At 38.8% G+C, this 1,096,007-nt stretch overlaps 3 protein-coding genes across 6 annotated transcripts; 2 read left to right on the top strand and 1 right to left on the bottom strand.

The window, feature by feature from the left end:
• Nucleotides 1-21,181: 21,181 nt before the first annotated feature.
• ASCC3 (activating signal cointegrator 1 complex subunit 3) lies at nucleotides 21,182-275,975 on the bottom strand. The gene is made up of 42 exons (XM_060753089.2): nucleotides 275,843-275,975; nucleotides 270,121-270,271; nucleotides 267,568-267,718; nucleotides 265,273-265,856; nucleotides 249,764-249,881; nucleotides 247,189-247,396; nucleotides 242,557-242,698; nucleotides 240,529-240,654; nucleotides 207,929-208,129; nucleotides 207,314-207,454; nucleotides 179,914-180,078; nucleotides 167,628-167,804; nucleotides 164,219-164,290; nucleotides 143,776-143,910; nucleotides 126,791-126,982; nucleotides 126,220-126,444; nucleotides 115,016-115,135; nucleotides 111,913-112,077; nucleotides 110,989-111,075; nucleotides 108,934-109,110; nucleotides 107,489-107,714; nucleotides 105,826-105,980; nucleotides 104,708-104,806; nucleotides 104,027-104,195; nucleotides 97,313-97,533; nucleotides 95,541-95,626; nucleotides 94,609-94,775; nucleotides 94,347-94,492; nucleotides 94,011-94,131; nucleotides 92,397-92,539; nucleotides 85,314-85,451; nucleotides 85,095-85,215; nucleotides 83,689-83,821; nucleotides 82,740-82,865; nucleotides 72,699-72,810; nucleotides 72,221-72,355; nucleotides 47,371-47,595; nucleotides 34,236-34,387; nucleotides 32,194-32,335; nucleotides 23,818-24,027; nucleotides 22,079-22,254; nucleotides 21,182-21,985 (listed from the first exon to the last, which is right to left on the bottom strand). Exons 2-42 carry the CDS (start codon nucleotides 270,208-270,210, stop codon nucleotides 21,835-21,837), a joined length of 6,630 nt encoding a protein of 2,209 aa, XP_060609072.2. The 5' UTR covers nucleotides 270,211-270,271; nucleotides 275,843-275,975; the 3' UTR covers nucleotides 21,182-21,834.
• A 136,653-nt stretch (nucleotides 275,976-412,628) lies between these two features.
• On the top strand, nucleotides 412,629-417,813 carry LOC137096918 (uncharacterized). Its single transcript, XM_067467392.1, has 2 exons — nucleotides 412,629-414,331; nucleotides 417,524-417,813. Exons 1-2 carry the CDS (start codon nucleotides 412,979-412,981, stop codon nucleotides 417,593-417,595), a joined length of 1,425 nt encoding a protein of 474 aa, XP_067323493.1. The 5' UTR covers nucleotides 412,629-412,978; the 3' UTR covers nucleotides 417,596-417,813.
• A 26,697-nt stretch (nucleotides 417,814-444,510) lies between these two features.
• Nucleotides 444,511-1,095,476, top strand: GRIK2 (glutamate ionotropic receptor kainate type subunit 2). 4 transcript variants are annotated; one of them, XM_060753091.2, is made up of 18 exons: nucleotides 444,511-444,697; nucleotides 454,418-455,069; nucleotides 681,123-681,299; nucleotides 687,915-688,172; nucleotides 720,920-721,101; nucleotides 729,676-729,729; nucleotides 740,994-741,167; nucleotides 821,168-821,311; nucleotides 823,853-823,960; nucleotides 829,492-829,605; nucleotides 842,802-843,008; nucleotides 876,190-876,413; nucleotides 925,893-926,011; nucleotides 931,874-932,091; nucleotides 1,043,908-1,044,133; nucleotides 1,068,465-1,068,715; nucleotides 1,082,213-1,082,390; nucleotides 1,093,104-1,093,218. In XM_060753091.2, exons 2-18 carry the CDS (start codon nucleotides 454,955-454,957, stop codon nucleotides 1,093,115-1,093,117), a joined length of 2,763 nt encoding a protein of 920 aa, XP_060609074.1. In that variant the 5' UTR covers nucleotides 444,511-444,697; nucleotides 454,418-454,954; the 3' UTR covers nucleotides 1,093,118-1,093,218. The 4 variants fall into 4 exon arrangements, with proteins under 4 accessions (XP_060609074.1, XP_060609075.1, XP_060609076.1 ...); XM_060753090.2 differs by lacking the exon at nucleotides 444,511-444,697 and adding an exon at nucleotides 454,197-454,216 and having other exon boundaries at nucleotides 1,093,106-1,093,218; XM_060753092.2 differs by lacking the exon at nucleotides 1,082,213-1,082,390 and having other exon boundaries at nucleotides 444,512-444,697; nucleotides 1,093,104-1,095,476.
• Nucleotides 1,095,477-1,096,007: the final 531 nt, after the last annotated feature.

The following is a 1,096,007-nucleotide window of genomic DNA, read 5'->3' as shown; positions in this document are numbered from 1 at the left end:
AAGTGGTGCCTCTGCAGTGCAGATGCATCAGAAAGGTAGGTGAGATGAGGAACCATTAACTCTTTCTTCTGCCTTGGAGAGAAGATGAGAAAGGACTTCCTTTTTCTAGGAGTTTGCCCCCAAAAAGGGTTGAGTTGGAACACTCAACTAGAGGAGCGTCTGCACTGTGGAAGGAATGCAGTTGAGGTACCAAGGTCCTCATCACATTAGAGCAGGGGTCCTCAAACTAAGGCCCGGGGGCCGAATGCGGCCCTCCAAGGTCATTTACCCGGCCCTCGCTCAGGGTCAACCTAAGTCTGAAACAACTTGAAAGTACACAACAACAATGACAACAATCCTATCTCATGAGCCAAAAGCAGGCCCATACTTCCCATTGAGATACTAATAAGTTTATATTTGTTAAATTGTTCTTCATTTTAATTGTTGTATTGTTTTTAAGTGATTTTTGCACTACAAATAAGATATGTGTAGTGTGCATAGGAATACATTGATGTTTTTTTCAAATTATAATCCGGCCCTCCAACAGTTTGAGGAACTGTGACCTGGCCCTCTGTTTAAAAAGTTTGTGGACCCCTGCATTAGAGAATGAATCAACTTTAAACAGGGTTGCTGCCTCCTGCAGAATTCTGGAGTTTGTAGTTTAGGGAGGAGCCTTTAACAGCCTCACTAAAACTACAAACTCTAGAATTCTGCAGGAGGCAGAAACCAGATTTAAAGTGGATTCATTATCTAGCGTGAGAGTCTCCCATCTAGAACTCCCATAATTCCATCAAGTGGTGTCAAACTACAGTCTGGCATTAATGACTTCTACAGCCAGAACTCAAGCCATTTAGGAAAATCTAGGACAAACGCTGGGTTTTCTTCCAAGTTGGACAGACTATTTAGATCCGAAGTTACGGCACGATTCAAATATGATCTCCACATGGGGAAGGGAGAAGACAATTGCATGGAAGCCTAGGAAGCCTATTGATTCGCAGAGAACTGATTCGAGGCTTGAGGCAGGAGTCCTTCTGGAAAAAGATCATGCGACGCAAAGGCCCTTGGGGTCTCTCTCCACCACCCGATCCTCCTCAAGGAATTATTTTGAAAGCCTCTCTTGACGATTTCTTGGACGCTCCCCGCCGAAATCCGTCGCATTTTAAGGGGGGGGGGGGGAGAGAGAGAGAGAGAGAGAGAGAGAGAGAAACCAAACACAACAAAACCCTGAGATGAGCCCTTTCTCTAGCGAGGCTTTCGATTCAATAGAATCTCTGCAAACTCCAGCAAGAGAGATAGATAATCGAAGCGGATCAGAGCTGGGAGGGAACGGCCATGCTGCCCATTCGGAGCCAACCTTTGCCGGAGAAGCTGCTCGGAATCCTCTGGGATTTATTCCCCCAGGATCGGAGCCGGAGGGAGCGTCGTCTTGAGGAAACAAGGCGAGATTAGCCAGATCTGTCGGGGGATTAGGGCGCCGCTCGCCAAAGCCCCTCGCTTGGATCTCGGGCGTTTTGAATCAATCAATAAAGCCGGGAGAGGGAGAGAGAGAGAGAAAGCGAGGGGACAAGGCTGACGCCGCCACAGGTGTCTAATGCCTAAGTGAGGCCGCTGAATGGTGTGCGCGTGGAAACGAGGAGTTTTCACGCGTGGACTCATTGGCCTCAAAGGTGTTGGGTGGTTCCACCAGTGCCACCCCAGCCTGGAAGCATGGTCCTGGTGATCTCTTCCAGCTATAGGGGTCTATGTATTGTCAACTTTAACAACCACCATACTACACTACACAGAGAAGCCACTGAAACCCACAAGCATCATGTGGACAATTTCAACAGAAAGGAGGAAACCATGAAACTGACCAAAATCGGGCTAGCAGTATTTTAAAAAAACTCTAAAATCAAGACAGTAAATAAAGAACAACACTAAAAAAAGCAGGGGAATTCCAAACAAGAAACAATCAGGACCAGCTATTCATCTTCCAGCAAATGATTTCCCCAGGCTGCAAGAAGGCAGACCTTGAAACTGCTAGGCCATTAAATGCTAATCAAGGTGGCCAGTATTGAAAAAAAATCTAAAATCAGGACAGTAAATAAAGAACAACACTAAAAAAGCGGGGGAATTCCAGATAAGAAACAACCAAGGCCTGCTAACACCTCCCAACAAAGGATTCCCCCGGGCAGTAAGAAGGCAGACCTTGAAACTGCTAGGCCATTAACTGCTAATCAAGGCAGCCAATTACGACATTCACACCTAGCTCCAACCGACAAGAGTTCTTTCTCCCACACTGGACATTCCACAAATATATAAACCCCACTTACCTTGTTCCCAACACACCTCACAACCTCTGAGGATGCCTGCCATAGATGCAGGCGAAACGTCAGGAGAGAATGCTTCTGGAACATGGCCACACAGCCCGGAAAACCCACAACAACCTTACATGAGTCTATGATTTTAAAGTTTGCATCATACCTAATAGGACTCATATCATTTGATTTCATACTGTATTGATGGGAAACGTCCAGTGAATCCCAAGTGCTGTTGGTTGTATTTCAGAGGAAAGAACTGGCCAAACCACCTCTGACTATTACTTGCTTATGACATTCACGGGGTCTCCATAAACCAAAGGTGACACACACGTTGTATTATTTTCTTACTGATGTCTGTGTTTACAAAAATCTTTGCTGCTGGCATTATTTCAGACTGGCCAAACCACTTCTGACTATCTCTTGTCTAACGGCCCTTCCACACAGCCATATATCTCAGAATATCAAGGCAGAAAAACCCACAATATCTGTTTTGAACTAGATTATCTGAGTCCACACTGGCATATATTCCAGTTCAAAGCAGATAATCTGTATTATGAAATTGGATTATGGCTCAGTTTCACACAACTGAATAAAATCTCACATTATCTGCGTGGAACTGGAATATATGGCAGTGTGGACTCAGATAACCGCGCCTTAGAAAACCCCACGAGAAGTAAGGTGTCTATGACAATAAGACACTCATAGGCACAATGGAATACTTCTTCGCAGAAACACCTTTTCGTTCTCCTTCCTTTATAAAAGGAGAAAAATCCGCCAAGCTGTCTTATGGCATTGTTTTAAAGGGACAGCTGCAAAAGAGGGCATCTTAATTGTATTGTTTTTAATGTTGTGAGTCGCTTTGAGTCTCTTTTCAGAGAGGAAAGCAGGGTATAAATTATCATTACTATTGTTGTTATTGTTGTTATTGTTAGGACGAGTGGCATGCTTTCCTTGTGGCAGTTGGATATTTAACCTTCTCTGTTGGATTTCATCCCTGACCGCACAAGTTTTCAGTCCTCAATGAGCAGTTAGCCTAGATAGATTAGAGTGAAGGATTCCTTCCCCAATTTCCTCAAGCAAGCTTATCTTAAGAAGGGGCTTTGAAAACAAGAAGTTGTCCAATGTTAGTGTTCATGATGGACGCTTCCATGCTTCTCTACGCCAGTGCATCTACACCAGCTAAGTGCAAACCTGGGCCCTGGCCGGATGTGAGCCAGATGTGGGCCTCTTGGGCTTTTTTCTCAAGCCCTCCTCTCTCTCACCATCCTATCCTTCCCTCTTTCTCCTTCCTTGCCTTCCTTTTGTCCTTCCTTCCATCTCTCTTTCCTCTTTTCTCCTTCCTTCCTCCCTCCCTCCCTCCCTCCCTCCCTCCCTCCCTCCCTTCCTTCCTTCCTTCCTTCCTCCCTTCCTTCCTTTGTCTTTCTTTCCCTCTTTCCTCCCTCCTTCCATCTCTCCCTATCTTCCCTTCCACGCTTCCCTTCTTCCTTTTCTCTTTTCTTCCTTGTTCCCTTCCTTCCTTCCTTCTATCACCGGGCAGCCAGTCCTCTTAGCAGGGAGTGCTAGCATGCGGTCCCCAAGTTAGAAAGTTTGCCCATGCCTGATCTACACTATACAATGGATGAGGTCTGACACCACTTTAACAGCCAGGGCCCAATGCTGTGGAATCCTGGGAGCTGTCCTTTTGGAAAGTCTTTCCCCCTTTTCTGCCCAAAGTGCCTCATCAAAATACAGCCCCCAGGAGTCCATCACATTGAGATAAGGCAGTTAAGTGACGTCTGGGTGAAAGAGTGGGTGAAAATCCCACTTCTGGGGAAAAGACGGGGCACAGGAACAATTTCCACGGGCGATTCTGATGCGAATAAACTGTCTAGAAAGAAACCGCAATCTCTTTCACAGCACAGCCTCTAGGCGTGTTTCTACTTAGTGGGAAACCCTAATTGTGCCACACGGGAGTACTCTAAATGTGGATAGAAATGTGAAGCCTTATTGGCTTGGTGCAAATCTGGACACCTTTTTTCCCCTCCAGATTACTTCCGAGTAGGGTCTTGAAAGTCTTTATTTCAAGCCCTTTCTTAAGAGGCACTCGCCTTGAACCAGGGGAATTGGGGTGGAAAACCAGAGAGGTTCGCAGCAGCCTCTTCATAACCAGGCACCTTTCAGTTCCCAAAGACAGAAGAGTTCAGGGATAGAATCATAGAGTTGGAAGAGACCTCGTGGGCCACCCAGTCCAACCCCCTGTCAAGAAGCAGGGATATTGCATTCAAAGCACCCCGACAGATGACCATCCAGCCTCTGTTTAAAAGCCTCCAAAGAAGGAGCCTCCACCACACTCCGGGCCAGAGAGTTCCACTGCTGAACTGTTTCTCAACCTTAAGTGGATGTAAGGAAGGACTAGTGTCAAACTGCATGCATTTCCCCATCCTTTTGGATCTCATCTTTTTGCTCCCAAGGAGCAGCAATGTCTTGCTTTTCGAAGTAAGAGACCACAAGAGTTGGAAGATGATGCCAATTCGAGAAGAAAAGGAAAGAGAGAGGTTTTCTTTCCAATGAATGGAAAATGAATGCAGTTTGACACTACTTGAACTGCCGCGTCTTAATGCTATGGAATCATGGGAGATGTAGTTTTAGAAGGTCTTGAGCCTTCTCTGAGAAAGGATCATTGCCGGCGCGATGTGGGTCAAGAAGGACAAGGCCAAATTGAACCCGGAAACGCATCTCTAAGTTCCGTGGGGTTCACACATGAAAATCACCCTCACTTTCATCACAACAATAATGCTAATGATAATTATTATTATCAGCCTCTCCTCATGGCTGGAGACGGGACACAACATAACTAAAATACATAGATAAATAGAAGGCCCTTAAATTACATCTGTTAAAAGACATAAAGATTAAACGCATTAAAAGCACAGGAGGTGATTTGGCCTCTGTGGGCCCTTCCACACAGCCATATAACCCAGAATTTTGTTTGATGTCAGGAGCGACTTGAGAAACGGCAAGTTGTTTCTAGTGTGAGAGAATTGGCTATCTGCAAGTACGTTGTCAAGGGGACGCCCCTGATGTTTTGATGTTTTACTATCCTTGTGGGAGGCTTCTCTCAAGTCCTCGCATGGGGAGCTGGAGCTGACAAAGGGAGCTTATCCGCACTCTCCCCGGATTAGAACATCTCCATTGTGCCACGGGGGTTCCATAACCCTGAATATTTGAACTGGGTTAGCTGAGTCCACAGTGCCATATATCCAAGTTCAAAGCAGATATTGCGGGATTTTATTCAGCTGTGCCATTTGTTTGAGCCTCCTTGAGCCCGGTTTTAGGGGAAAGGCGGGGCAACAACAATAACACAACTTGATAAACATAATAATCTACTACCGTGTTTCCCTTTCCTTCGCCTTTTTCTCCTCCTCCTCCTGTCCTTCCTTCCTGCTCCTTGCAAGGGGCTTCCTTTGAGGCCAATTGTGTATGTTGCCTGTGGGTGGGGTGCCGAGAATTCGCTGTGAAATTCCCCAAGAGTCCAGTCCTCTTTGCCCTCACACCTCAAAGATCATAAACAGAGAAGGCAGTGGGCCTGGGAGCTTTTGAAATGGTTCCACCCTTCTCCAGACAGAAGTCGCATCTCATTCCATTCAGACTGCAGTCTTTGCTGCTTGCTTCCCAAGCAAGACGAAGAGCACCCAGTCTTCATGGAGTAGGAGCAGTAGGAGGCTACATACCCAAAAGGCAACAGGTTGTACCTTCTGCTCTTGGAAAGTAAGCAGGATTTGCTTTGGTTAGTACTTCGATGGGAGGCCGCCAATGAATATCTGACAATGTACTAGGCTTTATAGAGGAAGGAACAAAACCACTTCTTAGTCCCCAGTTACAAACATCCTATTTACAAATGACTCATAGTTAAGAGCAGGAGCGAGACAACAGGAAGTGAGAGAAATCTCCCCCTCAGAAGGGAAATTCACTCCTGAAAGAGGTATTATCATGCAGGAAAGGTGTTGCCACTGAAGCTTCATCACAAATTCTTCTTTCTACAAGCCAATTTTTTCAAAATCCAATTATCACAGGGATAGAAAGGAGTTTTTTGTTGTTGTTTTTGTGTGTGTCAGGAGCGACTTCAAAAACTTGAGGGACAGAAAGTGAGATGAAGTCTTCTGAACAGGGGTACAAACAGAAAAACAAGCACCACAGGGATGTGTACCCTTCCCTATGCTATCAAAAGCACACACACACACACATATAGGTGGAGGTGGGGTGGAGTCATGCTTTAAAAATGTACCTGTTCCGACTTACATTAAATTTAACTTAAGAACAATCTACAGAACTATAACTTGGGGACTGCCTGTATTCCTGGCCTAAGAAAACACCTATAAAAATCATGGGGTCATACACTGATAGGCAGATTTAAAGGCACAATACAGTCTGCTTTGACTGCTATAGTGGCAAACTGCCCAGTGTAGCATGACCACAATGCACACTATTTAGAAAAAGTGAACCAAATATGCTTAGGATTGAGTGCCACTCATTTCCATTGCTTCTACTGTCTGTCACGATTTATTCATTTCATTTTTTAGCCTGGCCTTCTGACTAGGAAAATGGTTGTCACTTGAAATATATTTTTAAAAAGTTTTTTTTCAAAAAAGGAAACATTGAATTGTGTATAAGTTTTTGGTGTGTTCTTACAAAATTACAGCAAAACAATTCAGCCAGAGTGAAAGTGGAAACATTGATAAGAAAGAAGGGTAAAAAGGCAAAATTTGGTTTTCAGTTGCTATTTTTCTATGCTATTGAGTTCTGGGATTTGTAGTTTGATGAGGCAGCAGCACTCATAGCTGGAGAAGGCTAAAGTCTCTGTAAAACCACAACCTCCATGATTCCATAGCATTGAGTAATATCACTTAAAGTAGTGTCAAACTTCTTGCACTTTAAGGTGTAGATGCACCCATGGCCTCTCCCTCCAGACCTGGACCCTGGCAGGGCACAAGGTAGAGGCATGATTCCCAGTAAGGGCCAAGCCCCTGGTAAATTAAATGCTGTTCCATTGATGTCAGTTTCTTTCATTAACATGGGATTTATTACCATCTTGTGACTCCAATCGAAACAGTAATGTGCATTTTCCAGGCACAGGTTAAAGCACTCTGCAGAAAGATGTTTCTCTGGCTGGAAGTACACTGTCCTGTATCCCAGGATCTGATCCTAGATTATCTGCATAGTCCAGATAATCTGGCAGTGTTGATTCATATAATCCAATTCAAAGACAATAATCTGTGATCAAATCCTGGAATATAGGGCAGTGTAGATCCAGCCTTGATCAGTTCATGTATTTGTTACAGGTTTATATCTAATATTTCCTTCAATCCCTAAAATTCTATCATAATGCATTTTGAAAGACAGAACGCTTCAGTTAACAAACTTCTGACAGCAGAAACTCCTTTTTATGGCTGGAAACACTTTCCTCCCATCCCTGGCTGCTCAAAGTGATTTTTGAAGCAACATTGACATTGGACCGAGGGTCTAAATACCCTAAAGCAGAGTTTCTCAAACTGTGTTCTTCCAAATATTTTGGACTTCAGCTCCCACAGCTGGTAAAAAGACTGGGATTTCTGGGAGCTGAAGTCCAAAACACCTGGAGGAGCACAGTTTGTGAATACACTGCTCTAAAGGATAGTTTTCAAGATCCTGTATGAACTTGGAAACTAGGCAGGAACTATGGGAGTTATAGTTTTATGAAGTATTTGCACTTCTCTTCTAAATAGGGCTGGTTCCCATGATTCCATAACATTGAGCCATGACAGTTCCTTCGGGGAAATAAAGCAGAATATAAATAAATTATGCTGGGGAAAATGGAAGGAAAAAGGAAGAGGGGCTGGCCAAGGGCAAGATAGATGGATGGTATCCTTGAAGTGACTGGCTTGACCTTGAAGGAGCTGGGGGTGGCTATTGCTGACAGGAAGCTCTGGCGTGGGCTGGTCCATGAGGTCATGAAGGGTCGGAAGCTACTGAACAAATAAACAACAACAAAATAAATTATTATTATTGGAAACTGGATTAATTCTACAGTATAGATAGACTTTAACTCATATGCAGAAACAATTTCTCATTCAAATCATTTTGAAGACCTTTCAACAGCTTCATTTTTTTAAAAAAAAATCTTTTTTGTTCAATATATTCAGCATTCTCCCTACTACACAGAGAATGGGGTAGTTTTCCATGACTAGGACAGGAAGAAGATATTTTATGTCAAGCAAGACCTTTTTTTAAAAAAAAAAACCAGGAAGCAATTTCAGGGTAATAAAATATAAATTATTTTTCCTTTTTAGAAAAAGTTTTAAAAATTGGGGAAGAGGCCAGAGTGGGGTATGTGCATGATTCCAAGGTCCCTGGGTGATGTGGGTATACACCAGGGGTCCTCAAACTTTTTAAACAGAGGGCCAGGTCACAGTCCCTTAAACTGCTGGAGAGCCGGATTATAATTTGAAAAAAATGAATGAATTCCTATGCGCACAGAACATATCTTATTTGTAGTGCAAAAAAAAAAAAATGAAAAAAATGAAAAAGAAAAAGAAGAAGAAAAAAACCACTTTAAAACAATGCAAATATTAAAATGAAAACAATTTTTACAAATATAAACTTATTAGTATTTCAATGGGAATTGTGGGCCTGCTTTTGGCTGATGAGATAGGATTGTTGTTGTTGTTGTGTGCTTTCAAGTCATTTCAGACTTAGGTTGACCCTGAGCGAGGGCCGGGTAAATGACCTTGGAGGGCCGTATTTGGCCCCCGGGCCTTAGTTTGAGGACCCCTGGTATAGACAATGCAGATCCCAGTCACTGGCAGTTGCCCAGATTGGACTTCCATAGTCTCCACTCTATGTTTATACGCTGCTGATGTCCCAGGGAGCAATTATTCTTGGATGCTACTAGCATCTTGCTGTTTTCTTTATTCCCCTGTTAAGAACTAAAGCCCCACTACATTTAGTGGAGTTCCCATGTAATTATACTAGGATTGTAGCCTTATTCAACTAAATAGTTTTAAAAAAAAGAAGTTTGAAGAATAAGGTTAATATTTTCCATGAGTCTTAAGACTAATGTTTAGTAAGAACTTGCCTTGGAAACATGTGCTGAAAAACAACTTCTTGCAACTGGAGGCTCAAAGCAATTGTTGAGGAATGCTGGGAGCTGCAATTCAACAACACACAAAGGCCAGTGTGATTCCCAACCCAGAACCAAAAGGATGTTAGTAGAATAGAGTTGATGAGATCATACAGCAGCCCTTGGTGTCTGAGGGAGTATGGTATTCATGGCCATCAAAATCCATGGATGCCAAAGTCCCAATATATACAATGATGTAATAAGATAGTGTCCCTTATATACAATGGTAAAATCAAACTTCCCTTTTTGGATTTATAAAAACTCTTTTGAAGCAATGGAGTATTTTAAGCCACAGATGATGAATGTGTGGGTGTAGAATCTCTAGATATGGATCAATTGAAATGTGAAGATTCTCCTTGGTAATCTGATCTCGCAGTCCCATAGGCTCCCTGTCTCATTTCTTCCAGAGCTTCCTAAGTCTCTCTCTCTCTCTCTCTCTCTCTCTCTGTATGTGTGTGTCTGACAGCTGCTAGACTCATCACCTTGTTTCTAACAATTCATGCTGTCTGCCTTCCTGCTTTGACTTTGCTTTTGCATATATCCCATGTTAAGACCACCTGCCAATCTTAAAGGGCTTAAACAGGGTGTTGATTCTACAATGCCTAGGCAAACTGTATTAATCTATATACATCTTCAAGATGCCTATTGACTTATGGAAACTTAATGAATTTCATAAGGTTATCTTAGGCAAGAGGTGATTTTGCCAATTTATAGCCTACAGCATCTGGTGTCTTGGCCTCCCATCCAAGTACAAACCCTGCTTAGCTTTTACACTTAAGGATGTTCTCTAGTTCTTTCACAGCTGCCTGTCCAAATCTAATCCTCTGATTTTTTTAACTTTCATCTCCATTTTGAGAGATCAGAGTAATTGCTAAGACAATATGAACGTTTTGGATATTTTGATGTTTTCATCATTTACTTTCAAATTATGTAAATCATCTGTGGCCATTGTTATTTTCTTTTCTTAATGTACAATTATAACTTTGCTTTTGCACTTTCTTTTCTAAGTTTCCTTAATAGTTGTTCCAAGACTTTGTTGTGTTCTGCTAGCAGTATAACTTCTGTATATCTTAAATGGTTAGTATTCCTTTTTCCAGTTTTTGTGCTTCTTTCTGTGAGTCTAATTCTGCCTTCTATATTTTCCCTACCCTACTATTGCTGCTATCTGGTAGCTGTTTGTCACATTCAGTCTGGCTTATCAGTAAAAACAGCGCTAACATCAGCATAGTCTCTTTCTTTATAGGAGATGAAGTACCATAGTGGGAAGTTCTGCAGATTTCTCCCATTCTTGAACTTCTGGCACCTCTCCTGATTCTCTTCTGGCTTCTTCTCCATGCCCTCCAACTGTTTCAATTTGACAGGGACAGCTCAAAATAATTATCTGCTGTCTCATGCTTATAAAATGTCCCAGTTCCTCTGGTTCTCCCACTTTCCACCTTTATCCTTGTTTTACTTTCATTGGTGTAAATAGCATTCAAAATGCAAGAGTAGTTTGCCGTGAATTAATTCAGCAGGAGGAAGAAGAGAGGAGGGGCGAATCATGCTCTTCTCAGTAGGTGTAAGGAAAAGCTAATTTCCCCTTCTAGCTTGAGTGTTCACTCCCCTTCACAACTTTTAGTATCTTGACCATACTTTGCTATTGCTTAGCCACATGTTTCCCAGTTTTGATCTGTGAAGCATTGCTTGCAGGGATTGGAATCAAACTGGGGGGGGGGGGGGGGGTCTGGGATCTTGCTGGTTGAGGGTTTTAGGAGTTGTAGTAAAAATAATGTGTAAAGTTTTGCAAAAAGCCAACAAATAGCATCATCATTGTTCAGAGATTTGAGGGTTATAAGAACTGTAGTCTGAAAAAGTCAATATTTCCAAAGTTTATGAAAAATGAATAAATTAAGAGTATAGCTATTACCAGTGCTTGTTTGGGGACTCTGGGTGCATTGTTTCTAGGATATGTAAAGATAAAAACAACAACAAACACAGACTGTCCCCAGTGTAATCAGTCATAACAAACACTCTGATTTTTCCCATGTGTATGAAAGGGAGAAACTTCTTCATGGTCACATCTCTCCTTACAAATGTCTCTGTAATGGTTAATATTTGTGTGCAACCCATCCCTTTAAAACCAAACCACAACCTGACATATAAACATAAGTCTTTTCTGATTCAAGTCAATGGTAAATGATCAGTTTTTCTATTTTACACACTAACTTTTCCCTTATCTGTTTTGGTTTCAAGAACAAAACACATTAATGGTTTCTTCACAAAGAACCTTCCCAGAGGTCCTGAAAAAGTATATAAACAGTCAGCTCTCCATAATCTTAGGTGTTTTCTGATGTAGGACCCCTGCAAAAGTGGCAAAAAATGTGAATATTGACCTGCTTTTTTTAAAAAAAACTCGAGATCACTCTTCTGAAGGCATTTGAAAGTCCTATGACTTGCAACTACCTGGCTTTCCTGCAATCATGTACACATTATTAGAAATAATCCCTTGGAAGCACAGTGGGATGTATGCCCCAACAACAAATAGCTTAGGGCCCTTCCAGACAGGCCCTATATCCCAGGATCTGATTCCAGGTTTTCTACTTTAAACTGGATTATATGAGTACACATTGCCAAATAATCTGGGATAAACAGATAACCTGGGATTAGATCCTGGGATATAGGGCCTGTCTGGAAGGGCCCATCGACTCAAGTTCTCACTCTGTCCTTTTGCTACACATTATTATTTTCCAGACTTGGCCCATTCCTGGCATTAAAACAGAAACAAGAGCCCAGTCCTTTCAAGGAACCGAATGTGACCACCAGTACAATCCATTGTTTATGCTCTGTGTTATTAGAAATTTGGAATGTAAGTGTGTGTGTGTGTGTGTGTGTGTGTGGGGGGGGGGTGCTATCGCTGACGGCAAGTTGTGAATGTAGATTTTAGATTTTTAGACATATTCCAGACATCTATCGCTTATGATAGCATTCCTACTCCTCAGCTCCTTTTAGTGCTCATGGTAGAAATGATAATGAGGAAGTATTCCAGCAGGAGGAGCTGGTTTAGAAGCAAATGGATTCCATGGCAACTCCTGACTCTGCATGACACCGAATAACAAGCCTCTGTGTGGGAAATTGTCTGCATTATCTTCCTCCCAAGCGCCCGGTCTTTATTCGGTGGGTTTCCTTGTTTCAAATCAGGGATACTATGAATTTTATGTTCATGCCATGAATAAACACAAAAAGAAGTGTGCATCCTCTTCAGAAGATACACAGAGGATAGGATCCTTCAGAATTGCTCTTTAAGAAAAAAACAAAACATTACAGACCTTTTTTTAAAGCAGTTGAAAAATGCACTAAATTTAATGTTTGTAAATATATGTACCTTTGCAGCAGTGGAAAGCAGAACAGAGGAGAACTATCAAACATGAATATTGGGTTGCCTATTCACATTTGGCTTGGTGATTAGTCCCAGAAAGCTAGGAAAACAGTACATTTGGCCTATCTTCAACCTTGAAACAACAGAGCAACAGACCCCATTTCTTCTCAGATGTGCTCTAATGAGCTCTCAAAAAGATCTGCCCTGTTTGTGAACCCACCCCTTCTGTCTTGTGAGCCAGTCTATTTTATCACATTTCTCCAGAGGGGGAGAAAAGGTCTTGCAGAGTTTTCTGGATGTTGAGTTTACCACTGGCAAAATGTATTGTCACTGTTATTTTGCATCCTCCATAACATCTCAATGCAAGACTGAGTTGATGGTTGGAATGCTAAAAAACTGAAAATTGATGGATTAAACATGGAAAAAAAATCTTCAAAATGGTTCCCCTATTTCTGGGGAGAATAGGAAAAAGAAAAATTCTATAAACTTGCTCAGAATGACTTTTGAGAATGTAGTTTTCATCCTCTTCAGTATCTTCTCCAGAGACTCCCTAACACTAAAACTGCGAGGAGTGGGTGTGTGTGGCTGCATATTGATTTCCGTGCAGATGCTTGCATGACCAATACTTCCCCGAAAATCCCTGTTGTGAGTTTAAGGTTGTAGCAAGCTACAGAAAATGAGGTGGATTTGTAATATGTTTGGAGTCAACCCAAAGAAAAAGGAATGGCTGACTCATCGAAAAAGAGTTGCCTCCTACATACTTCTACATAAACAGAATGGCCTTTTACATATAATACACTTCTTGAGGGGAACTTAAAATCTATGTATTCTATGTATTGGTTTGATGCTGATAAAACTCTTTCACGGCAGAGCAGATGGCTTGCCCATTTAGCTCGGGTATGGCCTATTCTGTCTGGGCAAAGGACTTTCCATAGTCTCAAAGATCTTTCTCATATGGGTTTTTTTTTCATGGACAGAGTTTGGAAAGGTTGGGTTTTGGGCAAGACATCCCCAAATTCTTTGTCTTGCATGGGAGACCTGTGACGTAAAAAGGAACCTTTCAAGCACTGCAAAGAATATTTTGGAGATTGTTATTTTTAGAGAGAAAGAAATGCAAGGACATTCTGTCCATAAACTCAAACCCTTTTTGCCATTCCTTCTTAATTTCACTTTCTATGATCACAATAAATGATATCATAACACGAATGAATAAATTGTTTATTGTACCAGCCATAGGCCATGACATCACTTCTTGGCCTTTTGGCTAAGATCAAGTGTAGATTACATAACATATGATTGCCATATATACAATTTTGTACTATTGTCCAACATTTTAAAATCATAATTATAACAAAATACTACTACTACTACTGCTAATAATAATAATAATAATAATAATAATAATAATAATAATAATAATTTATAACCCACCCTCTCTCCCCGAAGGGACTCAGGGTGGTTTACAGAAATAACAAAAATGACAAACATCCAAAATACAGGTAAACAACAATCAAAACATAAAATCATATGACTTAATATAACTTATAAACAACCAAAGTCAAGGGTTAAGGTAAACAAACATAATAAGAACAAGGAAACAGATAAATTAAAATACTATACGTTAAAAGCAAAATATAATATATTGTGTCAGCAGACTAAGGAAGTATCTGATAGCGAGAATATGTATGAAAGATACTAATCCTCCTCCTCTCCATAAGCTAAATTACACAGATGGGTCTTTAAAAGCTTTTTAAAGGAGAGGAGACAGGGGGTCATTTTTAGTTCTTTAGGAAGTTCTAGAGGTGGGGAGCGGCCATGGAGAAGGCCCCCCCCCCTCTTGTTCCCACCAGTTGCACTTGGGACGGAGGTGGGATCGAGAGGAGGGCCTCCTCCACGGACCACAGTGCTCATACTGATTTGTGCTCAGATATGTGCTTTTTCAAATCATCTGGGCCTGAACTGGTTATAAGTGTACTTCTTAATTTATGAGTTTTCATAAATTATGTCACATGAGATGACAATTCTGTTTAATGGAAGCTATCTTGCTTGTGTTTTGAATGTAGATGTCACTTGTTAATCTTTCCATATGGCTCTCTGGATAACAGCAAACATTTATTTGAGTCAAATGTGATTACTATGGGCCAATGTAAGTGAAAAATAATAATATCAGCTCATTATTGGTAAATGCCATTAAATCAACTTTGACTTATGATGACCCTATGAAGGAGATATCTCCAAGTCACCCCATCCCCAAAATCCATGTTCAGTTCTTGCAGATTCAGGGCCATGACATCTTTGATTGGGGTTTCTATCTTCTTTTCCTACTAACTTCTAACTTATCAATATTGCCGTCTAACTTATCAATAATAATTTTTGTTTCTAGAAAATCATGTATTTTATTATGTGTCCAAAGTACAACAGTCTCAATGCAGTCATCTTGATTTTGAGGGAGAATTCAAGCTTGATTTGCTCCAGGACCCATTTATTGGGTGTTTTTTTAACTCTTCTCCAGCTGCGCATTTCAAATGAGTTGATGTTGTTCCTATCAGCTTTCGTTTCTGTTCAGCTGTCCAGCTTTCACAACCATATAAAGAAATTCAAAATACATTGGTACAGATAATCATGACTTTGGTATTCAATGACACATCTTTATACTTCAGGATCTTGTCTAGTGTCTTTATTGCTGTCCTTCCAGATTCTAGTCTTCTTCTGATTTCTTGATTGTAGGCTCCATTCTGTTTAATGTCTGAGCCAAGGTATGGAAAATCTTGCAGTATTTTAGTGTCTCCATCATCTGCTTTAAAGTTATGTAATTTATTTGTGGTCATTATATTTGTGGAATTTGTTTCCAAAAGTTGCCAAATTGCAAAAAAAAAAATAAATGAAAAACAAGTTATAGGTAGCAGCACTTTGTTGGATAGGAATAGAATATTATGTATTGATCAACACTATAAAATATATGATATCACTTTGGTAGAGGGTTTGGAAAATTTCATTTTATAGCAAAAAAAAAGAAAAGAAAAAAAAAGAAGAAGAAGCTTATTCTCAACATGTTTTTTTCAATCCCTGCAAACTTTGTTCAGATGGATTTGGTATTTTTCGGAAACAAGCTCATCATTTGTATTTTTAATGTTCAATTGTAAACTTGCATTTGCACTTTCATTCTTGCCTTTTTAAAGCTATTATTGACTCAAAGAAGCTGCATTCCTTTATTTCATGTTTACTCAGGAACATTAGGAACCATATGAGACTTCGTCAAAAGGATTTTGAAAATTCCAAGTTGAATTCTATTGCTAGATCTACCAGGTGAATGCAATTCACCAGTCATGGCATTAGCAATTTGTCTAATTGGTCTACTGTAGTTGAGCTTACAAAACAATTCAGATCAATTCAGACTTGCCCATCGATATACTCAAAGGACTAAGTGGGCAATGAGAAATGACTTACTTTTATCATGTTGACTTTTTTTAGCAGCTCTTACACATGCATAGACCAGGTTAAAAGCATAGCTAAAGACCACACAATCGGTTTACCCAGATCAGACATTACAGCCTTGCCAATGATAATTTTATATGATTTCTTTAAGGAAAGAGATATTTCTATTAGATGATGAGGGATGATGAGATCTTTGAAATATAAATGGTATCCAGCTCTGGTGATATGTTCATGTTTAAAATTGTCAATTTAATATTTGGTCCCCACTGTCTCAATTCTTTGGACTGCTTCTCTGTCCACTCTGGTCAGCAGTGGCATTCCAGGTGTCAAGTTTTTGTAGCTACTGAAGATCGTTAAAATAGTATTGGGACATCGGAACGTTTATCCCAGATACCATGGCTTTAAATGGGGATTTGTAACCAGGCTATCATTTATACCAGGTACCATGGATTTATCTGGGACTTGCAAACCACTGAGTATTGATGTTTTGTGTTTTGGAAGCATAGTAAGTTGAAAAAAAACTCAAAATGTTCAATGCTAGTCTAAGAGCAAAAGGGTTCTGTAGGACACTCTTCTATCCATGCACACATCTTCTTGAACAATAGAGCATCTATACACTTTGATTCTTACACTAGAATTTCATCAAGGGTTAAGCATCTCTGATAAAAGACAAACGAACATTTGGCAGACAGTGACATTGGCAGCTATTATTACAGAGTAATTGGTCCCCAGTGATGTAGACTCACTGTAAAATAAATGGTGCGTACCCCTCCCCATCCCGGTACCAAGCTTCTTGAAAGTGATACTGGCATCAAAAGCTTGTTCTAAATGGAAGAGTTTAACATTTATTCAGGGGGGGGGGGGAATTTCACTATAAGAACTATGTGAAAGCATTTCCCTTAGGTTAAAGTTACGTGACAATTAATGAGTTACAATTTCTGCTTCAAGCAGGGAGTCTTCGGGGATATATAAAAGGACAATAACAACATTGCAAATATTAATAAACAGTAAAGGAAAAAGAGTGCTTCATGCTTGATGTCCAAGCGCGTGTAGTGAACAAACCATACATACTGTGGAATGCATATAAATGGAAGCAGCAGTTTCAATTTTCATACATGAATTTCCACCCCGAGTTATCAGTGTCTGCCTTCAGATTTGGAGCTAAAAAGTGTCACACCTCTTTAGCAGAAAAAAAAGGCATGTAGCCATTCTAAATGAGAAAATGTCTTTTGGAATCCGCAAGATTAACTTGGAATTAGAAGCTGTCTCTAGAGATCCTTAATACATGAATTTGAGAGAATGTATCAAACCACTATTTAGGGGTGGGGGAGAGGAAGAGGGCAGAAGAACAGAAGTGGGAGATGGAAGGAATGAAGGAAGGAAAGAATGAACTTGCTCTTTATAGAATGCATTTTGCATATCTATGTGTAGAGATATTTTTAAGCAAAATAAATATCCATCTAGGACCTAAGTGATTAATAATTCGTCCAGTGCTGGTGTGGAAGGAAAAGGAAGAATCTTTTTTGGGACTGGATAAGCTTATCACTAACTTGGGCAGAAGGAGACAGGAAAAACTTTGCTAGGGCAGACCAACATTCAGTTTGGCTCAGTATTTCTTAGGCTATCTGATGTGGGGGACTTGCCACTTTTTTCTACTGTGTTTTGGACTGGCACCATATTTGTGCCCATTGATACAAATGTTTCTTTCTTTTCTAGAAATTTTCTGTAGACCAGTAGCCAATGGCTTATGAATCAGCACAGCTCTAGGGACTACCACTATGGGTAGTATTGGTCTTAGACCAGCATCAAGGCAGCAATTGTGTTCCTGTGGTTACTCTCAGCAGTTTATACTGAGAAGCACATGTTCCTGAACATAGGGTTGCAAGTCAGATGTCATAGCCAAGAAGGCACTGAAGGATCTGACCTTCATACTCTATGTAAAATTAGGATTCATCAGATCTTAGGGAAATCTGAAATCTGTGTTTTGTCAGGATAATATGATCACTTCCTATGCTATAATTTATCCTAACATGCAAAGACATGCCCATCAAAAAACAGGCATGCAAGCAAACAAGCAAAAACCACCATGCTTTTTTATTAATCATTTGGGCATATGAATTCACATTTGAATCCTCACATGGGAAAGATTGAGTAGAGGATTTTTTGCACATACAATTATAACATTTGTTGTTCTGCATTAATTGCCATGGTTTAATTCTTTAAAATCCCAGGGTCTGTAGTTTGGTGAGGCACAGGAGACGTTTTCAGGCAGACAATTTCGAGTATCTCCCATAAACTATAACCTCAGGATTTTAGTGCTGTAACTGTGTTTTGTGATCACAAGCAAATGAAACAGGGCTTTCTTAATAGAACTACAGTAGGCCTTTCATAACTGCTGGGGTTTGGAGACTAAAACCCATGGTTGCCAAAGAAGTCCCATCATGGTGTTGTAAATTTGTGTCCCTTATAGTAAAATTAAAGTTGACGTCTTGGATTTTAAAAATGTTTACTGCCTCATCCCACTAGAGTATGGATCCACTTTCAATCCAGTTGCTGCATCCTGCAGTATTCACAGGTTTGTAGTTTAGTGAGGCCCAGCACTTGCCTGGCTGAGCATTTTAAAGGCTACTCCCCTAAACCACAAGCCCCAGAATGCTGCATGAGGCAGCAACTGGATTTATAGTGGATCCATGCTCTAGTGTGATGAGGTCACATGTCATGCATGGTTGAGCAAAACCCATGGCAATGGAGGCCCAATTTTACATAGTCCATAAGCTTTTCATTAGTTAATATTTACTAGGAAAATATACTTGGTCTTAATTACAAATGATAATTACTATTAAAATCATGTGGGGCTCAGATATGATGTGGTTGAGTAAGTTCACATGTGTTTTACAAAGCTATGCTAAATGAAAATGAAAATGACTAGGCAATACAAAGTGTACAGCAGAGGCTTGAGCTTCCCTCAATTGCCAAGAGCAGAGAAAATTGTAATTTTCCAGGTATACAGAATCAGATAAATTGTTCATTAGGAGGACTCATCGACTTGAAGAATGCAGGAGTCAAGTTACAAGGAGGTCTGAAGCTTCATCAGGAGACATGAACCCAAACTCTTAATCACCGTGGAGAATCTTTCCTGTATAAGGATTATTTCCTTTTTTCAAGGAAGCCATTCTCTATAAAGCAACTGACAGAGAGATCTAAGTGGTAGGTTTGCTAGAGATCCCTCTCAAAAGATTTCCTGGCATAGAAATTATACTCACTCACTTAAAAGCCCAGTTGTTGAACCTCATCCTATTGCTAGTCCCTTTGCGGGTCTGCAGAATCCAAAAGTCCTCAACAGAAGTGAGGGTGATCAATTTAGTTTTAGCTGATTTAGTGTCATAATTTTAAAAAACTTAAGTTGGGCTAAAACAAACACACTTTATTAGCCCCAGCAAATAAAGATAGACAAAAATCCACAGTGGGAAGACAAGTAGCTCCACATAATGAGATAATAACTGATTTATTTCAATACTTTTGCAAAGTAACTTTAACTGTTGTGGTCATTGTCTTTCGGTTGTATATTGATAAAGAAAATATGCCTGGGAAAAACTACTGTCTTGTGTGATTTTTATTGAGGATTTACCAGAGGCAGCCTTTGGCTCAATGGCTTCTGTATTTTTAAAACAAGTGGTGATATAATCGGGGCGTTCTTGTAATCCACCAATCTGCTTGTTTTTAATCATGAAGCCATAGACACACTCTTGGAAACGAACCTATGTTCTGAACTTATCAGAAGATGAAATGAATTTATTTCCTGTTGTTGGGTTTCATCCCTGACTGCACAGGTCTCTATCCCTCAATGAGTAGTTAGCCTAGATAGATTAGAATGAGGGATTCCTTCTCCTAAATTCCCTGTGCATGCCTAACTCAAGAAGGGGGGGGGGTTGTTTTGCTCATCCTGCATGCCACTATCTCCTCCCCCTTTGAATACTTAGCAATGTGATTTCTTCAGGGAAGGCACAATTTCCTCTTTAAAGGTATTTTTATTGCTCTGGGCTGGCCATGCGGCCTGTCTCAATTTTCTGGGTCGCTCTTGCCTTTGTTCTTCTAGAGTGAGGAGGCATCTTGCCATTATCCAGGCAAGATGTAGTAGATATGGCTATTTTGTTATTTTTCCTTTTTCCTTTCCTTGGAAGATAGCTCAGTGACCTATGAAGTTGTGGATCTGCAGTTCTATTCCATCCTGTTGAATGGAAACAAATCCTTGCTCTTTACCAACACCTGTCCTGAAAAATGACAACACCTCCATGACATTTTCCAATTCATGAAAAATCACCTTTTGGTAGTATAATGGTTTCCCAAATTTCTTTAGTTCCTGTCTTTACATCTTCTGTTCAAGTGGTATCTGGAGTTTCGGATTGGTACATTCAATAATCCTTTACCTTCGTCTTTTTTTATCACTGTGAGTGATAAGGTCAATTCCGTACCCTATAGTTTTAAATACCTTTACCATTTTGCATGCAGTGCATGCTTGAGGTGAAAACACACACACACACACATAGAAGGATGGTAGTCCTGTGCATCCTCACTATAAACTATTGAAAGAAAGCAAAGGAAAAGAAAAAAAAAGAAAGAAAAAAACCCTAAACATACATGTATATCTGGAGCATACAATATTGCATTGAGTCATCCTGCAGATATGAAGTGTGCACTGAAGGTTTTAATTAAATGGCATTGTAAAGGGAATTATTGTTTATTTTGTTAGTGTTTTGTGTTCCAAATCTTTTTGTAAACTATTTTGTGAGAGCACTGCATCCTGAAAGGCAGTCAGAAACTCTTAAGAAAGTAGTGATACCCAGCTCCCTACATTTCAACAAAGCAATTAACTCAGATCCACTCTTAGTAATTTGAAAGGCAGAATCCATGAAATGAACAGTGCGTACTGAAATTCTGAAAAAGGCTCACAGGTACAATGACTTTCCAAATATATGATGTGCTTAAGTGCTGAACTTTTATTACTATCCTCCTAGTTTACATAGAAAATTCCGAGATGGTACATTGGTCACATTTTGTCTCAGTACAAATGCTTGCAATGCATCTCAGCAATATTTCTTTTTTCTAGTTCTCATAAATTAAAAAGGAGACAAGAGGCATGGACACAGAGTGGCTGTGTTCAATAGGCATCCATACTCCAAAAAAGTTATTCTGGACTACAGCTGGCTCTTCGAGAATTCAGGCTCCTGCTGTACGTAGCTGCATTACTCATCGGCAATGATGTTTTCAAATCACAGGGAGTGGCAAAAATAACAATTCCATGTGTTCTAGTAGAAATGGCAGAGATTTCAAATTAAAATACTCCTTTCAGGTTTTGATTTGCCAAAACCCAACTGTGGTATTGTATTACCAGGAAAACAGACTCAGATTATATGAACGTTCTAATATATATATATATATACACATATATTTAAAAAAATGCAACCCTTTAATCAGGTAAAAGGCCACTGTGGCTAATTCTGTGTCGTCAGAATCAATACAGCAGTCATTTTCAATTTTCTAGATGTCAAAGTTGGATGGTGATTGTGCCAAGGTAAACACAGTCTTCTTTTCCCAGAATGAACATGCTGGCGGGAGGGAGTACATAGGCCTTATGACTTCAGACCCAGGTCATTTAAGGCGTCAGAGATTTCTGTGTTGACCTGTGCAGAAGTACTAGCTGGTATGATGTTCAGAAAAATGTCATACTGTTGGTCCATTCCAAGGTAACTGTCACTCATAAGATATAATGTGTAAATATACCTGTAAAGGGAAAGAAAGGGATATCAGTTTGTTTCTGTGTAGAAGGCAAAGTTCAACCATTCAAGCTATGATCATTATTCTGCACCATCTTACTTTCCAGGGGTTTCTGGGGTATAAAAAGCAACGGAGACTGCACTGTGACTTCTGACATGTCCAACTCGTTTCAGAGCAATAAGTTCTTTCTTGTCAACTTCTCCAAGGATCAAGAACCATCCTTCATCTTTGGTCTTAGGGAACCGAGGTGCAACTGCTTTGCTGTCTTGCTTGCCCTGGATGGAAGGGAAGTACCAGTTAAGACAGGTTAACTCCAAAGGTTGCCTTAGTGGGAGTCTGTTAGTGCAGTGGATCTCTTATCTTTATTTCCAGGCTGTGGCGCAGCTAGTTGCATTAAATCATTACTGACCGAGAGGTCATGAGTTCGAAGCCAGCACGAGTAAGCTCCCGGTCATTAATAGTCTAGCTTGCTGTCAACCTATGTAGCCTGAAAGACAGTTGCATCTGTCAAGTAGGAAATTTAGGTACCGCTTTATGCGGGGAGGCTAATTTAACTAATTTACGATGCCATAAAACAAAACCTTCCAGAAGCATGCAGAGGAGTGAGGAAGTATTCCATCAAAGGACTCCGTGTCACAAATGGACGGTGAAGCGACAACAATTGAGCCCTCATGAAGTCACAAATGCTGGAATGTTAAATGCCTCTGTGTCTATCTATATATTTTGTATGTCTAAATGGCATTGAATGTTTGCCATGTATATGTGCATTGCAATTTGCCCCGAGTCCCCTGTAGGGTGAGAAGCGCAGAATATAAAAACTGTAAATAAATAATTAAATTTCCCCCCTATTAGAGCCTCACATTTATTCTGCAGGCTTCTGCTGATGTGGTCTAACTAAGTGTGGTCTAACTGCCTTGGTTAGAACACACCTGGAATATTGTGTCCAATTCTGGGCAACACAATTGAAGAGAGATGTTGACAAGCTGCGATGTGTCCAGAGGAGGGCAACTAAAATGATCAAGGGTCTGGAGAACAAGCCCTATGAGGAGCGGCTTAAAGAGCTGGGCATCTTTGCCGTTTATATGTTGTGCTCCTCCCTGAGTCCCCTTTGGGGTGAGAAAGGCGGAATATAAATGCTATAAATAAATAAATAAATAAATAAATAAATAAATAAATAAATGTTTAGCCTGAAGAAGAGAAGGCTGAGAGGAGACATGCTAGCCATGTATAAATACATGAGAGGAAGTCATAGGGAGGAGGGAGCAAGCTTGTTTTCTGCTGCTCTGGAGACTAGGATGCAGAACAATGGCTGCAAACTACAAGAAAGGAGATTCCATCTGAATGTTAGGAAGAACTTCCTGACTGTGAGAACTGTTCAGCAGTGGAACTCTCTGCCCCAGAGTGTGGTGGAGGCTCCTTCTTTGGAAGCTTTCAGAGGCTGGATGGCCATATGTCGGGGGTGCTTTGAATGCAAGGGGGTTGGACTGGATGGCCCATGAGGTCTCTTACAACTCTATGATTCTATAATTCTAAGTGGTTGAAATGACAGGGAATTGGTACACAATCTCTTCCAATAAATACAGATGACCTATATAAAAACTGATTCTTTATATATAAATACAAAAAAAGTGGGAACGGTTGGCAGAATCCTGAATCTTCACTGGGTTTACAAAAGCAAGGATTCAGAACATATCAATTACTATCTATCTCTGTGTGACTTTTCAAACATAGGAAAATCAGCTGATTTAGTCATGCTGTGATGAATGATGTAGATAAGAGTAATACCGCAACAGGGATTGATGGGAGGAACTTAAAAATCACAATAGTGAAGATTTTACCTTAACATAACCAACATGCAGTCTTCGCAGATTTATCTGGAGCATGTATTCTTGATCTGCATGCAACTTCATCCAATTTTTGTCATCCCGCATGCTTGTTGCCAGCATTGACACTGGTAACTCTTTTTGTTCCTGAACTGCATCATCCCAACAACCTTTAATAACCAGACTGACTTCTATTACTGGTAAGCGGGACAAGAAATGCCAAGCCTTCATAAAAAAACAAAAACAAAAAATTACTTTGAAATAACTTTCAGCCGCAACCAAAGTTCTATTCTTTAAAAATGGGAGGAATAGAAATCATATTAGTTATTCAATTCATTCTGAAACTTCAGACATTTTAACTTTTTCAAATCAAAGTTTTTAAGTACAGTGATATCTTGACTTATGAGTTTAATTGGTCTGTGACCGAGCTCTTAACTCAAACACTCTTATCTCAAAACAAAAATTGACATTAAAATGCATTGAAATGCTATTGATCTCTTTTGCCCCCAAACCCTCCTTTTTGTTACATTTTTAAAAAGGAAATGTACTTTATAAATAACAAATAATGTATAAATGCAGATTCATGTGAAATAATAAAAAAGAAAAATAAACTTTAAAGTGGTAGAAGCACAAAGTTGTGGCAAGGCAGAACAAAGCACAAAGTAAAGAGGGAAAAACATCATTTTCTTCATACTGTACTCATTCCAGCCCCCCTCTCTTGCTCTCTCTCCTTTTCTCTCTTCATGAAGCCAAACATACCAGGAATAAACACCACAGAAAATCAGCTAACCCAAAGTTTCAAGCGGACAAGAGCAAACCCTCAAAGTAGACAAGAGTAAAATAGACAGCAATCTCCCAAAGTGGACAAGAGAACGAGACATGAAGGAAGCTCCCTTAAAGCCCTGTACTCTCATGCTAGTGCTCCTTCTCACACTAGCGCTCCCTCTGGAGCTAGAACTTAATGCAAAATGCTGCTCTTATGTCAAAGTGTAATCTGGGCTGAGCGACAGCTCTTAACTCAAAATGCTCTTAGGTTGAGATGCTCTTAAGTAGAGGTTCTACTGTATCTATATATTGTGCTTTCCACCCACCACAACTGTATTGCTATAATGCTTGATAAACAAGATTTTAAGAAATTTTAGGAAATGTGAGTTTCAATATTAGCATTCCTGCTTCAAAAATAGGATCCAGAGTATTTCTATGTTCTGTGGTTCATTTCCCCTTAGAATATGGAAATCATGGTCACATCCACAGCAGAACCGTGAGAGAAAAAGATAGAGAAATCCCCTCTTCAATTCTGGTGAGAAGGTTAACTTGGGCTACTCCTTTTATTACATTCCACAGGGGACTCTAATCTACGAGTATCAGATATACGAAATGCACCTATCCTACCCAACACTAAACTTTGCCCCTGAGAATAACACACATCCAACCTGTATTGGAAGATGTTACCGTATGTTGATTAAAAACATTATTCTAGTAAATTATCAAATAAAAGTTACCCAATTAAATTGTTTTCATAGATCAGTTAATGGAGCTTGAATCTGCATAATTTGGACATGGCTAAAATAATATTTTTGAGGAAAAAGCATTTATTGTATGATGTACTGTATATTTGAGTTCCTCAGAGAGTCTTCTGCCCTGCGTTATGGCACTTTTGGAGGGCCACAGAGAAATGAATCTTAATTTGGAAAATAAGTACTTTGCGGGTTAGCATGCAATAGTTAGCTGCCATTGCCTACTGAAAAGATAGCAGTGGGACTCTGATAGTCCCACTGCACAAAGCAGGGGTGCAAGTTGATAACTGACATTTAAAATCTCTTGAACTAAACTTGTTCCAACCTTTAATCTGCCCCTTGTCTTTCCTTAGTGCTTTCTTATCATACAACATGTCTTAATAGGCTTACTTGGGTGTTTGTGATGTCTGTGTCCAGTCTTTGAAGGGACAATATTCATACTCTTTAATGTTTTGTAATCTCGCCATCTACAATCTTGTCACAATCTTGTATTCTGAATATATCCCAAAATTCTGGACATCACTTTGTGGATCTTTGAAATAGGCTATAGTCCATGTAAGCTCATGCTACAGTGAATTTGTTTATTTTTAAAGGTTTTAACTATACAAGCGTTTCTCAACCTGGGGGTTGGGACCTCTGGGAGGATGTCAGAGGGGTCACCAATGATCATCAGAAAACACAGTATTTTCTGTTGGTTGTGGGGGTTCTGTGTGGGAAGTTTGGCCCAATTCTATCATTGGTGGGGTTCAGAATGCTCGTTGATTGTAGATGAACTATAAATCCCAGCAATTATAACTCCCAAATGTCCTGGTTTATTTTCCCCAAACTCCACCAGTGTTCACATTTGGGAATATTGAGAATCCATGCCAGGTTTGGTCCAGAATCATCACTGTTCAAGTCCACAGTGCTCTCTGGATAAAGGCGAACTACAACTCCCCAACTCAAGGTCAATGCCAACCAAACTATTCCAGTATTTTCTGTTGGTTATGGGAGTTCTATGTGCCAAGATTGGTTCTCTTCCATCATTGCTGGAGTTCAGAATGCTCTTTGATGGTAGGTTAACTATAAATTCCCCCAAATGACAAAATCAATCCCCCCTCCCAACCCCACCAGTATTCAAATTTGGGCATATATGGTATTTGTGCCAAATTTGGTCCAGTGAATGGAAATACATCCTGCATATCAGATATTTACATGATAAATCTTAATGATAGCAAAATTACCGTTATGAAGTAGCAACGAAAATAATGTTATGGTTGGGGGTCACCACCACACGAGGAACTGTATGAAGTGGTCACAGCATTAGGAAGGCTGAGAAACACTGTACTACAGGATGCTTTGTTATGGTCAAGAGAGTGTATCATTTCTAAATTATTCTTCCAGTGAATTCTGAACTCTTCCTCGAGTGTGGCTCTCAATACACAGAGATGGGGTTTCATTACATTTCTATAAGATTCAATGGGTCTGTTTGCTTTAATATAATGCTAGAGTTGTTACCATAAATATTTCATTTTCTAGCCTCTTATTTGACTACTTCTACACAAATAAAACAAACATGGAACCCCTCAAGGGTACTACACATGCTTTACAAAGATTATTTTATGTCCAAATTAGAAAAAATAGCCTTACCCATACTGATTAAAGTATTCTTCTATAAGCCACTGAAAACTACTTATAATTACATTCTGAATTAAATCTTCCCAACATAATCCATAATGAGTGAGTCACTGAAGTGCTAATTAGTGACAAGGCCAACCACAGAGAGTTCAGAGAATCAGTTCAGATAATTAGCCAAAAGTTCAAATTCTTATGTAAAGTTACGTACACTCTGAAGTTTTTTTTTTTAAACAGGAACAAAGCGGCAGGAATCTTAAATGTTATTTAAAAAGTCAGTAATTATCTTGTCTTCGGTTCTGCTTCGCAATCTTCAGGAGTTCCTTGAGATTAGTTTTCTCAACAGTTTTTTAAAAAGTTCTCAATCAATTGGAACTATATTTTTAAATTAACCCAGGCTGAAACTTAGCAACTTAGCAACTTTGGAGTGCCTCTTCAAGAACAACAAAAAAGATTCTGTCAAAATACTTGCTTTTGTCCCTTATCTGCTCACTCCTATTTTTCTGGGATGAGATGACCATGTAGGTGAGAAGCCAAGGCACTTAAGGGTGGAATTCTGACCAAGACACTATTATAACCCTCACTCCAGACGGGAAAGGGCAAAAGAGTGTTTTTGATTCAGTGCCCAAAGTGCAAAGAACTCTTGTCCAAATGTTTAACCAGAATACACCAGCAACAATACAGGTACTTTTTATTCCTTCACATTCTCCAGAATGTTGCAGTCTGTAGTTGTCATCATTTATTACTACTTATTACTAATTATATTCTATCTGAATTTTGAAATGTTAGTTTGATCTCTGGAGTATCATTTATATCTCCATATGACCTAAAATATTTGAAGAAGCAGTCCTGTTCACATGCTACCTTCAGTGTGACTGGCAACTTCAGTTTTAGATTGGAAATGGACCTTTTATGGGCCTTATTTCACTTTTGAAAGGAGTCTCATCTTAAAAGATGCTAAATCCTATCCTCAGTCATTGCTGGCGCTGGCAAACCACCACACAGGTACAGAAAATATATTGTGGCACGATACCTAGAAATCAACAGTTTAAGACCTAAGGCCTCATGATAGCTTTCTAAGGAAAGGTTGGATAAATATTTTAAAAGATCAGCTAAGTCCTGTCTTAAGTCTGGGTATAGAAGATATTATCCATGTTTGTTTCTCAACTGTATACTTCTTTGGCATCATTAAAAAAAATCCTAATGTTCAGTGATTATATGAAAACTTCTTAGTTGATTTTCAGACATTGATTTAATCATTAAAATTTACCAAGGCATGAGTACCTTCCATACTAGAACATATAGGCTATATATACATACACATATGTCCAGTGCACTTTTGAGAGACATTTTCAATTAGCACTTGACCATCCATATTCCTTTGTCAAGCTTTATTTCTAATTTGTGACAAACATCAGTAATGGTCTCTCTTCAAGAATTAAAGGAGAAGCCAAATCAGCATGTAAAAAGTCAACCTTTTCTTTTCTTTATCTAATTGTGTGTGTGTGTGTCTGTATGGTTGGGGGGGGGGGGGGGGAAGAAAGCCCTGCCCCTATGAAGGTTATATAAACCCTAGGGTGTCTGATATTTGATGCCAGGGTTGTGATAGATTTTAGTCAGCTGAAAGCTCTCAAAGGCTAGAGGCATTATAAAAGTTGTCCTATATTTATTTATTAGGGCAGTGGTTCTCAACCTGGGGTCCCCAGATGTTTTTGGCCTTCAACTCCCAGAAATCCTAACAGCTGGTAAACTGGCTGGGATTTCTGGGAGTTGTAGGCCAAAACACCTGGGGACCCACAGGTTGAGAACCACTGTATTAGGGCATTTCTATATCACTTTTCTTTGAGGACCCAAGGCTGTTTACAACAGCAGCTAAATAGGCAATATACAATTTAACCAATTAAAGTAATCCCATATGTTCAGTTGAACATAAAAAGTCCTTCAAAGTTTTCAGTGGGAAAAATGATTTCTCTTCAAACTGTAGTCAACGTAAAAGTTAATTTGCACCATTTTTATAAAAGCAAAGAACAATGACTTTGCACCTTCCCTTATAAGTGTCCAATAGGATTGTATTAATCCAGTTGAGGTCTGTTCAAACAACACAATCATGGTGCTATTATTCCACTTTAACAATCATGGCAATGTCCTGTGGAATCCTGAGATTTGTGGGTGTGTTTTTGCATCTGGATGAGAATTATCCTTGCACTGTCAATTCCAGGTTCCAAAGAATGCAACCATGGAAGTTAAAGTGGAATAATGCCACTGTAATTCTGTAGTCTGAATGGACCCTCGAGCTATGGGCAACAAAGATATTAGAGAGAATGGGACGTATGTCAGGTTTTTCTTTTTACATTAGTCTATCCAACCTATAAAAGCCTCTGGGTTCACTCAACACCTTATCATGTGTCCTGCTTGGCAGGGGAAGAGAGAACAATCTGGGAGTTATTAAATCCTTTTGGAATTTTCTGCTTATGGAAACTATGCCCATGGTAAGAATTCATCATGCCTATTGAGAACAGGTTAATATTCACTGGTGAGTCATATTTTTCTTTGGATTTCTACCTAATTAGTTTAATGGTAGGTTTAGAAAGAGTCGGATGAAAAATTAAGCCCAATTAATCTCAAAAACATATTTCTGCGATAGTTTCTTTTCCAAAATTATGTGGCAGTCATACACGTGCGGCAAAGAAACAACAATAAAATTAGGAGCATCATACATTCATGGGTTTCCTTTGCAGAAGTAGCATGTCCATTTCAAACTTATCTGAGAGTTTTTCCCCTGTATTTTAATGTATTTTATTGACACTTACATGCATCTCGGTGGTTTGTGTAGGTATAATTTATGTTATTGACGCATTAAAACAGACACAAGAAAGGTAGGACTCACAACATACACAAAAGCTATTTTTGAAGAAACTGCTAAGACATTTCAATACCAGCCAAACATATTTATCTGAGGATTAATCTTCATCTATTGAATCAGACACGAACACTACCATGCATACAATTATTTAATTAGCAGCCAAATCCTCTGCCAGTCAGCCGCTGTTCCAGGCATACTGATGGGGAAGTAGATGCAAATCTCACAGTAGTACTGCTTTTTCTCATTACTACTGCAATTAGCACTTAAATTGATGCTTTAAACATACTAATTTCTAGAATAATTCAGGATTTGTATGTTACCTGAGATCGTCTCACTGCAGAGACGACACCAGATTGCTACGCAAATTGAAGCACTTTTGAGCCAAATAACCATCATCGTATCAGACGGAGCCAATTTGCATTTGCTTTTAAAGATAACAGAGCGGCAATTTATGCAAATAAATTAAGTTAGTTTACTTCTGAGTTTTCCCTGAACTAATTATAACAATGTTCTAATTTTTCAACATATCCACAACTTGGACTGAAGTCTACATGTGCAATGTTTGAAATCTGCTGCTAAAAAGCATTTATTTCAGTTTAAATGCATTTTCACCCAAAATCTGATACTATTTTATGGATAAATATAGATGTCAGTTATGTGTATTTAAATAGTTACCTTCCACTTGAAAGGCAAATTTTAAATCCTGGAAGTTAGAGACAAGAATGCACAGGCAATAATTACACTATCTTTCATTAAGGTGCCAAGCATGAGAGAACTTGACAATAGCTATTTGTGTTTTTTGTCAACACAAGTATAACATTTTACTTGCCATCACTGAATACAGAAAATGGTTCAATGTATGACGATAACACACTTCTAGTGTATAGTGATGACCAAGGAACAAAATGAGGTCATCTGAGCTCATGGATGAAGTTAAAAGTTCTAATGGAAGTTGTGGTATGGGTATTTGGAGGGGGGGGGGGGGAGAGAAGAGAGAAAAAAGAGCGAACAGAATTAAACTATATTAGATGAATGAGTGGATAATATAGAATGGACGAAGAGTGAGAAATAGGAAGAGGGCAAAGAAATGGGGTTATAGATCAATGATGTGTTTGGATTAAATCTACTCATGTAACAAAATATAATACTAATAAAATATTTTTAAAAACCAAGGAACAAAATGAATTGAATCTCCCACTCTACATGTGAAGTTCTTGCTCTATAATATGGAAACACAAAGTCTGTTATGAGTAGAAAACCTATGGTGAGTAATGGATCTGGATGAAAAACACCTTATTTTTCAAACAGCATTCCTTCTTTTCCAGTAAATATAAATAAAGATATAAACCTTGACTTTGTGTCTCTAACACTTGTTATGGCCAAGAAACATGAAAAGAAAAAGGAAGGGCTTTTTCAGTGGTGACTCCCAGATTCTGGAACTAATTTCAATGGGAGGCTAGGCTAGTCATGTTGTTATCTTTCCATCAATAAGCAAATAAGCTATTCCTTTTGCTATGACTTTGGCAAATAATCTTACTTGCTGTGACAAATGGGTGTTGTTTTTTTACTGGCCTGATTCAAAACTGTGTTGAACCATACACTTGGGACTTCTTACAGCAAGTGTCTGTCACGTAGTTGTATACCTGGTATGGCTGCTATATGATACAGCAAGTAGGTTTCCAAAGAAATTTCTTAGAGGTTCCAGCATGTGGAAATTATGGTGTACAGACATGATTCATAGGCATTGTGGCATGACAAGCTAATCAACTCAAAAGATCATTTTGGGTGTGAACTTGATATCCAAACCAATTTTGTACACCTTTGGGAAATACATTTTGTCACTAAATTTCCCAGAGGCTAGAGCCATTCAAAATTGGAATACGCAGCAATGGAGGGTAGTAGAGTTTTCAAACAGAAGCTGGATGGACATCTCTCTAGAGGGTTTGGATTGTGTTTTCCTGCATAGCAAAATGGGTTTGGACTAGGTTGGCCTTGGCATGTCTCTTCCAACTCTAGAGCCTCACAATTATGTGAGGGTGATGAGAAGTAGTTTGAATTTTCCTCCTACCAGCTGCTGAAATATTTGGGCCAAAATTTTGACGATACATGGGCTAGATGGCCATCTGTCAGAGGTGATTTGAATGCAATATTCCTGCTTCTTGGCGGGGGGGGGGGGGGGGGGGTTGGACTGGATGGCCCATGAGGTCTCTTCCAACTCTTTGATTCTATGATTCTATGAAAATATGGAGGACCTAGAGAGGCCCACAACTACTACATATGTGGAATAGTTTTTGGAGTGTAAGTAAACTGTGAATATTGAGTCCATGGGTAAGGGGGTTGTATTGTAAATTGAGTATGTTCAACAGTACACTGACTACAAGACAGAAAAAATGTTACCTGTATAATATGGGTAGTATGCAAATCATGATCTACCATGGAGGTAAATATATGTTCTTTTCCATCGCATGCAGCTATCAATTCAGGAAGACATTCAATAGGTCCCTGATAACTGCCTTTTTGCTTTCCTTGGTTCCATTTCCTGGGAAACAGTAAACATATACAAAGTTGAGATGTGAAACTAAGGAAATCAGGTAGAAAAAATGAAAAGAAGAATATGAGAAAATGGGAAGACACACTTAAGAAGAATGGAAACCCCACGTTAAGTGGAATTTTAACACTCTTGGCAATTTACTTCATCAGCTTCTTAGTTTAATAAAATTAAAATGGAAGATTATATTAAAGTCATAATATTGCAAGCTCCACAACTTAAAGCTCCCCTCCTCCCAAAACACACTGGGGAACTGTGAAAGTACTTTGCTTGGGTCAAAGATCATCAGGCAGTTGCTTCCTTGCTTTAAACTGGTTTAATAATAAGGAAAAAGATCTTTACCATGTAGATTAATCTTATTGATTTAAGTTTGTAATTTAAAAATTAACAGGATGGCAATCTCCTTCATACACGCTTCTGAATTCACAACTAAAAAGACTGTGGTAGTCTCTTTAGTCTAATTAGCATTCTGATCTGAAAAACACTTATGTGCATATATAATAAACAAATTATTTGGAAATAAGAAAACAGGAAAGGGCCTGTCTGATCAGATCAAAGGCTCCTCTGGCCCAGTGACATCCTCTGGACATCTAGAGCATATGAACGCAAACAAAAAAAGAAAAAGAAAAAGAGAAAAAGCACCTTCGAGCAACTAGTACTGAGCAGCATAGAGTCTTCAGTCCTTAGGTAGCAGCCAATCAAACCTTCATTTTTTGTCTCGTCACACAGTAAAGCCATTCAAATTGGTAACTATTATGTCATCTTGTGGTAGTAAGTAGACTATGTGACAGTCCATGATAGTGAATTTACCTATGTGCTTTGAAAATAAGTAGTTCTTCCTTTTGTGTCTTGAATCTTCTACCGTTCAGGTAGAGTGATCATTGGTATTATACAGAAGAAAGATAATCCTCCCTCTGACCACTTTCTTCAGGCCATGCACAACAATGGCCTCTCATACCTTCCAGTTTTCTCCATGGGTAGAATGCTCCAGGAATTACAAGATTTCCTTATAGGGAAGGTTAATCCCTTTTCCTAGTCACTTCACCCAATTTTCCAAGTATAACTGTACTAAAGATTGGTATAAAAACATTTTTATTATGACATTCTTTTCCTAATGATCTCCTGCAAGTAATTTGCTTTTTTCACAGCATGTCTTGGACTTTTTGTTGAGCTGTTTCACAACAAATTACTAATATTTTCTATCATTATATCTTTTAAAAGGTTAAGGAATTTAGAAATCAGAAATATATTGACATCTGTATCGTCAAAGGCTTTCATGGTTGAAAATCACTGGGTTGCTGTAAATTTTTCTGGTTATATGGCCATGTTACAGAACATAGCCATACAGCCCGAAAAACCCATACTGACATCTCACCATGTAACAATATATACCAGCCTGAGAATATAGAGATATATTTATATGAGGAACAGACAGTGTAATTTGGGATGACCATGTGCAATCTGTTACAAAAGGAACTGTATAGAAGGGAATCTTGAAACCAATGCCTTCAAATGTGTGTGAGGTCATCCTAATTTATAAATGACATTGTATACCTGTGTGTGTGTGTGTGTGTGTGTGTGTGTGTGCACGCGCGCGAAGGCAAAGGATAGACACATTCTCCCACTGTGTTTGCTAACTTGTGTAAACCAGGCTTTTTTATTTGAAATTTCTTATTTGGTACTAGGCATGAATCCATAGCAATAGCCACAATGTTTGGACCTATATATTTCTGGATTCTTTTTAGGCATGGAGAACCCTTGACACAGGGATTCATAGCAAATGAGGTTACAGATCTCACTATCAAGCTTCTTTCAGTCCCCATTGGTTCTCCTTTGAGTGTTCTGCAACTGCATTGAGTACCACCATTCCAAACACAATAGAGATGCCTACCTGAAAAGGTGAAGATGCTGGTATTCTATGTTGGGTATGGTGAGCAATGAGGAGTCATGGATCCATCGCCCCTGAATTAGCATCTGTAACAAACTGGTTATATTGAGGGCAGTCACCAACCAGCCTTCATTTGCAGAAACATCCAACATTGCCTACATAAAAATGAAAACAAAGACACCCAAACATTTAAATTTCTCATGAGAACACAAACTAATTTTTCTTTCATGTTTTGTACTATTTTAGGAGCATTTAGTAATATAAACACAAATGTCTATCCAGCTTAACCAATGTTTTTCCTTGGTCTAGTACTAAAATTGCCACTGTCTCATATTTGATCTTAATTTGTTTTAAGAAGTTCAGATTTGAATGAGCGGTTGTTTCCCAAGATAGTATTTCAATGAGATATCACCAATGAATACAACAGTGCTGTAGGCTATGTTTCAGAGGAAGGAACTGGCAGGATCGCTTCTAAGTATTCCTTGCCTAAAAAGACCCTATTAAATTTATGGGGTCATAGGTGATTTGAAGGCACATACAAACACACAAATGTGCAAAACAGAAGAAAGGAGAAGTGTAAGAGGCCAAGCATGTTGTGGCAAAATCTGATAATCTAATATTATTATGTGTGATTGTCTAAATCAGGCCACAGAGGATGTTAATCAGTATCCAGGGAATATTTGCTTCGTTTTTTTGGCTTTGCTGATTTTTAGAACAAGCATTATATAGGTACGAGGGGCCAGATAGTGACACCTTTGCTTTCTGATGGTTTAATGTATACAAACTTTCATGCATAAAATTATTACAAATATTGTATACCAGGGGTTCTCAAACTAAGGTCCGGGGGCCGGATACAGCCCTCCAAGGTCATTTACCCAGCCTCGCTCAGGGTCAACCTGAGTCTGAAAGCACACAACAACAATAATCCTATCTCATCAGCCAAAAGCAGGCCCACACTTCCCATTGAAATACTAGTAAGTTTATATTTGTTAAAATTGTTCTTCATTTTAATTATTGTATTGTTTTAAGTGTTTTTTGCACTACAAATAAGACATGTGCAGTGCGCATAGGAATTCATTCATGTGTTTTTCAAATTATAATCCGGTCCTCCAACAGTTTTAGGGGCTGTGACCTGGCCCTCTGTTTAAAAAGTTCATAGACCCTTGTTGTATACAATTACTCTCAAGCTATGTGTATAAGATGTATATGAAACAAAAATGAATTTTGTTTTAAGACTTTAGGTCCCATTTCCAAGATATCTCATGATATACATGTATGCAAATGCAAGTATTAAAAAATCCCCAAAACATAAACCAGCATGAAACCAGCATTCTGATCCCCAGAATTTTGGATAATTATACCAACAGTATTAACTCTTGCTGACTCTTTTATATCCATCCATGATTGTACTTTTCAGTATTTTGACATTTAAATAGCCAAAATGGGATATATTTACATAAACTAACCAGGCAAGGCAAAATGTATTTCTCTCCCCCTCTTTTACTTACTCACTTATACACAGGTACACAGACAAATTTATACAATACAGATAGGATTGTGAAAATTGTTACACACAATTGTCAACAGAAATGCCACCAGGATGATTCTGCCACAGGAAATGAACATGTTGCCAGTTTCATCCACATGCTATTTCTCTGAAATGACACTGTAGGAGGGTGAAAGTGCTCAAACTGCTGTCAAAAATATTTGAAGTAGCTCAAGGCATTTGTAGAATTTTTAGTACAGTCTCAAGGGCCAGCTAGTGACATTTCTTTTTTTAATTGAAAGGAGTTAATGTTCTCATACCTCTTGGCTATAGGGAAAAAGCATTTAAATAAATTGTCTAGTATGAAGTGATACATTTTCCAAATTTGGCTTATGCCCAAGACTCATCCCATGAAAGTAAGTGAAATGATAGGAACCCAATTTGGAGCCCATTTGGATAATTAAGGAGGGTATCCACTTTTGGGCTTTTGGAAAAATCTAATTTGAACGGGTAGTTTTTATGCTGAAAAATAACAAAGACATAGGGACAAAGACCTCTTATGAGATCAACTGGAATGAATCTTTTGCACATCCCTGAGACCCAGCTGATGAGAACACCCTGCAGGGTATTCTCAGTTGTGTTTCCCAAGCTTTGAAATATCTTGCCCTGGGAAATGTTTAGCCCATGCTCTCTTTTTACAACTATGTTTCTATTCCACCAAGCCTCTGATATGTAAGATATTTTATTTGTATCTTCTGAGTTTCCTTGCTAGCTTGCTGGCCTATATTGCTCAATTTTTCCTGTTTTTGAGAAAGACTGTGTACACACCTATATAGTTCAATTCAAATGTTCAAGTAGGTATTAAAATAAACACACAAGGCTAAGTATCCTCCATCACTGATTTCCATGTGTGTGGATGACAGCTTAAGGAGGAGAGCTTCTGATGATTTTCTTCAGGACACAGAGAGTCTCCATGCACAGTAGAGGCTCTTTGTTTTGGACTGTTGCTCTCTATGTGAGCAGTTCAATAAGAGGAAGATGGTGGAAGAACCAGCATGCTCATGGAGTGTGGCTTTTAACCTTTTTTGAATGTGCAATTAGGGCTTCTTCTATTCCAAAGATTTATTTATGATTTTATTGTCATTATAGAATATCAGCAACATTAATAGTGCTTTACAGAGTAAAACTGGGCAGGTCCCTGCTCTGAGCAGTCAAAATGTAAAATTAAACACAGAATGAAAACAACAGAAGAGGGAAAGTGGAAGTAGGTACAGGCAAACAGGGAGGGCACATGCATCTGTTTCAGCTATGTGTGCTTAGGCCTGTACTGATTTTTTTACATTATGTGTACTTTATGCTAATGCAGAAAATCATTAGCATACTGTTTAAATATATCACATGTATGTTGATGTGAATTATTTCACGAAGGCAAAGTAAAACTACTGTATCTGTGGGGTGTGCTCCCAGAAGGATCATGGCTACCAGATATGATTGAGTGTCATTGAATTAGCTTACTTCAACATAGCATAAAATTGTGATGGAGGACCTAGATATTTAAAGATAAGTATCCTCTCTAGGAATTTGCTTTTTCTGCCCATGCAACTCTATGATAATTTTCTGGAGAAGTCAATCATTTCCCACCAGGTATAGGAAAGTGAAACCACAGAGGGATCTCTCTGTATATTACTATGCTTTATGTTCCCCATAACCTGTGCGCTACCTCTTGCCCTATTAAACCATTAAAACTTATGTTTGACATTAGCAATAAGGATATACATTTCTCACTTTTGTGTTCTCAAACATTATTCTTTCCATTTTGTTTCTGAAAAAAATGTAAAAGTATAAGTTCTTATCAAATTGAATAATATTCTCTCATTCTTACACCTCTTAGAATCCGGGTAAATCATACAAATAAATACGCAAGGAGTTGTCCCTCCCCTCCCACACAAACTGTATTGAAGGAGTTGTAAAATGCTATAATAGAAAGGGCATTGCCATTAAAATACCTGGGATGCTATTCAGACTTAGAGAGTACTGACAGAAGCTTGAGCATATGTTGCAACCAGAAGTTTTCATTTCCAATAGCAAAATAACTCTAGTGGTTTGATTTTCCTTTTCCCCCTCCTTCTTCATGGAGTATCTAGTCTGCATTTTGATGCTAGAAATGTATACTTCAGACTTGTTTTACAGCCCACTAGAGGAATGCTAAGCTGTCTATATTAGCCTGCACATTTAATCAAATGTTTTACAGACAAACAAAAGGCAGCATTTACTTAAGGCAAACTAAACAGTGGAATCTTCCTTAAACAAAGGAGTTGTTTACACATGCAGCGCCATTTCAATTAAATTACACTGATCTGGGAGAAACGTTGAGTTTAAAAAGGTACACAGAGCTGGTTTCTGCTCTGTGTGTGTGTGGGAAGGCAGCTTTAAAAAGGTAGTGCATGCTTTTATTCCAACAGCTTTTTGTTTCTGATCAAGGTAAAAGAACAACAGCACAAAATATTGTTATTGAAAATGATTTCAAAATGTTCTCTGAGGATGGATGTGATCCACATCTCATAGGAAAAAAGTGGGAGGGACCCCAGCCCTTCAAAACACTGCTAAGTCCACCACAAATATTAGAGGTGTTTTTAAAAATGGATATTTTTGAATGAGAATGATTCCCAGTTTCTGTCCCACTCCACATGTATACCACTTTCAGCCTTGCTGAGTTCTCATCCCCAGGATAAGAACAATTTCTGAATACTGAAGGTTGCAGGTGGTAAAAAACCATCTTCAAAGGCTGAAGAGACCTCTCTCTTTTAGAGGTGGAGAGTAGATCATATCTTCTCTCTAAAGTATCTCTACTGCTAGGCACACATCTTTAAACTAAACTTGACCACAGAGCTTTCACCAAACTGCCACCCCGTTGTATTGGGACTATATCAGCCTCAGCCACTGATTATTCTGCCAATGGATGACTGGAGTTGTAATCAAACACATCAAGAAGGAATGGCTGCCTGGAGATGACTTCCCAAGTTCCTATACTCCATATTAAACATCCAATGACTTTGGTTCACATGTTGACATGTTGTTTCCTTTTCTATTTACTACAAGGTAAATGTGAGATGTACATTGTGCCAAGCCAGCAGTTCAAGGTCTGCCTAAAATGTTCAGGTAGAAAGCGAAAAATAAAACTTATTTTTCCAGGAACACATTCTGTTGTGCAGTTATGAGACCAATTTGTTATGTAAACACAAGCAAATTGTTATGAAAACATATGCTTTGCTTAAGTGTTATGGAGTCTTAAATTCTGATTAAGATTGTTTATTAAATGCCTATATTATTTTCCTCTTATGCCTAGTATGTGAAGAGGGGAGAGCTGGATAACAACATATCCTATTGCCACTGCTTCTTGCATTCATTGTTGTGGTCACTGAAGCAGATTTAGTGACAAGCGCAGAGACCTGAGCGAGCAAATCTGAAATCTGCCAGCTACTGAAGTCTGTCATAGAATCTTTTGCCACACACAGAGCTTTGCAGAAAGTGACAGCGGTTTATTCATATCCAATATGGAATAACAAAAGCTTGAGCATGTGTTGCAACAAGGCATCTAAAAGCCCGCAAAGCAAATCCTCTCCCGCCACCCCTCTTATTTTGTGCTCTCTCAGCCATAATATTTATTCATTGCATCTCTATCCTGGTGTGAAATCCAGGAAAGGGACATTGTGAGGAAATAAGAACCATGACACGATTGGCTTCTTCCATTTGCTGCTTGGAAACCTACTCACATTTTCATTCATTAACTAAGTGCAAAAGGTACAAATGCTTGACACATCAATGGAAATTGAAATTCCTGCAAATACTTGATGGACCAAATTGAGCCATTTTGCTTGTACTCTCCAAGCCAACCACAGGTAGACCACAGCAACTAGTGGGAGAACATATTTAACAGACATAGTTTGTTCTGAAAGTACTGTTTTTTTGCACTGATATAATAGGGTCAACTGGTTATTACTTTGGAAATGTTCAATCCATTACACTTATCTTGGGTAAGGCTGATTTTCCTCTCCTTCCATTAAACAAATATCTTACAACTTATCTCCCTTTTATCCTACTGTTCCCATGATGCAGAATTAAATTTGCAGGATTGAGGAAATCCACTGAATCTGTGAAAGTCCATGTAGAGAAGTTTTATTTAAAAAATGCATTTAAGTAATGTATGTCATTATTAATCTGCAAGAATGATGGATATTGTAGAATCCTCCTATGAAATAAGGGAACTCTACAAACAGTCCAACCAATCACTGATTTTGAAAAAAAACCCGAACAAGGTTTCAGAAAAGGAATGCTACTTATTTTCAGTGTCTGACTGAGATAAAGTATAAAATCTGCAGAAAAGGAAGCAGGGCTGAAACAAGACTTCTGAGCACCCAAGACATCATATAAAAGGAGTAGGCTATAAAAAGGAACTCATCTGGTGATACATACTTTAATGGTGTGCCAAACTTGCCACCAGAGACAGTCTTTTTCTTTATGGTAGTAATGCTATGCGATTTCTATACAACACTCTAGCAGAATTTTTGCTCTAGGTTGAACTCTAAGAAAGGTTGTTCCTTGGAACTGTACCTTCTTTTTTAAAAATCTATCTATACTCATCTATATAAATAAAAATGTAATGTTCGTTTGTGGGATTAACATAACTCAAAAACCACTGGATGAATTGACACCAAATTTGGACACACAACACCTATCAGGCCAACAGGTGACCATCACTCATAAAAACAATGAAAAACACAGCGGAAGAGACCTAAAAAGCCAAAAAACTATACATTATAACGCATGCGCAGAGCCACATATATACACATATACACAAATATACACACACACATATACACACACAAAACACATATACACAGACTGGGCCACAGCAACGTGTGGCAGGGGATGGCTAGTAGTAGATAAATTATGTTCAAAGTAATTGAAATGTTGAATTTCAATCTGGATTTATTCTATTTCTTTAAAATAAAATATTGAAACTTTTTTGTAGGAAATATGAGTTTGCCGCATTGTGCACACATTTATTTCTATAATAGATGCTTTAAAATAGCTTTAAAAGTGATCAACTAGGTTACTGTGAAATAATGTCATGTAAAATGTGATATATCAATGTTATTCATCATATCAAGGATGTCCTATTCACATACTATGATTTAAGCAGTAAACCCAAGTTCTTATTAATTAATTTGTATAAAGTGAATTAAACAGTGTTTTGCTCAAGATAATCAATTATAATTCATGGGACCTAGCACAGCTGCATTAAGATGGCAAGCAAAAATTAATAGAGAAAATAGCAATTAAAATTTATTAGACAAAATGATATAGTTTGAAAATATATTATTACTCTTGTCACAATATGTTTCAGATGCATTGCTGTGAAATGTATTAAAAAGATTTCACAGCAATGAAGTGAGTGAATTACATGCTAATTGTAGTTAGACTCAGTAGGGAAGTATCCAAATGTCTAATTCTATGATTTGCTGTCTCACATAATAAACTAGTAAAACTGACCCATCAATTACTTTCTATCTCAAGAAAAAAAAATCTCACCAGCGCACAGAATTGACCCTTGCAGGGAAGCAAATCAAGAAAGTTCAAACACTCTGGACTAAGCACATAAACTACAATAACACATGACTTTTCAAATTGGTCATTACTCTTAATTTTATTCTAGGACACTGAAAGAAAGAAGAAGAACAGAGATCTATCTGATTTTATGTAGGCCCTTCCTTGTGTAGATGGATTTGGCTAAACAACGATGAATCAGCTCCAACATTTCAAAGCCAACATTAATCTTATAAAATTGTGCCTGAATCACAAAACAGTCTGTTTACAGAGACAACACAATCCTTTAATGGCCAATTAAGTGAATCATAATAATTAAAACTCCTTTACAAAGCGCATTTCAAAATGAAAGAACCACTTTTCCCAAAACAAGGAAAACGTATAAGCAGTAGCTCCAACTAAATGTGCCTTCTTAGCGAAATGGGTGTGTGCTAAGGTCAATTTGTAGTAGTGTTCAATATTTTGCAAATAATTTAGTATTTGAAGCACATTTTCAAGAATTCTTTTTAACAGCAACAGTTGTTCACAATAACTTTCTCCTGAACTTTTAGCCCCATAAGGTTAGCATTCAGGAAGCTCAGCTGCTATCTAACAAACTTAATTAATCAAAAAGTCATTTCCGAGCAGTAACTATGAGTAAAAGTGCTTCAAGTGTGCTAGCAAGCCTACAAGTTAATCAAAATGCTAATGCAGTACAAATTAAAGTTGTGATTAACATTTCACAGTAGCTGCTTAAGTGAATTGATCACACAAATGGGTTAAGCATTAGTCATTTCCTCCAGCACCAACTGGGAAAAGGTTTGCCATGAGTTTGGGGGCAGTGGAGAGGAGCAAATTGTACATAAGGAGAACTGTATCATTCAATTGCCACCAAATATACTATTGTGCAACAGTTCTTATGGCTACCTGGGGTGTTTAAAACAAACATGTACAAATGACAAGCTTTCAAAATAAATTATCTCTCCAAAGAGATGGAAAGTAATTCCATCTAGGCAATTCAAACCTATACAGTTTTGTAAAAAAGAATTAAAAAGAATACATTCATTTGAATTTATTAGCAAACTACTAGAAATACAAAAAATAAAAAACAAACCTCACCCAAACCCGCCATCTTCCACATTTATACTTTTCTGGGCAAAACTTTGGCATCTGGGAACCAAACTTAGCATATCTGCACATTGCACTATTTTTTAAAAAAATGATAGCTAATGATTTCAAAAAAGGACCAAGTGACAAGATAAATGCACTGGCTTGGATTGGCAGGGGGTCCTATATGGATTAAAAGTATTTTATTTCTCGTGTCAGATCAACCAGTCAGTTATATTACATTTCTACCAGAACAAAGCAAACAAACAGACAAAATGCAACATTTGTGAGTTTGGTAGTGGATTAAATGTCCTTTGACCAGTATCTGGCCACTTGGAGTGATGGATTAAAAGTATGTTCACTTGAATAAGATCTCACTTCTGCTAACTGCTTTCACCTGGATTATATCCTTTTTGTATGGGAGGTTTCATGACATTCCTAGGTTATAGTTTAAAGAGTCATAGAGGGCTATACTGGGGAAGAGGATAGTGAAACTGGGACCACGCCTTGACTGCATTGAAAGTACTTTCCTCTTGCTTAATGTTACCTTTGGAAAGAGACAGTTCCTTCTCAAGATAATAGCAACATTTTGAGGAATAAAAATAAATGACAAATGTTGCTCTTTTACAGAAAATTCCAAGAAACACCTGATATATAAGTTGTCCATCAGAACCAATAGGAAACTCCACCACATTCTTATTAGTAGCATGTAAATTATGAGCTGAAGTCAAGCATACAACATTTATCCCAAAGCGGTCCTACATTTTTAACAGGCATCTCACATATGTTGCAAATAAACAGCGCCATATGTGAGTTTTGACAAGTTTGTATGTACGTCTTGGTTTAGCATTTTTTAGTTGACAGGAAATACAAATGTATACATTGTAGCTGTTGCAAGGGGTCATCATCATGGTTGACTGGGGCCAGTCTGGAGTAAAGCACTGGATTAAGCAGCCAGTGTAGGCTATCATGTGTTAGGCTATCATGTGTTGAAGCTACTACCTGGATATAATCTTTCCATTTGATATAAGTAACTAAGAGTGGTTGCTAAAGCATAAAACACATAATAATAGTAATAGCAATAATAATAATAATAATAATAATAATAATAATAATAATTTTATTTCTTACCCATCTCTCCTTGTGACCTGTGGTGGGTTATAGCATAATTAAAACCCATAAACATTGTAAAAATTCTATAAATACACATATTAAAATGTATTTCTATAAAATACATATTAAAATACACAGAACGGAGCTTGAACATTCTCTGTTTAAAATTAATGTACAAAACTGGCTGGTTAGGCCTCCCAGAAGAGATAGGTCTTTAGTTGGTTTTTAAATTTTGAGAGGCTATTTCACAGTCTTGGGGTGGCCGATGAAAAGGTCCTCTGGGTGACAGTTGGGTTCTGGCTATTAGGAGCAGCAGCCCCCCCCAGAGGACCTCAGTGTTTGGGGCAGTTTGTACGGGAGAAGGGAATCCTGTAGGTTTATGCTCCAAACTTAAGTCCCCAAGTTACAAACAATATAGGTTCTGTAGGTCAGAGGAGATACATTTTAAAAGTGTAACCCAGTCACACTCTCTCTGCTTGGTGTTTCTTTTGCTGTCTGTGCCCCTGTTTAGAAGATTTCACCTCACTTTCTGTCCCTGTGATAATTGGATTTTGAAAAATCTGGCTTGTTGTGGAAACAGGGATTGGTGAGAAAACTTCACCCTTTCCCCATGATAACTCTTCCAGGAGTGAATTTCCCTTCCTAGGGGTAGATTACTCTCACTTCCTATTGTCTCAGCCCTGTTCTTAACTATGAGTTGTTTGTAACTCAAGGACTGCCTGTATAAACATGAACAGTTGGATTACTCTTGGAAATGCAAACAAATGGCAAAAGGGATAGAACTGATTACTGCTTCCATTTTAAGGAGCTTCATAAACATGTCTACTCACATATTCTTTGCTAGTATAAGAGGGTTAGCTCTTCACTTGAGAAGCTGATCTGAATGCTTTTGTGCTTTTGTCTCCATACCATTAACTGAGAATCCCATTGTCTTATGTTTTATGCTGTGATCTATATACACTATATTACTATAACTTTGCTTGTCTCAAAATACAAGTTGTAGGAAGCTGAATCAAGAACAATGAAAATGTGCTTTTCATCAGGTGTGTAAATGATTATATGCATGTAAAAGAGCAAAGAATATTGTCAGATGTGAAAAGATGAGGGAAGTAACCGCTGTAACAACCAGGTGGATTCAGTGCGGATAACATGGTAAATCTTCCACAGTAAGCAGTAGGAATGTGTGTGTAACACCCAAAGCCTGACTCTTCTCTTAATGTACAGGTACCCTACTGTGATGTGCTTAACACATCCATAGGTAAACACTCCTCAGAAGGTTAAGGCTGAGCACCAAGGCAGCCTTACTACTTGGCAATGCTAAAATATCTTATTAAGTGGAGGCTGATGGCCAATCGAAATGCAAAGCAGGCCACTGTCAGATTATTCCTCCACAGAAGTGATTGCCCTCTGAATGGGAGACAGAAGGTATTACTACTTCAATTACCTATTTCAATTAATACAAAGTCTGTAGGCAGTTTCACACAGCAGTATGAGCTGCCATAGTGCCTTAGTGACACTGAACTTACAGTAAGGCAGTATACAAAGGGAAACAGGAACAACTGATTTCACATATTTTTAAATGTAAAACTGGGAAAATACTCTTGTATTATAGTAAAAATGTGCTATCCTGAAATAATTGGAGCTAAGATTTAAGGATTTCAAAAAAACTTTTGGACAAGATGCTCTACAATTTCAATCAGAATCCATGTTTTAATAGCAACACAATTCCACTCCCAATACAGATGCTCTTTGAAAAATACTGTTTTTGTACCAAGGTCCTTAAATAGTAAGTTTCAATGCGGTCTTAAAATATAGGGTCTACGAAGCCCTATTAAACTCGAATGAAAATGTCCTTTTTATTTATCAGAGGTGTGAACGCACAAAATCCTTAGTGGTTTGCTTTAGACTTTGTAAAAAAGCAAGAATCAGAGTCAACATTTTCACCATCTCTAGTTTGGCAGCTTCTATGTCTACAGGAGGGTGAAAGGTCAGACTGTACTATAACAGAATAAAAGTGTATCTGTGTGCTGCTTTGAATGCTTTCCTGTAAGTAAAAGAAATTAAGAAACCAGTTGTTGGAATTTTGAACATTAAGCTATTCTTCAAAACATCGTGTTTTTGTAATCTTTCATTAAAAAAATCAATTCTTTTATCCAAATTTAGGTAGCTGCATCATAATATAATCCAAATTTTGGTAATGCCATTCCACCTCTCTCTCTTGAGTCTTGCAAATTCTTCATTGTAATTCTAGGTGTTTCTTATGTTTCCAAATGAATTTAGTAATTTTTTTATTTCAAGTTTTAAAAGTGATTCTTTAGACACAATTGGTAATGTTTGGAATAAATATAACACCTTTAAGTAGTATGTTTATTTTGGTTGTCGATATATTCTTTCCAATAGGGACAACTCTAGTTTGCTCCATCTTTGTAAATCTTTTTAGACATTCTTTCATAATTGTTTTTAAATAAGTTCGAGTTTTGTTTATCAAATAGATTCCCAAATATTTTCTTTTCTTTACTATATCTATTTTTACCTCTTGCGGCAGTTATTTGATTCTTCTTGCTCATGTTATATGTCATAATCTTTGTCTTGTGTTTTATAAAACTTTCTAGAAGCGTTAATATGATATCACATTATGTTAAAACACTTGCAATGTGATTGATCTAATGCAATTGCTTGCTTTAACTAGGAAAGGTCCCTTAAATCAATAGGAACTTGCTTACACTTATGTAATTAATTCAATGCATCTAATCAAGCTGGAACTCACAATTCCATTTATGTCTCTGTAATTTTATGATCTCATTGTTGCTCCATCTTGGATGGACATGGTTCAAATAGATAATCTATGAATAATTTTTTAAAAGTTATATAACCATTACTACACTAGTAGAAAGGATTCAGATTCTAAGTCAACATATTATCTATTACTGTAAGGATTTTAGTTTTCAGATACAAAAGGAAACCTTCAAAATGCAATTTCCCTAACCGGGCATCTGCACTGGTACAGCAAGACAAGGAGTCTTCCATGCTCAGTCTAATATTTAATGGTAACATTTTACCTTATATCTATAAGTTCTACTTTTATTCTATAGAACAGCTCATTTATAGTAAACAAAGCAAGACAAAATATGTCACTCTAGTCCTAGCAATGAAAGGCAATCTCACAGCAACCTCCTCCCAGCGTGATTTTCTTGACAGCTAGCATGGTATAGTGGTTTGAGCATTAGACTATGACTTTGGAGAAAAGGGTTCGAATCACTTACTTGGCCTTGGAAACTCAGTGGGTGACTCTGAGCAAGTCACATTTTCTCAGCCTCAGAGGAAGGCAAAGGCAGAACCAGCTCTGAACAATGACAGGTTTACCCCAAAGTTGCCATAAGGTGGAAATGACTTGAAGGTGAACAATACACAATTAACTTGGATATCATGCTATTAGAGCAATTATAGGAGCACTCTTGATAAGCCTATTTATGTGTACTTATACTATGTCAATGTATGCTAGGTAAAGGTAAATGTTTCCCCCTAACATTAAGTCTAGTCGAGTTCGACTCTGAGTGGTGGTGCTCATCTTCATTTCTAAGCCAAAGAGCTGGCATTGTCCGTAGACGCCTTTTGGTTCATGTGGCCAGCATGACTGCATGGAGCACCGTTACATTCCTGCTGAAGTGGTACCTATTGATGTATTCACACTTACATGTTTTCAAACTGCTAGGTTGGCAGAAGCTGGGGCTAACAATGGAAGCTCAACCCATCCCACAAATTCAAATCGCATGCACTAGACATATACACTACAGTAGTTATCAATACCAAACTAGATGACTGATCTTGAAAGAGTGTATACTATACCTGACATATTCTAATTGACTGGTCCAACACTGTTTTGGTATCAGTGACGTAATCTGGGCATGGCAGCGAAGCGTGTTCAAAATGGGCTTGCATTAAAAGGTGGGTTTTTGTATGTGCACTGTCAAAAGAATGTGGATTGACTTCAATGGGGACACATTTCGCCAATTCACTGTTCATTTGGTCTTCATTGTGTCGCACCGGGAGGTCTGCATATTCTTCAGCATCCTTAAAGGAAAAAAAGGAGATATTTATTTAGTGCAAAACAAATAAAAAACCCAATCACTTGGAGGGACAGAACATAGCAGAATTTTGTAGAATTTCCTTTCCTTTTTAAAGTTCCCAAAACCTGTTGTTACAGCACTCATTTCGTTTGGAATACACTCCAGCCTGACATGTGATGTGCAGCAAAAAAAGGCTGGGACTTGAAACAGAAGCTGTTTCTACAGCACAAAATTATAGCAGTTTGACATCACATTAACTGCTGTGGCTTAATACTATGAAGTTCTGGGATTTGTAGTTTTGTGGGCTATTTATCATTTTCTATAAAAGAGCTATGGTGCCACAACAAACTACATATTCCAGTGTCCCAAAATGTTATAATAATTAAGGGTATGTGGGAGCCAGTTAGGAATTACTTAGTGTTACTTTGGACTACATTTTCCAGAATCCATGCTGGCTCCAGGGATCTGTGGTCCTGAAAAAGTATCTCTTCAAAGCTCCAAGGCTGCCCACCCGATAAGCACAGGTAAAATTGTGATAAATGTGTGCAAACAGAAATGTCTCTCCTCTTCCTCCACCAGCGTCCTTGCACCAATGGCAGTGTTATAGATTTATATGCACTGAACATAATGGACAACTTCATACTGGGGCTTTTTATGAATGTATGAAGTTCTGTGGTGCACTTGGGGTCACAGGAGGCCTAAGGAATGGAGCTGCACAACACATCCTTACTTTACCCTACATATGTATTGTATCATTGTTTCGTTTTATTATATCCTGCCTTATTCTCAAAATAAATACAAATACAAATAAAAAGACATGTAGCTAAAAACATGCATAAAATATTTTCAAACACTTCTGAAGTGAAATGCTTTCTTAGGTGTAACTCTGGATACATTAAAGTTTATATACAGTGCATCTATTCCGACACAATTAATGTAATTGGCACCACTTTAACTGCCATGGCTCAATGCTATGGCATCATGGAAATTGTAGTTTTACAAGGTCTTTAGCTTTCTTTTTGCAAAGTGTGCTGTCCCTTCACCAAACTACAACTCTCAGGATTCTATAGCATTGCATCCTGGCAGTTACAGTGGTGTCAAACTCCATTCATTCTACACTGTAGAATGTCAGGTTTTGTATTCTTTTTTCAACTGTCAATTTTGATGTGCTGCCTACAAACCTGTAATGAATTAAATGGGTGAAATACAATGTATGCCACAATCAGAGTAGACCCAAGAAAATCAATCAGGCATATGTGATTGTTAACGAACAAGCCCAATTCATTTCAACAGGCTTACCCTAGTTGGAATAAGCACTGGACTTAGTTGAAACGTTCACACAGATGAGACTGAAATGTTAAGCATTAAAACAACACTTTAAGAAAATCTAAAGACAAAACCTAAGTATTATAAAAAAGTTTCAGGCTCTTTGAAAAGGTTCCTCCAGCCCCCAAAGAAGACTGACTGAAGACAACTGCTAACTAATCCTTGATGTTTCTGCCAGATCTCTTGTGAAAACTGCGGTCATTTATTTTCTGAACCTAAAGGTCATCACCATTTTAAGCCCTATAGAATTCTGCATGTTTGCCTTGCTCCTATTTAACTTGCATCCTTTTAACGATATTTTAAGGAATATTTACCAAGGAGATTTCCCCCCCTTCTTCCACCCGATATGGCCTAGCAGCTACAACCAGCAGACAGACTGGGAGGCTGGAACAGTAGAAGGGTCGGGTCAACAGAGTAGCCGCAGCTTAACTGGTATTTTTGGAAAAAAGAAATACCCTTCCACCCTGTCCCCCTCCCTTCTGCAAAAAGCAACCTGTTTTATTTACTTCCAAAACCCTCCTCCTGTTTCAAACAACTTGCCTACTTCATTTCCTGTGTGTGATGGATGATTGTAAGTGAAGTTCATTTTCTTATCTACATTATGTAAGTAATTAAAGGAAATTGAGAATGGGCACTGGAGCTTTTATGCATCTGGGAATGAAGCTGAATGAAGGGCACCAAGGTCAGAAGAGTCCATTATAGTTTTATGTGAGAGGCCGGTCTGTCTGCCCTGTCCCTGTTTGTTTAGTGTAGGCAGGACAGACTACTAACTGCAAATCTGTGCTTCTGATTTGCCCAGCTGTCCTTGAATAAAGACGTCTTCCATTGCAAATGTTAAATGACAGTGATTGACAACCCTATGATGAACTCTGCTTGTAACCCCCGCTACTGTTTTCAGATTGCACAAAGATAGGGAGAATAAAGAAACATCCCTCATAATCAAATCAAATAGGCCCTGCTGTTCATTCAATATTTTCCATTTTCGTTTCCCTTTTCAGTACAAACCTCACTCTGCTTGGTAAATGTCGTGGACTCCATAATGCCAATCTATTTTCTGCTGTGTTTTTCTCCCCTCTCCTCTTGTATTTATTCCCACAAAGAAGTTGCATAACACTATTGCAGCATCACTTTCAAAAACAGTAGCATCAAATCTCACAATTTTGAAGAACTATTGATGAATACACAAGGTCTTTGTATTTTATTGGTTGTTGTTTTGGGCCCAATATGCAGCTCCTTCACTGAAGCACAGTAAAAATAAAAGTAATGTGTTTCAGAAGAGCTGGTTGCAAAATCTAATGAAGTTGGAAGTTTTGTCACATATTTCCATGATAGTACCCTCTTTTGGCCAAGAGGAAGCATTGTGGAAGAATGGCTAAGGGACTGAAGAAAGGTAAATAGATTTTAGTGTTCATGTACTAGCCTCAAGTCTCCTTGGTTAATGCTCCTCCTGAATCTTCAACAATGTTTCTCATCCTACTTCTGACAAGTTCAATGAAATCCTGTATTATTTATTTTATTTATTTCGCTTACTTATACCCCGCCCTTCTCACCCCGAGGGGGACTCAGGGCGGCTTACAGGGAAGGCACAATTAGATGCCTAAATCACACAATGAACAATACAAATACAACGATTCAACAGTCAAATTAAAACATCAATACATAATAAAATGATAAAATAAAATAAAATATTAAGGCTATGAATTGTACAGTACCCCACAAATCATACTGTGCAGCTTTTTCGTGTTGTAAATATTGACAACTTCCTCTATCATCTAGACCACACAATCCATCATTCTTTTTCAGAGGTTTCTAAGTAACGGGAGCAAAGAGGTTGTATTTGGAATCATCACACACCTGCAAAGAAAGCATCAGGGTCTTTTCTTCATTCCAGTTACCACTCTTCAGCTTGAAGAGTGTCATAAGTTATGGTTACCCATGTCTCCTTTCATATGGATAAAAGATTCTGTTAGGCTCCATTTTGTTCAGCCTGACAATTTTCTCAGATTTTCATGCACATTTCTGAAAAGACACATATTTGTGCATGCATTTTCCAAAAGTATGTTTGTCTTTGAAAGGGCTAGGCACCATTTCTATTCATTTCACCAAAATTTCAAGTGTGGGGTGTTTTTTCTAGCAAACATAAAAATTAATTTGGGGTACTTAATTCAGATTTACACTACATTCTAGGTTCTAAATATTTAGAAGCTGGTGTTAATATTTAGGCAACACAACTTTTAATAGCATACTAAGGTTGTGGCTTGAGGAGGAATTGCTTGGATGTAAGCTCCAGAGAACAGGAGATGAATTTCTAAATATATTTCTTTATACTGTAAGGCCAACCCTATGCGGAATAACTATGTAAAAAGTTCTATTGAATTCAGTAATACCTCTAAGTAAATGTGCATTAAACTGAGCTGTGAATAACTTGATAGAGCAGATGACTAAAGAAAGTCATATTGATGTTAAAACTTAAGTTCAGTGATGAGAACTAACAGAGCCTTTAAAGTTAATGAGTTCTAGACTTCTTGGACTGAGCGGATTAATTTGTAACATGAAAGGTCTTAAAGCATACCAAATTAGTTTTTCACATTCCTAGAAGTTGTTTTCACTTTCCAAAGGTCCAAGTAGTTCTCTTCACCAGGAGAAGAGTATTGCACTGGCAAACATGTTTCATTTAAAGATGTTTCACCTAGAAGTTCAAGCTAACACAAGTAATAGATGTATGCAATTTTAGCAGTAGAACTTGACTAAAATGTTGATCATAGAGAAAAGAAGATTATGAACATGTATAAGCAGTGTGCTATTAATCCCAGAGGTAATATGCTGCTTTTAGGGATGTTTAGGCTTTCAAATCTACCTCATCTTTAATAGATGCTTGTTTCCCCTTCTTTTGAAATGTGGCAAATCAACAGAGTTGAATGGATATCTGCTACAGCATTCCACTTTTTTTCCTGACTTTTGTAATAGTGCTACAAGCCATTTTCTTTCTTTTTGTTTTGACAAGTTGTGATGCATCATCAAACCTGAGCCAAAACACTACGAAAGAACTAGAAGAGTTAAGCACTCAGCAGAGGACAAGGTAAGTGCTACTTTATCTAACATGGAGCTTCACTAAAGGCAAAGCATATTAAGAGAGAACTTTGGAGAGAGTAAATCTGTAACATTTTACCATTTCTCAACTCGCTCGTGCTGAGATACTAATCTCAAAACACAGCCTACCAAAGTTTACACCAGCTGAGACATCTGGTTGGACTGTATTAATCTTGGCAGTGCATAACCGTTTACTGTAATTGGTTACAAAAACAACTAGGAAGCTGTATATTTGTACAGTCTTTACTGTAGCTCACTACTATGTAAACACAGTGGAAACTTGTGACTAAGCACTGAAAAAAGCCAGTCAAAGTAAGCACCTGGGTGAGTTCAACAACAAGGCAAGGGAGTGTATGGACTTAAATAACATTAAAACAAACCTCATCACAGAGAGGCACACAACTTAAGAGTATCTAGCCAGTAGGACATCATGATGCTAATGTTTTCCACTGAGTTTCACATACATAATAAAAGTTCTCAGGGAAGAAAGTTGCTCTTTGAAAGGCTAAGCCATCTGTACTTGAGAATCAATGGTAGATATGTATATCTTCAAAATCTGTTTGTGCTATCTCACCCCGATATTACCCATTGTGCAGTTGTGGACAATGAGAACTTTGGAAGGGAGGTTCTCAGGCTGAGGAAAAAGGAAAGTCATTAAAAGGAACATAGAACTTGTGTTTCCAGGATATTCAACCAATATTCCTTTGTGTGAATGATATGCCCCTGGAGGGGTGCAGCGTTCTATTAGTGCAAAATTTAATTATTGATGAAACGGTTAAAATGTGTTTGGAGTGGGTACACTGGCAGGGTATCTATTTGTTTAGGAGGATGATAAGAGTTAATATACTTGAAATGAGCATTTTTTTATGACATTCTTGAAGAAAAAATTATATTGCTTGCTAAGCCAGTGGTCTTCTGTTTACTTGGGGGGTGGGATGGGGGTGTCCACTGAAGGATTGCAGGAGATCCATGAGATTCAACTGAAACAAAAGCAACTTATTATCTTTGTAAAATGTAATTTTAATTAATTCTAAAATGTAATTTAAAGACACTCCAATGTTGAGTGTGTCATAAATCTATCTGCTGCTACATTCTAAGAAGGTGCTTGTGGTTTTTACCTGACTGGCAAAGAGGTCCAAGGAACAAAAATGATTAAGAAATCCTGGCCTAAATGGTGAGGGCCTTTTTCCAAAGGGAATGGCGCCTATGACTTAACCACAATAGATACTAAGCTTGGAGCTAAAGACTGATTTCCTTTTTGGTGCTGTATCAGTATGAGTTTTTAAAAAAATCTTCATAAGAAATCACCTAACGAAGAGATAAAACTGTCCTTCATGTAGCAATTTTTAAGTTCGGGGGTTAAAATAGAAAGTGTGCAACAATATTTTAATTTCCTCTTTATATTGCCTACAGTTACATTTCAATTTATTATCACCATCCTCACCATCACCACTACTTGCAGCAATCTTCAAAGCATCTTACAATTAAAATATATAAAACTTACAAACAAACAAACAAAAACAGTGAATATATATTTTTAAATCACAAAAATTACCCACAAGTAAATTTAGAATGTTATGACAGAACAACAGTTTTTCTCTATAGTTTGAGAAGAAGTTGAGCTACTAGAGCTACTAAAAACCATGAAAACAAATTCAAAGTTAAAACCACAGCACCCACTTATATGGTTTTTCCCAGTATCACTATTACATTGATGGCAGCAGGAGTGGGGGAAAGATGACCTTGACAGATGTAAGACATCTAAGTAGGAAAGATTCATCGGAGAGAACTGGTAGAGAACTCATTGAATTCTCTAATTTAAAAAATGGAAACAAGAGAAGTAAAAGAGTAAACAAGAAAGGCATTTATTTATACTGAAAGAAAAACTCATGGTAGTCCTCAGCTAAAATAAAGAACATGAAATAAGTAAATGGAGTAATGGATTGTGAAAGTGGCGGAGGTAGCAAGGATGGACATTCTGACGGGATATCTCCAGTCAAAAGACCCTTCAGACTTTAGGAAAGACTGGGAACCCTTCAAAAGGGTTTTTAGAAGGAAAGAATATTTCAACATGGGGGTTTCAAGTTTGATTATTATAAAATCTAAATGTTCATCACATTGTTTAACTTCCTCCTGAAGAAAGAATGAATCCTTTGGAGCTGTCTGATGTGACTTTCTTTTCCATAATATATGTATTATGGTAGTACTTTTGAGATGTGAACGTTAAGTTTGTGTTCAGAAAATGTATTATGTATAGTTGTCAAGGAAAGGAAGGGAAAGGGGAAAAAAGAAAACAAAGAAGAGGGAAAGGATTTTTTTTAAAGAAATAAATAATGCTATTTGGACAAGCTGGAATGTTACAGAATTAGAAACAAGTGATACCTGAAAAGGTTAAATATGTTGGAATAATGTTAATGAAACATTTGATTTATGATTTTAAACATCTTTCAATTTAGGCAAATTGTTTTTTTTTACAGTTCTCCATACTTGTGTATGTAAAACAGTCAGAAAGCTCACGTCACAAGAAAATACTTTATTGCCTGTTCCCATTGTTATGTTTTTTTATTAATGTGATATCATAATGTGTTTAGACATATTCTGAAACTCTCTTATCATGAAGGTATATTCCCTACCATGCAAGGAGTTTCTTTTTAAAAAAAATACATTCAGATTTTTGCATATGATATTTGGGGGAGAGGCGAGAAGTAGCTGGTGGCACTATTGCCACCAGCTACAATTTTTCCTAAAATATCGTATTCAATAATTCTACTTAGGAATAGTTTGCACGGATTTTGTTTTGAAAATGTATTTAATCTGAGTGAATATTAAAGTATGTTATACTTATCTGAATACAGATCTAGACACGTTTCATGATTTTTAATGTATATTTTCTGATTGTATATTAGATTGTTTGTCAAATAATTAATAAAATAATTTTAAAAAGAACATGAAATAAAGTGAGTATGGATTGAAGATGCTTCTCTGTTAAGAACAAAACATGAGCACTTTGCCCTCTAGTTTCATAAAAAGAAAAAAATCCAATAGAACACAACGGTTAGTTAGCTACAGTATATCTTAGATTTGCTTTTAAATGACCAATTTCATTTAAAGAGTTTTTATTATATCACTTTGATAGTTGCTGTAACACAGGATTTTAACTCTCCCGCCCACTTCAATTCGCTCTCTCCAGACATTTGAACCTCAGATCTTCAAAAAGAATACATTTATATTACTAGCAAGTACTATGTCAACTTTTGGACAGTATTTTCAATATAAACTTGATTTACAAGCCTATATATGTGTACTAGCAAGCAGATGGGATTAAGTCAAGCACAGATTTATAAACAACAAACAAATCTACCATAATTAAATGCCTTTTACTGTACTGGCGCCTAACAGTTAAAATTAGCTCTGGAATAGTTATTCTTCTGATCTTTCTATTTATATGAGTTTATTTCTATTCCATAAAAAGGATGGCTTTCCTGTCCCATCTTTATAGGATGTATGGTTTTTAAAATCTCAGAAATATATAAAAGAATTTTTGTTTGTTCTGCCAAATATTTAAGCACATTCGACGGCAGACATAGCCATGTCATATATTTGCAAGGATTTCAAGGGTCAAATGTGAATGTCATGTGCTTTCTCCTGCTTTGAATGTATGAGGCAATTTGCTGTCTATACCTTCAGGGTACTTAAGGGGTGGGGTTATGGGGTTTTTTTTTGGGTGTGATTAGTCAAAGCTTATACCAACTCATTTGGGTGTCTGTTCAAGGAGAAACTCTCAACTCGGTTTTTCCCTCCAGGCATGGGAGAGAGACAGTAGTACATTATTGGAAAGTGGTATTTCTTCACCCTTAATTTTAATAATCACTGTTTCAAGTGCCATATCAAATTACTAGGAAGGTAGCATGTTCAAATACAAAACAGTGCAATTCATTTGTTAATGTCTTTCTATGAGAAGGGGAGGTACAGGAGAGCTGGGGTGGGGTGCGGAGCACTTCAACTTGATGGCCTTTAAACCTGAATTCTCAATCTCAGTGTTGCCAGACTGATACTCCATTCAATAACTACAGCAAACTTTTTGGTGGAGAGAAATGAAGGAACCCTTCTGCATCTGGTGTGTACCATGGAATCTGGGGCAAAATCCAGTTGGAAATCCCAGCCAAAGTAGACTCACTCACTGAATCAACAGGAACATGATCAATCAACACTCAGGTATCTGGGCTGATGTGAGTTTTCCAGGCTATATGGCCATGTTCAAGAAGCATTTTCTTGAACATAGATGTTTTGTCCACATCTATGGCAGGCATTCTTAGAGGTTATTAAATGATAATCAAGCTGGCCAATTGCAACTTGACATTTACACTTGCCTCAAGCAGACAAGAGTTCTTTTTCTCATCCTGGACATTCCACAGATATATAAACCTCACTTGCCTAGTTCCCAACAGACCTCATACCTCTGAGGATGCCTGCCAGAAGATAATATTGGAAAGTCCATAATCTATTGGAAATTCCAGTGCACAATAACCTTATTGCAAAGATAAAAATGATGTCACATCCATCTGGCAAAATGTGAATCTCTATGAATATAGAGACCACTTGAAAACCATCAGTCAAGAATGGTGTGACCTTGTTAGAAGTCAAGTGATATTCATAAAGTATTAATGTAATAGCACCACAGGTAGCTCAGCTGTTAAACTGAGGGACCATATCTTTAAACAGCCAAGGATAAAGACATGCCACTTTATTTTTATACCCCACCAACCATCTCCCCTAGGGGACTTGGGGAGGCTTACAAGGGACATGCCCAAGATTACAATTAAAACACACATGTAAAACACTTTAACCAATTAAAACATCAGAAAAAAACAAATAACACAATGGAAAGCTATATAAAAGGTATCTTTTGCTGATTTAACAGGTCTGCTGTCACTAAGATGAACAATTGGATTTAGGTTGCAGAGAGCACCTGGTTGAAAAGGCTATTTTGGCTTGTAATGCATGTTTTGACACTATATGACTTCATTAACATTAAAAAACCCCCCAGAGAAAACCATTGTTTTTAATCTGCTTTTGTGCATAATGAGACTCCATGGCTATTTCAAAACTCTGTTTTGTTTCCAGCTTTAGTCTTTAGCTACCTGCTCTCTCTGCAAACTATGGATGCCATTTGTAATTATCAAGGGATCAAGCATCTAAATGACCTTTCCCAGTGTGAACGCACTGCAGGTCAAACTGTGAGCCAGACTGATCAAAAGTTCAGAGTTCTTTTGGGGTGTGAGCTTAAATTGCCATAGCGTAACAAACTTTCTACCATAGCAAAACTAATATATAGGGCAAACCCTCACAAGAAAGCAGCTTTGATGAGGGTGGCCAATTGGAGAAAGAATGGATGACGATTAAGAGTGCAGTTTTTCATAAATGTTTGACAGAAATTAGCTTCACTCTAATAAAGCATGCTAAATAAAAGTCTGTACATATAAAAGCGTTTTAAAATAGATCATGAATAACTCCTAGGAGAAAGCACATAGAAAGACAGACCCAGATTAACGGACTTCAATTTCTGAATTCACTGGCGACTCATTGGAAAACAGCACAACAGTGTAACAGTATAACCCTTATATCAGTATTCATGCCTCCCATCCTGCCACACTTTTGGTTCAAAATCCATTCTTACAACTGATCTACAAACCTTAGTTGCATTTACTAGCATACAAAGTTAAACTGGTCTGCAGTGCTCTTTCACACTTTGCTATTAGCAATTTAAATGTTTATAGTATCATAATCAGCGTTTCTATATGGTGTTTTCTTGTTTTTAATTTTATTGATATTTAATTCACTTAAACTTCTGTAAAAATAATGTTTTAATTGTATTTTGCTTTTTAAACATTGTAGGTCGTGTTGGATATGAATCAAATAAATAAATCTTCCCAAAACAGAGTACAAAGTAACCACTTGTAGAAAGCCTATTTGCATCATTGCCTTGGATATTTCATTTTACAAGGCATTCCACAAGCAAAATCAAAACATTGAATTTTACACTTATGCTTTGTGTTAGGAACTGTACATCCTGTTCTGCATAGAATCATAGAGTTGGAAGAGACCTCGAGGGCCATCCAGTCTAACCAGGACCATAGCTAGAAAAAAAATTGGGGGAGGGGGAGGATTTTTTTTAGCGAATCATGAGAAGTAGTTCCATAACACAAAATAATTTAAATAGTATAATTCATTCTACATTTTATATAGACTTAATTAAATCAATTTTCTTGTCTTCTTCATGGGGGGCTTCAAATCCGTCCCACGCTTTAGGCTTTGCCTACCAGTTGTGGGTGGGCCAAACAGGTTGCTTCCACTATATCAGCTATTGCTGCAAGTAATGACTGTGAATAAAGTGTCAAAATTTGCTTGAGATAGTGCTTGCAGTTCTGGAGGGACTCGTTTATTTTTTGCTTCTCAAAGACTTAGCAGGGGGATTTGGTTAACCAGTTAAAATTCATGAAAAAAATCAGTTAAAATTCATGAAAAAATTCATTTAAAAAAACAGGTTTTTTTAACCTGAAACTTTTTGGAGGGAGGAGGGGTTTGAACCCCTAACACACTCCCCCCCCCCTGGCTATATACCTGAGTCCAACCCCCTGCCAAGAAGCAAGAAAATCACATTCAAAGTACCCTTGACAGATGGCTATCCAGCCTCTGCTTAAAAGCCTCCAAAGAAGGAGCCTCCACCACACTCCACACACCACACAGCAATTACACAAGTTACTACAACAATATATGTGAGTGAGATGCTGTCTGTTCTACTTACACTTCTTTTTCTACAGGCATGTGAGAAACTACTGGTAAATCTTTCTAATTTTTCTTCACCTGCCTATGAATAGCTATTAATAACATGATAAAATCAAAACAATTTAGATCGTAACATAAAAATGCTGTCAAGGCAGAAGCCTAACTCAGGTAAAGTACAAGATAAACTGGGCTTAAGGGCTGTCTGATATCTTGGAGTGAGTCAAACCTATAGTCCCAAACCTTGGAGGCTATCTTGTTATAATACTCCAGTCATGTTTATGCACAATTCAGTAATTTCTCAAATACATTGGTTTACTCCTGATACAATAAATAAATAAACAAACAAACAGTATTTTGAGTATAAAGGACAGAAAACATTATACATAATCAATTGGAAGTATCAATGAATGATACCTCATACTGGCAAGACAATTGATGCTTTTTATCCATGATAGCTAAATTGAATTATCATGTTTATAAGCAATACACCAATATACTTCTGAGTATATGATATGACTTCATTAACATTAAAAAAGGACTAAAACATGGAATTCTCAAAATGGGAGAAGTACAATACCAAAACTACATAGTTGTGGCATCTCTGTTACCTGACATAACCCTTGTGCCGGCAGAACTGAAGACCAACAGGAAGGTTGGTGAGAGCGTGGATGTGCTCCCTTTGTCAGCCCCAGCTCCCCATGCAAGGACATGAAAGAAGCCTCCTACAATGATGGTAAAAAATCAAAAACATCTGGGTGCTCCCTGGGCAATGTCCTTGCAGACACCAGAAGCGACTTGCAGTTTCTCAGTTTTCACACCAGAAGCTACTTGTAATTTCTCAAGTCACTTCTGACACGAAAAAAACCAAAACAAAAAATCTTTTCCTTTGCATGGAAGATCAAGGTATGGAAAAGACTGCAAGAATTCATATTTTATTCTGAACAATATTAATGTTACTATACATTGAGAAAGTTTTGTGAGAATCTTTAGGTGTTATCATTTAAGGTTAGTTGTCATCAGAAAAAGTTTTAACTGAATACAGTTTTATTAAGATACCTGATCAAGTTTTCAACATTAAAAGACTGTTTTGGTATGATTTATATGAGCTGATGGCAGTAAAAAAGCAATGACAAACCAGTATCAGCAGTTTAGTTTAGTAACTGCCCAGAAGGAAATAATTGGGCAACTTTTTTTTTCTTTTAAGCCTTCTGTAATTCTATACACATTTATTCAAATATTAGTGTCACTGACCTAAATGAGACAAATAGAACTGAAGCTCAACTATCTCACATTGTAATAGAGTAAATCACAATACGTATTTACTTAACTCTACATTTCAAAATATTCAAGCAGATTCAAGACAAAAACACCCCCTCCCAATACTGCAAATTAGCATTATATGCTTTTATTTCTCACCATCATCACAATGCTAAACACTATTCTCAAGGTTTTAGATTTAGGAAGATATTCTGGGGCTTTAAGACTGTGCGCCTGACTTTGCCAGAACTAGTCTGAATGTGATCCAAGAGATCTAATGCTTCTGCTTCTAAACTCTACTAAAGAACGCTTAGTCTTAATTAAACCAGTGTTCATCTTTCCCAAAAAAAGAAAAAATATTACTAATCAAACAAAGACAATAAATTTGGACATATTGAAAAAAATCACAAACTATTCAAGGGCACAGTGCATGCACTGTAGCCTGCATGCACCCTCAAAAGTGCGAGACCACCTGGAAAAGCACATGAGCAAGAAACTGGTGGGCTCATTTTAAGAAAAAGCAACTTAAGCAAGAAGTCCCCACATATTTTTCCAACGTTAACTCATCATGAAAATCAGATTTTAACAGACTGTCCTATTCTAACTGTGAGCTGAACCATTGCAGATTACTGCTAGTAATTTAACTAGTTGTATGACACTACATCTCAACAGCAAATGTGTTCTAACAAGGACTAGAACTCAACTGATACTTTTTGTTCTTTTGTATCACGTTATTCCTTCTTTGCTTAAAAATACAGGTAGAACTCCTGAACAGATAATGGTTTAGAAAAGGTATGGAGCACCGAAGACCCTGGGCTAAAATCTCTGGCTTATTCTGCCCTACAGAAGTGCCCAGTGCTTTTCCACATTTGATGGTTTCCCATAGCATCATTTTTTCCCTTCTCCAATGGCTTCCTTACTGGACAAAAAGGTTTTTAGAAAAAATATTTTTGGTCCTTCCATTTTACCTTTGACTCTGTTCACCACTGGAATGTAGCCATGGGAATCTTTGACAAAGTTGAATTTGGCTCTTCTGTTAAGAAAAGTTCCTCAGTCTACTAAACCTTAGACTCAGCCAGTGTCTACTTTGAGCATTTGTGGCACTGATGAGTAGGTCCTGGAGAACTTGAGACCCATGATGCAAAGAGGGAGTGGCTAGACCGGGAAAGTCTGGCTGATAAAGTACAAGTAAGGATTCAGTTGGCAATCACAAGAAGATCTGACCTGCTGAATCACCACTTGAAAGAAGGTGCAACATTTGTTTAAACCTTATGGATCCAATAAGTCTACTATCAACAGGATACAAACCAATGTCTAAATGAGTTCAAGAGTTTTAAAACTAGGGTCTTGGTTCAGTAACTCCTTGGCTTAAGATCTAGTTGGCTGTTCTCCCTCCCTCCTGGCTATCCTTTGGACTGAGGCTGTTAAAACCAATTCTTATTTTCTACTAAAATTTACAAAAACAGCATTGTACAAATCATCTGAAATATTTTATCTTTTGTTTTAATGAGAATAAAGGAAAGCTAATGCTATATTTTAAATGGCCAATATTGGTATTTGGCAGTTTGTCAGGCACCAGGCTAAACTTTAAAGGAAAAAAAAATGTCATACATAAAAAATTCTAGGTGTTTTGTTAGGTACATCAGGTGAATGGATCATTTTATCTTGGAGTGGAAATTAGAAATGGAACTTGGCAATATTGTAATAGGCCTCACATTACAGATATTTAGGAATGCCTACAAGGTTCATATGTTCTATTCATCTTAAGATAAAAATAAAAAACCCAAAAACAAAAAACCCCACACCAAACTATGAAGACATGATCTACCAAGATTGAAGAAGAAATATCTGAGGAGAGGTACTTTGCTGGGATGCAAACTTGCCAGAACTTCAATTAAAAACAACAAAGAAAAAATAAGAGATTTTCAGTACCAGATGTCTGGGAAGATCCCATTTGGATTTGAGCTACTTAAATTTGCAATCATGTATTTATACATCTAACAGAGCTTCTGTTTCCCCTAGAATCTGAAAATTAACTAGCTTTGTAGCATCTTCCTTGATCTGCCACCCGTGCCCTGAGGATTAGAGACTCCACCTGAGCTTGTTTTACAAGCATAAGAGAAAAAATTAATCTCTGCTGGCAGCGATCCCACTGGGATACTGATGAATAATGATATCCCTCTCTTGCTGCCCTCTCAGTCCACTAGAAAAGCCACTCTAACCCAGCAACGTGGAAAATGCTGAAACCATTCCAGCTGTGGATTAGCAGGCAGTCAAGCATCCATCTGCTCTGTTTGAAGCAAGAGAGGGTGGGCAGGCATTCTTATAGCTCACATAGCATTTGCTACTAAAATCTTTTAGATCTCATTAGCTAAATAATAGAGGTAACATTTTAAGAAAGAATAAAAAAACTTACTGTGCAATCGTGTTTGTGCAAAAGCAAACCTCAGTGATTTCAATGAAGTGTACTCCAAGGGAAGTGTGCATAGGAAGTGCAGCTCTAATTTATTTCCCATACCAATATACTATTTACAGTAGCACTCTGTGGCACAATCTTGCAGACAAAGACTGGGATCTATCTTCCAACTCATGGACTGGAAAGCTCACAGAGTGCATGCATTCTGGGAACTGTATCAGTAATAAAAAGGGCAATAAACCTGCAATTAAGCTGACATCTACAAAATAAACCTCTCTCTCACGCACACATGACTTAAGAACAACTTCTGCATAGAAATGTCCTGGGCGGCACTATTTTCTAATAAGAGGAATTAAAGTACTGACATAGAAGCAGGACTTATTCTCTGAAAACATTCATATTTGAATGGATTTCCTTCACATATCTGCACTGAACTATACTGGACTGTAATTTGTCTTAACAGACAAATATTCACATTTGTTACTATTCTCCAAGGAGGAAATTAGAATGGTTGCCACTGCTGAAATATTTAAAACATCCTGAACCCAGGCAATAAAAGTAGATGAAATGGGTTCATATCTTACATTCTGATAGGCACAACACAAAAGGATGGACATGACAGCAGGAAGAAAATAGCCAAATTCTTTTATCTACTTTTATGTAAATAAATCTCACAGTAACAAAGGCTTTGAATTAACGTTGTTCCACTCAAAACTGCCCTTTGGGGAGAACCACAGTGGAATAGGAGACCACAGTGGAACAGGTTTTGGCTCACTCCTGGTTCTGCAGAAAGGAGATCTTAGGAGAATCTGGCTCACCTCTTGGTTTCTGACTGAGGTGATCTGCCCATCTTCTAACATAACAAATGCTCTATCTATAAAGCCCTAATTGGTTCTGGCCCAGCTTACCTGTCCAAACGTATCACTCCTTAAGAACCAGCTAGGAACTTAAGATCTTCTGGGGAGGCCCTGCTCTCGATCCCATCTTTGTCACAGGCATGCCTGGCAGGGACGAGAGACAGGGACTTCTCCCTGGTGGCCCCTTGGCTATGGAACTCCCTCCCTGGGGATATTAGATTGGCCCCCTCCCTCCTGACATTCCAAAAAAAAAAAGAGAATAAAAACCTGGCTCTTTGAACAAGCCTTTGGAGACGCAACATAATAGATGAATATGGAACCAAGAAAGAGTAAATATGGAAACAATAAAGAGTGAATATGGAATGGCTTAGACAATGCTTTGGAAAATGAGTTAACAGGAAGTCACTGGTGATTATATGTTTTAATGATTTTTATATGGTTTTTATAATGTGTGCTACATGTTTTTAATTGTGTTTCATTACTATTGTGGCATTGAATTGCTGCCAATTTGTAAACCACCTTGAGTCGCCTTCAGGCTGAGAAAGGCGGCATAGAAATACCGTAAATAAAATAAATAATAATTCTTAACTATATACACACAAAGAACAGGAAAGTTTATTTATACATCTGTTACTTCCTTTTTGGTAAGCATTTTTTCAGATTTACTGATATTTCAATCCTCTGATCTACTACAAACACCAATGATTTGGAGGCTGACCTACAGATTATGTTATGAAGAAATATTTAGCTACTAATTTGACAAAAAGTATAAGCTCTGGTGTGTGAAGAATAATTTCATTTTTTACACCGAGGGCAGAATAGTACTTTATTTGTGCTCTTTTCATGTGCACAACTAGTGAAGCAAATAAAGTGACCAGCAGATATGTAAGTATTGTTGTGAGCCTTCTGGTAATTTGTGACCCTATCACGGGGGTTTTCTTTTGGTGGTGGGGGGCTGAGACTGTATGATTTTCCCAGGGTCATTCAGTGAGTTGTCATGGTTGAGGGGGGAGTCAAAGCCTGGTCTCTAGCGGTGTAGTCCAACACTGAAACCGCCACACAATGTGGCTCTCCAGATATATAATTAGAAGAAATAATAAATTGCACTTGTTACATGCTTCTCCTCACAGATCAAGGTTTGCTTTCAATTTATGATGACCACATGAATTTCATAAAGTTTTTCTAATCAAGGAAAAATTGTAAATGGGTTTGCCAGCTCCTTCCTCTGAAATGTTATTTTAAGCACCTGGTATTCTTTGGAAATCTTGCATCCAGCCAACATGAACCTTGCTTAGCATCTAGGATGGGATCTGGTACCTTTAGGGTATTTAGGCACTAGATTTTAAATGCTTTTACAGCCTGGTCACGCCCATTTTAGAATTTTTTGGTCATTGGTTTTTGTAGAACATTGTCTGATGGAACTTCAATGCTGCTGTTTTATACTCTTACGTTTAATTTGTTTTTATCTGGTTGTTGTTTTTTTATGACGTTCTTATTTTAATGGTGTTTTATTTTGTTTTAATGGATTGTTTGTTTTATGTCTTTTGGACATTCTGTAAGCTGCCCCCAGTCCCTTTGGGGAGATGGTAGCAGGGTACGAGAGTAAAGTTGTTGTTATTGTTATTATTATTATTCCCTAAACTGTAAATAAAAGAATTCCATAAGATGCGACCACATCAGTTGAAATGTTATAATTGTGCAGTTTGAAAGGGCCCCAACACTTTGATTAATTTCACCCAGCTTTTCTAAGCTGTCACTGGAAAAGAGTCAATCCCTACCCACAGTTCTAAAAGCCATTCCCCTTTTTCATTTGTGTTCAGTCCAGCATTTCCACTCCCACCCCAATAGGTTAAAACTCCTTGATAGAAAAAAAAAAGTTCTGTATCATTCTATTGAGGACAACAGACTTATGTAATACAAGGTAGGTAAGTTGCCAACATTGGGTCCATAGGGTGTTTTTGCCACAACTAAGAGCTGCTCAAATATGTTAGCTCCTTACTGTTCATTTGTGGCTGCTAGGAAAATTCCAAGATGCTAAACGTTATTTTGAAAAGTTTTTTTACTACAACTCCCCAGTAATGCTCTCCTCCACTTTCTCTGGAAGCCACAACACATATGCCTAACTACAACTAATTTGACAACAAAAACAAAAACACAGAAGGTCAGTCATAAAACAGACAGAAGATGTGGTGGGCAGGGAAGGGACAGACAATGCTGTGCTACCAGTATTTAGCACACAAGAGAGATTTAGATTAGCTCTCAAATAATTCCAAATCAGAGAAATGTAAGTTTTCCATGACAAGAATATGGATTGTTTCAGCTCTTCTCTTGTAAGGGAAAAGATCAACTCTTGGAAAAGGAGACCTAACACTACCCAGCCACTTTAGGAATACTATTTTCTCAACATCAGGATGGACAAAAAGAAATCATTCAAAAGGAAGAAATGAACCGTATGTAAGTCCCATTATTTTAATATTCAGGAATATAGATCTGTTTGCTTAGTCTCAGAAGGGAAGAACTGAAAATCCCCCCACCGCCCCAGGAGACCTGAAGATTTAAAGTGCCATTTTATAAATATGAGTTTTTAAACATTTAGCCTTCTTGTTGGGAAGTTTTGCCCTGAAAAGCTGCACAATAATACCAGCAATAAATAAACACTATACAATCAATAAAGTAATTGTTTTTTCTTCTTAATTTGATTTTTTCTCCTCAGTCTTATATATAACTTGGTTTTATCTTTATGGTACTAAAATTACATTTAACCAGGAAAAAGTAATGATAGACATAGTTTTAAAAATCACAAGAAATGCTGAAACAGATGGTATAAACTTCACTCTAAAACATTTACTTCTTATTTTAGGTTGATAACTATTCATCTTTAAAAATTAGCTTGCTTACAAATTCTGGCAACAGAATAAAAGGTAAATATTTGTTTACTTTAAATGGGGGAAAAGCATAGAAATAGTTTTCATATGCCATAATTTGGTGCTTTGAACTCTTCCCTCTGCCCTTCCTCCTCTACACTGTACAAGAAAAATACGATATGCCACATTTAGTCAGCAATGAGTGGTGGGCACTGTCATTGTGATTTACCTACTGATTGTGCTTTGCTGGAACGACAGAGAGCACCAGGTGTTTTCAGTTTAAGGCTAGGTTTAGAACTAAGAGGGGTAAAAAATCAGTGATGGAATTACTTGTGTCTGGGGAGACACTCAAAATTAAGGTCACAGGATCAGGGAACGTATGCATTGAAAAATACACAACCCCATCATATCTAGAAAAATGATTATCTGGCTCATAAAAACTGCTCTAGCTACTCAGATTACAGAAAATCACACCTAAGGCACAAGTCAGTTCATTTCCAGTGCTTAGATTTAAGAAGAATTCCTCCAAAAAACAACAACTAACCATATGTTCTAGTCAAAAGAATAAGGGCTAACTAGAGATTTATGTGGCTGACGTAATTTAGAAAGTGGTTTGGTTTGATGCAACTTAAGTGGAATAAGAGACATGCAGATAGAGAAAATAATGATACATCAAGTATAAAGTTTTGCCCTGACAGAACAGACTCTATCGTACATAAAATACTGTACATCACTGTGTAGAGACTTTTGCAAGGGGTTTGAGGCCTCTATAGCGATACTGATAGCATCCAACACAAACATCCTGTTTCACTCCCTAATTCATCTCTGGGTATGGAATATGGCAGAACTAGATTTGATATCGATGCGAATGAAAGATGAACTCTAAATTTAAAAGGATAGCCTTTCACTTGGAAGAGAACAAGATGTTTGACCTTTTTGCTGACCAAAGTAGAATGGGCAATCCCAAATGATAAGTGAATCAAAATACTGTTTAGGCATTAAACAGGAATTAATGCTAGGAATATTATTTCTCTGATCTAACAATAGGGTTTAGGGGGTAGGAATTAAAAAGATCAAAAAGAATTTGATACTCTAAATGATCAAATACTGATATTTTCAAAGTATTTGCTTGTAAAAATAGCAACAGAATCCGTCACGCATGCTAACTGGAATATATTTTTCTTCACTTTTATTGTGTAATTAATTTTTTTCTATATTGTCATTTTTAGAGCTCTCTATTTAAAAATTGTATAGAGGGACACTATTATCTGATAATAGCTCTAATCACAATGAGCTTCCCAGAAGAGTTGAACTATGACCACACATGGGTTTTAAAACTTTTGGTTTAATTAACCAGGGTTAGTACTAAATTGGATGTAGTTGAAGGCTGCATCCTAGTTTTTCCTGAAATGGAAGGGAATGGTGTTGATGATAATGACTGTAAATACAATTGTGAAAGGAAGACACATGTAAGTCAACCAGATGCACCCAGTCTCCCAATCATGCCCCCCCCACTTGTGCAAAATATCAAACAGAGTAGTAACAGTTGAGCATGATGCTCAAATAAAGGAATAACCCCAATGGTCTATCTAGCATAGTGGAATTCAAGCCTCTAGAATTGGAAAGACAAGAATCAGAACAAACGGGATAAATGTAACCACAGATGTATAGCTCATATATAGATCTTGCATATCAGCTATTAGAGGGGTTTGTGGAATCATGAGCAACCTTGCTACAATAAGCTTCTTGTCTCAGAGGGGGCTTCTACATCAACAACAGAGAAGGCACTGCAAATATGTTTAACTTTTAAAACCTCTAACTACTCAGCCAATAGTAACTGACTCTGGGAGTTATAGTGTAAAACATCTAGAGCAGCCATGGGCAAACCTCAGCCCTTCAGGTGTTTTGGACTTCAACTCCCACAATTCCTAACAGCCGGTAAGATAGCTGGGACTTCTGAGAGTAGAAGTCGAAAACAACTGGACGGCTGAAGTTTTTCATGCCTGATCTACAGTGTCAAAGCTTCCTATGCTGATAACTCTTTCTGCCCTGATAACTCTTTCTGCCCCACTGACCCATGACTGAGAAGTGGAGATTCCAGCAGTCTTAACATCTTGGATGAACAATCTTGAGAACAAGGGATTGGTAGTAGTACACTTTAATTAAGTTTTGTACTTTGCTCAATTTATTTAACAGATAATGTGTACATTAAAGAGATACTACATAAAATAACGACAGAGAAAATGTTCATAAAGAGGAGTCAATAAAGGAAAGTATCCTGTATTTACAGTTCAATTCAAATTTTCTCTGTAAGACTTCCTCATTATCTTGTGAGTGGGCTGGCATGAAGAATTAACCTACGTATGATCTGTGTTGTCATGACATTTAAAAAATAGAAGACATTTATTATACTATGTCTAAAAACAAAAATGATTCATTTCTATTTTAGCTAATATATACATTCTTACATCCTGCTGAAAAACAGCACGAATGCTATACAGCCATGTTTTGCAACACTGACATGCCTTTTTTCACTGTGGCCTATAGTTTTCACTTCCAGCATCATTAAGAGATTCTTCAAATTACTTTTAAATATCCATTTCCCCAAGGACTTTCACTTGCATCTAATTAGACTACTTACCCCATGCCATGTAATTCCCTGTTGCCAAAACTGTTAAATGCTTCAATAAGTAAGTGAGAAGGGCATCCATGGAGCAAGACAGATGTAATGCCACTGGTTAATAATAGTGGTGTGAATTGACTCCCTTAATTATAAAGCTCATTAGCACATAGTATTGGAGGAGGGAACTTGGCAAATGTTAAAATGTTTAATCCCTTCAGCATAGCTCAAAACTGGAGTAAAAATGTCCAATTTGCAACTTTAATAAGAAAACGTTAGATACTATTTAAGTAATATTTAAGAAAATTGGGATAAAAGAAATGCAAAATTATATGGTTGAAATATGACGTGTTGATGCAAGTAGACTTCATACAATACTTCTTTGCTAATATTTACAATAATTTGAATGTCTCATATTTTTTCTTGCTCATTTGAATATAGTAAATTGATATTTCACAAGAAAAATAAGCTCCTGGAGCAGGTTTGATATACAAAATATTACAAACCTAAGATACCAATAAGCTTTAGTTTCAATACAAAATTGTGTGGATGTTCACTGGGATTAAAGACTGCACCCAAACAGATTATTTGAAAACTGTATTTAGATCAGATTTTTAAAAAGTTTAGATTTCAGGGGATGATGACATTGGAAGTTGTTGTGCAAAACTAACAATTTCAGTGATTTGGGTGGAATGTTAAAGTCACTTATTCAGAGGGTAGAAAACACCTGATTGATCCATCTTCCAGAAAAAAGATTTTCTTCTTAATGGAAAGGATGAAGTAGTTACATGATTTTTAAAAATAGTAACTGAAGCAGTCCTCGATTGATAAAAGCATTACTGTGATTATTACGCAGATTTCAATTAGGACAAAAAGAGAAGTTTGAATCTAGATCATACAGATCATGGGTCTTATAAAAATGCTCTTTAGAAGTTGGGATCTCTGAATGGAATAGGAGTTAGTCTGACAGCTGTGGAGAATTAGCAGAAGGAGTTTTCCTTCCATTGCCCGCAAAAGATTACCAACTGGATCTAGATGCAAGGAGCCCCATGACCCACAGAAGAATAAGATCTGGGTCAAAACCAGAATACTTTAAACATATATTTTAATTTTGTATAGCTTTTACTAATACATTTTGTGTAGGCCTGTTGTCTACAATTATGGCACATGAGAAAAGAACACTTTTATTGAAAATCAGAAGGATTTGGAGCACTACTTCTTAAACTGTGAGTCCAGACTCCAAATGGGGCCCCCTTAGCTCAATGTTGGGGTCCTATATTCCTGTAACTAAATTCCTCACAATCTCTGAGGATGCCTGCCATAGATGCAGGCAAAACGTCAGGAGAGAATGCTTCTAGAACATGGCCATATAGCACAAAAACCTACAACAACCCACTAAATTCCTGAATTTAGCTACAATTTCTGAATGTACTCCACACATATTTTGTTAACATAAGATATGAAAGTTATTGGTCAATACTACTGCAGTTTACTGTAGATTGTAATATACTATTAATACATCATGTATATCATGTATCAGGAGAAAGTTGGTTGTTTGGAAGCATGGGCAATTGCTGAATTTTAAGACACATAAGAAGAAACAAGCTCACATAGCTATAATCAATTGAAGGCTATTTAGTTCATAACTTTAATCCTTCTTTAAAGATAAGGTCCTCCATCTGTTCCTCAAAAACAAAGGCACACAATCTAGGTGCACAATAAGCAAAGAATAAGAATGTGTTGAGTAGTGAAAGAGATAATGCCTTTACACTACAGAAAAAAGGGAGAGGAAAGATAATACTGAGAAAGTGCTTTGGACACAGCAATTTTCTTATTGATGGCCTGGATCCTAAGAATCACACTAAGTGATCGTCCAAAGGAGCTTGATATTTTTGTCTCTGAACTGTCACGTGTCTTTTGAAACTGAAGAGGCTTTCACAAGCATTTTGTAATATGGAATAGGGATTCAATTGTTTAAAGAGAAAAAGTTAAACATTCCACTGGGTGTGCACAAAGTAGCTCTCTGGATCCTGGCCAATGTGTTTCAGTCTTTTTTAATGAAAGAAAATTACACTACTGTATAACACGTGTTCCATCTCTTCTAATAGTTGCCTGGGACTGCCAAACAATACATTAAGCTGGCATGAACAGTGATTAAAATTTAAAGCACAGAAAAACTTTCCAACATTACAACACAATATCTAACAATATTCAGTAGTGTGAACCTGGAAAAAAAAGATCGTTAAAGCCATTATGTCAAAAAAGCACTATTTGACTTTCAACATCTGTGCTGACTTCAAAAAAGTGTAGGATAGAGGATAAACATCAGTGCTCCTAAATACTTTCTTGTACTTCCCATGGACTGGATCTAATGGAGTATATGTGTAAATGGAATTGCTTCCCACAGTGGAAGGGGAGGTGATATTTTCTCTTTACCTGCTGGTAGAGCTCTGACAGACGGATCAGCTGTCGTAATTTAAGATACAAGTGAAGATCTATCTCTTCTGGAAGGCCTACCCAGACAGTTTTAATGGTGAATTTTAAACTCCGCTGTATGCCTTGTTTTTGTTTTGTGTATCTTGATACGTATTTTATGGAGGCATATTTTAATATGTGTATTTTACAGAGTGTTTTAAAATGATTATGTGTTTGCTTATGTTTTAGTAATGCTGTATCCCAACTCGAGCCATGAGGACAGATGGTCAAGAAAGAAAACTATTATTACATTATTATTATTATTATTACATTATTATTATTTTACTGACACAAAAGCACAGTATGTCACAGCAAATGAGATCTATATGCTGGATTTCGTATCACAAAAGCACAAGTCAAACACTTCCCAATCATCATCATCATTATTATTATCATCATCATCGTCATTTCAGCACACTGGTTATTCACAAAGCTTCCCTAGAGAGATGGCAGACCCTTTGGAAATGCATTTTCAAGTTTAATTGCTGGCTGGAAGCAGTTCACCACACTATCGCTGCTGCACCAATGTGAGATAACAATGGAAAGTCTGTGTATTGTCGAAGGCTTTCATGGCCGGAATCTCTGGGTTGTTGTAGGTTTTTTCGGGCTATATGGCCATGGTCTAGAGGCATTATCTCCTGATGTTTCGCCTGCATCTATGGCAAGCATCCTCAGAGGTAGTGAGGTCTGTTGGAACTATTTTGTGCCTTAGCTGTTTAGTTCATGAAAAAAATGAGACATTGAAAGATGAGACTGTTCCATCATGTGCAGTGTTTCTGGAATTTTCAATAGCTAACCAGTGATTATATTACCTGTCAAGATTCTAAAAGGGGTTAACTAACACCTACATTTTACAATGTATGTAAATAAAAATATTACAAAGCAGGATGTCACTATAATTAAGAAAGATTAATCCTCATAAGGCAAAAGTGACTTACTGCCAGAATTGAGAGCAGTTCTTCCACACTACAATCCTGTTTTAAACGATCCTTGAACATCCTGATAGTTGGATGCTTCAAATAGTAATATGAAGCGATGCGGCCATGAGTCAGCGGTTCAATGCTGCGGTCATCCTACCCATGGAGAAATATATATGAATATATTATAAGAACACAATGCATGCTGAAAAGCACTCTCCTCAAGCAAAATACATTTCACACTGTATTGTAATGGAGGTATTACATTTCAAAACTGGATAATAATAAGATCAGAGTCATGAAGAAATTTAAACAGCATGTTACTGTTTTAAATACCAAAGCAATGGAAAAATTCCAGTAGCTTCAACAGGAGGTCCCACAGTAGCCTATGTATATTTCATAATACAGCAAACATCAGGATAAAGGGTAATCCCTAATAAAGATTGTGGCTAACCAGTTCTTCTTTTCAAATGCTGAATAAAGTATAGATTAGTCTTACCTCCCCTATTTTAATGCAGTAAGAGTATTCCAGATCAACAAGCGATTTCTCAACAAGGTTTGAAAGGAACTTGTTCACACTGTCATGGCTCACGTCATCTAGGTTATAATAACTAAGAAGAGAAAGGTTTTAAGAGTAAATTAAAAAAGATATCATGTAGCACAGCACATCGTTACAAAGAAAAGGGCCATGCACTTTGAGGTAAAAATCAATGAGCATGCCATATGCTATATTCTTTCTGATTGTGGTTTCTAATGCTTGCAAGAATATGACCAGATAAGAAAATATGACCTTAAATCTCCCACCACCTGACAGTTCAAGAAATAGTCAAGGCCAATCTCAATTCTATGCTATTATGTAATGCTGTTTTTTTTATTGTGCTTTAACAACTAAAGTACTGTACATAAATTTGTTACTTAACAGTTTTGCACTAATGTCAGATATGTCTGGATCACAGGAGTTATTATTTCTGATTATTGTCATTTATTTCCTTGTTTCTTAAAGTGCACACTCAACTACACGAAAAAGACCTCACTCTGTGGATAAAAATGTAAAAAATAAATAAATAAAAGTTTACAATGATTAGCCTGTCTGGTTTCCTGGTCAGAGAACAAAATTTATGTGCCTTCTTATTCTTGAACAGATATTGAAAATGTACAAGAAATCAGTAAAGGAATTGCACTGAAAGCTGGTCTAAATGTGTATTTATTTGAACCTTATTATATGCAACATTTGAAAGGATGTGTGAACACACCATTTAAACAGTTTGGTTTACACATCTCATACAGTAGTTTTAGTTTGGACGTGAATAAAGGATTGAGGAAATAAAATATCCCATAAATAGGTTGTCCAATTCTACAGCTGCTATGCTAAAATCCTCATTTTTATATTTATACCATGTGTCAAAACCATTACTGTTTCATTTTGGAGTCCCCACCCCTTTTTATACTTTCTGTTCCTAATCCTTGCTCTCCTGTGAACAATGAGCTCATTAATTTTCTTAAGCAGTACAAAATTTGGATCACAATGTGACTTTATCCATTAAATGTTACAATTGCCAAAAGGGGGCCTTGATGAGACTGAGATGGAATCACAAAATAGTCTGACTCTGAGATCATGAAATAACAACTTCCACTAAAACAACTGCAGTTAAAGGCACTTCAGGGGGTTAATGGTTTAAATTTAGCATACATTTTAAAAACAAACACAAGCCTACTGGTAATAAAAAAGAGAAGGCTGGGAGAACAGCCAAGAGTAGGGATACCACAAGATTTTTGCTCAGATGGATTATAGGAAGGATTTTACCTCTCCACTGAAATACACTTTTTGACATGCACCTTAGAATGGGAGCTTAAAAGTGTGACACATTATGCGTTTTGAGTGGAAAATACAAAGCTGTTATTTAATACGCTCAACAGATAGATGAGGCTTCATGTGAGCAATAAATTAGCATGGCCATACTAAATGATAGAAGGATAAAATAAGTCTACAATACAATTCGGCTTGTATCCAGTTAATTATGCCCGCAGTGTAGTGTACTACAGGTACAGACCACATTATTATTATTATTATTATTATTATTATTATTTTCTGTTTTATCTTTCCCAAAGGAGACTCAAAGCATCTTAATATAAAAGCATTAGCATACAATTTAAAATATACAAATATGCAAACATTAAAAGAGAATTAAATATAAACAGTATTAAAAATTCACAGTTGAAATCAATTAAAACATATTCAAAGTTAAAAACCACAACACACACTGACTTGATCTTAAGTTTAAGGAATTTTGTATAGATTTCTTTTTCATGATCTACTAATAGAAGTACATTTTGGAAACATATTTCTTGTAAATAAATTATATACAGGGTTTTAATAATGCTTTAATTTTTAAATGAGGATTTTGAGTTTTTGCTTCCAAGCACTTTCAAAATTACAGTGTTCAACTCCAATATGTTCCATTCAGTAAAGATTACAATATTGACTTCATATAATATAACATGGCAGAAAAAAAAGGAAAGAAGAGCCCTCCTTAACATTCACAAACAATAATGAGGAAAATCAAACTACTCTCAGCATCTTTGGGTAAGCCTAAATGTACGTATGAACAAGTACATTTCATGAACAAGTAAATTCCATTGAACAAAAGACTTATTTTTATCCAAACGTGCACAGGTTTAAACTTTATATATAGAATTTCAAACTTACATATATGTAATTGTGACTGAAATAATTCTTGTGGGCTAGAATCCACTATATCTATCTATGTATCTATCTATGTATCTATCTATGTATCTATCTATCTATCTATCTATCTATCTATCTATCTCTGGATGTATAGGAGAGCTGTACCAATCTGACACTTTTTAGAAAAGACAGAACAGGAAATACATATAGATGCAGGTTTTAATGGTCATATTCAGGCTGCACAAACCTGATCTTTTAATATATGCAAACCAAATGATATATAAAGAAATGTTTGTATGATCAAACTAAACAAAACTGCCCCCCCCCCCCCCGCCCAGCTTTTCTGTCTAACTGTATTATCTAACTATTTAACTGCAGATAAAGGATAGAAACAGTGCCGTTTCATGGCCACTGCATTGAATCATCTAGTCATTATTTCCCCTCTGCTGCAAACAGACAGCCCACCTTTTTGTCAGCACACCATTTCATTTATTTCACAGTGAAACCCAGTTTCACAATAATTGACTTGTCAGAAGCTCTAATTTATGAGGCTGGGCTCTGTAAGCCTTCTCCTATATTCAGCTCAACCTGCCCACAAGCAAGGTTGAATATTTACAATGCTGTTAACAGGTGCTGAGTTGTTTAATGATTCTAATAGCCAGAAGCGTACTGAGAAAGCCAGCGGGATCACAATTACAGGCTGTTTGAACACAACAATTACTCGTCCCCTGAGAGGTGTGAAAGTCAAAGGCAGTTTTATACTAACAGCATCTAGCACATGGGGTAGACAGGCTAACTTCTATTAGTAGCCCATTGGGAAAAAAGCAATAACAAATCCCTGGGTGCCATAAAAATTTACAAAGTACATCAGATATAAACAATCAGCACAAACTTTTTAAGGGGTTTAAGTCATTTATCACAAACACAAACAACTCGATTACATACTGTAGCAGAGAAAATATCCAGAGCCACCTCACAAGAAACATGATCTTATTTTTGTAATCTAAACAAGTGTGGAATTTCACCAGCTGAGAGAGAAACGTGCAGAGACATAAAATGTAGATGAAGTTACACAGACCATTTTGAGTTTAATGTGGATTGTGGTGGCAATTGCTTCCTGTTTAGTTTATGTAAACCTGACCCAAGATCTCCCTGGGAAATTTTTCATCAGCCTTGAAATGATGCTGCTATAACTGTCAGGCCTGTGAAGTCATTTGTTACAAACACCATGTTTTTTATGTTCAGATTATACGGTAGTAGTAATGGCACAGATAATGAAAACAGGGTCTAGGGATGTATGAAAAAGACCATTACGCAAAACTTTTGCTTGTATTCAGAGTGCTTCTTGGGGCAAAAATCCTACAAGAGCACAGCTCAGGATTATTTTTGAGACACATTATTTTGGGGAGAAAACCCATTCCGAACACAGGAGAGGTATCAATAGTTAACTCTCTCAAAAAAGTTGCATTTTATCTACTGGGAGACATTCTGCAATTCTCTTTCCGACTTGAGGGGAAAATCTGTAACACCAAACCAAGGATATGAAGCTTAGATGAAATCCATAATTCTAAACATATTCCTGGTAGATGGAACACAGGAGAGATGATCCAGTCAACATCTCTTCTGGATCTAATCCAGTAGTTGTGGCTCAACATGACTCTGCAGGAAGAAACCAGGTCTTCCTCGGAGAATTGGCTCATTTGAAAGAGAAAGGAAACATTTATCACCGAGTTATACTGTGAATGATTCACATTATCATTTTCAACTGGTAAACAAAGTGAATCAAGTTTATGATTAAAATGGCCTGCCATCAACATTCAAAAGTACTGTACATTGATCTGAAATATCAACACAACTGTCTAATTAATTAATCTCAGATCATTTTGTTGCTTAAATTCAAACTGATTCCAAAGGGGATTTGCCTCCCCCCCAGTCAATAGTTCCCTAAATATCTATCAGTTTAATGTATCCTGATATTACTACAACTACCACCATCATCACCTCCATTAGAGAAATTTTTGATTACTTCCATTCCATGATGATGTCTCCATGGTTCTCAATGTTGAAAGTGGATAATGATTATTATAAATCCAAATAGACTAATTTACAATTAAAGAAATAACACTGTGAAGAGGAGATACAGGCTGAAACCCAGATCAAAGTAGTAGTCCCTGGACCAATGGTGGTAAGTGACCAATCATCTGCCAGTCTGGAAAGCTTCCAGGGAGAAAATATGTATTCAAAGGGCTACTAATCCAGGGCACATTAGAGCAGAGCTTGCCAAATATTTCATGTTGGTGACACACTTTTAAGAAATGCATCATTCAACAAGGACTTGTTGAAATTCATTTAGAAAGAGAAGAAACCAAGAATTAGAATGTTAAATTTGACAGATGAGAAAAAGATAGGTAGGATTTGGACTACCAGATCTGAAAATTTATTATGAGGCCTGCTGCCTTATGGTGGTAAAAGATTGGACGAATTTAAGTAAAGAAAATATTTTTAACTTTGATCTGCGAATTGGATGGCATGCTTACATTTGGTATGGGGAGACAAAAATGGAAAAAAATTTGAAATCATTTAATAAGATATGCTATTATAAAAGTATGGGACAAATATAGAAATAGTTTCTATATCAAAACCTCTATGGATTTTGCCATTAGATGAAAGTCAAAAAAGATTATTGGGCTGAGAAAATTGGCCCACTTATAAAGCAATATTAAAGAAAATTAATGGTTTTTATACCATGAAAATGCTAGAATAAATAAAATTATGTTATAAAAATATCTCCTGGTTTCAATACAGACAGATAAAAAAACACTGTGATAAAGATAAAAGAATAGGTTTTATGGAGAAAGAAACATTTTGGGACAAGATAATGTCTACAGATAAGAAATTAATTACAAAAAATTATAAGAAACTGTTGGAATGGAATATGGAAATGGAGCAGGTAAAAGAATGTATGAATAAACAGGCTACCTTCATCAGATGACCAATAAAAATGGAAGAATGGGAACAAATGTGGAATCACAAATTGAAATTTACTTGCGCATACAACAAGGGAAAAATGGGATAAGATGATATACCAATGGTACGTAACTCCACAAATCTTGGGAAAAATTAATAAAAATATTCAAAACAAATGCTGGAAATGTGAAACCCAAAGAAGGCACTTTCTACCATATGTCGTGGACGTGGTATGAAGCAAATGAGTATTGGAAGGGAATATAACAGGCCTGGCAGAGAGGAGGTTGAATGGTCCAAGATCAACCGGGAGTCGCCAAAACGACAGGTCCAAATCTGTGAGCGAAGGGTAGTCAAACAGTCCAAGGTCATGTCCAAAATTTAGGAAGGTAGATCAAATTAGAAATTATAAGCTAGACATGAGTGAGAGAGTGAGTTCCTGGCTGCTGCTACTGCAGAGGAAAGATGGAACTGGGGTGATAGCCCCACCTTTGGGCTGTATATACTATTGAGGGGAGAGTGGGTGGGGCTTCCGCCAAAATGTATCTTTAAAATCTTCTAGAAAGTTCCGAGACTGCCTGCGCAGGGGCAGGAGACCCATATGCGTGCATTTCACAGGGATCACACAGAGGAAAAAGCAATACCTCCAATTCATCAATGGCTTGTGAAAATACTAGATATTATGAATATGGACAAATTAGCACAATTGATAATGAGACATGAGGGGAAAGTGAACAGTAAAACTATTGACTAGCAATCTTTTAAAGACTATATGACCCAGCAAAACAAACGTTTAAGAATTTAGGACAATCCAACTCAGCAAAAAGCGATTATCTCAAAAATGTTAGAAGAAAAGGAGAAGGAAAGCGTGAAGAGAAGAAAAAACTGAAGGGGGAAAAATACCATGAAGGAGATCAGAAGTCAACAAACTTTACTCCCTCCCCTCCCATTCTTTTTCCCCTCCCCCCTTATACCCTTACTTTTCCCATTAATATTTTTATTTTTATGTTTAAATATTTAAAATAGTTTAATAAAAATTATTGGAAAAAAGACATGCATCATTTTGCAACAGTGTAATTCAATTTTACTAGAGAACTGGAGGTTAACCCAACCCCTTATAAGAGATACGGACACATACTTAAATCTAATAGTGAAATGTGTGAGGAACACAATATTTTTCATGAAAATCTTTGATTTATTGCTTATTTTACAAACTCAGAGGTGTCACATGACACACCTACAAACTACAGGTGACACACTAATGTGTCACGACACACAGTTTGGAAAGCTCTGCATTAGAACAATGCCAGTCCCCTACATTAGATAGCTTAAAGTACTCTTATCTAGATTAAATAGGAATCAAACTCTACTTGGTTCTGCTGGAGGAGGAGAGAAGTTTGTTTTTCCAGTGTTTCTACTGAGACCTTTAATGCCCTACCCACAAGTGGCTCTAGAAGTCCGGGGAACAGATGAATGTTGGTGAGGAGTATTATTGCCTCTCTCCCTTCCTCCTGTTTGAACAGGATCCCTTGCTGGATCCTGTTCTCAACTGTAGAAGAAGTCCTTTAGTTTGATCCAATCTATAAAGGCTGGAAAAAGAGGACAGAAACTAAATGATAGAAAGAGGAGTAGTACTAATATTGTCATCTTCACCGTTCAATAAAACACCCAAAAGCTTTTACTTGTTTTCTGCTTTTCTAGGGTAAAGATCGTAACTCCAACACACAAACCTTCACTCTACTGGTTGGAATTCCCTCATGTGCAATGAATTATAGTTGCAAAATGTAGCTATAGTTTCCTGCTAAGCATTAAAATGGCACGCACCACAGCTTGACACATTGCAGATTTTGTGGGTCAATAAGACTTGTTGTTTTGGATGGATGCATTAAAATATTTTGCTGTTCTTCCTACAGTCTCCCTGTTCCTATATGATATGAGAAAAGCTAAGTTACTTGCCCTTAATTGATGCTGTCCAAATGTACCTAATAAGTCATACATGGTCGGCTTAACCTAGTACTTTCTTTGGAATGATGCTAAGACACCAGTTTTCCCAACAGACCAGAAGAAGCATTGCTGTTTTATTCTTCCTAAAACAGAAAATTCACATTGGAATCATGTTTCCAATGGCAGTTACTATATAGTATCACTGTTCCAGTTCAGAGAACTAAGAACAATGGAAACTTGAATGCACAATGTTGCATTTACCACTTTGCATCTGGAGGACAGATGTTGCAGAGCAACTATTAAACAGGAAGAGATTGCAGGAAGGATTTTTTAAAGTCTTATTCCAGGTTCTTTTCCTTATTTGATTCTTCTCTTTTTGACATCAGTGTTGATGCAGATGTGAATGGGTCAGAGGTAAAGCACTTACCTGTATAAAGCCTGGATGCACTCATCACAGTAAAATACACTTTCTACACATCAGCACATTTGTATTGTGTTAACACCTCAGTGATGGGTGACCCAAGACACTGTCTGCTGGTATATTAATTCTACATGTGAATGAGCCTATGTGCATGGTAGGTGCCTCTAAACATCTCTATTGTGCTCAGAGGGTACAATAAGAGGTCCCCGATGAAGCCAACAATCTGCTCAGCGTGAGAGAATAACTGAAAACCACTGGCAAAGCAAACGAAGGAAGTTTTACTCTGAACCATCCCTAAACCATTTTCTGAGTAGTAGCACACATTTACAACATCTGCTACGCTGTTCTTTTTGAAAATGGCTTCTGTGACTCGAATAAGAAAGATCCATGTACAGATTACATGTTCTGAATCCCAAAATGTACGCTTTGTGTGTGTGTGTGTGTGTGTGTGTGTGTGTGTGTGTGTGTGTGCGTGCGCACATTCATATATGATGCTTGTTTGCCTTTTCGGCAAGGATGGAACTCTATACTAAATATAGTGGCTTAACTCCAGCTTGGCTTTATTGGGGAGAAAATCCTCTCTAGAAAAAGTGTGCTGGAGGATGAGGATGAGCAAAGCAGTTGTACAACAGATTGTACAACTGGGTGCACATTCTTATGCAATACAAACTGAACAGATCATAATTTTATTGCTATTTCTGAAAATGCGTAACAGCTGGCAGTACACTATTTGCACAAAACACAATGACATGGCTGAATATTACTCAGGATTAGTAATAGCGATTACAATATGGAAGGTTTACAACAAAAGTATGTATTACAGTGGAAAAAACACAGGAACAACAAACTGAAGCTTACTGTATTTTCATTTGGAAATATAATGCCCATGTGTGTTCACTTCCCTCCTTTCTATCACATCACAAACTCCTATAGAAGGATTCCTTGAGAGATCCTTCTCCTATAGCAGTGTTTCTCAACCTGGGGGTCGGAACCCCTGGATGGGTTGCGGGGGGAGTCTCAGAGGGGTCACCGAAGACCATCAGAAAACACAGTATTTTCTGTTGGCCATGGGGGGTTCCGTGTGGGAAGTTTGGCCCAATTTATTTAAGAACAAACTTTAGATTTAGATTGATTCTCAGAAGAGCTGTGTTTTACAATGTACTATACTTGTTTCTTGTGTCTTTATGACAAGCACACTGTTTAAGTCTTATCATCCAAGTATTTCCCCCCTTCAATTGGGAAGATATGGTCTAACGTAGGAAATTTAGATAATTATTTCAATTAATGAAAGAAGATCCGATTCCAAAAAGGTATTTCAACAAGCCCAAAGGGACTTGTTTTTATCAAACAACTGTATTCTCATATCACACAGAACATTACGTTTTAAACTGACGGGTGTTTCAAAAAAGGCTTATGAAGAGCCATGGGAAGATAATTTATTAAAAGACCCAAACATCTGAGTTAAAGTGTCTAGTGTGAAGCTAAGCAGTTCCACAGATCTTTGCCAAAGGTATAATAAGTTGGGTTACTTAATTGACAAACCAAGCTAACAACAGCACCTAGATCCAAAGCAATGCATGTGGGCTGAATTGCCAACTAGTATGATTGGGGTGGGGGTGGGATTTTCTATTGTGAAGGGAAAAAATTAAGCAGCTATTTACTCGTATACCCTCCTTTTGAATATGCAATAGCAGGCACTTATAAGCCTTTCGTTATAAGTAAAGTGTTAAAAGCACTTTATAAATCATTTGCACAATATTTATACAATGAAAACTCACATCAGCATAATAAAAATCAGAGAAAGTAATCCAAGCATAACACAACTAGGATGCTGAATATCTATGTACTGAAATATATGTAATATGACCAAATCTCATGGTGCAATTTATTTACTTAGATATATACCCTGCCCACTTTCAGAAGAGTTTAGAAACGCTGACATATGGCTTCCAAGTGGTCAACCATCTAAGCAAGCTCATAGGACTAGATTTGCTTTGTTTCAGCAGAAAAACTATTCCACGAAAAATCGTAGTACGGGAGTAGAACTAGACACGGTGAAAACCCCAGAAGTTCAGTCACTCAAGCCAGTATTGAAGAACGTGGTTTTGCTATATAGATTATTACACAGGTAATGCTGGGACTAGTTTGAGGTTTGGATAGTGATGACAAACCACAGAGCAGCAATGAGCATTAAGAGCTTTTTTGCGTGCTTTTGTGGCAATTTTGCATGCTTTTGTGGCAATTTTGTGGCCACACTAAATTGTCAGTGTAGATGGGACCTTAGAAAAATTTTCACAGTTGAACAAGATTTGATTCAAAGCCTTCAATATTACTTACTCTACTTCATATTCTGTCAGTGTCCTTCCACACAACGATATAACCCAAGATATCAAGGCAAAAAATCCCACAATGTCTGCTTTGAACTGGGTTATCTGAGTCCACACTGCCACATATTCCAGTTCAAAGCAGAAAATGGGGGATTTATTCAGCTGTGTGGAAAGGGCCTCAGTCTCTCAACAACTCACCTGGGATTCATGATAAGGCGACGGAAGAAATAGGTCCAGGTGATGTAATCCATTGCATCCTGTTTTGATGTAATAGTTCCAGCTGCAATTTCAGCATTTAAGTGATCAGACAAAACTTCCAGCAAACTAAAGAAAAATGAATATATCAATAACAAAAATTGCACTAACGAATTCACATCAAGCCTGTAATGGTATTATGCACACAAAACATTCAAATTGGATGCAACAAACAGTCTTAAACATCAGCCTTTAGCTTCTAGGTCTGTAAAATCAGACTGCAGCTATTAAGACTGATCCCACATAGAACATCCAAAATGGGAACATTCTATCAGTATTTAAGAAAGACAAGTCATTCTACTCGAAAATGTCTTAGTAAAAGACGGCATCATTATTACTTTAAGGAATATCTTTGAATTCCACAATAAAGGACAAGAAGCTACTGGGACCTCTGCTAAAGGAGAATGTTAGTAGTAAACAGTGAAGCTTTTGGTACTATTGCTCCATCTGTTCTCTCACTTACCTACTCTCTCAACATCCCCCATATCCAGTGCCTGAGAAATTTCTGTGCATGGATAAATAAATCTGGGTGTCACCACACATACAGTGGCAATTCATATACTTAATCAAACCCTTCGAACAGTGGTTCTCAACCTGTGGGTCCCCAGATGTTTAGGCCCTCAACTCCCAGAAATTCCAACAGCTGGTAAACTGGCTGGGATTTCTAGGAGTTGTAGTCCAAAACAACCTGGGGACCCACAGGTTGAGAACCACTGCCTTAGAATGTACTTGGTTAGTAATGTCCTAGTTTGGCAGTGTAACCAAAGGAGTCCACCTGGAGGCAGAAATCTGCTTGGAATTGAATTTTCTGAAAACTGCACAATGCTGAGATTTAGGGAAGATAATGCATTTATGAATCACATTTTTTCATAAAGTGTGGTTTCTCATTTACCTCGATTCTACTGGGAAAGGTTCATAGAGGAATTTTTTGTAGAAGTCTTTCTTGATGTCATGAACTAGAATCACAGCTTTGCCTTGATCATCAAACTGAGGTCTACCAGCACGTCCCATCATCTGAAGAACATCTACAAAAATCAAATAATGACAACAGTAACTATAACACAACTTCACTATTCTTACATTTTTATATAGAGGAGGTAAAGGGTAGGAAAGTTTCATTTTATCTGCTAGGATATTTAGGTATAGGTGATTGAAGCTGTTCTACATAATATTATGGATATTCTAAAATACAGATGTGATACTGTAATCATATTATATTTACTGAAATATTAATAAAATTAAAATATTAAAAAACAAAGACATATTCAGTTGTAGTGTTTGTTGCTTTTGTTTTGGGCAAGATATAGGTACACCTCTCAAGAATAAAATTTGACTGAACAAGTCTCAGTAGTATAGGGGCTGAGAACATCATTTTAATGTTTCTAAATACCTTTTCCAGTCATGCTTGCACATGGTGTTTTATCCTATGTGGCCCTATTAATTCTGCACAGTAGATATCAGGTTGGACAAGCATTTGACTTTACAAAATTCACATTCACAGTTATCTAAGATCTTTTCTACTGGAGATACCGAGTCTTGGGAACATATGTCTGCAAATAATTACTCTGTCATCAAAGCCTTGACCACTCTACAGCATGGATAAAACAACTTTGTTGTTATCTTTTAAAATTATTTTGCATTTTAAAATGTAATGGCTTTTAATGTGATAACTTATTCAATTGTGTTTTTTCACTTCTTTTTACTACTAGCCTTTGGATTTCTCTTGTTTTAGCATTCTCAAAATATAACAAGAATTTTTAAAAAGTAAGTTCTATTGCTAAAGAGTTTAAGAAAAAGTGTAATAAATATCGCTCAGTTGTTTCTATTTCATGTCTAAGAAGACAATTGGTTACCCTATATACTCATGTAAAAGTATAACAATTTTCTTTTTTCCTCTCAAAACTGGGTCAATTTATCCATAGGTCAATATGGACAGCGTACATTAAGTTATTAAAAAAAAAGGGACCCTCTCCTTCTCTCAATAGAATGGCAAAAGGCGAGAACTTAGTCCATACCAGGAGAATCTAGAAGAAACACTGCCCCCCTCTACTTTCTCTGCCATGTTACCACTTTTGGTCTTTTTGAAGGCCTGGGTGGAAAAATAGCAGCAGCAGTCAGGGCTAGGTTACTCCATTTCCCCTCTCCAAAAGAATGACCCTTGACATTTCCATGGGTCATATTAAAATTCATAGTTTTGGTCTCAAAACGTGCTCTCAACTTATACATTATGCTTTCTATGCTGTTGCCATATAGGGATAATATAGATTGTTCTGACAGACCTATGATTTTTGACAATACCTGTAATTGGATAATCAACGTAACGCCTTGTTTTTCCATCATAAAACTCTGTTCCTTTGACAATTACTAAATGTGCTGGAAAATTGACACCCCAGGCTAATGTGCTAGTGGCAATCAGAACCTAAAAACAAGAAAAGAATTTGGTATGAAAATAAGCACAACTTTTGAAAGTGAATTAGAAAACCCTTCAACATTATGTTACAGACAGAAAGTGTGTACTTGGATTTTGCAGTTGACAAACAACTCCTCCACTGTTTTTCTGTCTCGTTCATGTAGGCCAGCGTGGTGGATACCTATGCCAAAGGCAAGGGTAAGCTTCAGGTTAGACTCTCTGATTGTTCCTATGATGGCACTCATCTGTAATGTAAAAAAAGAATATATATATGTAAATTAGTTTAAGACTCTAATAGACAACTTTCAGCATTAAATAGGAAATATCTGAAAAATCTATTATTCTGGGATACTACTTCGTAAACATGGGGAAAAAAACAGCCTGTTCACTAACAGAGAAATTAATTAATATCCCATGAAAGCAAATTAAAAAGCACAGGAAAGAGAAAACAGTAGTATTCTATATAAACTTGTCAGGCTGCATTAAATTCTGTCCTGTTCGGAAATCAATGGGATTTAAATTAGCCACAACGCTCATTAGTCAGCTTCATAATGTATTACATATGCCAGTAAAACAGAAAAAATATGAATTAACAAAGAGAAGATTTTATAAGTTTTAGACATGTGGCTACAATTCATCCCTTAATATTTCAACTAAAATGCATTTTCAGGCAAGAAATATTTGAAAACAGTGTGAACTCAAAGGCAAAGTGAGGGGTAAAACTGAATTTCTACTTTCTGAAAACACAACCCATATTACCCAAAAACCTTTCTGAGATGTAGAAAAGTTGCAGAAACACTGTTTGAGATAATATGAGAAACTTGTGTCAAGAAAACTGAAGTTGGTGCTGGAAGTCACTCTTATAACCTTTTAAAACATTCACACAATATAGCAACTATAAATACATCTTTGGAATTTAAAGCACATATCTGCTTTTCAAAAATGTTAGTAAAACATAGTAAATTGTATATTGCAGCATGCCAAGAGTTTATCATATCATATTCTGCCTTCCTCCTATTACTCAAAGTAGTTTAAAAGATATGAAACCAGTAAACATACAAGGATAATAGGGAAATATATAAAAGCTATTTTAAACTACAAATTATCAATTTCTATATTCAAAATGGTTTAGATTCCATTAGAAACGGAAGATAAAAATCAACAAGACAGGACACAGTTCAGCCCAGGAAGTTTCATACATGAAGTTACAATCCTTCAGAAAACCTAGATCCAAGTCATACAGGACTCTAAAAGTCAGAAGCAGCCCAGAAATGTTTGTTTAACCGAGAAGTAATGTATGGTCTCAAAGAATTAATAGGTTTAATAGGCTCTGATTTAATAGGACTATTATTCCAATTTAACTATGATAACAATGTATGGGATGATGGGACTTGTAGTTTAGGAAGGGGCATTTAGACTTTCCAGCCAAAGAGCTCTTTAGCCATACAAAACTACAAACCCCACAATTCCACCAAATGTAGTCACAGCAGTTTAGGTGGATAGATCCTGAGTCTTTTGACCCAAAAATAAATCATGCAGAACAAAAACTTTAAATTTGTGTAAGAATCCACCAGTTTTGGTGTGAGGATAAATCACAATGCTGCTCATTGGAACAAAACTGTAAGTGTATCAATTGTCATTAAAAGTTTAGTGGCATATATACAATGTAAATATAAAATGCTGCATAACTCACTACAAAAATCTTCCTTTTTATCATTAGCTCACACTGCATGATCTGTGACAATGCAGTTATAGTGATATTTCAAGATTTGGCCCTGATGAGATAGTCTAATTGTGGTAACACATGAACTATTCAATAAGAAAATTAACCATTATTTTTGCTACATTTTTCACCAGAAAGCTGCTCCTCCCAAATATGCAGTGCCCTGTGGTGTATGATAGTGATGCCTGCAAAGCTGTGTAATTTAACACAGTAAAACTAAAGGGCTCTTAGCAGGAGTGCTGGCATATGCGCTGCAAGCCTGACATCTTAGCAGCGGGGAAGCTTAGTCATTTCTTGTAAGCCCACCTCACTTTCACATAAATCAGTGCAGTAAAGTGAGAAAGAAACTGTTTTACCCACAAACAGATGGGTTTGCTTGAGCTTCAAAATTCTGAAAAAAAAATTAATTTTGTAGAAGATTTCTTTCTTGAGTCAATTTTTTAAAAAAACTATACTGAAATACACCTTCCCATACTATCCTGGAAGGGCAGTTTCCAGGCCAAATATGTTGGGAAAATTCCACTGTAAGGCTCTAAGAAGCGTGTTATCGAAGGCTTTCATGGCCAGCGTTTTGCTCACCAAAAGTATGAAACACAACTCAAGTTGTGAATTCAGTAGGACTCATTTCCCAGTAAACATGTACCATATTACCCTGTTAATAGTTTGCAAAGCCTTGCTCAGCACAACAAAAAAAGAGAAGGTCGGGGTAATACGCCTAAATAATTATTTAAAAAATAAACATGTTTTGTGAAAGTAGAAACAAGTGTCACTATGAAAAGGCACCATATACTTGCCCGATGCATTTATGTTGTAAAACAGCCCTAACTTTAAGGACACCAGTTGTTCAGCTGGCAGGATAGATTTTGGCAACCCACCAAAGTGGGTCCATTTTAATATTAATACATTTTAAAGCAACTTCAGCACTCCTGAGAAAATTGATAGCACATTGATATTTAAACTGTTGAAAAAGCATTGCCTTTATGTTATATTGTTTAATGATGGACATGTCGTTTCATAGCGATCTTCAAAAGCTAAAATCCCTTTTACAGAACAAGATATAGTTTCCATTTTAAAAAAAATGTGTAAGGGGCAGAAATAAAACTTAAGAAATGGGAAGATTATTATAAAATGAGTAACTAGATTTCTCCACCCCCTTCAGTATGTCACAAATGAAAAATTCTGAACAACTTAATGTAAACAATGTGGGATTTTTGCTATTTTATTAAAAATTATACCAAAAAAGGTTTTGTTAAAAAAAGAAGACAGAATTCCATTTAAGTAGATACATTACCCTGTGTCTGAAATTCATTCCAGTCAGAGTATAATTCAGTAAGTTGATGACAACGCTGGCTCCAAAAGAAAGGAGGAGACCAGATTGGACAAGAATGAGCTAACAGATTGTGCAGCCCAATTCTGTCCCTTTGAGTGTGATATATTGTTTCAAGATGCTAAAACCCCATACTTTCTCAAAGCATATCTGCTGTCCTGGTTTTCCCATTTTTGCAGAATCCTCATTATTAGTACTCTGTACCCTTTTCAAAGCACATCAGACTCAGACCATATGCCACTGCATAACACTTATAGATTGTCTGAAATGGACGCCAAAGAAAGATGGCCTGAACAAAATAATCAGGAAAGTTATGAAGTCTTAAAACAAAATATAATTACACATTTCACATCTGGCACAGATGTTAAGTAAAGTTAAAGTACTGCTGTGGTAAAGTGAAATGGCATGGTGTTTTTTTTTTTAAGTACAACATACAACTCTGTAGAAACAAGCCATAGTGAAAATCCTGTGAAAGATCCTCTTCTTTCACGTCCACCTTGAGCAAGAAAGTCTCTAAATTCCGATAGATTTCCACTATGTCTCATCCTAAGCAGCTCTGAATTACTAGGATTCAATGCAACACAATGGTGGACCAAGGCAGACTCTACATTGCAGAATTAATGCAGTTTGACACTATTTAACTGCCATGACTCAATGCTATGGAATCATTGCAGTTGTAGTTTTACAAGTTCCTTAGTTTTATCTGCCAAACTGCTGGTACATCACCAAACTACAAATTCCAGGATTCCATAGCACTGAGCCATAGCAGTTAAAGTGGTATAAAATTGCATTAATTCTACAGTGCAGATGCATCCTTAGGCTTTGGAGACATATATTTAATTTCCACTCAGCTATGAAGTTTACTCAGTGATTTCTGGCCTGTCAATATTGTCATTCTCCTTCACAGGATTGTTGTGAGAATATAATTTAGGAGCGATAGCTATAAATTATGCCTGTACGAATCTGGAGGAAAAACAAGATAAATAGAATAATCTGAACAAACAAACATATGCAAATATATATATATTTAAAATAGCTAACTATGCAAGGAAACTAGGTTCTTGTGTTTTTTTTTTTGGGCTATAGAGCCATGTTCTATGCAAGGATATATATAAATGTGGTCAGATCCCACATTTGGGATGTTACTGGCTTCCTAATAGAAGCTGATTATATGAACATAGTTTTATTTCTTCAAAGATTAATATCAGTGTCATTAGTTTTCCAGTATTGAACCACTAAAGCAAAGAAGATAAAAAAAAAATAAGTACAGATTTTACCAGAAAATCATGACAACCTCTCACACAATGTTCAAAATCAATTTTTGCTTCATTATGTATCACACTGAAAATATTACATTGCTGATAAAATATTAGAAGTAGAGGAATACACTCTATAGCTGTAAGACATTAAATGGAGTAGAAATTCAGAATGTAATATTATTTATTTGTTTTTAGATCCATCTAGAAAGCATATTTGTCTTTATGTGTGCACGCACATTTTGCTTCACACATTCTCAACTTTACATGTGGTTTCCTGTTCAAGTCACAAAGACTTCCATCTAACGTGTTTCCACATGATCTCAGCAGGATTTGGATGAGCCATTTGTTAACTCTTACTAGATATCAACATTTTAAGAAGTTACATTAATTTTTCAAAATTAACTGTAGTGAAACCTTAACAAGTGGAAGATGTTTAGAAAACTAAATTTGCTGTAGAAAAGCTATTGCTTTTGTAACCCACAAACAAATTTTATCACAGCCGTCAAAGAAGTGAAATCTTCAGACTGTATCGAAGAAAGAACAAGCAAGCAAACCTTTGAAATATTGCAATTTTTAGATTTCTGACAGTAACTAGTTTCCGCTTTCAACAGTATTTTTTTTAGTAAACACTGTAAAATCTGTGTGGTGATACTACCATCACTACTATTACTGAAATTATGACGACATGTAGCTGAATCTTCTTTGATATGGGTTGGGAATTTTACATACATCAGTTTTTTCAGAGGTTGGACTGCAATGCCTATCAGATCTCACCATATGGCTAATCTGGAAGAATGACAGGAGGTGTATTGTTTGATATGGACAATATCAAACAAAAGCTTGTGAAATATGGACCATGAACAAGTGTCAGTCTTGATTTCTGGAATGACTCCATCAGCATTGCCTTAGAAAAATTCTACAAATCTCTTGGGAAGACAGGCGGACAAACACCAGTGTTCTGGAATAAGCGAAGACCACAAGCATAGAAGCGATGGTTCTCCGCCATCAACTTTGCTGGACTGGCCAAATTGTCCAAATTCCCAATTACTGTCTCCCAAAGCAACTGCTTTATTCTCCGCTCATAGAAAATGGAATGTCGGTGGATAGCAAAAGAAACTGAAAGATGGGCGTAAAGCTAAACTAAAAAAGTCTTCGACATTGCATTAAACTAAAAAAAAAAAAAAGTGCAGTAACACAGAGAACTGGGAATCCCTGGTCCTCAAGTGTTTTGACTCGAGGTCAGCTGTTACCAATGGTGCCATGGATTTTGAAGAGGCATAAATAGAGAGAGAAAGGGAGAAATGTGCCAAGAAGATAGTGTGTCAAGCAAACCCTTGTTGGGACTGCCTTCCATCTGGAAATCTATGTCCTTATTATGAAAGACCATGCAGATCCTGAATAGGTCTCCATAGTCACTTATGGATCCACCACCAAGATCCTACCATGGAAGACAATCATATTTGACCATGATATGATATAATGATGATACTCCTAGATGATACTAAAATAATGCTTGAATGGTATGGTACAATCCATCAAACATTTTTTTTTTTATTCAATCCATCTTGAAGTCTTATCTCATCCCATAACATCAAAGCCAGCATTGGACAGAGACAAGACTTTGGATTGGATAAAAAAATTATTCAACCACACATGATCAGAAGCCTAACAGTATGAAAGCAAAAGAGGGCTTCCCAAACCATAAAGGAGAGATGTCAACTTTCTCAAGAAACACCTTAGCTATTCATAGGTATGCAAGTCTGTAAACTGAAAGGGAATAATACAAAAATGAAACAAGGCTGTTTTTATTTTAGAATGAGTTTTCATAGATATAAACTCACTTCTTCAAATGCAATACAGATTTATGATGAGGCCTGACTGTACAAAGCATATTTGTACATTTGTGGGAATGGGATAGAATGTAATACGATCCAGAAAGGTGCAAATCGTATTTCATTTCTTTCAGATTTTTTTAATGGTCAGTTACTGTCAACTTTTACATTAATATATGTTGTGAACCATAAGGCCATTATCTTTGTTCAATGTTTTGAAATCCGTTCTGAACCCAGGGAAACTACCTTTTGGGAAGCACATACCTTTCCTTGAAGATTTCAACATTTAAGTGAGCTCGGATAGGCAAGGAAGTATATATGGTTCTTTTTTACATCATTACATATTCCTCAATAAAATAACTGAATTTTTCCATAATATTTTCCAGTTCTTTCCTCCACCTCCACCAGGAAACCCATATTATTATTAACAGAACTTATAGCTTGCACATGCGGAACTCTAAACAATACCGTTTAAAGAATCAGAAGCAACAACAGGAGTCATATTGGCTATATATTACCTCCAGGATCAGAAGCAGCCCTATTGCAATCATGTGCTGCTTTCATGGGCTTTCTATAAACATCTGGCAGATCACTGTGTGAAAAAAATGCTGAACTAGATATGCCCCTTTTATGTTTTATGGTGTACTTTCTCTCCTCCCAGCTTCTCTGTTTTAGAATGCCAATTCCTCCTATTCTTCCCTTGTCACCATCAATTGTGAAACTCTGGTATGAACTCCTTATCAAAAGGGGCACCCTGTTAGATTTCACTATAAGTAATACTGTTGTTTGTACTGTATTTATATCCAATGAAGGTCTTGGAAGGGGTAGGGAAATAGTTTAGAGAAGGAATGAACTGAGGCCACTCATAACTGCCCAATCAACATTAAACAAACAGGAATATTGTGTACCCCAAATCTATGTCTAAATATTATTAAAGAGGAAGGGAGATACTGGCAAATCATACAAGAATTTCCTAATGGAGCTCACTCTTAATGCTATATGCCTGCCAAGCAATAATCATATACACTTTACTCAGTCAGTGCACTTACCTCTCTTTCATCCATATTCAGCCACTGTTTTGGATCATCCTCAGTTGCCAAAAAAGCAATCAACTCCAATGCAGTAAGTCTAGTTTGACGTCGGGATGATACAAATATAAGAACAGGCTTGGCTGGAGAATGACTTCGAATAGCTGGTTTTTTTTAAACAAAAACAAAAACAAAAACAAAAACAATAATTTGGAACAATGAAATCCAGTTCCTCAAAGCAGCATTTTCCATCTTATATCAGATATACATGTATGAAAAGGGCTGAAAAAATTAAAATGACACATTTACTGACATTCAAAGGAAAGCCTCAAATATTTGAAGAATTATAGTAGAGACAGGGAACATTTAAATTTTTTGTTTGTCTTGAGTTATTTTACCGGGTTTTAAAAATATTTTTAGTAACATATGTAAGCCAAAAAAGCTTGATTTGTAAAGGATCATCTTGATAAATATGAAGAGTGTCAGCTCACAGCAAAATGTAATGGGCTGGGAAATAGAGATTATAATGGGAAAATGTTGACACATTCAGACTGTTTGGCTATCACATTTCTGTAGCAAACTGATGAAACAGCAAAAAGGTTAATAGTATAGTTATTTATATGTGCAACATATGATTAAATTGGAAACAACTTGCTAAATCTAACAATTTTATTTCATTATGGAGGCTTATGAACTCATATTGAAGTTCAATTTTAGTATAAACCATGACAATACTTTTTTGTTGAAGAGAACCGATGTGGCATTATATGATAGAGCTGAGGGTAATGTTATGTTATTACATCCTCTTCCTATAGAAATCAATTTATTTCCTAAGGAAAGCTTGATAGCTAATGAATTTTTGTTCCTTCAGGAACAGGTGTGGCTGAACAGCTCTGGACAGATTTATTGGTCATTAGTGTTTTTCTACAATGCTCCTTCTTGAGGTGTAAATAATCTAGACTGCCAAGATTGGTCTCCAGCCTCCAATCAATACTTCGCTTCTGTCATAAGGCTAATTAGATCAGCTAAAAAGTCACCTCACAACTGTCGCCTTACAATCAACAGCAGTTCACATCACAAAATTTATTTAGGAACTTCTTTTTAATTGATATAATAAATATTCCTCATGAAACCTATATGGAACATGTTTCAACAGAATATGAAGGTGGTTCTTAAATCTATCCCACTTGCCAGTTTAAGAATAAAACATTGAAAAGAGAGACATATTTAGTTTCACTGAAAATTCTGAAGTTTATGGTTACTGCTCTGAAATCAGAATTATGGAAACTTAGCTTGACATGTAACTTCTGTTTTCTGAATTTATACCAAAAAACGGTTTATAGGTTGTACATTTTAAAATATTAATAGCACAATATTTCCATTGTGTCAAATGCTAACAGTAATTTCAATTATTATGTTTGAAATACATTCAGGTTCCATTAGCATGTGTTATGTTAGCAATTTTAATGTATGAGGTCCGAAACCAGGTCATACTGTTAAGAAATTGTTCTTCTTAAAGCAAACTAAAAAATCACATTAAAAAATTCATATCTTGAGTTGTCTCAACAACAACTCAAGATATGAATTTGTTTAATGTGATTTTTTTTTAAAAAAAGTATAGCTGTAGCTACATACCCTGAAATGCCGGCTTGTTCATGCTTGCCATACGGGGACAATAGTGCTGCCCTGGGAAGCCCTGAATGTGTACTTCCAATGGAACTGGACGCACTGAAGGCCTGAAATTGAACAGACCCATCTAAAGAGACAGGACAAAGTGGTTATTTGTTCATGCTGAAAGATGATTTTATTCTTTATAATAAAGCTAGGCTGCTACTATAAATGCCGTGGCTGGCTTGAAACATCGTGTTGCAGTAAAAGTACAACAATACTGAATTCAGTAACTAGCTTTCACAACAGCTGCTATCCCCTATCACTATCTTCCTCTGGTGGACTTTACTGTCTTCTGTATACCTGATTGATATTTAGCCAGTCAGCAAGATCTCTGGCATTAGCCAACGCAGTTGACAGACCAACCACTCGGACAGGTTTTTCCGTGTGCGATGAGATGAAGTTAGTCCGAGAGACAATAACTTCTAGCACAGGGCCTCTCTCATCCCCTAGAGAAGAAAGAAAAAGAAAAAGAAGAATCCATGTCAATATTTTTTAAAGTTCAGCTAGCAATGCTAGAGCACACTTCAATTCCAGCAATAATAATGATAAAAACGATGCTCACCTAGAAGATGGATCTCATCTATGATAAGAATGGAAACTTTCTGAACATAGCTTCTATTCTGCCAGCTTCTGCTGACCCCATCCCATTTCTCTGGAGTAGTAACAATAAGGTCAGCTTGGGCAATTGACCTCATATCAGGAGTCACATCTCCTGTCAACTCCACAACCCTGTAAAGGGAGTCAAATGGTCATTGTGAAGTGATACAATAGGCATTCTTATCTATTTGGGGAGCAGACAGTAGGGCAAGAGCATTGATCTTTCATATAAACATGATAAATAACACTATAGTGTCTGAATGAAACAGTGAATCCACAATAGTATCCCAGATACTAGGGTCACTTCATGTTCATTAAAAAAAGTAGTGAATCTCTATTTGAGCGCTGAGGGTGAGGATAATTGCATAGATGTCCTAGTGAATAGTAAAATCTCTCATATAAACCTAGAGATTTTTTAAAAAAGAAAAGCTCATCTGATTTTTTTTTATCAAAGAACTAATTAAAATAATTTCACTAGTATAAATTGATTCTGAACAGTAATTTATTTGGACAATATGTTTCAATACAAGGATGCTTAAATAAAGTCAGATCAACATGTAAGGAAGGTTCTATTTTTTAGCAGGATATGCATATCAAATTAGGAAGATCATGGGTTTTGGAAGCATTTCAGAAGCATTGCATATCTGCATGGTTTTATAAAAAATAACACTTCAAATTTCAGGAATATTATCTGAAGACAGCTTAAATTTTATTAACAAAAATTAGGAAACGTGCACGAACACCAATTTTCTTATGGCATTACTGACAAGTAATGTAGACATGGCAGGAAAAAGAATTACTGGAAGCACACATTTGCCTGTATAGTGGGCATTACTGAGGCTTAGAACATTTCATTTTTGATCATCTTAGGGATTTTTTTTTAAAAAAGAAACTTACTTTTTACCAAGCTTTTCTTCAATTCTGATTTTCCAGTCTTCAATTCTTTCTCGCACCAAAGCTTTTAGGGGAGCAATATATACTGCCTTCAAGGCACAAAAGAAAGAAGCACAAAGAAAAATATAAATAAACCGTGTAATCATGCTATGATGGTTTTGAAGGCCAACATTTGAAGCATTTTATTAATGTCTAGCTGATTGTATCTTGCTGCAAACTGAAAATGATTGCTTCGTCTCTCAAAAATAATTTAGCTTTCAAAGTAGTTACACAAACTTGAACTTAAAATATCTACTCATTTATATGACCAGAATGCCATTATTATATTTATCGCCAAAGCATAAAATGTTATTATAAAACAACCTGTATACTTAGCTATCCAAATATTTAGAGCAATGTGATAGCACAAATTGTCTTATTTACTCAAATCTAGTACCCCATAGAATCTAATATGCACTTAAATTTTCAAGACCCTGAAACCACACACACAAAAAAAGGTTTGCTGGCAAAATGCAGTAACAGAATAGAAAAAAGATACAAGAAGGAATGGGAGAAAGGGGTCTTGAAAGAAAAGGCAGAGAGAGAAAAAGAGAATAAAAAGAAGGCATAAGAAAGAAAAGGTAGAGAGAAGAAAGAGTGGATTGCAGAGAGAAAGAAGGAAAGGAGCTCTGCAGTGGTGGTTCCAAGGCTGGTGAGCCAGTGTGAAAGAGGCTGCCTTTACCTCTTCCTCTTCTTTTGCTTTGAGGCCTGTGGCTGGCAAGGCAGCGGCCCTAGCAAGCCAAGAAGAAAGTTGCAAAGAGCTTTGCCGGCTGCCTTGCCGCTTTGCTGGCTTGCCCCTTTGCTGGTTGCGTTGCTGCCTTGTTGCCCCTTTGCTGACAGCTTTGCCAGCTCCCAAGGAGTATTACATGATTCTAATGCACACCCCAATTTTGGCAGGGCCATTTAGCCAAAAAAGGAGTGCTTTAGAATCATGTAAATTCAGTATAGAGTAATAAACTTTTGGGGTCATATTTAATCTAAAAAATGGTCCACCAGTACAGGTTGTGTATTCCTTATCCAAAATCCTTGGGACCAGAAGTGTTCCATTTTTTGGATTATGTGATACCTGTGTTTCCATATACATAATGAGACACATTGTGTCCAACCTGTACTTATGCTGCTTCACTGCCTGCCTTGGGCGTGTTTGTGTCTTTTTCATTCTTGCACCTCTCTCCAGTCTCACTCCTCATTCATTTATTTGTATCATGCATCAGGCTCAAGATTGGAGAGAGACTGAGGATCTGTGAAATGGTGGGAAATTGAAACTTTTTTGCCGCCAATTGCCCCATTCAACGTTGAGGCTGCAACTGTGGTGCTCCTGCTCAGAAGTGGTAGCAGGCAGCTGCTGGCATAAGAGAGACACAAAATTTTTTTGTGTTTTTTTTACTTTAAGTTTTAACTTTATACTCTCAAATTTGAACTTATTTGTAATTTATCTAGAAAACATTTAAAGGGTGTTTCAAAAATGTTACAAAATTAAATAATTTTTTCTCCTGGTTGCAGAGATAATTACTTGCCTGCAGGTTTTATTTTGGTTTTGCATAAAGCAAAGAAAACAGTATTTTCAGTTTTAGCAGTAGTCTTTCCAATTTGACAAAATATGATAAAGCAGGTGAGAATACCATTTAGACTACACTTACTGAATATTTCTGTCTAGTCACTGTACAAGTTGAGAATTAACCAGAAGCAGAATACACAAAGTGAACACTTCACAAAGAAATAATGATTTTGCAAACCTTTGATGTGGGATAATGGTTGAAAATCCTAAAGATAGCTAATTCCGCCGCAACTGTCTTTCCTGAACCAGTGGGAGCTCCCAGGAGGACATTGCAATCTGTGTGATATAATGTATGGAATATTTGCGTCTGAATTGGGTTGAAGTGTGTGAATTTGTATAGAGCTTGATATTCAAGATGTCCCAAGGCTGTGATAGGTAAAGGCTGGAGGTCCAGCAATTCTAAAAAAAAGAGTGAGTAATCTTCATTAGGATATGTTTAAATGTGTAATTAAATTCAACAGGTTATTTGAGATAGCAATGTAGAAGATTCCATAAAACATATTACAGTACTATTGAATGTGACAAAGGAACTTAGATTCTAAAAGAAAATATTATTTCCTGAGAACAAAATTTGAATTTAAAATTTGAATGTAGGAAAGTTGATGAAAAGATTTGTTTTATGCATCTATATATTTTTTAACCAGATTGTTAAGGACACCAACTGTTCAAAATTTGCATAAATAGATCCTTTCATAAGAGGCCCTCATCTTTTCAAACCTACTGTAATTAGATCTAAATCTACCATATCAAAGCAAATATGCCCCATAATTTATGAGGGCAAAGAAAACTAAACCAGCTCAGGGAACATCATGGAAAAGAATGAGGATATCAAGCCTTGAAAAACAAGGGCTTGTTTATACAATGGGGTTCCACCAAGGGCAAAAGCTAAAAATAAAACTGAACTCCGGGGATTTAGAAGGAAGCACAACTTAAAACAAAGCAGCATGACATTTAATCTGACTCACTACAGCGACCAAATTTTAGCACCCAGTTTCCTTCTGAAAATGACTTTCTAGATTTCACAGTAGCAGAGAAAAGTTTGACGATGACAAAACGCCATTGGGAGGCTTTGAAAGACTTTTTACCCATCAAGGGAAGACAAGCGTATATATATATTCATTCTTAGTAACAAATGCTCCCTTTCCAGTGTAGACTCTGTGTGCATATGGTGTGTGTCGACATGTGTATTCACGCTGCTTGTTGATTTATTGTGACCTCTTGAACTACATTGAACTTCTTAGGCAATAAATAATCAGAGCTGGTTTGCCACTGCATTCTTCTGAAATACAGCATGTTGCACCTTGGCATTCCTTGTTGGTCTCTCATCTAGATACTAGCCAGTACTGGCTCTGCTTAGCTACCAAAATAAGATGCAGTCTGGCATCTTTCTGGATTTAGGCCTTACTGTACTGCCCAGAAATCCAGATTATATGGCATTCTCCCTATCAGCACAAGACAACCACAAAACATTAGGTTGATGGTTTCATTCATTTGATAACCACATTCAGGAACTACTGACTCCAAGGTCAATATTAGCACACAGCAAAATAAAGACTAGATTTGGACCTCTTGGTATAGTGATCAATGAACTACAAAGCAGCTTCTTATTTTTCTCTTTCATGGCCAGTCATGGGAGTCCATTAGGATTCATTCCACAGCAAACATTAAAGGAAGCCACTCTGTGGACACATTTCCTAAGGTGGCACTATAGATACCTTTGAAATAATGCCATGACTCAATAGGTCTTCTTCTCTGAGTAGGCTCCTTTAAGCAGGCACCAACATCACAATCACCACATCAGCCCTGCTCAGATTAGAGTATTTTTAACTTGAGGAATCATGCCAGAGGCAAGTAGAGTCTGAAATAGTTGCCAACAGGGCACCTTAAACTACTGCCGCAACAAATCTTCTCTATCAGACAATTCTTTTCTTGGGGAAGAGTTGCTGCAATGATAGGTTTCTGCTTCTGGCTCCTCTATGACAAAGGCAGGCAGATATAGAAAAATAGCTCTTTTTTGGTGCCATTAAAAACTGCTGCTTATTAAGTGTATATATCTTGGTGACTGTACTTATTAGGCATTTGAGAGGGTTCACACATATGTCTCCGGTAATTTTCTCTACACATCTGCTCCTGGATCTATTTCTGTACATTATGATAAAAACCACACATATAAAATAAAACTATGTAAACCACAAAAACAGACAGCAACATTCTGAATCCTAGTTACCACCTGAAAATACAGTATATTACATTTATAACAGTGTATATAATGTGATACAACAAACATTCATATGTGAAGCTTCCATGAGATTTTTAAAATATCTATCTATCTTTCTTTCTTTCTTTCTTTCTTTCTTTCTTTCTTTCTTTCTTTCTGTAACTACTTTATATTCATTCATGCAGGAATCTACATGATTTCCCTATCTTTAAAACAGATAAAGTTTTTGATGGGTGGGGATGTGCGAATTTCATAGATGACCACTCAAAGAAACACAGTTACATGTAAGCACCCATTCCTTCTTCTTCATGGTCTCCGTGCAAATCACACATATGGTAGACTAGTAAGCTACTTGCTACGTTAGGCGGGTGTCATGCCACCGAAGAGGTGTGTCAGGATTTTGAAAAAAGGTTTGTAGGGTTATGTCTTGAGAAATATAGAATTTAGACACCACTTTGGACAGGAAAGCAATATCTGTATGCAGTACTACTTTTTTCTTATGGAATCAAAGGTATAATGCATCTACTCATAGAGGACACAACTCACTGGCCCCTGTAGCCAAAGTACTTCCCCCAAAAAACGGTCTTCCAGGACATGTAGGACATATCCACTAATGTCATAGGTTCAAAAGGAGCCTTAATCAGTGCCTTGAGGATGAGGTCAAGGCTCCAAACCGATGCAGGTGGAGTTATAGGGGGATGCAGATTCTTGTGTTCCTTAACAAACATTTGCACTAATGTCTCAGTGAGGTAAGATGGTAACCCTCACTTCCTCCTATATGAGAAAATTGCAGCAAGGTAACACTTTAGAGATGAGAACAAGAGTCCCGCATTTGAAAGTGGGACTAGGAAACCCAAAATATGGAATGTTGATGCTGTAAAGCGGCCAACTTCTGTTTTATCAAGGTAAGTGGTAAATCATTTGCATTTTGAGACATAGGAGCGCTTCATAGATGCCCTGTGCACTGTATCTAAGATGGTTTTTTACTGACCCAGAGAGTAAGGTGGTTTGATTCTCCATGCAGTGAGGTACAACCAAAGCTATCTGAATATATACTCAAAAAAGAGAGGCAGAAGAAATTGGAACATCAAATGCTGGAGTCCAGGAAGAAACTAGGTCTTCCTGAAATGTAAGAATCAAAGATTGTAGCAAAATTTGGCCTAGGGTCAAGAAATTAAGCAAGAAAGTGGCCGATTTAATTTTGCAAGGCCAACAGTTTATGAATCATAAAAACATCCTTCAAAGAGGTGACTGTATACACGTATGAGAAGTGGAGGCTCATATTAACTTAAAACTAAAGCGCAGTTACATCTAAACATGGACATTGTGTTTAATGCTTGAAAATGAGCCCGGTAAGACATTGCTAAATACAGGATAATCCCATATGTGCATTTCTAAAGGTTAACTTCCTATGTATACTTGAATTATCACTTGAAGGCTATTTTACATGACATTATTTTTGTGGAGAGAAGTTTTGTATTAGGATGAAAAACCTCCAGGAGGCCACATCACCACCCTAAACACCAGTGGTTGGAGCTCTATGCCAGCCCCCAATTCTTCTCCCCAAATACCATCAATTAAATTTCACTATTAACAATCTCAATTTACCTTTAAAACAAAACAAGTACTCCCCATTTGCTTTAAAAAAGAAACTGTATATTCTTCCCAGAGCAGGAGAGGGGGTTTCTAAAAACACAATCTGTTTGTAAACAAGAGCCAGAGAAAAAGTTAGCCCTTGTTTTGAAAGGGAGATGGTTCTCATAAAGTTTAAATCCTGCTTTATGGCAGCAGTGGAGGGAACAACACAGGGGTACAAATATGAATGGAGGATTGCTTGCAGCCCATTCATAAGTGTCATGGGATGGAAAGTGAAGACTGTGGTATCAAAGGAAAACCTTTATTTCTTTACAATAAAAGCAACCATCTGATTAGAATGGGCTTGAATTATCATTAAAGCCCACCATCACTCATTTGCTGAGAGGCTATGGAAGCCCTGTATATGTATCCCAAGATACATGTACAGATCTTCCATAGATGGAATGAGGGCAAATGTTTTGTAAGACTGAGATACTGCGGGTAGAAAAATCTGACCTAGATGGAGGCATCTCATTGGTACTGCACGTGTAAGTACCTTCCTTTTGAAGGATGGGGTCATTAATGTCCAGTAACATCCAGGCTGCAGCACCACAATGCACTCCACTCTATCTTTAAAGATGGTTTGGAAGCTTCAGCTGCTGCACAATGCAACCATTTAGTTGCCTGCTCAGGCTAAGTGGTCATAGCATGTAATATCAGCCACAGTGCACTGGTTGCTGTGGCATTTTTGGGCCCAACTTAAAAGTATTACTAATTACCTCCAATGTCCTAAAGAGCTTGGAAACAATATATGAAGAACTACTTACACATTACAGACCCTTATTAAAAAGTATTTATCTGGCAGCAGAAAGATAATGGGAATAATACCATCTCAGGCTCCTTTGGAAAAGGGTTTCACTAACCACCTCAAGAATGGTGGTTAGTGAAAAAGCCTTCTCCCATAAATGCACCAAAATATAAATATAAAGCCCTAAATGGTTCTGGCCCAAGCTACCTATCCGAACGTATCTCTGCCTATGAACCCACCAGGACTCTAAGATCTTCTGGGGAGGCCCTGCTCTCGATCCCGCCTGCATCACAGGCACGGCTGGCGGGGACGAGGGACAGGGCCTTCTCTGTGGTGGCCCCTCGGCTGTCCTTCCCATGGACATTAGATCTTTTGCTCTTGTTGTGAACCGCGTTGAGTCGCCTACGGGCTGAGAAACTGCGGTATACAAGCAAAGTAAATAAATAAATAAATAAATAAATAAATAAAATGCCTCCAAGGATGGTTTGGCTGAGTTAAGGGAAGCAGTGTTTCCCTTTGGCTTTGGAAGGTTATCCATGGATAGTTTTAATCAAAACAAAACTCTGTTATTCTAGCTGCATTTTAAGGTCAATGGGGGAGGGAAGGCATAGCACGTATGAGGTCACGTTATGACTACAACAAAATAATTAGGAGCCCCCAGTGGCACAGTGGGTTAAAGCCCTGTGCTGGCAGGACTGAAGACTGACAGGTTGCAGGTTCGAATCCGGGGAGAGGCGGATGAGCTCCCTCTATCAGCTCCAGCTCCTCATGCGGGGACATGAGAGAAGCTTCCCACAAGGATGATAAAAACATCAAATCATCCGGGTGTCCCCTTGGCAACGTCCTTGCAGATGGCCAATTCTCTCACATCAGAAGCGACTTGCAGTTTCTCAAGTCACTCCTGACACGACAAAAAAATAAATAAATTGAGGACCCCCCTCCCACCCAAATTTTCATTAGTGTTAGGAAAACCACAGAAAACTGCATTAAGAAAAAAGAAAGAAAGAAAGAAAGACAGACTTGTGCCTTTTGTCATGTAGTAAATTTTAAAATAATTAAAAATATAAGTAAAACAAACATTCATCAGAATAATGTACACACAACATTCTGGAGATTCTGCTTGCTAATACCATTAAGCATGAGGAAGTTGGAATCCAAATATAACCAGACTGGACTGGACTTTTATCAAATTAATACGGATTTGCAATGACTCTGTTAAACAGATGCTTTCTTTGAAGTTTTGTTTGGCTCAAGATCTCAATGCCCCTTTTGGGATGTTCTATTGTAAGGTATGGCTGCAGAGTCATAAAATTTGCTAAGGCTCCAAGGCTTAATATTCTTAACATATTTTTCATAGATACTTTAGAAGTCTTTCATCATCTCCCGCTAATGCAGTGATTTCTTGGGATCTGTCAGAAGGATAAAAAAAGCCTTTTCTTGATCTTTGTCTAGCAGGACCTCTGTATGCTGCACCGTTTCAGAGGAACCAGATGGGAATGGCAGTCAATTACCATAAATCCTGGAGGACCCCTATCTGCCGATGTGTAAATATCTTTTTGTTTCTTCAGAATAGTACTCATTGAGTAGTCAATTAGATAAATAGGGTACACATGTTTCTCCAGACAGCTTAGACACAGTACAACAATGGCCAAACACATCACATGCATGTATGAATTTATTATATGGAAAAAAGAAAAAAGAGCTCAGAGTTCCAGACATGTACATTACTGAGTCCATTCAGTATGCTGAATTTAAATGAGACAGGGATAGCAACAATAGAGGCCTTTACGATAATAGGCCCACTGATGTATAGCTCTTTGGTGAACCTAGAAGATGCAAACAAGCTCATGTGCCAACTGTTTTTGTATTCATGACTTAGTAATGTAGAGACAGATAGAGCCAAGGTAATGTCCCTGCACTTTTAGAGACCATAAACAAAAGAACTAAAAATGGATCCTTTAAAGATTTCTCCCTTCTATCCTATTTTGTGAAAATTCTGCTGTTTTTAACATCCAACTTGCAAAAAGAAAGAATGCTGTAAAGAGTGAAATAATTTACTATGGTAAAGAGAAAGTTCCAAAAGCTCGTTAAAGATGGATCAGCCAATATAATCGTTGAGATAGGTCTATTATAATTAATATTATTATTACAATAACAAACAAACAAAGAAACAGCAAAAAATTGCACTATTACAAATAGTAACAGAAGAAAAACATATTTTTAAATAATTTGTACACAAGCAACTGTGCACATATAATGGTGGAGGAATGCAGCTCTTATTAGACTGTTACCTGTATGAGGTGGATGCCTCTCTGGTAGGATTAAATGCTGAAAATTAATAATACACACAGCCTCAGCTCCTAACCATCTGTCAGACACAGCCCGAATGTAGTACTGGGATGGCAGTGGTTCAAAAATTGGGATTGTGAATACTAAGAGCTGAGTTTCTTTTGTAATGACCTACAGTAAATAAAACAAACAGAACTATTAATACTCTCCAGATCGACAAAAACATTGCTCAATTTTCTGATGTATATACAAAAAAAATAGAAGCAGGTTAAAAAACTATGCTTGCTTATATTTACAAAACTAGAGAAATCCAGTTGTGTTTCAGGGATAGGAGAAAATTATTGCTTATTAAATGTTATCATTTGATGGAACTATAACTAATAATAGTTATAGTTCCATCAAAGATTATACAAGGAAACATCAATACAAAGATAATACAAGGAAACATGACATATTTGATTTTTCATTTGTGAGTAATTGTCTCTTCAGAGATAGATGCAGGTAAGACAAATCCGTTATTTGATTTTATTTGTACAGTGAGGTCCCTGAATGGTTATACAGAAAGCCAAATTTAGCAGGTGAATCTGCAAATGAAATTCAGACAGATAGATACTGTGATTACTTCAATATCACTATGTTACAATATTTATATCAAATTGATGCTTATGGAACAGTTTATTTACCAGCTTCTTTTGAATAATAAAATATTCTGAATGGTAAATGTGATCATTGGTTGGGTCTTCTACCCAAATCCACCAGGGCTCTCCACCAGTTCCATGCACCTAGGAGGCAAAGAAAATGGCTATTAATATGAAAATATTCATTAGTTTTCTCATGACTTTCACCCTGTGTGTTATACTAAATTTATGGATGCATTGTTTTGACAAAGGAAATAATATTTTTAATACGTTGGTAAAAACATTTTGCAACACCTATGTCTAAAATTAGTAGGACATGTTTAAATTTATTCAGTGTTTAATGGAAGGGCACTTTAAAAAAAAGTAAAGGTAAAAGTTTGTTCCCTGACATTAAGTCCAGTTGTGTCTCATCTCCATAGACACCTCCAAGGTCTGCATGGAGCCCTGTTACCTTCCCACCAGAGCAGTACCTATTGATCTACTCACATTTCATGTTTTCGAACTGCTGGGTTGGCAGAAGCTGGGCTGAAAGCAGGAGCTCACATTGCTCCCCAGATTCAAACCTGTGACCTTTTAGTCAGCAAATTTAGCAGCTCAGCGGTTTAACCCACTGCACCACCAGGGGCTCTTTTACTACTTATCTATTTTCATTCAAAATTACATGGAGCTAGCAGGTTTTTGCAGGCTTCTTACAAAAGCTATGCTGTATGGCATTACAGATGATGGAATACTGAACTGTTGGTTCAAATGTGTGCAGGTAGATTGCTGTGACTTTTCTAGGCTGTATGGCTATGTTCCAGAAGCATTCTCTCCTGACGTTTTGTCCACATCTATGGCAGGCATCCTCAGAGGTTGTGAAGTCTGTTGGAAACTATATGTGTGCAAGTAGTTGACAACATTATAACTGTTCATACATTAGAATAGACATGAAGCTTAAAATGGGGGAAAGGTGCCTTTCCCTGGCATCCAATTGGCACCACAAATAGTGAAGTTCACTCACCTAGAGTATGATTATGATTCATGTATTATTACATCATTTAAGTGTCGAATTTGCATGAAGGCTTGGAACAGTAAGAATTAGAATATATTTAACGAGTGACTGCTAGTTTCTTGTCAGCACAGCACTCTCTCCAAAGTTTTTATACTTTTTAATATAGTTTTACCTGATCGTTCCACTTGAAATCAGGGGTGATGCTCAGCCTGACTCTCAACACAGTACGTGTAATTGGCTGAATAGTTGCTTCCATTATAATGGAGGGTATTTGATGGACACACTGTTTGACCTTTAATCCAATATTCACATGATGGAGCATATGCCCTGTAAAGTAAATAGAAAACCTGAACAAGTTGACCTTTACCAAGAAGGTCAGATAAATACATAACAGACTTTTTAAGCAGGTCTAACGATAAATTTTTTATGCTAGTTTATTTGTTGGTCCTATGATAAATGAACTCTTTTAGCTTAGCATGTTTGAATATAAAGAGATTCATTCAATTATGGCAGTCTGCCAAGGAAAGGACACCAACGTAAGATGCATTCCCTATCCCTTCTGCAACCCCCACATATACAATATTTTCTGGAAGGTTGGGGATCCTCCAGAGCAGATCTGGGGGGAAATAAGGGAGAGGATAACATGAGGAATTCATACTACACTACTGGGTTTGAAGTTGGCTATAATCCAAAGGAATAAATGATTTAGAGTTTTATAGCTCAGAAAACCATACTTCTAAGTTTTTGGTCAGTAATGGGCTTAAATATTTATTAAAATTGTACCTTGTAACCTAGTGATCTAGAAGTCCCCCCTCCTCCACCACAATGACTTTTTGACTTGGGACTTAAAATCAAATATATATCTTTTCTGTACGTGCTTGAGTAAATAAGCACATGAGCTTATTTACTTAAGGAGTCTGTTTTGCAATTTTGAAGCTATAGTAAGTTTGTACGTTTTTACTTGGTTGACCATTTGTTGTTTCTATTGCAACAGAGTAACATGATTACTCCTGTGGAATTTTTTTTCTTTTCTTTTTTGGCATGCTAAAAAGTAGAGTCTCTTTTGGAGAAAACAGCTCACACATTCCTTAAAATTTATTATTTTCAAAGATGGGCTGAAAAATACTGGGAAGCCCAAGTGACACCAGCATAATGGCCACTGATATAACAACAATGTGTTCTGAGAGCAAACTGATTTCTTGAAACAGATTTTGTAGAATATAGAAAATTTGTAGAGAAATTATAATATGATAACAGGCATACTATCTGAAGTCACTTTCCCCACTACAGATGTATTGTCTGCTTTCTCTAAGGTTTCAAACTATGTCCAGGAAGACAAGGAGTTAGATAAATTGCTGTACAGATTTGAGTTAACGTGAATATAGATTTATTTATTTAAAACAACAAAACATGGCAGGTTTAGATTTTACTATATTTTCCCAAGGGGAAAAGATGGCAGCTCAATATATATATATATATACCCTTTGTGCAAAAGTTATCATATTTACAAGGTACATCGAAGAGAAACTTGTCTTAAACTCTATGAATCTGCTATCAATCAATACAGACAGTACTAAACAAGAAGCACGAAAGTATATACTATGTAGAAGGAGAATTTCAATGCTTATTAAATACTGAGTACTATTTATGTGTCAGTTAATATAAATTTAGAATGATCCTTTGTGCCATAAATGCATTTCATTTGTGTCAAATTAACTTTCCCAAAGCTCTAGAAATGGGTAGAATTTAAACAAAGTAAAAATAAGATGAAGTGAGCTCAAACTGAGCTCAAATATCTGAGATGCATCCATTTAGCAGTTCTTTACAGATCTTACCTATTTCATCTTTCCCCATGTCCTTCAGTTTATCCAATGTGAGATTCTTTTGTTCTAGTTTGACAAGGACATGTGGTGGCAGGACCGAGAACTGTCTCAAAGGGCTGACCCAGCCCCACAATCGCTTGTCAATAACTTTGCTGAGGTTCAGTAACCTATATGTCATTGCAGGCCAGCGTTTACGAAGGGCTACTTCAAAAAGGGCTCGAACAATACGTGCTGCATTCTGCAGAAAAAAACAATGTAGGTTATAAATTGTATCATGTGTATTTCTTATCCATCATGGGACAAGCTGATTTGACATAGAAGAGTTCCAATAGATCTTAGAGGAGTTACTTTTCAGATGACAACTCTTAAGAATTACTTGTGGCTATAATGGCTAGAAGAATATGGAAGATGCTGCAAAAAAGAGCAATTTTTCCATGCCTTCTTGTTTAGAACCTTCTCTGCTGTGGCATCCAGGTTATGAAATACTTCTCTGGAGAGATTCAGTTGGTGTCTTTGTGAAACACTTAACAGCTGAACTGGACCTTGCCTTTTAAAACAAAGAGGCTGCATTTTTTTTGCTTAAGTTTTTTTGCTGCTTTTTAATGCTATTTATGCCACCATTCCTGTTGTCCACTTGTATTTATTTGAAGTAGTTTTACATCTCCTTGGATGCCAAAGTCAAATGGTATCGTTAACTAGATGAAATCCATCGAATCAATGAATTTATGTGTTGATTTACCAGTTGATACTGTCTCAATGGTCCATTCTAGGTGGCACAAGTATCTGAACTACAGCTAAAATTTTTGAATTGAAATGTGACTCCAAAATGCTTTACATGAAAAGGAATGGATTAAACTTTTAACAAATGACAAGGAGGCGGAGGAAGAAAAGACACCATAGTAAAAGAAGTGGTATAATAGCAACAGTTTTCTTTCTAACTGAGAAGTTGCAAAACCATATTCTACGTGCATTCTAGGACTGCAAAGTATAGGTGACAATGGTCAGGTTCAGCCGGTCTCTCAAGCCAGGAAAAAATGCCCCACAAGCCTTTACGGTTTCAAAACAGTTGCAGAAGGGACCTTGGACATGTAAGGTCAGTTTTAAAAAGATTACAGACATGTAAGATTTGGGTACATTCTAGGGGCGTATTCACACCACACAATTATAAGGTGCATCCTACTTTGAACTAACACAACATCCCATGGAATCCTGGAACTGGCAAGGTAGGGAGGGGCATTAAAATTCACATCACCAAACCACAAGCACTAGATGGGAACATGGTGGTTAAAATGGACTAATGGCATTAAAACTGTGTTGTGTTCACGTGCCCCAAGTTTCTAAATCAAATTTACATGACAATTGTACATGGACAAAAATCAGTACAAAACTCCTGGTTCTCTGAGTGTCAAATGTAACTCGACAGCAGAGAAATTAATAGCATATTATATAGTTTTTACCTGAGCAACATAAGCAGAATCTGAAATAAGAGAAAAGCTGTCTATCTCTCCTCGGCTAACATAGGTTTGTAGAAGGATATTTATTTTCCCATAACTGTTCTCCACACCACCTGGAGCGGGAAGTTCACAGAAATCACTCAGCAAGGTTTCCAGCTCTTCTATTTCTTCTTCTCTCACCTGAAATACAAATTAGTAGACTTTGAAAAGGCTGGTGCAACTTGTCAGATTTTCCACATGAAAATTAAACGTCAATTATCTCTGACAAATGTGTTTTTAAACATTCTACAGTTTCTGAAAAACAAGTCTCCCAGCACTGAACTTAATAGAACCTAATTGAAACTATCTTAACAATGACACAATTGTATTTCATTATACATCACCTTTTATTAAGGTTGCCATTGACACATAAAAATGTAATATGCCTCAAAAATTAAATCTTCTGACCATACAATCCTCCCACCTGATGAAAATTCCCTTTTTTATTTGACCTCCGTCCTTCTGGATTATCACAAACTTGAATTAACATTAAATGTGTTCATTAAAATCGTATAGTTTGCATGTGGCATATTATGTTCTTAGCTCAAAACTCTGAAGTACTATGATTCATGGTATTAAGGTTTTCACTGTTAATAAGATTAAGTCTTAATACAAGTAAAGAAATATTCATATCTGCAATTTGAATAATGCATAGTATTTCAAATTCTCGCCCATACTTGCAAAACAGAGAATAAATCTACATATTCTTTGATTTGCTGAAAGTCTATTAGTCTAAAACTTACTTAAAGAGGGTAAATGTTTGGCACCTGCAGGGAACCACCTAGAGACAGCTTCCATCAAGGCCTGACCATCTCATTCAGCACAAAAGAAGAGCTGAAAAGTCAGAACTGTCTCTTGAACTATTGGCAGGATTCTTCAATCACTATCCAATTATCTTGCTTCAAGAAGCCCAACTATGGTTAACAAATGGACAGTTTGCTCACATTAGACCTCCTACACTCCTTCTACACTTCCACGCAGCTCAGACAGGAATAGAGATACCTCTGTTTGATGTTTTTATTATGGGGCAACATCAAAATTCTCTCCAGAATGTCACTTTTGTTGGTTAGGAAGGGAGAACCTGCCTGCCAACCAGCTATACACAGTCAGATTGTGGGGAAGTTGCGGTAACAACATCTTTTTCTGCCACAGAAAATTATAATTCTTGACATCCAAAGTAAAAGCACAGGTAGCACGGATCATACCTGAAAAGTGAGAAATTAGTCTTGTTTTTAGTAAAATGCTATTGGGTTTCAATTTCAGCAGGCAGGGATTGTCTCTGGCTAAATAAATACTGTTTTATCAAATGAGTTTGAGGGTCCAGTTGACATTTGACAAATCTAATTGTCATTTGTAAAGTGCATTGGCTAATGAAATAAAAAGCCAGTGTAACCCCCTCAGCAAGTCAATAAAGTTCTTCTTAGACAAACACACATACTTATTTGAACTCCTTCCAAAGCAGAACATTTGCTTACAATACCCTGGTTTATGTCCATTATTAAAACTATTCAGTTCAAAGCAAGTACAATGATTCAAAAACATAAGTACAATACGGATAGTGAATATATATTCTGGTTATGAAATGCATTTTGGATGAAAAAAAGAAGAAATTAATTTTAATGACACAATAACCATTATGTTCATGTGTCAGCAATTCAGTCGGACAATTCATAGTATGGGCTTTGGCAAACACTACAAAGTCAGGGGCACTTCCATGAATTGAGAATAAAGTGAAATATGTGTCAAGCTGACTCTGATGTACTAGATTATGGAAAAGTTGCATTATCCAGAAACAAATACAAACACTGGAGCCTTTAGGTATATACAACACCCTTGGACAAGATCTAAGGACTTAATGGATTTATTAAGTTATAAAACTGCAAATTCTATCCTTATACTTAACTGAAGAGAAAACTACACAATACATGAGGTTGTGCTTTCAAACATCAGTTCACAAATTTTCCACACAAATAATTTTTAAAGAAAACTGTTTTTAAAGAAACTATAAAGTGATCTTACCTTGATCTGTTCAAATTCCTCTGCTTTGGACACTATAGAAAGAATGTCACCTTCTGTCTTATGAGCATCAAAGAGTTCATTGAAAGTCTGCAGGGAAAAAAAAGGATTTGGTTTGCTGTTCAGGATATTTGGCATTATCTCACTAACGAAAATGGGGCAGGAAAGTCCCATCAACAGTTGCAGGGCACTTTCTGTTTACTTTCCATCTTATATTTTGAAGGTATCGGCTTGAGATTCGTTGCATGAGTCCAACATGCAAAGGGTAACTTCCTGACAAGCTCGCAATGATGAAGACAGCATTTTTTAAAAAATAATTCCAAATGTAGGTGATAATGTGAATGTATTTCATTATGATGACATTGCTGACTGGATTTTTAACAACCTATACAGAAGTTGGAAGTGTTCAAAGAAGTAATATATTTAAGGCAAGATTAACAGAATATGGCTTTAAAATACAGGGCAACATATGCCCACATATCATTACTTTTGCACACATATGTGTAAACATACATAAATACTGGATCCTAGTATCTCCACCAGAAACAATGATCCTTCTGCCTCTTGCTGCAACGCCCCGGATACAATAAAAAAATAAAACCAAAAAACAACTCACTAGAGCAGGTTTTTAACATGGTGGATAATGGAGAAGAAATGCCTAATTCCATTGGATTTGGTTTGGAAGCATGCCACTGCATACAAAAGTACACCAGAATGACATTGCTATAATGAATAATGGTTTTTCAGAACAAGTACTGGTACGTCACACTAGGATTACTTTTACCACTTGGATGTAGAAATGTTTAATCTGGCGAAGGATAGCTATTTATAATTTTACTAACAATGCTATTAATAAAAGTGCATTCAATGTAACATCCTGGTTTGATTTCGAAGTATAAGAAATAATGGAGAAAAATAGTACATTACCTCAATTGTATTGTATTTAATATAATAGTGGCTGGCAATTCTGCCTAGATCTGTTGAAGAAAAAAATCCAGTTCTCTCCTCAAAACGAATCATCCGGGCTTTGTCTAGCTTTCGGCCAACTTCAATTACTAGCTGTTCTCTGTGTTTCTCTAAACTTGGATCCATCTAAAATATTGCATGGAAAATTATTCCACATGTTAAAATGTATCTATCTGTTCACCCATTTTTCTATATTAATTCTTTCACCATCATCCTATTTACTTCTTATCAGACAAATACCGACATACACATGGAGTGCAACATGAATGAATTCACTGGACACAGTTCACCCAGATAAACTACCAAGATAAAATATTTTATATTGAAAATATTCTGTAAACGTATGCCATCTTCTTTCTCTTCCAAGGTAAACAGGGCATAGAGTAAACTGTAAATTAGTGAAGCAAGAACAATGGGCTAACACACTATGGAGACTCTGGGAAACTAGCCAGAAGTACCAATTTCAGTTTTTGGTGGGAGAAATGCAAATATGTTTTGGTGTGCGTTTAATATTGTAACTAAACAATGTATGTTTTGGATATCTTATAAAAAGAACGAAATATTTAATTCTATGCCTTTATACTGAGTAATGTCCGGACTTAAATGTAGCTCTGAGGAATACTTTCTTACGTTCTTGCACACATGGGGAAAAGTTACAATTGCTTGTCCTTCCTTTAGGCATCCCCCAAATCTATGTTTCCCTCTATGGCACAAACTACCTCTGGGAAACAGTGAGTTGGCAGTTAATTTTTCCTGTACTCAGAGGCAGGTAAAGCGATTGCCCACTACTATAGAAAAAAGGCTGCGATATGGAGTGGTTGGACAGAAATATGTGACTTAATAAATAAATGTTCCTTCTATATGTAGTACATATGAATGCAAAGAGCTTTGAAATTGTTCAGGGATCTTTCAAATTGTATCTTGTGCACACTATTTGACTTGGCAAACTCTTCAAATCTTGCCTTGAGCTATGAGATACAATTTTCTTCCAGAAAGAAGTACTGTAATCCCTTCAAATAAAGGAGGAAAAGAGGACAAGAAAAAATGTACCAGAGAACTGGGAAAAAAAAAACAACAACCACGTTACCAGTTGCAGTCAATAAGTGGGACACAGCTATAATTTGTGTACTATATAATAATGCATTTGACAGCTTGCAATGAAAAATTAGAAAACAACTTTTTAGAAAAGCATATTTCAAAGCATTTTAGTTCTTTTTGCAATCAAATTGCAAATTGCTCTTACAAGATTTTAAATACAGTACATGGCAGAGATGAAATTTAATTTGGAAAATGATTTGAGTCATAATTAATTCTGATTTCTTATTAGAGTTCCCTGTGTATGTGTGTATATTTAGTTCAATGTGTGAAGAATTAGCTGGGATATACTGCACTATTTTCCTATCATAATGACAGATCAAGTCATCCAATGACTTGTTTTCCTACTATTGCTATATATATAGATAAGGGCAGTTATTTGATGACAGGCCCTATATCACAGGATCTGATCCCAGGTTTTCTGTTTATTCCATATTATCTGGAAGTGGGGACTCATATAATCCAGTTTAAAGCAGAAAGCCTGGGATCAAATCCTGGGATACAGGCATGTATGGAATGGTTTGTGGTATCCACTGGGGTTTGATTCCAGGATCCCCATGTGTACAAAAATTCCTGAATGCTCAAATCTTATTATATACAATGGTATAGTAAAATGGTGCCCATTGTATAAAATGGCAAAATCAAAATTTCTTAATTGGATTAAAAAATATTTTAAAGCTGTGAATGATAGAATCCATGGATATACAATCCATGATATAGAGGGCTAATTGTATTGGATCACATCTGATTAAGTGTGCTACAACAGTTCAATAAATGTACGAGGATTGGAACTTCAATAGTGGCAACACTGCTGTAAAGACACTATGCAACAAAACTAAAGAATGTCGCATATACCACATGTTAGATACATACCAACCTTAACTCTGAGCAAAAAGACTCGCCCTTCCTACATCACGCACATGTAGAGTGACGCGAAGAACTGAGCTTCTTATTAGCTTGTGGTCTAAAGTAAGTGTTGTCACGATGTTTTTGAAACAAGAACAATGGAGTTGGATAAAAATTGAATGTGCCAGAGGTTGTACAGCACGACAGTGTCATCAAGGTCTTCAAGAGGCTTGCGGGGAATCTACATTGCCTTACAGAACAGTGGCAAGGTGGGTAAAAGCCTTCATTTTTGGAACACCATCTCAGACCAGCTTTGAGAAAAAAACAGCAACATTTTCTGCAGAACTCCCCAGACTTAAGCCCTTGTGACTTTGACTTAATTCCTAAGATGAAGGAAGCACTTCGTGGCATTAGCTTCAAATTCTTGCGGCAGTAGACCGCTCCATTCAAACTATCAACAGAACAGGCACTGCAACAGGTGTCCTACGACTTCCACATCGCTGGAAATGGGTTGTACACAATGCTCGTGACTATATTGAAGGACTGTAAAACTTGGTGGCATGTACCAATTTTGTATTATATGTAAATAAATAGTTGCCACTATTAAAGTTCCAACCCTTGTATTAGTCTTTAAGATGCTTCAAGAAACTAATATATTTAGCCTACTATATCCATCCTTTTGTAAATGTACACATTACTCATAAAATGCACGAAGAGGCTTACATTTTCCTGTTCTCTAATATAATGCTCCTTTTACTATATTGAATCAAAATACGTAACTGGCTCACTCAAATTGAGTTTGCAAAGTTTATATTTAGTATTGAAATGATAAGATAATTGATTGATGGAGAAAGCTAAATTTGAGTAGCACACATACATTTACTGTTAATTCGACTGTTTCACATGTTTTGTTGGATTACTCACTTTCATTTATCAAGATAACTGATCAAATTTTTTAGGATGCTTCCCCACCTGCATTTTGTGTTGTGGAATATTTTCTATGTTTTTAAGCACTTTGGACATGCTGATGTCAGGAAAAGCAGCAATGGCAAATATTTAATCTCCCATCAAGAAAGGATTACAGAACCAAAAAGCAGGTTAGTTTTTTGCAAGCATTTTCTACCTGATAAGCCTTGTGACTGATGCCATATACTAATGGGTTTGCTCTCATCCGTACATAAAGGTAAGTATAACTTATCCACTTTACTGCTTCCTCGACATTTGTCACTGTTCCGAGAGCAACCTAAAAGTAGGAAAAATGAAATAAAATGTATATGTTAAAGAATTAAAATGGAATAAAGCCCATCAGTTTTATATGAACAGGATTGTAATCCGCAAGAGTGACATTACAAGGAAATATTCAGAAACTGACGAATTAAGTGGTTGCAATTAATTTTTAAAAGGAAAAAAAAGATGAAGAATGCTTATCCCACAATTTTATCATTTTCCTTCAAGTCAAGTGAAATATGTGATTTGGGAATCGGCTGAGGGCAGAGGGAGGAGGGCATTTTATCTCACTAGTTGCTATGTTGCCAGGTCTTCCCACAAGATGCATCTTCTTTTATGGGAGTGTTCTTTGATTTTGAAAAGCTCAAATAAAAGTATTTATTTTACATTGGAAAAACAGACAGTGCATTTCAGAATTATTGATTTGCAGTGCTTGTATATCAGGACAAATGTTCTGACTGGAGATCCACAAAATACTTTTTTCTGAATATTAGGAAGGATTCCCAAATCTCACATATCTAATCATGGGGGGAGACCTGAGCTCACAAAAGGATCCCTTTAGAACAAAGTCCTTGGGTCAAATGAGCTTTACATTTTTTCTTAATACTACATTCACCAAGGCTTGTTTTCTGCTACCCTGGAAACAAGGACTCGGAGCAATAGGTTCCAATTACAGGAAAGGATAGTCTACCTGAACATTAGGAAGAACATCCTGATTGTAAGAGCTGTTCAGCAGTAGAACTTTCTGCCTAAGCTCCTTCCTTAAAGGCTTTTAAACAGGATGGATGGCCATCTGTCAGGAGCAATTTGATTGTGCTTTTCCTGTATGGCAGGGGGTTGGATTAGATGACCCTTGTGGTCTCTTCCAACTCCATGATTCTATTATTCTTACTGAACAATATTAATTTTAAGATGCCACTTATTTATATATTATTTACTGACTCATTTGTGAGAGAATCATTATCAAGGCAAACAAAAAAAAATCAAAGTTTGAAAATTTTGTTAAGTAGTTTTCTCTTATTTATTTTTATTATTTGGGAAAGACCTACTTCTTTTGCTACACTAGAATTATATATCTAGCCAGAATGCTTGTTTTGTTTTTAAAGGGTAAGCAACAGAATTCCTTTAATAAAAACTATTGCCTATTGATCTGTGCTGTTGCATGTGGATGGGGTACAGCATAATCAGTTCTGAAACTGATTATGGATTTTGGCGTGATTCACAGGCATGTCTCTGGCCATTTTCCAGAGGATAGACAGCGCCAGTGCTACCATTGGGAATTAGCCCCACCAACAAATCCTGCCTGTCTCCCAACATTTCCACTTTCCCACTTGAGGGAGATTTCTCTATGCACACAGGTAAGTGTGTCATTCTCTCTCTCTCTCTCTCTCTCTCTCTCTCTCTCTCTCTCTCTCTCCCCCCCCCCCCGCCCCGGCTCACACACACAAACATGCAGAAGCATATGTATACAGACACACTCACATATACATGTACTGGATGCTACAGAGTAGAGTTGCTTCCAACTTGCAACAGCTATGTGTGTAGCATACAGGGAGTGAAAAGGGAAAGAATGGAAAAAAGTGAAGGGACCAGAGTGGGAGAAAAGAGAGCAGTGGTTGAGAAAAAGGAGAAATGACAAACTAAATGGAAACAGCTGAGGGACTCCCTTCACTATGAGAAGGTAAATGCTTCTGTCTGTCTCTCACTTTCCTCAGTCATTTTCTCAGTTTCTAGCAGCTCACAAGCGTATAGCAAGTAAAACAGTCCATCTATATAAATAAAAATGTAATGTTAGTTTGTGGGATTAACATAACTCAAAAACCATGAAATTTGGACACAATACACCTATCAGGCCAACGAGTGACCATCACTCATAAAAACACTGGAAAACACAATGGGACTTTAAAAGCCAAAAAAGCAAAAAGATGCTACAGTGCATGTGCACAAACAACTCCCCCTGGCAAACAAAACACACATATCCACACTTTCCTTTGGACTACAGCTCCCAGCATCCCCTAGAACAGGCCCTTTAGGAGAGCACTGCTTCCAGGATGAAAGCTTTCTTCTCCTTGGATTTCTTTGAGAGCATCCCAACCCCTGCATATTTCCAATTTCCTATTCCTGGACTGCAACTCCCAGAAATCCTCCAAATAGTTAAGATAGGTAGGTAGGTAGGTAGATAGATCATGAGGACTGCTGGGAGTTGCAGTGCAAGAACAGGTAGAGAAGGAAGAAGGGAAAAAGAGGAAGGGAAAGAAAAGGGGGGGGGGGAGAAAAGAGGAAGGGAAGGAAGGAGAGAATGAAAGAAAAAAAGGGAAGGAAGGAAGGAAAGAAAGAAAGAGGGAGGGAGGGAGGGAAGGAGGAAAACAAAGGAAGAGAGAAAGAGGGAGGGAAGGTTGGCCACAGCAAAGTGTAGTGGGTACAGCTAGTAATAAATAATAATAGAGCCCTCTGTCCAAGTCGGAATCAACTTTCCAAAAGGGGAGAACAGAGCAGCAGTAGCAATCAGGCAAAACAAAGCAATCCAGTAGCAGCTGCTGCAAACAGTCCTACTCTTCCAATCATAGCACCCCAGTAATGCCCTCTCTCCCATCTCTTTCAAACATCCTAGTCTTGCACTTCTGTTACAACTCTTCTACCTTCTGGGTAAAAGAAGCTCTAGAGAGTCCTGGGAGCCAGAGCAGAGAAACATGCTGTTACTGCCACTACTACAGCTGGTGAATGAGTAGGAGTAGGGGCAGGGACAGGGGCACAAGGCCTTGCTAGTTTAGACAGGGATGGCAGCAACAGTGTAAGATGGAGGGGGGGGGGCACCTTCAGCAAAAGGGGGAAGCAATCTACTACTGTCTCCTTTTGAGAGTAAACTGCCCCCACCCTGCTCTGAGCTGCTGAGAAGGAGAAGCACAATAAAGGGGGGAGATCTGTGTATGTCTCACACAGACTAGAGGATTCTGAAAGTTGCAGCGGTGATAATCATTTTGGTATCACACCTTTTGTGACATGACTGTCCCAAGCCGTCAAAAAGGCCAGAAATAGTGCCAGGGCAGAAAGAGAGAGTATTTACATGTGCATAAATTGAAACAGCTTTTTTGAGTTGATTTTTAATCAAATTGTTTGTGAGTATACTTGATTACAAAAGTAGAATTGCTGCAGGATCATATAAATGTAATAGGGAAAGCCCTCAACATTTATGATGTCATGTTAAACACCCAACTATATTCTATCTATCTCAACTTTTCATCAAATGCAATGACACAGCAGTTGCCCTGAATTGGTGCACATTCACCATAATGGATTGGATTGCAGTCAATAAACTGTGGTGGAAAAACAGGTTGTAAAGTGATGTCAGACTGCTATAATTTTGCAATGTGGCTACATCCTTAGTTGCTGCCTCCGGGAACACCTTCCTTTTCTCCTTAGAAACATCAGCACCTGTTCTGGCATCCCAAGTTTCTTTTACTAAATAAAACCGAAACTTTTCAATATGTATATGATTAGAAACATTTGTCTAGGATATGCTTAAGCCATAACATCCCTGAAAATTATTCCAACAAATAAAAAGAAATAGTGTGTGTGTGTGTGTTTTTTTCTTTGAACCAAACTGCATTTTGCTACTGTTTAAAGCAAAAAGTTATTCTGGTACTTGAATGGGGTCTCATAAAAGTTAAAAACACATGTCTGCAAGAAACGAGTGCAACTGAATCAAAGGAAAAAAGACTCCTTAGCTAGGCCACAGGTGTTACATAATTTGTTACCTAAACTAATCTGTACATTTGATTTCCTTCATGGTTTGCTGGAGTACTTATGTGTTATCTGCTGACACGGAACTAATGGCATCTCAGCCTATTAGAGAGTAATATTAACCTTGCCAGAAATAATAACACTGCACCGTTCAAATTGTAATTTTTTTTGTCGTGTCAGGAGCGACTTGAGAAACTGCAAGTTGCTTCTGTTGTGAGAGAACTGGCTGGCTGCAAGGACATTGCCCAGTGGAGCCCGGATGATTTGATGTTTTATCATCCTTGTGGGAGGCTTCTCTCATGTCCCCGCATGAGGAGCTGGAGCTGATAGAGGGAGCTCATCCGCCTCTCCCCAGATTCGAATCTGTAACCTGTCAGTCTTCAGTCCTGCTGGCACAGGGGTTTAACCCACTGCACCACCGGGGGCTCCAAATTGTAATCATTATTTAGAACAGATAACACACCTTTTCTACTTGAGCTTCTGCTTGCTATAGCAAAAGTGAGTTGACCCCAAAGTATGCCAAAGTCATACAATATAATGCTTTATACGTATGTTCTCTTTACAGTTCTGATTGCTCTGATATCGAGATCTGGTAGGAAACCAGATAGCCTGAGTGGACAAAAATATGGAGATATTCAGAAAAAACCTTCAAACTTCTTCATATGTCAAGTTTCTCTCATTAATGTCAATGAGACTATGACAAAACAAATGCTTTAAAGACATGGAACAAGAAGACAGTAAACCCTTTTAATTGGATCACCAAAGTCCATAAGGAACACTGATTGAGCCAGAAGACAGAAATGACTTTTGAAGATCTGCTGCCACCTGGTGTCCTCTTCAATGTTTTCTGGCTTATTGCGTCTTCAATTACAGGGTGGAACTACAATACAATGTGAAAAACTACCTACCTATATTTAGGTTTTTTAAAAAGCTAACATCACTGTTTATAAGGCAGTACTCCAACATTTTGTCTCAACCATGTAACAAAAATGATAGTACAAACACAACTCACATTTTTAAACAAACCAAGAATGCATGCCTATTTGGGAATGTGTACCTTGGAGACATGAGAGCAATGGAAATCCTGAATAAATATGACTGAGTTTGGTCTCTTGGCAGACTCTCTTTAACCCACTTCTACAACACATATTCCTGCAAGTAGGCCATTATTACTGCCAGGTAAGTATATACATAAATTCAGCCTAGACTGCAAGAGGATATGGTCTAAGTCAGGATTTATCAACCAAAAGTTCTTTGAATCCTTGGGTTCTGTGAGAGGTTACTGGGAGTTCTGTGAGAGGCAGTGATTAAAATAAAATAATATTTTTGAGTTATAGGTACGTTCGTTATGCAGGAGTTCTCTGAGATATGAAATTATGTCACAAGGTAACGGTAAAAATAAGTTGAGAAAAGTCAGTCTAGGTTGTCATGTAGAATGCCTTCAACATTTGATAATCTAAGTTTAAGGACTGAGCAGTTTTTTTTCTCCTCAAGTATTCCAAGCACCCCATACCTAGATTTCTGTCAATGCATTATCGCAAATACTGTATGATTAACTTGAAACTCTAAAGATTAAATAAAGGTAATTCTTTATTACGTTTTAGTATCCAGGACTTTGAAAACATACAAATATCAAAAGCTAGGATTCCTTACATGCTGAAATAATTTGAGGTCTTAAAACAAAGCCACTTAACTTTTGCTGGAAAATTATTTCCGTTTTTGTACAAGCCTTTCAAATTATATCAGTGCAGTAATTGTGATTGTACTGAAGAGGACAGTTCTTGGGTAATTTCTGCTAGAAAATTCTTTGAGTTTTTGTTAATATATTAACATATATGGCACTGCGGACATTTTGCCCATTTAAAAAAGATAACGCAAAACTTCTCTTCATAAGAACAATGCATCTATAAAAAGAGGTTAGAATTAAAATATGGTGGGCAAAATTACAAAAAAAAAAACAAAAAAAAAACTAAAAAATAGCTCACCTAAGGGGTTTCTCTCTCCTTTATTCTCTCCTCTTGCTTTTTGCACCCAGTAACTGTTTTGCTCCTGGGCAGAACAATAATTGTTCATTTCCTTACATTTTACATATTTATCTTTTTTAAAAAGAACCCATACAAAAGTTTTGAAATGCTGTAACACAGATAATAATTTTGTCTGTGTATCCTTCCCCTATCTCCCAATCAGTAGATGTACATCATTAAGAATGACCTTGCCTAAGCTAAGCTTAAAGGATATGGTAATGAAAGAAAGATCTACAAAGAAAAAATGTTACACACTTTTAATGAACTACCTCCTAATGCAAAAGTTTTGAGGCAGCAGAAGCATTTAACACCATAACATAATTAAACCAAAATTTGCAAGAGAAAAAAATCCTGTGTGCACAGAAGATAAAATATTTGCTTTTAAACTAGCACAGCATGAATTCTTTTTCTCAAGTGTCTCATCAGCATTTTTAGACTTCCCAGTTCGCTTGTTTTGCAAATGTTACCCTTCTGTATGGCCATCTATTTTATACACCACACATATGCCAACTGTTTAACATTTTATGTCCTGTCTGAGCAACCTTCTTATTCACTTGCTGCTGTCTTCTAAACTACTTATTTGTATCCATTTGCTATATAAAGATGCTGGAGAGATCCTCTGATGCATTTACCTAATAAACACAACATTTGAAATAATCAGCGAGATGCCTAACTACATGATCCTTACATTGTCCTTTCTTACAGTCATATTTTGAACCAGTGTTTCAGACATGCAGATAGGAATTCTATGCTTCGGGATATATTTCCATAAGTTTTAGAGTAAATTCCCCATTGTCAGTTGAATGCTTGGGGTGGCTGTGCTGTGCCACTCCACATCATTCAAATAAAATTCTGGGGCCCATTCACACTACTCAGATATAGCACTATGATTCCAGTTTAATGACCATGGTTTTGTCCATAGAATTCAGGGATTTGGCTTTTAGGGAGGAACCAACTGTTATGAATTATGGGTTCACCCCATGGATTTCCCAATTCTCATCCAGATTGTGCTCTAAAATGAACCAGTTCTCCTTCAAATAATCAACCAATTCATCAATCATCATGAACTCCATATATTTAATCCAAAATTGAATTCAGTACTCAAAACTATACTTCCTTTCTCGAGGAGTTCTAGATAATGGGTAACTGGCAGGAGAGTTAAGACCTAGAGAATAGGGGCAATAGAAAATCAGGAAGAAGAGTAGTGTGTGAAGCATGGAAGACCATGCAGTGTTGGGGATGGTAATCAGAAGTAAGAGACAAACAGAAGGAATGGGCAGCAAAAAAGGGAAACAGAGGAAATATATCCATATAGCCATTCAAAATGCCCTCAAGGAAATTTGTTCATGTATTCCTCAGGGTAGAGCTGCCCTTGGAAGTCTCCCAACCATATTGAGCTCTGAGATTAAATAATTACTTAAGCCTTCCAGTCTAAGCATCAACCTTAAAAAATATTTCTCAACATGGATTTTCACCTGCTGTGGGTAGTGTTGCTTTTTGTGAAATTAAAGTATGTTGGTTGCAATTCCATTTGGGACTTAAATCTTTGTAAGTGGATTTAGGTCTATGGAAGTCAGAATAAGGCAGTTCCATACATCTGTATCCAATACAGGACTGCTTTTCATTATGTCACAGGAGAGCCAGCAAACTGACCAATAAATAAAAGAACAAATGTTTAATGTGAATTAGGTCTCTGACTAGGAAGCCGGACATTCTTATTGGTTTCCCTTTATGCACCTTCACAATTCACTAACAGGGTTTCTTGGCACCACTGCTACATGGCTAAACATATGTAAAGTTACATAACATATTCTGTGACGAGGATTTTGGCTGCTGGGAGACCTATCAGTCCTTATAAATTCTCTCAGTATCCAGCCAACGATCATCTTCTGTGCATTTAAGAAGATTGACTTCAAGTCATATTGTACTAAAGTATTTACAGGGGACAATACAAACACAAACATTTGCTAACAATAATTGCTAAGTAGTGGCCTTTTTGACACCATCTGCTTGAAAGGCAATAAAAGAAAGTACCAATCACCGAAGTACTAGTTTCTACCCTTTCCTGTGATCAATCTCTGAATGCCTGGTGCAACAGCCAGAAGGAAGGTGTCTGTTGCAATTTTGCTTTACATGGGAGATTGCACGTGCACAAACATGTTTATGTAAATGTCTGCTAACTATTTCCCAATTAACAGGGAAACAGAGTCCTGTGACTCACAGAGGCTTCTTCTTCTTCTTCTTCTTCTTCTTCTTCTTCCTACTACTACTACTACTACTACTACCCCACTTTATCTCTCCTGAAAGAGACTCAAAGTGGCTTACATTAAAAGTATTCCAACAGACTTCCCAACCTCTGATGATGTCTGCCATAGATGCAGGCAAAACATCAGAAGAGAATGCTTCTAGAACATGGCCATATAGCCCGAAAAACCTACAACAACCCATTAAAAGTATTACCACAAAATTTAAAATATACAAATATGCAAAAATTAAAACAGAATTAAACGTAACAGTATTTTTAAAAAATCACTATGTCTCTATGTATTCTCCAAACTGATTAATATTTAGGGATTATGAATATGAACCAGTAACAAATGTGTAACTCATTTGTAACTGACCTCGTAAATTCTGGCCATAGTGTGTTTTCTGCTCAACTTTTTTAAAAGTGTTAAATATAAAACCAGAAACCTTTCAAATTTTCCATGATGTTTCCAAAGCACTTTCTTTCAGATTTCTGCAAAAGCTAGTCAAGCAGGAAAGGAAAAGATTTATATAGAGATGTGAATCGAAAGAGATAAATGACCAAGTAACAATCAAAAGAAATGAAAGACTTTTGTAATTGGCCTGACTTACAATTGATTTTCTGTAATCAAACAAGTACCGATCTTTCCTGGCTTGTCATGTCAGCAAGAAAAGACATGTTCAGTGTTCCAGAGTACATAAAAAATGATGGTTTCATGGTCTTGTCAGTGCCTCACACTTTTGCTTTTCAGCATTTTTGGTTACACCAGCTGAGATGCATTGCTATTTTCACTAACATGAGTTTATTAGAAATCATTAACACACTTCAACATTGACCCTTGGTTGTCAGAACCTGGCTGTTGAAGATTAATTTTATGCTTACTGTGCACTAGTTCTTTTAAAGCATAATTAAACTTTTACAAAACCAAATTGCATTTTTGGGATGGCTAAAGAAAAATAAATATTCTCTTAAGTTTTCTTCTGAAGTTTTCAGTGTGATGAAGGGTGGATAAACGGCATGCTACAGGCAGGCCACTTGTGGTTTCTAAATAAACTCCAGCATTATGTGGTAAGAAAACAAGCACTAAATCTTTCTCTATCTCTCCATTTTGCAATATTCTGTAACTTAATGTATCAAGGCCAGCCATCACAGTAAAATAGATTTGAAGGCAATCATAGTTGGACAAGCCTATATGTGTAAAAATGTTAATGTATGCTGCTTTATAGCACAGAACAGCTCGAACACTTTTAGGCTGATGGTGCCAAACTTCTTACAGAAGAATGGTGCACTAGGTGTTCAAGTAGCACCTAATATTGCTCCATTGACCAACACCATTCTTCATTGCTTACCATGCTCTCTCCTTACTAGCCAGGCTGAGGAAGAATGGTGTGGACCAAACCAAAAGCTTACACAAAGATATATTTACTGCACAAAATCAAACATCTCTCCTCTTTTAATAAACCTTGGGCACATTTATTCTGGCCATTTAATGCACCTTGAAGCCAAACTGTGGTGGCTGCAAAACACACACCGTCGAAGCGCGCGGCACTGTGAATTAAAGGATTTAAAGTGCATCAAGCAATATTGCAAGAAAGTTCAAGTTAAATCCCTGAATGCACTTCAGTGGGCCCCCAATATAAACCATATTGCACAGAGAAATCCGCTGTACAGAATGTGAAGCACATTGTAGACACCGGCCCACAATGGAGCATGTTTAAAATTCAGAAGGAGGGAGTTGAGGCCGGGGGGGGGGGGGGGGGGGCTGCTGCACAAAAACACCTCAAGGGCATAGCTGGGCAGCAGGGAACTAATTGATACCCCGGGACAGATAACAGACTACCTCTACTGCTAACTATCACTTTCTGGAATCATTTTGAAGTCAAATGCTATGGTTAACATTATCACCTTCCTGGCCTTGAATCTATTTCAGACATGTCAATCCAATCATCCGCACAATGAAAATGGTTTCTCTCAAAATATTCAAACTGACCTAAGTGGTCAGATTTAGAGAACAATCCTGCATTGGAAGGGCAGAATGAAAATGGAAATCCTAACCATCCATCACTCCATGACCTCTTCACAACAGCCAAGACAGGAAATAAGACCCAGCTCTACTTGGTTTTTTGCATACAACCCCACAAAACCTACTTGGGAAAAATGGCTTAAACTGACTCAGGATTCTGAATGGGCTTTAGAATCAGTGAATCAAAAGCTACTCTCACCTCACTTTACCCTTGAAACAGTATGTTAATTTAAAAGAATTTCAGAGTTCTTCAAGTTATCTAAATACTCTGAAGGCTCCATATCCAGTTTGTAGAGTGTGTGGCGTGCAGGCCCAGAAAGCACATGAACCTGTCTGCAGCTGAGTGTCACTTCTACAGTAAGAAACAGAACTTGCTTCCGTGCCTTGGAAAGAGTCTGAGTGTGTGTAGCGTGCAAGCCTAGAAAGCGTGCCTGCCTGCCTGCAATCAACCATCTCAGAGATTATAAACCATCTCAGAGATTGTGATAATCTGGAGAGGCCCTGCTCTTGGTCCCACCTCCTTCGCAAGTGCACTGTATCGGGACGAGAGACAGGGCCTTTTCAGTGGTGGCTCCTCGGTTATGGAACTCACTCTCCAGTGATATTAGATAAGCCCCTTCCCTCCTGACTTTCAGAAAAAAGGTGAAAACATGGCTTTGTGAGCAAGCCTTCGGCAACTAATACAATGCAATAGATGACTTGGATTTATGTGTAACAATAAAGGCCTGGATATATCGAGCAGCTTTTAAGCTATATTTGGGCAGCTAAACCAGACTTGCTTTATTCTTATACATAAAAATGGTAACCTATGGCACCTATAATCTTGATTTAGAAAATGCATATAGTTTAAAGAAAACATAGTAAAGAACAGTGTCACAACCCTGAAACTACTACACTCTTCAGAAGATTATTAATTTTGTATAAAAAATTACCAGTGTCACAAAACAATCCCCTAAAACTGAAATTTATAGAACTGTATATAAACGGTATTGGATTTTGGTCTCTTGTTATTCATATGAGTTTTTAAAAAGTGAATATATTAGCAATGCAGAATTAAGCAACCATACCTCTGCATTCAGGTTGTCTGCCAGGCTTTCAAGGAACTGACTCTCAATTGGGTTCTGCTGAGTAAGCAGAGTCAGGTAATAGCTGAGTTTGTCATGTGTTGTAATAATGGTGCCTTCTCCAAATTTGTCAAACTGAGGCCGCCCAGCTCGGCCAAATATCTGCATGACATCTAAAATTCCAAGGTCAACAAAGGCGCCTCTTTTTGCAGCATAGATCTGTGTTCCCTGGTTGAAGAAAAGTTAATAAAAATTAACATAAACACACATGACTGTAATCCAGATGAGCTGGAGACCAAAATTAGGCAAATACAGCAGGATTTCAAAAGTGTACTTAAGCTAATCCTTTCATAATCTGTGATATATTTAAATCTTTACTACCCAACTAAATTCCCAAAGGAGAGTGTCAGTTGAGCAAACTACCCCCACAACAGTGCTAGATAATTAGCAGCCCATCTTTCTCTATACCTTCTCTTTTACGAGCACTGAAAAGGCAAAACAGAACACACTTTTTACTATATGACATTATGGTGTTTTTGAAATGTTTTGATACAGATAGAAGACATATTCTTACCTTAATAATGACAGCATGAGCTGGAAGATTGACACCCCAGGCTAAAGTTGCTGTGCAAACCAAAACTTTTATGTAGCCTCGAGAAAACAAACTCTCCACCAAACTCCTATCTTGTCTCAGCATTCCTGCATGATGAATACTGAATCCATCTGGAAACATTTCTCGCAATTGCTTGTTTCTGGATTTTTGAACCTTTTTATAGATAAGGATAGGGAAAAAAGGGTAAATCAGTATAATACAGTAAAATGAAATAACCTGAGCATTTGAAAGGCTGCCATAGACTTGAAAAATGCATGTATAAATAGGGTGCAAATTACATTCTTACTGGTATCATTCAAAGATGAATCCATTAATTCAAATTGATACCTCCATAGATCTGAATCCAACTGCATTTCAAACAAATGATGTCTCATATTTATGTAAATCTCTGATACAATGGTCTACTCTAACTGTAATTGAGCATTTAGAACTACGAACTTAGATCCGAACTGTGCAGGTGGTTAAAGCCAAAAAGTGTCAGAGAACATGCTATTTCGTTTATGGCCTTAGGCAACTGTATCCCTGCAACAGCTGACCTACCAGTGTAGAAATTACTCTAGTCAGGATAAAACCTTTTGAATTAAAAATTGCCCTTAACAACAATAACAATATATTTCAAGAGATCAGAAATCTGAAAAGGAGTCACAATCATTTTTATGCTCCTTGTTTAGCTGAGGGCAAAGAGACACCAAGCAAGCATGACCTTTGCTTTTTTTAAAAAAAAATATGTCACACATACATCTGGAGGTAGTAAGGAAAAACTCCTCAATCATTCTTTTCACAGGTGGCTTCTACTCAAGAACAGAACTGTGCTTTATATAAAGGAGTCATCATTAAGTTCTTCAAGACTTGGGCTAAATCTTTTGTCTAAAAATGTGGTTGAACAACTTCATATATGTTTCCATATATAAGAGATGAGTTAAAAGCTCCAACTGGTGAAAAATGTGGTGGTGAGAATAGCTGTAGGAGCTAGGATTCCTGTCACCTTACTCCTATCCATCGACTGTTAAGAACTTGGTGTAAGTTCTAAGTATCTTGGGGCCATGCTATCTAATAGACGACATGCACTCAGGTATATATCTTCAAACTTAAGATCAGTGTTCATTTAGAGCAGTGGTTCCCAAAATGTGGTCCTCCAGATATTCTGGACTTCAACTTGTCAGGGATTCTGGAGAGCTGGAGTCCAAAACATCTGGAAGACCATGGTTTAGGAAACACTGATCTAGAGTTTGCAAAGCACTGATCTAGATAACAGTGGAATTCCAGATGTTTCTTGGGCGTAACTCCCTCACATCTGGCTTAAGTTCAAGAGAACCATAGGATAAAAATAATGTACAGACACAACTGCCCATCACACCAATTTTTTTAAACATTGAAAACTTTCATTTTAGCAGGATCTTGATTGAATTTTAACATAATTTGTAATGGACCATTTCAGCGTATTATTTAGATGCTTTATAGTTTTTAACAATTAATCAAATTTATGTTTGGAATTGATCTTGCAGTCTTTACCCTGTGTGAGAACCAGTGTGGTGTAGTGGTTTGAGTACTGAACGATGGCCCTGGAGACTAGGGTCTAAATCCCTGCTAGGCCATAGAAACCCACTGGATGATCTTGGGCAAGTCACATTCTCGAGGTAGGCAAAGATAAACTGACTCTGAACAAATCTTGCTTAAGAAAAAAACCCATTATAGGGTCACCTTAGTCAGAAATAACTGGGAAGGCACATAACAGCATCAGGAACACTATCTTGCATGTGCGTGTACACATGCAGCAACAGAAACAGCAACAAGTAAAGATAAAACACCAAAGATATTAACAGAAGCAACATTTTAAAAAACCACACTGCAGGCCTGACAAACCAAAGAGCAGCAGACATATTAAATTCTTTCTTCTCAGAATTCTCTACACATCAAAAGCCTCTGCGAATTAAGAACCTAACAAAGATCACTGGGCTTTGGTGAGATTCTAGAGGAAATGAGTTCACACTGGGGCTCAGACCTTGAAAATATGTACTGCTGTCACACAGTTGCTACACAGATAAACACTCATGAGAAAGTTCTCAAAACCTCCTAGAGCATCACAAATGAAATATTGAACACAGAGAGGCAACATTTCTAACGCTCATCATAAGTCTTCTGTATAAACATTGGCAGGATTTAGAAGAGAGGAATAGACACACAGTTAACACGCCAGGAGAAAAATAGAATGGTTGCTTTCCAAGACTCCATCCTTTTTTAATATTGAAGCAATGCCAGATACCACAGAAAACAGTTTATCTCCTTAGAAAGGTTTGGTGGTTAAATTTAAGGAGAGATCTATTATATACTAGGGCCTTCTATCTTTTCCTAGTTTATAAGCAACAGAGGAAGCCCACATTCCTCAGAAAACATTACAAATTTCTAGGTTTCAAAGGCACACTAGAAGTAGCCTTTGCAGAAATCCTTAAAACAGGTAGTCTCTGTGTTAAATGTATAACCTAATCTCAGTTCCTTTCCTACTCTTGCAGTAAATTATGAAATATGGATATAGTATAAGCAAAACATGATAAACTAGTATAATTTCAAAGCAATGGTACTCTATAGAGATTTTTGCGGAGAACCAAAAAAGACTTCTAAAAAACCTCATTCTTGGAAAAAGCACCCAACACAAATATGCACATTAATAGTACAATAAAGTAAAATAAAAAAACCCACATACTGAATGCATTGACTAGCTGGTAATGGAATCTCAACTACTTATTTGAAAATTCTTTCTAGGAAAAGTGACCCTGAAACAGCGAGAACAATGTCGTCAAATCATATTCAGCATTCTGCTACCTTCATTTAATGACTTCCATAGTTCAGTAATCTTATTGAACTGTCAATATTATTGTGTATACTCTTTAGGGCTAAATTACAATTATAGACATTTCTGATTATATTTGCTCAACCTTGTGCAAATATGGGGGTTATAAATAATTACTATAATGAAAATCCTATATAAAGCATTGGAAACTAAGGGTTCTGCTATAAACACTTGCCTTTTGAGAAATATCATCCTTCACTTAGACCAGGGCTACACAACCCTTAGAAGGATTTGGTGCAGCCCGGAAGTGTTCTGAGTCTAAGCCTTAAAGAAGGAGGTCATACATAGTGCTATTTATTATTTATTTATTTACTTCATTTATACACCACCTTTCTCACTCCGCAGGGGACTCAAGGTAGCTTACAAACTCTGGCAAAAATTCAATGCCGCATGAACATAACAGTAACAGTAAGAGAGTAGCAACTGGAAACCACTACTCCCTCATCCAAGTGTTTTACCTCTACATGGCTCCTTTCTGTATGCACCAAAGTTACCAAACTAACTAACAAAGGGAGCACCACCAATAGAGTCAGTTAGGATGCTGGAACTGCTGATCTCAGCTGGAAATCCTGACTGAGGAGATTGTTGGACTTAGATTGGAGAAGGGAAGCAGGGATGAAATTTGTAGGGCTATCTGATGTTTATTCAGGGAGGCTGGAATCTTGGGCTCTAGGTTATGTTAAAGTTGTCGTGGGGTCTTCATAGCAAAACTAAGTTTTCCCCCTCACAAATGAGGGAAATGAACAGGGCAGAGTTAGCGGGTTTTTTTCTCTATAAGAGAATGAGTCGACAGAGTAATCCCAGAGGAAAAGGGAAAGAACGAACAGAGGATGCAATTGCTGAAACACTTGTTTCTCTCAGAAATGGACTGCAACTAACCACAATGCTATGAGGAGGTCGGGAAATTGAGGCTAATTTACTTTGTTGCTTACTCTGAAAGATTCCTGTAAATTAATGCTGAAGTTTAATGTTCATGTTTTATGTAGATATAATTTTGATAGGTTACACTTTATTTAACCTATAGATGTCATGTTATAAGTTGTTTTATATGTTGGGTTATTTTGGGCTACTATGTTTGTATTTGTAGTTGTATTGAGATATTGGATATTTTCCTTCTTGTTTGTTGGAATCTGCCCTGAGTCCCCTTGGGGAGATAGGGGTGAAATATAAAGTCTTATTATATTATATTATTGTTTCACAAACCCAGAGTGAGGCACTAAAAACCTCTCTGTGGCTTGAAGAGGTTTAGTCCATTTAAATTTGGCCCCTTACTACTGCCAGTTTCTGCAGGCCTAAACTAGACCATCCAAGTACCCAACTCCTATACCTCAGCTAACCCCATATAATTCAGGAATAAATGGGGAAAAGGGTGCCCATGCTCTGTCATGCACATCCATCTATAACACTAATCATTTATTCCTACAGCACCAACATTTTGTTGTTAATTGTCATCAAGTACATTTTTACTTACGTTGAGGTTATGAATGAGAGATCTACAAGCCATCCTATCAGTAACAGCCCCCCTCAGGTTTTACAGACTCCGGGATGTGGCTTTCTTGAACATGTCAATCTATATGAAAAGTAATCTCCCTATTTTCCTACTACCCTTCTACCCTACTAAATATTATTTTTATTTTTAAGTGAATAATGTTTTCTCATCTCAATTTGGCCATTGTGTCTTCTAGAAAAAGGTTTCATTTGCTTTAGGGCGGTGATGGCAAACCTTTTAGAGACCATGCCCAAATCGGGGTGGGGGGATGGGGGTTGGGCACTCAGGGTGGGGTTGAGGGTGTGGGTGGGCAAGGGAGCAGGTGGGCAAACAAGCAAGGGGGGGGGGGCAGACAAGTGAGCCAGTAGAGGGGCTGACAACAGTTCATGTGCCAGGAGAGAGGACGCTGCATGCCCCTTTTTCATGAATGCCATAGGTTCGCCACCACTGCTCTAGGGCATTTATTTGTCTTTGTAGCCGTCCACAGAACTCTTCTCCAGCATGATATTTCAAATGAGCTGCTTTTCTTCCTATCCACTGTCTTCGCCATCCAGCTTTCACAACCATATGTAGAAATTTAAAATATAACATTGAGGATTAATATAAGCATTCAATGATATAGTTTGATGTTTCAGGATTTTGTCTACTTTATAGATGTCCTTTCAATTCCCAGTCTTCTTCTGATTTCTTGACTTTACTCTCAAATCTGATTAATGACTGGGCCAAGGTATTGACAATCTTCCATTATTTAAAGGCAGACCTTATCTACTTTAAAGTTATGTAAATCATCTCTGCTTGTTCTTTTTGTTTTCTAAATGTCCACCTGTAAATCTTTGGAATTTCTTCCTTGACTTTATTCAGTAATCATTTCAAATCTTTGGAATTTTCTGCTAGTAGTATAATATCATCCATGTATCTTAAATGGCTGATACTCCTTTCTCCAATGTTCATGCACCCACCCTCAAAGTTCAATCCTATTTTATGTATGGATACATTCAGCATACACATTAAACATAGGGTGATAAAATGCACTTTGCCAGTTTCCAACATATGCAAAGAATTGGGCGATTCTATGCAAGAGCTCAGGACCCCCTGGTGGTGCAGCAGGTTAAACCGCTGAGCTGCTGAACTTGCTGACTGAAAGGCTGGTAGTTCGAATCCGGAGAGCAGGGTGAGCTCCCGCTGTTAGGCTCAGCTTCTGCCAACCTAACAGTTCAAAAACATGCAAATGTGAGTAGATCAATAGGTATCGCCTTGGCGGAAAGGTAACGGTGCTCCATGCAGTCATGCTAGCCACATGACCTTGGAGGTGTCTACAGATAATGCCGGCTCTTTGGCTCACAAATGGAGAAGAGCACCACCCCCCAGAGTCGGACACAACGAGACTTAATATCAGGGGAAACCTTTCGCTTACATTGGTTCATTATAGAATGTGGACCTATGCAAGAGATCATCATAACCTACTCCTGAAGGGCTATTTGTAAGCAGAATCACAATTTCATTTCATTTTTATGTTTTAAGGTTGTCTTCAAGTTGCATGTTAACTTATGGTTATGAATTTCATAGTTGTTTCTTAGGGAAGGGATACTTAGAGATGGTTTTGCCATTTTCCCCATTGAAATATAGCTTACAGAATGTGGGGTTCACTAGTGATCTCCCATTCAAGTACAAATTAGAGCTGACCCTTTTTAGCTTCCAAGATTGAAAAGGATCTAATTCCATTTAGGCCTGCTTCATTTAAAGTTGTTGCAAGCTGCCTTGATGAACAAGCTCCTATTCTTAGAGAAGAGGGGGATGCAAAATACATACATTGATGTCTAAAAATAATATAGGATCACTACATACATAAAAACCCCAATTTATTTAATGTTCTTGAATAAATATATGGCCAATGGCAGTGCCATAATACTGATTATAGTGCCAGATTACAGTACTGTCATTGTATCAATGACAGTGTCAGAATACAGAGCTGGTATATCATATCATCTGTATAATTTCACTTTAATAAAATTATATGGATAATTTTCCAGATTTATTTCTTTTAATATCACGAAAGGCTATTTAAGGGAAAAGGGAGTAAAAAAGTGGCAAGAATACTTGCTCAAAAAAGAACGTTATTTGAAAATTTGTCATCAGATTTGTACACAATGGTCTGGTTAACACAATCATATATTGGTTCATTTTAGAATGTACACGAACTTCGAGGCCTAACCATGATTAAGATAAAGGGTAAGCAAAGGGGTTGCATGCACTGACAAATGATTTGTGCATATCTGAATTTAGAAATCATCTGAATATGGCTGGAATCTGTAGACAAAGCAAGCTTTCTTAAAATACTTTAGTTATTCACAGTTTTTTGCTTAGCTTTCAACATACGGTGAGGACATTTGTAGAGTATTCCAAATAAAAAAAATTCCATCATACAATTAAGATACTCACAAATGGCTATGGAATACTTCAAAACAGGAGCAACCTGGCTTGTAAGTGAAAAATACCAAAGCAATGAAGTGCAATAACAAAAAGGCCACAAGATGGCCCTCAATACTCAGTAATATGGGTAGAAAAAGAGACAGAAGAAATTGAGGGAGGTTTACTGACTTTGTAAAGCTTCATTAAAATTATTCTATTCTGAAATTAATTTTCACTATTAAAATTATTTAGAATTCAACCAAAAGCTGGCAGAAGACATACACTGTAAAAATGTTTCCTTCTCCTCTTAGTTGTTTATACATGCTCAACTTAGGCTGAGCAAACTTTTATAAATCTAGAAGTCTTGTGCATTACTTCTTCTAGTTATATATAGCAATGCCATATAATAAGTCCTATAAGCTGAGATCACAGCTAGTTTAGCAGCATTTAGGTCCCATCAGATCTTTGGGATGCCTATTACATTTATTGTAAGGAAGGACAACCTATCAGTATAATTCCAGGTCAGAAGGTTAGATTCTAAACTCAAGTTCAGAATGGGTCCTATGACAATGATCACCATGTGTTTCATACAGCAGAAGCATAGGAAGAGGTTGTTCCCCAACCCTTCCTTTTCCCCAACCCTGTACTCAATAACCATATATATTTATCAACACTGTTGTGTCCATAATAATATGCAAGACCTCAAACTAATCATTAGAAACCACGCCCCCTGTTTTGCCTGAGCTTTAAAACTGTCATTCTTCCAAAATTAAAGACAATACCCCTGAATTAGGTAGAATCTTCAGTACTAGCCAACAGGTTGGCTATTCAGTCTCCTCTCAGCGTTCTCTTCTGCAGGCTGAACATGTTCAGTTCTTTAAGATACTCCTCATAGGGCATGATCTCCAGACCTTTGATCATTTTAGTTGCCCTCATCTGGACCCCTTCCAGCTTGTCAATATCTCTTTTAAACTGTAGTGCCCAGAATTGGACACAGTATTCCAGGTGAGGTCTAATCAAAGTAGAATCGAGAGGCACCAAGACTTCCCTTAATCCAGACCAGGCACCCTCAAACTGTGGCCCTCCAGCTGTTTGGTCCTCCAATTCCCAGAAGCCCTAATGAGCTTGTTCAATTGTCAGTGGTGTCCAACAAAGAAGTATAGGGTCTAGACCAGTAGTTCTCAACCTGTGGATCCCCAGATGCTTTGGCCTTCAACTCCCAGAAATCTTAACAGCTGGTAAACTGTTTTGTAGGCCAAAACACCTGTGGTTCCTCAGGTTGAGAACCACTGATCTAGACACTATACTTCTTTTGATGCAGCTAAAATCGCACTGGCTTTTTTAGCTGCATCAGGCTGTTGACTCATGTTCAACTTGTTCACGAAGTCTCCAAAACCTTTTTCACATGGACTGTTGTCGAGCCAGGCATCACCCGTCCTGTATCTTTGTATTTCATTTTTTACCTGCCAAAGTGTAGTATCTTACATTTGTCCCTACATCTTACATTATGCTTTGGTTTCCACATGTATGTTTGGCATTGAATTTTGCCATTATTTGTTAGACACCGCTTTGAGTCGCCCCCCCCCCAGGGGTGAGAAAAGAGGTATAGAAATACAGTAAATAATAAATAAATGATTGTTGAAATTCTTTGTGTTAGTTTTGGCCCAGCTCTCTAGGTTAAGGCCATTTTGAATTCTGATCCTGTCTTCTGGAGTAGTTTGATGTTTTCATTTTCTGTAACTTTTTCAAGCTAGTGATCCCACCAGTTCTTTGTCGCAGGCAGATGGCATTTGTGGTATTTGTGGCACAAGTTCCAATGACTCATCTGAACAATGGAATTATGTTTCTGCTTGTAGTCTGTCTGTGCGATCTTCCTGCAGCAGCTGAGGATGTGATCCATCATTTTGTCTGCTTCCTTGCAGAGTCTACATTTGGGATCTGTCATTGACTTTTCAGTTCTGGCTTTGATGGCATTTGTTCTAATTGCCTGTTCTTGGGCTGCAAGTATCATGCCCTCAGTCTCCTTTTTCAAAGTTCCATTTGTGAGCCACATCCATGTTTTTCTTTCTCAATTTTGCTCTCAATTTTCATCATCATCATCATCATCATCATCATCATCATCATCATCATTATCATCATTGCTGCCTTGGAAGATTGACTGACGCTGATCTTGGCCTCTTTCTAGGCTATTCATTTGTGGCTTGGTGCCCATGGCTTCCTTTTTCATCTATTGGACTCAGGTTCTATTTTGATAAATTGTTTGAAAATTGTAGTTCTGATTATACAGCCATATATCAATATTTTTATAAATTAATTAAAATGAAAAATAGCTGCTAGAAATTGGCAGTGGAATCAAATTAAGGCCACGTAGAACTCATCAGCAACTTCAGCAGAATTTTTTTTTTCCCAAGTGTTTAACAAGCACCTTTAGGACATCACTAAATATCACATTTTAGTCTGAAAGAGCTATATAAAATTCTACAACAAAAAGTATTTTACAAAAAGACAATTCTATGATTCCAAGACAAAAAAGAACAGCAGGACTGTTCAACCTGCTGGATATGCTGTGAACTCAAACACGAGAATGGCTTTAAAAAAATGAAAGTATGAATAAGTGGACTTTGATTGAATCTCTGCCGTCTCATCCCTGTCCCCACTAGTGCTAATATAGCAATGAGGGGGTCTTGAAAGCAATATTTTCCGACTTGATCAATTTGAAGAGGCTGTTTGGAAAAAATGGGTTGTGGAACTTTAAGAACAATCAAAACAGGAGACAATACAAAGTTTTTGAAAGTACGTGACTGACTGTGATAAATGGGTGTCATTTCTTTCCTAGTTTTAATGAGCTACCTGGATCCTTCTGTCTTGTTTGAAATCTTGCTTACAAGGTAGACCCATAGATAGAAGGATAGAAGGATAGGGCAATACTAATACAGTATTCATATCTTCTTCTCAATGACCTATATCACATTTGTATAAGAAGTCTGGGTGCCACCCACCTGCACCACAGAGTAAAACTCTTGTCATGGTGCAATCGTATGTATTTGTCTCTAAAGTAAGCCTTACTTCATTTAAAAATATTTGTCTTATGTAGATGTGAACAGGATTGCAGCCAGACTGTTTCAGAAAACAAAATTACTTCTGTCCCCATGCTGAGAAATATGACATTGAAAAGAGAATCTATTTTGCTTTAGTGGTTTCCATTCCACATTGAATAAACATTTTGACAAAATAAAGAGCTACCAGATTTTTAAAAACCTTGACAGAAGACAACCTGCCCTTTCAATTTTGAAGTCAAATATCCCACAGGAATTAATAGACATCTGTATGCAATTAAGAATTACTCTTAGGAATTTACTCCTGACTAAAGCTTTCAGACATTATGGATGATGTCAATCACATTTGAAAACATTAAGAAATGAAGGAGAAAAAAAGTCTGATAGAAAAGGGACTCCCCTCCACACCCTTATTCTCACCACAAAATCTGAAAATGTTGCAATAATGGCCTGAAGAAGGTGATCAGACATTTTTCTGAGGTCTAACAAATATTGACATTTCAGGAAACCTAGTCATCTTTGGATTTTAAAAAAAGAGGTGGGGGAATTAAATGGTCACACATAATCCACAGCAATACTGTTGCAGTATGTGGTGTCTATAGTATTCTGTAAAACTAAAATACTGCTCTATTAAAATCTTTTATGGCTTGACTCTGAAGAAGCTGGGGGTGGCAACGGCTGACAGGGAGCTCTTATGTGGGCTGGTCCATGAGGTCACAAAGAGTAGGAAGTGACTGAACGAATAAACAAATAATCTTTTATACATTATGTGATTCTACCTCGGGAATGTTCTGTATGCAAATTCAAGATCATACGCTCCCCTTCAGACTTCATGAACTCCTTCCAATAACTGGAGTAACAAAATTTGGGTTTGGCCACTGTGCCACATTTTAAGACATAACTACCAATCACTTGTTGAAGCCCGTACAGGTTTGTTGACCCTTCCCTACTCACAAACAAGAAATAACTAGACCAGGAAGCATGGTCCTGTCTAAGCTGGAAAAAAAAAACCTGTACAAACCTTAAAAAGTTAAGAGGTTCCCCAAATACCTGAAGATCTGGCAAAAGGGCCAGTAAAATGGCTCCAGAGACTTAAGACAGTGCTATTGGGTATTTTGGCTTCTCAACATGTGTGCAGTGATGGGGATGCTAGGTATGACAAGAGGGCTTCAACCTCTAAGCTCATGTGGAATGATAGTATGAGATCTTCTAATTTATCAACTGAATACTCATTTGTTGTACAGTCTGTCTGCGTATGGAAGAGATATTTCATATTTAATTCTGCACAATCCCTATGACTCCTTTGTATTGTTCTTTTTAAACTTCAAATATTACTGAAGAGTGGGATCGAAATGTACAGAGAAAAAACTGGGGCGAGTAATGTGCTCTATTTTTTTCAAAACTGCAAATGTAGACTTTACAAATAGGCTTTTACTTTTAGTAAGTTCTGCTATGGTAAATTGAAAGAAAGTAGGGCCTTTAAATTTATATTTTCATTTTCTAACTCCATTTTTTACCATGATGTGGACGAATCATTGTGAACTTGTGTTGGAGACTTGGGACATGCAGCCCTCCTTCAGTAACAATGCTCTATTTAATTTTCTTGGTGAATCTCTGGACTATAGTCCCTGCTATGAATTTCTCTAATTTATTCTGCCTGCTTTCAATTTGTGGAGGCTGCAAATAGTGGCATAGATTGGAAAAGGAATGTATATATCGGCAAAATGTTGGCTTTGACAACAGAAGTTTTACCCAAGAAATTTAATTTGGATCAAATTTTGATTTTGTGCATCATCAGTGCTTTGTACCTTATGTAGACTGGCTGAAATCCTGTTGGTACACTTTATCAACATAGCTATAGTGGTATAGCTGGTGGCCACAGGAACAATAAGACAACCTGTTACAGTGGCTATTAAAATTTAATTTATCAGAGAAATAGATGCTGACTGATGGCAGATTTTGTATGCCCTTTTTTCGGTTTCACTGCACATCTCTAGAAAAGTACAACCGCAAGTGTACTGAACCAACATCACCTTAAGCATCATTTCTAGAGAAGCTGTGCTAATTTCATGCAACAACAAAAAGTCCAATGTACCTTAAAAATGTAAAACATATTATCACATAAACTTTCATATGCCCTATCCTCTTCATCAAATGCAGGAACCAATATCTTGGGGGACATACTTATCTAACATGTTTTGAGGCAGGGAAGTGTAACAGAATACATTCAAAGAATCAATGATCTCCTGGAATTTGACCAGAAGCATGTTTACAAATATATCACATACCAGCTCATCAGTGCAAATATATTGTCCTTTATTACTCAACAATAAGCACTGCCTGTACTTACTGAAATTTTATTCCCCCTGACCTAAACATTTCCATTCCCCACAAATATATAGTATAATGAAATGAGGATAAAATCTCATGCATCTGATGGATTGGGCACACAATAGTTTACGCCGTAATATAAAAGCACCACAACTCTGCTTTTTTTTCCTTTCTTTTTAGTGGTGTGTATTATTTCTCATTAATCTTTCTAGGGGGAAGAATTAGAGCTGTTTTTTTTCCCCATTACTGCTGTTTGAGGATAATTATTAATACACTTAACACTGCAGATGCTTGGAAAAATGATGACACTTAATGGATAAACAGGGAAGGAAGAAGACTTCATCTCTATTCTAAATCTTTGGTAACCAAATCACAATTCCTTCCAAGAAACCATCAAACCACTTTCAATGCACAAGCTTCATATCTATACAGTGCTGTTAAAACCTCTTCACAAACTTGCTACTTGGCAGATTTCACTTAAGTTTCAAATACTTCTTGATTTAGTTTGATGAGTACATTAGCCAATGGTTCCTCACATGTAGTCAAAATCAAAGTGACAACCCAGTCCATTAAATCTATTTTTTCAGAGATCAAAGATTTTAGCTAGTAAATCCTAGAGAGTTCTGAAAAAAATGTTCAGAATAATTGTATAGCCATAAGATCTTGGACATTCTCCTTGGTAACTCATACACAATGGGATGTTTTCTCCACCTCAAAGCAACATTCAATTGCTGCATTATCTTCTTTTATGCTAAACATTATTTCTCTTTTGTCAGTGTTCTAATCTCTAATTTCCAAAAAGTAATATTTGCTTGCAGAGTTTTGTAATAACTGGATTAGCAAGATGCAAACATTTACACTTTTCTCTTGAAAGTTTAGCTCTATATTTCTCAGTAAGGAAGCAAATTAGATAAACTGTAAAAAAAAAAATCACCACATATTCCCTTTCATGGCATTTTAAAATCACCTGACAAAAGAAAAAAATATTTTAGTTACAAGACTGCAACCACCAAGGCTTAGAATTTAAAACTCCACAATCAGGGAGAAATGCAGGAAAAGCTAGTAAAAGGAAGATCCTGAACTTTTAAACAAGGTTGCATCTGAATCAACTCTTTGATAAGCTGTGAGGAAGTTTTGCTATAATAAACATCGCACCAGTGAGCCACAAATTTGATAGAAACTACAAATGACTCTTTCCTGCAAACATTAACAGATGAAAATATCTTTTTTGTTCATAGGTCTCACAGGGCAGTGAAATCGCTCCATTAATTATCACTAATGAGAGGAACCTATGGTTTTGAGCAGCAAAGTTGCCAGTTTTGGGAAATAATATTAATGTTTTAGTAATGTTTCTTAGCAGATGGATCTCAATTGCTTTGATATGTCATGAAGTGTCAGCAGAAGATAAATACATGTAAATCCCCAGTTGGAATAGCACTAGCAGATAGTTTACATTTTGCTATTTTGAGTTAACCAACAGTAAAATTTCCATTTAGGATCAAGGAAGAATCAAGGAGTCTACATTAAAAACTAAGTAGGTAGCCCAAAAACTATGTTATATTTGGCATGGTGCACAGAGATTTCAGCCTCAGCTTCTTTAGCCTAAAGTACCTTCCCCACTAGCTGTTAGAAGCAAAATGGTAGCAGACACAAACCTGAATTTTGATCTCCAATTTCTGAGCTGGTTTGAATTAGGGCCTTACCTCATACCTAAGTTATCATGAAAAGCTTAAAGTCATTAAATAATTTGAATGCCCACAGCTATGACTCTAATACTTCAACATGCAACCAATAACCACTAATAAACAAATGAAAATTTTACAAAATAGGCAATACAGACACAGTGCCAACCCACTTCCTCAGAAAAGAAAGCTTTCCTGGGCACTACTCAAACAAAACCCATAGTCAGCCATAGCTATAATGCATAGGAAAAGAAGGCTCAATGTGGACTAAGGAAAAGCATAGGGTTGCTACACAAGAGTTGTAGGGAAGAAGATGAAAGTGAGTTTTGCAGAATGCCTGCTTTTGAGGTCTGAGGGATTATTCACAACAGTTCTGAGAGGATGCAATAATCTTATCAGTCTCTTGCAGAAATAATGGCAGCCTTGGGGTACCTCAAAGACCAACAAAGGTATAAGCTTTTGTGGGCTCCAAACCACTTCATTAGACACTCAAAATACATCTGAGGAATAAGGCTGGGGCACAATGAAGTTATGCCAAATAAATTGTTTAGATTTAGAAGTGCCACAAGGACTTCCCTTGTTTCTCCGGAACAGCATGTGAAGAGGCACTGGGGGTGGGGGAGGGGGGTGCAAGAAGAAGACAGAGGAATTGACAAAAACATTACTATATTCTTTCCAGTGTTGAAGCTCTGCTAAATCCCAGTTATCCTTCACAATGGAAGGAGCACTTCCACTGGCAGAGGATTAACTCTAGAACTAACCTATTGTTTTCTTCTATCTAGATCAGTGGTGCATAACTTATGAACCTCCAAGAGTTTTGATCTAGAATCATACCCCTCTTATGCTAACAACAGCACCCAATGCAGCCCCAAGGAAGGAAGACACCCACATCCATTCAGCCACTTGCCACTGGCCATCCCTCTCCCTGCCCCAGCAGCACGGTAAGGAAAAGGAAAAAGACATTCAAAGTAATACAGAGCGGTTTTCTCCTGGTTTATGGTAGGCCCAACTTGATCTCCCTGTTCTTTCAGGGTGGTCAAGGATGAAAGTGGCCAATAGCAGAAGTTAATGCATTTTTCTTAAGCTTTCTTAAGCATTGCTCTCCTATGACAACCAGCAGCCAGAGCACAGTGTTCTTTTCAGCAGAAAGACAGGGTACAATTCTGGCAGGGTGGGTGGATAACTCTTTCCTTCCTTCTCATTAGATAATGTACAATATTGCTCAAGAGACTGCTTCTGATGGCATGTGAACAAGTACATCAAGTACTTGGGGATTACTTGCATATTGTTCCACACAGAAAAGCTATGTCTTTAAGAAGATGGCATATATGTTCATACTCAAGCCAGTTCTACCTCCTGGAAACTGCCAAAATGTTGACATAGGAAAGAATCACATTGAGGATGTCTGCCATGCTGCTCAATGGGCTTCTCAAAACAAACATATCTATGAATGACACAAAATCTCGAACTTATTTGAAACTCAAATAATTAACAAAGATGATAACATATCATGAGATACTATTTTCAAACATCAAACTAATTGTTGTATTTCTTTGAACAAAAAGGGAAAAGCCATGACAATAAGTTGTGGAAATGTCTGCTACATGTAACAGAAGCAACCCACTGCATTTAAAAACTAGAGGTGCATTTTTTCATTTGCCTCGTAATTTGGATCAAATTTGTTAAATTTTGTATTTATGAGGCAATATTCAATATGTGGGTGTGACCCACACCAAAAATTTAAGAATTGAAACTTACTCCACACTTTTTTTTTGTTTAAATTTGTAAATCTTGGAAGGTTCCTAAAGTCAGTTTCCTTTTCAGCACAAGGAAGCAAAGCCAAGCCAAAAAGGCTGATTTACTGCCTTGCCTTTTCTCTAAATTAATGGAGTCTCAGCCTTAGTAACGGGGAAAAAGAGGGAGCAGTATTTCCTGGGAACAGCACAGAAGTCTGGAAAATGTAGTTTGGGAAGGTAGGAGCTCTATGCCAGAGAATTCAAAAGGCCCTGTCCTAAAGTACCTTTCCCAGAATGCATCAGCATCAGAAAGCACCAATCAGGGTCGTGGAGAGAGATGTTTGTCCCTCCTTAACAGCACCCAGAGAGAGTTCCAATGAATGGCTGAATCTGCAAAGAAGAGGACTCACAGATGCTTCTGTTAAGTAAACGTCTGTGCTGGGCTGGGAAGAAATCTCTAAATGGATGGCCCCCATAATATAGGGGAAGCAGGTTAATTAGTTTAGAGGCCGGGTGGTCATCTGTCAGTAGAGTTTCGATGGTGCCCTGCCTGGAAGAAGGGGGTTGGACTAGATGGCTCTTGGGGGTCCCCTCCAACTCTAGGATTCTATGAAAATGTAGAATTGGTTAATAATAGTTTTCATTGGTTAATATGAGAGACATTCAATGCGATAGCTGTTATGGCTTAAAAAAACGTTTTTGTCAAGACTTTTTAAAAAAATCCCTAAAGTCAGTAGATGTATGAATATTTCTGAAAGTTGGTGGCATGATCTACTGTTGTCTCCCATAATTGTATAGAAAAAATCAAGGAGGTAGCTCTTGTAATTTTTTTTAAAAAGATTGTTTATAAAAACTTTGAAAATTTCCCCAAAATCCATGGAAAAGTGAAACGTTCTAAAATTTGATGAGCTAACAGTGGTCTACCATTGTATTTATTTATAGTATTCATATATCACTTTTCTCATCTTGGGGGGGGGGGGGACGACTCAAAGCGGTTTACAAAAAATGGCAAAATTCAATGCCTTACATACATAAACCAAACAGCATATAACTAAGCCTAAATTCAATAGAACAATTCACTATAAGTTAAGATGACATTGTAGCAAATATCACCCCAATAGCTTTAAAAATGAAGGAGAAGGGAGCTCCTGAATTTCACAATTGTAGTAATTTATAGTAATTCCACAATTATAGTAATTTATGCGTAACTACTGTAACAAAATTTGTTACTCTTGTTATAGTAACATTTTCCCCCACTAACTATACTTTAGAATCAATTTAGAAACAAAATACCAGCACCCCCACTTTTGAACCATTTTTAAATGGATCACACATCCCTGTAAAGACATCTAATTTAGATAAGAATAAAACCGATCACTCATATAAGTCACTTACTTGTTTTTCTGATTGTCCATAATCAGCACCTTGAGTTGGCAAAAAGTAGCAAATGTGACCATTGTTCTTAGCTTTTTCACGAAGAGCCATCGCAGTCCGGACAGTAGCATTTCGAGCATGAACAAACACCATAACCTTGAAATAATAAAACAGAAATATGTTTTTTTAAACACCAGTCTTCAGTAACACTCATGTTATATCAGGTTCGATGTTTGTAGCTTCCAACTGAATTGACATAGAATTCCAAATCCTCTCCAATACTGGGATTTATAGTTTAGGAAGGAGTACTCAGAAATCTCTCACCAAACTACAATCCCCAAGGCAGCTAAAGTGGAATCATAGGGCAACAATTGCATATTGTGAAATGTCTCCTCCTGGCATAAAATATTCTGAAGCATACGTCTCTTGAACATGAGGGTTCTCTCTATCAAGGCTGCACATTAGTTTGTATAATACTCTTTTAAAGCTATTTAAGCCACCAGTCAATACAGGTTGAATATCCCTTATAGAGCATTTTGAAATCCCAAACACTCCAAAATCCAAATTCGTCCGCATGGATGGTTGAGATAGTGATATCTTCACTTTTTAGTGATTTAATGCACACTAACTTTTTCATAAATAAAATTATTACAAATATTGTATAAAACAGAAGTTGTATATAAAGTATAAATAAATTTCATCATTTGACATAGATCCCATCTCCAAACTATCATGTATATGCAAATATTGGTATTCCTAACCCCCAAAAATTCCAAAATCCAAAACTCTTCTTATCCCAAGCATTTTGAATAAGGAATACTCCACCTGTGCAGCATCTTGGGGCAATACATTCAATGCTAATTGTGCATTTTGAAAAGATTGCTAAACAATATTGTCCGGTGCCCCAAAGTTCTGGCATTTTGAGAGTAGATGAAAAATGTATCTCTATCACCAAGCATTATACAGTACCATAAAAGTTCCCTTTCAGAATGAGTATGTATGCATTATGTGTATATGAAATATAATTGAGTATTTAAGCAACTGTAACAAGAAAACCAGTACTGATTCAAGACTACAACACAGTCAGAACTTGCTAAATTTATTGTTTTTCAGTTTATTAGACAAGCATATTAAACAGAACTCTACAGGTATAAGAGGGTTAATTTAGCCTGTCCCAAGTATGTCAAGATATTTTTTTTATTTCGGTGGCTAACCTCTATGCATTACATTATGCAAATAAGTTGGGAAAAGTAATTTGGAATAGAGAAAAGTGGTTCCACAGCTACAAGCTGTGTAATTAGATCTGTACTCTGAAGTTCAAAGCTAGCTCTGGTGTCTCAAGAGCTGAAAGCTTGTGTAGTTTTTCTCAGGAAAACTAAGCTTTTAAATGACAAAATATGCAAGCAAAGCACAAAGGAAATGTCTTCGGGACAGCACTACAGAATTATGAATCTCTGTGAAAAGAAAGAAAAGAACAATCCTTCAAAAGTACAGTTTTTCACCTGTATGAATGCTAAAAGGAACTAATACCATGGTTATGCTGCCTAAAAGCAGTTTAATTTTTTTTTTAAAAAAATTCTTATTCAGTACATCCGAAAGGAAACAATTGATTTGATTGGCACTATACACACTCCTATCTCCACAAAATCATCATCATCACAATCCTCATTGTCACTACCACATCCAGTCTTTTCTCTAACTTCTTCGAGTGGTTGATGCTTTGAGTTCCTCTGCATCCCTATGCCATGTTTTATCCTATTAAGCAGGGTCCCTCAAAGTAGATGTTAGGGATGGAAAGACTATTCAAAAATATCTGGAAAATTATTTGAAAAATTTGAATATTGGAAAGGTTTGAGCAGATAGAAATAACTGCAATTCAGGATGTGTTCTGTTGAAAATCTACACCTCTTTTCTCTGTTTTCTGTATAGAAATGCCACATGTAAATTCTAAATAGGATACATTTCCAATTACAGTATTTGTTGCACAGAAAAAAGTGTATTTTCTACATAGAAAATTATTTTCTGCACACCAAATGCTGTTTCCTATACAAAAATGGTGAACCTTGCACAAATTAATCCCAAACTGCAAATAGTGTTTGAAAAATTCACCATTTTCAAATAATTTATCACAGTGGAAAGATAAACATGCACTAGTACATCACTGGATTTTGGCTAATGGCCATTCTTCCTGATCTACTTTCTTTTCTCTTCTGTAAAATAAGTGGATAACAAATATTTTCAAGTGCCTGACATCAGCTTCCAACCTCCCACATCTTATATTTTCCATGCTCCTTGTATGAGCTGAAGCTCCTTTTAATGTCTTCATTCCGCCTTTTGACGCTCAAAGCTTTCCTTAGTTCACATATACTTGACCACCCAAAACAAACTATTTTCAAGTTACAACCCAATTTCATTTCAGCTCTATAAAATGGCCAGCTGATAACAAGCAAGCAAGACATCTTTATTTCCTGCTCTGTACAAAGTTTACTTCTTGCTGTTTAGATTTACAGTGCTGCTCTTGTCCCGTCAACATTTGTTGGAAGGTAGTATATAATGCTGCAAGCACTATATCAGCTAGAACACTGGTGTGTCTTAATATCGGCTGATCTACTTGCTGACTTTCTTTCGGTCACAAACCATGAACATCTATGGGTTTATCAACCATTTTATTAACCATTTTTTTCTGGCCACTTCTGTTAATCAGTCTTTACTTCTGCACTGTTATTTCCTTAATATAAAACAAGCCAGGTAGAAAAACTTGAAAATAAATTTCAAGCTATACCATCACTGGTAACATAGGAAGAACAATTTCTGTGTGCTGTTGTACTGTGCTCTTTAGCCAGCAGAAATCTAACACTATCTGTTTTCCTTTTCATTGTTGATATATTTTATTAAACTATGCACCATTTCTTGACTATCATAACTGCATTGGAGACTTGCATTACTAGATGGGAGAACCTGAATATTTCCCCAGTCCTGCACTTCTTTACATAGCATGTTGTTACAGCACCTCCTATTATCAAGCTGAATAAAAACAGTGAAGGGAAGCTAGTCTGCCCAACTGCTGGCACCTCCATAAGGAGCCAACCTCACATTTTGAGAGTTAATGAGTAGCCTCTGACTACATCAGTAACTGTAAAATGACTCCATTAGGCTACAAGAGGAAACATAATAAAGGGATGGCAACATATGGTGTAGAAGCATTACATCTGCATTCTTTTTAAATGTACTTCAAAATTGAATCAAGCGCAAAGTTAAAATAAATCATGAAAGCTGATTAAAGCTGGAACATGTGTCAAAGGGACAGAAACAAATCTCTCATGTCATTTACTATTTGTGGTAGAACTTAAAATGTTTACAGCTCTTTCATTTAATTCCCATTATATCCTTTCTACTTAATTCGGGAGTCTGGAATAGACCTGCATACCATCTAAAAATCACTTGACAGAAGGAAATTCCAGAATACAAACATCAAAACAATGAACCTTTAAGGGTAGTTTACTGAATGCTGAAACAATCTGTGTAATTTACACTTATACAATTTATAGTGGTCACTTGGTACCCACTGGTGTTTGGTTCCAGGTGCCCCTGTGGACACCAAAATTCATGGATGCGCAGGTCCCATTATAAAAAATGGAAAATGGTGTTCCTTATATAAAGTGGCAAAATCAAGGTTTGCTGTTTAGAATTTATTTTTGAATATTTTCAAACAGTGGATAGTTTGATGAATAATCCATGGATATGGAAGGCTTGCAAACTCTTAATTTTTTCAAAAAAAAAATGAAAGAATAAATGAAATACCTGCCTGTATGCCTTCTCATGCCAATTACATATTCACCATACTTTTAAAGAATAAAATCATGAGTTCAAAGCATGACGTAGTGGTATAAATATAATTAAACTATGCACATTAAAATACAAAAACATCTTCCAACAAATGTTTAATATTATTTATAGATACTCATGAATTAAGCTAATCCATTCAAGACTGGTGAAGTATTTAAAAATGAGAAGAAAACATTAATTACTAAGAGTCAGCTACCATGTATGTGCAATGAAATTCCCAGCCTATCATAGACTATTAAAGTAATAGTGTGTATTACAACTATTTTAATGGCATTGCCAACATGCTTACAGTCCTCCTGGATTTTTTTGGAAATCTTTTCAAAAGAAAATATCCTGCCATGCCCTTGAAGGGGCTAGGAAGGGTCAAAAACATGCTTAGAATGGTTCCCTGTACCTTAGACGTATTTTTTGCGTGTGTGCAGGAACAACTGCAAGGCCCTCCAAAAAATTCTGGAGAAGCTTAATGCATCATCCCAATCTTCCACAGTTTCCCACCTGACTCTAGAATTCAGCCATAGCCTAGATTTTGCCATTTTAAATGATTTGGCACCATTAACTTGGTTACTTCCCTGATTCATTTATGAATCAATTAAAGATGCTAGTCCCAATACAGAGAGGGCAACCCTTGACTGTGCATGCTTTCATTCCCAAACCGGGAACTCTTCACATGTTGACTAGAACTCATAATGACAGCCAGAGTTAACAGAAGTTGTCATCCAATACAATAAGTCTAAACTGGAGAAAGTTTGTGCAAACTGTCGATTTGTTCTTATCCTTGGTTTCTTATCCTGCATTCAAATTACCATTCCATAAGACTGAAGACTTTACATTACAACTGCTGCATTTATGAGAGACTGGTGAGGAATGCTGTCACGTGCCATTTGGAAATCCCAGAAGAAACAGTATGAGAGTGAAAAAAATGAACATTCTGTACTACAACAAAAATGATTACTTAATACCTCACTGACTCCTCCTGGTAGGAAAACAATATTTTGAATTGTTACTGACAGCAAAGAAATGGCAGTTTCTATTCTTGCAGCAAAAATTAAGAAAGAATAACTACCCTATCACTATGCAAATTTAGGTCACTAGACTGCCAACTGGTACATTTCTTGAATGGCAGCTATTGTTCAAAATTAGAAGTTTATCTGAAATTAAACCAATTGCTGCAAGAAGAGAATTTTTTCATGGACAAAAGCATCCCAACTACATATAACTCATCTCTCGCCTGAGTTTGTAAGCACAGGTAGCACTTCAAGAATAGGTAGAATAGAGATGTATCTTATAGTTAAGATCTATGCTCTGAGCACAGTCATTAGATTGCCTCCGCCAAAATCAGACTCGACCAGGCTTATGTGTAACTGGGAGATTTACACTACTGCACACAAATGCTACATGGTGGAAGAAAAAATGATACTTAAACTGGAATGGAAATACTGTAACAGGCTTGGCTATTTTTAGATTTCTGTTTGCCTCATTTAAGTTTTTTGGAGCTGTAGAGACATATTGTAAAGTAGTAGATTATGAAAATAAATGCATGTTTGCATGGGAGTCAGCCTAAGTATAAACAAATATATAGTGAAGGTAATAGCTGGCATATATTACTAATAATCCTGGTAGTACAAGGTTACTGGCCTAATGTCCACAAAACACCTTTGCACCTATACAAGAAAAGGAGATACCAATAGTTTGGGATCAATAAAGAACCTCAATATATATGCTGGTTATTTATTTATCATGTCAGGAGCGAACCAAAACAGTTGTATTGCATTAAAAACAAACAAAACACAAAGTTTGCAGACTTGGTATTCTAGTAAATGTCCTTTGACCAGTAGTTGGTCACTTGGAGTGCCTCTGGTGTTGATGCAAGAAGGTCCTCCATTGAGCATGTGGCAGGGCTCAGGTTGCATTGCAGTAAGTGGTCTGTGGTTTGCTCTTCTCCACACTCACATGTCGTGGATTCCACTTTGTAGCCCCATTTCTTAAGGTTGGCTCTGCATTTCGTGGTGCCAGAGTGCAGTCTGTTCAGCGCCTTCCAAGGAGGGAGGGTGTTCCAGCGAGTGTCTCTGTAGATCTTAAAAAAACTATTTCTTGTTTTAAGTCATTGCGTGCTGGCTGATACCCAAATAGGGGGTGGGCCAGAGATGTCACTGCCTTGGTCCTTTCTCTATTGGTTGCTACTCACCAGCAGATGTCAGGTGGTGCAATACCGGTTAAACAGTGTAATTTCTCCAGTGGTGTAGGGCGCAGACACCCCGTGATAATGCGGCATGTCTCATTAAGAGCCACATCCACTGTTTTAGCGTGGTGAGCTCTGTTCCACACTTATATGCTGGTTGAAACAGGCAGAATGGTAATGATGTCTACCTTAACTCTCACACACACCCCTTTTGATTGGATAACACAGAAGGGGAGGAATGGCTAGGTGAAGACTGAAAAGAATATAAAATAGAAGTCTTCTGAGCAGTAAAAGATCGGTTTTTGCTCTTCTTAAAGTTGGTCCACCTCCACTGCTAGTCCCACATAATTGTTGATAACCAAGGCTCCTACATGTGATAAGATATTCTTTTGTTGTTGAAGCTTGTTATTTAAAACTCAACCTAATTGTGGTGTACAGATAAGGTTAAATAGACACATTAGGACAGGGGATGTAACACTACCCTATATAATTCTCATAAAGGTATAAGATTATGTTAAGATGATTTAAGGTCTATGAAATATGCACCACTGAATACATTATATTTATTTGAACTGTTTGTGTCATAGCATCTTGGTATAAAAACTGCAACTTGTTCTCAGATTCCTAATAGACCAAAGCTGAAGAATGCAGAAGAGGAATACTGATGCTGATTTGACTACTGGATTAGACTGGATTTTGTAGTCTTGGGAATTTAGGTGACCAACATGACAACTGCTCCAAAATCCAAGGAGAGTCATACTAACAGGCATAAGGTAGAGAACTTTCAATCTTGTACAAGATACAGGAATGGAGAAATCACATTTGTGTCAGTATTTTGAGCAACAAACAGAGGTGTATGTGTCTTTAATCCTAATAACTGTGACCAGAATGGTGCTGGTGGTGCTGATATTTACATTATGTACTCACGTATATGTCAACATAAAGTAGAGGACAGATTTTGGGACCAAAATTATGGATTTTGATATGCCCAGTGGTTTTTGAAGGTTATTCCATGGAGAAGGGAATGATCCAATGCCACCTCAGGGGGTCAACCACTCCTGGCTTACACTGTCATTTCCCCACCAGGCATTCAAAAAAGTCATAGGCAGTACCACAGGGGAGAGGGTAAAGGGGAGGGGGGAATGGCAGTGCTTCCTTCACATTCTCCCAAGATGGACTGAGCTCTTGCTTTTTACCACTTGACATGGAGAAAGGGATAGTTCCTTTTTAAAAAAATAAAATAAAATAAGAGTAAGTTGAACTAGATTTTTGTTGTTGTTCTTTAACTAAAATGTCTATAGACTTTTACATGAGTATGTAAGGCAATTAGGATTGCAGAGGGAAAGGAAAGAGAGTTTACATTTCTCCACCACCATTGCATGTTTGTTAAAATCTGTCACAATAATGATTAGTCCTCAAGTCCCAGGGTCAAAGTTTTATTCTTAAATGCATTCTCAACTGTTGGGATTATCTAGTAGGGTCTCCTAAACTGCCTATAAGACATTTGGAGTGGGGCTTTTTTTTAGGAATGCAGTGGTTAAAGTCTCCTAAAAGGCCTCTGCCTCTCAGAGTTGCCTTCAGGCTTCACAGTCTGATCCACATTTGAGCTACTAAAATTTGTAAAAGACAGCAATTCATAATTCAACATATGCAAGTGTAGTCTAAGCAAATATAAATATTAGAAGGAAATGCATTTGTCAGTAAACTAAAAAAAAATCCTACTGAACACCATATTTCTTTAAAAAATGAACAGCACATATTTTAAAGATTATCCAGAAAAAAAATCATATAACTATTTGGCTAGAACTGTGCCAATGTTGTCAATAGTTACTCCTAATAACTGAACTTCTTCCATTTTTCCCAGATGTTTCCCACATTGTAAGTCCAATTAACAGCAAGAAACCAAATAACAGATCATTGCAATCCATCTTCCTTGCAAATTAAATCAGTATCTGTCAAATTCATTTCAACAATTCTATATAATAAAAAGGCTGCCCAGGTTCCATCACCTGGTAGTTGCTCTTTCAAATTTTGTTCGCATCTGATAAGAAAAAGTTGGCCAATCTGGAATACAGCAACATTTAGGATATTATGTTTAAAATAATTGGAAACAATATCAAGAGGAAAATGTTGGCCCACTAAAATGATCTGTGTACCCGAATAAAAAGGCAACCTTTCCAAGCATTTACAAGAGGACTGCCATAATTATTCTTACACCTGAAGTAAAAGACCAGAGATTGGGCAAGCTGATAATTAAAAGTCACTGTTGGTCTCTTGCAAAATACAATGTATTAATTTACAATATTAAAGCTTAGCAGAATCATAACACCACACTGACTAGGAGATAAGAGTAAAACTAAATTTCATGGATTATGTAATCCTGAAATGCTTCAACTTTACTGCATAGGGTTAGTGAAGCTGGGGGAAATCTTTCTATGGCAAAATAAGAGCTATTACTAACCTTAGAGGCTACCTATGTCAAACTGCAGGGAAGTAGGGCTTCTCTGTACAATTGCAATGAGGAAAATTATTACCATTTATCATTTATTGCTGTGATCTTCTTTATATTAGTACATCCGGCCCTCCACATTTGCTGGAGTTAGGGACTCAGGACACCCGTGAAAGTGAAAAAAGCAAATAAAGAAACTGCATTTTTTTTACATGAGAGAACAGTTCTCTAGGAATTTCTAGGTCTTCCAGCATTACTATTATTCTATGTTTCTATAGAGTAAGTCAACTAAAGAGTAATACTGGAGAACCTAGGGAATTCTAGAGAGAGCATTTCTAATTAAAATCTGTGAATAAAGTAAACACTGAAATAGTGGAAAAATCATTTCACTGCACTCCCCCTCCCAAGCATTTATATCATACTACAACTTCCATTCGCAACATACTTACAAAGAAGAAAAACAGAATGTTTTTCAATGTGTTGTGATTTGTGCCTGGTCTTATCAGTTCTACACTACTCACTCCAATTTGATGGACTATAAGATGTGTTGGCATACTCTAGTAAGCCTAACCATAGATCAGTGCAGAAATTCATGATTACTATCTTGTTGTACTTTTATTGAATAAATGATAGACACCCTTTATTTTGGTCAATAGTTTTTGGGATATCACAAAGGATTAAGAGGCTCTAGGTAGGAAGCTGAAAGACCTTGATGCACACATCGTCATTTTGTCTCTCCTTCCAGTTGCAGAACACAGCCCAGCAAGGGAGAAAATAATATTTCAGGTGAACAACGGACTCTGTGGATGGTGCCACTGAAAAAGATTTGGCTTCTTTCAGCTCTGCAGTTTCATGAAGATGGAACTCTGGCAGGTGATGGGTTGCACATCATAGCAGTTTGCAAGATTGTTTTTATTACGAATCTGACAAATCCTCCTGATGAGGAGGACTTTAAACTTAGGAGGGAGAAGAAGGATAGTAGTTCATAGAGTGATATACCAGGCATAAGTGAAACCTTTGGAATGAGTCTCATGATTGGAATGTAGTAATAGAAGTGTTTAACCTATTTCAGAGAAACAGACCAAATAGGAAGAGCAGCAGCATTATATATTAAGGATAACATAAATCCTGGAAGTCAGGTTGAGAGCATCTGGGTAAAAATGAAGGGAAGAAAAATTATAGGCCTTCAAGCCCCATTGAGGGCTTGGATTATGCTGATCTGGAACAGATAACCAAACATTCAGAAAGGAAAGATGTAGTGGGAATGGGAGATTTCAACTGTTCTATATATGTTGGCAGGTTACCTGGGAAGGAATCCACCGGAGCATTGCAGCACACCAAAATACCTGGGAGTTACTCTGGACCATGGCCTGACTTATAAAAAACACTGCTTGATTATCAAGCAAAAAGTGGGTGCTAGAGATAATATAACACCGAAGCTGACGGGCACAATCTGGGGATCATAACCACATATAATGCCTTTGCACTTTGCTACTCTGCTGCTGAATACGCATGCCCAGGGTGGCATACATCTCACCACATTAAAACAGTGGATGTGGCTCTTAATGAGATATATTGCATTACCACAGGATGTCTATGCCCTATATCGCAGGAGAAATTATACTGTTTAGCTGGCGTTGCACTACCTGATATTCATCGAGAAGTAGCAGCCAGTAATGAAAGGACCAAGACATTGACATCTATGATCCATTCTCTGTTTGAAAATCAGCCAACATCTTAAATCAAGAAATAGCTTTCTAAGATCTGCAAACATACTAGCCAAAACACCTGAGCAAGTGAGAGTCCAAAAGTGACAGGTTAAAAGCCGGAACCTCAATTAGTGGCTGATACCGGATGAGAAACTTCCTCCTGGCCACACAGAAGACTGGGTGACTTGGAAGGTGCTGAACAGACTGCGTTCTGGTACCATGAGATGCAGAGTTAATCTTAAGAAATGGGGCTATGAAGTGGAGTCCATGACATACAAGTGTGGAGAAGAGCAAACCACAGACCAGATACTACAATGCAGTTGGAGCCCGGCCACATGCACAATGGAGGACCTTCTATAATGGCATCTGAGGCACTTGAAGTGGCCAGCTTCTGGTCAAAGGAAATATAGCTTTTTACTTTGTTTGTGGTTTTTTAAATGCATTTTAACTGTATTCTCAATTTGCTTCTGATGCAAGCAATAAATAAAAATCCCAGACTGGTCAATGGTATGAGATTGCATGAACAAAACATCTGAAGACCCAAAGGCTCCTCATCTGAAGTAAAAAGTCTTTTTAGACACAATCAGATGGTAAAACCTTATCTTCTTAACAGCATGTTATTACCATTGTGAGTGTTGTGGAATGTTAAAGAACTCTAAATGCAAGAGAGTGAAAAGGCTGGATCTATTGTTGGGAAAGAATGCAAAGAAGGATGGAATATTGTGGTGAAATGTTTGCATAGGCTAAATATCTGAAGAAGGTGTGGGCTCTATGCACACAGATGACAAATATACATCACATTTATAAGAAAGAAATGCAGTTTAAGAATATGCAATTAGTACTGCAAATTAAATAACTGATTAACCTAATTCTCTATTTTTGTATCTTCCTGATTTAAAAATCTAAGTCATTTTATTAACAGAAAGCAATTCCAGCCAAATAGTTCTGAATACCTAGTCCTATAAATATGAAAAACCATACACATTGTGCATCAAAATGTTCCTTAAAACCACTATACTCAAAATAAGGAATGCATGCACTGCAGTTTATAAATCAGGAAACGTCCATGTGTGAAATTAGAAGAAGTTGCAAGGAGGTCAAAACTAAAATGCAATCATTAGTACAGAAGACATTATTCAGCATTACCACTGTTATCCATTCCTGAAATTTCTGTCTACAAAACACATTGTAGGATGCTTAATAGCAGTTCATACTTCAATATGATTGTAAAGTCATCATTATGCATAACTTTGTCTATTCTATTAAATGTTAAAGATGTATATGAGCTCAGCCCTGATATGCCAGGAAACATGTGAGAAGCCTTGCATAGTGCATTTATTCTATTATTAGAAGACATCCTTTTCACTCCCTCTGTAGCAATTATTATGCTGGACAAAAGTACACACATTAAAATAAAAAATAAATGATGTGCCAAACACAGGCAATTGTTGCTTTGCAGATATTTTTGAACTGGAACTCCGACCAGCCATAGAACCAATGGGGTGAGCTTGTGAGAGCTTCCTACTCACGGTCTAAGTCAGTGGTTCTCAACCTTTCTATTCTACTAGTTTGCCAAGCTATTTATATCAAGAAAGTGTCTGTGTTATGTGAGGTTCAAGCCTTTTTACACTTGTGTTGTAGAATCACTCATTGATTGGTGATTGGTCAGCTAAAAGACTCCAAATGAAGCGATTGGATGGAAGATCCTGTCTGAAGGTTTAGCACTAAGAATAGGGGCAGCTATAAAACAAGAGAGTTCTTGGTGGACTATGAAAAAGAACAGCTGGATACTTAAGAAGAGTACCAGAGCAGACTTTTGAGAAGTCTGAAGGACCATCACCAGCACAGAATAAGAGCTGAAGGAAAACTTTACCCCTGTAGCTAAAATCGCTCCATGCAAGAACTTGAAAAGTCCTGCAAAGCAGGTGTGGTATACTCATGTGGTAGACTTTATAAACAGCCGAAGACAAATGATAGCACTGGAGCTGAGGCAGCTGTTGAACTAAACTGAGGACTGCAGATAAAGCATGGAAGAGAGCTCCGAAAGTGTCCAAAAGCAGAGCATCTTTATCAGAGAGAAAACTGAAAAGTAGCTAGCTTGCAAATTAAGCAAGGAGAGTATAAAAAAAAAACCCTGAGTTAAGGCTGGATATGAAATAAAATTAGAGCTATTAAAAAGCCAAATCCTTACGACAGTAAGACCAATGCTGTTTGTATTGATCTACTGAAAATGAACAGCAACATGTGGCAACTAATAGTAATTATCAAACTTTGTAACAAGGTGGGAAAACTGTAGCACAGGAGCTACTGGCTTTACTAGGACCTCTATTGTGCAATCACAATATTTTTTTAAAAAATTGAAGGGGAATTTTTCACCCCCAAATCAAAGACACACACACACACACATCCTGTCCCCAAGGCAAACCATGCCTCATGGATTTAACCCTGCTTCAGGTTAAATCCAACACTACCATGGTGGCCACAGTGGAATCCCACCCCCTCTCTTATTTTGCACCATTCCAAAGTCAGCTCCACATTGCTTCTTAGCACCCAGAGGTGTTTTCTGGAGTGTAACGGGAGCTTCAGGGGGCCAGAGGGGAATTATTCCCTCTCTCAATTCTGCTGGATTCTACAATCGCACCAGCAGAGATCCCACTGTAGTTATATTGTTTTTAAAAATTAAATAGCTACGGCTTTTCTGAATTTCTAATCTGTTTTGTACTGTATTGTTACTGAGCCACTCTTGAAATAAAAAGCAACATGCAGTGATTAGTTCATATTTTTGGTGGCAGTGAAACTGCATAAAGAATAATTAAGAAGTGGAGTGACCCTCTTTCTGACAGCAGCTCGTCCTTAATAAGAGGGTACCTGGAAGTGGAAATGGCAAAAATTGTTGTTGTTGTTGTCCAATACACTATGGAATAAAAGGGAAGTCACCACTGTGGTAAAGACCTCTCTACTGCTTGAGCATGAATAACTTGTAGTTATTCCCCCCCCCCCCGATGCACTGCTTTGGGAGATTTGTGTATTGTGCTACTCCCTGGGGAATTAACAATGTAAGAATAATCAATGCTATAGGAAAATAATGCCCCAGCTCTAGCCATCCCCGTTCCTCTCTTCCCTTCCCTTAGACCAGTGGTTCTCAACCTGTGGATCCCCAGGTGTTTTGGCCTACAACTCCCAGAAATCCCAGCAGTTGAAGGTCAAAACATCTGGGGACCCACAGGTTGAGAGCCACTGCCTTAGACCCATAAAAACAAAAACAACAACCATAAACCATTTCCCTATTATGATTTCCCCACTTTACAAAACATTTACTAGCTCAACCCACTGCATTCATCCATTGCCTTCTGTTGCCAAGGGCCAATAATGCTATTAGAAGAAATATTAGCACAACTTATGAATTTCGATTTGGAAATCATAGATCCAGACAGGTATGTTTCTAACAGAAACAAAAGAAATTCCTTTCTTCCATTCTTCTCAAATGGTAGAGAGAGAATGCAATAATTAAAGTTTTACAAACGAATACTGAAAAATAATCACAGGTGGACAGTGATAGTTAACCATCTGGAAAGAAAAAAAAGCAGCTGATGTGATATTCAAAAGTCTGTAAGAACTGAAATATTGTAATATTGACAGATTTAAGGAATTTTTGAATGGAAATATTAAAGGAGCAGGTAGAACTACATTGAAAAGCTTGCCTGTGAAACCTGTGGCTTTGTAAAAACTAGAAGAAAAGAAAGTCAACTCAGTATGCAAAAGAAATATTAAAAATATTTTGCAAGATTCCTATAAAAGAGCATAGTTAGACTAAGACACCTATTATTATCTTTTTTTGGCAACTAACACAGAAGGAGATGTTCACGAAAGATATGAATCGATATGGCCTGGATGTCAAAATCACTAGTTACAGAGGTGGAAGAGGTGAATATTCTACCAAGAATGGAATCTGACCACTGCCCTATAGAAATCAAAATAAAATTTGAAGAGAAAGCCAGAAGATGGAGATTAGATGACAATTTATTGAGAAGTGAAGAAGACGTAGAAAAGAATAGGAAATTATTAAAGGAATACCTGGACATAAATGACATACAAGAAACACATCCGTTCATAGTTTGGGAGGCGAGCAAAGCGGTGGTGAGAGGTAATTTCATACAACAAAAAGCAATAAAAAACAAAATTAAAAATGAAAAGGAAAAAGAAATAATGAAGAAAATTATACAAGAAGAAATGAACCTAAAGAAAAACCCAAAAAATAAAGAAATTAGAGAAAATTTGACCAGACTACAGAAACAGAGAGAATTCCTAGAACAAGAGGAAAGGGCAAAACAACTGAAATTTTTAAGACAAGATTACTTCGAAAATTCAAACAAACCAGGGAGATGGCTATCGAACAAACTGAGGAAAAGAAGAGAAACAACTTATATAACAAGGATAAAGGAAGGAGACATGACATTCACACAAGGAAAGCAGATCAAACACCAATTCGAAAACTTTTTTCAAAAATTGTATAAAGAAGAAAAAATAGATAAAAATGCAATCTACAAATACCTAGGGGAAAAAACCATACCGCATATAACAGAAAAACAAAGAGAAACGCTGAATAGCGAAATATCCGAAAAAGAAATTAAAAAGGCAATAAATGAACTGAAAAAAGACAAAGCCCCGGGCCCGGATGGGCTAACGGCCATTTATTATAAAACATTCCAAGACGAACTGACTCCCCTGCTCAAGAGAGTAATGAATGAAATTAGAGACAAGAAAGAAATGCCCCAAACATGGAGACAAGCCCTGATAACCCTAATACATAAAGAAAATACAACCCCAGAAGATGTAAAGAATTACCGACCCATTTCATTATTAAACCTAGATTACAAATTATTCGGAAATATTATTGCAGAAAGATTAAAAAAAATATTGAGTGAAAGAATTAAAGAAGAACAAGCAGGCTTTTTACCTAAAAGATCACAAGCAGACAATGTTAGAACAATCATAAACCTCATAGAACATTTCGGAAACAACATTCAAAAGAAAGTAATGTTCCTAGCACTAGATGCTGAAAAAGCCTTCGACAATGTAAATTGGGATTTTATCAAAATTGTAATAAAAGAGATGGATATGGGTCACTATTTTGGCAATATAATTGAAGCAATATACAATAATCAGGAAGCGAAACTTATAATAAATGGTCAACAGACAGAGACAATACCCATCCAAAAAGGAACAAGGCAAGGCTGCCCAATATCCCCGCTGATTTTCATCCTGACATTAGAAATTTTATTGGATAGAATCAGAGAAGATAAAGGAATCAAAGGAGTACGAATTCAAGGACAGGACTATAAGATAAGAGCGTTCGCGGACGACATCATTGGAATAATAGAAGATCCAAAAAATAATCTAGAAAAATGGCTAAAGACAATAAAAGACTACGGAGAAGTCTCAGGATTTAAGATCAATTTAGAAAAGACCAAAGCAATAACAAAAAACATTACAAAGAAAGAACAGGAAAAAATTGGGAAAGATTGGAACATCCAAATTACACAAAAAATAAAATACTTAGGAATAATCCTTACAGCTAAGAATCTACAATTATTGGAAAATAACTACATAGAAAAATGGAAAAAAATAAAAAAGGATTTGGAAAATTGGGGAAACATGAAATTATCTTTACTAGGAAGAGTAGCGGCAGTGAAAATGTCAATTCTGCCAAAATTAGTGTTTTTATTTCAAAATTTGCCAATAATTAGATGCCAAAAAATAATCAACAATTGGAAAAGAGATATAATGAGATTTATTTGGCAGAAGAAAACACCAAGAATAAATTATAACAATATGACAGAGGGCAAAAACAAAGGCGGATTAGCTACCCCGAATATCAAATTGTACCACGATGCGTGCGCTCTTATTTGGATAAGAGATTGGGCAAAACTTAAGAAAGAGAAGATCTTAAATATAGAAGGGGAAGGATTGAGATCAGGCTGGCACGCCTATTTAGGATATGGCAAAGCTAGTAAAGAAAAACAATTCGGCAATCATTTTGTACGTTCATCCTTAATTAAGGTATGGAATAGATATAAAGATAAATTTTACAAAAAAACCCCATTATGGCTGTCGCCACTTGAAGCCTCACAAAGTAGAATTTTAGGATGGAACGAGTGGCCTAACTACAAGGACATAATAAGAAAAGAAGGAGGAGAATTCAAGATCAAAACCCAACAAGAACTAAAAAACATAAATAGTAAAATTTCATGGTACCAATATGAACAAATTAAACAACATTTTAAGAGAGACAGAGAAAAAGGATTCGAAGAAGGACCCTGTTTCTGGGACAAAATAATGCAATCAGAAAACAAATTAACTTCCAAAATATACAAAAAACTGCTAGAAGAAGAAGGAAACGCAGGAAAGGAAAAATCCTATATGAAGAAGTGGAAAGACAACATAGGAAGAGAGATAAAAAAAGAAGAATGGGAAGAAGTTTGGAATAAGAAGTTAAAATATTCAAAGGCGATGGAACTTAAAGAAAATTGGTTGAAGGTTGCTCACAGGTGGTATATAACGCCCCATAGATTAGGAAAAATTAATAAAAATACAAACACCAAATGTTGGAAATGCGGAAAACAGGAAGGGACATATTACCACCTATGGTGGACCTGCCCAAAAGCAATAAACTATTGGAGAAAAATACAAAAAACATTACAAAAAATACTGAAGACCAATATACCGTGGAAACCAGAAATTTTCCTATTAGGAATACATAATATAAAACTGGAAAAAAATAAAGATAAAATACTATTTCTACTGCTGACTGCTGCCAGAATAGTCTATGCAAGACATTGGAAAGGAAAAGACCCTCCAGAAGAAGAGGAATGGCTAACGAAAATCTTAGATATAAGAAATATGGATAAATTAACATTCATACTCTCTAAAAGAAGGGGCACCCCGATAGCCGAAACAGATTGGAAAGATGTAACAACGTACCTAATAGAAGGAAAAAACATGGAAATACTTACATGAAAGAGAAAGAAAGAATAAATAAGGGGAGAGCTGTAAAGAGACGAAGAGGGAAAGTAAGAAGAGGGAAAGTCCGAAGGAAGAGGAAGAACCTCCCAAAGATACCGGGAAGTCAACGACAGAACAGAACACACATACCTCCTACCCCCCACCTCCTACCCCACAACTCTGTCCAAATTCTCTGTCTCTGCACCCGGCACACAGTAGTGATAAATACATCATTCATTGTAAATACTCAGAAACCACTTTGCTTTCTACTCTTTCTATTCTTTCTAAGCTTTTAACCCCCCCCCTACCCCTCCCACCCCTTCTCCCCTACCCCCCCCCCATCAGACTTTCTATGTCTTTGTTTTTACCTTGTATGAAAATTCAATAAAGATATTTTAAAACGAAAGAATGCTACTACCACGCTTGCCTTGACTAATTCAAAGTGAAGTCTACAAATGAGACATCTCATTAGTTTGAACAGATGGATAAAAATTAAAGGCTGATTTGCCAACTTTTAATTTCCCAGTAGCAAAGAAGAGCTCGACGTCTTGCAGAGTAGGACAGTTGAAAAATCAACATGAAAAGATTTCCCTCCATCTGTTGAAACACATGCCTGTGTGGAATACAGCTCCCTCCTACTGTCCTTACACTCAAATGGCAATAATGCATATAACATCTATTAAAATGCACCAGCATTCAACATCAGCTGAATGTTTCATTCTACTATGTAATACAGTAAAGTGACTGGGCCTAACCAGCATGAATTAAATAATGGTAAATTGTGCGTTGTTTAGTTAACGTGTTCTTTGAAGAGCTCAGAACAGCAGATAAAGGACTGCCTAGAAATATCATTTTTTAAGATGTGATCATAAAAAACCAATACAAGAAACTACTGATAAAACACAGTACAAAAAACATATTAACTGCTAAATTTCTGCTGGGACCTATAAAGTGCTAGGATTTTTAGCAATCTAATGGCAAATTGATACCAAATTAAGTTTGTTCAATGTGAAGATGGGACATGTTCAAGTGTCAATGTTTTCCAAGTCACAAGTTTACATTTTTGTGCAGTTGAAAAATAAAGCCAGGAGAACTAGACAGTCACATGTTAAATTTCAATGTTACACTTCTTGTAGGACCAAGCTGGACATGAATATTAAATCTATTTTGGGGATGACAGTCATGTTGTCCAAGGGCCACCTGCATCCCTTGGTTCCCACCATCCCCATGACAGTCCCTTGTTCAATATTTTTTTTTTCCTTCTGAGAAAAAGGAATTTTAGACCCAAATTACTCTGGAGACATGGTTTACCATTCTAGTACTGCTTCACTCAAAAACAGCAGAATGTCATCCTCTGAACATGAAGTTGCTTCCAGTTCTCAGTATGTCCCTTCCAGTTCTGGAAAATGGTGATAGTACAGGCCACTAAAGGTTGGGAAGAATCAAAAATGATTCTTTAAGGGTACAACCATGTCCTTTTTAATTGACGCTTTTAATATGAATTCAATGTTCATGAATTCAAACCGCCTTGAGTCTCTTCAGGGAGATAGGGCGGGATATAAATAAAGTTTTATATTATATAATATGTTATAATGTAAACAGAGCATACATTAAAATTATTGGGATTGCTGTCATTTACAAAAGAGTTTAATTCTATCCTTGTCTGCTATAGCTGTTATGAAAGTTGCTTCTTTGAATCTCCCATTTGCACTGGGAGAAAATTTGTTAGGCAATCGCAAATAGCTTCATAAGAGTGATTTTTGTCAGAACCACATCAGGTGAATAAAATACTTAAAACTCCTTTACTTAATTTACTGTATCTCAATAACAGTAACCCCCCCCCCCCTTTAATGCTTGCGATTTACCAGATTTTAAAAATCTATGAGAAATGGAAATATGTTTTAATGTCATATGTAACTTGGACCTCATCAAGTTAACTATCTCCGATTTTTTAGACTAATTTATGTTGAAATCCCAACCAGATGTTGACTGCAGAAGTCTTAATGTAATTATTGAAAGCCTATTTGAACAAAATAGATTCAGAGAGATTTATTGTCTGGATTAAAGTTCAATTCAGAGAAGTTTAGTGTCTGGATCACAAATGTGACACTGTTTCTTTCTGAGTAAGCATAGATAATGGATGATCTCTCATGAAAAAATAAAACTTTTCTAAGTGGCTAGTACAAAAGCTACAACTACTCCTGGCCACAGTGATCCAGGCATTTGGTAATCTGAAACCTGGGCTGCTGTAATCTGTGTGTGATTAATTTTAGGCTTGGTTCGGAAGCGGCAAAAAGTGTAGAATAGGAAATCTACACGAGTTTTATGACATCTCCTTGTGTAGAAATATACCTCCTGTGCTGGGAAGCTGCCAATCAACCAACAGCAAGAATCAAAGTGTTACTTTTCATTCATAAGAAATTGCCTTTTGTACAGTCTTTATATTTTGACTGGGAAGTTCTACTTACCATATTGTGGCCAAGTGAAGTTCATTTGGATGCAATGCAGAAGAAGTCCTTCTTTGATACAATGGCCACGATGTCAAATTATCTCACTGAGTTTCAGGAAGATTCCAAGTGTGGCTTTTCTACCATCAGTTATAAACCTATTTGTTTGCCCAGGCATTTTCCTTATTACCGACCTGATTCTGAACATTGTTTTATCATTGTGTTGTTAATTTTAACAACTAGTGTCAATTGCATTTGGTTTTTGTTATAAACTTTTATTGCACAAAAAGCTATATAAACATGTATTTCAGTAATAAATTAAATGAAATACAATTGTGGTTTATAAAATCCATGCTCTCACATTTGAGCAAGTGTCAAAGGCTGTGAGTGGTATGCAGAATATGTCAATGTATCCATTGGCACCCACTCATGACTCTGTTCATTTATCTGATAATTAATATAAATATGCCATCCTCAATTCAATGCTTCATTGTATACGAAATGAATGTACATCTCCTTTTGGAAAAGTACATTATGTAATTAGACCAGGGCACTCTTATTCATGCTTCCATGTGACAAAACGAGACTAAATACTAAGCATTAAGGAGTTTTACATGCTCCTTTGCTGGCATTCTAGAGTGTTTGCAGGCTTTCTTACATGAAATTTTCATTTAAAAAGCTTTTCATTGCTTCTGAAAACTTCAAAAAGATGAATCAGCTAGTTTCCAAATGGAACAGAGGGAAATCAAATTGTTTACCCAAGCAAAGAATAAATCCTTGTTGATATGATTTACAAAAAGTTTCTTACTAAAAGCCAATGAAGTGAGCATACCTGATGTCCAGCTGTTATTTGCTTCAAGACATTTTCATAACAAACTTCATCCATGTTGATCAACTGCTGTACCTGTGCAATAGAATACAGATGCTTTACTAACTAGTATTATTTTATCCCCATTGTTGTAAGACCATCTTCACCATGGCCTACATCTTAGACATTCATGTAGTCTTACTAATGCTTAAGGAATACAAACATAGTTTTGAAGCAATTAAACATCTCTCCTTCACTGAGATACTTGGAAAACATTGAATTGTAAACTTATGTAGCTTAAAAATGAGTTATTTACAAAGTTATTTACAAAGTTATTTACAAAATTATATCTTTGAATTTACTCCAAATGATATTAATATAACAGCATTAGTGGTATACCTCACATAACAAAACAGATGTATTCCTAGGAATTACAATATTAACAGAAAATGCTGGTAACTAGAGGCAGAACTGTGAAACTATATGTTTATCCAGCCCTCCTTCACCATCTTTCCAATACTGATCCTACTAAAAAAAGAGGAAAGATGACTGGAAAAGTGTAAAATTCTTTGACAGAAGCTTTGTTTAATGTGGTATGCCTATACAAACCTTGCTGTATGCGTGTTCATAGACAGGCACATGCCTGTCAAGCATATGCAAATACTTGAAATTCTGGCTAACAAGGTTGAAAGAACAAAGTTTAGTGTCTTCCTATAACTTTGGTCTCAATTAATGTGCCTTTAAAATAGTCATTTGGATATTTCAAAAATGTACCTAGCTTTTATGCAAATCAGTGGATGATGGAGATTGTGAGTATAATTAAACCCTTGACTTGGCCTAGGAGGAAGCTTGAGAAGACCCCTTAGGCAGTCTATACAAAATTAACTACCCCAGAAGGATGATGTAAGTCATTATTTCTCAGTATGGTTCTCTAACCTATAACAGAGATGCAACACTGAATTTCACTGGAAGGTCATTGCCTCCTGTTCTCTGCCAAATTTACAGTGATGAAAAACACAAGGGTGGTATAAGTTAATATTGGTATGTCAGCCCAGGCAAAAGTTATCAGTAATGGCAAAAACTAAACTGCAAGGTTAACATAAGCCTTTCTTCTCCAGCAATAGCTTTTTCAATCTTCAATGTGCAGAAAATAAATAGCAATCTCCCTGGAATTTGCTTTAGTAGGGATTTTTTTTTAAAAAAAGTTTTGTACTAAATTAGAAATAAGAAAGAATCTGAAGTCTTTATTTTATTTTTTGTGTTAGGCAAAAAGCCACTTGCTTACAATCACATTCAAACAATAGTTGTTGCTGTTGTTGCTGATGTTATTTTAAAATCCTCCACTGGTATCTATAGGTAGCAAACTCTTCTACACATGAAGCTTTTAACAGGTATAAAGCAAAGATGTGCAACTGTGGATGGTGAGAAGGGCATATTAGCATCGCAAGAGAACTTGGGTGAGCTAGGCTTTAGATCTGGAATTGTTTTTCAAAATTTTGCAAACATTTGCTTTGACCCAGCAGGAAGAGGAGCAGCAGGTCTCCAAACATGGTGTAAATATCCTGCACAGACCCCTAGAGTCATTGAGGACATATTATGGAGCCTTTTTGTAAGTTTTGATTTGAACTCTAAGGGGAGGGGGGGGCACAAATGGTATTGTGGGGCCTAAAGCTGCACTTTGTCCATTCTTGGGATAGAAGATTGTAATTCAGCTACTGTAAAGAAATGCCACATGAAATCTTTACTTGACATTGCTTCCAACTCTGAAATAAAACTATGGCTATTTAGAATAGACTGACTGGTTTTGAGCCTGGCATGTTCCTCTCGGGTAAGACCAGAAAGGGCAAACCACCAAAGCCACAATTTTCTGGTGCAGATTTAACTTGCCCCTAGAAGCATATATTAACATGGAAGAAAAGTAATTTTCCATTTGCTGTCTTGATTTTAACCTTTGCATACTTCCTGATTCCTAATTAAACCACAGTTTTCAGGGGTTGTGGTTGTGGGGTGGGAATCAACCATTAAGGCAGTGTGTGGTTCTCTGCAGATGCAACACTCAACTACTCCTTTGGACAAAGGAGTACTGTGAGCAAAGTATGAGTTAAGACTGGGAATTCCTTGGCTTCATTTTAAACTGCTACTGCCTTAATGAAATAATAATAATAATAATAATAATAATAATAATAATAATAATAATTCCATTAAGGCAGTAGCAGTTTAAAATGAAGCCAAGGAATTCCAAGTCTTAACTCATACTTTGCTCACAGTACTCCTTTGTCCAAAGGAGTAGTTGAGTGTTGCATCTGCAGAGAACCACACAGCTGAGCTGTTTCATGTGGCCAGAGGACTTTTGAATCTTTGTTCTTTGAATGGGATCCCTGACCAGTCAGCACTGTGAAGCTTTTGCTAAGTACTTTGCAGACAAACAGAACAGATCAGAACAGACCAGACCTGTTCTGACTTGGATGAGAATTTGAACACTGTTCCCATGGATGTGACTTGGGTACGTGCTTGTCCAGTTTTGATGAATAATTGGTTTTAATATTGTCTGAATACTGTTTATCATGTTTTTCATATACTGTTGTTTTAACTTTTGTGTTTTCCATTTTTTCTGTATTTTCTATTAGTATTGTATTATGTTTCAATGGCATTGCATTGCTGCCTAGTGTCAGCTGCTCTGTGTCCCTCAGTGAGGGGGAGCGAGTGGGATATAGAACAAAGTAAATAAATAAAATAATAAATAAATAACTTCCCAGCTAGGAAATAAAATGGAAACTGTCATATCTATCATTGAACCAAAATATGCAATAATGAGAATGCTGTATAGTCAAACTATCAAATCCAAGCTTAATGAAGAAAAACAGAATTACAAGTGCAATCAATCTTGGAAAAGATGAGCTGCATATTTCCTCCTATTATGCAATTTCCTCTTACAGAGACAATTCTGTGTTGCTGCAGTGTTTTCAAAATGTGCACATTTGTGAATCAGGTGGAACTACTAAAAAGATAATACAAAAATGAGCCTCACACATAACTTCCATGTTGTTGCATAAAAAGTCCAAAACAACAATCACACGCATTCCCTCTAATTGATGTAATATGAGTCACAATGCAATCCTGTGCATATGGAGAGTACAATATTCTTCTACCATAACAGTTAGTTAGCTCCTAGTACGTGTCTTTAGGACTGCAGCTTAATCTGTCTTTACAAGAAAACCTCCTTAGAGCACCATTAGTTTCACTGTCAACCAGAAGAAATCAGGTGTTGAAGAAACAGGCTATTCAAAAGCCAGCAGCTTCTCCTCTGGACAGCAAGGAAAATGGCTCTCTGTGCTTTCCCTTGACCACCACTTACTCCATTCCTTTAATGTCAAATATTGATAAAGTTCCCTCACTATTGTTTTTCAAATCTGTTAACTGAAAGAAAAACTACCTTATTGGTTGTCTTGATCCCAATAAAGGTCTGCCCAAGGGGAACAGGTCGAAAACGGCCATCAAAATAAAATAGTCCGATGTAAGGATTAACATGCAGAAATGTAGCAACATCAAGGTAATTAGGAAGCGTTGCTGAAAGACCCAAGATTCGAATCATGCTTTGCGTAGATTCAACCTGTAACAAAAAAAAAAAAAAAAAAGGGGGGGGGGGAAGAAAGACTATTGTAAACCCAACTTCATGAAAGCCTTGTACAAAGCTAGTTTTATTTTAAGTAAATATAAAAATCAACAATGTCTACAATAATAAAAATAGCTGGTGGGAATATCAACATTTTGTGCAGTGTGTGTCAAAGAAGTGGAAAAACCTATACGCATGGGGTTTTATTTTCCTGCTCTTGACTTTTCTCTCATTCCTTCCTCTCTTTCCTGTGGCCACAAGAGCCACAAGAAACATAAGAGATTCAAAGGATGGGTGACTTCTTCATTGTCCTTTTCTTCTACTCTATTTATACCCCCCCCCCCAAACTAAAAACACCCTGGGCAACAAAGCAGCTTAAAAATTAAACCAGGCATAATAAAGATGAAACATACAAAAGGGCAACATTAAATTGAATGAATAATTAAGAATATTAATAACAGTTTAAAACATACAATTAAACTGGTTAAAGAGCAGTTTAAAAATAACACATGGTATACTTTTAAAAGTCCTTTCTTTGAAAACCTTCACTCTCAAAAGTCAATGGGTCAAAGGAAAATAAGAAACAGCATGACCAGTGAGGACATATTTGACGTGAGCTCACAATGCTTTCACACAAAATCTCACTCCTGGTTTCCTCTAAGCTTTCCTCATTCAAATAGTTTAATTAAGAAAAACATTCCAAAAAACAAAATAAAGTAAAGTCTCATACAAACAAGCTATAGAAACACAGAAACATTTCTGCCTAACCAGGTGCTATTAGACCTAATTTAGAAAAATGAAAAGCTTTTGTTTGCTTCCATTGTCCAACAATTGGAGTCCCAAACTCTTGCCAATCTGCTATAGATCACTGAGAGACATGCTCTCAAACAGTGGATACAAAGAATCGTTCCTGAAGTTATTCTTATTTGGGGGGGAGGGGGGGATTCTTACAATACGTTTTTCAAGGACAAATATGTGCAGAGCAAATATTTATTTATTTATTTACTATATGTCTACCCTACCCTTCTTAGCCCAAAGGGGACTCAAAATTATGGCAAAAATTAAAGTGTTAAAAGAAAGCAGAGTGGGAATTTTGGACTTCAGCTCCTACAGTTCCTAACAGTTCATAAAATGGCTGGGATTTCTGGGAGTTGAAGTCCAAAACACCTGGAGGCCCAAAGATTGGGAACCATTGCTTTAGGTAACAGGATACTTTCCTTGCCCAACAGTTCATACCGTGCTCTAATGATCTAAACTTTTAACCTTCTGTCTTGCACTATAAAAGGAATAGCCCCTGTACATGACACAAAATCTTCAATTGGTACAGGGCATAGCAGCATATCTTACCTATTTTTGAAAGGTAGGCACATGCTCAGCCTATTCTGGGACACTTGGATTGCCTGTGCCTAATTCAATATGTTGGTTTTCAGTTTAGTCTAAAGCCTTGCAAGGTTTGGGACCTCTAAATGTGACTCTTCCTATACGAGCTCAGCAACTCGCTGAGATCTACCCGTTGGCTATGACCAACGATGGTCTAGAGCAGGGGTCCTCAAACTAAGGCCCGGGGGCCGGATGCGGCCCTCCAAGGTCATTTACCCGGCCCTCACACAGGGTCAACCTAAATCTGAAATTACTTGAAAGCACATAACAACAACAACAATCCTATCTCATCAGCCAAAAGCAGGCCCACATTTCCCATTGAAATACTAATAAGTTTATATTTCTTAACATTGTTCCTCATTTTAATTATTGTATTATTTTTAAGTGTTTTTTACACTACAAATAAGATATGTGCAGTGTGCATAGGAATTAATTCATTTTTTTTTCAAATTATAATCCGGCCCTCCAACAGTTTGAGGGACTGTGACCTGGCCCTCTGTTTAAAAAGTTTGGGGACCCCTGGTCTAGAGCAGGCCTGAAAAACGTGTGGCCCTCCAGGTGTTTGGGACTCCAACTACCAGAAGCCCTAGCAAGCATGTTCAATGGTCAGGAACTTTGGGATGTGGTGGCCAAAACACCCGGAGGACCACAGGTTGTTCAAACCTGGTCTAGAGTCAGGATCCTGCCGTGGTTGTCTCCAAATTCTAGAATCGATTCCCTAAAAACGTAAAGATATAATACTTCTTTGTTACAATTATTTTCAGCAACAGAAGGGCAACTCATTGGACTACAAGTCAAATCAACTAGCCATTACAGACAATGGCAAATGATGATAGGAGTTGCAGTCTGAAAAACAAGTGGAGGGCAACAAGTGACTTATGCCAAGTCCATTTTACTTTAAATGAAACTAATTTTCTTTGACTTTTTCCAGTGGCTGTGCAATTTTATTCTTCTAAACTATCTAGAACTGCTGGAAAAAATGGTATAGAAGCAGTAGGTAGGTAGGTGGATGGGCAGAGATATAAATAGACTGTAAAAATAGAGGCAAAATGTGCTTCAAGAGAATTGCTTCAAGAATCTTACTTGGAAAAGCCTCACGGGAGCAGTTCTACTTTTAAAAATTAAGATTTGACAAGACTTGCTTTTGATTAAAAGGGAGCAATTTAATTTGTACACCAAGTAGTCTGTAGGCAACACTGTTCCACATTAGGTTGGTAACACCGAAACAGATTTGAGTCAAAGAGCAATCCTGTCATGATTTATAGGTGTATCTAATTGACAGGTAACTGTAACATTGTAAGAAAATATAGGCACCGTATCATTTCTGCAATTACTGAAAACTAGTGCATGAAAAGGAAAGGAGGAGCGTAGGAGGTTTTTATGGTCGTGTCAAGAATGCCTTTCTGTATTGCCATCTCTAACTGCAAGAAATCTAAGGCAAAAATACCAGGGACAAGAGTTATTGTTTTATCATCTGCAGCTAAAATCGTTCCTTATACGACCTAAAAACCACACACTTTTAATCTGTGAGATTTCAAAATCTTGAAAATTATTTTGATAAAGATAATTAGTTCATATACAAAACAAAATTTAAAAGGTTTAGTGCCAAGAGAATTTGATAATACACAGATTGAAATGTATTTAGAATGTAATTGTTGGCAATACCATGCTGCGGATACTGACTTCATTATGACGGAAGGGGAAGAGCGAGAATTTTCAATACAGATTAGAAGGTTAATTGCAGAAAAGGCTGGACATGTTAATCCCTCTTGATGCAAAAAATGCCAACGTTAAGTTATTTTAAGGAAATCTTTCTTTCAGGAGAATTAAAATTAGAATTAAGCTAACTAATTGAAGCAAAGGTTTAGATAGCTGCTAAGTTGAGACTGGGACATATCTATAATGGAAGAATAATTCTAGAAACAGCCAACAGCATCTGTCTTCATGGTTTTTTTTTTCTGTAGAAAGACAACAATATTTATACAAAAGTGAATTGCTTTTATTATGTACTAAATGACAATGCAACTATGTTAATTTCTATGCTATATTATATTGTAATGGGAGTGGTTTTTAAATGTGAAAGGACATGTATTGTTTTGTACCAGAAGAGCTTTTCTCTGGATTTTGTGAGTACTAAACATTTCGCCTAACAAACCAAGGGCCACAATTTGTCCAGTTTGTTAGTAATTATGAGGTCATTTTTCATAAGGTAAGGTTAGGAAACAATGGACAGGCACTAAAATGAAATGTCAAAATTCTACACATAATCAGTTACTGACAAAAGCTAAAAACAGAGCAAGTCAACTGTAATGGTCAGTTTTCATTAAAAGATGTCTTGAAATCGTATTGTTGAAGGCTTTCATGACCGGAATCACTGGGTTGTTGTAGGTTTTTTTGGGCTATATGGCCATGTTCTAGAGGCATTTTCTCCTGATGTTTCACCTGCATCTATGGCAAGCAACCTGAGAGATAGTGAGGTCTATTGGAACTAGAAAAATGGGTTTATATATCTGTGGAATGACCAGGGTGGGGCAAAGAACTCTTGTCTGTTAGAGCTAGGTGTGAAAGTTTCAACTGGCCATCAAATGCTAATCAAGGTGATCATTTGAAACATTCACACCTGGCTCCAGCAGACAAGAGTTCTTTGCCCCACCCTGGTCATTCCACAGATATATAAACCCATTTTCCTAGTTCCAATAAACCTCACTACCTCTGAGGATGCTTGCTATAGATGCAGGCGAAACGTCAGGAGAAAATGCCTCTAGAACATGGCCATATAGCTCGAAAAAACCTACAACAACCCTGTGTTGAAATCAGTGAAAAGCAAAATTAGAGAGAGAAGGGGGGGCAGAAAACACCCCCAAATTAGAAAACAGCATTCTGACATTACTACAAGCTACTCCATCTCCCGCTTCTTTCAAAAGATTTTCCTCCACTCTTCCGGTAAAAGAGGACTGAAAAGGGGACTGAAGAAGAACCACTACATATGAAAAGTAGGAAGCTGAGAGGGATGTAAAGACTGAGATTAGCAGCCTCTGTTCTGGTGGAGGTGGTGCAACATTTATCCTTCATGTATGGTTGAGATCTAGAAGTCTTTCTTTTAGATATTGGGGAGTGGGGAGGCAAACTTGAATTTAAGCAGTGAATCTTCTCCTCAAGAACTGGAAGTGCTGTTTGTTCTGGAATACTTGCTGCTGCTGATTGGGAATGTGAACATATTTATGAAAGATTTCTAATTATTATTACACAATTTTCAAGAATGGATCCTATGCATTTTCCTACATGGTAGTTACTATAGTAGGGAAACACTAGATCCAAACAGACTTAGTTGCAACATACAGCAACTTCAATACACTTCTTTGAAATCTGTTACAACTACAGCATCCATAATAATAATAATAATAATAATAAATTTATTTGTACCCCGCCACCATCTCCCTGAAGGGGACTCGGGATGGCTAACATGAGGCCAAGCCCAAAATTATAGTACAGCAAAATAAAATAAAATACAAAGAAGCAATAATAACATCAAAATAAAATACATGAAATAATAAAATAAAATAAACAGTTTACAAAATAACATGATAGAGAAACAGAACACAGTGGGCAGGCCAAATGCACTAGGATAAAATTGATAAAGCCCTGGATGACATAAGTAGTGGGAGAATGTGTTTCTGAGGGAAGAGCTCAAAAGGAACAAACAATGGGTTTAGACCTTCATTAAGGGCAGGAGGAAAGTGCATCATGAGGATGAAAACTGTAGTTGGACAGACAAAATATGGAATATATGTTCACTCGCCAAAGGCACATCGGAAGAGCCAACTTTTTAGGTCTTTCTTAAAAGCTGCCAAAGTAGGGGCTTGCCTAATCTCACTAGGTAGCAAGTTCCAAAGCTGAGGGGCCACATTCTTCCTCCTCCACCTACTGAGCATGTAATTGTAGCAACTATGGGACTAACACTGAAACATATGATATCTACGGGATATGAAAAATCTTCATTCTTAATCCACTCTCTTGCATCAACCAAACAGGATTGGTGCTTATTTTCTACTAACCGAGCATGTTAAATATGCTAAGTACATTATAAGAGTCAGAGCACAGAGATTGCCATTAGACTGAAAACAGCATGCATGTCGAAACTAACACATCAAGGTATATTTTAAAATGGCTTTTCCTCAGCAAAGCAACATTTCTTCTACCTGTCATCCCTTCCAAGATCTTCCTCTTCCTACATTCTCCCAAACAAAGATTCCCGAAGGTTGCATTTTGAACATGCAACACACCTTCCAGAACTTTTTTTTGTGTGCCAAGGAATGACTGAAGAGTCTCATAAGAGAAATAAGTGTACATTTTTTGAAAGTGATCTTGTAGATGTGTATATAAGGAGCAGAATAAGACATTTAGATTAAAAATACAACAGCATGATCCCTCTGATTTCTCAGAAAACACCCTTCTTACTATTCCTATCGAAAACAACTGGTGAGAGACTGGGGATCTTATTGAAGAACATAGTACTATCCTAAATGTTTGTATTTCTAGCAAGTATTTCTAGATTCTAAAAAACATTTTATTTATGAAATACATAATTAATTAATTAACATGTACAGCTAGTTGTAAAAATGTGCAAAATGTGTATACACTAAAAAGTATATTCAGTTGACAATACAAGCACTGAAATGAATATACATTTGCCTTAACTATGCAGAACAAAATACATTTGTAGCTAGGCAACTACCCAATGGAGTAATGCTACATATGAGTTAATTTAAACAAAAATGAATCCTGATGTTTGAAGAATCCTAACCTCACTAGCCTCTATTAATAGCACTCTTAAGTCAACCCATGAGGTAGGCTAGGGAACAAAGGCAGCAAATAGTACATAACATTAAAAGCCTAGTAGTTCTGTTCTATTCTGCAATGGATGAACACCCATACCATTTTGTCTGAGATTGCTTTCACACCTGACAGCTAAAAAGCACAACTGTCTCTTTCCCTACAATCTCTCTCTGTGTTTATCTCACATGTGACTATTAAAGCAGAATAGAATGCAAAAAGCGTGTCTCTATATATGCTATTGTCAGGAGGAGTAAGAGCAAATATAGTCCTCAAACCATTCTGCAATTTAATGCAATTTTAATTGCAGAATAATTCAAACGCTCTTACCACTCCAAACTACTGCATGTTTACTCTAAAAGACAGAGGAAGCAAATCAATCATGCACTAGTCCAACCACTGGGTCACTTCATTTCTTCACCGAATCCCAGATCATAATCTCTAATTGGGTATCGGGACCACAGTGAAATTTGCTCTATGTACATGGAAATTAGAAGTCTTTTGCATAGATATAGCCTAATACAACAATCCATAATGCTGTGTCATAGTGGGATTTTAAAAATAATGGACAGAGAGTGGAAAATTAAGAGATATAAGGTCATAGATAATTTTTAAAAATAGAGATGGGAACATATGTATGCCTCATTTATATTGTTCAAAAAATAACAGCACACGTTTCAATAAAAACTTCTCTTCTAATATTTTCCAAGATGAAAGTCTCCTGAAGGTTGAATGTTACCTATCTAAATAAATGCCCAAAAGCATTTTGGATTTGAATATTTGTGTTTGCATATATGTACATAATCTTGGAGATGGAACCCGATTCTAAATTAAAAAAATCATTTATGTTTCATATACACTTTATACACATAGCCTGAAGGTAATTTTATACACAACATATTTATTAATGTTTTTCATGAAACAAAGAAAGCAAAGACATCATGATCTCATCCAACCATGTAGAAAATGCTGGAAGTTTTGGAAGAAGTTGCTGCTGTTTTTTGTTGTTGTTGTTGTTAGTACAGTAAGTGTATAGTGTGCTGTGTGAAGTGGAAGTGCATCTTTGACATTTGGCAGGAGGAATGGTGCCCTGCTGCTGCTCCTGGATAAGTTACAGGGTGGGACCAATGGAAAATACCTTTTTGGGCATTTTTAAAGGAGATTTTATTTCTAAAAAGAAATTCCTAAATATCAGGGGATAACTCAAATGTTATGAAATTTGGTGGGCTAACGGTGGTAGATGTGTCCTCCAAGTGTGTAGCCATTTTCATCTCGATAGCCTAAAAATGTTGGGAAGGGGAGCCCGAGAAGCCCCTCATTGCCACCAATGGGACAAATCTTGCCACATTTCTCGACTGTGGACCGAAAACAGCTATTTGGGTGCCCGTTCATTTTTGGGAGGTGCGTGAAAATGGATCTGCGGGTCTGCCAAAATTCAGATAGCAGAAACAGATGGTGGTTCAGCTGAAAATGCACAAGCCTAGGAGATAGTGTGTAACTGGAATACATGGAGATGCTGAGGGCTCAATATCTGAAGCCTAAAGCAGAAATAATTCATAATCAAACACAAAACTTTAAGAGGAGAAATATTATCTTAGCAGGGAAAGAAAGACAATATTAGACCAAAAGTATGGAAACAAAAAAGAAGGATGGTATTGTTGGTAGTTCTACATTTAGAGCATCATTATTTCCAACATGTTAATGAGTTACCTCCATCAATTTCCTGATCTGTATTACATTATATTTTATATTTTTTTCTTCAGTTATATAGCTCTTTTTCAAATTGAAAGCATTTGTGGTAGATTAAAATATTTCCTAATCTTCACTCTAGCCTCCAACCATTGCCTGCCCTGCAATGAGGCAGATTAGCCTAACTTGCATCTTCGTCAAGAATTTAACACTATGCTTCAAATATTCCAATGTGTTTTCAATGTAATTCAGTGCTATAAGCATATTTAGTATTTCAAATATATTCAGAATAAGCCTAAACTGGAGGTGGGGAGCAAGTGAGATTTTATCTTTAGTTTCAGGATTGCATGTGCACAAATAAAGCTACCATACTAGGAATTCAGCAATTCCTAGAGATACTTGATCTGACCAGAGCAATCTCATGTGCAATGTGGCCACTACTTTCATACTAAACAATTATAGTGCCTTGATTCTACCAGACATGACCACATTTTATGAAATATTGAGATTTGTGCTGTAGCAAATGGCATTTGGAATTCTCAGCCAAAGAGCTGTTATACCTCACTCACCTATATGGGCCTACTGTGTGATAATATTCTGCATGCTGTGCAGGAACCATTTTAGTTTCACCCGGTGACAAGGACCTTATTTACCACAAGGTAGTGAGCATTTTTAGACTACTGAATATACTCATGTTTAAATTGACCTTGTGTACATGTGAAGGACAGGTTTGGGGCCAAAATCGTGGATTTTGATATCACCTGTGCATCAGTCAAGGGTCATTTTGTGGAGAGGGGGAGATGCAGGCATCACTTTAGGGGATCAGCCACCACAGGCCACTGACACCGCTATTTTACCATCCAGGCATTCTAAAAGTTCTTTTGCCACTCTGCTCAAAGAAGGGGGTGATTCTTTTTAATATAAAAGTTAAGGCACAGTATTAACCCTTATAAAAAAAAGGAACTATTCCCTCTGAGTAGAGTGGCATAAGGTGAGATTCTCCTAATCCATTCTAAAAGAATCTGAAAGACGAGAAGGCTATTGTTATTTTTTTTAAATAAGAGTTAAGGAGAAGTATTTACACTGACCTGTGGAAAAGTCAGTCCAGCTTTTTGGGGTTAACACAGTAATAATTCAAAACCAATATTCAAAAATGAGGGAGGAAGAATTAAAAAACAAATGTCTTCCAATGCTGAGCTTTGCAAGGCAAAGGAACTTTGGTGAGACCTTGTAGAAACAATAGAACCCTCTGAGAGGGACTGGAAACTGATACTGAGTTCCACACACTCCTCCGTAGAAATGGATCTTTCTTGAATATGTTTGAGACTATCCATAAAAATCGGGTAGCAACTGAAATACATTTTCAGAATGAAGGCCTTTACAATTTCTTGACTATATTTATACCCCGCCCTTCTCACTCCATAGGGGACTAAGTGCAGCTCAATTGCTGCTAGTGTTATCGTTCTGGTGTTGTTTGCTTTGTTTCCCAAACACATTCTCAAGGATATGTTTGGGCAACAAAGGAGGGATGAAGAGAGTTCCTCTGTTCTCTTTGCAAACCAGAACATGTTCTTCTGAGACTTCTTTCATAGAACCTGGAGTAGACAGTTCTAAACTGAGATGGAGGAACTTCTCCTAATCAGTTAAACAAGTATCTAAATCAGAAAAGATAGCTATGATCACACCTGCCAAAAGGTGACACTGTAACATTTTTATTTGAGCCAAAAAGAGAAATTTCAACTGCATTAATTTGCTAAGTGGATATTACTGAATAGTACAGTTACATGTTTTTCCCCTTCTATTTTAAACGTTTAAGCATTTTCATTTTACATCCGTGTTATTTTCAGGAATGCACAACTTGAAACATCAAAGCTACAAATTAGTTTCAGAGGAACCTTTTGATGTTGCATCCATAGCATATGAGCAAGCTCAAAGCCTTTTTCGACTAAAAAGTTTTGTAAATTCAATTTAAATAACTTGTAAAAGCAACCTTTAAAAATTCACAAAGTGCATAATGTGCATTTATGCTTTCATACTCTTACTTAAGGTCACATCAGTAATTTCAACACAAAGCTAACATCCTGCAAAGTACTTGTAGCTTGACCCTTGAACTGAATGGACCAAAATCTTTGCTTGGCAAAAGGACGCTAAAGACTTTCAGACACACCACTCCCCCACTGGGCTTTGTGATTCCATCTAATCCTCAAAGAACTCTCTCTCAAAATCACAGGAAGAGTTCTTCAGAAGCTTATGACTGCGTTGCTCTTCTAATCTTGCAAGGGTTTCTGGTTTTCTGAATTCTTTTAATTTTGATTATCTACAACTGCTAAATGTTTAGGCACCTTTTTACATACCTTTATTGCTAATACAAAAATCTCCTCCAACTCTAAAGTTTAAAAAAAATAATTTTCACAGTTGTGCTGTATCTTAATGTGTAATGGTACTAATGACCTTTCTTTTTCCATGAATGTTAACGAATTCAAAAATGCTTCATCACTTTCTGAGTAATCTACATTTCATGAAGCTTTCCTTTTCAAGTATAAAGGTTACAGAACCTGAGCACATACCTAATATACGTATTTCACAGGCATTTTGCTGGTACACAATATTTGGTTTCTAATAAAAAAGCAGGTGGAATTGCTGTTCAGCATGCTATGTATGATCATGTCAGAATACACCCTTACATTTTATGCTGAGAAGTCACAACTTTTGTTCAGAGAATAATTCAACTTTATAGTTAACCATGCTTAAAATTTCAGTTTTGCACTCCTTAGGAGCATGTACATTCATTCATGCTGATATCAGTATGGGTTTTTTATCTTGTACCGCTAAACATTGTGCTCCTTCTTTTAAAAGAGGCCACCCACTAGGAAACAGATGTAGGTAATATTTATTTGTTTATATCCTGCTTTCATCCAGTCCTGGGCAGAAGGTGGCTTACAAGAGCTAAAATATATACAACTGAAAAAAATTACAGCATACAAAATTTAAAACACACTTAATCCGCCATAAAGGCATAAATATTAAAAAGAATTACAACAAATATAAAACACCATAATACATGAAAAGCTCTTTCCTCCTGAACCGCTGTCCTCAAAGACCTACAAAGAAAAATATTTTCACCTGGCTAAGGATAACAAGGAGGTCGCCAATCTAACCTCTTTAGAAACACAGTCCCAGAGCCTGGGAGCAGCTACCAAGGTGGACCTCTCCTGTGTTTCCACCCAATGCACCTTTGAGTGTGGTGGAACAGAGAAAATATAAGACATGAGCAGGCTCATATAGAGGAGTATTTCTCAAACCTGCTCCTCCGGGTGTTTTGAACTTCAGCTCCCAGAAATCCCAGCCATCTTACCAGCTGCTAAGAATTGTGGGAGCCGAAGTCCAAAACATCTGGAGGAGCACAGTTTGTAAAACTCTGGTATACAGAGATACAATTCTTCAGATAACTCAGAACTGAGCCTTATAGGCTATTTGGATCAGCAGTTTGATTTGTGCCCAGAAACACACTGGCAGGTAGTGGCACTGTTTCAACAAGGAAGTTGCAGATAAATATTAGCTGCTGTGAAGAACAAAATAAAACAAAAGATCTAACTAAATAACTTTATCAGTATATCATCCACACACTTCTGGAACTGTAGGCAGATTTCAAAAATCCTTATTTATGTCTACAAAAAGAAAAGTTCCTCATCTATACATTATTGGATATCAAACCTATTCTTACAAAATCTTACTCTCACTGTTTCCAATGCATCTGCTTAAACCGAGAGATGCCTGATAAAGGTAACACAACATAAACCATGCAACCCAGGAAAGCATAGAGAGAACACAATGATCTAGGTCTTGCGGCAACTGCACAATATTTAAAATTACCTAATCAGATCAAACAACATGAACAGGATGCTTATCCACCAACATACACTGTGCATTTGTATATGACAAAGAGAATGTCTTTATTTAAATAAATGACCAAGAACAAATCATTATGAACATATTTTTCTTATCCTTTTCATTACAGAGGTCCTTTTGTTCAGTTCTCTCCTCTCAAAAGACAGACACACAGAGAAATGAAAATTCATTACCTGATTTTGACAGCTTTTATTGACAACTAAGTGACTCGGAGCCAGTTTAGGCACAAGGATGAATCTACCCATAACCATTTGATGTATTCTAGGAAATTCCCTCACTTTAGAGTTATACCCACCTGACGCAAAGTGCGTGCTACCAGACTTTCTAGTACAGGTCCTCTGTCTTCATGTAGCAGGTGCACTTCATCAAGAATAAGGAGCTTAACAAGCTGGGAAAGAGCTACATCACCAACACTCTTTCTAGTCACAACGTCCCATTTTTCTGGAGTAGTCACAAGCATCTGTCAAGGAAAAAGAGAAAAGAAGTCGTATTGTCAATTCAAGGCGTGTATTTATTTTTCCTTTGCTTAAAAAATGCTGAGATGTTAAAAACTACTCTTTAAGTCAATGAAGTTCAGTCCATACATCAAGAAATCACTCAGCTGATGAGACTAGATCCATTTCAGTGGAGGACAGAATTAGCTTACCGGGGGCCAAAGGAGACTTGATATAGAGAGAACTATGTAGGTTTGTAGTGTGCCTCTCTGACAAATAGCAACTATGGATTAGATTCCCTCCATCCCCAGGATAATAAGGAGAATCAAGCACTATTTCCCCACCCCAAGCAGCAGGTTTTTGATCAAAACTCTCAAACAGTTATAATAGTTACATAAAACTTTAAATGAAGTCATTTTTAGATTTTGATGCCATTCAAAATCTGGGGTTCAAAGTTGAATCTTATTAGGCTTTAATGTAAATTCAGCCAAGATATGGAATATATCCCTCCTGTGCATCACACACTGACTTCTTTCACAATATTGGAAATCACAAAAAACAAAAAAACAGACAAGGAAGTGCTGCACCTCCATATCAACATCAGCCAGAAGATGAATTCCCAGGACCGGGACAAAATAGACAACCCCACTTACAGGAAAATGGAGAAAAACATGGTTGTCCACACCAACAGACAAAAACAAAAATTCCACAAACGCCAAACGCAACAACCGAAACCAGAACTGGATACATCGCGAACCATCATGAACCTGACAAACAGACAACTCTCTGAAGACCAAGTATCCATACTAGCGAAGGAGAGAATGCCTCTAGAACATGGCCATATAGCCCGAAAAAAACTACAAAAAACCATACCCCACCTCAAAACATCCCAAGAGTAAGGATAGCAAAACCTCATTAGTAATCAGTCTAGTATTATGAAGTATTCATTGAATCCTGGCCCATGGCTGAATTGAGTTTATGTGCATAGTGGTCAGACTCACTAACTTCTTTAAGTGCTAACATTTATGCCTTAATATTGGAGAATTTAATCATACCCTGCAGGAGTCCAGAGTAACCTCTTAGGTGTTTACTGCCTGGCACTTCCTACGGAGATTTAAGGGAAGTTATTTGTTGTGTATTTGCATCCCTATAGTACAAGTGATAAATCATTGCTCTGAAAGCAATAAATCTCATGTTCCAAGGACATGCAGAAACATTGCCTTCCTCTTTCAGTAAATGGAAAAGGCAACTAATATCCATTAAAACAAATCTTACTGGATAACGTCAAAGGCACCATCTATACTGCCATATAATGCAGTTTGAAACAGCATTATATGGCAGTGTAGATGGGGCCAGATTCAAGACATACCTTGTAAACAAAATGATACTGACAATTGTAATCAAACCAGCATATTACAGAAGATAAGGTTTGTGTGTTAAAAACTCCAATGAACACTTGGATAATCTGTTTTTCTCCCAATACCATTAATAGCTGATTTGGTGTATCTAAACATGAATTTATACTACAGAAGTTATATTTATTCACTGTGGTCTTACTTAATCTTACAAAATGCCACAGATGCTGCAACACATATTTATGGCAAACTTGTGCAAAAATATTTTGCTTTGGTTCACTCCTGCATCTCTCTTTAGACAAAACGGCACTAGCAGTTATTGTTAGCTCTAGATCTCCTAACTCCCTCTGTGATATGCCATTGAGGGTCTGTCTAGACAGGAACTTTATCCCAGGAGCTCTTGGTTCAAAATGGAGGGTGTCCAAATGACGCCTCCATTAAAGGAGAATTGGTTCGAGACAAAGCAGGAAAACCCTGCTTTACCCTGAATTAATTAGATAGCCAATTAGATCCAATTAGATCTGATGCGACTAAACTCTTGGCCAAGAGATTCTCAATTTTATAAAATGTTTTCATTTTGGTTCGTGAAAGGCCTGGGTCTAATGGGGTATGGCCCTGTGTGGACAGGCCCACAAGGAGTCCTGGGATTTCTCTGCAGCCTATCCATACACTCATCTTGCACCTTCTGGGTTCCTGGAGCCCAGAAGGTGCAATATTGCCCCCCTTCTTCCCTTCCCCCAAGCCCTAAGAAGAAAAAATAACTTACCAGTCACCATTACGCCTTGCAGCATACTACCTGGGATGTACCAATTATGCCGTGAAAGCGAGGGCGGTGGAAAATAGCTTCTGCCTCCCTCTTGTTTTCTCGGTACATTCCCAGAAGTATGCTGCAAGTATGCATTCCTGGAAGTATGCAGCTGGTAAGTTATTTTTACCTTTTAGGGCTTTTGGGGTGTGTGGGTGTGTGTGGGGGGGTGTTTTTTGTCCCAGTGCCTGCTGGAAAGCCTGGCAGGGCATGTGGACACCTCCCTCCCAGAAAAGCATGCATTTTCTGGGGTATGTGTGGACTAGAACCCGGGCGCAATTGCTTTTATAAAGCATTGTTGCTCCCAGGTTGTTGTTTTTTTGTCGTGTCAGGAGCGACTTGAGAAACTGCAAGTCGCTTCTGGTGTGAGATAATTGGCCGTCTGCAAGGACGTTCCCCAGGGGATGCCTGGATGATTTGATGTTTTTATCATCCTTGTGGGAGGCTTCTCTCATGTCCCCGCATGAGGAGCTGGAGCTGATAGAGGGAGCTCATCCGCCTCTCCCTGGATTCGAACCTGCGACCTGTTGGTCTTCAGTCCTGCCAGCACAGGGGTTTACCCCACTGCGCCACTGGGGCTCCTGCTCCCAGATTAAAGGGCTATGTGGAACCGCCCAGAGATTTTGCTGCATTTGTGCCTGAGACTGGGGTCGGCTTCCAGAAATAATTGAAAGGAACTTTAATTCATCTACTAGCAGCTTCTAAGAAAAGTTGTGGAACTGAAAATGTTCTAGCATTTCTCCTTAAATCCCATTTGAGAGTAAAGAGCGACATAAAAACAAACCAAAAACCCCAAAACAAAACCCCACCCAATAATTGCCCTCTACCTGCCCCCAATAGAATAGGAAGCGGTCTTAAAGTAACTTAGCTCATTGGTTCATGTAGCTCAGTACTGTCTATAGTGAGTGGCAGATTTTCTCTAGGTTTACAGGAAGGAGTTTCAGAAATGCCAAAGATTCTACATTATGGTTGTGATTCCTTGTCCCACTCCAAAATGTTGTAGTATGAAGAGCAGCTTGTCTCATGTTCTCAACAAAATAAGCTTAAGATTTTTAGCCTATTGCCCACTAAAAGAAGACTACTTAGCCACCCAATAATGTAACAATAGATTGAAGGTCGAAATACATTGCCCAGCACTTTGCATCAAAGATCCTAACATTGGACATGAGAGGGGGTAGGATATGCATTAGTTATCTTCTGCCTTTACCATGTACTTCTCCGATATGGAAAAAGCTGGGAATGTTAGTTATTTAAAAATGGGAAAGGCAGCTCACACTGTCACCCCAATAGATTGTGCCCAGACTTAGTTTAACCAGGCTCTAACTTTCAACTTTGCTTGGACACCAACTGTGGTTTTTAATGAACCCACTGATGTTCTAAGTGGTGCATGTACATCCTGAATTTATAAACTGTCATCACACCATTACAGAGGCAACTTATTAGCACTTTGAAATGAGCCATGTCAACCACAAAAATTAGCAGCTGTAATTTTCATAGAACATTAATTAGCAAACTGTGATGAAATATATTTAGCAATGCATATTAAGAATGTAAAGGTGTGAAATGCTACAAATGCAAGCTACTTAGCTAATTTGCCAAAGCTAAACTGGTACCGCTGCAATCACATATCCTCCCTGTGCCACAGTCATGCTGTCACAATTTAAAATAACAAACAGATGCATGTTCCTCCCCTCCTGCTTCAGTTTTTAAAGTGTTTAGACACATTCTGTATTAAGTATAGTACTCTTTAATGAAAATCTAAATAATGCCAAAAATTAAATGCAGAATTCTATACACTGTTACACTGAAAACAATGTGAACACAGGTGCTACGCAATCTCCAGCCTTAGATTTCAAAAGGGCTCTGAAAGTGCCACAGCTGGTAGAGCTAAGCTCAAAGCCAGAATATTCTAAAAATATTACTAAACAATAACATGTTAAAAAAAGTCTGATTAACAATAGTGGTTTGGGGATGAAACATGGGATAACCACTGGATAGAGCTGCTTGAGAATCTTGATATGTCCAAGAGCAGTCATAGAGCCTGACAGTTGTTGAGATGCCTGGATAATGATCCTTTGATCAACTGTGAACATGCAAACATAACATCAGACCAGAGAGAACACCAGCTAATTCAGCATGGGGAAACCAGCTGCAGCAGAGTAAAGGTGAAAATCAACCTAGAACCTGAAACTCATCAGTTGTCATCTCCCCTAAACTTGAAAGAACTCAGAGAAGCTATTAAGCGATGCAAAACTGGTAAAGCACCTTGCCTAGATGACCTAACGATGAAGCAAATCAAACACTTGGGCCACAAAGCTGAAAACTGGCTTTTGAATTTTTACAATCAATGCTTGGCACCCAAACAGATTCCCAGGCAATGGAGGAAAACTAAGAGTATTGCCATTTTAAAACCTGGTAAAGTTGCCTCCAATGCCAGGAACACCAACCACTCTCTCTCTTATGTCATCTGCATAAGGTAAAGGTTTCCCTCTGACATTGTTCAGTTGTGACCAACTCTGGGGGTCGGTTCTCAACTCTATTTCTAAACCGAAGAGCCGGTGTTGTCCATAGACACCTTCTAGGTCATGTGGCCAGCCTAACTATATGGAGCGACATTACCATCCTGCCAGAGTGGTACCTATTGATCTACTCTAGTGTCACTGTAAGAAGTGACACTTCTCCATTAGCATGTGGCAGGGCTCAGGTTGCATAGGTCTCAAGTCTCTATAGATCTTAGGAAGCTATTTCTTGATTTAAGGCATTTGCTTGCTGGTGAAGAGGATGGGCCGGAGATGTCAATGCCTTGGTCTTTTCATTACACACTGCTACTTCCCGACAGATGTCAGGTGGTGCAATACTAGCTAAACAGTATAATTTCTCCAGCAGTGTAGGGCGTAGACATCTTGTGATAATGCGGCATGTCTCATTAAGAGTCCCATTCACTGTTTTACCGTGGTGACATGTATTCCACAATGGGCATGCGTACTCAACAGCAGAGTAGCAAAGCGCAAGGGCAGATGTCTTCACTGTGTCTGGCTGTGATCCCCAGGTTGTGCCATTCAGCTTTCGTATGATGTCATTTCTAGCACCCACGTTTTGCTTGATATTCAAGCAGTGCTTCTTATAAGTCAGAGCATGAGATAATGCTATTAAATTGACTAGGCCCTGTTATTGAACCTCAGCTTATTGCACAACAAGCAAGTTTCAGATGAGGGAAAAACTGTACAGCTCAGTTCTTAACTTGACCAAGTATATTGGAGTATAGGAAGACTATGAGAAAGGTTGCATTACACAAACAGTTTTTGTGGACCTTATGACAGCCTATGACACAGTTCAACATATAACATTACTGCATAGAGTCTACCATATCACCCAGGACTACAATTTTACAAAAAATTATCCAGACCCTCCTAGAAAACTGCAGCTTCTATGTGGAGTCCAGGGCAGGAAAAGTAGATGGAGGAGGCAAAAGAATGTCCTACCTCAAGGCAGCATTCTTGCACCGACTTTGTTTAACATTTTTACTATCAGCCACAACCACCACTCACAAAGAGCTTTATATACCCTGATGACCTTGACCCAACAACACAAGCAAAAAACTTTGAAACAGTTGAAAACCAACTTATTAATGCCCTGAAGGATCTCTCCAGCTACTTCAAAGATAACCACCTGAAGCCCAACCCTACCAAGACAAATGTGTGCTTTCCACCTATGTAATTGTGAAGCCAACAGGAAACTGAAGGCTGCCTTGGAAGGCCAAGAGTTTGAACACTGTTCCTGCCCTAAATATCTTGGTGTTACCTTAGATCGAACACTAACAGTTAGGAAACACTGTGTGAACACCAAGCACAAAATAGCTTCACGCAATAACATTATGTGGAAACTTCCTAATAGTGCATGGGGTGCATACCCAAAATTAGTAAGAACACCAGCCCTTGCTTTGTCTTACTTAACTGCTGAATATGCCGGCCCTTGTGCCCACACAAAGCAGGTGAATATAGCACTGAATGAGACATGTAGAATAATCACAGGATGTCTTAAACCTACACCTGTTGATAGACTCTATAAGCTAGTTGGCATTGCTTCCCCTGATGTGCGACGGGAAGCTGCTGCCAATTGTGAGAGAAATAAGGTTGAACACTGTGAAAGCCACTCACTCTCTGTGTACCAGACTCCTCCTAGTAGATTTAAATCAAGGAAAAGTTTCATGAGAACCACCACTCCTCTAAATGTTCCTCCAACAAAAGCAAGAATATCCCCATGGGCAGCAACATCAGGCAATTCCAACTGGATCCCCCCCCCCCCCGCCCATGAGGGTCTTCTTCCAGGGGCAAACCAAGAATGGGCAACTTGGAAGACCCTGAACAGACTCATAAGTGGAGTGGGCAGAACAAAAGATAATCTGGCAAAAGTACCTAGAAGAATCCTCTATCTTGTGCGACTGAGGAGCAGAACAAACAACTCACTATGCTTGCCCACAATCCCCTGCCTGCCTCATGCACAGAGGAAGAACTGTTTAAAGTGACAGACAACGCAGTCGCTCTTGCCTGTTTTTGGTCAAAAATATTTAGCTGTTTGTGATCCTTTTATTTTACATTCATTTATTTGTGCAATGCTTTTGACATAAAATCAATAAATAAAGTCAGTTCAAAATAGAGCAGATGAGTACTGCAATGTTCCATACTGCATGTATACACCCTTTCTTCTCCTAGAGCAGTGGTTCTCAACCTGTGGGTCCCCAGATGTTTTGGCTTCAACCCCCAGAAATTCTAATAGCTGGTAAACTGGCTGGGATTTCTGGCAGTTGTAGGCCAAAACACTTGGGGACCCACAGGTTGAGAACCACTGTCCTACAGTAAAAGATAATTGATTTTACTTTACCCTCTCTTGCAACCAACTTTCAGTGTTCATGACAGGTTTCACAGATAGGCATTGCATCTTCATTTTAGCATACTGAAGAACTATTTGAAAAAAAATCTTAAAATGCTTTCCTAGAAGCTTGTTTTTGTTCTACTTCATCAGCAACCCTGCAAAGTATTCTCATTTAGATCACCATTATATACCACTTCAATTCACTCCACACAAAAACAGCCAGAAAATAAAGTGTCACATTTGGTTAATGAATTGGAACTCATGCAAGACATTTCAATCTGGCTCTTGTATCAGGGCATAGCAAAACAGAAATGGGTTAACTGTCAATATTTTGAGTGTCAACTTCCATTTTTCTCTGCCCATGTAATGCTTATCCCCCTCGCCAGCAGTGTCCAGATTATGATTAGGAGCTACTCCAAAATTAGTTCCATCACAGAGAAAAGAGAAACTATATGTATGTGAAACATTTCAGCTTCTCAAATTTAAAATCATTTTGAGAATCTGAAATTAACTCCACTGAAATTCCAGCATTTAAAGCTTTCATAGAGACGTAGGTTGCAGTACTTTGCAGAATTGCAAGGCAGCAAGTCTCACTAAATGAAATTGACTTTTTTAAATATCTGAAAGATACACAGTAGCACAGCACCAGCAATATACCGTCCAAGCGGTATAGTTCTCTGTTTCTTGAACTTTGAAGAAAAGTCATCTCAAATTATAGCCAATAATATGATTCTTTATTATGGAAAAAACCCAGTGAAATGTCAAATTGTAATGCTATCGAGGTATAATCATAGATGAGTAAAGATTCAAAATAAGATGCTATCAGAGATCTCTTTACAACAACTTTTAGTGCTAGGTAAGACTCAAAACTGGTAAATGTGTTGACTGTTTTCTGACACTTTTATAACAGAAGACAAGACACTGCTTTGGGAACAAGGGGTCCAATGTTAGAAGTAAAATTCCAGATTTCTAGGAGATATATATATATATTATAGGGATAGCTGTGTTCACTGTTACAAGTACGGAGCTTCTGAAGCTTGGCTTTCTTCATCAAGCAAAGATGTTAAAAATCATATAGGATTTCCTTTAAGTGTTTTGCCCTTATTTTTATTATTTAGCCTAGCAATGATAAAAAATCAATACAATTAACTTCATCCAGTAAACAATTTACCTTGTAATAGTGACTGTAATCTGCCATCACATGGCAACCCTATAAATGAGAAATATTTAGGAGCCCCTGCTATTAACAGCCCTACTCAGATCTTATCTTGCCTTATATTTATTATTTAGACTTCTGCCCATACTTTAAATATCTGGGAGGTTGAAAATTCATCCTAAATACATTACGTACAGAATCCAAGTGACACAAGTCAATAGATACAATTTTTTAAAGCCTGGAAAGATAAAGAGGAGTTTACCTGGAGTCAGAAAAATAACAGAATGGGTATAGGGTGCAGTGGGGGCAAGTGGCAATTTTTTGCCCCTACAGGCTGCCTTATTCCAATTTGGAAATGACATTGGCTGACTTCTTTCTGCCATTTTGGCCAATTTATCTGTTTGTTTTTTCAAGTGTTGCGGAGGACCTAGAGATGGGAGAAGTAAATCACTACATGGGCATCTGTTTTCGTATTACATTGTGTAGTTTTGGTGTGAAAACTCTCCTGCAAATTGGTGGGGGGCTTTGGAGGTAGAGTTCAAGGGCTGCCATGGCCCATGACCCATACTTTCCTGCTCTAAGGGGAAGATTTTTCAAGACAGGGCACCAACAACTGATAGTTTCTATTACTAGGGGACTATCCCACCAGATGTACCTCTGAAAGTGACTGTACAGGAAGAAGGGCCTTGTCAGAAGCTAATTTCTATTGTTTCCCGAAGGCACCATAAATCTTCTCTGTGACATCTTGAGGCCAGCTGGGGGTGTCGGAGAAGAGACTTAAAAACCTATGGATTGACTCTTTCCAGTAAGAAAGTTGTGAACAGGGAGAGGCAGGAGACAGGGAGATCAGTAGAAAATCAAGAGTTGTTGGCGAAATCATCATTAGCGTATTTCTATAGCTGTAGAGATCTGAGCAATTAAAGCTATTTCCAAATGAATTTTTGTGTGTGGTCTTCGTTGCTGGCTAGAACCTGCAGGGACTGACAGGCCTTCCCAGTCAATCTCAAAGTGCAGAGTGATGTGTAAGGGAGAATAATCTAGAACTGAACCATATAGGCTTTTATAGGTCAAAATGAACACTCTGAATTTGGCCCAGAATCTGACTGCCAGCATTCTGAGATTAAAGACATAAAGGAAAGAAAGACAAATATTGCAAATAGTATGGATGCAAGAGAAAATGATATATTTTGGTTTACAGTGGCTTGTGAAAAAGATAAAAGTCAAAACCCCTGTACATACATGTTTTAAGGTTAAGACGGTTGTTCCATACCAGCAGAATTTTAATGATCAGGGTGAAAGAGAAAAACTGACTGAATGCTTTGAGAAATTCAATACTACAGTAAAAAAAATTAGCCTCTCAGTATGCAAGTTGAAATAATGATCTAAATGTATTAAGCAGGAGGGCAATTCATGTTATTATTGTACTTTCTTTGCCTTTTTTCACTCTTGGCTTCACTAATCATGAATATTCTAACCTCTGATATTCACTGTCAGTTTTGATTGATGCCAATAAACTCTTTAATCAGCTATGACAACTTTCAACAAGAGCACTTCACAGCTCACAGAAATCAATCCATTCACATTTTTCCCCTCTTTCAATCACTTTGTCGTCCATGTTTACCTATTACTGTAGCAGATAAAATGAAATACATACTTGTAAGGTATAAACATAAGGGTGGCGTACCCTTTGAGAGAGAGGATAATTATTCAAAAATATTAAATTAGAACATGTAAAAAAGGCAAGAGAGGAAAAATTTTTTAAAAAAATCACAAACCTTCCCCCACTCACACCCTTGATTCACTATACACAAGGTCAGAAGGCAGAATGGGATCTACTGGTTGACATAGGTGATCTGAAGTAGATCAATGGCAGAAACAAAATTCTCCTCTCTAATAATTTACTGAAATAATAATAGTAATAATAATAACTTTATTCTAGTATCCCGCCACCATCTCCCCGAAGGGACTTGGGGTGGCATAAACATGGCACAAGATGCCTACAAACAGAACATAAAATGAAAACAATTTAAAAATACAATTAAATAAAACCTCTGAGGAGCTTGCCACAGATGCAGGCGAAGCATCAGGAGAGAATGCTTCTAGAACATGGCCAGGCAGCCCGAAAACCTACAACAATCCAGTGATTCCAGCCATGAAAGCCTTCAACAATACAATTAAATAAAACATATGGACATATAATACAACAACTAACACTCAATTAAAAACAGCACTCATCAAGCAATGGTGGTAAACTGCTATAAATGTGGCCAGGCAGTAAACAATCAAACTGGGAATAGAATAAGTGCAAAGCTGCAGCCATGGGAAGAGGGCATGGGATAAAGTGAAAGGCTACATAGAGAAAGCTATTGATGAGGATAACTGGATATATTTTTAAGATGGTATATAAATTAAGTTCTGACACTGAAATCAATTTCTTGGGCTCAGTATTCTGAATATTTGTGTCCTGAACCAGGCTTTACATGATAGGTTTCAAAGTTTTAGTAAAAAACAAACAAACAAAGAAACAGAAGAGATCCCCCAAAGACAGAAATCTGCTCACTTCTACCATGCCTAACTTACCTGGAGAGGCCTTGCTCTCGGTCCCGCCATCATCACAAGCATGGCTGGCGGGGATGAGAGACAGGGCCTTCTCAGTGGTAGCCTCTCGACTATAGAACGCCCTTCCTATGGAGATCAGATCGGCCTCTTCGCTTTTAGCATTTCGGAAAAAACTCGAGCAGGCGTTTGCAAATACTGAGTAATGGACATAAGAACGGAATCAACTACAAGATGGATTGGACATTGTTTTAATGAGTATTTATTGAATTATGTTTTATTACAGCTGTTATAATTTTATTGATGTTAAAATTTTTATATTGTAACTGTGTTTATGGTGGCATTGAATTTTGCCTTGTAAATCGCCTCGAATCGCCGGAAGGCTGAGAAGGGTGGTATACAAATACTGCAAATAAATAAATAAATAAATAACTATTAGAACCTTTCCAGCTACAAATGAAAAAAAAATATACAGTGAAATTGGCAATCTGGAAACTGAAGTAACTGGTCTTTCTGTGTTCTAAAAAAAGAGGAAAGCCATTTAGATTGCCTCTCCCCGCTCCATTTCAAAGGCATGTTATGGAATATATCTAAACCATTAATGTTCCTCTGGATATGGTGGGACAGATGACTGCCTGAAAAGAGTTTCTGTAAGTATGAGAGCCAGATGGAAACTCCACTGGGGTGCAGGCTGGTTCAAATGCAATTCAATGGAAGCTCCGGTCAATCACGGGGATAAGGGAATAATCCAAGTAATGAAGAGAATTGCATTAGAGCAACATTTCCCCACTGAGAGTGGAAGGAGAATGCCTTGATTTTCCAGGGAGATTAATATAATGAAGCAACAGGAGTGATGACTAACACAAGTGTGGAAGAAAACTCAGGACAAGTTTGAATAGATGCACGCCAAAGCCCATATGCTGTTTTAACAATGACAAAGAAACCACACTTCCACACATACATACACACACATTTGTACAATCTTTCAGCTGTGCTACCCTACATAGTGGAAGTTCCTACACCAAGAACCAGAAAAGAGTACTGGATGATGATCACATTCCTAGTCACTTTTTGGTTTTGTTCTGATCTAATATCATCTTGTGGATCCAACCGAGTAATGGTGCCATGATTAAAACAATGCATCCTGATGGTGGCGCAGTGGGTTAAACCACTGAGCTTGCTTACTGAAAGGTTGCAGGTTTGAATCCGGGGAGTGGCGTGAGCTCTCGCTGTTAGCCCCAGCTTCTACCAACCTAGCAGTTCAAAAACATGCAAATGTGAGTAGATCAATAGATACTGCTCCAGCGGGAAGGTAATAGCGCTCCATGCAGTCATGTCGGCCACATGACTTTGGAGGTGTCTACGGACAATGCCAGCTCTTTGGCTTAGAAATGAAGATGAGCACCAACCCTCAGAGTTGGACATGATTGGACTTAATGTCTGGGGAATACCTTTGCCTTTATCCTGATGTAGGCGGCATGACTAAATCCTCCAGTGTGATTCTGTTGTCAGATTCCAGGGGAATTTGAGCACAGTTACGCAGGAAGACTTAGAAATTTTGGAGATAACCTTTTAATCACATTTGTGAAAAATCAAATACGCAAAAGTAAAACCACAAGTGTGGAGGGTAGACTGAATTATCCACATGAACCATAATCTTAAGTAATGAAAAAAACTGCTGCAGAAATTGTGCCAGAATGAGAATTAGAATGCTTAACTTGACAAAGATTTTAGTTCTCTAATTTGCATAATGCAAGACCACACATAGTCCAATTTGAAAAAGGAATTCAAAGTTGCAGGTTTTCCTAACTGTTGTTTAGCAGCATGTTTAAACTCATTCTGAGAAAAAGACTATTTTTTTTTTACGCCTTTAATATTTAAGATATAAAATTTATCATATGGATTTAAATTAGGCTGCATAAGTAAATTTGATCTGATAACTACAAATTTTTTTGAGCCAAATTAGTTTTGAGTGAACTGTAAAATTAAGACCAAAGCTATAAAGCTTCTTCGCTTGAAAATGTCATATTTAGGTTTTGTTGTTCGTTGTTGCTATTATATAACCAGTAAGTACTCTTGAGAATCCCAAAGTTGTTCCTATTCCAATATAACCACCACACTAAAGTACATTTTACAAAAGAATAGAGAAACCAATGCAAATATTCTGTATATATTCTTCCACTTTGCTTCCATTTCACCACTCCCACCCATTACATCCCCCATTCAAACCTATTTCTCTGCAAGGGATCATTCACCCCAGCAAACCCAGCTGTTATTCTGAAATTTGTACAGTGAAATCAAAGATAATTAGACTTCAGAGTACCTTTCAATTGTAGTCTAGAAAAAGAATGTAGTTTAATGCATCATTTACATTAAATATAAATACTGCTTTTAAAATGTTAAAGCACTTTTCATATTGGGGAAAACCATAAAAGAGTTTATACAGTAGTTTTACAGACGTGTGGAGTTCTTTGCACAAAAGGATTTTATGAGAAGCCGTTAAATCTTGCAAAAGAAAATCAATAACCAGCTCTGGGGATTCCACTGTGTTCTGTATTATTAATACAAGTAATGAAATATCTCTCATAAGTGGAATCCTGTTTGTTTTATGAATAGTCTGCTGCCATCATCGTATTTGCACTGAGCAAATTAAACCGTCTTACATATAAAACTATGGTTTTTAACAAAACATGCTAGATCTCATTAATATCTACATATACAGTTATTCTGCAATGACAAATGAGTAAAGCTGTAACACTGCAGCATTTAACAACTCTGCCTCTAAACATCGAACTACTGTTTACCTGAAACCCCAAGTAAGATAATGGTGTAATTTTGACACAATGCTACAAACTAGAGCATTATGGTGGCACAGCGGTTGGCACACCACAGCCAAAGCCATTAACTTACCCCTACAAAAGGTCCTGCTGCTATCAGCCCGGGACTACTAGATATTCTATACCTGCCTCTCACCAAAATAATTGACCAGTCTGGTAATAATAATTACTCCATTCACTAAGAACAATTCACAGTGGCTCTCAGCATCTAGACAAATTCGCAACATGCGTTAGCAGTACCCCATAAAAAGGCAACTGAAAAAGAATTCTACTTTCTAGTGGTTTTAGACACCCCTCAACAGTTATTTTACTGCTAACGTGCAAATATTCAATACGGTCAACAAAAAAACAGCATGAGAAAAAACGTATGAAGCATAGTTTAGGATTTTCACACTACAGAAATTCCTTTTTCTTTTTTGTAATGAAGGTATAAGGATCTTTTTGATACTCAATTTGTAAAATTAACAAACTTATGGCAATGAATAACATTTAGTTCCTAGTTCTAAAAGGATATTTTGGGAAAGAAGCATTATGGGTTTTTTTTAAAGCCCTATAAATAGTAACATCAGAAGCAATTAGTGTCACTCTTCCAAACATAACAGCTAATGTGAATAGGCTCTGATATTAATGAAACTGCAGACCTCTTCTTACATTTCTCTCAATTTTCTGTTTCTGAAACTTGAGGTTTTTTACCATAGCAAAATTACTGATTAGGGAATGACAGTTTTTGGTAACAGATGTTAATTATTAACCTTCTATGTTGTTCCTTTCCAAACGACAGCACTTAATACTGATATACAGAGACACTCAGGGAAATGAAATGGGAAGGACAATGACTAGAGTGCAGATGGTGGAAAACTCAACTTTCATGTGACAAGACACGGCATAGAGGGCACCTTTGTTTCTTGAAGGTGGTAATATGTGCAGCAAAGAAAGCTTTCTTCTCTGAACGCATTGCATCTGCAGATTCATGTCCAGCTGAGCTGTTCAGAGTTCACTGTGATCCCTTTAATAACAGATAAAATTTCTTGCATAAGAACCGACTTAGGTGCAGTCATTATAGCAGAGGCCAATGATGAAGTGCCCAGCAACTCTGAAAATGGGATTACACTGGATCAGTTTCAATTGGTAAGAACTGCTGATGTGGACAGGCTGCTGAAGAATGCAAGGAGGGCAACCTATTTTCTTGATACCTTTCCCTCTTAGATGGTCCTCCAGGGAGGAGATACAAATCAATCTCAAATACAAATTATTAATGCATCTCTCAGGGAGGGACATTTTCCACCCATTTTTCAGACCACTGCTGAAAAAGCCTTCCCTGGATCCCCAGGACCTTAATAATTATAGACCAGCCTCTAACCTTCCTTTTTGGAAGGAGATGCAATTGATATCAAATACAACAAATTACACTAAGTAACATGATTTTTGTTCCTGGGTTATAAATGTCATTTCCCAATTGGGTTTATCATAAAAACATGGAAAACAATTATTACACTGCAAAAACTTCATTTTTGTGGGACATCCTGCACATTTTGCTATATTCTTTCAATGAATAGAATCTCAATAAATTTAACATAGTTTGTTGTAGCTACAAAAATGAAGTTTCTGGAGTATAGCAACTATTTTCAAAGTGAGCACTACACAATTAAACAGGAACTAACAGTTTCACACCAGGAACAGAAACTTTTTCAAATTTTGTTACATGCTGTTTTCAATACATCTCCCAGGGAGGGAGATTTTACATTCTGTTTAAAATATGCAGTAGTTAGAACACTGCTGAAAAAACCTGTCCCTTGATTCCCTGAACCTTAATAACTACAGACTAGTCTCTAACCTTCCTTTTCTAGTTAAAGTAAATGAGAAGGTCATTGCACTTCAACTCCAGGCAGTTTTGGATGACACACACTTCCTTGACCCATTTCAAACTGGTTTCCGAGCAGGATATGGAGTTGAGAATCTTATGGCTGCTTTAATGGATGATCTCTGTCTCAACACTGACAGGGGAAGTATGTCCCTGTTGATACTTCTAGATCTCTCAGCAGCTTTTGATACTATTGACCATGGTATCCTTCTGGAATGCCTAGAGGGGCTGGGAATCAGAGGCATTGTGTTACAATGCTTCTGGTCATACCTCTCAGACAGGTTCCAGATGGTGCTGCTTGGGGATAGCTGCTCCTCAAAAAAGGAGCTGTTGTATGGCATCCCACAAGGGGCCATTCTCTCTCCAATGCTTTTAAACATGTATATGAAAACGCTGGGAGAGATCATCCATGGGCATGGGGCGGGGTGTTATCAGTATGCTGATGACAACCAAATATATTTTTTCATGCCGTCAAAAACAGCCTCAGCTAAAGATAGCATGCCTCCTCTAAATGAATACCTGGAAGTGGTAGTGAGCTGGATGAGGAAAAACAAAATGAAACTAAATCCAGATAAGACAGAGGTGGCTGCCATCAAGTCCTAACCTAGAAATAAATGTGCAATTGAAGAAAGCAAAAATGCAACTGAAGACCCATCTCTTCCAGCAGGCCTACCCAATCAACTTTTAATCATGAATTTTGATTTGCATTCTATTACCAGTATATTTCAATTTCATACACACACACACACAAAATATACACATATGTGTGTTTGTTTATCTATGAAATTTAGTAATTGTATTTTTATGTTTGTTTTTGAATTTGTTACATCCCGCCTTGAGCCATCAAGAGATGCGAGCATAAATAAAACTATTATTATTATTATTATTATTATTATTATTATTATTGAGTCCCATTCTGAATTTCTGAAGGTTTCTCTCTCCCCATTAACTGAGGAAAGATTGCCAAAGAAAGGGACATCATGCCTCACATCACATAACCATGTAAAAAGTATCTGTTGGATCACCACAAAATCTCCTAGCTCTGTTGTATGGTAGCACACAGTCCTATAAAATGTTAGGGTTCAAAAAGAAACATTCAACTGTAGTATGTTTATTAATTAATGTCTCAACAAAATGTTTTCCACTTCATCTTAATTAATGAAAACGTTATGTTTTCATTAATTAAAAGCTCATTTCACACCCACAAAAAATTACAGATCATTAAATACTAAATTAAAATTTGGCCTGTTTGGATGAAACATATTCAGTTACAGATTGTCAGATTTACATGTTTAATAGATAAACATGGAATTAAAAAGTACAGGATTTTCAATGAAATCAAATAATCTTATTTGATATTTGTTATTGTTGTGTGTTTTCAGATCACTTCCAACTTATGATGAGCCTATCATTGGGTTTTCTTGGCAAAATTGTGGGGGGGGGGATACCTCTTCCGTCCTCAGAGGCTTAGTGATGTGACTTACCTAAGATTACCTGGTGGGATATAATTGCTAATTCTGGACGCAAACCCTGATCTCCAGAGTTGTAGTCCAACACTCAAACTATACAGGCTCTTTTATTTCAAATACTTTGTGTTACAGTGAGAAATCTCAGTGAGAAATCTCCCAAAAATTTCCAGTTTAGCAATTAATTCTATGGAAGTGGGTAAGGGGAAAGAGTACAAGAAGCGCTTTTAGGCAAAAGATTTGCTTAGCCTGCTTATACTGAATTCAAAATGAGACCTTTTCTGAGAAGAGTGGTTGCTATACAGCAAGAGCATTTCAATTTTACAGCACTGCTGCTTGGATTAATAACGGCAAGGATGAAGGAACTTAGATTGTTCACCTGCAGGTGACACTGTTGCACCAGTTCATGCAAACACAAAGGCAGCAAGCTGTAAATATTTCTTCTCAGCATGCCCAACTGTTTCAGATCAATGATAGATCCAAAACACAATTATTTTTCTTATGCTTCTGTGTTAGCCGTTTAAAGTTGTGCTGCAAAGCCCAGCATAGTGATGAATTTAACTATTTCACATTTTTAGCTGCACCAAAGTGTAATCTACTCAGAATTAATAGAAAAAAGTGAAGACAGTGCACACTAAAAATAGGTTTTCTCCAAAAAGTCTATTTCTTTGAATTAATACTTCTGTAAAGACTTGGGTGTTTTTTCCAAAAACAAAAAACAAAACAAACAGAACCTATCCCAAGTACTTTATATATCATAAACAGGATTTAGTCATTTTATCTTAAAACAATTAGAAGAGATGCACATACACACACCAAAGGAAAGTAGCAGAACAGAATACTTTACGTAGAAAAACCTATAGTATTACAGGATATTTTTTATAATTGTGTCATATAGTATAGTAATGCCCAATCACTGTCTTCCAAAGCAGTTACCATATATACTTGAGTATAAGCTCAGTTTTTCAGCCCTTTTTTGGGTGAAAAAGTCCCCCTTAGCTTATACTCAAATGAGGGCCCTGGCGGGAAGGTGTGGGGCTGAAAGAAGAGCTTATTTCAGCCTCACGCCTTCCCGCCAGGACTCTCACCTCTCCACACAGTGGCCCAGTTGTCCTTTCTCTACATCTCCCTCGTGCCAAGTGCACCTTTCTTTGCTTCTCCCTTGCACCTTGCGCACCTTTCTCTGCTTCTCCCTTGCCCCTCACGTGGCTTTTTGTGCTTCTCCCTCACCCCCGTGTACGCCTTTCTTTGCTTCTCTCTCAACAGAGTTACCCAGTTGGGTTGCTGTGCTGAGATGGGAGAAGAGGGTGCACACCTTTTTCTCCCCAGTCCTTCCTATTTCCTAATGGATTTTTTTCTGCCTGACACCAAGTCTATCCACCTTAATGCTGGCTACAAGCCGCAAACACAAATAATGCATCTCTAGCTGAACACGCTGCTTCTCTTTCTCATAAGCAATGAAATATCATGTTCATTTCTGGTTTTTTAAGAAACATGTTTGAGATGATTTGAGCATATGTTTTACTATGCAAACGGTGTATACCATAAAGCTATGTTGTGGGCTATAAGGAGTCACAGTTCACATGTTCTGAATCAAACTTAGATTTGGCTCAGCATAATGTGTGAATTGTTCCTTCTTTTTCTAGTAAACAGAGAGATGCTTTAATGATATCATAAAGATTAAGATCAACATATAGGCATATGTCAGTTAATGAAGTCTTTGATTATTTTAACTCCTTTCTTAAATGAGTTCTTTCTAATTAGAAGTTGTGTAGAAACATTGTGAGGGTGGTGAAAAAATACAAGTGAAAGACAGGCTTTCAGTGTCAGGTTTCAAGAACGTGCCTGGAGTACAAAATGTGGTAAAGTTTGAGATAGGAATGTACAGTAAATTTATTATTTTACTCTATTTATTATTATTACGTGTATTATTTTACTCTATTATTATTACATTTATTATTTATTATTATTACATGCATTATTTTGCTCTATTATTGTTATTATTGCATTTATTATTTTACTCTATTATTATATTTATTATTTTAATCTATCATTATTCTTATTATTACATTTAGTATTTTATTCTTTGTATTATTACTATTATTTATTTACTTACTTACTTTGCTTGGGATTATGGCCTGCATAAATAGGAGTATAGTGTCTAGCTAGAGGGAAGTCATGCTACCTCTCTATTCTGCTAGGTCAGACCACACCTGGAATATTGTGTCCAATTCTGGGCACCACAATTGAAGGGAGATGTTGACAAGCTGAAATGTGTCCAGAGGAGGGTGACCAAAATGATCAAGGGTCTGGAGAACAAGCCCTATGAGGCTTAAAGAGCTGGCCATGTTTAGCCTTCAGAAAAGAAGGCTGAGAGGAGACATGATAGACATGTGCAAATATGTGAGGGGAAGTCATAGGGAAGAGGGAGGGAGCTTGTTTTATGATGCCCTGGAGACTATGGCTTCAAAGTACAGGAAAGGAGCTTCTACCTGAACATTAGGAAGAACTTCCTGATTGTGAGAGCTGTTCAGCAGGGGAACTGTCTGCCCTTGAGTGTGGTGGAGGCTCCTTCTTTGGAGGTTTGTAAACAGAGGCTGGATGGCCATCTGCCAGGGATGCTTTGAATGCGATTTTCCTGCTTCTTGGCAGGAGGTTTGACTGAATGGCCCACAAGATATTTTCCAACTCAATGATTCTATGATTCTACTTTACTCATAACCAGTCTTTCTCACCCCATAGGAGACTCAAGGCAGCTCACAACTCTGACAAGATTCAATACCACATGACAAAACATAACAATAAACAATAAAACATATCCCTCGTACTAAAACAATTAAAACAGTTGAACAAATGAAACAACAATAAACAGATTAAAAACATAAAGTGCATGATTCCATTCATCCATAATCCTTGCTCATAATCCTTATTCAGACTGTGTTGAAACCCATAATAACTTATTCTTAAAAATGCTTGTGTATAGAGCCAGGTCTTTAATTTTTTCTGATAACCAGAAGAGATGGGCCTGTCTGATGTCGCTGGCGAGGGAGTTTCACAGCCGGGGGCAACACTGAGAAGACATCAATTGTGCTGGCAAAGGCGGTGGGGCCAAGAACAGGGCCTCCCCAGCCAATCTTTTTATTTTACTCCAGCATTATTGTTATTATTACATTTATTATTTTACTCTATAAGTATTAGGATACGTAAGCACTAAAGAAGGTTAGAATAATGATGTAATCAGAGTTGGACCGTCTTATCTTAAATTACTGTTTTATGTAAATATTCAAAAACATTTAACCTACTGATGCCTCAATTAATGCGATTTTATTGGTATTTTTTTTAATTTACCAGTAGCTGTTGAATTTCCCACCCTCAGTTTATATTCGAGTTTTTTTGTGCTAAAATTCGGTGCCTTGGTTTATATTTGAGTCAGCTTATACTCGAGTATATACAGTACTTTATTCTCAGCTCAAGAACAGAAAAAGTATGCTCCAGATAAAGTATGTTCAACCTGTAATCATCATCACCAACATCATCATCCACATTCACCCATTCAGGGGTCTACATAACTTTCTCTGCCAATGTGTTTCTAAAAACCCTCTTTGCCTTCACCTTCTTTGGAGACAAAGGCTGGATCTACAATGCCCAATGATGCAGTTTGAACTGCAATGTATGGTCATAGACCACATGTGTCAAACCCAAGGCTTGCAGGCCAAATCTGGCCCACCATGTCATTTTATGTGGCCTACAGATGCTGGACTACAACTCCCGTATTTCTTATAATTAGACATCAAGACTAGATCTGATGGGAGTTGTGATACAGTAACATCTGGAAAACTGCAATTTGCCCTGTACAGTCAGGATAGCGGGGTTTGAATTTAGATAACAAGGCTTGTGGATATGATATCTGATGTTAAAATGTCCTTTGAACTTTCCCCAACCCCAGAGCCACAAGTGTTGTTGCGATGCAATTCCCATTATCCTCAATACACAATGGGGATAATCAAAAGTAATGGGAGACCTAAAATGGGTAAAAACTAAAGAGCACCAACCACCATGTAAAAAATTATAGCTCATCCTTTGTATCTACTGATTCTCGGTACATGGCCATTTGAAGGTAATTACAAGGCTGGTGTAGTTCCCAACGAAAATGGATTTGATACTCCTAGTGTAGACCCACATAATGCAATTCAAACTACATTTTATAGGTCTACACTGACCATATAATGTAGTGTAGATCAAGTCTGAGTTCAGCAGAATTGCAGGTTATTATAGTGCAAGCAGTGTTCTAGCACAAGAGTGGGTTCCTAGAAGTTACACTCCAGTGGGTTCCCAGAGGTTTCCAAATGTACCTCTAATATTAAAAAGATAGAAAGCCGCCCATCTCTGAGATAGGACCTTCTCTGCTTAAGACACATCCAAGAATTGATTTCTGCAATTTCTATAACATTTACACACATGGAAGTGACATAAAAGCATCTCTGTTAGAAGCTATTTTGGGGTGGGCATGGGAGTAGATTTCCCAACATGGAGTTCCACCTGGAAGACCAAATTACAATGAAGTGGGAAGTAACACTTTGTTCTGGGGCATATAAATCACTCCACTATAAAGAAAAATCCATAAGAGGATAACTCAGTGTGAGACAAGGAAGACTTCAGATTACAGAAATGATTGCATATGAAAAGAAAATTCAGCTACCTGAAGGGAGCTATACATTTTGTAAGTAGCTCCAACCCTGAACACCACTATCAACCTTTGAGCACATTGTGCTACATCTGAAAAAGAGAGGCAGACGTTCTTATACTTCCATTTGTATTTCATTTAAGGGAGGAAAGGATCTAGTTTTAAATAGGGCATACCTTTATGCCTTGTGAATAAAAGAAATTGGTTTTTAGCATAGCTGCCACTGAGAAACACTGGGAGAGATTTCCCAGCAAAGAAAAGGAACAAGCCTTCCTCTTTATTAGTAACAGACTCTTGATGTCTTCTGGTATTGTTACAGATCCCTGGGCAAACGTCGATCAAAAGCAACTATTCTGATCCCAAAGCGCTGCAGGTGTGCAAAATGTTCAGCATTACATTTTTTCTCCATCTAGTTACGATGGTGAAAAAAAATATATAAGTATTGTTGCAATTGGCTTTTCTTTTCAAATATAACACTTTTAATAGGGTACTTTTCCTGCTAATGTCAGGGTCTGCATTTTATTGTAACCTTACTTGCCTTTAGAAAGCCTGCTCTTCAAAATCATAGCAGCACACTCTCTTTGCTTCCAGCTGCTGCCATTTCTGGTTAAAAGTCTTTATTCTGAAAAGTCTAGCAGCTTGAAAAATCAGCTAGCATTAAAGCGCATTAGACAAAACAAATGCCCGAGTTACCAATTGCTCTCTCCTCACTGTGACAACACTACAGTTCATAGAATTGCCATATCCTGACTTTGGGGGAAGCGGATAACCTATGCGGTGTCATGTGCTATGTGTTCATCTGGCATGAGGATGAAAATAAACCTTTTATTCCTTTGCATTACACATTAATGGGTTGCTTTGCCCATTCCCCACTCATATATGAATAGCCCTGACTTTTCCTCTCCATTCCAGCATTAAAAAGGCACTCAAGCAGGTGAGATCTTGTGACAGATAGAAAATGGATAAGGGAATCATACTGTGAATCTTAAAGACAGAGGTGAGTCATGGGAGATACATGCACATGGTTGTCTCTTCTGCTTTTAATGTCAATATTAACCATTTAAGACTGCTCGAAACATGGAAGAAACATGAAATCAAAAGTTGGGAAGGCACATACGTAGCTATTAGTTATACAGATAAAATGTTAAACTGAAAAGAATACTTCAAAATACAAGAGCTTCCTTCAACATTTAGTTATTATACATGCTTAGCAATGAAAACAAATTGTGATGGTTATATTTCAAGAAGAGTATCTATGTTAATCTCCTGTATCTTATGTCATAATAGGTTTATTTTTAAGTACATTCTTATCACTGCAATTAATATGTAACTGCAATATGCTGATGATACTATACTCATTCAGAGGAAGACCTACAAGCAACTTTAAACACCTTTGAAGAAGCATATGAAAAGCTTGGCCTCTCAATGAACATCGAGAAAACCAAAGCACTCTACTAGAAGGCATCAACCAATCCCTTTGCAATGTCAGCAATAAAGCTTAATGGTGTAACACTAGAAAATGCTGACCATTTCTGTAACTTAGGCAGCTACCTCTCCACAAAAGTTGACATCAATGCTGAAATAAAACACCATCTGAGCTCTTGAGCGTAACATTTTTTCGAATGAAGCAAGAGTGTCCAAGGTTCTGTACATCCATAGAGATACCAAGATGTGTTATTATGAAGCCATTGTCTGCTCAACTCTGTTGTGTGCCTACAAAACATGGACTGCTACAAATGTCACTCTCAAGTTTTGGAACAATTTAATCAATGTTGCCTTTGAAAACTCCTGCAACTCTCTTCAGAAGACAGGCAAACAAACATCAGCATTCTGGAAGCAGCTAAGACTACCTGGACTGAAGCAACAATTCTCTGTCATCAAATTCACAGGACTGGCCACGTTGTCTAAATGCCCAATCACCATCTCCCAAAATAGTTACTCTCCACTCAGGAATAGAAAACGGAATGTCGGTGGACATCAAAAAAGATTTAAAGATGGGCTTAAAGCTAACCTTAAAAAAATGTAGAATAAACACTGAGAACTGGGAATCTCTGGCCCTCAAGTGCTCTAATGGGATGTCAGCTGTTACTAACACTGCTATGGATTTTAAAGAGGTGTGAATAGAGAGCAAAGGGAAGAAACATGCCAAGAGGAAAGCATGTCACGCAGACCCTTGTCAGGACTGCATTCCATCTGGAAATCTATGTCCTCATTGTGAAAGACTATGCGGATCCAGAATAGGTCTCTTGTGTCACTTACGAACCCACCATCAAAACTCTGTCCTTGGAAGACAATCATACAATTGCCCATGAGTGATAGCCTATGATGATTGTGAGAAACCAGGAGTACATTAGCAACATATTAAAACTTTCAAGCAGTCACACAAAAACAGACAAAATAGATACAAGCAATTCAACCAACAGCAACCAAGCCTCCAATTTTTAAAAAGAAATAAACAAAGAGGAACAATTTATACATTTGTATTATGTCCAGTTTTTATTATGATAGACTATTACAGATTCTACCCTTATCTCAGTTTCACAATCTACCACACTGGAGTTCTCAAGAATCAATTATTCAGTTGCTACCTAAGAACCTAGGATTTGTGACTTTTTCTAACTGTGTTAATCTGTCTATTGGAAACCCATTCACATAGTTTGTGGACCCACTGGGAATTTCTCCTGGAACAACTATCAGTACTATCTTCTTTTCCAGATGATGATGATATTCTGTTATCATTATAGATTCTATTGCTATTTACAGATGTTTTGGATAATCCTGTCCTGTATGAGGAAGCTTCTACTGCCAGAGATAACTTATTGTGCTACTTGAGCCACAGTATTGTGCTACTTGAGCCAAGAATGAGCAAAACTAAACTTACTCTGATTTACGGCATGATTCTACTGATCACACATGTCCCAAGTTTGAAACCTTGAATCTCTGTGTTTCAGCTTATTTGAATATATTATATAATGAAATGGTGTTAGTATATAAAGATACCACAGAACTTTTGAAAGAACTTCAGAACTGCACAGTTCCATTTACACTCATGAATTATATAGGGGGGAGTATTTTTTCCTTCTTCTATTAGGAATGATTGGGAAGTAAAGCTACCATGGCTCATGTTTTTGAAGTCCATCAGCTGACAAAACTCATCAGGCTGTTCACTGACAAATCAGAAGGTCCTGATACCATTTGCGACCATGAGCACTGCTTGTCCTAGTCAGCACTGACACTCATACATTGTCTGCTTTGATCTTAACTCCTACATTGTAAGGGCAATCAATCACTGATTTTTTTCAGTTATCATTCTGTTCAGCCCCTGCAGCTATTACCAAAGAGACACAAACATTGCAAATAGAGAAGTGCCCACTTCAATGAAATAAACTAGGTGTATTTTTGGAAAATAGTAAACTAATGTGTATGAGCCATGCTACTGACTCTCATTAAAGATTTATTGAGGTCTCCAACTCAGTTTATATGATACAATAACATAATAAACCACATCAACATCTGTCTCGTAAGTGTGCCTACTACAAATCTTGTTAAATCAGACATTAATGCTGCAGTTGCCCAGATCTTTACAGAAAACTTCTATAAATGAGCTTCTGGAAGCTAATTCTCCTACCAAGCTTCCTTAACATTTGGCAAGAAAATACACAAAGAGACTGTGCTTGAAGATTTCCTGAATGCATAAAAGGGCATAAAGTGGTCAATGTATTTTGACTCTCAGCTCATCTAATCAGGTAACTCCTTTTGTTTTGTGAACGGAATATGTAGTGTAAAGTTCATGCTGAATCTGTTACACTTCAGAAACTGTCAGTCTTCAGATATTACTGTATCCAAGTAATTTAATAAAGCTGCACAGTGCTGTTATAAAAAAAAAATGTGTTAGCCGCCCTGAGTCCCCCCTCGGGGGTGAGAAGGGCGGGGTAGAAATGGTCTAAATTAATAAATAAACACATTTGTTGTGTTATGTATTGTGGGGCACCTTCTTTTTATACACGTGGGATTGGTTGTTTTTATAAACCAAACCCCCTAAAACTGGTTCCAAAGGCCTCTGGATCAAATAAAAAATAAAAATTTAAAACAGCACATTTGGGAGTCTCATTGTACAACATGTGTATTGCACTGTTGCAATTCTTACAACAACCCATTAGGTAAACCAGTATTCTTATCTCCATAGTACATGTGAAAATTAAAGATTTTGTTGTGTGGGTGGTTAGACTGACAGGTATAGAACTGGTTTGAGGCCAGGTGAATGATTACATTAGCCACCGAATCTAGTTTCAAACCATTCTGTAGTTTTGTTTTGTTTTGATTTTGGGGAGAAAATGTGCATCAACATTCTGGAGGTATGGGTTGGGAAGGGGTGAAAAAAAAGATGATTTTGCCCTGGATCTAGAATACATTGGTATCTGCTCCAGTCCATTATTTGGCTGAACTTTGACTTTCCTGATACTTTTAAATGTGTGTATACTATTAAATGCACCTCAGCATGCATTGATGACATGTTTTGTAGCTGCCACAATTTATTGAAGCAATAGTTGTCCTGAGTTGCCCTTCAAAAACAGCCTTAATGCAACATTGAAAGTAAAAGAAAAATGCTTTACTTCAGCAGACACAAAGGATAAGCAAATTCCATTGAAAAGTGCAAAAGAAAGCAAAGAAGTCTTAATCCAGACACAAATTAAAGTCTCTTACAAAGACCCAAAAGAAACAGCAGTCTTCCATCAGACAACAGGCAAAAGATCACTAAGTCCTTAGCAGTAGACACAAAGTGGGTTCCATCGGAGTGAAAACATCAATATCAGGGTCGTTATTACCAGCAAAAGCTGACTGCTCCTGCTTCTGATTTATAGCCCTGAATTCCCCACGCAGGAGGTGCTAGGGCATCTTCCAGTTAGCCCAGCATTTTTAGTAGCTATTCTAGCTGAACACCGTCTGTGCTCTGTCTCTTTTTGTCTCTCTAGAAATGTGGGCACTTTCAAAACCTCATCGTCTGATTCCTCTTCTCCCTCCAATTCCTGAGCACTTCCCTGCTCCCCTTCCTCTTCCAAAGATGAGGAATCCCTAACAATAGTACACTGTCAGAGTAGATGGGGCCTATGGCTTTTCTAAGACCACCAATGAACTTCACTGAAAATATTATTTAATTCAGAGGTCATCCAATTTGCAGTGAGTTTCAGACCAATATATTATACAGACTTAAAACACTAGAGCTCCAGGCCTATAGTGCAGTGGGTCTCAACCCTTGAGTCCCTGATATTTTGGCCTTCAACTGACAGAAATCCTAACAGCTGGTAAATTGGTTGGGATTTCTAGGAGTTGTAGGCCAAAACACCTGGGGACCCACGGGTTGAGAACCACTGCTATAGTGGGAAAAGAGGACTCACATACAATACTCATTCCTTCTGAGCTTCAACCAGCACTGGGAGATCAGGAACCATAAATTCTCTATGCAACATTCAAGAAGCATGTATGTTCTCAGTTCATAGAAGGCAATAACTGTGTTGACTAGTGCCCTGCGTCAATGGTCAGTTAACCCACAATTTTTGTAGAAACATCAATATTAAAGTAGTTAACAAGGCATACTTTTGTTATTTTCTTGCACTGAACTGTTACATCATTGTAGTGATGCATCTATTTATGTCTGCCATATAGCATACCTGCGTCCGCAGAATTTCACTTTTCGACAACTGCATATCACCAGTCAGCTCCTTTACCGTGATGCCTAGTGGCTCCAGACGCTTGCTGAAGTAATTTGTCATTTCAGCTGCCAAGGCCTTCATAGGAGCGACATAAACAATCTGCACAGAAAGAACACCAGTTTGATAAATTAGCAATGTGTACAAAACTGTGGATTTCACAGCAACTGATACAAATCACAGTTTATTTTGAAATATGATCCCTAGCATTTATGGCAAGCACGGGAGAAAGACCTTAAAAGTAGTATATGGAAAGTAGCTACTAGTGTTAGATAAGTGTGTGGCTATTTTAAAAATAACACAAAAGAAAAGAGTTTCTGATATACAGTAGTACATGCTTATCATTTGGAAAATTGGTTCCATATCAAAGCTAAGTATATTTTAGAGGTTTTCACATGGGTAATAAGATTTTCTGAACTGAGAAAAAAATACTGCATGCCTGCAACAAAATAAATCAACAGGCTTCATCATCACAAGACTTGGGGAAAACACAATGTCCTTGAGAACTTCTTGAATCCATGCAAATTTGCTGGATTCTGGCACAATCTATCTTACAACATGTAAAGCAGTTCCTACCTTAAATTCGTCCTTTTTGATAACTCCCTGGTGAACATGCTGCCGGATTTCATGTAGAACAGTTAACATGGCAATGTTAGTTTTCCCTGCCCCAGTAGGTGCACAGATTAGCATGTTCTCATTTGTATTGTAGGCGGTTTCAAAAACAATTGACTGGATTCGATTTAATCTTTTCATGCCTTGGAATGCAAGTTGTCCAATCTGCAAGAAAGTCCAAATAAGAAAAGATACACGTTAATGACCAAATACCACATCAACTTCTGGTAGAGAACAAAGGGAACATATATTTAGGGTGGGCAACTGTGCTGCAAGGGTGCTGCATTAGGCCCCAAGGAAACTTTGGAAGCATGCTCCCCACTGTGTCTTCCCATAAATTGCTATATAACAACCTGTAGGTGTTGCATTTTAGCTATGTTTTAGGTCCCCCTGGTGATTTTAGGCCCAGGAAAGGCCTTTCTTTAGAACACATAGTGACAAAGTTCACAAAAGGTCTCCCTTGAGCCTAAGTTGTTCATAGAGGCAAATAGGTGGTGAACAGAGCTCTCAGTATTTTTGACCCCTAGGAGGTACGGAAACAGTTCCTGGGGACACATATGGCCCACAAGTTGCACTATAGCAATCCTGATATAGTTGGTCAATATAAATGGGGAAAGGGATTGCCTGATTTAAAAACATAAACTAATCATTTTCAGTTCCAACAAAAACATTTTATGGAATTTTTTTTCAAAATTTTGAAAAATTATTTCTATTGACCTAAATCCATCATTACACTGCTGTTGTGGTACCATCACAATGGTACTAATTCTTGCCCTACTAAGAAACGCAGATTATCTATGGCGGTTTTTACAGTCCTGCAGAGCATATTTTAGGATGTTTCAAAAGCAGAGATTGTCCCATCAAATCCTCTGCTTCCTCCAAGTTCAGCATTCAATTGTGAGTGATTTATCCTTTCTTGTCCATCAATTTGACAGTCCAAAGCCTCAATTTGTACGTACGTTTCTACAATTCTTTCCTAAGGTATGCCAAACTAGAGTAGGTTAGGTAAACTGTGGCCTTATATGGACATTTTTGAATGCCCCAAGCCACCCAACTCGTTTATTTCCTAAGAACATCAGAGGGAATTTTTTAATTGTCGAAACATCAGAGCTGGGGACACTTATGTGGATTTTGGCTCATGAAGGCTGGAGGCCAACACAGCCCTTCAGCACCTAGTAATTGCCCACATCTGAACCTAAGGCACAGATTTATTTGATCAACTATATTTTCAGCAGACAGCCAAGTTCTGGAGCCCCAATTCTCAAACAGCTACAAACTAGACCAGCTAAACAACAAAAGAACAGTGAAAATGAGCTTACATTACCAGAGAAATACATGGGATTAACTGAGAGTCCCATGTAATATCACATTATAAATTGTCGCCTATTTAAAGTGGTGGAACCTGAATAATTCAGATATTTCCACAGCAACTACAGATGGTCAGTCAATTATAAAATGAAATGCAATTCACAACAGAGTAACATTAACACAAACATTGATGCCTGTTTGTTCAAATCATTCATTCATAACGCATCACCAGGGCCCCTTGAGGTGATATCAACAACCCCTTATCCTCTGGGACCTTAAAGGAACTTGGATTTCCGGTATGATGGCGGAGAGGTAACAGCTGACTTGCGGAGCGGTCTGGTGAGACTCTTCAATCTAACCCTAATCCCTTTCATCCAGATCTCCCCCAACTACCAACCGTCACCATTGGCAACCGAGGGTTCGAAGGAGCCCTCAGGGGGTCTTTTTGGTGAGTCTCCATTTAAAGAAGGGGGAGTTAAGAGGGAGAAGGAGGAGAGGTAGAACGCCGAGGCCACTTCCATCTTTGGCCTTGCAAGAGCGTTCCCTCCTAGCCGGCTGACTGCCGCTGCCTGACCGCCTAATTCGCTGCCTGGCCACCTAATCGCTCGTCCGAACCTCGGACTGGATTTAAAACCTACCGGTGGATTGCCTCGTCTGTCCCTTGCTGCTGCTCCGTCTCCGTCTCCAGCTGGCCGGGCCTTGCTGCCTGCTGCCTCCGGCTTCCACAGATGACCGCGCTACCGCCGCGCTGCCGCGGGGTCTTGGTCGCCGCGTTGCTGTTGCTGCTCCCGGTCGGGGGACCGCTCTTCTCCTTGCCGCTTGGGATCTTCGTTCTTTGTTTGCTTGGCGTTTCGCCGGCGTCCCCTCTTCGGTGCTTTGGCTGTTCCTTCTGCCCTCGGCGCCAGCGTCCCCCCTGCATCTCCTGGCGGCTAGTGGCGTGCGCTGCGGAGGGATTGAGCGGGGGCCTACTCTCTGCTAGGAGAGCTTCTGAGGACTACTGAGAGGGCCTTGGTACCGGGTGCCGGGTGTTGGCCTGGCCGCCATTGCTTGGAGGACCTTGGCCGCCATTGTTTGGAGGACTCTGGCTGCCACTGTGTGGAGGACTTCCTATTGAGCAGGAAGCTCATCAGCGGAGGTATCTCTAACCAGCTTCTCTTCGACCTTGCGCCCTGCTGCACCCCCTCCGCGCCGCCATCTGGCGGAGGTCCAGGCGTGGCCCAGCAGTTGTTGTGGCCTTGCAGTTGGTGCCTCCACTGCATTCCCATCGTTGTCAGAGGCCCTTGTCGGAACTTGGGAGCGGCCTGGCTCCTCCGCGTCCCCGGTGCCAACTGACGCCGCCTCTGCGTTTCCACTCTTGGCGGAGGCTCGGGAGCGACCGGCTGTCCCCCCTGCACACCCACCGCTGCCTGAGCGATATTACCATCTCAGGGCTCCTTGGCCATTGCTGGTTGGCAGGAATCTCTACATAACTGCTGTTACGAGATTTGCCAACGGCCGCCATCATTGTATCGTATTGAATGGTCATCTACCATGTTATCGCCTCTAATCCCGGAAAGAAACATCAACTAATTCATTATCAGACTCTGTACTCATTGTAGCAATCCTACCAATACTCCCTAAAAATCTGGCGTGTGAACCAAGTTAAGACTGTAGACTGAACAAACAAAATTTGCGCTGTTTTGCACTGTTAGTACATCTATTTGGGCCAACGCTGCTAAGTCTCCTAACTGCCGGCACTTTAACCATTCGTTACCATCTGCATTTTAAATTCTTTGTACTTTAAGCTCCTTGCACTTTATCCCTTAACCCTCTACCACAGCAGTTTAGCTCATTAACTGTGTGATAATATCTAGTGCACTTTAATAGCATTAGCATCTTGCACTTTAATACCTGCTGGCACTAGCACCAACGTAGTATCAACGCTGCCACTCATGTCGATCCTCATCCCTTGGTACCTACTAACAGTTCTGTTGGTGGATTGGGAGGGAGACAGGGGGTGGAGCGGGTGGGAAGATCCCAAAAATAACAATGCAGGGGTGGGAAAGGATTGGAAAGGAGTAGGGTGGCAAGAGGGAAAACTAACAGAGCAATTAATCTGGAATGAACTATGGGAAGAAGATATGAGGGTGAAGTGCAATATGGTAGAAGAGGGATGTTCCAACGGCCGAGGGGTCCCCATAGAAACTATAACGGGGAGGGGGAGATGCAGGAAAGGGAGACCGCCAATTCGGCCTAGAGATAGAGGAAATTTGACAACTCAAATTCGGCCTAGAGATAAAAGAAGAAGAAATTTAATAATTTGTAATCGGTCTCCTGACAAGGTAAGTTGGTGTACCCAGGATGGCGGTCCCTCTGGATTGAAGATGGTGCTGTTGAACGCCAGATCTGTCAACGGAAAAACATCTTTCATCCAAGACATAATTTTGGAGGAACGGGCAGATCTGGCGTGCATCACGGAGACCTGGCTGGACGAAGCTGGAGGGGTAAATTTGACCCAGCTTTGTCCACCAGGCTTCTCCGTGCAGCACCAATCGAGATCCAGAGGGCGGGGAGGCGGAGTTGCAGTGGTCTATAGAAATACAATCCCTCTGACCAGAGGCCCCATCCCACAGTCAACTAATTTCGAATGTGTCCACCTGAGGGTGGGTGACCGGGACAGAATAGGGATTCTGCTAGTGTACCGCCCACCTCGCTGCACCACGGTCTCCCTACCTGAGCTAGCAGGGGTGGTCTCGAGCTTGGCATTGGAGTCCCAACGGCTTCTTGTGCTGGGGGACTTCAATGTACATGCCGAGGCTACCCTCGTAGGAGCGGCTCAGGACTTCATGTCTTCCATGGCAACCATGGGGCTGTCCCAACGGGTATCTGGCCTCACCCACTGTGCTGGACACACATTGGATTTGGTCTTTTGTCAGGGATGGGAGCATGGTGGCGGTGTCGAAGAGTTGTCCGTCTCTCCGTTGCCATGGACCGACCACCACCTGGTCAGATTTAGACTTACTGCACCTCCTAACCTCTGCAGAGGTGGGGGACCCATTAAGCTGGTCCGCCCCAGGAGGCTTATGGATCCGGATGGATTCCTGATGGCTCTTGGAGAATTTCCCGCCTCCTCAGTTGGTGATTCTGTTGATGCCCTGGTCTCTCTCTGGAACAGGGAGATGACTAGGGCAATAGACACGATCGCTCTGGAACGTTCCCTCCCAAGTAGCCGAGCTAAACCAGCTCCTTGGTTCAACAAGGAGTTGGCAGTGATGAAGCAAAAGGAGAGGGAACTAGAGAGCATGTGGCGTTCGGATCCGAGCGAGCCAAACCGAACACGGTTTGTGTCCTTTTTAAGGGCATATGCCGCGGCAATAAAGGCCGCAAAGAAATCTTTCTTCGCGGCCACTATTGCGTCTGCAAAGAACCGTCCGGCTGAGCTGTTTCGAGTTGTCAGAGGCCTTTTAAATCCCATCGCTCAAGACGGGAGCCCTGACAACCCGACAGCCCACTGTGATGCTTTTGCTCAGTTCTTTGCAGACAAAGTCGCTTTGATCCGTTCTGGTCTGGACACCATATTAACGGCAGTAGATGAGAATGTAGCTGGAGCATCTGCTTGTCTGGTTTTATTGGATTCATTTCAATTGGTGAAACCCGAGGATGTGGACAAGATACTTGGAGGAATGAGGCCTACCACATGCATCCTGGACCCCTGTCCATCCTGGCTCTTGAAGGAAGCCAGAGGGGGATTGGCTGAGTGGGTGAAGGTGGTGGTTAATGCCTCCCTTCGGGAAGGCATCATTCCAGCGAGCTTAAAACAAGCTATAATAAAACCGCTGTTGAAAACACCATCACTGGACCCCACTCAATTCGACAACTATCGGCCAGTTTCCAATCTCCCCTTCTTGGGCAAAGTCTTGGAACGTGTGGTGGCCTCAGAACTCCAGGTATTCTTGGTAGACACTGATTATCTAGATCCGGCACAGTCTGGCTTTAGGCCGGGACATGGTACCGAGACAGCCTTGGTCGCCTTAGTGGATGATCTGCGCCGGGAGCTCGACAGGGGGAGTGTCCTGAGGAACCCCACAACCGTTGTCTTGTGGGGTTCCTCAGGGCTCAATACTGTCTCCCATGTTGTTCAACATCTACATGAAGCCGCTGGGTGAGATCATCCGGAGTTTCGGGGTACGGTGTCATCTGTACGCGGATGATGTCAAACTCTGTCACTCCTTTCCACCTGCTACTAAGGAGGCTGTCCAGGCCCTGAACCGGTGCTTGGCTGCTGTGACGGTCTGGATGAGGGCGAACAAATTGAAATTGAATCCAGACAAGACAGAGGTACTCCTGGTCAGTCGCAAAGCCGAACAGGGTATAGGGTTACAGCCTGTATTGGATGGGGTTGAACTCCCCTTGAAGACACAGGTTCGCAGCTTGGGTGTAACCCTGGACTCATCGCTGAGCCTGGAACCCCAGGTTTCGGCGATGACCAGGGGAGCATTTGCACAGTTAAAACTCGTGCGCCAGCTGTGACCGTACCTTGGGAAGTCTGACTTGGCCACGGTAGTCCACGCTCTGGTTACATCCCGCTTAGACTACTGCAACGCTCTCTACGTGGGGTTGCCCTTGAAGACTGCTCGGAAGCTTCAAATGGTCCAATGTTCGGCAGCCAGGTTGCTAACAGGAGCGGCACTCAGGGAGCACACCACTCCTCTGTTGCGCCAGCTCCAATGGCTGCCAATTTGCTACCGGGCACAATTCAAGGTGCTGGCTTTAGCCTATAAAGCCCTAAACGGTTCTGGCCCTACTTACCTCTCCGAACGCATTTCCTCCTATAAACCGACTAGGACATTAAGATCGTCTGGGGAGGCCCTGCTTTCGGTCCCGCCTGCATCGCAGGCGCAGTTGGCGGGAACGAGAGACAGGGCCTTCTCGGTGGTGGCCCCTCGGCTGTGGAACGCCCTACCTGTGGACATCAGACAGGCCCCTTTACTGCTGGCATTCCGGAGGAAAGTCAAGACTTGGCTTTACGAACAAGAATTTGGCTAAATAGTGCAATGAAATACAGTAAGATGGTACAACTGAACATAGGAATTGGTATAAAGGATTATGATTACGGATTCTGATTCTGATTTGTATGCTGAGGCGCACGTCTATGATAATGATTGTTTTTGACTTGATATGTTTGTATAATGTGTTTTTAATTGCCTTTTTGATGTTGTTGTGTTAACCTTTACTATGCAAACCGCCTTGAGTCGCCATTTTGGCTGAGAAAGGCAGTATAGAAGTAAAGCAAATAAATAAATAAATTTCAGTCAAAAACAGTTTCCAAGTCAAATACCTGCAAATCATGCCTTTCATAAACCTAATGCATTAGCAAGCTGCCAACCATAAAAACAGTATTGTTCCATTCACTTCTTTTGTCCTTAGATGCTGTAAGTGGGTCAAGAAGGGGTAAACATAACATGGAAGACATTTCTGACAGCCATCATTAAGTCTCCAATTCCTCAATTACTTTAATATGTAGGTGTTACTTACAATACATTACCTAGGATTCTAAGGCTGAATTATCTTTCTAGAAGGAAGAGTGAGTCCATAAGAACAAGAAGTCTCATATTCATTAATCAATACTCAATTAACCTCTATAACAAAAACATCTGCTCAGCCATAAATGACCAAATGGGCCAGATGCCAAGGGGAACAACACACTTTAATAACAATTTTCAAGATACATCAAATCCACTGCAAGGAAAAATGATTTCTGCATTCCTGGTTTTTTTTTTTTACTGTTTATTAACTAAAGATTCTCTTCAAAAGTAATCATTCTTTATCAAATCATCAAAGACCACAAGCATCAACAAATTTTGGAATATAAAACTTGTGTGAAAAAGGATTAAACCATTCATTGAGAAAGACAAGCAATCAGATGACCATTAACTCTATAAAAACTAAAGCCATTATCTAGTTCATTTCTATTTTCATATTATTTTATTGGTATCCCATCTTTCCCTGCACAGATAGTTAATAAGAAAAAAATGGCCCAAATCATTACTCTGCTGTGGCATTGCTCCTAAATATTAGGTTATTTTTAGAATAACCTACAGAAGGAAAGAAACTTCCAGCCAGCTTGTCTCTGGAAAGTCAGAAGAGAACTTCTGGATCTTTCCCTCCTCATTTTGAGTTCCTCCAAACACAAAAATGTATATGATCATATCAAAACAAACAAAGATCCCAGAAACAAATAGCCCATGGGTTCTCCCATTCTAATTCTGAGCAAGGGCCACAGTGGAGAAATGGGTCAAATCCTTGTGCTGCTGTGCATTGGCAGTTCGGATCTGTAGGATGGGGTGAGCTCCTGCTGTTAGCCCTAGCTCCTGTCAACCTAGCTGTTTGAAAACATACAAATGTGAGTAGATAAATAGGTACCGCTTTGATGGGTAAAGGCAAAAAGACACTCCAAGCAGTCTTGCTGGCCACGTGACCAGGGGGTGATAACATAGGCTCCTCATCTTGGAAATGGAAAAAAGCATCTCCCCCCAGAGCCAGAGACTAGCACCATCTCCAGAAGCTGGAAATGAAAGGGGGATCCTTTGTCTTGTCTGTGTTTGTGTTTCTCATTGTATGTGATTGTAAGGCACGGAATGTTTGCCTATGTTTGCTGTATATACTGTAGTCCTCTCTGTCCCCTAATGAAGAAGGACAGAATATAAATAAATAAATTATTATTTATTATTATTATTATTATTATTATTATTATTATTATTATTAGGAATGTGAATCATTCCTTAGAATGTCGGCAGTAGATAACTGTGATTAATATAAATATCAACAGAGAAGACACTTATGCAGAACTCACAGAGAATACATTATGTTCTGTTTGCTAAAACTGTTGGTGCTTAGTGCTGAACCTGAAATAGCTTTTCTGTGCATCTTCTGAAACTTATCTGCTTATCATGTTCCAAGGACAAAAAAATCCCACATCAACAATTGTCAGGGACAGACTTAAACACAATTTTCCCAAATGATTCTGCATCCTTTAAGCCTCCTATTTACCTAGCAGACATCATTAATTTCAGATTCTACCATAAACAGAATCTAATCTTCAGTGTGGTCTCCAGCCTATGTGAACTAATAGCAAAACAAGTTTGCTCACTTTCTTCTTACTTTCAGTGTTTGTACCTCCCAAAAATAGCAAGCTCAATCCCTTCTTAATGCATAAATTATTGATCACTCTGCAATAAACTGTTTTCTTTAAAAAAAATTGGAAAATACCTCAGTTTTATTCAACACAATATTATTGTTTGGACTTTGTTGGCAGTATGGCAATGTCCCATCCTGATCACAGCATGGAAATAACTTGTTTCATGATCAAAGAGATTATTTTAAATAAGAAAATTAGATAACAGGGATGGATGCTCAGGACTCACTAACTGTTTGATGGAGATATCAATATTACTTATATTGCCTTCCTTCAGGGAGCCGAGATCAACAAGCCTATTAAAGTGGGGGGGGGGGGGGGGGGTTAGACTGAGAAAAAACAATCCATTCATTATTATTGATAGGTGCATCATTATCTGAGTGAAGAAAATAATGGAGTTTACTTTTGAAAAGACATCTAAAGTACTGCTTTCTGGACACATTAAAATGGAAGTATTTGATCAAATAAAGGCATATTATTCAAGCAGTTATATTTAATACTGGCCAAGGCAATGCCTCTAGAGAAGGTAAGGACTATTTCTGAGAGCTGAACTGCCCCCCTCAACCCACTGCATTTACAGTTGTCATTTTTCCCATTGCACAAAACTGTTGAAAATAAACACCAAAGAAGCCTCAGTTTCACTTTAGAGAAGTTGAATGGAGGCTGATTTGAGCTTTTGGGAGACTTCCAAAGGCACAATTAAAAGCAAGGCACACATTTCCAGACAACAAATTTTAATATGAAACTGGAAGGGGGTTGTTGTTATAACTTCTATTTACAACCAAAATTCAGCAGTGCACTAACAAAACAGGTGATAGGGAAGATACTAAATGGAAAGTTTGCATGTTCCCTGCCCCTACTCTCTTAGAGCACTTCTTCTCAATCTGTGAGTCCCAGCCCTAAATGGGGTTCCCTTAGCTCACTGTTGGGGTCCCCCAAAATTGGCAATAATAAAAACCTGAACATCACCTAGTGGCTGTTTTAGACATTTACACAAATTTGTTGCGTAGTGTTTACAGTGGATTCTGCAGAAGACACTTTTACTGTACTTCATACAAAGGAAAATCAGTTTAGCAAGCCTTGCAAATGCTGCTTTGCTACCAGTAAATGTTTTATTTTTATACTTTTTTTATATAGTTATGCAATCTGGGATCATGTAAAAATATATCAGGTAGAAAGGTATCCTGAGTGGAAAAGTTTACGAAACCCTGCTCTAGAGCATGATGCTGGTGGCCTAATAGTTATTTTGCTCCAGCATGCAATACTGAAGAAGTGACTTGTTTACACTAATAGCCACTTATTCCAGAATTTGCAATCAGGAAGAATTTAAACCGGGGTCTCTCATACTCCAATCGAACACTAAGACTGCATATACAGTGCTAATATTAAATTCAACAGCCTCTGAAATAAGTGGAAAATCTATCCATTCATTTATTTATGTTATTTTAAATGTTTATATTCCACCCTCCTCACCCCGAAGGGGACTCGGGGCAGAGCACAACATATATTCAGCAAACATTCAATGCTGGAACATAAAATAATTGAACATAATGGAACAATGCTGGAACATAAAATAAACTATAAACATACATAAACACTAAAATCAATATTTCAACGTTAAAACAGTTTAAACCTTCTCAAATCATCCATATCGAATCTGGTCAGCAAGGTAGTTTCCTATTGTTGCCTTATTGTACTGTCCCAAAGGCTTGGTCCCACAACCAAGTTTTTATCATCTTTCTGAAAAATCTAACAAGTAATTCCCTCTGACAAACATCAAGGAAGGCCTAACAGAACAGCTGATTCCTTCCTTCATGCCATTGTTGATTCTAACTACTATATAATGCTAGAAATATGTTTTGAATAGAAAGATTGACTAGATACAGCTGTATTTCTGGATCATGATCAAATATTGGAAAAGTCAGGTAAACTGCCTTCCTGCACTCTACTCTCTCAATTGCGCAATTTAATTGCAACACTGCTTTGTTAGAAGTCTAGGATAGAAGATAGATAAAATATTGTAAATTGAAACTCAAACATAAAACAAATCCAAATGTCTGCCTAATTTGTCCTTGTAATTTATTTTTTAAATTTATCCACTGACTTCTATATTTGAGCATTTAGGATTCTAACCTTACTGCTCCAGCTGAGCTCTTTCCCTGCATTTATATCAACAGTAGGGCCAATCTCATTCTTAAATGTTCCAAGAAATTGTTTGTTTGTTTGTTTGTTTACAGCATTTATATCCCACCCTCCTCACTGAAGGAGACTCAGAGTAAAACTCTCCAGGAGGCTGAGAAAGGCAGAAGTGGTAATGCTACTGGGAAGATTTCTTACAAAAAGTGAGAAGGCAGGTTGTCACAACCAGTATTATATCTATCTTTCAAACTGGCACAAGTGTGTTTTATTTATTTATTTAATACGTTGTACCCCGTCCTTCTCACCCCTCCCGAGAGGGCGGGGAGGGGCTCAAGGCGGCTTCACAACGAACCCTCATTTGAGTGCTAGCCATAATCATAAAACACATTTAAAAACAGTTCATTAAAATACATTACATTAAGAAACATTGGATTAAAACCATGCCAGTTTAAAATCAGTATCTGGGATAGTCCATTGTCATACATATTACATTGAATCTTATTCCCAGTGGCTGCTGCTACTGTTCAAATGCTTGGTCCCATAACCAGGTTTTGAGTTTCTTTCTAAAGGACAGGAGGGAGGTAGCCAATCTGATATCACTGGGGAGAGAGTTCCACAGATGAGGGGCCACCACAGAGAAGACCCTGTTTCTCGTCCCCACCAGTCGCGCTTGCAATGGTGGAGGGATTGAGAGCAGGGTCTCTCCAGCTGATCTTAAACTTTGTGATGGTTCATAACGGGAGATATGTTTGGACAGGTAATCTGAGCCACAACTGTTCAGGGTTTTAAAGGTTAAGAGCAGCACTTTGAATTGTGCTCAGTAGCAGATCAGCAGCCAGTGGAGCTGGTGTAACAGAGGGGTTGTATGCTCTCTGTATGCTGCTCCGGTGAGTAACCTGGCTGCTGACCAATGGACTAGTTGGAACTTCCAGGCAGCCTCAAAGGCAATCCCATGTAGAGTGCATTGCAGTAGTCTATTCAGGATGTAACAAGAGCATGGACCACCATAGCCAAGTCAGACTTCCCAAGGTAAGGGTCGCACAAGTTTTAGTTGTGCAAAAGCTCCCCTAGCCACCGCAGAGACCTGGGGTTCCAGGCTCAGCGATGCGTCTAGGATCATTCCCAAGCTGCGAACCTGTGTCTTCAGGGGGAGTGTAATCCCATACAGCACAAGCTGTAACCCTATGCACTCTTCGGTCTTGAGATTGACCAGAAGGATCTCCGGTTCAAGGTCTGAACAGTCTCCTTAGTAATAGATGGGAAGGAGTGATAGAGCTGAACATCATCTGTGTACAGGTGACATCTGACCCCAAAACACCAGATAATCTCTCCTAGTGTCTTCATGTAAATGTTAAACAACATGGGAAACAGTACTGATCCTTGCAGGACCCCACAAGTCAATGGTTGTGAGGATGAGCAGGTGTCCCTCAGCAACACCTTCTTGGAACAACCCTCAGGGAAGGATTGGAGCCACTGCAGAACAATACCTCCAAGTCCCATATCAGCGAGGCATCCCAGAAGGATACCGTGGCTTTACCACGGTGTCTGGTAGATGAGTAAGCGTCCCAGTGCTGCTTTGGCTTCATGTGATGGACGGAATTCAGTACTGCATTCCCACTGACAGAATCTGCAAATCCAGAGGAAGGCAATTTCACCTTCCCAAGAGAAACTTGTAGTGGGGCAGTTCTCCATCGGCATACCAAAAACCCGCTTCAGAAGGCTTAGAAACCCCACAGGACTGGTTTTCAGACAGTTTCAAAGATTGCAGGGAGGAAATGATCTGATATCATGGCACTGAACTGCAAGGACCACTACTGGTCATGATTTTGCCATGATTTTAGTCCAAGTTGAAAAGTTTAATAATGAGACTTGACCCATGAACCAGAGTGAAATAATGGCCATTTTATTGATCTAAAATTATTTAGTTTATTTGTTATTCTGTAACGTGGGGGAGCATCCTGATCCTAAACTGAGGAACAAGTAACAACCCCATGACCACCTCTTCAGCCCACCTTTGAGAGAAAATGCCTGATCCTGAGGGGCAGTCCAACATCACATGATGTCTATCAGTTGATCATATTCTGGAAGGCCAGCCCAGTTTTCTTCCCCTCAAAGCCTCAGAGCTATAATGGAGAGAAAGTTCCCCCTGAGCCAATTCCAATTCCAGCCCCTCAAGCTTCAGAACCTAGTGAGGCTGCTACAGAGCCCAGCCTTCACCCAAAAGGGGATGCCAAAGTGTACACCAACTAAATATTCCATCACACCACTACTAGGGAAGCATGTCGGACCATGTGATTGTTATGCCCAGATATTGAGTTCATGTGAACTGCAAATTGTATTGGACTTACAAGATCACTACAAAGATTATTCTACTTCTTTATGCCCCATATTCACAATTGCTCTGTACAATAAAAATATATTTCTTGATCACAAGAAATAAAAAAAACCTTTCACATCTTTTTTCAAAAATTGGATAGTAACAGGGGCATGAACTTTCATTAGACCTGTCTACTTCATACAATACATGAAGGGAAACAAGAAGACACTGACTATTGTTGTCATCCAAGCTAATATCTATAATTGGATACTACTGTGTACTGCCTTTGAAGACATCAGAAGCCTTAGTCAACTCCACACACAGGCACAATGTTGCTAAATGGCATGGATCATTCCAAATATTTCTCACTAGTTCAAAAACAGCTTCACTCTCTCTACATGTATTTCAGATTGAAATCAAGGTTCTTAGCCCATGGAGTAATTTAATTGTTCTTTTATGAATCTGCTGGCTATTTAAAGGCATCTAGAGAGGCTTTCCCCCCATTACTGAGACAATGAAGATAGTGACCCAAAACTGGGCACTGCAGAACTATTGAAATATATACCAAGCACCAGATAAAAGCAATTTATTTGCTCAGTCCTTTTCAACTAAAGAGAAGTATGTCCGATATATATTTCTGGCATGGTTTTGGTTTCCCTGTTTTGTTTTTGTGCTGTTCTTCTAACCACTCATTTTTTTCTGTTTCATACCTTGCTTTGGTTATTTTAATGCTGTTGTTGTTCATTCGTTCAGTCGTCTCCGACTCTTCGTGACCTCATGGACCAGCCCACGCCAGAGCTCCCTGTCGGCCGTCACCACCCCAAGCTCCTTCAAGGTCAGTCCAGTCACTTCAAGGATGCCATCCTTTTGCCTTCCACTTTCCCCAGCATAATTGTCTTCTCTAGGCTTTCCTGTCTCCTCATGATGTGGCTAAAGAACTTCATCTTTGTCTCTAGTATCCTTCCCTCCAATGAGCAGTCAGGCTTTATTTCCTGGAGGACTGGTTGGATCTTCTCGCAGTCCAAGGCACTTTCAGAACTTTCCTCCAACACCACAGTTCAAAAGCATCTATCTTCCTTCGCTCAGCCTTCCCTAAGGTCCAGCTCTCACATCCGTAGGTGACTACAGGGAATACCATGGCTTTGACTAGGCGGATCTTTGTTGCCAGTCTGATGTCTCTACTCTTTACTATTTTATCGAGACTGGACATTGCTCTCCTCCCAAGAAGTAAGCGTCTTCTGATTTCCTGGCCACAGTCTGCATCTGCAGTAATCTTTGCACCTAGAAATACAAAGTCTGTCACGGCCTCCACATTTTCTCCCTCTATTTTCCAGTTGTCAATAATTCTTGTTGCCATAATCTTGGTTTTTTTTATGTTTAGCTGCAACCCAGCTTTTGCGCTTTCTTCTTTCACCTTGATTAGAAGGTTCCTCAGCTCCTCCTCGCTTTCGGCCATCAGAGTGGTGTCATCTGCATATCTGAGGTTGTTAATGTTTCTTCCAGCAATTTTGACCCCAGCTTTGCATTTATCAAGCCCCGCACATCACATGATGTGTTCTGCATACAAGTTAAAAAGGTTGGGTGAGAGTATGCAGCCTTGCCGTACGCCTTTCCCAATCTTGAACCAGTCTGTTGTTCCGTGGCCAGTTCTTACTGTTGCTACTTGGTCCTTGTACAGATTCCTCAGGAGAGAGACAAGGTGGCTTGGTATGCCCATCCCACCAAGAACTTGCCACAATTTATTATGATCCACACAGTCAAAGGCTTTAGAATAGTCAATGAAGCAGAAATAGATGTTTTTCTGAAACTCCCTGCCTTTCTCCATTATCCAGCGGATATTGGCAATCTGGTCTCTCGTTCCTCTGCCTTTTCTAAACCCAGCTTGAACATCTGGCAACTTTCGCTCCATGTATTGCTGGAGTCTTCCTTGCAGGATCTTGAGTATTACCTTACTGGCATGAGAAATAAGGGCCACTGTACGGAAGTTGGAGCAGTCTTTCGCATTTCCTTTTTTTGGTATGGGGATATAAGTTGATTTTTTCCAGTCTGATGGCCATTCTTGTGTTTTCCATATTTGCTGGCATATGGCATGCATCACCTTGACAGCATCATTTTTTAAAATTTTAAACAGTTCAGCTGCGATCCCGTCGTCTCCTGCTGCCTTGTTGTTAGCAATACTTCTTAAGGCCCATTCAACCTCACTCCTCAGGATGTCTGGTTCTAATTCATTCACCACACCATCAAAACTATCCTCGATATTATTATCCTTCCTATACAGATCTTCTATATAGTCTCGCCACCTTCTCTTGATCTCTTCAGCTTCTGTTAGGTCCCTGCCATCTTTGTTTCTTATCATACCAATTTTTGCCTGAAATTTACCTCCAATGTTTCTAATTTTCTGGAAGAGGTCTCTTGTCCTTCCTATTCTGTTGTCTTCTTCCACTTCCAAGCATTGCTTATTTAAAAATAGTTCCTTATCTCTTCTGGCTAATCTCTGGAATTGCGCATTTAACTGGGCATATCTCCCCTTATCACTGTTTCCTTTTGCTTTCCTCCTTTCTTGGGCTACTTCCAGTGTCTCAGCAGACAACCATTTTGCCTTCTTGGTTTTCTTTTTCTTTGCGACGTACTTTGTTGCCGCCTCCTGAACAATGTCGCGGACTTCTGTCCATAGTTCTTCTGGGACTCTGTTTACTAAATCTAGTCCTTCAAATCTGTTCTTCACTTCCACTGTATATTCGCTAGGAATGTTAGTGAGATCATATCTAACTGGTCTGTGTATTTTCCCTGATCTCTTTAGTTTTATTCTAAATTGAGCAATAAGAAGTTCGTGATCTGAGCTACAGTCAGCCCCAGGTCTTGTTTTCACCGACTGGATGGATGTCCGCCACCTTTGGCTGCAAAGGATGTAGTCAATCTGATTTCGGTGCTGACCATCTGGTGAAGTCCATGTATAAAGCCGTCTTTTAGGTTGTTGGAAGAGAGTGTTTGTTATACACAGTGAGTTTTCCTGGCAAAATTCTATCAGCCTGCGTCTCGCTTCATTTTGTTCTCCCAGACCATGCTTGCCTGTGATCCCAGTTGTCATTTGACTTCCCACCTTGGCATTCCAGTCTCCTGTAATGAAAATAATGTCTCTTTTTGGTGTATTATCCAGTAGGTCCTGCAGATCCTCATAGAACTGATCTACTTCTGCTTCTTCAGCAGCTGTGGTTGGGGCGTATATTTGGATCACTGTGATGTTGAAAGGCTTTCCTTGCACTCGAATTGAGATCATTCTGTCATTTTTTGGGTTGTATCCAAGCACTGCTTTAGCGAATTTCTTATTAATTATGAAGGCTACTCCATTTCTTCGATGTTCCTCTTGTCCGCAGTAGGAGATCTGGTGGTCATCTGATGTGAAGTGGCCCATTCCAGTCCATTTCAGTTCGCTGACCCCCAGAATGTCTATCTTTAGTCTTGACATCTCACCAATAACAACATCCAATTTGCCCTGGCTCATACATTCCAGGTTCCTATGGTGTGTTGATCTTTAGAGCATCGGATTTGTCGTTCGCCTCCAGTACCGTCGGCCGCTAGCCTTCCTTTCGGCTTTGAGCTAGCTGCGTCATCACATCTGGGGCTAGTTGAACTTATCCTCTGCTCCTCCCCAGTAGCATTTTGGCCATCTTCTGACCTGGGAGTCCCATCTTCCAATAGCATACTGACATATATCTGTTTGTACTGGTCCATTTAGCTTTCTTGGCAAGGATACTGAGGTGGTTTGCCATTGCCTTCCCCAGGGATCACGCTTGGTCTGACCTCTCTGCCATGACTGTCCCGTCTTGGGTGGCCCTTCACGGTTTCACTCATGACATCATTGAGGTGCTCAAGCTCCAGCGCCACAACAAGGCGGTGATCCTTTGCTGGAGATTTTAATGCTACTTTCCTAATTTTATATTGACAGATGGAGTACAAATATATCAAATAAGTTTCAGACTTAAGGAAGCCATTTTATAATGGCACATGGTTTCCAGAACATGTTTAAAAACTACACATTCAAAAAAGAAAATAAAAACTCAACAGGCCACTACCAAGAAAGGAAAAGCTGCTGTATAGCTTTCACATAGCTTGAAAAGTGAATGAAGCTTGCACACACACACACTTAAAACAGTTCATAAAATCCTGCAATGATGAGGGGTGTTAAGATAAATAAAGTTGTCATCCATCACAAAAAAATGCCCAGTAGATATCTGTGACACTCATTCGACCACATTCCTCATTCTATTCAGCTGTACAATCACATTAGTAATGGATGTGCTTTTCAGGAAACGACCCGATTTTCCCTATTGTGCTTTGAATTCTTGGAAAACATGATTTCACAGCAATGGAAGTGTAAACTTGTTGGAGAATGCGCTCAACAAATGTGTATTTATTGCGGAATAAAAATGGTTGAACAAAAATGCCTTCAATAAAATTTCCTTCTCTATAAGCACTAACTAACGGCACTGCTTCCAACTGTTCCAGCATGAGTCACTCTTAAAGCTTTTAGGAATCTTATCACTTTAGAGATCTCTGCATGCACAGAATCATCATTTTCAGAGCACATATTTAAATCGCCTCTTCTGCTATGATGGGAAACAAAACTACCTCCTTCAATCTTGGTGCGACAAGATCTATTTAACAAAAAAGCAGAGGGAACGAACATAAGACTACTTTAGAGGATAATTACAGCTGACAGAGGTAATAAATGTTAACCCATCAAAGTGGAGTGAGACAACTGTGAACACAAAGAACATTCTTTAGGGAATAAGCATTAATGTTGTGAACTACATTTTCATGCTTGTTTTTCTCACATATTTTAATTCCTGTAGTGGCTTGACAGAAGAAGAAACGAAAGATGACAAAAATGGTTTTAAATAAAAGCTATCCGAATAATACAATCTATTACTTCTTGTGGGCCATCATTATATGATTTAATCAGATGCCTACCTAAATTACATTTGCTCCACGTACACCCAGTAGCAAACAATTCTCAAAATGCTCTTCCTTTATGCTTGCTAACATCCTACAGGAAGGCTTTCCAAAGGTCCTAAACATGAAACACATTGTCCATGGAAGAAGAAACCAACTCAAAGAAGCGAAGCTGCTAGGTACACATGAACGTTCAATCAACATCCAGTTATTTCAAGTTCATCTGGTACCCCCATAGCTCTGACTTCATAGAATGCCTGAACTGATTCATAATTTGGTAGAGATCCATTCAATATCAATAGTCATTGAAATAGTTCCCCACTAAGGACCTTTAGACATGCTGAATGCCTTACAGTAAGTAGTCCACACTGTGATGGAACAGTGCCACTCACCTGTCAAATTCAAAAGCAAATATGTATAAATCTGACAAAATGATAGTGTTATGAGTTCAAGCAGAGGGCAAATTAAGATTTAAAAGAAGGAAAATTTCTGACCGCTGCAAGGCAGCATTTCCCTTTCTAGAGAAACAACCTACACCGAGGCTCCTTCTACACTGCCTTATATCCCAGAATCTGATGCCAGATTATCTGCTTATCCAAAATTACATGGCAGTGGAGACTCAAATAATCCAGTTCAAAGAAGATAACCTGGGGTGAAATCATGGGATATAAGGACAGTATAGAAAGGGCCTGAAACAGCCAGCAACAAAATACAAAGTTGTAAGAGAATAGACTGAGGAACTTTATGCTCCCCAAAAAGGGATGTATTCTGTTTACTTATGCATTCTAGAACTTGGTGATTTCATAATTACATATTTAATTTGTGCTATTCAAATAAGGAACTGGCAAAATTTAGTATTCTGTGCCTAAGAAAGCCCAATAAAAAGTATTTTGGCCAACTGATCAACATTCTACATTTCTTGTGCCTTCTGGTATTTTTGTCACCTATGTTTTCTGATCAAGAACAAACTTTTATATGGTGCTCCCATGTGTAGCATTCTTGTAAGCACAGTTACTGTTGCTCTGGGCCTTTCAAGTAATTTCCAACTTTTGGCAACACTAAAGCAAATCTATCACTGAGTTTTCTTGTAATGGGATTTCCTGTAAGCACAGCATTTAGAAATTGTTTTTGTGCCCTCTGAAGGTAAACAGTTACCTGTCTGTACATGGATATTGAATTCCTATCTAGGTAACTTACTTACTGCATTCAGACACAACGCCACATTGGTGTGTGTCATGGCATACTAACCTATAAGTAACCTATACTAAGCTATCTTATTAACTGATGGATAATTTTAACACGACATGATGTAAGGATAAATGTTATATAGTATGTAAATCTATAAGGATCATCTCAAAAAGGATTAATATGTAAAAGAAAATAATCCTCATGGTGAGAGTGGGAATTGCAAATGTTGTGTATGTGTATGTCCTAAAATTATACACACACACACTATAATATATATTCTGTAAGCATACTAGATGTGAAATTAGATGAAAACTGTACTGCAAAAGGTAATTTTGTAAAGTACCCAGATATAGGGTATCAGCGCACATACAAACCTGCTGGTTGGCTAGATCTGCTAATGCATTAGGTGATTAGAAGATCTTCACAACAGATTGCAAAATCAATGTGTACTTTTCAAAACTACAATTCTGCAATGAATATTTCTCTCTAAGGAATGGAAAGACCATTTGTTATTTTTCATTCCCCAGCAAAAAAAAAAAAAAAAAAAGGGGGGGGGGGGAAGAAAAAAGAAAACAAAAAATTGGTAGCCTGACAGTTAGGAAGCCAAGGTAGGAGGGATAACACAGAGGTAAACACTTTGCAGTTTGAGTTGATCTGTTTGATTTATTTATCCATTAATTAATGGATTAATTTATGAAAAAAGCAGATATCCATAGAATCTGTTGCATGTGTCCTTAAAACACAATGTGAAATTAGTATTATTTACTATTTTACTGATACTGTATTATTATTATTATTAATAGCAGTAGTTGCATTTATATCCCACTTTTTCTCTCCCAAGAAAAAGTGGGATATAAATACTAAGTGTTCTCTCTAACACTAAAAATCATAACAAAGTATAAGTTAAAGTCTAAGGCATATAAATATTAAACTAAAAAAATAGAATCTAATTATTATTATTATTATTATATTATTATTATAACTTTATTTGTACCCCGCTAGCATCTCCCAAGGGACTCGATGCGGCTTACAACAGGCCGAAGCCACAGAACAACAATACAGCAAAACAGTACAAAGCAAATTAAAACAGTTAAGCAAGTAAACAAAACAGTAACAATACATCAGACAATTATTAAAACTGGGCCGGCCAGAGCAGTGGGTACAGGATTAAAAGTGCTGATATTGTGGGAGGAATATAGGGTTATAACATAAGTGCAGTGTGCGGTGTGCAGTGATCGTGGTTCTACTAAAGTGCATCTGGGACTTGGTGTTGAGGTTCCTAATCTGAAAAGGCACATCGGAACAGCCAGGTTTTCAAGTTTTTTCTGAAGACTGCCAGTGTGGGGGCCTGTCTAAGATCTTTCGGGAGGGCATTCCAAAGTCGGGGGGCCACTACAGAAAAGGCTCTGTCTCACATCCCCACCAAGCGCGCTTGCGACGCAGGCGGGATCACGAGCAGGGCCTCTCCAGATGACCGGAGTGAGCGTGTAGGCTCATAGATGGAGATGCGGTCACGCAGGTAGGGTGGTCCCAAACCGTTCAGGGCTTTGTAGGTGAGCACCTGCACCTTAAATAGGGCTCGGAATGGCAGCCAGTGGAACAGCAGAGGTCACATTATTAAGAATCCCTTTGCTGTCTTCACTCACATCACAAGAGGCTCATATGTCCTACTCTCTCTTCTGTAATATCCAAGTATTCAACAAGCAACAAACCAACTCACATCATCCTATTTTCAATGTCCTTTATCGGGAAGCACATATGAATGGTGTGCTGTTGTTTTGGGGTGCATCTACACTGTAGAATTAATAGAGTTTGACACCTCTTGAACTGACCAGCCTCAATGCTATGGAAACCCCAGATATGTAGTTTAGTGAGGCTTCAGCACTTTTGGGTAGAGAACGCCAAAAACCTTGCAAAACTACTATGAGTCTAATACAGCGAGTCATTGCAGTTAAAATGGTGCCAAACTGCATTAACTCTACGTTGTAGGTGCATCCATGAGTGCAACAACCAAAACAAATACAATATCAAAAAATGCTATAATAGTAATAATAATAATAATAATAATAATAATAATAATAACAACTTTAATTTCCCCCCCGCTTCTCCTCATGGCTCAAGGCGGGTTACAACATTTCTAAAACACATAACAATTTAAAAATACACCATAGAATACACATGTGTTGTTGTTCATTCGTTCAGTCGTCTCCGACTCTTCGTGACCTCATGGACCAGCCCACGCCAGAGCTCCCTGTCAGCCGTTACCACCCCCAGCTCCCTCAAGGTTAGTCCAGTCACTTCAAGGATGCCATCCATCCATCTTGCCCTTGGTCGGCCCCTCTTCCTTTTGCCTTCCACTTTCCCCAGCATAATTGTCTTCTCTAGGCTTTCCTGTCTCCTCATGATGTGGCCAAAGTACTTCAACTTTGTCTCTAGTATCTTTCCCTCCAGTGAGCAGTCGGGCTTTATTTCCTGGAGGATGGACTGGTTGGATCTTCTCGCAGTCCAAGGCACTCTCATCACTTTCCTCCAACACCACAGCTCAAAAGCATCGATCTTCCTTCGCTCAGCCTTCCCTAAGGTCCAGCTCTCACATCCGTAGGTGACTACAGGGAATACCATGGCTTTGACTAGGCGGATCTTTGTTGCCAGTCTGATGTCTCTACTCTTTATTATTTTATCGAGACTGGACATTGCTCTCCTCCCAAGAAGTAAGCGTCTTCTGATTTCCTGGCCACAGTCTGCATCTGCAGTAATCTTTGCCCCTAGAAATACAAAGTCTGTCACGGCCTCCACGGTTTCTCCTTCTATTTTCCAGTTGTCAATCAATACACATATTAAAACATATTTCCACAAAATATGTTTTATTAATTTTTTTCAAAGAAACTTTTGAAAAGTAAGATCTTTTTTTTTAATTGTAAGCTGCCTTGGTTCCCATCCCAAGAGAAACATGGTGTATAAATTTAATAAAGCAAAATAAAATAGCTGTCTCATTTTATTTAACCTAGGCCCTTTATCCCAGGATCTGATCCCAGGTTTTCTGCATTAAACTAAATTATGTGAATCTCCATTGCCAGATAATAAAATAGCTGTTTAATTTTATTTAGCCTAGGGCCCTATATCCTAGGATCTGATCCCAGGTTTTCTACATTAAACTGGATTATGTGAGTCCCCACTGCCAGATAATTTGGGATAAACAGAAAACCTGGGATCAGATCCTGGGATATAAGGCCTGTCTGGAAGGGTCCTTAATTAAATAACCTGAATTTTGCTATTGCAAAGTGGCTATATTTGATTCATTGCAACACTCCAAGAAGTAGTCCTGCTACTTTTATCCAACACAGCAGCCTGTTCCTGAGGGGCAGGAATTGTTCATAATAATTATCATCTACAAATTTCTAGGGCACATAATATATATTCTGTTAATGTCTAAAACTGTAACAAAAGCATGACATTTTTTTCTTCTCCACAAAACACTTAATATTGGAAAGCTACATAATAATTAGAGTATCTCTGTGACACTTTCAACATGCATACCACACAAAAAAATTAACTCCAGTTAATAACAGTGTTCAAATACTTGTTGTTTCCTAGTAATTATATGGAGAAAAGCTGATTCAAGTGACTAAAGTAAAAAAAAAAAACCCAACAAAAATGCAATACTTCTCTTTAGGAAAAAAAATTATATCTAAATTTTATAAAAATATTTTACTATATATTTCTTCAAACTAAATAAAAATGAATTACTGATTCAAAAACAGTGGAAGTTTAAAATCAAATTCATTTAATCCAGGAATAGAGGACATTTTAGTTCTTCAGAGACTGGTTTTGTAGCAGAATTTGGAAAACTAGATCTACAAGGTATTTTACAACACTGTCACCCAAAGAGTTTCAGGCACTTTGAACCACCAGATGTCTTTCTGTATATTTACTTCAGACAAAAGTAGAAGTATTTTTTTAAAATGTTACTTTTTTGTTGTTTGTCAGGAAACAAGATTTGCCACTTATGCAAACTAATGTTGTGCCTCATGTGAATTTGCATTTTCTGGCACTGGGAATTTTGGGTTATTGTGGAATATTCTTGATTTTACAACCACAAACACGCCTGGGGATGGAGGGAATTTATAGGCCCCTCAATATATGAGATTTCCTTTGGGGGTCAGAAAACAAAAGGCATTTTAAAAAAACAACCCTTCCACTGTCTGGATAAGGAGGTGTATTTCCCATATGAAGCTAAATTTTTCCCTAATTGAAGGAACTTCCTAAATAATAAAAATGTAACCAATAATATAACTGGGGGGGGGGGGTAAAATACTTTTCACGAATAACTTTTTATACCCAAATTTGAAGTTTTATAAATGGGTTTACACCATTTTACTTTAGGAAACTGAGATGGTGTTGAACTAAATCTGTATCGCCTCTTGGAGTTAACCATGGTGCACTCACCAATACTAGCATTAGTCAAACTATACCAGAGCTGCAAGAATTGTGTTATGATCACACTGCTATTTTTATTCCCCATATAAAGGTGGGAAAATACACTGAATTACTCAATGGTTCTATGAGACTACCACAGATCTTTAGGTAAGCAAGACATTTTTCTCTGTATTTATGGCCATTTTTATAAATATATGTTTTGTCAGACCTTGAACCATGACTATCCTTCATAGTACACATGATACTGCTCTGAAAAAGAAAAAAAAATTTGGTTTGTGGGTCACATTTACGAAATATCAAAACCCTCCATATTACCTCCAAAAATGACTATTTCTGGTAAGAAACACATACCTAAATAGATGATTGCTCTGTCGTGACTTTCAAGCAGATATAAATCCATATCCATACAATTCTGGAGCAGCATTCATTTGCAAGGGATTCAAACAGCCTTATAGCTTTTCAAAATGAGAAGTCACCTTTCAGTCACCTACAATTCTTAGAAAGGAGGGTGCAGCCCATAGAGGTCAAAGAATATGGTGGTAAGGACCCTGATCATTTGTAACTGCCCAATAGAACCAACTTCTCTAAAACAATTCAATAATTTGATATGACTTTAATTCACGGGCACCTCTCCCCTTGCTACCTCCCACTTAAGTATGGCTGCAAGTTCCTACAGAAGCACACTAACTAATTTGAATACAGTTATATCTCTGAATGACCTATGGATTGATAAGCATTAATAAATTTTGAGCAAAAAGTTTTTAAATGTAGGCTTGATGTTATTTCCCTTATAGGTTAAAGCTTTCATGATATTAGCACAACAAGAGCAAACAGGACACATACACCTATTTCAGCTAAGAAAAAACTAATAGAATCTACCTTCCATGATTAAGTGACACAGAAGTAGGAAGTGATGATTAAAATCAATAATTTAAATTGAGACTTTTGCTTTGTAATTAACACCATAATTAAAATCAATCCTGATTATTCTTAACACCTGTGCCCTCTGCCAGGACCAAATTAATGCAAAATGGTGGGTTTTTTAAAAAAATTAAAAAGTCCATTACATTAAATAAAATACAAGGGGGAATACTTCATAAGCAGGAACACTTACTTGGTACTTATTTTCTGTACAGAATGTTCTTAAGAAGCCGCTAAGTAACTCAGACACATATTCACTACCCTTGTCAAACAGCCACTATACTGTACTACTGAGCTACAAAGCTCAATTTGAACTACCTATTTACCACTCTCATCTTAGAAAGCCATTATTCTGAGGCATTAAATGTATCTTCCTGTACAAATGGACATGGTGCTGGCAAGGACGCAGTATGCAGGTGAGATATTTGAGACTATAGGAATTTGAAGGTCATAATTTATAAATTCATCAGAAGCAACTGCCCTTCCAGAGAGGAGCAGCAGAAGTTAGTAAGGCTCACTGCCATCGCTGACTCCTCTTCAAATAAGCCCTAATTAACATTGTCTAATTAATGGTCATTTTTTTTCATAACCAGTAAACTAGATTACGAAGCTTCACAACAAGTCAGGATCTTCAAACCATAGCCAGAAGGTTGTTTAAGATCATAGCTGGGAACCATAGTTTCAAAGTTTATTGGAGATTTCTATTAATTGGAGATGTAATTTCATTTTAGTCATCTATAGCAGAAGAAGGAAAGGTACAGCCAAACTCAGTGCCAACAATCTGAAAACTTCAGAGATTTGCTCAAGAACAAGAATTTTTGTTAATTATTTTTAAATATAACTTTTTATAAAATAGATATATGGTTAAATCTGTTTAATATGAGAATGATTTGTACTGTTCTTATATATATATATATATATATATATATATATATACACACACACACACACACACACATATATACATATATATATATCATACTTCCTAAAGATCTTTCACAGAACTTAAAGGTGACATATATATGAAGAAAGAATCAATTTCTTTAAAACATATATCTATGGCTACCCGTATATTTGTATTTTATTTTAAGAGGATTAGCTGTATGTTGTATGTTGTGTCTGCACTGTTTGTTTTTGATAAGGCCAACTGGCTAATCAATAAAAATTGTTGTTGTTGTTGTTGTTAAAACAAGTAAAACAGGATACTCAACATTCTCATGAACAACTAAGCAAGAAATAATTCCTTTAATAACTCAAGACCGAGAACAAGCCACGAGAGTAAAGACAAAGATACACCCAGAGGAAAAGTGTTTTTGCCATACATCAAGGGAACCACTGCCAGCATAGGGAAGCTGATGAGGAAACACAACATACAAACTATCTATAGACTCACCAAGAAAATCTAACAAATGCTACATTCAGCAAATGACAAGAGGGATCCTCTCACTTCTGCAGGAGTCTACCGTATACCATGCAGCTGTGGACTAATCTACATAGGGACCACCAAATGCAGTGCCCAAACACGAATTAAAGAACATCAACCAGAGAAGTCAGCCATAGCAGAGCACCTGATGAACCAACCTGGACACAGAATATTATTTGAGAACACAGAAATGCTGGACCACTCTAACAACCACCATGTCAGGCTACACAGAGAAGCCATTGAAATCCACAAGCATGTGGACAATTTCAACAGAAAGGAGGAAACCATGAAAATGAACAAAATCTGGCTACCAGTATTAAAAAACTCTAAAATTACAACAGCAAAAAAGAAAGGAAACAATCTGGGACATTAATCACCTCTCAACAAAAGATTGCCCCAGGCACTGTCAGGCCATCAAATGCTAATCAAGGTGGTCAGTTGAAACATTCATATCTAGCTCCAGCAGAAACTACCTTTGAGGATGCTTGCCATAGATGCAGGTGGAACGTCAGGAGAGAATGCATCTAGAACATGGCCATATAGCCCGAAAAACCCTACAACAACCCAGTGATTTCGGCCATGAAAAGCCTTCGACAATACAATAACTCATTTTTAAGGTAACCTCTTTCCTGCCCTTGCAGGCAAAGATTTCCAGTTTAAATATTTCATAAATTAGAAGTGTACTGTATACAGTTTTTCATTTTAGTATTGAACAATGTTATCACAAACATTTGGTTACAGTATATGCTACAATATTTTTTTCAAAAGAAATCAGTATTGTCAAGCTTTCATGAAGTACTTTTTAAAAATGCAATTGACTTAATCCTCAAAGTGAACCTAGAACAGTCAAATATTCTGAAGGATGGCATCAAAAGTAACATTTGTATATTAAATATGTCCACTTTCAGCCAACCCTGCCTATTAAGTCAAACTATAAAAGCAAGAAAATATTACAGAAAGAAAATAGGGGTATTGATTTTGTAATCATTTCTAACCATTACTCAAAGAATATATGTATGTGTATATTTTATTTAGACCATCAATTAATTACAGCAAATAACAGAAAATGGAAATGACATGAAATAAATCCTATAATGGCCATCTACTTTGAGTAAAAAGCTAAATCCATTCATCAGTAACATGGGTGCTAGATAAATTTTCTTTTAACTTTAATGAGAAAGAAGAGTTTTTGTTTCACCTTGTAAATAGCTCCAGGATTCAGGGCTTTTATTCTCTTTCTCTAGCCAGCCTATTTCTATTCCTGCCCAGCAGCCCTAATGCCCTCTTTGCCAGACAGTCCACAATACACTACTGCATCATTCTGCTTCAACATCTAGAAAACATGAGTTGAACCATACTCATTTCCCTTTATTTCATAAGTCTACTGCAGTGCTATTTCAAACTCACAAACAACAATACCGAAACAGTGGAAAAAGATGGACAAATATCACTAATCATCTGCCAAGTTAAGGAAATCAAATTTATTTATTATTTGAATACCCCATATTTTCCCCATGAAACACCCCCCCCCCCCCCAGGCAACAACACAGTTTTTCTCTAAATGTTTCTTATGTTTAGGAGGATAGGAGCCCTCGGTGGTGCTCTGGCACCACAAGATGCAAAGCCAACTTAAGAAATGGGGCCACGAAGTGGAGTCCACAACATGTGAGTGTGGAGAAAAGCAAACCATGGACCACCTATTACAATGCAATCTGAGCCCTGCCACATGCACAACGGAGGACCTTCTTATAGTAACAACAGAGGCACTCCAAGTGGCCAGCTACTGGTCAAAGGACATTTAGTATAATGCCATTTAGTATAATAGCTTCACAGCATCAAGAAAAATAGAAGAATCAAGTAACTATGGATATCCAAGAAGGGCTTTGTCATTCCCTACCAATGTCAGGCTACAAAGAAATAATTTCTGATGCATTACCTCTACATTCAGAAGTTGGGCCATACATAGTGTCCAAAGTAAGGGGCAGCATGTAATTTGGAACTCTGATTTCTCTTAATGCCAATTTAAACTACACCAACAGTCCATAAAATTCCAGTTGCTGGGGCTTAAACAAGTGGAACACACTATATAAATATTTCTGCACATGTGCTCCATCATGCTGCATCACTATGGTTGCCGTGATGCTCAATTTAACACAAGTGTAGGCCACTACTATGGGGCAGGGGGCCACTCCCATCCTATTTTTCACCCTCTCAAGATCTTGGTGTGCTGAACTTCCACCCTGCTCACTTCTATCCAGATATTTCGGACCCAAAAGACATCTGGAAAGGGAGCAAAATACTCTGTATCTGAACAGTTCTCTTCTTCAGAGCAGTGGTTTCCAAACTCTGGTCTTCTAGGTTTATTTGGGTTTGTTTTTTTTTTTTTTTTTGAGGGGGGCAGAAGCTCCATCGCTTTGTCAGGAATTCTGCGAGCCGAGGCCCAAAGCATCTGGAGAAGCAAAGTTGGAGAACCACTGCTCCAGAGGCACATCTGGCCATTTTAAGATCTAGTTGTTTTTCACCATGGAAGGAACTAGTAGTAAGTTTCAAGGAGGCCCTGCGAGTTACAGGAGCTCTCGTACAACTTGCCCAAGAGAAACTTATAAACAGTCAATTTTCTGATTTGCAGGCAATCTGAGCAAAGCTACCCTAATGTATATATGAAAATATGAACAATCAAGCTAAACCATTCCAAAGAATATATATCTCTTTCCTCTGTGCATTACTTCTGTGGAAGAAAAATATCTGGCAGACAAAGCCCATAGAAGAGTAAGTAGCAGGGATGTCACCAATATTCAAAACACTTTTTCAAGTGTTAGTCTGATACGTTTGAAGTCTTCTTTGAAGCAAAAGACTGCTAAAATTAGAATCCAAGCATATTTTCCTATAGTCTTGCCTGACAATACCCACTGCCATATTTATGACACTTTTGACAGGTCAACTAGATAAAAAAATCAAACCACAGCAGCACCAAGACATATCATTTTCATGTCATCTTTCCATGCTACTTTTTGAGGTGAAGAAAAAATCACTTCCAGAGGCATAGAACAAAAAGTATTGCTTAAAAAATTAAGTGAATTATTTTAAAGATCAAGATCAAGGAAAATATTTCATATAAAACGCTCCTAAACATTTAGCCCATAGGAATCATCCAACTGGACATGTATTTCCAATGACTGATTTTGTTTTCTAAATAATGATACAATCTAGTTCAGGGGATTTCACAGCTGTTCATAATGGTATTTGAAGGATGTTAATATCAAACATTTTCAGAGTATACTGGAAGCAGCATATTCATTAATCATAAGTCCAATGGATTATTCCTAGTGTCAGGACCATAGGGCAAGATGAGGATGGAGAGGAGGATCTCCTCTCAGCAGCAGAATCTGAGCCCAAGGGGGATGAACAGCTGACACTGCAGATATTCATAGAATCATAGAATCATAGAATCAAAGAGTTGGAAGAGACCTCATGGGCCATCCAGTCCAACCCCCTGCCAAGAAGCAGGAATATTGCATTCAAATCACCCCTGACAGATGGCCATCCAGCCTCTGCTTAAAAGCTTCCAAAGAAGGAGCCTCCACCACACTCCGGGGCAGAGATTTCCACTGCTGAACGGCTCCCACAGTCAGGAAGTTCTTCCTAATGTTCAGATGGAATCTCCTCTCTTGTAGTTTGAAGCCATTGTTCCGCGTCCTAGTCTCCAAGGAAGCAGAAAACAAGCTTGCTCCCTCCTCCCTGTGGCTTCCTCTCACATATTTATACATGGCTATCATATCTCCTCTCAGCCTTCTCTTCTTCAGGCTAAACATGCCCAGTTCCCCAAGCCGCTCCTCATAGGGCTTGTTCTCCAGACCCTTGATCATTTTAGTCGCCCTCCTCTGGACACATTCCAGCTTGTCAATATCTCTCTTGAATTGTGGTGCCAGAATTGGACACAATATTCCAGATGTGGTCTAACTAAAGCAGAATAGAGGGGTAGCATTACTTCCTTAGATCTAGACACTATGCTCCTATTAATGCAGGCCAAAATCCCATTGGCTTTTTTTGCCGCCACATCACATTGTTGGCTCATGTTTAACTTGTTGTCCACGAGGACTCCAAGATCTTTTTCACACGTACTGCTCTCGAGCCAGGCGTCCCCCATTCTGTATCTTTGCATTTCATTTTTTCTGCCAAAGTGGAGTATCTTGCATTTGTCACTGTTGAACTTCATTTTGTTAGTTTTGGCCCATCTCTCTAATCTGTCAAGATCGTTTTGAATTCTGCTCCTGTCCTCTGGACTATTGGCTATCCCTCCCAATTTGGTGTCGTCTGCAAACTTGATGATCCTGCCTTCTAGCCCTTCATCTAAGTCGTTAATAAAGATGTTGAACAGGACCGGGCCCAGGACGGAACCCTGCGGCACTCCACTTGTCACTTCTTTCCAAGATGAGGAGGAAGCATTAGTGAGCACTCTCTGTGTTCGTCCACTTAACCAATTACAGATCCACCTCACCGTAGTTTTGCCTAGCCCACATTGGACTAGTTTCCTTGCCAGAAGGTCATGGGGGACCTTGTCGAAGGCCTTACTGAAATCCAGGTACGCTACATCCACGGCATTCCCCGCATCTACCCAGCTTGTAACTCTATCAAAGAAAGAGATCAGATTAGTCTGGCATGACTTGTTTTTGATAAATCCATGTTGACTATTAGCGATGACTGCATTTGTTTCTAAGTGTTTGCAGACCGCTTCCTTAACAATCTTTTCCAAAATCTTGCCCGGTATCGACGTGAGGCTGACCGGACGGTAGTTGTTTGGGTCATCCTTTTTTCCCTTCTTGAAGATTGGGACCACATTGGCCCTCCTCCAATCTGCTGGAACTTCTCCCGTTCTCCAAGAACTCTCAAAGATGGTTGCCAATGGTTCCGAAATGACTTCCGCTAGTTCCTTCAATACTCTGGGGTGTAGTTGATCTGGCCCTGGGGACTTGAACTCATTAAGAGCGGCCAGGTATTCCTGGACGACTTCTTTCCCAATTTGGGGTTGGATGTCCTCCAATCCCTCATCCACTCCATCTTGCTGAGGTTGAAGACTCTCTTTTTGTGAGAAGACCGAGGCAAAGAAGGCATTAAGTAGTTCTGCCTTTTCCCTATCCCCTGTCAGCATTGCCCCATCTTCTCCACGAAGAGGTCCTATCGCCTCCTTGTTTTTCCTTTTTCTACTGACATAAGAATAGAAGCCCTTTTTATTGTTTTTAATGTCCCTGGCAAGCCTGAGCTCATTTTGTGCTTTAGCCTTGCGGACCTTTTCCCTACAGGTGTTGGCTAATTGTTTGATATTGCTTCTGCTAAGTAGGAGCAGGACCCTCCAGGAAGAAAGGCAACTGAGTCTAGACAGAATAAGAAAGAGCAGGGCTTAACTTTCCCTGCCTGGCTCTAGCTCAGGGTGCATACCATTCAGCTGTGCAGATCCAATTGGTTGGTCCAAAAAACAGAGATTGCAACTGTAAGGACTTTTGCAGGAGCAGAATAAAGGGCTCGCATTCACAACAGCTCTTTGGTAGAAGTAATCATCATGCATGGAATGTTTCAGCCAGTAATTTTAACCCTTGGACTTTGTGTGTGCTTCATGTTTGGACATTTGGTAAACCCCTTGTTATTGACCATTGAAATTGACATTTGGATTCTCTTTGTGCCTTGGACTCTATTTGAACTGATTCTGTCGTGACCTCAGACTACTCCTGACTACTCTCGCAAGGAACGGCTGCAGCTCCCTGACACTTGGGGTGCATCTACACTGCAGAATGAATGCAGTTTGACACCACTTTAACTACCATGGCTCAATGCTAGGGACTCAGTGGAATTGAAGTCTGGCGACGCACCAGTACTATTTGGCAGAGAAGCCCAAAGACCTTATAAAACTCAGCATTGAGTTATGGAAGTCAATGAAGGATCAAACTGCATTCATCCTACAGTGTAGATGCAGCCTTAGTATGGACCAAGGCATGTGACTTGGCCAAATTATTCAAATTTGTTTTGGGTTCTGAATTTTTCCAAAAACAGTTGATCCAGTAGCCTATGACAATGTGCTCCATTAGAAACCATGGCAGAGATGTGTAGACGGAAAAGGGTATGAGCACTGAGCAATACATACTCCTTTGGCCTGAGACACCTGTTTTCTGCCTTCTAGGTGCATTCATCAAATATTTTCAGGCAGTTTGAAGATGGGAGAAGAAAGATGCACTCCACCGGCAATTGAAAGCCAGTATAATGAGGCCTTGGATCAGACAAAACTACATACTTATCCACTACCCCTGTTACTAAAGAAATGTTTCATCATTTTTCCTACTTAGCTTATTTTGTAAAAAGGAATGAAAATCCTTTTTGACTTGAAAATCCTTTTGACTATGACTTGGGTGCCCAAGTTTTGATTGCAGAGCAGAACTTCTTTCTCTCCTCTGTAGCCTTCTGAATCCCCAGAAGGAAAGAATATGAAATTGGGGGGGGGGGGTGGATGTGGGACAGCAAGACTGGGATGGGAGACTATATGTCACATCATTGGTGTTAAAGAACTAAAAAGTATGTAACTATTAAAAATAGAATGCCCTTACTTTTCTTCCTAGTTATCCACATACAACATTGTTTCAAGAGTATTGGAAAACAACAAGATGCCTGAGTTTTTATATGAACAATATAGGAGAAATATAGTTAAGTTTCCTTACCTCATCTAAATCTTTAATATAAACTGGTTTTTCCTCTAAACCAATAGGCATTGGCTCACTGTGTGGAATTTTTACTTCTTCATACATTTTATTATTTTCTCTCTCAATACCTTCTGGCAGGAGCATCTGTGAAAATTAAAGAGAAGGAGAAGGAGGAAACTTAGCTAAAAATAATGAGCTGAATGCATAATGTTTTGAAACTTTTCCACAAGCAGGTGAAAGTCTGCTTAAATCTGAGTCTGAAAAATAAAATCTTTAAAGTATTTATTAGTTAGCTGTGCCCATAGCTAGGTATATGGTATCTAAAAATGAGCAAAACATAGCCCCAGAATTCCAAAAAATAATCAGTTTAATCCCTACCACAATTTTTGTAAAGTGTTAGGGTAATGAAATTGGAAATAAGGGACCCAATTTTACTTTAAGATTCTCTGCTATCTCCCTTAAAAGGGAGAGATCAAAATTAGTGAAACTCTGTGAGGAACTAGGGATATAATAGCAGAGCACCTGATGAACCAGCCTGGACACAGCATATTATTTGAGAACACAGAAATGCTGGACCACACCAACAACCACCATGTCAGACTACACAGAGAAGCCATTGAAATCCACAAGCATGTGGACAATTTCAACAGAAAGGAAGAGACCATGAAAATGAACAAAATCTGGCTACCAGTATTAAACACCTCTAAAATTACAACAGCAAAACAGCAGAGAGAAAACAACCAGGCACATCTTAACACCTCTCAACAAAAGATTTTCCCAGGCTCAGGCAGGCCTTCAAATGCTAATGAAGGTGGTCAGCTGAAACATTTACACCTAGCTCTAGCAGAGAAGAGCTCTTTGCCCCACCCCAATCATTCCACAGATATATAAACCCATTGTCCTAATTCCAACAGACCTCACTACCTCTGAGGATGCTTGCCATAGATGCAGGCGAAACGTCAGGAGAAATGCCTCTAGAACATGGCCCTATAGCCCGAAAAATCCCACAAGAACCTAGTGATTCCAGCCATGAAAGCTTTCGACAATACATTAATTTGAGTTTGTTTGCCATTGTATGTTTATTTGCCATTATGTATTTTGATCCATACTCTACTAAAATTAAGGGAAAGTTTGGATTGTATATCGTGTTTGCAGGCTCTGATCTGAAATGAAAGCTCATCATAACTGCTTCCAACTATGTATGCAGTATTACACTATAATGAAAGTAAAACACAAAGACAGGTATAAAAGCACAAGGACGAATAAATCAAAATTGGTTGCAAGGAGAGAAAATGTGAAGTTGGATCATTTTCTTGATCTTTTTACTGTAGCTAAAAGATCAAGAATGTTATTAATAGCTTTAAAGGACAGATAATAATTTAGTCTACTTTTGGGTTCTAATTAACTGGAATACTAAAACCAAAAATTATAGTGCACATTCCATTATTTAACTGGGAAAATCCTAGAATAATGTAACCTTTCTCTCCGTGTGTGTCTTCATTTATGGAGAACCCAGGAATTTCTTAGGCAATGAATATTCAGCAATATTTTTGCAATCTCCCTCCTCTGAAGTATAGCCGACAGCACCTGGTATTCTGTGGCGGTCTCCCTTCCAAGCACTAACCAAAGCTGACTCTGTTTAGCTTTCAAGATCATATGGGATCTGTAACCCGAGAGATACTAAAACCTGTACAGTTCTACTCAGGAACACATCTAATTTAGTACCATAAAATGGAAGGTCTCAACAACACGTACTCTGTAGTATATTTAAATATAATTTCACCAGTTCCATTTTCAATATTTAAAGAAAAACAGCTGAATATAGTTAAAGGCTGCCAAGGGCTCAAAAGCACTTCATTGGAACTAATAGTGGTGAATGGAGTTAGATCCCCCTGGAGTTAGGAACTGATGTCTGCCATCAAGATCACCAAACACATATGTTTATTGAATGGGGGGAAATAGAATTAAATACATTGTGAGAAAACTGGTCCATACTAGTACAGTCAAGCTTGTTGCTCAGTAAGTAGCCCCGCCCAGCCAGCATACCTTTGATCCCCCAATAAATGATGAGGTTTTTCTAGCTTCAGCTTGTGAATCATAAACATGAGGGTAATGAATTTTTTCATATTCCATGTCTCGATGTCTGCCTAAAGTTGGCACTGAGCGAGCGTTCTGAAGTGCTTGTTCCCTGTAATCACAAAATAGGCACAAAATTATTCATCTTACAAACAAACTAAACTAAAATATACGGTGTATTTTAAAGAATATTTTAAATAGAAAACAATATGCCAAACAAACCAGAAACTATTTCCACTTCAGAGTTGTAGAAACAACAAAGGCACATAATGGACCCATAGAAAGAATTAAAGACCCCCAGACACTTTCACATACCCTTTTCTGCCTTTTCTGACTGACCTCTATGATGAGGAAATTGAGTTTATTTATATCACCTTTTCCACAAAGGGGTAGAATATCACCATACATAATCAGGGACAAGGGCGACAAAACATACCAGTATGATGCAAGTACTAGTGATGGCTTAAGCAAAGAAAAGGGGAGTATACCTATTTTCTACCAGGAAACTGAAGTGTATTCTCTAGGGAGGAAAGGGCTTTATCCCTCCAGATGTTCTGGACTACAACTCCCACAATTCTTGACAACTGGTTATGTTGCTGGATGGAGTAAAATTTCAAAATGTGAAGAGGGACAAACAGTCATCCATCCTAAAAGCTGTCCTCTTTCATTGGCATCATGAGTTAAGCACAGACATGAGCTCCAGTCTGATGAGGGAAACTGAGGGATGCTCGAGTTTTTATAACAGTTGAGGGTCTCTACTCTTCATAGCATTCATTAACTATTATCCACTTGTAACTAAAATCACAGGTTACTTCCAACATCTGCATGTCTAAAGTGTATTGGATAGATTGCAAAGACTGTAAGGAAGTAGATTGTGTTTGTGTCTGTTTTATTCTTTTAAAAAGTAGGATTCTTATAAAAAGGGTTAGAGTTTTAATGAAACATAAGGACTTAAGCGATTACAAACACCTAAAACTGGGATAATAGTGTGCAGAAGTCATTGATACTATGTATGTGTTTAACTGTTAGAGTATATATTTGTGTTTGTTACAGTAGCTAAAACTAGAGTTATCTGGTTTGAATCCACAGTGAGCGTTGCCAAGGAGACCAGGCAGGCTAGCTCAGGAGAGTGAGAAGTGGGCGGAGCCAAGCAGGAAAAGTTATGTGCGTCTTTGGAAAAGGGGCAGTGTGGAGGCTTGAAAAGCCTGGGAGAGAGGTGTGTGTGGGCAGCTGGAGGTTTTTCAGTCTAGAAGGGCTGAAGAGAGAAACCTGGCCAGTTTCTTTAGTCAAGGAAGACTAAAGGAAGCTTGTTAAGATCCCTAGTCAAGGAAGGACTAGAGATCAGAGATTTGATCAAGAAAAGATCAAATTGGAAGGCTATCCATAGTAGGAAACATTGTTCACTAAAGAGCTTCACCTCAGTAAAAGTTAGCCACGAGCTGTGTTATTTGGAAGAGTGGACTGTATTACAAACCAAGTGATATTCAAAGTTCTATAAGTCATTTAACAACCTGCAACCATACGCTTTGTACACAATAAACTTGTTATCTTTTGTTTTGTTTTTTTGTTTTTTTTAAATATATTTTTATTGAGTTTTATGTTTTATCACAGTCCGATGATAGCAAAACGTGCAGGGGAGGAAGAAACGGTATGGGGAGGGGGGGTAGTTGGTATGGGGTGGGTAGGGGGGGAGAAAGTGTAGAAAGAGGTTCGTGCCCAACACAAAAAAAAACAAACAAAAAAAACAGCCCCTCCCCTTCCCCCCTCCGCCCTCGTGCCCTTAAGTCTTCAGTTCCGTTCTGTGGTGCGACTTCCCAAGGTAATCCATGAAGTTTCCTTATTCGATGGGAAAATGTCCTTGTTCATCTTTCAAGCTGGTATTTCTTCTTCCTACTTATTCCTTGTTTAGATGCTGGTCAGGTCAATTATTGTTGGTACTTCTTTTGTTTTTATGTAGTCCTTAAAGTCTGTCCAGTCCGTTCTTCTGGTCGTTCCATTAATTCTCTGGGATAGATCATCCATTTGAATGATGTCGAATGCTTTTAAGATCCAGTCCTCCTGAGTTGGGGCTTATTTTTGTTTCCATCTTCTAGCAAGCACCAGTCTTGCCGCTGTGCTTAGCAGAAATAGGGTTTTCTCTTGATTTCTATTCAGTTTGATTTCGTTTTGTATTCCTAATAGATATGTTTCCGGGGTTTTTGGGAAGTTGATCTTTAATATTTTTTTAATAGCCTGGTGTATCTTTCTCCAATACTGCTTGATTTTCCCGCAGGTCCACCATTGGTGGTAGAAGGTGCCTACCTCCTTTCGGCATTTCCAGCATCTGTCTGATACGCTTCTGTTAAACTTCGCTATTTTCTCTGGTGTGAGATACCAGCGGAAGAACATCTTGTACCAGTTTTCTTTAAGATTACTGGCTATGGTATATTTAATTTTAGTAGTCCAGATTTCCTCCCACTGGCTCATCAAGATGCTGTGTCCTATGTCCTTGGCCCACTTCACTTGGCATTCTTTAACTTGTTCTTCTTCCATATTCCACTGTAATAGCTGTTTATATAGTATTTTTATTAATTTTTTGTTTTTCTACATAATGATATCCCATGTTCCTTTTTCTTGGTTGAAACCCAATTTTTCATCTTCTTTAAAACCCTCCCTTAATTGGTAATAATTTAACCATGTAAGTTTTCCATTCAATTTTCTGATTTCCTCAAAGGGTTTCAGTTCAATTTTTCCACCTTCCCTTTTTTCTAGTATTTGGTAATAGGTTAGCCAATTTCCTTCTCCTAATTCTCTTTTGTGTTTTGCTTCGGCCTGCGATATCCATAATAGGGTACTTCTGAAAAATCTTGCTTTATACTTTTCCCACGTTTTGATTAGAGCTGCCCTTATGTAGTGGTCGCTAAAGCTCTTCTCTATTTTCCTTCTGCCGTACCACAGGTAGCTGTGCCAACCTGCTCTGAGGTCGTGTCCCTCTAAAGTTAATGTCTGGCTATTCGCTAAGGTGGCCCATTCTTTTATTGCCACTAAGTTGCAAGCTTCATAATAGATCTTAAAATCTGGTAATCCTAAACCGCCTCTTTTTTTGTCATCTGTTAATAATTTCATACTGATTCTTGGTTTTCGGTTTTTCCAAATAAATTTTGATATGCCTGAATTCCATTTTTTAAACAGAAAATTATTCCGAATTACCGGGATGGTTTGAAATAGAAATAAGAACTGCGGAAGAATCACCATTTTTACTATTGCTATCTGTCCCAGGAAGGATATATTCTGCCTGTTCCATTTTTCCATATCTTTTTGGGTTTTTTCCCATAAAGTTTCATAGTTATTCTGTATTAAAGCTGCGTTACTTTTGGTGACATTAATACCCAAATATTTTATTTTGTTTACTATTTGTATTTCTGTTGTTTTTTGTAGAGTCATTTTTGTTTTTTCATCTATATTTTTGACTAGTAATTTTGCTTTTTTTGTTTAGTTTAAATCCAGCCAGTGTCCCAAAGTCTTCAATCGTTTTTAGCCAGTCCTTTATCTTATTTATTGGATCTTCAATGAAGCAGATGACGTCGTCGGCGTAAGTTCTTAGTTTATAGTGCTGTTTCAAGATTCTCAGACCCTTTAGATTTGTGTCTTCGTTTACATTTCTTACCAAGGTTTCCATTACTAGGATAAAGAGTACTGGTGAAAGGGGACATCCCTGTCTTGTGCCTTGAGTGATTTTGATCGGCTTTCTTATCTCCTGGCCGTTAATTATTAGGTTGGCTTCCTGATTTTTATAGATTGCCTCAATTACGTTTCCGAAGTGGTATACCATGTCTAATTCTTTTATTAATAATTTCAGAAAATTCCAATTAAGTTTGTCGAAGGTCTTTTCGGCGTCGATAAACAATAGTGCTAGCTTTTTCTCATTATGTTTTTCGTAATATTCAATTACATTTATTAATGTTCTTGTATTATCTTTCAGTTGCCTGTTGTGTAAGAACCCTGATTGCTCTTTAGATATCCATTCTTTTAGGAATTCTTTTAGTCTTTCAGCCATAATTATTGTAAAGATTTTGTAATCATTATTTAGTAATGAAATCGGGCGGTAGTTTTTTATTTCCGTTGGTTCTGTTCCTTCTTTATGTATTAAAGTTATGTTTGCCCTCTCCCATGATTTTGGAATTGTTTCATTTTTTAGAATGTTATTAGCAATTTCTTGGAACAGGGGGCTTATTTCATTTTGGAAAGTTTTATAGAATAAGGCGGCCTGGTGCTTTATTTCTTTTAAGTTTTTTAATGGCCATAACCTGCAACCATACGCTTTGTACACAATAAACTTGTTATCTTTTGTTGAAGACCGTCTCTTCTCAATTAATCTGCGTCTGTAAAGCCAGATCTCATCGGTGGTACCTCAAATACCTCACGTTGGTGGCAGTTACCCTAATTTACAAGTAATAATCGGCCTCTTCTATAATATATTCTTATACACAATTGAGGCCTCAGATTAATTCCCTCCATAATCATCCACACCTGTACAATTGGTTTGCGTGAACAGCACAAATACATATTTGCCACAAACCAAGTTCACAAGAACATAATTTTTCATCCAAAGATATTTCTTACCTTTGCATTCGCAGTTCCTTGGGGTCGAAGCACATTCCTCCATCTACAAAAACATCCCCATCATCTCCTGTTCGTTTTTCTCGCCTAGCACTCCGTTTTTCTTCACGACGGCATAGCTTCAATAACTGTTTCTCCTGTTCAGACTGAATTGTGACTTGGCAGCCATAATTGGGTTTACTGTTTTCTCCAGCAAACCTTTTGCACTGTTCTGCAACAGGGGAAAAAATAGAGCTATCAGTAGATCCCAACTATCTGTAAATATGAATCATAGCAAAATTATAAAAGTTCAAAAGTTGTCCACAACACTTAAATAAAGAAGTGCTATTTGCTATGAAAATTTTGAGTACTGCACCATTCAGATAGCTATAATTTAACAAAACAAAGACATTCATGCAACAAAACATCCTCATACACAACAGCATAAGAAGAAAGACACTCCACCACCAAAATACAGAAAAATGGTTCCTCAGAAAGAAAGTGGTTACAGATAAACCAACTGTATTCAAGAATACATGGTTAAATACTATTCCAAACTACTCCAAGAATGGACAACATGTGGCCCTTAAGATGTTACTAGACAGCAGATTACCTTCAGTCAACACATGATGGGAACTGCAAACTAACAAGCTCTGTAGTACTAAACGTTATCCATATCTCTTCTACTCCCTTAAGTATGTTTTTTAAGCAAACTCCTCACTGGATATTTACCTTCATATCTAGATTGGAGAACCTGTGGTCCCAAAATGTTGGTCAACTCCAACACTAAAGCCCAGTCAGCATGGTCAATAATCACTGGTGTCGGAAGTTGCAATAGAGCAACATATAGAGGAGGGTCATGAGTTCCTCATTAGTGTTGTATCCAAATATAGATTTTAAAATGCAGGAATCTGAAAGCTGACTAATAGCCTCCATGTTGCTATATAAAGCTTTCAAAGCCAAAAACAACTGAGATATTTGATAGAGAAAAAACCCAGAGGATAATTTTGCCAGTTTTCAAGAATATGGCCATTTTAGACCCACGGGGGGCTAACATACAGGGTGGCTGAAAAGTCACAAAGGGGTTTCAATAACTATTATTTATTTATTTATTTATTTACTATGCTTCCGGGATTGTGGCGCAGCTGGCTGAGTGTCAGCTGCATTAAGATCACTCTGACCAAAAGGTCATGAGTTCGAAGCCAGCCCGGGCTGGAGTGGGTGTCCAGCCATTGTGTAGCCCATTGTCGACCTTTGCAACCCGAAAGACAGTTGCATCTGTCAAGTAGGAAAATAAGGTACCACCTTGTGTGGGAGGCTAAATTTAACTAATTTATGAGGCCATAAAGAAAAAAGACTGTGGAATGCGGAAGAACTTCATCAGTGTCGTTGATGGACGATGAAAAGCAGCAGCTCCCCTGGCGGCCAGGAAAAAAGTTAAATAGCCTCGGTGTATTTGTCTGTTAAATGTTATTTGTCAAACTGGCATTGAATGTTTGCCATATATGTGTTTATTGTAATCCGCCCTGAGTCCCCTGCGGGGTGAGAAGGGCGGAATATAAGAACTGTAAATAAATAAAATAAATACTGCCATTCTCAGTCCGAGGGCGACTCATCGAAGTTTACAAAACAGCACAATTCGATGCCCACAACAGTACAAAAATAATTTAACATTAAAAACATTTAACACAGGTAAAAATTCATTACAATTAACATCAGTAACACAATAAAAACCATAAGCCCTCCATAATTATTATTATTATTATTATTATTGAACATATTTGTATCTTGCCTTTCTGACCCCGAAGGGACTCAAGGCGGCCTTACAACAGGCAGCAATTCAATGACATACATACATGTATCAAATAAGTAATTACAATTAAAACCAAACAACAAAAACATGAATTATTAAAATATCAATTAAAATCATGCCATACAAAACATAATCCAGGGCTGTTCCATTTGTCAATCACATTGATTCAAGGTCACTTATTGTACTGCTCCAAAAAGCTTGGTCCCAAAGTCACATCTTAAGTTTTTTCCCCCCTGAAGGTCAGGAGAGAAGGGGCTGATCTGATTTCATTGGGGAGGGAGTTCCACAGTCAAGGGGCCACCAGTGAAAAGGTCCTTAATGTTTTGTTTTTAATTACAACCCAAGAACATCATATAGAGTATTTATAGAAAAAAATTACATTATGTATAAAATCTTTTCAAACAAAATGTTCAAACGTTATAAATACATCAGACACCTTTGTGACTTTTCACTCACCCTTTAAATAAGGGGAAAGATAGGTTAAAAATTGGTGGAATGTCATAAAATTGTGAATGGGGCCAGAATGGAAACCCAGGGAGGCCACAGACCTGATATAAATGAACCATAATTATGTTTGGTATGTGATATATTCATATGACTTACATTATGAATATTTAGAAAGCTCAGTTCTCAAAAAATTGAAGCAATTAATAAAGTGATCTGTGATCAGACAAATTGTTTTCTAAAACAAAATAAAAGTATTATGATAAAAATATGAATGTTTTAAAAACTTAAACAGGAATTAAGGCATGCAACAATGGGGAACTCTATCCAATAAAACTTTACCTTGCAAGGATTGCAGCTTATCGTTTGGTCCAGAGTAAGATCTCTCTAGAATCATAGCTCTGTTTTGTAGAAGCTTCTCTATGAGTTCAAATCCTTCTGATCCTAGCAACTCAAACAACTGTAGAGAGGAAAGGGGGGAAAAAAGCACAACTGCTTTGGTCTTATGAATTTTTGTGGACACAATATAATCCATAGAAGTTTGCTCATTCACAATTTGAAAGCCCTGGGCAAGAATTCTAGGCGCGCATGGAGCTCCCATAGCTCGCCAGGACATATGGAACTCCATGTGTTAGCATGGTGTTCTGTTCTTCCGTAGCTGCCTTTGGGGATGTCTTACCATGGATGAAGAGCTGATTTTCAGAAGTGAACATTTTCATTAATTTACACAAATAGATTCCATACACAATCAAGCAGCAGACATGCACTAAGCAGATGGCTTGAGCTATCAACAGTGACAAAACCAATTGCCTATGAGGAATCCAATCCAGAACAAGATTCACAAGCCAGACTCCACATCAATTTTTGGCTAAACACTGTAAGCTGAGTCTGGATTAAGCCAATTTTTAAATTGTCAAAATATCAATACTGCTTTTTAAAGAATGGCAAGATAATTTATAATGATTGGAGATCAGAGAAGCAGCACAAACATTGGTCTTTTTAGCACAGCCTAAAAACAATTTCAGGGATTTCCACAGGCCACTGAGCAATACCTGGAGGCTACCTGAAACTGGCAGTTCATGCACAAATGCCATAGAATGATTCAGTGTCACTTCTCCATTAACACAGGCCCAAAATACCACAAAGGCAACAGAGTCTGTTTGATTTTGCAAACTAGGCAAGATCAGCCATGGTTTATATTTATATAAGAGACTGTCAAGAACTACCAGTAGCTGCGGGATATATTTCAGAGAAAGGCAATGGCAAAACTAACCTAAGAAACCCTTATGAAATTCATAAGCCAAGAAGTCACTTGAAGGCATGTCTGAGTGAGTGTATGTAGTTCCTTGCCCATCTATGGTGACTCAATAGATTTCGTAGGGTTTTCTTAGGCAAGGAACACTCAGGTATTGTTTTGCCAGTTCCTTCGTCAAATATATAAACAGGCTTTCCATTCTGAATTACAGCTGATAGCCATTGTAATGCACTCAACATAAAATATACAAGCACACAAGTTAAAGAATCAAGGGAATCTAAATAAATAGTTTTTACCAAGATCCTCAGTCTTCCATACAACTATCAGGAAAAGCTCATCCTTCTTAGTTTTATTATATACTGACAGAGAAAGTTCAAGGAAAAATACAGGTTCACATTCTAAGGAGCTTACAATACAGATTTACACAGTGGGAACTAGAAGTGAATGTGACAAGGGGTAAACGTAAATAAGTGTCATTCCTTGGGCTTTGACTTCATTTCAGTTAGGAAGTGGGTAAGGGAGTTAACCCAAAGATTTCAGGGAAAACTGACAGAAGAATGAGAGATGGCATTCCTAAAGGTTCCAAAAGGACATTCCAATCATAATGAACACATGTCAAGAGTAGAAAGACTTCAAAGCGGGCAGGAAATTGTCATTTTTAGATCTCTGGGGGTAATATTGCCTCTTAAAACCTGGTGATCAGATTCATACTATGAAGTTTACTATGAATAATAATAGTTATTTTCCCTTTTTAAAAAATAATGTATCTCATCTCTGCTCAACACAAAAATCTTCATCTCCCAAATCCCTTTGTGTTTGCCAGTGAACTTCAAAGTGAAGACAGCTTTCACTTGCATAGCAGTTTGGAAAAGGCAGAGGAGACTTCTGTGATTTTGTTTTCTTCTTACTCTTCTGGCCATATTATAATGCAATAAATAAGTAAGTCTTTTGTACATTCCAGGAGAGTACAACTGGTAACAAGAAAAGAAAAAGCCTTTACTAGCAAACTATGCCAGTATTGCTTCCCGCCTGTAAGTCAAATGAGTTGGATTCTGTTCTTTTATTTAAACCTCTTTCCCTATCTATCACTCTGAGAAGTCCAGGGGAAATTGATTTCAGGAGAAAATGTACAGTTCTCCTCCGTTGTTGCTTGTTTCTTTGAGAATGAACAACTGAAATTCAGTACATGGACTTCATGGTGATGTAGAAATACATCTCCCAAAACCTAGGGCCTATAATGATATTGTATTAACCATTGTTTAACAACTAATTCACCTAAGTTTATTCTCTTCTTAATTTCAAAATAATTATTTGAAAAATAAACTGCCAGTCAATATTGTTATACCTGCAAAATTACACCAGTAAAAATATTAAATCATTTATGTAAATTAATGCCTTAACTTTATTTCACTCAAATATAACAGGATGTCGAATTTCAATTAGTCTTATTTTTGACTCCACATGTTGTTTGTGTATTTTATACACTACTAAATAAAATGTACTTCTTTATAATCACAGAATCACTGAGTTGGAAGATACCTCATGGGCCTTCCAGTCCAACACCCTGCCAAGAAGCAGGAAAACCACATTCAAAGCAAAGGTAAGAAATATCATTGAATGAAAAGCAACCCTCCCCCCGCCCGACAGATGGCAATCCATCCTCTGTTTAAAAGCCTCCAAAGAAGGAGCCTCCACCATACTCCACCACACCACACTTTAAATCAATAATATGTACTAACAGCTATTTCTGAATTCCTTTTGGGCTGAAAAGATGACCATATTATGAGCACACAAATAAAAGTCCAAAATTGATCAGGTATTTATGAAGAATTGTGGAAAGAAGCCTCCAACGAGGGGAGAAGGAGTCAATTTCTTAATAGAAAGTAAACATTTATGTAAATCCCTTTGATTTAGCCAGTCTATCTGAAACTTGGAATTAAGACCTGGTAGAATTCTTACAACACTGGCACTATATTTTAAGTATGAAAAATCACATATGGCACAAGTCTGCAAAAACTAAATTATTTTCCCAATACTGAAGTCATTCACGTTTTCACAGCCTTCATTCGTTTGACACAAAGACAAGGAAATCATTTGTTAAGTGTCAAAAAAGTATGATTAACATTAATTAAGATGGCAAAGCCATGATACTCAGCTATCAACACTCCAATGAATCATAGTAATCTCTTTAACAACACGTAAAATGTTGAAAAAATCACAACACTAACAAATACAGCTGTCCTGAAACTATTCTGATGAAATTCAGTATGAAATGATACCAGCATAATAATTTCCAGAAAACCAACCTCCTATGTGTTAATCCATATTCTGTATACTGTGTAACCATAGGATACTCCTTTTATGACTTATAAATAAGAAATAATCTATATTTTGCATAAAATAGTTCAGAACTACAAAAAGGAGCCCTGGACAGTTTTCAAATAATAACTCATCATGCAATTCTGAAAGTCACTTTCCAAACTAAAGTACTTTTAATAACTTTGTTTTCCATATGGAAAAAGGTCTGTTTTTTTAAAAAAAAAAATACTATACCTAAAATACATATTTACAGTCCAATCACTATAACCACATCCTTCATTTTTATTGATTCTAATAAGATGGAAAATTACTGCAGAGTTAAACTCTCAGATCCTATTTCCAACTAACTATCTAGGGAAAATCAGCCAACTCTGTCTATATCACAAGAAAAAGAAAGGGAATGATGAAGAATATGGAGATAAATTCAATGAAGAAGACAACATGGAGTATTGCCTAAAATTACTGTCATGTGCCTGGAGATTCCTATGCCTGATTGAACTCCAACAGAAAATAGTACATCTTATCAGAAGCTTCTAATGACATCACATTTCAGGTATCTACACTATTTCCAACTTGTTTGTTGGAACTACAAGGTGGCCTGCACCGCATATAGTATACAGGGTGTTTGAACCCATGCCAACATGGCTAACAATCAGAATTACTATGATCATTGTAGCATTGCTTCATAACACTTGAGACCGTTGAGAAAAAGCCCTTTATAACATTAACCAATAGTTTTCTGTATATACACACAGATGAAATTGCCAAAAGACCACAAAGAGGGAAAGGCCAATTACATCTTCTCAGTCTACTTGAGTCAACAATTAACGGCAATTTCATAAAGAGTTGCAGTTATCCTGAACTATGCAAGCAGTTACCAACATCATTGTATGTGCATTAACCTAAAGTAATAGGGATTAAAACCAATTTAGCTTTCATCACTTAGATGACTATTTGACTTCTTTCCTATACCAACATGAATGCTCAATTTTGCTATTAATATTACATTTTTGAGTAGTACATTTTTGAGCAAAGCAAATGTAATTTTATTATATTATTTACTGCCACCTACCATCATACTATAAAAATTAACACTAAATACCAATTTTATTACATAATTTTACACATTTCAAAAGAAACCAATTGATTATATAGCAAATCAGCATCTTTGTCCATGGTAGGACACAAAACAGCTGAGATCAGAGTGCTCCAAGAAAAAATATTTCATTTTCTTTCAGTTCAGTAAAAAAAAAAATGATTGGAAAGCATCTGGGAATCTTGGATGTCAATTTACTGAATGAGACAGAGCAAGAAGGAAAGTGCAATACTGAGGAACTAAGCTTTGGATGCTGTTAAAGAGTGATGTGCCAGCAGGGTACATGGGTAGGAAGGTGGGGGGGGGGGGGGGTTGGAAGCATCTGGTTTGCAACTATCAAAACCCACTTTGTTTCCATCTGCAAACAACAGCATACACTAGATTTTTCATGCATTTTGTGCTGCTATTTTGAATACATACAGAGTTGTGAATTCATTCAAATTACATGTTCAAAAATTATGTTACATTTTATATCTGAGGCATGTAAATGGTCTAGTCTTTTATAGTTATGCCACTTTCCTAAAGAAGATCTGTTCGAGTGAATTCTTATAGAAAAACACAATTTCAGGAAATCATACAGATGACACAGAAAGCAAAAGAAAAAAACATTAAGTAAAAATTCAACAATTTAACATTTTTTAAATATACCCAGGTTTTTGTTCTTTCAAAGAGCTGCCCTGTTCCCAACATAAACGTCTCCCAAGTTCACCTCATGTGGCTCATCAAATTTAAAGTTCGTTCGTTCCTAAAGTGGAATATCAAATAATCATCTTTTAAGATGCCCAAGAATATAACCTAGCAACAGTCAGGATCTCAGGGAAAGTAGGTATGACATTGGTATTCTTTAAATATGTAATGCCTTAGACACAGCTAAGTTCCACCATGCTTCACGTTCTTTCACATGAATTGCCTGATAGCATGCATCTTCTTCAAATAGTTTCCTTTAAAAAAAAGAGAATATATCAAGCAAACAGATGGTGATAATCCTCCTGTTGCTCTGAAGCCCATTCTTTCAACAAACAAGGCAACATCTTCTCTCTCAAATTCATCAGCCTCCCGTCTTTATTATCCAGTGACCTGACAATTAAGCTACTGTTCCTGGCCATGAGCCAACTCAACAGCACTCTTGGACTTAGAAAGATCAGTGGACAGACTTGGTTTTGTTCTATAGTAAGAACTAAACAAAAGCTTTCTTTATAAAATCAGAAGGCTGGGTACCAGAAATCAAATTTTAGAATTTTGAATCCTACTTCGTTTACATATTCGGGTTTTCCTAAATTATTGCTAACAAGAAAATGTGATTTAAAATGAACACTGCTAAAATACTTTCTTCCTTGACAATCAGCACCACTGCCCTCAGCATGAATTGTCCTCGGCATGAACAGCTCTGGCACTCCTTTTTTCATATCTTTCAAGTCCATAAACCAATCATTGATAGCTGTTTGGTAAAAGACAACATGATAAATGGAAAAAAATCCATGAACCTCTGGGTATGCATGGATCTCTAGCTGGATATACTACTTCCCATATCCCATCTTTACTATCTGCATCATCTTCACATAGGAAATCCTCATGTTGAACAATACTTAGCAAAAAGTACTGGGTTTTCCAACCGCAGAAGCTATCTTCCAATGTTGTTAGTGAGGGGACCTTCAAATCGTTTTCACATTATGGCATCCTAAAGCAGATATATCATGGGATTTTCTTTATTTATTCATTCAGAGGTGGCTTACAAATGCTTTTCTCTGAGGTTAAGAGAGTTATTTCCCTAAGGAGATCACTCAATAAGTTTCTATAACTGAGCATGAAGTTGTAGCGATAGATCAGTTCTCCATCTGTACGTCTAGATAGGTCAAAACTAGGCTGCTATCAAAGGCCTATGGGAACCGAAACTTCCTTTTTACAAGATGGTGTGTTATATGCTGTCAAGCTACTAATCGACTTATGGTGGCCCCATTAATTCTATAGGGCTTTCTTAGGCCAGAAATATTCAAGGGATGGTTTTGCCAATTCTTTCCTCTGCAGATTAACTCTGCCCTTGGGGGAAGGGGGAGGGAAAGAGAGAGAGAGAGAGAGAAAGATAGGAAGAGTCCTTGGGATTCCCAGCACCACCTCCTACTTCAGGAAGGTATAAGGTAACCCCTTCCTTTCAGATTACCTGATTTGCTTATTTCTTTGGGATTCCCAGCACCTCCTACTTCAGGAAGTTATAAGGTAACCCCTTCCTTTCCGGTTACCTGACCTGCTTGTTTCATTTCACATGGACATATTGTTACTTTTGAACAAAATGTTTCCTGAAATATGTTGTGGGTTAGGAACCTTATTCTTTCCATGTTATTTCTGCCTTTGACAGCACAATTTCTATTCAGGAACCTGTATATTTTGCTAACTTGGGTGCCAGAATTTGAAGAGTATTCTTAAGAGATAAGAGACCCATCATAGGTGTTCTAGATATATGCTCTTCCTGAACAATTAAAAAAACCTAGAGAGGGATTGGCTGAATGAGTAGAGGGAGTGCTTAATGCAACATTAATACAAGACAGAGTTTCAATTTGCTTGAAGGAAGCTACCTGAACCCATTGTTTTAAAGTATCACCCCTGGATTCTACCACTCTGCATAATTATCAGCCAATATCTAACATTCCACTTTTACACAAGATTCTGGTACATGTATTGGCTTTTCAACTCCAGGGGTCTCTGAATGATATAGATCAAACATGGGAAAACTTCAGCCCTCCAGGTGTTTTGGACTTCAACTCCTAACAGTCAGTGGGAGTTGGAAGTCCAAAACATCTGGAGGGCCGAAGTTTGCCCACGCCTGATATAGATCATCTATGTCAATTTCAATCTGGTTTTGATCTGGGACAGATGGTGTCCGTTAACTTGGTGGATGACCTACACTGGAAACTAGACAGAGGCATTGTGTCCCTGTTGGTTCTGCTAGAACTCTTGGTGGTTTTCAGCATTCTCAATCATGGCATCCTTCTGGTTCACGTTGCTGGGATGAGAGTTGGGATCAGTGCTTTACAGTGGCTTCGCTGCTTCATGGAGGGGCAAACCCAAAAGGTCCTGCTGAGGGACTTTTCCCCTGAAGATGCAGCTTTGCAACCTGCGTGTTTTCCTGGATTCGACTGTGAGTCTAGAAGCCCAGGTTTCAGTAATGGTATGGAGTGCATTTGCATAAAGCCTTTGTGTCAACTGCACCTATTTCTTAAGATATCAGATCTGGTCATGGTGACACATGTCTTGGTCACATCCCAATTGGATTATTGTAATGCACTCTACATGGGGTATGACTGCTGACTGGGGTAGGATACAAGCATCACTCCATTGCTGTAAATTTTGTATCTTGTGGATTTTTAAACAAACTCTTTTTTAATTGCTGTAAATGGCATTGAATCCTAATCTAGGGAAAATGGGATAGAAATAAATGTAATGATAATTGTACAAAATATTTTATTTTTATTTATTTATTTATTTAACTTGTATACCGCTACTCCCAATTTGGCTCGGAGTGGTTTACAAAACCAGATTAAAACAATACAGTTAGCTTTAAAATAACCACAGAAATAACAATAGGCAGCAAGGACAGACATAGCCGGAAAAGAAAGGCTTTACAGGCTTTCCGAAAAGCAAGTAGGTCTCGGATGGTTCGAGTTTCCAAAGTGTTAAGAACCAGGTTAGGAACACATCATGATTTTACTTACTGATTCATTTTTATTTGCTTTTCTCCCAATAACAGTTCTAAATTTAACGCATACTGAACTCTTCTACAATGTAACATCATGAGCAATCAAGTTCTTTGCCCCATGTGGACTCTTATGTAGAGATCCATTGGCGCAGAATGTATTTTAGGACTGAGTATGGTACACGGTTACATGCATTGTTGCTCTCTAATTCTGTAGATGGTGTTCCATAGTAATCTTCAACATTGAAGAAGGAGTGGGAAATCACAGCAAAACTTCAGCATAAATATCCCAAGATACTAGACCTTGTGATAAAAGGGTTACACATGTAATGTAACATTTTAAAATGAGATAGCCTGCTATAGCTTTCTGGCTTACAAAACATAGCAATTTCCTAGAGAGTGTGACTATATTTAATGACAAGGGAGAGACATGAGATATCAAATCTCTGAAAATTTGGAAGCCATGAAAAAAATTCCTGAGGCCTTTTAGGAATTTGGGGGGGGGGGGAGTTAACTTAACATTCTTTATAGATTGAAAGGCAATTTGTTACTTCAGAAACATAAACTGAATTATATGCACAGAATAATGACTTCATACCATTTTGTTTGACATAAAATTATAAATTGAACTGTTAGGTCTTGAACTTCAAGGGACCTCTTTATTAGGAGCAATCAAAAAACCCCACCAAGAAATCATAAACAGAAAATCATTATCATGCATAAGAAAAAAATGTTTCTACATTTCCCTTCCTTTACTTCAAAAAAAGCAATGTTTTAAATGTTAATAAAATGCTTGTTCTCTTCCATTCAGGCACTGATGCCACTAAGATGCATCACAGAGAAGGTTTCTTCTTCTTTTTTTCCCCCTGAGATCTGGAGCTCCCTATCTTACCAGGCCAGTAACAGGGAAAATGCAATCTCCAAATTCTAGAAGATAACACCAAAAGAGCCCCATGATGTTCTGAACTTCATTCTGAGTTACAGTGAGTAATAAGTATTCTGGGACATGACAGGGGAGAATGGGCATTTGCATCACCTCTGCAAATGCAAAGTTGTTGATGTAACAATTCTATTCACATTCATTATCAGCCAATATGGAGCAAGGCTATTCCCACCCCAAACTAAAAAAACCTGACTGATGTCAATGACCTACTTCAGGTTTATAATGAAGGGATTTGCATCCAATACAACATTTTCCTCCTGCAGTTTTATTTACAGTAAATACATCTGCAATATATTTTAAAGGAAGTTTTTAAGACTGTCAGGAGCTGTTGTGATTTAATATGCATTTAATTATGATTAATACTGTTTTGATATTTGTATGTTTTAATTTATGTTACAATGCTTTTTATTGTGAGCCACTTTGAGTTTTCATATGGAGATAAAAAGTGGGATATAAATAAATATAATAATAATAACAACAACAACAACATATTAAAGGCATGCTCTAAAATAACAAGTATGCACAGTAAATGAAAACAGACAGACCTAAAAGAGACCCCTATTTCTTAAAAGCTTGTTATAGACTACTGTAACAGGCTCTACGTGGGCCTGCCCCTGAAGAGTGACAGGAAACTTCAATTACTCCAAAGAGCTGCAGCCAGGATACTCACAGGTGCTGGACCCAAGGAGTGCCCAACTCCTTTGCTATAGCACCTTCACTAGCTGCCAATTTGTTTCTGAGCCCAATTCAAGGTGCTGGTTTTTACCTTTAACGCCCTAAACACTTCAGGTCCAATTTACTTATCTGACCACATCTCCTCATGCTAACCTGCCCTCTCTTTAAAATCATCAGGAGATGCCCTGCTCTCACTTCCACCACCATCCCAAATATGATTGGCAGTGATGAGGGAGAGGGCCTTCTCGGTGGCTGCCCCAAGCTTGTGGAATACCCTCCCCAAGAAATAAAAACAGCTCCCTCCCTTTCTTCTTTTAAGAACCAGTTAAAAACATTTATTTTATTTATTTATTTCGAGTACTACTACCCCGCCCTTCTCAACCCCCGAGGGGGGACTCAGGGCGGCTTACAAAAAGGCACAATTCGATGCTTACACAAATTACACATACGTACAAAACAGCAGTTATAACAATGATCACAGTTAAAAACAGTCGGCATATAATACAATCAATAAAACTAATCTCATGCTCAGCGTTCATCTCTCAGAGTTCCATAATTCCATTCCATTTAGTCAATTCCTGTCCATCCTCAAAGTCCTTTCTTTATCTGCCAGATTGTCCGAATGCCTGGTCCCAAATCCATGTTTTCAATTTTTTCCTAAAGGAAAGGAGGGATGTCGCTGATCTAATTTCCCCAGGGAGTGAATTCCCCTTGGCCACCACCGAGAAGGCCCTGCTCCCCGTCCCTGCTAATCTCACTTGTGATAGAGGCGGGGTCGAGAGCAGGGCCTCCCCAGAAGATCTTAGACTCCGAGGTGGGACGTAGAGGGAGATCCGTTCGGACAGATACACTGGGCCGGAACCATATAGGGTTTTGGAGGTCAAAACCAGCACTTCCTGTTTAGACAGCAAAGAAATTTAGTCAGAAGTGCCATAACGTTACTGACTGGATTGAAGTGCAATATAACTTGTCATGATGCCACATAAATATATATTCTGTTTTTAAATTGTTCATTTTAAGATGCTTTATATTTATATTTTATTGATGGTTTTATTGGTTTGGATATATGTATCTGGATTGTTGTCTCAATGACATTAATATGCTGTAAGCCGCTTTGGGTCTTGTGAGGGAGAAAAGTGGGATATTAAAAAAGATTTATAATTATAATGAGTTGTTCTTGATCAGGTCAGACTATAGTTGGCACTCCACATGTATGGATTCAACAAGCTATGGTAAGAAAATATGGGGGGAAAAAATCCCCAAAGCAAACCTTGATTTTGCCATTTTATATAAGGAACATCATTTTACTGCACTCATATATAATGGGAATTGGGCATCCACTGAGTGCAATGGGGAACATCTTGGAATCATACCTTAGTTGACACTTCGGTCCCACTGAATTGGTCCATGCAACTCAGTATTATCTACTCAGTATTATCTACTGAGTTGGATTCAAATTGCAGGAAAGGAGATTCCACCTATACATGAAGAAGAACTTCCTGACAATTAGAGCTGTTCAGCAGTAGAATATGCTGCCTTGGAGTATGGTGGAGTCTCCTTCTCTGGAGGCTTGTAAGCAGCAGCTGGATGACTCTCTGTCAGAGGTTCTTTGATTTTGTGTTCCTGCAAGGCAGATTGGAGTTGGACTGGATGGCCCTTGCAGCCTCTTTCAATTCTATGATTCTACGACAGCTATATGTCTGAGGGTGAGTGTGTCAGTCTCAAAGAGACTGAGCTTACTCAACACCTGTTATCTGAGCATTTTAACTAACAATGCAAGCAGCTCTTACTCAGGACTTTAATTTTTATTCCATGGGTGCTCTGCATATCTCTGCTTAGCTAGTGACACAAATCCTCTGCTTAGTTCAGAGAACAAATGGGACTAGCATAGACAATTAGACATCTGGTCCACAAAAGGTCAGCTTCCCACTTAATGCCATTTAAGTCCCAAGTCTGGGCAGGGTGGCAACTGTGGTTATTAAAACTATATTTTATTGCAATGGTACCTTAACTTTACAAGTCAAGACCCTGATACTCTAGGCAATGCAGTGATATATAACAAGGATGTTCTCTGCCAAGTCAAGCTTAGAATTACTATAAACAAAGGGCATACAGAAACAGTAGGATATAGAAACTAAATCATGGGAAAACAATTACACAACATTCAACTGTGGAAAAAACCCAATTCCAGCTTCTATATGGATGCCATTACACTAAAGCAAGTTCTTAAAGCATGTTGTCTCCCAGCCTGAGCCATAGACTAGGGCAAGGGGGAGGAATAGGAAGAATTTCTGGCAATTCAATGTGAGTGAGCAAGCACCACTGGATAATTTTATTGCTATCAACCCACCTGGAAAAGCCTAAAAGCGTTTTTGTTTACTGCTGTAAAGAACAGGAAGCCAACAGAGAATTTGCTGAAGGTCATATTGTATGGTTAGAACAAAAGCTTTAGGAAGAGCATTGAAAAGGATGAAGTCCAGCAATGTCAAAGATAATTATGTTGAGCAACTATTCCATCAAAGATAACTTGTAACTAATAAAAACAATCACAAGTGGGGATCTGTCACTTTTAAGTAGCTACTGGAAACAATTTCTGCTCACAGTGGAAGCACAAGGGCCAGTCTTTAACCAAGCAGAATACTACCAACGTGTAGAATAACAGACAAAAGTGTCTGTAATCTTGAGCAAAATCACAATACTGTATTGACGCTTATTATGTATAAACCATTGATCTTGGTTTGAAATAAATGGTGATTTCTATATACACCAAATTCATAACCTACAATTTGAATATGGGTTGTTTTAGCAGTTTTAAACTATGGTTCCCAGTTTGCACACAGTAACATGCCAAGAACCATGGCTTACTCTAGCCACAATCACATATATCCATTCCCAGAGGAATATTAAAACAAAACCACTATGCAATCACAAATATGATAACCTGCCTCATGAAAATGGATCAGAGGGTATGAAGACAGAAATATTTCATGGAGTGAAGGGTGAAGAGAAAAATGTTGGACATTTTTAAAAGTCTCTCCTCCCTATCATAAGGTGCTCTGAGATAAGCCACTCCTCCCTCTATGGCTGCAGTTTGTCAAATGCAAACAAACATTGGTCCCAGAGTGTGATAGAAAAGGCAATAGAGATTTGGTACCAAATTTTTACCACATGATTAAAGGATGTTGGCAGAAGAAGATATGATAATATGCCTATAACTGGAAAATAGAACAATGTCGTGTATGAATGCATTCAACTTGAAGGCGAAATGGCAACCCTATGAATTTCATAGCGTTTTCATAGGCAAATAATAGGAAATGGTTTTGCCACTTCTTCCCTCTGAAATCTAGCCTACAGAATGCGGTTTTTGATGGCAGTCTCACATCCAAATACTAACTAGAGCTGACACTGCTTAACTTCCAAAGTGAGACAAGATCAGCTTTTAGAATACATGGCATAAAAAGGTGAAATGAGTTCAACTCCAGTTAAGATTCATATCTGCTGTGCAACTTTATCCCCCCCCCCCCCACAAAACAAACCCACACAATCTTTCATGGTTTTTTATGAGAATTAGAAGGAAATGACACCAATTGTTTTGTTTCTAAGTAATCTATTAAAATCAGAACAGCTGCTTCATCACACTAGAGAATGAATCCACTTTAAATCCAGTTTCTGCCTTCTGCAGAATTCTGGGGACTGTAGTTTAGTGAGGCTCTTAAAGGCTCCTCGATAAACTACAAATCCCAGAATTCTGTAGGAGGCAGCAACCAGATTTAAAGTGAATTCATTCTCTAGTGTGATGAGGTCACAAGTCATAATGAAATATATCCCTATTTCATTTTAGCCTCACAGAACTGATAGGTTTGACACAAAAGAGCAAAAACTCTGCTTAGCGAAGCTAACAGGTACAACAGATTGAATCAGTTGGCCCAAGTTCTTAATCTGATCTATAAATATACTGCTTCAACTAGTTATATGATTTTAATATCACATTAGCCTTGTTTTATAAATTAACTTTTATGTTGCTGTACTTTGTTATTTATGTTGGCAAATTTGAATGCCATTTGGTGGATGGATAGAATGCAAAACTGAACCAGAAAACATTTATACATACATAGTAGACAGAAGCCAAAAGCATGTATAAATATGTCCATTTGTGCAACTGAACTTTCACACACACACACCCCAACTCCATACTGCCTGCTCCCTTAAACTGTGCTCCAGATGATTCTCCATCTCCAGATTTTGGGGGAGCACACACGAGTTGCCAGGATGAAATATGGTGTTTCTCTCCTGGAAGCATAGATATACTTGCATTGTGAGAGATAAGCCCTTGCTGCTGGGATCCACATCACTTTACAACACAAGCAACCTAAAGGAACGTTTTTGGACGACTATACTGTACAGAATGAAAACCAACTCATTCTGGACACTGAAAATGGGCTGATATAACCGGTTCTCTTTGGCTTCATTTCCTACCTTTAGATCCATATAGCTGGCATCCTATTCAAGAATTACAATATCATGAGCTGACATCATAATTACTGTATCTACGTGCCAATAAGTTGATCTCATGGATAAGTCAAGGGCAGGTTTTGGGCTCAAAATGATTGAATATGCTATGCCCTTTGGATAGATCAAGGGTAAAACTTAGAGGCATATAACAAAACTTTTCCTCTCTTTTTAAAATGCACAAAGGAAATATACTTATCAAGAGCTAAAGAGAAGAGAAGACTCAATTTAATTTTTCTCTCTTTCTCTCTATGTATATGTGTGTGTTCGTTTGTTGCAATGACCACAGAAGCTATGTCCTTGCTGCATCTCTCTCACTAATGACAGAGGCCTGGATTCATCAATTCATTCTCAACCCTAAGGTATCATCACACTGAAAAGTGAATGGCTTCAAGGTAGGTTTTGGTGGTATCATGAGTCTTGGCCAGATTGCAATAGCTTCATCTCCTACTGCAGGATCTTGACCTATTTCTTTAATGTAACCCCTCATCTCACTCCTCCCCCCCTGTGACTTCTACTTTCATCAATTCCATTTCGGTTCTCTGTGGAGTAAGATGCTATGGATTAAGTACCATATTGAAGAACTGTAGCACAGTTTTAGAATCATCACTCTGCACCGGAATTTTCCTATTTCATCTTATGCTTTCCACTATCTAATCTCTTTTTTATTATCTTGAGAGAAATGGAATATACTCCTGAGAGTTCTCCCTCTCAACTCCCAATTTCATTTGTTTTCTTCTGGCAAAAGGGTGGCCACATCTCCTTTTTTCCCCTCTGCCAGCTTCTGCATTTCTTCTAGAAGTTGCATCATATCTACACTATAATGTTCCTACAAAGCAACCTTACCAAATTTAAATCCTAGACTTCCTCCTCTTGTATGGTGAGCCAAGATGGAGTTTGCGACAAGAATAACACTCTCAGTCTGGGACCATTTTTCTAGTCATATCTATGCAATATAGTAACAATTTCTATTGATTCAAAATGTCATTTGGATTGCATTCAAAACTGAAAAGGACCAAATATTATACATTCTCCCTGAACTGCATTCCTTACAAGAGCTGAAGTGCTGCCACTTCACAGTAAATCAACAGATATCCTAGGACTGTCCCAGTGCTATTTTCCATATAAACTATCTAAAATAATACTCTGAAAAACAGAATTGGCTCCTGATTTATTTTATCCTAGTTTCCAAAGGTTCTCCTGATTGTCAAATGAGACTTTGGGGGGGGGGGGGCAGAAACCACCATAATAAAGCAAGAACAGAAAAAGTCCAACTATGTGGAAAGCTCCTAGTCAAGGAAACCCTAGGTTCAAGTTACAGACACTAAAGCAGCCTGAGTGCTGTGAACATTTGTGAGTATCCTACCTCATTCTGCAACTCATCACCGCTTTTATTTGAAGCAAGCATCTCATACAATGTACAGCAAAGATGTTCCAGTGTCGGCCCACCATGAGTTCCCTTTTGCGATTCATTCAGGTATTTTCCAACCTCACACCACAGAAATGAATCATCCACTTTCTCCGAAGAGGTGAGCTCAGCATCTTCATCATAGCAATTTGGGAACTGATCCAAATGGTCATTCAGCAATTTCTTGTAATCCAAGCTTATAGCGTTCTGCTCTTCCATGTCACCATTTATTGGCAGTTCTTCAAAGCAATCTAAGTCATGCATGTCAAACGAAAATGCTATGTTTTGACCAAAGGCCACTTTCCTGTCACTACTCTGCTGTTCTGGCGTTTGCAGAAGAGCAGAGAGCTGTTCTTCAGTAAAGTGAGAAACAATCCGGGCAGTAGCATTGCAGGCTGCGGTTGCAGAGGACGATGGAAAGGGCCCAAACATCTGTTTGATTGCTTTGGTCTCATTGTGGCCAACAGATTCCTTTGTGTGAAATATTTTAAAAAGAAAAACAGCACCACTTTCAATTGCTTCTTGTCCATTCTCAGATCCCACTGTGCATGAAACAAAATGAGAGAAGATGACAACTCAGGATTTTAAGCAACTTCCCTTATCTTCAGTAAACAGGTATTCTAGATAGGCATTTGATTCACCTATTGATACTAGAAACATATGTGAATCTGGTAAGCCATTAAAGCAGAGGTCAGGAAACTGTGACTCTCTGGTTGCAACTGGACTTCAATTCCCATCAGTCTTAGAGAATGCAATTATTATTCATTAGAAGACTAGAAGTTCACCAATGTGCAGAGGAGCAAATGTTCGCTAACCCAAAATTAAACAAACACAAGCCAAGAACTAAACCTTAAGAATAACCTGTCTCTAAAAACTGCAATAAAATGAAGACATTTACTTTCTTTCTTTAGATCTACACATGCTTCTGCTAAAGGAATCGAATTATGAGAGACAAGAGCATATGGCAGTGATTTATCATGTTGCACTTCTCTTTAACTGAATACAATGAACCAAGACATACTCTTCTCCTTAGTATGCTAGAGAATATAGCTGGGGACTTCCAAAAAAGACACTGATATTTCCCTTCAGTTCTCAAATTTCTAGCATTAGAAAGTTGGGCAGTCTAATTCGTGTGCATCTAGAACTCTAATATTTGTGAGTGCTCATTTTCCCTTTGCAGTGTTGCCTGCTCTCTTTTTTTTGAATGCCTAAATTACATTTCTAAGTTTTTCCTTGAAATTTTAAGTTATTGTCATAAGAGTAAATACCCTAAAAGCAGGAGATCCTATCTGAACTTGAAATCGAACAAGAGGCTAGTACTTAGATAGAAGACCACAAATGCTATAGAATAGCTTTCAGAGGAAGGAACTGGACTAGCATTCCTTGCCTAAGAAAGACCTATGAAATTCACAGGGGCACAAGCGAATAGGTGACTTGAAGGCATATACATATATAAAGTAGAAGTGTGGCGAGGGAAGGAAAATTTAATCAGGGGCAATTCTTTTTGAGGCAGCCCTCATTTTGCCTCCCCAAACCCAGATATTAAACTGTATATCACATTTCTACTTGTATACTCCATTCTTTACATGGTGGTACAGGATACACTGAAGTCTTTCTAAATGCTTCAGATAAATCTTTCTTTTCTCATACACTACACACAAGCAGTTTCTGACTTGCTCTCCCTTTCAGTTAGTATTTCCCTGCAGCTCAAGACACAACACAAGAATTTAACAATTTAGCTTCCTCTTCCTTCTTAGGAACGTTTTCCTCATGCAAATAGCTTTGGATAGCTACTTCAGTAAATTTCAGCCACCTAGTCCTCCTTCCTACTCAGCTTTACTCAGTTGAAGGCCAGGTGTTTTTGGCCTTCAACTCCCAGAAACCCTAACAGCTGGTAAACTGGCTGGGATTTCTGGGAGTTGTAGGCCAAAAACATCTGGGGACCCCAGGTTGAGAACCAGTGCCTTAGAGCATTTCCAGCATGTGTCATCACATGTCTAGAAGTACATTCAAATCTCTTCCTTCCCTGAAAGTATGATATAGTATTGTTCAAATTTTGGATCATTTAATTTACTATCACATGGTGTATAACATAGGGAGAACATTAACCTTTTTGAAAAAAGATGAACTAGAATGCTAGACAGCCAGACAAGAGTGTATATTTTATGTTCATTTGTTTTTCACAAAATTAATCTATAACAGTTCTTCTTCAACCTTCCACAAAAATTAAGCCAGTTCCGAATTACAACTTACCTATTTGTTTGGCAGATTGTAGTAGTGTCTTTAAATCTTTTTGTAGAGACTCTTGGGTTTCCTTGACTGAAATTTCATCAATAAATTGAACTAATCTCTTCCAGACAAAATCAGAATCTGATTGTTCTTCTTGTAATTTGGATCTTTTATCCTGGACAAACATTGTAAATAGTCAGAAATGCAATAAAAAGAAAATATGAATGTTCTAAAACATCACAGAATTTTATCTATTACCTGTTATGCTTCCTAGTATTTTTTTACTGTGTTAAAATGGGGGCAATGAGCATTTGAAATGTTTACTTGCAGTTGAAACCTAAAAATAAACTGATTGTATTTTTATTCAACAAAATACATAGATTTCACCAGATTCAGTTGCCAATTTCAAATAATTAATTCTATCAGAGGTTGCAGCTCCTGATGCTGCAGTCTTGTGGAAATGAAACTCAGCAGAATGCACTAAGCAAAAGTGGAGGGAACCACTTTTGGTTTGTTGAAACAGAACAGCCACTAAAAAAAGGATTTGGGAAGCATGATTCTACTCTAAATTAAAACACCTATCCAAGTGCCCCTGTTTCACCATTGCTCCACCACAATTCGGAAGTAGCTCCAAGTCTACGAAAACATCCAAGGGCAATATGCATCATGAGACTGCATACACTCAATTTCTGGTTTACAACTAAGAAAGTTTCATAAGAAAATGCCTTTAAACTCATTTATTTTTGCAACAAAATGTACTTGTGTCCTTTAACTTTCACAACACATTCATGAAAATATGTGTAGCAGGACAAATTAAATATTGATGAGAGAAAGCAGCTTTACAAATAAAATGAGTGAGAAAAATGAGGGACCAGCATACATGCCTACTCAGAAGAAAGATGTTGTTAGAGCAATAAAACTTATTCTAAATTGAAGAACAGATAGACTTACAGTTTCAAGTTGCTTAACGTGTTGCTATCACTATGTAACAGAAATGATTTGGAAAAGCCCAAAATCTGTGAAATATCTTCTGTTGTGTAACATGACACAATAACTCTCCTTAGAGAAAAAGTACTGCAACGTGTACTAAAACATGATGTTGGTACTAATTAAAACAACTGAGTTTGGCCATAAAGAAGGTCATCTAAAATTTCATATATAACCATCTTTCTCAGAACTCTTATGCACTGCAACAATTATCAGAAATTGTTAGCTATCTTCTATTTAAATATGCTATCCAAATCCTTTCAGAAGAAAGTGAAATACAGCATTTTGGTTATTCTATATAATTTACTAATCATATTTTCCCCGGTTCCACATTTCAATGGTGATTTCTTTTAAAATCATCCTACCCTTCTCCTGCAATGTCATCTGTCAATCCACAAGTCAAAGACCTTGCTTGGAATTCTTTCAATTGTTCATAAGCATGAAATGAGTCAGAGACACAGGATTTTAATAACATACAAATGTAATAATGTAAGTCCACTCACCTTATTACCTTTACTATCTTTGTTCTACACCACTATGAATAAAAGGCATTACAATGGCAGCTAAAAGAACTGTACATCCAGATTAAACATAACTAGTACTGCAAAGTTTTTTTCTGACATCCATCAAGAATTTATTTAAGAAAAATGCATTAAAGTGCTGTACAAAATGTTCCTCCAATTTATGCTATATTAGTTGTTGCTGATGCTTGTTTCAAAGAATGGATTCTCTTTTAATGGTTCATTTAGTTGTATAAGTGCACTATTTCAGATGACATGGGAAGAAAGGGCCAAATTGCTCTTCTAGTTATAGTGATGAAAAACTGGAATAAAAGGAAATCCAGAAGTGTTACTCTGGGCTTATACTGACATAATGAAAATCAGGATCTGCCTGAAGTGCTTGGGTAGACGTAGGCGTAGGTGGCATCTCAGTATCAAATTGCCAGATAGCAATTTGTTTCTCAATTTACTGTGAAGAAAAAGACTGGATTGACTGGCAATGACTTTGGGGAAAAAACTAGTAGCATTATTTATGCTACTTTGCCTTTGTTTCAGGAGTGTCTTCTACCCATTAAATATGTTAGTTTTTCTGTACCAAGAGTCTAGTAGCTCAATCTCCATTCCCATTTTAGAAAGCAAAAAACTATTTTAAAAAACACTTGTAATCCCCAAGACAGTAATTACATCACATGCAATGAAGTGAAGAATTGATCTACCAATAATCAAACTTATGTCAGCTACTTGTGGTGAAACAGAAGGTAATATCATTCACAGAATATTGATAATGTAGTAACCAATTCTGTACAGTTATTTGGATAAATATTCACAGGCTGTAATCCACAGAATGTTACTTTCTGGTGTCCCACTACAGTCAGCAAGGGTTAACCAGAAGATGCATTACTTTTTTTCTAAAGTTATAGATTTTGTACAAGCATCCCAAATGTCAGCTTTATGTAAAAGAAGAAGAAGAAGAAAAATATTCTAATATTGCTATCTGTGACTGTTTGTTAATAAAAATAATTGAACATTTTATGTAAACCAAGACATTAAAATATTTCTCCAATATTCAAGTTTCATCCAGATAAGTTACCGTTAAATCAGCAGATTCTTCACTATAATCATCTTGTTTAGTGACATTTGAAAAGGAGCGCAGTGCTCCTGTTAGTCGAGGAAGGGCCATTTATTACCCATTCAGCGATCCATGTGATGACAAACTACATTCATCTTCAATATGTAATCTCCTAAAAAGATCAACAAAACCAGAATTAAACTTTGCCAGTACCTCAGCAACATTTCAGATAAAGATAAGGATTTTAATCAATGGATAGATAAACCTAGTGAAAGTTCTACCTATAGAAGATCAACTAAAATAAATGGTACTAAGATAGCACTAGCAACTTGCATTCATTTCAGTACTCTATTTTAGGTAAGGCTAATATTGGATTTAGCCCAAATGTGCTGTTTTTCAGTGTGAGGCAATACAAGGAACATGTCAGTCATGAAAGCACTGGGAATCCGTATTTGTCACATCAAACAAAGCTGGTATGATTTACCACCTCAAACACAGATGAGGCACAGTTTAGTTATCGTCCTCTTTCCAACATAATTATAAATGGGCAAAAATATTATTTTAAATTATTTTTAATGACTGAGGAATATGCATTGCATTTTCTAGGCATGAGAAAGAACCAAGTCTTGGATAACAACAGTTTTTAATACTGCCACATCAATACAGTTATGACAATGTCCATTTTTAAGATGAACATTAAAATAACCAATATTTGCTTTTAAGAACACAATTTCTTTTAAAAAATCACACAAACCTTTTACCATATTTCTTTAAGTATTTATCACATAAGGCTACCAGGGCCCTCAAATCAACCCTCAAGAGATAAAAACAGATCCAATTAGTTCAGATGTCTCCTCTGAACAATGCAATGCAATCAAGCTTGAGTTCACACACTCGCTTCTCTCATTCACCTATGAATATAAGAAAATATAAAGTTTCCTTTTGTGATGTGAACATTTCTCATTTGAATAACTATCACAAACTCAGATCTAAAATCATTGTTATTCCAGTTTGCTACAGCATTTACTATCCAAGATACAGTTTCTCATACTGAAACACAATAGGACTCAGTGGTTTATTCCAACTGGAAAAGAATGTTACGTTTCTCCTCCTGTACATGCAAGCCAAAGGGAGACAAAGTGCCCCCAATGCTTAAAACAGCACTTCCTTTTCAAAAAAGAAGAAAACAAATGGTTTCATGTGACATTAATTAAGCACCCTATTTGCTCATACGTTCCTTTGAGCATCAGGTTTGCCAATAAATTATCGAAAAATAATCCATACTTTACCTAACAAAACTCTGCTACTTGTATGTAAACACAGGAGTTAAATACGAGTCTAGAGCCCTGATCATGACCATTTGAAAACTGTTCTCCTTCTGCCTGTGCATAGATAAGCTTGTAAGGATAACTTGCAAAAACCTTCTCTGGTGAACCAAAACCAGAGATCTGTTAAATAAAAGGGAGAGACTACTAGACTAGGGAGGAGGTAAAGACCAACAAATTTAGGATTTTGGGAGAGGGGAAAGGGAGAGATCTGCAGGTTTAGGCAGCACTTTCTCCGCATTTCCAATGGCTTCTGGTAGGTAGAAGAGACTTTTCCAATGTTGTTCACCCAGCTTGTAGGAAATCCAACATTTCTTCCTCAGACACTTAAAAAGTAGCATAAAAGAAGACTCAAATGCAACTGGCCTTTCTCCATGTGGACAGGATGGCAACAAAAAGATCAAACAGGATAGAATTTAGATTAATTTGGATTCTATTGTTCTGCCAGCACTGAAAACCCACAGCACTTTGCCCTGTAAGTATGCACACATGTATCATAAATATTCCTGTATTGTGAAATAAAGGTCTCATTCCTGGTGTGCTGTTTTTTTTCCTTTTTTAAAGACTTGAGGCTTATGGAATATTTGATGATAATATTGTACATTCCAAATAAAAATTAAGACTCAAGTGTTCAAGAGATATACATATAAAGATCTTTTACAATACGATCCGTAATGGGGTAATGGTGGTGGGAGCACTTCTCATCTCTGCCTCTTATTCTTCTTCTTTTTCTTCTTATCATTATTATTAACTTTATTTGTACCCCGCTAGCATCTCCTGAAGGACTCGATGCGGCTTACAAAGGCCAAGGCCTCAAAACACAACATAACAATACAACACTTCTTATCATTGCCTTCATGGAAAATATTTGTTATACACTCCTAGGCTTTGCCCTCACCTTATCTATGGGTAAAAGCAAAATTCATAATTTTGGTTCCAAAATCTGCAATAAGCAAAACAAGGTTGCTTATACATGAGCACATACAATAGTTTTTAGTTAGGACGAACAATGCATCCTTCCAAGTACAGATGGCATGTGGCTCCAATGGTTAGGGCTGGCACAAGTTGCAATATGGCACACTTGCCACTGGTTTAGACAACTGACATGGCTGATCATCTTAATTGTTTTGCCAATCTTATTTAGACTGAAGCCTCTCTAGATGGCAGTAGAAGGGTCACTTCTCCACTGAACACAGATACTAAGGTGTGGAAGAAAACTGTTGAAGAGATGCAATTCCACTTAATGTTTACTAGTGTAAATAAATAAATTTTGTCCAATAAACAAAAGAAAACTAGAATTCACTTTTTGTACTTATTTGATAACTGGCTTCTGTCAACCACGAGTCATATTTGCAACTCATTACAAATCAGCTCATTAATAAAGCCATCTTGCACCTATTAATTCCACCTTTGCTGCTTTCCATTGCTAACAATGGAACCAAAAATCAATGAAATCCAAGGGACAAGGGGTGATGTGGCCAGTTTGCCAAGAAAAAGACTGCCATCACTTAAAAAAACCCCACAAAAAACAAAACTCAAGACCTTTCAGAGGCAGACTGATTTCAGAAGTCATGTTCAAAATCTATCTAGGTGTTTCCAGCCTTCATTTGATAACTTTATTTTTATAAATTTGATAAATTAAATAAATTTGATAACTGACCATTATGGCATTCAAGTTTACAACCATACATGTCAGTCAGAATTCCACAACAATAATAACAGCATCCAAACTCAATTAGTATGAACCTCCACTAAAATCAATAGGTTCTTCTAAATTAGCATGAACTGGCCTACACTGCAGAGCTGTGATCTTAACTGTGAGGAATATGGCCCTCTACCACAAGAGCAATGGACCATAACATTCCAAGCCTATTAAGTAACTGACTTATCAGCCAAATAAATGTAACAGGGTTCACTGGGACTCAGTTAAGAATTAACACATTTACTATTTGGTTAATTTATATCACATTTCTCTACTTCTACAGGGTCCAAAGTGGCTAAATGGGTCTCTGAACACTTCCCCAGGTGCATATAGGATTCTCTTATACATTGTCCCAAAACACGTCTACAACTTTTGACAGCTAACATTAGCTAATGTTATTATGGGAGGGCAAAACAACCACATTTATTATACTTAAGAAAAAGATTTAATAATGATGAAAATCAGTATTACAAATTCCATCTTAAATTGCAGTTTTATGGAAAGTATTCAAAGTTCCAACTCAAAGTGCCAACCTTGCATAACAACACACTACTCACATGATCAAACAATTGTAAACCTCTAGTCAGCTTTTTCTTGCTCAAATTCCATTATAGACAACAGTGTAGTAAAACAGCAACTTTTACATTAAAATGACAAGATCAATGTTTGCTTTTGGGCATTTTTTGAGGGGGCGATATTTTCACCTTCTAAATGGTTGAATCCAAGGATGCAGAACCTGTAGATATAGAAGGCCAACTGCCAACTCAAACAGGAAATTAAAAAGAAAAAGAAAACAGTTTGGGCTTAAAGAGTTTTGCCTATCTTATTTATTTATTTATTTATTTATTTATTTATAGCATTTTTACCCCACTCTTCTCAACCCCCCCCCCCCCGAGGGGGGGCTCAGAGTGGCTAACAAAGGCAGCAATTTGATGCCACAATCAATAACACAGTAGAAAACCATAAATACATACAGAGTTAAGAAAGTAGCAATTAATTATAACCAAATTGTCATAACAGTCATTAAAAACAATACTCAGCCCACAAACCCACAGATAGAACAATAAAACCGCATCCTCATACATATCGTCTTGCCAATCCATTTCCAGTCAAAGTACTGCTTTATGTTTATTGTCTGAAAGCCTGGTCCCAAAACTAAGATTTCTTCCTGAACGCCAGGAGGGATGGGGTTGATTGTATTTCATTTGGAAGGGCGTTCCACAGGTGGGGGGCTACAGCTGAGAAGGCCCTGTCTCTCGTCTCCGCCAGCTGCATTTGTGATGTTGGTGGGAGCGAGAGCAGGGCCTCCCCAGATGATCTTAAGTTACGAGGTAGGACGTAGAGGCAGATGCATTCGAACAAGTAAGCTGGGCCAGAACCCTATAGAGCTTTATAGGTCAAAACCAGCACTTTGAATCGAGCTCGGAAGTGGACAGGCAGCCAGTGGAGCTGACACAACAAGGGGGTGGTATGTTCCCTGTATGTAGCTCCTGTTAGTAATCTGGCTGCCGCCTGTTGGACTAACTGTAGTTTCTGAACTGTCTTCAAAGGTAGCCCTATGTAGAGTGCGTTGCTGTAATGAATTGCTAATTGTTTAGTAAGGGTGGGAATTCACTAACAGATTGAAGAAATAGCATCTTCAAGATATCGCAGTATAAGTAAAGGTAAAAGTTTCCCTTTGACATTAAGTCTCATTGTGTCTGACTCGGAGGGGGGGAGGGGTGCTCCTCTCCATTTCTAAGCCAAAGAGCCCGGGTTGTCCATAGACGCCTCCAAGGTGATGTGGCCGGCATGACTGCATGGAGCGCCATTACCTTCCCGCTGGCAAGATACCTATAGATTTACTCACATCTGCATGTTTTGGAACTCTAGATTGGCAGAAGCTGGGGCTAACAGCAGGAGCTCACACCGCTCCCTGGATTTGAACCGCTGACCTTTCAGTCAGCAAGTTCAGCAGCTCAGAGGTTTAACCCACTGAGGTCTCAGTATACATATGCATATATTCCAAAATCTATAAATAAATAACTCCCAAACACATATAATCAACCCTCCATTCTCTGGGATAGGGGCACAGGGCCCTCATGAGAGTGCAAAACTTCAAATAAAGGCATTTATATATTTTTATTATTATTTGAGGAAACCCTCTCTAGGAATTTGACACCACTTTAATGATTGAATGATTGAATACTATGTATGTAATTCTGGAGTTTGTAGTTCAGCGAAGCACCAGCACTTTTTGGCAGAGAAGGCTGAAGAACTTATAAAAGGGCAACTTCCATGAGTACTTCGTTTCAGGGACATAATCTGTGTAACTTGTTAAGAGACTATATAGGAGGCATGGGCAAACTTCGTCCCTCCAGGTGTTTTGGACTTCAACTTCCACAATTCCTAACAGCCTGCCGGCTGTTAGGAATTGTGGGAGTTGAAGTCCAAAACACCTGGAGGGACGAAGTTTGCCCATATATATATATGAGGGGCGGGGAACCTCTTCTGTAGGATTATTTGAATATGTAGGTAGGATTCCCACTTTTGGGGATCAGGCTCCGTGAAAGCCAGGAGGAAATCTGTCCGAGGAGGAAAGGGCAGCGAGGCCAAACCCTCTGCTCTGCGACCCAGGCACCTGGAGTTGGGAAGGAGCTCCAATGGACTCAACACAGAAGCCCATATGGGAGCAAAGCATGTTGCAGAGGCCGCCGCCTTCTTCCCCTTCTCTCACCTTTCAGGTAACCAGAGGCCCGGCGCAACAGGGAGGCGCTGACCCCACTCCGCCCCCTGAAACCGGCTCCTGTCGCTCCTCCGAGCGGCCACGCTGTGCGCCGGGTGCCGCTTCCGGGTTCCTCTTCTGGCGCAGGCGCGTTCCTCTTCTTCCGCTCTTCGTTTCGCGAGTCAGCGCGCGCGCAGCCTTTGGAACGCGAGTGACGTGGCTGTATTCAAATGAGCGTCCGTACTACTCAACTCTTACCCTCTCTTTCCCCCCCCTCCCCCGCCCCTCTGGAGAACTTAGAGTTTCTGTTTCGTTTCCCAGGTTGTCCCACCGAGGAGGGGGAAAAACATAGATATACTAATATATAGACTGATCACGCTTCGATTTGGACTAAGAACTTCCGAGAGAACTTTAGACCCTCACCCACGCACCCGCTTGGCATTTAAATAAAAGAAAACAAGGGGAAAATAACGAAAGGTTTAGATTGGCTTGGCAAAGATGCCCCAGATCCCGAACTTTGTGTGTGTTATTTAGCATGGGAATGTGAGTAATAGGTTAAACAAAAATAAATGGCTAAAGTCAGTGAAATCAACAAAGGATTCTCCCAGGCAGGAAGCAGCCAGGCTCTGAAGCTGCAAGGCCATTCAATGCTAATCAAGGTGGCCAATAATAATATTTTTTTTGTCGTGTCAGGAGCGACCTGAGAAACTGCAAGTCGCTTCTGGTGTGAGAGAATTGACCGTCTGCAAGGACGTTGCCCAGGAGACGCCTGGGTGATTTGATGTTTTGTCATCCTTGTGGGAGGCTTCTCTCATGTCCCCACATGAGGAGCTGGAGCTGATAGAGGGAGCTCATCTGCCTCTCTCCTGGATTCGAACCTGCGACCTGTCGGTCTTCAGTCCTGCCGGCACAGGGGTTTAACCCACTGCGCCACTGGGGGCTCAATAATAATAATAATAATAATAATAATAATAATAATAGCTTTATTTATATTCTGCTCTATCTCCCCAAAGGGACTCAGGATGGATTCCAAACATAAAAGGCAAACATTCAATGTCCGAATACAACAATACATCCATACTAACAAAATTTATACCACCCAACATATAAATACGAATTATAACTTAACACATTAAAATTAAATAAAAAGCACAGCCTGTTATAACACACATAAGACAAAACATCAAACATCAAATGGAAACAATAATTTCCCAATTGCAACATTCACACTTGTCTCAAAGAGACAAGAGTTCTTTCTCCCACCTGGACATTCCACAGATATATAAACTTCACTTGCCTAGTTTCCAACAGACCTCACAACCTCTGAGGATGTCTGCCATACATGTGGGCAAAGTGTCAGGAGAGAATGCTTCTGAGACATTGCCATTGCATGAGCAAACTTTTTAAAAAGGGGGCTGCCTGCTGGGCTAGGGCTGAGCAGGTTGATACGACTCCTTAAACGACTCTGATCCAACTTACCTGTCCAAACATATCTCCCTCTATGAACCAGTTTGTAGATTGAGATCTTCTGGGGAGGTCTTGCTCTTGGCCCCACTGGCCTCACAGGTGCAGCTGGTGGGGACGAGGGACAAGGCCCTCTCGATGGTGGCCCCACAGCTGTAGAACTCTTTCCCCAGTGAGATCAGGTTGGGCCCCTTCCCTCCTGACCTTTAGAAGACAGCTAAAGACCTGACTGTGGAACTAAGCATTCAGCCCATTATAGGAATATTTAAAGTGAAAGTTGAAAGTTCATTGACCCAGGGCTGTTTACAAACAACAGCTATGTCTTTGTGTGATATGTGATTTTATGTGCTGTATTTAATAATGTTTAATGTTTTATTAGGGGAGGGTCAATTTTGATGTTTTATACTGTATTTTATCAATGACATTGAATTGTTGCCAACACTGTGAATGGCCCTGAGTCCCCTTCGGGATTGAGAAGGGTGGTATAAAAATACCACAAATAAATAAAATATGGGGGAAAGGCCAGGGGGCAGTTGGCATGGGAGGGAGGTCGGGGCATGATTTATTTATTTATTTACCACATTTGTATACCACCTTTCTCAGCCCGGAGGCGACTCAAGGCGGTTCACAGTTGGCAACAATTTGATGCCTCAACAATTATAAACAAATAAAACAATAATAAAATAATGTTAAAACATTTAGCATAAAATATAAAAATATAAAAAACCGTAAAAGCCATAAAAACATTGTCATTAGTGTCTCCTTGTCAAAGCCATTATTCAATGGCATTGTCAAATCGTTCCATGATTTCGTATAATTGTGCTGCATTAGTAAAGGCCTGCTCAAAAAGCCAGGTTTTAACCTTTCTTCGAAAAGTCAGAAGGGAGGGGGCCAATCTTATATCCCTAGGCAGGGCATTCCACAGTCGAGGGGCCACTACTGAGAAGGCCCTGTCTCTTGTTCCGATTGGCATGAGAGGGGGGAAGGGTTTCATACATGGCTGCACAGGGCTCTTGAAAAAGTCCCACACAGCTGTGTGTCTTGCAGGGCGCTCTTTGTGGGAGGACACAACAGCCCACCATGTCCTCCTGTGAAGAGGATGACTTGACATGTAGCTGTACAAAGCTCTCTCTCTCTTGAGAGAGGGATCTGTGCAGCTGTGTGTGACTGGGAGGACTTTGGCAGGGTCCAGGGCTATGACACGCGACTGGTGTCGAGGCCAGACTCAAGAGCCTAAGCCCTAAAGGGCCACATCCAGCCCACAAACCTGGGTTTGCCCATGCCTGATGTAGATGCACTAAGTGAATAAGTTTGCAACTGAAGATGCTTCCAGACAGAGAGTTCCTAGTGCAGTGTTTCTCAACCTTTCTAATGCCACAACCCCTTAAAACAGTTCCTCATGTTGTGGTGACCCCCAGACATAACATTGTTTTGTTGCTACTTTATAACTGTAATTTTGCTACTGTTATGAATTGTAATGTAAATATCTGATATGTAGGACCAAATTCACTGGACCAAATTTGGCACAAATACACAATATGCCCAAATTTGAATACTGGGGGTGAGGGTGGATTGATTTTGTCATTTGGGAGTTGTAGTTGTTGAGATTTATAGTTAACCTACAATCAAAGAGCATTCTGAACTGCACTAACAATTGAATTGAACCAAACTTGGCACATAGAACTCCCATGACCAACAGAAAATACTGGAAGGATTTGGTGGGCACTGATCTTGAGTTTTGGAGTTGTAGTTCACCTACATCCAGAGAGCACTATGGACTTAAACAATGATGCATCTGGACCAAATTTGGCACGGATACTCAGTATGCCCAAATGGGAACACTGGTAGAGTTTAGGGAAAATAGACCTTGACATTTGAGAGTTGTAGTTTCTGGGATTTATAGTTCACTTACAATCAAAGAGCATTCTGAACCCCATTAATGACAGAACTGGGCCAAAATTCCCACACAGAACTTACGTAACCAACAGAAAATACTGCGTTTTCTGATGGTCCTTGGCGACCCCTCTGACACCCGTTCACAACCCCCCCCCCCCCCCCGGGACCCCGACCCCCAGGTTGAGAAACACTGTCTTAGTGCTAACAATCAAAAGGCACTGTATAGCCATCATTAAATATAGTTGGGCTCTGCCTCTTACTTTCCCTTCCCAAACTGTTTTTTTTTATTTCAGTGAGCTCCATTTAAGAAAGCAGGGGGCGGGAAGGAGGTTAGTACTATATTTCCTATTTGCTTGGCTAGATTAGTGTTAGCCTTCATTTTTTTCAATATCCCAGGTTGTATTGATGGATGTTATGTAACTGGAAACAAGATTGCTCTCATTTCTCCCTTTGAATTCTCATGGTTTTGTGTACATTTTAGTGGGACTTGACACTCTTCTGTGTTACAGTCGGGCTGCTGTCCAAATGTAATAGAGTCAAAGCTACAGCCAAAAGAAAAGCATGAGTGACAGAGCCGATTGTGGGACTCAGTAAGGCAAGCAGATAAGGCCAAATACACAGACTTTTCTTTGACAGATGACATCTGTTTAGATCAAAGAGTGCAGAGTTTAGTGACATGGCCTGCTGGTGCTTGATGTCTGTCAGTTGCATTGCCACCGTAAATGGACTGCAGCTCTAGTTCTATGAATTTCAATTTTTGGAAAAAAGTTGGCAGGTGGGTTTACTATTGTTTAACCAACTTTCTCCCATCCAATTGTTTTATAAGAAATATACAGGACAAAATAAATACTGCAGGTATAAAAGGTGTTTATTATATATAATTAAATATGTCCTGCTTTTCAGCCAGAATTGGCACCTAAAGCACCTTATAATTAATATCAACAAAGTATACTGTAATTAAGAATGTATTGTGTTGATAGGTGTATATTCCCCCCTCCTCTTCTTCCCTCATGATGTTCATGATGTTTATTTACGTGTTGTTTTTCCACAGCTAAAACAATGCTCAAAGGGATATATAGCAACATTTGGAGAATTTCAGCACCAAAGTGGAAGACAATTCCAAAGCCATTTGAATAAATTATTATAGCTCACACCTAAATATTGCAGAGATTAAAGAATCTACTAAGAACTCACACTAAAGTTTAACAAAACAAAAACAACAAAACCCAAATAGCAGCATAAATTACACATTTTATCCTAAACTAAATGCTGCCTCCAGCTACAATCTCCACAAATCTTTCTGCTCCCACAGCAACCATCATCGCCTTTATAGCCAGTTACAGTCATGTATTTGGCATCCTAGGCTAAATAGAAATGTACTAAACAGAGGAGCATGGTCTGTATAAGGCAGAAAGAACTGCAGATGGGAGGCACATGGCAAAGATGTCAACGTTTGAAATCATCCTTTTCATTGAAGTAGAGCGTCTTTTGCTCTTGGGCAGAATAGAGACTATATGGGCATCCAGAAGTTGTTTGCCAGCGCTCCCATCATCCCTTGCCATTTGTCTGTGATGGATAGTTCTGATGAGATTTGTAGACCAATATCAGGTACATGTTCCTTATCCTTGCATTTCTGGGGATACAAAATTGCTTCATGGTGGGTGGATAATTTTCTTTTTCGTGCTTTTATCCTACCTTTTCACTCAAAAATAGCACTCCGGGGAACTAACAAAATGTAAACACAATGTAAAATAATAAAACTGCTAAAGTCAGTATAATAAATCAATTGAAAATGCCAGACTGAAATGATATTTCTTCCCAAAAGAGAAGAAGGGAGTTGGGAGATGGTGGTTCCAGTGATGAACTGGTTAATAATTGTGTGTTCTTCTCAGTAAGTGGTAGGTCCTATTTTTATATGCTTTTTTCATGTCAGGAATGACTTGAGAAACTGCAAGTCACCTCAGATGTAAGAAAATTGGCCATCTGAAAAGACGTTGCCCAGGGGACACCTGGATATTTTGATGTTTTACCATCCTTGTGGGACGCTTCTCTAATGTTCCCACTTTTCTAATGTTCTCAGGGCTATCAAAGTATCATCAGTGCTTTCCCTGCCAAGTATCTCCCCGGCAAAGCCCCACATCGGAAGCCACTTGCTTTGAAGTCAATACAAGGTGCTCAGACATAAAATGAATATACACATTATTCTATAAAAAAATGGTGACCTTTGCCACCTACCAATCTGTACCACTTCTTCCCTTGATGCCATTGTAATACAGATGGACACACTAGAAAAACAATGCTTTTGTCTGGAAGTTATGAAGCAAAAAATTAAGAAACACTCATACAGCATATTCAGTATTCCTACAGCACCGGAATAGAGGTGGGTATAAGCTTCTTTTTTTTTCTGATGTAGACAACCACAAGTCCTATGGATCTAAATGAATCCTTGGCTTTGCTAGTAAGTATGGCAGCCATTCCAAAGCACCAGTTTAGAGCAGTGCTTAGCTAAACTGAACACTAAACACAAGTTCAGATTTCTTAGGGACAAAGATCAAGTCACTCTCTTTCAGGCTAACGCAGACTTCCAACAACCAATACTCTCTAGATATACTTGACTACAGTTCTTAAAATCCTTATCCAAGAGCTTCCCATATTTGATGGGGGATTATAAAAGTTACAATCAAGAGGGGACAGAATTGTGGAGTGGCTGGCCTAATTTGTCTCATGGGATTGTTGCCAGAAGAAACAGGAAGGGAAGAACTCTGTTCTCTGAGGGCCCATCCACACAGCACCTAAAACATGGAATTTCCCGAGTTAAAAGGAAGGTGGGTGGGTACATGATACTAGTGGTAAATCCGCACTGAAACTCTGCAATGGACGAAAAACATAGGCTAAAAATATCCCCTTTCATCCTGATTCTGACCAGAAAATGCACATATTTGCATCACTGTATATCGGTGCACTCGCAAAAAACAAGTGATCCCCCCCCCCCCGCCATGGAGACTGCTCCATCACACATCCATTTTTTAAAGGCCCAAAACAGCTGATCAGCTGAGTGGGCTGTGAAACCGACACCCAACTAATTTAAAGGGAGCATGAATGGAGAGTAACTAGAGCTCTTTGAAACTCTTTATTTTAAACTTTATAATATTAAACAGAGCTTGAATAAACAATTGAGGAAGAGAGAAATCCGGCAGAAGTTTTTGGTTTTTAAAATCCTTCCTTTATGTGCTGAACCTCATATCTGCACATGTGAATCTTCTTGTGGGTCCACATGTGTTCATATACGGTCCAGCACATAACAGAGTGATTTTTTTAAAAAAGCAAACTGTCCAATCTTCATTTTGTTCTGTGAGGATAGCTGGGGAAGAAATCACAGGACCCACTGGTCTGTGTGGAGACATGTTCTCAAGTCCTGGGGTTTGGTTGTTGTTGTTTTTTTTTTTTTTTGTCTTCTATTTAAAACCCACATTTTCATGCTGTCTGGAAGTGCCCTGAACTTGTTCTAGAAAATACTGATTATAACTATAGAATATATATAAAAAATTAAGATGTAAAAACTGCTGTCCCACTAACTATCTTTGTCAGCAAAAATGTTCTCTTTAAATCACGTCTGTGCATTAAAGACTGTTATGTAGGTGGGAGTCTTTGTGCTTAGTTGGTTTGTAATCAGAGACTCTTAGATAGTTCCCCTAAGCCCATATTCTTTGAAGGAGATTTAATGGAAACTAGAAGAGTTTCTAATTAGATGTGTTTAGCACTGAAGTGTAAATGTTGGGGGCTCAATACTACCATCATTGTAAAACAAGCAACGCTACCTTTGGATGTAGTTTATCCTTCTGACAAGTAAAATTGCAATTTCCTTCTCATTAGTCTGTATTATGTTTGAGACAATTTAAAATTAACGCTGATTCACTCTTCTTTATAATATAGGGAAGTACAGCTTTCCTTTAAACACTTCACTGTGTGCAAACTGGAAAGCAATCTACCAGCTGCTGCCCATTCCTTCTGGGCAGCCTGCCTGTGCTGCTGGCAATAAGCTTGTGGGGATATTTTGAGCAAGATGCCAGCATGATTTCTCTGCTTGTGGGATAAAAAGAAAATGATAATGTTCTCCTTCTTATCAAACTCTACTGGAAATACAAACCTGGTCTGTTTTTTTTTAAAAAAAAAAAAAGAAAGAAAAAAGAAAGAAAGTAAGGACAGTAAAAATAAATGACACTAGGTCTGACAATTTGGTGAGGGAAGAAAAAGAAATTCCATAATCCTGAATGTATCATTTTTTCAAAAAAAAAAATCACACAAGTACATTTCGAGTATCTTTGCACAAAATGCACAGCTGAAAATATAGGAAAACCAACATGGTGGAGTGGTTTGCCCATTGTCATCATTTGGGAGCCCCCCCCCTCCCAGCACCAACTGCTGCTCTGAGATCAGAGTGAAGAGAGGGGCCAGGAAGGCAGTTCCATCTTGTCTCCTGCACTGTGCTTATAATATAATATAATATAATATAATATAATATAATATAATATATATTGTATATACATATAATATTGATATTATAATGTATTACAATATAATACTACTAATAATATAATATTATTATATATTTTATATAGATGTAATAGTACTAATAATATTACAGTATAATGCTATAGTACAATGTAATATATAATAGTCATATTGTGCTATGGTAATGATATAATATATTGTATTTGCATTTTACTTGTAAGCCACTCTGAGTCGCCTTCGGGGTGAGAAGGGCGGCATATAAATGTCATAAATAAATAAATAAATAGGACTATGGTTCTGGAAACCAGAGTTCAAAGCCCCACTAAGCCATGAAAACCCACTGGGTGACCTTGGGCAACCTGCCATCTTTTAACCTCAAAGGAAGGCAAAGGCAATAATAATAATAATACTTTATTTATATTCTGCCCTATCTTCCTGAGGGGACTCAGGGCAGCAAACCTCCTCTGAACAAATATTCCCAAGAAAACCCTGGGATAAGTTCATTTAGGATCATCTCAAGTCAGCAATCTCAAAAATAAAATTCCACAGAAAATGTGTTTCTAAACATTTAAACCAGTATAATCAGTACTATGTATTTATTTACATTAATCTCAGGTGCATACCATATATTGGGTGTTTCTGAGTCTATAGTTCAGTGGTTACCAAACTTTGGTCCTCCAGAATTCCCAACTATTGATCAAGTCAATTTGGGCTTCTGGGATTTGAATTTCAAAACACCTGGAAGACTATGTTTTGGAATCACTGGTATAGTTGAACACATCTTTCTAACGCAAAGCAAGTGCTGCCATTTAGCTATTGTCCTTACCTGTACAGCGGACAATAACTGCCATATAATACAGTTTGAAACGGCATAACAGGCAGTTCCCAAGTTACAATCTAATGCTTTATCCCACACTGTCCACCCTTCTGAACACTTAGAATCCATTGAGGATATGATTTATGACAGAGCTCTTCCCACAACACAGGGGAACTTCCTATCAGCATCCACGATGCTTCATTAGGGAAATGTCTGAAACAGTCCAAAAAAGAGGAGGGTGGAGAAGATGGTTAGTGTTCGTCTTCTGGGCTCATGAGCCAGAATATAACTGGAGAAATTACCCAAAAACATGTGGGATCGAAGCTGTCAAATTTGCCCGGGTTGAATCACCTCAGTGACATTGAGTAAGGAGCATTCCTATGGGCAGTCTGCTACCAAGCACTGACATTTCTCTCCCAAAATCCTGCTTCTTGAGCCTGGCATGGTAATTTCTTAAAGTCAGGTTTCCCCTCAAGTGGTGTCTGGTGGAAGATCAGTGGCTTGGGTCTACTCTAGAGTAGTGGGATCCAAAGGGAAAGTCAAGTATCCCATAAGCTTTTCCTCCAGTGGACGGGAACTACACTGGCTCGTGAGATAAATCTGAAAACCAATAATTTTGGTAAAACTGGCAAGAAAAGAGAATGTGTGAAGAGGAATGAGAACAGAAGGATGTCCTTTATAACACTTGGGACATAACACCACAGTAATATGATGTGTTGTGTCCCCCCTCCCCCAATCCCCACCATGGAATAAAGTTGCAAGTTAGATTCTGTAGATTTGTTCTTAAGTTGAATTTGTTTGTAAGTCTGGCCAGGTACTTTTTAAAGTATAACACCAGCCAAACATATATTTTCTCCAGCTTTGGATAGCATGGGGAAGCGTTAACTCCCCATCCTGTTTGTTTTTTTGTCAGTGCCCCTGGTCAGAAGATTTCATCTCATTTTCTGTCCCTGTGAGAATTGGATTTTGAAAAAAAAAAACTTGTTATGGAAACAAGGATTGTAAAAAAAAAAAAAAGGCTCCAGTTTAAACCCCTTTTCACCATGATAACTTTTTCAGGAGTGAACTTTTCTTCCCAGAGATAGATTTCTCTCACTGCTGTCTCACCCCTATACTTAACTATGGGTTATTTGTAAGTCAGATGTTTGTAAGTCAGGGAGTCAATGTGGATCATATAATGCAGTTTAACTTCATAGGACAGCATTGTATGAGTCTATATGGTCAATGTGGACTCATATAATGCAGTTTAACTGCAGTGAACAGCATTATATGAATCTACACTGCATTATACGGCAGTGTAGATGGGGTCTAAGGTACAAAAATAATGAAATACCAGATTTGCACTGCATATGAAGGTTTGACTAGAACATTTGTCAGGGATCATCAAAAAGGCATCTGGGATTCAAGCTGACCCCTGGATTTGCAGCCACAGACACAAGCGATATTTGTAGCATGCATGCTTCACTGTGTGTTATCTCTGCTCTTCCCCTGCTTCTGTGCTTCTTAAATCAAGCACACTGGAACTCTGTATTTCTGCCAAGAGCCCTTGGCGACACACTGTTTATTTTGGTTCTAGTCTTAACTATTTACAGTTACTCACATAGATTAGCACTCAGAGATGATCACAGTGGAAGACAGGGATCAAACACATGGTTGATGCTTATGAATCATTGCTTATCTCTGGTGACACCCAAAGATATGACATCTAGGCTGGTCACAGTTGCCTGACTGGATATGGTATTCCTAGTCCGTCCTCTCTAGACACTGAGTGATTTTAACCCTTCAGTTATCCATGCTACGAGACACATGTTTTGGGAATATTTTTTCTGGTCTATCATTCATTTAATTAATTAATTAATTAATAACACTAACAGTGCAGTGCCATATGTGTTCTATGAGTTCTATGGAATTAATCTAGAAAAATGGGAATAGGATGACAACTACAGGTTTGTTGAAGGGATTGCTGCTGATGCTTGTAGAAACTCCCTACTCCCATCTTACTTTTTCTGTGACTGGATGCACACAAATGTGCTGTACTTGAGTGTTTGAGCCACACCGCAAATGGACTCACCATGTTGTGCATACATGATCAATTTCTTGTCAAAGGTTGTAGCCACACTGCAGAATTATAGCAACTTTGTATCACAATAACTGCTATGGCTATGGAATTCTGGATTTGTAGTTTTGTGACATATAAAAACAATAAAACAGAATGAAAACACATGAATCAGATCATCAAACTAAAACAATTTAAACCATGTGCATGTATACGTAAAACAAAATATTGAGGCCCCAGAGGAACTACAGTTGGCATCCATCAACAAAGGAAGGACATTTCAAATAGGGGGACACAAGGAAAGCTTGTCCAATATCTCGGCACAGTATATTGCTCCTGTTAGGGAGAGATATAAGAGGCCACTTCAACACATCTTAGTTCTTCAGAAGGTATATATTATTTATTTATTTATTTATTTACTTTGCTTCTATACCGCTGTTCTCAGCCCAGGGGCGACTCACAGCGGTGTACAACATGGGAAGAACAAATACAAAACACAGTATAAAAACAATTCTCAAACCATTATGCAAAAAACATTATACAAAAAGCATTATACAAACATTGTCATTACTACGAAAACCATTTAGCGTCGTCTCATCGTCCAAACCACAATCCAATATCATTTTCCATTATTCCATTCCTATAGTCATTACCAATCATTGCACTTCTTGTTTGAATGCCCTCTTGAACAACCAGGTTTTTAATTTTCTGCGGAATATCAACAGGGAAGGAGCCTGTCTGATGTCCACGGGAAGGGTGTTCCACAGCTGAGGGGCCACCACCGAGAAGGCCCTATCTCTCGTCCCCGCCAGCCGTGCTTGTGAAGCAGGTGGGATCGAGAGCAGGGCCTCCCCGGAAGATCTCAAAGTCCTGGTGGGCTCGTAGGTCGAGATGCGGTCGGATAGGTATCTACATACATTATATATGTATTTCTGAGTGAAGAGGTCCCAAGCTGCTTAATGCCTTGACTGTCATTACTAGCACCTTGAATTTGGGCCAAAAGTGAATTTGTATGTAAAAGCCAACAGAAGCAATTAACTCATGTGCCTATGCTCATCCTTTGTAGTACACTGCTGGTCTGATAAGAAGAAAATAAAACATAACCTGAAAGCAGGAAACCAACTGAGTTTTTATACTTCTCATTTGCAATGCAGTGTTTAACATTTTCCAAAAACGAGCTGTCTTAAAACACAGGCAGATGTCTTTTCTATTTTGTTACAACTCATTACAATAAGAAAGTATCCATTTTTCTTTGGGCGCATGCAAAAATTTAGTATCAGCTTGCTTTTACCACTATCTTATAATGGAGCTATTTGATATATATATACTAGCAATCACTGTATTAGAATATACATTGTAATGACAGTTAAAAATCAAAGGGATAGCATTTGGGAACTCTGGGTTTGAGACACGCTTGGAAAGCTACTTCAATCCAGGAAGAAAATACTTGTTTAAAAAGCCTAATAGAAATCTTAATGATGGCTACCAAAAGCAATTTAGTAGGGAAAAGTTGTAAGCCATTATCTGGTGTAATGAGGCAATTTCTAGCATTTTTTTCTGGAAAATGTTTCCCTTTTACTACTCAAACAATATTAGGAGCTCCCATTAATTATTTAACAACACCAGAAATAACATTTTCCCCATTAAAATTGTAACTTTTTAAAAAAGCTTTTCTAATTGAACATTTGATTGCAACACAGGTCTCTCACATTATATGTATTTTCTGGGGCTATGATTCCAAGACTGCCTGTATGTACACCCAAGAGTTTGCCTCTTGAGCACCAGACTTTTTCATTCCTTTCATGCCATCTATAGTAGCTTTTCATGCTGCATCAGACATGCTTTTTGAAATTCCCACAGGTTGTCAAGTGCCACAGAGAGCTATTGTTATGAAAAAAGAAAAGACAAACAGTCTCTTCTTATGCTCTTTTCTTATCAGTAGGTCCCACTAGGACATTTCTAAATAAAGTCTGTAACACTTCAAACTAAGCATACATATTTCATTGTAAATCTAACTGATACCAATAGGGATTTCCTGCAAAGTAAATCTGTATGGGAACAGGCCATTAGATGGCCCACCATGCATGCTGTAACCATAGTGTTCAATGGATCTGGGTTGTGATTCATAATCCAACTGCCCAAGACTCCCAAATATATCAAGAAAATTACATCCCATAAACATTGGTTTTGCAGCAACAAATTAATTTTGGCTGTAGAGTAATACATTAATCTAACAGGCAAAACTATATCAATTTGTTAACTGACTCTGGAATGGTGTCAGTTTTACAGTGATTATATACTTTTTGATGCCGTCTTAGGTATCAGTTTTTTTTGGTAGCTGCAGGTCTGTGAGAGCAACTCATCCATGATCCAGCTTAGCAGGACTAGTTGCAGGTTGCTGATTCAGTAGGATCTAGAATCTCTAACCTCAAGGGAATGTTCAGAATAATTTGAATTTTGAAAATGAGTCATGGGCGTCGCTGAACACCACAAAATGGCTGCCATAAAAGTGAGGTGACCCTTCATAAAACTGGTTTTATGGAATAATCAAGACAAACTAATGATGCCAAAATATGGAAATGGTTCCAGTACCTCAAAAGGTTAAATCCTTTCAAACCATAATTTTCTGTTCCAATAGAATCCCAATTCACAGAAAGCAAGTTGCTGAGCCTGAATTCCAAATTGTTCTTGAATATAGGACAGAGGTGAAAATAGATCCAGAGTTTTCAGAACCCATCTAAGCATCCAATTCTTTGCATAACTTGCATAACCGTCACATGGAACAGGTATCTCTAGATTTGCTTCTTCGCTCTCTTGTTCTTTTTGTAAAAACTCAAATTGTAGAATTATATATTAATATTTTGAGCTTGTTCCTAATTATAAGCAATTGAAATGAAAAAGTAGGAAGCAGAGCAGAACCAATGACCCACCAATTAGAAATGCTCAATATACATTCCAATCTCTAAGAAAGGGGACATCAGGGATTGTTATAACAGTGTTGTTGCATCAATTTCCCATTCATGCAAACTGTTACTCACCCAGGGTCCCGTTTTAGGAGAAAGGTGCCATATAAATAAAAATACGTGCATGAATAAATGAATGATTCCAAATTTTCCATACCTTAGCTCAGACATTGATGAGAATTAACATTACAGTCAAAAATTCAGAAGACTAAAACTTGGAAGGGCAGCTTTAAAGCAACTACACAAGATTCCGAATTCTAGAGATATATACAACTGAATACTAAAGTTAGGGTTGTCTGTGCCATTATATTTCCCAATTCAAAATATGGTTATGAACTTTGATAAGAAGAAAATCAACTCTTTTGAAATGGGATGCTGCAAAAAAGTTCTACAGATACAATGGACTGCTAAAAAGACAAATAAATTGGTCTCAGAGCAAATCAAGCCTGAACAAGGCAACAGAAGGAAGGAAGGAAGGAAGGAAGGAAGGAAGGAAGGAAGGAAGGAAGGAAGGAAGGAAGGAAGGAAGACTATATCACAAATTGATAGATTCAATCAAGGAAGCCCCAGCCCTGAGTCTGTTGATGAGCAGGGCTATTGTTGACAGGATGACCTAGAAAGCTCTCGTTCATAGGCTTGTCATAAGTCAAAATTGGCCTGACTGGAATTAATCACCACTGCCATTACAAGTGTTTATTTCTGGAAACTGCTGTAAAATTGTCTTTCTTTCTTCCTCCCTTCCCTTCCTGTTGTGGACTACTCTTCCGCTTCTGAAGAGGAAGTAGAATAGGAAGCTGAAGAGGTAGCACTTGGGGATTTGGGTCCAAGTGTTGAGGAGGAAGGAGAAGGTGAGGAAGACATACTGCAAGTCCCTACATTTCAAGAATGGCAAAAGACACAGTGAAGACATCTGCCCTTGCACTTTACTACTCTGCTGTTGAGTACGCATGCCCAGTGTGGAACACACCTCACTACATTAAAACGGTGAATGTGGCTCTTGATGAGACATGCAGCATTATTACAAGATGTCTGCGCCCTACACCACTGGAGAAATTATACTGTTTAGCTGGTATTGCACCACCTGACATCTGTTGGGAAGTAGCAGCCAATAATGAAAGGACCAAGGCAGTGACATCTCTGGCCCATCCCCTGTTTGGATATCAGCCAGCATGCTAATGCCTTAAATCAAGAAATAGTTTTCTAAATCTATAGAGATACTCACAGGAACATCTCAGCAAGTGAGAGTCCAAAAGTGGCAGGCTAAAACCTGGAACCTCAATCCATAGCTGATACTAGATGAGAGACTCCCCCCGGGCACACAGAAGACTGGGCGACTCGGAAGGTTCTGAACGGACTGCAATCTGGCATCTTGATATGCAGAGCCAACCTTAAGAAATGGGGCCACAAAGTGGAGACCACAACATGCGAGTGTGGGGAAGAGCAAACCACAGGCCACTATTACAATGCAGTCTGAGCCCTGTCACATGCACAATGGAGGATCTTCTTATAGCAACACCAGAGACACTCCAAGTGGCCAGCTACTGGTCAAAGGACATTTAGTGTAATGACAATTTTTTAAACTTTGCTTGTGTTTTTAAATACATTACAACTGTACCCTTGGATCACTTCTGATACGATAAATAAATAAGAATGACAAAGGGCAAAAGAAGAAAGAAGAATGTCTGTTGGAGGGCCGGATTATAATTTGAAAAAAACATGAATGAATTCCTATGCACACTGTACATATCTTATTTGTAGTGCAAAAAACACTTTAAAACAATACAATAATTAAAATGAAGAACAATTTTTAACAAATATAAACTTATTAGTATCTCAATGGGAAGTGTGGGCCTGCTTTCGGCTGTTGAGATAGGATTGTTGTTGTTGTGTGCTTTCAAGTGGTTTTAGACTTAGGTTGACCCTGAGTGAGTGCTGGGTAAATGACTTTGGAGGGCCATATCCAGCCCCCTTAGTTTGAGGAACCCTGCTGTAAGCCTTTTGCCAAAGACTCTGGCTCCTGTCTGCTGTGAGGACTTGTTGCAAAAGACTTTTTGTTTCACATCTGCTGTAAGACCTTGCATTGCTTTTGGGACTTTACCTTCTGTTTTCTTTACTGCTGTTTGCATTACTATTATTATTATTTTGCTGAAGTAAAGCTTTTTTTAGTTACTTCTATTTGTATTGCAAGACTGTTTCTGGAACAGAACAGGAGACTTCCCTTCATCTCCTGTTTGCTATAGATATACGGTTTCATTAGTAGACATGTACACACACATGTGGAGAAATAGAGGAAGGGAGGAACTGATACATTTCACATTCCATGTGCATGTCTTTCACTCACACAAAAAGGTCATTGTCCAGATCAGTGACACGTTTTCTTTTTTGCAGAAAACTAATTTTGCTCATCCAATTGTATTCTTTTTCTTCCTTTTTTTGAAACCTGACCAACTGGGCATTGATCTCTGAGTGCTGTCTGTTGTGATGAGTGTATCAAGCAATTGAAACAAAACTCCTCTCTGCAGATGCTACTGTTACGGAAATTGTGTGAAGAATCCTAAATCAGCATCATTATGTGAGGACAATGCAACTGCCTCAGAAAATATCCAACCTCTCTATTATCCATGATTATGAAGCTATCATACTCTTCATGGAAACAACAGCAGTGAGCCTTACTGAGTTGCTATCATTTTGAATCAGTTGTCATTCTTCCCAGTGATCTTGTTCCTGTGGCTTTTAATACTTTCTTTCAAAATGACAGGAAGAAACGTAAGTGGCCTGTGAGTTCTTGGAGCTAAATGCATTGCTTCTTCAAAGAAGATGTTGCTAAACTGCATAACATTTACAATGTCTAATTTGCTTCTAGGTATGTTATCATTTCAGTTTTACTATTGTTTGAAGAAATGGGCATGATGACATTCTTGATCATCTGTACCTTCACTAAGAATACTCTTTTGCAGATACACTCAAAAACCTAGCCTACTGCAGTGAGTTCATCACATGGAACTGCCTTGTAACTGTACGGATTCCCTGTAGAGTTTTCTCTGTGTTTCTGTGGCAGCAGGCATGATGGGCTCTGCTATTGTTCTTCCCCAATTTGTATTGTATACCCAGCAATACTTATTCCCAGGGGGTACAGTTGCATAAGGGAACTGTCTCAAACTGAGTCTCTTCAGGGAATATATATCTTCCAGCTACATTGAAAGCCTTTTTAGTAGAGACTATAGCAAGTGTGCCAGTTTTCTTATCCCCAGAGCATGGAAACATAACTTTTCTATACTACCTCTTCCAAAATTCCCCAGACAATATGTTCAATAACCATACTGGCTGGGGCTTCTGGAGAGTTGTGATTGAGAAAGTAATGTTTCCAAACTCTTGTATACTCAGAATTGTGTGTGTAGTTCTCTCCTGAGACAAGGTTCAGTTTTAGCCTTAGGGAAGCATGGAAATTAAGCAACTGAATTGTAAACCCATGCTCATGTTAAAATCTGCATTTCTCTAGGGTGTAATATTGTATACATTTAAGTGAACTAAGAGGAAATCCTATTTAACTTGATGGTATTGGCTTCTGAACAAACCCATCCAAAATTGCATTGTTTGGGGAAAAGACCTCCCCAAGGACTGGTAGAAAACTTTTCATAAGCACCAGTACTAGTGAAGGGGCTAGAAAGAGTCCCTTTATGACATATTTGTTTTAGACAAGGCCATGTGGGATACAATTATTAACAGCAATGGTAGCAACTGCTGAATCCAGTGGATGTGTTTTGCTGCCAGATTAAAATATTAGTGCTCTTATCCTACTAATTCATTGTTGACATATTATCTGGTCCTTTTCACATGATACAATTACAGTATAACAGCAATATTAACAGGGGATACATTCCAAGACCCCATGTGGGATTCAAAACCAAGAATTATTGTGAATTCTATATTTGTCTATACATGGGGTGATTAACCCTGGAGGAAGACTTAGGGAAGCTGTTCTGATGGAGAGATTTTTTTTATTTGGAGCGTGGATAAATGAAACTGTGGATATTGGATCCATGGATGAGATGGTCATATGTGTAGTTTTATTATCCCACTTTAACTACCATGGCGATATTAGCTGATCTGCAGTTTAGTTGGAGTATTTAAAATTCTAAGTCAGAGAGCTGCCTCACCAAACTGCATGCATCAAGATTTTATAGGAAATCTTGGCTTCTGCATGCATCAAGATTTTATAGGAAACATGGGAAACCTTTTGAATCCCATGTTTGCTGCCTTGAATCCCATGCTGAGAAAGGTGGGATATAAATTAAATAAGTAATGACTAAATTATAGCACAGTTAGTGTAATTTGCCAAAGCAGGGGCACATTACAATAACGGTGCAAAAGTGCACTTGCTTAAACAGATTCTGCACCCATAAGGCCAATCATCTTTATTCTTGTTTCCACATGCATCTAACTTACTAGCAGTTCTGATTTACCAGCCAATATGTGGCTGGCCATCCTCTGCTGAAATCTTAGGAAAAGGTCTCATGCTGGCCTGGAATTTCAAGGCCATCCCGTCTGGTTAGAACAGTGGTTCCCAACTTTTGGCCCTCCAGTTACTTTGGACTTCAAGTCCCAGAAATCCCAATCAGTTTACCAGTTGTTAGGAATTGTGGGAGCTGAAGTCCAAAACACTCAAAGGACCAAAGGTTGGTAACCACTTGGTTAGACTGTTGGACCAAGATGAGATCTGGGTCATAGTCCCCATTGAGCCATCAATGGGTGACCTTGAGTCACCTTGGGTGACCTTGGATTGGCTGCTTTTACTTTGCCTAACTGCCTCATTGGGTGGAGGATGAGAGCCACACAGACTTTAAAAATTATGTAAGAAAACCAGGATTTAAATGTAAACCAAAATTATTTTTAAAAGTACATATATAAGACGCCCATATATGAGCTAGGGAGCCATCATGTTTGTTGCCCACACTAGTGTATGGCTGCTCCATTCAACTAGAATGACTGTCAGATTTTCTTCTCTCCCACTATTACAAGCAATGTTTCCCTCTCCTTTTTTCTTCAGAGGAAGGACTAAAGCCAAACAATTTTTATAAATGACAGAGCTTAGCCAAGCAATTCCCAATACAATAGCAGCTTGCAGTCGTTAGCTTGCCTCCTGTGTGAGGCTTTGCTTCGCTTCCCTGCAACGAAGATAGCACTAGTCTCCCTTATCTTGAGTGTATCGCTTGTTGCTCCATATACAGCCCAAACAAACTCAAAGGAGCTGTGGAATCAGAAAGGGCTGAGTTTGATTGTTACTCTTATCAGTACTTTTGCACCTCACTGGGCAGTTTCACAGCAGTGTGTCCACTGAATCTAGTAGAAACATGAGTATTAGCTAATACCAAGCCCTGCAATGGATGTGTGCTCCAGCACAACTCTATTTAACCTATGTGGCATTTTGTAGCAGTTGTCATATTTTTAAATGTCATGTCCTTTATCACTTTGGTCCTCTAGACAAAAGATGGCACATTTTCCACATTATTATAATGCATAAACAATGTAACACATGAAAGCTTATTTGAAAATATGATACCCTCGGGAATGTAATTCATCGTAAGAATAAAAAGTTTATAAACATCTTTGTAAGTGGATATTTGGAGTAAAGGCATTTCCACAATATAAAAAATTGTGTGTTCTCTGAAGGACTTTTGAGAAGTTTTAGTTTAATCCCTTCTCACAGTGACACCAAGGACGTCACTGAAAATTGTATTTTCATTGGGTCCCACTTTTTCTGAAAAGGGAAGATATAGCTGTCCTATGATACTTTGAAGAACTGTCCAATACCTAGCAGATGAAAGAATGAAGCATTTCCCTCCACTAACCTATATGTAAAGAAAAGAGCAAGGGATGATTAAAAATCACATTTTGTTATTTTATTTACCATCTATGGTAAATACATCGAAGTAGGGAATGGGCCTTGCTATGCTGGCTTCCCAGTTTGGATTGGGACCATATGAAGTCACACACTATCCTAAAAAGCTAATTTGGGGCTGGAGAATATTTTGCCTTCCAGAATTTTTGTGCTAAAACTCCCATCACACCCACAACCAGCATTGACATTTTCAAAGGATCAGTAGAGCCACAGGTTTTTTGTGCTGACTGCATGAATAGCACCAACACTGTTTTGACTGTTAGAAGCCACAACCCGGTGGCCAATGCCATCATCAGTGTCTTGCTGGAGTTTGGGACAATGTGTTCTACCTGGACTGGCACGACCTGCTTCTTTGCTTCTCGGTCAGTTCATGCTACTCAAAGTTTTAAGTCCTCAGAAATTCACATACTGTAAATTAGAGTGTACATATATCTCCCTGTTTCATTCCCTGCACTATATATTTTCAAGTGATCAGACTTTGCTTTATGTCCATAGAGCCCAGAATGTTACTAGGTAAGTAAGAAAAACTTCTGCTCAGCTGAGGCTTCCATGCCCAAAGGTGCTTACTTTCCTCTAGTCCAGGGGTTTCCAAAATGTGTTTTGCAGAGCGCTTGGGGCTCCATGGGTGATTGTGAGGGACACTGCTAGTGCAAATTCCTTGGGGTTGATTTTTGAAAATGCTGCATATGATTCTGCTTCAGAATCTAGGATGCCTAGTGAACAGATAACCAAAAGGAAGTAAAACACAAAAATATTGCAATTCATTTTTGGACATGGGATTTGTTGAGTATGCTGATGGATGTCTACAGTGTGTGATATGTAACAAAGTTTTGCCCAGTAGCTCTATATTCCCTGCCAAGGTTAGACTACATTTTGAATCTCATCCTAACTTCACATATAAAACTGCAGACTATTTCAAAAGAAAAGTGACATAGTCCATGCTGTTCAGACAAAATTTGTATCTCATGCAAAGACAAATAACGAGCAAACACTGAAAGCATCATATTTGGTTAGTAATGACTTGGCTGTTTCTGGTAAACCTTATGTTTTTGCTGAAAACCTTATAAAACCATTATTCGTGAAAGTAGAGAAGTATACAGTGGACAAAAAAACTTGCAAACTTGATCTCTAATGTGCCCTTATCAAGTAATAGTGCGTAATCGAATTCAGAATCTATCAAACAATGTTAAAGATACCATCATTTCCCATATCAGTCAAATGAATTTTTTGCTACAACTGGAGGAATCCAAAAATGTTGCCAGATTAACTGTGCTAATGATGTCTGTGCAGTAGGCCTGGGTGGTTTCGTTCGTTAATTTTGTAATTCGTTAATTATTCGTTATTTTTAATAATTACAAAACGATTACAAAACACATTTTCAAACCCGGAAGGGTTTAAAAATAATGAAACGGCATCCCCCATACTTTTAACAAGCTTCCGCCCGTTTCGGAAATGGGATGGAGGATGCTGCTGGTGCCCTGGGAGGCTGGAGCCAATCAGCAAGCAAGCAGTGCACCGTGGCAGTGTCTGATTGGCCGGCAAGGCCTTTAAAAGCGGCTCTGCGTGGCCGCAGAGCTCATTTGTTGCGCGGAGGCGAGGGAGGAGAGAGGTCCGGGAGGGCTGCTTGCTTTGGGTTGGCTTGGCTTGGCTTGGATAGGAAAAAGACTTGCATTGGGTTGGCTTCGTTGGAAAAGACTCTTCTGTTGGTGTGTGCTCTCGATTGCCCTGTCTTTTGGCTGTGTTAGCTCTACATCAGGGCCAGTTTTTGGTTAATTTTCCATTTTTGAATATTTTTTAAAAATACCTGTGTTTTATTCTTAAAGAAAATACAAAAAATATTCCAAAAAAAAGAGACTCTTCTGTTGGTGTGTGCTCTCGATTGCCCTGTCTTTTGGCTGTGTTAGCTCTACATCAGGGCCAGTTTTTGGTTAATTTTCCATTTTTGAATATTTTTTAAAAATACCTGTGTTTTATTCTTAAAGAAAATACAAAAAATATTCCAAAAAAAAAAAAAAAGACTCTTCTGTTGGTGTGTGCTCTCGATTGCCCTGTCTTTTGGCTGTTAGCTCTACATCAGGGCCAGTTTTTGGTTAATTTTCCATTTCTGAATATTTTTTAAAAATACCTGTGTTTTATTCTTAAAGAAAATACAAAAAAAATCCAAAAAAAGAGAGACTCTTCTGTTGGTGTGTGCTCTCGATTGCCCTGTCTTTTGGCTGTTAGCTCTACATCAGGGCCAGTTTTTGGTTAATTTTCCATTTCTGAATATTTTTTAAAAATACCTGTGTTTTATTCTTAAAGAAAATACAAAAAAATTCCAAAAAAAAAAAAAGACTCTTCTGTTGGTGTGTGCTCTCGATTGCCCTGTCTTTTGGCTGTGTTAGCTCTACATCAGGGCCAGTTTTTGGTTAATTTTCCATTTCTGAATATTTTTTAAAAATACCTGTGTTTTATTCTTAAAGAAAATACAAAAAATATTCCAAAAAAAAAAAGACTCTTCTGTTGGTGTGTGCTCTCGATTGCCCTGTCTTTTGGCTGTGTTAGCTCTACATCAGGGCCAGTTTTTGGTTAATTTTCCATTTCTGAATATTTTCTAAAAATACCTGTCTTTTATTCTTAAAAAAAATACAAAAAATATTCCAAAAAAAGAAAAGAGTCTCCTGTTGGTGTGTGCTCTCGATTGCCCTGTCTCCTGCCTGTGTTAGCTCTACATCAGGGCCAGTTTTTGGTTAATTTTCCATTTCTGAATATTTTCTAAAAATACCTGTCTTTTATTCTTAAAAAAAAATACAAAAAATATTCTAAAAAAATAAAAGAGTCTTCGGTGGCTGTGTGTGCGTTTGTCATTTGTGTAGTTCCAACCAGTGCGCTCCTTTTGCCAACAGAAAGTGCTATAATACAGTGTTTGCTCATCATTTGTGTAGTTCCAACCAGTGCGCTCCTTTTGCCAACACAAAGTGCTACATACACTGCTCGCTCATCATTTGTGTAGTTCCAACCAGTGCGCTCCTTTTGCCAACAGAAAGTGCTATAATACAGTGCTCGCTCATTTGTGTAGTTCCAACCAGTGCGCTCCTTTTGCCAACACAAAGTGCTACATACACTGCTCGCTCATTTGTGTAGTTCCAACCAGTGCGCTCCTTTTGCCAACAGAAAGTGCTATAATACAGTGCTCGCTCATTTGTGTAGTTCCAACCAGTGCGCTCCTTTTGCTCATTATTTGTGTAGTTCCAACCAGTGTGATGAAACGCTTCCTTCCCGGCTTTTCTAGTTGCAAGGGCCAAGTGCTATCGCGAATACCGAAGAAAGGCAGGGGACTGAAGATGAACACATTGACAAGAAGGGAACATTCATCCAACGAGATGGTTATTGAAACACCCACAGATGCTTCAACCAGCTGTGAGATGGCAGAACCTTCTTCTTCATCAGTTCGAAAGACTCTACGTTCAGATCCTGATGTCGTTCCAAGTACCTCTGATACTACTTGTTATGAAGAGGAGGGCGAGGAGGCGGACGTGTCAGAGGAATGGGAGGAAGACAAGATGGAATGTGCTTCCACCACAGGAATTAGTGATCAGGAGGACTGCATGCTGATGGAGGGCGAGCTACAGAAACAACCAACGATTATACTCCCTTCCACAAACACCGACAGTCCAAACACGAGCATGAGTACATCTGAAGTGCCTAGTAGGGGTAGGCCGAGATCGCTCCTATGGGATCATTACGACATCCATAATGAGAGGGCCACTTTGGCAGTTTGCAGGCATTGCGGTGTGAGCGTCAGCAGAGGAAAAGATATGAGGCATCTTGCCACAACAGGGCTAAGGATGCACATTAAGATACACCACCCCCAAATGTGAAGTTGGTCCTTCTTACTTAACTTGCAATACTGTTACAGAAATTAGTATGTATGCAATACTTCCCAGATAATTTTCAGAGTTTTTTCAAAGTGCAATTTCTGTTACTTTTTGTTACTTTTTCTTTATTTATTTCTTATATTTACTTTCTAAGTTTTTATAATAACATTATTTTTATATATTAATAATTTATAATTTAATTTTATATATTATTTTTATTATTATTTATAATTCTATTTTATAAATATTTTATAAATTTAATTATATTTTATTTAAATATTTATATTATTATTTATTTCATTTATATAATATATATAATAATATATTATTATATTATATTATTTTATTTTATATTGTATATATTATATAATTTTATATTATTTATTGTTATTATTTATTATTATTATTATTATTTATATTTTATTTATTTAAATTTTATTATTATATTATTGTTTATTTCATTATATTATTAAATTGACTCAGTTTTGGATACTTTATCTTATTACTTTTTTATTTAACATCTTAATATCTTGTTCTATTTGATTATTTTATTTGATTTATTTTATGAAATGATTTTGTTTATAGAGCATTTAGCATTGCGCAATCGCATCCGCCATTTTAACGAATAGATTCGTTATTATTTTAATAGCGAATCGAGTCGTATTTAATAACGAAGTTTCGGAAGTCGCTTTTGCGCATGCGCAAATCGCGTCCGCCATTTTAACGAATCGATTCGTTATAACCTTAACGAATCGACCCCGCGCCAATAACAAAGCTTCGGAAGTGATTTTGCGCATGCGCGGGGGTCCGCCATCTTAACGAATCGATTCGTAAATATTTACAAAATTTCGTAAATACCGAACTTTTTTAAGGGAAAATTTTGTAATTATTTTAAATATCGAAACAAAAAAACACCCCAATTACAAATCGATTTTAGAAACAAATTTTTGCGTTGTTACCCAGGCCTACTGTGCAGTACTAATTTTCAGGTTCTTTTCATGTAGATAATATTTTTTGCAAACCATTTCCATCCTCTACAAGCGGCAATGAATTTTTTCCTGCTTGATGCCTACTTCATTGAAAACTCGATACCATGGGATAATTGCATTGACATGTGCACAGATGGCACAAAGGCCATGGTGGGTCATGTTTCTGGCATTGTTACAAGAATCAAGAAAGTTTTTTTTTTAAAAAAAAATCCTGCACAAGTGGTCATTGTGTACTATACTGACACTTCCTCGCAATGAAAAAAACACCAGCATTATCTAAGCAGGTACTAGACAATGCTATCAAAATTATTAACTTTTCAAAGGCACAACATTTGCTGTGTAACTTTTAACTTTGAACTGAGGTTCATTATTTTTGAACGACTAAAACAGTTTGCTAGCAGATTATTTGAATGATCAAGAATAGTTGTGCAAATTATGCTACTTGGCAGACTTTTTTCAAAAATGAACAAATCAGCACACTCATACAAGGGAAAGAGAAGACAATATTCAATGTTTATGACAAAATTGCCATGCTAAAGAAAAAGCTAGTGTTCTAGATGGGAGGTATCAAGAGTCAGGATCTGACATGTTACTCATCGACTTAAAACTTCTTAGAAGAAAACAGCATAACAATGAATGAATCATTGCTAGCAATAATAAAATAGCACTGTAACAATTTGCTTCAAACTTTGAATTCATATTTTCCAAGGGACACTCAAGAATAGATTCAAAAGAATTCTGAGTGGATTGTAGATCCATTTTCAGTGACATCAAAGCCAGCAGCCCTCACGGTGGCAGAATATGAGTTCCTTATAGACATCGTTTTGAACAGCCACTGTCAGGCATCATTTAAAAGAAAACCACTTCCCAAATTTTGGGTTCAGTTAGGGGAGGAACTTTCAATATTATGTCCAAAAACTAAATTCCTCTTACTACCTTTTGGTTCTATGTACGTCTGTGAAACTGCCTTTTCGAGATATACGGCTATAAGCTCGTTTGGACACAGAAGATGATATGCATCTTCAACTGACTTCTGTGACACCGGACATTGACAAACTCTGCCGCAAGAAGCAGGCACAATGTTCACATTAACATTGTAACATTTTTCAAATAATTTAACTAATCATTATATCATTTTGTAGATTGAAATAATGAATAATATTTCCTTCAGTTCTTTTTTGTTTCCTTTATTAATATATGATACCTTATTATGCATGCTTCCATATACATATTGTGTGTAATATGCATCATAGAACATAAACATATAGAACTAAACACTTAGCATTTCTTGGGGCTCCACAATAAACTTTTGCTTCAAAAGGTTTGGGAAAGCTGCTCTAATTGAAATGTTGAATGTGTTACCCCAGGTGCTGACCCTGTTAGGCATAGGGCCAGTATTGGAGAGCTTCTTTATAGTGGGATGGTTGTATCCACTGAGTTTTATTTACGAACCCTCCATGGATATCAAAATCCATGGTTGACTAAGTTCCAATATATACAATGGAATTCTAAATTGGTTTCCCTTATATAAATGGGAAAAACAAGGATTGCTTTTTAGATTTAAAAATATATATTTTTAAACTGTGGATGGTTGGAATTCATGGATGCAAAATTTTTGGATATGGATATGACTATATTATGAGTAACTGTCCCTTTGTTGTGGGATGACTCCTGTCTGTAATACGACCAGGAGTATGCTCCTCTTTTTGAATTTTATAAAGGAAAGGAGGGTTGTTTCAGTTGGCATTTGGAAAATAACTTTAATAAAGTATTGTAACTCTTTTTTTTTACTGAAGCCAATGATGCGCTATTTTATTCAAAAGAGATAACTTTCTCAAAATCTAGTAATGAGATCAAGGATTGGTCTTGCTGGAATTTCAAAAGGACTTTCCCTATGCTCCGGGCTGTTGCAGGTTCGGCTGTGAAGCGAGACACCAGCACAGGATCACTCGCAGCTTGGGAGTGATCCTGGACTCATCGCTGAGCCTGGAACCCCAGGTCTCGGCGGTGGCCGGGAGAGCTTTTGCACAACTAAAACTTGTGCGCCAGCTGCGCCCGTACCTTGGGAAGTCGGACTTGGCCACGGTGGTCCACGCTCTTGTTACATCCCGATTGGATTACTGCAACGCACTCTACGTGGGGTTGCCTTTGAAGACTGCTCGGAAACTCCAACTGGTCCAGCGGGAGGCAGCCAGATTGCTCACCGGAGCGACATACAGGGAGCACACCACCCCCCTGTTGTGTCAGCTCCACTGGCTGCCGATCCAATTCCGAGCACAATTCAAAGTGCTGGTTTTGACCTACAAAACCCTATACGGTTCCGGCCCAGTGTATCTGTCCGAACGGATCTCCCTCTACGTCCCACCTCGAAACCTAAGATCTTCCGGGGAGGCCCTGCTCTCGACCCCGCCTTTATCACAAGTGAGATTGGCGGGGACGAGGAGCAGGGCCTTCTCGGTGGTGGCCCCCCACCTGTGGAACTCACTCCCCGGGGAGATTAGATCGGCAACGTCCCTCCTTTCATTTAGGAAAAAGTTGAAAACCTGGATATGGGACCAGGCATTTGGACATCAAGGCAGCTAAAGAAAGACCTGATGACGAGCTGGAATCTGATGAGACGGAATGGATTTACGAAACTTCGAATGCTGAGCTCAGGATTAGCCTACTATTGTGTTACTGTATTTTGTGTAGTGATGTTTTTAAATTTTTAATAGGTAATAGTTTAACTTGCTTATATATGTATGTATATGTGACAAGGCATCGAATTGTGCCTTCCTTGTAAGCCGCCCTGAGTCCCCCCCCGGGGGTGAGAAGGGCGGGGTAAAAGTGACGGAAATAATAATAATAATAATAATCCTTCCTCATGAACACATAATGTTTTCCGACAGAATAAGCTTTTTGTGTCATAATGTTGAGATTTTTTTTCTTTTTAAAGACCAAAATAATTACTGAGTAGCATTGTTATAATGAGCAATTTATTTGAATAATATGACCTTGTTTTCTGTTTTTAGAATACTTTGACTACTACTGATTTGTTTGCTAGTTGTAATTCTTTGAGTGCTTAATGGGCAGAGAATCCCAATAATAGGTTGCTTGCAATTTGTGTTCACAATGTAATTCATTGTTTCATTACTGCATGAGTCATTATTTTAGTCCAATGGCATTCTGTCTTTGTTTGAATGAACACAATTGGAATAAAATAGTAAATGATGCCGTCAATATAAACTTCAAATGGTTCTCTCTCCATATATCTTTTGTGTACCTCAAATGAAATAATATAATGCAACAGAAAGTTAAATGATGGTGTTCATGTCTGTTTTCAAAGGGGGAGGGATTATTTTGCATACTACTGAAATTAATGGAGGTGTACCTAGTAGATTTTATTAAATTTCTCATACCCTTTTCTCTATAATTTATAGTTTAACAGAACCAGTCTCTGAGTGTTGAAGCTTCAGGACTCCTTGACCAGCAGGGATAGCACAGACCTCATTATATCCTTTCCAAACTAATAAGTAAAATATTTGGTTTTTTAAAAAAGATTTGCACGTGCAGATGCTCCATGTAACAAGAGAGGGAGAGGAATCTATTACGTAAAGAGGATCTCCATTAGTTTGGAGATCTCACTGCTGTATCACCAATTGTAATAGATTATTATTTAAAATGACTTAAGTGTTTGGAGACTGCAGAGACTTTGCCACCAACACACTGTATTCTGAGGTATCTTTAATGTGGAAATGGCTACCACCACACGTAAAAGGAATGTCCAGATTTTGGTTTGGCAAGAGGTTTTAAGTAGGCTGGAATGTTCTGGATTTGCACTCAGGGCTCTGAACACTGAGGTAAATAACAATGAGATTCTTTTAAAATGTCGCTGCCACCAATCTGGAAACTCTGTTCCCCTATCTTGTTAAGAATACTTCTTTATATAGAGGCACACTGAGACAGTTGTTGATGAACAAAGAATAAAGTTGTTTATTTGTGTGAACTTTAACAATACTGGCACTTAAGCGTAATGGTTGCAATAATGAGATGAAGCTTGTGGTTATTTTAAAAACAGTTCAATGCTTAGTTCCAATAACAACTCTTCACTCCCTCAGGAAACTAGCAGACTTCCCTCTGACTAGAATTCCTGATTTCTCCAGACAGTCCTTTCCCTTGGATCTGTCTATACTCTACACCAGCTATTCTACCTAATAGCTATCAATCTTCCCTAACTAACCACTTTGGCTACTCTAACTTCTCTTCTCCTAACTCTCCCAACACCTAACTTTCTTCTTCAACACACAGACCCTGACTAAACTGTCAGATTTTAAAACACAACCTTTCAGGCAATTTCCCCCCTGCACTCTAACCAAGCTCCACCCACTTTCTCCCAGCCAATCACAAAGGTTCTCCACATTTCCCTCCAGGTTGCTCCTAAGCTCTGGTTCCTCTAGGAAATGACTACTCTAAGATGGCTGTACCATCTCACAAAATGGCTGTAAAAACACTTGGGCCTACTTCCTGAGCTTTTCCCTGGCCTAAAAGGTAGGTAATTCATCACACTCCACTTAACAGTAAAGATATTTCTTTGCATATATGACCATTTTCTTTTTAAAATGGTAAGAGCCATAAATAATGAGAAGGACTGGAAATTATTATTATTATTATAACTTTATTTGTACCCCACTAGCATCTCCCGAAGGACTCGATGTGGCTTACATAGGCTGAAGCCTCAAAACACAGTACAACAATACAATACCTAAAGCAAATTAAAATCAGTTAAGCAGAATAAATAACAACAGTAACAATACATCGAGACACTATAAAACTGGGCCGGCCAGAGTAGTGGGTACAGGATTAAAAGGGCTGATGTGGCGGGAGGAATGTAGGATTATAAAGTAAGTGCAGTGTGCGGTGTGCAGTGATCTTAGTTCTACTAAAGTGCTTCTAGGACTTGGTATTGAAGGTTCCTAATCTGAGAAGGCACATCGGAACAGCCAGGTCTTCAAGTTCTTTCTGAAGACTGCCAATGTAGGGGCCTGTCTAAGATCTTTTGGGAGGGCGTTCCAAAGTCGGAGGGCCACCACAGAAAAGGCCCTGTCTCGCGTCCCCAACAAGGGCGCTTGCAACGCGGGCGGGATCATGAGCAGGGCCTCTCCAGATGACCGAAGTGAACGTGTGGGTTTGTAGACGGAGATGCGGTCACGCAGGTAGGGTGGTCCCAAACCATTCAGGGCTTTGTAGGTAAGCACCTGCACCTTAAATTGGGCTCGGAAAATAAATGGCAGCCAGTGGAGCTCCTTAAACAGGAGGGTTGACCTCTCTCTGTAATGAGCCCCGGTTAGCATCCTGGCTGCTGCCCGTTGGACCAGTTGGAATTTCCGAGCCATTTTCAAGGGCAGCCCCATGTTGAGCGCATTGCAGTAATCCAATTTAGAGGTGACCAAGGCATGGACCACCCCGGCCAGATCAGCCTTCGCGAGGTATGGTCGCAGCTGGCGCACAAGTCTCAGTTGTGCTAAAGCCCTCCCAGACACCGCCGACGCCTGAGCCTCAAATGTGAGCGATGAGTCCAAGAGGACTCCCAAACTGCGGACCTATGGCTTCAGGGGGAGTGTAACCCCGTCCAACACAGGTAGCCACCCTATACCCCGATCCAGTTTGCGATCGACCAGGAGGACCTCTGTCTTGTCAGGATTGATCTTCAGCTTGTTCCTCCTCATCCAGATAGACACAGCGGCCAGGCACTCGTCCAGCACCCAAGGGGCCTCCTTGGAATTAGATGGAAAAGAGTAGTAGAGTTGTGTGTCATCTGTGTAGAGATGGCACCCAACTCCAAAACTCCGGATGACCTCTCCCAGCGGTTTCATGTAGATGTTAAAGAGCATGGGAGACAGAATAGAGCCTTGCAGGAACCCACAGGTCTATGGCCAGGGATCTGAGCAGGCGTCTCCCAGCTTCACCATCTGGGTTCGTCCCTCCAGGAAGGACCGGAGCCACAACAGAACCATGCCCCCGAGACCCATCCCAGAGAGACGACCCAGAAGGATACCATGATCGATGGTATCGAAAGCCGCTGAGATGTCCAAGAGAACCAACAGAGTCACACTCCCCCTGTCCAGCTCTCTACGGAGGTCATCCACCAAGGCGACCAAGTCTGTCTCGGTGCCATGACCCGGCCTGAAACCAGACTGTGACTGATCTAGGTAGTTGATGTCATCCAAAAAGCCCTGGAGCTGGGAGGCGACCACCTGCTCCAGCACCTTACCCAAAAAAGGGAGGTTGGAATTTGGCCTGTAATTGTTCAGCACCATGGAGTCAAGGGAAGCCTTTTTGAGGAGTGGGCGAACCACAGCCTGTTTCAGATTAGATGGAAAAATCCCTTGCTCCAACGATGCATTAATGATCAACACAAAAAAATCAACCAACCCCTCCTTGGCCGATTTAATAAGCCAAGATGGGCAAGGGTCTAGAGTCGAAGTGGTCGCCCTCACAGCCCTAAGAACCTCTTCCACAGTCTCAGGAAGAACAAGCCTAAAAGAATCCCACAAGATTGGACAAGCAGATACCTCCGTCACCTCTTCTGGCACTGCGATGAAATTGGAGTCGAGCTCAAGGCGTATCTGAGCAACTTTGCCTGCAAAATGGTGTGCGAAGTCGCAACACCGAGTTGCTGGGTCGTCAGAGGTCTCCTCCACCACAGATGGGTGAAGGAGTTCCCCGACAACCCGAAACAATTCCGATGATCTATTTGCTGCAGACGCTATATGGGTGGTCGTGAATGATTCCCTGGCCACCTGTATAGTCACAGAGTATGCCCTAAGAGAGGCTTTAGCCCGTGCTTGATCAGACACGTCCCGAGATCTCCTCCACTTGCGCTCTAGCCCCCTTCTCATATGCTTCATCACAGCCAGCTCCCCGGTGAACCAGGGAGACGGCCTGTCACGACGCAACGAGATGGGGCGTTCGGGAGCGATCATATCTATCGCCCTGGACATCTCCCTGTTGTAGAGATCCACCAAGGCGTCGATAGAATCGCCAGGCTCCAAGGCAGGAAGAACCCCAAGATTCCTCAGGAATCCATCCGGATCCATCAGTCTTCTAGGGCGGAAATGCAGACTGCCCCTAGTGAATTTGCTAGATAAACTGTTCATGCCAAAATATGTTGTGTGTGGCATTAAGGGGCTCACTTCGGGATCAGTTTGGACCAAGAAAATGCAGGGCCAAACAGAATGGTTTTCATTAGTATAGAAAAGCTCAAAGATAAAAGAGCTCCACAATGTATTTTGTCTGGAGCAGTGGTTCCCAATCTTTTTTTTTCTTATCAAGGGCCACTTTGACCAGGGACCACTCTCCAACATTAGTACCAAAATGGTTATGAATCAGTTTTTGGTCAACTTTAGATTTGGTTTGGTTATTTGGGGTGCTGATTCAGAAAATTGCATTGGATAGACCACATTAGCTCTAGTTTCTGATACAGAACCTATGGCATCCAGTAGTTGCCATCTGCTCGTCCACAGAAAACCATATTTAAAAATAATCCGTGAACCTTATTTTAGGTCTTGCGAGCCACCAGTGGGCTATGGCCCACATGTTGGGAACCACCGGTCTGGAGCAACCTGTTAACAAGATAGCTTTGCAGGCTTGAAAGGGATTGAAAGAGTTATGCTCAAAAAGTGGACAGGGTCCAGTTCACAGCTTTCAGAGAGTGCTTTTAAAGGTAATAATGTTACTATTATTGTAGTGATCTGGTGCTATTTTGTGTGTTAAATTATTTAGAACAGCAGGGTATACAGTAGGATACCCATTACATAGTTTTCCTGTGTCATATATGCCCATAATAGGTAGAGTATACCCTGAAGAGATTCTAATGAAAGCTAAGTGAGGAACCTGGAGACACTGATAGCATTGGATTGTCAAGTATGTCTGAATATAACTACCTACCAAGACTGGGGAATTATCCAGTGTTGACCTTCTAATATTGCAAAGCAGAATTTGAACCCACCAATGTCAGTTAATTTCTTCATGTATCTACACATATTTAACTAGTATTTTCACATTCTGATGTTTGCAGTTTCATATTTCAAGTAATGAACATCCGATTGTTATAAAAGAAGCCCGGGGCTGTTTTGTTTTAACAAAGAATTTTTGTACTTTGCATAATGTGAAATTGGCCATGCTAATTGACAAAGGAGATTCAGTTGGATACAAAACTGTTGTTATTATTTTGTTCCTTGACACATGCATGGTATCTTGCTTCCAATAGAAAATGACTTTTATTAGGAGGATGAACTGATGACAATAGCTTTATTACTTCTAAGAAGTCACAAAATAATTCCTCTGGGATTCCAATAGCAGAGTAAGTTAGATATGTGACATCCATGTTGTAGATGCAATGGGAAAGAGTGCTTATGTTGAGAGTGATTTACTTGGCTAAGAGTACCTAATATTTATTTATTGTATCAGAAGTGAATCGAGAATACAGTTGTAATGTATTTTTTTTTTTAAAAAAACCCCACAGAGTTTAAAAACTTGGCATTATACTAAATGTCGTTTGACCAGTACCTGGCCACTTGGAGTGCCTCTATTGTTGTTGTAAGAAGGTCCTAATAGAGTACCTAATAATTTAAGGGCTGAATATTAACCAGGAAAATTGTAAGCTAGGCCATCAGACAATACCAGCTTTCAGTAAAACTGCTGTTAATGTTGCTTAAATCTCAATAAAGCAAAGCAATGCAAACTAACGGATTTGGCTGAAATCCAGAGCAGTGGTGGACTGTCCAAGATCTCAGCTTGACCAATGACAAGTGGACCCCCTTGAACATTAGACAACATATTAAAAATGTTAAGAACCTTTTAGTAGCTTTAAAATATAATAGAAGTCCCAATATTATTACTGTATGCAAATATAATTTACATTGCATTGCTTTTTAAATTAAAAATTATTTTTCAACAATACTTTATATTTAAGAATATAATAAATGAATCTGAAAAAAATAATTCTGATTCAGGTTAAATGAGGGAAACACATATATTGTATAGGCTTGGATCTCTGCTATTTCTTATATAAATTAAATGATAGCCTTATAGTTGTGGTTGGGCCTCCTTCGTCTCCTGGCAACCAATATTTTAGAGCCAGTCCATCACTGGTTCAAAGGTCCATTTAATGCAAATGCCAAAGCCTTGTGCGAATGCAGCAAAACATTTTTGTCTTACTGTTTTATTGCTAGTAGTTTCATGTTTTGAAAGTGGTGTGAAATATGCCAGGTGAAATACTGTTTGGTTAATATACTCCTACTTTTAGTTAGATATTCTTTGGAAACACACCATTATAACTGTGGGTGGTACAAGCACATATTGGGTTATGTTTGATAATCTTACTGGATTTCAGTAAGGTTTTTGACAAGGTCCCTCATGATCTTCTGGCAAACAAACCAGTCAGACGTGGGCTAGGCAAAACTACGGTTAGATGGATCTGTGATTGGTTAAGCGAACGAACCCAAAGGGTGTTCACCAATGCTTCCTCTTCATCCTGGAAAGAAGTGACAAGTGGGGTGTTGCAGAGTTTTGTACTGGGCCCGGTTCTGTTCAACATCTTTATTAATGACTTAGATGAAGGATTAGAAGGCATGATCATCAAGTTTGCAGATGACACCAAATTGGGAGGGATAGCGAATACTCCACAAGACAGGAGCGGAATTCAAAGTGCTCTTTACAGCAGTGGTTCTCAATCTGTGGGCCACCAGATGTTTTGGCCTTCAACTCCCAGAAGTTCTAACAGCTGGTAAATTGGCTGGGATTTCTGGGAATTGTAGAGCAAAACACCTGGAGACTCACAGGCTGTGAGCTATTGGATTAGTGAGATGGACCAAAACTAACAAAATGAAGGTCAACAGGGAGAAATGCAAGATACTCCACTTAGGCAGAAGAAAGTGAAATACAAGATACAGAATGGGGGACACCTAGCTTGACAGCAATATGTGTGAAAAAGATCTTGAAGTCCTCATGGACAACAAGTTAAATACGAGCCAACAGTGTCATGCGGCAGTGAAAAAAGCCAATGGGATTTTGGCCTGCATAAATAGGAGTCTAGTGCTAGATCCAGAGAAGTCATGTTACTCTTCTATTCTGCCTTGGTCAGACCACACCTGGAATACTGTGTCCAATTCTGGGCACTGCAATTAAAGGGAGATGTTGTCAAGCGGGAATGTGTGATCATGCACATTGGGAAACCTTTGCCATTGCTCCATTACACATCTTCAGAATTCATTAACAGGGCTCACTAACAGAGACCCTGCTTCATTGCTAAGTACATGTAAAATTACGAATTGTACCTTGCAATATTTCACCTTTATAATGTTGCACCGAAACATTACTTGGTACTTTTTTAGAACAAGTAAGAATATCTAAGGGTAGCGAATGGTACAACTACTGAGAAGGAATTGCCCTCAAAATAAAATTTTCCTTCACATCCTATAGTAACTTAAAAGTTCAGTTGAGCAACGGAGCAGACAAAGTTGTTCAAGGGAATGAAAATGCAGCAGATATAAGTCCTAGGTGTGAATGATTTGTGTTCCACTTTGTCATGTTAGAAATATGAAGGCTGAAGGAAAATTCCATAAGGGGGAATAATCCTTTTTTGAGGGGTACAGTGCTTTCTTTTTGACTTCCCTCACCTTGATCCTTGTCATTCGTATGCATTAATGTCAATTGAGGGTGGTGGTGGTAGTGGAGGGGGAAATGATACCTGCCCCCATCCAAAAGGCATTATTCCCCATCACTACATCTCCTGGTCAATAAAATAAAATGTTCAGTGGTTGATTTCTTGTTTTATGCAACTTTTAAAAAAGTCTCTATTAGAAAAAGCACCCCCCCCCCAATTTTGAATAATATTAAATTACTATAACAAGGAAGGCAATAAGTAAATTATATTTATTTTCATGTTTCCCTTAACAGCTTTATACCACTCAATGAAAGCATACACATATTGTAGCATGGCCAGCATCTAAATGTATCTTTCTTTAAACAGATATGCTTTTGAAAAATCTCCTGTTGTTCAAATACACGAAACCCATGCTGTGTGTGCAAACATAAAGCATATATATTGCAACACTGTGTATTGTTTGTGTCAAATTCTCAGTGCGTGTTTATGTAGAAAATGAGAGCTTTTCCAGTAGGGGCTTTTTCCTTCTTCTTTTGAATGAAATTTATGCCTTTGGATTACACGATGAGTCTAGGTAGAATAAAATATACTCGCACAACCTTTTTTAGAGAACAAAAACATTGGATTCTTAAAAAGCAATACAGGATAGGCATGAACACATCATTTCCCAGAAAAACTAGGTAAGATTTAGTGTAAAAGAGGAAGAAAAATGAAACAAAAACATTTTCTGTTTGCAGTCTAGTCAATGGTTCAAACTGAAAAAAGAAAACCTATACACATGCAAATACTATGTAATTAATTAGCAATAAAATGAAATAGTATGGGTAAGGAATCTGTGTGACCCACCAGGTATCATAGAGTCATGGAATCAAAAACCTCAAGAGATCACTATTTGGGCATCTAATCCAACCCCTTGCCATGCACAATCAAAGACTCCCAACAATGGCCATCCAGCCTATGTTTAAAAACCTCCAGAGAAAGAGATTCCATCATACTCCAAGGCAACACATTTCACTTTCAAATAGCTCTCACCATCAAGAAGTTCTTCTTAATGTTTATATGGATTCTCTTTTCAGTTGAATGTCATATCAGAAGTGTATGCTGCTTCTGTCATTAATGGTGCAACTATACCAGGGATCCATGAGAACTTCTTCCTAAGATTTTATTGTACTCTGTTTTGCCATAGTTTAAAACCATTTCTTGGTGTCCCAGTCTCTGAACCATCAGGAAACAAGTTTGCTCCATCTTCAATATGACATACTTTCAAATATTTAAATATATGTATCATGGCAGACATTATCCCTCTCTTCTTCAAGTTAGACATAATACTATTTTCTTAAGCCCCTCCTCATGGGACATTGTTTCAAGACCTTCAGCCATTTTGGTCACCCTCTTCTGGGTTAGTTTCATCTTCTCAATGTCCTTCTTGAATTGTCATGCCAAGCATTTGATATGGTGTACTATCACTTCCCTCATTCTAGACACTATACTCCTACTGTTCAGCTTAAAATCAAATTGGCTTTTTAACAACCACATCACACTTTTCATTCAGCTTGGGTCTACTAAGATTTCTAGATCCCTTTCACATCTATTGCTGTTAAACCAATTTCTAGCTCTGAACTTTGACCAAAAAAAACAAAAAACAAAAACAAGCTAGGGTTTCCAAGTCAGAAGTTGTGGAAACAAGGGTATCCCATGTCAAAACAGTCCAGAGTCCAGAAATGTGAGTTGTTAAACAATTCAAGGGTCATAAATCCATTAAGCACAGTTATATTCAGCAATGTGTCTGGTCAAGGCAACTTCCTTATATGCTCAACTAACGCCCTGATTCTATGCAGAATTTAAGGAAAATGGTCTACAGCTGTGCTCCTCTTGATGCTCTGTGATGGATCTGGTCTGGGATATAACAATAACAACAACAACAACAACAACAACAACAACAATAATACTTTTATTACCTACGGGGCACAACATAGTCAAATACTGTAGGTCACACAGCGGGATGGGCAGTTTCCTTTTCCTGGTCCTGTTCTTGCTCTGAACAGGATCTGCTGAACTGAAGGAGGTCTTGTCTTCCTATCAGTTTATGGGTTGAAGGTAAAGATCTCCAGTCTTTTAAAAGGAAAATACATTCTATGAGTGGCAAAAGGTATCTAATGAGGAATGCAGACACACCCTACTACAGAAAATACAAGATGAGTTGGTATGGTTCTATCAACAACATCCACTAGTACTTATCATTTCAGGGGCATCAAATGGCCCTGCAGATGTTGCATCTCTCAGCATGCATCACCATGGTCTATGATGGCTAGGATTGCTTAAGACTGCAATCCAACAATATAGAGAAGTGGCACTCCTGTCCTCCAACATACCCTTGTAGTTATGTGGGGAAAGGAGCAATATCTATAAAGTGCTAAAAAGAAAACCTTTACCCATTTGGGGGTGGGTGAGTGGGTTCACAATGTCATTCACAACTGCATAACTCCTCCAGGAGAAGTTTTTACATGTAGAAAAATCCTACATGTAAAATACACATGTACAGATTCACTCTGAATTTATGGAAATCATGGGAAAGTCAGAGGAAGCCATTGTTGGTTTTAAAAGCATTAGCCAAAATTTGGAGCTATAACCACAGAATGGGTGTAACAGCTTGGATTCACCACCCACTATGATGAGAAAACCTTTCTGTGGATGAATTGATACTTGTATGGGCATATTCTCATGGTTCTGGAAAGCCTAGATTCTATAGCTTTAACCCATGGTAGTTAAAATGGTGTCCAAGCTCCATTAATTCTACAAAGTAGATCTATGTGTAGATCTATATTCTTTTCAATGTACTTGCTGAAAAGTAAGCCTATCAAATCAGAGCACCAAAAAGTCAAATAGAACAGGACACATTTGCTTCATTATGGTGTCCATTTATTATATTCACAAAATTCAAACCAATATCATTCCAACCCTCCAGAGGACCAAATAAAATTCTGGACAAATCTGTATTAATAATTTAATCACTGATAATTTTGTACAATATATTTAGGACCCGCTGATTTATATGTCTTCATGCAGATCCTGCTTTTGAATTGAATTTTTAGTTTCTGTTTACTGATAGTTTTAATTATATTTCCATGTTGTCAAATAATTAACATTATTTTTTTTAAAAAAATTGATGACATTTTTCTATTATATGCATCTCTTTGCTAATGTAGATCTATGAGTACCAGTAATAATAAAACTCAAAACATTAATACAAATAATTATAAAGAAGTAGACTTCCACTAGAGTAAAGCTCATGGTTTTTAAATATTAGATAACCTAGCATGTGTAATCAATACCTTTCTTCAAAAAAGAGGGAACAGCCATTTTTCACCTTAAAAGTACTTTGATAAACAATGCAATATTTACTCAGTCGGTGTTGGATATCCTGCTTAACACACAGCCATATAAATCTCAGTAAACAAACACAGAATGAAAGATTAGGTCATGTTTTATCGAAACAGTACTTGAGATGAGATGTAATTATTTTTTATTCAGGGTTCCTCAGAAGATTATAAAATGATTTGATATAATTATAGAAACAGTTATGGCAAAACAGTGGCAAGGAAGGTTAGGAAAATAGATTCTGCATAACTACTGTTTCTCACCATGGGCTATAAGCAATGAGCTAAAACTAATAACAATTTTTCAGAGATTCATGTAACAAACAGTGATTTATTTAAAACTTGTTCTTTCTAATGTATTTTACTGGAGCAAAAGACTTTTAAAAGAAAACTATCCAAATTTATAACAGAAATACGGCTAGGATCTAACTACCTGTGGTTCAGGAATGAAAAGCACCTTCAACTCAGATTGGACCAAGGGCCATCCCTGCCTAAAACCACTTGTAAACATATTATTTCAGGTGATTCAAATAGCTTGATGAATATTAGCAAGTATGAGATACTGGTTAGTTAAGAATATACTTTTCATCTAGTAGAGTGATGCTAGATTCCACAAGGCAATGTAAATGTTGCCTCACCTATTTGCCTTTATACTTGAGCAGTAAATGTCACAGCTTTGTTTCCCAGATACAAGGAATTGTGTGACTTTGAGCGAAAACATGTGGAGGTAATGAGACTAAAGCAACCATTTGCATTTTTACATATTAATATTTGCACCATAAAGGACAAAACTGAGGTTCATATAAAGCTATTTGAAAAATGTATCTGGGTTTTTTATGGTAATGTAGCATTCTGGATCCAAAAATGATCTCCATCACATAGAAGCCTACCTTTGAATTGCTTTGATGTTTTTATTTTTGAATATGTAACCAAGAGTAAAGAGCACATAGTAAGAAAGGGGTTAGTCTTTTAATAGACTTGCAAAGTACTTTAATTTGCTTATTTGAAACAACCGGGGGATCACAACCAGATACAGTGAAGACATCTGCCCTTGCGCTGTGCTACTCTGCTGCTGAGTATGCATGCCCAGTGTGGAACACATCTCACCACACTAAAACAGTGGATGTGGCTCTTAATGAGACATGCTGCATTATCATGGGGTGTCTGTGCCCTACACTACTGGAGAAATTACACTGCTTAGCCGGTATTGCACCACCTGACATCCGCCGGGAAATAGCAGCCAATAGTGAAAGGACCAAGGCAGAGACATCTTCATCTCATCCCCTGTTTGGGTATCAGCCAGCACGTCAACAACTTAAATCTAGAAATAGTTTTCTAAGATCTACAGAGACACTCGCTGGAACACCTCAGCAAGCGAGAGTCCAAAAGTGGCAGGCTCAAACCCAGAACCTCAACCATTGGCTGATACCAAATGAGAGACTCCCCCCTGGGGACACAGAGGACTGGGCGACTTGGAAGGCACTGAACAGACTGCGCTCTGGCACCACAAGATGCAGAGCCAACCTTCAGAAATGGGGCTACAAAGTGGAATCCTTGACATGCGAGTGTGGAGAGGAGCAAACCACTGACCACCCGCTGCAATACAACCTGAGCCCTGCCACATGCACAATGGAGAACCTTCTTGCAGCAACACCAGAAGCACTCCAAGTGGCCAGATATTGGTCAAAGGACATTTAATCAACTACCAAACTCACAAATTCTGTATTTTGTCTGTTTGTTTGCTTTGTTCTGTTAGAAATGTAATATGATTGACTGGTTGCCCTGACACGACAAATTAAAAAAAAGTGAAACAAAAAAAATATGTTGAAATACACTAAAAGAAATCACACCAGAACATCAGTACCCACACTTAATGAAAACTTCATAACAGCTGCATTGATAAAAACATCAAAATTGTGAAAGAAGTCTGTGGTTTGACTTTTAAATTGTTTTTTTTTAAAACAGCACCACAAATTACATCAAAGTATCCAGGACCCCTGTGGATGTTCAAGTTTCACTATATACCGTGGCATAGAAAAATCCTGTCCCATATATAAAGTGGCAAGATCAAAGTATGCTTTTTGTAATATGTTTAAAACACACACATTTTCAAACCATATTTGGTGGAATCTGTAGGTGCATCTGTAGGTGTTTATTATTAGTTGCAGTTCCATAGTCTAACAGGTGTTACTGACTAGAGTTTGAGACCCTGTAAAGATTCAGGTCCTAGCCAAGAATCTAGGAATGAAGAAGATATCATCTGATAATGTGGCATAATCAATGTAATTTTTGTAATAGAACTATAGTTATCCTTCTTATGGGCATTTCATTCAGTACTTTTGTCAGTCTACCTGGGATTGCTTCCAGATCACCTGTTACCACTAGAACCACAGTTGATTTCTGTAATTTTTATTCTTGATATTGTTAGCATGCATACAACCAACCACAGGATCCTGTTGTTCACAACAAATGTGTTGACAGAAGCAAACTATACTGGAATTGTGCTGCTGGGCTGCTCATCACAATTACTGACACTGCTATGTGTGAAATTATTCAAACTATTTCAACTTCCTATGAATAAATATGATGTGGCAGTAGATACTGGAGTATTAGTATTATGAGCGTCTTTTGTGCCTGAGTCAAAATAGAGCGTTGTCCTTTATGATGCAAATAATCAAGAAAAATGCCTTTTTTCATTTTTCTGCAAGTGACTCATTTCTGATTTCAGGAACATCGTTGGATATGCAGCAATGGCTTCTTCAAATGGAAAGGATGAGTTCCTTAGGAGATAAGTACACAAGTCCATAAATTGCATTGGGCACTCCCTAGTCATGAAGAATTTTTTTTCTCACATGACATCATTCTAATCTTGCCCCAAACCAAGCTACAAGTTGTGTTGAAATTGTATTGAATGAAAACAGGATTTCTCTATCTTTTGGTTATGAACACACTTTTCATCAGCTTTAGAAATTACATTTTACAATGTGGTAAAAGAAATCCATCTTAGCCACTCATTTGTGGAGGTGTGGTATCCATTGTGGGCTGTTCTTTCAGGCCAAAAGGAAAAACGTATGCCTTTATTCCCCTGATCATCCAATCCCACTCCTTCTCAGCTGCAAAGGAAAATCTTTCTCCTTCTGAGTATCCTGATTGCTTCCTCTTTTTCTTTTTCTTTTAAATAAACGAAGTAATTGCAATGGCCTTTGTTTGCACCTTAATTACAACTTTTTTTTCTTTTAAGGCAACAACATATTGCAGATCATCCCACTTATGCATGCTTTTGCCTCATTATAAATGCTAACAAATTTTAAAGCACACCTCCCACAATACCAAAAGTATTTACATTTCATAGTGCTGTTTTTTTTTAAAAAAGAGATTCGAAACTGTGAAAATGTAAGAATGTGTGGCTCTGAATCTGTGAAGTATTGAAGAGCAGCTATGGAGGCAAGAGCATTATCCAGAGCCATTGGCAGACCTGGCTCTACCATTAGGCAAAGTAAAGTGACTGCCTCAGAAGGCAAATATAGGTTGAAGGAGCAATATCAGACTCTCCCTGGCTGTTCCCTTTAGCCCCTGGCCATGTCCCTCTGTTAGAAGACACTGTTGTGTGTGCTTTAGGATCTGCCATGCACACTCCAAGCCAGTCTACTGCCTTTAGGAAGCTATTCCATCAGTATTATTTATTTATTTATTTATTTATTTATTTATTTATTTATTTATTTATTTACAGTTCTTATATTCCATCAGTAGTTACTATAGGATGCTATTCCATCACTAGATTCAACTCCCAATCCAATGTTTCCATATACATTGGTCATCCCACCAAATGTGCAAGCTAAGCATTTGCAGATTTGATGATTGAGAGATTACTTTATGTGCTGTCACCTCTGCTGCTACCCTATATGGGATTGAAAATAATAGGTTCTCTCTAGGCATTTCTAAGTTTTCCAGTGCAATTTAATGGCCATCCTCTTTTGGTAATTGACCATGGAGGGTCTAGAAATGCCTGGAGAAGTTATCTCTCATGTAAAAAATACAGTGTTTATATTTGTGAGTTTTCTACTTTTGTGTGGATCCTGTACCCCTAAATCCCATGATTTAAGAGCCAACTCTGTAGTAAGGAAGACCACTTTATCCTATTACTCAGATAGCCAGGTGTCTTACCTTAAGCTTTACTTGAATAGGTGGCCCAGGCTTTTTTTATCAGGTCATATGTTCCTGTACAAGCTTGCCCAGGCTCTCAGTCCCACTACCATCACAAGGATGGTTGGTGGGGATACAAGAGAGGACCATTTCAGTGGCTGACCCAGGCTTTGGAACTTTCTGCCTAGGGAAAATATAATGGCCAATTTCCAATTTCCTTCTGCCAGCAGGCTAAAACCTTTTTATTCAAGGAGTCTTTTAAAGCAAATGGTTTTTAAGAATAGTGCAGGGGTGGTAAATGATGCTCTATTTTTTAAAATAACTGTAGCATCTAATTCTATTTTAATATTTATATTTAGTGGGCTTTTAAAATGTATAATTTATAAGGTAGTGAGTCAATTTGGGTTTTGATCCTGAGAGAAAAATGGGGTTCATGTTGTTGTTGTTGTTGTTGTCTTCCCCTACTGAATTAGGATTGCCCCCAGCTCCATGCACACCAATCCCACCCCTTACATGTTGCTCATCTGCAGCAGGAAGCTTGCTGCATTCCTATGTGTTCCCCATGGGAGGTATCTTACTCATGTGGGTTGGCTTGATGAATAAAGGAAACTCCAGGCTGCGGACATTTACTCTCCATTACATCGAGGACATTAGGGTCAGTCAATGTTTATTGGCTTTAATGTGGATGGAGCAGTTAATCCACGATTTTAGCAGATTTTAGCCTAGACTTTAAAGCAGGGGTCCTCAAACTAAGGCCCTCCAAGGTCATTTACTCGGCCCTCGCTCAGGGTCAACCTAAGTCTGAAACGACTTGAAAGCACACAACAACAACAACAATCCTATCTCTTCAGCCAAAAGCAGGCCCACACTTCCCATTGAAATACTAATAAGTTTATATTTGTTCAAATTGTTCTTGATTTTAATTATTGTATTGTTTTAAGTGGGTTTTGCACTACAAATAAGATATGTGCAGTGTGCATAGGAATTCATTCATTTTTTTTCCAAATTATAATCATTATAATTTTTTTCCAACAGTTTGAGAGACTGTGACCTGGCCCTCTGTTTAAAAAGTTTGAGGACCCCTGCTTTAAAGAGTCATAGAATTGTAGGGTTGGAAGAGACCAGAAAGGTCATCCAGTCTAACCCCTGCCAAAGTTGTTCCTAATGTTTAAGTTCCTGCAGTTTGATTCTACCTAAACATAAGGATGAACTTCTTGACTGTAAGAGCTGTTCAGCTTTAGCTACACAATAGGTTCAGCACTTTGGAGAGCTCTTCCAACACTTAGATTCAAACTTGGAATGAAATCAAGCCTCCATTGTCATAGAAGCCACCAATTTAGGGCCAATGATAAAAATGATATCTAGATATTTAGAAATATTTGGAACTTACCCACTTTATAGGAGATTAGAAATATGGGCTATATCCAGAAGTAGTGTCATTTAAACTGGAAGCACTTTCTATCTAGACAAGTCCCTCAATTTTTGACAGATCTCATCTACTGATTTAAACATTCCTCACGTCTTCCACATGAAGTCTGCCCTTTTGAGCAAGGGGACACTCTGGAATAGAATGGAACAAGGAGCAGAGATAGACTGAAGGAGGAGAGGGGATAATGAAAATCAAATTTTATAAGCAGAAGCACTTTCTGTTAACTATTAAACCAAATACATCACTGCATGCATTCCTACATCTTTTATCATGCTGTCCTGGTTTTCCCCACCATTTGTTAGCTTAGATACACGCTCAGACTTTAAAAAAATGGATATGTTTGCCAGAGGAAGTTAATCGGAGAACTGATATTACTGTAGTTAAACACTGGCTGGAGCATTCTTGAAGTCCCCAGAAGAGAGAATTTTACTGACAGGCAGCCACAGCTAAGCTTAGATATCTCAGTATTTTATGGACAGCAAGTCTAACTGGAAAGCATTTTCATATCTGTCTAACCGGTGAACACTTTCTCCTGAGAATGAACTAGGAAAACACATTATGAATCAGTTTGGCATTAAACAATTTTGCACTTAAAAGGTTTCACCTTTGCATCTTGGCATTTCCCTTAACTCACTCCCTGCAGCAACACGTTGGGGAGGCTGTTTGATACCTTTTCTATGAAGAGAGAAATGAAGCTGACTTGTACAAGGCTGCTGACGGAGTTCATTATTGCTTTAGGTGATAACAGGGCCATCCCAAGACATTCTGCTGCCTCAGGTGAGGAGCCAGATAATGGTCCATTCTACACAGAAAAGCCAACTATAGAAGTGACAGTTGAATGTTACATCAACACTTCTCACAAAACAGTATCCCCTATAACATTGAGGACAGCAATATAACAGGGGGTGAAGGAAAGCCATGTTGTACACACAGTTATGACCCTATAACTTCACCTATTGTTCCAAGCCTTGAGAGAAAAATAAGGGCATTCTTCTCTTAAATAAAAGAATGCCACACATGAAATTTCCCCCCAGTTCAAATCTTTAGCACTGTAGAAGGTAAGACACTGAAAATCCTTGACATGTAGAAGTCTGGACACCTGTGTTTATTATTAGCTGCAGTTGATTGCCTACCAATTTTTAAATACCTATATTGTGGAGTGACTATAGTATAGGTGCAATATACTTACTCCTGGATATTCCTGTAACTAGTCTGACTGCTATGTTTTAAATGAATTAGAGTTTCTGAACTTGGTACAAATGTAAAGTGCATTGCAGCATTCCAACTTTGAAGTTACCTGTACATACACTACCATTTTTAAGTCCTCTGGTTCTAGGAAGGCGTGCAGCTGACATATCAGCCAAAGCTGGTAGCAAACAATCCTGACTGTTGAATCTACTTGGAGGGACGGATCCACAAGCACGCCCAAGCTGCAGACACAGTCTTTCAGGGGGAGTGTAACTCTGTCCAGAGCTGGTTAACACACCCCCACCCCCAGGTTAGGACTCTTGATGGTAGGCGCCTCTGCCTTGTCTAGATTCAGTTTCAATTTGTTCTATATTATTCTATGTGGTCCTTGTTTTTTAATGGACTTCTAACTATTTTGATTTGTTTTGAAATAATGTTTTAGAGTTTTTCTTTCTGCATCACTTTGAGTAAAATAGGTAGTTGAATATTTCAAAGACTGTTACTACCATCAACAATGTCTTATCTCTCCATGACACTCAGCCTAGTTACTAAGTTGACTGCCTCACTCCACCTAAATAGTAGAGCCAACTCTGGCTACATACAGAATGTTACTTTAATATTGTGTATAATTGTTAATATTGTCTTTTTAAACACTCATGGTCACAGAAGTTTGGATCTGAAAGCTATGATTAGCAGTAGATTACTCAATAAGGATGGGAATTAGTTCCCATGGTCAACACTTTTCCTGCAGTTTCACAAATTATTTGTATGAGTAGACCCTTTAGGAATATCTGTATAATGAGAAGAATAAATAAACAGTACAAAATCATTATACTATGACAGGAAGCAGGTAGGGAACTATTCCCAGGAGAAAATAGAATTGCAAGGACTACTAACACAGCAAGTGGGTAGCACTAGCTACAATTTTCAACAGAGAAAGGGGATCTATCTGTCTGTCTGTCTGTCTGTCTGTCTATCTATCAACTCACACACCACCACCACATGTAACTTGATGTGGTACAGACAACTCCACTACTTCAGGAATCTTCCAGGCCAACTCACTAAGCAACTGCCTCTTGGGTCATAACCAATTCTCTTAAACAGTTCCTGTACCAGATATCTAGCTAAGCATGAATATATTACATTAGGCATGTTAACTTACATTGAATATGACCCAGAATGTTTCTTGTTCATCAAGGAATTAGAAAGGGTTTAATGTAGAAGAAAAGTAATGCCTCTGTGTGGCTGACTCTGAACTGGAATGTGAAGGCAAATGCTGCCACAGAGCAAAAGCCTTTATAAGAGCATAGGTTCTGGGCTGTCTCACTCAAGTGACCCAAGGAGACCTTGTGTTAAAATCTCAAATAATGCAGCCACTAATTAGGCCTCTTTCCTCACATACATTTGAAATTCAAGTATAGGGAATGAGCTTTTTAAACTGCGTGCACATATAATGATAGCTTTGTTGTGAAAAATGCTAATTAAGATACCTTATTAATGAGACTATATTAATTTATTGACGACAAGGGATGTGCACATACATGTCAAATAAAAATAGAAAATGTTTCTGCCCAAATGCCCTTTCTAGTACTGTAATTTTAATAAACAAATGCAGCAATCCTATAGCTGACATCTGCTAAGTGTGGGATCTTAGGACAGAAGCCCTTTTATACATACCTGTTGCAAACCGCTCTCATATTGATGGAACAGTCTGCTACTGAAGATATCATCATTATCATCCTTATATTATATTACCAGTGGAATGGTCAATATAGGTAGAGTTGTAGGCATTACAGGGAAAAATAGAGGAGATTCACATACCCCTTAATCAGTATGTCTCACTCAGTGATACCTCTTTATCCCCAGACCAGATCTGGTGCATTTCTTTCTTAGTCTTCATAGTTATCATTGGAGTAACAGATGTTTACACAAACAAAATAAGCTGTTGGTGTGTGCCTTCAAATCATTTTCTGGTTTATGGCAACTCTAAGGTGAACCTATCATATAACTTTCTGTGTCTGAAAGACTACAACTTATCCATGGCCACCCAATGGTTTTCCATTGCTGAGTGGTGAATCAAACCCTGGTTCTCCAGAGTTGTAACCCAACTCTAAAGTCACTACACCAAACTGTCTCTCTAAGTTTGCATTTCTAAAAACCAAACTAACTCCTAAAAACTATGAGTTACATTTTAAATAATTGTTAGAATAATACCTTTAAAAATAATCTCATGAGAACTCTTAAACATGGCACAGTTTAGGTCTTCTCCATGGTTTAATCTGATTCCATACATCTGTCCCACCAGAGTCACCGTAACAAAGCGTATAATATGATGTAAGTTCACACCCAGTCTCACTGAGTTCAACCACCAATACATAAACCTGACTCAGGCAGCTATTCATAGGATAGGGCATATAGACAAACAGGTTGCTGAGGACAGTGTCACAAGTTCCTGGAGCATTTTTGACAGAACAGTCTTTGACTGTTTCTATAGATACCTGGAGGTGAGGGTGGCTGCCATTTCCCTGCTGTTGTGTGGAAATTTTTTGTCTTGTTCTTCACTCCTTACCTACTTACAGATATGATACATTGGACATGACACTGATATAATGATGGTGTTGTGTACACCAACCTGGTGTAGTTGCAATATACAAGTTGCAAGTATGACCCTTTTATCTATGGATACAGCACCCATAGTTTCATTCGTCCACAGTATGCGTCCTGCCCACATACTGTGAAAATATAGGGTTCACTATTAGCCATGGTTTCAGGTATATATGTAATGCTTTGTACTTATTCCCCACAGATGCAGGGATTGTACTGTAGCATTGTTTTGCTCACTCTGCTTTGATTTTAACTACAGTATTTCATTCAGTAGTACTTTAATATGTGTGTCTGTGTGCATACAAGATACCTGAGTGCTATACAGGCATCACTAATCAAATGTTTTACACTGCCAATTCAATCCAGGTAGAACTGACACCAGAATAAAGAGAAAATCACATTGTGTAGGAAAACTGTTGTATAGAATGATGGATCACCACGGGCCTTGCTTTGACTGACAAGATGAGGAGGTTTTATTGTAGACTCCCTCAGTTTCTAAAACAGAATTTGAAGGAAAATTATGCATAGACAGGCAGGCCCGTAGCCAGGATTTCGTTTCGGGGGGGGCTAAAAAAATTTCAGGGGGGGTTTCGGGGGGGGGGGCTGAGTTTCGGGGGGGGGCTGAGTCTGAGTGAAAGAGGGTCTAGCCTAGCAAACCTTTTGTATCATTACCCCAATACCCCCATACATATGGGATATATTGAGAATGGTGATCAAATCATGATATTAATAAACATAACAGTTTAAATAATGCACCAGTAAGGCCTTTTCGCGAACCACCATGAGAATTTCGGGGGGGGGGCTGAAGCCCCCCGAGCCCCCCCCCTGGCTACATGCCTGTAGACAGGTATATTCTTTCACTCACAGTGTGATCCTGAAAATATCTACCAAGTCAGAAATACCCTGGGTAAAAAGCTGAGACTCAGGATGACCCCAGAGGGAGGGCCAGGGTGATGTAAAAAGGACTGATCCCTGGTGGACAGCTCCTATTTACTTGAATCTAATGCTCACCATTTTTGGCTAAATTACCTTGCCAAAATTTAGGTGTGCATTAGATCTGCATCATACAGTAATCTTGGTGCTGAGCCAAAGCAAAAAGGGAAGCTGCTTCAGGGGCACCAGAGGGACACCATCTCTAATTTAATTGCCATGGCTCAATGCTATGCAATTCTGAGATTTGTAGTTTGGTGAAGCATAAATATTATTTGGCAGAAAAGGCTCAAGATCTTGTAAAATTACAGCCCCCGTGACTCCATAACATTGAGCCAGGACAGCAAAAGTGGATTTATTCTACATCATAGACCGGTAGTTCTCAACCTGTGGGTCCCCAGGTGTTTTGGCCTACAACTCCCAGCAATCCCAGCCAGTTTACCAGCTGTTAGGATTTCTTGGAGTTGAAGGCCAATACATCTGGGAACCCACAGGTTGAGAAACACTGTCATCGATGAACCCCAGGTTTATATTTTCATTGCTGAAAGCTTTGATATTCTAAAACTTTTGTTTTTAAAGGAGGAATCATAAGCAGGTAGCAACTGTAATGCACACTTTTTTTTGCCAAATTACCAAGAGTGCACATTTTGCTGCTGTATGTTACATTTGGTAGCAAATATATTTTTGTTGGTTTTGGGGTTTTAAAATTAGATTTGATTAAGCATGATTCAATAACCATCAACTGCAGTTGCAGAGGACTTCCTCTCAGGGATTAGGGTTCTCAGAGGTCAGGGCCTGGTCTTTCTCTTTTGATCCTCAGAATCGGGTGCAGAATCCCAGGAGTGCACATTGATTAAAAAGTGTTATTTTTCATCTATTAGACACAACTTTTTATTTGAATAGCATACTCTGTAATTCAAAAATATAGCTGTGTTAGTCTGGATCAGTATGCAAAATGTATCTTGCAGCCCCTTTGAGACTGAGATAAGGAAGTTGGAAGCATAAGTGTCATAGACTAAGGGCGGGGCTAATTTGCCCAGTGTAAATCTGCCCTCCTGGTTCAACATGTTCGTGTTGCATCTGAGGCCACAGTCTAGACAGCCTGGGACCACATCCACCTCATGGCCCTGTCATCTCCTTTATGACACTGTCACTCCTTCTAATAGGGGCACCTCATTCTGACACCAGCAGAAGTGTCTGCAGTGCCAGGAGTTTGGACAGAGCTCAGTGACAAGCTAGGAGCAGCAGTGGTGATGACATAGACACCGTCTATCCCCTTACCCAGCAAACTCCAAAGTCTCCCCAGACATTGCCAATAGCAGGGCAAATCTATTTAAACCAGAAAATCCATGGTACTCACAGGAAGTTTTTGTGCTTCATGAGGACAACCAGTGGTCCATTTGTTATGAGTATGGAGTTTTGTGCCACTGTAGAAACTAGATACAACTGTCCACAAATCTACTCAGGAAATTGCATCATAAAACCTGGTATGACATTTAAATTAAAAGCACAATGTTTAATAGATGAAGAACAACCCCTTTTATGTCAATGTGATTGCTCTGGAATTCCCCACCTTACTCTGAGGAACAGAGAAGAATATCCAGGTGATAAGATCTGAAAGCCCCAATTTCTGAGGAATGAGGGGAAGTTCTTTGGAACAATTTTTGCTCTGAATTTATTGGTCTCGTTCGAATGGGCTGAGCCCCCAGAGTTGTGAGCACTTATAAGACCTATTTAATCTTTTCTAAACAACATAAATTAAATATACCATGGGGGGAAACTGACTGTGGGTATTTCAGGTGAGTAACTACAATTATATGTTTCATCTTGATCAATGTTCTCTAGTTCTCTCAGTTCACATTTCTAGTAAAAAGATGTCATTCTATAGTGTTTAGGAATTCTTGCACAGTGCAGTGGTAAATGATAAAAATAACAACACTCAGAGGAGAATGTTAGCTATTCAGTACCATGAGTGGATGATGCTTACTAAATAGAACAATAGAAATCGAGACCTAGTCATAGCTGCCCTGAGAGTGTGAACTTTTCTTCCTACAGAAGAAATATTGAGAAAATGTAGAGGGGTGTAATGCAATTAAATATTACTGAGGTTAAAAAAGGCTGAAGTAAATCACATTAAATCACAGAGTGAGTTCAGTCTCAGTCACATTAATCATGTATTGCCTAGCTTTCTTGTTTCTGAGTTTTGCTATCAGTGGCATGCATGTGTAATCTAGTTTGTGGGAATCGTGAAGGCAGTTGTAAAGCTAATTTTACCTTTATCTAATAAGCTTGCAATGTTAAAAGAACATCAAATGTGCAATTTTCTGCCCATTGACCTAACGTTTTGAGCAGAGATGTTGTGGATGTAGATGCCAGAACCTTTTGGTCCTTTTTTTCTCAAAGAAACTTGTAACGTACTCCAAGTCAAAGCTGTAGTTACAGCTGTCAAGTTATGATGATTAGATGCCTCAGACACGAGTCATTTATATATCCCTAAATGACATATCCAGGAAAGCTAGGGAAGAAAAACATGCCCATCCTTGACTTATCAGGGCAGGACTTAAGATATATTGCAAGAAGAACCATTATCATCATGATTCATTAAAAATAAAATGTTCTTATTGCATCTTACAACAGATTAAAAACAAAGTTAAAATTAATTATATACAAAAGTTTAAAAGTGATTACTAAGTATAAAAAATTAAACCACTCAAAACATAAATAATTAAATTGCACACATACACCAACACAACAAATAGAAACATTCAGCACTTCAGTTGGGAGAGACTGCTTTTTACAATCATTCCTAAAATGCTTGTTAAAACAGAAAGATCTCTACTTGTCTGTGGAAAGAAAGTAGGGAGGATACCAGTCTAACTTATCTGAAAAGGAGGTTCCCGAAAATGGTGGGCAGCCACTGAGAAAGCTCTCACCCCTGTTCCCACCAGATGTACCTGTGGAGGTGGCGGGAGAGAGGGAAAGACCACCCCAGTAAATCTGGACAGGTTTTTAAGGAAGAATACACCCTTTCAGATTGCTTGGGCCCAGGCATGTAGCCAGGGGGGGGGCTCGGGGGGCTTCAGCCCCCCCCCGAAATTCTCATGGTGGTTCGCGAAAAGGCCTTACTGGTGCATTATTTAAACTGTTATGTTTATTAATATCATGATTTGATCACCATTCTCAATATATCCCATATGTATGGGGGTATTGGGGTAATGATACAAAAGGTTTGCTAGGCTAGACCCTCTTTCACTCAGACTCAGCCTCCCCCGAAACTCAGCCCCCCCCCCGAAACCCCCCCTGAAAATTTTTTAGCCCCCCCCGAAACGAAATCCTGGCTACGGGCCTGCTTGGGCCTGTGCCATATAAGACTTTATAGGTCAAGGCCAGCACTTTGAATTGTGCCCAGAAGTGGACTGGCAGCCAGTAGTCTTTAGGTTGGAGTTAAGGGTTTTTTTTTTGCTTCATTTTCATAAGCTGCCTTTATTAAGTTGTGTTAAAAGTATGATGTCCCCCTGAACCTCCTGAGAGGAGACTTAAATCTCCTTTTTTCCACATCTTACCCATTTAGATCTCTCCATGGAGTTTTATTACCACTCTGTTATCTTAGTTCAGGACTGTTCCAAAACATTTTGTCATCTGAGGCAAAGCAGCAAGTGCTTCCATCTATGAGACAAAGTAGAAAGCCAACGAGGTTGCTATAGCACTTGTGACAGGAAACCACATGAACTCATCTCTCCATAACTGGAAATCAAAATAAAATAACTGGATAATTACAAAATTGCTTTTCTCCCATGTTATCAGAAATTTGCTGCCTGAAGTAATTGCCTCATTTTGCTTCATAGTAGAGCTGATTATGGAGCAATACCAGAATCACATTAAGACCAAAGGATAGTCATAACACTCTTCTTATTTAAGTTATCTGATTCTTATTGCACTACGTTTACACAGTACTATTTTACATTTTAACTGCCATGACAGTACCCTGCAGAATTCTGGGGTTTGTAGTTTAGTGAGGCTCAAGAGATTGAGAATTCTGGATGCCCTCCATAAACTGCAAATTCTAGGATTGCCATCTTGACCATATTCTGATGTTACTTGACCACATGTGTTATGGTGTTAATCTGTGATGAATGTTGCAACACATGTGACCAAATAAAATGACACTATAGGCATTTCAGGATCTAAGGCTTTGGACTAACTTCTATCCTGTGTAGGGCTATTTCAGGACAAGTTCTCCTAACTATTTGAAGGGAATTATGTGTGCAAATCTGTTCTCTGTGACAGGGGGCAACGTGAAACCACTAGGCTGATGTACATATTAAAATAGCAAAAGCATTGTGTTTTAATGTGATCAACAGATCAGACTTACTTTTCTGTACTTCAGCCTCCAGTTTTTTTCAGCTCAGTCAACTGACCTTTAGAGCACAGTCTTGAGTTAAAGTTGCTCACTGCCCAGCCCCGACTACCTCTAGCAGGCACCCTGATGAGACCTATTCTGAATACTCACCAACTGTCCTGATTTGGCAGGGACAACCCTAATTAATTCACAATCATTCGACTGTTTCAGCTGCTTAGAATATGACCCAATTTCTCTCTCCTGCTCTCACTTTCCCACTTTGTCCTTGGCTTACTCCATTGCTGCAAACTCAGTTCATAGTGCAAAAGTACTCTGTACTCAATTAACTTAATAGAGGAGAGTCTTGCTTTTCCTAGTAGTTTCAGACAAAAGCAAACAACTTCAGCCTCTCCAAGCTTATGTTCTTTCTCATTCACAACTTTTGACATTTTGAACATGTATCTTGATTTTCATTTGTGAAACATAACAGGGCATGTTACTTCTCATACACAGGAGATGACTGTGGACTAGGGCTGTGCAAAAAGTCATATGTTGAATCTATTTTGAAAATTCCCCAAAACTCTGTGGATAAGTGAAATGTTTGAAACTTTATGGGCTAACAGTGGCAAATGTATTCTACCATTGTAGCAAGTTTCACCTCAATAGCTGTAAAAATGAGGGAGAAAAGAACTCTTGAAGTTTCCCCGCTTGTGCAATTACTATAATGAAAAAGTAAGGAAATTTCGTTACTCTCGTTATAGTAGCAACATATTCATTAACAACACTTTAGAAACACTAAATGCTGTCTCCCCTTAATTTTGTAATTAGTTTTGAAACATTTTTTATTGATTGCACAGTGTGTGTGTGGATTACAACTTCCAGGACTACTGACTCCACATTGGTCATGCTGTCTGAGGCATTCTGAGTACTGCCATCTGAAAAGTAAATTTTCCAAGCTCTTGTTATACAGATATTTAAAATTGGACAGTCAAGATAAGGCTTGCCATCTGAATGTTGATGAATTCATTATTCAGAGTATAAAATCTCAAGTTGTAATTTACTGTGGTTCATCACTCTTGAATACACATCGCAAGGGTTAATTAAGCTCAGGCCAAGGAACCCAATATCGTGTGATCAGATATATCCATCAAGGGTCTGAGACAAATCTTATATCTTCACCTATTCTAACCTTTTTTGGGTGGCAGTTAGGATTAAAATTAGCTCCAAGATATGACAAAGTTGCCCATTCATCTTGGCAGGTGGAAAGGCAGTGTATACATGTAAAAAGAAAGAAATTCAGCAGTTTTACAAGAGAGGAAATTGTCTGATGTGAAAGTTACACAAAGTGATTCTTAACCAAGGTCTGCAAAACATAGCATAGCATTTAGTGACGTAACTTCCAAAGTTCTTTCTATGGCTTTCAACTCCCCAGATTCTTTCAGATTGCTTATTTCTGTCAAAAAGGGTGAATCACCTGTCTTGGTAACTTCCACGAGCAGCCATATTCTTTTTAAACATAACAGCCCTCCACTGTTCAACATTTTTTAAAATCAAAATTTTAAAACTTGGCATTTTAGGCAGTTCATGTGGTCCTCATGAGTCCCAAGGGGAAAAATCATATTGGCTCCTAATTCAAAGTTTTCTGTCCCTGCTCTTAACAAACCATCTTCTACTATATTTCTGACAGGTTGATTAGTCCTGCCAAGTGAGTGTTCTTGTTCTATTAAAATTGGTGTTGGTTTTACTCTTCAAGGCAGCCTGACATATGTGAAAGCCTGAAGTGACGAGTGGTTCACCTGTGTAAGGAGACAAATGGATAATGATATTCTTAGTCATATTGGTAGTCTATGATTCATGGAATATGACTTCAAGGTTAGACATAGCATGATGAAAAATGAGGAATAAACAAACCATTAACCACTGATTGGACATCATAGATACAAATGATTCAAATGTCCATAAGTCATCAGATCATCCTGAGAATGATGGGATATTTGGAATCACATAAATAGTGCTTCTATGCTACTTTAGATTATTTTATTCCACTGTGCCTTTTTATTGTCCAACATAGCCTTGAAAACTGCAGATAACTAGATAATCTAGTCATGTACATTTTATGTAATAAAAACTGGCATAATTCCAATGGCATTCATGCCTATAGAACAATAGCTGCAACACTACTGAAGGTTTGAACAGCAAAGACCAAATACGGTGGGCTGGAAAATATACAAAATAATTTGTAATCTGTGTTTAACAAAAAGATGGGTCTATAGTTTTGAATCTTTTTTATTTCCTAGTCTTCCTTTGGGATTAGCTTCATTCCATGAATCAGGAATCAATCCATTCTGTAGGGCCCCATTTATTCATTTGTATCATGGGGCTATTTACCACACCTTGATCTTCTTTTGTAAGGGTAGTTAAATTAAACTTTTAAAGATAGTTGTATAATTCACCTCGATGGACAGATTGTAGATTATATAAATTTTGGCAGTACTTTACAAAGGATTTTGTATATTTGTGTCCTGACCATGATTTCCTCACCATTATATGCAATCACTGTAATTATCTTTTACTGTTTTTCATTTATTGGAAGGCCATATACCTGGTTTATTTGCGTGCTCAAAATGATTTTTTTTTTAAATTCAGGTTTTTCTCCATTTTGGCTGGTATCCATATCCCAAGGTAACACAATCCAGGAATAGCCAAAAAGTAAGAAATACAGCATAAGTCAACAGGCAAAAGGTATACTTAGTAAAACTTGAGCAGGAATAAAAATAAGAACATAGAAAACTTCCAGGATACTTAAACCCAAAACCAAGACTTTATTTGAAATAAAAACCAGAGAACTCAGTGTCACAATGCCAGGGCTCTGCCTTATTCAGAGGCAAAGATGAACCAAATAAAAACCCAGTTTGTATAAAACAATTTAATTAAAGCAGCACTTACTGCCTGGCTGTTTCAATAGTCCAAAACATCTCAAATACAAATTATTAATGCATCTCTCAGGGAAGGGTATTTTTCCATCCTATTTAAAAGAAGCAGTAGTTAGATCACTGATGAAAAAGCCCTCCCTGGATATCCTGGACCTTAATAATTATAGACCAGTGTCTAACCGCCCTTTTTTGGGCAAGGTGATTGAGAAGGCAGTTGCCCTCCAACTTCAGGCAGTCTTGGATGACACACACTTTCTTGACCCATTTCAAACTGGCTTCAGAACAGGATACAGAGTTGAGACTGCTATGGCCACCTTAGTGGATGATCTCCATCTCAACATTGATGGGGACAGTGTGTCCCTGTTGGTGCTTCTAGATCTCTCACCATCCTTCAATACCATAGACTATGGTATTCTTTTGGAATGCCTGGGGGGGGGGGGGGGTCTGGGTATCAAAGGCACTGTGCTGCAGTAGATCCAGTTGTACCTCTTAGGCAGGTTCCAAATGGTGGTGCTTGGGGATAGCTGCTCCTCCAAAAAGGAGCAGCTATGTGGTATCCCACAAGGTGCCATTCTATCCCAATGCTTTTTAATATTGACATGAAACTCCTGGCAGAGATCTCTGTAGGCATGGGGCAGGGTGTTGTCAGTAGGTTGATGACACCCAACTATATTTCTCCATGCCTTCAGAAGCAGCTATAGCTAAGGATAGTGTGTCTCCACTGAATAAATGCCTGGAGGAGATAATGGGCTGGATGAGGAAAAACAAATTGAAACTGAATCCAGACAAAACAGAGGTGCTTGCCATCAAAGGTCCTAATCTGGGAATGGAGGTGTGTCAACCAGTCCTGGATTTGGTTAAACTCCCCCTGAAAGACTGTTTTCACAGCTTGGAAGTGCTCCTGGATCCATCTCTCCAAACGTCAGCCCAGATAGATGCCACGATCAGGAGTGCCTAGTATCAGCTTTGGTTGATATGCCAGCTGCACCCTTTCTTAGATATGGAGGACCTGAAGATGGTAGTGCATGTGCTGGTAACCTTAAGGTTGGACTTCTGCAATGTGCTCTACATTGGGCTACCTTTGTACCATGTATAGAAACTCCAATTGGCTCAAAATACAGAAGCCAGGCTGGTTACAGTAACATCTAGGAGTTACCACATTACACTTATCCATAATACATTCCACTGGCTGCCAGTTAGTTTCCGGGTAAAGTACAAGGTGTTGATTTTGACTTTTAAAGCCCTACATGGTTTGGGTCCAGGTTACCTAAAGGTTCACCTTCTCCTATGCAATCCGCCCCACACACTTACGTCCTCTGGGGGGCAGTTACTTCAACTAGCCAAAACCTAGCTGGCAACCACCACACAGAAGACCTTTTCATCAGCTGCTCCATGACTGAAACGAACTGCCGGTAGCACTCTGATAGCTGGATCAGCTGTTGGAATTTAAGATACAAGTGAAAATCTACCTCTTCCAAACAATTTTAATGGTATATTTTAAACTCCACGGTATGTCTGGTTTTGTTTTGTGTATTTTGATATGTATTTTATGGAGGTATGTATTAATATGTGTATTAAAAATGATTATGTTTTTGTTTATGTTTTAATAATGCTGTAACCCGCCTTGAGCCATGAGGAGAGGTGAGTAAGAACTAAAACTATTTTTATTGTTATTATTCTTTTTCATATTGGAAGCTATAAATTCCAATTCTAGTTTCTTTTGAATTAAGTACTTGTGGTCTCCTGCAATGCCGCAATACTGGCTTCAAATTTTTAAAGGCTTAGAAATACTTCTTCTCTTTTTTTGGTGATGTTCATGGCATTGACATTCAATGATAATACCTACAAGACCCCCATTTTAATGAGAGATTACTAGAACTTGCAGAGACCTCCCCTTTCCAATTCCTCATTGTGGTCATTCTCTTTTGCTGGTACCATTAAAGCAGATTTCGTTGGTAGATTCCTCTTGCAAGGTTGTATATACAAAGCCTTTTTTTTCCGGAGGTTGCTTAGGCATTGTCATCAGATTCTTCATATTTTTGTCTCTTACATCATCTACTGAATTGTCCAAATCTAGCTCCCCTTTGTATTTTCCAAGAAACATCTTGCTATTTTATATCAAAGTTATCCAGTCTTTCTTACTTTTGTGTGACAGCATCAGTCTCTCTGGTAATTCCTATTGATATCTAATATTTAATTTCTTGTCTTTATTGGTTAAGAAGAAATAATATTTTCTCCTCCTAATTATATAAAAAGGGTATTCCCGCATAACAATGAAGGTGTCAACTAGTATAGGGAAATTCTGCTGTGCTTGGTAGATTGCTTCCTGGACCTTTTTTCCTCACAAAGTTTATGATAATATCTCTTGGTAGTTTGTTTTTTGATGCATAGTTAGAATTAATCCTGAAGGTTTGATCTATCTTGTGTTCAGCAGTTTCTTCTGATTTGTCCAGTATCTCTGCTGTTATTCCTATTATCAGATGTTCAGTTTCCGTAATATCTTCTGGAATTCTGCTCAGCTTAAGGGCGAATTCTTTTTGTGTGAACTCAGTTCTTTATATGTGGGTGATTTCTCTGTCTAGTTGAACATGAATCTCTATTTGATTTATCTCTAGCTATTCCATCTTCATCTCTTGCAGTTCCTGTTTTTCTTTTATATCTGAAACCGTGTTTGCTATTCATTTTATTCCTTTTCTCATCTCATATGGCACTTCTTCCAGTCTTTCAGTTCTTTGATTTAATTTGGTAACTTCCCCATTAGAAGTTTTAATTGGTCATATCCCACAAAGTGATATCACCTTTCCCTTCTCTTTTATTTTCTCTTTGTGATTTTCCTGTACTAGACATATTGGACATTATATCTATTGATTTAAGATTGTTGAGGTTTAAGTTTATTTTTATTTATTTATTACGGTCGCTTATACCCCGCCCTTCTCACCTCGAGGGGGACTCAGGGCAGCTTACACAACAAGGCACAATTCGATGCCCGCATTACATGACAACAAAAACATAACATCAATAACAATAGCAATTATAGCAATGATAACAATTAACATAAGCAATCATTATTATCGGCAAAACATCCAAAAAACCCATAAAAGCAATTAAAACAATTAAAACAATAAAAGCAATACAAACCTCATTGCTGGTCAGCGTTTAACAGACTCATAGTTTAGGTTCTACTTTCCGCACATTGTCAGTCCTATCCATCTGGATTCCATATCTAATTGTCAGGATGCCCAAAGGCCTGGTCCCATAGCCACGTCTTTACCTTTCTCCTAAAGGTAAGGAGGGATGTTGATGTTCTGATTTCCCCCGGGAGTGAGTTCCACAGGTGGGGGGCCACCACTGAGAAGGCCCTGCTCCTCGTCCCCACCAGCCTCACTTGTGATAGTGGTGGGGTCGAGAGCAGGGCTTCCCCAGATGATCTCAAAATCAATAAAATATTTTTATTTTGTTTGATATTTTTCTGCTATTTCTTATTTAATCCTTTGTGAAAGTTTTGTTGAATATTTATCCTTTCTTTATTTTGTTATTTCTTACAATGGCCCAGGATTATTTTCTTCATTAGCTTTTCTCTGAGGCTTGATTCTTTTCTCATATGTATTTTTAAATACTTTATTGGTCTTCCTTCCTGTAGGTGTCACTGTTCTACCTCTTCCCCTCCACATACAATTACTTATGGTTAGCCTTCTTTCTTTTCATTCTCTCATGTGTAAACATCTGCAGACATATGATAGAAGCTCCAGTTTTGTTGGCCTCCAGAGTTTCCACATGGCAATTTGTTTATTTCTTTGGAAGGTAAACAATCTCAAGGCCTCCCCCCTCTTCTCAGGTATTTCATATAAACTTATTTAAATCAGAGTCTCCTTCAGAATGATTTATTCCTCAAACTGGGTTATTTGAAGTGTCCGAACCATGCCTCGATAACAGGCTCCAAACAAACTGCCCTATGGAGAATCTAGACCAGTGTTGATCACCGGCCATCTTGCCACAGTAATGAAAACTCTTTGACTAATATTAAACTGGGATACTATTTTCTGTGGGAATTAAGGATTTCAGTGCAGTATTAATTATTCCAAAAAGAGCCCAATCACTTGGCGGATATGGGAAGGAAAATGCTATGCACTCAGTTACAAAATCTTGCATGCGTGTGGATACATGATTAACTATTATCATATTTTATCAAATCTAAGGAGCCATCAGATGTAAGACACACATTTTTGAAGACCCTTAAATGAGAAAAAATGTGCCTTAGAACTGGTGATATACAGTAATTTCAACATCAGTTATTTAGTATGTGCATGTAGATACAGAAATACTTGATTGTGAAGTGTCTTTTTTCTCTCTTTCCTCTCACCAAGATATTGAAGAAAATTTGAAACAAATCATTGAGAAATTAACACAAGATAAAGTCTGAAAAAGAGAACTGATAACTCAGTGAAGCACCATATGTTGAGGATAACTGTGGAATTGTCTTTTTTTTCTAAAATAAAGTCTCATTGTTAATAAGAGAATTAAGGAATAAGAGAATTGCTCCTGTTAGTTTTTTCCCTTAAAAATAACACTTGTCTATTGTGCATGTAAGATTCTATTTTTTATTGTGGTATACTGTTGATGAGTGCGTGGGGTGGCTCTGACTTCTAATTTATATTTCTAAAAGGTTTTGTTTCAGGCATCCTTCCTGTGTCTGTGTTTCTTTTTAACCTCACTCATTCCTTGTCAGTGGGTAGGTGGGTGAAAAATAGGCTTTTACAGAATGCATGCAGCTGCTTCCTTCCCTCTCAAGCTCAAAGCCAGATGATGGGGGACTGAAGTAACGGATTGGATTTTTCACCTTCATTCGGACAAAGTTTTCAGTGCAGTAATGTAAATGCAAAAGGCAAGTGTGAGTTAAAAGAATTAAAATAAACATCCTTCTTTCAGTGTAAACCTAATTAATTTTATGGTTTCCTATTTTCATTTTTCTTGGTATTTTTTTGTAGTGACATTCGCTCAACATCTTTATTTTCCCTTCTGTAGCCTCCAATGCCCAAACAAAATATCTTGTGGCATATTGGAACACCTTAGAACACAGTGAAAAATGACTTCCCTCAGATGGAGACTTCAGTACAGTTGGTCTTCTATATCCACGAGTTTGGTATCCATGAATTCAACCAAAAATGTCTCAAAAATTTATGTTTAAAATCCCAAAAGCAAACTTTGGTTTTGCCATACTCTAAGCACTACACTGAAACTCTGTTGTAGTTTCCCATGATTTTTAAAGAGCTCCAGGTTCTCTCTGGCACTTGTTTTATTTGTCTGCCATTTTATACAAAGGATGGCATTTTACTATGTTGTGTTTATACTGGAACACTGTGAAGATTGGTAATCAGAGATACCTCTATTTTGCTGAAAATATGGTATATGGGGGGAAACAGATGTGAATGTGATCTATCTACAGCCTCCATTTTAATTTGATGTAATGTATTTTCTATATCTTTTATGAAGTCATTTATATATATCTTTTATGAAGTCACTTTTATATATCTACACCAGACTAACGGTATAAATCTGCCCTTGGAGCAGTCCTGCATTTAGTATTTATGTACTGTATCCAGGGCCATTGCCTAGATAACCTAGGATTGCACATGCTCCAATGGACCATCACCTCCTCCATGTTACTACCACAGCCATTCCTAGCTGGTCATGAAGCTCCATCCGAGTTCCTGGCCATCAAGTGTTCCTCTGCTGATGTCAGAATGGGGCACCTGTGTAATCAATAAGAGGGTGGGAGGAGATATTCCCTCCTGCTGGATGGTTGTATAGGCAACTCATTCTGACCTCAGCAGAAGCAGCCTTTATAGCTAGGAGTTCAGACAGAGCTCCATGCTTGGCTAGGAGTGGTGGCAGCACAATCCAGAAGCACTTTTCCTTCCGCTGATCAGCATGTGGAAATAGTGTTGACAGTAATGTTTGGACAGCAAATCAGACTACTGTCTAAACTGAACCACTTTTGGGAAAGTTGGCATATCACCCAACTTTGCTATAAGTGAGATAAAGTTGATTTGAAGCTTTAAAAACCCTGGGATACTCACTGGAATCTGCTGTGCATCATGAAGACAGCCGGTTGTTCATTTGCAGTGTAAGTATGGGGTTTGGACCAGTGTAGACAAACACTAGATTGAGTTTACAAAATGTTTACAGTTCTCAGTGACTCTGTCCATTATTCAGTCCTGAGATTCTTTTAGTAAAATGTTTTACATGAGAACTGAAACACCCATGCACTTTTTTTTAGTCTTTCAATACCAGCTCATTTCAGGACTTCAATTGCTCCTCATCTTTCTTTGATGAAAATATTTAAACTTGAGTTGTTTACACTCTGGAATTCAGGCAGGCTGTACTATATTATTTATTTTTCATTTCCAAAAAAGACTTTATACAAACTCTTTTATTCATTGTTGTCTGAACAGTCTCCATGTAAAGTCTTTTAAATCTGAATATCATTGTCACTGTAAAAGTAGCTGGGTTTTAAATCACATTAGTTAAGTTGACAATTTTATTTATTTATTTATTTATTTGAAACATTCTATCCCGTTCTTCTCGACCTCCATGGAGGGACTCAGAACAGCTTCCAACAGCAAAGATTCAATGCCATACAATGTAATCACACAATTTTAATTTTTTTTCAGGTTTTTATGTAGCAAGATCAAAGCTTAATTTAAAGGATTGCAAGTGTGTTTTGCTAAATTGTGTCAGTTTTAAAATCATCCAGCTAATGAGAAACAGAATGTGAAAACTGGGCTTTTAAAACTCAAACATTGATGCTGTAGCCAAATAAAAATTAACACCGGCATATAGTACAGAAACAGCAAGTGTCAGCATAAGGAACTACAGACTCTGCAATACATATTTTAAAAATTAGCATCTTAAACCAGCCAACCATTAATTCTGCCTTAACAGGACTAGCACAGAGACTTGATGAAGTGGGATTTGATTCACAAATCACTTTAGCACCATTTACTTTTTAAAAAGTTTATCTAATTTATGGGGGTTTCACATATTTCCTTTCCCCAAGGAATCCCTTTCCTCTAACATGAAATGGTTCCAGTGTCACTTCTGTGAACTGGAAGCGTTCTTGATATGTAGTCTAGGGCAGAACTAGCAAGAAACTCCCTGTGCAGTCTCAGCTCCAAAGAGAAAAGGTAATGCCATTAAATCCTAGTGTGTGTTTGGAGGGGCAACAAATTTATGCAAAGGATCTAGAGGTCATTCAGCCATTAAGTTTTACATGTAAAGATTTTAGGATGGAATAAAAAGTTTTATTTTCTTGAAAAGAAACACAGAGTAAGAAAATCGGTTGCATATTCATGTTACCTTTGACTGACTCTCAAGTGGCAACCACGTTGATCACTGAAGTTGCTTCAGCCTGACATGACTGATTACTGTATCTCCTCTGAAAGGGTCTATTGACTCTCATGGACTGCTTCATCCAAAATACACTCTCTACATTTACATTTAACACAATGACAACATTCTTAATTCTAACAACTCTAATGGCACTATAGGCCAGATTCAATGGTCGTAATGCACCAGTAGCCATGGAAGATTTTAATTTGCTGGGCTACAGTAAACAGAATCTAGCAGGCAATTAAATAGATTAGCTTCTTAGCAGAACAATTTTATTTTCTATCACTGTTTGGAAGTCTTTTTTTACTTTTCTGTTCTACTTTCTTACTGCTCCAAGATTAGTGAACATTATTTCCCCAGTTATATCAAGAGAAAACAGTTTTTTAAAAAATATATCCAGTAAATAACACTTGGGCATTCAGTCCCTGTATTGTATATCTCTGTAGAACCTCTTTGTTTAGTTACAGATGATTAAATGGTTCAAAATGGTGGAAAACTAGCTGTTGTTTTAATTTGGTGCTACAGCTGCTCAGATCAGGAGAAGAGGGTCTTGTCCTGCCTTCTGGAGACAGGGTCTGGATCACTCAGATGGATGGCATTGAGAGACAAAACAAAACAAAGATAGATTGATATTTTGGAAGAAATACAGCCACACTTTGAAAATTACCATAGAACTTCTTTGTAGGGCAGTACAGAGTAGAATTGTTTAAGCCCCATTACATCATGGTATCTTACATATGAAGCAGATGTGGTTGCAATGCAATCAAAGGCTCTGATATCAAATTGCTTAATAAAAGGAAAAACAGAGTAGATTTTTTAAATAAAAAGCTTGGGATGGTTTTGAGCAAATTGTAGGCTTCAGAGGTGTTCTTTCTGAGACACAATCCTTCACCCATCTTTCACACTAAGGTGCTGGTGATAGTTGCAGCAGCTTTGCTGAAGGATAGTCTTCACCTTTTCACCTTCACCAAATTACTCAGATGAGTAATAGTTGTGTGAAACCCAAAGTCTGGGTGATTGATGTTATACATGAATGTAAATAAAATCCATCTTGTCACGGGACTTTGCTGCTCCAGTTAACTCTTCTCTATCTTCTTCAGCTTGCTGATTCTCTTTGATTCTGATAAAAGACAGGGGGGAAACCAAGCATGTTCCATTTCCTTCCATACAAAATCTGCCTCCATATGAAAAATCCCTGCAGTGCACACCTAAAAAATTGAATGGGATAAGAAATGTTTCTGGATGTGAGTTAAATTTTTGGGGGGATCTGCAGCACAACAGTGGCTGTTAAGAAACTACATTTCCCATATTTCTGCTTACCACCTTGTGCCTCCTACTTCCTGAAAGTTTTGGTGAAGGAAAATCTGTGTTCATTCTCTAAAGGGATTTTGAGATAAAGGGGGATTGTTGGGAATTGAATCAACCCTGTGAGGTAGGTAAAGTTGAGAGGCAGTAAGTCCAAAGCTTACCTAATAGGTTTAGTTTTATTACAATTATTATTATTATTTCAAAGGCTGGATGGGCATCTGTTGGTCACCTGTACTTTGATTGTGCTTTTTCTGCCTGACAGAACGGGATAGGCCCGGATAACCCCTGGGGTGAGCCAGTGAAATACTACTGTTTATGTTGGTTAAAATTCCCTAAAGATCAGTGGGTGTGCAAATCTTATTGAAACTTTGGGGGGGGGGGGGATGCCCTGATATTGTTGATATTGTTGTTTAATTGAAAATAGAAATTCAAGGAGATGGCACTTCTCTCTCTCTCTCTCTATATATATATATATATATATGTGTGTGTGTGTGTGTGTGTGTTGTTCATAAAAACTTTTTTAAATTTCCAAAAATCAGTGGATGTATGAAATGTTCTGAAACTAGGGAAAGGAACAGTGATAGATGTTTTCTACCATTGTGGCAAGTTTCAGCTTGCGGCTCTAAAAATGAGGGAGAAAGGAGCCCCAGAAGCTTTCTTCCTTGCACAATTACATAAAGAAAAAGTACCCCCCCCCCCCCAATTTAGTATAGAAACATTATTTTAATTGATAGCACAACCTATTCACTAACATCAGCAAAGGCTCCTGTGTGACTAGGGGAAGGGGGTGGGGATCTATCCCTTTTCCCCTGTGTTGCCAAGTGCAGGGGAAAGTTACATACTTAGCCAATCCCTCGTTGTCCGAGTATGATGGCCTTCCAAGTTCTTGGAAGATGCCTGTGACAGTCCTTGTGGACAGCAGACTCATTTACATTGGAACCGGTCTGCTGTCCAAACTCTACCCAAACTGTGAGACTAACTTTGCTTAACACAGGAGGTAGTTAACAAGGACACCCAGCAATAGCCAGGAGCTCTCCAGCCATCTGCCACGCAACAGGGATGACAAGAAAGAAAAATGTGACAGTCCTGTGCTGAATCTGTTTTGACCTGGCTGAGTTGTCAGGCCCCACTCTGCCACTGTCACAGGTTAGGGCTAGAGTTGCTGAATGCCTCCATGATGTTCTCCAGGACCAATCTGAAGATTTTGTGCTCTGCTCTGCCCCTGAATTTTGCGTATAGATGAGCCTTACATCACTAATAGGCAATGATCTCTTATATTCATGATATTTCACTGTATGAATAAGGTACTTTCCATTAAAATCTGATGACTGGATGATTTTTAAAGCTTTAACTATGTCTGTTGATGGATAATATATACTGCAAGGAGCACAGAGTTCAACTCATTTGCACAGTGCTGGAGAACAGAGTGGTCATTAGCCTGGCCACAAAGTGCTGGTTGCTGTACAGGGAGCTGTGCTGGTCAGTATGCTTCAAGGCTCCTTATTTCTGCTGCAGTTCCAAGGCATAATTCTTATCAGACATTGTGGCTTAAAAGGATTTTATGTTATCAGTTTCTGGAGCTGTGAAAAAAGAGGGGGTGTATGTGCCTGGGAGGTGCCTGAAGAAAGTGAGAATTGAAAGCATTAGCTTGTGTTGAACTAGTTTTTGGCTAGATTGTCAAAGAATGTGTGGAGGAGGGTAGGGAATGGATGACACAACAACTGAGCCCACTGCCTCAAAGAAAGTAATTTAAATCCTGTGCACAAACCATGTATCTACTGTGGAGAAAAGGGCAACTGTAAAACCCTTCATTTTATTGAGCTTCAGTGGGGTATTCAGAACTACAGAAGAGGAAAACATTCTGGCAATAGTGCCATTCGACATATTGTTGCCCAAGAGGTAGTTAAAAACCATGCAGAAGCATGCATCACGAGATGTTTGGCAAGCTAGTATACAATGTGACGTGGTAGCATGCCTCAGGGAAGGGTGCACTGCCAGATTTCCAATTTCTTTTCTTTCACAAAGATCTTACAGCCAACCTATTGTGTGAAAAGGCCTTCTACTAACAGGGGGACACCTCTGGAACCAAGCCAATATCCTGACTGACAATGTCATTGATGTCTGGACATTTTTGAAACAATGTATGTCATTGACATTTGAACAGCTGTCTTTTTCAAACTAGTCCAGAGCCACAGAGGAAACCAGGCTTCATGAAGTACTTCAGGAAAGAAGTTGGAGGAGGGGAGGGGGGGGGGGGAAGTCCTATGAAACTGTAACAAGAAGCATTGGGATGATGTATCGTTGAAGGCTTTTATGGCTGGAATCACTGGGTTGTTGTAAGGTTTTTTTGAGCTGTATGGCCATGTTCTAGAAACATTCTCTTCTGACAAGTCACCTGCATGTATGGCAGGCATCCTCAGAGGTTGCGAGGTCTGTTGGAAACTAGGAAAATTGGGTTTATATATCTATGGAAAATCCAGGGTGGGAAAAGGAACTCTTTTCTGTTGGAATTAGGTGTGAATGTTTCAATTGGCCACCTTGATTAGCATTTGATGGCCTGACAATTTGTAGATTCATCACCTGATGAATCAACCTGGACACAGCATATTATTTGAGAACACAGAAATGCTGGACCACTCTAACAACTACCATGTCAGACTACACAGAGAAGCCATTGAAATCCACAAGCATGTGGACAATTTCAACAGAAAGGAACAAACCATGAAAATGAACAAAATCTGGCTACCAGTATTTAAAAGCTCTAAAATTATAACAGTAAATAAAGAACAAAATTCCAACAGAGGGGAACTCCAGACAAAAAACAATCAGGAACACCTAGTCACCCCTCAACAAGGAAATTTCCCAGGCAGTAACAAGCCACACCTACAAACTGTCAGGCCATCAAATGCAAATCAAGGTGGCCAATTGAAACTGTCATACCTAGCTCCAACAGAAAAGAGTTCTTTCTCCCGCCCTGGACTTTCTACAGATATATAAACCCAATTTTCCTAGATTCCAACAGACATATAAAAACCTACAACAACTCAGCATTGGAATGACTCATTGACTAATTTTGTCATGTTAAGCAATCAGGGTATCTATCCAGGTGACGTGTGGGAGTTATTTTGCACAGGTGAATGGACCCATGAACAACCATAATCCAAGGAAACAAGCCTTTGATCCTAGTGAGTCGTCACTCGTGTTCTAGAAGTACCATGGCATCTATCTCATAGCAAGTTGTTGCTTGGCTTCCTCCACATCTTGCTCTTTCGCTCCTATTATATTCAAACGCCAAATTCATACTGACTTTAATAGGAGCAGAATTAGACTCATATTGAGCTACTGGAACTGTGTTGCTTGTGCTGTCAGTAAGATTATGAGTTCTACCATCATCCCTTTCCCCTGACATCTGTCTCTTTCAGCATATAAATGAACTCACAACACACACACACTCTTCAGGAAATTTATACATCTGGCTTTATTGGCAACCAGAAGAAATGCCACAGAATACTGGAAGCCTGACAAACCCTCTAGCTTTTATAGCCTGGATTACAAATGTTCTCAATTTAGCCTCATTAGAAGGCTAAATTGACAGCATAGCAAAGAAAAGAATGATCTTTCCTTGACTGTTTTAGCTATGTGACAGAAAGGCCAGTGTTACAGATCCACAGTCATTCAGCATTGCCATTTTCATGCTCAGCTTATTCATGTAGACTTGGCAGGATTGATGTCAGCTACTTGTTGCAGACTGTACAACATCAATGACAAGACAAGTGTGTGTGCATGCGCATGTGTGCTAATATGGAACTGCTTTTGATTGGTTGGTTACAGAAAGAGAAGGGATGTCTGGTCAAATCCTAGAACACACTTCTGTCAAGATCACAAGATCTTTTATTGTTATGTACCAAAAATGTTTAGTTTCAAGTATAAGCTCTTGTAACATGGCAATTTTGAGAAAGGGGTGTATGTGCTTGGCAGTGTGTCACCAAAACTTTTGCTGAACAGTTGGAACAGAGAACAGTGAGTTTCAACAGACTCCCAGAATAAAATATCATGCTTTCTTTACCCCTATGTGCAGAAGGCAATAGCCAATAAGAGGTACTCTGTTTTTCTCGGTCAGAAGGATCTCCCTGTTCCCCTTAATGCTGTTCTAGAAGCACCTAAATTTAAGGGCAGTTTTGATCAGATGCCCAAGTCTGTTTGGAACATAGGCCAAGTCATGATCTGCTCCCTTTACATCATATATTGGACATGCAGTTATGTTTGCATCTGACCACAGTAATGGAAATGTGCAGTAAATTCTAAATATTCGCAATCCCCACTTACTGGGAAACAGTCACCACAATCTATAGGAATCCATTCCCCTATTGCTCAGGAAGAAGTTGCCTGATATTCCCACTCCCTCCCATGACTGAGCTCCATTGAGAAGTGAAGAAGCAAAGTTGCTGTTGCAATTCCCACTCACATTATAGACCTCCCATGCAAGGGAGGGGGGGCAGCCAGTTACATTCTGAGTGGCAAAGTAATGGACCCACAATGATTACAGTGGTTACTTTCTAGTAAGTGGTGATTGTGGGACTTACATGGGCTCCTATTTATTTATTTATTTATTTATTTAGTCATCTTCTACATTGCCTTTCTCCAGACAGACCAAAGACTGCTCACAAAATCTTAAAATATACGTCATGGATTTTGAAACACTTGCTAAATAACCTTAACAATACAAGAACCCTCTCAGTTTTTCCTTTGGTAACCTGAGGTGCTATGCATTTCTTGAATATGCTGTCAGTGGGTTAGTGAGATCAAATTTCAATTCTGTAGTCTTTTATCTAAAGAAAAACAATAGGAAATAACATAGCATAATGAAATAGAAGAAGAATAGGGAAGAGAAGAGGCATAGCTCCATAACTCTCCATCCTAACTGCTATTGCCTTGGACTCTTAGGAAGAGAAGACTCAGGCATAGCTTCATTACACCTAAGCCCAGAAGTAGATGAAAAGACCTCTATCCTAACGGCCATTTCCTTGGCCTTTTAGGGAGAGAAGAGATAGCCATAGCTTCATCATGCCTAAGACTAGCAGCTGATGGAAGGCTCTACCTCCACCCCAACTGCCATTGTTTCAGCCTTAGAAGGAGAGAGCATCTGCCACCATCTGCTAGATTTAATCCTCTCCTACATTGCTATCCCCCTTTTCCTTGTATCTTTTTAGACAGTAAATCTGAGGACAGGGAACGATCACATTCATAATTGTAAATGGCTCATGTAAAATATAATGTAAATTGATGCTGCTATATAAATAAATAAATAAATAAATAAATAAATGATGGTGATGATGATAACATCAGTAGAAATATCCTGGCTAGCAAGACAATGTTAAGTGAACACATCAACCCATGTTCAGTCTCCAGGGAATTATAGTGAAGTAATTAACTTTGTCAGTCTGTTTAAACCCAGCTATGGGGTTTTTTTTAACCAGGGTGAACAAAAACGGTTGGTTTTCATCCCTGACTGCACAAGTCTCTAGCCCTCAATGAGTAGTTAGCCTAGATAGATTAGAGTGAGGGATTCCTTCCCCAAATCCCTTATGCATGCCAAGAAGAAGCTTAGAAGGGGTGTTGTCTTACTCATCCTGCATGCCACTAACTTCTCCCCCTTTGAATACTTAGCAATGTGATCTCTTCAGTGAAGACATAATTTCCTCTTTAAAGGTATTTTTATTGCCCTGGGCTGGCCATGTGGCCTGTCTCCATTTTCTGATGAGGTATCTTCCATTGTTCAGGCAAGATGTAGTAGACATAGCTATGTTGTTATTTTTCCTTAGAAGATAGCTCAGTGAAGCTAGTTAGCTCCAAGAACCTTTCCTATCCAGAATGGATTTCCTTTGACTTTAATAAACATATTATTTTAGAACCTATGAAGTTGTGGACCTGAAATCCTGTTCCATCCTGTTAAATGGAAACAAATAGTTGCTCTTTACACATAAGCTTTGTTGTAAACTGTGCTTCTGGCACTCTGCTATATTTTTGTGGAATCACCCCCAAGTAAGGATTATTTTGAGCCTAATAGCTCCTTAATCCCAACAAAAACAATAGTCAGACTTGAAGGGGTACCAATCTAGGGGCACGGGCTCATGAGCACTCCAAATGTACAAGCTTAGGTGTCTCCTCAAAGGCCCAAGTAGTAGTGCAAGAAGGAAGCTATAAGTTGGATTCTTACTACAAAGGCTTTTATTGTAGGCCTAGCACTCATGACAAACATGCATACAGGAATGCAATCAAAGATTTTGTCACACCCCAAATGGAGTTGCAAAGCTTTTATCACTTTGACAGTAAATTGAAAACACATTCTCATTGGTGTCCAAAGATCAATCATTTAATTGGTCTAAACTGTCTATACAGATGCTTATTGGCTCTTTATGATTTTGAGAGGAAGGAAGGCACACGTGGGATCTTAACAATGGCACAACTATAATCTAATGTTCTCTGGCCATGACTGTCTTCATAAATCAGTCTTATCTGTTCTTCTGTTGCAAGCATAACTCCAAATGACTGGGAAACTTAGGGAGTACTACCTAGCCATTTTTGTTCTGATGTACTTTTATCCTGATGTACTTTTAATAATGCTTGAAAAGTAGCTACCTCTCTGCAGCAACATTTTCTCAAACCATCAGTATTTTCTGCAATCAAAGGCCCTCTGCAAAAGCAGGCCAATATGGCAGTAAAGGGACTTATGGGACTTACAGTAATTTGGAAACATTCTTGAAAATTCTTTTTTGAAACTATGTCTCCCTCATTCCAGACTTAGAAAGTGTTTAAACTTTCTGAAAGTGTTTAAACTTTCAGACAGGCCTTTCCAATGGTTGAGATCATGATTACCATTTATAATAACTAGGTATTTGATTTCAAATAAATTTCATGCTGAGTTTGGGCAGGGATTTAAAAAACAGCAACAATATTTAAAACCTACATTGCACATTTATGAAGTCTAGCGTGTATTTCATATACAATATACATATACTGCATTAATCCTTTCTACAGTTACAGAGGGGAATCTGGTATTAATAATTTCCTCTAATAGAAAACTTCAGTAATTCAGTTACTATCAGTCTGTAAGCAGACCAACACATATCCCTTCAAGATTATGGTTTTGACTCAGGGGATTTCCCAGATATACAGGAGTAATATTACTTTCTTAATTAAAAATGGCACCCAATAGTCTTGCCAAGGACCTGTGTGCTTACAGGATCTTTGGAAAGTTTAAGCATCTATTAAGAAAACAAAACAGAACTACATTGTGCATGCACACACACATAAATAAATATATAAACACACACAAATGAGAAATTCCAATTATTGCCTGGAATTCTGCAATTTTGTAATTATTATTGGGAAGCTTCAAACTTGTGCTACTAGCTATGTATGGTAATGCTCTAGCTCTCCTAAAGAGACTTCCCTCCTCCAAATTATGTGTTGCACTTTTGCTTTTAAAATTTCCATTTTCTCTCATTTTCCCATTTGTCCTCAGCTCACTTCAATGAGTGCAAGTTGATTTCAAAGTCCAAAAATACTTTGAGCTCAACTCAGCAAGGTTTTCCCCACATTGCTCTCAGCTTTCCTCAATTGCTGGAAACTGAATTCAAAGTACTAAAGTTTTAAAAACTCATTTCACTCAATGAGGAAGGAGGAGAAGAGAGAGTAAGGGACAGGATCTTGCACTTCCCAGGAGACTCAAGCAAAAGCAAACTGGTACAGCTACTCACAGCTTGTATGTTCTTCCAGTTTAACAGTGTTTGCCATCTTGACCATACTGCGATGTTGCTCAGCCATACACATCCTGGTTTCCCTATGTGAAATATTTATGCACCCTCATGTTTAGGTGTTTACTTTAAAAGTGAACCTGCTTTACACTGGTGTGAACTGGCACCATGGAGACACAGAAGTGTGCCATATGTCACATCAGGTAATCTCATTTCTAGACCAGTATTTCTCTCACAAATTTTAGGAAGAAATTTTTCACATCAATTGCTACTATATCAGTTTAAGACAGAAGAGACAGACCTCAGAGGAATGGGAAAGATAAGAAAACCTCTAAATTCCCCTTCTTCTCTTATGCAAGAAAACCCTACAATTGTTGGTGCCAATCAACCTGAAGGCAAGTAACAACCAAAACAACCACTGTCAATATGAGGGATGGTACTCAGGTTCAAAGATGGTATCTTGCTTATATGACTCCACAAGTTAATGCTTGTGAGCAGATTTGTACTGAACTCCTTGGCTCATAGTTCATTCTCTGTGTTGCTACAGTACAAATGGCTGCTATATGGAAGCATTCTCCAAACACTGCGAAGATGTACCCATTTACTAAGAGATGCCAGAAGAAATGTCATCTGTGGATTTTTCTTAAATTTCTTGTTTCATTAACACACCAGAGACAAAATAACTTTGGGGAAATGAAATAGCATCCCCTTTAAGCTGCGCAATGATGATTAAGCTGCAGTTGATTGATCTACCAATTAAAGTTGACAGCCCTGTGGCTGATAAGGTATCAGCTCCCGCAGTCCCAAGGAAAGTTATGCTATCTGAATTTCAGATTGTTGATGAAAATTCAATGTCAATATTTAAGAATCAAAATTATGATCCAGTGTAAGCAGAAATGCCATGTCATTGCCAGGCATATTGATCTCAGTGGTTCTCTGAATTGAAACTGTTTTCATTATTCAGCGCAGTGACAGAAAATGAGTTGGACTTTGTTTAGCCTAGCACATGCATCATCAGCTGCATCTAATTGCAGCATCTTCTGACAGATGATGATTTATAGGACAGAAAGCACCGTAATTTTTATTCAAATTCTGGCCTGATTGTCTGTAGCAATAGTTTACTAAACTGCTCATTTCTGGGCTAAACACAACTGACACAAGGATGTGTCAAAGAAAATAAATGAGGAGCAGCAGAGAGAGTCACCTAAGGAGAGGCTTGAGGAGCATTCAGGTTCACAAAGCATGAAGATCTTACAATGGGTCTGCAATCCCCCAAATCCCCCAAGTTGTAATCAAAGAGTAAACTTTTACTTTTGAAGCATTAATACTCCCCATTTTTTAAGGTCAGCATAGAACTTCATAGTTTGAGTAACCATAGTTTTGCCAATTTAATCATATATACACCACAATCCCTATAGTCTTTTATCTATAAGCACAAAAGGATTTAAAAATAATAGCCACATTATTAAATTATTTTATAGGAAGACAATTTCAGAAAAATTTGGAATACTTAGTTGGGCAACATAATGCATTCCAATTAAGACAAACACTAGCATTCATCTGCAACCATAGGGAAATAATGCAGGCAGTCTTTTTTTCATGTCAGGAGTGACTTGAGAAACTGCAAGTCACTTCTGGTGTGAGAGAATTGGCCATCTGTAAGGATGTTGTCCAGGGGACGCCCAGATGTTTGATGTTTTATCATCCTTGTGGGAGGCTTCTCTCATGTCCCCGTATTGGGAGCTGGAGCTGACAGAGGGAGCTCAACTTGCTCTCCCCAGAATTGAACACCCTGACCTGTCAGTCAGCAGTCCAGCCAGCACAAGGGTTTAACCCATTGTGCTACCAGGGGCTCCAATACAAGCAGTGATAGAAACACTTTCCAATATAATAATAAATTAGAAAAAAATTACTTTCATGGAAATAACAAAAAATACTTTTCTGAATAAATGGTATAATTATTTGTCCCACCTCCCCTTTCCTGCCAGCAAATATTATTGGGCATTTACAGACCATATAGGCCACAGAAAGTGAAGTGCTTCCTTACATTCCCTTTGCTATGGTCAGAGCTGGGATGTCTGAGTGTGAAAGAAAGAGGACCTGATAAAGGGAAGAGGATGACAGGTGTAACAGCAATGTTTGATGGAGGGGCTCATGGAGGGGCATGGCTCTCTCTTGCCTACCAGTCATTCCACTGCCTCCCTCCCTTATGACAGACCAGGCCTGTAGCGAGGGGGTGGTTTTAGGGGTTCAACCCCCCCGAAATGTTTCAGATTTTTTTTAAAAAAAACCTGGTTTACTCATGAATTTTAACTGGTTAACCAAATCCCCATGGTAAGTCTATGAGATGCAAAAAATTAAGAGTCCCTCCAGAACTGTAAGCAGTATCTCAAGCAAATATTGACAATTTATTCACACTGTCATTACTTGCAGCAACAGCCGATGTAGTGAAGCAACCAAGCAACTCATTAAGGAGGCCAGACTTGGTGGAGGTGGTTGACAGGAGTGGAGCTGCAGGCTATTGAAGGTTGCTCTGCCCCCTGCTGTGCTCTTTGCTTCAGTGTGAGCTAGGAGGCAGGTTTCAACCCCCCCCCCCCAATTTTCAACCCTCCCCGAAATTTTCAGCCCCCCTCCCCAAAATTTTCAGCCCCCCCCAAAATTGTCAACCCTCCCCAAAAATTTTTTCTGGCTATGGCCCTGTGACAGACCCAATGGTGCAGGGAAGATCAAACCAGGGAGGTGGCAGTGGACCAACTATCAGGCAAGGGGAAGCCCGCCCTCCGGCTGCCAGCTTGTATGGCCTCTCACCCTCTGGGGCCCACTTGTGTCCCTCCATCGGCCACCTTTCCCTACTTCTTCTATTGGGCTCAGCACAGCTGGCTGCTTCCCAGCCACCTGTGCTGGGGAAGCTACCAATCCCAAGGCCCTTGTGCACCCAAAGGCAGCCAAACCAACCAGCTTCCTCTGGGAAGGGAAGCAGTACAGGTTGACCCTTTGTTCTCTCAACCTGGAGTCCATACTTAATACAGTTGTGGTGGTGATCCCTCGCATTCTGGCCTTAGACCTGGTCATGGAACGAAGACAGCTTTTGTCACCTTGGTGGATGACCTCTGCAGAGAACCAGACAGGGTGAGTGTGTCCCTGTTGGTTCTCTTGACATCTCAGCAGCTTTCGATACCATCAATAATGGTATCCTTCTGGGTTGGCTGTCTGGAATGGGTCTTGAGGTCACTGTGTTGCAGTGGCTCCACTCCTTTCTGGAAGATCATACCTAGATGGTGATGCTGAGGGACACCTGCTCTGATCCCTGGTCTTTGACCTGTGGGGTCCTGCAAGGTTTCATTCTTCATGTTTTTCAATAACTACATGAAACTGCTGGGTGAAGTCATCCAGAATTTTGGAGTTGGGTGTCATCTCTATGCAGATGAAAACTCTAGTACTCTTTTCCATCTCATTCCAAAGAAGCTCCCTGTATCCTGGATCAGTGTCTGACAGCTGTGAAGGACTGGATGAGGGCCAACAAATTGAATCTTAATCCAGACAAGACAGAGGTCCTCCTGGTCAGTCACAACACTGATTGGGGTATAGGGTGGCAATCTGTGCTCGGCGGGGTTATGCTCCCCCTGAGGACACAGGTCCACTGTCTGGGTGTTCTCCAGGACTCATCGTTGACACTTGAAGCTCAGGTGTTGGGGGTGGCCAGGAGGGCCTTCACACAGTTAGAACTTGTGTGCCAGCTGTGACCTTACCTCGAAAAGCCTGACTTGGCCACAGTGGTCCATGCATTAGTTATATCCAGAATGGACTACTCTATTTCACTCTATGTGGTGCCGCCTTTGGAGATGCTTCCGAAGCTGCAGCTAGTGCAAAGGTTTGCTGCTAGATTACTAAGTGGAGCTAGTTATAGGGAGCATACCACACTCCTACTAAAGCAGCTCCACTGGCTTCTGACAAGTTTCTGGGCTCAATTCAAGGTGCAGGTTATTACCTATAAAGCCTTATATGCTTCGGATCCAACCTATCTTCGAGATTGCATCTCTTTCTATGAACTGGCATGGGTTTTGAGATCTGCCAGAGAGACCCTTCTCTCAGTCCTACCACCGTTGCAAGCATGGTTGGTGGAGACGAGAGAGAGGGCCTTCTCAGTGGTGGCTCCCTGGCTCTGGAATATACTCCCAGGAGAGACCTACAGGTCTTTTTGTGTTTTAAAATTGAACAATTTTATTTTATGCAATGTTATGTGTGTTGGTAGTGGTTGTCGCTATAATTTTATGTGTTATTGTTTTTATATTTATGTAATGTTTTATGTACTGTTTTATGTTATATGCCTCACCCTGGAGTGCTTTTGTAAGCCTCCCGAGTCCCTTCTGGGAGATGGTGGAAGGATATAAATAAAGGTGATGATGATGATGATGATGATGATTAGTCTTAAAGGGTGATTTCCCTCCAGCAGCATCACAGGCAAGGGTAGGGGTCCACCTTATACAAACTCACAGTTGTAATGCACCATCAAATCTAATGTGCATCCTAATTTTGGAGACATAATTTAGCCCAAAAAGGTAAGCATCAGACTTGATAAAATATGATACTTATAGTTAACCATCCATCCTTTTACTGTCTTGATAAGCTTACATAATATGCAGGTTGAGGAGATATGGAGCTTTATAAACAGAGGGATTAAAAAGTATCACTGTGATACTTGTTTTATAGGAGACTAAATAAAAACTAAACAGTGAGATGCCTCAAATACATCTTTTTATTTTTATATCATCTTCATTGATTTAAATATGAAATAATTCAAAACAAAATAATCAACATTCAGATAGAAATGAGAAGGGGAAAGAACGGTAGATGTACAGTCAGCCTTCTGTATCTATAAATTCTATACCCAGGGATTATTTATTTATTTATTTATTTATTTATTTATGACATTTATATGCCGCCCTTCTCACCCCAAATGGGACCCAGAGCGGCTTCCAAGTCATATGTACATACAATATTATAATATTATTAGCACAGGACAGTATTAGTATTCTATATTACTAAATTGTACTATACTGTAATATGATTAGTAATATTACTTGTAATATGAAATATAAAATTATTATATTGTATTATTATTAGTATTATATAGTATTACATTATTGTTATCAATATTATATATATGTACAATATGTTATATTATATTAGCACATCACAATATTAGTATTATATATTACTACTAGCTGTCCCCTGCCATGCATTGCTGTGGCCCAGTGTTTTATGTGTGTATATATTTGTTTATATGTGTATATATGTGTGTTTGTGTATATATATGTGGTTTGGGCATGCGTTGTAATGTGTTTTTTTTTTTGCTTTTTAAGTCTCTTCTGCTGTGTTTTTCAGTGTTTTTATGAGTGATGGTCACTCATTGGCCTGATAGGTGTATTTGGTGTCCAGTGTTTTTTGGGTTTTGTTAATCCTACAAATATATAAAAGATATTGTTGCTGGGGGGAGGGGCTCCCAACTGATGACCCAGGAAACATGGCGGGACTCTGTCTTTCTGGCTCCCCTCCTTCACTCTAACCATCACTTTAACCACCAATGGCTTAAAAATATGCCCTCCTCCAAACCTATCCCAAAAGCGAACCTTGACTTTGCCATTTTAAATAAGTGCCACCAATTTACTATTAGAGTAAAAACAATCTAACTAATCCATTTTTCTATTAGAATAAAAAACAATTTGACTAATCACTAATTAAAACACAATGTAACTCCGAACCTGCTTTCACTACTAACTGTAATAAAAAAACAATGTCAGGGATACGTTGTGCTTTTCCTGCAATGGCAGGGGGATGGACCATGTGGTCTCTTCCAACTCTATTGTTCTATGGTTCTATATCAATCTATCATTTCAGATCTAACTAAATTCAGCTTACCAGAGTTCCTGGTACTCATAACCACTGATTTTTCATTGATCAAAAAGTTCATAAACTGTTTCTAGTTTTTAAGAAAGTTTTCAATTGGTTTGTCTTTTGAAAACCATATCAATTTGGAGACCAAGGCGAAGTCTGCAAATTACACCCTTCTTTAATAAGGTTGCAATGGCACATGCCACGTGCCTTCTCACTCTAGTCGAGCAATTTATACTTAATTACACTACAGGTTCAGCAGGAACTATAACAAAAATGCACAAATCATTCCACAATTACTCATACAGTCTAAAGGTGGTGTAGGAGCAGGGTTTGGGTCTCCCTATTGCAGAGGTTGATTGAGGGTGCCGATCTGGAGAAATAAATGCATAAAATGAGTTTTGCTTTATACATGGACAAATTCAATGAAACTGCTTTATAGAAGGTATTTAACTAGCCAGGCATACATTATTAGAAACAGCTCTTACATTTTGTTTGAGAAGCTATGAGAACTTCTGGACTTCTTTGCATATGTGGCATGCTTTTCCTAGGTTACATTTAGTTTGAGTGAAGGTCGAGGAGGAAATCAGGAAATTGAGAGGCCATCCACACTGCAGAATTATATCAGTTTGACACCACTTTAACTTCTCACAAATCTACAAATCCCAGCATTCCGTAGTATGAATCCATGGTAGTTGATGTGGTGTCAAACTGCTATACTTCTGCAGTGTGGATACAGCCTAAATGTCTGCCTTGAACACCAAGAGGGAGCAACCTACACTATATAGTTTTGTTTTCCTGGGTTTTGTTGAAATAGATTTTCAGTTGCTGTTCAGTTTATGTCATTTTCACTCGGAGCATCTCTTTATGGACTCTCGTATAATTACTTCTCTGCTGAGAAACCCATTTCACCACCAGTTCCATAAAGAATCCCCTACCCCCAGTGTAACCCTGTTGTGATGGAAACTTGTCAAGTTTTTAAAAAAATCAGAATGCATTACACCTGCTGAACACCCTTATCTCTCATAGCAGGGTCTTCTTTAAAGAACTCTGACATTCTTGATAAGCACAGATACCCAGTTTCAGAATGTGTGCTTGCTGTCCTTAATCGAAACTGGCGTCTGCAGGTGTGTCCCTGCAAAGCCCCTTATTAAAATAGACTTCCCTCTTCCTTGCACTACTGGAAAGCTAATATATCAGTGTATGGGTTGCTAGGTTTGTCTGTTTAAAAATTATTATCCAGTGAAATATTATCAGCAAGCTTTCCATCTCCTGGCTGCGATAAATAGGCTGAAATGTCACATAAGGTCCCAGAGAATTTTCTGGTTCATATTTTAGTATTTTTAGAAATAGGTTATCATATTCATGTGTGTCTAACACTGAGACTTATGGCAGTGATTTGAAGCCAAATTTGGGACACAGCTTTACACGATGTTCTTGATTTATGCCTAGATTTCATAGTGAATTTGTTATATAGCTCTGCATGCAAGATTAAGATTGAAAGTGCCTTTTGTTTGTTTTATTCTCTGCAACTATTTGACCTAGTATTGTATGAAAATGACTTTTTGATATTTGTGTGGTTCAGAAATATAAGCTATATTTGTCTATTTACATTTTCTTCTTATTTAACCTTTTGTTTAGGTCACTGGCAGAATTCAGAAGATTAATGGCAACAAGACAATAAACACATGCATGCTTTCCTGGGAATGGCATTCATTTCCAGATGATTTTCCTTCATGGCTTACCACTGGCACAATGATTATATGGCAGAGCATGAAAAAAACATACAATCTTCCAATGGCCATGCTGGTTGAGGAAGGTCTTACCCGTCAGAGTACATGCACATTAGAAGGTTCAAAAAATAAATTATCATAAAGTCTTTGTCTTGCAGCTATATTTACACCTACAGTACATGCAAATTGGATTTATGAACAATGCTTTTATGGTTACATCTAACTACAGGGATATTTTTATTTTAAAAATAATTGATTTCTGCTGAAACACTACATGATATTTTTATAGATACCCCCTCAAATGGTGTCAATTGGTGTGTTTTGTATCTCTTATACCCCCTAATGATACCACTCACTGCAAGTTCAGAACATAAATTGAAATACAGATGGGAAACAACTGTGTGCTGACTGGGGAAAAATGAGGTCATAATAAAGAGCTCAGCTGATTTAATTTTTTTAAAAAAAAATCCTAATTCAAATGCATTCCAGAAGGACTAAAAATGCCATTGCAGGTGAAGCTGTCTGAATCATTCTGCAGTCCCCAGTTAGCCATACTTTTACATGTAACAGAAAATAATGAAGTAGTACAGAAACAGCCTTTCGTCTTTTGTACCTGAGGAATATGTGATGTTAAGAACTATCCATCTCCCAGTACATGGGGAATATGGGGAAAGAGGTGCATTAAGGACAATGTCTTTTTCCTTTTTTTAAACTTTTCTGTCTCCACTCTGAACATCAGTGATTGCTAAAAGATGGCTAGATTATTTGGTATACTCGCATAACTTTTATTATTTCTTGTAATAATATCCATTTTAAAACAAAATCTTATCAGCATTCTTTCTTATTCACACAAAAGCCTCTCCAAATCACAATAGAGCAAGGTATTAGATAAATAGTCCCTACACACTTGGAAATGACTAAAATGCATTCCATTTATCTTTTTTCATGTCATGTTTTCTTGTTGGGAAGCCTTGGATACCACACACAGACTACAAGTGCTCTTACATTTAGTGTAGGACTTTATGTCAATGGTACCTGCTAAGAAAAAATGACTTAATCTGTTTATCTGAGAATTGCAAGGGTTATTTTAGCCCATTTTTGCCCACATTTTACTGCAGTCTGAAAGCACCCTGAGTCTACAACAGTGTTTGTAGGTTTCTAGGTGTTTAGGACTTCAGCCCCCAGAAATTCTAGCCAGCCTGCCATCTGTTAGGAATTGTGGCAGCTGAAATCCAAAACATCTGAGGAGTACAGTTTGAGAAACACTGGTCTACCGGGATGAACAAGGTTCCACCTTTATTCTCCTCTCTTTAAATTGAGTGTGCTTGAGTTAGCTGAGAGTGATGGTGAATAAGAGGAAGAGGATGAAAGAGAAATGGGGACATTTAAAAGCTGAAAACATCAGAAGATTAATAGGAACTGTCCTTGCCAAATCAGGATTGTTGCGGGAACAATGACATAATTGTATAGCTATAGATGATCCGAACATTTCACAAACCTCATGAAACAAAGCTTGCTTGAACAGGCAGGTCTTTGTTATATGATGAAAAAACAGTCAATATTCTAAAATGTACTGAATGTATTGTCTAAGCCTAAATATAGAAACAATGGACTTTTCACCTTGTGAGAATGGTGTAAAATGTTTTATTGAGCAAAATCTCTTCAGAATATTCAAAGAGGTGTATTTTTGTACTATACACTGGAATTCTATGCACAGCAGGTTCAAGATGAGAGCCCAACAGACCCTTTTGTTTCATTCTCAAGTTGGGAAGGCTGGTCAAATTTCATCTCCTTGCTAACAATGAGAGCACACTTGTAAAAGGCATCTCCTTGCTGCTATAAAGCATTTGAGCTACCCATCAACAGTGAAACAGAAGTGGGATTTTGGCCTTGGCTGCTGCTGCTGTACAAATACTTCAAGAGGCTGCCTTATTCTGGAGTGCTACTGTGTGTTGGTTTTTTGGGACCATTATGTCAGGCCTCAAAAAAGCTTTCCATTTCACTTCCACTATCATTACTGCTTCCCTCTGTCTTTCGGGCTATTATGTCTGTTTAGTTCCAAAGCAAACAATATAGTCAGTGGAAACAGGGTATACAGCAAACATCTGAATTGCTTGCAATTCCTGCCTTTTGTATGCAGCTTTAACTACTGCTTCTAAAAACTAGGAAACCATGTATTTCCACAATGGGAGTTAATGCTGATGAATGGCTTGTAAATAGCTTTGATGGTGCTTGCGATAACTGCCTGCATTGCTAGTCTGCAGCACTTTGCAAAATGGACAATAGCTCCATTAAGAACTGATTCGCATGAGCTGGCAGTGTTTAATCACATTTACAACACAATAGAGCTCTATAGCTCTTCAAATAACAATTTTCACTGCTCTGCTATGATTTTTTTTTTTGGGTAATAGTTTCTATTTTTGTGATGGTCCTTCACGTGTATCTTGCTTCCGGTACAGACATTATATTCCCTTTGGTTGAATGTGGTTTTTTGTAGGTGCAGCTGCCTTGACAACAACTCTCTGCCTCCAAGTATGATTGTGATCTCTTACATTCCAGTAGAAAGGAATTGGTCCTTATCTACACACATAGAGTGTAATCTAAAGAAAAGGTGAAGGAGTTTTAGACTCTGGATTCCAGTGGGATAATAAAGCATGAATTTAATTTTTTCCCTCTTTAAATCAATACAATGGAAAAGTGTTTAACTTTAGTTCCTTTATTCCAGTAATTATTACTATTAGGGTTGTTTAAACCTTCTTTATAAGGCAGAGAGTGGGGTGGTAGTGGGAAAATTGAATGTTTCTGCTAGGGAATTCCAGTAAGCTTTGTTCCTTCCTTAAAAATCTTCTCCTTGCTGCCTAACTGTTGAAACTTTTCTGCCTTTTGAACAAAACCACTTGGTGCCGACTTTTAAGATACCTAAAGATGTTGCCTGTGCTATTATACTTTGGCCAACTCTCCCTTGCTAATTGGCTGCCTATGTTGAGAGCAGATAGCACTCCTGGGGTCCTCTCTCAAGTAAAAATGTTGACATCAATGCTTTGTTTTTGTGGTGACTCAGGATGTGTCTGCACTGGTCTAAAATTCCAACTAGGACTAGAAGTCAAATTTGGATATCCAAATGATATTAACAATATTATCACACCAGGGTCTTAAAGTGGACAGCCCCACATTTCTGCCACCTGCAAAATTCTGGGAAACATAGTTTGAGAAAGCGAGGAATTCTGTAGCTGAGAATTCAAAGGGCCCTCCTCTAAATTACATTTCTCACAATTCAGCAGGTGGTAGAAATGCAGGGCTGCCCACTTTAAAGCCCTCGTGTGATAATGTGGGTGGTGACTTCCAATCTGTAACACACTGTAAGACCACTAATACAATTTTTAAGTGGCACATTATTATTAGTTCCACTAACCTGCATGTATGATTTTTCCACAACAATGGAAACACAAAAAACATGAAAGTAATGGAAAAGGAATACATTAAATATACAAACTTGAATAATTGTTTTAAATGAGCCCAATACAGGGCCGTAGCCAGAAAAAAAATTCGGAAAGGCTTGAAATTTTCAGGGGGGGGGGGGTTGAAACCTGCCTCCTAGCTCACACTGAGGCAAAGAGCACAGCAGTGGGCAGAGCAGCCTTCAATAGCCTGCAGCTCCACCCTTGTCAACCACCTCCACCTAGTCTGGCCTCCTTAATGAGAGCATTCAACACCCCCCACCCCAACTTGGTTGCTTTGCTACATTGGCTATTGCTGCAAGTAATGATAGTATGAATAAATTGTCAATATTTGCCTGAGATAGTGCTTGCAGTTCTGGAGGGACTCTTAATTTTTTGCATCTCATAGACTTTGCGTGGGGATTTGGTAAATCAGTTAAAATTCATGAGTAAATCAGGTTTTTTTATTTAAAAAATTTGAAACTTTGGGGGGGGGGTTTGAATCCCCCCCTTGCTACAGGCCTGGCCCAATATGTCAAGCAAAGGAAAGAAATATGTAAAACCCTATTAAGCGAATGCAAAAGATGGTGAGAATATTTACTACTAACACATGCACCTTTCCACTACATTAGAAGCTATAGATACAGTGTGTGTGTGTGTGTGTGGGGGGGGGGGGGGGTATTTAGTCATATTCCAATTGTACAAGTTCTTCCACTTAAAAAGATGTGAGAGGCCTGTAACTGACATCATAGGTAGACCTCAACTATGAGAGACAACATGAGAAAACATATCCAGAAAATCACATGGTCTGATCGTGGACAGGTGTCTTTTATACTGAGAACAAGTTCAAATAGGTGCCATTACTACAGGTAATGAGTGGAGGACAGAGGAGCCTCTTGAAGAAGAAGTGACAGGTCTGTGAGACCCAGCAATCTTGCTTGTTTGTAGGTGACAAAATACTTATTTTCCAGCATAATTTTCTCTGCAAATGGACCAGGGTGACTGATCCGTATATATGAAAGAATGAATGGGGCCATGTATTTTGAGTGCAAACCACCTTCCATCAGCAAGGGCACTGAAGGTGAAATGTGGCTGTGTCTTTCAGCATGACAATGATCCCAAGCATACTGCCAGGGCAACAAAGGAATGGCTTTGTAAGAAGCATTTCAAGGTCTTGGAGTGGCCTAGCCAGATTTCAACTCTATAGAAAACTTCACTGCTCTTGAGGAGATCTGCATGGAGGAGTGGGCCAACATACCAGCAACAGGGTGTGCCAACTTTGTGAGGACTTACAGAAAATGTTTGACCTATGTCATTGCCAATAAAGAATATATATTGAGTATTGAGATGAACTTTTACTATGGACCAAATACTTATTTTTCACCATAACTTGCAAATAAATTCGTTAAAAATCAGACAATGTGATTTTTTGGATGTGTTTTCTCATGTCTCTCATAGTTGAAGTCTACCTATGATGTCAATTACAGGCCTCTCTCATCTTTTTAGGTGGGAGAACTTGTAGAATTGGTATCTGACTAAATACTTCTTTTTCCCCACTGTATATTAGAAGATACATGGTCATGTACATAATACTGTTGAAAGAAGAACCAAAGCAGGTTCTAATGAAAAACTTGGAGTTAAAGGTAAATAGTATGGTGGTCACATTTGCTGTTTGACAATGCAGTATTTTAGGTGATGAAAACAAAAAGAGATTATGAAGAGCTCATAAACCCTCTCTCTAAACAAGGACATTGAGTTGTAAAATGAGAAATGAAAAACAAAAACAGTAAAAGCAAGGACTTTGTTAGACATGGTGCTGAAAATATTGACAACTGCTGCTTCCCGGTGGCGGTCGCGCGGGGGTGTGGGGACCTGTTGGCCAATGCTCCATTCTGTTGCTGCTTTCCCATCACATGGGCGAGGGGGAAGGTTTTTTTTTTTTTTGGCAGCTTGATCTATCTTTTCTTATGAAAAGATGGGGAGTCTGTGTTGTCTGTCATCACCATTTTTTCAGCAATGGAGACACTTCAGCAGTAGAACCGCCCTGGAAGTAGTTATCCAGAGTGTCATGGGAGCCATCGGGCTTTGTGGCTGAATCCCAAAAATCTGACTGCCACCACCAAAAAAAAGCTACGTGTGAAGAAGTCCCAAGCATAAAGTGATGCATAATAGGAAGAAAATCCCAAATTCACATATACATTGATGGTATCTGAGCTAAAACCAAGGGAACTAGAAGTCACATCTTTTTGTAAATACTACATAATGGACACATCTATGTGGGCAATATATCTCAAAGTTGATGGAATCTCACCTCCAATATAAGTCAAAGATTATTAACACAATTTTGCTTTATGTTTGGTAAAGTCATGGAATGCTCTGGAACTTCCCTGAAGCTATGGAGTAGCCCTGCACTTTAGGGTGGTATGAACACAGGTGTGGAGAAAAACAAGTAGCACCTACCTGTGTTATTTTTAATCACTGTAGCAGTGGCTATAGAGCTTGAAACCAGGTGGATGGTGTGGAATTCAACCTGCTCCAGTACATAATGCACTTCATCCCGTCACCACAGTGAAAGGGAGGCAGGCAATGTAGTCTTCTCCAGGGCTGATCTAAAGTACTACAACTTTGGACCTGCCCTGCATTTAATGGCCTGTGTAGTTAGGCCCAGTGTGAGGTTGTTGCCACTTCATCAGCAACAAAACGGCTATTCCAAAACAAGTATAATTAGAAATGTAACCAGAAATAACATGGACAATTTCTTACTTCTCTTATAGAAATCTATTATGAGGCCATCACTGAAATACTCTCTAGAATTCTGGTTACTGTACTCAACAAGGATGTTGTAGAGATAAAAATGGGCAGAAAAGCCCAATTAGAATGACATTGGATAAAGGCACTCATAACTCTAGAATTCAAGGTCATCCACTGACACTAAATAGGAGATTCAGGACAGACACATGTTTAAAACACAGTTAAATAGAGTATAATAAAAGTGTGGAACTCATTGCCACAAGATGTTCTGCTGGTTGATAACTTGAATGCTTTTTAATGGGAACAGGATAAATTCATGGTGGATGGGCCCATCAATTGCTATTAGCAAGGAGGAAAACATATATAACCTCCTGTATCTGGGGCAGTGTCCTTCTATATATTTATTGTTGGAGAACTCAAGATGAAGAGGAAAATGTCATGAATCATTTGATAGTGGACATCCGTGATTAATCTATATTTGAAGAGGATGTGGACTAGATCAGGCATGGGCAAGCTTCGACCCTCCAATTCCCAGAAATCCCAGCTTACTGGCTGTTAGGAATTGTGGGAGTTGAAGTTCAAAACCCCCGGGGGGCTGAAGTTTGCCCATGCCTGGACTAGCTATTCTAATTCAGCATGGTTGTTCTTATGTTCCTGCATGAGCGCAAAAGTTGAAGAGCTGGAAAATTATGTGGGCTTTTAAAAGGACTCTTAAATTTAAAATGAACAGTCAAGAATATAGAAAAAGATAGCTTATGATGGAGCAAAACTCTTCCTGGTCTATGCAGTGAACAGCAAAAAGTGAACTTCCCTAAGAACAATTAGAATCCCCAAGGAGGCCAAAATAAAAGGAAGGAAAATGTTATATTTTGATTCCTTGTTAATATAAACTCAGTATACCATTTGTACTTTTCCAACAACTCCTATCTTGGAATGCATCCTGGTTAAAAATTCTGCTTCTTTAGTAGTTGGTCAAGTTTATCACTATGACTGGAGAATCAGAAATTATTTTTACATTTTACAGAAATTAAAGGGTTAAAACATAACTTATCCATGTTCAATATAGTATTCGTTTGCCTGAATTATGTGCAAAAAGGTCACTTTGACTGCCATGGTGAACTCCCCTTCCATTAGAAAATATCGAGGCTGTATGGCCACATGACAAAAATATTTTATTTTGGAATCTTGCCCTGACAGAAATTGGACTACAAAGATCCTTGGGATTCTTTCCAACACTATGATTCAGTTATTTCGATCAAAGCCATCACTGTCCTGAGGACATAAAGTATCAAGAGAAATTAACTTCAGAGCATATTCAGTATACAAAAATTAGAGAAAAATATTTTGTTAGATGCTGCTCACTTCGAAAGATGGCTCAGGGCATATCTACAATGGCTACAAATCCTGAATTGGGGCAGAAGTCACTTCTGGATGTCCGCAGGGTGAACAGATAGTTCTGGTCTGTAATTTTACCATACATTAGCAAAAAGTGAGGAGGGCTCTGGAGCAATCCTGCACTTTGAAGTTGAGCCAATTCTAATTGAAACTGGTCTACTGTGCACATAGGGCAGTTCTACCGTCTCATTTTCTCTGTGCTTCCTAGTGAAGGGAAAGGGCAATGGGACTTAGTTTTGTTGTCCTTTCTTGCCCCAGAAGCTGGCCACAGAGCTCTGGAGAGCTTGTGGCATCACAGGGCACTTTTGCTGACTTCAGAAAATGTGCTTAAACCACATTTCCCCAGGTTGCACTGACACCTTTGCTAATATCAGTAAAGGCACCCAGCAATAGCACAAGCTTTCCGGAGCTCCATAGCTAGCTGTGAAAGTGACAAAGGACAGTCCAGGTAAAGATGTCCATTCAACAGGGTCAAATTGCAGGATGGAGGTGGGCAATGTTGTCACTTCTGGTCCAGTCCAGAGTATTGGCACTTTGGACCCACCCTGAATTTTGTTGTTCATATAGATGAGCCCTCAGCCACAACGCTGTAGCAGTTCTCCCCCCTCTCTGCTTTCTGCCCCAGATTCTCTCTAGCATACACACAAAATAAAAAAGGGGCTGCGAACTCCCTTGCTCCATTTTGTTACTCCAGGTGATAAGTCCATCTTTAGATGAGTGGAACAATTCTTAAGGAGAAATTTGATGTTTTATTTGTTGAGGATAAGACAGCCTACCATCTTGCATTTTTACTCAAAGCATCTTAGGGCCTATATAGACAAGGCTCATAATGCGGGAGCTCTCACAGTTTTACCTGATAAAACCAAATTAATATGAGACAAAGCAGGAAAACCCTGCTTTGTCCTGAATTAATTTGATACTTACTCCATTAGACCTGGGTCTTCCTGAAAGACTTGGTCTAATGGAGTATGGGCCCTTTGAGGACTGACCCTTTGGTAGCCATGGAACTACTACAACGTCAGTCCCCACAGCTCAATTCACTTCTTTGGGCCATGTGGGCCCAAAGAAGTGAAAAGGGAACTCATCCCCTCTTCAAATCCCCCCCACCCCATAGATTTAAAATAAAAAAACCCCTTAACTGGCCACCATTAGGCCTTTCTGCATGATTTTTGGAACATACCAATATAGAGCTGGGAGGGGGGGATTGCTCCTGCCCCCACCCTCACTTCCTGGCACAATACTGGTACATTCCAAAAAGCCTGCAAAAAGCCTAATGGTGGCCCAGTAAGTTTTTCTTTTATTTTAAAGGTTTTAGGGAGTTTGGGTTGTCCCCATTGGGGACAGTGCACAGGAAAGTCCACTTTTTTGGGTGCCCATGTGGACAGCAACATGGGAGAAAACTGGTTACTTTAATCAGTTTTCTTTCCTGACAAATTGCTGTCTGGAAGTGGCCTTAGATCTTGAGAGCACAGTCATTGGAACAGTAAATTCTCCCACCTATTTCCATCCAGTTATCCAATATGAAGATTCTTAGCAAACACAATATGCAATTAAAAAACCTCAGTATAGCCTACTTCTAAAGAATTATGCATTGGATAGAGTGTGTGTTCTTGGGAAAATTCAACCACAAAAACTGTCTTAAATCTTTTGTGTGCAGGTTTTCTTGGTCATTTAATATACAGCTGAAGCTCCACATTCACAGGTTTGACTTTTGCAGTTTAGATTATTCATAGATTTGATTTAAAAATCCAATGGAAGTTGACCATAAAATTACACTTGGAGATCCAGAGATTTCTAGAGAAAACATTTCTTTTGGAATCTCTAGGTCCTCCAGTGCAGAAATTGACCATAGAATCATGCTGTAGGAGGTTCTTAGACAGATTTAAAATGTACTTTTTCTATGTTTGCCCTATGCCTCTAACCTTAGCAAATGTGGATGGCTTACTGTTCTTTTAATTGGTAATTTTCTATGGAACTCAACTACATTGTAGCCTTGGCGGTTCAAGTGCACCTGATTATTTAATGATAGTCTCAGCTCCTAGTTGGTTTATGTGCATATGTGTGCATGTATGCTCAACCTCCCTGCTCCATCTGTTCTGGGGTCTGGGTGTATAAAAGAAAGCTATAAAGTAACTATAGTATGTTGTTGTTCATTCATTCAGTTGTTTCCGACTCTTTGTGACCTCATGGACCAGCCCACCCCAGGGCTCCCTGTCGGCCGTCACCTCCCCCAGCTCCTTCAGAGTCAAGCCAGTCACTTCAAGGATGCCATCCATCCATCTTGCCCTCTTCCTTTTTCCTTCCATTTTCCTCGGCATAATTGTCTTCTCTAAACTTTCCTGTCTCCTCATGATGTGGCCAAAGTACTTCAACTTTGTCTCTAATATCCTTCCCTCCAATGAGCAGTCGAGCTTTATTTCCTGAAGTATGGACTGGTTGGATCTTCTCATAGACCAAGGCACTCTCAGAACTCTCCTCCAACACCACAGTTCAAAAGCATCTATCTTCCTTCACTCAACTATAGTATAGATAAGTATATTCCGGTTGTTTCTTAAATGTCTTGGTTCATGGCCTCATTCTAGCTGGAATTCTCAAATTTTTTGCAAGCTAAAGTTTCTGTCCTAATTTTCTTCATTAGATAAACCTGAATATCAGTTGTGAGAAGTATAGTGTGTCCATTCAGTGACAGCTGCCTTTTCTAGGTGACTGACAGAGCAAGGGATTTCAGCCCATCTAACAGAATTCCAAGTAAAAGTGGCCTATTTCTCAATCTTTACAGTAGGAGAGTGAATTAGTATGCTATTTTTTAACATACTTGCTTCTCTATTTTTCCAGTGCCCCAATATACTTTGTCCTCTTTTAAAGAATAGTGTACTTTCCAACGTTGCCCCACATTATTCAAGATGCTGTTGCCTGCCAATATTGCTGGAGGCTTGTATTTAGATAGTATTCAGTGTGGGGGCTGTAATTTTAGTGCTCTTGTAATTGTGTTTATCATATATTCATTTAGGTAGAGACATATGGAAAGTCTCCAGCAGCTTGATAGTTAGGTGCACCAGGTCATGCTCGTCACTCACTGACTTTTGCATCAAGTGATTATTGACATATGTGAATGAGCCTTTTCAGATTAATAACCAGAGAGAAGGCATTTTCATATTATCTGGTAAAACCCTCAAACAGAATGCTTTGCAATGAAGTTGCTTGACCGATTGAAGTGCTGCGTCAACAAGTAATCAGTGATAAAAAAAATTCCAATTATGTACATGCATCTGCAGACCAGCCCTATGAATCATGTAGATCCAGTTATAGCAGCCCCTCTCCTTTATCTCCCAAAACTGGCATTCCACAAAAAAGCTTGACAGTGGATTTTATACATGGAAACACAGAAGGGGGAGATCAGTTTCATGCTGGGGTCAGCCTCAAGGATTATAATAGGACATTATCCGGGCCCTGGAGAACAAAGGCCAACCCATGAATTTCTCACCCCCAAAGGTGTCTACCTTGTTCATATTTTATAACCATACTAGCCGTCCCTTGCCATGCGTTGCTGTGGCCCAATTTGGTGATCTGGAAAATGAAATAATTAGAAAGTGTTGGTTTCTAATATATGTAATTTCTTTATGTTTGTGGGTAAATGGTATTTCTTGCTCTTTCTTTGTCAGTGTTGATGTGGAGATAGTCTGGTTTGCCTGCTCTGGAACATGCAACATACAATTGTCCTTCTTTAGGGGTCCCTTTAAAATCTATGATACTATATCTCTCTGTGTGTGAATCATATCTATCTATCCCTATCTATCTATCTACTATCTATCTATCTATCTATCTATCTATTTATCACTGGATGGCTCTTTGTCAGGAGGGCTTTGATGACATTTTCTTGCCCTGGTGAAGGGAGTTGGACAGGATTGCCTTAAGTATTTTCTACTGGTCATGGGGGTTCTGTGTGGGAAGTTTGCCCCAATTCTGTCATTAGTGGGGTTCAGAATGCTCTTTGATTGCAGGTGAACTATAAATCCCAGTAACTACAACTCCCAATTGTCAAGGTCTGTTTTCCCCAAACACCATCTGTGTTCATATTTGGGCATATGGAATATGTGTGCCAAGTTTGAGTCATTGTTTGAGTCCACAATGCTCTCTGGATGTAGGTGAACTACAACTCCCAAACTCAAGGTCAATGCCCATCAATACCCATGTTGGTCATGGAAGTCCTGTGTGCCACGTTTGGTTCAGTTCCATCATTGGTGGAGTTCAGAATGCTCTTTGATTGTAGATGAACTATAAATCCCAGCAACTACAACTCCCAAATGACAAAATCAATTTTTTTTAGTGATGGTCACTCCTTGGGTTAGTAGGTGTCTTGTGACCAAAATTGGCGGCAATTCATCCAGTGGTTTTTGAGTTATGTTAATCCCACAAACGAACATTACATTTTTATTTATATAGATTATTCTACAAAGGCAAAAATTATAACTTTAAAATTTCATATTTTTTTGAAAAGTCTAATTTGAACTGATCTGATGTCCATACGTAACATTGCCACCATCTTCTTTTCCCTTCATTCATCTGTATGGGTTACCTATGATGGCTCTGAGCTCACATAGAGCCCTATGGCTGGTTGGGACCACCAATGGCAAAACAGATGGGGAAGGGGCTGACAGGGGACTGGCAGAGTCTTGGCCCAACTGGAACTTTCCAACCTGCCACTACAATGGGCTCCAGAGGATGCATGCGGCCACTTTGAAAATGGTTTTTGCTTGTTTTTCTTTTTAATCTTAGCATGAGGAAAAGGGTTTAGGTCAATTCTATTTTAAAGGAAAATGCCTCGTAAATCTGCTGCCATGATCAACTTTGTAAGACTGAATAGATGCATTCTTTTATTTTCATGTCTGGGAAAGATTTTGAGTGGTCTTGAGAAATAGTTGTTCAATAAGGGAAGATGTCATTTGAGAGTGCATTCCCAAGAATACTTCTTTTGATGTTGAGCTTCTAAACATGAGAGTATGATTTTAAAGTATTGGATAATAAACCAGGAAGAATTATCTACAGATTCTTACCTTCACTCTCTATTGCCTCTCCAGATCTTTCTTGCAAAAGCTTCATCAATGTATGTGTGTGTTAGTCTCTCTCTCTAGTTTGAATCCTACCTTTATCTCAATAATAAAAACAAATATGCCTTATAGCATATTTAAAAACAATACAGATTAAACCTATACAAAATTTTCAATAAAGGTATAGATATTAATGTTATTTAAAAATAATTAATCAATTAATAAAACTTAAAACATTAAAAATTGAAAACTTAAAAAAAAATATTAAAAGCCTGCATACACACCTTAAAAACAGCACTACACAGCATTAAAAGCTGTGTCTGTTTCTAAAAACCTAATGGCATGAAGATGTTTTAACTTGGAGATGGAAGAAGAACCAGGATAGGGTCCTCCTGGCCTCCCTAAGGGCACAATTCCAAAATCTGAAAACCACCTCCCTTGTTACCAACAAGGTCTTGGGACATAGAGAAGGGACTCTTCAGAAGATCTTAGAGCTCTGCCAAAAAAGTCCCATATGTTTCAAATCAATGTTAGGGATGCTAAAATAAGAAGGGACTCTTTTTATGTGATATACTTGTAAGAAGGTCAAAAGTTACTGGTGTAGGTTGTATATGTTAATCCAAATAAAATAAAATAAAAATAGATTTTGTCATATTACCAGAAATGTGTGTGTGGTTTTTTTTTGGTGGAGGTATTATGGATAAAGAATTGGATGTTACCATATCCAATTCTTTATCTGCAATCCAAAATGTATTCTTTTTCACATGTCAACAGCTGCAAAAATATTATTTGTGCCAACTTGGAAAGAGATTGACATTTCAATGATGGAAAATGAATTGTTCAGGTTGCTGAGTTGGCCCAAATGCCAACTTAATAGGGGTGTGCAGAATTCCGTTTGGTGATTCAGGATTTGAAAAAAACAGTGATCCGGCAGATGGATCGCTGAAAAATAGAAAATAGAATAACTTAATTCTCATTGTACACTGTACAACAAAATTAAATGCTCTCCCCAGCACACATACGAGCAACACACCCATCCCTCCACACTCCCACCTCACTGCACAGTCCCCAGTGTCACATCAATGCAAAGCCATGGAGTTCAATATAGTTACAGCTTTAGGATAAAAGCTGTCTCTTAGGGCCCTTTCAGATAGGCCCTATATCCCAGGATCTGATCCTAGGTTTTCTGCTTTATATTGTATTATATAAATCTGCATTGCCAGATAAACTGGGATAAACAGAAAACCTGGAATCAGATCCTGGGATATAGAACCTGCCTAGAAGGATCCACAGTCTGTTTGTCCTTGCCTTTGTCACCTTGTACTGTTTGCCATATAGTAATAGTTCATAAAAAGAATATGCTTTGAGCTTTCTTAAATCTATGGAACCTTTAAAGTTCTTCCAGAGAGGGGAGAGAGCAACCAATGATTCTCTGTGCAGAAGTAGTGATCCTTTGAAGCACCTTCCTATCTGCCACTGTGCAGCTACCAAACGATGCACAGATGCAATAGGTTAGGTTGTATATTAGATAATTAATGTTAAGAATTAACCAACCAACCTTCTAGTCAATAAAAAGAACTCAGAGGTCTGATTGGCTTGTGGAAGGAAATATGATCCTTCAAATAGCCTTAACCCAATCTCTATTTATTTCTATCCCACTTTTCTCCTGGCTCGGAACGCAAACAACATATAACAAGGAAAAAATAACATACAATAAAAGTAGACAGCACCACCATAAACGTATTCATATCTAATTAAAAAATTATAAAAATCGACACCATTAACGACTAACAAAAATCACAATCATTCAGTAGATTAAAAATTATCAAAACCTGAAGGAATTATGTGGATGAATAGGTGATTTCATAGAAATATGAAAGAATCCTCTTGACTGTGCAAATTATAGGAAAGTATGCTATTACAATAAAGATACCCTTTACAGTTAGAATGTGTGGTTTCCTTAAATAGCTATAGCGTGAATATAGCAAATACATATACTTCTTCATAGAAAGCACAGTTTGTTTACAAGCAGTTCATTGCTGCACAACATTGTGATGGCATTTCTAAAAGGACTGAGCAAATTCAGGGTCATTCCAAGTTATTTTACTGCCTGAGGTGGAACGGCAAATGATGCCTCTCCCTCTTGTCAAGTTGTATAGCAACCAAGGCTGTCCAACTTTCTTTGGCAGGAAAATCCAACAGTTGCCTCTCCCTGGGAGGAAATCCCCCTGCCATCATTATATATTAAACAACTAACAATTTGCTATCCTCTCATGACACCCTAAATCAGCTGCCTCAGGAGGCTATCTCACTCTGTCTAATTCACGGATGACAGACCTATCTATAATAATAAGGATAGCTCTTTAAAACAAAAGAAGTTGAACTTTCCTGCAACAAGGCCAGTATGTCTCCAATAATTCAATATTAAGATAAACAAATTGTATCTGTCTTATCATATTCTGCTTGTGAGCTTTCCAGGACTAATGTCCAGCCATTAGTAGAGGTTGTGCTGACTAAGGGAGGCTCCCTCTCTGAGCATGCAAACTCCTAAATTTTATAGGCATCAAAATTAGCTTTACAAATGCAGATGTATTAGATAGCATCAATGCATAAGTTGCAGAGAAAGTGGATGTGATTTTTTTTTTAAAAAAATGCTTTTCTTATGAGAACACAATAAGCTTTGGTTGGTCCATTCAGTCAAATATTGTCTACTACGACTGAATCACAAGCACCAGCAACACTGACCATTTAATGCAGCTTCAAACTGGTTTTGAATAAAGTGGTTTTGCTGTGCAGATGATTACATAAGAAATCCTGCAACCAGTTTGAGGCCCAGATGATTATGACACAAACCACAAAGCACTGAGCTGCATTAAGGCAGTAGTTCTCAACCTGTGGGTCCTCAGATGTTTTGGCCTTCAACTTCCAGAAATCCTAAGAGCTGGTAAACTGGCTGGGATTTCTGGGAGTTGTAGGCCAAAACACCTGGGAACCCATAGGTTGAGAACCACTGCATTAAGGGCTTTCTTTTTTGCACTTTTGCGGGAGTTTGTTGCCTGGTGGTCATTGCAGTTTGAAGCTAGTTTTATTTATTTTTTTGTTAGTATAGAAGGGGCCACAGAATCACTGAATGGGAAGGGATCCCAAAGGCAATTGAACCCAACCCCTTGCTAGTTTTAGAGCTATTGACAACCTTCCAAGGCATAGCCAATAACCTCCAATAACCTCCATATTAGTATGTTCTTCTTCATGTTTAGTAAAAATTTCCCTTATTCTTATTTTAGCCATTTGTCTTGGTTTTAGCCTGAGTAGCTAAAGAGAAATAACCTTGTTTCATCTTTCACATGGAAATCATCCAAATATTTAAGGATATCCATCATATTGTCTTTCAACCTTCTTTTCTTCTGGCAACGACTTTCTGGGTTTTTATATAAAGAGAGATATACCATGAACTGAACCTTGATCTTTTGCATGTGATTATGGCATGTCCATGGCACCATCTATACTGACATATAATCCAGTTTCAGGACACAGATTAACTGCATTGAACTGGATTATATGGCAGTGTAGACTCATTCTGTTCAATGCAGTTCAATCTGCATTACATGCGTTTACACTGACCATTATAATGCAGCTCAAACTGGATTTTATGGCAGTCTAAATGGGACATACATGAGCCAATTAAAACTTCACCATGAACCAGCTGCGAGCAGTCCACTCAACCTATAGATGGTTTTGCAGAATAGGACTTCTTCCATATGTTAATCCAGCACAAGAAGAACCACAAGTTACTCCAGAGCTTCTAAGAAACTCTAAAGCGACCTTGGTGTTTTTGACAAGTGGACAGCTGGACTGGGCTGGATCTGAGACGCTCCTGTGTCCACATGTCAAAAAACCAAACAAAACCAAAACACTTCCATGTCACCTGAAACTCCCTGGTAGAGCCTTGCTGACAATGGTGTTTCTCTTGGTTACATAGCTGGCCATGGGATTGAATGGAAACCTGTAGCCAAAACACATTTTCTATCCTCATCATTTTCCTTGTAATGCTCAGTTCAGCTTTCAATCTTGTAATTTGCAACAGGGGGCAAACAAGTCCCTTCTTACAAGAATGCCACTGATGTTGGCTACTTTCCCCAGTACAATTCAAAGTACTGGCCTATAAAGCCCCACACAATTTATGTGCAGGGTATCTTACAGATCATGTTCTCATATAGGCGCTGTCCAGAGTACCCTTATACCAGGTGCTTCCATAGCAAACAGGAGGGTGGCCAGACGTCGTTCCCTGTAGATATGGAAGCAATCGCTACAAAAGGCAAAAACCGTGAGATTTCCAGGTGTAGGAATATTGTGGTTTTAAGCTGAATATGCGGATCTTCCCTGCCATTGAAACTTGCTGGATTTTTATCTGGGTTTGTTCCAGGGTTTTAGATGTTCCTGATTTGTCTGTTCCTATAAAAAAGTGACACTTTAGTAGATTGCAAAAACTTTGTTTGTATGCCAGAAACTCCATCTAATGTGTGGAGGGCACATTTTCTCTTAGCAGGACAAAGAACAAAACCTTTGCAGTGATTTGCTGCAGTGATTCTCCACACATTCCTCATCTTGAGGTTTTGGATTTTTTTAAAAAAAAAACTGGCAAAGTCTCATGGCAGCCATCTTGGGAGCATCTAAATCTCACAACAAAGTCTCAAGTCTGGACAATGGAGGCAGAAATCCCGGGACCAACAGATCTGTATGTGGATCTCTTCTGAAGTTCTGGGATATTTTACCCCTGTTTAAAACCCATGATTTAGTGCTGTCTGGAAGCACCCATAGAAGCCTGCCCATGTTTTGAGATATTCTGGGGATCCTTATTTTCTTGGTTGTGGAGAAGGGCTTTTCATAATGTGTTGTGTGGTCTATTTTATTGATTTTCCTTTTAATGGTTATGTTACATACTTTCTTTGGTGCTTGATTAAGAGTTCATGAGAATGAAAAAGTCTGCACATTGTTGAGGCATTCTGGAGTTGCACAGCTCAGAATTACTAAAAGCATCCACATTGGTTTGTTCTGCTTATTTGGGTTCTGTTTGGATAATGTACCTGGACCTGTTCACACTAGGTAATTATGGCACTATTGTTCCACTTAGGACTCATCTACATTCAATATAATATAGCAAATATAGTAAATATAGTAATTAAATAAATATAATGCAGTTTAAAATTGTATTATATGGTCAGTGTAGAATTATATAATGCAGTTTAACTGCATTAAACTGCATGATATGAATTGACACTGACCATATCATGCAGTTTGAAGCTGTATGATATGGCAGTATAGATGGGATCTTCATCTGCTTTGGTTCTATCCTGGATAATCTTGGGAATTTCGGTTTAGGAAGGATTTAAAATTCTCAACCAGAAAGCTCCATTACAACAAAATATTAACCCCATGATTCTATAGCATTTTGCCATAGCAATTAAAGTGGGATGGTAGGGCTATATTTGTGCAGTATGAATGAGATCCCAGTCTTTCCTTTCTGGATATGTTTTATAAAATTAGTTGAACAGAAGGATGAGACAAAAAAAAACCTCTACCATGACATCTTGCACTGTTTTAGAAGTGTTTCACAACAGTGTCATAGCTCTTTCCAGAAGTATTCTAGTAGGGGCCAGAAATCATTTTAAGTCAAGACAAGGGAGGTGGTGTGAAAAGGCTGCCATGTCAGATGGACAACCAGTGATTATATCTGTTATGTAAATGAACAGCAATTTTTCCAACAAAACATTTATAAAATCCTTTTTTTTTTGTGAACTCAGTTTACAAGTGAAGGACCAACAGGGCAAGTGAGGGGCCAAATGAGAGGACAAGAGAAAACTGGGACATTGTAAAAGCAGCTGAAAAGTGGGACAACAGAATTTGTCCCTGCCTAATTGGGACAATTGAAGGATGTGAAGTGGTGACTGCATTATATGGCAGTATAGACCTCCTTTTTGCAGGTCTGTTATAGTCAGGACTAATGTTAGATTTAGCCTTTGTTTTTGAAAGTGAGCAGAACCAACACAATGGCATAGATAAGGTTGAAGGATAACAGCTGGGAAGTAGGGAGTGGAGAAAATTGCACAATGGCATTCATAATCAAACATGGTTGGCGCTGCATATTTTAATGTATTGTCGAAGGCTTTCATGGCCGGAATCACTCAGTTCTTGTGGGTTTTTTCGGGCTATATGGCCATGTTCTAGAGGCATTTCTCCTGACGTTTCGCCTGCATCTATGGCAAGCATCATCAGAGGTCTGTTGGAATTAGGACAACTGGGTTTATATATCTGTGGAATGGCTGGGGTGGGGCAAGGAGCTCTTCCCTGCTGCAATTAGGTGTGAGTGTTTGGCTAATCACCTTCATTAGCATTTGAAGGCCTGCTTGAACCTGGGAAAGCCTGTAGCTGGGAGGTGTTAATCTGTGCCTGGTTTCTTCCTCTCTGTTGTTTAGCTGTTATAATTTTAGAGTTTTTTAATACTGGGAGCCAGATTTTGTTCATTTTCATGGTCTCTTCCTTTCTGTTGAAATTGTCCACATGCTTGTGGATTTCAATGGCTTCTCTGTGTAGTCTGACATGGTGGTTGTTGGTGTGGTCCAGCATTTCTGTGTTTTCAAATAATATGCTGTGTCCAGGCTGGTTCATCAGGTGCTCTGCTGCATATTTTCTTTCTGTTATGTTGTGAACTAGTTTGGGGAAAATGCTGAAACATTGGATTGACATTTAGACTGGAATCCTCTGAGCCCCTTGTATTTAATGATGTTTAATGAGTACACGACATGTAGACATGGCATTGACAGTAAATATATTAAAATAAACTTTGTTGGAGGGACATGCTTTACTTTTTAACATAGCTCTGTGTACAGATACCTTGCCTGATTATATTAGATTGACGAAAATTTCAGCATGTCAGTTATTTCAAACCGTTGCTTCCTGAAGTAGGTGTAACACATCCTATCATGTCTAATGACAGAAGTTGAGTATTCCTTTGTATTTGACAACACTATTCTTACTGTACTTAAAATGTGCTTTTCACATTTAATTAATTGATACTCTCAGATTCACTTAGCAGATAAGATTTAAGTAAGATGGAAAGTAACAATATTATGGGTTAGTACTGTATAAATACTGGAACATAAGAAGCAGATTTCAATTCCAATCCCAAACAGTGATACCAGGAAGGAAATGTCTCTGAATACAATGGGACTTACTGTCATTGAATCATATCTGGTGTATTTTAGACACCAGAACACTTTCATGCCATCAAAGTCGAGGAATGAAAACAGAGTGGAAAAATCTGAAGGCCAGTGAGAGAAAGAGCCTGGTAAGTCGAGCCTGCTCATACTGGGAGACCTGGAAGCTGAACGGAGAAACTTTTGAGAATCGAGGGGGTATGGCTTGGGGGAATTGAACTGGGAACTTGCTGCATTTTTTTCATTCAAAATTTGCTGTAAAGTGGTAACCTAGTATTAAAGAAATTTCCAAGATTTCCTTGTGAGTGAATTTAATGAGCTTCTGTTATCATCACAGTTACACCTGAGTGACAATACAAAACATTGCACTGTGTTTCTTGAAAACAAACAAATCATTCTTACCATCATCATGAGTTTTAGGAATTCAGGATGGACTACCTCTATATGACAGAGCAATATAAATCCATCTGGAGTTATAGGTATAGTCCCACAGTGGCAAGAAAAGAGAATATTGGGCGAGATGAAGAGAAGTGCAAGAGAATGAGAGCATGATTTTTTTTTTAAAAAAAACTGCACCTCCTACTTATTTCATTTCCTCTAAAATGTATCCCTTCCTTACTTCCTTCAAGTAATTTCTCACTTACAATAATCCTATGTGGAACTTATAACAGAGATTTTTTTTTATTGGATTAGTTCAGCCTCCCTCCAGTGGATTTCCATAGCTGAGTGGAGATTCAAACCATGCTTTCTCAGGATCATTTCACATAGCCACATAAGGCTGCTGAGACAGCACAGGGCAGCGGTATTGCAGCCTCATGTGACTGCCCTGTGCTACCTCAGTGGCAAGAAGCAATCCATACTGCCCAGCTGTGCTGACACCCCTTCGGCACAGCTGCATATGGACACAGCCTGCCTACCCTTTCCACACTCAATTTCCTCTGAAAAACAACAGGAATAACTGCTTACCTTCACAGCAGGCTCTGTAGTTCCTGGATCTGCATCACCAAGACACAATGGGGGCTTAGGAACAGGAAACCCTTTCCTCATGCAAAACTTTGTTTCCTTGGTGGTGCAGATCCAGAAGCTACAGAGCCTGCTGTGAAGGTAAGGTGTTGTTCCTGTCATTTTGTGGGGACATCATGTGGTGACCCCAGATGACAGTCTCCACTGTCACAGCACCCACAAAAATATGGAACCCTCTAGAACATTCAGAACTTTGCTAGTGTTTTCTTTAACCTGGGATAAACCTGGACTTAAACGTTTATCCCTAGTTAAAACAAATTAGCCTGTGTTCGTTTGAACATCCCAGGCTAGAGCATTTACTACACCTCACTTAGGGTGGATCTAGATAGCCCCTTTAGTTTTGAAACTATTGCTGCAACCGCCCCGCAATCACCTGGCATGCACCTGCCACCAGCCCTCCCCACCCCCACCACTGAGTGCCCCTTATTTTTAAGGTAGACACCTGACAATCTTGGTGTGGCCAGCAGAGCTGTTTGGTCTATATCACTGTTTGCATTCTTTATGAAGAAGCAAAATGTTATCTAGGAATGCTAGATGGAAACATAGTAATTGGCTGACAAGGTGAGAGTTTGCTTCAGAAGAGGAACACCATCTGTTATGAAGTGCTGGAAACAGAACTGAGCTTGCAAATAAGATGGAAATGGAAGTCATGCGTAAGAGGATTGTATTTATCACATGCCATATCTGAGTGGGTTTAGTGTAGTGGTAGCATTTTAATGTTTATTTTCTATGGCAACATGATTGTAAACCTGTACTTCTACTATATTCTAGTAACCTTAATATGTGAACTATTCATCTGTTGAAAAATATAGCTTTGAATAACTGCTGAAAAAAGTAACACAGAAATGCTATGCCACCCTGTAACGTTTTCCAGAAAATACATTCTGAATATTGATTAATGGTTAAACAGAGGCACTGATCCAATATTGGTGAGGCTTAAGCACCAACATGATGCAAATCCCCCCCGCCTCACCCTCTCTCCCACACTCCCGCAATGTTACTCATAGACTAGGTCTAGATGTTTTCCAAAAACTCTGGATCAGGCCTCTTGGATTCTTGGGAGCTTGCTGAACAAAGGAGGTGGGAGGTGAAAATAGGGAAATTCCATCTGCAGCTGTACCTCACTTGATTCTGGCCAAAGTAGTATGTATTGGAATACTTGTGTTCTGTTTAGGGTTGCTAGTTCAAGATCTTTACAGACAACCAGTGATGGTTCCTGGTGACACTGTTAAGCATTGTGTATTAAGTATCAACCACAGTTTACCTAGCTTGCCATTCAAATAAACGTATACAAATGCAGATGAAGAGAGAATATTTTTCTTGTTTGGAGATAAACAAAAGGAGGTGTTCTCGGATCAAAGTCAAATAAGGAGATTATTCTTTCTCACTTATTAAGGCAAAGATAATATTTAATCTAGCCCAAGGCTAGATTAAATTGTTTTCACTCATGATCCTTTTCCACCTGAGGAATTTTATATTATACTAGCTGTGCCCTGCCACGCGTTGCTGTGGCTTTTAGTAAGAGTTTTGAAGTCTGTGCCTGGCCTCTCTTCCTTCCTTCACTCGCCCTCTTTCCCTCTTTCTCTCTCTCACACTCCTTCCTTTCCCCTCTTTCTCTCTCTCTCTCTGGCATCCCTCCGTCCTCCCCCTTCTTTATGCTTGTGTGTAAACTTGAGTATCTTCTGTTGGTCATGGGGGTTCAGTGTGGCATGTTTGCCCCAATTCTGTCGTTGGTGGGGTTCAGGATGCTCTTTGAGTCTTGGTAAACTCTGAATCCCAGTGACTACAACTCCCAAATGTCAAGGTCTATTTCCCTCAAACTCCATCTGTGTGGATATTAGGGCGTATTGAATGCTTTGGTCCGGATCCATCATTGTTGTCTTCCAAGTCGCCCCCTCCCTTCTCCCCACCCCTTCCCTCCCTGAGTCACTCCTTCCCTCCTCCCCCCCCTCCGGAAAGACACGCCCCCTCCCTTCGCCCCACCTCTTCTCTTCCTGATTGACTCCTGGAAGGAAAGGGGTGGGGCGAAGGGAGGGGGCGTGTCTTTCCGGAGGGGGGGAGGAGGGAAGGAGTGACTCAGGGAGGGAAGGGGTGGGGAGAAGGGAGGGGGCGAATTTGAAGACACGCCTCCTCCCTTCTCCCCACCCCTTCCCTCCCTGAGTCACTCTTTCCCTCCTCCCACCCCCTCCGGAAAGACACGCCCCCTCCCTTCACCCCACCCCTTTGTGTGTGCCACGCGGGGGGGGGGTGAGGGGCGGCGCGTGCGCGCGTGGCGGGGAGTTTGCACCGCGCACGTGTGTGTGTGCCGCGCGGGGGGAGGGGGGGAGGGGCCGTGCGTGCGCGCGTGCCGGGGAGTTTGCGCCAGTGCGCATGTTCAGTTGTTTTGCGGTGTTTTTGTCGTTGTTGTGGTGTTTTTTTTTTAATTTGGAGTACATTAGTTTGTACCGAGTGGGTTGTCCTAGGGGCATGGCAATTCTGGTTCAGTTTCGTTGGGGGGTTGTGGAGTTATACGGCTCCGTACGACGCCCCTTACAGATTTATATTATAGATAGGAAATATAACCAGGTATAAAAATCAAATATTTACTGATAACAAATCAACATTTGCAAGACTTGCTTAAATAGGCTGATTCTCCTTTTTATGGAGTACAGCTGAAGCATTTTCTGCAGAGTCCACTGTAAAGCTGCATATTGTCGTGAACAGATTGATGTAAATGGGTGATGTTCTTTTGCCAATTTTTTCATGACCCCTGCATTGAGATAAAGGGGGATCATCTGGTTCAGGACCTAGCCCATTGCTTCTTAAACTGTGGATCCTCATCTCAAAAGGGGTCCCTTAGCTTAATGCTGAGGTCCCAAAAATTTGGAAACAGTAAACATTTTTTGAATGTCATCTAGTGGCTGTTTTAGACATTTACATGAATCTGCTGTGTAGTGATTAGAGTGGGCTCTGTTTGAAATGTTTGATTATTATATCTATTTTAAAAATACCTGGGGTCATGTAAGAATTTCTCTGGCCAAAAGGGAATGTCAGTGGAAAATTTTAAGAAATCCTGCTCTAACCTATGTGTTTCTTATGAACACGGGGATGCAAAGCAGAGCACGAGCCCTGACACTGTAATGACTGAAAGGGAGAGAGAAAGCCCATTAAATGAATAAATAGCTCTTCTGGCGAATCTTTGTAAACTGCAGCAACAAATCAATTAAGTATTAGGGATTATATCACATTGCTGATCTACCTGCTGCACTGGAAAGTTACACACAGCCTTTTCTCTTGCACAGATATGTGTGAGTCAAAACTGGAAAATTTGCACCCTTAGCTGGAGGTGGCTCACAAAAGATGTTGATTCAGGGTCAAGCACTGAAATCTGGTGGCCCTAGCCCTGGGGGAAATTTGAAACATTGGCAGATCAAAACAAAACAAAACAAAACAAAACGGCAACACTGTTGATAAGATGCCCATTGTATAAATGCTGGCATGTCCAAATTTGTTCCTGAAGATTTGAGGTTATGAGACCAATCATTTTTGTCACAGACATAAGACATAAAAGGACACTGTGCATGTAACTAGTAGTTTCATAGTAGTCTGAAAATAAGATGATGAAGAAATAGATAAATTTTAGTAACAAAGAAAATGAGATTGTTAAACATAGAGAAATTACAGCAGAAACTCAGCAAAAGCCTTTATTCCTTTCACTATGATCTGGAAGCAAGGAACTCTGCACTTTTACGGTATTAGAATATCTGCACTCCACACTATAATAGTTTGATTCCACTTTCTTTAATTACCATGGGTCCTAAGGAATTGTGGACCTTATAATTTCTTACAGTCCAACTTGAGTATCCTTTATCCAAAATTTGGGACCAGAAGTGTTCCATATTTTGATTTTTCTAGATTTTGGAAGACTGTACTTTTATATATTGAATGAGATATCTTGGAGATGGGGCCCATGTCTGAACAGGAAATTCTATTATGTTTTATATAATAGAATTTTATTTTATTATACAAAGCAAAAATATTTTAGATAGTTTTGTGAATGAATCAAAGTGTGTTTACAGTGAATGATCAAAAAGCAAAAATGCTATTGTTTTAGCCACGCATGTGGGAAATTTTGGAGAATTTTCCATTTTGGAGTTCTAGATGAGAAATGTTCCGTTTACACTTACAATTCCCTCCTAGATGGCTCTTCTGTAGTTCTAGGGAGTGCAAAAGGAGGTAGGACCCAATTAGCTCTAGAAATTGGACAAAAGTAATTGCTGATTTTCTGTTGCATGCTGGATTATGTTCTAAAAATTTGGAAATGGAAAAATGTCATATTGTGTGCCAGCTATCTCTCTTTAGCTGACAGCTACACAGGTGGCTTTATATAGACCTCAGGCTGGCTTTTAAGATGATCGTTGCTGTGCTTCAGTGGCCTCTCCCTATTTATCTACTTGTCTGCACTCAGCATTAGAGATGAGGGTGAATAGCATTCTAGCAGGTGTCCAGTGGAGCCCGGCCTGAACAAGAGAGGATTCAGTCTCAAACAATCCATCACTAGGAAACAATGAATAACTTACTACAGGGAACGCTTTAGCATTTATAAAGAGTTTTGTGAGAGTGGCATTGTCCAAAGGCCCGCATGCATTCCTAAATTCAAATTATTTGATGAAATGGGTTCTTGTTATCTCACCCAGTGCATTAGGCTGACAAGTGCTTGGCTTTATAATCGCTCTCATCAATCTTTTACCCACCATATAATTTTATTTACCTTCCTTTTGTTAACTTGTCTGTCAGAGTTACTCAGCGTCTTCACTGTTATAAAACTTCTATCTCACATAAACTGGAGGTAGGCTGTAACTGAAAACAGCTGTCTGGAACAGCCTAGTGAGAAGCAATTGAGCTCTCCAAACATTGAGGAAAACAGTTAAACACAGGATATTATCTAATCTACACTTCCAGCAATTCCTTGCATATCTATGCCTGTATGGGTAAGGGCTGTATCTCAGTGCTTTGCATGCAAAACATCCCAAATTCAGTTCCTTCTATTTTCTAGTGAAAGGAAAAGACTCCTCAAAGTCTGGAGAGCTGTTTCCAAAGGTACTGGCCTGGACAGACCAATGGGTTGATTATATGAACCTAGGCAAACAATAGTGTTCTCATATTATATATATGATGGTTTATCAATCTACATATTGAATTATCTATCTTTTATGTACACCCATAATACCTGAAATCTCTCCTACCTGCATCTGACAAAATACCTAATCTCTGATAAGTTTTTAACTTTTTTAGACAAGTGCACTGGGAGTTAGCATAGAGTCTCACTGGAGGAATTAGCAAATTTCTAGACAGAAACTACTTTATTGGAGGACCTAGAAAATACCTAGAGAGATATCCTCCAAAAAGATAGTAACTCCCATCTGAAGTAATTCAATAGATTTTGCTCTCATCCATACTTTTCAGTTTCGAGTTTAGGAGTGTATCCCATGCAGATATGGAGGTTGTATTGTATTTTAAAAGCTGTGCAGTATTCATTCCATGTTATTTTACTATCAAGTCAATTTGACTTCAGAGTATCTCTCTAATAGCCTTGGCCATCAACTGTCTTGCAGACTCAGAGCTGCATCTTCCTTGCAGTCCACCTGTAATGTGGTTTCCCTCTTTTCCTGCTACCTTCTACTTTTTATACCTTTTCATTGTTCTGCTGTCTGCTCTCAAAAACTGCAGCAATCCTCAGCTTGGATGCATGAAGCAAAATATATGCTTGGATATTTGCTTTGATGATAGTATTTCCCACACTGAAACGTTTTTAACCTAGGAAATTTGGCACACCTGCCGCAGCCCGTCAAACTGTTCATAGCTGAAACATCCATCACGCTAGAGATAATGAGTAGAATACTTTGTAATATAACATGCTTGCAATGTTTGCTTATACACTTGCCTATTACTCAGTTGCTGCAGTTGCATAGCAACGAAACAGAGGAAGGGCTTCGTGGCTGACAGAGGGTCTTCCTTCAATGAAACCTATGTTACCGCGAATCAGATCATTACTTCATCTAGCTCAGTATCATCCACATTGGCTGGTAGGAGCTCTTTAGGATCTCAGACAGGAATCTTTCCAGGTCTTGTCTGTAGATGGCAATGATTGGACCTGGCACGATCTGTTTGCAAACAATCTACATGGATGAAAATAAGGCAGAAGACATTTTTGCACACCACTGGGTATGCTAGACATTTTATTGAATCAGGATGATATAGTAATTTGGGTGTTGAAGAAGGGTTAGGAGAACCAGGGTTTGAATCTCTGCTCATGGAAATCCACTGGGTGACCTTGGGCAAGATACACACTTTAAAAAAAAAGGCAATCACAGACCTCCGTAGAAGAATAAATCTTGCCAAGGAAACCCTATGATAAGGCCATAGGGTTAAAGTCAACTTGAAGGCACATAGCAATAACAGCAGCCGTTCTCTAGGCTTGTTGTCTGCCAGCTACCCAGTTCCTCTGTTGTGTTCTTCTGCAACCACCAAATGACTCCCTTTCATAACAGCAGGTCTTTCTGGCAGTAGTCAGACGATGCATTCAGACTCCATCCTCATTGACACTGGTCCATAGTCAGACAATGTGTGATTTTAAGTAGAAAATAAAATGCCCAGAAGAGAAAAACTGTTGCATTCTATTAGTTTAGAGACCTTTTAAGGTATTGGGGAGGTGGGTTATGTGCATATGAAGAATTTATAGTCCAAATTTGAAAACCAAGCAAACCAGTATTTTTAAACAGAATGTTGTTCCAGCCATCTGTTGAAATATGTCTGCTTAAGCTAGCCATCTGTTGAAGCCTGAAATGTCTCTTGCACTTATATGTATTTTTAAAAGCTTGTTAGCTTACTGTTTCAGCTGCTGGTGTAGCAACAAACATGAGAACGCCATATTTCATAGATTTCTACAGGTAATTTTGTTTCAGAATATAGAAAGGTTACAGCTTGTAGCCTGCTGTTGTAGAAATAATTTCCAATGGGATTTTACTTCCCTTTCAGTATACATAATAAACTTAGATGTTTATTAATTGTAGGATTGGGCTTAACCTTATTCCTTAGTTCATAAACCACTTGGGTAGCAGAATGCAAGTGTGAAGGATGCAATTTGCTTCCAGGACCTTTTGTTGCTGAAAGAAATTATCAGCATGTCATAGTACTTTTTAAAAAAAGTGTGCCTACTGAAACAAAAAAGATTGAGGTCCCAATAAGGTCATAAATCTAGAGAACCTCTGGTGTGATTGGAGAAATTTCATTGTGAATGTTCTATGATTCATGGCTTTCTGTCCTAGACTGCAGTCCACATTTAGCCCATCAGATTCCTAGAGTTTATACCTAGTTTTGACACATTATCTACAATGACTGAAATGGGGCATTGTAACATCTACCACTGTAACATCCTCTTGTGCACTCAGTGTGCTTTCTTGGTTATTGATATTTCTGTGTTTAGTGGGACCTATGGAGAGGGTTTTCTGCACATCTTCATTTGTACATAAGTAGAACTATTGCAACATCTGAGAACTTGGCATGCATGGAGGCTCTAATAACATTCAAAGTCATGTAATACAAATTTTAGAAAATTTGAGTTATCTGGGGATCTTGGGAGTTCAAAAAAGTTCAAAAAAGTAACTTTGCCAACATTGGTGTAACAGCCTCTTACATACTTCCCTTTGAAAGTCTCTCAAAGGCAGGATCAACATACATAGTCCCATACATTTTACTATACACATATTAGTGTCCCCTGTTTTGGCATAATGCCTGAAGAGGACTACTCTCTTTTTTGTGATCCTCAGCAAACTTGATTACTATGTGGAGTATAGAGGCACTCTTACGGTGCCTACATACCGTATAGCTAATACTTTAACACCACTTTAACTGTCTGGCTCAATACTATGGAATCCTGGGATTTGTAATTTTAAAGATCTTTAGCTTTCTCTGTTAAAGGGTGTGGTTGCTTCACCAAACTACAACTCCCAGGGTTGCACAGCATTGAATCATTGCAGTTAAAGTGATGTCAAAGCACATACATTCTATAGTCGAAATTAACTGGAAAAGCCACTGATACCATGAAGAGATCTTTCAGTATAGTTGATTTCAGTAGGTTTTTTTTTTCTTTTCCTGCATATAGGAAAACATTGTAGTCTGACCTTGCCAGAAGAAAGAAGATAAAACCTAGGTAATCAATAAACTATTTATTAAGTTAAAGACCTCAGGCTTTTTGGTATAATGGTTTTTCTTTTTAAATGAAGATATAGAGATATGTGTCATATTCATGATTTATGTTCTTTTAGGAAGAAGATCCTATCATTCCAGTAGGAAGGATGCATGTGATTTTAAAGTTGCATACTCCCAGGTATGGCAGATACACAAAACAAACATCTTCTAGCACACTCATATTAAATTATTTTGTATCTTCACCCACAATGCACACTAGTAAGAATGATTACAAATATGTTTGTGAAATCAAAAATCTTACCTGTTTTAGTGCACATTGTATCTTCACAGTAATATTTACTAATCATAAGTTCATAGAGTTGAAAGAGATGACAAGGGCCATGCAGAAATACAGTTAAAACATTCTCAACAGATGGTCATCCAACCTCTATTTTAAAACTTCCAGAGGAGCAGACTCTGCCACACTTCCAGGCAGCATATTCCACTGTCACACAACAGTTACCACCATGTAATGTTGAAACCTCGCCTTTTTTACATGTGAAATTTTGGATATATTTCCTGAAAAGTTAATGCAAGTTTCTTCCATTCAATTTTACAATTTCCTTCCCTACACCATTATGACGAGATGATATAGAACTGTGACGAAAATTTCCTTCCACCATGTAGTGGCTATGTTTGTTGTTTCCCTTTCCTATTTTATGTATTTATTTATTTGAAATATTTATATCCTTCTCAACCTCCCAGGAGGGGGATGACTCAGGGTGGCCAAAGGCATGGGATGAGGATCTGCTGCCTGGTACACCTGCTAATTTTAAACCAAATCAAAACACAAACTGGGTTTGAAGGCAACAGGAACAGAAGGTTATTCCTTTCAGGCCTGAAAAGATGTCTTATACAGAGTTTCCACTCAAAAGGAATCAGGCATAGCCATGGAATACAATGTAAAATATTTTATCCCCTTTGATTATCATTCAGAGTCCCTGCTCCCTTCCATGATTGGTTGAAAAGTGATCAAGTCTGGATATAGGTTCTCATTGGCTGGAGAATCCCTGTGACATCAGAGGTGGACGGAGTCTCCTCTGTCATTTGTCAATTTGGAGCCATTTAGAGAATCATAAGCACACACACACACACACATTATATTAAATTTTAAGATTTTCCTAAATGCTCTGGACTGTATCTATACATTTCCATTTCAGCACATCTCAGTCACTTTTAATATAAAACATATATGCATGAGTCCCAGCTAATTCATAACCATGTGTAAACCATAAAGTATATTTCCAAGGAACCCAGACACATACAGTTCTAAAGTTTTGGCTAGACTGCTTAAATATATTTTAAGCATCCATGGGGCTGAAATCAACAATAATCCTACCTAGAGCAAATCCATTGAAATCATGGGATCCTTATGACTAACAAGTCTCATTCATTTCAGTGACCCACCTTAGGATTAGCATTACATTTATTCCATTAGTTTCTCCAAAACTGTTTTTCTATAAAGGTGTGTGACTTGTATAGAACATAGCGCTTACATTTTAAAAAAAACTTGGGGCTAATTTACCAAGATTTTATTTCTTTGCATTTGAAATGCATTTGGACTAGGAAATGCTACAGCAAAATTGATTTGCACGTCAAATTTGATCATTTCTTTTCCCTAGTATAATAAAAAGAATGCCCTGTAAGCTCATTCGTGCCTTTGGCAAGTATTGTATATATTGTCTATAGTGAGCTTGTTAAAGGATTTCAAATTGGCTGGTATTGTGAGGAAACTATTCTAGTGGCATGTTAGTAGTATTGTTACTTTCTTTTTGATTTATGCATTTCAAGCTTTTACTGTGACTTCAGATATAACTACCGTCTGTAATTAAACAAGAACAATAGTCATAATTATTTTGCTTTCTGTAACATTGCTAGAGAAAAAAACACCCAACTCAATCCTCATTAGTTTTTTATTGCCTTGCACTAATAACACAATGTTGTAAAATAGATTATTTTCCAAATGTAGAACCAGTTAATGAATGAAAATAAAACTACGTGAAAAATGAACTATTGTCTGAGAAGGCAGCCTTTTTGACATAATAAAGAGAGCTACAAAAACTGAAAAAATAAACTTTTTATTTTCCTAATTTGCATAGTAATATGCCAATACCCCTATTTTATTACATTTGCTGACTGAACTAATTCTGTTACCCAGACCATCAAACAGTGTACTCTAAAGATATTTTTATTGCTGTTTACATAACTTTCTTCATAACTAAGCCCATATATAAATGTTTAACCCATACAGGTACTTGGAAACATGTGTCTGGCATTTCTTGTAAGTCAGCATAACAACCTGTGGGTGGTGCGTGTAAGTTACCCCAGAAAAGCTTTGCTGATTGGCAAAGTGTTGTGAAATAAGTGGATCAATGAACTGGAAAAACATTATGTACAAATAATAATAATAATAATAATAATAATAATAATAATTCCTAGCCCACCTCTCCTCACGGCTCAAGGTGGGTTACAACATGCTAAAACACACATTCATCTAAAAATATTCTTTAAAATACACATATTAAAACGTATTTCCACAAAATACATATTAAAATGCACAAAACAAAGATTTAATGTAAGATGCCCAAAGAAGCAAGATGGGAAAAAGGGACTGACCCCCAGTAGTCCCAGGACTACCCAGAAGACAGTCCCCGCAGGCTCCATGTCCCATTGGACCCGGGCCTTTCAGGACCCTTCCCTTTCCATTTTAAAACAATAATATAATTAGTGCACCACACAAGTAGTGTATCTGATGGATTGTGATTTTTAGTATTCAATCCAGTGAGGATTCATGAAACTGCTGCCCAGCAAAACCTTCACCTTTACCTATCTAAGGCTGGATCTACTCTATATATAATCTAGATTATCAAAGCAGATAATCCACATTATCTGCTTTGAACTGGATTATCTGAGTTTATATTGCCATATAACCCAATTCAGATAATCTGTATTTTATATGGCAGTGTAGATGGGGCCTGACTCACTAGCTGTACTTACCTAGCCTTTATTTTTCATCTCAGAACCCATCTTCAGTCAAGGAACACATGTCACATTTCTTTAACAGCTTTACATGGAAGAATTTATCAAAGGTTTTTCAAAAGACTCTGTAATTAGTTGTTGCTAATTGAGCACTTTGTAGATTAAAAAACACCATAACATAAATGTTAAAGATAAAGGTAAAGATTTTCCCCTGACATTAAGTCCAGTTGTGTCTGACTCTGGGGGTTGGTGCTCATCTCCATTTCTAAGTCGAAGAGCCAGTGTTGTCCGTAGACACCTCCAAGGTCATGTGGACAGCACGACTGCATGGAGCGCCATTACCTTCGCGCTGGAGTGGTACCTATTGATCTCATATTTTTTGCATGTTTTCGAACTGCTAGGTTGGCAGAAACTGGGACTAACCATGGGAGCTCATGCTGCTCCCTGGATTTGAACCTGCAACCTTTCTGTCATCAAATTCAGCAGCTCAGTGCTTTAACCCACTGCACCACCGGGGCCTCCTAGATGTTAAGCAGCATTATTATAAAATGTGCCCTCTATTTAATTGATCCATTTTAATGTAGCAGAAATAACACAGTATGTACCTATTCAAATCTTGTTTGTCAAAAACTATTTAGATTACCCGACTACACTTTTTATTTACTCTCCACTCACCTAGGTACTGTGATATCTGCCACATCCTGTGCTTGATCACCCAAACACTGGCATCTTCCTTAACCCAACCACCTTGTCCTATGTTCCCCCTTTTCTTGGATATCTTCAGATAAAGTGTAATTAAGTTATTTTCATACATATATTTTTCTCTTCCTCCTCACCTAATAAAGCAGAGTGGCTACTCATTCCATGAAGATTAAAATTAAAGCATGAGGCACATGAGAAAAGTCATTAGAGTGCAATCAAATTTTGCTCAGCATTCCTTGAGCTAACATCTGTCCTGATGTTTGGTACACAGATTTCATCACTCTAACCAACATGTCTAATGGTTAAAGATTACAGATGCTACTGCTCAAGGCATCTTTCTCATTAATAATTATTCCCATTTTCACTACACTTGATGTTACTTAGTCACATGTGTCCTGGCTTTTATCCATAAACTGTTGGAAACTATGCATTTTCAGCAGTTTGCCACATTAGTTGAAATTAATCTTAAAGTCTAACTTAAGCAGTGGTTTCTGCAATAGCAGTAAAGTAGTACCTCACTAGGCACTAGTGAGGTAAGGATGCTACTGGTCGCTTCACTATAGTAGATTGGCAGTAACTATGAATTGCATCAAGGGGAGGGGAGCTGAAGCAGTGGAGGAGGAAATGGTGGCAATCTTGGGAGGAAAAAAAATGTATCTGTTGCCAGGGTCTCATGGCTCAGTGTAGTTCAGGATAGGGCTGATCTTACTCAGTAATTTTCTTTTGGAGCAGACCCTTCAGAAGAAGTGGTGCTCTGTATCCATTCATGGAGAAGGGAAGGGTGTGGGGACTGTACCCAATCCGGCACCGGGACTGTGTGCTTTGCAAATACTGGCACAATCTGCATCAGCCAGAAGGCTAATGGACTGGATGTTGTGCAAAGGGTTTGAAAAAACCTTGTGAGGTTTGCCTGTGAGTTGTGAATGCAGGAAAGGCTATATTGCACTGAAGATTTTTTTACATTCTATACTCTTAGAAATGTTATCTTTGAATACTTGTAGATCTGTGAGCATATTTATATATTGCATGTGACACTTTGCTGGCTAAATTGTGATTCCAAATCCAATATTTTAATTTCAAAATACTAAAATCAGCACAAGAAAACTCATTTCGGGAATACAAGTACAGCAATAAATCTCAGTATTAATACTTTCTTTTATGCTTCCTCACAAATGGAAGTTACTGCGTTTGGCTCTTGGCTATAATCCTTTTGCACAGGAAGTCTGGCAGCTCTAATCATTTCAACAGGACAGTAAAGCCAATCCACCTTTTAAAATACAGTGTAAATCAAGGAACTGAACTCTATTCCCAAAATAGTTTAGATACCTTTTTTAAGGTAATTCAGAATAAAACCCGGAGCAAATTTACTGTTCCCTTGATAATGGAGACACCAGCCATTCCTGCTTTGGGATATCCATGCAAAAGGAAAGCATGTCAATTTTTTAAAAAGTCAAGGCAAAATTTACCCATGGTTAATTTCATTCATTCATTCCTCATAAAACCAAGGAGTGGTTGCTTCAGGATTATGGGACTATCAATTCTAGGCTGCAAACAGGCTTATAAGGGCACAAACCCCAAGGAATATTGTGATACTTGTCTCCAAGTAAATATGCATAGGATTGCACCTTTAGGCTTCAGTCCTAAGCACACCTAACCAGTGATATCACTAGGGGGTGTGACCTCATCAGGGGGGGTAACACCAACTGTGGGAGTTGGGAGAGAGGTAGATAATGCTCACTAAAAGATGGAAGGCAAGAGCCCTGTCTTTCTCCTCTCTGCCCTCATTCCTTGCACATACTCAGATGAACTCTCCTCAAATCCCTATTCTCTTCCCCACACATTTATATTGGACGTTTCTCTACTTCACATCCTCACCTTCATAGCCACCTCTAAACATACATATAAACATACACATTGACCCTTCTCAGTTTTACATTCCAGTCTTCCTCCTCCTCCATGCTATATACCCAACTGCTACCCTCAGCAACAGCTGCTTGTGTTTTTCCTACTGTATGCCAAAGCACATGCTTTTCAAGGTAAATATGGGCTTGATTTGTAATTCTGATTGCTGAGTGACACATTTCCTGCCGATGAATGTGCTAACTATATATTTTGAGGTTCTGGATCTTCTTTTGCCGGCAAGCCAAACTCTGTTGCTGCTGCTGCGGTCTCGTGGCCAACACCAGGAGCAAGGAACAGGACAATGTGTTTGTGTGTGCAGGAGGGGCAGGAGAAATGGAAACTTGAAGACAATAGGATTGACTTCAATATGATAGGATTCACACCACAAGTTACTGCACTGAATGACACCAACCCTAGAGGTGCCACTGCATGTACTTGGGAGTAACCCCTTGGGCTTTTTTCTGGGTTTACTAATCATGAGATACATTAACAATGCAAGATCCAATTCAATGACCCTAGACTCAAAGGTAATGTGTGTTTATTTCCCATTTGCTATATAATTTTGTGTACGAAAGCATAGGACCTGTCCAACACTGGACAAAGTCCCAACTTTGAGAATAAGTTTATTTCATTTATAATATTATTTATAAGATAAATGAAATTTGGCAGAAAGTAGACTTTTTTAATCAAAGTATTTGGACCTAAGCATGAATTGCAAATTATCAAGGCAGTGCCTAGATAAAATAGGTCCAAAGCTTTAAATTTTTTTGCATAGGTTGAACGAATAAAAAAGTCTAAAGGCATATTCAATATTTTGACAATTCCATCAACTCAAAACAGTTTTAAATCATTTTCTTGTTAAAAAATGTCAGTGACCCAAGCCATGTGAAACAGACATAGGTCCCCATTTCTCTTTCCATAGACTCATGGATATGCCACCTGCTATGCCTTTGCCTTTGCAGATTCCAAAGCAAAAAGGGAGGCATACAAATAACTTTGTAACAAAATTTAAAAGAGTCTGCAGGCGGACTATGATGAATATCGGATGATGCGATTAAGAGAGGCTGCAGAGAACAAAAAAAGTCTTTAAAGGAGGAAAAGCAGCTGCAAATGAAGAAAAACCTACTAATTGCACTAAAAAAACAAAAATGGAATGTGCCTAACAAATAGATTAGAAATGAAGCAGATACACAAAGACTTTCATAACAACTTATATGATTCTAAAGTGCAGGTAGTTGAAGTCAAACCACATGCTGAAACAGAAGAAATCCTGATAGTATTATTGAGTGAGGTAGATGTGGCCATAAGTAAAATGAAGCCAGATAAATGCCCAAGAAAGGATGTTATAAGTATAGAACACCTAAAGGCGGGTAGTTATAATATTCAAAAGGCAATTGCAGAATATTTTATGCAGTATTTGCAAAGTGTCATCTTACCTAAAGACTGGACAGCATCTGAAGCCATACTTCTAATAAAGAAAGGAGACACAGAAAACCTATTACACTCCTCTCTGAACTATAGAAATTGTTTACAAGGATCCTGCTACAAAGAATATCTCAAGATGTAGAATCAACAGAGAACAAGCAAGCTTTAGAGATGGCTACTCTATCCTCAGTCATATCCACATAGTCAAACAGCTACTGGAGAAAAGCAGAGAATATCGAGTTCTGGTTTGTCTAGCTTTTGTTGATTATCAAAAGGCCTATGACTCAGTTGAGATAAATGCTATCCTTAATGCTCTGCACCAAGCTGATGTAAATCCAGAGTATGAGAACATCATAAAAAGCATCAATACACACCCATTATCAGAAGTGTGTCATATCAGAATAAACAAAGGAATGTGTCAAGGAGACACAGTATCACCAAAACTGTTTGCAGAGACTTTGGGAAAGCCTCTTCTGAAAAATTAAATTTAAAGGCAGGATTTCAGTTGATGGTGAACAACTTTCCCATCTCCTCTTCTTCAACAATTATGTCCTTTTTGACAAAAATCTGGAAGATTTCCAACATGATTTCCAACATCTAGCTCAACTCTCAAAATCAGTAGGACTGGAAATGAACTTGAAGAAAATGAAATGGATGAAAACTGAGCAGTGTGTCCAGAGCTGCATTATTCTAATTGGAGATGAAACTGAGGATGTGACTGAATTTGTATATTTTGGACAAGTATAATCAAATAATTTTCAAATGATGAATGGGCCAGAAGACGCAAGGTGGTTTGGGCCAGTTTTAATCAAAAACTGGGAAATGCTAACATATGATAAGCTGCCAATGAAGGTCAGAGCAGATACCTTCAACACTACAGTTTTACTGGCAATGTTATACGTATCTGAAACATGGGCAACAACAAAGTTAGAGGAGGAAAAACTGTCAGAGACTCAGAGAGCAATGGAAAGAATGATGTGTGGTGGGACAATAAGAGATAAAGTCAGCAATAAAGAGTTGTCTCAAAGAACTGGGATACATGACATGGTCAATGAAATCTATGAGGCAAAAAGAGGATAGGCAGGGCATATAGCACGAACAAAAGACAACTGATGGATATGTTGACTAATGAACTGGATACCAAGAGGCCACAAGTTGCCCTTGAGCAGAACTTGTACTTGATGGGACAGACCAATGGTTAAGCTATTCTGCCAGAAATGGAAAAGAAAAGCACAGGATTGTATATTTTGGCAAATGATAGATTTGCGTGAAGCCCAAAGGAGTGCACAACAAATAGGATAGACTCATGGATTGAGTATTTTTTTTGCCATTTGCTAATCTGTATCAGCCTATGGTATATTTGACCACTTTCTGGCCACCAATTTGTGGCCAATTGTAAAATCCAGACAGGCAGAGTTAATATCAGCATTCCACTTTTGTGTTCTGAAGTACTGGAATCTCAGGATATTTAGAAAAGAATGAATAGGTTATTAATTTTTTTAGACTATTTATTATATTTAGTCATAGATTTACCAAAATACACAATCACCTTATTGAGAAACACAGACATGTCAATGTCTAGACACTTTGTTTTCATTGCATTATATTACATGTATTGTATCATACATTCGATTAGAATGTATGGCAAGTAAGATGTTACACTTTGATAACGACTGAACCTTTCTGTTTTCTGCATTTCTTTAGCAAGATTGTCTATAGAAGAACTCAAATGTCATATCTATGGCTAGTCTCACAAGTTTCTCCCTAGGCATTGCTATATCTATATCAGCATTAATTATAAGCATAATGGGAAATGTATCTAGTTAGAATAATCTACTTGAAATCAGAGATTCTCTCTTCTCTTACCAGGATGGTCTATCTCCATCAGCACAGTTCAGGCAATTATTAATTAGGAAGAGTTGTAGTTTAGAAGCTGCATTGCAGCCTTATCCACCACGGAGATTGACAAGTCAGTCTGACTTTTCTTTCTTTTTAGCTTGTTTGATAACCTTTCTAGCACAATCAGCTGACATATTTCATCTGAAAAAATAAGAGACAGTTACTAGTGACCATTTATATAAACAATTGGTCTTCTTCCTGATATAACACTGTGCACATTTAATTCTTGGCTGTCTTCCCTCAGATGATATCAGCCATCCAATTGGCCCAGCCATTCACTTTAATGCAGCACTTATAATTATTATGCAATTAATTGTGAACATTTTCTTATCTTGTTTATAGTTATGCTGGCATTCTGATTAGAACTGGCCTGTGCCTGTGTTATCAGTAATATACACATATTCTCTAATACACAAAGTTTACTGGTTTATATTTTATCCTTTATAAACCCATAATTTGCATTTTAGGGCTTTAATTTCATGAACGAAAATGCAGTTCAGCACATAGCCTGAATTACAGGTCAACTTGTGATAGAAAGAAATCAACCTTTTTCATATAGGGTTCAGTTTATGATGCTACAGCATCCAGGTGAAAACTTGGAAGCATCTATTTTGTGGATTAGAATTTCCCGGCCATGCTGCCTGAGGCATGGATAAATCTGAAATCCAAGTTATGTAGAAACTTTTCTAAAATCTGGCTCCATTACCTAGATTCTTGTGGGTTTATGTAAGTTGCCACCATCTGCTTGAGCAGATTTCAGAATGATTGTTTTCAACTAACCCCCAAAACCATTCTTATAGAAAATAAATTTACCAGTAATTGAAAGAAATAGGTCTCTGCACCCTGTACTGTGTTTACTACATTGGTATTGATCTTTTATGTTCTGTTTTACTCATTTGAAACTTAATTCAGCCCATAGAATGGAATGACTGCACTAATGTATTACTGGTTATATTAAGGTCTTGAAGGTAGAATTCATTTTTACCATTCTATTCAAAATGTTTCCTCTATAAGGATTAGAACTAAAGAGAGTTTCATTTTTTTTCTGTTCATGATGTTAATTGTTTATTTACATTCAGAAGGCATTTCAGCTATCTAAAATAATGTTTCAGTATAACAAACAACAATAGAGGAAAACATGCTAATTGGAAGTTTCTATAAAAGCTGACCAAGTATCCAAATAAAGCCCCTTTATAAATTTTGTCTTTGCATCATTTTTTTCAAATGCTACCAGCATTGTTCGATTTTTTTGTCCACTGGATGACAGTTTTTTTATTTTGTGTCAAAAGCATTGCACAAACAAGACAAGTATAAAACTGATAAAATAGAGGGAGCACAAGTGGCTAAACAATTTCAGATCAAAAACAGGCAACACTGACCACATTGTCTTTAGCTTTAAGCATGAGGCAGGGCATTGTGGGCAAACATACAGATGTGGAGTTGTTTGTTCTGCTCTGCAGTTGCACAATGTGGAGGATTCTCCTGGGCAGTGCCATTTTGTCAGGTTGTCTTTTGATCTGCCCACTTCACTTCTGAGTCTGTTCAGGGACTTCCAAGTTGCCCACTCTTGGTTTGCCCCTGGAGGAAGACCCTCGTTGGGGGGGGGGGGGAGAGGAGCATCCATTTGGGATATCCTGGTTTAGCTGCCCAGAGGAATACTCTTGCTGTTGCAGGGGGAACATTAAGAGGAGTGGTGGTTCTCATGAAACTTTTCCTTGATTTGAGTCTACTGGGAGGAGACTGATGGCCATGGCTTTCACAGTGTTCAAGCTTATTTCTCTCACAGTTAGCAGCAACTTCCCATCACACATTGGGGGTTGGGGGTGGGGAATGCCAGCTAGCTTATAGAGTCTATCAACAGGTGTAGGTTTGAGACATCCTGTGATCATACTACATGCTTGCTATATTCACCTGCTTTGCATGGGCAGACTTGTGCAAAACAGGGCAGGCATACTCAGCAGTTTTACTTATTATTTTTGGGTCTGCACCCCATGCACTGCCAGTAAGTTTCCACATGATGTTATTGTGTGCATGCAGCTACTTTGTGTTCGCTCTAAGGTGATGCGAGATATTTAGGAGGGGAACAGTACTTAAGCTCTTGGCCTTCCCAGATAACTTTTAATTTAATCTTGGCTTCACAGTTATGTAGGTGGAAAGCACACACTTGTGTCTTGGCAGGGTTAGATTTCAGGTGCTTATCTGAAATAATTCAAAATAATTATTTCAAATAATTCAAAAGAAGCTGCAGGCTCCTGAATAGCCTGAACTTTTCAAGAACCTGGCTTCAGGACTTCAATGGGGTGAGATTCTTAGGTAGGATGGACAGATGGACAAACATAGTTCAGGAAAATACATCAAAGAAATTCAAGCAAGAATGTTGCATATTTGTGAAATACATGGAGCAGATAATCAATCTGAATACTCAGAATCATGTTAAATAGATGTTTGCATACGTTATCTAGTTTGACAAACAATAAAATTAATATAGTTTTTACTAGATGAAGAAAGGTTATGAGGCAAATAATTTTTTTCAGCTGGAGGTTAGAAGCCAAGCCCTGTCTTCCTCCCACTATGGGTTTTTAAAATGGTTTTTAATGTACATTTAAGATAGTTTGTGGTTTATTAGTATTAATCCTTATATGTGTTTTATATAGTAAAATATTTTTGTGGTTGTGGTATATGTTAATTTTTAATAAAGATATTTTAAAAATACAAGTTAAAATAGTTAAAATCTATTGGATAAAAAACCCTGTCCAAACGACATTCAGCAAACGACATACAGGCAGTATAAAATATGTTCAGAGTCACAACAATAAACCATCAACCAAACAATAGCAGTATAAACAACACAAAATATATTTCTGCATGTTACAGAACATAGCCTCTTAAGTCTCTTTCACAGAGAAATTGGATTTTTAGACATTACAGGTGGATGTGAGATCTTGAACACAGCAAAGAAAACACCTTGTAAGAGAGATTAAATACATGGAGAAACTGTCACACAAGTCTATTCATTGACCAGCTGGCATAGACAAACTCAGACCCCTATGCCCTGTATTTCTGTGTTATTAATGAGACCAATTCAGCAAATGCTGTTGGGTTGGGTGGTTCTTTGTAGCAGCAGCATAAAAGGTCTGGTTACAAGGGAGAAAGTCAATAGTGTTGTTAAAAAAACATGTGTTTTCTTTACATGCAGTTCCATCTTCCAGCTCTGAAGGCCTTCACTGTTGTCACTTGCAATATGCCTTCTAAGTTCAGCTCATTTCAAACATGTTGACTTTTATGAAATGCATATAGACTGTTGGTTTGTTTGTGTGTGTTTTTTGGCATTATATAATTATTCTCTCTCCACAGAAACAATAATGACATCTCTTGACCCCATAATATATTGTATTATCCTTCTTCAGAAATCATGTTGATTGTTAGTACACTAGTGTTCTTAGGCTGAATAAATGATGGTTACAAAGTGAGGCTAGAATTGTGAGAAACGCCATTCCACCTCTTGTTACCTGGTTTTACAAGGCCCTTAGCTTTCTCTTCCAAAGTGTACCGGTGTCTCACCAAACTAAAACTCCCTTAATGCCATAACATCGAGCCATGGCAGTTACTAGTGTAATGTCAGACTACATTAATTCTACAGTGCAGATAACCAATTATCTGATTTCTGATTATTCTTGATCCAGGGAATCCACATAAAACACACAAGAAGAGATTAATGATTGATGTGTACATTTGCACTGACAAAGGTTTACATGTTTTCAAGTAGTTTGTATCAACTTTAACTCAGGTCTCAGTAGCATGTAGAAGGTGCCTCTGCAATATATAAACCATTTAAACAATCCAGTAGAATGATTGTTATAGTCTGTAGAATATATACAACACTTGCGTTCCTTCTCAGTGGGAGCACAAAGAAGGGGGATTGCTTTATTTCAGAAGCACTTGCACATGGGCAACTTCTTTGTAGGATTGCAATCATAGTAATCATAACTGTCAGTCATTGGCATGGGTTAGTCAGTGCTGCATCATGTTACTCATGAAGTGAGGGGAGTGAGTTTTCCCTCCCTTATTTGGCACAGACAATGTGCCTTGTTCCCTCCCTCTTCAAACTTCTGTAAGAAAACAGGAGTAGCAGGTACCATGAAACTTCATGAAGACGTTATGAATAAAGTGCTATGTACCATTGGAGTTGCTAGTCATTGGAAATAATTTTCAACAGGGTAAGAGTTCTGCCTTGAAAAATTAATTTATATGTATTTTCTTCACTATTTAATTTTGGATTTTTATTTGCATGGCATATTATTTGCCATTATGATTGATGCGTAAGGTACTGTCATTCATGCTTGCCTGTAATCCACTCTTTCTCCCAGCATGGGATTCAAAGGTGGTGAACATGGGATTCAAGGAAGCAGTAATAACACCATTGGGGTTACCCCTTGTGACATTGTTTTCACGTCATCAGAACGGATCCCCTGTGATATTGGAAGATGTTCAGGTTCTGACTCTGAATTCAAATTTTGGAATAGTTCTTGCTAGGCAATGCTATTCTAAAGTCACACCAGATATTAGACTCTTCCTGGCACAAGGCAATGGGTGAAATCAGGTGACAAGTACTAGGTCACTATCTCATCCTAAATGTCTAGATCTATTCTTTAATCTGGGAAATTTGTTATAACAAGATGCCATCAGGTTTTTCCCATGTGCCTCCAGATGAGTACACATCCACTCCTTCCTACCTGACCAATCCAACCAACATTTGCCTCTTGCTGGACTTGATTCCCTGACACAACTATAGCTTTTTATAGCTATAATAACCATAGACTCAAAACCGGAAATAAATCAGAGCAACTTGAGAAATTATTCTCCAGATTTTATTGAAATCCTCTGAAGAAGATCTATTCACTTCTCTTAGGCAGTGTAGTGAAACCTTGGCAGTCCATTACATTGCTTCAGGCAGAAGGAAGGAACTGCTCTTCTTCATGTTTGGGTTTTAAGTCCCAGAAGTGCCAAGCAACATGGCCAATGGCAAAGGATTCTGGGAGCTGTAATACAGAACATGCAGAAGTCCAAGACAACCTGAAAAGATACATTGTGTGAGTGTGTCCATACAGGGATAACTAGTAGCTGACATACCAGTAAAGAAGCGGATGTACTCCATTATTTCCCAAGTGTCAAGAAACCCTTATGAGATGAATCTTGGACTGAGGAGAACTTTTGGAAATCAGGAATTATTTTAGTTGAGGAACACATGTGGATGTTTTGTGTAATAAATAAATAAGTGAAATTTCCTGAATAGAAAAAAAATCAGTGCAGAATTTTTTTTCAAGAAAAAATATTGTACAAAAACACCACATATGAGATTTTCAGTGGTAAGTACACTGCTAAAATTATGCTTTGCCCCTTTTGAGAAGAACATTTATTGATATTTCAATCTCTAGCCCACATCTAGTAATCTAATCAAATACAGCCCTGTCATTTTCTCCACTGAAAGTTCTGAAAGTCTTTCTTGCCATTTCCCATTATCCAATTTTTCACAGTTCTAGACACTTCACTACAAATTGATCATTTTTATGAAAACAGCTCAGACATTTAGGGAGGAGGGAGTTTTTGCCATCATCTGTATAAGATCTCACTTTTTATTTTCCTGATTTATTAAAAGCACACCCCGCCTAACGTGGGAGGAGGGGAATTCTTTCAATTTCTGATTTTTGCTTTAATGCCCTTGTTAGCAGATTAACTTTTAGAACCCATTCTGCTTTCAGGCAAACAGGGCTGAGTATCCAGCAATACCATATACATTAAATGGAATGAAAATTGAGTCCCTGTGGATTAAACAATATCAGTTAATAGGCTTCACAACATGACGAATTCAGAACTTTTCATTAGGCATAGAGAGTGGCAGTGTGTAAATATACAATACAGTATTGTAAAAAGTTTTGCAGCTCAAAGTAAAGAGTAATAGTTCCACAGTAGCAGAGGGAAGAAACAATTAAACAAGATTGGCTTAATTGCTTATTCATTAGCCTTTAGAATCTGAGTTATTGTTCTTGGAATCTGGTTTTTTTATTATTACCCAGCAAAATGTTTTTTCAGGTTCACAAAATGACAGCTTACACAGTGGGAATGTTGAAAACAAACTTTTATATCATGAGAACTTCTTTAGTTAACATTTGTCATGGCCAAATCACCCACAATCCACTGTGGAGTTGTCATACACTTGCTTCAATTCTAAAGCTTTATAAGACATGCTTTTTCATTCAAAGAAAATCCAAAATCCAAAATAATTGATTTGGATTGGTCACAATTTCCCTACAGTATGCAACACTGAGTTCTGCAACACTCTTCATCATGTTAGATTAGTGATTCCTAAGCTCTGGCCCTCCAAGTGTTTTGGACTTCAGCTCCTAGAATCTCTGACCATTGGCCAAAGTAGCTGAGGCTGCTGGGAACTGAAATCCAGCAGACTTGGGTGACCAAAGTTTGGAATCATTAGATTATCAAAACTTAAGGAAGTAAAGAGGGGAGTAGGAAGACAGTAGCATAGAAATTTAGAACATTTAGCCACAAGTTTTAAGCTGCTGTGGTCTATAACTGAGCTCAGTCCTGAGAGGGGGGCAAGTATGCAAATATTATATGACATCTAGCAAAGCCTACTGGGATAAAGACAGCATGGTGGATTCTTGGTTGCAACTATAGGGAGCACTTTAATGACATTTCTTTACCATTTTAGACCTGGAGAAGAAATTTTTTAAAGCATATAAAAAAGTCTCTCCTGGATACAAAATGTCAGTGTGGACTTCAAACATTGCAGTCCCATACTGCCCCTAGTCCAGGGCAGTGGTTTCTGCATAATTCAGTAAAGTCACAATGCCACCAGGGCTGTGACTTCCAAGATCAGTTTTGTCCTGATCTTGGAAGCTTATAGTTTAATGTGACTGAAACACATCTGCATGGGTTCATACTGCTTGAACATTGTCTAGAGCTGGCTTTCTAGAGTGAGCAAGCAGAGGGTTTGGATACTGAGGAAGATGACGGATGTAGACCATCTGAGCTGTGATATTGGCCTGTTGTTTACATTGGCAACTCAATGTCACTAATGGCTGGCTGTTCTTGTGGTGTCGAATTTAAGCTGGTCTGACCATGCATCTCATAGAATTCTTAAACGGAAAACTATGTTTGATATCCAGTTATTTCATCTCAACTAGAGTAGATCTATTCAATTAATTTTCTATTATTGACTACTCATGCCTACTATACATTGATAAATTCAATTGATTCAGTGGGTTTACTCTTATCAAACAAGATTCAAGCCAATGATTGTCATTTTAAGAAAAAGATGGTGACATATTAATCAGCAAGAACCATATCTTCCTCATGCTTAATGTCTTTAAAATGTTTATGTTATTGTTTTAATGAGAAGGCATGTTCACATTTGAAAACCAATGCAACCCTAATGTAGCAGTGTGAACAATTGCCCTAAGTCATTTTTCCAGGTGATTTGTCTATAAGGAAGTCAGTATGAATATTGGTTTTAGTAGCATTTTAACGCTCCAGTGTGTGATTTGAATGATATGACCTCTGAAACAGTATTTCAGTGGCTTCCCTCTGTTTTCCATTTTGTATGTGCAATATTCACATCCTCGACTAAATACATTTTAGAATAATTTTTGACAGTGTCTTTGTAGCCTTGTGGCAACTCCGCAGCTCTCTCTCTCTCTCTCTCTGGGCTAGTTTGCATACTGTCATTCTTGTGTTGTATTTGCATGTATTTTGTGACATGAGTGTGATTCTCCAGAGTACATCTATGTCTTTAAAATTCAGCATGAGTACTCTCTCACAGTCTGTAACTATGACAGCAAAATGCTTTCTGATTATATATACAGACCAGATGAAAAAAAACAAGAAGAGCTAGAAAATAAAGGCATCAGAGTGTTATAGCTGCATCCATGCTCTGGCATCTTTGCACCACCTGTCATTATGGCAGTGCTTTGTTATTGAATCCCCACTTGTTTAATACAATGCACAACTTTCCTCAAAAAAAGTAAAATAATTTCTTGCAGTATACTGACTCACTCTGTGGTAGAAAGCAAAGATTTGCCTCTCACTGTAGACCTTATTCAACCCAGAAAGGAAATTTTCACAAGTGTTCATAATTAGTAATACCATTTGAGTAGAGTGCACACTTTCAATTTTTTTGTGTCAAGACATGCTGTAGATTCAATGGGATGCCTACACTGAAATTAACACAGTATTGGAATCCTGTATATTACAGCTGAGAGCATAAAACTGAGATCTGATCTTTCCAAAGTTGCTATTGGAAAAATGTAAAACTGCTTGAAGGAAGATCTGGGAAAAAGACAAAGTACATAAATAATGAAAGAAATTAATTACAGAGCTGCTAATGTATTATGCTTATGAACATTAATGTTGCAGCAGATTTCAAAAGTAATTTTAAATTTCAAAAGCCAAATATGTTAGCAGAGTGATGTCTGCTGCTTTGCCAAAGGAGCCTCATTGTGGAAGCAGAGAGACAAGACCAACGAAAGTGTAGATAAGATATGTCTTTCCTGCCAATAGACACAATATTCAATCAATTTAGATGTTTTGAAAAGAAGTACCTCTAGATCAGGGTTTCTCAGCCTGGGGGTTGGGACCCCTGGGGGGGGGTCGCAAGAGGGTGTCAGAGGGGTCACCAAACACCATCAGAAAACAGTATTTTCTGTTGGTCATCTGGGTTCTGTGTGGAAAGTTAGATCCAATTCTATTGTTGGTGGGGTTCAGAATGCTCTGTGATTGTAGGTGAACTATAAATCCCAGCAACTACAACTCCCAAATTTCAAGGTCTATTTTCCCCAAACTCCGCCAGTGTTCACATTTGGGCACATTGAGTATTCCTTCCAAGTTTGGTCCAGATCCATCATTGTTTGAGTCCACATTGCTCTCTGGATGTAGGTGAACTACAACTCCAAAATTCAAGGTCAATGCCCACTAAACCCCTCCAGTATTTTCTATTGGTCATGGGATTTCTGTGTGCCAAGATTGGTTCAGTTCCATTATTGGTGGAGTACAGAATGCTCTTTGATGGTAGATGAACTATAAATCCCAGTAAATACAACTCTCAAATGACAAAACCAACCCCTCTCCCCCAACCCCACCAGTATTCAAATTTGGGCATATTGGGTATTTGTGCTAAATTTGGTCCAGTGAATGAAAATACATCCTGCATACCAGATAGTTACATGACAATTCATAACAGTAGCAAAATTACAGTTATGAAGTAGCAACGAAAATAATGTTATGGTTGGGAGTCACCACAACATGAGGACCTGTATTAAGGGGTCATGGCATTAGGAATGTTGAGAACCACTGCTCTAGATAGAAAAAGCTCTTTGAAAGTGGCCTTTCCTTAATCACTTTACAATTCATGTATATGTAATATCACCCCAAGCCCTTCTTTCTTCCTTTGGTTAAAGGAAAGGAATTTTAAAAAGTGGGCATTTTGAAATAAACTGCTAGTGCTTAGAAGGGTGCTCAACGCTTCTGATTTCTCCATTCCAGATTTCCATCTCAACGTTGCAAGTTGGAAAGTATTATGCAAGTTGGAAAATATTATGAGACAGTGACAGAATAGTAGAGAAGGAGTGGGCAGAAAATAGATGTATTGATAGATTTCTGAGTGATTTGCCATTGATACGAAAGGATTTATGATTCAGGCTTTTCTAGCCAAAGAAGTAACAGACCCATTTCCCCTTCCAAATTACACTGCTGGAACAAGAAGTTCTGTGATAAGCCAAAATGAGAAGTAGGGTGAAAAGTCTGTGAACTCCACAGGTGGAAAGAGCATTTTCCTGGCTTAGAATGCTTTAATTTTAAATGCCAAATCTTTTGCCTTAGGCTCCAGTTGGTGAATCTCAGGATTCTCTAGTTAAAAGCAAATTTGAACTTACAAAGAAACAAATTATTCTTCTCTTCTACTACTGGATGTATTCCAATTTCACCACTTTTTCTTCCCATGCTTTATCTTTTTAAATAGTTTTGCTGCCTGCCTTTGCATTTGATATACAATCAAGTTCACAAGTTTTTTGTGAAACATTTTAAAGGGTGTCCTTGCAGAGTCAGTTCATGATATGTTGCTATGCGAACAGGAAGCAGTCCCAAGTAAAGATGCATAATCCCCAAAGCTAACCCGGTTATTTTAGACCTTGAAACAAATCAAAAAGATCCCAGATATTCTCTGTCCTGGAAGTGAAAAATAAACAAAAATAGAAACGCATAACATAACTTACAATTTGCTTCCCTGGATACAATGGATACAAGCATTGATTTCAGGCCGTGGTGAAACATCCCAATATGTGTGGGTTTATACAAAATGTTGGCTTGCCAACAAAAGCACATACAGGCACAGGCACACACAGTAGGCTACTTCTCTTTTAAAAGTTTGTGTAAATCATTTATGAAACAAGAACTCTTAAGAGCACTGGTTCTCAACCTATCTGATATGGAGGACATATTTTCATTAACTGGAAGAAATGTGACACAAATATCCAATATGCCCAAGTTTGAATACTGGTGTGTGTGTGTGTGGGGGGGGGGGGGGACAGGATTGGGGATTGATTTGTCATTTGAAAGTTGTAGTTGCTGGGATTTATAGTAACCAGCAATGAAAGAGCATTCTTAACTCCACCAGTGATGGAATTGAACCAAACTTGGTACACAGAATTCCCACGACCAACAGAAAGCAGGGTTTTGGTGAGCACTGACATTGAGTTTTGGAGTTGTAGTTCACCTATATCCAGAGAGCACAGTGGACTCAAACAATGGTGGATCTGGACCAAACTTGCCCAATATGCCCAAATGTGAATACTGGTGGAGTCTGGGGAAAATAGACCTTGACATTTGGGAGTTGCAGTTGCTGGGATTCACCTTCAATCAAAGAGCATTCTGAACCCCACCAACGATAGAATTGGGCCAAACTTCCCACACAGAACCCCCATGACCAACAGAAAATACTGTTTTCTGATGGTGTTTGGTGACCCCTCTGTTACCCCCTCTTGACCCCCCACCCCCGGGTCCTGACCCGCAGGTTGAGAAAGGCTGTTTTAGAGGTATTCTCCAATGCTACACAGTTTCTGAAGATTCCTTTAAGGGTCCCACCAATACTATACTCATCGAATTCTCAATTAAGAGATTCAACAATGCCAGTTTTCAATCTAAACCCTTTGTGAGATAGGTAGATGTATGTATATGTGCATGCACATCAGAGACGCTGTGAATGTCAGCCTTTTTACTGTTTCACAGCACTTCTTCTCATTCATCCTTAATAATGTTCCCTTCTCATCACAGGCTAAAATCCTCCCAACCTGTCGACTACACTCAACGTTATTACAAAGAGGCATTGTGTACGAACCAATCATGACTTTGTGGGGACCCCTCTTCATCTGTAACAAGTCATATTTTCTTATTGAATCTAGCTTTCTGCATCCGTTCCGAGAAGCTGTTTCTAAGGGTTGGATGATTATCTGGAATAACACTTCATTTGAGAGAGAAGGGTGAAAAACAATGAGCTCTGAAAAAATGGATATATTAACCTCTTTAAATAGAAATGCTTTCTTTTTGTAAAATGTCCTCACTGGGTACAACTTACAGAATTTCTTACAGGATTTCTTTCTCCTTTCTTGGGTATATCTTTCAAAAGGAAAAATGTATAAATCCATAAAGTTCTCGCTTTCTGTTTTTCCAGTAGTCCTGACAGAAGATGGGAACAGGCCAATATTCCTATAGACCTGGAGGGCTTTCACTCAACATAATTATAATACTATTATTCCACTTTAGCTGCAATGCTTGCATCCTATGGATTCCTCATATTGACAGCTTTAGGGAGTAGCATTTAGAAGTCTCAGTAAGAGAACTCCCAGGATTTCATGGCAACTGAATTGGAATAATAGTGCTATAATAATGCAATGTGGAAAGGCTCCAGGACAGGGCAGATATGGAAAGCATGGGGGCAAGGATGTACCCTCTTCATCCTTCCCAGCCTCTTTATGGGACCATGTACCCAGTCATTTTCCAGAAATCAGAAGTTGCTGTTTATGGGAATGAAGCTTTTGCTTCACAATCCCAACTCTTGATATAGATTAACTGAGAAGAAAAAGAGTGGGAGGAAGTCCTTTAGTAAGGTCGTCCCAACATTTTTGTGCATGAACAAGAATAATCCCCAGGAAATCACTTGATTGTGCATAATCACTAGTTAATGACAGCAAGTCACTTGGAAGAATAACAGAAAAGTGTAAAAGCTGTTTTAACCAGTTCTTGGTAGGTGTTCTGTATCAAATGGAATATAGAAATTACCCCCTTGCCCTGTTAAGAAAGTCTGTGGGCTGTGTGCCTATTAGCTAGGAAGGTCAGAGCCTTTATAAAGTTTTTAAACATAGTTGGGAGAGTTTAAAAACGTGTCCTTTACAGTGCAGCAATAATGCCTGTACCCCATGATTTCACTTCCAACTCAGTTCCCTGAGCAGAAGTACCCTTTAAAGCCTTGGCAGAGCTCTCATCTGCATTTTGTTTCTGTTCTGTCAAAGGGTAATTTTATAATCACAGTGAAGCACTTTAGCACATGCCAAGTTTCTCTTCGTGTGTTGCCATTTCTAAGAGAAATGCAGTGCTTATTTACAGTTACCTTGATTTATAATGATTCATCTCTTGCAAACAGTGATGCTCGCATATGTTCTCTTTGTCAGGCAAAAAAACTTACCATGAGTACTTCTCATATCCCGAACTAAAGGGGACGAAGAGAGAGGTCCAAGAGAGAATAGGCATAAACCTTTTCCCCTTACAAGCATGTGTAGCCTTGAAGAAGTATAACGCAGGGATGAAACTATGGGGTGTGTGTGGGAGAATATTTGACCCCCAAATAAGATTTATGCCCCTCCCAATCAAAGTGTTCTTTAGTCTCCAAACTCTTAGCATTGTAGAAAATGATACATTGAAACTCATTTACATATTAGAAATTTTCTGTCTTTACACTCCCGTCCCTCGGTAATTTTCGTGCTCTTTGAATGCCTACACTGTGTTGCTCCCACCATAATTTCTGATCAATGGAGCTTGAGGGCACCATATCAGTTGGGTGGTGAATCTGTTCTGGATTTTAGTCTGAACTTCAAAGGAACCAAGTTGGAGAGATGGATTAGCACCTTGAATGATGCTCCTTTAAGGTTCAGTCTAAAAACCCAAACCAATAGACTCCCCAAAACTTATATTTAGCTGAATCATTTTATTTATTCATCCATTTTTTGGGTTAAATGTGTTGCCACAACTTCAGACTTTACACTAACTATATATTTTTTTTCAAAATTGAATATTAATAACAAATGTCCAAGTGTACAAAACTGTCACAGGCTGTCTTGATGCCCAAAATTGAAAGTGAAGGTGAAAGCTTCATATCAGAGCTATTTATTAATGCAACCCCCTTCCCAATAATCACATCTGCAGGCCAGGATCCAATCATGCCAAATTCCAAACAAAGAATAGATGTACCCCCTTTATTGAAATATTAATCTTGATAGTCTCCTTATCATATTATTTTTGAAAGCAATATCCAGAAGTACCATATCCACATACATTTAATCTTTGTTTTATAAGTTGATAAAATATGAAACTAAACTATGAAGACATTAAAATTAGCATATTTATTGCCGATTTTACAAGATGCACTATTGCAAAACACATAAAATCCTCTAGGATAAATCTACATCTGGCAGTGTCTCAATAACTGTTAAATTTACAATAGCCCAGTATTTACCCAGGATCGCTCTTTTAAAGAAACAGTTGAATTGCTGAGGTATTCTACACAATCTTTATCTTGTGATCTGATGCCAAGTGCTACTGGGATGGTGTTGCAAAGTGATAATATGATTTGTGCATGCTCTCGAGAGCATATTACATGTGAGATAGGACAAATCAAGCCCCACAGTTCATTCTCTCCTTTATCTAATTTTTATAATATAATTTGAACATCCTTGGGACTGGCTGCAGGTATCTTCTGGTTTACATCTGGTATTTACAATGCACTTCTGCTTAGAGTGCAGCTTGTATTATGCATCTCCCTGTAGAACTGGTTCCCTATTAAGTTATAAAGGGTACAATGCAGTCTTCAACAAAGCCCACCAATATGAAAGGAAATGGAGAATCATTATGGCAAAAGTGGGAAACTGTGGAAAGCCTGGAGTTGCATTAGCACAGTAGGAAATCTTTCAGGGCAGTACTCTCCTCAATATCCATAAAAATCATTTTTGTCCCCCCAATACTTCTAGAAGGCACAGGAGGGATTCTTACTATATTTTGAGGCCTCCCTGAGTCATTTTAGGTTCAAGAGAGGTCTTTTTAAATAACAGGAAGGGAGCAGAAGGCATTTCTTGTTCATATTTTGTTTCAAAAAGGCATATCCTTGTTATACTTTGGTCCAGGGATCCCAAAACACAGTGAAAACTTCCTTTGTTCTTCGTTTGATATTTGGGGGTTAAAAATTTGAATTTTTTTATCCTTGGAGAATAAGGATAGGGACCACCAAAAATATCAATGGGACACAAAATTGGGGCCCCACAAAGTTTGTGGGACATACTTTGCCTGCCTCTGTCATATGGCATAGTGGTTAGAGCATTGGAAAAAGACTTGGTAGGCATGGGTTTGATTCCTCATTTAGATGAGGTGTCAATCTTGTCTTATTTCCTTCCTCCAGCATAATTTATTTCATGCAGCTATGGCTAATGAGTGGAGTAAATGCTTGCCATTATGACAGAAAGGACAGTTCATATGCCTGCAATTGCTATCTTTTCATAGGCTCTACTCTTACGTTTGTAATAGCAGCTTGGCATGCATGTATTATCATGTGAAGGTTTTTACTTTATCTCCATGCCAACAAAAGAGAATTTAAATGGGTAGGTATTCTACATTTTTTATCGCTGTGTTTTTAAATTGCTTTTAATTCAATTGCGTTTTAATATTATAATGTGTATGGTGGTGTTTTAACATGGTAGCTTATTACACATTTATATGTACCTAGCTTTTAATCTTTTTGTGACCTCCTTTGATCCTACTTCAGGGAGAGAGATAGAGTCTAAAATAAGTAAGAAAATACTTCTGCATCATTTCCATATGCAGAATTGTCATTAAAGTGCAGAACAGTAGCAGCTCCGAGTGAAAAGTGCAAATCACCCACCCACCAAACTTGTGTTGAGCAAAACTTGCTTCTCATTTTTTGCCACCCTCCAAGACTATGAGAGCCTTCTTTGATGATATTCAAAGTTAGAAAACGATAATGTAAATGAAAAAGAATAATCAGCCATAGATGTGACAGTAGTGATGAAAGCAATAGCACCGGTTTACATCAGGACAGGTAAAGTACAGCCCATGGTCTATATGACCTACCAAGACCTACTAAGACCCAAAATTAATTTTGCCCCAAAATGTTCTCTGTGGTGCATGGGACATTTTAATCATGTTTTTGCCCCATGTGTTTTTGCCCCAAGTCAATTGTTATATGTTGTATGGAAGCACTGCTGTTTCTACTGTTTCTACTGTTTGTGAACCGCTGTGAGTCGCCTTCGGGCTTGAGATACAGCGGTATATAAGCAAAGTAAATAAATAAATAAATAAATAAATGTGTCTTTTTTTTAAGTACACGAAAAGTGACTTCTGGTTACTTCTGTTTTGAAGAAAGATCTCTTCTGAGTCTAAAATGGCCCAAGCAAAGCAAAACACATGTCAAAAATCCCCCCAGGGGCCATAAAAAGTATTGGGGAACATTTTTGGTGGAATTTGGGGGCTATGGGGTGGGTATAGTGGGAGCTATGCCCCCCAGATCTCCTAAGGGGGTAGTGTCGACCCTCTAGCATCTCACATTTGTTCATCTCTAGTTTATAATGTTCCCTTTTTTAATAGTTGAAGCCACCAAATCTCCTCTCCCCTTTAGGAATATGTCCCTGGATAATTATTAGTCCTCTTTCCTCTCCTTTTTTCTTTCTTAGGATAAGTAACTCAGTAACCAAGTATATAACAATTCTCTTGGGTACATCAACTTCAGAAATTATTGCAAGCATACTGAAAGCATACCGATGATGAACCAAAGTGTATGGATAAACCTTGGAATTTTCTGTGTGTTTATACAAGAATAGTTATTTCATGACAATGAACCCGAGGAAACAAATCTTAGAATCATCTCTGGATATGTCATGCTAGCATAACCCTTGAGAGCCACATTTAATGATTCTTGAACAAATAAAAATATACTAATTATCACTGTTTGTGGTGTTTTGCTATCACTAAACAGCTGTTGTTGCCCCCCTTTAGAATATGCCAGTTTCCAAGTGGGACTTGCCACACTGAATGCCCTGAGGGTCTGTATAGCAAGAGCATAGAAACCCTATAGTGATAGCCACATGTGCCTTCTCCAAAATGCTTCTCTTACAAACTTGTGTAAAATCACAGCTGGGTCCCTGTTATGAACTCCGATACATCGTAATTATACACAATATATGTAAGGGTTTTTTTTTTCCTTCAGAAAATGACAGTGTTACATATTCTATCAATCCTGCATTTGAGAAGTTGAATCAGCTGTTTTAATGTTCGCCAGGCTAAAGCTTTTCAGCTCAGAATTTCTGCCGCTAGGCAGCTGTTTTGTATATTTTTATATATGCATGGAGATACATTTTCTAGGACTTCCCAATGTGCAGAATGTTTGGATTGTTGCCATTCAAATGGAAAAGCATAATTGTGGGGAGAAAGCAGGGATGTTGGTATGCATGTGTATGCTTCAAACTAAAATGATAATGGGTATATATGCATAAACTCTTGGGATTTGTTACATTAATACTTGTGTTCATAAACCCCATTATTCATTTTTCCAGCAATGATCAACGATGCAAACCATGAAGTCCAACGAAATCTAGCAATTTCAGAAGTGACTCGCATAATAGTTTTCCATTTCAGAAAGTGGATTCAAATAAGAGAGTCAATAGGGTATGGTGGTTAAAGTGCTTGATCAAACCCAGACGGAATTATGATGCTTAATAGGTTACCTTTGGCAAGTCCTGTTCTCGCTTTCAGCCTGACCCATCTCAGGATTGTAGTGCAGATAAAGTGAAAGGAAGAGCCATGCAGACTCATTTGAACTCACTGAAATAAAGGCAGGACACAGTGTACAAAAAAGACAACCAATTTAATACTAAGATGAGCCAACAGATACTGTACACAATCGTAATTTAACACAAATAAACATTTCGATGCTTTTTATGACTACTTTGCTTCCCATAATCCACTGTGATTATGTGAGCAGAACTGAGAGATTTTGTTGAATTAAAATGGCTATCAACAGTCCCTTGGCCATGTAAAATCTCCACAGAGCTGAGATGGTGCTGAACAGTTTATACCTCTGTTCATGTTTGTGCACCAACCCTTCGTAGTTGTACTAGCCCTTGGGTTTCTTAGGGTATTATTTATGGTAGTGAAAACTGGACAGTGAAGCAAATTGAAAGAGAGAGAATCCTCTTATCTAAAATGTGGTGCTGGAAAAGAGGGCTGTGGATATTATGGGCTGCCAAAAAAACACAACATCAACAACAAATAAATGGAGCAAACCAAGCCTGATTTTTTTTATGTAAGCCACAATGTCTAAGGTGAGACTTTCATACTTTGGACATATCATGAAAAAACATGTCTCATTAGAAAAGACAATGATGTTTTACAAGGCAGTTGGGCAGAAAAAAGGAAAACCCTATTACAGATTCAGTTGAAGCCACAACCCTGAGTTTGCATGACATAAGTGGGGTTATTGATAAAGAAGGAGACTTGGAGGTGTGTCATTGATACAGTTGTCATGAGGTGAACTTGATTTGATGCTATATAACAACCACAATCCTGCAGACTGTGAAGTCATAAAGTGGTATGTGATATAAACATGATTGCTGGGCACATGATGCAGTAGTGATTGAATATGTTATAATAAACAAGATTTTTTTTTAAAAAAAAAGATATTATAACTGTTAAATATAAGATATTGAATGACTACATATCTTGTCTATCTTTAAAATGTGGGATTGAAAGTAGAAAGTAACAACCTGTGCTTAAAGCCACTTTCACACACTGTATAAAAGCCACATTGAACTGGATTATATGGCAGTGTGGACTCAATAATTCAGTTCAAATAAGATATTGTGGATTATCTGCCTTGATATTCTGGATTATACGGCTATGTGGAAGGGTCCTACATGTCCACCTATGTGCAAACATAGTTCAGTGTGAAGAAAAGTAGTTGTTGGCTTGAAGACCATGGGGCCCTGAAATATATATATTCACAATTTTAAAACACAGCCTGACTTTAACAAAGAATGTTGTTAAGTCCTTGCTTATTTATCCATTACCAAGCATGGCCATGAGAATGCTCTGGAACCCAGAGCATCATCCTATTATTATTATTTAATTATGGATGCCCCCCCCCCTTTTAAAAAAACTACACTTCTTCCTTCTCCACCACTTAGAATTTCAATCTCTTCAAGCTGCTTTTCATTAACAAAATAAGTCATCAGTCTAACAACTATGTATCTTCCCCCTTAAAATACATTTTGTTAAGTTTGCTGGATAGAAACTGGTTGTTCCAAAGGAGACTTGGAACCATCTGTTGTCAGGATCCAGTTTCCGTAGCCCTGATTTCGGCGCCGAAAACTAGACTCCTGACACTCCTAACTGATAACGACACTGCAGGTGGTGGCCTTGGAGTACAGCAGTTCACTTGGTGGCGGGAAGCTTTGGCGGGAGTTTGGTGGTTGGCGGGAATGTATGTTTCAAATGTGTAGGAGGGTATATAAGGGGTGGCCTGCAGCCATCTAGCAATTCCGGCTTTTCTATGTTACAGTATCTGACAGTAAAGTTCTTTGATTGACATGATGCAAGTCTCCTGTCTTCATTGAGCCTAGCCATCGTGAGCTGACATTAAGCCGGAATTCCTAGCACCGTCCTGCAACTGCAGTGAGGTGGTATGATGGACGAAGGGAACGAATCCCCTGCAGAGGAGGAAGAAGACACCGTCCTCGGGGCGATGGGAGGAAAACCAACATCGCTCCTGGGTGAGGCTGAAGCGGAACTCGAAAGAGTGACTGCACTCGCTTCATCAACAGCGTTCGCTAACCCTAACGGAGTCACCCAAAGGCGAGCGAGGGAGATCGCAGGGGGAGGCAGCAGCGACATGGACTTTAACTCTCCCCAGAGGCAGGGATACCTAGAAGAGAGAGTGGCTGCCATGGAAACCACGCTATCCGTGATGTCCCGACTAATGGAGCGCCTGGCCCCTCTGCTGGAGGAACAACCACCCCGCACGGAATCCCCGTGGGATACCAGCACAGGGAGCAACCAGATCCTGGGAGCGAGACGCAAAACCCAAGCGACATCAAACGCAGGAGGAGACGGTCCGGCCCGAGGAGTGACGATAACCCCGCAGCCCCTTCCCATGAGAACCGGAGCAGGACGCGGAGCAGGGCAATTAGAGGCACCATTCGGGCAGGCCGCAACCCCAGTAGGAATGATGCAAGCAGGCACACAAGGAATGCAATTCCAGCCTTTGCAACAGAGGAGGGAGGATCTACGTGCCGAATTTGGAGGGAAGCCTGAAGACCTTGACTTCTTCCTGACACTGGTAAGAGGATATCTGGAAGATAATGCACATACCTTCAGGTCGGAAGCCAGCCGAGTGAGAATGGTGGGAGCAGCGTTAAGGGGAGGCGCAGCAAGCTGGTACGTGCAACTGCACGCTCGACACGACCCATGCCTAGGGTCGGTGAGAGCATTCCTGGCTGCACTAGAAGCACGCTTCCGAGACCCCCTTGAACGCATCAAAGCAAGAGACAAGCTAAGAACGATTACACAAGGGCAAAGGAGCGTATCGGAATTCGCTGAGGAATTCCAGATGCTGGCTGAACGGGTCCCAGATTGGTCTGCCCAGACTAAAGTGGAAATCTTCAAGGAAGGTCTGAGGAAGGAGCTGCTGACATGGGCTCTACATCGCGACGATCCAGGGACGGTCCAGGGCTGGATCCAACTAGCCGGACGAGTGGAGACAACATTGAGCCAAATCGAGCGACACCGAGGAACTACCATAACATCCAGACCGCAGAGGAGAGAGGACAAGAAGCCATCTGGAGAGCCGCCAAAGAAGGAGCCAGCGAGCAGAGAGAAAAGCCGACAAACCGGATGTTATGTCTGCGGCCGTGTCGGCCACCGAGCAGCTGCATGCTGGCAGCGGAAGGGAGGGGATCCATCACGGCCGATACCTAAACCGATGGCTGGGAGGAAAGCAGAAGAATGCTCCCTGCATGAGAACATTAAGGGATCTTTGGTGAGTCAAAGCAATGGGATGCTCATCTTCCCCATAAGACTAGAGGGATTAGATAAATGGGCCAGTTGCAAAGCTTTCATAGACTGCGGATGTTCTAGAAATATCATGACCCCTGAACTAGCGGAAGAGCTAAAATGTAAGACTATAGCTTTGCAAACCCCCATAGCATTTACCCAACTAGATGGGTCAGTAGCTTCTGGAGCCCCAGCTAAATATGGGGTCGGAGGAGTGAAATGCAAAGTAGGCGATTGGGAAGGCGAAGTAGCATTTGTGGTGGCCCCATTAGCGAACTACCATGTAATCTTGGGAATGCCATGGTTACAAGGAGCAAACCCCCAAGTAAACTGGGAGGAGAGGAGCCTAAGCTTCTCACAACCAAAGATGGGTGGCAGATGTGAGGAAAACGCATCAGAAGAGTGGGTACAGAACATTCCACCACAATATAGAGACTTTGCCGATGTCTTTGATGAAAAGGAGGCCGACAAACTACCCCCAAAAAGAAGGGTTGAGGTTAAAATTGAAATTAATAAAGGGGCAACGCTTCCAAAAGCAAAAATATACCCAATGTCGGCTAGGGAAATGGAGGAACTGAAACAATACATAGACAAGAATCTAGCGCGAGGATTCATTGAACCTTCGGACTCCCCCCTCGGGGCCCCCGTACTGTTTAGACGGAAGAAGGATGGGTCATTGCGCTTGTGTGTAGACTATAGAGGGTTAAATGCGGTGAGCACTACCACTTGTTACCCTTTACCATTAACCAAAGACCTACTATCTAGACTGTCGGAAGGGAGGATATTTACAAAGCTGGACTTGGTGGAGGCTTACCACAAAATCAGAATCAAGCCAGAGGACAAATGGAAAACGGCTTTTTCCACCGCAATGGGATTATTCCAATTTTCCGTGTGTCCCTACGGGCTAAAAGGCGGGGGAGGGGCATTCATGCAAATGATAAATGAAGTGCTACACCCCTTGTTGTACCGGGGTGTGTTTTGTTTTATAGATGATGTAATAATTTTTAATAAGAATGAATTGGAGCATTGCCAGCTGGTGAGAGATGTGTTACAAAGGCTAAGGGAGGCAAAATTGTTCGCCAAACTAGCCAAATGCGAATTTAATAAGAGGCAGATTGATTTCTTGGGATACAGAATATCCCACAAAGGGATTGCGATGGACCCTACAAAAGTAGAGGATGTGAGGGTCTGGGAGCCACCTACCACACGAAAACAATTGCAGTCATTCCTGGGATTTGCAAATTTCTATAGGTCCTTCATAAAAGATTTTGCCCAGCTGACATTACCCCTTACGGAACTGCTCAAAACAAAAGGGAAGGGAGAAACAGCTAAGACACGATCCCCGGGGGCAAAGTTAGTGTGGTCAGACGAATGTCAGAAAGCATTCGACCAACTTAAGCAGAGATTCACTGAGGAACCACTTCTAACCCACCCAGATATGGCCAAACAGTTCGTACTCCATTGCGACGCCTCAGATTGGGCATATGGGGCAGCGCTCATGCAAAGAGACTTTGAAGGAGCCTTGAGACCTTGTGGGTTCCTATCCAAAAAGTTTACCGAAACAGAACGAAATTGGCCTATCTGGGAGAAGGAAGCTCTGGCTATTATGAAAGCATTAGAGTGTTGGAGACACTTGCTAGAAGGGAGCGGCACCCCATTTGAAGTTTGGACTGATCACAGAAACCTCCAGTATCTCACATCCCCCCGTAAATTGTCGGCCAAACAAATCAGATGGGCTCAATATTTCTCACGTTTCCAATTTGAATTAAAGTTTCATCAAGGAAAAAGAAACGTCCTCGCAGACACGCTGTCACGTATGCCCCGACAAGAGGGAGAAAAAGAACGAGCCGCTGAGAGCCTCATATCGGTCCAAAGGGGAAACATGGCTGTAGTAACTAGAGCCCAAGCTGAGTGCAATCGAGAGATAGTGGGAGTAGAAGGTGGAGGGGGAGAGAGTTGGGAAGAAGAGTTGAAACAGGCATATAAAAAAGACGAATGGTTAAAAGATAATGAGAAAAAGGTGGAATGGAAGGGTGGACTGGTGTTTGTGAATAGAAAACTGTACATTCCGGAATCATTGAGGGGGAAAATGTTAAAGAGATGTCATGATAATAAAAGTGCAGGCCATTTTGGGGTCACCAAAACAACAAAATTGCTGGCAAGGCAATGTTGGTGGCCAGGAATGAGAAGTAACACTAAATCGTATATCTCACACTGCGAAACGTGCGCTAAGAGCAAAGCCTCCACACAGAAACCTGTAGGATTTTTGCAAAAAGTAACCGAGCCTACGAGACCGTGGAGTTCGATTGCGTTTGATTTTGTTGGGGAACTTCCACCAAGTAAGGGGCAACGTTACGTTTGGACCGTCCTAGATCTATTCTCAAAAAATGTACATTTTATTGCACTCCCAAAACTTCCGTCCGCGGAAAAACTAGCAGAATTGTTCGTTAAACACATTTACAAATTACATGGGTGTCCGGACCAGGTCATTAGTGACAGGGGAGTCCAATTTACTGCGAGGTTTTGGAAAGAGTTCATGAGGTTACTAGGAGCTGAGAGGACATTGAGCTCGGCTTTCCATCCCATGACGAACGGGGGGGTGGAATGAACTCAACAAACTCTCGGGACATTCCTCAGAACATACGTAAACCAACAGCAAACCAACTGGGTAGATATCCTCCCCTTCGCAGAGCTAGCATACAATTCAGCCCCACATTCCACAACCCGGGAGTCGCCTTTCAAAATAATTTATGGCCAAGAAGTAGCCCCCCTTCCTAGACTCCCAGAATGGCCGGAGGGAGAACAAGAAAGAGGGGAGGGTTGGGCCCAGCAAATGAGAGATAACTGGGTAAAGGTGGTAAAAGCATTGCGAGAAGCACAAAAACAACATAAGCTGTTCGCAGATCGCAAAAGGAGGGAGGGAGACAAACTAGAAGAAGGAGAATTGGTATGGCTGTCCACAAAAAACATCAAACTTAACACACCATCGAAGAAGCTCACGCCACGATATATAGGCCCATTCAGAATCATTAATCAAATAAACGAGGTCACATATAGATTGAAGCTACCGAAAGATTTGGGAAAAATACACCCGGTATTCCACTGTGGACTGTTAAAAAAATATTTGGGGCCCCTCGACCCGGAAAACGATTAGATATATGTTCCGTTTCCCTTTCAGGAGGAAGAAGAGGAGGAGGACGTCATGTCAGGATCCAGTTTCCGTAGCCCTGATTTCGGCGCCGAAAACTAGACTCCTGACACTCCTAACTGATAACGACACTGCAGGTGGTGGCCTTGGAGTACAGCAGTTCACTTGGTGGCGGGAAGCTTTGGCGGGAGTTTGGTGGTTGGCGGGAATGTATGTTTCAAATGTGTAGGAGGGTATATAAGGGGTGGCCTGCAGCCATCTAGCAATTCCGGCTTTTCTATGTTACAGTATCTGACAGTAAAGTTCTTTGATTGACATGATGCAAGTCTCCTGTCTTCATTGAGCCTAGCCATCGTGAGCTGACATCGTGAGCTTTCACATATGGTACAGTATGTGCTGTGATTCAGTGTCTCAGCCTGATGAGCCAATAATGGAATTGCTCTAAGTCTGCTTAGTTTACTATTAAACCAGACATTTCACATTTTAAATATGCATTGTTTGCATACTGATCAGCTTGGATACAGATCTGTAATGATAATCTCCCCTGCTGTGTTAAGCATGAGTAATACAGAGAAGATTGAAATATCTCCTTTTGAAATCTGTATCTCAGGGGCTTTCCTGCATTATTATTACTGAAAGATGGTGTCATGCTCAATGTTTAGATAAACATCAGTTTGATTGTGTAAATTGTGACCCTGGAGCAAATGTGAAATTGCATTATTTCAAAGAGAAGGAAATGCTTTCTGCGGGGAGAGAAAAAAAGAATAAGATTTTGGAAAAATTTACAGTCATCTCCTGGCATGGTTTGCTTTCTTTTCACTGTCTGAGCATTTGGTTCCAGGATTTGGAGCCTAGTAGACATAGTCCTTAAAAACTAGGAGATAAAAACACTTTTGCAAAGAACAAACCAACCCAGATCTCTGTTTGCTTACACTCAGTGCATAGGAGTTGTTGACAGAGATTGTCATCCTGCTCAAAAGGAAGACCCAGATGAGTTTTGCATTCAAAACAGACACATTGAAATGTCCATGTGGGTTGATTTATTATAAAGAATTATTTCAATAAGCATTATCATTCTGGTGAGGACTTCCTATTGCTAAATATAAAACATCTTGGAAGAGAGCTGTGAAGATATACACAGAATGATTTACAAAGGCTACATTTTTGCACAGTTATATCTGTAGAGGTAAATAACCATGAGCTGACTTGGAAAGAGCCAAAGGGATAAGATCAAACCGTGTGCCCTGTGGTGGAAAAATGCCTACTGCCAATAAAACTGTAAAAATATGCTTTGTCATTGCCTTGATTTTTTTAAACCAAAAAACAGTCCACACTATTCTGTACATAATTCTCATTGATTTTAATGAGTCTGCTCTACTTTGGATTTAGATGTAGTCTAGATTTAACCCACTGGTTTGATATAACATTGTGTTTGGCAGCTCAGACCAACAGGTGGAAGGGCTCCTCATGTCTGTAGGGAACCTCTTCCACAATCAGAATACAAGAAAACATGATCAATGTCAAATTCTCTTTCTTTCACACTCCCTTATGTTTACTAGAATTGACTCTGAGGTGTTGTGGGGTTGTAGTGTTAGAAAAAAGTGTATTTGATCTTTCTCTTTCCAAAATTGGGATTATTTTCAGAGCTATGCTTAGGATACACAGCCATCTTTTTAAAAGAAATTCCCAAGAATGCAATCTCCAGACCATCATCTTAGTGGTCTTGTAGCAATCCAGCCAAATGGGGTGTTGGATGCATTTGCTTGAAATGTGAGGGCTGTGGCTTTCTTGGAGAAACCAATCCATCTCTTTCTCTATTGCCTTCCACTTTACCAAACATTAAAGTGAGTCATTTTGCAATGAGTCATGTCACCTTGTGATATGTCCAAAGTATAATAGCCCCAGTTTGGACTTGGATGATATAAATCGAAATGAAGGCCCGTAGCCAGGATTTCGTTTCGGGGGGGGGGGGTGAATTTTTTTCAGGGGGGGTTCGGGGGGCCCCTGAGTTTTGGGGGGGGGCTGAGTCTAAGTGAAAGAGGGTCTAGCCTAGCAAACCTTTTGTATCATTACCCCAATACCCCCATGCAGATGGGATATATTGAGTATGGTGATGAGATCATGATATGAATAAACATAACAGTTTATAATGCACCAGTAAGGCCTTTTTGCGAACCACCATGAGAATTTCGGGGGGGGGGGGTGTGAAGCCCCTCAAGCCCCCCCCCCCCGGCTACATGCCTGCGGCCTGCCCTATGGACTAAACTGAATGTTCTATCAAAATAATGGGTTAAATCTAGATTTAGATCAACCCAATCTCATCCTGGGTGAAAGAGAGGATAAAGTTCAATAAAGCAAGCAAGCAGAGTTTTGTGCAAGAATAAACCTTGCATTTTGTTGGAAATAACAACCTTCACAAGCCTCCACGAGTAATTTGTTATGTATATAATTGCTTACTGTGTTGTATTGTATTGTATTGGTTTTGGCTAAATGGTTGTTAATAATGTTTTTAAAATGGATTTTAACTTAATGGTTGTATTTAATGTGTAATGTTGATATATTTTGTATGCAAGTGTTGGCATTGAATTGTTGCCATTGTAAGCTGTCCTGAGTCCCCCTTCGGGGGTTGAGAAGGGGTACAAATGTTGGAAATAAATAAATAAATAAATAAATTGTATGTGTGTATTGGTTTGCAATTTTACCTAACCTCTCTGTTGTGGGAAGGACGGCAGATCATGTGATCAGAACTAGGCATCTTCAGGACTCAAACTCCATTTTAGATTAGTGTTTGCTTTAGACTTCAGTGGAGATAGAAGCTATTAGACTCTTAGAGAGAGTAGAAGCCATCTGTATGCTTTTAGACTTCAGTAAGATGAATGCTTAAAGACTCTATTGGAATGTGGACTATTGTTTCTAAGGAAGATATCCTGATTTACTTACACAAAGTACTTAAAATCCTATTGCAACTGGATTCACAAGCAAATTGCCTATATTCTGTATACATGAAGTTTTGTGAGTAAACCAACTCTGTTACTTTTGAAGAAGACTGTTTATTTTGTCTCTTGGGAGCATAATTTAAAGTCAAATATATTTTAAGGGAGAGTAGATGTTTCTAGACAACTAAAGGAACACTCCTGAAACTTTGCTGAATGTGTGTGTGTGTGTGTGTGTGTATCCACTGGCATGTCTTTGGGGTAAAAAATGTTTGAAATAAATAATTAAATAAATTCCTGACCATTCAAAGACATACTTAGGTACATTAATTCAACAACTGAGAGATCTAGTTGCCTTGCATGAATGCTGGTGAATATCAATTTTCAAAACGTTGTGACTTCTAACAATTTCATGCGTTTCCAGTGACCAGTGATTTTTCCAAAAAGATTATGAATCCCTTTTCCCAAATGGTTATAGAGAGTCAGCGGTCCGAATTTGGGTTGAGCTCCTTGTGTCAGATCCTGCTCTCTATGCAGAAACATGAGAGAAGCCTCCCACAAGGATGTTAAAACATCAAACATCTGAGTATCCCTGGGCAATGTCCTTGCAGATAGCCAATTCACACCAGAAGCAACTTGCAATTTGTCAAGTCACTTCTGGTATGGAAAAACAAAACAAAAAGAACTGTGGACCATTGTAATTGAAATAGCATACTGTTGGCTCTTGGTATATTCATGGCTTCTGCATCCATGGATTCAACCAACCACTGCTTGAAAATATTACATACACACGCCCCAACAAAATGAAAGAAGAAAACCTTGATTTTGTCATGTGTTGAGCACTATACTGATATATAGACATAGCGTGCTGCAGCCTCTCAGTCTCTGCCAATGCTGGTTTGATTTGTTCACCATATGGCATATAAGGGGTGCCATATTTCTCCATCATGAGACTTAAGCATCCATGGAAGTTGGTATTCACTGAAGGTCCAGAAACAAATGGATACCAAGAAGTGATTGCACAATACAGATGAATTCATGGGGAAAAAACCTTGAAAAATGTTTGGAGATTAGGATTTACCTTGGGCTACAGACTTAAGATGAATGGGAAACAATGGAAGCCCTTTTGTTATCTTCTTTGTTGACACCAAAGTCATGGAAAGCACAAAAAGGAGGCACAAGCCATAGATGAGCTTGAACCTCCTAGATCCCACAGATTTTGGCAAAAAACATATTTAACACTTCTACTAGGGAGAAAGAGCCTGCAAAGAGTACTTCATAGTTAGATCATTCATCACTTCAGCATCCTTCCATGAAAAACTAGAACAGAGAGCCCTAGCAGAACCATCAATGTAATTAGAAGTTGAAGTAGTGTGTGGCATTCAAAAAATACAGCATGTCCTCTCTTCACTGCCACCACTCATAGGGAGCTTAGGGAGAAATGTATTAGTTTTTGAAGATATATACACTTTCTCTCTCTATTTGAATCAAAATTACTAACAAATCTTCAGGAGTGTTAAGATTAAGTCTGCTTCAAAGGAGCTCTGCTTCAAATTGCTTGCTTCTCACATCAATCCAAGTCAGCCCTCATGAATTTTGGTTTGGAATTCATCTGTGGCTGAAGCGCACACCCCCACCAGAGAGTATTAAAACAAACCAATAAACAAATCAAAAAGATGTAAGACTTTGGATATAAATTCAAATCATAGCAGAATAACAACAACAGCAAACCCTTGGCTTCTTCTTAGAAATTTTGTTTAAAAGCACCAGCCTTACTTTCCTTGGGCAAGAGTCTGGGTGCCACTTTCAAAAATACTAATTTTGCCTTTGCTTGGAAATACATTTACAGGGGGGAATATCATCTTCTGTCCTTGGGTATGAAATAGTCTGGATTTGGTGATCAGTGGGCAGTTCAGAGAACAGAATTGCTGTCAAAATGTCCTGAATGAATGATGGGTTCCAGGAAATTATTTTTATTGTTGGCAGATTTTATGGTTGATTTGTTAGGAAGATGGATTAAACTAAAAGTAAGCTTATGCTATGCAATGCTGAATTTTACAGCACTGTTCATTTTATTGTTTTGTACAAGCATTTAAGACTTAGAATTAGTGCTTTAAAAGTAAATCCAAACCAATCTGTAAATTTGTTCAGAAGAGAAGCCCAAGCTTCATTTAATTTATGTTGCATTTGTATCACTGTCACTTTACCAATTCCAGAAGTTTTTTTTTCTGATTTGTGTGTGTGTGTGTGTGTGTTTCTCCAAGTTGCCTGTCAGCTTATGCCAGGGATTTCAAACTTATTTCTATTGATGGCCACAGCAGCCATATGGTTGCCTTCAAAGGGCTGTTGAATACATGGATGGAGAATCCATGGATACAGAAGACCAAACATATTTTGTTTTTACACAACACTTTAGTTTTTACCCAATTTGGGCCCCCAGATGTTATTGAATGGCAACTCCCATTACTTTTGGTTATTCACCATTTGGAGTGAGGATAGTGGGAATGGCAGTCCAAGAGCATTTGTGACTCTGAGGTTGGGGAAAGGTTAGGGGACATTTAAGTTCAAACCCCACTATCCTAACTAAACAGAACAAACTTCAGCCTTCCAGAGGTGACTGTATCACAACTTCCATCAGCTCTAGCCATGATGTCTAAGGAGGAATACAGGAGTTGCACTCCAGCATCTGGAGGGCCACATACAATGACATGGATTTGAGTTTGATACATGTGGCTTACGATGACCATATGAATTTCATAGAATTTCTGTGGTAAAGAATTACCACATGAATTTCTGTGGTAAAGAATACAACTGTGGCCTTATCCCACTAACACTGAAAGAATGCAAAACTGCAAGTTCCTTTTTAAAACAATATATAACCTACAGCACCTGGTACGTGTTGGTCATCTCCCATGCAGTGACTAACCACTGGAATAAATTAAAGAGTGTTCAAATCCATGAAGTCTAAGTATGAGTTTATAAGTTTGGCATTCACTCTGATCCTGGAAAACATCATAAAGGAATGAGGGCACCTACTGCATTAAATTCAAAGGAGCCACTTTGAGTCTCCTTTAAGAAAGGAGAGCAAGATACATAGGAGTATTAGTATCAGTACAGTAATAGTATTATTGAGGGTGGGGAGGGGTTTGTCTTGAGAAGCAGTATAAGTTATGCAAATTCAATGCATCTATCTTGTAATAATAATTAACAATTCAAATATGGAGGTCTGTGTATGTGATTATTAACGTCCCATTTAAAGCCAGTGGTTCTTTTAAATACTTAAACGTTGGTCAGGGTCATTCCCAATAAAAACATATTCATTTATCTACATTCACACAAACTGAAAATAAACAACAAATGAAATGCACCTGTCTTTTAGAATTTTTTTAATAAGGCATTTTTAAAGGCTGCGCTGCTAATCTATAAAATAAGACTTCTGCTTCTACTTGTAATATACAAGCTACATCATATTTATTGTCCATTATTTGTTACATTCAAGGTTAGAAATATCTTGACCAGAGCAATTTCACAATCTCCTTCAATCACTAGACATGAGTTTGGTTTATTTTGGGCCAGATATTAAATTGGTATATGAACAGTACTTTTAAATTCTATTGCTCCTTGTAGATTGAAGCAGCCATTCAGCCAGAAGCATCGTTCATTCCAAAGATGCCTTTCAAGAGTTCCCAGAAATCAATTTAAAATTGCATATAGCAGAGAGCTAAATTTACATGATGTTCTTTAGTCCATCATAATAGAAATATTTTTGTGGAACATAATTATACAAGGCCACCAACCCACAATGTACTGTGTGTTGTGTGCCTTCAAGTCATTTCCAACTTATGGTGACCCTGTGGTGGACCTATCCTAAGATTTATTTGGTAAGATGTGTTCAGAGGAGGTTTGCTATTACTTTCCTCTGAGGCTGAGAGAGTATGACTTGCCAAAATCACCTAATGAGTTTCCATGGCTAAACAGAATCCCGGTCTCTAGTGTCCTAGTCCATTGTGAACACTATGCCACACCTGTTCTTATGATATACTAATTTCTGTATTGAAGCTCTATATTTTTTTCCTTTGTAAAGTCTCATCCTTCCTTTTAACCAATTCATATGCCAATGACAATTTAGCTCTAATTTATCCCATCCCAGAAAATCAAGCCTATAGTCAAATGATTAATACCTAAAGCAGGAGTCAAGAAATCATATCACTACAAGATTCCCTAAAGCAAGATTATAATTGTTGCACACCCACTTCCCCCATAATTAGAATGAAGATATATTAACAGCAGGACTGATTATGAGAAACAGAAAGGTGCTCTAGGCAGACAGAATAAATGAGACCATGAAAATACAAAGAAAGCCTGAGTCAGTATATGAGGATTTAGTTTGAAAATGTCTTACTCCTGGGTAAATGTACATATGCTGATTTAGGGCTCGTGATACGATTAGGTCTCCAAGGAACAGGGAGCTAGTATTATATGGGAAACGTCTACATTAGCATCCTGGGTGTATCCTGTTGTCAGGCCCGTAGCCAGGATTTTGATTTGGGGGGAGCTGAGTTTGATTCGGGGGGTGGGGGGGGGAGAGGCTGAGTCTAAGTGAAAGAGGGTCTACCCTAGCAAACCTTTTAGATTTAGATTTAGTTTTAGATTTTGCATTGATTCCACCAGGACTAACAATTGCACTAAGGTCTCTATGTGTAAATTGGTCACTTGGATTAGGAGGGGGTAGCCTGATTCTCAAAGGCTATTGAACCAAGAAGTTATCACCCAGGGATTGTATTGAGGGGGTTTTACCAAAGAATTGGCTTTATCAATAATTAAAGTCAAAAGATTTTCTTTTGATAAAGTTCATTATAATTCTAACCAAAAGACCAAGAAAAGTTTGATTCAACAAGGCCATTTGGCTTTAAGATTAATTTCCATGCTGTTCATGTTCCTTTGGTACACATGAGCACCCTTTCCACCTTCTCTTTAATTTCTCTACCTTTTGCTCATTTATAACAATTTAGTTCCAGTGATTTCATCCCAAGGGCTTTTTGCCAAGGAATTTTAAAAGACTTTCCAACGGTCAAAGGGACTGCTTTCCCTTCTACAAAGTCCTTTGTTTTATTCTGTGGCATGAGCATTTCACCAGCTGAAGATGATTAGCTCCCAACCTTAGAATGCTGCTGGCATACAGTTCTCAGAATCCACAAACAACCTTGCCAATGATAACAAATCTTGCAATGTTTAGTACTAAAACATCTGCACACAAGAAGCTGGATATATCTGTAGTAGGGACTTCTATTTTTTGTTTCCACATTCATCCTATTCCATTTTCCTTTGATCAGTCCCCTTTAGCTACTGTGTCTGAAGTGGTTTGATCAGAATAAGGAAAGCTTATAGAGATGTATGTTGCACCATGCATGCAATGCAGTTATTTGGACATTGGATGGCAGATACATACACTTCAAGCTGGTGAAAGCAGGGCTGTGCAGAATAAAACATGAAGATGCACAAATGCATAATGACATACATCAACATACTGGTATGTACGCTCACTCATCCTCACAAGGATATGGAAATTTGAATATTTGACCATATAATTGCAATACAATATCAATTGAAACAGCATAAGTAAGGTAAAATATGCACAACAGCCCAGGAATATAATTTAATGTATACTATCCACACATCCAATGTGCAGATATGACAAATAATGGGGAGATATAGAGGCGCAGGAGTGCATATACAAAAAGGGTTTATTGCTCATAACACACTAAACAGAAAAGGGGGTGCAAGCTATCTCTCAAAACAGAAAGAAAGAAGCAAGTGCTACCTTGGCAAGTATATTCTTAGGTGCCATTATTGCACATTTCACTCCATGTGTTGTATTTTGCACATTGTGGAATGGTTATCTAAGCATTTCTGAATATGAGCTAGAGTGTTTTATTATTTGGTATGGATGTTGTATAATGCAAGAACAGCATAACTCCATGGTGGAGACTTACATTATGCCAAGGTATTTATATTATAGGTGTAAGTTGCATTCCCATGCAGAGTGTTTTTGTTGGCATAGTGAAATGTAGTACCTATCTGACAGGAACAGAAATATAGATTCACACGTGGTCCATGCAATGATGGAATGGGGGTTGCATGCATACAATCCATAATGGTTCTCTGCTTATTCCATAATAGAACCTAAATATACACTGTTAAGTGAATAGAGGTTTCTTTGAGAAAACCTATTGATAATTATTACTTTGTACACTGCAATTGCACGATGAAATTTCAGCCATGGGCATTTAGCAGTAGCTTGCACAAATGCACTACAGTTGTATAGGGGCTGTTTAATACAACAGATATGTACCAAAGGTACATGAACAGCCATATTGTCATGATGTTATCACATGCATCTTGGCCTGTGATTGTTAGCTTCCAGATAAAGGAATAGAGACTGGAGAGCACGAATCATAAATCTGCAGACAAAAGGAGAATGGTTTCCATGTGCCTGTAGATCAACTGAATTTAGTGGAATGTGCTGTCTTGCAGGTTGATGGAGTCTCCTTTGGAATTTTTTGAGCAAAGGTTTGATGGTCATCTGTTGGGAATGCTTTGATTATGTTTCCCTGCAAGTGGGTGTTGGACTGGATGGTCCTTGTGGTTTCTTCCAGCTCTATTATTCCATGATTCTATTTTTTTCAAAAGCCCAACACATTTTCCCTACACACAAATTAACTGGCCTTCTTCAGAGGCTACCTCAAGATAAACATAAATACAAATATTTACTTAAAATCTTTTTCAAAGTAACAGATAATTTGTGACAATTCAAATGTGTTGGGCTTAAAAAAAATAAATTCAGCCCATCTATATAAGCATGTGGAGACCAGCTTCTGTTTTTGTGCAGCATCCAGACACAACCATGTATTCCAGTCATAGCCTTTGGTGACCAAAGCCAAAGAGGAAATACGTAATATTCAGCTAAGGAGAAAACACAGGCATTTTGTAACCACCTCATCCCAATCAATGGTGACATTTCAGTACCAGCCTTTCAAACTTCATGTCAAACATCAATTTATCCTGGACAAGTAAGAAAATTCTTTTAATTCAAGGCCATGCAGCAAAATAATAACAACCTGTGACCAGTCAAGGGGCAGACGGGCCCAAAGCATCCTTCTCCACTGTAGGGAATTCATGAGGATCTATCTGTAAGAAACCGAGGAAAATAATCGGGAACAGCTGGACAAAAGCCTCATAGCTTTGCTTTTGGGTCTTTGTGCTGCTCAGCTGCAAGACATGCACAGCCCAATTGGCCTCAAGAGAATGGCGCCACAGCTCTTTTCTTCAAGTCATGTTATTTTAACATCTGGAGCAGCATACATTGGAGGCTTAAAGAGAGCAATGAGAATATGTTGGTACAGTTCCCTTTTGATGATCGAATTAAGGAAAATGCCACTAAATTTTTGTCTTGGCTGTGCTCAGCTGCCTGAATCTGTATGGATGCCAATGTTCAAAGAAGCACTTAGAACACAACAACAGCAACACAGATTTTGATGAGATGTTCAGTTTTAGCATTACTGGCTGAGCAAAGGGCAATAATTTCATTTATCTGAAAATGAACTGTTCTTAGATACCCATAATGCCATGGGGAGATAAATAAGCTGATGAATGCATTCCGCTGAGCAGGTCAACAGGATGTTAAAGAGCAGACCAGAGAAAGATGGATTGCTTGGTGTGAGGCCTTGACAAAGCTGTACAGCCCCAGATGTTTTATTTTATAGCACTATTTCTACTGTCATGAGACCAATTCCTGATATTTATGTTGTGCAAAGGAGTTATATATGTTGAAGATGGTTCTTTACCTGTCAGGGACCTTCTAAAATTAAGCAGAATGTTTTCAATGTAAATGGAAGGTCATTTTTTCCCATTCAAAACACTCCCAGCTATAACAAGGAAACTAAAACTTGATGATATATATTTCTGAAAAGACAAAAAATGACATTGAATGTCACAAGGGCTCAGTTCACACATAATGGCAAATTACCATTTCCTGTTATATAAATGAGCTGCAACAAACCTCAAGTTCACACACACACCCCTTCATGGCCACATGAGAGGGGAAACTTTTGCTTCTCCAGTAAACAAGCAACACTTTTATGCCCTTCAACTGTCCCAATTGGCAATGGTCAGCCTCTAATCTTCTGTCATTCCACTTTTTAGACTGCTTTTAAAACATCCCACTTTCTTTCTCTTTCTCCTCCCATTTTCCTCTCTTGTCCTTAGTTTATTTAAATTGCTGAAAATTAACTCAATTGACTAAATTACCTATATTAACTTCAGATGGGGGCAGAGCTAAGAGAGAGAAAAAACCATTCCCTTTCCTGTAGAACAGGCATGGACAAACTAAGGCCCAGGGACTATGGGTGCTTACCTCAGGCCCTCCTCATTTTCCCTGTCCTCTCAGCATATGAGCATAGTGACCCATTGTATTCTTATTCAAAAAGGATTGGTGGAGGGGGGGGGGGAGACACCCAGCAGCCGAGATCCCTCTGGAGCACTCTCAGTCACCACATGTCTTGCCTTCCTCCCGGCATAAGGATGGGGTGAGTGGCCTGCTCCTTATGCCAAGAGGATGGCCTGAGGAAGCACACAGTGGCTGAGAACCCTCTGGAGCATTCTCAGCAGTCGTCTGTTTTGCCCTCCTCCTGGCATAATACTGAGAGGACAGCCCAAAGATCAGGGGAGGAGGATCATGACAGTCGTTGCATGTCTCATTTTCCTCCTGGCATAAGGATGGCGTGAGCATCCCCATCCTTATGCCAGGAGGACAATCTGAGGATGACCCGGACTTCTCCCAGTTCTACCCCCATCCCACTCAGTGCATGCCTGGCTATCCTCCCTCTTGGCCTGGCCATCTCAGTTAGGCCCACAATGCATCCCCAAGGCAAAAAAGTTTGACCATCCCTGCTGTAGACTGAGGTATAATCAAGTTGCTGCAGATACTCCTTCTTTGCTTGTGCTTCCTCATTAATAACTGTTGCCATATTGACCATACTGTGATGTTGCTTGGCCATCTCCATTTTCATGTGTAAACATTTGAAGGTTATGTAGTTTCAGCATCTTACTTTTTTAGACCTAGAAGAGGTCAGCACTTAACCAGAAAGTAAAAAGGAAGCTCATAGCTTTGCTTTTATTACATGGCTTTGGATATGCCCTCTACTGTACGATGGCCCCTGAGAATTTTTCTGAAATTGAATTTGGCCCTCAAGCTGAAGGAAATCCCTAATTGCTGACCTACTTTTTGGCTAAGTTAATCCTTCTACCCTTTTAGAATGAATACACACACACAAACACACACACACACACACACACACACACACACACACACCATTTAACACTCCCTCATTACATATGAAACTGGAATAAACCTCATTCCTCTAAGTCACCACAAAGTCTGTTAGCAGTTAATATAGTTAAAACCAACTGTCAGTAAAGGCTGAGCCCTAATCCGCTGGCGCAAGTACAAAAACAAGAAGAAACTCTTCTGGGAATTTAATTATTAAACATATGATAAAAACCTATTATCTCTAATAGCTAAAAGATAAGAAGTCTATTAAAGATTCTTTCCACAATGAAGCTTGGCTGGTGTTGGCTGGCAGAGGAGTTGGCCTTCTTTTCTGATCATTTAATGCTACATGCCAGGTGAGGGAGAAGAATGCCCTATTGCATCATTTCTATATTTAGCAATGCTCTCCAATAAATTGCTCTAATGATATACTGACATTTACACAATCTATCTCAAGCGTATCACATTTTGTCAATACTAAATTTGTCTGGCCATTTGCATACATTCATATAATTACACACAAGATGTGTTGGGAGTGATAGGTGCTTGGAGATTAACTGCATGGACCAAATACTAAATGTCCAAGCATTGACTCATGTGTTTCGATTTCACTTGTTTTAGAAAAGAAAAGGCTGGAGTTTCATTAATGTGGCAATCAAAACAACATGATTTTTTTTCAAAGGATATTGACAAAACAATTGTGTCCTTCATTGCCCTGTCATTTAGGGGGATGAATATTAGAGGAACATCTTCACAAATGAATTTGTGTACTTGATGGGTTATATATTAAGATGAATACGTCACCTTGTCCTTCAAAATTTCATGAAGTTTGAATATAGTATTTAGATGGTAACAATTATTTGATAGTGGAATATGCTGCATGGGAGTATGGTGGAATCTCCTCTGGAGCTTTTTATGCAGAGGATTGATGGACATCTGTTGCAAATGCTTTGATTGTGTATAGCATAGCAGGGGATTGGACTGGATGGTCCTCATGGTCTCTTCCAACTTTATGACTCTATAATAAAGATGATTACTTATGGCCCTAGATGTGTCTTCTATCCCTCCGCTTAAATTATTTTCAGAACAAATAAGCATAGTTCCACCAACCAGAACATCTCAGCAGAGTATTGCATGTACACCCAGTGGATTAATAGTTTGATTAGATGACTAGAAGCCCTTATCAATTATGGATTTCAGACTGACTATTAAGTGGCTGAATTTGCAGTTAGCAGGACACAGAAAGACAGAAAGACGCAATATAAAATATAAATATGGAAACCATGGCATCAGCATGGGATATGTCTCCTGCATATTCTGGGATCGTGGTAGTACAAAATGCTTTCCAGAGCTGTAGTCCAATGCCAAAACCACTACACCACAATTACCCAAACTACCTGTTGCCTACTGTTTTGGCTCTGAAGGCAAAGCAGAGTGGTTCTCAACCAGTAGATCCCCAGATGTTTTGGCCTTTAACTCCCAGAAATCCTAACAGTTGGTAAACTGGCTGGGATTTCTGGAAGTTGTAGGCCAAAACACCTGGGGACCCACAGGTTGAGAACCACTGGCATAGCAGAAGAGCCAGGCACTGAATAAAGAAGGAGCCATCAAGACATCTGGCTTGTACTGGAGGCAAATTATAAGTGATGCTGGTGGTATGTTCAGCTCATCTGTACTGAGTCAAGTGTGGTTTTGAATCCATATCTCCCTTGTTCTAGTCTGACACTCTGACCTCTAGTTGTTCTTTTATTCGTATATGTAGATACAGTACAACACTCCATGTTAATCACTTCAAAAAAGAGGGTGCATTTTTCTGACTGATGAATAGCTCTAGAATATACACATTTAATTCTGTGTTTTGTCCATGAGCTCAAGGCAAACTAAAATCCTTGTTGAGTTGGTTGAAACATGTATACTCCTCTCCTGAAAATGTTTTTGGTAGTTCTTTATATTTACTTGTGAAAGTTAGCTTCTGTAGGCTACCACTAGTCAGAAATTTCACCTCTCCTAAAATGTCCCCCTTCCAACATTATTAGTTTTTTTCATACAAATATCTAGATTATATCATAAATGTAAAGTAAAAATAAAGAAGCAAGAACTAACTGCTTCAGAATATCTAAAGGCAAGTAAACTTGTTTTTCTCATGTCCTTCCTGCTTTTTTTAAGTGCTTGCTTTATTTTACTTATTCAACATTTATAAGACATGTTTAAGGAAATTCAGCCAGCTTCCAACTACCTTGGGATTCTTCTATTTTATTCTATTTATTGTTTTATTGTTTATTGTGATTTTTACTCCATCTTTATTCCTAAAAGGGGTAAGAAATAGCTAATATAATAAGAAACCCTTGCTAACTTCATTTCTCATTTCTTATGTGCTCTAGTGAGCCTAAAACCAAGCTTAGGAGTCATGTTGGGATAGATATGCAGAACACAGAAATGAAGGGTAATCTACTAGTAACATATATTAAATTCAGGACAAATCCTCGTGTCTTGTTGACACAACAATATGACTGCAAGAAGACCTATTCCTAGATCAGTGATTCTCAAGCTGTGAATCCCCAGGTGTTTTGGCCTATAACTCCCAGAAATCCCAGCCAGTTTACCAGCTGATAGGATTTCTGGGAATTGAAGACCAAAACATCTGGGGACCCACAGGTTGAGAACCACTGTTCTACGTGAAAGAGTGAAATGCAGTTTTTGAAAAAAAGTGTTTTTAGATAGATAGATAGATAGATAGATAGATAGATAGATAGATAGATAGATAGATCATGGCCAAGTCTGAAATTATTTGTGTCTCCAAGACTATATTTTAGTAAAAACAAACCCATTTCTGGGCACCCAAATAAACTGGGATGTTGGTGCAAAATGAGATCCTTATATGTGTTTTCCTTACCAATCTCAGAACTTTTAGCATGCTAAGTAAGAAGTTGTTAAAATGGCAGATGGAGTTGGGTAACCAACCTTCATAATGAACCCACTGTGAGGGAAGTTAAATAAGAACATTCTGGCATATGTTAAAAATGATAGTTTGCTCAAGCTCAAAAGGATAATTTGACAAACATCCTTCATGATCACAAGATTACATGGCCATATTCTCAAGGTTAATAAGGTCTCTATGAGCTTTCAAAACTAAGCTGTGACTTGACATGGACATTTAGATCAATTAGAAAAATTGTTCATAGCAACATGATGAGGACTGGAACAGAAAAAGAATAATAAATACAACCATATTGGAACTGTTCTAGATTTGGTAAACAAAGACTGTTGCAAAGACTGGAATGATTCAAATGCTTTATTTTCTTTTCATATGTGCAAGATAATCAAAGACTGTTATTACTTTTGCAAGCTAAAATAAATTTAGCAGTTTCACAATTTATTCCTTCCATGTTTTTTTTTTATAGAAGACATCTGTCTTTGCAAGTTGAAGCTAGCAATTTTAGTCTTAGTCTTGCCAAATGCTGTTGCATACAGCTTGTATGCAACACCTTTAGGAGATACCATAGCTTACCAAGGGCAATCTCATGATTTGATCCATGGCAGTTGATGGCATCCTTGTGGGTGAATCCATGCTGGGTTGTAGTCCAAAGTTTAAAGGTGTCATCTTGGAGAACTCATTTAAATTTGAACTAAAACCTGAAGCAAATTCAGGACTTCACTAGCAATTGAATTTGATGAGCAGGTCTAGAAGATATCTAATTGTTGACTAAGACAATTGGGAAGAGGTTCACAAGCCAGAAGTGTAGTTTCTTTGCTCATCATGAATACTAGTCGACAAGCTGTTAAGGCTGTAAGAGACACTACATTTTTAATTATAAAATGTCATGCAATATTATCAGTGTTTGTACTCTTGAATTCTTCGATAACCTTTCTCCTTGCTATTTTCTGCAGCTGCAATGTACAAATGTACTGTAGGGCCAGTGGGACAAATTCATTTTGATTGTAAAATTCCACTGACACTAATGGAGTTTTATGCCCAGAAACGGTTTGGCACAATGTCCTTAGATTGCTTTTATTCACAGTTTGAATTGGAATTGTTTTTCTCTTGGGAACAATTGTGATTAAAGATTTCAGAAAGACACTCCCCACCCCCCATGCTGTGCTTTTATGTGAGTGTAAAACAATGGGACATAGGCATTGCTGATTGCTAAGATAACAGATTTCACATTACGATTTATGTTATGACTTGTAACTAGGGCCGGCTGTACCAGAAGGCAGGGTGATGCATCTGCCTCATGTGGCAAATGCTGAAGGACATAGTGTATACAGAGCTGTTAAATGCTACAGATCTCCTTTTTGTCCACTGAGGATGCTGTCCTACTACCATTGTCAAAATAATATCTAGCTGTCAGTCTGGTCAGAGATTACAAACAGTATAATGTTTTAAGGTAACCCTGCAGATCCTAAACTGAGACTGATGTACTTTGCTCATTTTATGAGAAGCCACAATACCAGAAAGGACAATCATGCTTGATAAGGTAGAGGACAGTAGAAAGAGATGAAGACAGCATTCCAGGTGGAAAGACTCGGTTAGGGAAGCCATGACATTGAGTGCAAGACCTCAGTAGGGTGACTTAGGGTCCTTTCCACACAGCTGTATAAATACACATTGAACTGGATTATATGGTAGTGTGGACTAAGATAATTCAGTTCAAAGCAGATATTGTGAATTATCTGCCTTGATAGTGTGAGTTATATGTGGAAGTAACAGAAATGAATTACGTTTCAAAAGTAACTCTCTAAGTTCTTGTTGAAGTTAGCAACCTTTTGCATGTCTAACCACGCTGGGAGTTAGGCCCTTCTACACTGTCCTTATATTCCAGGATCTGGTCCCAGGTTATTTGCTTTGAAATGGATTATATGAATCTCCATTGCCATATAATCTGGGTTAAGAAAATAATCTGGGATCTGCTTCTGGGATATAGGACAGTGTAGAGGGATCCTTACACATCATGCCACTCTCTAGGCATGTTACTTCCCATTTCTTTGTGTGTTTGTTCACATATACTCTCTTCTTCCATGGCATAGCTTCCCTATGTTCTCTGGGATCTCCTTTCCTCTCCCCCACACCACTTGCTGTTCTCTGTTAATCATATGCAATAAGAGCTTCAGCTTTCCTCATATGATATAGTACTATGTGCTTTTTATAGTTTTCTTCAATAAAATGAAACTGTGCTCAAATAATTATGCTCAAGTGTGCATCACTAAAACTATTAATGGGCGAACCCAGAGGGTGCTCACCAATGCTTCCTCTTCATCTTGGAAAGAAGTGATGAGCGGAGTGCCGCAGGGTTCCATCCTGGGCCCGGTCCTGTTCAACATCTTTATTAATGACTTAGATGAAGGGCTAGAAGGCATGATCATCAAGTTTGCAGGCGACACCAAATTGGGAGGGATAGCCAATAGGCCTGGGTAACAACGGAAAAATTTGTTTCTAAAATCGATTCGTTTTTTGGGGTTTTTTGCGTTTCGTTATTTAAAATAATTACAAAATTTTCCTTTTAAAAAGTTCGATATTTACGAAATTTCGTAAATGTGAAAAAAATTACAAAACATTAACGAATCAATTTCCGAAACAATAACGAATCGATTCGTTAATGGCGGACGCGACCGCGAAATACGCTAAAAAACCTCCAAAAACTTCTGAAGCTTCCCTCTCCCTCTGTTGTTGACTGTTGGTGTGATATTATATTTTTTTTTCACTAATTAAACAAAAAAACAACCATAAAACTTGCCCCAGACATGCGGAAATAATAACGAAACGACCTCAAAACAATAACGAAACGAATACAATAACAAAATACGAAGCATTTACAAAACTATTTAAAAATTCGTTTTTTTTAAAAATTGCTCCAGAATGGTTTGTTATCGTTTTGTAATTGAAAAAATTAACGAATTATTAACGAATTACGAATTAACGAAACGAAACCGCCCAGCCCTAATAGCCAATACTCCAGAGGACAGGAGCAGGATTCAAAATTATCTTGACAGATTAGAGAGATGGGCCAAAACTAACAAAATGAAGTTCAACAGTGACAAATGCAAGATACTCAACTTAGGCAGAAAAAACGAAATGCAAAGATACAAAATGGGGGACGCCTAGCTTGAGAGCAGTACGTGTGAAAAAGATCTTGGAGTCCTTGTGGACAGCAAGTTAAACATGAGCCAACCATGTGATGTGGCGGCAAAAAAAGTCAATGGGATTTTGGCCTGCATCAATAGGAGCATAGTGTCTAGATCTAGAGAAGTCATGCTATCTCTCTATTCCGCTTTGGTTAGACCACACCTGGAATATTGTGTCCAATTCTGGGCACCACAATTCAAGAGATATTGACAAGCTGGAATGTGTCCAGAGAAGGGCGACTAAAATGACCAAGGGTCTGAAGAACAAGCCCTATGAGGAGCGGCTTAAGGAGATGGGCATGTTTAGCCTGAAGAAGAGAAGGCTGAGAGGAGATATGCTAGCCATGTATAAATATGTGAGAGGAAGCCACAGGGAGGAGGGAGCAAGCTTGTTTTCTGCTTCCTTGGAGACTAGGATGCGGAACAATGGCTTCAAACTACAAGAAAGGAGATTCCATCTGAACATGAGGAAGAACTTCCTAACTGTGAGAGCTGTTCAGCAGTGGAACTCTCTGCCCCGGAGTGTGGTGGAGGCTCCTTCTTTGGAAGCTTTTAAACAGAGGCTGGATGGCCATCTGTCAGGGGTGATTTGAATGCAATATTCCTGCTTCTTGGCAGGGGGTTGGACTGGATGGCCCACGAGGTCTCTTCCAACTCTTTGATTCTTTGATTCTATGATTCTATTTTTCTTATGAAGAGTACTGGGGGTTTGTTGACACTTGTCAGGTGCCAAATTCAGGGCCATTGCCTTCCTGACTAGCATAAAGGAGGGAAGATTGCCTGGTTGTGTGGTCAACTCTGCTAATGTCAAAATGGGGCATCCATGTGACCAGGTAGAAGTAGGGGGTCACTCTTCTTTCATACTGGTTCTTTGAGTACCTTGTCCTGATGTCAGCACAGCTGCTCCTGATGACCAGGAGCTTGGAGGAAACTCCATCCAGGTGGGGTGGCAACACAGCCATGATACATCCCCTTTCCTTGGGAATGGATCAAGGCACAGGGAACAGGTTCTGGTGTCCAGCCTGGACAGTGGATCAGGCTGAATTGGACCTGATGTAGGTGTCCAGATTGCCCTGAAACCATGGGATACTCCAGATTTTCCATCTAACTTTGGAGTATCCCCCAACATTGCCTGAAGTGGAGCAAAGCCAGTTTAAATAATACAAACAAAAACCTAGGGTCATTAATTTTAAGTAACCATGGGTCATGAAGCCAAACAGTCTTCCATTCAAGGTGTGTCCAGGGATTTTTGCTGGTGTAGACAAGACCAAAGAGACCATCTTTGGTCAGAAGAGATTGTAACATAAATGTTTCCCTGATATATAAAGAAAGAATACGTTGTACACTGATCTGTTGATATTATCACAAATATATAGGAAAACATAATTACAGCTATAACCAGAGAAATTGGTTGTATTTTAATATTATTTATTACAAAAGTTAATTGAAAAAAAGAAAGAAACATGAATCAGAAGCAAATTAAAGAGGAAAGTTCTTTATTCGGTTTGCCTATTATTAGAAATGTACTTTCCCATTCTAGATTCAGACTGGCTGCTCTGCTTGGCATTGTCTCACAAATGAGTAGCTTTTTAATCTCTATTCAATCCATTTATTAAATTAAATCCTGAAAAAACCTTACACTGGAAAATATTTCTTTTTCTTTTTTTACTAACAGGAGCTTATATTCTATTAACCCCCCCCCCCCTTATAGTTTTTGGCAAGAAATAAAAAAAGACCATTAGGAGCAGTTCCCAAGCTCTTTTTCTGAGCTGCCGAATGATGATGATTGTAACCCAAGACTTTTCTCTTGCGTATTCATTCATAGCTCTGTTACTCTGTAGAATTTGGGTCCTCAGCAGGATTTCTAGATGAAATAAGTGATGGGGCTCCTCTATCTTTAATAGTTAGATCAAAGAAGAATTTTAAACACATGTTGCGGTCATCTAAGTAACATCTATTGAAATTCCCCTTCAGCTCAACCATTAAAACAGTGATTCCCAACCTTTTTTTGACCAGGGACCACTTTGATCAGGGATCGCTCTCCAACATTATGACCAAAAGGGCTACGAATCAGTTTTTGGTAAACTTTCAATTTTGTTTGGTTATTTGGGGTGCTGATTCAGAAAATTGCATTGGATAGACCATATCAGCTCTAATTTCTGATACAGAACATATGCTATCCAGTAGTTGCCATCTGCTAACTAAAAAAACCCCCATATGTAATAATTTAGAGCTCATGTGGTAGTAATAATCTTTCATGGGTTGTCAACCTCTCCCCTCCCGACATCCCAGTTGCCTCCGCACTATAAGACGGTTCCGCAAGACCAGTCACTCTCATTGCCATGTGGTTTTGAGGCAGCGGTGTAGTAAGAGTGAGGCCACAGACCATATTTTCATTCTTGCAGACCACTGGTGGCCCATGGACCACAGGTTGGGAACCACTGCATTAAAGGAACCCCACCCCTTACATCATCTGGCAAACCATCTGGAAAACCATATTTTCTCTCATATGAAATGAGGGGGAAGGGAGCTTGGGACCTTCTAAATGTTGGACTACATGTCTACCCAGCATGAAAAAGGGTGAGTTTTTTTTGGGGGGGGGGGACAAGAGAGGGTTGCCCTCAAGACCTATGGGGATCTTTCCATGGACAACTTATTGTGTGCATTAAGGACAGATGTTTCAATTAGATACAGCTTTAATCTAAGATAGTATGGCAGCAACAAAATCCCTGAAATCTAGAGGCCCCTGGAAACCAAACTGAGCCTAATTTCTAAAAGTGATGGTTCTTAGACTGAAGGAAATGTGAAAAATACATTTTATATGACATTCCAATCTTTTCATCTTATTCCCGTTGTACTGGAATATTGTGGCTGCTCATGAATGAAGAGACTCACATTCAGTCTAGACCAAGATTTTATCTTTTTTTTAATGTTCTTGCTAAGGAAATTGCCATCATATGCTTCCCAATTGCTTTACTATTACAGTTCCCACTTACATCCTTTTTCTCCAGAATGTGGATCTAAGTAATATTTGTTTCTGTGATCCATTACAATTTCTGTGATCCATTACAAAGAGCCATACTGTACTAAATAATCTATGAAATATTACATAGGTTGAGTATTCCTTAACCAGAAATCCTGAACACTCAGAAATTTGAGATTGTTCATATGGATGGCTGCGATATTGACGCTTTTGCTTTGTGATATTTCAGTGTGCACAAACTTGTATAAAATTGCTTTCAGTGTAACGTGTGTGTGTGTGTATAAAACATATATGAAACAAATGAATTTTGTGTTCAGACTTGGGTCCCATCTCCATTATCTATATACAAACACAGGTATTCCAATATTTGAAAACATCTAATATCCAAAATACTTTGGGTCCCAAGTATATTATTGTCAGTATATGCTGATTTGAAAATACCACTTAAATATTGAATATTTAATTTAGGAAGCTAACATTCAATGACCAGCCTCGTGTCCAGATCTACCCCCCTCTTCAAATATGCCTCACTCCTTAAAAATCAGAAATGTCAGTCTAGAGTTTTAAAGCCTGAATGGCACTGAATGGCCTCTGTGTTGTTGTTGTTCATTTGTTCAGTCGTCTCCGACTCTTCGTGACCTCATGGACCAGCCCATGCCAGAGCCCCCTGTCGGCCGTCACCACCCCCAGCTCCTTCAAGGTCTGTGTGTAACGATCAAAATCCAGATAGTTTGTTCAAGCAAAGATTGAAATCAGGCTGAGGCATAATCAAAGCAGACCCACAGATATCACTGGTTCATAGTCAGGTAGTCATACTGATTTCAATGAGTCCACTCTATGACTAAGTAGGGAGCTAAAATATAGATGATAGATTTGATCCTCCATATCCACAGATTATGTATCCATGTTTTCAAATATCCATGGCTTACAAATATTTTTCAAAAAAAAATATCCAAAAGGCAAATCTTGATTTTGCCATTTTATTTAAGAGATATTATTTGTTAAAGAAATTATATATAATGGGACTTGAGCACCATGTATTTTGATATTCACAGTAGGTGTGGGTGGCTCTGGAACAATATCCCAGCAGATAACCAAAGGTTCCCTGTTTATAATGTGTAATATACAGTTATAATTTCTTTTCTGACTTTACAAACACCTAGACTAAAATGGTTTGGGGTAATTTTTCAATTTACTGTTCTTTTCCTCTTAAAATACATACAGTCAATTCAGAATCTGAAGTTTGAGGGGGTGGAGAAATATGAGCTCCTCAGAATTAGTCCTGTTTCCATCTCAATCCTGTTGCACAAGTTTCTGAGGCTGCATTAATAGCACACACAAGGCAAGGGGAAAGTAAAGATACAAAGGCTATTCCATGCAACAAAAAGGCAAACATGGATTTCTAGTCTATTATGGGTATGGGAAATTTACATTATCCTAGTATGGAATGCCCTTTAGTTGCTCATTGTAAATGTTAATCCCCTTAGGTCAGTGAAAGTAAATTATTCAGCCCACTAGATTCCTTAATTCTTTCACATTCTGAATGAAGTGAATAGCAATTTTAATGTTTAAAAATCCATATAAAAGAGGGAAATGGAATAATTTATACTTCACCATTTATTATCCTTTCTAATATGCTGGGTTCTGCTTAGTAAACTGTGTCTTAGTGTGAGATGCAGCTGGAAGTAAGGCTATTTGATATCTGAGTGTTAGCATATGATTGTGGACCATGATATTTTGCACAGGGGGAGGATGGTGCCACTCAAAAATGCTATTGGCAGAAGTCATTCTGCTCCATAACAAAGTTAACTCTACTCAGCACCACATCTGGACTATTAGTGGGGAACTTGGGATGTCTTGCAGTGGTGCAATGTTTCACACTGGGAAACTATGCAAGCAATTGCTTAGTTACTCATCTCTGTTCCTGCTACTGCAACTAAAGAGGCCCATAAGGAACTGGCATGTTGTCGGATTTAACAACCGGGAGGGTCCCCAAAGCCACAGAGTCCTGCCCTAAGTTCTTACTAATGCTGAAAATGAACAAGTGAAGTCAGATAAGAAGTAACAGCATCTATTTTAGTACCTATTAAACCAGGAAGGAGTAACAGAATTTAGCACCATAATAATGTGACTTGGTATGCATCTACACAAGTAATGCAGTTTGATACCACTTTAACTGCTATGGATCATGACTAGAATTCTGTGATTGGGGCATGATGGGGCATCAGCACTCCTTGACAGGGAAGGCTAAAGATATTGTAAAAATACAGCTTGATAATTTCACAGCATTAGGCCATGGTGATGTCAAATTACATTAAATCTACACTATAGATTAAGATACACTTTCGGGTGAATCTTGACCTGTTTCATGTCCCAGATTTCGGTGGGGACCCCAGTTCAGTTTTTGGGTGCCTCCTGAAATCAGGAAGGCAAATATCTGTTTTTGCTCTGGGGTGCCAAAAGATCAGTTTTCTATTGGCCCATTATGGGGAGGGAGCTTCCCATGCTCACTCAAGGAGGCATGGAGTGCCACATGCTCACAGAAAGCAGATGAGGAGCCAGGATTGGCTCCTGCTTGCTTTCATGTCGAGCTGATTTTTGTACCGGGAGGGGCCTTCCCATTTTGAGCTCCTGAAGGCAGAATGGATGAAATGAAGGAAAATGGTTCTGTGCACAGCTCTACTACAGATGCATCCCAGGAGGCCGGTCATTCAAGTCAACTTAGTAGCAAAAACCAGCTGTTGATAGAAGATTGGAAAGGAAAGCAAATGTCCCAGCAATCCCCTCCCAAAATTATTTCCTCAACAGCCAGTATAGTGTGGTGGCTTGAAATTTGGACTGGGACACTGGTAGACCAAAGTTCAAACACCTGCATGGTGAGCTCAAAAAGGCAGGCTCTCTCAGCTCTTGTAGGGAAAACAATGGTCAACTCCCTTTGAAGAAATTTGTTAAGAAAGCCCAACTTGATGTAGCAATTTGAGTTTTGGTCTAGAACTCTGGGTTCAAATCCCTGATGGGTTACCACATTTATTTATTTATTTATTAGCATCTTTATTTATTTATTAGCATCTTTCCTCCAATCGAGGTCCTTTTAAGGCTGCTTTTATTACCTCCCCACTAAGAATGGTACCTATTTTATCTACTTGCATTTCTGCTTTCAATCTGCAAGGTGGACAGGTGAGCTGGGGCTAATGACTGATGCTCATGCTGCCCGGGTTCAAACTACTGACCTTCTGATTGGTGGGATTTTTCTGTAGCACTACTGTGCTAAGCCCAGCCCTTAAGTCACACACTCTCAACCTCAGATAATGGCAATCTCCCCTTGAAGAAATCTTGCCAAGAAACCCCTATTATAGGTAGACCTTAGAGTCACCATATGTTGGAAGCTGGTCACTTGAAGTGCCTCTGGTGTTGATATAAGAAGGTCCTCCACTGTGCATGTGGCAGGGCTCAGGTTGCATTGTAGTACGTGATCTGTGGTTTGCTCTTCTCCACACTGGTATGTCGTGGACTCCACTTTGTGCCCCATTTCTTAAGGTTGGCTCCGCATCCCGTGGTGACAACACAGTTGTTCAGCACATTCCAAGTCACCCAGTCTGGTATCAGCCATGGATTGAGGTTCCGGGTTTTAGCCTGCCACTTTTAGACTCTCGCTTGCCGAGGTGCTCCTGTGAGAAAACTACCTTGGGCTGGATATGTTTTGCTCCTTTTATTATTGGCTGCTACTCCCTGGAGGATGTCAGGAGAATTTTCCATAAGAACCTTTTGCCTCTACTGCACACGAAAGGACATAGAAGTGGGAGGTAAGCTGCAAAAGGGCCCTTTGGCCACCGCAATTCTGTGTCTCACCAGGACCCCCTGCAGTTGCCATGAAGGGGGCATGTTAGCACACTCCTGGCAAAAAGAGGGCCCTCGAAATCCCGGCTTTAAAGCTGAGAGGAGACCCTGTGGTCCTCACTCCTCCTGCTTGCCTGCCTGGCACTTTGGGATTAAGCTGCCAATCACAGCCGAGCCCAGGGGCTTCTCAACTCACAAGGGCTTCATTGACTATTGAGGGACGCCGCACAACAAGGCTGCTGTTAGCCTCAGGCAGGCACACAGAGGAGCCTTTTCAGCGACAGCAGGAGGAGTCTGGGGTGCCAGGGAGCCGTAGCTTTGCCTACCTTCCATTAGAAATAAACAGAATAGTAATAATAATAATAATAATTAGCTACTCCCTCCGGGCCACCTTCAGGGCGCACAGTTTTGGAGAGGAAAGGGACCTCGTTGAGGAGGAGTGAAACGCCCACCCATTAGCCAGCTTGGCAGTTTCTCACCTGGAAGAGAGGGAGAGAGTCCCTCTGCTATTTGGAGGCGGGCTCTTCTTCTTTGACCAATCAGGAAGAAGGAAAGAGAGGGGAGAATAAAAGCGCGCTTGGGTTAGGGAACCCTTCATGGGGATTGCCCGCCCATAAGAACTAATAGGCTTGCCTTTGTGCGGCAAGGAGGGGAAGCCCCGACGTTTCCTGACTGAGAAAAGGCAGACAGACTTCTCAAGTCGGGGGAGGGAACAGAAAGGGTATCTAGACGTGTCATTTACTCCAAATCATTTGATCCACTCTCCCTTCACGAAGTCCCATTGATTCTTAGGCAGCTGGGCAAAGGGAAGGCGCTCTGCACATGCGTTGGTGAAAGGCTGGAGTCAGCCGCTCCGCAGCCGCAGTTCCTTCGGATCTTGTTGGGATGGGAAGAGTGAGCTTGGCTGCCGCAGCAAAGAGGGGCAAAGGAGGGGGATCTTTCCCACTTGGCCAAGGAATCTCGATGTCTTTCCTGCGCCTCTTGGAGAGTCTCCTACTTGCCGCCAAGCCCACCTAAATAGCCCAGGAAACGCAGGTGGGATTAAGTCGTCGGTATCCTATTCCAGTGTATCGTCTCTCAGATTTCCTCCTGAGGGAAAAAGGGGGCTCTCAATCTATCCCTCACTCCGGGCCAAAAGCCAACACGGATTCGCTCTTCGTTTGACCAATCCCCATTTTGGGAGGGCGGAGGAAACCCATTGCAGGTCCACGGCGTTGCCTGCCTAACTGGGGAGCTGGGATGAAGAAAGATCAGGCCAAGTCGGGGCCAATTCATGCAAAATAAAATAAAATAAAATAGCGCAGGGAGGTGGGGTACAAGTTGTGGTCCCCTTCCATCTGAAGTCCTTCTCTGCCCCAACAATTTCAAGGAGTTCCTCCTCTAAGACGCTTCCACGGTTCAAATTGCCCCCAAGTCGTATCCTTGACCACCTCCGAGGCCTGCTGGGTACGCCTGGTGAGGAGAGCGCGCTCTGCCCATGCCTAGTGGTGTCATCTCCTATTGCTTCGGATCTCTCCTCGGGGTGGGTTTAGGCCTGAGCTTGGGGGGGGGGGGAGGCAAAATGAGAGGAGAGTGAGTGGCGGATCGAGCCCCCAAGTGGGTCTCAGGATCCTTCCAAGAGAGAAGTTACTAAAAGAGGGAAAGAGAAGGCATCAAGGAAGCAGGGAGGCTCTCTCTGGGTCTCTTTCTCTCTCTGCCTCGGGTGGGGTTGGCCTCCGGTGGCCGAGTTCCGAGGGCCGAGGCGAGGGGGGAAAGCGGCGCGGCGCCTTTAAAGGCCTCTACGCGGAGCTCGCGGCAGGAGGCGTGTCCGTGTCTCTCTCTCACTCTCCCGCGCGCGCTCTCCCTCTCGCTCCGGAGCGCCTTCGCCACGGAGCTCCGCGCGCCTCGCCTCCTCTTCCTCCTCCTCCTCCTCCTCGCCTTCCTCCCTCGCCCTCGACGGAGCCCCAGAAGCGCAGGCAGAGCGGAGCGGAGGGGAGACAGAGCTGCCGGAGCAGCAAGTGAAGGTAAGGGAGCCCCTCCAGCACCCAAAGGCAGAGACCCACAACTGCCCGGGTACCTTGGCAGGAAACTGGGAGAAGGAAGGAGGGAGGAGGGGTGAGGTGTCCCCGCAGACATCGGGCTGGATGGGCGCTGCAGACACTTTGCAGAGAGGGGGAAAGGCACTGCCCAGGCGCCTTCAAGAAAACGAGCAACCTGGCCAGAAAGGGCGACCCTACCACATCCAGAGGCAGCCCCGGTGTCCCTTCCTCTGCCCTTCTCCCTTCCGGTGGCAGCGCTCTCCCTTTCTTTCCCTCCCTGTCTCAAATGCCAGGGCTCACCTACTTGGGAGTTGGAAAGAGCTCACAACCACCAATCAATGTCTTTACTCACAACCTCTGAGGATGCCTCTCCCGAAACGTCAGGAGAGAATGCTTCTAGAACATGGCCAGACTGCCCGAAAAACTCACAACAACCCAGTGATTCCAGCCATGAAAGCCTTTCTCCCACCCTGGACTTGCCACAGATATATAAACCCAATTTCCTAGTTTCCAACATACCTCACAACCTCTGAGGATGCCTGCCATAGATGCAGGCGAAACGTCAGGAGGGGATGCTTCTAGAACATGGCCAGACAGCCCGAAAAACTCACAACAACCCAGTGATTCCGACCATGGAAGCCTTCCACAATACATTCCCGTTTTCCTAGTTTCCAACAGACATTACAACCTGAGGATGCCTGCCATAGATGCAGGCGAAAGGTCAGGAGAGAATGCTTCTAGAACATGGCCATACAGCCCGAAAAAACTACAACAACCCTTCGACAATAAGTTGGAAAGAAGTTTACCTGAAACGGGCAAGACTACTTTCCAAGTCAATCCGATTCAGGCAGAACTCTTTCTGCCTCTTCCAGCAATCGGCTCCGTGGTTGGGGTGGGCGAGCAGGTGCCATCCCCACCCGTCGCCCGCCCTGCCAAAAAGGGGCCGGAGCCCCTCAAAGCTCCCAGCGAAGGACGGGGTTCGGGTTTTTCCGGAGAGGCGGAGGTTCTGCCAAGAGGATGAGAGCCTGGAGGTCTTCTCCTGCTCGGCTCCCCTGCCCTCTGCACTCCAAAAGCTTTCTTCGCCATAGCAACCGCGTGTCAGAGAGAGAGAGAAAGAAAGAGAAAAAAAGGCAGAGAGAGAAGGAGAGAGGGAAAGCTTGCCCACTTGAAGCTCCCCGTCCCCCCCTTTGTGCCTCTTGCCTCCAAGCTCTTGCTTGAGCCGCTCCAGGGAAGCCTTGGCTTCTTTTGGGTCTCCCTGAGAAAGGTGGGGTGCGCCCTTAGGAAGCGAAAGGCCGTCTCCCTTCCATAGCCCAGCCAGCCCAAGTCCCCATCTGACGCACCCAAGTCTTTGGATTGAAACCAACGGGACGCGGTCGGCTTCCATCCAGACACTCTGGTTGGTGCGCATCTCGCCGAGGCCAACCCGTCCTCCCTTGGCTTCCAGCGCCGGGTATCCGGTTGGAGTGATTTATGGCCCCTTTCGAGTTAGAATCTCCCCTCGACATTGTTAAGGAAATGGGAGGACAACGCAGCCAAGCCTATTGTGTTGGACTGGGTTCAGCCTTGAGACCTAAGGGAGGACAGAAAGACTTCTTGCTGCCAACCGTCTATCCGCGTTTCTACGCCTCATAACGGATAGAAGGAGGGAGGGAAAGCCCGGGAAAGAAACGTGTTGTAAATTCGCAGAAAACTTCCGGAATTGTGGGACGCAGAGAAACCTGAGCGCCCGTCTGTTTATATGTCTATATCGACATATCAGTATCAACACTCTTCCTCCTCCCCCTCTTTCTCTCCATCGGTAAAATACGCCATATGTATGCCATATACATACATACAGAGAGAGAGAGAGAGAGAATTTTCCTATATGCGTGTGTGTATACACACACACACACACACACATGTATAGAGAGATAAAGAGAGAAGAGAGAGAGAGAGTTTTCCTTTATGTGTGTGTATACACACACACACACATAGAGAGAGGAGAGAGAATGTTCCTATGTCTGTGTGTGTATATACACACGCACAGGAAAATTCTCTGTGTCTTTGTGTGTGTATGCACACATATACACACGTATGTGTGTATATATACATAACATATATATATATATATATATAGAGAGAGAGAATTTTCCTATATGTGTGTGAATGTATTTGTGTGTGTGTGTATATATACACACACGTACACACACACACACAGAGAGAGAGAGAGAGAGGAGAGAGAATTTTTTTATGTCTCTCTGTGTATATATATACACACAAAGGGAAAATTCTCAATGTGTACTTGTGTATGTATACACACATATACACATGTATGTGTGTATACATACACATGCTTATATAGAGAGAGAGGAGGAGAGAGAGAATTCTCCTATATGTATGTGTAATACACACACACATAGGAACATTCTCTGTATTTGTGTGTATGTATATATACACACATATAGGAAAATTCTCCCTCCCTCCCTCCCTCTCTCTATATATATCTGTGTGTGCATGTATGTATACATATACATACATAGGAGACTTCTCTCTCTCTATGTGTATGTGTGTGTATGTGTCTATATATATACACACACACATATATATTGCCATTCCCCCAAGACTAGGTGGCAGGTGGGTGGGAGTGATATATAGATCACATCATAAATGTTTGCGTTGGCTGCTCTTTAAAAAAAACCTGCGCAGAAGAGCTCCTCCGTGGAGTCCAAAAAGTGGCTGAACAAGTAAATCTATCATCTCTTCGGCTTCTTAATTAGGATGCACGTCTCTGGGGCAGCGGAAAAATTAATTACCATCTTAAAATGCCATTAATCATGGGCGCCACGGAGGCGAGACTGTGGGTCGAGGAGGGGAACCTGTGGCTTAGCCAGATATTTTTTTGGGGGGGGGGGAGGGAGAAGGAGTGGGCTGAGATGTGTGGATGAGTGTTTCTAAGCACTTCTTCGAGTGTCAGCCTTCAGTCGATTACCCTCGGAAATGATGTCTGTATGTAGGCCAAGCTTAGTGCATTAAAGCTGGGAGAAATGCCCATCTTTTCTATACACACACATACACAAGGGCACACAAAGGCATCCGAAGGAAATACCGGGTCAAAGGTCGGCAAAGCAACCCTCGCAAGATGTCTTCACAGCGTCAGGTGTCGGAGAAGCATAGTGTAGATCTAGAAAGAAAAGCTAATAGATTTAAGTTAGTTGGAGGTTGGAGGTCAAACTACTTCAGGATCTAAATTTATGGACGACCTGAAGTCAAAATCGGGATAGGAAGCCCTATCTCTGCTAGAATGTGACAGATAGGGAAAGAAATCAGGTGGACTCGAAGCTAGAATTTGTGATTTGTTGTTGTGCCTCTTCAGCAGCTTCCCACTCAAAGAAACTCTTGCATGGATCCAGAAGAGGTTTGTCCTGGCCTTCCTCTGAGGCTGAGGGCCCTTCCAGACAGACCCTATATCCAAGGATCGGATCCCAGGTTTTATGATTTAATCTGGATTATATGAGTCCTCACTGCCACATAATCTGGGATAAACAGAAAACCTGGGATCAGATCCTGGGATATAGTTCCTGTCTGGATGGCCTCTGAGAGAAGGTGACTTGCCCAAGGTCACCCAGTAGGTTTCCATGGTGGAGTAGAAGTTCTATATTTTAACTACTACACCATACTGGCCCTCTTCGTCTTGTGGTATCTGGACAACCTCCTCGGATTTTTCCTTGATTGGAAATGTGGATGCAGAAGTCTTATGATAGCTATATCTATATCTCCAACAATGAATAAATCAGAGGAGTTCTTGTTTCTAGGGGTTTAAGAAGTGATGGCAGGCAAAGGGCTCTTCAGCGAGTATACCCAAACAACCAATTTTGTTATTGGGGAATATTGCAACAAAAGGGGCATAAAAACCACGTTTTCAATTTTTTAAAAAAATCTCAACTTCAAGTTTTTTTATTAGTGCTCGTAGCAGCCCAGCTTTCTGAGGTTGATCTATGCATTTTCATTTCCACTTCACCTGCTCTGTGACCTTGGGCAGGGAGAAGATGTTCCTCCCAGGCTGCCTATGGCGAAGAGGAAGGGTAAATCAAGAGGCACCACAGGAAATTGGGTCATTAAAGCTGTTCCCACCTCCCTCCGCCTTGCAATTCACTGGTGGCAAAGGGCGAGTAGGAGCTGAGTCGGTTTGGAGTAACTGTGTTTAGAGGCAAAGCAGAAGAGAGACTAGGCCAGGCTTAGCTGAGAAGACCTCATTTCCTAATTCCTTCACCTAAACGCCATAAAAAGGAATTGACTTTTTAAAAAATGCTTTCACACTATGATGAGAAAAAAATGCTAGGGAATAATTGTGAGTTCTTCTGCTTTTCTCTTTTGGAAAAGGCCACACATCCTGATAATATGGTTTATTAATAAAGATGGGGAGAAGAAGATCAAAATGCCAACTGCAGCTTTTCTTAACAGATGGCGAAACTAACAACTAAGATGGTAGTTTCTAAGGTCAAAATGAATTCTCATTTTCAAGGGGAGAAAGCTATATCCTCTGGGAGCGATTAGCACCATTACAATCAACCAGCCATTAGGCATTAAGGTTAATGAAATGTGGATTGTGCACTTAATGGGATCCGTTGAAAAAAATCACCTCTACATCCTAAATATTCAGTGGCTGTAAAATACATGCAAGGCAATATAGACCTGGACGGAGGAGCCTGAGTTTTGTAGCGGGGAGGAAAAAATATCTTCTATACCCCAGTGGAAGGAAGGGAGTTATATAAGAGGAAGGCAATCTAAGCAACATAGGATGAACTATGGCAGAGAGTGGTGACTATGTCTCAGAATAAAATCTGGGCAGTGTGATTGTGTTTTGTATATGCTTGTGTGTGTGTATGGGACACTCAATGGTGTCTCATATATGAATAGATCATATATGAAAATATGATATATGTAGCAGCAACTGGGTTGTTGTGAGTTTTTCGGGCTGTATGACCATGTTCCAGAAGCATTCCCTCCTGACGTTTCGCCTGCATCTATGGTAGGCATCCTCAGAGGTTGTGAGGTCTGTTGGAAACTAGGAAAATGGGGTTGATATATTTGTGGAAAGTCCCAGGTGGGAGAAAGAACTCTTGTCTATTTGAGGTAGGTGTGAATGTTTCAATTGGCCACTTTGATTAGCATTTAATGGCCTAGCAATTTCAAGGTCTGGCTTCTGAATGCCTGGCGGAATCCTTTGTTGGGAGGTGATTAGCTAGGCCTGATTGTTTCTTGTCTGGATTTCCCCAGTTCTTTTAGTGTTGTTCTTTATTTACTGTTATGATTTTAGAGGTTTTTTAACCTCTGAGGATGCGTGTCATAGATGCAGGCGAAACATCAGGAGAGAATGCTTCTGGAGCATAGCCATACAGCCCGGGAAACTCACAATAACCCAGTGATTCCGGCCGTGAAAGCCTTCGACAATACAGATGTAGCAGCAAGCTTGTTGGAATAAGTGGTGCTCTCCTTGGTGCTGAAAAGGAGAAAGCCCCTTAAGCTCGCCTACATCCCCGCAGGACAAGTTCAGTCGCTGTCCGTGGTGATAGCTTCTTGCTTGTTGGCAAGGATTTGCAGCGTAGGACGTTGCAGAATCAATCAAACCTGCCATGTCTTCTTCCAGAGTTTGATTTGTCGGCTAAGAATGGAGTGAACCTCCTAAAGTTCAGATCTGGAGAGAAGGGAAGTGCGTCTTTTAAAATCCCCATTCACTTACCTTCAAAACTAACCCTGTATTGTCGAAGGCTTTCATGGCCGGAATCACTGGGTTGTTGTGAGTTCTACGGGCTGTATGGCCATGTTTCTGAAGCATTATCTCCTGACGTTTCGCACGCATCTATGGCAGGCATCCTCAGAGGTTGAGAGGTGGAGAGGATGCTTCTGAAACATGGCCATACAGTCTGGAAAACTCACAACAACCCAGTGATTCCGACCATGGAAGCCTTCCACAATACATTCCCACTTGCCTAGTTTCCAACAGACCTCACAACCTCTGGATGCCGGCCATAAATGCAAGTTTCCAACAAACCTCACAACCTCTGAGGATGCCTGCCATAGATGCAGGCAAAATGTCAGGAGACATTGCTTCTGGAACATGGCCATACAGCTCGGAAAACTCACAACAACCCAGCTATTCCGGCCATGAAAGCCTTCGACAATACATTGAACATCTCTAAGGGGAAAACTATTCCAAGACACACATCTCACAACCTCTGAGGATGCCTGCCATAGATGTAGGTGAAACGTCAGGAGATAATGCTTCTGGAACATGGCCATGCAGCCCGGAAAACTCACAACAACCTAGTGATTCAGGCCATGAAAGCCTTCGATAATACACTGAACATCTCTAAGGGGATAAACTATTCCAAGACACACATCTCACAACCTCAGCCATAGATGCAGGTGAAACGTCAGGAGAGAATGCTTCTGGAACATGGCTATACAGCCCGGAAAACTCACAACAACCCAAAATTAGAACTGGTTGCTACCTTTCCCCAGAGCATAGGAAGAAACTTAGGTTACTCAGCTTTTGAACAATGCAGATTTTAATAATATTCAGACTGCATTGTGTTCAGTATCATCACCCGCAGGCCTCTGCTCTGTGTCATATCTGTACTCTGAAATATTAGGGTGCTTCTTCATACCTCTGAAGAGATTTCACCTTCCTTCGCTCACTTGATCTTGATTCAAGTGAAGCAACGGAAAGACTCCCAGAGACGAGAAAGAGATACTTTCAAGCTACTTCTTCGCCTCTGAAATATTCCAGCTGCGTACTGAAGGAGTCGCTAGATCTCCTTGTTTTCAGCCCGAGGTCTTCCTTCTCCCCCACCTTTCTCTCTCTGAAGTACTCCAATAGTCAGATCATTTGATTGAATTGCTTGCTAGACTGCAGAAGGAGCCATTCATGATACTTAGTTTTGACACCGCGGTTAGGTTTCAGAGGGGAAAAAAAAAAGAAATCTCAGGGATGTCCAGTAATCCCTCAATAGTAGGGAAATTTCACTGCCTCGCATTTGGAAGTAAACCCCTGCAAGAAGAGATTAGTACTTGTCATAATGGAAAGTTACTCTGATTTTCTTTTGAGATAACAAGTTTGGAACAGCTCTGACCGCCAATGTGTGAAAATTAAAACAAATGCATGGGGGTTGCAGTCCCCTTCATAGGTCCAGGTAGTGAATGGGTGAGCAGAACAGGAGATTAAGGAGGAGATTTGATATGTTCAGCTACATTTGGATCTATGCCACTTTTGACAATCGCAGTGTAGGTGCAGATGCTACATTCCTGCCTTGATTTATAGAACGCCTGCCATTCATATTTTCCTCTGTATTGAAGCGGGGAGAGTTTCCAGACAGCAGATTAATCTCCATTCATTTTCACGTGGCGATAATGGGAATTATCTTTCTCCCCTATCAATACTGTAATAGATTTCACGGAGGACTTTGCTTTCAGACTGCACAAGAGGATTGTTCTTCATCTCCTCAAAGGCGCAAATCCCCATTTTGCTTCCTCGCCCCTCTTTTGTAATAGAGAAAAGGGGGGGGGGGGAAATCTGAATTATATTTCTTAGGAAACCGTGACACCTCTGACTAAATCGATACTCTGGGTGCGGTGTGAGGGGATAGAGACAGGAAAAAGCTGGGAACAGAGATTCCTGCGCTGGGCCAATCCTCTGTGTGTTGTTGAATGCTTTCATGGCCGGGATCACCGGGTTGCTGTGAGTTTTCCGGCCTGTATTGCTATGTTCCAGAAGCATTCTCTCCTGACGTTTCACCCACATCTGTGGCAAGCATTCTCAGAGGTTGTGAAGTCTGTTGGAAACTAAGCAAGTGAGGGTTATATATCTGTGGGATGTCCAGGGTAGGAGAAAGAACCCTTGTCTGTTTGAGGCAAGTGTGAATGTTGCAATTGATCACCTTGATTTGCATCGAACAGTCTTGCAGTGTCAAAGTTTGGCTGCTTCCTGCCCAGGGGAATCCTTTGTTGGGAGGTGATTAGCTAGCCCTGATTGTTTCTCACATCTTGGACATTCTCCTGACGTTTCACATACATCTATGACAGGCATCCTTAGAGGTTGTGAGGTTTGTTGGAAACTAGGCAAGTGGGGTTTATATACCTAGGGAATGTCCAAGTGGGAGAAACAGTCAGGGCCAGCTAATTACCTCCCAACAAAGGATTCCCCTCAAACAGACAAGGATTCTTTCTCCCACTCTGGACATTCCACAGATATATAAACCCCACTTTCCTAGTTTCCAACAAACCTCACAACCTCTGGGGATGCCTGCCACAGATGTGGGTGAAACGTCAGGAGAGAATGCTTTTGGAACATGGCCATACAGCCCGGAAAACTCACAGCAACCCAGTCCTCTGTATGTTTGTTACTAACCTTAATGGAACTTACTTCCAAGTAAAAGTGAATACCACTGAAGAGATAGAAGTAGTCTTCTGTTCCAGCAAAGGCTTCAAGTGACATAGCACTGGCATTGGTGGAACACTTCTTATGGTTGATACTACTACTCGAGAGTAAACAGTCGGAGAAAAGCGCTAGAATGGAAGTTCGAGTTAGAGACGACTTACTCTAAGAGTCAGGATTTGAAAAACAGGGCATTTGGAAGTCAGTGGCTGTGAAAGATGATCCGGACTTATGTGGTAGGTCCTTGGCAGGGCCACTCTACACGGCAGTGAGTTTTTCCCCCCATTGAGGTAGAAGAATATAACGTTGCATCTCCACCTGGTCGCAGCTTCTCTCTCCTGGCAACCCTCGCCGCCGGCTTTCACTGAGACAATGTTTATGAAAGGGAGCATAAGCTAAGCGCCTCCAGCGAGGAAGGAGGGGCAGGAGGACGCCCGAAGAAGACAGAAGAGACCGAGGAAGCCCTCTCTGGAGTGGCTGACTGTCCTGCCCAGGTTGGCTTGCCTAACTCTTGGAGACAGAGCTACCTTCTCACCCCCTATGTCCCACCAGCAGCGATAAAGCATCCCGCCAAGACGAGACCTAGTTGCTGGTAGGGAAGCCCACCCATGAACGACTTCGGGCTGAAACTGGCCGTGTGGAAGGTCAATTGGGTGGCTGGGGTGGGGGGGGGGAAGGGAGGGAGGACATTGGAGACGAACGCTTGTCCACAAGAGGACTTTGAACTTGGGGGACCGAGGATGTCTTCCAAGGGGCCACAGACGGAAACCAATGCCATTGGCTTCCACTCCGAAGCCAAGCCTTGTCAGCGACTCAAAGTATGTGTGTGAGATCCGAGACCCTATAGCCCCTTAGCCCTTCCAGTTGGCCAGAAGATTAGTGTTTGGGCACGCGATGGTCCCGCTTGGCTTGGCCTGGCCTTTCAAATGAGGGTGAATGCTAAGTAGGCGATTGTGAGGAACCGGGGTTGGCGCTTGAGTTGCGTAAGAGCCCCGAGGCAAGGCTGGTTGTCTCCTTGGCAGCCTCAAGACCCGGAGAAGGGTCTGTCTGGCTTCCTCTTGGCTGCGCGTCAGGAGCCGTGCGGCAGTGCAGTAAGAAGGAAGGAAGGAAGGAAGAAAGGGGAGCCCAACGGAGGGGGGGGGGGGGAAATGAATGAGAGACCAAAAAAAGCTCCCGCCTCTCTCTCTCTCTCTCTCTCTCTTGGCGGCGGCGCGGATGCTTTATTGATCTCTCCCCTCACCCTTTTTCTCTTCTGTCTCTTCTCTCCCCCCCCCCTTCCCTTTCCTTCCTAGGCTCGGCCGGCTGGCGTGCGTCTGTTTGGATTTCTCTAGGATTCTCCCTCCTCCTCCGACACCTCCTCCTCCTCCTCTATCGCTTCCTCCTCCTCCTCCACCTCCTCCTCCTCCTCCTCCCTCTCGACTACCATGGATGTCCCACCATTCCTTGCAGTCGAAGGTTGCTCCTTGGCGCAGTGAAGGAAGATCATGCCGGGATTGCTAATGGCTCTGGGAAGCAGGAGCGCGGCGGCCGTGGCGGCAGTGGCGGATCTCCCTTCGGCGTGACCATGCCGTGATCGCCTGGCCGGCCCCCAGCACTCCCAAGCGCCTCGCCTCACCTCCGAGAGGGGGGTCACGAAAGACACCCTCCCCAATTCACAACAACAACAATCATAGAACAATAACAACACGCCACCCCCCGACCTAGTCCCACCCGCTCGCCCGCCCGCCTTGTCGTTTGGGAGAAAAGGGGGAAACCCGCCCGCCCGCCCGAGAGGACAAACAAACCCAAACACACACAAATCCGGCGCGCTGGTGTGCAGAGGGAACACCATGAAGATTATTTCCCCGATTCTAAGCCATCCAGTCTTCAGAGGCACCCTTCGGCTCCTGTTTTGCTTACTGTGGATTGGATATTCCCAAGGAACCACGCATGTGTTGAGATTCGGTAAGGCGGCTTCCCTCTCTCCCCCTTTTCTCTTTCTCCCACCCCTCTTTTTCTCTCTCGCTCTCTATCGTCTCTTGGCTGCGTTCAATGTGTGTCCCTAGGATTTGGCCAAGAAAGGAGGGGGAACCTGGGGAGGGGGAGGGGGAAGAGGAGGAGGAGGAGTGGGGGGAGGGAAAGGGGAGATGGTGGAGCGACTTCCGGGCGAAGTACGGGGGGATTTTGTCTCCTCCCGGTTGCCAATTCGGTCCGCCGCCTCGGTTCCACCATCCTCTGCAAGGAAAGGCAGCGCGAGGGCCGATCAAAACAAACCTCAGAGCCGCGCACGGATCTCTCTCTCTCTTTCTCTCCTTCCCCCTCCCCCTCCCTCTCCCCCATCCTTGGTTTCGTGTGGCCTCTTTGGGAGTTGTTGCCTTCATGTAGGGAAGAGGGAGGTTGGGCCGGGAGGGGAGAGACCCTAGGCTAGAGAAGTTGTGGATCTTTTGTGTGGGGTGGGGAGACCCAGGGCTAGTTTGGAGGAACTCAACGCGGGGCACGATTCTGGGAAGGAAGGAAGATCCTTCTCTCGTTGGTTTACTTCCGTGACCTCTGAATGCCGCCGGAGTGGGAGACTGAACGAGCACCCAGTAGACCTCAATTAGTCTGTGAGTTGGTCGTGTTGGCCTCAGTGTCCTAGAAGGCGCGACCCAGGAGGTGTGTTTTTCCGTACATCCCATCAGAGTCAGTGGAATAACTCCCCTTGGAGAATGGTTAGGTGCGGAGGAGGTTTGTGGATCGCAAGCTGTGGTCTCAAGGGATCTCTCTCTGGTGATGGTACCCCGAGATCTGGAGGATCTGTCCCCAGGAAGGGATTTAGGGAAGTCTTGGAGGAGACGGGCAGAGTTTCATAGGACACTTATGGAACTTTCCTACACACACACACATATGAAAGCTTCCTATAGATATATTGGGAAGTTCTCTAATATATATAGACAGCTAGATAGACACACACAGAGAGTGTATATCTATCTATCTATCTATCTATCTATCTATCTATCTATCTATCTATATCTATATGCCAACCTAGCAGTTCGAAAACATGCAAATGTGAGTAGATCAATAGGTACCGCTCCGGCGGGAGGTAACGGCGCTCCATGCAGTCCCCATGAGGGCTCTTCCAACTCTATGATTCTATATTTATGTGTGTGTATGTATATATTTTTACATATATAGAGAAGGGGGATGATATAAGAAGCATATACATATATTGGAGAGCTTCCCCATATGCGATATAAGAAGCTATATATATTAGGGAGCTTTCCCATATATGTGTCTGTGTGTAGGAAAGTTTTCTTTCCGTGTCTATAGCTTCCCTTCTCTCCGCTGACCCTTCACGACCTCTTGGGAAGGCCTGGTCCTGAAGGCGAAGGCTGCCAGTGCCAAGAAGCAGCAGCAGCAGCAGCTGGCGAGAGGGCGTCCAAGGTCAGGGCTAGTTGGCCTCGCCGAAAGCCGACTTGTCCAAGGGAAAGAAAGTTCCTCCACGGAGAGGCGGGCGGTTTGGGGCGGGAAGATCCGTGGAACCTGGCCGGCCCATCGCGTTCCTTCCCAGGTGATGCCAAGAGCAAAGTCCTCCTAGGGCTCGGGTTTGAGTTCCCAGGCCGTTCACGTCACATGTGGGGCGTCGTTTACGTCTGAGGCAGAGTTTATCCCCGACGAGAGGCAGTGATCTTTCCGCCCCTCTTCTCTTGGATTCCCACCCGAGGGTCAGGCTAGCAGCTGGGCTTGTTGGATGCTGGAGAAGGGTTTAAAAGAGGAGCTGTTTTCTGAACGCCAAGGAGGCCTGAAGAGACGCGTGGGGGATCTGGAGTGGGCTTGCTGGGGTGTCCTGGAGGATTCCTGGTCGCGCTGTCTCTCCTCCCCCCCTCCCCCCTCCCCTCCTCCTTCCCTCCCCAACAGCCACCGTCTGCGACTCTTCGCGCACGTTGCCCGTAGCAACCGTCTCCAGGAATGAATGAAAGCTCAGCATTGAACACTGTGGAGGGACTGGTGCCGGGGAAGGGGGGAAAGTGGTGGTGGGGCCTTTGACCTGGATCCTGTCGAAAGCAGCCGCGGGGGTGGGAGACGGATGCCGCCGGCGTGACAGGCGACAAGTGACGGAGAGCCCAAGGTCCTCAAGGCCGGGGAAGTCAACCGGGCCCACCCACGCCTGTCCTCCCAGAGGCTCCTCAGACAGGAGGGATTCATCCGCCCCGCAGGTTGTCCTAAGGAGAATCTGACGGGAGAGTGCCGGATCCGTCAGGAAAGGGAAGCGATGCCGCCTCCTTCCTTTCTAAAGCCACTCAAACTTGACTCCCTGCGTCTCCACTTTTCCAAATCGACAGGCCTGTTGGTTAAAGCCGTGTAATCCTGTTGAGTTTAATGGGGCTTTAAAAACTACCTTAAATCCCATTGCTTCATTTTAATGGGATTGTAGACCTGGTTCAACTCTTGTTAAGAAACTGTATCCTAGAGATGTGTGCGCACCAACTTGATGGGGTTTTGGTGACTGTTTAGTTGCTCCTGAAGGCAGCCTGTGTGAAGGAATTTCAGGCCTTTTCCACACAGCTCTCATTTTATCTGCTTTGAATTGGAATATATGGCAGCGTGGACTCAGACAACCCAGTTCAGAGCAGATATTGTGGGATTTCCTGCCTTGATATCCAAGGTTATAGGGCTGTGTGGAAGGGCCCTCGGATGCTTGCAGTTTTCCTTCTCCGGACTCAGTGCTTACCTTTCATTGAAGGGAAGAAGAAATGGTTGAGGGTCCTTCCACACAGCCGATATCCCAGAATATCACGGCAGAGAATCCCACAAAATCTACTTTGAACTGAATTATCTGAGTCCATACTCAGATACTGTGGGATTTTCTAACTTGAAATTCTGGGATATAGGGCTGTGTGGAAGGGCCCTGAGATGCCAGGCTTTTGATCTCTTGTTCTAGGTCATCACCTAGAACTGCCAGGAAATGGAAAGCTGCCTGTAATTTCAATTGCCTATGTGCTTGTGTGTATATTGCTAGAGAAGAATACTAGAGGGAAGAGAAACAACTTCTTGGATACAATAAAGGAAGGTTGAGCATAGAATAGAATAATCATACAGTTGGAAGAGACCTCAAAGGCCATTCAGTCCAACCTTATTCTGCCATGCAGGAAAACACAATCAGCAATGGGAAGGGAGTATCTCACTGAAATAGCAAAAGTGTCCCTTGGAAGAAAGGAAATGGATCCCAGGAGATTCAACCATCTCTCATATTTTTGGGGGAATCTAGACCAGGAACAGCTAGCCAAAGTTCCTCCTCCTCTTTCCTTTGAGATCCACCATGGCTGACCTTTCCTGTTAATTACACAAGGCTTAACCAGGATGTCCTCTCTTCCATTTCTCCCTCAGCCTCTCTCCACAACAAAGGTCTGCTCATAGCTGCACATAACCAAGAGCAACAGAACTGTCAAATAAGCACATAGGCCCATCAACCTCTCCACTCAATGAGGTGGATCAAATTCTGCAGAAGGCTGGTGTTACCGAATAGTTATTAACTCTTACTGGATGAAAACCCTTCTTTTTTCTTTTTAGTCATCAGAGTACAATTTTGGCAACTTGGGGGTGCCTTGAACATGATTTTCCTGCTTCTTGGCAAGGGGTTGGACTAGATCATGGGTCCTCAAACTTTTTAAACAGCGGGCCAGGTCACAGTCCCTCAAACTGTTGGAGGGCTAGATTATAATTTGAAAAAAAAAACATGAATGAATTCCTATGCACACTGCACATATTTTAAGTGCGAAAACACTTCAAAACAATACAATATTAAAATGAAAAACAATTTAACAAATTGTATTTCAATGGGAAATGTAGGACTGCTTTTGGCTGATGAGATAAGATTGTTGTTGTTATTGTGTGCTTTCAATTCATTTCAGACTTAGGTTGACCCTGAGTGAGGGCCGGGTAAATGACCTTGGAGGGCTGCATCCGGTCCCCGGGCCTTAGTTTGAGGACCCCTGGACTAGATGGTCCACAAAGTCTCTTCCAGCTCTATGATTCTCTGATTCTGTTATTAAGCTTTTGCAATCTTGTTGTGGTTTGTACAAAAGGAGTGGAGTGATGATGGAAGAAAATGGGCATTTGACCAAGTTTCATTGCTATAGGTTTCCATAGGAATGTCACATTGGTTTCCTTGGTGCAACAAAATAAAATGAAATGGTTTATTTTTATTTATCGTATCAGAAGTGAACTGAGGATACAATTGTAATGTATTTTATAAACACACAGTTTTAAAAAACTTGGCATTACACTAAATGTCCTTTGATCAGTATTTGGCCACTTGGAGTGCCTCTGGTGTTGCTATAAGAAGGTGAAAAACCACAATTCCATGTTTACAACATGCTACCCAACTGTGAATAAGTGTAGCACAAAGATCTTTGTTTTAATTTTTATAACATCATAGTGTATATAGACCTCCCCAAAACAATATGTCAATTAACATGGCCTGAGCCATCACTGGACAAATCTGAGTGAGGTATTTGTAATGGTATTATGTATAGTAGTGTTTCAGTACCAAGGCCAGTTCCCAGAAAGAGTCACATTTTGACACCCTCCTTTTTTCAACCTGACAACACTACAGAAAGTTTTTCCCCCCTCCAAGGCCTATCATTCCTTAGCTTCTTATGTTAATTTGCAGTTCTCTATGTATGTTATTACTTTATGCATTAATGCTTTTTATACTCCTGAGTCTCATTTCTTCTAGCCCTGATACTTGGTATATTGGAAGCAATTTCCTTTCAAAACAGCAGGGCAGCAATCCTACACATGCATTTACTTTCTTCCAGCCAAATATGTGTAGGCTCTGCCTGCTAGTTTGATTAGAAGGATCTATGATTTTTAATGTGCTTTTTATAATAGTGTTTTATTCACTCCCACATTATTCAAGTCACCTAATCAAGCCAACATTAAAGGATGCAAACAGTCTTAGATCTTCAATACATTCTTTGAGGTTAGGGTTGTCACCTGATTACAGGAATTTTAGTCAATTAACTATATGGGTTTTATTCAATTAAACAATTTGCATCCATTGGTACAAGAGTAAAACCAATAGCTCTGAAGTAAACAAAGCATTTTCTTTGTTTTCAGGTATTGTACTTGTGTTGCAATAATTGACATTGTAGATGAAATGTGCTACCTTTTGGTTTTGCCATTCAAAGCTTTTAAAAATACATACTTGCATTATTCTTTTTTAAAAAATCCCTTCTACTCAACTAATTAATGTTGTCCCTCTTTAAAGTAATTCTCACTGTTTTCAGTAGTATTTATTTCTTCATCACAGTGATTAGAATAGAAGGATTGCAAAGTAGTCCACTGTATATGAAACCAAGCAATGCAGAGATTATTCTGCCTAAAATGGGATAGTCAACAATGAATATATAATAGCTGACAATGACAGACATAGCTGCTACCTTTATAGCACTATCCAGCGAATGTGTGCTCAGACGTAAGTGCTACAATATTCAGTGGCACTTAGCTGTATATAGCAATGCAGTCTAGACAGTAAAAATGTCTGAACCATTTCCAGTAATTTATCACACACACACACAAACACACTGGGCACACTTTAAAACTATATTTTAACATATTTTAAAACAATATAGTATTTATAGTAAGCAGTATAGTTTATCCACACTGCATGACACAATGGCTGCAATGCATACTTTATATATTTATCCTTTATTGTGCTTATATACTACCTCCATAACTTGTATCTGCTGATCAAGGTAAATCAATAGTTAAGCCATAATATAAGTATAAACAAAATATAAACAAAAATACAATATAAAACAAAATAACAGGATATAAAAAACCAGTCAGTTCCATGGCTTCCTTACCCCACCGATAAACCTTAAAATGAGAATTTCTACCATCTTACAAATCCTTTAATACTCCTTGGAAGCTAGCACGGGGCATTAGTAAAATTTGCTCCTTTGCATGTTTTGGATGGCAATTCCCTTTATCTCTTACTATTTGACTTTACCATCTGAGAATTCTCAGAAATGGAGTCCAAAACAAATGGTTTGCCAAACGGAACCTTTCCTTTTAAACTCACACTGTCTGTCCTTTTCTCCCACACATACACGAAATAAATGAAGTCTATGGAGGAGATATTATTGTCAGAAGATAACAGTGCTGGGAAGCAACTAATGGATTTATTAATGGATCAATTAATAGTTCACACATGGCATACTACAGAGCAGTCAATAGTGAGGCATTCTGGGAGCTCCAGTTCAATCTACTCCAACTCCTTCACACTGGTCCAACTTTGGTACTTGTAGTGCATTGGTACCTTCATGCTTTTCAACGAGTAAGAATGCAATAGCAAGTTCTTTGTCAGTTGGATATCCTAATTTTAAGGTGGGGGTAGAATTGGTAACATATAATTCTCCTGCAAGACATACTATAAAAAGAGGCAGGTCGTGTTGGGGAAATGACACCTGACTTATCACTATATGCTTTGGTTACTATATGCAACACATTGAGTGTGGTATATAAATCAGAGAAGTGTTTCAGTCAGGGACTACATAATCTTTAATTCCCCACTGTTTGTGATTTATGTATGCCTTTTCCTTTCGAAGAGCTTTGAGGCCCAATTGAGACCTCAGGTGTTGTCTTTGGGGACTCAGTTAAATTTAATCTCACCCAAATGCTGACTGGATATATTGTATGTTTAAGGCTTGAATAGGCAGTTTCTTAATACATATCCAGTTTTTAATACTTAAAACACATTTCGAGGGAAGTAGCACAGAGATGGAGACTTAAACACGTTGTATATCCTTCATTGTTTACTTAAATCCATCACCATCTTCTGTTTTAAGCATTTAAGGCTCCTCAAAGGGTATCAAATCATATAATGTTGGCAGCTACTTTTCAAGGCTAATGTTCTAGCAGGAGAGAGCAATGCGAAGGTCTTTTGTTCTCCCCTTATTCTTCTTTCATTTGAAGCATTTAAATAAGCAATTTAGAGGGGGTTAAATGATACCACGTTGGAGTTGTGTGGCTACTTTCCAGGCTGTACTGAAGAAAAGAAACATAGGAAGAGAACATTGTATCATATAAGGGTTTCCCAAGGTCTTTAGATGACTTTCTATCATGAGGGTATTGTACTAAGCTCAGATAGAGCGGGCCTTTTGAGTCAGATTTCTCTCTGATTACTCCTTCTGGAAAATGACTATACAATCACAGTCCTCTTGAGTAAGGAAGTAATGAAGGGGGGAAGAAAGGAAATCAGGATCATTATTACTTTTTTTTGCTTATTACTTTTTGTTGCTTTTGTGGCCTTTTCATAGCATGGCTGCATATCTGCAGGGACTCTATTTTGGCACCTGGAATTGGAAGGGAATTCAATCTTCTTGCTCCTTGGGAGCATCAATATACCTGATTTTTTACATATTTGTCTGATAGATTTCTTAGCTGCTTTTAAAGACTGAATTCTTTCCAAGATGTCTTACGACAGCCTGAACCCCAACTAGAATAGTCCTATTGAATCAATTGTTGACCTTTGAACCTGTGCGTCTCCAGTTGTTTTGGCCCACAACTCCCAGAAATCCCAGCCAGTTTACCAGCTGTTGGGAATTCTGGGAGCTGAAGGCAAACACTTCTGGGGACACACAGGTCAAGAACCACTGGTCTAGACTTATGTAAAACTGAATTGAGTTGATGTGTGAACTCTAACTGGGGCTACCTATAGGACTGAGGCTAAATTAAGCCATTCAGTTTATAAAAGATTTATAAACTCTTCCTCATTTTTTTTAAAAAAAGCAATTTGAAAAAGTAACAAAAATACTATGACAGGATAGGAAACATAGACAGTTAAGTTCTTAAGAGTGACCTCTCAAAGACAGCAGGGCTAACTGGGAGAAACTTTGAAAAAGCGAAGAGTGCAAAGCAGACATAGTGAACAGAAAATCTGATAGTTGTGGCTGTGAGGAGAGGAAGCAGTCACATGTGAAATCTGCCTGTTGCTTTTATTTTCTGTCAGGGAAAAGCAATCAGACATCCAAATGGCTATGCAAGGCAGCCAGAATTCAATCTCACCTTTGATTCCTGACCTCAGTGATGGGAAGTAAAGCACAGCTAGAGATTTTATATGGAATGGTTTGCTAATGTTCTTGCTAATGGAGATTTAATGATAGAGTATTGACAGCTGGACAACTGTCTTTGCCAGGCCATTATTATAGTAAGGGAGGGGATGGGAGGAAGCAAGGGTGACATCCATGTCTTTCCCAGGGTTTCTTTCTTAGCTGGAGTAGCATCTTTGACTTAAATATGTCCACAGCAGACAACTTGAGTCTGATTTCTTTTCAGATGATTACTCCCTTGCCAGAGGAATAAGAAACCTAGTCCTGCAGCTGGCTCTCTAAAGAAGGAAAATAAAGTCAAATTGAATCATGCATTAACACCTGGAAGATCACTGCTACCTCTTCTCCATTTTTCTGGAGGTGCTTATGCTTGAGAGTGTTTGTATGGCAGAGATCAGTTCTGCATTAAAAAAAAATCAGAGTGAAGTGAAAGCCCTGGTTAGTTTTGCAGCCTCCCATACACATTGGTGGGAGCATTTTCTCCCACCTGTTTGCTTATCAAAACCCAAGGAAAATCGCACTTGCTAAGAGAAAGAGGCCTTCCATGTGCAATAACAAGGCATTTAAAGCCAACTTTACAGCAGCAGCAGTTTTTTAAAGAAAGGAACAGAAAGAAAAACCTTTGAAGGAAAGCTAAGGTTAAGAGTCTCTCGAAGGAGAGGTGGGGGTTTGCAGAGCATGGTTATTGACTGGTCCAGATTAAAGAGCAGAGAGGAAGATTTCAATTTGATAACGTCACAGCTCTTCCTGTTTTTCTTTGCCACTTGCGCCGACAATTCTGTAAGGTAATTAAATTGGCTGATTGAAGTCACAGTGGTCATGGGGCGATAAAGACCATTTGGATTTAATGGAATTTAAAAACAACAGTGCCTGGTGCAGAACTCTTACCGAACAAGAATTTTAATGATCCATTCAGGGGTGCTGACTAAATGGAATGTCCTGGAACAAGTTTAATTGAAAGGGCAAACCCGATTAGGTGTGTGCAGTCTTTATGGTTAGAGATAGGGGAATTAAATTCATCCTTTTTTAAAAGCCCCATTAATGCATTATCAAGATTTAAGGCAGGTCAAATAAACTCTGTTCTGTAGGGTCATTTTTTTCTGAGGATCCCCATTCGACATTTAAAGCCAAGCATATGGGCAAAAAGGGTGTCCTATTGATTGCAAATATCACATAGATTTTCGTATGCATGTGGCTACTTCCAGCTTCTAGAAGTCATGGAGAGTTCAATTAAGAATATCAATATAAATGTGGGTGGTGATAAGTAATGTGTTTTCTGCTACTGGAGATAAGGAAATTCAGGATAGATTTATTTGTAGATCCAGGCTCCAAAGATTTCCCATTTAACACCCTGCTTTAGTTCCCTTCAAAAACAGTCTTCCTCACAACTCAGCCTTGTTTCCTTCTTAAGTTTAATCTTTCTTCTGCTTAAGTATCTCACAATGAAAGAATCCTTGGATGCCCAGACAAAAATAAGATAAAATAAAATGGAAAGTCTGCTGTTTGCTTTGTCTTCACTTCCAAGCTTGCATACAATCCCATTATAGATGTAGTGCCATCACGTATGTTGGGAGATTAGAGAAAATGTGATGCATAACATTATTCAGACACACATCCATATCTGAGGAATAAAAAGGGCAGCCATTTTAAAGTGGGGTCATCATTCTGTGCCTTGGTAGATTTATGGTCTGCTTCAATCTTCATTATATCACTATCAACATACTGTAAATGTGGCAATGCATACACATGTGGAACTAAGTGAGGTTGGAATAATGTATTAGTGTCTTAACTCTTACGATGTGAAAACTGATTGTTTCCCTTAATACAGCTATGCAATCTAATATTAGCTGAGCAGCATGAGATAACATTAGAAGAAATGCTTTAAGATGGTTGGTTCTTGAAATGCTTTAAAATCTTCTATATAGGGAATGTCAGCAAATGCCTTTTATTGGGTTTTGCAGTCTTTTGAAATGTATAGATAAAAATAATTTTTCAAGGTCAGGGTTTAAATACTGTGCAGCTGAAATGTTTGCCTGATTGAGTCCGGTTTAATACCTAATCCTCAACCAGAGTTTTGTGTAGCTTGGAAACCATATTCATTTAAAAACGACGCATGGTTAAAATGGAAGTATTATTTAACTGTCCTGTCCTTAAGCTCTGGGAAATTATACTTTAGTGATATAAAGTATACACAGTAGAAACAAGGACCAATTTACTGGTATTCTCATTATTTCGTTATACCAAGGCGGGGAAAGATTCTGTATAGTACTTCAGAAAAGATGAGATTCCCTATATACAATCTAACAGGCAGGTCACAGAAAGCAGAGAAGAGTAAAGGAGAAATATGAGGACATATAGGGAAATATTTACGTGCTTACAGCAAACCCAGAATTGTTTTGAAGATGGGTGTATGGTGGAAATCAAAGCTGCCAAATTTCCCTGCATAGATGTGGTTTACATCTGGGCCCTGTAAGTATTATGGGCCATTTTTATGAAGGGAAAACATGTGGGCACATACCCCCTTATTGTACATTATAGTGTTGTATTTTGGAGGGTTTTTTGTGTTAGTTCAAAGACAATGACTACAACAGCAACTGTGTATTTTATATGTGAATGCTTGATTATATGCTTGATTGTATATGTGAATGCTTGATTATTTTAGTACAATTTTGATTACTCTTTTGTTGATGGGAAGGGGGTCAATGACGCAAGATTAAAAATTAAAATAAAGTAAGATTTTAAGTTTAGTTTTTTCAAAATTGATTTTTTGATATATGATACTGAAGTAACTTACACATCTTAATTGTGCTTATCTAGAGGTAAGGTGTCTGTTGCTACACAAAATCTTAACAAAGGAAATAGCGCAGGGTGGAGGGAGAAGTTACAAAGGAAACTGGTTATGTTGCCTGGGGATCCTGGGACTTGTAGCCCTACAGTTGACCTTTCTGAACTCTGTACTATACTATCACCTTCTACAGAATTTCATCAAACATTTTGCATTCTCAGTCCATCAGAGAATTAGAATCAGAGCAAGAAAAGGACATCCATGCACTGTTTGCATATACATGGCCGTCAGTCATTGTTTGACCTTTTGCCCGTTGTATGCTTGACGTGCCACAACAGAATGGGTAAATTAACTCAGCTGAAAATCATTCTGTGTGATATGGTGTGAGATGATATGAATGTTCCATCTGTGCTGTTGGATCTCAGATGACTGATTCACAGAAGCAAGTCATTGTTGGACTTGCTGGGCCAATACTTTGAATGTCATTTGTGAAAGATCTCTTCAAATTTTATATTGTTGATTTATCAGGGCTAAGGTGTGCATTTGTATGAGGATACAATGCGTCATCCATCAAGCAGAAGGAGGGAAAGATCTTCTCCTATTACTATACTCCTTTATTTCTTATGAAGGTAGCAGTGAAAGTTCTGCAGCTCAGTATGGGATAATCACCCACTCGTTCTGGCAATGTGACAATGCATTCTGTCTCTTCTTGCCTCTCAGTGAGAGCAACAGAAGGGCTTCAGTCACCTCCAGTGATGTTTCATAGAATCATAGAATCACAGAATCATAGAGTTGGAAGAGACCTCATGGGCCATCCAGTCCAACCCCCTGCCAAGAAGCAGGAAAATTGCATTCAAAGCACCCCCAACAGATGGCCATCCAGCCTCTGTTTAAAAACATCCAAGGAAGGCGCCTCCACCACACTCTGGGGCAGAGAGTTCCACTGCTGAACAGCTTTCACAGTCAGGAAGTTCTTCCGAATGATCAGATGGACTCCTTTCTTGTAGTTTCTTCATAGTCAACTCCTTAGCCTTAGAAACAACTCCAGGGAATACTAAGGGCCCACTGCACACTCCAAACCTATATTGCTACTTTAACTGGGAGCTTTTCAGTCAGGATTCCCTAGAACTCTAAGAATCCATGAAAGGTCAGAGGAGGTTCCATGTGAGATGCAACTCAAACAAAAATGATTGAGATCTAGATACACCTTTTATGCAGTGGTCCCTTGAGACATGAACAATATTTGAATTATTTATCTGAGGCAAAAATCTGGACCATAAAGGGAAAGGTTAGCAATGTTACTATAATATGTGTGTGAATTTTGTCTGTTGCATTTTAGGGATAGTACATTATCTGTTCTCATTACATGTTATAGGCTAACCACAGTCCTACAAATAACTGGCTGGTTCCCAGATGCATGATTCTGGTAACTCTTCAGAGATGAATGGGATGTGTGCTGCCCAAAGGCAATTGCCTACATTTTTTTGGCTGAAATGACCTCTTTGGCCAAGGTGTTTAAGAAGTGTCCATCTCTAGATTTATCCTGTTGAGTGGCTAAGACCCTCCAAAATGACAATGTGTCTTTCGGGGCAGCAAAAATTCAGAGTTCCTGGATTCTGCTGCTTAAGGATCTAATTTTCCACACTAGGGGTAAATAGATTGAGATGGGCAATGGTAACTAACTATATCTAAAGCAGTGGTTCTCAACCTGTCGGTCCCCAGATGTTTTGGCCTTCAACTCCCAGAAACCCTAACAGCTGATAAACTGGCTGGGATTTCTGGGAGTTGTAGGCCAAAACATCTGGGGATGCACAGGCTGAGAACCACCGATCTGAAGCCTACTTAGGTCTTACCTAAAGGATATCCTATGAGTCTTTCCATATTAGCAGAGATAATTTATGAACTGATGATGGTTAAACTAAAGCTAACTGCCACAAGGCATTTAAATTAAATAAGTCCCCAAACATATGGAAACATCAAGGCCTTCTCTTGTGATAAATTAAAATATATTAATGTATGCAAGGAAAACCTTGGGATAGCAAGAGGGATGAGCGGGCACGTGTGTAACTTCATGAGCACCACATTTCAAATGAGCTCTTTCTTTCTCTGCCAGGGATTTGACACCAGATGAAACATCCATAGAATTCTACTGTAAAACTTGCTAATTTGGCCCACCCTCTGTGTCTGATTCTATTATGTTATTTTATATTGTTGATTTTATTTGTTATTTCATATTTTGTTATGATGTATTTTGTTATTTTGTGTTTATTATGTTGTATTATTTGGGCCTGGCCTCATGTTAGCCGCCCTGAGTCCCCTTTGGGGAGATGGTGGTGGGTTATAAATAAAGTTTATTATTATTATTATTATTATTATTATTATTATTATTAATGCTAACTTTTCCAAGCTCTGGGCTAAACAAAGAGCTCCCAATTCTTTGGAAGGAACATAAAGCATGTCCAAAGTTGCACATGTCTTGATTTCCCATTCACATAAATGTCTCTTCCCTCCCCATCTATTAAATAAATAAAATCATTCCTTCTTTATCATGCATTCAAGAAGTAAAAATGTGATTCTTTGAGTATACAAAGATCCCTGGATTGGAATCCATTGATACAAACCACAAGCAAACAGAAATAATGTTTAGGACTTTAATTCTCCAATGGGATATTTATTTATTCATGAAAATTGATAAATTATACTTTCTGCCTTCCAGGCATCCAGGATGATGTATGATAAAAACATTTTTAAAAGCACATAAAATCAGGAAGTGCAGGAGGAAGAAACATGTTATAAAATAAAAGCAGCAATTAACATGAAAGATATGCAAACTTGGGTTATGATAATAACTCATAAGCAAACAGCTGCTTGCTTTATAGTCTATGTAACCGAAAACCAAACTAGAATTGATAATAAGGTTGTCCTGAAAAGGATCCCAGGGCTCATCTCCCCTCCCCACTTGAAAAAAAAAAAACAACAGTGGCAGGGATTAGAAGGCACGTGTTTTCACCAGGTTCACAGCAGAAAAGGGAGGCAAAATTTAACTTGACATCATTAAACCCAATGGAAATCACTTCTTCTCATTGGTATGAGTAATAGACAACTGACAAGGTTGCTACTAATGTTGATTGGTTGCATCTAGTCTGGTCCTGAATTTTAAATATAATTAAAAAAAATGGCAAGATATCCTACAAGGGAGGGCTTTTATTGTTATGTTAAAAATGAATATAATGTGATATACTTTGTAATAGAATGTAAGTCATGGTTCTAAGTATATATTCTTTGATATATCAAGAATAAAGCAGAATGATATATCTGAATATTAAAGAATTGCTAGACTCGTTTTCTAAACTAAAGCTCACCCCTGCTTTGATATGTGAAAATCCAGAGTATTGATTTTCTTGAAACTAAAGTGATTTCCAATGGGATTATATTATATCTGCCATTTCTAGCAGCTTTTGGGGTCTTTGATGCAGAATGGATTCTTAATTTGCTCTTATAAACTTCATGTTCATCACAGCAACTAGTCAGTCATACTTTTCACCTGGAGTCCTTCAGAAATTGTAAAATCAAATGAAGTATTACATAAATAATTCATTTTTTTCATTGCACATTACAGCACTTAACAAGGGCTAATATCAAGACTCAACACCCCGGGAAAGCTAATTTGCAGCATTATTACTTCTTTGATTTTATCTGTTTTGTACTTAGAATATACCTAAAAGGTGATCTTCGTTGGCAATGTATATTGGGAATGTATCCTCTGTACATCCGTATTTGCACTTTGTTCCAAAATCCAGTGTTATGATTTCATTTATTTATTTCATATCAAAAGTATTGCATAAATTAATATAAAAGTGATAAAAATAGAAGGAGTGCAGGCGGCTAAATATCTTTTGACCAAAAATGGGCAACAGCAATGGCATTGTCTGTAGCCTCCAACAATTCTTCCTTTGTACATGAGGCAGGGCATAGTGGACAAGCATACAGATGTGGAGTTGTCTGTTCTGCTCAGTCACACAAGGTGTGGGATTCTTTTAGGTAGAGCCATTTTGCCAGGTTGTCTTTTGATCTGCCCATTCCACTTCTGAGTCTGTTCAGGGACTTCCAAGTCACCCATTTTTTGTTTGCCCCTGGAGGAAGATCCTCATGGGGAGCCACCCAGTTGGGAATTCCTGGTTTAGCTGCCCAGAGAGATACCCTTGCTGCTGTTGCGGGGGGGGGGGGGGGGGGAGGAGTGATAGTTCTCATAAAGCTTTTCCTTGATTTGAGTCTATTGGGAGGAGGCTGGTAGCCATGTAGTGGATAGCTTTCACAGTGCTCAACCTTATTTATCTCACATTTAGCAGTAACTTCTCCTTGCACATTGGGGGGGGGGGGGATGCCAGATAGCTTGTAGAGTTTATCAACAGGTGTAGGTTTAAGACATCCTGTGATTATTCTGCATGTTTTGTGCAATGCTATGTTCACCTGCTTTGCATGGGCAGACTTATGCCAAACAGGGCAGGCATACATGGCAGTTGAGTAAGACAAGGCTAAGGTTGATATTCTTATTAATTTTGGGTCTGCACCCCATGTGCTGCCAGTAAGTTTCTGCAGGATGTTATTGCATGCAGCTACTTTGTGCTTGGTGTTCAAGCAGCGTTTCCTATATGCTAGTGTTTGATATTATGATGTAACATTGAAATGAAGATCCCACCAGCTTGTCTTCTCAATTTGAAGCCCTTTAGATGTTGATGAACAATTGCTGAAATCATCCCATATCATTGGCCAGGATGAAGAGAAGAAACAGAAAAGGCCCAAGGTTATCTGAAGGCCACAGTGTCTCTAGTCCTATTTTTTTCTGGAGGGTTATCTTGTCCAGTTGCAGTTTAAAGAAGGAGGAACAAAGGACTTGATGTTGACTGTCAACAGCTTGCATCTGGAAAGTAGATAGAGCAGTCCAGTGGTCCTGACCTTCCCCATGGTCACGAAAAAAGATTGCATTTCCTTCCAGAAATTATTTCTAAATGTGCACATGCATCCTATCTTCTTTCCCCCTATTTTTTTGTATTCATTTCCTTTTTTAAACAATGCAGATGTAATAACCACATATACATATCATCAACACATTTCCATTCATTCAAAGGTGGAATCTTCCTATGTCCCTTGTGGGAAAAAAGAGATAGAGAGAAAAGAAGTGATTGTCAGTATTAAATCTCAATGTGTTTAGTCAGAAAGATACTGAAGTTCATGATTCAAGTATGCAAAGGCATATTATAGCACCTTACAGGTTACCTGAGATAATGCAGTTGGTAGCATAACCTTTAATAGATTGAGAACTTTATTGCATGAGACAGGTAAACAGGCACTGTAATTGGACCAATGGAGATGGCCCCTATCACACGATGCCACATGTATTCTTCTGCCAGCCTGCCTACTCCCTCTGATTCTTTCATCCCTAGCTATTAATAGGTAGAGCACATGAATATCTCCCAATCTATCAAATTCCCAGTCACTTATCTTGGTGCAATTGGACCCTCCCATGTTTGCAGTAAAGTGACATCAGGGGCAGGATTCTCCTCCTTTCTCCCTCTCCATCTATTCCCAAACGGTTTTATTTTATATTTTATAGTTATATTTACCTTTTTTGATTTTAAAAGCTGGAATTGTGCAACTTTGCTAAAAAAAAAAAAACAGAACAATAGTAGTGTGGGAAGGTGGGATTACAAAGGCATACAGAAGTACAATTGCAGGACCGTGAATTGACAGATTATCAGAATTACATCATTGAAAAGAGATGTGATATCAAAGGTGCTCAATTTTCTATCACTGTGACTACAGTGGAATAGCAGGTTAGTGTGATAAAGTCTTTAGTCTATTTAAGCTTATGGTACTTTTGTTCTCACAGTTAGTTTATAAAGTGCTGCAAGATGCCCTTGTATATTGATATTTCAGATGAACATAGTGATATCTTTGAACTCTATTATAATTTAGGGATTTCCATGCTTTTCATCCCTCTAGGGTTTGCGGGCAATTTTTATGAGAATGGAACACATCACAGAGGCGTCTTCAGGCCAGAAAACTGTAAAATTTCATAACACTAAGTGCAAGGCTAGGGAGTTATGATGACAGAAAAGTAGATTTGTTGTTGTTATGTGCTTTCAAGTTGACTTTGACTTATGGCATCCTTAATACAGGGTTTTCTTGGCAAGATTTATTTGCTGTTGGTTTTCTCTAAGAATGGGAGAGTGTGATTTGCAGAAGGTCACTCAGTGGTTTCAGTTACTGAGCAAGGACTTGAATCCTCGTCTTCCAGAGATCCAGATTCAAACTAAAACATCAACTTGGTTCTCCAGGCTTTTAAGACAGTAAATTGTAATGGGCAGCATTGGGAAAGAAGAAGTAACTGCCAAAGTAACATTCAGTGTCTGCAGAGCCTCTTGTAAAATGTGCCCTAACATTAGAAGTCAGGTGATAAGCATTATTCATCCCCTTTTGAACCTTCCACCCTATCTCTGTTGGTTTTTTTTTTTTGCAAAATCTGTATATCCAAAACTTGAATGGAACATTGGATGTTATCAGTTCAATATATTGTGGCAGCATAATGTTTTGCATGTTGATTCAGACATATGCCCAATAATGTAAATTAATAAATTCAACAGTAAATAGAAATAAATGACAACAATAAAACAGATGTCATACCTGCACATACAAGCACCGCAACAGCAGCAACGTCTGAAAACTAAAACCAGTTGAAAGGGTAGAAAGTTAATAAAAATCCATGATATCTTCAGACTCTAGCTCAGGCATGGGCAAACTTGGGCCCTCCAGGTGTTTTGGAGTACAACTCCCACAATTGTGGAAGTTGAAGTCCAAAACACCTGGAGGGCCCAAGTTTGCTCATGTGTTCTCTAGCTACTTCTAACAGCAAACACTGCTCCCCCCTCTTTTTGAATTCAGCAATGTCTTGTATTTCTGCTTTAAGTAATTTCTGCTTTATGGTAAGTAGATACCATTAAAATCATGGGAATTTTTTTCCCAAAGGGGCTTTGTTTTTGCCTTCCTCTGAGTCTGAAAAAACAGAGAATTGTCAAATTGTCAAAGCAGGAATTGGAACTCTGGTCTCTCAATGTCATAGTCCAGCACTCAAACCACTATACCATGTTGGCGCTCTAAATACTACATTACAGAACTCAAACTGGGAATTCAATCTGAAATACAGGTGACTACAGGAGCATAAACTGGAATTACTCTTACAAGGGTAATAATAAACACAGTCACACCAAAAGCAACATTCTTATAAAGTCCTTTAAGCGAACATCTGTTGTTCTATGTTAAATAGCCAACTATTTCAAACCTCTATCAGACCTCTTCATTAACTCATTTCAGTTAATTGGCCTTTCCTCTCAGCTATTTAGTTTGACATTTTAAAGTATGCTGCTTTCTGAATTCAGCTGGAATTTTAGTTTTAGATATATTCAGTGTCCTAAAAATGGCTGAGCATAGTCAATACTTTCCAGCCACTTCTTAAGACCTTCATAGTTTTACTAAATCAAGCAACTGAATAATCTATCAAAATACAGTTCCAATGAAAAAAAAGCTTCTTCTTTAATGGATGGATTTTATCCAGTGGATTCTGACATAACTTGAATTGACAATTAAGATGATGAACCATACTAACGACACAGTCCTTTACACATCTAGGCAGAAGTAGGTTCCACTAATTTCAGAGGTCTTATTCTCCTATTAATATGTATACAGTTTCAGCCTAAGAATTATTTTTAGTATGAGTGTAATTTCTCCTTAAGTTTCTACTGGCTGAGGAGTAAAGTTTCTAGCTGTGTGTAAATTGCATTATATGCCTTTGTGGCCGTGATATATATACATAATCATCTAAAAAGAAAAGAACGGCAGGAAAGTATATATATATATATATATATATATATATATATATATATATATATGAAAAAATATCAAGATAACAGCAATTCTTTTCTTTGCAGTGAACTTACCTGCCCACTCATTTAGACTACAGACTGTGCCAAGGATTTAAAAAAGAACTCTAAAAAACATTAAAAAGACATTAGAGGATCTGTCTTCAACATCTTTAAGGCAAGGGGAAAATCACATTTAAAGATCAAACTAACATTAGCTAGCCCCATCAGGACATTATCTTTAGCATTGCCCAGCAGTGACCTTTTGTTATCTAGACACTCAAGTTTTACAGTTTAATGTGAATCTCTAGGCTGTGGTGACTTCATGTCAGACCTGTAATTTTAGTCAAAGGCTCCAGGGCTTGGGGTGGCGGCTAGAGGAGGAGGGGGAAAAGTCTTGAGTGTTTCAAATGACTTCATTTTTATTCCTTTCTGGTACCAGCATCATTCTTTTATTGTTTTCAGTGACAGGCGACTGTAAAATAAAAATTAAAAGCTACTTCTCACATCTGTACCATGAGGGGAAAAAATCTAAGTGTCAATTCAGCAGGTTGTAAAAAGAGAAAAAGAAAAAAGGTTATAGGGCAGGTTCAATACATCCTATGAGCAGTTTTAATAAGATCCTTACCTACTGAGAACCCATGTAATTTTTTGGAGAAGTTCAAAAAGTAGTTGATTTTTTTTTCTTCCACGAAAGATCAAAATGACTCAAAGACATCAGAATGGATCCAGTAAAGCAGGCTGAAGATTTTGTTCATTTATTTGGAGTGGTAAAAAAAAGTGTATATGTGCTTCCAAGCCACCTGTTGACTTATGATGATCTCACAGATTTCATAGAATTTCTTAGGCAAGGAATATTCAGAAGTAGTTTTGCTACTTCCTGAAATACAGCCAACAGAAGCTGGTATTTTTGGCAGCCTCCCACCCAAATACTAACCAAGACTGGCCCTGTCAGATTGACCTGCTTCCTAAAGGATATTTAGGATATTTAGGTCACACATAAAAATACCCACCCAACAAAGAAAACAAATAGTTGGTATTTTTTTTCTTGGCCTGTATTAGTAACCAAATCTTCAACTTGTCAAATGGTACCCATTTCATTGTCTCATACTAGTGGCATATTTTCACTCTACGTGGGGTTGCCTTTAAAGACTGCTCGGAAACTACAACTAGTCCAGCGAGAAGCAGCCAGATTGCTCACCGGAGCGATGTACAGGGAGCACACCACCCCCCTGTTGCGTCAGCTCCACTGGCTGCCGATCCAATTCCGAGCAGAATTTAAAGTGCTGGTTTTGACCTATAAAACCCTATACGGTTCCGGCCCAGTGTATTTGTCCGAACGGATCTCCCTCTACATCCCACCTCGAAGTTTAAGATCTTCTGGGGAGGCCCTGCTCTCGACCCCGCCAGTCTCACAAGTGAGGCTGGCGGGGACGAGGAGCAGGGCCTTCTCAGTGGCGGCCCCCCGCCTGTGGAACTCACTCCCCGGGGAGATTAGATCGGCCACTTCCCTCGTAGCATTTAGGAAAAAACTAAAGACCTGGATGTGGGACCAAGCCTTTGGTCACTCTGACAACTAACTCAAGGACCTGGTGATAGACAAAGACAATCGGAGTAGAACGGATGTATGGACTCTGATATATGGACTCTGACATGAGATGGTTCTAGGTATTATGTTTTTATGATGTATCGATGTTTTAATCTAACTGCTGAATTGTTATATTTTTTGGATTACTTGTTGTGTGATTGGGCATCTAATTGTGCCCTCCCTGTAAGCCGCCCTGAGTCCCCCTCGGGGTGAGAAGGGCGGGGTATAAGTGAATGAAATAAATAAATAATAATGAGCAGTAGGGTGGTTGTTCACATGAATCCACCCCTTCATCATGTTGAAATGTTGACTTAAGGGGTTGCAGGACTCTGTGGGCCAGTATCCTGCTACAGGCTTCCAACAGCTTCACTCATGGCAGAAACCCTACTTGACCACCCAAATTTTCAAATAGCAGGAGAAATGACTCTTCAAGTTACCAATGTAGAACTCCTCAAAGCAAGTGAGGGCCTTCTTGTGAAAGAGGACAAAGTCAATACCCTCATCAGATACAGTGAAACTCAATCCACATATATTAGTGAGAGCTAATGTGGTATAAAGCAGTCCTACTCAGTGGTGGTCATTAATGTGATGCTGCTCTTTGAACCACCTCCTGTACTCTTAGACAATTTCCAAGAAAGAAGAAAACAGCTATAGTCAACTGACACAAATATGGTATTGGCACATTGAAAAGAAATGGCTGTTTTTCACCACAGATAGCTTGAGAGGAACTGGTATTGTGGTTACAGTGCTGGACAAGAATTTCATGACATCACCACAACACTAAATCTGAGGGCATTAGGGCATTTTTCTCTCTCTCAGCCTGACTTCCATCACAGGAATGATGAGAAGTACCATGTATACAGCCTTAGGTTCACTGCACATAAACTTATTAAGAAATAACTAGATGGATAAAATAAATGCCATGAAGACATGGGTGATGAAGAAACAGTTTTGATGTAATAGGGATAGCATTGGATGATCTAGAGATAGCTTAAAGTCTACTACATCTATATTGTAAATTATACTGTGCATTTATATCCCAGATTTCCACTCATAATTATAATGCATGGAATATGTTGTCAAGAAGCTCCCTTTTGTTCCAGCTCTGGGTGTGGTATGGAAAACCGCTTATGGAAACCATCCATATAGATCAAGAATGGGGAAGCTGTAACTTCTCATTTGTTATGCTGGCTGAGACTGATGAGAATTGCAAGTCAAAAATTGGAGGGCACACAATTCTCCCTCGAGGAGTAAACAATATTAAATGCAGTGGAAATCTTCAGTATAAAATCTCACAGTTTTACTCATGGAAACTTGTTACTTGTTAAGTTTGAACCCTTTGGCAGTAATGGCATTTTCCCACAACCTCCAAAGTCTCCGAAAGCTGGACGTCAACACAACATACCTACTTTCTGTCTGTTCTGTCCTGTCTGTCCAAAATGCATTAAATGTTTGTCGCATATGTGTACTGTAATCCACCCTGAGTCCCCTTGGGGAGATAGGGCAGAATACCTTAACATCTTGCCTCTCCATCTGCATAGGAGGTTCACATCACACCCTATATGGCTTGAAGGAAAGTAATTAAACAGTTAATTGTGGTTAATTATCCACCCAATAACTAAAGGCATATCTAAACTGTTTGAAAAGTCACACATTTAAGTCTTTCTTTCCATTTTCATAATCCATCTCAAAAAGCTGATATCAAAAGCTACTGATCACACCAGGACTGACAGAAAATATTGTGGGATAAATAAAACATGTATGGATCTCCAAAATATAATTGGAAAAATCTTGGACCTTCTCGTAGTTTAATCAGTCTGCATGTGTCCAAAGGCATAACACAATTATATTGCAATAGTAAGTGTAACAACAGGTAGTTTCGCTCCTTTTATAGTGTAACTGTAAACTTATTTTTACAGTTGTAGATTTTATATGGTAACATTGCTTTGCTGTGTCTTCTCTCTCTCTTTTAAATCAAGGGCACTCACTATGTTGCAAATGTTTTATAACTGGTATAGTAAAATTTAAAGTAAAACTTTTCTCATTAGTACACATTCGATGTTTTGATTACTTTTAAACAATGAGAAAGGGTTACTTTAAACTTCATAACTGTTATATATGGTAATTTACTACTTGGAGACATTGGTGAATGTAATAGTACCTAATTACTTTTACAAGTAAAATTTCAACTTTGGTAATCAAGACAAATCACAAGCACAGGCTGAAAATATTGGACCCTTCACTGGAAAAATAAGAAAAGAATACAAACAAAATACAGTTATGAAATTAATTAGATTTTCCACCCTCACCTAATTTCTTTGCCCATCACCACCATGTTGACACAGCTAAAGAATTAGACAGTTAATTATGCAGTAATAATGGCCATTAATTACTGATTTTGCACATGGATTGATTAGATGAGATGTTGAATTTAATATTTTTTTTGTGATGACTTTCTTTCTTGTTTGTTGCTGCTGCAGAAAATTGATATTTATGCAAGCAATGTATTTCAATAACAGTAGTTTGTTATAGCTATTTACTGTTCTGCAGTTTTGCCCAATAAATTTCAAAATTTATTGAACATACTGAAATTACAATGTATGTTTTAAATGACTTATGATAACTGGATTTTGAATGGGCTCGTTCTCATGATAATCAGTAAAACAAACAAGTACTAAGTTGCTGAATGAGATAGAGGATATTATCATACCAAAACACTCTTCGGCTACAGCTATTTAGCATAGATAATAGATACAACTGTGTTGAGCATCTTTGATATCGACATCTCTTCAGTACCACAATGTCTCCAATTCCCAATCCATGGTCCTGTGATCATACTTCTGCACACCCACATAACCCTGCCTTTCTGCACTACAGCAATTCCTTTGTTTTTATTTTAAGTGCAATTTTGCAATTTCAACACTGAAAACAACAGCAACAAAAGGCAACAGTATACATAGAATAAAAGAAAAACACCCAGCTTGGAAATAGCAAGGGAGAATGGAGAGAAAGGGAGAGAAGGAGAATAATGTTAGCTGCCCCGAGTCCCCTTTGGGGAGATAGTGGTAGGTTATAAATAAAGTTGATGATAATGATTATCCATATCATGGGTTCACACTACTGATGGCATACTGGCACAGAAAGGACACATTGCACATATGAAGTAGTAGGATTGGGAGCTATTTACACTTTAATTAATCAATAGCTGGTGACAGGAGAATCACAGAGGGGAGGAAAACTGGTAATGAGATGCACATTGTGTGGTGCACCAAAGATTCCAGTTACAATATCAGTTTGCCTGCCTCATGTTATAAAGTTTAGAGTCAGTCATCTTTCCTTGTCAGTGTGATAGTTGTTGGGAGATACCATTTAACTATCTGTCCAAGTACACCTCAAAAGAGAAAAAAAAATCCAAATGCATCATAATGGAACGAATTACTTGAATTCCCACTTGAGCTCCCCCCCATATTATCAACTTACTCAATTGCCAAAAACTAAGTTCAAAGTACAAAAGTAGTTTACACTCAATTGACTCATGGCTGGGGAGGAGAAGGGAATAGGGAATGGAGTCTTGTTCTTCCTTGCAAACTTAGGTACTGCTGTAGTCTGTTCTAGTTTATGTGTTCTTACCGATTAATAGTTTTTGCCACCTTAGCCATACCTTGCTTGGCTATGTGTTCCAGTTTTCATTTGTGCAATGCCTGGAGGTTATGGGAGTGAGAATAAGGATTGTGCCTGTGTATATGGAAGTGCATTTTTTGGAGTCAAGATAATGACTACATTTGCACATAACGCTAAACCATTGTTTAATATTGAGATGTAAGAGTAGCAAGAAGACCTAGATCCACACACTTCATCTTCAATCATCATTTGGCATAGTCACAGGGCAGATATTGGACACCTTTGTTTCCATTTTCAATTAGCCACAAGTAACATATTACGTCTGAGCCCATACAAACTATTGTTAGTGTCAAATAAAGTTTAGAGCAGCTTTTCCTAATCTTGAGTCCTGAGATATTGTTGAACTACAACTGTCAGAATCCTTAGGCTATCCAGTGAGATGTAGCCCAGTGTCTGGTTGCCCAAGGTTAAGAATAACAGAATTAGAGAAATGAACTAATTTCAGACCATTTGCTTAATGAAGGCATTGTTTTGTCTTTAGATAATTAAACCAGGATTTTGCCTTTTAGAAACTTAGAACAATGGGTACCGCTAACTATGGGTTAAGTTTGAAAAGGGTAGTATCCTAGTTCAATTACCTAAAGACTAAACAAAGCTTAGGTTCAGATATAATAAAATAAAACATGGTTTAGCATGATGCAGAATGAGTAAGAACAAGCTAGGAACTTTTCTTTTGACAAATCTCAGTTTGCTGAGATTCATCAGGCACTATGGCTTATGTTTAGCTCTGGATATTTAATAACTTATGTATTGATTTAAAGACATAGCTGTTAATCTGGATTGCTACATAAAGCAATTTTGTGGTACTCTTGAGATTGAGAAAAGTTGGTAACATGGGCTTTGTAGACTGCATCACAGGCATGGAGTGAAGTGTCTAGGAACAGACATGTTTATTCATAAAGGAGTGTATGATAATGGTAGCAGAAATGAAAAACTTGTGGATATGGTTGTGAAGTGACAAGATCTTTGGTGATCAAAGTTGGGAGAATTTTTTTTGCCTGAATCAAAGAAATGATAGAGGGAGTTTTTGAAATGTAGTATGATGCTTGGTGGAAAAGATTTGTGATAAAATGGGCAAAGAGGCTCTCATGAGGTTGGGTTGAACTAGCGACATGTGCAGCGTGCCAGGAAACCATTGTTTACGTTCAACTTACTGTTGATGATCTGGCATTGGTGGGTATATCCCAATTCTGATCTTTCTCTTTTTTGTTCAAGGACAGCTGTTCTGAGGTCAGAGATGGACTGTCCAGAAAGATTGAAGTGTTCCGCAATTGGTTTTTGTGTATTCCCATTCCTAATTTCTGATTTATGTCAATTTATTCTTTGGTCCAGAGATTGTCCTGCTTGCCAAATGTAGAGCGCTGAAGGGCATTGTTGACAGAGGATGGCATAAATCCAATTAGTGAATGAATGAATAAATGAAGTGGGTGTAATAGTGTGGGTGATGTGCTTAGGTCCTGTGATGACATTTCCTGTGTAAATGTGTGGGCAGAGTTGTTATTTGAGTGTATAGCATGGTTTTGTACCCATGCTTTCATGTATATTGTGTGCCTTTCTTTAGTCAAATAACTATTTGAGATTGGGAACATGTCTGTAGGTAAGTAAAGTCCTCCCACCATGAACCCTTGAGAGAGCAGCTTTATTATGCAGAATAAGATGTAGTTCATTTATGATATATATGAATGGTTTTGGTGTATGAATTAATGTTCACTTGTTTTGAAAATGATCAATATTTGTTAACCATATATGACATTCAAATAGGGAAAATGAGTAATCAGGCCAGTGAGTAATGAATTAATTGAATACTTAAATGGCCATTTACAAGCCATCTGCTGCCAATGGAGGAAGGAGAGGAGAAAACAATGGCCAAGCCTAAAGTTTGTGAATGAAATACTACCCTTGGTTTTCATTACATGTGAACCAGCTATCTCTGTAGAAGAACATATCCTCAACATTTTCTCTGCTTTTTATAACATTAGAGCACAGGGATTGTAAGCTCTCCTGTTTTTGCTGTTGGATCTCAAATTCCCAACTCATTATGAGGAAGGATTGATGAATGCTTATCCTTCCCTCCCACATATGGACTAACTAGTCATTTCCCAAGTTTCCTTTTATCTGCTTTATTGGTCCATTGATATGGAATCTAAAAAATCCCACTGATGGTCACATGAGGTTGGAAAATGACAAGAATATTGTCAAAACATCTTTCAAGGCCTCCACAGTTCAGGGCCTATAAAATCTGTAATCTTTTGCCCAATGATATAGCCTATCTTGATTTTGTCTATGTGCATGTAAGTAAAGCAAATGGAAAATGTTGTCATTTTTGTTTCAGTACACTTCAAAAAGTGATGTGTTTTCCACTCTCAGCACTGGTGTGTGTGTGTTTCTTCAAATTGCCTCAGGCTAAATCTTTGCAATTTGGGAAAGGTCTTCTGAGAGGCTTGAATCTATCCAGTGCCAGCAGGGGATGAAAATGGAAGTTCAGCAAAGTTGTGAAGGTGACAGAAATGTCATCACCTGATGAGAACTTTGCTGTAACTACGAAGATACTGACAGAAACAAAAACCATCTAAAGAAATCAAAGGGAAAAAGAGATGAAACAGCCAAAACCAAGGAAAGGACTATAGGAGTAGAAAATACTCTTCCAAAAATAAGAGCTGTTGAAAACTTCAAGAGGGAGAGATCAATTTTTTATTTCATAAAGAGGAAAGTAAGGCTTCTTTTAAATGAATCAAACTGATGTATCCAATTAACAGCCTAGACTTAAATCAATAAAATAAAACAAAACGTTCAAGGAGGTTTAATTGTCTAGGATTGTTTATTTTTGTGAATTAGGAGAGGCTCTAAGCATGACCCATGTTCACATGTGTTGAAATTATGTTTTATTTTGTCATAAAAATTGTTACTTTTAATGTGCTATGACAGTTGAAGGACCGCTTTCATGCTCCCATATTCAATGTCACATCCCTAAGCAGGGATGTAGAAGTGTGAAGTGGGTTATGGATAGGTTCAACAGGGTTCCACGACAATTAATTCTATAAAATATTAATAAAGTTCTATGTGAAAGAGCAGTAACTAAATTGAGACTATTCTATAGCTACCATGGACTGCTAAAAAGAGAGATAAATTGGTTCTAGAGGAAGTCAAGTCTGAACCTTTCCTATAAGGCATGATGACTGAAATGAGACTGTAGTGCTTTAGACATATCTTGAGAAGACATGTTTCTCCAAAAAAGATAACAATACTCTGTAAAGTAGAAAATGCATTGCCCTCCCACTGGCCATGCTGGGAGCAGGGGGCTTCTTCTTCCCAGAAGCCCCCTGCACAGCGGGAAGTTTCCTGCCGTCTGGCCAGCTGGCCTATCAGCAGCCGGCCCCACCCAGCACCTTGTATGGCTGCTTCCTCCACCCAGCAGCCTTAAATAGACTGCGTGGTACCTCGTAGTCTATTTGGATTGTCCTCCCACCCTCCCTGCAATCCAAAGGCTTGCTTTGGATTGTCCTCCCACCCTCCCTGCATGACTTATATTTTGTATATTGTTGCCATTGTTTGGTCATTGTTAGTTTGTCACAACTTTAGTTGGCATGTGGCATGGGCTCTGGATCTGATAACAAGTACAAATATAGGCAGATAACAAGTACAAATATAGCTGCTGCTGCTTGTTACTGACCAACACTTTTAAATTCATCCTGGTTTGGAAGCCTTAAAATAACAAGGATCAACAAACTGAAAGAAATAAACAAAGGCACGCATTTGGAACTGAGATAGGATTTAACCTCAGCTTCAGTGCTTCTTTCCTTTTCATCTTTAAGATGCATGTAACTAGGCTGAAAGAAAATGACCAAATTTTCAAGACTTTGTAATGACAGAATAATAAGCCTTCTGCATGCTGCTAGAAAGACTCTTTGAATCATAGCAACCAGTCATGTGCATAAGATTCATATCTTAATAATATATTTTCCACTTTGTCAGCCACAGCTTCATCCTTGGTTATATCTTCTGAAACGGCAGCATATGTGTTAAGGATATGCACTCTAAGAAATAATGTTAGGATTCACCTTCACAGTTAGATGCCTTGGATCAACTAGTCCGGCCCGTATTGAAAACAATGGTGAAAAAATTATGTAGGGAATATATTGGGAAGAATGGATTCTGAAGTCACTTGGATTACAATTTGTCTGCTGTAGGAATATGGAAAGTAGCATGACAGATTCAGAGAGAATGCAAGGCATACAACAGAATTCAAGGCAACAACACATTATGAGCTTAGATTTGAACAATGTGATATTTTTCTAGCACTAAGTAAAGGCAGAAGCCTGTAAACTATACAGTAACAAGTGGAAACCAACCAACAGAAGCTAGGATATGAATGTAAATATATATCAATCTATGCATTTATAATTTTTTAACACAGTTTTAAACGATTCAACAACCATCTGCATACACATAATCACAACAAATATAAATCATACTTTTCAAGAGTCAGTTAGACTGAAGGCCTTGGAAGGAGGGAAATCCCGATGGCTTCAATTATCTTTCAGTCCTTCATTTGGTATAAAGACAGACATCTTTCAGCACAGCCTTCATTAGTGGCAGGTATACATCTCAAAGTTATTCAGTGTCTTCTTCAACCACAAAACAACCTTAAGACAAATGCATGCATCTCAACACTAACATCTCTCTCTCACTCCCCACTCTATACAGTTACAACATAAAACAAGGCCAGCAGCTGAACCTTGAATCCTCTTTAAGTAACAATGTTAAAGTAATATAATTATACTTTCATTACTGGGGAACAGATCTACAAGTTATTTATAACTAGTTTTTCCCCGTATTATTTATTTTTCAGTATATCTTGGAAGAGCTGACACCATACAATATCTTCTGGATTTCATTCAGGTTTCAGATGCAAAAATACAAACTTAGTTTTGCAGATCAGGCATAATGGAAAACTTTGATTAATTAACCAAGGATGTATTCAGCCGTGGTGCATAATGGAATAATGAGCAGAACAGATGGCATTTACAAATTCATAAATGAGGTATGATGTATATGGGTTGGGCTGCAGACCTGAACTCAAAGTTGTCCATCAGCAACGTCTTTTTAGGTTAATTCAAAATACACCTATGTTCATTCTCTGTTACAACCCAAATGAGAGACATTTGAACTACTTTGAGTTTGCAAAGTTAATTCAATATAGCTGAATTAATTGGAAAGAACAGTAGTTGTTCCATTGTCAGAGCACTGTATTGTTGTTCTTTTCAAAGGGAAGTATTGAACTCTTAAATCTTAGATAATTGAAATTTGCTCCAGCAACTTGGCTCACAATGTCTAGAAAAGATTACAGCAGGACATCCGTGTCAGCAATTTCAGGACTGGACCCATACTATTTTGTATTATCAGTATTATTTTGAAAAGCTTAGGAATCAGACAAAAGAGTTGTTTCATATGCTAGTCCAATTTTCTCTGCTGCATTGAACATGGCAGATTGTATCACAAGCGTGGTATCGGTGGTCACTGACATATCAATAGATCACTTTCATCATTACCTCCATGGGAGAAGTTTTATTGCTCAATGTGATCATGCTGTTGTCTTGTGGTTTTTGAAAACCCCAAAGCCCTGAGGGAACTTGACTCTGTAACTGTAAATAAAATAGTATGATTTTCTAACTCAGCAACTTCATGGACAACAGACACAATGGGATGCTGATGTCTTCTTAAACACAGTATATGTTAGGACATTTGTAGCAAGCAGAAACCTGAATGACAACAGCTCATATTCAGATGTTTAAACTTTGGGTGTTCTTCTTCCAGTACAATTTTCTCTAGATGTAATGGAAAAATGCCCTTTTTTGCAATTCAAGAGTCAACAGCAGCTTATTTTTCACACACACACACTAGAATCTCTCTCACACATTCATATTTCTCGTTTTCTACCAAATGAGATGCAAAATGGCAATATTAAATTTTATATCTATCTTTCTAATCAAGATAACTTTTAAAATATCATTTTATTAAAATTATACACAGAGTTAAATACAATACCCCAAAGAAAACACACACATTTGACATTGTAAGGCAACACTGTAAACAAAAACAACAAAAAGACTAAAAAATTGCATCAAAACTTCTAACTATCCTATCTACAATTATATGATAATTTCTAATGTACTGCCTCCTTACTTTTAATCTGAATTGTTACACTTACAGTACGTAAGTTTTCTCTTGTTAATGCTCAAAACCAGTAACAATTTCATCATCTTAGTTCTTCCTCTTTGAAACTATAGATGTCCTGAAACTTCGGCATTCACTGTGGCAAAATTAGTTGTCATCAAATATTTTTACTTTCTAAAGTTTTGGGCAACTGGTGTGTCCTTTCAATATAGTGTATACAAAGCATAGACATAGATGGCACAACAGTTAAAAATTGTACTGAGAATATTGTGACCTGAATGTTTATAGCTGTCAAATTTCCCAGCATACTCATAGACCCTCTCTTTCCCCACAGCCTTGGCAATGATAACAAGACCTCTATTTATTTTGCACAGAAAAAATGGCTGCAAGATGGTCTAATGATGAAATGCACAATAACAAGAAATGATGAGCCAGTGGTTAAGACATGAGATCTATATCTGAATCCCTACCAACCCTATCTGATAAGGCTGATGGTAACCCATTTTAGTGAGAATCATACACATTGTAGTTGTTTCCTTGAGGAAAAAGTGTGGTTTAAAGAACACTACAGGAATAATAAATGTATTCAGCCATCTGTACCCACAGATTCTGGACCTACAGATTCAACCATTTAAGCTTGAAGATATCCTCAGTCTCCCATCTCCAAAAGTTCCCAAAGGCAAACCTAAATTTTACTATGTTACGAAAGGAAAACAATTATACTACACCATTGTATGTAATGGTTCCTCATGAATTTTGATAACCACGGGGACCTGAGAACCAAACCTTAGCAGATCCCCAGAATCCATTGTAATACAATATAATAACGTGGTGGCTAGATGTTTCACTCCAAGAAACCCCAGTGCATTTGCTATAAACTCCCAAGACATCATGTGTATCTCTGGGACACCCAATGTGCTTGGCTATTTCAGTTATCTATAGTGTGAACGAAACATGCAGCCCAGACAGCGCTCAGGATTCTTCTCCAGCTGCCCATTGCCTGGGAAGAAAACAGCTACTGACAAGCTGTCATTCAGATAAATTTACCCACTGCTACAGATCTTTGCATCCAAGATCTTTAAGCTTTCAGGGATCTTTAAACTTCCAAGGATCCCAAGAAGCAGTATCTGAACCACATTACAGAGGTGTTGTGAAAACTGAGCCATGTAATCCTTTACAAAAAAAGGATTCCCCTTCCCCTTCCATATGCCTAGCATTCTGTTGGGCTTCATATTTCTGTCCTCCAGGGTTCTGTAGTCTAAATGTTTGAATGGAACTGTACCAGGAACCTGTCTGAGTTGTGTACATCCTTTTAGTGAATTAAACCTGGCAGGAACATAGCCTCAGAGGAATTCAGCAATGCAAAAAGCAGCAGACGGAAAGGTCAACACATGTGGTACACCTCTTCCTTGGAAATCAGTGTCAGGAAAGACCTATTATAATGAAAAAACAGTAATAGATTTTAAGATAATGCATTGTTCTGTATGGAGTCAGATAAACAAATGGAGTAAGCTGTGTACATTGGTGACAAGGTGTGCGGGTATACTAGATGCCTGTACAAGTCAAGGTATCTAGTATAAGGCCAGCCATGTTATTTTGGCAAATGAGATAGAGAACTGTACAAACAATTAAATATGATTTTCCTGCTTTTTCGTGATATGTTAAGCCTTCTGCTTGAGGCATCAGCTTCTCTCTGCTTAATGGTAAGGCTGGCTCTGACGTTGCAAGGACAGAGAGAGGAGAAATGGGAAACAATTTGACATCCAGATCAGAAACACAATTTGCTGTGAAGTCGTGCAGTGTCAGATATTTCCAAGGAAATATGTCTAGCATTGCTTTGAAAAGCCTCCTTGACATGTGTCTGAGGGACACTCCAGGACTTCTGCTATGCCTGCCAGCTGCAAGACATGTATCACTACTGGTCTCAAACACACATTTTACTTTACATGTTTGATATGCTCATTATAAATACTGAGAAAAAAGTAAAAAGCTGAACCCCTGTATCATATGGAAAGTCAGTTATAATATTCAAACCTGGGAATAAACTAGCATCAAAAGTCAGAGGGACGTTTATTTTGGCAATTCCTGATCTGCAATGGGCTGTGCAGTCAGGGTTGGAAGCAATAGGAAATGATATATTTTATGAGAAAAAGTCACTACACTACACGTTAGAGTTTCAATTTTTTTTTTGCTGTGTGTATGTATGGGGGGGGGGGGGGCATCTTGAGATGGAACCAAAACATAAATTTTCTGCTTAAGAAATTTTTTTAAATAATTTTTTTCATTTTAAAAAATTGCTTTCCAGCAATATAAGACCTTATTATACAATGGATGAAATCAATAATTATGTTAAACATTGCTTTTGTTCCCAATATACTCTGCCTAAAACTAAACACTAAATACTACCTCCCCTCACCCACTTACTAAAAACTCTATAACAAATAGAGAAAATGAATTTGTGTGTGTGTGTATGCAATCTAGATATGGAGGGATGGTTTGCATGTTTTGCCCATGGCCTGCATAGTTTCCATCTTTGCTGTAGCAAATGATTTAGGATGCAATTCACCCTCTGAACCAAATAACAAAAATAGTCATAGCACAGCTCTGCTCCACAGAGTATGGGATCTGTGATCATAATATGGCTCATAACCTCTTTCTACCCCCTGCCATTTCCCATCCACATGTGACCATGGAACACCCCTTCCAGCACAAACTGTATGTAAACATACTTTGTGATTAATATCTGCAATTAACATGATCTAGCTTTACAAAATAGTTGCGTGTAAAATATGAAAGCTAATAAGTCCACTGTCTGCAGCACAGATGTATAACAGCAACAGCCAAGATTTGGCTGATGAGGCTTGACAGAAGCAATATTTCAGTCCTGGTATTGAGATCTAGCGCGCTCCAACACAAGCTTTTAGCTTGCTCATCAGACTCTTTCTATCATTGGCTTCCAGAAGCCCTCAGCATCCACTTTCAAACTGACAGAAATAAATAGAGTATGAAAACCCCTGGCTCAAATTCCATTTAGCTCTCTGGATAGTCCAAGTATTGGAAATCTGAACTTTGCAGCACATATCATGCAATGCATAGGAAGTCAAGTGTTTTTTACCTTATTTGAATAATTAGTAGTTAATTTCCTGATTTCTCATATTCATGCAATATTCTATGAATTTGACAGATTTTTTTTCCAAATTATACAGTTAATGCTGATCCTAGCTTGTATGTTTTAGTTTTTAAATATATTTATTTCTGCAACAAATGGAAGTGGCATTCACATTACCACCTATCAACAAGTTTAATGGGCATTAACTAAGGTTGCCTCTCAACCAAGGTTTCTCAAACTTTTTAAACAGAGTGCCAGGTCACAGTCCCTTAAACTATTGGAGGGCTGGGTTAGAATTTGAAAAAAACAAAACATGAATACATTCTTATGCACACTGCACATATCTTATTTGCAGTGCAAAAAGCACTTAAAACAATACAATAATTAAAATGAACAGTTTTAACAAATGTAAACTTAGTATTTCCATGGGAAGTGTGGGCCTGCTTTTGGCTGATGAGATAGGATTGTTGTTGTTGTTGTGTACTTTCAAGTTTCAGACTTAGGTTGACCCTGAGTGAGGGCCGGGTATCTGGCCCCTGGGCTTTAGTTTGGGGAGCCCTGCTCTAAACTATAGAATGAATGTAAGAGTCTGACACCACTTTAACTGCCATTGCTCTGTCCTATGGAATCATGGGAGCTGTAGTTTTACAAGGTTTTTAGCCATCTTTCACAATTCCATAGCATTGAGCTATGGCAGGTATAGTGGTGTCAAATTGCATTAATTCTATGGTGTATATGTACCCTAACAGGAGAGACTCTTTTTGTGTAAATCAAATTGAATAATATATGGATTTTCTTTCTTTAAGCACTGAGATGTGTGCTCCAAAATCAAATGTCATTAGGAAGCCTATAAATAAAATAAATCAAATCAAAACATATGGATGTGAGGAAAGGCATATGGGCCCTGCATATGTTGTAATACATCTTCAGAAAGAAGCATGTCATGCAGCTGATAGGAAGTACAGCATGCTGTTCTGGTACTATTAAAGGTTATTGACCTTCAGGTGTCATTGTATAATTACTTGGACATAAATTGCTATTTACAAAATATATTTATCACTGAAGGCTGCTGAGATATTCATAAACAGTTCAACAGCTCTTTTCATGATAATCTCCAGTGCAAGTATGAGGAATCTAACATAAGAAGAACATGGTTTTGCAACTCTTGAGCCAAATGAATTCCAGGCATCAAAAACTGAAATGCCTCCAAGCAGCAGCTAAATAATGCAAATTGTTTGCTTTCATTGAGAAATATGTTGGTATCTGCCAGCCAGTTTTGGCTTTTCTTGCTGCAGTCCCAGTCCCAAAATATCCAATTGCCAGTGCTTCATTGTTCCCCAAACATAGCTACCTATGTAATTGATTTTATGGGGAAATGAACTGACTTGCTATAACTAAACAGAACAAGGAAAAAGAACTTCCAAAATAATTTGGCAGAATTGGCATTTTATTTTTATTCTTAATTGTATTTGCAATTGTTATTTTGGTAAAAGTGATAAGACTGTGTAAGACAATCTATTTTGTTTCTTACAAACAACAAAAGACCTGGCTGAATCAATTCTCAGCCCAAGCTACTGTAACTGGTGGTGTAAACAGATTTTTGCCACCTCCTAGTTTATTCCAAAATCTGTCAAGTGTGCTATAAATGCCTGGTTATGTATTGTGCTTATTCTGCATTTAGTGCTCCTATAATGAGGATGTACTATATATTTTTCTTTGGCTGGATCCAGAAGAATAGTATATAATATGGCTCATGGTAGAGGACCTCCTTAGACTCACATCCTCATGGCAGATCCTCTATCCTCTTGAAAGAGTTACATAGAGTGAACAGCTCTTCCAACATCAGAAGACAGGCCATGGATCCAGTCCATTATGTTTGAATCCCCATCTTGTCACACATTTAGTAAACTAGGTGGTGATACAACAACCCATGTCACATTAATTGAATATTTCCCAAAATATCTTCAATAAAGATTATTATAGTTTAATTGATTTTTATATGGATTTTATTATGTGTTTTAACTGTTTTAATTGGTGTATGTGTGTTGTGGCATCTAATTGTTTTTTGGAAATGGAATTCACAGTTAATATATTGCATATGACTGGGAAATAAATCCTTTAGCAGATAAACTTGTGCCAAGTTTTCCCTGGCAAACCTAATTTGTCCTAATGCACCTCTGAAACATCTCCTATTCCATCATCCAAGCACCAAGTACAAAAACAGTGATAGATATTTTCACGGCTGTTAGGAATTGTGGGATTTGAAGTCCAAAACACCCAGAGGGCTGAAGTTTTCCCATGCTTGCAGTAACCTTAGGGATGTCATGGAATCATAGGCCATCAGATGCCATAAAATTGCACTTAGATTTACTTACATTTCCAGGATTGTTAATGAAAGGCAGAAGAGAATAGATACCCTGGTTACAGTTATCATTGGAAACTATCTTGAGAGATAAAAAAATGTGGAATGGCTGGCATGCTTACTAGCTGTATAAAAGGCATAAGGGACAATAGTATAGGGAACAGTTACCACCTTTGGTTATGAAAGAATGAGATTTCTTTTTTAAAAAACCAAGCAGAAGCTCTTTTCATTATGGAAGTAAGCAGCAAATATATCTATATTACCCAAACTGGCAACAGATCTCATGAAGACTACATCTGATCATCTCCTCTCATATCATCTTGTGCCAAGACAAGCATTTTTAATCATAATATCTAAGAAGGCTTGTGCAAAAGCACATCAACAATGATCAAATTGGATTAGTACTACTAGAGAAGTATCTGACAATATTCACATTAATGAAGCAATGAAATAAAATAAAATAAAATGGTAATTCCGGTTCTCTACATAGAGAGAACCTTTGATCAGCATAATAAGATACTTCTAAAATGTTACTGTTATTAGGCTTAGAACTGGTGTGCATATCTATAAAGCCATCAGTTCACTTTATTAGCAACAAAAGCAAATGCGTAAAGTCCCAAGATGCTTTTTAGATTTTCTTTTTGAATTTAGGCACATTATGCAAGTGTTACCTTAGTTATTGGAATAGTTTGTGCTATAGTAGGGATTTTTTTAATGTGTCAGGAGCGACTTGAGAAACTGCAAGTCACTTTTGGTGTGAGAGAATTGGCTGTCTGCAAGGACGTTGCCCGGGGACACCCAGATGTGTTGATGTTTTACCATCCTTGTGGGAGGCTTCTCTCATGTCCCCACATGTGGAGCTGGAACTAACAGAGGGAGCTCATTCTCACTCTCCCCGAATTCAAATCTCCGACCTATCAGTCTTCAATCCTGCTGGCACAAGGGTATAACACACTGTGCCACCGGGGGCTCTTTTTTATAGTAGTGATGAATGATAGAGAGACCGAAGTGACCTTCAAGTGCTAGAGTAATGTATTTAAATATTCCTTAAGTTCATCACAACGATCACACTATTTTGAAGTATACATTAGATAATAAAAAGGTGACATTGTTAGCATAACAGATTCATCAGAAATTAAAACATGCCTTAAGCTCTTCTTATTGAGATTTTCATTTCTCTATAGAGGAAATATAGGTGATGGGTCTACTTGATTGCTGCTTTAGCACCTGTCTAGGGAAGTGGTTAAGGTATAACATTTTATAAACAATGAAAGAAATAGCTCCGAATAAATGTGAGACCATGACCCTCTACTCAGACCTAACTAATGAACAATAGAGCTTTGAATTCCTTCTTCTGTTTCGTCTCCTTTCCATTTCCATTAATTTCTTTCCTCATTAATCCCCCAGCTATATCCGCCCTTTGCAATTTCAAGCAAGAGAAAACAAATTAAGAAAAAACCCTCCGTTAATTGACTTTATTTGCTTTAATGCTGCCAGTCCATATTATCTGCTTCCTTAAATTGAGTTTGGGATTGCCAGCTTTGAGGGTATTACACTGCATTTTGGGTTACTGCCAGCATATCCTGAGCAAATATGTTTAAATCAAAGTTAAGCTGCTTAAAATATTCATGTTATGCTCTTACTGTGGTTTAGAGAAATGTGAAACCATTTAAGACTTGCAAACCTGTTATATGGCAAAAATGTATTTGAACTTTCAAGCATATAGACCAAATTGATAATCAGTTAACTTTGCCTAATAGCAAAGGGTTTCATTATCTTATTAACTGTGGTGGAATTAAAATGTTTCATGCACTTGAAAGCTGTCACATTTGTAACATGGCATATTACAAATATTTATTTACATGGATGTATCCATAAAATCTTTTTGAAGAGCATCAAAGGGAAAATGGAAACATCTCTATATTTGTGGAAGTGGGTATAGAATTCAAAGAGATAGACCTGCTAGTGATTATTAGCATAACAAGCCATAAAAGGAATCTGGTTGTACTTTTGAAACTAACTAGTTTATTCTAGCAAAAGCTTCCATGAGTTCTAATTCACTTCATCAAATGTAGATTGGAGCCCACAACAACTAATGCTAGAATAAACCAGTTAGTCTCAAAAATGTTTTATGCCTTCTCTAGCTATAGAAAAAAACTTCATGTGTGTTTTTGCTGATGAGGACACAATACAGTGCAGAAATTTACGATGAGATTTCAGTGCAATTTAAGAAATAAGCCAAGGTTTGATAGAATTTTTAAATACTGTGATATCTTTACTATAGGAATTTGATTGGATAGATTTTAACAGCTCCTTTTTTGCTGAGTTGAAATATTCTATTCATTCAGAAAAAAACACACCTAAATATCTTGGAAAATATTAGTAACTCTTGGTGACAACTTAAATTAATTTCTCTCTCACATGCAACGCGCGTGTCCAGGCGCGCACAAACACACTTTACTTACTTATTTATTTATTTATTTATTTTGAGTATTTGAATCTCATCCTTCTCAACTCCCGAAGGGGGACTCAGGATGGCTTACAATTGGCAGTCATTAGATGCACAACAATTAACATGAACAGGTCAACAACAATAAAAATACATTTAAAAAGCAATAAAAATACATTAAAATATTGGTCCTTAAAACATTAAAACAACCAAGTCTGAGTCTGCAAATCCAGGTCATAGTCCAGAGTTCCAGTCCATGGTCTCTTAATTGACAATTCTCATGAGTCATTACAGATCTGGCTCAGCCAGCTACCTGAATGCTTGGTCCCAAAGCCAAGACTTGAGTTTCTTCCTGAAGGAGAGGAGAGAAGAAGTCACCCTGATTTCACAAGGGAGTGCATTCCACAGATGGGGGGCCACCACCAAGAAAGCCCTGTTTCTCATCCCTACCAATCTTGCTTGCGAGGGTGGTGGGATTGAGAGCAGGGCCTCCCCCGGCAATCGTAAACTCTGAGGTTGGTCATAGAGGGAGATACGTTCAGACAAGTAAACTGGGCCAGAAACATTTGTGTGTAAATAGCATTCTGTTGTACCACTCTACATCCTACACTAGTATGTGCAAGTTTGTTTTAGTGCGTATAAGTATGTACAAAAATGAATCTTCTATTACATGTCCAACTTTATACAACATAAAAACATGAAAGCATGAAATGTGTGTTATTTTGTTCTACTGAATGTTAAATTCTCTTTTAGATTTTTAAAAAATCTGCATACTGAAAATTATGGATGTTCAGTGTAACTGCTGACTTTCTTAGCTCTATTCCCATTATTGGCAGTGAGCATAAAGAGTAATTGGACTTTGTCAGAGATCTGGAGTGACAAATTAATATGCATGAAGGCCACTGTTTGACTAACTGTGATCTTTACTAAATAACCAACATGGTTATATAAACAATAATGAGAAAGCAATTTAAAGCCAAAAGTATTTGGAAATCAACATGACTGCTAATGTTAATAGAGAGGAATTTTGGATAAAATGCATGCCTGAGATATACAGACATATAGCGTATTGAATCTAATGCACACATTAACCCATTCAAGGGGGCTTCAAAGGGGGCTTCAAAATGTATCTTATATTTGCCATTGCACTTTATATTTACTGTTTTTTTTACCCTTGGCAAAATGCTCTTGCCCTGAGAGAAGATGAGAAGGTAGAAGAGCCCCAGCCCCAAAAGCTGTTTATTTTAGTTTCCTGCTTCCGCTGTCTCTCCAATGGCCCATAGACTTAATAATATAGAATCATGTAGACAGAAGATTTATGGTTTTTTTCACACACCTTCTCACCCCACAGGAAAGAGGGAGGGCTCAGGCACCCTGCACGACTATCGGTGAAATGGCACAGCCCCAGGGGCCTTGTGAAGACGTCCTACATCTCATCTCTGTATTTGCTTCCTTTGTTACTATATATAACATTTAAAATAGAAATATAGACAAAGATTTTTTAAATGGCATGCATTTATGTTTATTTATAAATAAATATATCAATCTATAAATATACCAATAAGGAAAATACATGTTTTCATTACTCACCTCATACGTACATTAGGTGAGTACCAGGATCTTTTGAATCTCCTTGTGTTGAACTAAATGAGGGTTTTGCCATCTGTAGCAAGCTAGGATTAAAAAAGGCAAAAGAATTATGGGCAACAGGGGAAGAGGTGCTCTGGCAACATTCTAACATGTGCTTTCTTTGAATGGGATGCTGGGAATCTGGACACAAGGAAGCAAGGAAATGATCACGTTGAAAGAGCAGGGGCGGTATGCCTGTTGCTACACGAAAGAGATCCATACTATATTAACGACTTTATATCTAGAGTTTCGAGCAGATTATATTGTGGATTATTCTTCCCAGAGTTGCTATGCTGGCATGACAGGTGGCCACATGGGGTGTCAGGAAGCTGTCTTCCAAAAGAATAAGATTTACAAGCTCAAACATTTCCAAGCACAGAATGTGGCAGTATAGCATGGCTTGTCAATGTGTATGTATAGACCTTAAATTCACATGTTGATTTATGGTGACTCTATGATTTTCATAGAGGTTTTTTTTATGACCTTGTCAGGCAGCTGCCAGAGTTGCTCCACTTCATAGAGGGACGTGGGGAATCTGGCACCACATGTTCTGCATTGCCCAGCTCCAATCGAGGGCGATCAGATGGAGAGAAGGGTGAGCATGCGTGGTGTGGTTGGCTTCCCCGTATGCATTGCAATGGCAACACGGGAGCCCTTCTGTGTTGCCCTGGCGGAAGCATGAGCCGGCTCCACCCTCCTTCACACATGGAGCCATGCCAGCATCATGTGATGGGAGCTGGCTGGCTTGGTGGGTAATCGGGTCTAAATTGGTGCATGCTGCCAAATTTAGCCCTGTGTGAAGAGGTCATTAAACAAGGAAGCTTCAGAATTGGTTTTGCCAGTTCCTTCCTCTGAAATATAGCTCATAGAACTTCATATTCATTGGCAATCTCCCATCCAAATATTAACTTGGGCTGATCTTGGTTAGCTTCCAAAATCAGACAGGATCTGGGGCCTTAGGGATATTTAGGACACATGTAGTATTTAGGCTGCCCATTCATTAAATGAAAGAAAGATGGATCATGTTGGTTTTTTTGACACTGTGCTTCAGGCCTCTCCTGTGATGTCAGCAGCACAAATAGTGTTTTTCTTCCCCTTTTCTTGTGTTTAGCATACAAGCAAATTAATTTCTGTTTTCCCAGGTGCTCTGGAGATTTTCTGCTTCTGGTAAGCAAGCCTTTGAAATTTACATTAGTGTAGCTTCTTCTCCATACTGTTCAACAACCATTTGTATGGTTTCAAGAGCTATGCTATGCAACTGGCAGGAATCCCCAGGCTGAAGCAGCACCAGAATTCCTAAACATATTTTACAACACAAATTAGACCCCCTCAGAACTCCAGATGTATCTTGTCTACTTGAAAATGTACATCGTTTCTAATATCTTAGATAATTGCTAATTTCCTAAATTCCACACTGCCAGAAATATATAGAACAGAAGTGAATATTATGAAAGAAAAATTGCCTTTCCTGAAGAAGCCTTCTATTCTTCTTCAGGGAAGGCACTGAGATTTGATCCAGCGAATCCACACATCCTTCGAGGGTAGATTTTGAGAAAACAGAAAGTGTTGTAGGAGGGATGGGAAGTTGTCCCCCTTCCAGTTTTCAAATATCTTAGGAGCTAATTTGGTGTCTGAAACAAATGTATCCCATGTTTAGAGTTGGGTTATTTTTCATTATATACATATATGTAAATACAGGTATATCGAAAAAAGAATGAAAATAAAAATCTAAAAGACTTCTGCACCTAAGCACTTTGGATAAGGAATACTCTGTCTGTACTTTCTTTTTCTTGTTGAACTGAGTGAAGACTAATAGTTGAATGTAAAGTTAAGCAAACATAATTTGCATATGAATTAACATTGCATGAAAAATAGGTGATTAATACTGTAGATTTAGTTTTTCCCTAGAGCTATGCAGGTCCCTTGACAGCAAAGACACAAGCCAGGGCCTCTGAATTGTTGGGCAATGCTCCAATAGATAAACTAAAGGAACTTTTAAAAATGGTTGATGTGAATCATTTTATTCACATCAACCCTGATTATTGGTCCAGCTTTCAGCGTTGGCTTTGCAAAATAATGAGAAATACATATTTGTCTAAGCACTCCGGAATACTTGGCAGAATGTTTTAGAAGTGAAAGGCATACAACTAAGGTCACTTCGAAAAAGGCAGAACAATTTGATAGGAAAAACAGGAAATAAAAGGAATGTATTCATTAGCGTGTAATTTCCGATGTGTGTTAAGGCAAGTGCTTTGGCAGTTCCTTCCAGCTTCTTTTTTGAAATTAACATGCAAATTGAAACTCAAAGAACAGTTGCAAGATGTGTGTTGTTTTAAATTGGATTGTAAAACATTTGTGCATAACGCTACATGAGATATTTCTCATAGGCTCACACTTAAAATCTGAAACATAAAACCAAAAGCATTCAGAGAAAATGTATTGCTGCATTTATCTGATGGATGACTTGATGACAGATCCAAGATAGTATATAAGAGCTATTTTCCTGATACCATTTTTTTTGCTTTGCATGTGTGAAATCAGGTCAGATGGTCAAGACATTGCTATGTCATGTGTAAGTAACATAGTTTCTTCTGTCTCCAAACACATAGCTTTATTTATTTACTGTATTTATATACCACCTTTCTCACACTTAGGGGGACTCAAGGCAGTTTACAACATACTAATGGCAAAAATTCAATGTCAACATACAGTACAACAAAGAAATCATAATAACAAATTACTACATATAACTATGAACTTAAAATCATTAATGATCAAGAAATTGTATACATAGCCATTCCGAATTGTCATTGCACGTGTTCCTTAATTATTCTTTGTACTGCATTATTTCCTGGCCAAAGACTTGATCCTACAACACATCTTTGTTCTGTTTCTAAAGGTCAGGAGGGAGGGCGCTGATGTAATCTCACTGGGGAGGGACTTCCAAAGCCGAGGAGCCACCACAGAGAAGGCACTGTCTCTCGTCCCCGCCAACCACACTTGCGACAGAGGTGGGACTGAGAGCAGGGCCTCCCCAGATTATCTTAACCTTTGTGATGGTTCACAGAGGGAGACACATTTGGACAGGTAAGCTGGACCAGAACTCTATTTGAAGGAAGTATTAAAACCCTGGCAGTAGTTCAATTTCTTGATTCCCACTAACAAAAATTGACAACATGGCTTGTTCTGTATACGTTATGACTACTGTATCTTCAAGAGATATGTTACTAGGTTTTGTGTGGATATGCAAAATGGTGGATAAAGATGAACATTTTTGAAATGAAGGACCATGAAGTCATGATGGAGAACAGGGAAAACTCATAGATAATATGTATTTTGTCAGATGTTGATAAATGAAACTACGGATATTGATCCCATGGATACAGAGGGCATACTGTATTCTACAATACATTATATTATATAACAGATCATTGTATGAATATCTCTGTGTTCAGTTTCATCACATATAGAGTATGAGCAGGTATCCCATTCATACTTCTGCAGAGGATGTGGTGGTCTGTGTGTACAACATCAGTATCCAGGAAATGCAGCTGGTAGATATGATGAGGATCATGTCATGTGAATCCTTTTGTTCTTTCTTACATTGTGCCTCATTGTCTTGTTTTTGTTTTTCAAGGATTGATGACTACAGCTGCAGTTAAATATTCCCCTGCTTTCTCCTGCCAGTATATATTGTGAAATGATAGTGAAGGGAAAAAATTGAAATTCATCAAATACTTGGGGTGTTAGAAATGGCATTTCCTTCCTTTGTTTAACAGTGGTGGAAGAAAAAAATGATCTGGTGGCTAAAGACAAAATTGCATTACAATAGACAAGAAAGTATGCCTTTATGTGTAAGCATAATGTGTAAGTGTTGAATTCCATCTGTACTCAAGGATCATTTGCAGTGGAACGGCGACACATATAATCCTCTGAGACAGACAGAAAGATAACTGTGTTATTACCCCAGGGGAGCACAGAAAGCTTATTTACATTTGGGCTGGCACAAGATGGCTGAAACCAAGCATGCTGGAATTATGCATTATGCTATAACCATAATCATGACATAAAGGATGTGCTTATATACATTAGGGGAAACACACACAAAACCAGAACTTGACTTTCCATTTCATTGCAGAAATTTCAATTGCCTAAAAAAAAGGAAACAAAACCTAAAATTCTTTCAAAATTGGACACTAAATCCAAAATTGGATTAAAAGCAATCAGTTCTATTGCAGAGTACCTACACAAACAGCCCAGGAATGGGTTCAAGGCAGAGATGGTGGCCACAATATCCCCTACTTGTGAACTGGAACCAAACCCAGGAATGCTTTTTTAACTTACCCAGTCCGTTGAGATGTGCTGATATGCATCACTGTTCTGGATCAGTGTCGGACTGTGGCAGGGCACAGTAAAGGAAAACAAAGGGGCAGAAAGAGAGAGTCCCTATAGGAGAGTTCCTATGGGAATGATTTGGTTTCCTCTCCCAGGGGAGTAATTATTTGCCTTTTGGAAAACTCTGTTTCAGCGTTCCTTAAAAGGCCCCAATACTAGTGGCGTCCTGACAAGCATTCCAAATTTTCCCATCCCAATTTTGAGCCCTGCATGGGATATACTCTGATTGGCTGAAGCATGGTTTTCTTTTGCAGGGGGCTTATTGATGTATTTATTAAATGTGCTGTTTTAGTCTTAATATGTGCTGCAGCACACACTGGGGGTGTACATTTGTAGGCACCTCATCCTTGAACTGTCTTTGAAGTGCATTATATGACCCTAGAATTCCTCTGTAGTTTCTCTAGTGCTCTTTAGGGCCTGAGCTGCACTGAGGCATATCATGTCTACTGCTGCTTCTGGAATTGTATCCCCTTCAAGTGTCCCAATTTGGCATGGACAATCCTGATTAATACTTTCTAAGTCTTTTTCAGCTGCTTTTAAAATGTCTCAGTTTCTCTTTTTTACTCACTTTGTTCTTGGCTTACTTCCACTGGTGTGAACTGCAGAGTGCAAAAACTATTTTGCAATCAGTTGAATCCAGCAGGAGAAGACCCAAAGAAGTAGAATCTTGCCCTTCTCCTGCAAAAGCAAACTGTTGCTCAAAACCTTTGCCATCTGGCTACACTCTGATATTGCTTGGACACATATGCCCTCACTTTTCATCTGTGAAATGTTGGAGGGTATGAAATTGGTGTGATATGTGGAACCTCCAGCAGGAAGAAGATTTTTCTGTGGAGCAGTCATTACTATTTGAAGATTTTGGACAAGAAATGTTATTGGAATTGCAGTCACTTGGGGACACTGTACCTTCCTGTAGCAACTTCCCTTTATGTTTGATTAAATGGGAAGCATCCTTCACTTTTCCTCACCCTATTCTGTATGTAAAAGAATCCAAGATCAGTTCTTGCTCAGACATGCCTGGCTTGCTACTTCAGTGTCAGTAACTGTTGTTTCTGCAAATATTATCAATATTTAGAGTCACTCAATCTGTTTATCCACAGACAAAGATTCTCCTTACAACAGCAAACATGGAAATAATCTGTTATTGGGAAGCTGCCTTTCACTACTTAACCCAAAACCAGTTCTTGAGAATTTGGCAATTAACGGAATTAATTAATTATCTGAATTTAAAAACAAACCAACCCTGGCACACCAGAATAACTTGGGAAAGTGTGCAGCCACAAAACATTCTGTCCTTTTCTTTCACAGAGCAGAATTTTGTGTCCCATACACCATGATCTCATGTTTCTGTTTGGAAAGACATTCTTCCTTGAATCATGAGTATAGTCTTATATTGACTGGATTGAGGAAAAGACTTTATCTGCATGCAAACACGTTATATAGCTTAGCTCATGTTGTTGATTTTGTTAAAGTATATTGCTTGTGTCTGATTATCAATGTAATATTGCAGAGAGGGTGGATGAAAATGTGATGCTCATTCTGCTGTAGCTTTCCCACAGACACCAACTCTTTGTGACAAAACTAATAGCTACTTCTTAAAAGTAGCTATTAGAGTCCCAAAAAGAGGACACCACATATTCTTTTTTCTGGGTGGGAAAAAACTCTCATGATACTCTATTCTGGGCACTACAATTGAAGAGAAATATTGACAAGCTGGAATGTGTCCAGAGGAGGGTGACTAAAAGGGTCTGATAAAGGGTCTGGAGAACAAGCCCTATGAGGAGCAGCTGAAAGAGCTGGGCATGTTTAGCCTGCAGAAGAGAAGACTGAGAAAAGACACGGTAGCCATGTATAAATATGTGAGGGGAAGTTATAGGAGGAGGGAGCAAGCTTGTTTTCTGCTGCCCTGGAGACTAGGACGTGGAGCAATGGCTTCAAACTACAGGAAAGAAGATTCCACCTGAAGATTTGGAAGAACTTTCTGACCATGAGAGCTGTTCAGCAGTGGAACTCTCTACTCCGAAGTGTGGTGGATGTTTCTTCTATGGAGGCTTTTAATTAGAGGCTGGATGGCCGTCTGTTGGGGGTGCTTTGAATGCGATTGTTCTGCTTCTTGGCAGGAGATTGGACAAGATGGCCCACGAGGTCTCTTCCAGCTCTTTGATTCTATGATTGTATGAATCCCATGGGGAAGAATATTAAAGCAGTGAAGTTTATTTCATCCCCTTCTCCCACCTCCCCAGTTTTCTGTGAAATTAATCTGTTTGTCCCAAAGCTCAGGTTTTGCCAGAAAATAAGTTTTCTGCCCAGGATTTTTTTTTCTGTGCAAAAATGTAGGTTTTGCACAGAAAAGCCATTATTATGTGTAGAATAATTTCATTGAACACTGTAGGGTGTTCAAATATTGGAAAGGAGGGAAATATCACAGAGAAATATTTGTTTTCTCCTGCAGCAAGGAGAAAACTATAGCAATCATTCCTCTTTGCCTGAGAGGGCCAAATAGGCAAAGATTTCCATGCCTTGCCCTGGAGGATGCATAACTGGGCTATTTATTTATTTATGAATATTTGCAAACTGCTTAGCTTTGAAGATTTCAAAGCAGCATACAATGATTAATAAAACATACAATATAATTCTCAAAATTAAAATATAATATTTGCATGGGTCAATCCAGAAGAAAGCTAGCTCCAGTAGTCTCCATGTATGCATTCCCCTTCCCTAGTTCTTATGCCATGATGATTGCTTTATAAGACTGTTCCAACATATTTACATATTAAACTCTACCCAAAAATCAAATGTATATGTTTTACCAGACACTCACATCCTAGAATAATTAGCAGCTGTATGAAGACAATTACAATAACAGCAGCAATAATGCCGTGAGACAGATAAGCCGACACTCTTTCCTGTTACAAGGCCTGGCTCAATTGGCTATCTTGGATATAGAATCAGAAAAGCCCCCTTTCCTCCAAAAATTGTAAGGATTCTGGGGTCTACAATTTAGAAGTATCTTTTATTCTCTTTAAGAATAGCAAGGATCCTTAATGAGAGGAACATGTCAGAGAAATGTGTAAAATGCAGACTGGAGCTCACTTGGAAAGTATGTCCCCTCTTTTACATTTGGAAGGTTAAAAACAGAACAAGGCAGTTACATCAGGCAGTAAAATCATTGTATCATAGAGCTGAAAGTGAACATAGGAGCTATCCAGTCCAACAATCAAAGCATTCCTGACAGATGGCCACCCAGCATCTGTTTAAAAACCTCCAGCAAAGAGACTCCATTACGCTCTAAGGGGGCATATTCCACTGTTGAACTGTTCTTATGGTCAAAAGGGTCTTCCTATTGTTTACATAGAATCTCTGTTCCTGCATTTAGATATTAGAAAGTGACAGTTGTGTTCTGGAGGAGAAAACTGTGCGTGTCATATCTCTCAACTACTTTGCCGTCTTCAGGTGTATGAAAGGACACCATTCCAAAGCCAAGTGTAGAAGAGATATTAATCTTTCAATCCAGCTATTTTTTGAACACTGAATTGGAAGAGAAGGCCATTTTATTCTTTGAGTCATGCAACAAAATGTTTTGGACTTGCTCTGGGTATACCTGTATCTCCTTGCTTAGTACATTCCTATTTCTGAATCAACAGCATGTATGGTTTAAGGCTACAGTGGATTTTGAAAGGTTACAGATACTTTGCTGCATGTTTTGACAAACTTGTAGCTTTTCAATTTCCTGAAGAGTTGCTGGTACAGCTGGACAAAGTATTTAAGTCTAACAATGTGGTGAATATAAAATGGAACCTGCAGTCATAAGGCATTATGGGTCTTGTGTTTTTAAATCTATATTATTATATGACAAAAATAAATCTTTCTACACACTTTCCATATCAAAGCCACATGTGATTATATGAATTCATTTTAAACAAATAACATCCCTTCTTGGCAGACCCATAGAATTTTTCAGTGTTTCTCTACAAGGTTATTCTATAACATTCAATAAAAATGAATTCCTACAATCTATGCGAACGTATATATTAAGTCTGACAGTAATCCTGAAGAGGCGTATGATAAAGAACGATGAAATCTGCAAAAGGAAATGAAAATCTTGATCTACAAATATGGGGGAGAAAATTGCTTCTTCTGAAGTTTAGATTCCAGTTTTAGGGGAGGGGTGCTTAAGGGCTTAGAAAAGGTTTCTGTAGCATGTATCTTGCAAAATAGAACGTATTTTGAAACTGGCTTCAAATGCATGCTATCTATTACCATACATATGTAAAATAAACTGCAAAACTGTGTAGATAGATAAATAGATAGAAAAAGCTTTATACATTGCAGCCTCCAAATACATGTGAAAATAAAACCCAATAATACTCATGCCTGAAACACTGCCTATTGAAACCATACTATAGCCACTAAAAATACTCAAGGTAAACATTAGATGGTAGAGGTCATGGCAGAACACAGTAAGAAAGTTCCTAGGTATTTGAGGCTAGTTAATTCTGGCATCCTAAATTCTAAAAGAAAGGTTCCCTGGGTGATTGAGATTATAGACAATTGTACAGTGGATTTCTAGCAATATACCTCTGTCAGGAAGCATCTGATATTAGATGATGACTCCAATCTGTTGTTCTAGGCAGAACTATGCAGAGTACATGATTGCAGTCTCATTGCAAGATGACAAAAGGCACAAACAATTCACATCAGATTTGGAACTTTCCATTTTTATGCTGTTTGAAAATCATTAAGTTCTGCTGCCTTTTGAGGGTGTAAGCCTTTCCCCTGTGTTGCTAAGTTATCTTTGCTATTTGACGTTAAAGGAGGTCTTGAGGAAATCTACAAATTATGTTTAAAAAAGTAATTCCTTCTTATTAGTTTGTAAAATTGCATTTAAGTGCCCTTTTCCTAAGTAGTGTGTGTGTGTGTGTGTGGGGGGGGGGGGTCTTCTACAGTATTTCTTCAAATCCCCCCTTTAGCTGTTGAGTTAAGAGCTGCTGATGGTCCACAGGTTAAGAATCCCTGAGATGAAGGGAAGATCTATTCAGAAGTGGAAGTGTGCACTATGTGACTTCGAGGTCAGGGTTTTGTCTTCAGAGCCAGAAAAGATTAATACTAGCTGGAGCATTCTGAGGGTTATAGACTACTCTGCTCAAGGGACTAACCAGAACTAATCTTTCTAAGTTTTCAAGATCAGTTTTCACACCAGTTCAACAAGTTCATTTTCATCCATTGTTCAACATCCTGATCTGGACTACATGGCCAGTGGATGGGATTCTGTGGTCCAAAAACGTTACTTGTCCAAACTCTGTCTTATCTGCACTACAAAACTTTGGAGAGATTCACAGGTTTTAGGATATCTCTGAAGAGACATTTTACAAACTCAGTGGTCTTTAGGGACCTCTGGTCCAAGTTTCTCTATTCCTTTCTTCCTAAAATAAGAAACAGGTGGAAAGCCTGACCAGAGGCCTTTGCTTCTCTCAAGATCATTACTAACTACTTCTTTTCTGGTGATGAAAGAACTACTGCTAGAAAATTTTGAAGGTTGCCATGTCAGTGAGTTGCCACCTTTCCTTCTTCTTGGATGAGAGAAACCTATAAAGGAATGATTGTTTTATGCTCTGAAGCAAGGGAGGAACAGCACTGACTTTCTTCACTATTATAATTGAAAACTTCCATATGTATTTCAAAAATGCAATCGAGTATGGAAATAGAAAAATTAACTGCCCGTTTTTAGTATGCCATAACATTTGGATTAGTGACTAGAACAAAAGGGTTGGGGAGTTGAAGCATGGGGATTTTCATTCCCAGGTAGATGGAGGAGATAAAAAAGGGAGTCTCTTCTATTATGGTTATGGTGGGAATTCACCTGCTACAATAGCGGTGCTTCTGTATTATTAGCAAGCAGAGTGGCCAGCAAAGACTACAGGTGTTCACAACAAAGGGAGAGGCTTTCTTGATCAGACTCAGGATTCTTCAATCCTGTCAACAAAATGTTGTAGGCTATATTTCAAAATTGGCAACACCTCCACTGATCCTTCCTTGCCTAAGAAAACCCTAAGGAATTCACGAGATCAACCAGCAATTTGAAGCAACAACAAGAGCAACCACTTTCAAAAAACTATTTTCAGAACAGTATAGTAAATAATCTGATTAAAATGTAATTATTCAAGCTCTTCCTTTGACAAAAGGGGTTCAATTTAGCTATAATGGCTAACAGTTATCGATAAAAAAAGGCCCACAATAATATGTTGCAGTATGGAGCACTCTCCTTTCTTAGTATTCTCATTTCTTTCCATTCAGTCTTTGAATGAGTAATTTATTTCTCATTCCTCATGAAAAGTCAGGATTTCATGTGCTCTATAAATTCCATTAAGCTCTTTTGGCCCCCTCAGTTTGAATATTTTTCCTTGTTGGAAAATCATTTTATATACTATAAACCTTAAGGTTTCCCCAAGCTTACTTATACTGCCATGTTAGCTGGGTGGGTGGTTATGTTTTGACTATGAAGACTGACACTCAGAGAATGATTTTGCTGTTAATATATACAATTGTTCTATCTTCATGAATCAAATGTCCAGACAATATACTGAAAACAACATGCACAGTAAAGAATTTGCAGAAAATCTCTATAAATATGTCAAGATCTTATGCTTTCTAGTAAATATGATGCTATAACTGCATAGATATGCTTAAACAATTTTTCAAAAAAAGGTTTTGCAATAGTGTATACAATCCCACATCCTTTGATTAATAAGCTCAACACGGATTTTATTTGTTTTATAAAACTGTACAAAGGGAGAGGAAGAAAAAGAACATGGCAAAGGAATCTAATTGGAAAATTAATAGGGCGTAAGAGTCAATATTTCTACCATTAAAATAAATATCAATAGGTTAACGAGAGATACCTTTCCCCCACTCATCTTTAGTTTTTAATTTTTAAAAACTTAGGTGATGCATGTGATATTTTAGGTTGAATTTGGAGTGCCATAAAAAAACTGCTAACATTACTCCATTTTCAGTTTTCCCCCTAAAGGATAAATATTGAAGCCAGTTATTCTTCCAAGGGAGGAGGATTCCATATCTGGGCTTCCACAGCTGAAGAGAATTCCTGGTGTTAACAGTATGAAAGAACTGTGCTCTCTATGCCTGTAAGTTTTAGGTAGTTCTGTTATGTTTAAAATAACAGTGTACCTGACTCTCACTGTTAGAGAATTAAAAAGATTTGAAAGGAATCAACTATCTTTTTATTAATTTTAAAAGGCCTCTCAACAGATGCATTTCATACATTTGTATTGCCCTCATTGGTAACTTAGAAGATCTCCTTCTGCAAACCTCAGTTTTTTGGCAGGTATATTGATCTGAGTCGCCTTCGGGCTGAAATGGGTGGGATAGAAATAATGTAAATAAATAAACAAATAAATAAATAAATCTCAGGCCATTTAGGGGATGCTTGGTGGGGAGGGACACTTATCAATCTCCCCTTTCTTTCCTCTTTTTCTGTTTGTAAGGAAATCTGAGTGCTGGATTCAGAAAGGAGGCCTGGAGGCAGCTGGTGCTTACTTTACCAGAAATATGCAGGGATACACAGTTATCATTGGATTGGTTACTATGGGATCCCATTATTTCACAGCTTGTGCTTTATTGCACTATGTATTATTGAGTTATTGCTGCAGCCTGACACCAAATTTCAGTTTCTCTAGCCCACAGTTTCTTCCAGTGCCTAAGGACCTCATCACATTAGTCTCCTCAAGCAGGGGAAAGCAGTGGCATCCATGGGGCAGTGGGGCAAATCTGGTGGGCAACATGGGAACCCACATCACCTGCATTGCCCCCTTCCCCATCCCACAGGGGGAGGGGGGAAGCATTTCCACCCGGCTTCCCCCTGCGCTTTCCCTGTTCTATGGAATGAGAACATGGGAAGCCTCCACAAACTGTGCTGGAAGCATCCTACAAAAGAGCCCTGAGAACACAGGAAGCCTCCTGTGTTCTCAGGGCTCCATTGTAGGATAGTACCAGCATAGTCCTGCTGGAAGTGGCTGTGCATCGTCTGGTGGGATCTGGCGGGCCCCGTCCAGAAACTGTGCTGGAAGTGTCTTATGACAGGTAAGAAAGCCAGTGTGATGAAGTCAAAAGATGCTAAAAATGTCTGGTCAGACAGATGATTATGAGGAAAAGAGGGAGATGCAGATCATAAAAAGAATGTGTAAAAATGGGTTTCTGTTCAGAGGCTTTGTTAACCCAGCCATACCTCTATGCTACATAACACAGAATTGGGGAATGCACCCCATGCACTTGGGAAATCAATTATCTTTATCCATTTATAGAAAGATATACTCAAACAATTGCAACAATGCCCTCAATTGCGATCACTTTTCATTTGGGACAGTTTTGATTAACAATGTGAAATAAAATCCAATTTTGAATGCTGTGATTAATGAGTCACTTCATCAATCACATCAATCACATCAGTTCATGCTTCCAGACCTACTTTTAAAAAGCCTAATGCCATGTTATTGAAAGGTGGCAAGCTGACAAATCTGTCTGTGTCCAAGTGCAGGTTTAGATTTGAACTTTGAAAGTCTGTGGCTTTGAACTGATGGCGACCTATTTTGGTAACTTGCTCTTTTTCACTTTTGATAGACGATCTATAAAATAAGAGCAGCAGTTGTTTAGGTTTTATTATTTTTTACATAAGGATGAATGTGGGCTGATTGCCAAGAGAAAAGTTGCATTCAGTTATTTTGGGTTAAAAAATCATAATCTCCATGTTAGGAAAGTCTAATGTGCATATAAATGCAGAATCTGGAAACGTTTTTTCTTTTTCAGATTCTACGTATATGATCACTATTCACAGGGATGGTAGTCATATAGTTGGGTATTCTGGGAGCTATATCTGCAAAGGGTAACAGGAAATGGTCAAAACTCTGCCTCCTCTAGGGTTGCCAGAATGACTACTCGAGAGGGTTCCAGTACTTTCAATAAAGGTAAAGGTAAAGGTAAAGGTAAAGATTTTCCCCCGACATTAAGTCCAACCTTGGAGTTGGTGCTCATCTCCATTTCTAAGCTGAAGAGCTGGCGTTGTCTGTAGGCACCTCCAAGGACATGTGGTCGGCATGACTGTATGGAGCACCGTTACCTTCCCCGTGGAGTGGTAGCTATTGCTCTACTCACATTTGCATGTTTTTGAACTGCTAGGTTGACAGAAGCTGGGGCTGACAGCGGAAGCTCATGCCGCTCCCCGAACTCGAACCTGTGATCTTTTGGTCAACAAGTTTAGCAGCTCAGTGATTTAACCCACTGTGCCACTGGGGGCTCTAGTACTTTCAGTAGTAGTGTAGAAAAGAGATTTCAGTAAATGATGCTATTGCTTGGTTTTATTTGGAAAGCTATAAATGCTGAAATTTCCTGTTCTAGATAGTCAAGAAAGCCATTAAATTTAGCGTAGTGTAATGGTTTGTGTGCTAGCTTAGGATTCTGAAAAACCAGGGTTCATATCGCACTTCCATGGAAACCAATTGTGTGCCTTTGAGTATGTTTCCCTCTTTCTCACCCTAAGAGTAAGGCAATGAGCAACTTTATTTAAATAGAGTTTGTCAAGAAAAACCTTTGATTATAGGTTGCCATACTTTAAATTTGAAGGCATATAAGAATAATAACAAAATCTCTGTCTAGATTCCAGTCTGGCAAACCTTTTCTCATTGAGAGGATCTTGCAGGTGATTAGGAGGAAGGATTTTCATCTTGGGGAAGCACACTATTGTTGTTGTTGTTGTTGTTGTTGTTGTTGTTGTTGTTATTTACAGTATTTATATACTGTTTTTCTCACCCCTAGGGGGACTTAAAGTGGTTGACTCAAAGCACTAAGGTCTCATTGCTGTTTTAGTCCTGACTAGAATAGGCACACTGAATCAATAAAATTTTCAGGAAAAAGAATGGTTTCTGCACTGGTTTGCTTCCATAGTAAGAACAGTTGGAATTTGCCATTTTTGTTATCTTGGATGAAGGTGGTCTAATTATTAGGGGTGCGATTTGGCAAAAACCTGTGCCGTTTTTGATGTCTGGATTTTGCCCCCCTCCCCCTTCCCTTTTTTAGGGAACTTCTGAATTCAGGAGGGGCTTCTCTTTTCATGCTTGAAAGATTCAGTCCATTGGCACCAATGGGGAAATATTTCCCCATCATTTTAGGCCTATCGACATGAAACTCACCTCACTTACAGACCACATCTTCTATTACAAGCCTGCCAAGTTTCAGAACATTTCACCAATCCACTTATGTTTTGGAAATTTTAAAAGTTTTCACCATAACATTTTAATAAACTGTGTAGAACTGTGTACTACTCAGGCCACTGGCAGTTGTTAGTTGTTTGCTATATATTGTATTATGTGTGGTTGTTTTTATATTGCTGAAATTGTTTTTTAATGAAATCTGTTGTGTTACATTTTAGCTGTGTTTAATTTCGGGCTTGTCCCCATGTGAGACGCCTCGAGTGCCTTTGGGGAGATGGAGGTGGGGTACAAAAATAAAGTTGTTGTTTTTGTTTTTGTAGTAGTAGTTGTTGTTATTATTATTATATTATTATTGTTATAAACCACAAGAGGGGCTTTTGGGAATTGAACTCCCAAGTGCACACCACACAAAGGAAGGAGAATGGATAGACACATTTAATCAGGCCTCTGATTGACTGAGAAAGAAAGTGAGAAACCTCAACTTCCATCGTACTCCTGGAGGGAGCACAAGGCTCCCTCAATACATGTGCTGCACAAAATGCTGCTGGGAAAGTAAGTTCTCATCTGTCTCAAGCAAGCGCGGTTGGGGGGGGGGGGCTTTGGGAAGGGGTGGAGGAGCCTGCTGGTGAAGAAAGCAAAGGAGGAGCTGCAGCTTTCCAGATGAGCGAGGCTTCCCTGACCACACACCGCCACCTCTGCCTCAGGTAGAGTGCCATTCAACCATATTGGTCCCCATTATCAGCCCCTATTAGTTGAAAAGATCCAGCTGCTATGATCCGTTCCAGCTAAGGCTTCAAATGCCCCATGCCAGGCTCATTTCATACATTCGGCAACTGAATTCTCAGAATCATTCAAATTCTGTACACAAAAACGAAATTGTGCACACCCCTACTATTTAGTACAATTCAGCCATAGACCCCATTTTCTCTATCCAATTATAGTGTTACATTCCACTTTAACTGCCATGCCAATATCACATGGAATCTTTGATTGACAGCTGGAATTATTTTGAAAACCCGAGAAAACAGGTCTTTCTTTGCTCTCTAAATATTTTCCTGCTGCAGTAATGATGGTCCTTTACCATTCTTCCCACGCACTTCTGTGTAGCCTCTAAGCATGGGATCAGTTTTGTTAAAGGACATATAAGACTCATTTCTCTTCGACATTACCCCAAATCATTCTGTTTCACTGTGTTTCTTAAAAGAAACTATGGCATGACCTTTGTTTGCAACATACCTCAGATAAAATTAAGAGTTGCATATCACAGAAATACATCTGAAGTCAACGAGTAATGTTTCATGGAGACATGCAGTCATCATTGGAACTGATTAAGAATATCTTGCTTTCTGAAACTGTGTATAAAATGGAGAGGGGAGTATGGCTGCACACAGTTCTCTGTGCTATATAAACATTTGAAAACACAGGCCTTGACCAGACATATAGGGTGATGTCAAACTTCAGAGGCAAGGAACTTGTGGCCTGCAGGCATTCTTTATCATCCAGCTTATTTTGCTTCTCTCTTTGATGCTGCAACTTTAATGTTATTCATATATGTGTGACCTTCTGGCTGCTTATTTAAAGACCTTCGCAGTATCTAGGGTTCAAATATTTATTATCCAAATTTCAAAACATCTTTTTGGAAGCAGTTAGACAGGCACAGATACATGGATCCCTTTTCAATGACAAATACTCAAACATCAGTCTGAAGTATGTAAAAAAAAGTCAGCTGTTGTCTTTAGTGCTGGCCTGATTTAGAAATGCTTTTGAACTCAGCCCATCAAGGTTGACTATGCAGAAAACTAGCAAAAAGAGCATTAGCTTGTATTTTTCCAGGCTGTCTGAATCAATACCACGGATGAGGGAAGACTTTGATCAATTAGTGTGCAGTGCAGTAATAGCAAAGGGAAATGTCTGTGTATGATCTTAGTAATTATATGAAAGAAGTTTTGATTTTTTTTCAATTTTTTTTAGCAACTAACAACTTTAGAAGATAGGAATGGAAATTTGTCAGTATTCTGATTGGGGTTGAAATTGGAGTTTCTTAAGCCTCAAGAAATTAATATGGGAAGAAAAACCGCATGTTGAAAGGTCTTGCAAATTGCAAGAACATTTTGTTTGGTACAACATAAACTATGCACTTTCCGAGAACTGTGCAAGATTTTGAGAACCTGTCTTTTCACTACAGACAGAAAAGTGTACAATTTTCCAAGGGCAAATAACAAACAAACAAACAACCCCCTCCAAAAAACCCCCGCTTACTCGCTCATGTGGTTTGTTGTGATATATTTAGAAAAAGTGCACAAAATGTAAAATCAAAGTGCAAGCTATGCCCCTGTACAAACAATGTGATATGATGGCTGCAGCTTTAGCCAGTTCTAATGTTGTACAACACAAATGCTACATGTTAGGAAAAAAAAACCCAGGCCAATTAAAGCTTCAGCAACATATCCCTTTGTTTGTGCAAGATTGGTGTTCTTAATATATAAAAACGACTACTTTGAAATATTAAAATCTCACAGAAACCTGCAAACATTGCACTATAAAACTGTTTCACAGCAAAAATCTTGTGCTGAAGCAGCAGCCTTTCACAACAAAACCTTACACTAAAATATATTTTGAAACATCCCACAATGTTGTGTGCAAATTGCTCATTTCTGCACAAGATTTCTGTATAAAGAATAGTAATCTTATACAAAACACACTCTTTGAAACAGGATTAAAAAAATCTTCTTTTAAATATAGAAAGCTGCCCATTTTTCAGGGAAGGCAGTTCTCAGGAGAAGATACATAATTTCCAGAAAAGTGCAGCTTTCTGGGGAAGTTAAACAGCTTTTGTGGGAAAGCTGTACAGAAGCTTAGGATGTTTTCCTGCCAGCATTATGGAATGGAGACTATCATCTGCTAATCGTATGAGTTGTTGCAGCAGAATTCTGGGAAATGTAGTTCAGGGCAAAGGCTTTGGAATTTTCAGCTAGAGAGGTCCTCAGCTTCCTTAAGCTACATTTCCCAGAATTCTGCAGGGGCACATTAGACGATTGGCCTCTATTTTATAATCTGTTCTATAATGTTCTATAATGCTTATATAATCTATAATCTGTTCTATAATCTGTTCTATAATCTGTTCTATAATCTGTTCTATAATGTTTTATAATGCTTGAGTTGACAAGAAAGCTTAGAGAAGACAATTATGCTGGGGGAAATGGAAGGAAAAAGGAAGAGGGGCCGGCCAAGGGCAAGATGGATGGATGGCATCCTTGAAGTGACTGGCTTGACCTGGAAGGAGCTGGGGGTGGTGGCGGCTGACAGGGAGCTCTGGCGTGAGCTGGTCCATGAGGTCACAAAGAGTCAGAAGCAACTGAATGAATGAACAACTATAATGCTGGTGGGAAAACATCCTTAGAGATGAAATACTATTCCACTGTTCTCAATATTCCTCAAGAAAAATCAAGATCTACCATCGATATTAACAGACTAGTTAATCCATGTTGCAGATCTTGGTTAATACATATGTAATTTTGCTTGGTTGTTAACATTACTTCAAATATACAGTGTTTCACCTATTTTGGATACTTTGAAAACTCATTGCTTAAACAGTTTATAAATGAAAAAATGGTCTCTCATAAAGAAACAAGTTAGATCAGAATATGAATAACCTATTTTTAGTCCTCTTCACATTAGCACAGATAAAGGCACTCTGTTGTTTTAGATGTGTAAGACTGCCAAATAATTCCTATATCATGGCATTGATCTACCTCATTCATGGTATTCATGCTCTGTTTCATTCATTCAATTGTATCTCCTGTTTATAACCCTTATCTCATTTGCTTTCAGTTCTTAGCAGGGAGAAAACCATTTGAGAGCAGAACACCTTTGGTTTTTGTGGATTGTTGTTGTTCATTCGTTCAGTTGTCTCCGACTCTTCGTGACCTCATGGACCAGCCGCCAGAGCTCCCTGTCGGCCGTCACCACCCCCAGCTTCTTCAAGGTCAGTCCAGTCACTGCAAGGATGCCATCCATCCATCTTGCCCTTGGTCGGCCCCTCTTCCTTTTACCTTCCACCTTCCCCAGCATAATTGTCTTCTCCAGGCTTTGCTGTCTCCTCATGATGTGGCCAAAGTACTTTGTCTCTAGTATCCTTCCCTCCAATGAGCAGTCGGGCTTTATTTCCTGGAGGATGGACTGGTTGGATCTTCTCGCAGTCCAAGGCACTCTCAGCATTTTCCTCCAGCACCACAGCTCAAAAGCATATATCTTCCTTTGCTCAGCCTTCCCTAAGGTCCAGCTCTCACATCCGTAGGTTACTACAGGGAATACCATGGCTTTGACTAGGCGGATCTTTGTTGTCAGTGTGATGTCTCTACTCTTTATGATTTTATCGAGACTGGACATTGCTCTCCTCCCAAGAAGTAAGCGTCTTCTGATTTCCTGGCCACAGTCTGCATCTGCAGTAATCTTTGCACCTAGAAATACAAAGTCTGTCACAGCCTCCACATTTTCTCCCTCTATTTTCCAGTTGTCAATCATTCTTGTTGCCATATTCTTGGTTTTTTTGACATTTAGCTGCAACCCAACTTTTGCGCTTTCTTCTTTCACCTTGATTAGAAGGTTCCTCAGCTCCTCCTCGCTTTCGGCCATCAGAGTGGTGTCATCTGCATATCTGAGGTTGTTAATGTTTCTTCCAGCAATTTTCACCCCAGCTTTGCATTCATCAAGCCCCGCACATTGCATGATGTGTTCCGCATACAAGTTAAAAAGGTTGGGTGAGAGTAGGCAGCCTTGCTGTACGCCTTTCCCAATCTTGAACCAGTCTGTTGCTCCATGGTCAGTTCTTACTGTTGCTACTTGGTCCTTGTACAGATTCCCCAGGAGAGGTTTTGTGGTTAGGAACTTTAAAATAACAAGTCTATTAAAGCTACTATGCACACTTAGTTGGGAGCAAGTTCCACAAAATTAAGTAATGGTTGCTTCAAAAGAATTTTCCCACTTTAACATCTGTCAATCTGTATTTCAAAGTGTTTCATATGCTTTCTTTAGTTATAACTCTTACATAATTATGCAAAGTAAGTTGTGTTATTATATCCAGCCTTTAAATGGGAGGGGGAGGCTGAGAGTGAACAGCTCTCAAAACACATGTCACACTTTATAAATTAGTGAAAGATCAGTTTTCAAATGGAGAATGATGACCAAATTCATATTCAGATAGAGATGTTGAGAGATAATTTGCTTTTGCCTTCTTCTGAAACAGAAAGATAAAACTCTTTCAAGGTCAGGGCATTTTCATGGTCAAGTAGGAGTTCAAATCTTGGTCCCATTCAGCACACTGAGAGCCTCAGGGCTCTCCAAATGTTGTGCAGACCTTCCAAATGAAGGCAGAAGTTTCCAGAAGAGTTAAAAAACACTCCTCCAAGAAGAACTGAACCACCTAGATTGGGCTTTACAGGCTAATGGATACTCCACCACAGACATCAGAAGAGCTGCAAGACCAAGAACAAGCCACAAGAGTAAAGACAAAGATCTACCCAGAGGAAAAGTGTTCTTCCCATATATCAAGGGAACCACTGACTGCATAGGAAAGCTGATGAAGAAACACAACATACAAACTATCTACAGACCCACAAATAAAATCCAAAAAATGCTACGTCCATCAAAGGACAAGAGGGATCCTCTCACTTCTGCAGGAGTCTACCATATACCATGCAGCTGTGGACAAGTCTACATAGGGACCATCAAACACAGCGCCCAAACATGAATCAAGGAACATGAAAGGCACTGCAGACTACTTCAACCAGAGAAGTCAGCCATAGCAGAGCACCTTATGAACCAACCTGAACACAGCATATTATTTGAGAACACAGACATGCTGGACCACTCTAACAGCTACCATGTCAGACTACACAGAGAAGCCACTGAAATCCACAAGCATGTAGGCAATTTAAATAGAAAGGAATAAACTATGAAAATGAACAAAATCAGTATTAAAAAAAACTCTAATGTCATAACAGTATACAAAGCACAGCATTCAAAAACAGGGGAACTCCAGACAAGAAACAATCAGGGACAGCTAATCACCTCTCAACAAATGATACCCCCAGGCAGTAACAAGTCATACCTAAAAACTGTCAGGCCATTAAATGCTAATTAAGGTGGCCAATTAAAACATTCACACCTACCTCCAACAGACAAGAGTTCTTTCTCCTACCATGGACATTCCACAGATATATAAACCCAATTTTCCTAGTTTTCAACAGACCATACAACCTCTGAGGATGCCTGCCATAGATGCAGGCAAATTGTCAGGAGAGAATGCTTCTAGAACATGGCCATACAGCCCAAAAAACTTACAATAACCTAGTGATTGCGGCCATGAAAGCTTTCGACAATACAGATGTAGCAGCAACCTTGTTGGAAGAAGCTTACACTCCTCAATAAAATACACCTCATTTCATCAGAAATGCTTGACTGTTAAAACAAGATGGAGAGCATGGCTAGACTAAAAGGAGACTTGTGTTCCCTACCAGAAAGGAATATCAAAGCTGGCAAATCTTGTGATGGTCTTTCTGGGACATAAGAACAGATTTATGACTTCATCACATGGACACCCCCTCCCCCGGTACTGTTTTGTCAGCCTCTGTGTTGAAATGGCAGGGATGTGGGGTGATTTTATTGCCCTGTGTGCCACTTCTGAGTGGTGATGGGGGAAGCATCGCCAAAGAGACACTGAAGCCTTCCCGTCTTAGGAGGGAAGCATCCTACTACGCTTCCACTCTGGAGGGGAGAGGGGAGGGAGGGAAGCTTCAATAGGAAGTCCAGTGACATTGTGTGATGAGCAGCATGCTGGATTTTCTCTTTAGCATTTTAGGATGATAAAAAGGTAAGTGTGATGAGGTCTATAAAGCTATGTTCACATAGTTCTCAACCCTGCTGTAGAAGCCCAATTTGCAAACTGCTTCTTATATGATTGGATGAGGTTATAAAAAGCAGATTGTGGAGATAGAAGGTCAACTGTAAATGCAAAAACAGTTCAGTGAGCAATGATGCATGCATGGGATTAGCAGAAGTTTGATGTTGAATCCTATCCTATGAGTCCTTTGTAAAAAAAACCCCACCCTTAATTATGAAAAATCTGTATCATTTTTAAATAGGTCTATTCTGGGTTTGGGGAGAGCTTCGATATAACTGAAAACATTTCTGAGATCCTTACTGAATTAGCATGAAGAGAACTGACAATAATATGCCAATTTGGTTGTGTTTGTATGATAATGATGGGAACCATCCTGAAAATAAACAGGAATGACCTTTCAATATGCCATTCTCTTTGTAATGCTTGAGCAATCAAATGAGCAATTTGATATTAAGGCTTGGTGATCATTCTATATAGACAGATAAGAGATAAGGCTACCGCCTACTGTTTGCATTTGCGTTCAATATATGAACGGCAGGGTGCTATCCGCCTGCTGAGAATCTTCAATTTTCACTGTTCATGCCTTAATTTTCTCCAAGAAATCATCTCTATGAACTAATAATGGGCTCTCCAACTTGAAATAAGTTTTCCTTTTTCAAATCTCAGAGAAGACAAAGCTACATCATTCGCAGACTACAAAATCAGCATTAAGATTTTGGAAGCGTCATTTGACTTTGTTTTATAATCTTGTATATTTTGGTCACGTATATTTGTCAGTTTGCTTTATGGTTTTTTTGTATTTTAAGTAGATAATCTATATTTTATAATTACTGTAAAGTAATATAAATAACAGTATTAGAATCATGGGGGTCATCTTAGACATCTCAGAATAGTTGAAATATGGTATATTCTATAATTTTCTATTTTATTCCTTTCTTCCCTCTCTCTTTGTATATGCATATATTCATATCTTTTGTTTTGTATACTTTTAGCAGGACCCACTGGGTTTTTTTTGTTTGACTTGTAAAGTGCCATGTACATTGATTATGCTATATGAATAAATGAATATCTATATCTGTTTGTGTGTGTGTACAATCTATCCTAGATCTGTAAAATCATGTACCACCTATGTGCATGAAAATGAAGAAGCGTTTTAATAATGCAGGGTTTTTTAATTTTTAAAAAGGTTTCTGATCCTTGTATAATTCTATTTCATGTCAGCAGTTAAAATTCCATTGAGCTGATCATTATGTATGACGTTTTATATGACAAAAGGGGAATGATAAAAAAGAACAGTGGGAAGGGAGAAATAATGAACTGTTCAAAAATACAGTGGATGGTTATTAATTAGGATCCTTGTTAAATATCTTCATACATCGGAATACAGTATTCTCCTGTAATGCAGATTTCTGGGTTCAGAAATGTTGATAATTGGCTCTCTGCATGTGTATGCACTTGCTACAGAGCACAAATGCATGAAAAGCATATTGTACAGTTATCATGGTAAATTAATTCTAAAATAATAAGCAACGTGGCTGACTTAAATGCTTTATTCTTGGGGATTGTGGCTTCATATCCTGCTGGCAGCAGAGATGAGAAAATGAGTGAAGAATACACTTCATAGTTCAGACTTTGCTGCAGGCACTCACTGCTTAGGTAAAACTGTGGTGGCGCTGAATAGTGAGATAATGCAACTCAAACTTCAGACACTTTCCTTCACCCTCCTCCCCCAAGATATGGGGGCAGCTCTACATATGGTTGAACAGAATGTAGAGGCAGAATAGCACAGACCTCCCTAACAGACAGATCCATTGATTTTCTAACTGGTACCTGGATTTCACTTATTTGCCTGCCAGCAAAACACGAAAGCTGTCATTTCTTCATCTAATGTTTTCATACACAAGGAGATGGAGAAGTGATTCCTGCATTGGGGGGGGGGGGGGGGGGGAGAAGAGACAAAACCTGGCAAATTATAATATGCAAATCCGTCATGGATAATGATGGAAGAATAGCTGTTACTGAAGATTAGAGAGAGTTAATTATCATATCTGCTTCTGAAAAGACATATGATGTTCTGAAGAGCTCTAGTCACATTGCACAAGGACGGAGGTAGGACGAAGCCTTGTCTCAAATGCTCTGGCTGATGGATACAGTAATGAAATGCCAGAGATCAGCGTTAGCAATGCAAAAGGCATTCATTATTCTATATCTGTAGCAACATCTGCCTTATCATAACATCAAGAAATATGTACCTCTGCTCTCTAGACAGAAAACATGTAGTATGTCAGCTCTGTTCCTTTGGTCCATATCTTAAAAACAACTCATTTGCTGTTTGATCACCCTGCATAAGATAGGCATTGGCAGTGTGTATAGATTACAGGCTGGTAGCGTTTTGCTTAATAATCCTTTGTACAGTTACCATTCCATAAAATCCCAGCATTTCACCAGTGTAACCATTAGGGGTTTCTTGATTCAATTGATTTCACCAGTAGCTTATAAGTCCCAGTCTAAGCATTTGCTTTGCTACGTCCAAACCTTAGATCCTGTTCTATCTCTTTAATGTCTCACACATCATAAAGATAATAATATAACTCAATGAAGGAACTACAGATTAACTACCCTTTATTCAGAATAATCCAAATCCAAAATACTCCAAAATCCCAAATCATCCAATGGATGGCTTAGTTAGGGATCTTCTTGCTTTCTGGTAGCTAATGTGCACAAACTTTGTCCCATGCAGAAAAATTAATTGAAATATATAAAATTAACATCAGGCCATCCCACAAGCATCTCAGGCCAAGAGGAAACTGAAGTGTTGCTTAGTGTCAACTGACATTTCAAAACAGCTTTCAGATCTTCTGAAATTATTCAGCAGCACTCTGTAAAATAAGTGAAAGGTTGGAAGACTTTTCATTCAGCCTAAAACAATGAATATTTTTCTGTAAGGCAATAATGTGCACAGAATATACAGAATAAGCACAAGCCATATTCCACATAAACATATAAAATATAGCATATTTTTTGGAAAGAGAAATCAATAAAAATGAAAATGCCAAGAATTGCAGTTTGGCAAATTAACAGAAAGACCAACTCCTTGAACAACTTCTTCCTGTTGAACAAGATAATATTCTGCCACCCAAACACAATACTTTTCAAGATCAAAAATCTAGAAATCTAAGCTGATGTCTAAGGAGGTGCATTATTAATAAGACAGATAAAGTAGCCTTTCATCATAACTTTTTACATATGCATGCATTAACTATTCCAGCAATAAAAAATGACCAGATTTTTGCGTTTGTAGACCAGTAGGAGTCTACAAACGCAAAATCTCGCATTTGTGAATTGTAAATTGGGTGTGCATGAAAGGAAAAAATCTTTGTGCTATAATATGTTTTCCTGCTTTATATTAATTAAAGTTGCATAGTGTGGGTAAAAGAAGATTTAAATGAAGTTCTTCTCATTCATTTGTCACCTTCAAAAACACTTAAGGAAATGAGGACATGTTTTTTAAAAAACATAGACTGATAATAACACTTAAGTACTGCTAACACTTCAGTCATACCATAGACTAGAGATAACTGGCAGATAACCTATGTTAAATCTATTTTCTTTTTTTTTTTAATATATAAGGCTCTTAGTAATACAACATGAAAGCCTCTATCTTACATGTTTTTGCCTTGTCTTCTAAAATAATTTGTCTGTGAATCTCAAACCAGGGCATTCTGGATTAAGAAGGGCTTTGGTCTGCTCCAGTGCATTAACGCAAGGTTTTCATAGGCTGCTTTATCTTTGGTACTTATGCATCTGATGGCTGAATCTATATGAAGCTCTTTGATCAATTGTGATTCATTTTATGAATGCTCAGTGAATGATTGTTCTGCCACATTGGAATTCTGGATGGTGGCTTTAAACCACTTCATTAAACACGTGGAGGACGAAGTTTCTCTTGCCAGGAGAAAGTTTAGATTCTCTAGCCAACTTTTGCCATCTTTTCAGGATAAAAGTAATGAGGAACAGATATTTATGACCCATGAACAAAACTTGTATGAATGATGCACATATGCACATCTGCGCATTTAAAGTTTTTTTTTAAAAAAAAGCCAAAATTTCCGGCGGACATCTCATGGTGGCCATCTTGTGAGCTTCAAAATCCCATAATGAAGCAGCAAGTCTGGACATCACAGACAGAAATCCCGAGACTAACATGTTTGTGTGCAGACCTGATCTCAGGTCCTGGCTTTTTTTTTTGTCCCACGTACTAAACCTGTGATTTGGTGCTTTCTGGAAGCACCCAAAGAGAGAAGAAAGGTGGAATTTTTCCTTTCCCACTGGTTCAGGCAAACACCAACTGCTATGGTCTCTTGAATTTTGTGTTTTTTTCCTCAATAATGTTTGCTACATTGCTTAGTTTCATGTGTTTTCATTTGCAATTTAAAAAGATGTTACAGTTAGCAACTGTTTTTCAGTCTTGTAAGATGGAGAAACAGAAATTAAAACTTGGCAGCACATTTCCTGTGGACCTCTTCAAGAATAGTACACTGTTTTGAAAGCCATTTTGTGTGTATGTGTGTTTTTACAAAAAAAAATGGACCACATGCATCCCATGGACTGCAGAATCCTGCACCTATTTTAGAATAATGTATTAAGTAATTTTTACTATAGAAGACATAATCTGTGATCAACATTAGGGTAAAAAAACAGTATCTTTAAATAGGAGCACTCTTGAATTCATAGAGAGAAAATGGACATGAATAGAAAACAACAGTGCATGAATATTTGACACTTTTACTAGAGAAAAACCTCTACACACTCTCTCTCTCTCCCCCCCCCCCCGCCCTTTTGTAGCATAGATAAACCAAATTGTAAATGTATGCCAGCCCTTGAGAAAGTTAGATGAGCCTTTCCAATGTGGCAGAAACTGAGGCAAAATCAACATAATAAAAAGTAAGTGAACCATAAGTAGGACTTTTTGTAACAAACCTGCGGGAGGGAAGGAGTAAAGCATTAGATCTTTGATGGCTGGGAGAAGAAGGAGTGAACACTAGTTGATATAACCAGTTAAAATGCACTGTGAATTGAAACAGAGTTTGACAAAACAGGACTACCTGTTCTTGCCTGAGGCTTTTTAAGCTGGAGGCAAGAGCTGTGGAATGCTCAATGATCTTCAAATGCAGAGATGCTCCCTGTTCTGGGTGCAGAATGCGGAAATGAAGAATAGACAAAGAAAATGTCTGATTTTTCAATATAGTTCAACTTTGGTCCCTGATGAACAGTTTTTTATGCCAAAAGTAACCTTCTAGAATCTTGGACTCCTGAGAACAACTGTCTAGTTAATGTAATAAAACATATTGATCTACATCCAATATTGTCTGGAATCCTGTTGTGTTGAATCTTTAAATCAATTGGTCTCCCAAACTTCCAGAGCAGGTTTTGTAGGTATGTCAATGGCTGCTCTGGGAATCTTCCTTCTTGAGTTTGCTGATGGAATTGATTGCATCAGTGAATACTCCTCTTCTGTGGATTCAGGTCAATGCAGTGGTTGTATCGTGTGATTTTTGTTTGTCTTCTTATCCATCACTAAAATATAAAGAAGAATCCTAGATCTCTATCTAATTGATATAGCACAGTGACAATCCAGATGCTTTTGAGAAGTCCTCAAACTGGACATAAAAGCAAAACATCTTTAAGGAGTACACTGCTTGGAACCAGTGCTGTTAATTTTTAATTTGACAATTGGCTCGAGTATTTCATTCCTTGTTCACCTCTATTTGACAGTTCTTCAGATGTGCTGCTAGAAAAGAAGTTTGTTCAGGCTTGTGTCCAACTTCTTCCACAGCTGAAACCAAAGAAAGAATTAATTATGCTCCTCCTCAGTCTCCCCACTCTGTTTGTAGTCCTCACACGAACACTGTCTGTCTATTACTGTTCATTATTATTTATATTTATATTGCACTATAAAATATTTATGATATTTTGCAGCAGGAATGGGTGATAGTAGTTCTTCAGACAGCTTGGGTTGATAGGCCCATTTGCCTTAGGTCATACAATGAAATCAAGGGGACTGTGGGAGTTGCATCTCAAGCAAGAGACAGTATGATGTTGTTTTTGGAGTGTTGGGCAAGGATTCCGGCAGAACTGGACTCAAGTCTCAATTCAGCTGTGGAAACCCACTGGGTGGCTTTGGGCAAGGTATACTTTCTCAGGCTTTGAGGAAGTGTGACTTGCCTAAAATCATCCAGAGGAAGGCAGCAGCACTTCTTAATAAATATTGCCAAGAAAACTTCATGATAAGGTTCACCATAGGGTTTCCAAAAATGAGAAACAACTTGAAGACACACAACAACAAAGGGTCACTATAGCTCACTTCTGCTTTTACAATGTAACAATAAGAAATGGCAGCATCCAAGACCAAGAAGTTCACAATCTAAAATTAGACACATTGGATTCATTAAAGGAAGGCAGAAAAGAGCTAAGGGTAAACACATGAAGAATAAGCCAACTTTCACATACTCAGATTCAGAGACCTATTCAACTCTCATACTGGGAGACAGAGACCTATTCAACTCTCTAAAGTCAGCCAGAATAGCCAGTGATCAGGAATTCTGGGACCTGGCTTCAAAATGTCAGGATGACCAATGAGTACTACTGGCGTAAAGGGAGGTACAGGCAGTACCCGAGTTACAAACACGTGACTTACAAACAATTCATAGTTAGGACCGGATGTGAGAAAACAGGAAGTGAGAGTAATCTACCCCTTGGAAGAGAAATTCACTCCAGGAAGAAGTATCATGGGGGAAAAGTGTCTCCGCTGAAGTTTTATCACCAATCCTTGTTTCCACAAGAAGCCAAATGTTTCAAAATCCAATTATCACAGGGACAGAAAGTGAGGAGAAACCTTCTGAATTGGAGCACAGACAGAAAAACAAAATTTCAGTGATTTTTGGCTGAAGTTACACTTAAAAGTATCTGTTCCAACTTATATACAAATTCAACTTAAGAACAAACCTATAGAACCTGTCGTGTTTGTACCTTGGGGACTGCCTGTATTTATCTCATTATGGAAGGAAAGAAAGAAATGGAAAGAAAGGGCAACATGAAAGAGGATACTGATATTCCATCTCCCTGCTTCTTTGATTTCTTGAGTTTTATATATTTTCAAAAATGTTTGCAGTATGTAATATTTTAGATATGTTTGGACTTGGTCATTACATTGAAAGAGCTTGATTATTAGAAGACAAAACCAATAAGTCAAAATACAGACAATAGACAATGCCTGGAACTAATCATAGTTGTTTGCTTACACCAAGCATAAGTATCAGAAAGTTAAGCATTCTGAGGTGTTTGGCTAATATACAAGTCAAAGCATAAAATACAGTTGACATTGCATTTTTGTAGGTTTGACTTTTGCAGATTTGATTGTTCATGGATTTGATTAATGTGATCTGTCTAGGAATCTTTAGGTCCAACAAGCATGACTCTGTGACAGGAGTTATGATAGAATCACTCTGGAAGGTCCAGAGAGGTGTCCCCTCAGGTTGAAAGGTTAGTGTTTTTTCATTTGAGGTTTTCCTACTGCACAGAAAGGTAATGAACATTATCATCAAGTTAATATGTTACCATGTGAAAATGAACCCAAATATTTTAGTTTGGCAATAAAAAGATCACAATATGGATCTTGGCTAGCTTCTGTAGGAAGGGTATTCTATGGTGATTCTGCAGGAACCATGATATTTCGTGCTTCACACTCGTTAATCTTCCTTCTTTCTTCTGAATTTTCTCATCCTTTCCTAATTGTGATTAAAATGTTATGTTTCACTATTGCTATGAGCATTTCATTAATGCTCATTTCTGAATTCCACTTCGGAAGCACTTTTGATTAAGTATTGTTAATAATGCTCAGTAATACAATTGAATTGTGACAAAGGCTATACCAGGAGAGAGAAAGAATTCTCATAATTAAGCTATGGATTGCATTTGGGGTTCAGTACATTTCTGTCAGTCTTCTATGGAATACTTATTATTGTATATTGAATATATACACACTTTGAAACACCTTGTTTAATATTTTGCTATTTTAACTGTTTCTCAGTGTTACTTTCTGGAGTTCACTAAGCGTCAGTTCTGGGGGAGGAGGAATGAGTAGCAGTATTACATGTGCTGTGATTTCCCTTCCATTTTTTATATGTTACATCCATATCTTCCCTCCAATGGGCTTGATGGTTCTCACTTCCTTTCTACTTTATGTAAACAACAGCCCTGTGTGATGTATTGGGCAAAGAAAGAGTTATTCTGCGAAGGTCATCCAGTGATTTTCAGGGTTAGCAGATGCAACAATAGAGACTTCTCAAATCTCAAGCCAAACATCTAACTGGTTTGACTATCTCTGAGTAAAAATATGCAAATGTTGTATTCCTTTAAAAAGCTTTTAAAGGAATACAAAAAAGCTTTCATAAACCATATTTGAATAAAAGTTGTCCTAAAGATACCATCCTATAGCTCCTTAGTCTCTCTTCTTGGACCAGGAAAATGTAGGCTGAAGAGTCTGGGAAAATATCAAGGAAATTGAGAGTTGTGTAAGTTTCCTTTTACTCTTGGGCCTTGTTTTTATTTTCACTACATATTCTCAGAAGAGTTTTCCCTGAAGGGTTCTTAGATCTTACTAAGTATTCATCACTTGTGGTGTTCTACTTTATCAGTACACAGGCCCTTTCAATGAGCAACTCTAAGAGAAAAAAAATGAAAGAGCTCAAGATGTTATTTCCCCACTCATAAGGATGAGCTGTATTAAATCCATTTTTAAAAAGAAGAACTCCATTAAGTTCTGAAGAAAAACCTTAGGGAGGTGAGTAAAATGAGGGCTTGGAACATTGTCCTTTGAAGCACTGATCTTTTTGAACAGGACTATTTTATGTCTTAATTGTTGCTTTAGGCATGAGAAAGATAGCAAAGGCATGTGGTTTTCAGTTATTTGGATGAGCTGGCCGAAACAAGTTAGGGATTATAAATTAGTTGGGCAGAACATTGCATTGAGTAAGGAGGGCTTCCAACTGTTCCAAATAGTTTTGTTTTTCCCCTATGATGTTTCATTCTGCTCTCCCATCTCCTTACTCCATGTCACCTCCATTCCATGGCTATTGAATAATTCAGCTTTTAAATTCCTTAGCCCTATTAGTATTTTCTTCCTCTCAATATTTTTGTTTGTTAGCTCATTTTGGGACATAAGCAACCTCCCTACTTTTATTTCTTGGTAGTCTCAATTCGGCTGCATTGATCAAATAACTCAGCATTCAAAAGTTCCTCCACACTACACAGTCATAGCAGTTTGATACTACTCTAACTGCCATGGCTCCCTCCTATAGAATCCTGTGTTTTGTTGTCTGGAGAGTGATTCAGAATTCTATGTTAGAAAACTGTAGTTTAGTAAGGACCACTGAAAAATGATAAGTCCCTCAAACATCAAATCCCAGGGTTCCATGAGATGGAAACATAACAGTCAAACTGCAATCAAAGTACAGTAATTGTACAGTGTGAATACACTCTGAATTTGTTCCTATTGTGAATATATGCTTGGATGGACAATGGGCTGTTGCAAGATGTGAAACAAAAGAAGAGTTACAGCCTCAGAATGCTACAGGAAAATGAATATTAATGAAATAAATATTGTTGTTGTGAAACACTGAAATAGTCCAAAATTGTTGCCTTGACAGGAGAAACATGAGCCCTTGAGGAAGGCTATCACAAGCATTTTATTGTTTCACAAAGACTATTACTATTTCAGAAAGATGTATTTTTCAGTACCATTCTGTGACTTTGTGTCTTCCTCGGCTCCTTTCTCTGTTTATTTTGGTGCTGCTCCTCCTTTCACCGGCCAGATGGTAATTTCGTATACACAGAAAGCCAGTGTTTTGATTTAGTGATGAGGAGGGCAGACTTGGAAGAAATTACTATTTTGCACATGGGCTGTTGAAATGAAATGGGATTTTTAATTTTCTGGGCAAAGAAGGGTAGATAGCACATTTCCCGTATGTATTTTAATTAGGCATTTTCCTCTGGACCAGAGCTTAAAAAGTAACTTTCCCACACTGGCCTCCCTCTTCCCTGGTTGTCAGCATATTTTAATCATACCTAGGACAAAAATAGCATGACTGCATGTTGATAGAGAGCCAGTGTGGTGTAGTGGTTTGAGCATTGGACTATGACATAGGGCTTAATTCTCCATTCAGTCATGAAAACCCACTGGGGGACATTGGGTAGGTCACATACTCTCAGCCCCAGGAAACCCCACAACAGAGAACCTTTACATTGGAAATGGCTATAAGGTATACAGCAATGACAAAAACATTACAAGATATCTTCTCTAAAGCAGGATGACATTGTTTCAGCACAAGGGAAAAATGTACCCTTAAGACATGGCCTCCACCTCATGTACATTGAAATACCTGTAGGAATGAGGGTTATCTTCGTAAGTGAAAATCACAGGTGGATCTTGGTGGAATCTGAAAGAGTGGGAAACAAAACCAGTTGTTTGTTTTCAACATGGTAGCCTTCCTTCCTTTCCAATTCAACATTTATTGAGGCTCTGAGATAATAATGTGAATTTCATCTCTTTCCTGTTTACTGCTCAAAATGAAAGAAGACATGACTTTTTCAATATTATAGCAATTCCAGAATGTGGAAACTAAAGCAGAAGGAGGAAGACTGTGCCCTCAGAGAATCCTAGTCACTTCCAACTTGGAACAGTAGTTAATGGAAATCTCATAAATGCAAGGACTTGAATATCTGGGCTGAGCACAGTCTTTATTTTAGAGAGTATTCCTCTTGGAGAACGAAAGATAAATTATTTCAGAACCTTGGCAGATGGGCAATCTTTCGCTCTTCAGCAGGATGCATGAACACGTCCATAGCTTTACATGAGAAAGGTGAAAGTAAGAAATTTTGACTGACTCACTTTGAACTAATGTAACAACGAAAGCATGATACATCTATATTTAACTTTGAACTGGTGAGATGTTAGAATAAAAATCTCCCATATGTCGAGCTAGGCACTTCACAATAGGCCATCCTTGATTCATTAAGACAGCTACAATACTCTCTCTTTAATTATTCAGAAACCAAGTGAAAGATGTTACAAGGGTCAGTCATTCTGGCTTAACTACTCAATGAGCAGGTCTTTAAAGTATGCATATGAAGTTCTGGCTAGTATATTTCCCATTTAGTCAGTTGGCTGCATTTTATAAATAATGTAAATTTAGAACTTGAACTCATTACATTTAACTGCTTTAAGTTCTGCAGTATTAATGGGAGTACTATTTGCATGGATTTTAAAGATAGCAAATGTACTCACTTCATGCTTGCTTTTCATTATCATTCTAATATGCTTATAGGCCACTAATGCAATATTTTCCTCTGCAATTATTATTATTATTATTATTATTATTATTATTATTATTATTAAGCCTGTGCGATCAATAAAAATGTTTTCTTTAGAGAATTAAGGGGTGGGGAAAAATAGTTTCTAAAGTGTTCTCAAATTGTAACTATAATGAGTTAACTGCTTTTTCATTACTTTTCTTTAAGTAATTAATTGTGCCAATGGGGAAATTTCAGGGGTGCGTTCCCCCCTCATTGTTAGAGATATTGGCATGAAACTTGCTACAATTACCACTGTTAGAACATCTCACTCATCCACAGATTTTACTTTAAAAAAATCTACAAGAGCTATCTCCTTGAATTTTCTAAACAATGACACAAGATAACGGGATCATTCCCTCCAAGTTTAGTCATACATCTATTAATTTGGGGAATTTTTACAAAAAATTGCCAACTTCTTTTAAAAAAACCCCCACATCAGCTATCTCATTGAATGTCTTTCATAGTAACCAATAGAACTTAAATTTAGGGATTTATTCCCAGCCCAGCACTAATTTACTTACTTTTATTGAAGTAACATGCCCCTTCTACACAGCTTTATAAAATCCACATTAGAATAATAGAATAATGGAGTTGGAAAAGACCACATGGGCCAACTAATCCAAACCCCTGCCATACAGGAAAAGCACATTCGAAGTACCCCTGGCAGATGGCCATCCAGCCTGTGTTTCAAAAGTCTCCAAAGAAGGAGCTCCCATTACACTCTGGGGTAGAGAGTTCCACTGTCAACCAGCTCTTACAGTCAGGAAGTTCTTTCTAATGTTCAGGTGGAATCTCCTTTCCTTTAATTTGAACCCATTGTTCTAGGTTCTGACCCATTGTTCTGGGTCTCCAAGCTTGCTCCCTCCTCCTTATGATATCCTTTCACATATTTTCACATGGCCATTGTGTCTCCTCTCAACCTTCTCTTCTTCAGATTAAACATGCCCAGTTCTTTAAGATGCTCCACTCCACATAGGGCTTGTTCTCCAGATCTTTGATCAATTTGCCTCTAGGCACCTTGCAGCTTGTCAATATTTGGCTTGAATTGTGAGACTCAAAATTGGACATAGTATTCCAGTTATGGTCTGATCAAAGTGTAATAGAGAGGTATCATGGCTTCCCTTGATCCAGACACTATACTCCTTTTGATGAAGGCCAAAAACTTATGAATTAGAGATGACTTACTAATTAAAAACAAAGTTTTGCACACCCTTGTTATTTATATCCCACTTTTTTCTCTTCATAAGGAGATTCAAAGATGTTAACATTAAAAGCATTACAATATGATATAAAATATACAAATATACAGATATGAAAATAATATTAAACATCATTACTATTAAAAATAATTCAGATTAAATCCATAAAAACATATGCATAATCATAGTCCTGTCAGAAGAAAGTTGAATGGAGCCTATATCCAGCTCAGTACACATGGCATGACTGACAGCTACATATAATAGAATCATAGAGTTGGCAATTGTTTATTGCATGGCTACTCTTACCCAATTATAGTGCTGTTATTTCACTTTATCCTCCAGGGAAGGGCATTTCAAATTAGGGAAAGGGCATTCAGAATTATCATCCAGAGAACTTTAATAACTAAAAGCCATAAGATGGAAACAATTAACATGGAATAATAGCACAATATTTGGGTAGTTTGAATGGGACCAGATATAGGCAATTTCCAGGAATTGGGGAGCTGTGTTGTATCCCCTGCAGAATTATACACCTATTGCACCCCCTTGAAAAAATAGCCTTGATTTCTTTTGGGCCTCATGCCTTTTATTGGGTGTGTGGGAAGCATGTTCATCACATTATTGACCATCTCTGGGCCATTTTAGCCCAGGTGAGAGGCTTATTTCTCCCAAATGAGCCACATTCATTTGGGAGAAATGAGCCACACTCAGGCCTAAAATTGTCTCGGGGAAAGGTGACAAAAGGCCTCTTATTGTACTTGGGCATATCTGGAAACATTAGAGTATGTGTAATTTTTTTCTGGACACTTGGAGGCTACAGAAATGGCCCCGGGAATGCACATAGCCTGTGAATTATACTTTCCCCACTTTGGGGTAAACTTAAAAATATAATCATATTACATGAAATAGCCTATCCATTTATTCATATATTTTATATCCCATGTACAAGCAGTCCCCAAGTTATGAACATCTGACTTGCATATGACTCCTAGTTATGAACATGGGGTGGGGCTGGTTCTAGGTGGGCCTGGGAGCAGGTGCACCAATCAGCATTGTGCTCCAGGCCTTTTGCCCACATGTCCTTACTTACTTACTTACTCGCTTTCCAAGGATGATTGTCTTCCAGTATTCTTGTGGGTCTGTATGTGGCTGCGGAGCTCTGTTCTTGCTCTGCATCTACTTCCGCAGTGAGGGCATTGGTTTCTAGAAAGAAGGCGGTCTCGGTCGGGGTTGGCTTGATGCGCCTTCCTCTTGGCACGCTTCTCCCTTTCGCCCTCCATTCGTGCCTCTTTAAATTCTGCAGCACTGCTGGTTACAGCTGACCTCTAGCAGGAGTGGTCAAGGGCCAGGGCTTCCCAGTTCTCAGTGGCTATGCCAGAGTTTTTAAGGTTGGCTTTGAGCCCATCTTTAAATCTCTTTTCTTGTCCACCAACATTCCGTTTTCCGTTCTTGAGTTCGGAGTAGAGCAGCTGCTTTGGGAGACGTTGGTCGGGCATCCGGACAACGTGGCCGGTCCAGCGGAGTTGATGGCGGGGGACCATCGCTTCAATGTTGGTGGTCTTTGCTTCTTCCAGCATGCTGACGTTTGTCCGCCTGTCTTCCCAAGAGATTTGCAGGATTTTCCGGAGGCAGCGCTGATGGAATCGTTCCAGGAGTTGCATGTGACGTCTGTAGACAGTCCACGTCTCACAGGCATATAGCAGGGTTGGGAGGACAATAGCTCTATAAACAAGCACCTTGGTATCCCTACGGATGTCCCGGTCCTCAAACACTCTCTGCTTCATTTGGAAAAATGCTGCGCTCGCAGAGCTCAGGCGGTGTTGTATTTCGGTGTCGATATTGACTTTGGTGGAGAGGTGGCTGCTAAGGTAGCGGAAATGATCAACATTTTCTAATGTTACACCATTAAGCTATATCACTGGCATTGGAGAGAGGTTGGTTGGTGTCTGCTGGAAGAGCACCTTGGTTTTCTCAATGTTCAGTGATAGGCCGAGCTTCTCATATGCTTCTGCGAAGGTGTTTAGAGTGGCTTGTAGATCTTCTTCTGAATGCGCACAGACGACGTTGTCATCAGCATACTGGAGTTCTATAGCAGATGTTGTCGTAACCTTGGTTTTGGCTTTCAGTCTGCTGAGGTTGAATAGCTTGCCATCTGTCCGATAGATGATTTCCACTCCGGTGGGAAGCTTCCCATCAACAAGATGAAGTATCATAGCAATGAAGATGGAGAATAGAGTTGGGGCAATAACACATCCCTGGTTGACACCGGATTCCACTTTAAATGGGTCACTTTGGGAGCCATTGCTGTCCAAAACTGTTGCCATCATGTCATCATGGGGGAGCCGCAGGATGTTCACAAATTTGCTTGGGCACCCGATTTTGTGGAGGATGGTCCAGAGAGTGCTGCGATTCACTGTGTCGAATGCCTTTGCAAGGTCGATGAATGCCATGTACAGAGGTTGATTTTGTTCCCTGCATTTTTCTTGGAGCTGTCGTGCAGTGAAGATCATGTCCACGGTTCCTCTGGAGGGGCGGAAGCCGTTCTGGGATTCTGGGAGGGTGTCTTCTGAGAGGGGCAGAATGTGGTTCGCAAGGATTCTACCATGTCCATAGCCATGGTAGAAGGTGAAGGGGAAGGTAGTGCCTTGGCTGCATCTGGGCCATTGGGGGGGGGGGGGGGGTGGCAGACCTAAGTGTGCCTGGGAGTACATATCATAATGGAGTCCATATAGTCAGCTCTCCTGGATTACTACTCCTTGCACACCTCGGGATGCTGGGAGTTGTTGGTTTCAAAGAAATTCACTTTGGAAGTAGAAACAGATAACCCAATCATGCAATCAGAAAGGAAAACCCCGTGGTCAAGATCTGGGGAAGTATGGAGGCCAAGATCAAGTGTCACAGAAACAGAAAGTGATGTGAACTCTTCTGAACAGGGACACAGACACTCAAAACAAATGTTTACAGTGGTGTTCTCCAAAACAAAACCAAAGAAGGCTGGAGTTACACTTTTAAAAATACACTTTTTCCAAGTTACATACAAATTTACCTCAAAAATAAACTTATAGAACCCATCTCGTTCATAACCTGGGTACTACATGTATTTTTAAAGAACAGTCTGCAGTCCATGGAATAAATTCATAATGTTTGTGTGTGTGTGTGTGTGTGTGTGTGAGAGAGAGAGAGAGGGGGGGGGGGGAGGGGCCTGTCCAGACAATGTTCTGGGCAACCCAGAATTAATTCACCACAAACCAGGATGCAAACTGAAAATCCCACAAAGCATAGAAATAATAAACTTGCATTTTTCTGCCTTTCCCGACACCCCCAAATCAGATGCCTGAAATTAATTATCACTTGGATCATAAATATAAAGGTTTCATGTTTCTGTAACATTTTAGGTTTTTGCTTCTGCTTTATTCCTTGTATCATTAAGGGATTTTTTCCAGAAGCTGAAGTACCTCTATACAATTTAGAGCATATCATCTATTTTACCAAGACTTTGCATTTCTTTTTCAAAAAGTAATTCCAGTAAGAACTGAACAATGTTTTCTTATTTGTTTTTGTTTTCAAAGTCATCCACTCTCTTTAGATTGGTAATTTACATTCTTCAGACATAAGAGTACATCTACACTGTAGAATTAATACAGTTTGACAGCACTTTAATGGCCATGGCTTGGTGCTGTAAAATTTTGGGAATTATAGTTTGGTGAGACACCAGCAGTCTTTGGCTGAGAAGGCTATAGTCCTTGTACTATGACAACTCCAATGGTGAGCCAGAGCCATGACAATTAAAGTGGCTGCAAACTACATACATCTACCGTATATACCTTGAAAAAGGTTAACTTTGTAGCATCTTTTTGGCAACAAAAAAGCTGGTTGTGTAATGTGTATGCTGCTTATCCTCTTATTAGAAGCTATATTGGCTTCTCCAGTCACAGCCAGTAACAGTTGATGGCTTTGATATCAGTGTGGTGGAGAATTAATTGTGGGATGTAATCTAAACTTTAAAGGAACTTATTTTGGTGAACCACATTTCAGGATGGAGTTCAGCAATCTGGATTACTCATTTAAAACTCACATTCAAAGTCAGAACAAATTCACTGACAGGAAAGCTACCACCCACCATTGGGCACCACAATGGCCCTAAGAAGACAGGCCCTCCAGGATTGCGACAACAAGAACTGAACTTTTTTGCACATTTTGGTCTTGGTAGGGAGGACAGGATGGACCTTCAGACATATAGGGCAGGGGCTGACTTCAGATGATGAATCTGCTCTTCTGTGTGGTAACAGTTCAGGTGCTATTCTCTCAAAATCTTTCTTTCTTCCCCAAGCATTAGTTATAATGCAATCAAGGAGGTGGAGGCAAAGAAATAGCCAAACAACTACAAAGCTACGATCTTCATCCTAGAGTATTTGGGAGCATCTAGGTCATTGTGGGTGCCTCTAGCTTAAAGTAGTTCATTGTTTTTATGCTCAGGGCCCAGCACTGCAGCTAGTTTGGGGGGAGTAGGAGCAAAATGAAGGCATTTCCACCACTCATTATGAGAATTCTGTTCATTTTTCTACTTTGCATTCTTGAGATTAGCAGAGTGTTCTTGTTTGGAGTCAAAGTTTTTCTTGAAAACATCAATTTCTTATGGATTTTCTTTTTGGCATGAAGGAAGGCTTTTGGGCAACTAAAATGGCTTTAATAGATACATGTGACCTGTATTCTGCAGTTTGCCCAGCTATGTCAAAAACAGTTCTATTTCTGCACTCCATAGTTGCTTTTCTTATTTGTATGTGCAAGAGGTAAATGCTACCAGCCTATTCTTGGATATTTACTGCCCCTAAATGAGTCTTTAAACAGAAAGATGTATTCCTTTCAGTGCAATGTTCTTATATCTTTTTAAGATACCCATTTCAGGCAAAAACACGTTATGGATGCTCTGACATTAGAATACTAATGACATTGGTTGACAGTCCTCTTTGATCTTTTATCCCAGTATATTATAAGATAGAAAGACTGATCACCATTGGTAAGGAAGCAAAGCCCTCTGCTAGCTATAGAATTCAGGCATTGCAGCAGTGACTCAAATTCCTATTTGTAGTGCTGAATATATAGCTAATCAATCAAAGTGGACTGGATGCCTTTTAAAAATGCAAGGTCTTATTTTGCAAGGTTTTTTCCTCCTCATAATTCCAGGAAGGGCAGTGGATTCCCAAACATCTCATCTAAAGCATTTCAATTTCCATTGTGTTCTTCTGAGATCATCTAATGGAAGGAACATAGTAATAATAAAACAAATCATAACTTTTTTTAAAAAAAAAGGGCAGCTGAAGGATGGCTTTATGTAAGCTGTAAGGGCAAAACATTCACAGTTTGCCATGTGGTGAATATTTGCACTGCTGTATTCAGTCATCATTTACACATATGCAACCCTACGCCTTCACCAGGGGCAAAATCGGAGTCTGCACATTAGATACATCAATCATCTCTCCTTGCACAGAAGTTCTTCACTTCACTGTTGCTTGGGATATGAATTGCTGATCTTTGTAGCCTGAGGTCATATACGTGTGTAGTCAGTTGTGTTTTCATACAGATTACCTCAGAGGCATACACTTTTAAATTGTCTGCATTAATGTTTCATTGCTCTGTGAAACCCAATTTGTTTGATCCATGTAGTAATCATTTTAAATGTGGTCGGGTTAAGGATTTGAACTTTCCCACAAAAGGTAGTTGAAAGTGTTTCTCTTTCCCCCTGATAGTTGAGTAAAACCAGACTTCCTGATGCCAAGGAACTAAAGCCTAGCTAGCTCCCTATAATGATAGCTCAGTGTTGCTGCATAGGTTTCACTCAAATTGTTTGCCAAAAGAGACTCTGTAAGAAAATTCAGTCAAGCAATTGTAAAATTATTAGAACTGCCTATCATGAGGAAGAGTGAGTCGCTGCCTCATCAAACAGATTTTGGGTGTTGTGAAATGGCAGCAAATTGTTAGTTATTTAATGTATTATTTTTACAGTCGGGGGAAAAGGGGGGGTCCTCAAACTTCCATTGGTCTGACCAGCATAAATAGCGATGGATGGTGGGAGATGCAGTTTAACAGCATACCTTATCCACAGACAACCCAAAAGGTGCATAATCCAATCTGACTCTCTGCCATGCAGGAACATACAATCAGAGGCGGCCCTAGGTAATTTTCAACGGTAAGCAAACAGTATTTTGGCACCCCCCTCCCCCCCCCCAACCAATCATTGATATATATTTTCCGTTTGTCGTGGGAGTTCTGTGTGCCATATTTGGTTCAATTCCATCATTGGTGGAGTTCACAATGCTCTTTGATTGTAGGTGAACTATACATCCCAGTAACTACACTTGCCGCATTTGCTCCCTTGCCTGGCCCACTTTGGGTCCGGAGGCGTGCCTGAAGACTCTGGCGTGTGCACCAAAAGTCACCTCTTCTCCTGACTTTCTCCTCAGCCATTGGGACCGAGAGAGAGAGAGAGAGAGAGAGAGAGAGAGAGAGAGAGAGGTGGAGATGCCCACCTTTCCTGAAGGTAGGCGCAAAAACAAAGGAGGGAGCAGAGGTGGGAGATACCTCCAGCCGGAGGGTCTCTCTCTCTCTCTCTCTCTCTCTCTTGGTCCCAATGGCTGAAGAGACAGTCAGGAGAAGAGGTGACTTGGTGTGCACATTGGGGTCTTCAGACACGCCTCCGCACCCAAAGCAGGCCAGGCGTGGCGGTTCCGCCCCTTGGCCCACCCACGGATATGGGAGAGGAGGGGAGGCGGGTGGAGCGCCGGGGGGTCGGGAAAGGGAGCTGGTCATGGGGAAGGGATCTAACGCGGAGAACGATTGAGCGCCGGTTCTGCTTGCGCACCCGGTGGCCGGGCGGAGCAGGAACGAGAGGGGCTAGGCGAGGCTCAAGGGCCCGGCCCCTTTGGGAAGAAGATCGCCCGGCAACGAGGCAAGAAAGCCGAGGCTCCCCCCGGACTGCTAGGGCTGTGGTGAGCCGAGGGTGTGCTCCTCAAGTGGCGGTTGAGGGGCATTTACAGAGGCGCCTCTGCGCCCCTGGCAAAAAAAAAGTGTTCTGCGACCGCTTACTTTGCGTAATGGACGAGCCGCCCCTGCATACAATCAAAGGATCCACAGCAGATGGCCATCCAGTCTTTGCTTAAAAATTTCCAGAGAAAGAAACTCCACCACACTTTGGGGTAGCGTATACCCCTGCCAAACAGCTCTTTTCCTGTAGTCTGACTGCACTGCTCCATGCACTAGTAACCACATCCTTTACATCTCCTTTGCAGTGGTGTTACAGGTCTTATCTCTGACATGCCCTATGCAGCCACCACAGGCACTGGGATTCCCAAGATCATTACCGTCTCAGAAAAATCCTAATTCTGCTCTTTATGGTATTTCACTGACACTCAGAATTAATTTCAGCACTGATCTAATGATCTTACGATTAGATGGTCACCATACAGAATTTTAGCTCTAACTCTGTAAGTGCAACAAAATGAAAACTAAAATTTGTTTTCCCTTATTTGACCTCTTTAAAGAACCTTGTACTATTACTGGAGCTGATTGTGACAAACTTTTATGAAACAGGCCACTATGTATGTTTCAAGGGAAAATATGATATATGCTGTTCTCACTTGTTTCCCATGTATAGAATGTGGTAAAGATCCCTTCACCAATGTCACTTGGCAGTTTTTCAGATTTACATAATTCATTACAAACATTTTTAAAAGACACCTAACAGTTATAAGCTTCAGATGTTCTTCACTGAAAGCACTTTGAAATGTATGCCTTCTATGAGTCATACAGAGGTCAGAAATGTGAGCAATGTAGTGTAAAAACAAATCTCTGAAAATCAGTATTTATGCAGAAAAACATGATATAAAATAATGGTTTTCATTTTCATCTGGCATAATGACATGCCCTGTTTCAAAACATTTGCTTTGGTTTTATGACCACACAGTAAGCTCATAATGATGAAACTTAAGCATTTACATTTTTTTCACATTACTATCTGTCATAAGTCCAAAGAAGGCAGCTGCGTGACCTCAGTAGAACATTATCAATGCAACATTCAAGAATAGACTGACCAGTCTCTTCATCTCCCCCCCCCCCACTTTCCTCTACTTTTCTTTTTGAGACAAGCCTACTCATTCAAAGTCAAAGTACATAGAGTATGACCCCATATCTGTGTGGGCTTTGTTCCTGGACTTACCACAGAAATGTGAAACCACAGATAGTAGCAAATGTAAATGAGCAGAAACATACCTAGGTTCTCCAGCTTCATGTGGAAACATAATACAGAATCCTACTGCAGTAATATAGTATAGCAGCTAATATACTATAGTAGCTAAAACATCCATGTTCTTGTGGTGCATGACTCAGAAAAACCCTAGCACCCATTTCTCTTGCTAATAGTTAAAATACATAAAACCCAAACAATGTCATAACCTTTTATGACTCATAAAAGTTCATCTGCCTAATGATAGAACCAGCTCCATAGTCTGCAGCTGGAAAGAAAGGAGAAAATTGTGTGAGAGTGAGAGAATACTCAAGAAGGAGAGAGAATAAGTATATATGGAGGTGATAACAGTATTTTATTCTCCTAATGGTGGACTCTTACAGCAAGGATGTCTCCATCCATATTGGAGATTGGTGAGGAATTCAATGCCACTGCAGATGCAGGTTCCTCAGGGCATAGGAGACTGCACCTTTGTTTGGAAGAAACATAGCCCTAAAATCAGATGAGGCAAGATATTCTCCTATTCCATGACAGCAATGCTAAGCCATAGCTTAGTTTTGCTTTGAAGCTACTAAGAAGAATTCTTAGCTCCAGGAAAAGGCTCTTCAGGAGCAGGGACTCCTTGAGACCATGAGATGCCCTCAAGTGGCAAGTCCACTTTTAACACAGACTCAGTGGAGGAGTGTCTGCATGTGAACTCCAGCATGTAATTTCAGGCAACCTAGCCTTAAGAAGTGGAGTATGGACTCAGTTAAGAACAATGTCTATAAGAGACCTATTCATTTGGTCTATTTGCTATTGCATATGCTGATGGTCTGGTGTTCTGTGATGTCTGCCCTTGGACTGTATGCCTTTAGGAATATGACAATCTGATTGTTGTTTGGAACTGAGCACATTACACCCTGCCTTCTTACTTAATTTTGGTTTTCAGATTTTGTCTTCTGATTTATCTGAGTCAGTGCCAGGACTGGCACTGACCTTGATACAGTTTTCTGTCTCTGCCTATGGTTTCTCCTTTCTTGGCTAGACATATTAAAGGCTCTAGCAACTATGTGACCTTAAATCATTAGACTTGGTCATACCTATCTTGGAACAGAACAAATACAACCCCCTGCATGCTTCTGAGAAATAAGCTATATTATTCTTTTAGGATCAGTGTTACATGCTCCATGACAGTTTCATTGTCAGCATCCGAGCAGCCACATTTTGCAACAGGTTTAATTTCCAGATCATTTTCAAAGCACAGGGGAGGTTACCACAGCACACGTGGCAGAATCTAAACATATGTAGCTGGTGTGCATGCTGAATCTAGACCAAACCACTCCATGTCACTGAGACCACTTGGGAACTTCAGTGGTAAAGCTAACTGAGGAATATTTCCAGATGATGCACCTTGAACTTTTTCATGCTACACAACTATAATGCTATGATTTCATTTTAATTACCATAGTTCTGTCTTATGGAATCCTGAGATTTGCAGTTTAGAGAGGGACATTTAGAATTGTTGGCCAGAGATCTCCTCTGGTGCCTCAGCAAACAAATTGCAAATCCCAGGATTCCACAGCATGAAACCAGAACAATTCAATCATAACATTATAACTGAGTAGTGTGAAAGGGCTTCAGAGCCTTCAGGGCACCACAACCCAGTTAGAACATGCTGTGTTTCCATTTCCTGGACCAGTGAACTACCCACTCACAAAACATTTATCTTGCTAGGATTTAGGCTACATTTATTGGCCTTCTTTGAAGCCATTTCTGTTTCCAAGTACAGATCCATACCATCTGGAATCGTTAGCTGGTTTGAAAGAAAAAAATCAATGGGAAGCATATAAATTTAATTATAACAAAATAGAAGAGAAAAAAATCACAGGGGAGATATTCAGCAGTGAAAGAAATAATACATTGCATAACATCTCATTTAAGGGGAGATGCTTTCTTTCATTTTTAAGGCTTTATATTCTAAAGCTTCTAAAAAGCCCACAATACATTTTGGGACTAATCATAAAATTAAACAGAGGTAGTATTCAGTTCATACAGGTTAAGGCAATTTCAGAATAATCCATGAATTAAAATGCTCTGTGCAATCCAAGAGTCAAGTCAAATCTCTCTCTGAAAATACCCCCACTCCCCCCCAAAAGGAACCTGATGGGATCTGTGACATTAATTTTTTGGGAAACCTATATGCTGTAGGAGTACATGCTTTATACTGGCAAAAGAAGTATCTGTGACTGTCATACAGATGGTTAACAGCAACACCACATTTTGTTTTGTAATTTTACATTCATTTCTGTGTGACGAGGAGAAGAATATGATGAGGAGGTAGAAAAGGATGGAAAGGTTCAGGAAATCCCAGTGAGACAGTGACACCTCATTGCCTAGAACATTAACAAGCCTGCAGAAATCACAATATGTCAGTTAGAAGAAGAAGCAATCAATATTTCCTGGCATCATTCTCTCTAAAACCCATGCTGAGTGTTACTCTGCCTTTACAAGTCAAGTCAGCTCGAGCAATCTCAGACTGTTCTTTTAAGAGCACTTTGTCCTAGAGACTGACACTTTTCTGTCTGCCTTCTTGGCATGAAAAGTTAGTGACACATGCAATAAAATGAATCATTCTAAAAAGAACTCAGTAATCACCCCTTCTTTGGCTTATATCATCCGCAGATGGGACCTGTCTCCGCTCCCCCGCCCCCCACCATATAACAATTGCAAAAGCAGGATCACCTCCTTCATCACCTCCAGGGTGGGTAAAAGATGTTCCTTCACATGGTGTTAAACTGCAACACCTATAATCTCACACCATCAGCAAGGCCGATGAAGCCAAAGTTCAACAGCACTTAGAGGGACAGATATTCTTCTTTCTTGCTTTGGAGACCCGTCAAAGCAGAAAAGAGCAGCACGCAGACAACACCTTCTGCCCCTTTCCCCTTGTAGAATGATAAGAATTGAAAAAATGCCAGCATCACACTGAAGAGTGATGTTGGCATTGATCCATTTTTGTCATCAGTGTGAAGTCAGAGGTGAAAGTCAGGATCTGGGCACTTCCCTTGTCATCTGGCTTCATTGTGCAAATTTACCCTCCTACCCTCAACACTTTATGTCACAGACTCAGAGGAAAGTTGCTGGCAGGAAGCTAGGAAACTAGCAATGAGGCTTAACTTTAAATTTGACCATGGTGATCATGCATTATCTCCCACATTTTAGCTGCTTTAATAGATTTACAGAGGTATCTGCAGATGATGACTTTGTGACTAAAACTGAAATAAGACGCTTCATCACTTTAAATCAAGTCTCTGAATTTGCAGAATTTGTGTTTGCTTCTTTGTAACCTACGCAAAATCTAAGTCTTAATATAATTGCTTTATCCCTTGGAATTTGGAACAGAGGACATGATGGGCCTGGTCTACATCTTTATTTTAAAGGACAGCCTGCACAACTAAATTACTACCTTGGGTTTTGCCATGTTCATTAATAGCAATCAAGATAGTTAAACAATAAAGTTTCACTACAGTACTCAATCTATAAAATGGATAATTTTTCTTTAGCTTGTAACTAATTCATTTATACTACAGATTGAGTATCTATTATCTAAAACTGCTCAGGACTAGAAACGTTTTGGATTTTTAAATTTTGAAACTTGTATCTGTAAAGATGTAAAGAATGAGACATGGGATCCAATTCTACCCATCAAGTTTATCTTTGCTTCTCTGCATAATTTAGTTTTGCAGATGAAACAAAGTTTGAGTACATTGAATAATCAAAAACCAAAGATCATCCTACCTCAGTTTTGGAGTTTGGAGTAGTTTGGATTTTGGAATTCCAGATAAGAGATGTTCAACCAGTGAGTGAAATATATGCACATTGTATTTTCTTTTATTTGCTGTGTAGTCTGTAAATGAAAAAAAAAAAATTCTCTAATTGCTGCATATATGTTCACTTCTTGTTTGATGCTTATGATAAATCATACTAGAATGTTCCAGCATCAGCTCTACTATTAGGCAGGATGAGACTCCTACCTCTGCTGATGGAATGGAAGATGCAGTGAATCATATGCCTCATGTTCCCAACTAACAGTTTTGGTGGTCTATAAATAGACATTACTCACCCACATCACTGACATGCAATCTGTCTCTTCTCAAGATCATGACAGATAATAGGTAGGCCCTATGGGCAGGGATATGGTTCACTCTGCTTTTACAGAGCCAAACAAACTCAAATGCTTGGCTCTGACAGGGTCTTTAGAGCAAGGCACTTTGTCCACATTCAGCAGAGAGATCTCCTTGGTTGCCATAGCAAAGTGATCTCTGACAACACTCTGCCCAGAACTCCTGGGTTTCAGAGGCTATCAGCACAAGGCATCTGGGGTCAGACCAGGTTTCTGGAGAGAGAGATAACAGCCGTTCTGGAGTGCTATGAAGTTATCTTAGAATGAAGTAAAAGGCTTTATCACACTGGTATGTTGCCTTGTTGCAATCACATTTCTTAAGCAAAGAAAACATACAATTATTGGCATAATCACTTTCACACCTTGCCGCAATTGTGCAGTGTTGGCACTTTGATTATATGAATTCCCACAATCAAACTTTCACATAGCCTTGGTTCCTATCTATAGTTGCCCCATCCAATTTGTGTATACTGTGGTTTTTTCTCCTACCCCCTTCTTTTCCCTTTGGTGTTCTTAAGAAGCCTTCCTATGCTTTGCTATATCAGCAGTCTGGGCATTATTGCACAAGCTAGAGGATAGAGGAACATCAATATTAAATTCATTCATTTTCTTCTGTGAAAAGAAATGATCCAATAATTATTCAAGCACAATATGACTATAGAAGACACACAACATCATGTGATAAACTCCATCCAAAGGTGCTTCATTTCTGCCATAATTGTGCTTTATCAGTCTTGTGTGATAAAGTCCAGAGTGTACTTTTAATGGGTATACCTTTGCCCTTCATCATTATTGCTGTGACGTAATGTTCTTTGTCTTAGGTGGTGTGAGGTACCAGTTTCTGATTATGGTATTTGCAAATACACAGTTGTCATGTTCCACATATAGCTGCACAGAGAATTGAAAGACGTATATGCCAAACCAAGAGCTAAGTGGCATTTACTTGGTAAATAATCTTTATTAGGTTGGATTTTATTAAACTTCCATATATAATGAAATGATAATACTTCTCAGATATCTTCTTCATCTGAGAAGGTTTCTTTTTATTTATCTATTTCAATGCATAACTTCCCCTGTCAATGATATTTTCTCCTTTCTGTGTCATGTTCAGTTGCAAAGTTTAGTTTGTCCACAGGGAGAGATCATAAAAAACCCTCATTCAGCTAATTGTCCACAGCTTTTGGAAAGAAGTAATAGCTTTCATAAATTGGCAATAGAGAATAGTAATCTAAGGACTTCTTGTGTCAGGATTTGGATACAGTGCCTATTAGCAGTGATAGGAACTAAATGATTAAAATAATTGAAATTAAGTTGGAAATTTGTCAACAAAAAGCAGCAACTAAGTTTAATTTTTAATAATAAAACTTATTGACTTAATTTGTAATTCCAGCATTAATACTTCTCCACAATTAATTTATTAATTTATGCTATTTATTAAATTATCCACAGTAAAAAACCCTCACTAATACATTTTACATTTTTCAGTTGTTGTTTTTTTTACTCAAAATTTAGTTCCCCAAGATTTTTGCAGAACTGCTTGTTCTTCACCCCTCACCTGTAGTCATTCAACCTAAAGGTTGGGGAATTACAAAGTTTAGGTCACAAGATTAAAGGCATTTATTTAAGAATTGTTGCAGTGTAGTAAACTGAGTGAAAGAGTTTTTGAACTGGGTAGTTACAGAAACTGATCCTTACCAACCAATCACTCGATTTCTAAAAATAAAGTATCTGCATGAGTGAAACTAAACACCTCTTTGTATCTGTAGAATCACATGAAATCCATATGAAACAATCCATATGAAATCTACATGAAGACCAAGAAATGTACATTCAAGGAACATTCTTATTTTCTTTACAAACTACATTTTTCTGCAAAACACATCTTGAGTCACTAAATTCCCATTCTTAACATACACAATTTTAAAGGTTTTCTTAAAATCAAAAATAGAAACAAACTTTCAATGAGATGGATTCGTATTAATATACCAAGTTCTGTATAACTTTAATTATCTTTCAAAATTACAGTGAAAAATTAGGAATTGCCTCAAAAGTGTAGTAAGACATGTTATTAATTCAAAATATGTAATGTACTGCGGATTTGATTTTATAATCTCTTTCATTTATGTAAATATAGAAATGGATAAGTTTTGCAGGGACTTGAGGGGGATGTTTGAGAGATCCAACCAATAGTTCCCACAGGGCCATGAAACTCATCTGTCAAGTGTGCATTGGAAGGATACAGTGGTAAGCGGGCCTTTCCTACCACTTTGACTTCATTGGAGAAAAAGTGTCATTTCTGTTAAAAATAACCATGTATTTTTAGCTCACAAGATGACTTTCATACATTCATACAGTTATTACACTCACCATGCAATGCTTTAATAAAAGAAAATGGTTACTTCAGTTCATATAATTAGAATATGAGCTAAGTGGGTGGCTGTATTCTTTGCATCCATTTGGTTCTCCTATGGTTCACAGCAGACAGACACTGCATAGGGCTCACCATTTGTCCCAGGAAAATGAATTTGACAACTCTCAAGTCTTCATTGGTATCCACATGGCAATAAATAAGTTAAATGAAGAGGTGGATAAGTCAATGTGATCATTATAGACCAAAAAAGGCTCTCTGGTGCACAGTTTGAGTCACTGGATAGCCAAAAAATGTGCATAGTTGTTTCCTTCTTTCCCAAGCTCAAAATGGGGAAAAATGGATGGGAGAAGGAATAAAATCACAGATGGGATTTTCCATTTTCATTCTGCTGAGGCTTTTAGTGTAGCAATGTAAATTCAAATGCCAATTTAAAATTAATGAAATGTCCCCATACAATGCAAATGCCACATTAATAATTAACACAATGTGTTGACCTTCTTCTGTGAGCTTTCTTGGCTTTACCTATTGGACTCAGAATTTGGCAAAGTTATTTTTCATACTTCAACCACCAGAAAGGCCCTTGGTCAGTAGAACTGGAAGATTCTGAGCATTGTTGCATAAGATGAATTTTTTTCTATTCTCTTTTTATACAGTTTGCCCTTTACATTTGCTTGGATTACAGGAGATTTTGGACATTGTTGCCAAACAACCTCATCATAAAGGCCCAAGGTTTTGCCTTTTTGCAGATCCATGGGTTCTCAGCGGGGTGTGTGGAGAACCCAGTGCTCCACACCCTACATCTCCCACCTTACCATGCTCTTTGCTTGCCAACCCCCCAAAAGAAGACACCAGACACATTTGGTGTTCACCCGATTTGGATTTAAAACTGGGCAACTTTATTGTTACCTAATTAACTCAGCAACAAATCTCTTAATCAGACTAGCATGAACGTGTGGTGACTAAAGCCGAGGTAGTGTCCCTTCCCGGCCTACCCCTCGGCTCAACAAGGGCGAAGCACCCGGTTCCCGTGTGACCTAAACCAGGGTAACCTTTTAGCCAATGTTGAAGGAATCTTCCTCAAGGATATTGAGGTAAGACCCTCCCCATTTGAAAGCCATTTATCCAGTAGTCACCTCGGTTAGGGTAACGACCGGTGATGTTTATGTTAATGGCTTTTCCCAAAAGGGGATGCTTCGGGTGAACACCAAATGTATTTCTTCCTAGCTGTTTTCCGCCACAGGATGAGGGCAAGTGTATACTTAGCTCCATCCCCCCACCCCTTGAAACAGCTCTTGCAAATTGCTAGCCTAATTTGTAACAAAAGCTGCCCAGGTATTGAATAAATAAACTAAGATTGACGCATTGTTTCTATGTTGATAGTTATAGTGATGTGGTGACGTGCGCCATATCAGATGTGTTAAACCTGTAACCACCCAAATGGATTTAATACTGTGTCTGTAATAAGATATTGTCAACGTGTGTGATGATAGTGGTATGTTTGCGGCTGGGGGTACCTCCAGCTTTGTAATGCCACCGTGCATTTGTGTTCATAAGGAACAATTGATAAGCCATAAAACAGTAAATCACAATTAGGAGAAACCTTTTCTCCACCCAGCTTTGCAATGCCACCATGCATTCGTGTTCATAAGGAACAATTCGTAAGCCATAAAACAGTAAATCACAATTAGGAGAAACCTTTTCTCCACCCAAATGGGGGATTGTCATCCCAAAAGTTCATCGGCACAGCGTTGCTGAAATCTGTGGTGGCTGGTCTCCAGTGCTGTTCACTGGACCAATTCTCTGAGACACGCCTGTGCCTCCCCGACCTTATGGTTCACCAGGTCAGTCCTCCACTTGTCAGCCAAACTGCAGCTGCAAAACTCAAAAGAAAATCAGAAACCAGGGGGAGGGGGTGTCGTACCACTCTCCCCCACAAACAAGTTATAGCCCCGTGTTGATCTCCTGACAATGCATCCTCAAGGTCTAGATCAACCAAGCTTCCCAGGATCAAAGTATCATTATCGAGGCTCAGCCGAACCTCACACAGGACATGGTTTGTCCAGCACCATGGTGAAGCGATATCTCAAGTTCAGTGTGCGTTGTCAGCGCTTCACTAATTGGAATCAAGTCCCATCGCCATGTTTGTGCATTCTGTAATAACTCGCTTTCGCTACGGTTGATTTAACCAATACTTTTATTATTATTATTATTATTATTATTATTATTTGGGTATATCGTATAAATGACACTATTCGGTCAACTCAGATATCGCTAACCTTGATCATGATCACGCGGCAACTAATAATCGTGTTGGTTGTTAGGCCAAGTATTAGCCATAGATATGAGAGACTAGTGGTACATACAATGTTGTAACCAACTTGTCCCCTGTAGTATCTTTGTAATTAGAATTGTGTGGCCCAGCCTATCGTGGTAAAGTTTAGTAGCAATTTTGTTGACCTAATGCCAAGTATCACAAGCGTGTGCGAGTGTGTCGATGTATATATATATCTGTCCATGTCTGTCTATATATATAATCTGCCGTTGAACCTTATCCTGAACTCTTGCAGAATTTGTGACATTTAACAACTAAAAGAATTGTGTGTTTTAAGGTATTTGTCTATTTAATGACTTAGCTCTTACTTTTTATTTTCAATATTATTATTATTAGTAATTATTAGTAGAATTATTGTAACTATATAAATTGTGTCACGACGATGGTATGTCCGCTTCAGTGATTATCTGAAACGTTTTGTAGCCAAGGGAAATAGTAACAGTATTGGGAGTCGTTGTCTGTCTGAAATGTAACCCGTAATTTATACTGTGGTCATGACTCGTCCTAAATCAGCTTTAGTTGATTTATAAGTGTTTATTTATTTATTTATTTTAATTTTAATTTAATTATTTATTGGCTGACCATCGTGGTAATGGTTGCATTGGCATTAGTTGGAGTAGTACATCATTGATCCTTCTATCCACTGACATGAGGCTGTCATTATAAGGAAACTGTTGCCTAGCCTTGTTTAAACCAGAGAGGTCCAACTTAATGGGTAGGCCTAAAGTCTATTTCGCCGTAGGCTCGAGATTGAACCTCTGGCTAAAACTCCTATGCCTCAGTAACTATGTAGAATGATTATTCCGGTGAATGGACTCAATCAACTTGTAATGCTGGAATAACTCAGCAATTTTATATGAAAAGAGCACCTTTGTCAGTCCGGTTCTCAGCGAACGCCTTGACCATGCCTATCTAAATCTCAGCCGAATTGTAATCCAAAATTTCCGGAAGAGACATTTAGTGTGTTGACCTTGTTAATGGGTTATTATTAGCGTTTAGCATAACACCTTGATCCCGATGGTCGAGCCTGACCGAGCCAATGCTTAATGACTGTGAATATATTATTTCTGTATGAATCACCAAAATCATCTTGGGTAATAATTTATAATTTTTCTTTACCTGGTGGGTTGGCCTAGCCTTGCCCCCAGAAACTGTGGACCCCCTGTTGGGTCTTTCAACAATGGATGGTAACTTGTAACCAACCAACTTTTATATATTCTAAGGACCTAATTCTCCAACTATCCATTTATCTTGCGTTTATCTCAACATTCCAGTGACCACTGGCGAAAAACGACACCTATCTTGTGATGTGTGAAGGCTATAGTGGTCAAATAGGCTGTCCGGGCATCACAACTCAGGGACCTAATTGCATTAGTATAGAGCACGTTGGTTAAATAGGTGGTAGCCGCTATTATGAGCAAACTTCTTAGGGGAAAAGTTTAATTATTTCTCAGCTGAACAAAGCTTAACACCGATAGTTAATTTGTGTATGACGTAGCCATGGACTGGAGTCATAGGGTGACCTATTGACCCGAGCCGCCCCTCAATGGTATACAGCCTTGTTGAACACCTCTGTCGTAGGAGAGTTGAAGCCCCCCACTGAATAAGTGTAGTAAGGAGTCCCTTGTCACAGGCCAAGTTGAATGAGCGCAGGAAAAGCGCCAGGCCCGGCCTGAGCGGGTGACTCATCTATATGTTACTGGAATTAACATCATCTTATCCCCCAATGGGGAAGGGTACCACAAGTCTCCATAGCTTGTTATTTTAACATATCCCCAAAGTGAGGGATCACTGTCTCATTTTATTGAAACAGCCCGACGTATCAGAGCCAAGCGTCTCCAAGGACATGAAGTATGCCTTATGATTGATGTCCCGATATTTGAAAGGAGAATGTGTCAACGCTGGATAATGTTAACATCTGGGTGCTAAAACTGGGAGCCACTGGGGGACTATTTTCAGTGTGCAATATTTTGTAAGTTAAGCATCCAGTTTAATTTTGTGTGCAGCTATAACACCCACTGATTGTAAAGGCAAGCCAATACTACCTGATAACTCTATTGAAACATCCAGGGGCATCGACTGTGTCTGGCTCGCTTGGCAGCTAGGACTGTTGGGGCAGGCAAGTGGGTGAGTAGTGCAACGCTGAATGCTCCATGGTCAACTGCTGGGCCTCTGAAAGATGTGTTGGGACAAAGTACTGATTAGGCGTCCAGTCAGCATCCGAGACTGCGTTGGCAGCTGTTATCGTTGAGAAAGCCAATGCAGGTAAAGCCGGTGGTGCTGAAGGCTCTGATTTTGGTCACTGGACCTCCGAGGGATGTGATGGTCAAAGTTTGATCGGGTTCCCCCTCAGCTTCAGGCACTAATGTAAAATTGGAAGAAAAAGGTGGTTTAGGTAAAGGGAGCCCCATTAAGTTGTAGGAATAGTTCAGGCGGTAAATAGTCAATATCCTTTCCAACCCCCTCAATGAAAGCTAGAAAAATGTTGAATCCTGCATCGATGTTCCGTCATCTGACACCGAGCTCCGGGGGTGCTGACTGCATTTTTGTCGGCCTTTTATCAACCGGGCCCTGGCCTTCAGTCCTCTCATATTTTGTGGGTAAAATCCTGTAACAACATATCAGTATACAGTTAACGTTATTGTATAAGTATCTGTGGAGCCATGGAACCGTTGTGTCTCGTGATTAAAATCATGTTTGGTTGTTATATAATATATTGCTTATTAAGTTAGATATTGTGATCTGGCCAGTATATATGTAGCTGTTAGGCGAACTATAGTTAGGGTCTTTCTATATAACCTTATCTCTTGCATAGCCGTCTCCTCATTGCCATCAACAGTATAGCCGATTATGTGTTAATTTGGGGAAAACAGTCAAAAACATTATTATTATAATTATTATTATTCCTTATTTTTATTGTAAAGGCCGTTTAACTGAAGAACTCTCCGTCTCGTGAGTACTGGATGGTCTTGTATGGAACTTTTAACCAAGGCTGCATAGCCGTCTTTTGGGTGGACTGGATGGCCCTGAGGGCTCATCAACTCTATAATGATATAATTTGAATTATAATAGCTGATCGATAGATGTGGATTATTATATGACTATATAGCTAGATATGTGCATATCATTATATATATGTATATCCACATATCTTGTGTTGATTAACAATCTTATCGTGACTGGCCAGGTATATAATAACTTTGTTGTTATTATTATTATTATTATTATTGTAAACGCCGCATGGAGGTAAAACAGGATGATTATGAAACAGTAATATCCTGTAATTTAGTAGTGGGTTGTTGACAGCATTCGATGGCGAAAGAATCTCAATTCAGAAGAAGAGAAGGCTGGAGGGGACATGATAGCCCTGTATAATATATGAGGGAAAGTCACAGGGAAGAGGGAGCAAGCCCTCCGCTGCCCTGGAGACCAGGATGCCATGGAACAATGGCTTCAAACTACTGAAAAGAGATTTAATCTGAACATGAGGAAGAGCTCTCTGACTGTGAGAGCTGTTCAACAGTGGAACTCTCTGTCCCTTGGTATGGTGGAGGCTCCTTCTTTGAAAGCCTATAAACAGAGGCTGGATGACCATCTATCAGGGGTGCAGTGAATGTAATATTTTTGGTTTTGGCAGGGGGTTGGACTGGATGCCCCCTGAGGTCTCTCAGAACTCACTGATTCTATAATTGTAAGTAGCAACTTGGCCCCAATTGTCTGTGTAAGGGTCCAAGATGGCCGCCACTCAGTTGGGCCATATGGGCACCAGCCACCCCCAAAATGGCCGCCGGCCATGAGGTAGTGTTAAAATGGCTGACGGTCATGAGGGAGGCCTAGTTTCTGTTTCGTATTATAAGCATAGATATAGATATGTCCATGCAAACGCACACACACCTATATAAATACATATATAGATAGACATATTATATATATATATACACACACATAAGCACACCCACACACATATGTATATATACAGTCTCAATGTATATTGAAGGTCAAACTTAAGCCCAATGGAGCTCATGCTGGGGGGGGGGGGGAGACCCCACAGTCAAGCAAGCAGAAGGTGTGTGAAATGGCTCACCCCCCCCCCCCCGCCCTTCTACCTTTTATCTCAGGAGGGAGAGGAAAATAACAGTGTAAAGGCTAAATCTAATGCCTTTATCAAAACAAGGGACATTGCTGTGAATGAGAAAATGTAATGTATATAATGCAGGTCAAATTGGGCCCAAACAAAAGCAGGCAGGGGAAATGGGGCCAACGCCACCCCATAACTGACCTGAAAGGCATCTGCCGTTATAAGCAGTCCCTGAGCATTGTAATAACGCAGTATCCCTGTTAATCTCTCCCAGCTCTGTCCACCAGGTTACTCGGTTCAGCACCAACCAAGGCTTGGAGGGTGGGGAGGCGGAGTCGCAGTGGTCTACAAGGAGTTTATTCCCCTGATCAGGTGCCCCATCCCACAATCATCATCTTTTGAATGTGCCGGCTTTAGGATAGGTGACCGGGACAGGATAGGGATTCTGCTAGTGTACCGACCACCCCGCTGCACTACAGTCTCCCTACCTGAGCTAGCAGGAGTGGTCTCGGACATGGCGTTGAGCTCCCAACGGCTCTTAGTCTTGGGAGATTTCAACATTCATGCCGAGGCCTCTCTTTCTGGTGCGGCTCAGGACTTCATGGCCACCATGGCAACCATGGGCCTGTCCCAACTAATATCTGGTCCCACCCATAGTGCCGGGCACACTTTGGATTTGGTCTTTTCGCAAGGATGGGATGAGAGTGATGGGATAGAGGAGCTGACCATCGCCCCTTTGCCATGGACCGATCACTACCTGATCAGATTTAGACTAACTGTGCCTTCTAACCTCCGCAGGGGTGGTGGACCTATTAGAATGGTCCGCCCCAGGAGACTGATGGATCCAAATGGCTTTCTGATGGCTCTTGGGGACCTCTCCACCTTCGTGGCTAGCGACACTGTCGATGCCCTGGTCTCTCGCTGGGATAGTGAATTGACCAGGGCAATTGACACAATCGCTCCGGAACGCCCCCTCTCAAGTAACCGAGCTAAACCAGCTTCTTGGTTTACTGAGGAGCTGGCAGCGATGAAGTGAAAGAAGAGGAGGCTAGAGTGCGTGTGGCGCCGGAATCCCACCAATCCAGCTCAAACACACCTGAATGCCTTTCTAAGGTCCTACGGTGTGGCAATAACGGCGGCTCAGAAAATATTCATCACAGCCAATATTGCATCCGCGCAGAATCGTCCAGCTGAGCTCTTCCGAGTCGTCAGAGGCTTGTTAAATCCGCCAAAAAGCGAGGCCTCGGATAACTCGGTGGCCCGCTGTGAAGCATTTGCTCGATTCTTCGCGGATAAAATTGAGCGGATTCGGTCGGGTTTTGACGTCATGTTAACGGCAGTTTCTGGGGATGTGACGAGAGCATCTGCTTGTCCAGTTTTGTTGGATTCGTTTCAATTGGTTCAGCTTGAGGATGTGGACAGGATCCTTGGAGAGGTGCGACCCACCACATGCATCCTAGACCCCTGCCCTTCCTGGCTGGTCAAGGAAGCCAGAGGGGGTTTGGCGGAGTGGGTGAAGGTGATGGTTAATGCCTCCTTACAGAAAGGAGAGTTTCCAGCGAGCTTAAAACAAGCTATTATAAAACCGCTGTTGAAGAAACCATCACTGGATCCCACCCAATTCGACAACTTTCGGCCAGTTTCCAATCTCCCCTATTTGGGCAAAGTCATGGAACGTGTGGTGGCAACACAACTCCAGGGGTTTCTGGTAGACACTGATTATCTTGATCCAGCACAGTCTGGCTTTAGGCCGGGACATGGAACTGAGACAGCCTTGGTCGCCTTGGTAGATGATCTGCGCAGGGAGCTAGACAGGGGGAGTGTGTCCCTGTTAGTTCTGCTGGACCTCTCAGCGGCCTTCGATACCGTCGATCACGGTATCCTTCTGGGGCGCCTCATGGACATGGGGCTCGGGGGCACTGCTCTGCGGTGGCTTCGATCCTTCCTTGAGGGTCGGTCCCAGAAGGTGTTACTGGGTGACACCTGTTTGGCCCCACAACCGTTGTTGTGTGGAGTCCCACAGGGTTCAATTCTGTCCCCGATGTTATTTAACATCTACATGAAGCCGCTGGGAGAGATCATCCGGAGTTTCGGAATGAGATGTTATCTCTACGCGGATGATGTCCAAATCTGTCACTCCTTCCCACCTGTCACCAAGGAGGCTGTCCAGACCTTGAACCGGTGCTTGACTGCTGTGTCGGACTGGATGAGAGCTAACAAATTGAAATTGAATCCAGACAAGACAGAGGTCCTACTGGTCAGTCGGAAGGCCGAACAGGGTATAGGGTTACAGCCTGTGTTAGACGGGGTTACACTCCCCCTGAAGACGCAGGTTCACAGCTTGGGAGTGATCCTGGACTCATCGCTGAGCCTGGATCCCCAGGTCTCAGCGGTGGCTGGGAGAGCTTTTGCACAACTAAAACTTGTGCGCCAGTTGCGCCCGTACCTTGGGAAGTCGGATCTGGCCACGGTGGTCCATGCTCTTGTCACATCCCGACTGGATTACTGCAACGCACTCTACGTGGGGTTGCCCTTGAAGACTGCTCGGAAACTTCAACTAGTCCAGCGGGAGGCAGCCAGATTGCTCACCGAAGCGGCATACAGGGAGCATACCACCCCCCTGTTATGCCAGCTCCACTGGCTGCCGATCCAATTCCGAGCACAATTCAAGGTGCTGGTTTTGACCTATAAAGCCCTATACGGTTCCGGCCCAGTGTATCTGTCCGAACGGATCTCCCTCTACGTCCCACCTCGGAACCTAAGATCTTCTGGGGAGGCCCTGCTCTCGACCCCGCCTTTATCACAAGTGAGACTGGCGGGGACGAGGAGCAGGGCCTTCTCGGTAGTGGCCCCCCACCTGTGGAACTCACTCCCCGGGGAGATCAGATCAGCAACTTCCCTTCTCTCATTCAGGAAAAAGCTGAAAACCTGGATGTGGGACCAGGCGTTCGGAAACTCTGGCAGCTAGAAGAAAGACCACAATGATGGGCAAATAATGACGAAACGTAATGGACCTATGGAACTCGAAACACTGACCATGAGACTGTTACTACTGTGCCTTGTGTTTATTCTGATGTTTTAATCTGTTAATTGTTAATTATTTTAATTGTTTATATATGTATGTATTTGATATGGGCATCGAATTTCTGCCTTTTTTGTAAGCCGCCCTGAGTCCCCCCTCGGGGGTGAGAAGGGCGGGGTATAAGTAACAGAAATAAATAATAAATAATAAATATCCCTAACGGCGCTGAGGAGCGATGGATTCTCCCACCCTGGGGGCTTGAAAATTGGGGCATGGAGTGCCTCACCAAAGTTATCCCAACAGGCTGCCAGCCAGGGGCTTACCAGCCATGGTAAGCAACCCCAGGCATTAGCGTGCGCGTGCGCGCGCACGCTAAGAGCTCCGTGAATGGGCCTCAGGGGGGAAGGAGGCCAAAGGCCTCCCCACACCCACTAGGCCCCTTACCCTGTATCATGACACAGTCCCATCGTTGTAGAGGCTGGGCATAGAAGCCAAAAGGCTTGCCCAGCAGCCTGGAGAAGAAGACTGTCCTGCAGGGATCCGGACCACTGGGGCAGGAGGCCCAGGCTTAACTGCCCCAGACCTGCACTGTGCATCTGTCCTCCTCGCCATCAGGCAAAGACTGAGCTGGAGGGAGGCTACTGCCCTCCAGGCTCCGCCCCCAAAGTAGTTCCGGTAGGAACTACTTTGGGCAGTTTCCTTCTCTGGGGTGAGGAGGCAAAGGCCTTTATCTTCTCCAGCTTCTCTTGGATCAGATAAAGGGCATTATCCCAAGGGGAAAGCGTTGCTACCTGGCTTCCCCACATTGGTGGCAAGGCATCACAGGTAGGCTCCTGTCTTGCCCCGGAGGTGATGTGTGCTGCTTCCTCTTCCTTTTTGTCACAGAGCTTGACTGGAAGTGCCTATGCATCATGTGAAGGGCTCCGTGCTGGAAAGTGAGGTGAAGCAGTGTGCAATGGGAAAATAGGCCCATATGATGAGATGCCTAGAGGCATTTTTTTAAAGTGCTGATTTGCGACACTGTAAAGCAGTGAGGAAGTGAGAAATTAATTTGCTGGCATCAAGGGGTGGAGCCAAACCATCATTTTCCTGGCCAGACTATGGTGACAGTGTGATTGGATGTGTCTCAGTTTGCATATATAAGACAGACACACCCCATCTGCCTCTTTGAATCTTTTTGACTCACCCTCTTTCCTCATTTCTCAGTGTAACTTGTAGTGGTTGCTTTGGGTGCAGGTAGGAATTTCCCCCCTCTTTTATGTCCTCCCCCTTGCCTGCTGTAAACTGTCATGGAGAAATGGACAATTGGCTTAGGGTGTTGTCAATTCAAATAGCTTTCCAAATCAGGTATTGGGGGAGCTACGATTTGGTGATCCACCTACTGGCACATTTGGTGTTGGATGGGAATTTTGAGCTTCTCCTGTGTATCTGGCGATCTGGAGGTTGAGAGGACTCTCCTGTCCTTGAGGCTGGTTTTGGGATCTTTGACCTCACCAGGAGCCAAAGTAGCTCGGGAACTTATGGTTTGAGTCAGAGGTGACTGACTGCATCAGCCGCTTTCTGTATCAAATTTTCTCCTCCAAATTTTCCACGAGGAAACATTTAAATTGGAAACAATTAATAATGTTGCCCTTAGTTCATTCCACTTTAGTTGTGTGGTTTCTTTATTCCTCTGGTTTGTCAGCAATACAGTTTGCCCTCTACATTTGCTTGTATTAGGACCCCCCTCACCATGGTAAACTATGAATAAATAATTCTATTTTTATCTGAGGGAACACCTCTCTAGGAAATTCTAGGTCTTCAGCATAATTCTATGGCTGAATTCTGCTGAAATCTGACCACACAAGTTTACTGGAAGACCTAGAAAGGTGTTCTCTCCAGAATTCTCTAGATCCTTGATTATGACCGGAACAAGTTGAACAAAAATTTACTCTGAAGATCTAGAGATTCCTAGAAAGGACTTTTTAATCAAATCTGTGAATAATCAAATTTACAAAGGTCAAAACCACAAATGTGGAGGGATAACTGTACTGTGTTGGGGTAACATAGGGGTTTTCTTCTAATACACTTCAGGCACACTGTAAGGTAAGAGAATAGCAACATTGTTTGAGAGAGAATTGTTGCTTCTTATAGAAACCTTGTATTTGTTGTTTATTTTAAACAGGCTTAAAGTGCAATTACAGTTAGCTGATTGGCCATCTCTCATCTTGATGATTTTTGTAGTTTTAAACAATTTGTTCTGCTGTCCCTTATTATGGTTCCTTGATTACTCATTCTAAAGGATGATTCACCCATCAGCTTTGAGAATTTATATATGAGGAAGGCCAGGCTGGCTGCAACTTATGCTAATTTACAGTTTTTTTTCAGTGCTTAATGGAGTCTGTGAACAGGCTGAAGTGGGGAAAGCAATAATCTAACACCTGAAGTGGTAAATGTATCTATAAGTGGTCTGATCTGGGCACAATTTCTTCTGTCTGTTTCTAGGCAATTCTCACTTGTTGCAGGAAGAAATGGATTTTCTTCTGAAGAGAAAGAGGGTTTTTTCATGTGCCATTGAGCCTTTATTCGTTGTATGTGTGGTATACATATAATTTCATGTTACACTGCTGAGGGCAGAAACTGAGTAGGAACCTACATCTTAAAAATATAGCCACTTTTATTTAATTGAAACCAAAGCCTGGATGCCTCACTTTAGCAAAGAGCATTAGTGTAATTTACTGCAAGCTATAAGGCACAGAATTTATGGCAGGCTTGAGGTTTTTCCTAAATTGATTGTCTTGTCTTGCTTTCCTGCTCCTCCTGGCATTTGGGTGTTCTGCAAAAATAATTATCACTCCTTTTCCCCTGCTCTAACTGCATTTATTTTATAGCTGCTACATCTTTGGGATAGTGTGCTTTGTTGGTTTTGGCTAGCTTTGTGTCACCCAAAGAAACATAAATAGACATTTACAGGTTCAGAATTACTCACTTCAGTGGAGAATGGTTCATTCCAACCTGCTCCAGTTTGCAAAAAAATCTGAGTGCCTCAATGTGACTAAGAGCACTTCAACTTTCAAGGAACTAGTATCATTTTAAGGGCCACTTCTCACATTCCACTAAAGGGGTACACTGTGATTTTGCCCTCCTTCTGCTTTCATATTGAGATGTAGAGTGTGATGATGCACCCTCTTGCACAGGAGTATATATTGGCCTGATGCAGGAGGAAAACATGGGTCTGCCCATAGATATGTGTGCTTAGCTTACTTCTCTCCATGCAAAATCTAAAGAAGTCAAAGGGGGAACACAAATTAGAATTTGCTTTTGGTAAAAGTCATAGGCCTGGTATCAGTATTTGGCAACTTGGGCTGACATTTAATCACCCCACAGTGTGCTCAGAACACTCAAATAACAACAGCTGAAAAATTCTATTCTGTTGTTAGTATTGTGTATGTTACTTTATTCTCTTAATATTTCTGAAGGACCTTTTGCATCCTTACTTATGTTGAACATCATATTTAATAAGCTCGGTCTTAGCTTCCTTGGCTTTGAGGAAAGTAATTTGATGATCTATCATCAAACTGAAAAATTACAAATTACTATAATAATATAATATCATTATATAATATAATATTGTATCCATGGTGATCTATAAAAAGAAGGTTCATGATTCCATGACTTGAGGAGGAAAGGAATAGAGGGAGAAAATATATTAAATTACAATATTTGTTTAGGGAGAAGAAATTGTTGTACGTATCATGACTGTTGCGTGTGCATGGGTGATACACCTCCCTCCAGTTAGCCAAGAAGACACAAATGCAAATGGATTGGAGTAGAAAATGGCCACAACTCATTTATTGATTACAGGAACAAGGGTTCACAGCCATACATGGGTCCTGGATCAGGGGTCAGGCAGCCCGCTGCTGTCCGTCCGATGTTGCTTACACGCCTGAGTGCCACCAGCACAATACTGGTCAATGGAAACTTGACACCCCAGGGACCACGGGCGTTATCCCCCTTCCACCAAGGGGCAATAAACCAGCCAGATCCAGGGCCCATGCCACACGCCAAACACGGAGTTGTGACAAGTGACAACAAGCTAAGAACAAGACAGGCTAACAGAACACCTACTACAATCACCATGCAGGGTGGGAGGGATGGAAAAGCTGAAGCAGACCCAGTGCCTGCTGGAAGGCCTCAGGCAGCCTTAAGTAGGCTGCCTGGGTGGAAGAGAGGGCTGGCCGCAGTCAAGCCTGAAACGGGGTGGGGCCAGCCCAACCATGGGCCAGCTGGTCCTGCCGGTGGGAAACATTCCAGCCACCCAATCCACCCAGGGGGCTTCTGGGAGGAAGAAGCCCCCTGGCCCAAGATGGCGGCAAGGACACCATGCGCCGCAACATGCTCAGCCGGGTGAGTCGGGCCAAGCCATTAATGATCATTGTTAAATAAATATTTTTCCAAAAATGGTTCCATAATACTATGTAACATGATTTTTGTTTCCAGGTTTGTTCTATCAGAAAAACAGAAAAAATATATTACAATGCAAACCCTATATTTTTGCAGGATATCCTGTGGCACATTTTGCTATAGTTTTTCAATTAATATTTCATAGATTACCAGCCAATTCAATAAAGTTTGTGGCAGCCACAAAAATGAAGTTTCTGGAGCATAACAGCTACTTTCAAAGTAAGTACTACAAAATAAAACAGAATAACACTTTCAAACCAGGAACAGAATTTATTTTTAAATTTAGTTACATAGTATAACCAAACCAAAATTTCTTTTTATTAGTGTTTCTTTCTTTCTAGCCATAATGTTTTTTTCTAGCTCAGTCTTTTTTTTCAAAGCCAGATTGGAGATCTTGTTTAAATTTCTGTTTAATTTGCTCATAAGTGAACCATTCAGTTTTCATAATGTCAGTGGTAAGGTCATTATGTGAAAAGGACATTGGAGTCTTTTCAAGATAATTTTTTCTACCTGTCAGAAGAATCAGTTAGGATATTTCTATACTACAGATACACACTGTTTTAAAAATCTTCCCATTTCACCAGAAATTACATTCTGCTTCTGTGGCAAATAGATTGGAGGGCGTTTCCAAAAGGGTTCTTAGCATCCTCACCAAATTATTTTCTTTCTCATGAATCTTTGGAGGAAGCCATAATAACATAAAAAGGATGAGCAACGGGGAAGAGTTGGTGATGTTAGAATGTTATACGAGGAAGGATTTGAGGGGCTGGATTCAAATTTGTACTTAGCAATTAGATTCACAGCCATTTTGTCTAATTAAATTCATTGAGTTCAGCATGAGGATAAACTAGTGAGAAGGACTATATATAGTTTGCTTAGTACAAAATCTTAGATATAAATGTGAAGTTCTAAACCTACAGCAAATCTCAAGTTACTGCAATGCTGATAGTCCTTAAAGTGAAATAGAAATGGATCAAAGATGTTTCTAACTCATTTGAAAATAAGACTCAGTGCTTCTGTAAACTATCCGTTTAACCCAAAGTGGGCTAAAAGTCAAGCTTGAATATCCAGGAACTTCCATTCCTTACTGTGGGGGCAAACTGGGCTCGATAGCTTAACACCATATTAAGCAAAGGTCAGGAATGCTCTGGAGTATCATAAAACCTTTGGAGCAGCCCCGCACTTGGAGCAGAGTGTGAACAGCAGACTTGTTCCAAAGCAAACTGACCTGCTGTCCTCATGCTCCCAACCCATTCCTATGCTCAGCAGGAATGGATTGGGGCCATGTCTATGTCACTGACACGGTAGTTGGCAGAGAATTCCAGATACTTCCTGACATCAACAAAGATGCTTATGCAATCAGGGATCACCCAAACCTCTCTGGCCACAAGACCACTTTTGTTGATGTTAGCGAAGGCACCCGGTGACAGCCATGAGTTCTCTGGAGATCTCTGGCCAACTGCCATGGTGATAGGAACAACAGGGCAGGTAAAGGTGCCAGTCCAGCCATACTGAATTAGTTTGAGCTTGACTAGACCATCTGAACTCTGCCTCTGTGGCTGCTGTGGGTCAGTTCAGAGCATTTGAACAGCCCCCAGTCTCCAGGGCTCATCCTAAGCATTTCTGCTGTAGTCTGGCCTTGGATTTTTGTGTAGATGTAGATGGCCTGATGTTCACTTTGGGACTCTATCTCTCTAATAGATGATGGATTACTCTCTACTATGAGCCCTAGGAAGCACAGTTAGTGGTGAGGGATGATAGGATCTGCAGTCCATCGGCATCTGCATGGTTACAAGTTGCGAGCTCCTACCCTAGTTGTCCTGTCAGGAGCAGGGGCAGCCAGTAACTTCCATGCCAGGCATAGAGGCATGCTAATCTCCATTCACAAAATAAGATCAGCACCTTGGATAGGTCCTTTGAACTTCAAGCTGAAATCTTGAGCACTTTGTTGCTTCACTTAAAGCTTAGGGATCTAGAATAATTCAGCTTACTCTTTCTAGCATAGCAAAGTTGTGATAGAAAAAGCTTTCCCTGATGATCACCTGCATTTCTGGTCAATGTTAATGGCATAAAGTGCCTTCTGGATTGAAACAGTGGTTCTCATCTATATTTTTTCTATATCACATTTATACATATTTTGTTTGACTAGAATTCTGTCATAAAGACTATATTTGCCTTAGTAGTTTATTACTGTAACGACATTGGATTAATATTTCTTTCAATGCATGCTTTGCTGAAAATGAGATCCTGCCGTGACAAGTAAGCTTGTTTTTATAGCAGGTATCTAAAGAGAAAATGAAGACAGATCTTCATAATGTTGGATGCTGGGAGATACATTTGGATTCCTTGGAATTGAGATTTTGAATAGTTTAATATTCTACTATCAGTTTTATAGAAATATTTAGATTTGTGTCCAATGGACCATTGTGATTTTAAAGACTGCATACACTTATGAAGCGTGAAGTGGCCACTATTTCTATCAAAGTAGACTTCTCTTATTTTTAAAAGTAGCTGGGAATGCATGTATCATTAAAATTTATCTAACATTAATAAAAACTGTGGGGTTAAACTGAAAATATTGCAGTAGCCTGTTTGTTTAGGACTTCATTCTTAGTAGATTACATCCTCATTGTCATTCCCACTGGTTTTGATCTTGAAATGAAGGCAAATTTTGTTCATTGAAATAGATTTCTGAAAAGAAGTTTTCTTCCTACTGTCGCAAAGCCCCTTCTTGTGTGCTTTATTCTCTGTTACTGTGGTCAATGGTCACAAAAGAATGAAGTTGTAGTCCAACAATATTTTTAGACTTCTGGTTGGGAACTACTGAACTAGGGTCTGTCTGCCCTGATTGTTTGGTTTGGAATTGTCCAACTGTTTGGGAAGTGGGAAAAGACTGTCTTGCAATGCTGATGGGTGAGTGGCAGGCCTGTGATTGTAGTGACACTTTTTTTAGGACCATGGGCCATGTCAGAAAGAATGTAGTGCATGCCTTTTTGTGCAGGGTCAGGTAGACAAGGAAACCCATTTCCTTAGCATTTAAATTTTTAAAAGGACAATCAGTTTGGCAGGAATTCAAACATTCATAGACTTTAAACAAAGTAATGGAAAATGTAGGGGGGGGGGGGATCTCTTCCAAGCTATTTTCAGCCGATTGAGGCTATGTTCAGCTATGAAATATTTATACTTTTGCTTGCAGTTTGTTTAATAAATATTTCATTGGTTAGTGCTATTTTTTCTCCTGACTTTCTTAACTTCACCCACCCTGTTCCTTACATACACTACTGAATATTATATTATATAGTCCCTTCTTCTTCTTGATTACTACAGTCTTACACAGCTTGGATCCAAACTATCTGAAAGATCACTAAATCCCCGTAGAAACCAGCTATAGTTTTGAGATCTGCAGAGGAGGGATGGTGGCCTTACCACTATCACAGGAACATGAAGGACTTCATCCCATGGCTTTAGGGCTCTGTTTCCATGCACTTCAGAAAGGAGCCTCAGGGAGGCCATCACATGACATAAATACACTTCTGGTGAGACTTCATGGGGCTCTGATTCTGCAGTACATGGAAACAGAGCCCTAAAGCCAAAGGTGCGGGGGGGGGGGGGGAGATGGACCTCCACATGGAAAGGATCTGGAATGGCTGGCCATCCCACAAGAGGAGGAAAGATAGCAGGGAACGGGGTAAGACGATTCCCTTTGGTTTCCTCCACTTTTTCCTCACTGGTGTGACGAGTTCCTCAGTAAGAATGTAAGAAAGAGTCTTCTTCCTGCCTGTTTCCACTTTGTAGAACTCTCCTCCTTACAAGATCCTGTTGGACCGCACTCTTCTTCTAATGACAAGTAAAATCCTTTCCATTCAGGCAGGCCTTTGAAATTAATTTATGCAATTAGTGAATTTTGGCTTAACATTGTTTTAAATAACTGTTTGCCAGCTTGAATCCCACATTGGAAGAAAGACAGGTAGAAATACAATAAATAAATGAATACCCAGCTATAGTACCATTTTCCATTCATGAACCAAAGTAATTGTCATCTGCAGAAATTCTACAAAATGAAAATGAACTTCTCATTTATCATGCAGTGACATTGTTCTATGAATTGCTTACTCTAACTAAGCACATTGGCACATGGTATAATCTTTCATATGGTGGTAGGACAAGTATCCAGTAACTGCATGCTCTCCTTTTGAGTACTATTGGAAATCAGCATTGTTCACACTTATTAAGGTTTAATAACATTTATTTTAGCTGAAATGTAGAGACAGATTGCCATCTGCCATGTAGCAATGCCAAATTTAAATGAGCAACCATGGGAAGAAAATTATCTTCCACTTTTCCCTCTAAAATTGAACTTTGAGGACAAAAAACAAATTGCCAATAGGAAGCCACTAATTGATCAGGTCTCAAGGTGTCATTATAGGGGTATCATGGCATATTCTCAGTCTTGTCCTTACAGATGCTATTTCTGTACCTTATGATACATCTTCCATAATCTTGAATATGTCACCAGTGTCCTGAGAACTTTAACTGAACCTTTAGTATATGAAGATTATTTCAATTATGATTACTGTTTGATAAAAGTTCTTCATCATGCATAAGAGTTAATTGCATGTCTAAGAAACAAAGCATGGTGTAACAAAACTTTTTTCTTTTTAAAAATGACCAATCTACATAATTATTCAGAGTGCTGTAAAACATGCAGTCATAGTTAATAAGTGCAGATTGAATGACTGAATGCCACTAATTCATGACCAGAATGATGGCCAGCATGCTATCAGAGAAGTGATGTTAGGGGTCAAGATTGTCTTTTCCCCACATTGCCATCCCTGTAATTGAGCTAGTTAATTTTTGTTATTTTGTTAACCTGTACTTGGCTAGTTACTTGTAATAAAATAACAAAAATAAATCTCAGGAGCAGAAGAACTGTGGGAGGGTGGAGTTCCACTTCTACCCAGAAGTCACTGATATACAAAAAGTCAAAGTAGCATGGTTCTCGAAGATGTGCAGTACTGAGATGCACTATATCAATTGCTGCTATTCATGGTCATGGGAATGCCTTGGGATAGTGACTTAATTCAGTAAAATCCCGAAATTCTTTGTACTGGAACATTTTCTTAAAAAGAAATATGAAAGGAGCTGTTATTATATCATAGTTGCAATATGCTTACGTCTTGTACAACTTCATCACATGGGCTTTCAGCCCCCTCCTAGGATGCTGCCGAGATGCAGCCAGGATGGAGCCTATCACATGATGCAGGGCTACTTCTGGAGGGGCTCCATGTCAGCTTCATCCTGAGAACATGGGTGACTACCTGTATTTTCATAGAGAAAGCCACGGACAGCATGGGCTCAAGTCCGATGGATTTCAATGTGGGATGGTAAGAGGGTGATGTGGGGTGCTGTCCAGTGATTTACCCCACTGCCCAATGGATTTGTCATGCTGCCCCATGGATGCTCCCACTGTCCCTTGGCTTAAGGACCTCCATGTGATGAGGTCCGTAGTCTTAGAGGCATAATTTTTAACCAGTGTTTTGCTTTTAATTCTGAAATGTGCAAGCATTTTGTAATCTTGCCATCCACAAGACTGAAGAAATGGGAAAGCTGGCTTAAATTGCTTGCTGAGATAGCAGTTATTTTATGTCTCTCATATTTGGAGGTCATCATTAATTGTTGAGCATCTCCATTAGGACTCTGCTGACTTCCTGCAGATTGCATGCAAGTAATTTTCTTTTATTACCAGCATTATTAGGAATTTGTTTATGATGTCTATTTGATCTTATGGACGTTATTGTAATTGTAACCTATCACTTGTCTTCCACTTCATCATCACCCCCCCCCCCAATATATTTTATTGCAAATATATGAGTAATGGGGATGAGTACAAGAGTGGATATTGCCTGGGGCATTTATAACATCTTATATCTTTGTCTTTCATTTTTTTTAATACAAAAAGGGTTTCTATAATGTTAAAAAAAGAAAAGAGAAAGGGAAAACATTTCTTTTCTAATCTAAAATAGAAGGACAGAAAAGTGAGTGTACAAAAATGAGTATACAAAGGAGATAGAAAAGTTGAGAAATGGAGAATAGAAAGCCCTAACTAATACTTCCTACCCTGTCTCTGCAGTCTTCTTCATAATAAAAAACTATTCTTTTTGCCATAAAACTTTAACTTTCCAGAATCCTTTGGATAGCAATGGGAATCCTGTTATTCTTGTCACTAACCTCTATTTTTTTCTTGTTATTTCTACGCCCCTGTACTATTAATTTTTCCTTAATGCTGTAGAAAACCCAATCTTTTCTTTTTCTTCTTTTAAATTACCAATAAAGGGTTGCCATTCTTCTTCAAATTTGAAAGGATCTGACAATTGTATAAGCCTAGTCAGCTTGTCCATCTCTGCCATATCCAACATTATTGTAATCCTTAAATCCTGGATGGGAATTACTTTTTGTTTCAAATAGTAAGCATAAACAATCCTTGCTGCAGTTACCATGTATAAAAAGAGCAACAGAATTTGTTTTGATAGTGTTGAATTTGTAAGTCTTAACAAAAAAGGCTTTGGGCTCTAGTGGTACTTTAATTTTTTTAGATGTTTTCAATGTTCTTCTGAATTATGATCCTTTTTTTTCTTAGGACATGTCCACCACATATGATAACAAGTTCCTTCTTTTTTATGACACTTCCAACAAAGATATTTTAATTTTGGTTCCATCTTGCCTAATCTTTCCAGTGTCATGTACCATCTATACATTATCTTGTAAACATTTTCTCTTAGTCCATGACATCTTGTGAATTTATTCTTTGTTTTCCACATCTGTTCCCATTTGTCTAGGTGGATATTATGGCTCATATTCTTTGACCATTGAATTATACAATCTTCAATTAGATGTACTTCTGTATCTAATTTTAAATAATATTTTATAGACTTTTGCAATTTGTTTTTCCTTGGACTGGGAAAAAAAACATCTATTTCATTATCTTTCCAACTGATGCCTATCTTCTTATCCTTTTGGTATCTTTCTTCTAGTTGTCTATATTGGAATCATGACAATTGAATACCTTCTTGTAGTTGGCTTCGATTTGATGAGCTTCATTTTGTTGCCCATTTAAAACCTGTTTATAGGCGGGCCATTGGTCCCCCTCCCATCTCTGTCCGTTGGTAAATGTTCACAAATGTATTTTTAAATAGTGTCTTGATTTGTACTTTTTCCGTACTCTGTGCAGTGTTTTTCTTAGCAGGTGGCTTTTAAAATGAGAGTCAATTAATGTTTTTTTAAATATATTACATGACATTCATATCTTAAAACATGTCCTTTTTAATATCAGTTATATTTTATTATCTAGAGTTATCCATTCTTTCATTCTTTCAACTAGAGCTGTAGCCCCTTCTGTCCCTGGCATCTTGCAATGATTTAATATTAATTCTTGGTTTTTTGCCTTTCCAAATGAATATATTTGTTCCATTGTTTGAAGCACATATCATTTTAAAATATTGATATTGTTTGGAAAAGAAACATCATTTTAAGGAGATCATTAATTTTAATTTTAGATATTCTTTTAATTTTAGATATTTTAACTAAGACCATCATTTTAAATCCTTTTGTTTTCCATTCCATGTTTTTGTCATAGTTGTTTTTATATATGTTCAGATTTTTATAGTTGTGTAGATTCCCAGATACTTGACTTCGTTGACAATCTCAGTACCTGTCCTTTCCTTCAAAATTCTCTGGTCCTGTTGCTGGATATTCGTAATCATTATTTTTGTTTTCTGTTTGTTAATTATAAGTCCAGTCAGTTTTCCAAAGTTCTCAATAAGTTCCAGTGCTTTAAATATTGTCTCTGTGGGCTCTTTTGTTGTTATCACCATCATCTTATGGTTTCTCTTTTGATTTTCAATTCTCTAATGGGGTTTTTTTTTGGTCATATTTTTCTTGCCAACACTCCTACTGCCATTCTTGATTTTTTTCAAAAGCGGTTTGCATGCACTAAGCACTATTTCATAAAGTGACAACAAACCCTTTGCCTAATGGCTACAGTTTAATGAGATGCAGACAAAGGGAGATGGAGAGGATGGAGGAAAGATCTATATTAATGTTCAGGCGGAAAGAAACAAAACCTAAGTGTACAAGACCATTTAAAACAGTTTCAAACCAGAAGAAGAAATAGGTTTTGCTGTGCATATGATTCCATAGGAAATCCTGGAACCAATTTGAGGCCTGGATGGTGATGACACAAACCACAGAGCATTGATGCACACTAAAGGCTTTCTTTAACACATTTTTGGAGAGTTTATTGTCTGGCCTCCACAGTTTGAAGCTAGCTTCAAACTACATTAAATGATGAGTGCAGGTGACACCTAAGGCTGCATCTACACCAGGTTAAATGTTCTAGAGTAATCTGCTCCAGAGTTGCCCTGTATGTGGAAACAACCTAAAGTCCTTTTGCGGTCCACATAGACTACAGAGCCAACAGCACATCAGCACTGATACCTCTTCTCCTGGGACCTGTCAATGGTGATATTAGTTCTGATGAGGTCACAACATGGCACCTATCCACATGATTACTGGAAACAATGTTGCCAGTAGGGTTCCACCAAGGAGCTACTTCTGCCTGGTGAAACATCAGAGGGTCTTTTTGATGTTCAGACACTGGATTGCCCCAGGTCTAGCCCTATTCAGTGGTCCACACATAAAAGAAAACAGTGATCACTCCGGAGTTTCCTGGAAGCTTCAGAATAGCCTGCAGTTATCATTATGATAGAGTCATGGCTGCAAGCAGTACTTTTACTGTGGAACTAGCCATATTTTATGTAGACTGCTTTCAAGGGGGTTGGGGGATGTTTTATTTGATCCCTATAGGCATTGAACAGGTATCTGCTTTTATTATAGCAGTTTCACTCCACATCAGTGACCTGTGTTTCACCTAATGGAATCCTGGGATCTGTAGTTTGGGGAATTAGTTTAAGTTTTCTGCCTTACAGTTTAGCAATTACTGCCTTTATAAATGTTATGAATGTTCTATGGGAGTTACAGTTAACTAGTGCCTTCAATTTTGAACACATTTGGTGAGGAGAGCTGTCTTTATCACAGTCTATCCCATCTTTGCATAGAAACAAGCTTGCTTCACCCTGACTTCAAGAGCTTATCTCTTAGAGACTGTTTCAGGTATGCTTGTGTCTGAGTCAATCACTGACAGAAATGGCACTGTGGAGAGGATTTATAATACGTTTCTGCTTGTGGGACCAGCTGAACTTGACAGACAGTTCACTGTACAGCTCCACATGTCTGCATAAGAGTTAAGAACCTAACACTTTAATCCTGGAAATTCCCATCAAAAGACACTCACTAAGGACCAGCTGTGAATTATAATATAGATGCAAATGTACATCTACAGTGGTTTCAAATCTGCTTCAGTGTACAGATTTATTGTGCATATTGTCCAATATGCTTGTGAAGTACTTTATTCAATTTCTCTGTTTGTGATGCATATACATGTGTGAGTAACATATTTATTTATTTACTTATTTACTGTTTTTATATCCTGCCCTTCTCACCCCAAAGGGAACTCAGGGAACCCTTACAAATAAGCAGCAATCCAATGCATACATATAATAAATAACACAGATTAAAACAAAAATAATAATAAACAAGTCAATTTAAAACAATAATTAAAATCACACCATCCAAAATCATGATCCCAGTCCATTCTGTTTGTCATTTCACTATTCCTTATTCTCTTATTGCACTAGGATTTGCTATCCAAGGGCTTGCTCCCATAGCCATGCTTTTACTTTCATCCTGAAGGACACGAGGGTGGGCCCTCCTCTAATTTTGCTAGAGAGGGAGTTGCACAGTCAAGGGGCCACCACTGAGAATGCCCTGTCTCTCATCCCCACCAGCTGCACCTGTGGAGGAGGTGGGACCGAGAGCACGGCCTCCCCAAACTATCTTAATCTTCAAGGTGGATCATAGACATTCAGACAGGTAAGTTGGGCTGGAACTGTTTAAGGCTTTATAGGCTAAAGCCAGCACTTTGAATTGTGCTAGATAGCAGACTGGCAACCAGTGGAATTGTTGTAACAGGAGGGTTGTGTGCTCCCTGTATGGTGCTCTAGTCAAGAATCTGACTGCCACCTGTTGGACCACTTGAAGCTTCCAAACAGTCTTCAAAGGCAACCCCATGTAGGGCACATTGCAGTAGTCTATTTGAGATATAGCAAGAGCATGGGCCATCTAAGCCAAGTCTGGTTTCTTAAAGTCAAGGCGCAACTGGCACACAAGTTTCAATTGTGCAAAAGCACCCCTAGCCACCACCGAGACCTGGGATTCCAGATTCAGTGATGAGTCCAGGAGAACTCCCAAGCTGTGAACCTGCATCTTCAGAGGGAGTGTAACCCTATCCAACACAGGTTGTAACCCTATACCCTGTTCAGCCTTACGATTGACCAGGAGGACCTCTGTCTTGTCTGGATTCAATTTCAATTTGTTAGCCCTCATCCAGACCCCCACAGCTGCCAAGCACCGGTTCAGGACCTGAACAGCCTACTTAATAGCAATTGGAAAGGAGTGATAGAGTTGAAAGTAATTTGTGTACATCACATCAAACTTCAAAACTCTGGAATCTCTCCCAGCAGCTTCATGTAGATGTTAAACAACATGGGGGACAATACTGAGCCCTGCGGGACCCTAAAAGACAAAGGCTGCATAGCTGAGCAGGAGTCCCCCAACAGCACCTTCTGAGAATAGCCCTCCAGGAAAGTCTGGAGCCACTGCAAAACAGTGCCCCCAAGCCCCATTCCAACAGGCATCTCAGAAAGATACCTTGGTCAATGGTATCGAAGGCAGCTGAGAGGTCCAAGAGAACCAACAGGGAAACACTCCCCCTCTCTAGTCCCCTGCCTAGATCATCTACTAAGGCAAAATATCTTTTTGAAAAAAAATTGGAAAGATTCCCACTCAAAGATTGGCTGACCTAGATTGTTAAAGATGCCTTTTGATGTGTTTTAAAAAGAATACAAGCCAAGGCATCCTTTGCTTAGTAAAACCAACAAACCAAAAACAAACATTATTAAAACTTACTGATTTCTATGTTGGTGTTAGACTGATGTTCTTATAGCTAGCCTTTTCCCTAGGCTACAAAATTATTTCTTACAAAGAACATAAGTATATCAATTGTTTTACGATTTAAATTAATCTGTACTCTCTAGTGTTTTTTCTATGACGAGACCTATGTGGTTCCTTTGTTCCTAAAACATTTCAAAGCAAACTAGAATACTGTAAAATGTTTTTAAAGCGGTGATGGTGGAATTGCATTCTCATTGACACTTCTAAGGGATGATTTGGCTTGATACATATACAATTTGGTAAGTTAAGAAGGGTCATCAGGCCATATGCTTTGTGGTGTTTGCCTCACATTTTGGCTTCAAAGCTGTAAACCAAAGCACTCTGTTGTGCTCCAAATACAGAACTGTCTGTTTACTAAAGACGTAAAGAAAACCCATATTTTGTTATCCTGGGGGCAGGGGAGGTTAGGGGAGAGGGATTCTTTTGTGAAACATTTGTTTATACCAAGCCCATTTTCTTCAAAAATACCTTTACCCAAACAATTGTCTCTTTTACCCAAGACAATATCTTCTTCACATTGTTCATATATGAATTTTTAATGGAAGTGCTCAAATGTGAAATTATGTTTTTGACAAGTAGGAAAAAATCCTTCCCTGTGTAGAAAGGAGACATTTGAAATTCTTTCTTGCATTCAGGAATTATATATATATATATATATATATATATATATATATATATATAAGATTTATGTTCCTAGAATTGTTGTAATAGCATGCTAATGAAAGCCTGATATCAATCTCTAGACTCTCTTCTCGGTAGATAGCAATAAAAGCTTCATACTAGATTAAGCCAGAGAGAGAAGGGGGATCCCCTCATTTAAGTTTATTGGGGGGGGGGGGGATATCGAGAGGATGGAATATGTAAATACAATGGATATGCTTAGGAGCAGGATCAACCCTACTATTGGACAAAACAAGGCAAAAGGTCTTGGGTGTCATGAAAGAAAAACATGGTTCACTGTGTACTTTACTATTTTCTTACTGCCAAGGATAGGGAGGGATGCTTGAGGGATTTCCTGTCTCCTGTGCCAAAATCACTATCTTTGCTTTGAGCAATATGCACCTTGACTTGAGTTGCTGTGGGCCATTTTCCTCAGGCAGCAAAACATCTTGGACTCGCCTTGTTAAGCATGCACTGCCAAAAAAGGAATACTTCGTTTAAAAGGGAGAGGGTAATGTGTACCCAACAGACTGCTGCAGTACCTCTAGGAAAGCACCTCATACTGACAGACAATGTTTGTTTTTATGTTCCTTTACCTTACGGCCCATTTACTGACAAGGCATTGGAACAAAGCACTCCAGCATGCAAATTCCAAATGAATCTGACTCCACATGCGGGGGAGGCCTGCTTGCCTAGTCTCCTGCCAAACCCAAAGGAGAAAATGACACCTTTCTGTGTCTGTTTTGTTTTCTCTGAGGCAGAACTGGGTTTGGTTGCTGGCACTTTCTGTCATTCTTTGGCAGATATTCAAACCTTCAGATAATAAGTAGAGTGTACTGTTTCTTAATCTGGCATGCATGAAATGAAAGAATACATGGACAGATGTTTAGGCAGAAAGGAATGGTCAACACTGAAATATGCTTCTCATTATTTTTCACTTGAATCAATAGCTAAATTTAATGTCAGGTTTGGTGCTACAAATATTATCATGTTCCTCTTTATTCTGTCCTGCTCTGGTGGCACAATGGGTTAAACTGCTGAGCTGCTTAACTTGCTGACCAAAAGGTTGGTGGTTTGAATCCAGGGAGCAGGATGAGCTCCCACTGTCATCCCCAGCTTCTGCCAACCTAGCAGTTTGAAAACATGCAAATGTGAGTAGATCAATAGGTACCGCTTCTGTGGAAAGGTAACGGTGCTCCTAGTAGTCATGCTGACCACATGACCTAGGAGGCATCTATGGACCACGCTGGCTCTTTGGCTTAGAAATGGAGATAAGCACCACCCCTCAAAGTTGGAAACAACTAGACTCAATGTCATGGGGAAATATTTATCTTTATTCTGCTCTCTGCCTACAGTGGAACCAGGCATGTAGCCGGGGGGGGGGGGGGGGGGGGGGGGCTTGAGGGGCTTCAGCCCCCCCCCCCCTGAAATTCTCATGGTGGTTCGCAAAAAGGCCTTACTGGTGAATTATTTAAACTGTTATGTTTATTCATATCATGATCTGATCACCATGCTCAATATATCCCATATGCATGGGGGTATTGGGGTAATGATACAAAAGGTTTGCTAGGGTAGACCCTTTTTCACTCAGACTCAGCCCCCCCCCCCCAAACTCAGCCCCGCCGAAACCCGCCCTGAAAAAAACCCAGCCCCCCCCCCCCGAATCGAAATCCTGGCTACGGGCCTGAGTAGAACCATGTGTTTTGTGCAAGAGAAAGAGACAGATACAAGGTACTGATGACCTTGCAAATGATTCCTGGAAGTTGTCACCCCAAAAGTAACTTTGCCATGCTCCTTTTGTAAACTGTTATCTGCAGCACCTGATAGTAGCTAATTCACTCTGTCTGAATATCCATTCCGAGTCTAATGTAGGGGCATATCTACGCTGACCCAAAGCCCCAAAGGGGAAGGGAGAGAATCAGTTCTATGGTTGCTACATGACACACAAAGCTGATTCAGGTTGAATTGCAGTGACAAAAGTTGCAGGTTGCTCTGAAGCCTCCTCAAGAATCCAGAGCAAACTGTGATGCTGGGCCTGCATAGTTGGACTAGTTTCAGGACAGTCCTTATTGAGTCCCTCAGGGAAAAGAGGGTGGGTTACAAATAAAGTGTTGTTGTTGTTGTTGTTATTGAAAGTATTTTCATAGCTTTCTTGTATTCCCTGGGCTCAGGGAATACAGGATAGCACTCACCGCCCCCTCTGTTCTTATTGTCATGATGTGTGAGATGGTTAGTATCTATCACTCAACACTTGGAATGATACTAGAAAGAGGGAGTAATAAGGCAATCAGAACACTCTGGCACCCTAGCCAATGTCACTCCAGGTGATGAGCAATGGATACTGGCCATGTCATGCTTGCTGGCTGCCACTGCTATGAGAACTCGAGGGATATGGTTAACGTGGGTGTCCAGCAACACTAAACCAGATTCAAAACTGCTGTATGGGCAGGACTCCCTCTCACCCCTGTAGTGATTGAGGAGCTGACAGTTGCAATTATCTCTCCTGATAAAGGCATTGCCAAACTAATGATTTTGGATTAAATATATATAATTCCTTAACTAACTTCAAAACAATCTTGTTATTGAAATTGACAAATTTATCTAATGTTTCATTGGCATCACATGGGCTAATCCAGATCTAGGAAAATTTATAGTCCAGCCAGTCAAAGCTCACCAAATGTGTGAGAGGCTAATTTGTCCAGTATTCTTTTGTACAGTTCAGTTAAACAACAAAATTAAGAAGATTTTGATATGAATCAGAAAACCCTGCAGGCAGTTCTTTCTATAAATTTTTTTTGTGTAAGGGTACTTTGGGAGTGATTTTAATCATTTTATGCTTAGCATTAGTACTGTGATGAATTTCACAATCCACTTTACCTAAAGAATTACTATTAATTTCCTTAAAACAAGAAGCCTGTCAAGAGACAACAGCTTGGAGACAAGATTATAATACACTACAGGGTTGTCATACTAGGCTCATGTTTCGATCAGTGCTCAAGGTAAACCAATGCCTTAGGCTTCACCCCGAAACACCATGCAGTGACATGCACCATGCAGTATTCAAAAGTTTGTATTTGTGGCTGATCAAAGATTGCTTGGTTACAAATAATTCATTATGATTTAATACTGATTTAAGAAGTCATTATTTTAATTGTTTAATGTCAAATGCATTAAGAGTTTTGAGTGACTGTTGAATGACAATGCATTGTTTTAATTTGTTATTGTTAAAGGGCCTTGTTTAAGGCTATTTAATAATTTCAAATTACCAAATAGCCTTAAACAAAGCCCTTTATCAATAACAAATTTAATTATTTTAAAGGAACAATGTAACTAATGCATCACTAGTGATGAACATAACAAATTAATTTTTCAGTCATAAATGATTAATAGTAACAAGTTGTTTAAAGTTAACTGGGACATGTCAATTTTAAGCCTAACATTGTAACATTGGATCACACTGTAGGGTTGTTGTAGGCTACTTTTCTTGCCACATTTATTATCATCTCAAACTGCAATATGCAACAGGAGGATATTTTTAAAAATACTTTAATTCTTAAAATTGTTGGCTGGAATACTTCAAGTGACCTGGAGTTAAATGCTGTGACTGTTGTGTATTCACAATCTGTAGTAGTTGTTGTGTGTTTTCAAGTAATTTACAGCTTATAGCAATCCTAAGGCAACCTATCATGAAGCTTTCTTGACACTCTTTGCTCAAAGGGGATTTGCCTTTGGCTTCCTTTGAAGTTGAGAGAGCATGACTTGCCCAAGGTCACCCAGCAGGTTTCCATGGCTGTGGAGGAATTCAAACCTTGTTTCCTAGAGCTGTAGTCCATTATTCACTAATGGCGTTAAACTTATGGCCCTCCGTATGTTTTGGGCTTCAGCTTCCAGAATTCCTGGCCATTGAACAAGCACATTGAACAAGCACATTAAAATGCCAGGCACATTAAGGTTTCTGAATGTTAGAGGGCAAAACATCTGGAGGGGTGCAAATTTGACACCTGTGCACTAAATCATACTGGCTCTTATGATTCCTATATTGCTCCTGATTTAGGGGCTGTGTCTGGACTATGAACATTCCCCACTCCCCACTTACTGGGAAGCAGCCACTGCAGTCGATGGAGGCCTGTTTCCCTTTTGTTTGAAAATTAGGCAGCTGTTGTACCCATTTTTCCCTCAAGTGAGCAGTCTCCAGAGTGAGGGGGATTGTGACAGAATCCCTGTTCTTCTCACTGTCACAATTGTGATCACCCACAGAAGGGGTTGGAAATGGCACCCAGCTGTTTCTTTATTGACAGGACAACAGATCTCTGTTGATGGCAGCAGCTGCTTCCCAACAGCTTGGGGGATAAGGCATATGCAAATACCATACAGAATTCTGGTCATAATTATTTTCACACATAATGAAATGTGTTAGAACATACATTTTAAGCTATCTTTTGCTTAGGGTGGGAAATCAGCTGCTAATAATAGATATCTTGGTTTTTTTTCCTGTTTTTCATGGGCGGCTATCCACCCTATATCACTGTGAATATCAAAATATTTTATTCAAACAAGTGGGAAGATGCAAGAGAATTGGCAGTCTAGTTCAAAAATGCATGTGAAAACATCTGCCAACTATCTGTTCTTGTTCCGTTTTAGAGATTGATAGGATTTTGAAGATAAAACTGCTGCTGTTGTTATTGTATCATGATGATGATGATGATTTTCTCAGCTTAGTATTCAGAATATAAGAATCATAGATAAAAATAGCTGAACTGAAAAACTTAAAATTATCTTTTATCCATAAACTTAAAACCAGTTGAAAAACATAACTATTAAAAACAACAGGAGCAGAATAGCAATTCCTCATACACATACATCTCCCATTTAGAAACTCTTTTCATATAAACAGATTTAGCACTTTATCACATGCCTCCCTCCCCCCCCCCCGGCGTGTTGTTTCACCAGCAGGTGTGGTAAAATGCCAGGCACAATGACACTTCCCTCATCACACAGGGGAAGTATTGCCCAAAAAGGGCAGAAGCTTGTTGACTCTATTGGAGCCAGCAAAACATGGTTGGGGGTGGGGCCTCCACCAGAAGCCACACAACATCCATACCCAAAGAAGGCTCAACACATCCTAGGATGCTTATTTTAGTAAGTATGATGCGGTCGTTAAATGCGTGGCCCACTGAAGCTTACTTCTGCCCTGAATTTCAGACATTTAAATTTCAGATCTGAGAGAAGGTTGATACCATTGCACATGATGTTTTCTTTATATTTGAATCAGCAACTAAGGTGTACAGTAACATATATTTACAAATGCCTTTGAAAGTGTTGGAATCTCCTTTGGAGGTCTTTAAACAGAGCTTGGGTGGCCATCTTTCAAAATGCTTTAGCTTTGGGTTGAACTAGATAGCCCTTAAAGTTCCATATGAATAAGTAATCATACAGACCAAAATGGGAATTGGGAAATTCAGGTCTCATTGTAGTTCACAGTAAGTTTGTTGGCTCTTACTTCTCATTAGATATGTGGGTGATTGCAGCCTAGATTAAACTACATAGATCCTCTGTTTCATTACCTCCATCTACCATTTATTGGTACTACTGATCCAATTTACAAAATTATTATGAGTATGATAATGTGTCCTAGGGAGGCACATTTGGAAGCTACAAGGCGTAGAGCTTTTTCGATCAATGCTCCAATTCTGTGGAACTCATTGCCTCCATATATTAGAGCAATGTTGGAGTTGCGACCTTTTGCAAAGGCGCTCAAGACTTGGCTGTTTGGCTGTGCATTTAAGTAACCAGATCAAATTTTGCCATAGTCACTGCTGAATGTTTTTATGTTGAATGTTTTAATGTTGAATGTTTTAATGTTGAATGTTTTTATATTGAATGTTTTTATATTGAATGTTTTATATTGTGTATAAACTGTTTTAAATTGTAGGTTGCTCGGAGCACCTTGGTGGAGAGCGACTAATTAAGAAATAAAGTGATGATGATGATGATAATTCATGAGAAACTGTTTGAACATTTTTCACTCATACAGTGATTTTGAGGTGTCATTTCTTAATAATAGCCTTCCATTCCAAACATTTCTGCGTACAAACAGAATATTAGGTTACCCTTCTGCAGGGAACATTTTTTTCATGGTCACCAATACCAGTCCCACTCATTCCTGGTGCCAAATCTGGAGGTTTGACACAATTGACTGGGCTTGTGTGTTGCTCTGGTTCAAACCCTCTGAACTGGAAACACATAGAATTTCCTCTCGACACTAAAGAAGAATGAGCAGACTAGCAGTAAGATCCAAGTAGCATGTTGTAAAATAATTAAACGCCACAGCTTGGGCAGGGTGGTCAAACAATCCCACCGCTGCCACCAGTATAACAAAATTAACGACTGACCATAAGTTAAATATATCAATGACCGATGTTATTGGTAGATATGGCTGCCACCACCTCAGCTTTATTGGTCTGAGGAACCAAAGGTGTGAATGTGTGGTAGGTAAAGTGTGTTTGCCCTTGGTTCTTCTGTAACTGCTTTACTGGTTGACTGGACTTTAAAAGAGTTTAACAGACTGAGGCTGACATCAGTTAAAAGTGAACTAGAAAAGGTTTATTAAACTTTAAACAAATATCTACTCATAGAATGAGCGGTACAGAAGCGTAATTTAGTTAATAAGACTTAGTTATTCAGACAAGTAGTTCCACTGACATTAAAGCTTTTAAAACTGTGAGTTTCCTTAAACACACTGCTCTATTCTTAGAAACAGTATCACTTAGAGAACAGACCCCTATCTGTCTCACACACAGGGCAAAAAGCTCTCTTATACTTTCCCTAAGTATAAGAAGACAAGTCTCTCTGTTACTGATTCTCTCAATACAGTAACCCTAGCCCTTGTCTGTAACTCATTCCCTATCCTTAAGGCTCACTTTAAAGCTTTCTTTCCCTGTCAGACTCCTATTCTAGCTTCCTCTCTTAAAATCCCATCCTTCTGTGTCTGATGTCAAGACACTTCTCCTCCTGTCAAAAGCTGACAGCCTCTTTCCCTCTCTCAACCGACTCCTCCCCTAATTGCTCTGACCAATCAGGAATCAGCTTGACTCCACCTCCTGCTTCTGCCTGTCTTTCAAGATGACAGCTACTGTCTTTCAGGCTTCAGCCTGGTCGCCTTAAAGGTAGATTTCACTACACATGTCTTCAAGCAATTGAATGTTGCCCCTTCTGCCTTATGTGTAGCCGTTGGTAGTGAGAGCCATGCTTCTTGGATATGTAGTGTTGCTGCATTCATACAGGAGCAATGGAGTAGGTCCTGAAATCATCTTCTGACATTCCTTGGGTGAGAGACGAATACTCTTTGCCAACTTCCATGCTGTTTTCTGAAGAATGGTCATATATGAATGAAAATGTTTAAACAGTCCTTCATTTTAAATTCTTCCCTGGATTTTTGTGGAAAACTGAAATAGTTTAGCTTCCTTTTCATGCAGTATTTACACACATACACACCCCTACCTGCCTGCTTGCCTAACACATTGTACTCATACTTAAATAAATTGAGGTTTCTTCAATTCATTTCTAGCTTTTATTGGGGGACAAGCAGCATTTTCTGTTTTTATACACTTTAACCATTGCTCTAATGTCTTTAATTTCTGTTTTTAAATTGCCATTCAGATGCACAACCACCCACACTATATTATGTCATTTCTTGGTTCTCTGGGATTATATTTACTTGTCTTGGGGTTTTCAGACAGGTTTATAGATCTGGACATCTATACTCAAACCTTAGGGAGCCAAAGTAAATTTCTGGAATGTAATGAGTACTGATATTATCAATGCGAAATATGCAATCAAATAAATAAGTTTCTGAGGGGTTCCTCTTTTGTTTTTAAAAACCTTCAGGCTAGACACTGACAGCCAACAATAGTGTGTTTAGTTTAAATCTTTATATGTGCAGTAGCCAATTAGATGCTTATGGCTTGAAGTATCCAGGCTTGCCAACCTAAACAGCTACTGAATGATGCCATTCAGACTCTCCTCACTCTATGGGTGCATCTGCCTTGCAGAATTAATGCAGTTTGACAGCACTTTAACTGCCATGGCTCCTCACCAGGCCTGTAGCCAGGATTTTGTTTCCGGGGGGGGGGGGCTGAGTTTGATTCGGTGGGGGCTGAGTCTGAGTGAAAGAGGGTCTACCCTAGCAAACCTTTTGTATCATTACCCCAATACCCCCATGCATATGAGATATATTGAGCATGGTGATCAGATAATGATATGAATAAACATAACAGTTGAAATAATGTACCAGTAAGGCCTTTTCGCAGACCACCATGAGAATTTGGGGGGGGGGGGCTGAAACCCCCAAAGCCCCCACCCCCGGCTATATGCCTGCTCCTCACTAAGGACTCATAAGAACTGTAGTTTGGTGAGGCATTGTCAGAGAAGGCTAAAGACCATGTAAAACTACAGCACCCATGATTCAATAGCTTTCAAAATGACAATTAAAGTTATTTGAAACTGCATTAATTCTACACTGCCATATAATTCAGTTTCAAAATGCATTGAACTGGCTTATATGGCAGTGTAGACTCATATAATCCAGTTCAATGCAGTTAAACTGCATTCAGAAACTGCCTTATGAGGCAGTGTAGATGAGGTCTAAATCCCATGGTGCTTTTGTGAACTTCTATTTTTTCCTGTTCTCATGACATTCATATTCTGGTTTTTCTCCTACTTCAGCCATCTCAATTTCACCTTCCCACTGAGCTTCCAAGCCCACCACATTCTGGGTAATTTAGAATTTCCCTTGATTCCCTCTGCTCTTTCTAATAATATCTATCTGTTCCAACTTGTAGGTCTTTTACAGAGACTTTCTCAGTGTCAGAAACCATGCTTTGTTCTCTTCTTAGAACTAGCACAACTAGGGATGTAATAAATAGTCACAATTTTCCTCATCTTTGACAAAGAAAAAGTATCTGAACACAATGGGGAGCAAAGCTGGTCAGTTGACATGAGGTATTTCATGTTTTGGAATTTTTGATGTATTATGATTTTTCCTCAAAGAACTCATGAAATGTGAGAAGTTGTTCAAAATGTATTTGTGAGAATTATATTAATGATTTTTTTAAAAAATCTGTACAGTCAGCCTTTCAGATTTGCTAAGGTTAGGGCTGCAGAATTTCTGCAAAATAAGAAAACCACCAATAAAGAAAACATTTTTTAAACTGAGATAACATCTCTCTAAGAATCTCTTGATCCTCCAGCACAACTCTAAAGCCAACTTTCACCCGCAGTTAACCACAGAATCCCACTGGAGGACCGAAAACAGCCGAAAGAAGTGTTCTCTCTAGAAATCTCTAGGTTCTCCAGAGTGATGTCTGGAGGACATGAATCATGCAGTTGCTCTAGAGGACCTAGAGATTTTTTTGAGAGAGAACATAGTAATCAAATCTGTGAATAATCAGAGTTCTGAAAATCAGACCCACACATGTGGAGGGATGATTGTACTTCTCATGCATATTTCCTGTTAGAAATATGTATGTTCAAAAACATTCCATAACATTACAGTTTTGAGATACAGTTTGAGATAGTAGTGATCGCAGAAAATATATACAGTTGAATCCAAGAACAAAGAATTTTGCTTTGTGGTGTCAGACCTCACCACTTTTTAAATATATATTTTATGTCAGTTATGATTTCTTGAGAAATTTAATATATTATATAATATGGTAGATATATTATACAGATATACACATTTAATATGTTAATTTCACACTTAACAAGTTCAAAATAACAGCAGGAGAGCTACTCTATTGATTGTTTTTTTCACAATAAAGAGAACTATGACTGAAATCCTACACTGGGAAATATATTATCTATATGACCTGGCTATGATGTTGTAGCTATAGCTCCTGAAGCAACAATCTACCTTTTCAGTTATGCAGCCTCTCTCAACAAAGGAATTTATGATGGGTTTCTGGCACTGCTTGTTGCAGCATGCCAATATCAATATGAGAAACTGTTAGGTTTCCTTGGATTTAGATCCTCCTCCCTCATGTGAAAAATATCATGAAAATATTATTCAGTAACTAAAGCTGGCTCTATTCCGAAAAGCTCATAAGAATGTACTTAATCTCTTGCAATAAGACATACCTTGTGCTGCTCCTTTTAAATCAGTATGCCATGGATTTCATGAGCATTTTCAGTCATATGCAGTTTTAATATCTTCTTTCCTAGAGATATTGGGTTTGACATATATTTCCGCTGACAACAGATTGGGGTGGGGTGGGGGTTGTGCAGTATTTGGAGAGACTGTTTTAAAAGCTTCCTAAACTAAAAAAGAGAGATCTTATTTTTATTAATGTTTACACACTCATTCTTAATTTGGTAAGAAGGGATTCAGTTATCAAGTGCATAGGCTCAAATCCCTTTGCACTTACAATGCACAGAACTGATTGTTTTTCAGTGGGGGAAATGTTGTTTGTTCAAATGTGTGAATCTGCCAGCTTGAAAAATAACACCTTTAGATTAAATATAATGGCTACTGACAGCATGCAGGAAATGAAGCAATTTTGAATCTTGAAAATTGCTTCGAGTATGACTATATTAGGCTGCATTAATTCAGTGGCTAATTTGTGAGCTCAGTAGGGTCATACCAGCATCATAGCTGAGACATCATGTTTCAAATTGTATCTCAGATAACTTATTATCTCTTCCCAAAAGATTTGCAATAAAACTAACATGTAGGCATTTTTCTTGCAAATACAGCTCAATAAAACATTAGTGTATGTGGAAGAGTATCTTGAGATCTGCTCCTTGCTTGGTAAAATAGAAAAATGAAGTGAAGACATTCTGTAATTGGGAGAATGTCCCTAGTGTACTTCCACATATTATCTTGGGAAATAATCCTGCTTTTGAATCTCTATTGACAGTCTTTCTAATGCAAGCATGAGAATTGTTCACCTCTTCAAATGTTGTTGAATGCACAACTCCTAACAGTCTTTGCCAGCTTAGTCAGTGATGATGAATGCTGGGAATTGCAATATAACAAAATCTGAAGGGCCATATAATTCTAACCCTTACTGAAGTGCATAGCATGTGTGTGTGCCTGGGTGTTTACTGTTTGATTATTAGCAATGGGTCTATCACTATTGTTTGGTTTTAAAGGTAATGTCCCAGTATTAATGCACTTTAAGGTAATGCTTTCTGAATTTAATAAAATAATGGGGTTTTGGCAATTTGTAGCTCAAAGGCAACATGGAGTCCTCTCTAGATTTATCTTCAGATTTCAGCAGCACGGCAGGTACATAAACTCTAGTTTAGAGCAAGAATGAGGCATATGGCAGTGTGACTTACTTTGGAGGAGAAGAATGCTTATAGAAACCTCCTCTCTACATGGCCCCAATATGTGCTCTTTCCTTTTCATATAAAATAAGGTTCCCAAGAAACTAGAAATATGTGTGGATCCACAGTGGGATGTTACAAAGGACTAAATTTGTCCCATCAGTGATTGCTGAGGATGCTCTAATGTATTGCAGATGACTGATTAATTTACCTGCATGGGGTAATGTTAAAGATGAGAAAGGGAAAGACAAAAATGGCTAGTGAATTGATTGAGGAAACATGTGTAAATTGTGGCTTTCCAGATGTTGTAGCATGGCAACTCCCAGCAAATTACAGCTGATGGGGAGGCATGATGAGATTTTTCCATAACATAAAGTCCAGAGAGCCACCAATTGCCTGTTCTTGTCTAAAAATAAGATGGTGGATAGCTTGCCTCTTTGACTCCCTTAATCCTCTGTATGTATCAAGCAAATACCTTGTTGGAGCCCTCATGTTCTTCGGCTGCCTCCCATGTCATGGAAACTAATACTAGTAACACTTTCTTCAGAAATGCATACTACATGGTGAATTGGGGAGCAATACATTGCAGGATTAATGGCTGCTGTGTGAGAAATGACAGAGATCTTGACAATGGTACTGCTTAGATTACAAATCCAAAAATACATAAGCAAACATAATTAGTGGCAGCTGGTGTCAATGTTATGGTGAATCTGCTATAGGTTTCAGCCTGAATTTTAAATAGCCTATCCAAGGTTCTGAACCCTTTTGTCAAAACAAAAAAGTTTGGACTTAAGACTAGTGTTGATTCATTGTCTCCCTGATATAAAAGCCACCAGATGCCACGAATTGGGATTTGCAGTTTAAATAAGCAGAATTTTCAAGCTTCCAGCAAATCAAGTGCTAGATTCTAATATTACCCTTCCCTGCATTTTAGGTAGAAATGTGATTCTGAAAGGCAAGTCCATGGTTTGTTTGTTTCTGTGTAGTCGGGGTTTCTTCAGAGTTGTTCTTTTACCTCCACTGAAAGTCACACAAGGGGACCCAAGCGTGACAAACTATTCCTTAACCACAGTATGAAATTGGGGAAGGGAATGGTTGAGGGAAACTGAAAGCAAAGCTTAAACTACATAGCTAATTTGTTTTTTTTAAAAAACCAACAACACCAAAGCCATAGTCATGACCTAAAGGTAAATCACTTTTGATAACCTGTAATAAGGAAAAGAGGGGCTCCCTATTGCTTTTTGTTATGGCTCACACAAGGGAAATTTCCTGTGTTGGCTTTTAACCTTTGTTTTATTAGGATAGTTTTGTAACTTTGGAAACAGCCATGATCATATTTACAGCATTCAAGCAGGCTATAACTGTAGTAACAAAAACAGAGGAGAGGTTGAGAGCACACAAATAAAGATTCCAATAACATGAATTGTATTCACAAATACATGGTTATGGCAATAGCATCCCAATAATTAAATCATATATTTCATATATAATAGGCATGATACAGTAGGAGTTAACACCTGTTGCTCCTGTAATTTTAAGAGGCAAGAGGTGAGCATGTCTTCCGAAGAGCAGCCCTTACCTGCAGCTATGCCAGAGGGTTATAGCAATTCTGCAGCTATAAAAGCAGAACTGTTGCATTCGTTGGATGGGTGGTGCAGGAGAGGAAGGAGAAATATAGCAAATGGAAAGTGTTAAAATGTTGCAGGCATTGTAACTCACCTTCCAGCATCCTTGGCAACCCCACCATCTGGCAACCTCAGTCAAGATGTCTCATACTACCCAGAAATGGAGGGGGAAAAAACTGTCATAGAAGTGTGGACAATTGAATGCCACAGCCTCTCAACACACAGAAAGAAAACAGTATCCACAATGTTGGGGGCCCAGCAACTCAAGCAGCATGTTCCAATGCATGTTAAATTTTCCCTTGGATCATAAATTCCTGAAGTCCCCAGAGAGTAAGGCGGCAAAGCTAGGAAATGCCAGTTTGGCCATGTTGGCTGGAGATTGGTAAAAAGTAACTCTTACAAATCCCAGAAAGCTCACAGAAGCAGCAGGAAGGAGGTTGAGATTTCCTTTATCATACTGACTGCACGCCAGTTCCCAGTCTCTGGACATAATTCTTCTACCCAATGACAATACACTGGACCAGTTCCCACCCTTACAAGTTTCCTAATAGACATGCTGTCCTGGGAAGCTTTTTGTCAGGTCTTTTTCTACTTCTCCTCCTTTGGTCATCCTCTTTCCTTCCTGCTCTCACATATATCCCAGGAGCACCATCTGTTCCCATGTGAGTCTTTGTTCTTGAGCTAGGGCAAGTGAAGATATCCAGATGGAATACCTCCTACACTAGCCCACACTGAAGATTCCCATTCTGGACCCAACTGAAGCGAGGGTATGTGAGATTCTTTTACCTACTGATCCCTCATCAAACCTAGAAACACATCACAAACGGATAATATCGTACTAAGGCAGTGATGCTTTGTCCTAAAACTCCCAGAAATCTCAACTAGTTTACCAGCTGTTAGAATTTCTGGGAGTTGAAGGTCAAAACATCTGGAGACCCACAGGTTGAGAACCACTGTACTAAGGTTAATTCTTGGAAAAGGGGGTATACCTTATGTACTTGGTCTACAACACCACATACCTGAAGACTCCCTTCTTCCTAGCTTATTAGTCTTTAAAAATTGAGAGCAAGACTATAGTTATGCATGGATACAATTTAAGAGTGAGTTGTATCTTTAGTTACTGATAAAATGTATATTCCCTGCAGGGAGTTGCAACCCTCTGCCCCTAGGATCCCATTCACCCACTAAAGTGTGATCTCTGACTTTTTTATAGAGGCTGTCACAGTCCTCACTGATCCTTGGAGGAAAGAATATCCCATCTGCCAGTATTGATAAATCACTTAGACAGATGTCATGCAGAGAAAGTGAAAGAATTGCACACACATTGTTTTTCTTTGCTTGCTTACAACATGGAAACCAGAGTTTCTGAAGTTATCTTTGACCTGACTAAGGGCAATGGCATGAACCATTCTGAGCACATCAAACCCTTTTCTTGAATTTGAAATATGCACTGCAATGTATTTCAGTGTTTATTGACACTCACAAAATAAAACCAAACAACAGAGCAGCAACAGAATCAACAAGAAAATTGGGCCATTGTGATACTCTTTATGCCTATGCTGACGAAATGAACTGGTTTAAAAATTAACAGCATTCAAGTCTGATATTTTCAAAACTTTTAATTTTTCTTTGAACTATATCTAACTGCATCCCTACCTTGGAAATAGAACAGAAAATGTATATTGAGCATTACTCATAGTTTTTAACAAGACTGATTTTGTAATTGGAGGGTTAAAACTGCAACAGGTTTAGGGCTCAGCTCAATGGGAGGTTTGACACAGCAAGCCCCAATGAAATTAATAGGATTTGTACAGAAGCAGCAGCAAAGTCCAGCACTATTTCCATCTGGCTCTTATATTTGAAAGGAGTATGTATAGATCTAGAATAAGTGTGTATAGATCTAGAGTAAGTTCTCTACATTTGTTCATGAATAAATTACAACACCTACATCTCTGATGTGTGCATTCCAGGGCATCATGATATTGTGGTCCTCTAGCTGAGGTCCCTACAATGAATGGAGGGATTGTGGACTCTATGACATTTAGGGTCCCTTCCAACTGTATGATTCTATGGATATAAAGATCTATGGGAGAAGGGGACATATGTGGCACTGGAGCAACATGCCAGATGTAGGTCTCTGTTTTTGCAGCCTCCCAGATGTCCCCCAAAGATCAGTGGCTATTCACCTTTCAAATCAATTGTATAAATACACCATGTCATACTGTTTACCATAATCCACTCTCCCCTTTCCAAATCTAGAAGTAGATTTCCAGTCCCTTCTATTTTGGGATTTTCAGTCGCTTCTGTTTTTGGCAGTACATGTGACCTTTGGAAGGTTTTGAAGCAGAATATTGGCACTCAGACCTGCCTCAGTTACCCATTACTAATCTACAGGTATAAATAAGCAGGACAACAGTATAGCTGGACTTGTACACCTGTGTATACTGTATATTTATTAGCTCAGATGTTTTGATAATCTATCAGAATGTGTAAGCCATTTTAAAAATACATGAACTATAATGGTTACTTCTAGCAGAGAGCAGAATAATGCTGCACAAAAGGCCCTGTTATTATCTATTTCCATATCATATTTATAGCAGGTAGAATGGGTTACTTCATTGGCAATCAAATTAACGTGGACCTGGTAGCTTGGTGTCTGGTTGATTGTAGTTTATCATTTGTACCTGACATGTTCAAGTTCATGTCGGACTTTTTCAAAGATGTATCTGCCACCATCAATGAGGGGAGTGTTGTGGATATTGTACTTAGGTTTTTGCATTGAAAAGTTTTGATCAAAGTCAAGTCTTGACATGGAGATAAAAGCACTTGCTCTAAAGGGACCTGGATCATCAAACTGGGAACTCTTGCCAGTGTTAACTTTTGAGCTTGAAAGGAATGTGTCAGGTTCTTTGCACAGCTGTCGGTTTGTCAGTGGACGCTGCATGCCTTTTGTGGAGTTCAGCCACCTCTGTGTGGGGTGTGTGAAGTAAATGAAAAAAGAATGGATTTCCAGATTCCACTTGAAAAGGAAAATGATCCCTTTATCCATGGTCTCCAAGGGTACTTTGAGTTCAAAGCAGAGCTGCCCATGTAGCCAGGGCATTTTGTGTTAGAAACCCTCAGAATGTTACTTTTAGTTACTGTCAACTTTCTTATAGGAGACTTGGTTAGAGCTTATGAATATACAAGACATTCCCCACCTCTTTTAAATGCTATTGTTGTGTGCCTTCAAGTTATTTCCGATTTATGCCAACTCTAAGACAAACCTATTATTGGGTATTCCTGACAGAATTTTTTCAGAGGTAATTGTTGTCAGGTTTGGGAGGTCAATCCACTTTCACATATAAAGTTTGCCTCCGAGAATATCATACTGACCCAATATAGGGCTACTTAAACTGCATCCAAAAACAAACAAGCACAAAAGTGTGTAAACCTTAAATGTGTTGATGAGTGTACACATCTTTGTGATTGTGATGGGAGACCATAAGATTACACAACCGAGCCCATTACTTTTGTGAGATTGATTTATGTGAAGTCTTATGTCTCGCTATATAAAAATTATAAGCACACCTCAACTGGTTATGAAAACACATAGATCTGAAATGAATTATATCTAAGTCTGTCACTGCTCAAGGTAGCTTTGCACCAGTCAAAAATGTATTACAGGTTTCTAACCATCTGGCTTAGTGTGAAGGACATATCCCTCAAGGCGATTTGGCTTGTGTTAAAAAGGAATCAGCATTTTAGTGTCAAGTAAAACTTCGTTGTAAGAAAAACCAGAAGCTGAACTTCTTTGCAGAGGCAGGAATGCCACTGCAAGGTGATATTGTGGGGCAAAAAGCAACCAAAAGCAACCAAAACAAAAATCATTGATGAGGGACTAGAGCTTCCGACACTCTCTGCCTATTTCCTGATTCTAGTCACACACAAAAACCACAGAGAAAAATGCTTTTTCTTCCCCAAAATCCCATGGCTATATAAAATATAAATCTGGCTCTTGTGTAAGCTGATCATTGGAGAAACCTGTCTCCACCCCCCCCCCCCCCCCCCGAATTTGTGCTGGTAATTGAAGCCAAAACAATTTGTAGAATTTATTTTGAAAGTTTACACAAATAGGTGAAATTAAAAAAATAACAGATTGAGACTTGTCTTTCCACTGTGGGAACAACTTCTATTGTGAACATAATGCCCTTTCATTTCATTTGTTAATGCCAGTTTCTTCCAATGATGTTATTTTCTAAAACTTTTTAATGCATTTCATAGATGGTAATCTCCTTATACCTATACAGCAAGTCCTAAGGGGTAGCGGAGAACATTTTTTCAACATGGCATTTTTGATGATGGATTCTTTGGTTGGTTGCTTTTCTTTATGAAGTGATGGTTAGAGAATTGGAGCTTTTCCTTTTAATTTTATGAAAAAAAAGAAAAGAAACTGAAAACCATATGATGCTTTGTGCTAACTAAAAGCCAAAATAGTGAAGTTACTTGTTGCTTTTTAGACTTAGGTTGGCTCTACACTATAGAATTATTGTTGTTTAACACCACTTTAACTGTCATAACTCAATGCTATGAAATCCTGAGAATTTTAGTTTGGTGAAGCAACAGCACTATTTGGCAGGGAAGGTTAAAGACCTTCCTAAACTACAACTCCCATGATTCCATGGCAGTAGTGTCGAACTTCATGCATTCGTCAGATGTAGATGCCCTAGAAATTTAGAGAAAACAGGAAGTCTCATTAAAATGGAATGAAGAGAAGAGAAACAGCAGCAAAGGGCTGGAATACTAGACTGTGACTTGAATTTATTTTTCCCCTGTTCTTTGTATCTGCAAAGGGCTTTGGATGATCTTGATAATCCATTATCTCTTTTTAGTTTTTCTTGTACTTTTCTGATACAGCATAGCTTTCAGAATTATTGGGTGACTTCATGCTTCTGATGGAAGCATGTGGCCATTGATGCAAGAAATTCTAGGCCCTGGCTGTGCAAAATACATTGCACTAATGCCATGGGAATGCATTCAACCTTTCTTAAGCAGGGAGGAAATTGGTACATTGAAATCCCTGACCAAACCTTTTGTCCGGGAATAAAATCTAACTGTTCAGACCATCTTTCAGAGTTAATGGCCTTCTGCCTTTAAAACAATGATGAATGATGTGCACTGTGCTTTGTATTATAGGTATATCTCTTTTAAGGCTGCTGTACAGTGTATGTAAAAATGTCTGTTCATACTAGCAATCAACTTGTCATTGGCATAGCAACAGAGATACAAAGCAAAATAGCGGGACCAGCTATCACACACAAATACACACATACCGAACAAGACCTCATCGCCAAGAATATGTAAATCACATAAAACCACCAAGAATGTGTAAAACAATTGAGAGAAAGCAAGAGGCCAAAAGGGAGATTGTATGTTAGGAATGGATTCTGTAGAATAATGCTACACAACCTTTGGCCCTCCAAGATGTTATTGGCCTGGATCTGAATCCCCTTGACCTGGAGCAATCTCAGCAATGGTAAGGGATGATGGGAGCTGCTGTCCAACAATATCTGGAGAACCGCAAATCCCCACTCCTGTTATAGACAGCTTGCAAAAGCTTGCCAAAACAAAAAAGGTTTTCACCTGCTCTGTGTCTGGCAGCCACTTTCAAGCAAGTTTTAGAGCCTAAATATGTGGTTTGGAGGGATGGGAGGGTTCCCTCCTGGGTTTGAAAAATCAAGATGGCAGTGTGGATTGGACTCAGGGATCATGTTACAAGGACCACATTATGTGATTGCTGGGCTCAATCCATACAGGGTCCATACCTAGTAAAACCCGGATCTTACATAAGATCCAGATCTTACCTGGTGTTTAATTAATTCAGAATCCTGCTTCGTTCCAAATTAATTTAGTTTCACCAGAGGTGTGGTTTGGACACCTCCAGTAAAATCAAGACAGGTTTTTGGGCCTGTCTGGATGGGCCCTGAGAGCATCCATGAAAAAGGTCCTACCAAATGAATCAGTAAAGTTGTTTCCCATATGATCTCAAGACATTCACATAGAGAGACATTGTCCTTCAGGTAGCCTTGGTTTGAGCCTTTATAGGGCTTCACTGGTCATAACCAGTTCTTTGAATTGTGCCCAGAAATGTCTTTAAACACCTGGCTTCAGCTTTTTCAGCCAGTAGAAGTTTCCAAACACTCTTCAAAGGTACCTCAATGTAGAGAACATTACAGTAATCCAAACAGGATTTAACTAAGGCAAGCGCCACCGAATTTCTGAAATGACTAACTTAAAAAATAATGTCCCCGTCATGATAAGTTATTATTAGCTAAGCAGTTGTCTGTATTCACCCATAGTCCTACTGTGGGAGCATTAATTTTCTGTACATAGCAATCTGGAAACACTGATGGAGGCGGATTCCAGAAGCCATAACACAATTGTTTACTTATGAATGCAATTTGTTTACAAAAAGAAAATCTAAATTTAAACTGCTGTTTTGTATATTGAGTCTTGTATCTATGCAGTTATATATGGAAATTTTTGCTAGGAAAAAAGCTTGCAAATTTTTGCTAGGAAAAAAGCTTGCAGTGGGAGTCTGCCAATGAGAAACCTGACTATGTCCTAGTTTGAACTCAGTGCCATGGCAACCATCAGAAGACATTAAGGCACACTTTAATTGTTCAGTGAAGTAGTTGCCTTCGTAGTGTACCTACTTTTGTTGCACAGGGATTCCTCTCTTCTGACATGCTTGCTTCAGGAGTTGCTTTACATGTTGCAGATGAGTGTGAACTCTTCATTGTATGTGACATAGAGCTGAGGCTAGTCCCATTATGTCTGCTGTGTGTAAATATGAAAAAAGGATGCATATCAACGCCATATGTTACATGCATCATGGAGCTTAATTCTGACAAAGTATTTCAAGTAGCTTTAACAGTATAATGCAAGAAGCATGGCAATGTCCAGGAAGAAAAAGGCTTGATATGATCTTATATAAAGTAAGTAATGGGGGATTCCAAGTATCTCTGAAATGCTGGTAAGAGCAATAGCACAAGACAATGGAGAAATGCTTTATACTGAGTTTCCATCTAACAATATATTATTGACTCTTACTGACAGTGGCTCATCAGGGTTTAAGAAGACAGGATGGCAATGATAAGACTCTCCATATTTTGTGAGATTATAGTTCCAAGAGTCTTTAGTATTAGCTGGATATGGGGGGTTTCAGTCATGGCTGGAGACTTCTTCCTTTTTGTTTGTTCTAGTGGCATATTTTTTACTAGACATGAACTAGACTTTAGATACTTTTCCTTTCTAATGTTGCCTTCTACTGATACTTATAGAATGCTAGGCCTGGGTAACAACGGAAAAATTTGTTTCTAAAATCGATTCGTTTTTTGGGGGGTTTTGCGTTTCGTTATTTAAAATAATTACAAAATTTTCCTTTAAAAAAGTTTGATATTTACGAAATTTCGTTATTATTAACGAATCAATTCGTTAAGATGGTGGACCCCCCGCGCATGCGCAAATCACTTCCGAAACTTCGTTATTAAACCGGGGTCGATTCGTTAATAATAACGAAATTAACAAAATGCTAGCCCTGAAGTGGGGCAAAAACAGCCACAACAACTGGATGAAACAGCTTGTGTTTCACCACCAAAGAGAAATGTTTTTTCTTCTTTTTTTTGGAATATTTTTTTTAAAAAATTTAATAATAAAAGAAATATTTAGCAGAAAAAGAAAATTAACAAAATGCTAGCCCTGAAGTGGGGCAAAAACAGCCACAACATCTGGGTGAAACAGCTTATCACCACCAAAGAGAATTTTTTTCTTTTTTTTTGGAATATTTTTTTATTTTTTTTAATAATAAAAGAAATATTTAGCAGAAAAAGAAAATTTACAAAATGCTAGCCAAAAACAGCCACAGGCACACACACACACAACAACAACTGGGTGAAACAGAGCTTTTGTTTCACCAAAGACAAACAGTCAAACAGTCAAACAGTGTAGTGGGGCAAAAACAGCCACAGGCAGGCACACAACAACTGGGTGAAAGACACACACACAACAAGCAATGCCTCCTGCTCTCTCCCACCCTCCTTGCTCTCCCTAGTCCCAAGCAGCAGCCAGCAACGCTTTAAAGCCTCCCAACCCGCTCCTCCCGGCTCCTCGCCTCAGCCCAGAATGAGAAATGCGGCCACGTGGAGCCGCTTTTAAAGGGCAGCCCGCCCAATCAGAATGAGCCACGGTGCTTGGGAGCGCCGGATTGGCTCCTGGCGCACCCAGCATCCTCCATCCAACGTCATTTCCGAAATGGGCGGAAGCTCGTAAATAAAATGGAGGATGCCGTTTCGCTATTTAAAAACACTTCCGGGTTTGAAAATAAGTTTTTAAATCATTTTGTAATTGTTAAAAATAACGAATAATTAACGAATTACAAAATTAACGAACGAAACCGCCCAGCCCTATAGAATGCCTATGCCAGTGGTTCTCAACCTGGGGTCCCCAGATGTTTTTGGCCTACAACTCCCAGAAATCCCTGCCAGTTTACCAGCTGTTAGGATTTCTGGGAGTTGAAGGCCAAAAACATCTGGGGACCACAGGTTGAGAACCACTGGCTTATGCAGATATGTTCTGTAGCCATGGTGTCATTTTTTAAAATGTAGATGTATATTGTCGTTTTTGCCATTATCTTGACCTCTAATGGAGAAAAACTGCAACAACTTTCTCTAGTATCATCAGGTTTAAGATTCCTTGGAAATGATCAAAACGTCACCTTGTGCTGGTGACAAAAAGGCCCATTTGATCACATTTGGGATATTGCTATCTCAGTGGGGACTTTTTTGTTTAGTTTTCTTATATTCTAGAGGAAAATATAGGTAGAAGCTTCTCATCTAAATCTTGATGATGAATTGTTTTGTTTAGCACAGCTGCAAATTAAATTGGGTTTTTTTTGGACTTTGAGATTTATTCATTCACTCACTCATTTTAAGATTTCTTTACAACTTTTCCACTGCTAAAGGCAATTACAGGGTGATATTCATCAGACTGTAAAAGCAATATAATGTAACCATAAAAATTAACCAGAGGCATAACATGTGCAAAACCAAGAAAAAGAGCAATCAATTGAAATTTATCAAAATAGTTAGCTTAATTCCATTCTTAAATTCTCCTCAAAGTGCCTGGACAAATAGGAGTATTTTGGTTTTGTATCAAATTGAATACAAAATAATCTGTACCAATCTTATGCCTCTTAGGAAGGTATTTCAAAGATACAGGCACAGGAAAAAGCACAGGAAATGCTCTCTTTTATAGAAGAAAAGTGAATAATTATCAGTGATAGTATATCTGAAGATCTCAGTGTAGATGCAAGAAGCCCTTCTCCCTTGGTGAGCTCCTTTAAAGGTTAGACTCAATCACAGAGTGGGTTGACTGCTATACTAATTTGGTTGCTGGCAGATTTTAGTTTGCAGAAAGCCTTGTTTTGCATTAGTTAAGAGCATAATTAGACTCACCAACTGGGAGCATTCCTCCCCCTAAAATTTACCTGCAAAAACTACCATGCAGTTCAGTACTGGAAAGTCCTCAGATTTTGGCCCTGATTAGTTATTTGGAATGATCTTGGATGCAATTGGTTATGGATACAATCATCATTCTTGCTCCTTGCTTATTGCTTTACAATGTGCTGCACCTTGTTTTACTATATTAGAATTGCAGTCTGTTTGCAGCGTTCCTGGACTGCAACATTTTCTTTAGTCGAGTTGATATATACAATTAGCTTAGTTATACCATTGATATTGTTGCCTTCTTTATTAGCTTTTCCAAGATATATCCTGTTTCTATGTAGTAAGTAACTATCATTTCTTACAGCCCTTTTAAATAAATCCATCCCCTTACTTTGACTCCGAGCATGTATGGAAATTGCCAAGTGCTGAGTTTAGTTATAGACATTTGGTCACATCCTACTATATAAAATACTAGCCATCCCCTGCCACGTGCTGCTGTGGCCCAGTCTGTGTATATGTGTTTTGTGTGTGTATATATTTGTGTATATGTGTATATGTGTGTGTGTATGGTTTTGTGCATGTATTGTAATGTTTTTTTTAATTTTTTTGGCTTTTTAAGTCTCTTCTACTATGTTTTCAGTGTTTTTATGAGTGACTCGTTGGCCTGATACATGTATTGTGTCCAAATTTGTTGTCAATTTGTCCAGTCAATTCGAGTTATGTTAATCCCACAAATGAACACTACATTTTTATTTATATAGATTAGTTTAAGGTGCTGGAATATGAACTGTTGGGTTAGGCCTATAGGGTCTGGTAGAGGTCTAGAGTCCTCTCATCCAGACTGAGTTGACATTTGGGGTGGTGCCAGGCCTATTTTGCAGGGTTGACTGACATCAAAGAAGGAATGAGAGGATGCAAGTTGGTATCCCAAGCAACATGACAACCCTTTTCATTATAATTATCAAGTAACAAGATTGATCTCACCATTCAATCACTGTCAGAGCCAGCCTTCAGCTCTGAATTCCTGCATATTCAGCTCAGGAGAAAGTGTAATCCAGGAGGCTTTCTTTCTTGAATGCTCAGCAGTTCTGCCTAGACCTGTTGACTTCTCTCGATTCTTTCAGCTGCCACATGTCCCTGATTTCTTGCTTTACAAGAGTAAAAGGCAATTCTGCTCACCCTGGGAATTGAAACGTAATGTGTCATAACCCTGAATAAGTCAACTGCATTTAGAATCTCAGTCCTGACCTACTTGCTTTGAAATCCCACTGGAATTGCTGGGACTTTGTTTTAATATAAATCTGCCTGGGATCAGCATATTTAAAGTTGAGTGGTTCTGCTTCAAACCACATTAAATCCACAGTTTGAATTGGGGCTTGTTTATATACAAAGTGTTACAGCGATTTCCTTTTCTCACAGTTTATGGATTTTTGTGTTGTTGTTCTCCTTCCCCTCTTCTTTCTCTCTCTCTTCCTCTATGCCTTCAGGTTGACTGCAACTTATAATAACCATATCAAGATTTTCTTGTTCAAATTCGTTCAGGGAAGATTTCCCCTTGACTCCCTCTGAGGCTGAGAAAGAGTTATTTGCCCAAGATCACCCAGTAGGTTTCCATGGCTAAGAGCACATTTGAGCCCTAGTGTCCTGGTTTCCTAGGGTGCTTTTACACTGCCAAATAGTGCTGTGTAGAGTTACATTAGCCTATGTGTGTCCACTCAGTATGTGCAAATAAATAAATAAAATAAAATAAGAAGGGATCATAAATCAGATCATTTTCATATGATTCATAGTTACGATGTGATATCAGATGCACGTGTGGTCTGGACCAAAAATTAAGAAATTGAAACTTACCTCATACTACTACATTTTAGTTTTGATAAATCTCAAAAGGCTCCCAAAGTCAGTTTCACATTCAGTGCAAGGAAGCAAAGCTCAAAAAGCAAAGCCAAAATGGCTGCCTTAGTGCATGCCTTGCCTTTCCTCTGTAAATTAATGTCCTCTCTCTTGCCATTAGGAGATGGGAAAAAGAGGGAGCAGTTTTTTCAGGGAACAGCACAGAACTCTGGGAAATGTAGTTTGGGAAGGGAGGAGCCCTATGCCAAATAATTCAAAAGACCCTGCCCTAAACTACATTTCCCGGAATGCATCAGCATCAGAAGACACCAATAGGGTAGCAGAGAGAAAGATTTGACCCTCCTTAACAGCAGTCAGTGAGAGTTTCAATGAACAGTTGAATCTGCAAAGAGGAGGACTGATGGATACTTCTAGTAAGTAAATCTTTGTGCTGGGCTGAGAAGAAATCCCTAAATGGATGGCCCCCATACTACACGGGAAGCATATTAATTAGTTTAGAGGCTGGATGGTCAGTTGTCAGTAGAGTTTTTATGGTGCTCTTTTGCCTGGAAGAAGGATGTTGGACTAGATGGCTCTTGGGGGTCTCCTCCAACTTAGGGTTCTATGAAAATGTAGAACTGATTAATATTGGTTTCTACTGGTAATATGAGAGATGGCTGTTGTGGCTTTTTTAAAAAAAAGTTTTGTCAAAACATTTTTTTAAATCCCTAAAATCAGTAGATGTATGGATATGTTTTAAAGTTGGGGGGAATGATCCCATTGTCATGTGTCATTGTATAGAAAATTCAAGGAGATCACTCTTGTAGTTTATTTTAAAGATTTTTTAAAAAATCAAAACTTTGAAAATTCCCCCAAAATCTGTGGATAAGTTTTTTTTTCATTTCAGGAGTGACTTGAGAAACTGCAAGTCACTTCTGGTGTGAGAGAATTGGCTGTCTGCAAGAATGTTGCTCAGGGGATGCCTGGATATTTTTGATTTTTTATCATCATTGTGAGAGGCTTCTCTCATGTCCCCACACGGGGAGCTGGAGCTGACAGAGTGATATCATTGGTCTTCAGTCCTGCCGGCACAAGGGTTTAACCCACTGTGCCACCGGGGGCTCCCATGGATAAGTAAAACATTCTGATATTTGGTGGGCTTACAGTGGTAAATGTGTTCTACTGAGCACAATTCAAAGTGCTGGCTTTAGCCTATAAAGCCCTAAATGGTTCTGCTTATCTGTCCAAACGTATCTCTCCTTATGAATCATCAGGAATTTAAGATCTTCTGGGGATGCCCTGCTCTCGGTCCTGCCATCTTCACAGGTTCAGTTGGCAGGGACAAGAGACAGGGCCTTCTCAGCAGTGGCCCCTCGGCTGTGAAATGCCCTCCCTAGGGACATTAGATAGGCCCCCACCCACTTAACATTTTGCAAAAAAGTCAAAACCTGTTTTTTTGAGCAGGCTTTCTCATAATTCCTGACCTCAGACTGGACAATGCGATCGGATGATTTTGGTAATGAGATACGGAGGATCTGTTTTTTTGGTTTTATTACTTTTGAATTTTTCTGTATGTTATTTGAATGTTATGTATGTTTTTAACTGTTTTTATATTATTGTGGGCATAGAATTGTGCAGTTTTGTAAACCATCCTGAGTCGCCCTTGGGCTGAGAATGGCGGTATAGAAATATAGTAAATAAATAAAATAATAAATTCTGCCATTGTAGCAAGTTTCATCCCAATAGCTTTAAAAATGAGGGAGAAAGTAGCCCCTGATGTTTCCCCAATATAGTAATTTAATTATGCACATGCACAATTACTGTAACAAAGTAGTAATGAAATGTCATTACTCTTGTTATAGTAACAAATTTTAAAGTAAGTATACTTTAGAAATGCTTTAGAAATGAAGCACCAGCACCCCCAGTTTTGTAATGACTTTTGAACCATTTTTATGGATCACACATCCCTAGTGCCCACACAATTCATGCAGGCTGATGCAATTTAACCCAGAGTAAGCTTCTTAATGTGGCTGCACCATGGATTTAAAATAACATGGAGGAAGGTTTGAATCCTGCTTCAGAAGTTAGATCTTCCCCAGTGTTGGGTGAGTGGGGACCCTCTGCAGGATCCTGGATCGCTGTCTTTATAGCCATCCCATGCTCAGGTAGCCCAGGGAGGTGGGATGGCTGTCTCTTCCTGCCCTCTGTACTCCTGATTTTCCCCAGGAGAAGAAAAAAAGACCCATTTACTACATGGTATGCAGCCTCTTCTTCCAGGTTTCATATCATGTGACTGGAAAAGGAATCTGAGAAGAGTGAGGTTTCTGGTTTCTGCTGGGGTTTCATTCCAGGATCCACCATGGATACAAAAATCTGTGAAGGCTCACATCCCATTATATACAATAGTATTATAAAATGGTGTCCCCTATATGTATGAAACAGCAAAGTTAAGGTTTGCCTTTTGGATCAAAGAAAATTCAAGCCATTGCTGGTTGAACCTGTCAAGGTAGAATCAGAGGGCCAACTGTGGCCACTTCTACATATCCATTCAAAATCCAGATAATCTCCTTTGAACTGGATTATATGGTAGTGTAGACTCATATAACCCAGTTCAAAGCAGATAATGTGAATTATCTGCTTTATTAATCTGTAATATATGGCAGTGTAGAGGGTGTCTAGATTTTATTCCAGGGTGTATTCAAACACAAATGAAGTCATGCAGTACCTTCAACTTTTCAGAGAATATCAGCAATTCCTGGTTAATACTTCATTGTATGAAATAATACATACAATGTACGAAGTAATGCTCACTGGCTATGGTTTTCCTCAATTTATTTTTAATTCGCAAGTGTATTGGTTTTAAATACGATCAATGCACTGCCTAGATCTTTGCACTTTATGAATTTACCCAATGGCACACAATTGTGTCATTAACTGAGTTGTGTTGTTGACTGTGTTGCACTTTAAGACTCTTGCACTTTATGAACTATCTAACTGTTGTAGCTGGTTCGCTTATCCCCATCTGATTCTATTATTATCCATGTGGTTCCCCATCCCCCTATTTGTATTGTCCCTGTTATTGTTGACCAGTGGAAGGGACAAGGGAGGAAGTGGGCTGGAGCCTGTGAACAACAATGAGGCGGGGAGGGGGGAGAAAGGGAAGCAAGGGAGTTGGCAAGGGCCAACAATCCAAACAACAAGCGAAACAGAAACCAAGATATTGGGTTTGGACTGCGGCATGGAGGAGGGGAGGTGTTCCACTAGCCGAGGGGCCCCCATAGAGGTCGTGGTGGGGAGGGGGAGATGCGGAAAAAGGAGACCTCAAATTCGGCCTAATTCGGACCACTTATCTACATTAACAATTCCCAACCGGTCTCCTAAGGTAAATTGGTGTAACCAGGTGAGCGGGCCCTCTGGATTGAAGGTGGTGCTGTTGAACGCCAGATCTGTCAACGGAAAAACGACCTGGATCCAGAACCTAATCTTGGATGAGCGGGCAGATCTGGCGTGCATCACGGAGACCTGGTTGGATGAAGCTGGAGGTGTAAATCTTACCCAGCTTTGTCCTCCAGGCTTCTCCGTACAGCACCAACCGAGATCCGGAGGACGGGGAGGCGGGGTCGCAGTGGTCTATAGAGATTCCATCCATCTGACCAGGAGTCCCATCCCGCAGACCACAAACTTTGAATGCGTTCACCTGAGGGTGGGTGACCGGGACAAAATAGGGATTCTGCTAGTGTACCGTCCACCTCGCTGCACTACAGTCTCCCTACCTGAGCTAGCGGGGGTAGTCTCGAGCCTGGTGTTGGAGTCTCAACAGCTTCTTGTGCTGGGGGACTTCAACATCCATGCCGAGGCGACCCTCACAGGAGCGGCTCAGGACTTCATGTCTGCCATGGCAACCATGGGGCTGTCCCAACAAATATCTGGCCCCACCCACTGTGCTGGACATACATTGGACTTGGTTTTCTGCCAGGGATGGGAGCAGGGTGGCGGTGTGGAGGAGCTGTCCATCTCTCCGTTGCCATGGACCGACCACTTCCTGATCAGATTTAGGCTCACTGCGCCCCCTAACCTCCGCAAAGGTGGAGGACCCATTAAGATGGTCCGCCCCAGGAGGCTTATGGATCCAAATGGATTCCTGACGGCTCTTGGGGATTTTCCCGCCACCTCGGTAGGTGACCATGTCGAGGCCTTGGTCGCTCTCTGGAATGGGGAGATGACCAGGGCAATTGACATGATCGCTCCGGAACGTCCCCTCTCAAGTAGCCGAGCTAAACCAGCTCCTTGGTTTACTGAGGAGCTGGCAGTGATGAAGCAAAGGAAGAGGGAACTAGAGAGCGTGTGGCGCTCGGACTCAAGCAAGCCAAATCAAGCACGGTTTGTGTCCTTTCTAAGGTCTTTCTTTGCGGCCACTATTGCGTCTGCAAAAAACCGTCCGGCGGAGTTGTTTCGGATTGTCAGAGGTCTTTTAACTCCCGCCACCTCAGGCGGGAGCCCTGACAATTCGGTCACGCGCTGTGAAGCATTTGCTCGGTTCTTTGCAGACAAAGTCGCTTTGATCCATTCTGGGCTGGACACCATGTTAAATGCAGTCTCCGAGGATGTGACACGAGCACCTGCTTGTCCTATTTTGATGGATTCTTTTCAGTTTGTGAAGCCCGAGGATGTGGACAAGATACTTGGAGGAATGAGGCCCACCACGTCCATCCTAGACCCCTGCCCATCCTGGCTTCTGAAGGAGGCCAGAGGGGGATTGGCTGAGTGGGTAACGGTGGTGGTTAATGCCTCCCTTCGGGAAGGCAAGATTCCGGCGAGCTTAAAACAAGCTATTATAAAACAGCTGTTGAAGAAACCATCACTAGACCCTACAAATTTGACAACTTTCAGCCTGTTTCCAATCTTCCCTTCTTGGGCAAAGTCATGGAAAGCGTGGTGGCCTCACAACTCCAGGTATTCTTGAGAGACACGGATTATCTGGATTCGGCACAGTCTGGTTTCAGACCGGGACATGGTACCGAGACGGTCTTGGTCACCTTAGTGGATGATCTGCGCCGGGAGCTAGACAGGGGGAGTGTGTCCCTGTTGGTGCTCCTGGACCTCTCAGCGGCCTTCGATACCGTCGACCACGGTATTCTTCTGGGGCGCCTTGCGGAAATGGGTCTTGGGGGCACTGCTTTGCAGTGGCTCCAGTCATTTCTGGAGGGTCGTACCCAGAAGGTGTTAGTGGGGGACTCCTGTTCAACGCCACAGCCTTTGACTTGTGGGGTTCCACAGGGCTCTATATTGTCCCCCATGCTGTTTAATATCTACATGAAGCCGCTGGGTGAGATCATCCGGAGTTTCGGGATGCGGTGTCATCTGTACGCAGATGATGTCCAACTCTGTCACTCCTTCCCACCTGCTACTAAGGAGGCTGTCGAGGTCCTGAACCGGTGCCTGGCCGCTGTAATGGTCTGGATGAGGGCGAACAAACTGAAATTAAATCCAGACAAGACAGAGGTACTCCTGGTCAGTCGCAAGGCCGAGCAGGGTATAGGGTTACAGCCTGTGCTGGATGGGGTCGCACTCCCCTTGAAGGCGCAGGTTCGCAGCTTGGGTGTGATCCTGGATTCATCGTTGAGCCTGGATCCCCAGGTTTCAGCGGTGACCAGGGGAGCATTTGCACAGCTCAGGCTCGTGCGCTGTAATGGTCTGGATGAGGGCGAACAAACTGAAATTAAATCCAGACAAGACAGAGGTACTCCTGGTCAGTCGCAAGGCCGAGCAGGGTATAGGGTTTGCACAGCTCAGGCTCGTGCGCTGTAATGGTCTGGATGAGGGCGAACAAACTGAAATTAAATCCAGACAAGACAGAGGTACTCCTGGTCAGTCGCAAGGCCGAGCAGGGTATAGGGTTACAGCCTGTGCTGGATGGGGTCGCACTCCCCTTGAAGGCGCAGGTTCGCAGCTTGGGTGTGATCCTGGATTCATCGTTGAGCCTGGATCCCCAGGTTTCAGCGGTGACCAGGGGAGCATTTGCACAGCTCAGGCTCGTGCGCCAGCTGCACCCGTACCTTGGGAAGTCTGACTTGGCCACGGTGGTACACGCTCTGGTCACATCCCGCCTTGACTACTGCAACGCTCTCTACGTGGGGCTGCCCTTGAAGACGGCCCGGAAGCTTCAGCTAGTCCAGCGCGCGGCAGCCATGTTACTAAGTGGAGCAGGACGCAGGAAGCATACAACGCCCTTGTTGTTCCAGCTCCACTGGCTGCCGATCTGCTACCGGGCCCAATTTAAGGTGCTGGTGTTATCCTACAAAGCCCTAAACGGTTCCGGCCCAAAATACCTTTCGGACCGCATTTCGGCCTATGAGCCCACGAGGACCTTGAGATCGTCTGGGGAGGCCCTTCTCTCGATCCCGCCTGCTTCACAGGCACGTCTGGCGGGGACGAGAGAGAGGGCCTTCTCGGTGGTGGCCCCCCGGCTGTGGAACACCCTCCCTGTTGACATCAGACAGGCGCCCTCCCTTATGTCCTTCCGTAAGAGCCTGAAGACATGGCTATTCGAGAAGGCATTTAACTGAGTGCTACAGTAACTGGAAATGACAACTGGAACGGTATATGGATTACGAGATTGGTTATGATTCTACGATAAGACGGAGCAGATTATTTTTAGTATAATTAGATGATTGTGTATTAGTGATATGTTGGTTTTTTGTCGTCTTGGCTTTATTGTAAATTGTCTTTTATATGTTGTACACCGCCGTGAGTCGCCCTAGGGCTGAGAACGGCGGTTAACAAATGCAGAAAATAAATAAATAAATAGATCAGTAGCAAATTTATTTGAGTATAAAAACTGGATGTGACAAAGAGTAAGGCGTTTGTAAATATATGCAAAAATCTGTCAGCAGTTCACATTTTATCTTTTAGCATGACACACTGCATTTGTGCACTTCAGAGTCAGCTGAAAATTATGTGAAAGTCAGCTCCTTATTACATGCTAATCTGAGTCTAATGTACAAGTTTCACTCTAGCAAGTATTCTATTTGGACAACATGGATCCAGGATAAGCCCTCTGAAACTTGGCATTGCTAGAATTGGAGGAATGAATATCTTGAAAACCCTTGTTTAGCCTCATTATGTGTATGAATGTAGGAGGAGAGGAGATGTTTAATGTGTACTTGAGATATGAGAATATTGGTGCAAGGGACATGAGCTATGATCCAAGAAACTTGAATGGCTTTACACTGTAGAATTAATGCAATTTGACACTACTTGCATTGCCATGGCGACATGCTATGGAATCATGGGATTTGTAGTTTGGTGAGGCACCAACACTGTTTGGCAAAGAAAGCTAAAAAAACAAACATCTGTGAATCTATAGCATTGAGCCATGGTGATTAAAGTGGTGTTGTACTGCATTATTTCTACAATATAAACACATCTATAATGTCTAAATCCATTAAAATGCTTTAGTGAGTCTTTATGGGAAGGCATAATTAGTGTCTAATTCGAACAAGGATACAGAAAAGACCAAGGGCTCTTTCACATTGTTTCTTGGGATTTGTAATTTCAGGGAATTAGAATTCTCCACCAGAGAGCTCTATTGCTTCACCAAACTACAAATCCTGGAATTTGATTGGACGCAACCTTAAGAGTTGGCTGTGGTTGTGTATTGCTAAAGTGCCCAGAAGTTGGAACACTTCTCTTTTAGGCTATAGTTTCTGTGAGTAGCTGAAGTTTTCCAAGGCTCTCACTGAAAGTGCCTGTTTTAAGTAGCTGGCTGTCCTCTTCTTTTAGCTTTTCTAGTGTCTTTTGAATAGGTTAGATGGGAGGGGCAGGTAAAACATCTCTTAGAGAGAGAAAAGCTTTTGAATCACCTGTCTCCTGGATATCATTGTACCACTTAAAGCTACCTGGAGTCTTTCCTTTGAACATTTTAAGGCATATCTCATTTGCTTTGCCTCAAAAAGAGCCTGAAAACCCTATTTCTAGTAGCATCATTGGAATGATTACTGGCATTACATTCTCTGGAACAGCGACTAGTGCTATTTGATTTGACGTATTCTTTCAGGCAGTTTCAACCACTAGTGGCTGGTGTATGTACCATACCATTAGTTTCTGTTGTAAATGTGAGGGTTTTTACAGCTGAGGTGTGTCAGAACAGCTTTTGTGGCTGTGCAGGCAGTGGAACAGTTTTATTTGGTTCTATTAAATATGGCAGGTCTAAAAAAGAGAGAGCAAAGCAATGGTTTCACAACAGGCATCAACAATACTGCTTTCATCTATATCGAAGTATAGTGCAGCACACTTGTATCACAGGCAAATATGACTTTGAAAAGGGACGGGGGAAAAGAAACTGTGTGATCATGGTGAAATGTGAAACAGGATATTTTTCTTACCCTCCAATAAGGAAGAAAATAAATCACTTCAAACTGCTCTTGGCTGGATGTTTCTTCTAAGAAAACCACAACAATCAGCTTATTTATTTGGTTTTAAAAAACCCAGAAATCTCTCAGTTCTTGTGGGTTTTTTCGGGCTATATGGCCATGTTCTAGAGGCATTTCTCCTGACGTTTCGCCTGCATCTATGGCAAGCATCCTCAGAGGTGAGGGTGCTCACCTCACCTCTGAGGATGCTTGCCATAGATGCAGGCGAAATGTCAGGAGAAATGCCTCTAGAACATGGCCATATAGCCCGAAAAAACCCACAAGAACTGAGTGATTCCGGCCATGAAAGCCTTCGACAATACATTAAACCCAGAAATGTTTATGAAGTTGCTTAATTTTTAATGGCATCTTCCTCATTTTTGGAAATTTTGACTGAGGTCCATTTTTTTACATGGAAGATAACAACCACTTCTTTTTCCATGACAGCACTACAGAAGGAAGGGAGAAATTGGGCATAGATACTCCATATAGAGTATCTAGGGAGTTGGAGTTGTGTTCACGTTTTATCCAGATACCTTTGTACAACTGGAGACAAGGAGTTACACAGGCAAAACTCCTCCCCAGGGTTTCAGACCAATTAAGAATTCTGCACCCCATAAAATATTTCACCAGTCCTCAAATTTCTAGTATTGCAGCAATTTCCATTGAGCACTTAGAAATGTAGATTCAGTGTCTAAGGAAAAGAGTGCAGGCAAAGTTACTATGGGAATAGGTGTGAACTATTTCAATGTCTCATTCGCTGCAATGTTAGGATTTGGGTGACTGAAGGAAAATTTCATTGGAGGGAACAGAATTCATATTAGGGGAGGCAGTTGCCTCATTTTGACTCCTTGTAGCTACATCCTTACCCTTGCCCTGTTCCTATACTGCTACAACTACTGCTCACCTGAATTTCTGCCTTAGGCTACAATTCTGTATTCATGTATCTTGGAATAAGTCCAGTAAAATAACTAGGGCTTACTTTTGGGTCTCTAGAATTATTCTCTTTGATTCTACAGAACTAGGACAAGAGTTTCAAACTTTTTGAACCCTCTAGCATGTGTATGTATTCTAGGGGTATCAAAACATGTCAGTCTTGTTTTGGTTGTTTCTGCAAATCCCCCGTGCATATTTTCAACAAAGTTTTGGGAGAATTTGTAAATTATTTGTTCATCTAAATTTGGTTAAGTGCTTCTCCTAACACTTGCATTTTAACATATTATAATGTATGTATTTTGATATACAGTTTTCCTCTTGTGTAAACTTTTCAGATATAAAAATTTGATCTGTTCACATTTTGTCCTGACACATCAGTGGCAGAAGCAGAAAATCTGCTATCATCAATTTGAAAAAAAATATGGAAATTGTTTTGAGTTTTTAATTGTTTTCCATTAGCTTGAGTTATTTGAGTTTTTTTAAAAGTTTGCGATAAACAGCAGTTGCAAATAAAAATAGACAAATACTCCCTTTCCATTTGTTTATTAATATTGGCTGAGTCAAGAAAGAGAAGAAGGAAGGCGTTCAAGAGTGAAAATGTTTCCATCCAGATACATATGGATGGGTACAGCTTTCAGCAAACTTAGCAATATATTGATTGATTGATTGATTGATTGATTGATTGCATCATCTACTAACCAAAGATATTTTTAAAAGTCAAAAACATTCTTTTTGTTAGCCAAAGAATATTAATTAGGCAAAAGTGGGTTAAATCACAAAAAGTGAAATAACTCAGAGTTTAACCAAAATAAAACATTTAATCAACATCAGTCCAAGTATTGTACAGGTAGAAAGAATAAATGCCCAAATGTTAACACCTCTCTCCCTTTTCTCACACATTCATTGTTCTGAGTCATGCTGGCAATCTGTCATGAGGAATTCCATCCATTCCTTTTAAATAGACTAAGCCGCCACCAGAAAACTTGCCAGTCTAGCTTGTTAGCAAGAAAATCAGTGTATTCTGTTCTCCTCAATCACTCTTAAACCCTAACTGTTGCCCTATAAATCTCTCTCTCAGGCTGTGGTACAAGCTCAAATGCAGCTGTGTGTGTGTTCCTGGTTTTTTTTACACCTGACTGGCCACACTAGCACCAGAGGAATCCCTGTTTAGCAATTTAATATTATTGCTGGTGGAAAAGTATTCATTCTTGTAACCAAAGGGCTTTGGACTCTATATTGTCTGTTTAAATATAAATTTCAACAGTAAAACAAATGTAGCGCTTACTGGATATATTGTTAGTAATTGAAATTACTCTACATATCTTAGACTGCTTGTACTTCCCATCAATGAAATCTTAAAGTTAAATTGACTTTCTTAGTGCATAAAATCTGAAAATCAGATTTGGAAACTATATCTGTATTCTTTCATTTCTGTGTGTGGTGCATGTAAAATAGCAAGAATTACATTTATTTACTTACAGTATTTATTTATTTACAGTATTTATATTCCACCTTTCTCACTCCGCAGAGGACTCAGGGTGGATTACAATGTACATATACATGGCAAACATTCAATGCCACAGACACACAACATATATACAGAGGCTATTTAACATTCTAGCTTCACGTGGGTATTCTGGCCATAGGGGAGCCATTGCTTCACCATCCATTTGTGACACTGATGGAGTACTTCCTCATTCTTTTGCTTGCTTGCTGGAGATTTTGTGGCATCATAAATTAATTATATTAGCCTCCCCGCATAAGCGGTACCTAAATTTCCTACTTGACAGATGCAACTGTCTTTTGGGTTGTAAAGGTCAACAGCAAGCTACACAAATGGTCAGAAGCTCACTCAGGCTGGCTTCAAACTCATGACCTTTCAGTCAGTAGTGATCTTAAAGCAGCTGACTCCCAGCCAGCTGAGCCACAATCCCGGTATGCTATACAATACAGCCTTGCTGTATTGTGTTACATAATCTGACACAATGCAGCAAGGCTGTAGTTAGTTTTGTAGGTTTAATATCAATGGATTGCATATATGCAGTTGGGCTTAAGACCTATGTGCTTTTTTGACCTCACTGGAAAAAATACTGCAACTTAGTTTGTTTCTTCAGACCTCAATAGAGCTATGTCTGCTGCTTAGCTTACCAGAGGGTATAGAAGAGCGGGTTATATGTGGATGAGTAAACATGAGTCTCCAAACAGCTGGCGCTGGCCCTAACTTGTGTCAAGCAATTGGCACAACTCCTGATTAGAAATTAATTAGATCGATGTCAGCAGAGCACACACAGTTTCCTTCTCATAGAAGAACATGCCAAATCCATTAAGAATAAACTACTTGATGCTGATTCCAGTCTTTCATGCTTTGTCAGTTCAGCTGCATATCTCGCCAGTGTTAATGAGATTCACTGTGTGAGTACTTTTATTGGCATAAGTGTGCAGTGTTTCTACTTTATACAGAAATTTCATTCTCTTTGCCTGCAATGCTTTTCTCTCGAGCAGCAATCAGGGGCTAGAGTTAGACCTTATAGCATAAAATTGCATTAAAGAACTAATAAAGAACAATAATAAAGAGAAAATAATAATTTAATTTGTTCTATTAGTTTTTAGGTCTGGGATGGTGTAAAGAGCTATCCAAATTATAAACGTCTGAGATCTAGACTTGGGGCAATAGTTTTCCAGCTGTGGGTGCAGGATATGTGAAAGAAGCATGCCTCCCGCTCTCCAAGATCTTTGTGTTTTGAATGTCTCTTGAAAATGAACCCTCACTGACTCACAATGGGTATGAAAGGACAGCTCTGCAATTTCTCTTCCATCATCCCACCAAGTCTGAGGAATATAGGAAGAAGTGCTGTTTTATTCTGATGAAGTTTTCCCCATGGCTGTTGTGGTTGTGTACTTTCAAATCATTTCTAATTTATGGTGACCTTGAAATGAAACTATCACAAGGGTTTTTTCCCCAGTGTTACTCAGTGGGTTTTTATGGCTAAATAGGAATTCAAGCTCTGGCCCCATAGTCATCATCCAGCACTCAAAGCAACACTGGCTGCTGTCAGGTAAAGGTATGTGTGTCATGTCACCTGTTAGTTTAATGACAGAGTTGGAGTACTTCTCTAGCCAAATATTCTGGTTGTATCTTACTACTAATATTGCACTGCAGATGCATTTTTCACTACACAACTATAGCTCTATGTTTCTGCTTGAACCACCGTGGCAATGCTCTTTACAATCCTTGGATTTGTAGTTCCTCAGCCAGAGACCACGGATATTGCCATTTTAATTACAGTAGAGTAGAGCACTATAACTGTGTAGTGTGTCTGATCATACTAAAAAAATGCAGCCTTGATACCTAAAATGGAAGAAAAGTGCAATAATTCTATAATGGTGATTCTGCAAGCTGCAGAACTGTGGAGCACAAGTTTATAAATTTTCTGTGCAGGAGTTAAGAAGTCCACCCTTGATACATCCAGCTAAAGTGATCATGTACTTGGTATTGCCTGAGAGAATATAAGACCAGAGAGGGTTAATTAGAAATTGACAGAAATTATATTTATAGTTATGATTATAGAGATATGAGATACTGCAGGGTGAGGTAGGATAAGGGACATTGCGTGTATAGAGGTCCACTCAGGTAATTCTGTATCTAGCCCAAAGGTTTACTCTATACATGATTTGGTCAGTTTAATGTGGCTTAAATTTCCCCAAAGTATCAGATCCTATCTGATCTTAGAAGCTAAGCAGTCAGCTCTGATTAGTACTTGTATGGAAGACTGTCAGGGAATGCCAGGTGCTGTATAGTATATTTCAAGGGAAGGAACTGGCACAATCACCTCGAAGTATTCTTTTACTAAGAAAACTCTTTGAAATACATAGGATGATCATGTGTTAAAAAGTGACTTTAAGACACATACAGACATAGGGCGCTTCCATACAGGGCTTAAACTCACATCAAAGTGGGTTTAAGAAATTGACCTTGCTATGGGTTTAAGTCCCCACATCCTCCCCAAAAACCTGGGAATGGCATGAGGCCACCCCAACCCCCCCCACCACCGTTAAAATTAAAAAAAAAACTTACTGGGCCGCCATTCTGTTCATGAAGCCTGAAAAACTGAGAGGGCTGTGAGGACTGACCCGCAGAAATACCCTGAAAAGGCCTGGGTCTAATTGGATATTTAATTAATTTGGGGGTAAATCAGGGTTTACCCACTTGGTCCTGAGTTAATTTGCTTTTACCTGAGGTGTCCTTTGAATGCCTCAGGTAAAAGTCTGTCAGACCTCAAATTTTGGGGCCTGTCTGGCTGGGCCCATAAAAGTTTAATGCAGATTTTGTCATTTTAAAACATGTTTGCTCACATTCTAAATAAAATTAAAAGATGATACTATGGTCAAACATGTTTTGTCTAGAAATCAATTAATAGAAATTCTCGATCTTAACCACTGTTGCACCAGAGAGTTTCTCCACTGAAATTAGTAAATCTGTGTTTTAAATTAGTGCCACTTAAAGGCCCTATCTGTACTGCCATATAATCCAGGTTGAAACTGCATTATATAGTCATTATAACCTCATATAATGCAGTTCAAGCCGCATTATATGAGTCTGCAGCAGGCATGGGCAAACTTTGGCTCTCCAGGTGTTTTGGACCTCAACTCCCAAAAAACCCAGTCAGCTTACCAGTTGTTAGGAATTGTGGGAGTTGAAGTCCAAAACTCCTGGAGGGCCAATATTTGCCTATGCCTGGTCTATACTGATCATATAATGCACTTTCAAATGACACTGTATGGCAGTGTAGATGGGGCTTAATTGGTGGTACTTAGGCTGTTGATGATCCCTTTTACATTGGTTGCTAGTCTCTGACATGTTTCCAACAAAAAAGAAATAACTGTATCCAATAGGCTCAAATTTATTGTCAGTATAGCATGTCATAATGGTTTGGATGTTGAAATAGGATTTTGGAGATCAAGGTTGGAATCCCCATTTAGCCATTGGGAGACTTTAGACAATATACATATTCCCAGTTGAAGAGGAAGGCAATGACATACCTTCTCTGAACAAATCATATTTAGAAAACCCCACAAAAGGCTTACTGTACGACTTCCATAAATAAAAAAATAAATTAAAGGCATGCAACAAAAACCAAACCTGTCACATTGGGGTGGGGGGAGAAGAATGCCAGCTAGTTAATGTGTAAACAGAAATTAGTCATGAGCTACTTATATAGACAGATAATTTTGCATATTGTAATGCACTTCAAAATACAGAGTGCTTAAAGTTCAATTGTTTGTAACAGGATTAGTTTTCTGAACACTTTGCTTAGATTTTTTTCCACCCTCACTCTTCCTCTGATGCACAGCCACGAAAGGAATAAAGGGATGTGGAAATTTGGTGGGACCTTTAGGAATTGGACAGTGACAGGTGCTAAACACAAATAATGGTGCATGACCAGTGGCAGATCTAGGTCACAATCTTGGCAGAGAGCAGAAAGTTAATCACTGTTCCACATGTTCTTTCCCCCCCCTTCAAAGTAGTGTTTGTGTGATATATATATATATATATATATATATATATATATATATATACACACTTTGCTGAGCTCCTAGCTCTCAGTTGAAATGGGTTCTTGTTGCTGTTGCATCTTTAGTCCTCTGATTTTTACCAGGCTGTGCATATGGATTATATGCTTGGTTACCCTCACATGGATAATTCATTGCATATATGCTCTGCTTGGTAAGCATCTGGGAATTGTGTGTAGAACTGATGTGAAGGGACAGAGGAGGGTTGCAGAGTAAATTGAAAGATGTGATTTCTGTTTCCTGAGTCTGCTGACTTCCTGTTTCTCTCTGTATTTGGAATATGCCTGTTGAAAGACTTGGCCTCGTAAAATTTGTTTGTCTTATAGTTTAAACTCACAGTTATCTAGTTTACTTATTTAATTATGTAATGCAGATCTCCACCCCTCCTCACAGCTCTAAGGAGCAAATACACATAAAAACACTATTTGAACCACAAATTACAGGTGTCTGAAATCTTTTTACAAATTCATTATTTAAAATCGCACATTACAAACATCTGCTAAAGTTGTTGTTGTTCATTCGTTCAGTCGTCTCCGACTCTTCGTGACCTCATGGACCAGCCCACGCCAGAGCTCCCTGTCGGCCGTCACCACCCCCAGCTCCCTCAAGGTCAGTCCAGTCACTTCAAGGATGCCATCCATCCATCTTGCCCTTGGTCGGCCCCTCTTCCTTTTGCCTTCCACTTTCCCCAGCATAATTGTCTTCTCTAGGCTTTCCTGTCTCCTCATGATGTGGCCAAAGTACTTCAACTTTGTCTCTAGTATCTTTCCCTCCAGTGAGCAGTCGGGCTTTATTTCCTGGAGGATGGACTGGTTGGATCTTCTCGCAGTCCAAGGCACTCTCAGCACTTTCCTTCAACACCACAGCTCAAAAGCATCGATCTTCCTTCGCTCAGCCTTCCCTAAGGTCCAGCTCTCACATCCGTAGGTTACTACAGGGAATACCATGGCCTTGACTAGGCAGATCTTTGTTGCCAGTCTGATGTCTCTACTCTTTACTATTTTATCGAGACTGGACATTGCTCTCCTCCCAAGAAGTAAGCGTCTTCTGATTTCCTGGCTACAGTCTGCATTTGCAGTAATCTTTGCACCTAGAAATACAAAGTCTGTCACAGCCTCCACGGTTTCTCCCTCTATTTTCCAGTTGTCAATCATTCTTGTTGCCATAATCTTGATTTTTTTGACGTTTAGCTGCAACCCGGCTTTTGTGCTTTCTTCTTTCACCTTGATTAGAAGGCTCCTCAGGTCCTCCTCGCTTTCGGCCATCAGGGTGGTGTCATCTGCATATCTGAGGTTGTTAATGTTTCTTCCAGCAATTTTCACCCCAGCTTTGCATTCATCCAGCCCCGCACATCGCATGATGTGTTCTGCATACAAGTTAAAAAGGTTGGGTGAGAGGATGCAGCCTTGCCGTACGCCTTTCCCAATCTTGAACCAGTCTGTTGTTCCGTGGCCAGTTCTGACTGTTGCTCCTTGGTCCTTGTACAGATTCCTCAGGAGAGAGACAAGGTGGCTTGGGATGCCCATCCCACTAAGAACTTGCCACAATTTATTATGATCCACACAGTCAAAGGCTTTAGAATAGTCAATGAAGCAGAAGTAGATGTTTTTCTGAAACTCCCTGCCTTTCTCCATTATCCAGCGGATATTGGCAATCTGGTCTCTCGTTCCTCTGCCTTTTCTAAACCCAGCTTGAACATCTGGCAACTCTTGCTCCATGTATTGCTGGAGTCTTCCTTGCAGGATCTTGAGCATTACCTTACTGGCATGAGAAATAAGGGCCACTGTACGGAAGTTGGAGCAGTCTTTCGCATTTCCCTTTTTTGGTATGGGGATATAAGTTGATTTTTTCCAGTCTGATGGCCATTCTTGTGTTTTCCATATTTGCTGGCAAATGGCATGCATCACCTTGACAGCATCATCTTTTAAGATTTTAAACAGTTCAGCTGGGATCCCGTCGTCTCCTGCTGCCTTGTTGTTAGCAATGCTTCTTAAGGCCCATTCAACCTCACTCCTCAGGATGTCTGGTTCTAATTCATTCACCACACCATCATAACTATCCTCAATATTATTATCCTTCCTATACAGATCTTCCGTATAGTCTCGCCACCTTCTCTTGATCTCTTCAGCTTCTGTTAGATCCCTGCCATCTTTGTTTCTTATCATACCAATTTTTGCCTGAAATTTACCTCCAATGTTTCTAATTTTCTGGAAGAGGTCTCTTGTCCTTCCTATTCTGTTGCCTTCTTCCACTTCCATGCATTGCTTATTTAAAAATAGTTCCTTATCTCTTCTGGCTAACCTCTGGAATTGCGCATTTAACTGGTCATATCTCCCCTTACTATCACTGTTTCTTTTGGCTTTCCTCCTTTCTTGGGCTACTTCCAGTGTCTCAGCAGACAACCATTTTGCCTTCTTGGTTTTCTTTTTCTTTGGAACGTACTTTGTTGCCGTCTCCTGAACAATGTTGCGGACTTCTGTCCATAGTTCTTCTGGGACTCTGTTTACTAAATCTTGTCCTTCAAATCTGTTCTTCACTTCCACTGTATATTCGCTCGGAATGTTAGTGAGATCATATCTAACTGGTCTGTGTATTTTCCCTGATCTCTTTAGTTTTATTTTAAATTGAGCAATAAGAAGTTCGTGATCTGAGCTACAGTCAGCCCCAGGTCTTGTTTTCACCAACTGGATGGATGTCCGCCACCTTTGGCTGCAAAGGATGTAGTCAATCTGATTTCGGTGTTGACCATCTGGTGAAGTCCATGTGTAAAGCCGTCTTTTAGGTTGTTGGAAGAGAGTGTTTGTTATACACAGCGAGTTTTCCTGGCAAAATTCTATCAGCCTGCGTCCCACTTCATTTTGTTCTCCCAGACCATGCTTACCTGTGATCCCAGTTGTCATTTGACTTCCCACCTTGGCATTCCAGTCTCCTGTAATGAAAATAATGTCTCTTTTTGGTGTATTATCCAGTAGGTACTGCAGATCCTCATAGAACTGATCTACTTCTGCTTCTTCAGCAGCAGTGGTTGGGGCGTATATTTGGATCACTGTAATGTTGAAAGGCTTTCCTTGCACTCGAATTGAGATCATTCTGTCATTTTTTGGGTTGTATCCAAGCACCGCTTTAGCAAATTTCTTATTAATTATGAAGGCTACTCCATTTCTTCTATGTTCCTCTTGTCTGCAGTAATAGATCTGGTGGTCATCTGATGTGAAGTGGCCCATTCCAGTCCATTTCAGTTCGCTGACCCCCAGAATGTCTATCTTTAGTCTTGACATCTCACCAATAACAACATCCAATTTGCCCTGGCTCATAGATCTTACATTCCAGGTTCCTATGGTGTGTTGATCTTTAGAGCATCGGATTTGTCGTTCACCTCCAGTACCGTTGGCCGCTAGCCTTCCTTTCGGCTTTGAGCTAGCTGCGTCATCACATCTGGGGCTAGTTGAACTTATCCTCTGCTCCTCCCCAGTAGCATTTTGGCCATCTTCCGACCTGGGAGTCCCATCTTCCAATGGCATACCGACATATCTCTGGTTGTACTGGTCCATTTAGTTTTCTTGGCAAGGATACTGGAGTGGTTTGCCATTGCCTTCCTCAGGGATCACGCTTGGTCTGACCTCTCTGCCACGACCGTCCCGTCTTGGGTGGCCCTTCACGGTTTTGCTCATGACATCATTGAGGTGCTCAAGCTCCAGCGCCCTGACAAGGCGGTGATCCTTTGCTGGAGTCTGCTAAAGTACAATACAACAATACAAACTAGCCAAAGCTTAATATAAATAAGATACTTACACATCCCATGATAGCTTATACTAATAACTGTGATTTATCTGGCACCTTGGAGAGAACAATATGAAGAGCTTTTAAGACTTTCATAAATGGGGGCATCATCTTGAAGGGCTTTCCTTTCAAATTCATTTTTCATAGCTTGCTATACTAATGCATTTAATGTTTTTAAACTTTGCACCTAATTTCTGGAGCTGCTCAGCTGTAATTCTAGGTGACCTGTCAGTCAAGCTGCTGCTGAATGATAGAACAGTTTACTCTTCACATACATTTCTAAATAGTTATGAATGCATTGGTAGATAAGCTAGAGATAAATCTTTGAGTAAGGAGCTTTGCTCCAACATTGTTTCCAGGCTCCCTGTTTTCCAATGTACAAGTTGTTTGATGGCCAACACATGAAACAGTGAAATAACATACAGCACATTTGGTTCAAATGTGGTCCACCCTATTTAAGGTATCATTTCTTTAAGTTTTCTCTTCTGAGGGTGGAGAGTAACTGCATATGGGAGCAGCAGGAAAAGCTGGTTTCTCCTAGACATCTTCCCCAGCTTCCTCTGGACAAAATACCCGAGCCCCAGGGAGAACCAGCTTCCTGGCTGATCCTCTACTGGAAACCAACCTAAGGATCCAACCCCTAAGTTGCATGGTTTCCAAAGAAGTCTGAACCCTCAGGCCCAAGGACAGTCACCTTCCCCACCCCGCAGACCTCATGATCTCATGTAGGGCAGCTCCAGTGACTTAACATTCACCAAATGGGTGCCATAGTTGTTCACTGAATCCCTAATTTCTCCTCCCACTCTAGTCATGGATAAGACGTGCATGTTTATCTATACTGTCTCCTCCACAAGGCTGGCTAAATGGCCCCTACTTCCTGTTGTAGATATCCCAGGATTATTTGGTTCATACTTCTGACAGATTGATTCATCTGCTGTATACACCTTGGACCTTGGGATACAATCTGAAAGTGGGGCAAAAAATGAATCAGTCCCTTAGCCGTGGCATTATTAATTTCCCTATTAATCTTATTTCATGCAATATCAATGTGCCTGAGCCAGGTAGTAGGCCATATTATAAACATATTTAGCTATGAAGAAAGGATAGCCTAATGTCCATTATGGCTTGAATAATTAAGGCTTTGTCCTTTAACTAATTATCATCCAGGTGAATGAACAGGGTATGCGGCAGCACTTCATAGTGCTCCCTAACAGCATTGGCCCTGCCACTGAAGGCCCCTATTCCCTAACCACTTGACTGCAGCCATATCATTCAATCCCAGGATGGATCTGATATTGTCACTCCAAAAACTGGTATGTTGTTAGATGGAAAAAGCTATGTCCACAGATTGGGATATGTTGCCTCACCAGCCATAAACTGAAATCTGCAAGAGATAACAAGAGCAACACCACAAATGCTGGCAGTTCAAATTTTAGGACCAACTTTTTATTAGTTGTGATTGCTCTGCATTCTACAGCCCGCTAATATCTATTTGAATGAAAAGGAAAAAGGAAAATAATTGGAATCTAGTTATTTATTTATTTATAGCATTTTTATCCCATTCTGTGTTTGTTATTTCATCATACTGTATTTATCCAATTATGTCGTGTTACCAAAAGCTTGCTCAAAGAGCCAGGTTTTTACTCTTTTCCGAAAGGTCAGGTGGGAGGGGGCTGATCTAATATCCCTTGGAAGGGAGTTCCACAGCTGAGGGGCCACCACTGAGAAGGCCCTGTCTCTTTTCCCCACCAAGCGCACCTGTGAAGGAAGGCGGGATCAAGAGCAGAGCCTCCCCAGACGATCTTAAGTTAAGGAGATACATTTCAACAGGTAAGCTGGGCCAGAACTGTTTAGGGCTTTATAGGCTAAAGCCAGCACTTTGAATTGTGCTCGGTAGCAAACTGGCAGCCAATGGAGCTGGCCCAACAGAGGAGTTGTATGCTCCCTGAGTGCTGCTCCTGTTAGCAACCTGGCTGCTGCTCACCGGACCATTTGAAGCTTCTGAACAGTCTTCAAAGGCAACCCCACATAGAGTGCATAGCAGTAGTCTATATGGGATGTAACCAGAGCATGGACTACCATGACCAAGTCAGACTTCCCAAGGTATGGGTGCAGGTGGCGCACAAGCTTTAACTCTGCAAATGCTCCGCTGGTCATTGCTGACCAACAGGATCACCAACTGAGGTGGTGGGAAATTCCTCAAGAGCTGTCAGGAATCAATCTGGATCCATAAGCCTCCTGGGGCGGACCATCTTAATGGGTCCTCCACCCCTGTGAGGTTAAGTGGCGTAATAAGCCTAAACCTGATCAGGTGATGATTGGTCCATGTCAATGGAGTGATGGTCAGTTCCTCTACCCCACCACCTTCCCATCCCTGGCACAAAACCAAGTCTAGTGTGTGTCCAGCTCTGTGAGTAGAGCGAGATACCAGTTGGGACAGCCCCATGGTTACCATGGAAGACATAAAGTCCTGAGCCGCTCCTGACAGGGTGGCCTCGGCATGGACATTGAACCGTTGGGACTCCAACACAAGGATTGAGACCATCCTGGCTAGCTCAGGTAGGGAGATTGTAGTGCAGCGGGGTGGACGGTACACTAACAGAATCCCTATTCTGTCCTGGTCATCTACCCTCAGGCAGACACACTAAAAAATTGTTGATTGCAGGATGGGGCACCTGGTCAGGGAGATGGAATCCCTATAGACCACAGCAACTCCACCTCCCCACCCTACAGATCTCGGCTGGTACTGCATGGAGAAGCCTGGTGGGCAAAACTGGGTCAGATTTACACCTCCAGCCTCATCCAACCAGGTCACTGTAATGAATGCCAGGTCTGCTCATTCATTCAGAATTAAGTCCTGGATGAAGGTTGGAATCTATAAACAGAAGAAAATAAAAAATGTCAAAAAAATCTTAGGGTTTGGGATGTATACTGTGGGCTTCTTCATAAAGGCCAGGCAAAGTGTCCTGCTTTGCCTCGCATCTGGGAGAAAAGCGCAGTGGGGTGAATCTGCCACCACATGAGCACCTCCCTCTTGGTGACTCTTTCCCTATCACATGGAGAAAGTGTCACCTTCCTTGTGAGGCCCTGTGCTGTCTCTGTTGGAGACAGAAAAACACTGGAAACCTCCCATGTTGAGGGGGGTGGGGAGCATCCAATTATGCTTTCATCTCTTTTGGGGGCAGAGTCTCTGCTGGAAGTCACATGACATCATATGGGGCTCCATTCATTAGATAGAATAAAATGTCTTAGGATGCAAAATTCAGCCCATCTGATGAGGTCACTAGAGATACTTCCCAGATGATATTTCCCACTGACTCTCTGAGAGTGCGCGTATACTGTTGAATCAAAGCAGTTTGACACTATTTTAACTGCTTGGCTCAATACCATGTGATCATGGGAGCTGTAGTTTTACAAGGTCTTTAGTCTTCTCTGCCAAAGCATTCTGGTGCCTTGTCAAATTACATCTCTAATGATTCCATAGAATTGAGCAATGGCAGTTAAAGTGGTGTCAAACTGCATTAATCCAACAGTGTACATCACTCATGTCAAATGCAATGTCCATGGGCTGAACCTGGCTCACCATGTCATTTTATGTGGCCTGCGAAGCTTTCAATGGTAGGGCAACACATTTATACAGACTTACAATTACAAACAATCCTTTGAAGGCAACCATAAGGCTTATATGGACCTTAGTGAAAATGAGTTTGACACTCCTGTTGTAGATGCACCCTAGACTTTTATGTTGCCATCAGTTTATATTTGACAGGTGATTCTGGGAGCTTGATTCAAAAAGATAATATTTTTGAGCACTGCCAGTGATAGCAATAATAAATCTTTTGCTTCTAACAATTCCTATATTTGGATGTATAATTTCCCACTATATGCATAACTGGAAATTCACTAAACTACATTATAAATTCCCAGCTTGTTTAAAACAAAGTCATTTGATTGCCATTTATGTTATATATATATGGGAAATGTTAATTTTAACTGAACTCTTATGGGTTTTAAAATAAAAATCAATATATTCATGGTGGCTTGGTAGGTATGTCCACTATTTTGAATTATTTTGGATTGGCAAGAATTCACACAGTGTTTTAGCATAGAGTTACACTAATTGCCAACACATGCTGGTTTGATTTTTAAGAGCAAAGAATTCCAGGAAGAACAAGTATATCAGGAGCTAATCAGCACTTCCTAATCTCTCCTTTTCAGAAATATTATCATAAAAATATACTCAGAAGACACAATCTTTTGTTTTAAGAATAAAAGAAAAGACACAAAATGTTTGACTAGGAATACATTTGTTCCCAGAAATCTAGGCTTTTGTACATGTTGCAATCAGATGTAGCATTGAAAAAATATGCACACAAACATGTAGACTTTTTGAAAACCTTTTTTCCCAAATTCATGCAGAAATGGGATCATAGAATCATAGAATCAAAGAGTTGGAAGAGACCTCATGGGCCATCCAGTCCAACCCCCTGCCAAGAAGCAGGAATATTGCATTCAAATCACCCCTGACAGATGGCCATCCAGCCTCTGTTTAAAAGCTTCCAAAGAAGGAGCCTCCATCACACTCCGGGGCAGAGAGTTCCACTGCTGAACGGCTCTCACAGTCAGGAAGTTCTTCCTCATGTTCAGATGGAATCTCTTTTCTTGTAGTTTGAAGCCATTGTTCCGCATCCTAGTCTCCAGGGAAGCAGAAAACAAACTTGCTCCCTCCTCCCTGTGGCTTCCTCTCACATATTTATACATGGCTATCATATCCCCGGACATTGTTTGGTTTCATATCACACAATCCAGAGTTTTTTTTCTTCTGTCATTTAGTTTGCCATCCTACACACAATCTCACCACCTTATTGCTCTTTAAAATGTTCTCCCTCCCTCCTTTTGTGTGCTCTGACCCTGAAATACACAATGTCCTCAAGCTATATACCATTGAAATACAGACGGGATTACATGGTATTTATAAGAAGTGCTAACTCAGGTCTATTCGGGGTATGCCAAGTCTATTCCGGGTTGGTTGCTCTTGTAGAAAATAGTATGCTAATATTCTCCCTGCTCTGTATATAACCAGCTGAAAGGTATTTTCTTCCAAATGCAAGGCTTTCACAGTCTTGGCTGGCTTCAGACAGACTATATTCATCCTGTGTTACAAATATTGCTTGCCTTTCCATACTCTCATTTATTTATCCCAATATTGTTTTGCCAATGGATTTGTGTAGTTCTTGAAGCATTGCTTGTAGTTTCACAGTCAAATTCCAGCCCAGGGCAACTTTAATCTAAAATGCAGTTTGATGAATGCGGAGGGAGGCTTTCAAAAGGCTTTTTCCACACAATCAAGCTAAGTGTGCCCTAGCCACATATTTTTTCCTTTGTGAGATATTCCCATGTGTCCTTACAGCATGATACCTCTTTTAATTTAAATGCAACATCTCCCAGGCATCGGAATGGGGTAATACTCCAGGAATGGGTAGTATTGCTTCAGGATTTGCAGGATTGCATTTTTTTCTTAGAGCATGAACAAGCACTTACTGCATAAAAGAAAAGTGATTTAAGGAACAGAGATGTTGCAAAATTGCAGCTAATGAGAAGTATACTGATTTAGAGATACTCCAGGCAGAAAATCTCAAAGTTGCAGAAAGAAGTAGTTACAGAGAACATCATTATCTACAGCTACTTTTAGGAAACAATGATGGGATTGTGTTGCATTTAATGTAGTTGGTAAAAGTAGAACTTCATGAATGAGCAACATGTCCTATTTAGTTTCTAAATTTACTATTAGGGGCATTTTAAGAGGAATTATGACAAAATATCTACAGGTTTTATGTCATTCTCTTCAAAAATCCTTCAACTTTCAAAAAAGCAATTAAAAAGATTAAAAGCAAGGAAAAAAATACAATGAGTAATTGTTCCCATTGTCATATTGAGTAGCAGGGAGTAAGTAACTTTCTGAGAAGTAACTTTTTAAGCTTTGGGAAATGGAAAATCTCATCACCACATGGCTGCAAAGGTCGAATTAACAATGGAACTGCCTTAAGACTCTTTGTCAATGGTTTCCTTTGAGCAAAATAATAACTAAATCTAATTTTGCAACCAGGGTGAGCCACTTCAGGGAGTTGGCAGGATTTTCCATCTTTGGAAACATAACACCCCACAGTAGCTTCTCCTGGTAGTCCACCCATGGTCAATGGCTACCCCCAAAATTTAAAATACTGTTGCTCCAATTGCTGTCACCATTGTAGGAGAAAATATGTATTGGGTGGCATCTTTTCCTAAATGTTGCATCACAACATTTTGCAGAATTCTGGAGCAAGAGTCTTCTTTTGTGGGAAGGAGGTAAGAAAGGAGGTTTCAGAATCCAGGGTGTTGAGGCCTGTGAAGTCTCTGAGGAGGGGGACTTTTTGGTGGAGTCTGAGGTTACTTCTATTGTTACTTCTATGGGAGAAAATGAAAGTGTTTCTCCTGATGATAGGAATGTTTTGGTTAGATCTGTTGTTAGAGAAACAGAAAGTGATTTTCATGAAAATCTGCCAGGGACTGACTGAAAGGAATGTGGAGAAGACAGGAGTTCTGCCTATAACTCAATGATTACAGTTACAAAGAGATAGTGTGAAGCAGAGACAAATACATTTCTCTTAGAGTCTGAAACATAAGCAAGGGGAACCCAGGTCTGAGAAAGAGTGATGCCATGGGTAAGAATTAGAATTCTTAAGCATTTTAAGAAAATGTTTATTGGGAAATCAACACTGGATTTCCATGGGTCAAGTTGCCTGTCTTGGGAGCTATGAGTTAGATGTTCTGCATCTTGTCTTCCTGTTTAAGATCCATGCCTCTTGATTGGATCACAATTCTTGATTCAAATTTTCAAGCCTTTGGATTATAGTTATGTACACATTTTCAAGCCTTTGGATATAGTTTTAGTTTAAGGATTGAAACCCCTGGATTACAGTTTCTTATTTTACCCTTTTGGGTTTTTGGATTCATATTCAGAGTTGGTCACTGCTATTTGTTATGCTCAAGAATAACAAGCTTATGGATATAACTTTGAACATGCTTTTACAGTCTGGTTTATTATTGTACCTTAGTGATTGCTTAGTCTGCTTATTTTGGAATGACTTTTGGATTATTGTCTACACATTTTTGAAGCTGCCTTTTCTATTATATACTCTTGTCTTAATAAACTTGTTACTTTATTGTTGAACTGTGTGGTATATGAGTGAAAAAAATTCATGCAGGTGGCTGGGCTGCAACACAGGAACAGCCACTGAAAAGGTCCTTTCTCTCATCCCCATCAACTGAGCTTCTGATGGAGGTGGGACTGAGAGAAAGGCCTCTCCTGATGACCTCAGGATTTGGGCAGGTTCATACAGGGGGTATACGATCTGCCAAATAGCCTGGACCTGAGCCATACAGGGTTTTTAAGGTCATAACTAGTGCTTTGAATTGTGCTTGGAAACAAACTGGAGACCAGTGGAGCTGTTGTAGCAAGAGAGTTGTATGCTTTTTGTTTCCAGCTCTAGTTAGCAATGTGAACACTTTTCAAAGGCAATCCTATGTAGAGTGTGTCACAGTAACCCAAAGGGATGTACCACCATAGCCAGATCTGACATCTAAAGGAACAAACATATTTGATACACAAGTTTTAAATGTCCAAAGGACCTTCTGGATACCATAGATACATGGGCCTCCAGTGTGTCCAGGAGTACCCCCAAACTACAAAGCTGTGTCTTCGGGGGGAATGCAACTCCATCTAACACAGGCTGATATTTCCTGATCTGCCTTTTTCCTGACTTGGATAATTTGTATCTTATCTGGATTAAGTTTCAAAGTAATGGTTTGTATAAAATTACTATATGAAACATAAATAGAAATTGGGTTTAGATTTGGGTCCCAACTCCAAGATATCCCATTATTTTTGTGAAAGTATTTCAAAATCTGGGGAAAAAATTAAATATAAAATCCTTCTGGTTTAACGCTTTTGTTAAGGGATATTCAACTTATATATTTAAAAATAAAATGTAAACTCGTACAGACCAGTCTGCAGTTAGTTAAAATGAATAGGGAGAAAAGTTGATAATTTGTGGTGGGTCATTAATATTTTGTAGCCTAATTCCCAATTAACATAGGCCTACTCAATCAATGGGATTTTGGCATCCCAACAGTTATATAAATTCCATGACTTATATGAAACTATGCTACTTTCTACTTGCAGTTGGATTTATGTTCTTACATTTCATTAAAGTTCTGCTAAATACTTAAAATGTACATGAAGGACCATTTATACAGAACAAACCAAAAACAGTCTTTTAATCTATTCGGGCCATGTAAAGATTCTTTCCCTTGACAGAGTTTTACATACAAAATTCCTATGAAGACAAATCATTAGCATACCAGTTCACTCCCAGGGGCATTCTGAGCTTGCTTTGAGTTGTCTATGCTCTTGGAGATCTGAGTATCGCTGAACACCTGGAGGAGGCTGCATTTTGGAGAAAAAAACCCTACAATATTGTTCATTTTTTGCACGCATTGTGACCGAATGTAAAATGTACTCACACCATTGCCCAAGCCTTGATAGTAGCTTACAGCTACTCATCTATTTCTTTCCCTCCCAATATCTGTTCCTGGCAGTGGTAGCATTTCTGTGAAAGGCTGCTGTTGCTGTAGGTATTTTAAAATCCTACTAAGGGAGTGTTCTCAGCTCTCCTGCCATAATTCATCCTTTTTCATCTTTCAGATTTCTCTGGTCTTGGACAAAAAGGTCCAATCATAGCATTTACCAGCAGTGCTGTATTTCTTTTTGAAAGAGAAGCCAGCTGCAGCTTTATAGCTGGGGGTCCAAAATACAGTTGCCAGTGACAACCAAAAATGTAATTCCAGCAACCAGCAGGGGAAGCCTCCACTATACTGTATTCTGCTACTAGTGCAGAATTTTTGTATTATAACAAAAAAAGTTTGCAGAGAATCCAGAAAGGCAAAGAATTCTAATTTCAAAGTGATAGTAAGCTGCATTTTGAATTAGGGTATGTTACCAGCACTGGAGGGAAGGGTTTTCGACAACTGTACATATTTTGACAGATGAAGAAAACAATAACTACAGAAATCTCACAGAGAAGAATCACATGCATTGCTTCTGAAACAATACTGGTAGACACAGCCAAAATGTATAGACTTCCATTTAGAGTTGTTTCATTTTGTTAAGCCAAGGACTGGCCACATGCAGCTGACAGCCCATTTTGCTTCCTTGGGTTCATTGGTGTGGTGCTGCTGTAGCAAACAGGCAGCCTTTTTAAGGGCAGACAGGGAGAATCGTACTTCCCATGGCTTCCAGGAAGCACATTTCTATTATAAAATCAAAGTCTTAGCTCAGCCAAAAACCTTGCTTCAGCATCTTCATACTGTTTTTGGCAAACCTGATATGTCAGATGAAGAATAAGCCCCAAACTGCAAGTCATCTTCAAAAAAATGCAATTTTCAATTACTGTTTCACAGCAAGGAGAAAAATAGTAAAATTGTTCATTCTGTCTTCCAGAACAACATTTACAAATGTCTACACCCCCAATCTTAATACCCCAAATCCTTACCTTTAACCCTCTGTCTGCCAGATCTCCAGACTGGTGTGAAGCACTCTGGATTCTACCACTTCTGAAGCTGGCTAGAACAGAATTCAGCCAATCCATTTTATTTTTCAAAGCTCATACAAATAAGTCAAAATTAGCCTTATTTATTTAGTTCTTTAAGATTAGTTGCACAGACCTAGTTTTTCATCCCAACTCAGCAACAGGACTGGGAACAATGTAGTGGCAATAGTAATCACCTTGGCAGACATATTGCTCAGGTAGGTGAAGAAAAAGAACAGTAATATATTATTCACTCTGCACTTCAATAGCAGAAACAACAAAAGGGAAGAGAGGATATCATCAGAACAGCAAAGGAACAGTGATTATATTTGGTGAATTCTACAGCCAGGGGCCAGTTTTAATTTTGTTTCTGCTTCCACCATCTGATTTTGTAGCACATTTATCACCTTTGCAATAAAGCTTCATAATTAATTGCCTACCTAATTAAAACTCTCAAGTACCTCATGCTTCTTATCCAGAAGGCAACAAAGCAGAAGAGCCAAGGTGCAGAAGCCTTGTGCGAGAGCCCAATTATACTTGTTAACAAGGAATGTGTGAGGAATTCATTCAGAGTTGGATTTTTAAAAATTGGATTAGTCTTTCTTCACCTCCTGGAACTGAGCATAGAGCTGGATGTGATTTTTAATCAGAAATCTGTACTTTTTTACCTCGAAGAAAAATCCACTTGAGATTTTGAAAAGAAGAAAAATGTGCTAATTTCCAAAATGTGTACAAACACACTTTACTCAAAAAGTATATGCCCTAAAACTGTTTTAAATGGTAAAAAAACAGAACCATTAAAGCAACACCCTCAAAGCAATTATTTTGACAGATTTTGGAAGAGAATTTACAATGAACCAAAACACAATGTAACAAAATTTGAAAAAAATATGTTCCTGGTTTGAAAGTGTTATTGGTTATGTGGTACTACTTACTTTGAAAGTAGTTTATATACTCCAGATATTATTTTTTGTGTGTGACTGAGGGTAGTATTATCATTTCCTTCAGTCTAGACACTTTCTTTGTAATTTTCCTTAATGAAAATATAGAATTCTTAACTTTTCAATGTGCAGACTGGAAAAACAAAGTTTTTGCAGTTTACCAAACTTTTTCCATGTTTTATGATAGACCCAATTAGGAAATGGCATTTATAACCCAGGAACCTAGGAAGAAAAACCACGTTACATAGTGAAATTAGTTGAAAGTTCAAAAGCTTAATAAGATTGGGATTGTCAGTTCTAACCAAATCATCCCTCTTGACAAAAATTAAGCATGCTGTTTCTGATGTAGAAGATGTAAACATATAATATGGGGCTCACGTAACAGCATAAAAAATGTTGAACAATGAATGGATTCATTGCATAGAATCACAGAGTTGGAAGAGACCTCATGGGCCATCCAGTCCAACCCCCTGACAAGAAGCAGGAAAATTGCATTCAAAGTACCCCAGACAGATGGCCATCCAGCCTCTATTTAAAAGCTTCCAAAGAAGCAGCCTCCACCACACTCTGGGGCAGAGAGTTCCACTGCTGAACAGCTCTCACAGTCAGGAAGTTCTTCCTAATGTTCAGATGGAATCTCCCTTATTACATTCATTTTGACAATGGCACACCATTCAATACTTCAGAGATGAAACAGAGCACACGTATGATCACCTTAAAGTGTGGTTAATATGACAAAAGGTACCAATGGGGACACGCAAACTAAGACAGGTTGCACTGGAAAGGGCAAGAGTCCGTTCCCTGAGTGCAAAATGGCTTTGCATTTTGAACTCAGCTTGCAGCAACTGAAGTAATCTAAGGGAAGGTTGGAGAAGAAGAGAGAAAGTGGGACATTAAAAGCAGCTGAAAAAGTAGGATGTCAGAATTAATTGGGCTGTCTTGGTCAAATTGGGGCAGTTATAGTGGAAAAATGGAAAATGCAGTAGAAAAATCGGAAGCAAAAAACAAACAAACAGAAGAGCATGATTCTCATTGTTATGTGCTACATTTTTTCAATAGCTTAGACTCGTATTTTGGTGTATTTAGAAATAATCTGTGTTCATGTAATAGTAAAGTTCAGTACGCATGCTTATATGCCAATTATGCTCTTAAGGTCTGGCTATTTATATGGAAACTGCAAACATACATATAGTATCACTCTCATATCCACGGGTCCAGTGTCCTCAGTTTCATTTATCCATGTCTGGCAAAATGTCTCTAGATATTTTCTAGGTCCTCTGGTACATTCCTATGGTAATAGATGGCCAGACATCTTTTATTTTGATAAGATTCAGTATTATTGATGTTGAACATGAGATTTAAGAGGGTCCTGCTGAGGCAGGACCAGCCAGACCCACCAAAGGTGGCCCGAACACCTGGTGAGATAAGAGCACCCAAAGATAAATTTCTCCTAATTTTCCCAAATAAATCTCACCAAGTTGAAGAAGAAGCTAATGAGATGTTTATTTCATTTGAGCTGGAACGGATGTCAAACCACAATCATTTGTTCAAAGCCAACATAACTCACAAGGCAAAACAACACAGTTTTTATAGGAAATACAGAGCTGCCAAATTCAAATTTCCAGCTCCCGCCCCTCCCCCCCAGCTGGCTTCATGCTGATTGATTGGAGTCATCAGTTGGCTGGGAGGTGCTGCAGGCTTAGCTGCACCTTGCCCAATAAGAGAGCCAGCACCACTTTGGCCTCTCGGCCAATGAGAAGAAAGGAGATGGGCCAGGAAGGAAACAATGAATGAAGAAAAAAGATGATAAGATTAAAAATGACTAATGATTGTCCAAGTGGTCAGCGATAGAATTCTTTTAGCCCTCAAGCCAGGCTATTGTGTTCATTCTCTTGAAAATACATTTTCATCTGGCTCAGAGGCCAGGCCTTTGTTGTCCTTCCATCCTGGATATGGGATCCATTGATGAGATTTGGGACTGGTATCGGCCAGCTAGGTTGTCACAATGAAAAGGAAGTGGTGGTGAATCCTAATCCCCCCCGCAGGCAGGATGGCACCCTTTGTGTTGGTGGATCAAGATGCCCAGAGGTCTTGTCTCCAGATAGACTAGCTTTTTGCCCTCTGAGATCTGGTTGATAAGAACCGTTTACTTATTGTTCATGCAAATGGGCTTGGTGAAACTTGTTGTTAGGGGATTGGTGACTCAGGAAATTGAGAAATGCTTCCTGGTGCCATGAGGTGCTGGGTTTCTGAAAAAGGTGTCTTTCCTTCATTTTTAAAAAAAATATAGACATATACACACATGGTATGGGAAAGGAACATACATGGAGTTTATAGGGGATGAATCATATAAAAGCAAATGGAAATCATGTCAGCCCACCCTCCCTCCAAAGTGCATTATGGGGAGTATAATAAGAGTCCATAGGATTTGGCAAAAGAGTTTCCAAAAGTTCCAAAATTTTACAAAAGTTGGCAAAAGTTGACAAAAAGTTTCAAAAAAGTTCATGAAAGTTGGGAAAAGTTCATAAAAGCCCATGGGGAGCATATTGGGGTCACTGTGAGCCAGAATCCATTCCTTGAAGAGGAGAAAACTATAAGTCCAATTTCATTCAAGGGCCAGGACAGCTTGTCAGTGGTCCGGGGATCTCAAGGGGTGACCACAGCAGGTTCCTTGGGGTTGGCAGGATTCTGGACACCCACGAGATGGAGGCACAAATGATGTTGCAACATGAAGCCATGGATGAAGGCCAGCTGGTTTCCGCATGAGGTTTTGAGGTAGAAATTATTATTCCCAGGGCACGCAAAAAGCGAGATAGCAGTTGGTCTTAGAATTAGTCTAGGAAGAAAATGGCATCGGTTTGGAGTCAATCCATTGACCCGCAGATACAGGGGGCTCAATGGGTTTCTTTATCCGTGGTTCAGAGGAATGCAGTTTCAGCCTCCCCGGGACGCTGTAAGAGCATCCCGGGTGAGACAGCTCGGGAAAGGAAGGTTCATGTTAGAGAGTGTTAGAGGCAGTAAAGGGACACAGTGTATCACTATGGAGAGGAAAAAGTTGCAATTAAAGGATAATTTATTGGGGGATTCATTACAATGTTAGGGTAAGGAAGAAGAAAGGTGGCAGAAAAGTGACTTTCAGTTGAAACTGCTGCTCTGGCCACAGTCCCTTCGATGCTGGCCCAACCAGATGTTCTGGAACTGCGGAACTCCCTGCTGCCATTCAGATCAGCTTGAAAGCAGGGACCTGCATGTTTGTCAACCTCATTAACTACAGTTTCAGAAGTTCAGAATGGACACTATTATGTCTGTGCATTTTTTTTTACTGCATTGGACAAGGCAATTATTTGAAAATTTGAACTGATTTAATTAGAAGCACACTTAGAGGTAATTTTTTGAATTACAGGCAATCTACAAGTTATGAACAAGACAGGTTTGATACGTTTGTTCTTAAGTTGAATGTGTATGTAAGTCTGTTACATTTGTTATGTGTTAACTCCAGCCAAATACACACACACGCAAGCTTTGGATTGCATAAGGAATTGTTAACACCCCTCTGGTGTTTGTTTTGCTATCTGTGCCCCTCTTCAGAAGACTTCACCTCACTTTCTGTGCCTGTGGTAATTGGATTCTGAAAAAAATGGCTTGTTGCGGAAACAAGGATTGGGGATAAAGCTTCAGCTGAGACACCCCCATAATAAGCCTTCCAGAAATGAATTTCCCTTTGAAGGGGTAGATTTCTTTCATTTCCTGTTGTCTCACTCCATTCTTAACTATGAGTCATTTGTAAGTCAGATGTTTGTAACTTGGTGATTGCCTGTGTTCCACGATTCATCTCTGAAAATGCATGCCCTGTCAGTATTGCCAGTCTCAACACTGTATTCCTTGATCTGCATGATGTTGCCTCATCTTGATACCTTCTCCTTAATACTTTCAGCAGTGATACGTTATAATAACAACGCTGAAAGTGACCCATACCTTTCTCTTTGTCAAGAATGCCTACTTTCTCAGGCTTCATGTTTTTGTATTTTATTACCTGGTTTTGTTGCCTATAAAACAAGACCCACACCTGCCCTCTCCTGGTTGTTAGGGTGGTAGCTGTTATGATTTGTCACATAGGAGGGACTTCTAATAATCTAGCAAAAGGAAGCATTTTTACTAGAACAAAATATATAGCAGTAGAACAATAATATTATAAAAGAGGCATTGTTGTGTAACTCCCAAGGAGAAAAGCAGCAGAGAAAAACAATAAAGATAATTATTTGAAGAGGGTTTTACAAATATGGAGCAATAAGTTTTTGTAATATTAAAGAACCAGATTTGTGTTTGTTCCAGGAATGGCAATAAATTAATAAATCTTAACCACATGGAAGAGAGTAAAACTGAATATGCCTTGTAAACATTAGTTTTGTTCACCCAGCGGGTAGAATAAAGACTGTATCTTTTGCACTTCAACTCTTCCAGGCCCTCACAAAATAACGTAATGCATACCATCATTTAAATACACAAATATATGAAATAGATGGATAAACAAGAAAAGCTTAGATAATTTTTTTAAAAAATGAATATAATATCATTCTGAAGCAATGTAAACAGAGTAGCACTAGAATGATGACTCTGAACCCAGAACATTATCTTGTCACTGTTCAATGTTTTTCCTAGCTAAATATTAGAGGAACTGCCGATAATTCTGTTGTTATGGACAGTTTTCCAGTTGATATGTTTCAGGCTTGCTGGAACTGGAACAGTGTATTTTGATGTTGAGATAAATGATTTTAATGTTTATGTATGTGTATAGTCTGTTTATTTCCCGGCATTGAATGTTTGCCGTTTATATGTTGTGCTCCACCCTGAGTCCCCTTCGGGGTGAGAAGGGTGGAATATAAATGCTATGAATAAATAAATAAACTCAGAACCTCTGCAAACGTGGACAACTAAAAGGTGGCTTATAGATTCAGATAGATTCCTGGTGGCTCTTCGGAAATGTCCTGCTGCCTTGAAAGGTGATTTTGTCAAAGTTCTGGCCAAGCCTTGGGATGGAAAAATAGCCAGGCCAATGATCCTGATTGCTTCTGAGCATCCCCTCTCATGGAGTGAAGCCAAACTACTGCCTTCCCTCCCCTTCTGAATGTGCAGGGAGCTGGTGGGGATGTAACAAGTCAGCAGGTGACTATAGTGACATTAGTAGACAGGTAGACAAAACCTACCTGAGGGAATACTCTGGCAATACAGGCAGCAAAGGCAAACTCTTTTTCTACATCTATTGTTTTTTAAGGCAGGCATGGGCAAACTCCAGCCCTCCGGGTGTTTTGGACCAACTCCCAAAACACCCAAAAGGCTGGTTTGCCCATGCTTACTGTAAGGAGTCAGCCAGTGGAACTGTTTTGAGGGATTGAGTGTCTTTTGCACACGGGTTCAAGAGATGAAAGTCCAGACCATTCAATAGCCTGCTGTGAAGAACCCGCACTCCATTTTGCTTATAAAATCACTGAAATCTCTTCTGGTTTGGATATGGCAATTGATATAGTTCTAGTGGATGCAACTTTGGAATCTGCTTGTCCAGTGACAATGGATACTTTTCAGTTTTTGCAACCTGAGGATGAGGACATTGGAGAGAGGAGAGCCATCACATCTGTTAAAGTCCTCAAATTTAAGCCAAGGGGTGGTTCATGGTCCCTCAGACTGTTTGGGGGGGGGGCATCTATAGTTTGGGAAAAAATAACGAATTCTTATGCACACTCACATATCTTATTTGTAATGTGAAAAGATCATGAAAGAACAATACAATATTCAAAATTAAGAACAATTTAAACTAACATACACTTACCAGTAGCAACAGTAAGAACTGACCACGGAACAACAGACTGGTTCAAGATTGGGAAAGGTGTACGGCAAGGCTGCATACTCTCACCCAACCTTTTTAACTTGTATGCAGAACACATCATGCGATGTGCGGGGCTGGATGAATGCAAAGCTGGGGTAAAAATTGCTGGAAGAAACATTAACAACCTCAGATATGCAGATGACACCACTCTGATGGCCGAAAGTGAGGAGGAGCTGAGGAGCCTTCTAATCAAGGTGAAAGAAGAAAGCGCAAAAGCCGGGTTGCAGCTAAACGTCAAAAAAACCAAGATTATGGCAACAAGAATGATCGACAACTGGAAAATAGAGGGAGAAACCGTGGAGGCCGTGACAGACCTTTATTTCTAGGTGCAAAGATTACTGCAGATGCAGACTGTAGCCAGGAAATCAGAAGACTCTTACTTCTTGGGAGGAGAGCAATGTCCAGTCTCGATAAAATAGTAAAGAGTAGAGACATCAGACTGGCAACAAAGATCCGCCTAGTCAAAGCCATGGTATTCCCTGTAGTAACCTACGGATGTGAGAGCTGGACCTTAGGGAAGGCTGAGCGAAGGAAGATTGATGCTTTTGAGCTGTGGTGTTGGAGGAAAGTTCTGAGAGTGCCTTGGACTGCGAGAAGATCCAACCAGTCCATCCTCCAGGAAATAAAGCCCGACTGCTCACTGGAGGGAAAGATACTAGAGACAAAGTTGAAGTACTTTGGCCACATCATGAGGAGACAGGAAAGCCTAGAGAAGACAATTATGCTGGGGAAAGTGGAAGGTAAAAGGAAGAGGGGCCGACCAAGGGCAAGATGGATGGATGGATGGCATCCTTGAAGTGACTGGACTGACCTTGAGGGAGCTGGGGGTGGTAACAGCCGACAGGGAGCTCTGGCGTGGGCTGGTCCATGAGGTCACGAAGAGTCGGAGACGACTGAACGAATGAACAACAACACACTTACCAGTATTTCAGTGAGAAATGTGGACCTGCTTTTGTCTGATAAGATAGTTAAGTTAATTAGGATTGTTGTTGTGTACCTTCAAGTTGTTTCAGGTTTAGTGCAGACAGACTTTTCTGATGTTTCTTTTGAAATTACTTATTCTGTATGATCTGGCATAAAAAGGCAGCATTAGGTTTCACCTAAGAACTTCTGAAGAATCTCAGATGAGTTTTTGATTAAACTCTTCAGGCAGGCAGGTTATAATTAAGCTCTTAAAGCTACTGAAAAGCCAAAGATTTCTGAAGTGACCCATTAACTGTTCATTCTTTGTTAGTTGGCAGATCATGGTAGAATCTGAAATTTCTCAGGAAATAGTTAGTAGCTTTGAATCACTGAAGAGGTTTCCATACAAAAGACAATATGGACTGAATTTTGGATATAATACTGCATAACATTCTGAAAGTGTTGCTTCCCAATTAGCTTCATTTTGTTATATCAAAATGATAGATACTAATTTATTTGGCAACTAGTGCTTAACTGATGCATTTAATATGAAGAGATTCTCAACCTTTTATTTATTATTGATGTATTTGAAGCATTTTTACTTAGTTCTTCAACTAAAAAAGGCTTCAGCTGAAAAAAGAGTTAACTTGCAAAGATCAGTAAGAAGGCAATCAAAGCCCTGTAAAAGGCGAAAGAGAAACAGAACAGGGACTGAGATGGAAAAGAGGAATAAAACAGTTCAGGCTTAAAGCTACAAAGTTCTTTTCAATTTGAACTAGTAAGACAAGAATCAGTCCAGGGAGCAGTGAAGATAAAGGTCAATGGCCTCTCAGGAGAGAAGATGGTGTGGCCCTTCTTGTCTTTCCTACTGCAGCAATGTGATGGAATAGTCTGTTATATAAGGCTACTTTTTATGTATTTTGAAAAAAATTAAGATCCTGATGGATGGTGCTAAGGATACACCATGATCAGCATATTTGTAGAGTTAGTTGAATATAATGAAGCTGCATCTGGGCATATATATAACTATAAATTGAAAAGTGGGAGAGTTTAGCTGAAAGAAAAGTTTTATTTTTGTGGAATCTCTATGTCCCCCAGAGCAATTCTACAGATTTCTGCTAGAGGACTTAAACATTTCCAGAGAGGTATCCTATCACGTAAAAAGTTGGTGTTTTATTTGCAATTTTTACACATTCATATGGGTGCTGTGCCCCTAACCCCAGCAAATATAAGTCATACATAGCGCAATGTGTATCTGTTTCGTGGCATGAGAAAAGGCCAGGACAATCTCACTCCCAAGTGGATAAGTGATCCTGGACAAACAGGTTATTACAAGTTTTTTTCTAATGAGCTAAAAACAAAATAATGCCAATGAAATTTACTCATTATGAGTTGAGATGAACAGTGTAAACAGTGCAAAAAAGGGCCAAAAGATAGGGGTGGATGAACCATGTCTCAGAACTCATCTGGAATATTGTATTGAGTTCTGAAGGCATCATTGCAAGAAAGATATAAATAAATTGGAGTGCACTGCTTCCAGAGAAGTATTATGAGGATAAAATGAGGTATGGTGAATTAAACATATGAAGAAAACTTGAAAGAATTGGACATGTTCAGCCTGGTGAAGAGAAAGTGAGGGATGACATGATTATAATATTTCAAGAACTGTCACAATGAGGAGGGTGCAGGTTTGTTCTCTGTCACCCCTGAAGCACAATTGTTTTAAGTTACAGGAGGCTTTTGATTGAACATTAGAAGAAACTTCTTGACAATGGTTTGGCAATGGAGCCAATTACCTAGAAAGGTAGTGGGCCCTCCTTTTTGACATCTTCTAACAGAGTCTGGAAAACTACCTGCCGAGGATGCACTAACTGGGGGTCCTGCATTAATCGGGTTGTGGTCTTGATGGCATAGGATTTGTAGTTTGGTGAGACACTAACACTATTTGGCAGAGAATGCTGAAGGACCTTATAAAACTACAATTCCCTCCATTCCATAGCATTGAATTATGACACTTAAAGTGGTGTCAAACTGCACTGATTATACAGTTTAAATGCATACACAGAACTCATTAACCTTCTTTCTTTCTTCACCTACGCCTTCTTTTTTATTCTTCCTTATCTCTCTCATTTCAACACTACCAACTCACCACAACTTTTTATCTCTCAATTGGATATGAGATGTTCCAACTGGATATGAGGCACAGCATTGACATCAGACTTTCTTTACCATGTCCTTCCTAAAATGAGCTGGACTTGATCCAGGAAGAGGCAGGCAGCCAACATTAAGGATGCGGACCATTGATTTACTAGCCTACGATATTTATTTAGCACCTTAGCAAAATACTTATAGATTTTGCTTTCCATACAGCATGTTCTTCTGGTGTTGTAGTTTTACAGAAGGATAAACAAACACTTTTCTTAAAGTAATTCATTTTTGGACATTAAAATGCGATTGATTTTTATATCTTTCCCCTGCAATATCAATCAAGCATATCAACTGTAAAGAAGAAGGGAAGTCTGTAAAAACAAATAACTTCCAGCCAAACCCTATTCCTCGCCTTCAAGAAAATGTAAAAGTTGTCATTGCATTGATTTCTCTCCCTCTACTTCCTCTGAAAGCCTTTACTCCCTCCTCCCTTTTTGTCGTGCCTGAGCTAACAGATTTATAAGGCATCTCTTTGAACAGTAAAAATCATTTGCCATTTGGTAGAATTGGCTGACATTTAGTTTTTGCTGTACAGATTGCAAATGATGTTGACATTATTTTGCTGGGCTCTATGCAACATCATTAAGACATTGCTCATGACTGAGAGCTGAAATGGCATCTCTGTGGTAGCACCATGCCTCACATTTTCAGCTAGGTTAGGCGGGAAAAACATACACACATGCACACACTACAACAACCCTGCAAACATTTGCACACATTCGACTGAAAACAAATGAGTTCTGTTGCAGTACAACAGAACACATGTGACATTAAAATGCATCACTATGTGATTGAAATATTATGTGATTGAAATATTTTTTAAAAACTTAACAGCCAACAAGTTATCATAACACATGGCATGTTAACAGTTGATGAATTTCAATCATCCTTTCGTTTGGAAGTGAACAGCTCTTGTGAAATGCTGGGCTTCAACTCAAATTTCGTGTCAGTGTGTTAGATACACAGGCCTTATCGAACGATGGAAAATAATGCCCCACTTTCACTTTATGAAAATGGAATGCTGTTTCTGATCACAACTTGATTTCATTCTCCAGCTCTGATTATTCTATCTGAAATTAGATGCAGCTTAGGCAGCTATCAGCAGCACCACAAGATGTGGTTGTTTTGGTTGGCCAAGAGCACCTGCACAGCATTCAGTTAAATAAATTAGTAGTCAAGTGCAAGTCAATTCCTTTGAGGTATCAAAAGGACTGCAGTTGTAGAATTTCATTTGAAAAGAATTATGATTTCCTTTCACTGGCAATTTTGAGCCATTTAGACCTTCGAGAAATGAAGGGATTCGAATGGCCTTTGTAAATTGGAATTTCAGTATGCATTGTGATTGATTGGATGGATTTCCATGCTGTTACATATATACAGTATAACCCTTCTTTCTGGAGGAGTGGTATCTGCAGTTTTATTTACCCATGACAAAATATGTTGTCGCTAGACATTTTCTAGGTCCACTTCAGGTGATTCTATTGTATGCTTCCACTATAAGTTGATCATAGAGTTATGTTGAAGGAGCTAGTGGTGCTAGTGATACCGAGAGAAGTATCCTCTGTAGGCCTTTCCTAGGTCCTTCAGCATGACTTTTGATATGCTTCCATTGGAAGTCCTTTGTTCAATAGGCTTTGTAATCACCCACAGTTTATCATATCCATGCATAGTTCTGGAATGCATCCCCTGTGGTTATGGGGAAAATACTGCAGTCAAATAAGCCAGGGAATATGGGACTAAATTAGCTGAATTCATATTTCTCAGTTTAGCAATCTGCATTCCCAAATGACAATGTTTTGTTTCTTCTTCCACTAGTGCTGATGAGTTCCCAGATTATGAATGTTTTCCTCTCAATCTAAATGCACGAGCTGCTTAGGTTCCTGCTTTTTCTTATCATTCTCCTATTTTGTTGTCCTCCTCATACTCTTCTACTTCCTCATCATCTTTCTCCATTTCCTTCTAGTGTTCTTCAGTCTTCATATCCTACCTTTCTTCCAATGCTGAGATACCAGGGTATTTATAAAAATTAAAATAAATGCAATTGAAAACATTTATGAAGAGATGATTAAAATATGTAAACATATTGCTGACAAAATACAATTAAAGAACACAGAATCAAAAACCTTTAAAACAAAAATATTATGAAAGATAAACATAATCAGAACAGCAAACAATTACAATTGTACACCCTTAAAGGCTTTTCCAAACTATTTTTAAAAATCTGCTGGAAGAGAAAAGTGGAAACTCCTAAGATTACTAGCTTTAAGCTAAAATATGCTGTCATGTTTGGTCCTAAACTTCACTAGAATGTGGTCCTTGGCCTGAAAGAGGTCCAACCACTCTTGTATAAAGTTTTTTTTTCCAAAAAATCCTCATCGCATACAGATGGCCCAAATCTCCTTCACATATATATGGTGTCTAAATATATTTTTCCCTTTATCAAGATAGTCCTCCTTCTTGCTTTTGCCTATCAGGACCCAATTTCTCCTTTCCCCTATACCTTGTACTATTCCAAATTGCTTGGATATAACAAAATCATATTTTATTTATTTATTTATTTACAGTTCTTATATTCCGCCCTTCTCACCCCGCAGGGGACTCAGGGCGGATTACAGTAAACACATATATGGCAAACATTCAATGCCAGTTTGACAAACAACATTTAACAGACAAAGGCTATTTAACTTTTTTTTCTGGCCGCCAGGGGAGCTGCTGCTTTTCATTGTCCATCAACGACACCAATGAAGTTCTTCCACATTCCACATTCCCCGGAGTCTTCTTTCTTTATGGCCTCATTGTTGTTGTTCATTCGTTCAGTCGTCTCCGACTCTTCGTGACCTCATGGACCAGCCTACGCCAGAGCTCCCTGTCGGCCGTTACCACCCCCAGCTCCCTCATAAATTAGTTAAATTAGTTATGGCCTCATAAATTAGTTAAATTTAGCCTCCCACACAAGGTGGTCCCTTATTTTCCTACTTGACAGATGCAACTGTCTTTCGGGTTGCAAAGGTCGACAACGGGCTACACAATGGCTGGACACCCACTCCAGCCCGGGCTGGCTTCGAACTCATGACCTTTTGGTCAGAGTGATCTTAATGCAGCTGACACTCAGCCAGCTGCGCCACAATCCCGGTGCAATTTTATTCTAGTCTTTTCAGTACCTTATATTGAGAGATAGTGTGACATATCCAAGAATCAACAATGAATGTTATGGCTGAATGGGCGTTTTATGCCAGAGCCTCCAAAGCCTGCGTCCAGTAGTCCATTAATTGCCCTGCCCTTTCAAGCTTAGATAAGTTACTGTTTTGATTACAGCTTTCTGAATGTCAAGACCACACTGATCTCTGATCTCCAATGTCTAATCTTTATTCTTGCAGTCAGTTTTCTGAAGTTATTCCTTCTTATTAATGTTAAAGATATATCTAACAATATTATGATACACAAACACACACATATAAATATAAGTTCTATATCCTGCCATACAGCTGGGATGGTTCTGGGATGTTCGCTACAGATAATGTAAGTTTCCTAAACACTTTGCAGATGAACATGGCAGAATCTTACATCAGATGTTGGCACACATTATTCAAACATGGCAAAAGAGACAGCGATTGGTCTCTTAATCACATTTTTAAAATGTTGTCTTGACCTACAGTATTTAAAAAGGCTTCAGTCATATGTCCCATTCTTTGGGGGAAATGGGATATAAATAAATAAAGTAAAATAAAAGATTTGTACAATTATTGGATGGATAGGGGAAATCCTATTGAGCTTATTATGATTCACTTTTTGGTGTAAGGTTGGAACATTTTTCAACGTTTTGTCAAATCAGCAATTCTATATATTTATGCTTGTGTGAATTTAGAAATCTTTCCCCTATGGCCTAATACTATATGTCAGGATATAAAGAACTACCATACTACATACCCCTCCCTTGCTGTCCCAAATTGAGGAAACTGACCTCTGCGGAGCTGACCAGTCATCAATAGATGGAACTTAGCTCTATTGAAGCGCAATTAACAAACACCAGGAAGACAACGGAAGTTAAACAGGAAGAAATCACAGGGATGAGTAGAAGGAACAACCCAGCAACCCCCCCCCCCCCAGAAGGTATGGTCTTGCCCAGGGAAATGGAGAGGGAGAAAAGACCCAGGAAAGATGCTGCATTAATCTGCCATGTAACCATAAACAGATCCCCAAATAACCTAAGACATGTTTACTTTGTCAGCGTGCTGGCAGGCCAGCCATTAAGATGATTAGAAAGAGATACAAAGAGATACAGAAAGAAGTTCCAAGCTGCTAATAGTGGTGGTTCCATTTACAAAGGAATCGGGGGTACAATAGGGATGTATTACTGGAAGAAGAGGGCAGGGTTTCAGTGTTTACTTATTTCTCCATTTCTCAGAAAGCTCCCAATGACACCTTTCATACTGTTGCAGTTGGCCTTCCAATCCTGTGGAACACCTTTTTGGACATAGGAGACTATAATGGGAAAGAGAAACCAGCAAGCACCATCCCTAACTTTCTTCTCCAACACAATCTTCTTATCTCTCTCTCCCTATACCCCTTTAAACTGAAATAAAGTGGTGCAATTTCAGATCTCAGGATCATCATTATCCAAACACCATATTGTTCCTAGTTGTCTCTTCCCTGTCTACATTCCCACCCCTTTGGGTTTGCTGTGGTATTTCACCATATTTATTATTTGTGAATATATGAATATATTAACAATGAGCCTCTGGTTCAAATAGCCTATTACAGATAATGTGACTCTGTGAGCAAAAGACATTGCTCTTCCCTGGGTCTTGGGATTTGTTTGTTTGTTTATCTGTGCTTTGCTATTTCCATGGTCTTTGCCATGGTGTGGCGGCGGTGCATATTGATTGAGTCACTGATGTTACATTAGCAGCTACTTATCTCCTTCTCTACACATAGATGATTACTTGTTGCCAAGGAGACAAGGGGATCTTTTCACAAGACGTGCTATACAGAATAAGCAGAGAATACCCTGCTATACCTTTGCAAAGAATATACCTTGGGGTCAGTTATTAACATTTGCAGTTACTGGCATTTCCTTTGGAAGAACTCTCAATATTTCTGTATCTGAGTTGGTTCTTGTCCAGGATTTTCCCCCTGATCAGTTGCTGCCTATATAGTGCTATTGCCTTTACAAAACACGGGGTGGGATCTTTTAAAATGTGCATATATGAATGCACAAGTGACCACAAACACCCTGCAGTGGTTTCAACCTCATACACAGAAGTAAACTATATAGAGGGATTGAAATGGTTTCACCTTAATACAATATTTGAAGATTTTGAAGTTGCTACTTATGACCTGAGTTGAGAGTTCCCCATGCTTATCGTCAACACAATACAATTGGTGGGAGTTGTGATCAAGTTATTTGGTCTAACACAAACTGTACAATTATGGTAGAATTTGTTTGCCTAAATGTTTTTAAAGCATTTAGGCACCTCAGAAAAATTACAATTCTATTGTTATTGTTGTTGTTGTTGTTACTGTAGTTATATTCCTTTATATCATGCTTTTATCTCTTGACCAAGATGCAAAGCAACTGAGATTCTAGGAGATACAGGCTAGGTCCTCAAAGGCACAATATTATTTTAAAATGTGCTGAATTGAATATATGGGAGGTATGGTGTGTCGATGGTGTCTAAAGATATCAAACTTGCTTATTTTGTTCCTGCATGGAAGAAATTAAAACTGCAAAAGTTTTCTCCCTGCTAAGCAATATTATGGGAGTTTTTGTTCATTTTTGATGATTTTGTGCTTTTTTAAAGTAAACATTTATTTTGTGAAAAAAAACCCGTTGGTTTTGCTCAAGAACTATGAGGCTTTTCGATGGAAGGCATTTTATAAAATAAGGTATTTTGCATGATTTTCTAAAAAAACACATCTTTTTCTATAAGAAAAACGGAAAACAGCAAGGGTGCTAGTCTCTTCATTCTCATGCAAGGACAAAATTGGCAATCTTTTAGAGTGGTGCCTTGATGAGGGCAAAAAAAAAAAAAGGAAAAAAAAAGAAGCGAGCATCCATATAATTTCTGACAGTATCATACTATGTTACAGTCACCCGTAGAAGTTTTACATATGGCTTAAATCTCATTTGGTTTTGTGGCCTTGATTACACTGCACAAAGAGAAATCCCTCAAAAAAGTGCTTTAGATTAAGACCAGAAATGCAGAAAGTCTGTATTTATATTGTTTTATGACTTATGTACTCAATCAGGCCAAATAATGGACATGCATGTGTGAAGTAAATAATAATGTGAAACTTTTGTATCATGAAACTTTCTGGAATAAATGAGTAGTTTGGGAACAATGGGAAGTATATCTACATCAGCTGCTTATGTAAGTATACTATAGTTATCTAATTCATAATTAGTAGTTAAGTGAGCATGGAGCAACTCATACATAGATTTACTCATCTATATAGAAATTGCTGCTGAGGTCCCATCTACACTGATCATTTAATGTAGATCAAAGCTAGCTTTAAGCTGTGGTGGCTAGACAACAAAGTCTCAGGAAAACTAGCAAAAGAAAGCCTTTAATGTGCGCCAGTGCTCTGTGGTTTATGTAATCATAATCTGAACCTCAAACTGGATTTCCTATGTAATAATCTGTACAGCTAAACCACTTTCTTTAATACTGGTTTGAAATTGCATTTAGTGGTCAGTGCAGATATGCCTTTAATACATGGATAATCTTTCTGTCAGATGACATGATGTTACTTAGGACCTCATCTCATGTGTGGAGGGAAAGTGGGGGAAAGCAGAGGGAACCATCTTATCCTATTCCCTCCATCAAGTCTGTCTTCTGAAATGCCCAGCCATCCTACAGCCTTTCCCCATCGAGGTCTGTCTTTCCCTCGTGGGACTCCTCTGGTACTTCATTTCCAAAATGCATGGAAATGGAGCCCTATGTCTGTGGGATGAGGTCCTTAAGGACTTAACCCAATTGCTTATAGAGAATACTGGCCAGTGTGTGCTTACTGGTGTTTTATGGACCATATGCAAGAATGAAATCTACTCATGGATTCTACTAACAGATAATACAAGAGAATCTATTGTTTGGTTTTCCTTTTCTATTTATGCTAAAGAAGGTCCTCCAAAGACTTGTAAATGCACAGTGTCAGGCAGGAAATGTTCATTCCCCATGGGAATAGAAGACTGCTTTGGATTTCACAGTAAATTTGACTCACTAACTGAAATTACTGTATTAATATTTAATGCTCAATAAAACCTGGCTCACAAGTATCTCTTTACATGTATAAGGAAACTACATAGTTGTCCCACAGTGTTGACAAATGAATGTTAGTTAACTATGGCTTTTCATTGTTCTTTAAGGGAAAGGTCTAAGACAGAGCTGAACACATTTTGAAATTTAACTTTATAGTGCAGAGAATTTTAGAACAGTTTATTTGAAGTACAAGAAATAGTGAAAAGGAGAGTAATAGGGAACTTCTATTGTCATTTATCTATAAAATAACAGAGGTCAGATGTTACCAAAGAGCTACATGAGAATGGGTTGTAATGTTGAATGTCTACACATGAAAAAAAAAGTAGACTTATGACTTTCTCTTGTTTACATAATAATGTGTTTCATTATAAAGATTTAATGTTGGTGTGTTCCAGGTATCATTCTTGGTCTGAATTTTCCCCCAGAATATCCATTGTTCACCACACCCCATTGCATGAGTGGCAAGGCTAAGTGGAGCAAAGGCCAAGAAAATTTATTTTCCAGCATTTCTATCCCATCCTTCTCAATCCCCGAAGGGGGACTCAGGATGGCTTATACTTGGCAACAATTCAATGCTGCAACATATAACAAATGCAACAATATAACAACAATTTAAAACAATAAATAGGTCATTAATTAAACAATAAACACAGTATTGTCAGCCATATCACCATTCCAGTCTGATTCCACATCCAAGTGCTGTTATGCCTGCTGTCAAAAAAATACATTTTATTAAAGGGTTGGGAAACGATAAAGTCTTTGTATGAGATTTGCTGCTGCAGATTCAGTCTGGTTGTGCACAGATATGAACCATCACATATTTCTGGGCCTTTAATATATTTTTCTCCAGGGAAGAGGTGGTGGTCACTGGTCTGTCCGCAGGTATTGCTAATTGCTGGAACTGCAGAGGTTTAGTTAAATAAAAATCATATCCTTGTCCTGGTGTCCTTGTAGAACTATAAATCTCTGGGTTGGGGGATACCTTGTTTGGCAACATCTATACATCCAGGTCAAGGTGTGTGTTAGTCACAGACAGCCAGGTTATTTGGGCACATAAAGCAGATATTCTCACAAACACATGTCCTCATATTAGATGGTGTACTTCAAATACTAACAAATTAAACAGATAATGATTTGCTGTGCTTTCATGATATCCCAAATCTGTTGGACAAAGGTGGCAGACCTTCTTAGGACATTTAAAGGAGGATCATTATCATCATTGTTGTCAAAAAGTAACCATTGTTGTTGAGTTGTGGACAAATAAAGCATTTTTATATTGAGCATAGCTTCCAAGGAATATTAGGCAAGAGATAAAAGTATCAGGCAGAAATGTAGAATATAGAATACATTAGTTACTCCATCGATGTCTCGATGGCAAATACTGGGAACCAGCATGCTGGATTTATTTATATTTAATATCCTAGTTGAATGTTGGACTGAGATTCTAAGACCAGGATTAAAATTTCTGTTCAACCTATGAAAACCACTGTGTAACCTTGGGCATGTCAATTCAGAGAAAGGGAATAGCAAATGTTGTATGACTATATCTTTCTAAGAACACTCTATGAAAGGGTCATTATCAATTTGAGAATTCTTGAAAGTAAGTAAAAACACTAGGAAATTTAAGATTGCAAATTCCATTATAATAATAAATAATAATAATAAACTTTATTTGTTACCCCCGCCACCATCTCCCCAATGGGGACTCGGAGGGCTTACATGAGGCCAAGCCCAAATGACAATTACAATAAAGAAAACCAAAAACACAAACTGAAAACACAAACAATAAACAATAACATCATAGTTAAATAAAACACATGAATACATAACAATATGAAAAAAATATATGCACAGGCACTATAATGGGCGGGCAACATGTAGTAATTAAGAAGACAAACTGATTAAAACTAATTAAAAAGTCGAGCGAGATAAAAGAGGGAAGCAGGTAATTTACGGAGGAGGGCTCATTCCAGCGGGAGTTGTGGAAGCAAGCTTTCCCATGAGGGGGGACATATACTCCAATGACAGAACTCTGAGGCAGAGCAATCATGTGGGATTATATACCTACTCATCAAGGGTGCAGCACAAGAGCCAGGTTTTAAGGTTCTTTTTGAAGACCTCAAGGGAAGGGGCTTTCCTAATTTCTCCAGGCAGTGAGTTCCAGAGTCGAGGAGCCACAGCAGAAAAGGCTCTCTCCCTTGTACTCACTAGACAAGCTTGAGAGACTGGCAGGGGCGAGAGAAGGGCCTCCCCGGAGAATTGGAGGGCCCAAGATGGTTCATGGCGGGAGATACGGTCACAAAGGCAAGCGGATCCCAAACCATTTAGGGCTTTGTAGGTGATAATCTGCACCTTGAATTGGGACCGGAAATGGCAGCCAGTGGAGGGGTTAAACGGGGGGGGGGGGGGGTTGTCTGCTCCCTGTAGGTTGCCCCAGTTATTAATCTGGCTGCCGAACATTGGACAAGTTGTAGTTTCCGGGCCGTCTTCAAGGGTAGCCCCATGTAGAGAGCATTACAGTAGTCCAGTCTAGAGGTAACTAAGGCATGAACCACCATGGTCAAGTCAGACTTCACGAGGTAAAGTCACAGTTGGCACATGAGTTTTAGTTGTGCGAAGGCCCTCCTGGCCACCGCCGACCCCTGCGCATCGAGTGTCAGTGCTGAGTCCAGGAGGACCCCCAAATTGTGGACCTGTGATTTCAGGGGGAGTGCAACCCCATCGAGCACAGGTTGCCACCCAATACCCCTATCAGCCCAGCGACTGACCTGGAGGACCTCTGTCTTGTCAGGATTGATTCTCAGCTTGTTCTTCCTCATTCAGGTTGCCACAGCAGCCAGGCACTGGTCCAGTATCAATCATTAGCTTAATATTTTACCACCCTACTCTAACTAGGCACTAAAGAAGAAAATCTTCCCAGTATAAATAATTGTGAAGGCTATTTCTGGTTAGTTAATATGGTGTAACACTGCAATGAATGAAAGCAGTTTAACTAGGCATTAGATTACAGGTCATATTTGTGATGTTTCATTTTTAATATGCACTCCCGGACTCTAAAGGAAGAAAATGAATTGCAATGGAAGATGAGCTATATAAATACAGTAGTTATAGATCAATAAAACAACATCAACAAGATGACAGGATTAGTTGACATTACTACAATATTACCCGCACAGAGAGCTAGAACAAAAGGCATTTCCCCTTGAGTGTCATATTTCACTGTGAGCAAGCAGACAGGATTATAAATAGAAGAGCTTGGCTTCTATAGGGATAAATGCATTGGGAAAATAGAAATACGATTCTGGTCCCCATTAGCTGATATATACTGGGAAATTGTACCTGTTAAGTAGCATTACCTTAGCAGTCATTTTATTTGGGCAATATGGAGTGATATAGTATCTTGTGCTATGGCTTGTTCCAGACCCATCTCAAAAGTGGGTGGTTTTAATTAGATTGGAGGTCATAAGTATAAGGAAAATTTCAGATCTTGCTCTCAGACTTGTCAGTTCACTGGTATATTCACATAGAAAACATAAGCCGTTATGAATTTGAAGCTACCATTCCACATTTCATAGACCTTAATGGCAACCATCAGTATCCCCATAAGACCTTATCAAAAATGCTTAGTTGCAGCAGCATGTACCAGATCTTCTATAGTTTTATGACAGAGCCTGCTGGCTCACATCAGATAACAAACTATTTCTGGCAGGGCTCCATCATAAAATTGTAGAAGATCTGGTTCATGTCACTGCCATGGCAACACAAGAGGCTTCCTGTGTTGTCTTTTGAGACAATGGGAGGAAACGGGATGGCTGAAGCTTCCTCCCATGGGATTTGGTGACTGTCGGGTGTAAGCTCACAGCAGCCGCTCCCAATAATGACACAGGACGCCAATCCATAATCAATCAGGAACTTTTACTGCTGGACATTCATACACGAAGAAAGCCAGGATTGGCCGGCAGCCGCGGTTCAACCCTTATATACCCTCCCTCACAACTGAATTCCTCTTTCCCGCCAACCGAGAGTCCCGCGCAATATTCCCTGCCAAATGCCAACTGCTTCCCCCCAAGGCCACCAGCTGCACATTCTTATCAGCATCACATGTCAGGATCCTGGTTTTTTGCGCCAAGACTCAAGGCCTGGAAACCGGTTCCTGACAGTCGGGTCTGGTGGTGCAAGGCATGGGGTGACAGGTTCCCCTTGCCAGGCACTGCTGAATTTGCCATGATCCATGACAATTATGGCAGGCTGTGTGAAGAGATCCATAGAATGATAGAATTAAAAGGAATCTGCAAAGTAATCTAGTTCATTCTTCAGAAGGAACTTCAGCTGACCCTTGTGAGTTGATTAATTCTCCATGAACCTCAGAAGTGTGGGTCCTAGGCAGTGCCAAATTTAAGACAAATGAGGCCCTGTGTAAGTTAAGACATGAGGCCCCTGACTTTGCCTATGAAAGAGGTATGTCCAGTAAGCATACACTGCCTGCCTTGTGGCACACTCTCATAGACTTTAAACCCTGTCATGTCTGGAATCACTCCGAAACAGAACACCTTCAAATGTAGAATTGTACCACATAAGCAAAATCCATCATAATAACATTGTTTTGGCAGAAGATACCCACCCCCACTGCCCTGCACAATGGGGCCCTGTGTTTCACACCTAAGCACAATGGTAAATCCAGCACTGGCCCTAGGAATGTCTCTTATCATGCTGAGAAACACTCCAAAACAAAGTTTTAACATAAAGGGTTTACTATTTAGTTCAGTATATTGCTGCCCACTTTATACCCTGTTTTGCCTACTGATTCAGAAGGGATGGCAACCACAACACCAACAGAAAGCATCAATCTACCACTTTGTGTCAATGAAAGCTTGGAATAGTTCCTTTTTCATTCTGCCGTAGTCTCTTTTATGTGCTCTGGCATAATACATAAGAATTATGCATTTTTTCCTCTGCTACCCCAGCAATAGACAAAGTATTTTTTCATGATAAAACTGCATTGAATTGTCTTGTTTAATCATGCACCCATTAGCATGAATGAATAATAAGATCCTCCATGCTAAAAATATCATCTATATGGTAAACAACCAAAAGAAAAATATTTTAAATAATGGGTCATCTGAAGTAGGATTGAAAAGCCTTTGAGCACAGGGGAAAGCACACCATAAGGCTGGTATGAATTAATGTAGCTGTATATACCAAATATACTCAAATAGCAAAAAAAATTCAAGTTTGGAGCTACAAAAGCTAAAACAATCTGGTGACATTTTTGAGACGGAGGATTTTTTTTTCAGCAAAAGCATTTGTGAGCCCCAGTCCTCTTCAACAGATGCATCGTGTTTCCTTTTGTTTGGGTTCATTTACACTGTAGAATTAATGCATTTTGATGCTATTTTAATTGCCATGGCATAATAATTCTGAGAGTTGTAGTTTGGTGAAGCCCAAAGACCCTGTAAAACAACAGCTTCCAGGATTCCCCAGCATTGAGCCTTGGCAATTAACATGGTCACAAACTGCATTAATTATAAATGCATATGCAATGCAAGCTCAATCTCAGTGATACTACAGGATTGCTTAATGTTGTTTTTTTAATGAAACAGAATTATATCGCTATATCTTTGCATACTGCTTCAGGTTTGGTGCTTCTCACTCTGCAGCTCATTTTTGTTTGATGGTATTAATTCAGTAGCTGGAAGTTGTCTTGGCATGTCATCTCAATGTATCATTGTTCAAAGTCCCGACTTTGATAAGTCATGCTCTTATCTTTCTTCTTCTACTTTGTTTTGTGAGAATGTGGAAGCCTTTACAACAGGGATGCGTGAATGTGTGCTCTTTCAGAAATTGTTAGATTCCAGTCCCCATGTTCTCTCGCAATTGATTATGAGAGATTACACTTCAACCACACTTACACATCTTTCCTATCTCTATTTTTCAAACACTGTTGAGTGAAGTAGGAATCCTTCCTTATATCTTTCTCCAGTAATGGTGGCTTTAACTATTTGGGGGTGAGTGGATAGATATTAGGACATTCAGTCCCTAAATTTCTAGCCCTGCACAAAGAAAGACATTCAATATAATTAACATCTAGAATTCTTCTATTTGTGGTTTTGACATTGCATGCCCCTTTCCTTTGGATATCTAAACGTACATTTCTAAATGTTGGCTAAAGTTTTAAATTTCCATAGTGCTAAAATTCAGAGGAAAATGTCATCGGGATAAAGAATGCATACTGGGGGGTGGGAATTCTCATTTCATCCCTCCATATCTACAATTTTATAACTCTATATAAAACTGTTGATTTGTTGTGCATTTCTTTTCTTTCTTTTTTTAAAAAGTAGCTTTGGAAATCCTGTAACATGTTAATTAAAGGAGGCAGCTTAATCAAAATGGGAGCAATAAAGAGCCTGACAACCTAAAATTGTATGATGCATCAAACTTACAATTATGTTCCAATTTTTAAATAATTCAACAGATAAGAAAAGTATTCATAACTTATTTCAACATGCCTGTGTGCACTTGCACACTAAGAACAATATGCCTACATTTAGAATTACATGTATTACCATTTATATACCACACTCATGTCCTTTCTTAGTCTCTTAAATGGTTTCAGAGTCTTTGATAGGTGACAGTGAAAAAAATCACTATTTTGCAATAATTTGTCAGATGAAAATCTGTTTGAAATAAATAACTAGGTAGATTCTGCTCCACTGTAGGAATATAACACAGTAGTAATATATTGATCTTATCACAAAGGCCTGACTTCATGGAGGAAAGAGAGAGGCAGCAAAGCAAATCCATCACCCTATGCACGGCTCCCTCTTGGCCACACTTTCCCCATCACAGATGGGAGGTGTCACCCTTCTTGGGAGGATCCATACTAGTTCCTGTATTGTGAGGGTGCTTCCACCCCGGTTGGGGGTGGGGTCTCTGCCGGAAGTCACATGATGTTGTGTGATGGCCAGCATGGGGCTCCATCACCAATACTTCATATATTTAGGCTGGGCCTAGCCTTAGCAGTAGCATAAACAAACCTGAACTATCCCCTCTGTGATAACTCTTTAGATATTTAAAGAGTGCAATCATGTCACACATCAGACTTCTCTTCACTAGGGTGAACATACCCAACTCCTTCAACCTTTCCTCCAAGTTTATTTTTCATATTTCTTTTCATCATTATGGCCAGGGCCGTAGCCAGAATTTTTTTTAGGGGGGGGGGTTGAAAATTTTGGAGGGGGTTGAAAATTTCGGGGGGGGGGGTTGAAACCTGCCTCCTAGCTCACACTGAAGCAAAGAGCACAGCAGGGGGCAGAGCAGCTTTCAATAGCCTGCAACTCCGCCCCTGGCAACCACCTCCACCAAGTCTGGCCTCCTTAATGAGAGCATTCAACACCCCCCCCCCCAACTTGGTTGCTTTGCTACAACGGCTATTGCTGCAAGTAATGACAGTGTGAATAAATTGTCTATATTTGCTTGAGATAGTGCTTGCAGTTCTGGAGGGACTCTTAATTTTCTGCGTCTCATAGACTTAGCATGGGGATTTGGTTAACCAGTTAAAATTCATGAGTAAACCAGGTTTTTTTTTAACCAGAAATTTTTTTGGGGGGGATCCCCCCCCCCAGCTACAGGCCTGATTGTGGCCCTTCTCTGAAGTTGCTCCAGTTTGGCTGTATTCTGCTTAAAATGAGGTACACAGAAATGAACACATATCAAAGTGTTTGTTAGCAACAACAGAATGAGGAAATGACAATAACAATAACAACAACAACAATAATTTTGGAGGGCCATGTAATTTTTGGTGTAATTTAGCAGGGGCACAACCACACATTTTATTTTTACCTTCTTTAAGCCATCACTTTTTCTCTGTGTTTGTGAGCATGTGTGTATTCACATGGACAACACTTTCCCTTCTTTCTCTTTCCATAACATTCCTAGTTGCTAAGCATTTTTGATCCAACTTACTTGTATGTACACTTGAGACACGGGCTCATTGCTATTTTACTTATACGGCACAATGTCTGTTTAGATAGACAATGGCCCCATCTGCACTGCCATATAATGCAGTTTCAAACTGCATCATATGGCAGTGTAGATGGGGTCAATGTTATCATGTCATGATCAAGAGTTGTCCTAAGTGAAGAAATTTGTAAGTATTTTAACATTGCTGTGAGATTTCTAGTGTGATTGAAAGTATTATTTTTGTGATTAAAATGCTCTTCCATGATGCAAAGAGAGGAAAACTTCTGTATTTAAGAGGTGGGAGGGAAGAGAGAACCATCTTTTTAAAATGTAATTTTATTATTGAAATCCAACTCAGGAAAAGGATAGGTTTTCCCCAGACTTCGACAAATGATGGTCCTTGTTTCCAGGCATAAGGCTCAGGCATATTACTGGAGTAGCACAGTTTTTTGTTTTGCACACCGTTGTCCTTTGTAATAGCTAGTTCTCCCTTGCTGCCTTTTATCCAGCAGCAATAGATGCCTTCCTTCTGCTCCTCTGCCCTCAGCTTCTCTCTGAATAGCAACTAGGCAATATCTCCTCAAAGGAGAGAGCATGGAACTCCCTGGAAGTCATCAGAATTTCTCCTGTTTATTTCCAAAGCATCCAGCAAGAGGCTTTATTTTCTTTGCTCTTGCCAAACCTGAAGCTCAGTGAAGAATGAATAAATATGATGGTTTGCACTAGGGGCTCATCTGAGATGTTGGTGGGAGAATGGGAAGTAGGCAGGAGAAGACTGGGGGAGGGCAGAGGCGGGGAACAAGAAGACCTAACTTATTTAGCAGCCGCATTCTGTCTGTATACTTCGAGAAGTGAGCCCCACTGCTTTCAGTGAGAAACTCAATAGGAATTTCTTTTAAGTAAATATCCATAGCTTCAGGCTGTTTGCTAACACACAGAGCAGAGGAAACTACTCAATCAGCTTTCGCCTAATCTAATTATGCACAAACTATTTGCATATTCTGGTGAATTCTTTTTATTTTACTTGCCTGTATATTCTGTATATCAACATGCGCTTTCTTCCCCATCTGCCTTCTTCTTGGACAGCTTATTTTCTACAGCTGCTTTCTTGCCTAGCAATGGGGAAACATTGCAATAGGGTTTTTTTTTAAAAAGGATCACAAATATCTATCCAAGAAAATGTACTGAAATCACAGCTTTGCACATACTACTATGTCTATGACAATTACACATACACAGATGAAAAGTTATCCATGATTGTAAACTTTTTAAGAATTTTCTTTTGGTGGTGGTGGGGGATCTTTCCATTTTGGCATCTCTCCCAAAGCTCCCCAATAGGGCTATAAATTTTAAAGTGTATTCACTAGAAGGACTACTAGTAGATAAGGGGAAGGTATGGGACAACAAGCTTTCTTATACACATATTTCCACTGGATCCCACAGTTGGCTGTATACTGTAACATCCTCAAATAGTGAAAAATCCATAAAACCTTGATACTTTTATTTATTGTCCAGCCAAAATGCACAAAATACATGATGCAACATTCAAAGCTTTCCTGGCTTCTTCATGAGGCAAAGAGGTTAAAAATCATACAGGAGAATAAAAGTGACAACAAATGTCACAGCTTACATTTTGTCTCAACATGTTAACTTCTTTTGTTAGTTTAATTTTCTGTCAAAATGTAATTGTGATTCTAACACAGGCATGGGCAAACTTTGTCCCTCCAGGTATTTTGGACTCCAACACCTTAAATTCATAACAGCCTCAAGTCCTTTCCTTTCCCCCCTCAGCTGCTTAAGCAGATGAAGGGGAAAAGGAAGGGGACTGAGGCTGTTAGGAATTGTGGGAATTGGAATCAAAAACACCTGGAGGGCCAAAGTTTGCCCATGTTTCTTTTAACAGTATCAGTTTCTGTTCATCTGTGATTTCTAATATCTTTCAAGAAAAAGAACAAGGTTCAAAAGCTTGCATGATGTATTTTGTGCATTTTGGTTAGTCCAATCAAGTTATTACTGTTGATTTTGGATTTTATTGTATTTTGCTGCATGACAAATACAACAACTGTTGAACATGTTTTCTCAAATAAAGTTTCGAAATTTGCAGCCCTGTATACCTCAATGTGAACACATTTGGTTCATAGGTCACAATGTGAGTAACTCACATGTTTATAATGTTGTTGTTTTGTGCCTTCAGCTAGTTTCTGTGGCAATATTAAGGTGAATCTAAGAGTGTATGATTTACCTCAGGTCATTTGGTGGGTTTCTATGGCCAAGGGAAAATTGAACTCTGATTTCCAGAGTCATAGGGTGCTTCCACACAGCCCTTTATTCTAGGAGCATCTGTATTTGATAAACATGGATGTTCCTGGGCCCCTATCCACACCCACCCCAGAAAGTGCATGCTTTCTGGGGTGAGTCTCCAGATGTTCTGCCAGGACTGGCCCAGCAGAACATCTGGAGACCCTACCCCCCCCCTCTCCCAAAGCTCCCAAATACCGGGCAAGTAAAATAAACTTACCCGGCCTCCATTACAGTGTTGACGGAGCTCTCCCGGTGTTTAGAAATGACACACCAGGAGAGCGGAGAGGGAGGAGAGATTTTCCCTCCCCCCCCCCCCCCCGGGTCTCTTGTGACTTCATTTCTACACACCAGGAGAACTCCAGCAACGGAAGCCGGGTAAGTTTATTTTGCTTTTAAAAAGGGGTTGGGGGCTTTGGGGAGGGGGTGGAATTTCCACAGTTTTCCGGACGAATGGCATTCAGACTGCTGTCCAGACACTAGAAGTAGTGGGTTTATCTCATGCCTTCCAAGAAGGTGCGGAATACATCCACTCTCGAATTAATTTGCCACAAACCAGGGTTTTCCTGGTTTGTGGCGAATTAATTGCGAGTTGGCCAGAACGTCATCTCGACAGCGCCCTTTTTATTGCTGAAGTTTCCACTTGGACAATGGGCCCCATTGTCCAATGTTGAAAGCATTAAAACTCACTGGGTCTCTTGTAGACAGTAGGACTTGATAAAATGTTGCTTCCAGAATGGACCCTACTAGGCCATAGAGACGCTGGATGAATTTGTGTAAAATAATTGGTCAGTTGTAGGCTAAAGCCAAACACTACTGAACTTCTAATTACATGGTTCATTGACTTTTTAAAAATCTATAACTAAGGCTGTTTAAGATCAAGGCAGGGGTAAACAGACCCATTAAAAACACATGAGTATATTGGAAAATTATTCACTGTAACTCTTTATGCAATAAGTATTGCAGAGAAATAAAGTACAGGCAGTCCTGAGAATAAAGAGCTCTCTGATTCACCTTTTATCATGCAAGTGATAGGCATTTCCACCGTTGCTCATATCCTTTTGCTTGGATTGTTGTATGAATATGAACCTTTTAATATTAAAACATGTGTGTGTGTGTGATGTATATAAACACTAGATATCTAAATTTACCCATCTATGTGCATATATATTTATATATATATAACTTTCTACAATTTGTTGTTGTTTATTCATTCAGTTGCTTCCGACTTTTTGTGAGCTCATGGACCAGCCCACACCAGAGCTCCCTGTCGGCCATCACCACCCCCAGCTCCTTCACAGTCAAGCTAGTCACTTTCTACAATACTGAGAAATGTTTCTCTTTTCACTTATCTTTTGTGTGTTAATTCTTCAGATGGCAATGTTTTGGATGGGTATCTTTTGATGTTATGGTAGCTGCTGCTAAAATATGTACATTGGTTAGACCTCCTGGTGTTTCAATTCAGAGACTTAATCAAGGTCTCTTAATCAAAGTTCTGATATTATTCTAAGGACTGAAACATGTAACAACTTACAAAGGCATCTCTTCAAATGTCTAAGTCCCATTTCTTATTTGGCATGGTGTCTTTTTAAAGCAAAAACGTGTAACCAGAAGTGGCCATGGTCTACTAAAGAAGAACAAGAGGTAGCAATGTTTGAAAAGTGCCAAACAACATCTGCATAGCTAGCTGTACATCTTCTGCAAAAAGATCCCACAAAAGTTTAATTCCATCCATGTAAAGATTGTAGTGCCACATCTATATTTTAGGTGCCCATGGATACCAAATGTATTAGGGATGTCCAAGCATATCTGTGAGCCCTTGATGCCAATGTCCAATGCCAATGATATGCTTGTGGGCCTGAAACAATATCAATATCAGTCTAAAGAAGGCATTTGCCCTGTGGATAGCCATGACAGTGGGAATCCTGGTTGATCAGAGTTCTTGTCTCTATCAAGGGAAAGTAGAAAATATGTAGAAAGACTCAACCTTTCAGATATGTGTAGATCCAGGGAAGTGGCCAGCACACATTCTGGCATAGATGAAAAAGTCATTTTGCACACTCCCATTACCATCTTTTGTTATTATGAGTTGAAAGGTCCCTGAGTAAGTTTTGAGGCATTTGTCAAGGTACATAATATATGTAATATAACTATTTTTAAGATTATTTGTTTTTAATTATTGATTTTAATGTATACGTTTTGTTTTATTTTATGTTAATTGTGCTTTTGTTGTAAGCCACCCTGAGTCCCCTGTAGGATTGAGAAGGATGTGATATAAATGAAGTAAATTAAATAAATAAATATAGTAGAGCCATTTTGAAGTGGTGAGGTTGGATGTAAGAGAACATGTCCCATAAAGCTGAATAAGCTTGCTTGCATGCCCTATTCTTTCTCTCAGTTGCTTTCTCTACTTCTTAGCAAAATATGTCTTGCTTCCTGAATTGTACCTGGATTGTGGAATGCACTCTTTCCAGACTGTTGATTGGTTCCCTGTTTTGCTGCTGTTAGGAAGGGCATCAAGACTACTTTTGATGATATTATTATTATTATTTGGCAGCAATTGTTTCAATTGTGTTATTCTTCTGTTTGCTTTGAATTCTAATGTATGATTTATCCTCTTTTAAAATAAAGATAGAAATTAAAGAGTTAAATAAATAATTCTAGATGGCAATGCTCACAATGCTCAAATTATAGTAGGATCAGCCCTTTCCCTTTATGTTTTTGATGCTGTCCCCAATGCTATTTATTCTTTAAACTTCAGGAGGGAGTATAACCTCTAGCCTGTACATTAACTGTATACTAAGAGCTATATTGTACTCAACTCAAATACAGCTAGTCTTAATGTATTAGTTTTCCTGAAGGCATTCCAGGTTGCTTTTGGTGGAACCTGCTACGTGTTTTAGTGTGAAATTTAAAATAACTACCCAAAATCCTATCCCAAAATAGATGCATCACACTGGATAGCTCATTTAAAATTGAAATCAAAACCTGTGCAGGTTCAGCATCCTGGTGACATGGAAGCCAAAGTTGCCAGTGTCACAGTATAAAAAATACTCAACTTGAGGTACTGCTGCTAGATAACTTGCTTTGAGTGCAGCATTGCTGATAAACTGGCAGTAGTAAGAAAGTTTTTCCTGTCCATAAATAGTATTTGATGATAGAAAAGACTTAACATTCTCCTGATCCAAATCCTCGAAAAACTAGAATGGTTTTACCTTGAATATTATACATTGACCTTCTCCATCTTGATGTCATCAAAGTATGTTATCACTCATAAATGCCTAATATTCCAAATGCTGAAATTCCTAATATTCCAAATGTATCAGTGTTATGAGAAAAAAGGATTATAGTCTTGAAAACATTCACCTTTAACAATTCCTAAACATTAGCTGTAGTGGCTGGTTTGGATACACCTGTGTAACTCTTCCTGTTGTTCTGTTCTGCCCGCCAGCTGTTCTCTTGAGCACAAAAAAAGAGGCTAGATCAACCCACAGTCAAGAGCTGCATTTGTAAATTCCATTACCCTGCTGACTTACAAGAAAAGGCCCGGGAGGCAAGAAAGAGCAGATGTACAGTATGTGTGTAAACTCTTAGGCTGCATGCAAAATTTAATCCATAGCTGAGGTGACTGGCCTGACTTGAACATTTCAAGATTTCATAGTGACCTAAAAAGAGGGAGACAAGGACTCAGGATCACAAAACAAATTAGGGGCTAAACTACATATTGATTTTAAAAGTTAGCTAGCAGCTATGTCTTTAATCCCCCCCCTAAATATTTTCTTTATACTATATGCCGTCATACATTCTGGGACCTGATTTTTTTTTATTGTGACCTTACACTCTTTGGCTGCTGTTCTGCTTTCAAGTATGCTGATGTGATTTTTTTTTAAAAAAAACCCTGTTATATGTGCTTATGGGGCAGAGAGTGTGCATTACTGGGAATACCTTCTCTGCTCTACACTAACTGATGGTGCTTTGAATAACACATAAGATCCATAGTTTTGTTCCCGCAAACCTCATTATTGATTGCACTGCCTAACAACAATTTGAGAAGCCTTTGGGAGGAGCTTGTAAGGTGTATTCTATGGAGTATGGGGCTTAAAAACATGTATTTGACCTTTTAAAAAAGAGATTGCCAGACAGTCCCTTGGGTTGGAGAGGTAGAACACATATTAAAGAAATACCAATAACACTACCCCACTTACACACACACACACACACACACACACACACACACACACATACACACACACTATATGACTTGGGGGAAAATAACAATTTTGTTTTTATTCTCAGAGAAATTTCAACCAGCCTTAATGCACAAAATGTCACACTTCGTTGTTTCCAAGGCATGAGCAGCATATCAAGCAACCTGTCAATGCTTTTTCTGAGTAGGCCTTTCTACAGCTCTGACTCACTCTAGTCTAGAATTGCATTATCGAGATACAAGGTTGGGGCTGAGCAGTAGGTGAAGAAATCAATATCCCGCCTCAGAAAACCAGCTTCTCTCTTAAGGGAGACTGCTAATAAATATTGACTTGTAACTTAAGATGACTTTGTTTAAATCTAATTTAAATTATCTCAATAACTATAAATACCGCAAAGCAATCTCAACACCCTTGAAGTCAAACAATTGCTTTTCACCTCCTTGTCAGTTTTCTTTTCCTTTTAAATGATGAGTTTTGGGGAAAATTATTTTGTAGAATTCATTGATTCCTTTTTCTTATAGTAAGAATCTTCTACAACTTTTAAAACAGTTACGAACACAAGAACAATCTTAAGGAAAATATGATGAGAACAAAACTAGTTTTAGCTTCTATTAGTCTTACACAGGTCCTGTTTAAACCATTTTCTTTCAAACAAACTGTGTTTTGGGTTTGAAGTCATTTATCTATTTTATATATTTTTTTAAAAAAATATGAAATAGAAAAATACATAAGTTTAATGGTGTACAAAATGCAGTTTCAAAATTTGTAACACTTTCTCCTTGCCCAAAGCATATTTCCCAATATTCAATTTTGTACTTTTTAGCCATTTATATTTTAAAATATGTTCACTGTTTTATATGTATCTTTCTTTTCTAGTTTTCATCTCACAAGTTCTCCAGAACTGCATGTGAGCTATACATAGTAAATAGATATGCAGTTCATGAGGAACATGGACATATGAACTTCATATTACCTCGAACACACTGATCTTATTTGCATTTAGTATCACTTTATGCATGGGATTTTATATTTATACACCGAAAAGGTATTTTACATGCAGAAAATAGTGTTTGCTGCACAGAAAATATTGTTTGCTGTGCAAAACCACCATGTGTGAATTTTGCAATAGAATAAATCAAGAATTGTGAAAGGCCTTCAAAAACAACATGGTTTTTAAAGAAGTTCTCACAACTGGGAGAAAATTCTTGAAATTTCAAAAGAAACATACTGAAGACTTATATCCCTAGCAAATTCCAATGCTCCTGAGTGCATTTTCTTAGTAAATGTATAGTGTTTTTATTTCAAATGTGTCAGTTCTCCCTTTAGTACATATAGCTTTTTTATTATATCAGCACTGCCTACTTAATAGAAGAGGGACATTTAACAGGGGCTTGTGGACTTACTCCTATGCTTCCTTTGTGAAATGAATGAGCATTGGTTTAGAATAAACATTGTTATTGTGATATTTGTACAAACTAAAGCCCCAGTTTAAGATAGAATTCCATAATGCCTGGGAAAATTGCATACTGTTCTTTCCCAGGAATTTTTCTATTGTGGCAGAGAAAGGCAGAGTCTAGATGAAAGAACAGAGATATATTTCTGGCTATAAACAAGGAATGAACTACAAAATAAAACTCCACTACATCTTTTATACTTGATGAGAATCTGTATTTTTATTTCTTACTAGCAGTCCCCTGCCACACGTTGCTGTGGCCCACTTTGGTGGTTATGGGGGTTCTGCGTGGGAGGTTTGGCCCAATTCTATCATTGGTCAGGTTCAGAATGCTCTGTGATTGTAGGTGAACTAAAAATTCCAGCAACTACAACACCCAAATGTCAAGATTCTATTTTCCCCAAATTCCACCAGTGTTCACATTTGGGCACATTGAGTATTTGTGTAGAGTTTGGTCCAAATCCATCATTGTTTGAGTCCACAGTGCTCACTGGGTGTAGGTGAACTACAACTCCAACACCAAAGGACACTGTCCACCAAACCCTTCCAGCATTTTCTGTTGGTCATGGGAGAACTGTGTGCCAAGTCTGATTCAATTCCATCGTTTGTGGGGTTCAGAATGCTCTTTGATTGTAGCTGAACTATAAATCCCAGCAACTACAACTCCCAAATGACAAAAGCATTTTTTTTGAATGAAGGACATACATTGGGTTATTAGGTGTCTTGTGTCCAAATTTGGTGTCAATTCATCCAGTGGTTTTTGAGTTCTGTTAATCCCACAAACGGACATTACATTTTTATTTATATAGATCATTCCATTCCAAAAAGTCTGAACATAAGAATTAGGGTCATGGTGTTTACTCCACTACATATTTGTAAAATGCATTGAAAAAGTGATCTTCCTTGCAGTATTAATATTGGAATAAATGGAAGATTGCATTTAAACACTGCATTTAAACTCTCTCTCACACACACATATACACACAACATCATCTTTTTGTCATTCCTAATCTTCCCAAGTGTTGTGCCCTTCAGGCATATACAAGTTGCCTTTATCAGCTTCAATTGGCAAGGCTAACAAAGACAATTTACAGTCAAAAACATCTGAAGAGTATTGTGTTCATAAAATTCCACTATGAATTTTGTGCAAAGTGGCTACCATCACATGGTGGGACATATATGGTGCATTGATGTGTGATGGGGGTTATTGTTGCACAGTGGGACTCCATGTGTCATGCCCTGATGTGCTTCATTACAATTCATTTGAAAGATTGCATATCATGTCAAGAGAAATAGCTATTGTAGCCTCTGATGCTGCATCTCATCTGTTATTTTCACTATTTATGTATTGCATAAAGAAGTAACTTATGTTGCATACATCATTTTAAAGGAATTGCCCACCTATAGCTTGGACATCTGAAGTTCTAAGCACTTTGTGTCTAGTTAGACAATGAAAAGCTCTTCCATATAGACTAGAAATCCAGGAGGAACGGGATTATTTTAATCCATTTACTCCTGGGTTTCTGTCCCTGCCCCTCACCTCCTGGCCCATCATTTTTGTATATCAGGAGGACTATGAAGAGAAGCCTGTGCTGCTGGCAGGCTCCTTTGGTAAGTTTTTTGGGGGGAATGGGGGGCTGGAGGAGAGGGGGTGGGTGCCATCTTGCTCCTTCAGGCTCTAGGAGCCTGAAGAACCAGGATGGCTGTGGGAATCTTCACAGAGTCCACACCTGGAAAGATCCAGACTTTATCTTAAGGTCCAGATCTTTCCAGATGTTTTATTAATCTGGAGCAAACTGGGAAATCCCAGTTTTCTCCAGATTAATTTCATTTTACCTGAGGCGTCATTTGGGTGCCTCAGGTAAAACTGAGAAAAGGTCCTGTCTGGAAGGTCCTCAAGTGGGACTCTGGATTATTTATTTGCAATAAAGTATATAGTTCAACATTTTAATAGCACTGGTATATGTAACAGTCTATATTATCATAAGGATTAACAAGTTTTACTTGCATTAAGTTTTTTTAAAAATTGCTGGCATTGTTTGTTGCAACAGAAGAATAATATCCCTCAAATTTTGATCGGTCTCTATGTCTTTTTATCTCTTTGTCTGCTCAAGGCTATTTACAGGTTTGAAGCAAAACAGAGTCCTAAAAAGCAGCATCAGCAAACAGGAGCAATAAAATAGTCACTGTAAAACACGGCTACTTACATTAGCAATCACATTCAGGGGTAGATGTGTTGGCCATACAATAAAATACAAAAACATCAAAAATCTACAAAATCAACAATGAAACACTTTGCATGCTTTGAAGTGAGGAAAGGAGGAAAACAGCTGCCTAGAGCTCTGTCTGCTAAGCAGTATATGAATGTAGTAGATACACACACATTCAAGTTGTTCCATAGTTGTTTCCGGCAGCTGAAATCTAGTTGGTTGGAGGAAAAGAGTAAAGGGCTTAAGGAACTGAGTACAGTGTGACTTCCAAGTTTGTGACCAATATAGTCCTGTACTTTCAGTGATTAATGAAAATTGTAATTACTAGCAAACTCAATTGAATGAATGACAGCCAGTGGAAACATCCCATAGAGTCATGCTGGAGTTCACTGATACAGTACCTCTTAGAGGTGACCAATGAAGGAAACTCCACCACCATTCAAGGTAGAGTGCCCCACTGTGGAACAGTTGAAACTTGAGCAAGTCCTTTCTAATTGTTTTGAATAGACATGGGCAAACTTGGGCCATCCAGGTGTTTTGGATTTCAACTTCCACAATTTCTAATAGCAGTTGAAGTCCAAAACACCTGGAGGGCCCAAGTTTGCCATGACTGGTTTAGAAGATGTTTTGTGTTGTATGAATTTGGATGATCTGCCTAGGAACTTTTGTTAATAGCAAGGGTTGCATCATAACCTATGCAGACTTCCCATTACGCATGGTAGATATCTATTTAGGAGGTTGGTATGATAGAATTTCTCATGAGATCTTCTGAATAGAGAGGCTTGGTATTATGCCTGTAGGTGTTTGTTACTGTTATCCTCTTCACTGTGCACCAGTATGTGTGAGCAGGAGATTGTCTTTCTTTCTCCCCTGGCCATTTGGTTATGCCTGATCTGCACAGAAATAGAACGATGTCCAATGTCACTGTGCACCGATTAGTGAATTTTATTAATTGATGAACTATGTTGTTATGTGATGTTATGTGATAGAAGTGCAATAGCCGATGATGTATTCTTTCTGCTACTATATTTTAACTTTGTTGTTTGGACTGTATAAAATTATGAATAATATAGCTGTGGTATAGAGGGGTCATACAACTTGGTTGGACTTCAGATTGTTTTCACTTTTCACTTCACTTCCTTAAGATGTTAAATTGTTTCTTAACATCTCTTTCACTAACTTCTGCTTTTCAAATATGTATCAGGTGCAACCTCTGGGTTGAAGACTATTTTTATAAATAGATTTTTTTAAAAAAAATTCTTTATGTAGTTTATAGGGTAATAAAACGAGGATGGGAAGGAACAAAAAGAACCCATGCTAAAATGAAAAACATGCACAGAGAGATATATTAAAGAATGTGCATTTTATCTACATCTTATAAAGATATGGCTATGTTTTGACATCCCCAAAATTCGAAATAGAATTCAGTCTGTGACCTTTTCTTTTGTGATAAATTTTAATAACATATTTTTATCTTACATTGTGTCACCAAGAAATATTTACTTAAAATTTTATCTTTAAACTGGGTGTGATATGCTCCAGATATTAGAGATAAACTACCCTGTTCTGAGGGAAACAAATGTATTTAACTGCCATGTTCATGAAATGGATGTGACCACAAAATATATTATGCATTGTCACAGTGTGTACTAGAGGATTTTTTCAGTCTTGGACCATTGATATATGTTTTAAGTACTGTCCTTGCTCACGATGAGTGTAAGGTTGCCATATAAATAGAACTGTTTTTTTCTGGATTCTAAACATTCTGCTTATCAGTGTAGATGTACTTTTGGGGATGAGAGGTGGATTTCCACAGCAGTCTCTATATGTTTCTGTGGATCAGGGGACTATGAAAGGGGGCTCCCTTTGGGGCTGGAATGAGGGCTTCTTACTCTTAAAAGCCTCTGAGGTTTCGGAGGGAGTATCCTAAGGATGGCCTTCCAGTTAAGATTAGCTGAGGTATGCAGCCAAAGAATTTTGGGTAGCCCTCAGGATCTATGGTGCTTACCTAAGTATGAGTATGTCAGTGGAGGTGATTAGAAGAAGTGAGACCTGGCCCAAATACAGTTCTCACTAAGTGACTTGTAACTCAAGAGTTATTTCCTTACAGGTTAGTTCCCCTTAACAGTATTTTCATTAATAGGTTCTTGCAAATGTTCTTGAAAAGAATAATAAAAAAAGTCAGGAAATCCATTTTCTTGTGTCTGGTCTTTTTATTTCACGGTGGGAATTCACTCAATGTTATTTCACAAAATTAAGTCTGGACTGCAAAGAGTGCAGTCCCATTATTTTGTGAGAAAAAAAACCCTGCTACTGCCCTTTAGTGTTTGGCTAATGAATGAAATATCACAGCATCACTAAGATGTAAATTGACCTTCTCCCAGTGGGTCAATTATTGCAATTTAAACTTAGCCTGTTTGCAAAGAGCAAAGGTGAATTCTTTCCAAGGTACCAGAATACGGTAGAAAGAAAATATCAGAATCATGGCATAGGAAGAAATAAGTATTTAGGTTCCTATGGATTCCATTGTATTTGCAGTATCAGACATGGAAATCTTTGGCCCTTTCTACATTGCTATATTAAATCCAGAGAATATGCTTTGAACTGGATTATATGGCAGTGTAGACTCATACAATCCAATTTAACGCAGATAATGTGGGTTATCTGCTTTGATAATCTGAATTATATGGCAGTGTAGAAAGGGCTTTAGTTTTGCCCTACAACTGTCTTATTTTGTCCTCATCTTTCTTAAATTGCTACAAACTGAATATAAATTGAAAGCAATTCAAACTTCAAAAGCAGGGAAAGGATAGGAGGAGGAAGAATTTTGCCCTTCCCTATGAACCATGGCAAAAGCTAATGGCTGCAACCTCTCCTAGTTTATGTGACTCCCCTTATTAATACCTTTTGCCATTTTAGCAAATGTTGCTTGGCCACACATGTTCCAGTTTGCATCTTCAACATTTGGAACAATATGATATTATTTCCATCCCCAGATAAAGTGATAATCTGAATGGCATTGTCCATTTACTGGAGACAGGGTGGAGACTTGCACTGCATCTTTGCCATGCTTTCTCTGTTTTGTTTTGTTTTTTGTTTCTTTTCAAAGGTGTCCAACTGGGATTCTTAATCAGACCCAAATGTCCTCCAAATAAATGGCTGGCCAAAACCGGTGTCATCTAGGAGAGGAACCTATGTTCAGGCTAACCCCATTTACATTCAGAGTTGTACTTTCATTGTGAATCTAATGATTAAGATGTTTAATAGCGTATATATAATTATTATGCAGTAATAACAGCTAATATGATAATTAGGCTTTAATTACATCTTCTCTTGAGGAAAAGTGTGAAAATCTGTTTTTGGGTAGAAAACATGTTTATGTCCCTCATGTGATTCATTTGCTTCTAAAGTCTCATGTCATCTGTGAAACCCGAAAGTGTGATATTGTGTATTACAGATGGCTTTTTATTCCATTCTTTAAGGCAATTCTGAAAAAAGTACCTCTGGATAGCCTATGGTTTATTACCTGGGAACTTCAGATAGTGCACTACTTAATTTTTTATGATGGGAAAACAATAGGTTGTTAATAATCTGGCTACTAAGGGCCCATCAAGACATGCTTCTAGAGGTTATTTTGGGGGGCTTTGGGGTGGCTGCATGCCATCCCAATAGTTATCAGAATGGCATGTAGATACCCCCTCCCCCCAGGAAATCCAGGATTTTGAGGTGGCATGTGGACTAAAACCCACTTTGGTGTTTAAGCCCTGTCTGGAAGCATCCTAAGATGTAGTAATAGCACCAATGATAAGCCTTACAGCTTGAGAAAGTTGGTTTTTTTTTCATAATAGCATTACCAATGTCCATTAGCCAATAAGTAATCTTTTCAAGTTATGCTAAAGATAAATGTAAATTTTCAGGGCTTAGATGGGTGATGATGTACTTCATCAAAACAACCAGAATTTGAACCATTTGGTTAGCAGAGTTTTGGCTTACCAATTTTAATGTTCTCCATACTTCTTTTATGCAGACATTGCATAATCCACATTTGTTTTAAAGCCAGTTGACCCTTCTTCTCCAGCCAACAGCATAAAAGCATCTCACAACAAATATTGACAAGGAAAATTGATAGAAAATATTTAAAGCAGCAAGGTAATTTTAGAATAAGTAAGTGCAACTGTATGTATGATTTGTTAGTTTAGTCTTAATGCCAGTAGGATTGCATTCTCTTCAGTGTGTGGATTTGGTTTGTTTCATTATTAATAACATCCTAGCATGCAGTCTTCTTGAAATCCTGTGTATCTATACAAAAAACCCTGAGTACTTTTATCAAGATATGCCAGCCTATTATAGTACAGTATAGTATAAGATTTTGTGGTTCTTGCTTTTGCACATTTATGTTGTGTAGTAAGGCATACACATTTCACTTGGTATTATTATAGATGACTGTATTTTGGGGGAGGAATATTTTTGGAATTAATAAACGCACAAAAACAATTAGAGCATTCTTCTGCACACCAGGAATCCAAGAAATGCTTTTATTAAGCAAAAGAGTGATTGCTTATTAGATGGTACATTGCTTGGTTGTTTGTTTCATTTAGGAAGAAAAATTGTTTTAATAAAGGAAAGATACCCAAGACTCGGTATTCTCCCAGTGTACCCTGAATACATGGAATCAAGCTAATACGTTGACTAAGGTGGCACACTGAATCTTATTTTTCTTTCTTGTTTAGAAACACTTTGGGAAAACATGTTTTTCGTTTCATTGTTAAAAAGTGCTCTCAAAGCATTTGGGCAATTTTGTAATTACTCATGTCCCAGTGTTGATGCGAATTAACATGCACACAGTTCTAGCAACACTTACATATATCAGAATACATTGACATAAATCTGTCAACAATGAATTGGTTTGTATATTTCTAGGTGGATTTTTTTTTGCTGTTTATGATTTTGTCTTTATGTTATCTATTTTAACTGGTAATGGCTATTCATAATCTCAGGTTAAGGCCTTTTTCTATCAAATGTTAAATCTCAGACTTTTTATATGCAAAAGCATGTGCTCTTTTATTAGCTACAGTGCTGGAGCCCCCGGTGGTGCAGTGGGTTAAACCCCTGTGCTGGCAGGACTGAAGACTGACAGGTCACAGGTTCGAATCCGGGGAGAGGCGGATGAGCTCCCTCTATCAGCTCCAGCTCCTCATGCGAAGACATGAGAGAAGCCTCCCACAAGGATGATAAAAACATCAAATCATCCAGGAGTCCCCTGGGCAATGTCCTTGCAGGCGGCAAATTCTCTCACACCAGAAGCAACTTGCAGTTTCTCAAGTTGCTCCTGACACGACAAAAACAAACAAACAAACAAAACAAAACCTACAGTGCTGCCTTCAAATTGCAAGAATGTAAATTCCGAACCAGAATGGGAGCTGAATTTATTGCAGTGTGTAGAAGCTCTCTTGAATCCCATCTTGGGAAAAAGTTGGGCTAAAAATTCAATAAATAAGTCATATTCCCAATTGCTAGAAATTTAAAAACTCTTTAAAAAAAAGCACAAAGTTCATTATGGTCACTTTTGAATGAAGACTTTGGAATCAGAACCTAAAATACCGAGCTTACATTCTAGAAACACCTATCAGGAAATAAGCTTTAATTAATAGCAAAAAAACTGAAAAGGACCAATGCTTACAATATAGATTTGTGATATTTCAAATACGAACATATGATTGTATATTCCCTTTTCTTTGTTGTTGTTTGCCTTTAGATCATTTCTGACTAAAGGCAAAGATGTCACATGGTTTTCTTGGGGTGATTTGTCCATAGGTGAGACTGTGCAAGTCACACTCTTAGGCTGAGAGTACCATGGTTGAGTGGGTTTTCCATGGTTGAGTGGGGATTCGGACTCTGGTTTTCAGTGTGAGTGTCCAATGCTTAAATCCTTAAACTGTGGCAGTTTTCTTTTATAGCTGACATAAAATCCTTCTTTCTTCCCAAGACCCTTTCCTAGTGTAAATATTGTTGTTGTTATGCACCTTTAAGTCAATTCTGATTTATAGCGACTCTGTCAAGAGATTTCTTGGTATGATTTGTTCAGAGGAAGTTTGGCACTGCCTTCCTTTGAGGCTGAGAGAGTCTGAGAAGATCGCCCAGTTTTTATGGATGAAGACAGATTTAAAACCTGGTTTCCCATAGTGTTATTTTGCATAGGAATTAGTGTATTTTACACATAGTACAAGATTTATATCTCTAAAATGTTTCTGAAAATAAAAACAATGTGTGTATCCCCCTACACACCAACTGTCTTGAAGTTCTAAAATGTTAGCAATGTCATAGCTGGCTCCCCTTTTCTACTTGTGATTCTTGCATGTCAAGACCCTATTTGTTTAATTGAAATGTAAATATTAATTTTTATTCTTCACATTGCCCATACACTGGAAAAGGAAGGAAGAAAATGTATATTTTTCTGGACTTTGAGAAGGGAAAGGAGAAAGGAATGGTAAAATACCTTCCCCCTCCAAGTTGCACAAGTGCTTTTGCTTACCTTGGCAAAGCAATGGTACTTAAAAAGTGATAAAGGTAAGTATAAGTCACTGACCCATGTGAACACTCATCTCAAAGTGTTGGGCTGCTCCCAAGCATCCCCCAACTTTTTGTCACAAGAAGTAAAATCAGAGTAACCATTATTAGGAACTGGAAGTCCTTGAACATAATCTGGATGCCCAGGAGTGAATTCTGATCAAACTCAGGGTACATGGCCAGGGTAGGCAGACCTTTAATCTGTGAAAGCTTATGCTACCGTTTTTTTTCTTTCACTTAGGACCTCTTCACATTTACAGGTTTTTCTTGACCTTTTTTTGATGATCATATTGTTTGTTTCTTTCACCAACTTTCCCCAGACTTCTTGAATGATATTACAGGTCCAACATACATAGAAACAAAGATCCTTTCACCTTCTTACACCTCCAGCAAGCCCCTCATCCTGTTTTCTCTATTTTGTCCAATAACTCTGCAGTTATATAAGTTCTATAAAACATTTAGAGCATTTTTTTATCTAATTGAAACAGCAATTGAAAAAATTAAACCTCTTTTTCTAAAGATGTTCCCAGTCTTCCAAGTCAATATTCTACCGAAGTCTTGGACTACATAATCAAAAAGTTTTTTATCTGGTTGTCTACTAAATTATATTTTAGAATATATTTATAAAGTCTGGAGATTAGGCCTTTGTTGCCCTTGCCAAAGATAGATTCTAACTGGGATTTTTTAGAGGCAAATCCTACCCTAAATCTGTCATGCAGTTAGAAGAAGCTGAACCAGTCTTTGATCCCTGATTCTTCTCACTCCTTGAGTATCAATTGTCCTTTCTATTTAACCAGATATTCCTTGTACATTCCAGATTCATTATCTGTAGCCAGTCTCTGGACTGCTTACAATGGATGCAGCCATAAGGGGTTTTTGGCTCTATCCCATTCTTTTACCTTTTCTATGTTGCTAAAAGGCTGGCTCTTATTACATGTCCATTAAATTCTGTATTTCTTTATTCACCCTGACCTTTTCATCCAATAGATAGGCATTCAATTCTTGATAAACCAATTTATTAAGATGCAATTGTTAGATCCGAATTGGCTCAAGGGGGAGCTGCTGTGAAAAACATAAATTTAGAAGAAACTGAAAACAAAACTGCAGTACCTTTATATTTTGATCTTTATCACCTGTCATGCATGTACCCTAAGAATACTGCTTACAGTTATGATCAACTAAAATTATTGAGGGAACTGGTGCACCCCCACAAAGAATAGTTAAAGGTTTCTATGTGATGCCAAAAGATAGTTAGAGAAAAGAGGTGGAAGCTAGAAGTTTGTAAACTTAGGGTATGAAATAAATATGAAATGATTTTTCTATCTCGCAATTCTATATTTCAGTGAAATTCGTTGGTAGATGTTTAAGAGCAAGACAGAAGAAAATGCTTCCTTTATTTATGGAATTCCCTGTCTCAAGAAAGTTTAGATGACTTTGCCAGAGGATAACACAAATTCACAGATGATTGGATAAATTGAAACATAATTTTAAAAGCAGTGTGCTACTGAATATCTGTTCTGTGTGAAGTGTAAAAAAAAAGTACAATGCTGGGCTTTCCTAGGAATACCCAGCTGGGCCATTGGTCTGATTTAGAATGCAAAAATAAACATTCTTATGCCCACATTTAAGGGTCCATTACTAGTGATTTTAAATCTTGTTATTATTCCTGCCTATAATAGATTCGCCGAATCAGTGGGTTTTACTTAGATGCTGACTCACCATTTAGCAATTGATTCAATGGGTATACTCTAGTTTGGACTAACCAACAGAATTCTAGCTGTATATAGTAGTAACTTCATTGTGGGTGCGCTGATCACTGACCTACCAGGACTTACTATCATGAGTACTCACCATATTCATTTTTTAAAAAGGTATCAACTATGGACATTACCATTTTAATAGCTATATGCACTATGGGTCTATAAAGTGTTCTTATCCAGACAGTAATGGCTGACGTTGCCCTGGTTGTATCCAGTGAAAACCATTAGTCTCCAATGTGTTCAAATGTCCACCTTCAAGCACCCATTAGTATGTACTGTTGTATTGAGATAGCTGCTTTGAGTGATTGTCCTGTTTGTCTTTTAAGCGTGGGATGATATTACCCCCATTTGCATGAATGTAAATACCACTCTGTGGCTGCATAACAAAAAGCCTCATTAGCATTAAAGAATCCTCTGTGGACTGGGAAATGGATACTTAGAGAAATGGTCTATCAACAAAAACATAACCAGCTACCCCTTTGCAAGCATATCAGAAAGCATTACGGCCTGAAAAGAAAAGATTGCCAAGTTAAGTGGTTCAGCAGAGCCGGCTTTGAAATTCACTCTTTCCCACTGATGGGGAAAAATGCTGTGCTGACAGAGAAGTCTGATGCTTAAGGGCTCCCCAACGGATCATAATGGACTGGTAATCAAAATCCTGTTTTCTGTGTAAGCATTAACAGCTCTGGCTAGCCAACATCTGCAGCAAGTGTTTAGAAGTACCAAAGACAGGTAGCATTACTGCCTTGTTTATTGTGGTATGCATCTCATCTACCAATTGTGCTTTCAAAGGTGGGGTGGAGTGGGGGAAGAGTATGCTGTTCCTCAAACTGGACTTCTGTTTTACAGGATTCATGTAAAAACTGACATGCAAAACATAAGATTTGGGAGTGCATACTCCATTATCTGAGTCACAGAATGTTAGCCAAACTCAAATTCCCCTGATGGAAAGTTGGATTTCCTGGAAACACTAATTAATGGGTTATAAATTTTATATTTATGGCTTCAACCATCCATGATGTGAAGATACTTTTAAAAACCCAGAAAGGAAACTTTGATTTGGCTATTCTATGTAAAGGTAGACATTTTTATGACACTATTGCATATAATGGGACTTGGGGATCCACACATTTTGGTATCTACAAGGACTCCTGGAACCAAACCCCAATGGATACCAAGAGCTCAATGTTAACTGCTGTGCTTACCATTAGTCATGTTGTTCTTACCTATTCATGCCATTTACCACTGCTACACAAAGTAAGGCAAAACTGCTCCTGCTCCCCCCCCCCCCCATGTGTCATTGGTACATGCCAGGAGGGCTGCCGGATCAGTCTCATGGCAACCGGGTAAGTTTTTACTTATTTTTAAGGGTTTGGGGGAGGGGTTTGGGTGGCCCAATGCCATTCCAAAAGTTTTCAGGATGGCATGGGGGGGGGGGGAATTGATGAATTTAACTTGTTTTGGAGCGGGTTTCTTTAGTCAGCTCCAAAGTGGTTAAAGTGTAGTCTGGAAGCACCCTGGAAGGCCAAGGATTCTCTACTCCTCTCTTACATACAGAGCTTGAAAGGTTACTCTTTATCATTCTGACTTAGCATTGCTCACATGAATCTCTAGGTCCCAAGGCATCTTCCAATTACTACTTCAGTTTCAACTTTCAATAAGGACATTGGAAGGTGGTGGAAGTCTTGCCGTTGGACACAATTTTCTTTAGAAATAGCAGCATAGTTCTTCAAGCTCCTCTGATGGTTCAAGAAATTTATATGTAAAACATTACTGGTCTAAGATAGATAATGTTTTCCCCAAACTTCTTGTCACCTCTCTTTCAGTGCAATCATGCTGTGCAGTTACTTTATTTGAAGAAGGTACGCTGAGCAAGTTTGAGGCACAGGAATGAAATGGCTAACTATGAGAACTAGTTTTGGAACATCAGGTGATAGGTGATTTACAAACAATATTGAGTCAAAAAGTTACCTGAATTATTTTCCTTTCAGAAATAACATAGAATATTTATGAGTCAGTGGAAGTGCAATGATGATGTGACAAACTAGGGTTTTGGAATATCATTTAATGGGTAATCAGTAGGCTTGGGTAACCACGGAAAAATTTGGTTCTAAACTCGTTTCGTTTTTAGGGGGCCCTTGCGTTTCGTTTTTTAAAAAAATTCCGAAATTTTCCTTTAAAAAAGTTCGAAATATACGAAATTTCATAAAATTATGAATCGATTCGTTAATGGCGGACGTGATTGCGCAATATGCTAAAAACCCTCCAAATGGGACAGGGGGAACTTCTGAAGCTTCCCTCTCCCTCTGTTGTTGACTGTTGGTGTGATAATTTATTTTTTATCACTGATAAAACAAACAACAACTATAAAACTTGCACCAGACATACGGAAATAATTACGAAACAATTACAAAACAATTTTGAAACAATTTTGAACCAATTACGAAACAATTACGAAACAATACGAAATAAATTGGAAAAATTGTTTCGATTTTTAATTACTCCTCACAGTAGTCCTGCATGGCTCAATATTGGATCGTAAGCTAATTTAAATACGAATTACGAAATTAACGAACGAAACCGCCCAAGCCTAGTAATCAGTATAATTTTATCCTTGTATGCTAAAAATTGTCATAAAGAGGTGTCATTAAAATACTAATTCCTGGCTCAAAAAGTTTCTATTTCTCAATATTTGGATGAAAGTAAAAAGTTCAGATTTGCTAGTTTTTAAAAAAATGCAATACTAGCAAGTTAGTTGCTTCAAGTTAGCTGGTATATCATTGCAATTCAAGACAGCTGTGTTTGTATATAGAAAGACATAAGATGGAAAAGGGTGCTGTTATACATAAAGGGTTTTACAGGGGAAAGACATCAACTGTGGAATGGGGATGGGCAATTACACTATAAAAATGTTGTCTGAAAATACTCAGCATCCACAAACATAAAAGTAAAATGGCTGGAATTATTTTCTTACATAGCATTTAATGATTAATGTTTTCTTCATACCATCATATGGTGCATAGTTGGATGCAAATTAGAAGGCTTGTACATTTTGGCTGAAACTTGATCTGTTTCTGCTATCCAGATTTTTGGGGGAGGGGGGCATGGATCTATTTTCATGCACCTCCCAAAAACGGGTATGCGTCCAAATGGTTATTTTCTGTCTGCAGCCAGAAAATGCAGCTAGATCCGGTCCACTGGTGGCAATGGGGTGGCTTCCTGGGCTCCCCTTTCTGTCATTTTAGGGCTATTGGGATGAAAATGGCTAAACGTGGAGGACACATCTATCACTATTGGCCCACCAAGTTTCATAATGTTATGGTCATCACCTAACTTTTAGGAATAATAAAATCTCCTTTAAAAATTCCCAAAAAGGTATTCCCCGCTGCCTCCAACCTGTAACTTTTCCAGGAGCAGCAGCAGGGCACATTTCCTTCCCGCCAAATGTCAAAGATGCACTTCCATGTCACACAGCCCACTATTACACTTTCTTTACTAATTAAAAAAAACAGCAACTTCTTCCAAAGCTTTTGCATTTCTTGTTCTCAAAACTTACTGGTAGAGGCTGAGAGATTGGAAAGGACAGGATTGGTAGAGGAGGGCTGGTAAAACTTGGGTTGGTGGTGTTTTTTGCTGGTACAATTCTTTTGAATGGCATTAACAACAATAATCTTGTATGTCTTGATAGAGTTAGGAGTTAGAGAGAGAGAGATGGTGGGTAATGTTGGCTTTAGAAAGCTTCCATAAAAGCCCAATAGGGGTTTTTTTTGTTATTATTAGGTGGCAACAGCTAAACTGTTATTAAATGAAATTAAGAAGGCAGAGAGCACACAGAGAAATATAAACAACAGAGAGAACTTGTGGTGAGATTGCAAATGAAATAAATCATTAGGAATTGGTGATAAGTTTAGGTAGGTAGGTTGGTAGTTTTCTGAGAATGATGCTTTGCTGTTTGCTGGAATTCTTATAATTATTAATAACAATAATCTTTTAAAAGTACTTTCTGAAAGAGAGGAGGGAGAAGAGATAAGTGAAGAAGCTAAAGACTTTAATAAAGGGTAAAAGGTGACTCAAACCTCAAAGCCACCCTAAAAAAAGGAACACCCACCCACAAGTCCCCAAATGCCACACACTCACCCACCTGCACTTTCTAACTCCCAGTTGTGCTAAATAAAGAATCAAGAAAATAAAGGGAAATCAAAGAGATTCAATGCTAGAAGCCAAGGCAAGCTAAAAGTTAAAACTGAAAGCGAGCAGCAAGGCAATCAAACTGAAGCACCCCCCCCCTCTAGAACCAGGAAGCAATTAAGCAATGGAGGTACTCACCCCATTAAATAGACACAACTTGCATAAGACATGTCATGGCTTTCTTCTATTCTGATTGGAGCAACAGGCAGGGCTCACAGGGAAACCTCATGTGAGAACAGCTTACTGCATGATCCCTGATTCAAGAGACTGACAGCCACGTGGTCCATCTTGGTTAAAAAAAACATGGTGGCAGAGCCCTTGCCATTATGGACACCTGGACCAGCCAAACATGCCAAATGAAAACAGCCAAATCCATGCACAAGCTTACAGATTAATTATAGATGAATTAATTTACATGATTGTTTCTGTCTGTTTTAAGCAAATCAGTCGCCTATGTGGCAAACAACTGCATTTTTATTTGACATTTATATTGAAAAATAATAACACAGATTCACAAGTGAACAAAACCTTTGAAAGATCAACATCTGAAACAATTAAAAATGACAAACTAAATACATTATAATAGCATCAAATTATATTATTGTATTGTTAAGAAGAGAAATGCTGTGAACACTGCCTTTGCTATACTAACATCATTAGAGCTATTGGGGGGGGGGGGTAATGCCATTGAATACATGCTGTAAAGCAACAAAGAGGGAAATGGAATATGTGAATCTAAACTGTGTTTCTAATACTAACAAAATTATTTAGTTTCCTTTGTGAGTGTTACATAGACAGTGGTTGCCATTTAGGAAAAAATGTAATGTAAACATGCCATTCAGCAAATTGTTTTGTGTAAAGTGAAACACTAGAACAAAGAAACACGAGATAACCTATTTTGCATAATGTAAATAACTATGTGGACAGTTCTTATTTTGCCTTGTTTCTGTGGCCTAGTTTCCTTTGAATGAAGTATTGAATTATAAAAGTGATAATCACTGAAAATCAGTGTTTTGTAGGCTTTCTGCAATACTCTATCAAAGTGTTGATTTCCAGCGCCTTCTTTTTTTTTTTTAAAAAAACTTCAACCCATAGATATTAGTCTTGTTTAGATTATGAGTAATGTTCAGAAATGTTTATTGCCTAATTCCAGTTTGCCCCAAAGCCCCTTTATATTACTCAGAGAAAGCACAGAGATGCTAAATGTGGTGAAAAGCTATATTTCTTTGAAAATTATAGTTGCAATATATTTCCACTCATTCAGTGGATATGTATAGTTTTGCCTCCCGACACTAGATTTAATCTAGCAGAAATACTGAAACGTAAAATAGTCTTAGGATTTTGCTACCTTTAAAGAACCCAAAAGTGGAGGGCGATGCTGACCCAAAACACTAAACCATGTGATTTCAGCTCGGCAGGAGGAACATGTGTCCTCAAGGGTTCTAGTACATATGTCCAGAAGGGGTAACTTTTGAAAGATTTGTTGTTTTTGCCATTGCTAGTGCAAGGTTTAAGGTAATATACGTCATAATGCTGCATGTGTAGTCTTTTAATGTTGAATAGTAGCCAACACTGCCACCTCCTCCTTCTTCAGGGAAATGGATAGGGCAGTTGTGTTGAAGCTGTTGGTCAACATTTCATTGTCAGAATTCAGTTCATCTTTGACTCCAAAAGAGGTCAGGAAGGTGGGTGATGTGTTTTGATTTTCTGCATCTTTTGTATGAACCTATTTACTTTAGAATAAAGAAAGAGGATTGGTTGGCCTTTATCACATTGAACCTAAAGATCAACACATTTACTTGTCTATTGTGTTATTGAGGCCCAAGAATAAGACTCATGAAAAGAGTTTGAGGTTAGAAAGCCAAGATGAATGATAAGAACCCAACTGTTGGAGCTGCAGGGCCAGTCTTGATAGGGGATCAGTTTCAGTGTGGAAATATCCACATGTCTGCATGCAGATGCATTATTGAGCAAATACAGATGGGCATAGGCAGGGGATGGGAATACTTTTTTGTAAAAAAGAGAAGTATGAACTTTTAATTTTCTTTTTGCACAATTTATATAATGAGTCTCAGAGAGCGCAATCAGACAGCTCTTTAATCCAGGAACATTAATGTTTTAAAAATGCAAATGTTCCCGGGTCCTAGCGTACGCATGCCCCAGAAAGCGCATGCTCTCTGGGGTGGGTGTCCAGATGTGCTCCCAGAACTTTCCGGGAGAACACCTGGACACTTTAACCCCCTCCTCAAAACTCCCCCAAACCCCTTTTAAAAATAAAAGAACTTACCCAGCCTCGATTTGCATGGTACCAGAGCTTCTCTGGCATGTAGGAATGAAGCACCAGGAGAAAGGGAGAGGGGAGCAGGAACGATTCCCCCCCCCTTTCCTGGTGCATCATTCCTATATGCCAGGAGAGCTCCAACACCACACAAATAGAAGCCGGGTATTTTCTTTTATTTTTAAAAAGTGTTTGGGGGGTCTTGGGGAAGGGGTTTGTGTCCTCATGGTTTCCTGGGCTAATTTAGCCCAGAAAATCACAGGACTACCATCTGGCCTGCCCCCTCAAAAGCCCAGAACTTGTGAGAGGGCAGGCCAGACAGTGAAAGTAGTGGATTTATCCCTCACCTTCTAAGAAGGCACAGATTAAACCCACTAACAATTAAATTTACCACAAATTTACTAGTGTTTTTCCTGGTTTGTGGCGAATTCATGTGTGTTTCTCTAGGGTGTCATCTGGATGGTGCTCTTTTAATTGTAGGAACGCCTACATCAAAGGGGTTGTCTGGATGCACCCAGAGTATGTTGCTGTATGATATTTAATTCTTATGCTTTTTTCACCATAGACATTTATTTTTCAATAATGTGCTTCCTTGGCTAAAGGAATATTCATGTTATAAGAGACTGAACTGCAGGATTTCTGCTAATTTATGGAACTAACTCCTTTTTAAATATACTCTGACACATCAAATTCATTGGAGGATTCCAGCTGCTCTGCCTTTACAATGGATATTCTATAATGTAAAGAAAGAGGAAAGATGGTTGTGTTCTACATACAAAACTAATTCCTTTTAATGCTTACTTCACATTTGTAACAGGATTCCTATTATATAGTGGATTGTTTTGTGTGGCAGTGATTCACTTTAGAGTAGATTTCATAATATCCTAGGCAAATCTATCCAGTGACTACCATACAGTTGATAGTGATACTCAGTTACTTTGATGTAATTTACTTTTACAAATGAAAGCATAAGGCTTCCATTTTCTGAAAGAGGTGATGTGCTATAGCAATAATCTGTTGGTCATGAATACAGTTTACAGAATGTCATGTTTCTTCACTTTTGGAATATGGTTATACTGTATGAATGATTTTGCCAAACATCTTCTAGTATGATAGCAAACCTCAAACCATATTCCACATACACCTGTTATCATCTGCCTATTGCGAATTGCAGTGCTCATGATTACAAGGAGACAATATATAAACACTACATCCAATAGTCCTTGACTGATTTTAGTCCTTCACAGAACTGCATTAACATGGTGTGTTACATTAAACTCTCTGAATGGACTGGGGGTGGAATCAAATGGTGTACAAAGCAAATGTTTTCAGTGCTTGAAACTGTGTCAGTTCTGGATGAAGGACTTACTTCCATGAACTGATGCCAGTTGGTTTGGCAGGTGTGAACTTCAGGCCCAAACACTGGAAATCAGTCAAATCCCACATCTGTGCCCCTCAAGCTGTTAGACAGAGATAGGCCAAGGTTTGGTAGCTTGTCTGTTTTTGAATGACAAGATTTATTACTTCTCTCCCTTCTTATCAGACACCATGTGTTGCATGCCTTACTTGGATTATTAATAAAACTATCATGAACGGGCACAACAACAGTTAGGAGATCAACTGTCAAGTTTTGATGAACCAGTGTGACTCATAACAGCACATCAGAAGGCAGTCTGGTTTATTATGGGATATTACGGCTCTTTCTGACTATTTTTTATGATATGAGAACAGATACATTTGATTAGTTGATTGGATGCTGGGAAATATAGTGTTGGATCTATCAACAATTTTGACTTACTATTTTAATAAGCAAGGGACAACCTATACTGAAATTGTTTTCCTAGTTTATACCAATGTGGTTCACCAGTAAAGGGTTGCAAATGAGCTTCTTTCATAAAACACTCTTTCTGTGTGCAAAAAACCAATGTATCAGAGTAAAATATTGAGGCTTTAACTTTTTTCCAATCCCCCCTCCATTCCATGCAGGGAGGTTTCTTACTGATCATATTGAAACACACAACTACACCCCAGAAAACCTTTCATTACATGATTTCTAGCTGAAAGTGCCAAGCAGCTATAAGCAGTGTTTATAGCTGCTTGAATTTTGAGTAATTGAATTATCATGGATGCATGTTATACACCATTCTATACCATTTCCTATAGGATTGAACTCACTGCTGCCTGTTTTAGCAAGTGTTGGTGGTACAGAGCACAGATTGGCCTGTATCTGCCACATGACAGACCCACTCTTTCTCTGTATTCATAACTTTTAGCAGCAGCATAAAATATAGGTTTTTATTTTTGTGCTTTCACAATGAAGTGGAAACCTTTCATAAAATTGGAGAAGAACAATAATGCAGTGTGGGAATCATTAATGTGTTTCTATGTTGATCTGTTGCAAATATGGAGGGAAATTGTGTTCACTTCTTAGTGCAGAGACTCCTTTTGAAAGAAGGCAGATTATTTTTATGCACAAATCAGGGCAGTTGTGCTTTACAATTTTCACATTTTCCAACACTGGAGTTACCTTCTGCACTGTGAAAAAGGTGTGGAAACAAACTGTGTGTGTTAGGAAAAAGTGTACACACAATCCACATTTTAGAGACATTTATACTCATACCAAAACACTATAGTAGTGGAGGGGAAGCAAAGATTTAAAAATGTATACAAAATTTACCCATTTTTGTTAACCTACATTTTGTGCAGGAAACAATTTTCTCCTTAAAAATGTGGAAATGCTTTGCAGCATAAGTCATGAATTGCAAATATCCATCTTCCAGGATTTTCTTCATAAGGGTTGCTTGTTTTTGAGAAACAATTTTTGATCATTTTCAAAGATAGTTTGAAATTCTCTTCCACCACTAAGAATGACCTTATTGATGAAAATCTGACAAATTGTAGAAAAGTTAGCAGATTCACCTACAGAGTCAGTCCCATTTCCAATCGTGAAAGTTCTTGATCATAGTGTCCATATTTTATTTTTCAAATTTTAATACCTGTAACAATTATCTGACTTTGTGACAGTCACCTGTAACTTCTGTCATCAGATAAGTGTATGTGAAATCATTCTCTTACCACCCATTCTGTATTTGAGTAGAAGGAAGAAGCAGCAATGCATCAAAAGGCAGAAAGAATGTTATGGGTTTACATTGTATAGGGTATTAAAAGGTGCAAGATGTTTGCAAGTGTACATCTCATACAGGAAAATTCCATTAAATTGGCAATTGTGTTGATATAAGTTTACTGCCTCTTATGATATAACAGGTTGTTTTGTAGCTCATCCAGTTTACATGAAGCCTATGTTTAAGGTCCCTTCCACACAGCTGAATAAAATCCCATGTTATCAGCTTTGAACTGGGGTATATGACAGTGTGGACTCAGATAACCCAGTTCAAAGCAGACATTGTGGATTATTCTGCCTTGATATTCTGGGTTATATGGCTGGGTGGAAGGGCCCTCAGTTACTGAGTTACATTTGACACAGTTGGAATTAAACAGCTCCAACACAAATTTCCTGTCCGAATGCATCTCCCCCTATGAACCATCGTGGAGATTAAGATCCTCCGGGGAGGCCCTACTTTCCGTCCCGCCATTGTCACAGGCGCAATTGTTGGGGATGAGAGACAGGGCCTTCTCGGTGATTGCTCCCCAGCTATGGAACTCCATTTCTGGTGAGATCAGGTCGGCCCCCTCTCTCCTGTCCTTTAGAAGGATGCTAAAAACTTGGCTGTGGGACCAAGCTTTCAGGACAGGGCAATAAAGCGGCAATAGGAAAGATGACCAGGCCAATGGATTTGATGTGGATGACTAGGACAGTTTTAAATGGTGTGTTTTAATATTTTGATAAATGTTTTTAATGTTTATGTATTGTATGTGAATTTGTGTCCCAGCATTGAATGTTTGCCCTGTATATGCTTTGCTCCACCCTGAGTCCCCTTTGGGGTGAGAAGGGCGGAATATAAATGTTTTAAATAAATAATAAATAAATTATATTTAGCATGCACTTGTAGTTATCTCCAGTGTCTTGCAGCATTTAAGCTCTATTGAACTCAGAATCCATTTCCAGGCTGGAGTCTATTGTAAATGTTTTGGTGATCTAAGACTTGGGATCCCATCATGTAGTGATATACCCCACCTCTGATACCCTTTGCATATTGGTTCTTATGCATTCTATCATATGAAAATGCATGATTCTTTTAATAGGTAACTCATAGGCAAAAGATCTGCCACTAGTACCTTTTTGAAAGGCAGATTTCCAACTGTCCTTTATTTCTCTGCACATGTCAGATTTATATCATGTCTTTCAAGGTGTATTTTGGGGATTGTTTTTCCCTACCACATGATTCTCTTTGACCAGAAGTACACTTTCGGTAAGGCTGTAAGTAAGACCACAAATGTTCTCTGCTTTCCCTTAACTGCTTCCTTTAAAAAAAATTGAAACTACATAGCTTCATAGGAATAAAAAAGTTTTAACATTTCTTCTGTGGTACAAAAGAATGGAGTTTCACAACATTTGTCAAAAAATTCTAAAAAGGGATTTCCATGATGTAGCAGAAGGTTGGATGGATTGGGAGGAGTCATCCATCTACCATGTGATGGGGTTTGTATGTATCCAGTCCTCATAAAGCCCTCAAAAGCCATGGGTTGCCTACTTAAAAGATATTTTCTGATGCATGTCTGTGATACAGTCTTTGGTGAAGTCCACATGCAGGTTTGCCTAGGTGCTAGTAGATGCAGGAGAGAAGGCAGATTTTTGGCTGATCATTAAAATGAATAGGTTGTTGGGAAGCACAGTCCACAAATGGGGAAAAAGGAAAATGGATCAGAGAAGCATCTGGTTATGTTGATAAAGCTGGATACAATGTAAGGATGCACCTACACTTTAGAATGAATGCAGTTGGACAGACACCACTTAACTGCCATGGCTCAATGATATGGAATGATGGGAGTTACAGTTTTACAAATAACTTATCCTTCTGTGCCAAAGAGAGCAGATGCCTTTCCAAACTACAACTCCTATGATTCCATAGCATTAAGCCATGACTGTTAAAGTGGTGTGTAATGACAGTAATTATACATTGAAGATGCACTCTTGGACATCTTACACCATCTACTGAGACCCCGCCCTCAAAGGTCTCAGTGATGTCATCTTCAGTCAGCTTCTTGCTATGAGAATATTCTAGATGCTTCTCTATTTTCCCCCCTACTCCAACAGCAGTGGATTCGATGTATGTATGGAAACCATTGCAACAGAATTACATGTCTGGAATTGGAGTCTTTGGCCATTACATAGGGTGCAGAATTTCAAGCTCCATGTCATATTTTGCCAGGTCCTGGTTATCAAAGCATAATGTTTAAACAAAGTAATGGCCAGATAAAATCAAGAGGTCCATAACAGAAAAGCTCTACTATCGAGACCTTAATAGTTCTGCTGAAAGCATAAATATAAACCTTAAATAGGGAGGGGTGAGCTAAAGCCAAGATCCAAAAGTTCAATGTCAGGAATATTTTAAACAAACAGGAGTCAGAGTCTAAAAGACAAATATGAAAGATTTCTAATCTGGGTTCCAGGGCCAGGTGCCAAGGTGATAGTCTACAGCCAGGGAAGCCAGAATCAGAGTCCATAAATTCCATACCAAATATTAAAAATATGGGTTCCAAAAACAAATACCAATGTTTCTTGAAAACGAAGTTCAGATCACAGTCCAAAAGTCAAATGCCAGGGTTGCTTGAGAATCAAGCCAAGGTCAGAGTTATGACGTCAGAAATACCAGGAGACAAGGACACAAAGTTGTTTGCTAGGGACTTTCCCACTCCAGCGCAGCTATTTGTCTCCTCCCCTGGATAAGAGAATGGATGGTTCCTTTGGAACCATCTGGAAAAGGGGGCATAGCTGGTCTTCTTGTAGGTCAGCCCTATTCCCTCATTCTGCTTCAGGACGTCACCCATCACGCCAGCCCACTGACAGTATAATTATCGGTTGCCTTTTGAGACCAGGTAGGATTTTTTCCCTCCTACTTCTAGGAGGGTGTTTCACCTACTCTATACTGTGATTAGGGGCTAGCTGGGGTGGTCGGTGTATAAATAGGCTTAGCATGAATAGATTAGAAATACAAAGGTTGGTGTACACCTAAGGTACCCCTTAAACACTCACCTAGAGGTTAACTTTAAGGGTGAGTTGATATCGAATGGCCCAGGAATGAGGAAAGTCAGGTCTCAATAATTTGAGATAGTCTTCTCCAGATGTTTCCCCTAGAGGTCAGCTGGGTTTAATTTGCCAGGGGACCCAGGGGTTATGCCCTGAATAGTCGAGGGGTAGGCTGTATCAAGTCGCTACCTCGGCTTTGCCACACCAAGTTCAACCGACACCTAACTTAGTTTAGTTAAGAAGTTAAATAGCTAACAATCAATAAAGTTTCCCAGCATTTGAATCCAAATTGCTGCTGTCTTGTCTCATCATTTAGGGGGTTGGCAGGCAACACCAGATCTACTTTATAGAGACTTATTCATTTAGAGGTCTCAGCTCATCTCATTCAGCCTCCACCTTAATCACTGGTGTCTGTGCCCCCTTCCATTTTCCAAAGGTTGATCAACCCTTCCCAAACATGCTGGAAATACTGGGAAGAGTTCCCCTCTGATGGAGACACTCCCCCAGCAGCCTGTTTGCCTGGCTTGATTGCTATAACCAACAACATACCCATTCAATATACATTCTCCAATCCTAGAAAAGTAAGACAAATATCAAACAGAGATTCCCATGCTAGTGGGGCAGTGAATCAAATTTGGACTGAACATCAAAGTTGCTTTTAACATGCTGAATTTACTTGGAGATAGAATTCAGGCTAAAACCTGGACCAGATGCACTCTACCCATGATACAATTTCTACCCTGAGGCCCTGAGTCGCCTCCGGGCTGAAATGGGCAGGATAGAAATAATGTAAATAAATAAATAAATAAAATACCTATGATCTCAGCTTGCCTATTTGTTTCTTTCTTTTTTTCTTTCTTTCTTTCTTTCTTTTTTTGGAAAATGGTTCCTGCTTCTTATTTTTATTCACAGGGCATTCTTTCCAGCTAACTTGGTGTCTATAGCTACATGTATTCAATGTCATCCTCTAATTGCTGAATCTTTGTGAGATCCAAATTGGTACCATTTCAAACAGCCATTTGTAACTTTCATTCTCAGTACTGTATGTAAAGCTTCTGTTTTCCAATTATTTGAGCATACATTTCTCAAAGGCTGGGTTTTTATAGATTCGGCAGTAGTAGCAGTGGTGGTAGCTATGAGGCAGGATAAAATATGGAGATGGGTTATGAAGCTAAATCTCTTTGGGAATTTGATAATATACTAATTAGGGGAGTAATACAGAATGTACCAAGTGCCTATTATAGCCTGTTTGCCTTGATCTTCTGTCACATTAAGTTGCTTCAAGTCCCTGAATTTCTGTTGGAAAAGCTATTGACACAAGTGAGATTTTGAAAACAAAATAACTCAATCAACAAAAGACCCATGAAGCACATGTGAAAGGAGGGGACCATTATCTCTCTGTGTGGCTACAATTCTGTACTGAGCAACCAACCACCTTCAGCCCTTGATGCCAATTGCATTGTGACCACAGCCAGCCCAGGAAATAAATTTTGTAAAATGGTAACAGATGTGAGGAATTATGGAAGGTGTTGGCTCCATGTGGAGGAATATTCCTCTTCATCTATTCATTTGTGAGGATATCTTAATGTTTGGTCCTTTCTTTTTTGTCTTTTTTGTTTTTGTCTTTCCTTTCTGTTGTTCTCAGAATTAACAACTCTGGTGGACTGCAGAAACTGCACTGTTTGGGACAATCTTGCTATGGTTATCTGCTCTGAGTAGCAAAGTTTGCTTATTCCATACTCAAATTGGGTCCTTCTGGACATTTGTTCTGTGACTCCAGATTCACCAGATGTCTTATTTTACCTTTGGTTGTCTCTGCTATACAGTCTTTCTAGTTTCCATTATTTTCCTCTAAAAATCCACTGCTGCAGCAATCCTTCCCTATGCCTCCTCATTTCCCATTTGTTACCTCCAAGGTGACTACTCCTCTGCCACTAAGTGCCATCTCAGAATCCAGAAAATAGCATTTTCCCCAGTAGCCCATGTGATCAGTGAAATGCTACTGTTACCAAGAACCACAAACAAAATTACAAAGAGATATAACTGGAAAGAACATTCCGTCTGTGTGCTACATCATAAGACAATAGGAATGTATATTACATACCTCTCTCTTTCTTTCCCAAGTCATAAACCTAACTGAAGAACAATATCTACTTTATCTTTATCAATTGATGCTCCCATCTTTCTAGCAGTGAAAGGTGTGTGCATGCCTAGATTTCATCTGAGGAACCCAGCCTCTATGTATATTGTATTTATATCTATGCTGCAGTAACTACTATTTCTACATGCAGATCTATTCATATAGTTCCATATATGCACATTTCTATCTACTTTTTGCTTTTTTTGGAGGGGGGTTGGCATGCATAGTTGGCAACCCTATATGACTCCCATATACTTTAACCAACATAGGCAATGTAGTCCAAAATACCTGATGAGATCTGAGTCTAAAATGTTTCCAGATATGACCACCCTATAAAAGTATTGTCAATTTCAGCTGGTATGACTCATGGCAAAGAATATTGAGAGCTATAGTTAAATTATCTGGGGGTATCTGGAATACTGTCATATGTATTTTTATATTATAACATGTGATCTATACATAGAAGACCCCCCCTCCTTTTTTTATTTTTACAAAATTTATCAGGACATAGTTGCTTTAAAAAAAAACAAGTGGCCAATTTATCTGCACTGCATATTGTATGGCCGTTCAAAAGTCAGGCTTGACTGGGGCAAATTGTACATTTCTTATAGTTACCCCACTGTTTTAACTAAGTAGTAATGCTTCCTTTTCTCTTGATGTTTCTACAGGGGGTATTTTTGAATGTGTGGAATCTGGCCCAACAGGAGCAATGGGAGCAGAGGAACTGGCCTTCCGGTTTGCTGTGAACACAATAAACAGAAATAGAACTCTGTTACCAAATACCACATTAACCTATGATACCCAGAAGATAAATCTCTATGACAGTTTTGAAGCATCCAAAAAAGGTAAGTTTACAAAAGTTTTGTTAGTTAACTGGCAGGAGCTTGATTGCTCCAGGCATTGGTTTCTTCCCAGTTAAGCCACACCAACCTTTCACCTCCTGGTTCTTTGTTTAAAAAATCTATTAACTTTTATCAAGATTACAGGTTAGAAACACAATACACAGATGAATTATAAAAACAAAAACAAAAACATGCCATTACATTTTCAAGAAAAGTGTGTATCATCCATTGAAGCATTTGGGGAAAGGGGGCAATAAAAGGTCAATATGAACTAAATGCCTTTCTCACCATTTGACCATGAGAAGCAGGGTGACAATGAAAATCTTCTGTGTTATGATTCCCAAACCAAGTAAAAATGAACCATGCATCCACAAATGAATATTTGAAATCTTTAATATTTATTGCTAATTTCTATATTGCCTTGAAACTATGATTTAAATATGTTTAGGTGTTCTAAATGTCCTTTAGCAGGTCTTTAATTCTAGTTATATTTAAATACATTATATATTTTTAAAATGTATGTGGAATCTTTTAAAAATATTGGGAGCTGCCTTGAATCTCATTTTGGGGAGAAAGGCAAGCTAGAATATCTATAAATAAATAAAAATAACTAAATTAACACTGTATATTCTCGTGTTCAGGTAAACTTGATGTATAAAGTTGAGGGCAGGTTGTAGGGCCAAAATTATTGATTTCTATATGGCCTGTGGATAAGTTGAGGGTCATTCCATGAAGAGATGAAAGCATCAGCTGCGCTTGGCCATTGCCACCCCCGTTTCTTCACCCAGGCTATCAGAAAAGCTAGAAGTGGCACCATGCCAGAGAGAATAGAGGATATTGGTATTTATTTTCCAGGGGTGAACTAAGCTTTTGCCTTTTGGTATTCTACTCTGAGGAGGAGATGGTTTCTTTTTAAAATAAGAGTTAAGGTACAGTTCTCACATTAGCTGAAGAATATGCTGAGCCAGGTTTTTGGAGTTGATTTTTGATTTTAATATTTCTAAACGTATACATTAGTATATAGGATAATCTTATTCTGAGTTATTTTGATTCCACATTTGCTGTGTCAGCATCTCTGAAGTTTTTGAGTCCTGGCCACTTTAGCACCATTAATTCAGAGAAAACAAAGTGGATTTTTTTTTTTAGTTTTCAGCTATTTCTTGTCTGATGCCAAGCAGCAGAAAAGTGATTAGATCGGTATTGGATATTAGGATCTTGAAATATTCTTTGAAATGCCATATTTTGTTTCTGGATGACTGTTTGGTAATTGCAAAAAAAAATCTTGATTTTATTTCTGTAAAAAATCATCTTTAGACAGGGAAAAGATTTAGGATGCATCTGCAGAGTAGAATTAATGCAATTTAACTGCCCTGGCCCAATGCTATGGAATAATGGAAATTTTCATTGGTGAGATACATGCACTCTTGACAGAGAAGGCTTACAATCTTGTAAGAATATGATTCCCATGATTCCATATAATGCCTTATGTTAATGGTGTCAAACTGCATTAATTTTAAGTGTAGATGCCCCCTAGGTTACAATACACCATATTCACATCAAGAATCCATGGAGAAATTATGTTCCACATTTATGCAAACAAGACTTTGAAATTATCTGATAGAATGTGAGTCAGTCTCATTTGTATTGATTTCTAGTAATAGGTGCTGTTAGATAAAAATCTATACAGAGCTTGGAATGTTCCTTTTTATTTATCACACTGTTTGATAGTGTAACTTATATTATTTGTGATACAGCATGTTGCTCTTAAATTACTTTCTACTATTTTTGTGGGTGAAAAACCCTTAAATTTGAGATCAGATGGTTTATTGGGTATAAGATATGCAAATAGCTTATAAAAATAGCTTAAAATTTCCTTTGAAAGTAAATTTGAAAGTTACTACTTCATCACAATAAAGAATAAATCCACTTAATATCTGGTTGAGCCTCCCGCAGAAATCTGAGGTTTGTAATTTAGGGAGGAGCCTTTAACAGTCACATTAAACTACAAACCCTAGAATTCTGCAGGAGGCAGATACCAGATTTTAAGTGGATTTATTTTCTAGGTGTGATGAATCATTGCACCAGAAGTGGGAAAAGGGCAACTCATCAGCCTTATAGTATCTCCAAACCGTATTTTTGACAGAAGCCTGTTGCCAGTTCTTCAAAGTCTCCTATCTTGCTGTATGCTGGTCAAAATGTCAACTAGGAATGACATGATATTAATCCTTATCACTATTTTGATTGGGATATACCCCAAAGGCTCCAGATTCTGTCTGATCTTGGAAGCAAAGCAAGGTCAATCCTGGTTAGTACTTCAATATGAGACCAATAATGAATGTCAGGTGCCAAGGGTGAAATTTCAGAGGAAGTAACTGGCAAAACCATCTCTCAGTAATCCAATTAAATCTATGGGATTGCCATAATGTCACCAGAGAACTCAAGATTTTTCTGTTAGTGACTAGGCAAGTGCCACATCAATATATTGTTATTATAGACTTCATGGATTTTAGCAGGTTTTATGTCATCAGTAAGTTTAACTTTGTTGCATGTTGGGTACCACAAAAAAGAAATATACCTGGCCAAGGGCAGAGTTTTCCTGCCCTGGGAGCAACCTGCATTTAAGTTGGGTTTCTTTTGGGGGCTACAATTTTCTCACACAAAAGGAAGTTGGGAAGATTTGTTTGCATGAACTGGTGCTGCCATTCTACTTTATCTCAATGGAATAAAAATATCACACACTAAGATATAGGTTGAAATGTGGGCAGCTTTATTCATTTCCATCTAGTTACATGTTCTTAGTAGTATTCAGAAACCAAAAGTGGGAGCAGCTAGGGCAGTGTATCTCTTCTAGAGCTCCTCTCCAACTTCCCCTAGGGAAAAGCACTGTAGGCTTCAAGAGAAACCCAACTTAAATCTGGTTTGCTATCTATATGGGATGCTGACTAGAAGGTGACAATTCTAACATTGCATGGCCTCTTGAGAGGACAAAAACCCAGAGACCAACCCAAAAGATAGAAACTATTCCCATCCCTTGAATGCATGATACTCAGAGTTCCATCCTTCCCCAAATAGGTGCCATAGGTACCTTACATCACCTTTCTCTCTCCAAAACCTCCCAGTGAAGGCCTATTTAAGATACTACACTAAGTCAATTATCAAGTATGGGGTAGGCAGAAAATAAAAAAAACCTACAAAAAAAACCCCCTGGAATATGGGGAAATGCGTCTTTCTCACCCGAAGCTCTCTTTTTGACACGTCCTGGTGCAAGATGCCAGGAAACTAATTATACTGGTCTCTTCCCATTGGAGGCCAGCAAAACAACCCTCTTGACCTCTACAGTACTATGCTAAAGGTGGAGAAAATCAAATTATTCTATTCATTGAGGGGGAATGCACTGATAGAATAGTTTTGTGGGTTTTAAAATATAACTTCCCTCTTTAATCATAACTTCATTTTTAAAACCCCAAAAGAATAATTTGTTATTGAAGAACAGATGATCATTATTTTATGAAGCAGCTCTTAGTGGATACTTTTTCTAGGTTATGGATATTGTGTATTTAGAGAAGAATTTCAGGAGAAATACCTAAAAGTTATCTCGGTAGGACTTTTTTTTGTTATAGAGAAAAGATTTGAAGACAGCTTAGCAGTAAGATGCTTTGTTGTTGAATTATCAGTGGCTTGAAAGACATCCATAGTCTTGAGGGATTGCTCTAGACATCACCCACCCACGTCAACGGGAGCTCTATCTAGCCATTTATAATTCTTAATAAAACAAGGGAGGCTACACTTTCGTTTCTGCCTCATCTTTTCTGCTATGGCACATTCAGACTTATTTTCCCTTGTTGTAATATCTAGTGTGTTTTGATGCTGAACATTTCTTACTTCTGCACAATAGTAACAAAATACAGGAAAGTAAATGCACATTGTGAGGAGGTACGTTGAGCACCAGTATCTTGTCAAAAGCCATGATTTTGTATGGCATGGAAATTATGCTCCAGGCAAATAAGCTGGTGCAAATTTAGAACTAGGCAGTGATACAGTCTTTATGAATGCAACTGCAACCAGTAACAAAGAGCAAACAACAGCATATGAATCTGATGGCCCAAGGCTATTCTGTTTGCTTAGCTAATAGCTAGCAGAAGTGTTAGCAACATAATGTCAAGGCAAAGTAGAGATATTTTCAGGCTGATTATTTCTTGCAACCTATGAAATTGATAGCGGAGCACCTTGGTAGCAATCATGTTCAAGGTCAATTGTTTCCAAAATGCCAAAGTCAACGGATTTTGTCAGCAAGGCACCGTAAAAGCTTCTAATTCCATATATCCTGTCATGGTTTTGATTGATTCTCTGCCTTCTGCCAAGCTATCCAAGTAAAGACTTGAATTGAGACAGGCCACTCTATAGGGCTTAGACTATGGGTGGGAATTATGAAGCCCTTTAGTCCTCTTGATGGACTACAGAAACCTTGAATTGTAGGCACCTTAGCCAGCAAAACAAATGAAAAAGAAGTCTGGGAGACACAGTCCAAAAACATCTGGATTTCCATGCAATTCACATCTCTAGGCCTGCAATTCACATCTCTAGGTCTAGGCCTATGACCATGTCAAATGGTGTCCTTCCATTGGCACTAAGATCTTTGACCCAGCAGAATCTTTAGTGAGTAGAATGGAGAGGGGAAGGAATGTTTATTGTTTTCTCCATGCCTTTGAAACTTCCTTCTAGAGAACACTCTGGAGTCTGTGGCATCTTGAAAGCAGGTGTGAACTTCCTCCCAAAGGCTGGATACCATGCAACAAACTCAAAGACCTGCATTTTTCTCTGCAGTTCCTCTCAAAATGGCAACAAGAAGTAAACTTAGCCCTGTCTCCATTTTGAGAAGGACTTAAAATGCAAATACAGGTATTTGGGTGTGGGAGAGTGTTCTAGGGTGTTTTTGCATGTTTTAATGCATGGGGGAGTGTTCATGTAATTCTGAAGCAAAAACTAGTTAATGTTTAAATGAGGTGTTGGGTGCAGGTAAGGGCCCCAGGGGACACAAAAATGAGAGTCAGAGATCACACATAGTCCAGGTTATGCCATCCCTCCTCTGCTTTTCTCTTGTGCTATTTTATTCATGGAGTCTTCCTATGAGTATAAGGATGTTACTAGAGTCATCCTCTATAGTTTGACCTTCAGCATGTACAGTCAACTCTCCACATTTGTGGGTTTATGTTTTGCAGCTATACCTGTAGATTTTAATTTGTTCTTCTTTGGAATCATATAATCATAGAGTTGGAAGAGACCTTGTGAGCCATCCAATCCAACCCCCTGCCAAGAAGCAGGAAAATTGCATTCAAAGAACCCTCAACAGATGGCCATCCAGCTTCTGTTTAAAAGCATCTGGACACAATATTTCAGATGTGGTCTGACCAAAGCAGATAGATAGAGGGGTAACAAGACTTCCGTGGATCTAGACCAGGGGTCCTCAAACTTTTTAAACAGAGGGCCAGGTCACAACCCCTCGAACTGTTGGAGGGCCAGATTATAATTTGAAAAAAAAAAGCATGAATGAATTCCTATGCACACTGCACATATCTTATTTGTAGTGCAAAAAACACGTAAAAATACAATAATTAAAATGAAGTACAATTTGAGCAAATATAAACTTATTAGTATTTCAATGGGAAGTGTGGGCCTGCTTTTGGCTAATGAGATAGGAGTGTTGCTGCTGTTGTTATTGTGTGCTTTCAAGTCATTTCAGACTTAGGTTGACCCTAAGCAAGTGCCAGGTAAATGAGCTTGGAGGCCCATATCTGAGGACCCTTGATCTAGATGCTATGCTCTTATTTGTGCAGGCCAAAATCCCATTGACTTTTTAAGCTGCCCCACCACATTGTTGGCTCATGTTTAACTTGTTGTCCATGAGGACTCCAAGATCTTTTTTCACACCTACTGTTGTCAAGTCAGGCACACACCCCCTCCCCCGCCCCCCAATTCGGAATCTTTGCATTTTGTTTTTTCTATCTAAGTGGAGTATCTTGCATTTGTCCCTGTTGAACTTCATTTTGTTCATTTTGGCCCATTTCTTCAATCTGTTAAGATCATTTCTGCTCCAATCTTCTGGAGTATCAGCTATCCCTCCCAATTTGGTGTCATCTGCAAACTTGATGATCCTGCCTTATAGCCCTTCATCTAAGACACAATCTTAATGTCCTCCTGGATGATGCTATTCTTGCTGAACCATGACCATAGAGACATGCTGGAAAACTTACAGATTCCTAGAGAAAATAGCTAAGAATCTCTAGGTTCCCTTTGTTATATGGACAAACTATGGCTGACATTGACCATAGTTGCACTGGAAAACCTAGAGTTTTCCAGGGATGTGTTCTCTCGGGTTAAAAGAAGTTTTTTTAATTCAAGGGTTTTCCATTTTCAATGGGTTTTTTTCACCCCATGAAAGTGGAGGGCCAACTTTGCCTCTAATGAATGAATGATCATTAATTACTTTCTACCTGAAAAGTATAATGCTTGCAGCAAAAATAAGCCTATCTGACTGCAAATCAAGCATTTTTTTTAGATGGGAGAGTTTTATGTTGTTGTTCTTTGCAGAGGGCTAATTGTTCTTTCTCCTTTTTTCAGCTTGTGATCAGCTCTCTCTTGGAGTAGCAGCCATCTTTGGGCCTTCACACAGCTCTTCAGCTAATGCAGTGCAATCTATCTGTAATGCGTTGGGGGTTCCACATATACAGACGCGCTGGAAGCACCAGGTTTCAGACAACAAAGACTCCTTTTATGTCAGCCTTTACCCAGATTTCTCTTCACTCAGCCGTGCCATCCTTGACCTTGTGCAGTTCTTCAAGTGGAAAACTGTCACAGTTGTTTACGATGACAGCACAGGTAAGCATACAGTAGGACTTTATGCAGTAGTGTTGGTGGGTGTCTATAATACATATAAACCTTTAAACTAACAAACAATTGGATTTTTAACACATGCAGACAGCTAGTCAGAGGACACTGTAGTGAAACCGTGTTACAATTCATTAAAATATATTCATACTGCCTGCATCTCTCTCATTATGCAGGACGTGTTTGTGTATATTCTGTATGTTTAAAAAAAGGAGAGGAAGAATTCTGATCAATGCATTAAAAGATAACATTTTATCCAAGCATCTAAGCATCCTGATTTGAGGAAAACATCTGAAAATTTCATGAGAACAATTTCCTTTTGCTTTTTTCAGATAGAAAACAAATCAAGGGGAGTTCTCTGTTCTGGGACCTGGTGGTCTAGTTACAGAACCCTTTCTCTATCATAGATTTTACATTTTGTAAAAAGATGTAATTTTAAAATTACAGTATGTTTTCATTAATGCTCTCAGCCAGTCAGTTGTTCTAGAGCAGTGGTTCTCAACCTATGGGTCCCCAGGTGTTTTGGCCTACAACTCCCAGAAATCACAGACAGTTTACCAGCTGTTAGGATTTCTGGGAGTTGAAGGCCAAAACATCTGGGGACCAACAGGTTGAGAACCACTGTTCAAGAGGCACACGTCTATGACATGGGGCAGGGAATTGGGGGGGGGGGGTATTCAGGCATGTTCATTTTGACATGCATGGAAGATTCAATGCATAGAGGGTGCTACAGTGTTATCATAGCAGCTTCCTATTCACTTCATTAGGTGTCAGCAACAGTTCTGTGTGCCGAATGCAAATGAAAATGCAGAGCTGTCCTTGATAATCAAGTCAATACTGGAGTTGGCTGGAAAGAGAAATGGAAAAATGCATATAGAAATTTGCATCTTATATCTCTTAAAGGAGGCACAGAGATGCATATCTGATTATATGAATATTTTTCTTGAATCATACCCCTTACCAAAATCAATTTTGATGTGTTTGTTTCACCATGCCTATATAACACCACATAAAAACAAACGGGGAAGAGCTCTAATTTAGTGGCAGATTACATACATAGTATGAAAAAGATGTCAGGTCCAATCCTTGGTATTTTCTGATATGGCTGGGAAAAAACTTATGTATGAGCACTGGAGAGTTGCTGCTAATGGGCTGGCTCAAAATAATACAACTTGCTCTGTTTTATATCCAGTGGCTCCTATTTGGGACAGTTTTCTTATTTTAAGGAATCACATGCAATAAGAAAAATGACATTTCCCCAACTTTTAAAGACAAAATTGAACTCAAACATATAACTGTGTGATATCTTCTGGAATATATTGAGCACATTTAAGTTTAATCTCTAGTGCAACATTGCAATTACTCAACAATATGAAGTATGACCAGATAGAAAAACATTATATAATGTTGTTGTCCATTCGTTCAGTCGTCTCCGACCCTTCTTGACCTCATGGACCAGCCCACGCCAGAGCTCCCTGTCGGCTGTTACCACCCCCAGCTCCCTCAAGGTCAGTCCAGTCACTTCAAGGATGCCATCCATCCATCTTGCCCTTGGTCGGCCCCTCTTCCTTTTGCCTTCTACTTTCCCCAGCATAATTGTCTTCTCTAGGCTTTGCTGTCTCCTCATGATGTGGCCAAAGTACTTCAACTTTGTCTCTAGTATCTTTCCCTCCAGTGAGCAGTCGAGCTTTATTTCCTGGAGGATGGACTGGTTGGATCTTCTCGCAGTCCAAGGCACTCTCAGAACTTTCCTCCAACACCACAACTCAAAAGCATCGATCTTCCTTCGCTCAGCCTTCCCTAAGGTCCAGCTCTCACATCCGTAGGTTACTACAGGGAATACCATGGCTTTGACTAGGCGGATCTTTGTTGCCAGTGTGATGTCTCTACTCTTTACTATTTTATCGAGATTGGACATTGCTCTCCTCCCAAGAAGTAAGCGTCTTCTGATTTCCTGGCTACAGTCTGCATCTGCAGTAATCTTTGCACCTAGAAATACAAAGTCTGTCACGGCCTCCACGGTTTCTCCCTCTATTTTCCAGTTGTCAATCATTCTTGTTGCCATAATCTTGGTTTTTTTGACGTTTAGCTGCAACCCGGCTTTTGCGCTTTCTTCTTTCGCCTTGATTAGAAGGCTCCTCAGCTCCTCCTCGCTTTCGGCCATCAGAGTGGTGTCATCTGCATATCTGAGGTTGTTAATGTTTCTTCCAGCAATTTTTACCCCAGCTTTGCATTCATCCAGCCCCGCACATTGCATGATGTGTTCTGCATACAAGTTAAAAAGGTTGGGTGAGAGTATGCAGCCTTGCTGTACGCCTTTCCCAATCTTGAACCAGTCTGTTGTTCCGTGGTCAGTTCTTACTGTTGCTACTTGGTCCTTGTACAGATTCCTCAGGAGAGAGACAAGGTGGCTTGGGATGCCCATCCCACTAAGAACTTGCCACAATTTATTATGATCCACACAGTCAAAGGCTTTAGAATAGTCAATGAAGCAGAAGTAGATGTTTTTCTGAAACTCCCTGCCTTTCTCCATTATCCAGCGGATATTGGCAATCTGGTCTCTCGTTCCTCTGCCTTTTCTAAACCCAGCTTGAACATCTGGCAACTCTCGCTCCATGTATTGCTGGAGTCTTCCTTGCAGGATCTTGAGCATTACCTTACTGGCATGAGAAATAAGGGCCACTGTACGGAAGTTTGAGCAGTCTTTCGCATTTCCCTTTTTTGGTATGGGGATATAAGTTGATTTTTTCCAGTCTGATGGCCATTCTTGTGTTTTCCATATTTGCTGGCAAATGGCATGCATCACCTTGACAGCATCATCTTTTAAGATTTTAAACAGTTCAGCTGGGATCCCGTCGTCTCCTGCTGCCTTGTTGTTTGCAATGCTTCTTAAGGCCCATTCAACCTCACTCCTCAGGATGTCTGGTTCTAATTCATTCACCACACCGTCAAAACTATCCTCAATATTATTATCCTTCCTATACAGATCTTCTGTATAGTCTCACCACCTTCTCTTGATCTCTTCAGCTTCTGTTAGGTCCCTGCCATCTTTGTTTCTTATCATACCAATTTTTGCCTGAAATTTACCTCCAATGTTTCTAATTTTCTGGAAGAGGTCTCGTGTCCTTCCTATTCTGTTGTCTTCTTCCACTTCCATGCATTGCTTATTTAAAAATAGTTCCTTATCTCTTCTGGCTAACCTCTGGAATTGAGCATTTAACTGGGCATATCTCCCATTATCCCTGTTTCCTTTTGCTTTCCTCCTTTCTTGGGCTACTTCCAGTGTCTCAGCAGACAACCATTTTGCCTTCTTGGTTTTCTTTTTCTTTGGGACGTACTTTGTTGCCGCCTCCTGAACAATGTCTCGGACTTCTGTCCATAGTTCTTCTGGGACTCTGTTTACTAAATCTAGTCCTATTATATAATAGTAGTACTGTATATCAGAAATAATCATATGGTTCACCAAATAGTAAAGCTGTGCCCTGAGCAAGTAGCCAATTCCCTTTAGTCAGTTTTCACCCCTGTGCTTAGTCTGTTCTGCTGGAACACTATCCTTGGAGAAATACTGTTCCTGGAGCATGGACTATTTACCTCATCACAAAAAGTGGATTTCGCCGACATATGCCGGCTCTGCCCCACATCAGCCATGGAGCCTGCAGGCTCCCATCAAATTATGCCAGCATAGAACCAGAGGTTGGTGTAGGGCACAGCCAGCACATGCCGCCACCATGTCAACACAGGAGGCTTCCTGTGTTACTATTAGAAGCAATGGAGAAAAGCCAAGCGGTCCATGTTTCCCCCCGTGGGATTACCCATATTGGAGCTGGGCGATGCAGGGCATGGGGTGCCAGGTTCTCCGTTGCCCCTGACAATGCAAGGCAAGTATGGTGGCCATGTAACAAGGTCATATATCTACTTGGAAGACTATCTATATGGGGAAGTCATTCCCAAAGAAATTATATTAATCCTGCTAGATCAGTGGTTCCCAACCTTGGTCCTTCAGGTGTTTTGGACTTCAACTCCCACAATTCCTAACAGCTGATAAGCTGCCTGGGATTTCTGGGAGATGATGTCCAAAACAACTAGAGAACCAAAGGTTGGGAACAACTGTGCTAGATAGTGAAATCCTGCTAGATAGTGAAATATTACTTTGTGGAGTGTTTCATATTCAGAATAGGAGAGGAAATCATTATGTTCCTCATCCATCCCAGGAGGAACTAATGATTCACTTACTCTTCTTCTCCTTGCCATGTTATCTTGCTCTTTTTGTTGACTGCCAACTATTTCAGGGTAGAAATATATTAAATGTATGTGGCTTTTCTGTGTCGAAAATGTATTTCCTGCACATACAGTTTTCTATATAGCAAAAACATTTCCTGCATAAAAATTAATTTGGTACTGTTCCATTATCTGGTCGGAGTCCAAAAGGGGGCGCTACACAGAGAATGATAGTCCATTTTATGGAGGGGGAAATGATGGGAGAGTTGCCCCTATTTTTTTTTTTTTTTTGTTATTCCCCCTACCCATGTCACCATCATGGAAACAATCCTCATTAATGACATGGGGAAGGAACGGGGGACTATCGGCAGAAATAGGGAAATGATTTTTCTCGTTCAGCTCTCCCCCCCCCCCACCCATAAAATGGACTATCCGTCTCTGTCTAGTGCCCCCTTTTGGCCTCTGCCTGGATAATGGACTGAAAAAGACATCCACATTTTTGCACAGATGAATACAGCAAGAGAGTCTGCAAAGTGTGAATAACTTGGTAACTGTTATTCTAACTGACAGAATTTGGAAAGCACCAAGAAATCTTGTTGCATCAGGAAAACAAATTTAAAATAATAATTTTCTTTCACTCCTAAATTCAGAATTAGTCTGCATTTTTTATCTCCACCTATGATGGTAAACTGCCACTAAATGGGAAAACTGCTACGCAATGCATCTTGATTCCCATATTATATCTGCTTAAAGAATAGTTTTGGTATTAGATCTCTGCTCATTGCTTCCCTAAAACAACTATGAAATTCTGCCACTGCTTTGCAGTATGAGATCAGATTTATGGTGTCTGTGGGAAACTTCAGCCATTTTTCTGAACAAACTGTTCATTTTCCAGTTTGTGACATGCTCAAATCTAGATGGTATGAATTGATTTGGATGAAGAGATATTAAGGGTGAGAACCTAAACATCGATCCACCTCATAATAGGGTTCCAGCTTTTAGTTCTGTAAGGTCTTATGGAACATAGGTGTTCATAGGTACATATGTTGCTTACAACAAGCCACAGCTCTGATCAGAAGGATATTAGGGAACTGCTGCTTCTTTAAGTACATAATAGTTCTGATGAATCTTCCTTTTTTTTGAGACCTGCTCTTTACATCTTGGAAAGGAAAGGAAAGGAAAGGAAAATGATGAAGAGAGATTATTTTGGGAAATAACTATTTCAAAATCGGCTAACACAATTTGTGCACCATATAATATATTCAAATTGTATTATAAATGTTTTATAGGAAATAATTTGTAATAAACAAAAATATGGTTATAACTAAGGATGGCACAGACCTGGGCAGTTATAAAGTGCTGTAGATTTTAAGAGGTGCAATATAATTAATTAGTAATAATGATAGAAAGTCTGACTTATGGCCAATGTATTTCAAACACAGAGTACTAACCTGTTATGGAAATGATAAACTATAGTTATAATAAAGAGATTTATGTCTTGCACTTCATAACTAACTCATTCATTTTTAATGAGTATGTTTAAAATGCATTGTTTATCAACTCCCTTGGAAACAAGACCTTAATATCAAGAAGGAACTATATGATGCTCTATATAATCTATGAAGAGATATCTTGAAAATTTGGGCACTACAGACATAGAAAGCCTAGGGTGCTTTGCTTCTCAAAAGATGGAAAACAATACCAGCTGCCACTGCATTATATAACCAAACTAAGGAAGCTTGAGGTCTTAGGCGTAATTTTTTGCATAGATGAACTGTGAGTTTATACATTTTGACCATGAGAAAAAAATCCCTAGCATTGCAGAAAAAAATAACAGCTCTAACATTGGTTTCCTGGATTGAAGTCTGATCAATGCTGCCACACCTGAACAGATTTGGAGATTATCACACAGAGAGAAAATCAATGACACAAAAGCAAATAAAGGACCCTTAGGCTATGTGGGATCTCTCATTCATCCACCCCCAACCATATGTGCATATTCTTCAAAGTATACCTCATTTGGATGGCCTTTTGTTAAACATGTTTTAGTAAGGAAATCTGCAGTGCACAAACACAAGCCCTATTTTCATGTATATTTGGATAAAAAAGAAAGAGAAAGTTATTACCTCACTTCTTTCATAGTTAGGTTATGTGTAGGAATTCTCAGAGAAATTTAATACTGGAAAATTAAATTAAATACTGGAAAGTTGGCTCTAAGCACTATAGAATAACACATGCCATAGACAGCCTGATAATGACTTTGTCCTGCAAAACACCCATGGTTTGTAGTGCTGTGGACACTCCACAATCCTAAATGGGACCCCATTTAAGGTTATGTGGGATGTAAAATATCACAGAAATTGTGACATCTGCTGTTGAACCCCCCCCCCCCAGCCCAAACATGAAGAAACACACACATATGCACCTACCTTTCTGGCTATCAAACAATGCCTTGCCTCTACCTATGAGTTACCATCCTCATCCCCATTACTCACATTCATGCAGCATTGGGCAACTAAGGTCCTTCACAGATTTTCAGTTTATAATTCCCATCAGCCCAAGGCAGTGTAGCAAGGAAAAAGGAGGGATTATGGAGTTAAATCCAAAAATATGTGGTGATGGGGGGGGGGGCACAGTTGCTGTATATTGCCTTACTTGAATGCCTTCTAATCCATTCTTCAAGGGCCAAAGGGCTGAAATAATACTTTATTTACTCCAAAGTAAATACAGGGACTTAACCCAGGTTAGGACATTTGTTTGTGGGGGAAGTATGTTGTTTCTAAACCTTTTGACTTTGATGTAATCTGAATGAAAGCCCATGCATCTACAATTTTACTGCCAAAATGGCATCTATTTTTACATAGCTCATTTAGGGACTAAAATTGCAGATGTGGAGCTCCCAGTATGTCTGATTGCCATATCTTTAAAGTGTTGTTGACTTCAGCCCCAAGCATTTTATTTTTAATGCAGATAAAGTCTGCAAGGTCTACGCATAATGCAAGACCTCCATAGTGCAAGACCTTTAAAAGTGTACTTTCAAAGGTGGTTTACTTGGTCACTTCCTTGAGGATTTCTAGCTGTTAGTGGAACAATTTCTGTTTTGAGAGGGCTTTTGGAAAGTTAATATTTTATCCCCCTTTTTTTGTTTTGTCATTTATGTTTCTATAATTGGATGTTCTACTGCCTTTTATCTCTTTTTCTGCTGACTTGTGCTTGGAGTTATTTTGGTTTTGTGCTCTTATGTATTGTTTTTGAATCTCCCACAGCTAATAATTTTAACTTGTTTTATTGGTTGTTTTGTTTTAATGGAGTTTGACACAGCTGCTACCAAGGTTGTTACCTTTTGTTCTACTGTTTTATGTTGGAGACGCATGAAGAAAACCACCAGACAGTCAAGGGGGGTGATGAAGAAGTGATCTCAAAGTTTATTGATCAGCCAAGCTGTTTATATATCTTTCATGTGCTCTTTGTAAAGCTTGCCTAGTAACAGTGAGTTGGATTACATCATTGGCAGAGTGATTGGCTAGAGGTGAGCTCATCCTAAGGTGAGGTAGCCTGCAACCCACTATCAGTCCCAGGTCATGATGCCCTCTGCATCTCCTAAGCCAGAAAGGTGTGAAGCGTAAGCGTCAGAGGACTGGAATCAGCCATGTACCACTTGGAGGTATGGTTTGCCAGTCCCTCTAGTGGTACATAGCCGTTTTGCACCTCTGTATTGGGGACACAATGGTGTCTCTCTTGCATAAGGGACATAATAATAATAATGTCCCTTCATCCCCCCTTTTCGTTTATCAACAATTTGTATGTACAAAGGACATCATATCTGGGAGGGGCTTGTAGGGGCTGTGGCTGGTAAATATGTCACAGGGATGGGATGTATTGAATGTGGCAGCATATGATCAAACAGCTAGTTAACAGTAAAGCAATTTGAACCGCTCTTCTAATCCAGCCGACAGGAAGCCAAGACCACAGGAAATCCCACCAGGCAGGTACAGTGTTTTGCTTAAAATGTTAAGCTAAGTCATTAAAAAACAACATGCATAAGTATTTTGTTGAAATTATTTGTGAGATTTGAAACAACACATAGAATAGACTAGAAGGTGAATGGGATTTTGAAGGCTTTGGTGCCACGTCATCTTTTTAGAGACAAATGTAGCGAGCAGGAATCCAAAGCGCTTGATTTAAGAAGCCAATGACAGAGAATGTGTGTTTAAACAATGTTGTTAAAAAGCAAGTTGTGTTTGTTAAAGTTCATAGGTTTATGACAGCTGAAGCAGGAACTCTTGGTTCTTGGCAGGGGGTTGGACTGGATGGCCCATGAGGTCTCCTTTAACTCCTTGACTCTATGACTTTAACTCAAATCGACCCGTCACAGCAGTATCTTTGCGATGAGGGGAGCTGGGCCTTTTCACTCCGGATCTGGCAACCTGCATTAAAGGAGTAAAAGGGGGTAGGGAGAGGGAAATGCTTCTGGATCCTGGTAACGAAAGAAGAATCAGATAAAATTAAATTCAAATGATTAATGGTAAATAACACGTATATGAAGGCCATTGCGGGAAAGCCTTTGGAAAGCGAAAGGAGAAGGCAACGAAGCCAGGGAGTAACTCTCCCTTTTTTTTTTTGTGTGTGTGTGAAAAGAAGCAGATGGTTTGTGGAGGTATGATTTGAACCCTCAGCAATCGCGTTTGGTGTGGCTATTATATGGAATGTTAAAGATATGGGCAGAACATTGTGAATTAGCATTGTAACATAAGGTATGTTGTAGTAAAGATGTTTATGAATGTAAAGGTAATTGTGTAAGGAAAAAATGAGGCAAAGAGTATAAGTGGTTGAAGTTGAAATGACTGTTGTAGTTAGGAGTTTATTAACTGTGATATCTTATTGAGGATGGGGTGTTTATGAAACACCTGTTGATTGTATGTAGATAGTCTGTAAGTCTGTCATGAGTGAGGTGTATAGGGATGGCTTGGGGACAGAGTGGGAAGCCATGTTTAACCTCTAGTATTGGGATGGTATGATTGTAAAATCTTTGGAACTGACACAGAGTCATAAAAGGGAAAAAAGCAGTTTTAGAATCTTTAAGGTTAAGGTAATAATGTGGGTGAAGTTTAGGAAAAATAGACTCGATCAAGGCAGAAAATGTTGTATTAAAATCTTTAGGGAATGTATTTTGAGTAATGTTATGGGTGAGTGGTTTTAATCTGTTGAAATATATGTGGATGAGTGAGGCAATGAGCAACAGTAAAGCTGTTGGAAAACTTTAGTGATTGTGTAATGAGAAAGGGATGATAGGTTTTGTAGTTTGAGGATGAAAAGGCATGACTCTCATAGGGTTGTGTTGTGTTGTAGAGTAAGCATTTAGACAGTCATTAATCAATCAAATAATGATTTATTATGGTTTTTGATCAGCATAGTGTAGAATGGGTATCGGTGTGTGAGGAAGGGAATTGTAGTTTTTAAGTATTAGGCATGAAAGCAGAATGAAAGCATATTTAAAAACATCTTATAATATCGTATAAAAGAGACAAATTAAAAGCATAAATCAAAAGGTAAACAATCATGAACCAAAAGAAATCATTTAAGAACAGACAGGACGGGAGGAGGAGGTAATGTTGGTGTGTGTGTGTATATGATCTCAGAGCCTGGTCGTGTTTTGCACGGCTTGTGGAATGTATGGCCCCCCTTTTGTTGGGCAGCGTGTGTCAGCTTGGAAAGGGGAGAGACTCTGATGGATTTTAGTGTGTAAGGTAGATATGATGTGTGCATAAAGCAATAAATGTCTGGTTTTGAGTATCGCTTTGTTAACGTTTTTATGAAGTAGGTATTTTAGATTGTTTATTAAAATAAAACAAGGAACAGGGGGTGGTGTCTGTCTGTAAGAAGTGAGTGTTGATTTTAGCATGTTGGGTTGGATATGGAGGGGGAAAGTGTGGTCTTTTTAGGAAAGGAAGAAGAGCATTAAACAAAGCTATGATTTATAGACTTAATAAACTCAATCTTAAAATGAACTAAATAGAATGTTTAAAATATAATATGATTGATAATATAGCAAGATATGTTATCATGTAAGCATGTGTTGTCATGTTTTGTAAGAAGTGTGTTTTTGTGAAGCTGATCTATTTGTAAGCATCAGATGAAAGGCATGGAAACCAAGCATGTAATTGTTTAGGTGTGATTAAAATTTAAGATTGTATGAGTTGAATGTAGTGTAATTTGAGTTTTATATATAATTTACCCTTTAAAATGAAAGGGACAAGAAGTTTTGTGTGTCAAGTTTGGTTTAATGTCATTGTTGGTGGAGTTTAGAATGTGTTTGAGTTGTGAACTATAGATTTTAAGAATCACAACTCTTGATTATGCAATCAACACCAACTCTATCAGTTTTTAAATTGTTGTGTATTAAACTAGATCAAGCAAATGAGAATCTATTTTGTATATGAGACATGTATATCACGATTTATGACAGGTAGCAAACTTATGGCTATGAAACAGTAATAACAACGAGCAAAATTATAACTATGAAACAATAATAGCAATAACAAATGAAAATAATCTCAAACAATCTCTCAGTTGAGGGTTAATATAACATAAAGAACTATCTTAAAGAGTTATAGTGGCTTTCATTATATTTTATAACTAATTAATATTGTTTAGCATTAAAGGAGATGAAATTTGACAATTTTTAGAGGACTGTGTATTGTCTATCTCTTATCAAAGATAAAACTTTGAAAGCTTTTTTATCAAAACACTCTTTTAAAAAGAATGAGGACTCTCTATATTGATCTCTGATTTTAGATTATTTATGTGATATAACCCTGGAACTTCTGATTAAACAGAAGTTTATTTTGAAAATCATTTTGTAAGAAATTTAATGACAGTATACACGGGAGCTTTATGTTTTGCTGAATGGAAATGTTTTAATGTTGTCTTTTGGAGAGAGGGGTTGTTAAACTGTCTTATCAATGATATATTAAGAAGAATGAGGAATTTGTGACCTAACAGTCTATCCAGATGTGGTTTATTTATGTAACTCCCCCTGCAAAAGCATGCGTCTTTTCAGACTCAAAATCTGGGAGGTGGATTATGATATTTATGATTGTTTGGTGATCAATGGGCTGTTCAACCGCCAGTGTTGCGGGATTGAATGACATTATGGGAAGTTCTGGTCGGCCAGCTGCTTTAGTGAATGTGCCGGAGCCATAAATTAGGTCTGGAATCACGGCTGTTGTGTTTTGAATGTGGACAGAAGGGGATACAGCTTCCCCGAACTCTGTCATGTCATGAAGGGTTTTTCGGCCCCCAGCATTTTGAATGGTCTGAGGAATCATGTCTCTCAGTGGCTGGGGCTGTAAAAACTTCTCAAGACTTGGCTGTTTATTTTCAAGAGAAGTGGAGGGGAGATTTGGATCGGCGGGGGATGATTCAAAAGCAAAGACACATGAAGGCAGGATAGGGAGGGCTGGCTGTGAACATCCCATCTCAAGCGGGGTAAAAAGAGGATTTATGATCTGAGTTGGAAGAGGCTGACTCGCGGCCGGAGCCAGTAAGGGTGGGCGATTATCTGTCACTCCCAGGAGAGTGATTGTTTCACAACATTGCTTCCACAGCAATAATTGTTGAATTGTCCCCTGGGGTTTTTCAAGAAAGGTTTGCCCTATCCGGACCCAATCCGATGGGTTCCATGAACCTTGTTCTGGATACCATAAACAATGACTCTCAATCTCTCTAACTAAGTCTTCCAAGTCTCCTTGACTGACTTCGGGACCCCCCTGTTTCTGGCTCAACAATTTGTGCAGCTCCCGAGCATGCTCCTGTCGGACAGCTGACAAATTTCCACCCATTACTCACGTTTTCAGGGAACGGTTGGACCGTTGACGTGCACGAAAGCTATTCCAGCGGTGAGCAAAAGGCAGGGAGGATCACGAACGGGGTCACCAGATGTTGGAGACGCATGAAGAAAACCACCAGACAGTCAAGGGGGGTGATGAAGAAGTGATCTCAAAGTTTATTGATCAGCCAAGCTGTTTATATATCTTTCATGTGCTCTTTGTAAAGCTTGCCTAGTAACAGTGAGTTGGATTACATCATTGGCAGAGTGATTGGCTAGAGGTGAGCTCATCCTAAGGTGAGGTAGCCTGCAACCCACTATCAGTCCCAGGTCATGATGCCCTCTGCATCTCCTAAGCCAGAAAGGTGTGAAGCGTAAGCGTCAGAGGACTGGAATCAGCCATGTACCACTTGGAGGTATGGTTTGCCAGTCCCTCTAGTGGTACATAGCCGTTTTGCACCTCTGTATTGGGGACACAATGGTGTCTCTCTTGCATAAGGGACATAATAATAATAATGTCCCTTCAGTTTTAAGTGGCCCAGTCAATGCTTTAGCAAAAACAAAAATAACAAAACCCTGCTTCAGGTGAAGTTCCTGAGGTCATCTTCAGGGCCATACTCATGAGAAACACATTGGAGCATTAAATCAAGGGCATAACACAAAAGAAGACGCCAGTGTCAAAAAAAAAAATTTTCTTCGGAGAAAGAATACAATCTTCCTACTAGATATAACCAACAAAAGGTACTTCTCAGCCGTAGCTAGAATTTGTGCTTTCATGGGTAAAGCAAGCTGTTTTTGTGTATTTAATCATGACTCCGTGGATACCAATCCAAAACCATCTGCTCTCTATGCCATTGTCTCCTGCATCTTCTCTAGATGTGACTTTAGCATCTTCAACCTTATTCATGTGACAATAGTCTTGTACGATCAAAACTTTTGTTTGAGGAGAAGCAGCCATTTCAGCTTGCTCAGAACTGTATCTGCCTGTCACCCAAACTGTCTGCAAGATTCTATGGTAGATAGAACATACAACTAGAGCAAAAAGGATAACACAGATACAGAGAGATACATGTATGAGAGAGAGGGTGTGTGTTTGTTCTGAACAGAAACTTTAGGTGGTGTACTGAGCTGAAACTAGTCAGTAGAAGCCAAAGTAGGTAGTAGATAGAATAATTGCTATTACAGTACAGAAAAAATAATCTGAAGAGCCACTGGGCAAATTGTCTCAGTTCTAAGAGGCATGAGATCCCATCAATGCCATCAAGAAGGGGAAAAATTACATCCTGTTTTCAGATGTTATGTACAAAACAACCTTTTCTCTTCTTTGTAAATTACATGACTTCTACAATCAACTTCACAGCCTATCTCCTTACTAACTATATTCTCCTGCAAAAACCAACACAGTGGTGGCAGCAGTTGAAGTAGCTGGTGGCTATCAGGACAGGTCATGACAAATCTATTATGGCATTTTTTTTTCAACTATCCAGGTTGCTGAATCATACCTTCAAACAGGTCAAGCAAGTTAGATAATTCCTTGAAAACTTAGGTGAAACTTCAGAGTTGTATTCAGCACCACATGGACATGGGATCAATAAGCTTGAAATGCCTGTTTCCAACAATATCCTTAACACCTCTTCCTTCTCTGAACACAATTTGAAGATCTGGCAATTCTCACTCCATATGGTCAAAGTCTTTTTTTCTTTTTTGCATGCAATGGAGATTAATGAAGTGGCTGGACCAATCCCTGATGTCCTCTGTCTTAGAGACTGGAATGAGCATTTCCAGTCCATAGGCCATTGCTTTAATATTGCATATTTTTTGGCAGATCCTAGTTAGAGTTGGAGTGTTTTCTATCTCTGTAGCTTTAATCAGGTCTATTGGTATGCCATCTGTTTCTGGTTATTTATTTCTACCAAGTGCTTTGAGTGCAGCTTCTACTTTACTTTCAAAATTGTAGATACAACTTCATATTGTTCTTCCATAAATGAATTTGTCATCCTTTCATCTCTGTATATGTTGACAGGATTACTGTATTTACAAAAGTTTAAAAAATGAAATAAAATAAGGACCTAATTAGAACTCTTGTTCTTGCTACCATCTATTGGTTTTAGACAGATTACTGCCAAAACATAGGGAAAATGGGGTTTCTTTGTTTTTTAAAAAAATATTGAAGGCAGGTTTTAAAAAGCAGCAGGGTATTCCTTCTTCAGACAGTCAGTGTCAATTATTTTTTACAATTTCATTAATTTGTTTGAATAACTGACAGGTGGCAGAAGGCTGGTTGCATGCAAAGAAAATACCATAATTGCACATTTTACCACATTTTACTTAGGTTTTAAAGGGGTTAGAAATCTCCTTCAAAAAAAGTGAGACTTTCTTTTTAAAAATGATGATTTATTGTGACTCTCCTGAAACTTTCTATAATAAAACACACATGTGTCAAACACAAAAACATACAGGCAGAATCTGGCCCACCATGTCATTTTATGCAACCATGGGGCCTTCAATACCACGGCAACATAGTTACATTGATATAGCTTACAGTTACAAATGGCCCTTTGAAGGCACCCATAGGACTGATATAGACCTCAGGGAAAATGAGTTTGACACCCCTGATCTAGGATAAACCCATCTCATTATCAATTGTGCAGTCCAAAGTCAGTATTTTTGAAATACAGAAAAGTTGGCAGGTCTCTTAAGACCCTTCTGCACTATCCTGGAACCGGTGATGAATCACGGGTTTAACTGAACCATCCAAATGATGCCTTAGGTAAACGCAGGCATATCCCAATTTACTCCAGATTAATTTGGCTCCTCCAAAGATTCAGACATTAATCTAAGGTCCAGATCTTTACAGGTCCCAGGACTGTGGGGATTGACTCCCAGAACTGCTTCTGAAGTCCCAGGAGTCAATCTCCACAGCCATCTAATTTCTTCAGGCTCCTGGAACCTAAAGGAGTAGGATGTTGCCCACTTCTCTGCCCAGCCCCCCATTTTCCCCTCAAAAGCTTACCTGAAGGGCCTTCTGGCAGCACAGGCCCTCCTGGAGAGCACTCCTGGCACACAAAAATGTCACATCGGGAGGGGGGGGGTCCTCTTGGGTTTTGAGGCAGTTTAGAAGGGCACCTACAGAATCATATCTAAATAATTCCACAACTCTCTGCTTGGTAAAGCATTTCCATTTGCTTCAGCTGTCAACTTTATTTCCTTATAAAGATTACACTTATTTTTTACTGAGAAATTTAAACAGGTATATGAAGAATTGTGTTGTGAGATACCCTACCATTCCTGACTGACACTTGCAAAAGATCCATGGTTTTTAACCAAGCCTTTCTCTTTTACTTAAAGACATGCAAATGACAAGACCTGGGACATTATCATACAAGTCTGCAAGCCACATTGGAGGCTCTCTACACATGAATAAAAACACTTTTTTACTGCATCATTCTAATCTCATCCCAAATCAAGCTTTAAGACATGTCAAAGTTGTATTAAATGGCCATGATTTCTTTCTGTCTTTTGACTTCTGAAAACACTTTCAATCAGTTTTAGAAAATGCAATAAGAGAAATCTGCCTTAGCCACTTGTTGTGGGCTGTCCTTCCCAGCCACAAAGGAAAAATGGAACCCTTCTCCCCTCCCAAATTGTCCCGATCACTTCCTTTTTCTACTTTAAAAAATAAAGTGAAGTGACTGTCATGATCTTGGTCAGCAACAAGGCACTCCCTGTTAATTGAACAATTCATTTTCTTTCAAGGCAAGAACATTTTACAAGAACTTCCCACATGTGCATGTGCATTTTTAAAGTACATCTTCCAATTGCTGAATATACACAATACCAAAAGTATTTACATTGTAAAAATCTTGGTTTTTTTCTTCTTAAAGACTTCCGATGTGTATCACTGGAGTATTGAAACTGAAAATAGAAGAGTTCAGCAGTGTGTACAGCTTTGTATCTGTGAACTATCAAAGTTGTGCAGTTCCAATATTTAAAAAACTGAAAAGGGGCATGAATGAAGTTGGAGACAGTATAGATTAGGAGTCATGTTCCTATTGTACAGTAAAGTCAACATTTTCAAAGCACATTCAGAAAGGATTTGTACAGTAAGATGAGGAGCTAGTCAGGTACGATCCCATCTCAGTCAAGTTGAGTTTACCACAGGAGAATCTATTTTAGGAGACGTATGTAATAATGTCCTTGGCCACTTATTGTATTCACCTGAGGTCTTTAAAACACAAACAGATAAGAGCAACGTGACATATAGCTTTCTCCCTGGATTAAAAAACCCCAACAACATGAGCTAATCTTCTCAGTACTGTTATAAGGAGTATTTTGAAGATGGATCCTTTGTGGGTGGCAAGGATAATGATATCTTCCCTCTCAATTTGCATAAACTATTACTTGCAACTATTTTTTGGAACATAGTTCAGTGGCATCTAGTGACATATGGAAATATAGTGCTCTAAGCAGACGTTGCATCCTCATTAGCATCTGTAGAGGCTCTAGGTGAAAGATTGAAGCATCATAAAGAATCTTTTTATGTCTCTAAGACAAAGCAAAAGTTAGAAGAGACTGGTTTCAGGAGTCATGTGCTTCAAAATTATATACTACAGTTAAAAAGATTGTATCAAACCAGGAGACTAGGACTTGATGAAACTAGATAATATTCTTAAATGTAAAGCAGTAACATTAAATACCAAAGTGAGAGTCGCCCTTGCCATAATATTTCTGAATTCTAGATTTGGATGTGAAGAAAGCTAAAAGGAGGGAAAAAATCAACCCATTTGAAATATGGTACAGGAGGAAACTTCGAAGGAGATAATGGTTTACCAAAAAGACAAATAAAAGGGTCAAGAGAAAATCAATTCTGAATACTCCGTAGAAACCAAAATAAATAAATGGGAAGCTCTAGTGTTTTGTATGTATGAGAAGACATGATTCCCTAAAAAAGACAATAATTCATGGAAAAGACAATATTGCATGGAAAGAAGGGAGTAGGAAAAAAGAAAAGAAAACTGCATTACAGATTAATAGTTTCAGATAAGGAAGATGCATCCCAAGGCTGTGAAATTGCACAGATATTTTCATTACCAGGTTTTTCATTGATAGGGTCAGTATAAGTTGATGCCAAATTGATGGTATTTAACAACCACAACTACAACAATTCTTTTGAGAGCAGAAATCTGCCTTGGACATTGAGTTCAGAGATTTGCCCACAGACCAATCTGCCAGCCATCTGTCAGCAAAATCACTTTGCTGGTAGATAACTGTTGCAAAAATTAAAAATGGAAGAGAGGTGCAGACAGGAAGAAGAGGAAATATGTTGTACCAGAGCCAGATTTCCTGTATCTTGGCATGAGTACTAAGTAGATCCAGGGTTAGGGTAGTTCCAAATAATTCCCACAACACCTAAGCTGGGAAAGGGCTGAATTTATTATGGCTTCATTTGAGCTGGTGTCAGCTCAGATGGTCCTTGGATATCATGGCCAGTAAAAAAAATAGTCTTGGTGCCAGTAATTTTTGGAAAATAACCAGATTGATGTTCCATGTGATTCCTGTTACTATACACAACAAATGTGCCCTTACTATTTTGTGTGGTTATATAAATAACACTAACAAAATTTGAAAAGAAATGTTCTGGTTTGAATGTGTTATTTCAAACCAGAAATTGTGTGGTACTTATTTTGTAAGTAAAGTAAACTTTTGCACCTTTAATAAACTTTCCCCATGTTTTTATGAAAGAACCAATTAGTTTTCTGAGATATTTATTCTCATTTGTCAGAAAGCCCTGATGCCATAACAAACTCCCAATCCCAGAAGTCTATAGAATAGAGCTTGCCAGTTACGAAACTGGCAATTTCATACCAAAAAGTGGTATCAAACTACTATAGTTCTGTAGTGTGGATGGGAAGCATGTGAGCAATCCATAAAACTGCAAAGTGCAGGGTTTACTTTGTTTGCCTAACAATTATAATGCAGATTTCAGGAAGATATTAAGTTGCAGCCTCCCTTGAGTGTGTATAGCAGTGGTTCTTAACCTGTTGAGCCCCAGATGTTTTGGCCTTCAATTCCCAGAAATCCTAACAGCTGGTAACCTGACTGGATTTCTGAGAGCTATAGGCCAAAGCACCTGGGGACCCACAGGTTGGGAACCATTAGTGTATACAAGTGAAGGAAAAACATAATAGTTACTTTTGCCTCCCTACACTTCATGCGAGATAGCCTAGTGCAGGATAGTTACAAAAATAGGAATTATAATAGGCATGGCATACTCTGAAATAAAAATGAGAAACAAACATTTTTTCAAATTGAATGAGAAGTAGCTTCAAGAGATACCTTTGTTTACAAAACCATTAATTCTGCTTCCTCTAGCTGACTTTAGCATTCAAAAAATGAACAGGTAAAATATTGTATTAGTATATAGCACTTTCCAATCCATTTTTGTGGGGTTTGAGGATATTGATTCTGGATGGTGTCACATTGCTATGTACCCTCTCAGCGCATGATATTTTAAACAACCTATACAGTATCTCCAATAACACACACAATTAGTAATTATGTACTAAAACTAATTACTACCCCATGTTTTCTTTAATGAAAAGCTATTCTTTTATTAGTTTAGGATTGCTTAACTGTATTTGTTCCTCAATGATAAAATGCAGGGGTAATTTATATTTTGACCTGATGGCTTTAACCTCTCTGTATTAATATTAGTTCATGATTATGAACATTAATTTAAATTATGTTTAAACATTCTTCTCTTTTTATCTTCATAAATAATCTAAAGTTTGTTGACAATCTGAAGGAAGAGAGAGGTTGGTCTGGAAATAAATAACAAGAAGCTAATCCTGTTGAAAAAATTGTTACAGTTCCTTCTTTGATAATAAAGGAAACACCGGGGGTTTGATTGTTGCTTTGGATAACAGTAATGTGTCATATGTGGGACTTCTTTTGAAACGTTTTTTTGGACACTTGCATTGGTCCAGATTTGTGCAGCCACATTGTTGTTGAGGGACATACCAATTCCTTGTTACAACAGCTTCACTGAACACCAGTCTGCAGAATCGAAAGTACCGGTTATTACTTTTAAACATCCATTTGATTTAGGACCAAAGTGTCTGTAAGGTCATATTCTGCCAAAGCAGCCTGAGAGGATATCAAGATTCTCAATAACATTTCTATTAGAGAACATGGGGCTCCAAGGATTACTAAATATGAAGAAGAGCTCCCATCCCTATAATATCTTTTGTGTTTTTGATGCGCACACACACACACGTATATGTGTGTGTGTACGCATCTGCCCTCCTTCTCTACCTGTCTGTCACTATCCAAGGTACTCATTGATGAAACAACAAAAGTTGAATCTGCACTTACCCAGGTATTCTGGGATAAATTGCTCCCAATCTGTCCCAATGCAGACTGGGAGCATCCTTGGAGACTTTTGGGTGTCTAGCTGGCTGACAAGGGCACATTGGGCTTGTTACCACTGCTGGTTACAGAGACTTGCTGGCAACATTGCTTTTCCTGATCTCATAGGAGGATGCCCTTGTTGACCCCACAAGAAGCAATGTCACCAGGAGGTATAGTATTCAATTAGACCAGTGCTAAACTTTTTTTAAAGAATTGATTGTTTACAAGAAGAACTTTTTAGTGTACAGTCACAGAATCAGAGAGCTGGGAAAAAATGCACAACTAAATCTAGTCCTTGTCATCTAGGAGCACACAATCAAAGCATCCACAACAGATGGCCATCCAGCCTCTGTTCAAAGTTTTGAAAGAAGGAAACTCCGACAAACTCCCAGGCAGTATATCCCATTATTGAATAGTTAACCCTCCCCCTTTGGTTTTGCTTTTGAAAATTATATTGTCAATTTCAAAATGCCCTAACCATCACCATGTCATTAAAATACTTTAATCAAAGATGAAGTAGTTTGGCCACATAATGAGAAGGCAGGAAAGCTTGGAGAAGATAATGATGCTGGGGACGACCAAGAGATGGATGGTATCCATGAAGTGACTGGCTTGACCTTGAAGGAGCTGGGGGTGGCAACCGAGAGGGCACTCTGGTGCGGGCTGGTCCATGAGGTCATGAAGAGTCAGAAGTGACTGAATGAATAAACAATAACAATTATCATCTTTTCTACTTTTTCAGCTGCATGTATTTTTTTTGCAAGCGTCTGTGCTTTGCAAGCCACCCTGAATCCCAGGTTTTGTGGAAAGGTAGGGAATAAATGAAGTAATGGCATAAAACAGCGTAGGTATGTCTTTTTGCAAGCATGCTCAGAAAGATGTCTATTCAATCATCTGCCTTTTAAGACTGTTCTAGAATGAAACAAATCAAAAAATGTAAAGCACTTTTTAAATAATAAAAAAACCAACTTAATAAATCAAACATTTTTAGCATGTCACTAGACAATCCAGATCACAACTTCTGGCATTCTTCATATTTTTATACAATATTCAGTTGCCTGTACCTATAACTTAACCTGTAGTTTAGCTGAGATAGGTTTATTTTATGTGGAAACAGAGATCTCAAGAGATTGGTTTTTTGTAGTCAGAGTAACAGATGACATTTGGCTTCTTCCATCAGCTATATCCCTAAATGCATTAAGCAATTCTTCACATGGATATACACCATTTTGGAGACCACTTTTTCCCCTCCATCAACTTATAGGCTTGTGAATGTTCTCATTGGGATTCTGTTTCATTTCAGCTGCATAGAAATAAATCCTAATCCCCCATATTTTGCAGTTTAGAGAACAGTTTTCACACCATGTATTCCGTTAACAACCCTCATATATTTTGCTGTCAAGGCCTATTTTTGTTGTAGTATCTCCACAGAAACATGTACATTGAGGTTATGCATGAAATAATGAGGTTTAAAAAATCTGTACCATTTAAGAACTCAGTACTATGTCCAATGACTCACGCTATGTCAGAGCTTGGAATGTTACTGATGAGAGTTTGTTGAATGCCTCATTTTTCTAGAAAGAAGTGGCTGAGGATTTTTTTTTCACTGTTAGAGCACAAAGAGAAAGTGAAGCACAAAATTATAATGCCTGTACATAGACAATTGAGACACAGTGTATTGGTTTGATTGTGGAACTATTACTCTAGAACATCAGCATTAGAATTCCCACTTGGAATTGGAAGCCCAATGGGAAAGTTCAGCAAGTCACACTCTTTTAGCCTGAGAGGAAGGCAATGGCATTCCACCTCTGAATAAATCTTGCTAAGAAAACATCATGATACAACAGCAACAGTCTTATGGCTGTCTTATTTCAGTAATGACCTGAAAGCATACAAAACCACATACACCTGTAAATATTTGTTAAAAGGTGACTTGATGTGTAACTTAACGTCCTTACAAAGCTGACATCTGTTTGCTATCTACTCATATATTGAAAGAAATACAGCACCAGGTTCTTGGTTTTAAAATCTAAATAGTGGTTCATAGTGGAGATAGTGAATTCTCCTTTTCCCAATGGCTTCTCTATCCAGACATAAGTTTCAGAATAATTCTCCTTTGAAGCTCTGTTATTATTGGCAAGTATATATTAAGGAAACCCATTTGATTGTAGGGATTATGGGGTGTTTAACCACAACCAGAGAGTTTGGAATCTGTACCAAATATAGATGAATCTGGCTATTTCACAGTCATCTACATTCAGATAGGGTTACATTCAGATAAGCCAAACTCAGGCCCAGGAAACACACCATCATCCCCATTCCCTTCAGGAACATCTACATGGACACCATCCCCATCAGGGAAATCAGCTTGAACATGAACATCATTCTCATTCCCATCATGCAAAACAACTTGACCATCAGGCTTAATCACAGGCTGAACAGGTTGACATACAACAAGTAGTGCCATTACTGTTGGTGTCACCCAGTGTAGTAACCTATGGTGTTATCTTCATGATGTACCAACTAGTCCATATCATCACAATGTTGTAACTAAACTAGCAGAACATAATTACTGTCTATATAGTATCTATCTATTTAGCCAACAGAAACAAAATTACAGCATTACAGTGTAGATGAAACCATGTGATTTGAAACTTCATTGTAAGAGATGAAAAATCTTAAGTAGATTCTGATAGATTCGATTTGCATGGAATCGGGCAAATCTGATTTTCCAGTCCCATAATTTTGTAGCTCAGTACATACTAGCCCAATTGTCAGAAAGAAACAAATATGGGACTTTTAAGTTTTATATATATATATATATATATATATATATATATATATATATATACACTAAACTCCTTTCTTTCACCTGTAATAATAAACAGTTCTTCTGACTAAACTCTTATATTATTATTGACTGTTCCTCTGTTCTCAGTGTGATTAATGAACAAGAACACTGAGATCAGAAACAACAACATAACAATAGCAACATCAAGAATGACTAGAGCTTCCTGGACCTCAACCATTCTATTCTCCTCCATCCTCCATCCCCAGTAGAGCTAGAGAGATTTGTTGGCACTAGTGAGGTGATATTAGCATTGTGATCATCTGTTCCATCCCTCCACAAAAGATTGAAGCTTTCCACTTCAAGCAATGGGTTTCTGTTATTCTCAACTCTATTTGAATGACTTACATGCCATCCAACTAAAGCAAGGACAGTTAATCCACTATTACAGCTGATTTAAAATATTCCTCTTTCCACTTTCCATCTAGGTTATTTTTAATTTACTCAGCAGGGGAAAGAGGAGAAGAGGGAGTGGTATCTTACCCTTCTCAGTAGGTTAGGCAAAACCAACTCCTATCTTGTGCCTTATTTGTCATTAGTAACTTTTGCCATCTTGGCACTGATGTTTTCAGCTGTGAAATCTTGAAGTCAACATGACTCTGAAGAACAGGGTTAAAATTTCCACTTACAGAAACTCACTGGGTGATCTCAGCCTCAGAAGAAATCAAAAGCAAATCCCTCTTTAAAAATCTTGCCAAGAAAAGATTGTGATAGTTTTATTTATTTATTTATTTCATATATTTATATCCTGCCCTTCTCCCCACAAGGGGAACTCAGCGCGGCCTAACATGAGCATCAGAGGATGCTAACAGCATAAATACCATAAAATTTACAATTCACAATAAAATAATTTTAAAACATTGTACATTATCATCACTGAAATTTAACAAAAAATTAATAGATTAACATGCCAGTAAAACCAAGCCGAACTGGGAGAATCCATATTGCAAAATCCCATAGTTTTATTTTAGGATTTCCATAAGTCAGAAACTGCTTGAAGATATACAACAACAAAAATAACACACCTGAAATGTCTGTATGCAGAAATTCACTTTAAAAATAGAAACATACCACCTCACCATACAAGGGGTTTTTGGCCCCTTTTCTCCTATTTGGCTGCAGATCCTGCTGACCTGCATCACATGACACAGGTTGTGGCCCTGCCCCATTGATGGCCGAAGTGTTAAGGAAGTGTCCCAAGATGCTTCCTCACCAAACATGGTAAATGAATCAAGTTTTGGATAGCTCTGATGGAGCTACCCGCTGTTTGCAGCTTTTCCCCATTGAATGGGGAAAACAGCAATGCAGCAATCTCCCCTGTCTGACAGTCTCCCCTGTCTGATAAGAGAAGGGACAGGGTGCTAAGGCGCTTTGCCCCGATGCCCATATGTGATGGGGAAAGTGGGAAGTGGCATCATGCACACATTCTGTTTTGCTGGTGATTGCCAGAGAAACCAAACAAAACAGAGAAGTCAGCATCAACATGATGAGAAATCAATGTACTAGGATTTCCCAGAAACAAGAAGACTACCAAGACATGAAATCTGGCCACAGTAACATACACCTTGAATTACTCTAACATCCTCTACATCAGGTTGCCTTTGAAGAGTGCCCACAAATTTCAGCTGGTCCAGGAAATTGCAGTCATATTGTTAAGGAGCTAGAGGGAGCATACAACTACCATGGTGCAGCAGTTCTACTGGCTGCCAGTCCATTTTGTAGCACAATTCAAAGTTCCTTTAAAGCCCAATATGTCTCAGGTCCAGATTACTTGAAAACATATATTCTCCCTTAAAACCAGTCTGATCTCCCCCTGGGCTCTTCTACACATGCATTATATTCCAGGTTAAATCAGGTCAAAAGGTTGGGTGAATAAATGTCATTTAGTCAATATGTGGGAGGAATCAGAAGGAATTGGGTTAAAGGCTGTAAAACACATGTTGAAAAGGTGCCCTTCTTGAGAAACACACACCTTTCCATGTCTGTGTATTCCCGCAGGCATGGAAAACACATGTTTTGTTCCACTCCCTGGATTCCTTCCCTGGCTCCCATTCCCCACTCAACTTACCAGAGACTTCCTCCACTACTGGCCTGGCCTTTAACCCTCTTCCTGGAGCAGCCAACAAGGGACCTTGGAGGAGAAATCTCCCCTCTCCTACCCAAGGCCCTCCTTTGGCTCTTCTAAGGAGGTGGGGGGAGTGAGGGAAGAAGCTTGCAGATTTCAAATGGGGCTTTCTTCTGGTAAGTGCAAGGGAAAATGGAGGGCAGGGAGGGGGAGGTTGGCAGTGTCCATGACACCCCTGAGGATCCTGGATCAGCAGCAGTGAGTATCTGGACCTCTCCCCCCATAAAAGTATGGGATTTAGGCCAGCTGTGTAGCCTCCATTCCAAGAGAAAGTGGGATTTAAAATCTTGGATTTTTGGCTTGTCTGGAAGAGCCCTACATATCCTCTATCTCACCATCCTTTTCGCATATAAAGTTATTACATATACCCACAGATTTTATAAGCATCACATATGAAGCCATGTATATTGACTCCATGTTATTGACTTTATGCTTTTAATATTGTGAATTTTTGGTCTTAATGTTCACACTTTTTGAAATTTTTAAACTCTTAGTCTGTGACCATAACAATGAAATTTCATCCATTCACTTGTATATCTGTTTTGTTTTTGTTTTGTTTTTTAAAGAAAAGTTGCTCCTCCTAGTCTCTGGCACCCTCCCTGTTCATTTTCCACAAACAGATGAAAATTGTTTTGTTTCAACAGGTCTAGTTTGTTTTAGTTTTAATTTTTATGTAGTTTATCACTTGTAAACTTTTCTTAAAATGCTTTTATTTGTGGATTTTAAACTATTTTTAATTTCTTGTGACCTGCCTTCAAATTGTTTCAAACTGGGGGAAAGGTTGGGTATAAATAAATACTACTGTTGCAACATCGACAAGGCAACAAGGTAGCTCAGCTTCTGCATGGATCCATCAGTACATATGACTATGTGAGGCCAGCTATCTGATGCAAATGATTCTTACCTTGCTTTGAAGGACTTGAACTTTAAAGCTTTTTTGAATAAAAAGATTAGGATCATAGCAGAGTCATGAACCTTTCTGCAGAGTGCTTGTTGTGTCTTTTATCAAAGCACTTTCATTTTCACTCTTTCTTGACAACCTGTGCCCTTGCCCTCTATGTAATGCACATTCTCATGATCTTATTCCTATGAAAGTATGCAAGTTCTATGCTTTACTCTAATGGCGTACTGACAAAGATTTTTAATTCATTGTTCAGTGTGTTGTGCATGCATAACGACTCAAGGTTATTCCCAGCTATCTCCAAGCAGAGTTGGGAAATAACTTCTTTTGAAATCTTAGAAAGCTAATGCCAACAAATATAGACTGTGCTGAACTAGATGGACCAATGGGTTGATGATGTATAAGACTATGTACTCATGCTTTATGCATATTCTTTTCTTCTTTCTTTTATGTAGTACCTTTCCCTTTGGTTTTTTTTTTTCTTTGCTGGCTTTCATCTGATTGTCAGGAGCCTTGAAATGCATCAACTCCCTCCTCATTACATTTGCCTACAATATTAGATATTTTCTGAAAAGCACTTTAAAAATTCTATTTATAAATGGAAGATGTTGAAAAAGAGAGTTGCTGTGATGCCCACATTTCCAGGGATAATCTTTTCTGCTTCTGAGGGTTTGTGAATATTTCAAACATTGCTGCCTAATGAATGGCTGTAAACAACCTTTTTTTTTTGCTAGCTGATACATAGCATGCAGTTAATACCCAATTAGTATTGCTTATAGCTAGCCATTACTCTTTATCTCTTCATTTTCACAGCCTAGTATACTAAAATGTCAAAGATAGCAAAAATTAATGAAAACACAGGCAGTATCTAAGCATGAAAATAATTGCAATTTTTTTACACTAAGACAAGGTTGCAGCTGCTTCTCCTTCCAAATATTGGATATAGTTGGCATCAGTGAATTTTACAAGATTATGATGTAGCAATCTTCTTTTAAAATAAATAGATCAATGCCACACCTCTTCCCAAATTATAAACTGAGGTGGGAAACGACTTAGAGGGTTGATGCTATTTCCCCAAGTCTCACGCTGATAGGTAGTCCTATTGCAATATTAGTTCTGACTGTCATTTGGAATTTTTTTTTCTTTTGTTGAAGGCAGAAGTTTGGAGAATGTGTGGAGTTTGGGAAGCAAAATGTTCTGTATTGGGTTTTGAACATAAAGTTGCCCAAAATTGACCTGAAATAAATAAATGGGGCAAAGGGTTTCTAAGGATTTCATGGGCTGCATTTACAGGATACCAAAAATATATGCAGTCTGAAGGCTGCACTTTGCCCAGTCTTGATGTAGAACACCCCAGCAATCACAGAGTAATGAGCAAAGAAGTGGCATCAACAGGTCTTGCGCTGCAACTTTCTGCCAGCCACTAAATCTATGGAGATTGCTGTAAGAACTTTTCTGAGAGTCCTAGTCAGAAAATGTGGATCACACCCTTGGGATTTCAAGTGCTGCATCAGTTATATGTTTCTAAGATGATATTAAGTGTCTGCCAAGACCTACTCTATTAAAAATCATATTCTGGTCCAGCAATCTTATGTATGTGATTAAGTGCAGATATACAGAATGCTGTCTGCAGTATGTAAGAAAAACAACCTTCAGTATTAACCAAGTAGCTGGAACAATTGGTGAGTAGATTTTTCAGCTCAGGGCCCATCCACACTGCTATTTACTATGATTCAGGATGTGGGTCAAAACAATCCAGTTCACTACAGAGTGTCTACACAGTCACCCTGGGACCCAGGTACAAGCTCCCATAAAGTCCGCAAAGCTACAATAATTCAGATCTATCCAAGCACTGGAGTGATTTTATTTCTTGACTCCTCAACAAAAGTACTGGTCAAAAAAAGAAGTTTGTCTACAGGAGAGCCAGAAAATGGAGTGCAATTTAGCATTTCCATTGGAATGCTGCCCTTTCCTTGCCAGGATAGGATTTTTACCTTTGAGCTGTTTATCCGGGTTCTATCTGTGATTCCTGCAGCTTTAACCCTATCCTGACAAGCACTCAGAATGCTTCTTCCATTTTGAAGCCCCATACTGTTTATACAGTGATCAAATTCAGCACATTATATAGCATGATTAGGAATTTCCAGTAAGTTTTTTTAGTGCATGGATTCTGGCTAGATGCTGGTTGGAGGTTGCATTGGAAATTCGTGTTTTGTAGCCAGCTTCCAGCTGGATTATAGTGCCTGGTGTGGATGGGACCTCAGACCATCATAAACTTTTTGAATTGCCAGTTTTTGGAAAGAACTGCTGAAAAAGTGGAAATTTTTGGGTTTATAGATAGACACTCTTAATATAACTTTAACCTAGATGTTAACTTGTAAACTTTGGAACATTCAATCCTCTGTATTCTTACAGCTCATTTTTATTCTGAACAATTGAAGCAGCTAGAATCTGAAAAGTTTTGCTGTAACCATTAAATAGTTGTGTTGGTTTTTCATTCTCCCTCTATCCCTCTCTCTTACATACGGACACAATAGATAAAGAATGATCTTTTGGTGTGAGAAGTATTGCTTTTGTACAGGGACAAATGTAAGGGTTTTACTGAACTGGCGATGCAGAAACAGCTTTTAGCTGAACTGAAAAATGTCACCATATTTACAGGCTGTTGTTAAAAGTGAAATATTCCCAAACTGAATTAATGGGAATGATAAATAGTTTGACAGATTAGCCAGGTGGCGTGGCAGTAGCATGTAAGGTTGCTGAACAGGAGACCTGAGTATTTCGAGCAAATTTGGGATGCTTGTTTCTCAGGGCTGGTGGAAGTGGAGCATGAAGAGGAGGTGATGTGATTGATCTCTTTAGAAGAAGTTGCCAGCTGGAGTGCTTGCAAACCACTCCTCCTATTTCTCTTTAAACATGAATTGATGGCCACTTCTGAAAAGAGGAACTCCTCAGACATTTTTCTAGCTGTTGAGCTGTAAGACTCCAAGCAGAGTCCCATCTAAAAACAAGGAGGGGGAATTTGTTTAAAAGGTCAAAAAAAGTTAAGGAAACAATAACAACAAAAGGGATCCCTTCTCTTCTGCAGCTATGACTTTTTAAAAAGATCAAGAATCAAAATGAATGTTACAAAGATGAATGCTATTTTCCATATGTTGTGTTTTTTCTAAAAGTTGCAGCCATTTAGTTCTCCCAGGGGATTGAAAATGATATTTTACAACCTCTTGTTCAGTGTAGTTAAAATGCCATCTTAATTTTCAAGGGAATTTCTACCCTAGGGTCTTTAATGTCTTTTAAAAAAAATATTTTGTCAAGGAAGGATTTGACTGAATGCTATGTTTCTGACTAAATGACTATAATGTACAGTATGAAAAAAATATCTGGTTCCCTCTCTCCCCAGCCAATTGCCTCTTACCCCTCCATCCTTAGCTTTTAACTGCATTATTGCTGTAAATGAATGATGAATATATTCTTATACCTTCTGGAGTTAGAAAATATAATGTAGAGATGGAATTTATTATCTGTAGAATTACAATCGTATTACAATTGAAGCCATTGTTTCCTCAGTTTTGAGAATATGTGTGAGTGAATGGATTCTTGGGATTAAGCAAGTATAGTGGGCTGGCGTTCTGGGATAAAAGCAGTGTGGGCTTCAAGAAAGCTTAAGCTCACATAGGTGAAATCTCGTGAGATGATGAGGTGGTTCTATGACTTCTACCAGTAGTAGTACATGGGATCCCATGTAAGTGCTGAGACTGCCTCAGAGACTTTAAGGAAAAGGAGAAAAAACAGAAGGGAAATAAATTTTCACTTATGCAATTCTTCATTTAGAGATGAACATTTTCAAGTGTTTGATTCCTAAAGGGTCAAACTATAATTTTGTACGTTTTCTAATTTTTTTAAACTTCAGAACATTTAAGCAAAAAAAAAAAAGTTTGTGCAAAACATGTGGATTTTGCACAGAACTCCCCCCCACTCCCCCCCCCCCGAAAACAGTTTATGGCACAGTGTTGCCTTTCAATGCAAAAATGTTCTGTACAAATGGTTCCTCTCCCCCAAGAATAGTGGCCTGACATGGGGAAAACCTATTAATAGTTTCTAAATACATCTCAGCCATTGGGATATCCCTTTCTTTTACCAGATTAGAAAAAATACAAGCATTATATCCCTGGTGAGAAATAGAAATAGAGAAAATCTGTCAGCTTAGTTCTCTTCTCCCATTGACTATGTTAAAACTTTATATCTCAGGTAAGAAAATATTTGTACAGAGAGAATCTTGTTTTGCCTAGCTTCAATTTATGAGTGAAATATGAGGATTTACTCATGGAAAATAAAAAAGTCAGTGCTTATTCAGCATTAAAGTAGATGAATATGTAGGATTCCCAGAGTTGAGAACTTAAACTGAAGTTCCAGGTGGACAAATGTATCACTTTTTGACATCTTAAGTTCTTTCATCATGTATATGACAAATGTTGAGAATTTTGAGAAGTTCTTATAAAACATTATTTTAAATGAAGTGCTTATGTATCTCCTCTGAAGAGGTTTTAGTGAAGGACAAATAGCAACTCCTGTACTGTATATTGTTAACTTCCAGTCTTCTTATTGATAGTAGGTCAGTCTTCTGACTGAACAATATCACCCCGATGCCAGGCAAGATTCTGGAAAAGATTGTTAAGGATTGTTTGCAGACTATGCTAGTCTGCAAACACTTAGAAACAAATATGGTCATCGCTAATAGTCAACATGGATTTATCCAAAACAAGTCATGCCAGATTAATCTGATCACTTTTTTCGATAGAGTTACAAGCTGGGTAGATGCGAGGAATGCCATGGATGTAGTGTACCTGGATTTCAGTAAGGCCTTCGACAAGGTCCCCCATGACCTTCTGGCAAGGAAACTAGTCCAATGTGGGCTAGGCAAAACTACGATTAGGTGGATCTGTAATTGGTTAAATGGATGAACCCAGAGGGTGATTCTCCCCAAAGCTTCCTCTTCATCCTGGAAAGAAGTGACGAGCGGAGTGCCGCAGGGTTCCGTCCTGGGCCCGGTCCTGTTCAACATCTTTATTAATGACTTAGATGAAGGGCTAGAAGGAATGATCATCAAGTTTGCAGACGACACCAAATTGGGAGGGATAGCCAATAGTCCAGAGGACAGGAGCAGGATTCAAAACGATCTTGACAGATTAGAGAGATGGGCCAAAACTAACAAAATGAAGTTCAACAGGGACAAATGCAAGATACTCCATTTAGGCAGAAAAAATGAAATGCAAAGATTCTGAATGGGGAACGCCTGGCTTGAGAGCAGTACGTGTGAAAAAGATCTTGGAGTCCTCGTGGACAACAAGTTAAACATGAGCCAACAATGTGATGTGGCGGCAAAAAAAAAGCCAATGGGATTTTGGCCTGCATCAATAGGAGCACAGTGTCTAGATCCAGGGAAGTAATGCTACCCCTCTATTCCACCTTGGTTAGACCACACCTGGAATATTGTGTCCAATTCTGGGCACCACAATTCAAGAGAGATATTGACAAGCTGGAATGTGTCCAGAGGAGGGCGACTAAAATGATCCAGGGTCTGGAGAACAAGTCCTATGAGGAGTGGCTTAAGGAGCTGGGCATGTTTAGCTTGAAGAAGAGAAGGCTGAGAGGAGATATGATAGCCATGTATAAATATGTGAGAGGAAGCCACAGGGAGGAGGGAGCAAGCTTGTTTTCTGCTTCCCTGGAGACTAGGACATGAAACAATGGCTTCAAACTACAAGAGAGGAGATTCCATATGAACACGAGGAAGAACTTCCTGACTGTGAGAGCTGTTCAGCAGTGGAACTCTCTGCCCCGGAGTGTGGTGGAGGCTCCCTCTTTGGAAGCTTTTAAACAGAGGTTGGATGGCCATCTATCGGGGGTGTTTCGAATGTCATATTCCTGATTTTTTGCAGGGGTTGGACTGGATGGTCCACTAGGTCTCTTCCAACTCTATGATTCTATGATTCTATGCTATGTATAAGGTTATGAAGTTTGTATGTCCTATGGTTATCAGCATATTTTACACTTCTAGATGTGCAAAAGCTATTTTTACATCATGTTTATTGACCAGTACTGGGGTGATTCAGGTTGTAGTTCTCACTGAGTCATGAAACTCACAGGTTAACACCGAGACAGAACACTTTAAACTCTCAAGGGAAATCTCCATCCCATGGGTCCATGCAAGCTACAAGAGGGTCAGAATCTAACTTGTGGATGCTACCAAGTCGAGGCCAGAGGGAAGTGCCAGGGAGGGGAGAAAAATAACACCTGGACACCTGGGAGTTTCTCGTGAGAAAATGGCTGATAAGTTGAATGAGAACACCCTCTGACTGATTTGTACTACACCCAGGAGAGTGAGCAAGGGTTGGGCAGGGGTAGAAAGCTAGCATTTTCACATGAGAGCTTCATTAGTGACTTTGCTGAGCTGTAGTAACTTAGGGCAAATAAAGCTCAGTTTCCAAGGTTCCTTGTGAGTGGGTCTGGATTTGCTGAAGGAATTTTGCAGGACATTACTCTGGGGACTGTGCTTGTGAATGCTCAGCTGGTCAATGGGCATGGAAAGGTCCTTTCTGTGTTATCAAAGCAACTGAATCCAACTCCTGCCATGCAGCATACGACAAGTGAATTGATGTAATGAATCAGGCAATTCTAATTACGTGATTAAAGAGGCAAAGCTGCTTCAAAACATTGGTGCAGATTATATGAGGGTGTTCCATGCTGGTCTAACAAACTGAATTTTCATGTAAACCTGATAGATTAGTCATTTAGACTATTAGTGTGATTATAAACTATTAGTGTAGCATATTGGTGTAAGTGCATTAGAGTAATGCTACATATTCTTAGATGAAAAATGCTTTCATTCTCAGAAAGGAAGATTTATCCAATCCATATCTCAGAAGGTAATCCTAACTCAGGCTTCTTAATGTCTATCAATATTAGCAAAGTAGGAAGGATGTGCTAAGAGTCAGAATGCTATTTTTAAACATAAATCTTCATGTGCATATAATTGCGAGTTCATCGAAAAGATGACACATGGGGGAGGGGAGAGTTTATGTAATTACATAAATTGTTGATTACATTCTGTTTAATTTATTGATGTTAGGTTCTGGTGTTGCTTTCATATGTGGGGTTATTTTGGATTGCTTGTTAACATTTGTTTGTGTTATTGAGGCATTGACAATTTGCCTTTTTGTATGTTGGAATCCACCCTGAGTCCCCTTCGGGAGATAGGGCGGAATATAGATAAAGTTTATATTTTTATTATTTTATTATTTTTCAGAGGTTGTGATGAGCCAATTGCTTCTTCAAAGTCACATTCCCATTTCACTTACTTATATTTTATAAGTGATGTTTTCTTTCTTTCTTTTTGAATCTGAAAAAGGTCTTATTCGATTACAAGAGCTCATTAAAGCACCATCACGATACAACCTGCGCCTCAAAATCCGCCAGTTACCAGCTGACACAAAGGATGCCAAGCCCTTGCTCAAGGAGATGAAAAGAGGCAAGGAATTCCATGTCATCTTTGACTGTAGTCATGAGATGGCAGCAGGCATTTTAAAGCAGGTAATTATCCTTTTCCTAAATATTACCCCTCCATACAATGCAGATCTTAAGGATTCCTAGTTATCATAAAGTCTAGTTTTTACTAACCATAACTACTGTCAGAAAACATAGAACACTAAGCCATGGTAAATAGCAAACTAGAGGAGAATAAGAAACACTTATGCTTTAATTGCTTCATAATTTTCAATTAATTATAGTCCCCCCTCTACATGTGTGGGTTTAATTATTACAGATCTGATTATTCATATATTTGATCAATATATTTGAAGAATCTCTATGTTCTCCAACATGACTCTATGGTCAATATCTGTTGGATGTTGACCACAGAGTTACACTGGAGGACCTAGAGCTGGCATCATCAAACTGTGGCCCTCCAGCTGTTTGGGTCTTCAACTGCCATAATTCGTGACAATTGAACCAGCTTGTTAGGGCTTCTGGGAGTTGGAGGCCCAAACAGCTGGAGGGCTGCAATTTGAGGATGCCTGACCTTGAGATTCCGAGAGAGAACATTTATCTAGGCATTTGTATTATCACCAGCATGATTCTATGGTCAAGTTTTGATGTTTCCTCCAGGTCCTCCAACATGATTCTCTGGTCAACTGGAATTTGATCATTGATTTGTAAAAATGGGCCTAGAAATTCCTAGAGAGAATGATTCTCTAGAATGATTCAGTGTCCACATCTTATTATTGTTGTGCAATGATGTTTTAATTCAAATAGAGCCCTTCCAAACCTTGGTCAGTGCTGCTGTGTTGGTGTGCTCTGGGTGATTTGCACTCTGTTCTTTTCCCCATGTACTCTAATGTGTTCCGTGCTCACTGTAGTCTGCATTCGATTCCAAGTGGCAGTATTTTAAAAATGTATTTTATTTACTTTTATTATATTTTATTTTATATGCTTTATTTTATTTCTCTCAAATATATGTGTGTATTTATGTCATTTGCTATATTTGCAAACCACCCACAACAAAGCTCCCTGAGCTACTTACAATGTATTTTGTTTATTTTTTTATTATATTTTATTCCATATTTTATTTCATTTCTCTAAAATGTATACATGTATTTTGTCACTTGTTATTTTTGTAAATTCCTCACAGCAAAGCTCCATGGGTTACTTAAAATACTTAAAATAAACCAACACTTTTTGTTGAAAAAGAAAACCAATTTGATACAACATAAAAAGGCAAGAGCATACAATAAAAACAACATTAAAAAACACTAACAAAATATAACTTGCAGTTCCCCATATTTTAAGCCTTTGAGGATTATGCAATCAGATAATAGAAAAGATTATAGGGGTGACAGTGGATGTACATCTCTGGGTAGGCTGTAGTCCACCAGAGATTAGTTACCCATCTCATGTCATTCAATAGAGGTATTCAACTCGGGATCTTTGAAATGTATCTCAAGATTTAGAGATCTACCTGTGATAAGTGGGAATAATTTTGGCAACCTGATCACAATCATTCACATAGGTTGAAAGTCAATATATATAACAAAATGCTGTAGTTCTTGGTATCTACTGGGGTTTGATTCCAGGATCCCCCATGGATAACAAAATTTATGAATGCTCAAGTTTACATTAGATACATAGTAGAATGGATAAGTTATTTTAAAATGGAAAAAATATTTTCAATATGTCAAAATGTAAAATCTTCTCCATCCAGGCAAGGTCTGGGTGGTATCAACCAAAGATGATAAAAGGCATTTTGAACCTCAGATTAGTATCTATTGAATGATTACTGAATCTTTACTTAATCATAATTTAATTTATACTAATCTGTTTATTTCACTGAACGCATCCTAAAGTTAACTGGAATTCTACATGCTTTGTACAGCATCAAAGTAATAACGGATTGTGCTAGGACCCTCCAATCAGGATGTGCCTGTAAGTTAATCTTTACTGAATCTTTATTGAATTTAATGTTTGGTACATAAACAGATGCCCAGACTATGGTGGAAAACTAAGATTATTGCCATTTTAAAACCTCATAAAGAAAACCTCCAATGCCAAGAACTACCAACCAATCTCTTTTTATGTCATCTGTATAAAATGTACGGAAGGATGCCATAAGCAGGCTGCAGACCAGAGAAACAACTGTACAGCTCAAATTCTTACCTTGCCCAAGTATATTGAGGAAGGCTATGCGAAAGGTTATATTATGGGAACAGTTTATGTGGACCTTACAGTATCTTATGACACAGTGCAACATAGGAAAAAACTGCATAAAATCCATCATATCACCCGGGACTATGCTTTTACAAAAACTATCCAGACCCTCCTAGAAAACAGCAGCTTCTATGTGTAGTTTCAGGGCAGGAAAAGTAGATGGAGGAGGCAAAATAATGGTCTACCTCAAGGCAGCATTCTTGCGCTGACCTCGTTTAACATATTTACTAACGATCAGCCACAGCCACCATTCACAAAGAGTTTTATATTAGGCTTGTGCATTTCTATTGAATCACTATCCATTTCTGCTTGCCGGATATCAGAAGCTCCACATATCCACTTTCCAGCACCTCTCAAAAAGGGGTGCCCTGCCAAATGGGTGTTTTTGGTCAGCACCCAAAAAACCCTAGTTGTTTTTGACCCATTAGTGGCAATGGGGAACTTATGAGGCTCCCCTCTGGGAGCCTTTCCTTTCTTCCCTGTCTGCAATAAGGTTAAGAAAACAACCTTCTTGGAAGCCTTTCCTGTTTTCCTTTCAAGGAAGCCGGGTGTCAGCCACGGAGTTAAGAAAACACCCTATCCAGCCCAGAGGCTGGATTTCCAGCCAACTTCCCTTCTATATCATTCATTAAGACTTGGAATTAAAAAAGCATCAGTTACCACGCTTAAGTTTCTGGATCCTTTCCCTTCTGTTTGTAGAGATTGAGACTGGGATTACTGCTTCTGAAAGCTGTTCTACTCTAGAGGAGAGGCAGGTGCACACTGTCTTCTCTCCCAAAATGGTAGCTTTCCAACACATTTAAGGAGGCCCAGGGAAGGAAGAGCGATGACCTGGATCTCAGTGTAGCTGTATCCTCCCTGGACTACCTTAAGCATTCCCTCACTTGCCTCCCTGCCTGCAATCTCCTTTCTGCTTGCTGGTTTTGCTTCCTTAGAACTGTTTCTACTTTCTATTCTAGAGAAGAGGTAGGCTTCTCCTTTTGTTTGCTGGGATCATTATTATTAATGATCTTTTAGAAGTCTATCCTGAAGGAGAGGAAGTGAATAGGGAATAGGGAATAGGGAAGGAGGAGGAGTCGAGATCGGCTCCTTCTTGCTTCTTTCTTTCGTACCGGAAGGCCCTTACCGTTCCAGGCTCCCAAGGTATCGAAGAAAACTGAGGAAATGAAATCCATGCACAACCCTACTTTATATATGCTAATGACCTTGACCTGATAACACAAGCAATAGACTTTGAAACAGTTGAGAGCCAATTTACTAAAGTCCTGAAAGATCTCTCCAGCTACTACAAAGATAACCACCTGAAGCCTAACTCTGTGAAGACAAACGTGTATGCTTTCCATGTACGTAACCATGAAGTCAACAAGAAACTGAAGCTTACCTGGGAAGATCAAGAGCTTGAACACTGTTCCCATCCTAAATATCTTGGTGTCACCTTAAATGGAACACTAATATTTAGGAAACACTGCGAACACCAAGCACAAAAAACACTGCATGCAATAACATCCTGCAGAAACTTACTGATAGCAAATGGGGTGCAAACTATAAATTAATAAGAACATAAGCCCTGGCCTTGTCTTACCCAGCTGCTGTGTATGCCTGCCCCATCTGACATAAATCTGTCTATGTGAAGCAGGTGACTATACTGTAGCGTTAAATGAAACATGTAGAATAATCACAGGATGTCTTAAACCTACACTTGCTACAGCTAGCTGGCATTGCCCCCCACCTCAATGTGAGATGAGAAGTTGATGCCAATTGTGAGAGAAATAAGGTTGAACACTGAAAGTCACCCACTGTATGGCTATCAGCCTCCTCCCAGTAGAATCAAATGTAATACAGGGTTAGTCAAAATGAATAGGCCACAGTAGGTTACAGTAAACATACATATTGGCCTATTCATTTTGACTTAACCCTGTATTTCCCCATCAACAGCAATAATATCCCTGTGGGCAGCAAAATTAGGAAATTCCAATTGGAATAAGAGGGTCTTCCTCCAGGGGCAAACCAATAATGGGCAACCTGGAAGTCCCTGAACAGTTGGCAGATCAAAAGACAACCTGGCAAAATGGCACTATCTAGAAGAAGTTTCCACATTGTGTGATTGTGAAGCAGAACAAATAACTTACAGGATTACAGGAATTGGAAAATCGGACGACGAATTGGATCATGATTCTTGTTATGAGATGTATTGTGTTATCTACTTTTGTGTTAATATTGTATCTACTGTTGTGTTAATATTGTATATTATGCTTTTGTGGTTTTATATTGTATATCGTGTTGATTTTTATTCTTGTTGTAAACCGCGTTGAGTCGCCTGTTAGGCTGAGAAACTGCGGTATACAAGCAAAGCAAATAAATAAATAAATAAAACTTAGCTTACCCACAATTCCCTGCCTCATGCACAGAGGAAGAACTATTTAAAGCTATAGACAATGCAGCCGCTGTTGCCCATTTTTGGTCTAAAATTATTTGGCTGCTTATGCTCCCTTTATTTTATCAGTTTTATTCTCATTTATTTATGCAATCCCTTTGACACAAAATAAAAAAATACCTCAATAAGTAAAGATACCCCTTTAGTGCTGGAGTGAAATCACATCTGGAACATAGTGGAGGGATATGTCCATTCTGGAGGTTAGTCTGAACTTTAAGGAAACGCCATCCAAAATGCTGAAGTCTACCGTTAAAATAGATTCATCACTTTAAAGTACAAACCAAAACTCATTGATCTGGAAGAGTCTGAGGTTCCCACCTATTCAGATGGACTAACCATGGTTAACCATAACTTCATTTGTTTTTACTGCATCTGTTTGCATAAAATAAAAGCTTTTGTAGTAGGCAGCCTCCATCCAATTGGCTGAGCAGTAGTGATGGGAATGCTGAAGGATGTGCTTAATACCCTCTGTTGTCACACACAGATCATACCTTTTCTCTGCATGTAGAAAGAACTTCAGTAAATGGGAGGAGAGATGAACTAATAAGAGGAATCTTCATAGCATCAGAAGAGAGCCTTTTATGAATACCTCTCCTTCCATGAATGGAGGTTACTTCTATTCATGCAGGAAAAATGTGGAATCCAAGCCCTAGCTTCTTTTTTAAAATTATAACTTAAAAGTAAAATCAATTTTGCTGACTTCCTTTGATTTTTCCATGCACTTAAAAACATTTGGTTTCCAAAATATTTACAAGGTTGGTGTTAGCAAGAACAAAACTCAACATGGTCACCTGAACAATAAGCTAGTCCATCATCCAAGTTGCATTATTTATAGTGTACCAACATAGTGCAGGTGAACAGCAAATGTGGCTTTTAATAACACTCCTGTCAGCAAAAACAAATGTGAGGTATAGAAGGATTAAAGCAAAATGAAACTCTTGTTTTATAACTCTTCTATTTTGTACATAGTAAAAGGCTTTTCTTTGCTGATTTATCACTTTCCCATCTTGCTACTTAATAGAGAAGACTTGTTCTGCATAATGCTCCAGATGTACAAAATAGAGTAGTCTGAGCTACTTCCATATGCAAGGCACCACCCAACACCCCCCCCCCCCCCAAGGAATACTAACTTCAAAGTGCAGCTATAAAATTTGTTCTTAGGAGCATATTTTTGGCATTATGTGTGTGAGTATGTTTGTGGATAATTTTTGTTCTTCCCTGGTGTTAGGGCAACCATACTAGTTAATTTAAAAACACAGCATTCCTACTTTTGAAAGCAACTTCATTTCACAATGTTAGTTGAATTTTTTTCCATTTCCACTCATTTTGTATGTAATAGCATGTTGTTAGTTTAATGGTCTGTGTCTTTCATTCATGTGCCAGCAGTTAGAAGGCACTGCGTAGCTTCTGTGATTTCCACCTACCCCTCTGAATGTTTTTTCCCCCCTGTGGAAAGAAAAATGACAAGAAAAATAGAAAAAACTTGGTTAAATCTCTGCAAGTGTCTTTGAAGACATCAAGAATTGTTGTCATATTGATTCTGCAGATAACAAAATGCAGTGCATTTCATTGCTAAAAGACTTCTAGGGAAAAAACTGAATTTAAGAATTATTAATATTGCTTAGATCTCAACCTTGTGTTTCCTCAGAACACCAGTTGCCATGTCTTCCAGTTAATCAGGGCTGAGGGAGAAGGGAAGAGGAGGCAGAGCCGTGGCCATTGCTCTTTAAATTCCTGAGCACCACGCCACAGTCTCCAGTTGCAATTAGACAGGGAAAGAGAAAGAAGTTCTGCGCTGGTTCAGTTTAGCTTTGCAGGCAGGCAGGCAGGCAGGCATAGGCCACAGGCTTGCTAAAGCTGACTCAAGTCTGTGTCAGAGAGGAAGAGAAGGAAACTTGATTAGCTTAGCTTAAACTGAGGCTGACTCGAGTCTGCATCAGAGAAAGAGAAGGAGAGAAGCTTTGCACGTTGTAGGCTAGGCAGGCCCTGGCAAAGGCTTCCTTACTGTTTGCTTACTCTTTTGGGGAATGGGCAGGCACCTTTTGCCTTATGTCTGTTTTATGTTTTTTGCTGCATTTTCAGACAATCTTTGAGGGCTACCGAGCTGCTGAGTGTTTACTTATTTGTGTACATTGTGTGCCTGCATCTGTGGTGGTCAATCACATGTAGCCCCTTAACCCTCTCCCTCACACCTCAGAAAATTTGTACATTTTAATATTAATACTAGTGCTACTAGTACTACTACCTCTTTTAGGGGGTATGGTCATTGACCATTATTTATTTTTATTGTTTATTATTTTTATTATAATAATTTATTGTTATCTCCACATCTGCCACCTTCTGAATCAATACAGCTGGTGATCACCAACCCAGCATTACTTGTGGAAGCAGCACTCTCACTTTCCCATTAGACAGTGAATACTTTTTCTTAATATTAAAAGATTTTAGAAAGGTTGACTAGCTGCTTGCTAGCTATGGCTTTCAAACATTGATTATTTCCCACAATGGATTTTTAAATTGGTTTTCCTTCCATTATTCCATAGTAGTTATTTTATTTCTAAAAGTTTAAAAATTTCCTAAAACTAAGTGGATGACCCAAATGTTATTAAACTTGGGGGGGGGATTATTCCCTGGTTCCATTGTGTAATTGTAGAGAAAATAGAGGGCATAGCTCTTGTAGTTCTTTTTATTTAAAAAAAGTTTTTTGAAGAAACCTTTGGAAATTCCCAAAAGATCAATGTATGGGTATAACATTCTGAAACTTGGGAGAGTAACAGTGGTAAATATGTTCTACCATTGTATCACGTTTAATCCCAATAGCTCTAAAACTGAGTGAGAAAGAAGCCCTGGAAGTCGCCCCCCCCCCAAACATGCGCAAATACGAAATGGACACGATGTTTTAGAAACACTTTAGAAACAAATCACCAGCACCCCCTACTAATGTAATGAGTATTGAAACATTTTTTCATTGCTCACACAGGCCTATTTATACAAAATTAAATGACCATCTTGGGCAGCAGATTTGAGTTTTCTTGAATGATTGGGATTTGGCTATTTTGATTGTCATTATTGTACTGTTACTGCTGGTGAGATTTTCCGCCTCTGGTGCTAAAAATTATTTATATGTTTGTGGCTACTTCGGTTAGTAGGGAACATCAACTTTTGTTTTGTTCTGTCAGTGAAATATTTTGGGTGAGCCCTATCAGTTCGATTTTGTGACAATTTTTTTAAAGGGGCAAAGGAAGCCACTAGTTTAGAAGCAGTGCCATTTTAGAATTTGCTTCACCCATTAATCAAAAACCTATTACGAAAAATATGAAATACATAACTATAGTTAAAATCCTGTTTAGAAAGATTAAAAAACACTTGTGGCTGGACAGTGTTTTTTAAAGTCGTATCCCTAGTGTTTTGATACGAACCATTAATGCTAAGAAAAGTGATTTTTGGTGCTCAAACATAGTGCTGCTATAGCTAATTCAAGTGTTCAAAGATAGCTGCCAATACCTAATGCCTTTTTGATTAAATAATATCATTTTCTTGCAAAAACATTGTATTTCCCTCACTTACTCATTTCTAGTGAAGACATATAATACACACAATTAAAGAAATGATCCTCCTTTGGAATTTTGGTTGACAACTTAAATGTTCCCATTAATACAAAAACATTATAAGCTTCTTTCACATTTGCAGCTCTAAACAGTCTACAAATAATCTTTCTATCAACAGATTTGGTTCATAAATTCCTTTAATAGTCAGTAATCTTCTTTAACTGCTAAGGAATGATTTGCTTGGCCTAATTTTAGTATGATTCCAGCCCTATAGTTTCTTCTGAGTCATATTCCTCTGGGAGCTTTCCATTATTCATATAGGTGTGATTAAAAACAGTGTTATGGGTAACCTTAGGAATATCAAAAGCAATGTTATGTAACTTATAAAATGTTAATAATGTGTGTACTGGATCTTCTTTTCAGGCTCTAGCAATGGGAATGATGACGGAATACTATCATTACATCTTTACCACATTGGTAAGTAGCTTATAAGAACGTGCTGATGGACTCAGACAAAGGCCTTTGCTTTCTTAATTATATTACTTGACAAAGTGAAAGTGGCCTCCAAGGAACAGGAGGGGAGAAGTAGTAAATGTGTTCTCCATTTGATTTTGATGCATTGCCATGAAAGCTCCGGAGGATAGTTTAATTAATGCTTAGAAATATTATTCTTGAAATCTGGCAGGGATTTGTAGACTTCTTCTTCTTCTTCTTCTTCTTTTTTTTAAAAAGACTGCAGTGCGTAATTAAGAAAAAGCAGATTTTGCCACTGTGGTTCATACCTTAATTACCTCCCAATTAGATCTCCGTAAAGTGTTCTATGTGGAACTCCCTTTGAAGACTGTTTGGAGGGTGCTGCTGCTGAAAAATGTGACTACCAAACTGTTGTCTGTTGTGTGTTTAAAAACCACAAACCATGATCTTCATATCAGTCATCCTCTACCAACTGCAGAAACTTTGGTGGTACTGGGTTGACTTGTAAAACCCTACATATTTTGTGGTCAGGATACCTAAAGATGATATCCTCCTATACAGATTTGTCTGGAATCAAGGGGCTAGGGTTTAGGGCTCAGCAGGCCCGTAGCCAGGATTTTGTTTTGGGGGGGGGCTGAGTTTGGTTCGGGGGGGCTGAGTCTGAGTGAAAGAGGGTCTGCCCTAGCAAACCTTTTGTATCGTTACCCCAATACCCCCATGCATATGGAATATATTGAGCATGGTGATCAGATCATGATATGAATAAACATAACAGTTTAAATAATGTACAAGTAAGGCCTTCTTGCGGACCACCATGAGAATTTCGGGGAGGGCTGAAGCCCCCCCCCCCCCCCGGCTACATGCCTGGGGCTCAGCTTCCATAAGTTTTGGAAATGGTGTCCCGCGGAAGCTATCACATGAAGTAAGGGCACTTCTGGTGTGACCCTGTTTCCACAGATTGTGAAAACAGAGCCTGAAATCAAGAAAAGCTGAAGAAAGGAGGGAAAGACAGACATCGATGCACAAGGGATGTGAGATGGCTGGCCATTCCAGAAGATGGGGAAAAATGGGAGGGAACAGGGTAAGACGGTTCCCTCTGCTTTCCCCCCACTTGTGGAATGAAGTCCTAAGCTGATAAATTCACAGGACAGTTATTTTTCTATAGCAAGTTATGGAACTCCCTCTGAAGAAGTCAGTCTGATTTCATCCCCATGGAAATTCCTGAAATTGGCCAAGACTACTTTATTTTGCGTAACCTTTTGTCCTTAAAAACAGGTTTACAGTTGGCTTTGGGGATTGGTTTTAACTGTGTTGTTTTTAAAATTTAGCTTCTAAAAATAGTTTAGAAAGTTCTGGTAGACTAAGAGGTACTAAATATTTACTCTAAGTCAGGGGTTCCAAAACATTTAAAGTGGAGGGCTGGTTTATGGTCCTTCAGATTGTTGTGGGCTTCATTTTGTGTGGGTGCAAGTGGGTGCTGTTCATGCATTGGTTGTGCATTGATCATGCATGTATGTGACAACCACAATCATTTCCTTCTTCATTCCAACCTTTATCCAATCCCCTATCTTGTCTAAGTTTTTTCCCTTCACTTTTTATCCATTATATAGGGTTCTGTCCTGGGCCGAGTTCTGTTCAATATCTTTGCAAATTACTTGGATTTGGAGGGAATGCTTATAAAGTTTGCAGATGACATCAAATTAGGAGGGATAGCTTCTCCAGAAGACAGGATCAGAATTCAAAATAACCTTAACAGATTAGACAGTTGAGCCAAAACTAACAAAATGAACTTCAACAAGGAGAAAAGTAAGCAGAAAAAATGAAATGCAGATACAGGATGGGTGGCACCTGGCTCAACAACCGTGCATGTGATACAGATCTTGGAGTCTTAGTGGACAGCAAGTTGAACATGAGTCAACAGTTTGATGCAGTAGCTAAAAAAATGTGATTTTGAACTGCATCAAAAGGAATATAGTGTCTTGTTCAAGGGAAGGCATGATGCCTTTCGATTCTGCTTTGATCAGACCTCACCTGGAATACTGGCCTCACAATTTAAGAGAAATATTGACAAGCTGGAAGGTCAGAGGAGGGTGACTAAATTGATCAAAAGTCTGGAGACCATGCCCTATGAGGATCATCTTAAAGAACTGGGTATGTTTAGATGGAAGAAGATAAGGTTGAGAGGAGACATGATAGCCATGTAAAAATATTTGAAATAATGTCATAAGGAAGAGGGAACAGTTTTGTTTTCTTTCCTAACCCTAGCCCTATCCCTAGGACTCAGAGCAATGAGTTCAATTACAGGAAAGGAGATTCCAATTGAACATTAGGAAGAAGTTCCTGATTGTAAGAGCTGTTCAACAGTGGAACTCACTGCCTCAGAGTGTGGTGGAAGCTCCTTCCTTGGAGGCTTTTAAATGGAGGCTGAATTATCATTTGTCAGGGGTACATTCCCTGCCTGGAAGGGGGTTGGACTAGATGACCAATGTGGTCTCTTCCAATTCTGTGATTCTATTATTCATATCTTTAAAATGAGTGTACATATGAAGAGCCACTATTACATGATGGAATACCTTGCAAAGGCATGACACAGTGAATCGCAACGCTCTCTGGACCATCCTCCAAACAATCGGGTGCCCTAACAAATTTGTGAACATCCTGCGGCTCCTCCATGATGACATGATGGCAACAGACTTGGACAGCAATAGCTCCCAAAGTGACCTATTTAAGGTGGAATCAGGTGTCAAACGGGGATGTGTTATTGCCCCAACTGTATTCTCCATCTTCATCGCTATGATACTTCACCTTGTTGATGGGAAGCTTCCCACCGGAGTGGAAATCATCTATCGGACAGATGGCAAGCTGTTTAACCTCAGCAGACTGAAAGCCAAAACCAAGGTTACAACATCTGTTATAGAACTCCAGTATGCTGATGACAATGCCATCTGTGTGCATTCAGAAGAAGATCTACAAGCCACTCTAAACACCTTCGCAGAAGCATACGAGAAGCTCGGCCTGTCACTGAACATTGAGAAAACCAAAGTGCTGTTCCAGCAGTCACCAGCCAACCCCTCTCCATTGCCAGCTTAATGGTGTAACATTAGAAAATGTTGACCAATCCAGCTACCTTGGCAGCTACCTCTCCACCAAAGTCAACATCGACACCGAAACACAACACCGCCTGAGCTCTGTTAGTGCAGCATTTTTCTGAATGAAGCAGAGAGTGTTTGAGGACCGGGACATCCGTAGGGAGACCAAGGTGCTTGTTTATAAAGCTATTGTCCTCCTAACCCTGCTATATGGCAGCGAGACGTGGACTGTCTACAGACGTCACATGCAACTCCTGGAATGATTACATCCGGAAAATCCTGCAAATCTCTTGGGAAGACAAGCGGACAAACATCAGCGTGCTGGAAGAAGCAAAGACCACCAGCATTGAAGCGATGGTCCTCCGCCATCAACTCTGCTGGACCGGCCATGTTGTCCGGATGCCCGACCACCGTCTCCCAAAGCAGCTGCTCTACTCCAAACTCAAGAACGGAAAACTGAATGTTGGTGGGCAGAAAAAGAGATTTAAAGATGGGTTCAAAGCCAACCTTAAAAACTCTGGCATAGACACTGAGAACTGGGAAGCCTTGGCCCTTGAGTGCTCCAGCTGGAGGTCAGCTGTGACCAGCAGTGCTGCAAAATTTGAAGAGGCACGAATGGAGGGCAAAAGAGAGAAACGTGCCAAGAAGGCGGCGTGTCAAGTCAACCCCGACTGGGACCGCCTTCCACCTGGAAACCGATGCCCTCACTGCGGGAGAAGATGCAGATCAAGAATAGGGCTCCACAGTCACCTACGGATCCACAAGAATACTGATCCTGGAAGACTATCCTACTCGCCCAATGCGGGATCGCCTAAGTAATCATGGAAAGATAAATAATTTATATCACACTCCTATACTTTTGCTTGTAATGTTCCAGTGCCTATAGGAAATGGCAACAAGATCTATCCTAATTTCTCCCACTTCCCAGGAAGACACACTATATTACAATATAGAGAATATGATGTGTTCATATCTGTTTTTCTCCAACAGCTACAACCCAATTGTACAGTAAGTCTGAGAGCCAAACATATTCCAAATTGTAGTATTTCAGTATGGTTACATACATGAACCTCTTTTTATTTTCTGAATTGATTGAATAGGGGACAAAAACAAGTTGCTCATGGCAGTTCTGGAGCTGCATTTTGCTTCCATGGACTCAAGTCAAGTCAAACCCAAAACATGTTGCATCCAATATTGAATGACTCTAGCACTCAAGTCAAAGTTCAAAATCCCTAAGGCCAGCCAAGTTAGTTTGGTATGGAAGGCAGTGTATATGCTTGCAGAAAATATATAGATATTGCTTCACATAACAGCTTTGTTGTGATAGAGAAGCCTGTCAGATTAGATTTGACTGAAAAAGGAGTCTCTGCATTACATACATTCTTGATGTGCCTTTCTTTAGGATATATATGATAATCTATTGAATAATTAGGATGTGCTTGTTACATATTTAGCCAGTGACATATTTAGCCCTCTCCCCACCTCCAGTGATGTGACGCCATGTGATAGAGTTATGTGGCTGAAGCACATTTTTGCATGTGCTGTCAAGTTGGCTTTGACTTGTGGCAACCATATGAATGATAGACCTTCAAGAGACTGAAAATAAGAACCCTGTTTATGTAACCTAAACTTAAGGCCATGACTTAATTGATCTGTTGTTAATGGCTTCCTTTAACTTAACTTCACATAATTTTGTTTTCAACTCAGTCATGTTATTTTCCAGTATGTCCAAAGTATAATAGCCTTAGTTTAGTCATTGTGGCATCTAGAGAAAATTCATGCTCTTGGGTCCATTTTCTTGATTGTTTATTTAATTCAATAGTCCATGGTATCTGTAGAACTGTCTTTCAGCACTATTCTTGTTGACCTTCTTGCTATCAGCAGAAAATGGACATTGCTATAGCATCAATGATCTTGATGATGGTCATGAACTACAAGAAAGGAGATTCCATCTGAACATGAGGAAGAACTTCCTGACTGTGAGAGCCGTTCAGCAGTAGAACTTTCTGCCCCGGAGTGTGGTAGAGGCTCCTTCTTTGGAAGCTTTTAAACAGGGGCTGGACAGCGATCTGTCAGGGGTGATTTGAATGCAATATTCTTGCTTCTTGGCAGGGGGTTGGACTGGATGGCCCATGAGGTCTCTTCCAACTCTTTGATTCTATGATTCTATGACTTTGGTATTCAATGACGAATATCTACATTCAGAGATGCATCAGTGATTGAATTGTATGATGAGACAATCCCTAAATGGGAAATGGCAGTAGGAGAACCAAAAGTAAATCTCTCAGTTCTTTGGAGAAATAGGAAGGGAACCGTGTAATAAATAAATTCAGTGAAAGAAGCAATCACATAAATAAAACATTAAAAGTTTTATATTTAACTGTCAGGCTTCTGACCTAATTAAATAGGTCCATTTCCTTATTAGACCTGGGGAAGATGGAAGTTGGTGGGAGGTGGGTTGTATTTTTTTTTTTTACTGAAGAATAGGAGATAAACCTTCAACTGCTGATGACTGAGGATAATTTGAGATATGCCAACAGCAGATGATAGATTTTATTGCTCAATGGAGCCATGCAACCTGCATCATTTTTGGCTCCTCTCCTTTATTAATTACTTCTTACCTGACACAGAGAAAGTCTTGTCCAATAAATTTTCTGGTCACAGTGTTTAGCTGGGCTGTTTGCAAGTGTACTTTTTCATGATTGATTTCAAGTCTAATGTAATAGCTCATTAATTCTCTGTGAACTGTTGAGCATATTTATTATAGTTTTGAGTAAACAGGAATGTGTTTAAATTACATAATTACTTATGCAATTGTCCAAGATGTTTTGGAGGTCTCCCAAATTTAAAAGGAAACAGATTTCAAGGCATTCATTCATATGGTTTTGCTCTTGGACAAATTGCTCAACAGGCAGAGGTTGTGAGTCCTCATCACCCCCCACCCCAAATAATCAGAACTGTCTTGTGTACTTTGCTTACACAATAAGCCATCTTTATAATTTTATTATTGAGAAATTTTGAATATCTCCTCCCATATTCATTCTGTCTCTTTCTTCACAATGCCTGATTGTAAAGATGAGTTAAGGTTTAAGTGTAGAATATATAGGATAATAATCTATTAATAAATATATGCAATTCTTTTTCTTACCTATTTTTTTCTTTGTCCTATCCCTTTACAAACCTTAACAATGCATGCAAGGGCAGTTAGATATTTTTTAAAAGTAACTGGAGAACCCTCAACAAAATCTATATAGCAATGAAAAGTTGTACTATAGTATACTTATACTGTAAACACTAATTCTCATTTATTGTAGCCCCTTTTCAGTATGAATAACATACTTGTTCATTGTATACTTCTTGGAAAGATTACAGTTGCTATCCTGCCCCCTCACTTGAATCTCATTTTAATGAACAAGAAAGATTCTGTCCATACTAATTTCAGCCCAATCAAAGCTAATTCAGAAGCACTCTAGAGTAAAAACTGTGTATCCTCCAAATTTTGTTGAACTGCAACTTACAGCATTCTGTGCTTTTACTTATGCTGGATAAGGCTGTGGTTCAAGAACATATGGAGGACCACGTAGTATCAAAGCTGATCAAAACTGTAGTGATCATCTATCTAGTGATTTACACCTTCCCTCTCAAGATCTTAACTGAAGCTATCCTTGGGTACCTTGATGTCTCCACTACTACTGCCAGATTTCTTCTCCATGCCTAACCTATCACTGATAAAAGAATTCTAGTTCTGCCTGGTTCAGTACAGATCTGACATTTATCCTAGGCTCCTTCCAGACAGGTGAATAAAATCCCACATTACCTGCTTTGAACTGGGATATATTGCCATGTGGACTCAGATAACCCAGTTCAAAGAGGATATTGCTGGCTATTCTGCCTTGATATTCTGTTATATGGCTGTGTGGAAGGACCCCTAGCTGATAAAATCAAAATAATCAGATATTCAGAATGCAGAAGCCTTTCCCTCTGAAAAAATGATGGTCCAAATACCTTTTTCCTCCTTCCCAGCATGGACTCAAAAGTAACCCCCTTCAACTGAGACATCTGCCTCTACATCTACTGGAACAATCCAGATGATTGTGCTCTGCAGTTGCTTCAGATAAAGCATAGAAGTACCCTGGAGCTCTTTGCTAATTCAGATGGTTGGCCGGCCGGCAGCAGTAGTACCACCATGATATTTTGTTGTTGTAGGTTTTTGGGCTGTATGGCCATGTTCTAGAAACACACAGCCAGAGAAACCTACAACAATCCAGTGATTCTGGCCATGAAAGCCTTTAACAATATACCATGATATTGCCAGTCTAAGGCAGCTCTCTGACAGAGTGTTGCTGGTGACATCTCTTTTGATGAGGTCATGAGGTCATAATAGAGTGCCCAGCCATATAAACAGCAGAAGTGACATCATCAACAGGGCTGTGGTGGAGGGAGGAGCTTCTTCTAGTCAGTAACACAGTAGTGGGTATGTTTGATGCATGGACACTGGATTGGGCCAGATCTAGTTTGACCCAGCTGTCCACATTTCAAAAACCCTGAGGTCACTCTGGGGCTTTTGAACTCTCTGGAGTAAATTATAGTTCCCCTTATGCTGATTAGTGTCTTGAAGTGGAACTTCTGATGCAAATCAGGCAAACATTGTGTGCATTTTTGCAGCAATAGCAAGGTGAATTGTTTTATTTGGCCAGAGGCACCAAGTCATAAAAGGCCGTCTTTGGGAAGTGTTTTATAAAGAAGATGGTGTTCCATTGAATATCCCAGCGAAGAGTAGAGACATTCCACTTGTATGCATGGACCTTTTTTCCAGTTTATAAAAGGCATGCCAAGACCACCTTAGGCATGTGTGCTCCAAAGAATGCAGTTTCCTGTTGTAATCCCAAAGTAATCTGAAGACACATCTCTACTCTCCCCCTGTCAGTCTGACCACCTCCTTTCTTACTGACAGAAATGCTGTGGAGTAATGCGAGTGTATGCCATCTCTCAAGGATATTGGCCAAAGTATTATCAAACACATCCTTCTGTTTTAGATTAGGAAATAAATGTTTCCTCCTCCCCCCTTTTTTTTAACACCATAGAAACTTTTTTGTATATGAGAACAATGGGATAAGATTTTTTAATTTATTTATTTATTTATCGTGTCAGGGTCTAAATGGAATAAGATGAAGATGTAAGATATTTTAAATGCCCCTGTTCTATATCTACTCTTGTACCCTTCTCCATTCTTCATATATTTGCAATAAAATTATATGAAAACTGCACAAACAGAAGGCAGATTCATGCAATGAATCTTTTTATCAGTCCTTTCCCCTGGACTGCCTGCATCCATTTCTACTGACCAGAAGCCTCATTATAATTGGAGTATAATCTTAACTGAACAGAAAGGCACTAGGCCTGTCGGTTTCGTTTCGTTAATTCGTTAATTCGTATTAAAATCGTTATTTTTTGCATATCCGAAGCGATATCAAAACATATTTTTAAACCCGGAAGGGTTTAAAAATATCGAAGCAGCAGCCCCATGTATTTTACGAGCTGAAGCTCCGCTCGTTAATTGCATGGAGGCTGCTGCTGAGCGCGCCATCCGGCTCTGGCTCCTCCTCTTCCTCCGGAGCCCATTGGATGGCGCGCCGCTACCTTGGCAGCCACCCTTGGCAGCCCATTGGATGGCAGCCACCCTTGGCAGCCACCCTTGGCAGCCCATTGGATGGCGCGCGGAGGCCGCTTGTGAGCGCGCGCGCGCCATCCGGCTCTGGCTCCGGCGCCCCCCTCCTCCTCCTCCTCCTCCTCCTCTTCCTCCCAGCTGGGAGGAAGAGAAGGAGGAGGAGGAGGAGGAGGGGGGCGCCGGAGCCAGAGCCGGATGGCGCGCGCGCGCTCACAAGCGGTCTCCGCGCGCCATCCAATGGGCTCCGGCGCCCCCCTCCTCCTCCTCCTCCTCCTTCTCTTCCTCCCAGCTGGGAGGAAGAGAAGGAGGAGGAGGAGGAGGAGGGGGGCGCCGGAGCCAGAGCCGGATGGCGCGCGCGCGCGCTCACAAGCGGTCTCCGCGCGCCATCCAATGGGCTCCGGCGCCCCCCTCCTCCTCCTCCTCCTCCTTCTCTTCCTCCCAGCTGGGAGGAAGAGGAGGAGGAGGAGGAGGAGGAGGGGGGCGCCGGAGCCAGAGCCGGATGGCGCGCGCGCGCTCACAAGCGGTCTCCGCGCGCCATCCAATGGGCTCCGGCGCCCCCCTCCTCCTCCTCCTCCTCCTTCTCTTCCTCCCAGCTGGGAGGAAGAGAAGGAGGAGGAGGAGGAGGAGGGGGGCGCCGGAGCCAGAGCCGGATGGCGCGCGCGCGCTCACAAGCGGTCTCCGCGCGCCATCCAATGGGCTCCGGCGCCCCCCTCCTCCTCCTCCTCCTCCTTCTCTTCCTCCCAGCTGGGAGGAAGAGGAGGAGGAGGAGGAGGAGGAGGGGGGCGCCGGAGCCAGAGCCGGATGGCGCGCGGAGGCCAGCTGGGAGGAAGAGAAGGATGGCGCGCGGAGGCCAGCTGGGAGGAAGAGAAGGATGGCGCGCGGAGGCCAGCTGGGAGGAAGAGAAGGAGGAGGAGGAGGAGGAGGGGGGCGCCGGAGCCCATTGGATGGCGCGCGCGCGCTCACAAGCGGCCTCCGCGCGCCATCCGGCTCTGGCTGACTTTTCAGGGCTGTATGACCATGTTCCAGAAGCATTCTCTCCTGACATTTTGCCCACATCTATGGCAGGCATCCTCAGAGGTCTGTTGGAAACTAGGCAAATGGTGAGTTATATATCATCTAATATCTATGGAATGTCCAGGGTGGGAGAAAGCCATTCAATGCTAATCAAGGTGACCATTACTGCAACATTCACACTTAGCCTGTTTGATCAAGAAAATTTTTTTTTCAAAAATGTTTTGTAAATAATAACGAAAATTCGTAAATAACAAAACATTTTTTTTGAAAGTTTTGTAAATATTTTTAATATCGAAACAAAAAAACACCCCAATTAAGAATCGAATTTAGAAACAAATTTTTTCTTGATCAAACAGGCCTAAAAGGCACATATTGCTGAAGACATGCACCTTATGTAAACAGGATACAGGATTCTTATTCTCCAGACAGTTTCCCCTTCTCATTGCAATCCTAAAATACACAGAGCTAGGTGTTTCATTCCCCAAAGGGGCAAGAGCACAAACAGCTTTTAACCCAATCAATCAGATGGCACCCCACCAGGCATATATGGTGACTAATCAAGAACTCCCCCCCCCCCCAACCTTGTGACTACACACACACCACTCTACCATTTGAGCCAAAATGAAACGTGTCCAAAGGCAACAAAATTGTCTTGGCAGTTGAGACAGAGAAGCACTTTGCAGATCACAGTATCTGCAGGTGGTTTATTCATTTTATTATTTTAACTGGCATCTTTCTGATATTTTTTGCTATGTTTTACTTTCTATCTAATGAGCTCAGGGTAGCACACTTAGCTTTCATTCTGTGCTCTTTGTCTTCCAAACTATTCTGTGAGTTTTATGAGTGTGAGAGGAAGTCATTGGTTCTGGATCAGCTAATGCATTGTCTCAGATTACACACTGGATTCACAGAACCCAGTTCAGAAAAAAAAAACATGCTGAAAGGAATGATAGGAACCTTGGGCTCTGTGACCAAACATGACAAATCCTGCCACCGCTGCTGAAAAGAAGTCCATGTGAAGAGGTTCTATAATAGTGTTAGTGCCAAAAAATGAGTTGGATCAACCAACTTCAGTTTATTTTCTCATCTACAATATCTGATAAAGCATTAGAGAAGAATTATTAAATGAATTTGTGCAGTATATGTTAGTAAATAACAATGGATGAAACTCTGTGATTTACTTGTTTTCATAAATGCACCTTAATAATCACCATTCAGTCTCTCAATGCACATTTAGATAAACAGAAACAGGAAAAATGAGAGCAATTTATGCTGTAAGTTTAGTGTACATTGGGTTGTTATAGATTTTTCAGGCTATATGGTCATGTTCTAGAAGCATTTTCTCCTGACGTTTCACCTGCATCTATGGTAAGCATCCTCAGAGGTTTGAGTGTGCATTCTTAGTAGTTAAATGCATAAAATCTAAAGGGATTTTTTTTTGGGGGGGGGGGCACTGATTAATCTACAAATATTCATCTTTCCCCTCTTTTCTCTAGGATCTCTTTGCTCTTGATGTGGAACCATATCGGTACAGTGGGGTTAATATGACTGGATTCAGGATTTTGAACACTGAAAACAGCCAGGTGTCATCCATCATTGAAAAGTGGTCCATGGAACGATTACAGGCACCTCCAAAGCCTGATTCAGGGTTGCTGGATGGATTCATGACGGTATGAACATGTTTTAATTCATGTGTATATAACTCGATTTTTTGTTTCTACCTTCTCATTTAGACAGTTACTTCCCTTAACATCACTTTTTAATAGAGTGCCTCAACATTTGCATCATGTGAAAAATAAAATTAAATCCCATCAAAAGGGGGGGGGGCTTAAAGTGTTCATGATCTTCATACCTATCTCCTCCAAGTTTTTTCTGTTGCTTCACGTGCCAACCCCACACTCCATTTCAATGGAGTAGCTTGCATTTGTGTAATGTTTCCAACATGTTGCCAGGGACCCTGGCCAACCTCAGTCAAGCTGTCATCCGATGCGTAGTGCTTCCTCTGTACATTCCGGCTGGTCAGGTCAAGAAAGACTGAGAGCTAAAGTTCCAACAAGTCAACCTGATATGCAAGAATATTACTTATTAAGATTAGGAGGTATGAGTTTGGTAGTGGCATGTGGATGTGACATTTTGACCCCTTGATCTCCCCTTACACTGATCTCCTTTCTCTTTGTTCAGTTTTTTATTGCAGTGGTAAGTATAGAAAAGGGCCATATATTCTAGTGACAATACTGGTAGCATCCTGTTGAGCATTTATGAGCTCATGAATTACCATGGATGTTTAGAAAACACAGAAGATCTTGTTGGCTTCTTCATTATGTATAGTAACCTGTTGGTAGATTATAACAGTAGAGTCATTGATTCAAAATAATTTCCACAAGTATTAATTCACTGTTCAATTGGTATATTCTCGCTGGAAGTGTCAACAGGATTTGAATCTAGTCACTGGGTTATGCTTTAGATTTAGGTTTTTAAAAGAAGAGACATGCAATTTCTTCAATTTAACATTTGAGTTTGTGCTTTCAGTTTGAAAAAAGAGCTGAGGGCAGAGAGTCAAACTTTGGCTTGCTAGATAAAGGGTTGTTGCCAACACTGGGAGCATTCCCATTTGTTTAATATACTGTTCTCATATTGCTTATACATTTCATGTTTTCTTTTTCTCGTGATATTGTACAGGAGTAGGAAGCTCAGTGCGGTTCCTTATGTCTGGAAGAAAGACCCATTATTGGTGGTGGTAACACAGTCATTTGTCACTATATAAGATACCAGAACTTATGCATTTTCCCCAGGCTTTATCTCCGAGCTATAGAAGGAAATAAAGAAAAAAGAAATTGGATTCGTTTATGAAGTCTCATGGCTCAGTTAACCCCTTTAATTGGTTCCTAGGAGCTATCATCTGAGCCCATCTATTCAGCTCCCCAGTAATGAATGTTCCTGCTTTTTTTTTTTTTTGCACAAAGGAGGGGCCAATGGTGAAAGGGAAGAATTTTCAAGGTTGCCTCATTGGATCTTTCTCTTAGCTATGGAAAGCTTATCTTCTTCACATCTGCCGGCAACTGCTCATAATCTTTGCTCTGTGAGAAAATATGAATTGTTCTTTTAGCAGTTATATAGCTATCAGTAATGTGTTATTCCTCTGTTGAGATGACTCTAGATGAACTTCTATCCATCCTATCTTCTGAATTTTAGAATGGGACGGATATGAGTATATGAAGGGTGCAAAAGAAGTACAAGTGTATCAGGCTCAGTGCCTATTTATCCATATGAACCGAGTCCCACAAAGCCAGTGGGGACAGGAAGTCCTGATGCATTTTGTTTTTGGCTGCTACCCCATACTGACAAGGTGATTTGTGTCAAGCTAACCACCCTCCTGAGGGAATGTCTGCACTCAAGCACTCTGATACCTTTATTCTGGACATCATGGATATAGCAGTGTGGGTCAAGTGCTGGCAGGAGAGCAAGTCTTTTGCTTTCTGCCAATTTACGCTGCTGAGCTGAGCCTGCCAAGGCAGATGGATGGTGCAGTTCTGACTGCATAAGAAGCAACAGTCACAAAAATATTTTGGCTAGTAGTGCTTTACTTTGGTCAGGAAAGAAAGAAGGAGCTCTGCCAGACTAAGACAGGCAGCATCTTTTATAGAAACAAGAGTTCATTAGCATGTTTTAAAAAACTTGTCCGATTATTTTAATTGAATTAATACATCGATAAAGTCATTCAGAGCTTGGGAAAATTAGTTGGAACTTGAAACAGAGCTACCAGAAGCCACCAGACAACATTGTCAACAGATTGTTGACGGAGTTGTAGGCCGGGGTTAAGCTCTTGTACGATGTTAACACAGGGTGAAACAGAACTAAAATCTCCATGCTAAATTGCAGGATAAAGTTTAGTTCCACCAAAAGCAGAAAGAGGAGCAATGACAGACCTCCCTGAAGTCTTTCTTTCTCCAGTGATATGATGGTCGCATCCCAGAAGATTTCCTCCTGCTGTTATCCATACAACAGAGTCATCCACCCAGAAGTTGACTTTGAAATGAGGGAGTCAGTTCAGCTTGAGTTGCCTTAGCAATATATGAAGGAGGGGGAAAAATGGTTGAGCAAGTCTTGCTGACATTGGCAGCAGCAGGGAGCATTCTAATTCTTATTTTTGCACAAACGTACTAGATTCATCCTTGTGTGAGTTTCCAAAAAGTACAATAACTTGCAGAATAATGAAAGCAAGTATCCATATCACAAACATTAAGTTTTCTTAGTTCTAAAACAATGGTTCCCAACCTGTGGTCTGTAGACCACCAGTGGTCCGCAAGAACTAAAATATGGTCTGCGGCCTCACCGTTACTGCACTGTTGCAACGAAAGCAACTGGTCTCACGAAACCCTCTTATAGTGCCGAGGCTTATTAAATATGGTTTTCTGTGGGCGAGCATATGACAACTACTGGATGGTTCTTTATCAGAAACTAGAACTGATGTGGTTTATCCAGTACAATTTCCTGAATCAGCACTCCAAATAACCAAACCAAATCTAAAGTTGACCATAAATTGTTTTGTAACCCTTTTGATACTAATGTTGGAGAGTGGTCCCTGGTCAAAAAAAAAGGTTGGGAACCACTGGGTTGTTGTAGGTTTTTTCGGGCTGTATGGCCATGGTCTAGAGGCATTCTCGCCTGACGTTTCACCTGCATCTATGGCAAGCATCCTCAGAGGTAGTGAGGTCTGTTGGAACTAGGAAAAAGGGTTTATATGTCTGTGGAATGACCAGGGTGAGACTAAGGACTCTTGTCTGCTGGAGCTAGGTGTGAATGTTTCAACTGACCACCTTGATTAGCATACAATGGGCTGACTGTGCCTGGAGCAAATTTTTGTTGAGAGGTAATTAGATTTCCCTGCCTGCTTCCTCTCTGTTGTTGTGCTGCTGCAATTTTACAGTTTTTTTAATACTGGTAGCCAGATTTTGTTCATTTTCATGGTTTCCTCCTTTCTGTTGAAATTGTCCACATGCTTGTGTATTTCAATGGCTTCTCTGTGGAGTCTGTCATGGTGGTTGTGAGAGTGGTCCAGCATTTCTGTGTTCTCAAATAAAATGCTGTGTCCGGGTTGGTTCATCAGGTGCTCTGCTATGGCTGATTTCTCTGGTTGAGGTAGTCTGCAGTGCCTTTCATGTTCCTTGATTCGTGTTTGGGCAATGCTGTGTTTGGTGGTCCCTATGTAGACTTGTCCACAGCTGCATGGTACACGGTAGACTCCTGAAGAAGTGAGAGGATCCCTCTTGTCCTTTGCTGAACGTAGCATTTGTTGGATTTTCTTGGTGGGTCTGTAGATAGTTTGTATGTTGTGTTTCCTCATCAGCTTCCCTATGCGGTCAGTGGTTCCCTTGATGAACACTTTTCCTCTGGGTGGATCTTCGTCTTTATTCTCGTGGTTTGTTCTTGGTCTTGCAGCTCTTCTGATGTCCTTTGTCTCACCCTAGTTATTCCACAGATATATAAACCCTTTTTTCTAGTTCCAACAGACCTCACTACCTCTGAGGGTGCTTGCCATAGATGCAGGCGAAATGTCAGGAAAGAATGCCTCTAGACAATGGCCATACAGCCCGAAAAAGCCCTACAACAACCCAGTGATTCCGGCCATGAAAGCCTTCAACAATACATTGGGAACTACTGTTCTAAAAACACTGCATGCACTGGCCACATGACCACAATCACAAATAGAAAGAATAGACACTGATCCCCACCTTTCTTTAAAGGAGGAATCAGATGAGTGGTGGCATGTGCATTAGTTACACAGATGGGACTCTACTGATTTTGAAAAAAATGTATTTTTTATGTGAAGCCATATGGATATGCAATTTATTTTTAAAGTGAATTCATGTTTAGGTGGGCTTCTAGAAGAGACAAATCACTGGTGGGAAATGGGCTGGACATTCTGGAAGGGTAAAGGAAATTATAAATAGACCTTATGGATCACACTTTGGCCTCCTCTGTAGCCATTCATTTCCAGAGGAAGCATAAGTATTTTCTCTATAGGGCAGTGGTTCTCAACCTGTGGGTCCCCAGTTGCTTTGGCCTTCAACTCCCAGAAATCCTAACAACTGGTAAACTGGCTGGGTTTTCAGAGTTGTAGGCCAAAAAGACCTGGGGACCCACAGGTTGAGAACCACTGATATAGGGCAATTCTATGTTTCACCAAATCTAGGATGACATTAATGGCTAGATAGATCCCCTTTTTTGAAGTTTCAATTTTTGAAAAAGAATTTTCTTTGAATATTTTTTTAAAATTACTCTGCATGTTTCAACCCAGTAGTCCTCTGTTTTTTAGTTAGTTAGTTTTTTTGCTAGCTCTGTGGGCATTGGGAAGACAGGGGAAGCAGTAGATGAGGCTTAGTTCACTAGAGTGTCAAACAGCTGGCTGGTGAAGCTGATGACAAAATGGTGAAGGCTGGCAGAGCCTTTGAGGCTGGAGCTTTTCCCCTCTTGTCCTCCCTCTCCCTCTCCCCTTCTGTCTGTCTGTCTCTCGGAGATAAGCAAATTAAAATAACAACACCAAATCAGAGCCATTTGGGACTGGGACCGGAAGGGTCCCAGTCCTAAATGGCTCTGGTTTGGTGTTGTTATTTTAATTTGCTTATCGTGGGAGGAAGTCCCACGAATCTAAAATGCCATTGATTGTAAGATGCAGTCCATCTTTTGAACCCCTAAAATAAGACAACAGCAGATACTTAATTTGGTGAAATATGATATATACTGTATTCTTGGCATTGATAGTAATGCAAAGGTTTTTTTTTGTTTTTTTTTTACCAAGGATTCTTATAATAATTGCAAGTGACAAAAAAGCCCTATTACTGAGGCAGGCAAGAGATCTTGTTAAGGTGCTATAGCTGAGCACTGAAGACTTGATGGGGATTCAAGAAATGGCTTGCAACTAGGATTTTAAAGCTAATTTGCCATGGATAAATTGCTTATATGCTCCCCATGTCTCTGATTTTCCCCTACTGCAACAGTATACAAACACTTATTCAGCCTGCTTCACAGCATGTCTAAGAGAGTAATTGTCCAATATTTTATGATACTTAAAAATATAAAGAACTGCATTATTATTAATAAGGAAATTCTCACACTTCCAGCTGTAGTCTAGCTATGCAACTGTAACCAGAAGGAATTCACATATTAAAATGGGACACCTACATAGTACGATTTTTGCAGAGCCAAAAGTATATGGCAGAATAGTAAGCAGAATGATGAGAAGAGTTTGTGGTAGAACCTCTAACCCTCCAATATAAAATTGAATATTAATCTTGCTTCACCTTGGCAGAAAATGTTAAATCTATATAGTTAGCTCTGTAAGTTTCAAGAAACTATTTTTATACACATGGGGCCATTGAAGAACCGATAATGATTTTTAAAGTGAAATCGTTCATTTTGGTATCGAAGGACATCCATCAATGGGTGCAATTTATTATAAGTGAAGTTTTGCTTTGGATACCATTTACATATTATAAAATCCAGCACTAGAATATATGCTCTAAATATAAAATATTGTTAGAATGTATGCAATGTAATAGAACATGTTAAATCAAGAGTTTTAATTTCATGTCTCCCAGGAAACTGATTTAACTTAATGATACCAATGGCTGCTTATTTGGAACAATATTAGCATAAAAAACTGCCTAATGGATATGCATTTGGATAGTGCCAATTAGTTAAATGTCACTTAGTCAGGTGTTAATAGGTATAAGGTTTGGCTTCTGCACACACAGATAACAAATTAAGGTTAAAGCTAGATATTTTTACAAGCAGTCCAGTACTGTCTCTTAAGAAATAACAGCTTTAATGAGGGGGTGTAAATTTTTTATTAAATATTTGACTTCTGTGGATTATTGTTGTGAAATAAATTTGAGTACCTGTCCCAAAGGAAAGGTTATAATCTTATATATCCATACTGTTCTTGAAACCCTTTCACCTCTTATCAGCAATCCTTTCTATATCCTTTCTATATAAGTTAAATAATTGGTAGAAACATTTGCAAAAGACAGAATCCTTGGTGAAGTGAGAGCCACTGTATGTAAGCTAAACCCATTATCTCCCTGTCTCTTAAAGGCAGTCAGAAAGAGGCTGAATAAGGGAAGTAGTGGTTAACTTACTAACGGCAGGGCAAATTTTCATCTTGTCTGAAAGAAGTTGTGATTGAGACTATTACTAGAAAATTTCTTCCAAACTCCATCCTACTGGAAGATTACTAGCCAATCTCCAGTATTCCTATAGTGGGGAAGGCTCTAGAGCAGGGGTTCTTAAACCTTTTCAGCCACTGAGCCTTTTTTGAAATAAAAGTTTGGTCTCCATCTATCTGCCAATTCACTGTGTGAATTAATCCACACAGTGGGGAAAAAGGAAAGAGAACAATACAATTTTTTACAATGAAGAATATTTTAACCAACATGCCCCAGGAAGTTTCTGCTGCTGCTGTTTCCAGGAACTCATTTCAGCATTTCTCAGGAGGAGGAAAGAGCAGGTGGTGGAAAGCAGCATGGTGCCATGGAGCCCCTCACTATCACCTGCGGAGCCCCAAGGGCTCCACGGAGCACAGTTTGAGAATCCCTGCTCTAGAGTGTATGGTGGCCTCCCAGCACCAATGGATGAAACAGATTGTCTAGATTGTTTTCAATCTGTCTCAGACTTGGCTATGTGATGGAGACAACTTTGGTCTTCATAAATGATCAAAAAGAATTAACCAGGGATCTGTGGAGTTTTATTGGACTCCTCAGTAGTTTTGATACCATGTGCCATAATTTCCTTGTATACTGCTTCTCTCAGATGGAACTTTGAGATATTGATTTAAATATTTTGGTTGTCCTTCTTGGAGAGATGAACTCAGAAAGTAGTTCTTGGAGCCTTCTTGTTTGACACTCTGATCATTGGCATGTGAGATCTCTCATTGCTCAATTTTATCCCCCATGTTGTTAATATCTACACCAGGCATCCACGATCTGTGACCCTCCAGATGTTATTGACTCTAGCTCCCAGAATTCCTGACCCCTGAACAAACTGGCTAGGGCTTCTGGGAGTTGTAGTCCCATACACTTGAAGAACTACAGACTGTGCAGGCTTGATCTGCATTTTTATTTATCATGTTAGAAGTGACTTGAGGGTACAGTTAAAATTCATTTAAAATACAAAGTTAAAAAAACTTGGCATTATGCGAAATGTCCTTTGACCAGAAGCTGGCCAGTTGGAGTGCCTCTGGGGTAGCTGTGAGAAGGTCCTCCATTGTGCATGTGGCAGGGCTCAGGCTGCATTGTAGTAGGTGGTCTGTGATTTGCTCTTCTCCACACTTTTATGTCATGGACTCCAGTTTGTAGCCCCGTTTCTTAAGGTTAGTTCTGCACCTCCTGGTGCCAGGGCGCAGCCTGTTCGGTGCCTTCCAGGTCACCCAATCTTCTATGTGCCCAGGAGGAAGTTTCTTATTCGGTCTCAGCCACTGATTAAGGTGCTGGGTTTAAACCTGCCATTTTTTTATTCTTGCTTGCTAAGGTATTCCTGCAAGTATGTCTTTTGATTTTACAAAGCTGTTTCTTGATTTAAGCCATTGGCATGCTGGCTAATATCCGAACAGAGGATGGGCCAGATATGTCACTGCCCATAATTGTTGGCTTCTACTTCCTGACAGATGTCAGGTGGTGCAATACCAGCTAAACAGTATTATTTCTTCAGTGGTGTGGGGTGTAGACATCCTGTGATAATGCAGCATGTCTCATTAAGAGCCACATCCACTGTTTTAATGTGGTGTGATGTATTCCACGTTGGGCATGCGTATTCAGTAGCAGGGTAGTAAAACGCAAGGGCAGGTCTTCACAGTATCTGGTTGTGATCCTCAGGTTGTGCCAATCATGACCTACATGAAACCAGTAGACAAGGGCTGCTTTCACACAGCCACTTAATCCAGACCAGAATGTGAATTAAAAAGATCTAGTTGTCTTAATATTCGACACTATGGTTTTTCCCTGGGTTATAAATGTCATTTCCTAATTGGATCTATTATAAAAAAAAAGTGAAAGTTTATTAAACTGCATTTTTTTTGTCTTTGTGCAAGGGATGTTGTGTTAGAGCACATCTTGCAATAGTATCCACTCCACCCATTTAACAAAGTTTTAGGTGCAAAAACAAAGTTCCCAGAGTTGAAACACTACTTTCAAAGCAAGAACTACATAATTAGACAGGAAATAACACTTTCAAACTAGGAACATATTTTCTTTATTATTAAAAAAAATTATAAAACCTTTGGAAATTCCCCAAAAATCCATGGATAAGTGAAACCTTCTGAAATTTGGTGAGCTAAGTGTGGTAAATATTTTTTACCATTTTAGTGAGTTTCATCCCAAATGCTGTAAAAATGAGGGAGAAAGTAGCCCCTGAAGTTTCTCCAATTATGGTAGATATGTGCAATTACTATAACAAAATGGTAATGAAATATCATTACTTTCGTTATTGTAAAAATAAATCACTAAATATTATTTAGAAAACTTTAGAAATGTAACATCAGAACCCTTCAGTTTTGTAATGACTTTTGAACCATTTTTAATGGATCGCACATGCCTACTAGTCATTCTTGGGGCTTCCCTTTTAAAAGAGGGGGGTTGTTTGGCTATATAGTATCTGGTGTAGTCAGGTATAGGAACTTGTTCTCAATAATGAGTTTGGAAATCATATTTATGACTTTCATGATAATAATACTTATTCTTAGCCACCAACCCCCCCCCCCCCCAATATTCTCATTCCTCTTCTCTTAAGCAGTTCATGATGTCTTTCAAACCACTGCATCCCCACGCTACATTTCTGAAATGATTAGCTCTCAGGTGTCAAGGCATTTTATTATATCTCCTCACAAAAAAAGAGTTCAGCTAGAAAACAAGGTTAGAAATATGTAAAATGAAAACCAAGCAAAAAAAAAAGAATAGTAAATTAAAAATGAGGGAATAGATGTTTATGTTCTGACAAACAGGCTGCACTGTAATCTGTTCTTCTCTGCAATTTATCCAGCTGGGGAGGTATATAATATAGACAAAATTTTCTAGGGTTGCATTGACCTTCTAATTCAGCATTATCAACCAGAAAAATGCCTCACTCTACCAGCTGTATTCTGCTACTGATGTGAACATTAAAGTGTAGCATTAATATTTAGAGCAGAGAAGAAAAATCCTATTCATTTCAGCATAAGATGAAAGTAGATAACTATATCAGATGATAGGCAAAAGCAATTAGCAAGGAAAACTTTATGTTAATCAGGCACCAGAGCTTGGTAGGTCATCTTAATTATGCATACTTAGCTGTGACTTGCGGCACATACTTCGAAGATTAGTTTGAGAGCAAATAGAACTATTAAGCTGTATGCTTATATTCTTGCTTATATTTTTTTCTACTGCCTGTAGTTTTGGGTCTAAATTTACGTATTTCTGTACATCTATATATTTAAAGCTCTGTGGCTTATTCATATTCAATCTGTGCTGGAGGATATGAGTTCTTCAAAGTCAGTGCTGAAGTGTTCAAAGTAGGGTTTTAATACATCATTTCACTGTTAAGATGATTCTCTTCAAAACGATATGATGATTCTAATACTACAATAATACATAAAATAATACCCTTTTTACTGGGCTGAAGCATTAATTTAGAATTACTAGAACCATTTCTTAAGCAGTCAAACCCAATATATTAAATCTCCACAAGTATTTGACCCCATAAAGCCTCGCATGGTTACTTTCCAATTTCAACAGACCTATGCAGAGTACATAGATAACAGATGGCAGTGATATCTATTTTGCTAAAATACATTCCCTATGTGCCTTTTATTATCAAAATAGCAATAGCATGGTGATGTGAAAATGCATTTATGGTCAGGGAACCATATTTAAATAGTGAGTGGAACTGAGGACTTTATTGCATGAAGCCACTGTCCCACTGCAGTCATGAATTCATGGATAGTGCTAGCATGCTGGGATTGTTGCCCTTGCTATTGCACTTCTTCACAGTTTTGCAATTGCAACAATTCACTGATTCATGATCTCATGGCTGTACATCCAGTTAGCCTCCTAACTTTTGCCTTCTACATTTCTACTGCTCCATATTTTTTTGAATATATATATATATATATATATATTAAAAAACAACTTTGCAATTCCAATGGTTCGTAAAAAAGAAATAAAAATAAAACTTTATATCAATGAATAACTGCCAAAAAAAGTAGAAGAGAGTGGGAGAGGAAGAAAATCTGATCCCCTGACATCAATGCAGTGCAAGCATGCGGCACAAGCAGAATGGGCTCATTGCACCAAGTGAGTGACAAGAACACCGAGTGATCTGTGGCTATTGACAGTCCTTCCAGTCAATAGCAGGTCATGGGTTTGTCATGGGGAAGTGGCAATCCATAAACAGGCTGCTGCTGTGCTCACAATGTTGGAATATTTGTTAAAAAGCCAAATGAAAACAAATCCACTGTCTTTTGACAAATACTCTAATGCCTTTCCAAATAAAACTGCAAGACATTTTTGCCCTATACCTTTTCCTGCTTGCAACTATCTTTTGTCTCTCTATCTGGTTTTTGGAGTCAAATGGACTTTTCCCATGCAATGGAGCAAGTAGAAATGACAAATTATACAGTAGTATAATATCTATGTACAAAATGCACTACTAAAATACTTCCAAGTTTTTTTTTCTTTTTATACATTGCTATGCTTTGTGCCTCAGCTACACTTGACTGGAGTTTGGGATTCTAGAGGAGCCTGGACTGATACTTTTGTTTCATTTTATTGAGTCATTTTTATTCGGCCATTTTAAAAATATTGCTTTATATATAAAATGTTATTTTATTTTGGATTTTCTGAAAATCAAACTTTATTTTACAATGGCATATCTGTGCTTAAAACATGTAGTGCAAGAGTATGGGTTCATTGTTTATCAACAAGTATTATTCTGTTGCTTCACAGTGATTAGATGTCTGGACATGAACAGATTAGAGGCTGCACATTTCCACATTTTACTTTCTACTGAGGGTGTGAGATTATTTGAATATGTGTATATGTTTGTGTATGTATAAATTTATGTGTAAGGTAATAACTGGAAGATTTTCAGCTCAACATGGGTGTTCTTCCTTGCTTCTCTCCTCTTCCTCTCACTCTCATATACTTAGAAAAAATATCCAAAATGGTAAAATTAGAGTATGAATCCTAACATCACAAATTGCAACACTACACCCACTATATTGATATCTTAAAGGCATCGGATGCCATCTCTTTTTGAAAGTAAACAGGGTCAGACCTGGATGGGATGCCAACAGTGAATACCAGATGTTGTAAGAGGACGCTGGCAAAACCATCTTGGAGTATTCCTTGCCTGAATAAATCTGATGAAATTCATGTATGTGGTCACCATAAGTCAGTAGGTGACACGAAGGCACTGGCATGCAAACACATTTATTTTTATCATTTTACAGTAATATATATCAAACCTGGAGAGCCAGTTCAAACCATGGGTGTGCCTATCATAGGCCTGGGAATATCAAAAAGGAGCTGAAAAGGGGAGGATGGACAGTTTAAGAGTTATTTAATTTAGTTTATGTTGGAGGTTTTAGGGTTGTTGGAAGAAGAACAGGAAAAAGGAGTAGGTTAAAGTTCAAGAGAGTGAGGAATAGATATTGATCGTTAAACTGGCAGAAAATAATGAGCCAACCTGATACTTATGTGCCTTTTTGTTCATTGTTACTTGTTGTATCTATGTCATTTTGTGTTTGCATTTTATGCAAATTATAATACATTTCCTTTTTCAAAAATTCCCCCTCCTCTCCACTCTTTATTTGCACTCATCCTTTCAAATGACTTTCTTGTGACCTTATCAGACACAGGGAGGGAACATCTCCCCACTTTTCTTCACTGCCACAATTGAGCCCCTCGAAGCCCATGGCATGACACAGGGCTACTTCCACCAGAACTCTGTGGGGCTCTGTTTTAGCAGTGGAGAGAAGCAGGGAGAAGACGTTCCTTCCCTGAGTCTGACAAGGTCCCAAAAAAGGTTTCTCATTGAAGAAGAGAGGCAAAGAGGAAGCAGGGAAAGGCAGGGAAATGATGTGAGAAGGAAGAACACAGACATTGACAGCAGGGAACAGTTCCCTCCACTGGCCCATGCTTCCCCACCCATCTCTCCACTGCCCCCAACTTCACCTTTGCCTGTCTCATAAGGTCCCTGTTCTTAAGCCTGCTCTACCAAAGGTCTAGGTAGGACATATTCCTGTCCATTTTAGGAACCACCTTAGTTTCCTATAGTGAGATCTGGGAACGGTTTTGTGGGGAAATAATAAGGTGGTTGACAAGAGCAAGGAATGAAAAGTACCTGAATTGCATCTATGGTTGTTCTGTTACATTTACACATTACATATTTTTCTTGACTAATTAGCAACTAGGATATATGTTAAAGACCAACTGTGTTACATTAATAAAAATTCCAATGGAATCTCTCCCCCCCCCCCCCCCCGCAAATGCACAGGATGTTGTATTGCAATTGAAAGCAGGTTTTGGTAAACATATAAAACCTATCAAAAGATTCTGAGCTGTAATCAGATAGAGTTGGCTTTGTCTCTCAGCTTTCATACTTGAGTTTTCCCTAGCAGTGGTTTAGAAATCAGTGAATGAAAATCTGTTAGTGTAGTGACTGTGTTGGCAAACACTGGATACTGTGTACTGAAGAAGCTGGCAAGCAGTCTTGAATACTAAAGACTGCTCAACTGAGGAAGTGTATCATGGGGTTATTCCCTCCTCCTTCTTCCTGCCTCCCTGCACTTATAGAAAGCTCTACTTTCCAGATGGCCTCCATTGGAATTGGAAGAAAGAGTTTCTTGTACTTCCTTTGAAAGTTTGGTTTTCCCTCAGATTCCACAACCCTTTGTACAAAACAACCCCAAAGTCCATAATATCCTCTCATCCCCTGTGGACTATGAGAACTTTCCTGCAAGCCTGAATGTAAATCTTGGGGGTTGGATTGAGCCAGCATTCCACACATAACCTGCTGTGAATGCCAAGGGCCAGTCCTCTGAAGTATAGGACTAAGCAAGAGCAATACATATAAGCATATACTAAGCATTACTTTTTTTCAGCTAGAAAAATCCAAGTTAAAGAGATGGTTTAAGGTTTAGCTTTTGCCTCAGTCAGGGGTTAATTTTAATTGATCTTTAAATGGTGCACTTCTTTGTATGTTATACATTCTCCTCTTTTGTTTTTTTAAAGCTTTAAAACTATTTTAATTTAGTACTTGATTGATTAATTGAATGTCTTAATTGATTTTTAATACAATGGCATTGCCTTTTAGCTACCCTATATAGTCATGTATAAGTCTAGAAATTCTAGTAAAAATAATAACCCCAAAACCCTGGGTTGACTTATCTATGAGGCAAAGTGAGAAATACCTTAATTCTTATATAAAAAAGGAACCACCATCTTCTCTGAGTACAATGGCAAAAGGCAATAGCTTACTTTGTCCCCAGAGAGCCCTTAAAAAACCACAAACCACCTTTATTCTCTCCACCAGTACACCAACTCTTGAAGCCCCAGGTGGCACAATGGGTTAAATCCTTGTGCCAGCAGGGCTGCTGACCAACCTGTCAATGGTTTGAATCCAGGGAGAACGGGTTGAGTCTCATCTGTCAGCTCTAGCTCCCCATGCAGGAACATGAGAGAAGCCTTCCAAAAGGATGGTAAAACATCAAACATCTGGGTGCCCCCTGGGCAACATCCTTTCAGACAGCCAATTCTCTTGCACCAGAAGTGACTTGCAGAAAAATGGGTGGCATGAGCAAATTATATAAATTACTGAGTTCAATAATAAATATGTAACAGTGCAATCCATACTCAGTTGGTAATGGCAGCTGCAGATACTTTCCCATGCCTTCCCTGAAAGTCTGCTGTATTGCTGCTCATCTGTTTTTTTAAAAGAAATAATAGTGCTATTTATTACTTCAACAAATATTGTAATTTATACAGACACTCCATGAAATTGCACCTCTCCCCCAAATACCCCCAATGAAACAATCAATAGAAGCTAATACAGATGTCAATTCTATGGTAATGTCTTTGTTGACTCTCTACTTCAAAACTGGTAGATATGTTTACTTGTAAGCTATCACAGGATTTAGCATATTTAGAAAGTGAGCTTTTCAGTTTCCAATCTGCCTAACCTGAATAAGCTCACTCATAAATCAAATGGAACTGTCCTGAACATGACAAAATAACTACTTTGAAGTCAATGAGATGTCAATGTATTAAGATGCAAGCTTTCTGGTAACTTTATGAGCTTATTTACTTGTGGTTGTTTTTATTTTTCAACTGAACTAGGGTAGAATAAGTAACATGAGAACAATTTCTTTAAATTGTGGAAATTTGAGCTAGCTCAATCCACATTTCATCTTCCTTTTATTTAGTTTCATTTAAAGGTAGTCCCCAAGTTGCAAACAAGATAGGTTCAGTAGGTTTGTTCTTGAGCTGAATTTTGTAAGTCAGAGAACAGATACAACTCTAACCATATATGCTTTGGATAGCATAGGAAAGAGTTAACACCCCCCCCCCCCCGGTGGTGTTTCTTTAGCTGTCTATTCAGAAAATTACAAGGAACCATGTATGAGCACTCTTTTGGTTCAGTCCAAAAGATAGCTACAAATCCATTTAGCAGCAGTATTGTAAATCAGGGCTTCTACATACATGCATGTGATCCATATACTTTCCTCGCCCCCCCCCCCCAAAAGAAACCCCAAACAGGTGGCATTAACCCTTCTCTCCCTGCCCATGTTGCAGGCAAATTCTTCTTGAACTTTTGATGTCAGATGACCAATGTTTTTTTACTTCAGTTAAGTATGTCTTCTGAAAACAACTTAATTTTTAATCAAAATTTGTAATGAAATCACTCCAAAACTGAAGACAGCCATCAAGCAAAATCAACATTTGCAAAGCTTGCCAAAAAAAAAGCAGACTGATTTTATTTTTTTATTAAGCATTTGCTGTATGACGTTGCTAACAGATTCATGTAACTGTCTAAAACAGGCACTGGGTGGCAGGATACACAACATTTCATGACCCCAGCATTGAGTTACACAGGGACCCAGATTGAATCACAACCCACAGCTGGCAGGTAAAATGTAGGTAGCCTACATTTTACCAACTAGCTGCAATTCCCAGCATCCTTAGGCAGAATACCCAGTGGTGAAAAATGTAGTCCAACCATATCTGGAAAAGTTCATGATTGCCATTCCCATTTTTAAATCGGCCCCCCTTTTTTTGTGCACTTGATCTATCTCTCCATTGGTCTCAACAGTTGCAGACAGATTAGTTTTGTCAAAGCTTCCAACCTAACATTTTTCTCCTGTTTTTGTCTTCTGTATATGGAAGGGAGGCACCTGTGTCATCTTTCCTTTATGTCAGACAGCAAAATGTCTTGTTTGTTGTTGTGTGTGTTCAAGTAGTTTCTACTTTATTGGAATACCCTCCCCAGGGAGTTAAGACAAGCCCTGTCACTAGCCTCTTTCCGCAAGGACCTGAAAACCTTTTGGTTCCAGCAGGCTTTTGAAAATGATTAGCTCCAGGTCCCAACATGGCCATTGGTTAGCCCCCTGCTCTGCACTCTACCCACTTCCCCTGCCCACTGCCACCTCATTGTACTAGCCCTGGTCCAGCCTTCTTATAGCTATTCAGCAGGCCCTGGTAATGGATACTTGGGGCCATTAGTTAGGGCCCTGTTTCTGCACTTTACCCATTTCCCCAGCCCTATGCTTCCCCATTGGCCCAGCCCCCTTATAGCTGTGCGACAGGCCTTGGAAATAACACCAGGTCCCACCATGACCATCAGGCAGGACTATGCTTGCACTTTATTCATTCCCCAGGCCTTAGTCTACTGCTCTTCTGCTAGCTCAACCCTCTCATAGTGGTAGAGGCCTACCCTGGAACACTGGCCACTGATATCTGAACATGCCCAATGAAAATTAGTACTGAACTGGCTTTTAATTTAAATATGTACGTCTGTTATATATTATGATGCTTTTGTTTTTTTAATTATTTTAATGAATATTCTGTATGTCTACATGTAAGTGCAGTATTTTACCTATATTGGAAACCACTCTGAATCCCCTTGGGGGAGACAGAGCAGAATACAAATAAAATATTATTATTATTATTATTATTATTATTATTATTATTATTATCCTAAGGCAAAACTGATAATAAGGGTTTTCTGGGGATGAAAGTGGGTCACACATGCAGTGGGCTTCAATGGCTGAGTGCAGAATGGAACCCTGACCTCCAGAATCATAAACCTGACCTCCAGAATCATAATCATAATTCTGAAAGGGTAATGACAGTGTAGCCATTTGAATTCCCACGTTATTAAAATACAGTGTCCCAACTAGCTGTTTTTAGTCTTTGTTTCTGTTGGTTATAGTTGGAGTATCTGGAGCCTATATTGATTTACATGTGAGATCAAGAGAAAAAGTAATTCAATAAAGCAGTAGGAAGTAAAGCAGTATTGGGAGAGAATGTAAATTGTCAGAGTTCCAAACATCAAGTTTATTAGACTTTTGCTTGTACCTAATAGTTCCTCTGGGAATGCTACTCAGTAACAACTGCTCAGTTAGTTTTGGCATGAGATTCAGCAAAGGCATCTTCTAGGTAAGGTAGTTACTGGTAGGGAAGCATCATATCTGTAAGTAGGGACACTTTCTTACAAGTAGGAATCACAAAAATGTAGTGCTTCATTGCCTGTTTTGTATTCTGTGCACAACATTAATTCTTAAAAAGTTACTCACATATCCATTAAACCACACATTGCAGAAAATTGGAACTTTGTTGAGAACCCGCTTGTATCACAAATTCACAAAAGGCTACGGAAGCATGAATATTTTGATGCTCTCATAACTTTGAATAATACATTTTTGATGTTATTTTCATTCTTATTTTACAATTGTTCCTGTCCAGTGGTGTGAAAATTACCAATTTCTTCCCCCATTCTCGTTGTTGTTAAGAAAGCAACAGGAAATAGAATAGGTCTTGTCTATTGTATTAATGTTTTCCCAGGTATGTGTGCATAGGATTGTAGCTAACATTAGTCAGGTCTGAGATGTCTCAGCACAATATAAGCACTGATTCCATTTAACAGTGTTGTATCTGAGATTATATTTGGTTATTTGAGAGCTCTAACAGCAACTTTATATCTTTGATCACTCATTCACACATGTAACTTATCAGCTGAAGGCATCAGGTGTTTGTTGTGAACTAGCCCAGTATTTGAATGTTATGTGGTTATTGGAGATGTAATTTTCCATGGAAGTTCTTCTCAAAGGAATTAAAAAAGCAATTTTAGAAAGTATTCAAAATGCACAACTTTCAAAGGTTCTTTGCAATTTGGAAAGAATTCAGTATAAAAATTTTGCACAGACGATATGTTCTATTTGAAAAAAAAAATGCCAAAATTTGCACACGATATTTTGCACAAAAATAGAATTTTCTGTGCAGGAAACAGAATGTTCTGTACAGAAAATAATACGGTAGAGCTTCTTACATGTCCAGAATTCTTCTTTTCGGGGTTTTCTACTATTCAAGGAAGATGTTTATCAATCATTTCTGAAATATTTTGAATATTTTTTTTCACTCTAGTGCTTACTCTTTAGTTAAAATAAATGTTCACATTACTAGAGGCTGCCCCGCTACCCTGTCTCAATAATATTGGCTATTTAAAATAATTTTATTTTAATTTTATCTCTGAAATATAATTTATGCTTGTGCCTTTTCTTCTCGTGTGAATTATACAGTTTCACGTATGACTCATTGAGCTGCTTGGCTGCACATTAGGTTGCATGCTACAGTTGTATTTGTGCTTCTACCCAAGTTTGAAGTTAGTTGTCTTGTTACATTAATGGCTACAATTCATCATCCAATATCCAGCAGTAGGGTGCTTTATACTAATGTCATTGATTCAATTGTGATTCAATGAGCTATGCAGATGGTCCTATTGTGTTTTTTCCTATGTATTAAATGTGTCTTCAGCTAAAATTCTGTATAAATTTGTGCTGTGTATAATCACAATCATTATGAAAGCTACAAATTGCATTCTTCTCTGGTGTAAGAAGAAAATTGAACATTTCAATAAATGCATTGGATTGTATCCAGCCAATTCATTTACTGTAGCCAGTTGTGCTTGCCCATCAAAAAGCACCACTGGTGGAATGTGGTCATTTATATGTTAAAGGATGTGCATTTTGATACATTTAATTTCCTCAAATTGCCCTGTAAGCTTCACATATGTGTGTCCTGCTACCGTAGTTAAGCTTTTTTCCCTCTCAGTGCATCTTAACTGGTGCAAAATGACACTGTTGTTAATAATAATAATCTGACGTATGAGCCAGTACAACAGCCAGCAGAGTGATCTTGTCTGCTGTGGACTCATCTTGTTATGTTTCAAATAATAATAATAATAATAATAATAATAATAATAATAATAATAATAACAACTTTATTTTTATACCCTGCCACGATCGCCCTGAAGGGACTTAGGGTGGCTTAAATGTGGGACAAAATGTCCATAAAACATAAAAGCAAAACAATCCATAACATAAAACACATTAAAATAGGAGTATTATGAAATACAACAATCAAGATGAAACACACTAAACATAACAGAATAACACAGAAATCAATGACCTGATTTCTAAAATGGGCATGACCAAGCTATATAAGGGCTTGGCAATGGATAGTTCAAATCATAGAATCATAGAATCAAAGAGTTGGATGAGACCTTATGGGCCATCCAGTCCAACCCCCTGCCAAGAAGCAGGAATATTGCATTCAAATCACAGATGGCCATACAGCCTCTGTTTAAAAGCTTCCAAAGAAGGAGCCTCCACCACACTCCAGGGCAGAGAGTTCTACTGCTGAACTGCTCTCACAGTCAGGAAGTTCTTCCTCATGTTCAGATGGAATCTCCTCTCTTGCAGTTTGAAGCCATTGTTTCACGTCCTAGTCTCCAGGGAAGCAGAAAACAAGCTTGCTCCCTCCTCCCTGTGACTTCCTCTCACATATTTATACATGGCTATCATATCTCCTCTCAGGCTCCTCTTCTTCAGGCTAAACATGCCCAGCACCTTAAGCCGCACTTCATAGGGCTTGTTCTCCAGACCCTTGATCATTTTAGTTGTCCTCCTCTGGACACATTCCAGCTTGTCAATATCTCTCTTGAATTGTGGTGCCCAGAATTGGACACAATATTCCAGGTGTGGTCTAACCAAAGTGGAATAGAGGGGTAGCATTACTTCCCTAGATCTAGACACTATGCTCCTATTGATGCAGGCCAAAATCCCATTGGCTTTTTTTGCCGCCACATCACATTGTTGGCTCATATTTAACTTGTTATCCATGAGGACTCCAAGATCTTTTTCACACGTACTGCTCTCGAGCCAGACATTGTCCCCCATTTTGTATCTTTGCATTTCATTTCTCCTGCCAAAGTGGAGTATCTTGCATTTGTCACTGTTGAACTTCATTTTGTTAGTTTTGGCCCATCTCTTTAATCTGTCAAGATCGTTTTGAATCCTGCTCCTGTCCTCTGGAGTATTGGCTATCCCTCCTAATTTGGTGCCGTCTGCAAACTTGATGATCATTCCTTCTAGCCCTTCATCTAAGTCATTAATAAAGATGTTGAACAGGACTGGGCCCAGGACGGAACCCTGTGGCACTCCACTTGTCACTTCTTTCCAGGATGAAGAGGAAGCATTGGTGAGCACCCTCTGGGTTCGTCCACTTAACCAATTACAGATCCACCTCACCGTAGTTTTGCCTAGCTCACATTGGACTAGTTTGTTTGCCAGAAGGTCATGGGGGACCTTGTCAAAGGCCTTACTGAAATCCAGGTATGCTACATCCACGGCATTCCCCGCATCTATCCAGCTTGTAACTCTATCGAAATAGCATATCATAGGGCTGGGGCAGTGGATGAATTGCAAAACAGAGTACTATCTAGTGACCTAGGGACTGGGCATAAATAACTAGGAACGAATCATTCTCGAAAGCAAGCTGAAATAACCAGGTTTCCAAATCCCTGCAAAAAGAGGACAGAATGGGGGCTTGCCTAATCTCCCTGGGGGGTGTTCCAAAGTTGAGATGCCACCACTGAGAAGACCCTCTCCCTCGTCCTTACCAGTCAAGCCTCTGATGATGATGCGGGAGAGAGGAGGGCCTCCCCAGCAAGAGTTCACACCAGTTCATAGCGGGAGATGTGGTCATGAAGATAGCTGGGGCCCAAACCATTTAGTGCTTTGTAGGTTATAACCTGCACCTTGAATTGGGATCAGAATCTTATTGGCAGCAAGTGGAACTGCTTCAATAGGGGCATTGTGTGGTCCCTATAATTAGCTCCAGTTAGAAGCCTGGCTGATGATCTTTGTACCAGTTGCAGTTTCTGAGCTGGCTTCAAAGGCAGCCCCACATTGAGTGCATTGCAGTAATCCAATCTGGATGTAACCAAGGTGTGGGCCACTGTGGGCAAGTCAGGCTTTTCGAGATATGGTCACATCTGGCACACAAGCTTTAACTGTGTGAAGGCCTTCCCAGCCACTGCCAACACCTGAGCATCAAGTGTCAGCACTGAATCCAGGAGGATCCCCAGACTGTGTACCTGCATCCTCAGGGAGTGTAACTCCATTGAGCACATGTTGCCACCCTATATCTCGATCAGCCTCATGACTGACCAGGAGGATCTCAGTCTTGTCTGGATAAAACTTCAGTTTCTTAGCCCTCATCACGGCTGTCTGACACTGGTCCAGGATCCAGGGGGCATCCCTGGAATTTGGTAGAAAGGGGTAATAGATTTGAGTGTCATTTGCATGCAGATGGCACTGAACTCCAAAACTCTGGATGACCTCACAGCGGTTTGTTGTTGAGGTGGCTGGCTACATCTAAAAAAATTATTCTCCACTCACAAGGTGTGTACTGTTGTGAATTATAATGTCAGTGTAACTATACACAATCAGGGAGTTGAGAGATGTGTTAGGATCCTGATATAGCAACATCAGTCACAAACTAATTTGTATTTTCACACACATGGTGTTTTCTCTAACACAAAAATTTTGTCTGTTCACACATAGTGCAAATTTGAAAAATGAAACATGTTAAACTAGCGTTCATTATTGAATATCAGCAATAATGTCACCTTTCAGTCAACTGAACACTGCTGTACTTTTATAAATCTTGTTACTGAGAAGAACATAATAAACAAAAACAAAAACAAATCATGCCCCATGCCCTTGCTCCCATTATTGACTAGACTGATGAACTGTACTTTAACTGTAATGGCTGCATTCTGTAGGATCTTGGGTTTTGTAATTTAGCGATGCACTAGAACTCCCCAGTAGAGAATTCTAAATACTGCTCCCTAAACTGAAAACGCCATGATACCATAGGATGGAACCATGGAAGTTAAAATTGAATCAAACTGCTATAACTTAGTACTGTAAAATAATTACTTGTTTTATTAGAACTTCCCTTTCTTCCTTCCCCCAAAAAACTATAGTTTTTTCCCCCAAATTAAACTTATATCAGGATGATGTGTGGTTTCTAGGCTGTGTGACTGTGTTCTACCAGCATTTTCTCCTGACATTTTGCCTGTATCTGTGGCTGACATCTTCAGAGGATGCCAGCCACAGATGCATGCAAAATGTCAGGAGAAAATGCTGCTAGAACATGGCCATACAGCCTGGAAACCACAGAACACCCCAGTGATTCCAGCCATGAAAGCCTTTGACAATACATAAAATTATATCCCTTAAAAAGGTTTTTTAATGGATTTTTGAAAGGCATCAAATCTCAGCTTGGGTTTTGGACATGAGCTGTATCCAGTTCGATCTGAATCAGTCAAAGCTAAAACAGGCTATTTTATGAAGAACTAAACTGGGATTTGAATAAACATAATGGTGTTATATACCTTTAATTTTTACATTTCCCCCACTCCCACTGCAAGGAAGGACCATAGTGTGTGTACATGTGTGTGTGTGTGTGTGTGTGTGTGTGTGCGTATCTACCCAAACTTTTGCAACTCAATGTTGAAAGCAAAGGTAAAATCACAGCTCATAAATAAATTGAATTAAATGCACAGTAAAACAAAATCATAGACCATGCCAGTCAAAGGCCTGCTCCAAAGTAGTCTGGTCCTAAATCCTAGAAACCTGTCCAGAAAAGAAAGAAAGAATGAAAAAAGGTGTCCTGTTTGTTAAGGTATTCCAGAGCATGGAGCAGCAGCCAGAAAAGCACTCTCTTCTGTCTTCTGTAAAATGACTCCTATCACCTCTTCACACTGCCTTTTCGGGTTGTGCAATTGCGCCGCTAAAGGGAAGGTGCTTGGGGTAGCTCGTAGCACCCCACATGCACTTCCTCCTCCCCTCATCACATGGTGGGGACAGGAAAGGGTACACACACTTCCCCTCATCCCATCAGGTGGCAGAAAGAGTGGCAACATTCATTGCCTCACTACTCTTTCTGCCATCACAGGGCAAAAAGAGGAGAAAAGTGCAGGTAAGGTCCATTGGAGCTACCCAAACAACACTTTCCTCCCTGTGGGGATGAGATAGGGTGGACACACTTTTCCTCCCTCCATCAGGTGGAAGAAAGGGTGGCAACATGCATTGCTCCTCTGCCCATTCTGCCAGCACATGACAAAAAGGGGAGAAAAGTGCTAGTAGCTCCATTGGAGCTATCCAAACAACACTTTCCTCCACGTAGTGGTGGAGGAAGTGCCTTTCAGCACTTCCACTCCACTTTGGGAGGAATGTAGACAGGGCTTGCTATGTGTCGTGTGATGACACACTGCAGGCCCCATCTAAGCAGTACATAAAATGTAGTAAATATATAAAATAAATAAACAAAAGCATCAAAACAGGGAAAAATGCCCCCTGGGAAGAGGTCCCTAGTGTCTGTTCCAGAGTTGTAAAACTCAGGCATACTTATAAAGTAACTACAGTCTTTAAATAGGCTAGTCCCAAGTAATATTGGACATTGTAGATTATTACCAGCACTTAACATTCTGCCTGAAAAAAGACATATAGCCAATAAATCTGTTATAACAAGGGCTTCAAATATTTTCTGTAACTGCTCTCAGACAACAGACTGGATGTAGCATTATAAGCCAGCTGCAGGTTTTGAACACCATTTTGAAAAGGGAAACATGTTAGTAAGCTTTTAAAGGGATACAATGAATCCAGGTAACATTATGGCCAGATAAGAGATTTCCAAGAATGACTGTAGTTTGCAGTAGCTTTATCTTTGCAAACTTACTCCCAGTCACTATTAAAACCTTTTCACATGTCACAGTTACAGTATTGTGATTTCACTTTCATTCCCACAGTTCCTTTCTATGGGATCATGAGATTTACAGTTCAGGGAGAAGCACTTAACCAGAGAGTTTCTCTTCTGCCTCTGACCAAACTACAAACCTCAGGATTTCATAGGATGAAACCATGACAGTTAAAGTGGAATCATACTACTCTTTAATTATGTAGTATCAGAGGGCCTTGGGGCATTCACATTTGAGGCTGAATCCATGAGAGTATGCAGACTTTGAGCCAGTCTTCAAAGGGATCATGGCACAATCAGTCAGAGAATCCACAAAATCCTCATTTCATGATCTGTCTTTCATCCAAGCAGGAACAGCTTTTTCTAATTTGGTTCATGCTTTGGTTTCTCCCTCATCCCTCATCATGTGCATCAGACATGGATTTAGAAACAGAACTATTGTCTTGAATTTTGATGGGAAGTTAAGAAAAGAGTAAAAAGAAGAAGAAGAAGAAAAGGAACTAATAATATACATGACCTAAAGGCTTTTGTGGCCATTAAGATAATATTATTTACCTATTTTGTTTTATAGCTCATACTACTGGGATAATGTCCTTTGGGAAGATGTAGAGAGATGCAGGGGAGGAAATCCGTTTGTGTAGCTATAAGCCATCAAGTAGGCCAAGATTAAATAATGAGATCTTCAACAGGCTGTAATGGAATAACATTAAGCATTTGGAGTTCAGTGGGCAGTTAGATGCACTAATGGAGGCGCCGTGCTGGGCGGGCATGCATTTTAGCTGGAATTTCTTATGAGGGGGTGATTGCACATTATGATATGACTAGCAGTGCTAAATGCAATGAAATCCCCTGCCAGAAAATGAGAAGATTAAGGTACCTCTACCAGATAACGGCTCACTGGAGGAACATAATAGTGGCAAAAGACAAAAACTGAAAACAGATGATTTCCCATTTAATACTCCATTGACTTCCCTCCTAGAGGCATCATCTCCGCTATGATGGCAACTCTCTGTATTTTCATTCACAATCAAGTTCCTGTTTATAAGACATGCCAGGACAGCACTCTTGTTCTGTTTGTTTATATGGTCAGTCTAGAGCTTCTTTTTACTGGTTTACCTGTTTTATTGGGACAACTGCAATTTAATTTTAGTTAGAAAAAGGGTTGTAGTAACTGAACACTCTGGCTATAGATTGCAAAATAAACCAAGATTTTACTTTGGCCATTGAGAAATATCAGTAGTTTTTCTCTCTAGTGTAAATTTGAACTTTCAACTGCCCAATATTCATTTTATGACCATAAACACGCATTCAAAAAATATGAATAAGCTATTTTTGTCTGCATAATAACGAATTAATAGCTTGTTTTGTCTGATATAAATGAATCAATGGTGCAGTTTGTGCTTAATGGATTAGGGAAGTTGTGAAATGCTGGCACTGGCACTTATATAAATTTCACAAGATCTAACATTTCTGAGTTTTGAAGCAAAATGTGCTGAATTTCAGATCTAACCATTAAATCTACTAAAAGTTGTGTACCACTGTATTTCAACAAGCCGTATCCTTTTCTTCTTTTCCTATGTATAGTTAAAGTGGGGCTTGGAACTGTAACTTTAAAAGTAGAATCTTTATTGTGAGTCATTAATTCTTATAAGTAACACATTGTTCATAAGGAGCAAATAATGTAAGACATTATACTAATGTGTTTGTAGCAATATTGGCCAAGATCCTCCATTAGCAAATGGTAGCTATGACAATGGAACTCCATTGTCATAACTACTTCTGCCGATGTCTCCCCAACTTACTCTTAAGCCAGACAGTGCACCAACCAAAGGACTTCTGGGGTGCTACAACTTTTGTGGGGCAGAGACGTGTAATAACTGCAGTGAGAACAGATAGCAGGGGAGGTCTTAGAGGCCTTCCCAGTTATTTCTCACAATACATGCCATCACTAAGGGAGTGCTGTATTTATCATTCCCCTGTGCCTTAGTATTTAGTGTTTCAGAAACACTTTAGCTGTGGTACTGCTTTGCTTGAGTAATGTATGCCATGTTTTGGTTATAATGTATCAAAGGATTTGTTATACATTTATTATAATGTATCAGCCAAGACTCATAATTTTAAATTTTTCATTATGAATTAAAAGAGCTCTTACATTCATTGTAAACTTTAACCTATCATACACTAAGGCCCTAATCACATTAACCAGGTGAAGTGTCCCACTTCACATGACTTCACCAGTGAACTGAGGGACAGTGGGGCAAATCCTTCACCCTACACACTACTCCCTCATAGTGACACTTCCCTAGTCATGTAGAGAAAGCATTGCCAAAGCTGTGAGGATCCAAGCTGGCTTCATTGGCACCAGCACAACACATGCAGGCTCCAGTCTTTAGAGGGAAGCTGCCTTCATTGCTTCCAGTTTGGTTGTGGGCAGGGCCCGTGTGATGAAGTCATAGGCTTTTAAGCATTTCAGCATATAGCTTGTGTGAAAACCATTACAATGAGATTCAGGTATGCTCTATCGGTTCTTTCCTTAAAAAAAAAAGACAATGCTTTTGATTCAAAATTATGTGAACTTATAAACTAGTTCTGATCTAGAACATGTTTATGACACCATACAGTCCTTATGAGTATGTGAGAAGCCAAGCAATGTAGAGATTTCTGACTTTAGTTCACTTTTCTGTACAGACCTAATAAAGATAATGTGCACTATCCATAACTAATGTAGGAGGTAAACCTGAGAAACTGTATTTTGATGGTGTTACTCTCCCGTAGCCTCTAAGCCTTGATCTTGGCACCAGAGCAGGTTCTAGGGATAAGCCCTAATTCATAGTAATTAAATCCTGCTGATGAAATTAGCGATTGTATCAGTAATGATTTTGGATTAACATTCAGATTAATTAATATGGCTTCTTCGATTTCATAGAATCATAGAATCATAGAGTTGGAAGAGACTTCATGGGCCATCCAGTCGAACCCCCTATTAAGTTCTCACAACACTCTAAAACTATAAGGTATAGACTGTCCAAATTACAGATCAGGAAATATATCTTTTTGTCTCCATTGGTTTATCAGCAACCAAGAGTGACAGTGTTTTGCTGTAGGCATTGTTCTACAGTCACAATCTTGTCAGAGTTGGTTTCAGTTGACACTAACTATCTGACTAGATTAAAATTTTACTTCTCACATTGCCATGGTTGCATGTTAAAACTGGGCAAGCGTCTGGTGAACCATTGCACCTACATACACTTTTTGATGTCAGTAGCAGATAATATGTAGACCAAATTTAAAATACCTCCTGTAATGTGTGAACTGGCTCAGTCAGACATGGGCATTAACAATTACATGGATTCCCACATTACCCTCAAGAGATGCCATCTATGCAGAAGCTGAGGCGCAAGTCTTATTGTTCTCAACATGACTCCACATTGTGTATTTATTAAATGTATAGCCTGCCTTCCAACTGAAATTAGTGTTCATTAAAACATTATCCAGTAGCATATTAGTTTCAGCACTGAAAGAGTCTCTGAATTAGAATGTCTTGCCCAGGGGTTGAAAGTAATGAGCTACAAATAATGTAATTAGCTGCAATGAGTTAAAGATAGGCAGGTTCAAAAGAGACAAGTGAAAACATTTTATGGGCGCAACAAGGAATTTATTCCAGCTATTTCTTAAAGTTACGTTTAAATGAATCTTATAATTGTTTTGAGTGGAATAGTTCTCTTATCAATCCCATTTTTTTTCCAATAGTGAGTTGGAAAAGGATATTTTTGATGGTAATGTGCGTTTCAACAAATGACTTTGTTTCATGTTAAACAATTGTTTACTTCCAAAAAATAACCTGCCAAGCTATGGCCCAGCCTGCTACCACAAACAGATCTAGTCTGGCCTCCTTTGGCAGTGAGTTCACAGAGCCTGGCACCAACAGATATTCATTAGCCAAATTTAGCATATTTCCTATTTGAACTTAATTAAAATGAAAAAAAGGGATGAAGAAGAAATCTTTATATGTCTATATTAAACACTCTTTCAGTACAGAGTTCTGGAATGATTTCCCTCCCTCCCTCCATTCCTTCCTTTCTTCCTTAGTGTATCACTCAGCATCAAGATGCTATTTAAAGGTCTGGGGCATGGCTTTTTTTGCTTATTTATTTTTTATATATAAACCTTATCTTTTCAAATATAATTTAAGAACAGACTGGGATGATGTTAAAGGGTTGTGAAAAAATGCTCCAGGATAATACACTATCTTAAAGTCACTTTCTAAAGTGACTAGCACCATTTGGGATAGCATACATTTTAAGATACCAAAGTGTTAAGACACCAAGAAAGTTCAGAGTTTTCCCATGTTACTTTACTTATACCCTTCAGATAGCACAAGGAACAGAGAACATGCCTTAATTACTCATCATATCCTAATGTTCACTTAGATATTAAACTAACTTGCAATAGAAAAAAACCCAAATACATTTGAAATAAAAAAAACTTAACATCACCATAACAAATATAAAAATAATATAACCACAGAAGTCAGAGGAAAATGCAGCGCCCGCCCAGTTTGAAGCCCTTTCTTCTTTGCTAACAGTGCATATGCAACTTTATGTGACAGAAGCAATTTTGCCAAGAATGAACAAGCTTAGAATGTAATTATTATTATTATTATTATTATTATTATTATTATTATTATTATTTTCTATTCCACTCTATCTCCCCAGTGGGGACTCAGGGAAGTTCACAACATACAGCAGCAAACATTCAATGACATAAAGTGTGACTTACAAAAGCAAATAAACAAACCATAAATGAAATAATAACATTTTAGATGCTACAGCAAATTAGGCATCAGACAACTAAAAATTCATATTTTGAGAACTTAAAAAATCAAGAATAAAATTAAATATTAAAATTTAAAAGCCAAAGTAACAAGCCATTTCCATATTCCATTCCTTTTTGTTTCTGCCAAATGTTTTATATATCCTCCTCTCTGTATGCTTGTGAGCTTAGAAAGGTATTTGTTTTTTGAAGGAGAGCAAGGAGGGAACAACTGGCACACAAACTTCAATTATGCAAAGGCACCCCTGGTTACCATCAATACCTGGTCAGGATGAGGATGGCATCCTTGGCTTTTGGTGGAAAGGAGTAATAGAGTTGGGTGTTGTCTGCGTATATGTTACACCGAACTCCAGAACTCTGGACAATCTCACACAGTGGTTTCATGTAGATATTAAACAGCATGGGGGACAGAATAGAGCTGTGAGAGACCTCACATGCCACAGGCCAGGGGGTTGATCAGGAGTCCCCCAGCATCACCTTCTGGATCTGATCCTCCAGGAGGGAGCAGAGCCACAGTAGAGCAGTGCCTCCTAGCCCGATCCTGGAGAGATGACTCAGAAGAATACAATGGTCTATGGTATCAAACACTGCTGAGGGGTCCAGGAGAACCAACAGGGACACACTCCCCCTGTCTAGCTCTCTTCATAGATTATCTACCAAGCCAACCAATGCTGTCTCTGTTCCAGAGTCAGGCTTGAAACCATATTGAAATGGATGCAAATAATCAGTTTCTTCCAAGAACCTTTGGAGCTGAGAGGCCATCACCTTCTCCAGACCTTGTCCAAAAAGGGGAGATTTGAAACTGTCTGGTAATTGTCCAATTGAGTGGTATTCATTGCCTTAAGGCTAGTTGGCATTAAGCCTTGTGCCTAGGAGGCTTTCACCAGCACCTTCTCTGCACAAAATGACAGAGACAACAGTAATTGTTGAGAAATTGTTTCTAGTAATTACTGAGTCAGTAGATCCCGAAGTCTTATGAAGTCAATAAGTATTGCTTGTTTTAATTTGTTAAACTTTGTCCCATAACAAAAATACGTTCATGGTGTTGCTTGTGTACATCAAGTGATAACAATGCCAATTAAATCAATTTCAGTTAGTTTCAAGTTGCAATACAATAAAATATGGAAAGATAAAGGGGTAAATACTTCTGCAAGACACTCACTATGGTAATAGTTACATGATGTTTTTACACTTATTCTACTCAAAAAGGATTATCATGTGACACACAGACAAGTCTGGGTATTTATAATTGGCCGAATTGTGAGAATGGCTGTATCAAGACTTATATCAAGACTTATAATTCTCTGTTATCAGTTAAAGCAGTTGCTAGACACCATCCTGAAAATAAGTTTATCAACTTGCGTAGCTTCTTTAAAATTGAAAGATTCACTATTCTACTAAAACTAGAAACACCAGCCTTCTCTGTCATCTGCCCTCTTTGGAGGATCCACATCACATGCCTGATAACTAAACAAACCCTCCTTGATTTCAGAAGGTCAGATTGGGTTAAGAGTAGAAGGAAAAAGTGGAGAAGCTCCACAAGTCTTAAAGAAAGGCAGAGGCTCAGATGTCTGACTCAGACCACTTGAAGCTTGGCTTGTACTAGTGTGTTCAATTATTTTACAGCCCTCTGACTGCTGAATGGTTCCCTGGAATTCTGTCTATGATTTATGGCTTTCTCGGTCTTGGCTCGTTTTGCTCTTGCTCCCATGGCTTCTGACTCGAGAACTCTGAATCCTGTTTGAAACTGAGAGCAGGTCATGTTGTTTGTTTTTTATGGGAAGAGGATGCAAATAATTTTAGTAAAGATAGTCTTTTGCCCTCCTATCTTGAAACTAATCTTTTAATACCCAAATCATGAATAAGAGATTCCACAAATGCATTTAATTGTAGCCAGCTTTCATCAAATCACAATTCTTTTCTTGTTACTACAAAGAATAATATTCCCCTCAGAAACAAAATCAAATGGGCTAACATTCCTCTTAAAAACAGGTCTATATTGTATGTGTGTGTTCAGTATAGTGGGGGGGGGGGGGAGGGGGGAGTGTCAATGGAAATTTTGTTCATCTTTGCTTAAAAACTAAGTGCTTCCTAAAATCTGCAAACATTTTCATAAATTGGAAAAAAAATAATCTCAACTTGAAAAACAAAATGAATGTGGAAAAATTAAACTGATATCTTTTCCCATTTAGGCAGAGGGTAATTGGTTCATTGAGTGATTAGCTCCTAAAAGTTTGGCTTGAATCCCTCATTTGTTTTTTTGAATTAGCTTTATCATCCTTTTTTATTATTGGGCTGGAGCTGTATGTCAACCAACTATAAAATTGTTCTCTCTGTGCTGAGAATATCTATACTTATTGAATTAGGGGCAGATGATTGAGAATTTTGTTTGGTTCATTTCTTGATGACAAATCACAAACATCTGCAAATTTCCTCATAACCTGTATGGAAACAATTTGTCATTAAAAATCAATTTTCAAAAAAGAGAAAATGAGTGAGAGAGAAATTGTGGGAGCAAATGAAACCAAACATTTCATCAGACACTAATTGTTAATAATAAAACTTGTCTATCCTATATAATGCTATACCTGACATTAGGAAGGCAGACAGATGACTTGATAGGGTTTTTCAATTAATGATTGCTGATATTGTGTTTGACCTCCAGTAAATAAGAAATCCAGTTGATAGAAACAATTTGACATTAAAACTTCTGCTGTTACTGTATAGATTTATTTCACTATTTCCAGTGCACCAATTCATTGCACTGGAAATGATCAAACTACTATATTGACATTATACCAGGAGAGATCTGGACTGCTTGGGGGGGGGGGGGGGGGGGTGGCAGTTAATCCATTAAGCATAGCCTTGCTTTATATTGTTCAGCTGTAATACTACTTTAGGCAACATGAATTTGATTAAGATGCTGGTGGGTTTAGAGGTGATCCATACAGCAATAAATCAATGCTTAAAAGTATATTTCCATTCCTGCTTCCATACTCATCAGTGTGTGGTGGTGGTGGGATGTTCTGTCTCATGCTTTGAGGGTAAACTCACAAGAGAGTTTAAAATTATGTTGTGGCCTTACTCATGTGGTTGTTTGCCTATCTGTTGTCAAGCAACTTCCTCTTCTTTCAGCAAGTAAGTGGCCGTCTCACCCACACTTGAATGACCAACTATGAATGAAAGAACTCCTCATATATTCTCATGATATGCCCAAGATATGGTGTAGTTATTTTGCTTCTAGAGAGAGTTCAGTTGTAATTTACTTTAGTGCCAATTTAGTTGTTTGCTGGCATAGCATCCAGAGAACTTTCCTCCAGCACTACATTTTGAATGAGTTGATTTTTTTTCCGTCAGCTTTTTTCACTGTCCTGCTTTTCTCACCATACAAAGAAATCAGAAATACTATAGCATGGGTGATCCCAACTGTGGTAAAATGATATATCTTCTACACTTTATTATTTTATCTAGTCCAATACAGCTATCCATGCAAGTTTTAGGCTTCTGATTTCTTAATACGTTCTCTATTCTGATTAATTACTAAGCCAAGGTAGAGAAAACATCATCATCCTCTTTAATGCTATTTAAATAATGTGTGTTTTTTATTTTCATAATATTCAACTTGCCTTTGAACGTTCTTCCCTGACTATCCTCTGTAGTTGTTTCAAATCTTTGAAGTGTTCTGCTAATAGTGAAATGTAATCTGTGTATCTTAAATGGTTAATGTTCCTTCCATACATTTTCATTCCTTTCCCCTAGAGTCTAGTTCAGCTATTCATATGTTATGTTTAGCATATTACTTAAACAGGTAAGATGATAAAAGATGGGGGAAAGTTAGATATAGAGAGTAAAAAGCCCTGATGCCATGCCACAATGAAGAAAAACACAATGGCAGATACTAGGGGCAGAAGTGTAGCATAGGGATACATAGTTATATTACCCTTTACAACTGGTGGTAATCACTACATCCACAACTGAAATGGTATTGGAACATACTGTATTGCAGTATGATGTTGAACTGCACCTCCCAACATTTCTTATCATCAATTATGGTGGCTAAGATTGACTAGTGTTGCACTCTTTCAGTTAAATTGTATTTTAGTCAATAGACTTGAGAGTTCAAAAACCATTCCATGCTTTAGTTGTAAATCATTAATTCCTAAAGATGCATGAAACTCACCAAAGTCTGTTCTACATTAGATGTACAATTTATTTCAAGATGGAGAAATCCACAATTTTATAGTATCACATTACATGATAAAGTTGCACTATATGTTGTAAGAGGGAAGAGAAGGCTGGTATAAGACAATTTGCTGCCTGAGATGGAGGAGGAAATGGTGAATCTAGCTCCCAGAGTCCAGATGTATGGTAGAACATAAAAGCAGTGAAGGTATTGTGACACAAAGCATAGAAAGTCCAACAAACACCTCTCCCTGTCTTTGGCCATGAAAATATAATGCTAACAAATTATACATATTTAACCATCAGTTACCTATTTGTGGCACCCTTAAATCTGTTGCCTAAGGCAGCTTTGCTTTATTTAATGGCACACCAAAGTTCAGAGCTGTTGCAGAATTTCAGAGAAGTGCCAGAGCATATCCTGACTTATCTAGCATTAAACAGTTTTGCTCCATATTTAGGGCAAGAAAGCCCCATGCATAATGTAGATATCATGGAGCAACTTCTTACCCATTCAAGGTATGTGACACATGAAGATGGGTTCAGTGTCTCATTTGATATGGGGTTCCTTTGGGAGAAGGGCTGTATTTCCCTGTCTATAGTAATACTAAGCTGTGCCTTAAGCCTACTTTTGTCTGTACGCTTGAAACTAGTTCATCTGGGAAAAGATGACATTTAGTTAAGTAATGTTACGTGAAACACATCAGTGATCTTCATGTTGGATGTTAGTATTTTTCATTGTTAATTACTCTACCCTAAAAAGTTGGGATAAAATAACACTCTTACCGATTACTATGTTTTTCATTGTGGAAAGATACAAGAAATGATGCTAAATGCTGGAGAAGCCCTTATGAAAACAATGTCTAAAGAAGACATCCTCATTAAATACAGTTCTGCTTCACTGTGCCTCATTTTTAATGGCAAGCCAAGAACAACCATATGAATGCAACTGTAGCTTTGAAGTAACATGCTACTTTATTTACAGCAGTTAATAGAAACCAGTGAAAAAAGGGAAGGGGTAATAGAGCTTGCTGCACATTGTATTAAATTCTTAAAGAGCACTAAATTGCAGAACATCCTCATGAATTGCTTAAAGTAGTCCTTTGATAATAAACAGGGTGTTTATTTAGCCATACAGACAGGAATGAAGTCCAACAACATGAAAAGCATTAACATTTAAAATTGTTGCTCAGTGCAAGCCAGCATAGTTACACTGTGTAGATCCTGGTGATTTCAGCAGAATCAAGACTGGAATTCTATGCTAAGATATTTGCTACTGAAATCTTAGGAGGTTCCTAGTTATAGCAGGCCTCAAACTAGGAATTTTTGAAGAAATAGTACAACAGCAACCTGATCCAAGCCCAAGCCAGGATAATTCATCCTTGGATGAAAAAATGGAAGCCTTTTTCACACTATACAGTAGCACGCTGATTTCACTTTAACTGCTCATGGGATCTTGGGGTTTGTAATTTGGTGTGGTCCTAGAACTCCCTTGCAGAGAATTCTAAGTAGTCCCTAAATTGCAAATTCCAGGCTTACAAGGGATATTGTTATTGCAGCTAAAGGAAAATATACATCTATAATTTGTGTAGTGTGAAAGATTTCTGATATAACCTACCTGAAAGCACTGGTAAATCAGGCAATCTCAGGACCACGGAAGCAGAAAACCTAGAGGGACCTATGAACCAGGCCTTTGACTCATGTCTGGTTCCTGTCTTGACTTTGGAATTAGAGAAATGACATCCTTAGGAGCCACTTGCCAATGCTGTATACCAATTCCAAAGTCCTTCGGTGTAAGTCTCCTCCTCAAAAGAACGAGAGCTTCAGAAGCAGGGAGCATAGAAAGGCCATAGGTGGCTCTGGTTCTTGATTAAGTTTCCTACTCTGGTCAGTCTCATGTGGTGCTGACTGAATCATACCTAACCATTTGATATCTGGCCCCATCAGATAAGGACTACTTTGTGGCACTTGACATTGACTTTCCAAAATGAAGTTGCTCTTGGTCAGCAGTTTGCACCTATTTTGCACTGCTTTGGTATATTTGACTTCAGCTTCTCCTTGTCTGGATTGTCCTGATACCCAACAGATATGATTTTGAGCCCCTATACTATAGCAGAGTTTTCCCTCTACTCCTGGCTAATATATATAGAATACATGCTTGGATCATGTGATTTTAATGTTTTTATTAGATGTTTTAATTCTTATAGTTCATGTTTTAAATGTTTTTTTTTCTTATTTTAGTAAATTGTCCTATTGATTTTATGTTTAATTATATGGTGTTGATTTGTGCTTTGGTTTACATATGTAAGACATTGAATTTTGCCATTCTCGCTGTTTAAACTGTTTTGAGTCCCTCCAGGGTGAGAAAAGCAGTATATAAAAACTGTAAAAATGAATAAATAAATACATTAGATCTAAGAAAAAAACACAGTTTTTCTTAACATTCTCCTAAGTTGACTATCCTGTTAAAACCTTTATGTGTAGGGATGCCTTGTAACTCTGCAATGGTGAGAGAAATGCATATTGTACTTGTTTGGCAACATAATTATATATGTGTGCTAGCTTTTTGTAGTACACTAGCCCATTGCATGTGTACAAACACACATGTGAAAAACCTCTCACCACCATGTTCTATCTTATTAAGAATAAAGCAGACGCCATAAGCTGCAGATGCCATTATATCTCCCAGCTGTTCTTTATGGGCCTCACAGCTCTTTTTGCCATCACAGATCTGTCCCCCTGCTAGATAATTTATACCAGTTAGTGAAATTAGCTTAACTCCACCATAGTGTGGACTTTGTTCTGAGATTACAGAGATCTGATGAACATGATTCATGTCCCATCTGGCTCCGTCTCAGAGAAAAGGGAGATGCAAGATGGGGTTTCTTAAGAAAGTAACGTTGTGTAGGAACAATATTAAACCTTACTGAGACAGGACTCGGAACACTTTATTCTGCACATTTGATTTCAGGAGAACTCACATCTGAGTAATCATGCACAGGATTTCAAAGAGAATTGAAGAAAATGTAGATTTGAATGTTTGTGCAAGCATGGGTTGGAGCATTCTACATTTGCTTTCCATAGTTTATTGCTTCTGTAAAGGAATATATCTTTACCCTTTTCACTCATAAGTGTGGCTTTAAGTCACACAATGTGGCAGTCATAAAGTAACCTGATAACATATTCAGATATGGTGATTTTAGTTCAGTGTTCACTACTGGAAGTGTGATATCAAATACAAATGTCTGGTATATAAGAACGGAATGTTTACTGGGAAATGATACAAGAATTGTGTCAGAAGATATTAAAAATAAAAATTCAAGTGAAGCCAGAATTTTTCCTTCTGGGACTAACGGACTCGGATATTGAATTAGATGTGAACAAAGACATCCTCTTTATATATTTGACTATGGCAGCAAGAATGACATACACGAGGAAATAGAGATTAGATGAAATACCAACTATAGACCACTGGCAAGACAGGGTTTGGGAAATAATGGACATGGACAGGCTAACGTTTTCACTGAAAGGACATACAGATTGACGTGTGACTCCAACAGACTGGAAGTCAAGATAGTTCTCCATGTATCCTTCCCTGTAATCCCGAATTCTCATTCCCCTCCCCCACCCCTTTTTCCTTTACCTAATATACATAATAGCTTACATTTTTATCATTCGTTAATTATAAAAAAATCAATAAAGATAATTTTTTAAAAAGAACAGAATGTTACCTGGTTCACCTAGAATCAGGTTAAAAATGCTGACGTTATCCAACCCAATAATTATTTGTATGTGCCCCCCCACCCATAGTCTTCCTGTCAAATCAGATTTGTTTCCAATTTAAACATGTATATCTAAAACATGAACTACAGTAAGAAAATGCTTCCTCCTGATTTTTTTTTTGGGGGGGGGGGTGGTAGGGTGTAGTCTTAACTCATGATGTTGCTAATAGAATAGTAATGCCTTAAAAATCACAGCTTCACCTTTTGTTATTCAACTCTTTATTAGAAGCATATGATTAAATGAATTAAAAGCTTATCTGTGTTCATTCCTCTCCTGCAACATGAGATGCTGAAAGATGTATATGAGATAATTATAATTATCCATTCTCCTCATTGTCCTGCTCAGGAATGCAGCTATAATTCTGGCAGCCAGACTACATAGCTGGCTTGCACTCCTTCTACTCCAGATGTCTAATTGCAGGCAACCATTTCATTTCAAATGGCTCATTAAAGTAGAAGCCATTTAGCATTGGTAACATAGATCTGCACCCATGATTATGCATTTAATTAGAGATTTTCAGGAGTCCCCTCCGGTCTCACTGTTGTCCTCTAGTTTTGTAAGATCAGTCCCTAGAAGTGCATGCTGGAAAAAAAATGAACCACTTAGTCTTTCTAAAGATTTTTTTAGGATCTGATATTCATGCCCAAGCTTGCTGAAGCATACATTATCTACTTGAGCATTTATTATAATTGTGCCATAAATGGTTCTGCCTGCAAAGCTATCTCACATATCAGCTTTTGATTTCTTTTCTGAGCTAAACTGAGTGGAAGCTATTAAATTAGAAAAGCAAAGCATACATTCATGTGCGTTGTCTTTGTGCAAGTAGTGTCAATGTAAACGCAAGAGATGTGATCCAATCTTGGTCAGCACTAAACCATTCCAAAAAGTTATATGTAATCACAGGGGATCTACACCGAGGTCACATAATTTGGTTTGAATACAGTTTAGCAGTTAGGATTGATACAGACCCAAGTCAACTTCAACTGGGAATTTGGATCTTAGTTGAGATGTAGAAATCCATATTTGCAGCTGCTATTAATTATCAGTGGAAATTCAGCAATTGCTATATTTCATTCCCAGGACAAGGTCAGGATACATTTTATATAGCTCTTCTTGGAAGTACATCAATTGACATGCAGACAGATTGGTGTATGAGTATTTTTGCCATTTAACTTTACATTAAAAATGAAAGAAAATAAAACTGTAGGACAGTATTTGTTTTTTTTCCTTGACAAAATGGAAAAAATGAAAATGGAATAGATTCTTCTTCTGAAGGAATTAATACTTGTAAAATTCAATAGGTATAAGGAGTGATGTGCAAGAAAAAACCTTTCCATTTGAAGAGTATCTTTGGTGGCGGGGACACGCACACATTTTTCCATTGTACTTCTTGTGAAGTGATTCTCAACCTGTGGATCCCCAGATGTTTTGATCTTCAACTCTCAGAAATCCCAACAGCTGGTAAACTGGCTAGGATTTCTGGGAGTTGTAGGCCAAAACACTTAGGAACCTATGGGGTGAGAACCACTGCTATAAGGAGTTATGGTAGCAATTGGAGGAAATGAAAGGAAATCGGACTGTCAACAAGCAATTTTGAGGGATGAAGCATTAACAATTTAAATTGACTCCATGGCAGAGAGTTCAGAACAGGTGTCATATGATCAGTCTTTGGTGTCTCTGCCATCTGGGCATCAGCACTCTATATCAGCTGGAGTCTCAAATCCATTATCAAGAAAAGTGTCAAGAACATTAAAATCACCCAGTTGAGTGACTGCCATTGTGAACCTAGACTTTAAATACTTTTCTTGGTAGAGTAGTGAAAGGAAGGCCCTCTCTCCATTCTCCATCCCAGCAGGGAAGTTATGCCAAATACTCAAGCATATGCCTCCTAGCATATGCCAAATAGTCGAGATAAAGCTAATGTCTAGGTAAGGAAAAATGTATGTATCAGCAAGTAATTGACCAGCAGTGAGATGATTGTGCAGGCAGCAGTATAGGCTGTAGAATCTATAAACATGATTGTAGGGTAGGATGGGAAACATATTAACCCTCCAGATGTTCAACCACAATTCATATCTATCAACACTGATGGCTGGGGCTAGATTTCCATATTCCACAGTCATCCAAAGTCTAACCTTTAGATGACTGCAGAGCCTTCTCCAAGCTTATCACAAGAAAGTAGGAATAATCTTTTTGCGAAGAGAATGGGAGAGAATTTGCTATGCTGCACTTCACAAAATATAATAATATATCATGGGATCAAGGAAAAACCATCCTTTATTTGGAAAAAACGGAATGCTTTTATTCCAAGGGAAAAGAGCATGGACAAGATATTTCCTTGAATTGGTTAGTCACTAAGGTAGTTTACAATCTATATTATCACCTATGCACATGTGTAATGTGCTGGCATACAGATACACAATCACACACTCTCACACACAATGTTTGTCTAATCTTAATCCATTTAGGAAAAGGAGCAGAGCAGAACTGTCGGTTTTGCTGAGATGGATTTGTCTGAGCAGAATAACAGCTCCACTGGGAATTTTAGCATGTGGCTGAGTGTTTTACAATTGTGCTTTGTGGCTGAAAGAGCTTTTTCTGTCTTGGCCTTGTTTCCAGTTTTGTGTTCCCTAAGGAATGTCTGCTAAAAGTACACTACCTGAACCTTCAAACACAGCAAAGCAGCAAATATTTCTTTAAAATTTTTATCCATTTAAAAGCATGCTTTACTTTTGAAACAGTAGGCTATTTACAGATGTGATAGTATCATCATGTTTTTTTTCTTTGCTCATTCTGGATAATATAGAATATATTTTAATTCTCCTATTTTTGTTATTAAACATTCTCTTGAATGCTAGTTACTGAGATAATCAGCAGAGTTATATTTGGGAAGCCTTCATTTAACACATTTTACTACACCATGGCAGTGTTGAAAGTGGTGTTGATGTGAGGAGTGAAAAGATGAAGATTTCCCATCCTTTTTTGGACAGCTGTCATAAACATCACAGCCTAGTATCATCTGTTAAGTGAAGAAGTTTTATTCAGGGATATTTTGTTCACTGGATGTGGTACGTGCAGCCTGTAGTTTCAAAAAACTTTGTGTGGCCCCACAACATGTTGATTTTTTAAAATTCAAAATGCCTCTCTCCCCAATCTTCTACAGAATATAGAGGTGAATCCTTTCATGTTTTGGATTCCCCCAGCTATTTTAGGAACTTTTTCAGGACTTGAAAAAGTATTCTAGTTTGAAAAAAGGCCTGTCTTTAGCCCTAACAGCATCCTGCTAACTCGGGGTTTTTTTTTCTTACCTAATCCTCTGGAATGTGTCGTTGTGCATCACCTTGATGATTTGGATTCAGTGCTAGACTGAAGCAGGGAGCAAGAAATGAAGACAAGGTGGAAGAAAGTAAATATTCTCATTTAAACTAATTGGTTTCCTGTTGGGTGTGTTTGTGTGTGTTTATTTAAGTTCTGGCCAGCTGTGTTTCCCGGTTTGTGAAATGAATCGGCAAGAACCCTATCCTGACAAGAACTCCAGATTTTTTGATCTTTGATTCCAGCCATGTATGAGATATACACTGATTAGCTGTAGCAGATTTTTTTTGTCTTGTTTCATAATTTCCAGTGGTTTTTTTTTTAAAAAAGCTGTTTCTGTCTTTGTGTGTGCTGCAGCACACATAGGAGTATACATTTTGTGGATGCTGTGACCTCGAGATGGCTTCAGACTGTATAAAAGTGCCTATGTAGAACCACCTGAAGACAGAAATCAGCCATAAAACAAAGCAGGTCTTTTTCTAGGTGAATTATGGAATTATTCCTGTTCACTTACTTAGGGAGTATGGACAAGGCATATTTAATCCTGTCTACTTGCTTCTAGCCAGAAAGTGATTGTTGCGAATAGTGGAGGATCAGACCTGGTGCCATCGGATCTGGGAGGGAAGGGGAAAATTAAGTAAAGGCGACATACATAATTAACTAAATATATGCAACTCTGAGCAACAAATCAATTTATCCCTCCAAATTGTACTGACATCTGAGCTAGAGATTTGGATGCAGTTCTTTCATTTTGGCATAGCTGAGCTTAACAAACCTGGAGAATTTATATCCATCTTCCACCTCCAAATGACCCATGAAAGCTGGGGACTTAGGACCAAGCCCTTAGATCTAGCTACTGTAGATGTTGGTGTTACATCCTAAGAACTTGTTTTCACAATGTCCATTCAGTGAACTCAATCTACAAGAATAGAAGCATTGTGGTGGAATACCCTAAGGTCCAGATGGCACCAACTTGACCAAGTACAGCTACACACTAGGCTTGTTTGATTAAAAAATGGTTCAAAACTCTTTTTGGATGGTGGTTCAGATCTAAAGTCAATTCCAATTTTCACAGAAAAAAATGTTCAAAACGTTTCAAAACTTCTGAGACTTCTGAATCCTTTGTCAATAGTTTCAAAGTGTTATTTCCTGTTTCATTGGGCAGTCTTTACTTTGAAAGTAGTTGTTTTACTCCAGAAGTGGGGGGGGGGAGCAAAGGGAAAAATCCATCCACTCTAGTTAAAACAATTTCTCTCGCTTAAGACTGAAGCGGGAGAGAAAGGAAAGGAAGGGAATCCATCCACACTGGTTAAAACCGCTTCTCTTACTTAAGACTGAAGCAGGAGAGAAAGGAAAGGAAGGGAATCCATCCACTCTGGTTAAAACTGCTTTTCTCACTTAAGACTGAAGCGGGGGGGGGGGGAGGAAAGGAAGGGAATCCATCCGCACTGGTTTAAACCACTTCTCTCGCTTATGACTGAAGAGGGATGGAAAGGAAAGGAAGGGAATCCATCCACTCTGGTTTAAAATGCTTCTCTGGCTTGAATTAAGGCCAGGGAACAGAAATGGGAGGAAAGCTGAATAATTTCCAACTCACTTACTGATTCGTAAGAGAAATGCCGGAAAAAGCTTCGGAAGGGCAAAGGGACTTCCAGTTTCCTTAAAAACTTTGAAATTGCTTCAAAAAGGAAATCTTTCCGAATTTATTCTGAATTACAAAGATTCCGACTGAACCTAACCATGCCTACTACACACCAAGAGTACAAGGGAGTGTGCCTTTAAATAAGTGACATTCTGAATAGTAAGATATGCTAAAAATATACTCTCACAATTAAAATGACTTTCTATTTCTTTTCTCTGTAATAAATATGCACATATGTTTTTAAAACATATTTCTATGCTGGTAAATTTAGTAACACTAAGAGGTTCTATTCTACGTACTTGTGAAATAATTAAATGTGTTACTAAGAAGGTGAAAGATTATTAAGTACATGAATTAATGGTAATTAAACAATAGACTGTTGATTAGTCAAAGCCTATTGATATATTTTGGCCCATAAATATCTGTCAGTCCTGTAGTAATATAAAAACTTTATGAGCCTTGGGAACATTTGTTTTTTTTACTGAGCACACATTTTATTCTTTTTATGATAATAGTATAGAATTTCTAGCAATGATGGACTGCAATTCAGCAACCAAATGCTCTAGATTGTATCCCAGCTTTTGATTGTATATTTTTGAAACCATCTCTCCACAGATTATGTAGCATTGAAATGAACTACAGCATTTTTATATTCCCTGTAATAACCAGATGGTTAGTTTTTTTATTTGTTTGTAGAACTGTGCATTATTACAATATTCCAATGATAATTTTGGCAAGAATTATTCAGCTGTTGTTGCTGTTATGGCTACTTCTATGCTGACAGTTTGCAACATTTAGTTTTTTGAAGATCCTTTATCTAGTTTAGACACTGACCTTCTGATTTGAGTGACTGTATATAAGAAAGTATGTAATCTGTCTTTGTGTTGTTTTGAAGGCCCTTGACTATGTGGATTTGGCCCACTGAAGTACCACTAAGAAATAAGAGATCAGACAACAAAATATGGAACAAAGGATCATTTATTGATCTATTTAAATTGAACTTCTAAGCAGTAAAACTAACTTGGGGGGAACAACGAAGAAATGGGTCCTGGCAGAGGGATAGATATCACCCAATACTATCTCCTCGCCTACCTCTGGGCAAATACCTGACCCCAGGAACAGTCCACCTAATTGCTTGCTGGCCCAGAGTCATAAGGTGCATCCATAATTGGTAGATGTCAGATAAATATAGTTTTAGGTTGCTTGATGGTTACTATTAAGAATAGGCCTAACAAATAGTATATGCCATACTATACATTTATTTATTTATTTATTTATTTATTTCGGGTATTTCTACCCCACCCTTCTCAACCCCCGAAGGGGGACTCAGGGTGGCTTCCAACCGGCATACATTGATACATGCCATAAACTCTGTGTTGACTTGATATTAATATTGAAATAGAGTAATTAAAATAAAATAAAGACCAATAAGGACAAACTTAATTTATTGTAACACAGTTTTTCTATATTATAAAAATAGCTTTTTTAAAATGTGAAGTATTATTTCTTTGCTTTTGCTGATTTCTTGAGAGTTCTGTGTGCTTGAATTCTAGCTGAGAGTCTACTGTAGTTGTAGTGATGGAACATTTTCTCTGTTTCTGAACAAAGTTTGTTTCTCAAATTGCAGTCTAATGACATAAGTGTCAACCAGCGACTCTCCTGTTAGCCCAGCTTTTGTCCATCATTTTTGGAAGTGATAAAATGCCCAAGGCTATGATGTGGCTATCGAAGAACATCTCCTAAAATGAAAGAAAAAAAATGGACAGTTTGGGTTAAAGGGAAAATACTCTCAAAGAATCCATATCCAGTTCAAAATAATAAGATAAATTAAGTTCTCAACCATTATATAAAATTCTCTTCCTGCAAAAATGAATGTCTCAGGAAAGAATGGGGAAAATATCTGTATGGTTTCACTGCAGACACAATGCTTTTTTATGGGATCAATTCATGCTTTCAATTGTGAATCATCATCCTTAGTTACTTATAATTGTCAAAATTACATTTGTAACTTTGTGACTTTGCAACTTCTTAATAATATATTTCTGTGTCTTTTAAAATTATTGTTTAAGAAGTTATATAGCATTTCATTTTTGCTGAAAACTGTTAAGCAAGCATAACTTTTCATTCACTTTTGGGGCCCATCTGCTTTTAATAGGTAGAAGGTAGAAATAAATTCACAGTGGTTGATGAGCGACAAGTTTTAACATACAGTTAAAACTTACCAAGATACAAAACAATAACCTGCATAGGTGTGTCATATATCACAATATAAAGATCTGACTTCTGTCCCTACCCGGTGTCTATATTTGACACTATAGGAAAGGCTAAGAATCAATGATTTCAACTTTAATTAAAATCAGGAAGACTTTCCTTCTACTGACAGGATATTCAGGAGGAAAATAATTAAATGAGCTATTGTGGTAAATGCAATATTGATTTCTTACCAAGAACTACTCCTTGAAGATTGTGATGAGCATTGATAATTGATAAGTTTCCTCCTGCTCTGTTTTCTCTTCTCTAACCATCAGAGACTGACATTATTTTATTTGTAACTTGAGAATAGCTATGGTTCTCAGGTTACCAAGTATAACCAAGAACAGTTACATAAGCGCTACAATTTATTCTCCAATATAAACAGTAACTCTTCAAATACAAGCTTTGTGTTATGGCTGTAGGAATATTGGGTATCTATAGCAGAGTAGAGTGCAGTGTCGCCAGTGCTATACATCAGCTTATGGTAGGAAACAGGAGAAGAAACATGCAGGATGCTCAGCCAAGGTTAAAAAAGGAACAAACTTATTTTCATTGTTACAGCAAGTACATTGCTGATAAAAGGGTACACAAACAAAAGAAAGTTACCAAACTTTATTAGAAAACACCCTAATGCTGACTCTCTTGAATGTGTGTAAGTCATCTTGAGGTAGAGAAGCCTCATGCTGTTCCCTTTTCAAACAAAAGATAATAAAGCACACGAAAGGCATCCAGGAAGAAGGGGGAAGTGACCTCTTCATGCAAGCAGGAAGCAAAAACACGTTGAGTTACATAGACCTAGGAAACAGAGGTAAAAACAAGACAGCAGGCGTGCACTACAGGGCTCTTCTGTTTCTGATTGCTCTGTATGCAGAGGTTGATGCTTCTTCACTTCTAACAATGGTGTGCTCTTTGTAATTAAAAATGTGTGTTAAATGTGACCATATATACTATAATTCATCATCCTCAGGAACTCACGTTAACTTTTAAGATTTAATAGTATATGTGTTCTGTGGTGTTGGAGGAAAGTTCTGAGTGTGCTACATTTCCCAGAATTCTGTGCAACATGAGCAAGCCTCAATCAGGATAGGGAAAAAGTTCCAGCTTTTTGTTTTTGGTTTTTTTAATTACCTAAAGCCACATTCCATTACCAAGTGGTGGTACAGCTGGTGTGATTTACAATATAATAATCCCGTCATTACATATTGGTGTCAAGCCTCAATCCTTTTATAACTGGTGTTCAGCGCTTTTGGGATTTATATACCCAATTAAAGCCTTGATCTATTATAGGGGGCCACCACCGAGAATGCCCTTTCTTATCAGCAGCCAGTGGAGATGTTTAAACAGGAGGGTTGACCGCTCCCTGTAACTTGCTCCAGTTAATAATCTGGCCGCCGACCTTTGCACCAGCTGTAGTTGCTGAACCATCTTCAAGGGCAGCCCTATGTAGAGTGCATTACAGTAGTCTAGTCTTGAGGTAACTAAGGTGTGGACCACAAGGGTCAAGTCAGACTTCTCAAGGTACGATCGCAGCTGGCACACAAGTTTTAACTGTGCAAAGGCCCTCCCGGCCACTGCCGACACCTGAGCATCAAGCATCAGCACTGAGTCCAGGAGGACCCCCAAACTGCAGACCTGCGTCTCCTGGGGGAGTGTAATCCCATCAAACACAGGTTGCCACCGTATACCCCATTCGGCCGAGCAACTGACCTGGAGGTCCTCTGTCTTGTCAGGATTCAATTTCAACCTGTTGACCCTCATCCAGCCCATCACAGTGGCCAGGCATTGGTCCAGGACCCGAGGAGCTTCCTTGGATTTAGGTGGGAAGGAGTAGTAGAGTTGCGTGTCATCTGCATAGAGATGGCAACACACTCCAAAACCTCACCCAGTGGTTCCATGTAGATATTAAAAAGCATGGGAAAAAGAATAGAACCTTGCAGGACCCCACAGGTCAAAGGCCAGGGGTCCGAGCAAGTATCCCCCAGCTTCACCAACTGGGTGCGGCCCTCCAGAAAGGAATGGAGCCACTGCAATGCAGTACCTCCAAGACTCATTCCGGAGAGCCATCCCAGAAGGATATCATGATTGATGGTATGGAAAGCCGCTGAGATGCCCAAGAGAACCAACAAGGTCACACTCCCCCTGTCAAGTTCTCTGTGGAGGTCATCCACCAAGATGACCAAAGCCATCTTGGTACCATGACCAGGCCTGAAACCAGACTGCACTGGGTTCAGAAAATCTGTTTCATCCAGGAATCCCTGGAGCTGAGAAACAACCACTTGCTCCAGAACCTTGCCCAAAAATTGCTGAAAGATACAAAAGGCAGTGCGAAAAAAGGCTGTGGGAAAGTGAGATAAGTGGATGGGGATGGAGCAGGTAGAAGAATGTGTGTTTTTGCAAACATTTGAAAAATGTACATGCTTCCCTTCCTATATATTTTTCAAAAAAAAAAAGGTAACATCAAAGTTAAAGTGAACTGAGCTGAAATAAAGAAAAGGAAAAAAGGAAAGTGTGTGTGCATATATAGTAGCCATGTGAGATCGATTAAAAATGTTTCATAAGTCATTACAAAATTAGGGGGTGCTGGTGTTTTGTTTCTAAAGTGTAGTTAATGAAAATTGCATTATTATAACGAGAGTCATGAAATTTTGTTACTTTTTCATTATAGTAATTGGACAAGTGGGGAAACTTAAGGGGCTCCCTTCTCCCTCATTTTTACAGGTATTGGGGTGAAACTTGTTACATTGGTAAAACATATTTACCACTGTTAGCTCACCAAGTTTCAAAATGTTTCACTTGTTCACAGATTTTTGGGGAACTTTCAAAGTTTTTTTATAAACAACATTTTAAAAAACTACAAGAGCTATCTCCTTGAATTTTCTATAAAATGACACAAGATAAGAAGGGATATTTCCCCTAACTTTCAAAAATATTCATACATCTACTTAATTAAGGAATATTTTTTTTAATTTTGACAAAACAGTTTTGATTTTTAAAAAGCCACAACAGCTATCTCATTGAATGTTTTCTATTTAAGGATTTCTTTCCAGCCCAGCACAGAGATTTGCTTCCTAGCAATATCAGTCAGTCCTCTTCTTTACAGATTCAACAATTTATTTACTGGCTGGTTACTGTAATAGAAGGACAAATGTCTCCCCTGTCCTGACTGGGGCTTTCTGATGCTTTCTTTCCCTGCTTTTCACTCTGCTTTTCACCTGCTGCTTGCCTCTCCTAATGATGAGAGGCCATTATTTTAAAGAGGAAAGGCAGGGTTTTTTTTATTTGCTGTGCTTGCTTGTGCTAAAAATAAAACTGACTTTGGGATGCTTCTGAGATTTACAAAATGCAGATAAAAAGTATTGGGTAAGTTCTGATTCTTAAGTTTTTGGCATGGGCCATACCCATGCATTGGATATTGTGTCGCAGGTACGAATTAAACAAATTTCATCTGATTTACAAAAAACTAACAAAAAAATTGCACACCTCTAATGTATAGTTTAAAATCAACTGTAGTGCTTTGAAATGATGATTGCAGCAATTCATGTCACCAAGTTTAAGAATATATTCCTATATTAGATTAAATGTACTTTATTTTTGTAATGTGATATGGTATGTTTTCATGGGCAGCACAGATTGAAAAATGTGTCCTGTTTTATATATTAAATTTTCATTAACTTTCGGGTTCTGCAGAATATCTGACAGCCTGTGAAGACTACAGCAGCTGACAGAAAATGTCTACACAAGTCATCACATGAACCACGAGTACATACATCAGGGATGGGAGGGAAAAATCAAGAAAGATAAAAGAAGATTCATAAAAAGTAACCCTGCTGTCTGTCCCAGCACAACGCTGATAGGAAAGGGACATGTGGAGGGGTAGATACTAGGCCTTGTATTTTCTGTAACTTCATGTACATTGTCACAGTGACTTGCACTGGGTGCAAAGGCTTCTGGTTCCATCCCCTGGGCTTCATCAAAAGTGAAATCTTCTACCCACTGCTAGCACCTGTGTATCTGAGACCTCAATTCTTCTGCAACACTTATGATTCTTTAGTAGTAAGAAATTTATTTGGAAAACAATTGCAGCCAACAACATCCATCAAAGGATTTGTAGAGTGTTGATGGCTGATATAGTTAGTAGGGGTGTGCAATCAATAAAAAAAATATCTTCAATACTCATTACTAAATTGGGGGAGGGGCGGTGAATAGTTTCTAAAGTGTTTCTAAAATATCATAAGGAGTCCGTATCATAACTATTATGATGTAACAAATTTTTTGTTATTATTTCATTATGTAATTGTGCAAGTGGGGAAGCTTCCATGGCTCCTTTCTCCCTCATTTTTAGAGCTATCAGGATGAAACTTGCTACAATTGTAGTACACATTTACCTCTGTTCCCCCCCTCCCTCCCCAGTTTTGTAACGTTTCACTTATCCACTGATGAGTTTGGGACTATTTTCCCAGTCACCCCAGCAGATGCAGTATGAGATGCAATAACTGAGAAGATATTTTTTCTTTAAACTGCTGTACTTTAATTGAGCTAGGATTCCCAAACATAGAATGGTTTTCGACTGTTTCCCCATTCACTCCAGCACAGATAGTAGCAGATGCAATAACTGAGAAGAGTTTCACACCCACAGAATGGTTTTGGGGGAGGGGAACCCTTTTTGATTCCCGCAGTCACTCCTTAGCAGAATCAATAATAAATTAAATTATAGAAGTAAAATAAAATAAATATAGAGGACTCCCAGCAATCTGGATTCCTCCTAAAAGCAGTCAGTCACTTAGTCCCCCTAGCCTCTCTCATTGTAGCCTAGCCTACTGTTATTCTACCCTGCTGCTCTGCTCTTTTGCTTTCCCTCCCAGCTCTCAATGGAGGGAGCCTCATAGTGCTTCTTAATTGAAAAGGGAATGATTGTGGCTCTGCCTCTGTCTCCAGTCCTGATAGGCTGAGAGACATATCAAGTTTGACTTTGCCTTATTGTACAGTTTTCTTACTCTGGAAATTAAAACTGTGTCACAGAGAGAGTTATGACGTTTACGCGGTTTAGACAAAAGTACCAGGTGAGAGTTTTGATTCTTAAGTTTTGGTGTGGGCACTATCTGTGTTTCTTAATATCATGCCACATGTACAAATCTTATGACATATCCGACATATGATGCTGATATGACATTTTTACACAGCCCTTAAAATTATCCTAAACAAAAAATTCAATATACTAGGGTATGACCTTTTCTTTCTGCAGAGATGGTAACACACACCAGAAAGTCACAAGCTTGTACTGAGCAGGCAATATTAGAGAATGGCTTTGGTCCAGCAATTCAGGGTGCCTTTGCCCATTATACTAATTCAGCAGGACAGGTAGTACTTTTGATCTGGGCCTCCTCTTCTCAGGTTCACAGTATAATTCACACTGATCTGAGCTGTGGCAAACTTTAAAGAAGCAAGAAATATATTGATTAGGGACATCTCATGTTCCCCTATCTTCTATGGGCATTCTCTTTCTCATTGTTTTTCTTATCCTTTTCACCCTTCCTTTGTTTAATGCTGAAAGTGTGATAAGAACAAGTGAAACTCACTCAACATTCCCTTTTCCCATCTCCCTTCACTGTCTCATGGGAACCTACTATTGCTAAGAAATTTCACAGGAAGAAAAGATATTCACTTCCAATTAAGACTGCAGTGTTATTCCCCTCCCTTTTAAGAGCTTGTGACAATAACTCCACCTTTCTATTAGTTGCTTGTGAAAGACATTATATGGACTTGTCTAGCAAGGATTTCCAAACCATTGGCCAAGTTTCCTGCCATAATAAAATGTTGACTTTTTTTTATCAAGGTCAGCAGAGTGAACTAAAGCAAATTAAAATTTATCCAGTTCCCAGAAAAGTAACTAAAATGATGATTGCATATATTACTGGAGTAATTCAGTTTCACCAGGTCATGACTCTCTTGCAGAAAGGACAGCTTTTAAAAACTATATTGCAGTTGTGAATATTTATGGCTTTAATTTAGTTACAAGAGGGTTTCTTCTGCAATAGTTTCCTTTCCCAGAATGTATAAATGGGCTGCCTCTACTCCTGCAACTGCTTTTAAAAATGAAGTCACGTTTCGAGCTAAATGATTGATAGTTCATCTGTTAAATACATCTTGCAGAGGGAATCTGTGTTTATTTTATATACAGACGTCAAATACACCCCTACCTTGACTTTTTCTAACTTGAAAATAGTATCAATGCAAAAAATACAACTCGTGTAGTGTGGGATTTTTAGCTGCCTTGAATCCCTGTGGGGGAAAGGTGGGGTATAAATAAAGATACTCCACTTTGGCAGGAAAAATGAAATGCAAAGATACAGAATGGGGGACAATGCCTGGCTCGAGAGCAGTAAGTGTGAAAAAGATCTTGGAGTCCTCGTGGACAACAAGTTAAACATGAGCCAACAATGTGATGTGGCGGCAAAAAAAGCCAATGGGATTTTGGCCTGCATCAATAGGAGCATAGTGTCTAGATCTAGGGAAGTAATGCTACCCCTCTATTCTGCTTTGGTTAGACCACACCTGGAATATTGTGTCCAATTCTGGGCACCACAATTCAAGAGAGATATTGACAAGCTGGAATGTGTCCAGAGGAGGACGACTAAAATGATCAAGGGTCTGGAGAACAAGCCCTATGAGGAGCAGCTTAAGGAGCTGGGCATGTTTAGCCTGAAGAAGAGAAGGCTGAGAGGAGATAGTATAGCCATGTATAAATATGTGAAAGGAAGCCACAGGGAGGAGGGAGCAAGCTTGTTTTCTGCTTCCTTGGAGACTAGGACGTGAAACAATGGCTTCAAACTACAAGAGAGGAGATTCCATCTGAACATGAGGAAGAACTTCCTGACTGTTCAGCAGTGGAACTCTCTGCCCCGGAGTGTGGTGGAGGCTCCTTTTTTGGAAGCTTTTAAACAGAGGCTGGATGGCCAGCTGTCAGGGGTGATTTGAATGCAATGTTCCTGCTTCTTGGCAGGGGGTTGGACTGGATGGCCCATGAGGTCTCTTCCAACTCTTTGATTCTATGATTCTATGATGATATCTTCTTCTTCATCATTTGTGATCTCCCATGTCCGAGTATGATTGTCTTCAAAGTGTAGGCTTTGGCAGTGGATTCATAGGTTACTATACATACCTATTCTTGATTTGCATGTTCTTTCGCAGGGAGGACATTTGTTTCCAGATGGAAGGCAGTCCTGTTCAGGGTTGGCTTGACATGCCTTCCTCTTGACATGTAGTTCCCATTTGCCCTTCATTCATGCCTCTTCAAATTCAACAGCACTGTTGGTAACAGCTGACTTCCAGTTAGAACTCTCAAGGGTCAGGGCTTCTCAGTTCTCGGTATCTATGCCACAGTTTTTAAGGTTAGCTTTAAGCTCATGTTTAAATCTCTTTTCCTGTCCTCAAACATTCCATTTTCCATTCTTAAGTTGAATGTATAGTAACTGATTTGGGAGACAGTGATTGGGCATTTAAACAACACAGCCAGTCCAGTGAAGTTGATTAGTTGAAGGCTCTTCGCTTCAATGCCAGTGGTCTTTGCTTCTTTGAGAATACTGATGGAATCATTCCAGAAGGTGACATCTGTAGATGGTCCATGTTTCGCAGGGTAGAAGTACAATCTATCTATCTATACTTATAATAAAAGTCAAAGTTTGTATGCGGAGGACAAAAGTGTGGCGATGTGGCGGGAGAAGTATGTGCCAGCGTTCTGATTGGCTGCCGCTGTGGAGCTATTTGCATATGGTCTCTGATTGGCCAGCTTCAATAGGAGCCCCTGATGGAGAAAAGAGTTCATGGCAGAAACGGGGACATGAGAAGGAAATTTGCATATGGTCTCTGATTGGCCAGCCTCAATTCCAAGATTTTGAGATGACAAAGAGAGGAAAGGAAAAGGCCATGGGGCTCTGTCAGAAAATTACCAATGCAGACCAAACTTGGCACACAAAGCCCCCATGACCCACTCAACATCCTACTGCAGTTTGGAGGAGGATGGACCATGGATGATGGGACTTGCAGTACCATCACTCACTTTCTGAGGCCGCTGTTGACCTCATCCAAAGACTGATCAGGACCAAACTTGGCACATAGACCTCTCATGACCCACTTTACGCCCTGGTGTGGTTTGGCCAGGGACGGACCATGGATTATGGGACTTGCAGTACATTTGCTCAATTCTTGAGACCACTGCAACCCTCATCCAATTACCGATAAAGACCAAACTTGGCACACTGAGTCTCCATGACGCACTCTACATCCTGGTGCGGTTTGGAGGAGGATCCACTATGGACAACGAGACTTGCAATACCTGCACTCCCTTCCTAAGACCATTACAACTGCCAACAATGATGGATCAGGACAACCATTCACACAGAGAGCCCGCATGACCCATTCTACATCCTGGTGCGGTTTGGAAGAATTTGACAATGGATGATGGGACTTGCAGTCACTTCACTCACTTCCTGAGACCACTGAGACCCTCATCTAATGTCCGATCAAAACCAAACTTGGCACACAGAGCCCCCATGACCCACTCTACATCCTGGTGCACTTTTGAGGAGGATAGACCATGGATGATGGGACTTGAAGTATCTCTACCCGCTTTCCGAGACTGCTGCGACCCTCAACAATGACTGAACAACACCAAACTTGGCACATAGACCTCTCATGACCCACTTTACTCCCTGGTGTGGTTGGACTGTGGATCGAGCATGGGTTATGGGACTTGCAGTACCTTTGCTCAATTCCCGAGACCACTGCAACCATCATCCAATTTCCGATAAGGACCAAACTTGGCACACTGGGTCTCCATGATGCACTCTACATCCTGGTGCCGTTTGGAGGATGATGCACCATGGACGAAGGGAATTGCAGTACCTTCACTCACTTAGTGAAACCACTGAGACCCTCATCCAATGACTGATGAAGACCAAACTTAGACACAGCGCCCCCATGACCCACTCTACATCCTGCTACAGTTTGAAGGAGGATGGATTTTGGATTATGGGACTTGCAGTACCTTCACTCACTTACTGAAACCACTGCCACCCTCATCCAATGACTGATAAAGACCAAACTTGGCACACAGAGCCCCCATGACCCACTCTATATCCTGTTGCCATTTGGAGGAGGGTGGACCATGGGTGATGGGACTTCAAGTACCTTCACTCACTTCCCAAAAACAATGCAATCATCATCCAATGACCAATAATGACCAAACTTGGCATACAGAACTGCCATTACGCACTTTCTCTAATAACCTGGGCAGCGGCGGGTCCCCAAGCTAGTAGCTTTATAAACAAGCATCTTGGTAGCCCTACCAATGTCCCAATTCTCAAACTCCCTGTTTATTTCAGAAAAATGCAGCACTCACAGAGCTCAGACTGTGTTGTATTTTGGTTTTGCTGTTGACTTTTGTGGAGAGTTGGTCGCCAAGGTAGTGGAAATGATGAACATTTTCTAAAGTTACACCATTAAGCTGTATTTCTGGCATTGCAGAGGGATTGGCTGGTGTCTACTGGAAGAGCACTTTGGTTTTCTTGATGTTGGGGTTTTTCTTATGCTTATGCAAAGGTGTTTAAAGGTGGTTTGTAGGTCTTTCTGAATGAACACAGACTATATCATCATCAGTATATTGTAGTTCTATAACAGAAGTTGTTGTGGCCTTGCTTTTGGCTTTCAACCTACTGAGGTTAAAGAGCTTGCCATCTTTTCAATAGACAATTTCCACTCCGGTGGGCAGTTTCCCATCAACAAGATGCAATATGATAGAGATAAAGAAGGAGAATAAGGCTGGGACAATAATACATTCCTGTTGGATCCCTGATTGGGTCACTGCATCGAGGGGTAATGATAATAATAATGATAATAATATCAATAAAATAATAGGCTACAAACATGATAACAGCCTGTTTTTGTAATTCTGAACAATTTTAAAATTGCTTCTTTCATCTCTGTTTTGGCAGAGCAACCAATACTAATCTGCATAAATGAAAAGCTGTAGATCTTGTCATCAAGCTAAAATATAATTTCACAGCTAAATCCACTTGCAGAGAAGGTCGTTTACCCAAACTAGACCAACAGTAGATTCTGATGGGAATTGTTATAATCCTATTTATAAAATGGCTAGGGTAGTCCTGTCTTTTGACAAGTGGTTTATGTTTGAACAGAGTTTAATAAAAAGTCAGGTAGATTGTCTGGTGCAATTTGGGTAGCTGGATCTATGGCCTGGCCCTGAATCTCACTTTTGGGGGAGAAAATGAGGGTGTAGATTTTCCATTTTGATCAGCTAATCTCTGTGTAAGAGGACATAACTGTGTGCAGATCTTCGGCTCAACTGATAGAGTAGCAGTTTGGTACAATTTGCATGGCTTAATTGATTTGTTGCTGCAATGTGCAAAGACTTTCCAAAGGCTTTATGCATTTACTTCCTCCATCTCTTTGTGGTTCCTGATCTCACACTCCACAACGTTTGCATTCATCTTTTGGCTAAAAGCAAGTCTGTGCATGATATGTTCCTTCATCATCTGTTGACATTTTTGCTGTTTCCTTCATAATGTGTTTGTATATGTGTGTAAGAGCTCTCCCAAAACTCCCACTACTGCCACTCCACTACCCATTCGCACACATGGTCTGCTCTCTCTCTCTCTCTTTTTTTTTGGGGGGGGGGGGGTTCCTGCCTTTGTTCCCTGCCTTTGCCAAGTCCTCAGGCTCCCTGCTTCTTAAATCCTGTTCCTTTTATGCTCCAAGGGGAGTGTGAAGGACTTGGCCACTAATGATTAAAAACTTGGTTTAAATTTAATGGTTGGGAGTTCTGGCTTTCCTCTATGGCTCCTGCTTTCCAAGCTTCACTGGCCCCTAGGACAGTGGCTCTCAACCTGTGGGTCCCCAGATGTTTTGGCCTTCAACTCCCAGAAATCCTAACAGTTGGTAAACAGGTAAACTGCCCTAGGAGGAAAAAACAAGTCAGCCACCATTGCTGTAGGGTGGAGGTGGTTGTGGTAGGTGGAAGCCATCAACAATCTGCTCCTGCATTGGTCTGCAAAATCCCTCTTCAGGAAACCTTCTCATGCTTTTAGTCTTGGCTTGCTCACCTACACTCTTAAAACATTTGGTCAATTGCACCAGTAGCATATTTAATAGTTAAGAGAGATTGACATTTTTGTTGTCTCGTGTGCTTTTCTATGTAACTAATGGTATTAATCTGTGAAACCTTAAGAGTGAGATAAATTATAAAGGATGAAAACAATAAACATATGCTTGCTGGGTGGGTGGACCAGAAGCAAGAATAAGGGGTGGATATGATGAAGGCATAGAAACATATTTGTTACATCTAACATAAGGCTGTAATTAGGACAAAAGAAAATGTTACTGTGAAGGAGCTGCATATATTTCTAGTAATGGTTGCTTGCATTCTTACATTATATGTAGAACTAGATTTATGAGGTGGGAGATTATATTTCAACTAGACTTTGCTTCTCATCAGCTGGTATCCATCAGACACTCCATCAGGCTGTAGAAGAAGAGAAGAGAAGATAACCAGGGAGAGAAGAGTAGACCTTATAAACAAAGGATTGTTGAATGAATGATGTAATTATTTTCAGAAAAAAATGTGGGGTTTTTTTAAAATCAATGTTACCATGGATCAAAAATAGACATTAAAAAGAATTAATATTTTCTGAGATTGTTACTTCTTTCCTTCCAAATGGAAAGGAATAAAGACAATCCTCACTTTCCCTGTTTTAATTCATGTCAGGATGTAAAGGGATTATCATTCGGTGGGGGGGGGGGGGGGTTGTCCGTGTCCATGACAGTCCCTATTTTTCAATGTTTCTCACTATGGATGTAAAGAATATTCAAAGATAACCAAAGAATGATTTTTAAAACATTTCCAATGGGAGATATATAGACTCATGAGGCCCTTTACAGTTCAGAACTCATTCTATGCAAAGCTCACACTTGACTGTTTTTCTTCAATCAAAAGAAAACAATGTTCTGCTTGAACAAGAATAAATTCCAAATCACATTTTCAACACAAGAAACAAACAAATAATATTTTGATGCAGGAAAAGATGGTTTCCTGCACAGAGAATGATGAGGGTGATTGCATTGCTTGTGTATGTGAGTGCATGTGCAAAAATACCATCTGTGAATTTTGCACATAATGAGTTTAAAACTAGGAATAGTCTTTGAAAAGGATACAGTGTTCAAATAGTTTCTTACAGCAAGAAGAAAAATGCTATTATTATCGGCTGCTCCCTTTCAGAATAAAATAACATTGTAGCCTGCCCAACCCTCCCCTTAGCCTGGCCTTTAAACAAAGTAATCTCATTTGATTTATGTCTTCCCACATTTTTCAACTCCTGTTCCAAACAATACCTAAGAATACATCCAACCTTTACTACACATGTATACATTTTCATTGGTATTCTAATTTACATGACAACTAAATTATTCCAATTCAATTATGCCTATTGCAAAGCTATGTCAATAGCATTGCAGAGATTCTCTCAATTCTAGATGGCTGCAGGACATTATAATCTAACCCCAAACGATTAACTGAGTGCTGTGTTGGCATTGGAATCACAATATTCTTCCATGAAGACTTGTAAAATCCAATGGTTTTTATTAACTTTTAGTGGTAGACTCAGACTGCCAAGCTTTCTTGCTGACAGGAAAGATATGTGAGTTTGTAAGAGCTGAAGTCACGAAGCCTTCTCTGTTTGATTTTTGGATATCAAAGCAAGGTTCATTATTCTAGCCAATTAACCATGTGACCATAAATCATCTCAAGACAGACTCAACATTTTCATGGTGGTCATGAATGTTAACAACCTGCTCTATATTATCAATATGACAAATTTTGTTCATGCTCCATTTCAACTTCTCATGAAAATGCATCCTATTCAAGCAGTGATTATTGCTAAAATGCTATTTCAAAAATGATGTTGTCTAAGGCAAAAAGCTATTAGGATGAAAGCATTTGATAAACTTGTGTTTATATATCATATTTATTGACGAGTTGTAGTATTTATACATGTATGTGGAAGATAAATGTCAAAGGAGATATTTGGCAAAAAATATTTATATATAGCCCACCTTAAATGCTGGTCTGTATATAGTGCAAAACTCTTATGTGGCATTAGACAGATGCAAAGAAGAAGAGTTGTCAAACTGCCAAGTCCATGTGTTCCCATTTTATTTCTTCATCCCAACTAGGAGGGGGAATAAATAAAATGAAGTTCAAGTTTAATAGATTTCTGGTTTGTACTGTTTTCAGTAACAATTGTTATTTTTTTAAAAAAACTTCAACATGCCAAATGGGAAATCAAGAATTTGTTTAATCATTGACTAACTTTGATTTTCAACAGCACTGAAAGGAGAAAGAAGGCAAAAGCAAAACCTTCCTGTACATATAATACTACATTCAGGTTTAGTATTATGTGCAAACAAGGACCATGAGTTATAACAAAATACTTTGTTAGCTGAAGGAGAAATTCCAAAACCTATACTTAAGATACCTTTATTAGATCTACAAATAATGCATAAAATCGGGTATAAGCTTTTGATTTGTTCTGAACTCTTCATTAGGAAAAATAGATATTGCAAAAGGAGTTAAAGGGACATATCTTACAATATGTCTGCCTGTTGCTGTCCTGACATGTTAGGAGGAGTATGCACCTCACAAACTCAATTTGTGTGTCTGCAGTAACCATATAAAATGCTGTTTCATTTGCTTTTATCCTGAAATGCAACACTGATGCACAGAAAACAGTGCATTTTGCTGTTTTCTGTGCATAATGTTGGGGTTTCTACAAAATACAAGATTTTTTTGTGTGAAAAAACCCATATTTTTAAACACATGTTTTTGCAGAAACATCATGAAGTGCAAAAAACAAACAAACCCACTGACAATTTTGAAGAAAATGTTTGAAATGGAAGACTGAAATAAACAGATATTTTGTAGACACTTTCCTCTCAAGACATCTCAAGAAAGCAACATGTAATCTGTAATACATAAGATCTTTTCCCAATTTTGTCATATAATACCTGATGAAGGATCTGAAAAGACTACAGAATGTGTACACAAAACTTTGTAACAGGTTTTTTTTGTAACAATTTTTAGCAAAAACATGAATTCAAGAACCCAGTTCTTAATTGTTTGTGATTTACTTTCATGGTAGCAGTGTGGATGTTTCAATTTACTTTACATCAGACTGCAATTTAATTATGTGCCCAGAGGTACCAGTTAACAGTTGGTGGGAGAAAACTTTATTGAATGGTTTCACATGGTATTTTCTCATAAATTTTCAATAACAATTGGCTTACCACACTGCTGAGCTGTTGTTAACTAAAAATGTAAAAAATGTATTGCACATGGCTATACCAATGATAAAATGCCTTATTTTGTCATTGGTATAGCAGATTTTCATGCCAGTCAAGAGGTGGCATGGGGATAGTTCCAGAACATAATGACTATTTTATATTACAACTATCGCTGTTATATGAAGTTACAAGACAATTGGGAATGAATGTGAAACTACAAATCTAAAATAATAAACAATTGAGTAATAAAATATCAACTGATATTACGAGAGATAGTTGAAGCATGGGGAAAACAACCAGACTTTTAATATGCTTTTTTTTAGTTTTTGTACAGTTTACAGGCATTCAACTCTCAGCTTGCAAAATATCCGAGAATTGTAATATATTTAGTAGGAATCCTAGCATAGCAACAAAATATTTTGGCTATTACTACATTTTGCCCTGAAAGATAATGGTAGACACAAATGCAAAATCAGTTGGCAAATGTTGATTTTTTTTAATGGAACTCAAAAACTACCTCATATTAATCAGAGCAGAGAGGTTTTGTCATTTCAGTTCCAACTGACGAAATTATGAGAGGCAATTTTGGAGAGCTGGTTCTTGGATTAGATTGTTGGGACCTGAGTTCAGTATCTACTTGGCTGTGTAATTCACTGGGTGACTTTAGGACAATCACTCTCAGCTTAACCTACCCTCATAGTTTACACTTTATGAGGCTCATATGAGAAAGACAATCACAGTATTGGTATTGGATAGTTTGCAGTTTTACAGTGCCCAAGGTTATCAATCCCTTGGATGTCTATTCAGACATGTATAGTTCCTCAACAGAAAATGTGTGTTTCTTAATGGATAAATGGCTAAAGTATGTTGTTTAAACTGGTAATGTTCCTTTATGTGTGAACTATTATGAGACCTGCCAAACGAGTCAGAGAGATAAAGGTTTGGTGCTTATGAAAGTGTTATGTATGACTTGCAATACCTGTAAATATAATGAATGTAATGAATGTATGCATGAGGCCTTAGATGTGATGTAAAGTAGTGTGATAAAAGCAAAGTGCCCAGGCATGATCATGCCCGTGTTTTTTCATAGAGGGACTGTGTGTGTTTGTTAGGGCAGTGTGATCGATGAAAAAAAATGTTTTGAAACTCATTTCAAAATTAGGAGACACAAGAATTTCATTTTAAAAGTGTTTCTAAAGTATTGCTAGTGAAAATTTCATTACTATAATGAGAGTAAAGAAATTTTGTTACTTTTTCGTTATAGTAATTGCACATGTGGGGAAACTTCAGGAGCTCCTTTCTACTTCATTTTTACAGGTATTGGGGTAAAACTTGCTACCGTTATATAACATATTTACCACTGTTAGCCCATCAAGTTTCAGAGTGTTTCACTTATCCACATATTTTGGGGAATTTTCAAGATTGTTAAAAACAATATTTTTTAAAAAAAAACGGCAAGAGCTATTTCCTTAAATTTTCTACACAATGACACAAGATAACAGGGGATCATTTTCCCCAACTTTCAGAAATATTCATACATCTACTGAGTTTTGGGAAATTTGAACCATCACAAAGGGAAGGTGTTACTATCTCAGTCACCCATTTGGATAATTCTGGATTATTTTTGAATTCTGGAAGAGGGATGCTCAAACTATACTATTATTTTTAAGAACTGGGTTCTAAGATGTAGAATAACCCTTTCAGTGTGCATCTCGTTTCCAAGGTAACAGAAGAACATCACATTCAGTGTCTCCTTCCTTGGTACCTAAAACATTGTATGAGCTGAGGATCTAATTATTTTTATTTGTAAAAGAAAGATTAATTTATTAACAATATGATATAGTGGGATAATAGATCTATTTTTAATAGAGCAAGCAAGAAACTTATCAAGCATTACATATTATCCCCTCCCCCCCAGACACACACATACACAAAGATTTTGAAGTTTTATATGACATCTTCAGTTCATTGATTCACAGCATGAGAAAATAACAATGTATTTACCATTCTACTGAAGCATCTCTCTGAAGATCCAGATATGGCCATGGAGAAGGTGGGAAATCATTAATAAAAGAAGCTTAGTTTTGACTGGTCATGTCTGTCATCTTGTATAATAGGTAGGTGTTAGCTTTTCTATAAGTGCTATTCCCTATTTTCATACTAAATTTCAATGGAGAAATGCACTAGTTTTTCAAATTCTGAGCCATTATCAGTTTTGTAGTGAAATGATTAGCAATTATCAGCTTTCTATGGTTTAATGTCCCACAATTGTCACAAAATATAATGAGAAATCCTATTTTAAGGGCATCAGGAAATGCTTGGTTTCTAATTTGACTTATTCTAAAAGTGTATTTTTCCAAAATTCAGAAATATTGGGACACTACAGATGAAACTATGCATCCAGTGTCCATCAGTTCTTAGATGACAATTTCATCTGATCCAAGTGCATTTTGCAGATTATTCACTTCATTCACAAAAGTTCTCTCTTTGTAATTGATAGATTGTCTATGATTCTTCTATGAGTCAATTTAAGTAATGGATCTATAAGTTTTAACTCATGGTTCAGAATTAATTAATTCAATTAAAAATATTCTTCTGAATCACAGAATTCTAGAGATAAAATTTGTTTGCAAAAGTAGTTTTTTTCTATCAGAAAAAATGGGGTTCCTTATGAGTTGGGACAGCTTGTCATAAATATCCATTGTACAATGATGGTTGTTGCACTGGTTTTTACTTACTAAGACTTTATTCCAAGGCAGTTTCTGAAGCAAGTTGTACACAGATTTTTATATACATTGATTTTGAGCACTCCATGCTTTTTACAAGCTTTGACAGGCATGGTAAAATTCACTTTGCAGAATTATGCATATAGTCTTGATTAGAAAAATCGGTAATTACCATGCTGGGCTGATTTTCAAAATTAGTTGTAAGTGGGCTGTGTAGTGATGGAAGCAAAATGTAAAGGATGAATTTAAGTAGAGGTTCCCACAATTCTCAGTGCCTTATTTGTTGAGGTAACATGATAATCTTATTTGAGTCTGAGTTTTCATTGTCTTATATTGGTGTAATTCAGTCACCCTTTCTCTGACTTCCTTTTTGCCTCTTAGATTTCCCCTGTTGTAGAAGAGGTAGGAATGAAAGCAAAGGCAAGAACTTTGTCTGCTGTCATCTTCATTCTTTTCCTCCCTTTCTCCACTTTACCCAGGAAATGCTGACTGTCCATCCTCTGACACCTACAATGCTATAAAGAACTTCTGAAAATAATAGTTCCCTTAGAATACTGAATCTATGGAGGGTGGGAAGCCAAGGTCACTGGGTAGAAGGAAGGAGAGTGGGAAAGCTTGCCGTTATAACCTCTGCCATGTTACCAGGCAATTGGTGTGGAGGGGGGCTGAAAGAGCCAAGATTTATAAAAGCAGATGGGGATTAGAATGAAAGGGAAGTAAGCCTCCATCTCCCACTTGTGTGTTTCTTTCAGACTACACAGAAGGAAAGAGCATGCTAACTGATCTTTCATACTAGAAAGATGAAATTAGCTATGTGGTAAAAAAGTGTTTTGTATAGCATTTTTTAATCATTCAGCTATCCATAACTATTTACATGGGGAAAAGCCCTCTGAGCTCAGTTTATGGGCCACTGGAATCACCACATATTGTGGCAAACACAGCAGTGCCCAGCAAAGTGTATAGTAGTTTTGTGTCTTCTCATGCGTGGAAATGCAGAAGAGTCTGGAGCAATGTCCTTTACATTTAAGAACTGAGAACAATGTGGTCAGGCATGTGGCCGGGGGGGGGGGCCTCGGGGGGCTTCAGGCCCCCCCGAAATCTTCATGGTGGTTCGCGAAAAGGCCTTATTGGTGCATTATTTAAACTGTTATGTTTATTCATATCATGATCTGATCACCATACTCAATATATCCCATATGCATGGGGGTATTGGGGCAATGATACAAAAGGTTTGCTAGGCTAGACCCTCTTTCACTCAGACTCAGCCCCCCCGAAACTCAGCCCCCCCCGAAACCCCCCCTGAAAAAAAATTCAGCCCCCCCCCCCAAAACGAAATCCTGGCTACGGGCCTGAATGTGGTTGTTATGTTTTGGCTGTTATGAATGCTTCTCCACCCAATCACTGTACAGCCCTGACTTAGCTCTGTGCAATTTCTTTCCACAAGCTCAAAATCCACATCAAAGGACATCATTTTGGGACAGCTGAAAACACTGAGGCATTTGCATAGAGGGCTTTGAGAAACATCTCAAGTGAGGACTTCTTCTACTGCTATGAAGAGTGGTAGCAACACTCAAACCCCTGTATTCGATCACAAGGAGCCTATTTTGAAGGGGAATAAACATGCATGTTCAATTCTTTCTTTTTTAAAAAAATCTTTACTTTTGGGACAGTATCTGTTCACATACTGGGGGGATGGAAGAAAAGAGAAGAGGGGAGAAACTAGGCAAAGCCCATCCAGGCAAAAGAGGAAATGTGGTCATACACCAAGCTTTCCAGTTTCTATTATCCTTCTCCCTAATGTGTATTAAGAAGAGTGACTGGTCTTATCTTCCTTTCCCCAACTGCAGGCAAGGGTCGGTGTGATCATCTTTTTGCATCCCTGAACAATGAATAGCTATCATCATCATCATCATCATCATCTGCATTTCTATACTGCTTTTCTCACCCCTGGGAAGACTCATAATAACATAATAAATGGCAAATTCAATGCCTCATATATATATATATATATATATATATATATATATATATATCACATATCTAAATCAAGAACATATAACTGTAGATTAAAATAATTACAATTATAAAAACATCAAACATAGACATAAGCATGAAACATATTATTGCTGCAATAATAATAATAATAATAATAATAATAATAATAAGGTCCTTGAATGGGGTGGGGTGGGGGGGAGAGTCTTATTTGATGCTGGCAGTAGGCTACTGATCATTTTGGTAAAAGTCCAGAGGAACATAGATTTTATCAGTTGTGGTGTCATAAGTCAGGTGTGAGCTATCACTTGGCAGTAGACTGAGGATGGGGGTGGGGCAGCGAGGTGTAGCTGCTGCTGAGGAGAGTTGGTCTGTAGGCTGCACCTTCCACTATGGAGGAGCCGAAGTCTACTGTCCTCCTTTTCACCTCTTCCTTGCTGCCTGCTAGTGGGAGGGGGCTGCGAGGTGTAGCTGTCGAGGAGAGTTGGTCTGTAGGCTGCACCTTTTGGCTATAACAGTATTGCCCAGTATTGCCCTTATAGACAAGTGTTCACATGAAGCATTACATTCTGTGTGTTTTCAACAGTGCTCTGAGCCAATGACTGTTTAAGTAGATACTCTTTACCCTGACAAAGTAGAAGGAAAAAGGGAGATTGCATTCCAGACAAATTCAATCAAAGAAGCCAGAGCCCCAAGTCTGCAAGACCTGTGCAGAGCTGTTGAGGACAGATTGACTGGAGGTGTCTTATTCAGAGGGTTATCATAAATTAAAGGTTTTTTGACAGCAGTTAGCAACAAACTCTGTACCACGTTGAATACAAATGCAAAGAAAGGGCTGTGTGGCAGAACACTATTTTTAAATATGGAAAGAATTCCATCACTGTAATCATTTTTCAATATTGTTTATTTCATGGCAGAACTCTAAACCTCTCTTTACTCCCATGAAAATTGGTGTCTGTGAATAGATCTCATGTTATTTTCATTAATGCTTTTTCCAAATTGAGTTCTATTAAAAAAATCTCTGAATTCTTGTCAACGTTCTACTGTGTAATTTTTACTTAAAACATGTACAACTTTAAATGTATAAACTCATGATTTTTTTAAAAATAGCCATTACCCCATGATGTGAAAATTAATATTGATGTGATAAATTACTCTACTTTAAAAACCGTTACGTTTGCCACTCCAGTGATATTTAGAAAATTAAGTGCAGTTTTTAATTGTTTGATGGCTTGCTGATATTAATGTTTTGTTCCCAGTTGAGATGGACTGCAGTGATGAAAATAAAGTCTCTGCTGCTTGTTTAATTGTACCCCAGGGTGGAGTTTGAATGTGTCAAGAACTGAGCGAACACCAGCTTTAATAAGCATACAATGCAATTTAACAGTTCATAAAACAGTAAAATTTAATCCCAGACTAAGAGATTTATTAAATCTCACTCAGCAAAATAGGATGTTGGATGTGAAAGTCAGAGAGAATTAAGAGAAATTATTTCAGGGGTGATATATTTTATTACCTGGTTGGAGGTGCAAGGCTACTGGTTCCTTGAGGCTGTTTTCTTCTTAATTTCATATGGTTTTTCTAAGCACCATTAAATGAGTTTGTGCCACAGGAACAGAAGAAATTGTTTCATTGCTATCTTTTTTCTATATCCATTTTTCTTTTGTTGCTTAACTAAAAATGTTTAAAGCTATTAAACACAGGGCACTTGAAAAATCCATATATCCTTAAGGAATAATGATTATCTTTAGTATGTTTTCTACTTTCATTTAGTTAAGCACACAGGAGTTAATTTGAAAGACCCCTGTTATGACTTCAGACTCAGAATAAACTGTCCAACTTTATTAGAGAAACAGTGCAATACTGTGAGTAAGACACAACAATTGTGCTGTCTCCCTTTAAGGAGCTTGATGATAAGAGTCCACAAAAGCCCTGCTCTGGAGCAGTCCACACAGTAGGGAGGGAAGGAAATCTCCTGTTTTGCATGACTGCAGGGATATATAGTTATGCAGAGGTGCACATTTTCTGGGTGGAATTGGGTTTTTAAGTGCACCCTTTTAAACACATGCATGTCAGCTGCTAAACTGATTCTGCCCACACCTTGGCTCAACGTTTAGCCAGCCTCCACTTTTAACCCAGTTACTTCTTTATGCACAATAAATAGCAGTCACTCTTTTCATCTTTTTTGTATAACTTTCAAAGGTACAGATTATCCCACTTTTCAACTGCTTTTAAAATGTTCAAGGTTTTTCTCCTTGACCCACTTCTTTCTTTGTCCTCAGTTAATTGTCCATTGCTTCAAATGGAGTTCAAAGTATAACAGCAAGCAGTGGGACATCTAGTAAGTTGGTAATGTGGGGGGGGGGGGGAGAGCGCGCCTTGCCCTTCTAGTAGGCTCAGGAAAATCATACTGCTCCTGCTGCTCATAGCTTAGTTGTTTTTCCTTATTAATAACTTGTCATTTTAACTATAGTCTGATATTGCTTATCTGCATACACTCCACTTTTCATCTGAGAAATGCTGGAGGGCCTACATTCCTGTTTAAATCTTTGTTGGTATACTGGAGGTTGGCTTACTGTTACCTGCCTTGGTTTTTACTGGGATCTTGGAGCCTGCTATTTGCACTGGGCTGTGCCTACCACTCGACAAAATCCTATTTAGTCACTGCTGCAGTACCTGGTGTTTACTTTTTAAAAGCCATCCATACAAACTGCTTACTGTATAAATGTTGTCTCTTCTAATTTCAGGCTTCAGTATTTGATACATTCACTTGAGAGTTTATCTGGTTATTTTCTAACTGAAACATGTTAATCTCTCCTTCAGTCCATCACTACTTGATGTACTCAAGCACTTTGAAATGTAACATTATAAACATTTTGATTTGGCTCTTTGCTCAGTATTAGAATGCACTGTTCTCTAATTGCATTTTAAAGAAGAAAATAGTGGTTCAGCTGCCCATACCTCACAATATTGTCAATATATCCAGTGCATTTTAGCTGAATACAACAGTGTCTCCTTTTGGAGCTTCTAGTCTCTCCATGACCCACATTTGCTTTTACTCAAAACGAGCTCAAAATCTGAAAAAAAGTTTAATCAAAACCATAAACCACATAACATATCCCTGCCAAAACAATGTATTTGAACAAAAGCACAAATATCTATGTTCATACTTTAAAACTCAGGAAAACAGTAATCTTGTATGTCTGAGCTAGTAAATCTAGTTTGTCATCATTATCTCTATTCATCAAATATATGGTATCAGTGCCTGTGCTTTTTAGAACTTTCTAGATTGCCTAGTTTTGGCAGTCACCCAATCCCTTCTTGTAAGCATCCCTGGCAGGCATAATTCCCTCAGTTTTTCATCATGTTCCATATGGCAGTATCTCCCTGAAGAACCTCTAGATACATCTTATTCCATTTTATTCTCAACTCATTTCCTTCTCGGGGGCTTATGGAGCCTCACCACTTTTTAAGGGATGCATGAATTTCCGTTGGAAAATCATCTTCTTCAACGACTGTGATAGCTTTCTACTATGCCTTGGTAAGGCCCACAACTATCAAACCTGCAAAATCTATCACAGTTTTACTCATCAGACGTGTAAAAATAGTGTGGCTAGGAGCAACCTTTTCTTCCTTGTGCAGGTCATCCCAGCAGTCCCCTTCAAGACCAGTGCTGGTCAGCAGATCTTCCAGAGAGTCTTTACCATTCTCCTTGGTGAAGAAGAAGAAAAAGTCATAAATGGCTGCTGAAGTTACACTTTATGTAGAGTCACGAGTTTCTGTAAATGGAGCAAAGATGTAATTCTGTTATCAATTAGTGGGCACTAATATGTTTTTAGGCACAGTGGTGGCTACCATAGACAACACACTGCTTTCATTTCTTTAATTAACTAAGCTGTATTTATTGACAATTTGTAAAATGTAACATTAAATTGTATGCAGAACTTGTATGCAGAACACATCATGCGATGTGCGGGGCTTGATGAATGCAAAGCTGAGGTGAAAATTGCTGGAAGAAACATTAACAACCTCAGATATGCAGATGACACCACTCTGATGGCCAAAAGCGAGGAGGAGCTGAGGAGCCTTCTAATCAAGGTGAAAGAAGAAAGCGCAAAAGCTGGGTTGCAGCTAAACATAAAAAAACCCCAAGATTATGGCAACAAGAATGATTGACAACTGGAATATAGAGGGAGAAAATGTGGAGGCTGTGACAGACTTTGTATTTCTAGGTGCAAAGATTACTGCAGATGCAGACTGTAGCCAGGAAATCAGAAGACGCTTACTTCTTGGGAGGAGAGCAATGTCCAATCTCGATAAAATAGTAAAGAGTAGAGACATCAGACTGGCAACAAAGATCTGCATAGTCAAAGCCATGGTATTCCCTGTAGTAACCTACGGATGTGAGAGCTGGACCTTAGGGAAGGCTGAGCGAAGGAAGATAGATGCTTTTGAACTGTGGTGTTGGAGGAAAGTTCTGAGAGTGCCTTGGACTGCGAGAAGATCCAACCAGTCCATCCTCCAGGAAATAAAGCCCGACTGCTCACTGGAGGGAAGGGTACTAGAGACAAAGTTGAAGTACTTTGGCCACATCATGAGGAGACAGCAAAGCCTAGAGAAGACAATCATGCTGGGGAAAGTGGAAGGCAAAAGGAAGAGGGGCCGACCAAGGGCAAGATGGATGGATGGCATCCTTGAAGTGACTGGACTGACCTTGAAGGAGCTGGGGGTGGTGACAGCCGACAGGGAGCTCTGGCATGGGCTGGTCCATGAGGTCACGAAGAGTCGGAGACTAGTGAACGAATGAACAACAACAACATTAAATTACAAATTATTATGTACTTCTGTTTAGAAGTTTGAAGGAATTAAACTATTAATCACTTTAAAAATAATAATTTGTGTACTCTTCTCTGCTGCTCTCTGAAAATAAAGTCTTTTACTACTTTTCTACAGTTACCTTGGAAACAACTACAAGTATGCATATGCTTAATGATAGTTTCATTTTAAAATATTTATTTATTTACTTCACACATTTGTACCCCGCCCTTCTTACCCCTGGAGGGAGACTCATGACGACTTTACAACAAATAGAGCCTTGGGATTTAGTGGAGACCAAGAGCTACAAGCAGTGATACCATTATTAGCAAAATTGTTGTTGTTGTTGTAGCTGTTGTTGTTTTCAGTTTAGGAAAAACCTCTTTCTATATAGTGTTGGCAAGGCAAGTGAGCAACATATCACAGAAGCAAGAGCCATACTGGAAGACCATTTCCCTTTTCTAGAAGGGAGATGAGACCAGTACAATTATTTAGTATTTAGCATGACCCAATAAGACTCTTGCTCAGACAACTAGAGGGCAATCAATTTTTACTCAGCCCCCCCCCTTATTGTCAGTAACTGGTTAGATAAACCCACATACCCAAATTTTGGAAAATATTGGTAGAAACAAAAGTACATAGAAAAGCATTTTACCTATCAGACTGAACACATTTGGGGCGGGGGGGGGGGGAGGTATGGAAATTCTGAGAACTTATCACTTTCTTGGCAGAACTAGGAGAAATGTGCAGACATAGTTGTCTCATCTGCAGAAATCAAATATGTTATATTTAATATGCTTATGAACAGAATTATTTTGTGCAAGACCAATCTTTCCATTTGGATGATATCCAAAACACAGTGTACTTATCCCTCTAAGTTGTCCAACTTGTAAGTTATGGGACATTGTTTTGAAAATAACAGATGGTACATTGAGTGCATGGTTAAGAAATGATTAGTTTCATGGAGATGAGTAATGGTGATCTATATTAAAAATTGAGTATTGACAAATGATGGATCTCAGCAGAACAACAATTATTATACCAAGACTCAATGTATTATTTTTCCATTGATTAATATTTGTCCAAAGTCAGTCTGACTTGGAAATAATATGAGTTACTTCATGATTATCTTGAAATAAACTATTTTAAATCAGATCACTGTTATTTGGGAATAATGAGAGTTTGGACATCTCATGCTGGCACAACCCTCTTCAAATGTTTTATCTATGTAGTAAAACAATATGTAGAGGACACCCTACCAGCTCATACCTCTACTTTTTCATTAAGGCTGAAGGTATACAGCATCACTTTTAAGTGTTGACCAACCAACATGAGACATGTTACTCCCACTGCGTGCCATGATGACAGTAATGGGATGGTGGCGAGTGCTGTCCTATGCCCTTGGGCGCGCCAAGCCTGGGGAATACAGAATGACTGTATAAAAGTTGCAGCTAGTTCTGTCTTGAAACTGGCCCAACTTCCTTAAGAGGCTATCCAGCCCAGCCTCATTGTGCTAGGCTGGAAGGCACCAGCCAAGCCCTCCCAGCTCCAGGTGAGATTCTGGAGAGAGTCGACCAATATTAGTGTTTAGCAAACTTTGGTTTTCCAGTGTTGCCATTCCTCTATGCTCAATATGGGAGTCTAGTGATGGTTAATTTACAATATATGCATATGTTCCCAACACTGGTCTTCCAGGTGTTTTGGATTTCAAACTTGTTTTGGTGCTTAATTGGTAAAATCATAACGTAATAGGCTTTTCCTTAATCCCTCCTTATTATCCAACATTTATGCCGGCCTGTTTATGTTGGATAAGTGAGACTCTACTGTACTCCTGAAAAACACTGTGACCTTGTAAATCACCTTCCAGATCTGTATCATATATCCTTTATGTTCCTTTGTAAAATCATATTTTGCCAAAGAGATGTGAAAAGGTACATTATTGATTTTTTGGAGCTGAAGCATGTTTGAACCCACTACCAGGAGAGCAAATGTTGCTTCCCTTTTAAAACTAAAAGAGGACTCCAAGACACAGGCCCTTAGCCAGGATTTCGTTTCGGTCGGGGGGGGGGGGGGTAATTTTTTTCAGGGGGGATTTCAGGGGGGGGGCTGAGTCTAAGTGAAAGAGGGTCTAGCCTAGCAAACCTTTTGTATCATTACCCCAAAACCCCCATGCATATGGGATATATTGAGTATGGTGATCAGATCATGATATGAATAAACATAACAGTTTAAATAATGCACCAGTAAGGCCTTTTCGCGAACCACCATGAGAATTTTGGGGGGGGGGGGCTGAATCCCCTCAAGCCCCCCCCCCCCCCCCGGCCACATGCCTGCCAAGACAAAGGGCTCTTGAAGTCAGCTGCAAAAAAGTGAAAGAAGGCAGCTTTCAGTTTCCAATCTGCAAAAGCCATCTTCCTTCTGCAGAATCACAGATATGAATGAGGTCAGATGAAGGTCATTTATCAGTTTATATTCCCTGTTACCTTGACTGTATGGCAACATTAATTTCTTTCAATTGTCTAGTTCTTGAACCATACATAGAATCCAAAAGGTGCAGAGATTTTTATGCCCAGACATAGTAAATTCTGAACTTTTGCCTAAGGATGTGAAATAGTAAATTCTTTGGTTTGAGAATTCAGTTATTTTTCTCTTTCTCCCTTTATAATGTGGTTTCTCCCTTCACTAGATCTTAAAATGTCTGATAATACAAGATTGCTCTTTAAAGGGAAACAGCTGAATGACATTATACCAGTAACCAAAGAATTAGTGCAGGTTGAGTATCCCTTATCAAAATGCTTGGCACCAAAAGTGATTTGGACCACCCTCCTCCCAAATTTTGCATATATGTGCTTAATGGGAAATTTTGAAGATGGGGCCTAAATTTAAATGCAAAATTCATTTATATTTGATATACACTTTATACATATCGTCTTGAGGTAAATTTCTACCCAACTTTTTTGATAATTTTGTGCAGAAACCAATGTCTATGTACAGTACATTGAACCATCAGAAAGCAAAGTTGTGACCATCTCTGCCACCTATGTGGACGATTAAAACTTTTAGATGATTTCTGATTTCTGGATAAAGGATGTGCAACTTGTAATAAGAAGTTTTGCTTATTTCTGCTGTCATCCAGATTCAGCTGTTATAACAAGATTAAGGTGTTTAAAACTAAGCAATGATTTATATTATATAATGACCTGTTAATGTTAGCTTGTGAATAGCCACCATATCTTTATTACCTACTGTATGGACTAAAAATATTATGATTAAATTTATGATTTTTGATGAAAAGTTATTAATATTGATGACTATAAATGCAAAAGTAGGTTTCTTTCGTTCCTAGAAAGTACAATTTTGTCTTGCTTAATATGAAAAAATCTATAGCCAAGCACGACTAATTGAATAATATTCATATATCAAGAGGGGGGAAAGTATAGTCTGTGGGCTGTATAATTCCCAAAGTCTTTCCCAAAATTTAAGTGATTATTATTATTATTTGTTAAAATGGTTTTCCGGGGCTCTGAGAAGAGCCTATAGGAAGGGAGTGGGTATTTGTGAGACAGGAAGGGGATAATTTGACTATGTTTTTGCACCACTGAGTCACAATCCAGATTATTTATTTTCACACTTTACAGTTATAGCCTTATGATTTCAGTTTATTTTTTTTAATAGTTCTTATTGCGGGTTTTTAAGGGTACATCTGAAGGGTTGTTAATCATCAACAAATAATGTCATATTTTAATATTAAAAATGTTGGGGTTGGGGTAGGGGGAGAAGAGAGGGGGAGAGGGGGAGAGAGAAAAAAGGAGGGGGGAAAGTGAGTGTGGCCAGGATTGAGTGAAGGGAGGTTAGTATTATTTGTAATTACTGATTTCCCCCCCTTATGGCTATGTTAGTAGTGATATAGGATCATCGAGTTTTTCTCCACTCAGGGCTGTAGCTAGTTGATATTGAAGTATTTTTTGATTGGAGACCAGTCCATAGTAATTGGATCAGTGTTTTGTTTGATTTTCAGGAATTGAGTGAGATTATCCATATTCATTATGTCTTGTAGCTTGAACGTCCATTCATCTAAAGTTGGTGTCTCTTTGATCTTCCATTTTCTGGCGAGAAACATTTTCACCGCTGTGGCCATGTGAAAAAATAGTCTATCCTTGTTCTTGTCAATATCAAAGTCCAGTATCCCCAGGTTTCATTTTCATTTTTAAGTCTAATATCTTTTTTGAGATTTCATGTATCTTCCCCCAAAATTTTTTAGACTTCTCACACATCCACCAGAGGTAGAAGTTCCTTTCTTGCTGAGGCATTTCCAACATGAGTCAGAAAGATTTTTATAGCATTTTACCAGTTGCTAGGTGAGAGGTAACATTGGTACATCATCTTGATCCAGTTTTCCATTAAGTTATAGGAGTTTATCCATTTTAATTTGACATTCCAAATCTTTTCCCAGTCTGAAGTTCTGATTGGATGTCCAGTGTTGGCTGTCCATTTTAACATGCATGTTTTTGTTTGATCCTTCTCTGTTGCCCATCCTAATAAGGTTCTATATAGTTTGGTAATCACCTTTCTTTCAGAGCTCATAACCTTATCCCAGGTTTTTTCTTCAGATTCAAAACCGAATTTTTTGTCTTTATAAAAGGCCTCCTTGAGTTGTCTATACTGGAACCAGGACAGGTCTCCATATGATCTTCTTATTTCCTCCTGTGTCTTCATTTTGAAATCATCCATGTTTTTACTTAAAATTTCTTTGTATCTGGGCCATTTCTCCCAGCCCAGTTCTCTCCTTTGGGTCGCTTCTAGGGGGGTATCCAGAGTGGTGTTTTCTTATAGAATTTGGATTTGTATTTCTCCCAGATTTTAATTAGAGAGGATCTGACAAAGTGGTTGCCAAAATTTTTCTCAATCTTTCTTTTTGCACACCACATGTATGCATGCCAGCCACATCAAAGATCGTGACCTTCTAATGCTAGATCTTTGACTGTATTGAGATTGGCCCAATCCCTTGTCCACATGAGTCCACATGCGTCGTGGTATAATTGGAGGTCCGGCAATCAAAGGCCTCCTCTCTTCTTGTTGTCAGTTAGATTGGCCATTTTTATTCTGGGTTTCTTCCCCGCCCAAATAAATTTTGTTATTTCCCTGTTCCATTTTTAATTATTTGGGAGGTCCTTATGATTGGTATTACTTGAAATAAAAATAGTAACTTTGGATGCACCATCATTTTATGGCTGAGATCCTGCCCAACAGGGAGAGGTTAAGATATTTCAATTTTTCCATCTCCTTCCTGATCTCGCTCCATTTCTTTTCATAATTGTTTTTGAGAAGTTGTGCTTTTTTTTTGCAGTTAAATTTATCCCTAAATATGTGATTTTTGAGACCTCTTGGATGGATATTTTTCCTTCTAATTGTTTTTGTCTCTCTTTCGTAATGTTTTTGGTCAGTATCATCATTTTTTTTCTTATTCAATTTAAATCCTGCTAGATTTCCGAATTCTTCGATTTTCTTAATCCAGTTTTCAATGTTTGTGAGGGGGGTTTTGATGATGCAGATTATATCATCTGCGAATGCACATGATTTGTTTGAGTGTTTTCGGATCTTTGCCCCTTTTAGGGCATTGTCGTTTCTGATAGAGTTTAGAAGGATTTCAAGAGTCATTATAAATAATAGAGGGGATAGTGGACATCCCTGTCTAGTTCCTTTTTGGATATTAATGCTTTCTGTAGTTTGTCTGTTTAGGCAGATCTTAGCTTCCTAGTTTTTGTAAATGGATTTGATGGAGTTTATGAAGTAATGACCCATGTCTAATTCTTGTATGAGTGCTAGGAAACATTCCCAGTTTACCTTGTCGAACGCCTTCTTGGCATCAATTGCCAGGAGAGTGCATTTCTTGTCATTATTTTTTTTCATAGTATTCAATAATATTTATAATGGATCTAACATTGTCTTTAATTTGGCGCTGTGGGAGGAACCCGAATTGCTCTTCTTTTATCCAGACTCTCAGGAATTGTTTTAATCTTTCTGCCAAAATATTTGCATAGATTTTATAATCAATATTTAATAGTGATATTGGGTGGTAGTTTTTAATGTTGGTCTTATCTGTATTCTCTTTATGGATCGTGATTGTTGCTTGGTTCCAGGAGTTCAGGATAATTTGTGTTTCTAGTGCTTGGTTCATAAGTATTTTCAATTTTGGTATGAGTTCCTTTCCAAAAGCTTTGTAGTAGTAGGCCGTAAAACCATTGAGTCCCGGTGCTTTAGTTGGGTCTAATTTCGAAATTGCCATTTGAATCTCTTGGTCCGAGATTTCTTTGTTTAGCCTTTCTCTGTGGTCATCTGTGATTTTTTTTCAAGCTTTTGTTTTCTGAGGAACAACATTATGTTGTCTATTTGGAGGTGTTCTTTTGTGTAGAGTCTTCTGTAATATTTGTTGAATTGGTCAATTATATCTCGATCCTTTGTAAAATCCTTATTATTGGTACAGATTTCAGTTTAATTTTTTGATATGGCTCTAGGGTTCTCTCACTGAGCAATCAAAATACTCCCATCTAAACTTCAAAGCCCATTATGCTATGGGTTAAAACTATGTCATTTAAAGTAGAATCAAAGTGCCATAACTATGCATATGACCAACCACCTGATTAAAAAATGTCCTTGGCATAATAAAATCCAAGGAGGGGTGACAACTGTGGTGAAATTGCTTCCACATCCCATAAGTAATTTAAGAGCCATTTTAGATTAAAAAAAGAAACATAAGGATTATTTTTTATTCTGTTTCATGTATTATAACTTGCACTTCTCCCATGACAGGTAAAAAAAAAAGAAAACAATTAAAATGTTATTTAAAAAGCTTTCACATTGGACCCAGATAGAGAAAACTAAACACTAAAATATTTTTTGTCTGTTAACTTTTTTTTAAAAAAAAACACACACAATGGGAATAACAGTTCTCATTAAGATAACCACTGAATGTACCAAACTTTGTCATAAGAAAAATGCCTTCTCAGGTTGTGGAAGGAAAACCCAAACCTCCCTCTTACTATCCCAAAGTATTGGCACGCATATGGATATGTGGTCCGTCAATAGAAAGGAGAAGTATAGGGTCTCCTGACCGGTTATCAAGTATATCCAAAATCTGTAAAATTCTCATGCTTACATTGTATGCTCATAATAAATGTGTGTAGATTTAGCTTCATTCTTGAGAAAGAAGAACTGAAAGTGAAATCAATGAAATATATATTGAAGATACCTTATTTATTTATTTATTTATTTATTTACAACATGTCTATCCCACCCTTCTCAACCCCCCAAGGGGGACTGGCAACAATTCCATTCTGCAATATCACAATATACAACAATATAAAAACCATAAATACACAATACACAATACATAATAACAATAACATTAATTATACAGTCATAGTAGCCATTTCTATTATCATAACAATCATCATATGGTCCAATTAAATGTCCAAAGTGCCATTGTGCCTGCTAGCCAAAAGCCTGGTTCCAAAACCATGATTTCAGTTTTTTCCTAAAGGAAAGGAGGGAGGATGCCAATCTAATCTCGCTGGGGAGCGAATTCCACAAGCAGGGGTCACCACCGAGAAGGCCCTGTCCCTCGTCCCCACCAGACGCATTTGCGAGACAGGTAGGACCGAGAGCCGGGCCTCCTCGGTGGATCTTAAACTACGAGACTAGCGTAGAGGGAGATACGTTCAGATAAGTAAGCTGGGCCAGAGCCGTATAGGGCTTTATAGGCCAAGATCAGTACTTTGAATTGTGCTCGGAAATGGACTGACATCCAGTGGAGTTGACATAGCAGGGGGGGGGGGGGTGTACTCCCTGTTTGGTGCTCCAGTGAGCAATCTGGCTGCTGCCCATTGGACTAGTTGAAGTTTCCAAACAGTCTTCAAAGGCCACTCCACATAGAGTGTGTTGCAGTAATCTATTCTGGATGTAACCAGATCATGGACCACCGTAGCCAGATTAGACTTCCCAAGGTACGGGCGTAGCTGGTGCACAAGCTTTAACTATACAAAAGCTCCCCTGGCCACTGCCAGGTTCAGCGATAAATCCAGGATCACTCCCAAGCTACAAACATACGTCTTCAGGCTGTAACTCTATGCCCTGTTCAGCCTTTCGACTGACCAGGAGTACCTCTGTCTTGTCTGGATTCAATTTTATTTTTTTAACCCTCATCCAGCCTGACACAGCTGCCAAGCACTGGTTCAAGGTCTGAACCGCCTCATTAGTAACAGATGCGAAGGAGTGACATTTGAACATTATCTGCATACAGATAGCATCTTCCTCCGAAACTCCAGATGATCTCCCCCAGTGGCTTCATGTAGATGTTAAACAACATCGGGGACAGTACTAAGCCCTGAGGAACTCCACAAAACAATGGTTGTTGGTTGTGGGGTCGAACAGGTGTCACTCAATAACACCTTCTGGGACCTTCCCTCCAGGAAGGACTGGAGCCACTGCAAAGCAGTACCTCAGAGTCCCATCTCTGTGAGGCGTCCCAGAAGGATACCATGGTCAACGGTATTGAAGGCCACTGAGAGGTCCAGCAGAACTAACAGGGGCACATTCCCCCTGTCAAACTCCCGGCATAGATCATCTACTAAGGTAACCAAGACTGTTTCAGTTCCATGTCCCAGCCTAAAACCAGACTGTGCCAGATCTAGATAATCGGTGTCTACCAGGAACCCTAAATTATTACATAAAGACATATGCCTTATTACAAGGGAGTTTTAAATCATACACTCCATTAAAATACCATCCTGATTATTGGAATTAATCCACTAGACTATCTTTTGTACTCATGTCTACATATCTCAGGAGGCTTTAATTAGTGAAGATATTAGTTAACGAAAATAATCACATTTGCCTATTAACATTTTAATTGAAAAACGATGGGTTTAATAACCCTCATTCTAGCTATTTCTTAATTGTCTTTTTCTTGCTCGGTGAACTGTTCTTCTACACTGATAATTCAAGAACCCATAGCATTTATACTTTAAGGTTTAAAGAATCTAGGATTTGTGATGGTGATAGCTAAAGTAGGATTTTGTCTCTAAGGAGTAAGCATTTCTTTTGAAGTATTAAAGCAATAGACTAAAGAAAGGATATTATCCCAAAAGAAGCATCCGTCCTAAATTAATGTCATGCACAGTCTTGTGGCATTTTCAGTAGAAATCTCAAAGCGCAGTTTATGTTTTCTGAATCTTAAAATGCTAACAACTCAGCTAACTGGAAATTTACTGAAGTAACGGTAGACTTGTATGCTTATTGCCGAAAAGATCAAGGTGGGAAGAATCTGACATCAGTGCTGAAGTCTTCAGTTTGAAGGACTTCCAGAGGACAATTCTCTATTAGAAAGTTTGTCCATTTGATGATCAGTTTTGGGATAAGAGAAAGTTGTATAGTAATCATTACTGCAGGCATGACATTCGGAGTGTTTAAAGAGGTAGAAGTCTTTTGTACTAGAGGTTTTTTTAATTTAAAAATTCTGTTAGAGGGATAGCAATTATTTCTGAATAGGTCTATCTGTATATAAATTAGCACTTACATATTTTATGAAAAATGGATTGTGTTCTGGGTGAACACTGGGATTTGGTAGGAAATGGAAGTCTCAGGAGGTCTGAACAGCTGTCTAGATCCAGAAAAGACTTTACTTTAAACCATAACTTTTGGGGGCTGATATTGAATTCCTGGAATTATTAATATGTACAGGCTTGGGTGGGGAAAAGGTTACAAACTGGTGATGATACAGATTTATGGGGACATTTGGCAACATTCTTCTGTGGTTTTGAGCTAGTTGAGTTGTTTGTGCTTTTGTTTTATGGCTTCTGTGAGGAAAGAGTGCTGCCGTGGCTTTAACTTGCATGAAATGCTGCCTTCAGATTCTTAACTTACACAAAGCAGACTCAACATGTCATGTCAGATTTCAGGAGATATATTGGTTCCTACAAAGGTATCAAATTAGCCCTAAAAGCACTTTGAGTTATAAGTCAGTGAGCAATTTGAAACAACTGATGTTTTGACGGAAGTAAAAGTCTGAGTGCAGCACTAGCTGCTTCAAAAATTATGTGATGCTGTTCTGCAAGCTACTTCCAACCTAAGATTTATCTTCTTTTGGTTTTCAAAAGGAACCGCAGGAGACTCATTTACATCTTAACTCATGTTTTCTCTTTTAGCACCAACTTATGGTCTATAACACTGGAGAACACTTTTACATTTTTATGTTTTGCTTTATTGTAAAGTGTTGGTATCCATTTGCATGAAAGGAAGGATATAAATGCAGTCTGTGTTGTGTTATGACGAATCCAGTAATCTTCAGGCTTCCTATCAGTAATGAACTTATTTCACGGATCATTAATTTTGTCAAAGAGGAGCAGTAACAGGTTCTTTTTGTGTAAGACATGTTGCCTTACAGAATTCATATCCACTTGCCCAGTTTATGAAAGTGTCTCTTCTCAGTTCAAGACAAAGGCTTGGGCAAGCATCTTATATATTCACCAAGATCTTAATCCCTGCCTCTGGGTTACCACACATATGCACACCTACTTGTGATTGGGACATTTTCTTTCATGATAAGAATGAAAAAGTATTAGCAGGACATTTCCACACATGCTGCCCATTCCCTCCCTCTTGGTTCCTTTTGTAAGTGGGATCAAAATAGCCAAGAGTAGTAGAAGCATCATCCATAGATCATGGTTTGTTTATTGCGGGAATTGGAACCCTAGGTACTCTCTCCAACAAGTCAGGTTCATAAAACAGTAACAAAATAAGATTCATATTAGAATGTGATTGGTGTCATATTTCATATAGAGACAATATACACCTTATATTTGCTGTATGAGAGCCAACACATCTTCTGAGAAAGATATGCTGGCTGAAAATTCTCAAGGCTTCCCCTAGGGATGTAATTAATTGCTTTCTAATTTTGATCTCAAAAGAGGAAATGACCAAGATTCATCAGTTTTTTTCCCACTGTACAATTTTTGAAATCTATTTGCAATTCTATGCCACAATTCTATGCTAAATTCACACCTTTTTCTAAGAAAACATGATTTTGTGCAAGACAGAAAATGCTGTTTTCTGTGAAACAAGAGTGTAATTTGCCTAGAATAAGTCTTGAAGATTTTTGCAATCCAGGATTCTCTCCTTCATGTTTCCCTGACACTCAATAATGTTTAATTAAAAAATATTTAATCACTTTTCAATTCAAGTATTCAGGTATTTTTCCATACTAATAAAAGGTAAAGAAAGCTGGAGAAAAGTACAGAACACACATACTAGGTGGATGTACCTTATTATTAATATAGCAATAAACTAAAGGGTTGTACTTCTTCCCAAGTTCTATGAAGACAGAAATAAGGACGAAAGTAGCTACCAAAACTTTTCCCTTGTAATGTCTATACTTCTCATCTTTGTTTGTTGGCAAGCCTTTAGAATTTTGGAAAGTATCTTGTGTATCTGGAGTCACTGTGTATCTGTACTTCATAATACACCTGTCTGATCCCATTTTAAACTGCCATGGCTCTGACCAATGGAATCCTAAGATTTGCAGTTCGGTGAATTACTTAAGAATTGTAGGCTAGAGTGCTCTAGTCCACTCCCCTGAATTAATACAGAATTCTAATTACCACACCAAATGACACATTTCAGGATTCCAGCAGTTAAACTGCAATGAAACTGGTGTGTTATTTGAATCAAAGCCTTTATAAATATACATCAGAACATATCTGACCAGCAGCTGTTGTGTACAACTTGCATAATCTCTCACTTTTGTCTGTATTGGTGGGAACTGATGGCAGTTGCAGTCCAACATCTGGAAAACCACATGTTCTTTACACCTACATTAAAGAGATACCTAGCAGCTACATTTTATTTTCTGTTTTCAAATACAAACACACACACACATATATATAGAGAGAGAGAGCAAGAGAGAGAGACATTTGCTTTGACTTGGTAGTAGAGAGGCAGAAATTAATGGTCTGTTTCCCTTCTGTGATCTTGATCTATCTTGCCCTTGAAAGGATCAATAGGGGGAAATGTATTATCTTTTGGGAGCTATGCTACTTGCCAGCATGTAGACACCAATGCAATTTGGAATTGTTTCAGATGGAGAAAAAAGACTATATCCTTCAAATGTGCCCATTGCACCACACTACATTTCCAATCCAGAGCCAATCCACATACTTTTTCTTGTGCAGTAGAGCGAAAAAGACATAAATGGTAATGCCATCTTTTAAAGTAATGTGTACTTTGACCCGTAGCAGTGACGGCTTTGTTTAATAAGCCAATTATACTGTAATTCATTTCCTCTATGATGAACAGAAGCATGAAGGACATGTCTTTCCCTTCTATGTGCCACACGCTTTCCGTTGGTCATTTTCACAGCATTGCTTGCATTCTCATTTCAGACGGACGCAGCTTTAATGTATGATGCTGTTCATGTGGTGTCAGTGGCTGTCCAGCAGTTCCCACAGATGACTGTCAGTTCGTTGCAGTGTAATCGGCACAAACCATGGCGCTTTGGGACCCGCTTCATGAATCTCATTAAAGAGGTACATTACCAATAAAATCTGCTCTGCTTAGTCTTTCTCTGTTGTCCATCTGTAGAAATTCGGATCTGTAGTCCTTTATGCCTTGAGCTTTGTAGTCAAGATAAATATGTCAATTTGCAGAAAATGTGCAGTGAAATGTCAAAGTGGAACAATAAGGCACAAAAGCCATAAGAGGTTGTATAATGAACAAGGGATGTCATTTTGCTATACTAGGCAATATCATCTCAGCAAATCATAAAACATAAACACAACAGGATGCTCCTGCTTACATTTTTTGCACTAAACTTTGCAATATCCTTTTTTTACTTTGCCTAATGTCTCCATACATTCTTCACTTTCCTGAGTTTTAATAGCATCCACATTGTATGAGCTTGATTACTTTTCGTCAAATTATCCTTTACATAAGTCTGTACTTCTACTATTTAATGTTTTAAAATGAACATAATTAGATAATGTAAAAGTAAAGACTGTTGATTACTCAATACCCAGTCTTATGAAATTACTGGGTGTTGCTTGCTGCATTTTCTATTTTTGTAAGAGATTTTCCTGTTAGGTACAGGTTCATATCCCTTATCCTAAATGATTGGGGTCAGAAGCATTTTGAATTTTGGAATTTTCTGATTTTGTAATACCTATATTTGCATATATCTACATAATGAGGTATCTTGGAGATGGGATTTAAGTTTAAACACAAAATTCCTTTATTTTGTGTGCATACAACTATGTGGATCAATTTGAATTTTGTAGCACAAGTTAAACATTCATTATTTGAAATTCCAACATTTAAAATACTTCAAAATCTGAAAATGTCCACTTGACTAGCTGAGTTAGTGACATCTTTGCTTCGCTTCAATGCATACCAACTGTGTTTCTTTCGCAAATTTATTTAAGATATTGTATAAAATAACTACTACAATGCAACCTAACCCTGCCACATGCACAATGGAAGACCATATCACAGCGGCACCAGAGGCACTCCATTTAGCATAATGCCAAGTTTTTAACTTTGTTTGTGTTTTTATACACATTGTAATTGTACCCTCAATTCACTTCCAACATGAGAAATAAAACCTTCAGGCTTTATGTATGAATAACATAAATGAATTTCATGTTCAGGCTTGGATTCCACCTACAAAGACACATTTACACTGCAGAATTAATGCAGTGTTATGCCATTTCAATTGCCATGGCTCCATGCTGTAAAACAAAAGCTCCCAAGATTTCATAGTATAGAGCCATAGCAGTTAAATTCATGTCAAACTGCATTGATTATACAGGGTAGAATACACCCTAAGAGATCTCATTAGGTACATATATGCATATACAAGTATTCCAAAATCCTTTTTTTAAAAAAAAACCAAAACAAATTCTAAACAATTTTAGCCACAAGCATTTTGGATACTCAAACTGGATTTTGGAATTTTGAATAAGGGATGTTCAACTTGTAGTTTGATCTAGAAATATGGGGTCAAGTTCAAACTTCGTTTTGGATCCCAAAAGAAATCATTGGTATGTAAACGATATTAAAGAAAAGCAGCAGACTGGGAACAAGTAATGTAATGAGTTACTCTCTCAGTGCTGCAACATATAACAGAAACTTGTTGCCTTTCAAACATTTAAGAAAAAATATTCCAAGCTCTAGGCAGAAAGTCTGAAAACCTTGATTTTCCTAAACATTGGGCACTTTTAAACTTATCTATTTCTACTAGAACAGAGTCATTGTCTTTTGTTTAAAAAGTGTCCTGGGGTTCAAAACAAGCGATTAGTAACAGGTTTTCATACAACTAATCCTATAGTAAAATTGAATGAGAAAATATATGTTATAGAAAGTAAGATGTTAAAGAAAGGTTTAGAAGATATAGCTTTGTCTTGAGTAATTTTTTTTAAAAAAAATCAAGACAATTCCAGGGCAGCGATGCAAACTTTGTGCATACTTTTGTAGATTTGCCAAACAGGGGGCGGGGGGAATATTGATGTAGTTCCCTACATGCTAAACACCAATTTTTCCCCCTCTATTACAGATAGAACACAAAAATAAGTTCAAAATAACATGTGGAATGCCATAGCATATTACCTTTGATTTTATTTCTTAATGTGATAATACAAATATGATAGGGATGCCCAGGCTGAATATACCCATTAATGAGTATTGCTACAGTGGAACATAAAGATCAGTTAAACAATAATCAAACCCCTTAATGTAATGTGAAACGTCAGCTTTTTTATCATCCTCAACATGATGTAGTTTCGGCATGTGCGTACATGTATATGCAATGTGCACACACTCAGAAGAATAAAATGCTATTAAGGAATTGTATGCAGAGATTAAAAGGAAGTTAGTTTTATGATTTAAAAAATGCTGAAAATCCAAGTAGTGAATAAGATTTTTTTTAAAAAAATGGCCATTAGAAAAATGATTTAAATGTAATGAATAATTAATATTTCCATTTTGGTGGTTATTAATTTATTCATTCTCTCTGTCTCTTTCTCTGTCTTTCTTATTGTTTACATACCAGATTAATTTCTTCTCTGTTTTCTTAGGCTCACTGGGAAGGCCTCACTGGCAGGATAACTTTCAACAAAACTAATGGCTTAAGGACAGATTTTGACTTAGATGTGATTAGCCTTAAGGAAGAAGGTCTTGAAAAGGTATTTGAGATATTTCAGTTTTCTTTCTTTCAGTTGTTATATAAAAAGTAAAAAATAAATAAATCTAAACTTGTCCTGAATAGTAGAACTAAAATATGCACTAAGGTAGCATCACCATGTAGTATATTAAAGAATATTAGTCTGATAATTTAATAACACATCTATTTCAATTTTATTGATTCATATTTCATACCTAAAGAGGTAAGGTTTCATCCCATATTGACTTGCAGTTTGTTTAAATAATTGCTTTATTTATATAAACTTTCATGTGCAGTTCTGAAAATCACTTGTATTCTTTAAGAAATAGTCTGGCCAGGTACATGGCAAAACACTTTTATAGCTGGGAAGAGATTCAGTGCAGACTGGTTAATAATAGTAAGGATAATAATAATAATAACTTTATTTGTATTCCACTCTAGCTCCAAAAAAAAAAGGGACCCAGGTTCTACTATTCAAAGCAATTGTTATTAAAGTAATCCCCATGGATCCATGCATATTCCTGGGTAAAGATACATTGGGGTTCTTTTTTTGCTTTTGGAGCTAATATATACTGAATAGCTGGAATTGGCTCCCCATGGCCTCAAGATATTGTTGGTGTAGAGGTTAGACTGGGACTTGCCTCTACAATTGCCTCCTAGGTCAGTCACACATACACTTTCAACATGATCTACTTTGTAAGGATGTGATGAGAATAAAGTGATAATGAATGCTATCTTGAGATCATTTGAAGGAAGTTGGGAAATAAATGGTAGCAATAGGAATGAAATAATGATTTCCTAGCAGGCTAGCCAATTGTAGAAATGATGGGAATATTCATTCATATACTTCTAGTGGGACATGTTTTTCCCACCCCATAAAACATATTAATCATTAGATAAAGGTCAAGGTTGAGCTAGACATAACCATGGCAGTGTTATGTGTAGATATATTCACATCAAATAAAAATGATCTCTTAAGGGCAACATGGGTGGGTGTAATGCTGCCTGTTTCCACTTACTTATCAGCCTGTTTTTAAAGCCCCAGGTATCCCCATATAATTGAGATATTTTGGCCTCCAAATGATGGATTGCCTCCTACACATCTGGATGTGTATCTTCAAATTAGGAGGTGACTGTATTCCTTATGGTTAACCTTCCTTTGTGCTTATTATGTTTATATAGTTTACCCTTGCTTTCGGTTGTTTATAAGTTATATTGAATTTATTTTATTTCATGTTTTTCCTTGATTGTCAATAATTTGTTTTTGGGCATAGAAAGTTTGCAATTTTTGTTATTTCTGTAAACAGCCCTGAGTCCCTTTGGGAAGAAAGGGCAGGTTATAAATAAAGTTTTATTATTATTCCTGGGACTTACTGGTTATCCACTTCCAGGTCTTTGTGGTAAAGGGGGCATCTGCTCGACAAGTATGAAAATCATGGAGTCCTGACCCTAGAATCCATCTGCTTTGTGTTCTTACTGCCACCACTTTGCTGCCTCATGTTATCATATACATTTAATGGATGTATTAAAAAGTAATTAATAAAATATTCAGGGCATTAATTGTGATCTTGATGTGAGGCACATATATTGTAAGAATCTTGCAATATATAGAATCTCAAGAAGTATGGCATTGTATTTAGAACAATGACACTTAAAAGATAAAGGCTGCCCTACCATTAGATGATATGAGCATCTCTCTTTAGGAAATAGAACAGAGATGAAGTAATGAAAGCCAGAATTATCCTGTCTTCTCCTGCACCAGCAAGTGTGGTATCCCCAGATAAAATAAAAATGCTGTCATGTTGGATTGGGTCAGCTGCCAGTTTGATATGATATGATCATGGATAGGGTAGATCTGCTTCCTTTCAGGCAGAAAAATCTACTGGGCATTTTGGGGAACTGAAGGGAGGAGATACAACAGTATGAAATTTGAAGGTTCTTTTCTACAGCACAGAAAAGTTTCTTCAAATAAATAAGTTGAGGGTAGGTTGTGGGGCCAAGATTTTGATATGACCTGTGGATAAATCAAGGGTCATTCCACAGAGAGGTGAAAGCACCAATATCAACTCAGGAGATCAACCATCAATTTCCCTACACAGGCATTCAAGAAGACCGGAAGTGGTGCCAGGCAGAGAGAGTAAAGTGGGTTGGTGCTTATTTTAGAATGGACTATGCTTTTGCCTTTTGCTGTTCTTCCCAGAGAAGATGATAGTTCCTTTTTTCAAAGAGAGTTAAAATACAGTACTCCCATTGACCCATAGATACGTTGACCTAAGTTTTTTTGGTTTAATTTTTTTGACTAAAATTTCTAGACGTAAATATGAGTATACAGGGTAAGCCAAAGAATAGACATACAATATTAGGGAAATCTCAGTTAATGTTTGCAGAGGAAGCAGGACAGAGAAGAAAACATCTACAGAAGATTTTCAAGATTAGATGGATGTAAAACCATCACTGTAAACAACTTTGATGAATAGGTTTCAAAATAAATGAAAGAAAGGAAATACAGGATATAGTATATGAGTTTCAGTAAACCATTTAAATCATGTTTCATAATGCTTACTTGGAAAATATGCAAATTGGTTTTGATAGGAAAGCTCTCATGTAGATTGAAATTTGTCTGGAAACCCATTAGTAAATGTAATGAAAATTATAGATGATAATAAATATATGGGGCAGATTATGTAGATAGAATGACCCAGTGTTTGTAGCTGTATTGATGTATAAAATGGAAAAAAATACCTGAAATGACTTAATTAACATTAATATATTGGGAGTTGGTTATAACAAATGTGAAACTACTTGCAATGAAATACAGTCAACTGAGGTGGCCATGTTTACAAATAATCTGAAATTATTTAACAACAACAATAATGCAATGCCCCCCCCCCCCCCAGACCCATTCTGGAGAGCCACCCCAGAAGGATACCATGGTCAATTTACAGTAGTTACAACACAATCAGACTGCAGAGCACCCCAGAAATATATTTCCATATAGGTACTAAAGTGTCAAATATTAAGTGCAAACACACTGGGGAAAAAAGTAAGGTCACATACAACATGTTGGGATTTGAAGTTGTGCAGACTAGTTAGTACTGTATTTGATAGCTGAATGGAAATTTCAACCCAGGTCCCTTCTACACAGCTGTATAAAATCCCACATTATCTGCTTTGATAATTATATTCAGTTAATTGCAAACAATTTTATGGTTGCTTCTGAGAAGAGTAGACGTATTGAATCATTGGAATTTTCCTATGTGTTGAGTCACAATTTAACAATTGATTGGGTGACTCTATGCTAGTTGGAGCTAACAAACAGGATTCCTGACTATTTGGGTTATATGAAGCAACATTTTATTTTTTCACAACATTTAATGGTGTGAAATATTCAGTATTGTCAATTACACTACTACTAGCATGCTCATTCAAAACCTGCTACTCTCTCCTAAGATGCCAACCAAACTGTGAAAGGATCGTGTGAGTAACAAACAGGAAAGAGAGAGAGAGAAACAAAATATATAATTAAGAGGATGGCTTCAAATGCCAAAGCACAGCACTCATTTTGCCATCAATGATGCAACCACAACCATGAGATAAAATTATTCTGCAGATTCAGATTCATTACGAGTAGGACAAGAATGGTGATAATAACCAGTCAAGCAATAAAATAGGAAACACCTAAAATTGGAATTATGTAGAACTCCTGAGATAGCACACCCATAAGGTTTACCATTTCCCCCTATTCATAACTTCCTTCAATTGAGATCTGGATCCAACTATGATTTTTCAAACTTTAAGAGGGAGAGAGGGTGTCCAGATGATCTTTCTGGGGCTTTAAGCCTCAGATGCCAGAAAAAAAAAATAGACACAAATCTTTCTTTTCTAAGCAGTTTTCACTCTCACATTTCCTGCTCTTTTGCTGGGTACCACAGAATAAAGACCCAGCCACAAAACCTTGATATTTGAAGGATGGAGAATTTGAACTGGCAGTCTTTTCTGGAGAACAGTACATAAATGAGACAAAATATAACTGTAGAGTTTGCATATCAATAAATTTGTGTAACTTGAAAGGGAGGTGGCTGATGGAAATAAAAGTTTCACAAGTAGCTAGAAATGGTATCTGAGTTTCAGTAAACCATTTGCATTTCATGCAATGTAGTAAGTGCATTAGCCTGATGCAGCCACACCACACAGCAACAGTCTACTACAGTGGTTCTCAACCTGGGGTCCCCAGATGTTTTTGGCCTACAACTCCCAGAAATCCCAGCCAGTTTACCAGCTGTTAGGATTTCTGGGAGTTGAAGACCAAAAACATCTGGGGACCCCAGGTTGAGAACCACTGGTCTACTGCAATTTAACCCAGGATAAGCCACTTAATCCGGCTTGACCCCAGGTTAAAAAACACTGGGAAAGGTCTGAATCACCCAAGAAAATCCAACACATCTCAATGTGGAATCCAACATTGCATTCCCATAGCAATCTTGTTGCTCCTTGGCCTAGGAAGCATGAGGAGGTTGGACAGCAATGCCTTTCTACCTCCCCAGAACCCTCATCCTCCCCCCAAAGAACTACAGAAAATCATGCCTTTCTATTGTTACAGGGTCTGTACCTCCTGATTCTGTGTCATGTAGGAAGTGACTGAGCTTTGGAGGAGGGGAGGTCTTTTACTGCATCCAGGCTCCATAGCTTCCTGCATAACACAGAATCAGGAAGTACAAGCTCACAACAATGGTAAGAAATGATTTTGTGTGTGTGTGGGTGGGTGGTTTGGAAGGGAATAATGAAGGTGCAGGAAAGGTAGGAAACCCAGCCCATGTATGGCCCTGCTGAACCAGTTTCAGCATGTTTGGGCTGTCTGGGCAGTCTCCCACTTAGGGTTGCCTAATATAGATAAAATGTGACTCAGAACTGGCATTTTTATGCTGGTTCCAGCTGCATTTTTTTGCCTGTGTGGAAATGCTCTATGTTCTCAGAGAACAAGTTGTAGTTTTCCTAATGTTCATATGTACTGAAAAAAATGAGTTTCTTAATATTAAGACAAAATATGAACAAATGTATGGTGGAAGATACCAGATGCAGATCCAAGAGGGATGAAAGGGGATGGAGCAGTCCTTAAATAATATCCTTGCTCCACACCCCTTTCCTCCTCTATGTCAGACATGGCTTGTCTGATATCACTTTAATGGCCTCTCCCACCTGAGGACAGCAAACTGATCTCACACATCCACACTATTTTGTGGCATGGAGTGAAATCACACAAGTGATCAAACATGACACCTGTTTTTATCTTAGGAAGACAGAAGTTTGAAATGAAAAATTAAGCACTTAGAACTCTATGCATAATTTTCACCTTGAATGTCACACTCCAGTAGATGTATTTTGTAGTGCTGTGAATCACATTTTAATCAAGCTGCTTTTAAAAGAATGATAGCAGAAATTGTAGTAGAGGTAAATTAAAAATGTTAGGAGACTTAACTTTTCCTTACACTGTTCTGTCCTAGTGGCCTAAAAAGAACTCATGGACAATATGTAAGTGCCTATGCTGTTTTATAGATTGGAACTTGGGATCCTGCAAGTGGCCTTAATATGACTGAGAATCAGAAAGGAAAACCAGCAAACATTACTGACTCCCTGTCTAATCGTTCTTTAACTGTAACCACCATTTTGGTAAGTAATCATCCATCTTGGTAAGTGATCAAATGTGCAATTGCTTTGCAGAAATTCATTTGTAGATGAAAATTGTTCAGAAAAGACACAGTGCTTACAGTCATAATGGCTAGTAAGAAGTGTTTTGTTGTTTAGCAATTACTGTATAACAAACGATCTAAAATGTTAATTCAGCTATGGGATTTTGTTCTGTCTACAATGTTGACATATTCATTTTTATTTCAATGCTATAATCTCAGCTGAGAAGCCTTTTAGCATTTTTATGATTCCTTCCATTTTTAGAAAAGGTTAAGTAGATAACATAATTGTTAGATTGCAGAAAAAATACAGAGAGGGAGGGGGGAGGGCTGATACACTGACCCAGAATATTTGTTTTTCAAACATAGTAATTAGTTCTTTCACTCATTTTTTCCTTAGATTTCCAGATTTAGCTTTTGGGGTTCTTTTTTTTTGCTGCTTTTGCAGAATTTAATCTTGTAACACAATGGAAAGAATATAAACCAACACAAATATTTATTAAATTTCAACTGTATACATACCTGATACTAAGAACCCCCTAAAACAATGTGGTTTATTTATGTAGAGTCACGTAGTGAGAGCAAGCAATATATAATTCATACTTTAAAACATTTTTAAACTAAAAATTCTGAAATTAGCAATTCTGATATTTCATTTATGCAGAAATTATGGAAACTGTTAAACAATTCATGCTAAGAGGTAAAGATTCAGGGGTTTTCTTACTGCTAAAGACAGGGAGGTAATAGTTTGAGTGATGATGTAGGATTCTGGAAGAACAAGGTCTGATTCTCTGCTCATTGGTAGAAAGCCATCTGGTGACCTTCAGTAAGGCTTACTCTCTCACAGTCTTAGATGAAGACAATGGCAAAACTCCCCTGAATTGTTGCTAAGAAAACATTCCTAATGATTTCTTTCTTAAATTTGTTGAATACTAGAATAGTATTAGTATTTAACAAATGTAAGCAAGAAACCATTAGGAACCATTAGTGATAGACTTTTCAGTGAAAGAGGCAGAGGAAGACAGACAATACAAACACTTTATGTTGGATGAAGAGCCACAATTTTAGTAAGTAGTGATTCAGCAGAATTTTGGCATTCCATGGAGGCATGGATCCAGCTCATCAGTTATCTGCTCTGTCTGCCAGTACATTAACAGAATTGCCCTGCAGGGAAGGCAAAGGGGAATTCTGGGATAATGATTCTGTGGCTTGCTGTGTGGTCCCCTCACCACACATGGAAATTGGCATGCCATCTTCTGAGACAGGCTATTCCTTATTGTTCTCACCTCAAGATCCCTTAAAATTACTTGTTCGGAGTGGGGATCCTCTCCTTTTGAGTTTTTGCAACTGATGATCTGGTCTGGTCAAAAATACATCTGAAATAGAGTCTCAATGAGATATATTAACAATAGAACAAAAGACCCTGAAAAGAAGCAGGAGAGCTGAGGGATGATTTATTGTTGCCACCAATTTGAAAGGAACCAGTATTCAGTAGATTTTACCCCAGTTCCCAATTTTAAAAAGACTTAGCCGATTTGCAATGGAGGTTGCCGATTAGGAACCAAATTTACCATCAAGTTAGAAAGGAGGCTGTTCAATTGCACCTCCTCCTTTATTGAGAAAGTAATAACTTAGTAGTAATTACACTGTATATACTGTAGCATGACTGGAGAGAAGAATGTAGATTTATTTGGTTACTTTTCCCTGCGTTTCTGCCACCACATGAGGTAAGTTGTAATATTGTGAGAAATGGCACTTTGTACCCAGAATAGACGGAGCTGAGGCAATCTTCAAATAAAAGTTAACAATTTTATTAAGTACACAGCGTGTGGTTGCAAGACGTAACTTTTCCTTGTTGCACTTGGAATAATACTTGTAACTTTAACCGTTCATTCTTTCAAGTAACACAGTATCTCTCTGACGTAGAGCACTTATTTCAGACAAAGTTTCCATACAGGGATGTTTCCCTTAGTTGATCCTCCGTAGATCAAATAATAAGTAAACTATTCTTTAGCCTCTCCTTAGGCTAAAAGAATACCAGCTATGTTTCACCATTCGGCTGCACTAGCCTGAGAAACATCCAATAGCCAAACCCAGCTTTTCAAAGCCTCAAAGTTTTGCTTCACAAGTCACTCCGCCACCTTTCCTTTCCTTCTCTCCCAACTCCTAACTCCTCACTCATCTGAACCTAACTCCTGACTGCTCACCCCTCTAAACCTAAACCCTAACTGATTTTTAACTGTCGTTTTTTCAAACTCTCCCCTCTAAGCTCCTCCCACTTCCCTCTCTCCTGCATCGGTCTCCATGGCAACGCACATGGAGGACTCCTCTGACTTAGGCCGCTCCAGCATTACTACAGCCAATCTAAACACAAATACAGTTAAAATCATACAATTTATAGTTAACTCCTGTACAGACGCTTTTTGTCAGGGAATAAATTGAAACCCCATGGATTATGAGGTCCGCTAGTTTGTAGTTAACAATTCATGTGACCCTATAGGTGGCAATTGCCAGATTATTATAGCAAGTTGTGAAAAATTCAGTTACATCTAATGGGGGGTGGGGTGGGGATGGACAGGAGTGTTTCACAACAGAATGAGGTTAAAGGCCAGAGACACCCTCCCAATAAGTCTTAACAGCAGACCTAGTTGAAGAAATCACCTTCTGAATACCTTTTCTAAGACTTACCTGCAAATCTGGCCAGGCCATCCAGTGGGCCAGCTCTAGAAGGCAGTTAGTGGTCCACATGATTCCACAGATGCCACCCAAAAAAGGAGAATGAAGAGGGCACTGACAGTGGCATGAAAAAGAATCATGTCCCCAGTTCCATGTCTACAGGCTGCAAAGAAGCATGGTTTGTAAACAGAAAACAGGTCTTAGTGTTGACAGCCCAATAAAGGTTTCAATGCTCAGCAATCTTGACTGATTGTAAAAGTCACTTAAATGAATGGGATTTGCTTCCAAAGTATACAAGTTTTGGGTCTGGTTTGCAAAGCTGTAAGCAAATTTGCTACAGCATATGCTTTCACAGATTCCCATTTATCAAAATTTATTCATCATTGTGTTGTTGGCTCTTTATGAGATCCATATCTTTTTCTTTTTTCATAATTCTTTTTTTTTCTTTTGCTGCCTTTTGCAAAAGTAGTTTGTTGGAAGTTTCTTTGATAAAAACTCTGAGTCTCTGATATGGCATCATTCTGCCTCTGGATAATGGCTTTCAATTGTTGTTTAACAACTGATGGTTTTGCTTCGATCTTCTTCACTGAGCAGCATACAAGGCGTCATGGAACGCCTCCTCATTTTTCATTTCACAGTCCTTTCTATTGCAGAAATGTGTTAGCAGTGGAGCTCAATACTGTATTCTGCTCATGTAGAATAAAAGCTTTCAAGGATAAGAGAGGAGGTGGGGAATGTGTTTAAGAAAATAGTCTCCACTTTTACAGTTAGATTTCTTGCAACATGCCTTGTAATTCCTTAGAAGTAACAAGTAGAAAACCAAAGCTAATTATGAAATAAATTAGTAGGTCTTAAAGGAGCAACAAGACTCCTTCCTTTTATTTTGCAACTACTGAAGGGTTTTTATCCTTGTGTTTCCGCTACTTTGATTGAGTTCCCTCTTCCATGCAGGAATGTGTCCTCTGAAGGATAGAATGGAATCAGTGCCAGCTGGGAAGAAGGTGGATGGTATGCCTAATAAGCGTGTACAATTTGGCTGGAGGGTAATCCATTGTTGGTATCCAAATTTCATTGGAGCCTCCCAAAAATTGTTTTTGGCTAGGCAGCCCCCCTTTCTGTTCTTGGGAACCTTTCCTTTCTTCTTTTCAAGGGGGGCTGGGCTTCACATCACCTCCTGTCTGGCCACAAACATCTATGTTAGCTCCTGGCCATCATGGGCACCCTATTCCAACTTTGGTAGAGGTGCCCACAGAACCAGGAAAATGGAGGTGACCAATCTCCCCGTTTTTTCCCTGGCCATGGGGTTATATGAGCATGATCCAATTACTTTTCCTTGTAATGATGAGCACAGAGAAGGTAGTGGTGTCCCACTAACACCACCCAATACTGCTATCCACACTGCCCTGAAGCTACTCTAAAGTTTCAAGGAAACTCCAGCACATCTATTGATTTAACTTACATTGGTGCAAAAGATTAACCCTTTATAACCCACAATACTCACTAGAAGTAAAGGAACACCAATCAAGACTCAACTAAGGGTGAGTATGGGTTTTCATGACCATATAAACTCAGCTTTAGACTACCTTAATATATGTGGACAGAAAGAGAGAGAAAATATACATCTAGGTATAGACAAGTGGAAAGGGAAGGCACCAAAGGAAAATGTACTCATCTGAGAACATTATATCTGAGAAAATTGAAGAAAAATCGTATTTGCAATGTTCTTAACTCTGTTTAGATTAATATGGAGATAGAATGAATATTGTAGGTATTTTGGCTAAAAGTGTTCCATTTTAATGAATCAATCACAGTTGAGCCACATTAAAGCACACAATTGCATCACTAAACAGGAGTAAGAAAATAAATTCTACTGAGCACTTGCTTTTGTAAATAAAATTATCAAATTGTCATATGTATCTTCCCTTGCTTGTTAAATACTGTAAAGGTGACAACATTATACAGTGCAATATGGCTGACCTTAAGTGTTTTAACCCAGTGGCAATAGATAAACTAAAAGGCTTCAGCATTTTGGAGACTATTCTGGGGTCAGTTCTATGTCTTATCACTTTTTTCAAGAAGCCAGGTCAGATATAAACTTTCAAGTGAGCTGAACTTGGATTGCTTATGGTTTCTGTACCACTCCACTGGGATACAAAGTCAATATGGGCTGACATGACTAGGAGCTCTAAATAATTTATCTTTGCTACAGAACTGGAGGGTGTTTGTGTACGAGGCATTTCTGGCTAGGTATATTACTGGCTCTCAAAACATCTCATCCTTGCCTCAGAGCACAATGTTTTATACTGTATCAGGCAGGATGCAATTTTCCAAAAATCTTGAATTTTTGCCCAGAGGAGGACTTTGCTTACTGTGAACTCTTTTCCTGTTTTTTTTATTTATTTCATGCTTTATATTTATATAAAAACTGTAGATGATGTTTTAGCCCATGGGAAGAAGTATTTACAAATATTGACAAAGGAGGCAAGAAAAGGGGAAGAAGATAGTCAATGAATTGTAATTTAAAACTATACTTTGTAAAGTTACTTTTAGAAAAATTCATATAATGACAAGATGAAGCCACTCATAGCTGAACAATGGTAGGAGGATGCTCCAGGATATTTAGTTATGAATGATTATGGCATGTTACTGTGCCCATTCTTTTCTAAAGCAATTTTTGAAATAATATTATCCCTAATGTTATATTCCTAAATTAATAAAGTGAATTTCAATCTGTAAATGGTACCAATAATGTCTTTTTCAAAAATTTTTCCTGAACTTTACTTTTATTTTTAAAGTAGACACCAAATATTTTTCTTACACTGACTAAAAGAAGCGGGGGATGCATCAACAATGAAAAGACCAAAAAACAAAACAAAAAAAAAACAACTGAGGGAATTGTATGATATTTATATATTCTATTAATTGTTGTAGATGCTAATTAAAGAAAACATGACTGGAATTTGAATAGAAATAGAATTCTAGTTGTGACCAGGACTGAATTAAATGCCTATTTGCTCAGTCTGCAGTTTTAAAACTCCTTTATGGGATTTTTTTTAAAAAAAGACTGCTTTAAATCTTCCCAAGTAAAGTAACTTTCCAAACATAGTGTATCGGTGAGAACTGCACAAAGAGGTCCTGGTCAAAGTAGAATACTGTATTCTGGGTTTTGTGGCTTTCTGGGGTGAGGAAGAAAATAAAGGAATTTTATTCATATTAATCACTATGCATATGTAGCCAGAAAGTCACTTAGAAATGAGAATTTCCACCCCATTCTTTCATTTTTGTCTTAAAGTTCCATGAAACTAGTTTCTAACTAAAGTACTTCTGACAAACGACTGAACTAAGGAACTATGATTCCACTTTTACTGCAGTGCTGCATCCTGTGGAATTCCTGGGTTTTAAGTGTTTTTGAAGCATTAAAGCATTCTGGCTAAGAATTCTAAACAACCTTTGCTTAATTTCTCAATTTTATGGGATGGAACCATCACAGATAAAGTGGAATCATAGTACCTTTGCTGTGTTGTTTCAAATAGTACCTGTTGAAAATCAGAAGGCAATGTTTCTGAACACTGAATTTAGAACAAAAGAGAGATTTTGTATTTATTTATGACTAGCTTGGGGACCCGGCGCTGCCCGGGTTATTAGAGAAAGTGGGTAATGGCAGTTCTGTATGCCAAGTTTGGTCTTTATTGGTCATTGGATAATGGCTGCATTGTTTTCAGGAAGTGAGTGAAGGAACTCCAAACAGCAGCAGGATATAGAGTGGGTCATAGGGGCTCTGTGTGCCAAATTTGGTTTTTATGAGTCATTGGATGAGGGTGGCAGTGGTTTCAGTAAGTGAGTGAAGGTACTGCAAGTCCCATCATCCATGGTCAACCCTCCTCCAAGCTGCAGCAGGATTTAGAGTGGGTCATGGGGGCTCTGTGTGCTAAGTTTGGTCTTGATCAGTCACTGGATTAGGGTCGTAGTGGTTTCAGTAAGTGAGTAAACATACTGCAAGTCCCATCATCCATGGTCAACCCTCCTCCAAAACTGCAGCAGGATGTAGAGTGGGTCACGGGGGCTCTGTGTGCTAAGTTTGGTCTAGATTAGTCATTGGATGAGAGTTGCAGCAATCTTGGAAAGGGAGTGGAGGTACTTGAAGTCCCATCATCCACGGTCTGTCCTCCTCCAAACTGCACCAAGATGTAGAGTGGGTCATTGGGGCTTTGTGTGCTAAGTTTGGCCTTGATCAGTCATTGGATTAGGGTTGCAGTGGTTTCAGTAAGTGAGTAAACGTACTGCAAGTCCCATCATCTATGGTCAACCCTCCTCCAAAACTGCAGCAGGATGTAGAGTGGGTCTTTTGTGCTCTCTGTGTCAAGTGTGGTCTTGATTGGTCATTAGAAGAGGGTTGCAGCAATCTTTGGAAGGGAGTGGAGGTACTTGAAGTCCCATCATCCATGGTCTGTCCTCCTCCAAACTGCAGCAGGATATAGAGTGGGTCATTGGAGCTCCATGTGCCAAGTTTAGTCTTGATTAGTCATTGGCGAGGGTCTCAGTGGTCTCAGGAAGTGAGCAAAGGTACTGCAAGTCCCATCATCCATCTCCAAAGTTTTCCAAATAACACCAGGACGTAAAGTGGGTCATGAGAGGTCTATGTGCCAAGTTTGGTCTTGATCCGTCATTGGATGAGGTTTGCAGAGGTCTCAGAATGTGAGTGAAGGTACTGGATGTTCCATCATCCATGGTCCACCCTTCTCCAAAACTGCAGCAGGATGTAGAGTGGGTCATTGGAGCTCCATGTGCCAAGTTTAGTCTTGATGAGTCATTGGCGAGGGTCTCAGTGGTCTCAGGAAGTGAGTGAAGTGACTGCAAGTCCCATCATCCATTGTCAAATTCTTCCAAACCGCAGCAGGATGTAGAGTGGGTCATGCTGGGTCTCTGTGTATATTGTGGTCCTGATCCATCATTCTTGGCAGTTGTAATGGTGTTAGGAAGGGAGTGCAGGTACTGCAAGTCCCATCGTCCATGGTGCATCCTCCTTCAAACTGCACCTGGATGTAGAGTGCGTCATGGAGTCTCAGTGTGCCAAGTTTGGTATTTATTGGTATTTGGATTAGGGTTGCAGTGGTCTGAAGAATTGAGCAATGGTACTGCAAGTCCCATAATCCACGGTCCATCCCCGGCCAAACCACACCAGGACGTAAAGTGGGTCATGAGAGGTCTATGTGCGAAGTTTGGTCCTGATCAGGCATTGGATAAGGTTAACAGCGGTCTCAGAATGTGGTGAGTGGTGGTACAGCAAGTCCCATCATCCATGGTTCATGCTCCTCCGAACTGCAGTAGGATGTAGAGTGGGTGATGGGGGCTCTGTGTGCCTATTTCGATCTGTATTGGTAGTGTTCTGACCCAGGCCCCGGCCTTTCTTTTCCTCTCTTTCTCATCTCGGAATCTTGGATTTGAGGCTGGCCAATCAAAGACCATATGCAAATTTCCTTCTGTCATGCCCCGTTTCTGCCATGAACCCTCTTCTCCACCAGGGGCTCCTATTGAACCTGGCCAATCAGAGACCATATGGAAATAGCACCACAGCGGCAGCCAATCAGAACGCTGCCACATACACCGCCCTTCCTCTGTCCGATACAAACACTCTTCTTTATTATATACTAGCTTGGGGACCCGGCGTTGCCCGGGTTATTAGAGAAAGTGGGTAATGGCGGTTCTGTATGCCAAGTTTGGACTTTATTGGTCTTTGGATAATGGCTGCATTATTTTCAGGAAGTGAGTGAAGGTACCTGAAGTCCCATCATCCATGGGCCATCCTCCTACAAACAGCAGCAGGATATAGAGTGGGTCATGGGGGCTCTGTGTGCCAAGTTTGGTCTTTATCAGTCATTAGATGAGGGTGGCAGTGGTGTCAGTAAGTGAGTGAAGGTACTGCAAGTCCCATCATCCATTGTCAAATTCTTCCAAACCGCACCAGGATGTAGAGTGGGTCATGCTGGGTCTCTGTGTAAATTGTGGTCCTGATCCATCATTGTTGTCAGTTGTAATGGTCTTAGGAAGGGAGTGCAGGTATTGCAAGTCCCATCGTCCATGGTGCACCCTCCTTCAAACTGCACCTGGATGTAGAGTGCGTCATGGAGACTCAGTATGCCAAGTTTGGTCTTTATCGGTAATTGGATGAGCGTTGCAGTGGTCTCAGGAATTGCGCAAAAGTACTGCAAGTCTCATAATCCATGGTCTATCCCCAGCCAAACACACACCAGGAGGTAAAGTGGGTCATGAGAGGTCTATGTGGCAAGTTTGGTCCTGATCAGACATTGGATGAGGTTAACAGCGGTCTCAGAATGTGAGTGATGGTACTGTAAGTCCCATCATCCAAAGTCGATCCTCCTTCAAACTGCAGCAGGATGCAGAGTGGGTCATGGGGGCTCTGTGTGCCAAGTTTGATCTTGATCAGACATTAGATGAGGGTTGCAGCTGTCTTGGGAAGGGAGTGGTGGTACTTCAAGTCCCATCATCCATGGTCTGTCCTCCTCAAAAGTGCACCAGGATGTAGAGTGGGTCATGGGGACTCTGTGTGCCAAATTTGGTCTTGATCAGTCATTGGCAAGGATCTCAGTGGTCTCAGGAAGTGAGTGAAGTGACTGCAAGTCCCATCATCCATTTTCAAATTCTTCCAAACCGCACCAGGATGTAGAGTGGATTATGCGGGCTCTCTGTGTAAATTGTGGTCCTGATCCATCATTGTTGGCAGTTATAATGGTCTTAGGTAGGGAGTGCAGGTATTGCAAGTCCCATCGTCCATGGTGCATCCTCCTTCAAACTGCACCTGAATGTAGAGTGCGTCATGGAGACTCAGTGTGCCAAGTTTGGTATTTTTTGGTAATTGGATGAGGGTTGCAGTGGTCTGAAGAATGAGCAATGGTACTGCAAGTCCCATAATCCACAGTCCATCCTCAGCCAAACTGCACCAGGACGTAAAGTGGGCCATGAGAGGTCTCTGTGCGAAGTTTGGTCCTGATCAGTCATTGGATAAGGTTAACAGCGGTCTCAGAATGTGAGTGGTGGTACTGCAAGTCCCATCATCCATGGTTCATCCTCCTCCAAACTGCAGTAGGATGTAGAGTGGGTGATGGGGGCTCTGTGTGCCTATTTCGGTCTGTATTGGGAGTGTTCTGACTCAGCCCCCGGCCTTTCCTTTCCTCTCTTTTTCATCTCGGAATGTTGGATTTGAGGCTGGCCAATCAGAGACCATATGCAAATTTCCTTCTGTCATGCACCGTTTCTGCCATGAACCCTCTTCTCCACCAGGGGCTCCTATTGAAGCTGCCCAATCAGAGACCATATGCAAATAGCACCACAGCGGCAGCCAATCAGAACGCTGGCACATACACCGCCCTCCACAATTCCTCTGTCCTATACAAACAAACACTCTTCTTTATTATATACTAGCTTGGGGACCCGGCGTTGCCCGGGTTATTAGAGAAAGTGGGTAATGGCGGTTCTGTATGCCAAGTTTGGTCTTTATTGGTCTTTGGATAATGGCAGCATTATTTTCAGGAAGTGAGTGAAGGTACTTGAAGTCCCATCATCCATGGGCCATCCTCCTACAAACAGCAGCAGGATATAGAGTGGGTCATGGGGGCTTTGTGTGCCAAGTTTGGACTTTATCAGTCATTAGATGAGGGTGGCAGTGGTGTCAGTAAGTGAGTGAAGGTATTGCAAGTCCCATCATCCAAAGTCCATCCCCTTTCAAATTGCAGCAGGATGTAGAGTGGATCATGGGGGCTCTGTGTGCCAAGTGTGGTCTTGATTGGTCATTAGAAGGGGGTTGCAGCAATTTTGGAAGGGAGTGGAGGTACTTGAAGTCCCATCATCCATGGTCTGTCCTCCTCCAAACTGCACCAGGATGTAGAGTGGGTCATTGGAGCTCCATGTGCCAAGTTTAGTCTTGATTAGTCATTGGCGAGGGTCTCAGTGGTCTCAGGAGGTGAGCAACGGTACTGCAAGTCCCATCATCCATCTCCAAAGTTTTCCAAATAACACCAGGACGTAAAGTGGGTCATGAGAGGTCTATGTGCCAAGTTTGGTGTTGATCCGTCATTGGATGAGGTTTGCAGAGGTCTCAGAATGTGAGTGAAGGTACTGGAAGTTCCATCATCCATGGTCCACCCTTCTCCAAAACTGCAGCAGGATGTAGAGTGGGTCATGGGGGCTCTGTGTGCCAACTTTGGTCTTGATTGGTCATTAGATGAGTTTTGCAGTAGTCTTGGATAGTGGAGGTACTTGAAGTCCCATCATCCATGGTCTGTCATCCTCCAAACTGCTCCAGGATGTAGAGTGGGTCATTGAAGCTCCATGTGCCAAGTTTAGTCTTGATGAGTCATTGGCGAGGGTCTCAGTGGTCTCAGGAAGTGAGTGAAGTGACTGCAAGTCCCATCATCCATTGTCAAATTCTTCCAAACCGCACCAGGATGTAGAGTGAGTTATGCAGGCTCTCTGTGTAAATTGTGGTCCTGATCCATCATCGTTGGCAGTTGTAATGGTCTTAGGAAGGGAGTGCAGGTAATGCAAGTTCCATCATCCATGGTGCATCCTCCCTCAAACTGCACCTGGATGTAGAGTGCGTCATGGAGACTCAGTGTGCCAAGTTTGGTATTTATCGGTAATTGGATGAGGGTTGCAGTGGTCTGAAGAATTGAGCAGTGGTACCAAGTCCCATAATCCACGGTCCATCTCGGCCAAACCACACCAGGACGTAAAGTGGGTCATGAGAGGTCTCTGTGTGAAATTTGGTCCTGATCAGTCATTGGATAAGGTTAACAGCGGTCTCAGAATGTGAGTGGTGGTACTGCAAGTCCCATCATCCATGGTTCATATTCCTCCAAACTGCAGTAGGATGTAGAGTGGGTGATGGGGGCTCTGTGTGCCTCTTTCGGTCTGTATTGGTAGTGTTCTGACCCAGCCCCCGGCCTTTCCTTTCCTCTCTTTCTCATCTCGGAATGTTGGATTTGAGGCTGGCCAATCAGAGACCATATGCAAATTTCCTTCTCATGACTCCGTTTCTGTCATGAACTCTTTTCTCCACCAGGGGCTCCTCTTGAAGCTGGCCAATCAGAGACCATATGCAAATAGCACCGCTGCCCAGCCAATCGGAATGTTGGAACTTTCTGGCTGGCCAATCAGAACGCTGGCACATACACCGTCCGCCCTCCGCCCTCCGCCCTCCACAATTCCTCTGTCCGATACAAACACTCTTCTTTATTATATATATAGATATAGATATAGATATAGATAGATTTAGAGCTTCCTATGAGATACTTTATTTGGGTCAGGAAAAAAGTACTTACAGAACTCTGCCGGGATTGAGCACCAGCACACAAACAAAAAGCATGCCTTGGGGTCCTAGAACAATATGTTTCCAACTCATCAACTACAGTAGGGATGTGTAGAATATGTTCACGTGTACTCCAGAACTCCCTTTTTTAAAAAAAGTCATGACTTTCAAGCAATTTTTGCTTCAAAAAGACACAAAAAGACCCCCAAATGCAGGAAAATGGACAAAAATATCCTGGACCCCAAACCCCATACTATCATCACATCACTGTTTTCTACTGAAATCCCTCTCAAAATTGTGATTGAAAGTGGTGGGGTGTCAATATCTGTCATTTTGAGAGGGATCACAAGGGGAAAAAAATGAGGTATTTGAGTTTATGTTGTGTGAGGGGCTATGGCCTATAAGGGAGTCAAGAGAAATTGGCCTTGGTTCCCCTGAAGTTGACCATCCCTGATCTATAGTGGATCTTAACAGCTATCAAAGCTTCCAGAGTACTGCTTAGAGATGTATGCATTAGGTGATGAATCTTAAGAGTTTTAGTATGCAAAGCATATGCTCTACCGCTACAAGTGTTCCCATGGGAAATATAGAATAAAGTGTTTTAAGTGTAATCTAGTCATAGTTAAATCTAATTTAAATGCAAGTATGTGGAACCTAACTCATCATGATAACCTTTGGTAGATTTGTAACCACTGGATACTCTAGTAACATTTCTGTGAATTTATTTACCACCCACTAAATCATTGATTTTCATTTGTTTTCTGATTGTTAATTGAGATTTTGAAATATATAAATCTTTCAATTTCTAAGCAATAACTATGTTAAATTGCTGTAATCTTTAATTAGTTTATGATGCCTGTCAAACCATGCAGTTGGTAATTATAGTTGCTGAGATGAAGAAGGATAGGATATTATTCTTTTTCTTATTCTTAATTCCTTCTACTACTACCAGTCTGCTAGTACAAAACTAACAGTGGTGTTCGGTTTAAAATAATGAAGTAAATTCAAAGTAAGTTTCCCCTTAGAAATGATAGCATTGAATGCAACATTATCAAGTATACCCCTCTACATGCACACTATACTATGAAAATATATTTATAATAGATGATTTAAGAAGGACAACTGAAACATTTCTCTCTCTCTCTCTCTCTCTCTCTCTCTTTCATCAATTTTTCCAGGAAGAGCCATATGTGATGTTCAAGAAGTCAGATAAACCTTTGTATGGGAATGATAGATTTGAGGGATATTGCATTGATCTTCTCAGGGAATTATCAACCTTCCTTGGATTTACCTACGAAATCAGGCTAGTGGAAGATGGGAAATATGGAGCCCGAGACGATGCCAGTGGACAATGGAATGGCATGGTTCGTGAATTAATTGACCATGTAAGTTTATTTTTTGAGCTTGCTCACTAGAAACTAAATATTCTCAGTTTATCTCAGCATTCCATGAACAAGACACTTGTGCAACTTCCCCATCAAAGGATGTGCCTATTATTATTAATTGCTATTTAATGTTGTGGATACCCTTAATAATAGTTACACAATTGACAAGAAACCTAATTTTAAACACCTGTTTGGCTACTAGCTTTAACAGCAACTTCTTTTGACCTAGTATAATTTCCATTGTTGTCATGTAAAGAAAATTTACCTGGAAGCAAGCTAATATATATTGAAGTGGATATCTAAGTTGAAATAAACTTGATAATACTACTTCTGGAATAACCTACTTCAAATGGCAAGTACATGTGTGTGAAGAAAAGGAAAAGACAGATAGGGTATGAATGATAACCGTATACGTTCAATTCAACAAACCATTTTATGCAGAAAATTGTTCTAGTTATCTCAATGACATTTATATTTCCACATGGAGGAAGAATTACAAGTATTAGGCTACTTGTTTTTGCCCATACAGATAAGATTTGGATGCTTAGAAGCTTTATTGCATGCTCTTCACTTTGCATAGATTAGGTCTTTGTTCCATCAGTTATCTGCAGTTACATTCAAACACTCTGCATGGCTTGACAGCATATCAAAGTAACTAAAGAAATTGGAAGTTTCTCTTTGTCACAAATCAGCAGTGTGTAAAAGGTCATCATGGGAAAGTTCTCATGATCAGAGCTATCTTATGACATTTTGCTGCCAAAAGCAGAATAACAAATGATGCTCCTACTATGGTAAGCTGCCCAGGCTTGGTACACTACACCAAGTGGCATAATTATTATTACTTAGCATATTGCAACATTGCTAAAACACATAATCAAAACACATAATCAAAACACATAATCATTTAAAAACACTCTGTACAATATACATATTAAAACATATTTCCATAAAATACATATTAAAATACACAAAACAAAAGTTGGACATAGAGTGGAAGTTTAAAATGTATCATTAAAATTGTCTGGGTATGCCTTCTGTCTTAAATTCTGACAGTTAATCTAGCTGTCGGAGCTTTACAGAAAGTTGTTCCACAGTCTTGGGATGGCTGATGAAAAGGTCCTCTGGGTGACGGTGACAGTTGCCAGTTGGGTTCTGGCAGGCTGGAATTTGGGGCTAATTGTATGAGTGAAGGCGACCCTGTATATAACCTGGACCCAAACCACGTAGGGCTTTAAAGGTCAACAGCAACATCTTATACTTTGCCCAGAGACTAATGACAGTAGCACAGGTTTAAAGAATGTAAATCAAGGACAAATAATCACTCTAGTTATTTCCCTGCTGTGCAAGAAAATACAGGCAGTCCACAAGTTCTGGAGATTTGTTCTTAAGTTGAATTTGTATGTAAGTTGGAATAGTACATTTGTTAAATGTAATTACAGCCAAAAATATATATTTGGATAGAACAGAGAAGAGTTAATACCCCTGTGGTGTTTGTTTTGCTGTCTGTGCCCCTGTTCAGAAGATTTCACCTCCCTTTTTGTCCCTGTGAGAATTGGAGTTTGAAATATTTATAGTATTCCCTCACTTATTACAGATGATTCATTCCAGGACCACCCACAATAAGTGAAAATTCACAAAGTAAGGACGCTCCACCCACTCGGCAGCAGCCTTGCCTTCTTCGCTGAGTCTGCTGCTCGCTGCCTCAGAGGCCCCTTGGGCAAGTTGATGGCCTCCAAGGCGGCGAGCAGCAAACTCGGTGAAGAGGAGGCTACTGCCCAGTGGGCAGAGACAAGCCCTAGGATAAGGTCTAGTGCCTGGCTCCCCCTCCTCTCCCCTCTTCCTCCTCCTCACCCACAGCTCCCCGCCCCGCTTATCACGGACCCGTGAAACAGCAAGTCCGCAATAAGCAAACCGCAATATAGTGAAGGAACACTGTATCTTGTTGTAGAGACAAGAATTGGTGAGAAAGTTTTGGTTGAGATAACTTTTCCCCATGAGTGCTTCCAGAATCACAGAGCATTTCCCTCTCTGTAAGATGGTGTGTTTTGCACAAAATCAGTTTACGTGTACATAAACACATTTTTTACAAACAAACAAAAATACAGTTTTCACATCCTATGACACATAATTTTGTGTAAATCCTTCCATATTTACTTCTGTATAGAATAATCTTTTGAAACTTTTCAGGGTATGTGAAAATTGGGCTAAACCTTGACAGAGTTATCACTTCCATGTTATTCTTTTCAATCAGTAGGCAGGTGGTGAAGATAAAAGGGTGTGGGCACACAGTGATCTTGAAGGATATAAAATGTGAAGGAAATAGCCAGGTTGAATCCAGAAGATTTTATTTGCCTTTCATCAGTCCCTGTGTGAATCTGCAAAAAGTGCAGTCACTAGGGTAGTGCCCTCACAGGATTCCAGCAACAGTACTCAAAGGCTGCCAAATCATTTTGGCACAGGCAGCAGAAAATCCATCAAGCACATCTCCTGATCTCTTGCAGTCAAAATAAAATACTAACAAATTAAATAGCAATTTGCTGGCCTTTCACAGCACCTAAGATCTGTTGATTGTAGCAGCTGTCTGACTTCCTTTAATGGTAGGCCTGGCACTACTGGTGAGTAACTGTACACAAGCAGCTCGCCAGATGGAACAGAATAATTGTTGCCCTCCCTTCATCAAGTGAAAAATATATGTTACAACAAGCTTTTAGGAATTGATTGTGAAGGTTTTTAATAGTACAGTGATTTTCATTGGGGTGGGGCATAGGACCTCCACAAAAATGGAAAAAACTGAATTGAACTAATACCTTTTATAATTGTTGAGAATACCCCTCCAGGAATTGCTAAGGCTGCATCTATCTACACCTACCAAAATAATCCGGAGCTGCCCTGGACACAACACAAGACTGTCCTAAAGACCCCTTTCAGCCCAATGTAATGTTGTCCAAGCAAACAGCGCATTGGGGCTGCTGCCATTTCATCAGCCAAAAGAAACTCCCTGTCAGAGCTTTGCTGGCAATATCACTTCTGATGGGGTCACAATGAGCTGGCCAGCCATGTGACTGGCAGAAGTGACATCACCAGTAAAGCTCTGCCAGGGAATTGCTTATAACTGGTAAAACAGCAGCAGGTCAGTTTGACGTGTAGACACTGGTCTGTGTCAGCTCCAGCCCAATCTATTTATACCCGAAAAACACTAAGATCGCTCTACTTCCACACACACGCCACACTTTTAAGGTACACTTGAAAGACCTTTTTTGATTTCTCACAATGTCAATAGTGACTGAAGATATGGAAACCTATTCAGCTGTCCCATCCCAGCTCTAATGCTATCTCATCAAACTTTTCCTAGTGCTAAAATCTCATATCATTCTGACAGCAAGAAAAAATATATTTTCCCCGTCTTTTTCAATCTATCAGGTTTAAGTCTGGCATGTGTCAGCATTATTGTCCGCACTGTTGCTTTATGGAATAGTTTTCTTGGGGGTTTTTTTTAAAAAAAAAATATGGAAGATAGTTTTTTTGTGGAGACTTGAGATAATCTATGTTAAGATACAAATAAGTTGTTAGTCTGACCAAGAGATGGGCCTCTTGAGTGGAACATGCATGAATGTTGATTTTAAAAATGTCTATTGATTCAGTTGAGTTGGGATTAAGAATTGGCTTTAGTCTACATCTTACCTCACTCTCAAAGCTCTTTGTCTTATTTTTCAAATGGAACTAGTTGTCAATAATATATATAGAAGTTCCAGGGCAATCAAGAGCCACCACTGAAATCAGACTTCATTCTGTTTCCAAAGAAATCTATATGCCACCCTCAATGTACGTGCTATTACTTTCTATTAGCATAAGCTGAGAAGAACCCTGTCTACTCCATTTTAAATATTGGATAAGAAGTCTTAGTAAGGCAGAAATATCAATGAATGCTAAAACAGCAGGCTAATTCAATGTGAGTCAAAACAGATATCATTACAGGCAATTGTTTATAATTGAGTAAGTCAGGCATCCCTTCACTTTATAGCTTTTAAAACATACTCTCTCAGTAGGTGGTGCCAATTGAATTTGGTCTCCTGGAAATAGAGTTTAGTTTCTTTGAAAATTATGCAATTGTCTCTGGCTTCTTTGTATTTTGTCAAATTTGCATTAATTTTGGCAAACCACTCAATAGAAAGACATTTGATCAAAGCCAATCATAATAAAGCAAGTATTCTGAGGGCTTCTGTTGTCTAATAAATTAAATAAAATCATTCATGTTTGTATATTTATAAGAATGGGTTGTCTTCATTAAAAGTGGTTCTCTTTGTGGGAGAACAACTGTCTACTTGTCCAAATACGTTCCTGGTTTCTATCTGTTGAGGTGTTTTTCTTATTTATCTATTTTAAGTGTTTACTATATTTTTGCCTTCTTTGAACAACAAAAAAAATCACTCAAAATGGTGTTCAAGCATATTTAAAAACAAGTTATACAACAGATCACTGCAGTTCTCAACACCTGCATTTTTAAAAGTATTTTAAAAGTATTTTTAAAAGAGCTACCTTGAACAAAATTACTGTATATTCGGGGTACAACATGACTTTTTGACCCAGCAAAATCCTTTCAAAAGTTGGGGGTCATCTAGTACCCCGGGTATAAGTTGGCAAGGATGGAGGAGAGCTTTCTGCCTTCCTTCCTGCCTTCCTTATTCACAAAGACTCGGGTCCGCCCTGCCAGGCAGTCCCTGGAAGAAGCTGCCGCAGCAGGAGGCACATGCGCATTCCCTCTTCCCCTCGCTCGATCGCTGGCTGGCTGCCTGGCTGGCTTTGGGGAGAGAGAGGAAGGAGAGGGAGGAAGGCAGCGTGAGTTTAGAATGCTCGCTGATTGCCTGTGAACTATAAATCCCAGCAGCTCCCAAATGCCAAGGTCAGTTTTCCCCAGACCCCTCCAGTATTATCTGTTGCTCATGCAAGTTCTGTGTGCTCTTTGATTACAAGTGGACTGTATATCCAAGGAGCTCCCAAATGTCGAGGCCTATTTTCCCCAAACTCCACTAATGTTCAAATTTGGGCATATTGAGCGTTCATGTCAAGTTTGGTCCAGATCAATAGTTGTTTGGTTTACAGTGCTCTCTGGATGTATGAACTACATCTCTCATTAATCTGTCAATTCCTCCTAAACCCTTCCAGTATTTTCTGTTGGTCATGGGGGTTTTTTGTGCCAAGTTTGGTCCAGGTCTGTAATTTGTGAAGGTCTCAGTGGTCTGTGGAAGTCATAGCTGAATCAGTAGAAGGTACTGCAAATCCCATCATCCATTGTCCATCGTCCTCCAACCATTGTCTTTTTATTAATCACTATGCTTTAATTATGTTCCATTTGTAACAATAAAACTACATCCTGCATATCATATATTTACATTACGATTTATAAGAGTAGCAAAATTACAGGTTTGGTTTGTGTGATTTTAATAACGGATGTAATTGTTTTTAGATGTTTTTAATTCTTTAGTTTGTCTCACCCTCCTTCTCTCCCTCCCTTCACGGGGTGGGATATACGGTGAGTATATCCCAAACTCTATATTTTAACTGGAAAAGTTGGGGGTCGTCTTATACACCCAGTCATCTTATAGGAATATACGGTACAACTTTCTACTTCATATGATATTCTTATATGATACTTCAGCTGATATCTTACTTGGAAGATTTTCCTTTTCTCACACAAGTCTCCATGAAGTTAGCGCTGAGTGGGGTAGTTCATTCATTATTTAGCTCTCAGTATCTCCAGTCTGGCTCATGCACAGCTGAATGTGGAGGCAGACTAGGGAAACATTACATCTATATCTATAAATTTCCTACTGGCGTCCAACGGGGAAGCAAAACTCTAAAACCCCTCCACAAAACTCTACCAAAATTCCATGCCCCAAGGACAACCCACTAGGTACAAACTAATCCACTCAGAAATCAAAACCACACAACAACAACAACCACAAAAAACGGCAAAACAACTGAGCATGCGCACTGGTGCAAACTCCCCGGCGCGCGCGCACGCATGGCCCCTCACCCCCCCCCCCCGCGCGGCACACACACGCGCGCGCGTGCGCCCCTTCACCCCCCCGGCGGCATTACATCCATAGAATAGAGTTGAAAGGGACACTCCAAGCCTCGCCACATCCCCGCCGGAAAGAAACGCCCCCTCCCTTCGCCCCACCCCTTCCCTCCGTGATTCACTCCTGGAAGGAAAGGGGTGGGGCGAAGGGGGGGTATGTCTTTCTGGAGGGGGAGGGAGGAGGGAAGGAGTGAGTCAGGGAGGAAAGGGGTGGGGAAAAGGGAGGGGGCGACTTTGAAGACACGCCCCCTCCCTTTGCCCCACCCCTTCCCTCCCTGACTCACTCCTTCCCTCCTCCCTCCCCCTCCGGAAAGACACGCCCCCTCCCTTCGCCCCACCCCTTTCCTCCCTGACTCACTCCTGGAGGGAAAGGGGCGGGGCGAAGGGAGGGGGCGTGTCTTTCTGGAGGGGGAGGGAGGAGGGAAGGAGTGAGTCAGGGAAGGAAGGAGTGGGGCGAAGGGAGGGGGTGTGTCTTCTTCTTCCTCTCCAAACCCCGCCCCCTCCCTTCGCCCCACTCCTTCCCTCCGTGACTTACTCCTTCCCTCCTCTCACCCCCACCGGAAAGACACGCCCCCTCCCTTCCTGGGATTTATAGATCACCTACAATCAAAGAGCATTCTGGACTCCACCAATGATGGAAGTGAACCAAACTTGGCACACAGAACTCCCATGACCAACAGAAAATACTTGAAAGGTTTGGAGGGCATTGACCTTGAGTATGGGAGTTGTAGTTCACCGACATCCAGAGAAGCACTGTGGACTCAAACAATGACGGATCCGGACCAAACTTGGCATAATTCCATACACCCAAATATGAACACAGATGGAGTTTGAGGGAAATAGACCTTGACATTTGGGAGTTGTAGTCACTGGGATTCAGAGTTCACCAACACTCAAAGAGCATCCTGAACCCCACCAACGACAGAATTGGGGCAAACATGCCACACCGAACCCCCATGACCAACAGAAAATACTCAAGTTTACACACAAGCATAAAGAAGGGGGAGGAAGGAGGGATGCCAGAGAGAGAGAGAGAGAGAAAGAGAGAGAGGGGGGGGGGGAAGGAAGGAGTGTGAGAGAGAGAAAGAGGGAAAGAGAGCGAGGGAAGGAAGGAAGAGAGGCCAGGCAGAGACTTCAAAACTCTTACTAAAGGCCACAGCAACGCGTGGCAGGGCACAACTAGTTTGTTATAAATGCATTCTCCTTTCCTATTATATTGCTTTGACCAAAGAGAAATACTGTATTAATTCGTGCTTAAGCATGGTGCCTTCAGCCATGGATCCTTAGGACCTCTATAGGATTTAAGATAAAACAGATCTGTTTAAATGATGAATCAAAAAGCAAATGATATTTCTAAAATGAATCAAAACAAGCATATGTTATCCACCAGCATAAATAAAAGTATGAATGGTGATAAAACTCAAAGATGAAACCAGAAGTTGCTGTGATGAGAGCAGGCATGTAGCCAGGAGTGGGGGGGGGGGGGCTCGGGGGGCTTCAGCCCCCTCCCCCAAATTCTCATGGTGGTTCGCGAAAAGGCCTTACTGGTGCATTATTTAAACTGTTATGTTTATTCATATCATGATCTGATCACCATACTCAATATATCCCATATGCATGGGGGTATTCGGGTAATGATACAAAAGGTTTGCTAGGCTAGACCCTCTTTCACTCAGACTCAGCCCCCCCCCCCCGAAACTCAGCCCTCCCCCCGAAACCCCCCCTGAAATTTTTTTACCCCCCACCCGAAACGAAATCCTGGCTACGGGACTGGATGAGAAGGTTATGTAATGTGCCTAATTAAATAATAATTTTAGTTGGCTAGACAAAATGAAAGTCAGTGTATTATAAAATTGGTTTTTGTCTTCTTTTTACACTGAGTTCACCTAATTCTGCCCCCTCTTGTCTAGAGCCCTTTCAGTCCCCATATTGAAGACCATGCCACCAGCATCTTCTTTCTATGTTTCATTTTCTTTTAAAGCTGTCCCCTCCACCTCTGGATTTTTTTTTTTGCCTCACTTCCCTTTATGCCCTATATTTCAAACTCAAGACTTATGGACCGAATACGGTCCACCATCTCATTTTATGTGCCCTCAGATGTTGGACTATAATTCCTGTATTCCCCAATAGACATCATGACTAGAGTTGATGGTAGTTGTGTTACAGTTCTGGAAGGCTGCGATTTGTTCTGTTTAGTTAAGATAATGAGGTTGGAATTTAGATATATGGCTTATGGAAATGAAGGCCCTTTAACATTTTCTCAACCCCAAAGCCACAAGTGCATTTCCTATTATCCCCAGATGGAGATGGTCATGGGTTGACATCTGGCTCTCAGCAGTAAAACTGCTTTTATTTGCTCCTTCTCAACTACTTGGCGGTTCCCATAAGTGTTTGGATTACCATTTAGATCAAATAAATCTATATTTCTGTGTCTTGGAATCATCAGTGTTCGAAGTCAGAATATGCTGCTAATCATATCCATTCATTATTTTCTCTGGATAAAGCAGATAACAGAAGTCAATATGGACAGGAGTAGGCAGAAGGCATGGAATACCTATGCCAACATAAAGGTAGATCAGATAGTGCATCAATTTCTGAAGAATGAAAAACTCAGCCTTGCCACCAAGCTAGGAAGGAAACCAATAGCCAGACAAGCAGATAATGAGAACAACAATCTTCATGAACCTGTTACATCTGTCAAACTGGAAATGGCTCTCAATAAATGTAAAAATGGCCAAACAGCTGGCCTGGATGATCTACGGATGGAACAAATTACAAGAACTTTGGCTGAAAAGCAAGATGCTGGCTGCTGGAGCTGGTGAACAACTGCATTGCATCCTGTCAGATCCCTAAAATCTGGAGGAAAACAAGAATAATCACCATTTTGAGACCAGGCAAAGACTGTAATAATCCAAAAAGCTATAGACCAATCTCCTTTTGCCATCTTTATAAAGTTCTGGAGAGGCTAGTCATGCACAGAATTATGGGAAAAATAGACCCACTTATGATGCCACAGCAAGCTGGTTTCAGGAAAGGGAAAAGCTGTAGATCACAAGTGCTGAACCTGACTCTGCACATAGAAGATGGTTTTGAAAGACAACAGATTACAGGAGCTGTCTTCATAGACTTGTCATCAGTTTATAATACTGTAAATCATCACCTCCTCCTGAGAAAAATGTATAATATAACAAAGGATAACCACCTTACCTCCTTCATTGGAAATCTGTGGCAAAACAGGAGCTTTTTGTTGAGTACCATGGTAAGAGAAGCAAATGACAACAACAGAAGAATGGCCTGCCTCAGGGGAGCTTGCTTGCTCCATGAATGTTTAACATTTACACAAATGATCAGCCACTGCCAGAAGTTTCATCTATGCTGATGATCGTGCCATCACCACTTAAGCAAAGAGCTTTGAAATAGTTGAACAGAAGCTCTCAGAAGCTTTACGTGCTCTTACTGCATATTACAGGTAAAACCAGCTGATTCCTAATCCATCCAAAATGCAGATGTGTGCTTCTTATCTTAAGAAGAGACAAGCATCTCAGGCTCTGAGGATTACTTGGGAAAGAATCCCACTGGGGCATTGCAGGACACCAAAGTACCTGAGAGTCACTCTGGACCATGCTCTGACTTACAAGAAGCACTGCTTGACTATCAAGCAAAAAGCGGTGCTAGAAATAATATCATATGAAAGCTGACTGGCACAACCTGGGGATCAAACTAGATACAGTGAAGACATATGCCCTTGTGCTTTGCTACTCTGCTGCTGAGTATGCATGCCCAGTATGGAATACATCTCAACATTAAAACAGTGGATGTGGCTCTTAATGAGACATGCCGCATTATCACAGGATGTCTACACCCAACATTGTTGCAGAAATTATGCTGTTTACTTATATTGCACCACCTGATATCTGCTGGGAAATAGCAGCCAGCAATGAAAGGACCAAAGCATTGGCACCTCTGACCCATCCTCTGTTCAGATATCAACCAGTATGCCAATGACTTAAATCAAGGAACAACTTCCTAAGATCTACAGAGATACTCACAGGAACAGTTCATCAAGCGAGAGCCAAAAATGGCAGGTAAAAATCCAGAACCTCAATCAGTGGCTGATACTGGATGAGAAACTCCCTCCTGGGCACACAGAAGACTGGGAGACTTGGAAGGCACTGAACAGACTGTGCTCTGGTACCATGAGATGTAGAGCCAATCTTAAGAAATGTTTCTCCCTTTCACACAACCAAGAGACAAAAAAATAGGTTGCCTAACACGGGTCTCTCTTTAGTTAAAAGATATATATAATCTAGCTGGAAGGGCTAGACTGTGCAACCAATTTCTCACATTGGTGAGCACTTACACAAGTAATCCAATAGATTTATATCTAGCCCTAAAGTGGTTGCTTTATGTCAAGGGATTGATTAATGAAGATGTTCAGCTGTACAGCTTTCTGAGTTCCTATATATACAGTAGCTAGTACTTCTGTTTTGTGCCTATTCCCGCTTTTATATTTCTCTCTCTCTCTCTCTCTCTCTCTCTCTCTCTCCCCTCCCCCAACTCTTAAGCTCTTATTAAAATTTCCATGCACCTACTTATCTATTAATTTAGTAACTATTGCTTTTTCTGAGTGTGCATTTAGCAAAATAATACTTAATCTCTCTCTCATATATATATATATATATATATATATATATATATATAATTGAGAAATGAACAGAAATTAGATAAAAGTTATGAAATATGGTGGTTTGCTTGAATAATTTGTATTTTAGCTATTAGTGATTCTGCCTACTTACATGGTTTCCTTTTAATAGTAAACACAATTGTTGTAGTAAGATTTTTTAAACTGCTGTTTTTCAGTTTTTGTGTTTTCTCTTGAGCACACAATATATTTCTGTACTACATATTCAAAAGCAGACTGTTTTATTCCATGTTTCATCCAAAACAACACACTATCATCTCATCATCAGTGATCACTTGTGTCTTTGATTGCCTTCCAAGTATAGGGTCTTGGTGACTGGTCTGCAGGTGACTGTACAGACCTATTCTTGTTCTTTTGCAGTGGGGATAGCAGTTTCCAGATGGAAAGTGGTCCTAGTCGGGGTGGATTGGCATGCCTTTTTCTTGACACATTTTTCTCTTTTGCCCTCCGTTCATGCCTCTTTGAATTCCATAGCACTGTTGGTAACAGTTGACTTCCAGTGAGAATGCTCAAGGGCCAGGGCTTCCCAGTTGCAAGTCAGAAGGGAGATACCTTGATAATTTTCCCAGTTTGTTCTCTCTCCCCTTCCCCTTTTGAAAAGGGTGATGATGGTGGCATCCTTAAAATCTCCTGGGATTTTCTCGGTCACCCACACTTTTTCTATGAGCTGGTGGAGTTGTTGTGTCAGCTCAGTTCCACCCTCTTTAAAGGTTTCAGCAGGGATTCCATCAGGTCCACTGGCCTTATTATTTTTTAGTTGTCTGATGGCTTTGTTGACTTCCTCCAAACTAGGCAGTGCTGCAAGCCCATCGCTGGTTTGTTGTTGTGGTATTTGTGAGACAACCTCTTCAGCCATGTTGGAGCTGCGGTTAAGCGGTAATGCTCTTTCCAACACAGTGCAATTGATTTTTTTTATCCTTTTGAAGTTTGATTCAATCTGATAAATGTAGAGGATGTATGTCTTGATTTGTTGGGCCATAGAAGACCTTAGTGGTTATCTGCAAAGTGTTCGATTTCTTGAGCCTGTTTTTGTCCACCACATGTTCTTGGCTTCTCTGGTCCTTCCTTGGACCTCAGGTTTTGCACTGGCATACATCTTTTTCTTAGCAGCACAGTTGGTGTCTCTCTGTCATATTTGGCAGGTTTTCCTTTTCTTATCAGTTAGCTTATCAATTTCCTACCTATCTACTTTGTCCCACATCTCCATGAATTCCTCCATTGTGTCACTCCATGAATTCAACATTTCCCTCCCACATCCTTTTCCTCTGGTGATGAAATTACCAGATTTGCTTGTTATTTCTATTACTAATTCTCTATTTATTTTATTAGCTAGTGCAGTCATTTCTTTCTTTATTTATTTACATTTTTAGCATATTTAGACCTTACTCTTCAATCACAAATATTCTCAGAGCACCTTAAAGAGATGACAGTTTCCTATCCACAGGTTTACAGTCAGGGAAAGGGAATAGCAAGGGGTGGGGGGGGGGGGAGAATTACATCAACCAGTTCCTCTCCTCCTTAAGGTTATGGCAGTGACAGTTGAGATGAACAGAGGGCTTTAATCTGCTTCTGGGCCTAGGCATAGTGGTAATATGGCTGCCCCTTCTCTCCTTAAAAGGTCTGGGTAATGGCAGGCAATTGGGATGAAGAAAGGGCATTTCATCTGTTTCTGGACCTAGGTATGATGTTAATACTAGTCATAGACCTTAAGTGATGTAAGGCTATTCCTTTTTGCCCCAGTAAGGATAAACACTTGTCTCGTAACTAGAAATGTAACTGGACAAACCAAGTCAGAGGAAACTTGTATGTTGAAGTCCATATCCACATTCAAATATCTTAATTGGGACCACACAAAAAAAAAACAAAAACAGTGGGATGAACCAAAATATAACAGATGTGTTATATTTGCCTTTCTTGTAACAAAAACTCCTAGAACAGGAACAGATACAGCTCCTGTGGTGAATATAAAATCTTCAGTGGGTGTCAGGTAGTATCAGAACTTTGGGAAGAAAAAAATGGGACAGGAGGATTGAATGGGTATTAAAAAGAAAAAGAAAATGGTTAAGTACAGCTATAATTTTTGCCAAATTCCACAGTTTTGTCTGGTCTGGTAGAACCCTTAATTAGAAGAACTAATCTTTAGTGTTAAAGAACCGCAGTGATTTTCTTTTTCTGTTTCCTCTCCTCACATTTTCATTTTGGACAGTGCATCTCAGTAGATTTCACTGCATGAGGCTGCAGATTGATTTCCAATTTATCTATGATTTATGTCAAAGTGTACAATACTCCAAACTAAGCAAATACTTTTTGGGCATAAGGCAGAACATTTCAGAGGCATCACTTTTAGTAAAAAATAAATAAAGTAATCTCAATTTAAGCAAATGTATTCATCTATCTATCTATCTATTTTAAAAAACAAACATTGCCATCCTCTCATGATACCCTAAATCTGTTGTCTCACCTCACATTCATTTCTGTATTTAAAAACAGCTAAATAATTCCTTGCCAGTAGCAATCTGCTATCTAGAGCAGGGGTCCTCAAACTAAGGCCCGGGGCCGGATGCAGCCCTACAAGGTCATTTACCCGGCCCTCGATCAGGGTCAACCTAAGTCTGAAATAACTTGAAAGCACACAACAATAACAATCCTATCTCATCAGCCAAAAGCAGGCCCAAAATTCCCATTGAAATACTAATAAGTTTATATTTGTTAAAATTATTCTTCATTTTAATTATTGTATTGCATTTAAGTGTTTTTTTGCACTACAAATAAGATATGTGCAGTGTGCATAGGAATTCATTCTTTTTTTTTTTTCAAATTATAATCCGGCCCTCTAACAGTTTGAGGGACTGTGACCTGGCCCTCTGTTTAAATGGTTTGTGGATCCCTGATCTAGAGTATATTTATGATAGTGGTCCAGGCCATTGATTTTGTGTCCCTATTGTAGAAATAATATAGTACAGGTTGAATATCTCTTATCTGGAATTCCCATATCTAAAATACTCCAAAATCCAAAATTGTCTACATGGGTGGCTTTCATGTTTCATATACAAAATAACTTTCAGGCTATGTGTACATGGTATATATGAAATAAATGAATTTCTTGTTTAGACTTGGCTCCCAACTATAAAATATCTAATTATGCATGAGTGTCCAAACACAGATGTTCCAATTTTAAAAATAAATAAATCTGATATTCAAAGGACCTGTGGTCCTCAGAATTTTGAACAGGGGATGCTCTACCCTGAATCAGGTGCTTGTTCACTTTTTTTCCTGGAAGAGTTGATGTTGTTTCTTCCTTAGTTCAAGTCTCTGCATAAACTCTTTGAAAGACCTTGGAGTATATTATTGCAGTTATTGCTGCTGCTGCTGCTGCTGTTTCTTCTATTACTGTGAACAATCTGATAGGATAATCCAAAGTGGAATCAAAAGATGGATACAGTACCAAACCATGATGAAGATTACCAGGCACAAGAAGTACAATTTGAGGGGAGGACATGAATGACTAAATGATAGGCAATGCCAGCATAGTGTAGTGGATTGGGTGTTGGACTAGGACTCAAGGAGACCAGGACTTGAATACCCATTAAGCCTTGGAAACCTCTGGATGACTTTGAGGAAGTCACATTCTTAGCAAAGCTTCTTGCAATAAAACTTTCAAGAAGACTCTAGGATAGGATTGTCATAAGTTGAAATCAGCTTTAAGTCACAAAACAACAGAATGATATAATCCAAAAAACATTTCTGAGTTCTGTGATTTTCTTATTCTTACCTTTGTATTATTTTATGTTCTTATGTTCTCAAGTCTCTTAACTGGTTTTGTTTTTCTCTATAAACATCACATTGTTGTTCTAATTTATTGCTTTCCTGATTTATGTCTTTAGCCCTTTGGAGGCCATCTGTTCAAACTGCATTTTTATTTTCTGGCATACATTTATTTAGCAAGCAGATTAAGTATTATTGTTTTATGCTTCAACTTTTTTTTATTCACTTAAAGTAATTTCTGTTAATCATTATCAATTATATTTGATTAAGCTTCTTTGGCATACCTCCAGAGCTAAGCGTTTTCTGAAGCCAGACTTTTCAATGATTAGATTGGGACATCAACTCCACTTCCCTCTGCCCACCTCCACTACACTTTCTTTTTTGATCATTGCAGAACAATTTAGTATCAGGATTTACATTTCTTTATATTATGAGAATAACATTTTTGCTAACAGTTCATGAACATCTAGCACTCTCTGATAATCATTAGATTTTCACATTATCTCTGCCTTCGAATTATTCCAACATGTTATTTCTCTTTAAGTTTTGTTCCCTGCTTCTCACCCCCAGGAAGATCAATATATTTTTTTGAAAAATTTTAATATGCCAGTAAAGATCATCATGAATTTTACACTGTGTGGGCTAATTGCTAAATCCAGGAGACTCTACATTAAGCATTCTGACCTTTTTATTTCTAATGCTTTTTGTTGTGCCCTAAGTGATCACATCAAGCATGACTTCTTTGCTTTGCTCTTGCACCCCGGGCTTTGCTTCTGTCAAATTGAATGTATCTTATTCTTTGACACTTTGCTAAAACACTTTAATACTTTGTAGGCTTTCTGTCAGGAAAAAAAAAACAGGATTAATGTAATGCTGGTCAAAAGTATATAATTTATTTTCACCTTTGAAGTTTTGTCCTGCTCTTTTATACTGAAAGTGACTTTCAGACAATCAGATGATGTCAGATGATTCTGTTGATATGATGATGATGATTAATAATAATATTATTTTATCCCACTTTTGTTTCCACAAGGAAACACAAAGCGGCTTACACTAAAAATGACACTTCCTGCCCATGTCAAGGTACATAAAACCCATAGCAAATCAAGTTATTGACACTGAGGCCTCATCCTGGAAATAATAATCATAATCATAATAAAAGTCATACTAATAACTAAAAATATGCTGTCCTTTCCATATACAAGTTGAGTCTCCCTTATCCAAAATAGGACCTTTTTATTTTTCATATTTCTTTTGGATTTTGGAATGGCTATATTTGCATATATGCAGTGCATGCGGGATAGGGGAAGGGTACTAGTTTCTAGGCATGCACAATCAATAAAAAGTTTTTAAAGTCATGCTGGTATTTTGTTTCTAAAGTGTTTATAAAGTATAGTTAGTGAAAATTTCATTACTATGAGAGTAATAAAATTTTGTCACTTTTTGTTATGGAAATTGTGCATAATTACTTTAATCAGGGAAACTTCAGGGGCTCATTTGTCCCTCATTTTGACAGCTATTGGAATGAAACTTGCTACAATAGTAGAACACATTTACCAATGTTAGCCCAGCAAGTGTGAGAATGTTTCACTTATCCATGGATTTTTTGGAGAATTTTTATTTTTTTATAAACAACATTTTTTAAAATAAATAAACTACAAGAGCTATCTTATTGAATTTTCTATACAATGGCACAAGATAGCAAGAGATCATTTCCCCCAACTTTCAGAAATATTTGTGCATCTACAGATTTTAGGAACTTTTTAGAAGTTTTGAAAAAAGTTTTTTTTAAAAAAAAAAGCTACAACAGCTATCGGTCTTCTCACAAAAAGAGAGTCTTCAACCTCAGCAAAATGGAGTGGATGAGGGATTGGAGGACATCCAACCCCAAATTGGGAAAGAAGTCATCCAGGAATACCTGGCCGCTCTTAATGAGTTCAAGTCCCCAGGGCCAGATCAACTACACCCCAGAGTACTGAAGGAACTAGTGGAAGTCATTTCGGAACCATTGGCAACCATCTTTGAGAGTTCTTGGAGAACGGGAGAAGTTCCAGCAGATTGGAGGAGGGCCAATGTGGTCCCAATCTTCAAGAAGGGAAAAAGGGATGACCCAAACAACTACCGTCCGGTCAGCCTCACGTCGATACCGGGCAAGATTCTGGAAAAGATTGTTAAGGAAGCGGTCTGCAAACACTTAGAAACAAATGCAGTCATCGCTAATAGTCAACATGGATTTATCAAAAACAAGTCATGCCATACTAATCTGATCTCTTTCTTCGATAGAGCTACAAGCTGGGTAGATGCGGGGAATGCCGTGGATGTAGCGTACCTGGATTTCAGTAAGGCCTTCGACAAGGTCCCCCATGACCTTCTGGCAAGGAAACTAGTCCAATGTGGGCTAGGCAAAACTACGGTGAGGTGGATCTGTAATTGGTTAAGTGGACGAACACAGAGAGTGCTCACTAATGCTTCCTCTTCATCTTGGAAAGAAGTGACAAGTGGAGTGCCGCAGGGTTCCGTCCTGGGCCCGGTCCTGTTCAACATCTTTATTAATGACTTAGATGAAGGGCACCAAATTGGGAGGGATAGCCAATAGTCCAGAGGACAGGAGCAGAATTCAAAACGATCTTGACAGATTAGAGAGATGGGCCAAAACTAACAAAATGAAGTTCAACAGTGACAAATGCAAGATACTCCACTTTGGCAGAAAAAATGAAATGCAAAGATACAGAATGGGTGACGCCTGGCTCGAGAGCAGTACGTGTGAAAAAGATCTTGGAGTCCTCGTGGACAACAAGTTAAACATGAGCCAACAATGTGATGTGGCGGCAAAAAAAGCCAATGGGATTTTGGCCTGCATCAATAGGAGCATAGTGTCTAGATCTAAGGAAGTAATGCTACCCCTCTATTCTGCTTTGGTTAGACCACATCTGGAATATTGTGTCCAATTCTGGGCACCACAATTCAAGAGAGATATTGACAAGCTGGAATGTGTCCAGAGGAGGGCGACTAAAATGATCAAGGGTCTGGAGAACAAGCCCTATGAGGAGCGGCTTAAGGAGATGGGCATGTTTAGCCTGAAGAAGAGAAGGCTGAGAGGAGATATGATAGCCATGTATAAATATGTGAGAGGAAGCCACAGGGAGGAGGGAGCAAGCTTGTTTTCTGCTTCCTTGGAGACTAGGACACGGAACAATGGCTTCAAACTACAAGAGAGGAGATTCCATCTGAATATTAGGAAGAACTTCCTGACTGTGAGAGCCATTCAGCAGTGGAACTCTCTGCCCCGGAGTGTGGTGGAGGCTCCTTCTTTGGAAGCTTTTAAGCAGAGGCTGGATGGCCATTTGTCAGGGGTGATTTAAATGCAATATTCCTGCTTCTTGGCAGGGGGTTGGACTGGATGGCCAATGAGGTCTCTTCCAACTCTTTGATTCTATGATTCTATGATCTTCTTGAATGTCTCTCACATTAACCTATATTAAACCAATATTAACCAATTCTATATTTTTATAGAATCCTAGAGTTGGGCAGGACCCCCAAGGGCCATCTAGTCCAACTCCCTTCTTCCAGGCAGAAGGGCACCATCAAAACTCTCCTGTCAGATGGTCATCCAGCCTTTAAACTAATTAATATGCTTCTCCTATTGAGTTTGAAGAGACCCATGAGGGTCATCCATTAAGGGATTTCTTCTCAGCCCAGAACAGAGTCTTCTCCCATTCTTTTCCCCGTCAGATTTCAGACCGTGATAAAATGATAGCTCCTTCAAAAATATTCACAGGAGACTGTATATATAATTATCCCCCTTTCATCAAAGATGGAGATAGTCAGACAGCAAAAACTTTTGTGTTTTGGAACCTACATCCATAGGAGATTTAAGTCCTATGTTTGACAGTTACTTAAATCAAAGAATCAGCTGAATGTATTCTACACTATTCTTGAGGGGCAACCTATCATGTTTGTGTTACTTCATGCCTATAACTTTTAGGGAATGTTTCTACTCATTGTATCACCATTAGCCAGTTGGATCATCCCTAAACAATCCTGTGTTCTCTTGTTTGGGAGAATCAAGTATAGTCCCAAAAGAGAGAGGGAACTTTATCAATTGTAATATTATTGGATTGCAAATCCCTCACACTTCAAATCAAAAGATAATTGTGGAAGCTTAATCCAATATCAATGTGGGGATTCACACCTTCTCAATGACATTTGTCAATAAGCATCACTGTGCTACTGCTCATAATGTATTGATTCATATCTATAAATTTGGTTCATTGACCCTTTATGTCATCTGTTTATGTTGAATCCCAGGTATTTTAATTTAATTCCTTACATCTTTTAGATTACAGACAGTGCTGTACTCCTTTTGTTATCCCTCGTGAATAATTATAATTACATGAATTGTTTATCCAGAATGTTTTCCTGCAATTATATATGTATAGTAAAGAACTGGAAGAGGAAATATAGTTTTAGGCTAGCACTAGTGATCTTAGTATATGCATGCTGACTTCAACTTTTTAAAGATAAAGATTGGGCCTAGGAGTGCAACAACCATTTATTATTTATTATTGTAGCAAAGCCTTGACAACACTAGTGTGTGCTTTTGCAAGGTAGGTGCTAAAGAAGGAAGAGCATTAGGAAATGGAATGTCATTAAGGGACATTCCATTTCCTAATATTTTCATAACATTTCACTATTAGAATAGGGCCAGTTTGCACTATTATCTTAAACCACAATTTGCAGTTTGATTAAGATCCTACTTTTTCATATTAGACATAACAGGATTATAGTTAAATGAAGAATCCCTGGCTAAATTGTAGTTTGATTCAGTTGGATGAGGAACAAAGCAACTTGGTCATGGTTTTGTGAGTGCAAGGTTCATACATATATCTCTGACTTACTATATTTAAATTCCTCTTTTGGGATTTGTCTGAACCCATTAAGTGGTACAATGGTACATAGAAATGTGATTGTGCATGCAGACCCTACCTCCACACATCCCAGAGCATATGAGCGCATGGAAGTTAGTCAAACCTTTGCCTGCTTTATTTATAGCGTGTGCTCAGTGTGGGAAAAAAATGTTTGTGATGATGCTGTTGCTGTGTATATATCTAGGAGTAGAGCTAACATACATGACCACATTCCTGCCATCCATTTAGTCTTCTGCATATTTAGGCAGATGCCTGAATTATTTAACTACATCTCTAGATGGAGTTGGATGGGATCTTTAGATACAGTTACACTTATTGAACTCTGCTGCCTTTTATTACTTCTTTGTGTGTATGTGTTTAACTGATGCAGTAAAAGTCAGGTTGTACCATATCATTCTGACAAATGTACTGAACAATTCTCCCAAATTGCTGTTTTTCTCCTTTGTTGTTTAAAGGGCAGTTGTGATAAACAATCAAACTAGTTTCTGATTTTACTCATCTCATCAAAATAGAAAATATATCTGAGTCATTAGACACTGAAAACATGCAACCCTTGAGCAGATCTGAATTCAGCTTTTCCCTGAATCCACCACCTCCACTTGGCCTTCATTCTTTAGGAAAGATGGAAGGAACGTTGTGTGTGGGAAGTTTTGTTGAGGTCATAACACTTTCCTAACTGTTAATTCACTTCACAAAGGCATTCTTCTTTATTTTATTTTTTACATAACATCACAAAGAAACATGTTACATTATCGTGAAGTAACATTACCAGGGCTATTCCTAAGCATTTTTAAATTTCTTTAATGTTAAATAGAAAAAGGATAAATATCATTTAAGCAGTTTATAAAATAATGAAGTTCCCTGCTTCCTGCAACCAAAATCTTTCTCTCCATTGAAGGTTTGCCTTCCTTTCCAGAGCTTGGAGTGAGCCATTCATTCTTCTGATGACTAATTCTTCAAACAGCCTTACCCTTGAGATCATTGTCAATCAGCTGCCATTTCAAAACATATTTCCATGTGACGTGCTGATGGTGAATTGTCCTTTCCATTGTATAAAGGAAATAGGCAGCTTGAGCCTTTGCTATTTTTAGAGAACTTATGAAAAAAATCTTCAGGAGCACAGTAACAGCTGGTACCTAAAGCTATATTGGGAGATCTGGTTTACAAATCAACAACACATGTAAAATAATGTTAAATTGTCTTGCTGAACTGACACTTTTAACATCTCTGAGTCACCAATTTCAAAAAATGTAGCATCTGGATAATGTTAATCTATCATCCCCACCTGGTAGAAGGGGCTCTAATCAAGATCACCTGTGTCTCTAGTGAGAATGATGGGTATAAGACCATCTCCCAAAATACAAGCCAGATCCTTTAACAGTTATATGTACTCTTTCAGAACATCCTTACTTACTTACTTACTTAGGCGATTCCTCATTGGACGAGTAAGATGGTCTTCCTTGATAACTATTTTTGTGGGTTTGTAGGTGGCTGTGGAGCCCTATTCTTGACCCGCATCTTCTCCCACAGTGAAGGCATTGGTTTCCAGGTGGAAGGCGGTCCTGGTTGGGGTTGGCTTGCTGCGCATTCCTCCTGGCACATTTCTCTCTTTCACCCTCCACTCGTGCCTCCTCGAATTCTGCAGCACTGCTGGTCACAGCTGACCTCCAGCTGGAGCGGTCAAGGGCCAGGGCTTCCCAGTTCTCAGTGTCTATGCCCAAGTTTTTAAGGTTGGCTTTAAGGCCATCTTTAAATCTCTTTTCCTGTCCTCCAACATTCCGTTTTCCATTCTTAAGTTCAGAGTAGAGCAACTGCTTTGGGAGACAGTGGTCAGGCATCCGGACAACGTGGCCGGTCCAGCGGAGTTGATGGCAGAGGACCATCGCTTCAGTGCTGGTGGTCTTTGCTTCTTCCAGGATGCTGACGTTTGTCCACTTGTCTTCCCAAGATATTTGTAGGATTTTCCGGAGGCAGCGCTGATGGAATCGTTCCAGGAGTTGCATGTGACATCTGTAGACAGTCCACGTTTCGCAGGCATAGAGCAGGGTTGGGAGGACAACAGCTTTATAGACAAGCACCTTGGTATCCCTACGGATGTCCCGATCCTCAAACACTCTCTGCTTCATTCAGGAAAATGCTGCACTCGCAGAGCTCAGGCGGTGTTGTATTTCGGTGTCAATGTTGACTTTGGTGGAGAGGTGACTGCCAAGGTAGCGGAAATGGTCAACATTTTCTAATGTTACACCATTAAGTTGTACCTCTGGCATTGGGGAGGGGGTGGCTGGTGACTGCTGGAACAGCACTTTGGTTTTCTCGATGTTCAGTGACAGGCCAAGCTTTGTGTATGCTTCTGCGAAGGTGTTTAGAGTGGCTTGTAGATCTTCTTCTGAATGCGCACAGACGACATTGTCAGCAGCATACTGGAGTTCTATAACAGATGTTGTAACCTTGGTTTTGGCATTCAGTCTGCTGAGGTTAAACAGCTTGCCATCTGTCCGATAGATGATTTCCACTCCGGTGGGAAGCTTCCCGTCAACAAGGTGAAGTATCATAGCGATGAAGATGGAGAATAAAGTTGGGGCAGTAACACATCCCTGTTTGACACCCGATTCCACCTTAAATGGGTCACTTTGGGAGCCATTACTGTCCAAGACTGTTGCCATCATGTCATCATGGAGGAGAGCCGCAGGATGTTCACAAATTTGTTTGGGCACCCGATTTTTTGGAGGATGGTCCAGAGAGCGCTGTGTCGAATGCCTTTGCAAGGTCGATGAATGCCATGTACAGAGGTTGATTTTGTTCCCTGCATTTTTCTTGGAGCTGTCATGCAGTCAAAATCATGTCCATGGTTCCTCTGGAGGGGCGGAAGCCATTCTGGGATTCTGGGAGGGTGTCTTCTGAGAGGGGCAAAAGGCGGTTTGCAAGGATTCTTGCGAGGATTTTCCCAGCGGAGGTTAGAAGGGAGATACCTCAATAGTTTCTGCAGTTTGTTCTTTCCCCTTTTTTGAAGAGGGTGATGATGGTGGCATCCTTGAAATCCTTGAAATCTCCTGGGATTTTCTTGGTCACCCACACTTTTTCTATGAGCTGGTGGAGTTGTTGTGTCAGCTCAGGTCCTCCCTCTTTAAAGATTTCAGCTGGGATCCCATCCGGTCCACTGGCTTTATTATTCTTTTGTTGGCTGATGGCATTCCTGACTTCTTCCAAACTAGGCGGTGCTTCAAGCTCATCCCTGGTTTGTTGTTGTGTGATTTGTGAGAGGACCTCTTCGGCCACATTGGAGCTGCAGTTCAGGAGGCTTTCGTAGTGTTCTTTCCAATGTAGTGCGATTGATTTTTGGTCCTTCAGGAGTGTGGTTCCATCTGATGTGCGTAGAGGCTGTATGCCATGGTTTCTTGGTCCATAGATGACCTTTGTGGCTTTGAAAAATCCCTGAGCATCATGGGTATCTGCCAGGTGTTGGATTTCTTCAGCCTTCTTTGTTCTTGAGTTCTCTTGTCCTTCTTTGGACCTCAGCTTTTGCACTGGCAGCACAGTTGATGTCTCTCTGCCAAGTTTGGAAGGCTTTCCTTTTCTTGTCAATTAGCTGTTGGATCTCGATGTCATTTTCGTCAAACCAGTTTTGATGTTTCTTGGTTTGATATCCAATAGTTTCTTTGCAGGCTTGGATGATGGATGTCTTCAGAACATCCACAAACAGATGGGGTCTTGCTTTATTTGTTACAACCCCTCATTTCCACTTGTTAGGCACTGCAATCAGTAAGGATATGTTCTTGCGTTGGCCAGGAAAGAGCTGATTGGCTTCCTACCACCTGCCATTAGTGTGCTCTATTAAGATAGGCAGAGGGATTATGATCATGGCAACATTGTCACAATCATAACTAAATAACAATTATTAATATGAAACAGCTATGGCTAAGTCAATCTGTTGATCCCACACTGGAAGAAAAGGCTGGATATAAATTAAATGAATAAATTAAAAATTAGCTACACTATTTTGTATTCACAATTTATACTTAGTCAAAATTGTGATAGTATTCCATAACTGTACACCCCACCACCTACTTTCCTGGGCACTGGCTACATGAGGAGAAGGAGATCTATTCTGCCAAATATTGTGGCATGGTTGAATGACATTTCCCTCATGTTGTGGTGTAAGGAGAAATTACTTGAATATATAGAATTTCATCCATTAAGAACATATTATTATTAGTGGAACTTGTAAAGAAGATTCAGAAAGTGCCTCCTGTTTCAACTCCAATCAAACAGAAGGATAGAAATAGAGGCAGTGGATCAACTCCAGGTTTTAACTTCACCTTTATAGGAAATATTGAATTTCAGCATTTTGGATGGTTCCTTTAATCTAAAATTCAGAATAGATTTCTCGATCAACTGAAATTAGAGCCACCAACTACCAGCACAACTTCTGCTCACCTCTCAGTTCATTTTTTAAAAACCTACACCTTTCCAAGAACATGTTTGGATTTTGTTAAAGAATTTTAAAGTTGTAATTGTCAAAACACTTCTTTTTGGACAGAATTATTAACAAAATCTGGATAAAATAAAATTAATGGTTGGATGATTTCAGTTTAAGTTCTGAACAGAGCATTATTTTCTGTCGGTCTTCTGTAAAATATTTAAAAACATCATAATAGCGAGTTACAAACAGGTGAGAAGAGTAGTAAAGTGACTGTGATCTTACTTTGGCTTTGCAATAATTTCCAAATGGATTGTGAAGTTGCAGATTGCTTAGAGGAATAAATGTGTTTCCAGTTCAGTGGGCTTCTGCTGCACTTCCTCTGCTGCCTGGTTAATATATACCATGGCACTAGTTCACATTGTCAGTTGCCTCCAGGGTATTTTATGTCTAGCTTACTATATTGTTTTATGGAGTAGAGCTAGTGAGAACTAGGGTTTATATGCAAGAAGTCAGAAGCATTTTTTGTTATTGTAGCTGTGTCTTTTTGCTAACACTGATCAAATTGATCCATAAGTGTGGAATCTACTTATTAGTATCTTCATTCCATGTAGGCTTATGTGTTATCATGTGGAAATGCTGATGGCCCCTGGTGTACACACACTGCATTGTAGCTGATGCCCATGAATGAAAATAGTCTTGCCTTTGCTGAATGAACATATAAAGCCTGTCAACCTAGTTAATATTACATGTATTTGCTTGGAAGGGACTTCCGTTGAAATATTTGCAGTTTAATAGATAAACAAGAGGGGATATGCTCATACTCTCAGCATTTCTCACTAAGTTAAGATGGATATAATTTGACATTTTTATATTACTCTTCAGGATTTTGCATAAAGTCAGGTCAACGTCATGCCAGGAAGTGAATGAGCTCCTTTTTGTCCCTATTGTACCTGTCTTTAGTCATATATAAATGATTGATCTATGTTTATATATATATATATTTCACATGTGAAACTGTCTTCTTTTACCACTGTTCTGGCAGCAAAATCTAGGTAGTCTCATTCAGCTAGTGGAAACCCATTTGTTTGCTTTTGGCTTTATGCAAAAAAAACATAGAAACTGCAAGGCTACAATTTATTTATGTACAGAAAATGCCAGAGCAAAATAGGAAAGAAAACTACTTAGAATGTATTTTGCTGAATTGCATGACATTCACTTCCCCCTTTTTATTTAATGCACTGATGTTCAGTTAAGCTATAGTAGATTTATAGCATAAGCTGTTGTACAAAGCAATTCCTGCTAAAGATGTTGTAAGCCAAAGATAACAAATCTGTACTGCTTCCCTGAATTATTCAAGTCAGCTTGAACAACTGGATAGTATAACATCTATTGGGTGTCCTTCTCATATACACATTTCATAAACTCTTGGCAATTTATTTCTTTGACTGAATCATAGAGAATAATAAATACTTCTCTTTCTTCCATGTCTTGAGCATAGAGTTGGCATTCTTGGACTGACTTTCTCTCCCCTATCCAGTGTCTATGCTGACTTGGGATAATGGAAGAGCTGTATCATGCCCACTTTTGATAACAAAACCAAATATTTTTTGGAAACCAAATTTCAGAGATATTTTGAAAATTCAACTCCTATTGCAGTACACTAGTCACTGACTCATGTTAAGTATATTTGACAGAAAATTTAAAAAAATCAAGGAATTAGTTGCATGTGTTATGTAGGTAATGCAATACATACAGGGAATCATCATCTGTGACCACTCGTGTCTGAGTATGATTGCTTTGCAGGTGTAGGAACTTGGCGGTGGGTCCATAGGTGACCTGCATGTTCTTCCACAGTGAGGATAACAAGGGTCAGAGATTCTCAGTTCTCTGTTTCTATGCCACAGTTTATAAGGTTGGCTTTAAGCACATCTTAAAATTTATTTTCCTGTCCACCAACATTCTGTTTCCCATTTTTGGGTTGGGAGTATAGTAACTGCTTTGGGAAACAGTGATAGGGCATTCAGACAATTTGGCCAGTCCAGTGAAGTTGATGGTGAAGGATCATTGCTTCAATGCTTGTGGTCTTTGCTTCTTCCAGGACACCCACATTTGTCCATCTGTCTTCCCAAGAGATCTTCTGGATTTTTCAGAAACAACACTGACGGAATTATTCCAGAAATTGAGTGTGGCGTCTGTAGATGGCCCATGTTTTGCAGATGTATAACAGGGTTGGAAGGATAATAGCTTTATAAACAAGCATCTTGGTATCCCTACGAATGTCCCAATCCTCAAACACTCTCTGCTTCACTCAGAAAAATGCTGCACTTACTGAGCTCAGACAGTGTTGTATTTCAGTGCTGATGTTGACTTTTGTGGACTTTTGTGGAGAGGTGTCTGTCAAGGTGATACAGGGAATATGACACATTTGATATTCAATCATCCTACGAAGACGTGTTTGAACTTCAGGGAATATGATATATTTGGGAAATAAGACACATTCTACCTTTAGTAAGATAAATTATCTGGTTCAAGACACTGGAGATTCCCCAGGACAGCATGATAAGCTTCCAGATATTCTACCTATCTAAGGTACTTGGTTGTTGGGGATTTAAATAAAATGTTATTATTTATTTATATTAGCACAGTGTAGAAAATCTGGTTGTTATTGTCAGTAATAGATAATTTTTTTCTTTCAAATGGTCTGTACAGAATATATATATATATATATATATATATATATATATATATATATATATAATAAAATACCTCACTCTTCCATGATTGCATAGTATGTGTCAGGTTGAGTGGCATTTTTCCAGTTTATGGTACTATGATCTGGGTCAGTATCCTTGTATATGTTTAGATAAATTGCTTCTGGAATGTTTTCCTTTGCATTTACATTTCATTTATTCTTTCCTCATATATATGCTTTTGATATCTTTATATTGCTGACAACACAGATAAGAGTTTTATTAAAAAAAATTTTTTTTGCAAAAAATAAGATCTAAATAGGAATATGTTTATTTACATAGTAAACTTCAACACAAGTAAAGTAGTGTGGAATATATGAAATCCCTGCCAGTGGCTTCATTACAGATTTGTGCTATGTAGAAATTGGATATAGATAAAAATGATATCCAATTTTTTTCATGATGGCGTCAAGATGTAAAAGATATTAAAACTCCAGATGAAAAAACCATTAGTAGACAAAAAAATCTTCATTGTGTAGGATGTATTCTACACAAAACTGGTAGTGAGGATTGTTTTTTTTAATGTCCCATAAACATTTTCCTAGCAGAAAATAAGTTTTCTGTGCATAATATATGAGGCAGATAAAAGAAGATTTTCTTCACCAAAGATAACATTTCTTCATAAATATTGCCATTTTCTGTAAAAAAAAAATCAACATGTGGATTTTTTGTATAATAAATTCACAAATTACAAATACCTTTCAGAAATTTCTTTCAACATTGATAAAAATTGTTAAATTTTGTTTTTACCTGTATGTTAAAATAAGTGGCTGTGGAAATTATTAAGATGATCTATTCAATAACAAGTCAATTTGTCTGTTTTAGTTGAGCTATCAGATAAATTCAACTGAATTTTGTTAGAATATGCATTGTCCTTCCAACGTTTTGTTTGGGTTGTTGTAGATTTTTTCGCGCTATATGTTCTAGAGGCATTCTCTCCTGATGTTTCGCCTGCATCTATGGCAAGCATCCTCAGAGGTTGTGAGGTTTATTGGAACTAGGAAAATTGGGTTCATATATATGTGGAATGTCCAGGGTGGGACAAAGAAGGCTTGTCTGTTGGACCTAGGTGTGAATGTTTCAACTGGCCACCTTGATTAGCATTTGATGGTCTGGCAGTTTTTTTGGTGTGGCTTGTTTGTGCCTGGGGGAATCTTTTGTTGAGAGGTGATTAGCTGTCCCTGATTGTTTCCTCTCTGGAGTTTCCCCTTTTTGTTTACTTGTTTACAGTAAACTTTTTGTTTACTTGTTTACAGAAAGGCTTGTTGATGTTAGTATCATAATATAACCATTGTATTCAGTTGTTGTCTTTCTATCACTAGTTCATTCACTGGTTACCTTAAAGGTTAGACTACTACCATATAGTACTTCATACACTGCTACTTTGCCTGTTTAGCCTACTACCATAGTTCTTCATACACTGGTAAACTACTAATTAGACTACTGCTGCTACTACTACTACTATATTTATTTATAATCTCCCCAAAGCGGACTCAAAATACCTTGACATAAAAGCATTAGTATACAATTTAAAATATACAAATATACAAACATTTAAACTGAATTAAACACAAACAGCACTAAAAATGCACAGTTAAAATCCACCAAAAATATTCAAAGTTAAAAACCCACAGCATCCCTGACTAACTCTTCAACACATTCATCTTCCGGTAGCAGATTTCAGCCTGCTGCTAGGAAGACAAAAGGGAGGGGGCCATTCTAGCTTCCCTGGGCAGGGAGTTCCAGAGTCGAAGGACAGCCACCGAGAAGGCCTGCTCTCTTGTTCCCACCAATTGAGCTTGAGATATAAGCAAGATCGAGAGAAGGGCCTCTCCTGAAGATCTCAAGGCCTGGGCAGATTTTTACAAGGGGATGTGGTCAGTCAAATAGCCTGGACCTGAGCCATCTAGGGCTTTAAAGGTCATAACTAGCACTTTGAATTGTGCCTGGAAACAAATTATAAGTGGGGCTTCCCCCAAAGACAATTTGTAAGCTGCCAGTAAAATACAATAGCTAGACTGCTGACATTAAAGGCTTATAAAAACACAGTGGTATAAAAAATAACAGTGATTCTAAATTACTGGTTTGAATTCAAGATACTGGTATTGATATTTAAAGCTCCAGACAGTTTGGGACTTTAATGTTTGGAGGAATTCTACTTCCCATATATACCTGACAAATTAGTGGAATGGATCTGACATAACTGTAGTAGTTATAAAATATAATGATGTATTGTCTCCTAACCCACTTTCCCAAAGCTACCTTGACATCCAACAGCCACATTGAGAAATTTAGGTCTGCTCTACTGGCAATGAAGGAACTACAGAATTATGTATCCAGGCCCTTTATGCCAGTGAGCTGTAGTGCAACAAGGAATTTCAGCAGTCACACTACAGCTCCCTGACAGGAAAGGACTTGAAACCTCATTTGGCAGTGTCTCTATTCCTATTAGTACATACTTTTGTCACTGCTGGGTATACACCTGTTGGATGTTTACCAGGCAGCCTCAGGAATGGGTGAAGGAGGTCCATTCAACTGGTGATTAAGGTGCAAGTAGGATGCATTTGATTGTTCTCTCATCCACAAGGCTGTGATGGGGGTCCTGCTTCTGATTTTTGCAGTCTCACTTACTTGTGGCAAAGGAGATGCACCTTCCAGTGCCCTGATCATCAGTGGCTCAGATCTCCTCTGCCCAATCCTTAATTCAAGATTTTCCCCCTGTAACTACAATATTAAATGCCAGTCATTATTCATAATCTTGAGCTGCAGCAGCACAAGAGAGAAGGCTCACACAAAACACTTTGTGCCTTGAGGGAGGCAAGACCCACAATAAGATCTCATTCCTTTCTTCATCATGAATTATTCCACTCTAGTCCCAAAGAATCCAGTACTTCCTTTCTTCCAATTATACAAATTAGTGGTTGTCATGAGTTGATTTACACTTGTCTCAAAGTTTCTTAAAGGGGAAGGTTAGCACTCTTTATCACATCCACTGAATTTGGACTGGAATAGTATGAGATGGATATATTCTATGTCTTTGCAGAGATTTTATGAATTATATTTTATAACACATTTGTTTCAGACAAATGTAACCAATACAGTGAAGTATGCAATCCATTGAGCATTTCTCCCACGCAACATTACAAGTACATGAACTGTGAATTGTGTTATTAAGTTATAAGTTACCTTCCAGTTAAAAACAATGACATTGATTGCACCCTGGGTGAATGCCTGTTGAAATGATAGGTAGACCCCTGCCTGCATTTCATAAAACAAAGCCTGTAAGGAGTAACAGCTGGATATAAAAGAAACAGTTTAAACTCCTTGTTTGATATGGGTAGCCCTTCACAAGTGAACAATGTTCACATTAATAAATTCGGCTTGCTCTTTCTTTAAGGGGTGGAGGGAAACTTTATACAGTGATATAAAATGTTGATAAACATCATAGAAAAGAGAGAGTCTGAACACAAAGCTCTCTCTCTCTTTCTCTCTCTCTCTCCCTTCTCTGATGCTCTAGGCATTTTAACCTGCCAGAATAAAAATCAACATGTTGTCCATTCATTGTCTCATGGAAAATTTAACTTTCCATTACAAGTTTAGACCTACCATGTTTTCCCAAAAATAAGACATACCCATAAAATAAGCCATAGTAGGATTTCTAAGCATTTGCTCAATATAAGCCATACCCTGAAAATAAGACATAGTGATAGGTATGGCTATGCAGCATACCGGCGAAGAGTGGTAAAGAAGATGGGCAGCCCTTCTTATCTGCCCCATCATGACAGCTCCTATCTCGGATGTGACCAGAGAGGTGCGGGCAGCCCCACCAACAAGTTCAGCTCCCCCTGTCAGGTCTTGGTCATTCTATGTGTGCTGCAAGCTGAGGCATAGAGGGAGACATAGAAACTGAAAGTAAAAGTCTCCTCAGTGAAGGGAGGAGCAGGACACTCTACTTTAGGTATTGTGTGTCCTCAGTGGGTAGAAGACTTCACTATAACTATATTTAAATAAATATAGATTGTTTTCCATACTTAATAAAAAATAAGGCATCCCCTGAAAATAAACCATAGTGTGTCTTCTTGAGGAAAAAAATAAGACATTAGGTATTGTGGAACACTCAGAATATTGTAATTTATGTTAAATCTATAAGGGGAATCCACAAAAAAAATCAGTTAGTTCTTTTCTAACTGTTGTAATTGTATGTGGCTTAGTGTGAGTCATTGATATACATATTTTGAGGGTTGCAGGTTAAATCTCTGCCACCATTTCACTTTACAGATACTAAATTGTCAACCAAGATGTCCACAAAGAACTGGATTTAGCCTCCAGGTTTAAATCCAACACACTGCCAGTGAAAGCCATTCAGCTGCAAGGTGTTGATGAAACTGGAACTATGCACTGTAAACCATTGGATAAACATATTGTGAAGTAACATGTCTGTTAGTGACATGTCCCTTAAAACCTCCAATATCCCAGCAGATAAACCTCTTTAAATACATAAACCAGGAGTGGGAAAATATGGTACATATGTCATGTGCATACCCACCTTACTGTTGAAACCACTAAAATCCCTAACCCTCTGATACATGTGCCAATTTTGAGGTGATTTTTTGGAAAATCCAAGCACCAAGCAAAAACCTCCCAAGCCAACCTTAAGTATGGAACCTTAGGTTTCAAGCTCCCCATTAGAACTAACAAGGACTCCATAAAATGAAAAAGACTGAAAACTGCAATCAGCAGTGTTAAAGCACTTCTAGTGCATCCAGTCATGCAGCTTATGGGTGGGGGAGAGGGCCAAAACTGTCATGAATCCATGGGAAAATCTTTGTCTTCAGAGTACCAAGAGGTTTTGTGAAAGGGTTGAAGAACATAATTGAATCTAGTTTATAAAAAGAGAGAGATAATGATGAGATAATGGGGGAGAGAAGAGACTTAAGACCTCTACACATGTGGAATCATAGAGTATTATCACCTGCTTGGGGGGTGTGAGGACCTGTTGCTCTGCACTGTCCCAGGTTCCCCCAACCTCATCACATGAGGGGAAGCCTCAGTAAGCCAGCTCAACTCATTGTTTCCTATGGAAAGATGGGAACCCTCTGTCTAATTTTAGTCCATGTGAAGAAGTCCTAAACTGCATATAAAAGACAACTGAAACATCAGTTTTCGGGATTGTGAGCCAGAGACACCCACAGAAATAAAAGGAATAATAGTTAGTTTTCACTTAACTTTCCAAACTCCTTTTGAAATGCCTTGACATTCCATATGAATGTTGTTGTCATTGTTGTTTCTGCTCTGTAAAAAAGTGAGGTGCCCCACAAATCACTATATTTCTAATTCAGTATGGTATCAGCTATTGGCTTCCTTGTGAGTAGGTGGTGAATTTTTCAGCATCTCCTCCCAAATTTTAAAGATACTGTTTTGGATATGTGGTTCAGCTCCTTAGCTAACTGCTTTCCTATCTTCCTGCTGATGTGGAATGAAATTGACAAAGCAGATTTTCTGCTCCAGGAACACAGAAGTCGCCACTCTCTGTATAATTCACTGTATTGATTGCAACTCAAGTGTCCAAATGCAAGCCTAATCCACTAACTGTGTCAGTCAAGACAGGCTTAATAAAATGAGGAATAAGCTTTCACACTTAAAATCAGTTTTTGATGGGCTTTGGACTTTTTCCAACATAGACAGAAATTAAAAAAGAGCACTTCAGTCTTTAAACTAAGTGCAGTGTGTCCTTGATATTCATGATTTTGTTCTTGTGATACTGAAATCCATAGATACTCAAGTCTCATTATATACAAGGGGTTTGTAAAATGGTGCCCCTTACACAATGACAAAATCAAGTTTTGCTTTTTGGATTTCTAAAAATATTTTCAAACTATGGATGGTGGAATCCGTAGATGCAGAATCTGTCAATACAGAAGTCCAACTGTATATTTTTTTTATTTATTACTGCACTTGCATCCTGCCCTTCTCAAACCCAAAGGGGACTCAGAGCAACCTTATAAAGGCAACCGTTTGATGCCGCGTGTACACATATCGATAAATAATCAAACACATTAAAACACTAAAACCAACCCATTAAAACATCACATTAAGCAACAATTTAAAATCACATCATCCAAGTAATAATATAGGGCCAGTCCGAGTTGTCAATGTTAATTTATAGTCTCTTATTGGACTGTTTCCATTACTGAGCAAAGGCCTGATCCGAAACCCATCTTTTTAGGGGGGGGGGGGTGAGGTATTAAGAATTCTGCAAATTATTTTTCCCTTTCATTTTTAACTGCTTTATTAGTAAACAACACTGTGTTCAAAACCCTTAGTTTTGGGGAAGCTGTGGCAGTATATCAACTTCTTTGCTGTGGAAATAAAGCAAACAGCCAAGCTTTAAATTTCAACTTAATTGGTACCAAGACAGGGATCTCCAAGTGTAAAGTCTGTGTTTTGCTTAATTTGATTGCCTGCTTCTGCCTGCTGCTTTTGACTTATGGCCAATCTCTCTCTCTCTCTCTCTCTCTCTCTCTCTCTTACAAACAGAAAGCTGACCTTGCTGTGGCCCCATTGGCTATTACATATGTTCGAGAGACTGTCATCGACTTTTCCAAGCCATTTATGACTCTCGGAATAAGTATTTTGTACCGAAAACCCAATGGTACAAACCCGGGCGTCTTCTCCTTCCTGAATCCTCTCTCCCCTGATATCTGGATGTATATTCTGCTGGCTTACTTGGGTGTCAGTTGTGTGCTCTTTGTCATAGCCAGGTAACATGTCAAACTTTTTTTGTGATTTTTTGGCAATTGTTACATTTCCCTAACCCCACAAGAATAATTGTCAAAAGTCACAAATTCTTTGTTCTTCCCCCCCCCCCTCTTTTTTATTTACTAATCTGCAGAGTGTAGATGTAAAATCAGTCTTCCAAGGGTCTCACACAATTATTCAAAGTGTCCTATACTACAATTTACATTATCTTCATTGTGCTGGTTATGTACCTGACCTGTAATACACTGGTTTTGGTTGTTGTTTTTAAAATACACCTGTTAACAGTAAACTGAAGCATTGTAGAGGGTTGTCAGGAGCCGCTCTTCTCTCCTGTGTGTGGATTCTTGTGTTTCTTTTCTGAAACACACACGATTTTAAAAAATTTACTATGGAAAGATTTAGCATAACAGTAAAACAGTGATTCTGATCAGGCAGCCAAGAATTGTTAAAACAGATACAAAAATGAATCCTCATGAGTCCTTTCACATGATTAATATGGTTTGGAGCAAGAAAGGAAGAACATGCCCACTACCCTAGAGATTTACATTGTATCACCTACTGGCTTTTCCCTATCATGAAGTCTTTGTAAAATAAGGATGATCAGAGGGTGGTCTTGCAGTCAGAAGGTTGCCACCTAATGACCATCCATGTGATGATGTCAAAGACTGTTTTTGTACCATCAGGTTTTTTTGAGGCTGTTCTTTTGTTTTACCACCCCCAGGAGCCGGGCCCTTTAAGGAAGCCTCAAATAATAATAATAATAATAATAATAATCCTTTATTTATATCCCACTTTTCTCCCTAATGAGACCCAATAATAACATCCAGAAATAATAACATAATAACATCCAGAAATAAGATATAAATAAATATTAATCGTTTAAAACATTTTAAACCAATTTCAATTTTTGTGGAGACTCATCAATTAAATAGTATATTTCACTAAGTTCAGTGCAAATTGACCTTGCTGTCATTTGCAATTGAATTCATTTGTCAAAAGCTTGCTTGAACAGGTAAGTTTTCAACTGGGTCTTGAAAGATAACAGGTAGTAAAGTAATGTAAATTTGCTATCTTTCATACCCAAAAGTGGATTTCCCGAAACTTCAGGTTTTGTCCTGAAATTCTATTAGGGAGCTTCAGAACCACATTTATAAAATTGTACTTTAAAAACATCCTATCTTCCTTTAGTATTATTCCTATCCATTGAAAGATCATTGACTGTTCAATCTTTTATAACTAATCCCAGCCCAGGGGATAGTTGAGGCATACAATCATTATTTAAACTATTTTAAATAAATATCTAAATTAAGCAAACTACTGCTAGAAGAAAATGCTGGAACAGTTCACAGAGGAGGTAAAACTTCTTCCTTCTGCTTTCCATGTTCACTGTATGCACACGTGAATCCAGAGACAGGCACTCTAACCCATATGAATCAAATACACGGAGCTACTATGTAAACAACTGTCACATTGACTTCAATGATATGTGAACACATTGGTAGCACAGTGATGTACAGTGATGACATTGAACCCCTGAACATGGCTCAGTGTTAGACTGAGAATTTTCAGCCTATCCCCAGTAACATCACAGTAGTATTGTCCTTGTCCGTGTAGGACTGTAACTTATATGCACACACATAATATAGGATTATGTATTACAGTTGTATATTCCTGCACTGCAGAGTATTGGACAAAAAAATCAAATAATTTGATTGTTTCCGTCTGGATTTTATTGTTTCTGGGTGGAACAAGGTACTTGTTGCTTCCTTACTGCAGATTGTTTATTCTTTAAGACATTTTCCTATTTTTTTAAAAAAAAATATTCATGTTTACTGTGCCTTTTTTCTTACTATATTCCTTTTAAGTACCTTCTCTCTGCCAATGGCTGGGAGAACATTGTACCAGGGCAAAGATATGACTCTGCGCAAGAGAGGTTGATTTTGACCACAGCTTGAGAACCCTGATAATAAACATAAATAGCGCTAGAATATTTTAAATTGTAAACCGTCATGAGTCATTCAAAGGCATATGAAATGAAATTCTGCTGCTGTTGTTTGTGTGATTATCAAAGTTGCCTTTTCCACATTTCTGCTCCCTGAGCTTATCTTTAAATATATCTACAGTATTTCTTTCTTTCTTGGCACATGCTCTGACAATCTTTTCAGTTCTATTCAGCTCTCTCTTCACAGTAAGTCCTGCCAATAATTCACATCTCTTCTATTGCAATTGATGTCAGAGTTCAGCATTATTTCCTTGACACTGCTTCCTCCATTTTATGAAATGCTTGATTTGTTGAGAAGCAGAATCAGGTGGTGCAAAATATGGCCATGACTTTTTACAATTCTTTGGGGGTGTCGACAAGCATGTAGATACAGATGTCTTATGGACACGGTGTAATTGGATTTCCAGAAAGCTTTTCACTAAGTCTGTCAACAAGCTTCTAAATAAACTCTGCAGTCATGTGATTAAGAGGAAAAGTCTTCTTGTAGATTAATCACTAGTTACAAGTTAGTAGGCCAAGGGCAGACTGTATTCACTCAATGAAGATAAGTGAGAATGAAGTGTTCTATGAAGTCTGTTAGCAGTAGTTCTGTATAATGCACTCATAAATTACCTGACCTATCATGAAAAATGGGTTAGTATAAGCTTCCAGATAGCACTAAATGATTCAGAACAGGATTCAGTGCAGATGTTATATTGGTAGAACTGCTTTTATCTGCAGAGACTAGAAGGAGTATAACTCTTCCCCATTGAAGAATATTAAACCCATTCAATTCCAGCCTTAGAGAACTGTCGAACCCTCCAGATCAATTTTTGTGGACCACAGAAGATAAAAGCTAGATAGCATTGTATTTTGGCTTCGAATTGGCAAAATTCTTAAACAAATGGAAGACATTCAAGAAACATATCTCTACAACCAAATGGCACACAAAAGTTAAGTTAGGAGTAAAAGTTAACTAATAAATCTTAACATTTATCATAATTATAGAAGAAAGAGTGTAAAATTATTAAATTCATTTAAAATATTACTTGAATCATCTATCAAGAGGGAAAAAGTATAAACATAGAAAAGGATGATAAACATAACTTATAGTGGAACATGGTTCATCCCAGTTCATATTTACAATTCCGGTTACCTATATTTAAAATTGTGGAGGGGCTTCGAAGAAATGGCAAAAGCTTGCAAATAAAATGATGAAGAAATTAACTATTCATGAGATTGAATCATTGTGGAAAAGTTTAAAAGTGTAAGAAAAAAGGGAGCAGGGTCATGTGTATATTTGGGTATCTGAATAGTAGTAATTTTATTGATTAGCCCTTAGGCCATATCACAATAAGAAACAGAACAACAAGGCCTGACAAGACCTGATCACACTCCATGTAGAAACTTGGATGTGAGGGCGATCTGGCTGCGACATCTGTCACCCCATTGATCGCCAGGGTTGATTCGGCTGATCTGGCTGGCTAGGCGGGTGTCCCCTTCCTCCCTCACCGCTCCATGTGCGTCCCTCCCGAAGCTGCGCGCTCGGTGGAAGAGGACGACGTCCCAGGTATAGAAGGAGTGTACCGAGGTCTCCAGTCTTCGGTCCCGGGTTTACGATAGCTGCGCTCCCCTGCTAGAACCTCCAAACAAGCTCAAGGGTATCTGAATAGGCTAACCAAAGACCTAGAATGGAAACAAGATTGAGTGGAGATTTTGAATATTACCTGTAAAAAAATGAGACTGGACTTTTGTATGTATACACACTTTCTTCTTATGCCCAGTGCCCCTCACTGCAGGGAGATAACATGAATCAGAGTCTCTGATGTTATGTGAACAGTGGATATCCCTGTGCTGGTGAGAGGAAATATAACAATACATTTTAGCATCCAGGGCCTAGAATTTATTTACTTATTTAGAGTATTTCTTCCCTGCTGTCCAGCCACAAAGGTTCTTAGACAGCCACAAAGTTAATTTGACAATTTCCTGCCCTCAGGGATTTTCCCACTTAGCATAACATCCTCATTAATTTGATCCTGTGGTCTTCAAGTGTAATTGGTACCTTCCTATTGTGAACAGATGTGAAGTTATGGCTTGGTCCTGAACTTGTAGTGAGTAAAATTCTGAGGTCACTGTTTCCTGTCAGAGTCAGAAGAATGCAGAAAAGCATTGCATAATCTACCTTTAGTTTTAAGGAGAAAAAAATTGTATTCTTACTTTATTTGTCTAGCTGTTTTTTTGTTTTTGTTTTTTTACTTTTTTTCCCTCTTTCTCCCAGGTTGTCAATTAGGGCAGCTCACAAGAGGAATTAATTAAATCTGACAGTAAACATTAAAAATGATTAAAATTCTCACATCAAAATAGTGTAAATTTATTTTAAAAAGCAAAATTTTAAATAAAATTAGTGGGAACAGTGATTGAAATTGATCACTCTTGTGTTCTCACAAATGATAGTGGGACTGAGAAAAAGACCTTTCAAAAACCATTGAATTCAGAGATGTTTCCTCTAATTGAGAAAAGTTAGTACTGTCTACTGTCAGATGTAACATCTTTAAATCCAGCATACTGGGTTGGTTCCCAAATTTCCCCCCACCAGTGGGACTACTCACTGCAGAGCAGGCAATTCAGGACATTTCAGATAGAAAGAAATGGAAGACATTTGTTTGGCAAATTCTGTACTTTTTCCATAGTTTAAATCTTTCAAAAGCAGACACTTTAATTTTATTTTGTGGGAAGGGACATGGGGCAAAAAGGATCTGGAAAAATCTACTTACTCTACCATTGGAAAGTGGATTTAGATCTGTATAAATGACCATGTTTTATGGTTAATGTTTTTGAGAGTTATTCTAGATCTCAAAGACTTTTTGAATTTATAGAAAATATTTTTGATTTGTGACATGGTATATAAAGATATATGCATATGCATGTGCACATGAGCACAGAATTGCACTGGAACATGGTTTGATGATACAAGTTATATAGTCCAGACACTCCCCAGACACTACCTGAAGGAGTAAAATCTCCATTTTCACTTTCCCCACACAGGATATTTCCTTGCATGCTGAAATAACATTGATTTATTTGAGTCCTTCGGGAGATGCTAGCGGGGTACAAATAAAGTTAATAATAATAATAATAATAATAATAATGTTTTATGGAGATATATTGAGTCATATACAGATAACTGAAAATGCATTTTCTTAGAAGGAACCACTCCCTCCTGTCCTCCACCCTAAGCATTCCCACTTCCTTTCTTTAAAAAGAAATATCCACTTCTCGTACTTGTTCACTGGCATGGAAAGACCCTGAGCATGAGGGGCACCATGTTTTAAAGTGTCATGGTTGATTGTTTCCTATTTGAATTCTTTTCCCATGCTATCAGATGTTGAAAGCATTGTACTGATGTTCTAAACAAATACTGGCAAACACACATTTTACCTTTTATTTAGATAAAAAGAATTGGATTAAAATGTCTTATTCCTAATTATCTCATATGGTACAATTTATCTTCTTTGCAATGAGAGAGGGGGCTTAATTAAATTTCAGTCTCTGTTAATATGATCAACCATTTAATATCATTTTTGTGAGAGAGAATATCATTCGCCCATGTAACATGATGAAGCTGGATACTGAAAATATACAAGGCTCTCCTTGAAATTTTGGCTGGTCAGAAGATTTGACTCTAAAATAGAGTAGTGGATTGCTGACAGGATTCATGCTTATGCAGTATTCATTATAGAGAGTTTAGTATAACATGTGAAAATAGGGTTGTGTTACAGATTCATCTAAGGCAGGCACCCTCAAACTGCAGCCCTCCGGCTATTTGGGTCTCCAACTCCCAGAAGCTCTAACAAGCTTGTTCAATTGTCAGGAATTCTGGGAGTTGAAGGCCCAAACAGCTGGAGGGCCGCAGTTTGAGGATGTCAGATCTAAGGCATCATGTGCCATGGAAATAAGAGTGTGCCCCTTTCTAAACTCATTTTTCTTTAGCTACAGTTTCAATATAGTCTTGTATGGTCATAATAATAAAACAACACATCTTGACTGTTAGCAAATTTTATAACAAGACTTTATTTCACAACAAAACATTTATATGTGCATATTATATAACTACTAAATCCAATGTCTTTACCAAACTAGTGTAAATCTACAAAATCAATAGGAACTTAGTACATTAATACTTTTGTAAATTCCATTGATTAATGTATGTACTTTAAGGGGGGTTCTAATAATTAGACATGTATATCTACATATGTGGTAATGTATATTGTTATAATTGCTTTTCATTGTGCTACATTTCGCTACCAGTTTTACCCATATATTAAATATTTGTGATAACAATTAATTATAAATGTATAAGAAATCCGATCTTGTTACCAATTAGAAAGGAAGAATATATCCAATAGGTAAATATTTATTTATTTATTTGGGGTTCTTCTACCCCGCCCTTCTCACCCCGAAGGGGACTCAGGGCGGCTTACAGTAGCAAGGCACAATTTGATGCCTGCATCATAAAACAAGTGTACACAAAATTACATCAAATCAATTAACAACAATTCATACATAAATTCATACATTATTCCCATAAAACCAATAAAATCAATAAAAACCCCATACAAACCCAATTTCTCCTTTTACATGGTCAGCGTTTGCTCATACATATATAATAGTATGTTCTATGTTCAAAATATGTGTTTGATGTTATGATAAGTCAGTACCAATGGGTCTGATTCAGTGGCTCTACTCTAGTTGGGACTAACAATCAGATTTAGATCACAAAATCTCTAGAAACACTGACTGATTTTCAAAAATTCAATACATTTCTTCAAACATGTGCCTCAAGCCATAACATTTTGAGCATAGTCCTTGATATCAATAGGAAATTTCTCACTATAGCATTGATCAACTCCTCAGCAGCCTTAATGGGAACCATATGGAGGCTCCCTAATACTGCAGTCCTACACGTGTTAAAAGTGAATCTTGTTGAACGTTTTCCTCCATACATGAGTATATGGGGCCATCCAGACAGGCCCTAAAATGTGTGCCCTCCCACATAGTTACCTGGGGTGTCAAAAGAATGCTTCAGGTAAGCGTGACTGCATTCAGCACAAAGCAGGAAAACTCTGCTTTCTGTCAAGGTAATTTGATAATGGGTTAGATCCATGCCTTCTTGAAGGTGTGGACTGAACCCACTATGGCTGCTGACTGGACTGCCCCCTCAGAAGTCCTGTTCTTCTAAGTGAGCAGTCCAGACTGCCCTCTCCCATTTTCTGGCTGAACTGAAAGGGCTCACACCCCCTCTCCAAAACCCTCCAACTCTTAAAAAATAAAATAACTTACCAGGCCTCCATTAGGCCTTGGAACACACTTCCAAATCTCTCCTCCCCTCCCCCTAGTTTTCTCACATGTAATGGTATGTAAAAGGAAATGTGTTCTGAGGTCTAACGGTGGGCTGGTAAGTTTTACATCATTTTTAAGACTTCTCTGGGGGTTTTTTTCTTGGTGTCTGGGTGCCCTGTTGGAAAGCCCAGCAGGGCATATGGACACCCCCCCCCCCTCAGAAAACATGCACTTTCTGTGGAATGTGCAGACTTCAGTGCAAATCTAATTGCATTTTTAAATTTTGATTGCACTCATTAAAGAGCTGTCTGGAACTGCCCTAAGATTATAGCTTGAATGTCCTTATCGATAAAATAGATCTTTTTTCGTTACTGGAAATATATATATATATATATATATATATATATATATATGTTTTGTACTAACTAGACTAGAAAGAATAAATGCATCAATTCACTTCATTATTTATGTGGCTAAACTGATAAGTTTTTTTTAGGATACAAAACAAAAATGGAAACTTCTTTAAAAGTTCTTTAGCTTTAGTTCTTTGTTCTTATCACCACCTTAGAAAATTCACTTATGATGACAGTTTACTCATAATCTCATAGAAGTCCCCAGAAAAAAATAGGCTACCTTTGGGGGAGAGGAATCAATACATTAAAGTAGAAATGGGCTTTTTTATTACTTTCAATATTAACTTGCCAATTTACCTTAAAGGCAAAAAAAGCAGCTCACTTTCATTTAATGCAGGTGATAGACCAAATCTAAGAAAAGTTAGTAGTTTTAGAAGTTGACATAGAATCGGCTGCTCTAACTTCCCCTAGAATTCTGTTAAATTTTATTTTCACATAAGGAAACACATTGCCTAGATTTCTTGCCACCTTTATGTTCTCCACATCTACTGATTATTTCCTTAAGCTCCTCTATGCTTCTCATGATGGGCCCTAAATCACTTAAGCTACTTTTAGCCAAAGGAAGGTCACAGCAAAGTGAGAGAGATGTGTTTTCCTCTCTTCTGATCAGTTTTTCTACTACATGAAATAGGGCCCTAGTGTGCTTGACATTTTTGTTCCTCTGGATACCAGTCAACAGGACCTTGACATTATTCTTTGACCTCTGCTATTGCACTGATGACTCAGAAGAGTTTTAGGAAAGAAATTGACTTGGTTGATGCTATTTAGAGAACTGTTCTTATTTTTTTATGAGAAAAATGTGCAACTTTAGTATAAAATACAATGCTCCAAATCACCAATTTCTACTTTGACTTGGCTTTGAAGAAGTTCACATTTGTAGCTATGAAAGAGATACCCAGTTTGCATTCAGCTCCTTAGGCTGCCTATAAATTATCATCTTTTAGCAATTAATTCTCCTATTGGATTATGTCTGGGAATAAATTTGTATTTTGATGATTTGGCTGGTGGAGAATCTTAGTTTCAAAACCAGTTACTCAAGAAAGAACAAAGGAATTTGCACATCACTGAAATCAAGGCTAATTAATGGATTTATTGTTTCAGTATGGAATAATAGCCAGAGGTCTGGGATAGTACCTGATATCTTTTATTCCAATTGTGAGTAGTGCTTTTGCAATATTTAGAATACTGAATTTCATTTTTTTTATTGATGACATTTTGAAAGTGTACAGTATATATTTCTACCTCACCTGCTGTTGTCCTTGCTGTTAATCCTAGGATATATATTTGTTGCTCAAATTAAGAGCCATGTGAAATGAACCTTTAAAAATATTATATTGTTCATTCAGTATATAGGGATAAGGTTGTTACTATCACAACGAATATCATAATCACAGAAGTCAAAAGGTGGATGGTCCTGAATATAAAATTGATCTTTGCAACAAACTAAAGATTCACATATTTAATTGTTAATGGATTGGATTTCATAATTAAACCTTCTGGTGTGATTGTAATTTGATATAAAGCAGGAACAGGCCACACCATGTGAAAAATGAACATAAAAACACAAGTCCTGAATACCAGTGATACTTAAAGTGGTGGTCCCTGGACTGATGCCAAGCCCTCAACCACTAGCTACTTGTCCCTAGCAAATTTCCAAGAAAGAATGAAACAGTTGAATCCATGGGAACAAACAGGAAATATTTCCTTTCCAAACTTAGAAAAAATGCTGGTTTCCCATATCAAATATGTGCAACAATGAGGATATAACACATAAACTAAATGCTCCTAAATTAAAAGAAAATAAACAATGTAGTTAAGGGCTTTATACCATGTGCATCCCAATGTTCAAACCCAATATCAACCATTTAGTAATGCTAAGAAATGAAATGCTGTTGTACGGGTGAGACATTGTACGGGCCAAAAAGATGAAAAAAAATATCTGGGTCATCACTTTGTCATTAAAAAAAATCTTCTATTTTCATTTTACTGATGCCTCCATATTTGGACCTAAGTAGGAAAGGAGACAAATTTCTCCCACACTGCTATAACACTTACATTACATATGAAGATCACTTCATACCTTCATGAATCTATCTCAAACAAAGAGGTAATCTCCAGAGAAGAATGAATTCTATAGGTATAATTCCAGCGCAAGTTTTACTGTTTCACAATTATCCTTTACAAAACCTCAGGGAATAATTTTAAAACAAAGCCAAAGGTATAAAAACTCTTAAATAATTACATTAGAAATGTGTTATATTCAGTTCAATAAATCCCTCTTAGGTCTTAATGAATACCAATAAAATAAGTGACAGCTCTTTCATTATCCTAGACATGAAAGTCAAGCAATGTAGCTAGACTGGAAGTTTAACACATGATTTCAGCAAGCCAATAATCATTTTTCTTTTATGCCCTTTATCAGCAGCCTGATAAACCCTCAGATCAAGCAATTCCATAGTACAAGAGCCATATTTTAGTATAATAAAAGGACAGTTTTTCACAAATAAATAAAGTGGGTTGGAATTGATACCTGAGACCCCGGTGCTTTAGTGCTGCTGTGCAGATGCTGAAATGCCACCCCTTTTCTCGCCATGCCATTACTGCCTACAGCAGTGAGACAGCAACTTACCTGATGCTTGGAGTCCCCCCTCCTTCTTTTGTGTCACATGATTCCAAAGAAGCCTGGGAAGAGTGAAGGGGGAGATCCCCCTTTCTCTCCTCCCAGCCAAATTTGCAAGTCATACAACACAGAAGAAGGAAAGGGGATCCCCAAGCATCATATAGGCCACTGCCTTGTTGCCAGCAGCAACATGAGGGTGGGGGGCAGGACCAGACAGCCATGTTGTATCTCTGGGTTGCCTTAGTCTGGAGAGTGTGGGATGGTTGTCAGGAAAGCTGTGATCAGTTCCACTTAAGAACCAGCTGGAACTGGTCTGGACAGCTTTAATTTAAGGGAGAATCTGAATTCAGGTGCAAGATTAGAATTTCCACCCAAACTAGGTTGACCCAGGGTAAAGCCATGCTAAACAGTTTTTCCTGGGGTAATATAGATCAGCCCCATATTTTGTATTATGGTTATGTGATTCAGGTAAACCATGATCTGTTTCAGTGTCCCAGATCTCGGTGGAGGGCGTGAACCATTTTTGGGTACCTCCCAAATATGGAAGGACAGAAATCCATTTTCATCCTGGGAAGCTTGTCATTTTAGGCATCATTTCTCCTTATATCCTTTATTAAGAACTGGATTAAAAGCATAGAGTTAAGATAGCACTCTCTCTGGAATCCTTTGGCATCAGTTTTCAAGGAAACCTGGATTTATGGCAAGGGGCTTAAGATAGCACCCTCTCTGGGATCCTTTCCCTTCTAGCGGCTGTCTCTCTCCCCACAGTCACATGAAAGAAACTGAAAGCAGCCATTTTTCGGCAACCACTGTTCTGTTGCGGTTGGAAAAATGGCAGCAGAATCCATGCCGTTGTGGATGTTCGAACCAGCCAGACCAGCTGAAGACCATTTTTGAAAATGAATCCATGCACAAGCCTACATTGTATACCTACCCATGAGTTGATTCAACTTCACATGGCCTAAGTGGTCACTGTAGATGTGCCACTTGCTTAGCTTCTGAAATAGCCTTAACTGAAATTGTCTAACTAGTAACTACTGATGTAATCATTACTGGGCCCAGTGCTTTCAACATCTTTATAAATGACTTGGATGATGATATAATAATAATAAGAAGAACAATACATTTATTATCCACCTCTCCCTGCAGCTCGGTTGTCAAATTTGCAGATGACACCCAGTTAAAAGAGATAGCTAATTCCCCAGAGTAAAGGGACAGAATTTAAAATAACTTTAACAAATATAAATTCTGGGCCAAAACTATCAAAAAGAATTTCAACAGGAAGAAATGTACGGTATTGCACTTAGGCAGAAAAAAATGAAATGCACAGATAAAGGATGAGTAAGTGGGAAAAGGGTGCCTCAGGGTGTGATAAGTTTCCTTCTTTCAAAGTTTTTGAACAGAAGTTGGATAGGAATCTGTCAGGAGTGCTTTCATGGCATGGCAGAAAATGGTGTCTCTTGTAGTTTTTTCCAATTCTATGATAAATGACATTAGTTGAAATCTAGAAAACATTTGAATAAGTATGATGCCAAACTTGGTTTGTACTTAAGAAATTAAACCAGAAAATAGACTATCTTAGACAAAGAGAATACATGGCTATAAATGCATTATGCATTTTAAATTTGTGACTTCTGTATAACATCATTCAAATAACACATTTCTTTTACAAATATACTCATGCCTTTAAACCAAACATTAATACAGAATCATAGAGATGGAAGAGGTTACAGGGTTTATTTTGTTTATCCTCCTGCCATGCAGGAATAAAAAAAAAATGTTGCCTCCACCACACACAAAGGGAATGTATTCTGCTGTTGAACAGTTCTTACTATAAGGAACTTATTCCTAATGGAAGTTCTTCCATACATTTAATCATAATATAAATGATAATAGTGAAAGTAAATTTAGATATTCAAAATATCCTGATTTCTCAAGACTCACAACTTTTGCATCTCTGATTCAAAGTTTGAAAAGTCTAAAGACTTCAGGTCTCTGAATTGCACGGTGTTGCTGTCTTCTCGATTTTATCATATTCAATATATGTAGAGCTCACGTTTTCTTGTAATCTTCCAAAATTCATACTTAGTTCATTTATCTCTAAATCTACTGACATTTACATGAGGATCACAGGAACATGATTCAGTGTGTAAATTGGCTAAGCTTAATAATAAGATGTGACATATTTTATCTTGTTCAGAGATGGATTTAATTGTTTATAAGTTCTATTTACATTTATGTAGGTTGATTTATATTAAAAAAGCTACATCAACAAGTTTTAACATTATTTTCTGCAGAGATCATTGTGACAATTTCTCACTTCAGTCTTGTCTGGCAGCTGAGTTACATTAATTTGTTCTACAATCAATACATCCTATTTAAATGTATTGTCTTATAGATAGATAACATTTTCATGACTGTTTACTCACATTGATATTCTACAGCAGAGCTGGAAATAATGAGGCTTGGCACATGTCATTGGATGGCAGCTACCACAATTTCTCTCTATTGGCTATGCTGGTTAGGGTGGCTGGAACTGGAGTCCAGCAAATCTGAAGGGCTCTTTGTTTTCTATCATATCCTACAAAATGCCAAACTGGTCAGGAAACCACTGAGATTACTATTTCTTGAGGCTGGATTCAGATGTATCATCTATGACACTATGGCACAGGGAGCTTACAGCTGTTATGTGACTGCTGCTATTGAATAGCAACCCTTGCAGGCCTCATCTCATATAAAAGGCAGCTGTGCTTATATAGTGCAGCCATCCAGATGTTAAGTAGACAATTATGACCACCCTCCCTTGGCTACTATTTGAAAGTGATGATTATATTCCCTGTTGGCCCTCCTGTATTGAATTTTCCTGTACTGAATCATTTCCCTTTCCCTATGTAAGCATGATCTCAATGCTGCAATCACTTCTGTTTATTTTAGCCACTGACAATTTGTATACTCACCTTCCTTATATAACTTGGGGTTCTTGATGAATATTAGTATGGATGCCAATTCAGTGGTTTGAGTAAACTAATCCATCTGTTTCAGGATTCAGTTCAAACTTTAAGAAGTTCTCTGTGGTGTTAAGCCATAAAGCCCCCTTTAAGTCCAGCACCATGGATAGTTCCATTAAATTATTCAAGCCTAGAAGGGGTTCACTGGCTGTTGACACTAAATAACCCCAGGTGCTGAGTTATGAATCATTGCAATATTGGCACAACAAAGGGTGAAGTCAAAGAAAAAGACTCATTCTTCTGGAACTTCTGGTGTTGGATATTAAGTTAAAAAAGATCACTTTCTAATGTTTCATCTTCATTTTGAAGGAAGTTTATTATATTTTCGCAGGAAAAGAGAAATAAAAGCATGTAGAAACATTCCTCATGAGGGACAGTTGCAAGCTCTATGAAAGGACACAATTTTTAAGAACATGGTCTCTTTTAATTTATCTATTTTTAAGAATGTGAAAGTAGCTAGATTTGTTTATTGATTGTCCTCTGACCATATCAATAGTAAAAAAAAAAAAAGACAGGTATGCAAAGACACTAAACTCAAATCCCTATACTAACACTCCTGTAATAGTTAGCTAATATACATTTAGGCACCTAAAACTTGATTAAGTAATACATTTGGTAAAATCTGATGAATGTGAAAGTAGTTGGACAGTTATTTCCAGGTTTTTTTGGCGGCAGGAGGGAGAGGTGTGGATGGGTAAAAAGCATCTATTTCGAAGAAGCCAAAAGTACTACTTCCTAGATTGTTTCAAGGATCAACCAGAAATGCGACAAAAAAGTTTTTTTCTTCCATTTGATGTATTTACCTTGTAGGATTGATTGGCTTCTCTATTACAATGGAAAGTTTCCATTGGAAACCCATCCTACGTTGATTCTATTTGCTCATGAGATTTCTTTTTTCTTTGATGAGTACTAGGGATTATTTAAATTATTTTTAAATGAATTAGGAGTCTCACAAGCAGGACTTTAAAAAATCATAAATCAAAATAGTTAATATTGTGGCCTCATATACACTACTAATATAGTGCCCAAATAATCTGATTTTCAAGTTCAGAATTAAGAACTGTATTATATGCCTCACATTGTACTATTCTGACCAAGGCTGATGAGAGTTACAGTGCAAAAAACATCTGCAGCTGCTTACTGATATTCTAGTAACTGATAATATGTCATTTGTGAAATTCATTGGAGCTTATTCTAGGTAGTATATTTCTATTTTGTTGTGCATCACCATGCTTCACCTCTTCTTAGCTCCTAATTTTATATCATAGTGGATAGTCTATAATAGGGATGAGTGCTTTTGAGATTCTCTTGAACTCAAGAGGTACTATCTCTGGAGCTTCTCCAGATTTTGCAATTTATTTGCTTCATTACCTTGGATGAACAGTTATTTTTCTCTTTTTTCTTGAATGCATGATTTACTTGTCTGAATTAAAGAAAAAAAACACTCAGCATTCCGCAGTTTACAGTATAGACACTAGTCCAGTTGTTTGTTCAATTATTTAATATTCACTTCTGTTATGACAAAGATGTTATAGAATGGCAGTCGGTTCATTTATCACATCATACCTGTTTGTTGATTCACATGGCAAGATGGCATCCCTCCCTTTCCTTACAAGGTGTCCCACCTCCTTCATTAAGGTGTCTTAATTGAAGTGCTCTATTGCTTTTGTCAGTTTCAGGGCTATTTTAAGAGTAATCCAAGGTGTTTCTTTAAAATTACAGTTCTCTATTTGCAAATTGAAAATTAAGTAATAGTATGATATAATTTTTCTGTGGTGTATGTGTGCATGTATGTACGCACACAATCTCAATACTGCAGGCTCATACTTTTTATTGAACTGATTAATAGCTTTTATATCTGGTCTCTGGCCAGGGCAGTTAATAGGAACTGCCATGTTGAAGTCCTCATCCTCCCACTCATACCAATATTTCATCTTTTTTTCTAACCCCACTGATTGAATTTTCTACTCCTCCATGCTCTTGTCACCATCTATCACCACTTACCAAATATTACCTGAGTGGGTGGGGTGGGGAGAAAAAGGACAACTGTTCTGAGAAAGTCTTAGCTGAGGTGTCCCAGCATCAGAAAATGTCATGCCATTTTTGCTATTCTTTAATTTAAAATGCTTGTGAGTTGTTGTTCAGTTCTGAAAGATCCCCCAGGGCAACTCGCAATATGACAAATGATAAAAAAGAAAAAAATATTTTTTTAAGCCAGGCTGTGAAATTACATGATATTTATGAACATTTAAAACTTTGTGAACCTTTAATAGCCCACATTAGTTGATGAAACAAACACTTATGGCCCAGAGCTAGGGTGCAGCTACAGAAAAGGCCCAGTTCTATTCCCCCACTAATTTAGCCTCTCTTGATGACAGGACAAGGGTCACTCTGCTAGATCCTAAACTATGGACAGATTCATAAAGAACAAGCCAATATTTCTGCTGTAATAATCCCAAGCTGTATAGAATAAGAAACACAATGTTCTTTTGATTTTTTTTTTAAAAATCAAAGGAATTAAACTGAGGTGTCACTGTCCATGTATTTGGAGAGATTGCTGTAGTTGAGTACCTTCAAATTTCTTCTGACTTATAGAAACTCTACCCTAGATTTGTCTTAGCATGACTGATTCAGAGGAAGTCTGCTACTGCTTTCCTCTGAGACTGAGAGACTGTGATCTGATGAAAGTCACCAAGTGGAGTTGCATAGCTCAGCAGTAAATAGATCCTAATCAAACACTCAAACCACTAGACTGGCTCTGTTTGGGAAGATAGCATTGACAAAACCCAGAGATGAACATAGATTTCAAAAGGATCCCTGATATATTAGTGGTGCATAAATTGTACAAGTTTTGAGTTCTTCAGAAATCTTCATCAAACAAGACGGTACAGAATAAGGAAACAGGAGAAAACTTAAAAAGTCAAAAAATCTGGCATGGTGATCTGACCATTATGTGTATAGCTTCAAAGGGCATAGGCAAGAGAAAGAGAAGAGGTTTTAAACTTGCTAGAATGTAGAGAAAGGAACAATTTTTCCTCTTATTTTTGACTATGGGACTGACTATCAGAACAGTGGTTCATTGTCTTTTCACAGTGTTTTAATTTAGCTTAGAACAGAGACACAGAGTAACATGACAGTCCCTAGATCAGCAAAGGCTGGGCTTATGTGTTGCACCAACTAAATGATTAGCCTTAGTAGGGGGTAATGCATTGTCACTGTTTGCTTGAACAGATGAGAATATATTTTGAGAAATAAGCAGGCTTCTTGGAATTTCATCAGATTAAGCAAGGGGGGGGGGGGCAGGGGTAAATGAAAAGAACAGTTTTAACCTTTTTCCTCCCATTTTTCTCCATCTTCTGGAATGACCAGCCATCCCACATACTTACTGTGCCTTTCCCCACCTTTCTCCTGCTTCCTGAGACTTGTAGTCAGGTAATACCCAACTCCTGAAGATGGTTGCTAGGTTCCATTTCCATGTACCTAGGAAACAGAGTGCCATGGAGTCCCACCAGAAGTGCCCTTATGTAATGCAGTGGTCTCTCCACGGGACTCCCAAAAGGCTCCATTTCCAATAGTGTGTGGAAACAGAGCCTAGAAGCCATTTGATGAGGTACTTGGTCTTTATGGAACCACAGTTCTTTGTAAGAGGCAATGTGAATGGTTTAGATCAACATCTTACAAAACCTCTCTTTTTCTGTGTCTGGTAAACATGAATAGATTAGAATCCATGCACGTTTTCTTAGTAATGAGTTCCACGTGCATATCACATAATGGATATTTAATACTTCCGAAGCATTGTCAGAGCATTGCTTTTTTAAAAAAAAATACCCAAAGTGAGTGTTCACAAAAAATTTTCATTTTCACCATTAGACTCTCTTGTGTGCTTACACTTTAACAGCCTTCAAGGAAAGCTTCTTTGATTTTCTTGTAGTCAAACCACTCATTACATATCTGTTTTGACATCCTTGTCTAAGTCTTTGTAACAGCAGCAGGAACAGCCTAATTCATCAGTATGCCGGGCTGAGCATATGCAATTGTAAAAAGCAATATGCTCCCAAAAGCATATCTGAATAAATTACACCCTGTCAAATACAAAGCATTTGACCATTCCAATTTGCTGCACTTTACTTTTACTCTTAGATATTGGACGCATCATGCCAATAGGTCCTAATGCTGACAAGGAAGATAGGTTTTTTAAAGACATAAATCTCAAAAAGAAGGATAATAATTAATAATAGTATGCATGGACAGGGAAGCATTTGCATCATTCTTGAATTCCTTCATAATTTTATTGCTTATGAATTTCTTTTGTTTTGTAGCTGCCTTGAGCAGCAGGACATATAGCTTTCCAAGATTTTAATTTAGTTTAACTCAGAAATTGATTTTGATTTCAGTGGAGAAAGGAAGAAAGTTGAATTCCCCAGCTTGTTATCTCTGTGACACATTACTGGACCTCTGGAAACTTTGATAAAAATGTTACACCAAGCCTTGTGGACTATCTTTTCCCTCTCTTCCAATACCACATTCTACCTTCAGAAACTTCCTGCCCTTCATGGGTTTTAGTGGCTTTTGGGATCTTCAGTGTGGAAAATGGCATGGAAATAAGCTAATTCCAGTATAATTATGAATGCTCAACAATGCACCTAAGCCACTATTAAGAATTCTTGTTATTAATTTTGGCAGTGAATCCTTTAACAATCTGACCAGGAAATCTAGAGGCCAGAAAAATTGTGATCTCTAACTAGTAGCCTTCAATCTCTCTCTATATCAAAATTGAGAATAGGGGATAGTTAGGAACTTTACAAATTGCTGTTTATAATGTCATCCACACACATATTATTGTCACAGGAACAATTGCATCAATTTCATCTTTTAAATATGCTGACTTGCTTCCTGCTTTTTAAATTTGCTTGTTTCTCTTTCTGTAGGATGCAACCATTTTCAGTGATCTCAGAATTCTGTTTGTGCCTATGCTGCCATTTAGATCTGACTGAAGTATACTTTGGAGTGATGTCGATAAAGCCTTTAGCTTTTTATATACTATTAATAAAATCCCTTATTGTGGATTTTCAAGAAAACCATCATCTGTAATCATGTTCTGATTGTATCCAAGTGCATGAGTGAGGCATTTTGTCTCTTTGCCTGTCTTCTCCAGAAAACAGGCAAAGTATAGGCAGACAAATGACCTCATCAGATGGGTTTTTCACCTTGTCCTAGCATGCTGCTGGCCCAGAGTTTGCCAAAGCCCATCATATGATACAGGGCTACTTCTAGCAGGATTCCGTTGGGCTCCTTCCTGGCAGTCTGCTGGCAGCACACTAAGAGGGAGCCCTGAGGATATGGACGACTACTTGTATCCTCATTGAAGAAGCCAGGTATAGCACAGGAGGAAGCCAGGGATGGCTGGGAAACATCATGGGATGGCAGCCCCTGACCAACCATAGTAAGGGGATGAAGCTAGGTGCTGCCCCATAGTTTCCTACAATTAATTTTTCTTCCTCAGGGTCAGAACTACTTCTCTGTTATCTAATAATTGCAGTCCTATTTTGAGACCACTTGTAGGGAGGGAAAACATTAACAAGATTAATGTTCTGGTATCTAAGGAAACTGGAACAGATATGCTTGCCTTGCTCTGTACATCTTATTGTATAGATTAGTGCTTCCTAAGCTGTGTAGCATGGGGGACCAGTAAGTCCATTACCCCCCATATACCAGGGATTGGCACCACATTTGTTTCCATAGATTTAAACCATTTGTTTTTTCTGGGAAACTCAGTGGGCCAGTTTCCAATAGCTCACAGATTGGGGTGGATGCAGAGACCACCATTTTGAATAGCACAGTTGTAGATGGAAGGCCAAGGCTATATATTCAAATAGTCGACAAATAAATACATTCCTTATATTACACTTAGCAACAAGTTGCTTGCACAGTCACTTCCAAAATTAATATTACTTGTTTAGCACTTTGTACTCTTGTGCCAAATTTACTATATGTGTGTGGGAGGGGTTTTTCCCCAATTACTGGAGACTGTGTGCAATACTGCTGTTTGCACACACATTGGTATGTTTGGAGATATACAGAACAGAAGATGAACACACTTCCGGACTATTTGCACAAGAATTCTACATTACAGAGCACTACACAATGAGAAAATACACCAGTCCTAAAAGGAGCAACATCCTTAAAATAGCTTTTCAGAATAGTCCCTACATGATGAGATAGGTAGAGGAAAGGTTTTTAAAGTCATTACTGTTTTTCCTGTTGGAGGTGTGATTGCCTGATGTGAAAAACTGGATGCACTCATGTATTTATTTATTTACTACCTTATAAATGGCAGTTCAATTTTTCCTCCTCAGGGTCAGAACTACTTAGTTTCCAGTAGTCAATGTGGGTAGAGAGTAAAAAGAGCTTTGTTATTTAGTTTTGCCCTCTTTTATTATTGTTCTTTCCTACAATAAACAGCTTCAGCATTGTGTCACTATAAGATCTTTATCAACTCTCAGATGCACACACTTTGCAGGTATCATAATAGCATTCTTCAAGCATAGTGCCATCATCAGCATGTAGCAAGACAATTTTCAAGCCAGCGGAGAGTGCAGCAATTTCTTTGATGAGAGCCTTATTACTTTCTAGTGTATTTTTTTATATAAAAGAAATATGAAGGAGAAATCTTCTGAGCTAAATGATCTGGTTTTGGAAAGTTTCTAGTAATGAAATTTTACCCAAAGCTCTGCAAAGTCTGGTTTTGATCCTGACAAAAGTAAGCGATGAGACCTGTCCAGAAGAATAATGGGAGTAGTTAAGAAGATTTTCTATATTGCATGAGATTATTGTGCTTATGGTGCATGGCAAAGATAATATCAAACTATCAAATGGAGAGGAAAATCTTTCTTAAAAAAGGATTTAATTAGTCATATTTGTCCTCCACACATCACTTTCCTTTTCTGTCTTTCTGTCCTGTTCTGAATAGTCAGTTAGTGCAGAGGTGACAGTAGTTAATCATGTCACAGTACTGGTCATGGTGCCCTTCATTGGCTGTTAACGAGATGAATTTTCACCTTGTTTCAAATGCAACTTTAATTAGATGAAGGCTGTAAATGTAGATATCAAAGTCCTGCATGTAGGAAAAGAGGATCCAACTTCACTGTTATTACTAGTCAAACATTTTCCAAGTTCATTTCTTAGGATTCATTTTGTTTTCAAGTTGCAATATTGAAGTGCAATACATTACTAATCAGGAAAATTTACATATGTGAAATTTTCTCTTCAATACAGGGAACTGCCCCCCCCCCCCCCACAAGAGTGAGTGGGGAAGAAGAAATGTATACCCAAGTATCAACTAAAAACTTCCTGGGCCTCATGCCTACATTACAGCAATGCATTTATTAGTCTAATCAAGGAACACAAATACCTGACCCATTCTAATGGCCCTAATAAGGAAGTACATTACTGGAGATTTGGGATTGAGAGACTGTTTTTTGTTTCTTTGTTTGCTTGGCCTGGGGAGGCTCTAAGTGCCATATTCTCAAATATCTTGCATATTTATATGTAGATTTAAAGGTAAAGGTTTCCCCTTGACATTAAGTCTAATCAAGTCCAACTCTGGGGGATGGTGCTCATATCAACTTCTAAGCGAAAGAGCCAACATTGTCTGTAGATGCCTCCTAGGTCTGAATGGAGCTCCATTACCTTCCCACTGAAGCAGTACCTATTGAGCTACTCTCATTTGCATGTTTTTGGACTGCTAGGGTGGCAGAAGCTGGGGCTAACAATGGGAGCTCACCCTGTCCTACGGATTTGAACCACTGTCCTTCCAGTCAGCAGGTTCTTCAGCTTAGTGGTGTAACCCACTGCACTAGCATGGCCCCTGTATGTAGGTTTCCCAATATCTAAAAAAGGGGGATTGTGGATAGGGGAAAAAACCAATCACTTGGACTACAATGTAGTAGTATTTTAAAGTCTTGAGCAATAAAAACGTGAACTCTTAGAGTATAGTATGCAAAACAGAGCTTGGAAATTCTGAAGGCATACTTAGTTTAGGAAGAAATTTTTTAAAGATCTGAAAATCACAGCATGTATCCAACATAAATCTCAATTAAATCCATGGGGGTCTATTTCCATGCCAGTATATAAAAGATCAGGCTCTGAATATGCTTTTAGTCTGTAAGCCAAATAGTTATCAAGATGAAGGAAAAGGGGGTTGTATGCACATGAGGCAGAATTTCTTGTAAAAGCTGAAAATTGTCAACGGGGTACTCTGAATGTGAATGCTCTGCCCTCCCGGCAGCCTCTTGTCTTTAAAAACAGCTACCTGCTTAGAGAGCTAGCTGCTGCCATGTTTGTTTTCAAATGACCTCATCACATGGAGGTCCTTAATGCAGAGAATTCGTAGCACAGTGGGGCAAATCCTGGGGCAGCAAGGTGAATTTGTTGCCCAGTGCCCTGCATCGCCACCATCAATCGCTTGCCCATTACATGCCAGAAAGCATACCTTTCTGGCTTGCTCTTGCAGTGTCCCCATCATTTTCAATTTAAACATGGGTAGTCTCCCATACTCAGAGTTCCCCATCCTAGAACAGTTTGCTGACGCAGCCAGCATGCAGTCCTGCCAGAAGTAACTATGCATCATGGGATCCGGGTGGCCCCATACTGGCTGTGTTGGCAAACTGTTCTAGGGTGGGGAAATGTGTTAATGTGCTGAAGTCCTAAATGTTCTTTACTTTTCCCATGGTATAACATCTACACCAGCAATAATAATTGATATAAGCTAGGAATAGCTATAACTTACTATCCTTGTGAATATATAAATATTTTCTGAAAGAAATATGTTGATTCATTTTGAAATTTAATGTCAGCATTCACCTCATGTATCAAAAACCAGTATAGAAATAAGGTCAACTTCTTACATTGCTATGAGTATCAGATTCATCCTCTACCTTCCTTATTTTTATTGGTTTTAAAATAGATGGGGGGGGGGGTTAATGAGTAAGCCCCATGGCTACTGGAGACATTTTCATTTAAATAGCCTAAAAACAAACAGGGAAATTAATATGGGGATATAAGACAACTCATAAATTAATGTCTGTGTCAGACAATTGATATTTATATATACAAATCTTGGTGAGAATCATGCAGTACTTGATTTGTTGAACTGCATCCCCAGCAGCTTTTACCATTAGCTATTCTGGTTATGTTGAAAATGATGGAATAAGGTTTTGAGAATCCACACTACGGTTATAAATATATATATATATATAACAGACTATAACGGCTGTCTTGGCTGATGTCTTCGCATCTTCTGTTTTATTTCTTTCATTTGCTTGAAGGGCATCTGACTTTCATTCTTGCCATAAACGCCCTCTTGTTTTCAAATGTGGTTCTTTTCCCTCCCAGTCCTTTTTGGGATGATGAGTTAGCCGGGTTATAAAGATCATGTCCAAAGTGCCTACATTAACAGCTCATGTCTGGTTTCTGGCAGAAGTGCAATAATTTTTACATTCCTGTCACTATGATGGGTGACATTTAATGTACGGTGAAGGACAACAATGAATTATTATGCAGTCTGAAATGAATAACTGTTTTGCTGGAGTGTTCAGTGTTAAGCTAATCTACTGTCAAGACTGCTGATGTCACATTGGAAAGGAATACCAGTTTTCTAGCATGATCAGAGATGGAATTACTCCACCGTGAATTCTCATAGCTATAGACCTAAAACTAAAATATAGTTTCATATTTATTTTAAATTTCAGTGTGATGAATAACTGAGATACAATTACAAAGTTTTTCCACCAGATTTCTGGAGCTCGGTTGGAGTAATTTTGCTTTAGCCCTCAGTTTGTATACAATACAATTCTCCCCCTACCCTATCAAAAATGTGTGTTTATGAAATTTGTTTTAGGATTGAAATGAGTAATCATTTTTTGGCTTATTATTCTATTTGCCAGATATATGCCAATTTGAAACAGTCTCCATTTGCTTATAGATAAGTAGTATAACAGAAAATAGCAATATTATATTCTATATAGAAAAAAATGTAATCGGTGATTTGCTCTCAGTAAAATTTGCATGTGACAGATTTACATAGAAAATACTTTTTATGTTTTTTCTAAGTAGAAAAAATATTTCCACACATGAATACTCTCAAAATATTGGTTTCCATTCAGAAATATTATTCTGTGTGGAATAATCCCTGAACTGTGAATAGTATTTTCATTCTATATTTCTTCTTCTCTGGGTTTCTTGACACTCAAAAAACATGACATGGAACACATTAGGCTAGTCATGAGTGTGTAACCTAGAATTACACTTGTTTCTAGTTTATATTCATAATCCCTATGTTTTTTCTAGTTTAGATGATGTGTAAGGATCATGAAGGTCCCCCTATTTTTGCTTATTGAGCTGCTGTGATTGATTAGGAAGCAGATATCTGACATTCCCTTCCCATGACTAATATCCATCCTGACATGCAGAGGCAGCATTACCAGAGATCACTTGTATATTGTTGCTTTAATAATTTGAGTGTACCAGCTGCTGCATAGTAAGTGGGGATAGGGGATGGGCTTTGGCCAGGAGAAATTACACAGTTATGTTGGAGACATACCTATGCAGCTAAAAGAGGGGTTGGAATGTCAGCCATCTGCTTACCAATGAATAAGGGGATGGACTCTCCTTGACTACAGCAGAACCTGCCCTATATGTGGAGACTGGGATTTTTTTTCAACCATTGAAAATATTTTCAAATATTCTTTCCATTCCTACTTTGAACATGGAAAAGCAGTCTAAATATTGAAGCTTTGATGTGAAACACTCATAACCAGAGAATCATTTCAAATTTAGGGCATGTGGAAAGGACTGAATGTGAAGTCAGTATAAAGTATAGTCTTACCAGTGTTTGGGAAAGTGACTTTTCTGAGTACATTTGCAAATTATATTTGAAACATGAATAAACTTCTCTCCCTATATGACATACATTTTCATCAGGTGATCCGTGTTTCAGATATCCTTTGTCTCAGCAATGTGGCAGTGCACAGCTGAGTTTTACAAACTAGCTTGTCATCAAACGTTTCAAGCTAGAACTACATTTTTGTTTTCACTTTTAAGGTTAATGTACTGAAGTATATTCAACTTATTTGGAAGAAATAGACAGTCTCTTACCAAGGAAAATATTTTGTTGCTTCAATAGCTATGGTGAAATATCATTGTGATTTGCTTTTATAACAGAAATAGTTATAAAAAGCACACTCAGTACTGACAATACCACAAATAATAAATATTACCTTAGTTCCTTAAAATGCAATTTTGGATAAAATCAGACTTGCATAGAGATAGTTATTGTGCTATACATGCTGATGTCAATATATGTAATGGTTGTAAATACATAAGGTGACTTAGTTGCCTTATATTTATCACACTACAGAATGGAAAATATAAAATACCTAGTTATTTCTGCCCATTGCCTGCCTAGCTGCTATCTTTCTTTTTTGAAAATCTCTGGACACCCTAGGGCAAAAAGACTGGTTATAGTCTTAGACAATGTGTCAGCTCAATAAATATTTTTAGTAGACTAGCTTCTGGGAAATGCACTCAGCTCCTGCCGATTTGTTTCAATTTAGAAGCACTACAGAGCCTGGCTAAGTAAATCACAGAAGCTAATTGTTTTAGTCTGTGGAAACAGTAGATACAGAAACACAAACATTTCATTGTCCCAACCATGTTATTCAGATTATGAATAGAGTGTTGAAAGGTCATAGAAGGTCTGTATAGTAACACACTCTCATTCATACAAACACTATGTTTGGGGGCCCAACATGAAAAACAAGAGGTGATGATTTATGACCTGTTCTTATAAAGTGATACCTGCTCAGTCTAAAATGGTGGAAGTGGGAAGAAAAGAGGCAGCAATACACAATCTCCAAACCACAAGAAAAACATCTCAAGATGGACCTAAGTAGGACTGATGGAGATATCTGTGTTTTGTAACTTTTCTGTAGCCAAAAAGGCAATAAAAACTCCAGGGTTTATTGAGAAAAAATGTTAACTAGTTTCCTCAGCTTAAAGAAAATGCTAGGCATCCTATTTAGTCTTGAGAACATTAACTATATTGCGCCCATCAGATGTTGTGAAAATATGGTTATTGGTCACTTAGCCTGAGTCAAGGAGGCTTGGGTGAATGATTAATATTCTTCAACATCTGAATAAGTCTCATTATATAGAAAGAAGTAGTTACTCATGACCTCCAACTTAGGACCATGTATGACTTGCTTTATTAATGAGAGAGCTGAGCCTGACATTAATAGCAGGACCCTACAGAGTTGCAGACTTGTTACAGAATTGCTTATATTAAAGTCATTACCCCAAGCCAAACCAGCTGGTTAATCACGCCTCCCTTTCCCTTGCAAATGATATTTATTTAACTTGAGCAAGGGGATAGAAATTGGTAAGAGATGGGATTTTCACCCTCTCAGATTAGCCAGGAATGATCTAAAACATAGCTCTGGAGCTCCTTCATCTCACCTTCCATTTAGAACTCAGGTTATGAATGTAGTTTATTTTGGTAAGCATTCGTAGAAGCACTAACTCCAAAGCAACATTTGATGGACCACGTCAACTAAATGAGGGACAATCTAAAGTGGAATGCAAAGGAATACAGTAGACTCTTGGGTAATCAGAACTCAACAACTAGAACTAGAACTAAATAATAGTTTGTCCTTGTTTGTCTTTTTTGTTTTTAATTGTTTTATTTAAATGTTATTAAGTCAACGCTGACTTTATGGTATGGTATAGTATGGGGTATGCAATGTATTAGTTAACCTTATTTTTAATAGTAATTCTCAAGCAACTATAAACTACATTTATCCTACATCTACCAATCACCATGGATCTTGGTTAATTGAGAGTTTAGTGTAAATGCATATAAATAAAGGAAAATAAATAATATAGCTTGCATCTCTCCATTATACATCCAATATGCCTGGTGTAAGAAATTTGTGGACTGTGTTTTTAGACTGCTGCTCTCACAATAACTCATCACTGTCTATGCTACTTGGGAGCTCTAGTTCAACATCTGGAGGGCTGATGGTTTTCCATTATGCATTCAGGTTAGGCACTAAAAACTGCCATTATGAATGTCCCACTCTAATAGTTTGTTCAAAAAATATTAATAGCAAGGAATTTTAAATCTCTGATCTGCAAGCTACAAAAAAGAAAGAGAAACTCTTTTTGCCATTCTAAATGCAAGTCTGTGCAGTACATCTTTGTTGATTACTGTGAGAAATGAGCAACTGAGATGTAGTTGTTATTTTCTATAGTTCATCACTAAGACAATGCACATATCACTTAATCTGCTCTACTATGTTAATTCTATCAAGAGTAATCTTCCACTACTTGAATCTTTCATCATACGTTTTCTTCTTTAGTATTTTAAATATTCCATTATGTACATACTGTGCAGAATTGTAGAAGTGATGATGAACATGTGAATTTTTGTTCCCTAACTCTAATTGAATTTGTCCTTTTTGACTCATGGTCAGTAATATTTGAGTATGTATTTCAAGATTACTAAATAATTACAGAAGATATAACTAGCCAAGTGGAAACATTTATGAGTAACAATACATTTTCTGTGTTAGTATTTGAAACAATGGGTGGAGAAAATGGCCATTTCTATTGGCCTTTTTGAATGTTACTGGCATTATGACCATACCCCATCCAGGGCTGCAACTGTCATCTAAGTTGGTTCAGAATATGCACCTGAATATTTATTTTAATATATTTAAATGAACAATTTAGGTAAGTCTTCCCCTGCTTTCCCCTCTCTATAATTCTTAATACATCTGTTTACTCAGCTAGGCAATACAGCATGATATAAGCTTGAAAGCCTTCAGATTTTTTAAAATAAAAAAATGTGTGTGTGGCTACAATGCAGAAGGGTAAACAGGTAAGCATCTTGTTGTGTTGGGAATGATGAGTCCATCAAATGTTGGTATATTGCATGGAATTTCTGGTCTGTTTAGTCATGGTAAAATATGTATTTGTTATCAGATAGATAGGAAGAATATTTAGTCAAAATTTGTAGGACATGTGACAATCTAAAGCTTCTTATCTTGCCATCCAAAAGGGTGGTTACTGGCTATTCCACCAAGTAATATAAAGAGTTTTCAACTATATAGAAAAAATCTTCAAAAATGTAAATATTTAATAAACATGTATCATTTATTCTACTATTTTGTTTTTTTAGATATAGTTTATGTAAATGACTGCTCCCATCCTAAAATTGTTTGGCATGATGAATTTCCATTCATTTTCATATTGAAGATAAAATATATTTAGTAGACTCAGTCACACATTATTTGAAAGACCTCTTCCTTTATGTTCTGGTATTTTGGCTAAATGTGCCATTCCTATACATAGGTGAAAGAAAGTTGCATGATGATAGATGTTTAAAATTCAAATTTTCAAGCAGTGCAAAATGTGAAGAAGAGATGAACAGGATGGTGTGGTTTTGTGTCACGTTAATGATGGTCAAACTGCAAACGTGTTTACTAGAGTTGTTGTATTAGTGATATACTTTTAGCATCGATTTAGTCCTATTTGAATATGTAAACAGTTAGCCTTGGTATCTCTGTATGCCATCATCAGCCAGACTTGTGCACACAGATCTCTAAAATAAGCCGATATATATATTTTGAGTTGCGTTGGAACAGTTTTCATTCATTTCAATACAACTGGCAAAGCAGGAGTGTGGTTTCTGCCCAACATTTCCAATATCTCTGAGATAAATGAAGATTAATAGTTTAAATCTGGAATGTTTTAAATAAAAAAGGAATACAATTGGAAATGGCACTTGTGCTTTTTGGACTTTGTGAATACAGTTGCGCTTTTAGGAGAGTGGGAAATACAATCTTATTTATTTATTTTTGTAGACTCTTTAAAGCCACTCTGCCAAAAACTAAATATAAATGTTTAAGTGAAAAACTCTTACAGTGAACTGGTTTTGAATCTAAAGTATGATACAGTTATTAAAATTAATATTAACCAATTAACCAATTAACCAATTTTATATCAGTTTGATTTAAGACTGGCTAGCAAAATGTAGCTTAATTTTTTTCCAGAAAGTTGTAATATTTTTATTGTTTGTGTGCGTATGCACAATCACATTACGTTTGTCTCAATTACGATATCATGCGATGATGGTTTTCAGCCTATTTATATTAAACTATGGAATTTGAGACAATGGGACAGGAGCGGGAAACTTGACTCCTCCCATAATCCTTTTTCATTGACCAGATTAGCTGCAATATCTTTGAGTTGAAATCCAAAACAATTGAAGACTAGTTTCCTTATTCTTCTATATGTTTTTATGTGTTCTCAAATAACTTTGTGATTTTCAACTTGGAAAAAGATCATTCTTAAAGCTGTAAGAACAGAGATAGTTTGCACTGGGAATTTTAGCTCTCTTTAGCTTTTTATATGTTTTTGCAAGCTTTCTGATTCATATATTTTACATTTAAAGCCATAAATCAGTACATTTTATCTTTATGTGGTTTCTTTCTGAAACCTAGCATAGTACCAGAACATCTATTAACACACATTAATTTTATCCATGTTTTAAATGAAAGTATTTTATTTTCATGTAATACTATTTATTATTTTCTTATTTGCTTGTCTTGTGAATTTTTCTTCTTCTAAGTATCATATAGCACTATATATTTTCCTTTTCCTTTTCTATGAATTCAAAAAGGATGTGTATCTTTGATCCAGAATAAGATCATAGTGTTATGGCATTTCCTTTTCTTAAAAGTTGTTTGTGCACTGTTTCTCTGTTGTAAATTATCTCAGCATACTATTTCTAGCAAATTAATATATTATTTGAGATAAATGGCAGATAGATCAGTGTGTATGTGTGAAGGAGGAATATTTCCTCTCAGCCATGGGGCCCTTCCAAACAGACCTATAATCCAGAATATCAAGGCAGAAAATCCCACAATATCTGCTTTGAACTGGGATAACTGAGTTCACACTGCCATATATTCCAGTTTAAAGCAGAAAATGTGGGATTTTATTCAGCTGTGTGGAAGGGGCCATGGTGAGTTCTATGTCTCCAACACCTGCTTCCTACAGCAGTAAGCCCCTTCTTAGCATGTTTTTGGCACTAGAGAGGGAGAAGGCTCTAAAAAGCCCTAATTGTACTGAAACCATTATGTTGGATTTAGGCCTATGAGTTAAATGTATCACATATTTTGGCCCTAAAGCAACAAAACAAAGTGCATTGACATAACCTTTTATATTAAGGCTTTGGTAATTAGACAGAATTTGTATGTTTTTGCTGAATTTGAAGCAAATGTATGGTTGAAGCTATGCCATCTCATCATCTCCAAATGATGGGACGAGGGAATTTGGCATAAAGAAAGGATTCATAATTTACAGTCAATCTATGCTGTGTTGAAGCCAATCTGAGACATTACTGCCTTCCAACTGTTAACATGACTCAATAACATGTTGTCCAAACAACTGGGCTCATTGTCTAGGATCCTGAGATACTGGAATAAATTTTAAAATAAAAATCTATTGTCACCCCTTTCTTCTTTCTCTCCCTGCACCCACAAAAAGCCTCTTCTGAATATCGGGAAATTCACGAAGAAAGCATGGGATGAAACATGAAGATTTTCAGTGGAAAGGAAGAATAATCCAAACTGACTAGAAATATTGTGGACAGAGATATTAAGAAAGGGTTTTAGAGATGTGACGAAGGGAGGAACATACAATAACAGTCCCTCTCCATGAACATCCTCATAGATCACAGTATCAAAACCCCAGAGACTTCTCATGAAGACACTTTAACTGTGGGAACATAATGATGGCTATGTTGGAGAAGTAATTGAATTTGTTTCATGACATACAAAAAGGTATATATGATTCAATGTTTATTTAATGGATTGGCATAAATTCAAGTTGAGTACTATTCACTCCAGACTACATCTTGATAACTCTCATTTTCAATTATGCTTATCTATTTATCAACTCTGCTTGATGTCCTCATTTGATTCCAAATGCCTTTTACTACATCAGGTGGGATTTCATTTATTTGGATTTCCAAGACAATAAGTTAAGCTCTAAATAAGATCATTTTTTCACAACACTAAAAATGATTTTAAAAACAACAACACACAATTAAGAACAAAAGTATAATTTGAAAATTTAGCTGATATCTTTTTTTGGAATTTGGCTGAGGTGCAATTAAATGTTTGTGGAGTTTAATGGTCTATAAGCTCATTTGCTAACACCTCTCTAGTTCTTTCCCTGTTTTGGGGCACAGATTACTACCACCACTGCCCTTTTACTGAGTAACTATTCTAATATGATTCAGGTCTTAGTACAGGTTGGCTTTTTTGTTGGCTGTATGGCCAATTCATACAACAAAGTAAGATGCCTGTCATTTATTTAAAATTATCATACAGTATGTGTTTTTTCTCACTCCACCATAACTGTTTCAAGCAGTTTGGGTACAGTTCCTGTGCAGACATATTTGCCACACAGGTTCTCAATATATAATGAAAAGAACAGTTTTACACATTAAATTAATCCCTAGGAAAAGAGATAGCATATATTGGCACCTACCTATTTTTCCATATTGGCATTTATGACACACTTATGTTAGTTTATAGCCATTTCTGTTAGGTAGCATCAACAATTTTATTGAGAGTGTGTCAGATATAGGTCTTCTCAGAGTACCAGCTTTTTGTGAGTCCTCAGGAGACCTACTGTGTATGTAAAAGGCAGCAGCAGTGAAAGGCAATGGCAGTTTATTGATCGTTCTTGTAGCACCTAATGCTGCAGTTAATTACAGGGCTTTTCACTTATATACCTTTCCTCAGAACTGGCAGGCTATCTGGCCTGTTTCAGCAGTCTTAGATTAGATGTAACGGATGTGAATGACACCATGTTGTAGGAATAAAGCTTGAAAATGTTAATGTGGTCAAATATGGCTCCTTCATATGCACATTGAAGGCATTCTGAATTAAAATTAGAATTGAATTGTGTCGTACAAGCATTCACCAGTTTCATCCTCTCTCTAACTTGGTTTCTATTATATGGAGTGGAGGCTGGTGACAGAATACAGCATTTAAAATTTGACCTTTTGGTATATGTTGTAGAAATATGCTTGATTATTTCTGTGTTCCAAAGAATGCTAAAATTCAAAAGCAAAGATACCAAGGTTTCCTTTTATGGTAAGAAGGTAGACAGGACATCTCTCAGGTACTAAATGCCTGTTTCATAAGATGAATTATATTCATTATATAATTATTATAATATAGATCACCGACTTCATGTCAGTTGAATCCAAGCTGCATGCTTAGCTTATTTTTCCTAATATAAGGCATCAGTGTGGATACAAAAAATAAAGATTAGAGAGAAAATATTTTGGAAGCTCTGCCACATTCTTGTTGACATACTTATAACATACATACATACATATATATAGATATAGATATAGATATAAAAATTAGGATTGATAATATATCCATGTGTCTGCCCCCCCCCCCCCCCAGTGATCCCTCTTTAAAATATCTCATGGCAGAAAAAAAGTTATTGGTGAAATTGGCTTTCACCAGTTTCTAAAATGATACTATACCTATTTATTAACTTCTTTTAAAAAACTTGGGCTTTATCATCAGCCAAGATGAGAATTTCCATGCAGATTGTAGTCCAATCTTTGGTACATCTGCTACCAAATGTTCAGCAATTGCATAGGGAGATATTAAGAAAATTGTAATAATGAAACTTGAAATGTTGATATCTACTTTTTTTAAAACTGTGGAAGCCAGAAAAATCACACATAAATATATCTATAGAAATATGTAGAACCCATAAGATACTACACCTGTACATATGTGAGCGTCATGTATTCTGTAACTTGGTAGTAGGTGGAAAAGTATTGCATTGACCATTTAACACTTGAATAGGCATACAGACAAATAAAAGCACAGTTCTTGTAAAGATTCCATCAAAGCCTCTGCAAATGAACCCAGTCACTTGTGATTATTACATTTTTATTAGCCAGCATACCATGCTTAACTGTGGTTAGATTCTGGCTGTAACTTTAACCCTTAACCTCATTTCCTTTCTGGCAGACACCCTTCATGACAGGTACTCTCAAAGGCAATGTCATTTTTCAGCTTGGAAAGCAACACTGCCCAGATCAAAAGCAGTGTGCAAATAACACCACATTATCTGACAGGAGCTCTTCCCATCAGGAGATCAGAGGTTACTGCTGGGTTTTCTAGAATGACAACTGATTAGGAAGCTAGAGGGAAAGTGGAATACAGGCTGTGAAGCCACATTTATGATGGTGATGGTGGACTTAATGCAGGTGATGGACTTAGGACCTCATTGCATTTGAAAATTTTGGCATTCTAGGATGCTTCCAGGACACTGGGAGGATGGAGTCTGCTGGATCCCATCAGACAATGCACAGCTATTTCCAGCAGGGCTCTGTCCTCCCATTGTCCTGGCAGCATTCTAGGACAGCATTCTTGGCAGCATCCTCATTAACAAGAACTGAGCCAGTGCAGAGGTAAACCGGGAAGGGATGCTTATTTATTTATTTATTTATTTCGTACATTTCTATCCTGCCCTTCTCTTCACAAGGGGACTCAGAGCGGCTTTACATAGGCATCAACGATGCTTAGAACATATACATCAAAGAATACAATAAAACAGTAAAACAGTAAAATCATCTTAAAACATCAAACACATCAGCCAATACATTCATGCTTCCCTGTCCCCACCCCCAATGGAATGGAGAAAGTGCTGATGCAGAATGCAGAGTGACGGTTTTTCCCGCTACCCATTGGATTCGTCACGGCCCCCACTATTACCTGCTTTTTGGTCCTCATGGTGATGAGGTCCATAATGAAGTAGAGCATCTTGGCTGGGGCCAGTCACTAGTTCCTTCACCCTAAAGAAGTAGGTCATACTTCCTTTCATGATATTCTCCAAAATTCATTAAAGACCTTTCTTGCCCACGTTAGGTGATCTCTTCATATGTAGCAGGTCAGTTTCCGAGTTCAATTCACACTGGTGGCTTCTAAATAGTAAATGTTTGGTAAAGGAATTGAATTGGTACTGGTAATTCCCTCCAGTTTTTAATGCAGTTTTACTGAATGTTAAAATAGTTAGAAGATGATAGATATATTGGATTCCAGAACAAATATTTTAAGGCAAAGTTCAGATTATTTTTGAGCGAGTATACATTTGAATATTAGTCTGATCAATGCTCCTGTTATTGTATACAGCACTAAGAATATGTACTTTCTTGAGCACATATCATAAAATGACAAGTACTCCGAGTTAAGGTCTGAATCTATTTGCTACTGCCCAAATAAAGTAGAGCAATGTGATTTAAATAAATGTTCAGTAACGAATATTTCTTCAGTGAATTTATTCTAGTTGAGTTAGATTTGTATTTGGATATTTGCTTTGAAAAACAAAAAAAAATCATTCCCAATGCATAAGATTATTGGATTTGAATTTATTTTTTTCAGTGACTTTTCATGTTTTAGAATTTTTTGAGAAAATGTTTTCACAAAACACAGTGTTTTCCAAAATGTTCTTTTAAAATAATCAGTTCTGTGCAATATCCCTGACAACATGCTGAAACATATCAAGACACCTCACTTATTGAGGATGAGAATATTTGTGAATATTCCTTGTATTCACAATTCCTTGCATTCCTGCTTGAGAGAAGTACAGCTCTCAGAAAAAAAGATTTCATCATAGCCATGGTGTGTTTTGAAAATGTCCATCTTTGGGACAAGGCTCTGATTTTAGTTTCATTGATGTTTCTGATTTGCTTGTCTGTAAAGGTGAGCAGGTGGCAATTTTGATGCCTCATCTTTAATGGATGCAATTATCACAAGATTATACAGTCTGCCATGTTAGGCATTCATGCATTTTAATATTTTGTTTACAGCCTTCCAGCACTCTTCAGACTTTCTCAGTGAAAACTAATGGAGAGTGTTACAGCTCAGGTCTTAGCCCATTCAATAAAAATATGTTGTGAGCTGAAAACATTTGGGAATTACATACTGCCAAACAGTTTAACAAATTGTGCAAGCTTTGTTGTTGCAAATAATTCAGAAAAATTGTTCTGTAATGAGTACTTGGCAGGAAATACACACAAAAATGTTACATATACTGCATTTTAAAATTCTGACAATAGATGCAACATAATAGCACATTTGATTGGCTGACCAGCATGCCTTCTGGCTGCTTTTGAGACTTGTAATATTTCTAACAGAAAATGTGGTGGTTTCATGTCAGACATCTAAACTCCAGTTCAGTCTTGGTATTGTCAGAAACAGTCTTATTTGGCGTTAGCAGTTTCAGGACCTAATCAAAATCCCATTTTGAACCTTTGAACCTTTGTACCAACCCACTGACTACTATTAAAAAATAATCCCTCACCCCCATTCCCTTAGTGTGAATTTTTTTAAATTTAGAAATGCTTATTAAAATATTTCTAAAAAGAAAAAAAGAAAGGAAAGAATTTAACTCTCTTGATCACTCAAATAAAAATAATATCCCTTTCTTCCTGTTCTTGTTTTCTTTTTTCATTCTCCTTCCTTCCTTTTTTTACTGGATGAAGTTGTAGGCAAAATTTGTTTTCCAGTGATTGATGCAGGGATGTTTGGGGAAGAGCAGTCAGTCTAGTGGATTAAGAAATAATTACTGTGCCCCTTTTTAAGGTGGTCACTGTGTAGAAATAGCATAGATTGTATGGAAGAAGCCAGGAAAACTTTAGAAGGCTATGTCAATGCTACTTATTTTTACTAATCTGAGTTGAGGCCAAAAAAAGGATTTGTTTCCCTCCTCTCTGTTTTTGTGGACATTTGGAATCCAAGAAGTTACTGAGATTTCAGAAAGGTAGGAGCATGAATTAGGGAGATATGATGAATGAAAACTAGCAGGCTTTTGTGCATTGGGTATAGGTTTCTTTACTAATTTGACACCACCAGACTAACGACCTCATCATATTGGCTGTGTTGGCTGGTGGCGATGTTCATCTCCACTGTGAGGCATGGGGAATCCAGCAACCCACGCCCTGTGTCAGAAGGTCAATCACAAGGGGGGAAGCATAGAGCACGTGTGGTGTGCATGACATCCCCCCTTACATCTGAGAACACAGGAGGCTTCCTATGATTCCTGGGTGGCAGTGGTACATTAATTCTACCTCACTGCATCCACAGAGTTGGCATGATGTCATGTGATCAGAGCTGGCCACTCTGTGGGTGACCTGGGCTAGATCGGCATTTGCCTCTGAATCTAGCCCTATCTGATGAGATCCTAAGAGAAACTAGAATCCATTAAAGTGTATGGTAGACATTTATTTTTCTCTTATTTAGATTATAATATGCTGCAGGATTTTCCCCATATCTTCGATTTAATGGTTTCTTGATGGAGTGGATGACTAGATGATACACCATTGATAATTATATGAACATATAAATTGTAGAGCTTGTATACTTCAAAACTAATTGAAATCTGGAACCTTTTTAAAGCATCCCTCCCCAATTCATGGTCAGATTTCCATGTTCTTTGTTGTATGAGTGTGGCCCTTCCCATAAGGTTAGAGTATTGCTTTGTGTAACTATTAAAGCAACTTGCTTTCGAAACTTGCAGAACAATCTTCTGTATCTATTCTTCCAGGAAGAGAGAAAGTCTTCTCACTCTTTGTTGGAGTACCCCATTTTATCACTTGATTTTAAATTACACAGTGACAGAGAAAGTAGTAGAAATGTCAAGATCAGTTCTGTCTTCTCTCCCATCTACCTTTTCTGGTGATTTGATATCTCTGCGTGATAAAATTCATTGGAAACACAGCTTTTTTTAAAAAAAGAAAGGTCCCTCATCTTTCAAGTAGAACTTGATTGCAGCCATTTGTGGCAGATCCTAACACAAATACTGCTTTTTGTACTGCAGTAGAAAGAAAGGAGTATCCAATGAGAAGTTTCATCTACATTACTCCCAAAGCACCCCGACTGGAAGCAAATAGGAACAATTGGGCAATCCATTTGCCTAATGGGAAAAGTCGGCTTATCAATAACTGAAATTTTTCATCATCCCTGTCTCTCATTTTATCACTATGACATTTTCTGCATATGAAGAGCTTGAGGAAAGATGCCTCACTTTGGGAAGGCACACTGTTTATCTCAAAACCTCTGAACAGCTCATTATGTATTCTATATAGTTCCAGTGGCTGACTTTAGAAGAGCCCCAAATCTGTCCTGATTTGCTTTATGTAGCAATTCCACAAATCTGAGGAGTAATTATACACCATCCTTTCAAATGGCATGAGTTTCATTCATTGGTGGTTTGTGGTTGCCAAGATAAAGCAATTTTAAACTGGGTCCATCTTTTTGAAACATCCTGTAGTTATACAAGAATAACAGCCAGAAAAATATTCTACAACAGTAGAACTGTAGAACATTTTTATTTTACCATTCTACTGCTAGAGAATATCCCGTTGTTCCTTGATATATTTTCAGATTTTCAGATTAGCTGACATATCAAGTAAATATAGTGCTAAGTTGTTAATAAACCCTTTGAACAATACTAGAGCTGAGTATTCCACATTTTGGGCTTTGAGCATTTGGAAATCATAGAGTTGCCAGACTAAAACTGGAGCTAGTAACTTGTCATTTAACCAGAAACTACTGTCCAAAATTCCCTTTTCTTCATAATCATTAAAGATACAGTCACATCTCCATTTCCACTTTGTCAACTCTACATAACACTAGCCCTGTGAAAGATTATTGGAAACATTTATGAATGACATGTCTAAGAATCCCCACTTCCCATCTTTGCTGAGAAATCAAAAACTAGAAAAACATGTGTCACATTTACTTTATGAACAAATTAGTAATCTCTTCCTTATTTCCTCATTTAAAAGTTCTTCATTCCTATATAAACAAACACTGCTCTGAACTTGCTGACCTTGGATTCCCAGTGGGATGAGACTCTTCCTCAGTGAGCCAGTCTTTGCCAAAAGAAGATTCTAATGACAGTTTATCTACAATAAGTATACAGTGTATTGCTTTTTTCTTAGAAGCAGAGAAGGAAAATATGTGTAGGTCAGATTAACTTTAGTACATTCCAGTTATATAGTCCATTGTCAAGTAGTTTGATGTGTACAACTAAGCTTTACTCATATAATAGAAATTCCTCATCATTCCTCAACCTATATGCCCCCTCTCAAATCGGATACAAAGAGTCTTCAAATCCCCTAGAGTAGATTTGTGATGGGCATTAAGATATAGAAGGGAAGATAGTTAAACTATATTTTGAACATGGAAATACTCCACTGGATTTTATGCCACATCAGATTATAAAATCATCTTATAATTCATGTAGATATTAACAATATAACCATTCCAGGTAAAAGAAATGACAAACCATTACCCATACATCCCACACACACACATTTTTCTCTGATCTATCAAGTAATTGGATGCCTTATACTGGACAATGCTACAATCAGGATTCGACAACTTCCAGGTTGCACTGATCTCAGTCGATGAGTTAAACATAAGCTTCAATATTCTCTCCATTATGACTCAAAAGGATTTGTTGCAGATGAGCAGATTCTGTTGGTAATTTTTTTCAGTATTTGAATTATGCCTTGGGTTTTGCTCCCAGTTGGTTTTTGGCAATGAAGGAGAATTTGATAATGTCGTTAGTGGATTAAACCCTTTCAGAAGGAAGTGCTTTGGCAAGGAAACATTTATCTATACTTTCTGCAGAAGCACAGCATTTTTTGAAGAAAAAATATATCAGGAAACTTAAACCCCTTTGCACATAAGACAGTACAGCTGGGATTTTAAAATTTAAAGTTTTAGGTTTTTGCTTTTTGTACACTAATGCACCAGCAGCCACACATAGCACTGAAGTATAAAATAAATCAGAAACCCCCTAAAATAAGAACTCCTCTCTAGATTTTTTTTTAAAAAACATTACTTTACTTCTTTTAAAAATGTGTGCATCCATGTAGTACAGTGTGCACTGAAAATTTAGTTCTAATCAGCACTTTCTGTTAATTAAGAATTCCCAATCTATAGTTAAATTTGGTGATGTAAGAGCACCAGGACGTCACCAAAGAAGTACTTCACCTAGCTCCATAGAACTGGACCATCATAATCTAGAGAAAAGTCCCGATTGAAGTAATTTTTAATGAAAATTGATATTTGATCTTGTAGTGACATCGTAGCCTGCACATATGCTATTAGTGACCCCTTGAGTTGTGTAGATGCATGAGAAAATGGCTGTTGCAATGCTTGTGAGGGCTGCTTGAAATGGATTCTTGGAGATAGGTGAAGTCCATAATGGACAGAGAGAGAAAAATGCAAGCAAGTACACTCTAAATTGGGACCATTTATTAGCAGAATAGATTTAGACTTTGTGGTTTCAGGGTTTGTTTGTTTTTCTTGGCTCCAGGGCTAATAGTGGGTTTTGAGTTCAGGATTTACCTGATGCCTATCACTCTTCAAATTTCTTGGTGCTGAAGACTGTTGGAACCTCACCATATGAACACAAGGAAAGCAGAGGGAACTTTCTTTTTTCATTCCCTGCCAAGTCTTTCTGTTTTCAGGGATGGCAGCCATCTCACATTTTATACCTGTCTTTCCCTCCTTTCGTCTGGATTTTGTTGTTGGGAGTTGGGTAGGATCTGACTCCCTGTGCTGCTGCAACGGAGACCCACAGAGAGCAACCAGAAGAGACCTTGCATCATGTGATGGTCTCTGTAGGACTCCGTTTTGGCAGAGCAGAAAAGACTGCATGTGATGAAGTCCTAAGAAAGGTTATCCTGAATTGTATCTCTCATATCAGTCAAACCAAAATCTTAACAAAGTGAACAAAGGCAACCACTGCAACAGAGTCTATTAGTGATCACATAGTGTCATCCATCGTCCAATCACACTGAAAGAGTGTCCCTGGGAAGGCTGGACTGCTAACCACCAGTATAAAATTCTTTCATTGTGACAAGCATGGCATTTGTTATTATTTTTCATGCCCCAAAATGCGAATTTCATGCTGCTAGCAATCAATAGGTAAAAATGGTAGAGAGTGTCATTTATACTATTCCCTTATTTAGGTAGGCCAGATGAGAAATTCCTTCATTGGAGCTGTACATGCATATGATAGATGTGTTGTAATTAGTTTACAGTATCCTGCAGTTTGAGTCCCAGCTGGATACCCCCCATCCCCCCCCCAAAAAAAACCAAGAAGATATATTGGTGTCATGGTGTGACAAGCTGCTGTAATCACAAGGTAATTCTTCAGTCATTACTGAAGAAAAAGGTCTACTATTTTGCATAGCTCCCCTGTTAGGACTCCTCCACCCCCAGAGTACCAATTTGAAACCCCATCTGCACCTGTTGTCTCTACCCAATCCGGTGCACTCTCCTGCCCAAGGATACTCCCCACTCCCTCTGTTTAGCCCTCTCAGTCCCCATGATGATTCCATTTTTTCAATGACATTGGAGACATCTTCACATGATTCTGATTTTCTTCTCCTATAGATCTGTAGGACAGGGCTGTGCTTGTCAGATGGACTATTGATTAATTCTAATATTTATTTTAGAGAATGCCACCAGGAACTGATGATAATTTTGCTCAATAAACCAAAAATGAAACCACACCGGCCCTTCTTCTTTTTAATTTTGATCCTCAAAACCTCATTGCTCCTCAAATTATGGATTTTTCCTCAAGAGAGAGGCAGGAGTCATAACAATTATGTTGAGACCTGGAAGCTCTAGTAATTAGGAATTTATTCACATTTAGGTGGAATAACTCAACATTGAACTATATTGAAATTTTTGTATATGTAGCTCTAAACGTATTTCTGATATTTTCAAATGCTTTCTTACATCTTTGTTTTCATTAATATAATTTTAAGGAACATATTTTCACAAATTTATTCTGTCAGTCTAGTGAATGTTGCATGTGCCTTGCATGATGCATGTATTAACACCACTTATCATTAATAAGACACATATTAAAGCATTTTGAAGTTGTGGATAGATGTGTAAAAACCATCTGAAGATATAATAAAACAAAATTATTCTTTAGCTGGGCTATTATTTATTATATATGAAATGTAATACTGGAGAACATCAAACAGTAGCAGGCATTATAGGTTACTTTTATCTTGAGATACAGGTAAACACTGGAGAGATTGCTTATATTTTCCATGGGATAGGAAAATATCACTGTGTTTCAGTTGACAATCTGGGAAAGTGGATAAATGTTAAAACCATATTTATTATAATTATCTGCCTCACCAAACAAGAAGATAAAGAACTTTGGAATGATGTAAAAACAGGTGGTGCTGTCCTTTTCATCAGCTATTCCTACTAGTGAACAAAATAATAATAATAATAATAATAATAATAATAATAATAATTATTATTATTATTATTAGAAAAACAAAAAGATTAGTACACAGCAAACAAGGTCACTCTGCTGGCTGTTGTATTGGATCACACATCAGACACTTCCCAAGTGTCTAGGACTGTGTGATGTATCTACGAATAATGTGTGCAGATCCCAGTAGGGTGGCCTTTTGCACCTGACAGATGGTCATTTTGTCACCGCTGATTGTAATTAAGTGCAGGCTAAGGTCTTTAGGCACTGCACCCAATGTGTCAATCACCACTGTGACCACCTTTATTGGCTTCTGCCAGTCTTGCACTTTGATCTTTAAATCCTCACACCGTGTCCGCTTTTCCAGTTGTTTCTCTTCGATCCTGCTGTCACCTGGGATTGCAACATCGACGATCCATGCTTGGTTTTTAACACAATCGTGAGGTCAGGAGTATTGTGCTCCAAAATTCAGAAGTCTAAATTCGGAAGTCCAAGAGGAGTTTGACATGTTCATTTTCTGTAACTTTTTCAGGCTTGTGATCCCACCAGTTCTTTGTCACATGCAGATTGTATTTGTGGCACAAGTTCCAATGAATCATCTGAGCAATGGTATTATGCCTCTGCTTGTAGTCCATTTGTGCAATCTTCTTGCAGCAGCTGAGGATGTGATCTAATGTTTCAATTGCTTCCTTGCAGAGTCTACACTTGGGATCTGTTGTCAACTTTTCAATTTTGGCTTTGATGGCCAAAATAATTTTATTGATTACCTACCTCTCCTCACAGCCTGAGGCAGGGTACAGCACTCTTAAAACACCTAGATTAAATGCAATATCTATATGAAAATACATAGTACAAAGATTAAATTGCAAGACCAATCAAATGTAGCCTTCTTACTTTCTCCTCTTCTCATATCATTCCTTTCTTATGGAAGAACAAGTTTTCTCTTCCATGCCCTTTCCCTTCTTTATCAAGAAAAAAAATGAAATTCTGAGTTAGAATAGTTACTGAATTATTGCATTTTTATGTGACAGTCTCTGACACACTATCGAGAAATAAAAATCCCCACAAAAATTCTCCCGTCCTGTGGTAGAAGAAGGCAAGAAGCTCTTTATGCTTCATTTAGGTTTTCACAACTTGCATGAGATGTTTCTTCAAATTAAACAATTTTCTATTTGGTTTTGTCTTCATGAGCTGAATAGCCAGAACTCACAGTGAAGTTGCTGCTGCCTGACTTCATGATGTTCAGGGACTTCCAGCGGTACAATTCCTTTTTCATTGCACTGCACCCTTGTGCTAACATCAGGAGAGGCACCCATGATATCCCTTATGGAGTTATCTGGCCACATGACAGTGATGGCAACAACAAGGATACTAAGGTGCAGAGTCAGGTGAACCTGCTGGGCTCTGCCCTACCACAGACTGGGTATGGATTCCATTGCCACCTTTGAGGCAAGTCTGGAGCATTACTGTTCTAGACCATTTGTAGATTAAGCAACAAGTGTAGATATGGCTTTTGTGAAGTAAATTGTGTACATACGTATGTACATACACATGTATGTGCAGTGAGCACAGAAGGGCTGGTTTCTTGATCAAAAATACATGAACAAAACATCAAATCCTTACACATTAAAAATCCTTGAAAGAAGTAATAATTTTCACCAAAAAATCGTTTGTGCAATTTGTATTAAAATGCCATACATCTCTGTTTCCCCATATAGTCTAATTTTGTTAACTTATTCACAATGTAGAAATAAAAAAATTGGACTATAGCTCTCAGAATCCCACAAACAAGAGAGTTTTTCAAGCTTTGGTTTTGCTATATGACAACTAGTGAAATATCTACCAGATAGCAAAGCATAGTCATGAAAAGCATTTACTCATGAATGCTTTTCGTGACTATGTGGTAAGGTTTCAGATTTTCTCTTAGGATTCACTACCATTCTCCTAGCACACCTGTTATTGAGAGTAGCAGTGAATATTCTACCAAGTATAAAACAAACTGTAACACTTGTAGGATTTATGAATGGTATGTTTCTTTTCTTCTTCTTTTTCAGTGCTTTAGAGTGCTCTGTCTCTTTCTGCTCGCTTCAGATATGCTTATTCTATTGCAGTCACCTTCTTTCTACAGTAAATTTCCAGCTAAATATTCTAGCAGTTTCTGAGTGGAAATGCTGGTTTATCCATCTTCTCATCAGCATTTTTTTTCATCAAGTGGGCATTCAGCATGCTAAAAATGAAAGAAACTGTTTTTCTTCCATTCTGATTTTAATCCTATCTTTACTTTAAAAGAAACCCTAAAAAGAAACAACTGCATATTTATCCAAAATCAGTTTTAGCCTTTCAAGGAAAGGATAATGGGTTGCTACCTTCATTATTCTGTGTGACTTTCTGCAAAACTCTCAAACAGATACAAAAGGTGAGGCTATGTCACAGTAAACATGGGTTTGGGGATATCAGCATAATTTTTCCTTTTCTTGTTGTACTTGCATTGTAGTTCTTCTGTATAAAATTAAGATAGTTGTTCACTTCCATTTTATTTTTATTTTTTTACAGAGAAATGGCAGCAATGTGGACTTTCAAAGCAATTACTCTATATCTATAATAATGCACTTAATATTACACAGTTTACTTTAGAGCAAATCTAACCATACACTTGGTCTATATAATAATTCTCAGAGGAGTCAGGACCTGTCTAAATGGGCCACATACCCTGAGTTTGACTAGAAATTACTTCTGGGCATTCAGATGTCATCCAGGGACTTCTGTTCCCTAACACCAAGTGAAACTGATTGTGCTGATTCTACCCTGAATTAGATGAACTCAGAAATGCTTCAGAGGTTCCCTGCACTTCAAGGTGGAGTGTGAGAAGCTTGATCTGTTCTGATGAGAAACCAGCCCCACTATTAATGTGAGCCAGTGCTATCATACCACTTCCGCTGTACTCCACAGCATAGAGGGAAAGCAATGTCACTTTCCTGAGTTATTTTTTGTCACTGCAGTGGGAGCTCTGGAGATCCAAAAAGTTGCTTACAATTGCTGGGTACTTTTGCTAATGTCAGAGGCATTCCTTTCCCCTTTCCAATAAACAGGGGAGGCTAGCCATGGCCAGGAATTCTTTGGAGCTCCTGAATTGCTGCTGCAGTGATGAAAAACTGGATAGTCAGGGCCTGCCACTGTAGTTCAGAAGTGGAGTGGTGAAAACACCATGGCAAAATTTGTGGATGGTTCAAAGCATGTGTCAGACTAAGCCTGGATTTTGTAACCTTGTTTAAATAGGCCTTCAGAGGCATTCACATGCACACGCACAGACATCATTTGGATTATCATCATGGTCTACAAATGTATGAAAGACATAAAGCTTTCTTTGTAAAAGTGTTGACTGTATTATTCTACATTTATCAAGTATTCTATAACTTATAGACTATCCATTGTGAATAACGGGAGGTTCATCTTGTACACATGAGGCTTGAAGGAACGTTGTAACTTTGAGTTTAGAATTATCTTTATTTTTTTATTCTAAAGAGACCTGTGGAGCATTGAATTGCCATTTTAAAACATAGATCTAAAAGTACAGGAAGTTCACAAGTTATGAACAAGATAAGTTTTGTAGGTTTGCAATTAAATTTGTTTTAAGTGTCACTCCAACTCTCTCTCTCTCTCTCTCTCTCTCTCTCTCTCTGTGTGTGTGTGTGTGTGTGTGTGTGTGTGTGTGTGTAAGCTTTGGATAGCATAGAGAAGAATGTGATGTTTGTTTTTACTTTCTGTCCCTGAGATAATTGGATTTTGAAAAAATTGTTATGGAGACAAGGATTGGTCAGAAACTTCAGTAGAGACAGCTTTTCACCATGATAACTCTTTCACAAATGATTTTCCCTTCCTAGGAGTAGATTTCTCTCACTTCCTCTCGTCTCACCCCATGAGTCATTTGTAAGTTGGATGTTTGTAATTTGGGGACTGCCTGTACATTTTATATGGTAATTTACAGCACATGACTGCCCAGAAGATGCCTTCTTTCAGATTAAGGGGAATAGAATGAGTTGCAGACCAATCACCTCATTATACTTTGATATGGGTCATGGGGAATCTAGTGCCCTGTGTCCCACATCGCTCAGATCCAAGGGAGTGTGATCACTTAGGGGGAAGCGTAAGCATGCATGGTGCATGTGGCTGCTCCCAATAAACTGTATCACAACATGGGAGCTCTCTGTGTTACTCTTTTGGTGGCATGTGCCGGCTCCGCCCTGCTTCACCCACAGAGCTGGTATCATGTCCTGTGATGGGTACCGGCCAACTCTGTGGGTGACTTAGGCTAAAATTGGTGCATGCTACTGATTTTAGTCCAATGTGATGAGGTTGTTAGTGAATACAAGATGCAAACTAACTTTCATTTTTTATTATTTTGTGAAACATCTAGTACATATTCCAATGGGACAGGACTAAATCCCACTGCTAGCTTCAACTAGAGTAGACCCATTGAATCAATAGGAGTTTAGTAAGTCAAACATTGTGTATAACCCATATTTGACCACAACTCTGTCATCTATTTTTCATCAGGTAATTTTTAAATAATTATAGTAACCATGTACCATATCATATTATATTGGTCATATAATTTCTGAACATATGACTCACACAATATGTTTGTGTGCATATGCAAACATACCCTGTACATTTTAAAATCTAGGTAAAAGGTTAAATAAAAAGCTTGCATAAAAGTAATTATGGTTCATTAGTAGCAGCCAGAAAAGTTTTGAAAAGTGTAGGAGGGGAATCTGATCGCCCATGTTTATTCCTTTACAAGGCCATGCAACACCCCATCTTAGTTTGTGCTTTTGCAATTTCTCACTTTCCATTTAATACCCTGAATGTGTGAATTTGAATGAAATTCAAATTTCACAGATGCTGTTCAGGTTTGGGTGTCTCACACTTGCCCTCCACATCATCATTCAAACTTCATATTTCCTTTTTGAAATTTAGAATTCATTGCTGGGATTTGCTACTTTTTAAGTCAGTTGGGATCCAAATTCTAAAGCAGAGTTGAACAAAAAATTCTTGTTTGTTTTGCTAGTTTGTTAAGCAACATTAAGCTGAAGTTTCCAATTTATGATACAATAAGAAATTTTCATTTAAAGCAAACTTGGATTATTTTATTAAGACAATGCTGAAGAAAAAGAGTAAATTTTAAAGAAAAACCTTGAAGCTTTTATGTCAATTTCTAACCTCATAAAATCTGAATATATGTTACAGTTAGTTTGAGCTGGCTGCAAACAATCTTCATACTTCTGAGGCTCTCCAAAATGTTCCTTGCATTTGGAAAACTAGAACTGTCAGCCTAAGTATATACCATAGTTTTACCTTTTTGTAGCTATTTACTTGTGATCTTTCACTAGCATCTCCAGAAAACTGTATGTGTTTGTCTCTGTGGTATATTTGACAGGTCTTTTTTAAATGAAAAAAGATTGTAAGTTTGTAGTTCTAAGTTTGCAGGGCTTTTCTATATGGACCAAATTATACAGGGGTGGGGGGTGACTTGTGTCTGTGGCATCCACATGACACATGGAGCCAATTCACATTGTATAGTGAGTAAGACTACTTAATGTGGTCTTGCCTTGCATTAGTTAAAATTGGGAATGTCCCAGAGCAGGGGTCCTCAAACTTTTAAAACAGAGGGACAGTTCACAGTCCCTCAGACTGTTGTGGGGCCGGACTATAGTTTGAAAAAAAAAACCCCACATGAACAAATTCCTATGTACACTGCACATAACTTATTTGTAATGGGGGAAAACATGCAAAAACGGACAAGAGAGCCCGCGGAAGCTCCCAATGCCCAATTGAAAGTGACTTTGCCCATGTCTCCGTCACCACTGTCAGCCACTAGGAAGCCAGAATTGTTGATATGCTATTTGGCCTCACTTATTCCCTCCCATGGAGTCCATCTCCCCAGTCTGCTTGTCATTGTCCTCAGCCAATAGGACATGTGGCTCAGAGCCCATACATCCTTCCTAGAGTTTTCCCCAAACTCTGAAGTGCCAAAGCTTCCCCACATGTGTAAACAGTGGGCTGGTTTCTAATCAGGGTTAGCACTTATCATCGTCCTTTTACCATGATAGCAAAATTTTTCCTGTACACTGCTTGTCATCAATACTCACACTTGCCAAAATGTCAGTGCAACTCAGAGAGGTGACGGGGAAAGGAGGGGGTGATCCCTCCCTTCCCCCCTTCTCTCTCTCAATTGCACTGGTGCTTTTGCAAATGTCAATGTGACCAAAATCAACTTGATACTTTGTGGTCATCACTATGATGGTAGCAAGGTGGTGATGATAAGGGTGGCTGTCCAGTGGCACTGAACTGGGATTGGTACTGGTATACGGTGTGGACTAACTCCTACCACTGCTGCGGCATGGAGCATGGCCATGCCAACACTTTCTCATTGCCACAGGAGCTCAGAGACTGGCTGTGTGGACTCCCCAGGAGTATCCCACCTTGAATCAGCCCTGAGATAGGTGGCCCATGTAGATATACCCTAATCTCCTTATTCAGGTACATTTCAGCAATCTTTCTTTTAAAATGAGAATATATGTATTATTCCCACTAAATTATAGTCAGCTGATTATATAGGAAAGCAGTTGATCAATAGAACTCCCTGTTCTGCAGAGGAAGTAAAATATAGGAAGTGGCTTCCAATGATATTAAAGTATCTTAAACATACCAGGATTGATTTTTTCCCCCTATGAAATATATTGAAATAGAAGGGAGAAACTGTGCAAAGTTTGCAACTATGTCTTTTGGTAACCGAGATGACAATTCTATGCATATGCAGAAATTTAAATTCACCAATAACATAGTGAATCAAACACAAAATGAATTTTAAAAGATTCTTCTAATAACAATACACAACAGAAGACATAAAACAAGTCTAGATTTCTTGGAAGGCTAAATGAGAAATAAGGTCAGAATGTTTAATTATAACCCAATCAACCTTTTCTGAACAGCATGTCAGTTCAACTTTTAAGAAGCAAATGAAACATTTCTTTGTTTTTCAAGCACAGGCTTTTAAGACAGGAGGTGTTCTATCATTATATTAAGAGGATAAAAATGGATTGTTTGATCTTCTGAATTTTAATGTCTTGAAAAGATTATTGGAAAGAAAATTGCATTCTCTGAAGTGACAGAAGCATTATTCAGATAGCTTTAATTACATGATAGATTTTTTCCCTTAATACATTAATAATGGGTGCATATTCCAATTTGGTTTGTAACAGAGTGGCTTTAAAGATTTGAGAAATTATAAAAATATATTATCATGGGTTTCACACTTAAATTCCCATGAGCTTTTAATTACTTATGATTATGGGACATTGTGTACTGTGCTGGGCATTTTCTTTTTCTACTGTACTCTAGGTATTTAAGTATGATAATCTCAATTGCTGTAAAAATTTGGAACACTGTATTTCAAATCTCCTAAGATCCAACTGTGTGCCTTGGGATGAAGGATTTTTGGGTGTACATTTTGTTAATAAAAAAGCACAAATAATAATTGCTACATTTCAAAATATAGTGCAAAGAATCAGCACAAAGAGGCATGTATATCTAACACAATTGTATCAGAACAATTTGAATTTCCCATTTCATTTCAGAGAAAGTTGCTTTTAAGGGTGTTTCATTATGAAGGCAACACAATTTTTTAAATAAGTAGACATGTTTGCATGTTTTAACCATTATTTGGGTAAGGTTTTGGATGGAAAAACAACAGTAATGCAAATATCACACCGTATGCTGCCAGCATAAGATTCAAGAATCAATGAATTGCATCTTTTAAGATTTCAGACTGTCTTCTCCAATGATGTTGGCAATGATGTTACAATTTTGTTAATCTGAAAAAGATACCACTTCATCAATAAAATAAACTTATTGCTTGTTAGATTACATTATACCTTGGAAATGCATGTAGATTTAATATTGTCCATTAATCAGCTAATAATTCTCTGGAGCCAGGAATGTAATGAAGGCAGAAAGATGGTAAGACTATTTGGTACAAAGTGTTTTGACCAACTCAAATATACTTGTGCAGCACCCAGTGTGCTTTCAGTTTCTTTATGTGAAGCCTTTCTAATCTAGAAGTTGAACCTAAGTATGCATTTAAGGTTCACTTTAATATACAAATTCTATTAGACTTCTTTCTAGCTGTTGTTTTATTAAACTTACGCAACTCTATTAACACATTTATTTTTAACAGTTTTCTTTCCATAATAGTTATCTAAAAGCCTTTATGGAAAGTGTTAATTAATTTTAAACTATAATTACATTCTTGTTAATGATGCTATTTCAATAGCCATCTTTCTTTATGTCTGTATCAACATACCTAAGAGACACACAAAGTTATATTTATTGTGGAGTCTGAGTGACATTGAATCCCTTACTGTGAATTCTTGCTTGCACCTGCTGGCACCATGTCGTTCCTGATTATATTTATTGTGTGAATTCATTAATGAAAGTGAAGGTCTCTATTACTGATATTTTTCTTGTAATGCTTCTTGTCATGTGTATAATGAAGTTGTACTGTGAACACTTTCTTTCTCTGTTTTCTATTTAACTTTTTCTCCTTCTTTCTGATTTTTTTTCTTTGCAGCAAATTTGCTGGACAGCCTTTCTGCTCAATGCTTGTTAAACATGTTCTTTTTTTCTGTCAATTACCACAGGTTTAGTCCCTATGAGTGGTATAACCCACACCCTTGCAACCCCGACTCAGACGTGGTGGAAAACAATTTTACCTTGCTAAATAGTTTCTGGTTTGGAGTTGGAGCTCTCATGCAGCAAGGTATACGATTCAGCCTGCTCTTTCTCTTGGGTGCTATGTCCCACTTTTTGCTGGGGGTAACAGTTCTCTCTCTTTCTCTGGCACAGACTGCTTGCATGGGTGCCTCTGTGCATGTAACCATAAACCAGCTTTTTTCTTTTAACATTAATACATCCAGACATTCTTGAATTTCACTTTCCCAAAAGAGTACCCAAGAAATAAATATAAACCCAAACATCAATATTCCTAGACATTTCTATCTCAACCCAAAATGCAGGTACATGCTAGCTCAGACAGTGCAAGAACTGAAAGCATGAGCAAGTCCTCTCTCTGTTCTTGTCTACTTGTGATGTAGACTTCCATGTTTTGTACTTAGTGCTACAACAAAAATGTCATTTATTGCATGGTTAATAATTGCCATCCCAGTTTGCTATAATTGTTGCAGATTCTTTAAAATTGTCTGAGATTCTTTAAAATTAGGAATACTCAGTGACCATCTGCACTAAACAGCACAACTATTTCTGATGAAGTGCATGCTGCACAGTGCATGCAAAGGCAGTTGTTAATTACAATATCATTTTTAAGTTGATAAAATTATAGGTATGCTAATTAGACCATAATCAATCATTTTAAAAAAGATATCTTTAAAGTATACAGTGCACACCTTTTCATCTATTATGCTCATATCACCTATGTTGTTTTCCAATATGATCAATATAAGCAGCAAACCTAAGCCGTGCAGTATATGGTAAATAGGGTTTATTTTGAATTATGTTGGGGTTTTGTTCTCTTTTTTTGCAGCATAGAATGTTTGTCTTGGATTTGGGTGCAGCTCTCTCCATGCCTATTTAAACATTAGCCCAAATTAATTAAATTAAATTTACTTCCATAGAAGTGCGTTTACTTTGCAAATGATTCCTTAAAAAGCATTAATTAGGAATGGAAAATTATTAGAAATATTATTTCCCCAAATCTTCAAAAGTGAGTGTTTGTAATGTTGAGAAAAATCTTGAACTCATAATTTTTGCAGTTCAGGAATCCTTTTGCACAAAATTTGCACTTGGTTGTTTTGTGCTGGCAATAGTGACTGAGATCCTGCATCTTAAATTCAGCTATGAATGACCTATGGAATCTGTTCCCCCATTCATACTGACCCATGGAAATGTGTGGCATAATTGAATGGGGAACTACTGAATGACACAGCCATTCCCTTCCTGGCTCCAAGTCAAGATGGGACAAGGAGAAGCATCATGTCTTCTTGTGATAGTACATCTCAAGACAGGAGGTTGGCTGTATCATCCTGTAGTGCCTCACTAGACAGAAACCTCTCTACCTTGGAATGCCCTCCTAGATTTTAAAGTGGATTATGAGAGCCATTTAATATCATGGCAATACTGCCATAATCATATGTAGGTGGTTACAGAGAACTCATCCTATATACTCAAGTATATGGTCTAGAAATATTGGTCAAAACAGCAACCCCAAACTCTGAATCAACTTATCCATGGGTCAGTTTGACTACTGTACCTTAATGCTTATTTTAAAAGTAAAGGTGAGAGCTTAGTCCATTCCGGGAAAACCTAAAAGAAGCAGTTAACTGCAACACCACTTCTAGCCTTTTTAAATGCCTGAGTGGGGAAATTGTTGCAGCAGTGACCGGGGTGGCGGATCCCTGTGGTGGCATTAGTGCCTATTTTACATATTATATTACACCACTAATTAACTGTTATAAATAATGGACATGGCCCAGTACTTTTAAGCCCCTTTTATTTAAATGGCAAAGGACTAAGCTTATCCTAAACATGTCAAATCAAATAATCAATTAAACAGCATCTTTTTGGCTATATCAGTGCCCTGTGTTGTTTTCAAAGTACATTCTTACAATTACTTAAATTAAAATGACACATCTATTGGTATCCTATTCTGAAGGCATCCTGGAGTAAATTCTCAACAGAAATTATTGCAGGATGCAAATTTCACACTATATAATATCTTATATAATATAAAATCTCATGTCATGCTTACATAAATAAATCTAAGTAAAATCATTACCAAATCATAGGATCATCTGGAAATTATATTTCTAGATAGGACCACAGTGGAAGTGATTCCTGTATATGTGTAATTCCATGTTATTATCATCTCAAAATGTAATTGCTTCCAGTTATTTTACATTGGAGATAATAATAATAATAATAATAATAATAATAATAATACTTTATTTATATCCCACCCTAGCTCCTGGTGGGGACTCAGGACGGTTTCCAACAAGCAATGGCAAACATTCAATGCCATATTAATAAAATCATTGCCATGAACATTAAACAATGATATTACAAAAAATAAATTTCCACACCCAAACATTAAAAAGATGAAAACTTAGAATTAAAACTATTAACAATATAAAATTTAAAAGCCCACCTACTCAGTATAGCAAGCTAATTTCGTTCCATAGTATTTGTGCTCCAAGTTCTATACATCCTGCTCTCAATATGCCTGAGAACATAAAAGATCAAATGGCAGATAGATTTTATGTCAAAGAAAGGATAACTATAATCCTAAAATAGAAAATGTTTTTACTCATTCTTAAAATCCAAGAGATTATGAAGTTTTGTCTCTTCTAAATTAATGCTCACTTCATTTCCTCTAGAAAGCCCCAAATGGGTAAATTTGTCATTATAGATGTAATGCCTAACCATGATGTGGTTCTGTGTTACTGAAGCCCATGCTTATGCATCTTCTTTCTTCCCTACTTCCATTATATGTTCTGATTTCATAATTCAGTTACCATTTAGTGGCATGGTACAGTATGTCAATTGCATTCAAAATGGATAAACTATGGCATGCACAAAAAAGCATGCCTGCAAATGAAGATTGCAAACTTAGTTCTAACAAAAATAGGGTAAGGTTTACATATGAGCAGGAGCCTTCTTTCTGGCATATCAATGCTTTAATATCATGTTAACCAAACCATTGTGTACAAACAGAGTACAGGGTTAGTCAAAATGCATAGGCCAATAAGCCATTCAATTGAATGGCTTATTGGCCTATGCATTTTGACTAACCCTGTATTTTAGCTTTTCTATTAATAGAAATAGGATTTAGTACCCCATTCTTCAAGGCCTTTGTCAATGCAACTTGCCTGCAGAATTCATTTAATAGAAAGGTCAGTGTTTCATCACATCAACAGGTAGTGCTTCTGATTTTAATCACCCTATTTAGTGGTCTAAATAAGGACTCAAAGAGCATCTTTAAGCTTGCCTTAATAGGTCTTTGTATTGTGTTGTGCTGTATCAGTGACAGACTGATTTACAAATGCCTCACAGCATTAAAACACGTTTCTTTTGTCTACTTGGGATATTAGGTGCTATATGAAAAAAGAAACACTCCATCATCTTGGATATCTTTATGGCAATGTTTCCTAAAGTTGAGTCTTTCAGGTGTTTTGGACTTCAGCTCCCAGAATTTCTGATCATTGGCCAGGGTAGATGAGGTTTTTGGAAATTGAAGTCCAGAATACCTGGTGGATGAGATTTTGGAAAACACTATTGTAAAGCATTGAAGTACATGGCCTTATCTGAAAATAAGTGGTACCCCTTACCCCAGTCCTCATGGATGTTCTTGCCATCTTGCCCAACATATGATAAAATATGTAACATGTTGTGAAACATCACTTTTGTCCATCGTTTTTATTACCTGGCCAACAGTTTTTTTAGGGAGAGAAGATGCATTTTTTCAGGGCAGAAGTTATGTTTCTTAAAAAACAACAATATTGAGTTGTACATGAAAGTTACCTCTACACAGATCCCACAAATTATAGTAATTACTGATCCACACTAATACTCCATCATTGCCATAGTTTCCCTCAAAACATTTCCTTGAATGCTGGAGGCTACATGATAGAGGAAACTCATCCATTACTTGCCTGAGTCCCTTTGCTCCCAGGAAATTGTGGGATATAGTGCTGGACATGACGTTACCTTGGGTACATGACAGTCAGCCCCTAACCAGGCTCTGTTTTACAGGCTTTGGTGGCACACTCTTTTAAACCTTGGGTAAGCTATGAACTTGTGGTAATTGGGGCAACTTTGGAAAACATTTCTTCTACTGTTCTTTTCTTCCAAGTCTTGTTTGACTTTCCTAAGTGTGGATTTTTAAGGAAACAGTGAAAGTTGTTGGGCTTATTTGGCGGTATTAGTGTTTATAGTGTCTTAAATGTCTGACTGGCAGGGCCTAGGAGCGACTACATCAGAAAGGTACTTTTCTACTTTTTTCCTTGCAGAATTCTAGGCAAAGTCTGGCGCTGGAGTTGGCTGTCATGTCCAAGTCTGTCAGCTTTTTTTGTTTGAAACAGCCAGGGTAAGATGAACTGCAGGGTAAGATGGGCTGTTTTGGATCAGATAGTCCAGTTATGATACCACTTCTTTTTGTTTTCTGTTCTTTTCTTTCTTTTGTTTTCAGTTTTCTGTTCTATAATTGATGTTGAGTTTGGCATAAGCTCCATTCACTGGAAGATGTGTTACCTTGCTGGACCAGTTCCTTAATGGATGCAATATACAGCATAATTAAGCAGGAATAAAATAGTCCATCTTGCCTTCATTCCATTTTACCCAAGTAAAATTTAAAAAGAGGGGGAAATCCCTGGCTAATAGACTAAAATATCTAATACTTTATCACAGTGCTACTGTAGATAGGTGTCCTTGAAAACACCTTGTTGCATATATTCTCTTGCTCATTTTGGAAAAATGTATATACTTGCCTTTCTGCTATTAGTTGACTAAATTATTCAGTGTTTCATTTCTCAGAATATCATGCATGCCCACATACATTTATATTTTTTCAAATTAAGAGAACTGTTATTTAAGAAAGAAGCACAAAGGGAGATTATATATCACTGCTGGTATCATTGGGCTCTGAATCAGCAATAATAATTATGTGTTAGCAGTGTTAATGACTGAAGCCCCCTCTGTTTTTAGGGTCATGAGTAGACAACTCCAGCAATATACTTATAGTCTGCCTAGTTTAAGCATAAGGGTAATATTTAAATTGCTATTCAAATAAAAGCTGTGTGTGGCTTAGCCACTTTGTTTAAACGATGCCTCTAAATATATAGATGGGAGATGTTTCATTATACCATTGGCTTCTTATGTACAATTTCACTGCAGGGTCGCAAAAGGTACTTTTAGGGATGGCAATTTCCAGAATTACCCAAACTGCATGGTCAGTGGGGCATGTTGGCTGTCGATTCTGGAAATTGCAGTCCAAAAAGTAGCTTTTCTCTCACACAATTTCAGGTTTCTTATATCCACCCTTGTATCAGAGATTTCCTGATACATTCTTCTGGAATCAAGGTTCCTGAAACATTCGTTTTCAACATTTGAGGCAAAGAGCTAACATGAAAGTCAACACATATTATGAGCTGTTGAAATAATGGTTCATAAAGCCTTGGAAATGCTGCTTCAAGTTTTAACTGGAAAGCTTAGGATTGTTGTTTGTTTTCACTATCAAGCTTCTCTTTAACAGCTCAAATGTTTTCTGTTTCTCATTTTCTTTTAATTTTTCACATTACTTTTTCTTTTTTAAAAAAAACCCAAACAAACATTATTTTACAAGAGTGAGATCCAAACATGGATTTGATCTCTCATTGCTATATTTCGGGTTCCACATAGTTGTGATTTCCTTTCTTTAAAATCCTTTGAGTATTATTTCTTTTTATATTTTTCATTTTTGTTACATGTCTGTATAAGCAGCCTGAAGCTTCATTTATATTTTTGCTTGTTTTGCTAAGTGATTCCATTCTCACCCCATGACAAAAGTGAATTCTAACAATGAGATAACATTGCTTATGCACTGGATTCATCTTGTCCCCCTGATTTTCATTAGGTTCCGAGCTCATGCCCAAAGCCCTCTCCACCAGGATAGTGGGAGGCATTTGGTGGTTTTTCACACTTATCATCATTTCCTCGTACACTGCTAATCTAGCCGCCTTTCTGACAGTGGAGCGCATGGAATCCCCCATCGATTCAGCAGACGATTTAGCAAAACAGACAAAAATAGAATATGGCGCAGTTGAAGATGGAGCAACCATGACTTTTTTTAAGGTAAGCCATTTCTAGTCAATTGTGAGTGATGAGGGAGGATTACATGCTATATTTTTGCAGGTGGGAAAGTCACTTTGGTCAGATTACAAATATCACATTTTCAATAGGTTTGCAAATGTTCCATTTATACATGAAAAATAACTGGAAAATGGCCAGCATTCTTTTAGAAGGCTACTTGATTGATGAATAGAATAGTCCAAAAGTAGTCTTAAATATGCTACTAGGATGTAAGCCACATTTAATACAACAGGACTTACTTTTAAGCAATTCATAGTATTGCACTTTACGTGTGTTCAAGTATGTCCTCTTTACTGGTCTCGTTTAGTTTTCGAGTCAAAATAGGTTAGGCTGCCCATTTTAGGACCTCATCACATTTACCTTTCCCCCCATCTTAGGATGCTTCCAGGATGCTGGGAGGACAGAGCTCACTGGACCCCATCACATGATGCAGGGCTACTTCCAGTGAAGTTCTGTCCTGGCTCCCTCCTAGATGCTTCCAAGGATAGAACCCAGAGAATTCAGGAGGCCTCCTGAGCTCTCATAGCATAGAATGGGGCCAGCACATGGGGAAGTCAAGTGGTGACAGTTTTCCCCATGGGATTGGGAAAGTGCCAATGTGGGCAATGCTGGGCATGGGGCAATGGTTTGCCCTACTGCCCACCAGATTCACCATGCTGCCAGGCAAATTCCCCTAATTTTGCCGGCTTTTTTGATCTCAATGTGATGATGTCCTTATTGACTTTTATTGCTCAGAACAAATGTTTTTTCCCCCCCACTGGGATCCCCATATCAAAACTACATTTTTTATGACTGGCCAGAATGCTAAGATAACACACCAAACGGCCCCTTTTCTTCATAAAGCAACGCAGCTGAGAACTGCATATTTGGAGGCAATTGGGGAAAACTGTAGGGGTGACACAGATATTTGAACTGGATTGGGATTGTAACTGGTCTTTTTTAACCTTCATTTTTAACTTTTGTGTTATGAAGTTTTACCTTGGCATTTTAATGATGATATTTTTAATTACTTTTAACTTAACTCAAGTCCTAATTGTGTTTTAATGTATGTTAGTTCACTATTACAGGAGTTTTAGGATAGTGATTAGTGTCTATCTGTGTACTTTTTTGTTTTTGTTTTTTAATGTTGATATGGTCAATGGACTAATCAATAAATTTTGTGAAAAATATAGAAAACAGAATTCATGTTTCATTAGAATGAACTTGCACAGCTCTATACCTAAGAAACTGATGAAACATAGGTCTTCTTCCTAAAATGCTGGTAAAAAAGCAACTGACAGGGTATTTGATTTGATCTTTGTCTTTCTTCTGTTTATGCCATATTCAAGTAGAAAATAAATATTATTTCTTGGCTGAAATATACATGCCTGAGATGGTTAACAGCAATAGTAATATTGAAAATATTGTGGTAGAGACTTTTATCATGGCTATTTCTCATTTCTACTGTATCTTAAACATGTGTCATTGCTGGTTGACTGCATGAGCTTAAGTTCCTTGGTCATTATATGTTTAGGATTGACCTAACTCTGGCTTGTAAAAGTCAAGTAAATGTATTTGTCAGACCAGATCACATGTTTTTTTTTGTTTTAACTGTTAGAATATCAATTATAATAGAAATATTCAAAAGTAGAATTTTATTTATTTATTTATTTATTTATTTATTTACTGCATTTATATACTGCTTTTCTCACCCCTGAGTGGACTCAAAGCGGTTTCCAACATAATAATGGCAAAATTCAATCCCGTACATATATGTGAAAACCAAAACATAATTTCTAGACAATAACATGTACTATCAATTAAGAACTTTAACCATATTAACACAACAACATTTAGACATTAAAACATAGAGTTGAAACATCAACAATACAATAACATTTACATTTAAAACCAGCCTATTAAAACAATACAATTTAAAGCAATTATTAAAATCACACCATCCAGAATCATAATCCGAAGTTGTTCCATTGGTCCATTCACTATTCCTTATTCTCTTGTTGCACTAAAAACATTGCTATCCGAAAGCTTGGTGACATAACCACATTTTTACTTTCTTCCTGAAGGTCGGGAGGGAAGGGGCTGCTCTGATTTCACTAGTGAGGGAGTTCCACAGCTGAGGGGCTACCACTGAGAAGGCCCTGTCTCTCATCACCACACATCACGCTTGCAAAGGAGGTGAAATCAAGAGCAGGGCATCCCCAGAAGATCTTCATCACTGAGGTGGATCATAGAGGGAGATACATTCAGACAGATACGCTGGACCAGAACCATTTAGTGCTTTATAGGCTAAAGTCAGCACTTTATGGACAACTATATTCAGTATATTTATTCAACAAGCCACATTCCATCACATCTAACATTGCATTCTCTGTTCAGATTGAAAATGTCCAATTCACATTCCTAGAGACTAACAACTAATGCAAATTCTCTCAGAAATCCATGCTCTTGTAAGACTTGTGGTATTTTTTCCCAGAGAAAATATGCAGAAAACTATCCATATGTTTCCAAAATATACACAACTGAAATGCTCATAGACCCTTTCTACTCAGTGCAGAAATACATGCTAAAATGTGTACAAAAGGCCTGTCAAAGTATGTATACATTTCCATGCAGTCAATGAAGATCTGATGAATAAACAGGGCAGAACTTAAATGCAAAGGAAATTCTTTTTTTACCTTTTCATGTACTTTCTTTCTCACAAGGATGATCAGTCATGTTCCTATGCTTTTTCAGCCTGCAAGGCTCAACCTATACAGTAACGTACATACTGTACCTAATTACTATGGATCTCATCAGATGCAGGTTCTCCTCCATTTCTGTATACTTAAAGAAAAGAGTCCCACGGAGCAATAAAAGAGTCAAACCTTGGGTTGCCCATGATACCTCGTGTTTAAAGTGTATAGTAATGGGAGGACTGCAAAGTTAGGGAGTAATCAACTTCACTGCTCTCCCTGGGCATAGAAACAGTTTAAAGCAGATATTTTAAGGTGGGATGGGAACTGTTGTTAAATTCTCTGTTTGCTTTGAAAACCGTACACCATGAAATGCCATGCTAAGAAAACAATTCCATCCAATTCCCGCCCCTCCCCTTTGTGGGATACGATTCTACCTCCCTGCTTCCTTTCCTGTATTCTTCATATACAGGAAGGACATATAAATGTGTTGTTAACATAAGTTCATTTTATAATGAGTTGACCTTTCTGAGCTGTAAAAGTTTATGACCTTTCTGATCTGTAACACTTTATGAAAAATGAATGGGGTGAAGCATGAGGGAAATTGCTATTTTGATAAAAACTAACAAGAGAGAAAAACGAGTAAATAAATCCTATTTGGTGATTCTATGGAGAGGTATGGAAGAATTTAAATTATTTTTATTCTTTCATTATTTTTTGCACAGCCTATGATTATCCTTGCATTTGGGAACTAGACTAGTTTTCCCTGGTGTAGTTCCCAAATGCTATGAGTTGATTCACCATGTATTTCCAAAATTTTAAGTGAATGTAAGTAATAAATCCTTTGGTTTCCTACATTTTTGATGGCCACAGAGTTATAGTGTTGTAGCAATGCTTCTAGCCCTTTGTATGGGGGGGGGGGGGGCTGCTGTCAGGCACTCTGAAATTCATAGTTTGTCATAATTCTTCAAAGAACTTCCCCAAGTATCTATTTACAATAGTTTAGTCAATAATAATACAGGGATTTCAAACTCATTTTCATCAAGGGCCACATCAGCCTTATGGTTGCCTTCAAAGGACCAGTTGTAACTGTAAGACTGTATAAATGTAATTCTGTTGCCTTGGCATTGAAAGCCTCATGGGCTACATAAAATTTATTTATTTATTTATTTATTTATTTGCTGCGCTTATATACCGCAATTCTCAGCCCAGGGGCAACTCACTGCGGTGTACAACATAGAAAAACAAGTGCAAAATACAAGACATAGTGTAAAAATAATCCACAATTCATCATTATCAACAACATCCTAATCAAAAACATCAACATTACTACAAAAGCCATTCCGTGTCGTCTCATCGTCAAACCCACAATCCGATATCATTTCCATTGTTCCATTCCTATGGTCAAATTATCAATCATAGCACTTCTTGTTCAAATGCCTTCTTAAACAGCCAGGTCTTTAATTTCCCGCGGAATATCAACAGGGAGGGAGCTAGCCTGATGTCCACAGGAAGGGTGTTCCACAGCCGAGGCGCCACCACCGAGAAGGCCCTATCTCTCGTCCCCGCCAGCCGTGCCTGTGACGCAGGTGGAATCGAGAGCAGGGCCTCCCTGGAAGATCTCAAAGTCCTCGTGGGCTCATAGGCCGAGAGGCGGTCAGTTAGGTATCTTGGGTCAGAACCGTTTAGGGCTTTATAGGCCAATGCCAGCATCATAAAATGATGTGGTGGTATAAATTTGACCTGCAGACCTTCTGTTTGACATGTATAAATTAATACATGATGTCATAATCTGAGAATCATGTCACTAGATGGAAAAATAATGAGCATTTGACCTACAGGTTTTAAAACAGCATGACTACAAAACAATATACTTTACTCCAGTCCTTTTAAAAAGTAATAAAAACCATATAAACAACAGTCTCTTTTGCTTAGTTTGTGGTGTACAAGGTCATAAGGAATGAACTCATTCTTCTTGCACACTATTGGCTTTTTCCTGTTTAGGCTGCTGTTTCAACAGAAAAACACAAATACATACTAGTTATCATATCATAAAGGCACAATTCTTAAAGATAGACATCTGACAGGTCCAATAAACAGAGAAATAATGATAATATATACATATATTCTCACTTAAGCCTAAAGAAGTGCCTTCAGTATTTGTTATGATTTTTATTATTGTTTCAACTGAATATTGGAGTGATTTTTAAGGTTTGTTAAGGGTCATACAATTTTTTTCACTGCAGAGTTTTAAAAAAGAAATTTGGTATGTTTATTTGGAGGAAAGAGATTCTTGCTGTTCTGGCAGCTCCACTTAACCACATACACTGTAGCATCCAGGCTTAATGGGTATTTGTGTGTGTCATACAGGCAGCCTCACAAGGCCCTAGTTATGGCCCTCTGTTAAGGCAGTGTCAAATGAATCACATTCCACCATTTTAGCTAGAAATTGGGGGCAGTAGGTTCTATGGCTTATACAGAGTAAAAGCTTGAGTGTATTGATTTGAGACTTGGCAGTATAGGAGAGATCACGTTGAGGTTGACCTGTGCCAATTTTGAGGCAGGAAAGCTGAGAAATGGCTTATTTATAGGACTTTAAAATTTGATGTGACCTCCAGCAGTTTGACTGGTATTGGCAGTTTACTTCTTCAGAGACTCTGCTAGGGTTTGATTTACCAGATTGTTTCTCCAATGCTGCCGCATCTTTTAGGAAACAGTTTCTTGTTTTAGGTCAGGGAGAAGATTTGGTATTTTCCCCCATGTATTTTATTGTATGGATACTTAAAGATCTGTTCTACATGTACAGAACAGTGAACCTCATGCAGTCATGGTGTATTTAAAAGGGAATTAGTATGAGCAGTGATAGAGATGTACTCCATCTCAGAAGCAAAACATTTCAGGAGAAATCTGAAAGGATTTTCTTTCTACCAGGGAAGGAGAAATATCTTGAATGTAAAAGGCAAAGATTACATTTCAAATGCTAAGTTGTCTGCATTTCTTATGGCTAAAATAATGTTTCATCTTGAGAGAAGTTCAGCAATGCACTATCTTCCAAACAAATCAATATCAGTAGAGTTTGAATATCTCCTGACATTATGCCTTTTCCTAATTTGCAGATGGTTAAGAATTATGGGACTCCCTGCTACAAGAAAACATTTACAAAAAGAGCCTGGTAATTTACAAAGTGAGATTAGAGACCCCAGTTTAAATCACTAATGATTAAAACAGAGGTTACTGTGTTAACTCCTTTCTGTAATAATATATACTTTATTGATATTCTGCTCTATCTCCCCGAGGGGACCCAGTGCTGTTTCGAGAATACATTTATGGAAAATATTCAATGCTGATATACAAAGACAAACAGTACATAGACAGAGGCAAGGCTTCCTTCTTTTTTTTTCATTTCCAATATCTGAAGGCTGTGCTTGACTTGTTCATGGGAAGGTGCTATTGTTCCATTTTTCCATGCCTGAGGAACCTGTTGGCCATGGACACCTTGCCGGCATGTCTCCAGGGGCACCTTTTACTTTCCTGTGAAAGCGGTACCTATTTAATCTACTAACATTCTGTTTTCAAACTACTAGGCAAGCAGAAGAACTAGGGCTGACGGCAGGAGCTCACCCCACCTTCTGGTCGGCAAGAATTTTCAGTAGCTTGTGGTTTAACCTATCTGTACTTGTGGTGCTCCACTTTGCTCTGCATTGACCTTCTGGCTAGAAAGTAGTTATATTAAATTTTCCTTAACCTATCCTTCCAAATTGATGAGAAAAACTAATCTCCTTATTTCACTTTAAAATTTCTCTCATAATTTCCAGTCAAGAAAATACTGCATCATCTGTTTGAGTGACAAGCTGTGAGCAATTGTGGTTGATATTTAATACAGAACACTTAATGGAATCCCCAGTGGTTATCGTTAGGTTTCAAGGTCCGGAGTGATTCTTAATGTGTAACACTATTGAGGAAAGAAAGAGAGAGTCTTTCCATGGTTTGATTTCAGATTATGGAACTATTTTCCAAGGGAAGATAGATTTCTTCTCTCATGGAACTCTACTCTCTTATTTAGAGCAGCTTTCGGTAATTCTTCTGTTCTGAACATTGGATTTGTTACTGCTGAATGCTGTACTTTTTCTTTATAACATATTTATTGTATATTCAGCTTTTTTTGGTTACTTTATCCTGGTTTAATGGCTGAAATTACTTTGCATTTTAATTATATTCTCTTTTTTTTAAAAAAAAAATAGTGCTTCGCTCTTAGGAGAAAAACATTATAGAAATTTATTGAATAAAAGATTGGTTGTCCATTCCTGGTTCAATTTATGTTTCTGAAAAGCCCAGCTGGGATCATGGGACCCCCTTAAAGCAATGATTCTTAACTTGTGGGCTGGAGATCACTAGTGAGCTGCAAGAACAAAAATCTGGTCTGTGAGCCTCCTTCCACTTTATTTTATTATATTTCATTTCCGCTCCTTTTGTGCTACTTGCCATTCCTTCCCTGTTGCTGACCATGTTCTGTATCAGAAACTAGAGCTGATGTCAACTATCCAATGCAATTTTGTAAATCAGCACCCCAAACTGAATCTAAAGTTGACCAAAAATGGGTTTGTAACCCTTCTGGTAGTAATGTTGGAGAGTGGCCCCTGGTCAAAGGAGTCCCTAGTCAGTGGTCCCTGGTCAAAAAGAAAGTTGGGAACCACTGCCTTAAAGAATGTGTAGGACAATGATTCTACTATGAATGGTAGTTCAGACTTTAAATATCAATTCCCGTTATGTACTTCCAGGTTGTTTTGGATGTATGGTGACCGTATGAATGAGAGACTCCAACAGGCCCTTATAAACAGCCTTTTTCAACTCTTGCAAACTCTGTGGTGTAGCTTTATTGACTGAAAAAATGGGTAGTGGAGGATGAATTAGGACTGCTGCCACATTGCTGCCAGGAAGCAGCTCTCTCCCAGAGGTTTGCTAGCAATTTTGCATCTCTGGCAATGTGGCGTGGTGCCCTGACGTGACATCATTAGGAACACAATGTGGCCAGCAAGCCTCAGGGATGGTTCTTTTTGCTGACTGTTACACAGCAGTGGGTCAATTAACAGCATAGACATTGGTTTGGGCCATATCCAGACCAATCTTCTGACCACACATCTGAAAATGTAGGATCACTTTGGAGCTTTCTGGAAGCTCCGGAGTAAATTCTGTGTTCCCTCAACATGGATTAACAACTGGATTCAGCGATTCCGTCGCGGATTCAGCCATGTGTCTTGTGGATTACCTGCACCACCTGAGCAGTGAGTCCATTTTATTTTGATTGTTAAATACAGCTTGTGTCAGTTCATTCCTAATGCTCTCTAACTCTTTTACTATCACCTTCAACTTTACACGCAGGCTGCTATCCTGATGATTGACAGCCAAAATGCATCTAGGGACTGGGCAGTCATGTCAAGCCTTATCATACCCCCAAGTTCCAGCCAAGGTTCTTTTGCCCTCTTTCAGGTTGAATTCACAATTTACCTCTTCAATCACCTGAAAAATAGGCAGCATGCACTGATGTTAGCCCTGCTAACATTCCTTACTGCAGTTTCTTCAATCATAAGTGTGCCCATTTATAACCAGTTTCCCTTGTCCTTTGTCTTTATTTCTAGTGGGAGAGCAAATTAAAGACTCATATAAAAGGCCATAGGGAACAATGCAGCTTTGAACTACTGTTTATAACAGCTCACTGCCTTATACTTTAAAAAAAGGAAGCTCTGTATGAGACTGTACTCACAATCCAGCTTAAACTATTTCAATGTATTACCAATACTGGAGAATCATGAATAACATGTACCTCTATGCATGCAATCTCTTTTAAAGATTTTTTTTTTTCAAAATCTGTGACTGTGTAGAAGACTGTCCATGTTTTTCACACACTATTAAATTTAGATAAAGGCATCAAGATACATTTTATTAAATGTATATTCAGTTCCTTACATGATTGGATAATCAATATGGTCAATAAAGGTTATCACTGAAATGAAGATATGCAATGACATGCAGAATGTTTCACATGTGTATATATGCCAGCAAATTGCCTGTCAATTTATGGTGAAGACTGGATTTCACAGGTTTTCTTAGGCAAGAAATACTCACAAGTGGTTTTGACATTTCCTTCCTCTGAAAAAATTATAGCTTATAGCATGTGGTATTCATTGACTGCCTCCCAGTCAAGTAGTAACTTTGAATTAGTTGCCCAAAGCACTATAGGCTGAGGCACAGTTCCCAAGAAACACTAGCTGCCTGTTTACATAACGGTACTAAAGAATGCTAAGAGAAACTCAAGAGGTTGGCACTGGAAAAGAAACAAAACAAGACTGGTAGTTCAGTTTTCCTGATCTCAGTGATGTTGTGGCAGCATAATAGATTTGAATTTAATTCTGTTCTTGTGTTTATGTTGATGTCATTATAGAAAGATAACTGTAAAAAGAGAGCCAGTAGGGAGTAGTACAGTGTTTGTCAAACTCTTCTGGCCACTTGGAATGCCTCTGGTGTTGCTGCAAGAAGGTCTTCCATTGTGCATGTAGCAGGGCTCAGGTTGCATTGCAGCAGCTGGTCAGTGGTTTGCTCTTCTCCACACTCGCATGTCGTGGATTCCACTTTGTAGCCCCATTCCTTAAGATTGGCTCTGCATAATTCTTGAAGTACAAACATTGAATAAGAATATCAATGTGTAAAAGTTTATCAGAGTTGTCTTTGAAATATAGCCAAGATTTCGAAGAAGGCAATTTTAGTTCAAAAGAAATCTAAAGCAGAAATGATCTGGCAACTGACAGATTTAGGAAGATCCAGCCCATTGGCAGCAATGGGGGACCTTCCCAGGTTCCCCTTTCTGTTATTTTTTCCTTCAGCTTGACCTGCATTTAATTACCTCTTCACAGGGGGCTAAATTCAGCAGCTTACACTGGTTTAGCCCAGGTCACCCATGGAGCCTGCCATCACCCACAGAGCCTGCTGGCCCCCATCATGGGTGAAGGAGGGCAGGGCCAGCACATTCCATCACCGTACCTTCTGGTTTTGCCATTGGAATCCATGGGGAGAAACTGAGTGATCCACTCTTTCCCATGCCTTTCTCCTCATATCCTTCGATAAGACCTAGATTAAGGCATCAGACTTAAGAAACCACTCTTTCTGGAATCCTTTCTCCTTATATCCTCCAATAACACCTGGATGTAAGGCATCAGACTTAAGAAATCACCTTTTCTTTGATCCTTCCTTGAAACATCCTTTCAATGAAGGTGAGTTAAGGCACCTTTCTAAAACATTTCATTGAGAGCCACACCACATGAAGGAGCATGAGTCCCCTTTCAGGGGGTAGAGAAGGGCGGGGTACAAATATTTGAAATAAATCAACAAATTAGCTAGCCATTCTTAAAAAAACAAATAAATTACCTCTTCATTTTATGGCGGCTTTAGAAATGGCAAGAAGATACCTCTACCCCACATTTGAAGCTTGCGACAAGTGAGGAGCACTATCAGTAGTAGTTTCTGTCTCTCAGAAGCCTGCTTGCAGGCTTTCTTCTGTTTGACTGGCTGAACAGGCAATGAGGAAACCCCGTGCACATGCAGCTGCTCCTCTGCACTCCATGTGTAGCCGAATGAAACCGAAAGTAACCATGGTCAGTAGCTGTGTGGTCTATTGCCGCCAAAACAAAGGAGGTGGCGGTGCCCATGCCGTTATGGCTGTACAAAACAGCCAAACAACTGAAACAGCTGAAACCCATTTTTAAAAACAAATCTGCGCACAGCCCTAGTGGATGGCCAGTTGAACATGAGTCAATAGTGTGATGCAGCAGCTAAAATAGCCAATAGGGTTTTGGGCTACATCAAAAGAAGTATTGTGTCTAGTGATCAAGGGAAATCATGGTGCTTCTATATTCTGCTTTGGTCAGGCCTCACCTGGAATACTGTGTCCATAGTTTAAAAGAGATATTGACAAGCTGGAAATACAGGAAAGAAGATTCCAATTGTACATTAGGAAGAACTTTCTGACGGTATGAGCTGTTCTTCAGTGGAACTCTGTGCCTTGGAATGTGGTGGAAACTTCTTCGTTGGAGGTGCTTTGATTGTGCTTTTCTTGCATAACACGGGGTTGAACTAGATGGCCCATATGGTTTCTTACATGATTCTATGATTCTGTGAGTGACCTTCAGGAATACACAATTCCCTCCTTAAATGGTAATGACTCCAGAACCTTAGTTTGTGTGTGTTTGTAGAAAAAGTGAATGAGTGGGCTTCTAAACTAATGGTTTATCTTTTCCTAAAGAGTAAATCTTGCTTGAAATCAGCCATTTACATGGGCTTTTAAAAAAAATGCTTCAAATCACCTATTTAATTTTTATAAGGTCTGTTTCAGTTCTCCACCATTTGAATTCTCATTTTTCACCCCTTCCTTCTTGCTTTTGCTATTATCCAGACTTTTAAAGCTCTATTTCTAATCACAGCATTCTAAATAACAGCTGGAGAGCTGATCAGAATCTAAAACATACTGTGCTTTTGGCATCAGTTCCTTTGACATTGAACAGCTGAATTGGTCTGCTGGCATGGAATATCCTAGCTGCTCCAGAAATTGAGCCATCAGAATATTTGTAGTCCCATCTTTTGTTGGAAAAGGAAAAAGTCAATTTAAGTTTAAAATCTGAGGATGACAATGGCTCTGTAGACTAGAAAGACTTCTCAGGAGGTAGGTGAACTGGTAGGGAGCACAAAAGGAAAATTTCTGAAATGTATTAAGTGGACCATGAAAAAGATGAGGTGAAATAAAGACAAGCCTGAGGAAACAAGTAGGGATTGGGAATAGAGATAGAGGTGGCCGAGAAGAGAAGGAAAAAGGATCTGAATCTCACATATAGTTTAGAATAACTGTTCATTAACTTGTCCGAAGCTTCTGATGTAATTACTGTATGTATCTGTTTCTTGGAATAAGATCACTGAATTGTCAGGTATCCTGAATTTGTGAGAGCTCTCCAGAAAACTACCTTCCTGCCAGAATATGTTTGGTTGAGGCCTTTCTAGAAATGTCTGGAAAAGTCTAGGTGGTTTACCACTCCTATACTATTATGTAAGCCTCATCATGTGGTCTCTTGGTTTTCCTGTACTAGATTGTTGTCAGTTTGCAATAGATTTGTAGAACAAAGTTGAGGCCCTTTCTACTAGGGTTGTGATTTTGGTGTAAACTTTGTCTCATTTCATGTCCCAGCTTTCACTGGAGGCACTGATCAATTTTTGGAAGCCTCCTGAAATTGATATGGTTGTTTTTGGTTTTGGGCCCTGAAAATTGGACCATTACGGGAGGGGACTTCCCACCCACTGGCTATCATTCCCAGCATGTGCTTTCGTTCTTCTTACCTGGTACCTGCTCTTTCCACTCTAGAGTAAGAGGTGCTTGGCTGTAGGCAGGCACTGGCAGGCACAAAAACTTTCATCTATTTGTGTGTTAATAAATTTGAATTAAGATCTCTCAGTCTGTAAGGTAATTCCTGAAGAGGTAGCAGTTGAGGACGTAGCTTCTCCTTTGGCATGATTCAACATATTAACCCTTTGCTTCTTTTTGTAGGGGAACTGGCGAAAAGAGTAATATATTGCTTCTAGTTTTCTGTAATAAAGCTGAGGCATTCAAGTATGATTTGCATCATTTTTGTAGCAAGATTACATGTCCAGGCTGATAAGGTGAACCTAGACACTGTGCCAAGCTGTTGTCTCCAGCAGTTATCTGTTCCCCAGAGCTGGTGTGTTCTGGGGAGTATCTAGGGCTCAGTCTGTTTTCTGTAGGAGTCTGAATGAAGAAGTCTGAGTTCATAAGAGTATTTGGGATGGACTTACTTATTACTCACTTTTTATGTTGACTCTGTTGACTGGCATCTGTGGAATATAAGCATCAAGTCTCATCTGTTTTGTAGGAACATGTGCCCTCAAACATTAAGGCTGCTACATGCTCTCTTTTTGCCCTTTGAAGGCATTTTCTAGTTGTGAACTTGGAAACTTTGGTCTCCTGAAGAGCTTCTGAACTACAGCATTCAATTTCAATATAGCAGTTAAACTATAAAACAATAAACTATTGGCATATAAAAGGGGTTGACCGGCTAGTAAAAACAAGTAAAAACAAACAAACTACAGGAGCTCTGCTGATGCTGCTGATGCTAATGCCATCTTAGGTCAAGCAGGCACACACTTTCCAGGCTTGCCTGCATGCCATGCCATACACACTCTTCAGAGCAGTGGAGGATATCTTCATTTGAGGTTTTGTTTAAAGCCCTCATCACAGCTGCCTGGACATTTTCAACTGTCCCCAAAAGATGTCCTTTGAGATGGATTGTGAGGAAAGAAATTGCATAGATCCAAGTCAGGGCTGTACAGTGGTTGGGGAAACATTCAGAACAGCCGTCACACAAACACCCATGTTGTTCTCAGTTCTTAAATTTGAAGGATGCTGCTCCAGACTCCTCTGCATTTTAATTTGTCATAAAATACAAAAACTATTATGCACTTTGCTGGAAATGTGAGGACTGAACTTAGGTAAGTCAAACTGTATGCCATGGTCGTCGTCCCCCCCACCTTTTAAAGTATATATTTGAAACATCAATGTGTTGTACATAACAGCCTTAACGGTTGTATACATGTTGTATGATACATTCCACTTTCATTCAACAGGATGTTGACATAAGTTATCTGTACATCCTTTGAAAAATTAACATTTAACTATTTTTAATATTAAAGCCACCTGTGTTAAGCACCCCTCATCCCTCCATCTGATCACATATTTATTCTACACTATTATCTCTAACCATGTGCAGTTTTCTTAATGCTTGTGAGATGCATATGTTGGCTTCCCCCGTTTTATATATGTTATCCATTTGTTCTTTATTTCATTAATTTTATCTTCTTGTATATCATCCCCATTACATTTGAAATTGGACCAGGGTTCCCCCTTCATCTGTCTCAATCCCCACTTTCCTTTACTGGCCCTTCTGTGCTGCGTGAAAAAGTTATTCTCATTACATTTGGGACAGACTATGTATTAAAGCAATGAGATAATAAAATGCACCAATTACTGTACTTAATATATTGTGGTTAACCTTCTGAGAAAACCAGAGTAAAACTGTCTAAGCAAGTATTCTCTAAATGCAAGAGAGAGTAAATATATATGTTGTATCTAAGTCATAGCAAAGATATATGAGCACACCAGTATTTAATTTGAATAAAATCAGAAGCCTGAGAAGTGCCCAAGTTCCTTTCTTGTTATATCCTAATATGCTTGTACATAATCATGGCCTCCCACAATGTATCAGTTCCCTGTTGCTTGGGAAGTGTCCAGTTAATGTAATACACATACTTCTAATGACATGTAATGTCATATTTAGATTCATAAAACAGCCAAAAGACAGTGAGAGTAGATAAGGAAGAATGGAAATGTCTTACTCTCTGCTTACTGGTTTGAATGGGAAGTGTGCAATACATAGGAGAAACAGCATGGAATATATGAACTTTGTCTGCATTCCTGGTTTCCTTCTGTCTGGAAAGAGAAACAAACAGCTGAAAGGATTCTTGGTTGTCATTCTAAGTTAGTCACACCCAGTAAGGGTATGTTCTTCCTACTGTTCATTTTGTCCACCTCATCATGCTTCTTTGATTTTGGTATAACAAATTCAATGGATGAATAAGAATTCAATAATTTTCAATAGCAGTGTTTCATTTCTGAAAATGTTTCCCAGATACCTGTTCTAGATGAATAGACAAACCAGATGGATTTGTCTTTCAAAAACTGTGTGACATTTACTTTTATTCTCTATGTGAAAATAATTCCAAATAATTCAGTCATGGAAACAAACATGCATCATCCAAATATTCAATTTCAGCATCATCTTTAGGTTAAAAGGTCTCAAGTAAATGCTATTTGCAGTATATGTTTCATTTAATGATTTGCCTAATAAATCAGTTCTTGTGGGTTTTTTCGGGCTATATGGCCATGTTCTAGAGGCATTTCTCCTGACGTTTCGCCTGCATCTATGGCAAGCTTCCTCAGAGGGTGAGGTCTGCTGGAGCTGGGAAAAAAGGGGTTTATATATCCGTGGAATGACCAGGGTGAGACAAAAGGTTTCAATCTCAAGCTAAATACAAATGACAAACTGATCAGCTTCGATGTGGTGTCTCTATTTACCATGGTCCCAGTTGCAGACACCATGGCACTCATCAACCAGAGGTTCCCAGAAGACATCACGGCGCTGTTTCACCATTGCCTCACCACCAGCTATTTTCAGTGGGACAATGAATTCTACGAACAGAAAGATGGAGTAGCTATGGGGAGCCCTCTCAGCCCAGTCATAGCTAACTTCTACATGGAACAATTTGAAAAACAAGCTCTTGAAACAGCAACCAAAAAGCCCACTATATGGTTCAGATATGTGGATGACACTTTCACCATTTGGAGCCATGGAGAAGAAGAACTCAACAGGTTCCTGGAACATCTTAACAGCATCCACCCTAACATCCAGTTCACTATGGAAAAAGAAAAGGAAGGAAGACTGCCTTTTCTAGATGTCCTAGTCATCCGCAAACCAGATCAACAATTGGGTCACACCGTTTACAGAAAACCCACACACAGAGATAGATATCTACATAAAAACTCCAACCATCACCCAAGTCAAAAAAGAAGCACCATCAAAGCCTTGGCAGACCGTGCAAAAAGAATCTGTGAACCCCACCTCCTCCAAGATGAACTTAACCACCTCAACTGGGCTCTACAGGCCAATGGATACTCCACCTAAGACATCAGAAGAGCTGCAAGACCAAGAACAAGCCACAAGAGTAAAAATGAAGATCCACCCAGAGGAAAAGTGTTCCTGCCATACATCAAGGGAACCACTGATCACATAGGGAAGCTGATGAGGAAACACAACATACAAACAATCTACAAACCCACCAAGAAAATCCAACAAATGCTACGTTCAGCAAAGGACAAGAGGGATCCTCTCACCTCTGCAGGAGTCTACCGTATACCATGCAGCTGTGGACAAGTCTACATAGGGACCACCAAACGCAGCGCCCAAACAAGAATCCAGGAACATGAAAGGCACTGCAGACTACTCCAAACAGAGAAATCAGCCATAGCAGAGCACCTGATGAACCAACCTGGACACAGCATTTTATTTGAGAACACAAAAATGCTGGACCACTCTCACAACCACCATGTCAGACTGCACAGAGAAGCCATTGAAATCCACAAACATGTGGACAATTTCAACAGAAAGGAAGAAACCATGAAAATGAACAAAGTCTGGCTACCAGTATTAAAAAATTCTAAAATTAAAACAGCAGAGAGAAAAACAGGCAGGGACATCTAATCACCTTTCAAGAAGAGTTTGCTCCAGGCACAGTCAGCCCATTGTATGCTAATCAAGGTGGTCAGTTGAAAAGATTCACACCTAGCCCAACTTACAAAGCCTTTTGTCTCACCCTGGTCATTCCACAGATATATAAACCCCTTTTTTCCCAGCTCCAGCAGACCTCACCCTCTGAGGAAGCTTGCCATAGATGCAGGCGAAACGTCAGGAGAAATGCCTCTAGAACATGGCCATATAGCCCGAAAAAACCCACAAGAACTGAGTGATTCCGGCCATGAAAGCCTTCGACAATACATTGCCTAATAAATGTTGCACAGAAAAGTAGAGGGAAAAGAGGATGAATTTCATTTTGGATATTAACACCAAAAAATACAGACACAATAATGAAATTATTAAAGAATCATTGCTCTTTTTTTGGTTAAGCTACCTGCAAGTGTGAAAATTGTGGCATATCTTCTTTGTGTTCATGACTTGGAATTGGTTGTTTCCTCTCATGTTTGCATGGACACATGCCTCTTCTTGTTAGTAAATGAGCCAAACAAATAAAATGAACATCCAATAAAATACTTAATATTCTTTCTCCCCCCAATATATCTATCTAACTATCTCTATGTCATCTATCTGCCATTTCTTCTTCATAGAAACTGAACGGGGACTAACTGCATCTAAGTAAATGCACAGCAACATTTAATATATAGATCTTGTGAAGGCTTCAGTTAGATCTTGTGTGTGATGTGGAATTGGATATAGATTGCTATGTTGTGTGCCTATGTTCTGTGCTATCAAATGTTTATTTCACAGCTCCTTCATGTTGATAAAGTTGTGGTGATAAGTAAATGTGTGCTGGAACATTAAGACCCTAACATATGCTTAATGTATACATGTTTGGTGAATCTGTTTTTATCTCATCTTTACTAAAATATATTTTCCTGGCAAAACTCAATGGTTCGTGCAGCTAAAGAGTAAAAGTAGTTGCTTGCAATTTGTTCTTTTTAAGAAATGGATTTTCAAGTAGTCAGTCAAGTAGAATCTAATTAGGACATCCTTGAAAAGCCTAAGCTTGAGACCCCATCTACACTGACCAATTGTATAGGTGTATAGGTGTATCAGCCCTTTGACAGCCAAACACTACATGGTCAGATATAAGGTAATGTGAAGTAAAGCCACCTTAATGCAGCCTTGCTCATATTAAACAAAGTCAGAGGAAAGTCTGAATTTTGATATGGAATGGACTACAGTCTGACGTAGGGCCTGGGAGAACTATTGTTCCAGTTCCAAAATGGAACTGGCCACAATTGTCCTCACTGCCATTCTGTGTTTCCCAGGCTCAGGCTATCAGGCATTCTTTGCAGTCATAAAACTCCTATTCTTGCAGAAATGACTATATTAGTTCCGGTTGAGGAACCAGGTATTAGGTTTGTGCATTCCAACTAAACCTTGATCCATTTCTGCTGGAAGGGGTTTCTTTCTCCTTTGTTGCAGCAGTAAACAAAGTATATACAAAATATACACACTTCATATAGCTTCTTCTTCCTCACTACTCACAACAGCAATTCTCCAACACACTCTCCAAATCACCATCCATTCCTCAACAACTCTTATCAACCCATACCAAACTTGCTCAGTCGAACTATAATCTATATACTATTCCCATTGCATTAATTACAGTGGCTTAATTCTTTTATATTTAGTTAGGCCAGGGGTTTTAACTCTGCTGTCACTTAGAAAATGTTGGGTAATTTTTAAATCCTGACACAGGCACCCCAAGGATACAGTGTGGCAATGGCAATCCACTTCCCCCATCTGCAGTCTATGTCATAGCATGTCTGGCCATGACACTGGTCTTATCTGTCCACTAGGGCTGGGCGGTTTCGTTCGTTAATTTTGTAATTTGTTATTGATTTGTATTTAAATTAGCTTACGATCTGATATTGAGCCATGCAGGAGCAACTAAAAATCGAAACGAATTTTTCAATTTATTTCATAATTGTTTCGTAATTGGTTCGAAATCGTTTCGTTATTATTTCCGTATGTCTGGCACAAGTTTTAGGGTTGTTGTTTGTTTTATCAGTGATAAAAAATAAATTATCACACCAACAGTCAACAACAGAGGGAGAGGAAAGCTTCAGAAGTTCCCCCTGTCCCATTTGGAGGGTTTTTTTTTTTTTGCATATTACACAATCGCGTCCGCCATTAACAAATCGATTCGTAATTGTTTCGTAATTGTTTCGTAATTTACAAAATTTCGTATATTTCGAACTTTTTTTTTAAAAAAAATTCGGAATTCTTTTAAAAAACGAAACGCAAAAACCCCCTGAAAACGAATCGAGTTTAGAAACAAATTTTTCCGTGGTTACCCAGCCCTACTGTCCACCATTATGTGCAGTGGTGATTGCAGCAGCAACGGGCTATGTAGAGTATAGGATTAATCCTTTCCCCCTTCCCTTGGCACTCCATCGACACAGCAGATACCTCATGCAACAGTGGAAAGGTAGGACCAGTGTTATGGCCAAAGACTGCTGTTTCATGGAAAGTGGTGCCAAACTATATTAGGCATTGCTGGGTAGTTGGGACAACCTCCTGCAGAGGTTCTGGGGGGGGGGGGGGTCCCTGTGAAGATAATACCAATACAGTGTTGCCCAAGCTGGATCAGCCACAGATAATGGTTAAGTGTTGAGCCGCCCAAAGCCTAATTAAGAAGCTTGAGAGATTTCATGTATTTTATCAGAAATTCCAGTTTTTCTTTGTTTGGTGGAAATGAGGTAGTGCTTTTGTGCAGGAGATGTTTTCAGAATTAAAACAATCTAGAATGTCATGTTCAAATACCATGTTAAAAGCAGAAGTGTGGTCATATAGTGTTATCTAAAGGGAGTAGGAAAATGAGAAGTAAAAAAATCAACAGGCTATGAACAAGGTTCATAGAATAGTCCTAGTAGTTGTGTGTTTAGAATGTGTTTATTATTGCGTGTTTTATTTTAGTGTCTTGGAGTTGTGTTAGTTGCTGTGGTTTAGTTTTATATATTATAAAAACTGTTTCTGTTTTCTTTATTTTTTTTCTTTATTTCTGAATAAAAATTAATTTAAAAAGAATACCAAGTTCAGGTCATGGTATTTTTTTTCTCTGTGGTGCTTACTGATTGGAATAGAACACTGGTCACCAGGAGTGGCAAGAGGCAGAGAGGAACACTGAGAGTGAACAAGATGCATGTTTGTCATCTACTGTATCAATCATCCTTGAAATGAGATGTGATTCCTTTCATTGTACACGTTTTTCAGTGATTTAAATTTAAGATGTGGAATCAATTACATTTAATGTGTTAAATTTTGGTGTACTTAAATGCCTTATTTATGTTAAGATTTAATGACAGACATTATACTCATTTTCTCACTTTACCAACCTATCCCCCATAATGCCCTATGGGTCGGGGCCCCAGGGATTTCTCTCTTCTTTCTATCCTCAGCCCAATGGCACCCAAAATTAAATTGCACAGATTCTAGAGCAGATGAAATACCATACACATAATTCCTTTGTCTTTCCATGGAAGTAAAATACAAGCATTTAGCTGCTTTTTCATAACATCCGAATTGCCCAGAGCTCACTCTGCCTTATCTTAGGGCTACTCTTTCAAGCTGCTCTCTCATCTTTCTAGGAGATACATACTGCAGTAATTCAGCAAGCCAACTCTCAAAAATTCCTTTCTCAATCCATATATAATTCCCATTGGAATTCCTAAATATATACCTAGGAGTACTGTGAAGAAGGGTTATATGATCATAATGGTCTCTTAACTTGAACAAATTTGCGCTCAAATAGGAATATCACAAAGGTAGACAGAAATATTTCAAAGACCGTACAATAAAGATTGCAAAACATGTTCAAATAAGGAAGTATATAACAAACAGGCAGGAGAGCCTAAATATAAGATCAGTGAAACAATACAGTCCATTTTTTGCAGAATGTTTCTTCCTTTTTTGATTTATTTCCATTTGGATACCTTCTTCTTCACAGAATGGGACCCAAGGTAGCTCCAGAGAGAATAAATTAAAATAACTTAACAATAAAAATTAGACAGTAAAAATTCCTTATATTAAACAGTGTAAATCATTCTAAAGTGATACAAAAGTGTACATTAATTACATCCCAAAAAGAAGCTTCCTTGCTTGCACATTAAAAATCTGCTTTCTGAGCATGTGCTAATATCCAAATCTTATGGGACTTTTACCCTTTCTCTTCCCTGCCGAAGCCATTGAATTCCCATATAATCCACCTTCTAAAGTCATTCCCAAGGATGCACGAAAGAACGAACCCTCTTTCTTCGACTAATAGATTATTTTTAGGTCACAGGGTTTAATCAGACACTTCACTCAATATCTATTTTGTCTTGATTATAATCTCAACGTGTATAGAGTTCCTTTAAACACAAAGTACCTTTACAGCATAATTTTTCTCAGGATATTATTCCCAACACCTTACAGTATCTGTATTTAAGAATATATTGACAAGCTAACTATGGTTTTTTTTTAACTTTTTGTTCCTAATAATTGCTCTAATAACTCCAACAATCATACTGCTTTGTATTGACAATCAATATTTTTCTTTGAATTACATGCATTGCAAAATATGAGTTAAAATTATTTGAAAATTCTTTGAAGAATTACTAAAACATTTGACTTCACTTCCCTACTTCTTTTCTTCTTTCAAATATGTATTTGCCAAGGGGCACCTAGGGTTTTTTTTTTCATGAGAAAAGCAACAATTATAGTTTTCTCTATAATTCACATAATATTGTATGGAAGTTAGTTCTTCACAATTTAATATTTTTGAACGGTGGAAATAATTTGGCATATTATGAAAAAAATGTGGCAGATGTTGACCTCTTTGGATTGGAATTATCATAATTTCTAAAGATTAGCTATGCTGTTTAAGGCTGATCAGAATTATATGACAAAAAACATATGAGGAGTCACAGGTACTTACCTTTAATGTCAGCCTAAAACAGTGTAGTCACAATCATCAAACTGTTCCTCAGATTAGAAATTCATAATACATTAATATTGTTCCTAGTGAAGATTCTTGAGGACCAATATTTTAAGGGCTAAAGACAGTATCAGGATGAGGTCTAAACTATCTGTAAGATTGTATCTCTCTATACAGAGCTGCTCGAGTTTCAAGATCTGCAGTGGAGAGTTCCTGCCCCCCGCCCCTCCAATCCCACCATTATCACAGGGACATATGGACAGGACAAGAAAAATGCAGGGTATTAATTCTAACAAATAGAAAAACAAATAATAAATTCCAACTAGTGTAGAATAGGATTTACTTAAGATCTCTTGATTGTAAAGCCCACCATTTGTTTTACCTTTTCTTCGAATGTTTAGTGGGTAACAATCTTCCATAAATGTCATAATTTTAATATATAATGAGTTGTCTTTGTACTTACAGGGAAAACATATTATGTGAAGAGTGATTCAGTACATAATGTTTTAACTGCCCATATCATTATAGTTTGCTTGATCTTAATAATACCAAAGTTCTCATTTATCTTGCACTAGCATGACAGATGTAGCTATATCACAAGTGGGAATGTCTGTCATAAAAAATCATTGCCAGTGTTTTGTATTTTTTTAAAAAAAAATAAATTAAACTTTGATAACAGGTGTAGGTTTGTGATGCATGTACTGCTCATTCAGTACAGTCCATATATTTTGTTAGATCATATAGCATGTAGCAGGTTTTGCAAATGAAGATCAAGTTTGTAAAACCAATTTCCACATTCCAGGTTGTAGTTCAAATGTTAAGGTAATAAAAATATTTAATCTAGAATTAGAGTTTAGTAAGTCTTTATATGCTCAAATTTAAGCATTGTCTCCAATTAGTAGATATTTTTCTTTCCTAAATTGTCAGCATATAAACATTAAGAATTGTTGTCACCCATGCTCAGGTATTTCCTTTAAAAAGAAGTCTGAGTAAGGGACCAGGGTTCAAATGTCTACTTTAGTCATGCAAACCCAATAGGAGTTCCTTTGAGGAAACACACAGCAAACAATAATAGATGTTGCATGTTTGTGGATACTGGAATCTTCTCATGGAGCAGCGTGGTTTATTTTGAGACTTCTGTTGCATAGCTTGCAACATTGGCTAGCATCCCAGCTATGATTATATCTGGAAGTAGAGAAGATTGCTTCATTAACCCATGCTCTTGCAACCTTTGATTTGCATTTCACCAATATGTTGTACATGAGGGTAGGTCTAAAGACAGATCAGAAACTTCACATGGTGCATATTATGGTTGCAAAGGTTCTGTCTTGAATCTACATTATGAATGTACTACACTGAACATTTATTGTCACAGGCTTCCAGTGTATTTTGAGGCAAAGCTCTATGTGACTTGATATCTGAGAAACTTTTGTTTCCATATTTAGTTTTAAGACCATCAATGGAGGGCTTTTTAATTTGTATTAAGGAGAATGGTGTAAAGAACCCTTACCTTATTAGAAGCCAGGGTGCAGGGCCTGGAAAAGCCTGTAGGTCTAGAAGAATAAGTAATGGGCAAGGCGAAGCATCAGTGGCCATTTTAGAGTAGGGAAGATGCCATCTTAGAGAGTTCAGAGCAGGGGGCGTGGCCTAGTCAAGAAGCCAGCAGGGAATGGCCGGGATTGGTGGAGAAAAAGGGGGCGGAGTTTAGGAGACACTGAGAGGGAAAAAAGGAGCGTTTTAAGATAGAGGGGAGATTGACCTTGGGGTTTGAAGAGAAAGGGTGTTTAGAAGTTTGGTGTTAAGGGTTAGAAGAAAAAGGCAAAGGCCTAGCCAGAAGTTTGCCAGCAGGGTAGCTAAAGCAAACTGACAGCTATTAGGAGTATAGCTGGGTAGTAGCAGGATAGAACTAGGATTAAGTTTATCTGGGCTACTGAAGAATTTCTGACAGAGATTCAGTCCTGTTAGGATTCTTGTTTTGTTTTGAGAGGGTTAGAGAGAGAGAGAAAGGCCTGAGTTTGGCCAGAGTTACTAGCGGGGATAGCTAGTAGTAAGCTAACAGCTATTAGGAAGATAGCTGGGAAGTAGATAGATTCAAGTTAGGACTATCTGTGCTGCTTCAAGAATTACTGTCAGACAAACTATCCTGTCAGTATTCTTATGTGGAGGGAGAGAAGAATCTCTTAAGTAACAAAAACAGAATGATTCATGTAACCGACACGCTTTTAAGACACAACTTTCTGAAACAGCCTAAATTTTAACTGCATTTGTTCCTGTTCTAATTAATAAACTTTGTTGATTATTGTTCATCAAAACCTGACTCAAGTGTGCCTCAAAATGTGAAGATTACAAAAGCAACTTTTTAAGAAAACTAATGGTGACAGCATTGATTAGTGATCTGAATAGATCTTTATAATTTGGTGGCAGCGAGTGAGATCGGATTTATCTCGATCGTTATAAATGGCTAAAAGGGGGGATGCCACATCAGCAGCTATGGCTTATGTTTGCTGCTTTTTCTAAGGATGGAAAATATTTGAAAATATTTATTTAAAATATTTAGTTTGGTTAAAATATGTGTTTATCTGATCAATCCCTTTAACCAAGCCGGTCCCAAAACTCCTGCCCTTAGGAATCCTGCCCCTGTTTCCCCGAATATTATTTTGCTGGATTGAGTTGCTGGGCCACAAGTGACCCCTTTAAATGTGAAGTTGAGATTGTGTTGATTCTTCAGTATTTAGTCTTAGTGTAGTCTTTAGTTTTTAGTGTGGTCTGACTTCAGGCTTGATAGGAACAGCTTTAAAATAACAGCAACAATAAGTTTATTAATACAGGAGTAAGCAATAACAATCCCTATTATAAGATCCCTAATATAATAGATATACAATATTCTCTCTATAGCCAGTACCATAACAATGTTCTCCTCAAACCCTGATTAGCTGAAATCATATCTACAAGGTCAATACAAGAACTGTATGAACCTTAACACTTATCAAAAAACCACCATCCCCTTCTTTGAGTAGAGTAGCAAAAAGGCAAAGAGGCACCAAAGTAGCAAAAGGGCACCTTATGAGAAGGGAAGTACTGACTACTTCTGCTCTCTTGTTGCTCCTTTGAGGGGAAGCACCAAAGAGTTGCAGCTTTCGTGCTTCCTAGGCATCCAAAAAGACCAGAAACTGTGCCACAGCAGAGATTGTAGAGGGAGTTGGTGCTTCTTTTAGGTTCTCCTGGTATAGAGTCTTTTGCCATTATATAGAGAAGAGGATGGTTCCTATTTTTGATAAGGCTTAATATTATATTTTATCTTTTATTTTAAAAAGAAATGGTTCCCTTCTCTGAATAGAGTAGCAAAAGCCATTTTGAATGACTCTTTAGGAAAATGGGGGCAGCAGCATGGACAGCTTTCCCCTCCTCTGGAATCATCCTTGACTTATCCATGGGTCATATCAAAATTCATAATATTTGAACCCAAACCTACCACTAATTTAAACATTATGTTGATGTATGCACAAGTATATACAATATTCTAGCTGGTTACATAAAAGATCTATATTATAAATCAATTCATATATTTGTTATATAATTTATTTAAATAAATTTATATTTCTACTCTTTCTATTTTTAAGTTTTAAACTTTTATAAAAGAAAACATGAAACACTGGGACATATGCAAGTTGTTTATCCTAGGCTCAAGACTTCTTATATCTGTGCTCTGAATTTTTGTTATTTGACCTTTTATGGTAGAGATTACACTGCAACTCAATTAATGTTTGCTTGAAACTAAGTTTCACTGTGTTCACTTGGACCTAGTTTCACTGTATTTATTTAGACTTACTCCTAGATAAGTATGCTTAGCATCACAGCCTGAAAATTCTTAGAATTAAAATTTGCACTCCCATCATGTACATGTCTACACTGAGTTCAGTGGCACTTATTTTTGACTAGATATTATTGCAAAGGAACTGCAATTTTTAATTCTTAGATTAATTGGAATGTAACCCATGACAATTGCTGCCAATTTAAGGGACTGCAACTCTTTTAACATTTATCAACTGGCCACTGGTCCTTCCACAATGCCGTATAATTCAGAATATCAAGGCAGAAAAATCCCACAATATCTGCGTTATCTGCATCCACACTGCCATATATTCCAGTTCAAAGCAGATATTGTGAGATTTTATACAGCTGTAGAAGGGACCTCAGCCTCTCCCTGACATTAAAACAGGAATGCCCGTGACTTCAAGTCTCTGGCCTACCTTTGCAGCAACATGGGGGCCTTTCTTTGTTGTCTTCCCTGCAATGCAGGGAAGCTGGGTGGCGATGCTTCCCCCATGGGATGACTAACAAGGTAAGGTGGGGGATGTGGAGCATGGAGTGACAGCTTCTCCACACATCCCTCCAGGAGCCCATGGATTTGTCCCAATGTGGGGCAAGTCCATTAGCCTTTTTGATAAGGTCATTAATTTGAACGCTCAAATTAGTAACACTCAAGCCATTACACCACACTTGCTGTCATTCAATCCTTGTTTATTTCTTTTCTTGATGTATGCACGTGCACAAACACACACAACTGCTATGAAATATGGCCTCACTACTATGCATTACTACAGGCTTACTAGTGCACAATATCTAATAATAGTTTTGCTACTGAATTACATGTGTTGTCAGCAGTGATGGGTTTCAGGTTCATTTGTAAAGTGAATAGCTACAGCTCTATGCATTTCATTATCGATTTTTTCCACTTGAGAGATAGAGTGGTCTTTTATTTGATTAACATATATCTAATCTGCATTAAAAGCAGCCTTAATTTTATGTTAGCACAAGGAATTAAACCCCCTTCTCTCTCCTCACATGCTGTTTTTGCACTTGAGGGATGATCACATAATCATCCCAGAAATTTGCACACAGCCATTCTATTGAAGAGATAGACCACAAACGATTTTATTATGCCCCCTTGCCTTTTTGTTTGGGAAAGGAAGTAGAATGTTATAATGGAAATGCCTCATCAAGCACTCTGGCTCTTATCACGCCAAGTTTTGGAGACCAGTGGGGAAAGAGCAGATGTGAAGGTTAGTTGGCATCAACGAATATGACTGAAAGACATTCCTGTGGGAGAAAAGTGCTTCATTTCATTTTATCTCTACTAAGAACATTGGTTCTATCAAGCTGTCAGAAAATTAGAATATGATGGGGTTTATTACCCCAGCTCTGCCAAAGTAGTTCCAACAGTTAGAAAGTTAGGAATGTCCTCTGTTTAGGGAATTGCAAAAGATGATTAGGGTTTCTGTATATTTTAAACTCAAAATAGTGCAACTTCTCCGATTGTCAAATAAAGTTTATCTAGTTGGACATTTGAGGGCCAGGCATTTCATCCCTCCATGACAATTGCATTTTCCACAATTGAAAATGTTACTTTGGGGTTGCTGCAATGAGGAAATGAAACTATTTAGGGCTGGGGAGGAAGAACCTCAAGACTCAATAGCTTCATCTCTCCAAATCATTCATGTGTAAAGGCTGCTGTTTTTCAAATATCGTTGTTTTGGCTGTTTTGGTCCAAGAAATGCAGTTTAAGAACTAAGAATCTCATTGTATCAATGAAAGGGTCATGATACAGAGAGAAACTACTCCATGGGGAATGGGAAGACTGAAAAGTCAGTTAATGAATTGCTGTTGCATGGGCACATTAGGTTACTGATAGATAATTGTTGTTAGTTGGAGAGTGTGTTTTGAATTAGATATTTGGGGGGGGGGGTTGTTTCAAAGTTGAAACAAACCCTTTGGTTTCTTTTTTTAAGACAGAAGGAAAAAAACCTTGAGAACTACTTTCCTTTATAAAAATAAATGATTGTACCAGTTTTAATGCATGCAAGCAAGCAAGACTAAATGACTACAGAATGGGATTTACAGTAAAAAAAAAAATCTCCATCATGGTTATTGTTTTCTACAAACATTCCTTAATGTTTTGTCAATTTTGGCAGCCAGCATATTATTTTTACATTTCCTTAAAGCTCATTTAAATTGGATGCTATTCAATATTGTTTACTAACAAATGGATGGAAGTAATGAGCATTTTTTTACACTCATGTATGTATAAATACATTTAATAGCCTATTTTCTCCAGCCCAAGACACCAGGCAGTTTATGAAAGATTGCTGTTAAGGATATATTTGGAAAGCTTTGTCACTCTTATAGGCAATAGCATATGTCTCTCTGTTTGTATTAACCAGAAGGTATCAGAAGTGTCACTGCTATATACAAAAGTTGGTGCAAATTCATACCTGGATTCCAATATTGTTTGTTTTGAATTGATATTTATCAGCCCCTTACCATCAAGATGTTCATTCTTAGTTGTTCCTTTCCACTTTGGTCAATATTTACCCTTCTACATTCTGTGAGGAGAGAGAAGAATTTGTAGCATGCCAGACTAAGGAGAGGTGGCAGAAGGAAATGTAGAAAGGAAGAAGGTGAATTGAAAACATCTTAGTTTTCTAGCCCACATATTGTTTCAAGGTTAGGAAACTTTGTGTTGGACAGGGATCAAAATTTACCCTAGACTTCTTCATGGACTGCAGTAGTCCTACCATTGAGTATGACTATAGAGATAAGCAGGGGAAGCCATACTTCTGAGGGCTGCAGAAGGTTGAGATGTCATCACACATTTGGGGGATTTTCTGAACAGATTTCAGGGGGAAATACATTCTAAATCTTTTAATCAAAAGGTTTAGTGGGTTTTGAGAAGCTGATGGTGCCACAAAAGTGGGATCAGAGACAGGCTGTGGCCTTCAGGCTACACTGTGCTCACTCTTGTTCTATACCTATAGTGGCAATTGTTGTCAGAATGCCATCTGTAGCATTTGTGGGCATGGAGTTTTGAATTACTGTTATGGCTTTGAGATAAATTATGACTGGTTAAAAGATAGATATTTCCCCATTGGCCCTGAGCTTGGTTTACTCATGAATTTTAACCGGTTGACCAAGTCCCCATGCTAAGTCTATGGGAAGCAAAAAATAGAGTTCCTTCAGAACTGCAAGCACTATCTCAACCAAGTTTTGATCATTTATTCACACTGCCATTACCTACCTCTCTGCCAATTTACATTGCAATGGCAGCAATAGCCGACATAATGGAATTAAACAGGTTTTGACATCATGAATGTTTAATCAACATTTTTGGACTTGAAGATGACATAACCCACTGAAACTGACATCAGAAATGGACTCCCCATATTTCATGAAATTTAAACACAATTATAGATCTTATTATGTAGTTTCATTTTCATCAACAGAAAGGAAGAAACCATGAAAATGAACAAAATCTGGCTACCAGTATTAAAAAACTCAAAAATTACAACAGCAAAACAACAGAGAGTAAACAATCAGGCACATCAAATCACCTCTCAACAAAAAAAAGATTCCCCCAGGCACTTCCAAGCCATTAAATGCTAATCAATGTGGTCAGTTGAAACATTCACACCTAGCTACAGTAGACAAAAGTCCTTTGTCCCACCCTGGTCATTCCACAGATTTATAAACCCATTTTCCTACTTCCAACAGACCTCACTACCTCTGAGGATGCTTGCCATAGATGCAGGTGAAACGTCAGGAGAAAATGCCTCTAGACCATGGCCATATAGCCCGAAAAAACCTACAACAACCTAGTTTCATTTTACCCCATGAAGTATATTTAATAGTTTATGAAATATTATTTAAAAAGCACCTAAAAGCTGTCATGTCACTACTGTCTTGCTTCCTCCTTTCAGAACTCTCTCTTGCTCCACCCACAGGAGTATAAAAGGAAGGCATGAAAGCAGCTGTGGGTCAATCCAAACACACTTACTGCTAACTTGAGTTACTATTCTGAGACTTAAAGCCCTGTTAGGTTCTGTTATTGTTTCCTTTTATCCATCTGACTCCAGAAGATGCCTAAATGTCTATCAAAGCAACTTAAAGTTTTTGAGTTCATGGCAAAAAAGAAAAAAAAAAGCTAAACATTGAATGTTCATGAAAGTTTATCAATAGAGGTTGATTTCTGTGAAAGTGTATTGACACAGTTTTCAAATGTTTCCAAAAGGCATTGCGGTATTCTTTTGTAACCACTAATTAACAGTCATTTTCAGTTTTTTAAGACTTGAGACTTTGTAGCTAAATAGAAATATAATATATAATAAGTCATACAATTTGAATTATTTTGTGTTATGGACGTACTCTTTGTGGTTTAGTAAAACAAATAAAAATTGTTTCACCCCCCCAGAATTTTTTTTGGAACCAAACACTTCTTTGCTATATAAACCCTTACTGATTTCCTGGGCCTTATGTGACTCAACCAGTTAATACTTCTGTAGTATTGAAAAAGGCTTCTGTTGAAGCCAATGTTTGATGGAATATGTCTGGACATATCTCATGCCTGCAAGCTCAGTGAAATATGAAAGACAGAGCAGTGTAATTTGGATGAAATAAGGAGAGGAAAAACAATAAGATGCACATTATGGAGCCACTCTGATAGCTGCTTAAGTGGCATAAAATGTGCTGCTTTAATCAGGATTACATTTAAAATGTATAACAAATCTATGCAAATGCTTTGTCTCTGCATTGCATCTGTTTTATCAAAAAGATACAGTAACACATGTTTCTCTAGAAGAAGGAAAGCATTTATGCATATCCTTAGAATACATGAATAAAGCCCTCTTTTTATTAGCATATTAGATGCTTCTGCACAAGAAGCAACATACATGGCAAACAGAGTTCAGTTAGATGTAGTGATTGTAGGTCTTGCAGTTTAGCTGTCATGTTTATATTGCAATTTCAGCTATTTGGGGTCCTTCCAATCCTCTTACATATTCCTGCCTATGTATGACCCAATATTTTAGTTTTGAGAAAGATCTGTAGAGAATATTGGTGTTTTATTTACTCAAATCAACAATGTATCCACTGTGGGAGAAAAAGAGAAGGAATCAAGTCACTTAAATTCAAAGCCTTTGGAAAGCTTAATGTAAGCCATTCTTTGGATTTCTTTCAAGTTGAAAAGCTTTTATTAATTTACACTAATTGTAGATTGGTACCTGGTATTTTGAAATTGCAATGTATTAGGGAAATTGCTACATAGCGGTGCAGTATACTGAAGTTTTAGTTTACATGCCAGTTTGACAGATCACAGTATAGCTTGCCCAGTGAAAATGTAATGGTTGCTATGTTATTTGTATTTTTCAGGCATAGTGGATATATTAGTGGAAATGACACTTGTCATTTTTAAGACAGAAAGGTGCAATTTGTCTTGAACAATTTTAATTATGTTTTCAAATGTACTATCAGATTTGGGAGAAATCTACAGAAATATGTCTGCAACTGTATGGTAATCTATTTAATTGGGATGCTGTTGCTGTATGCACAGATTTATGAAAGCATAGCTTGAAGATAACTCAAAAACCATTTAGTCCATTCCCTCCCCATTCAGGAACATATAATTAAAGTACCCCTGTAAAATGCTCATCCTACCTCTACTTAAAGATCTCCAATGAAGGTGAATTCACAACCCTTCAAAGCAGTCTATTCCACTGTTGAACAGCGCTTACAGTCAATAAAATTATCCTAATGTCTAGATGGAATCTCATTTCTTGTGATTTATGGGCTAGTCATGGGCTAATCTCTGAAGCATTGTCTTCTAAATGACATACCTTAAGATATTCAAAAATTATTATCAGATGTTTCATCTTCAAGCTAACCATACCAATCTCCGTAAGTCATTCTTCATAAAGATTGGTTTCAGGATCTTTGATCATCTTGGTTGCCTTTCTATGGGAATCCTTTTTTCCTTCACCATATTTTATTCAAAGCTTAAACCAGCAGTACAAATCTCTTCAACCCCATGGGAATGCTCCCAGTCATCCACACTTTCTAGCACCTTTTCTTGGCACCATCTACACTGCCACAAAATGTGGTGTATCACTTGCATTAACCTGGGGCATCCAAATGATGTACCCAGGCTAATGTGTTTTAATCTGGAATAAGCCTTTAAATCCAGCTTGAGCCCAGGTTAAATAAATACCTGCAAAGATCAGAATCTTCCAAAAGATTCAAACCTTTGCTGGTACTCTACCAGTAGAGACAGCCAACTCAGATCACCATGCACAATTACAGATGGCATCCACACAGCCAGAACTCTGGCAGCCTATAGATGAGGGATGATAGTGCCTTCCAAGCTTCCCTACCCCCACCCCAAATTGATGGGAAAGCCACCTTACAATCACAGTAGAGTCCTTGTTCTGTGTCACTTAGTATTCAATTGAGCTTTGGAGGAGGGGAGGGGGATTCCTGAGTGATGAAGATCCAGGAACTACAGACCCTATTGTAATGATAAAGAGACATTTATGTCATTTTCCGGGGGAAACAAGGTGGAGGGAGGCTTGGGAAGCATTGCCCATGCCCAGCTCTGCCAAACTGGCATTGGCAATGTTGGGCTGTGTGGCCAGTCCCCTGCTGCTAAGGTAGGAGTCCCATGTAGACAAAATGCAGCTAGGAACCAGCATTTTTATGCCGGTTTGAATCACATTTTATGACTGTGTAGAAGGGCTCTCCACCTTTAATTCCCTTTAATCCTTTGTGCTGCTTGAAGTTTTTGAAGGCTTCAACCAGTGCAAAGAAAGAAAAGTAATCCTTGCTTTGCTGTCATCATAACTACCATTGATCTTGTTTCTTTAACGTGCATAGAAATAATAGCCGATAATGACTCTTAAGGATGGAAATAATCTTAGAAAATAATTTGAAAATGGTTGAAAAAAATGAATTTAGAGTATTCAGACATGAAGAATCCTGGACTCAAAAGGATCTTCATAGTTCAAGACCAGATTTGCATTAGATTATTTCCATCGCACACAGCATTTTCTACCTGAAAAATTATTGTTGTTGTTATGTTTATTTATGCCTGCTTTATCTCTCCCAAAGGAAACTCAAAGCAGCTTACAATTAAAAGTATGACCATATAATTTAAAATATACAAATATGCAAACATTAAAACAGAGTTAAGCACAAAAGTATTACAATTCACAGTTAAAATCTATTAAAACGTATTCAAAGCTAAAAATCATACACCCACTAACTTGCTCTTTAAAACTTTCTATTTTAAAAGCCTGTTTGAATAAAAAGGTTTTAGCCTGCCACTGGAAGGACAGCAGGAGGAGGGCCATTCTGGTTTCCCTGGACATGGAGTTCCAGAATTAAGGCGCAGCCAGCGAGAAGGCCTGCTCTCTCATTCCCACCAACTGAGCTTTTGGTGGAGGCAGGACCAAGAGGAAGGCCTCTCCTGAAGATTTAAGGGCCCAGGCCGGTTTGTACAAGGGGATGCGGTCAGCCAAATAGCCTGGACCTGAAACATCTAGGGCAGAGGTCCTCAAACTTTTTGAACAGGGGGCCAGTTCACTGTCCCTCAGACTGTTGGAGGGCCGGACTATAGTTTACACGGGAATATTGTGAAACATTTGTTTTATATATTGTGAAACATTTATTTCTAATTACAAATAAATGAAATTTTGACTTCAAGCATGTCGTAGCATGGGTAACAGCTTTACTATAACAGCAGGAACCCATGAATATGTTTACTGATCAGCCTATTGGCCAAAAAGTTTCTGGATGAGAACTACTACTTTCAAAGTAAGGGCCACACAATTAAACAGAAAATAACACTTTCAAACCAGGAACAGATTTCTGTTCTACAATTTAATATTACGCTTATTTATACACCACTTTTTGTCTCCACAAGGAGACTGTGGGCCCTTCCAGACGCCCTATATCCCAGGATCTGATCCCAGGTTTTCTGCTTTAAACTAGATTATTTGAATCTGCACTGCCAGATAATCTGGGATAAACAGAAAACCTAGGATCAGATCCTGGGATATAGGGCCTGTCTGAAAGGGCCCTTCCAAACAGCCATATTACCCAGAATATCAAGGCAGATAATCCACAATATCTGCTTTGAACTGCATTATCAGAGTCCACACTGCCATGTAAGCCAGTTAAGTGTGGATTTTATACAGCTGTGTGGAAGGGGTCAAAATAGCTTACATTTCAATACAATTTTAAATCTATAAATATATGAAACATTACAATAGAATTAAACTTCATTACTATACTTTAAAACAGGCATGGGCCAGCTTGGGCCCTCCTTCCTCCCAGCCCCTTCCTTCTGCCAGGCAGGAAGATAGAAATTATTATTATTATTAGACATACAACGGGAAGGAACCCCCAAAAGTCATCTAGTCCATCCCCTTCTTTCTGCCAGGCAGGAAGATAGCAATAGTATATTATTATTATTATTATTATTATTATTATTATTATTATTATTATTATTAGACTCATACAATTGGAAGGGATCCCCAAAGGTCATGTAGTCCAGCCCCTTCCTTCTGCCAGGCAGGAAGATAGAATTAGATTATTATTATTATTATTATTATTATTATTATTATTATTAGACTCATACAATTGGAAGGGACCCCCAAAGGTCATCTAGTCCAGCCCCTTCCTTCTGCCAGGCAGGAAAATAGAATTACTGCAGGAGCAATAACAACAACAACAACAATAGTCTCCTGAAGTAAATTGAAGGGCATTGGACTTGAGTTTTGGAGTTGTGGTTTACCTACATTCAGAGAGCACTGTGAACTCAAACAATGATGGTCTGATGGAATACTGGCCTTTGTGTGGCCCCTTTGCCCTGCTGCTGCTGCTGCTACGGGTGGCTGGATGAAGCGGAGGCAGAGCTTAATCTGAATGGAGGGAGGGAGCGGCCAAGTGCCGAAGGAAAGAAAGAAGAAATGGAAAAGCCAGGAAAGGTGAAGGGAGGGAAGGGATCAAGGCAGAAGGAAGGAAGGAAGGAAGGAAGGAAGGAAGGAAGGAAGGAAGGAAGGAAAGGGGAAAGAAAGGCAAAAGGAGGGAAGGAAGCATAGAATGCAGGCAAGCAGATCGGGACCTTCCTGCCCTCCCCCCAGCCCCCGATGCTCCATCTCCGCCTGTAGAGCTCCAGGGTGTCCGAGGCGAGGTGTGCCATGGCTTGGGGCTGCAGGGCTGGCAGGCAGCGGGAGGCACGCCTGTCTCTCTTCTCCACACTCCTAGCCTTCAGCTGCTCTCCTCTTGCTGCCCTGCTACTGGCCTGCTGCTGGTCTCCCGTCCGGGGGCAACAGGAGCAGCAAGAGGAGAGTGGCCGAAGGCTAGGAACATGGAGAAAAGAGACAGGCGTGCCTCCCGTTGCCTGCCAACCCTGCAGCTCAGCCATGGAGCTCTACAGGCAGAGAAGGAGCATCCGGGGGCTGGAAGGGGGGCAGGAAGGCCCTGATCTGCTTGCCTGCCTTCTCGCTCCCTCCATTCAGACCCAGCAATCACAGCGCCCGCGCCTCCGCCTCCCTCTTCCTTCCCAGCCCCCGAGCGGGAGAGGAGGAGCAGCCAGGCTGCTATTGGGCCGTACTTTGGGGACCCCTGATCTAGGGGCTTTAAAGATCATAACCAGCACTTTGAATTGTGCCTGGAAACAAACTGGCAGCTAATGGAGCTGCTACAACAGCGGGATAGTCCACTCTCTGTAGGAATATTAATTCTTATACGGAAAATGTGGTTTTCTGTGCAGAAAATGTTGTGGTTGTGTAAAATCCTGAATTCGGAATAATCTTTAAAAACAATATAGTTTTCAAAGGCTTGGGGCAACATTACTGAAATTACTTACTGCTGCTTTGAAGAAGAAACAGAGGTCCCCTCTACACTGACATATAAAATCTAGATTATCTACTTTGAACTGGATAATATGGCAGTGCAACAATAATAATAATAATAATAATAATAATAATAATAATAATAATACAGCTTTGTTTGTATCCTGCCCCATCTCCCCAAAAGGACTCAGAGTGGCTTACAAAGCAACACAGTGCCAAATTAAATACATAAAATATAAAACAAAATTAACCAAAATCAGTAGAAACACTGAGTAACATAAAATTACAACATACAGGGTTAAAATAGAACAAGTCAATCAAAATGTAGTAACAATAAAACACATCAATATATTGTAATTAAAAGCAACTATGCCCACTGAGTTTACCGTCCAAGCCACAAGACAGATTGAAATATCAGTATTAAAATGTCAGTTTAGAACTTCATTTAGGTCATCCATTAAAGGTCTATGACCTAAATGTAGTGCAGAAGGTGATACCTTCTACACTCATATAATTCACTTCAAAGCAGATAATATGGATCATCTGCTTTGATAATCTAAATTATATGACAATGTGGAAGGGTCTTAGTGCTCCATCTACACTGATCTTTTAATGTGGCTCCAAGCCAACCTGAAAACAGTGACAGCCACAAAATGAACACTGCAATGTATACTGCAGTGTGGATTAAAGGGTTAATAGCACATTAAAGAAAATTGCAGAAAAATCTGAGTTAAGCCCTTTAGTGCACTGCAGGAGATCCAATTATTTCCCAGATCCCAGGATGAAATTGGCTCCACAGAATTGAAGCACATGTAGACAGCCCCTCTCACTGAAGCACTTTGTAGAATTTGGAAAGTGGGGTAAGAGGCTGCTGAAAAATGTCCCAAGGGCATGGCTGGCTACAGGGGGCTAAGTGGGAGGAGTAATTTATTCCCTCCACTGCTGTCATTTCATTATTCTCGCTTCCTGTGCCTCTGGAGTGCTGATGCACATCTCTCCTGGAAAGTGTGTGTGTGGGGGGGGGGGGGGGGGCAATTCCCACGAAGAGGCTTGAGCCCAGGTTTCTTCCTATCTTCCTAGCTTCAAATCAGTTCCAGACCTGTCCATCTCATCACCCACACAGTTAAACTGGTTCCTCCCAAACCATTTCCAAGATGCATTATACTATCAGTGTAGATGTGTCCTCTGTGAAGACATAATCCTTAAATTGACTCTAAATATTTGCCTAAATTCTTCAACTCAAACAGTAGAAACAGAACAGGATAATAATGCTTTTGATCATCTTAATCTTTTGGATGTCACAAAAAAAGGGAACTGGATAAAAGAAGCTGTAGAGTACTGTCATATAGTATATCCATTATTGACCAAGAAACTCTGGTATAGTCGTCAACAACAACAACAACAACAACAACAACCCTATCCTTATCTTTTGTGAAACAGGTGAAATGTTCTCCATGGGTTATCAAATAATTAGACTGCGAATAAGAAATGTGTGGTGCTCCAAATATTTTTGGACTTCAGTATCATGGTTCTTATCAATATTTATGCTGTCTAGAATTGATGGGACTGGCAGTACAGAAATATCTGAAGTCTATGAATATAATGTTCCTGGATTAAACCCAGTTAAATTATTTTTAAAGGTTAAAATGCAAGCAGAGAGGTTGTTTTAATGTCATTGTAAATTAATATAGACAGCTATTTGAGAAGTGAAGACTGACATGCATGTGTTGCTGCTTGATACTGCAGAACATTGAACAGTTAAAAATAAACCTTTGAGGCATGCTGGACCTTTTCATATAATTAAAATGAAAAAAGTATTAGTTGAGACTGGCCCTATTAAGTCTATCAATTCTGGGTCAAGATTTTTTTAATGAATGAGGTATTTAAAGGCTTGAATAAAGATTTAGAATAGGAAGGTGCTACTAAAAGAAGACTAAGAATAGCATTGTTTCTGGTACTGTTAAATTACTGATTAATTAATTATACCTTTTCCATGTAATTTTGCCAACTTGGCCAGTTACCGTCTCGAAGAAAGACATAAAGAATACAGTATTTCCCTAATTATAATTTATATGTCTCTTGTACTTGACATGTGGTTATATAAAATACACTGTATGTTATAATTTCTGCATTTCAAAACCAGACTCTAAAAGCACCAGTAATGTCTTATACCTTTTTTTAGCCACATAGTCATTAGAGAAATAGATATATCATATGTTACAATGGGACATGTTTTATAAATTCCTCTTGTTGGCATCCAATACACAGTGGGGTTCTTCTTTGCCCTACTATTCCAAGTTGTTAAGACATTATTCTCTCTCATTGGGTGGTTCTACTAAAACCGAATTAAGAAATGGATTAAACTTAACTGATTCCACTGCAGAGCACCAACACAATTGCCCTAGGAATCAATTCAAGACTGTAATGGTGGCCACAGTATCTACTGATTGCAGATCAGAACCAAACCCATGAATGTGTTTTTTTTCCTTACCCAGTCCACTGAGATGTGCTGAGACATCAGGGCTAGACTGGCAGGACTCAGGAAATGAGAACAAAGGGATAGATAAGGAGTGTTCCCATGAGAATGATATGGTTTCTGCTCCCAGGGGAATGCTTATTTACCTTCCAGCCAGCTGTGTTTTGGCATTTTTAAAAGTGCATCAGCACTAGCAGTGTTCTGACAAGTACTTGCATTATTTGGTTTCAAATTCAAGTCCTGCATGGGATATATTCTTATGAGCTGCAACAAATGTTCTGGCTTATGGTGCTGTTCGTGGCTTTATACATGCTGCAGCTTTGTGGACATGCTGACCTTGAGCTGGCTTCAAACTGCATTATACTGTATGTGTAGAACAGGCATGGGCAAACTTTGGCCCTCCAGGTCTTTGGACTTTGACTCCCACAATTGCTAACAGCTGTTAGGCTGTTAGGAATTGTGGGAGTCGAAACCCAAAACACCTGGAGGGCTGAAGTTTGCCCATGTATGGTGCAGAACTATTTTTCATTAGTGGTGAGTTAGGCAATTTTGCATACTTAAGAAGGATTTTAGGGAGGGAAATAGTTCTTTTGCATGTCAATCTGTATCATGCTATTTATGTTAAAATGTGATCATGATGGTAAGTGTTTATTCTCATTCTGATACATAGGATCCCTGAGCTCTTTCAAAGCTTCTAGTCCTGAGGGTGCTACAATACACAACACAGATGGAGAAGAGATATTTTATAACTGGGGGTACGGATAGAATTGATGCCCTCAAAACTTAGGGTTTTTTTTCCACTACAGGAAACTTTAAATAACAGATTTTGAGATTTCTGGCTCATGAATTTATAATAAATGCTTATATGTAAGTGCTAAGATATGTTATTTGCTTGGATTATAAAGTCTCAGAAGGCTCCAACCAACCTGTTCACTGCCCATGTTCACTGCCAAAGAGATTCTGGAATTCTGAGCCAGCATGGTATAATTATTTAAGTGTTGGACCACAACCCTGGAAACCAATTTCAAGCCATGCCTAATTTTGAAGGCATAATTTTGCTCTTTGGATAACTTTAGAAACTATATGAAAGGATATTAAGCAACATTGGTGAAAATTACTTCTTAAGAAAACTGAGTTGTGAACAGTTTATTTTGCCGTGGACTAATTTTCATTTCACTTTCCCACCAATATTTTATACTTCCTCCATACTTTCAACATTTTGCAGAAGAAAACCAGAATATATAAGGCCAAGCAACATTAGAGTGTGATCAAGATGACAAAAAAGCATTAATGAGGAAGAACACACAACCTAGGAGAGGGTGTATCAGTTTGCTTTTATCTGTGTCTACTGAGAAGGATAATATTCTGACAATATTCTTCTTCTCTTCTGCTGAGTAAATTTATTACGAAGTATTGTACTTTTGCCTTTTGAATTAAGTCCGTATGAATTAAGATAAACTGAGGACCAAAAGAGAAAGTGGGAGGAAAGAAAATGGGAAATTTTGAAAGCAGCCAAAAGCAGTGGGACAGCATGGGATTGTGAATATTCCTGCCAAATCAGGAGAACTGGAGATAATGTTCCTTTGGAAAGTGTAACAGAACATAGAGTAGAGCTTTCCAAACATTTCATGTTAGTGACACACTATTAAACATGCATCATTTCATGACACAGTAGTTCAGTTTTACTAACAAAACAGAGGTTAAATCAATCCCTTATGAGAGATATGGACACATATATAAATTGTCACAACAAAATGTATGGGGGCACAATGTAGCTCATGAAAACCTTTCATTTATATATATATTAACATATATGATTTATTGCTTATTTCAAATAGACTCAGAGGTTTCTCTTTACATTCACGTGACACACCTACACACTGCAGCTGACAAAAAGTAGCCTGTCACAACACACCATTTTTGAAAACTCTGACATAGACCCTGCTTTGAACAACTGATCTATCTAACATCTGTTTTTCTGCTTGATAACAAGAATTGAAATAGCATCTGCTGGATGATTCTTCTACACAGAATACATGATTTACTTCTAGCACGTTAGGTCATAAATTTTAAGTAATTATAGAATCATAGAATAATAGTGTTGGAAGAGATCACATGGGCCATCTATTCCAATCCCCTGCCATAAAGCAAAAACACAATTAAAACATCCCCAACAGATGGCCATCCATCCTCTGTTTAAAAGCAAAGAGTTCCACTGTTCCATCAGCTAATATGATCAGGAAATTTTCCTAATGTCCAGGTGGAATCTCTTTTCCTGTAATTTGAACCCATTGCTCCAGGTCCTAATCTCCAGGGCAGCAAAAAACAAGCCTGCTCCCTCTTCCTTATGACATCCTTTCAGATATTTAAACATAGTGATCATGTCTCCTCTCAATTTTCTCTTCTGCAAGCTAAACATCATCTGTTTAAGCTGCTCCTCATAGGGCATGGTCTCCAGACTTAGATCATTTTAGTTGCCTTCCTCTGGACACCTTCCAGCTTGTTGATACCTCTTTTAAACTGTGCTGCCCAGAATTGGACAAAGTATTCCAGGTGAGGTCTGACCAAAGCAGAATAGAGGGGCACCATGACTTCTCTTGATTTAGACCCAATACTCCTTTTGATGCAGCTTTGTGGTCTTTTATAATGCTTGCCACTGATAAACTGTGCAGTTTTATCTTTTAACAATTGTTTTAACCATTTTTCTGCTTATTGTTCCACTCCCACACAGAGTTTATATAGACATTTATGTGTTTTCTCCTATGAAACAAGTGTTGTTTTCTGATTCTAATTTCAGTTGCTATGTGGGAAACAAGTCAGGTGGGGTTAGCAAATATACATAAAACTTTTAACATAAACCTTTTTTGCAGGGTAGAAATTGCTGGTTCAAAGCAGATTATAGGCAGTTTTAATTTGTAATCCATCCATTACTATAGGCTTTTAATATAATAATTGCTCAAATAAATCTCATAGACTATATCTAGTAAGCCATTTCCTATCTACATCACATTATATTATGGAAAGAAAACAATTTCCCCAATCTTTATTCCTTCTTTCATGGAAAGTGGGACTTTGATAGAGAATAAGTAAATAACCCTAAGTTAAAATGTATCTATTCATAGTATTGACAATGGCATATAACCAGGGACTGCTGAGTTGTTTTCATCATTGTTCCAACAGGGCTTAAAATGCACATGGCATTAAATGAAAACAATAATGGAAGCTAGCAGCAGGTGCCAGACAGCATATGTTTACAATTGACATTCTTCATCAGGATTCACACAATTGGCAACCTATTACCGGGAGCAATGCTAAACTGCCAAAAGAGTGATACTTCTAATTTTGTGATTTAATGGTGGAATCAAGAATCCTCTCCCAAAAGAATTAGACTAAAGTTACAGATATAAAGATGGTACAGAGGTTTAACATAAGGTGAGATCTGAAATGATTTATGAAGTTATTTCCTTCAGATGAAATGCCTGAGGGAAAGTGAGTCCAAAGAGTGAAATTTCAGCAGCTAAATTTCTCATGTAGGCCCTGCAGTTCTCCAGAATGTCAGTAATTTTTTTTTATCTAAAGTGAGATTCAAAATTCTTCTCAAGTAGAGATTCAAGGATCTGGAAGTATAATAATTCAATATTAGAGTTTTAAAGGCAGATGTGAAGAGAGAGGTGGGTACCATATATTCTTTTATAAAGGGACCTATTGTATTTCTACAACAGGGTGGGAAACTGTGGCTCTGGGGTTCTATGGCTTGTCTGCTTCATTTTAGATTTCTCAGAAGGTCTGTCCTGAAATTTGTTTGTTTTTCTTATGAAAGTCATCCCTTTTGTAGTAAAAGGGATAATTGTCATAGAAAAAAAAACACCCTCCAACGAAACAAACCCAGATGTGATTTCCATTCCTATTACCATGTTCCCCTTGAAATGGGACAATCTTGGAAATCCTCTGAGAAGCAAACAGAAGTGTGACTTTACAATACATATCACCTGCCAACTCTAATCTAAAATTGTATAGTGTCATAGTATAAGATGATAGGTAGCCCAGCAGAATAGTTCCCACTATCTCCCTCCCATTATATTCCTCTGTCCGAACGCATCTCCCTCTACGTCCCACCCCAGAGTTTGAGATCATCTGGGGAGGCCCTGCTCTCGACCCCACCGCTATCACGTGAGGTTGGTGGGGACGAGGAGCAGGGCCTTCTCAGTGGTGGCCCCTCACCTGTGGAACTCACTCCCAGGGGAAATTAGGTCATCAACATCCCTCCTCTCCTTCAGGAGGAAATTAAAGTCATGGTTGTGGGGCCAGGCCTTTGGGCAATCTGACAACTAGATAAGGACAATCAGACGACTAGGACTGACAGGACTGACAAAGTGAAATTGGAAATTGGACTATGAGATGGCGAACGCTGACCATTAATTAGGTGTAAGTGGTTTTTATTGGTTTTATTGGTTTTATTGTTGTAATGCAGAAACTGTTGCTAACTGTTATTTGCTGCTATGTTGTTTTATACTACTGTTATGTGATGCCGGCATCAAATTGTGCCTCTGTAAGCCGCCCTGAATCCCCTCCGGGGTGAGAAGGGCGGGGTAGAAGTAACCGAAATAAATAATTTTTTTTACCTATTTAGGTGTTGTGTGTGGGTGTATGTGTGTATATATCTTTTGTCTGTATATATACCCAACCTCACTTGAATATGTTTTTGGGCAAACAAAATTGTTACACACAATTTCCTTTTTATGTCATGGGAAATGGGTCCTTATGATGTCATAATGATGTGGCAGGTAAGCATTTGGAGGTATGTCAGGACACCTCATTAAATAAATGGGCACAAGAGCAGCAGGCACCAAATTTGGGTAAAACCCAGCTAAATAATACCCAGGCTAGGGGAAAATGTAAAATATATGGCCAAAAATGAGCCTGATAATTACAGCAATTATCTCAAGGGCTTGCCAACTCATGTGGTCTTATATAGATCACATTAGGAATGGAAATTAAGTGGCAGCTGTGTTGGCCATGTAACAAAATACAACAAAACCAAAAACCCACAAAGTTTTATTGAGACATTTCCAAATCAAAAAGACATCAAAGCCTCACTGACTTCTTCATCAGGCAAAGTCATATGGAAGAAGGCCTACATTTTGTCTCAGATGTTAGCCTGGTGTCAGTTAAGATGGTATATATGCAGTCAGAGCCCACCCCCCCCCCCTTTTTCTTCTTGGCCATGTGAGAACTAGGGCCAAAGAGCAATAATAAGGTAATAAATTTCAACTCCAATCACAACAGAAAGTTAATTTCCCTTGATATCCAACTGCCCCTGTCCTATGTGAAACTAACTGCCCATTACTTAAACATTGCATTTCTCAAGGCATCTCAGTGCTTTTACATCTGGAATTTTTGTAGAACTTTTTTTTTGTGTCAAGAGTGACTACAGAAACTGCAAGTTGCTTCTGGTATGAAAGAATTGGCTGTCTGCAAGGACATTGCCCAGGGGACGTTCCAGCTTTTCATGTCCCCACATGAGAAGCTGGATTTGACAGATGGGAGCTCACCTCACTCCATGGATTCGAACTGCCAACCTTTCAGTCAGCAGTCCTGCTGCAAAAAGGTTTAACCCATTGCGCCACTGGGGACTCAATTGTTTTAGATGTTCTGTTTGTAAAACTTGGTAGCTGTACTCCAATAAAGAAATGTTACTTATTTTGGAGGTAGAAAACACCAGAGTCCATTCCCAGTCATTTGGCTCCCTCTTGTTTTATGCATACTTTGTTGCAGCTAAATTGAGTATCTTCAAATCAAGGAATCATTTAGGTATTGCCATGTTGGATATAACTGTATGCTTTGGATTTGACCCAATAAAGAGATTGCTGTTGTTGGGATTTTGGATATTTATATATTGTACTACCTAACACATGGGGATTTTTCCCCATGATCTGTATTGAGATTTTCTGGAATTGTACAATAAAAAGACTTATGTGTCAAAAGGCTAGCAGCTTATTGTACGGCTTGATCTAAATGTCACAAACACACCCCTTTTCTTCCTTATCCTTATTTCTAGCTCTTGGTGCACTAGCACTGCTCAAATTCAAGACACACGCAAATGCTTTCACATTGATCCAGAAAAATCTGGCACCAGCTGATCTTGGATCCAGATGCATGCTCAGGTGTTAAATGCGCTACATATACAAATATCAAATTTTCTTTTCATCCTTTCTGCTTATCCCTGCTGAAGACTATTCAAAGCAAAGCAATCCCATAAGACTTTTTGTCATTTGTCTTAAGAAGTGGCATTTTCAGCAATGGCTTGGCTGGTTCCATACACATGGCTGGGAAGAGGTGAAGGGGGACATTGGAAATTAAGCATTTTGTGATGGGTCTCGTTTTATTATATAAAAATTGCATGGCTGTGGATGAAGAAATCTTTGGGGAAATGTTTTGCAAATCTTGTTATTTTAAAAAATAAAAAAAGTCAGGGCACACATTATACGAGTATATATAGAGAGGGGTGGGGAGAGAATAAAAGCCCATAAATGAAGATGGATGGGATAATTAAAAAGTAATTATGGTGGAAAATGCTCTAAGGGAAAACGTGTCTCTTTTCTCTCCTCTTCCCTACACCCGCCAACTACTTCTTATGGCAGAGAAACACAGTGCAGACAACAGCCTGGCTTTCTCTGCCTGGAGTGATCTTAGTAACATATGGGGGCTCATCACTTGCTACATTTCACTTCAGGCTCTGTAGCAGACATCTTGGTGCATGTGCTAGCTCCTCTCCAAAACCTGTTTCCCAGGAGGCCTGGTAACCCAGTTCCCTTTCTTCACTGTATTCTGCATGTTATAGCCAGCTGAGGGAGCCCTTTCTCTGTCTCATTAATTCAGAGCATACGAACTGGTGCTTGCATGTGAAGTCAATGAGCAAGACATTCTTGATCCATACCTGAGTGAGTTACAAGATGAACAAGCTCAGGTGTGTTTTTAAAACTGAGTTTGCTACTGTTTCATAGTAGGTGAACCAATATTACATTCTGGAAGTCTGTAACAGAATAGTATACAAAAATATATTTAGCTATTTTGATTTGTAATATCAGGGCAACGAGGATGCAAAGAATGCTCATAAATGTTTACAGTAGGTGTAGATATGTATGTATGTGCATATTAAAGTAATTGACAAACAGAACATAATTTCCAGCTTCTGCCTTCTTCAATTGTCAAAAATGAAACTGTATGGCGTATTTGATAGCCATGTGGTGTTGAGACTGTAACCTAAAACTTCTCCCTTTTGACTAAAATGTCTAAAGGGGGTGACACTTCAGTGTCCAATAGGGATAAATCAGAAAGACTGTGGCCCTTTCTACACTGCCATATAAAATCCAGATTATCTGATTTAATCTGGATTATATGGCATTGTATACTCATATAATCTACTTCAAAGCAGATAATGTAGATTATCTGCTTTGATAATCTAGATTACTCTATATGGTAGTGTAGAAGGGGCCTGTGGTGTCTCAAGTTGAAATACCTGTCTACTGATTACCTTAACCTCCTGGTTAGAATAGCAAACATATAGTTCTTAAAGCATGTTGGCAGGTTTGAGAAAACAGATATTTACCCTTCCGATTTTGGGAGGCTCCTAAAAATGTATTGGGGCCCCCACCAAAATCCAGGACATGAAATGGGTCAAGGTTTATCCCAAATGTACAAGCCTACTGCATATCAGCATACTGTTGGCACATGGCAAAATCAAGCTTTGCTTATTGGATTTTGTTTTTAAAAACATTTTCCAGCTGTGGTTGGTTCAATCCATGGATGCAAAACCCATGGACATAGAAAGGTGATTGAATTAAATACAATTCTGAGCTTTTGAATTTTGTTATTTTGCCACCAATGTCACAGTCACAGTCTTGCAACATTGGAGCATTGAACTATGTGGACCTTGAACTATCATGAGATCATGAGGAGGATTATACTTGTGCTCAGCTGAATGTACTTTAAATTTGGATCTTCTTGCTCATTGTAAGAAGGTCAGGGATGGAGAATAATACTGGGGATAAAGGCAGCATATGTGATGCTCCTTTTCCTCCATGGGGTCAAGGCAGTGACATCTGGCTATTGACTTTCAACCTTTATTGTCAGATAGCTCCATTGAAACAGCAGTCGTAGAAAGGCATTTGAGGAGATAGATTTTGTTGTCATATAGCATGCCAAAATAGCAGGTTGAATTATGTAAATAGTAAACACAATGAGTAGTTTTCTGTGGAACTCACAAAAAAATGGTTTGTAAACTGCTATATGTGTGCAATGATCAATATACCTTTGGAACTACGACACAGAACTTTGTTACTCTATTTCATTGTGCAGTCTCATATTGGTGACAGCTGTTAGAAGCCCAAAGACTTGAAAGTGGCAAAGTTTTTGAACTCAATATTAAAATCTATGGAAACTGAAGTAAAATCTATGGAAACTGAACTAAATTCTCTTCCATTTTTACTTTCATTCTGAGAGTCATGTATTTCAAAGCAGAGCTTAGAATGTAATATTCAAGATAAATTAAGATGAAGACATGCTGAAGGCAGCCCTAAAGCAGCAGTGGTTGGATAATGCTCTGAGTCACAGAGAATTATCCTACAGCTGCTCAATAGTGGATACCTTTGACATGTTATTATGTTCATATAGATATTCATTCATCTTAAAATAATCTTTCACAAAGGTTCTGAATAGGATACCTATCTTGGTCAAGCTGAAAATATTTTATTCTTTTAGAATAAGTAACTATGACCATTTCATCAATATTGGATTTACACATTTTACACAGCTACCATCTACCACAGTATAGACCCACCAACAGTATACTTTTAGACCACAATATTACAGATAAAATACAAAGGACATCCTAATTATACACTTTCCTAATATCCTATAATCAGAGATTGTTGAGTAATTAGCTCTTAAAACACATGTTATTTTCACAATAGTTCAGGACCTCTTTAAATGGCACAAGACGCTATTCTATAATTATGCAATTTGAGTATTTTGTTGAGTGTACCCTTTTTCACTTTCAGTATACTGCAAGGGATATGGCACAACAGCTGACAACATGCTGTTTTCTGGAACTCTAGTAGAGGTTTACTATAAAAGGCATGAGTAGCATTGGCAGGAACACAGAAGCATGTAGGCAGCTGTAAAAAGGAGGGAGTACTGCTTTAGTGCCACGAAGGTGGGGAATATTTGGCATTATTTGCATTGGCACTGATAGTTTCAGCTTGCTATTGGCATTATTTGTTTTGGCACTGATAGTTTCAACTTGCTATTGGGTTTCATAATCTAATGATGCCACAGTAATTCTATTTAGACCACATTAGGCGTTACAGTTTTGTTTCTCCATTTCCTTCCTGGAACTTTTAACGTGGAGGACATGTTTTCACTACATCAGAACTTCTTTGTCATTTTGATAGTGGTTTGGCTGTTTAGATATAATGGGCCTGATATAATCTGAACACATCCATCTCCCCCTGACTTTCCTCACCTAACTTGCAGCAAGGAAAACACCAGAAGCTTTCATTGTTCTTTTATATAAGATACCATTTTGCACTTTATTCAAACTCTTAAGTAGGGATAGGGCAACCATTAAGGGGGGGGGGGAGATATATTTTCAGCCCTGTGTCCTATTTATGAGCTGCACTGAGCAACAACTGCAACCAGAAATCACATCCAGAATGTTTGGAATCTTTGGGGGAACCTTCAGAAATTTTGCATGTCTCAAAAATCTCCCAAAAACATTTGCAGTCTTTGTGGTGCAGTTTTTCTGCTCCTTTTCTAAACCATAATTTATCTGAACTATAGTTGGTTGAACCATGTCATTTTCAAAAACTATGGACTATAGTTGCCTTTCAGACTTTACTTAAAAACATTCCAACTTTATGACCATATTAGCATTAATTCAACATTTTTATATTTGATAACAATTTGATAATAGTTCAATGTTTCAGTCATGTACACAAGATCCTGAGCATAGTGAAACACCTAATTAAACATACAAATGATTGCCTGTAAGTTTTATTTTTTTTTTATTTGTGATATTTGTATACCGCTCTTCTCAACCCCGAAGTTTTGGAGAAAATATATAAATGAATAGATCAAATATATGTCTAAATCTAGGATGTGTGATACTGTTATATCAAAGATAAAATTATGAAGACTTATGTAGATTAATTTAAAGAGTGAAAATGGAAGGTTGTAGACTTGAGACATCTTTAATTTCAGCATCTTTTTCCAAGGGCTGATTTCCTGGCATTATTGTGTGCTATGCTATTATGCAATACTGAAATCTGTATCAATACCATCTGAAATTCAGGACTTTTATCAAAATAGTTTATAGCATCATTATGATATAAGCTTTGTAGTACTATGTGCCTTGGAGTTGCTTCTGATTTTAAGGTGACTCTATAATGGGTTTTTCTTGATAAAAAAAATATTTACAGTGAGTTTATCATTGCCTTTCTCTGAGGCAGAAAAATTGTGATTTGCCCAAGGTCACCCAGGTGATTTCCATTACTGATCTCCCAGGCCTCATCTGGACAGCCTTGAAATACAAGCTGGGAAACAGATTAGCCTGAGGTGTCCAGATTTCATTTAATGCAAATCCATTTAAACCTGAAATAAACTAGATTTTCTAGGTTTAATTTGGGTTTTAAAAATACATCTAAAGATTTGGACTTACTCTGAAGGTCCAGGTCTTTGATGGTATGGGGCCTATGAAATGGACACTGGGATCACCTTTTGAGATCCCAGTGTCTGGTTTCCACAGCCATTCCTCCTCCCCAGACTCAGGCAATCTGGAGAAGAAGGATGGCACTGCCAGCCTCCCCTTCAGGCCCTCAATTTTTCCCACCACTTACATGAAGATGTTTCAGATGGAAGCCTGTTGGTATTTCTTCTGGGTCTCTTCCTTCGAACAGCCAAAAGAGGACTTGGAAGAAGAATCTCCCCCCCCCCCCGCAAAACCCTCTGTTGGCTCTTCTGAGGGAGAGGAAAAAAAGTCTTGAGACATCTGTCAGACTCTTCCTTTCATAAGTGGAGGGAAGAATGGAGGGAAGGGAAGAGGGTGTTGTTAGTGCCCTTGTCCACCCATGTTGATGTCAGATCAGCACGGGAGACCATCTAGCCACCCCTCCCTCCACAAAATCTTGGGTTTGAGCCCAAGAGGAGCCAGCATTTTCCTCTCAAAATGTTGGCCTGTATGGAAGTCCTAGTCTACACCATGCTAGTTTTTGTGTTACAGACTAGAAGAGTGAAATTAAAAACCTTCTTCACTACATTTAACTGATCACATCTGCCCCAATAACAACAACAACCTGCGTGTCCATGACAGCATTTAGCATGACGTCTCAATGGGTTATGGCTATATCATGCTATATGTTTCAGAATTTAACAAGAGTTATCAATTGTTTTCCTAGGAGTAATGCCAAGTTTCCAACTGAAATTCCAATTTAATTAGAATCAGACCCAGGTGGGAGCAGCTATAATTCATAATGAAAGCATGCTATGCCATTCGAAACCCAACAGGGTGTTTTGGTTTGTCATCAAAGTTGCAGTGCCTAGTTTCAAACTGAAAAGTGAAAATCCCAGATGAGTGGTTCCTGGGAAGTAAAACAAACAAAGGATTTTTTTTAAAAAGGAAGGTATGAAACTGGAGCTATGAGTCATTGCTGCTAAGATTCCTGAGGCAAGAAAACAGGAGATGGTGAAGACACTGCTGTTAAGATTACTGGGGAATAAACAAAATTCAGGAAATTGGAAACTGCTCTTTTGTCTACTACTGGGGAGATTCTTGTGGTAAAGGGGACAAGAAAACAGGAAACCTCATGAGTTCCTTTTGGTGAAATTGTAGTCCTCAGAGGTGAGATAGATCTGAGCCCATGAATGAAGACAGTAACACAACAAACAGGAATAGAATAGGCCACAACCTTTTTGATTACAGCTTGGAAAGGTGGCTTGGATCCTGAGATTGGACAACCTGATAGTTATTGGACAAAAGTTCCTCCTTACAAATTCATTTACTTGGGAGAATCAGGATTCCACGTAGGCAAAAGCCACTGCATGGTTTCAGTGTCACCTGAGGTAAAAAGCAGGAGCATGCCCCTAATTGCCTCAACCCAAGGATGATGGGTCTTATGCTCACGTTAACTGGCCTCATACTTAATCCGGCAAAACTGTGACAAAGTGATATCAAAGATACCACTTTACCAATTGTGAGAGATGAAGATCTCAATGGATCATTCAAATTCTTATGTAATCTTAAAGGGAGAGTTGTTCCAAAATGTGAGTGAGCAAGCTGGCATCACATTTGGTTTTATGTCTGTCATGCAAACCTGACTGAAGCTTTTGCCAGTCAAGTCAGTTTGTTAATCCCTAAGCTAGGTGACTGACTAGTCTTGGCCTTGGTTGGCTGGCCATCTGTACCATTCCTGAGGATCCACAAAATCACAAAGGCTCCTTGGAAAAAAATATGTGGCATCATTGCTGCCCCCTGCCATGCTCGGTAGATGAGATCACCTACCAAAGGCAAGTAGGTGATCTCACTGGGTGCACCTAGTATTTGAAACAAGGTGTGTGGGCTGGACCTGATTTTGGTAACTAAACAAAGTTAGCCTTGGTCAATACTTGGATAGGAGGCTACCAGTGAATTCTATTTGCTGTAGGCTATTTCACGAATGAAGTGGCAAAGACACCTCTGAATATTCCTTGCCAAAGAATGCCCTATAGAATAAATGTTGTTGCCGTAAGCCATCAGGCAAAAGCATATATATACATAGCATGTGAGAAGTTTTCTGCCAAGAAATAGTGCTCTTTCTGAATTAAGGAGACAAGAAGTTCTTCACAATGGATCATAAACCTATTTTATTTGCAGGCTTGTCTGTCTCCAGGTAAAGAGAGAATATTTTTGAGTCCCTTCATGCTTAAACTCTCAATTCGAACTCTAGAAATATGAATTAAAAAGAATAAAGGTGTGCCTTCCACTTAATTCACTTCAAAATATGAGTCTGACAAGGTGTCAGCAAGAACAACTGCATCAGAAGATTTTTCTTAAATAGTTCTGCAAGGCATCAGTGGCATAACATAGTAAAGGGGATGAGGAGAGAGATAGAACTTAATCAGGAAAGCCAACAGGTGTGTGTGTTTTTATATTATCGAGTTTTGTTCATTATAAAAATGGACACATGTCTCTACCATTTTATAAAAAATGACATTTTATATATGAAAGGTCTTATTGCAGTATTTCAGAGCCCCGTTAGCCTGTCATTCATTGACTGTCAGGTAAGCGCCTTCATAGTATCATTTAATTCTGATTGGCAGCTGCTGGATGTTCACCCTCATCTCATTTTTCTTTTAGAAAATTGCTCTCTTTCAGCTTATTATCTCTCTGCTATCTCTGTGTCATAGTCTTTAAGCAATCTGGCAGTCTCTGACAGAAGGAAGTTGGGGAAATGGGTAGCCCCCATCGAGTACTGCATCTTCATTGTGAAGCTTTTCACTGTTCTGGCTGGTATTGCTGCCACGGCTGCTGTTGCTCAGAGCCTTTGATCTTAAAGTATTCTGTCATCAGAGGTTGCCACAGCTAACTAATCAATACTTGATTAGATAAAAGGTACATCTCCTGGAATTGCATGTGAATGTGGGCAACTAGGTTTCTGGATTTTTTTAAAAAATGCTTCTTTGGAATTGTGGTTATCCCACAGTGCAGACAAATAGATTTTTAAGGTTTGCTTTTTTATCTATAAAGTCACTCATACTCTGTGCCTGTACATCTGCCCACCTTCATTGCTACGTTTCTAGTACTGGAGCTTTTGAGGCACTATATGCAGGAATTTGTGACTTGTAGTGGGAAGGACTATGTCATAGCTTCCAGTCAGGTAATTCTATGAGACGGGAATTTATCACAGGAAGCTGTTGTCTCTCATTCAATGAATGATTACCAACAGCTTCAGCAAACTGATATGGACACACTTGCTATTGTATGCATGCATGCAGTATATAACAATATTTGAACACTGTAAAATTTGAAAGTTTTGTGAATCTCCAACATGTACTGAAAGGGCCTTTTAGCATACTTTGAGGCTATAGAAATATTGGGAAATAAATCAATCCTATATTTCATCGTACTTCAGCAGAGTGAAACTCATTTTGCTTAGATTTGAAGTCATACAATAAAGGTGGCAATATTCAAAACATGACAAAAATTATATGGATCTCTTTAGCATATTATATCTTTTTGCTGCAAATGGAATTTTTGAAAAAGACATTGTAGATATTTTCACTTCCACAGAGACTATTACCTCAAGAGGTCACTAGAATTAAATCCTGATTTTTTTTAAAAAAACAAAACAAAACAGTATTTTGTATCATGTGAATATTTATGTTACTTCTAACTCCCTTTATAGCAGTGGTTCTCAGCCTCTCTAATGCCGTTGATACAGTTCCTCATGTTGTGGTGACCTTCCCAACCATGAAATTATTTTTGTTGCTACTTCATAACTGTAATTTTGCTATTGTTATGAATCATAATGTAAGTACCTGATATGCAGGATGTATGTTCAGTGTTAAAAATTGAACATAATTAAAGCATAATGATTAATCACAAAAAACAATATGTTTGGGGGAGTATGGACAATGGATGGTGGGATTTGCAGTACCTTTCACGATTCAACTCTGACTTCCACAGACCACTGAGACCCCCACGAACTACAGACCTGGACCAAACTTGGCACACAAAACCCCCATGGCTAATACAAAATACTGGAGGGGTTAGGGAGGAATTGACAGTGATTTAGGGGAGATGTAGTTCACCTACATCCGGAAAGCACTGTGAACCCAAACAACTATGGATCTGGACCAAACTTGGCACAAATACTCAATATGCCCAAATTTGAGTACTGGAGGAGTTTGGGGGAAATAGTCCTTGACATTTGAGAGTTGTAGTTCTGAACTTCACCAACAATGGAATTGAGCCAAACTTGTCACACAAAACTCCCATGACCAACAGAAAATACTGAAGGTGTTTAGGGGAGGATGGAGATGGAGAACAGATGATGGGATTTGCAGTAACTTCAACCACTTCAGATCTGACTTCCACAGACCACTGATACACTCACGAATTACAGACCTGGACCAAACTTGGCACAGAGAACTCCCACGACCAACAGAAAATACTGGGGGTGTTTGGGGGAGAATGGACAACAGATGATGGAATATCCAGTACCTTCAACCACTTCAGCTCTCACTTCCACAGATACCCCCACAAATGACAGACCTGGACCAAACTTGACATACAGAACTCCCACAACCAACCACCACTCTGCGGGTCTTCACACCATGACCTTGCTCTCAAGGGAGGCAGAGGGCAGGACCAAACTGCTCAATTGGCTCCAAAAAGAGTGCAGGCACAGCCACCACGAGAGATACGCACACGGCCCTCTTCCCCCGTGTGCTTGCAGACACCGGGAGACGGACATGCTCTGGCATGGGCTCTCTCCCACTGTCTGGAGGGCCCAGGTGCCATACAGCCGACTGAAGATGACTGTTTGAGCATGTTTTCAGTTGTTTTAATTTAGTTCATATTTCATTTTATTTCAATAGGAGGGTTTTTAATTAGATCCTTTTGAAAACTTAATCCAAAATTTTAAAAAGAGGTTGAAATTTAAAAAGAGGGGAGGCCTGGTCTCTGAGAGGTTCCCTCTATCTTGTGGGGTTCCTCAGGGGGCCATTCTCTCCCCTCTGTTGTTTAACATCTATATGCGACCACTTGCTCAGCTGGTTCGAGGTTTTGGGCTTGAGTGTTATCAGTATGCCGATGACACTCAGCTGGTGCTGAAGATGGAAGGCCAACTGGACTCTGTACCCGATTGTTTCCATCAGTGCCTCGAGGCCGTTACTGGATGGCTGCGTGCCAGCAGGTTGAGGGTGAACCCAGCAAAGACTGAGATCCTATGGCTGGGTGGACCGGGCAGTGGGGACATCCATCTGCCCACCCTGGATGGCAAGTCGTTACGCCCGTCATCATTGGTAAAGAGTCTGGAGTCCTTTTGGACCCTCTGCTGACAATGGAGGCCCAGGTCTCCGCCATGAGCAGAACTGCCTTCTTTCACCTGCGGCAGGCTAGACGGCTGGCCCCCTACCTGTCCAGGGACGACCTAGCTACGGTGATCCAGGCCATGGTCATCTCAAGACTGGACTACTGTAACGCCCTCTACATTGGCCTCCCTCTGTCGGTGATTCGGAAGCTCAAGTTGGTACAAAACGCAGCTGCTCGGCTTCTTACGGGAATTCCGATGAGATGCCACATAACCCCAATCTTACTACAGCTGCATTGGTTACCAATTGAGCACCGGATCACTTTCAAAGTGATGGTACTCACCTTTAAGGCCTTACATGGTCTGGGGCCAATGTATCTGAGGGATCGTCTCACCCCCTACCAACCCCAGAGATCCCTCCATTCTGAGGACCAAGATCTATTGGAGGTCCCCAGTGTCAAGACCTTGCGTCTAGTGGCAACCAGACGCAGAGCCTTCACAGCAGTGGCACCTTCAGTCTGGAATGCTCTGCCACCTGAAGTTCGTGCCCTGCGGGACTTACCAGCTTTCCGCAGGGCATGTAAGACATACCTGTTCTGACAGGCTTTTAATGTTTGATACTGTTGTTTTTAAATTGTTTTAAATTGCTTTTAAACTTTGTTAGATTTTAGCTATTCTTGTAAGCCGCTCCAAGCCCCAGGGGAGTGGCGGCATATAAGTTTAAATAAAAAATAATAAATAAATAAATAAAATTATTATTTGCCAGGGAACATTGGCCAACACACATGTTATTACACCATGTAACAAAACATCACAATTGTGTGTTTTTGGTTTGAAAGTGTTATTTCCTGTTTATTTGTACGCTACTTACTTTGAAAGTAGTTGTGGCTGCTACAAACTATGTTAACTTGGTTGAGTCTCAATGAGAGATACATTGAAAAGCTATAGTAAAATGTGCTGCAGGGTGTCTCCCAAAATGAAGTTTTTTGCAGTTTAATAAACTTTTCCATTATTTTTTAAATGATAGAACCAATAAGGAAATGACATGTATAACCCAGGAACACAAATCATGTTATACAGTGTTATTCTTTTCCAGGAAAATAATACTGTCTAACACATATTTATTGTTGTTGTTGTTGTTGTTGTTGTTGTTGTTGTTGTTGTTGTTATGTTTATTTATACCCTGCTTTGTTGCATTTTCAAATGGCAGGCCTGTTCTTGGGTATACTTGACTTGCTGATTCCAATAATGCCACCAGCTTCCTCCTATAAGCTCTAGTTTTTAAGATATGGAAACGATGCCATCTACGAGTAGCTATCTAGTCTCCCATAGAAAACTGGGATAAGAAACTAGAACTGATGTTGTCTATCCAAAACAATTATCCGAATCAGTACTCCAAATAACCCCAGGAACATTCCTAAAAACCAAGATATCAAGAAAATAATGTTGTTGTTTTGCTGTGAATATGCAATGACAAGTGTCATTACTATCTCTCTCTCTGTGTGTGTGTGTACATGCACACACACAGAGTTTGATCAGAGTGGCATCAAGTGAAGAGGCCCAAACTGCACCTGCTACTGCTCCTGCTTTTAAGGGAGGCACAAAAATTTCTCTGCTCACTGTTATAGACCTTGTCCGGCCATTCATCCAGGCATTCCACACATTCACAGAGAACGAGAGCGAGCCAGAGGCTGGGAGAGCATGCCCACAAAGCCTGCCCACCCTGCTTGCCCCACGTGGCCCTCGCTGCCTCGCATGCCCCTTATGCAGCTGATGCAACTGGAGCATAGGGCTGCCCTCATTCTGATGTAATTCACAGGGGTCTATTCACATATCATGTGTTCTTAGAATCACAGGAGGCAGGGGGAATGGCCAGCAGGCATTTCTACAAACTGCACCACAAACTCCTCAGAGCCAGCTGGCCAGCCAGCTGGCCAGCCTCCCTCCCCCACTCACCAGCCCATGAAGTTCTCCAGGACAGAGCTCTTGTCCATGCTCTGTCCTGTCGCACCTCAGAGTAGAACCACCTTGCTTACGACACCAATGAACACACCAGTAGTAGTCTTTATAGTTTTATTAAAAGAAAAGATAAAAGGTTCAAAAAGCAAAAGTATATTTCCAAAAGATCAATCCAAGGTAACATAGGCAAACAAGATCCATGAAGACATAGGCAACGCAAGGTCCCATGAGAACATGACAGAGTCCTGAAACATGTGCATGAAAAGCTGCAAGATAAATCCAAAGTCTCTTGGTTAAAGTGGGAAGTTGCTCTGACACTGAGGCACATTCAAACAGCCTGTTTAATATTCTTTGGACAACATGAAGGCATTCTTATGGCCCCGGGCCTCTCTCTCTCGCCTCCCGGCGATCCTGACACTCCTTCGCACTTTCAATTCCAATCAATCAGCTCTATCTAAACCACCAGCCCCATCAAGGTCAAATCCCTCGTTAGCTGGCTGAGAACTATCCTCTCTTACTGCCTCCCTTCCTTCATCAGGCACTTGGCTCTCACTCTCAGTAGTTTCACTTTCCCCAGTATCAACCCTTGCTGTGGGAAACAACTGAACTTCTGCCCCCTGGTCCTGGTCTTCCTCGTCTAACACAGGAACATCCTTGCTTTGCATCTGACTCTGACTCTGAATGTGAATCTCATCCTCCTCATCAGAATCATTGACACCATCACTCTGTGAGTCCAGCTGAGTCACAACATGTCCCTCAACGATGGTGATCTGTAGCACGTCGAGGTGGCAGCTTTACCCAATGGAGCTGAAGGCATCCTACAGCTTGTTGACCAGCGGTATCTGCTCCTCCATTCCTTGGTTGCCCATAGCAATGACCTAAATGAAAGCAGGGAGGGCAGGTTCCCCTGGTGCTCCTTTATATCCTCACACAGCCCTGGGCATCAAGTACCAAGCATCCCCCTCCTCATCTGGCCTCAGCAATGCCCCTTGGGAGCAAGGTCATGGCACGGAGGCCTGCAAATCACCACTGTAAGAGCAAGCCTGAGCCTTCGCGCTGCGGCCATTACCCAGGAGGGTGATGGAAGGCCTCACTGGGAGATGAGGGATGAGGAGTGAGTGGAACATTGCAGAGGCCAACTGAGTTCATATGAGCCTGCCATCCATTCCAGGAATGCGGTGGAGGCAGGGCTTCAGCAGGCCGTCCTGCAACCCCTCTCAAATTGGTGATCGACCCCTCCGGGATTGTGACCCCCAGATTGAGGAACTGCTGTTTTATAGCAATCCAGTCAGACTGAGATTGTCGAGACTTCAATATTTTACAGGAGAATCCAAGAAATAAGACAAAGCACTGAGAAGACAAGCAGACAAAATCTGTTCTGCCCCCCATGAGCTGTTTACATGGAAGGTACTTTGATCTCGCTGTTGGTAAATGCACAAATGAACACTGAACAAGAATTTAATAAATTACAAAGTTCAAATCCTCTGTCCTCCCAGAACTGACTATTGCAGTCTTCAAAAGAAAAATAGAAATCTTGCTCCTGTCTACCTAACTTTGCTTTGTGTTTCTTCTTATTGTTCTTCATTCATCTGTCTTTTGATAGTAAAAGTCCAATGCTCAACATACTAATTGTGCTTCTCTCCAGCCTCCCTCTGCGCACCTTCCAACTCCAAAATAGATGATTACAGGGGAAGATACTGGTCTGGTTATGAGGTTCCACTTAAAGGGACAGGGGAAGGGAATGTCTTAAAGGGAAGAGGCTAACTTTTGATCCCTCCCACAACAGCTATTTAGTACTTACAATACAGGCTCAATCTTCCTAACTAGAGAAGAAAATAGAGGAGGTCTCTGTGGAGGCATGACAATATCATTAAACATGTTTATAGGATGACTGACATGCCCAATAGTGCTTTGGAGAGATTGTTTTTTATCATGTACTTCATACTAAGCTACATATGGTATTGGCTATAGTTAGTTAGCCTAGGGCAACTGGCATCTTAAGCTGGATGACTGTTTCTGTTGTTTTATGGAAGACTTCCAGATGTGCATATAAGCTGCCTCCAAAATTGCATATAGCTCTTTTGCTTCAAAAGTAATTAGAATTTTAATTGATTTTTATTTGTTTATTAGCAGTTACCAAGATCCTACTTGGGACTATCTGATAAAGCAGGCAAACTGGCTTTTCAATTCCTATCAAACAAAACCATGTATATTCTGTTACCAATTTGCTTCGTCTTGCCTCATTGACAGGTAAAATCCAACAATAGCTCCAAATCCTGCAATTTTTCCATCTTAATGTGATGGGTCTTTAATGCTTCTTTGCAAGCATGCCTCCCATGCTGTCTGGGGTTGGAATTCTCCTCTCCCCTCTCACTATTACCAAGGTAGCTGTTTTCCTTTTATTTATTTTATTTTATTTTATTTTTATTTTCTGTGTTTTTAATGCTGAATTTGTGCAATTGTAATAATATTTAAAGGAAGCACAGTAGTCCGGCAAGATAAGGTTGCAAGGATATGTGAAGGTAGAACTGAGAGCCGTGGGTTGGCGAATCAGTGTAATTAAACTGTCAATAGAACTACTGAACTATTGGTGAATCAGTGCAATTGAACTACTATGGATTATTCGCAGGATGGCATGAAATGGTGAATTGTTTTTATGTATTTATAACTGTTTTTAATGTAGGTTAAATGTATCTTATATTGTGTATTGTTTGGCACCGAATGGTGTCTGCTGGTAGCCGTCCTGAGTCCCTCTTCAGAGGTGAGAGGGACTGGATAGAAATGCTATTAATAAATAAATAAATAAATAAATAAGAAAGATTCTATATCAAAGGTGCTCAATATAGTGAGCATTCATTACACAGCCCAACCAAAAAGAAATTTCTTGGTGTCCAGATAGTTAGGCCTGTTTTTGGGGTTATTTGGGGCACTGATTCAGAAAAATTCATTGAATAAATCACATAAGCTCTAGCTTCTTATATATGGTTATCATGCAGATGGTAACTGGCAGATAGCATATGTTCTGCATTTCAAAAAACTAAAGCTGATTTGAGAAAACTGATGCCATTTTTGGAGTCAGCAGGTCAAATGTACCTGGAACAAGGGCTAACATTTGAGGCACCAAAATGTGTGTTGGCCAATGAATTGCAGCAGAATTGTGGACTATTGTGATAAATTCCTTAGTTATGAATATGAAAAAAAGAAATGTCACCTAGCCTGTGTCTATCAAACCTTACCTATTAAGGTTAGATAGATATGCAGCAATGCACTGAGTGATGGGAGTCTGTTCTCTAAATGACTGGCATGCAACAGAATGACATTTCCAGCCTTTCCTACCTGTGAGCAGTGGTGTGGCTGGCAATGAAAAGCAAGACCTCTGTTACAATTTTCTCTCTTAACCTCACATGCTGGCATGAGGGGGCTGGAAATGTCCTCCTCTTGCACTTCAATTGTCAATACGGCAGACCTCAATTGTTCAATGTAGTTGCTAGATGTGAAGGTAGGTTTTGAAAGGCATTATGATTGGTTCAAGATTATGAATATGTAGTATTAATAAATACTATAAGTTTGAAATTCATAATTGCAGTGAAGGATGGCAGTCTATGTTTTTAAAATGTCCTTGCTACAATTAATCATTCTGAAAAGAAGGCTGTGTTTATAAGCTTTTATCTAAAGCAGCAATGAGCAACTGTGGTGGGCCCAGGGGACCAGTTTTCTGTCCAAGGTACTGGCAAAAATGGCAAAATAAAGCAAAAATTCAGAAGTATCCAGAATGATTTTGAAAAACAGATTGCTTTCTTTTTAATATCAAACAGTCCCTGCAATCTATTTTAAAACTATTTTGGGAGAGAACACTGGATAAGGAAAGAGGGTGCTTCTGAGTGGTTGAAGGGTACAAAAACAGCTCTGTCCAAAAAGCATGTGAGGATTGCAGGATGTGATGAATCTAACCTTTTGCCAGGAAGGCCGAAGCCTGGAAAGTCAGTTGCTGACATGTTGAGAGATAGGCAGGAGAGCTAAGAGGCAAGAGGGAGGAGTCAGCCGGCTCCTGATTGGCTAGAGCAGTCAGGGAAGGAGTTAGGTTTGAGAGGGAAAAAAGGCTGTGTCTTTTGACAAGCTAGGGAGAAGAGCTTTAAACATCGAAGAGTGTAGAAGTATATTTAGGAAGAGGGAGCTGTGAAGAATTTAGACAGGGAGGGAAAACTTTTGAAGTGAGCCTTGAGGGTTAGAGCATAGGAAAGGCAAAGGTTCCTGAAGCACTGTACATATTAGGGTCAGTGAAGGAAAGCCTATTTTGCTTTGTGAGGCAGTCAGTGGACTGTTCTCAGGGACACACTGTGTCAAAGTAGTGAGCAGTGTGAAGCCAGGAACTCACAGGAAACAGAAGTCAAAGTCTTAAGGAAAGACTGCTTGTCTAACCAGCTAAGCCTCTGAAATGCATTACGCTTTTGTACCACTCTTTTTAAGAGTTGATTTGTTCACCAAGTTTCAATAAACCTATTTATAGTTTCATTTTAAACTGGTGTCTGCCTCGGTCTGTCACAATCCTTAGATCTCAGCTAACCTAAAGAAAACTACTTTCAGTCCAGTCAGCAAGGGGAGCAGTCATTACAGAAGAACCAAGGGCTTAAACGAACTTTACCTATTTCACATTCACACTCATGTTTTCCTCAGACATATAATTGAGGTGGTGGCGGCAAATCTACCAAATACATCGGTCATTAACATCGTTAACACAGTTGTTCACTTGATAGTATTACTGAGGTGGGATAATAGAGTCTTTCCCCTCGTCGTAGTCATATATCCTTGTTAAAGTAGTGTCCAGCTGAACGTTAACATCTTTAAACTGGTGGGCAGTGGGTGGATTGCTTGTCCCCTCTGCCCAGTGTGTCATTGATCTCCTTTATACAGGACTTCCCCCTCCCAATCTGTTCTGGACAATCCCCTAAGACTCTGCAGCAAGTTTGGATTATGTATGGGGGGGGGGGGGGAGACCAATCTTCAAAATAGTAAACATTAATGGGAATTATTTTGCATAATCCTTTCTCTGGAAACAACTATATTAAATAGAGCTAATGTCTTCTCTATTCTGTAGTTTTGTCTTGATATATAAAACATCAAGTACGTGGTAGTATCTGCCCACTTTCTGGTTTTCACTCAAAGTTTAAACTTTAAATGATCTCTGTAGTATAAGAGCCTCATGACAATCCAGTCATATCATCTGTACTGTTCTTAAAATAGCTTTTTAAAATAAAATCATATGCATTGGAAATGCATCAGACAGGCTCAAAGGGCTTCTTTCACATTTTCTGCAATGTAAATGAATCTTGAGTTGTTGCTGAAAATGAATCTTGCTGCAATGGCAGAGTTGCACATAGCTGAAAGAGGTGGTTCAGGATGGCCATGGAAAACAACAGTTCCATACCTTTAGTCAGTTTTATCACAGAGTTTAGCCAGATTTACCTATCCTTCATCACATTCAGTGGGTTATGTCCCCGACTAACAAGCCATGCACAATGTACACAATGTACACTAACCATCTATTCCATCTTATACAAGACTAAATATGTGAGAACCACAGTGTTCCTGTGGCCTTTCTTAAGTCTAAGACTTTATTTTCTACAGACCCTGTTACACTACTTATTAATATCATGGATTAAAAATGAAAGCTGGCAATACTGACTGTGCTCATATTTACTAGCAATCTTCAAGTTATCCTGTAATTGGTTAAGTTCCTTCACATGAAAAGAAAAAAAATTGAACTGGGGGAGTCGCCTCATTTATTGCTCATATAGCAAACAGCCATGATGCCTCTCTGATAAGGATGTCAAATATGCTTTTGAATGCAACAATAGCACTAGTAATTTAATGGAAATTCTGTGTGCTTTTCTGTGTATTATTTCAAGCATTTCACAGTAAATGAAGGCACCAAGAGCAGGAAACGGATTGATTATGGGTGATCTAGACATTGAAATGGTTATAATCACACTGTGAATATCACAAGTTGCCTCTTGAACAAAGATCTCATTGTCTTTTGTTCTCTGGGCTGTGCAGACTGGGAGCTTAAGTTTCCATATTAAAAAGAAAATATTCTTAGTACTAATAGTTGTATAGGCAAAATGGAAAATCTCAGAAAAAGAGTGGAGGTAGGGAGAGATCTCAAAGGCAACATTTGAAATTTTTTTTAAAAAATAATTCCCTAAACTCCCATATTACTGACCCTGCTCAAGTTGTCCTATCTCTTATCCCTCACACCATGATATAAACATTATTTAAAAAAAATTACATAAAAACATCACACCAGTGGTTTTATTCTAGTTTCACATCTTGGAAACAGAACTGGTTTAAGACTACAAGTAGAGAAAAGAAGCACCTGTGTCTTTTAAAGGGTGCATAATTATGCAGTTGATTTTCTTTTCCTAGCTCGCTTCATATCAGAATATAGCAAGCTGCTTCCTAGAGATTCTCTGCTGTGGCAGAAAATATTAAAAAGCTAGCTTGAAGACACTCCTAAGACTCATTGCCATTCACTCCATTAAACTACTGATAAAACGTAAAAGCCCGAAAGCTGCCAAAATGGATATATTTCACTCAGTTGTTTTTTTATCAGACTTGTGGGAGGGAAAGATGGTAGGAAAAGTGTGAGTAGGAAGGGGAGGGGGAAGCAACTAGAGGCCAGGAATAAAAATAACATATTTTTTATCCTCAATTCTTATCTCTCTGACATTTCTCTTTTGCCTTTAATTAATTCTTGCTGGGATTGGGAACCAACCATTTTTTAATATAATTGTCTTAGCTGGAAATAACTGATTGGGGAGGGGAGGGCAGTGGGAAGAGATTTCACTTCTTCCTCCAAATGTTCCTGTTTGGAAGAGACATTTCAAATTTCACTTTTCAACTGCTTTAAACATGTCTCAGTTTCTGTCTCCTTCTCCAACTTTCCCATTTTATCCTTGTTGTACTTCAGTTGCTGAAATCTGAGTTCATTGAGCAAAAGACATTTCCACTCAATTAATTCACAACATGTTTTTCTTCCCAGCAAACTAAGGCAAAAGCTAGTTGCTGCAGTTTGTATCTATTTCCTCATTAATAGCTTTTACTGTCTTGACCACACTCTAATGTTGCTTTCCACAGGTGTGCCAGTTGTCATCTGTGAAATGTTGGAAGGTATGAGATGGAATTGATTGCTACAGAAAAAATCAGGCCAAAGTTGTAGAAAAATCAGTGTGTACAGGGATAGTGTTACTTCTGGGGATTCACTGTGACTCATTGACCCCAAATCCTCCAACAATCCACCTCTTTTTAGCTAATATATATATTTGACTGAACTTTCTTCCATTTAAAAACATTTAAAAGGTTGTATTGGAGAAAATAGTAAGACACCTCCCACCCCAAGTGAAAAAAGGTGAATGGAAATAATTCAAGATTTATGAAGCCATAGTCATGATCTCTTTCCTACACCTCTGTTTTGGTGCAATTATCCTGGCTTGCTATAAGCTAGAGTTCTCAATTATATAGAAAAATGCACCATTTCTTGGGTAGTGTTGGTAAACCAACTAGGCTAATAAGCCTGGATTAGTTTTGATCATAGTGGATTTACTAAAATATTTCTGGGGAAAATACAGAGAAGGGAAAAGGTTGAATTCACTTTATTTAGACCACAGATCTGGAAAGAAGTGGGAAAGAACTTGTTCAAGGAAATTACAGAATTATTTCTAATTAGAAAAAGTTGAAGACTGCACAAAATATCAACTGATAATGGCCATAAAAGGCAATTTTTTAGTAGCAGTAATTTTCCAGCTTCCTTGTCTGCATTTTTGGAACCACGTTTAAAAACCTAGCTACCTTCTAGGTAATTTTAATATTATGTTCTGTATACGTGGAGAGCAAGAACTCATCACAATGGCCTGCAAGAGATTATAAAATCAAGTAGGTCAATTTTTCTGCATTCCCTTCATCGAATTTTCTGTTAAAGCAGTATATGCTAGGGTTGCCAGATTGAAATCTGGAGACAGTTTCTGTTCCTTTAATGTTTGTACTGAAGAATTTCAGTAGGTGTTGTTTGACACACAACTAAGTAACCCACTGACCTGCTAAAATTCCCTATTCTACATAACCATTACAGGGACAAGGCCCATCACTAGTTCTATCTCTGGTAATGCTTCAGTATATCTGGTACCAGAGGCATGGTGTTTATGGAAACTGGAATTCCTTCTCCATTCAAAACAACATTGCTAGTTTGAAAAACTTTGTGATGCTTTGAGATGGTTTAACTTTCTTAATGGAAAGAACTTTGTATGATGTAAAATAATTTTAATTGATGAGACAAATGTGAACACAAAGTTTGTTCATTCCAACTGATTTCTTCTCTCTATATATTGAATGCTTAGTTTAATTAATTTAGCTTGTGAAATTCTACATTAAAGAGTGAGAAAAGCAATAAGAAATCAAGCATTTTCAATAACACAAAGCTGCACTTTTTCCAGAGGGATTCTTAAGAATCCGTCAAGGTTAAGTAAACAAATGTACTGGTAGGACCACTGGATTAAGAACAACTACTACATGGTCCTTTAACTCTAAGAAATTACAGTCCTATGATTTCACTCTAAATGCCATGGTTCTGTTGTAAACTACTCTGGATCATGTATAAGGAGAAAGGCAGAATATTGAATAAATAGACCTATCAATTCATCCTGGAGAATCCCAGAGTTCATTATATGGGGAGGTGCTAGAAATTTCTGGTGGGATGTTATGAATGTAACTAATAGTTCTATAATTGCATAGTGTGATAGAGCTCTATGTCTCCCAATAATTCATTTAACAGCAATATTTAGGAGTTATAGACCTTTTTTAAAAAATATATCTGAATGGCTTTGGAGACTTTTGAAGAATTTTTGGAGATTATTATAGAAGACTGCAAAAGGCTTCTATTTTTCGAATGACCTTTGATAGGTAGGCTTTCTTTACTTTCAAAAACATCAGCATATTAACCACATCTGATTAGTCATGCAGCAGCATGATGTTGTACCATTGAATATGTGATCAGTGAAAGATCAGTGAAGTGAGTGGAAATGGCAAAGCAAACCATGAAAAGTGTAAGACTATGGCTCCAAAAGATAAAAATGTTCCAGACGGTTGAACCAGTGGAACATGTGCGTCAGTACTAGTCTTTTAAAAACAATAGAAAACATGTATCCTGTAATTTCATATTTTCATGCAGGAAAAACAGGGTATGAAAAAGCTATCAGAAAGGATTTTCCCTGTCTTTGAAGCATTACTGCACATATTTTTCTGGTTCATCTTTCATTTCTACATAGATTTTTGCTGTTATTACTGCTACCACCTTTTTCTGACCCATATCACAGCTGTACATTATTTCCTAGCAGGAGCTCAGGGAGGCAGATTCTAGCAATCTGTTCGCTGCTTTAGCAATAAACCAACTTGAGTGTGATGATTGCTGCTTAAATGTCCAAATTGCATTGCATGAAACAAACATTTATTAGTTTAGGACAAACATCTCATGACTAGGTCTCGGTATCTGACTAATACTTTTATTTGAATCTTAGCTAAGTGTACTCTTCTGAGAGAATGAGGTAAAGGTTGTCATTTCTTCTTCTCTGGTGGTCTTCTAACATAGATAATACATATGACTACAGCCCCATCTACACTGTTATATAATGCAGTTTGAAACTGCATTGTATGGTCAGTGTAGAACAGACTCATATAATGAAGTTCAATGCAGATAAACTGCATTATTTTAGTCTACACTGCCCATATAATATAATTTGGCAGTGTAGACAGAACCTATCTCTTGAGAGTACTTTTGCAGTGTACCTTCATTACAGAGATTACCCTAGATGGCCATTTGTGGATTTTTCTATTGTCCTCTCATTATATCTTCTACTATTAGAAATGGAAACAGTAGTAATTCCCCTCCCTGAAAATGATCAAATATGTTGGATACGGATACACACACACTGCACAGATTTTGTGCAGAATGTCTCCAATGACAGAATTTTCTGCAGAAAAAATAATATTTCTTCAATTTTCTGCACAAAAACATTACATGTACTCCATAGTTTCAGAAAACTTATTTGGGCAAGTCAAAGACAAGGAAAGTGTAATTGAAGATGACTACCTGACTGTGATGGATGTTTGAGATACTTTTTAGGACTTGTTTCAGTCCTCCTTGAAGGAATAGTCGCAGAAGGTTTTGTTAAGGATTTGTCCCCCATTTAAATTTTTATGAATCCTTTTGGAGAGAGCTAGATGTAGAATTTCATGTACCTTGACATCAGATTGCAGGTCAGGACTGTCATGACCAAACCAGGAAGAACTCTTATTTCCAGACTGGCAGTTCTATTAACAAGTAACTCTTCTGCCTGGGATGGTTTATAGGTTAATTTCATCTCATCCAGTCCATTATAGCTCATATATGCCAAATTTAGCAAGTCCTCTGGGCTGAAGTTACATTTCTCTTGAAATCCTCAGGTTAAAAAAATGGGATTGCTTTTGCCTCTCACATATGGCTTCTGTCCAGACAATCTGAAAAAGTCATTTCCCATACAAGGCTGCTGGAACACTGAGATTGTTGGGAAGGCTTTCCCCAAAGGTGAGGTGCAATTATATGGAAGGCGACAAAATAAGTGCATTTTCCCCACATAAGAACCCCTCCCCCCTTGAACACATATATAACATTTTCTTTCAAAAAAATTGGGCAATTGAAGGAAAATTTCATTGAAGGGACAGTATTCTTATATGGAAGCAATGGCTTCTTTCTCCATAGCTACACTTCTAACTTTGGACTTGTTCTGAGCTTTTCCCCCTTCTTATAGATATTTTTACATGCTGACCCCTTTTCTGCTGTTTGAGTCACTAATTGGCTCTAGAGAAATCTTCTCATGGTGAGGGGGTGTCGGGGGGTTGCACTGTGTTCCCCCTTTCAGATTATAATATTCTTGTTTTAAATTATTTCAGTTTATTGTTTGGTTTTATTTGTTCATTTCAAATTAAAATGTATTCTGCCATTCTTCTATCGGTCTTTTAACTTGCTGGCTTTTTGTATAATGGTTTGATTAATTTAAGCCACTTCTTTTCAAGGTAGAGTTCAGCTGCTTGAATAGCTCCTTTACATTTCAGACTAAAACATAAAGCAGTTTCAATGCCCCAATGACATAGGAATTACCACCTGTCATTTTGCCTTAGTTTGAAATAAGACAAAATGTAGCTAAAGGTCAGGCTAAAATCCAGAGTGGATTCCTCATCCCACTATCATGAAAGTCAGCAGGATAGTTTTCATGCATTGGAACTACAACTATAATGGAAGCCTCTGTGTGTGGCACCCTATCTTCATAGACCAGAGGTTCTCAACTTGTGAGTCCCAGATATTTTGGCCTTCAACTCCCAGAAATCCTAACAGATGGTAAACTGGTTGGGATTTCCGGGAGTTATAGGCCATAACACCTGGGGACCCACAGGTTGAGAACCACTGTCATAGACTCTCCTTCTGCAGATATCAACTGTTCATGTATGGATGCTGTGGCATGGTTTTAAAAATACCAAGGACAAAGTCATAAGCACAAACCTAAATGAGAAGCTGGGCAATACGATACTGTATAGAACCAGCCAATCACAGGTCATGAAGTTCAGTGGAGACAGGCTATAGGGAATAAATGTAAAAACCAGAGGGTTTTCTGTTAAAGAGGTAGATAATGATAGGAAGAAATAAAGTTAGGATAGAAAGAGATAGGGGACTATTTAGGAGGAGAGAAATGGGGACATTCATGGTTGGATTTTGAGAAGCTGAGAATGTGGAAAGAGTTCAAATAGAAATATTTTTAGCTTGAAATAAAATGATTACTATGTGTGTGCATTAAGTTATCATGAGGCTAGATGTTTATTTAGTTTGTTATACAGTTGGCCCTTGGTACCTGTTTGCATTTGATTCCAGGATCCCCTGTAGATACCAAAATACATAGATGCTCACAGTGGCATAGTAAATGACAAAATAAGCTTTGCTTTTTGAATGGTTTTGAATATTATTAAATAATTGTAAATATTTTGGATTATTTTCAAGCCATGGACTGTATAATAAATCATTCCTTTTCTTATTTTTTACACTTTGCCATACTGATCAACATAGGCACATGTTCAGTATAGTGGTCACCCTAGAACCATGCAGTAGATCCAAGGAAAGATCTTGATGATAAAAGGGCAAAATGAATGATGTGAGTCCAGCCATTGCAAGAGGAGAGCTCCATTATACCTACCAACTCATTTTTATTGCTTACAGGTCCCTTCCTCTGAGTAGTGTAAAAATGAGCCAGTGTGAAACACATGGCTGTGCTCAGTTATCAATAAGCATTGTTTCTGTGTGGGGGGGAAAAATCACCATTCTGCTCTTAAAGACTGATCTTCTGTGCAATTTAACTTCCCACTGAATTTTCCCTGGAGATGGTGGAGAGATGACAATATTAACTCCGGCAAGATAGAATCTTGAAAATGTAAATCGTATGATTGAATCATGCATGGTGCTTATGAATACAGTGTAGACTTCTTATTATTATTAACTCCAATTTCTTGTGAAACCTAGTGGAAGGATTATGAGCTACAGCATAAGGAGGGGAAAAACTTCCCAGGGTATTAAAAAGCTGCTACATCTACTAGTTTCTTCCAGGTTTTGTTTTCATTACAATTGAAAACATTTTTGTGTAACATGTTTTCCAAGTTTCCCATCTTTATGAGTTTTTAGGAAGTTGGATTGCCACAGTAGAATACTGTGGAGTTACCAGTCAGTTGTTGCATTCTCTTTATTGTGCAGACATAGGCAAAGAACTGAAGGAAAAGCTCAGCATAATACCTTGCATATACATGATGACTTCTGACATTTTTTCCCACCAATAGACAAGTGACAATTATTGAGTTAAAAAGTTTTAACTGTGTTAATAATTTCTTCTGCATTTTCCTCTTTCTATCTAATAGAAAAGAAATTGCATTTGGAGGAAAAAATATTCAAAGGAGACACAAAAGATTTGAGAAATTCTCATGGGTAGGGTTAAGATTTCTTGTATTTACTTTTCTTTATTAGGTAGATGAGGAGTGAGTGAAAGCATCCTGTTTAAAATTGTAAACTCCTCCCTGTGGTGGCAGCAGGATCCCAGAATAGAACATAATATAACTTCTCCATTTGGCTTGTTGTGGAAACAAGGATTGGTGATAAAGCTTCAGTTAAGGCACCTTTTTGCCATGATAACTCTTCCAGGAGTGAATTTCCCTCCCTAGGCATAGATTTCTCTCATTCCTGTTGTCTCACCCTCTGTTATTAACTATAAGTCACTTGTAAGTCAGATTTTTGTAACTGCTTGTATATGTAGCAGGGAAAAACTCAAGTTGCAAGTTTGCTAGGCTTGCCCGGTCCCATAAAAATTAACAGCTGGTGTTCAGTATCCAGTTATGGATTCATAACCAAGAGTTATAGATGCATAAATACTCTGTATTTAGTAAAATAATACTATTTAAATGCCTCCCTCAGTTCACATTAACAGCGTTTTCAATCTCCTTCTACCAGCAAGCATGGGTGCAACAAGGACTTGCAAGGAGACTCCTGCTTCTGATTGTTTCAGCCTCATTTTCTGGCAGGAGGATCACCTTTTTCTGATGGGCAGCTGACAACACCTCCTTTGCACAGACTTTAGCTGTTAAAGTGAGCTGAGGGTTTTTGGTTAAGGCATTACTGATATCTAACTAAATAGCTGATAAGAATATTAGCAAATATATTCATGCAAACAAACAAAAAAAAATTCTATCTGTTTTAGTCCAGTGGCAGTTGTTGGCTTGCATATCAGTTTGCCAAACAGTCAATTCTAGATTCATAGATTCTGATCCTTTAAAACCAGAAACACATTGAATGCCTAACTAACATGGGTGTTAGAAGCCATCAATGTATCCAATGAACTAAAAGGGCCCTCCACTGATTATAAATAAGTCACTTTGGCCATGAACTCAATAGTTCACCCTGGTTAAGTCTCCTTGGCATCATTTTTGTCCATCTGTTCACTCATTAACAATACATAGGCAATGCCAGACACATGATATAAGAATTAGTAGGTGAAATATATAACACTCAGTTTGTGTAGATTGTACTTATATTAACACACTTTATGATTATATTACTTTTGGGTATCTCTAATCACATTTTATGAAATATACATTTTCTTCTGTACTGTACACTAGAAGCAACTGTCTATCAGTTCATGATAAAGATACATTGACAAAATTAAGTCAGTGAATGAAAATGGGTGTCTGATAAACATATGCAAAACATGTATATAATGATGGTGATTGGCAGAATATATACCAAATATATTTAGCATATCAATGATGAATGGATTACCATAATAAATCAGGATTGTTTTATGGATGCATAAACAAACAAGTATCCTGGATCTTTTAGGTGAGTTAATGGCCTCCTTTAAACAACTTGTGGTGCCATATCACCAAAAATAGATTGCCTATAAAAGTGGTTCATGGACAATAAAATTTAGTTGACTAGAGAGCCTATTAATTAGAAAGGGCAAAAAGTCCAGATGTGGAAAGACAGCCTTTTGTAAACTTGCAATAAATCATTTCCATGATAAGAGCTATGATTGTAATTCAGCACCACAGCTGTGAGTTTGTATGCATCTTTCAGTGAAATTTAGGTATGTTGTAATCTTACAGTAACTAGTTGGAAATACATTCAAAAATGCCCTCTCTGAGGCTACTACCAATCCTAAATAGTTACTATTTAGCTCATCGCCATCATGTTCCATCTGCAGACCTGCCCCAAAGCATTTTGTTGTCTGGTGTGAAAAATGCACTCCCCCTCCCCCTGCACAACAGTTAATAGTACCCAAAGCTGTCCAAGTTATTTTATTATCTGAGAAAGTCCTACCTGTCATTTTCCCTTTTTGACAGCCAGATAGGCAAGAAGAAAGTGTGCAATAGGCCTCCACCTTCCATGAGTTTTGGGACACAGGGCCCCTGTGAAAAAGGAAAGTAATAAAACCACAAATAAAGGAACCACTCATTTTTTTTCTTTTTGACAGAACGCCTGTCTATGAATATTTACATCCCCAGCATGATTCTATAAAATTAACCATAAAGACTGGACCTTAAATTAATGAAATTGCTTAAATGGCCCATGAGGGCCATTTAGAAACTTCTCATTTTTGAGGATCCTGGTAGCATCCTTGATGTTGGTTACATTGTCCCTATGTCTCATCGTGGTTCCACAAAAACTCTCATTTGTGTGTTCACTCCCTGGAAGAAGCTTGCTTTACTGACATCCCTAAATTCGCCAGGGAAGTCAGCTAGTTTGTTTTTTGCTTCATTACATTTTAATTCCATTAAATAACAGAAGGACTTAGTCTCAAACCGAATGTTATGCAAAGTCATATAAATTTGTTGTCATGGACGGAATCACTGGGTTGCTGTGAGTTTTCCAGGCTATATGGTCATGTTCTGAAAGCATTCTCCCGGACGTTTCACCCACATCTATGGCAAGCATCCTCAGAGGTTGAAGGGTCTGTTGGAAACTAGGCAAGTGAGAATTATATGTCCAGGGTGGGAGAAAGAACTCTTGTCTACTTGAGGCAGGTGTGAATGTTGCAGTTGACCACCTTGATTAGCATGTAGTGGCCTTGTAGCTTCAAAGCTTGACTGGTTGCTGCTTGGGAGAATCCTTTGGTGTTAATTGGTCCTGGTTGATTCTTGTCTGGAATTCCCCTGCATTTTTAGTGTTCTTCTTTATTTACTGTCCTGATTTTAGAGGTTTTTTTAAATACCGGTAGCCTGATTTTGTTCATTTTTGTTCAATTTCTGTTGAAATTGTCCACATGCTTGTGGATTTCAATGGCTTCCTGTGTAGTTTGGCATGGTAGTTGTTGGAGTGGTACAGCATTTCTGTGTTCTCAAATAATATGCCATGTCCAGGTTAGTTCATCAAGTGCTCTGCTATGGCTGACTTCTCTGGTTGAAATAGTCTGCAGTGCCTTTCATGTTCCTAGATTCAATCAGGAATCAATCAGGGCCAGCTCATTGAGAAGGGATACAAGGAGAAGGGGGTACAAGGATGAAAAAAGGGATGGAGGAGGGAAAGAAGGGATAGAAGGAAGGAGGGAAGCTATTGGAGAAAGAAGAGAGGTAAGGGAGAAAGGGGAGAAGAAAGGAGAAAATGAGGGGAGGAAAGGAGGAAGGTGAAGGGAAAGGGGAAAGAAGAGAAAGAAATGAGATTTGCCTCTCCAGGAGATGAAGCTCGTGCCCCCCTTTCCTTACACCACTAGGCCAGTCATCCTCTCTCTCTCTCTCTCTCTCTCTCTCTTTGAGCAAAAGATGAGCAAAAGGTAATGGCAGAGCTTTTTTCAAAAGGGCATTTTGACTCCTCCCCCAAATTGTGTAACCAGTTGATTTTAAAGTGGAGAACAGGGGAACAGAATTGGCCATTTTGTTCATCTCTTTGTGGATAATTTACCAAAAAAATCTATTGTCAACCAGCTTAGAAAGTATCTAAAAAGATAACCATTTTAAACACTTAAAAAAGCCAACGTATCTCTTCCCAACATTTGAAGCCTATGTCATGTGATGAACATAGCAGTTTGCAGTTTTTTAAGAGGGTCGCTCAGTAGAATTTAATGCATGTGATGAAGTGGATAAAGAGGCCATAATCTAAAGCAAGAGTGTCTTGAGGGCGGTATTTATTTTTCTATTAAAATTCCCCCACTCCCCCAAACCTGTGTTAATTTAATGGGGGAAATCAAATAGTAAAAACCTGTCAGGAAGCTATCTAATATAGTTGCACTCATATAGCAGCTCCTAAGGTCCCTTTTAGAGCTGGGCGGTTTCGTTTCGTAGTTTCGTAATTCATTAAAAATTCGTTATTTTTTTTATAACGAAGCGATTTTGAACCATTCAGGAGCATCTCAATAACGAAACGAATTTTTCAATTCGTTTCGTAATTGCTTCGTATTCGTTTCGTATTCGTTTCAAAATCGTTTCGAAATTGTTTCGTTATTATTTCCGCATGTCTGGGGCAAGTTTTACAGCTGTTGTTTGTTTAATTAATGAAAAAAAATTATAAGTATCACACCAACAGTCAACAACAGAGGGAGAGGGAAGCTTCAAAAGTTCCCCCTGTCCCATATGGAGTTTTTTTAGCGTATTGCGTGGTCGTGTCCGCCATTAACGAATCGATTCGTATTCATTTCGAAATCGTTTCATAATTGTTTCGTAATTTACGAAATTTCGTAAATATCGAACTTTTTTAAAGAAGAAATTCGGAATTCATTTAAATATCGAAACACAAAAAACCCCAAAAAACGAATCGAGTTTAGAAACAAATTTTTCCGTGGTTGCCCAGCCCTAGTCCCTTTATGTTTTGTGATGGCGTACGAAAAATGCTACATAAAACCTGGATTATCTAAATGCAAGCTTTTGATTATATTAATAACAGTTTGCCCATTCTTACATCTACGTTCAGTGGCTGATTTGTAAAAAAAATTGACAACAAATATGTCAGAAATAGTTATCTTGCTTCTTGTGAAACATACGTGTCGCTGTCCCCTATTCTTAATTTTTCCTATATCTATTTCAAGTTGTTTTTATTGCCTTTAGATTTCTTGGTACTTGAGTTGAGTGTTCTCGCATGTATATAAAGGTGTCACACACACACACGTACACATTTGTATTACTTTATTTTGTTTTTTTATTCTCCATCTAATGCATTGATTGCTTTCTTGTCTTGAAGCTGAAAATGCATTTGTACCCCTATTTATAGATTCCAGGCTCATAGCCAGTTACCTTGGAAACTGTTTGAAGCACATCATCTTGAATATTTGTTCTGTCAGAATTGCCAAACTGCCCTTCGGTCTACTTTGCGTATTGCTCAGGGACTGACAAACCCATGTTTGGAGCTGATCTCCATTTCACAACTAATTACAATGATATTGTGCAGTTAGTGTCTTCTCACTTTGGGGGCAATTTAAAAAAGTGGCCTCTTGCATTTTTAAAAACTAATATTAAATGTACCCTGTTTATTAAAAAATAAACACTGACTCAACAGTGTTCTCTATCCAGGTTAGCTGTATTTCTTTTTCTCAAAACATATATGTGGTTATTTGCTTGTGGAAAAGATTTTGCAAGAAAGTGTAGATAAGAATCTTCAGATTCTAGAAACAAATCAATATTAGTCCTTTATAAACCAAAAACCTATACTTAGGATTCATACTTTGAAGAAGTCTCTTCACTGAGCAGACATCTCTGGAAGTACTTTGTCACAGGCAGTAGAGCATATGCTTATTTATTTATCGTGTTATCAGCAACCAGACATTTGTATTACATTTTTAACAATAACAAACAGACAAACAGACAAAACACTGCATTTGCAAGCTTGGTAGTTGATTAAATGTCCTTTGACCAGTATCTGGCCACTTGGAGTGCCTCTGGTGTTGCTGCACGAAGGTCCTCCATTGTGCATGTAGCAGGGCTCAGGTTGCATTGCAGCAGGTGATCTGTGGTTTGCTCTTCTCCACACTTGCATGTTGTGGATTCCACTTTGTAGCCCCATTTCTTAATGGAGCTACATATGTGCATATGCTGAGAGAATAAAAATTAACCCACTGGATTGGGTTCAGCATATACATGGGCTTCCCTACACTTGCAAAAAAACTGCCCTGTCTCTTTCCACAATGCACAGCAAGTTCCTGTGAGTGTCCTATTTTTTGTTTTGTTTATTAAACCAACTACCCAATTTAATGGACATTTTTTTCATTTGCTGAAAATTCCAGTGTAACCTGCAACATCAGGGCATTCTGAACAGTTCGATCTGGTCTGATTAAGCCCAATTTTATTTATTTATTTATTTATTTACTTCACTTGTATACCATTTTTCTCATCCACGAGTGGGGGGACTCAAAGTGGTTTTCCAACATATTCATGACAAAAATTAATGCCTCACAAACATATGAAAATCTAAAATAAAACAACAATAACAAATAACTATCAATTAAATCATAAAATGCAACAACTTTTAGACACTAAAACATGGAGTTTAAAATATATTAATATAAACATTAAAATAACACAATCCAAATCAATAGTCCAAGGCCATTACAATATCAGATATAAATTGCACATAATCCCTGTTTGATCCTCTGTCCAGAAAAGAAACTGGTGTTATCATTCTTTTCCTGCAGTCATCAGCACTGGGAAAGGAAATAAATCATGGCTGTGACACCACTGCTGCTGTTCCTAGCCAGCCACAAAGCTCAGTCCAAGCCTCAGGTCATCATAGGTTTTACCGCCAGGTTTTACCGCCATGTGGTTGCTCTGTTTTGACGTTGGCAAAGGCATCCGTATGACCAGATCTCTCCTCTTTTTCCAGAGCTGTGTGGGCAGCTCTAACAGTGTCAGAATGGCATGCTCATGTAACCAGGAAAAAGAAGGGGAGATGCTTGTTATGCGGGCACCACATTCTACAATCAGTAGAGGTGTTCATAACAGCCAGGAGTTTGGATGGACCTCCATGGATGGCTAGTACCATGGCGACATGGAAGATGTGGGTCACCCCTCCCCCCCCCCAATGAAGCAATTCACTGCCTAACCATCTGAACAACCACCCTGGATTCAGTATGGACCTGCTGGATCTGGGGCTGCTCCAGGGCAGGATAGTACCATAAATGGCCAGGGCTCTTCACAGAATATAGGAGCAATTAGAAATAAGAAAAGAAGGTTAGGATTGGGGGTCAGACTTACACAGGGAAGGGATGTGTGTTATAAGAGTTATTCCTTCATAGACTTTGTTACAATAGAATTCTACAACATGCAGGCTACAGCATTATGACAAAGTCTTCATACAAAAGGGGAAAATAACCCACATTTTAAATTGGGCTCCTAAAAGTAGATCACAATTCACTTGAGAGAGAGAATTTCCCCATTTCATTCAAAACACAGAGGGAAGAAAATTATTTTTGCCTGCTTCAATGAAAAGGCTGTGTCTTCTTGCCAGAAACAGCTATTATGCCAGTCAACCCTAATCCTTCAACTCAATTTACATATCTGAGAATCAATGGACCAAGATTACAACTGCTTAATCAGCCTAAAAGATACTGAGGAAGACTGTAGATATAAAGGTTTGTGTGTAAACATTAATAAATAAAAGCAAAAAAAAAAAATCCCAGTCTCAATGTTTGCTGGAAAAATTCTAAACTCATTTCTAAGATGTCCTTTACTAGATACAGATTCCCTTCATTTGGTGCGTAACAAGAATAGGCTACAGGTAAATTAGGGCAGCTTTAGACAGACAGCCCCTTTATTGCAGAAACTTCTGCAATAAAAAAGGGGGCTGTCCGGACAACATCCTGGACATCCCAAATTAATTCGGCATAAACGAGAAAAACCCTGGGTTGTAGCAAATTAATTGAATAGTGGGTTTATTCCATGACTTTTTGGAAGGCACAGGATAAACCCACTACTTCAGGTGTCTGGACTGCATGCAGGCTAGACACCATTCTCACAGTTTTCCGGGCTAAATTAGCCCGGAAAACTGTAAGAATCCCAACCCCTCCCCAAAGCCCCTAACCCCTTTTTTAAAAATAAAAGTACTTAGCAGCCTCCATTGGAGATCTGTTGCAGCTCTCCTGACATGTAGAAATGACATGCCAGGAAGGGGTGGGGGAGAAAATCCCCCCTTCTCCTGGCGCATCATTTCTACTTGCCAGGAGAACTGCCACGGCTCTCCAATAGAGGCTGCTAAGTACTTTTATTTTTTAAAGAGGGGTTTGGGGCTTTTGGGGAAGGGATAGAGTTTCCAGGTGTTCCCGGAAAGCACACATTTTCTGGGCGGGGGGGGGGGTGGACAGGGCCACAGAAACATCCACATTTTTAAATGCAGATGCTCCTAGGATAACCCCCTGTCTAGAAGGGCCCTTAGTGTTAGAGACAGTGATGAATGGTAGGCATTATGTCACTGGAGTCATGAAACTACTTAGAGTTTAAGTCTGAACTTTAAATAAGCTGACCAGGTAAGCAAACCCTCACCTTAAAAGAGGTTCACCAGTTTGATAGTTCCTTTAATATTGGCCTAGAACTTGGAACAGATTCATTGCACCACTAGTGAAGGAGCCACCTTCCAGTTCTGTTGTTAAAGAAAGATAAAGTATACTTTCTCACTCTTACTTCTTCAATTCTGAAGTTTGCCTGATTTGGTTGTGTAATTATCTTTTTATGAAAGGCATACAGATAAAGATTTAAACTTTCAAGTCAAATGTACAGATGGGACAGGAGTTTTGTGAAGACACCCATTTTGTATTTTTTGTGTCCAAGAAAAAGATTTTCTCTTACTTCAGAGATACCTATACATTTTCCAACATTACCATGCCTCTCAAAGTGGGTGGGACGTGAACACATCAAAGACATGTACATTTGAAAATGTGTATATTTTTTAAAAGTGAACACAAAACACCAGTCAATGTAATAACAGCATCCAAAAATTGTTCATAATAACAGTACACACAAATTTTTGTGTAGAGGACTGTTCTGTTATTCCCACTATCATTTTCATTATGTTACTGTTCCTGAATCTAGCAACCCACAACCTAGAAACAATACTAATAACAATGAGTAATTGAGAAATTTAGTAACAATAAGATTGATAGATTATCTCATAAACCGTTATGGATTGCACATGTCTTTTGTTTTAGCTATCTTTATGAGACTATGAAATAGCTTGTGCTGTCACCCACCAAGTGTAAAGGAACTGCCAGATATGAATAAATTAATTTATACCTCACCAGAAGCCACATGTCAGAATTGCCTCACCTGCATCATTGAAGTCTCAGGCTATATTTCAACTTACAAATGTTGAGGAGCAGGCCCATTTTTTCCCGATGAACATAGAGAATCTTGCACAGGCCGTTTTATGAAATGAAAAGCCTTGCAGGCTTCCCACTCAATCTCCAATTTCATATTGAATCTTTCATTTATTATGTGGAGAGCTGTGTTAGGAATTTGAATGTACAAATGGATTTAGTGTGAGAAGGATGTAATTTGCAAAAAAATATATTGAGAGAAAGGGGGGAGGGAGCAGGAGGAATTCAGTTTTAAATGTTCTGAAAACTTGGATGATTGTCCTTTCATGTCAAGAATATTGGACTGGAATTGGGAGTTGTACTGACATCATCAATGGTAGAATGGAATTCATCAGAGTAGAACAGCTGAATAGCTAGAAAAGCTGTATAAAAGTGGGAAGTGGAAGAATATTACTTTAAGACTTATCCTGAGACATATAAAATCCAGCTGCATTAATGGGGGTTGCTTGAGGTTTCCATATGTTTGGTTCCTGCCAGATGTGTTGGGTTACAATTCCCATCATCTCTAGCTGGCATAGGCATTGGAGGATGTTAGGTTTAGGGAAGGCAGAAGACCTCATTTTGGAAAGTGAAGCTTCAGTTGACAGAATTGAAGAGATTTTCTGTAAGATTCCAAAACTAATAAAGCTGAACTAATTAGGCTTGCACTACGTATATATCTTTTCCCTTTTTCCTTTGCCTCTTTTTGCTTTGAACATCCTAGATGACAGATACTTACAAGAAAAGTGAAAGCTGAAAATGCTACTTTTAAGAAAAGCTCACTATAGCCATTGTTTGAGTCCCTTTCTTGGAAAAAACCCCCACATCAAATAAGATGATTGATTGAGAGACTGAATAATTAGTAGATTGAAAGCTGTTTGATTCCCTCCTCTTCAATTTTGACTGTGTCCAGGTGACTTGCTGAGAAAATGTTATGTGGCTGCATTGGCTTGGAGGGGGAGAATGAATGCAGATTCCCTCCAGTACAGGCACAATAACACTAATATCAGTGAGAACTCACTCATATGCAGTATTTGTGAAACCACGGGAGAGTGCTACATGTAGATTCTTTGTTAATTTTTTGTACAAAGATTAATGACATTGAGTTATATGAAAAATGGGAAAGGGCTTTTTCATGCTATGTGAAGTATTACTTCCACTAAATTTTTTCTCCAGATATTCCTGAGTGTTAGAATTCTGCTGCTGTCCAAGTGGATTTATAAAAATTCCAAGCTGATAGCAGGCTAAAATTCCTCTACTTCACTCAGGTTTGCTTTGGTCATAGAGATCTGGTACATATGGATATACGTCCCACCTTACTTCTCTTTAAGCCAAGATTGGGAACCATTGCCCCTATCATCTTTTGACTACCTGGCTTTTACCACAGGGGCTTTTGGAAATTGAAGTGTAGTTCATCACAGTAGGTATTTTCCCTGGAATATTCCTTTAGTTACCAAAAACAACTTTATTGTTATACCCTGCCTCCATCTCCACCGAAGGAACTCAGGGTGACTTCCATTGGCCAGGCCCAATCAACAGAGTTAAAGCATAACACATTAAAATGCATAGCATCAATATATTAATAAAACAACATTATAACAATATATAAAACAAGCATCAAAACCAACAACAATAGTATAATTCTCTAACTGTTGCCTTTGCCAGGATTATTATCTTGTGGATCAGTTGCTTCTGATGAAACCTTTGTTCTGCTTCATTGAAAGCATATCATATCTTGCAGGAGGTTTTCTCTCATTCTGACATGCTATACTTCCCCTTAGTAGCCCTCCCTATTTCCATTGCTTTAACTATTCATAATGTCCAAAGAAATACTCCAGAAAATGATGTCATGATAAAATTGTGAAATGGTAGCTTCCCTGGCAGTAACTGAGTGCTTTCCCTGTATGAAATTGATCTGAATATATAGATCAGTGATTCTCAACCTTCCTAATGCCGCGAACTCATAATACAGTTCCTGATTACCCCAACCATAAAATTATTTTTGTTGCTACTTCATACTGGGAGGGTTTGGTGGGCACTGACCTTGAGTTTTGAAGTTGTATTTCACCTACATCTAGAGAGCACTGTGGACTCAAACAATGATGGATCTGGACCAAACTTGGCACAAATACTCAATATGCCCAAATGTGAACACTGGTGGAGTTTGGGGGAAACAGAACCCCCATGGCCAACAGAAAATACTGTGTTTTCTGATGGTCTTTGGCGACCCCTTTGATACCCCCTTATGACCCCCCCCCCCCCCGGGGTCCTGACTCCCAGGTTGAGAAATACTAATATAGATGATCTGGATTATATATAGCAATTTATGTTGGGATTTCAGAAAAGTATGTTATAAAAATATATTTACTGATAGAAAATCAGGATTAGAGTTGAAGAGATTATAAAATTCAATAAAATCTATCCCAATATCTCCATATTTTCGATTAAGTGCAAATGTAGTTTCCCCTTGTTCATGACTTTTAATTGAAAAAGATTTGCTGCTTGCATATCTTTCTGTTCAGTATTAAATGCTACAATTCATGAATAAGAAAAGAAGACAGAAATATACAGTAGTTAAATCAGTCAGAAATAGCTATGTGGGAGTGTGAAGGAAATAGCTTAATCAGCATTTTGGCAGAAGGTCATACAATCAACCTCTAATAAATATATATTTATGGATGAGCTAATATTCTTTTCAGTCAACTGATCATTTTCAACAAACACTTTCTTCTTCATGTACATTTTGTTAGTACATATAAATTGTAGAATTAATAGAGTTTGACCTATAAAACTACAACTCCCATGATTGCATTGCATTGAACCATGGTAGTTAATGAGGTGTCAAACTGCATTAATTCTATAGTGCAGATGGTTCCTAAGAAAAGGAAGCTGCAGTAATTTTACATTATTATTGGTTTTTTAGATTGGGTGGGATAGGGTAAACGTGTCAAAATGGATGACACTTTAATCTGTCATTTGTTGGTACCATTGCAATTTTCAAATTGACTGAAGGAAAGATAATGAAAAATAATATTATTACCGGAAGTTATTTATAAATATATTAATCATTCAGAATATTGGTATGGTGCAAACCTATGAGGTGAATGGGAAACTTTTTCGGCCGAAAAATTCAAATTTATGGTATCCACATCAAATGTTAAAGAAAATGTTCTATTACCACTTCTTTCTTTGTATTGTTTTAATTAATTTTATTTGTAATTCACCTCAGGAAGGTGAGTAGAAATATCTTATATAAATAAATTATTTATTTATCATATCAGGAGCGAACCAAGGGTACAGTTGTAATGTATTTAAAAAAACACACAGTTTAAAAACTTGGCATTATATTAAATGTCCTTTGACCAGTAGCTGGCCACTTGGAGTGCCTCTGGTGTTGCTATAAGAAGGTCCTCCATTGTGCATGTAGCAGGGCTCAGACTGCATTGTAATAGGTGGTCAATGGTTCTCCACACTCGCATGCCACGAATTCCACTTTATAGCCCCATTTCTTAAGGTTGGCTCTGCATCTCATGGTGCCATGGTATAGTTGGTTCAGTGTCTTCCAAGTCACCCTGTCTTCTGTGTGCCCAGGGGGGGAGTCTCTCATTCAGTATCAGCCATGGCTTAAGGTTCCGGGTTTTATCCTGCCACTTTTGGACTCTTGCTTGCTGAGGTGTTCCTATGAGTATCTCTGTAGATCTTAGAAAACTATTTCTTGATTTAAGGCATTGGCATGCTGTCTGATATCTGAACAGGGGATGGGCCGGAGACGTCACTGCTTTGGTCCTTTCATTATTGGCTGCTACTTCCCAGTGGATATCAGGTGGTGCAATACAGATTAAACAATATAAATGAATAACAAAATACAACTACCATTACTACTAAAATAAATAAAGATTTCCCAAACAGAACCTGATTGCTGATACACTATAAGGAATTATTTTAATTAATTTCTGCTTTTCAACACATAAGTGTTCAGCTGTGTGATATATTGAAAATGAGTCATTTTTTAGAGCATGAGTTGGGCATTTTAGAAATGTTTTGATCAGTTACGGCGAAGGGGAAATTCGTGAGAATGATCTAATTGCATGTATGTTAATATGGATTTTCTGATATTGGAATTTTCCTCTCTTGTAGAAAAGCAAAATGTCTGGACTCTGCTACCCAGACTCATGATAGGAAGTATGGGGGCTTTTTTGTCTTCTAAATGTTTCCAATTGGATATAGTTACCATAATTCTGGGGCATTTTCATTTGAGTAGGTGACTGAATATTTCCTTTGTTCTCTGACACTCATTATCCTGTTGAGTTCATTTTAAGTGATTCACTCAGAAAAAAAAAGAGACTTGAACAGCCCAGTTTGACTCACTTGTGAATCTTTATGTTTTTTTAGCCATCTGAATGGCAGAAATACGCTCGATCAGTTATTATCCATTCAAAAGTCTTGGTGTCATAAGGCACAAGGTAAAGCTTGCATGATTGATGATTACACTAGAATGCCAAGTCATTTTTTATATTAGAATCTCATACTGTATTGTTTACAAAGACATGATTGAGAGTAGGAAATTATGAGACAGTGCTGCAGACTACAAAGACAAGATTATATGAGTCAGCCCTCAGTATCCACCGATTCTGTATCCATGATTCATATCATTCATGACTTAAAATATTCCAAAAATGCCTTGATTTTGCTAGTTATATAGCAGATACTATTTAACTGGACTTCAGCACTCACAGATTTTGATATCTGTGGATTCTGGTATCCGAATTCTGGTATTCTGAAACCAAACCCCAGCAGATACCAAGGACCCACTATAATTAAGGACATCAATAATATGTAATAATTAATACATATGAGCTGTTTAGTAAAGTAACCTCTTGTTAATATGTTTTCATGTGCATCTTTAGCTTTAGACAGCAATTCTAGTGGATCTTGCTGGACCATTCTTTTGGCTCATAAGACATTTCATTTGACTGAACTCAATCAATATATTTTAAAGCAATAATTGATTCTGATCTTAGAGGAGTAGCTAGTAGGAGTGTGCAAAACTTTGCTTGTAACTCGTATTTTGTTTGTAATTTGTTAGATTTGTACATATGAAGGGATATTTAGAAGTGAGAGGGACAGCCATGCAAAAAACTTAAGATTCAAAACACTGACCTATGATTTTTGGATGAGTTATGTAAGTCTTATAAATGACTCCAGGTCTCCGTTGCTTCTCCCCCAAAAGAGCTGGGTTTGGTTCTCCTAAAGAAACCTGAGGAGAATGGTGATGCTGGAATGGAGGGAGAAGCCCCGATCTTTTCCCCAAAGGGAGCTGGGTGGGGGGAGGATTCCTGGCTAGATGGCTGGGCAAGGAAGAAGCCCCTCCACACATGGCTCGCCCAGAGGGAGAGGCAGAAACCACACTCATATTGAGGCTTTAATTCGGGAAGTGAGCAGAATTCTGGAAAATGTAGTTTTGGGCAAGGCCTTTTGAATTCTCTGGCACTGCTGATCTGGAGGCAATGCAGCACCTCTGTTTTAAAACTAACTTCTCCAACTTGGGGAGGAAAAAAACAAGTGTTTTAATGTGGGAAGTGAACAGAATACTAGGAAATATCATTTAGGGTGGGGTCTTTTGAATTCTCTGCCACAGAAATCCTCACCTTCCCAAACGTCATTTTCCAGAATTCTGCTTACTGTAGGTTTCTTATTATTATTGCTGTTATTATTATTTCAAAGGCTGGATGGGCATCTGTTGGGGGTGGTTTAACTGTGCTTTTCTTCCCTGGCAAATAAACAGTGTTGGAAAATTGGTTAAATAAAAGTATTGAAGAATTTGTTACTTCATTATAGTTACGAAACAGAATTCGTATGATACATTAGAAACGTTTTAGAAACAATTTGCCAGTACCCCCTAATTTCATATTGAGTATTGAAACTCTTTTTCATTGATCGCACAGACCTAGTAGCTATTTCATTGTTGTGGCCTTCATAACCCAAGAGTTAGAAATGTTGTCTTGATTGTAGGTACTAGAATCCTGCTGCCAGCTCAGTCATTTTGGAAACTGGAGAACAAGCTCTGTCCAAGCTCTGTCTTACTCAAAAACTATTCTTCCTGTCCTCTCAGGAACTACCCAGAAATCCTTGCAAATGATGTTTCCTATTTAGAACAACAGTGAACTTTTTTTTTTTTTTGGTATCAGGAGTGACTTGAGAAACTGCAAGTCACTTCTGGTGTGAGAAATTGGCTGTCTGCAAGGACGTTGCACAGGGGATGCCCAGATGTTTTAATGTTTTACCATCCTTGTGGGAGACCTCTCTCATGTCCCCGCATGGGGAGCTGGAGCTGACAGAGGGAGCTCATCCACGCTCTCCTCAGATTCGAATTTCCAACCTGTTGGTTTTTAGTCCTTCAGCACAAGGGTTTAACCCACCACGCCACCAACGGTTCTGTACAAGTGAGTCTCTGTATAAGGCTCATGCAGCAAATACTATGAATAAAATAGTGGGACATACATTGTGGCCCAGGCATTTGTTGGTATTAAAAATAAAAATATGGTTACCCTAACCATCATCCTTAATCATGTTACAAGGTTGAAGTATTCTTTTTAACTTCCTGTTTATGATATCTTGATTTGATGTATCTATTTAAAAGGTTTTGAAAAGTTATTCTGTTTCCGCAAGTAAATTAAAGTATAATAAATCTAGGATTACAATTCAAGTAGTACAACTCATGCAATAGAAGCAGGGTATGAGTACTGAAAGATTTGAAAAAGTGAACCTCATCCTGTTTAGAAAGCTGCTACTCATGTTTAGAAGGCTAAAGATGGGTCTGGGCTTAAATATTAAGCTTGCTTTCTACACTTGCAGCATGATTTTTCAGTCAGAGAGCTAGAGGGAAGATTAGAATTAACTCACCTGAAAAGATTACTGAGAATTATAAGCAAGAAAAACATTCAGAATTGCACCTACACAAGGAAGGCTTTGCTGCTGCTCAGATCATATCTAGTAGGGACAAGAGCAGTGCTTTCCAAACATTTTATATTGATGAAACACTTTTTAGTGACAGAGTCATTCAGTTTTACTAGCAAACCAGAAGTTAAACCAATTCCTTATAAGAGATATTGACACATATATAAAAATTATAATAATGAAATATATGGAAAACACTAGATATTGATGGATATGTCAGAAGGGGAATATAGTATTCATTCACATACTAATCAATTGCTCTGATGCCTGCAAGTTGGTATTGCATCTTTCACATAGACTCAGAGGTTTCTCATTAGAACAGCATTGGCTCGCCAGGACACCGTTGTTTCTGTCAGTAGGGGAAGGAGGCCCAGCAGGCCTTTGCTCCCAGCAGGCCTTTGCCGACTGACTAATGGTGTCCAAGAACTTGTGTGAGCTGGATGCTGTTTGGATTAGCCAAGTAGCAGTTGTCGTCATCATCATCATCATCATCATCATCATCACTTTATTTCTTAATTAGTCGCTCTCCACCAAGGTGCTCCGAACGACTTACAATTTAAAACAGTTTATACACAATATAAAACATTCAATATAAAAACATTCAATATAAAAAACATTCAACATAAAAACATTCAACATAAAACATTCAACATAAAAACATTCAGCAGTGACTATGGCACAGCCAAACAGCCAAGTCTTGAGCGCCTTTGCAAAAGGTCGCAACTCCGACATTGCTCTAATATATGGAGGCAATGAGTTCCACAGAATTGGAGCATTGATCGAAAAAGCTCGACGCCTTGTAGCTTCCGAATGTGCCTCCCTGGGACCCGGTATGTAGAGGAGATTTTCCTGGGTGGATCGAGGTGACCACTGATGGGGAAAAGGAATGAGGCGGTCCCTAAGATATAAAGGTCCTTGGCCATTTTGAGCTCTAAATGTCAGGATCAGCATCTTGTAAGTGATCCGATGTTCTATTGGTAGCCAATGCAGTTGTTGCAGAATCGGTGTAATATGGGATCTTATAGATGATCCCGCTAGCAGCCTGGCTGCCGCATTTTGGACCATCCGAATCTTCTGGGTCGTTGACTTTGGAAGGCCAGCATATAAGGCATTGCAATAGTCCAACCTCATGGTGACTGTTGTGTGGATTACTGTTGCCAATGCTTCTGCCAAAAGGTAGGATGCCAATTTCCTTGCCTGGCGAAGATGAAAAAAGGCCTGCTTACTTATGGCAGTGATATGGGCCTCCATCGTCAGCGATAAGTCATGCCAGCCAAGGGAGGAGGGCCAGTTGTAGACTGAGATTTCTGGGCAGTGGGTACCCAGTAATCAGTCACAAGACCAATAAACCTAAAAATAGATATATACAGTTGAAGTTCTCAATTGCAATTTGGGTTGGGATGGCACCACATGAAGGTGGATGGGTGCTAGAGATGCTCGGGTGTGGGTGGACCTCCTGGCAAAGAAGTGGAGGGGATAGGCAGCAACTTCCTCCCCTTCTTTTCTAATTTAATTTATTCTTCTGCCCTATTGGAGTCTGTCATTTCTGTTGGTTTAGCCTCCCCTCATTTCCCCCCCATAATTTTGTCCTCCCCACTCTGATCTCTCCTCAATTCCAATCGCTTCCAAGCTGTCTGGCACTGTATCCCCTTCATTCTGGGCTACTATTATTGCTACTAATACCTGTCTGCTCTTCTTGTTACATTCATGCAATACACCTACAAGCTGCAGATGACAAACTAATGAGCCATGAGTTTGGGTGCTGAATTAGCCTCTAGACCACAGCATTCCAAACTAGTGGCAAGACACATTAGTTTGGAATGTTCTGGACTAGAGGCTAATTTAGCACCTCAACTCAAGGGCTGGTGAACCCCTCAGCATTGAGAGGGCACCAGAGTACTTTATTTTTCCTCTGTTTTTCTTCCAAGATGGTAACAGGATGTCTTCCAGTCACCAATTTGGAGAGGAAGCATTAAAAGGAGGAGTTTTGGAAGAAGGAGGCCCTTGTAGGTTGAGGATAGAGTTTTGCACACTTTTGCACATTTGAGGTACTCGGAGGTCATTTTTTTTTGTTTGAAAATCACAGCACAAATAATCAGGGTGCAGCTTGTGAGAGCAAATGCCCTTTGGGTCCATAAAGGTTGGGTGTAAGGAATGTTGGGGTCTCTACTTCCCCAACCCTAATCATAGAAGACATTCTTTATGCCCAGGAGAGTCCAGTTTAGAATCTGCAACAGAATTAGGAATGTTTGACATCTCTTCTCAAGCGAAAGTTACATCATACAACTTCTGTTCTATATGTTCAGCCAATTTCAGCTGCTTTCTATGTGCATCCAGAAGATTATGTATTTCTGGGATGTGTTGCAAAGGTAAATGTTTGTGGCTTACTTCAAAGCAATTTGTGTTATTCTCAGGTGAAGCATGTCTAGTATGCCCAGAAAGAAAGGGATTTGGTTTTTTGGGATTCTCAAGTGAAGGGTTAGGGGATGCACATGTGAGGAGAACATGCAGTCACAGGAGAACATGTAGTTCTCAATCTAGAATGTAAACAAAGAAATGGAGTACTGGCTGAATTCTTAAATCCTATGATCTGGTTACTATACTGATTAAAACATTTTAACTAAAATAGTTACTGTAAAATGTCAATACAATTCTTCTTCCAGTGCAGTGTTATGGTATGCTTATAGCCCATACCTAGTCTAAATATAGAGTCCACTGTTTTCCATAGTTTAGGCATTTTAAATGCATATTGGAATGTATTCCCTATGTATTTGGGAGTTCTACTGTAATTGTTATTGTGCATAGTCAATATTTTTTTAAAAAAGTAATGGTCGGGAGAAGATACCAATACTTTGGACAAAAATGGGAGAGTAATTTTGCTGTTTATTAGGCTTCCAAAGAGAGAGGGAAAGACAGAAGCAGACTCTTCAAGACCCCCACCCCCACCCCATCAAGACACCCTCCCTCCCAATTTGCAGGGGGCAGCAAAAACACTCTGCAGCAGAGGATGGGAGACAAAGTGTATCTACATTAGCTACTGCTGACTTGATATCACAGCTGGCCATTTGATGATCATTATCCAGAACATGTTGCATCTCAAAATGATTTGAGTTTCCTAATAGTGGGCACAGAAATGCAATATATTATCAAGATGTAGAGAACTTTCAAGAAGACTGTGACTTCTCAGCTAAAATGTAATTCAGATAGTGAGGCTTAAATCCAATTGTTAGTTACAAATACACCAGTTATAGCAATGGGACTTAAATAAGTGTTGACTTTTCAATTTCCTGTTGACTCAGTAGGTCTATTTCATTTGGCAGATTGAAATCTATGGATTTTATTATTAGCAATACAATAAATATGATGAGATAATAAATATAAAAGGTGTGTTAAGCATCCTCAGTATTTCAATGATGTTGGAAATGTATGCAATGGAATTAAATGTCAATGTAGTAGGAATTCAAATTTCTTTGTTTTACCTTTGCTTTGTTTAGACTAAACAATGTACCAATGTATATCTAACATTCCAGCCTCACCAGCTGTTTCTCACAACCCTGATTTGCCATCAGCAAGATGTCAGATCAATAGCACAATGACTTTTTGACAACCAATTGATAGACCTTTTGATTGACAGCTTAACAACAGCAGTGTAGCAACTGCTGCTTTCAAACAAGTAGCGTTTTCCTGCAAGAAATGTCTGTTGTCATTGCTCAAGTCAAATTCTATAGAATTATCAACACACTGTGTTCTAAGAACTGCTAGACCTTAAAGTAATACCTGACATATCCATCCAAACAAAGAAACATATTGTCTCAATAGACAAGATGCCAGACATCTAGTTTAATTCTTTCTTTCTTCTTCTTCTTCTTCTTCTTCTTCTTCTTCTTCTTCTTCTTTTGGGGGGGGGGGCAGTTAATCTTATTTACATGTGACAACTTTAATCAGGGGAGTGCTTTACCCTACACATCACATTGAATCACATAGCAATCTTGAATGTTAGATCACCATTACAATTTACATGAAGAAGAGACCCTGACAGTGAGTTTCCAAGGCTAGAAAGGGAACAAGAATTTGAACATGTGTCTTGATCATATTGGGACTCACTGATACAATTGAGAGCATATCATTTTCAATATTAATCTTTCCAATTGGTCTGAATATTGAGCCAGTCTGATGTTGCAAATACAGTAAAGAAAAGCTCCCCATTCTTCTGCTTAACATTTGTTTTATTTTTGACACTAAATAGTTATTCTAAGTTATGCACACTGAAACCATCAGTATTGAATCCATGTTACTGTTAATGGCCACTTTAAAACAAATAAGGTGGCTATATTTTCAAAGTAACATGTTTTAGCATCATTAATAATTCAAGTTTAAGGAAATCATGTAAATATTTTGATTTGTTAAGTCTCGTAGGTTGAGACTTCCAAGTCACTTGGATAAACTTCTAAAATAGTGGCATCTAGTTTAATTATACTAAAACAATTTAAGATTAAAAAGACCAATCCCAAAACAATTATTTAATTAATTATTTAGGGGGGAAATGTCATTGCAAAATTCTTCTTTTGTCTGGACCAGTGGTTGTTGACTAGACTTACATAGTTTACCCATGTTCACCTGAGGCTTAAATCAACACACTGCCCAAGCTATGCTACTTCCTTCCCAGTTTGTCACTGCTCTATTGTACCATAAAGAAATATATAGTTTGTTCATAGTGTCTTCTAGAGGAATTGGAAAAATATCCATGAAGATGATTGAAGGAATGAGTCATTACTTTTTTGCATAGTATTTCTCACTAGTACAAATATTTTCAGTCTCTTTTGTCTAAAAAATCCTCTAACCTTGTAGTCTAAAAAGGAAAACAAGGTCAAAATGGGTACATTTCAAATCTTTTTTATTTTTTCTTTAATTTAATCTGTAATATGTAACCATTGGTTTTCCATATTAACATATACTTAACATGTTTCAAGTGAAAGTTAAAACTTGAATCAATTTGGGCTGAAAGCCAATTTTTGTAGCTACATCTTTCTGCCGTTTCTGTTTCTCTTTCCAGTTCATTTTGTTGTCTGTATTTTAGAATATCCTTTGTCTTTTCAAATATCTATTGTACACAATTTATATAAAATTGCTGTGATTATTTCAAAGGACAATGAAGAATCTTAGAAGATGATGTGACCTTCTGTTCTTGGCAATCCTCTTAGTCATGTTTGGATGCTCCTTTGACTCAACAATTTATGCTTATTACTAGAGTGTCATGAGGTGCTGTTTTGAAACATATTTACTTGCTACAGGGTATGTCTGAGCAGTGATAAATTGTGTGGTGAGGTAAGGACATGACAGTCTGACTCCAAATTTCTTTGTTTTCTTTTGGTCAGCATGGGTCAATGATAACTATTAAACTAGGAATGTTGAAAGCATGAAAGTGTAGAAGGCCATGTGCAGGCATTAGACAAAGTGGATACAAAAAACTTGTGTGGAACTGTCTATGCATTATATATGCAGCTGAACCTGGTGATCCAATATACATTAACTCACCATGAAGTGCACACTTACTATTTTGCTATATAAGTTCAGGTCCAATGGGTTTATGTGGATATTTTTTTTATTAAGGCAGACAATTGGTATCAAAACTAAGTCATACTAAAAGGGGGGGGGCTGCTTCTTTTTATTGGTGTGTTTTTAATTGTGTTTAATATTTCTTTTTGTTTGACTTTTACTGCTCTTAGCTTAGTACTAATTATTATTACCATGGAAATGTACTAAAAGAAGATAAGTAATGGAGCTGATCAAATTGTACTGAGAAATCCAGTTCTTTTCTGTGCTAGTGGATACTGTAGGGTGTCATCACCTGGGATTTTTTAAACATATCCATATGTGGATGCTGAGATATAAAGACAGAAAGTGAAGAATTTCATGGAAAGGAACAGCTCCCTCGCTGTCCTGCTCCTTCATCCACATGTAAAAACATCTGTAAAGAAAATAGAGCATCCAACTTTAGATTTCACGAGGCACAGAATTATTTTAATTACATTTCTCATGTGCCTTCAATTTGCATTTTTCGTTATAACATTATATGGGGTGTGATGATATTAGTGTTAATAAAAGCTTTTGTATTGGTTTAATTTTCTATTCATTTTATTGGGACAAATTTCTCATACATGGCAAATTTGGTTGTGGAACCCAAGAACGGTCATAACAACAATAAAACCCACTAAATTTGCACAGAAAAAATTAATCTGCTTCTTATTTAATCCCAGTTTTTCCCGGGATTCCCCCCCCCCCCCCACACACACACACACAAACACTTCCCCCAATCCCCATGCTACATGCCCTCCTGGATCAATCAGAGAATTTCCCTCCTCCCCATACCTTCCAATGTATTTGGATGCATCAGAAGCTGTCTTTGAGGGGGTTGCCCATGCAGCCAGGTCCCTTCGGTGGGTTTTTGGGACAAAACATTAAGGTCCAGATCTTTCCAGGTATCAAATTAATCCAGAGTAAACAGGGAAATCTCAGTTTACTCCAGATTAATTCAAGTTTATCTGAGGCTTTGTTTGGACACCTCAGATAAATCCATGACTCATTGCAGGTTAAGGGCCTGTGTGGAAGGGCCCTCAGATTCTTACACTTGAGTCAACTGAAATCTGTGTCAGGCCAACATGTATATTCCCAAAAGCAAATGGGGAAAAAACTTTCTTGGGCACAGGTGAGCACTCTTTTGATTTAAGCATGTTTGCAGAGTTTATCACCATGAATTCTGCCTTTAACTAACTTGATCGACCCCTAATGTGAAAACTGAAATTATGCTATTCACTGGTTAGCTCTTCGGCACTTTCCAAATGTTTCAGTGCATTTCTTGGCGCAAAAATATGTTGATATATTTTTAGAAATGTGCACTTTGGGAGAAAATAAGCTTAGTGAAGCATATCTAACCATGCATTTAAATGTAATTTCTTTGCCAACTTTTCCTTTCTTTCCCCTAATACAAAAAATTGCAGGTTAATGTGGAAAGAAAACAGAGTTAACAGAGACTATATTCAAAAATAGCAGGGACTAGAAATAGAACCTATCATATTTGTACCAGAATACCTGATCGTGGTAAGCAGAGAAAAGCCAGCTTGTGCCACCACTAGCTGGAAGAAGGGAATAGAGAAATAGACTGCTCAGACCCAGCAGGTTTTGTCTGTTTCCCTATATGACTCCTATATGAATCCTGGGAAAAGTACAACTGCTAGAGGTTCCCAGAAGACCAGAGGTTCCCAGAAGACATCACGGCGCTGTTTCACCATTGCCTCACCACCAGCTATTTTCAGTGGGACAATGAATTCTACGAACAGAAAGATGGAGTAGCTATGGGGAGCCCTCTCAGCCCAGTCATAGCTAACTTCTACATGGAACACTTTGAAAAACAAGCTCTTGAAACAGCAACCAAAAAGCCTACTATATGGTTCAGATATGTGGATGACACTTTCACCATTTGGAGCCATGGAGAAGAAGAACTCAACAGGTTCCTGGAACATCTTAACAGCATCCACCCTAACATCCAGTTCACTATGGAAAAAGAAAAGGAAGGAAGACTGCCTTTTCTAGATGTCCTAGTCATCCGCAAACCAGATCAACAATTGGGTCACACCGTCTACAGAAAACCCACACACACAGATAGATATCTACATAAAAACTCCAACCATCACCCAAGTCAAAAAAGAAGCACCATCAAAGCCTTGGCAGACCGTGCAAAAAGAATCTGTGAACCCCACCTCCTCCAAGATGAACTGAACCACCTCAACTGGGCTCTACAGGCCAATGGATACTCCACCTCAGACATCAGAAGAGCTGCAAGACCAAGAACAAGCCACAAGAGTAAAGATGAAGATCCACCCAGAGGAAAAGTGTTCCTGCCATATATCAAGGGAACCACTGACCGCATAGGGAAGCTGATGAGGAAACACAACATACAAACTATCTACAAACCCACCAAGAAAATTCAACAAATGCTACGTTCAGCAAAGGACAAGAGGGATCCTCTCACCTCTGCAGGAGTCTACCGTGTACCATGCAGCTGTGGACAAGTCTACATAGGGACCACCAAACGCAGCGCCCAAACAAGAATCCAGGAACACGAAAGGCACTGCAGACTACTCCAACCAGAGAAATCAGCCATAGCAGAGCACCTGATGAACCAACCTGGACACAGCATTTTATTTGAGAACACAAAAATGCTGGACCACTCTCACAACCACCATGTCAGGCTACACAGAGAAGCCATTGAAATCCACAAACATGTGGACAATTTCAACAGAAAGGAAGAAACCATGAAAATGAACAAAATTTGGCTACCAGTTTTAAAAAATTCTAAAATTAAAACAACAGAGAGAAAAACAGGCAGGGACATCTAATCACCTTTCATTAAGAGTTTGCTCCAGGCACAGTCAGCCCATTGTATGCTAATCAAGGTGGTCAATTGAAAAGATTCACACCTAGCCCATCTTACAAAAGCCTTTTGTCTCACCCTGGTCTTTCCACAGATATATAAACCCTCTTTTTTCCCAGCTCCAGACCTCACCCTCTGAGGATGCCTGCCATAGATGCAGGCGAAACGTCAGGAGAAATGCCTCTAGAACATGGCCATATAGCCCGAAAAAACCCACAAGAACTGAGTGATTCCGGCCATGAAAGCCTTCGACAATACACAACTGCTAGTGTTGTGCACAATGAGTATATCCATATTATGTCTGCTGAATGAAATTCTGCTTTAGAAGTTTGAACTTTTAAGACATTGTCACATGTATGCATCCTGCTACCAATTTGTTTCCCCCCATAATTATCCCATCCATAGCTATTGATGGTGTTATATCAGTTATAATATATCTAGAGAACAAAGTGAAGCCATGATGGGAGAAGGTGTGTTTGTTGTTGTTTTGGATCAGAATTTTTTGGATACTTATGAATGTGTAACTGATAGTAACACATTTTTGACTGTGTTGAATTCATAATAGGGATTGCCTTATTTAGGGGATATTTAGAAACTGTGCAACTTCCCTACTTATCAGTCATCAGTCATTGTAGTTGATTAGGAGCTGCTGTGACTGATGTTCTTGTTACCCCTTTTGGGAGAGATCTGTAAGAGGGGAGATTGCAACAGAGACCTTGTTTCTGCCTGTTGTAACAGAGATCACTCATGCAAGGAGGTGGAAACATTAGTTAGTAGCCTCTTGGGTAACAGGGGAACAGACTCCGTTAATCTCAGTTGATGCTGTCCAGTAAGTGGAGACTGGGAGATGGTAATGAGATTCACTACTTTGCAATAGTAACTACTAGGCCTGGGTAACAACGCAAAAATCTCGCTCGCCGCTCGCCCTCGCCCTCTCGCTCGCCGCTCGCCCTCTCACTCGCCCTCTCGCTCGCCGCTCGCCCTCGCCCTCTCGCTCGCCGCTCGCCCTCTCACTCGCCCTCTCGCTCGCCGCTCGCCCTCGCCTTCTCGCTCGCCACTCGCCCTCTCACTCGCCCTCTCGCTCGCCGCTCGCCCTCTCGCTCGCCCTCTCGCTCGCCGCTCGCCCTCGCCCTCTCGCTCGCCGCTCGCCCTCTCACTCGCCCTCTCGCTTGCTCAGCCGGCGCCGAGAGAGGAGAGCTCCCAGCAAGCCAGGCGGCCATCTTACGTATTTCCGAAATGGACGGAAATACAAATTTTTTTGCCGCCTGCCGTTTCGATATTTAAAAACACTTCCAGGTTTAAAAATAAGTTTTGTAATCATTTCGTAATTCAAAAATTAATGAATTTTTTAACGAAATACGAATTAACGAAACGAATTGACCAGCCCTAGTAACTACTACTGTGATTACATAGCAACATATCCCATATAGGATTCCAGCCATTATATTTATTTATATATTATTGCTTCCCTAGTTTCAAATTGAAGACACCTTAAAACAGATAAAAACCAGTAAATATTCACAAAATACAAAAGTTTAAAGATTATAAAATTATTAAAAAGAGGCTCAGTGAATAGTTTATTAAGAACAAAATATTTTAGGGAATAAAATCATTCTGTTACATTGCAGTTATTTGTAATTGCTTCTTAACCCTTTCAATAATTCTTAGGAAATACTTCTCCCATATTGACTTTTTCTGTAAAGATAATGTAGAGGACAATACAGATGCTCAAGATAAAACTGTCAGATGTACTTCAAAAGATGACCTGTTTGCTAACAATAAGACATCTTTTTAGATAGCATGCTAGACACATTGTACACCTTTGATAAGAATGATGAAATAGCTGTCAGTCCTGTTTTACTGATTATAGTGCTAACTTTATAACTATGTGTGTGGTGTTTTCCAATTTGAATTCAGTGGGGCTCATGCCATAGAAGAACTGTAGGATTGCTCTGTTAGGTCACCCCCTTTCCAGTGGTCACTGACCAAGGTTCACCCCTAATAAATGCAATTGTTTTTGTCTAGTATTCATTGATATTCCATTACAAGTGATCACTCATTTTAAGACAGTTAATAATTCACTAGTCTCATTTTTATCATCATAGATATGTAATTAATACATCTTTCAGACTCGGGTATTCAAAAATGAAATTATTTGCAAAGAAAATGTGGTATGTGGTTAATAAAGGAGATAGATGGAGGGAACTAATCATATACAATATTTTAATTAATCCGAGGCCAGTCATTGGTGAGGGCATTTTATAGAACTTTAGGCCATTATAGTTGTTATACTATTATATGACTAATCTAGATATAGTGATTGAACTTCATTTTCAAACGGAGGACAGGGGACAAAATCCTAATGATTATTACTTTGAAGTATCACAGAATTTCCCCATTACAATGATGAAGCTATGAGGGAAAGTGACTTGAGTGTGGACCCTCTCAGTGCTTGATTGAGGGTTTTTCAAATCGCAGCAGGATAGAAGTATTGCTAGTCAGTCTCTGAAACCCTTAATATGAAATCTTATATCTACAGCTTCCCAGACAATATTCAGTCTCTGTAGACTTACCCAGAGTGTAAGAAATTTATGACAATTTCCCAGCTATCAGATATAGGTAAAATTTCTTTGAAACTACTACTAATATATTCAGGATTATTTTCCAGTCCAAACACTGCATTGTGAAACAAGTAAGACTTTTCTCTGCCATATGGGGTGAAAGTTGGTTTCAGACATAATAATGGAGGCTAAGTGTGAGTACTAAATTATAATTTGTATTTGACAACAGGCAGTGCAAGCCAATGTGAAAATTTTAAATGCTTCTCTGAAGCAATTTGGAAATCAAAAATTATTCAAAGGCAGGTGACATTGTGTAGCCTGTAAGTTAAACAAAGACTTGTATCAGTACACGTGATCAGTTCCTTTGATTTATCTTCCTTTGTGTAGTTTAGCACAGATGACCAATATAGCAATATTGAAATGACCAGTAGATCGCCGAAAGATTTGTAAGGAAAAATTAGCTTTCTGTGCAGTAATTACAGTATATTACAGTTTCATTTATTATTTATTATCAGGTTAAAACGTCACAAAAGTGCCATTGTTCTTTTGCTACATAGAACATAATAGATCTAAATTCAAGACCAAATATCACTGAAATTCCAACTTTTAAAAGCCAATGAATGAACCATCAAGAGTGCCACAGGACTGTAGGGAGAGGAGCAGTCAGATGGTCAGAGGGAGAGCACATCAAACCTGCTTCCTCTTATGCCTCTTGTCTGAGATATTCTTTTGGGCAGCTGGGTAGCAGAGAAAAACCACAGATCATTCAAGGCTGCCCCCCTCCCCCAAACTGGACTGTGGATAGTCTTCCAGCAGGAGGCATAGAGGAGGTGATGGTGTCAGCTCCTCTCAGTGGTGGCAATGTAACAAAGCAGAGAATGCAACTTTCTCCTCTTAACAGAAGAAATGACAGAGGTTTGCACAAAGAGGAGTATCAGGTGGAGTCTCATATCGGGCTTCTTTATTTCTTTGTTGCCCTGCTCTCCTCAGTCTGAATGTCATTCAAATGAGGGAATGGGATGCTGGCAGCATTTTTTTCTTTTGCCTTTTGGAGTTTTTCAGAATCTTGGATAAGGAGAACTCAATTTAGTAGAAGGGTGTTTTCATATCAGACTTTTCCCCCTTTGTGTCTCTCTATATCAAACATGGAATTTTGTGGAGCAAATCTGTAATCCAGTTAATACTATCTTTCAATTGTTGGACACACATAAAGGTGTGTCCAACAAGGGATTGACATATATATGGAGGTTTGAAAAAGGTGGATTCATTACATGGATTATACTGTTTAATTAGTATCTATTAGTATTCTTCCATGCTGTTCCCATTTCTTGTTCACTATAGCTGTTGGGGCCACAGTGGTGCAGCAGGTTAAACTGCTAAACTGCAGAACTTGCTGACCGGAAGGAAAATAAGAGAAACTGTCTTGGATAAAGTTATTTGGCTGACAAATACATGGTGAAAGATGAGGGAAGGATCCTCTGCAAGGCATGACATCCTTGTTTCATGTACTTTTCTTACAGTCTTTGCCTTTAAGCAAGACACATAGGAAAATAAGTCCAGTTCACATTTCCCAATGCTCTCTCCAGATTCTAAGACACAACTTCAGTATTCACATTTCTTTTGCTAGTTGAATTGCAATGGAATCTACAGCTAGTCTGTGGGCTAGTCAAAAGAAACAGATTGCGTGGCAGTGGGTTGAATAAAAATGCAATAAAAGCTGGAGACATAACTTTCAGATGTCTTTCTGAACTGGCATCTTGGCAAACTCTCTTTTCATATATCTTTCATTGCAAACTTTCTCCCCAAGGAAAAGACTTAAGATCATCATGTGAAAAGTTTCCCCAAGGTAATAGAGTAATCTAGAATTGAGTGTCAATTCATTAGTGTTATCTTGTATTTATTTGTATTTCTTTTGAATGCTTAATCTAATTATATCTGGTTGTTTAAAGCCAATGATATAAACTCTCCCCCCCCCCCCCAACTTTTAAAAATAACAAATGGTTCCACGGTGGGATTCATTTTGCCCGACACTGCAGTTTTTTATTCCATGTAGCACCATTCTTGGCAGGAATACCTTCCCCACCTTTCTTCATTTGTGCTCTATGGACCATGAAAACTGTCATTACAAAGGGAGAGAACACTGCATGAACTTTTTTGTCAGTTTTGTGCTGACACAGCAAAATCAGCTGGTTCACTTAAAGCTTTACACAGGCCTCAGCAGTTCTTTTTTTTTTTTTTTAAAAAAAAAAAACCCTACGAGGTCATGGAATGGAGGAGACCAGAGAGATGAAATAAAAGGCTATCTTTCATCTTTGATCCCTTTCCTTGAGAACTGAAGGCAAACTGCACTGTTACAGATATAAGTGGCATGAAAATCAAATTCAGAGCACAATGTTCATTTTAGCTGGTCTTTTTCCTGGCTACTTTTTCTAATTATCTAAACATAATCTTGTTTGAAATCATTATTGATGGGTCAGAATTCATCCTAGATTGGCTACATGATCTCCCATATGATTTACCAATTAGACTTGCAACTTCATCCAACAAATGAATGCTTTCAATGGCAAGTGCCAATATAGCTTCATCCAATGTGATGTCAGAGTTTCAAGCAGAGACATGAGTGTTGCTGTTTAGGATCAATATATAATTCAATTGTCTGTGATAAAATCAGAGTCTAAAGTATCTGGACTTCTGAATTTATGCTTTTGAATATTTCATCTCTGCCTTTGTGAAGTTGCAGTTCAGAATATAAGAAGATAAACCGGTACTGGATCTGACCTTTTTTGGTCCAGCAATTATTTCCACTATAACTTCCGGAACCCTATGAGCTAGAGTTAATTTTCAGCAACCATTATTCAGACATATCCTATCTCAGGCCTCATCCACATTGCAATATAATGCAGTGTAGACTCATATAATGCAATTTAACTGCATTATGAGTCTACACTGAACATATAATGCAGTTTCAAACTGTATTATATGGCAATGTAGATGGGGCTAGTGGGAGTCCATGGTCATTATGATTTGTAGTCATCAGTAGCATTATTGAAGTGCCGTGTGTCCAACAGAGTACTCTGAAAGGCTTTACAAATGTTAGAAAACACAGGTTTTATATTTACCAACTTGGACTCTGCCAGGTAGCATTGAAAATAAACTCCAGCCCACCTTCAAGGGGCGTGACACTATTTTATATCCTTGGGATACATAAAGTTGTGGCAGCCACAGATTGGTTAAAACATATATTATCACCTCATGTGGAATGCTTCCACATATTCATTCCGGATTGACTGAAGCATGTATTCTTATTAACTTGTGTCTGACCTTCCCCAGCAAGAGTTGGGCTTACAATCTAGCCTGCCTGCAATTTCCTCATAAAATGGAAAACTGCTAGCATTGACATACACTATCGGTCCTTGGAAATTTGTTTTTGATTTCTTATTTCATCATTATCTTCAATGTATTTGTCTAATCCATTCTTAATAAATCCCAGGTTAATGAACATCAACACATCCTGTAAAAATGAATTCTAGCTTATACCTTATTAGCACTCTTTACGATATTCCAGAACAGAAAACTGAAATTCATGCAGGCAACAATAAGGTACATGTCCTGTCTCATATTTCTCTGGCCCAAATGAAATGTTCTGATCTCATACCCACTGTCAGCAGTCCAGATAACACAGGCCCACTCCCACAGCAGAAGTGCTTCTTCTGGTCTGCAGGTATTCTGGGGCTTCCAGGAAACTCCAGCATGACCTTTGTTGTTTTTTGAAACATGGATAACTAGATTAGGCTGGATCTTGGGTGATCCATGTTCACACATCAAAAAGATCCACTACTGTTTCACTGGCCAGAAGCAGCTCTCCAGCAGTCTCTTGGTGATGATGTTGTTTCTGGGATCACATGGCTGGCAGCCCTGTCATGACCTCAGAAAAAGTGAAGTTGCCTGCAGATTGATGATGATGGAATCCCCCAGGAGAACAGGGCAGCCTTACTGTTGGCCTGACTGACCCTCAGAACTGAAAAATGGCTTTCAGTCACTTCCTCACCAGTACATGTAGACCTCTCATTGTGTATCCAGGGCAGCTCTGGAGTATACTACTCAGATTATTTCACCTGGTATAGACACAGCATAGCTCCCATGTACTCACAGGTCCTGTTCCCTTCATTACCAGGCTTCATACATTGAGAAGGGCTGTGCAGATTTTGATGAACTCATATCAAGTGTAAAATAATGCCTGTCTTCCAATTTTTTGAGGTCGGAGCATTTGAATTTATCTTTTATTTAATCAATTATAAGAGTGCTAGCAGATAAATTATGAATAATCAGTGCATGTTACAATGATATACAACTAACAGTATCTCGGTACGTTGTGTTTGCTTATTTTGGGGGTTGATTTTGATGCTGTAATTAAGACTGGAAAGGTAAAGAATGGGATCACTTTATTTTCTGTTCCAAATGCTCTCTTCTGAGCAAACTTTTAAAAAATCTTGCAAGAATTTGGATATTTGTTTCCATTGTGAAACCTGGTGTGTGAGGGCTGTGGAGTATAACAAACCCAGGAGGTGAATAGACAACATAAGAAGTTGCTTTATATGGAGTCAGAACATTAATCCATCTAGTTCATTCTAGTCAAAATTGACTGACAGTGACTTTCCAGAGTTTCAGGCAGAATTCTATTTTAACTTACTTGGAGATCCTTGGCATTTCTTGTTGGCAGTCTCCTGAGCTGCCAGTTATTAGAAATAATAGTCTTGATTCAGAGTGATGTGGTGGTCAAGAATTAATAGTGAATCAGCAAAAATATTAAGAATTGTGAAGCCTTCTCTCTGAGAGTTTTCTATTTTAAATTCTTTCATACCCAAACATCTTCTGAAGCAAAACAAAGCAGGACTGTTAGCAATTATGTTACTTGTAATTTTAAGTGATTTGTAGTTTAGCCAAAAACCAAGAGGTCAAAAACACTATGTAACACAATTTTTTTACAAAATCTCCTCAGTTCCTGGTTGGAACGTGCTATTCCTGTTTAATTATGCTGTACTTACTTTGAAAGTAGTTGTTATATTCGAGAAACTTTGTTTTTGTGGCTGGCTGCCACAAACTGTTGAACTGGTTGAGACTCAAAGAGATGAAAAATGTGTTACAGGATATCCCACAAAAATAAACTTTTCCCATGTTTTTATTATAGAACCAATTAGGACAGTGTTTCTCAACCTGGGGGTCGGGACCCCTAGGGGGGTCGCAAGGGGGTGTCAGAGGGGTCGCCGAAGGCCATCAGGAAACACAGTATTTTCTGTTGGTCATGGGCGTTCTGTGTGGGAAGTTTGGCCCAATCATATCATTGGTGGGGTTCAGAATACTCTTTGATTGTAGGTGAGCTATAAATCCCAGAAACTACAACTCCCAAATGTCAAGCTCTATTTTCCCCAAACTCCATCAGTATTCACATTTGGGCATACTGAGTATTCATGCCAAGATCCATCACTGAGTCCACAATGCTCTCTGGATGTAGGTGAACTACAACTCCCAAACTCAAGGTCAATGCCCAACAAACCCTTTCAGTATTTTCTGTTGGTCATGGGAGTTCTGTGTGCCAAATCTGGTTCAATTCCATCATTGGTGTTCAGAATTCTCTTTGATTGTAGGTGAACTATAAATCCCAGCAACTACGACTCCCAAATGACAAAATCAATCCCACCCAACCCTACCAGTATTCAAATTTGGGTGTATTGGGTATTTGTGCCAAATTTGGTCCAGTGAACGAAAATACATCCTGCATATCAGATATTTACATGAGGATTCAGAACAGTAGGAAAATTAGTTATGAAGTAGCAACCAAAATAATGTTATGGTTGGGGGTCACCACAACATGAGGAAGTGTATTAAGGGGCCGCAGCATTAGGAAGGTTGAGAAACACTGAATTAGGAAATCCATGAACAAAAATCATGTTAAATAGTGTAATAGAGGTATAAATTGTTATATATTTTATGCTGACATGCAACAGCAAATAAGTCTTCTAGATTTATTTCCTGTTACAGTAGGAAAAAATGAATATTTTCACACAGGGTTTTGCACAGAAAACATTTTATTCACAAAAAGGGAGGGCTCACAAACACCCTCACATATTTTTCTCCATTCTATAATCTGGCAGCAATATTCCCGGATGTTCAAATACAGACAGAACACTCATTGCTCTTTTACTGTTCTTGCAAGATTCTCCGCACTTTCAGAAATATGTTTTCAACCTGGAAACTACTAATATTTTTCCCATCTCTCTTCATTAGAAAGCTCAGAAATGAATATATCGGGTAATAGAATACTGTTGAAGGAGGTACTTTTTGTTCTTTTGTTAATTATTTCTGGATCCTTACTGAAGTAATTAAAATTCAAAATTCCATGACTGCTCTTAAAGCCCAGTATTATTCATTTATTCCCAGTCACTGCATTATTATGTATTGGAAATCCTCTGCTAGTTCTAATTTTAATTATTTTATATTGCTGAATGTGATTTATTGTAAGACATGGACTACATCTCTGTATCACTTTCAAAGAATTATATAGGAAATAATGTGTTCTTAAAGAAAGGGAAAATATTTTTGTAAAACAGTCTGTGACTCTACTGAGAGCCTATTTAAAGGTGGCTATATCTCAGCTTACAGATTGCGCAGGATGTATCATCGGAAAGTGATGTATGAACAGTTAGAAAGTGGCATTGAAGAGAGGGAAAAGGACTGTACTTTGCATGCCGTGACAAATGAGAAAATTTTCTCTCAGTCTGCAAGTCACCAATCATTCCTGTCCTTGATTTTAAATTTTATTTTAAAAATGAACACGCCAAGAAGAAACCCACTTCTAAACATATTCCGTGCGATTTCCCCAAAATCTTTTGAGAAGGCTGCATATGCAATATTATTGTCATATTGATATTCTACAGGTAAAGCATGTGCATCAGCTGTTATCTCACATGGTATCTTGAAGGGTTTTTTTTTTCTCTTGTATAAGCTTCCAACATAAAGATTTGTTTGCAAAACAGTGAAAATAAGTACATGGTCTGCAGATGTAAAATGATAATGTGTGCAGCATTCCTCCTCAAAATAACAAAATAACATCCAAATAAAATATCTGAATGAAGTGGCCCTATGCCCACTAGGTTTGTAAGCATTAGAGTGGCAAAGTAAGCTTGATACACCATATATACTTGAATATAAGCCGAGTATTTTAGCCCTATTTTGGGCTGAAAAAGCCTTACTTGGCTTAGAATGGGTTGAGGCTCTGATGCCACCCCACAGTTACAGCTGTTTCCACCCATTGCTTGCAATATATGATATATTTCTATCTCCTCTTCCCCCCCTTAACAGTGTGCTTTCTTTTCCAAAACCTCCCTCACTCTGCTTCCCCTCCCAGGCTGGAGTTGCCCATTTTGGAAACTTATTTTTTTAAGAGAGAGAGAGAGGTGGGGAGAAGAAGAAGGTAATGTTTTGAAAAGGGAAAGGGGATGGAGAGATGCCCTAGCAAGTCTCAAGTTGCCTCTAAGCTGTGAGGGGCGGTATACAAGTATAGTAAATAAATAAATAAAATAAGTCAGTAAGAAGAAAAAGATTGCATGGCTGGAAGAGACTTGCAAATCTGCAGGATTTATTATTATTATTACTATTATTGCAAGCATCGCTTGAGTCAAAAGGGAGGGAAGGAGGGAAAAGAGATATATTTGCTTGCTTCCTTGTTTGTATGGCTCTCTTTCAAAGCTGGCTTTTTTTTTTTTTTTTTTTGCAAAGAAACCAGAAGTGATCCTCTGGGTGACCTGGAACATTTGAACTCAGTTTTCGAGCAAAATAGGAGGGAATAAGAAAAGACAGAAAAGGGATGGAAAGAGAGAAAAGAGGGGAGAGAAAATTTAAACTAGGGATCTCCCTTTTCCCCCTTTAACTTCCTGGTCAACTTGCGTGGTTTTTATTTCTGGTGCGAAAGAACTAATATTTATTTCACTCCTCCCCCATATCTGTTTACAAAAGAAAATAAAGCCCTCCGTTTGCAAAAGTCAGCAACAGAAGGTGTGTATTTCTTTTTTATTCCTGAGGAAACGAACATGGGATGGTCTTCTTTTTTTTGGGGGGGGGGGGGGGGTGATAAAATGCCTTTTCTGGCTACTTCTAAAGTTTGAAAAATGGAGAAATACATGAGGTGGAAAAGTGAGGAGAAAAGAGGCCAAAGTTTTTTTTTTAAGGAGGGCTTTGCTCGCATTTCTTCCTTGGAAAAATGCATGCCCCAAAGCTTGTAAATAATATATAGAATTTCCCCCTAGAAATCTTTGCAAGCCCTGTATGTATCTGCATGTATATTCATCTTATATATGCATTTCTTCTGAAATATTTTGCAGATTTCTCAATGTATCTAAATGTATTAACTTTATATGTGCATTGTTCTCTTGGAAGTGTTCACTTGCCTTTACAAGCCCTGTAGATCTATAATTATCTATCTATCTATCTATCTATCTATCTATCTATCTATCTATCTATCTAAATGCTCTGTGCATAATGAGTACCTTAAAAACAAAAGAACCAATGAACGAAATCACACCAAATTTGGCAACAAAACGTCTCACTACACAAGGAGTGACCATCACTCAAAAAATTATGATTTTGTGATTTGGGAGTTGTAGTTGCTGGGATTTATAGTTCACCTGTGATCAAAGAGCATTCTGAACTCCACCAACGATGGAATTGAACCAAACTTGGCACACAGGACTCCCCTGACCAACAGAAAACACTAGAAGGGTTTGGTGGGAATTGACCTTGTGTTTGGGAGTTGTAGTTCACCTACATACAGAGAGCACTGTGGACTCAAACAATGATGGATCTGGACCAAACTTGGCACAAATACTCAATATGCCCAAATGTGAACACAGATGTAGTTTGAGGAAAATACACCTTGACATTTGCGAGTTGTAGTTACTGGGATTTATAGTTCACCTACAATCAGAGCATTCTGAACCCCACCGATGACAGAATTGGGGCAAACTTCCCACACAGAACTCCCATGACCATCAGAAAATACTTAAGGCCATCCAGCCCAACTCCCTTCACCAGGGCAAGAAAACATAAATCAAAGCCCTCCTGAAAAAGAGCCATCTAGTCATAGATATTGATAAATAGATGATAGATAGATAGATATGATTCACACATACACAGATATAGTATCATAGATTTGAAAGGGACCCCTAAGAAGGACAATTATGTGTTGCGTGTTCCAGAGTAGGCAAACATCAACACTGACAATGAAACAGCAAGAAATACTGTTTGCTCACAAGCATAAAGAAATTACATATATTAGAAACCAACACTTTCTCATTATTTTATATTCCAGATCTCCAGACTGGGCCACAGCAACATGTGGCAGGAGGGCAGCTAGTATTTCTATATATGCATGTTTCTCCTGAAGCTTTTGTAAACTATAGATATATATATACACACACATATATATACACACATATGCACACACACATGTATCCCTTTATGATTGTGTTTGATTTTCTATTGTATTATCATGCATTGTTTTTGTATTTTATGCCTCATTTATTATGTTTTGTTTTATGCTCTTGGTTTTATTTTATTGTAATGTACTATTGGGCACAGCCTCATGTAAGCTGCCCCGAGTCTCCATTGGGGAGATGGTGGCGGGGTAAAAATAAAGATTATTATTATTATTATTATTATTATTATTATTATTATATCCATTAATCTTATAAACGGATTTTCCCCTGAAATATTTGTAAATCTCTCCTACATATGTATAGGCATCTTCCCCTGCAAAGTTTGTGTGTGTGTGTGTATATGTATGTGTGTGTGTGTGTGTATATATATATATATATATATATATATATAAAATTTTATATATGAATTTCCCCCTCACATGTTTGCAAGCCTCTGCAAATCGTATATAGATATAGATAAGTATATAGAGGTACCTATATATCTGTATATCTCTGTGTGTATGTATATGTGTATATATATAAATAATTTTATATATGAATTTTTCCCTCACATGTTTGCAAGTCTTTGCAAATCCTATATATATATATATATAATTAATTATTTGTATATTGAGAGAGATGTCTGGATAGCTATATATGAATATAGATATATAGGGCTTGCAAATATTACAGGGAGGGAATGCTCACATATATAGACATGTCTAGATATGAATATATATAGGGCTTGAAAATATTGCAGGGGAAATGCACACACACACATATAAGAGAGAGAGATGTCTAGATAGTAGGGCTGGGCGGTTTCGTTTCGTTAATTCGTAATTCGTTAATAATTCGTTAATTTTTTCAATTACAAAACGATAACGAACCATTCTGGAGCAATTATTAAAAAAAACAAATTTTCAAAAACGTTTTGTAAATGCTTCGTATTTCGATATTGTATTCGTTTCGTTATTGTTTTGAGGTCGTTTCGTTATTATTTCCGCATGTCTGGGCCAGTTTTATGGTTTAATTAGTGAAAAAAAAAATATTATATCACACCAACAGTCAACAACAGAGGGAGAGGGAAGCTTCAGAAGGTTTTGGAGGTTTTTTAGCGTATTTCGCGGTCGCGTCCGCCATTAACGAATCGATTCGTTATTGTTTCGGAAATCGATTCGTTAATTTTTTACCATTTACGAAATTTTGTAAATATCGAACTTTTTAAAAGGAAAATTTTGTAATTATTTTAAATATCGAAACAAAAAAAAACCCCAAATACAAATCGATTTTAGAAACAAATTTTTCCGTTGTTACCCAGGCCTACTAGATAGATGTAAACATTGATATATGGGCTTGCAAATATTGCAGGAGGGAATTGCACATGTATAAAGAGAGGATTTGCAAATGTTTCAGGTGGAAATGCACATGTTAAATTAGTATATATAATTCTAGATCTATATCTAACTCTGCATTATTTATATAGGCATTGAATGTTTGCCTGTTACTATGTTGGAAGCTGGCCTGAGTCCCCATGGGGAGATAGGGTGGGATACAAATGAAGTTAGGGTGGGACCAGGTCCAGATTCCCAATTTCCCAAGAACATCCAAAGATGTGTAATTTACGACCTCATCAGATTCCCACTAAAGTTGCTTTTCTTTGTAGAGAGCATAGGTAATCCAGCACTCCATGCCCCACATTGCCCGGCTTCAGTCAAGGGCAGTCAGATGGGGGGGGGGAGCATGAGCATGTGTGGTGCATGTGGCTTCTCCCATGTATTGTAATGGCAACACGGGAGCTCTCCTGTGTTGCCCTTCCAGCGGCATGTGCCGGCTTCACCTTTCTTCACCCATGGAGCCTGCACAGTGTCATGTGATGGAAGCTGGCTGGTTCAGTGGGTGACCAGAACTAAATCAGCATATGGTGCCAAATTTAGCCCCATGCGATGAGGTGGATAATCTCTATCATCAGTAGGATACAAATGTTCAGCTAATCATGTTAGAGTTTATATTTCTCACTAATCATATATGTTTGTACAAACTGATGTAGATCCTGAAAAACCGATATTGCCTTCGGCTGCCCTGTACAAGATTTCACGCGCAGCATGTGTATATAGTTTCTGTCCATTTTTTTCCAAGCATAGGAATCACAGAATAGTTTTAAAGATGTTGCTTTCCTTCTACTTTCTTCCCAGGTACCCACCACTATGGGATAACTCAATGCCTTCAATACATTTACATTCATGATCTCTGACATATCGTTATCTTCCAGTGATCTTTAATTTATGAGTGTTGAATAAGCAGTCTCTCCTCTAGATGTCATTGTGTTATCTTCCATCTTGAAGCATCAAGAAGCTGAACTCTTTGATTTTCTTAACCTCTAATTATCTTGCTAGTCATGATGGCCTTCAGGACTTCAGAGTCATCACTGTCTCATTTCTTCCATGTGAAATGTCACATGTCATAACTATCTCACTTTAAAATGCTGCATTATCTCCTGGGTTACAATGGCAAAACAAACTTAATAAATTATGCTGCCACAAGTTTTTTCTCTTCCAGATATCATTTTTTGATAGAGCAGGTTATTCCTAATAAGATGAGATCTAAGACAAAGTGAAAGAACATGCTCCATCAAAGGCATCCATAGATCAATTAATCAGCAATGCAATGCAAGTTGTCATATGTGGCTATATACGTATCACTGGCATTTGGTTAAATGCATCTTGTCTGGAAAAATGTGTACATTGCAATGAGGAGGAACCAATCTTCTTTTGACTTTTTGCTTGTTTCTGTAAGGAGCAGGAAAAAGTGGATGAGAGGCTCTTGGCAACTATGTAATCAGTTTTGTTTGATTAATGAACTGGCTTGTTTGGATTTTGCAAAAGAAAAAAAATGTGTCAAATGTGTCATGGAGAACCTGTCACCCCATATCTTGCATTGCCCGGCATCCCCCTTACCTCATCCTGGGGGAGGAGGGACTATCTGCTGCCAGGCTTCCCCCATTGAATTCTGGGATAGTTGATTGAAAGCTGGTAGAGTAGGAAATACTTGCCCTTCTTTAGGTACGCAAATACTCAAGTAGTCAATCCACAATGGGATATTACTGATGAGTTCTCTTGTTGAATATGACTCTAAGATACAAATAGTGGGATGGAGTGTTCTCTTCAAGATTGTGCAAAATACCTCATAAATATGTGACATTGGACAGGATGTCATAGTAATTTGTGATAAACATCCAAATTCTTCTCTATTGAGATAAAAAGGAACAGTGAATAGAAGTGGCACACCTCATTGCAGAAGCCAGTACTGCATTTTTCCTATTTGAACAAAGAAAAGATGTGATGTGACATGCATATTACTGCAGTTGAACTCTGGGCAGTCACTGGCTCATATTTAGGAACCTTAATGCTCACACTTTATTTGAAGCAACCATTACAGCTGTTGGGAAAATGGCAGCAGTTCTTCAGAAAGTCTGGAGGGAAGGGGAACCGTCATTTGGCGGCAACATGGGAGGCTTCCTGTCTTGCATAGAGGTCAGTGGGGGAAGCTGGGCAGTGGACGCATCCCCCCTGGGATGAGGTAAGGGGGAAGCTGGGCAATACGGAGCATGGGGTGATAGGTTCCATGTGATTCACCACAATGCATGGCGATTCCAGCAGAAAATGTGATGAGGTCCTTTGTATAGCTGCAAACATTCAGGTGTATAAGTTTCAGGGACTTGCAACTGTGGTTCTGTCAAACAAACAAGCCTATTTACTTTTTTAAAAATAAAATTTATGGATGCATTTCAAGTAACACTGGAAATCACTTGCTAAATGAGGACCAGAAATATATATGAATGCTTGCATTTTGAATGGAAAGCTGTTGACATTATAGACTGCAGCTTGAACATCTTAGTTTATTGTTTGCTACTACTGAGATGTTGAACACGCCATAAACACTTCAATTGATCTGTTATCCCTCTATTTTATTGCCACTGAAAGCAAAAGTCATTGTAAACACGTTACCAAAAAGGAATTAGATGATTCTCTGTATTGATAAAGCGGTGTTCTATTTACTTGAAAATATTGGCTATTTTGTCTCTTCTGCACAATAGAAATATTTAAAGTTCCGTATGTTGCATAAAGCTAAGTGTACATTATCATATCACATTATTAATGCAAATTGCAAACAAGCATAATTTTCTTTTAGATCAGTGTACATATGCTAAACCCTTGTTCATGTGTTTGTTCCATCCGTTATGTTCTCGTTTCTTTTCTCTCCACTTTCTCATTGAAATGTCCCACAATCAATACTAGATTTGGTGTCATCTCAGTAATTTCTTACAGATGGCTATAAAATTCTATTTTTATTACCACTGGGGCCTGGAAATGTTTGAATGATAGATCTGCACAGGTCCCCAGGCAAATTGAAATAAGCCTTGAATTGTGTCTCAGCAGGGATATGAAGTTATCGTTATTCAGAATAAATGTTCTTCCTTTTATCCCATATATACTACTAATCCTCCTTCAGGGCAAAGCTGCAGATGCCAGTCAACTCAACTTTAGAAAGATCTGCAATGTCAATCTTGTTCTCCGCTCTTGTCCCAGAGTTGGAGAAGTAGCTAGCTATGTAGAAAGTTAACATTAGTGCATGACAGAAAAAAAGTTTAATTTTACTTGTTGCTTTCTGTAATGAGATAACTGACAAAGGGCAAATAATAACAGTCCTTGTGTTTTCTTTTAATATGAAGAAAAGATGTAAACGTGATGCAATTTTTCCCCTGTATGACCCTCCATGAGAAGACCTTAGGGCAGACTTGTATGTTATTTCTTATCAAGCAGTGTCCATGTAATGCTATTTTTCATGCTTTTCTTGTAGCATGTATCATGTCTAATCCATTGGTTCTTCTACATCACAAGGAATGCTCCCATTCCAAAACCTGCCATGGCAAAAAAGCACATGCCATTCTATGCAATAAAAATGACAGTGCTATGTATTTCCAATTATTTTCTTATAGCAAAAACTTAAACATTATTCTTTGTTCTGTTCCTTTTTTGAATCCCCCTTTCAGCCTTTCATGCATCTGACCATTCACTTTTCTTTGCTTCTCTTCACAGGGTTCCTTAGTTGACTTCTCTTATTTTCATTTTTAACAGTTTCACTACATTTTCAAGGTTTCTAGTTTTCTCATCATTTTGACTTTTTGTAGAACAGGGATAGCGATAAATGGCCTTCCAGAACCTGTTGGTCTGCAACTGGAAGTCCTATCCAGATCATATTACTCTTTGCAGCCACCATTTGTTATTTCCCTTTCTTTTTTAATGTATGTCTTTACTTCCCATTTTTGTGCTTATGTACAAATAACTCTATAACAGCTCATGATTCTACACATTCTCAAACTGCCTTTTAAAATATTTAAAATGTTTTCTAGAATTCAAAACTGAACAAAGTAAGTATTATTATCTTAAAGACATCTGAGAAAATTTGGGAATAATTTTACTCTGTACTATATATTCTTATCTCCTTCTCTGGAGATCTTTAAGCAGAGGTTGGATAGAAACCTGTCAGGGGTGCTTTGATTGTGTGTTCCTGCATGGCAGAGGGTTGGACCTAAGCTCACTTTTACAATCATTTAAAGTTTGGGGTTTTAAATGGATTCTGGCCAGCTTAAGGCAAAGTTGGGGAATACTTTGGAATTTACTTGAAACTCTGTGTATTGGTTGAAATTTGGCCCTATCCCATGTCCAGATAGGCACTACCACCATGAATTCAGCTTGGTCCCCCATCCAGATGAACACTGCTGTTACAGAAAGAGGGGTTTTTGTCCATGTCACCACCACTCCCCACTGGCCATAGAGCTATGTCTGTAAACCTGGCCATTGCCTGTTATATTTGAGATGCCAGAACTGGGCACCTGAGCAATCAGCAAGAAGGAGGGGAGATGGATCTCCTTTTTCTTACTGGTCATATGGGTGTCCCTTCTGATTTCATAGACACCCATATGACCACCAAGAAAGAGGAAATTGCTCAGGTGCCCAAATTGCTCAGGTGCCCAAATATGAGACAATGGGCAGGTTTACAGACAGAGCTCCATGGTGTAGAGTGGCAATGGTGACATGCATGATTTGAAAGCCCAGTAAGGCCTATACAGTTCTGGCCCTTCTGAACAATTGCCCTACAATCAACATCAGCATGCTTTGGACCAGATTTGCACTCGGCTAACCTACTTGATATAAATGAACCAAAATCATATTGTAAGAAGCCAAGGATGGAACCATGGGTGTCCCTACCATTATTTTGAGACTGAGCACTTTCAGGGTAGTATTTACTGGGAGTGAGGTCGTGTCAATGTAATAATGAGGGTGGGAGCATCTTCCATTATTTCAGCTGTGCATGTCTAAATCTAGATCTAGTCACTGGATTTCTGGAAGTAACATTTATTGTCCATTGCTTGGTAACAACGTTTGAAATGCATCCTGTATTCTATCTGCTAGCTAATTTAGATTAGTTGGAAGAGTTTATCAGGAAATAATTTAGGGTAGAAATAATCCCATTTAGACCCTTATCTTAACCCCTTATCATTTTGCAGATAACTTTTACTATTACAAATCTGCAGTATTCTGTTGGTTTTACTTTGGGCTTGGGTTACACTTCTACAATTATTTTTTCTGCATTTTAGCTCCAGCCATCTCTGTGAGATAGTTTCTTATCTATCAGTTCCTCCATCTCAGAGAAGGGTTTGTCAATATACACAAGCAATATATGTCAGCAGTAAGAGAAGTGGAATTACCACTTGAAGTTATTTTTTTCAAATCATACAGATCCATGAATGGTTTCCTTTGTCTTGTAGAGAATTGTAATATTGCATAATGTTGGAAACTATATTACATGGTAAGAAAAACTATCATGAAATTCTTAGGATTGAATTTTGCTGTGCACTCTGAGCTTTTACAAAGCTCTTATTATCACTCAGGGTTTATGATAGCCAGACTGCTGAAATTGTTTGAAAGGCTAGCCAACAATCAATGTTTTGATTTACTTTCCCTGGTGATTCCTTGGAATTTTAAGTCAGCATGGTTATAAAATATAAGCTTCAGCTTCACAAAATAACATTTACTAGGGACCTTTGAATGAAGCCATGCTAGTTAAACCAATTTACTTCAGGTTCATAAAATACCAATTTACAGTTCAGCCTTATGATTCGTTCTCCAATGAAGATACTGTCACCTCCTGCTTCTTATTTTGCGATCCACTGCTTGTGCTTTAGTTACAGCAACACAAAGATGTTGTCTTATTAATGCTGCAATTTTTGTTTCAGAAATCAAAAATCGCCACGTATGAAAAAATGTGGGCTTTTATGAATAGCAGGAGACAGTCAGTGCTTGTCAAAAGTAATGAAGAAGGCATCCAGCGTGTACTCACATCAGATTATGCCTTTCTAATGGAGTCAACTACCATTGAGTTTGTTACGCAGCGAAACTGTAACCTCACACAAATTGGAGGCCTGATTGATTCCAAAGGCTATGGAGTTGGAACTCCCATGGGTAAGTCATATGTCCGTTTTCTCTGAATTCATCAGATGTAGTTGGGATAATCCCACTCCTCCTCCATATTGTTTATAACAACACTATGTGCCATTCTCTTATTTCATATAGGTATGTTATTTCATATGATTATTAAGGACAATATGTGAATGTGAAATGAGTGCCTCAACATACTCTGAACAAGATTGTTATGATTATTACTACTTTTATCAATTGAAAAGACACATTTATAATATTGGCACAAAACCTGTGCCTAGACTAACAAGAATCTTCTCTGTTGCCAGCACAGAAAAAGCTGTTTTCTGCACAGAACAACCATGCGTGATTTTGTGCCAAATGCGACTTGAATTGTTAATTGATTTTTAAGTCTCTGTGTTTTTTAAAAATTCATCCAGTGAGACAAAAATTGCTACATTACTTCATGCTTTATTTCAAACAGAAACATATGTAGCAAGGTCAAGAGGAGGAGGAGCAGGCCCCGTATGCTGCTTCTTCTTCGGTTGACCCACAGCCCCCTGGCATGCCCTTGACTGCCTCTCCCACATGCTTTTGCCTGCCTTCATCTGCTGGTCCATTGTTTGTTTGCTTGCTTTATTATATTCTAAGCATTATCCTTTATAAGTTATCATCATCATCATCATCCAAACATTAAAGGAACCGTCTCAATTGAAATTAACTGCCTCTGTTGTTAATTGTTGAAGTGGACTGTGGCATGACATTCTGCAATATTTGTTGAATTGAACACTATTTGTGTCTTAATATGTATTTTCAGTAAGGCCAACAATACCGGTTGCCACAGTAGCTAGATTGATCCTTGCTTGCTTTCATTTTATTTATTTGCACATTTAATCAGTAATGAATTAAACCATTTATATTAAGATCAACCTATTTTTTTTAAAAAAAGTTTTTTACATATGCCTGATCTTACAATCTGAAATACAGATAATTTCCAAAATAAATTCCATTTCTATTCCCTCCACAGTGATATCATTTGCTCATAGTATTAGCAAATCATCATTATTTTCTAAAATATCTGTGTATACAAAATAGTATAAAAACCTGTGCAAATATATTCATGCAGATGTAGACTGTTATATGACAGCCTAACTCGATATGTGAAAATATTATCTTTCAACTCTATGGGCCATGCTGTTAAAATAGCAGGCATGTAATTGAATGGTGTTATGTTAAAGATGGATTTAGAGCTCCATGCATGAAAGCAGTCATAAATCAAACAGAACATCTTAACCATAGTATTGTATTAAAAGATAAATTATTCCCAATTCAGAATAATGTGTGATCATAATAATTCATCTCAATATAAATATTTGTCTGCAATACTGATCAAAACCAGTGGTTTTATAATGTATGCAGATAATTATTGTGCTGATTGTTTTACACAAATGTAGTATTACTAAGCCATGGATTGTATGTTGTGACAACCTGCTAAATAAATACGATATTATGTGTTGGATCCAAAGTGTTATTCCATTGGAAGAGATTTCTCCACGTAGTTTTTCACTTAGAATTCTTGCTTGTAGAAAATGGATAAAGACGATAAAATGATAATGATTATGTGGCAGTGTGCAAAATTGCACACAGTTAAAGCACACACTCTCTTCACGTCTTTAAAAGGCCTGGGGAAATATATTCACTTTATTTTAAAAAAGTATTAGGGAAAATGCTGTGTAGTTCTTCTTGGGCCAGAGTATGGATATTACATTTGAAGTAAATCTCCCAGAATTCACAGCATGGCCAATGACCATGCTTGCTGCGTTCTAGAACTTCTAATATAACAAAAGCTACTTTTCTGAGCTCTGGGCAGAGCATTCCAGAGTGATCCAGTCTCTAACTACAGAAGGAGAGAGAAAGCTAAGAATATCACTTGATGTTACATGTAGCAAATGTGGAAACATGTGGTCCTTCACATAGCAGGGGCCCATGTACATATTGCTTTCCTAGAATTTCTGGATTTGAGACATTTTATGTTTATTTTTAAAATGATGGCAACAATGCTGATGATGATATCTCCATGGACTGAGATGTGGAACAACATATTAAAACAACATACTGAAGGAGTTTAAAGAGGCATAACACAACTTATTTAAAATTATTAAAATAACACACACACACACACACACACACACAATCAATACATAATAAAACAAACAGGACATAATTTAAAATTCACAATTTAAAAATCATTTGGATATACTATTCTTCAAAAACTCTATAGTAGAACAAATTTAAAAAGCCAGACACAGTGAACAAATCGAATGTGAGAACAACCAGGGAAAAAGGTACTCAAGGGTATTCAAAGTCAAATCACTTGGCAAAATTGGACCATCATGACTCCTAGGTAACTGAACTTCCTCAGGAATTATCAGTTCCCTCCCTAGGTATTAATTTTGCAAATAGGCAACATTAACAGCATGACAACCATTCCAGCGACATAATCAGACCTCTAATCCCATGTAAACTTTTGCCTACGAATATGTTCCATTGAACAGAGGGCCCATCTACACAGGCCAATGCATTGGGGCAGGAGTAAATTGACTTCTTGGCATCCACATGATGCACAACATCCGTCTGCCCTAATCCCTTCCAAAGCTGCTTAACTTTGCTCTTCACATCATTGACTTGTGCACCATAGTGATAGGAGAATAGTAGTAGGCAGAAATTTTCCCTCCTGCATTGCTTTGTCAGTTGATGTGATTGGCAATGGTAAGTGGCAGTTCCAGGCCTGGTGGTAACCACTAAGCTGAGGATTAGAGGGGGAAGGCAAGGTTGGTAGTCCAGTGGCTCTGAACCAGGTTCAGTACTGTTGGGTTGTATGAGCTGCATCTAGCCACTAGGGCAGCTTGGTGCCATGCAAGGTAGCCACTCACAAGCTGTTGAGTCAGTTCAGCAGCTGGCAGTGCATACTCTGGGAGTGCTGATCTAGAGTACTCCACTCTATCACCATCAACATATGTGGCCCGGGTGGATGGGCCCAGAGTCATTCAAGCCAAATTGGGACAGTTGCAGGGTATGCAGCAGGACTTCTTTCTGTGCAGATATACACTGTAAAATATGCAGAACTAAATTGAAATGACTACTATACAGTAGGTCTACAATACAAGAGTTAGGGGTTCAAAACTTTCTCTAAAGTGGAAGAACTACAAATTTTAAAATGCTAATTTTATACTTGAGGGGACACCTTCCAGAAATATATCTTTCATCTAATACAACTCCTTGGTAAACTTCTGCTGGAAGTTGCTCTGGAGATCCTACATATATCATCATTATTATAATTGTCATCACCATCAATATGATCATTGTTTTTATAGGGTTTTCTTTCTTTCTTATTTCATTCAACCCAATAGCACATGATTAATTCATATTTGTAATGTTCTATTTTTTTACTATCACATCTAGAAAGAAGTATTTTGCCGTATGTTTCCTTAAATAAAAGAGTCTGCTATATTAAAAGGAGTTTCAGGCAATAATTTATGATCTGTGGCTTTATACTTCTGCTAGGAAAACGACTTTATGAATTATTTATATTTACCCAAGCTATTAATAAGTGCATTACAATGCTTTTACCTTTGTGTGAGGAGTCTTTGCTTCAAGTAGACTTTAAACTCACCATGTAATGCAGTGTGATATTTAATCTTTAATACAATAGCCATTTATAAACTGTTTAGGTTACTCATACTGCATTACTTTTCTTTTACCTTCTGGGAGTAATTTAAAAGATTTTTATGATGCAAAATTGTATAACACTAGCCTTATGATTTCAAGCATTTCTTTCATTATTTGTTATTAACGTTAATTCTATGCTCTCCAAAGCGAAGCCTATCCCAAGTTTAAAATACCATTTAGTCAAGAAACATTGCATCGATTATTTTTCTTATTTTACTTTTCTTTCTTGATCAGACATTATTCGTGACCAGTCAACAATAGTAACCTTAACATGTTTAGAAAGTCATTGAAGATGACATATAATTTATCCCATTTGTTTCAAGGAGATACTTGAAGTATTTATTAATACAGCAGAACTGTGTGAGCAATGGAAAAGGAGATGGGGAAAGGATTACTTTTGTGGATGTATTACAAAAATTAGAAGAGGTGGCAACTTTTGCCTGCTCCTTTACTACCACTGCACAACCATAAAAACAGTTCAAACATTATGATAGTTCACTCAGAGGATTCCAATTCCGAATATCAAGCTCCAAGGGTGGATTTACACTAATCAGCCATCCTGGAGCCAATCTTGACATTGGCATATCCCCCAATTTTGATTGGTCAGTGTAGCTGTGCCACAAGACAGCGCCTCTACAGGCTGCTGATAGAAAGTTACACAACAAGTAAAATAAATAACTAAAATCCCCCAAAGGAGATGCCTAAATATATAAACTCAACAATTGGATCAGAAACTTCCAGCAGAGCAGCAAATTAACTAAAGTGTGAAACTTATTGCTATGGAAACAACCAGACAAAAGAGAGAATAAAAGGATTACTCTGATTTATCACACATTGCATTAGATTTTTTAGAAACTTTTCAGCACTTGCACATAGAGAGATTAGCTGTTTATCAGTCCTTTTCTTTCCTCATAATTTCTTTTTATTTTTGAAAATCCTCTGCTACAACTTCCCAGTAATTTTTCTGTATATTTGGTATATTTTTGACCAATAGTTTTCTGCACATTTCTCTAAAGAAGCCATGTAGAACATGTTTTTGCCATGCTGACTTATTTTTCATCAACTTTCATATGTATCTAACAACAGTCAAATAATTTTATACAGCAGAGCCCATTCAGTCAGGTCTTTAAATATTTTAGGATTTTGTTCCTGTGAAAATATTCCCTTTGTGCCCAGACAGGGCCCAAAACGCATGAACTTGTGCTCTTGTACTGGAGGTGTCCAAACAATGCCTCTGGTAAAATCGAATTAATTCAAGACAAAGCAGGAAAATCCTGCCCTATCCCAAATTAATTTGATACTTGGTGGGACCCGGATCTTTGATAAGATCTGGGTCTTTCCAGATATAGGCCCATGGACCACGTCATGGAATCCCTCTATGAGCACAAAAAACCCAGAGGGCATCAACCCGCTCCCCAACCTCTCTCCCCAAAAATGCCTTCAAATATAAAATAACTTACCCAGTTGATATTAAGGTCCTGCCAGAGTCCTTCTGGCATATAGAAATCACATGCCAGGAGAGGGGCACAGGAGAAAAATCACTCCTTGCCCTCACACTCTCTGGGTCCAAATCTTTTATTATTATTGTCATGCCTCCACAAGATTTCTCGTTGTTTACTCTTGTTGGGCCCCTATTTAGTTAGAGGGTATTCGTGTTTTGTGTGTAGTTTGTGAGGTTGATTTAGATAGCTTCTTCTTCTTTGTATTTGAAATCTCCCTCACCCTGTCCCTTTAAGACTCCTCTCAGAGCAGAGCCTCAGCCAAGACCCCCTTAGTTCCTTGAGGAGTCAGCCAGTGTGGTAATTGAAAGTAAAGAGTAAGAAAGGTTGGAAGATTAAAAAAACAGAACATTGCATCAAAGCTATACAAGTTACATTTAGTCACGTTGAAGCCATACATCATCACGCTGAAGCCATACAAGTTACATCAAAGGTTGTTTCAATAACTTTAACTCCCCTCACAAACACTGGCAATATATTCAAGAGGAGAGGAAATTTGAGATCTGTTATTTAATAAATTCTTGTTTTTACTTCAAATGTGTAGCATTTGATCTGTTCTCTGCACCACAGACACCTTCCAAATAAATAGCAAGTGTGGGGGCAGAAGAATTATTATTAGCCGGCAACAGCCAAATTATTATTATTAAATGCAATAAAGATGGCAGAAAGCATAGTGAGAAATATAAACCTAGAGAACTTGTGATGAGATTGCAAAGAAAAGAAATTATTAGTTATTGGTGATAAGTTTAGGCAGATATGTTGGTAGGTAGTTTTTTTTTAAATGAGGCTTTGCTGTTTGCAGGAATTCCTATAATTATTAACTATAATCTTTTAAAAGTACTTTCTGAAAGAGAGGAGGTAGGAAAGATAAAAGAAGATGCTAAAGGTTTTAGTGAGTGATTCAAAGCTCTGAGCCACCCTAAAAGAAAAGCACACTCACACAAAAGTCCCCAAACGCTACACACCCACCCGCCTGCACTTTCCAACTCCCAGTTCCACTAAATAAATAATCAAGGAAATAAAATAAAGTAAAATCAAAGAGATTCAATGTTAGATTGAGGCCAAGCCAAGCCAAAAGCTCAAGCTGAGAGCGAGCGGCAAGGCAATCGTACTGAATCACCTTTCTTTAGAGCCAGGACAAAACTGAGCAATGGAGGCACTCACCCCATTAAATAGACACAGCTTGCATAAGACACATCATGGCTTTCTTCTATTCCAATTGGCCCAGCAGACAGGACTCACAGGGAAGCCCTGTGCAAGCACACAGCAGCCTCTCCTTGTGCCACATGATCCTGAATAGAGCAGAAGGTAGCCATGACTGGCAGCCACATGGTCCAGCTCAGTCGGAAAAAAAAAAAAAACATGGTGGCAGAGCTATTGCTGTTATGGGTGTCTGAAGAAGCCAAAGAAACCAAAGGCAAACAGCTCAACAGAATCTGTGCACAAGTCTAGTACATATTGTGTGTAGTATACCTGTCCACAATGAAGCACATCAGACACAAGATTCTTTAGGTTGGCCCTAAATAACTGAGCATTTAAAAGAGGACTCAAATTCTGTATTAATCTTCAGATGAGTTAATGGAATACATTACTTATTCTCATTGACACATGCCACATTTCAAACACCTGTATTTATTTATTTATTTTATTTATTTGCAACACTTATATCCCGCACATATCAGCCTGCAGGCGACTCAGGGTGGTCTACATATTGGCACAATTCTATGCCATCAATACAATACAAGAGCAAAAACAATTAAGTGCATTTATACAAAAAAGAGTGCAATAACAATTTAAAAAGAGCTATATCCTCTCATTCCAATCCTCATCTGTTTCATCGTCTTGGCCGTTCCTGGGTCATTCTCCATCTCAAGCTTGACTATCTATTCCGGGGTTCCGAATTCTTGCTCGAAGAGCCAGGTTTTTACTCTCTTCCAAAAAGTCAGGAGGGAGGGGGCTGATCTAATATCCCTAGGCAGGGAGTTCCACAGCCGAGGGGCCACCACAGAGAAGGCCCTGTCCCTCATCCCCGCCAAGCGTGCTTGCGAAGCAGACGGGATCGAGAGCAGGGCCTCCTCAGATGATCTTAACTTCCTGGAGGGTTCGTATAAGCTACGACTATTTAAAGAGAGCCTTGAATGTGTACATGTGTATATAGATTTCTGCTAAGCTTATTATCTCTAGTCAAAATACAGGGCTTATATAGCAGAAGAATGTAAGAATTCAGTAAATACTTTTTTAAAGGGAAAGTTATCTGAATTGATTCTATACTTACAATGAAATCAAAGAATGTGCAAAAACATATTTGGGTGGTTGCAGAACAGCTTAATAAACTGAATGACACCCATCCAGTTCCATACATGAAACTATTTGCCAAAGCTATGGAGCAAAGACACTTTCTTCCCTTCACAAGGAAAAGTATATATCACCACTTTATGTTATGTGGAGACAGCAGTACCTCATGGCAAGTGACATGTTCTGATGGACTATTTTGTCTTGATAGTGTTGGCTGAACAACACCACAGTTTAAAGAATGATACCACTAGACAAAATTGACTAATACAGCTTTCATTTTTTATGTGTATGGTAGAGAGTAGTTGTACACCTTACTCATGTGTCCATTTTTCTCATCTCACTGTGTCAGACTCTGTCAAAGCCACAATGTTTGAAATGGGCTGATGCTTATACAAGCCAAGATATGCATGCCTGTTTCACATAGTTTACTTCCTAAATAACAGCCAGGAACCTGTCCTTGATACTGAGTCTACCACAAGGTACAAAATTAATTTGTAAGTATATTAAAATAGCAGTGGTGAAATAGGGCAGACACTAAACTCATAGTAGACAGTAATTCTTTAGTAATCTTATAAACTTCATGCACATTTAGAGAAAATATCAATTATTCATGGTATACAAAGTTATTTCAACTTATGTTAATCACTGGAGGACATTGAAAACTACTGCAGGGAATTTCAAGCTTGACTTTTGACTTTGTGCCAGCTAGGTTTTGGCACCTTTAAATGGTTTTTATTGCAAACAACTGCTAGTTGCACTGTTTATATTGATTATGAACTTGGAACTATACTTGATCAAGTCTACAAGGACTACAAGGAGAGGAACATTGGAACAGAGTGAAGACCTCCATCATCACAGCCTGCTCAGAAAACACTGGATGTCAAACTAAGAAACATCAGATTGGTTTGACGAAAATGACAAAGAGATCCAACAGTTAATTGATTGGAAAATGAAAGCTTTCCAAACATGGCAGAGAGACATTAACTGCACTGCGATTAAAAAGATGTATACTAGTGCAAAAGCTGAGGTCCAAAGAAGGACCAGAGAACTAAAGAACATCTGGTGGACAAAGAAGACTGAAGAAATCCAACACTTTACAGATACCCATGATGCTCAGGGATTCTTTAAAGCTACAAACATCATCTATGGACCAAGAAATCATGGCATACATCATCTATGCTCATTAGATGGAACCAAATTTCTGAAGGACAAAAAATCAATTGCACTACATCAGAAAGACAACTACCAAAACCTTCTGAATTGCAGCTCCAATGTGACCAGAGAGGTTCTCTCACAAATGCTGCAACAACAAACCAGGGATGAGCTTGCAGCACGGCCTAGTTTGGAAAAAGTCAGCAATGCCATCAGCCAATAAAAAATAGCAAAGCCAGTGGACCTGATGGGATCCCTGCTGAAGTCCTTAAAGAGGGTGGACCTGAGTTGACACAACAACTCCACCAGCTCATTGAAAAAGTGTGGGTGACCAAGAAAATCCCAGCAGATGCCACCATCATCACCCTTTTCAAAAAGGGGAAAGAACAGACTTCAGAAACTATCAAGGTATATCCCTTCTAAGCTTCGCTGGGATAATCCTCACAAGAATCCTTGCAAACTGCCTTCTACCTGTCCCAGAAGACACCCTCCCAGAATCACAGAACAGCTTCCACCCCTCCAGAGGAACCATGGACATGATCTTCACTGTACAACAGCTCCAAGAAAAATGCAGGGAACAAAATCAACCTCTGTACTTGGCATTCATTGACTTTGCAAAGGCATTTGACACAGTGAATTGCAGTGCTATCTGGACCATCCTCCAAAAAATAGAGTACCCTGACAAATTTGTGAACATTCTGCAGCTCCTCCATGATAACATGATGGCAACAGTCTTGGACAGCAATGGTCTTGGACCAGAGTGACCCATTCAAGGTGGAATCAGGTGTCAAATAGGGATGTGTTGTTGCCCCAACCTTATTTTCCATCTTCATCACTATACTTCATCATGTTTATGGAAAACTTCCTACTCGAGTGGAAATCATCTATTGGACAGATGGCAAGCTATTTAACCTCAGCAGACTGAAAGCCAAAACCAAGGTCATATTGACATCTATTATAGAACTCCAATATGCTGATGACAATCATAGTCTGTTGTCACTCTAAACATCTTTGCAGAAGCATACAAGAACTCGGCCTGTAATTGAGCATTGAGAAAACCAAAGTGCTCTTCCAGCAAGCACCAGTCAATCCCCCTGCAATGCCAGAAATACAGCTTAATGGTGTAACATTAGAAAATGCTAACCATTTTTGCTACCTTGACAGCCACCTCTCCACAAAAGTCAAACTGAAATACAACGCCGCCTGAGCTCTATGAGTGCAGCATTTGTTTGAATGAAACAGAGATTGTGTGAAGACTGGGACATCAGTAGGGAGACCAAGATGCTTGTTTATAAAGCTATTGTCCCCCCAACCCTGCTATACGCCTGTAAAATGTGGACTGTCTACACCCAACTCCTGGAACGATTCCATTAGCATTGCCTCTGCAAAATCTTGCAAATCTCTTGGGAAGACGGGTTGACAAATGTCAGTGTGCTGAAAGAAGCAAAGACCACCAGCACTGAAGCAATGAAAGGTAATGGTGTTTGGAAGAAGACACTCTCAACACAAATGGTCCATCAGGGGTCACCAAATAGAACAATGTCAGGAATTTAAGTACCCTGGAGTCCATTTCACAGAAAGACTATCCTGGAAACCCCATATAGAACACACGAAAGCAGTAGCTTTGAAATCTGTTGGAGCAATACTCAGATTCTACAACACTGCAGGGGGTCATCTAGTTGTCCCAGCCCTTAAAATATTTCAGAGTAAAGTTATAGCCCAGATTTTGTATGGTGCTGCTGTCTGGGGATGGGATGAGTCTCAGACAGCAAAACTGGAGGCTCTCCAGAACACATTTCTTAAGAAACTACTGAGACTCCCACCGGGCACTCCGGCAGCCTTGGTCCGGGCAGAGGTTGGTCTCCCCTCCATTAGATCACGTGTTCATTTTACCCTATTTAATTATCAGAGAAATGTAAAAGACTCCTCAGTTAGGGTTCTTCCCAAGCGATGTTTTGAACAGCTAGCAAAATACAAAGTCTGGAATACCAGATACCAGAAGCTGCTGGAATTTCACCTCACTCTGTCTGATAAGCCTTCTATCTTGAACTCAAGGGAGAAGCTCCATGAATATATTATTAATAATTGTGCCCACCATGATAGGCAGGCCATTAATAACTCCAAATTCTCTCACTGGTTTAGACTGTACAAACTTGACCATGATAGGGCTATCTACCTGACTAGGCTCACATTTCCAAAACTTAGACAAGCCTTCACAGCCCTTCGTTTTCAAAGTGTGCCCACAGTAGTGATTGATGGCAGATATATGGGCACCCCTCTGGCTCTTGGTTTATGTGTTTGCGGGCCCCCGGAAATTGAGGATCTGCCTCACTATTTGTTTTCCTGCCCTTTGTATTCTGAACCAAGAACCAAAATCCTGGGCTCTATTCTCCACTTCCTTCAGACCAACACTGTGTTGGTCTATCTTTTGGCTGACACTATCTTTTGGCTGACACTAACCCTGTGGTTAGTCATAAGGTGTCTCTTTTTGCCCTGGCAGCACAGAAAGTCCAGGCAAAACTAATCTCTGATATTGCAGTTTACTGTGCTGGGGATGCTTTCAACTAATAGTGGCTGTTTATGTAGTTTTAATAATGCTGTATCTATTTGCTTTTACTTGGTTTTTAATTACGCAGATATGAGTCTATACATTATGTAATATTTTAAAGGTACATCTTGCCATCGATATATGTAGCATTTTAATGATTTATAGGATTTTATTGTGTATTTTATATTGTATTTAATAATCTAGTGTTCATGTATTTATTTATTTGCCTTGCCTTGATGTGAAAGACCTATTGTCTAAGCATCGAATAAACTACTACTGAAGCAATGCCCCTATGCCATCAACTCTGCTGGACTGGCCACATTGTCCAAATACCCGATAACCATCTTCCAAAGCAGTTACTCTACTCCCAACTCAAGAATGGGAAATGTAATTTTGTTGGACAGGAAAAGAGATTTAAAGATGGGCTTAAAGCCAACCTTGGAAACTGTGGCATAGACACTGAGAACTGGGAAGCCCTGGCTCTTGAGTGCTCTAACTGGAAGTCAGCTGTGAGCAGCAGTGCTGCAGAATTCAAAGAGACACAAATGGAGGGGAAAAGGAGCAATGTGCCAAGACGAAGGCACATCAAGCCAACCCTGACCAGGACCACCTTCCACCTGGAATCCGATGTCCTCACTGCGGTAGAACATGCGGATAAAGAATTATTTATTTATTTATTTATTTGCTGCATTTATTAACCGCCGCTCTCAGCCCTGGGGCGACTCGCGGCGGTGTACAACATATAAAAGACAATTTACAATGAGCCAACATGACAGAAAACAACATATCACTACTACACAAACATCTAATTACACTAAAATAATCCGCTTCGTCTTATAGTAGAATCATAATCAGTCTCATAGTCATATTCCGTTCCAGTTGTCATTTCCAGTTACTGTAGCACTTAATTGAATGCCTTCTCGAATAGCCACGTCTTCAGGCTCTTACGGAAGGACATAAGGGAGGGCGCCTGTCTGATGTCAACAGGGAGGGCGTTCCACAGCCGGGGGGCCACCACCGAGAAGGCCCTCTCTCTCGTCCCCGCCAGACGTGCCTGTGAATAGGGCTCCACATCCACCAAGATGCTAGACTTGGAGAACCATCATCCTTGGGCTACAAGGGGTTGCTTAAGTAACAAGGAGTGGACATCTGCTCAAAAACATTTCCTGCTTCTCAAATACCGGTTGTTGGTAGAAGTGTAGTCTGAGAAATCAAAATAAGAGCTTAGATATGGAGCCATGCCTTCAGCCCACTGAAATATGGCATATCCATTGTTAAAATGTTAAAATAAAAGAAGTGGTATGAAGAGAAAATCATATTGGATGTAAGTATGTTTTTACTTACAAACTGGAGTGTAGGCTCGCAGCACAAAGGCCTCACCTACATTTGTGTTCACCAAGTATTTATAGCTGATGAAGCAATAACACTTGCTAACGCATATCAAACTTCATTTTGTTAGATTCTGACTTGAAAATATACTATGGCTTATACAGTTTCCCGTTGGCAAGTGGGAGAGAATAAGGTTGCATTTCATCACCCTATCTTTTCAATTAATATGCAGAACATATCTTACAGAAAGCATGATTACACATAGAGGAAGGAGGTATAAAAATTGAGGAAAGGAAGAACAATTTAACAATTTGCACAGATGTTACCATATTATCTGAAAACATCAAAACTTGGAATGATTACTAATCAAGAATAAGAGAAAAATATAAAAGCTAAATGTTAGGAAAAAAATAATACCCATAGATATATGTATATATTTAAAGTGGGCAATGAAGACATTGAAATAATTGAAAATTTTGTATACCTAGTCTCAATCAAAATGGAAGAAATTTTAAGATGACTAAAATTTGAAAGGGCAGCTATGAAGGAATTAGTTAAGATACCAAAGTGTAAAAATATATCGGAACACTTCAAAGTCAGAATGAATGCCATAGTATTTTTGATTTTTATGTATGGGCTTTATGGACAGTGAATAACATTCACAAAATAAATGAGATGGGTTAATTCAAATATTTTTCCAAGCTCTGAATTTACTATCTGATTATTTCAGGTTTATTTGCACATACTTCACTTGTAGGGGTGAGGTCTTGAATAGGAAATTTGATGTTTAGGACATTTTAATGCTTTAGTATTTGAGGTAATCATGCCTCCACCCTTGGCCAGTCAGACAGGGTATAAGTTGGAGCAGTTAGCACCAAGGGTGCCATTCATTCTGCTTCTGTATTCCCAACAACAAGATTACTTTGGTTTAAGAAGTTTATCATCTAACCATTTTTATTCAACTGAGAATTCACCACCAGCAAGTTGTTCTTTTATGATCAATATTCTTCTTCAAACATACAAGTCTGAAATGTCCTATCAATGCATGCAGAGGGGGATGAAATCTTATACAGGGTGCATCAACACAGAAGAATTAATGCAGTTTGGCTCAGTGTTGCGGAATCCTGGGATTTGTAGTTTGGTGAGGCATCAGCAGTCTTTGGTAGAGAAGGCTGAAGACCCTGTAAAGGTCCATGATTCTACAGCATTGATTCAGGGCAATTAAGGTGGTATTAAACTGTACTAATTCTACAGTGAGGATGCACCCTCACTCTTGACTGGAAAATCCATCCCATTGCCTGTAACTTTGCACCTGTAACTTCCATAGAATACGTATATGTTGGGGCCTTAACAGACACAACTTCCCCTGCAACCAAGATATTTCCTCAGAAACTTTTTCCAAAGTCTCCCTACTTGCTTTTTGTTCATTTGCACATTTCATATGGGAAAACACCAAAGGATTATAAGAATTATAAAAGGAGGTGAAGAAAAACGAGAAAGCCCCAAAAGTCTTTCATTATATTGTGGCACATTGTATGATGGCAATGTTCCCCTCTTATCCTGTCTTGTGATACCTTGAAGGGTTGCTGTGAAGCTCTTTTTCTGACATGTACACAATGATGCAAAATTATTTCACTATGATTTATTTCACTATAACAAGGACCATGGGGTTGGTCCTTGTTATCTTTCCAAATTTCTTTCAAATTCTGGCTCAGTTTCTCAACATTTCCCAGGACCACATGTGAATCATATTTTCTGGCCCATCTTCCCTTTAGGCAACATACAAGTGAAGCAGCTCACTCAGTCCTGCGTTCTCTTTCTTTCGTAACCCCTCCACAATTTATAGAGGGGATATGAATCCCATGCTCAGGATTGCATTGTCATTTGCTACAACATTCCATGCCCCTTACTTCTGAGTAAAGAGGATTGGAATCTTATCCCTTAGGGCACATGTACACAGACTCTTTGTTCTGAAAGTAGTGTGAGATATTACACTTTATCATAGCCAAAAGGCCAAGAATTTTGTCCACAAATTATTTGGCATCCCAAACCACATCCTGTATGCAGTTCTATGTCTAGAATCTGGTCAATACTCTATAGAGGCCACTATCTGGCTAAACATCATAAAATGTTGGTTATATATTCACTATCAAAGCCCCAGCACCTCTTTGACCCAACTCACCTTGAGTGAACTCCACCACTCAAAATGGTGCACACCAGTCCTAGCGAAGATCAGAGAATTGGGCTATGATAGCAACTTTGTGAATATGCTAATTTTCACTGAGATCTTTAACCTAATTAAAAAGAGATTTCTAGAAAGGGATTACAGTATAAACAACTGCCGAGCTTGGCCAACAAATCCTGTTTGCCTATGAACATGGCAATTCCATTCATACAGGGAAACCCAGCCTTTTATATTGTACACTCACTAACCCCTCACACAGAAAAGCCTACATGCCGACTAGATTTGATATTATGCCATCTCCGCTCCCTAGAGGAAGACTCAACGGTCTACCAAGCGATAAGAGGTTTTGTCCCTGTAACACAGGAAAACTGGATTCCATCCCGCATATTCTTCTGCACTGTTCACTTTACCAGGAACTAAGATCTAGCTTACTACTACAAGTTATAGAGTCTTTGACAAACCATACTGACCCAGACAAACTAATTATGCATTTAAACTGCCAAGATTTTAACCATTGCCTTTCAATGGCAAGGTTTCTGAATGAAGTCTGTAAACTCAACGTGTAGCAAAAGTTCCCTTTTCTATAATTTATATTGTATTTTATACTGTCTTTTTATATATGCCAATAAAGGCTTGTTGGGTTGGGTTGGATTGGACTGGAAACTGGTGTGAGGAGAATCAGATCCATGGCAGCTTCATGATGCACAGGGCTGATTTGGATTAATGATTTGGGTGGGTGTATTAGTCTAAAGAGATTCTTTAACTAGTTAGCAAAAATAAGTTAATACAATAATTTCTATTGGGTGGGTGGCTGGGCAGGGTGGGGGAGGCTGTTGCAGCACTAGGACTTTTTCCTACAAAAATGTAATTATCAATTTCTGAGTGGTCTAGTTTAGTATGCAGAAGTTGAATAGAATGTACATGATATTGCAACAATGAGAATGTAAGTCAAAACTCCAAATGACTTCACCAAACAGCATGGGGGATAAAATCAAGCCTTGTGGGATTGCACAAGCTAAAGGCCAAGGATCCAAGCAGGCATCCCCCAGCACCACCTTTTGGGTCCAACCCTCCAGGAATGAGTGGAGTCATTGTCCGTGTATGTGTGTGTCTGTGATAGTGTGTATGTGTGTGTACACACACATACTATCTAAATGCGCTCTCCTAATTCCCCCAAAATAGCAAAATAGGATGATAAAAACCATTAGCAGTGGAATTCCTCTCCTTTCCCCCAATTTGCTATGAAAATATAAATATAGAATAGGACTGCAGATAGGCCAGCCAGTGGTTTTGAAAAAAAAAAAGTACCTTGAGTAACTACTGAAGGAATGGTAACTCAGCTGTTTCAGAACTGAAAATCCCAGCAGTTCAAGCTAGCTAATGGTGGGGGTGCTGGGAGCTGCAGTTCAGCAATATATTAAGGACTGTGCAATTCCCACTCCTGATACAAAATATAAAAAATCTCCCCAGTAGATCAATCTTGTGTACCAATTTCTGTGATATACCGTATATTGAAGCATCTTTGTCAAATCCAACAAATCTGGACCCTTTGGAACATTTCAGGTTTGCCCAAATACACAAAATATGTCCCCTTCTCACTATATTATTAATCCTGCTTTAAAATAGGAAGAAAAACCTCTTTTATCCAAAGGGTTAGAGAGTGAGTCAACCAAGCAGATATGTTGTGTTCCCATTTAGCAAATTGTAGTTCTAGTGGCTGTGATCCAGCCTTTCCATTTGTGCCTTTATGTGGTGCATATAACGGCAGGCTGGCTTGGAGCCTGTGTGTTAAAATAAAAAATGATACAGATGTTCAACTGCTCAGTGTCCTCAAATTGCAACAAAAATGTGCTCCCAAGTGTTTTGTGTGCATATTTTTAGGTTGCTACAATGTTCCCAATAGTTTAAGCAACAGTATTATTGCAATTACATTTTTTCTTTCACCTTCAAATATGTTTCTCAATATCAACCATAATCGCTTTGGGGCCGAATGGGATGGGCTTTAAAGAAAAGCACGTAGAAGTATGGATTCTATGGATTCTGTGAACCTTTCCCATTACCCTATTGATAGGGACTCAGATATTCTCATCAAGTCAGTCTCTTGACCTGAATCTCATTCTAATGATGACAGTTATTATAAATTTGCTCCATGAATACCACCATCACAGATTCAGGTTCTACTCCCCAGTCACCTTAATTAAATCTAAGATAACTCACATTATCAAACAAAACTATGGGGAACATTGTACTACAGTATTCTAATTAAGAATAAATGAATATTTAACCATAGCCTTACATTTATATCTAATATTAGAACAATGGCTTTTAATGTAAACTCTGTAGCAGTGCTAAAGGACAGTCATAAAAGAAAGCATAAAAACCTCTCAAAGTTCAAAATGTAAGCAAGAAACATTCACAACACTTTCTGATATCACGCAACTGTGTAAAAAAACTTACATAAATTATTCCTGTTTGCATATGAAAATGAAAGAAATGAAGATAGACACGAATGAGGAGGTGGTACTTGACTATCTTGTATTTCCAATGTATATTTCCTTCTCAGCAACTGCCCTAAACATATCTTTAATTGTGCCTATCTTTGGAATAGAAGCATAGAAAAAACTCAGACTTACAACCATTCAACTTGAATCCCATACAGCAGAAACTGGAAAGCATATAAAATGCACCCTTGGTATCTGTTTTGGTTGTGTTTCAGGGCCCACTATGGATACCTAAATCAGTGGAGGCTCAAGTCTCATTATATAGTGTATAATGTAGTACAGTGGTGCCCCTAATATAACTTTTCTTTAAAAATGCAATAGTTATGGAATCCAAAGTAACAGAGGGCCAAACTGGGCAAGAATGCTACTTTGGACAAATCGATCTATGGAGCAGAGCCCCACTCAATCCCACCATTGAAATTCCGCCTATGCCACTCTACAATGTCCATTATGCTTTCCTTATCTAGAGCAGTGGTCCTCAGCCTTTGGTCCTCCAGTTATTTCAGACTTCAACTCCCAGAAATCCCAACTAGTTTACTATCTGTTAGGAGCTGAAGTGCAAAACAACTGGAGGACCAAAGGTTGGGTACCACTTATCTAGAGAGAAGCATGTCGTTCTCTGTCTCTGTATATTAAAAACATCATCTTTTTCTTGAATATGAGCTGGCAGATAACTCAAGGCTCACTCCCCTCCCTTAGAAAAAAAAGGTTGGGTGCTTTGCTGAATAAAACAAACTAGCAGTATAAGATTCAAGCTCCTTCCTGTTGCCAAATGCTATAAATCACTGATCTTAATAATGTGTCTCCATAATTGTCCAAAATAACTGATGAAAAAGACTGTATGCTTGCTGTCATGTTAAAAAATTCTCTTTATCTCATTGGGTGGGGCTGAAAAAGCTACAAAAGTGCCCACAAATAACTATTCTTTCTAGTGGGCAAAACTTTCTGCAGAAGACCTGTAACAAATAATGGTGATCATTCATTCCTTCAATAGTGTAAATTTTCAGAAATGTTCTGTACTTAGGATGACTTTCAGGATTCAGGGAAACACCTTTGAATCCTTTCTGATTAGGGATGGAGGAAAAATCTTTGGTATCCAATTTTTCAGGCAACCTTACTTACAACAATTAATGCCTCCCAGATTAAAAGGTGAATGTAGATTTGCACACCCATTTTTCTCCATTTTTTTAAAGTCATACAAAAATGCATGTTAGGGAAACTGCAAAAATGCTGGAAAGTACATGCAAAAGCCTGTATAAGTACAATTGCTTGCAAAAAAATGGACTCTATCTGGGAGAACCGTATATTGATGTGTCCATTAGAAAATGCACACAAAGCATCCATACTATGTATTGAGATGTTTTTAAAGAAAAAATGTTCAAATTGGATATATTGGGTCTGAACCATGAGAAATGATTAGCCAAAATATGTCCCATTGCACATAAGTCCCCTTTGTGGGGAGAAGGGCGGGGTAGAAATAACTAACTAACTAACTAAATAAATAAATAAATAACTGACCCTTTATCCCAGGTAAGATCTGGAGCGCTGAATTCCAGATTAACATAAGATAGTCTGACCATAAGTGCCCAACTGCCGCAGAGATGGGAAGGAATCTTGACTGTCCAGTGGTACAGAACATTGTTCAGTGCCAGCAGTCAGGCACTCTTAACACCCCCCTCATTACCACAGCAGTCAGTGAGTATGACATTAAATGATGTCCATCAGAATACTAGAATGATGTGGGAGAGAGAGGCAAAAAAATGAAGAATTGCCCCCTCCTCCTTCATCAATTGTCCCGGTGCCCCAGCTGACATAATTACTGGTTATGAGTGATGTCCACTGGTCACGACTATAACAAGAACAGGAGGGGGACAGCGAATACCACCCTGTGTCCATGGCCCACCCAAGCTTGGAGAATATAGGATGACCATGTAAACAATTGTGGCCAGAGCAACCTGTGACTTTAATTAATGTGGTTTAAGACTGCATTAACCCAAATCAGTTCCATGCAACATGGGGCTGCCATGGAACTGATTTGCCCCCTTTTGGATAATGGATTAGTGCAGATCTGCCCCTAGTCAAATGTTAAGACCAACATCTGAGGCTAAGTTATACCAAGTAACAGAGTCCTGGATATCTCATAGAAGAAAGTAAAGTTTGAAGCCAAACTATGACCCCCATGGCTGTCCCCATTGTAGAAGACTGGAATGCATTAAATTGATATCCTGCTTGACTGAGGGACTGTTAACTTTGACACTACAAGTTAAAAAGATGATCATTCAAGGGGCCTCTGGCTGACAGCCTTGGCACCAAAGCCTCAATCAGCAACCCTATAATCAGTATCATTGATCCTCCACTGCCTGTCTTTTTCTTCTCTTTTGCTAAATCCTGCTCACTGTTGGACTTGAGAAATTTTCGCAATGTATATTCTCATAGTAGCAAGGAGAGTCTGGGTGAATGAGATTTCATACCTGATCCCGAAACTCAACTTTCTGTTACCTTATTTCAGGTGATTATTCCAAATCTTGACAAAAGCAATAATACAAGAGCTGAAAATTTCAGTATTGAATGCAACATCATGTGCACTTGCAAGTTTGGCCTTGATTGCATCATTTTCAGTTTTCAGCTTTTGATTAGTGCTTACTTATTGCCATAAATATCCCTGATATGCTGTGTCGGCTCTAACCAGAAAAGGCACAACTCCTATCCACATGAGCACGCCTAAAAATAGATAAGCAAATAGACACACAGCAGGGCAGGTAAGTGAGATGCAGTTATGCATCAGTAGGCATCTCTCTAATTAATATGTAAGACTTCCCTAAAAAACATTTTGAGAATCATGTAATCTCAAAATGGCATCTCAGTCTCCCTCATCTTTCACTTTAGGGGGAAATGATGGTCTCCCAAGTCACTGTATGCATTTTAATATATTTAAAAGAAATATTTATGAAAGTTCACACATTCACTCACTATATTTCAAATATTATGATTTATGTATTTATTGTGTCAGAAGTGAATTGAGAATACAGTTATAATGTATAGAAAAACCACAAACAAAGTTAAAAACTTAGCATTATACCAAATCTCCTTTGACCAGAAGCTGGCCACTTCGAATGCCCCTAGTGTCTCTGTAAGAAGATCCTCCATTGTGCGTTTAGCAGGGCTCAGACTGCATTGTAGTAAGTGGTCTGTGGTTTGTTCTTCTACACACCTGCATGTCATGGACTCCACTTTGTAGCCCCATTTCTTAAGATTAGCTATACATCTCGTGGTGCCAGAGCACAGTCTATTCAGTGCCTTCCAAGTCACTCAGTCTTCTGTGTGCCCTGGGGGCCATTTCTCATCCGGCCTCAGCCACTGAGGTTCCGGGTTTTAACCTGCCACTTTTGGACTCTCAAAAATTCCTGCGGGTATCTCTGTAGAACTTAGGGAATTATTTCTTGATTGAAAACATTGGCTTGCTGGCTGATATTCCAACAGAAGATTCGCTGGAGATGTCTTGGTCCTTTCATTACAGGCTGCTACTTCCCGACAGATGTCAGGTGGTGCAATACCAACTAAACAGTATAATTTCTCCAGTGTGCAGGGCATAGACATTCTGTGATAATGCGGCATGTCTCATTAAGAGCCACTGGTTTAATGTAGTGAGATGTATTCCACACTGGGCATGCGTATTCAGCAGGAGAGTAGCAAAGCACAAGGTCAGATGTCTTCACTGTGCTGGTTGTGATCCCCAGGTTGTGTCAGCCAACTTTCATATGACATTATTTCTAGCACCCACGTTTTGCTTGATATTCAAGCAGTGCTTCTTGTAAGTCAGAGCACTGTCCAGGGTAACTCCTAGGCAGGGCTGTAGCCAGAGGGGGAGGGGTTAAGGGTTCTAACCCCCCCCCCGAAACCTCGTTTACTCATGAATTTTAACTGATTAACCAAATTATGAGTAAGCCAGGTTTCTTTTTTAACCTAACACATTTCAGGGCAGGGTTAAACTTTTAACCCTCCTCCCCCTGGCTACAGCCCTGCTCCTAGGTATTTTCGTATGATGCAATGCTCCAGTGGCATTCCTCCCCAGCTAATCTTCAGAGCTCAAGATACTTGATTTTCTTAAGCTATTGTGATGATAAAACATTTAACTTTTCATCTAACAAATGTAACAACCTGTTGCCCCAATTTGCATCATGTTTCTGTGCATTATTTGCCTCTCTCTTCCTTATTATAAGATGTCTAGGCACCCTGATTTTGTGCCTCATAGGCAAAGCAGGCAGGGTGAAGATGACTAATGGCAGCTCATGTATCTTTTAAATTTACTGCTTTTTTAAAGCAAACTGTAAACTGGTTTGCCTCTGATGGTCACCAAAGTAATGCATTTGTATAGCATTGTTCTACTATGTCATAACTGAATTGCCAAGCGGATTATCTTCCAAGAAATGGAACATATTCAATCTCTAGCCCCTCCATATACCGCATTTCAGATAGCATGTTTTGAAACCTGTCTTCCTCTTATTTTCCCATTTTTTCTTTAGTTTCTTCCCCAGTTCTATTACAGACATTTCATGTCTTGTTCATTGTAAAATGTAGTACAGTAGTACAATTGTTTCCCCTCTCTCCTCCCTCCCTCCCATCTTTTGTAATGGTTTTCTTTGTTCTGGATAGGACACATTACTATTTTATATATTTATAACAGGTACCTTCCAAGATGACAGCGGTAGGTTGAACCCCCTGGTTAAATGTTGTTTGTAGATATTTCTAATATAGAATTATTTATGTTTCAAACTTATTTGAAGCACTCGATCTAAAGTTACAAGACTTTCTCTTTTTAAATAAAGTTCAGAAATGGTTCCCATTCCTTTTTGTAGTCTCTCCTGAACATCTCGGGGTCTAGACTAATTCATACAATGGGATGTAGTCAGTCAAATAGCCTGGACCTGAACCATCTAGGGGTTTAAAGGTCATTAGCAGCACTTGGAATTGTGCCCAGAAACAGACTGGCACCCAATGGAGCTGCTGCAACAGGAGGGTTGTCCGCTCCTTGTAGCCAGATCCAGTTAGCAAGCTAGCTGCAGCTCTTTGGACCAGCTGAAGTTTCCAAGAACTCTTCAGAGGCAGCCCCATGTAGAGCGTATTACATTAAATCTGGATAGGTTGCAATTAAGGCGTGTACCACAGTAGCCAGACCTGACTTCTCAAGGAATGGGCACAGTTGGCCCACAAGTTCTAACTGTCCAAAGGCTTTCATAGGCTTTTGAAGCTTGGGCCTCCAAGTTACTTGGGCCTTCAGATTTAGTGCCAAGTCCAGGAGGACCCCCAGGAGGAGACTGTGGAGCTGTGTCTCCAGGGAAAGGTTAATCCCCTATTCCCTGCTCTACCTTCCAACTGACCAAGATTACCTCTGTCTTGTCTGGAATAAGTTTCATTTTGTTTGCCCTCATCCAGTCCATTACTGATGACAGTCACTTGTTTAGGGTCAGGACAGCCTCCTTGGCATTAGGTGGAAAGGAGTAGTAGAACTGAGTGTCATCTGCATATAGATGGCACCGTACTCCAAAACTCCAGATGACCTATTCCAGTGGTTTCATATATAAGCTAAACAGCATGTGGGACAAAATGGAACCTTGAGGAACCCTACAGGTCAATGGCTAGAATTCGAATAGGAGTCTCCCTGCTCCACCTTCTGGGTATAGCCCTCTAGAAAGTACCAGAGACACTGTAAAACAGTTCTTCCCAGTCCCATCCCAGCAAGACAATCCAAAAGGATTCCATAGTCAGTGGTATTGAAAGCCGTTGAGAGATCCAGGAGAACCAACAGGGACACTCTTCCACTGTCTAATTCTCTGCATAGGTCATCCACCAAGGTGACCAAAGTTGTCCCTGTTCTATAGTCATGTCTGAAACCAGATTGAAATGGATCTAGCTAATCTGTTTCATCCAAAAATCCCTGGACTTGGGATGCCACCACATACTCCAAAACACAAAATTGTAATTCATGGAATATTAGAATATAAATTAGTCCAGAATATAGTTAGCAGAGGAGAAGAACCCTGTCAGCTCCCATAAAACTTTGTTTTAGAGTGGCTGGGGACTGGGGGGCACATTTTTCGGGGGCTTAAAAGGCCTGGCATTCCTGCCTGCTTGAGGTTGTTGTTGTTTTAGTTTTAAAATCACTCTTCTCCATTTCCATTCCAGTCCAACTAACTTTTCCCCTTCTTTTCCATTCTATAATTCTTGTCCAACTAATTTGAGATCCAGAAATTGTTATTTCTAACCTGCCAAACAACACAACCAAGTGATGGATTATTTTCAGTTCTCTAATTCCTCCCCTAACGTAGCAAGTCTTTCTGTTTTATTGAAGTTGACAGAAGGGGAGGCACGCATCTAACAAATTCTACCAAATTTCAATCACCCAATTCACTAAAGCATATTTTTAATTTCAGTGTTAATTGTGGAATCTAGTGACTTGGGAGGGAATACAATAAATTAGCAATTTATCATGTTAATTATCCAGTTAATTCTATGCTTTGAAAGTAATGAATCCACATACCCCCCCCCCCAAGGAGGAGGATTCCTGTTAAAAGAAAGCAACACATGAGCTAGCATCTTGTTCAATATTTACAGGAATATAAACTGGATTTATGATCTTTCAATTTATGGTATTCATATTTATACTTGTTAAAGACCAGTTGTGACACACACACACCAAACCCTCTTCATAAATTTGGAAGCATACCAACTGAAGAATTTTTCAAATCAGGTTGATGAGAGATGATAACTGCAGAGCTCATCTGACAATGGAGTATGTTGAAATAAGATGTGACAGAACCCAAGGAATTTCTCTAGCTGACCATCTCAATGCAGCCTGTGATTGGGTGGGCACTGCACTTGTCATTTACTAGCACCCAATCTTCAGTGCCTCAGAAATACTTTGCTTGAGACACTGCCTGGCTGAAGAAGTATGGTTTTTTTGAGAGTGATATCATCAGAAGTAACTATGAGGAAGCAGTTCCTCTGATCTGGTGGTAGTCTGCATGGTTTAGGCTTTCAGAATATTTTCTCATCAATGAAGGCATCAAATAAATATGGGATAGGACCCACTGATTAAGAACATGTTTCAGCAACCTATGTTCTCTCTATTCCCCTGTAGGGTCTCCATACAGAGACAAGATAACAATAGCAATTCTTCACTTGCAAGAGGAAGGCAAACTCCACATGATGAAGGAGAAATGGTGGAGAGGCAATGGCTGTCCAGAAGAAGAGAGCAAAGACGCCAGTGCGCTTGGAGTACAAAATATTGGTGGCATCTTCATTGTTTTGGCGGCAGGATTGGTACTTTCCGTCTTTGTGGCAGTGGGGGAGTTTTTGTACAAATCCAAAAAAAATGCCCAGTTGGAAAAGGTAAATATTGTCCTTTTTGCATTTACTTCTACAATTATGGTCTAGTTGTACCTTCTGAGCAACCAACTGAAAAGCCATTCTGATGCCTTTCAGAGATTTGCTTACACCATTAAAGTTGATAGTGAATGAGTATTGGAGTTTTCATCTGTACAACTTTTAATCTGTCTTCAATATTTTTAATTGTAGCCAGCTTTCAGGACAAGTGACTATTTCTCCTCTTATTCAAGCTTGAAAAAAGACACCTTTTTTCTCCTGGAAGTTCACTGCAGTTAATTTAATGGATGATGAAGAAAGCACAATCTGTGAATGAGAAACAAAATTAACCTTCTACAAATAGTTCTGGGTTTCTAAATGGTACAACTCTCTATTAATCCAAAGTCAGAAGTCTAGAAAACATCTTTCTTTATGCCCTTTCTGGAAGGTGTTTTTTCTTTAAATATGTGGCTGTAGTATCTGGAAAAGTATTAATCAATATACTTATGATTTACTACTTATTATGGTTTTATATCTTGGACACATTCCACTTTTAATGTGTAGAATGTTGAACTTAGTCTATACTGGATCAAACAAATGGATGTCTCCCTTTTTCAAACAGACATATAAGCATCCATATAAATGTTTTTTCATCATATTTATGTGCTATCTACTAAGCTGCATTCTGTTTCTTATTTATATGCCTTACTTTGTACATATATATATATATATATATATATATATATATATATATTCATTTATTTTTAAAACTGGGAAAACTATGTCATGCATAACTGAGGAGCTTGTGACCAATCCAAGATCCACATATATGTTGATATTTCTTTTACAGATGGTATGGTTAATATTGCACATTAATTTTAAGTGTTTGAGACTTCTGAATGTGTACTGATATAGAGTATCACTTATTCTGAACACTTTACTAGGAACATCATCCTGGCTATTTTATTGATGCTAGTAAATAAGCATAGGATCTCAACAACCTACTTCTACCTGACTTTTGTAATATATTGCTTGGGTAAATTTTGATACTACAAACTAAGGATGGATGAGGTCACAAGTTCCTTATCAGTTTTTTTTTTTTTTTGCATATGTGTATGTTTTCATGAAATTTGTGCTATAAGTGAAAATTCAATACCTCATTAATCATGTAGAATTAATTAATTCGGTTACGTTAATTTTGGAGCTTTTCTTATTTCAATTTCTTATTTTAGAAAATTGCTGCTCTTTTGAGATCAATGATGTATACATCACAATGGCTTTATCAATTTTTGAAGTATGTTAGTTATATTTGGCATCATATTTTGTATTAGTTGGTCTATAACTTTTAAAATCTTTATTTTGTTTATATATAAAGTTGGAGTATTTTTGTCATGAGTTTTGTACTCCAAATGTAATAGCATTTTAAATGGTCAGGTGCATTTTATGTGACATGTGAACAACATGATTTTCTCCCTCACAAAGTGAACCCATAAGGGTATAAAAATGGAAGACTGGGCTTTTACAATGGGTCTTTCTTACAAATCATTTCACATATTGTACTTAAGCAGCTTCTTGAATTGTTCAAGAACTTATGATATGGAGCAGCTTGATCATTTTTTGTGTGGTACTAATAGGATCTTGATGTGTGGATTCTTCTGTTCGGAGATCAGTATTGAGAACATGTGATTGATTGATTGATTGATTGATTGATTGATTGATTGAAAGAATGAGTGGTGATTGGCCATTCAGCCTCAACTTACTCTGGACTCAGGAGCATAACATAATATGCATTAGGGTAGATTGTTGTTCCCCAACATAATCCCCAGTCTTTCTGTCCTTTCCTCTCCATGCCTGTTTACATATTCAACGTAAACATCTGAATGGGTATTTTAACTACATTTAGCTAAATGTGATTGGAGGTAACCCTATTTTTTATGGATCCAAGTAGGGTATAGCCCCCAATAATGGGGATTGATGTTTGAGTCGAATGTATATCCTCCAGTTCCTTCATATCTCATAACAATATGGTATATCCATTTCTCCTTTGAAGTTCACTGTTTGAAGTTATGCTGAGAACTGCTTGGAATGTGACTTATGCATGAAGACTGGTTATCCTTGTATCGTGGTGACTTGAATGGTTATCACTTTGCTGTATAGATCAGCAGCCAGAACATAAATTTCTTATGCAAATATCTGGTGACAGTATGAAACAAACAATGTGATTAATATTTGTCCATCAAGCCAGCATACACAGTTTGTTTCCTTCACCACACAGAGTACCCTGTGGAGACAATTTCACAGTGCCCCAAATTAGCAGTGAAGCAGACCTAATCAAATAACTTCCACATTTGTTGATGTTAGAAACATAGGCCTTTCCCCCTATAGATCAAGTCTCAAATGTTCCCAGTTACCATCTCTACTTTGGTAACTGTTCTGGTTCTCAGAATTTTGCCTCACAAAATTCTCAATTATTTTTATGTGACTGTAGTAGCGATCACTGAAAGCATGCTGAATGTATTGATAATGATTTTCTTTGATAAATACAATTTCAATGGTTTTGATCTGTTCTGGTTAGAAATATTTTTCCTGTGAGGATAACATTATAACTTTAGAAATTTAGCAAATATAGTAAAAGTGTACCAAATAATAGTAGTTGCCCATGCTCTGATATATATAATATGTTTGGCTGCTGCTTTTTCTTATCAGTCAAGGAAAGGAAGATAAGAGGATCCTTGTACTAATTGGCCAAAGGATTCCTGGGCAAACAGACAGCAAGATCATTTGTAATACTTAGTGTACACAATATATCCAGAGTCATTCCACACTTTTCAATAAGCTTTTAGCATTGCATGGGTGAGATCATGTTGTTTGTCTAAATGTGCCTTATGTGTGTACATGTCTATTTTTTGGACTGTGTGGGGGGAGCCATGTTCTATCTCTTTTTGCTCCAGTCGTAATCTCTCTCCTTCAGCCACAGCTGTGAAGCCCTGAGAGAGTCTGCTTTTGCTTATCAATGTGGAGGAGGGAGGCAATTTAGATGATGAGGACTAAGCTCGACACCAAATTGGGAGGGATAGCCAATACTCCAGAGGACAGGAGCAGGATTCAAAACAATCTTGACAGATTAGAGAGATGGGCCAAAAATTACAAAATGAAGTTCTACGGTGACAAATGCAAGATACTCCACTTTGGCAGGAAAAACGAAATGCAAAGATACAGAATGGGGGATGCCTGGCTTGAGAGCAGTACATGTGAAAAAGATCTTGGAGTCCTTGTGGACAACAAGTTAAACATGAGCCAACAATGTAGTGTGGCGGCAAAAAAAGCCAATGGGATTTTGGCCTGCATCAATAGGAGCATAGTGTCTAGGTCTAGGGAAGTCATGCTACCCCTCTATTCTGCTTTAGTTAGACCACATCTGGAATATTGTGTCCAATTCTGTGCACCACAATTCAAGAGAGATATTGACAAGCTGGAATGTGTCCAGAGGAGAGCGACTAAAATGATCAAGGGTCTGGAGAACAAGCCCTATGAGGAGCAGCTTAAGGAGCTGGGCATGTTTAGCCTGAAGAAGAGAAGGCTGAGAGGAGATATGATAGCCATGTATAAATATGTGAGAGGAAGCCACAGCGAGGAGGGAGAAAGCTTGTTTTCTGCTTCCCTGGAGACTAGGATGCGGAACAATGGCTTCAAACTACAAGGGAGGAGATTCCATCTGAACATGAGGAAGAACTTCCTGACTGTGAGAGCCGTTCAGCAGTGGAACTCTCTGCCCCGAAGTGTGGTGGGGGCTCCTTCTTTGGAAGCTTTTAAACAGAGGCCGGATGGCCATCTGTCAGGGGTGATTTGAATGCAATATTCCTGCTTCTTGGCAGGGGGTTGGACTGGATGGCCCATGAGGTCTCTTCCAACTCTTTGATTCTATGATTCTAAGCTGTTCTGGGCTCCTGGGAAAGAAAAGGAAAGACCACCCCACTTTCTATGCCTTCTCCAAGTTGAGGCCAGTTGCTTCATTATTATCTTAACTCCCCCCCCCCCCCCCCCCCCGCTCCACTGGTAAGCAGCAGCAACATCCTCACTAGGAGTGCAGGGAGGATATGGCATGGCATGGCGATCTCAGCCTATATCAGTCACGAAATTTGGCTGCTTTAGGTCTCTTTCCACTAGGCAAAAGACCCAATGCCTTTGTAAGTGGAATATGACAATGCAGCTCGCAAAATATTTTTTTATTCCTTCATCTTGCCCAGCTCCTGTTTACATGACAGTAGAGTCAAGTGTGATAATGATATACCACGACACAGTCAAAACAATGAGGGGAATGCCTATATTTCTAATCTGGCACTTTTAATGTTTGCAGACTTTGTCTTCTGAATGATTTCTTTATAATTCTCTGCTGCTGCTTATGTCCTTAGCCTTTCATAGGAATTTACTGCTCTAGTACTACAAGCAAATGCATAAGTATGAAAGTCTATTTAACTTCTGCAATATTGCAAAAAATACAAAATGCAAAGTTATTTGTGAGTTAGAGAGTATATGATTTAGAGATATAACGAAACAAGTCTTCCTTTATCAGAGTGATCCTGCCCACCCAAGACAGTTTCTCAGTAGTTTGTTTGAAAAGTTTCAGTAGATCTTATTTTAGTAGGAGATGATTTTTAAAAAATACAGAGATCTGAAGTAATCAAATGTGAAGATCAAAACAAAATTTAGCATAGGCTTGATTTAATAACAGCTTGCCTTTTTTAGGGCTTAAGGCAGCCCATTCCTCACCATCCCTTTCCCCTTACCAGAATTGTTCAGAAGTATAGTAGGGCATGGAGCCCCCGGTGGCACAGTGGGTTAAAGCACTGAGCTGCTGAGCTTGCTGATCGAAAGGTCGCAGGTTCGATTCCGGGGAGCGGCGTGAGCTTCCGCTCTCAGCCCTAGCTTCTGCCAACCTAGCAGTTCGAAAACATGCAAATGTGAGTAGATCAATAGGTACCGCTCCGGTGGGAAGGTAACGGCGCTCCATGCAGTCATGCCGGCCACATGACCTTGGAGATGTCTACGGACAACGCTGGCTCTTCGGCTTAGAAATGGAGATGAGCACCACACCCCAGAGTCAGACATGACTGGACTTAATGTCAGGGGACTACCTTTACCTATAGTAGGGCATAATTTTGCTAAAATAGAATTGGAGACCTTACCATTTTTCAGCACCCCTCCAATTTTTTATTCATAAATGCCCCTGATCTAAGACGCAATGTACCAAGAGAATCACATGGTTTAAACATGCACAGAAGGGCAGACTTCAATGTGTAACTAATACTCATGTACACAGGTTTCAAACAACTGTTTGGGAAGGGACAAGGCAGCCAACTGGTTGGGTAGAACCAGTCATGTTGACATTTTTTCACTTGCAGAGATTTAGCTCAGGATTGTAGCATACAATTACATCAAAGAACTGTTCAGTATTCATTTATGGTGACTTAAAGTATTCTCATGTTGTTTGAGCATAGTATACAGTACATATGTGTATGTCACTATCCTGCCACCAAAACGGTTGGCATCAGTGTGATGTATGTTCCTTCAAATCTCCAAGCTTTCATTGTACCCTCAATTACTTGTGTATATGAGTGTGCAAGTAAGATCAAATTTCTAATGATCTAAGTTATATGCCTTTGCCCCATGTCCACTGTCTGCTGACGGCATACAACTTATCAGAAAGTGGCACCTAAACTATGACTATTTCTTTATTGTGGTATAAAGAGGTTTGATATTAATGATAATTGGAGCCCCCACTGGCGCAGTGGGTTAAAGTGCTGAGCTTTTTGGTGACTTTGGCCTCTCGCCTCTTTAGAATTTGTCCAAACTCACAAGAGAAACAGTGATAAGGGGGAGAACCAAAAATATTATCTTGAGCTAATTGGACATGAAAGACAAAATATAAATAACTATACATTACTGAAAATAGGGCATCTCCCTTTGTGTCCCATTACAAAATACTGATTGGAGAGGCAAACAGTATCACTCCATGCATGTTCAAAAACCCCCTTTGATTTGTTTTTTTAATCATTTTTCTTCATTTTTTTAAACCAACCTTTTGCAAAATTGTCATTTATAATGCAAACACATAATTATGTCATCTATTTGGAAACACATTATTAGGCAGACATTTGTTTTCTATGACAACCTTGGCAATAAGTGCACTGCCATTTGCATTTTATAATTGCTTATGTTAGCAAACAATCCACTCCTTGGTTGTAACATTATGGTGGCACTTAGAGGTTATTGACTAAGCAATTTCAGAGACCAAGCCCACATAAAACTATTACCCATCTGTTTGTGGCTGATGTAACTGATTTGATGTGACATGGGTTGGTCATACATACAAACAATCATACCTACATCCTGGATAAGTAAAAGAAATTGATGTAACCTTAAATACACAAAATCAGTGATGTGTAATGCAGAGTCTTAGACTAGAAGATTAGTTCATTGAAACTAATCACTCTATCAGATAAGATACTTTATCTGATTATTTCTAGATTTGAATAGACTAAATACTAACACCCTGAGTGCTATTGCAAAAGGAATGAATCATGAAGCGTCATAGAATCTATAGAGTGTTCTGCAGAATTGTGGATAATAGTGTTTCCCTCCTTCTGATTTGCCTATTTTAAACCTTATTCTTTTGCATCTAAAAATATAGAATATTTATAAGGGAACTAAAATGTTGCCTTCGTAATAATTTACTTCAGTTACTATTTGTGAAGATTTCATTTATCCTCTTGCCAAGAAAAAGATCATTTAAATATGTTTGTCTAACAACAGATTGACTAACAATTCATTGTAGAATTAAAAAAAATACTGGAACCAAGTCAATATATTGATAGCAGGCACCTGGACAAGTTCAGTTTGCAGTCCTAATGTCATGCCATATTTGTATAAACAATAGGATAGTTCATAGTTAAGAGTAGGAGCAGTAGAAGTTTCTTGTTTCAAATCCCAGGCATGAATCCATTGAGCAGCCTTAGGCAAACCTCACTTTCTCAGCTTTCCATCTGTAACAAGATGTACTATATGAATTCTTGAGAGACTGTATGCGAACCATACAACTGCCAAGTGTCATCAATATTCCCAGTGTAACCCTCGGTAGTGGAAAACTAGACTACTCCTTATTCTGAAAAATCAGCCAACTTGAATTCTTCTGAAATCTTCTTCATATCCTCTGCATGGTGTCATGACTCCTATCTTTATTGCATGAGGCAGGCAAACTGGCATTGCAGGTCTACAGCTCATTACTACTTTGTCTCCTCCCTGTGATTCTTTCATCTCTAGTTATTGAGGGGCAAAACTCATTAATAGCTCCCAACCGCACAATGTGCCCACCACCTACTTTGGTTCAAAGGGTTCCTTTTGCTTCTGTGCTGGCATGCCAGCAGTAATGTCAGGGGACAGGATTCTTCTCCTTCCCCCCCCTCCCTTTTCCCAAACTGGCCATGTTCCTTTTATTTTATATTTTATAGGGGGGGGGGGGTTTTGGGGGGGGGAGTTAAAAAAAACAACTTGAATTGTGAATTTGCTCTAAAATAATAAAAATAAATAAAATAATGAATAGTAGTAGTGCAGAAAGGTGGGGTTATGAGAGTGTGCAGAAGTATGACCACTGGACTGCAAATTGGCATAATTGAAGAGAGGAGCCATAGAATCATAGTGTAGGAAAAGACCAACACAAAGTCATCTAGTCCACCCCCTCCCATGCAGGAAAAGCACAATCAAAGCACCCTGACACACGGGCATCCAGCCTCTGTTGGAAAGCCTCCAAAGAAGAAGCCTCCACTTTGAGGCAAAGAGTTCAACAGCTCTTATAGTCAGGATGTTATTCCTAATGTTCAGGTGGAATCTCCTTTCCTGTAATTTGATCACATTGCTAAAAGTCTTAGTATTCAGGGCAACAGAAAAACAAGATTGTTCCCTCCTCTTTATGGCATCCTTTCACATATTTATACATGGCTATCATGTCTCCTGTCAACTTTGTCTTTTGCAGGCTAAACATACCCAGCTCTTTAAGATGCTTCTCACTCCAGACCTTTGATCATTTTAGTCATTCTCCAGCTTGTCAATATGTCTTCTAAATTGTGGCATGTAGAATTGGACACAGTATTCTAGTTGAGGTCTGACCAAAGCACAGTAGAGAGGTACCACTGCTTCTCTTGATCTAGACACTATTCTCCTTCTGATGCAGCCCAAAACTCCATTGGCTTTTTTTTTAGCTGCGGCATCACATTGTTTGCTCATGTTCAACTTGTTGTCCACTAAGATCTTTTTCACATGTACTGTGGTCAAACCAGGCATCATCCATTCTGTATCTTTACATTTCATTTTTTTCTGCCTAAGTGTAGTATCTTGCATTTCTCCTTGTTGAAATTCAGTTTGTTAGTTTTTGCTCAGCTCTCTAATCTCTTAAGGTCATTTTGAATTCTGATCCTGCCTTCTGAAGTATTAGCTATCTCTCCTAATTTGATGCCATCTCCAAATTTGATAAGCATGCTTTCTAAACGTTCAGCTAAGTCATTACTAAAGCTGTTGAACAGAACTGGGTCCAGAACCAAACCCAGCAGCACTCCAGTAGTCACTTCTTTCCAGGATGAAGAGGAACCATTGATGAACACCCTTTGGTTCAGTCACTTAACCAATTACAGATCCACTTAATAGTTGCATTGACTAGCCCACATTTGACTAGTTTGTTTGCAGGAAGGTCATGGGGGATCTTGGCAAAAGCCTTACTGAAATCAAATTACGCTATATCCACAGCATTCCCTGCATCTACCAAGCTTGTAATTCTATTTTTAAAAAGAGATAAGATTAGTTTTATCATTTGCTCTCCTCCAGTCTGCTAAGACTTCTCCTATTTTCCAAGAATTCTCAAAGCTTATTATCATTAGTTCTGAAATCACTTCTGCTAGTTCCTTCAATACTCTTGGATTTAGTTCATCTGTCCCTGGAGACTTGACTTCATTTACTGTGGCCAGGTATTCCTGGACTGCTTCTTTATCTATTTTGGGTTGCATTTCTCCTATTTGGCCACTTCATATTGCTCGGGTTGAAAACTGATTTGACAAAAGGTGTTGAATAGTTCTTTATTCCCTGTCAGCATTCCACCATCTTTTCCACACAGAGGTACTATCATTTCCTTGTTCTTCCTTTTTCCACTGACATAAAGAACCCCTTTTCATTGTTTTTAATCTGCCTGGCAAGCGCATTAGCCTTATGAACATTTCCCCTTCATATGTCAATTATTTGTTAGAATTCCTCTTTGGTGATTCCCCCCCCCCCCCCTTCCATTTCTTGTGCCATGTCTCTTTTAAATCTTAGCTCAGTTAAAAGTTCTTTGGACATCCATTCTAGTTTCTTTACACTTCTCTGATTTTTTTTTCTCCTTGCTGGCACTATTTGCAATTGTGCCTTCAGTATCTCACTTTAAAAAAATTCCCATCCATCATTTAACTCCCTTCTCTTTTAGTATTCCTGTCCATGGAATCATGCTCAGTATTTCCTTACATTTCCTAAAGTCAGCTCACCTAAAGTCAAGAATGCATATTTGACTTTTCTTAGGCTCCTTCTACACTGCCATATAATCCAGATTATCAAAGCAGATGATCCACATTATCTGCTTTGAACTGGATTATATGCATCTACACCATCATATAATCCAGCTCAAATCAGATAATCTACATTTTATATGGCAGTGTAGAAGAGGCCTTAGTTTCATTTCTTTCCCTTTGTAGCACAACATCCAGGAACCTATAGTCACTTCCATCTAGGAATCCAACCACTTCTACTCCACTGACCAGATCCTCGGAGTTGGTTAGAATCAGAACCAGAGTAGCTTGTTGTCTCTTTTACCTTCTGGACAATAAAATTGTATGCAGGGTAAATGAGGAAATTGTTGGACTTTCCAGTCATGGCAAAATTTGTTTTCCATCAAATATCAGAGTAGTCGAAATCTCCCATGACTACTATATCTCTTCTTTCTGCATATCATCTGGTCAAGGGAGGCTTCATCTAGCACTTCAGTCTGGCTTGGAGATCTGTAGTATACCCTCCCAACTCTATCTTTTTCAGTTCTCATTCCCTTAATTCTTATCCAGATGCTCTCAACCTAGTTTCCAGGATTGATGTCTTGCATCTCTTCACAGGTGCTGTGTGTTAGTCTTGTTGTGTATATTGTTGTTGTTGTTGTTGTTGTTGTTGTTGTTGTTGTTCATTCATTCAGTCATCTCCGACTCTTCGTGACCTCATGGACCAGCCCACGCCAGAGCTTCCTGTCGGCCGTCACCACCCCCAGCTCCTTCAAGGTCAGTCCAGTCACTTCAAGGATGCCATCCATCCATCTTGCCCTTGGTCGGCCCCTCTTCCTTTTGCCTTCCACTTTCCCCAGCATAACTGTCTTCTCTAGGCTTTGCTGTCTCTTCATGATGTGGCCAAAGTACTTCAACTTTGTCTCTAGTATCCTTCCCTCCAGTGAGCAGCCGGGCTTTATTTCCTGGAGGATGGACTGGTTGGATCTTCTCGCAGTCCAAGGCACTCTCAGAACTTTCTTCCAACACCACAGCTCAAAAGCATCTATCTTCCTTCGCTCAGCCTTCCCTAAGGTCCAGCTCTCACATCCGTAGGTGACTACAGGGAATACCATGGCTTTGACTAGGCGGATCTTTGTTGCCAGTTGTCTCTACTCTTTACTATTTTATCGAGACTGGACATTGCTCTCCTCCCAAGAAGTAAGAGTCTTCTGAATTCCTGGCCATAGTCTGCATCTGCAGTAATCTTTGCGCCTTGAAATACAAAGTCTGTCACAGCCTCCACATTATTATTATTATCATCATCATCATCATCATCATCATCATCATTATCATCTGCCTCTCCTCATGGATCAAGGTGGGTTACAGAATAATTGTTGACAGATAATGCTACTGCACTCCCTCTCCTGTCTGATCTATTTCTCTGAAATAAGTTATAGCCCTCCATGGCCACATTACAATTATAGGACTCCATATAGAAGGATTCCTGGTATGGATCCATTCCACCACACACAATATTATATTAGGTTGTTCCTGTCTCCTGGTACTATGATTTAGTTTTGCCTCTGGTGAAGGGAGTTGGCAAACATTGAGCTGTCCAGTGTGGAACAAGAATAGAGACCAATCTCTATGCTGTAAAGGATGTCTAAAGGATGTCTAAAGGATGGTTTCCCCTTTCCATTGTGTGAAATGCAAATTTCTCATATCTTAATACTCTTCTAAAAGCTGTAACTTTAATCCTACTGAGAGTAAGATGTGCTATCAGAAAAATAACTAACTAAATAAATGAAATAAACATGCAAGATACTACTGAGAGCTGACCATTGAGATAGGATTTCAAAGGAACTGAGGTATCCAAATTAGAGATGGCGAAGAGACGTGTCATGCTTTCTAGAAGCACTGTGGACACAACATAGTAGCATATTTGCATAAGGGATATTTGCATCTGGAGATCTCTGAGGGTCCATCTACACAGCTCCTGAAACACAAGATTTCCCGAGTTAAAAGGGGGGGGGGGTTGTGTGTGACTATATGTTGCTAGTGGTAAATCCGTGCTCATTTGCTGCAACAGACAAAAAACACAGGGTAAAAAGGCCCCCCTTTATCTTGATTCTGGCTGGAAAATGTGCATATTCGCATCACTGTATATCTCTGCACTCACCAAAAACATGTGATTTCCTTCCCTTCCCTCTGTGGAGACTGCTTTAGCATATGTCCACTTTCAAAAAGGCCAAAACAGCTGATCATCTGATTGGGCTGTCAAACAGACACACGGCTGATTTAAAGGAAGCATGAATGGACAGCAATTAGGACTCCCTGAAACTCTTGATTTTAAACTTTATAATATTAAACAAAGCTTGAATAAACAATAAGGGGAAAAGAGAAATCTGTCAGAATTTTTTTTAAAAAAAATGTCCTCCATTATGTGCTGATCCTCATATACACAGATGTGGATCTGTTTGTATTTATATTAAGATACTGGCAAGTGAACATATATGGTCCAGCACATAACAGAGTGATTTTTTTTTTAAAAAAACCCTTCTGCTGGATGTCCCCCATCCACCCTTTATCTTGTTCTGATAGAGAGGAAGCCTGTGAGGGAAAGAAATCCCAGGACCCAGGACTTGAGAACATGTGTGTGGACGTGTTCTCAGATCAAGGGTTATTATGTCCTCCATTTAAAACCCACATTTTTGTGTTATCTGGTGGGGCCCCGAGACAGTCAGCTGAAAATCCAACTATCTTATGGACTTTAATAAAGTACTAATAGGGATGTCTAATAGATTTTAGCCTAAATTTTTCAGCATAACCAGCAGAATAGAGTCTATGAAGCAACTTTGGTCATTTCAACAAATAAGAAAATAACAAATAACTTATTATATGTTGAAAAAGAACAATCAATGCATTTTTTTATTAAAACAACATCAATTATCAATTCTTCTTCCCCAGATACAGGATTTTCTTTTCCAATCTAGTTTACCATTCATAAGAACTTTTTTGGTATGTGCTGTATGCCAATATTTTTTATAAGATGCCAAACTAGGAGGTTGAATTCTTTTCATGGAATATTTTAGCATATGTGTTAATGATCTTAGAAGCCTCCAGAAGTATCCACATGCAGAGCTGCTCCTTCATTGAGTTGAATGGGAAAAGAACAAAGAACAGTTTCATAAATAATGCTGCATTTTCTAAGAACTTTTTATGTTTATATATTTACTTATCTCAGCATATTAGACCTATAACATCTGAAAGGAATCTCTAGTAGCTTCCATAAAGTTTTATTGCTTTCTCAAAACAATTTCCCAATGATTGACTAAATTAGCAACATAATGAACTCAGTATTAGCATTATTTTTCCTGGCAATAAAACCTTTTAAAGCCTGCAGTAAGATTTGACATTCACAAGTTTCTCAGTTTATATGTGGATAGAACCTGGCCTGTCAATTGACCTCGCTTCCCCCCCCCCCCTTTGCATAGCTTTATACCTTGAAACAGACAGCCAATTATTCTAACAGTGTTTAGTATTTATTACTCTGCAGGTACATGCAACTACCTATACTTTCAGAATGGCTTTTTTTTGTCCTTGTGTATTGGGAAAGACTTTGCCACTTTTGATTGAGATATTGCACTACCACAAAATGGGATAGTTGCTCTAAATGTAAGCAGGAATTTCCAGAACACCTAGGAATTTAGCATAGAGGAGAACATCTGAAATAAAAATGTGATTAGCTAAAAAGATCAGAACCCTATTGCAGTTATGGATGTTGATCCATAACTGCAACAGCACCCTTTACTTATTCAGTCTAGTCTCCATCTTTTCTGGAGGGACCTTCATGTATGGCCCTGGAAGTGTGGCTGTCTTCACCACTCTACTTTGACAAGAAAGAAAGAAAAGATATGGGCTGTGTGTCTTCTACCCGTTGATGCACCACAGCCCAAACTTTTTCATTATCTTCCCCCAGTGGCCTCACATACATGTTGAAAGGATGGATAACAGAATGAAACCTTGTGGAATCCCGCATGAAAGAGAGCCCATGGGGCAGATGAGCAATTGCCCAATATCATCCTCTGAGATCTCTCTGAGAGGGAAGAATGGAACCACACAAGTGCAGTCCCATCAACCCCAACCTAGATCCACAGGTGAGTCAGCAAAGCTCAAAGGTCTTCAGTTACTCTAGTAATCCGTCCATGACAAACCTTTGTTCATCCCTCAATAAGAGGATCTTATCAACTAAGAGGGCTAATAGAAACATAGTGTAACCTAATGTGAACTCAGAAGACTTCAACTATCTCCAGTGCTTTCTTGATGCAACCTTCCCACGCGCATATGGTGCTGTAACAAAGAATACCAGAGGCTAGAAATCAGATGTCCTGAAAGCTAATGAAGCTAGATCCACAAGCATTGGTCTAATATCTTCCAGTTGAAGGAATCTGATTTTTATTTTTCCTTGAAAAAATATTTGCAAGATTTTTTTTAAAAAAAGCAGTTGTAGCCAAGAGAGTTCTTCTATCACTACATAATCTAGTGATAGATAAAAGCATTTTTGAGAAAGCCATGAGTCAAAGATGATAATCAAGTAGACAATGAGTTGAACTATCAAGGAATAAATTTCCCCTTCCTATCTTCTTGGTAATAGTCTCTACAGTTTCTCCAGGTTACCAACCATCTGTGAGCTTGGACATCTTGGCATATTTTAAAACTTTTTAAAAAAAGAAAGTCTTCCCTTGGCAGACTGAGGATTAGAAGAGTATTCAACCTGTCAGTTACTCTGTTGCAGCATGTAGTCAAACTTTATAATGTCTATTCTTAAGTATGATTAACTGTATAATTATTGAAATGCTTCTTTGCCTAAAAGAATGTCCATTCATTGCTTTGCTATTATAGTCTTTCTTATAGTACTGAAATGGAAATTTGGTTTTGTTTTGAAATGTAGGGTGAATCTGAACAAGGCATTCTTTGTTCCTTGGATTTTTTTCTTCAATATTGGCAAACACTTTCCAGCATGTTATTTTTAGTGGAAACTTAAAGAACTGTCAAGTCCTTTAAACATTATCTGTCATTATGACAATGAATATCATCTGGTGCTATTCTAAAGCAAAGATATGGTGGATACTGATATGTTAATTATCTGCTCTAGTCTCAAATACAGCAGAAAATAATCTTGATACCCACCCCTTCCTATTTTTCCATTCCATTCTCCATTTTCTCACAAGCAATTGTTTGTTTTCCAATTAAATATTGCCCTAGGGCCACATTTCTGACTTCGGGTTTAAAGGTCTTTACTGACAGCTCCTAACTATATCTCACGATTACATATCCTTGGGGAAATGTTATATGGAAGTGGAAAACCGATTAGAAGGGAAAGTAAGAGCAAGATTTTGCATCCATCCCCCAGCTAACTAAAAAGAAAAAGAAAATGATGAAAACCACTTTGATGGACCTGTCTTGGTCGATGTAAAAACACTGACCCATAACATCAGATATAAGCTGCAGGATTACTGCCATAACTGTGTTAAGAAATTTTAACAAGGCTTCAAATAATATCTGACATGCAAGGCTGGAGGTAATGAACATCTGAGTAAATCCTGTAGATTCATACTAGATTTTTGACAGTCAATTTTTTGTGAACTCCATCAAAGCGAAGAGGAGACAGATGTTAAACAGAGCAAACAATTGAGATATATTTTGTTAAGAAAATGAGAGTGGAGAAATAATAGGGTGAGTCAGAATTAAAAACAAGGCTAAAAGAAAGGATGAAATACAGTATCCTTGCTAGTCTCCCCATTTTCTCTTTTTTCCATTAAGCAAGGGTAGGCATAGCATTGATTTTTGTTTTGTGTGTGTTTTACTGCCTCTAGTTTGGGATCATTTCAGTTGTGTACCATATGATGATTTTGCAATATTAAAAATAATATTATTTTTAAAAACCATAGAGAATTTTTAATAATGATAAATGGGAATATGAATAGTGCATACGATTGTGTTTCTCTTATACAGATATATAGAAATATCAACATACTACACAGTACAAATATTATTGTTAATTTAAGTATGTCCATGTTGTGCATTCAAACCTTTTTTGAGCTCTAGATAAGAATGTATTAAGTGACCCTTTGAATGGGTGGGAGATTTAATATGTATCCAGTTGTTCATGCAGCCACTTCTCTGTTTACTTCAGTTCTATATATACCAACATGTGGACTTTCTTTAACACAAAAGTGAATAGGGAAGCCACTGCATGCACAACAGCTGCATGGGCATAACAAATCTCCATGCTCAAAGACTGTTAATGGATTAATATGACCCTTGCTGCATGAACAGAATTGACTTACTATAGCAATGAATGGACACTATGCTTTCCAGGGCATATATGTGCAAGAATAACAGTCAATTCAGAAAATGTGGATCAAAACCATAAGACAGACTGACTACACTGAAAAAAGGGACTATGTTATCTATCATCTCTCTAAACTGAAATGAAAGGAGGGGCATGGAGTCATGATTATGGAGCCACTAGGTCAAGAAAAATAATAGATGTATGTGCAGGTTATAAATCTTGATTTTCATAATACTTCTGTGGTTTTATTATGTATAACTTTATACCAGTTATAACAAATGCTAGGTTCTTTTTCTTGTAATTTCTCTACTTTTGTTGCCAGACATAGTGTCAGTGCACCACATGAGGGTTCACAAATACAAGGGTTCCCAATTTCTATGGGTGTTTTCGAAATGATACACTCATCCTTTACAAAACAAAATAACTTAGGCCCTAAGAAAGGGCCGTAGCATGGCCCATAATCTTCATGCCTTTGGAAGTGTTCATAGAGGAAGAGTGGATAGGATTTTAGAACTTCGGGGTATAAGCCCCACTCACAATGTTCCTCTACCAGACAGAGACAAGCAAAGAAAAACCTGAAAGCTTTGAAAAATCTTCATTATTCAGATTCAGAATAATTTGAAGAAGTGCATTCACTCAAATGTGTTTAGAATATTTCTTTAGAAATTCATGTTGAATGTGTGCAGGTTCTATTTGTGATGGACACATTTGTACACATATTTACTTCAAAAATAGATGACTAAGGCACTTTTACACTATCATATAATACAGATTATCAAAGCATATAATCCACATTATCTGATTTGAACTGGATTATCTGAGTCTACATTGCCATATAATCCAGTTCAAAGCAGATAATCTGAATTTTATATGACACCTTTGGCTTTTATTACTCATGATCCAAAGAAACATCTGGATTAATGGAGATGGTAGTACAGTTGCTTTGCTTGGGCTTCTGTTGTCGAAACCAAGTTAAATCTTCCTATTGGGGCCTCCATTAAGGTGCTGCCAGAAGGCAGTGTGCTTAAACCCCCTGTTTCCAGCCATGCCTTCTGTAACCTCACAAATACATCTGTCCCAAAGACAATTTAGGAAATGGTTTCTACAGTTGAATAACTGTCAGCCAGGCCCGTAGCCAGGATTTTGATTTGAGGGGTGCTGAGTTTGATTCGGGGGGGGGGGGGGGGGGGCTGAGGATCTACCCTAGCAAACATTTTGTATCGTTATCCCAATAGCCCCATGCATACGGGTTATATTGAGCATGGTGATCAGATCATGATATAAATAAACGTAACAGTTTAAATAATGTACCAGTAAAGCCTTCTCATGGACCACACTGAGAATTTCGCCCCCCCCCCCCCCACCGCTACATGCTTGCTGTCAGCAATATGGACAATACTGACTTGGCTAGTTTTGCTCACTATTCGCCCTGCTGTATAAAGCAATCTCCTATATTTCTAAGCTGCATTGTTCATCATGCAGATTTTTCCCTTTGTATGCAGGTGTCCATAGAAAACACACTTGTTCTGGGTTAGTGTTGCCTATGTATAATTTTTATAGAATATCAGATAGATGAAGGAAACAGTGACTGAATTATTTTTAGAACTTTTTATCAAGAAGGGAGCATTGCAACATCTGTGTGTTTCATAGGCCAAGGACAGACATTTTAATGCTGATTAAAGTTTTAGGGTGAGCTCTTTTATACTAATTAGAAATTAACTACTCATGCTGCATTTTAATAGCAATTTAAAAGATTCTGACCAAAGACTTAAAAAGTTATATGCTATCTGATTAGCTCTTAAATGTTGTTAAGACAAGATTTACTTTTCTGAAACATTCAATAAGCTAATTATTGTTTTATAATACAAATCAAAATTCAATGTTCACTGGTGTTTTCTTAACCTAACGACTGTAGAAGCTAAGTACAGGTATGCCTCAGTTGACAAAGTAGAAGTGGTCCTAGTATTACTTTTTAAGAGGAACTTTTGAATGAAGCAGAAATCATGTGGAAAGAATAGGACAGGTCCTTAAACCACAGAAAGAAAGAAAGAAAGAAAGAAAGAAAGAAAGAAAGAAAGAAAGAAAGAGCAGTTCAATAACTTCCAGCAAACCTTTTATTCAAACCCAACAATGGCCACATGTAAAACAAAACAGCCAGGTCAAATTAGCCTTCATATTGGTATAAATATTCTCTTTTTTTTTTTTTAGATGATTTTTATTAAGTTTTTTCACAATCCACACAAGGAAAGAGGGGGAACAAAAAACAAGAAGATAGAACAGTAGGAAAGGGAGAGGTACACACAAAAAGAAACAAAAACCCACCATATCTAACTAACATCTAATACATACAATACAACTACTCAAACTATTCTAAAATGACTTCCACTCCAACCTCAGGATCTTTTCAAAATATTTCTTCACCTTAATATCTATTCTCATCCCATTGTTTTTTCAGCTTTCTTTTCATAATCATATATCAGGGACCAATCTGTCCTCCTCAAAACTCTTCCTTCATTTCTTCTCAACAAAAAAGTTAGTTCGTCCATGTCTCTTATTTCTTTAATTTTCTTCCACCAGTCTTCAATACTCGGAACCTCACCATTCTTCCAGTATTTGGCAAAAACCATCCTAGCCGCCGTTGTGCAATAAGTAAATAATTTATCTTCATTCTCATCCAGTTTACAATCATCATCTGTAAATCCCAGAAGATAATATTCAGGTTTCTTCTTAAAGCTTTTCTTTAATATTTTTTGTAACTCCTCATGAATAATAGACCAGAACTTTGTTGTTTCTTTACATGTCCACCACATGTGGTAAAAAGTGCCTACTTGCTCACTACATTTCCAGCACTTATCTGATACATTTTGATACATATGGCTCAGTCTACTCGGAGTCAAATACCACCTGTAAAACATTTTATACCAATTTTCTTTTAGGTCCATAGCATATGTATATTTCAATTTTTTATTCCATATCCTTTCCCATTCCCCAAAGTGGATGGGCCTTCTTATATTTTCCGCCCATTTAATCATAGAGGTTTTCACCTGTTCTGTTTTTGTCATCCACTGGAGCAATTTATTATATAATATTGTAACCGTTTTCCTTTGTGTTTTTAGTATTCTATCCCATGTATTCTCGTTCCAGTCAAAACCTGTTTTTTGGTCTTGTTTAAAATAGTCTTTAATTTGTAGATAGTTTAACCAAGTTATATTGCTAAATAAAGTCTTTAATTGTTCAAATGATTTCATCTCTGTTGTCCCCTTCACCAATATATCCTTATATCTTGGCCATGTCCTCCATCCTAGTAGTCTTCTTTGATGCGCCTCCATTGCTGAAATCCATAGTGGTGTTGTTTTGTAAAAAAAAGCTTTATACCTCATCCATGTCCGTAATAGGGAGGCTCGCACGAAATGATTGCCAAAATTTTTCTCCTTCATCTCTCTATTATACCATATATACGCGTGCCATCCCACTCTTAAGTCATGACCTTCTAAGTTTAGGCACTTCTCTTTATCTAAAGTCATCCAGTCCCTAATCCAGGACAGTGCGCAGGCCTCATGATAAGTCTTCAGATCGGGAAATCCCAATCCTCCTCTCGTCTTCTTATCTATTAAGTTCATATAATTAATTCTTGGTCTTTTTCCTTTCCAAACAAATTTCATTAAATCTTTCTTCCACTGTTTGAACAGAGTTTGACTTCTTATTATCGGTATATTCTGGAACAAGAACATAAGTTTTGGTAATACATTCATTTTTATCAAGGATATTCTACCCAGAAGAGATAGTTTCAGCCGGTCCCAGTTCTGCAGATCCTTTTGGACCTTCTTCCAAACTAATTCATAGTTATTCTTTAAAAGTTGTCCATTTCTGGCTGTGATCCAGACTCCTAGATATCTAATTTTCTTAACACCTTCTATTCCAACCTGTTGTTGGATCTTTATTTGTTTCTCCTTATTCACATTCTTAAATAAAAGTTTAGTTTTCTTCATGTTCATCTTAAAGCCTGCCACCTTTCCAAAGTCTTCTATTTTGTTTATCCAACTTTGTAAATTTTTCTCCGGGTTTTCAATTGTTCCTATTAAATCATCTGCAAACGCTCGTATTTTGTATTCAAATTTACCGATTTTTGCTCCTTTAATCTTTTCATCTTCTCTAATTTTCTTCATCAGGATCTCCACTGCCATGACAAAAATTAATGGAGAGAGTGGACAACCTTGTCTCGTGCCTTTCGTAATTTCAAATTCTTGAGTCACTTGCCCATTCACTTTTACCTTAGCTTTTTGAAATTCATAAATAGCATTAATTGCATTATTAAATTTCTCTCCCATGTCCAACTCTTGTATCAAAATCTTGAAGAAATCCCAATTCAAATTATCAAATGCTTTCTCAGCGTCTATTGACAAAAGGGCAAATTCTTTTTGATGATTGGTCTCATAGTATTCCAAAAGGTCTAGAACGTTGCGTATATTTTCTTTCATATGTCTATTTGGAAGAAAACCTGTTTGTTCTTCTCCAATCCACTTACTTAAAAAAAATTTAATCTTGTGGCCATATTGGTATAAATATTCTCAACCTTATAAAAACTACTTGGAAGCATCCAGGGTCATTTTTTTTAAAAAAAATACCAGTCTCTAAGGGCACATCTTATATCTAAGGTCAGTATAGAAAGCTATCAGCCCCACAGTGGCTAGACATTGCATAGAGCTGATCGGAATTCATCTGGGACTTTACCACATTGGTGTTGGTGCATTCGCACACATGTGTTCAGATGTCCATTTGCTGTACCTTTGGAACCTTAGTTCAGTACCCCAAGGTTGTCATTGAAAACAAGGATTGTGTGCCACAATTTCTGTATATCTTCACTTACCAATCCCAGTTTAAGACCTTGATCACAGTCATAACCGCTTTTGGCAAATATATCCAGCAACTTTTAATAATGCTTACATAGTATTTTATTTTGTTTAATATTTTATTTTACATTGAATGGCTGAAAAGTTGACCTCCATGGAATTTTCTATTCCTCTGTAAAGTATGAGTTGTTGTCTTAAAAAGTACATTTAAAATAATGCAACAGGGCTAGTATTCAGTGATTTTTCCTCATGTTCAAATGGATGAGGCTGGAGGGATGGATATGTACATGGATAAATGGACTCTTCTGACAAATGGAGCCTCATTGGTCTTTCAGAAGTTTTTCATATATTTTCTTACTTAGGAACAGCCTAGGTAGAAGATCCACAAATGTATTTTTTGTATATGAGTAAAAGAGAAACAGAAAGAGTCCATCATAACTTAAAGGATATCAGATGAACAGCACTGGTAAAAGGACATATTAAGCTTTCTCTTCTGCTCCTATTTTTCTGGTGTAATTCATTATCTCAAAGCTGCCATTGCCATTATAAAGAAGCAATTTAAATATGGATATTTTTCCTTCCATAGAAACCTTTTTTTTCCTTTATGAGCTGGATATAGATTTTGAAAATGCCATAAGAAAAAGGTTAAATACTCTTCTGTCTACATTATATTCTCAACCTGATCTACACCCTGCCACCTCTAGTGGTTACATTGGAGTGAAAAAACAGTTTAAAATCACAGATTTCTCAGTATCTTTTCCAGATAGATTGGACCATGGAGACAATATTTTATTAAAAGATTTTCTCTATGGGCTTAGCATGACCTTCAACCATGTCAACCAAAGTCCAGAGCAACCCAGGACATTTGGAACCATGACCAAAACAATAAGTGACTTTGGGCTTTTGTAAACAGTTATACCAGTTCCAAAATGCAACCGGCTGCAACTGTTTACACAGCCATCCCATGTTTCCTGGGTTTGAGTGACCCAGGGACATGGGACAGTGCACACCATCTTCTACCATTCTCCTTATCATGGTGGCCAGCAGGCGTGACATGTTTCGAGCCAGTTGCTTGTCACCTGAGGTGATACTGGCTGGAGCATTAAGACAATCAGAGAAGAAAGGTTCCTGGCCACCACAACAAGAAGCAGGGAGGGGATGGTAAGGGTGGCAGTCTAGTGGGACTGAACCTTACTGCCCACTGTAAGGACTCCCTCTCATCTCTGCAGTGGCTGGAGGTGGTTGTGGAATAAACCATCCTATGCCACACAAGATCGGCCTTGGGATAAGGGTGAGACCTATTTTAATAGAACTAACAATTGCTAACTTAAGATGCAAAGTATGTAATGAATTATCACTGGGCGGGCACCCCCTGAAGCAGCATACTTCATTGCCAAATATAACTATATGATAAGTGAATCAGACAAGCATTGTAGCCATTTGTGACATTTCTATGCCAAGGATTCCCAATTCCACAACAGAAGTTCACATAATTATTTAACGTCACTTTTTATGTTGTCTATTCTACTTGTCTACCTGTGGAAGGCAATAGAGTGAAGCAGATGTAGGGGGAGCTGGTATACTAAACTATCAAGACTGTACTTAAGGTTTCATGTTCAACAGCCATCCCTGTACTGCTTCCATTGAGTTCTGATAAAACTATTCAAACTATTGCATGCTGAAGCTTGGTGGGACATTGTTCACATGTGGTTGTTATCTATATCCTCTCTTTTGACCAAATCATCCATGTATGCCTGGAAGTAGTGGGAGGATGCTATTGCAAAACCACAGTCAGCCCTCCGTATTTTTGGGTTTGACATTGAGGATTTGATTATCCACAGATTTTATTAAAGTATTATCTCTAGAAATCTCCTAGGATCTCTATGTGAGTCTATGCTCAGATTTTTGCAGAAGTTGACCATAGAGTCATGTTGGAGGATGTAGAAATTCTTAAAGAGATGTTTTCTCAGGTAAAATAGTAGCATTTATTTATCTGTGGTTTTTCACTCCTAATCTCACAGAATGCCAAAAGCTGTCTGTATATGTAAATGTTGGATGCTTCAGAAGTTCTTGGGCTTGTCTTGGAGTTGTATTTTTATTTGTAACCTAGAGGAACCTCAGGAAAACACTTAAGTGGCAACCATTTCAGGCAATATTTGAGGTGTTTTCATCAAATATTGCAGCACTTTGTGGTTCAGAGTTAGAAAGTGAGAGTGAAAAGCATGATTACCTTTCTCCAATACAAATTGTTAGACAATCAGCAGTATTTCTAAACTGTTTGCAAATTTATACCTAATTGTTTAATTCTGATATGTGCATTGCTTTTGTAAGAAATAGTTAAGTGTTTTAAAATTAGAGTGGTACAATGCATAATATTAGCTAATTATTTAGATATGTCTAACCTTTGCACAGTTACTTTGATTTTTGACTCTGATGTTCATATACATATTATGTAAAATTGCTATCAATAAAATTAACATTTTACCCGAAACAAATTAAGAATAAATATATGTTATTTTTAAAATGTTAACAACATGCATTGAAAGCATTGGTTGAAAAGAACACCCAGTTTTCAAAGTACAAAGATAACGCTGAGTTCAGACATGCATATTCACTGATTAATGAGTATGTGAAATAGCAACCACTCGGAAAGGATAAACACAGAGAACTTTTAATTTCAGACTTAATATTTTTCATAAAGGAAATCCACATGTTCAGCTGTAACTCATTCAATCATCACAGTGTTAATATACATGCATTTGTAAATTTGCTATTTTGGAATAACTTGTTTATATATAATGTGCTTTATTAGGCCAAACCTGGAAAATAATATATTTTCAGGAAGCCAGAACAGCTTGATAGTGGTTTGTTTATGAGCTGCATATTCAAAGGCAGCAATTTTGTTATGAGATTCAGACTTAAAAACATTTGAGAACGTAAACTACAGTAGAAGATATTCTATACTTCTGGTTTAACATGGCAGCTTTCCGCCCCCCCCCCCCCCCAGGTTCTCTCCCTTCCCCCCCCTCCCCCCAGTGATTAATGGACCTGAAATACTGTTTTTATTAGCTTGTGGAGAGATTGAGTGACCCATGTTTAAACTGTAAAATTAATGTGTCTGCCTTTAGTAATTGAACAAATGGACAAATATTTCTCAGAGCAGTGTGAAATCTCTCTCTCTCTTTTTCTCTCTCATGCACACACACAAACACACACACAAGTGCTAGCATGTATCTGTATGTGACCATGGGAATAAACAACAGAGGGACAAATGAATAGTCATGGAATTACTTCACCAGTACTGAACTAGCTCATTAGATCAGAGTTGGCTTTTTAAGGTATTTGTCTAACTACTTGGTCAGTACAGGAAATCTACAGCTAGGGTTGCCAAAACCAATGGCTGTCTAACCTGTTCTTCAAGACATCCAGTGATAGAGACCTCACTGATGGAGAACACACTACTGCCTAGGTAACTAGTCTCACTGGCATAACTGATCATTCTACCAAGATTTTTCTTTTAAAGTACTAGCCTGAAGTATTGGACACATTAAATGATATCAAAATAATAATAAATCTATGAAAGATGAGCATTATAATAACATGCTTTTCTTATTTTCTTCCCATTTCTTCTTCTTTTTTTTTTGTTCTTCATACTTTCCCTATAGAGGTCCTTCTGTAGTGCTATGGTAGAGGAGCTGAGGATGTCTCTGAAGTGTCAGCGTCGGTTAAAACACAAACCGCAGGCTCCTGTTATTGTGAAAACAGAAGAGGTCATCAACATGCACACATTTAATGACAGAAGGTTGCCAGGTAAAGAAACTATGGCATAGAGCTGGGAAGCCAAACAACCCCAAGCACAAACTATTGTCCTTTATTTTATTTTTTCTTCTTTTTTCCCAAAACAACTTTTGCAAGAATGTTTCCTGTGGAAATATGCAACTTGTGCAAAATAAAATGAGTTACCTCATGCCGCTGTGTCTATGAACTAGAGACTCCGTGATCTAAGCAGTTGCAAAGGCCAGACTCCAATCACAAGCATCATGGATCAACCAAGTTTCTAAGGGGAGGGAGGGCTGTGGGTGTGGGCATTCCACCATTTGTCACGGGTTCCACCATTCCTTAATGAATGAAAGTTCTTTGTGAGTTTTATGGCTGGCTACAAATACAGTCTCAGTGAGAAACGGCAAGTCCCTTTTCTGAAGTTCATCTGCTGCCAGGGGCTGGAGAAGCAATTGAACAACTAAAGAAACTAACTACCAGAGAAGTCTTTGAAAAATAATAGCTCAGAACTCTTGTAGGGAAAGAAGAAAAAACAGACTTTGTTTTGTACTCTTAAGTGTAGAAGACCTTGTATCTGCTGGCCAAAGTCAGCATGGTGGTCATGCCAGCTGATATGAGCTTATTTAACGGCAAAGTCCAGAACATTCAAAAATGGAATCTCCCAAAATAGAAGAATGAATACAGGAAGTGTTACCTGCTTTTTGATTGTCTCTGTGTCATTGACCTGAATAAAAGTAAAACCACTCAGTCAGGCAGTAGAAAGTTGCATAGTTCACCTATACTGGAACTCTGTTGTATCAGAACTCAAAAGAGGTGGACCCTATGTTGGATGACACAAAAAGTTTCCCTGTCATTTCTTTTTTTTATATAAAAAAACACACAATGTACCCTTTGTTGCTTAGATCTAAGCAATTACTTGATTGTTCAACTGTGAAGCAAAGAGCATATCTGACATAATGAAGGTGGTGGTTATTTTTAGCCAAGAAAGGGTTTGGGCATCTCTTATCTCTGGTTTGAAATGAACTTGATATAGCCTGTAGAATTGTTGCTAATAGTGGGAAAAAGGATGGATCACATAAAAAGGAAAGAATGTGTAGAACTTAAAAGTTAAGGGTGTTTAAATGAGTAAAATTCTTGAGCAGTTCCTCCCCCCACCCCCACCCCCAAATACAAGGAGAAAAGGTTCAAGTTTATTTGTGGAAATGCAAGATTTCTATGAAAATAGTTTTTGTATGGAAATTTTTTGTAATACTTTTTAAATCAACAGTCTCAAGAACCTGTGATCCAATCAGGGGTGTGGTGCCAAGAGTGACTGGTAGTGTGTACGCAGCACCACCAACGTTTGGTGAAAACTATTTTTATCAAAGAAAAAAGGAGAATCTTAGAAGAGAAATATTTTCAAGTTAGATAATATAAAATCTAGGTGCACTACCAATACTACTTACCATACCACACCCCTGGATTTCACTAGCCTGATAATATACTGTAATGAAGAGACGTGTGTAAATGATGAAAGACACAGACCTCTTGACCACATTGTGATAACAGTTGAAGTGCACACAGTTTGCTGTTTGAATCCAATGCACAACATTAAAAGAAAACCAACCACACACACATTAACAAAATTGTCAGTTCTTAGTTGTTTTCTGGGTTGGGTGGGTTGGGATTGCTATGTGATTTGAGCAATGCGTGCTCAGTACTGTCAGAATTGGTACTCACAACCTTCTTATATTGGGGTCTTCTTCTGCAAACATTTACTACCCAACATTTACTTTGGCAAGAATATTAGCATCTGTAAAGTGTTTGCAGGTTGAGGCTTATTCTTCCTTTCAATGAATCTCTAACACCTGGATACAAATGAATATAAATCCTTTCTGTATGAACGTTCTAGGAAGGAATGCCCATTGCCCAATGTGTTCATGTGAAACTTTTGTTAATTCCAACTTGAATGTACACTGGAGAAGCACCTCTCTATTGCTCCCCCATAGCCCTTTTTGGGAAACACCTATGCTAGTGATATTTAAAATAACAACAACAGATGCTTAAACTGCCTTTCTGGTGCTCAGTCAGATATGATACCGACCTAATAATTTTAACTTAGTCTTATTGTACATTTGTATCCTGAAAATGAAAATGTATAATGGTGCGATATGTAGGGACACTTGCCTACACCCACAATTTATAAATATAGCTTTTTATTCCAAACAGATCATTTATTTCTTTTATTTTCTTTTTTAATAAACAAGATCCAAACACTATTTTGTATAAACAATGAGTCATCTGTGGATAATGGAAATACTGACGATTCCAACTGAAAGAAAATTCTGATGAATTTATTTGCATTCTCATTGTAAAAAGGGTCACATGACCACAGATGTACAGCAATACAACCAAAACTGTTAAGATTTATGAAAATTATCTTAGTGCATTGCATCCAACTCTCTATTCCTTATGTTTTGTACATGGGGATACATGCCTGAAGCTATAATGACCCCAATGTTCTCCTTGTTTTCTTGAATAGAAAGTTGAGATCCTTGAGCAAAATGAGATGTGGCTTCAGAGCTGTTCTGCACCATTGACACTGATCTATATGTCATTGAGTTGAATTGAGAATCATGAATGCAAGTCAGATCACCTTCTTATAATCCCATCATACATTTAAAAAAGGATGCCTCCTGGAGCAAATGCATAAAATATTGCAACATAGAGCATATTTCAGGTATCACTTAAGCTACTTTAGCAGGAGTTTGCTGTTATCACTGTAAAACATTCATAAGAAAAACAATGGC

The sequence above is a fragment of the Anolis sagrei genome, chromosome 1, assembly GCF_037176765.1.
Source record: "Anolis sagrei isolate rAnoSag1 chromosome 1, rAnoSag1.mat, whole genome shotgun sequence".
Taxonomy (NCBI): Eukaryota; Metazoa; Chordata; class Lepidosauria; order Squamata; family Dactyloidae; genus Anolis; species Anolis sagrei.
This window is presented reverse-complemented; position numbering and strand designations above follow the sequence as displayed.

Excerpts from the sequence above, each read along its gene's own strand:
- ASCC3 (XM_060753089.2), bottom strand. The coding sequence starts at position 270,210 with ATGGCCCTTCCTCGACTAACAGGAGCACTGCGCTCCTTTTCAAATGTC. Across the intron at positions 104,807-105,825 it reads ATTTCAAGTGGAACGATCAG|GTGCATGGAACTGGTGGAGA; the intron begins GTAAAACTATAT and ends TTTGCCTCCTAG. Across the intron at positions 24,028-32,193 it reads ATACTACCCATATTATACAG|GCTTGGCATTTCTTGTCCCG; the intron begins GTAACATTTTTT and ends TTTTTTATGAAG.
- LOC137096918 (XM_067467392.1), top strand. The coding sequence starts at position 412,979 with ATGATGGACGAAGGGAACGAATCCCCTGCAGAGGAGGAAGAAGACACC. Across the intron at positions 414,332-417,523 it reads AGAACATTAAGGGATCTTTG|GAGGAAGAAGAGGAGGAGGA; the intron begins GTGAGTCAAAGC and ends TTTCCCTTTCAG.
- GRIK2 (XM_060753090.2), top strand. The coding sequence starts at position 454,955 with ATGAAGATTATTTCCCCGATTCTAAGCCATCCAGTCTTCAGAGGCACC. Across the intron at positions 876,414-925,892 it reads GTGCTCTTTGTCATAGCCAG|GTTTAGTCCCTATGAGTGGT; the intron begins GTAACATGTCAA and ends CAATTACCACAG. Across the intron at positions 1,082,391-1,093,105 it reads ACCCCAACCTAGATCCACAG|GTCCTTCTGTAGTGCTATGG; the intron begins GTGAGTCAGCAA and ends TTCCCTATAGAG.